The sequence below is a fragment of the Geotrypetes seraphini genome, chromosome 12 (assembly GCF_902459505.1).
Source record: "Geotrypetes seraphini chromosome 12, aGeoSer1.1, whole genome shotgun sequence".
NCBI classification, from domain to species: Eukaryota; Metazoa; Chordata; class Amphibia; order Gymnophiona; family Dermophiidae; genus Geotrypetes; species Geotrypetes seraphini.
Genome location: NC_047095.1, coordinates 36573439 through 37689151, shown reverse-complemented (window position 1 = coordinate 37689151; position 1115713 = coordinate 36573439). Strand labels below are relative to the sequence as shown.

General features: G+C 43.4%; 8 protein-coding genes and 2 long non-coding RNA genes across 38 annotated transcripts; 6 read left to right on the top strand and 4 right to left on the bottom strand.

Annotated features, from left to right (window-relative positions):
• Window positions 1-12185: 12185 nt before the first annotated feature.
• Window positions 12186-112920, bottom strand: USP33 (ubiquitin specific peptidase 33). 3 transcript variants are annotated; one of them, XM_033915457.1, is made up of 24 exons: window positions 112738-112920; window positions 96626-96745; window positions 90613-90665; window positions 90462-90524; window positions 77863-78012; window positions 76483-76582; window positions 75686-75755; window positions 66813-66926; window positions 64709-64787; window positions 60254-60674; window positions 54111-54194; window positions 53192-53307; window positions 51874-52046; window positions 51680-51774; window positions 46234-46267; window positions 45248-45293; window positions 42335-42515; window positions 36941-37067; window positions 34098-34267; window positions 23949-24030; window positions 23015-23123; window positions 17871-17973; window positions 17605-17673; window positions 12186-14232 (listed from the first exon to the last, which is right to left on the bottom strand). In XM_033915457.1, the coding sequence occupies exons 3-24, from the start codon at window positions 90658-90660 to the stop codon at window positions 14078-14080; spliced, it is 2589 nt and encodes an 862-aa protein (XP_033771348.1). In that variant the 5' UTR covers window positions 90661-90665; window positions 96626-96745; window positions 112738-112920; the 3' UTR covers window positions 12186-14077. The 3 variants fall into 3 exon arrangements, with proteins under 3 accessions (XP_033771348.1, XP_033771350.1, XP_033771351.1); XM_033915459.1 differs by having other exon boundaries at window positions 51680-51750; window positions 112738-112919; XM_033915460.1 differs by lacking the exons at window positions 96626-96745; window positions 112738-112920 and adding an exon at window positions 82462-82523 and having other exon boundaries at window positions 90613-90652.
• A 10767-nt stretch (window positions 112921-123687) lies between these two features.
• On the top strand, window positions 123688-222599 carry MIGA1 (mitoguardin 1). Of its 5 annotated transcripts, none has more exons than XM_033916641.1 (17): window positions 123688-123844; window positions 124456-124621; window positions 126272-126449; window positions 127093-128167; window positions 134736-134875; window positions 136499-136625; window positions 144317-144453; window positions 150489-150612; window positions 179729-179829; window positions 189728-189846; window positions 192368-192440; window positions 196717-196803; window positions 200352-200450; window positions 206404-206538; window positions 208888-208941; window positions 216993-217109; window positions 220863-222599. In XM_033916641.1, exons 4-17 carry the CDS (start codon window positions 127405-127407, stop codon window positions 221070-221072), a joined length of 2286 nt encoding a protein of 761 aa, XP_033772532.1. In that variant the 5' UTR covers window positions 123688-123844; window positions 124456-124621; window positions 126272-126449; window positions 127093-127404; the 3' UTR covers window positions 221073-222599. The 5 variants fall into 5 exon arrangements, with proteins under 5 accessions (XP_033772532.1, XP_033772533.1, XP_033772531.1 ...); XM_033916642.1 differs by having other exon boundaries at window positions 123698-123890; XM_033916640.1 differs by lacking the exon at window positions 123688-123844 and adding an exon at window positions 123920-124297.
• A 20275-nt stretch (window positions 222600-242874) lies between these two features.
• NEXN (nexilin F-actin binding protein) lies at window positions 242875-396124 on the top strand. 8 transcript variants are annotated; one of them, XM_033915849.1, is made up of 14 exons: window positions 242888-243357; window positions 263475-263558; window positions 282688-282879; window positions 299355-299436; window positions 299850-299998; window positions 304964-305161; window positions 312785-312979; window positions 325231-325419; window positions 334477-334545; window positions 348100-348297; window positions 356956-357177; window positions 391178-391363; window positions 395134-395491; window positions 395611-396124. In XM_033915849.1, exons 2-14 carry the CDS (start codon window positions 263532-263534, stop codon window positions 395622-395624), a joined length of 2079 nt encoding a protein of 692 aa, XP_033771740.1. In that variant the 5' UTR covers window positions 242888-243357; window positions 263475-263531; the 3' UTR covers window positions 395625-396124. The 8 variants fall into 8 exon arrangements, with proteins under 8 accessions (XP_033771744.1, XP_033771745.1, XP_033771748.1 ...); XM_033915851.1 differs by lacking the exon at window positions 242888-243357 and adding an exon at window positions 244513-244671; XM_033915854.1 differs by lacking the exon at window positions 325231-325419 and having other exon boundaries at window positions 242878-243357.
• A 3234-nt stretch (window positions 396125-399358) lies between these two features.
• On the bottom strand, window positions 399359-687907 carry FUBP1 (far upstream element binding protein 1). Of its 3 annotated transcripts, XM_033916009.1 has the most exons (21): window positions 687745-687906; window positions 672078-672168; window positions 645789-645827; window positions 635573-635612; window positions 617403-617452; window positions 616738-616809; window positions 598034-598091; window positions 577617-577779; window positions 577425-577523; window positions 577235-577336; window positions 576997-577099; window positions 562799-562899; window positions 541087-541225; window positions 517899-518068; window positions 511355-511512; window positions 511180-511259; window positions 467910-468038; window positions 459346-459420; window positions 419306-419365; window positions 404128-404276; window positions 399359-403756 (listed from the first exon to the last, which is right to left on the bottom strand). In XM_033916009.1, exons 1-21 carry the CDS (start codon window positions 687835-687837, stop codon window positions 403748-403750), a joined length of 1980 nt encoding a protein of 659 aa, XP_033771900.1. In that variant the 5' UTR covers window positions 687838-687906; the 3' UTR covers window positions 399359-403747. The 3 variants fall into 3 exon arrangements, with proteins under 3 accessions (XP_033771900.1, XP_033771901.1, XP_033771902.1); XM_033916010.1 differs by lacking the exon at window positions 616738-616809 and having other exon boundaries at window positions 687745-687907; XM_033916011.1 differs by lacking the exon at window positions 467910-468038 and having other exon boundaries at window positions 687745-687905.
• Window positions 687345-733274, top strand: DNAJB4 (DnaJ heat shock protein family (Hsp40) member B4). Of its 5 annotated transcripts, none has more exons than XM_033916015.1 (3): window positions 687345-687505; window positions 710011-710585; window positions 732300-733274. In XM_033916015.1, the coding sequence occupies exons 2-3, from the start codon at window positions 710145-710147 to the stop codon at window positions 732531-732533; spliced, it is 675 nt and encodes a 224-aa protein (XP_033771906.1). In that variant the 5' UTR covers window positions 687345-687505; window positions 710011-710144; the 3' UTR covers window positions 732534-733274. The 5 variants fall into 5 exon arrangements, with proteins under 5 accessions (XP_033771906.1, XP_033771907.1, XP_033771904.1 ...); XM_033916016.1 differs by lacking the exon at window positions 687345-687505 and adding an exon at window positions 706396-706415; XM_033916013.1 differs by lacking the exons at window positions 687345-687505; window positions 732300-733274 and adding exons at window positions 706479-707003; window positions 729594-729745.
• LOC117346454 lies at window positions 729641-760029 on the bottom strand. The gene is made up of 3 exons (XR_004536593.1): window positions 759948-760029; window positions 751198-751603; window positions 729641-729769 (listed from the first exon to the last, which is right to left on the bottom strand). It is a non-coding gene; the product is annotated as an uncharacterized LOC117346454 (long non-coding RNA).
• Window positions 759321-788679, top strand: GIPC2 (GIPC PDZ domain containing family member 2). Of its 3 annotated transcripts, none has more exons than XM_033916018.1 (6): window positions 759321-759954; window positions 763623-763808; window positions 770663-770843; window positions 781940-782049; window positions 783329-783410; window positions 788222-788679. In XM_033916018.1, exons 1-6 carry the CDS (start codon window positions 759706-759708, stop codon window positions 788371-788373), a joined length of 960 nt encoding a protein of 319 aa, XP_033771909.1. In that variant the 5' UTR covers window positions 759321-759705; the 3' UTR covers window positions 788374-788679. The 3 variants fall into 3 exon arrangements, with proteins under 3 accessions (XP_033771909.1, XP_033771910.1, XP_033771911.1); XM_033916019.1 differs by lacking the exon at window positions 759321-759954 and adding an exon at window positions 760089-760262; XM_033916020.1 differs by lacking the exon at window positions 759321-759954 and adding an exon at window positions 760366-760764.
• Window positions 788680-928160: 139481 nt separating this feature from the next.
• On the top strand, window positions 928161-1029755 carry PTGFR (prostaglandin F receptor). Of its 7 annotated transcripts, XR_004536574.1 has the most exons (5): window positions 928161-928299; window positions 931206-932033; window positions 950415-950981; window positions 969226-969371; window positions 1028965-1029755. XR_004536574.1 is itself a non-coding variant. In XM_033915889.1 (3 exons), exons 2-3 carry the CDS (start codon window positions 931215-931217, stop codon window positions 950679-950681), a joined length of 1086 nt encoding a protein of 361 aa, XP_033771780.1. In that variant the 5' UTR covers window positions 928161-928299; window positions 931206-931214; the 3' UTR covers window positions 950682-954053. The 7 variants fall into 7 exon arrangements, 4 of the variants coding, with proteins under 4 accessions (XP_033771780.1, XP_033771781.1, XP_033771783.1 ...); XR_004536575.1 differs by lacking the exon at window positions 1028965-1029755 and having other exon boundaries at window positions 969226-969417; XR_004536576.1 differs by lacking the exons at window positions 969226-969371; window positions 1028965-1029755 and adding an exon at window positions 951048-954053 and having other exon boundaries at window positions 950415-950764.
• Window positions 1029756-1029994: 239 nt separating this feature from the next.
• Window positions 1029995-1079077, bottom strand: LOC117346399. Its single transcript, XR_004536577.1, has 3 exons — window positions 1078882-1079077; window positions 1041430-1041581; window positions 1029995-1030301 (listed from the first exon to the last, which is right to left on the bottom strand). It is a non-coding gene; the product is annotated as an uncharacterized LOC117346399 (long non-coding RNA).
• On the top strand, window positions 1079032-1113371 carry IFI44L (interferon induced protein 44 like). Of its 2 annotated transcripts, none has more exons than XM_033915887.1 (8): window positions 1079032-1079247; window positions 1088273-1088776; window positions 1088854-1088905; window positions 1097554-1097749; window positions 1103808-1103960; window positions 1105365-1105536; window positions 1110551-1110651; window positions 1112899-1113371. In XM_033915887.1, exons 2-8 carry the CDS (start codon window positions 1088281-1088283, stop codon window positions 1113076-1113078), a joined length of 1350 nt encoding a protein of 449 aa, XP_033771778.1. In that variant the 5' UTR covers window positions 1079032-1079247; window positions 1088273-1088280; the 3' UTR covers window positions 1113079-1113371. The 2 variants fall into 2 exon arrangements, with proteins under 2 accessions (XP_033771778.1, XP_033771779.1); XM_033915888.1 differs by lacking the exon at window positions 1079032-1079247 and adding an exon at window positions 1087726-1087744.
• Window positions 1113372-1115713: the final 2342 nt, after the last annotated feature.

Below are 1115713 nucleotides of genomic sequence, written 5' to 3'. Positions count from 1 at the left end.
AAACGAAGAGAATAGACTGCCAGCATTTCACAGGGTCCAAGAAGAAAGACAAAGATTTTGGATACCAATATAGTCCTATTGCATTACCTGGAGGTGACTGAGTTTCTTCTTTCAGATTATCTTTTCATGTTAACCAATCAGGGAAGATGAGGCAGACCTGCTTCCAAGGCCACCATCTCTAGATGCGTAGAGCAATCTCCTCTGCCTATATCGGCTGTGGCAAGCAATCGCTGGTTTTGTTTAAGGCGCATTCTACAAGAGGAAAGTCTTACTCTTGGGATGAATCTCAGGCAATTCCACCTAAGGAGATTTGTTGATCAGCAACCTGGTCCTCACTTCATATCTTCACCAAATTCTACAGGGTGGACATAGCAGCACAGGATGCTGCTGCTTTCGGGTCCTTAGTACTACGAGCAGGATCCATCTATCACACCCTAGAGTTTGGGGATTGCTTAGGTATGTACCTGTGGTTCAGCTCCCTATTGCACTGGAAAAAGAGATTAGGTTCTTACCTTGATAATATTTTTACCAGTAGCTAGGGAAGGTATGTTGACACCCCCTCCTGAAGTTTATTGGATGCGCCTGCTCTCTGATTCAAGCTTCATGGTCGGCTCCATAACTATAATTCCACTGTCAGTCAGACTTTGGGGATTAGTAAAAGCCTGTATATAGAATTATAGGAGAGGAATGGTTGAGCTCAATAAATGTTCTTTAGGTTTCTTGTTTAATTTGCATTTCTTGAATCCATTGTTTCTCTCAGAGGCTTGTTAATTTTTTTAAACTCCATTACTGTTTTTGTAGTGATCATTTTAACTTTATCTGAGCAGATCAGATATTTGGTTTCAGAGAATTCTCTATATCCCCTCTTCCCGTCGTCTTCTGTAGGACTGGCACCAGCTTTGGTAGAAACTGAAGGGGCAGCAGAGAAGAGGAGGAGGAGTTGTAAAGCTGTGATTGATATCTTCTGCAGTATGCTTGCGAGCACAGATGGATTACCCTATGGTTCAGCATATTATCCCTATCTACTGGAAAAGATATTAGCAAGGTAAGAACCTAATCTCTTTTAATCTCTTTTTTTTCCCTCAGAAATCTCAAATGAAGGACTTCATCAAAAGCTTTGTGAAAATCTAGATACACTATATCAGCTAGCTCATGTTTATTCACACTTTTGAAAAAATGTATCAAATTGAGGCAAGATTAGTTGATTCCATGTTGACTTTGCCACATTAAATCATGTCTATGGGTTTGGTAATTTTATTCTTCATAATAGTTTCTCTCATTTTACCCAGCACTGACATCGGGCTTACTTGTTTGTAATTTCTCAAATCATCCCGGAGCCGTTTTTAAAAATTAGAAGATGGCCAACGTATTGCTGATCTTCAGATACTATGGTGATGTTGATCTGCTCTTAATTCTGGAGTATCTAGGTGACGGCTCTTACTTTAAGGGCCTTCTCCTTGGTAGCCCATCTAGATGTGGTGAGCTTCTTGCAGGGGTGTCAGACATCTTTGCCCACCTTTGAGAGCTGCTCTTTCCCAAAGCGACCTTATCTTCATCCTCAATTTCCTGGGTGGACCCCCTCTTTGAGACTTTTAAACATGCTATCCTGAAGGATCTCACACTGAAGATGGTGTTTCTAATGGCAATTTATTCAGCCAGATGGGATTGTTCACCCTCGAGAAGAGAAGACTGCGAGGGGATATGATAGAGACTTTTAAAATACTAAAAGGATTCGATAAAATAGAGCAAGAAACATAGTTATTCACATTGTCAAATATGACTCGGAGAAGAGGTCATGGACTGAAACTGAGGGGCAGCAGACCCAGGACAAATGTCAGGAAGTTCTGTTTCACACAGCGGGTGGTGGATGCTTGGAATGCTCTCCCGGAGGAGGTTGTGACGGAGACCACCATTCTAGGATTCAAGGGCAAGTTGGATGCACACCTTCTTGCAAATCACATTGAGGGATACAAGTAAACAAGGTCTTCATCAAGGAACACCTACGTAGCCTCCACGTGTGCGGGTCGCCGGACTAGAGGGACCTATGGTCTGATCCGGTGAAGGCATTTCTTATGTTCTTATGATCCCTACCTGTCTTTCTCAGAGCACTTGGTTTGGGTCAAGACTGCTTTATAATCTGGTTTTTGCCTCCAAAACTCCCCTCACTAAAGTCTGCAGTGACTTGTTCATGGCCAGATCTAAGGGCCTTTATCCTCATCCTTTTTGACCTGTCTGCTGCCTTTGATACTGTTAATCACAGCTTACTCCTTGATTTGCTGTCCTCATTTGGATTCCGTGAATCTGCCCTCTCCTGGTTTGCCTCCTACCTTTCCCAAAGCACCTTTAGTGTATATGTTGATGGGTCCTCTTCTGCTGCTACCCCGCTAGTGGTTGGTCTTAGGACCTCTTCCCTGGGTGCCCTGATCTCTTCCCTTGGCTTCCAGTATCACCTATATGCTGATGACTCCCAGATCTACTTCTCTACACCTGAAATTTCATCTACAAAAGTCCAAGAAAAAGTCTCTGCTTGTTTGGTTGACAGTGCTGCATGGATGTCCTGCCGTCATCTGAAACTAAATATGTCCAAGACTGAGATGTTCCTCTTTCCTCCTAAACCCTCTGCTCCTCCTCCTTTCTCCATCTCAGTAAATAATACTGTAATTGTTCCAGTCTCCTCTGCTTGCAACCTTGGAGTGGTCTTAGATTCTGTCCTCATTTTTTACGCACATCCAACAACCTGCTATGACTTGTCGCTTCTATCTCTTAAGTATCACCAAAATTCAGCCCTTCCTCTTTGAGCACAGTACCCGGAGTCTTGTCCAAGCTCAAGTAACCTCATGCTTAGATTACTGCAATCTACTTCTAACTGGTATCCCGCAGTGCTGCCTCTCCCCCTTACAATCTGTGCAAAACTCTGCTGCACAACTCTTCTACCAACCTTGCTATGTTCATGTCACCCCTCTCCTTGTCACTTCACTGGCTCCCTATCTGCCATCGCATACAGTTTAAGATCTTTTTGCTGACCTACAAGTGTGTTCATTCTGCTGCCCCTCAATATCTCTCTTTGCTTCTATCTCCTCATACACCTCACAGAGAACTCCATTCCTCAGATAAACCACTCTTAGCTTTGCCCTTCTCCTCCACTGCCAGTTCTAGACTTCGTTCCTTTCATCTAGCTGCCTCCTATGCCTGGAATAAATTACCTGAGTTTGTTCGCCAAGCCCCTTCCCTTGTTTAAAAGTAGACCGAAAACCCACCTTTTTGATATAGCCTTCAATCCTTAACCCTATTCCTCTGCCCACCAACCCAGCCAGCTGATTAACCGTTCCCCTTAACTGTATCCAAGACATCCTGTTTGTCCGTCTTGTCTGCTTAAATTGTAAGCTCTTTTGAGCAGGGATTGTCTTTTTTGGGACACTGTGCAGTGCTGCGTGCGTCTGGTAGCGCTATAGAAATAATAGTAGTAGTGTAAAGAGTTTCAGTCTTTGGGAAGCAGAGCTGAGATTGTGATGTCATAATGCCTCATGCCACCAGTGCCTAGCCAACCTCATCAGTGATGTCACAATGGCTTGATTGTCTTGTACTCCCCTCCAACCCATCCGGCAGATTAACCATTCTCCTTAATTGTATCCATGACATCCTGTTTGTTTGTCTTAGCTGTTTAGATTGTAAGCTCTTCAAGCAGGGACTGTTTTCTTCTTTACAACTGTGCAGCGTGTGTCTGGAAGCACCATAGAAATAATAGTAGTAGTATCTCATCTGTGTACGTTGGCTGTGATAAACAGCTGGCCATTTCTTTGAAAGCACATTCCACCAGAGGCCTAGTCTCTTCATGGCAGAATCCCAGGCTGTTCAGCCCAGGAGAGCTGTAGAGTAGCTACAGAGTCCACCCTCCACATTTTTATAAAATTTTACAGCATGGACATGGGGGCATAAATGGACACTACTTTTGGTTCTCTGTGCACGCAGTAGGCTCATCTGCCCCACCCTAGACTCAGGGGACTGCTTTGGTACATCCCACTTGTCAAGCCTACTGTACCCTTTGCACTAAAAGGGAATATTAGGTTCTCACCTTGATAGTCTTTCTAGTAGAAGAGTGCAATAGGCTTAACAGCCTGCCCTGGCAGATGTTAGTCTGCTTTCTGACTCGCACACACATGTCTTCAGATACTTGTCTGTGAATGACCAAGAAGATGCTTAATGGAGTTCTGTTAAATAAGAAGAGTTTTCTGTTAAGTGTTTTAGTTAAACCTTTGAGAGAGGCTATAGGACCTGCATAAATGTTAGTAGGTGGTGTGTTTTCCACATTTGTTTATGATATATATCCATCAGTTTAATTAATTATTCTTGCTGCAGAGCAGAAAAGACTTGAATTGTCATGGAGTCGTCATCCCCTTCCACTCCTTTGATCCTTCTTCTTAGGGGTTATCCATTGGTTTGGTACAAACTGAGGCACTGCCCAATGACAGAAGGAGGCGGAGTTTAAAAATGTAGACGATGCCTATTGGAAACCTCATGCTTAAAGGGAAGAAACCCACTTTTCAAGCCTACTATACCCTTCTACTATAAAGAAGATTATCAAGGTAAGAACCTAATCTTCACTTATGGCTTGGATACTGTGGGTTTGGCAGAGGAATACCTTTGCAAAATGCTAAAATGCCCAGCAGTGCTCAATGGTTCACATTCACACAACCCAATGAAGTTTTGGTGTCAGTTTTGGCTGCAGTTTCAGCGGTGGTTTAAGTTTCAGTGGGTCTTTTTTGCTTAATGACTCTAGCGATATTTTAAATGCTCATAGGCTAACCTGTATTATCTTCCATTTCAGCCTTACTTTTCTAGAAAATAAAAATCCGCATAATGGCAAAAATCAAACAAAACCCAAGCTGGAGACAAGACCTTTTTCTAGCGCAAAATTATTCTAGTTTTTTCTCAGGATTCTTTAATCAGGAGTGTACAAAAAGCATGCTGTCTGCTTAAATGCTTCAAAAAGTGAATACAATAACTAATGAAGCTTCATGTTAAATTAGTCTACAGCAGCCTGTCTATATTTACATATATTCCCATTACACCACTTATTCAAAGCTCAGTGGTCTGAAATAATGGTGATTAATAGCAATCTATCCAGCCCATTAACTTTAAATATCAGGTATTTTTAGTTCATTACCAGCAGCAACAGGGCCATCCAGTGTTCACCACTAGCTGGCACAGACAGGATCATGCAGAATACTGCATTTTGGTTTCTAGTAATATATTTTTTTCTTTGCCATGCCATTCAATTTTTGTTCTATTTTATGTCATACTTCAAATTCAGGATTACTTTTAAAATGCAGCATACATAAATTAAATATATTTTTTAACAAAGGGAAAAAGGAGGGATGAAAATGTAGCAGCATACCAAGGCCAGGGATTTTGCATTGGATTTGATCTTTAGCATTCAGGGAGCCAGATTAAGGCATAGGCAAACTACGTGCTTATGACTCAAGTTTAGGATGGCCAAGATTCTACAGATTTCTGAATTAACTGGCGTGATGTTGAAAGAAGAGCTAAATAGGGCTGTTTTTCAGAATTTGGCCTTCTATAGCAGTGGTTCCCAACACTGTCCTGGATGACCACCAGTCAGGTTTTCAGGATAGCCCTAATGAATATGCATGGAGCAGATTTGCATGCCTGTCACCTCCATTATATGCAAATCTCTCTCATTCATGTTCATTACGGTTATCCCAAGAACCCGACTGGCTGGTGATCCTCCAGGACAGGGTTGGCAAACAGTACTCTAATGCTTTCAAATCTCCTCCCCCTCTTTCCAGTGCAGGAACTGTGGTAAGGATTCACCCAAACATCCAGTGTACCTGAATGTTAATTCCCCTTGAGCTACTACTGAAAAAAAAAAGTATGAGCAAAATCCAAAATAAATAATGAGAAGGTTTCTAGTCCTAGAACTTAATTGCAAGTGCTGTGGTAGGAGAACAGGTACCAGCAGGGATAAAGTCAGTGAGGGGGTCATACAAAAAGGCATGCAGTACAGCCAACTCAGCACATTGGTTTTACCGCACGATTGACTAAAATAAATCTTGCCAGTATGATATAAGCAGTGAGCATTTGAATTATTGCCCATATAACCATCCTTGACACCACCCATGCACACCACTGCTCATATACAGACCTACTAGTAAAGGAGGGAGGGCAATCTAACAAGTAAAGAATGTGTTTTGGTGAGGGTTTGTAGGATCAACACTACTCTCAACTCACCTATTCCACGTACACAACACCTGATACCCCGTCCCCCACTATTCCCACCCCCTTTACTGTATTATCCCTTCCCACTACCCTCAATAACCTATACTTCCCTTCTCCAGCTAACCTTAACATCATTCTTTGTCAATTGTTCATTATTGTTTGTGCACTATTTGTAACTCTGTTATGTTTATAACTTCGATAAATTGCTGTGAACTGCCCAGAACTCCCTGGGTATGGCGGTATACAAAAATAAAGTTATTACCAAGGAGAAGGCAGGTAAAATGGAAAAATACAAAAAGAAGAATCAAACAAAGTACATGAAGAGGAGGCCTAAACACAAGATTCATGAACAAGGAGGGAATAGAGGCCTACTAAACACAAGATCCATGAACAAGAAGGGAATAGAGATGGCAGATCTAATAGGAGAACACACTCTGGCTTTCCTGATAACAGAATCTTTGCTCACAGATAACATTGGGGTCACTATCAGTGAGGTGTGCCCCCCAGACTACCACATGATGCTTCAAAATAGAACAGGGAAGAGGGGGGGGTGTAGCAGTTCAACCTAATCCTAACCTGGGTTTCCATCAAATGAAAACCAACCAGCCAACGGGAGCAGAATGTTTACTTCTGAGAATAGGGAACACAAATTCAATGGGCATAATGGTGTTATATGTTACCCCTGACCTAGACATACAAGGATGGCTAAACTAAACCTTAGGTTTATATACCACATCTTCTCTATAACAATAGAGCTCGACACAGTTTACAAGAAATTAGAAAGGAGAACAGATACAATATGGATTTGGAATAGTATGGAGAGGAGAATCTGGGTCTGTGGTGACTTTAATCTACACGTAGATGACCCAACATGTCAAAAAGCCCAACAGATAATCCAACAACCGGAAGAACTGGGCCTTCACCAAATGGGAAAAAACCCACTCTTAAGGACATACATAGAAACATGATGGCAGATAAAGGGCAAATGGCCCATCTAGTCTGCCCATCAGCAGTAACCATTATCTCTTGCTCAGAGATCCCACGTGCCTATCCCAGGCCCTTTTGAATTCAGACACAGTCTTTGTTTCCATCACCTCTTCTGGGAGACTGTTCCATGCATCTGTCACCCTTTCTGTAAAAAAGTATTGCCTTAGATTACGCCGGAGCCTATCACCTCTTAACTTCATCCTATTCCCTCTCATTGCAGATTTTCCTTTCATATTAAAGAGACTCAACTCATGCACATTTATATTACGTAGGTATTTAAACATCTCTATCTTATCTTCCCTCTCCCGCCTTTCCTCCAAAGTATACAGATTGAGATCTTTGTCCCCATATACCTTATGATGAAGACCACATACCATTTTAGTAGCCTTCCTCTGGACCGACTCCATCCTTTTTATATCTTTTTGAAGGTGCAGCCTCCAAAATTGTACACAATATTCTAAATGAGGTCTCACCAAAGTCTTATACAGGGGCATCAATACCTCCTTTTTCCTACTAGCCTTACCTCTCCCTATGCTAGTATCCTTCTAGCTTAGATGTACTGTTAGGCAAAGAGAAGGATATAAGCGACCACAACCCCTCCACAATGAAATTATTATAGACTGACCACTATTTAGTAGCATAAAACAACCAATAAGTAAAAATCAATCAGAAGCCTCTGAAACAAAACCAAAAATGGGAAGAGGCTTCATAGACAGTACCAAATTCAAAATCAGACTGGAGACTCGCCTCAAAAAAATCAAAACAGATAGCACAGACTTCACAGTTGGGATGAAGTACTGGACTGCAGTCTTGAGGAAGTAGCACCATTAAAATTGTGCAAACCTAACAAAAGAAAAGATGGAATCATGAAACTTGAGAGAAAAGAAAACGGAGGCAATCAGACAAAGACGACAAGACTGGAAAAGCCTGGCGTGAAATCAACAGAACCTATATTAAGAATATCTCTCAAAAAAGATCCTCAAAGCCGGAAACTCAACAAAAACCCTATATTAGGTAGTATATGGCTTGTTAGGTAAAAAACAGAAAGAGACCACCACCAAATGCTCCCTAACCAGTAAAGAATTCAGCAATTTCTTTCATTGAGAAAATAAGAAAACTACAGGAAGACAACGGATTAAATGACAATATATCTATAGACAAACACAAAGGGGAAACTGGAGACAAAATGGAAGAGTTTGAACCCGTCATGGAACTCCAAGTGAAGAAACTACTGAGAAGAGTGAAACTGAGTCCACCATCCCTCAACACCTACCCGATTCAGCCGATGAGAGAGCTCAAAGGCCCAGGACTCTCCCACCTTACAGACCTTATCAATAACTCATTACAGTCCAGACAAGTTCCACTTAAATGGAAACTCTGTCATTAAGCTCATACCAAATAAAGAAAAAGACCTAGAAAACCTCTCCAACTACAGACCAGAAGCCAACCAGTTATGGATATCCAAACTGGTAGGAAAACTGCATGCCGAAAAATATCAGATTTCCTGGAAACTCATCCAAGCTGGACCAAGCCCAATCAGGATTCCGAAGACACCTGAACACAGAGATAGTGCTAGTAGTTCCTAGACCCCTCAGCAGCTTTCGACCTGGTCCAACACACACTGCTAAAATCACATTGCAGAGAAGTAGCCTCGAGAATAGAATCATTTCTATAAAAAAGACTAAAGAATAGAATGGCAAGGGGATGCTAGCAACTAGAAAGAAATTGCCATAGGGGTACCACAGGGATTCGCCATGTCCGCTGTTCAATATCTTCCTCCAACTGCTTGGAAAATTCATCAGAAAACTGGGGGGTGGGAATGCAACATTTATGCAGACGACGTCCCATTAATCATACTGCTGAGGAGACAGGATGCCATAACTAAACACATGATCAAGACTGACCTAGAGAAAATCTTTGAATGGTTTCAAGCAAACAGTCTAGTAGCCAACAAAGAAAAGACAGAACTACTTCTCATAAGCAATTGGGGAGGGAACAGCCTCCGCTTCCAAATAACACTAAATGGCAATACCATAGAACCATCCAAGACAGGGGTGAGAAACCTAAGTGTATAGTTGGACCTGAGCCTAGACATGACAACAGAGATGCAGCACATAGTCAAAAAAGCTTATGGCAAACTCTACTTATTTTCTGTAACATTGTGTGTTCTTGACTCTGGGAAAATAACTATTGACTACTGTTATATTTCTAAGCTATCTCAAATGGAGAATCAAGCTGAGAGGGGCTTAGATTGTTTGGAGCCCTATGAGGTTCTTGATCTGATAGGTTTCCTTTTAAATTCTCAGGATATGATTTAAACCAGGGCTACCCTCTTGGCTTCTTTCTTCACAGAGGATGATAAAATGTTCAGAAGGCTTATTTTAAGCTAAACAACTTTTTTCCCCCATGTCACATTTTACCCAGGTTTGTTAAAGTGTGTGTGTGTGGGGGGGGAGGAGGGGGTTACAGTTCTATTGTTCCCAAAACAGAATATATATTTTACTGAGTATAATCATTTTTTTGTAAACAGCTTCTTATACAGGGTGGGCCACAAGTAGGAATACAGTATTTATTCATTATTTCTTTTTATTTTATGGGTGTCATGAATAACATTCGTATGAAGTTTGTTTGTTACATCGTTTTACTTTTACTTATTGTTCAGTAGTGTATTATACCTATTCAATAAAACGAAATAATGAATACTGTATACAGTAGCTAGTTTTGGCCAACCCTGTACATTCTTAAACAAAAATCCTCTCTACCCCCTTCATCCCTGACACTACAGTCCAACTGTCCTATGTTGAAAACCATGTACAGTGGTACCTTGGTTTACGAGCATAATTCGTTTCAGAAGCATGCTCGTAAACCAAAATACTCGTATATCAAAGCGAGTTTCCTCATAGGAAATAATGGAAACTCGCTTTGATACGTTCCCACCCCCCCCAAGGCCAGCGGCACTGCTCTTCCCCCCTCCCCCGCGTGATCCGCCACCCTCCTCTCCCCCCCTTTCCCCCCCCCCCCGGCATCCACCCACCCACATTTCTTACCCCCGTTTGGCACTGGCATCAACGCACAGGACATGCCAGTGCCGGTGCCTGAAGATCTGCCTCCTTCATGCTGGACCTTGAGCATCTGCGCATGCTCAAGGCCTTCGGGTTCCCGTTCTCTCCGAGATTCTCAGATCTCCCTGAGTGAGGGAAAAGTTCCCCTGGACTGGAAAACTGCCAATGTTATCTCACTCCACAAAAAGGGATGCAGATCAGAAGCTGAAAATTATAGACCGGTGAGTCTCACATCAATAGTGAGTAAACTCATGGAGAAGTTGATTAAGAACAGATTGGACACATTTCTAGATGATAAAAGATTAAGGGATCCCCACCAGCATGGCTTTACAAAGGGAAGGTCTTGTCAATCCAACCCGATAAGCTTCTTTGACTGGGTAATGAAAAAACAGGATGAGGGTGAGTCCCTGGATATCATGTATTTAGACTTTAGCAAGGCTTTTGATAGTGTTCCACACCGTAGGTTATTGAACAAGATGTACTCGTTAGGACTAGGAAAAACACTGACAGCATGGGTACAAGACTGGTTTAGCGGCAGACTTCAAAGAGTAATGGTGAACGGTATCCCCTCAAAAATGTCAAAAGGTGACCAGCGGAGTGCCACAGGGCTCAGTCTTGGGCCTGATGCTATTTAATATCTTTATTAGGGATCTAACTCAGGGACTTTGAGGCAAAATTACATTATTTGCTGATGTTGCTAAACTATGCAACATTGTGGGCAGAGCAACTGGGCCCAGCACTGGAGAAGAACCTGCTTTTGTTGGAACAATGGTCCAGTACTTGGCAACTAAACTTTAATGCCAAAAAATGTAAAGTAATGCACCTTGGGAGTGGAAACCCATGCAGAACATACACCTTGAATGGTGAAAACTTAGCGAGAAACACTGCAGAAAGGGACTTGGGAGTTCTTATCCGAGAAGATATGAAAGCTGCCAATCAGGTGGAGAAAGCTTCAGCAAAGGCTAGACAAATGCTGGGTTACATCAGAAGGAGCTTTATCAGCCAAAAGCCTGAAGTCATACTACCGTTATACAGATCCATGGTGAGACCTCACCTGGAGTACTATGTCCAGTTTTGGAGGCCACATTATCAAAAAGATGTGAAGAGAATGGAGTCGATCCAGAGAATGGCCACTAGGATGATCTCAGGACTTAGACATCACATATGAAGAACGTCTGACCAAACTGCACCTATATTCTCTCGAGCGCAGAGAAAGAGGGGACATGATAGAAACATTCAAATACATCACGGGTCACATAGAAGTGGAGGAAGAATTATTTTTTCTTAAGGGTCCCACGGCAACAAGAGGGCATCCGCTAAAACTTAAGGGGGGGAGATTTCATGGTGACACCAGGAAACACTTCTTCACCGAACGGGTGATTGATGGATGGAATAAACTTCCATGCCAGGTGGTCGAGGCTAGTAGCGTACTCGACTTCAAAAGTCGATGGGACAAACAGATGGGGGTGCTACAGAGTTATGCATAAAAGATGGGTACACCAGGGAGGGAGGGTTGTTGAGTGGGCAGACTTGTTGGGCTGCCGGCCCTCTTCTGCCGTCATATTCTATGTTTCTAAGTTCCCCAGAACAAACAGAAAATACTTTTTCACAGAAAAGGTGGTGAATGTGTGGAACAGCCTTCCAGTGGAGGTGGTAGAGACAGACTGTCTGAATTCAAGAAAGTGTGGGACAGGCATGTGGGATCTCTTAGGAAGGGGAGGAGATAGTGGATGCTGAAGATGGGCCATTTGGCCTTTATCTGCCATCATGTTTCTGTGTTTCTATATGTTCTTTATCTGCCTTCATTTTTCTATGTTATATAAATAACATTTCTTTCTTGCTTGAGATGTGTATGAATCTAAATGAAATTTTTTTTATAAAAACCAAACAGGATCAATATACATTTTTATCACTAGGTTTTAATGAATTAGCTTTGAATACAGCATAACCAATAGAAGTACAAATCTGGCAAAAAAACAGGAAATATAACCGAATGCCATTTAACTTTCCTAAACAAATAACCCGATATGGCTTTTCAGTTTTGCAGTGCATTTTATCCAGTTTTCTACCACAAAGGCCATGCCAGTGTCTTCATTAAAGGCTACTTGATATAATCTCTTTTAAAAAATTTAAATAAAAGTTACATATTAGAATCCCAACAGACCTTTTTAAATGCTTCCACACATGCTTGCAATCATTCACATTCCATACTCCTGAGCTTTTGAAAATAAAAATCCTATTGTTAAATCACTAACATTTTACATGCCATTGAAGGTTGCAGTTGCTTAATAAATTAATGAATTGTGGCCAACCACCATAATCCATTTATCTTAATTACATGATACATTCAAATTGGAAGGCGGCTTTGGAAATTCTATTGTGCTGAATTCTTTAATACATCAAAGTGCAAAAAACAAAATAAAAACTGAACCCAAGTACCAAAACTTAACATTTCACAGAGTTTGTTTACAAAGTGTATTTATGATTCATCTAAACACTACTTACTCTGCTAGTCAGCCTTGTCAAAACAGTACAATTATAATAGCTCGAACAGAGGGGAAAAAAAAACAGATAGAGCTTTGTTATCCAGTTTAGATTTCAAGCATAAGTTTAAGACTGAATGTGGATTAACCTTGGGATGTAGCAGCAGGCTAAGAATCAGAGAAACGAGGAAGTCAAATTCCATTTTTCCCCAATACTTTCTGTGGCCTGGGGTAAGTCACTTCACCTTCAATACCTTTCTCAAATTTGTTTAAGAAGTCTTGAAATGGACACAAACTCATTGAACATCTTCCTGCATCAGATACTTTAAAGCACTTTAAATTATGCTAAGGAAGATGTTCAATGAGTTTGTGTCCATTTCAAGACTTCTTAAACAAATTTGAGAAAGGTATTGGAGTTGGAATTTGATTGTTTCTTTCTCATTCCTGTACATGATTTTTGGTGTAAGTTACTTCACCCCCCCCCCCCCATTCTCCCAGATTCAGACTTAGACCTCCAGCAACAGGGAAATACCTACTGTACGCACCTGAAATGAAACTCTTCCAAGTTGCCACAGACACAGGGAATAGTTCTATGGGTGCTGAGCTTCCCCATTATAGAGCAATCCCCTTCATTATGCCTAAGGAAGGGTAAGTTGTATTGTGTTTGACACCCTAATCAGTCTGAAATGTTGGTGCCTATGACCAAAGAAATACAATTCAGTTTGTTCATCATTATAAGAAAACTGCATGGCTACCCCAACTGTCTGAACAGTGACCAAATATAAGCTGCATCCCATATTAAAAATGTTTAATGAACACATACAGGGATGAGTAACTTCTTAAATGATTCAAACAAGGATGCCTAAATTCAACCAATGATTTAATAAATCAACCTCTTTAAAAATAAGAGCTAAATTTACATTTAGAAGCCAAGGTCAAAGCTGATATCCATGTATTAAAGAAAGTTTGAAGGACGGGGGAAGTGTGTCCTATAAATAAGAGATATCTCCAAATCACAAAATCTGGGAGTATAGTAAATTGATTTTTAGATTTAAATTAAAATGTTGTACATGTATTCATGTGTTAAAATTAAAAATTAGTGTAATTGGATTTGGAAACAATTTGCTCTTCCCAATTTCATAAAAGACTAATTTCACTTAAAACATACAGCAACATATTAAGAATTTCAACCTGTTCACAGTCATAGTAATTGTCCAGTGCTTCTCGTTCCTTAAAAAAACAAAATAATCAGCACTTCCAGGAATGATTTGATGTAAGGGAAAGAAGATCAAATTGTCGTTCTTGGATTTACAGATTTCGAGTTTCTACATCAATTTTCTCCTCTGTATGTACCACATGTTCTCCAATAGCAACAGCTGGTCTCAGTATAATCTCTGGGCCACCACCATATATTGACTGAAGAAAATTCCAAGTTTCTTCCGAGATTTGTCCAGAATCTGCACCTAGAATAATGAGGAGACATTCAGAATTATTTTTGCATTGTTAGACCAGTCACTGGATTCATAGTTTAAATTTAGCCTATTGCTTTCCGGTTTATATTTTGCAAAGAACTAGATTAACAGGTGTGCTGGAGCACAAAAACAAACCACTAGAAAAATCCAGACACAAATAGAAATACCAAAAAAGGAGATAATACATGTTAATTTAGATGAAATAAATGCTAAAGTAGTAAATATCATGCCTAAACAGTCAAAAATAAGGTGAATATAAATAGAAGGGCATTGAAGAAATTGAAGGGAATGAAAAAAATAAATAAAGGAAGCAGAAAGCACAAGACAACATTTCTGGATATGAATGGTCAAGCTAGTAATCAGAATTTTACCAAATCTAAATAAGTGCTAATAAAGGACAGGCCCCTCAGGTCCTTAGAGAATGGGATCACAAGCTACCTGAGGGTTATGTGCTTTTGGCAACTGAGCAAATTGGGATTGCAGACACCAAAAATTTGGCAACCACTATCTTACAGGCTCAGGCAAGCACCAGTTTTTGTCATTCCTAGCCGTAATAAAAAAATAGGGATGACATGTGAGACTGGGCATTAAAAATGGCAGATAATGTTTAATTAATAATTGGCTAACATACTGTTCCCCTCCTCACCCCAAAATAAAAAGGCCTAACCATTAAATTTTACCTTTTAAGATGTTATACATTTCTAGAGAAAGCTACAAATATCTCTCAAGATCAAATTATTTAATCTTACCAACAGCCTAAATGTACCAAGTCCCTTACTAATTAAACATTTTTGGGATGAAATTTTACAACGGAATGTACAACAAATAAAGCTTTGTAGTTTGTAACACAAAGAAGTTTCTGAAGCTTGCTTTCAATGCCTACGATTCCATGCTTAATCCAATGAAATAGCATTCTGTTTCTCTCTGTTTAGTATTCTAAACTCGTATTTGTTTGGATCAGTGGCAGAAAAGACAGTCTATGTATTTAGTAATCTGACAATGTAACCACTAAAACGGATAGTCTGAATAGAAATATCTACTCTGTCTAAACATATAATTCCATTCAAAATGCAGACACAGGAAAATTGTCAATGACAAAGATTCTAAGGTACTCTGTCTTTCACATGGACCATATCATACTAGACTTCCATGTTCATTTATGTTAACACACCTTTTATCTGACATAATAATCTCAAGTACAAAGCTCTTCATTTTATACATCATATATATTTATCTCTGTGGCACATAAGAATAAAATTAGCAGCCCTTAGTTTCCTAGTAGGAGCCACCATTTAAAATCCTATGATTTGTATTTTTTTATGTGTATACTATGCAGTACTGTATTCTTTGTTTAGAATTGGCTTCTATCAGAGAACATCTTTAAGAATAAAGATCATCAGTTCTGGGGTTTGTTTGGTTTTGTGTTTTTTTTTAGATTAAGCTGAAATTATTTTTATTTTAGCTGCACAGATGCACAGCACATTGTTACTGATTCAGCTGTGTATAACACATGGAAGCCCATGCCACTACTGCTGTGGCTCAGTTAGTTCCCCTTCTGTAACTGCATTACAATCATGCTCAAAACTGTTTTGAAAACTATCAAAGCAGTATACGTACTGAGGTACAGTAGGTATTTTTCTGCCATGGGGGCTTACAATCTGATTGATAGGCGCTGTAGAAAAGAATGTATGTCAGTAAATGACCCCTTTGTATTTTATTTTACTATAATTATTTTTTTATGGTGTTTGTACTGTTAAAGTTTGAAACAAATAAATTAATAAAATGTTTGAACTAAATCTTTTCCAAATATAAAGAACTCTTACAAACAAGAAAGTGAAAGCATACATACAATCAAAGCAATATGTCCATTCTCTCCTGCTTTCACACAACACCTGTACCTTGAATTTGATGGCTAACTAGAGGGATGCCTACTCCCTCTGCCAGATGGGAAGGGCCTTACACTACCTGGGCCAATCAGAGCCTCAGGCCCCTCCCCAGATGCACCAGGAAGGGGCCTAAGGCTCTGATTGGCCTGGACACCCCATAGGAAGGGCACTCTAGAAATAATGGGCATCTATCCCACTGCTAGAGGGGGTTCGCTTGGCAGCGGGACAGCATGAGCATCTCTCCTGCTGTAGGGGGAGTGTTGTGTGGCAGTAGGAGAGATGCCCACTCTGAGGGGGGTTTGCTTGGCAGGGGGGGTTGTGTGGCTGTGGAAGAGAATGGGCATTGCTCCCGTTGCTAGGAGGGGGAAGGTGGAGAAGTTCGCTTGACAGCAGGTGAGAGTGGTCATTGCTCCCACTGTAGGGGTTTTAAACAGTGCTGTCACTATACCGGCACCCCTGGACCAGTTGCTGATTTTTGTCGCCAAAAGCTGATGCCGCTCTTAGAAAATGAATCCACCGGAGTGCTCATTTTATGTTGAAGAGCCCATTTGCATGGCAGTGTCGGAGACTGCTAGAAAATTTGCTAAAGACAGAGATAATCCACCGCTAAAATGCGTGCAGGTTAAACCATCGGAAACCAGTTTAGCGACTGCGTTAAAGTTTTGAGAATCTGGGTCTTTGTTCCCTTCATTTTGCTGCTCCATATGCCTGGAACAAACTATACCAGTCCATGCATCACACCCTGCACCTTCCCTTGTTCAAAAAAAGGCTGAAATCCCATCTTTTTAAGATATCCTTTACTCCCTTCTGCCCTCTGCTCACCATCCTAACCAATAGTTTAACCATCCCTGCTAACACTAACCCCTACTCTGGTATCCTGTTTTTTGTCTTGACCAATTAGATTTTAAGCTCATTCAATCAGAGACTGATTAGACTATGAGCTCATTCAAGCAGGGATTGTCTCTTTCGTGACTCTGTACAGCACTGCATCTGGTAGCACTCTAAAAATAGTAGTAGTAGAAAGTTGGAAACCACCGATATAGATGGTTAGTTAAATCATACACTACTGATGTGTAGTTAAGCAAAATAAAGCATGATGAATCTTTATTCTGAACATTCATATGTTTTTGTATGTTATTTTATATTTTCTGCAATTTAAATTGCCCACTGGTTCCTCGGAGATAGTTTCCAATTCCGTCTTCCCTAGATATAGTGAGAGCAAACACCACCCCAGAGCTTGAAAAGGTATGACAATTTGACTTTTCGTGTGTGTTCTCTTTAGTATTATATATGTCATTTACAGCATAAAAGGGCATTTTTTTTAAATGGCTGTTATAAGAGTACAAAGTATGATTTGCAGCTAGGCATGAAAAAAAATGTAGAGAATCTCCAAACAAACACCTGTCCCTAAACTGAAGCACAGGAATATATAGCGGCATTATTGTTATACACACTGCAAGGATCAGCAGTAGTTTACCTTGCCGGAGGGTGATATGACCACATTTTGTGATGGAAATCTTGGAGTTATCAATTGAACTTGGAGGATCTAATCAAGTACAAATAAAAATACAAAATATTTTTAAAATTAGGTGACGTTTCATAAATCAGGACTCTTTACAACAATTATATCTGAATACAATGAGTCAATGCACCAACAACTTCCATTTAAGTGATCTATAATTTTGAAATTAATGAATAGACATTTAGATTATTTGATCACCAAAAAAACCCCAAAAAACTTACCACTGTCTTTGCCCTTGACGAACCCTTCCCATTCTCTAAACCACTGCATGCTGATGCAGTAAATAACTCCTGGGGAGTCTTCTTCTTGGAATGCTTTGTTGAGCTAAAAAAAATTAACAAACCTGTTATCTATTCATAAATGAATGTTCTGTTAAGAGCAGTAAAAGAAAAAAAAAAAATACCCCTCAACTTACAATAGAATTTAAATACATGAAGTCAAGTCACATTAGGGACATATCCATCAATTGTACTCATGTCTGGCTTATAAATTTTTCCTTGTCTCAGCGGCAGATGAATCCAGAGATAAGAACATAAGATGAGTGTGTTAAGTCCACCTACCAGCAGGTGGAGACAGAACACAAAGCTTAGCTCTATCATAAATACAATGGTCTGCTCACTGGTACTTCAGTATTCTCCATCTCCACAGGTGGATGGATGGTCTCTCTTCTGCTCCTGGTTTCATCTGTGTGATGAGTGACCTGCAAGCGGTACCTCAGTTTGACTCTGCCAAGCTTGCTTATGCTCCTGTTTAGACCATGCTAACTCAGCTGAGTGAGGGGTTTAGGCCTCTGGAATGCCCATCTGTTCCCTATCCTTCCCCCGGACCCCATATGATGTTTGCCCTGCTGGTTTTAAGAAAGGTTTGGACAATTTCCTGGAGGAAAAATCCATAGTCTGTTATTGAGAACGACATGGGGGAAGCCACTGCTTGCCATGTACTAGTGACCTGGATTGACCACCGTGAGGACGGACTACTGGCCTTGATGGACCATTGGTCTGACCCAGTAAGGCTATTCTTACAAGCAAACCCTGAGTGAGTGCAGTAATCTGGCAAATTCACATCAATGTAGCAGCATCGGGATGTTTTATTTGCTATACTTTTTTTTTTGTTGTTTGTTTCCTTCCTCTCCCCTTGGTCACGGAGACTCCAGTCCTTCAGTTTGCTCTTTTTTTTGCTGGGTCTGGTCCTTTGTTTTCCCTTATGGCATTTAACCCCCCCCCCCTTAAAAAAAAAAAAAAAAAAGAGGTAATCCTGCTGTTTGTAATGTTATAGGGGTACGGTGTAATATTATAGGCTTACCGTTTATCCTCCCATGATGGTTGTTTATTAGACAGCAACAACAAGTTTTTTTGTGCGGGAAGTCTGAAATTTGATTTTCACTCAGCACAGCCTTTGGAGGGGGGGAATGGAGTTGGCTCTGCAACTCTCTCTCAGTGATTCCTATGATGGCCATTCAGTTGAAACAAATGCAGGACGTAAGCGGTCAGACTAGTCTTTGAGTGGCAGCTCTACCGAGGTGATTTATGAGAAGGCCTTTTGGTTTGCAACAGAGGCCTCTCCTTGGCAGGAAGAATCAGTTTTCCACTGTCCTTCAGAGGGCATCTGTGATTTACGAGACAGCCGTTTGGATTGGAACACAGCCTGTCTTTTACTCCTCTGTAACCCCTGATCAGGGAGTATAGTGGGTGTGGGGGGGGGGAGGCCAAGAAACATGTATGCCCCAGTGGCTCCATGGCGACTGTCCACTATGGCCTTAGGTGCCAACTGCAGTGACTTTTCTTACAGGGGCTGTAAGGATCTGTATATTTCTAGATCACAGTTGGTTGAGTTCACTGTTGTGGGCTAACCAGGGCTCCACTGTGGATTGTAGTCATCTGTTTGATCCAGTAGTCACAGACAGTCCTTTCCAGCACTGAGCGGTGTCTTCAGCTGCAAGAACACTAGGGGCTTTGTTCTGTTTCTAGCACTTTACGAGGCAGCTCAGCATATTGCCTCTGTGGCCCTCTTACTCTGGTTGTTTGCATATATGCTTCTAAGTTTTGTGGTGGTGGTTGCCCCCCTTACAAGCTCATCATTGGCCCCAGTGCATGTCACCGTAGGCCTGTTTGGCTCAGTTTCAACTCGGTAGAAGCTCCATCTCTGGACCACCTCCCCTTGGGGAGGGGAGCATATAGCCTCATACAGATTTGCACCCTGCAATCCGCTAAGAAGATCGACTGTCGGCTCCGGGCGGCTTTCCCGCAGAGGAGAGAATCCTGCATTCACCGTGGGCCTCATCTGGGGCAGCCTCCTTGGAGCGGATGGGGCACGGGCAGTGTGTCTGGGAGGGAATGCATGGATGGGAGAACATCGCAGGGGAGGAGACATAGGCATCCTGGGACTGTCTACCAAGTCTCTTCCCTGAAGAAGCCCTTTCTGGAAACTTCAAACTTACTTGCTCCACTTCATCACTGACGCTAACCCATTCTGCTTCTATTCCTTTCTCTCCTCTCTTCTACCTTCCAAGTATTTAGATCAATGCTGTCTTGTTATTTTATTTTTCCTCTAACTCTACTTTTCACTTCTCTATTACCCTCCAGGTACTTTAGTTAGATTGTGAGCCTTCGGGACAGTAAGGGAATTTTTCAAGTACCTTTCTTATTTCTAATCTTAATGTATATTTTCTGTAAACCGCTTAGAACCTAACGGATGTAGCGGTATATAAGAAATAAATTACATTACATTACATTACATTGTTTGGATCAGCTCTACCTTGTCAAGTTGAGGATGGACCCTCCGGCTTGTCCAACCTGGCCCCATCTTGGGTCCAGTTCCTTCTATACAGGTAGTGAACCATTTGGGGAGACTATTTCAGGATCCACTACTCTGGATAAACTGGAAGTGGAGTCTCCTCCCTATCAGCAAAGTTCCTTCTATGGTTCAGCTCCATTTCTGGATGTACTGAGGGGGGAGGGGCCTCAGCCACAGCCATGGGTCCTTCCACACTTCACCTCCAGCGGTTCCATCTCTGGATGCAGAACAGGGAGCCTTTGGCCCATTTGATGTGACCCCCTTCGCTGGATGTAGAATATAGCTGCAGTCCCCTTGCTGACAGTGGAGCACAGCTCCGGCTACATGTGTGCTATGGCCCCATGAAGAGTGCAGCTCCAGTTGCAGATCTTCCCCGACTCTACCACAGCCCATTGCTAGCTCTGGGACACAGTTTCAGATGCATGTGTGCTTCGGCTCCATCACTATGGGTGGTGCATGTTCCATCGCTGGATGTAGAGCACAGCTCAGTCTGCATGTGGGCCCATGCTTCATCTCTGTTGTAAAGCGCGGCTTCGTCTACCAGGTTGACATCGGCTCCTGGCCTTGGCACCACTTCTCTAGATATACAGAGCAGTTTCGGTTGCCTGTCTGGCAGTTCTCCTTTGAATGTACAGACCAGCTTCACCTGCCTGGCATTGCTCCAACTTTGAATGTAAAGAGTGGATTTGGTTGTCCGTCTGACACTGCCCCAGCTCTGAAGATACAAAGAGGCTTTGTATGCCTGTCTAGCCCTGCTACATCTGTTTGTACAGAGGGACTTCGGTTCTGGTCTGTCAATGCTCTGTGGATATAGGACCTACGACTGCCTATCTGGTTCTGCCCCAGTTCTGGATGTACAGTGGGGCTTCAGCTCCCTGTCTAGCACCAATACATCTCTGAAGGTTCAGAGCGGCTTAGACTACCAGGTTGACATTGCTCTATTGCTGAACATTGAATATTAATTCAGTTCACCATGTAGTGCTTCTCCAGATTGGGATGCGAGTACTACCTCCTTTGGCATGAGTTTCTCTGCATCCTCAATCTCTGGTTGTAGTGCATGGCCCAGTCAGGCTGATCAATACACCTCCCTCTCCAGCTGTCGAGCGAGAGAAATGTGGATCCAATATGAATTGGGAAACATAGGTCCACATCACAGTGGCTCCATGGCTGCTTGCCCAGTGCATTTCCTTTGTCCTAAGTGGCACATACCTCCAGAATTTCTGGCTGGACACAGCCCAAGTATACAGCTTTGTTCCTGCCTGTTGCGCTCTCTCCTAGGTCAGTCAGTCTGCCATGCACAGGTCACAGACCTAGCTTTGGCCATCCCTGGCGTGCTCGTTCTTTGCAAGCTAGCATGCAAGTTGCCTTCCTGGGCTGTGAAGTGCCTTTCCTTAGCGCTGCTCCTTGGGTCCTGTACGTTTTCCTGTCTGAAGGTTCAGCTAATTTGGGGGGGGGGGGTCACAGCTGATTCACTAACTATTTTTAATTGGGTAAAACCCGACTGCTGCAGACCTGTTACCAACAGGTCTGCCTGGTTTTTTTTTAATCCAAACAGACCGGGGATTTTGAATTACAGTCCACTCGAGGGGGCAATACTTTCAAAATAGAACAAAACACAAAAGATCCCCCTCTCATCAATACTGGGCAAGTTTCTCAAATAATATCATCATGTAACATTTAAAGGCTTTTAAATATTTAAATGTGCTCATAAGCTCTTCAGCAAGGCGCCAGAACAGGGGTACAATGTCGCTGGAAAAGTGCTTGAATTTTAATCATAACACATTGCATGGAGCAAGGATTCTTAATTCTACTGGAGTGTCAGATGTTATGGCTCTACAAAAGCTGTTTAACAGTAGACCACTTATCTGAAAAGGTCCTGTTTTTAATGGCATTGATATTTTGTGTATATTACACACAAAATATCTTCCCCCCCCAAAAAAAAAAAGCCTCTCACCTCCCCGACAGCCACCAAACTAATATGGCAGGAGGAATGCAAACTCCTGCCGCAACCCCCCCCTACACTTACAATTCTGCTTGTTGGGGGTAGGGGTGGGGAACAACCCTTCACTACACTTACAACATGCGCTCTGAGCACTTCGCCCTATGCTTTCCTGTTTGCACTCTGAAGGGGTGTGTGAGAGGAACCCCCACACACACTCATTGGGGAGGGGGAACCCACTACACTTGCAACTCACGCTCTCAGCACTTACAATTCGCTCAGGGGTGGGGGGAACCTTTACAATGACATGCTCAGGGGGTGTTCAACGCCGACACGCTCTCAATTATAACATTGCCACAACCCCCACACACATATACACCACTTACAATTCTGCCAATGTCCTGCACGCTATTGACGATGTACCTGTGACAATACATTAAAGCATTTAAATGCTATACTTCATTTTAAATATTCCATATCTATAGCTGCCGGTATCATAATATCTATAACTAAACAAAGAAAATTCTATTTTGGTGGTTTATTACCTCTACTAATTAATTCATGACCAGAACAAACAAATTAGAACAAATATTAGGAAAATATTATAGTTGCATTGAGTTGAGAATAAGTTACCCTAATAAACATTTCCAGTTCAGTCTTTCTTCTTTTTTCGATTTTCTCAGCTTCTACTTGGCAAGTCTGGCAAACATACAGATGATTAACAGCTGGCCCCCCTCCATACCTGTCGCATAATAAAAAGTATACTAATCAATTATGATTTGTAATAATACCTCAATTAGAACACATCAGCATCACATACCTTAATTGTTCACATATTTGCCATATGTCTTGTAATTCAGTTTATAGTGAAATCAAACAACTTATTTTTGTAAGACATGCTAACATGCATGCCAAAACACATACATACCCCAAGTTTTTTCAGAGATTTGTGTGTGAAGACACAGAATGGGCAAAACGTGAACTCTGAACAGTTAGCCAAAATGGCTTGGTTAAGGTGAAAGAGTGGTAGAAGAAATTAAATCCGGGACTCCTGTTATCACTTTAAGCTTTTGCCATATGACTAAAATGTTAATCTCAAATAAAGGAGTTAAAATGGTAGCTTGTAGAGTGTGACAATGTTTGTATTTATTTATTTAATTACTTTTCTATCCCTGTTTCCCCAAATAGCTCAGAATGGGTTATAGGGATAATGGTAATTCATGACAGACCATATTTTTCGCTCCATAAGACGTACTTTTTCTACCCCAAAAAGGGGGTGGAAAAGTGGGTACGTCTTATGGAGCAAATACACCTCCCCCTGTACCTTTTTTTTTTTTTTTAAACTGGCGGTGGTCCAGCATGGTCTCCTGCTGGATGGCTGTCTTTCTCATTGCAGAGCGGCACACAACGCAGGAGTGCAACCTTTGCGCTTCCTGCTTGGTCCCGCGCCACTCTGTGATTGGCTGAGGTTAGTTCTTGCGAATCACATGTCTTTGGAGACACACAGTAACAATGAATGACAGAATACCTGGGTGTAAATCATGTTAATTTACATCATAGAGCTTACCTGCTGTATAAATAGTCCCATATATGCTGAGGCAACATAACAACCAGTTCTTCTATAAAACCTGCCTTATATGGAGGAACACCTAGAAAAACAAGGGGAAGTCTGTTATTCTAGGGCTATTTCATGACAAATAAAAAGAAAAAGCACAGTTACTTACCATAACAGGTGTTATCCAGGGGACAGCAGGCAGATTTTCTCACATGTGGGTGACATCATCCATGGAACCCCAGTACAGACAGCTTTAAAAAATGCATTGCCACTTTAAGAACTTGAGAAAGTTCACGAACTGCCCGCACCGCACATGTGCGAGTGCCTTCCCGCCCAACACAGGCTCACAGTTCCTCAGTTTGGTTAGCAAGCTAAGAAGCCAACCAGGGGAGGTGGGTGGGTTGTAAGAATATCTGCCTGCTGTCCCTGGATAACACCTGTTACGGTAAGTAACTCTGCTTTATCCCAGGACAAGCAGGCAGCATATTCTCACATGTGGGACTCCCTCACTTACTATGATGGGATATAGGGAGAGTTTTCCATTAGGAAAATTAATTTTGCAATACTGCTTGGCCGAAGTGATCATCCCATCTGGAATAAGATTCCAGACAGTAGTGTGATATGAATGTATGAACTGAGGACCAAGTAGCAGGTTTACAGATTTCATCAATAGGATTTGAGTGAAGGAAAGCAACTGAAGCTTGGTGGTTTGTGACATGACTGAAGCTTTGTGGTCTGTGACACGACTCTCCAGTTGTAGCCCAGCCTGAGCATAAGAGAAGGAGATAAGAGGCCTACCATGTGGAAATCGTTCTCTTGGATAGTGGAGGTCCCAACTTGTTAGATCAAAGGATACAAAAAGTTGAGGAGTTTTCTATGCAGTTGAGTTTTCTGCAAGTAGTAAGCCAATTCTCGTTGCAGTCCAGAGTGTGAAGAGCCACTTCCCCAGGGTGAGAGTGAGGCTTGGGAAAGAATACTGGAAGTACAATAGATTAAGGTGGAATTCCGTGATGACTTTTGAAAGACACTTGGGATGAGTGTGAAGCACCACCTTGTCATGGTGGAATACTGTGAAGGGGGGAACCGCCACCATTGGTTGAAGCTCACTGACTCTTCGAGCTTCTGTTTAAAGCACATTGGCTTCCTATAAAACATTATCACTTAAAAAATTATGTTGTTGACATTCAAAACTAGAATATCAGGGCAGCCTGAATTCATTAATAGACTTCTGATCCCATAATCTCAGCGCTCTCTCTGGTCATCTAACCAAAATCTGCTTTCAATCCCCTCATTAAGACATATTAATACTATGAGAAACAAAATTTTTTCTGGCTCCACCCCCTCGCTATGGAACTCGGCTCAAAACTATATAAGAGAGATCACATCATTAGATACCTTTAAGTCCAGCCTAAAAACATTTCTTTTTAAAGACACTTTTTAAGTTTGACCATCCTTTTAAGGACGTTTTAAGTTAATGCCAATCTAGCCTTTCCAGCTAAATCCTATATTCCCCTCTTTCTGTTCTTTTCTATACAAACTTTTGTAGTTCCCTATCCTCCTGTGCCAGTTTGTCAAGGACTGCCTGTTGGTCCTGTAATTTTGTTTTCCTGTAATATTTTAAAATCGTATGTTTCTATGTTGGGTTTTAAACTGTATGTAAAACCGCTTCAAATTCTGATAAGGTGGTATATCAAATTTTAATAAACTTTGACATTGAGATGAGAAAGATCACTTTCCAAGTAATAACTAAGATTAATCTGACAGGCTGAGAAAGATGAAGGTCAACCAATGTTAGGCCAAGAGGTACCAAGCTGTCAGGTGAAAGATTGGGATGCAGAAGAGATGGGAAAATTTGAAGAGGTATTGGTTCCTTCATACTGAGTTGAAGTAGAAGGGAGAACCAGGGTTGCCTGGGCTACCGAGCTATAAGAATCATGGTGGCTGATTTCTGCTTGAGCTTGGCAAACGTCTTGAGGATGAGAGGAATTGGAGGAAAAGCGTAGAGAAACTTGCGAGTCCAATCCAGCAGAAAAGCATCTGCTTCCAGACAGTGAGGAGAGTACTGCTGGGAGCAAAACTGGGGCAGCTTGTGGTGGTGGGGGAGGGGGATTGAAACACTGAAGAAAATATGGGACGCAGAACTGCAGAGTTGAGTGTCCAGTCATGTGGTTGAAGTCTGCAAGTGAATTCTGTTCCCCCTTGAATGTATATTGCTTTCAGAAATATATTGTGAGCAATTGCCCAGGTCCAAATCTTCTTGGGCCTCCAGATAAGACAGAGGGAACCCGTGCCTCCTTGTTTGTTTATGTAATACATTGCGACCTAATTGTCTGTATGGATGAGAAGGACGGTGTTGGTCACAATGTGCTGAAAAGCTTTGAGAGCATTGTAGATCGCTCTGAGTTCCAACAGATTTATATGACATTCGATCTTGGGAAGACCAGTGAACTTGCGTGCAAAGCCAGTCTATATGAGCTCCCCAAGCTTAAGTGGACGAGTCCATGGTCAGAACTTTCTGATGAAGAGGGGTATGGAACAAAAATCCTCTGGACAGATTGGAAGAGTTCATCCACCACTGCAGAAACTGTTGAAGCAAAGGAGTGATTAATGTGTTGAGAGAGTGGGTTGAACGCTTGAAACCACTGAGATGCGAGAGTCAATTGAGGAATCCCGAGATGAAGTCTCGCAAAGGAGTAACATGTACTGTGGAAGCCATGTGACCCAGTAGTACCATCATTTGTCTGGCTGAGAATGATGGCAGATGATAAATCTGAGTGCAAAGCTGAATCAAATTGTCTTGTCATTGCTGCAGTAGAAACACACTGAGATGAAGGGTGTTGAGCAGAGCCTCTATGAATTGTAGGGTCTGAGATAGCTGAAACTGGGATTTGGGAAAATTGATTTCAAAACCCAACTGTTGAAGAGAATTGTCATGCAAGTCGCTACTTGTGAGGTAGGGTCCTTGATTAGCCAGTCATCCAGGTAAGGGAAGACTTGAAAGCTCTGAAACCATAGTGCTGCTGCCACTACTACCAGGCACTTGGTAAATACGCTGGGAGAGGATACAAGGCCAAAGGGTAGTACTTTGTATTGACAATGGTGATGAGCGACCTGAAACTGGAGGAATCGTCTGAAGGCCGGATGCACTGGAATGTGAAAGTAGGCTTCTTTTAGATCCAGAGAGCATAGCTAGTCATTGCGATGTAAGAAGGAGTATAAAGTTACCAGGGATAACATCCGGAACTTTTCCTTCACTAGAAACTTGTTGAGACCCTTGAGGTCCAAGATTGGACAACGACCTCCTATCTTCTTCAGAATGAGAAAATACCAGGAGTAAAAACCCCTGGTTCCTCTGTACAGGAGGAACCCTTTCGATAGCATTGAGAAGAAGGGATTCTATCTCCCGAAGAAGAAAGGATATCTGCTGAGGGTGAGAAGATTACTCTTGGAGGATGATCTGGAGGAATGTCGAAGTGTAGAGTATCCCTCTCAAATAACTGTTAGTATCCAGAGGTCTGTGGTAATCAGTAACCAGTGAGGATAATAAAAGCTGAAGACGTCCTCCGATGGGTTGAGGGAGAGGCTGGGATAGAGGAACAATGGCTATGCTCTCGAGAAGCACGCCAAAGAGACTGAGCAGGCTTTTGTGGAGGTGTTAACTGGGTTTTTTTGAGGACGATATTATTTCTGTTTGTTCTGCTGCGGTCTAGTAGGAGCAGTAGGTTTGGAAGAAAAATGTCTCTGATAGGAAGAGAAAGGGTTTGAAAGACTTGAAGTTGAAGGTTCAGGCTTGGATTTAACCAAAGCATCACAATCTCGTCATATACCTTCTAGCCAGAGCAAGGGTGCAATAGATGTGACAAAAATCCTGCAATTGTTGTGAAGGGATGTACCTATCCAAAGACAATTTCTTAACCAGAGTCTTGACATAGCAGGAAATATAGAAATTGTAATTTATGACTGTTAGCCAACATGGAATTTTGGTATAGGTGACGGCCAAACTTGTCCATAGTGCGGGGACACTGAGGCATAAACTCTGGATGGAGTAAATTTTTTCAAAGTCAACTACCACCAGGGACTGGTGCTTAAGTTGTGGCTTGTCAAAACCAGTGGAAGAGATAATTTTGTATAGAGTGTTCAATTTTCTGAAAACCATAGTAATAGTAAGGGGGGGGTCCTCCCAGTTCTTATGACAAGTCTCTTTGAAAATATCATGTAATGGTAGTCGCTGAAGTTCTTTAGGAGGTTCATCATAGTCCAAAGCCTCTAAATATTCAGCACTATGAGCAGAATCAGCTTCTAGTTTGACTGAAAACTCTTTGCCCAATTGCCGGAAGAATTTTGTGAAAGAAAGTTTCTCAGGTGGAGACTTTTGATACTTCACAGAAGTAGTATCATAAGCCTCTGTAGTACTGTAGACTCAGATACATCATTCACTGAGTCAGACTGTAAGTCCAAGTTAAAAAAGTCTTTTGGCGAAGGAATGCATCAGAATCGATGATGTCGTGTCCGGTGTCAATCTGATGAAGATGACAATGTATGATGTGACTTCCTTTAACGCTTAGAAGAGCGGGAAGGAAAGCGGTGTTTATGCTTCGAAGTAGCTGAGGATGAATGATGCTGAGTGGACTTGGATCGTCGAGAGGATGAAGAGCACCACTGATGTCTTCAAGAACTGAATTGACACTGCGATGGAGAACGAGATCTGCTGTTTTTATGCGTGGAACATCGGTGTGGTATCAGAGATCCAGTATTGGTAGTGCAGGATCTGATGACCTTATGCTCAGGGTGGGCCAGTACCGATGGAGACAGTGTCGGAACAAGAAGCTTGAACATGTCACCGACTTGAAAAAACGCTTTGAGCTTTTCACAGTATGAGTACACCAGTACCGTTTGTCTGGCCTCTGCGAGGGTGACTGTGAAGAGGATGCACATCTCAATGTAGGAGAGGCCAGACGTAAGAGTGGTCATCGCTTGGTTGGCATCAAGGGACTGTATGCAATGTTGACCTGAAAGACCTGTTGGGAAACTAGCAGCTTTTTAGCTGGCTTACCCAATGGAGCAATGTCCTCTGACGCCGATGCTTTCGATGTTGAAGGTTGTAATGTCTTCTCAGTATCCATACCGGTGACAAACAACTTTTCCTGTTGGAGCTTTCAACTCTTAATGGTACATTTTTGCAGGGTACAATACTGCGCGGATTCAACACGGTGTTCCAAGCCAAGGCACTGTAAGTACCAACTATGTGGGTCAGTGATAGAAATTTGCCATTTGCACCTGCAATACTTTTTAAAACCAGTTAGTGGCCAGGACAGACAGAAAAACCGCCTCAGTCAAATTGAATTCAACGGCTGAGGAAAATAATGAGACCTTGACAGGGGAAGACTGCGAGGTGAGAACAGCAAGGAAAAAAAAATGTCCTTGACTGTTTGCTTTGTTTTTTTTAACTCAAAACACGTTTCTAAGAAATGAAGAAAAAATAAGACTATATACACGTGAGCAGGAAGACAATGGCAAAATTTGAACTATGTTCAAAGAACACAATTTAGCTCCACAAAAAACTAAGAACTGAGGAGCTGCGAGCCTTCGTCAGGTGGGAAGGCACTCACAGATGCGCAGTGTGGGCAGTTTGCAAAATCTCTCAAGTTTTTAAAGTGGCGATGCACTTTTCAAGCTGTCTGAACCAGGGCTCCGTGGATGACATCACCCACATGTGAAAATATGCTGCCTGCTTGTCCTGGGATAACTGGTACCTTGTCATAATGTCTCAAAGAAAATTCAACAAGTTACTTTATATAAAATATGCAAATACCATGATCTTATAAAATCCCCTTTATTCTAGTTTTATGTTAAAAAAAAAAACCCAACAAAAATCAGTATTGAAAAAATTGGGGAGGATATATTTACAGAAGTCATTTTTCAATGACAGGGACAATACGAAGATCTTTCATGAGATTGCACAAGGATAATCAAGAGTTTACAGAACTAAGAAGCTTTTTTTTCTAACACAATGCTTGACATTTTTCAATCACGACGCGTAACTTTTTTTGATAAATAGCACAGCTTTTTTAACTACAAAAGTGAGGCACAGCACGGATCGAGAATTCGACACAGAAAACTTGACAAGAATTTGAGCAAGATAAGTCTTTCTGTTCTATTAAATTGCTACAATGATGAGTGTTCAAAAGATTTAACCATTGCATAAATATTGCTCAAGCAAGAGTTTTTTTCAAAGCCGATGAGGTGGTTTCCCTCTAGTATACTTGCTCAGTTTTGTACTTTCAGCATACAGGGATCTGAAGCTTTTTTCCTCCTTTAATAGTGATTTAAATACATTATAATAGTTCACCAGTGATATGTAAGGCTCTTCATAGTACGGTCCAGAGTCCCGCAAGAACTGACGGCAGCCATTCAGGGAGCGGCGCAGGAGCGCAAAAAGCTCACGCCTGCCTTCTGCACTGCTCTGCAGAAAGCTCTTGCCAATAAAGCGCTGGACCACCAGAATTAGAAAAAGGTATCCAGGGGAGGGGGATGCCTATATTGTACACCGTCTAGACATTTGTTTTGATAAAAATAAAGAGACTTGAAACTACCACTAGACCTGCCCTGTACCGGCCTACCACTAGACCACCAGAGGGGGGGGGGGGGGACAGGGTACAGGGCATTGCGGTGGGACACAGTACACCATTTGGTTCAGAATTTTTTTTCTTGGTTTTTCCTCTTCTACATGTAGGTGTGTCTTATAGAGTGAAAAATATAGTGTATCAAATCTGATCATGTTATGATCACTTATGAAGCGGCCCCAACATTATTACCTCCCTCAACAATTCATGTGCTCCACTAAGAACTAGATCTAAAATTGCTTCACCTCTTGTCAATTCCTGAATCAGCTGCTCCATAAAGCAGTCCTTGATTTCATCAAGGAATTTTATCTCCCTAGCACATTATGTGCAGGATTTGCTAGCAAGAGAAAGAGGAAGGCCAAATTTGCTACAGAGTTAAGTGCTAGTTTTATTCCTGCATGTCTTTGAACTTAGAAAGCGTGTTGATATTTTGAACTGCCCATGGGTGGTATGAGAGTGTTTGCTGCATCAAGACTATTTATAACTGTGGAGTTTGTTTTTGGGGTTTTACTTATGATTTAAGCTGCACTTACTATTTTTTAGCGGCTAATATATTTGTGTGGTGTAGAAAATACCAAAGTCTTTATTCTCCACTTGTATGTGTTAATTTTGCAGTGATAAGTCTATTTACACCTTCGAAGAAGAGGAGAGTATTGGGGGGTTGTGGTGTGTGTGTATATATATGCACACACATATATACACACGCCTTCGAAGGCGTAAATAGACTTATCACTGCAAAATTAACACACACAAGTGGAGAATAAAGACACATAAATCAATACCCATTATTACTGTGTTACCCAGTTTGTTAGCCTCCCTAATTTCTGATGACATTTCAGCATCTGACTCTACATCCTGGTCAGGCGGTCAGTAGTACACTCCTATCACTATCCTTTCCCCCTTTACACATGGAATTTCTACCCATAGGGATTCCAAGATGTGTTTCTGCTCCTGTAGAATTTTCAGTCCACTTGATTCAAGGCCCTCCTTAACATACAATGCTACATATCCACCAATTCGATCCATCCTATCACAACGATATAACTTGTACCCTGGTATGACAATGTTCCATTGGTTATCTTCCTTCCGCCAGGTTTCAGAGATGTCAATTATATCTATCTTTTCATTTAGTGCAATATATTCTAACTCTCCCATCTTGTTTCGTAGGCTTCTGGCATTTGCATACAGACATTTCCAAACAGTGTTTGTCATATGTATTTACAATTTGCTCAGAAGTTGGCATAGATAACTTGCAATCTTTAAAGCAACCTGCTGTGTATTTAAGGAAACCTGGTCTATTGTAGTCTGTATTGTAATCTCACTATCGGGTTGCTACATCTTCCCTTTTATGATATCTTTTAAAGATACCTTGTCCCGTTAGGGATCAAGATTTTGGCGGACTCTCTCTGTAGACATCTTAAGGCTACGTCAAGCTTGCCTCTATCGGTCCCTTTATGGGCAGGTTCTAGCTACAGGATTGTCTCCTACTTCACCAGGATGACATTCTCCTTTAAGAGGACCTCCCTCCTCCGAGGCAGCATAGAAGCTGCCAGACTGGAGGTGGGACTCTTCTATAGCGTCCATGTAGGTCTCCTCTATGTACCTCTCTGTCTCCCTTAGCTCCTCTAGCCACCAAACACACACATAAGACCTCTCACCAACTGGGAAATAATCAAACATTTGCAAAAGACTGGATAGCCCCTATCTTGTTGCTGGATAACTGCCTGCATTTTAATATTGGTGATTTCTTTCTTAAGTTGCTACGGGAATTGGAATACATGCTCAAAGTTCCCCTAAGATTGCTAGTTATATGTTAGGCTATGGTAATGTTTAATTTTTATGATTATTTTGTAATGTTGTAATAGATAAGTTACCCTCCAAGGATTTTGCAGACTATTTCTTAAGAGCTAATTGTTTGTAGCCTTCTAATTGGTTCGAGGAACTATAAAATCAGAGATCAAGGCAGGAGTAAAACACTAAACAAGACTTTCCTCAACTGCTATCTGTGCCCTAATCTGATTTTATGCTCTGAAATACAACCTAAAATACTAATCTAAACTAAAACACTTTTTATATAAAAACCCTAACAGAGACTCTAAAGGCTACACTAGTGCCTAAACTGACTTTGTTGTAAAAGCAGAGTGCTGAACTAAAAAAAAAGGAGGCCAATGAAATAGCCTACTGAAGCCCAAGTTTTACCCTTTCCCTAGTTTGAATACTAGCAGGTAAACTAAACTAAACTAAACTAAGCCTTAGGTTTATATACCGCATCTTCTCCACTGAAGTGGAGCTCGACACGGTTTACAGAGTTAAAAAAAAATATGGGAAGAGAGAAGAGAAAGAGTTTACAAAGCATAAAAAGAGGGGATGTAATCAGGAGAAGAGATTATTATATGCTAGAGAAAAGCCAGGTTTGGAGTTTTCCCCTTAGCAGATCCTCCTCCCCTCAGCACCCCTGCTGGGCAGAATGGATAGACACTTCAGGGTTTTTTTTGGCTTTTTTTGATCTGCCATCATTTACTATGTCACTATGTTGATGCTATATCGCACAGTATTCTAACATTTGAGCAGCTGAAACTTGCTGACTCCTGAATTTTCTCCATAGTGGATATCAGTTTGGCATTCTTTTGTTGTGGAAGGCAGTTGCCCCGAGTCATGTCTAACAAGACTCCTATGAATTCCTAATTTTAAGTTGGTTTTAGATATAATTGGCATAATTTATGACAAACCCTAGCAATTCCAGCACCCAAATGGTTGAGTAAATTGATCTTCCTGAGCAGCATGCTTGCGGCCAATTGTCCAAATAGGGAAACATGCACATCCCCGGTCTACACAGATCTGTGATGACTGCTCAACAGTGCTTGAACACTCAAGGAGCTGATAAGGTCAAATGGCAGTGCTTTTGCATCCACAAGGTTTCCCCTTAACATTCTCAGATTCAGAATCTTGGAAAGAGCGAGACCAGAAGGCCTTGAGCATGCGCAAATGCTCAAGGCCCAGCCCAGCACAAGCAAGAGGAAGGATCGCCGATGCACTGCCCTGCCCAACACAGAAGAGGGAGGATCTTCGGGCACCGACATGTCCTGTGCGTTGGTGCTGGTGCCGGTGCCCAATCGGGGTAAGGGATATCGTTTTGGTGCTCGGGGGAGCATGTAAGATCGCGGGGGGGGGGGACTCGAGCAGGGGGGGGATTGGAGCAGCAGCCGTGGCCTCAAGGGGGGAGGGATTGGAGCAGCGCCGGTAGCCTTGGGTGGGGGGGGGTTGGTGGAACGAATCAAAGCGAGTTTCCATTCATTCCTATGGGGAAACTCGCTTTGATATACGAGCAATTTGGTTTACGAGCATACTTCTGGAATGAATTATGCTCGTAAACCAAGGTTCCACTGTATACAAAACAGGATTTACTGGATACTGTACAGACTTTCTGCTGCAAGTAAATCCATCAGTTCCCAAATGTAACTTTTTTTTTTCCCATATTAACAGGGTTGATAACTTTTTCTTATCTCATGATCATCAGATAAGATGTGGATGGACTCACCTCCATGTATACAAAGGAAATCATTATTAGAAATAGGACCTGGCTCAGCAAAAGTCTTAAATTTATTTAGCCACTGGTGAGAAATATAGAACTGCAGAAGACTCGGTTCCATCATATTAAGAAGATTGGAAACTCTTCTTCTCTCTTTCTGAGCATCTTCGCTGCATTTTCTGCAGTGAAGATAAAAATAACAAAATATATGTAAATAAATTTGTTCATTTTAACAGATTGCCAAAATATCTGTATCAGTAAAAAATGTATTTTAATACTGCCTATGACACTACTGTTATTTCTGGATTTCAATTTATTACTTCTCTTTTGATTGTAGTATTTAAAGCAAAGTACAACAAATGTAATAACAAAAAATGTTAAAACTAGGTAACAGAACTAAACAGCTTCAATATAAAAACAATAATAGCTACACATTAGAATCCATTCATTACCATCTACTATATAAATTCTTATAAGGGTTCGTGTTACCAAAAGGCTAGGGATATGTTTACAGGGTCAGACCACAAACCCAAAAATCCCAGAGGAGGGTAGGGACAATAAAATTTTAAAAATAAAGAGCAGCACCAAGTTGAAGGTTCATTCAGTCCCTGTGCACTGCACTATACTAATAGCACAGGAGTTCTCAGGTTGGCTGGGAGGCAGCAGGAGGAAAAGTATCAGTGGACAAAGTAAGAATATGGACTACTGCTGCCCGATTCAGGGAAAAACATTTTGATTCAATTTGGCCTATTGAATCAAATTTGATTTGATTTGCTTTTCCTGCCCAATCGGGTCTTTTTTTTCTTCTCAAATATCCTGGCAAGATTATTTTGTAGCCTTTCCGCCCCACCCCCTTCCCTCTACCACCCCCAGCAGACGCAAATTCTTCCTCTCCCCTCCTCCCACATGTGCAGAACCTTTTCTCCCCTCCCACTCATTCCCCTCTGTAGCAGTTTTCCATCCCCCTGTGCAGCAGCACCCCACTCACTCTCCCACCGTGAGACCATCAGAGCAGCGGCGGCAATGGATGGTCAGCAGCGGCATCTCTCTGAACGAGCTACTCTTGGGCTTCCCTCTACCGCATCATCAGTGACACAGCAGAGGGAAGACCCTGGCGGGGCTGGCCGCAGAGCAGCCCGTTCAGAATGATGCTGCTGCTGACCATCTATCGCTGCTGCTGCTGCTTTAGGAGGTCTCAGAAGTATGTCAGATCTTGGTGTAGTGCTGATTGCTGAATCGGTGAGCCTGATTTTCTTGGACAACAAATCGGATTCACAGAAGTAAATCAGTGAATATATAAATGCTTATCTTTGGAGAAAGATGGCAAACGCTGTAGGGCAGGAAAGGGCACAAGTAGGGACTGAATCAAGTGGGAAAAGAGAAGTAATTGAAGATTCATAGGGACAGTGAATCCACTTGTTATGGATAGTACAACATAAAATGTATCCCTGGATATAAAAAAATTAATCATCATAATAAATGTGGCTAGCATAAATTCTAACTAAATTTGTGATTAATTCCTTAATGATTTTTTTAAAAATAAATACCTTTCACATGAGGTGTCTTACCCCTTAGAAAAGGACAATGGTTATGTAAAAAAAAAAAAAAAAAAACAACCCTAAATATATATTTTTAATTCCTCAATGAATACCTGAATTAGAGAAGGAACTCACCTGCAACAGGTGTTCTCTAAAGACAGATAATTAGTCACACATGTGAAGATGATCTACCACTGCCTGGCACCACCCATTTTCCAATGCTCTCCCCCTTATGCTGTTAAATTTTATTGGCTTAGGGAGCTCTTTTACTAAAATACATCAATAAACTGACTTAGGGCTTCTTTTACTAAGGTGCGCTAGCGTTCTTAGCGCACGCATAAGATTAGCACGCGCTAGCCATAAAAGGAGGCGGTAGCGGCTTAGATCCTTAAAAGGAGGCTGTAGCGGCTAGCGCATGCTAAAACCGCTAGTGCACCTTTGTAAAAGGAGTGCGTTGTAATTTGAGACTTACCTGCGCGCTATTTTTAACAATTCCCTATTAGTGCATTAAACCTGCAAAATATTTAAATGCAGGAACACTCACAAATTTATCGCATTTGTGGTAAGCATCTTCCTATGTGTTAAGTATGCTTTAGGACTTAAATGCCCTCTTGTAAATGGGCCCCTAAATAACTTCTGCACATGCTGAGAAAACTCTTTTCAAGAAATATCTGGAAATCTTTGAAAGCATCTGTTGATGCCTAATGGCAATGACATCACCCAACATGCAATGGGTGATCAGCTCAGCTTCCACAATAGTTTTGCAGAAAACTGTTCAATTTCTGTGTAAGACACCATACAAATAAAAGTTTAGCAAACAAAAACTGCTGTGGACATCAGCTGCAAGAGCAAAAAGGACATATTCAAACAAAGACATTAGTTTGTGCCTTTGCATTGGTAGGTCACGATAAGTTACATTCATGAATAAAATATATTTTCTTAACCTGCAAAGGGCTTACAAACTTGTTGGCACCCGAGACAATGGGGTATGAAGTGGCTTGCACAAGATCACAAGGGTTCTCAGCCCACTGCTCTAACTATGCTACTCTTCAAGAAAAAAATGGAAAACACTGAGGATTTTACTTTTTTTGAAAAACAAAAAAGTCAAATAAAAATTATTTCTGTTTTCCAAAAAAGAATACAAATAATCTTTAAACAGAACCTTCCGATGCTATATTTATTCTACAGCCTTGGGTAAATCTCTTTATAAATGTGGTTAATAATCAAATAAATAAATGACTTCTTTTGAGAGATATTTAGTCTGATCGGTTGTAAAATATTAATAAATCTCTTTTTTGTTTTAAATGTTTTTACCTGTAGAACAGCACATATGCTTCTGCATTCTGCACAATGGATTCTGGAACTTCCGTAACACTTTGATCATCAAATTCATACCACAAATTATTTAAATTATTTCGGCAAAATGCTATGTAATGTCCACCTAAATTTAACAAGACAACGTGTTAAAATATTTATTATTGGGTTTCCATTAAACAGATTAAAAATAATTTAAAAATTTAATAAAGAAGTTCTCAGCCTCTTGAAAAACTTTATACTAAATGCAGCGATTCTCAACTAGTGTGCTTTCCTTAACAACCACTTGTCATCTAGACCAGTGGTTCCCAACCCTGTCCTGGAGGAACACCAGGCCAATTGGGTTTTCAGGCTAGCCCTAATGAATATGCATGAAGCAAATTTGCATGCCTATCACTTCCATCATATGCAAATCTCTCTCATGCATATTCATTAGGGCTAGCCTGAAAACCCGATTGGCCTGGTGTTCCTCCAGGACAGGGTTGGGAATCACTGATCTAGACATTGGGACACTGGATCATCTGTTGTTCTATTGTCCTTTGATACTCAACTTTTGGAGGTCAATATGGGGTAAGATTAACAACATATTGGAATCATCAATTCCACTGACGTACGAGGTAGTCATATGTGGAACATTATTACATATTAAGCCCCCCATGGATCGATATAAATGCTATCTTTTCCTAATCATGACCGGGATAGCCATGCAGATGGTAACCCGTAATTGGAAGAATTACAATTGCCTAAATTTTTCTTTTTGATGGGCAAATCTGTGCTCCAACTATAGGTATGAAAAAAATGAATGCTGATAGTTTGGGGCACAGTAATTTATTTAAACTGGTTTGGGGGTCCGTTGACATCTTATATTACTTCACTATAGTAGGTCTTTGATTACGAGTCAATTTTTGCTTATTTTCGTACACATCCAGGGAAGGGGAGGGCTATTTTTATTTCTGTCCTAATTTTGACCTTTAAGTATTTACACCTGGGGTGGGAGGATATTATTAATCTGAATAGGGAAAGGTTAATGGAAAAATCTATGGGCTCCTTTTACAAATGTGCACTAGCAATTTTAGCGTAAGCGCTACCGCCTCCTTTTAAGCAGGCGGTAGTTTTTCAGCTAGCGCACGCTAATTTTGTGCGTGTGCTAAAAACGCTAGTGCACCTTCGTAAAAGGAGCCCTATGTTTCTGTGTTTTATTGATTAATCATTGGGTGGGTGGGATAAAATGGTTGGTCATGTATATTTGTAAGATGAATGTGCTTTTATTGACTTATATGTTATATACTTGTGTCTCGCACTATTGACGTTTGGAAAATAAATAAAAAATTTTTTTTTAAAACCCCAACCACTTGTGCCTGCAAGCAGAGGAGATCCTAAGAGTCAAGTTCTTGAAATTTAGCAGCTAAAATTTAATGCTAAGGAATGCAAGGTCATGTATTTGGGCTGCAAAAACCCGAAGGAACAGTACAGTTTAGGGGGAGAAGAACTTATGTGCATGACAGAAAAGCAGGACCTGGGTGTGATTGTATGCGATGACCTTAAGGTGGCTAAACAGGTTGAAAAGGTGACAGCGAAAGCTAGAAAGATGCTACATAGGAAGAGGTATGGCCAATAGGAAAAAGGAAGTATGGGTGCCCCTGTATAAGACTGGTGAGATCTCATTTAGAATAATGTATAAAATTGTGGAGCCCGCACCTTCAAAAAGATATAAAAAGGATAGAGTTGGACCAGTGGAAGGCTACTAAAATGGTGTGTGTCTTCATCATATGGTGTATGGGGACAGACTTAAAGATCTCAATTTGTATACATGAGTCTTTCGTTTGAAAAGAAGCTCTGGAATGAGAGGGCATAGGATGAAGTTAAGAGGTTATGTATTTCCTTAAGCTCAGCAGTAATCTTTTTTTTTTTTTTTTTAAACTGAAAGAGTGGTAGATGCATGGAACAGTCTCCTGGAAGAAGTGGTGGAGATCAAGCGTCTGAATTCAAGAAAGCAAGGTATAGGCACGTGGGATCTCTTAGAAGAAGAAATAATGGTTACTGCAGATAAGCAGACTGGATGGGTCATCTGGCCTTTACCTGCCATCATGTTTTTATGTTTCTATTATTTATGCTTCCTATCCCCAACAACAACCGCATCCACCCAGTGGCGTACCAATGGGGGTGGCTGCCACCCCGGGTGCAGCTCATAGGGGGGTACTCTGGTCCCTTCTCCACGCTGCTCTTCAGGCTGCCAGAGCTGCCTTTGATGACCTGGAAGCTTTCCTTCTGCAGCATCCTGGCTCTGTAGGGACAGGAAATAGAGAAAACTTCTGGTGCTCCAAAGACAGCATGTTCAGCTGACTAATGCTGTAATTGGACTAGAAGCTTTCCCTCTGCAATGTCCTGCTTCTGCAAGGACAGGAAGTTGAAGCAGAGGGAAAGCTTCTGTGGCCGCCAAAGGCAGCATGTTCAGCTAGCTGACTGATGTGGCCGGCAGCCTGAAGATTGCAAGTGGCAGCCTGGAGTAGAAAAAAGGAGTATCTATCCCATTTGGGGCAAATGTCATTTCCAATTGGGGTGAGGGAGAGGTAAAGGAGAAAACCCACCAAACTGGAAGGGAGGAGAGAAATGCCAAACCACAGGGGAAGGGCGAGAGAGATGGAAGGAATGACACATATGCCTAACCATAGGGGAAAGGGAGAGAAATATAAGGGAAGGAGAAAGATACCAGACTATGGGATGGGGTTGGAAGAGAAAGAAAGAAGAGAAGAAAGATGCCAGAGAGTGCCTGACCCATCTGTCTGATGAAGTTGATAAAGGACAGACTTTCAGATGGGGATCTGCATCAAGGTGGTGAAGGATCTGAGGGTATCCCATAGGATTCATCTGCAGAAAACACTGGATAATCATCAGCAGAGCCTGGTGACAAATCTGAGTCAGAGTTCTCAATGTCAGCTCTTCTGGGAGCATCGAGAGAAACATCAAGAATGCAACAAGAAATGTCAAGGAGAAGTTGATGTGCTCCGCTCCCACGAAGATAATGCAAACATCAAGCAGCTTTTCAATGTGGAGGCTCAACATCAAAACGTCAAAGACTGGAGCTGGAAATGTCGATGCAGGCGGATGCACAGTGTGCATCTGCAATAACCCAGCTAGTTTCTGCTGCAACGGTGATCGAAACTAGTCTTGCTGGTTATGCTCAATGTTACTGAAGTTGTACTGAAAATTTTATGGCTCTAAGCGACCTCTTCTGCATACAAGAGCAGAGTGTGCATGAACTATCTCAACGATCAGATCTAGACACTATACACACTAGTTGTGTGGATGGATCAGTGCCTGAAATGGTCCTACTGCACTAAATGCACAGTTTGAAGCTACTGGTGCCTTGGACATCAAGGGAAAACCCACCAATGCAAAGTCAAAGGACTCGATGGCCTGGGGAGGTACAGTAGATCTCAAACTGAAGAGAGTTCAAAGTTCCCAGCAAGGAAACGGGATGAAAAATGCCTAAAGGCCCGAAACATAGAATTTAGAAAAATATGTTTTTCAAAAAGCGTAGAGAAAATGAAATGACAAAACTGAAGGAAAAAAACAATCCCCACTGGAAATGTTGCTGGCATACTGTCCATAGGTTCTTTTTTTCTACATACAGTAGTTTCTAAATAGTATATTTGCAGGGTTTTGTGTTAATTCACAATATCTGGCAGCGGAAGGATTTTGTGTTGCTCTTTTTGAGATGACACCAGAATCTGAATACTATATATATTGTGTGTTTTGTATGAGAAATGAGAAATCTGAGGCTGATGTGTTGCATACAGTTTTTTGATATGGGATTGAAAGGTAGGCAAATTCACTCTAAACATACATTTAACAATGATGTATTTTTTGTTCATCTGTGAATTTTACTATTCAATATTTCATATACATGAAAACTTTATTAGGTGTGTAAAAATACAAAAAAAAGATCAAGAGCCACTATACTAATGCAAACCCCTGAAGTATAAAATGAAGATGGCTTTAAATTTTATGAACAGAATAATGGAATAAAATCGAACCACACATAGCTACATACAAAATTTAGCAATGAAGTATAAATTGTGCTCATCTCCAAACATGAAACTTTCCAAAGAAAAACAAACATTCAAGGACTGGTCATTTAAAAGAGTGTACAGGGAATGTTCTCTTAGGCTTCCGCAGCTGGTGTCATAATTGTTGCATTTGCCGGACCTTGCAAGGTGGCTGAAATGTTGGTTACACCTATTTAGATGCATCAATACCTAGACAACTGCAACAATCATACTTTACAGAGGAGAGGATGCGGTATATAAACTTAAGGTTTAGTTTAGTTTTACAGTGAAAGTTATGGATCAAGAAGTCTAGTCATTTTCTTTGTTCCGCCAACAATGACCAAATAAGACTAACCAATATAAAATTAATTACTTTCATGTCAAACATACCACATCCCTTCTAAAGCCTGTTTTGATGACAATGGCATATACATCAGGAGGTGTCGGGTCAAAACCGCAGAAGACAAAGGTGTGCGCCGAAGAAAATAACTGTTTTTAGGAGCTCCGACGGGGGTGTGTGGGGGGGAACCCCCCCACTTTACTTTATACAGATCGCGCAGCATTGTGGGGGGTTGTAACCCCCACATTTTACTGAAAACTTCACTTTTTCCCTAAAAACAGGGAAAAAGCTAAGTTTACAGTATAATGAGGGGGGTTACAACCCCCCAAACCACCCACAAGGCCGCCGCGATCTGTATTAAGTAAAGTGGGGGGGCTCCCCAACAAAACCCCCGTCGGAGCCCCTAAAAACTGTCATTTTCTTCGGCGTGCGCCTCCATCTTGCGCTCAGTTGTCAGTGCGCGCCTTTGTCTTCCGCGGTTTTGTCTATGAACCACATCAGGAGCTTAATAGAAAGCAGCCATGAAGAACTGTTGAGGCCTCCGTTTAAAAGCCAAGATTTCAATTAAAAATAATTGGGGCCAATCTGGTGAGTCAGTAGCAGCCTTCTGCAGTTCAGTTCCCAAGGTCTTCCTCTTCTGTAGAAGAGAAGGGAATGCTGTGGAGACGGAATTTACAGATTCTGCTCACTGCACAATGATTCTTAGATGCCTGATGTACAGTCTATGATTACTGTGTGGTCAAAGACTGTTGCTGTATTTTAACATATTTCTCTCGAGTCATAAAAGTTCTAAGCTGATTACAATGACCACCACCTTGGCTAAATCTCTTCATAAAAAGTGGCTAATAAATAAATAAAAACAGGAATACAAGACAGCAAATATCTAAACATTTCAAAAAAGAAAAATTGCCCTGTAACTGCAAATGAAAGCTCATGGAAAGAATTCAAAGGAGCAGGTTGAGACTACTAGACCAACATTTGAAAAACCCAAATACTGCTACTTACTGCTGGCAGTTCCATGATGGCAGATTACAGACAATAGATCATATGTTACAATGTGGGCAGGACTATCCTTTGCAAGAAAAGGCTGAAGATCAAGTCCTTCCAGTGGAAAGGATACATGGGTGCCAATTTTGGTAGAAAACATAAGCTCGTGTCTAAATCGCTTTAGATGAATGCACAGAATCTGTAAGAAATATTGGAATTTGGTCTAAGAAGTATTTAAATACTTTCAGAATTATTAAATGTTGAAGCAGAAATTTCTCAATTTGTTGAAACACATACAGTCATGTGAAAAAATTAGGACACCCCATGAAATATTCAGTTCTTTCTTAAGAAATGTTCACATATCGATGTCAAATTTTTATTTCTCTGGAAAAAAGTTGTGTAATTGCAGGTAAACAACAAAATTTTTCCTTGATTTACTCATGAAACAAAAGATATGCACGAAAATGTGTATTTTGAGGAATAAATTAGGACACCATACCCTAATAGCTAGTGTTATCCTCCTTTGGCTGAAATAACTTCAGTGAGACACTTCTTGTAGCCATCTACCAGTCTCTGACATCGGTCCGAGGAAAGTTTGGCCCACTACTCAATGCAGAATTCTTTCAGCTGCGAGATGTTTGAGGGGTTTCTTGCCTGTACAGCCTGTTTTCAAATCACCCCACAGCATCTCAATGGGATTAAGATCAGGGCTTTGACTCGGCCATTCTGGGACTCTCCATTTCTTAGTTTTCAACCAGTCCTTGGGTGGATTTACTGGTATGTTTTGGGTTGTCGTGTTGCAGGGTCCAGTTCCTCTTCAGCTTTAATTTTCTTACAGATGGTCTCGCATGTTCCTCAAGCAGTAGAATTCATGGTGGATTCTATGATGGTGAGCTGGCCAGGTTCTGCTGCAGCAAAGCATCCCCCAAACCATGACACTTCCACCTCCATGCTTCACTGTTATGAGGTTCTTTTCCTAGAATGCTGTATTTGATGTACGTTAAACATGTTCTCTTTTCTGGTGTCCAAATAATTCAATTTTAGATTCATCTGTCCATAGAACATTATTCTACAAGTCCTAGTATTTGTCTACATTCTCTCCGGCAAACTTCAGTCTGGCTTTGATGTTTCTCTTAGAGAGCAAAGGTTTCCTCCTTGCATACCTCCCATGCAAGTTAAATTTGTGCAGTCTCTTTCTGATTGTAGAGGAATGCAATTTCACATCAATAGTAGCAAGAGCCTGTTGTAGGGCCCATGATGACATTTTAGGGTTTTGGAGACTTCTTTTAGCATCTTGAGATCTGCTCTGGCGGGTCAACTTGCTTGGACAACCAGACCTTGGCATGTTGGCAGTTGTTTGAAAAGTCCTCCACTTGTACACTATTTTCCAGACCATGGAATGGCTAGTGTCAAATTCTTTCGAGATCCTTTTAAATGCTTTACCAGACTATAAGCTGCTTCAATCTTCTTTCTGAAGGCCTCAGATAGCTCTTTTGATCTCACCATGGTGTTCTCTCTCACCGTATCAGTCACGAGCACACCAAACTAAATGTCTGAGGTTTAAGTAGAGCAAACCTCCTTCAAGAGAGAGAGCAAGAGAGAGAGAAAGAGAACGAGCAAGCAAGAGTGAAAACAAGACAGCAAGCGAAAGAAAAAGTGAGAGAGCAAGCGAGTGAGAGAGCAAGCGAGAGAGAGAGCAAGCGAGAACGAAAGCGAGAGAGAACGAGAACGAAAGAGAGAGAGAACGAGAACGAAAGAGAGAAAAAGCGAGAGCAAACGAGAACAAAAGCGAGAGAGAGAAAAAGCGAGAGCGAAAGTGAGAAAGCAAAAGCGAGAGAAAGAGAAAAAAGAAAGAGAGAAAAATAGAGAGGGAGAAAGAGAGAAAAAGAAAGAGAGAGAAAAAAAAAGATCAGATGCAGTCAGAAGGAAGTGCAACCAGAGACTCATGAAATCACCAGACAACGAAGGTAGGAAAAATGATTTTATTTTCAATTTAGTTATCAAAATGTGTCAGTTTTGAAAATTTATATCTGCTGTCTATATTTTGTCTATTTTTCTATAATTGTTACTGAGGTGGCACTGCATATTTTAAAGTCATGTGCCTTGACCTCTCTGAAAACCCCCAAATAAAAATGATCATTTTCCTGCGTACAGTGTGCTTTGCATTTACCATTATGTATTAAGATTATATTGTGTGTATATGAAAAATGGATGGAAGAAATTGCATTACCATTAGTACTGTTATGGGGTAGAGTAAGGGGCGGGGGTACTCAATTGGTATTTGCTAGGCTTAGGGGGTACTTGGCTTGAAGAGGTTGAGAAACGCTGATCTAGAGCACACACTCTTCAAGGGAAATGACACAAAACAAAAATTTTCTGGCTGCACCCCTTCTAATGTCATCAGAACATTTTGAAGTTGTTTAATGCTGCTACTTAAACAGAAGATCTTGAGTATTAGAGGCACTGCAGCATGTGGATCTTAGATGAGGAAAGAGGAAATGCAGAAAATATTGGAATTTTATTTAGGCTCTCTTTTACTAAACCACGGTAGAGATTTCTACCGCAGCCCAGAGCACTAAATGCTCCGACACTGCTCATACGGCCTCTTTTACAAAGCCACATTAGTGGCTGCTGTGCGGCAACAGCCCAGAAGCCCTTTAAATTTCTATGTGCTTCGGGGCCGTTAGCGCAGCGGAGCCGCTAGTTGTAAAAGAGGCCGATAGTATTGGGAGCAACAAAGCATTTAGCGCTCTGGGCTGCAGTAGAAACCTCTACTGCAGCTTAGTAAGAGGGCCTTTGTAAACGTTAAAACTTGAAAAATATTTTAAAGAAAACCATTAGTGATTTAACAGTTCTACAATACTTTCTATGAAAACAAACATTCAGGCTTTCTAACCATATAAAAATGTGTGACCGAAATGATCAAAATACCTCTGGAAATTTTTGGACTTTACAAAACTTTACTCCATTTCTCAACCTAAATAAAGGAAAACAAGACACAGTAAATCCTCAAATTTTAGTTCATCTCTTTAACCCATAAAGAAAGGTTAAAAAATATATATATATTACATTACATTAGTGATTTCTATTCCGCCATTACCTTGCGGTTCAAGGCGGATTACATCCAAACTAAAAACAAGAATTACATTCCAAATTTGAAGTAATAGAATAAGCGATGAGATAAAAACATTTAAGGTTACCAGCGGGAAGTAGAAGTCTTTAGGAGATAAGAATAGGGTGAATTATGGGGTTTTAGATAATGTTTGGTAAATAGAAGAATATTAGAGAGTACTAAGGGTATAGAGAGTGCTGGATGTTGGGTTGGGATTGGACCAAAATCTTACATGCAACACATTTGGAGACGAGGAAAGTTTATGTAGCAAATATCTTGTGCCATCCCAATGATATGAACACAAAACTCAAGAGCAAGAATTTTCCTCATAGGCTAAGCAGTTATTAATGACACTTTCAAAGTAATAGCTTACAGTCAAAAAAGTCAGCTCTGATTAAACAATTCTGCTTGGCTGTTATGTAGATTTGCTTCTTTACCAAGTCAGAAAAAAATTCTATTTGACTTTGTAAATTCTAAAGTGGTATACAACTAATCTTCTGTCTCCTTTTACTTCCTCTCAGGTAGTCCTTTGGGCCCATACCAAGTTGGCCCACACTACAGACATGTGAATTTCTTAATTTATTTGGGCAAATAAGACAAAAATGTATACCCAAACCATAAGTAAGGCATGATTGCAAGCACAAAAGCAGATGATAGTGAAGCACACAGCCATAAGAAAATCATTAAGCAGACAAAGCTCTGGCCAAGGAAGAGCAGCAATATGAACTGCGGCAACACAAAGATGACACCAATAGTTGCAAGACACCAAAATAAGTCCAGGCACAATAAAGAAATAGACACTCACTTTCTGCACTTTTCACAACTGTACATATTATCGCCTGTAAACAGTAGAGGGAAAGGAATATGCTGCAGTTATCCTCCAGTCTGAAATGTTGTCAAACTTCATTAAATATGAGATTTGTCATCAGTTTCTACTCAAGGACAATCTATTGGATGTCTACAGTGTTTGATTAGATTGTTTTAGTTATTTTTATCAGTCCAAGTTGTGCTTGCGTTTAAGCCATCTGAGAAAATTTCTAGTAGCACATGGAATTTTAAGTTCCTAAATGTACTAAATAATCAATTACATAAGGAGCATATGTTGATCTGATTTCCCACCTAACTACTAAGGGGGGTTACATCTGAGCATACATAATTCACGAACAGTTTCACACATCATCCCTCTGTTTTATTATAACAGCAGAACTTATTCATAGACAGATAGTTTTATACATTGTCGTAATGTACCCGGCAATATAAGAGAGAGAGAGACAGCGCGAGAGCAACAGCGAGAGAACGACAGCGAGAGAGCGCGACAGTGAGAGAGCTCAAGAGAGTGAGCGCGAGCGAGAATGACAGCAAGAGAGCAAGCGAGAAAGCGAGCGAGAAAGCAAGGGCACGAGAGAAAGAGCGAGCGACAGCAAAAGAGAGTGAGCAAGTGCGAAAGAGTGAGCAAAAGAGAGCGACAGCGAGAAAGCGAGCGAGCAAGAATAAGCGAGAGCGAGCGAGAGACCTTATACTGAACCCTACACCTTACCAGCAACCAATGTAGTTGCTTTAAAATTGGGGGTCACATGTATTGTTCGACTCCCCCTGTCAAAACTCGAGCCGCTGCATTCTGAATTAACTACAGTGCTTTGATTTTACATTTTGCCTCACCTAAATATAGTGCATTGCATTAAAGAACTTCACAGAATACCAGACTCTGCAATATAGAGTGAAAGTCATATTGTAAAACTAGTAGTTTTAACCTTTTCAGTAAATGTAACTTAAAAAAGGATGGCTACCACCTGTGCCAGTTGCAACTCTCTCCGATAGGTACCACAAAATCTCCCAATCTCTCATGCATAGACCAAACCTTTTCATCTTTCTTTCCTACAAGCATCATTTATGTTTTAGCAAAAAATCAAAACCAGTTTGTTCTCGTTCATCCATTGCTATACAAAGTAGGGTAAATATAGTTAATTACTGATATTCAATTCATTAAAATGCTATACCAAGAATACCATAACATAAAACTTTAATTGACTCATCATCAAGTTACGTGAGCTTCATTGGGCCTGAATGGCTTCAAAACTTATCATTAAGAACCTTGAAGATTGATTGATTGATTGATGGACTCTGTTTTAAAGCTTTAGATAGTACCTGTAGCTTTCCCCAGCCTATGATTTTGTAATTAGTAGCACTTTGTACTTTGTATTACATGTTATGTTAGATTTTAAATGTACATGAAATAAATTTGGTTAGTTTTTAGCATATGAATTGAATTAAAGAAATCAATAAATTAAATATTTAATTAATTTTATGTTATGGTATAAGGACCAACTTCATTCATACATTTAACCTCCTAACAAATTTCTCACCCTAACCATTCATAGAAAAGAAAAACTGTATGTCATCAGCACAGAGTCAATAGTCAACATTCGATTTCATAAAAATCTTACTTATGGAAGCCATACACACATTAAAAAGAAGAGCTGACAATGCAGACGCTTGAAAACACCTTGCCACACATTTGCCACTTTAGACTCAATGATCAACCTGTTCAATGATCAACCTGTTATATAAAATAAAAACCATTCAAAGACCTTCCCTTTCACTCCCAATCTCTATAGAAATACACACTCCAGAGACATAAGAACATAAGAAGTTGCCTCCACCGGGTCAGACCAGAGGTCCATCGCGCCCAGCGGTCCGCTCCCGCGGCGGCCCATCCCACATCACGTCCACGACCTGTGAAGTGGTTTCTGACTATTTCTGTAACCTACCTCCACTTCTATCTGTACCTCTCAATCCCCTTTTCTTTCAGGAACCTATCCAGACCCTCCTTGAACCCCTGTAGCGTGTTCTGGCCTATCACAGCCTCCGGGAGCGCGTTCCATGTGTCCACCACCCTCTGAGTGAAAAAGTACTTCCAAGCATTTGTTCTAAACCTGTCCTTTTTCAATTTCTCCGAGTGCCCCCTTGTACTTGTGGCTCCCCACAGCCTGAAGAATCTGTCCCTGTCCACCTTCTCTATTCCCTTCATGATTTTGAAGGTTTCTATCATGTCTCCTCTAAGTCTCCGTTTTTCCAGGGAGAATAGCCCCAGCATTTCCAATCTGTCAGCGTATGAGAAGTTTTCCATACCCTTTATCAGTTTTGTTGCTCTTCTCTGGACCCCCTCGAGTACCGTCATGTCCTTTTTGAGGTACGGCGACCAGTACTGGACACAGTACTCCAGATGTGGGCGCACCATTGCCCGATACAGCGGCAAAATGACTTCCTTCGTCCGGGTCATGATACCCTTTTTGATGATACCCAACATTCTGTTCGCTTTCCTTGAAGCTGTCGCACACTGTGCTGATTCTTTCAGTGTTGTGTCCACCATCACCCCCAGGTCTTTTTCAAGGTTGCTTACCCCCAGCAATGATCCCCCCATTTTATAGTTGAACATCGGGTTCTTTTTCCCTACATGCATGACTTTGCATTTCTCAGTGTTAAAACTCATTTGCCATTTCCTTGCCCAGTCTTCCAATCTCGTTAAGTCCCTTTGCAGGTCTTCACAGTCTTCCTTGGTTCTAACCTTGCTGTAGAGTTTGGTGTCGTCTGCAAATTTAATAACCTCACAGTTCGTCCCTGTCTCCAATTCATTTATAAATATATTGAACAGGAGTGGTCCCAGAACCGACCCCTGTGGGACTCCACTCGTGACCCATCGCCATTCTGAGTAATGGCCCTTTACTCCAACCCTTTGTTTCCTGCCTGCCAGCCAGTGTTTGATCCATCGGTGGATATCCCCTTGTACCCCATGGTTCCACAGTTTCTTTAGCAGCCGTTCGTGGGGTACCTTGTTGAAGGCTTTTTGGAAGTCCAGGTAAATGATGTCTATGGATTCCCCTTTATCCATCTGGCTGTTTATTCCCTCAAAAAAGTATAGCAAGTTCGTGAGGCATGACCTTCCCTTGCAGAAGCCGTGCTGGCTTGTCTTCAGCTGCCCATTGATTTCTATGTGATTGCAGATGGTGTCCTTAATTAGTGCTTCCATCATCTTTCCCGGGACCGAGGTCAAACTCACCGGCCTGTAATTTCCCGGGTCACCCCTTGATCCCTTCTTGAAGATGGGTGTGACATTTGCTATTTTCCAGTCCTCTGGGATCTCCCGTTTCTAAGGAAAGGTTACATATTTGGCGAAATGTTTCTGCTATTTCGTTTCTCAGCTCTTTTAGTACCCTTGGGTGGATGCCATCCGGACCTGGTGATTTGTCGCTCTTTAGTCTATCTATCTGAAGGAGGACGTCCTCCCGGCTTATCTCTAGTTTGGCCAGCTTCCCATCCCGGTCTCCATGTAAGATCTCCTCGGGTTCTGGAATATTGGATGTGTCCTCTCTCGTGAAGACAGACGAGAAGAACTTGTTTAGCCTGTCAGCTATCTCTGTTTCCTCTTTCACCACTCCCTTCCTGTCTCCATCATCCAAGGGTCCCACTTCCTCCATGACCGGTTGTCTCCCCTTCACATACTTGAAGAATGGTTTGAAGTTTCCTGCTTTCTCTGCCAGTCTCTCCTCATATTCTCTTTTTGCTTTCCTTATCACTTTGACATTCCTTTTGGTGCCTTTTGTGTTCATCCTGGTTGCCCTTGGTTTGGTCCTTTTTCCATATTCTGAACGATGCTTTCTTGTCGCTTATCGCCTTTTTCACTGCATTTGTGATCCACACCGGGTTTTTTGTTCGGTTCTTTTTGCACCCTTTCCTAAACCTGGGGACGTATAAGTTCTGTGCTTTGTGCACCGTATTCTTGAGTAGGGACCAAGCTTTTTCTACGGTCACCATCTTCCCTGAGCTGCTGCTGAGACAGTAAACAAAAAGGTCTGATTTTTATCCATCCCCTTTCTAATCTGATCTATAGTAGATATTAATGTCTGAACTCTTGTGTGCAGCTCTAAATCTATGCTGAAAAGGATCTAATCCTTCTACACCAGTGTTCTTTATTGCAAGGCCCATGAGGCAATGGTGGCCCACTGAGACCTCTTGTGGAGCCCACAGATCCCCACCCGGTTCCAAAGACCCACTCACCTCAAAAACAAGGAGGGTGCCGGTGTGGCAGAGATTCTCCAGTGCTGCCGGTGGCCTCTTCTGCAGTGCTCTTCCACAGCCCACTCCACTCTGAAGCAGCTTCCTGTTTCTGCTTAAACAGACCACAGCAAAGGAACCATACAGAGGCGGCCATGGGCAGCGCTAGAGAACCACTGCTGCTCCGGCAACCTCCTTGTAATTTCGAGGTGAGAGGGGCTTCAGAACCAGGTAGGGAGGGAAAAGAAAAGGAGCACATGAACGGAGGGGAGGGGAGGGGAAGAGAAGAGGGAAAAGATGGTGAACATGGATGGAGGAAAAGGGAAGAGGGAGAGGGAGAAGAAGATGGTGAACATGGATGGAGGAGAAGGGAAGAGGGAGAAGGAGAAGATGGTGAACATGGATGGAGGAGAGGAGAAGGGATGGGAAAGATAGACAGATCTGAGATGGAGGCAGAAAAGTGGAAAAAAATAATATGAAAATCAATGCCAAAGATGAATGTAGTGCAAAAAGTGAAGGAGAGGAAAGAAACAGCAAAATGAATAAGGAGGCCGTGGAAAAAGTTAAGAGCATAGAGGGAACAAGTTGAGCAGAAAAATAATAGAAAGATAACAAAGGTAGGAAAAATGTTTTTATGCAATACAGCTGACAAAAAAGAACCACAAAATAAAATCAATACTTGCAAACATTTCAGCTCCAATTAATGAACTGCAAAGCACATCAACAAAATGGCAAAAGCTTTTGTCTGTGCTCATGTTTATTGTCTCTCTCCACTATACCCCCCAGAGCAAGCAACTCTCTCTCCACTATCTCTCTACTATCTCCTCCCTCCTTTCATCCCTCTCTCTCTCCTCACCCTCTCCCCCAAGCAAGCATTGAGCCAGCAATAAAGATAAGGAAAGTTGGTGATTAAAATGAGCTTCCTCTTGCTTCTTGGAACAGAAGCATGCAAACTGTTAATAAGGGAACCCTCACTCCATGACACCTTCCTGCGATTTCCATTTCCCCATATGTACCCTCTGTTTCTAGTGTTCACCCTTTTTCTGTTCACACAAGGCTACATACTCTATTAAATGCAATTTATAACTCCAAATCCTCAGTATTGTGTGATTTCTGCCACCTTCACTCTGGCGCACCTCAACTAAGATTTTTCTTTTATAAGGACACATATTCACACACGTTTTAAATATTTTACTTACCTTTGAGTTCATCTCTTGCAAAAAATGCAGCAAGACAGTCCTGCAAGGTTACTACAGGGCCCCAAAACCAGCTAGGAACACAGGAGACAACAAACCTGAAATATCAGCAACAAAAAAATACAGCAAGTGCTCTGCCAGTAAAGCAGAAACTAAAAATTCTAGAAAATACTGCAATAAAAGTAAGAACCTCATACCTTTTAAAATACTCCAGGAAAAATGCTATCCAGCCCTGAGGGGCATATGCTTCACCACATGACCCTGCTTTGACCAAAGAAGTTTGGTGGTTTGATGCATGAAGCTTAGCAAGGTCTTCCTTACCTGGAATAGGCAAAGACAGATCTTGGAATGTCTCTAATGTTACAGATACCTAAAAGAAATAAAGAAAAATACAGTTTTGTTGTTTCCATTGTTTCAGCATGTTTAGGATCAAACCCGTCTGTATTCAACAATATGCAGCTTAACTTCACAACACAAGATGAATCCACTACCTAATTGTTGATTTTTATAGTAACACACAGGAGCTGCAAATAAATCCTGCATTTTAATTCTTTGCAACACAGTAAAATGAAGCCCAAAATGAAATATTTTCCATGACAGAAAATTCTTAGGGCTCCTTTTAGGAAGGTGCACTAGCGTTTTTAGCACGCGCGCTAGCTGAAAAACTACCGCCTGCTCAAGAGGAGGCGGTAGCAGCTGGCACGCGCGCTATTCCGTGCGTTAAGGCCCTAATGCACCTTCGTAAAAGGAGCCCTTAGTATTAGAATCAACTATCAAATATGAAATATGCATGGGCACAGATGAGCAATGAGTAGAGAATGACACGGTAACAAAATTCATCACCATTCCCGTCCCCGTGGATAACCGCAGGAAACCATCTCGATGTCATTATTCAAGGAGAGAGGGAAGAATCAAGAGTATGAATGGGCTCAACCACAGACCTTTAAGCCTTGCATTGAAGAATGTTGGTGTAGAACAGTGGTCTCAAACTTGCTGCCTGGGGACCACATGCGGCCCGCCAGGTACTATTTTGAGGCCCTCGGTATGTTTATCATAATCACAAAAGTAAAATAAAACAGTTTCTTGATCATATGTCTCTTTAGCTGTAAATGACAATATTATTATTAAGACTTGGCCAAAAGGAAAGATTTATAAACTATAAAGAGTTTTACCTCATGCAAACTTGTCATTTCTTTAATAAGACATTAACTATTTTTTCTGAGGCCCTCCAAGTACCTACAAATACAAAATGTGGTCCTGCAAAGGGTTTGAGTTTGAGACCACTGGTGTAGAAGGACTGAGGTTGAGACAGACACGTAAGAATGACACACGATTGTTTCCCGCGGTTATCCGCGGGGACAGGGATGGTGATTAATTATGTCACCGTGTCATTCTCTAGTAATGAGCTTATTACTGGTGCAAATCACCATGAATAAAACAAAGTGAGTGCATCTCAGATAAACCGACATTGTTATGGCAGAATCTTTTCACCAAATGTCTGTTGTATTCACTCACCCTATCACACGTAAGGCACTGCACAGAGCTCACAATTGTCCCATCAAATATGTCCGATATAATACTCTGGTATTTCTTTTGTTTTTTCTTTTTGGGAGAAGCCACAGCTGGAATTACTATAGGAAAATAAAATATAACATTAAAGCCAAAATAAAATACTTAATTCATTGCACTAAAATTTGCTTGCTAATCCTTTTATAGTAAGGTTTTTCAAGAATGGATAAATAGGAATATTTTACTTGTAAAGGACAATCTACAACAAAAAATAACTGGGAGATGCTAGCAAAATGTCTAAACTTGGATTTAGATATCATATCGAAAATGCCCCTCTACACCTCTTATGTGTTTCTTCTGTCCTTCCCTCTGTAATATCTCTACCTGCTAAGCACCAAAATCTGTCTTATCGTTTTCTCTTTAATTCCCCTTAATTCCCCCACCTGAGCACTGTGCACTTTCTTGTCAATTTGTCTGTCCTGACTAGTTTAAGCTCTTTTGAGCAGGGACTGTCTTATTTTTGATGTACAGCACTACATAGGTCTAGTAGCACTATAAAAATGATAAACAGTTGTAGTACAGGAACAGGAGATAAACTGAACAGACTAGACCGGCCTTACGATTTTCATCAGCTGTCACAGCTTATGTAATAAAGCCAGCCAAACAGAGGCAAGCATTTTTAAATGCATGGAATATTGTATTTTTAAAAAGTCATATATTAAAGGTGTGCTGCACTTAAAACAGTATAACACCAACAAGAAAACAAGGGAAAAACTGCATCACCAGGACTAGAATGGGAACATTTTAGTAAACAGAGACTAATGCCAGATATGCAGAAGGCACAAGCATGAAACATTTTGTACAAAGACTAACTGAACTAAAATGTAATACTGGAACTGTAAAGAGAAAATTGAAAATTAATTACCCTTTTTGTGTCCAGATGATAATCCTGACCACATGGAGCCTGGTTTTGGAGGGCTGCCTGACAAACGAGCAACTCCTTCATTTGCTGAAAGGATTTGTGATATGGACAGGTCATTCAAATGTACTTCACCGATATAATCTTAAACAAAGTCAAAGTTAAAATCCAGTTGCACCTTGTATATGACTCTCCCACTAACAGCCCTACTTCACCACTTCTAATAAGAAGAAACAGTATGCCCCTCCATATTTGCACCTTGGGTGGCTGCACCACTTGCACAGCCCTCGGTATGGCGGTCTGCTACTCTATCAACTGATGAGAGACATAGAACACAACTTTTACAGTGACACCATCACCACTATAAGTAGCAGCCCGGCCCAGGCACTTGCTAAATGGCACAAGCTAGAAAGGTGCAGCAAGATTGCCTGGATAGATTCCCAGGGACACAGTCTATAGACTGTTGTCCCTTGTAGAGCTGAGGATTCTTCATTCTCAGTGGAATGCTCCCAGGATGAACTAAGTGGCTGCCTAATCTTCCAAAGCAGTGACATTTGGGTTACTTCTGTGGTTGAATAAAGTCTCCAAGCTCATTACTACAGAATAACACAGGAAAAGCCATGCCATTGCTGAGTCATGGGGAAAGCAACAGTCTAAGAAGCAGAGAAACCAATGTTAAATTCCCATTTCTGCAACTGATATTCCCTGTGTCTGAGGAACCCACTTTCTCATTGCCTCAAGTACCCATTCATCAAGCCCCTGTACCCCATCTCATACAGCGGCCAAACCAGGTCACAAATAGCTGGCAACTCTTTAAATAATAAAAAATAAAAACCACCGCCAGACAGACCTATTTCTCATTAATTTCCAGGGATGAGCTATGGCTCTTCTAATTTTATGGACCTATCTTCCAGAAACTTGCCAAAACTTCTCATGAATTCCATTATGATAGTCATCTTGACTACATCCTTTAGCAATAGATTCCACAGCTTAATTATGTACTGCATGAAAAAAATTACTTTCTTCAATTTCTTTCCAATCTGCTAGTTTCACAAAGTGTCCTCATGTTTTAGTATCTGAAAGGTTATACAAATCATTTCCTATTTAACTGTTTAACCCCCTTATGATTTTATAAACTTGTATCATTTGCTTTTTAGGCAGTTGCAGCACTGTGTGGCAGGTCTGGAGTACCTCTAGCTTCAATTCCTGGAGGGATTCTGTAATGATTCTCTGCAGAGCAGATGGCTTGAACAGTCTGTGCATTGTTAGGTCCTCTCCAAGGTTCAGGGCTGCCATCTGATCAATAGCCTACCAAGCTGAGAGGGGCTGAAATCTCCAAGCATGGAGGGCCCCGGCAGACAGTGGAGGCATTTTCTATGAACCATCTTTGTCCAAATCCTGCGCTGCCTAGGCCCCTGACACATCAAGTATGGTTTAGACTAGGGCAGGGATCGGCAACCTGCGGCTCTTCTCCCATGTATAGATAGCCCCCCCAAACCTATCTAAGTACCTGGTGATCCAGCAGGATCTTCATGGCAGGAGCACAGCCCTCTCACTGCTGCCTCTTTGCAGCAGCCTTCTAAAATGGCTGCTGCGACCTCGTTACACCTCACGATACTATAGGAAATGCCATGAGTAGCCACGAAAGGTCACAGAAGTCATTTTAGAAGGCAGCTGTGAGGGGGCAGGAGAGAGCCATGCTCCTGCCACAAAGACCCTTGCTGGACTGTCAGGTACCTTGTTAGGCCTGAGTGGGCCTTGCTTCTGCCCCGAAGACCCCCCTCCCACTGGACCCAGTACCTAGGTAGGCCCTGGGGAGGGAATCATGGGGTTGGGAGGGAGATCAAAGGGTAAGGGCCAGGAGAAGAAAGAAAGCTTTGGCTATGGGTTGGGGGGAGGGAGAGAGGGATGAGAGGTGCAGAGATCTGCAAGGGGTTGGAGGGGAGAAAGAGGAGAGAAAATAGACCTTGGAGAGGGAAAGAGAGAGTGAGAGACCTGGAATATCTCAAACTCCCTTCTCTACACATTGTGGCTCTTTGTAAATCTTGAATGAAATATTTAGGATAAAATGGCTCTTTGCTTTAAAAAGGTTGCAGACCCCTGGAATAGGGTATCCCACATCCTTTGTGGGAAGAAGCCCAGTTGCCACTCTCACCAAGACCCCCAAGGGGCCAGGCAGGCTTCTGTAACTTTAAAAACCTTCATACATTATATCCATGAATTCAGGAGCGAAGCACTGCCCAGAGGGACCTGGCAGGATCTCTTGTGGTGCCTGCTGGGGTTTGTCCACCAGCACACAGCTGAGCTTCACCAAACTCTCCATTTACCAGCTCCAGCAGAAATTTCTGCCCCAAAGGCATGAGAAGAGGGTGAAACCCAAAACTCCAGCCCCCTCACATGCTGTGCCACATATGTAGAATGACTCCCCCCCTCCCTCAGACAGACATCCACCACAAATCTGGCATGAATCCAAAGAATATCCACCTGAAGAGTCATCTATGCCCTTCTTAATCAAAAATGAGGGGTTTTGAGTAGGTGCTGCCTGATTTAGGGAAAAAATTTTCAATTCGATTCGGCCTATTGAATTGATTTTTGATTTGATTCACTTTTCCTGCCCAATCGGGTATTTTTTTTAAACGGCCAGGCGGGTTTGTTTTTGTAGCCTCTTTACCCACCCCACCCCCCTTTGCCCTCTCCAACCCCATGCCAGTGCTGTGGTGTAAACAAAACAAAAAAAAACTTTCTCTGTTAGGTCCTAGCTCACGCTCGCTAACACTAGGCTCCAGCAAGATACACATTTCAAATCTGACATATTGTAATCACAAAATAGAAAATTATTTTTTCTACTTTTGTTGTCTGGTCATCTTATTATTCAAATCATGTTGGTCCCAGGCTTTGGTTTCTGTTTGTCTTCTGTTAACTTGCTCACCAGGGTCTCCTGCCCATTTGACGTTTTCTTTACTCCTTGTGCTCACCATTCATCTTTTGTCTCTGTACCTTTCCTTCCACTGCCTTCCATTTCTGTTTCTTTACCACTGTCTACCATAATCTTTCTCTCTCCCTGCCTCGTGCCCTGGGCAAAAACCTCTCTATTCTTCTCCATGCAGCATCTCTCCCTTCCTCCCCTCCATTATCATGTGTAACATTTTTTTCTCCCCCACCATGAAACCATTTCTCTCTGCCCTCCACACAAAATTAGCAAATTCTGCAAGTTTATTTGTCAAAATGTAAACAATATTTTTACTATTATCCATATTCCATTTAAAACAGTTAAAATGAAATGTTTTTCTTCTTTGTTGTCTGGATGTTTATTTTTCCATCATGTTGGTTCCAGTTTCTTTTTTCTGCTTTCCTGTTGTCTGCTAATTCTCCTTCAAGTGGTTGCTATCAATTTGTCTTTTCTATTCTCTCCTGTCTATTCCCTCACTACACCTGCCTCAGACATATTGATCATTCTTTTTTAGCTCTTTTCTTCTGCTCTTACCCTTCTCCTCTTTTTCACTTTTCAGCTACCTATCAAATTTCCATCTTCTTTCCCATTTCCCAACTCATTCCATCCTCAGCCTTCCATTCCCTTTCATCTTCAATGTACCTCCATTAAATATTTCTACCTTTTGTTATATCTATCCATTTCCTTGATACCTTCTCCTCCCCCTCAGGATTCTACCATTTCCCTATCTCTTCCTTTTTCCACTCTTCTCCATGGTCCAGCATTTCTCCCACTCTCTTCCCTCACTCCCATTTCCAGGCATCTCTCCATTCTACTCCTGGATCCAACATTTTCCTCCATCTCCCCTTCACCTCATATGTATATCTCTCTCTCTCCCTTTCATCTATCCACATCTCCAATACCTCTCTCCCCCTTCTTTGTGCCCAATGTCAAATCTCTCTATCCCAAATCTTTCTATTCCCCTCCATGCACCATCTCTCCCTTCCTTCCCTCCATTATATGCAATTTCATCCTCTCTCCTCACTATGCACGCTTCTTTCTTCCTCTGAGCCACCATCTTTCCTTTCTCTCGCCCTCCCCTCCCCCTGTGCCACCAGCTTTCCTTCCTCTCCTCTCAGGTTTGCTTCTTCAGGTCACAGTATCAGAAACGATTCTCACATGCTGCCTGCCGCTAAACCAATAGTCTCCTCTCTGCCACAGAGAGGGGCAGCGTGTGGGAACTGCTGCCAACATCATGACACGGCCAGCACAATTCTGCATGGGAAAAGGGAATGCACTTGCCGATCCAAACCCCCCCCTCGTGAGACCTCAACGTTTGGACCTTCTAAAGCAATACCAGTGGTTAACAGGCTGCTCACAGCCTGCCCACTAGTGCTTCCCTCTGCCACATCAACAATGATGTGGCAGAGGGAAGGTACTGGCGGGCAGGCCAGAAGCAGCTTGTTCATCGCTGCTGCTGTTGTTTTAGGAGACCTGGAGGAGACTTAGGACTCACTGAATTGGTGAGTCCAATTTTTTAAGGAAATGAATATGTTCGAATTGATTCACTGAAGTGAATCGGTAAATCAATTCAAATCGGTGAATCAGGCAGCACTAGTGCCCAGGAAATCCAAGATGGCTGCTACAATTGCTCATCAAAAATTCAGGGAAGGGGTTTTTGAAAGTGGAAGACTGTCCCTAGCCTCAGAAACCTTTAAAATTAATTTTTAAGTAACCCCCACTCCACCCCACCCACCAATTTTCCTATAGGCTGTAACGGCCTTACTCACTGTGCCATGCTGGACGCTAGAAGTTGCTAACAAAGAATCTCTAGTCAGAGGTACAAGAAGATTTCTGCCTCAGACAAGCCTGACAAAGGAAAACTAGCTTGTTTCTTCAGACTGCCATCCAGTCTCCCCGAGGGTCCAGACCCTCAGACCTCACCAGAGCCCGTACAACATTGTGGGAGAAGGAATGCAGTCAGCCCCAATACTGGTACAAAACTGCCACAGAAGACACACAACTTGCGTTTAAGCCCTCTGTGGACAAAACCTGGAGTGAGCTGCTCCCAAAAGAACAGTCCCTGAGCCTCCAGACTATTAATGCAGGCAGGCCACACAGGAATCATGCAAAACATGCCTGCAGGCTACAGACCTTTGCCCTGAGAGTCTGTATCTTCTCACAGCCAAAGATGTCTTGAAGGAACCATGAACCTCTTCAGCACCAAAAGCCTCACTTACGGGAGAAAAACCCAAAAAATAAAGAAAACAAATGCAAGTAGAACAGAAAAGCTCCAACAACTTCACTATAGAGAGCAAGACTGAGGAAATCTAGCACAGCCCAGAGTGAGAGGAGGACAAGCTGAAGAATATGTAAATTTGGCTCTCTACAGGCTTTGCAGTAAAGGAGGGTAAATACCTGTTGGTCAAGACAGATATTCCTCTTGCACTAGAAAAACTCTTTGGGAACAAGAAAATAACCGTTTTGAGCAACTACTGAAAAAAAGAAAAAAAAAAAAAAAAAAAAAAAGGCATGAGCTAAAACCAAAATCCCATTCCTTCCCCATTTGCCTTACACGTCATTTACTGCCAAATTGGTGTAGGAGTGGTACTAATTAGACATTGCTTACCGCCACTGCCCCAGCAAGCCAACCAACCCTCCACCCCAGCTAGCTGGCCAGTTTCCTATTTTCTGAATCACATGGCTCTTAATGAGTTCCAGCTGCACTGACTCCAAGATCAGCACAGGACTTCCTGCACCATGTGGCTCTCAATGCAGAGGAGAAGTTGTCTGTTCTACAGGAGCAGCTGGGTAGGAAAAGCCAAGACAACATGAAGAAATCATAGTTGCCATGGCAACTTGATGCTTGGACTTTGTCAAGCCCTATTTTAGGATAATAACTTGGGGCAGCTATTCACTGAGCTAGTTTTAGATATAAATTCACAAGAGGCTACTTCACCTATGTAAGGATATAAACAGCACAAATTATTACAGAGAACACGGAAGAACAGTGTTCCAGTGCTACACTCAGTTCTCATGCATAATCAACCACTTATTGATTAACCAGCTCCCATCTTTGTTAACCTTTTTCTCTTCATTGCTCATTGCTACCCTGGATCTCTTTGCCTCATAAAGCCGGCCAAACTTTTATTACACACAAGCTCCTATTAACCTCACTTGTGCTTTAATTGATAAACTAGTCAGAAAATGTGTACTACACCTGCTAATCTGTGTATCTGGACTTTCACTGTTCCTTGGGTATACAGAAATTCAGTTGTCTCCATTGTAGTATCTATGTCTTTTTCTAAATCTTGTACAGAATTAGTCTCATCATGTTTGTTACACAATTTTTTTCCTTTCTGGCAGTCCTTTGCTAATTCCGAGATACTTTCCTCATTCTGAATTAACATGGTAGACTCTGTATGTTCCTCAGAGTAGGTCTTGGAGCTAATATCATTTTCAGCCTTTTCACTGCTTGAACAAGAATCGCATGACTGGAAATCGCTGTCTGTTTGGCTTTTGTCTTCTTCCATACTCTCCTCTACAGTTACAGGGTGTATATCTTCTTCCATCTCAATGATTTGTTCTTTAAGTTCCTCATGGAGCAAATCCATCAAACAACGAAGAAATTCTTGTGCATCCTAAAATGGATACAGAAAATGGAAGTACAAATTTTCTAGAACTAGTATATATAGGGCACCACAAATCAACTGAGAACAGTATAGTCAGCTTTCTCTAGAAGCATTGGCTTGTTCGTGCATGAATGTGTGCTCCAGGAATACATTTAAAATAACACCCTGCTCAAGATGTAAAAGAAGCTCTTCAGTGCTACAAATTGGGGGGGGGGGGGGGGGAGAAAAAAAAAAATCACTGGTGCTCATGGTATTAGAAGCAACCCTGCTCCCACCCCCATCCCCTTGATTTAATAAACAACACTCCTAGTGACCCCTTAAAGCCTCCCACTTACCTTCCTCTGAGCCTCAAAGCTTATCTTATCATTCTAGGGGTCCAGATAGGAAAGGGGAAATTTCAAGAGACATTCCTCCCCGTCAGCACCATTTTTCAATATGAATACCTTACCCTTTCAAAGAATGGTACTGCTGATGCATCTGGAGGCAGATAGGCCTTCAAGGGGGAGAAACAAGGGGGAGATGCAATAGGGCACTAGGTTTCTTTTCATTATTATACAAAGAGGGTAGGGCTTGATGGACTTAATGTTTTACCTTTACTTTTACTTTGGATGAGGGTTCACCTAAGACCAGGCCACTAGGGTTAGGTTTGTTTTCTTTTTTTCTACATCTATGAGGTGTAGGGAATTAAAAATGCTAGCCCATTTAAAATATGGGAGGTCCATGGTAAGTACCTTGAGATTTCCTAAGCTGCGGTACTCGAAGAAGAGGTCAGTAAATCCTATGGTACACATCAAGCATTAAACTTGCCCTACATTAGAACAGTTCAGTAAGAAAGAGCCTAAATCTCTTGCCACTGTGGAAAAACACACTCATATTTTCAGGATATTTGGTGCTCTCTTGAGACATAACAATAAGGTCATTTTTGCCCTTATTCAAAAGTTCCTTTGATCTTTTAGGAATCAAACAGAAAAAGTTGACTTATGCTTCTGTTAAACAGATGGGAAAGTAGTAAACAGACGAGGAAAACATTCAAAACAAAGAAAAATTTCAAAAGCAGAGAAATAAAAACTGAGCATAAAGGTCCACAAACCCAGTTCATTTCACAACTCAGGTGTAATCTCATTTTATCTGTAAAGTGAGTTTAAAAGAAATGTATCTATTCTGCATTGTCCAATATTTCAAAAACATGCAGCAAAGAATAATACTTATTCATTACATTAATTAAAAAGAAGATTAATATTAAGGTAACAGTTCCCAAACTACGTGCTGAAGCAGCATATTTTAAGACTCCTTCCAAAATTATGGCCAGCAGGCAGGGTTGCCCAAGCAATGCTGCCTGAGCAGCAAGGAAGTCAGTGACATGCTTCAGCTGCTGATGCCGGCACTCCTACACATGCTCAATTCATCTTGGGCCTCAGGCAGTAGACTACTTCAGCTGACAAGGCTTGGGTATCCCTGCCAGCAAAGGTAGGACTCAATACTATTGGGGAAGTGGGCAGAGGAGACCTAAAAGGAAATGTGTAGTCTAAGAGATATCTAAGAGGTTGCTTGATGTTCATAGTCTCCATATATTCAGGTGTATATTTGGAGTCGGCTTCCAACTTCAGAGACATGTCTCTACCCAGTTGCCTGATGAAGTGAGAGAAAGAAAGAGACTCTTGAGGAGATGACTCTTTAGGAGGTGGTGAACACTGAGGTGGTGAACACTGAGGAGAGTCATTGACTTCTGTTGTTGAAGGAGAAGTACCCAGAGTCCACAACTGTTAAGTGAGAATCAGAGTCCACAACTGTTGAGTGAGCTAAGCCTCGTATGCTCCCAGTGCCGATCCTGGGATGGAGAAGGGGTTTGATGTTTATGCTTCTCCAAATGCTTAGAGACGTACTTGAACTTGTGAGAAGACTTACTTGAGTGAGAGCATCGAGGAGAAGGCTTGGAAGAGCTGCGGCTAGAAGCAGAAGTCCTTGGTGCATGCCTGGATGGTGCCGAAATCCAGGAGATGGCACCGAAGACTGAGTACTGGTACCGGCATCCCTGGTACACTCAGGCTGGGCCGGTACCGGCAGAGATGGTGCTGGTGTTAAAAGATGAAACAAATGGCCATACTCTGCCCGAAAGAACTGTTCAAACTGTTCTTTCATAGTAGCTACCAGTACCTGTGGCATTGTCGCCAGTACCATCGGTGCCGCTACTTGCTCCCTAGAAGGCACTGGTACCTCTGGCTTTGACACCGGTGCCATTGGTGCAGCGACTAGCTCCGAAGAGGAGAAACCCCTAGATTTAGAAGCGAGTCCCAAAAAAGGGTCATCGTTTGGCTGGCATGATTGGACTCAATGCCTTTGTGGCTGATCCCCACCTGGGAGACTGGCGACTTCCTCGCTGGCTTACCTGATGACTCAGGAATAGAAGGTGGGGCAGAGGAAGGTCGCAACACCTTAAGAGGACGGTGCCGTAGCATGCGGTACCTTTACAGGTGACGTCGCGGAACACGGTGCCTTTGCTTCTGGTAACTTGGAAGTCGATGTCCGAAGAGTTGAAGGTGAAGATTGAACTTCTTCCATTACGGCACCGAACAATTGTTTTTCTGAAGAAGGTGGCTTTTTAAGGTGCATTTTTTTCAAGATGGAACAACGCATGCACAAGTCGATGTGGTGTTCGGGCCCCAAGCACTGAATGCACCAAATGTCCGAAATAGTCCGCTGGCACCTGCCGCACTTCTTACATCCAGTTAATGGTCGGGACATGAAATTAGGAAAGACCACCTCAGCCAAATCAAACATGAGTGACTGAGGAGGGAAAAAGGCCCCGCCATGAAGAACACAAAAGCGCAAAAAAGAGAAAGAGAAAAATACTTTTTAAATATATTATTAGAAAGAAAGAAAAAAGATAAGTTTTCACGTGAGCGGGAAGGCAAGCACAAAAATATTACAAACGTTCAATGGCGCGACTGAACAGTTCGGCGGAAAACATTGAACTGAGGAGCCACGCGCCTACGTCATGCAGGAAGGCCGGTGTAGTCGGTCGCAAACTTTCTAAATTTCTTAGTGGCAATGCACTTAGGACCGTCCATTCTGGGGCTCCGTGGATGACATCACCCACATGTGAGAATATGCTGCCTGCTTTTCCTGGGATAACTGATGGTCCTGCGAGCTCATGTCAGATGGGAAGGCACCGGCGTATGCATGGTATGGGCAGTCTTGAGACTTTCAATCTTTAAAGTCACTTTTACACAGTCCTTACCGAGCTCCATGGATAATGTCACCCACGTGTGAGAATATGCTGCCTGCTTGTTCTTGGATAAAGTTAAATATTATATGCCTAACCTGGACTAAGCAAATAATCAATAATTTGTTTACTGGAACCAACTGGGACTCAAGAAAATGGACTGAATGTGGAATACTGCAAATTTAACAATAATTATGCACAGATTGGTGAGCTTGGCTCCTGCTACCTTGTTGGGCAGAACGTATGGGTTGAGCAAGTCTTTCTGCTACCTTTGCTCGTGTTAAAAAAAATATATATATATATTTTTTTTTACACAAGCAAAGGTAGCAGAAAGACCTGCTCAACCCATACATTCTGCCCAACAAAGTGGCAGAAGCCAAGCTCACCAATCTGTGCAAACCAGTTACTTATGCTTAACCCTTTAATTGGTAGATGGTGAAAATGGCTGCTTTATGCAACTTGATGTTGAATAAGAGTAACAATGCAAAGTAAAAGGCATTTGGAGATGCAGATCTCTCATAAGAGCCATAGAAGACATGTTGCTTCTGAGCAACAATGCCAAATAAAGGATTAAATCTGGTCCTCAGGTCTCCACCATGCCAACCACACGGACGGTCAAACATGATGGGGATGATATGCGGTTATAACCAAGACTCCAACTATTGCTGAACGTTCAACTTTAAAAGTTAAATACTTTTTAAGTTGCAGAACTAGCTTTTCTCCATCTCTCTTTTATTATGCTTCAGAGATAGATTAATGAATAAGACTAATATAATAGCGAGGAAAAATTTTAAAAAAATAAATAAATATCAAGACTTACCTGCTGGGAATAGCCCCGAAACATTGGATTTACCGATTTGATTCCTTGGAACAAGTTAGTAGGAACAACAGATCCTGGTCTGGGGAGAAAATATTCAAAATTTACAGCTGAAGTGAAACAGGTGGACAGGAATCACTTATACTTTTTCCAAAAAGTACAAGGACTAGAGGGCATGTAATGAAGTTACTAAGTAGTACATTAAGAACAAATCAGATAAAATATTCCTTTACTCAGCATAAAATTAAACTGGAATTCTTTGCCAGATAATGTGGTAGCAGGGTTTTAAAAAGTTTTAGACAAGTTCTTAAAATAGTCCAAAATCCATGCTTGGCCAAGTTCAATCTTCAAGGGCTGCAAATAGGCCAGGTGTCTAGGATAGCCCTAATGAATTTGCTTAAAAAAAGATTGCATCCCCTGCACTGTATTCAAACAGAATGTTTATTAAAATTGGATATACTGCTACTGCTTACAACAGTTCAAAGCAGTATACAAACATTGAATCATGAAAAAGAAAGGAACGCCATATTAAATAAAAGACAAACCTAGCACCATACATACGAGAACATTCAAACAAAAGAAATGGGGAAATACAGACTTGTCACATTCACAGGCAACCTACCTGTAACTCAACACATCTCTCTTACAGTGCTTTTAAGTTGTGTGTATTGTAGCTATTTAGGCTCAAGCAAATACTCTAGTTCTATTATTGGCCTAAATTATAGAATACTAGCATTCAAAAAACTCTCATGACTATTTTGGATATCCTCAAATCCTGACTAGCTGGGAATTTCCCCAGGACAAGTTTGGGAACTGATCAGATTCTCTCTGCTTGCCCTGGATCGGTAGCATGGAATGTTGGATTTTGGCCAGGTACTAGGGACCTGGATTGGCCACCGTGAGAACGGGCTACTGGGCTTGCTGGACCATTGGTCTGACCCAATAAGTCTATTCTTGTGTTCACCACTAGCAGCTGCCGCAAAGGATTTCTTGTTTGTACATTTACCTTTATCTTATCAACTCTTTTACAAATCTTTTAGCCTTATGTCGCTAAACATGTAATATTTCTTTATAATTCATAAAATATTTTGATTCTGCATGCAGTAACTGTGTTTTGGTTTGTTTCAATCCTGAGACTTCCTGGCGAGTAGCAGTGAGTGCTCCCCTTCTCAGACCCTACAAGGTTAACTAAGGTCAGTTAGCTGTCAGCACCAGAAAGCTTAATGGTAAAGGTAGGCACTTGCTTTAGGCAGAAGACTACTACTGCCGCCTCAAGACTGGGAATGCTACATCTGTGTCCCTTAGTCTATTTTATGAAAAAGGAAAACAATCGATTCACAATATTTTCTCACTTAGAGAAGCATAAATTTACGTTTACCAATTTCAGTCCATAAAGGATTTTACAGACCTATCATTATCTCCTCCTGGCTATCTATTTTCCATATTGAAGACCTCGCCACCTCCCCCTAGCCTTTCCTCTTATGAGTATCATTCTGTCACCTTTACGATTTTGGACACCCATTTCTGTTTGCAGTCAGTCAAACTGTATCCATTACTGCATCTCAATGGCAAATGAGCATTCTCATTTTTCCCAAAATACTGTTCAGAGAAAAAGTATCCATAATTTTCCTATGCATCCCACTCAATAAAAAGTCCTATCTAAAGGTTTGCTTACAACATTCCAATAATGTGAACATTCCCGATTCATTTACATTCATTTTAAAATGCATCTATACATGTGCTAATATACACCCCTTTTCCAAATCGCAAAAGCGGTTTTGAGCGCAGGCTGGCACGCTGAATGCTCTGCGCTGCTCTTGACACTCGGAGTTCCTATGAGCATCGGGAGCAGCACAGAGAATTCAGTGCACCAGCCTGCACTAAAAACTGCTTCTGCAGTTTTGTAACGGGGGGGGGGGGGAATAATGCTCAACTAATGGAACCAATCCACACAAATCAAAATTAACCTTTTTTTTAAGAAGGGAATTATTATAGCTACAGTAAAACGCTAGTAAACTAATTCATAGGGAAAATAATCTGATCTCATTTGCAATGCTGGTGCTTCACTTAGATTCGGGGGGGGGGGGGAAGTAATTGCAGCACATACCTTCTTTTGTGCCAAATTTCTGCCATCAGTTTTTGGTAACTCTTACAAAGTGCTGGCTTTTTGTCTGTTCGCACTAAGCCACCACAGTCAAGGAAGAAACGTGTCAGGGGTGGACTGATGAGGAAAAACGAAAAAAGCATCAACATTCAAATATGTCACAACTCAATATGAATTCCTGATCCTACACAAAGAAATAAGGATAAGTTTCACAATTTTTTTCTCACTTAAAGAAACAAATCAAATTAGGAAGAAGGTCAAGAAAAATGAACCATTTCGGGGGGTGGGGGGGGGAAGGGGGTATAAGCCTGCTCAAAAAAGTAACAAAGCATACTTCACAGAAAACATTTTCAGTGGGGTTCTTAACAGCAACTAGAGTAGACTATTGAATAAAGTACTACATTTTATACAAGCTAATTTTTCAAAGCTGTATATAAACTAATTCACTTTACTTTGTCCCCATACTTGCCATTAGTATATGTTTTAGCTGTCAAGAGTTCTTAAATCTATCTATCTATCCATCCAGAACTAATGAGTCTGTAAATGCCAGCTCTATGGGTGCTTCAGTCCACCCAACATGAGTTCCTTCAGTATGGCAAGGGAGTGGGCAATCTGCGCTGAGTTTACCACCTTGAAAAAGTCAACTCTTACGATGGATTCTACTTTTCAGAATACCCATGAATCTAATGCTCCCACACCCAGTCAAAAAGCGAAGTTGCTTACCTGTAACAGGGGTTCTCCGTAGACAGCAGGGGAATGCAACCACACTTGTTGGTGAAGTCCTCAGACTGAACCTGTGTATTGGTGCTCTTCCCTAGCTACAGTAAGCTTTTCTCTTACTGAGCATGTACCAAGACTGTAGCCTCATTAGCTCCTCCCCACTATCCTGACAGTTATTTCACTAGCTAAAAATCTATTAAGGTATGCATTGGCAGAGTTCTTGCTTTTCTGGCATTATGAAAACCTTGTTGTTTCGTTTTTATTTTATTTTTTGCAGGGATGGAGGGAGGGCGGGCAAGTGTGGCTGCATTCCCCTGCTATCTACAGAGAACCCCTGTTACATGTAAGCAATTTTGCTTTCTCTGGAGTTAAGCAGGGGAAATGCAGGCATACTTGGTGAGTCCCTAGCAAATAAGAGAATACAGGTGGAGGCGAGAAACAAGAGATTGTCCATGGATTGTCCAAAATGAGTGTCCTGTGCTGAGATATGGTCTAAGCAATAGTGTTTGCTTTGCAGATGTCTTGGATGGGAACAGAGCGGAAGTTGGCTATTGAAGAAGCTGTCGCACGTAATCTATGTGTTCCAATTCTGCCTGGATCAGGTTGATCTGCCTGTGTGTAACAGGATGCAATGCAATGAGATAACCATATGGTAATGGTTTTCTTTGAAGCTGGAATGCCCGGTTTGGCTGAATTGTACGTAATAAAAAGCTGATTAGTTTGATAAACAGATTCTGTTGCTTTCATGTAGAAGAGGAGAGCCCTCCTGCAGTCCAAGGCATGTAGACACTGTTCTGCTGCCAAGGCATGAGGAGGAGGAAAAAAGGATGGCAGAATGATGTCTTGGTTGAGGTGAAAGTTCAACAGAACCTTAGGAAGGAATTTTGGATGTGTGCAGATGTGGACACTGTTAGGGTAAATTTGTGTAAAAGGACAGTAAAGTTACTAAGCTTGAAGTTCAACGACACGTCTTGCCAATGTAACAGCTATAAGAAAAACTGTCTTCCATGCGAGGTACCTGTGGGAGGTCGTACCCAGTGGTTCAAAGGGGGATTCCATCAGTTGATTCAGTACTATATTGAGATCCCATGAAGGTACAGGGTCCCTGATGGGAGAATGGATATTAGTGAGATCTCTGAGAAAACATATAACTAAGGGATGGTTGGAAACAGACATTCCATTCACTGTATCAAGGTATGCTGAGATTGAGGATAAGTGATATCATACTGAATTGGTCTTGAAGTTTGAATTAGAAAGGTGGAGAAGGTAAGAGAATTAATGGTATTGGACATGAATTCAAAGACTGGTTATGTGCTGTCACCCAATGAGAAAAATGAGTCCATTTCGATTGGTATGATTTTCTAGAGGAAGAACATCTGGCAGCTAGAAGGACTGTTTTTATTACTGAGGAAACTGGGATATTTTCAAGAAGTCCCCTTTCAATTTCCAAGCTGTAAGGCTGAGTAGATTTGGGTGAAGAATCTGTCCATTCTATTGTGAAACGAGAGAAGGATGATTTTCCAATGGAATCGGAAACCCGAGAAGATCCAGCAGCAGTGGATACCAAATCTGTCTGGGCAATCTTGGAGCAATGAGTATGAGGCTGGCAGAGTCTCTGATGACCTTCTGGAGAACTCTGAAAATTAGTGGGAATGGTGAAAATGCATATAGAAGGCCCAACCAAATGAATTGAAAAAGCATCCCTTGCAATGGCTTGAGAGGCTGTGTGAAGGAAGCAATACTGAAGGCACTGAGCTTTGTCTGGAGAGGCAAAGAGATCCACTCTGATGTTCCCCATAGTCTGAAAAGATGACAAGCCATTCTGGAGTGCAGAGACCACTCGCGAGGGTTGAGTTTGCAGCTGAGTGAATCTGCAATAACGTTGGCTTGACCTGGAATGTACACTGCCTGCCAGGCTGATCTGGAGGGCTAGTGCATATTGCCAAAGACGATAGGCTTCTCTGCAGAGTATTAGGTCTCCTGATCCTCCCTGTTTGTTGATATAATACATCCTCACTTGGTTGTCTGTTTCTATTAAGACTCGCTTTTGTTGAATCCAATGTCTGAATGCGCGCAGTGCGTAGAAAACTGCTCGGAATTCTAAAATGATTGATGTGTAGGTTTTGTTCCTGGATAGTCCACTGTCCTTGGGTCTTGAGATGGTCGAGATGAGCTCCCCAGCCAGTGTTGGAGGCATCCGTGGTAATGATCAACTGCAGAAATGGAAGTTGAAACAAACATTCCACTGTGAGACATGGTGAGTGCATCCACCAAAGGAGGGACTGTTTGATGTAATGCGGTAATGGTATGATATATGAGAGGGAGTGAAACTTCGATGCCAATGAAGTTTTATATGCCACTGTAGAAGGCACATGTGCAGGCATGTATATGGAACTAGAGACAGTGAATGGGCCATGTGACCCAGCAGGCGTAAGGTTTGTCGAACTGACAGATGAGTAGATTGTTGTTTGGGTACAAAGTTGCATGACAGCACTGTCTTTCTTCTGGAAGGTATGCTTTTGCTGTGATGGTGTTGATGTGAGCACCTATGAACGTGAGTGCTTGAACTGGTGTGAGATGATTTGTCATAATAATAATAATAATAATAATAACTTTATTTTTGTATACCGCAATACCACAAAACAGTTCAGAGCGGTTTACAGGTTAAGAGACTGTACATTTACAGCGAAGTTACAGTATATCAGAAAACAGTTCAGATCAAATTATCATAACTGATAAGGAATCCGAGCGACTGAATAACTTGAATGCTGTCACGAATGGTGATCAGTCGATCTTTGGTATGGGCTACCAAAAGCCAATCATCAATATATGGGAAGACAAAATGATGCCGTTTTCGAAGATATGCTGCTACTACCACTAGGCACTTTGTGAAGACTCAAGGAGCCGAAGAGAGGCCAAACAGGAGTACTTTGTATTGGTAATGGACATTTAGAAATTTAAAGTGATGAAGCGTCCAATGATTGGGGTGAATGGGAATATGGGTGTATGCATCTTTCAGGTCCAGGGCAGCCAGCCAGTCATTGGGTCAGAGAAGAAATATTGATGAGAGTGTTATAATTTTGAACTTCTTGCTTGAGTATGTATTGAGCAGACGAAGCTCCAACACTAACCAAAAGTCCCAAGTTTTTTGAGAATTAGAAAAAACTTGGAATAAAATCCCATGTTGTGCTGATGTTGGGGAATGACTTCTATGGCGTTGTGAATGAGTTGTGTAACTTCCTTTGTCAAAAGAGAAATGCGGTGATGAGGAATCTTGGATGGTTGGGAGAAGTTGGAAATTTGTATCTTGGATAAGAAATTTAGACAATAGATCCTGCAAATAATTTCCCAAGGCTATCTGTCTGTCGTGATGTATTGCCAGCCAGGAAGAAAATGGCTGAGTCAGCCGCCTACTGGCAAGTTGCCAGAAACTAGGAATAGATTTTAGAGCAGGCAACTGGTTACTTGGAGCCTGCTTCCTGTCCCTTGGACGCTGCTTCTGTGCATAATTGGAGGATTGAGAGCGTTGATATACGGGTCTAGCATGCGGAGTAAAACGTCTCCTGGGGTAGTACTGTTGGAAAAATTGTTGGTGATAAGGCTTACGATAAGTAGTCAAGAAAGAATTCTTACGATACTGTTCAGGTTGATCTACTGGGTGGGTAGACAACTCATGCAGGGCTGTAGAATCCTCTTAACTGTGACACAGTGTCCTTTGCCTTCTCACCAAAGAGACTGTCTCCAAAAGCAAGACGCATCCACTAAGTAGATGTGGAGGTCCTCTCTGAGATCAAAGACTTTTAGCCATGCTGTGCAACGAGTTGCAATGGCTACAGCAGAAGTTCTAGTAATCATATAGGCATCATAGTTAGTCTTCATTAGGTGGATTCCTGTAAGGCTATTTAAAGATCTGGAACTGTCAGGTGAGGCAGTTTCTAGTTGCTGAAGAAATGAATGCTGGAAATGAAGAATTTGTACTCAGTGGGCTATAATCTTTGCAGATGTCATAGAGCCCTGGTAAACCTTTTTCCCCACCGAGTCGAGGAGGTGGCAATCCTTCCCTGGTAGTAGGTTAAATTGCACTCTAAATACTTTAGATTTTTTAATGAATGATTCAGCAACCAGAGAATGGTGCGGAAGCTGCTGCACATCATGTCCAGGAGATATTTGTACTTTGTACTTGAGTTCTAGGTGTTTGGAAGATGTGGAAATTGATTGAGGTTTCTGCTAATTCAACAATTGCAAGTCTTGAAGAGCTTGGTGTATGGAAAAGACAATACAGTAAAGACCTAGAACAATTACTCGCGCCTACTACCTATAGGGAATTCAGAAAACGTCTAAAAACACATCTGTTCCTGAAATACTTAGGAAACCAACCTATACAATCCTAGCCCTCAACAAATGATCTCTAGAACTGTCAATCAGTCTATACTTTGTTGATTCCACTCTATCTGTAACAACTTTAATCATTGTAAACCGCATAGAACTTCACGGTCCTGCGGTATATAAAAATACTTTTATTATTGTTATTATTATTATTAAGAGTCTAACAAGAGCAAAGAATGGGTTGGAAATATTTCCTGTCTATAGTAGAAGTATTTTGATTGTGAAAATTTTAGATAGGAGGAAACTCTAAAACATCTGGCACAGCATGTTGCTGAATAGAGGAGACAGGATCTTGGAGAGGAGGGAGGTCCTGGTTAGGGTCTAATCATAAACAAGGTGACTGTGTTGGGGGAGGTATACACTGGAGTGGATGGGTCCCAGAGAATTGAGGAGATCCTTGCTGAGGGGACTCATGAGGTGCTGTGGGGATGGAATGAGTGGATTGGATTGAGGAAAAAGATCTAGCTGTGCTGGAAGAAATGGTGGAGGTAGGGAGAACCCTGTATGAAGGCGAGTAGCACTATCCTGTCTAAAGCGCTGCCAACAAAAACAGAAAAGATGAAGCTGACTGGCTTTGAGAAGTACTAGGTTCCTGAGAGAGCAGTGGCAAAGAAGACAGCAGAGAAGGCTATTTAGGTAGACAAATCCTCTGAGAGAGAGTCAGAAGAAGATTTTCATTTAGACTTTTGTTTAGAGTGAATAGAAGAAGGCCCCGGCTTAGAAGTCATGAAATTGGTACCTGTTTGCTTGTGGTGTAGGGCAGAGGTAGGGGAGGATCGAGAGGCCAAAGCTTGACCCACGGGATCCTTCCCTGACTGTTGAGACCATTTCTTTTAGCGAACCTTGAGTCAGATGCATGCTGCGGCGTAGCTGAGGCAGAAGGTGGTGTAGCGATCCTGTTTGCCTCCACCAGCTTCAAAAGTTACCCTCCAGTCTCCGCCGTATTCTTTTGGTCAATGAACATCGGGGAACAGCAGTGCACCTCCCCCGAAGGTGCCAAAACAGAGCCCTGGGGGCAGGGAATTTGAACGGATGTTGGTGGTTGTGACACAGCCATACCTTGTGTGTTCGCAGAGCCGCAAATGCAGCATCTTGCTGGTACTCTGTGGTTTGCAGCTTCTGCTGCAGTTCTAAAGGGAGTTGAATGCAGTTTGTGGTGCAGAAAGTCCTGAAACAGTGCCTTCCCAGTTTCCGCTGTATGTTTTCTCTTTGTTATTTTATCTTATGGTTTGTTTGGTTTTTTTGGGAAGGTGAGACAAGAAAAAAAAAAGTTCCCAACAACCTGCGAGTTCTCCCTGCTTATTTTTTTAGATATATAAAATATCTTTTTTGGTACCTAAACTCAATCCTGTTCTACAGAAAAATGTTATCTGAGGTGATGAGGAGACACAGGGGGGAGCTGCAACAGTTAGGGTGGCTGAAGAAAAAACTGTCAGGATAGGGGGAGGAGCTAAGGAGGTACAGTCCTGGTACATGCTCAGTGTGAAGCGAAAAGCTTACTATAGCTAGGGGAGAGCACCGACACACAGGCTCAGTCTGAGGACTTCACCAATATGTGTGGCTGCATTCCCCTGCTTGTCTCCGGAGAATCATCATGTCACTGAACATGTCCTCAAAATTTGGACACACACACAGTGATCTCATAAGCCTTCTTTTCTTTCTGAAAGTATGATAAAAAGGTAAAAGTACAGCAGCTAAACCGTTTTTCTGGGCAACGATGTGATACCAATTTGTTATTAAGAGCCTGGCCAGCACAGTTTCACTTGGTCATTCTCTATTTTCACAAAATAAGCATTCAACAAGGGCTCCCAAAAGCCCTAGTAGCTCCTTTTTGCTTTATATATATACACAAAGACCATAAGGCACATTTTCCATCTTATCAAGAATTGTTCAGTGTTATATATTCAAGGAACAAAACTAGAGAATCTCACTGCAGTCTCTTTGGTCTAACAAGGATAATTTTAAACCAAAGATGCATTAGTATTCACCTACTAATATCATATTAAATCACATTTGCAAGCATCTTCAATTTGCATTCCACCCATAAAGCAAGATATATTTTTATCAATAGCATGCTCTGCTCAGTCACTTTAAACTTTTGTAGTTTCATGGCTATGGTGAATATGGTTAATAATAATCTGATCATACTGAGTCCATGCAATATGCTTAAATTATAGTTTTTAGAAGCTACAGTATGTTTCAATTAGGGAGCCATACCAGTTATTTGTCTCCTTAGACCAGTGTGTCTCAAACTTTTTTGCTCTGGCATGGTAAACGGAGCAAATGTTTTTACAGCACATTATAACTGAAATTATAAAATTGCAAAACCAACAAAAAATTAAATCTGAGAGTTATTTAAAGTTCTTAAGCTATGTTAGGGTAACAATGGTGAAACTAAAGTAGATAAGATTAGAATTGCTAATCAATGCAATGGATGTGCTTGTTTTTGAGTGCAAATTAACTTAAAATGTGGCTCGATAGTTGACAAGCAAACACACATATCATCCACCATCTGCAGTCGTTCTCTTTTTTTTTTTTAAATCAATTTAAATTTCTGTCAGAATTGAATACCAACGTTTGCAAAGCTAAGAAGCAGTAAATGGTAACAAAGCCTTGATTGCTTTGTTGCTCAAGTTAGGAAAACTTCTACATAATAAAAATAAAATTTTCAAGGATCAATCATGTCAAGAATGGTTCTTGTCTGGGCGGCTGTATCTTTATGCACACAGATGCTCATCATATTAACAGACTCTTGCGTACACAATGTACATGTCATCTATTCTAGTGTATACTTATGATGGGAATTTTAAAAAATAAAGTAAAATTCTGGAATCTCTCATGGCACACCCAAAGTCTCTTCAAAGCACACCACTGTGCCATGGTACACAGTTTGAGAGACACTGCCTCAGACACTGCAAATTGTCATTACATTAGATATGTTTTTGGTGGCTGGATTTAACCAACACTAAAGCAAAGGAACCTAGTTAGAACTACAAACTGACACCTGAATGATCAGAAACTGCATGGTTAGGATCAGAACACACACACACTGATATAATGGAAAAATTAATTTACATAGCTGTTTGGTTCAACTCACCCTGATTTATAACCATTTCTATAACGCTATTAGACATTTGCAGCACTGTATAATGGCAACAGGAGTGACAAGTACAATAATTATTTATTAAATCACCATCATGAAAAGTGTTGTACAACAGATGTACAACAGATGTACCCCCTAGGCCAGGGGTAGGCAATTCTGGTCCTCGAGAGGAGCCAGGTCAGGTTTTCAGGATCTCCACCATGAATATGTATGAGAAGGATTTGCATGCACTGCCTCCTTGAAATGCAAATCTATCTCATGCATATTTATTGTGGATATCCTGAAAACCTGACCTGGCTCCGGCTCTCAAGGACTGGAATTGCCTACCCCTGACCTAGGCAAACTTAGCAACGAGCCTTTGTCCCAAAGAGCCCACAATTCAAATGAGGAACCAAGATAACAGGGAACAAGTTTTCTGAAGTAATAAAAACCATCAGTGGAAAAAGTGGGATTTGAATCCTGGCTTCCCTGGTTCTCACCCCCTTATTCTGATTGCTAGACTGCTCCCTTAGGTGGACTGTCAGCCAGACTTCATATTTACCTCAATATTGCAAAAGGCTTCACTTAAAAGAGTGCCTGGATCATTCTGACAATGTCACTACCATCTTCTATACTTGAATGCAATTAAAATTATAAGTTCCTAATATTTAGTAGGATTTACACTGACCAGTTAGAAAGAGCTTGTAAAGCTGCATTCATGTAACAAGTATTTCCAATGTTTTTCAATCCTGTAAGACCTATTAACAATAGAAAAAAAAAACACCAAGCATTAAATTTAACAATGTGTTTTTTAAAAAATACATTAAACAGCTATTACACAAATTGCAGAGTGTTAAGCGTAAACATGAAAGACACAAAAATATGCTGTCCTCTGCATGCAGAATGGTTCATTGAACTGATATTCTCTTCAAAGCACTAGCAGCCTACTTGGACTGTTTTCAAATAACCCTCTTTAGAACAAAACACATACATGGCGATAGCTTTTCATATCCAAAAGTCTCATCTTATTCAAGTGTTTAGAGAATGGCACAGGGACAAATTTGTCCCCACAGGATCTCAATATCCCTGTCCCATTTCTGCAAGCTCTGCCTTAACCTTGAGCACTTATGATTTTTAATTGGTTGAGGCTTGTGCAGATGAGAACACAGCTTGCAGAAATGGAGCAAGGATAGGGACAGAGCTTGCGGGGATGGGACAGCAATAGGAAGATCCCACGGGAATGGGGAAAATTTGTCCCCATGTCATTCTCTATGCGAGTATAAAGCTTTACCATGAAAACCAAGGGGGAAACAGAACACAGCTCAAGAGTTTTTATGCCCATGAAAACTCAAAGCTTATTACCTGCATACAGTCATGCATGCATTCAGACTCACAGTTAGCAAAATGGGAGGAAATTATTTGCTTTTAAATGAAAGAGCCAAAGATGTAACTGAAAACAAAAAAAATGCACAAGCATGAACTCACCTTTTGTCCTTAGCTCATCTTCTTCCCCGTCAATATCAAGATCATCAAATGATGCAGGGGGTGGACTTTTCAATGTTAGGCTGCTAGGCATTTTAAAATCCTTTAAAAGAGGACAAAAAAGCATGATATACTCCTCTAAACACAACTGTTCCATTAATATGTATTCAAGTTAATCCCATATGTTGCTACATACCTACTCAATTAACTTTGTTAAATGGATGTCATAGGGGTTTAATATGTATCAGCAGAAATCTTTGGGTACAAGTCCATGTCCCTTCTCCGGTAGTACTTAACTTCTCAACCATAACTAGGTAATGAAACTATTCTTCACCCTCTTTCTACTCCACCTTATTTCCCTCTCATCCCACTGGAGGTGAAAGTATCTGCATATAATAAAAATATAAATATCACACCAAACTGGCTTCAATGAATACTAGTCCATAAAGTGTGATCCAAGTGACTACATAAAAAAGCTCAGAGATATGAAACTCTGAAGGGAAGGCTGCTAAACGTCCCTACAAAAGATAGCTGATAGCATCTTTCTGGCGGCTGGAACTTTTCAGAAATACCTTCTTCAAAATTGACATCCAAATCCAGCAGCGGTATATACGGCATTTATGTGCCTTCTTGTTAATTCCTTTAGCCTAATAGTTGTATAACATCGCAGTTACAGTGAGCAAGATGTGCTACTCACTTGTAACTTGGCAAATCTTTTTGATTACAGACGTGACTGAACATCATGGAGTTTAAAAACATCTAAGCAGCGATATGATTGAATACCACGAACTGTAGAATTTCACCATATTCAAAGTTTTAGAATATCTGGCATCGGGTCTCCTGAAGCAGAGATCGAAACGGGGCCACGTTGGGACCCCTCAAGTTGCACTCAAAGCTAAGTGAATGTAGTGGTGGCAGTTCTTTGCTACGAAAGAGAAGATATGATCTCCTACATGTTGAAGTATTTTAAGAACGTTAACCTTCTTTTTTAGATAATTATTCTCAGAGTCCTAAAGTGTGATCATTGGCTTATGAAGTTGCAAAGACTGGAAGGTGAACTCTTTTTTAGGGAGGTTTAGCAGCCTTCCCTTCAGAGTTTCATATCTCTGAGCTTTTTTATACAGTGACTGTATAAAAAAGCTCAGAGATATGAAACTCTGAAGGGAAGGCTGCTAAACCTCCCTAAAAAAGAGTTCACCTTCCAGTCCACTTTATGGACTAGTATTCATTGAAGCCAGTTTGGTGTGATATTTAAAGTTTTTCTGGCTTCTTTTTGTTTGATATTGAGGGGGAGGAAAGGAGAGATCGGGGGAAGGAGAGATGTCCCATGAAATTTTAACTAAAAACTCCTTGTTTCAGAGGATACATATTAGTACTCTGTACCTGTCCATAATTATCCTGGGTGTGATGAGGTCTTGTAAGAGGCACTGGTGAATGAGATCCCAATCTTCTATCAAGAAACACTTCTTTGCTACATGCATAACACCATACACGTACAGTAGTCAGGTTCAGAGTTAGGCAGTGCTTTGTGTCCTACAAGGAAAAATATAATTGCTTAGAAGATGAATAACTGAGCTGCTATTTACCAAAACCAAGTCAACTCAAGTGTACATACACAACAGAGATACTACAAAGTAACTGTGCCATTAGTTTAAATAGCTAACTCTTAAAATGTTCCAATATTATGCTGATTAGTAGCAAAAGGATCACCACCACAACAGAACAGGCAGCCAATCAGAAGCAGAGTTGCCCACATGCAGCAATTGCTATGGGTCTAAGTCAGGACTAGGCACAATCCCAAGTCACTAAAAGACATACAAATAAACATAAATAAATAAATATATATGAAATAGAATATGTACTCTACATAAAAAGCATACCACTAGATGGCCTACTTACAACTAGGCTTCAAAACACCAACTAACCAAAATATATATGAAAAACATTAAAAGAAGGAAGTTATATATAAAAATACATTTGCAGAGCATCTTCCAACTATACTGAAACTATCATTGAAAACGTATCTAAACACATGTGTGGCAAATCAAGTGTAGATCTTTGGGGGCTTCTCCCACCCCTGCTAAATAAAATTTTGGGGAATTTTTGAATTTAAATAATTACAGTATTACTATGGTTTCCTTTTGTCAAGCTGCGCTAATCCCCGCGCTAGCCAAAAACTACCGCCTGCTCAAGAGGAGACAGTAGCGGCTAGCGCAGCCAGCGGTTTAAAATACCTACATGACGTAAATGTGCATGAGTTGAGTCTCCTCCTCTACAGCCACTCCCAGTCCTCCAAGTTCTTTAGAATAAAGAAATAGTTGGAATAAAAGTCTGAGCTTGAATTGGAAGGAATGTATATAATTTTTTTTTTAACCACCTCAACAGGTAGTCAGTAGGTTGAGATATTCTGAAGGAAGTATGGAAACCTCAAGAAAGCACAGTCAATATCAGACATTCTGTGGCTGAAGAACCTGATGGCAAGAATTGTGAACTTGCTTATGGCAACAGAAAACCATATTGCATATATGTGGAGCTGTGGAAGTTTCACAAAGCAATCATGGACATTAATGTGAAAGTCATAGGTAGATGAGGAGATGGATCAGGTGGATGTCTGAAGAATCCAGAAAATAAGAATTTAGACTCGGGTTTACAGGTCTGTGTATGATAAGCAGAAGAAGATATCCAAACTTTAAAAAGTTGTATGTATAGCCCTGGTGGACCACTCCAATCTTCCCAATAGTGCTCTCAATGCGAGTTTGCACAGCGGAGAACAACTAGAAGTCTTTGGGTGGCATCCTCAACTTTGTTCTTAAAGAGCTCTTCACAAAGACAGGAAATATTTGGTAAACAATCCTGAACAAAAATGTCCATGTCAGAGACTCACAGCCATAGAAGACGTCTCGTAGCAAAAGACATAGCCAATGCTCTGGATGTCACATCAATATATCAAAAGCTGATCTTCCCATAAACTTTCTGGTTTGGAGAAGGCTATGAGTAGTCTTCTGAAAACTCTTCAAATCACCCTGGCTATGCTCTCTAGAAGCATGTTAAAAAAAAAAAAAAAAAAAAGACTCAGCCGATTTCTTTTTTCTTTTTGAGGAGCTGAAGACTGAGACTTCTGGACCCAATAATCACAGGAGATAATTAAAGCCATATGCATTGAGGATTTTCAGTACCGGAAAGATGAATGTTGCCTGCTAGTTGTGGTCTGTCGATACAGGTAGGTAGATCGATGACTGGTATCACAATGCTGAGGATAGGCCGATACCGAGGGAGACAGTGGAGGCACCAATGCCATTCGATGTAGTTTGAGTCACAGAAATAGCAACAGTACAGAGGTAAAAATTAGAATTGGTACCAAGCATTGATGGAGTTCAAAGAGCGAGGTTAGAATAGTACCATAAGGCCTCTGAAGCTATTTAAGCTAGGGCACACATCCACATATAATGAGCGCTCACCCTTTAGTCGTATGTCAGCCACAAAGTCAAAAACATGGATGCTCCATTGCAAGATTGTACCATCAAAGAACAATGTACAGCACTTTCTTTGGACAGAGGGTGTGAAACCTGTGGAAATTTACCATCGGATATTGACTCAGTACGGACACATCATCACGAATCAACGAAAGGTTTATGAGTGAGTAAAAAAGGTTTAAAGTGTGAACAGGTGTAACCAACGAAGGCTGTTCTCGTTGCCCATCAAACATCATGCACACAAGAGCACAGAAAATCCTCTAATCAAGGCGGATGCCTTGATTAGAGGAAACAGATGGTGTCTCAACTGGCTGCAAATTTGGATATCAGCTATGAATCTGCATATTCCATAATGCATGACTTGGGATATAGGAAAGTCTGCAAACGATGGGTTCCCAAACAGCTTGTGACCCAGTTTTTGAGATGGTATGAAGAAGATCCAAGTATTCTAGAGATAGCTGCCACTAGCAACTAGACATGGGTGCATCACTGCAACCCAGCGAGCAAAAGACATAGCATGATGAAGTAAAGGAAGCAGTGTTCACCTGGCTTTGGGAACAGCCAAAAAACTTCTCTGCAGACTTCTTCTCTGCAAGAATGCAGAAGCTAGCTTAATGATGCAACAAATGTGTCATCTTGCATGGGGACTATGTGGAAAAGTGATAAGTTCAATTACTCACAGTTACTTTTAGTAAAATCATTAAATGTATGTTGCCTTTATTTTTTTAATTACCCTCATATATTTAGATATGCACTTATATACACGGTCGAGTCATATTTTTATGACTGACTATCTGCTAATATCCAGAATAGCAGCCTCTGGCAGCATGGATGGCAGCCAGACACCATGGGAATGACTTAGGATGCTGGAAGGTTGCTACGAGATATCTGGAGCCATGCAGAATGCAGTGCATTTGACAGTTGCGTGGTGGTGGATCCAGTTGAACATGTTTATCAAGATGCTTCCAAATGTGCTTCATTATAACGTCTGGTGAATTCGGAGGCCAAGGAAGTAACTGGAAATCTTGGTCATGCTCTGCAAACCACTCGCAAACAATTCTGGTACAACATGTCACATTGTCCTGTTGAAAGATTCCTTCAGCCATATAGATCAGCCATACGGAAGACCGTCAACATGTATGGGTGTACTTGGAGATATACCCATGTTGGTTGAGAGTGCCTTCCAGAGGTGTCAAAGGACCCAGACCATACCAAGAAAACATTCCCCAGACCATAACACTGCCGCCGCCACAAGCTTGTGCTATGTCCAACAATGGTTGCTGATGTTTGTTCTTGGCAGTTTCATGCCTGACACGCCAACATCCATCCGCTTGATGGAAATAAAAATGTGACTCATTGGAGAAGGCAAGTCAGTGCAAGTCCAATATCAGTACTCCTATGCAAATTGCAGACTTTTTTGCAATGAACCCTCATGAGCATGAGTACAGTCACCAGCTGTCTGCTGCAGAGCCCCATTCGCAACAGGGCTTGCTGCACAATTATTAAAGAAACACATCTGGAATCTCCCTGTTTCGTTTGGATGGCGAGTTGCTCCACGGTTGCATGCCAATCGGCCCTCACGAAACCGTGCAGCCAACATTCACCTCTCACCTCAACGGCTCATGCGGCCCCCCAGTTACCATGTCAGGTCATCAAAAATGTTCCATTTGTCCACTCACGATACAGTTTAACCACAGCGGCTCATGAACAGTTCACAAACTCTGCCGTTTCCAAAATGCTGCCACCCTTAGCATGGTAGCCTATGATCATGCCTTTTTCAATGTCTGATAAATCATGCTTCTCCACCCCCCCCCCTCCGACAGTCACAGTTGCTATACTGGCAACTTGCCGACATCCCACCTTATATACCCACGAAGCCTGCATGTGACGTGCATTCGTTCACTGGCTTTGCATCCCTGACGTCAGAGGTAGGCAGTGGTCATAATAATGCGAAGAGACTGTGTATATGAAGACAAGACATCTTACTACAATTATCTTGTCTTCCTCTGCATCTAATAATTATGGAGTACTTTAACTGCTCGATAGGACAGGTCTTAGGCAAGATCAGAATCCAGTTTCTGATCCCACAAAGAAACAAACCAGAACCTTTTAAGCATTTTATGGAGAATAATCACAAGTACAGAAAAAACTCAAATTCTGGCTTCATCATACATAAAAGCAGCCAGCAAGTTTCCTGGAAAAATTGGTATCAGATATCAAATTTAGCAAGCAGTGTTTTTTTGACACTAGCCAACATCCTCTTCAAAGCAATGCAACATTACAACTGATGCACAGGCAAAGTTCATCAGAAGACGAAAAGCTAAGGGAAACTTTCCCCATGTGGTTTCTGCTTGTCTTTGGCAAAAATAATTCAACGCACCACAACTAAGATGGGTGACACCAAGCAAAGGGGGGAGGGGGAGAATAGAAAAGATCTTTCTTAAATAGCAGTAGAGATTTTTTTAACTTTGATTTTCAACCCATTACGTGCCAAACACAAGGAACTAACCATGTCCTCCTCGGGCAATGCAAAGCAACCAGGAGTACGAGATACCTAGCTGATGATGTTCACTAAAATAAAGCACAAATTTTCAAATCAGAGTATTCCATATTAAACCAGCTTTAGTTACATTATTGTGCTGCTTTTAGTTCACCAAGACTCTTATAGAATAAATGCTGAAAATGCTCTTGGAAATTCCTTAAGCCATGGCATCTCATAAACAGTCTAGTGCAGCGATGGCGAACCTATGGCACGCGTGCCAACTGTGGCACGCGAAGGCCTTGCAGCTGGCACGCGTAGGGCCGCCATCAGGGCAGTACTACCAGGGGGTGCACAGGAGAGAGAGCTGAACGGGGACGATGGGGGACCCGCGGGATTAAATATAACTCGAGCCGCGAGGCTCGTCTTCTACTCCGACTGCCCTGCCGCTCACACAGCCGATCGGAAATCTTCCCCGACGTCAGCGCTGACGTCGGAGGGAGGGCTGAAGCAAAGCCCGCCCTCCGACGTCGGGGAAGATTTCCGATTGGCTATGTGTGCGCGGCGGGACAGGCAGGAAATAGAAGACAAGCCTACGCGGCTCGAGCTACATTTTGCTGAGAAAGTTGCTAAGATGGGCTGGGAGACAAACGGGGAACACAAAAGGGGGAGGGAGTGCGTTTTGGACACAAGGCATGAACTTGGGAGAGAGGAAGGGAGGGAAAGAGATGCTGAGATGGGGGAGGGAATGGGTTTTTGGACACAGAAGGCATGGACTTGGGAGAGAGGAAGGGAGGGAAAGAGATGCTGAGGTGGGGGAGGGAATGGGTTTTTAGACACAGAAGGCATGGACTTGGGAGAGAGGAAGGGAGGGCAAGAGATGCTGAGGTGGGGGAGGGAATGGGTGTTTGGACACAGAAGGCATGGACTTGGGAGAGAGGAAGGGAGGGAAAGAGATGCTGAGGTGGGGGAGGGAATGGGTTTTTGGACACAGAAGGCATGGACTTGGGAGAGAGGAAGGGAGGGAAAGAGATGCTGAGGTGGGGGAGGGAATGGGTTTTTGGACACAAGGCATGAACTTGGGAGAGAGGAAGGGAGGGAAAGAGATGCTGAGGTGGGGGAGGGAATGGGTGTTTGGACACAGAAGGCATGGACTTGGGAGAGAGGAAGGGAGGGAAAGAGATGCTGAGGTGGGGGAGGGAATGGGTTTTTGGACACAGAAGGCATGGACTTGGGAGAGAGGAAGGGAGGGAAATAGATGCTGAGGTAGGGGAGGGAATGGGTTTTTGGACACAAGGCATGAACTTGGGAGAGAGGAAGGGAGGGAAAGAGATGCTGAGGTGGGGGAGGGAATGGGTTTTTGGACACAGAAGGCAAGGACTTGGGAGAGAGGAAGGGAGGGAAAGAGATGGTTGTGTACATGGGGAATAGAAGAAAGGAGAATTTTTGGTCATAGGGAGGGAGTGAGGTACAGACAGTGGCATACCAAGGTGGGGGTGGGGGGCGGTCTGCCCCGGTTTTACGCCCCAAGGGGTTGCACAGCTGGCCACCCTCCAGTGTTCTCCCTAGGCTGGCAAACTGCGTCTCTTTAGCCACTTGAGTGCCACCGCCGCCATTGGGAACAGGCCGGTGCCAAGTTCTCCCTGCTTTTCCCTGTGGGGCCGACCAACTCTCGCCACCCACATCAATTCTGATGTCGGAGAGGACGTTCTGGGCCAGCCAATCGCTGCCTGGCTGGCCCAGAACGTCCTCTCCGATGTTAGAATTGACGTCAAGTGGCGAGAGTTGGTTGGCCCCGTGGGGAAGAGAAGCAGGGCGAACTCGGCGCCGGCCTGTTCCCGATAGCAGCAGTGGCAGCCTATTCCCCAGTGGCGGTGGCAGCATTTTCCCAATGGTGGTGGCATAGGGGAGGGTAAGGAGAAAGAAAGAAAGGGGGGGACAGGGAGCCAAAAAAAAGAAAGAGGGCTGGGTGAAACAAAGAAAAATGGGGCACGGAGAGAGAGAGAGAAAGACAGACATACAGAATGAAAGGGGGTATGGAGAGAGAGAAAAAGAAAGAAGGGGGCAGGGTGAAACAAAGAAAAAGTTTGGGGAGGGAATGAGGTCTGGAGGAGAGAAAGCATACAGGAGGCTGAAAAAAGGGAAGAAATATTGGATGCACAGTCAGAAGAATAAAGTGCAACCAGAGACTGATGAAATTACCAAAGGTAGGAAAATGATTTTATTTTCAATTTAGTGATCAAAATGTGTCCGTTTTGAGAATTTATATATGCTGTCTATATTTTGCACTATGGCCCCCTTTTACTAAACCGCAATAGCATTTTTTAGCGCAGGGAGCCTATGAGCTTCAAGAGCAGCGTGGGGCATTCAGCACAGGTCCCTGCGCTAAAAACCGCTATTGAGGTTTAGTAAAAAGGGAGGGGGAATATTTGTCTATTTTTGTATAGTTGTTACTGAGGTGACATTGCATAAAGTCATCTGCCTTGACCTCTTTGAAAACCCGCGGAATATAAATGATAATTAACATTTTCTCTGCGTACAGCGTGCTTTCTGTTTTTAAAATTTTATTGTTGGTAGATCATTTTGACTTGGCCACAAAGGTAAGGGGGAGGGAGGGGAGCTGCTGAAAGAGTCTACCTTGACGTGGTTGCAGGCTTACAAATCTTTTGGTCAAAGAGTGCGGCGACAGAGAAAAGTATGGCCCATGAATGAAATCATTAAAACATTATAAATTGCCAATAAATTGAAATGAAAACCAAAGGATTGTGAATCAAATTGATTCTCTGACAATACAAAGATTCCAACCTTTAAAAATGATGTTACATAGTTCAGGCAACTGTATAAAGAGTTTTTAGATACTAAAATCTTGTTATTAAGGTTTAATTGACGTGCTGGCACTTTGAGGAAATTCTTTGGTTTTGTGCGGCAGTTTGGGCACTCGGGCTCAAAAAGGTTAGCCATCACTGGTCTAGTGCAGGGGTGCCCACACTTTTTGGCCTTGTGAGCTACTTTTAAAATGACTAAGTCAAAATGATCTACCAACAATAAAATTTTAAAAAAACATAAAGCACACCTTAAGCAGAAAAAATGCTAATTATCATTTATATTCTGGGTTTTTTTTCAAAGAGGTCAAGACAGATGACTTTATGCAATGTCACCTCAGTAACAACTATACAAAAATACCCCCTCCCTTTTTATTAAACTGCGATAGTGATTTTTAGCGCAGGGAGCTGCACTGAATGCCCCATGCTGCTCTTGACGCTCATAGGCTCCCTGTGCTATAAACCACTATTGCGGTTTAGTAAAAGGGGGCCAATAGTGCAAAATATATAAATTCTCAAAATGGACAGATTTTGATCACTAAATTGAAAATAAAATCTTTTCCTACCTTTGTTGTCTGTGATTTCATGAGTCGCTGCACTTTCTTCTTCTGACTGTGCATCCAATATTTCTTCCCTTCGTTCAGCCTCCAGACCTCATTCCCTCCCCCAACTTTTTCTTCCTCTCTTCCTGCCCACTCCCCTTTCTTTCTGTCTCCCTGCCCCCTTTCTTTCGGTCTGTCTTTCTCTCTCCCTGCCCCCTTTCTTTCTGTCTCCGTGTCTGCCCCCTTTCTTTCTTTCTCCCGGCCCCCCACAAGCCACTGCCGCCGCCATCAGAGAACAGGTCCCCAAGCCACCGCCGCCAAGTTCTGAGCTCTCCCTGCTTCCCGACGCCATAAACAGGACAACAGAAGCACGGGGCCCACCAGCCTCCCCCATCCATCGATGTCAATTCTGACGTCAGAGAGGAAGTTCCGGGCCAGCCAGTCAGCGATTGGCTGGCCCGGAACTTCTGACGTCAGAGTGGGGGGGGGGGAAGGCTGGTGGGCCTGGCACTTCTGTTGTCCTGTTTACGGCGTCGGGAAGCAGGGAGAACGCGAAGGCAACATGAGTCTATTACGGAGCCTGGGATTGGCTCCACGATCGACTTGTATTGCCTTCGCAATCTACTGGTCGATCACGATCACACAGTAATGTTAGGGGACTTCAACATGCCCGATGCAGATTAGAACACACTCTCCGCGACTACATGTGGCAGCAAAAGAATTTTAACCTCCATAAAGGGTGCACGTCTAAAACAAATGGTATTAGAGCCCACTAGGGACCAGGCGATACTAGACCTGGTACTCACCAATGGAGATAGCTTCTCGGAAGTCTCAGTAGGAGATACACTGGCCTCCAGAGACCATAACATGGTATGGCTTAACCTCAAGAAAGGTTTCTCTAGATCAAACACAGCGACAAGGGTCCTCAACTTTAGAGGCACAGACTTCGTCCGCATGGGAGATTTTGTCCATCAGGAGCTACATAACCAAGCAAAAACTGACAATGTGGAGGATATGTGGTCGACTCTGAAGTCCACCCTACATGAAGCAACAAACCGCTACATAAGAACAGTAAGCAAACGCAGGAGAAACAAACGACCCAGGTGGTTCAGTACAGAAATTTCAGACCTCGTTAAAAAGAAAAAAGAAGCATTTATCACCTACAAACATTTAGGAAAACGGGAGGCGAAAGAAGACTATCTGGACAGATCTAAAGCTGTCAAAAAAGCAGTCAGAGAGGCCAAACTCCGAATGGAAGAGGATCTAGCACGGAACATCAAGAAAGGGGATAAATCCTTCTTTAGCTATATTAGTGACAGGAAAAGAAACAAAGATGGAATAGAACGCCTGAAGCAATCGGATGGTAATTTTGCAGAATCAGATTCTACCAAGGCAGAACTACTAAATGAATACTTCTGTTCAGTCTTCATCTGTGAAGCGCCGGGAGCCGGTCCGCAGCTTCAGACGGGAGACAGCCAGAAAGACCCGTTTCAAGATTACGAGTTTACGCCCAGTAACGTCTACTACGAACTATCAAGACTCAAAGTAAACAAAGCCATGGGACCGGACAACCTACACCCCAGGGTGTTCAGAGTTGAGTGAAGTCCTGGCGGAACCATTATCTGTGCTTTTCAATCTTTCCCTACGCACAGGAAGAGTCCCCTTAGACTGGAAAACTGCTAACGTTATCCCACTCCACAAAAAAGGGCTGCAGGACAGAGACAGCAAACTACAGACCAGCAAGTCTTATGTCTATTGTGAGCAAGCTCATGGAAATAATGATCAAACAGAATCTTGACACAATCCTAGACGAGGAAAACCTACGTGATCCCTACCAACACGGATTCACCCAGGGCAGATCCTGCCAATCTAATCTAATTAGCTTTTTCGATTGGGTTACTAAACAACTGGATGCCGGTGAGTCACTGGACGTAGTATATTTGGACTTCAGCAAAGCTTTTGACAGCGTCCCACACCGAAGGTTATTGAACAAGCTGAAATCGATAGGATTAGGGGACACTAACTACATGGGTTGGGGATTGGCTGAGCGGTAGACTTCAGAGGGTGGTGGTAAATGGTACCCCATCCAAAACGTCAAACGTGATCAGTGGAGTGCCGCAGGGCTCGGTCTTGGGCCCAATTCTATTCAGCTTGTTCATAAGAGATATGACCCAAGGACTTAGAGGAAAGGTATCACTGTTCACCGACGACACCAAACTTTGCAACATAGTAGCATTTTGCCTGGTAATATGACGCAGGACCTACTGCTGCTGGAACGGTGGTCATCAACTTGGCAGCTAAGCTTCAATGCTAAAAAGTGTAAGGTAATGCACCTGGGTAAGAGAAACCCACGCAGAACTTAAGTACTAAATGGTGAGACCTTGGCCAGGACCACGACGGAACGTGATCTAGGGGTGATCATTAGTGATGACATGAAGGCTGCCAATCAAGTGGAGAAGGCTTCCTCCAGGGCAAGGCAAATGATGGGTTGTATCCGTAGAGGTTTTATCAGCAGGAGACCTGAAGTCATGATGCCGCTGTACAGGTCCATGGTGAGGCCTCATTTGGAGTATTGTGTTCAATTCTGGAGACCACACTACCGGAAGGATGTGCTGAGAATCGAGTCAGTTCAGCGAATGGCCACTAGGATGGTCAAGGATCTCACGTATGAAGAAAGGCTAAATAAATTGCAGCTGTATTCACTTGAGGAACGAAGAGAGAGGGGTGACATGATTGAAACGTTTAAGTACATCATGGGCCAGATCAAGTCGGAAGATGGTATCTTCTGTCTCATGGGACCCTCGACCACCAGAGGGCATCCACTGAAAATCAGGGGGGGGGAAGTTTCGTAGTGAGTACAGAAAGTATTTCTTCACAGAAAGAATGGTGGATCATTGGAACAAACTTCCATTGCAGGTGATTGAGGCCAGCAGCGTGTCAGATTTTAAGAGAAAATGGGATATTCACATGGGATCTCTAAGGGAGTAAAGTCAGGGGGGCGGGTATTTGGAATGGGCAGACTTGGTGGGCTATAGCCCTTTTCTACCATCTTTTTCTATGTTTCTATGACCTTTTGGGCACCCCTGGTCTAGTGCCTTAAAACTTTAGCTGTATCCATACATTTTGAAGAATAATTAATCTTTTTATTTTTAAATCTCTTTACTAGTTTTTCCAGTTACCTCAGGTTATCACATATATTGGGACAAATCAGCAGTCATGTCCCTTAATAATTAATCTACTTAGTCCAATCCTTCACTTGGTCGACTGGCACAGAGCAAGTCTTGAAGCATCAATTTTAAAATATTTTACACATCACCAAGTTCTTCAAACCTACAAGTAAAAGTTATCCTATATTTAAAATTTCTCAAAATGTATCCAAATAATAATACAGTAAAACCTTGGATTGCAAGTAACTTGGTTTGCAAGTGTTTTGCAAGACAAGCAAAACATTTTATTAAATTTTAACTTGATATACAAGCGATATCTTGCATATCATGTACATACAGTATACACACATCACAACTGAGCTGATGGTTCTTCTCTCTCTGATGCTGCAGGAGTGTAGTGACTGTTTCTAAACAAGCAAAGTCTTGCAATATGAGTACATACAGTATATATGCGTCACATCATCACTACTGAGCCGATGGTTCTTCTCTCTCTGACGCTGCAGGAGTATAGTGACTATTCTAAATGAGCGAGGTCTTGCAATACAAGTACGTATAGTATTTTGTATTAAAGTTTTTGGGTTGTGAAACAAATCATCTGAGTTTCCATTATTTCTTATGGGGAAATTTGCTTTGATATACGAGTGCTTTGGATTACAAGCATGCTTCCGGAAAAAATTATGCTTGCAAACCAAGGTTTGACTGTATAGATATGTTTTATTATGATTACTGTATCCTTGTATGAGCTTTGCTGAAATGCTGCAGGATTATGCAAACTGTCTTCTGGCAGAAATTACAGAACACATTTGTGCAAGAACAATATAAGTAATCAGCTTGATTATCACAATGATAAGGAAAACAGCTGCTTTAGTAATTTCAGTCGCGCATTCACTGCACTTCTCTCTCAACTATAAATTTCTCCAGTTCTTATACTAGATATGCCCATCAAGAGCTGTTTCACCTTAACACAAGTTTAATAAAATGACATGACACATAAACACTTCTATAATATTAGATCAACACACACCATTCAGAATGGCCAAACTACCAAAGTTTCCTATCCTTCCTATCCTAGATCTTCACTTTAATGACATTAGACCTTGAATCTAACCATAACACTAACCTACTAAAGCCTTATACTGGAGTGCTTGGGGGTGTGGGGTGGGGTTGGGGGGTGGGTTCTTCTTGGCTTTTGCTGAGTATCTTTTGTCTCCGCGCAGAAACCACGCGGTAGACCCTCTAGTCTGGTGTTTTACTTTGTTCCTGGTTCTTTGTATTCGGATTGTGGTTTACTTCTTTGTATACTTCTTTTCTTAATAAAAAGAAAATTTGGAAAAAAAAAAAAAAAAGCCTTATAAGCTATCAAAAAAAATAGAATGCAGGGATAGCTTTATATAGCAAAGAGGGAAAAAAGAATACAAAAACAGAAGGAAAAAAGTATGAATCAACCCTGAAGCAGAAAGGATTTAAATCATCAATTAAATGTAAAAAACAATACGTACTTGGGAATGTACAGTACTATGATCCACATGAGATTCTCCACAGCCAACGTATGAACATCCATTCTGTTGATAATAAACAGAAAAAGACATTAGGCATCACTTTGTCCCAAGTTCTGTGTAATGCCACACAGATCTTTGCAAATCTGCTTACCTCTAAACATGCCCAAAGATTTGGTCCTCTGACTTGCAGTCCAGACATGTACCCTGTTAACAGTATAAGACTGACATTGTAATTAAGTGATCAATGTGAGGCAGCACATTCAGAAACAAAAAAACATCTGAACAACTAAACTCCTCCTCACCGTACATCAAGCAAGTTATTCAGCAGAAAGTACAAAAATCAATGCTTAATATTGTTGCAACATAAGAACATAAGAATTGCCGCTGCTGGGTCAGGACCAGTGGTCCATCGTGCCCAGCAGTCCGCTCACACGGTGGCCCCCCCAAGCACACTGCAGGAATGTCCAAACTATGGCCTGTAGATGTTTTTAATGCAGCCTTATGCAAGCCTCTGTTTTTGTTCCCGCCCACTCCATGCTCCCACTCCCATTTTGTCTAGCTGTTGTATTCATCCCTCTCCCATACAGTTTATTGATCATCTTTTGGACCATACTGGGCTTCTTAGTATATTTATTTATTTCGATTTCTATCCCGTTCTCCCAGAAGCTCAGAACGGGTTACAAGTAGACATTTGAAAACAGACTAGTCATGACAACAAATAGGTTACAGTAGACACTAATAGAGCGTATTCTAGAGACCAGACTGGTCATAGCAAAGAGTACTAGGAGAAGTATATTGAGGAAACAGTTTTAATGGCCCGATTGGCGGAAGAGGAAGGTCTTTACTGCTCTGCGGAAGGTTATTAGTGAGTCTAACGACCTGATCTGTGTGGGTAGTCAGTTACACAGCTGAGGTGGGAAATGGCTGTAGGATCGTTTGTACGCCGTACTCATTCGGAGGGATCTCCCTGCGAGAATGCTGAGTCGAGTCTTTGTTCTGCTTTGGAGCGGAGGGGGCAGTTAGGGGTATATAGGCTTAGCTTGGATGTTATGTAGGCTGGGGTTTTTTGGTAGAATCTCTTGTGTGTCATAACCAGGGCTTTGAAGATGCATCACTTTTTTGCACCATGCTAAAAGAACAATGAACCATATGGCAGGAGGACAGTTTAATAGCATCAGGAGCCGCAGAGAGCTTCACTGACTCCCCGCATTGGAACACAGAACAGGGAGAAGAAAAAAAAAAAAAGAGAAGCACACTGCAGGAGGGAGGAAAGATTTTGAGCTCTCATGAAGCGAGGATAGTGTGCTTGAGAGTGCAGAGAGGGGGAAAAAAAGTTTGGGTAGAGGAAATATGTAGGACATGGAAATTACATATGCCTAATAGGGAAATGAGGAGACTGCAGAATCCCTTTCTATCTCTCTGCTCTTTGAAACTTCATCTACCCACCCCCATGACTCAGACCTGTGCAATCAAGGCCCTCAATATGATTCTCAAGCTACAAGATTTGCCCATGTCTGCAAATTTTTGGTTTAACAGTGAAACCTAATATACTATAAAGAGTTTCAATGTGAACCAATGCCAAGTCCTCAGATCTCTCCTTCCATGTGCAAGTTACTGCATATTTTCCATTAATATCTAACATCAAATCCTAGATTTTTAGGTTACTCACAGAAATCACATGACACAGACTTTCTATTATATTACAAAGTTAACATAGTAAATGACAGCAGAATAAAAGACCTGAACAGTCCATTAAGTTATGCCCATTAAAACTATATGATTAAATTAACTTCTCTTCTTTGATATTTCTGGGTCAATAGACTAAAGTCCAACTGGTATTGTCCTAGGTTCCAAATGCTGAAGTTGTTGTCCAAGCTCACTCCAGTCTATCCAACCATCAAGTCTGTCCAGTAACATCTTCATGTTCCAAGTTAGTGGAGTTCCCATTGATGCCATCCCCAGCCCATCCTACACTATAAATCATCATCTAAGTTGGTAATCTCTAGCAAGGATTCAGCATGGATTGGTAATTTCAGACCAGCAATCTTCAATGGGGGTTTGCCTCTAGCATTGCCGAGAGTGGATTCTGGTGGTGAATGATACAAGTCTGATAGGATGGGGTACTAACTGCCTGGGTCTTGGCACTCGGGGCCAGTTGTCTGCTTTGGAAAATGCAATGCAATGGCCGATCAATCGCCTTGAGGTCAGGGTAATATACTTGGTCTTTCTATTCTTCTGGATTCTCTTGAATGCAAACCGGTGTGAATTCTATCAGACAACATGAGAGAAGGTGGTTTCTGTCAACAAACAAGGAGACACTCACTGTGTTGCTTTGGCAACAAAGGCAGAATTTGTAATTTTAGGAGGCTTTACATTATTATTATTGTGTTATATTGATGGTAGAAATCCTCTCCACTAATCCTTCTATGCTGCCCTAGACCTGGTAAAAAATCTCTCATGTTGTGCAAGTGTCAAAAGCCACTGTTTCTGGATCACATGGAATATTTTCATACACTCATTACCATGCATTTTAATGAAGGGGTGTGGCCATCTCTTCTGTGCAGGTTAACACCTGTGCTCAACCTCTTCCTGCATTGAGCGGCCACTATTTGCTCATAAATCTGTAAAGGAAAACATTTTCTCCAATTTGTTTCAAATTTACTATTCAGTAACTTCACTGCATGTCCTTGTGAATCACTTCCTGAATATATGCCAATAAAAAAAAACCTGGATTTTTCTTGGTTATATTCAAGTCCTCCCTCTCTCAGACCCATCTTAGGCCTCTCCCTGGGCCTACCTTAAGGCCTGCTAGTCCAGTGGTGAACCAGGGCAAGAGCGATCCTCCTATGCTCCTGCCCCATGCAGTCTCACTACTCAAAATGGCCAATATGAGCTCTCACTGTAACCCTGCGAGATTGCTGTGAGTTCTGTTTATATTCGAGTCAACCTTTTTTGGTGTGACAAGGTTCTCTCGGTTTATATTCAGATGAGTTTATATTCGAGAATGCAGTATGTGGTATATATTCTTTCTAAAAGAAAAATTAAACATGATAAAAGATGGAGTGGATTAGAATGGGTATCACATTAATACACAGTAGAAATCCAAAAATCCAGATGTCAGAAATCTGGACCCTTATGAATTCATCTCTTCCTACATTCCATGCCCACAACTCACCCTCGCTCCCCTGTACAACCCCCAATGTAAAATATTGTACCTTTTCTAGATTAAGGAAGCCTTCTATGGTGCAACTTCCTGTTTTCAAAAGGGCAGGATGGGTCAGAGGAAAAGGTGGTGCATTGCAAGCCGGAGGCAGCCTGTACACAAGGCTGCTGCTAGCACTATATCATAAAAGGCAAGAAAATAGGTTTTCCCCTATTTACCCCATGCTAAATCTGATCCTGTTCCATAGTTTTCAAAGAGTATATTTTTGCCACCTTATATATAATTTAAGGTGGAAAAAAGCATTGGTTAAAATATAGCCATCTGTGGTTCCAAGATTTGTTTTATGTATTTTTCAGGCCCACTCAATGAAAACAGACATCAAAAATTTACTAAACACAAACTTCTTGCATTCCTAGAAAAATCAGAAAAAGTTTACAACAAAAATATGTAATTGCAAAAACATAATTGCAAAAACAATTCTTCTACATATTATATCCCATATGCAATCCATTTTAAAGGAGATGGTGCAGTCTACTCAAAACTGTAAAATTTCAGAGAACTAGTCTACAACAGTCGAACCTCTGAGGCTGTTATTTCTGAAGCATCTCATACAACTACACCATTGTTCTTCCACTCCTCCCAATTAAATAATGTCAAAAGATAATTGTTTGCTTGATATCTTCCAACCAATGGGAGTCAGTATGACACAACAGAGAAAAAGAGAATAAACAATGGATACTTATTTGGTATTTGGTATTTGCAGTTATCTAAAATAATACCATTGTCAGTGTTTAGAAAAACACAGATCCAGTCATTTTAGGCAAGTTTCACAACAAGCAACTAAGGGCTCAATCCACCTGTTCATGTACATAGATTTGTTTCCTATGCACACATAGAAACAATCCAACATCTACTGAGAAACACCAAGCCGTGCAAGAGCCTGAAACAGCAGAATCTGGAGGTAGGCTCTGCTAATGCAAGGTAATTGGATGTCCTTTGGCAATTATGCTACCCAATTCAAAATCAATTCACAGATTCACTCACCGAATCTGACTAACCGATTTAGTGAGTCCTGACTCCTGTCATGCCTCAGTAGCACCAGTAGTGGCGGTGACTGCTTGGCAAAAGCGGTGCAGTGACAGGCTTCGCCTTGGCCTGGCCCGCTGGGGTTTACCTTCTGCTACATCGCCACCGCTGCTGCTACTTTAGGAGACTCGAAGGGGGGGGGGGGTCAGTAGGGAGGTGCTGTAAAGGGGAATAGGAGGGAAGGAAAGCTGCTGCACAGGGGGGTGGGAGGGAGAGATGAAAAGCTGCTGTATAGGGGGGACAGGAGGGATGGAAAGCTGTTGCACATTTGGGGGGGAAATAGAGAAAGAATGGGTGGAGATAGTGAAGGGGAGGGAAATATGCATGGAGAAGAGGGAGGGAGAAAATGGTGCATATGATAATGGAGGGAAGGGAAAGGTTAGACCCAGGGCACAAGGGAGAGAAGGAGATGTAGACAGTGGGAAAGAAACAGAAGTGTTGATATGGCAGTGGAAGAGAAGGTAGAGATGGAAGATGTATGGAGAACACAGAGAAATAAGAAAATGTCAAATGGGAAGGACACCCTGAGGAGCGCATTAACAGAAGACAAACAGAAACCACAGCCGGGGACCAATATGATTTAAATAATAAAATGACCAGACAAAAAAGTAGAAAATATAATTTTATTTTTGTATTACAATATGTCAGATTTGAAATGTGTATCTTTCCAGAGCGGTGTTAGGTCTAGCTCAATGGTCTCAAACTCGCGGCCCAGGGGCCACATGTGGCCCGCCAGGTACTATTTTGAGGCTCTTGATATGTTTATCATAATCACAAAAGTAAACTAAAACAGTTTCTTGATTACAATATTATTATTAAGCCTTAGCCAAAAGGAAAGATTTATAAACAATAAAGAGTTTTACCTCATACAAAATTGTCATTTCTTTAATAAGACATTAGCTATTTTTTTCTGAGGCCCTACAAGTACATACAAATCTAAAATGTGCCCTTCAAAGGGTTTGAGTTTGAGACCACTGGTCTAGCTCATGCTCACTGTCTAACAAAGAGAAAAAAAGCCTTTTTGTTTATATTTTATTTACTAAAGTGCCGGCATAGGGCTTGGGAGGGCAAAGGGGGCTGGTGTGGGTGAAGAGTCTACAAAAATAAACCCACCAGGACATTAAAAAAAAAAAAAGTCCTATTGGGCGGGAAAAGTGAATCGAATAGAAAAATCAATTCAATAAGCCAAATCGAATTGAAAAATTTTTCCCTGAATCGGGCAGCACTATCTGGTGACAATTTCAGGCAGCAGGGTAAATGGTAGGTCTGAGCCTGCCTGTTGAAGAGATGAACAAAATGAACAGCACAATAGTTAGGAAAAGAAATGAGGTCAAGAAGCCATGAATTTTCCCAACTTACTATATTGCTTAATCATTGAAAACTGTTTCAAGTAAATTAGACTGACCAACATGGAATATTACTTTAACTTTGGTAGACATGAAAATTAGCCCTCCAGCTCAGAGAAGCTCCTCCTGTTATCCCACTCTTCTGGAATTCCTCTAACCCTAATTCCACTAGATCCTCCCAAAAACTGAAACTATCATTCCCCTCTACAAAAGGTATATCCCGCGTAGGAAAACTAGGAACATCCCTCCCCTTTAGAAGCACAGAACTCTGGAATAACCTCACATCCCCGCTCAGAGTTTCAAGTTCCCTCCAATCCTTCCGCAAACACCTGAAAACTTGGCTCTTTTCAAAAATCTAACACCTCCCGCTCTTTGGTACCTTGTCCCTCTTTATCTTCCTAGCTCCTTTCCTATAACCCTTCATTGTAGCTCCTTTTCAACCTAACCCTGTAAACCGTGCCGAGCTCTACGCTTGTGGAGATGGCGCGGTATACAAACCTAAGGTTTAGTTTAGTTTAGTGTAGTATTTAAAAAAAAAAAAAAAAAAAAGTAAAGAACTATTACTCACAATGAGATTTTTGTATCAGTTCTTCTTTAGTGATTTCACCCACCGATTCCAAATGGGGACAATCACTGTTCAGTGCTGACATATTTAATTGGCTGTTGCTTCCCCCTTCAAGATCCGATACCTACATGGCAATAATAAGACCACTGTTAAGCACAATTTAACCCATTTCATCTCTGACAAGGTATAAGAAAAAAATATCAAATCTTTAATCTTCAAAACATCCACCCTAAGAAGAAGAATAGGGGTAACATTAAAACAAATTCGCTTGTCTTACCAAGATACAGGCATTGCTCTTATTGTGTTGTCAACAGTATTCTGAACGTGGGGGCATTGTATACATCTGGGAGTAAGAAAAGCCAAATATAATTAAGGTCACACTTGATAAAACTTTGGAGTAGATTGCATCTATTTGTCCTGGTTTCAAAAAAACCAGGCACACTTCTGAAGGCCTATCATCAGCTCTCCTAACATGTTTGATATTAAATATGCTCTAGAATGACATATAAAGATAAAACGTATCAATAGGAGTTCAAGAGACAGTGATATCAATTCATTACAAAATAGGATATCCTGTTAATCAATGTGCAGGGCTCCTTCTGGCTTCTACTATTCCCCCTTATATAAGCCAGTTGAATATGGTAGCACCTCATAGATTGAATGAAAGAATAGAATGGGGGTTCTCTGATCTAACTTTAGAAGGTATAAACTATCTAAATTATGAATTATTTCTGGGAAGATTAATTTATCTATTATTTATGTATGGGAAGTTTTTATATATATATGGAGTTCTTTTTCGGTCCAGTAAAGGTAGCAATAGCTTAAAAATGTTTCCTCCGCAGTCAGCGAAGTAAAATTGAGTGGTGACAATCAGTATGTTTCACTCAGCTGACCCGGTATGTGAAGGTATGAAAAGGAGAGTATAACCAAACCAAACCAAATCTACTGAAAAGAGTGGCGAGACTGATGGCATGTTACTATTAGGTAATTGATTCAACTGGGAGATAATATTAAATAATAAATTATTTCACTTTATATTATTGGGTGATGTGTATCTCTGCTAAACAGCTGTGTTTCCCGTACAGGGACCCAGCCTTAAAAAAAAAAAGCTTCTGTTGCAAAATATGTTGGCAAAGTCCCTAACAGAGACCACAACACTAAAAGCTAAGTCTTAAAAATTAAGGTATATATTTAGAATATTGAAAGTATTTAAAAATGATATAAAAATACAATAATTAAAAATATAAAATAACAAAGTTGATCCGGTGAAGATAATGCACATCAAGCTTAACGTAATGGAAAACAGTTTGAACGTGGAATGCTGCATCTGAGGATCAAGTTAGCAATTCGAATAGGAACGAGTTAAACAGAAGGCTTGGAAAGGTCAGGGCGCAACTGTTCCAAACAAGCAAATCTACAAAAGATTAAAAATCAGGAGAGTAAGAAAAATCTAGGGTATGGAAGCTAATAGGCATAAGCAGATCCTAATAAAACATATGAAGTACAACGGTTCATAGACAACAACGCGGAAGACAAAGGCGCGCACGCGACAACTGAGCGCAAGACGGAGGAGTGCGCCAAAGAAAATTACTGTTTTTAGGGGCTTCCGACGAGGGGTTTTGTTGGGGAGCACCCCCAGTTTACTTAATACAAATCGCGCCCGGCGTTGGGGGGGGTTTGGGGGGTTGCAACCCCCCACATTTTACTGTAAACTTAACTTTTTCCCTAAAAACAGGGAAAAAGTGAAGTTTTCAGTAAAATGTGGGGGGTTACAACCCCCCAAAACCCCCACAACGCCCCCACAACGCGGCGCGATCTGTATAAGTAAAGTGGGGGGGGATTCCCCCCACCTCCCCTCGTCGGAGCCCCTAAAAACAGTAATTTTCTTTGGCGCACTCCTCCGTCTTGCGCTCAGTTGTCGGTGCGCGCCTTTGTCCCGGCGCACTTTTGTCCTGACACCAAGTACAACACTAGCTAATGACACAAATCATGCAGACTTAAAAAAAAAAAAAAAAAAAGTAATACTAAACAGTAAATGTTCCAATACATAGCTAAAGCATACAGAACTATCAAACAATAATATTCACTAAGAAAAATTTTTAAAAATACATGAGATTTCGTACATCCTTGTCACTAAGGTCCAGGATGCTCTAAAAATCACCGTTATAATCCCTTGGTGTCGCTGTAGTGCCGGTAAATTTAATGATTTCAAAATGACGAGCAATGCCCATAGAACCTCGCATGCAAATGAAGTTTGCGGAATTCCACGAAATCCCATCCGATCAGGTCGTTGGAGAAAGTGACTGACACATGGCGAAAGAGGCATACATGTGACAGGTGCTAGAAAATGCTACATCAAAGGCACACGTGTCAATCACAGGCATTGCAGATGCCATGGATTGAGGGGAAGGAGGAGAGAGTGAAAAGAACTTCCAGCAAAACTATGCAATTGGCACTTTCAATCAACACACATAGCTGTGCCTTTATACATGTGCTCGAGACATGGTTTTTTTAACACATGCGTGCTTTTTCATTGCTATTTGAGATAGTTTTTTCTGAAAAAAATATAGGATAAATTTACTGAGAACTATGATGGTGACATTTACCAGGTTTTGAAGTGGGGGTTTTTTAATTTCCATGTCATGCAATTTGTCAGCCCCAGCCATACGCACCTGAAACGCGCTTTTAATGCCTTTATCGTTCCATGTCACGACCTAACCTCAAGTATTGCATTCAGTTCTGGTTGCCGCATCTCAAAAAAGATATAGTGGAATTAGAAAAAGGTTCAAAGAAGAGAGTGACCAAAATATTATTAGGACAGGAACTCTTCTCAGATGCAGAAAGGCTAAAGAGAGATGGCCAAGAGGAGATATGATTGAAGTCTACAAAACCTTGAGTGATGGCAACAAAGTTTAAAAAAAAAAGAAAAAAAAAAACAATACAAAGATAAAGGAATACTCAATGAAGTTACATGGAAATACTTAAGAAATATTTCCTTCTTTTGTTTTAAACTGGAACGAAAAGTTAAGCTCTGGAACTTGTTGTCAGAGGATTTGGTAACAGCAGATAACAATAGCTAGGTTTAAAAAAATGGTTTTGACAAATTCCTGGAGGAAAAGTTCCATAAGTCTGCTATTAAGACAGACATAGGAGAACCCACAGCTAGGCCCCAAGATCGGTAGCATAGAATGTTGCTACTATTTGGTGTTTAGCCTGGATTGGCCACCTTTGGAAGTAGTATACTGAGCTAGATAGATGGGCCATTGGTCTGACCCAGTATGACAGTTTTCTTCACTGTGTGTCTATAGCAAAAATAAGCTTAATTCAAGCCCTAAAATACTACAAGAACTTCCTATGTCACCAACAAATTTCACATTAGATTATCAATTTAATTATTAGTCACCAATATATCTCAGTAGGCAAACATTTTTCATATGATTCTAAGTAAAATCATAACAATACAGTCCATCACACCAGTAATTGTGACCTTTTAGGTGTTTCCTGCACACAGTGCCTTATATTTGATTGAAGTAAACATTTTGGGAAGAAAGTTAATCATTTGATAGAGAAGAAACCCTGCAAAAATTGCAGATACAGCAGTCATTGCTGAAACTGAGTAACATTTGTGTCCGTCTCCAGGCTTCATAGGTTATTCATTTATTTGCTAAAATGATGTAAAAAAAAAAAGAAAGTCTCCTTAGACCATGAGGAGAGAAATAATTAACACTACACCTGTGACCATCCATGAGGAGATATGGTAGCAGAAACTTGGAGATATCAGGCAATTTAAGACCTCCCTTAAAGAGAAGAGGAGCAATAGACTATCTAGAAAACCCTAAACAGTCACCATATCCAAAATCTATAAGTGGTGAGAGGGAGACTATACAACACTTTCTAGCTAACCCATTGCTTGAGGATGGCCTTGCACAATGCTAGGGATCTCACCGAGGCCAACTCGGGAATGTTGAAATGTGCTCATCGGTGGATAGAAAGAAGTGTGTCTCTGGTGGACGTCACAAACAAGATATTTACAGTGTTGTTCTATGGACAGCTAGTGGTTGACAGAGTAACAGAAATAGGTAGCGTTCCTCTGTGGAAAGTAAAACTTAAAAAAAAAAAAAAATTATTCCATTGCTTTTGAGCAGATAGAACCATGGCCACAGCAGGAAGATTTAAACATCAATTCCATGTCATACAGCCTCTCAATCTTGACCAAATGGACAAGGGGACCAACCTCAGCTCAAAACCAGTGCTTCAACGTTAGCCAAAGACCAAGCAACTTTATCTAGTTATGCTTCAACACGTCATTCCAGCAGAAAACCATGGAAATTGCCAGATCAAGTAATCGGAAATAGTTTACACATGCACGCACATACAGATGATTAATAAAATGAATAATCCATATAAGACAAAACAACTTACCCCCTCTTCTATTAAACTGAGCTAACAGTTTTTAGCGCAGAGAGCCACGCTGCTCCCAACGCTCATAGGAGCTCTATGAGTGTCTGGAGCAGCACGGGCCATTCAGCGCGGCCCCCTGCACTAGAAACGGCTAGTGCAGTTTAATAGAAGAAGCCCTGAGATTCTTAAATATGTCTATTACTAAAAATCAACCAATGCTATGTTTTACTTTAGAGCTGCTCAACCAATACAAGAACGAAAGCAGAAGGCATGGGAAAGTTCTAATAAGCAATCATTTTCCCTTTCAACCCTAAGTAACCAAACTGCATTACATAGTAAACAATGGCAGATAAAGACCTGAACAGTCCATCCAGTCTGACCATTCGTTATGCCCAGGAGCCGTTGCACGGCCTGTGAAGGACCTTTCTGTTATCAAATTCCCTGACGCAGCAGGGGTGGTGTTTTGCCCCACGAAACCAGGGCTGTGGAGTCAGAGTCGAGGAGTCGGAGTAAATTTTGGGTACCTGGAGTCAGAGTCAGAAGTACAAAAAACTGAGGAGTCAGAGTCGGAACATTTATCTACCGACTCCATTTTTGAACTTGGCATACCAATCACGAGCGATTCTTTCAGCTATAGCACCCACTATATGCACAGCACAAATGTTGCAAGCAGCTTCTGCGGCCTTAGAACCTTGATTAAAAGCAAAAAGAAGGTGGTGTCGAAAATGCTCATTTCTCTCAACTTGACATTCCATTTTAATGATCTGAAAATTAACCAGTGCTGTGGAGTCGGAGTCAGAGTTGAAGGAAATTTCAGGTACCTGGAGTTGGAGTCGGAGTCTGAAGTACAAAAAACTGAGGAGTCGGAACATTTATCTACCGACTCCACAGCCTTGCACGAAACGCTGGCCGCGTCTAAAGTGCTGCTACAGATAAGTACTAAAAAAAATGATTATTTAAGATGTTTTACAATTTTTGTTTGCACTAATCTGCCGATTCTGGGTTTTGAATTGAACTGGAGTGATTTTTGAACAGCTAAGCTGAAATTACATCAAGAAGTTATAAATGTATTGCTTGATTAAATTAAATTTGAAAAAGATATAATAGAATTTGAAAAAAAATAAAGTGATTGTTAACATAAAGGTTAGTGAGAGTAGAGTGGGTTGCAACTGGTGATGTGAGCGGGAGCATATGGATAGTATCCACTAAATAACCCTAATTGGGTAAAAATTGCTCCAAATTCTGTGGCCAGAAAACCTTAATCATCGGAAAAAAAAGTATTTCCAGTCACATTTTCATTACTTTACAGTGGTTTCGTTATTAATTATTCATAGTTCTCTTCTATACTCATGTCTGAAAGACAATCCAATTACCTTACCAGATGATGTAAAAACATGGGCGACTGAATCTCTGGGAAGGTTGTTCCAAAACAAGATCAAAATGGAAAGTTCTATTTGTGATTTATAAACAATTGTAAAGAATTATTGTCCATTTTTATATTTTAATAAAAGGATTTAAATATAAAATCATAAGTGTTCAAAGCTTTTGCAAATGAGGACAGAGCCCGCTGGGACAGGAACAAACTTTATCCCTGTATCATGCAGATTTGGGATGCTTATATTCCGTTTTTGCCTTAGTTTTGAACTCATTCTAACTTGGGGCTCTCTTTCTTTCTCTCTTCTTTCTTTGCTATTGGGCACTCACCATGGTGTGTTTGCGGGTAGGGGAGTGCTGGTAGGATGTATGGCTGTGGTTATGCTTGGTTCAATTAGGGGGGATGGATATAAGGGGAGACCCATTGGAGGGGACCGATGGTTTTTGTCTGGGGGGGGGGAAGGTGGTCTTTGATCGTTGATTGTCGGAAGTATAGCTCCCTGACGAGTGTGCCTGATGGTTTCTTTATACTTGGGGGTTCGGAGTTGGGGATTGTTTGGCGGTATTTTCTTCCTAGTGGTCATTGGGTTTGTGAGAATTGTTACCTGCTGTCTCTATTTGGCTGTTCCTACTCACTGCGTTCGATGGAGGGCCTCTTGTCTTGTGGGTGGGGGGTGGTCAGGGAGGTGCTGCAGGGAGGGGGGTACATTATGTTTGAAAATTCTTGATGACTGCCTATTTGCTATATATTACTCCTTACATGTTACACCTGTTGTGTGTTCTTGCGTTGTGGTTTTGAAGTTTGTTTTTTGTCATCAATAAAAAATGATTTGACCTAACAATTGCAGAAATCCTCTGCACAGTTTGCTACATCAGAAGTAATTCCACATGCAGTTCCACACTAACAACACTAAAACTAGTTTAGTGGTTTACCTTTGATTTGGGAGGGGAGGAGTTATCAATATGGGCTACCATTAAGTTGGTTTATTATACCACTGATTCATGGTAAAATAACTTGAACGATACCATGTTGATAACTTCCCTCATCAACGCTGATTTTTTTTTGTACTCTACAATCTTTGCAAAGCATAATGCACAAAACATCAGTGTTAAACCAGAAGTAAATTGTTCCAGTCCTAGTGCAGTGATTACATCAGCCTTTTTTTTTTTTAATGCCATGGATATTATGCAACTTCAGCAAAAAGAGGCTCTCATTCTTTTTTTTTTTTAGCTTTAAACTTTAAAAATTCTGGTAGAGAAATAAACCACAATTACTAGGAGTTTCAAATTTTTAAAACAAACTGCTTCACAGAATTTGGAAACCTTCCGATGTTTCGTTTTTAGTACAGTATTTCTGCCAACCAACTTCCATACACAGAACTAGAATGTCAAGTGGCAATACAGTACTTCGAGCATCTGAGACTACTATGAAAAAGGTGATCAACCACACAAAAAGGGTCAAATTATCACAGTTCTTACATTTGCAAGACTTACTCTTAACTACTGTCCTTTCATAAGGGTGCATAATTCAACTACCATAAAAATATAAAGTAAAAATAGATCTCAGTCTTCATGTCTGGATTGGCAAAAATGGCTTAAAATCATTGGCTTTCAATTCACACTTACATATCACTTTTCTTGGACTGTAAAAGAACCCAAAATGAATACCATTATCATGTGAGGACTGCATGCAAAGTACAACTTATGACATTTCTTCCAGTGTGTGTATATGTGTACGATCTAATGCAGTGGTCTCAAACTCGCAGCCCGGGGGCCACATGCGGCCCGCCAGGTACTATTTTGAGGCCCTCGGTATGTTTATCATAATCACAAAAGTAAATTAAAACAGTTTCTTGATCATATATGTCTCTTTAGCTATAAATGACAATATTATTATTATTAAGACTTAGCCAAAAGGAAAGATTTATAAACTATAAAGAGTTTTACCTCATGCAAAATTGTCATTTCTTTAATAAGACATTAACTATTTTTTTCTGAGGCCCTCCAAGTACCTACAAATCCAAAATGTGGCCTTGCAGAGGGTTTGAGTTTGAAACCACTGGCATAACTGTAACCATGACATCCTGTTTGTCTTTGGGAAGCAGAGCTGAGATTGTGATGTCATAATGCCTCATTCCACCAATAAGAGCCAACCTCATCAGTGATGTCACAATGGCTTGATTGTCCTGTTCTCCCCTCTGCCCTCCAACCCAACCAGCAGATTAACTGTTCCCTTTAACTCAGTGGTCTCAAACTCTTTAATAAGACGTTAACTATTTCGTCTGCGGTCCTCCAAGTACCTACAAATCCAAAATGTGGCCCTGCAAAGGGTTTGAGTTTGAGACCACTGATCTAATACTACTTATCATTTTTAAAGCAGTATTAGACATCTGAAGCACTATACATCAAAAAACATAAGAGAAAGTCCCAGCGCAAAAGAGCTTGCAGTCTAATCAAGACAGACAAACTGGACAAGGTTCATCTATGCACAGTGCTCAAGTGGGGGGGAATTACAGAGGGAATGGATAAGACAGCTATTGGTGTTTAGCAGGGCAGATTAGAGTTTGGAAATGAAAGCAGCTTTGAATCTGGATTTGAATAGCTGCCAAAGACGGGGCTTGATGTACCTAGTGTACATATGTATGTACGTATCTTTCTAACCTGAAGGTGAGATGGGAAAAGCAAGTCATAAGAATTGCCGCTGCTGGGTCAGACCAGCGGTCCATCGTGCCCAGCAGACCGCTCACGCGGCGGCCTTAGGTTAAAAGCCAGTGCCCTATTTGAGTCTAGCTTTACCTGCGTATGTTCTGGTCCAGCAGGAACTTATCTAACCCTTTCTTGAATCCCTGGAGGGTGTTTCCCCCTATAACAGCCTCCGGAAGAGCGTTCCAGATTTCTACCACTCTCTGGGTGAAGAAGAACTTCCTTACATTTGTACAGAATCCATCCCCTTTTAAATGAAGCAGTTCCCAAATCTATAGTCAGCGACATTTGTAGATTATACAGTATATATTATCACAATAAGTATCATCTATTATTGTTTTCAAAAGAATACATTTTACATTTTAACTAGATGTTGCCATTATCCCAAGGGAACATTACTGCTATGCTTCCGAGTACACATACATAACAACCTGTAGCAAATTTAGTCACCAGGTGTCATAATACACAGCAACCAAAGCTCTGCACAGGAAAAGTCAGCTGCAGAGTGGCAACTGTTACACTTAGATGAAGAGGACAATCCAGATGCAAAAGACTTCAAAAACTTTCTATCTTTGCTTAATTATATTCTCCCTTTACCCACACAAACACATGAAAAAGGCCATCATTTAAATGTGGTAGCTATGTCCACAAATGAGATTTTAGACACCCTCCACGATATCTGGTCTGATCACTTTACTTATTATTTCAATTTAATCTGGACTCACTTAAAATAAGGGCAAGAGCGAACAAGAAAAGGGACCTGGGGGTACTGATAGACAGGACCCTGAAGCCATCGGCACAATGCGCAGCGGCGGCAAAGAAAGCGAACAGGATGTTGGGCATGATAAAGAAGGGTATTACGAGAAGATCGGCGGACGTCATCATGCCGCTTTACAGAGCAATGGTCAGACCACACATGAAGTACTGTGTCCAACACTGGTCTCCTTACCTAAAGAAGGCTATAACCCTGCTGGAAGAGGGTGCAGAGGCGAGCCACAAAGCTAATAAAAGGTATGGGAAATTTGAGCTACAAAGAACGCCTCGGAAAACTAAGCTTGTTCACCCTAGAGAAGAGAAGAGAGAGGGGATATGATAGAGACTTTTAAAATACTAAAAGGTTTTGACAAAATAGAGCAAAGAAGCATCATTATTGACGTTGTCAAATGCGACTCGGACAAGAGGTCATAGACTGAAATTGAGGGGTGACAGGCCCAGGACTAATGTCAGAAAGTTCTGTTTTGCACAGCAAGTGGTGGACGCTTGGAATGCTCTCCCGGAGGAGATAGTGACGGAAACCTCCATTATGGGATTCAAGTGCAAGTTGGATGCACACCTCCTTGCAAATCACATTGAGGGATATGGGAAAATAAGGTCTTCATCAGGGAACACCTAGGTCTTAAACAGGGAACACCTGGATTGGCCTCCGCGTGTGCGGGTCACCGGACTATATGGACCAAAGGTCTGATTCGGTGAAGGCATTTCTTATGTTCTTATGTTCTAAAATCTAAAACACATCCACAGACAAAAAGAGAACACCTCACAAGGGGTCATATCAATCCAGAGGAATATTGGTCACAATATGAATTACAAGCGGAGACAGGAGAAGGGGTTGATTTCTTTGATCACCGAATGAAAACTAGCACATCCATTGTAGATAAAATTGCCCCTAAACGAAAAAGTAAAAGCTGCTCAAATAAACACAACTGTAGGGATGCCATTCTGAAACAGGGCGAGATCAGCACACTGATTTCAAAGCCCCTGTGAATGAATACTCAATCATTCCCTCTCTCCCCCTTATCTGTCACACATTAACCCTTATCTTAAGCTGTCCTTATTTGGAAAGGACATCAGCTGACAGGCATTGCATTGCATAGGTGCAAAGACTCAGGTTTTGTCCACGTGTTAATCAGGCCCTTGCCCTAGTGCTGAGTTGGAGGGTGATCACGATGTAAAAGCATGTACCTTTGTATCCACCAATGTAAAAGCATATACCTCTGTATCCAATCATTAGATGTGTAAATGAGTGAGTTACTATGATGTCATGTGCATAGAAGCATAATAAAAAGGACTCGGAGATAGCCACTGGCAACGCCTCCTTCCCAACTCGCATCCTGTGTGTGTGTTTGCTGTGTTCCATCCCTACAAGTGGCGCCCGAACAGGGACTCTTCACCCTGCTTGCTCTGTCTGACGATAAAGACTTAGTGCACCTCATCCTCCGGGATCCCCTTGAGTAAGTATGGGAAACTTCCTGTCAGATTTGCAGAATGCTCATCTGAAAGAATTGAAGTATATTCTGAGACATACAGATAGAGAGGTCTCTGATTCACAGTTAAAATGTTTAGTACAAGAGATAGGAGAGCACTGCCCCTGGTATCCAGAAGAGGGATATCTAAAAGTAGAAGACTGGCTTAGAGTCAGGAAAGTATTGTATGCTGAGCCTAGGGCATCGGCAGCCATATTACTTTTATGGCATCAGTGCAAGTGTGCCGATCTCGCCCCGTTTCATAATGGCGTCCCTACACACAACAAATGGTTCAACACCGAACTCCTAAAAATGAAACAATCAGTAAGACTGGAAAGATTCTAGAAAAAAACGGGAAAACCGTCAGACTGGAACAACTGGAGATCCAACATAAAACTCGACAAACAGCTGACAAAAGAAAAACGTAAAGCTTTTTACTCATCCAAAATTAACTCATCTAATACTAGCTCAAAAGGAATCAGTACAAAAGAACTGTTCAACTTGGTTACTAATTTATTTGACACCACACATTACACTCAGCTCATGCATAATATTAAACCAGCTTCAGCAAATGACTTAGCACAGCATTTCGATTCAAAAATTAAAAACCTAAGAAATAACTGTTCCACAATGGACATATATGAACATCAATTAACTAACATACAAGGAAATGAAATACCAGCAGACATGATTTGGAGTTCCTTTCAAGACTTAGAATGGAATAATTATATCAAATTATATAACAAGCACTCCAAAATCATACTGTGTTCTGAACTCATGTCCCCCAGAAATTATGAAAGCAGCTCCACTAAAATTTAAACTATCCTTGCTGAATTATTTAACCGATAACTTAAAAAATGGAAAATTCCTCACTAATAATGGTCATATTATAATAACCCCAATTCAAAAAAAATCGTAAAGAATCACCAGCATCAGTAACCAGTAGCATCCATTCCATTTATTGTAAAAATCATGGAAAGATTGGTACATACCCAACTGATGGAATATCTTGACCAGTTCTCTCTTTTGCATGAAACTCAATCTGGTTTTAGGCCTTTGTTTAGGACTGAGACAGTAAAGGCGGCTATCCTGGATAATTTGCGTTTCCTGTTTAGTAAAGGCCTTAACGTCCTGATCATGCAATTTGACATGAGTTCTGCTTTTGACTTGGTGGACCATGGGAAACTGTTACAATGTTTAGACGCAATTGGAATCAGAGGAGAGGTGTTAAACTGGTTTTGAGGTTTCCTTATATCTCGCACCTATCAAGTATGTTTTAATCACGATCTCTCTGATACATGGAGCAATCCATCTGGCATGCCCCAGGGGTCACCACTATCCCCATTGCTTTTCAATGTATACATGTCTTCATTAGGTGCACAATTGTCCCAGCTGGGGATAAAATTATTTAGCTATGCAGATGACTTCACAATCATTATCCCATTCACTACCTCTTTCTCGGAAGCTACCCCTAAAGCAACAGAAGTACTAAATTTGATGGAGCAATGGATGATTGAATTCAGACTAAAGCTTAATTCAGAAAACACAGATTTTTTTTGTAGCTTCGCCACACCCGCTTGACTCCAAAACATCAATGTGCATCAATAATCTTAGCTATCCTATTCAATCTACTATGAAGGTATTGGGAGTAACATGGGACCAGAGCCTGACCATGAAAGACCAGGTAGACTCCTTGGCTAGAAAGTTTTCACACCCTCTGGAAGCTTCGGTCCATTAGAGCATACTTTGATGTTTCATCATTTAGAATTCTGGTACAATCCCTTATACTGAGCCAACTTGATTACTATAACATCGCCTATTTGGCAATTTCCCAGAAGAATATGTGGCGATTGCAAATGGTACAAAATGCAGCGGGGTCAGGCTACTTTGTGGGTTGAAGAAGTTCGAGCATGTAACACCTTCCTACTGACTTCTACACTGGCTGCCAATGGAAGCACGTGTGAAGTTCAAGTTTGCATGTTTTTGCTTTAAGGTATTATACGGTTTAGCTCTTAAACTGACCTTTTCTCTTTCACAACAGACATAAGAGAAGCTGACATCTGAATTTTGTTTCCCCACCGGTTGGAGGATGTAAATTCAAAAGTCATCATCAACATCTTTTCTCACATCAAGCAGCATTATGGGGGTAAAGATTTGGAACAACTGTTTAAGCATACTACTTATGGGGAATTTAGGAAACACCTAAAAACATATCTGTTCCTGAAGTATCTAAGCAACTGACCTATATAATCTTAGTCCACAACAACTGATCTCTAGAACCGCTATTATTAACCCTTAACTTTGTTAACTCTACTCAATCTGTAGCAATCTTTTTAATAATTGTAAACCGCATAGAACGTCACGGTCCTGCGGTATATAAACTGTTATTATTATTATCATTCCTCTACTCCTGAAAAAAATACCTCAGCTCTTCTCTCTCCTCAAACCTCTCCACCAATAAATTAAAAACAGTCAGCATCTTCCTCCATACACACACAGCAATCATCTCTCCAACACTTGGAGAAAGCATGCTGTGGGGTTTTCCAGCACAGGGGTCAAGGTGAAAAGAAAGTATGCTGCTTGAGCAGAAGTCCATACCACAAGTGTCAGACTTGCATTTAGCACACAGGACACTTATTGCATAAGCAACCACAACATATACACCTGCAAATAATGTGAGTGCATCCGCACTACCCCCTGCTGCATACAACACAGTTACCCTAGCAGCTACAGTGCACCCCTGTGCTGATCTTTCACAGCAAACCCCCTTCTCAAAGAATCAGACCCATCTCAGCAAACCTGGGAATAGGTTTCTTTGGCAGGTGATAAAACAGCAACGATGTCTCCTGGCAGAAGTACCATGATAATTCCACTAGATCACTGGAGGCTTTCTGACATCCAGATAGAGCAGAAACAGAAAAGGGCTGCTCCTATCCTGACCACTAGACTAGGACCACCAAGCCAGTCGGGTTTTCAGGATAGCCCTAATGAATATGCATGGAGCAGATTTGCATGCCTGGCACCGCCATTATATGCAGATCTCTCTCATGCATATTCATTAGGGCTATCTTGAAAGCCCGACTGGCCTGGTGGTCCTCCAGGACAGGGTTGGGAACCACTGCACTAGACTATCAAGGAACTCCTGAATGAGTCCCAGGGAAAGAGAGCCAGATTGTGGAGGGGGGGATGGGGGAGGCTCAGTCTGTTGGTGTCTGATTTTAGTTGTGTATGGGTGGACATCGGTCTAGATTCACTAAGCCCACCGATCTTACCCGATCCATGGCAATCCGAGGCAGGCTGACTGATTCTCTAAACCTCTGCATGTAAATGGGGGTAATTGGAGGCACACCCCCATCCGACGACAAGGATCATTAGGTAGCGATCCCGACACATGCGCAGACCATCTACTTTGCATGTAGATCAAGGGTGTCAAAGTCCCTCCTCTAGGGCTGCAGCATTCCAGTCGGGTTTTCAGGATTTCCCCAATGAATATGCATGAGATCTATTTGTATGCACTGCTTTCATTGTATGCTAATAGATCTCATGCATATTCATTGGGGAAATCCTGAAAACACGACTTGATTGCGGCCCTCGAGGAGGGACTTTGACATCCCTGATGTAGATGGTCTGTGCATGTGTTTGCTGTCTGGTTTTTTTTTCTTAACTTTTTTGTTTTTACTGGCCCCAACTCTCCTGCTCTCTGTCGCCCTTCCCTGCAGTGCGAGCCCATGGTTTAAACCCATGGATTTAAAGCGGGTTAAAACCACACTGCAGGGAAGGGCGGCAGAGAGCAGGAGAGTCAGGGGAGGGAGAGAGAGTCGGGGAGGCAGAGAGCCAGTTCGGGGCAGCAGAAAGAGTCGGTGAGGCAGAGAGCAGGTTGCAGCAGAGAGCAGAAGCAGAGAGCAGGTTTATTTTGGGGCTGCAGGGCTGGTAGGACAGTCGGAAAGGATGTGAACGACTGGTCCCCAGCAGTCGCTTCTTGTTGATTGGCCAGCCTAGTTGGTGTTCAAGATTTTTACATAAGAACATAAGAAGTTGCCTCCGCTGGGTCAGACAGAGGTCCATCGCGCCCAGCAGTCCGCTCCCACAGCGGCCCATCAGGTCCATGATCTGCAAGTTGATCATTTGCCTAAAACCCTTCAGTCCCCTATATCCTTCTATCTGTACCTTTTCATATTCCTATCTCTACCTCTATCTGTATCCCTCAATCCCTGTATCCTTCAGGAATTTATCCAATCCTTCTTTGAAACCCAGTGAATCACTGCCTACCTACTTTGTATGCCGTTTCCCTTCATTTGCACGCAAAGATCAGAATTGGATTGGCACAGAGTTTAGTGAATCAGGTCGGAGGAAAATCAGGTCGCAAAGGGGTCACAAACCGATCGGTTTGCTTAGTGAATCTAGCCCACTGTGACACAGGGAGAAGGTGGATCTGGGAGGGGCAAAACACTTCTGCTGTAGCTTCATTATCGGACAATTCAGTTTGCCAACACTTAGAGCCACATCTTGGAATAGCATTTAGTATAGTTGTGCTACTGACAGTTGTAAAAGCTAGTGTGCTGTACCAATCTGAGTGCTAGCTGTCATAGCCGGCCATGCTTCCTTCCACCCCACCTGTCATGTCCTGTCCTGTCCCTACCTGTGTTGAGCAACTAGCATTTTTTTTTTTCACTGCGCTGGCTGCACTAACCTCTAATGTCCAGTGAAACTCATACTAACTTCTTAATGCAGTTTAGTAAAAGGGCCCCTGTGTTGTTGTTTGTTTTTTTACTGTACAACACGATGCAGAAAAACATAAAGACAGTAACAAATATTTCCTGAAGCAAAAATCATCTTAATTTCAGGGTACATTCGAAAAACTTTTCCACACAAATTTAGAAAAAAAAAATATAAAAATACTAGGACTTATTTATTGTAAAAATGAATTACGCCAAAATTGCGAGATAATCTATGCTTATTTTCTCCTATCAAGTTTAAAATAAATTTTATTGAAAGAATAAAAACAAAGCCTGCATGAAAACCTGGTCTCTACAATATTATACAATCCTTCTAAATACCGTCAGTATCTAAAAGGCAGACTACAACAAACGCCTCCAAGAAATCATATAAGCAATACAGAATGAATGTTCTCACTGTCAATATACGCACAAGGTTAAGTCAGCTCAGCGGCTTTCTCTCATGATCCCACATCAGAACAGCTTCAACGCTTCTTATAGTGGGGGGGGGGGGGGATTACAGCTAAAACCCCTTTTTTCGACAACGGGCGCAAATATAAGCTAAAGGCGTCGGGAGATGAGAACCACCCGGGCCCTCACCCCCAACCAACTTTTCTATCGCTCTCTCCCCTACACCGTCCCAAAACAGCTGCTGAACAAACGCGGCACCGCACGGTTACCTGCACTCCAACGCTGAGCTTGCAAGACTGCCCGATCAGGGGTTGCAGAGACAATTCGTTTTGCATGACATTTTTTTTAAGACTCTCCAGCGCAGCTCTTATAGTCTTTTCCGCCTGCGAGTGCCACAGACTACAGGTCGCGCGCATGCACTCCAACCAGCGAAGTCACCTCCTATAATCTGACGGCTGCTTCCGGTTGTCTGTAGCACTGTTGCGCATGCTCCGTGTGATCGCTTTTGGGGGTGGGGGAAGGCGCGGGAGTTGTGCTTTGGATGGGGGCTGAAGGAAGATAGGGTTACACACACCTCTAGTCCGGTCTTCCTTCCAGGGCTAGTCCGAATTAGGGTTGCCATATCTTGAAGTATTTGTGAAACAAAAATAAAAGAGGATGCGGTTTCCTACCCCACGCCCCTGCCTCAGTTCCACACCTACCCCATTCCCCCATTTCCTTAGTCCCCTTTCCATCCTCTGTACCCTTTTAGCCCTCATGTACCCTTTTTTAATATAATAATTTATATTCTGCATATCCTACAATTCTATGTGGAGTACAAATTATTCAGGTACTCAAGCATTTTTCCCTAACTGTCCTGGTGGGCTCACCCTCTATCTAATGTACCTAGAGTAAAGAGGATTAAGTGACTTGCCCAGGGTCACAAGGAGCAGTGTGGGATTTTAATCCACAACCTCAGGGTGCCAAGACTGTAGCTCTAAACACTGCACCACACACTCCCCCCTTCACTGCATCCCATCATCCTATTAGTCCTAGCTCCATCCCCATCCTTCCCTTGCCTCCAAGGCCATTTTTCTATCCCTGTCCCAATATTCTGCCCCTGTCCAGCTTCTCTTCCTTTTTCCCCCCACCCCAGGATCAATCTCTCTCTCTCTCCCCTGCCCCCTCCCCATGATACTCCCTGGATCCACCAGCTTTCTCAAATCCCATCCCAGCATCTGCATCTCTCTCCCTCTTCACCCTCTATTCCCCAAAAGCTCACCCGTGGTGGCATCCTTCTCTGCCCTCTTACCATGGGTGCCTTTCTCTCTCTCTCGGTGGCATAGTAAGGGGGTGGGGTGGTCCACCCCGAGCACTGTCTTGTGAGGGCGCTGGCACCCATCCTCCTCTCCATCTCCCCACTGCTGCGCACGTACGCCGCTTTCCGTCCCCTGTATCTCTGTAATGTTTCTAGTGTGAGCAGCAACCTCCAACCTACTGTTGCGCCAGTATTAGCTCTTCCTCTGACGTCACTTCCTGGACCTGCACCTAAGAAGTGACATCAGAGGAAGAACTGACACTGGTACGACAGCAGCTTGGGTGTTGCTGCTCACACCAGGAACGTTACAGAGGTACAGGGGAAGGGAAGCTGCGTGTATGTGACAGAAGGGGGTGGGGAAGGAGCATGTGGAGTGGGGGGGCACTACTAACCCAGGCACCTCTCACCCTCGCTACGCCACTGTTCTCTCTCTCTCTCTCTCTCTCTCCTTCCAACACCCCCCTCCCCCAGAGGTGCTTCTCTGTCTCTCCTTCCACCCCCATCCCCCTTCCCAACAGGAAGCTGACTAAAATTGCTCTTCAGGGAGTAGATGAAACCCCATCTCCAGGAACTAAAAGGAGCCTTCCCTCCAGTCTGGAGCAGAGAAAAGATGTCAGGAAGGCTGTATTATGGTTACCAGATTTTGTCTGGAAAAAAAAAAAGAGAGAACACATGGCCCCGCCCCTACCCCACCCCATTCCACCCCCAACCCTGCCCTGTTCCACCCCTAGTCCCACCGTGTTCTGCCCCCAGCCCCGCAACCACATGAACTTCACCTCTTCTTCCCCAGCTAAAAAGAGTACATGGCCAGGTTTTCCAGATATCTGGTAACCTAAGGCTGGATTAGGGTTACCAGATGTCAGGGAAAACCTGGACATGTCCTCTTTTTTGAGAACCCTAGGTTTCAAAACCAAAACAGTTTTTTAAAAAATGGGGGAGTCTGTCCAGGTTTAATTGGCTCTCCCGACTCCCCCCACCTATCTCTTCCCCAGGCTGGCCACTGTAATTGAATCTTTGGGCAGCTGGCAGTAGCAACGAGGAGAGCAACACACTACCAGGCAGCAGGAGCGATGTCCAATGTCTCCCGCCACCAACCAACATGCCCAACCCCCTCTCGGCAGCGGGAGAGTTGCCCACGCTCTCCCGCTGCCACGCAACCCTTCACCCTGTGCCTCCCAAAAATTGACTAAATGTTCTTCAGTTGTTCTGTCTATCTTTTTCATTCTCTCTCCCCTTGCTTTCTTCCTCTCTGTGTCCGACACAGAAAGCAACCATATAAAAGGCTGGCTTCTGATCAGAATTTAGAACATACTTTGTCTGCCTTTAAGACTTGTATGTTATCATATAGCGATATATTAATAAGCAATTGTTAAACTGAGCACAGGTTAGTGTTTATTTCCACAAAGGTTATATTAAAATGCATGCTAACAGGCTAATTTGCATATTCCATGCAATGCCGAGAGTACACTGCACACTTCTGACACGCGTGATGTGCACAATGTGAGAATTTTTCACCAGGTCCAGGGCTGCCGGGAAGGTTTTTCAATCTTTCACATTTCACGTCAGGTTTTGTCTTATTTTGCAAGCAGAAGGAAGCCCTGGAAGTTTGAAACATAGATGGTAAGTAATAATTTTGCGCATATCCAAACAAAATTGAAGGTGTCAGAGCACATTGGTGCCTGTTTAGTGTCTAAATATGAGCCTTTCAAAACTTTTAAATGCAGTTTTTGAAAGGCTTATATTTAGGAATAGAAAAACAAGTATACGGGGAGGATGAATTTTTTCAAAATGTTGAAAACTCAATTATTTGCCAATGCCTTCTTATTCTAAGGTATATTTCAGTTGACAATCGCCTTTTAGAATTTTTTTGACAGCAATGTATGATGTAAAGCTTGTTTGCGTTTCTGAATGGATTGAATTTGCGTTCTATCCCTGTTTACAACAGGGACTACTATGATGTTGTTTAGTTATGTCTATGTTATATGTGGTAATCGTAGAGAAACAAGATTTTATGTATGTGCTATGGAAACCGCATAGTTGTTTGCGGTATATAAATTTTTTAATAAATAAATAGATAAAGTGTCAGTATGTGCTGACTTTCAGTTTTGGTTCAGACATGTTCACAAAAGATATGACTTTAGCATCTGGCAATGGCATACTCTAACCCCATTTATTGCAGGGTTTCTGTAGATAAAATTTGCTTATAATTAACTTACTGCATTAGGAGCCATGTGCTCAGACAGATGTGCAAGGCTCTATTATAAGCCTTCCTGCATTGGCCTCTCTATACTCAGGTGTGCCTGCCTTCTAAAAACAGAAACAGGCTCACCAAACTGATTTGTTGTCTCATCTGACAATGAATGTTAGCACTGATGGAATTATACCCCATTGTGAAGTTTGCTATCATTTTGCACCTACTAGCTTACAATATCAAGGAGTAAAAATGTGCAAGCTCTTTTTTTTCTGTGCATCTTCAGTCAATAGAGCAAGTGTAAAAATATAAGCCTTGCCTTTTTGTTCTGATATTAATTGGAAACTGGTAGAGTCATCTCATACACCCTGAGTCTATGGTGCCATCTATTGGATGCAAATCTAAAAAAAAAAATATCCACTAATGTTATGTAATTTCCTTAACCTTCAGCAGTCGCATAAAGAACTAGGAAATTGTGACAGAGGAGGGTGGGATGCGGCAAAGGGAGGCTTCTGGGTTAGCATCAAGCTGTGAGTGAGAATCACTGCCAATGACCTATTGCAGCAAGAGTAGAATGGAGAGGGATGAGAGAGAGGAGAGATGTTGTGTTGGGTGTGGAGCGAAGAGAGGGAGAATTGTTGGACATGGGATGGAGGGGACCAGGGAGAAAGGATAAGATATAACAGTGGAGAAGAGGGACAGATGCTGCATGGGTGGGGAGAAAGAGGAGGGATTGCTGGATATAGGGTGGAGGAGACTGGGGAGGAAGGGAGAGATGCAGTAATGGGGTGAAGGGAAGGTAGAGATACATGGATGGAGGGAGAGAGGAAGAATTGCTGGACATGGGAGGAAGGAGACTGGAGAGGAAGGAAAAAATTAATGTAATGTAATGTAATTTATTTCTTATATACCGCTACATCCGTTAGGTTCTAAGCGGTTTACAGAAAATATACATTAAGATTAGAAATAAGAAAGGTACTTGAAAAATTCCCTTACTGTCCCGAAGGCTCACAATCTAACTAAAGTACCTGGAGGGTAATAGAGAAGTGAAAAGTAGAGTTAGAGGAAAAATAAAAATAAAATAAACATTTTAACAAGACAGCATTGATCTAAATACTTTGGAAGGTAGAAGAGAGGAGAGAAAGGAATAGAAGCAGAAGGGGGAGCCGTTGAACAGTAGAATTCTGGAGAAATTTAAATGATAGAAATAGAACAAAACAAAGACAAAAGGCAAAACAATAGATAAGATTAAAGATAAATCATAAGCTGGAAAGAAAAATAAAATAAAACTTTGTCTTCAATCCACGGTTTCAGCGTCAGTGATGAAGTGGAGCAAGTAAGTTTAGGAGGAGCGATTGACGTTTCCAGAAAAGGCTTCTTCAGGAAAGAGACTTGGCAGACATTCCCAGGATGCCTATGTCTCCTCCCCTGCGATGTTCTCCCATCCATGCATTCTGATGTCAGAGAAAGGGCGGGACCGCCGGAAGAAAAAGCAGCACAGCAGGGCTCAGAGAAGGGGCGGGACCGCCGGCAGAGGAAACAGCTGGGCTCACTGGCATCCGGAAACAAGGTAGACAGCTTCTCCATGGGGGAGGGGGGTGAGGCTGTGGGGGTGCGAGCGGTCCTGCGGGGGGGTGAATCGGACGTCGGGGGGGCAATCAGGCTTTCAGGTAGGGACAGGACTTCAAGGAGGAAAGGATGAGTCGGGGCGGGTGAAAAACAGAGTCAGGGTCTCCAGAGGAGAGTCGGGGCGGGCGAAAGGAGAGGTCGGGCAGCATGCAGCGGTATACGGGTGTGCGTGGTATATAAAAATTTATGTACATAAATATGTGTTTTTTGCGCGCTATAACCCGTGTGCGCGTTTTACACGGTCGTGCGCGTTATCTATGTGAAAATACGGTAATCCCTGACTAACACCCTCCCCCCTTTTACAAAACCATAGCATAGCTTTTTTTTGCCAGCCATGCCAGTAACAGCTCTGACGCTCATAGGAATTCTGTGAGCATCGGAGCTGTTACCACCACGGCCGGCGCTAAAAAACCACACTACGTGTTTGTAAAAGGGGGAGGCGGGGGAGGGGGGAATGTCCTCACTAGCTGGTTTTGTACTGATCCCTGCACAACCTGAAGAAGATAAATATTTTCTTTGAGTCAAGAGTTTCTTCAGTGCTGCCTAGAACCCACAGAGCATCAAACACATATTCTCCCTTTATTTTGAAGCTTTTGTAATCTAACAAAACTTTCTTTCTACAAGTTGTTTGTTGTTGTTGGGTTTCCCCTTACTTTTCCACTCGATTTATAAACTTATGTAAACCTTTTCCTACCCTTTCTCATTTTTAAGTTATTGTAAACCGTGCCGAGCTCTACTTCCGTGGAGAATGATGCGGTATATAAACTTAAGGTTTAGTTTAGTTTAGTTTTGGGGGGGGGTTTATTTTTAAATTGCTGCCAAACTAGCAACACAGAAAAAATTCAACACTATTTCTTACAAGAGTGAAGTTTCCTTTAACTAGAACTTCAACAAACGCACAGAGTTCCTACTTTTAGCAGAGGTTGAATAAGAAACTTTTCTTACTTAAATTTTACTTTCTCACAACATTCTTAATGTAATTTATTTTATTAAATCAGATAGACAGATGCTGTACTATGCAACCACAAATCAACAAAACAATACAAAAAATCATTCGCGGTCATAAGAAACTTGAGGCAAGTTCGAAAATTCTTCGACAGAACACAATTCCAGCTCTTGGTCCAGTCCCTAGTCCTAGGTCTTCTAGACTACTGCAATATACTCTATCTCCCCTGCCCCGCAACCATGATAAAACAACTACAAATAAAAACTTGGCTAAGCTAAAAAAAAAAAGGGGGGGAAACATTTACGCATGAACATACATGATATATTAGGAAAGAATGGGAAGGAAAAGGTAATAAATACATTGAGATAAAAATAAAAGAGGGAAATGGGAGAGGTAGGTACAATTAGGCTGGGGAGGTCGCTTCTAAAAATAAGCATTTTGGTTGCCTTAAGAATTCTGTACAGCATAATTGAATTTCAAAGGAAATAGTATTTATAAGGTAAAGGCGTCTTTAAAGAGGAACATTTTAAGTTTGGATTTGAATTTATCTAAAGAGTTTTCTAAACGAAGATCAGTGGGGAGGGCATTCCACAGGGTGGGAGCTGTGACAGAGAAAATGGATTTGCATGTGGTGTCGTAAAAGAATTCTCTTATTGGAGGGATGGTGAGCAGGTTTTGATTACCAGATCAGAGAGTTCTGCAAGATGCATATGGAGTTAAAAGTTTATCAATGAAAGCTGGTTGATGCTTGTTTTTTGTTTTGAAAGCAAGAAGTAATATTTTATAAGTAGAACGGTGAGCGATGGGTAATAGGGAAATAGGCAGTGGCCTAGAGCTGCAACTCATTGGGGACTGCAAAAATCAGCTGCTGTCAAAGAAAAACAGTAGGTCCTGAAGTCACAAAAACTCAAAAGAACCATTAGCACATGCCTTAATTTTGAATTTGTATAGAATGCTTCTCTATCATGATCCTGATTGTCAAGTGTAATTATCAAAATCTAGGGGGGGGCATGAAGGGTTCCGGATAGAGATCTGAAATAGAGAATGACACGGTGACAAAATTCATCACCGTTCCCGTCCCCGCGGATAACTGCGGGAAATAATCCCATGTCATTTTCTAGTGTCTATTTCAACCCTGGTCCTTCTACACCAGCATTCTTCAAAGCAAAGCTTGCGGGTCAGTGGCTGAGCCCATTCATACTCTGATTCTTATGTGAGCCAAGGATAATGAAGCCATTGTGACATCACTGATGTGATTGGCTCTTAGGCACTGGTGGAATGAGGCATTATGACATCACATATCTGCTCTGGATACTAGAGACTGTCATTCTTTAGTGTCTATCTCAACCTCAGTCCTTCTACACCAGCATTCTTCAAAGCAAAGCTCACAGGTCAGTGGTTGTGCCCAATTATACTGATTCTTTCCTCTCTCCTTAAAGAATGACATGAAGATGATTTCCCGCGGTTATCCACGGGGACGGGAACGATGATGAATTTTGAACATAAGAACATAAGAACATAAGAACATAAGAACTGCCTTCTCCGGATCAGACCTTCGGTCCATCAAGTCCGGCGATCCGCACACGCGGAGGCCCTGCCAGGTGTACACCTGGCGTAATTTATATTCCACCATATCCTTATATGCCTCTCTTAAGGAGATATGCATCTAGTTTGCTCTTGAAGCCTAGGACGGTAGATTCCGCAATAATCTCCTCTGGGAGAGCATTCCAGGTGTCAACCACTCTCTGAGTGAAGCAGAACTTCCTGACATTAGTCCTGAACCTGTCCCCCCTTAGCTTCATTACATGTCCTCTAGTCCGTGTCAAATTGGACAATGTAAATAATCTTCTCTGCTCTATTTTGTCGATTCCTTTCAGTATTTTGGAAGGTCTCGATCATATCCCCACGCAGTCTCCTTTTCTCAAGGGAGAACAATCCTAGTGTTATAAGTCTGTCCTCGTATTCCAGTTTTCTCCATACCCTTCACCAGTTTTGTTGCTCGTCTCTGCACCCTCTCCAGCAGTTTTATATCCTTCTTTAGGTAGGGGAGACCAATGTTGGACGCAGTATTCCAAGTGTGGTCTGACCATTGCCCTATAAAGCGGCATTATAACTTTCTCCGATCTACTCGAGATTCCTTTCTTTATCATGCCCAACATTCTATTTGCCTTCTTTGCCGCTGCCGCGCATTGTGCCGACGGCTTCAGGGTTCTGTCTATCAGCACACCCAGGTCCTTTTCTTGTTCACATCTTCCCAGAGTTGCACCTGACATTGTATACTCGTATTCCTTATTTTTATTGCCTAAAATGCATTACCTTGCATTCTCCACATTGAATTTCATCTGCCATTTCTCCGCCCATGTTTCTAACTGACACAAGTCGCTCTGGAGTTTCTCGCTATCATCCTGCGATCTGATTGCCCGGCATAGTTTTGTATCGTCTGCAACTTGATGATCTCACTGGATGTTCCTTCTCTAGGTCATTAGATATAAATATTAAAAAGGATCGGCCCAAGTACCGAGCCCTGGGGCACCACACTAGTCACTTTCTCCCAGTCGGAGAACTTTCCCATTTATGCCCACTCTCTGCTTTCGGTTTTCCAGCCATTTGCCTATCCATCTTTGTATATCCCCCCTCTATGCCATGGCTATGTAGTTTTCCTGAGAAGTCTTTCGTGTGGAACTTTGTCAAACGCTTTCTGGAAGTCCAAAATATATTATGTCCACCGGCTTCCCACTATCGATTTGCTCGTTCACGGTCTCAAAAAATTGGAGTAAATTAGTCAAACATAGATTTCCCTTTCCTGAATCCATGTTGACTGGGTTTCATTAAGTCATATGCGTCCAAGTGCCGGACTATGCTATCCTTGATCAGTGCTTCAACCATCTTGCCAGGGACAGACGTAAGACTCACAGGTCTATAGTTGCCCGGTTCCCCTCTCGATCCTTTTTTGAAAATTGGGGTGACGTTCGCTATCCTCCAGTCGTCCGGTATCTGTCCAGTTCTGATTGTCAGGTTTGCAAGTTTTTGCAATAACTCTCCGATTTCAACCTTCAATTCCTTTGTCACCATGTCATTCTCTAATCTGAAAGTTCATCGGAGGAGGGTGTAAATAAATGATTCCTGGCCTAAGTCATTCAGAACCCTTGCACCTGCCTTGAGCATTTAATAGTGTATGTGTACGAGAGAAAGATAAATGATGACTGGGGTGAGTGTGCGTGTCATGTGTGTGTCTCTGCATGCATGGCAAAAAACAAACAAACCCCTAAACCCAAGGTGGCCCTGCCTGGCCTAACCTTTTATTCACAAATCATTTTAAACTAGGAAGCTTTGGGAGAAAGGGGTAAGTGTAAATAGGTTGGTTGGTTGCTGTCACCAACCAAAACTCTGTTCTGCTGCCAGTGAGAAAATGAAAGAGGAAGAATGAGAGAATGTGTGTGTATATATATATCCTCTATAATAAAATCCTAAGCATGCATGCGCACTTAGGACGGCGTGTTCCCTGACAGCATGCTGTGTCCCTCCGAACACAGAGGCAGGGAACACGCTGGCGACTCCCCCCTCCCGCCCTCACTCACCAACTGCTGCCACCACCGCTGCTCCTCTTCAAAGCAGCCTACTGAGGTTCACAGCTGGCTGTAGCGAACCTCGCTGGCCGCTCTGCACCTCCATAGCAGGATCCCTCTATAGCACAGGATCGCATCAGATAGCACGGGATCGCATCGATAGCACGAGATCGCATCAGAGGGAACGTGCTACGGATGTGCAGAGCGGCCTGCGAGGTTCGCTACAGCCGGCCGCAAACCTCAGCAGGCTGCTTTGAAGAGGATGGCAGATGCGAACAGACCAGGAAGCTGGATGCTGGACAGGGGGAGCAGGTAAGGGGTGCTGCTGGACAGGGGGAACAGGGAAGAGGTGCTGCTGGACAGGGGGGAGGTAAAAGGAAGGGAGAAGGTCTACTGCTGGACAGGGGGAGCAGGGAAGAGGTGCTGCTGGACAGGGGGGAGGTAAAATGAAGGGAGAAGGTCTACTGCTGGACAGGAGGAGCAGGAAAGAGGTGCTGCTGGACAGGGGGGAGGTAAAATGAAGGGAGAAGGTCTACTGCTGGACAGGGGGAGCAGGGAAGAGGTGCTGCTGGACAGGGGAGAGGTAAAAGGGAGAAGGTCTACTGCTGGACAGGAGGAGCAGGAAGAGGTGCTGCTGGACAGGGGGGAGGTAACAGGAAGGGAGAAGGTCTACTGCTGGACAGGGGGAGCAGGGAAGAGGTGCTGCTGGACAGGGGGGAGGTAAAACAGAGGGAGAAGGGCTGCTGCTGGACAGGGGGAGCAGGCAAGAGGTGGTAGTGGACAGCCGAGGAAAGAGAGAGACAGAAAGAAAGAAAGACAGACACATCTATTCTAGCTTAAAGACTAGTATGTATGTATATATATATATATATATATATATATATATAATGGGCTTAAAGACTAGTATGTATATATATATATACTAGCTGATGCCCCGGTGTTGCACGGGTATTTAATTATAGCAATAACACTGTAAATGGATTCAAATAAAAATACTTTATAGTGGTGAATGAAATTATTTTTTTACAGCTTAATAAAAAGTACAATATTCAAATATAATGTGAAATATTTGACAAAATGAATACAATACAACTAACGCAAAACGTGATTATAAACAACATTTTTAGTTTCACCTCCTGGAGCAAGAACATATAAATTCTTGGGTGAACCCACCCTTGAGCAAGCAACATAGAGTTGTGGGCCGCGAGACCCCCAGAACATATCACCACCCAGGTAGTGAGGGGTCTGCATACCAAGTTTCGTTCAAAATCGGTCAAGCCGTTTTTGCGTGATCCTCGGCACACACACACACACATACCTCCGATTTTATATATATAGATAGATAGATAGATAGATATAGATATATATATAAAATTATATATAAAATATTTATATATAGAATATGTGTGTGTGATGCAATATGAATACATATTTTGTGGTATATCATATATCATACGTGTAAGAAAGTAGAAAGTATGGGTTTGAGTGTGCGTGTGTGAGAAAGCTGTACTGTAGATGCCAGAAGCGAAAATCAGAGCTAGGGCCGCTGTGCCGTGGCCTCGGAAGCGAATCCTGTAGCTCCCCCTCCCGATTTCCCAGCAGCAGGAGCTGTCAGCACAGGGCGGTGCGGAGCAGAAGAGGCTGCACTGCCGGCTACAAGCGTTAACCTTCCAGCGGGGCTCTAGGACAAATCCAGAAGAGCAGGGCCTGAGCTTTTACATGACCTGTCAGCCCTGCACGTGCGGAAGTGAGAATATGATCCGAGCTGGAGCTTCCTGGCTGCTATGGCTTTGGTCGGTTCGCCCCTAATGGGGAGTGGTGGGTGGTGCAGCCCGGTTTCCGGCTCTGAGTTCTTCTGTGTGTGGCGCTTATAGGAATCGGTTTTATCCTTGTTAAGCGTCGCTTGTTTCCCTCTGTAGGACGATCGCGGACAGTTTTCTCGTGTGGTGTGAGGTGGGCGTGTGTGTATCGCCCCAGAACGTGCGCGGCCAACCAGGCGCAGCTCTTTTGTAACTTGCGCGGAATAGCAAAAGAGGGGACCTGAAATCTGCGTGTTGAGTTCGGTTTTCTGTAGGGAGTAGTCGACTGGGTGCTTGCAATCTTCTGAGTGACATTAGTCTGCGCTTATCACTCTGCAGGGACTCCCAGGATTCTACCATTTTCAGATACTGAATTGTAATGAACGGATCATGTTCGTGTGGTAATAGTTTGCATATTTCATTACCGGGGGAACTGCATAGCCAGCAAGTTCTTCAATTCTCTGATCACTCCTGTCATCTGTGGCAGCTAGCGTTTGTGTGATCAAATTTGTTCAAGTCTTTGAGGTTCCGAATAAGAAATATGGTTTTCTTTTGGCAGGATCATCAGAGTCACCTGTCAGTAGAAAGGTAGAATTTCACTGAAAGAGGTTATAAGAGACCCAACTATGTCATCAGAAACAATTAAGGAGCCCTATTCTTCTCTAAAGGGTGTAGCATTGCAAGTGTTTCATCTTCCTGTGGCATGGTGCCATTCTCTCATTCAGGTAAACTGTTTGCATACTTGTGGATGAATTTTTGTCTCAGCCTTTGTTTGGGGTTTTTGCATTGTTTCCTTTTTTAAAAATCTATTCTGGTGGTTAAGCTAAAATAGTTTGATTTTTTTTTCTATTTGATGGTTAAACTAAAAATAGTTTGATTTTTTTTTTTCTATTTAACTTTTGTAATTTCTGTTGATATGAATCTTAGTAGAATACAAGAACATTTTACCTTTCTATTTTGAAATAGTTTAAATACATGCATGCATGGACAAAAAAAATTAACTTTAAATCATACTGCAGTGAATCTTTATCTGCAGTACCTGCTTATAAGTGCTACAGTGGGTTGGGCTGGGTCTCTCCAGAGCTCTGAATAACATTAGTGATTCTCTTCCTAAGCAAATAATCCTTTTGAAGTTGTTTTCTGGAATGAACAGCGGCTTGTAGCTAGAACGGATTTGAACATTTGTGTATTACTATTTGGTTAAAGCATGTAAACCAGAAACATCAGGAGTTTAATATCTTCTTTTGGTTTGAAGCTTTTGAATAAAGTGCAAATTTAAGAAAAGCTGTCACATGTATATTTTTATTAGCTGTCAATTGTATGTTGTTATTTTATTATGTATGTTTTTTATATAACCCACGCAGAACTGTGGGTATAGTGGGATATAATTGTTTTTAAATAATTCAAATAAAATCTTTGCCTGAGAAGAGGAAGGTGTATGAAAGATTTATTGTAAGAATTCAATTGGCAGAGAAGGTGGTACCTTATAGACTAATGATCGAGGCATGAGCTTTCCAGGAGTAGAGAAGCCAATTCATCAAACATATGAAATAGGGTCCAAGACATGGGTGTATATAATGAATATGCATGGGGGAATAAACCATTAGAAAATGCAGGACAGGGTGTGGAAAGGGAGAGAATGGCTGCATGGTTCAGTTAGCTGACCGCTGTGAGAGAGAACAAAAGACAGGATGACCTCAGAGTAGTTAAGTCCATTCATACCTGTAGTGTGCCATGATTCAGCTTTTTGATGAATTCCAATTCAGCAGTTTCACTCTGGAGTGTCCCTTTTGAAGTTCCTTTAGGATTCACTCATTAGTGCAAGAAATGATCATTAGGTGCATTTGATAAATGAAATAAGGTATTGGGGAAAGGGGGAGTAGAAAATTTCTCCTGTTCATTTTGCTGAGACATTTAAACTGTATAGCTGTAAATGTAAACCATGGAAAGGACCAGATTTAAGCTCTTTGACTATGTGCACATCTTCAAAGTAAAAAAAAAACAGGCATTCTAGTGGCTTTAAGTGTGAGGAAGAGCAACAGGAACATGCTCATTGCAAAGTTGCATTCTGGGCTCCCAAACATTTCTTAATATCTAAAAATCTCTCTGTTATAGTGGAAATAGGTTATAACCTTGGTAGCCAACCCAGAAAAAAAAAAAATATTAAGATGGGTTGTGGCCATCTGATTGCAAATTTCAAGTTGGAGATTCAGAAATCAAGCATTGAGGTAAGAGGAAGAGCTAGGACCCATTTCACTTTTCCATTATGTCTATGAAGATGAGCTTGTGGATCAGGTCTTTAGCCATTTGCTAGATAGTGAAAGGTTGTGTGCTGGTGCTATGCTAATGAGGTAAAGTGCTGCTTTACCTTTCAGGTAAAATTCTCTCCTGGGCTGAAGAAGCTGTTTGTAATATCAGCAGTCAGTACTGTGTCTTTAATTTTTCTTGCTCACCGTTTATAAAAGAAGACGTGAAAGAAAAAAAGGAAAGAATTGCCCTGGGAGCCAGGCAACTTTGCTTTAGAATGTAGCAAAACAGCTGCATCTGAAAGAGGTATGTGAAAAGCAATAGGTGTTTTTTTTTAACATTTTTGTTTATACTATTGTGAAATGTTTTCAACTTAATAGAGAAGAATTTTCAAAGCTATTTCTAGTGGTAAAACTGTACTTGCAGAAATTACCTACCATATATACTGTATGTGGGTAAATCTACACAAACAATAGGGAAAAGCATTCTAGGGCTGGGTCTGAAAATGTATACTTATTTTTGAACTTTGAAAAGTAAACATACATATGTTTTGCGATAAAATGTACCTGCAACAACAGGTGCAGATATATTTTTATTTATTTTGACCATTTTCAGTAAAGGTCTGCAAGTAAAACTTACCCATGGACCTTGCAGAGATTGAGGCAATTTAAAAATTCCCTCTAAATCACTTTGGCTTTTATTACAATGTAATAGGCAGCCCGAGAGCTCGTCTCGACGGGCGTACCTAACGCGGAGCTGGGAGGCCCGCGTGGTAGCCCGTCGGAGACGCGGGACCGTAAGGGGGGAATAGGAGGCAGGGGATTGGTCGGCAGGTCTGCCCGCCGATGGGAAGACCTGCCATTGGTAGCCGCGGCCGCGGAGGGCGTCGGGAGGGGGGAGGTTTATAAGTTGAGCCTCGGAGGACTAAGGGCGTTTCTGGTCTTCCGAGGCGGCTTTGGCGGCATGGAGTCGGGTTCGGGTTCCGGTGCCGGTGCGGTCGAGCTCTCCTTCGCAGCAGGGAGCTCCTTTGATGAAGAAGAAGAGCCGGTGAGTACCGCGCCCTCGGGAGCGTTCCCTGCCGCCGAGGCGTTCTCGGGAGATTGCCCGGGAATCCATTGCGCTGGGGGCTGGAGGGGGACCGTTGGAAATCGCGCGGTCCGGCGGGAGGGCCCGCAAAGTGGTGAGGTCCGGTGGTTCTGTCGGGGGGAGGGTGGTGGCGGAGTCTGGGCATGCATCGCTGACCGCGGGGGAGGTTTATAGCATGGCTGGGCCTGAGCCACGTGCTGATCTCGTGAGTCAGCCGGATGTGTTGCATACTGCAACAGTGGTGTCAGATTTTTCACTTCCCCAGACTGGTGACCACTTACAGAGCGGGGGTGCGGTTGCGGGCCCAACGGAGAGAGCAGTGCAGTTCAGGGTTCCGGCGAGTGCTGGGACGGTCGGGGCTGGGGGCCTGGGAGATCCTGTTGGTGGTTTGAGCGTGGGTGTCTCTGCGCCTGCGCAGAGCATCGGCTTGCCCTCTGTTCATTCTTCCTTCTGGCCTCCCTGGGCTTCGGGGTCTTGGGGTGCGGGTTGGAGTCCGGTGCCCTGGCCGATGGGGGGCGCTGGAGTATTCGATCCTGCGTCCGCGTGGGGCCGTGGGATGGGTCGTGGCGGCGGTCCTGCGGATTGGTGGGCCCTTGGGGGAGTGGGGGGTTCTGGTGGTCCTTTTGGGGTTCCTCCTTCTGGTGCTGTGCAGTTGTCTGGTCCTTGTTTTGGTTTGTCTTCGCAGGTCTTCGCTGGTTCGTCGGTAGGACGGGAAGCTGCGGCCACCTCCTTCCAGGAGCAAGTACAGAGTTCCGGTGGTGTTCAGACGGTGGAGCCCGGACGGAGGGGACTTGGTCGTGTGGTTGCTGCGGATGGCGCTGCTGGCGGAGGGATATCGGCGATGTCCGGACAGCGGGGTCCTTACATGGTAGCTGCTGCGGATGGCGCTGCTGGAGGGTCGAGTGGACCGATCATCGCTGGAGGAGCACAGGACATGGGTAACATGGCCTTAGAGGCTGTTGAGGGTGGGGAACAGGGTAGGGGGAATGGGAGGGGTAAGCGCAAGCGCAAGCGGAGGGCTAGGGCTTCCTCCTCTTCTTCGTCTTCTTCTTCTTTAACCTCCACTGCTTCTTCGTCTTCCTCACGGTCTCGGTCGAGGGCGTTGGGTGAATTATTATTATTATTATTAGGATATTTTTTATATACCGCCTATCAAGGTTATCTAAGCGGTTGTTACAATCAGGTACTCAAGCATTTTTCCCTCTCTGTCCCGGTGGGCTCACAATCTATCCAACGTACCTGGAGCTATGGAGGATTAAGTGACTTGCCCAGGGTCACAAGGAGCAGCGCGGGGTTTGAACCCACAACCCCAGGGTGCTGAGGCTGTAGATCCAACCACTGCGCCACACACTCCTCCAACAGGCGAGGCAAGAGAGTCAGGATAGGGGTGCTCCGGCATTGGTGGCGCTCACCGAGCTATGGGAGAAGGTTCCTAGAAGGTTGCGTCGGAAAATTAAAAAGCGAGCGTGCATTGATGTGTTTCGGCTCTTAGAGGGCAGGACGCGCAGGAGTAAAAAGAAGGTTAAGAGGGAAGAGGGCAAGGTTAAATCGGGTCAGGTCTCCCGTAATATGGTTAACTGGACGCGGGCGTTTCTTCGTCTGGCCAGCGTATGGGGCCAGGCTCGTCCTCAGGATTATGGCCTGCTCTTGGCGTACATGGATTCTGTGCTTGACGCTTATCAGCGCTTCGGTGGTTGGGCCTGGCTCAATTATGACGAGGCCTTTCGAGATAAGATGGAAGAAAACAAGCACATGTCTTGGGGTACTCAAGATATCAATTTATGGCTAACGAATATGGCTAGACCTGGGGGAGCTGCGGCGAGTGTTGCGGCTCGATCGATGCAGCAAGGTTCGACGGGTGGGTACCGTTCCTTTCGGTCCGGAGCAGGGCAATCGGGTCAGGGTTCTGGGGGAGGGAATGACCTATGCTGGAAGTTCAACAAAGCGATGTGCCCCTTTCCGGATTGTAGATTCCGGCACGCCTGCTCTCTGTGTGGGCAGGGTCACTCAGCGCTTAAATGCCCAAAAAAGAGAGTGGCCTTGCCCTCAGGGGCAGCAAAATGAGGTGGGTTCCTCTGGGGTTCCCACTCCGATTAAGGTGGGGGCCCTCCGGCCGTGGTTGCGCTGTTATAGTGATCGGAGGGCTGCAGTACTTTTGGAGAAGGGTTTTGTTGAGGGTTTTGTTATACCGTACGAGAAGCCGGTGGCTTCGGTGCGGGTTCCTAACGCATCCTCCGTGAATAGCCTGCGAGAGGTGGTTCGGTCAAAATTGCAAGAGGAGGCTAGACTTGGGCGCATTGCGGGGCCTTTTCGAGAGCAGCCTTTCTTGGTTATGATGGTCTCCCCGTTGGCTATCATTCCTAAGAAGGACCCTGGTAAGTTCCGTTTGATTCACAATCTGTCCCGGCCGTTGGGCCGCTCGGTCAATGAGGGCATTCCTCGTGACCTGTGTACAGTTCGCTATTCGTCTTTTGATTGTGCGCAACGTCTGGTGGGACAGGCTGGGTGTGGTGCTCTCCTGGCAAAGGTGGACATTGAGTCTGCCTTCCGGCTTTTACCTGTCCATCCCTCCTCGTATCCGTTGCTGGGTTTTCGATTCGAGGGCGGGTTTTATTACGATCGTTGTTTACCGATGGGCTGTTCCATTTCGTGCGCTTACTTTGAGATGTTTAGTACGTTCTTGCACTGGGTTACGGTCCGCGTTGCACGGGCGGATTCGGTTGTTCACTATCTAGACGATTTTCTCTTTGTTGGAGCGGCGGGGTCTGCGGTGTGTTCTTGTTTAAAAGCGTCATTTGAAAGCATGGTTGCTGCATTTGGTATTCCGTTGGCGGCAGATAAATCGGAGGGCCCAACTACGGTGCTTACTTTTCTGGGTATTGAGATTGATACCGTGGCAATGGTTACCAGGTTGCCACTGGACAAGGTACAACTTCTGTTGTTGCAGATTTCTCGGTTGGCCGAGTCCCGCAGGGCTACCCTCAGAGACGTTCAATCACTGCTGGGATCTCTTAACTTTGCGTGTCGGGTATTGCCTATGGGGCGGGCTTTTGCTCGACGACTGGCTGCTGCCACCTCAGGCGTCCGTGATCGTCGCCACTTCGTGCGTATATCTGCAGGTATTCGGGCGGATCTTAGGATGTGGGTCGGGTTCCTCACGCGGTTTAATGGCACGTTGCCGATTCAACAGCCCGAGTTGTCTAACCTGGATTTGGAAACTTTACTCTGATGCGGCAGGTGGCCTCGGTTTCGGCCTTTACTGCCAGGGGGACTGGTGTGCAGCGCCGTGGCCTGCTGCCTGGCAGCGGAGTGGTGTTACACGTAATGTGACTTTTTTGGAGCTTTTCCCGCTTCTGGTCGCCTGCGAACTTTGGCCGGCTCGGCTGCGTAATAAGCGCGTGCTATTTTGGTGTGATAATATGGGGGTTGTGGAGGTCGTCAATCGGCATGCCGCAAAATGTTTGCAGGTTAATCAGTTGATGCGTGAGATCGTTCTGCGTTGTTTGCGGCTCAATTTATACATTAGGGCTAGGCATGTGCCAGGGAGTCGCAACTGTATTGCTGACGCGCTTTCTCGCTTTAATTTTTCACAGTTTCGTCAGTTGGCTCCGGACGCGCAGCCTCGGGGGTTGCAGATGCCAGATCATTTATGGAGCCTGGTCGGGAAGGGCTCTGGGACTTGCTGAGACAGTCGGTGGCTCCTACCACCTGGACTCGATACAATGCTGGATTCCGTCGATTGTTCGCCTTCCTGTCTTCCCGGGATTGGTCCCCGGGACATGTATCCGAGACCCTGCTGGCGGAATTTGTGCTGGATTCGCATCGTGCTGGTTTTTCGCGGGGAGTCGTGGCTGGCCATTTAGCTGGTTTTACATTCTTCTCTAGGGCCTTGGGGTGGCGTTGTCCGTCCTCGGGTTTCCTAGTGCGTAGACTTCTGACGGCTATGGCTAGGATTGCGCCGCGACAACCCGATGCACGGCAGCCAATTTCTCACGACTTATTGACAAGGTTGATCGTGGAATTGCCGGCGGTGGCTCGGTCCCGATACGAGGTGCTGCTGTTCACTGCTGCTTTTTCGCTTGCCTTTTTCGGGGCTTTCCGCGTCGGTGAGCTATTGGTGCATCCTGCCGATACTGTGGGTGCGCGTGGCCTCTTATTGCGGCATGTACAGTGCGGCGACAGTACAGTTAGTTTATATCTGGCCAGATCTAAGACGGACCAGCTGGGCAGGGGCCGTACGGTGGTTTTGAATAAGATAAATGGTGTTACTTGCCCGGTTACGGCTCTGTGCGCCTATATGGCGGTTCGTCCTCCTTTGGGGTTGGCCTTGTTGTTGCATGTAGACGGCGGGCCCCTTACACGTTATCAGTTCTTAGCAGTGCTGCGTCTAGTATTGCGCCGATGTGGCGAGGACCCAGCGCACTTTGGTACTCATTCATTTCGGATTGGGGCTGCCACTTGCGCCTTCCTGGCTGGGGTGCCCGGCGAGGGGATTCGACGGTTAGGGCGTTGGTCATCGGACTGTTATAGGAGTTACATCCGGCCTCACGGGATTGCACGAGGTTTAGATCAGGGAGGGATCTAGGTGGGACAGCTCAGCCTATGTTTCCACTGATGGGTACCTTGTTTTCGGGGGAGTGGGTGGCTGTAGCTGGTTGGTGCATGCTCGGGTCTGACACTTTACTAACCAGGGTTAGGCGTTTTACTCTAGAGCTGGATTTGATTGTTGGGTTTGCCTTGCAGATGCGGTGCGGCGACAGCGTACTGTGTGGATTGTCGGGCACTCCTTCGTCCACTGGGCGGGAGAGCGTGCCGCGATCCGGCCTGGTGGTCAGCACTTGGGTCTGCAGCACTTGGGCATTCGCGTGTCCTGGTGGGGTCAGCGGGGTATGCGGTGGCATCAGCTGTTACCGTTGCTGGCTGACTTCCGTCGTCGCCCTCGTCGTCCGGATATCCTGCTGCTGCATTTGGGGGGTAACGACGTGGACTCTCAGACGGGGAAGCACCTGATTGACACTATTCTAGGGGATCTTCGGATGATATTGGAATGGTTCCCGGGCACGACGCTGCTGTGGTCGGACATTATTCCTCGACCACGTCGGCTGGAGTCCAGGAGATGGACCAGGGGTTTGTGCAAGGTTAACCGTCAGGTGGGACGCTGGGTGGAGTCTAGGGGGGGGGTGCAACTACGACACGACTGGGTGGATGTGTCCTGTTTAGGTTTGTTTGCGAGGGATCGGGTACATTTGTCGGACGTGGGCTGGGATTTATTGTTGGACGATTTCTCGTCGGGTTGTGAGCGTTGGGCGCTATCTTAGTCGCAGCTCTATTCATTGGGGGGGGGGCCTGTAAGGGTTTACTGGCCCCTATGGCGGTATCTCGAGCTACTGGCTGGGCTCATCAGGTGATGAGCGGTGGGCCGGCTGGGAGCCGTGCCTGGTGGGTCAGGTGACCCGGGTTACTGGGGCATGTGGGGGACATGCCACCCCCCCAGATTCTTGCTTCATGGCGGGGTCGGGGGGCATAACCTGTTTTATTACAGTAGCTCGAAATAATTGTTTTATGATGTTTATACTGTTTATACATTGTTATGTTATTTAATAACCTGTTATGACCAATAAACTGGGCTGCGGCTAATTTTTACCATAATTAGTGTTGAGTATTTTGTGGGATAATGTAGGGGAGGGGGTAAGGGTGTGATATATACATAGGTAGCGGGCCTATCCAGATTCCGCTGTTATTATGAATTCCTATCTTGCTAAGGGCACTTTTTACAAAGCTGCGGGCCAGCAAAGTAAATGCTCCGATGCTCAATGAGCATCGGAGCATTTACCTCACCTGCCCATGTTAAAAAAAACAAAACCTCTACCGTGGTTTGGTAAAAGCCAGCGTAAGTTTGTAATTTGACCAATGTTGTTGAAAGATCATTGAAGACCAGAAGCAGCAGAACAACATTCTGGTTTGAGGGGCAAAGAAAGCAATCTTGAGCCCTGCCCCAAAGCTTAGTTGATGAAAACTGTGTTGGACCAAATATTGATGTGGCTGTGGATCCAGTGGCCTGTCCCAGTGGCTGTGGATCCAGTAGCCTGTGGTGAAGACTAATATGCTTAATTTATTAGACGAATTTCGCATGTGTTGCTATGGAAGAACATCCTCATTGACGCTGGGTTTTACTAAGCCGAAGTCGAGGTTTGTGCCGCAACCTGGAGCGCTAAATGCTCTGACACTGCTCCAACACTCACAGAATTCCTATGAGCCACGGTAGAAACATCTTCCGTGGCTTAGTGAAAGCAGCCCTAAGTTATTCCAGGCCTTCTCGGTCAATGGGAGTCTCCAAAACATTTGGGGCACTAGTTCATTTCACCACTATTTCAACCCCATCCCTGCCTGGTCCCATCAATCTTTTTCGTCCCACTGTTAGTTGTGGGAGTGGGATCAGCATGGCCATGTGCCAGAAGTAGGCCATCATGAAAGACAGAAGCTGTGATAGCCTAGGAAGCCCTAGAACAGCACTGCAGCAGGGGAGAAGAGAAGTACAGTCAAACCTCAGTTTGCGTATAACCCGGTTTGCGAGTGTTTTGCAAGACGAGCAAAACACTCAGCAAACTTTTGACTCGCAAACCGAGTGTTGACTCAATTTGCGAGCACCCCCTCCCCCGATAACCGGCATCGCTCCCCCCCGCTCGCAAAGGCCCCCCTCGCTCGAACCGGCACCTCCCCCCCACGTGTGAACTGGCCCCCCCCCCCGCCCGAACAACTTAAACTTACCCCCTCCCCCGGTTTGGCACCGGCATGCAGGCACAGATCGTGTCGGTGCCTAGAAGATCTTCTAGGCACCGGCACGCAGGCACAGGTCGTGCCAGTGCCTAGAAGATCTTCTGGCTTCTGCCTGCTTTGAGCATGCATCTGCGCATGCTCAAGGACTTCTAATTCTCCCTCTCGCCGAGATTCTCGTTGTCAATTTATAACAATCAATCATCAAGCAACCAAAAATAGGTGCCCCCCTATAGAATTGCCCTCTATTTGTTTATTTTGATCATGCTTTGGTTTCTTGCGAAAAGTAATAAAGATATGGGATTCATGCAGGTACAGTATATTATTACAATAAAATTCAGTGCAACTGGATTCCCTTATCACCTGAAAAGCTGAATCACTAATAGCAGTAAATATGATTGATTGTTATACATTTACACTACTTCTGGTAATCTGTGTTAGTGCTGGAGTAATATTTTTTTATTGAGTTTAAGTGCATTGTGTAATTAGACCAACCAGAGGTATGAATTAACATTGATGCAGTAGATAAGGCTAGGAAATAGAGACTTTGAAGATGGTAAATGGATAATGGGTTTTAACTTTATAATGCAAACTTAACTTTGTCAGTAACACGATTTACATTTTAAATGTAAATTCAGTTCTGGCTTAAAATAATGTGACATACAATAAAAAGAAAATGAAGGAATATGATATCTAAAATTGCAGAACATTCAAAATTAACCTTTATTTCAGATTCTAGTTGCTCCAGTAGCCGCCAGAATTTGACTCTTTCTTTGAGTTCAGCCAAGGAGAAAGGACCTCTGTCTTGCAATCTCTATGTGAATGGGGGAATTTGCAGCAAATATTCTGGTTCAGTGCAGAGTTTGGCTTCGGTAAGTCTTATTGCCTATCTTGCGCTGTGCGGTTCTTAGAGACATCCTACTGTATATAATTAATAACACATCTTAAGGACCCATATGCTCAGAACTCACCATGCCTTTAACGATCAATGCTAAACCAGTTTTAATTGGTTTAGCATCAAACTGTTTCAGCTATTGATGCCCAAAATGGCTAATCACAGTCTTTTCCATGGCTTCTAGCAGCTTCCGATCGTACGTAAATGGTTACAATGAGCTCATCAATTTATGCCCAGATGATGCACAAAATGAAACACCGGTTTTTAATGCTCTGAAATCTTCGACAGGTCTAGAGATGCCAGTAGTGTTAAAGTCAGCTTTTTCTTTTTTTTTAAATGGAGATAGATTTTGTGCGTATGTTAAATATGCACAATATCTGTCCCCATATAAAAAAAAGTAATCACAAAACACACACATTCCCCCGATGTAGGAGGGAAGCCCACTCCCTCCTGCCTTGGCCACCTGGAAACCCCCATACCACTGACCCCCACCTTTAAATTGAAGATGCCCACTCCCTCCTGCTGCTGGGACCCCTCAACTTTAAATTAAAGATTGGCAGGAGGGATGCCCACTCCCTCCTGCCTCATCCACCTAGACCCCTCCCCCCCACCAGGGCTGTGGAGTCGGTAGATAAATCCTTCAACTCCGACTCCTCAGTTTATGGTACCCACAACTCCAACTCCAGGTACCCAAAATTGTCTCCAACTCTAACTCCACAGCCCTGCCCCCTCACCCCAACCCCCCCACCTTCAAATTAAAGAACGGCAAGAGGTTTGCCCCTCGCAAACCCCCGACCCCCCAATACCTCTAAATTGAAGATCAGTAGGAGGGATGCCCATGTCCTCCTGCCAGCAGACCCATCTCTTCAAAATGGCAGGCCTTCCCCTTCTCGGATGCACTGGGAGGAGCCTAAGGGTCTGAATGGCCCAGGTGCCTAAAGACCCTCCCATAGGATAGTTTCTGAGCAGCCTATTTACAGATTTTGGGTTGCTTCCCAGGATGCAACGGGAAAGGGAAGGCCCACCATTTTGAAGAGGCAGGCCTGTTGACAGGAGGGAGAGGGCATCCATCCTGCCGTAACCCCCGCCCTCCATACCCCTGACCCCCACATTGAAATTGAAGATCAGAAAGTTTTGCAGTAGGTAAAGTCTGTCTCCTAATTAGGGAAGCAGGTGAAAGCCTGGTTCTTCTCTCAAGCCTTTAATGGAAAAAGAAAGAAATTAGATAATCCATGTGTGTGTGACTAACATTAGCTGCACTTACAGGATTTTTTTTCCACACATGCTTCTTTTCTGGCTTCATGTGCATATTTTCCTGAGGTTTGCCGCCCTTTTCTTCTAATTCTCCTTACTCTATCTATTATGATATTTTAATGTGTGTTGTGCTGACATTGGCAGTAGTGTGCTATGCCATAATGCCTGCTGTTATTTGAACATTTCTCATGGTATAATAGTTTATTGCCAGTGTCTGGGTTGTACTTGCTGTGTACCGCCTTGGTTGAATTTCTTCAAATAAGTCCTAATATATAAATTAATTCTTTGAAGAGAGGTGATAGTCACTCTAACTGCAGTTTTACCAAGACTTTTCTTCCAATTTCAGGTTCGGAGTGCTAATTCCTGTCCCAGCTGTGCTTGTCCCAATAATAATTCCTGGGATAAAATGGAGGAGGATGACGTGAAACTTGTCAACATTCCAGTTACCACCCCAGAAAACTTGTATTTGATGGGTAGGTATTCAGTAACCCCCTCTTTTACTAAGGCGCACTAGCCGATTTAGCGTTCGCTAAAATGACCAGTAAAAGGACCATTAAGTTAGGTGACATGGTCACATCATTTTTTATTGTGAAACCTGTTGGTGTTCACAGCAAGCCTTGGTTTCTTGTCAATAACTACAAGGAACATGTAGTCACAGTTTGGACCTCTCCTGTTATCATATTTTTCTTAGAAATACTCCGGGTAATATTCAGCCCACGGTGCCCAGTTATGACCCTAGATATTCAATGCCAGGCCATGTTTGGGCACCAGTATAAAATATCCAGGGCTAAATGGATATGAGGAAGCTGCCGGGGCTTATGTGGGCCCTGGCTCGGTATTGGCCAGCACCCGCATAAAGTGCCTTCTGTTCCTCTGAAGCCATCCTCGTATTTAAGGACTGACCAAGGCCTTTTGGCCTAGTTGTTCGTATCTGGTGGTTAAGTGGAGTCATAGGGGCAGGAGAGCTACTCGCTCCTGCTGGTACTGTGTAGTTCCACTAGAGGTCATGGCAGCCATTTTACACTAGAGGTCACAGCAGCCATTTTACACTGCCGTGATGGAAAGGGGTAAACAGGAAACCTTTCTGCCCCTAAGTCCCCACTGGATCACCAGGTATGTACAACTAGGCCGGGGGAGACCTATGGAGGTAAGGGAGGTGGGGGGGGCCTCAGTTAGCCCTTAAATACATAAAGGGGTAAAAATACATGGGTAAAAATGAGGAAGGACTGGATCATGGGGAAGGGAGGGGGCAGCAGGACAAGTGCTGTACCCAGGAGCTAACTAGGCACTGGCCTATATGCAGACCAGTGCCCGGTTAGCTTTGCAGCTAAAGTTAAGGCAGCTTTTGTGTCTGAATACGGCCACTAACCAGTTAGGTTCTTTCATGCTCCACCCACAGACTGCTTCAGCACTAACTGGACAGTGCCAGGGTGTGCTGTAGTAAAATTCAGCGGCACAATCCACTTAAGAGTTGCTGAATATCACCACTTAGAAATTTAGAAGTGATTTAGCTGGGTGAGAGAGGCTCCTGCCTAGTGAAGTTGCTTTGAATATCATGCTCACTCTTCATATTCCACAAAACATCTCTCTTTGGCATGAATGAAGAAGGATATTAAACTTTATTCAGTGGGTTTGTAATTTGCAGTGGATAGATGGTCTGTCGAGAGTTCTGGTTACATGTCACAGTAACCTCCATCAGAAACCGTTTAACTACAGCTAACAGTGACAAAAATAAGATTCCCCCCCCCCCCCCCTTTGGAAAGCAAAGTTCATTATTTGTTTATGGTTTAATCCATTTTGAGAACCCAGACAAATTCCAGTTTTTGTGTTTTTCCTTGGAAGTTTAGCACACAGACATAATCCTTGCTCAGTGAAGCCATAAGGCAAAATCAAAATTCAAACATCTGTGTCAGTTATTGCTGCTTCTATAATTTTATTGAAAGCTGTCTGCAGATGTTTGTTTTTTTCTCATTTTATCCTTGTCCTGGATATGAAAGATGCTGTGCCAGATTAGAGCAAAGGTTCCCAAGCTCAGTATCTTGTTTTGATTTTTTTATTCCATCAAAAATGACAAAGACTAGGGAACATTCAATGAAGTTACAAGGAAATATTTTTAAAGCCAATAGCAGGAAATATTTTTTTTCACTCAGTGAATAGTTAAGCTCCGGAATTTGCTGCTAAAGGATATGGTAACAGCAGTTAACGTAGATGGGTTTAAAAAAAAAAAAAAAGGTTTGGACAAGTTCCTGGGGGAAACCAATGCTTGCCCTGGGATTGGTACCATGGAATGTTGCTACTATTTGGCTTTTTGCCAGGTACTTGTGACCTGGATTGGCCACTATGGAAACAGGATTCTGGGCTAGATGGGCCATTGGTCTGACTCAGTATGGCTATTCTTATGTTCTAAATCCAGGATCCTAAACCTGGATCCCATGCTACATACTCCCAAGGATAAGAGATGTCTTTCCCCAGGTCTGCTTTCATAATAGTTTGCAGACTTTTCTTCCAGAAACTCATCCCAAACCTCTTTTGATTCCTTCTGCGCTAACTGCTGTAACTATGTCTTCTGGCAACAAATTCCAGGCACCTTAGTTATGCTTCAAATGAAAACATTGTGGGTGATATCAACTGACCAGTGGTTTAGTAATGGGGGTGTGAGGGGGGTGGTCCGCCCCGGGCACAGTCTTCCTCGGGGTGCTTGAATCCCTCCTCCTCTCTGCCCCCCCCTTCCCACTCCTTCCCCTGCTGCCCACGCGTGCACGCCCACGCCACTTTCCTGTAGGTTTTAAATCTTAAAAAGGGAAGGGATGCGGGCGTGGGTGGCAGGGAGGGTGGGGGAACAGGGCAGGAGAGCCTGAAGTCATAATGCCGTTGTACAGAGCCATGGTGAGACCTCATCTGGAGTACTGTGTGCAATTCTGGAGGCCACATTACAGTAAAGATGTGCGCAGAATTGAATTGGTTCAGCGGACGGCCACCAGGATGATCTCGGGGCTCAAGGGTCTCTCGTACGAAGAGAGACTGAACAAATTGCAGCTCTACACTCTTGAGGAACGTAGGGAGAGGGGAGACATGATCGAAACATTTAAGTACCTCACGGGACGTGTCGAAGTGGAAGATGATATTTTCTTTCTCAAGGGACCCTCGGCCACAAGAGGGCACCCGCTCAAACTCAGGGGCAGAAAATTTCATGGCGACACCAGAAAGTGTTTCTTCACAGAGAGAGTGGTTGATCATTGGAACAAGCTTCCAGTGCAGGTGATCGAGGCAGACAGCGTGCCAGACTTTAAGAATAAATAGATCCCATGTGGGATCCCTATGAGGGTCAAGATAAGGAAATTGGGTCATTAGGGCATAGACAGGGGGTGGGTAAGCAGAGTGGGCTGTAGAGCTGTAGCCCTTTTATGCCGTCATCTTCTATGTTTCTATGAGAGGGGCATCACCACCCTCGCTACGCCACTGCACCTGATAGAGCCTTTTGCGGGAGCTTCTCTCCAGCTTCTTTACTTTTGAGAATATTGCTTTGTGTCTTGCTATGTTGAGCTAGGGTTTTATATCCTGCCATAACCCTACATTGAGGTTCAGAGCGGGTTACATAAGAATCGGTGATATGCACCAAAAAGGAACCATTCTATTCAGATTCATCTAAATTTCAAAGAATCTTCATGTCTGCTGCTGGCGCAGAGGCCCCAAGCCAACCCCCATTTTTTTGCAGAGCGTAATGGATTCTAGTGCTCGTGTCAAAATTGTCTTTTTGATTACTTTTCCTCCAGATCTTTGCTAACCCATGTGTGTAAGTCTTGTTGTTATTGTGTGGATTTTGTTTTCTCTAGTATTTACCTTTTTCGATTGGACTGAACACATTTTTATTAGCTTTCAAAGACAATACTTTCTTGTTCAGATCTAAACGAAACTAAAACTTAGGTTTATAAACTGGGTCATCAGCCAATTTGGAGCTTGACTCAGTTAACATTAAGAAAAGAACTAAAGCAGGAGAGGTAGAAGTAGTCAATTTCCAAAGTGCTTGGCGAACAGAATTGTCTTCAAAGCCTTCCTGAACGATAAGAAGGGGCCTAAGCTTCTTAACGAAAGCGGCAGGTTATTCCAGAGCTCTGTCAATTTGAAAGAGAAAGAATGACTAAATTGCTTAATAGATTTATTTTTACCCCTAAGAGAGGGAAAGGAGAGTTTTAATTTCTGAGAGTTTTTCTGGCCAGGTGAGATCTACACACATTCCAATCCAAAGGGACAAGAGTAGTAAAGAAGCCAAATAAAATCTTTAATGCAATACAGATGCATTTAAATTGAATTCTCATGTGAATTGGGAGCTATTGTAGTTCTCTGAGCAATGGGGATACATGGTCAAACTTACTCTTGCCAAAAATGAGTCTGGCAGCGGTATTCTGTATCAGCTGGATAAGCCCACATACATTGAATTACAGTAGTCCAGATGTGCTAAATGATTGATTGAACCAAAATGGAGAAATGCTGTTGATGAAAAAGCGCTCAAATTTTCCTTAAAACACGGAGACTGAAAAAACATTTTTTTTACAAGAGAATTAACTTGATCCTTAAATGTGAATGAAGAATCAATGAGATTCTTTAAATGTGAAATCTGTATATATTTGGCAGCACACACATTAGGAGCATCCATTTTCCATAAGAAGTTTAAAAAAAGCCTCATCTCATATGGCATTGCATATGTAAGTGAAAGAGTTTGCTTCCTATAAATGCAAATAATTAGATTTTGCAAAAGCTGCACATCTATTGGACTGTGAACTACAGTATGTCCCGCCTTCACTGCTGTAGCTTGTCAGACAGAAATGACTAGAATCAATTTAACTTGTGACCCCCCATAGTCTAATAAAGACTTGATGAAGTAAAGTCTTATGATACACCATATCTAGAGGAGGAAATATCTCAAAATAGTAGAACACAATGTTAGTATGTCAAGGATTGCACTAGAGGTTACGGTGGTCATTTTACATAAGTTGTCATGATGGGCAGGAATGAATGGGCATCGCTCCTGCCCACCCAACCCTGCTTGATCAGGTATTTAAAAGTAGGCATGGGGGAGCCTCAGTCTGCTTTTACTTACCTGCAGGGTGGGAGGAAGGGAGATTTGGAGTCGTGGGGGAGGGTGGAGCAACAGGAAAAATGGTGCTGCAACCCAGAAGTTAACTGGGCATCAGCCACTATTCAAACTGGTACCCGATTTAGCTAACTGGTTAGTGGTCTGAATATAGCCGCTAACCGATTAGGGCCCAGCTTCTCCCCATGCCCCACCCACACTCCACCCACAGACTGCCTCAGCACTAACCGGAAAGTGGGGTGGTGTGTGGTTCAGTCCAACAAATAAAGGCAACTGAGATGTCTATACCAACTTGTGAAATGATTTATTATACAAACTAAAAGTCATACTCTAGGATCATAACATTTGCAACAGTTCTTCGATGGAAATAAGCAGCTGTTCTAAACTTGGTGGTATCAGATTAATCCATTGAGTGAATGCAAGGTGGTATAGACATCTCACTTACCTTTTTTGTTGGACTTTTATTATTTAAGGCAATGACATTTCCTTTTTTTCTGGTGATATTCAGCAACAATGCTAGGTTGACTGCCACTGAATACCATTACATAGGATGTCAGAAACAATTTAACAGGCAGAAGCCTCTCCTGCCCAGCTAAATTGCTTTGAATATCAGGAGGATAAAATGCTAGCACTTAAGCGTGTGAGAATTGGGTGCTAAGTGGCATTCTATAGCTGATGTGCACAACTCGCTTAGGCCCTGATTCTGCAAAGTGCTCCCGATTGTAGGCAGCTGTAGGCGTCCTACAGCTGTCCAATCAGCCAATCGGGAGGCACTTTTTCTAAAAAAAAAAAAAAATGCTCCCCAGGCAGGCTGCCTATATTGAAGGCACTTCCAGGGAGCCTAGAGAGGCCCGCAAGCCCGCCTAAGCTCTCCTAAGGCTAGGCGGTAGCCTTAAGCGAACTTAGGCGGCCCTACACATCTCCCTAACAGAACGGGAGATGCTTACAATGTAGGCTAGCAAAATGCTGGCCTACATGGTAAGTAGACGCAGCCGTTGTACCAAATTGCGGCAAGGATCTCCCTGCCATGATTAGTATAGAGGCCGCGGCTACGGCTGCAAGTATCCCCTCCCCTCCCTCCACCGATCGTGACAGGAAGGTGCCCAACCCCTCCTGCCGACAGAACACCCCTCCCCCGGACGATTGCCGGCAGGAAGGTGCTCAACCCTTCGTGCTGACAGAACCCGCCTTCCCCCCCCGACGATTGTGGTAGGAGGGTACCCAACCCCTCCTGCCAACCCCCCCAACAGCCCTCCCAAAGATTGCGGCAGGAGGATACCCAACCTCTCCTGCTGACCCCTACAACGGCCTTCCCAAAGATCGCGGCAGGAGGGTACCCAACCCCTCCTGCCGACCCTCCCAGCGGCCCCCCTAAGATTGCCAGCAGGAGGGTGTCCAACCCCTCCTGCCGGACCCCCCCCCAACGAACCCCCCCCATCCTGGAACCCCCCCTTGGCCTTACCTGTAAGTTGGATTGGACGACTCCTCGCACAACTGGCCAGCAGGCCCGCCTCCGTCCAAATGAGGCGGGCCTGCCGCTCCCCTGCCCAACCCACAAGATCATAGGACCTAATTGATCCAGGCATCTAAGGCCCCTCCCGCTATAGGTGGGTGTAGGCCCGATTCTGTATAGGACGCCCGGGTCCGGCATCCTATACAGAATCTGGGCCTTAGTGTGTAAATGTAGAGGGGCAGGGCTCCCACTTACACGTAGAACTTGTAGAATACTAAATTGCAGCATTTGGGGCGTACACATTTAAATCTGCTATTGATATAGCATAAGTAGGTGTGTGTAGATATGTGTGCAAAGATAAGTTGATATCTAGTATTCTTTAATGGAATCTGGGCACCCACATGCCATTATAGATTTAGGTCCTGATTCTATAAAAGACGTCTAACTTGTAGGCGACATTGAACACATAGCACTAAAAAACACTAGCGTGGCCTTGTAAAGGAAGGGGTATATTTTTTAATTGTTTTAAAATTTTTTAATGGCACTTTTTAATTAATGGTGCCAATTAAGCCTACTTGAATAATTAAGTTAGGTGCCTAGATCAGACACTGTTTAGAGAATCTGGGCTTTAGTGCACAGTGTGCTGCATTTAAATGCGCCTGTTTGTAGAATTGCCTCCTTTGTGGCCAGATTTAGGATCTGTGTTTGCAGGATTTAATTCGATATGATTTGTTCATTTGATATACCACATTACGCTAACAAGCACCAAAGCAATGCACAATAAAAATAGCAGATCATAAATTGAAATTTGATATTCATTACCATACTTACAATTATTTCCCAAAAAAAGCATCATAAAGCTATATTTTTAGGGTTTTGCAAAACATTAGATAACTGTTCAGACTTCTAATTTCCTCTGGCATTTTTGCATGCCTTCAGCTGAGGACAGTAACTGCAATGAATAAAGGAAATTAGGAAGAGCTCTAAAACAGAAAATATTTACTGGGTATTAGCAAATGAGTGCTCCTGGAATCACCTTCCATCCCCAGCTCTGTCTCAAAAGCTTCTGATGTACTCGTATTTTCTAGTCAAACCTAAATAGATTTTGTGCTCCTGATATATTGGTTTATTTTTTCTTGATACAGTAGTCAAACAAGTTAGAAACATAGAAATAGACGGCAGATAAGGGCCACGGCCCATCTAGTCTGCCCACCCCAATGACCCTCCCCTACCTTTCTCTGTGAATAGATCCAACGTGTCTATCCCATTTGGCCTTAAAATCAGGCACGCTGCTGGCCTCAATAACCTGAAGTGGAAGACTATTCCAGCGATCAACCACCCTTGATCGCTGGAATAGTCTTTTTCATAAAAAGCAGGGGCAGGAATGAAAAACAGAATTTGAAAATGGTTGATGAAATGTGACTATTGATGCTAACTGTAGAAATGCAAGAGTACACTTTTTGTTCATTGAGCAGAACCTTTTACTTCTTAGTTGATAGAATTTCGAAGTGCTCTGCGATTTTCCAATTTCTGGCTAGTCATATTGACCTTCTAGTTAGTTACTGAGGACTGCAGTTTTCTGAAATACAAGTTGCTTTAATTGCTGTCTCCTTGTATAGGCATGGAACTATTTGAAGAGGCGCTACGTCGGTGGGAGCAGGCGTTAACTTTTCGAAACAGACAAGCTGAAGATGAGACAAACTGTGGTTCCATCAAGCTGGGAGCAGGTGACGCTATTGCAGAAGAAAATGTCGAAGTGAGTCCTGATTTTATAAACGCATACAATAAGTGACTACTTTTCTGGTATTGCGCAATTTCTCGCATCACCGAGGGACAGATGCAGAAAACTACCATAAGCCTAACCTCAGAGTTACCAGGGGTTGTACGTACATGTTAATGGCCAAGCAATGCAGATAGGTGTTGAGCACAGGTGTTAAATCACGTAGAAGACATGGCCACCCATTGCATTAAAAATGTATGGTAATGAGATTAAGTATTCTTCTGCAATGCAGAGGAGGGAACAATGTCTTTGATGGGCAGGCAACGTGAGAAATATTTTCTCAGGTCCAGGATACCATAGAAGGGTTAGCAGAGAGAATTTGACTGCCAGTTTTGTCAACATTTACAACCAGAAAGAAGTGACTGATGGGAGGTAGTAGAGCTTGTACACATGTCGGAACAAAAATGAAAGAGTCAGCACCTATTCTACATGTAACTATCATTGTCACAAAAATGTATGTGCAAGAAATTTTCTCAAGGGACTTCCCATAGGAACTTTCAATAAAATCCCTTGGGTTGTATTGTGATATCAGCTTTGCCTTTCTTTTGCTTCTCACTGTGCTGGGCAAAGAAAGACTCCCCTTTTTCTGTCAAGGCATATAAATATGAGGCTCGGCCATCTGTTTTCCAAGCTGAAGAACCCTAACCTCTTTATTCTTTCCTCAAACGAGAGGAGTTCCATCCCCATTATCATCTTGGTTGCTCTTCTTTGAACCTTTTCCAATTCCGCTATATCTCTTTTGAGATAGAACAACCAGAACTGAATGCAGTACTCAAGGTGAGGGCACAACTTCTATGGAGTGATGCAGAGACATTATAATAAGAACATAAGAATAGCCTTACTCGGTCAGACCAATGGTCCATCAAGCCCAATAGCCCGTTCTCATGGTGGCCAATCCAGATTACTAGTACCTGGCAAAAACCCAAGGTGTAGCAATATTCTATGCTACCGATACAGTCTTATTTACCATCCTTTTTCTAATAATTCCTAGCATCCTGTTTGTTTTTTTGGGCTGCTGCCGCACATTGATTAGAAGATTCTAGTGTGTTGTCTTATGATGACACCTGGATCTTTTTCTTCAGTGCTGTCCCCTAAGGTAGACCTAGCATCTGATAACTATGATTTGGATTATTCTTCCCAATGTGCATCACTTTGCATTTGTCCACGCCAAATTTCATTTGCCATGTGGATGCATGGTCTTTCAATGTCCTAAGGTCTTCCTGCAATTTTTCACAGTTTACATGTGCTTTAACAACTTTAAACAGGTTAGTGTCATCTACAAATTTAATCTTCTTCCTTGTTGGTCCAGTTTCCAGATCATTTATAAATATGCTAAATAGCACTGGTTCCAGTACAGATCCCTGCGGCACTCAACCCTCTTCCATTGAGAAAAATGGCCATTTAACCCTACTCTCTGTTTTCTGTACAATAATCAATTCCTAATCCACAACAGAATATTGCCCCCTATCCTATTACTCTTTAATTTTCTTATTAGTCTCTCATGAGAAACTTTGTTGAAAGCTTTCTGAAAGTCTAGATATACCATGTCAACCAGTTCTCCTATGTCAACCAGCTATCCTGCATGTTTATTCACACCTTCAAAGAAATGCAGTAAATTGGTGAGGCAAGACCTCCCCTGGCTGAACCCATGCTGACTCTGTCCCATGATTAAACCATGTTTGTCTAGGTGTCCTGTAATTTTATTTTTCATAATAGTTTACACTATTTTGCCCGGCACAGAAGTCAGGCTTACCAGTCTGTAATTTCTTTGATTACCCCTGGAACCTTTTTAAAAAATCAGAATAACATTGGCTACCCTCCAATCTTCAGGTACTATGGAGAATTTTAGTGACGTTACAGATCATTAACAGCAGATTAGCAATTTCATATTTAAGTTCTTTCAGTGCCCTGGGATGTAATCCATCTGGTCCAGGTGATTTACCACTCTTTAACTTGTCTACTTGGCTTAGAATGTCTTCCAGGTTCACTGAGATTTCTTTCAGTTCCTCTGTACCGTCATCCTTGAAACCAATTTCTGGTTCCGAAAGATCTCTTACATCTTCTTCCATAAAGAACAAAGCAAATAATTCATTCAGTCTCTCCATTATGGCCTTATCCTCCCTCAGTGCCCCTTGTGTTCCTTGATGATTCAGTGATCCCATAGCTTTCTGCTTCTGATGTACCTGAAGAAGTTGGCAAGTTTCTCTTCATATTTTTTTTTATTCTTTTTGTATCTAACTTGCCAGTGTCTTTTGGCTCTAATAGCCTCTTTCACTTTATCTTTTAACTGTGCCAGCTCTCATGTTCTCTTCTTTCCACCTTTGTTAATGTTTAATAAGGTTTTTATAAACCACTCTTCATAAAAATGTCAAAGTGGTTTACAAATCAATTAGAAAGCTGGAAATGAACTCCAAAATTTATTAGAAAAGTTAGAAAAGGAAAAGGGGACAAATTGGAGAGATGGGACGAGAAAGGTAGTGAGCCAGCCAGAGAAATTAAAATAAAATAACTGAGCCATAGACTATGGCTCATCCCTCCATGCCAAACACTAATGTAAACAGGTACCTTTTTTTGGAATGTGTGAAATTTTTGGTATGAGAGCTCAGAGTGGAGTTTAAGCAGGAGAGAGTTCCATTACAAGGGGACAATTGCAAAAATGCAGAGTGGCGTGTAGTTTAATTTTCGAAAGTGAACTGAGGGGATTGATAGTTGACGAGCTGTTGCAGATCGGAGAATACGTGAGGGTATGTAAGTGATGAGAAAAGAAGCCAAATAATGGGGGAGACCTGTACGCAAAGTCTGAAATGCTAATGTAAGAAGTTTAAAGTTTATTTGTGATGGAATTGGCTTCCATGATGGTATTAATGACAAAAAAAACAAAAAGAGAAGAAAACCAAGGACTTCAATCAATGAGAGGAGAAAAAAAACCTCGGTGTTGCATAAACTACAGTGAAGTATTCTCCCCTCATACATTCTGTATAAATGAACTGTATAAACAAGTGCCCAAATCTTTCAAAATCTATTCACATCAATTTATCTTTCAATTTTGTCCCATAGTATATAGCAAAACAAATACTAGGAAATGAAATTTAATGCACTTATCTATAAAAATGAAGACCTCAGTCTCCCAAAAGTGGCATAAACTCAATACTTCACAGCTCCTAAATATCTGCTAGATCCAATGCATATAATCCCACAGTGTATAATCTTCCTAACTTTCAAAACTGTTGTAATTCTTCATCACTCCCAAAGTTGTTGTAATTCCCTCGAGTAGTAGTCCAGGGTAACCGCACTAACTAAAACAACACAAAAAAAATTAAATACATTAGTACCCTAAATCCATTGAAATCCCAAATTATACACTACTTACGAACAACTGCCTTCTAAACATGGCCCTTCTGTGTTCTCCGCAGCTTAAAAGGGAAGTTAAAGCGTCAGGATGTGCAAAACGTCACCAACAAAAAAATGACCAATAAAGTTCTTCATCCCAAATGACAACAAATAACTACTACCGTCTCTAGACTTCCCCATAGAAATCTGTATATAGACTTCAGAAAAAAGCTCTCCACTCAGTATAAATATTTAGTCCAATCGATTAACAAAAAGATCCATCATTGTTCTCGTTGTCATAATAGATGTTTAAAAATTCCCACCTCAAACAGGGGACTTTAATTGTTCAAGGATCCAACACCTCAAATCTAAAAGGAAATGTTTTGTACATTTATACAGTGTTGTACTATTGGTGCTTCTGTTTTCGCCCATGTAAGGCAGGATTTGTGCTCAATTATCCAAGTCCTAAATATTCTAGACATCTGTTGTTTTTGTAAAATATTCTTCCCTTGAAGCAGCAGTAGCAAAACAGGGACCCTTGTCAGGAACCCAGAGGTGAGATGACAGCCACTAAACACGATGAAGGGTGCCTGATTGACCTGTACCTGTAGCATAGATCCACTACAGTCTCTAAGGTTATAGTACCACAGCTAGAAAATAGCTACAAAATTGTATATGTCAAACTATTGCTTGTGAATACGTTAAAGATAAATCTCCTCTCACTGCCTGTATTCTAGCCCATCCCCTGTTAGCTTTTCTCCACTAGACTACCAGGTCTTTCTTTCTAGGGAGGCTGGACCAGGCCCAGCTGGGGAACCACCAGGTGGGCCAGGCCTGTACCAGCCTAGCTGGGGGGGAACCACTGGGTATGTCATAGCTTAAGAGTGGCAAGATTTCCTGGGTGGGATAGGCTGGGCCAGCCCTGCTCTAGCTGAGGGTCCCTGGGTGGACTGTGCCAGGAAGGGGGAGACAGGAGAGGCTCCTTCAGACCCTTGTTTTATTTTTTTTATATTTTAAAAAAGGTTGCGGTAAATGAGGGCCGGTTATGTTGGGGAATTATTGCCGCAGCATCTGTTTGTCCTAATGTCGGTGCCTGAGCCGGTAACCTCGCTGACGGAAAAGTTGACATTTTGTGCAGTGGGTTGCAGATTTACCGCGATTTTACCACAACATGAGTTTGCATGCTTATTATTTTGAGAATGCCGCGGCAGTTCAGCGTTAGGTTCACAGTGGAGTTTCTCTCTGCTGCAAATCTTTTGAGCATCGGGACCCAAGTACCATAACACCTAACTCGAAGCGGGGTGTACACATGGGTGGAGCATTGGCTGGCCATAGGCATGTCTCCCAGTTACAGGTGCAATTTATAGAATACTATAAACTGTGGCCCTCTTTTACTAAGGTGCACTAAGCATTTTAGCACGCATTTAGCGTGCGCTAAATCAACGTGTGCGCTAACCGCTAACATATCCATAGGATAGCACGCGCTAATATTTATCATGCGCCTAAAAGCATAGCGCACCTTAGTAAAAGAGTAGGTATGTGTGTCACTTGGTGCACCTAGGTGTGTTACATATGCCTGAGAGGGCACTTATGCATGGGCATGCCAATGCTGACTTTATGCTAGTATTCTATAATGGAATCTTGGTGCCAAGATGCCATTATACAATTGGCACCTAAGTGCACAGCATTAGGGAACCTAGACCGATGCTCCAATTTATAGAATTGCTCCTTATGTAGTTAGCATGTGGCTCACCGTGCTGGCATGGCAGCACATGCTGTCATTCTGCTCATGCGTTACCAGTATGCACTAATTCATGCACACATTGTTTACTGTCCTTTAGCACAGTGTATCGCAGATTGTATGCTGTGGCACAGTCGTGTGCTGCAGTGAGATTCCGGGTGTGCCGCGAGAGGCACATTGTGTAGGCGAGTCAGCCGGCGCCTCTCCTCCTCGCAGGCTCCTCTCCTGCTCTCCACACATCCCCCCCACCAGCATAGTCATTTCAGGGTTAACAAGTTTAGGGCCCTGTCTGGAGGGCCTCCGCGCACATGTGGGCGTCGACATGATGATGTAACACGTGCGCATGTGCGGAGACCCTCTAGCCGGGGCCCCCAAGTGCCGCAGCTTGGAAAAGTTTGCGAGACGACACTTTAGCGAAGAGGTCCTTTGTGTTGTTGTTGGAAGCAGCTGCCAGTTTTTCTGTGCCCAAACCCAGGCGTGTAGCAATCGCTGATGGTAAAATCGAGCATTTGAAACAATGTGCTTAAATATGCATTTAAATGGATCCGGCGTAAACACAGGAACTGTGTTTGTCTGTGGATTCAGAGGAAACAATAAAAAAGGGATGTTGTACGTGCCACAAAATGCAAAATATGGGTTGCATAATCCTTTAAAAAAATTGTTATGCAGAAAATCCTTTGTTGCTACCATCCTCAAATTGTTAAAATTGTTAGCTGACAACAAAAGGCAACATTTGTGCCGCAAAGGACGAGTTCTTTCACTAGCATTTTCAGTCCTACAGAGTTAGGCAGGAATAATGTAAATGGTTCTGTATATGAGCAATGTGGAATGCTGCCTCAGAATTCACATGATTCTCAGGACTGCCAGAGTTCTGGAACCTGATACTTTAATAGCCCTAGACAGAATCTGTAATTATGGCATGCATTGTTCTGGTTTGCAGGATATCATTAGTGCGGAATTCATTCATAAGCTTGAATCTCTGCTCCAGAGAGCCTATCGTCTGCAGGAGGAGTTTGAGGCCACTCTCGGGGCCTCTGATCCAGCTTCTCTAGCTAACGACATCGGTAAGGTACTGGCTGTTTCAGAAATAAGCTTTTTGCATCACACGCTTAGTGTTAGGCTCCTCTAAAAGAAAAAAAATGCTTTCAAGGCAATTCTGACAGGTACAAACAAAGGAAAGATCTAGAACGGTGGTATTCATTGACTTGAGGGATGCTGTTTCTTTTGTAGGAGGCAGATATGCATATGATCCATTTGTGGCCTTCAAGAACTGGAAATGAACAGCACTGCTCTAGAATAATTCAGACAGCTTTTGAAGCAGGGGTTCTTAACCATGGGTCCATGGATGGGTTTCAGGGGGTCCCTGAGGGTTAGATAAAAATTAACATTTATATTCACTATACAGCCTGCTACTGTTGATTTTTCTCGCAGATGGCGAGCGAGTAGATGTAGTAGTAGTAGTAGTAATGGTAGTAGAAACATAGGGCTCCTTTTACTAAGGTAGTAGTAATAGTAGTAGTAGTAGTAGTAATAGTAGTAGTAGATGTAGTAGTAGTAATGGTAGTAGAAACATAGGGCTCCTTTTACTAAGGTAGTAGTAATAGTAGTAATAGATGTAGTAGTAATAGTAGTAGTAGATGTAGTAGTAGTAGTAGTAATGGTAGTAGAAACATAGGGCTCCTTTTACTAAGGTAGTAGTAATAGTAGTAGTAGATGTAGTAGTAGTAATGGTAGAAACATAGGGCTCCTTTTACTAAGTTACACTAGGGCTTTAACGCACGGAATAGCGCGCGCTACATTGCCACGCGCGCTAGACTTTAATGGCAGCATTGAGCTGGCGTTAGTTCTAGAAGCTAAAAACGCTAGCGCACCTTAGTAAAAGGAGCCCATAGTAGTAGTAGATCTGTTGTAATGTACACAAGAGGATTGTATTTCCTAATTATAATGAGCAGCCATCACTTTTTGCATAAAAAAGAAGTGGGGTTTTGTTTAGATTGTTTACTTTAAAGTTTAATAATACTTTGTGAATGTCATATGTGTATGAGACAATCAAATCTTGATAAATAAAGTACATTATATTCTTTGCACGCAAAGGTGTGTTTTTGTGACTCTTTCTGGGGAGGGGGGTCCGTAGCTTTCATCAGGTTCTTAAAGGGGTTCGTGACTCAAAAAAGGTTAAGAATTGCTGTTTTAAAGGGATTGATCTGGCATTATCCACCTCCAGTATGAGATTTAAAAAAAATAACAAAATTTAGGAGAAAATTCTGAACAAATATAAAACAAAAAATGTTGTGAGCATATTCTGTGAAGTGTTTATGAACTCTACCTGCAGTTGGTCCCTTTCTCCTTCGTATTACCTTCACTAGGGGAATATGAAATAGACAGATCAGTGTTAAATATGCAGCATAATTGGTTCCATTCTTTTGCAACTAAGTATTGAAAAGAAACCTCAAGGAATTTCTTTAAATCTAATCATCTAATAAAGGGTTAAATTATCCTGAGAAATCAATATGTTATTGTGAGGCGGGAAAATGAGCAAAGAAAACAGCGGAGTTGATGCAAGCACCAACCCACAGTTAGGCCCTCTTTTACTAAGGTGCGCTAAGGGTTTAACGCATGTTTAGCATGCGCTAAATTAATGCATGCGTTAACTGCTAACGTGCCCATAGGATAACATGCACGCGATAGTGTTTAGCGCGCGCTAATATTTATCACATGCTAAAAAGCATAGCGCACCTTAGTAAAAGAATGGGGTTAGTGCTCACATAAAACACGTAAACCGCCTAGAACTGAAAGGTATTGGCGGGATAGAAGACGCCAGTGTAATGTAATGTGAAATAGCTTTATTGCATCAACGAGGGCTTGACACAGCACAAGTTGTGTTTTGAGAAGTCTAAACCCTGATGGCCAACCAGGGACAATCCTTGGAAAGAACATTGCCAAATATAAGACACATCTTGCAGTGGCATAGTAAGGGTGAGCGGTGTCCCTCCCCCCCCCCGGCCATGCATGCACCCTTTCCCTGTACCTTTTAAACTTCTCCGTCGCGAGTAGTATACCCACGTCAGTGTCGGCTTGCCCTTTGACGTCACTTCCTAGGTGCGGGTCCCAGAAGTGATATCAGAGAGAGCACCGATGCCGACGTGGGCTGCAACCTTACACTGGGGAAGTAAAAAAGGTATGGTGAAGGCAAGGGGTGCGCACGCACTGCAAGGAGAGGAACCGGGGGGGCGGAGAAGGGGTGCCACGCCCTTAGGAAGACCATGCCAGGGCGGACCCTCCCCCCCACACCCCACTTACTACGCCACTGAACCTTGCATACACAATATAAATAATGTACTGGGGACCAAAATCTCTTTCCCCTAATCCCGATTTTCACTGATCAAAGAGGAGACCCTTTGAAGAGAGACTACTGCTGCTGTTCCGGTCATATCATTTACTATTAGGGCAGGGGTCTCAAAGTCCCTCCTTGAGGGCCGCAATCCAGTCGGGTTTTCAGGATTTCCCCAATGAATATGCATGAGATCTATTGCATGCACTACTTTCAATGCATATTCATTGGGGAAATCCTGAAAACCTGACTAGATTGCGGCCATCAAGGAGTGACTTTGAGATCCCTGTAAGAGTTCTTAAGAGTCCCCCAGTAGATGATTCATATTGATTTTGAAAGGTGTGTCTTACATTGAACAACGTTCTTTCCAAGGGATTCTTCCCGGCTGTTCATAAGACTTTAGATTCCTGAAGCAGGCTCTAAAGCTGAAACATAACTCGTGTCGAGTAAAGCCCTTGTTGATGCAATAAAGCTGTTTATGTGAGCACTACTGGTGGTTTTGTGTTTTTGTCAGCCCAGCTGTTGTTTGCTTCAGTGATTTTATCTGTGGACTGATTTTTCTGTTTTCTATTGGGCAAATGATCAAACCTCACATATGCACAAAGCAAGACCAGTGAAACAATAAATGTAACCTGTTAGCCCACATATACAAAGAACTAGTGTATATTTGCTGGAAAGCAGTGTGATCTCAGAGTCCATTGTCTTGTCAGCAGAATAACCAGCATAACTGCCAGCTGCAGTATTTAACTTAATCTGTCTACTCAGTGCCACTATGGTGGGTAATCCTCTATAGATTGCCTAAGGTTACGTGCTGGAATGATGCACACTAAGAGCCAGATTCTATAAATGGTGCCCTAGTTAGGCACTGCTAGGCACCCTAATTGTGGACACCTAACTAAAGTCCGCATGCAACCCAAATTGTTTCAATTAGCTTAAATGGCGTGCTAAATGACCGCACCATTGAATAAACCCTCCCCCCGCCAAACAAGAGTTCCATGGGGAACTCAGAGCAGCGCCTAGCGACGTCTAAGTTGAGGCGCTCTCAGAAGCCTACCTGAAAAGTGGGCGTGGTTAGGGGGCGGCAAATAGGCATGGCCAACGTAGGTGTCGCTAAGCATCCTGAGTTAGGCGCCAGTAAATTAGGCCTGGTAAAACCTGGCCTAATGTATCGGCGCCTATCTCTACAACACCTAGTGAGAACTAAGTTCGCTTAGGCACTGCTAGATGTGATTCTGTAAGTGGCGCTTAATGGTTGACTGACAGTTGTGCGGAAAGGCGCCTACAAGGCGCTTAGGTGCCTATAGAATCTGGCTCTAAGTGCAAATTCTATATCAGCAATTGCGTGTGCAGTTGCTGTTACAAATGCTCGTACATTACAGGAACGAAGGCAACATGGATTCACTAGAGGTAGGTCTTGTCAGAAAAATCTGATCGATTTCTTTTGACTGGGTGACCAGAGAATTGGATAGAGGGGAGTGCACTAGATGTGGTGTATTTAGATTTTAGCAAAGCCTTTGTCTGTGTTCCACACGGACGTCTAATAAATAATCTGGGTGCTTTTGGGATGGGCCCCAAAGTGACGGGCTGGGTCAGAAACTAGTTAAGTGGAAGACAACAGAGGGTAGTGGTCAATGGGGATCGCTCTGAGGAAAGAGATGTTACCAGTGGTGTGCCTCAAGGTTATGTGCACACACATTTTTATTAGATTAGGGAGTATCTGTATAATTGACAATGTTGAGTATACAGATTGTGTAGTCATGAATTTCAGTTTGATGGCTGAATATCACTACTAAATCATTTTTTGCCCATCCTCACCATGCCCCAAACCCAGCACCTTCTTGTACGAATAGTAATGGACCGTTTAGAGCAGTGGTTCCCAACCCTGTCCTGGAGGACCACCAGCCAATCAGGTTTTCAGGATAGCCCTAATGAATCTGCACAGGACAGATTTGCATGCCTGTCACCTCCATTATATGCAAATCTCTCTCATGCATATTCATTAGGTCTAGCCTGAAAACCTGACTGGCTAGACCAGGACAGGATTGGGAACCACTGATTTAGAGAGACATTTGGTTAATGCTCTTTGTCTAAGTTTTGAAAACACATGCATAGTGAAGTTATACTTTCATCGACCCTCAGTGATCATGTAAACATCTCAATATCAGTCCTTCAGTTTCCAGCAGGGCATTTCCGTTGCTTTGCAACAATCTAGCTGAAGCCTTTTATCTCCCTTTAATCGTGGGTCCTAAGTTGCATGTATGCACATGGGAAGTAGAACAAGTGCTTGAAAATTAAAAATTGAAACCTAATCGTTAGCCTAAATGTCTTGATATATTTTTTGAAAATGTGCTGCTATCAATGAGGTGTTAATGATGAATGCCTCTCCAGTCTCAAGAATTCATACTCACAAGGGTAAATGCCAGTGATGATAAAACATGTGGAGGGGCATAATCGAAAGGGACGTCTAAGTCCGTTTACGTCCATCTCGCAAGTCGTCCAAAGTTAAAAAGAGCCTAAGACACATTTTCGAAAGATACGTCCAACTTTTTTTGACTTTCGAAAATCATCTAATTATACGTCCTGCCGATCTGATCATCCAAGCCGCTAAATCGTCCATCTTTTATACCACATTTCCGTCCAACTTTCTGTCCAAGTCCAAAATGCCTAGAACAAGCCCTGTTGGACGTGGGAGGGGTCTGCAAAGTGATGGACTGCACACCCAGACATGCCACCTAAATAATGGGGTACCTTACAGGGCACTGCTGTGAACTTCACAAAAAGGGTGCCATGGCTTCTCCTAACTTCAGCTCCCTTATAGGTGACGGTGAGCCCTCCCAAACCACCTCCAGAATCCCCTAGACCCACTTATCTACCACCCCAATAGCCCTTATGGCTGCAGGAGCCACTTATATGCCAGTAAAAAAGGGTTTTGAGGGTGTATAGGGGTGTACACATGTTTAAGTATTAATGCAGTGATTACAGGGGCTTATGGGCATGGGTCCTCCTCTCCATGGGTCCCTAACCCACCCCGAAGACGACTTAAGCTGCCTCTGGGCTGGACGACTAGGCTTTCCTATGCCAGGCAGCCAGGTGTTGATGGTCTGGAGGCTGAAATTTAAAGTTGTGAATAAAAGTTTTATGGGGGGGGGTTGGTGATCACTGGGGTAGTGTGTGGGGGTCTGTGTTATGTGTTTGCAGTGCTTATCTGGTGAGTTTAGGTGGGTTTTTGTGACTTAGACCATGTTTTACAAGGTCTAAGTCACAACATCCAAGTTCCGTCTAGGCTCTGTTGTTAAACTTTTGGTTATACATGCTGTACGACTAAGTCTAAGCCAGCCCACATCCCGCCCAACTCCCGCCCTCGACATGCCTTCCGAAACGCCCCGTTTAGCTTTGGACGTTGAGCGGCACTATGAAGGCCTAAGTCGTTTAGAAATACGTCCAACACCCGGTTTTTTTATCGGCGCTTGGACGTTTTTGAGAAATGTTCGTCCAAGTGCCGACTTAGGCCGGTTTTTGGACGTTTTTCTCTTTCGTTTATAAGCCCCTTAGCATCTCTTTGCATTGAAACAATATTTGTCTTACATAAGAACATAAAGAATAGCCTTACTGGGTCAGACCAATGGTCCATCAAACCCAGTAGCCCGTTCTCACAGTGGCCAATCCAGCTCACTAGTACCTAGCCAAAACCCAAGGAGTAGCAACATTCCATGCTACCGATCCAGGGCAAGCAATGGTTTCCCCCATGTCTTTCTCAATAATAGACTATGGACTTTTCCTCCTTAAAGCTTGTCATCTGTTTTTTCTGCATGGAGTTCACCACAGTAACCTAAGTTCAGTTTTTCTTTTGAGCAAAAGAGGGCAGCACATGTTTGTACTTTTTAGCATAGAGGAGATTGTGTTTAACCTCAATGTGTCCCTTTACACTTGGCAACATGGGAGTTAAATTTAGGTCAGAGCCATGGCATGGTTTTCATACACCTGTTCTGATAACTCAGGCAGGAGCATACATGATCTTTGAGGTCTGAAAGAACAGCTGTAAGCAGCTTCCACTGGCACTTTGGGTATCAGCTGTCAGATATAGGTTTAGTTGTCACAGTTTTTGACTGTTTTGCTCCTCACACATACTCTAAACAGGGATTTTGCTGAGTACTTTAGTTAACTGTCAAACGCTGATTGAGGGTTTTTTTAAAATAATCTGAGCTGTAATGAAGGTTAGCTCTAAATCTTTGTAATATTGTTGAGGGATTTTTTTTTTGTGAGTTAGTATGTTCGTAATTGGGCTCATAATGAAACCTTAAACACATCTAAAAACCCACCCACGTTGGCACTTGGACGACCTAAAAGACAGGTCGTCCAAGTGCCGATAATCAAACCGAATTTCTGGACGTATTGAGGGACTTTTTAGGCCTCTGAATACCACTGTGTGCCCAGAGCTGAAAGGGGAGTATCTGGAGGAGTGGTTAGGGCGGTATTTGGAAGGGATGTGGGCCGACCTACACTTAGTCATCCTGCAGGGATATCAAATGTTTTACAAGACTTCCTGGGCGAAACATATATGTTATGCGTTTGACGATGTGAAAAAGTTTTTAAGTTTAAGTTTTTTAGGATTTTATATACCGCCTATCAAGGTTTTCTAAGCGGTTTTACAATCAGGTACTCAAGCATTTTCCCTATCTGTCCCGGTGGGTTCACAATCTATCTAACGTATCTGGGGCTATGGAGGATTAAGTGACTTGCCCAGGGTCACAAGGAGCAGCGTGGGATTTGAACCCACAACCCCAGGGTGCTGAGGCTGTAGCTTCAACCACCGCGCCACACACTCCTCCTCAGGTATAAGTGCCAAAAAGGTATCCAAAGTGATCAAATAACCACTGCAGAGATAAAGTAAAGACGGCCCCACACATTCCCCCAGTGTTCACTGACCCCCCCTCACACCCTCACAAAGATTAGATTAAAAATGTACATACCTGTCTGTGGAACATCAGCACCTGGTATAGGAAAGCCTAGTAGAGCTGAATACAGTTGTCTTAAGTAGCCTGGGTGGTGGGCTAGTGAGCCATAGAGAGGAGGACCCAGGCCCATAAGCCACTCTAACCACTACATTTATGGTGGAAAATGTGAGGCCACCAAATCCCCCCAAACTCTACTCTATTGCCATATACGTGCCACCCTAACCCTAACCCTTTGTCTCATCATCGGCAATAGCAGCCTTCAAAATTTGCTGCTCTTGCTGGCATCGGGCCTTCCTTTCTGCTGGTCCTGCCCACTTCTTGCTTCCGCAAAAACAGGATGCTGCAGAAACTAAGGCCTGATGCCAGCAGAGCAACGAATTGTGAAGTCTGCCATTGCTGGAAGGGGAAGGGATTCCCAGATGCCGACCCTGGGAGCACTCCTTTATGGTCTGCACATAGGGCGGATGGCCCCACCTCCTTGGTATGCCTCTGGTAGAGGAATTATCACCCACAGTGAAACTAGTTTGTCCCACATGACTTCCAAACTGAATAGCAGGATCTGATCCTGTGATCCTGCTTGTGAACAGAGAAAGAGAAATACAAAGTTGCAGGCAGTATTTCAATTATATTAAGCCAAGGATTAGAATTTTGATATCCGGACACAGCAGAGAATGGGCAAATGGAGAAATAAATTTTATAGCACTCAGGGATAAAGACAAATAAGAAACGCTGTCATAACTTTCTGGTGTACAGAAAGAATCTAGTAGCTTAAAAAAAAAAAAAAAAAAATAGCCCTGAGGTCTATTAGCAATCCCAATCCCCCAACATTCACCATAATATCTGTAGTTTTTCCATTCTGCACGTTTCCATTGGCTCTAGTCCTAAGAACAGACTTTGAGAAATTACTTACTGCATGCAGACCAGAGAGCTGGTCTTGTCTAGTTCTATTAACAAATGGGACAAGATCCAAAAGTGTTTTGACTTCTACTGCCAGGATTTTAATAGGTTTCCTATGTAGGATCTGGTTTTGATAGAAAGCCCAGGGGCTCTTCTCACTTCAGAACTGTAAGCTAAAAGTCAAGGATTCTACCATGGCTAACATCTTGATTTTCATAAAACTTAGCATTTTAAACATGTAGGGGTTCATATTCAGTCTGCAGTGGTCAGTGTTTCTTTAAACATCGACAGCTACGGGCAGAATTAGCTCCAGTTACTCAGTTCCAGGCCATCGTCTGATCACCAGCACTGAATATCTGGGGCTAATTTAAGCAGAGTAGGCCACCAAAGTTTTATTTATTTATTTAATTTTATTAGGTATTTATATACTGTCTAGCAGGTTATCTAAGTGGTTTACAATCAGATCCTCAAGCATTTTCCCTCTCTGTCCCGATGGGCTCACAATCTATCTATGCGGGTCCCAGCTGAATTTTGGCCGAGACCTTCATAACTATTTAAATGCTATATGGAGCACTGGGCAGGGTTACCAGAGATCTGGGAAAGCCTGGACATGTCCTCTTTTTAAAGGACTGTCTGGGTGCCCAGAGAGATTTCCAAAACCCGGCAGTTTGTCCGCGTTTTACCCCTTCCCGAGTCGATGGAACAAACAGGTGGGGGCACGTAATTGATTAAGTGGGCAGACTTGCGGGAGGGAGGGTTCTGGAGTGGGCAGACTTGTTGGGCCGCCGACCCTTTTCTGCCGTCATATTCTATGTTTCTATGTTTTGGAAGTCCCCAAGCTCGGGGCCATGTCTGGAGGGCATCTGCGCACGTGCGGACGGGGACGCGATGACTTCACATATAGGCGCGCATGCACGTTACATCATCGCATTGAAGTCCACGCATGTAGACGTCCTCCAGATGCAGCCCCCGAGCTCGGGGAAGGAGACATGAGGTTTGTCCTATGAGGAATTCCTATGAGCGTCAGAACTTTTACCACCATAGATGGTGATAAAAAAAACGCTAATGCAGCTTCGTAATTAACTGCAGGGCTAGGGGGCAGAATTGAGCAGGGCTAGGGGGCAGAATGGGGTGGGGCCAGGTGTCATTTTTTTTTTTTTTAAGAGGAAATCTGGTAACCCTAGCCTTGGGAGTCCTCTCCTTCCCTTCCCCCTTCCCTAGTTCAATCTATTCAAAAAATCTCTTTTCCTCCCCAATGCCCCTCTGGGCTGTGTAGGTCCCCCCCGGGCCTACTGTAACCCTCTGGTGGTTCTGTAGGGGCTATGGGGATAGGAGTGAAACTCCCTCACTCCTGCTCCTTGCAGCTGCCTGAGGAAAATGGATATACGAATGAAGCCCTCAGATACTTGTGCTGCACAATGATCACAATAGTCACACTGAAGCGGCTAAGTACAGGTTTGCACGTTATCTTTCATCGGGCATTCATGCAATTCTTTTTAAAGTTTTAACTAAGGTGCTTAAACTTTTGTGCAAATAAACAGTCAAAAGCTAAATTAACCAGCGACACTTATCTTTTTAGTGAATCGCTTGCTTGCTGAGCTTGAACAAGTGGCCCAACGGGACCCGTTTCACCGGTTAGGGCTTCTTCAGGGGTCTGTTTGTTCGAGCGCCATTTTTAGCTCTGCAAAGGCAGATCGAGCTGTACGCGCTCGAACAAACAGACCCCCGAAGAAGCCCTAATCGGTGAAACGGGTCCCGTTGGGCCACTTGTTCAAGCTCAGCAAGCAAGCGATTCACTAAAAAGATAAGTGTCGCTGGTTAATTTAGCTTTTGACTGTTTATTTGCACCAAAGTTAATTGCATGAATGCCCGATGAAAGATAACGTGCAAACCTGTACTTAGCCGCTTCAGTGTGACTATTGTGATCACTGTGCAGCACAAGTATCTGAGGGCTTCATTCGTATACCAAGTGTTAGCAAGTCCGGTTTTGGTTTACTTTTGATATTGCTGGGACTTGATACCATTGCTTGTGAAGTAGTGAGGAAAATGGATGCCATAATCTCTTGTGGCCGCCTCATGATACTGCATAAGAAGTCCTAATTTCAGCTGCTTAGCTACGTGGATCCCGGCAATGAACATTACTGGCACCCACATAACTGCCAGCTTCTACCACTGCCACCCCATGTACTGCCCCAGACTTGCCCACAAATGTTTTGGGCCAGACAGAGCCTATATTTCGTGGCATTGCCATGTTCAGTGCCACCGAATATCAGCGACAGAGCAGCCCCAGTGATTTAAGCCTCTCTTGCCTGTGTATATCGTTTTGAATATTGGCCAGGTTCATACTATGCATTCCCACCAGGTATTTGCATGTTAAGAACATAAGAACTGCCATACTGGCACAGACCAAAGGTCCATTAAGTCGAGTATCCTGTTTCGAACAGTGGCCAATCCAGGTCCCATGTACCTAGCTAGATCCCAAGTAGTAAAACAGATTTTATTCTGCTTATCCTAGGAATAAGCAGTGGATTTCCCCAAGCCATCTCAACAATGGATTTCTCTTTAGGAAATTATCCAAGCCTTTTTTCAACCCTGCTAAGCTAACTGTTTTCACCATATTGCTTTGTGGGTAGCTTACAGCTTTTACCAGGCACAACAGTTTACCACCTGTAAAACCTCCTGAGCCATTTTGCTCTCCTGAGTTATCTGGGTAAGTTATCGGGATAGCAGACTGGAACTTGCCACTATCCAGATACGTTCTGGGACTGCTCTGGCCCTATCCGCATAACACCTAATTGTATAAAGTTATGCACCTAAATTTCTGTCTGGCGCACAAATTTGCATTTGCAACTTGTAGGCTAAAGTTAGTTGCAAGTGTAATGTAATGATTTACCTCCCCCCCCCCCCTCCTTTATGAAGCTGCATTAGTGTTTTCTATCACTGGTTGCGGCGGTAAAAGCTCCAACGCTCATAGAATTCCTGACGATTAGAATTCATGGACAGCGATAAAAAAACGCTAATGCAGCTTCATAAAAGGGGGGGGGATTTAATTAACTGCTAATTGGCCTTAACTAATTATTAGCTATAATTGGTGTTAATTTGCCTAATTGACAGTTATGCAAATAATTTCCCTTAGTTGGTATTCTACAAATTGTGTGCTCAAATTTCAAAGGGGATGTGGAGCTGGGAAGAGCATGGTTGGGTCGGGGCATATCGGACAGCGCCATGCATGGGTTATAGAATAGCAGGCATTTAGATTTAGATTTCACACTTGCTATACTTCTTTTCAAACAGAATCGGGTACAGCCTTCAATCCGTAACCCTACTCCCCACTGCCCACCAACCCAGCCAGCAGATTAACCGTTCCCCTTAACTGTATCCATGACATGTACCTGCTCAGATGCCCGTTTCATCAGCTATTCGGGAAACCTTAATTCATCTGATAAAATTAAATCCTCAACTTTCTTGCACGTTTCTGTGGAAGTTGCTTCCACAGGCCATCCAGTGTGAGGGTCATCTTCAATGGACTCTCTCCCCCACTTAAACTGCTTGCTCCAAAATTTTACTTTGTAGGATGATGGGGCAGACTCACCATAAACTGCAGTCATGCGTTCATGGATCTCCTTTCGGTTTTTCCCTTCTTTTGTGAGAAATTTTATTTTATCACTGAACAGCGCTCCAAATCGAGCACGAGGACTCTCCTGACATCCTGTCTCTTGAAATGTTAGATTCGCACTGAGCTGCAACTGTGCATGAGTAACCTTGAAACATGTCACAACATGCACATACTTATTTCAACACGCTTGTTATTTTCGGTCATACTCGGCAGCATTTCACATGTAGCATTTCACAGCAGCATTTCACATGCAGTACAACAAGCATTTATGAAAAGCTGACATAGACCTTGAGGCAGCAAACTAGAACTCCCTTGCCATTCTCTAAGCCAGGGTTCAAGCCACAGATTCTCTAAACTTCTTATTGAGTAATGTGAAAACCCCAAGGAGATGTCAACTTCATTTTGTCATACAGCAGGGGTGTCAAAGTCCCTCCTTAAGGGCCGCAATCCAGTTGGGTTTTCAGGATTTCCCCAATGAATATGCATGAGATCTATTAGCATACAATGAAAGCAGTGCATGCAAATAGATCTTATGCATATTCATTGGGGAAATCCTGAAAGCAGTGCATGCAAATAGATCTTATGCATATTCATTGGGGAAATCCTGAAAACCCGACTGGATTGCGGCCCTCGAGGAGGGACTTTGACACCCCTGTCATGCAGTAGCACCTTTCCAACTTAGTATCAGAAGTGGTTGTGGATCTAATTTGTGGGATCATTTTCACTCTACTAACTATTGCATAATGAAATCTGGGCCTATGTGCTATTATAAAATAGCCTTATATCATATGAACATAAGAACAGCCTTACTGGATCAGACCAATGGTCCATCTGGCCCAGTATCCTGTTTCCAAAAGTGGCCGGTCCAGGTCACAAGTAGATGGAAATAACCCAGATAGTAGCAACATTCCATGCTACTGATCCAAGGCAAGCAGTAGCTTCACCCATGTCTATTGAGGCTGCCTGTTGAAGATTTGCCCCCTAATTGTACTGTTCTCTGTGCTTTGGATTTTATAAGTGATTATATAAAATGGGAATAAATCAATAGATTCTATGAAAGAGAGAAACTGGGGGATGGGTTTCTAACTGGCTCCAGATTTCCCCAACAGATTGGATCCAGTCCTGAGTGTACCCTGTTACACGTTGGGCCTTGTAGTTTTGATTTCTCACTTGCATTTCCTAAGGTAAGACTAAAAATCCCTGCATGCAGTGAGGTAAACCCAGGACTAGATCAAAGCTATTGAGTAAATCTGGAGCCTATTGGCAAATACAATTTCCCAGAAGGGTTGTCATCTCAAAATCCGAGGCCATACTTCAAAATTGAAACCTGCAATCCGTCTCACGTTTCTTAACAGGGATACATTATTTTGTAGTAATATCAGCAGCACAGGATGTATTGCACAAGCATTAATCCTTTGTAATGCTGCGTTTCAGGTTCACATTAAGTAAAGACACCTGGGGAGCAGTAAAGGTTCAGCGTATTCCCCATAGCCCTCTGGTAGGTTTTTTTGTAGCTCTGGTTCTTGGATTCTATTGTCCCTCCCTCAAATGCCTTAAGATGATTTACTGTATTTGAAAGCATTTTTGAAGTTGCACAACTGAAAAAAAAAACCACATTGTCAGACAGATGGTGAGTAGTCTGAAAAATACTTTTTTTTTTTTTGGCCACTGTTTTCCGATACACGAGATTCCTTTCAGCTAATGTTCACTAGCAAGTTTTTCTATAAACAGTTAAAAAAAATGAAAAAGGAATTTGTCTGGCCTGAAATGCAATATAGTTAAAGAGATTTCTTTCATAGGACGGCAAAGTCAGATTTATTATCCACCCAGGTGAAAGTGCATGGCCTAGCAGGGCAACAAGTTTTGAGAGCCAAGCAGTTGTCCCACGATCTTGCTTTATGTGTGTGAGGCTGTTCTTGCTCTTGGGAGCTTCCACCTTCTTCACTTGCAAAGCAGTTGGCCATGTCAGCCGATCTCTTCCTTCCCATTAGGGTGCAGGATGAGCTGATACTAGAAGAGCTGCATGTGGTATAACATGGGATGTTCTACTATAGTAAGGTCATAGTAACATAGTAAATGATGGCAGATAAAGTCCCGAATGGCCCATCCAGTCTGCCCAACCGTACATGCTCTATAAATTAATGATTTAGTTTAAATTGTCCTTTTTCTTGGATATATTATTTATTTATTTAGCGCACAGCTTACATAGGTCTTTTCCATATACTAAGGCCACTTTTCCCACAGCTGGAGCATGGCCGATTTTTCCATTTTCCATTTGCTTATTTTATCATTAGCGTGCGGCCATGAAAAAAAATTAAGGCATGAACCCCTGCTGCCTCCTGTTTTGAAGGCAGTAAGGGCCCCCGTGCTGATCAGCACGCATCAATATCCCAAATGCTATTTGATTCGCACTGTCACTCCTACTCCCTGCCTTTTATGTTACTACAGGACACCAGAACATGTCCTGCGACAAGCCTTTTAACCTGTGGTAAGCACACACTAGTGCTTACTGCAGCAATGGCCCATCCAGTCTGCCCATCTGCAGTAACCATTATCTCTTCCCCTTAATTTCTAGTGCCCGATTACAGAAGTACCCTCCTATTGCCTTCTCTGTATGACAACAGTATTTTTGAATTAGAAAAAAAGGCACTTAACTTATTTAAATATTAGAGAAAGAGGCAATAATATATCGCTGACCCCAGTATATATGGTCTATAAACCATATATCATCACACCTCATTCACTCCAGTGTTTTTTGAAACCATTCGATCCTCAGCAAGGCCACCTCCCCACTCAGTATACACTCATAGTGGGCGACTTTATACCTCAATTCGTCATTGGATCATTTATACTTTTTTATTTTTATTCATTTGTAAACTTTCCGTTTTCTTCTTATCTTAAATAATTTATAAATATGGTTTACTTAGCTTTATTTAGTTTAACTTCTGATCTCAGTTCACAGAAAGAGGGAGATAACCGACATGTTTCACCCATGTGTTACCAACGGTTTTCTCAAGGCTATCACTCCCTGCAATAATAAAACAGAATACATTACTCTTATTAATCTCTTTTAAAACTAATCAAACACTTATCCCTATTTATTTTAGAAATTTCTTGCAGTGGCGTACCTAGGGTATGTGGCACCCGGGGCCCATCATTTTTTGACACTCCCCCCCCCATCTATATGAAAAATATGATTTTTAGTAACAATCCACATATCACACAACAAGAGTGTACCTAGGAAAAGGCAGCATCTTAAACACTGCAGTGAGCACTAGAACATCAACACATACATTGTAAAACTAAACAAGCCAGATCCTGCACAGTCAATTGATCCTGTAGTCAATGCCAACTGAAAACTATGTTCTTTTCATACACCCGGAACAGAGATACACCCTCGCCCAATATGGAATAATCACAAACTAAAAATAGAAATATGTAGACAAAAGTTAAACTGAACCGCCAAGAAACCAGATCCTGGATACAATGCAACACCACAAAAACAGTAACACATGTCCTCTAATACAGTGCAAAATATAAAGACAGTACATGTAAATTTGAAAAAACTGATATATAACAATCACCACTTTACAAATTAACAAATAAAAATAAAACAAATAATGAGAAATTAAAAAATACCATTTTATTGGACTAATCCCCGTAAGCTCGGTCCCCATCCCCGCAAACCACCTGATTCCATTCACACAAGCCTTGAATTGTTTATATTAAAGTATAAAAAGAAACAATATTCTGTACAATTGTCAATTTATAAATCAGCGTCTTCTCCCCACTCTCTCTTCCCCATTTCCCTTCAGTGTCCTCAGTCCACTCTCTCTCCACTTTCCTTCAGTGCACGCACATAAAAACAAGCAAGTAATTTATATCATTTTCATTCTATTCATTCATAGAAATTAAAGTCTAAATAATGTCAGTCACATAACAAAACATGATTTTACAAAAATAATTCCCTGCACAGTCAAGCCTGCAAGGATTACTAGATGTCTTTCAGCAGCTCCCCTCCCTCCCTCCCCCTTACCTTTGTGGCCAAGTCAAAATGATCTACCAACAATAAAATTTTAAAAACACAAAGCACGCTGTACACAGAGAAAATGTTAATTATCATTTATATTCCGCGGGTTTCAAAGAAGTCAAGGCAGATGACTTTATGCAATGTCACCTCTGTAACAACTATACAAAAATAGACAAATATTCCCCCTCCCTTTTTACTAAAATGCGATAGCGGTTTTTATCGCAGGGAGCTGCACTGAATGCCCCACACTGCTCTCAATGCTCATAGGCTCCCTGCACTAAAAAACACTATTGCGGTTTGGTAAAAGAGGGCCATAGTGCAAAATATAGACAGCATATATAAATTCTCAAAGTAGACACATTTTGATCACTAAATTGAAAATAAAATCATTTTTCCTACCTTTGGTAATTTCATCAGTCTCTGGTTGCATTTTATTCTTCTGACTGTGCATCCAAAATTTCTTCCCTTCTTTCAGCCTCCTGTATGCTTCCTCTCCTCCAGACCTCATTCCCTCCCCAAACTTTTTCTTTGTTTCACCCTGCCCCTTCTTTCTTTTTCTCTCTCTCCATACCCCCTTTCTTTCTGTATGTCTGTTTTTCTCTTTCTCTCCGTGCCCCATTTCTTTCTTTGTTTCACCCTGCCCCCTTCTTTCTTTCTCTCTCCATACCCTATTTCGTTCTGTATGTCTGTCTTTCTCTCTCTCTCCGTGCCCCATTTTTCTTTGTTTCACCCTGCCCCCTTTCTTTCTTTCTGGCTCCCTGTCCCCCCCTTTCTTTCTTTCTCTCTGCCGTCCCCTATGCCACCACCATTGGGAAAATGCTGCCACCATCACCACTGGGGAATAGGCTGTAACTGCTGCCATCGGGAACAGGCCGACGCCGAGTTCACCCTGCTTTTCTTCCCTGCGGGGCCGACCAACTCTCACCACCCGACGTCAATTCTAACGTCGGAGAGGACATTCTAGGCCAGCCAGGCAGCGATTGGCTGGCCCAGAACGTCCTCTCCGACGTCAGAATTGACGCGGGTGGCGAGAGTTTGTCGGCCCCACAGGGAAAAGCAGGGAGAACTCGGCGCCGGCCTGTTCCCAATGGCGGTGGTGGCACTCAAGTGGCTAAAGAGCCGCAGTTTGCCGGCCTAGGGAGAACACTGGATGGTGGCCAGCTGTGCACCCCCTTGGGACGTAAACCCGGGGCGGACCGCTCCCCCCCACTCCCCCATCTTGGTATGCCACTATCTGTACTTCATTCCCTCCCTATGACCAAAAATTCTCCTTTCTTCTATTCCCCGTGTACACAACCATCTCTTTCCCTCCCTTCCTCTCTCCCAAGTCCATGCCTTCTGTGTCCAAAAACACATTCCCTCCCCCACCTCAGCATCTCTTTCCCTCCCTTCCTCTCTCCCAAGTCCATGCCTTCTGTGTCCAAAAACCCATTCCCTCCCCCACCTCAGCATCTCTTTCCCTCCCTTCTTCTCTCCCAAGTCCATGCCTTCTGTGTCCAAAAACCCATTCCATCCCCTACCTCAGCATCTCTTTCCCTCCCTTCCTCTCTCCCAAGTTCATGCTTTGTGTCCAAAACGCACTTCCTCCCCCCTTTTGTGTTCCGCATTTGCCTCCCAGCCCATCTTTGCAACTTTCTCAGCAAAACGTAGTTCGAGCCACGAGGCTTGTCTTCTGTTTCCTGCCTGCCCTGCCGCGCACAAATAGCCGACCGGAAGTATTCTCCAACGTCAGCGCTGACGTCTGAGGGCAGGCTTTGCTTAAGCCCTCCCTCTGACGTCAGCGCTGACATCGGGGAAGACTTCCGATCGGCTCTATGTGAGCAGCAGGGCAGGTGGGAACAGAAGACGAGCCTCGCGGCTCGAGATGTATTTAACACCACAGGACCCCGTCCAGCTCTCTCCTGTGCACCCCCTTGGGGCATGCACCTGAGGCGGACCGCCCCCCGCCCCCCCCCAGGTACGCCACTGATTTCTTGTTATCTTACCTCATAACTCACACTACATTCTGAACTGACCAATTCACTCTCCAGAAATGGAGGAGGCATTTCCGACTTCCTGTTTTTAAAGACCCGTCCCATCATAGACGTCAACGTGAACCATGTGAACGTCTGACGTCAGGACGGTCCCTACTACTTACTAATCCATATTCATTCATAATTTTAGATGTAGTTTAACTCTTCTCTCATTTAAGGATGACATATTACAGACGCGTCCCCAAGACAACCTAACTGGACAAGAGTGGCCCATTATAACTCCTTATTTAAACCATGCGGTACTACTTCTCCCCCCCCATCTTCCCCTTGTCCTGTCAGCGTCCTTCTCCCCCCTCTGTCTTTCCCATGTCCTTTCAGCGTCCTTCTCCCCCCCGTCTTCCCCTTGTCCTTTCAGCGTCCTTCTCCCCCCGTCTTCCCCTTGTCCTTTCAGCGTCCTTCTCCCCCCCGTCTTCCCCTTGTCCTTTCAGCGTCCTTCTCCCCCCGTCTTCCCCATGTGCTTTCAGCGTCCTTCTCCCCCCTCTGTCTTTCCCAGTACTTTCAGCATCCTTCTCCCCCCTCAGTTTTACCTTAAGCGTCGTTTCCTCTCCACTTTCCTCCTCCCTTTCTCCCTCCCTGCCCCTTACCTTTGTGGCGCTTCTCCGCCCAACTGACAACAGAACAGGCCCGGTCCGACAAACCTCCCTGCCCTGTAGCCGTGAATCTAAATTACCTTCTTACAGCAGCTGGAGTATTGAAGCTGCTGTAAGAAAGTAATTTAGATTTGCGGCTACAGGGCAGGGAGGTTTGTCGGACCGGGCCTGTTGTCGGTCGGTCGGGGGAAGCGCCACAGAGGTAAGGGGACCTGGCTGGCTGTGCTGCACCCGGGGCGGGCCGCCCTCCCCGCATCCCCTCCCCCCTTAGTACGCCACTGCCTTTTCCCTACCTGCCCTACCGCAGCACACAGCCGACCGGAAGTCTTCCTGATGTCAGCGCTGATGTCGGATGGAGGGAGGGCTTTGCTTAAGCCCTCCCTCCAACCACAGCACTGACATCGAGAAGACTTCCGTTCGGCTGTGTGCTGCGGCAGGGCAAGTAGGAAGAAGACTAGCCTCGCAGCTGAGTACATCTAGCCCCGCAGGAACCCCGCGACCCTCGGAGGCGTCCCCATGGGATCCCCGCGACCCGTCGTCCCCGTTCCCATGCAGCTCTCTAGGTTCTACCATGAGCCAGTGAATTAAATGCTCCGACACTCATAAAATTCCTATGAATGTCAGAGCATTTACCTCACCGGCCCACGTTAGAAACCTCTGCTGCCATTTAGTAAAAAGAGCCCATTCTGTTTTAAAGACAACTTTTTCCCTGTTCTTTAACAAATACATTTTCTTATCTGTCACCCTCTTATCTGATCAAGTTTTCCTATCAATTCATTCATTCAAAGGAAGGCCGGAAAGACAGGATTGGATGAAGTTTTGTTCTCAGCTCCAACGTATGTTTTGATAATGAGATTCAAAAGTGTTGAAAGTTCAGGGGTGACAGTGTTTTCTGTAACTGTAGATTCCACTTTCACTAGTTGGAGAGCAACGTTTTTCAGAACCCAGTGGCCTGCAATTTTGAACTGAAACAGTTCAGTTTTTTGAGCAGGATAGGTTGCAGGTGTGGCTCATGGGTAGGGCATGGGGGTGTTTCTTGAAACTAAAATAGAGTTTGTGAAATGGTTAAATCTGTGTTCTAGATACACATAAATAGTCATCTGGGCTTTTGTAACTCTGAGGTGTTTTCAAATTTCTTTCATAATTTTCTTTGGCAGTTACTCTCCACTGGAGTTTGGGTTTGGTTTCTAATGCCTTTTGCAGACAGCTGGTTCAATTTTGGACTAGCTGTTCTGGTTTCCACTGTTAATTTCATTTGTCTTTTTTGCAAGCATGTATATTTTGTTCCTTTTCTACTTCTTTGCTATCTAGAGTGACATGGCTGCCATTAGTACTTGGAATCATGATAAGGATGGATATCTGAATTCCTAAGATGTACTGTTGTAAAGATTCTGGACTAAGAAAGAACTTATAAAACATTGATATATTATCTAGCGCTACTATACTATCTTAGTTGGAGTGCCTTTAGGGAGAGTCATTTGTTTTATTTTGAAGTATGGGCAAATGTTTTTAGCTTCCTGGTGCCGTGAGCAGTTGGAGCATGCACACTAGTGTAACTCCCTCTTTTTCAAATATACATGATATCCTTCTGGGGGCCACTTGGGAATGAACTGTGTGTGTAGAAATTGAGCTTCTCCTGAAGCAATCCACCTATCTGGTTTTTCAGCTGATAAGTTTTGGTTTCACAGTGTGCTTGCTTTTAGCTGCAGCAAACGGAAGCATTCTTGAGGTGCATGCGTGTTTCATACATTTCAAACAGTGCAAATGGGCATGCATGCATGCTTATAGCTACATAGCAAGCCAGTATTCAAATAAAAAGTATACAAGCATACAGTTGGATTTGTGCAGGCTGAAAAGTAGGTGCATAGCATGCTAGATAGGTGCCCTTCTGAAAATGTACTCTGTGAGAGATAACAGAAGAAGCAAATGGATAAATGAAGATGATAATATGTTTATGAAAGGAAGCGATTCTCCAGGCTCCTCAAAGTAATATTTCAAGCAAGCTGCTCACAGTTGTTTTCTGATAGAGCCAAGTTTTTGGAGGTGTTTTCCTCTATATCTAGCATTACCTGGGCATCCCTTTCTTTTTGGGTTTTTACTCTCACGTTCCACCTCCTGACTGAATTCTCCTTGGAGTCCCTGTCGATTCCAAAATGTTTTCTTCTTCCCCCCTTCTCATTGGCCTTCATTTTTTAGGTCTTGGGATCTGATTGGTTTAGTAGCGTTTGGTCCAACCCTCTCCCAAAACTCTTTCTCTGTCTTTCAGAGCCAACAGTTGCCAGGTCTGTTGTTTTCTCACCCAATTGGGCTGCTTTCGAAAGTTGGTTGCAGGAAATTTTGAGCAACTGCAGGTTGCAGTGTTTTGGGGCTGGTTTCTGATTTTGTCACTGTAATTTGGGCTGCAAGCATAACATTCCCACTCTGCCCCATTACTATGTCAGTCTCTGCCCACCTTCTACCATCCTATTCCAGCGCAGCCAGTTGGTATTTAGGCAGCGCAGTTGTCATGCTTAGAGCATGCAAGATTTTGTTTGCCTGTGACGTCAAAGCACGTTATTTCCACCCCGTTTTCGTTTGACAAGCCACCAATGCAGGAAAATAAAAGAGGTGCCATAGTTATTATCACCGCACATTTTGTGGGAGCCGGCAATGGTAAACGGTAGCATCAGTAACTAAGGATGAACGTCGGAGGTTGGTGGGCACTGTCTTTTTGTTTTTCCTGTGATGGGTCCTTTTGGGGACTGGAGATGTGTGAGGCCTCTGGTCACCCCTCGGCTCTGCGCATGGCCATACCTTTCCCATTCTGTAGTCTGCTGGTACCATGGATCAAGTTTCAAGTTTATTAAGTTTTAATATACCGACCATCGAGACATCTGGCCGGTTTACAATGTTAAAATAATAATTAAAAAGTAAAATAAATTAAAAGGAGGGGAAGTGTGAACATTTATTAGACAAGCTACAGGTACAAACATGCGCTTGAGGATAAAAGGGAGAGGGAAAGTTAATAAATACATCTTAAAAAAAACAGAAACAAAAAAAGTATAAAAGGGAGGGAAAATTGAGGGGGAATGACATTGAGGAATGGGATCGCATCTTAAAAGTGGTTGGTGTTTAATTTTCTAGCTATTAAGAAGGAAATATTTAAGTGCTGAGGTATGCGTCCTTGAATAGAAACGTTTTTAATCTGACCTTGAATTTATCAGGAGAATTTTCAAGACGGAGTTGAAGTGGCATGGCGTTCCATTGAGTAGGAGCCACTACGGCGAAGTTTGATTTCCTAGTGAAATAAAATTCTTTGATAGAGGGAATGGTCAGAAGATTCTGATCGGCCAATCTAAGAGTCCGGGGAGAGCAAAAAGGGCTAATGAATTTATCAAGAAAGGATGGGATATGTGAAAGTTTGATTTTGAAAACTAGCATCAGAGTTTTATAGGTGATACGGTGAGTAATGGGTAACCAATGAGCTTCACGAAAGAGTGGGATGACGTGATCAAATTTCCCGACCTTATAGATAAGTTTAATTGCTGTATTTTGGATAAGTTGTAGACGATGATACTTTGTATTAGTAGCACAGCCAGTTGCAAGATCCCTGCTAGTAGATATTGTACAGTGCCAAAAAGGTGTGTCTGCATTCTCTCGGTATCAGTAGTCTTGGTGTCAGTAGTCTCAGTATCAGTGCATATTTGAAATGTATGAAACACTGATGCATGCACCTCAAGAATGCTGTCCAGTGCCTATAATTTAGGATGATCATACACGCTCTCGTTACAAGTGATCATTTTTTTGTTGCCACTTTTATGTATGCATTTAGTTTAGAGTAACTGAAATTATTATGGAGAGTGGGAAGGATGGAGAATCTAAAGCTGGGCATGCCCGATGGTCTTCCCACCGTTATTTATCTTTGGGTTAGTTTCGCTGGCCGTTCGGTACAATTACAAGTTCATGACAATCTGATTTCAGAAAGATTGTATGCCAAAGTTTCTGAAGTGTCAGCATATTTGAGAGTTTTAGCTGTATGAAACTGGCATGAATACTCAGTCTACTAGGGGCATTTTTATCTTATTTACTCTTGGGAATATGAAGAACTACATTGGGCTGTTGTTGGGCTGCTTTTTCAAGGTAAACGGGCAGGATTTTTTTAAAAAAAAAAGTATCTGGCAACCCTGTTCAGGGTCCTTTTTTCTTCTGCTCAGTTTCGTACTTGCCTGTCTCCTCGACTTGGTCTGGGTGTAGCTGGTTCTTGCTCCTGTTGTGGAAGCTGTATGTGGCATCCCAATATTCTGGTGATGGAAGTCAGGGAACAGGTTTGTAGATATCATAAACCCCACTTTATGCATCACTGCAGAACTCCATAAATTTGAATTTCTCAGCAAGTTATCTGCAGGGCTTTTTTTTGGAATGCTGTAGGATAGCCACCTATGTTAATACCATGTTCAGCAAAATGTGAAAATCCTGCTGTGCTCAGGTGATTCTGTAATAAGCTTGCGCATATACTTCTGACTAGTGTCATTTTTGTTCTTGATTAAAGTTTAGTGCCCTAAGGCAGATTCAGCAACCTGCCAAATGATCCCTTTTGTTTACACTACAACCTTTGCCAGTAATGTTAGTAAAATTCTGTGACATTTAATTTCTTGGTTTTTTTCCTCCCTGTACCAGCATATTGCTCTCAGATGTTGAACAGTAACGGCGGTGGAAATGCACTTTTCACAAAATTTGTATTTTGTTTGCCTCTGTCTGATTTTTTTTTTTGTAAAAATCGTTCCTTAAAAAAAGTTATGACTTTTCTCTGTTTACTTTATTCATACTTTTTCCATCTGTAGTTTGTGTGGTTAAGGGGTGGTAGATTCAAGAGTAATGTTAGGAAATTCTTCGGTACGGAGAGGGTGGATGATGTGTGGAATGCGCTCCCCAGGGAGGTGGTGAAGAAAATGGTGACAGAGTTCAAACAAGTGTGGGATGAACACAGAGGATCTCTATCAGAAAATAATGGGTATACATTGAGGGAACTAAGGCCAGTACTGGGCAGGCTTGCAAGGCCTGTGTCCCATTTGTGGACATTCAATTAAGGACGGGCTGGGGAGGGCTTCGATGGTTAGGATGGGCTAGAGCAGTGGTCTCAAACACGCGGCCTGGGGGGGCCACATGCGGCCCACCAGGTACTATTTTGAGGCCCTCGGTATGTTTATCATAATCACAAAAGTAAAATAAAACAGTTTCTTGATCATCTGTCTCTTTAGCTATAAATGACAATATTATTATTAAGACTTAGCCAAAAGGAAAGATTTAGAAATTATAAAGAGTTTTACCTCATGCAAAATTGTCATTTCTTTAATAAGACATTAACTATTTATTTCTGAGGCCCTCCAAGTACCTACAAATCCAAAATGTGGCCCTGCAAAGGGTTTGAGTTTGAGACCACTGGGCTAGAGTGAGCTTTAATGGAGACTCCAGTAGATGGAACTAAGCACACTACCGGGCAGGGCTCTAGTTTTATGGCCCAGAAATATCTAAGAAAAGGACCATTTATATTAAATAATTAATTTATAGAGCATGTATGGTTGGGCAGACTGGATGGACCATTCGAGTCTGTATCTGCCGTCATTTACTATGTGATTGGTCTTACCTCAAAATGCGTACAGTAAAAACATTTAACATCCTGAAATACTGAAATAGTTGACATCTCTCTCAGACTGCATCTGCAGAGGAGGAGAGCTGTTTAGGAAGCAGCATAGCATTTGTCTGTTCAGCTATGTTCACTCTGGTGTCCCTTTTATGATCTCTATCCCCCATTCCCTAAAAGAGAGACAGGAAATGAGGTAAGGGGAAATGACAGGAGGGGCGAGACTGAATTAAAGAACAAATTAGCTCTTCTTCATTGTGTGCTCTGTCCAGTCCCGTTTCCACCTTCACCCTCCTTGTCTCTACTTCACTACCTAGGAGGGGAAGGTCTGGAACAGGGAACAGAGGGCTCAGAGGTAACTGGCATATTTAATTAACTGGCACTATCTAATGTAACCAGGATAGGGAAAACATAAAAAACGTACCAGGGAGGAAGCTTGGAGCATTGTCCAGAGCCCTGAGAGGCAGCCCTTGACCCGATCGCAAGTCTGACACGAGATCTAGTGGTTATGCTGGATCCACGGGAAATTTGGCTGTTCCGAGCTGTTGGAGGATAGGAGGGGGCCAGAATGAGCAGCTAAGATGTCTGGACTTGGCCCAAAACATTGTCACGTGCCAGCGTTGCCACCCGAGTCCCTCACTGCTCTCTCTCCCAGGACCCTCCTTGCCTTCCTGCCACCATTAAGAACTTAACCATTGGTGGGATGGTGTTTAATTCGGCTCCAGAACACACCTGGAGCCTCTGGCCTTGCCCCCCTTAACACTAATGCATGTGTGACATCAGTGATGATGTCACTGCATACCCATGTCACTGCACGGGTGTGTACCAACATTTTGGGCCCAGCACAGGCCTGGACTTCTCTTAGCTGCTCTTCCTGGCCCCCTTTCTAGCCTCCAGCGGCCCGGTACAGTTGCGTTTCACAAAAGACCCAAGATCCTGCTGAATATGCCAAAATTGTAATGCCTCCCCCCCCCATTCTGCAGTCTTACATCTCCTCAAATGTAGTCATCTATAGCCATATTACCTCAGGCTGGGTATTTCTCTGAGGTGGGGTACGTCCAGAGAAAACATCAACCAAATCTTGACTTGAGGTAAAGGAGAGTCCAAGAGCCCTCGTCTCAATGGGCGGCTGTAATGTGGGGATGGAGGGCCCGCGTTGCCTCCCATGGAGACAAGCACGCTGCGCGATTGTGCAGGTTTAGGAAGGCAGGAGGCAGCTTAGCGGTGGGTGAGTTTTTCCCCGCCGCGAGGCGTCCTCCTGATAGGCGAGGTGCGGGGCAACAGTCGGGCAGAGCCTATAAAGCCAGGACCTCGGAGGACCCGGCTTCTTTCTGGGTCCTCCGGGGCAACTTTTCCTGCCCACCCTCCCACCCCCTTTTTTTTTTTCTGGTGCGGTGGGTTGCTGAGTTTGGGTTGGTGGTTATCCCGAGCTACTGTATGGTGGAGCTCATCAGGAGATGAGCGGGGTGCCAGCAGGGAGCCGTGCCCAGGTTCTGGTGTCTCTGGTTAAAAGGGCATGTTGGGACATGCCACCCCCCAGACCCTTACTGGCATGGCAGGGTCGGGGGCTGAATATTATTGGTAATGTTTAAGGTGTAGCTCGGGAAACTGTTTTTGTTATGTGAGTGTGTTAAATTAATTGTTTGTTAATAAACAGAGCTGCGGCTATTTATACATAAGCAGAGTGTGGCTTGGTTATTGGTGGGGGGTAGGTGTGGGGGTGGGGGTGATAGAGGGTGAGCGGGCCAATACATATCCCGCTGTTAATGTTATTAATTGTATTTCAAGCAAAACACTTGTACAGAAAAGAATTATATAGTCTAGATTCAAATTAAAAAAGGAAATTAAAAAAAAGGCAAGAAAATATAATAGACTAAATGTTCTCAAGTCCAACATTTAGATCCAGAATTACACAGAGTAGAGTATTTAAGGAAATTATAGAATCATCTGTAATAAACACAATTTTTCATCTAGCACCTGGATAAAGAGTATAATTCAATTCTAAGAGCTCTAAAAGTCATATATATATAAATTTTACCGATGAGCAAATGTTTTCATGTCAGCTAGCATCAGGCCACTTCACTGTGTAATAGTGTTTATATTAACAGTTTTTAAGCATAGGGCAGGGTTGCAATTGTGTGATAATTCAATTCCTTTTTCTAGATCAGTGTTTCTCAACTCGGTCCTGCAGTTACCCCTTTGCCAGTCAGGTTTTCAAGATATCCACAATGAATATGCATGAAAGAAATTTGCATATAATGGAGGCAGTGTATGCAAATGAAGTTTATGCAAATTCAGTGTGGATATCCTGAAAACCTGACTGGCGAGGGGGTACTCCAGGACTGAGTTGAGAAATACTGCTCTAGAGATATGATAACTTCCCCCTCCCCCTCCAACAGATCAGGGTCAAATCCGAGGTGGCCCAGCCATGGATTTGAAATAGGAGATTGTCACGTTGCATCTGCACATGTTCGGAGGGCCTCCCGACGCAGTCCTGAGCTCTGGCAGAGCCGGGGCCTTCCAAAACCCAGACAAACTGCCAGGTTTTCCAAAATCCTTCCAGACACTTGGACAGTCCTCTATAAAGAAGACATGTCCGGGTAAATCCATACATCTGGTAATCTTAGCCATAGCAGCTGATGTGGTGAGATTAAGCATGCAGTCTTGACTGAGTACTGGAAATAACACACATTCTCAGCAGTCCTTTTGTAATGTCTGAGGTTAAAGTAACCCTAGATAAATGCCAGAACACCACTTAGTGTATTAAGATAAAGTATTGTATTAGAAGGCATCCTAGACATTCTAAAACAAGGCGAGAGAGCCATGAATGAATTCCTTCTGAAGTGATTTTGCATTCCAAAGCAGTATTTTATTCAATAAAGGACAAAACAGAAAACACTGATAGCTGGAAAGGATGTGGTGTGAGGGAGGGAGGGAGGCGGAGTGGTGATGTGAACACAGATAAAAAACACAGAATATTTTCAGATCACCACTGTATTTGACAGTGGTTCTTGCAACTGTTATGGGAAAAAAATTTGTTTGGACAATGGGGAATGTGACATTTCCTGTGTGGTTGAGCCACTTTGTTTGATTCTCATTGCATGCTGGGAATTCTTGCTTCCAGTTTTTTCAGGAAACGGGAAAAAAATTCCAACATGAAGGGGGGGAGGAAACCGTGACCCGACTCAGCTTTTCTCTCGTGACATGGTGACATATGGTACATCCAGAGTAGCTGCGTAGCCATGGGTGGGCCTGGGTGGGCACCAGGACGCGATGTCAGATGGGAGCCGAGGCCAGCGCAAGCAGCAGGTGGAAGATGCTGCTCGCACCGGCGAACATTTCAAGAGGTATGTGGGGGGCATGGGGAGGCACTCAAGCAGTGAGGGGCGGGGCGCACGGCACGACGATGCCAGGTGCCACTGCCCTGAGCACCAAACTTCCCTAGCTACGTCACTGAGTCTAACTGCACTCCCCCAACATCCTGGTACTGTTTCACTCCTATCTGCTGCTTGTGCTGGCCTGAGCCTTCCCTCTAACACAACTTCTTGTTTGCAATACTAGGCAGCTGTGTCAACGGGAAGGCTCAGAACTGGTGGAAGCAGCAGGTATGCATTGCTGCTCACTGCTGATGAAGAACCGGTGGTTGGGGGAGTGAATGTAGGAGCCCCCTACTTGAAGGGGAAGAGAGGGAAAGATACCAGGAAGGGCGGGAGCAGGGTTCCCATGTCCACCCACTTTGGGCTCAGGCCAATATTGGTTGCCTGACTATGTCCTTGATCCAGAATTGGTTCAAAACGTTAATCGCTTTCTGATTTCTTCACATCAGAGTCTTAGGAAAAATTATCTACAGAAAGGAAAAGGATGAATAGAAAAAGTTATGAAAAATGACCATTCCAACATTGCATCTCTGGGAAGACATAGCATATGTTAAGGGATGTATACTATATAATTGCTTAATGCTAAGCAGAGTTGGGGGGGGGGAAACAACTTTTAAAAAATGAATGTTTTTACAATCAGTGTGATTTTGGCAAATGATTCCTTTCCTGTAAATTCAAAAGCTCTGTTTCTTGGCACCGTACACATTCAAAGACCAGCTGACAAACTTAAGTGCATAATGAAAAAAGCAGTGAGCGAAGGGTGGAGAAAGGTCCTGAGGAAGTTTTAGCTTGCTTTAAATACTTTCCTCCCTGTGTTAAGGTGACCAAAAATCCCATTTTGAGATGCTGCGTTGGGGTGGCTAGAAACCAGCACAACAAAGCCAGTCTTTACTTCCTGTATTCCAAATGTATGGGTACTTGGCTGTTTTACATCAATAAGAAATCATTTGCTGTTTTCGAGCAAGATCGAAACATGATTTTAAGACTATACTTTAAGAATTCTCAAAAACTATTTGGAGAACAACGGATTTGGATCTATCCAGATGTCTCAAAAGTTACTCAAGAGCGAAGGAAGGATCTCCTTTCCCTACGTCAAGAAACTCTTAAACTGGGGGCTACTTTCCTTTTAGCTTACCCCTGTAAATGTCTGGTGAGGTATTTGGGAATTAAGTACATATTTTTTTCTCCAGACCACTTGAGGGAGTTCCTAAAAGTCAAAAAGATCATTAAGGACTGATTAAGAATGAACTATAATTAGATGGTAACCGTGCCACACTAAGCTTTTTCCTTTGAATTTACTCTTTAATATAATTATCTCAAATATTATGTGATTATCACACCCCCTACATTGTGGTCTAAGGAAGGGATAATTTTGTATAATTGGTAAAAATTTGTTTCTTTCTCTGTTGCATGGAACAAGATTTATTCTTGTGAATTAAAGTGAAAATTGAATAAATAATGAGAAAAAAACAAAAAATCATTTGCATGGATGAATGAAGTCAGTTTGCATATATGTATAGAATATAGTGTGCTCTTTTTTTTTTTTTAGCTTGGGGGAAAAGGAAACTATTTCATATTTAAGACTTAGGGTGTGATTTATCAGGGCTTTTGGCCCATTCTACATCTGCTAGAAAAGATCTTGATGAATCCAACCCCTTGATTGCTGATCAGCTCTGCTAAGCTGAACAAATAAACCTATTTATCCTTCTTCTTTTTTTTTGTATTACATAGATAAAGATACCGACATCACCGTGAAGGATAGTACTGAAGACTTTGGTCTGCGAGATACATTAAGCATTGCTTCTACAGACTCATTTATTTCTGCGGCCGAGGTAGGAGAGAGCTAGAAATTGTGCAGACGTTGGCAATGACAAATTATTTTCAGATTCATTTGAAAGAATGTAAAGTAGGAGGCATGCAGGAAAAATGTTCTTTCATTTTATATCATTTTGTTTCAACAACATATTATTATTTCATTTTCCTAAGTATTTATTTATTTATAGCTTATTTCATTGTGTTTATGTTTTTAAGCTTGATATTCCACTAGAATGCCAAAGTGGATAACAAAGGCTGGAATATTCTAAAGACTAAATTTTTAATATGGAAAACAAATAAATTCTAAAATATCTGTTCATGCCACAATCGATCACTGTACGCTTTAGCCCACTCCAGCCTTCCTCTGACCCTCATGAGGATGCACCATAGAAGCTTGTTCAAAGAACCAAGAGTGCTTTTACTAACCTACAACATTACAGGTCATGGGCCTGATGGGCCGCCGCGGGTGCGGACTGCAGGGCATGATGGACCTCTGGTCTGACCCAGCGGAGGCAACTTCTTATGTTCATATAAAGTGGCCATAGCTCATTCTTGACCAGGATTTTCCCATGTGCTATGGCCCCTGTTACTGCAGCTGTAAAAATGGCCTTATTCACGTTTTTAACCTGCAGAAACTGACATTTAGACATGCATATTGCATATATGTCTAAATCAGTGGTCTCAAACTCAAACCCTTTGCAGGGCCACATTTTCAATTTGTAGGTGCTTGGAGGGCCTCAGAAAAAAATAGTTAATGTCTTATTAAAGAAATGACAATTCTGCATGAGGTAAAACTCTTTATAGTTTATAAATCTTTCCTTTTGGCTAAGTCTTAATAATAATATTGTAATTTATAGCTAAAGAGACATATGATCAAGAAACTGATTTATTTTACTTTTGTGATTATGATAAACATACCAAGGGCCTCAAAATAGTACCTAGCGAGATGGGCCGCGAGTTTGAGACCACTGGTCTAAATCCTGATCTTAGAAAACTGGGATAAATAAGTCCAAAATGGCAGGAAGGTGTGGTCTGAGCATGTTTTGGGCAGGGCTGGGGTGCGGCAGAAAGATAGCGCATGCATTATCAGAAATAAAGATGAATGTGCTTCAGAGAGGTTTGTCCTTTGTCCCTACCCTTACCGTGATTGGGCACCGGCACGCAGCACCAACCTGCAGGACGTGCTGGTGCCGAAGGAGCCTGCCACCTGCCGGTGATCTCTGCTGGGACAAATACATAAGAGAGATTGTTAGGCAAATTAATGATGTAATCTTCTACATGCCTTTAGACAAGGATCCCGCGCCTGATCTTTTAGAAGAGATTAAGGAATTAGTTAATACTGCATTTATTGCTCTAAAGGAGAAACAGTTCCTCATTAATGAAAACCCGGTGATTCCCACAATATACATTTTGCTGAAAATCCACAAATCAGCTGTAGATCCACCAGGAAGACCTATCATCTCAGCAAATGGTTCAGTTTAGAACCCCTATCGGATTTCACTGACTTCTTTCTACATCCATACGTACCACTTATACCATCTTACGTACGTGATTCAGCACATATTATTACTATCTTGGACAATTTTGATGCGGATCTAGAGGATTTGATATTGGTAACTTTGGACATCGAATCACTGTATACAAATATCCCACAAATGGAGGCAATACAGGTAATTGAGAATACATTGCATAATAGGAACACACATGATTGCATACCGAATAGATTCATTATCACTATAGCCACAATGGCTCTTACACAAAACTATTTTTGTTTCCAAGACCAGTTCTTTTTACAAATTAAGGGAACAACTATGGGGGCCTCTATGGCCCCTGATATCGCTAATTTGCATATAGCAGAGTTTGAAAAAAAAGTTTTTGAATGCACAGAAATATCAAGAAGCAGTAAGATTATACAAGCGTTATGGGTCTCCTGGTTTGTAAAAAAGGTGGTGACATTAACCGCAATAAATAGTTGTTTTAATAAACATAGCCTGCATCTTGTATGCTCGTCTACAGTTCTTTTTTGTTTTGGTTTAGACCATTGGTTCCCAACAGGGGCTCTACCGCCCACCAGTGGGCGCTGAGAAGTCTAAGGAGGGCATTTAGTGTCCAAGTCATATTGAGGGGGCTTTGAAGACCAGCCGTCGCCCCCTTGAGCAATTGGCAAATCCATTGGCCACTGATGGCAGCACTGCCCCAAAGCTTCTCCTCTGACACAAGCCGCCCAGGCAGAAACGGGAAGTGCGTCAGAGGAGAAACTTTAGGGCAGTCACGCGGGACTTGGTGAGAATGTTGCTGCGTCCGGACAACTCAGAAAGAGAAAACTATGAAGAGCGCCCGCAAAGGTGAGGGGAAGAGAGGAAGGTGGCCCAATGAGGGGAAGAGGTTGAGTGGCACTGAAGGGAAGTGGAGGGAGAGGGGGGAAGGGTAACAGACACTGAGGGGAAGTGAGGAGGGGAGAGAGAGAGGGAAGCAGATGCTGAAAGGAAGTATGTACAATATAGTTTACCCAAAGGGGGGGGGGGGCGCTATTGAATCATTCACTGAAAAAGTGAACTCTGATTCAAAAAAGTTTGGGAACCTATGGTTTATACGTTAATGCTTGTAAAACTGATGCTTAAGCTCCATTTAAGGAGAAGGGAACGGGACTTGTATACTGCTTTTTTATGATTACACATTTTAAATTGTTTACATATATACAGATATTTATTTTGTACCTGGGCAAATGGAGGATTAAGTAATTTTCCCAGGGTCACAAAGAACAGCGCTGGGATTTGATCCCAAAACCTCTGGGTGCTCTACCACTAGGCCACTCATCACCTTCCTAACTAGTTCAGTTTAGAATAGGTTCTGTGTCTGCAGATTTTGTTCTAAAATACTAGTGGAACTTGATAAGCGCCAACCTGATTTATACCGCCTTTAAACCACAAGGAAATTAAGAATGAGCACACACATGGCCCTTACACATTACTTTTTTCTGCAGGTTGAGAAGCAAAACTATGTACTCTGTCTTGGCAATCTAGTTTACAAGAAAAGCATCAGTGAAGATTTTTGTTTGTTTGTTTTTCTGAGAACTCCTTGGAAGAAATACAGAAGGGAAACAAAGAGAAAGACGTCAGCTAGGCTTTCATAGAGCTGTGGCACTTCATTTAGATTCTTGTTTATAGAACCAGTGGCTGTGGAGACAAGAACAACTGTAGGGAAATGTGGAATTAATTTGGAATATTTTAAAAGTGATTCTGCTTCAAATAAAGATTCAGAATTTCAATGAACTACATCACGGTTCATATTGAACTAAGAGATTGCTTGTTAGAGACCTGAAAATCCGTAGGATTGATTTGGAAAAGGATTTCTCTTATTACCACGTAGCACTTTGTAAAACTGAGACTGGATATTTATAAGAGAAAATGTTTTGTTTGTTTTGGTATTTATAGACAACGTATAGCCTAAGTGGTTTACATTCGAGTTCTCAAGTATTTCTCCCTATCTGTGCTGGTGGGCTCACCACTCAAAGGCATGTTAAGTGACTTGCCCAGGGTCACAAGGAGCATTGCTGGGCTTCAACCTGCAACCTTAGAGTGCTGAGGCTGCAGCTCTAACTACTAGGCCACTCTTTCGCTCTCTTTTGTTCTTCTGCCTAAAATCTGGTAAGTAAAAATCTCTCCCTTCTCCCTGATCCTGGAGACCTTTGAGCCAAAAAGAAAAACAACGAGCAAACGACCAAGACTTCAAATGTTTGTGAAATGCTGAGCAATAGTCCAGTATTTTAAGATCCTCAGGGAGTTGATTCCAAAACCCTGGCACAGCACCCAAATAGCACCAAGCTTTTGTCTTCATAACAAGAAAAACTCCTTAGCAGAAGGCAATGTTAGTTTATGAGACGCACACGATGTAATGATAAACATTGCACAGAAAACGGATGAAATAGTACAGGTTTCAAACTTGTGAGCACTGGTTTCATTTGTTCTTTACAACGTTTGATTGTTTGGTGTCAGGTCAAAAGCGCGCCGGGACAAAGGCACGCCCAGACAATTAAGCGAAGCGCGCGCCGCCGCACCGCTCTAAATTACTGTTTTTAGCGCTCCGACGGGGGGGCGTGGGGGGGAACCCCCCCACTTTACTTAATAGGCATCGCGCCGCGTTGTGGGGGGTGTGGAGGGTTGTAACCCCCCACATTTTACTGAAAACTTCACTTTTTCCCTGTTTTTAGGGAAAAAGTTCAGTTTACAGTAAAATGTGGAGGGTTACAACCCCCCAAACCCCCCATAACGCCGGCGCGATGTCTATTAAGTAAACTGGGGGGGTTCCCCAACAAAACCCCCCGTCGGAGCCCCTAAAAACTGTAATTTAGAGCGGCGCGGCGGCGTGCGCTGCGCTCAATTGTCGGCGCCGCTTTTGTCTTTCACGCCGTTGTCTATGAACCTGATTTTTCCCTCACAAAAAAAAACTCGAGGTGAATTAATACATCCCCCCTGTTTCCCCCCATAAACAATATTAGGTCATAAAATCAATCCTAAACATCTCACTAAAACAATTTTCCATATAATCATGCTTTTATATTTTAAAAACATTTTTCATAACATTGTATATGTTGACATACTTCTAACATATTAGATGACTCAGAATGTATGATGTGATTGTAGATATACATACTTGATTTGTCCTTATCATTTTCAGAGCAAGGACTGGAGAAGTCTGTCCAGCACGAGCTTTGCTTCTCAATTACTAGTGTTGCCATCTAATCACGTCATCTGAAGGCAGTTTAAGACTTAATACTCCAAATGTTCATTTACAAGAAGCCGACAAGTTAAAACCACACAACACTTTCTCCAGTAAAGATTTGTTGTGTGGTTGTGTATATTTCTAGGGACGCATTGGCGCTCTGTGCTGTTGGGCTTTCATTCTGTAAACCATTGAAACATTTACTCTTTGGGGATCTTGCCAGATATTTGTGACCTTGGTTGGTCATATTGGAAACAGGATACTGGGCTTGATGGACCTTTGGCCTGTTCTTACATTTTGCTTTCTTGAAATGACCAGATAATGTACGTGAACATTTTGCCGATGCCTGAGGACATTTAACTGGTTCAAGCATCCTGCCCATTGTAGCAGTGATGGGAAATTTAGCAGCTACTGCTGTCTGGGTGCTTTGGCCTCCCTTGGAATATTTGGAGAAGGCATTTCTGCTCTTAGAGGAACTCAGCTGTTGTGGATTTCCCTAGTTCATTTCACAAGTGAGGAAGAAGAATCTTGAAAGACACGCAGAGACCAATATACTGAAGCTTGAAAACACAAGTATATGTGAAAAAAGTTCTCTTAGTGCATGTTTAGTAGGTTTTTGCATGCTCTTTGCCATGCATACTTCTGTTTGGCAAATCAACTTAAATTGAAGAAAAAAACAAAGACTTGTTCAAAAAATAACAATCAAATAACCAGAGAACAAATTGATATCGAGTCATATTGAATTGCCAGACCTCAAATACCCAAAGCATTACTTGAATGGTTTTCATGCCCTTACTTGGGTAGTACATTCATCATTGGTCTTGGTAAAGTGACATGTGCTCTAAATGACTATAGTCTTAATTTAATTCCATTCAATAAATATAAAGTGCATAGGTGCTAAAGAAAGGAAGGCACTTATCTTATATGCCCGACGGCTGCCCAACCATTTCACACTCGGTTTCGTCAGGGGCTATACCTCCTTCTGTTCATGCACCGTTAATATTTTGGAGAGACTTTAATTGAACAAAAAATGAGAAGCACCCGCACAGCATACATGACAAGTTTTTAAAACAAAACCTCATGTTAAACTGCATGCAAATGATTCTATAATGTAGATGCCTAACTGTACGCCCACCTGTGCTGTGCCCAGACTCTGCCTATGTGCATTCCCATCATTTCATTTAGGTGCCAGCGTATATAATAGCTTGTAGCTGGAATATTGACATTTAGATGCATGGGTGTGCACTTAAATGTATCTGTGCTGGTATTCTGGTTATTTACGCTTGTTCATGGTACCTAAAAATAGACACATTCTTTTTGAATTACCCTCCACATGGCTGCCCCTATCTGAATAAGTACATACTGTATATAGTTTTTATCATGGTAAAGGTCATATAAATACTGCAGACCATATAAATTTTGAGTATATTGTGAAAATTTGAGCAGACGAATAAAGGCCAAGCAAGTACTGCCACTATAGACCAGTCTGAAAATTTCACTAACATTTTTTCACAGCTGCAAATCTATTTCTGGAGGCCACTTTTCCTGGCCCCGTCAGGCATTGCAGCCAAGTGACAAGTCGGCCAAGTCAGCCTCGAGTGATTCACGCTCAGGGGTTTATTGTTTCAAGCTTGCTTCACCGTAGTTAAGTGTCCACTGACGTTTGAAGTAGTTTAGCTCAGTAAATCTTTTTCTGTCTCTATTAAGACTCCAACTCATTTCGTACTTAAAACCGGATGATCTCATTCATCCACTCAAGGAAAAACGTATTCCAGATTAGAAGCATAGAGAATTGTTTCAGTTCCTGCATGTTACGTAGTTATGATGTCTATGGGAAGGTAACAGTTAAAACATAAGAATTGCCGCTGCTGGGTCAGACCAGTGGTCCGTCGTGCCCAGCAGTCCGCTCACACGGCAGCCCTTAGGTCAAAGACCGGCGCTCTAACTGAAACTAGCCTTACCTGCATACATTCCGGTTCAGCAGGAACTTGTCTAACTTTGTCTTGAATCCCTGGAGGGTGTTTTCCCCTATAACAGCCTCTGGAAGAGCGTTCCAGTTTTCCACCACTCTCTGGGTGAAGAAGAACTTCCTTACGTTTGTACGGAATCTATCCCCTTTTAACTTTAGAGAGTGCCCTCTCGTTCTCTCTACCTTGGAGAGGGTAAACAACCTGTCTATCTACTAAGTCTATTCCCTTCATTATCTTGAATGTTTTGATCATGTCCCCTCTCAGTCTCCTCTTTTCAAGGGAGTAGAGGCCCAATAGACGAGTGGCCTGGGGAGCTGAGTTAAATTCCCACTGTAGCTCTATGTGACTCAGGGCAAATCACGTAACCTTCCATTGCCCCCAGGTACAAAATACTTATGTAATATGTAAACTGCTTTGATTATAACCACAGAGAGGTGGTGTATCAAGTCCCTTTCCCTTTCTCCTGCATCATACTTAGAGTACTGCTTTTAGGTTCAAACAATTTTTATTGATGCAAACAACAAAGACAATGTCCGGGCACCCCACGGGTGCACAGCACAAATAATGATGCATCATATACAATAAATAACAAGCAAGTACAGAAGAAAAGTAACAACTACCAAACTCCCCCCCCCCCTCCAACCTAATCTACATAGGGCAAGCGAGAATAAAGCAGCGGAAAGCACTCCGAGGCCCTGGACTCTTATGGGCCCCGAAGATGCCACACTACTCCTTCCCCCCACTTATACCCACTGATCCCAACTAAATGCCCGAACCGTTCAGTACCCCTCGCCTCCCCTTCCCAATCCCCCCGTCCCTCCCCACCCCACCTATACTCACCAGTACTCTCCCAGCCCAACTAACTGAGCGCCCAGATTAGGACACCCATCTTAAGACCGCACTGCAGACCTTTGGATGCAAGGCTTGCAGGTACGGCTCCCAGATATTCAAGAACAACAGCTTTCACTTCCTTGCCTGTCCAGCATCTCGCGCCTCCCAGATGGCCAACTGATGCAACTGGTTCCACCAATTCCAAAACGCCGGAGGGTCAGGGACCGTCCATAGAGTACTGCTTTTAAATATGACATATATGGGATTATTTCAACCTGTATTTACTTTATACTACTCCCAGAGACATTTCATCTGTTGCCTACTAAAACTAAAAATGTACCACACATAACACTAACAATAAAAATCACACAAAAATATGCAATACGTATTCAGTAAAATACAAAGATCCCAAGCCCACATAAAGCAGTAGCAACAAAAATCACAACAGTTCAGTATTCAGTAAAAACAATCACTGCCTGTTTTACAAGCGCAGCAACACCCCTGAAGCCCTTTAAATCTCGATGGGCTTCGGGGCCGTTACTGCGCGGCTTTGTAAAACAGGCCCTCAGTGTTGTTGTTAGGTGCCATCGACTAGTGCTCGAGTCCTAGTGCTCGATTTGATGCATTGCAAATCTAAAAAGAAATCGGTTTTGTGCCAGTCCGGAAAGGTCCTCCAGCATCACCCCTATTAGTTTTCAATGTGTCCAGCCATCTGATTGCAAATTACTCTCTTCGCCTGGTTCCTTCAATCTTCCCAAACATGATGTCCTTCATCAATGATCTCTCTTTTCTGATGGTGTGATAAAAATGAGACAGTCGTAACTTCGTCATTTGGACTTCGAGTGACGTAGCCGGTTTGATCCCTTCCAGAATCGATTTGTTAGTTCTTCTGGCAGTTCTTGGTGCGTTGTCCCTGTCCCGTTCCTGTAAGCTCTGCCTTAACCACACAAGCCTCGAACACTTATGATTTTAAAGTGTTTGAGGCTTGTGCAGATGATGACGGAGCTTAGGCATTGGTGGAATGAGGCATTATGACATCACAATCTGAACTCTAGAATGTTGCTACTTATGATTTTAAAGCGTTTGAGGCTTGTGCGGATGAGGACAGAGCTTAGGCGTTGGTGGAATGAGGCATTATGACATCACAATCAGAGCTCTGGAATGTTGCTACTTATGATTTTAAAGCGTTTGAGGCTTGTGCAGATGAGGACAGAGCTTAGGCGTTGGTGGAATGAGGCATTATGACATCACAATCTGAGCTCTGGAATGTTGCTACTTATGATTTTAAAGTGTTTGAGGCTTGTGCAGATGAGGACAGAGCTTAGGCGTTGGTGGAATGAGGCATTATGACATCACAATCTGAGCTCTAGAATGTTGCTACTTATGATTTTAAAGTGTTTGAGGCTTGTGCAGATGAGGACGGAGCTTGCAGGGATGGGGCAGGGACAGGAAAAGAAATCGCAGGGACAGGATAGGGAAATGAGTTCCCGCGGGGACGGGGAAAAATTTTTCCCCGTATCATTCTCTACTACCAATAAACATGTTTTTCTTTTTCTTCACCAGCAGGAGGGAGCTGCTTTCCCTCTTGTCATCAATTTTACCAGAATCAAAATGACATTCTGACATGAGCACAGAAATTTTTTTTTGGTTCACCCTATAGATTTGTCTGGTCAAATTCTATTCATACCAAGTTTCAAGTTTATTAAAAGTTTGATATAAACGCAATGTCAAATATTTTCAATGCGTGTAACAATAAAAATTTTGGGGGGACAAAGTAAAACAATTTATACACAATTAATTAGCGATACATAAGGGAAAAAGGGTGAATTACAATTTTAAAGAAAGTAAAAGAACATTTAAGGAAAAAACAACATCAGGAGGGTAATTGAAAATGTTTTACAAATAAGGCTAGGCCTAAAAAGTGAAAGGGAAAGGTTGTGATCTATATATAGATAGACACACTTAAATCATCTCAGTTCTGAACCAAAATCCTAGCTTTTGAAGTTTGACACTACTAGCACGCATTCAAATTATGAAATGTAAATCGCATCTCAGTTGCCGGTGAATTGCACAGAAATTTTGGTGGAGATGGAGGGTAAAGGGGATGGGACTTGTATCCTGCTTTTTCTGTGTGGTGTACACAGTCAAAGCGGTTTACATATTTTTAGACAGCACTTATTTTGTGCCTGGGGCAATGAAGTGTTAAGTGACTTGGCCAGAGTCACAAGGAGCAGCAGTGGGAATTGAACTCGCAACCTCAGGGTGCTGAGACAGCCGCTCTAACCGGAGCAGGTGAAAATGTTTGAAAATTTGCCAGTACTGCTTCTTCTTAGGAAACTTTTTTTTTTAATCCTTATGAAATGCCTTTTCTAACAGGCTGTATCTCTTCTAGCTAACAGAACAGAGAGAGATGCGTAACACTTACAGGCTGGGATCACTTTGCCATTGCCCTTTATATGAAGAGGCGATGCGATTGGCAGATGAAGGGAGAATTTGCTCTAGAGTACTCAGGTAATTTTATTTTACTTCTCTGATATTTACATTACATTATATACATTCTTATATTCAGCAGTTGCCCAGCTGGATTTTTATGCGGTTTACAATAGAAGAGGGCCAGCAATATCTGACTAATAATAATACTCGAATGCATATCAATGAAAGTAGTATACCAGGAAGTACATATTCTTACTTAAAAATCATTAGGGATAATTTTATGTCAAAGTACTTAAAAAATGCTCAAACATGTACCTCTTTTATACCTATTTTCTAAAGACAGAATAGATGCTTATGTGCCTTTAACAGAGAGGTCCCTACAACAATCTCCCATCCTTCCTCTCGCCTAGATTTATTCATGTACACATGTATTTTATAGAATGCAAAAGTATAGGAGGAGAGAAGTGGGAAGCTGGAATGTACGGAAACTAAGTAGGGTGTTGGATATGTGGGATTAGGAGAGGGGAGGGAGGGGTAGGGTAAGGTAATATAAGAATGGTATAGGTTAAGCAATATGATATAAGTGAGAATGCTAATGGGAAGTTTGGGACTGAGATGTATGTATGTGGAAACACATAAGATGGAGGGAGACTCTAAGGGGCTCATAATCAAAAAACTAAAACACCCATAAAAGCCACCTAAGTTGGCACTTGGATGTCTTAATCGTCAGGACGTCCAAGTGCTGATAAAACTCTTTTACTTGGCATCTAGAGAGACGTTTCTCTCGCCGTGCATCCAGAGGTCCAGGGGGCGGACTGGGAGGCATGTTATGGGTATATTTTTAGTGGAGCTAACTTGGACGTCATGCAGCGATAATCAAATCTTTTCCAAGACGTCCGGGATGGAACTTAGACGTAGAGAGCTAGACCCATTTTAGAAGCATTAAAGTTCCACGATGGGACCCAAACTGACCAGATGACCACTGGATATATTAAGGTATGACCCCCCCCACACACACACAACTCACTAACCCCCTCCCACCCTCAAAAAATCTGAAAGAAAGAGTACATACCTGTCTCTAGAACAGCAGCACATGGTATGGGAAAGCCTAGTAGAGCATCACACAGGTGTTTTAAGTAACCTGTTGGATGAACTAGTGAACCATGGAGAGGAGGACCCAGACCCATAAGCTACTCTAACCACTGCATGTATGGTGGAAAGTGTGAGCCCATCAAAACCCACCAAAATACCGCCATATAGGTGCCGCCTGTAGCCATGAGGGCTATTGGGGTGTTAGGCAGGCGGGTCTAGTAGGTTTGGGAGGAGTTTGGGAGGGCTCAGTATAAATTAGAAGGGGTAGATGGCACTTTTTATGTGAAATTCACAGCAGTGCCCTCTAAGGTGTCCCACCAATAAACTTATGCTATAACACTTTCACATAAGTGATGCAAGGTGTCAAATTGTAGAATAAAAGAACAACACAGATCAGCTGAAGATAAGTTGATTTAAGTTCATCTTTTTGAGCTTTCACAGCACAGCACAGAGCTTTGTTCAACTAAAAGGAAGGTTTTTTGCCGATGAGGTGACCGCTCAACCACCTTTAACAGCCACTTTTGTGGAGGCGGGAGGGCCCTTTTCGGAGGCTTTTCCTTCTATTTAACTTGTTGTGGAGCCTGTGTTGTTCTTTCGTTATACAATTTGACACCGTGCATCACTTATGTGAAAGTGTTATAACATATTATCATTGATTGTTCACTATATCTGTATCACTTGGGCCACCGATAAACTTAAAACATCTGCTTCATATGAAGAGAAAGCTTTATAAAAGTACTCTTTTATATACTAAGGGCTCCTTTTACTAAGGTGCGCTAGTGTTTTTAGCGCACGCAGGATTTTAGCGCGCGGTAAACCCGCGCTACGCTTCTAGAACTAACGCCAGCTCAGTGCCGGCATTAAGGTCTAGCACGCGCGGCAATTCAGCACGTTAAAGTCCTAACGCACCTTTGTAAAAGGAGCCCTAAAAGGCACATGCAGAAAAGAGCATGTTTGGGACTGCAGTGAGCACACCACATCTGTGGTAAAGATTCTGAGGGCATGTCCAGTGTTTACCAGGCATTTTCAGAGGCACCTAACTGGATAGTGCAACTGAAAATGCTCAATTAGCATCCAAGCCGAAATTGGCTAATTTGACCGGGGGAGGGGGAGGAGGGATGCCAGGGGCAGAGTCAGAACTTCGCCAGTTAAGTGCTGATTTTCAGCATTTAACCAGCTAAGATAACCACCTAAATAGGACCGCATAAAATGCAGTTCTGTCATTAATGCAGTTCTTCATGGGCCAGTTAAGTGCCAAATATCACACGTAACCGGCTACGTTGTGGTTTTTTTTTTCCTGACTTCTGTAGCCATGGGAATTCAACGCCGATGCCCAGATGCAGTCTCACATTGAATTTCCGGGTACAATTCTGGCAGCGGTCAGCAAAATGCTAAATATTGGGCCCTACATTTTTTTTTATTTACAGAGTAGAGAACCCTACCTTTGTTTCATGTGCTTGTATCAAGATGTGCGCTCATTGGAAACGTTTTCCCCCATTGTGCTTAGGACTGAAATGCTAGAGTGCCTTGGAGACACTGATTTCCTTGCTAAGCTCCACTGTGTTCGGGAGGCTTTTCAGGCAAGTGTTGCTGCCTCTTACCCTGCTAATGTGACTTTGCTTTACCTTTTTTTAATTTTATGTTTATTCATTTATCAAATCCTTATAAGTAAAATTACTTGTTCGAGAAATAAAGAATCATATCCAACCTTAAACAATAAAAATAATGTAAGAAAAATTAAATGTTGGAACTAGGCTCTTCCTTAGACTACGATATTTAAAGTGAGAAAAGGGAGGTAGAAATGGTAGGAAAAGGATCTCAGTAATCCTGCAGACTATCCTGTTGGATAATAAAGTCTGTTTTTTTAACAGGGTTCCGGTCTCTTTCATCAATCCTCAAAAACCTCTCTTATTTGGGGCCCACTCGGTTGTCTATAACTTATATTTTTTATTTTAGTTTTAATTTTTTACAACCTGGCCTCAATATAATATGTTGTATAGCTTAGAAAACAAACAAACAAAAGCACAAAAAATGCTACTTAGTTTTTCATAGCTGAGTGGGCCCCAAATAAGAGAAGTTTTTGAGGATCGATGAAAGAGACCGGCACCCTGTTAAAAAAACAGACTTTATTATCCCACAGGATAGTTTGTAGGGTTACTGAGATCCTTTTCTTATCTTACATTCACGATGGGAGTATGGGAGTGTGTGATGCAGTGGTTAAAAATATAGCCTCGGCTCTCTGAGGTTATGGGTTCAAATCCCACACTGCTCCTTGTGACCCTGGGCAAGTCACTTAATCCGATTGCCCCAGGTACATTAGATAGAGTAGAAACCCACCAGGACAGTTAGAGAAAAATGCTTGAGTACCTGAAAAATTTGTAATCCGCCAGAAGTCTCTATTTTCCCATACTATTAAGTTCAGGGTAAAATCACAAATGTTCACTCTGGATGGAAGCTCAATTTGGCTTCTTAGAGGCTTTTCTGTAGCCTTTACAAGCTCATTGACTCCTGTTCTCACCCTTTTTCAACTGGAGAACAGGGTTTACAAGGACAGTCCATTTGCATATGCAAATGAGCTTTCTGGCATCACTCTCAGGATCCTGCAATCTTGGATCTAATACAGACTCGGAAGGGTTTCATTTTAATTAACTGCCTCTAATCCTTGGATGACACCAACACTTTACATAACTTATTTTCCTGTGTCATCCTCCTCCCCTGGCTGATAATTAAAAGGAAATCCTTAACAAAAGACTATGCTGAGCTTCTGACCTCCCCAGCATCACTGCATTTCTTATGCAAACAGGCATCTGGAACCTTTCCTCAATTCCCTCCCCTGTCAAGGTTTACAGATTGCTTGCAGGTCACTTTCTCAAAACACATCCAGCTGATGTCCCCTTTCCCAGCTTTTGCTTTTCTTCAGCATTCACTTTCTTTCCACATTTACTTCATATATGCAAACAGTCATTTGGTAACTCTGTTCATAGTCCAGTCTTGCCAAGGCTTACTGCTTGCGGAACCTTCTTTCCCCAAAGATCTCCTCAGCATGTTCTGGCAAGCTTCCTATCTTTCATCAGTCCCAGGTAGTTCTATTCATGTCTTCCCCCTTCTCCTTTAGCCAACTAGATTTTATATGGTGGTTGGGAAAGTTCTGGAACATACCCAAACTAGGACACACACCCCTCCTCCCATCCCCCCCCCCAAATAGCCCAGGAATACTTTCCTTGTGCTTTCCCCTTCCTGACAGCTATTAGGATGCTTTGTTTCTCTCTTCCCATGGGATTCTAGTCCAAATTTTTCCTCCACCTTACTAGAGCCCTAATGGGGATTCCCCGGCCCTAACTAAGCCTCATGGGTGATGTATTTCCTTCTAAATAAAATAGCCTTGTCTTCCGTGGACTTCCTATGATCAGAGACACAGAGTTCCCCCCCCCCCCTGTGGCCTCTGCACCACATTATAGGCCTTGTCCCTGCCAAACAGGGTCATAGAGCTACCCATGTGGTCTCTGCAAGCATGATAGGCCTCCGTGCCTGTTACACACTCCAATGCCAGGTGCTTAGTGTCAGTTCTTTAATGGCATTTTGCATCAGTTTCTTTATAGAATACAAGAATAAGGTCAGCATTGGAGCATCCATGTATAGACAAGCCCTCTTATTAATGGCAGGTATAAGTTGGCATGCCTAAGTGCACTAAGTGACACGTATAGTTTATATAGTATTCTATAAAGCAGTGTATTGCAGACTGTGTGCCACGGCAGATTCCAGATGTGGCGTGAGATGCCAGTGAGGAGGAGAGACACTGGCGCTGGCTGACTGTTTACGCGGCGTGCCTCTCTGGAGAGCTAACTGGTCTGTTCGGAATGGAGTGTGAATTATAGGAAGTGATAGCCTTGAGGAAACCGTTGTAAATCACATGGGTGAAACATGTCGGTTATCCCCCGTTCTATGAATAGTGACCAGAAGTCGAGCTAAAAAAGCTAAGTAAAAACTAAGTGAATTATCCTTGGTAGTTATTTAAGATGAACTAAAAGCCAAAAAGTCAAAAAATAAAACTATATAAAGGATCCAATGACGAGTTGAGGTGTAAAGCCGCCCACCATGAGTGTATACTGAGTGGGGAGGTGACCTCGCTTAGGATCGGTTGATTGTAAACTTGGAAGTGAAAGAGGTGTATATATATTTGGTTTATATCCTTATATATTGGAAGTTTATGTGCCTCATCCTTAAATATTTATATAAGTGGAGTGCCTTAGTGTTTAATATATCTCGTAGCGAGAGGCACATCCTGTAGTCAGTCAGCCGGCACCTGTGCTCCTTCTCCTCACCTCTGCTTCTGCAGTAAACACCCCCCCCCCCCCCACCGGCAGTAATAGGAGGTTCAGGGCTATGGCTGGAGGACATCTGCACATTTGCCGACATTGACATGATGTCGGCATGCATGCGTGTGATGTCATTACATCGATGTCCTCGCATTTCCGAGTGCCCTCCAGCCGCGGCTGCGAGATTAGTGTTCGCACCTTGAAAAGTTTGCAACACACTGCTATAAAGTATGCACCTTACTGGGAGACTCACCCATGACCCACCCAAGTTCCACCCATGTGTTACCCCCCCCTTCAGTTAGGGTCTATGGCATATTGGCTTTACTTCATAGAAATGCGCCTAATGCATATAAGCATCTAACTAGATTTAATGATGCCTAGGCTCTATTTTACACTTCCCCCTCCCCATTCGCAGTTTCAGTAATCGCGATTTCACATATTCGTGATTTTTTTAGGAGGGGGAAAAAGAAGGAAAAAAAACATCCGTAAGTCTTCCCCCCGGCATCCCGGCCTTACCTGGTGGTCTAGCGGGCTTTCGGGGCAGGAGCGATCTTCCTACGCTCCTGCCCCGTGCAGATCGCCATTAGGAAATAGCTGTAGGGAGTTCCCGTCGTAGTCTCGAGAGACTACAGGAACTCACAGCAGCCATTTCCTAATGGCGACCTGCACGGGGCAGGAGCATAGGAAGATCGCTCCTGCCCCGAAAGCCCGCTAGATCACCAGGTAAGGCCGGGAAGGCGGGAGGGAGGCGGGGGTGGGTCAGAGCCGGATATTCGCAGTTTTTCGTCATTCGCGGTCCGGCTCTGCCCCTATCCCCCGCGAATCCGGAGGGAGAAGTGTATAGAATTGCTTCCTTATAAAATTACTCCATACCTCTGTTGGCACACTAAAGTGTGTTTTATTAAAACAAGCTTTTTCATATCTATTATATATTAATGCAGAAGGCGAAAAAAAAGCAGAGGTATCCAAATCGTCAAACTTTTAAGAACATAACGTAAGAATAGCCTTACAGGGTCAGACCAATTGTCCATCTAGCCCAGTAGCCCATCTTCACGGTGGCCAATCCAGGTCACTAGTACCTGGCAAATACCCAAATAGTAGCAACATTCCATGCTACCAATCCAGGGCAAGCAGTGGCTTCCCCCATGTCTGCCTCTATAACAGACTATAGGCTTTTTCCTCCAGGAAATTGTCCAAACCTTTCTTAAAACCAGCTACGTTAACTGCTCTTACCACAACCTCTGCCAATGAAATCCAACATGTAGACAGTCATGGATGGGTCCGTATCCACTACTATATACACAATGGATTTCATTAAAGTGCTCACCAACTCGATGATTTGGTCATCTCTGCTTTATGGGGGGATTTTTTTTTTTTTTTCCCTTTCTGATATTTGGTGCAGTTTGTTTTATATTCGTACACACATACATAATGTTTAGTACTGATGTTGTATTTATGTGCATGAAAGTTTTCTACAAATACATATAATGGTCTTATCAATAAATGTGCTATGAGCCATTCTTGCCCTGAACTTTTGCAGGTAATTCTTTCAGAAACAAACAGCAGAACTTTTCTTGCTGAGACTGGAAGGAAAATGTTGTCTGCTTTGATTGTGAAAGCTAAAAAGGTAATATACTCTCATGGTCTTCTGTGTGAAAGTCAAACTGTGTACAAAAAATTTAGTTGAATAATGTTACTGCAAGTTCTGACAAAATGGAAGAGCACCCAAAATGGCCATTTGTAGTAGCAATTCCTGTGATATTGCTGGAAAACACCGTAGTGGAAACAAGAATTTTGTTAATCTGTGAGCTATGTGTGTGGTGGGAGTGTGTGGTGCAGTGGTTAGAGCTACAGCCTCAGCACTCTGAGGTTGTGGGTTCAAATCCCACACTGCTCCTTGTGACCCTGGGCAAGTCACTTAATCTCTCATTGCCCCAGGTACATTAGGTAGAGTGTGAGCCCACCGGGACAGACAGGGGGAAATGCTTGAGTAAACCACTTAGACTGTAAGTGGTATATAAAAATAAATAAGTAACAAGAAAAATGAAGTCCTAATAAAAGTGTCAAATTGCTCCAAGTGGAATAGGAAACTGCTAACAAACCAAAGGGCAAACACTTATTACCTAATTTCAGAATTCTTCAAATTAACCAGGAGCCAATGTTTTGGCAGTGCCTTCCTCGGGGAATAAGCAAAATTCACCATCTACTTATCTTATTCAGTGCAGTAAAAATAGCCATCTTGGTTACAAATATCAAACCCAAGGAAACACTAGTAAATGGTGTCTAATCCTACCAACCAATCAGTGGTTTTATAGAAGTGAATTAATGACCTCACAGTCCAAGATGCACTAGGGGGCAATTCTGCTGCCGGGCACCTCCATTTTGGTGCTTTGAGGACTTGCAATGGGAGCCTAGGATGCCTAGGTGTCATATGTGTAACCTGGTATTGGCATGCTTAACAAATGGGTGTCTGCAGTTATACCACCCATAGAGCTGGTATACGTGTGGTTAGGGGTGGACCAAATGACTTCCAACAGCTAAGTATATATAACCAAAAGTTTATTGACAATGCACTCAGTTTTAGAAAGAGCCAAAATTGGGTGCTTTGTCAGTAAACATTTAGCTGTTGGCTGTTGGAAGTCATTTGGTCAACCCCCTACTCTCTTTCTTTTGTAGGGATTTTTTTCTTTCGTCACCGTTTTTGGAGTTGTGCTTGCTATAAGTATACAGTATTCTGAAAGTTATGTTAATATCCTTCTAGAACAGGGCCACAATCCAGTCGGGTTTTCAGGATTTCCCCAATGAATATGCATGAGATCTATTTGCATGCACTGCTTTCATTGTATGCTAATAGATCTCATGCATATTCATTGGGGAAATCCTGAAAACCCGACTGGATTGCGGCCCTCGAGGAGGAACTTTGACACCCCTGTTCTAGAAGGACCACAGCGTCTTTTGTTCCTTCTACACACTTATCCTCATGAAATTGGCTTTCATATTTGGTTTGTTATTATCAGGGACTCCTGATACAGGCGTTGTAGCCAAAACACATTACGTGTCGAGTCCATGACTTGCCAGATGTTTTCAATATCAAAGCACCAACAACCTTAGGTAGTTTCAGTTTCAGCGGTGCAGGCTGTGTGTACTATAAATTCCTATCAAATACCTTAGTATGCCGATTCCATGAGTGCTATATCGTCAATTTCTTCAGCAAACATGGCCGTGGCTTTTTTGGAGAGAATTTATACGTAATGATGTAATGTAATGTAATGTAATTTATTTCTTATATACCGCTACATCCGTTAGGTTCTAAGTGGTTTGAAGAAAATATACATTAAGATTATAAATGAGAAGTAAGAAGGTACTTAAAAAATTCCCTTACTGTCCCGAAGGCTCACAATCTAATGATCTCTTGTATACATAACCAATCAGATCCAAAACCGGACACGGAACTATTTTAAACTAATGTCATCCATTCTACCTCTGTATTGAGACCCTTAGGTTTAACTGTATTTAGTAAGAAGATCCATTTTTGTTCTTTAAAGTTTAAACGTTCTATATATTTATGATTGTTTGACTTTCTTGCACTTGTGCTGAAATATTGGTTGCAATTAAACTGGGTTCTGCTCTCTTCTATTGGACGTTTCCTGTGCAGAATTGACTGTCTCTTTTGCCGGCCCATTCTTTATCCACCACCCTTGCAAATGCACTCCAGATAAGTTACACGGGTATTTGTAAAATAGCACTTAGGCGCCCCGCTGGCACTTTCATGAATAAGTGTGTCACTAATTACTGTCTACGTTTTTCACACCATTAAAATATGTCTAATACTTATTATTATTCTCCACCAATAATATATATCCCTCTCTGACTTAGAGAGATATATATTATAAAGAACTATTAATTGGGGGGGGGAAGTTAGCTCACTTGATTAACACTCAGCTCTGTAATTAAATATATATGAATCAAGGACCAAGAACCAGACCATGTACAAATAAACTGAAAATTTAATTCTTTTTAAAGCAGGTATAAAATTGCAACCAAGCAGGTAGAAACAGTTTACAGATGGGATCTTTAAGCAAGAATTAACAGACATACACAGACAAAGTTTCTTTAAGATTAAGGGCTCCTTTTACAAAGGTGCGCTAGTGTTTTTAGCGCATGCACCATATTAGCACGCGTCACCCGAAAAACTACCGCTAGCGCGCGGGGCATTTTAGCGCACACTATTCCGCGCGTTAAGGCCCTAACGCACCTTCGTAAAAGGAGCCCTAAAGGTTCAAAGTTATTCACACATGTGGGTTGAAACAGTCCTTAGAAGGCCGAGCACATGTTTAGAAGCACATGTTTGCAGCTTAGTCCAGCACTGGTGATCCAGGAGAAAGAGGAAGAAGAGAGCCAAGAGAGCCAACCCCACATGTCATCCATGCTTTATAGATGTGGGGAGGATTCCCAGGAAGCAACAAAATGCAGGGGCTGTCTCTATCTCACATCCAATCATACAGTAGTGCATCACAAAGCAGGGCAGTCTTTATTTCACTGATGTCATGATGGGATTTTCTTGCAGACAGTGGGCAAGCACTGATCTATGCTTTTGTGTATTCACCGTAGCTGCCTTTGTCTGGCCATTGTCCTTTTATTTAACACTGTCTGAAGGCAAACTGGCTCAGTCTTTTTTCTGGAACAGCCAACCATGCTTTTGGAATGGGTGCTTTTAGCACAGCACCTGGATAAGATGTCTGAGGCAGGGGTGGACTCCAGACTTTTCAGAATCCCAGTTAGAAATCATTTTTACTTTAAGTCCATCATTTCAAGCAAACTTAAATATACTTATTGGGAATAAAAACACACAGTCTACTAAGCATGCACTTACTACATACAAAATACTTATTAAACCTTGAAAGAAAGGAAGAGAGAGAAAAAGGGCAGGGGAGGGGAAAAAGAGAGACAATTTGTGTACAAAGTGTGGTAGATAGTATAACGAGAGACCAATTTGTGTACAGAGTGCGGTAGATATTTGCAGATCACGCTACAAGTGTACGTAAGTGCTAGTATCTGAGACAAGAGTGCAGGTGACCTGGATTTGATGTATTACAAATGGAAATGACTAGTTTACTCCCTTTTTAGGCAGTGTTCACTTCAAGTGCATTTGATAATAATTGGTTTACTTTATAGAATCCAAAGAAGTTTGAAGATATCTTTGATGAAATGCTATATTTTTTAGAGCAGAAGGACCACTGGGAGAGTACGAAAATGGAGCTTTTTGCCAGAGGGGTGAGTGAAACTGCTGTATAATTTCATCGTTCCTCAACTGTGCAGTGGTCTAAGGTTTCTGGATTGATAGCATTGAAAACTAAGCCCAGTATTTAGCCACAGCAGTCAACAGTTAAGTAAAATGCCAGCCACTATGATTAAAATGAAATGGAATATTCATAACATAACATAACTTTATTCTTCTATACTGCCACAAACTAACGATTTCTAGGTGGTTTACACAGAAGAGAACGGGACAATCAGCAAAATACAAAAATATCAGTAATAAAAGTACATGTTACTTAGAATATAAACAATGTAAAATTTTTGCTATGAGAAAAACTTCAATTAAGAAATGAATTTATCAAATAGTACAGTCTTAATTTATTTTCAAAATGCGCCATAAGACAGCATGGCTCCACTAATATAGTTACCCCACCAGGACTGTTGTTTAGTTGCTTGAAATGCAAGAGTCCTATCCAAAAAAGACCTGTATCTACAGCCTGTGATCTTTGGATAGGCGAATAAATTGCAATTCCTGGTTATCCTCATTGGGCTATATAGCACGAAATAAGATAGCAGGTAGGTAGGGGCCAATCCCCAAACCAGCTTAAAGCAAATACAGGAGAACTTAAATATTACTCGTGCTTCTACCGGCAGCCAATGCAACATTCGGTAGTAAGGACTAATATGATCATTCTTCTTCAACCCAAATATCAGACGGACAGCCATGTTTTGCATTATTCTCAATTTTCTTTGGTGATCCCAAATAAACAGTGTTGTAATAGTCCAGTATAGATAACACCAGTGCCTGCATCAATAGTCTGAAGGATAGAGGATCAAAGTATTTTTTGATGGTCTTTAGTTTCCATAGCGCAAAAAAGCACTTCTTCACCACTAAATTTGTATGTTCTACCATAGTTAAATGAAAGTCTAATGTGACTCCTAATATTTTTATAGATTTTGACATTAGGTAATCAGAACTAGTACCCAGATAATAGCTGGCTCTAGTTGAAGCACTGACTTGGAAATGTTATCTGGTTAGCAGCAATATTCAGATTGATAACCAGATAGCTAGTTGGATAAAGTTAGGACATTTTTGATATCCAGTGGTTTATATGGCCATTGACCAGATAATCTCTAGTTCTACCTGGTGTCTACCCACAAACTGCCCTGGCACTGTCTGGATAGTGCTGAGGCAGTCATAGGATATATTCATTGGCTTTCTCCAGTTAGGGCTTCCGAATAACCCTTTCACTAGCACATAGCCAGTGAGCAGCAGTTGCTCACTGGATTAGTTCCTTTGAATATTGGCCCCTAAAGTCATTCATTTATCCAAATTCGGCATAAGAAACATAGATACATGACAGCAGATAAAGGCATCCACTATTCCCTCATTTCCCTAAGAAATCCCACGTGTCCGTCCCTTGCTTTTTGAATTTAGATACAGTCTTTGTCTCCACCACCTCTACTGGGAGACTATTCCATGAATCTACCATCCTTTCGTTAAAAATGTATTTCCTTAGATTACTTCTGAGCCTATCACCTCTTAATCTCATTCTGTGCCCTCTCACTCTGGAGTTTCCTTTCAATTGAAAGAGATTCACCTCATATGTATGTATGCCACATAGGTATTTAAACTTCTCTATCATGCTTCCCCTCTCTTACCTTTCCTCCAAAGTATACATATAGAGATCTTTAAGTCTGTCCCCATATATCTTATGACACATAGACCATCAACCATTTTAGTTACCTTCCTCTAGACCAGTGGTCTCAAACTCAAACCCTTTGCAGGGCCACATTTTGGGTTTCTAGGTACTTGGAGAGCCTCAGAAAAAATAGTTAATGTCTTATTAAAGAAATGACAATTTTGCATAGTTTCTAAATCTTTCCTTTTGGCTAAGTCTTAATAATAATATTGTAATTTATAGCTAAAGAGACATATGATCAAAAACCTGCTTTATTTTACTTTTGTGATTATGATAAATATACCGAGGGCCTCAGAATATTACCTGGCGGGCCACATGTGGCCCCCGGGCCATGTGTTTGAGACCACTGCTCTAGACCGACTTCATCCTGTTTATATCTTTTTGAAGGTGCAGTTTCCAGAACTGTACACAATATTCTAAATGAGGTCTCACCATTCTTATATAGGGGCATCAATACCTCTTTTCTCCTACTGGCCATTCCTCTCCCTAAGCACCCAAGCATCCTTCTATCTTTTGCTATCGCCTTTTCAACCTGTTTGGCCACTTTAGGATGATCACATACTATCACACCCAAGTCCTGCTCCTCTTTCTTGCAAGTATTATCACATTATCCCACCAGTGTGCTTCACACTTCTTCAGAAGGTTCCTTACCAGGCACTGAGAAGGTTGTTCTTTTTCCATATTCATTGAGCTCTTCACCTCTTTCCTCAGGCTGCCCACCGAGATGTGGTCCCAGTTGCCATGGTAGACTTTATTCTAGTGGGCTCTTGCCTTCTGGGATCTGAACTGAGATTAGAGAATGACACAGGGACAAATTTTTCCCCATCCACATGGGAAGTCATTTTCCCGTCCCGGCAAGTTCTTTTCCTGTCCCTGCCCCATTACTGCAAACTCTGTCCTCATGTGCACAAGCCTCTAACACTTTAAAATCATAAGTATTTGAGGCTTGTGCGGTAAAGACAGAACTTACATTAATGGGGCGAGGACAGGGACATTGACAAAACTCGTGGGGATGGGGAAATTGAGTTCTTGCTGGGACGGGAAAAATTTGTCCCCATGTCATTCTCAACTGAGATCACCAACCGCTTTCACTATCTGAATGACTTTTGGATGGTTCTTGCTTTTGATCAGTCATAGCTGGTTTCAGACTAGATGCTTAGAAGAGGCCACATTTTTAGAAGAACTGGACATTCTGTAAAGTATTGGGTCCAAAATATTCCAGCTGGGGTAAATCAGATAAGCAAGCACTTTGAGATAGGGCAGGGTGTCCAAGTCTTTTTAGCAATGGGCTCGCATGAAGAGAAATCTATGTGTATGAGTCACATGAACTTTTTAATAGTGAGCCACATAATCAAAAAAGCCATATAAACATAAGAATATAAGAACATAAGAATTGCCACTGTTGGGTCAGACCAGCGGTCCATCGTGCCCAGCAGTCCGCTCACGTGGCCACCCTTAGGTCAAAGATCAGTGCCCTAACCGAGACTAGCCCTACCTGCGTACGTTCTGGTTCAGCAGGAACCTGTCTAACTTTGTCTTGAATCCCTGGAGGGTGTTTTCCCCCACGACAGACACGACAGAATCCGGAAGAGCGTTCCAGTTTTCTACCACTCTCCGAGTGAAGAAGAACTTCCGTACATTCGTACGGAATCTATCCCCTTTCAATTTTAGAGAGTGCCTTTTTGTTCTCCCTACCTTGGAGAGGGTGAACAACCTTTCCTTATCTACTAAGTCTATTCCCTTCAGTACCTTGAATGGTTTGATCATTTCCCCTCTCAATCTCCTCTGTTCGAGGGAGAAAAGGCCCAGTTTCTCTAATCTTTCACTATACGGCATGTGGAACTTGTGAATATTTTAGCCTGTTATATCATTTGTACTCATGAAAATATGTGAATTTCATATTCACTATTAAAAAAGGGTAAGGGATTTCATATTCTACCTTTCTATGGTACAATCAAAGTGTTTTATATATATAATTTATACAGGCACTATTTCTATCCCTAGTAGGCTCACCATCTAAGGGATTTTTTTTTGTGCCTGTGTTAAATGGCAAATTTGTGCATTATTTGCTCTAATCCCCAAATACTATAAAAAGTGCTAAAAACTGCACACACAAATTTGGACACATGTGCAATTTAATTAAATAATGAACCAATTAGTGTTGATAATTGGGATCTTAATGAGCAATTGGTGCTAATTGTAATTAAAATTTATGTGCATAAACTTAGGTGCAGGATCTGTGTCTAAATTTTACACATGGGTTCAAAAAGGGGATGCAAAAATGGGTCATGGGCAGAGTGGGGGCATTCCTCAAATGGAGTTTATAAAATAAGGTGGATTCATGCCTAATTTAGGTACGAAGATTTACATCACATTTCAGTTGGTGTAAATGGTCATACCTAAAGTTAGGCACAGTTACTGGTGCTAATGCTATTTTATAAACGGCACCTAAAATTCTCCCTCTTTTATCAACCTGCATTAGAGGTTTTTAGCGTGGGCTGGCAATGTAAGTGCTCTGACTCTGATAGGAATTCTATGAGCATTGGAGCATTTCCCATATCAGCCCGTGCTAAAAATCTCTAGTGCAGCTTGATAAAAGCCAGCCATTGAGTGCTGTTTATAAGAACATAAGAATATCCTTACTGGGTCAGACCAATGATCCATCAAGCCCAGTAGCCCGTTCTCACGATGGCCAATCCAGGTCACCAGTACCTGGCCAAAACCCAAAGAGTAGCAACATTCCATGCTACCGATCCAGAGCAAGCAGAGACTTCCGCCATGTCTTAATAACATACTATAGACTTTTCCTCCAGGAATTTGTCCAAACTTTTCTTAAATCCAGGCACAATTTATAGAATTCAATCCTTAATGCATTTTTTTTTTAATGCTACACAGGTTAAGTACTGTATATACTCAAATATAGTCCAAGATTTTTGGGTCCAAAAATGGGGATCTCGGTTTATATTTGAGTCTACCCACCCAGTAGCATCCTTTCTTCTCCACCTGGAACCGGCAGCCCCAACCCGAGACTGAGCCTTGCGAGACTGCTACTGGAAGTCTCGGAAGCCATTTTCTTCACTGAGAGAGCACGGGCAGGAGTGAGTGAGGATCACTCCTGCCCCTAAGCCCCGCTAGACCACCAGGGAAATACAGTAGGCCTAGGGATCCTACTGCTAGGTTCGGGAGGGGGTGGGTTTTGCCTCTTTAGGGCGGGGGAAGGAGAAGGGAGGGGTGCACTGACGGCCAGGAAATTGCTGGGTCAGGATTGCTGACGGCAGGGGAACTGCTGGTGCGGTTTGGGCAGAAGAAGGATACTACCAGAAGGGAGTGTGGGTGGGTAGGAATGCCTGGGGGATGTAGGGGAGGAATGGTATAATATAAACCCTCAGTTTATATTTGAGTTACCATTTTCTCCTAAAAAGGGGGATAAAAATGGTATCTTGGTTTATACTCAGATGGGTTTATATTCGAGTATATACAGTAATAATGAGATGAAGTCAAACATGTAAGTGCATGCAAAACGAATAGTAAGGGTTCTTGTTTGGCAGAGATTGGCTTATACTTGATAGAAAGGGATTGGGGGATGGGTTGTTTCCTACTACCCTGGCCCCATTAAAAGATAGTGAGCCTGACTTTGGGTTCACTATCTTTGGAATGTGTCAGGAATGTGCAACCTTCTGGGCCGCAACAGCTCAGAGTTTGATTTAGCACTTGAGTCATTCCCCTCAGTAAACTGGGCTGTGACAAAATTGCAGATTTTACCACAGCTTAGTAAGCAACCCTGTCATGGTTTGAGTTGAAACATGGTGTAAACAGAGTGAGTACAGTTTTGTCTTCAGCTTTATGGTAACAGATTTTATTAGTCTGACCTGACATATTGCTCTCTTTAATTTTCCTTAGTGCTCTTGAGTTTTATGAAACCTATTCATCCCATCAGATATGTGGATTATATGCTTATTTTTAGGCCTATACTAATCATGCCCAAAACTCACCCAGACCATACCCTTTTGCTACAGGCATATTTTTCAGTTTTAGATGTGTAGTCCAGCTTTGTAAAATCAGGATTTAGATGTTTATGCATATCTAAAATGCAAAAAGTGTTTCTGAACTAGACTTCATAATTTCTAAGCATTTAGCAGTGATAAATTCACTGTTAATATGGTGTACAATGATTTTTAGTAGCATGCAGATTCAATTTTTTGTTCTTTTATAAAAGACAAGTCAATTTGGTTATAAACATCTTTTTTTTCATTTGTTTAATACAGGTTAAAAAACTAAATTTCTATGACATTGTTTTGGATTTTATATTAATGGATTCGTTTGAAGATCTAGAAAACCCGCCTTTTTCCATACAGAATGTAGTAAATAACAGATGGCTGAATTCCTCCTTTAAGGAAACAGTAAGTTCTTTGCTCTCTCAGCGAACCTTGATAAATATATATTGCTGGTGTCAGCAGTTGGGTTGGTTTTTTTGGGGTTTTTTTGGCAAATGTATTTTTTGGAAGGTGATCAACCCAGACAAAAATTTCATGCTTTAAGTACTTTATCATCTGTACAATTCTGAGTGTTTTACAGGCTTATGAGGCAAACTGACGAGCAACTAATATTTGAGTCTTATGTGCATGGCTGCATCTAGGCTTGAAATATTGACTAACTGCCGTGGCTAACCTTTACCCAAAATGCAGTTCACTATAATGTGATTTTTTTTTTCCCCCAGAATGTTCACCCAGCAGCCTATCCTTGATATGGAGGGACCATTCTTCCTCTGGATAGGTTGCAATCCAGTCAACCAGTTTCTCAGCAGTATCTATTTGGCATTCATTCCTGTACTAACATTCTCTTTCCCTGAAGATTTATGACTTACTCTATGAAAGAATTTGCTTCTGTTTTTCTTATTTTGTATGACTCAAGTCCTTATTTGGACAAATTGCTGAACCATGCCCCAAACTACTTAAAGTTTGGCACTAGTAAAATTGCACCAAAAAAAACCCTCCCAATAATGTGTTCAGCTTTTCTGTGTTTTCCATTTGAAGTATTTCTGATTCCAGAGCATTCAGTTTGGCACATACATACTCTTGGAATGGCTGGCCCTGGATTTACAATATCTGCTTCTAAGCTGAGTAAAAATCCGTTTGTAATGCTTTCTCATCTAGTGCAGTGGGTCTCAACCTTTTTATATTTAGATGCACCTGATGGACAATATTCATTTATGTGACACACTGAACGCTAAAATTCACAGCTGAACAACAAAAAAACTTCTCCTAAATATATATTATTGACCATAAATTTAAGATGAATTTGCCTACTATTCAATCCCATGTAAAAAAAATTGTATTTAAGACATCAGTCCCAGACTTTTTGCTTGTCATACAAATCAAATACGCACTCAAATTCTAGTGTCACCTCAATAGTAGCAACACAAAATCCACTGCTAGATAGTGAATCAATACAAAACCTTGCAAATGTGCAACTCAAACTATGTGGCAAACAAAACCCATGGACAGTAGACCTGCATCTTTTCCAGTTGAGGCTGGTGGCAGCAGTTATTGAGGATAATCAGGAAGCAGAAATAAAGGACCTTTTAGGGGGAATTCAGAAACCTGATTCTCAAGATCTCTGCTTTCTCCAACTTTCAGACACAATTATTAAGGAAAGCATAGGTTTGTTGTCTTTTACTAAATTTTTTGTGTGACACCTCCCACCTCACGGGGACATACTGGTTGAGAACCACTGATCTAGTGCCACACCGTTGCATTCAGTTACCAAGAAGTAAGCTGCATCGCTGTTCACATTGAATGACAGCGGACCAGGAAATGAAAAACATTATTTGCAATTAATTAGCTAGGAGCAGGTTTGCTTTATCTGACTGTTATTAGAGTATATAACTAAATATATCAAAAGGTACAATAGGTGACACTTTGGAAATATCAAAAATATTGAAGAAGAAAGATTGAAAAATTGAAAAAAATATAACACTGATGTATGAAAGTTATTTATAATTGTATGGAGTTTTTTTATAAACCTGTGATGATGAGGGCGGCTTAGGGCACTTGTGTAGTCCCGGCTGCTCTCAATTGAGGTTTATTTTTCTCCGTTGTGTTTTTTGATTTTGTCAAGTCTTTTCTGTCCTTTTGGTATGAATGAATCCCTTCTACCTAACATCATTTACAATACGTGTTGAATTTAAGTTTTTGTGTTATTAGAGTATGCCATTAGTATATTACATGGAAGCATGGCAATATGGAAGTTAATGGCACATAAGGACCATGAGACTCATTTAGTCTGCCTAATTTAATTTCCATTGCATTGCCCTTGGCTTCTGTTAACCTATCTTCCCTTTCATGCTTGAGGATCCTTTGTGTGCATCTCACCCTTCTAGAATTCTGTTATTGTTCGGTGGATGTCTTGACTAAGATACAGCGAGCCTCATAAGAAATAGCAACCACAGGAAATGACATCAGAGGGAAAGCCAATGCCAGTGGGAGCAGCGAGCCAGAGAAGCTGCTCGCGCTGGCAAAAATTTAAAGAGGCATGGGGTTGGAAGGGAGGGCGGGGGGGGGGGGTACCACCGCCCTGTTTGCCTCCTATCCTCGTTATGCCACTGATCTCTGTTGGATGTCTCAAGAAAGTGAAAGTAATACAGACCTTAAACTTGGGTTCTTGCTGTATACTGTTGATTTTCTGGGCAGGAGGTTGCTTGGGTTATGATGTGGGAAAACCTCTCTCTTTATTGATATTTTCTTCTTTAGGCTGTGGCTTCAAGCTGCTGGTCGGTGCTGAAACAAAAGAGGCAGCAGATGAAGGTATCTTTTCTGTGGAATTGTTAAGTCTTTTTTTTTTTCTGGTAAACAACGATGACTTAATGAAAAGCCAAGTCATGCAATCTGTTTCACTCATCTCTGGCCTTAATACTGCATTGTAATACTGTGGCAGAAAAGAAAGCATTCAGTGGAAAAAATGTGTCGGAGGCCTCAAACTGAATCAAAAAATATAGGTTCCCCCTTTTATCAAACTGCCTTAGGGTTTGTTTTTTTTATCACAGGTTGCTGTGGTAAAAGCTCCGATGCTCATAGGAATTCTGTGAACGCCAGAGCTTTTACCTCAAGGACCCACGATAAAAAAACCCTAATGCAGCTTGAAAAAAGGAGGCAATAATAATACAATAGTACAAAAATATTTAAAAGGTACGTTTTGATACCTAAGGCCCTCTTTTACTAAGGTGCACTAACCGATAATCGCACGCTAAACACTAACACGTGCATATTAGTCTATGGACACGTTAGTGTTTAGCACACGCTAATCAGTTAACGCACCTTAGTAAAAGAGGGGGTAAATGTTGGTACCCAAATGCCAAATTACCTCTATTTTATAACAAATTATAGGTTCTCAGGTGCTATTATAGAATAGTATGTAAGTGCGCAAATTTTGGGCAGCTAATGTTTGTCACCCTTTATAGACTTGTTGTTATATGCTTTATCTATAGCTGATGGCTATGTATTACTGAAACCCAGGCCAGTCTATTTTTTTGTTTATACCTAGAGGCAGTATATGTAATAAATCTAGTTCTGTCCACTCTATAACAGAAGCTGATCATAAGCTTCCTTCCGAACATTCGGTTGGTATTTATTATGGTGCACTTCTAGTCCTGTGGAAAGCAAATCACGAGAAGCTGGTGTGCAGTGGTTAAATAACGGTACATTCAGCTTATTGTGGCAAATACATCTTCTTTGCTCAGTCTTACACAAACAGTCCTTTTGGCCTTCCTTAAGCGTCACTGGAGCACCAGATAACTTAAACCACTTGCACAGTGTCAGAGAATGATGCAGTGGATAACTTGTAATTGTTTCCTATAGAGAAAGAAGAAATAGTGCTGTTGAAAGATTGTGGAGAGAACGAGTAGTGTCCATATTCAAGCTGGTCTTTAATATCAGCAACATCTGGTCCACATTTGGGAGACTGTAGAAAGACCATATCACATAATCGATATTCCATCCCCTCTAAATAAAGAAATTAACACTATTGTAACACTTGTGATCTAAGTGTGTTCCAGTTCCATTGATGCTATATTGTACGTGATATACTCTTGGCGAGAGAGGTAACATACCAGTCAACCAAGCTTCCATATGTTCCTTAGCTGATATCAATAACAAGTCATATGATTGGCCCAGTGATCAACATGCACATACATAGAGCCATGATTAAACATAGAAACATGATGGCAGATAAAGGCCAAATGGCCCATCCAGTCTGCCCATCTGCAGTAACCATTATCTCTTCCTCTCTCTATGAGATCTCACATGCCTATCCCAGGCTTTCTTGAATTCAGACATAGTCTCTGTCTCCACCATCTCTTCCAGGAGACTGTTCCATGCATCTACCACCCTTTCTGTAAAAAAGTATTTCCTTTGATTACTCCAGATCCTGTCACCTCTTAACTTCATCCTATGCCCTCTCATTCCAGAGCTTCCTTTCAAATGAAAGAGACTCAACTCATGCACATTTACATCACGTAGGTATTTAAACGTCTCTATCATATCTTCCCTCCTGCCTTTCCTCCAAAGTATACATATTAAGATCTTTATGTCTGTCCCCATACACCTTATGATGAAGACCACGCACCATTTTAGTACACTTTCTCTGGACTGACTCCATCCTTTTATATCTTTTTGAAGGTGCGGCCTTCAGAATTGTACACAATATTCTAAATGAGGTCTCACCAAAGTCTTACACAGGGGCATCAATACCTCCTTCTTTTTCCTACTGGCCATACCTCTCACTATGCATCCTAGCATCCTTCTGGCTTTCATCATCACCTTTTCAACCTGTTTGGCCACCTTAAGATCAACACATACAATCACACCCAAGTCCCACTCTTCGGTCATGCACATAAGTTCTTAACCCCCTAAATTGTACCATTCCCTCGAGTTTTTGCAGCCCAAATGCATGACCTTGCATTTCTTAGTATTAAATTTTAGCTGTCAAATTTCAGACCATTCTAAAACCTTCGCCAGGTCTATCCTCATGTTATTTACACCATATTGCAGATTTTGGTATCATCCGCAAAGAGGCAAATCTTACCAATCAGCCCCTCAGCAATATTTCTTACAAAAATGTTAAAAAGAACAGGCCCAAGAACCAAACCTTTTGAGGCACACCACTGGTAACATCCCTTTCCTCAGAGCGATCTTCATTGATCACTACTCTCTGTCATCTTCCATTCAACCAGTTCTTGACCCAGCCCATCACTTTGGAACCCATCCCGAGGACTCAGTTTATTTATTAGACGTCTGTATGGAACACTGTCAAAGGCTTTGCTAAAATCTAAATACAACACATCTAGCGCACTCCCTCTATCCCATTTTATGGTCACCCAGTCAAAGAAATTGATCAGATTTGTCTGACAAGACCTACCTCTAGTGAATCCATGTTGTCTCCAGTCCAGTAATCCACAGAGTTCCAGAAACTTAACCATTCTCTGTTCTAAAAGCGTTTCCATTAATTTGCTCATCACAGAAGTCAGACTTACCGGCCTGTAATTCCCTACTTCTTCCTTAAATCCACTTTTGTGGAGAGGAAACACATCCACCCTTCTCCAGTCCTCCAGTACCACTCCTGACTCTAGAGACTCATTGAAAAAGAGAGTCAGCTGAGCCACTAGAACTTCCCTAAGTTCTTTCAGTACCCTTGGATGTACACCATCCAGCCCCATCGCTTTGTCTACCTTTATTTTAGCTAGCTCCTCATGAACACAACCCTCTGAAAATCGATCAGTGTCTACCACTCCTCCATCCCTATTATGCCTGTTGGAAATCTGAGGTCCCAAAAATGCTCTGTTATCTCCATAGCTCTTCTTTATGTTCAGCATAATCTTTTGCATATATGATTATATCAGTGCCTGTATTGATAACTTTGACCATCTGGCACAGGGGTTCTCCAGCAAGTTCTCAGGATACAACAAGCCAGCCTGGAATTCAAGCTATCAGCAGTGAATATGCATGAGATAAATTTGTATTCACTGTATGCAGATCAATCATGCATATTGTATGCAGATCTATCATGCATTTGATTAAGGGTATCTTGAATTCCTGATTGACTGAGAGGTGGTGGAGAGTAAAACTGTGACTGAGTTCAAAGAAACGTGGGATGAACACAAAGGATCTAGAATCAGAAAATAAGATTAAATATTGAACTAAGGCCAGTACTGGGCAGACTTGCACGGTCTGTGTCTGTATATGGCTGTTTGGTGGAGGATGGGCTGGGGAGGGCTTCAATGGCTGGGAGGGTGTAGATGGGCTGGAGTAAGTCTTAACAGAGATTTCGGCAGTTGGAACCCAAGCACAGTACAGGGTAAAGCTTTGGATTCTTGCCCAGAAATAGCTAAGAAGAAAAAATTAAAAAATTTAAATTGAATCAGGTTGGGCAGACTGGATGGACCATTCGGGTCTTTATCTGCCGTCATCTACTACTATGTTACTATGACTGGGTATGTCCGAGGACTAGGCTGAGAGCTCTGATCTAACAGATAAAGCACATTTAGCACATTTACATGATATTGTTATCTAGCATTGTTAGGATGTAGGAATGTATTCAGTCCAGTACTGCTTGTGCGTATTTAGATCATAAGGACTGCAGAGGGTTGGTTTTTTTTGTTTTTTTTGGGGGGGGGTTAGTTTATACCTGGCATTTCATTTCATTTTATCACATTTTTGATTCATTCATTGCAGTCTTGTATAATGTACAAATATAACTATAGATAATTAAAAGAACACTAAATGGCAAAATCATAACATATAAAATACTAAAATAAATTGCTAAACAGAAGTTTTAAGTCCTCTATAAAATTTTAACAAATCATACCTCAGCCTCAGACAGTGGTAAGGTGTTCCAAACCAATATTTAAGTTATGGGAAATGCCCTCCTATGTTCTTGCATCATGCTTGATTCATAGGAGATGCTGAAAGTAGTTCCTTCTGAGAGGATCTTAATACCCGAGAAAAACATAAACAGGTGGAGGGGCATAATCAAAAGAAACGTCTAAGTCCGTTTTGGCCTAAGTCACAAGTCGGACATGGGAAAAGGTCCATTTTCAAAAAATACGTCCAGCTTTTTTTTTTTTTTTTTTAAATTGTCCAACTGTACGTCCAGCCATCTGATCATCCAGACTGCTAAGTCATCCATCTTTATACCCCATTTTCAACCAAAAATTCATCTAACTCGAAAACGCTTAGAAAAAGACCTTTTGGACATGGGAGAGGCCAGAAAAGTAAGGGATTGGACACCCAGACATGGCAACAGAGTAGTGGGGCACCTTATAGGGCACTGCTATGAACATCACAAAAAGGGTGCCAAATAAATATCTCAAACCAGCTCCCTTATAGGTCATGGTGAGCCCCCCCAAAACACCCCCAGAATCTACTAGACCCACCTATCTACCACCCCAATAGCCCTTATGGCTGCATGAGCCACTTATATGGCAATACAAAAGGGTTTGGTTTTTTTTTTGGGGGGGTGCACATGTTTCTCCATGAATGCAGTGATTAGAGTGGCTTATGGGCCTGGGTCCTTCTCTCCATGGGTCATTAACCCACCCCCAAGACCACTTAAGCCACCTCTGTGCAGCTCTACTAGGCTTTCCTATGCCAGGCTGCCAGGTGTTGATGATCTGGAGGCAGATATGTAAAGTTGTTATTGCATTTTTTTTTAATGGGGGTGGGGGGTCAGTGATCATAGGGGCAGTGTATGGGGGTCTGTACTTTGTGTCTGCAGTGCTTATCTGGTTACTTTGGATACCTTCTGTGGACTTAGACCTGGTTTTAGATGGCTTAAGTCATAACGTCCAAGTTCCGTCTTGGCAGTGTTGTAAAACTTTCGGTTATACATGCAGTAAAACTAAGTCTAGACTCACAGCCTGCCCAAATCCTGCCCTCGACACTTCTCCTGAAGCGCCCCTTTTAGCTCTGGTCTTTCAGCAGCAATGTGAAGGCCTAGGTCATTTTTAAATACATCTAAAACCTGGTTTGATTATTGGCACTTGGACGACTTGTCTTTTAGATCATCCAAGGGCCGATTTAGGCTGGTTTTTAGATGTTTTTTCAGTTTCAATTATGAGCCCCTAAGTGTTTCTGAGAGATATACTGGGCTTATCAACTGCTTAGCTTTAAAACTTAATAAAAGCAACTGCTTAAATAGGGAACCAATGAAATATGCAGAGAATAGGTGAAACATGATCCTAAAACCTAGTACCTGTTACCAATCCTGCCAGAGAGCTCTAAATTCACTGAAACTTCTTCAGGCTCCTATACGGCAAACTCACATACATGATTTGAGCTTCCTGGTGACGTGTGCTCTCAAGTCTTGTAAAAGTAAATTAAAGACCATTTCGGTAGTCAGTCAGAGAGTTGACTAAACCCTGAGTAGCCAAGTCCTTTGATGAGAAAGAAACTGGGTTTCCTTAAACATTATAAGGTAAATGAACACTTGTAATTGCTGCCAAAACCTAGGCTTTGATAAACTTGACTCCAGGGATACGCCTAGATCTTTGACCTTAGTCCCTACTGAGAGCAGTATACTATCTGGAGATAAACAACTGTCACCCTCTGAAATACTTTATCCAATAAAAAGGACTTTGGTTGGCAGTAGCTTCTAGATCATCTCTCATTAGAAACATCAATTGGCATTCATTCACAAAAAAACGAAGCCCTACACTACACTGTGTAATAGCATCATGAAGCAGTTTGAGATAAATATTAAGAGCAGGGAAGAAAGTATTGAACTTTGTGGATCGGTATCCACAGACAAAATAAATGTGCTCCAACAATACTTCTTATTGTCTGTTATGGAAAAATGACTAGAACTAAGCAAAAACCTTTCTCCTTAATCCTAGGTTCCACAGGTGCTGAGGGAGCATAGTAGGATGAATTGTATCAAAGCTGCCATATCTAGTAAAATCAATTCCATATGCTTCCTCAATCTAAAAACAACTGTAATGTAACAGGGTCACTAAAACTGGCTTGGTGCTTCTCAGAGTACAAAATCCAGATTAGAAATCGGTCAATTAATTAGTGTAATTTAGGAAGTCTAAATATTAGTTATAGACTGTATGCACAGGGGACAATTCTATAACTCAGGCAATTAGATTACAGGGGTTGTGAGACTATTCTATAGTATGAGCATTTATGTGCATTGGTGTTTTAATAAAATACTAGCCTAAATTGGCATCTCTACATCTACATGTCCATAGCAAGCATAAATACATGAGCCATAATATGGCACATAATCATGTAATTTATTCTGTAAATTATAAATGATGGACACACTCATGCCCCAACCATACTCCTTCCCTGATGAACACCTCACTGCATTTACCCACTAAGGCAATTGGGTGCATAAGTTATAAAATACCACTGATCACATGGTTAGCACTTGCATAAGTACAGGTAACTGAAGATGTCACATGCATAAGTGCTAGAATTCTAGAACCTGGCGACCTGTTATAAAATAAGGGGGTGAGTTTGTGGGTTCGACTCCTGCACTGCTCCTTGTGACCCTGGGCACGTCACTTAATCCCCATTGCCCCAGGTACATTAGATAGAGTGGGAGCCCACCAGGACAGATAGGGAAAAATGCTTGAGTACCTGAATAATTTGTAATCCGCATAGAATTGTAGGATATGTGGAATATAAATCATTAAAAATTAAAAAAAAAAGCAGAAGAGATTGGAAGGAGGTCTAAAGGGGTTTTTTTTCTCAGCTACTATGGAATTCCTTTTAAGAACAGATATCATTAAAATTTAAATCCATTGGGTAGTGTCCCCTTTTTTTATGGGAGGGCTTCAGTATTGACAGGATATAGCCAAACTATGCTGGACCCCCATGACTTTTTCCCTCTTGGAAAGGAGCTCCTGATATTAAGTGGATTAATACTCTGATCGACAAGTCGATGAAGCCGTCCACGCAATGTGCGGCGGCGGCAAAAAGGGCAAACAGAATTCTAGGAATGATAAAGAAGGGGATCACGAATAGATCGGAGAAGGTTATCATGTCGTTGTACCGGGCCATGGTGCGTCCTCACCTGGAGTACTGCGTCCAACACTGGTCGCCGTACATGAAGAAGGACACGGTACTACTCGAAAGGGTCCAGAGACGAGCGACTAAGGAGTTGCCCAGGGTTAAGTGATTTACCCAGAGTTACAAGATGCTGCAAAGGGAATTGAACCTGGTTCCCCTGGTTCTCAGCCCACTACACTACTACTACTACTACTACTAATTTCTATAGTGCTGCCAGACGCTTTTTTATTGGGATACCTGCTCTCAACCATGTGTAAATATCTGTGCCTATGTGGGTTTTTCTTTTTTTTAATAAAATAGGCATAAAGTTGGGGCCTACTGGCCTTCCCAGCCTAGACAAACTATTTTAAAACTATCCTGCACATGTACAGTATAAGAATTACTCAAAGACTGTGTTATATATGAGGTTTCTTTCTAGACCAGTGGCTCTCAACCCAGTCCTTGGCTTGTGTCCAATTAATCTGGTTTTCAGATATCTACCATGCATCTGAATGAGAAAGATTTTTATACACTTGCTCTGTTAAATGTAAATCTATTTCATGCATATTCATGGTGGATATTCTGTAAACCAGAGTGGTTGGGTGTATCTCAAGGACCGGATTGACTTAAAGGAGTGATCTGTTTAGTCTAAAACATCAAATAAACTATCAACTTTTAGCTCATGCCGTTTGTTTACAGTAAAAAGGTACCACAATCCAGTTTTCTCCAAGACTAGTATAGCTATATGAATTATGTCTCACAATCGTGCATTCATGAAACAATTCTCTCCCTTCTGTGATGTTTCTCAGGTACCAGATGGCTTCTTTGCACACTTCTATGCCATTTGTGATCAGCTCAGTCCTATTTTGGCATGGGGCTTCCTGGGGCCTAGAAATTCATTCCATGATTTGTGCAGCTTCTTTAAGGTATTTCATCTGATTTTTATCCATTTTTTTTTAATTGTAGGTAGGTTACTTTTTTCATTATTTGGCATTTTGTAAGTCAGACTTTGTATAAGGCATTTCACACATGCTAGACATAGAGGGGCAAATTCTATAAATAGCGTCCCGATTATAGGCAGCGGTAGGCATCCTACTGCTGTCTAGTCAGTCAATTGGGATGCACATTAAAAAAAAAATAAAGCCCCAAGGAGGATCACCTACATTGTAGGTGTTTTCGCAAGTCTAGGGAGGTGCGTAGGGCCGTCTAAGCTCACCTAAGGCTAGGTGTGGGCATGGTTTCGCACGGAAGTGGCCTTAGGGGAGCTTAGGCAGCTGTAGGCATCTCCCTAGGGCCACAATAGGTGCCTGAAATGTAGCCAGCAAAATGCTGGTCTACATTTCAGATAAATGTGGCTGCTGATCTGATCGCTGCAAGGGAATCTCCCTGCCATGATCATATTAGCGGCCACGGAAGGTAACCCGTGCCCCTCCCCCCTGCAAAGACTACCGGCAGGAGGGATGCCCAGTCCTTCCTGCCAAACCCCTGAAGCCGCCTCCCCCAAAATGTCCACGGCCACCACCCCAATACATCCCCCGGCAGGAGGGTTGCCAATCCCTCCTGCTGGAACCCCCCACTCCCACGAAATATCAAAACCCCCCACCCTGAGACATCCCCCAGCAGGAGGGATGTCTAGTCCCTCCTGCCAGAACCCCGCACCCCTCCCGACGAGATATTTAAACCCCCCTCTGAGACATCCCCCGATAGGAGGGATGCCCAGTCCCTCCTGCCGGAAACCTCCCACCCCCCGAGACATCCCCTGGCACCCAGACCCCCTCCCCCAAAGTACCTTATTGAGTTGGCTGGCCGGATGGATGCTTACTCCCTCTGGCTAGCAGGCCTGCCTCCAATGAATGGTGGGGCTTCCCCTTCCCGGTGCATCGTGGGATGCATTAGGGAAGAGCCTAAGGCCCTGATTGACCCTGGCACTTAAGGGCCCTCCCATAGGAATCTTAGGTCGCTCTTGTAGTGCATTCTGGGATGCACTGGGAGTGGCCTAACATTCTGATTGGTCATATCCCTTAGGCCACACACCCCCAATGGGGTCAAAGAGTCAATGCTTGGAATAGGCCAGACTTTTTTTAAATGGGAGGCCATATTTTCACACTTGCTAATTTTCCAGGTTTTTCAGTTAACAATCTAATATTTGCATGTGAGTCATCCATTGATATAAGCTTTTGTTCTCATAGAACACCAGGGTCAATGATACCCTGACTGTACTGTCTGATCAGACCAAATCAGAAATCTCAGCAGCCTTGAAAATATAAAAGCAGTCCTTCAGGGTTAAACAAATATTCATACAGCCAGAGACACAATATCCTTCCTCCTCCTTGGGTCTTTATTCCAGCAGTGAGCTCACTAGAGGGACAGGAGGGTAGTGTATGATTACAAAACTATACAAAAAGAGAATCTTCATACTCATATTTCTCACGCTCAGCTTTGTAAACATCTTTCTAAATTCTGTCTTCACAGTGCAGCTTACATTTTCTTTTTTTTAGTTTGGAAAGTTCAGGTTTTATAATTATACAACTTGTCCATATGAGCTCACAGCCAGTCAGGTTTATAAACTAGCTACAACAAATATTCATTATATAAATCTGCAAATACTGAATCTCCACTGCATGCAAATTTATCTCATACATATTTATTGTAAATAGCTTGAAAATCTGCCTGGCTGTAGTGTCAGTACTACTTCCTTCCCTCTGCTTTTAAGAGTACAGGATCAAACCCACAACCTCAGGGTGCTGAGGCAGCTGCTCTAACCTCTAAGGCTTCACTATGCCTAGGAGTGTCATATGCAAACTATATCCCCCCCTGCACTTTTGGTGGCATCATGTAGCACCTTCAACTTTTCTCTGCTTACCCAAGCACATCAAATGCCCCCCCACACACACACACACACACACTTTAAAATTTGATGTACCGCTTAATAAGAATCTAAGCAGTGTACAAAAATATAAAGTTTTAAAATTCCAAGGTGTCACATATTAAAACATAGACAAAGACAGAACATTCTAATACATATGGAAAGGGGGTGTGAAATACAGTCCATGATAGGATAGATGTACAAGAAATAGGAAGTACAATAGGAAGGTGTGTGCTCTTCATTTGATGTTGTAGCTTAGAGTTCTAGGTATTGCAAATCATAAGTATCTTTAAATAGGAATGTTTTTAAACTAGATTTGAATTTGTCTATGGAGACTTCTTTCCGGAGGTTCAATGGTAGTGAGTGCCATAAGGTTGGTGCGGTCACTGAGAAGATCTTTTTGCGTGTGGTGTCACAGAATAGATGATGTAAAGGGTATTATTGATGGTTAAACCATGTCAACTTATTGGTTTCTATGATGACTTGCTCGGACCGCCAACAACCAATAAGTTGACATGGTTTAACCGTCAATAATACCCCGACCCTGAAGAAAGCTCTTGAAACGCATTGGAAGGGGTAGTATCTGCTTGCTGCAACATGAGATAAGGTTTACACTTAAATTTTAAAAACTTTATTATGAATATTAGAGAAAAGCATTTTAAATAAGGATCATTGCATTTAATATAAAGGAACCTGTGAGGATGTGAGCCGATGTGTGTTACGCTACCACATAGCATTGTAATCTGAGGTTCGAAGAGTCTACTGCGGACCTCACCATTGAAACAACATTGAAACTTTAACTTGCTGTGAGGTATTAAGTGGGGGCCAACATTTTGCAAGCCTACATTTCAGATGTCTATCTCCTATCTACGGAGATGCATACCGGTGCTTAAGCCCCCCAAGACCACTTCTGGTCAAAGCCACGACATGACCCACCTTGGGCATGCTTAAGCATCACTACACATCTCAGAAGGACTATTATGTGGGTGTCCTGCCTCAGGGAGGGTACTTTTTAAAAACGCACATCCTGATTGGCTGCCCATTGGACGTCTACCGCCACCTGCCATCAGGACACGCGTTTTTGAGAATCAGGCCCTAATTGGCTAACACAGGTGCACTTAGCACCATTCAGGAAGCAGCGCGGGACAAAGCAGGTGCGCAAAAAGCTCGCACCTGCCTTGTGCACCACTCTGCCAATGCCGGAAGAGATCAGGGGAAGAGATCAGGAGGCAGCTGTCCAGCGAGGCAGGAATGCGGAAAACGTGCTGGACCGCCAGGATTTTAAAAAAAGGTACCGGGGAGGTTGGTGCTGTTATATTTGCTCCATAAGATGTACCCTTATTTCCACACACTTTTGGGGGGGGGGGGGAAAGTGTGTCTTATGGAGCAAAAAATATGGTATTTTAAAAGTGCTGTGTTTAAATCTGGATATAGTGCAAATCCCGCCTTACCATGTTAAGCCCAGGTTCTAACAAATTTTTAGCAAAAGGACCTTGTATAGGTTTTTGCGACTCACAAATGGAAGATTAGATTAGACCAGGGGTGTCAAAGTCCCTCCTCGAGGGCCACAATCCAGTCGGGTTTTCAAGATTTCCCCAATGAATATGCATGAGATCTGTTAGCATACAAGAAAGCAGTGCATGCAAATAGATCTCATGCATAGTCATTGGAGCAATCCGGAAAACCCGACTGGATTGTGGCCCTCGAGGAGGGACTTTGACACCTCTGGATTAGACCTTTAAGTGCATTAATATATAAAAATGATGTTACTGAAAATAAACACTAGCTATATATTTTATTTTTATTTACTTAGGATCAAGCACTTTATTTCCTCAAAGACATTTTTGACTTTGAGAAGGTTCGCTATTCAAATACAGAGATTTTGGCAGAGGACATTATGCAGTTGCTACGTCGTCGGACAGAACTTTTTGTGGCGTACCTGGAAGCAGATTCACTGAGGCACGCAGTTAATGAGCGTGAACGTGGCATGTCCGGTGGGTCAGTGGAAACAAAAGTGCAATGACTTGAAACAAAGGGAACCTTAAAACTGGACAGTGCCTTGACTCTTTTTTTTCAGGATGTGTAAACTTCAGATTTTTGGCTTTCTGACCTCAAAATCTGCAAGACAGGTGGATTTGGATTCAGTGAGGTTTGAAGAGCAAAGTGAAAAGGAAATTATGATGATTTGTGTGAGCTGAGGATAGCAGCTCCACTCTTTGCTGTAAATATTCCAAATATATGATAAAATGTGCAATACTTACAAAAATTTCATCTGTTTGTGAAGCATAGCACATTTGCTACAGAGGCTTGCTGTCAACATTAACGGCATTAGCTGAGCCTGGATCCTTAATGGCTGAAATGTTCATCCAGTATGGCGTCTATGGCTATGCCATGTGTTTGATTGCCTAAAAAGTTGCACTTTAGATGGTCATATGCACACTTCCTTTTAATTTGTGAAATAGTACAGTTGTGCAATAAAATCTTACACTTGAAAATGTTATATTTTCTTTGCACTGCTTACTGTATCTGTGCTAATATTTTGAAATGAAGTAACAATGTGGTGTTGGCAAGTGATATAATGACAGATTAGTGTAGGTGATATATATTTTTAATATGTTATTTGGTTTTGCTAATTGTTCAATTGCACATATTTATATTTATTATATTTTATTTGTATATATATGTCATCGTACACAGGGTATCTTGCAGCAAGTTGCAGAAGTGTACACTTCTAGCACAGAAAAAGTAAGTGTGCTTTATAGTCTTCTTGTATTCCAGAATTATTATTGATCCTTCAATAAGCTGAAATATAACACTGCTTGGGGTGGGGTCACTGGCTAGCACTGAGATATTAGTAGAGTAGAAGCAGCTGAATGGAGCAGTTATGGTTGCAATGATCAGTACATGCACTATTCTATAGGCACGTGGGATCTCTTAGGGAGAAGAGGAGATAGGGGATGCTATGGATGGGCAGACTGGATGGGTCATTTGGTCTTTATCTGCCATCATATTTCTATAACCATTAAGCTCTATGACCTCATAATGCAAGTGTTAAGAGCCTTAGCCAATAGGGAGAGGAGGAGATAGTGGATGTTGTGGATGGGCAGACTTGATGAGCCATTTGGCCTTTATCTACCATCATATTTCTGTTTCCATTGTATGTATACAAGATACAAACTTTTAAATAATCATTTCTGATGCATCTTATGAACATTGTCAGCCTAATTTTTATTTCAGATTACTGTCAGTTTACTGTACAAAATTGGTGTGAATCCATCAAAACAGAATGTGGCACAATGATGATAATGGACAATACAACAAATAAACCAACCCATCAATAATAATTAATAATGAAAGTTGTGTTCAGTTTTGGGGTTGATAGCCCCAAAAGGAGAGAGGCTACCAAAATGGTGTATGGTGTACATGAAAGCCTATCCCATGCTTTCTTGAATTCAGACAGTCTCTGTGTCCATCACCTCTTCTGGGAGACTGTTCTATGCATCTACCACCGTTTCTGTAAAAAAGTATTTCCTTAGATTACGCATGAGCCTATCACCTCTTAACTTCATCTTATGCCCTCTCATTCCAGAGCTTCCTTTCAAATGAAAGAGACTAGACTCATGCACATTTACATCATGTAGGTATTTAAATGTCTCTATCTCCCTTCTCCCACCTTTCCTACAAAGTATACATATTAAGTCTGTCCCCATAAGCCTTATAATGAAGACTACACACCATTTTAGTAGCCTTCCTCTGGATTGACTCCATCGTTTTTATATCTTTTTTGAAGGTGCATTCTCCAGAATTGTACACAATATTCTAAATGAGGTTTCACCAGAGTCGTATACAGAGGCATCAATACCTCTTTTTTCATACTGGCCATACCTCTTTTTTACAGAAAGTGTGGTAGATGCATGGAACAGCCTCCTGGAAGAGGTGGTGGAAACAAAGACTGTGTCTGAATTCAAGAAAGCCTGGGATAGGCATGTTGGATCTCTTAGAGGAAGAGATAATAGTTACTGCGGATGGGCCATTTGGCCTTTATCTGCCATCATGTTTCTATTTCTATATTGTGTCTTCTCAAATATAAATTCTCCTCAAAGGGGATATTCAGTAGCTAGTTATTCAGATTCAAAATGCTCAAAAGCTTATTTTGGAAGGGCCTGAAAAAAAAAAATTCTTTGAGTACAAAGAAGGTGGAGCCAGCTTATACTCTCTATTATTGAACTTCTCTATATAATCAGTCTCCCTCTCAGAGGGATCCAACTTCCTAGATATGTGGCTTTAATTTGCATTCTCAAAGTTTGTGTGTAGCTCTCATTATTTCCTATGGAAGGAAAAAAAAATATTTTTTCTTTTCTTTTTACTCCCATGAAAAATCATAGAAGCCAGCTTGTGTCACCTTATTTCCTTGTATTATGATTCAATAAAAATGGAAACAGAATAAAATCTCAGGAGTTGGAAAAAAAAAAAAAGGTCCTGTTTTGGAGTTCTTTTTTGATACCTTTACAGAGATAGTACTATGAGTGTACTAGAATATTCTGATATTTCTTCCAAAGCAGTGTTGTGTCCATTTGTCTGGACTGTTACCTGTTTAACATACCAGTACTCACTAACTACACACTCCCCATCCCAACCAATGCATTTATACATCAAACTTGCATTCACTTTCATACAACGCAAGGCCATATACTTCACACACACTCACACTCCAGTACTCAGACTCGTTGTTCATATCCACACATCATTAAATTACTCAATACTGTACAAAGAATACAGCACTTACAGGAACAACAACTTTTATAGAGAAAAATAACATTTTCTTTCTCTTCCCATGGAACAGTGAAAGTGGTCATATCCAGGTACCTTTTTGAACAGGGGAGATAAGGTGACACTGACTCTAGATGCTATCCAATTTCCTCTTTCCTAGAGTTCGAGCATAAACATGTTAGAATGAAACTATAAGATATTAATAAAAATAGTCAGTCAGGGTTTCTCACAGATAATATAGCTCAGGGGCATATCTGCTATAATAATTCCCTTAGCGCGCATATGCACTAAAAAGTTGGTGGGTCCGTGATCCGTGGCGCTTGCTCAGTGCCTGCCTCAACTGATTTCCTGATCTCCGACACCGGCTGACTTCTGACTACACTGTGCTTGCCGGCTTCCCAACCCTGTTCCTCTAAAACCAGAGACGGAGAGAGGGAAGAGAAGTGAAGCTGGCAAGCATGGTGTTAGAGCTCCTGGAGCATGGCCGTAGTCACTTTTATGCTAGGGCTGCATTGAAGGAAGATAGGACAGGGAGGAAGACTTCAACTCCTGCTTGCTTCAGGCCTTCCTCGCTGCTGGGTCCTTCCTTCGCGGAAACAGAAAGTAGGTGGGACCCGTCAGCGATGAAGGACAGCAAGCAAGAGCAGCGAGTTGTGAATGCTGCACTGCCGATGGCTGTGTGAGACTCAGGAAGGGGGGAGGGAATGAGAAACGCTGACGATGGCTGTGTGAATCCATGGGGGGAGGGGGAGAAATGCTGCCGACGGCTGTGTGAGACCGCGGGGGGAATGCTGCAGCTGCACCCTTTTGGGGAGACAGAGGGATTGAGGGAGAAGGAAGACCAGGGAAGGGGGGGGAAGAGAAATGCTGCTGTTGCACAGGGGGGAGGTAAAAGGAAGGGAGAAGGACTACTGCTGGACAGGGGGAGCAGGGAAGAGGTGCTGTTGGACAGGGGGGAGGTCAAAGGAAGGGAAACGGGCTACTGCTGGACAGGGGGAGCAGGGAAGGGTTCCTACTAGACAGGGAGGAGAGACAGAAATAAATAAAGACAGATAGACAGGGGGGCCAGGGAGAGAGACAGAAATAAAGACAGACAGAAAGACAGAAAGGGGGCAGGGCGAGAGAAAGAAAGACAGACACAGAAAGAAAGAAATGCCTAAGTCTACACATCTATTCTAACACACGTTAATATAACGGGCTAAAATCTAGTTTATTGCATATTTATTGTGGCTCCAAGCTGGTGGAATGCCCTCCCAAAGGAACAAAAACTAGACAAAGATACCAGAAAGTTCAAGAAAAGGGAAAGGGATAAAGACCATCCTCGTCATAGACTACTTTAGCCAATAAAACAATATATAGGAAATAGTTGGCTAGCTCCCCTTCCCCCTCCCCCCAATCAGGAACTCAATAGGAAGAACATAAATAGACCAAGGGCTGAAGCCCAGAAAACTAGACAGAGGAAGATAATATTTTAAAGATAAAATAAAACACAATACAGATACATGTATATAGATTATATTTAGTTGAATAGGCCAAACTCCTTAGGAGGTATGTAAATATTGTGTACTTAGCTGAAATAGTAAACCTAATATTAGATGTGCAGATAGGCAGGGTGATTGATTTGGTATGAACATATAAAATAAGGAGTGGAATTGTCCTAATGTGACTGGTGAACACAAGCTGTTATGAAAATGTCCTTTTATTCATCCAATGGTTCAAATGACTTTATTCATCCAATAACTCAATGACTCGACATGTACATGCTTAGGCCAAACCGGCCTGGGTAATGTCAAATGATGTTCTGGATGATATGTGGAAATACAAATCAGTGCTACAATATAGAGTGTTATACAGTAGTGCTTGGAGCTAAAAAATCTGGGCATTCCGGGATCGAAAAAGTATGAACACATACATATAAGTAGGATGATCGATGTGCCGATAACATAAGTAGGATGATTGACTGGTATTGTAGCACTGCTACAGAAGCCCCTGTAACTCTGTATAGAGCCCATGTATTGTAACACCTCGCAGAAGCTCTTTGTAACTCTGTGGGCTCCTTTTACTAAGGTGCACTAGGGATTGAGGGGTACAGATAAGAGTAGAGGTAGATTATAGGGATGGGATTAGAGGTAAGTTATAAAATTAATCAGGGATCACTGTTCAGGCACTAGGCCTGATGGGCCGCCGCGGGAGCGGACCGCTAAGCAAGATGGACCTCTGGTCTGACTCAGCGGGGGCAACTTCTTATGTTCTTATGTTTTTTGCGCTCGCATAAGATTAGCGCATGCTATAGCACGCAGTAGCCGAAAAATTACCACCTGCTTAAAAGGAGGTGGTAGCGGCTAGCGCGTGCGGCATTATAGCACGCGCTAATCTAGCGCTAAAACCACTAGCGCGCCTTTGTAAAAGGAGCCCTGTATTATAACACTTCCATAAAAGCTCAAGTATTGTAACACCTTTTACAGAAGCTCATGCAAACCGCTCTGAATTGACATCTCAGTCATTAGTAGTGGTGTAGAAGCTCACAATAAACAATATGGAGTCCTGTGATTCGGTTTGCACTGAAATACATTATGACATCACTCATTAATAGACTGAATACAACAAATACAAAACAAAGTATTCATCTTGAACAGTGATTCCCAAAACTTCCTAGGAGACCCCCCCTCCCCCAACCAGTTTGGTTTGCAGGATATCTGCAATGAATATTCATGAGACAGATCCTTATGTGCTGTTTCCCTATTCCTACTTCCAATTCAGATGTTTTATGTGCCCATGTTTGAATCAGTGATAAGCAAAAGGATTGCTATATCTGCTGTTTCTTTGCTTGAGATGAGGGAGCAGAGTGTTATTTATTTATGGAATTTCTCAAATACCATCAAATACTTGGCGGCAGCAAATTAGAATGACCATCACAAACAAAAACTATACACAGAAAAACAAGAAAAAGCTATAGAAACATCTCTAAATCATTGGGGGATAGAAATGTATAACTGACCCCTTACTTAGGACAAGAGGAAATCTCAGAAAATATCAGAGTAAACAGAAAATAAAAATATCTTCCTCATATTTCATTTATGATTGTGTCTGGAAAATTCTAGATGAAAGCTAATGGGAGGCATGCTAGTTGCTCACTATCCCCTGCTATAATTAACTTCCTGTACAGCTAATTCATCACTTCCTGTAGTCTGTGCTTATACAAGTTACTGTGTATTTCTGAACGACCAATTCCTGACAGGGGACTCACATGGTGTGTACAATAAGGCCAGCTTCAAGTCTTGAGATGTTCATCCATACCCAGTAAATGGCTACCTTGGAGGATTCCTACTCCCACTTCATACCAAGCTACTGGAATTGACTGCTCCCACAGATCAGATCCCTTGAAGGACTCCTCAACTTTAGGAAAGCAATAAAAGCATAACTTTTCACTTAACTCACCCACCACAATCGATGGATTACAATGAAATGTATTGATACTAGATCTTCGGTATGTGTCGCATTAGGATAAAACTTGTATTAAAAACCTTGCACTATAACTATGGCAAATTGTACCTGTAAACTGTATATTATATAAGAACATAAGAATTGCCGCTGCTGGGTCAGATCAGTGGTCCATCGTGCCCAGCAGTCCGCTCACACGGCGGCCTTAGGTCAAAGACCAGTGCCCTAACTGAGACTAGCCCTACCTGCGTATATTCTGGTTCAGCAGGAACTTATCTAATTTTTGTCTTGAATCCCTGGAGGGTGTTTTCCCCTATAACAGCCTCCGGAAGATCATTCTAGTTTTCTACCACTCTCTGGGTGAAGAAGAAATTCCTTACGTTTGTACGGAATCTGTCCTCTTTCAACTTTACAGAGTGCCGTCTCGTTCTCTCTACCTTGGAGAGGATGAACAACCTGTCCTTATCTACTAAGTCTGTTCCCTTCAGTATCTTGAATGTTTCGATCATGTCTCCTCTCGGTCTCCTCTTTTCAAGGGGGAAGAGGCCCTGTTTCTCCAATCTCTCGCTGCACGGCAACTCCAGCCCCTTAACCATTTTAGTCGCTCTTCTCTGGAGCCTTTCGAGTAGTACCGTGTCCTTCTTCATGTACGGTGACCAGTGCTGGACGTACCATGACCCGGTACAGTGGCATTATAACCTTCTCCGATCTGTTCGTGATCCCTTTTTAATCATCCCTAGCATTCTTTTCGCCGCCGCCGCACATTATGCGGACAGCTTCATCGACTTGTCGACCAGTACTCCCAAGTCTCTTTCCTGGGGAGTCTCTCCAAGTACCACACCAGACATCCTGGTATCAGATTCTACAACTACTACTACTATTATTTCTATAGTGCTATTAGACATACGCAGCGCTGTACAGAGTCACAAGGAAGAAAACAGTCCCTGCTCGAAAGAACTTATAATCTAAACAGCCAAGACAGACAAACAGGATGTCATGGATATAGTTAGTTAATTTTTAAAATTTTGCTAACCATATAGAACTTACTGGTAATGCGGTATATAAATTGTTAATTATGTTATGTTAAGGGGAACGGTTAATCTGCTGGCTGGGTTGGACGGCAGAGGAGTAGGGTTAAAGATTGAAGGCTATATCAAAAAGGTGGGTTTTCAGTCTGCTTTTAAACAAGGGAAGGAGCTTGACGGATAAACAGGTAATTTATTTCAGGCATAGAGGGCAGCTAGATGAAAGGAACAAAGTCTGGAATTGGCAGTGGAAGAGAAGGGTACAGCTAAGAGTGGCTTATCTGAGGAATGGAGTTCTCTGGGATGTGTATAAGGAGAGAGGAGAGATATTGAGGGGCATCAGAATGAACACACTTGTAGATCAGCAATAGGAGCTTGAACTGTATGCAATGGCGGATAGGGAGCCAGTGAAGTGACTTAAGAGAGAGGTGAAATGAGCATAGCAAGGTTGATAGAAGATGCAGCAGAGTTTTGCACAGATTGCAAGGGGGGGAGGCAACACTGCGGGAGACCAGTTAGAAGTAGATTGCAGTAATCTAAGTGTAAGGTTACGATAGCGTGGACAAAGGTCCGGGTAGTGTGCTCAAAGAGGAAGGGGCGAATTTTGGCGATATTGAAGAGATAGAAGTGACGGGTCTTAGCAGCTTGTTGGATGTGCGCTAGCATTTTTAGCGCTGCACAAGATTAGCACGTGCTAAAAAGGTGCGTGCGATAAAGCTGCTAACACAGCTTCGTAAAAGGAGCCCTTGGTTTGGGCGTGCCCAAAGATGCCTACAGTTAGACCTGTTTTAAAAGCACATAAGGTGAATCCCAGACTGTCTTTTGACCCACTACTACTAATATTTATAAGTGCTACCAGATGCACGCAGCGCTGCACAACAAACACACATGAGACGGTCCCTGCCCGAAAAAGCTTACAATCTAATTAAGATAGGCCTAGGACAAGAACTTATACATGTTACTTATTTGAGGAAATATAAGGGGAAGTAAAGAGGGAATGGAAACAAATATGGATGCTTTAAAAGTTGGGAGGGAAGGGCCTAGCACCTTCCTACCTGCAAACACACTTCACTCTGCACAACCCCACACGTACAACCAGAAACAAAAACATCTTTGCATACCCAAAAATCACAGGCTGCAAATACAAATCCTTCCTAGACAGAACCTTCATGTTCCAAGCAAACAGACAGCAATCCTGGCTGGGAAACCACATAAATCAATTAAAACTGCTTTATTTGACAAATTCCTTGCCTAATCAGATGACCTCTCTCAGATATTCTTTCCCCTTATAACCCCAATGTATTATGTAATTTCTTTCTCTCATGTATTCCTTCCCTATGCTTCCCTAATTATTATGTAACTTCCTTCTTCTTACATTGTGTAATTCGCTGATTGTCCAGCCTTCTTTCTATGTGAACCGCCTAGAAGTCAGTTTGACTATGGTGGTATAGAAAAATAAAGTTATTATATTATTATTATTATTATAAACACAGTTTCAAAAAAGTGGGTTTGTAGCCTGGATTTGAACACCATGAGAGATGGGGCCCAACGCCCTGAGTTAGGCATGATGTTCTAGGCATAAGGCACAGCAAAGCAGAAGGGACAGAGTCAGGAGTTGGCAGTAGAGGAGAAGGGCATAGACAAGAGAGGTTCACCTGATAAATGGAGCTTCCAGGGTGAGGTATAGGCAAAGGAGGAGAGATAAGAATAGCCTTACTGGGTCAGACCAATGGTCCATCAGGCCCAGTAGCCTGTTCTCATGGTGGCCAATCCAAGGAGTAGCAACGATGGCCAAAACCCAAGGAGTAGCAACATTCCATGCTACCGATCCAGGGCAAGCAGTGCCTTCCCCATGTCTTTCTCAATAACAGACTATGGACTTTTCCTCCAGGAAATTGTCCAAACCTTTCTTAAAACCAGCTACGCTATCTGCTCTGGAGCCATATGGTAACTCTAGGTATGGCCTGACTAAACCCCAAGGGTTCTGTAAGGATTGCTGGTCTCCAGAAGCAATATTGCCCTTATTGTACCTTTCAGAAGCATCCTGTAACTGCCCGTCAGGGAAATGTGCATATATGCATCTAAAGATAAAAGGTTTAAGGTCAATTGAATTTTAGCTGATTTGAACATACAATGCACTGCAATAGTTTGAAATTCAGATATGGAGTTTGCTAAGAAGTGGTTTATTTTAGTGTCTTTATGATTATTTTATTTAGAAATGTAAAATAGTAAAAATAGCTTTGCTTTCTCAGTAATAATTGTACTCTGCTGTACTTCATCAGGTTTCCACTTATCCTATTTAGTCTACAGTTTCCTCTAAGCTAAACAAGTTAATCTCAGTTTGGCCAAAGGTAAGCAGCGTGTCTGTGAACTCTCTCTTGCTTAAATGAATTACAGTTAAATATTCGTGGATAAATTACATGGGAGTTACTGAATCAAATGAGTCTTAAGTAAAACCTCAAAGAATATAAAAGTTGATATATTAACTCTGTCTCGTTCAAAAGGGCATAAAATTGAACATAATTTGATTTTATGTAGCTTTTCTGCTGTATCCACAGCTAACCTATATCAGCAGTCTCATTAGGAAATCTCCATGACCAAGCAGATCTAAAAGCCAAACGCAATCACAACAGAAATATTTTAAAGTCGCGGCACAGGGCATTCGCTGCTATGGCTGGCAGGGATGCCCAAGCCCTGCCAGCTGAAGAAGAGGTTCTCCACTGGCATTGTCAGTAGTGTTTTGTAAGAGCTGCTGCCACTGTCGACACCAGCACCAGCCTGGGACCATGTGTGAATGGGGGTGGCAGCCCACAGAAAGTGCCACAGACTGCCAGTGGAGAGCATCTTCAGCTGGTGGGGCTTGAGGATCCCTGCCAGCAGCCAGAGGTATTTGAGGTTGGGGGTCAGAGTCAGGGAGACCTGAAGAGCAGGAGGTGGGGCAGTATTTTGTGTGCCTGCCTCCCCCCCCAGCAATGTAAGCTCAGACCCCTCAAAAATGATGGTCTGGCTACATAGTTGATATAAATATCCTTACTAATACCAAAACCAGCTCCCCTATCCATACTCCGTCTATTATATGTTAAATGTACAGTGCTATGTACATCTTTCAACCCTATAGAAATGATAAGTAGTAGTAGAAATCGTGAGCTCTCCAAGGACAGGGAAATACCTACTTTAGCTGGATATAATTCACCCTGAGCTTCAACTAAAAAGGTATAAGCCAAATACCAAATCCACCACCACCACCAGTAAACCATTCCACCTTTTCCTCCCTTAGTCAAGAAGCACCTCTTCGTTCTCTTTTTTTATTTTATTTTTTTTTATTTATCAGATTTCAAATTTACAATTCAAGTATCCACTTGTACAGAAAGTTGAGGAAAGCAAACAACTAGCATACTGCTATTTCAAATACAAATTATCTAAGGAAAATAAAACACTTGGCTTTACTTCAACTCAAGTCCTCAAATTAGATCCAAGATTAAGTTTAGCGAGTATAAACAAACTGATATAAAACATCATAAAGAAAATAAGATCCCTCAACTGAGAGAGGATATCCCTTAATATTCAAACTGCACTCAAACTTTCCCTTTATCCATTCGAGCTCCAGCCAAGAAGGCTGTCAGCTGGAGAGGTTCGAAGAAAACATATTTTTCATACGGTAATGGATTATGCATTTACATGGATGACGAAGAAAAAATGTCCCTCCAAGAGAGATAACCCCTGGCTTTAACATGAGAAATTCACGTTTCCTTTTTTGTGTGTCCCATGCCAAATCTGGAAACATTACTATTTTATAGCCAAGAAAATCTTTCTGCTTGTTCTTAAAGAAGAGCCGAAGCAACCAGTTTTTATCTGGTGCAAGGGCTACTGTGATAAGTAATGTAGCCGCCATTGCGGCCTCTCGATCAGAAAGTTCCAGCATTGCTGATACATTGAGCGGTTGATTATCATCCTGCAATTGTAGTTGCTGGTCCTTAGTTTTTAATGGCAAATAGTAGACATGAGTAAATGGTGGAATCATATCTTCTGAGACTTCTAAAATCTCCATCATATAACGTTTTAACATATCCCTAGGAGTCACAGCTCTATCCTAGGGAAATTGATCAATCACAAGTTATTATTATGTGAAAGATTTTCTAAGGACTCCAATTTTTTATGTAGATTTGAATTATCTTTTACTAGTGTTTCACTAAGTTGTTTGGAAACTTTTAATTCTTGTTGGATATTCACTATGGAGTTCTTTGAATCCTCCATTTCAACCCTCAAGTTCTTAATGTCAGTTGAATTTTCAATTTACCTTCTAGCAATGCCAGCTGATGTTTTATAGATGTAGCCAGATCAGCCACGAGATCCCAGATAGAGTCTAGAGTTACCTCCCTGGGCTTTTCTATAGTACAGGTAACTTTATCAACTTGAATGTTCTCACCAGCTGAGAGCAATTCCCGACTGTCCCTCTCCTGGACTCGGTTTCCCACCGAAGTTGTTAAGTCCTCAGCTTCTTCTGGGCTCTCCTGGAAATACAGGGAGTCCGTCTCTCTGCTCCCCGCCACGCTCTTCCTGGCCTCCGAGGGGGGTGCAACCCATCTGCGGGGAGCTAGTAATCTGAGGAGGTGGGGGAGGTGCCCTTGCATCGGGGCTTAGTGTTGTCTCCAAACCCAGGGACGTTGCCTCAGTCTTGCCCCTCCGAGGCACCTCCAATGGGGACACTGACGCTGCCGTGGCCGAGGTATCCTGTATATGGCGCAGGAGCTCTTCGATATTGCCGAAGGAGGAAACGTCAGAGTGCCACGAGGCTCCAGTGGCGCTGCGGCCTCTTCTCTTTGGCATAATGGAGTTGAAGAAAAAAAAAACTTTCCCGAAGGGTTCACAACATTTGTCCAAGCGAGCTCCCACAGCGTACAGCTCAGCCCAATGGACCTTCGGCCATCTTGGATCCTTCCCCTCTTCTCTTTTCCTCTGAGGCTAACATGTTTCTCAAGATGATTTTAACATGCTCCCTTGTCAGTCTCATTTTCAGGATACCAAAAACAAATGCGCAAGAAAGCCATTTGCATGCATTCTATCCAGGGCTTGAGAAACAGTGATGTAACAGATGAAGATGTTAACAGAAAGGACCAATTGTACCATCCAGTCTGCTTGGCTTTCCCATTATACTCTGCTATGGATCTACTCCAGCTGAAGTCTGACTGTCTGAAAAATGTAACTCCTTATGTGATTCAGCTTTTGCTGACTTCTAATATTTAATGAAACATCCATGGTCTCTCCCAAGTCTTACTATTAAGTAATCCAAACAACTATCAAAACAAAGCTGATTAGTGCTAGGTGGAGTATATATATATTTTTAAATAAATACGGAAAATTTGAATATGCTTCTCCAAAGCAAAATTCACAAAATTGCTCTACATCTTTGTCCTATCCCGCATGGACTACTGCAATTCACTATTTGTGGGCTATCTACAAAGAAATTACAATGTGTGCAAAATGCAGCAGTTCTGAATCTGAATATCTGTGACCCCATAACTCCAGCACTGGCCACTGTCTGCCCATCCAGAACCTCTGCATCTTCAAAGCGCTGATTCTAGCTTTCAAATTCTTTAGCAAAAAAGATCCCAGGCTACATGTCAGGAAAACTATCAACCTATATTCCTAAACTTACCTCTACGATCACAATGTGAAAGACAATTTACTATTCCGTCAGCACCAGCTCTTCTAAATGCAAACGCATTTACTCTCACTTCTTACCCAGACTATGGAATGAAATCCCACCAACCATCAGATCACTGACAGGATTATTAAACTTCAGGAAAGCAGCAAACACCCATCTTTTTTACTTAATTACCATCCACAAGGATAACTCCTAACTTTTTGACTAGATCTCCTATATGCTATCTTGGGAACCCTCTCTGATGACTTATAAAGAATAGTTACAACTGACTTGCTACTGAAATAAGACCCATCTCAAATGTTAGATTTCTCAAACTGTTCTGCTACCATAAGAAGTCTGTGCCTCTACTGTTAAAATTAACCTAATGTCCAGCTTTCTCTTGATGTGAACCACCTAGAAGTCAACTGACAATGGCGGTATAGAAAAATAAAGTTATTATTATTATCTTTATTTGAAGTCTTTACTCCACCTGTTTTATCACTAACTCTTACTGTGCCTATATTGTATTATACAGTCAAACCTTGGATAGCAAATAACTTGGTGTGCGAGTGTTTTGCAAGACGAGCAAAACATTTTATTAAATTTTAACTCACTAAACAAGCGTTGTCTGCAGTATGAGCACATATTCGCATGTCACATCAAGCAAGCACAATATACGCGTGTCGCATTGCTGAGCGAGGCTGAACGTAATACAAGCACCTGCAGTTTAAGCGCGTACAACGTATGCACATCTCACGCTGAGCGTGGCTGAATGTAATAAAAGCATCGTGCCCAATTCACCCACAGTTCAAGCATGCTGTATAAGTGCACATATCAGGAACGCATAGTACAGTATTATGTATTAAGGTTTTGGGGTTATGGAACAAATTGTCTGAGTTTCCATTATTTCCTCTGGGGAAATTTGCTTTGATATACGAGTGCTTTGGATTACAAGCATGCTTCCGGAACAAATTATGCTGGCAAACCAAGGTTTTACTGTATATCTTATCTGTAGTCCTTACTCCAACTATTGTATTGCTAACTTATATTATGCATGTAAACTTGTAACCTGTCCTGAGCTTTCTTGGGAGGACAGGCTAAAACAATTGAATAAATAAATAGTGCTGATGTCTAAACATCTGGCTGCCCCATGATTGTTAATGCTAGCACCACCCTTCTGCTCTGGCCCAAATGGTTACAATCATAGCAAGCTTGAAAGCATTCATCTTGAAATATTCTTTAGCCCAGTAAAGGTACTCGTATCATTTTTACCTCATTTGCAGGTTTTCTGCCTCATTTCTAAGTTGCTGGGAACAGCTTTTCAGTTATCTCAAAGATATGCTATACTAGGGAAGTGTCACTTTGTATCATTAAACTTTTACCCAGTCTCGCTTCTGATCTGTCCAGCCAGCTACCCTTTAGTGTGGTAAGGCTCGCTCTCTCTTGGAAATTCCCTGAGGCCAATATTCAAAGGGTTCAGACTCCTGACTGTATATATGAGAATTTCTTAAAAAGGTGGTAAATAAATCCTAATTAATGTTTGGATGTTTGATGCAGATGCCCAGTTGTGGATTCAGCCGGCTGACTGGATTCTTAGTTTCCATGATGAATTAATTAACAGCGGGACCTGGAGTGACCCGCTTCTATATATCACCGTTCACCCCTTTCCCACATACCTTCCGCCTATCTCAATAAGACAATACACTTTGTTGGTAGAACCTGGCCGCAGCCCTGTTTATTGAATATTAAACATATTCATATAACATTTTAACATAACTATTTATGTATAAATTAACAACCATAAATAACACATTAACAATCACCCATAACAATGGTATCACCATTGTGACCTTGATCCCGAGCTACCATTAGATGTAATTGGCCCCCGACTCCGCCATCTAAGCAAGGGTCCGAGGGGTGGCATGTCCCACACATGCCCCATTATCCAGGGTCATCCGACCCACCAGGCACAGCTCCCAGCCGGCCCACCGCTCATCCCTTGATGAGCCCATTAGCCAGTAGCTCGGGATACCGCCACCCCACCAACTCTGCACTCCTCAAAACAAAAGGGGCGGGCGGGCGGGAAAGCTGCTTCGGAGGACCAAGACTGTTATGGTCCTCCGAGAGCCCTGCCTTTTCACCCCTCCCACCCCCCACAATCCACTTCGGCCGCGACGCCTTCGAGCGGACCGCCCCCCTCGGGTACGCTATCCCGCCCCACTCTGGCCTAACTAGCCCCACGGGCGACACAGCGGGCCACCCAGCCCCGCGTTAATGTCGCCCGGCAAGACTAGCTTTTGGGCTTTTTATAACAGCGGGACCTGGAGTGACCCGCTTCTATATATCACCGTTCACCCCTTTCCCACATACCTTCCGCCTATCTCAATAAGACAATACACTTTGTTGGTATAACCTGGCCGCAGCCCTGTTTATTGAATATTAAACATATTCATATAACATTTTAACATAACTATTTATGTATAAATTAACAACCATAAATAACACATTAACAATCACCCATAACAATGGTATCACCATTGTGACCTTGATCCCGAGCTACCATTAGATGTAATTGGCCCCCGACTCCGCCATCTAAGCAAGGGTCCGAGGGGTGGCATGTCCCACACATGCCCCATTATCCAGGGTCATCCGACCCACCAGGCACAGCTCCCAGCCGGCCCACCGCTCATCCCTTGATGAGCCCATTAGCCAGTAGCTCGGGATACCGCCACAGGCCTGTAACGCATTACAGGCCCCCCCCCCCCACCACAAAAGGAACGTTAACAGAGCTGCGGCAAGGAGACCAACACTCGCTCACAACAGGAGGCGAAATCATCCAACAACAAATCACTGCCTATATCAGACAAATGCACCCGATCCCTGTAGAATAGCCCCGAACAAGTCAAATCTACCCAATCGTGTCTTATCTGAATGCCCCCCCGAGCCTCCACCCATCGGCCCACTTGGCGATTAACTTTAGCTAGCCCTCTAGTCCACCGCCGAGACACCAACCGGCTCGGCCGAGGTATGATGTCCGACCAAACCAGCCGCGCCTCCGGGAACCAACCCTGGGCTACCCCTAAATCCCCAATGATTGTGTCAATAAGGTGTTTTCCACTCAGGGCATCTACATCGTTGCCCCCCAGATGTAGGAGCAGTAGATCCGGACGCCGAGAGCGCCGCCGAAGGTCTTTCAACAGATGTATCAGCTGGTGCCATCGCATGCCCCTCTGTCCCCACCAGGATACGAACACTCCGCGATGCCCGAGGCCCAAGTGTTGCCCGCCGGGCCGGACTATGGCACGCTCCCCGGCCCAATGGACGAAGGAGTGCCCGATTATCCATACCGACAGGACCCGCTGTACCGCACCTGCAAGGCAAACTCCGCATTTAAGTCACAGGCCACCTAACCAATGCAGTGACCCTCCCTCACCCTAAACAATCCCCCTGCTAGAAACCCCCACCTCCCTTCTACCTCCCAGTACATACTCCTATCCCACAGAGTCCCCCCTAGATCGACCCTCCCGGCTGAGAATCCCCCCGGGCGGAACCCGGCGGTCGAATGTACCCACAATAAGCATCCGACGACCACCTACCCACTCGCCGAATGACCGCCTCGGGAACCCCCGCCGCAAAGGCACTTGTAGCTGCGCCGATGCGAAAGGAATGAGTGCCATAACGAGCAGGGTCCGCACCGCACCGTCCCAGCGCTAGGCGCAACACCGCCAGCAACTGATACCGTGTGAGTCGGGTGCCATTCTCATGCACCATCAATGCTAAGGCCGAAGGAGGACGGAGTGGACGGACCGCCATATAGGCAACCAGAGATTGGACGGGGCAAGACGTACAACCCTCCACTTGATGCAGGATTACCGTGCGCCCCCTGCCCAGCTGATCTGACTTTGATCGAGCAATGAATACTCGCAATGTGTTCCCGACTATACACACCTGCCTACCTAGTAGGCCTCGCAGCCCCCGCACATCTGACGGATGGACGAGCAGCTCGCCCACACGCAGCGCTCCAAAAAAGGATAAAGAGAAGGCTGCCCGAAACAAACATGTCTCGTAACCGGAGTTCATCACCTGTGGTAACACATTCACAAGAGTGACCAGCAGGGCATGCGTAATCGGCAGCCGGGAGTCAGGCACTTGCGGAGCTACCCTCCCCCAGGCCGCCAACATCCTACGCGGCAAAAACCCCGACGAAGGACAAGTCCACCCGAGGGCCCTGCAAAAGAATGCGAAGCCCGCAAGATGCCCCGCCGCCGCGCTCCGGGAACAGCCCCGCTGCTGAGACGAGGCTAGGAAGTCCGCTAGCAGTATCTCCGACACGGGCCCAGGCGACCATCCCCGAGACTGAATAAATCTGGACACCAGTGCAAAGCCTCGATTGTACTGGGCCCACGTAGACGGGGCTACGGAGTGTTGTAATAAGTCCCAGATCCGTTTTCCACCAGGCTCCACAAATGCTCCGGCATCTGCGATCCCACCATCTTCGCTGCAGGCGCCAGCTGCCGAAACTGTAAAAAGTGGAAACGAGAGAGAGCATCAGCTAGTCTGTTTTGTACTCCGGGAACGTGTCGTGCCCGGATGAAAAGGTTCAGACGCAAGCAGCGCACGACGAGCTCGCGCATCAATGCCGTCACCCGTAAACATTTTGCTGCCTGCCGGTTGACCACCTCTACCACCCCCATGTTGTCGCACCAAAACACGACTCGCCTATTCCGCAACCTGTCAGGCCACAGCTCACAAGCCACCAGCAATGGAAAAAGCTCTAGAAGGGTGATATTACGGGTGATACCGGCCAGCCGCCAAGCCTTTGGCCATGCTGCCGCACACCAATCGCCCTGGAAGTAGAGACCAAAACCAACGCCGCCCGCCGCGTCAGACTGCAGTTCTAGCTCCAAATTGGTCACTTCGGGCTGTTGAATTGGGAGAGATCCGTTGAAGCGTTCAAGAAAAAGTGACCACATCCTCAGATCTGCCCGAATCCCAGCAGAAATCCGCACGAAATGCCTACGGTCCCTTATTCCTGCTGTCGCTGCCGCTAAACGACGTGAAAAGGGGCGACCCATAGGTAGAACCCTGCAGGCAAAATTAAGAGACCCTAACAGAGACTGAACCAACCGCAATGTAGGCTTGCGAGCACCCCGTACTAGTGATATTAACTCTAATAACTGCCGCACCTTGCCCTGCGGAAGCCGAGTAACCATCGCTACAGTGTCTATCTCGATCCCCAGGAACGTGAGACACGTAGTGGGCCCTTCGGATTTTTCTGCCGACAGCGGAACCCCGAATTCCACGGCCAGACCCTCAAAAGTGGTCTTCAATAGCCCGCAATCGCCCGAGTCCTCTCCCCCAACGAAAAGGAAGTCATCCAAGTAATGAACTACCGAGTCCCTCCCTGCACGTCTCACCGTGACCCAGTGCAAAAAGGAACTGAACAATTCAAAGAGAGCGCAGGAGATAGAACACCCCATAGGCAAACATCGGTCGTAATAGAAGGCACCCTCAAACCTAAAACCCAATAATGGATATGAGGCCGGGTGAACCGGCAACAACCGAAACGCTGATTCAATGTCCACCTTTGCTAGCAAGGCCGCTGGGCCCACTCGACGAATGAGACAAAGTGCGCTGTCAAAGGACGCGTAGCGTACCGAACAGAGGTCACGTGGAATGCCTTCGTTTACGGAACGCCCCGTCGGCCTGGATAAGTTGTGTATCAATCGATATTTGCCCGGCTCTTTCTTAGGTATGATCGCTAGGGGAGACACCACCATCACTGGAAACGGTCGATCATGAAAAGGCCCCGCAACCCGCCCCCGTTCAAGTTCTTCGGTCAACTTCCGTCGAACCTCTCCCTGCAGTTGAGAAACGAAGGAAGCGTTGGCCGTCTGCGTATTAGCTAATGGCGACGCATACGGTATCACAAAACCTTCGCTGAACCCCTTCAACAGAACGTCCGCCGCACGTATATCACGATACTGATCGAGCCACGGAAGCATGGCACCCACTTCCACCGGGGTGGGCAGCCCGCGGGACCCCCGTTCACTTAGCTGGGGCTGGAGGCAGCCCGGCTCCCTTCTTGGGGCACTTGGTAGCTGCATGACCCTGTCCGCACAGGGAACATGCGTGCCGGAAACGACAATCGGTGAAGGAGCAGACTGATTTATTAAATTGCCAGCAAAGGCCCTGACCGCCCCCCGCCCCTGAACCTCCGGGCGGACGAAAGGAACGCATCCCCCCTGTTGCCTGTGCCGGCTTGCCCGACGGTCCCGTGCTCAAACCTCCCGGCTTCGCCATATGGGTGAGCCAGAGATTGATGTCCTGCGTGCCCCAGGACATGTGCCGATTCTCCTCCATCTTGTCTCGGAACGCCTCGTCATAATTCAGCCACGCCCAACCTCCGAACCGCTGACAAGAATCGAGGATAGTATCGGCATATGCCAGTAGCAACCCGTAATCCTGAGGGCGCTCCTATCCCCATACGCTGGCAAGCCGTAGGAACGCACGCGTCCAGTTAAGAGCATTACGAGAAATCGCGCCTACTTTAGGTTTTCCTCCCTCTTTTTTGCTCTTCTTTTTGCGACCCCGCACCCTGCCCTCTAATAGTTTGAAAATGTCCACGCACGAACGTCTCCGAATCTTATGACGCAGGGACCGAGGGACTTTTTCCCATAGCTCTGACAACGCAACTAGCGCAGGGGCACCCCGATCAGCGCCCTCCCGCGCCTGATTCTCCCCCTCCACCCGCCGGCGTGACCCAGAGGAGGAATACGAGGAAGAGGAAGAAGAGGTTGAAGAAGAGGAAGAGGAAGAGGACGATGAAGAATCTCTGCCCCTCCGTCTCTTTCTGTCCCTGCCCCTTCTCCTCCCTCGCTTTCCCTGCCGACTAACCCCAGCCCCTAGGGCCATGTTACCCGTGTTCAGGTCTTCTCCGTGTCCGCGTCCTCCTCCAGCCGCTCCCGAAGTGGCGCCTTCCGCAGCAACCACCATAGCTGGACGCTGCAGGTCCCGAGCATGCTCTCCGCCACCGATCCGTGGGGTTGCAGCCGTTCCTCCGCTAGACGGTCCTGTTGCAGGGGGGGCAACCGTGTCGACAGGTCCCGCAGCGACGTCCTGTGGAAAAAAATTCAAACAGGGGCCAGCAACCGGCACAGTAGGAGGGTAAGTTAGCCCCATAGAACCGGTCCCAATTTGAGGTCCCCCGCTACCCCCTGACCCCCCAACCGCGCCCGGGCCCCAAGGGTAAGGAGGACACGGAGGAGGGGCGGCCACCCAGGGATTACCGCTCCAAGGGGAGCACCAGGGACCTGTAGCCCAAGGAGACCACCAGCCCGCTGGGCCCGCGGGCGCATTACCACCCATCCCTGATGTCGAGGGAAAAACGGGACACGCGACAGACTCGGGTGCACTCCCACCCCTGCCCGCTATATTACCACCCATCCCTGATGTCGAGGGAAAAACGGGAAGCGCGGCAGACTCGTGTGCACTCCCACCCCTGCCCGATATCCTGGGGAACCCGTGAACAGAAGCAGCTTCTCCCCCCGGCGCTCCATCCCCGCTGGGAGTAGGTGGCCTTGCCTCAGTAAGGGTCCACTCGTGCTGATCCGGAGTCACCACCCCCGGATCCCCGCTTCCCGGAGCCCTCCCGGACGGCCCGGCCCCCATACTCTGCGCTCTTACCGCTGCAGCGATACTCCTTCCCCTTCCCGCAGCAGGATTCCGGCTCCTGCCCCTGCAAGACGACCCCGTACCACGACCTGCAATCGGCACCACCCCCGCTACCTCCAGCGCTATAGTCGCCCGTGCGGATGCACGGGAGCGCCTCGGAGGTAGCTGCCTGCCCCCTTTCTCTGCCACACTCACCGAGGGGTGATCTTCTTCGTCGAGGGAGTCGCCCGCTAGGAAGGAAATTTCAGCCGGGTCCGAGGCGGCATCCCGAGCCGAGTGCGCCATGGCGACCGACACGTGGGCAGTAAAGAAAAGGTAGGCCGCGACCACGAGCGCGCACCCGGCCGGCAAGCTGCTTCAGAGGACCAAGACTGTTATGGTCCTCCGAGAGCCCTGCCTTTTCACCCCTCCCACCCCCCACAATCCACTTCGGCCGCGACGCCTTCGAGCGGACCGCCCCCCTCGGGTACGCTATCCCGCCCCACTCTGGCCTAACTAGCCCCACGGGCGACACAGCGGGCCACCCAGCCCCGCGTTAATGTCGCCCGGCAAGACTAGCTTTTGGGCTTTTTATTCCTGCTATTTGAGTGGAGGCCTAGTGGTTAGAGCAGCTAACTCAGCACCCTGAGGTTGTGAGTTCAATTCCCACTGCAGCTCCTTGTGACTCTGAGCAAATCACTTAACATTTCATTGCCCCAGGTACAAAATAAGAAACTCTCTAAAAAAAATATGTAAACTGCTTTGATTGTAACCGCACAGAAGTCCCATTCTCTCCCCCCTCCCATCCAAATGTAAGTCAGGTAGGATTCTTCTTCCATATAGGCTCTGGCAGGGAGGGAGAGTAGTGGGAGAAGCAACATTAACTATTGATTTTTAAAAACTTTATCTTTGTTTCGGTTTACCACAGTAACCACCATATTAAGATGTTAAAACTATGATTTTTTTTTGGCAATACTGTCTTGCCTTCAGATCATAAGCTAAGGCTGTTTCCCAAGAGCTGAAATCTCCCTGAGAAGTTAGCCTGTCAAGCAAATTAAATTTATTGCTGCAATAATATGAGCCAGCTTTGATGGTTTTTTACATGTGGATGTTTTACATATGGATGATTTTACATGTGAATGTTCCTTCCCTGAAGTCTCTCCCTGAGAAGTTAGCATGTCAAGCAAATAACATTTACTGTTGCAATAATATGAGCCAGCTTTGATGGTTTTACATGTGGATGTTATTCCTTCCTTGAAGCCAGCCGTTTTACAATTTGGGAGACTGATGTTCCAAACTGAAAGCATGAAGATGCATCATGGAAGTATTTTCTGCATCAATGGATTATTTTTAGACCTGATGGTTGTCATAAACTGAAAGCAGAAAGTGTGACGTGACATTAAAGCTGGATGTCTCACTCGAAAGAACAGTTTCTTCTATACTGGCCATGTCGCACCGAGTAAGATAAAAAAAAATAAAGCATGACCTGGAGAGTTTAAGAATCCGAAGGGGCGTGGAGGGGGACCGGGAGTGAAGTGTGTGTGTTGGAACAGCTGAAGGCTGCTTTGGGATCGCCTGGAATGCGGTAGCAGACCAGCCAGCAGGACTTTTATGGAAACTCGCAGCCTGAGACGTAACTGCAGCCAAACGGCGCTCTGTCTAATCTCAGAGCGGCGGATACAAGGCTCGGCTCTTAACCGGTTGGGATTATTATTCTTCTTCTGCGTAGCAGACCCCCGCGGAGTTCACAGTCAAAGGGCACCTGCTTCCACGAGGTGAGGCTCAAACGTCCCCGCTGTGGGACCAGGGTTTGTTTACTTCTTCGGGGAACCTTGTTTCAGGCGCCCAGAGCTCGGCTTCAGAGCGCGCGAAGGAGCCCGGAGTGCTGAGGAGGAGGCACGCGGACAGACTGGGCAGCACGAGCTGTGAGCGGGCTCCTTGGGGCTCGCGCTGCCACGTGACCGCAGCTGGCTGAAAATTCCGTTTCTCTGACCGTTGCTCTTTTCTTTCCTTTCTTCCAGCGCGGTCTCTGTTTTCTTCTTTTATCTCACATTTCCTTGTAATATGGCTGCACCACTGCTCCCCTTTCTTCGCCTCTGTCTTGGTCCCCTGCCTCTTATAATAGATCATCAGTTAGCCAGCAGCTCCTGAGCTATTTCTAGAAGTCACACGTCCAACCTTTCCCCTCTTTCTGCTTCTGTGCACTTGGTTTCCAACTTTAAGGGTGCCAATAGGTGCTGAACACCCCCAGAATTGCCTTAATTGTATGTGTGTGTGTAGGGGGGTGGGATATTTCGGTTTAGCACTCCCAAACATTTTGAAATGTTTCAAGAGTTCTCCAGACTGGAGTCACAGCAGAAATGATGTTCTTCTAGTCCAGAATTGACATGCCACAGTTTTGATTTAGGGCTTTGATTTATTTAGGAACAGTGGGACTGTTGCCCAGGCTTACAGAAATTTAAATCATTTCTCCTTTTTTCAGTGAATATTACTTTGGTTTCTCTTGTCTGGCCTACAGTTGGAAAGTTCTGGGTTATTTACTATGTGGAAAGATCCTTACAAAAAAAAAAAAAAAAAAAGGCTTTGAAAAATCAAGCTTTTTTTTTTTTCAGAACCATGTTACATATCAGTCTTACCCAGAGATGTCAGACAGTATTGTAATTATGACAGATGAAAAAGCATGTCAATCATAAGAAACACAAATTTCCCTCAACTGGCTGACAAGTTTCTCTGGGTCCATGTACAGATCATGTACATATTTCACTTCTGTTATTTTTAGGAGGTGATTGATTTTGTAGTAACTGCATCATTGCAAGACTATGCACTGATTAACACTAGCCTGCAATCACTTTTATTAGGCTCATACTCTGTAATGAAAAAGTCAGGACTGGAGTCATCCTTGTCATGATGCTGGATCCTAAGAGAGAGTGAGAGACCTAGTGAGCAAGGGGCAGCCAGATTTTCACTTTTACCTGTCAAACCTTGGAGCTGACTACTGATTCAAGTAGGCTTAAGCAGTGGAATTGCGGGAGAGGGGCACTGGGGCCATCGCTTTACCAATATTTACCCAAAAGAACACCAGTAAAAAGGTATGCGGCTAGCTCTGAATTTGGCTGATTTATTTTAGAAAGTAAGAATGACAGTAATATTTCCATCTGATGTTTCTTTTATTGGACAAAAGTGTATTTCTGAAAGGAAAGGGAGATAGGCCCCGAAAAACAAACAGGATGCTAGGAATTATTAAGAAAGGAATGGTTAACAAGACTAAGAATGTTATAATGCCCCTGTATCGCTTCAAGGTGCGACCGCACCTAGAGTATTGCGTTCAGTTTTGTTTCCTTATCTCAAGAAAGATATAGTGGCACTAGAAAAGGTTCAAAGAAGAGCATCCAATAAGATAAAGGGGATGGAACTCCTCTCGTATGAAGAAAGACTAAAGAGTTTAGGGCTCTTCAACTTGGAAAAGAGATGGCTGAGAGCAGATATGATTGAAGTCTACAAAATCCTGAGTGGAGTAGAATGGGTACAAGTGGATTTATTTTTCACTCCATCAAGAATTACAAAGACTAGGGGACACTCGATGAAGTTACAGGGAAATACTTTTAAAACTAATAGGAGGAAATATTTTTTTCAGTCAGAGAATAGTTAATCTCTGGAACGCATTGCCAAAAGTTGTGGTAAGAGTGGATAGCGTAGCTGTTTTTGAGAAAGGTTTGGGCAATTTCCTGGAGGACAAGTCCATAGTCTGTTTTTGAGAGGGACATGGGGGAGGCCGCTACTTGCCCTGGATCTGTAGCATGGAATGTTGCTACTCCTTGGGTTTTGGCCAGGTCCTAGTGACCTGGATTGGCCACCGTGAGAACAGGCTACTGGGCTTGATTCCTGGAGGACAAGTCCATAGTCTGCTTTTTAGAGGGACATGGGAAAGGCCACTACTTGCCCTGGATCAGTAGCATGGAATATTGCTACTCCTTGGGTTTTGGCCAGATACTAGTGACCTGGATTGGCCACCGTGAGAACGGGCTACTGGACTTGATGGACCATTAGTCTGACTCAGTAAGGCTATTTTTATGTTCTTATGTTTTTTGTACAGCTTACAGAAGACTTGTCTGAACTGTGATCTTGGACAGTTTGTCCCTTTTTGATTATTTTTTATTGGTTGTACCCATTGTTGATGGAACTGAATAAAGATATGAGGAAAAAAAAAAGAAGAAATAACTAATCATAATATTACAAAATAATATACATCTAAATTGGACTTTTGAGCATAATCCAGAAGTATTCTGGCGTGCAACTGAAAATTGCCATCACATTGTACAGCAAAGTAGCTTGAGCTATGGCCAGAACAACTAGATTGCTTTTTATGCTATCAAATTACTTAGGGGCCTTTTTGCTAAATTGCAGTAAGTTTTTCAACTTCTCGTGCTTTATCAGTAAATATTAACACATGGGAAGTGCAAAATCTGTGGGGTAATTGTTGGAGGTCGAACCCCGTATGAGCTTTACAGATACCACTAGAAGAAGGTTTGTTGGTTTGGTTTTTTTTACTATGTATTATGGTTACTTGCAATTAGTGCCTCCTCTGGAAGAGCTGGTAAGAATGCTTGTACTAACTGAGCAAGTGACGTGGTAAATGCTCTGTGTGCATTTAGTGCAGTGTTCAGGCCATGCCCATAACCCACCTGGTTCCCACCTCCTAACACAGCATGCTATTAACACACAAATTAATATGTACTGTGATGCCTGTGTGGTAACAGGAAAAACTAATTCACACTTAATTCTAAAACATGGACTTTGTTAAAGAAATTTTGTATAGTGCAGCAAATGCATATGTATTTAAACAACATAGCAAAGTCACTCATATCCTTAGGTCATGAATTATTCTTTTCAGCAAATGGAGGTCACAGATAGTGCTGCACATTGTCTTATCTATCTATCTGGCTGCTGAAAAGTTCTCAACCCAGCCAAGAGAAGGATAGAAACATAGAAACATAGAAATTGACGGCAGAAAAGGGCCATAGCCCATCGAGTCTGCCCATACCAATGATTCACTCCCTGATTCTTACTCTCCCAGAGATCCCACATGAATATCCCATTTTCTCTTGAAATCTAACACGCTGCTGGCCTCAATCACCCGCTGAGGCAGCTCGTTCCAATGATCGACCACCCTTTCGGTGAAGAAGTACTTCCTAGCATCACCCCGAAATTTCCCTCCCCTGATTTTCAGCGAGTGTCCTCTGGTTACCGAGGGCCCTGTAAGACTGAAGATATCATCTTTCACCTCTATACGCCCAGTAATATACTTAAAGGTCTCAATCATGTCCCCTCTCTCTCTTCGCTCCTCCAGTGAGTACATCCGCAGTTTTTTTAACCTTTCTTCATACGTGAGATCCTTGAGCCCCAAGACCATCTTGGTAGCCATTCGCTGAACTGACTCAATTCTCAACACATCTTTTCGGTAGTGTGGTCTCCAGAATTGAACACAATATTCGAGATGAGGTCTCACCATGGATCTGTACAATGGCATTATGACTTCAGGTTTTCTGCTGACAAAACCCCTACGGATACAGCCTATCATTTGTCTTGCCTTGGACGAAGCCTTCTCCACTTGATTGGCAGCCTTCATGTCGTCGCTAATGATCACTCCTAAATCACGTTCCACCGTGGTCCTGGACAAGGTTTCACCATTTAGTGTGTAAGTTCTGTGTGGATTTTTTTTGCCTAGGTGCATTACTTTACATTTTTTAGCATTAAAGCCTAGCTGCCAAGTTGATGACCACTGTTCAAGCTGTTTTAGGTCCTGCGTCATAAAGTCAGGCACACTGCTTTTGTTAACTATGTTGCATAGTTTGGCATCGTCGGCAAACAGTGATACTTTTCCTCTAAGTCCTAGGGTCAAATCTCCTATGAATAAATTGAATAGAATCGGCCCTAAGACGGAGCCCTGAGGTACTCCACTCATCACTGCTGACATTTTGGAGGGGGTACCGTTTACCATCACCCTTTGAAGCCTACCATCTAGCCAATTCCCTACCCATGTAGTGAATGTATCTCCTAATCCCATCGATTTTAGTTTGTTCAACAGCCTGCGGTGTGGGACGCTATCAAAAGCTTTGCTGAAGTCCAAATATATCACGTCAAGGGACTCACCGGCATCCAGATGATTGGTCACCCAATCAAAGAAGTCAATCAGATTAGATTGGCAGGACCTTCCCCTGGTAAATCCGTGTTGATGTGGATCACATAAATTTTCTTCGTCTAGAATTTTGTCAAGTTCCTGTTTGATCCATAGTGAGTTTACACACTATGGATGTGAGACTCACCGGTCTATAATTTCCTGTCTCTGTTCTGCAGCCCTTTTTGTGGAGTGGAATTACGTTAGCTGTGGAATTACGTTAGGATGTGGAGCCATGAAACTTACAAGTTATTCCAAACTTTTCTTGACACTTTTTGTTTCAACGAGTCAAATGCATCTAGCAAATGGGCACAAGTACAGTGGTGCCTCGCACAGCGAACGCCTCGCACAGCGAACGCTGCGCACAACGAACTTTATGTCTTGATTCGTACAACGGACTTCGTTTCACACAACGAAGTCCGGGGTTCCTGCGGGGTTGGATCGCAGCGGGGTTGGTCGAGCCGCGAGGGTAGTCTCCTTCTCCTTACCTGCCCTGTCGCAGCACACAGCCGAACGGAAATCTTCCCGATGTCAGCGCTGACGTCGGAGGGAGGGCTTAAGCAAAGCCCTCCCTTCCTCCGACGTCAGCGCTGACATCAGGAAGACTTCCGTTCGGCTGTGTGCGGCTGCGGCAGGGCAGGTAGGAAGAAGGCAATGGCGAACGAAAGAGGGGGGAGGGGGCGGTCTGCCCCGAAGAATGTGCACAGCTGGTCAGGTCCCCCGATCGACCGACAACAGGCCCGGCCGACAAACCTCCCTGCCCTGTAGCCGCGAATCTAAATTACCTCTTACAGCAGCTTCAATAATCCAGCTGCTGTAAGAAGGTAATTTAGATTCGCGGCTACAGGACAGGGAGATTTGTCCGACCGGGCCTGTTCTGTTGTCGGTCGGGTGCAAAAGCGCCACAAAGGTGGAGGCAGGGAGGGAGGAAAGGTGGAGTGGAGAAGAAAAGACGCTTAAGGGGGGAGAAGGCCGCTGAAAGCACATGTTGGAGCAGGGGATGAGAGGGAGGGAGAGAAGGGGAAATATTGGACAAGGGCAGAAGGGATGCTAAATCATAGGGTGACAGGCAGAGAGAACAACAGGAAAAAGAGTGGAAGCAATCTTGAACCCTGAGGGTGAGGGCAGAGAGAGGTGGTGAGATGATTGATCATGGGGAGAGGGACAAAAGGGAATAGAGATGGGATAGGAAGATAGTGGAAGTAAAAGGACAGGGAGATGTATGTTTTTAGATGTATCTAAATAAAAATAATAACAAAAAATTTATCTTTTTTATGTCATCTTAGCATATTTTATGCTGCAGAACGAATTATTTTTTTTTACATGTATTCCTATGGGAAAACGCGTTTCACATAACGAACGTTTCACATAACAAACTTGCTCCTGGAACCAATTAAGTTCGTTGTGTGAGGCACCACTGTATAGGGAAACCAAGCCATTGTGACATCACCAATGAGGTTGGCTCTTAGGCATTGGTGGAATGAGGCATTATGACATCACAATATGAGGGGCCACTGAAAAGTTCTCAGCCCAGCCAAGAAGAGAAGGATGTGGAGCCATGAAACTTACAAGTTATTCCAGACTTTTCTTGACACTTTTCGTTTCTTTCATATCATTGAAACAAAAAATGTCAAGAAAAGTGTGGAATAACTTGTAAGTTTCATGGCTCCACATCATTCTCTTCTTGGTTGGGTAAGAACTTTACAGTGGTCCCTTGTATATACGAAGGGGTACTGAAAAGTTCTCAGCCCAACCAAGCGGAGAATGACGTGGATATGGTTCAGTCAATGATCTGAAACCCTGTCAAAAACATAGAATTTAATTTCTGAAAATTGGTGCTTAACAAAATAAGATAACACTCTATTCAGCTGCAATGGCTCAGAATTTAGAAAGCTGCTTGGTTGGGCTGAGAACTTTTCAGCACCCCCTCATATTTAATTAGAATAGAAAGAGGTGCTATTTAAAAAAAAAAAAAGTTTTCCTTTTTTAGCTTATAAAACACCAAATTTTTCTTGGTGCACATCACTTTGGGTTCATATTTGTGAAGAAAAAATATATATATACTGTAAATGGAAATGAAAATTCCATTGATTTTGATAAAGTACAAGTTCATAGAACATGGAACAATGGGTGTCTAAAATAAACAGAAGGCTTGCATTATTTTAATAGGTTGATTTTTTTTTTTTTTTTTTTTTAGTAGAAGCCTGATAATCATCACCTATGTCTCTGCCAAGCATTATTGATTTAATTTTTCATCACCACCACCAACAAAAAACCCCCCAATTTTCCAGCAGTTGTTTTCTTTTTATTGCTAGAACAGTGCCTGGAAGAGGGGATGGGAGCAACGCTACAGTATATAGAAAGCAAAACCTAGATGCACACTCATTGTGGCATAGGCAGGGTACACTAAAAAAAAAAATAAAAAGAGTGAACTTAGGCTCTATTTTCCAAGGAACAGCTAATTTTTAAATATTTATTTATTTACAGAGATGTGATATATCGCCATTTACCATTTGCAAACTAGCAGCAAAGCAATTTACAGTTATAAACTTAGGAGGAAAAGGTTTGAATATGAAACTCTGTGGGATGGTATCTGGCAGCTACCCCTTAATGGTCCAAATCATTTGGTTTAAGTAGATCAAAGAAACAAGTATTTGATAGGTCTATATCTAATTATTAGGATTACAAATATGTTATGCTGATCATTATGGCAATTTTGTAGAGTTACACTATAGCAGTGGTCTCAAACTCAAACCTTTTGCAGGACCACATTTTGGATTTGTAGGTACTTGGAGGGCCTCAGAAAAAAATAGTTAATGTCTTATTAAAGAAATAACAATTTTGAATGAGGTAAAACTCTTTATAGTTTATAAATCTTTCCTTTTGGCTAAGTCTTAATAATAATACTGTAATTTATAGCTAAAGAGACATATGATCAAGAAACTGTTTTATTTTACTTTTGTGATTATGATAAACATACCGAGGACCTCAAAATAGTACCTGGTGGGGCCGCATGTGGTCCCCGGGCTGCGAGTTTGAGACCACTGCACTATAAGAATCCAGCTTGGTACTGAACTGTAACTCTTGATCCACAAACCCAAAATGGAAATGCTTATAGTTTTGATATTAGAAAAGCCCTACGCAGATGAAAAAAAAATCTCATCTTGGAATGTTCCTAGTAATTAAAAAACAGTGACATGTAAAAAACCATTATATGCAATTAACTTCATTATAAGAGTAATGAGCAATAGAGAGAGAGTTAAGCAGACAATACAAAGCTCAGGGCTCATAACATCTTGACTTGTCAACAATCCACATATCCCAAGATTTTATATATAGGCACAAAATTGGGCGCCGATCCAAGAAGTACTCCAAACTATAACAAGCCAATTATCGGGTGCTAATTGGCATCAAATTGAATTTGCATGCACAACATGCTACATGCTGTTCTATAAACAATGTCCACCCAAATCCCTTAGTATGCAATCCAGATGGGGGTGTGGCTATGAGAGGTGCATGGGTGGGTTGGAGCATTCCTATAGTTTGCACATAGTGTTATATAATACTGCTACTACTATTACTTATCATTTCTATAGAGCTACCAAACATATGCAATGCTGTACACCAAAACATGGACAAGAAGGTGAATCATTACACAGTGTACCGGTGGGGGAATTACAGAGGGAATGATAAGACAGATACGGTGCTTAGAAGGTGGTTTGGAGTTTGAAATTGAAAGCAGCTTCAAAGACGTGGGCTTTGAGTCTGGATTTGAAGACTGCCAGAGACAGAGCTTGACGTCAGGCAGTTTGTTCCCGGCATATGGTGCAGCAATGTGGAAGGGACAGAATCCAGAGTTGGCTGTAGAGGAGAAGGGTACAGATAAGAGAGACTTACCAGATGAGTGGAGTTCCTGGGGAGAAGTATAGGGAGAGATGAAAGAGAAGAGATATTGAGGAGCTGCGGAGCGAATATACTTATGGGTCAGTAAGGGGAGTTTGAACTGTATGCAAAAACGGATAGGGAGCCAATGAAGTGGCTTGAGGAAAGGGGTCATGTGGGCCAGTGGCATAGCGATGGTAGGAGATGCCTAGGGTAGTAGCACTCCCTCCCCCTTCCTCTCTGCCCCCCACCCTGCTCCATCCCTGCCCCTCTTACTACGCCACTGGTGTGGACATAGCGACATTGGCAGAGTATGAAAGGAAATACTTTTAAAACCAATAGGAGGAAATATTTTTTCACTCAGAGACTAGTTAAGCTCTGGAACGCATTGTCAGAGGTTGTGGTAAGAGTGGATAGCGTAGCTGGTTTTAACAAAGGTTTCGACATGTTCCTGGAGGAAAAGTCCATAGTCTGTTATTGAGAAAGACTTGGGGGAGCCACTGCTCGCCCTGGATTGGTAGCATGGAATGTTGTTACTCCTTGGGTTTTAGCCAGGTACTAGTGACCTGAATTAGCCACCGTGAGAATGGGCTACTGGGCTTGATGGACCATTGGTCTGACCCAGTAAGGTTATTCTTATGTTCTTATGAATAAATTGAAGGGGAGAGAGATGGTTTGGTGGAAGGCCAGTGAGAAGCAGGCCATAGTAGTCTAAGTGAGAGATGATGAGGGTATGGATGAGGATCTTACCAGTGTACTCAGAAAGGAAGTGTCAGATTTTAGTGACATTGTAGAGAAAGAAACAACAGGTTTTGACCCAAGAAAGGAGGAAGGAAATCAATTCAGTTCTGATGGGCTGCTCAGAGAGGGGAAAAAGGGATGTGTACTCAAATCAGGTGCCAGGAATTAAAGCGTAAGTCCTGGGGCCCAAATTTGGACACCAAAAGTGGTACTCAGTGCTATCGTATAATGGGTGCTCATCTTTGATTTTTGTCCAAATATCTTTATTGAATTTCAATATATAAAGAGGTGATAGGCTCAGGAGTAAACTAAAGACATACTTTTTTACATAAAGGGGGTAAATGCACGGAACAGTGTCCCGGAAGAGGTGGTGAAGACAGAGACTATGTCTAAATTCAAGAAAGCGTGGGCTAGGCACTTAGGATCTCTTAGAGAGAGGAAGAGATAATGGTTACTGCGGATGGGCAGACTGAATGGGCCATTTATCTGCCATCATGTTTCTATAAAAAACAAAGTATAACAATAATAATAAAAGTCAAAAGGAGACATGGCAGAACTTCCATGAATTAACCATGATATCAGAAATAAGAGAAAAAAATTGATTTCAGCCCCCTTTTATCAAGCCGCATTAGGGGTTTTTTTTATCGCCGGCCACTGTGGTAAAAGCTCCAATGCTCATAGGAATTCTATGAACGTTGGAGATTTTACTGCAACAGCCAGCAATAAAAAACCCTAACATGGCTTGATAAAAGGGAACAATAGATAGGTACAGAGCAAAATAAACAATTCTTATTTTTAAATATTAACATTTCGAATAAAATTCCAAATATTGTTCAATGTGCTTCCAGATTTGACATATCTATTTATCATTTGTCAGACATCAGAACTTCTGCAAAGCCATTTCTTATTTCTGTATTTGAAGAACTGACTGTCACCAAAAACTGACATTAAGAAAATGATCTTTCCAATGTGCTTTTATCCCAGGACAAGCAGGCAGCATATTCCCACACATGGGTGACATCACCGACGGAGCCCCGCAGCGGACAGCCTCGAAAGCAAACTTGCTTGAAGATCTCGATCTTTCGAGCACTGCACCGCGCATGCGCGCGTGCCTTCCCGCCCGAACTAGGGGGCGCATCTCCTGAGAGGATCCTCAGTTCGTTTAATTCCGCGGAGACAAGAAGACACGTTTTTCTACATCTCTGCAGCATTGCCTTCTCTTCACCGCGGCTGTTTCTTTTCTTTCAGTAAAGTTCGGTCGCTGTGCTCTCCTATTTCTTTTCTTAAAAAAAAAAAAAAATTTCAATTGTTTCTTTTATTTCTTGTCCGGCCGGTGAGCCTTGGGCCTAGGTCCAATTGCTCCTTCCGTTCGACACGGACTTTATTTTTTCTATGTCCCGGCCTCTCACCGGGTTCAAACGTTGTCGTCAGTGTAATCGTGTGATTTCGGTCACCGATCCCCACTGCCGCTGTCTACAGTGCCTGGGTCCCACTCATTCCCCAGAAGATTGTCACCGTTGTTTTACTCTCACTCCACGGGCTTTTCGACACCGTGCGCTCAATTTTTTCAACTTTTCGGAGACATGGAGCAACCTTCGGATTCTACTTCGACCTCGGCGGCTGCCCCGGTCTCGAAGGCTTCGACTCCGACGACATCAACGACTACGGTCTCGAAGGCTTCGACCCAGGCTCCAGCTGGAGCTTCGGTCTTGAAGGCCTCGACCTTGTCTGCTTCGGTTCCCTCGAAGACGGTGTCATCTGCGAAGTCTTCTATGGGGGGTAAGTCTCCGGGTTCTCTTTCAGGTACCGTACCCAAGAAGCCACCAGAGTCCTCTGCACGTCCATCTTCCAAGCGTACCTCCAAGATAAGGGAATACTCACCTTCGAGGTCGCCCTCTTCGGAGCGTACTGCTGCACCTACGAGGTCAGAACCTTCTGTCTCGGTGCCGATGCTGGAGGACATGTTGAAATCTATACTCACCACTCAGATTTCCTCCTTAGTGGCTCAATTGGTCCCGTCCTCGACCTTGCCTCGGACTGATCAGCCTGTCACCCAACCAGAGCTTCCAGTATCTCGAGGCCGATCCAGGACACCGAAGAAAATTTCTTCGTCTGATTCTTCTCCAGACTCACCTCCTCCGAAGCACCGGTCGAAGCATTCGAGACCTATTGCTTCCAAGCTTCAGAGGGAGTCTTCGGCATTGGATACCGAGACTTCTCTGCCTCATTCTTCGAAGCCGAAGCACGGATCTCGACACCATCGCACATCGACTCGAAGTCCTTCTCGACCGAAGACTCCACCGTCGAAGCCACCCCGTCGAGACAGTTCACCACAGACCTCGACTCATTCGGTACCACGTACACCTGGTACTTCTCCATCCAGGAGCCTTAAGAGAAAACATTCTCTTACTCCACCTCACAGTGCAGCTTCTTCTGTGACTCTTCGTCTAGACTCAGAACCACTTTCACCATATTCCAGAGAGGCTTCTCCCTCATACTCAGCTCTTCCTAAATCTCGCAGTGTATCTCCTGAGGAAGCGTCTGATTCCAAATCCATTTCTTTTGCCAAATTTATATTTGATATGGGACAAGCTCTTAAACTGGATCTTCATTCAGATTCTAAGTATACTCCTGAATATTTAGCAGATATGGAGCTTCCTCATCCACGTAAAGAGTCCCTCAGATTACCTATGACTCCTGTTCTGAAACAAACCTTTGTTCGTAATATGGAGACTCCATATTCCATCACTGCCATTCCATCTAAATTGGAATCCCGTTATCGAACAGTTCCATGTAAAGGTTATGAAAAGTCTCAACTATCTCATCAATCCCTGGTAGTAGAATCCTCTTTAAAGAAAGCACATCCTTCTAAAATCTATGCTTCAGTTCCTCCAGGTAGAGAAGGTCGTACCATGGATAAGTTTGGTCGCCGTTTATACCAGAACTCTATGATGGCAAATAGAGTTCTTAATTACAGCTACATTTTTACATCCTACTTCAACCATTTTCTGAAGATTTTACCATCTTTTTACCCGGATATCTCTACCACTCGTCTTTCAGAATTTAAACTCATCCTTAAGACTCTTTCTCAATTATGACTCTTCATGTTACAAGCCTCATATGACGCATTTGAACTCTCATCTCGAGAATCGGCCTTTGCTGTAGCCATGCGTCGTTTAGCATGGTTACGTATTGTGGATATGGATCCCAACCTTCAAGATCGATTGGCAAATTTACTTTGTCAGGGAAATGGATTATTTGATGACTCTATTGAAGCAGCTACCAAGCGTCTTTCAGAACATGAACGCTCTTTTGCTTCCCTCATTCGACCAAAACCTAAACCTGCACCAACTAGAGGTTTCAAACAGACTCCACGTCGTTATCCTCAGAAAACGACTCCTGCTTTTTCCAGACCTCCTCCTCATCGTCCTCCTCAACAACAGCGACAACAAAAGTCTCAAACTCCTGCTGCCACCAAACCTGTTCAGTCTTTTTGACAATCTCAACATGAGCATTCCAATTTCTCTGTTTCCAAATTCTCCCCTCCCCATAGGGGGTCGCCTGTCCACATTTTATCACCAGTGGGAGCTCATTACATCAGATCTCTGGGTGCTTACCATCCTACGAGAGGGATACTCTCTTCGGCTACTTCAGGTGCCTCCAGATCGCCATCCAAGAGAGTGTCCTTCCAATCAGTCACATCTTCCCCTTCTTCTTCAAGAAGCTCGAGCTCTGCTTCTCCTACGAGCTGTGGAGGAAGTTCCTCTTTCCCAAAGGAACTTGGGATTCTACTCCCGTTATTTTCTAGTTCCCAAAAAGACGTGGGATTTGCGACCGATCCTGGATCTCAGAGCTCTCAACAAATATCTAGTAAAAGAGAAATTTCGAATGCTCACTCTGCCAACTTTATATTCCTTAATGGATCAAGGGGATTGGATGTGTTCCCTCGATCTCAAAGAGGCGTATACTCATATCCCTATTCATCCAGCATTTCGCAAGTATCTCAGATTCCAAGTAGGAAGCCTTCATCTGCAATACCGTGTTCTCCCCTTCGGATTGGCTTCTTCTCCCAGGGTTTTCACAAAATGTCTCGTGGTGGTGGCTGCAGCTCTTCGCAACCAGGGTCTCCAAGTATTTCCATACTTAGATGACTGGTTCATCAAAGCTCCCTCTTTTTCAGGGGTTATTGCAGCGACCCAACAGACTATTCTTTTTCTACAAAGTTTGGGATTTCACATCAACTTTCCCAAATCTCAGTTGACTCCTTCTCAGTCTCTCCAGTTCATAGGAGCAACTCTGGACACAATCAATCTGAGAGCATACCTTCCACAACCACGTCAGGCCGCCCTTCTTCAGATTTCTCAACAACTCTTCCAACTTTCAACTGTTCCAGCACAAAAGATGATGGTTCTGCTCGGTCACATGGCTTCTACAGTTCATGTGATTCCTTTTGCCAGACTTCACCTTCGTATTCCTCAATGGACACTGGCATCCCAATGGCAGCAATCCGTGGATCCACCAACTCGACTGATTTCCATAACTCCTTCATTGCGGAAGTCTCTCCGTTGGTGGATGCTCTCTTTGAATCTTTCAAGAGGCTTGCTGTTCCACCCTCTTCCTCATCAGAAAGTCCTCACAACCGACTCATCAACGTACGCATGGGGATCTCATGTGGACGGTCTTCGCACTCAGGGTCTCTGGACTCAAGCAGACCGTCGGTGTCATATCAATCTGTTGGAACTCAGAGCGATATTCTATGCTCTCAAAGCTTTTCAACATCTCCTTCACGACATGGTGATTCTTGTACGTACCGACAACCAGGTAGCCATGTATTATGTCAACAAACAGGGAGAGACGGGATCTCACTCCCTCTGTCAAGAAGCCCTGAAATTGTGGCATTGGGCAATTCTTCACAACATCTTTCTCAGAGCTGTTTATATTCAGGGTCAACACAATTATTTGGCGGACAAATTGAGTCGTCTTCTACAGCCTCACGAATGGACACTCAATTCTCCTACTCTTCGCCAAATCTTTGCCCGTTGGGGAACTCCGCAGATAGATCTGTTTGCATCACCTCTCAACTTCAAACTGCCTCAATTTTGCTCCCGCATCTATGCCCCTCAACGTCTCGAAGCGGATGCATTTCTACTAGACTGGAGGAATTAGTTCCTTTATGCTTTTCCTCCGTTTCCTCTGATTCTCAAGACTCTAGTCAAACTGAAGTCAGAACATGCCACCATGATTCTGATAGCTCCTCGGTGGCCCAGACAACCTTGGTTCTCCCTTCTACTTCAACTCAGCACCAGGGAGCCTCTTCTTCTACCAGTATTTCCCTCTCTACTCACGCAGAGTCACGGATCCTTGCTTCATCCCAATCTGCAGTCTCTACATTTAACAGCTTGGTACCTCTCTGCATAACAGACTTTTCTCAATTTTCTCCGTCTGTTCAAGATATCTTACTTGCTTCCAGCAAGCCATCAACTAGACAATGTTATGGCCAGAAGTGGACTAGATTCTCTGCTTGGTGTTCTACACGTCACTTGCCACCCAGATCTTCCTCCTTGACATCCGTTCTGGACTACTTACTTCATTTGTCACAATCTGGACTTCAAACTACATCTATTCGAGTCCATCTTAGTGCTATAGCTGCTTTTCATCAGCCTCTGGATGGAAAACCCCTTTCTGCACATCCTATGGTTTCTCGCTTTATGAAAGGACTTCTCAATCTCCATCCACCGCTGGATCTCAATGTTGTTTTAGCTCAACTTATGAAACCTCCTTTTGAACCGCTTGACAAAGCCCACCTCAAGTATCTCACTTGGAAAGCTGTGTTTTTGATTGCCCTCACTTCTGCTCGAAGAGTCAGTGAGCTACAGGCTTTGGTTGCAGATCCACCCTTCACAGTTTTTCACCATGACAAGGTGGTCCTCCGTACTCATCCTAAATTCTTACCCAAAGTTGTTTCAGACTTTCACATCAATCAGTCTATTGTTCTACCTGTGTTTTTTCCAAAGCATCATTCTCATCCTAGAGAAGCCGCTCTTCATACCTTGGACTGTAAACGTGCTTTGGCTTTCTACCTCCAACGAACTCAACTTCACAGAACACCTCCTCAACTTTTCATCTCATTTGATCCAAACAAGTTGGGACGTCCTATATCAAAACGCACAATCTCCAACTGGATGGCTGCTTGTATTTCTTTTTGCTACACTCAGGCTGGTCTTCCTCTGCAAGGTCGAGTGACGGGCCACAAAGTTAGAGCTATGGCGGCATCTGTAGCTTTCCTTCGATCAACTCCTATTGAGGAAATCTGCAAGGCTGCCACTTGGCCCTCGGTTCATACTTTCACCTCTCATTATTGTCTGGATACCTTATCCAGGAGGGATGGCCACTTTGGCCAATCTGTTTTGCAAAATCTTTTTTCGTAAATTGCCAACTTCCCTCCATCCCTTTTTACTTAGCTTGGAGGTCACCCATGTGTGGGAATATGCTGCCTGCTTGTCCTGGGATAAAGCACAGTTACTTACCGTAACAGTTGTTATCCAGGGACAGCAGGCAGATATTCCCACAACCCTCCCACCTCCCCTGGTTGGCTTCTTGGCTAGGTATCTGAACTGAGGATCCTCTCAGGAGATGCGCCCCCTAGTTCAGGCGGGAAGGCACACGCGCATGCGCGGTGCAGTGCTCGAAAGATCGAGATCTTCAAGCAAGTTTGCTTTCGAGGCTGTCCGCTGCGGGGCTCCGTCGGTGACATCACCCATGTGTGGGAATGTCTGCCTGCTGTCCCTGGATAACAACTGTTACGGTAAGTAACTGTGCTTTTTGTGTAGTGGATACAAGTATATCATGTTTAGCATGATTTGATGAAAGGGAAATCTTAGGATTACTCATTTTGATTATTATTATACAATAGATAATTTCAAAACCAAATTTAAAGATATTGTAGATGATTTTCCAAATGCCAAGCCAAAAATCAAAGGTTATAGCACAATACGGGCCAAAGTCCTTTTTCCATTTTACAGGGCCAACACAAGAGCAGATGAGCAGGGTCATTGTTGTATGGTTACAGAAATACTAAGATTGGAAGCTTACGTATAATTGATGCAAGAAATATGGGCATTTTCTTTCCTATGTTGAAACTGATCTATTATAACACATGACCCACGCTTTATATGTAGATATGCATAGGAGCAGTTTAAAAAAAAAAGGGTAAAACAACCAGATCGCCAGTTAAAGACCATGTACATGGTTCCCTTAAGAAGTACAAATGCATCCTTATCCAGGCTGGTAGGTGTTGCTGTTTTCTTCCATCTGTTTCCTGCCTCCCAGTGCTCATTAAGTACTTTCTCTACAGTTTCCCCAGACACTGTCAATTAATGGAACAGAAGGCAAATTATAGTTGTATTCTAGTGATTTTCTCATGACCTTTATATTTATATATAAAATATAAGGGACCTTGTTTCTTCAAAGGTGATAACCATATAACAATTCAAAAAATAATCACCTTATTTCCACATAAATAACCAACCAAATACTTTTATGGTCACACAGTGACTCTAGATTTCTAAGTGAACGCTCAGACCCATAACCAAACTCTAGTGAAAAGTCACGGAGTCAGTTATAATAGAGACCATCACAGCAAGTCCACTGTCTCTGCCACCTGCTAATAACATACAAGAAAAAGATAGGTAACTTATCTGAATGCAGGATGGCACTGCTGTTGCTCTTTCACTGCTCCGGGTACATATTTAAAGTACAAACACATTGCAACTGCCATAAGCTGTTAAACCACCCCCAACCAGGGTTTCACGATTGGCTTCATCAGGAAGGGTATTGCAAAGGAAAAACAATAACATTCTAACCACATTCTACTGTGTGTGACAACAGGGTCAGGGCGAACTAGAATCCCAAGACTTTATATTTATATGGCATAAGTTCTCTGCAGCAGGATAGATATTTTTTCCTAAACATACATTTGTATTTGAATTTATTGCAGAATACTACACTTGCAGGGTCATTCTTAAGAGCTATTTGTAACCTAAGGTTAAGGCATATTGTGCAATTTTGTCCTGTATATTTATTAAAACAGTGTGTGATAACATACAGCAGTGTCCCTCAAACTTTTCCAGCTGGCGGCATGCTAAACTTAGTGTCTCAGCCAGAAGGCACCTGGATGTGTGCGGGATATTGACGTGATGACATCACACGTATGGCAAACGCAGCGGTGAATAATCTAGAATTAACAATATCTAACAAAAATAACTCCATTTTTATAGGATAGACCCCCCTCAAAACTGCAACTGATCATTCCACTAAACTGCTATGTAAGCGAGAGAGTGTCAGTAGTTAGAATATGAAGATTCAAAGGCCAGATGCATACTTAGATTTTTAGTGCACTCCTAAATTTTAAATAATATGGCTGTTTATGCAGATCCAGAGGCAAAGAATTCATAAGAACATAATAATAGCCTTACTGGGTCAGACTAATGGTCCATCAAGCCCAATAGCCCTTTCTCACGGTGGCCAATCCAGGTCCCCAGCACCTGTCCAAAACCCAAGGAGCAACAACATTCCATGCTGCCGATCCAGGGCAAGCAGTGGCTTCCCCCATGTCTTTTTTAATAACAGACTATGGACTTTCCCTCCAGGAAATTGTAAAAACCTTTCTTAAAATCAGCTGCGCTATCCGCTCTTACCACAACCTCTGGCAACGCGTTCCACAAAGAGGGAGCAACAACAAAGAAAGCACAGTTGTGCATAAACTCTATAAACTTGAAACTAGATACAATAAGAGCAGACAAGGTGAAATTAGAGACTCTTACTATGAATATCCCACAGACATGCATTAATGATGAAACATGAAATTTATAAATATGGGGTACCTGTGAGAGACCATCCGAGTCAGACCTTACTTGGAAGCAATTGTAACAAACTAGATTTATTGAACTTGGCATAAAAGTGTGTCACTGCAGTTTTCAGACAGTGTATAAGGGATAACTTAGGAATGATTTTAGGTGAGGTATCACACTAGTGCTGAATTTGTTCTCCTTCTCCCTCTAATATAACATCTCTACATCCTGCTCCTCCAAAAAGCAGGCAAGCTTTTGACTACTATTTCAGAGCAAATTTCACTGGAAACAGGACAGTGAGCCCTAGAGAAATGCCTCAAATTCACTGAAGCAACATGAAGTGCTCCTTTCCCCTCTCAAATCCACTGTATATATTGGGGGGGGTTTTACGTGAAGTGGATTTAGCTATTTCAAGAAACCTATTTCTTAAACTGCAGCATTTAAAGAATTGATAAAACAGTAGTCATTCTTACCTTATTCTAGGAACCAGAGTATTAATGTGGGCCCTGGAATGCCGCAAATTTAACTACCTCTCAGGCAGTGTGGGTGCAATCTACATATCATTAGCATGTTACTTCAGGCATTACATCTTGATATAATGGCATTAAGGCCAGCAGGAACTTGGAATTATCATTCTTGTTTATTGATGGTTAGTATATACCATATTTTTCGCACCTTAAGATGCACCTGACCATAAGACGCACCCTAGATTTAGAGGAGGAAAACAAGAAAAAAACATTCTGAACCAAATTCCCTGCCAGGCTCTGAACCCTGTCCCCCCTCCCTGCCAGGCTCTATACCCTGTACTCTCTCTGGTGGTCTAATGGTAGGCTTGGACAGGGCACAGGGCAGGCAGGCCTAGTGCCTAGCAGGCAGGTAGGGACAGGCAAGCAGGGACAGGACACAGGGCAGGCAGGCCTAGTGGCGGGCAGGCAGGTAGAGATAGGGCACGCAGGCCTAGTGGCTGGCAGGCAGGTAGGGACACAAGGAAGGCAGGCCTAGTGGCTGGCAGGCAGGTAGAGATAGGGTACAGGGCTGGCAGGCCTAGTGGCTGACAGGCAGACAGGGACAGGGCACAAGGCAGACAGGGCAGCCCCCCCCTACCTTTTTGTACTCCCCATATACTTTTTTTACTTTTTTTAAATTCCAGCAGGGGAGACTGCGGGCCAGCCATGGATTTCTGACTGGCCTCCTGGGTGCAGTATGGGATTGCAGCCTTTAGCTTTTGGCTTTTAGCATCCAAATTGAATGGAGTAACATGCCCTCTGTGTAAGCAGTGCGAGGAAGCCACGTGCACCCCAGTTCCCTCTGTTAGAGCGTGGCAACCTGACAACAGCCACACATGCCGAGCAGCACCAAAGCGGATGTCGGGAAGCTTTGACACGAGCACGCGAGAGACACTGCTAGCATGGCGACGTGGGGGCTTGTCCAATCAGGCTGCTCCCCGCTGGCTGAGTCCCAGAATTAGGGGTTGGCACGGAGCAGAGCAGGCAGACTGAGAGTGTGTGTGAGGAGGAGGAGGGGAACATTGGGGTCCAGGCGGGAGCCATGACGTATGCGCTGCTGGCCGGCTTGCTGCTCACCCTGCTGCTGCATCACCTGCTCCTGTACTGGCATCGCCTGTCCGCCCCTCCCCCTGCCTTGTTCGCCTCAGCCATCCAGTGCCAGGAGTACAAAAAGGTACCAGGGAAGTGCAAAAAGATACCGGGAAAGGGGGGGGGGCTGTGGTATTTGCTCCATAATATGCACCCTTATTTCCACCCACTTTATTGGGGGAAAAAGTGTGTCTTATGGAGTGAAAAATACGGTATTTCCTTTATTTGTATCAACCACTTATTTGTTGATGTTTTAGGATTTCAAGTGAATTTTACATTTGGCATCATTTATACCTACATATTAGGCTACTATCTCAAATAACAACCTTTCGAAAAATGTTAAAAACATATTTATTTAAAAAATCTCTGGTTGATTTTTCCGCTTTAAGATAAGTGTAGGATCAAAATTATCATATATCTAGTTGTACTTAAGAAAATTTGTTAATCGAGTCGAGCCTTTTTACAAGGGATGAATCAGTATATATAGTCAAGAATTGGATATTTAGTCTTCTCTTATTCTGTATAGTTCCAGGTACAGTGGAACTTTACACCAAACTTTTGACTAAAGTTTTTTAACAATAATGTAAGACAATATCAGTTATTTTCCTTTCATCAATCCCTCTAATCTTATTAAATCAATTTTCATGTAGGTGCAAGTTGAAACCCCCGATCAAAAGGCGATATTGGTAAGGCAAAGGAAAGAGACAATGAATGACGTTGCCCAAAAGGCTGAGGTATGTGTTCATGATTTTTTTTTTTTAATTCCTAACTCCTGATTTTTAAAATGGTTTGCTTAAAAATATTAGATGCTGAAAGTAATAGCTATACTAATACACATTCCAGTGACAAAACTGACTGAAAGGTCATGTTATCAAAATAAGATGTCTCAATTTATATGGAAACCCCAGCATTTGGTGGCTAGTAAGATGGCTGAATTTAAGTTGTATTGTTACGAAGCACATTGTAGCTACAAATTGACTGCTTAGTGCTCACTAGTCTGAGAAAATCTGGGTTCACTAGGATGGTTTAATTACAAGGCTCCTATTTGACCAGCCAAAGATCTGTAATAATATTGGAACCTTGATCGTCAATTCCGCTTTCACCTCCCTCTGCAGACCATAAACGATTGTCTGTCTGTAAGGGTCAAGTACTTGGTCATTGTGAGGATCAGCCTTGCCTACCATCAAGACTGAAAAGTGTGATGCAGAAATTAACCCAAGAAATAACTTTTGAATTCCTGCAATTTTCAACTACTTCTTACTCCATACGGAACAGAACGTTGTTTTTTTATTGTTTGTTTTTTGGGGGGGGATCCTGTGTCACAATCTCTCTCCTCCAGCTCCCGACTCCCCTCCCAACCTACCTTCCCCAGTTGCTGTAATTTTAAATCTTCCAGCAGCCGCCGCACAGCGGTAACAAGCCCCAGAAGTCTTCATTCTGCAGCGACGCTATGCAGCGGCTGCCCAAAGATTTAAAATTATAGTGGTTGGGAGGAGTTAGGTGGGGGAGTAGAGCTATAACTGAACCTGACTGCCAATTTTTGGGGAGGCCATGGCCCCTGTAGCCTCCCCTGTTCCGACACCTATGTACTCTTAAAGAGAATTATCAAGTTGGCTAAGGATTTAGCCATTTAGATCAGTGGTTCCCAAACCTGTCCTGTGGGACCCCCAGCCAGTCAGGTTTTCAAGATATCCCTAATGAATATGCATAGAGAGATTTGCATACCTGTCACTTCCATTATATGCAAATCTCTCTCATGCATATTCATTAGGGATATCTTGAAAACCTGACTGGCTGGGGGTCCCCCAGGACAGGTTTGGGAACTACTGATTTAGATCAAAGGATATGAAAACTATTTCCTTTATATTTATATTTAGTAGCTCAAAAAAAGTGGTGGTTGTATTTTCCACTGTGGAACTCACCTCGCAGCTGTAGCAGAGATAAGATGCACAACTAGTTTTGTACCCACAGGTGATTAAAGAAAAAACAGCAAGTAATTTCTTGTTCAATGCTCATTACATTATGAATGTTTCCTCTAAGCAACATGGCAATCTGCTACCTGCTTTCCTATAATAAGGGGTGATGTATTAATATTACAATTTCACTTGCACAATGTTGGCAAACTCTATTGCACTTTAAGAAGACCTATCTGCCTTCTGCGAAGAAATCACAATATTACTATACCGCTCCTGAGAGTAGGAACATAGGCGGTGGATTCTTACACACTATATAGAGCAGCGGTCTCAAACTCAAACTCTTTGCAGGGCTACATTTTGGAGTTGTAGGTACTTGGAGGGCCGCAGAAAAAATAGTTAATATTTTATTAAAGAAATGACAACTTTGCATGAGGTAAAACTCGTTATAGTTTAGAAATCTTTCCTTAATTGCTTCTGATAATTTCAGCTGAAAGCAGTGCAACATGCAGAAAGTGAAGTTGCACTGCTTTCAGCTGTGTATAGCTGAAATTGTCAGAAGCAATTAAAGAAAGATTTATAAACTATAAAGAGTTTTACCTCATGCAAAATTGTGATTTAGATTCTAATCTAAAGTATCAACTACAAGAGACAAGATTTTGTTGTAGTCCTCTAGGCTTTTTTTGTAGAGGGGAGAATCAATATCCGACTTGTGCCTAGAAAACTTGTGTCTTAAGTGTCCGGTGGTCGCGTCCACAACCGCCTTCAGCTCTCACCTCCTCCAGCACCGGACACCGACTGTCCTCTCTACTCCACCTCACAATCGCTTACAGACGCAGGAAAGCGCTTGCATGAGGTTACAGCAGTGAGGTGGGCAACATTACAGAACAATGGTAACATACCGAGGGCCTCAAAATAGTACCTGGTGGGCCACAAGTTTGAAACCACTGATATAGAGGGAACATTGTACATTATCCCCCAAATTCTATAAATGGCACCTACAGTTGTGTGCCTAATTGTCACTGATAATTGGCAATTAACACCTTGTAATTGGGACTAATTAGCACAACTCTGAAAGCGCAATTCTGTAAAAAGTGTGTGCCAGTTGCAGAATGCAAAGTTGAAAAGGGTGTGTGGCCAGGAGCGAATTGGGGGCATTTCTAAAAGTTAGGCGCATTGTTATAGAATATGCCCGATGTGTGCATACCTTAGGCACAGGCATTTAGGCTGGCCTAAATGGCTGCGCCTAAGTTATATGTTGCACATCAACGCTAAGCAAGATTTTAGTCAGCACCAATTTTCTAGGCCTGTTATATAGAATCAGGCCCTATTTGTTTTGGCTCTAGCTCATACCTTTTCATTGATATCTCAGGGCAGGATACGTTCAGGTATAGTGGGAATTTCCTTGTCCCCCAAAGGGCTTAGAATCTAATGTTAAATGCATTAGCATGTCAATCTGCATATAACAAGTATTAATGTGATTCATTTGAATTATTAGTAAATAAGCTCCATTGACAATAATAGAGCTTGTATTAAAGAATGTTTTAAATTGCATTAATGCATTTTAAAATGTTTATATTAAATCTAGTGCGACACACAGAGAAAGGGAATTCCAAGTACACAACAAACCAAATATCACCCAATAAAGAGTGTAGATGCCTGAAGAACTGGGACATATATATTTTATTTCATCTGTATTAAATGTAGACCATGGGTGGGCAACGAGGGCCAGAATCCAGTCGGGTTTTCAGGATTTCCCCAATGAACATGCATGAAATCCATTTGCACACAATGGGAGGCAGTGCAAGCAAATAGATCTCGTGCATATTCATTGGGGAAATCCTGAAAGCATGACTGGATTCCGGCCCACCCCTGATCTAGACCTTACTACATCCTTAGGAGCCAACTTTTCAGAATTATTGGGGATGCTAAGTCTGACAGAAATTACCTCTCCCTGGACATAGCAAAGAATTTGTTCAATATTGATGGTGCTCAAGAACCCACAGAGTTGCCTCCTATGACTACAATGGCTACATAGAACCACTTCAGTTACATTGGTGAACACAAATAAAAGGAAGGAAGGAACTGTACAATATTATCCAGGGAAAGATGGAAAGGAGAATATAAGAGGGAGGTACAACAACTCTTACACTGCCGAAATTTGAATTTGTCACTAGTTGAATTTGTCACTAATTGAAAAGCACTAGAATGCTTTCAACATGGTCTTAAATTTGTTTTTGGAAGTTTCAAGCCTAAGATAGAGAGGGAGACTATTCCAAAGGGTAGGAGCAACCACTCTAAAATAAGAAGTCCTGATGGTATCTAAATGAACTTGATTGAAAGTAGGAATAGTCAGTGGACACTGCTTTGAATAGCAGAGCGTTCTCAGGGGGAAAGTAAGATACAAGCAGGCTTGCAGGAATGAGGGAAGTCCGTATGTTTGGATTTGATGGGAAGGGACGATTGTAGAATGGGTAAAAATAAATTGATTTTTTATTCTTTCAAAAATTACGAAAACTAGGAGAAGAAATCTGGGGAAATATGTTTTCACTCAAAGAATAGTTAAGCTCTGGAACTCATTGCCAGAGGATGTGGTAATAGCAGTTAGCGTAGCTGAGTTTAAAAAAGGTTTGAACAAATTTCTGAAGGAAAAACTTGTGAGGGGCATTTTTGATAGTCCTACTTTGGTCGTTTTTCCGCAAGACATCCAAAAGTCAGGTTGGGGAACATCCATTTTTAAAACGCTAGACGTCCAAATTTTTTTTTGAAAAGTTTGGAAATTTAATAAAGATTTACAAAAAAAAAAAAATATCTGTTTGGAAGTCTTGGTTATCAGGATGTCCAATCATAGGATGCCTAACTTTTCCCGCCATTTTCAACCATTTTGCCAAATACTAATAATACTAATAACAGTTTACAATGATTATAAATGTTTCAGATTGAGTGAATAAACAAAGTATAGATTTAGCGACAGGTGGTTCTTGCGCTCGGTTGTTAAGGACTAAGATTGAATAGGTTGGTTTCCTAAGTATTTCAGGAATAGATGTGTTTTCAGGCGTTTCCTGAATTCTCCATAGGTAGTAGGCACAAGCAATTGTTCAAGATCTTTACCCCATAATGCTGCTTGATGTGCGAGAAGAAGTTGATGATGACTTTTAAATTTACAACCTCTAAGATAGCAGCAAAACTATAGAACATTCCAGAAATTGTTGAAAACATATCTCTTCAAGAGGTTTGTTAATTTCTAAATAACTTAATCTACTCTTATTAGTAAATTATATATTTCCTGAGAATGCTCAGTTTTTTTAAACTTTTATTAGTTTAACAGAACCCACAAGGAAAGTGTGGGAATGTTTTACTGAAATGTAATAAAACAAATGCTATACCTCATAAGCTGATCTTCAACGAGGGCTGTCTGTTAAAATGTTGTAATGTGTATTGTGTTGTCATTGTAATGTAACATACTTTGTATTGCTATTTGAATATTTTTTTACTGCTGGAATTGTCTATTGCCTATGTTGGACTTATGTTTGCTCTACACCACCTTCAAAAAGACTGTAAATAAATCTTAAATTAAAGAAGTCCCATGTTATGCAATGAGACCTAGTTACTGGGATTAACAGTTAAATAACACATCAACAGGAGACCACATTGATATTTCACAACTGAATGTACTATTTCAGAGCATTAACTCTGGATCAATCAAGTTTTCAGATTCTGCAAGACCACACAGCAGGACAAACCAATGGGAAAAGGGTAATGGGAATTTTTAGGAGCAAAATTTTGCACGTCAACTGCAAAATCATTTTTAAGAGGAACAAAATTCAAAGTGTCCTTCCAAATATCAGTGATACGTCATCTCCAGATGTTAAGTCTCATATCATCTCTAGAACTAGTGGGCAAGATTCAAAATGAGGTCCCGCGCTACACAGCTAGAACTAACATCAGCTCAATGCTGGTGTTAAGGTCTAGCGTGCGTGGCAATTCAGTGAGTGCTAAGCGTGCGCTAAACCTGCTATCACAGCTTAGTAAAAGGAGCCCTAAGTATGCCACATGACACACACCATTTATAGTACTCAAATTTGTGCGTGTTGCAAATTTGTGTGTTCAGCTTAATTGATTCAAGGACAAAGAAAGGAACTGCAGACAGATGTACAAGATACAGGCAAAGTTTATTTTTAACAAAGAGATTGTTGCATATAAATAGACCACTTTTTACAAAATATGGGACCCAACACGGTCCGTGTTTTGATCAACATGTCTTCAGGGGTTCCATAAGATGGTGGTAACTAAGGACACACAATAACTATGCCTGATCTGTAATATGTTGCTAGAAACACTAAAGAAGTAAAGTAGCTTGGGGAGGTGCCTAACTTACAAAGACTAGGGGACACTCGATGAAGTTACAGGGATATACTTTTAAAACCAATAGGAGGAAATTTTTTTAAATCAGAGAATAGTTAAGCTCTGGAAGGTGTTGCCAGAGGATGTGGTAAGAGCAGATAGCGTAGCTGGTTTTAAGAAAGGTTTGGACAAGTTCCTGGAGGAAAAGTCCATAGTCTATTATTGAGAAAGACATGGGGGAAGCCACTGCTTGCTCTGGATCGGTAGCATGGAATGTTGCTACTCCTTGGGTTTTGGCCAGGTATTAGGACCTGGATTGGCCACCATGAGAACGGGCTACTGGGCTTGATGGACCTTTGGTCTGACCCAGTACGGCTGTTCTTATCCTCTTATGTTTGCCAAGTAAGGACAATCAAGTCATTGTAACATCACTGATGAGGTTGGTTCTGAGGCATTGTGGAATGAGGCATTATGACATCACAGTCTCAGCTCTGGAATGTTTCTCTCATTGGGGTTCCGGAATCTTGCTATTTTTTGAGATGTTGGAATATTACTACTCCATGGGTTTTGACCAGGTAATAATGACCTGAAATGACCACCGTGAGAATGGGCTACTGGGCTTGATGGACCATTGGTCTGACCCAGTAAGGCTATTCTTATGTTCTTAGGTGAACTTTTTTAGGCCAAGAAAATCCTGGTATAAATAAGGTGCACCTACAGTTAGGATGCCTATGAATGCCTAAAGCAACTTTAGGAGCCACTACTTGCAATTTTATAAAGTATGCCTAACTTTTATAGAATTGCGCCTAGGCACCTCACGACTCAGTGCCTAAGTTATAGGCGCCATTCATAGAATCAGGCCCTAAATGTGTAAATTCAAACTTCTCCCCCAACTCTCTCCCCCCTCCCATCCCTAAGAACACATTTTATCACTGTGACCACAGTTGACATGCATTGTGGAACAATGCATGCCCATTTCCATGCATAAAATAACATTTTACCTGCAAAAAGGGCTTATATTACCCTCCCTATATAAAATAAGATTCAATGTATTGGTTAATGTAGAGCAGTAATTCTTTAGAGAAGGGCAACTGGTCAAATGTTTCAGAGAGCCATGTTGGAGGTCTTGTATCTCTTCAGAATATTAATAAAAGAATAAAGTTTAAAACTACAGCAACGATGCAGCTTTTAAAGATTCAAAGGTGTGAGTCCACATGGGGGTCCAAGATTCTTCATTAAGAGATGTGTTTAGATCCTTGTTCCATTTGTAAATTAGGTCTGGAGAAGCCAAATATTTTTTTGATTGTATAAGGATCTAAATACATCTCTTAATGAAGAATCTTGGACTCACATTTTTAAATCTTTAAGAGCTGCATCATTGCTTCAATCATCTTATGTTTTTTTTACTTCAGAGAGCACATTGGACTCCTATAAAACTAATGAAAATATCTACTGATCAAAGCAATTTATGCTGGTCTTGCCACTCAGAAGAAGGAACCTTGTCTCATTTACTTTTCTAGTGTTGCTATTTAAAGTCCTATTGATCTTCCATCTGGAAATATCTAAATGAAATATTTGACCTTCATGACTCATTACACTATAAACTTTTGATTTTGGGACCCTTTGCGTTAAAATCTCTCTTACAACCACATGAAGCTAAGCTGTTCTCCATTTTGCTTCACTTGGCTCTCATACAAATATTTTGCTGTTGGAAGGATTTAACCCAAGTTAATGTTAATTCTCAGTGGAATTCTATATGTCTTACTGTTAAGTATGAAAACATTATTGCTGAAAAACATAACTCCCTTGAAGCTTACATCAAAACTTGAGCTATTTTACAGAAATACTGTAACTTAGAAACCTGACCTTGACAATCAATTTCTCCCTATTTCATTTCATATATCTCTAATGCTTCTTCCATTACTGCACTTTGACCTGTCATTATTTCATACACAGTTATATGTATATATTGTATGGGATTTCAGTGCTTTTCCATGCTATTGTTATTTATCAGTGATTTCTCTTTTCTTATCGTTTATTATATCACTTATTTTATAACTGATAACATAGTAACATAGTAACATAGTAGATGACGGCAGATAAAGACCCGAATGGTCCATCCAGTCTGCCCAACCTGATTCAATTTAAATTTTTTATTTTATTTTTTTAAATTTTTCTTCTTAGCTATTTCTGGGCAAGAATCCAAAGCTTTACCCGGTACTGTGCTTGGGTTCTAACTGCCAAAATCTCTGTTAAGACTTACTCCAGCCCATCTACACCCTCCCAGCCATTGAAGCCCTCCCCTGCCCATCCTCCACCAAACGGCCATACACAGACACAGACCGTGCAAGTCTGCCCAGTAACTGGCCTAGTTCAATATTTAATATTATTTTCTGATTCTAAATCTTCTGTGTTCATCCCACGCTTCTTTGAACTCAGTCACAGTTTTACTCTCCACCACCTCTCTCGGGAGCGCATTCCAGGCATCCACTACACTCTCCGTAAAGTAGAATTTCCTAACATTGCCCCTGAATCTACCACCCCTCAACCTCAAATTATGTCCTCTGGTTTTACCATTTTCCTTTCTCTGGAAAAGATTTTGTTCTACGTTAATACCCTTCAAGTATTTGAACGTCTGAATCATATCTCCCCTGTCTCTCCTTTCCTCTAGGGTATACATATTCAGGGCTTCCAGTCTCTCCTTATACGTGTTCTGGCGCAAGCCTCCTATCATTTTCGTCGCCCTCCTCTGGACCGCCTCAAGTCTTCTTACGTCTTTCGCCAGATACGGTCTCCAAAACTGAACATAATACTCCAAGTGGGGCCTCACCAATGACCTGTACAGGGGCATCAACACCTTCTTCCTTCTACTGACCACGCCTCTCTTTATACAGCCCAGCATCCTTCTGGCAGCAGCCACTGCTTTGTCACACTGTTTTTTCGCCTTTAGATCTTCGGACACTATCACCCCAAGGTCCCTCTCCCCATCCGTGCATATCAGCTTCTCTCCTCCCAGCATATACAGTTCCTTCCTATTATTAATCCCCAAATGCATTACTGTGCATTTCTTTGCATTGAATTTTAGTTGCCAGGCATTAGACCATTCCTCTAACTTTTGCAGATCCTTTTTCATATTTTCCACTCCCTCTTCGGTGTCTACTCTGTTACAAATATTGGTATCATCTGCAAAAAGGCACACTTTTCCTTCTAACCCTTCAGCAATGTCACTCAAATACATATTGAACAGGATTGGCCTCAGCACCGAACCCTGAGGGACTCCACTAGTCACCTTTCCTTCCTTCGAGCGACTTCCATTAACCACCACCCTCTGGCGTCTGTCCGACAGCCAGTTTCTGACCCAGTTCACCACTTTGGGTCCTAACTTCAGCCCTTCAAGTTTGTTCAAAAGCCTCCTATGAGGAACTGTATCAAAGGCTTTGCTGAAATCCAAGTAAATTACATCTAGCATATGTCCTCGATCCAGCTCTCTGGTCACCCAATCAAAAAATTCAATCAGGTTCGTTTGGCACGATTTACCTTTTGTAAAGCCATGTTGCCTCGGATCCTGTAACCCATTAGATTCAAGGAAGTACACTATCCTTTCTTTCAGCAACACTTCCATTATTTTTCCAATAACTGAAGTGAGGCTCACCGGCCTGTAGTTTCCTGCTTCATCCCTGTGACCACTTTTATGAATAGGGACCACATCCGCTCTCCTCCAATCCCCAGGAATCACTCCCGTCTCCAGAGATTTGTTGAACAAGTCTTTAATAGGACTCGCCAGAACCTCTCTGAGCTCCCTTAGTATCCTGGGATGGATCCCGTCTGGTCCCATCGCTTTGTCCACCTTCAGTTTTTCAAGTTGCTCATAAATACCCTCCTCCGTGAACGGCGCAGAATCTACTCCATTTTCTCGTGTAACTTTGCCAGACAATCTCGGTCCTTCTCCAGGATTTTCTTCTGTGAACACAGAACAGAAGTATTTGTTTAGCACATTTGCTTTCTCCTCATCACTCTCCACATATTTGTTCCCAGCATCTTTTAGCTTAGCAATTCCATTTTTTATCTTCCTCCTTTCACTAATATATCAGAAAAAATTTTTATCTCCCTTTTTTACATTTTTAGCCATTTGTTCTTCCGCCTGTGCCTTCGCCAAACGTATCTCTCTCTTGGCTTCTTTCAGTTTCACCCTGTAGTCCTTTCTGCTCTCCTCTTCTTGGGTTTTTTTATATTTCATGAACGCCAACTCTTTCGCCTTTATTTTCTCAGCCACTAGGTTGGAGAACCATATCAGCTTCCTTTTTCTCTTGTTTTTATTGATTTTCTTCACATAAAGGTCCGTAGCCATTTTTATCGCTCCTTTCAGCTTAGACCACTGTCTTTCCACTTCTCTTATGTCCTCCCATCCTAACAGCTCTTTCTTCAGGTTCTTTCCCATTGCATTAAAGTCCGTACGTTTGAAATCTAGGACTTTAAGTATCGTGCGGCCGCTCTCCACTTTAGCCGTTATATCAAACCAAACCGTTTGATGATCGCTACTACCCAGGTGAGCACCCACTCTAACATTAGAGATACTCTCTCCATTTGTGAGGACCAGATCCAATATCGCTTTTTCCCTTGTGGGTTCCGTCACCATTTGTCTGAGCAGAGCCTCTTGAAAGGCATCCACAATCTCTCTACTTCTTTCCGATTCCGCAGACGGAACATTCCAGTCCGCATCCGGCAGGTTGAAATCTCCCAACAGCAGAACCTCCTCTTTCCTTCCAAACTTTTGGATATCCACAATCAGATCCTTATCAATTTGCTGCGATTGAGTCGGAGGTCTATAGACTACACCCACATAGATAGAAGTTCCATCTTCTCTTTTCAGAGCAATCCATATCGCTTCTTCCTCTCCCCAGGTCCCTTGCATTTCGGTCGCTTGGATATTGATCTTTACATAGAGAGCTACTCCTCCACCTTTATGACCATCTCTGTCTTTCCTAAAAAGATTATATCCCGGTATGTTTGCATCCCATCCATGTGATTCACTGAACCAAGTCTCTGTGATAGCAACAATATCTAGATCTGCCTCTAACATCAGGGCTTGCAGATCATGAATTTTGTTGCTTAGACTGCGAGCATTTGTGGTCATCGCTTTCCAGCTATTTTTCAGCAATAATCTCCTTTTTCGTATGGATTTTTGTGTCGTTTCACTTTCCGTTGCAATACTAAGAAATGAGTTGCTGACATTGCTTATGTTGCAGCCTTTACTACTATCACATCTTTTCTTTTGCCGGGGGTGGTCTCTATAATTGTCCTTCGTACATACACCACCCCCACCTTCTAGTTTAAATGCCTAGAAAAATATTGTCTAAATTTCTCTGCAAGGTTTCTTTTTCCTGCTGTAGTAATATGTAGCCCATCAGTGCAATATAGCTTCTTGTCCTTCCATGTATTTCCCCATCCTCCTATGTACCTGAAGCCTTCTTGATGACACCAGGCTCTGAGCCATCTATTAAAGTCCTCTGTGTTTTTCACTCTTTGCTCTCCCTTTCTATATGCAGGCAGTATTTCAGAAAAAGCTAAAGTCTTTACAAAAGGTTTCACGCCCTCACCAAGCTCCCGAAAAGCTTTCTGTGCTGCAAGTGTGGAGTTGTTGGCCAGGTCATTTGTTCCCAGATGGATAACAACATCAGTGTTAAAATCCTTAGTTTCTTCCTTAATTATACTCAGTATTTGCCTGGAACTCCTGGTAGGAGGGTTCAAAGGAGAGCAACACGTCTGATAATAGGTATGGAAAACCTGTCATATTCTGAGAGATTGGAGAAGCTGGGTCTCTTTTCCCTGGAGAAGAGGAGACTTAGAGGGGATATGATAGAGACTTACAAGATCATGAAGGGCATAGAGAGAGTAGAGAGGGACAGATTCTTCGAACTTTCGAAAAATAAGAGAACAAGAGGGCATTCGGAAAAGTTGAAAGGGGACAGATTCAAAACAAATGCTAGGAAGTTCTTCTTTACCCAACGTGTGGTGGACACCTGGAATGCGCTTCCAGAGGACGTTATAAGGCAGAGTACGGTACTGGGGTTCAAGAAAGGATTGGACAAATTCCTACTGGAAATGGGGATAGAGGGGTATAGATAGAAGATTACTGCACAGGTCCTGGACCTGTTGGGCCGCCGCGTGAGCGGACTGCTGGGCACGATGGACCTCGGGTCTGACCCAGCAGAGGCATTTCTTTTGTTCTTATGTTCTTATGTTCTTATCTGAGGATCCTGGAAGACATTTCACTATTTTGGTCTCCTCGCCTTGTGTTCCAAGGTTAATGCCTCTAATGATGGAATCCCCCAACAGTAATAGTTTTCTGTTTTTGGCTTTTTTATTTGTACTTAGGGTGCGCTTGTTCTCTTGAGTTACCTTCATTGGTTCCAGTCCCACCTCCCTTCTGTTTTCTTGAGTATCGCAGTGCACTAGTGGAGCGAAGGAATTCCGTAGAGGTAATATCAGTGAAGGTGGATGTTTCTGTGTTACATGGCACAGTCTTCCTGAGCCTACTGTGACCCATTTATTCCTGGGCTGTTTTATTCTTTGAGGTAGAAGTGGTAAGTTGGTATGATTTTGTGGAGTGATGGAAGCTGCTTTAATTGTATTCAATTCCTGTTTAAGTTTGTAGAGCTCCTCCTTAATACTAGCAAATTGAAGACAGATGGGGCAAGCCTTAAGCCTCCAAATAGTATGTCTTGGAATTAAAGCACCACAGTGATTGCATAGAATAAAGGTCATCTTGATTGGTTGTGAAGTGACTTGATTTGAGTAGTCCTGATTATATGGGTCTCTATATATGAATAGTGGTCCCTGGGGTTGGTGGGACTATAAGTCTTACCCTTATTCCTATGAAGGGAAAGGGAAAGAGGAAATAAGATTTAACAGAGGAAAGAGAAGGGTTTATTTTTTTGTGCTTTTTTTTTTTTTTTAGTAAGAAACAGGGATGAGAAGAGAAATTTAGCAGATATAATGCTGAAAACCAGTGAAAAGAGCAGAATATGAAATGCTGAGTAACTTAGCTTTTAGAAGTTCACAGGGCAGCCTTGTTCACAGCAATGTCCCAAAGATAATGCAATTAACCTTAGAAGTAAAACAGAGCCCCTCCCTTCTCCACCTAATCAGCAGAAAACAATGGCTGAATACTAGTAAGACAGAAATATAGGCTCTATACCACCTAAAACACAGTATTTTAAACAAAAATGCAGGTTCTATCAGTGCTACCCTAAAACACAGGATTTATAACAGGATTTTCCCTACTTTAGTCACCCTGAGCCACAGGCACCAGGATTTAATTAGAGTTAACAAAGTCTTACCCTTTTTCCTATGAAGAGGAAGAGGAAATAAGATTTAACAGAGGAAAGAGAAGGGTTTATTTTTTTGTGCTCTTTTTTTTTTTTTTGTAAGAAACAGGGATGAGAAGAGAAATTAAGCAGATATAATGCTGAAAACCAGTGAAAAGAGCAGAATATAAAATGCTGAGTAACTTAGCTTTTAGAAGTTCACAGGGCAGCCTTGTTCACAGCTCTGTAACTTTATATAACTCAATAAAACATATTAAGAACTAAAAAAAAACCCAACCAAAAAAAAAAAAACTACAAATACCACAGGGCAGAAATATCTACAGGAAAAAAATAATTTAAAAGGTATATGGATTCAGGTTGATGAATAGTTTAAAAGAAATAAAGACTTCTGATTTTTTTTAAAAATGGGTTTTTATCACACTTCACAAATAGAAGAAAAACTTGTAAAATCTTAACCTGCAGAATGTATTAAAAATCAAACAATAATCTAGTACAATTAATTAACTAATTAGTACTATGTCCAACATGCATGTATTCATGAAGACAGATGTTTAGGCTTTTGGATTTAAAAGTTTGTTAAGGCCTGGATTCTCTATAGCAGGGGTGCCCACACTTTCTTGGCTTGCGTGCTACTTTTAAAATGACCAAGTCAAAATGATCTACCAACAATAAAAATTTTAAAAACACAAAGCACACTATACACAGAGAAAATGTTAATTATCATTTATATTCAGGGTTTTTTTCCAAAGAGGTCAAGGCAGATGACTTTAAAATATGCAATGTCACCTCAGTAATAACTATAAAAAAATAGACAAATATACTCCCTTTCCTTTTACTAAACCATGATAGCAGTTTTTAGCACAGGGAGCTGCGCTGAATGCCCCACACTGCTCCCGACGCTCATAGGCTCACTGCGCTACAAACTGCTATTGTGGTTTAGTAAAAGGGGGCCATACTGCAAAATATAGACAGCAAATATAAATTCGGACTCATTTTGATCACTAAATTTAAAATAAAATCATTTTTCCTACCTTTGCTGCCTGGTGGTTTCATGAGTCTCTGGTTGCACTTCCTTCTTCTGACTGTAAATCCAATATTTATTTATTTCTTTGTGCCTCCTGCATGCTTCCTCTCCTCCAGACCTCATTCCATTCCCCAACCAACATCTCTCTCTGTCCCTCCATGAGTCCAACTTTTTCTTCCTCTCTCCCTGCCCCCTTCCCTTTCTTTCTTTCTCTTTCTGCCCTTTTTTTCTTTCTCTCTCCCTGCCCTCTTTCTTTCTTTCTCTCTCTCTCCCTGTCCCCTCCCCTTTCTGTTTTTTTTAATTTTTATTTTAGCACGTTTTATTGAATTTACATAAGAACATAAGAATTACCGCTGCTGGGTCAGACCAGTGGCCCATCGTGCCCAGCAGTCCACTCACGCGGCGGCTCCCAGGTCAAAGACCAGTGATCTAAATGAGTCCAGCATCACCTGCATACGTTCCAGTTTAGCAGGAACTTGTCCAACTTTGTCTTGAATCCCTGGAGGGTGTTTTCCCCTATAACAGACTCTGGAAGAGCGTTCCAGTTTTCACCACTCTCTGGGTGAAGAAGAACTTCCTTACGTTTGTATGGAATCTATCCCCTTTAAACTTTAGAGAGTGCCCTCTCGTTCTCCCTACCTTGGAGAGGGTGAACAATCTGTCTTTATCTACTAAGTCTATTCCCTTCAATATTTTGAATGTTTCGATCATATCCCCTCTCAGTCTCCTCTTTTCAAGGGAGAAGAGGCCCAGCTTCTCCAGTCTCTTACTGTATGGCAACTCTTCCAGCCCCTTAACCATTTTAGTTGCTCTTCTCTGGACCCTTTTGAGTAGTACCGTGTCCTTCTTCATGTATGGCGACCAGTGCTGGACGCAGTACTCCATGTGAAGGTGCACTATGGCCCCGGTACAGCGGCATGATAACCTTCTCTGATCTGTTCGTGATCCCCTTTTTTATCATTCCTAGCATTCTGTTCGCCCTTTTCGCCATCCATGCATTGCGTGGATGGCTTCATTGACTTGTCGATCAGAACTGCCAAGTCTCTTTCTTGGCAAATTCACCAGATATCCAAATAACCCACCCCAAAACATAAACAGTCATACTTGTACTTTTCAATATAAGGCAATACTATCCAACCCAAAATTTCTCTCCTCCCTCTCTTTTTTATTTTTCTTTCTCCCTGCCCCCCTTTCCTTCTTTCTCTCTCCCTGCCCTCTTTCTTTCTTTCTGTCTGTCTGTCTGTCTTGCTCTCTCCCTGCCCCCCCAAGTCATCGCCACCGATTTCTCCCTGCTTCCCCGACACCAGGCCAGGCGCGTACAAGCGCCAGACCCACAGCCTTCCTCCAAACGTCAATTCTAACATCAGAAAGGAAATTCTGGACCAGCCAGGCAGCGATTAGCTGGTCTGGAACTTCCTCTCTGATGTCAGAATTGACATTGGGGGGAAGGCTGTGGGCTCGGCGCTTGTACACACCTTGTCTGGTGTCAGGGAAGCAGGGAGAACAGAATGCAAAGGCAATGTGAAGCCCGAGATGAACTCCTAGATCAATTCGCATTGCTTTTGTGATCTACTGGTCGATCGCAATCGTCCTTTTGGGCACCCTTGCTCTATAGGGTGCCGATATCGGCAGCCACTGAACACATGTCAATCTAATGATGGCACCCTATAGAGAATTATACCTCTGTGAAAGATAGGCACCAGTAATATAGGCTAGGGTTTTCTGGGCCTACATTTCCAATGCCTATCTTTGTTGTGAATTGCAACTCCGTGGCTGTAAGCTGCCTAATGTCACTTCTGGTGTTAGCCACATCCTTAGTGGGGTTAGGTTGCCTAAAGTGTCTATTATTTAGGCGCCAGTAGGCGCTTTAATGGTGTGGTGTTTTTGCTATTTTACTTGGCATTAATTAGCTTATGTGCTAGTAGGACGCCTTCCGGCGTCTACATTTAGATGTCTTTTCTAGAATTTCCCCCTAAATGCCCACAGTTAGGATCTTAAAATCATAAGGCATTAAAATTGATTTGCCTTAAAAAGGAGGTGGAACCAGAGTAGGGGAATGATGTTAGGCACTCAAGACTGATTTCTAGTGCTGGGTATCAAGATTACAATAAGTACTTAGAAATACCTATAGCAATTCTAACTTTAGGAACCTCTGTTGTAAGGTTCCTAAAGTTAACGCTGAAGTTATGGCATTTCTATTCTATTCAGAATTTAAATCACCTTAGGCTACGCTTTTTTGAAAATGCTGTAATTTAAAACGCCCTATATCCACTAACCCCATCTTCTACAAAACTGTGCTAGCGGTTTTTAGCGCAGAGAGAGCACAGAAAGCTGCACTGAATGGCTCATGCTGCTCCCGACGCTCATTGAGTTCCTATGAGCGTCAGGAGCAGTGCAGGGAGTGTGCAGGGAGCAGTGCAGGGAGTGTGCAGGGAGCTAGCGCAGTTTCGTAGAAGAGGGGGTAAGTCTATGTCTCCAAATCTGCATGGTATGACTATTCTGTAAAAGCTGAAATTTTTATGCCTCTATGCACACCAAGTTTGTTTTTCCCACCAAAGTTTGTCCTGCTTATACTGTGAATGTACTCTTGTAACCAACCGTTCTGAGCTCCTTTGGAAGGACGGGCTAAATAAATGAATGAATACATAAAGAAACTTGTTTTAGGAGCCTTTGCTTTCTGAATAAGGTGCCTAAACTTAGCACTAGAGAATGACACGGGGAAAAATTCTGTCCCCGTTACCGCCCCGTCCCTGGACCACTATCCTCTGCACCGCCCCGTCCCCGCTGTCCCTTTCACCGCCCCGTCTTTGCTGTCCCCTTCACCGCCCCTTCACCACCCCGCTGTCTCTTTCACCGCCCCGCTGTCTCTTTCACCGCCCCGTCCCCGTCTTCAGCGTCTTCTCCTCTCCATCCCCCCACCCCCAGCACCCTTCACGCAGTCCAGCAGCTCCCTCCTGCCGGCCAGCCGTGCATTTCCCTCCTTTTCCCTTACATTTTCTTCTTAAAATGGCGATTTCTATAAGGCTACGAGTTGTATTACAGCCGGAGCCTTGAAGTCGCGTCGGGTTGCCTGCTAGAAGTCTTCTCCGATGCAACCGGAAACAGGAAGTTGCGTCAGAGGAGACTTTTACCAGCAGGCAACACAACGCGACTTCAAGGCTCTGGCTGTAATACAGCTTGTAGCCTTATAGAAATCGCCATTTTAAGAAGAAAAGGTAAGGGAAAAGGAGGGAGGGAGATACATGGACGGCCGGCGGGAGAGAGTGGGCTGCCGGTTCGAACGCTCGGTCACCGCGCGTTCAAGATTGTTCACCACCCCGTGCTACCATTCACCGCTCCACGGGGCGGTGAATGGCCTTGTCCCCGAACTTGCGGTGACCATTTTTTTTGGTCACCATTTTGGCGGGTTACCCGCGGCTAAACGCGGCTAGCCATGGGTAACCGCCACCATGTCATTCTCTACTTAGCACCTAACTTAGGGGCTTTTCTGCTAAAAGATGTTAAGCCCTTAGGGTCATATTCTATATAAGACACCTAAAAAATTGGCACTGAAAAGGAAGGCACTTAGCAGGATTCTATAAACGCTTCTGAAGTTATGTGCAGTTTATAAAATCATGCTTAGCACCTGTACATGTGACTAATATTTAGGCACACCCATTTTAGGGTCATGAAAACCAGTCCGAAATACCTGTGCCTAAGTTATGTTCAAATTGGGCACCTAAGTTTTAGCAACAGCCATGAACTGCCCATGCTTCTCCCATGGTCACACACCCCTTGCAAGATTCATGCACCAGAATTTATGTGCACCACGTTATTGAATACGCTTAGAAAGTTGTGCGTGCAAATTCTAATTAGTGCCAACTATTACTTGTTAATCGCCAATTGAGTTGTATGCGCAAATCGGCAAAGCAGATAGATTTGTGCGTGAAATTTTGGTCACACTCTACAGAATTAGGCCTTTAATGTTCAGTCAGCACGCACAAATAGGCTACTGCAGAAATTACTTAAAGCATTTTGTGGTATTTTGCCTGTTTGTACTTGCTAACCCATGTGTTCCTGAGTTTAAAAAAAAATATTTTTTGAAAGAAACGTGTCCTGGGTAGAGGATGGGTTTGGAAGTTCAGGTACAAGATCCTTTATCCCAAATCCTTGGGACCAGGCATATTTCAGCTTTTGGAATTTTTTAGATTTTGGAATAGTTATGTTAAGTCAGAAAAAGACAGACCATAAAATGACCTGTTCCCACACCATGTTCTTTAGTCAGCCATAGAGGTCTGCACGGGAACGGAGATCGCGGGAATCCCGCAGGTCCCACGGGAGTCCCGCAGGAATCCCCCCTAGCCCATGGGACTCCCACGGAGACCCCCCTCTAGCCAACCGGACTCCCACGGGGATGGAAGGCTTTGGAAGCAGGGTTCGTCCATATAATATAATGGACACGTAGGCCTTAGTAAAAGAGGGGGATTTATAATTTAATTACCTGAACAGAAAACAAAAAAAGTGTTCCACCAAAGAGATTCCACAAGGAAAACAACAGCGCAAACACAAAAGAAATTGTGGAATTGATGATCCTGTCAGAAGAAATTGCTGCTTTTTATGGGGACGGGCGGGGATGGAGGTAATTCCTTGCGGGGATGGGTGGGGACGGAGAGGATCCTGGCGGGGATGGGTGGGATTTCTGTTCCCGTGCAACTCTCTAGTCAGCCATTGTACACAGATACACCATGGTCAAACTTTTTTAAAATTTTGACTTTATGTACTGTTGACACTGTCAGCCTGAGCTGAATCTGCAGCTCTCGTTGCCATTCTTCCAGCCCTCTGACTTGAATTGCGCAGAGAACACGTACATCTGCGTTGGTTTCAGCATGGGTCACGTCAGGGAAATTGACCTCTTCCGGTTTGCATCAAATTTTGGTTTTCAGAAGCTTTTCAGTTTTCAGAATTTCGGATAAAGGATCTTGTACCTGTAATTTGCAAATGTACATTTTCCCTTTTTTATTAGTTATAATGTCATATAACGGTAACGAACATGAACAATATTTTAAAAATGTAGCAGGATTGTATCTAGAGAACCATTGTAACATATATCTTGTATTCAAGCAGCTAAGTTAGAATATGACTTATACGCTTTCCTTTTATAATTATTTTTCTCACATTTCCTGTCTAATAAGTTCTTTTGTCATCTTCTGTCTCTCAGTATATTTCAACTCCCTTTTCTTTTCTTCTCTTTTCTTTTCTTTTTGCCTTAACAAAGATTCTGCTTTCTTCATCTAAACCTGTCCAAAAAAGCTATGTGCCCAAGCTTCATAAGGGTGATATGAAGAATAAATTTGAAGCCATGCAGAAAGCAAGGGAAGAGAAAAACCAAAGGAGATCCACAGAGGAAAAGCAACGAAGAAAAGAACAATATATTAGAGAGAGAGAATGGAACAGGAGAAAACAGGAGGTCATTGTCCTTGGAAATTTGTGTGCTTATCACCAATTATTTTCTATACTAACAATCGATATCTTTACTGTTGTTTGCTCGTAAGTACTGGAAAACCGTGAGAGTACTAAACACAAACTGTTTCAATAGTAATGAAGTTGTAGGTGATACATATTTATTCTCATATATATTTTTAGAGCTAGCTGAATTTATACAGGGAGCATACAGTAGCTCTTGAAAGTTAATTGAATTAGACAAAGAAAAATTCCCCCTTTTACAAAGCTGCGGTAATGGCTGATGAATGGCAAATTCTCCGACACCCATTAAATCCCTGTGGGCGTCGGAGCGATTACTGAAGCAGAAGCCACTATCGTGGCTTTGTAAAAGGAGCCCAAAGGTAAAAAACCTACAATTTGCCTGTTGAACTTCATTTATATAGGCCAGGGGTGTCCAACCTGCGGCCTGAGGGCCGCATGCGGCCCAGTGAAGTATTTTGTGCGGCCCTGGTCAAGGACGATGCAGTGTTTTCCTCTGCTGCTCCCGGGTGTTTACCGTCTTGCCGGCTCCCTCCTCTGTCTTGCTGCAGAGTGTGCAGCCCCAGAAACATTTTTTTCAACCAATGTGGCCGAGTGAAGCCAAAAGGTTGGACACCCCTGATTATAGGCTAACAAGGACACCACATGACATTGTATAAAATGTTATAAAATACCTGTATACATCTAAAAGAATTATTCTTTAACCTAAGCACCTATATTTACATGAGCGTGAATGTTTAAGTGCACATATGTGCATAAATGCAAGCATTCTGTCTAAATATTATTCTGCAGTAAAGGCAGTATATAAAGTTTAAATAAACAAAAACATATAGGGACCCTTTTACTAAAGCTAACAGAATTAGGGCTCCTTTTACTAAGGTGCGCTAGTGGTTTTAGCGCACGCAGGGTATTACCGTGCACTACGCGGCTAGAACTAATGCCAGCTCAATGCTGGTGTAAGCGTCTAGTGTGCACGGCAATGTGGCGCGCTATTCCGCGCGTTAATAATGCCCTAATGCAGCTTAGTAAAAGGAGCTCTTAGCGTGTGCTAAATGTTAAGAAGCCCATTGGCATAAAGGGCAGCTAGGCACGCTAATTAAAGATGCCTAGCGACACCTATCTTTGGGATCCGTGCACAACTTTTTTTTTAAATTTGCATGGTAATCGACCATGCCAGTATTCATCCAATCAAAAAAAAAATTAACAATTAAGAGTTTGGCGCTAAACTCGTAGGCATTGAAAGGCGTCTGAATGTAGTCATCAAAATTTTGTAACAGAAGTCTTCCCCCCCTCCCCATCTCCCACCCTAAGATCCTCATTGAAGGATAGTGACATCTACTAAATCTTGCACATCCCAGTTCCGGGGATCTTGGTTCTTATGATCCCCGAAAATACATTTTTAGAATGAGATGACCTTAAAAATGATCAAGGCACAATTACAGTGCCAACCAACCAGCCTTAGATCAAGAACTTCTCTGAACTTAACCCTCCCTCCGACTACATCCCCCACAATAAGTTATAATACAGACAATATATTTAAATGCAACTCTTTTAAAAAAATTTATATTACAAACAAAAGTGTTTTAAGCTTACATGTGGTATGTGGCATTCTAGCATATTTTGTAAATGAGAAATTCCAGGAATTTTTATTTATTTACCAAGATTGATTACATGTCCTGCTATAAAGCTTAAGTGTAATGTCACAGTTTCAAAGTGATTAAAAGCACGTGTTATAAAATAGCTACACTGACGTCCCGATGCCACAAATTTTGACAACATCCAGGCAATGCAGATGCACTGATCACAGACTCCATAGGAATCAAGTAATTCTGAGCCACTCAAAATGATTCAAGCATGAAAGCGCAATTGAAATACATTTGTTGCATTACTAAAGTGCTATGATGTGTGCATGGTGTTTGACTAGCATTCGGTAAACATTTTTATCTCACCGCTTGTGTTAACGTTTATAAATTGGCAATGATAAATGTATCTTCCCCATCAGTTGATTATAAGATTATACAGGTTAAATGCTTTGTACTATTTATCTTCTTATTAGTGATCCAGTTCAAGTTATTTCAGAAGTGCAATGCGTAATGTAGGAAGGAATCGTAAGTGTTCAAAGCTTGTGCAGACGAGGACAGAGCTTGCAAGGATGGGACAGGAAAATAACTCATGGGGATGGGGATGGAGATAGATCCCGCGGGTATAGGGGCAAATTTGTCCCCGTATCATTCTCTAGTGACAATCCCCTTCCCATCCACCCCCATCAACCGATAATATCTCTGTATCCATCATAATCCAGTCTAAAGAGATGTGTAATTTCAACATGCTCACGTTTACTAACCTGCAGTGTGCAGGGCATCACCGTCCATTATAGCAGGGAGGCCTATTCATTAATAATGGGGTACTTTTACCAAATTGTGGTAAAAACACAGATCTTGCCTGTGCGTTAAGGATATTTTTGCTGTGGTTGTAAGAACCCTGATTTTCTTTTTTTTTTGCTATTAGTGTGTGGCCATTTTTCAAAATTATGACTGCCTCCGGTTTTGAAGGCAGTAAGGGCACCAGTGTTATCCATACTCTAACCAGTTAGTGCACAGTAATGTAGCTAGATCCCACAATAATGTAGCTAGCTGGTTAGCGCAAGAATGCCCACTTTTCACCCCCTAGATCAGAGATAATAAGTAGTGAGGTAAATGCTCTCAAAGTATACAAAATAGAGAGGTCAAAAACAATAACAAAAGTGGAAAATCAGAAGAGACTTTTTGTTTCAACTTATGAACACAAGTGTTTCGTCCGAATCACTCAGCAACTATTTCTCTGGCATTTGAAGTTTTGCACATCTCCTTTGGGTTCCTTGAAACAGACCCTCGAAACATGGCCCATATCGGGACCTGCTAACACACCTTAAAGCTAAGTGGAGTGGTTTTTCCCTCTTATTGCCATTGAGAACAAATCTAGCATTCAAAGAGCACGTTGCCTTACTTATTATTATTTTGCACTAAAGTCATACACAGTGATGGGACGGTGGGTTCGGCTATAGGAGCCACGGCTCTTGGTCGGATTACACAAATCTGAGTGTATGTGAAAATTGTATTACCTTATTTCAACACCTATATTTAAGACTCATATTTGACTTTCATATATTGAGAAGTCTTGGTTCTAGTTACACTTTTCATCCCTGACATGCATCCTCAAAAAATATGCAAAAAATTATTTAGCACATGGTTACTGCATGAATATTCATGCATCCTGTGGAATATTTTTGGATGCATTAGGTGCAGTTAGCACCTATTGAAGTTTAGTAAAAGAGCCCCAATGTGCATTAAAGCAGGTTAGGATCTAAACCAGGCTTGTCTAACCTGCGGGCCACAATTCGGCCTGCCCACTCTATTTTCTTGGCCCGCAAAAGCTCCCTGAAGTCCTCTGATGGGATCCCTGCTTCCCCACCGCACTGGTGTAACCAGGTGTTTCCCTACCGCATTGGGGGTACATATAAGAGAAAGAACAGGTGAAGGATAGGGGACATGGGGAAAAGAGAGAGAGAAAATCAGTCAGACACAAGAAGAAAGGCAAAAAGGAGACAGAAGTGTGCAAAATTTATGTGCTGCTTGTAGGCAAAAAAAAAACAAAAAAACCAACTGGGGATGGGCAGGAGGGTCATAGGAACTGAATAAAGCATGGAGTTTCATTTTGAAGCTGCCATTGACATTATTGAGATAGTGGGGAACATTGGCATAGCCATGATAGGGGCTGGGCCTTCCCACTTTGGGTTCAGGTCCCCCTCCAAACTTGCACTACACCTATTAAGAATACCAAAGCCTCATCTGCTAAAGAAATTCACTGCTGAGCTGCTCACCTCCTCCTGGCACTGCTGCAGTAACCTGGAAGTCAACGAGTGCCTCCAGTCACATGATGCTGGGACTCCTCACACATGCTCAGTTTGGCATTCCCGGAGTTGATGGCTGGAGGCACCCTTCCAATTGCCAAGTTACTATTGAAGCACCAGGAGGAGAAGTGTGGCTCAGCAGGGAATTTCATTGACCGGTAGCAAAGGTAATTGTAATGCACGAGGGGGGAGGGAATATGTTACTCCTCCCCAGTGCTCCTCTGGACCGCCCCCCCCTCAAAAAAGATGATATGGCCAGACTGCAAAGGTATGGCTGCACCTCAAATACTGTATGCAATTCTGGTCACCGTATCTCAATAAAATGTAGTGGAATTAGAAAAGGAACAGAGAAGGGCAACAAAAATAATAAAAGGGATGGGATGACTTTCCTAAGAGGAAAAGCTAAAGCAGCCAGGGCTTTTCAGCTGGAGAAGAGAAGGCTCAGGGGTGATATGAGAGAGATTTATAAAATACTGATTGGAGTGGAAAGAGACAGGGATAGGCAACAGCGATTTGCATGTTGAGAGAGAAAGCCCAGGAACTGCACATTGAGACAGAGCAGAGACAAGCAGACCAGGAGCTGCACAATGAAGGAAAGAGACAGGCAGCATGTGCAGATTGTGCAAAAGAGAAACACAACAAAGAGACTCATTCCATCCAACAAAGTTGAGGCAGTCTCCATCGAGGGCCTGGATTTTATAAATGGCATCCGATTGTAGGCAGCGGTAGGCGTCCTACCGGTGTCTAACCAGCCATTTGGGACGCACGTTTTTAGAAAAAAAGCTCCCGAGGCTCACAGGACTAAGGGCTCCTTTCTGCCCTAGCCCCATCCCATTCTACCCCCAGCCCTGCCCTGTTCCTCCCCAGGCCTTGCTCCCACACTGACCTCGTGTTTCCTTTCCCGAGCTCCAGGATGCATCTAGAGGGTCTCTGTGTATGCGTGGACGTTAACACAATGACATCACGTTCATGCATGTGATGTCATCACATCAATATCCGAGCAGGCGCAGAGGCCTTCCAAACACGGCCCTGAGCTCGGTGCCTTCCAAAACCAGACAAACTACTAACAAATATCTTCCTACTTGGGGCCATGACACCAATAACGTTTCGCAACATTTATTCCTATCAGAACACCTGGTCTTGGTCACACATGCAGAACACAGATAAACCCTATGCAAATATAGGACCACAAACTAAAAGTCATAATATACACAAAAAAAAACCCTAAGATGTCAGACTCTGCATGCAGTACAACACCAGAGAAACAGAAAGAAATATATTTCTTCCTGAACAATGCAAAATATAGACAGCAGATGTAAATTATGAAAAACAAACATTTCTCAATCACTAAATTGAAAATAAAACCACTTTGTTGTCTGGTGATTTTATTTTTTTAATCATCTTTTCCCAGTCTCTGATTACACTTCCTTCTATCTGTTATCCATTTGCTGTTTTATCTCCTTCACTTTCAGCTCTATATCCATCTTTATTCCAAAAAGATTAAAAAGGGGAATTTTTGCTTCAAACCAGTCAATAGGTTAGAGCAAAAGGCTGAATGTTCTCAAAAAATACCCAAACCAAACAGGTAAATGTCCTCAATTCAACATTGCAGTTTTATTTATATGTGCTCATAGACAGGTTAACAGAGCGCCATAAGGTGAATGAATTCTACCAGTGGTGCATACCGTATTCTAATCATAGCTCACTTTAAACGGAGCACTTAGAGGGGCATAATCGAAAGGGACGTTTAAGTTCGTTTACGTCCATCTTGCAAGTCGTCCAAAGCTAAAAAGAGCTTAAGACACATTTTCGAAAGATCCATCTAACTTTTTTTTGTTTCGAAAATCGTCTAATTATACGTCCTGCCGATCTGATCGTCCAAGCCACTAAAACGTCCATCTTTATACCACATTTTTGTCCAACTTTCCGTCCAAATCCAAAATGCCTAGAACAAGCCCTGTTGGATGTGGGAGGGGTCTGCAAAGTGATGGACTGCACACCCAGACCTGCCACCTAAACAGGGCACTGCTGTGAACTTCACAAAAAGGGTGCCATGGCTTCTCCTCCCTACAGCTCCCTTATAGGTTACGGTGAGCCCTCCAAACCACCTCCAGAATCCCCTAGATCCACTTATCTACCTCCCCAATAGCCCTTATGGCTGCAGGAGCCACTTATATGCCAGTACAAAAGGGTTTTGGGGGTGTATAGGGGAGTGCACATGTTTCAATATCAATGCAGTGATTACAGGGGTTTATGGGCATGGGTCCATCTCTCTATGGGTCCCTAACCCACCCCCAAGACCATTTAAGACGCCTCTGTGCAGCATAACTAGGCTTTCCTATGCCAGGCGGCCAGGTAATGATGGTCTGGAGGCAGAAATTTTAAAGTTATGATTAAAATTTTTATGGAGGTGGGGGGGTTGGTGATCACTGGGCTAGTGTGTGGGGGTCTGTTTTATGTGTTTGCAGTGCTTATCTGGTGACTTTAGGTGGGTTTTTATGACTTAGACCATGTTTTACATGGTTTAAGTCACAACGTCCAAGTTCCGTCTAGGCTCTGTTTTATGACTAAGTCTAAGCTGGCCCATGTCCTGCCCAGCTCCCGCCCTTGACACGCCTCCCGAAATTCCCCGTGTAGGTTTGGTCGTTCAGCGGCACTATGAAGGCCTAGGTCGTTTAGAAATACATCCAAAACCCGTTTTTAGTATCGGCGCTTGGACGTTTTTGAAAAATGTTCGTCCAAGTGCCCACAGGTCGGTTTTTGGATGTTTCCCTCTTTCGATTATGAGCCCCTTAGGCTTCAAGTAGCTTATTAGATGTTAATGTAGAGTACTTTTTAGATTTTTTTAAATTGTGAGAATCAAACAAATCTGAAAAAACAGTTGATGGAGAAAGATGGTAAACCCTGTCTACTTTAAGCCTAAGTGCTCTTTTTAAAATGTGCTATGATTAGAATGCGGTATGTACCACTGGTAGAATTCATTCACTGTATGGTGTCATGTGAACCTTCTGTCTATGAGCACATTCAAATAATGATTTAAATGTTAAAATTGCAATGTTGAATTGAGGACATTTACCTACATCCATCTTTGGTATTAACTTTTAACATTCAGCTTTCTTCCATTTTTCTGCTTCCTCCTCACATCTATCTACTTTTCCATGGCTTCCCTTCCCATCTACCCATGCACACTATCTCCTCCCTCGCTCTGCCCTTCCTCAACATCCATGTGTGCCATCTTCTCCCTCTTTCTTCTCCCCTATTCCCATCTATTCATAAACAGCATTTTTTCATCTCTCTTCCCCACCCCTCCCAAACCTATGTACCATGCCCTCCCTCTGTCTCCCTTTCCTCTCCATCCCTTTGCACCATCTCCTCCCTCTCCTATGGACTGACATCTATCTTTCCCCTTTCCCCCTCCTATGGTCTGGGATCTTTATCCTCTCCTTCTCACAGTCTGGCATTTTTCTCTCCTCTTTCCTTTCCTTTCATATCCTATCCTTTCCTTTCCCTCTTCTCCTCTCCCCTTTGTGGTCTGGCATCTCTCTGTCTTTCCCTTCCCTTCCCCCTGCCATAGTCTCTCCCTCTACCTTCCATTTCCTGGACTGGCATCTTTCTCTTCTTACCCCCTCCCCATCCAGTTGTCTAATATCTTTCTCCTTTCCCCCTCCCATTGTCTGCTATCTCTCTCTGCCCCATCTCTGCTTCTCCTGGAAGTCTGGCATCTTTCCCTTTCTTCCCCATCCCCACGTTTCAGCATGTCTCTTCCCTTCCCCATGCTATCTCCCCTCCCATCACGCGAGATCCGGTACATGCTTACAGTGGCGTACCTAACATATGTGACACCCGGGGCCCATTATTTTTTGGCACCCCTCCATCTGTACGAAAAACATGATTTTTAGTAACAAGCCACACATCACACATGAGTACCTAGGAAAAGGCAGCATCTTACATATTGCAGTGAGCAGTACATCAATACACCCATTGTAAAACTAAACAAGCCAGACCAGTACAGATCAATCCTACACCGTCAATCCTAACAGAAAACCATGTCTTTCAAACACACAGAACACAGAAAACACCTTCGCCTAGTATGGAATATGTCATCACAAACTAACCCCTTCCCCTTTTACAAAACTGTAGTGTGGATTTTAGCCACGGTGGTAACAGCTCTGATGCTCATAGAATTCTGAGCATCAGAGCTGCTACCACCACGGCTGGCGCTAAAAAACGCTCCACAGTTTTGTAAAAGGGGGGATAAAATAGAAATACATAGACAAAGGTTAAATTGAACCAGCAAGAAGCTGGACTCTGCATAAAATGCAACACCACAGAAACAGTGACATATGTCTCCTAAAGCAATAAATAAATAGAAAATTTTTGTTCTACCTTTGTCTTCTCTGGTTTCTGCTTTCCTCATCTTCTTGTTACTGTCTTCCTTCCATCCACTGTCTGCCATCTCTCTGCCCCTCCCTATATGGCATCTTCTCTCCTTCTATGCCCCTTCCAGAAACTGTATGCCTCCTCCTTCCATCTCTCCTCTAGAAACCCCCCCCCCCTTTTTGGTCTGGCATCCATCATCTTCCCTCTGTTCTCTCATGGTCTGGCATCTTTCTCCTTTCATCTCTCTTTCCCTCCCCCCTGTTGGTTATTAGCATCTCTCTCTTCTCATTTCCTCCGCTCAGATCTGATATCTCTGTCTCCTTCCCCATTCTCTGGCATCTCTCTCTCTTCCCTTTCCTTCTCTGGTCTTCCTTCTTTATTTTCTGCCTCCGTCTAAATTAAATTCTTTCTTACTATGCAGTCCTCAGTTTCCCTCTTTTCACTATGTCTACTCACAGCATGCCACCCCTTTCCTTCACCCCTCCACTATCTCACTAACTCTATCTTCTTCCCCCATCCAGCATATGTCCTTTTTCTTTATCCCTCCTTCCATCCAGTATGTGTTCTCTTTCTCCACTTCCATGCAGCATTTGCTCTCCCTTCTCCCCACTTCCATCATCTGAGCTCTTATCTCTCTCCTTTCTACCCACTTCCATCATCTGCCCCCTTCTCTCAATCTCTCCATCCACCACAGGCCCATCTTTCTCCCTTTCTCACCTTTCCGATTTTGGCAACAAGATCTGCAATGCCCCCCCCCCCCGGACAACAGGCCCGGTCCGACAAACCTCCCTGCCCTGTGGCCGGCGATGTCTAAACTGCCTTCTTACAGCAGCCGGAGCGTTGTAGTTGCATATGGCTGCCGTAAAGGTCGTCTCTGATGCAACTTCCGATTGTGTCAGAGATGACCTTTACGGCAGCCACACACAGCTTCAACGCTCTAGCTCAAGGGTGCCCACACTTTTTTGGGCTTGCGAGCTACTTTTAAAATGACCAAGTCAAAATGATCTACCAACAATAAAATTTTTAAAAAACACAAAGCACACTGTACGCTGAGAAAATGTTAATCATCATTCCTATTCTGGGTTTTTTTTCAAAGAGGTCAAGGCAAATGACTCTATGCACTGTCACCTCAGTAACAACCATACAAAAATAGACAAATATACCCCCTCCCTTTTTACTAAACCACAATAGCAGTTTTTAGCGCAGGGAGCTGCGCTGAATGCCCAGGGCTGCTCTCGAAGCTCATAGGCTCCCTGCGCTAAAAAACGCTATTGCGGTTTAGTAAAAGGAGGCCATAGTGCAAAATATAGACAGCAGATATAAATTCTGACACATTTTGATCACTAAATTGAAAATAAAATCATTTTTCCTACCTTGTCTGGTGATTTCATGAGTCTCTGGTTGCACTTTCTTCTTCTGACTGTGCATCCAATGTTTCTTCCCTTCTTTTAGCCTGTATGCTTCCTCTCCTCCAGACCTCATTCCCTCCCCCAACTTTTTCTTCCTCTCTCCCTGCCCTTTCTTTCTCCCTGTCTCCCTTTCTTTTTTCTCTCTTCATGCCTCTTTCTTTTTTTCTGTTTCCCTTCTGTCTCCCTGCCTGCCCTCCACTAAGCCACTGTTGCCATCATTGGGGAACAGGCCCCAAAGCCACCGCCGCAGCCGCCCCGAGCTCTCTCTGCTTCCCTTCATCGGGCCGACCAGCATTCCTCTCCCCGATGTCAATACTGCCGTCGGAGAGGAAGTTCCGCCCAGCCAGGCAGCGATTGGCTGGCCCGAACTTCCACTCCTACGGCAGAATTGACATCGGGGAGAGGAAGGCTGATGGGCTCCGCGATCGACTCACTTTGCCTTGGCGATCAACCATTTTCCGGACCTGGCCAGCTGTGCACCCCTCCTAAGGCTGCACCCGAGGCAGACCTCTCCCCCCGCCCCCCCCCGCCCCTCCTTGGTATGCCACTGCATGCTCACCAGGCGCTGCTGTAACTCTTAGGCTATTGGCAGCGTGACCGAAGCAAACATGCTGCCTTTGGCAACCTGGAAGCTTTCTCTATTTCAATAATTTTATTGAATATTATAAATAATATACAAAAAGCAGTTCAAGTACATAAAGATTGAATAAAAAAAATAGTGATGTATAAACAAGAGAAACCATAATTGCATTCATTTGCATATAACAGACTAGTAAGAAGAATTCAATGTATTTGAAACTGCTAAGAAAAGAAATAGAAAGGATAGAGAAGCAGAGATGATGAAATAAAAGAAAAAAAAAAAAAAAAAGAGAGATAGAGAAAGAGAGAGAGTGAGAGAGTGGCAGAAGTGTCTACGAGGCAGAGTGAACATATGAATCTAAGAATGACCAAGGTGATTTATTTCGCACCAAATTTGTAGAGAAACGGGATATCATATTCTTTTCATATGCATATGATTCAAATTTGTTCTACATGCTCAAAGAGTTCCACCAAAAGGTGTAGTCTAGTAGTGTGGATGACTTCCAATTTTTCAAAATGTGCATAAGAGCTGTCACGAACATGGTGTCAATGAGTTTAGGAGACAACAAAGAAGCACAACCAGTCACAACAGGTTTAGGAGGACAGTTTGATAGTGCAAAACAAGGGTGTTGAGAACGAAGGATTATAATGTCCATGGAAATATCTTCTGAACATTTGGTAATAGATTTTATAGTGTCCCATATACGAATCCAAAAGGAATGAACCATAGTGCAGTGAAGAAGCATGTGATCAAGAGTTCCAGGCTCTTTCAAACAGTTCCAGCAAGTAGGATCTTGTTTCAGTTTCGCTTTCCACATTCGAAATGGAGTCCATATAGCATTCCACATAACAAAGAACATTGATTGTGAAACTCTTGCAGATAATAGTGGACGGTTTGTAGATGACCAGAAGAGTTCCCAGTCTATTTCAGAAAGTGTGGTCGTTAGGATAGAACCCCAATGGCTCATAGATTGAGGTGTAAAGGTGAAGGTGTGGTCTCTTAAGATACTATAAAAAAAAGATATCGCCTTACCTTTCAGTAAAGCCAAAGTAGACCAGTGACGAATAGTTTGTTGAGAGGTCATAAAGTCAAGGCGCATTTGAACATTAGATAGTATATGGGAACAGGAAGCAGTAGCAGAGAGAAAACTTCCGGGTTGCCGAAAGCATCATATTTGCTTCAATCACACTGCTGATGGTCAAGTTACAGGAGCGCCGGGTGATCAAGCACCGGATTCCATGAAGGGGGTAGGGGAGGGCGGACTCTATATAGGTGGGGGGGGGGGAGAGGAGGACTCTAGATAAGTGCTCAATGTTTTGCTCACTGGTTTCCTATTTCTTCCAGATGTTCCCATCCAAACAGCAATTCCTTGACATAAATCCCCCATCTGAACAAAATTAGTTTTCTTTTTAAAGTTTAGACCTTCACTTTCAAATGAGCCCTCTCTACACCTGTCTTAATATTAAACCCCACCATGCAGTGATCACTGGATGCCAGATAATCACCCACTGTAACATCAGAAACATTTTCCCATTTGTAAGCAATCTAAGTCCAGTATGACCCCATCCCACGTGGGTTCCATTACCAACTGCTGAAACAGTTCTCCTCACAGAGAATCCAAATTTCCCTACTTCTAGAAGATCCTGCAATCAACATCTGGCATATTAAAATCTCCTGTTAGAAATACTTCACCTTTTACAGCTAACTTTTGAATGTCTTCTATTAAATCTCTATAACCAAAAATGTAGCCAAGTCATGTATGCTTTTGGCTACCCAAGTTTTTTTGTTGTTGCATCTGGTTTCTTTGGCTTTTAAGATTACCAATTGGACATGGTATCACCATCTTGGTTTTTTGGCTTTTTTCGTATAATAGTAATCCATTTTATAGTACCTTTTTATTTGTTTTTACCGCCACTCACAGTTTAAATTATAGCATTTGATTCTAATGTGAGTTTTATTAATTTTGAATACTCTACAATACTAAACAATGTATGCTCAGGGATTTCTAAGTTTTAGCAGTTGTTCCATACTTATGCCTAAATTTTTAATGTCTGTTGTGATAACATTGTTTTTAGGTGCTTCTTTATAATTATATATTTGTTTTTATCTGGTATTGTATTCTATTTTTTACTACATTTTAATCAGTACTTCAAAAGTGTTATTCATAGAGAGATTTCTCATTTTATTGGAGGTTTTTAAAAAAAAACTTTTAAGGACTTTCCTACAGATTCTGCTAGTTTCCACATTTGCCTTACTCTAACCCTCATACCTTAGGTATGTATTCACTCATCCACCTGACACATTCCATTTGCTCTTTACCTTTAGCACTGATATTCATCCACTTACTGACGTTCTTCTTTAGATTATGTCCCATGCTTGGACATACTTATCCACGGTTCATATTTACTTTTTAGTGGCACATCCAGATTTCAACATTATTCACATGCAAGATATTTATCACCTTTCATCCTCTAAACATTTTATACACTTCATTTCATCTTTTAATATCATCTCATTGCTCCACATTCATGTTTACTCATCAATGCTTTTGATTGTCTGATCGTCTAAAACAGACATGGGCAACTCCGGTCCTCGAGGGCCGAAATCCAATCGGGGTTTCAGGATTTCCCCAGTGAATATGCTTTGAAAGCAGTGCATGCAAATAGATCTTATGCATATTCATTGGGGAAATCCTGAAAACCCAATTGGAGTTGCCCATGTCTGGTCTAAAAGGATACATGTTAATTCTTAGTATCTCTAATAAAGACTCATGTTAAATTTTAGGACCCCTGAGGAAGACGGTTTTGTTGAAACACGGCCCATGTTGGGTCCATTCTTTCCAAGTCAATGTGGAATCTATTTATTGAGAACATATCTTTATCTTTGTGTTGACTCAACAAATCCCTGCATCATGAACACCAGCTCCGCAGTTTTCCTTTTTGCTCTAACCACTACGTCACACTCTCCTTTTCCAAACAAGTTGGCTTAACACTGTGTTTTTGAAAATGCCCGTCATCATAAGACTAAAAAGCTGTGTTTCAGAGGGCCTCATGGTAGAGAGCTCATTCCACATCAGTTGTGACAATTTCACAAGCAGAGAGCATGAACATGTATCTACAACAAAGATTTGGATGGCTGCCCCTTGTAGGTTTTGCAAACTTTCACTGAATGATCTCATATAGATAGGTAGGTACAGGAAGATGCAGCATTTAGAGAAGAGAAGCTTTATAAGGTGAAATAGGGCACTGCTGTCATGAGTTCCTACATGGTACAGACTGGCACAGGCAGAACAGAAAAGGAATTTCTCTGATTTTCTAATTCTTTTTCTGTTGGTCTCCTGTCAGTCTGAACCAGACTCAGCCTCATAATGATGAATGTGTGAGATGCTGCAAGCCTGATATGAGAGTAAAATAAGGTTTATGCTGCTTTTCTCAATTTTCTTGAAGTATTTTTATGCCTTTAGTTATTTCTAGGGAAACACTTGGGTCAGTAGTTCTCAACCCAGTCCTCAAAATGCATCCAGCCGGAAAGGTTTTCAGTCTATCCTGAATGGATATGCATTACAAATTTGCATACAATGGAGGCAGTATGTTTAGGGTTACCATATGGCTCCAGAAAAAGGAGGACGGATTAAGACATACGGGTTTTATTTCTACTGCTTTCAATGGAAGTAATGCCCAGATGTCTCAATCTGTCCTCTTTACTACTTCCATTGTTTTCAATTGAAATGAAACCTGGATGTCTCAATCTGTCCTCCTTTTTCTGGAGTCATTTGGTAATCCTAAATGTTTAATGTTCTCATATGTATATTTATTGAAGATATCCTGGGTATGTGCCAAGGGGTGGTTTCAGAATAACCAACTTAGGCTGAAGGAGGAGGAGCAGCTGGAGTTTGCCCTGAGTACTCTGCTAAAAAGAATGCTGTTGGCCTGCTGAACCAGCAGGTGGCTCTGTACACTACTTGGCTCAGATTGGCAAAAGACTAAGGCCCTGATTCTCCAAAAGTGCATCCCGATTTTAGGCAGCTGTAGACGTCCTACAGCTGTCTAATCAGCCAATCGGGATGCACGTTTTTTTTAAAAAAAATGCTCCCCAGGCAGGCCTGAAGGCGCCTCCGGGAGCCTAGGGAGACCCGCAAGATACCTAAGCTCGCCTACAGGCCTTAGGCGAACTTAGGCGTCCCTACGCGTCTCCCTAGTAGAGGAAGAGACGCTTAAAATGTAGGCCAGCAAAATGCTGGTCTACATTGTAAGTAGACGCGGCCGCTATACTGATCGCGGCAAGGGATCTCCCTGCTGCAATAAAGTATAGCGGCCGCGGCCGCCTGTCCCATCACCGACAGGAGGATGCCTAACTCCTCCTGTCGGAACCCCGAACTCCCCTCCCCCCCAAACTCGTAATCGCCGACAGGAGGATGTCCAACTCCTCCTGTCGGAACCCCGTAACTCCCTCCCCCCCCCAAACTTGTAATCGCTGACAGGAGGATGCCCAACTCCTCCTGTCGGAACCCCGGAACCCCCTCCCCCCCAAACTCGTAATCGCCGACAGGAGGATGCCCAACTCCTCCTGCCGGAAAGCCCAACAACCCCCCCGCCCCAACTAATCTCCCTCCCCCAACTAACCTTTCAATGTTGGTCAGCTGGATGGGCCTTGCTGCCATCCAGCCGACGGGTCTGCCTCGTGGAAATGAGACGGCACGCCCCTTCCCGGCCCATCCCCGCTAAATCTAAGGCCTGATTGGCCCAGGCTGTAGAAGCCTGGACCAATCAGGCCTTAGGCATAGCGGGTCCGCCCATCCCCACTAATCCTAAGGCCTGGTTGGCAAAGGTGCCTAGCCTGGGCCATTGGGGATGGGCGGACCCGCTATGCCTAAGGCCTGATTGGTCCAGGCTTCTACAGCCTGGGCCAATCAGGCCTTAGATTTAGCGGGGATGGGCCGGGAAGGGGCGTGCCGTCTCATTTCCATGAGGCAGACCCGTCGGCTGGACGGCAGCAAGACATAGAAAACATAGAAACATAGAAAGATGACGGCAGAAAAGGGCTATAGCCCATCAAGTCTGCCCACTCTACTGACCCACCCCATTAAGTCTGAGTACTAATGACCTAGTTCCTTAACTCGACCCTCGTAAGGATCCTACTAGGGCATCCCATTTATTCTTAAAGTCAATAACGCTGGTGGCCTTGATCACCTGCTCTGGAAGCTTGTTCCAGTGATCTACAACCCTTTCTGTGAAGAAATACTTCCTTATGTCACTATCGAATTTCCCTCCTCTGAGTTTGAATGGATGTCCCCTTGTGACCGAGGGTCCCCTGAGAAAGAAGATGTCTTCTTCCACCTCGACACGTCCCGTGATGTATTTAAATGTCTCAATCATGTCCCCCCGTCCAGCTGACTAACATTGAAAGGTTAGTTGGGGGAGGGAGATTAGTTGGGGCGGGGGGTCGTTGGGCTTTCCGGCAGGAGGAGTTGGGCATCCTCCTGTCGGCGATTACAAGTTTGGGGGGGAGGGGGGTCCGGGGTTCCGACAGGAGGAGTTGGGCATCCTCCTGTCGGCGATTACGAGTTTGGGGGGTCCGGGGTTCCGACAGGAGGAGTTGGGCATCCTCCTGTCGGTGATTACGAGTTTGGGGGGGAGGGGGGTCCGGGGTTCCGACAGGAGGAGTTGGGCATCCTCCTGTCGGCGATTACGAGTTGGGGGGAAGGGGGGTTCGGGGTTCCTACAGGAGGAGTTAGGCATTCTCCTGTCGATGATGGGACAGGCGGCCGCAACAACCGCGGCCGCTATACATATTGCAGCAGGGAGGTCCCTTGCTGCCATAAGTATAGCGGCCGCGTCTAATTTAACCCGATTCTCTAAAGACGCCTCTCCCGGGCGGACTGCCTGAGGAGCATTTTTTTTTTAAAAACGTGCATCCCGATTGGCTGATTAGACAGCTGTAGGACGTCTACAGCTGCCTAAAATCGGGACGCACTTTTGGAGAATCAGGGCCTAAGACTCCTTTTATAAAGCTGTGGTAGCGATTCTCAGCGTGGCAAATGCAATGAAGCCCATAGGAATTGAATGGGCGGTTGCATTTGCTACAAGAGAATTGCTACCGCGGCTTTGTAAAAGGAGCCCTAAAAGAACTAACTGTTAAAATAAATATTCATTTTAACTTTTTAAATGATCAGAAAAGTAATTCTACCTATATTACTTCAACAGATGAGAGATTTGCTTGCTTCAGATGATGAAGATGAGAACACGTCAAGCAAAACAGAAAAAGGTTATGTTCCTAAGTTAATAGGTGAGTGAATAAAATATAAATTTGATTTGATTTCTTATATACCGCTATACCGTGAGGTTCAAAGCGGTTTACAATGAAGATAGATTAAAGATACATTAAAATAAAATAAATAAAAATGGTACTTTGGATTTCCCTAGCTGTCCCGAAGGCTCACAATCTAGCTAAAGTACCTGAGAAAACAATAAATAAAAATAAATGAAATGAAATAAAGTAAATTCCAGTCAGACAATAGGATCTGATGTTAGAAGTTCATAAAGACGATATGCCAAGGAGCGAAAGCTGGTATGCTCCTTGAGCCCTGACGTATGCAGCCAAGTCAACACACAATATTTCAGCCATGAGGTTTCCCTACACTCAGGACATTACAAGTGGAAGGCCAACACAAATCAACAGCTTGTCTTAACTGTTTGCAGGAACTGTTAAAGGTAAATTTGCAGAAATGGAAAAACAAAGACATGAAGAGGAAAGAAAAAGAATGGAGGAAGAAAGGAAACGCAGATTAGAGCAAGATTTGATAGAAAAACGGAAGATTCAGCGTGAACTGGCAAAGAAAGCAGAAGAGGTATGTTGATGGTAATGTACTTAATAGACTATAAATGTCTCAAAATACCCCAAAACTGTCCATCTGCCCAAACCATCCAAACAGCAATTTTGGAAAGGCAGAAAAAAAAAAAAAGTCAAACACTACAGTTCATCCAAATATCAAGGGGGCATGTTGGGGGTAGGTAGGTGGCTTGTTTGGGGTGGGACTAGGTAAGGCCCAAAAACAGCCACCCAATCTGCCAACACTCAATTACACCGACTAAATTTTACAAAGAAATTTTTTCAGACATTTCCGTGCATTTTATTTAAAAAATTTCTTAACTGCCTAGGAATAGGCGGACAAGAGATTTTTTAAATAAATAAAATGCATGTGAATGTCTGTGAAAAAATTTCTTTGTAAAATTTACCCCCTCTTCTACGAAACCGTGCTAGTGGTTTTTAGCACAGAGAGCCGCGCTGAACGGCCCTTGCTACTCCCGACGCTCATTGTGTAATTAAATGTCGGCAGATTGGGTGTTTATATTTGCCCTTTGGAAACCGGTGTATCTTATGAACGTTTGCTGGCTGCTGTTTGGGGGCTGTAATCTTTATGCACAACATATTTTGCTAGCAGAGTTCATTCATTAGAATTAAAAGAAAAATGAAATTAGCTCCAAACTAAGGCATGCTACCTCAACTGTTTGGCATGGTGCCAAATTCAGGGGCTGCCAAGAAAACAGTACTTCATAGCCCACACTACTTCATCATGCTGAAACACTGCCAATGTTGTGCACCAGTTTGGCTTTAATTTCATTTCTCTTTGAGGAATGAATGCAGTTTTTTTGGGCAAACTAAACGGCAGAAATGCATAGGAGGTTTTGCTGCACAAATGCTTAGGAGCTTAGTCTCTTACCACTGAAAAGAAGTTCTAGAATGAGGGAGCATAGGGTGAAGCTGAAAGGGGAACCTGAGGAAATACCTCTTCATGTAAAGGGTGGAGAATTCTTGGAATGGCCTCCTGGTGAAGGTGGTAGAAAAGAAAATAGTATCTGAATTCATGAAAGCTTGGAGCAAGTACCTAGAATCTCTAAGGAAGTGAAAGAGAGTAGATGGCATAGATGGGCAGACTGAATAGGCCATATGGGGGCTGATATTGAGACCTCAAGAGGTAGGCTGGCTAATTCCATGATTGGTGCTGACTGCTGATATTCAGTGCTGGGCCGTTTCTAGTGACTGGCATTGAATGTCTGGTTTATCTCTTGCTGGCTCAAACTTAGCCAGCTAAGTTGACTTTAAGCATTGGAGCAGCCAAAGATAGACCTACTGTTTGCATGGCCCGATTTGGCCATTAACCTTGGCCGGTCAGTGCTTAAAATTAGCGGCTTTCACTCCATATAGCCAGCCAAGTTTAAGCCACTAAACACTAATATTTGGCAGAGATAACCAGCTGTCTACAACAGGATATTAGTGGTTAGCTGAGCAAACACTATTTAACCAGCCAGGAACCATTCCTAGCCCAGACACCCCACCCCCACCCGACACTCCCCCAAACCTCCAGACTCCCCGGCACGCCCCAAACAACGGGACCCCTACTTCCCACCCCTAAGACCCCCCCGTACCTTTAATAAAGAAAGGTCACCTGGAGGGATGCTTACTCCTTCTAGCTAAGCCGAAAACAAAATACAGAAGAAAAACAAGCCAAACAAGAAAATGTGAAAAAATCATGTTGAATATACCACACTAAAAAAGTAGAAGGAATTGGCCCACAATCAAAATTTATTTCAAGAGAAAAAGATTGAAAGGGGCAGTTTCAATAGTAGTGAAACTCAATTTTAATAGGTTTGTGAAACAAACCTCTAACCTAAACGTTATTACTCCAATAGACATCAGTATGAGCCATTTGAAAGGCGCCCAATATGTATTAGAGGCTCAGGCAGTGACTTTACGATGACTGGCATCACCTAGACAAAGTCTAGATAAAAGTTACTGCCTCATACATCATGTTGTCCATGGTATAGGAGAAAACCTCAAATGTGTAAAAGTGAGTCAACAAACAGTCCCTTTCAACCATTTACCCCTGGGATGCAGCGCATAAACTCCCAAGGCTTATTAAATAAAGTGTCAATGGCAAAAAGTGCCTGTGCTAGAATAAAGTGTCCATGGCATAAAAAAGTGCCTGTGCTACATTAAAATTTATCAACAGTAAATACACTTAAGTGATACAACCAAAAAAAAGAAATAAATAAAAACGCCCAAAAGAAAAAAGAGAAAATGATTTAAAAATGAGTCCAAGTATTCAAAGTCAAATGTGTTAAATGACTAGGAGTTCATAGAATAAAGTTGGAAAAGAACTTGAAACCAATCAGTTCGGTCCTGAGAAAACACCTGTTCGAGTTCCAATTCAAGTTCTTCAAGGACCAGAAATTCATTAAATAAGTTCTTATAATACACAAGTTCTATGATCATTGGAGGGATTTTACATAACCCCCGTTTCCACCTAATTGCACACTAGCCCCAAGTTTCAAAGAAATGACGAATACTTAGCTTAATAATGTAAATCTCCACTCAACAGAGCTCCGTTTCGTCACCTTCATCAGGAGCGGGGATCCATGAAAATGAAAAAGCGACAAGCCGAAAATAAAGCTGTCAGCTAGCAGGGCGACCGCTCCACAACAAGAAGTTGATGGCTTCATTGTTTTTCCATCGCCCTGCTAGCTTTATTTTCGGCTTGTCGCTTTTTCATTTTCATGGATCCCTGCTCCTGATGAAGGTGACGAAACGGAGCTCTGTTGAGTGGAGATTTACATCAGCAACACTCGCCTGGGGAGGCTTGGGGAGCTTTGAGGGGTTCTGGGGTGGCAGTGCCAGAAAGGAGTAGACATCCCTCGTACCAGGCAACTTTCCGGGGGGGTGGCGGGGGATCCAGGTGAGTGGTGGCAGAAGGAGTGGGCATCCCTCCTGCCGAATTACTTTCTGGGCGGTATCTGGGGTTCAGATGACTGGGCATCCCTCCTGCTGGGCTACTTTCTGGACAGAGGTTTGGGGGACAGAGGACTGTCTGGGTGTCTGGATGGCTTTTCAAAACCCGGCAGGATCGGGGCCAAGTCTGGTGTGCATCTGCACATGCACAGATGCGACACAATGATGTCACGTGCATGCGTGCATGAGTGTAACATCATCATGTTGCATTCCAGATCCGGCCTGAAGAGACGAGGTTTGTGTGGGGCTGGGGTTGGGAGACGGAATGGTGCGGGGCAGGGGTAGAACGGGGCAGACCGGGGTAGGCCCAAGAGTGAAACAGGGAGGGGCCATGTGTCCTCCTTTATCAGATGCAAAATCTGGTAACCCTACTCCTGACTCAAATGAAGTAGTGTATTTTCAGTGCCACAAACTGTAAAGGTAAGTTGGGAAGACCACCAATGGGAGGGAGATGCTATGTGTGTGCGTGCATGCGTTAACTCTAAAGCGTGGGGGGGGGGGGACAGTGGCTGCAGAGGTAGGAGAGAAAGATAGTAGAAGGAGGAAAGTGAAATAAAAGGACAGAGCAATACAGGTAGCAGGGCAAGGAGCAGGGAGCTTGATGAGATTAATGTGAGTTTATTTAATTAAAAGCACACATTTATTGCATTAAATGTGCACCCCTACCTTAAAGCATTCAAAATATACAATGTTGGATTTATTTATTTATTTATCACTTCTGTTCAAAGCAGTTTACATTCAGGCACTCTATGATACCTGGGGCAATGGAGAATTAGGTGACTTGTCCAGGGTCACAGAAAGCAACACAGGGATTGAACCCACAATCTCAGGGTGCTGATGCAGGGGTCCTGATGCTGTGGGTTCAAACCCCACACTGCTCCTTGTGATCCTGGGCAAGTCACTTAATCCGCCACTGCCCCAGGTACATTAGATAGACTGTGAACCCACCAAGACAGATAGGGAAAAATGCTTGACTACCTGATTGTAAATTGCTTAATAGACCTTGTCAAAGCAGTGTATACAAAATCCATTTCCATTCTAACATAAGAATATAAGAATTGCTGCTGCTGGGTCAGACCAGTGGTCCATTGTCCCCAGCAGTGACACTCTCGCGGCAGCCCCTAGGTCAAAGACCAGTGCCCTAATTGAGACCAGCACTACCTGCGTACGTTCCGGTTCAGCAGGAACATGTCTAACTGTCTTGAATCCCTGGAGGGTGTTTTCCCCTATAATGAGGTGCCTAGTTCCAGTCTATCCCCAGATAATTGAAGTCACCTATGATAACTGTGTTGCCTCCCTTGAAGTTGCGTTTAATCCTTCCTGTTATATTTGATGTATTGATATTGGTCTACACAAACTATGGTGCTACAAGTCAAATTTAATTGTTTTATGATTTACTTTCATTTGATGTTATCAGTTGTTTAGAAATGGAGAAGGAAAAAAAGGACTAATCCCCATAGATAGACAACACATACAAAAAAGTGATGAGAACCAAGAAGAGGAATAAAAGATTCTGAAATCCACTATAATTGTAATATTTTTTTTCTAGTGTTCAAAGGCAAATCACAATGTCCCAACACAGCTGCGTTTCAGTGTCATCTTTCTGCATCAGGGGGTCTTTGTATGTTCCAAATTCTGTAGCTCCTGAATTCTATACTTGACTTGATGCAGCAGCTAAACTACTGGATTTTTCCAGATATTAAAGGGAGAGATTTTATAGAATTTGGCATATACACAGACTCCTGATGCAGATAGATGTTGCTGAAATCCAGCCTTGTTGGGTCATTGTGATTTGCCTTTGGACAGTAGAATAAATAATTGCAATTATGGTGGACTCCAGTGTCTTTTATTCTTCTCCTTGTTATCAACATTTCTTTACATATGTAATCAATTGTTTAACCAGCAAAGTGGCAAAGTTTTGGATATAGTAATAACTGGTGGTGCCCTATGAAAAGAGAATAGACACATCTACAGTGATCTTTACCATACTGGCCACCCCCCTAATCATTTAATATTTACCATACAGGAGGGTGAAGATCCTGAAACTGTGATAGTTGTACCAATAAAATCAAACAGATCGCCAGGGAAGATCAAAATGAATTTTGAGGATATAGAAAAAGAAAGAGAGGAAGAAGAAAAAAGAAAATATGAAGAAGATAAAAAGAGAAAATATGATGAACACAGAAGATCTTTCCGAGAAGCCAAGCGACATTCAAGCATTATGGTACCTATAATTTAAAAAAAAAAAGTTTTAAAGATGTAACAAAATATTTTGATGGGGCTCAAAGGTAAAACAGTGAAGATGACCAGTGGTGCTGAAAATGCTTATATTTAAAAATGACAAGACATGTATGAGTTTTGTCCAATGGCCTGCACCGTGTCGGGTCGTTTATAAATAAATGCATTTTCTTTAGCACTCTCCAGACCAGTAGAGGTTAACTTTACGAATGGGTATATATCTAATCATGACCAGCAGGTGGAGACTGAAAACAAAACTTTGGGACAGTATATCCTAGCCCCTCCTCTCTATTTCCCTCAGTCTTCTTTCAGTCTCCAGCAGGTGTTGAGTGATCTGTACCCATCTCCCTTGGTAGGGCTGTTGGAATTTGTTTAAGGGGTTTATTGTCCCTGTTTTTAGCCGGACGGAGCTTGGACGGACTCTGTTTGGGGGTTCGTCCGACCTCGGGGGTGTCAAACCCGGCGGGTCACGAGCGGGGTCCCTCCCCCCACTTCCTCCACCTCCCCACATTTTTTTAGAGGAGCCTCAGCAATAAGCCTTGCCCCCTAAATCAAGCAAGACTATTGCTTTGAGAGCCTGTGGAGTCTGTTCTGTAAAAAAAAAAAAAAAAAAAAAAAAAAATCCTGAGGTAGTGCTGGTCTGGAGGGTTGTATCCCTTTAAGAAAACTGTATTTTACTGTATTTTTTCAACTAACCGGCACTTTTTTACAGCTAGGTCGCGTATGGAGCAATGAGCACTTCTAAAGGGAAAAAGTGCTCATTGTGCTCCAGACGCGAGGCACTCGCGGCCGGCCTGTGCAAGCGGTGTTCAGGCCGGTGCGGTGGAGGAGCTCCGTCGGCAGCGGCTGCAGGCGCCCAGAGCTCCCCGCCGATGGTGCCTCGCGAGTCGGCAGGGAACGGAGGAGAAGCCCGGTCTTCTCCGTCCGCCCACGGAGGGATTCCCCGAGCCGCCGACGGTCGGGTTTTTGAGGATTCCCTCTCAGCTGATATTTTGACAGCTGATGCCGGCTTGCCTGTTTTAGCGGCTGAGACTTTTCAGGTCTCTCAGCCGCTGCAGGCTGTGGAGGGAGCTGTTTTGGCGGGAAAGACGCCATCTTCTCTGTCTGGCCCCTCCATTTTGTCTTCCACCTCAGGTGACCTTCCCCCTGTTTTGACTATGCAGGGGCAAGGTTCTGCTGGGTCCCCTGCTGTGGCAGGGAGTCCCCTGGGACCCTCGGGGGGGTTTTCTCCTGAATTTTTCTTTTCTTTATGCAGAGCCTATTTTCAGGCGGCTGGGGGTCCCGGTTGCGCCCAGGGGGTCTCGGGGGGGTGGTTTTTTCCTCCGCGCTTCCTGCGGCTTTGCCTCTTTCGTCTGGCGTGACGTCCCCTCCGCCGCCTCCCTTGTCCAAGCGTCCGCGGGTGTCGTGGGACGAGAATTTGTGGTCGGAGGAACGGGTCGGTCTGGAGGAGGACCTGGACCCTTCTGAGGATTTCCAGGACTCTCTGGAGGGGACGGAAGCTGGCGGCGGGTTGTCGGATTTCCCGTTCTCCAGTGACGAGGCGTCTGTGGTGCGTCTTTTTCAGAAAGATGAGTTGCCTGACCTTATTCAGCAGGTTTCTTCGGTCTTGCGTTTTGAGGACGCGCCGCCGGAGACTCCGCGTGTGGGGGACCCCCTGTTGCGGGGGATCCGTACCGTTTCCCGCTCTTTTCCTATGCATCAGGATATTCGGGATATTATCCTGGAGCAGTGGAAAACGCCGGAGACGCCGTTTCGGCTGGCGCGCAGCATGGCTCGCCTGTATCCCATTCCTGAAGGGGATCGGGCTACGTTAGCTTCGCCGGTCGTGGATGCGGTGGTCTCGGCAATTTCCAAGCGGCATACCGTGCCTGTTGAGGGCGGTTCGGCCTTGCGAGATCCTGAGGAGCGCAAATTGGAGGGCCTCCTTAAGCAAAATTTTCAGGTCTCTGGCTTTGGGGTCCAGGCGGCTATTTGTGGGGGATTGGTCGCTCGCGCCGTGTTTCGGTGGGCGGAGCGGGTCTTGGATCGAGAGTCTGACGACTGGTCTCTGGTGGATCAGGAGGTTGCGAAGATTGAGATGGCGGCCTCATTCCTCTCGGATGCTCTCTATGACTTGGTGCGGATCTCGGCTAAGTCTATGGCTTTTGGCGTGGCCGCAAGGCGTGTGTTGTGGCTGCGCGCTTGGGCGGCGGATGCTGCGTCCAAAGCTAAGCTTACTAAATTTCCCTTTCGGGGGTCGTTTTTGTTTGGAGAGGATTTGGATAAGTTGATTCAGACTCTGTCGGACTCGAAAGTTCCCCGTCTGCCGGAGGACCGTGCCCGCCCGGCGTCTCGGGGGGGTGCGGCCCGGGGGCGTTTGCGGGATTTTCGCAAGTATCGCCCTGGGCGTGGGGCTGCTTCTTTCCAGTCTCCGGGATTTTCCCGGGGTCGGTTCTTCCAGCGTATGCAGCCCTTTCGGGGGGCCCGTCGGGGGGCAGGGAATCCCTCCGCCGGTTCCCCCGCTTCCCGTCCTGCACAATGACGCCTTGCCGGCGCCCCCTTTGGTTCCGGTGGGGGCCCGGCTGCGCGAATTTTTCCCCAAATGGGCCGAGATCACGTCCGATCAGTGGGTCCTGGAGGTGGTGCGGGACGGTTATGCCCTGGAGTTCGCCCGCTCTCTACCGGATTTTTTCCTCGCTTCTCCATGTCAGACTCCGGGGAAGACGCAGGCTTTTTCGCCAGACCCTTCAGCGCTTGCTAGATCTCAGGGCAGTTGTTCCGGTGCCCCCTCCGGAGTGGGGCACGGGCAGGTACTCCATTTACTTTGTGGTGCCCAAGAAGGAGGGGACTTTTCGGCCCATCCTCGATTTGAAAGGGGTCAACAGGGCTCTCAAGATTCCCTCTTTCCGTATGGAAACTCTGCGGTCGGTCATTCTGGCGGTTCAGCCGGGGGAGTTTCTCACTTCTCTCGATCTGACGGAGGCCTACTTGCATGTTCCCATTCGGGCCTCTCATCAGCGTTTCCTGCGCTTTGCGATCTTGGGTCGGCACTTTCAGTTCTGTGCGCTTCCTTTTGGGCTGGCCACGGCTCCTCGGACGTTCACCAAGGTGATGGTGGTCGTCGCGGCAGCCTTGCGGTCGGAGGGCATCCTGGTACACCCCTACCTGGACGACTGGTTAATTCGGGCGAAGTCGTTGCAGGAAAGCTCCCGGGTTACTGCTCGGGTGGTGGAGTTTCTCCGGTCGCTGGGCTGGGTGGTCAACCTTTCCAAGAGTCGGTTGGTCCCGGCTCAGCGTCTGGAGTACCTAGGGGTGCTGTTCGACACCTCCTTGGGGAAGGTCTTCCTCCCAGAGGGCCGGGTGAGCAAATTGCAATCTCAGATTCGCCTGCTTTTGGCGTCCCGGTGTCCTCGGGCGCGAGATTTCCTCCAGGTCTTGGGGTCGATGGCGGCGTCCCTGGACGTGGTGAGGTGGGCGCGGGCCCACATGCGTCCTCTCCAGTATGCTCTGCTCCGGAGGTGGTCTCCCCAGAGGCACGGGATGGATGTTCCGGTTCCCCTGCGAGGCTTGGCGCGCTGCAGTCTGCGCTGGTGGCTCCAGACCCCTCACCTAGTTCAGGGGGTGGGTCTGGATCTCCCGCAGTGGACGGTGCTCCTGACGGATGCGAGTCTCCTGGGTTGGGGGGCTCAGTGTTTGGGTCACTCAGCCCAGGGCACCTGGTCCGCGGAGGAGGCCGCCTGGTCGATCAACGTGTTGGAGACCAGAGCGGTCCGTCTGGCGCTGTTGGCTTTCCACTCCCTGTTGCGGGGCAAGTCGGTCAGAGTGCTGTCGGACAATGCCACGGCGGTGGCTTATGTCAATCGTCAGGGGGGCACCAAGAGCACTCAGGTGGCGCAGGAGGCGGCTCTGCTCATGGTTTGGGCGGAATCCCATCTGCTGGACCTCTCGGCCTCTCACATAGCCGGAGTAGAAAATGTTCAGGCAGACTTCCTCAGTCGTCACTTCCTAGATCCCGGAGAGTGGTGTCTCGGCGCCGAGGCGTTTCAGTTGATAGTGCAGGCTTGGGGGCAGCCCCTGATGGACCTGATGGCCACGGGTGGCAACGCCAAAGTGCCCCGCTTCTTCAGTCGTCGCAGGGACGGTCTGGCCGAGGGTCTGGATGCTCTGGTCCAGCAGTGGCCAACGGAGGGGCTGTTGTATGTATTCCCTCCTTGGCCGCTGGTGGGCAGAGTGCTTCTTCGCATTGTTTACCATCCGGGTTTGGTGGTGCTGGTGGCGCCGGATTGGCCTCGCCGTCCGTGGTATGCGGATCTGGTGAGGCACCTGGTAGCGGATCCTCTTCCTCTGCCTCTCTCGGACGACCTGCTGATGCAGGGTCCCATTCCCATGTTCGACCCGTCTCCCTTCTGTCTTACGGCGTGGCTCTTGAAAGGGGTCGCCTTAGCAAGAAGGGATATTCAGACAAGGTGATCTCTACACTGTTGGGGTCCCGGAGGCTTTCTACCTCTCGGGCTTATGTGCGGGTTTGGCGTCTCTTTGAGGAATGGTGTCGGGCGCGGGGAGTGACCTCTTTTCGCGCTTCTCTGCCTAACATTCTGGAGTTTTTGCAGGACGGTCTGGATAGAGGCCTGGCTTGGTCTTCTCTCCGGGTTCATCTTGCGGCCCTGTCGGCTTTTCGAGGGTTGGTGTCAGGTCAGCGTTTATCGGCTCTTCCTGATGTGATTAGGTTTTTGCGGGCGGCCAGGTTGCTTAGGCCTCCCCTACGGCCCTCGGTTCCCTCTTGGGATCTTAATCTGGTGCTTTCTGTATTGGTGCGTCCGCCTTTCGAGCCGTTGGACGACTGTTCTTTGAAGGACCTTACTTTGAAGGCGGTCTTTTTGGTGGCCATTACTTCTGCTAGGCGTGTTTCTGAGCTGCAGGCTTTCTCTTGTAGGACTCCCTTCTTGGAGTTTTCTAGGGAGCGGGTCGTCTTGCGGCCTGTTCCTTCCTTTCTGCCTAAGGTTGTTTCTCCTTTTCATGTCAATCAATCGGTGGTTCTCCCGGTCTTGGGTGGTCGGGAGGGCTCTTCTGAGCAACGGCAGCTGCGCAAGTTGGATGTCGGTCGGGTCCTTCGCTCTTATGTGCAGCGGACCCAGGAATTCCGGAAGTCCGATCGTCTCTTTGTCCTCCTGGCGGGTCCTCGTCGGGGAGCTGGCGCTTCTAAGGCTACTATTGCGCGCTGGATCAAGGAGACGATTGCTTCCGCTTATCTTCTGAAACAGCAGCCTGTTCCGGAGTTTCTCAAGGCTCATTCCACTCGGGGTCAGGCGGCTTCTTGGGCTGAGTCGTCGCTCGTGCCTCCTGTGGATATTTGTAAGGCTGCGGTTTGGTCCTCCTTGCATTCCTTTGTTCGTCATTATCGGGTTGATGTGCAGGCGCGTCGGGACGCGGTGTTCGGTGAGCGTGTACTGGTATCGGCCCTTCGGGGGTCCCGCCCGTGAGAGGGACTGCTTTGGTACGTCCCATTCGTAAAGTTAACCTCTACTGGTCTGGAGAGTGCTAAAGAAGGAGAAATTAGGTTCTTACCTGCTAATTTACTTTCTTTTAGCTTCTCCAGACCAGTAGAGGTCCCCACCCTGTCTGTTGTTGTTGTTGTTGGGGCTGTTGCGCGGGCAGTTTTTGGTTTTTTTGCTGCGGGTTCTAGTATTTTTCTAGGGCCGGGGAGAATTGAAGAACAGCGGCTGTGGCTCGGCTGGCTTAGCTGGCGAGCTGTGGGGACATTCTTCCTTCGGGAATTTCTCCTCTGCATTTTCCAACAGCATTTTGGGTTTTGTTATTTGTTACTCCTTTCGGAGTATTGTTTTTTCTCTCTGTTGTTTTCCAGTTCTTGGTTCTGCTTGGCTATTCGGCAGACTGAGGGAAATAGAGAGGAGGGGCTAGGATATACTGTCCCAAAGTTTTGTTTTCAGTCTCCACCTGCTGGTCATGATTAGATATATACCCATTCGTAAAGTTAACCTCTACTGGTCTGGAGAAGCTAAAAGAAAGTAAATTAGCAGGTAAGAACCTAATTTCTCCTTCAGCCTGTAGAAATTTCACACAGGAAACACACACAAGCAGTCTTAGAGTCCAGAAGGAAGCGCTCCAAATGAATGGTCTCTCCCCCTTTTATTGAGAATCATAGCTCCATTAATTACTTAGCTAAAGCTCTACAAGGTTATAATTTCATAATGCATTTACAGTGAGGATTAGGCCAAAGTAATTCATTGTTTACATATTTCATGTGCTTCTCAAAGTTACTATCTCACGTGACATCTGAATACATATAATGGTTATAATAAAGTGATTCCCAATGTGTACATTTCTGATATGTGACAGTCCAAAGGTTATAATGCATACTCCTTAAGCTTTCTTGATTAGCCTTAAGTCAAGCCCTGCTCAGGCAAAGTCTAATTGTTGCCCATATAAGGGATGCTTAAACAAGATAAGGAATAAGGGTAAATGTGTGTCAGGTTAATATGTGACAGGAAGGGAGGAGAAATGCCTCAGTATTCTGTCACAAGGTGCAAACCTTGTCCTTGCTTAGAAAGTATATGTGGCAAAATAAAGACTGACTCACTCAGTATAGCCAACATATGAGAAGGACAAGCACTACTGTCTCAAAGCTCAGAGACTTGTAACTCTGAAGAGGGGAAGATAATCCTCTCTTAGGAAAAGAGTTTTACATCCAATCATGGCTAGAAATGCAGTAAGGGCAAGTCCAACTCAAGAAGGCAACTGTTTGTAATGCTTACAATACTAATGTATAAGTTGATTCGTTGCACAGAAGTATAAGTTGTATAAGTTGGTTGCACAGAAGTTTTCTATTGTTTGACCGACCGCAGTTTGAACACCTTTATTAGTGTGATTCTTTTGCAAGCATTTTGTGTGTGTGGCGGGGTCTCCTGAAGCAGACGCCGAAACGGGGCCGCGTCGGGACCCTGAATATAGCTTTAAGCTTACAAGATAAGTTCACTCTCTGTACAACCTGAATGCAATCTCCTACTTTTTTCAAAAAAACGAATCAACTTATACATTAGTATTGTAAGCATTACAAACAGTTGCCTTCTTGAGTTGGACTTGCCCTTACTGCATTTCTAGCCATGATTGGATGTAAAACTCTTTTCCTAAGAGAGGATTATCTTCCCCTCTTCAGAGTTACAAGTCTCTGAGCTTTGAGACAGTAGTGCTTGTCCTTCTCATATGTTGGCTATACTGAGTGAGTCAGTCTTTATTTTGCCATTTAATGTTTTTTCTGACTCTGGCTGATACATTGTCCCTGCTGTTGTGGAAACATAGAAAGTATATGTGGCAGGAGGAAGAGGGAATGAGAAACAGGGCCTCAGATCCAAACACAGGCCTAGATCCGTACACAGGGCCTAGATCCACACACAGGGCCTAGGTCAGTGTGCCAACCTGGCCTGGTTCAGAACCGCCTGTGTGCTGACCTTGCCTGTGTTCTGATGCCCTGGATCAGAACTTATCAGATCTCCATCCCTAGAATCACCACTGGTCATCTTCACTTTTTTGTGCCCTGACATTCTTGTGATGGTGTTTGTCTCGTGTTTTACAAAATATTTTTTTGGTTTTTTGTGATAACCTTTTCCCTCAGGATGAGGATGATAATGATGATGACGACACACAGAAAAAAGACACAAAAGAACGTGTAACTCCAGGAAAGCTAAAATTAACATTTGAAGAACTAGAAAAACAAAGGCAAGATCAAGAAAAAAGGCGTGCTGAAGAGGAAGCAAAAAAACGTTTAGAAGAGGAGAGACGTACCTTTGAGGAAGCCCGACTTCAAATGGTAAATACTGGTGTGCACTGATTTTAAGTTATTTGCTGAGAGTTACACCAACTTCTATTAAATCCCAATAAACATAGATCTGTATTTAAATAACGTAATCAGTGGTGTAACAAGGGGAGTGGGGGCAGGTGGACTGCCCTGGGTGCTAACTGCCGGTGCCTCTCTTATTCCTCCCTTCCCCCCGCTCCGAGCGATAGAATAGAATACGATAGTTAATATCTGATTCCCCTTTCATCTGAGTTAACCAGAAGTCACTGAAAATGTGCCACTTCAGAGTTTGCAATAGTATAATATTTAATATGTTCATAAAAAAATATCTCTCTCCATAATACTACGAGAGATCTTCAAAAGTTTTCCGCACTTTTATTTTTTAAATATCTCAAAAGCAAATTACATCACTTTTCCAAATAATCACTCTATTTTGCGATATATTTTTCCCATTATCTTCATCCATAGACATGATCCTGGCTTGTGAGAATATAATGCCTGCTGGTTCTCAGAGAAAGCAAAAGAACATAAGAATTTCCCATACTGGGACAGACCGAATGTCCATCAAGCCCAGTATCCTGTTTCCAACAGTGGCCAACCCAGGTCCCAAGTACCTGGAAGAAACCCAAAGAGTAGCAACATTCCGGAGCTGAGATTATGATGTCATAATGCCTCATTCCACCAGTGCCTAAGAGCCAACCTTATCAGTGATGTCACAATGGCTTGATTGTTTCCAACAGTGGCCAACCCCAGGTCCCAAGCACCTAGCTAGATCCCAAGTAGCAAAACAGATTCTGTGCTGCTTCTGTAGTTAGAAGCTGTTTCCAGAGATTACGAATGATCAGATCATTAGCCTCATTTCTTGATTCAACTTTCCTGAACGTCCTCATACATTCATTGGTCATATCAAAACTTGATTACTGCAACTCTTTGTAGAAAGTAATCACCTTAAAAGAACTCCGCCGATTACAAATAATACAGAATACTGCTATCAAAATTATCACAAACAGCAAAAAATTCAATCACATAACCCCACATCTTAAAAAAAGCTCACTGGTTACCCATATCCCATAGAATTTCCTAACTTTCAATATATATATATATTGTTTAAATTCTTTATTTATTATTTTAAACTTTTTGACAAAACATTTAGTCAAAAAAGAAATAATACAATACCAGTTTTAACATTTTTCAAGAAGTATCACAAACACACAGGAAAAACTAGTATCAGGAAAATTAACTTTCAAAATATTAACAGTTAAAGCTCCAACATTCTTGGAAAGGTAGCTTCTTTAGCACTCTCCAGACCAGTAGAGGTTAACTTTACGAATGGGTATATATCTAATCATGACCAGCAGGTGGAGACTGAAAACAAAACTTTGGGACAGTATATACTATCCTCCCTTCTCTATTTCCCTCAGTCTTCTTTCAGTCTCCAGCAGGTGTTGAGTGATCTGTACCCATCTCTCTTGGTAGGGCTGTTGGAATTTGTTTAGGGGTTTATTGTCCCTGTTTTTGGCCGGACGGAGCTTGGTCGGGCCCTGTTTGGGGGTCCGTCCGACCTCGGGGGTGTCAAACCCGGCGGGTCACGAGCGGGGTCCCTCCCCCCACTTCCTCCACCTCCCCACATTTTTTTAGAGGAGCCTCAGCAGTAAGCCTTGCCCCCTAAGTCAAGCAAGGCATATTGCTTCGAGAGCCTGTGGAGTCTGTTCTGTAAAAAAATAAAAAAAATAAAAAAAATCCTGAGGTAGTGCTGGTCTGAAGGGTTGTTTCCCTTTAAGAAAACTGTATTTTACTGTATTTTTTCATGTAACCAGCACTTTTTTATAGCTAGGTCGCGTCTGGAGCAATTGTGCCCTTCTCCGGGGGAGTAGGCCACAATTTTAGTCCAGCCGCGAGGCACTCGCGGCCGGCCTGAACTCGGCGGTTTGGGTCGGTGAGGTGGTGGAGCTCCGTCGGCAGCGGCTGCAGGCGCCCAGAGCTCCCCGCCGATGGTGCCTCGCGAGTCGGCTTGGAGCAGTGGGGAAGCCCGGTCTTCCACAACCGCCCACGGAGGGATTCCCCGAAGGATTCCCTCTCAGCTGATTTTTTGACAGCTGATGCCGACTTGCCTGTCTTAGCGGCTGAGACTGTTCAGTCTTCTCAGCCGCTACAGGCCATGGAGGGAGCATTTTTGGCGGGAACTTCGCCATTTTCTTTGTCTGGCCCCTCCATTTTGTCTGCAACCTCAGGTGACCTTTCCCCTGTATGGCGAACACAGGGGCAGGTTTCAGCATGGACCCCTGCTGGGGCAGGGAGTCCCTGGGGACCCCCAGGGGTTTTTTGCCCCCAATTTATTTTCTTTCTTTGTGCGGACTTTTGGGGGTCCCACGTGCGCCTGGGGGGTTTCGGGGGGGGTTTCCCTCCGCGCCCCCTATGGCTTTGCCTCCCTCTTTTCGTTTGGCGTCCCCTCTTCCTCCTCCCTCATCCAAGCGCCCGCGGGGGGGCTTGGATTGCGAATTGGTGGGCGGAGGAGCGTGTTGGCCTGGTTGAGGACCTGGCTGCTTTGGCGGGCTTCCAGGATCCTCTAGAGGGGACGCCTGTTGGCAGCGGGGCGGCGGGTTTCCCGTCTTCCAGAGCAGATGCGTCCGTGGTGCGCTTTTTATTCAGAGGGATGAGCTTTTAGACCTGTGTAGCAGGTCTCCTTGGTGCTGCATTTTTGCAGTGGCGCCGCCGGAGACCCCGCGTATGGGGGCCCCTCTGCTTCAGGGGGTCTGTCCTGGTTCCCGCTCTTTTCCTGTGCGTCAGGATTTGCGGGATTTTGTGTTGGCGCAGTGGCCTATGGGCGCAGTTTCGTTTGGTGTGCGCCTTGGCTCTTGGGTATCCCGTCCCGGAGGGAGGTAGGGCTACCTTAATTTCGCCAATGGGGAACGCGGTGGTCTCGGCACTTCCTAAGCGGCATACCGTGCCTGTTATGGACGGTTCTGCTCTTAGGGTCTCGGAGGCGCGTGCGTTAGAGACTCTTCTTAAGTATGATTTTGATGTCTCTGCCTTTGGGGTCCAGGCGGCTGTTTGTGGGGAGCTAGTCGCTCGCGCCGTGTTTCGGTGGGCTGAGCGTGTCCTGGATCGGGAGTCTGATGACTGGTCTCTAGTGGATCAGGAGGTAGCGAAGATTGCGATGGCTGCCTCGTTCCTCTCAGATGCTCTTTATGACTTGGTGCGGATTTCGGCTAAGTCTATGGCATGGCCGCGCGGCGTATTTTGTGGCTGCGCGCTTGGGCGGCGGATTCTGCGTCCAAAGCTAAGTTTACTAAAGTTCCCTTTAGGGGGTCTTTTTGTTTGGAGAGGAATTAGATGAGTTGATTCAGACTCTGACGGACTCGAAGGTGCCCCGTCTGCCTGAGGACCGTGCCCGCCCTGCGTCTAGGTGTGGGGCTGCCCGGGGGTGTTTGCGGGAATTTCGCAAGTATCGCCCGGGGCGTGGGGCTGCTTCTTTCCCGGCTCAGGGCTTTTCCCGGGGTCGGTTCTTCCAGCGCATGCAGCCCTTTCGGGGGGCCCGTCGGGGGGCAGGGAATCCCTCCGCCGGTTCCCCCGCTTCCCGTCCTGCGCAATGACTCCTTGCCGGCGCCCCCTTTGGTTCCGGTGGGGGCCCGGCTGCGCAAATTTTTCCCCAAATGGGCCGAGATCGCATCCGATCAGTGGGTCCTTGAGGTGGTGCGGGACGGTTACGCTCTGGAGTTTACCCGCTCTCTGCCGGACCTTTTCCTCGCTTCTCCATGTCAGACTCCATGGAAGACGCAGGCTTTTCGTCAGACCCTTCAGCGTTTGCTAGATCTCGAGGCAGTGGTGCCGGTGTCCCCTACGGAGTGGGGCACCGGCAGGTACTCCATTTACTTTGTGGTGGCCATAAAGGAGGGGACCTTTCGGCCCATCCTGGATTTGAAAGGGGTCAACAGAGCTCTCAAGATTCCGTCTTTCCGCATGGAAACGCTGCGGTCGGTCATTCTGGCGGTTCAGCCGGGGGAGTTTCTTACGTCTCTCGATCTGACGGAGGCCTACTTGCAGGTTCCAATTCGGGCCTCTCATCAGCACTTCCTTCGCTTTGCGATCTTGGGGCGGCACTTTCAGTTCTGTGCGCTTCCCTTTGGTCTGGCCACGGCTCCTCGGACGTTCACCACGGTAATGGTGGTCGTCGCGGCAGCCTTGCGGTCGGTGGGCATCCTGGTTCACCCCTACCTGGACGACTGGTTGATTCGGGCAAAGTCGTTGCAGGAGAGCTCCCGGGTTACGGCTCGGGTGGTGGAGTTTCTCCGGTCGCTGGGCTGGGTGGTCAACCTTTCCAAGAGTCGGTTGGTCCCGGCTCAGCGTCTGGAGTGCCTTGGGGTTATGTTCAACATCTCCTTGGGGAAGGTCTTCCTTCCAGAGGCCCGGGTGAGCAAATTGCAATCTCAGATTCGCCTGCTTTTGGCGTCCCGGGGTCCTCGGGCGCGAGATTTCCTCCAAGTCCTGGGGTCAATGGCGGCGTCCCTGGACGTGATGAGGTGGGCGCGGGCCCACATGCGTCCTCTTCAGTATGCTCTGCTCCGGAGGTGGTCTCCCCGGAGGCAAGATTTGGATGTTCCGGTTCCCCTGCGAGGCTTGGCGCGCTGCAGTCTGCGCTGGTGGCTCCGGACCCCTCACCTGGTTCAGGGGGTGGGTCTGGATCTCCCGCAGTGGACGGTGCTCCTTACGGATGCGAGTCTCCTCGGTTGGGGGGCTCAGTTTATGGGCCACTCAGCTCGGGGCTCCTGGTCCGCGGAGGAGGCCTCCTGGTCGATCAACGGGTTGGAGACCAGAGCGGTCAGGCTGGCGCTGTTAGCTTTCCACTCCCTTTTGCTGGGCAAGTCGGTCAGAGTCCTGTCGGACAATGCCACGGCGGTGGCTTATGTCAATCGTCAGGGGGGCACCAAGAGCACTCCTGTGGCGCAGGAGGCGGCTCGGCTCATGGTTTGGGCGGAGTCCCATCTTCTGGACCTCTCGGCTTCTCATATAGCCGGGGTAGAAAATGTTCAGGCAGACTTCCTCAGTCGTCACTTCCTGGATCCAGGAGAGTGGTTTCTCGGCGCCGGAGCGTTTCGGTTGATAGTGCAAGATTGGGGGCAGCCCCTGATGGACCTGATGGCCACGAGTGGCAACGCCAAAGTGCCCCGCTTCTTCAGTCGTCGCAGGGAAGGGCTGGCCGAGGGTCTGGATGCTCTGGTCCAGCCGTGGCCAACGGAGGGGCTGTTGTATGTGTTCCCTCCTTGGCCGCTGGTGGGCAGAGTGCTTCTTCGCATTGTTCACCATCCGGGTTTGGTGGTGCTGGTGGCTCCGGATTGGCCTCGACGTCCGTGGTATGCGGATCTGGTGAGGCACCTGGTGGCGGTTCCTCTTCCTCTGCCTCTCTCGGACGACCTTCTGATGCAGGGTCCCATTCCCTTGTTCGACCCGTCTCTCTTCTGTCTTACGGCGTGGCTCTTGAAAGGGGTCGCCTTAGCAAGAAGGGATATTCAGACAAGGTGATCGCTACACTGTTGGGGTCCCGGAGGCTTTCTACCTCTCGGGCTTATGTGCGGGTTTGGCGTCTCTTTGAGGAATGGTGTCGGGCGCGGGGAGTGACCTCTTTTCGCGCTTCTCTGCCTAACATTCTAGAGTTCTTGCAGGATGGCCTGGATAGAGGCCTGGCTTGGTCTTCTCTCCGGGTTCATCTTGCGGCCCTGTCGACCTTTCGAGGGTTGGTGTCAGGTCAGCGTTTATCGGCTCTTCCTGATGTGATTCGGTTTCTGCGGGCGGCCAAGTTGCTTAGGCCTCCCCTACGGCCCTCGGTTCCCTCTTGGGATCTTAATCTGGTTCTCTCTGTTTTGGTGCGCCCGCCTTTCGAGCCCTTGGACGACTGTTCTTTGAAGGACCTTACTTTGAAGGCGGTCTTTTTGGTGGCCATTACTTCTGCTAGGCGTATTTCTGAGCTGCAGGCTTTCTCTTGTAGGGCTCCCTTCTTGGAGTTGTCTAGGGAGCGGGTCGTCTTGCGGCCTGTTCCTTCCTTTCTGCCGAAGGTTGTTTCTCCTTTTCATGTCAATCAATCGGTGGTTCTCCCGGTCTTGGTGGTCGGGAGGGCTCTTCTGAGCAACGGCAGCTGCGCAAGTTGGATGTCGGTCGGGTCCTTCGCTCTGATGTGCAGCGGACCCAGGAATTCCGGAAGTCCGATCATCTCTTTGTCCTCCTGGCTGGTCCTCGTCGGGGAGCTGGCGCTTCTAAGGCTACTATTGCGCGCTGGATCAAGGAGACGATTGCTTCCGCTTATCTTCTGAAACAGCAGCCTGTTCCGGAGTTTCTCAAGGCTCATTCCACTCGGGGTCAGGCGGCTTCTTGGGCTGAGTCGTCGCTCGTGCCTCCGGTGGATATTTGTAAGGCTGCGGTTTGGTCCTCCTTGTATTCTTTTGTTAGACATTATCGGGTTGATGTTCAGGCGCGTCGGGACGCGGTGTTCGGTGAGCGTGTTCTGGTATCGGCCCTTCGGGGGTCCCGCCCGTGAGAGGGACTGCTTTGGTACGTCCCATTCGTAAAGTTAACCTCTACTGGTCTGGAGAGTGCTAAAGAAGGAGAAATTAGGTTCTTACCTGCTAATTTACTTTCTTTTAGCTTCTCCAGACCAGTAGAGGTCCCCACCCTGTCTGTTGTTGTTGTTGTTGTTGGGGCTGTTTTCGCGGGCAGTTTTTGTTTTTTGCTGCGGGTTCTAGTATTTTTCTAGGGCCGGGGAGAATTAAAGAACAGCGGCTGTGGCTCGGCTGGCTTAGCTGGCGAGCTGTGGGGACATTTTCCTTCGGGTATTTCTCCTCTGCATTTTCCAACAGCATTTGGGTATGTTATTTGTTACTCCTGTTCGGAGTATTGTTTTCTTCCTGTTTTCCAGTTCTTGGTTCTGCTTGGCTATTCGGCAGACTGAGGGAAATAGAGAAGGGAGGATAGTATATACTGTCCCAAAGTTTTGTTTTCAGTCTCCACCTGCTGGTCATGATTAGATATATACCCATTCGTAAAGTTAACCTCTACTGGTCTGGAGAAGCTAAAAGAAAGTAAATTAGCAGGTAAGAACCTAATTTCTCCTTATCCCATACATCCCAACTAGAAACCTAAGATCAGAGGAAAAAAAATCTGTTTGTGGTCCCGTCGCTAAGAATTATAAATACAGTCAAACCTCGGTTTGCAAGTAACGCGATTTGCGAGTGTTTTGCAAGACGAGCAAAACACTCTAGCAAATCTTGCCTCGCAAACCGAGCGTTGACTTGATATGCGAGCCCCCCCCCTACAAACTGGCACGCAGCACCAACCCACAGGACATGCCAGTGCCCAAAGAGCCTGCCACTTGCCGCGCTTCTGCTTGGCCTTGAGCACCTGCGCATGCTCAAGGCCTTCTGGCTCCCGCTCTCTCCGAGATTCTAATCGCTTTGAAATGATGATATTGCGATTGAATAAAATTTTTTTATAGAAGTTGAAACTTGAAAAATCTTAAGCTGTGGATTTCCCCAAGCCATCTCATTAATGGCCTATGGACTAGCAAGTGTATTCCAAGGACAGCAGGCATATAATTATCACAACCCATCCACCTCCCCAAGCTGGCTTCTTAGATTTTTTACTGAACTGATGATCCCGCAAGCCAGTGTCGAGCAGGAAGGCACCGGTACGTGCACAGTATGGCACTGCCAAAAATAATTTTAAGTGACAGTGCACTTGGTAGTTTTCATTCTGAGTTCCTTGGATGATATTACCTACATGTGTGAATATATGCCTGCTGTCCTTGGGGTTTTTTTTTGGCTCTAAGGAAGTTTTAAGATCTCATTGGTATTTTAGTATTGGCCTCACATGTTTGTTCCCATATCATTTTTAATCTCTGCTCTTTGTAGAATTATTGTTCTGTCATATATCTTCTATAAAAAGAAAAACAAGGAAAGCTAATATAGGTACAGATGAGTCAGATTCGCCTAATGTCTGCTTAGCTCCGCCGCGCTTTTGACGCGTCACCCTGTTGCCAGCAATGCAGATATTCTCTTATCAGTTTATTTTACAAAACTCTCTCTGCTTTGGACTGCTCTGATTTTGCTTTACCGGGTTTTTCTTTTATATAAATACCATCTACTAATCAAGAGGTACTACAGGACACTAACTCGTGCTAGCATTGACTATTAATAAGATCCAATGAAAATCAAAAAGGTTATCACGTAAAAATTCCACAACCTTCTTTAATAGCAAAGTTCAAGTGCTTGTGATTCAGCTCTGAATCAGAATGTTTTCTGTGAAACCATTCTCTCCTCCTCTTTGCTTAGGTGTATGATTAAGTTGAAGCTTATCATGTGTGATTCATCTTTGTGATTTCCTTGGATGTTTTTATGTTGCCAGAAGCTAAATGGGTGGAGGTCTGCACTTTCATTTAGAAATTGCATAAAGAAGACCCTGGTAATGGGACAGCATGGGGTATTACTAGTCATATACCAAAGAGTGCATTATGTTTTGACAACTCTTTGGATTATTACCTGCAATGTGATTATCTTTGTTGATGGGGCTTTAGTAAAAGGGCCCCAAGCAATTCACATATGAATTAGCGCACAAGTTGCTGTTCTGTCATGACTCTATGCTATTTAAAAAATGCCAAGCCGATTACCATATCCCTTCTCCAGTCACATACCAATCCATCTGAAACATTTTTCACTATATTTTATTCATCACTAAGTACAAATCAGTCTACTGTCCAAACATAGTAGCATAGTAGATGACGGCAGATAAAGACCCAAATGGTCTATTCAGTCTGCACAACCCTACCCACTCTTTAAATTACTGATTTAATGTAAATTTTCCTTCTTCTTAACTATTGCTGGGCCAGAACCAAAAGCTCTGCCCGGTACTATGCTTAGGTTCCATATACTGAAGTCTCCTTCAAAGCTCACTCCAGCCCATCATCAACCAAATGGCCATATACGAACATAGTCTGTGCAAGTCTGCCCAGTACTGGCCTTAATTTTTTTCTGATTCGAGATCCTCTGTGTTCATCCCACGCTGGGGATATTCATTGGGAACAGGCAAGTGTGGTTTAGGGTGGCTCACTGTATTTTAGAGAACTGGCCCTAAAATTACTCTGACTATATAGATGTGGGGCATGAGGGGAGATGGGAAGGAGTCTTATATCTGTAGGGCTCCTCATGTTAGCAGGCCACAGGTAGGGAGACCCTGTGAGCTCCTCTTCCCTTATTCTGTAGCTTGTGGTTTGCATAGTTGTGTTTTTCCCCTTTCTTAGGCCATGAGCAATTCTATGTTTTGGAGCCACATCCTGCCTGTGTCTAGTGATTGAACATGAGCGTTGCTGTGATCCTGGGGTCACAGTTTCACTCACCTGTCACCTGGGGTCACAGTTTCACACTCACCTTTATAAAATGGTTGGAGGTGGATGTTCCAGATTTATCCCTTTGGAGAAATCATCTGATTACCCTTTTGATGTGGGAGTGTAGAGATATTGTGGACTTTTCCTCGGTTCCAGGGCGGTTTGTTCAGCAAGTCTGGGAGCCCTTTTGGAGTCGTCTCCTGAATTGCTGAGATACCACTTAGATATGCTTTACATTACCACTGAGATATTGTACTTGACCTTTTAGTTTGTCCCTAAATGTTACTGCTGGAAGGAGGACTGGGGTGGGGGGGGGTGGGATGTGAGGGAGTTGGGGGTTTGGGATGCTTTTGCACTGGGTAGTTTGTATATAAAACTTGAGTTTATCTGTATTAATGTGCACCTGCTGTATCTTTGCGATACTGAGCTCAATAAAAATTATTTGACCATAAATATGTGCCTTCTGTAGCGAAGGCACAGGAGACAAGGGCCTCAGTCTCCTGGAGGGAGTAATTGGGCTCCCTTCCAATGGACATGCTCCTATCTCGTCCCTCTCTCTCCTGCTTCTATCTGTACTTCTCTACCTTCTCCCCTCTCTCTCTCTGTAACTTTCTCCTTCCTCCTCTTTCTCATTGCTGTCTCTGTCTACTACCTCTTCTCTTCTCCTCTCTGTAACATCTAACTCCATCAAAGAAACTTTTATCCATGTGTAACACTATAATTCAGCACATCATGGGAAAGTTGTTTTGCCACCAAAGTACCATATTGATGTCATCACTGGCGTTCTCCATAACCGGTAATACAACAGACATTTTTTGTGGGTTATTTTCTACGTGTGCTGATGTTTATTGGCAAACAGTGATAACGTCTGTAGATACTGATTTCCCAGAGGATTATCTGGGTGATTTTCAAAGCATAAATAACTAAGAGAATTTAAATAAACAAAATAGATATGCTAAATCAGGGCTGCCCAAGTCCGGTCCTGATACCAAGAAGGCAGTGCAGGCAAATCTCTCTCATGCATATTCATTGTAGATATCCTGAAAACCTGGCCTGCCAGTAGATCTCGAGGACCGGACTTGGGCAGCCCTGTGCTAAATGATTTAATTAATTGTGCTCAATGACATAAACATATTTAAAAACCAGTGGAAGGCACGAAAGATATGTTCAACACTTATAGCATGGCACATTAATAGCAGATAGTCTCATATGCTCTTGCAAATTGGTTATAATCCAAATGGAGGGCAAAAAGCGTGCCATGTGCCCTTAACCAACTGGAAGAAAAAAGTTCTGTGTGCTGCCAAGTCCCAGTTTCTTCACAAAGTGATTTGAAAGTGCAGGTGCATCAATAAAGATCCAAGTTCATGATTCACACAAAGTCATCATACAGTAAATATATAGTCAATCCAAAGCAAGTTCAACTTCCTCGACACAGATCGTGTTTCAAAAAGACTCTTTCTCAAGAGGAAGAAAAGTGCTGGAGAAATGAAAGCACACAAGCAAAATAAACTATAACAATGGGCACTAAAGCTAAAAATATCAGAAATAATTCAAATAGACTTATCAAACACGTTATCTTGACTTTCTTACTGGGTGAGGAGCAGAGACTGACTTTACCAGGAGCAGCGATATCAAAACCACCGGACAAATTTGTGTCAAAACTCATGAGATTAGCAGCGTTAAATAACATCAAAAGGCACAACGTAAAAGTCACAGCTGAACAGAATACCAGTGAGAACGTCCAGCAGCCCATACAAATTTAAATAGAATATGTGTGGAAATTCAATGTGGCACTAGCCATTCAATTTCTTTGTTAAATGTTTTGAAACAATTTTTTCAAAAGAATGGAGGTGACATATCTCAGCTGCTTACGTACCAGGAGCAGCGGTTGATATTTGCCTGGGGAACAGTGATTCTCCATGGACTTAACATAGAAATTTAGTTATTTTATTCTTTATCTCTCTTTTGTATTGATTTTCAAAACATACCATACATTTTAAGCTTTTTTTGATTATCATTGTTAGATTTTGGACATCTTCCAGGTGACAAATATCTTTGGAGTTGGACATCATATCGAAAATGCCCTCTATGTAGATTAAAATAATATTTAAAATATATAATGTGTACAAATATAACAAAAAATAAATGACAGAAATATTTTTTTCTGATATAGTAATGCTAATTTTGCATCTTGATAAATTTTCAGTTTTTATTTCTTTATTTTGTAGAATAGCTATTACATTGAGTGCAATGTGCATCTTTGTTCATTTTTGTTTATTGGTTTGTTATACAGTCCGTTTTCGTTACTCGCTCATTCACAATGCACGATTTCGCCTATCTCTGGTTGTACCAATTGCAACCAATATTCCCCATTTGCACCACTGTGGTTGCATATTCGCGAACCAGTGCTTACAAATAAATTTTTTTGCTTTCACTTTCACCTCATAGTCAGGCTTTCTTTCTGACCTCCATGTGCACAGTTACTTCAAGTGCTGTCCCACGCAGGAACCTAACCCTATTTTCCCAATAGGTCCACTGTTTACTTTCTGTGGTATTGAGGCGCAACATGTACTGCTGGAATCTATCCTCTATTTTTCCATAGATTCAACATTTCATTATTCATGTTTCGCGATTCGTGAACATTTTTGGGAACCGCACTACTGCGAATAACAAGAACGGACTGTATTCAAAATGATACGCATGAACCCGCAGAGGGATTGCTTTTAGTTCATTCTGATAGATAACTTTTCAGCATACTGTATACCTTTACTATTGGAATAGAAAACATAAGATTCTGAGGCAACCTGGAAAATATCTATTGGTAACAAACATGAATTCAAGTCCTAAATGGTGCACGATACCAAGATAACAAATGCATACTCTTATTCTATAAAAGCTTTTGGACGATGAAGATGACAGTTTGCTTGCAATGTCAAAGGAAATCAATCAGCCTGGAAAATTAAAATTAAGTTTTGAAGAACTGGAAAAGCAACGGCATGAAACAGAAAAGAGAAAAGCTGAAGAAGATGCCAGGCAACGTTTAGAGGATGAGAGACGGCAATTTGCTGAAGCAAGGAAAAGCATGGTAGGACTTTTGCACATTAAAACTTACAATTCTTTGTATGTTTTGCTCAGCTTTGGTGAGTACATTGGTATTGTCTTTTATTGTTATATTACAATCCATTACTTATTTATTTAGATTTATATCCCAAAAAGCTCAGAACAGGTTACAGTTTACAATATAGGGTTTACATACAGTGTGTTGCAATCAGTGGCATAGTAAGGGAGGGGGAGGGTGCCCCCACCATCTTGGAGGGGGTGCCAGCTCTCATTGTCCTCTCCACCCCCTGCTCCTTCCCGACCCCCCCCCTGCTGCGGCATGTGCGCCAACAATTAGCATGTGCCAAATGCTAAGAAGCCCTTATGTATAAAATGGGCTTCTTAGTGTTTAGTTTCTGTTGCACCTTATGGAAAGGACCCTAAATCTTTAAGTTTACTCTGCTTTAAATGTAAAAAAAAAAAAAAATAATAATAATAAAGTATGAAATTGTGTTAGAAAATATTTTGGTCATTAGAACAAAACAAAGTGAGAAACCATGTGAACAGAAAAGGGATGGCTATGTCAATGGTAAATCCATAACTGAGCACCATTTTTCATTAAGATTAATTAAGAACGAAGAATATTTCACTGGAAAAAAAAGCAGATTATTTTGAGGTACTAGTGAACTCCTTAAAGTTTCCTTTTAAAGTAAAAAGATGGGGAAAGTAGAGAGTGCATGCATATTTAGAGAGATTTAGGGCTCCTTTTACAAAGCCATGGTGGAGGTTTTTACTGCAGGCCGGCAAGGTAAATGGTCCAATGCATGTAGAAATTCTATGAGCGTCGGAGCATTTACCTCACTGGCCCATAGTAGAGACCTTTGCCACAGCTTTGTAAAAGCCAGTGTTAATTGTCTAGCCCAGTTCATTTAAGGGGCCCTATTGCTAAAAGGAGTTAAGTGCTAACTGTGTGTTATTTATTTATTTATTTTTGCTGGGGAGTGTCATGGAGGAGGAATGAACATGGGAGTGTTATCCAATTAGAGGCAAATTCTAAAGAGGTGCCTAAATAAATGGGTGTCTAAAGTTAGACACCTAACTTATTCCCCCCCCCCCCAACCAACACTTTTATCAAGCTGCACTAGAGGTTTTTAGCATGGGCCAGCAAGGTAAGTGCTGCATTGCTCATAGGAATTCTATGAGCATCAGAGCACTTTTTGCACCGACTCAAACCAAAAATCTCTAGTACAGTCTGATAAAAGGGACCCTTAGTAATTAGTAAATTGTCTTAAATTATGAGCTTTAACATGCTCATAATTGGGGAAAAAAATTAATTGGGTAATAGGCACCTGTCTTCTTAGATGTGATTCTACAAAAGATAGGCACCTAGGTGCGCCTAACACCAAAGTAAGCGTGTTTAGGGGTGGAGACCAAATTAGTTGCCACTAGATGCGATTCTCTAAAGTACAAAGGGCAGGTCTGATGAATTCTTGAAACCCCAATATGCAGATGTGGGCGATCGGAGGAATGCCCCCATCTGCCTGCCCGGATCGCTCTCTGAAATGAAGGCATACAAACGGAACTACATATACGGTAGATGCCGTATGACCTAGAAGGTGTAACATCTGTCTTGCCTTGAGATATGTTCACAATTAGACTGTCTGGCAGAGGTGTAGGAGATTGTCGAGCTTCTGTTGAGGTAAGAAAGCACAAGTCCGAGTGGTATCTAGAAGGACTCCTATGAACTCTAGTTGCTAAGTCAAAAAAAGGTGTGATTTTGAATAGTTGACTATGAATCCCAGGAGCTCCAGGGAGCGTATCGTAGAAGTGGTTGTTTGACAAGGCCAAACAGTAGTACTTTGTATTGGAAATGTCAAGACCCCACTTGAAATTGGAGGTATTTTCTGTGGGCTGGTAATATTGGAATAAGAGTGTAGGCTTCTTTTAAATCTAGAGAACAAAGCCAATCATTCTTTTCCAGTAGAGATAACAAGAGTTCCTAGAGAAACCACATGAAATCTCTCACTAAATATTTCTTGAAAGCCCACAGATCTACTATAGAATGAAGATCTCTGGTTTTCTTCGGAATTAGGAATTAGGAAGTATTTGGAGTAGAACCCTCTGCCCCTCTCCTTTGATGGAACTGGTTGTATTGCATTGAGGTAAAGAAGGACTGAGAAGAAGCTCCTGGTGAAGCAGAGATTTTTAAAGCAGTTTGAAAGTAGACTCTTTTGAAAAGTGAGTTGAAGGCTTTTGCAGAAAGTAGAGGGCATATTCTTGAGAGACTACCTGAAGGACCCATCTATCTGATTTGATAAATATGGTGGATCCAAACCACCCATCTGGCAACTCTGTTGGAAGAGAAAGAGACTTTGGCTATGCTCTCCATGAGAAAGTCAAAAAGACTGCTGAGATGTTTATTGTTTGTCTCTGCTGATTAGGCCATCTATGAGTATACTGGCATGATGAGGAGGCAGGTTGAGAAAAGCGACACTTGGAAGGGTAGTAAGGTTGCTGTCGATAAGGAGCTGAATATTTATGAGGATTGCTGTGTAGTTGGAGCAGATTGTGTCTTAGATAATGTCATACAGTCAGTATGCTTCTTTATCACTGTACATGGGATCTTCGATAGACAGTCTTGGATATCGAGCTTTAAATTGGAAATACGGAGCCATGCTTGTCTGTGCATAGCAATGGAAACAGCTGATGTTCTAGAAGAAGAACTAGACCCATTTGATCTCATGGAGAATCTCAACATTGAAACTCAACTCTTGGATGTAGATCGACGTTGAGGTGGTGATTCATGTATGATGAAGATTGACATTAAGGATGTGCTGGACTGAGGCCAAGGTGTGCTGCATTGAGGGAAGCAGTGCCCTAGACTGAAGCAAGATTGCTAAACTCTTGTTGCAGTAAGACCTTAATCTGGTCTTGCAGGGAAGGTCCCCTTAAACCGCTATTGGGTAATAATATAGTGAAGACTAGTGTCCAAAAAATAAGCACTTAGCACAAAAAACAAAAAAAGAACACTACAATCATGAAAGCACTTTATAAACTTGCTCGCGGAGCTCAGAACCGTACGATGGCATAAAGAATCAGACAGGGATAAACCCTGCAATGTGTATTCAATGTGTCTATCATTGCTCCATCCTTGAGTATATATAAAGTTATTTCATGTTTTGCAAAACTTGTTTCCAAAAGTTTATAATGGTTCATGAGTTATCAGTCTTTAATAATATGTAAACTTCAACTTAGCTCAAAACGGATGAATCAAATCCTGAATGTAAAGATGTCTTGCCGAAGCGGAGGTCTGACGCGTTTCGCCAAGAGGGCTTCTTCAGAGAACCTGCTTGAACTGGTTAACATTGAGTGAGAAGAGCATCATTCTAACAAAACAAAAAACAAAAAATGGAAAAATCAATTTTACTGTGTAAAAAAATGGTAACTTTTAAAGCAAACTTACAGCGCTGCTGGTGAATACCTTCAAACTCTCCTGACTTCTCTAATGTCCGATTCACATGACGTCACTCTCAGCTGCGATTCCAATTTAACATATAGCAAAGCTGTCACTAACTTATGCAGGAACGCCCACCACTCTACCTCCCGATTTAACCCTGTAGGAACAACTGTTTCCCAATGATATATCCATGATTGTTCTTTTTTCCACAGAAAGGCTGCCATATTCCCCCCTCTCTTCAGACGTGATACTTCCAAAACCAGAAATTTAAGATCATCTAAAGTATGTGACTGAGTATGCCAATGTTGAGAAAGGGGAGCTCTCAAATCTCCCCTACGAATTTTACTTAAGTGTTCAATAACCTGTACCTTGATAGATCTTGTGGTATAACTTATATAAAACAATTGGCAGGGACAAATGATCATATAGACAACTTCCTCTGAGTTGCAATTCGTCTGTTGTCTGTCTGCGATTCTTTATGCCATCTTACGGTTCTGAGCTCCGCAAGCAAGTTTATAAAGTGCTTTCATGATTGTAGTGTTCTTTTTTTGTTTTTTGTGCTTGCAGGGAAGGTGCCAGTACCAATGTAGTCAAAGGTACAGTTGGCTCAGGTTGATGTCAAGGTGTCAGGGACTTAGAAGGAGGAGGAGGACATCTAGTGGGAGAAAGCATTCCGACCATCAACGCTTCTGAGGAGTTGAAGACAGTGAGGATGAGGAAGTTTGTCTGGAAGGCGAGAGTTGATGCTTCTTAGACTTTTTCCAGAGGTCCTCTGAGGCTCCATGTGTAGAAGAAGAGCCAGAGTCCCTTCTGGAAAGTGCCAGAGGCTGAGTGGGCATCAACGTCAATGGAGGAGGTGCCTGGGCTGCTAATGGATCTATAGACTTAGTAGAAATGGACCCAAGCAGCTTCTGAAACTGAATTTGGCAAGCCTTTATAGCCCTCTTTTGCATGTGAATACAGAGATTACAAGAAATGTCCCGATGCTCAGGACCTAGACACTGCACACACAAGATGTGAGGGTCTGAACCTGAGATGGTCCTGTTACTTGAAGAGCATGCCTTGAATCAACTGGGCATTGGAGACATTGATAAGAAGGCCGCCGACGCTAAGTTAAAGAGATCAATTGTAGGGGGGGAAGTTGAGCATTTTTAATTTTATTTATTTAAAACATTTTTAATCTGCCTTTATCCAAAGCGGCTTACAAATTTACATACATAATAAAATAGCAAAAATATACATCAAATAGAGGAAAATACAGTTACAATATTCTATCTGCATAGCCACAGCATGACTGCATTCAAACTGTTCTTCAATTTAATAAACCATTTACCTGTAAAAACATAACAACTTCCTAAATTGCAGGAGGTTTCTGCAAAAATGTAGCGTTCCTGACAAGGCATTCCACATCAGTGGGCCGGCTAAAGAGTTACAAGTTTCAAGTTTTATTACCATTTGATGAATCGCTTATACAAATTTTCTAAGCGATGAACAATTAAAAAAGCCACATAGTTAGTGGTCTCACATACAGTCGGATATTAAAAAACAACATACCAATTTAAATAAATCGACTAACATTTTAACAGACAGATTAAAGACAGACATGATTGAAGGGGAAAGGGGGGAAAAGTTACAAATTCATTTTATATTGGAAATTACACAAAAGGAAAAAAACGAGAGGGAGGGAAAGGGGTTAATGTGAATAGTATCTATAACAAAATATGAAGGGTCCAAAATAAGGCATATTAAACATCAAAAGCGTCTTGAAACAAAAAAGTTTTCAATAATTTTTTAAAAGATGAAAGATCTTTTTCATTTCTGATATAATGTGACAGTGAATTCCACAATTTAGGAGCCATAACAGAAAACATATCACTTCTTCTTGTGCCAACGATTTTCAAAGAGGGAACTGTTAGTAAATTTAAAGAAGATGATCGTAGAGAACGCGGGGCATTGTATGGAATAATCATTCTTGACATAAATTGTGGTTCATTAAAGATTAGTACTTTGAATACTAAAAATAGTATCTTAAAGTTAATACAGTGGGAAATAGGAAGCCAATGTGATTTAATCATTAGTGGTGTAACATGATCATATTTTTTTGCTTTATGAATAAGTTTTATTGCAAGAACTCTTCGTTCGTACATACCCAAAGAGGAGTTGACATTCCTGGCCTTGACAGAGGTGGAAAGCCACCTGAAGGTCACCAAAAAAGAAACATCACTAAAACAAAAAGAAAATTAAATTAAATATATTAAAATGAAAAAAATGAGGAAAAAGCGGTATGGGAAGGCACTTGAAGAGAAAAATTTACCGTACACAGGAGTGTTCGAAAAACACAACTTCTTTGCTCTGTGGAAAATGAAGAACTGCTAAAGTTTGAAAGTGACAGTACACTTTGGTACATGTCAGTGCCAAGCTGTGTGGATGTCGTCGCCTATATGTGAGAATATACTGCCTGCTTGTTCTCGGAGAAACTTATTTTTGGCAAAAGATGAAGCATGCAATTAGAGGCAAAAACAATGGCTGGAGAACTCCTGGTTTCATACAGAAGAATAATATTGTAACACATTTAAGGCTGGTTTTCAAAGAGGTGATGTTTTGATAATTCTTTAAATCAACTTTCTTAATTAGTCCATCTTCTTTTAGATGAGGATTGCGAAAACACAACATTTTGGTACAATTGCTACAGCTAATGCAAACTTCGTGCTTCCGCGTTGTATATAGTGATGCTTTTTACATTTTGCATTTTTTGGCTTGAATGGCATTTTGGCTGTTATGATATTGAGCACCAAAGTTGCAACTAATCTTGCTGTTTCTTGGAAGTAAAAAAGATTATACAAATTATTTATGAAGGCCATTCTGCAATACCAAGGGATCACTTCATAAATGTATTTGTACATTGGTTGCAATAAATAATGGAAATTCTTATCCTGCTTTTAATCTTTTAGTACACAAGAACATAGCAAAGAAACAAATCTCTGTTGGATGGAATTGATTACACCCCTAACCAGCTCAAACAAGGTTTTCATGTTGAGAGACTACTGCGAAGGAGTGCTGAAAAGTTCTCGGCCAACCAACCAACTTCCTAAATTCCGAGTATTATTTTGACACTGTAGCTGAAAAGTGTTATCTTATTTCGTTAAGTGCCAATTTGCAGAAACAAAATTCTATGTTTTGACATTGTTTCAGATCATTAATTGAACCATATCCACGTCATTCTCTTCTTGATTGGGCTGAGAACTTTTCAGCACCTTTTCATATATTTACAGATGACTGTCTATTTACGTGTCTCAGGAATTTTGCTAAACTAAGACCATCACTTTAGAATAATGCTTTCTAATGCCAGTCCTAGAGTACCCCTGAGCCAATCAGGTTTTCAGGATGCCTACAATGGTACACATGTATAATCAAAAGAGCTGTCCCCCAAAGGTAATCTGTCTGCAGAGAGTGAACAAAGAAAATTTATATAAAGTGCTCAGAGATATGAAACTCTGAAGGGAAGGCTGAAAAACCTCCCTGTAGTAAGAGTTCACTTTCCAGTCATTGCAACTACATAAAATTTTTGATCACGCTCAAAGACTTGATGTGGCTTAAAATGGTATTAAAATCTTTCATTAATTCAAAATGTAATATCTTCTCTCTCTTCATATATCAATCATGCAAATAGTCAGTGGTAGAATTCTTCCCTGCCATGCGGGAGGCCCGGGTTCGATTCCCGGCCAATATACCAAAAATGCAGTGACTATTTGCATGATTGATATATGAAGAGAGAGAAGATATTACATTTTGAATTAATGAAAGATTTTAATACCATTCTAAGCCACACCAAGTCTTTGAGCGTGATCAAAAATTTTATGTAGTTGCAATGACTGGAAGGTGAACTCTTACTACAGGGAGGTTTTTCAGAGTTTCATATCTCTGAGCACTTTATATAAATTTTCTTTGATCACTCTCTGCAGACAGATTACCTTTGGGGGACAGCTCTTTTGATTATACAGAAACCTTTTTCTGACCTTGTTCTTATAGCAAGTATCCCTGAATTCACTTAAGGAAATACAATGGTACACATGCAAAAATATTTACATTTAATGGAGACAACGGCAATAGCATAGCTAGACCTGTTATTTTAAGTGGGTCCAGAGTTATGTTGGGTGGGCCTTCCCAAACTACTCCCCTCCCTCCGCCACCACATAATTTATCCTGCATCTCTCCTGACCTTGGATCTGACACTTGACATCATTCTATGTCAATTGTTCTTTATTGTTGTTATCTGTAAACTCTGATATGTTGATAATTTGATAAATTGCTGTGAACCGCCTAGAACTCCCTGGGTATGGCGGTATACAAGAATAAAGTTATTATTATTATTATTATCAGTCTCCCCTGCTCACAGCCTAGCAACTGACACCCCCTGGTGTACCTCAGTCCCTGGGTGGAGGCGGTGGTGTGCATCTGCTACTTGTGCTGACTTCACAGGCTTCCCCCTGCTGCATCCGGCAGAGGAAAAAAACCAGGAAGTTACATCAGCAAGGGTGGAACTCAGCAGAGGGAAGTCTGCGGGGTCAACGCAGGAAGCAAATATGCATTGCTGCTCCTGCCTGCAAAGGTAATGAGGTTCAGGAAGGGGGGAGGCTTAGAGAGAGTGGGGGAGTTGTCAGGCTGTGGGCCAGTGAGTGGAGGCAAATGCCAGATCCAGTTGTGGGATAGAAGGAAGAAAGGCAGCCATTGCTGAATTGTCTTGGGTGGGCCTGGTTCCACCTAGGTCCACCTGTAGCTAAGCCACTGGAAAATGGGTCACACATGTTTATTGTAGATATCATGTTCAAGCTCTAATTGATTACTGTAACTTCAATGAAAGTGATTCAGATGGAACAGAATGTGGGTGCATGGTTATCAGGGAAGAAAAAGCATGGGTATATTGTGCCAGGTCCTTTTTTCCACTTTGGCTGCCTACTGGATGACATATCAGATTCAAGATTGTTATGCTGATATGTAATTTTTTTTAAAATCGTCAATGCCCCTATCACTTACTATTATCATTGTACCCACGAACACAACCATTGAGATTCAAAGATTAAGGGCAACTGAGTATCCCTTTATTACGCTAGGGGCACAGATTGTGAATTCGGAATGAGGTGTTCTCAATAGCAGGTCCAAACTTGTAGGATGCATTACCTGTTAATATATAACTAGAAACAAACGTTAGATTTAAGGAAAATTGTTAAAACTTTTTCATGAAGTAAATTGAGAGAGAGGTGAAATAAAATAGCCCAGGATCTTGTGAAGAAGCAATGCAAACTCGGGTTTAAATTCTGGTTGAAAGTTACAGTTTATAAGTTTTAAATATTTAATATTATCTATTTCACACATTGTTTATTGTGATTAATGGGTTTTGTGTGTACGTTAATATGATATATTGGAACTGTATCTTAAGTTTTTAAGTAAATAGCCTATTAATGAGACTGGTTAGGGGTACTTCAGGACTGGCTTGAGTGTACAGTGCATCTATATGCACCTATATAAGGCATCTATATCAAATTAAATTTACTACAAAAAAGTCACAATTCTGTGCTCCATTTAGCATGGTGTTGAAAATGCTGTTGTGTTATTAAGTTATCTCCCCATGTCCTAATTATTTTTAAGAGTCCAGACCAGGATAGCATTGAACAGGATGTGGAGAGTTCAAAGATGGAGAGTTTTGAAGCTCAAGAAGTAAGGCATATTTGATTAACCCATTTTTTTGAGTTTTCGTCTCTAGTTAACCTATTGCTTTGCACTATTTTTGAATCTCACATGCATTCCTATAACTTGTCACCAAGATGTACTTTCTTTTCAGAAACATATTCAGTTTTCTCAGAGAAATGGATAGCTGGATCATAAGAACCAGAGTGAAAAGTACTGAAAGAACCTAGGGCTCCTTTTACTAAGGTGTGCTAACGTTTTTAGCGTACGCAGGATATTACCGCACGCTACGCGGCTAGAACTAATGCATCTAGCGCGTGGGGCAATGTAGCATGCGCTATTCCACGCGTTAATGCCCTAACGCAGCTTCGTAAAAAGAGCCCTTAGTATTGCTAGTCTGTATTACAAAAATCAACAAACCTGTATATTTATCCATCTTGTTGATTTTTCAGAAAACTATGACAAGCTGAGGAAAATTTCAGATTGCCTATAGAAATTTGTGCATCCCTCAACACTTTGCTAAAAAAAATTTAAAAAAAAAAAAAAAAGTTCTGTGAACTAAATCATCAGATTCAGTTATCTTTACCACTGCCCTGGAATTAAAAAATCTCTGCTTAACATGATTTAATTGACATTTAGCAGTCCTTCAATAAGATTCCATTTGACTTGTAATTCCAAAACATGTTTTCTAATTTATCATTGTATTGAATAACACTTTCACACAAAAAGTATAAACTTTAAACAGACCTAAAAAAAGGTTTGCTAGGCCAGTGATTCCCAAATTGTGGATTTGTAGTTCCAAAACGTGTTTTCTAATTTATTAGGGTTACTAGACATCCAGGAAAACCTGGACATAGCCTCTTTTTAGAGGACTGTTTGAGTGTCTGGATGGATTTTCCAAAACCCAGCAGTTTGTCTGAAGTTTGGAAGGACCAGAGCTGAGGGCTGCATCTGGAGGGCGTATGATGTCATTGCGTCGCATCTGCGCATGCTTGGAGGCCCTCCAGATGCAGCCCAGACTTGGGTAAGGAGAAGGGACAAGGTTTGTGTGGGGGGCAGGGATGGAATAGAACATGATGGGGCTGTGGCAGAATGGGGCAGGGCCATGTGTCCTCTTTTTTCTTGAACAAATCTGATAAACCCTATAATTTATTAAAGTATTGTATTGAGTAACCCTTTCACAAGAACAGATCTGCAAAATATTTGCTAGGCCAGTGATTCCCAGCTGTGGATTAGGACCCCAAATGGGGTCCTATGATCAATGGATGGGAACATAAGAACATAAGAACATAAGCAGTGCCTCCGCCGGGTCAGACCATAGGTCCATCCTGCCCAGCAGTCCGCTCCTGCGGCGGCCCAAACAGGTCACGACCTGTCCAAATCACCAGAAGGGGCCCCCATGCCACCTTGGTTTCCTATTGAGTCCTATCTTCCCATCAAAGTCCTAGCCCTCCGGTCTTGCACATGCACGACCTGGTCGGGTTTCTATACTTATTTTCTGGTTAGCTTTCTCAGTATCCCACGATCCCTTTATCCCTCAGGAATCCGTCCAGTCTCTGTTTGAATCCTTGTATCGTACTCTGCCCAATCACGTCCTCCGGTAGCGCATTCCAAGTGTCCACGACCCTTTGGGTGAAAAAAAACTTCCTTGCATTCGTTTTGAACCTATCTCCCTTCAGTTTCTCCGAATGCCCCCTCGTACCTGTTGTCCCCTTCAGCCTGAAGAATCTGTCCCTATCCACCCTCTCTATGCCCCTCATGATCTTGAAGGTCTCTATCATATCACCCCTGAGCCTCCTTTTTTCCAGAGAGAAGAGCCCCAGCCTATCCAACCTCTCGGCATATGGGCAGTGTTCCAGCCCTCTTACCAGTTTCGTTGCTCTCCTTTGGACTCTCTCGAGTACCGCCATGTCCTGAGGTACGGCGACCAATATTGAACGCAATATTCCAGATGCGGACGCACCATCGCTCGATACAGTGGCAAGATGACTTCCCTCGTCCTGGTTGTTATGCCCCTTTTTATGATGCCCAGCATCCTGTTTGCTTTTTTTGAGGCCGCTGCGCACTGTGCAGATGGCTTCAGTGATGCATCCACCAGCACTCCCAAGTCTCTCTCAAGACTGCTTTCTCCCAACAATGCCCCCCCCAATTTGTAGTTGAACAACGAGTTTTTTTTCCCTATATGCATAACCTTGCATTTTTCCACGTTAAAGCGCATTTGCCATTTGTTCGCCCAGTCTTCCAGCTTGTCTAGGTCCCTTTGCAGGTCCTCACACTCCTCCCTGGAGCTAACTCTGCCGCACAGTTTGGTATCGTCTGCAAATTTTATAACCTCGCACTTTGCCTCCTTTTCCAGGTCATTGATAAATATGTTGAAGAGTAACGGCCCCAGCACCGATCCCTGCGGCACACCGCTCGTGACTCCCCGCCAGTCAGAATATTGGCCCTTTACTCCGACCCTCTGCAGTCTACCCGACAACCAGTGCTCTATCCATCGGTGCACATCCCCTCCCACCCCGTGGTTCCACAGCTTCCTAAGCAGCCTTTCATGTGGCACCTTGTCGAAAGCCTTTTGAAAATCGAGGTAAATGATGTCGATGGGTTCCCCATTGTCCACCCGACTGCTTATTCCCTCAAAGAAGTACAGAAGGTTCGTTAAGCATGACCTTCCCTTACAGAATCCGTGCTGGCTTGTTCTCAGTAGGCCATTTCTCTCAATGTGCTCGCAAATGCCGTCCTTTATTATAGCTTCCACCATCTTCCCTATAATTGAAGTCAGGCTCACCGGCCTGTAGTTCCCGGGGTCACCCCTCGATCCCTTTTTGAAGATAGGTGTGACATTCGCCAATTTCCAGTCCTCTGGTACCTCTCCAGTTTTCAAGGATAGGTTACAAACATGCTGGATTGTGCCCGCTATTTCTTGTCTTAGCTCCTTCAGAACCCTCGGGTGGATCCCGTCCGGACCCGGTGATTTGCCGCATTTTAACCTGTCTATCTGTTTGAGGACATCCTCCTTACTTACCTCTATGTGCTCCAATTTCTCAGCCTGTTCCCCACTCATGAGCTCCTCTGAGTCCGGTATATTAGATGTGTCTTCTCTCGTGAAAACCGACGAGAAGAACGTGTTCAGCCTCTCAGCTACCTCTTTATCCTCTTTAATCACTCCCCTCCTATCCCCATCGTCCAGCGGCCCCACCTCCTCTCTCGCTGGTCGTTTCCCCTTTACGTAACTGAAGAATGCCTTGAAGTTTTTCGCCTCCCTGGCCAGCCCCTCTTCGTATTTCCCTTTTGCTTTTCTAACCTCTCGGTGGCATTCTTTTTGGCATTTCCTGTGCGCCTGGTGATTTTCCTCCGTTGGATCCTTTTTCCATCTCCGGAAGGATACTTTTTTGTCGTTTATTGCCCTCTTTACTTCTGCTGAGATCCAAATCGGGTCCTTTGACCGCTTGTTCTTGCAGCCTTTCCTGAAACTGGGGACGTACATTTTTTGTGCTTCCTGTAGGGTGTCCCTGAATAGGGTCCAGGCGCTTTCCATAGTCTCCATCCTAAAGATGTTTCTGAGCTTCCTCCCCACCATTTCCCTCATAGCAACATAGTTCCCCTTCTTGAAGTTGAGCGCAGTTGTTGAGGATCACAAATATTGACCTGCAAGTCCTCTTTCTAGATTGCCACTGTGACCTATGTCCAGTAGGAGCAAACAACATGGGACCTGAGAATCAGTGAACTTCACAGGCTCTGACTCCTTCTCAGTAGGCAGAGGAGCAGTTCTATGGTAACTTGAGCACTGTCAATATTGAACAAACTCCTTCATTGCATGAAGGGGGCAATTTTCACTGGGTTAGCACACCCAATCATTTTGAAAAGACACGGCTGAGGGGAGATATGATTGAAGTCTACAAAATCCTGAGTGGAGTAGAACGGGTACAAGTGGATCAATTTTTCACTTCATCAAAAATTACAAAGACTAGGGGACATTCAATGAAGTTACAGGGAAATACTTTGAAAACCAATAAGAGGAAATATTTTTTCACTCAGAGAATAGTTATGCTTCTGGAATGCGTTGCTAGAGGTTGTGGTAAGAGCAGATAGTGTAGCTGGTTTTAAGAAAGGTTTGGACAATTTCCTGGAGGAAAAGTCCATAGTCTGTTATTAAGAAAGACATGGTAGAAGCCACTGTTTGCTCTGGATCGGTAGCATGGAATGTTGCTACTCTTTGGGTTTTGGCCAGGTACCAGTGACTTGGATTGGCCACTGTGAGAACGGGCTACTGGGCTTGATGGACCATTGGTCTGACCCAGTAAGGCTATTCTTATGTTCTAATAGTAGACTAGAAACTCATATAGAGTATACTAAAACACAAGGCTTAGAACTGACTGATGCCTTTATGCTGTGGATAAGTATGGGAGAGTGGGAGGAAGTGGGGTCACCTGGTTTTTTTAAGTGTTAAAAGGCTCTCATATTGGATTACAATTTTGGAAGCACTGTGCTGAACTATTCCAACCAAGACAAGAGGGTAAAGGCTCACTGGCCTTTTGTCAATATGACGCCCCCTCAAATCAGTCCTGTTCATGCAGAATTGATTGCAAGCACATGAGATGTTAATATACTAAAGTGCATTTCAATTTGTAAATATATGTACATGCATAAAGAAAGCATACATATGCTAAGTGTTCACATGCTAACTGTGCTTTTAATGTGCATATGTCAGCCTTTCTATGTCTATACGCAAAAGACCCTGAAGTAACAGGATGTAAAGTTTGCAGCAGCTATGTAATTTTTGTAAACACACATTGGAAGAAATTGAACTATACACTAGGTGGTCGAGTAACGATTTTGCAATAAAATCTGTAAGCAGAGTTTGCATGCTGTTTACTGCCTTGGCTCATTCGCATGTCAAGTGTCATTAACTGCTAGTATCTATGTGTTTTATTCATTCAATCTGATTACAAGCATAATAAAATAATAATCTCTAAGCAGGGTACAATGCAAGGGGGCACCTTTGTGCTGCTACCTACTCTAATACAAAACACATTTTTTAAAAGAATCGTTGTATGCAAGTACAAAAAAAACAAGATGCCAATTCCAAAGCATTAATAAAATTAGCCACAATAGGAAAATAGGGTGGAAAAGATTAACTTTTAATTTCCTCATATTAGCATCCATCAAAAGTTCACCTACGGGCCATTTTATTAAAAGTGATAAAGTTTTGCACTTACCACGTGGTGAATGCCCAAATTACTATGATGTACGTGCAAAGCCTGTGTGCTGTAGGCGCATTCCCAGCATTCCTCTGACTTGAGGAAGGAAGGAAGACAGTGCTGCTGTAGGTTAGCACTTTGTCTGGGTTATGAAAACCTTCCAGCTCTGGACCATGTCAGAAGGGCACCTGCACATGCGTGGATGTAACGCAGTGATCTCACACGCATGCATGTCACATTATCGCATGACATCTGTGCATGTGCAGATGACCTCCCAACACGGCTCAAACCATGAGAAGAGGTTGAGGGGGTGGGGCTGAGGCAGAACGGGGTGTGGCTTAGGCAGAACAGGGCAGATTTGGGTGGAACTGGATGGGCTTGAGGGCGGGGTCATGGCTCCGGATTGTTCACAAGCAGTCATAAAGTTGTTATCCTGCCAAGCAGCTTTATGTTATAAGTTGGGGCCTCATCAACATTAGGAATAACAGATAAGTGCTGTCCAGTTGTATACTTTAATAACTAATTATAGGTACATAGAGTTACATATGTTTAATGTTGGATAGTAATAGTGCAGTGGTCTCAAACTCGCGGCCCTGGGGCCACATGCGGCCTGCCAGGTCCTATTTTGAGGCCCTCGCTATGTTTATCATAATCACCAAAGTAAAATAAAACAGTTTCTTCATCATATATCTCTTTAGCAATAAATTACAATATTATTATTAAGACTTAGCCAAAAGGAAAGATTTATAAACTATAAAGAGTTTTTTTACCTCAAGCAAAATTGTCATTTCTTTAATAAGACATTAACTATTTTTTCTGATGCCCTTCAAGTACCTACAAATCCAAAATGTGGCCCTGCAAAGGGTTGGAGTTTGAGACCACTGTAATAGTGCTATGATGGTCTCTTGCTGTTTTCCTTCTGACTCAATTGCAGGAAATAAGGCATTCAGCACTTGATTTATTTTTGATTATTATGCAGATTGAGTTATTATAATCCTGTATGCTAACTTAGTTTAGACATTATTTATTTAATATTTTTTTGAATATACTTCTTAGTTTATTTGGTCCAGAAAAGTTCTGTACCTCACAGTGCTCTCTTTTTACTAAACTTACTGCGAGCTAGAGATGTACTAAGAAGTCCTGCCATAAGTTTGGCAATTTGCACATGCACACCGCGTGCTAAAGAATTTGCATTTTTGTGGAAGGTGGTGTTTCTGGGGGTGGAGAATGGGTGTGACAGCAGTACTCGATGTGTGGGGCACTGTCACATGCTGATTAGCATAGGGTTAGTACATAGGCCCTTACCGCCTACAAAATGGGTGGCGATAAGGGTTCATGCTGAATATTTTTAATGGCCACACGCTAATTGCACAATTAGTGCATGGCCATTAATTCCAGAAATAGAAAAATCGGCCAACATCCTAGTGCAACACGTGATTTTAGCATGCAGTAAAGACCCATGTAAAGGTCACATTTAGACCACTTTTGCCATGGTTTTAGTAAAAAGTCCCCAGTAAGTGCAATTGCAGGTAGAATGGACGTTCTTGCCACTTCTATGTAAGCAAATCTGTGGTGACTACACATGGTAAATGACCACATGCTATCTGCAGAGTGCAGTCCACTCCAGTTACAATTTATGTACAAGCGGGTTGATTTTTCACTCCATCAAAAATTACAAAGACAGGGAAATACTTTTAAAACCAATAGGAGGAAATATTTTTTCACTCAGAGAATAGTTAAGCTCTGGAACGCATTGCCAGAGTTTATGATAAGAGTGCATTGCGTAGCTGGTTTTAAGAAGGGTTTGGACAATTTCCTGGAGGAAAAGTCCATAGTCTGTTATTGAAAAAGACATAGTAACATAGTAGATGATGGCAGATAAAGACCCGAATGGTCCATCCAGTGTGCCCAATCTGATTCAATTTAAATTTTTTAAATGGGAAGCCACTGCTTGCCCTGGATTGGTAGCATGGAATCTTGCTACTCTTTGGGGATTCTGCATGGAATGTTGCTATTATTTGGGGTTCTGGAATCTTGCTTACTCTGAGATAATGGAATATTGCTACTCCTTGGGTTTTGGCCAGGTGCTGGTGACCTGGATTGGCCACCGTGGGAATGGGCTACTGGGCTTGGTGGACCATTGGTCTGACCAATGGGGCTATTCTTATGTTCTTATTGGATTCATAACAGTAAAATGACTAGATATAACCATAAATACATCCAGTTGATAAGGTGAATCTGGAGACAAAAAATTGAATCCTAGTAGGAATAGGGTATTCTGACCGGGACCACTATTATCCTCATCCGCAAAGAGGGTAAAACTCCACAGAATGTCCCTCCTAAAGGCCAGTCTTTTTTGATTAATGCTGTGAAGATCCTTGCTAAAATATTACAGCTGAGGTTGAAAAGAATTATGCGCTTTTTGGTGGATAAAGATCAGACAGAGGTTTAACAGTGCCAGAAATATACATTTATTTATTTGGTTTTTGTATTTATATAATCACTTATAGTCTAAGTGGTTTACATTCAGGTACTCAAGCATTTTCCCCTATCTGTCCCAGTGGGCTCATACGCTATCTAATGTACCTGGGGCAATAGGGATTAGGTGACAGAGCACCCCATTACAAATCAACTTCATTGGGGGAGTCTTAATAAGTGGTGACAATTGGTTTGACTGACGGGTATTCTTCCAGCATCTCCTCACTTTTTCAGATACATGGTGGTCAGATCAATCAAGTTTTTAATGAGGCAATCAATAGTGGAGTGGAGGTCTCCTCTTTTGTGGTTGATGTTCTTAGTGCCCCTAATAAAATTTCTTTATAATTTGTGAAAATCCCTACTTTTTGTACCCTATGTAAATGATTTATCTGCCCTGCTTGGCACTCACACTACCTCTTCGCATCATCACAAAAAATAGAGTACTGCATAATTAAGACACCATCACATCATGGCAAAACTTCAGGCCACAGCTTTAGAAACATGATGGCAGATAAAGACCGTCCAGTCTGCCCATCTGCAGTAACCATTATCTCTTCCTCTCTCTAAGAGATCCCACGTGCCTATCCCAGGCTTTCTTGCAGTCTCTGTCTCCACCACCTCTTCTGGGAGACTGTTCCACGCATCTATCACCATTTCTGTAAAAAAAGTATTTTTTTTTATTGCACAATGTTAAATAAGTAATCAATAAAATTATAAACTACTTTTTATTTATTTATCTATTTAGATTTTTATCCCGTCCTCCCAGTAGCTCAGAACGGTTTACAAGTAAACATTCACAATGGAGTGAATTGGACATACAAGATTATACAGTAGATTTAAATACTTGGACATACAAGACTGTGCAGCAGTGTAAATATAGGGACTATACAGCAAATTAAGAACAGTAGTTTAAATATAAGTAGTTTAGTTCCTGGCAGAATGCTATGCAATTGTGCAGTACAGAATTTGCACAGAATTCTGCACACGCTGTGCAGAATTTAGCACAGACTTTCCAAGACTCCTGCAGCCCAGGTCATGTCCTGCACTACTGCTGATCAGAGGCCTTCTGCTCTCCTTTCTGCTCCTAACCTAACAACCCTCTTCCCTGCACAGGTCAGGCCTCTCACTCTCTCCGACTGATCTACCCCACCCTGTGGATTCAACATCTCCCCTGGCCCTCCTAAAGCAGCAGCAGCAGTTGGTTCACAGAAACAGCACTGTGAACAGGCTGCTTGCAGCTGGTCCTGCCAGACCCTTCCTTTGCCATAACATCTGTCTGTGACATCACTTCTTGTAGACAGGCGACATAGCAGAGGAAAGGCCCTGGTAGGGCCAGTTGCAAGCAGTCTGTTCACAGCGCTACCTCTGTTGGCCATCCAATGCTGCTGCTTTAGAAGTGACTGTGGGTAGGTGAGATGCTAGATCCATGGGAGGGGGGGGGCACAGTAGAATCTGTCGGAGAGAATGAGAGAGGCCAGACTTGCAAGTAGGGAGGTTGTAAGGAGAGAGAGGCCAGACCTGCAAGGGGGGGGGCAGACCCATGGTGGGGAGAGGTGAGGTCATTGATACTGGACCCACAAGTAGGGGGGAGATGAGGGGCCATGAATCCTAGACCTGCAAGTTTGGGGGGGGAGACAGGAGGGGAGAGAGAAAGAGAGAGTGACCTATACTAGAAAGGAAGGAAGGAAAAAATGATTGGCCAGTGGAGAGAGGGAAAGAAAAATGCCAGACCATGGGGGTAGGGAGGGGATTCAGGGTATGAGTGAGAGAGTTGCTGTGAGTAGAGTGGAGTATGGGGTGTTGGACCTGCATGTGGGGGTAGGGAGGTGGTAGAGAGAGAAAGAGTGACCTAGACAGAAAGGGAGGAACAGATTCATAGCCATTGCAGAGGGAGGACAGAGATGCTGGGCCTGGGAGGGGAATTAGGGTGTGAGGGAGAGAAGGGTGGGATTTAGAGGGAGACAGAACTGAAGTTGGAGTGAGAGAGGGAACTGAGAAAGCAGGAGCCTCAGAAAGGAAAAGGCAGGAAGGAATTTTAGGTCTTAGGATGGGGAAATTCTATGCAACGCACTACAAATAAACTAGAAAATTTGAAATATTGTGCACAGAATTCCGCAAGGTTGAAATTTCCTTCTTGGTAAAGCTCTGCATTTGATCTTAAACCATGTACTTGAGCAGAGAATAACTACTGTTTTAAGACAAGTGAACATGTACCAGATCTGCACCAACTAATATTTTATGCTGCATGAGAATTAAATGATACATTCACAGAAAACAATTTCAGAAGGGTTTTCACAAGCAAATGGACATTTTCATGCTGAAACATGATTAAAAAAAGAAAATCATGCCTACTCTAGCCATTCTAGCAAAATAGGAACAGTTTTGTTTCATTCCCATTATGTACTGCCTGGAAGGAGTTTGTGCCTGCAAACTTTATTGGCACTTATGTAAGCATTGTCCACGACTCCTCACCAGGCACAAAATTTTCAAAGGAGAACTTCATTAAAAATATACGAAGTTTCCACAGGCAGACTAGGATCGCTCCATTATTCTTGTAGAATTTGTGATTATTTTGGGCACAGTGTAAACATGTGTTTTTATGTACTGAACAATTTAGGTTACATAGAAACATAGAACATGATGGCAGAAAAGGGCCACGGCCCATCCAGTCTGCCCACACTAATGGCCCACCCCCTAACTACCTCCATGAAGAGATCCCACATGCCAATCCCATCTTTTCTTAAAATCTGGCACGCTGCTTGCCTCAATTACCTGTTGTGGAAGATTATTCCAGCGATCAACCACCCTTTCGGTGAAGAAATATTTTCTGGTGTCGCCATGAAATTTCCCACCTCTAATTTTCAACGGATGCCCTCTTGTTGCCGAGGGTCCTTTAAAAAAAAAGAGATCTTCTTCCACCTCGATATGGCCTGTGACATAGTTGAACGTCTCGATCATGTCTCCTCTCTCTCTGCGTTCCTCGAGTGAGTACAGCTGTAACTTACCCAGTCATTCCTCATACGGGAGATCCTTGAGACCTGAGACCATCCTGGTGGCCATTCGCTGAACCGATTCAACTCTACGCACATCTTTTTGATAATGCGGCCTCCAGAATTGTACACAGTATTCCAGATGGGGTCTCAACATGGATCTGTACAACGGCATTATGACCTCGGGCTTACAGCTGATGAAACTTCTACGGATACAGCCCATGATTTGTCTAGCCCTGGATGAAGCTTTCTCCACTTGATTGGCAGTCTTCATGTCTTCGCTAATGATCACCCCCAAGTCACGTTCTGCTACAGTCCTTGCTAGGATCTCACCATTTAGGGTGTAAGTCCTGCATGGATTTTTGCCGCCAAGATGCATGACCTTGTATTTTTTGGCATTGAAACTTAGTTGCCAAGTCTTTGACCAATGCTCCAGCAGGAATAGGTCGTGCGTCATATTGTCTGGATACTAGAATTAGTATCTCAGTGATAGTCATTTTTTGCTATACAGTATATTACGAGGGGCTGCTGAAAAGTTCTCAGCCCAACCAGCAACGCTAGGGCAGTCCCCATCAAGGGCTATACACTTAGGGCCCCTTTTACTAAGGTGCACTAGTGTTTTTGGCGCGCGCCAACCACACGCTAAATGAAAAATACTAACGCAAGCTCTATGAGGCGTTAGCATTTAGCGCGTGCGGCATTTTAGCATGCGCTAAAACCGCTAGCACACCTTAGTAAAAGGACCCCTTAGTCCAGCGATTGTCCACTTTTCTCGTTTCATATTTTTCTGACGGAGTGAAAAAAAGTGAAAATCACATAAATCCCTGGACTAAGTGTATAGCCCTTGAAGGGGGCTGCCCCAACTTTGTTAGTTGGGCTGAAAACATTTTAGCAGAGACATCGCGGCCTTCACTAAACCCTTCCTCTTTGCACGAGGCATCTAAAAACAGGTATTTTGTTTGAGGAAAAAAGATTTAGAAGAGAAAATCACAGAGTTGGCAAACCAGTGTCAGCATCCATCCAACAGGTTTCTCTCTCATTATTTTTTTGACACAGGGGCATGTCTAGGAGTGGAGAATCGGCATAGTAGGCCAGATTCTCAAAAAAAAGCTGCCAAAAGTTAAGCACTGGCAGGCACCTAGATTGTGTCTGCGGCGCCTAACTTAAGTGCCTTAATTGGTTTTAAGTGATGCGATAATTGATCACCCCATTAAAAACTAATTTTAAAAAATTAGGCGCTGCTAGGCACCCTCCGAGACTGGTGCCTGAGTCCATAGTGCCTAGTAATGCCAAAGCCTGGAAGTGGACATGTTTAGTGGTGGCGCTGGACTTTCGTGTCCTTAGATGTCGCTGGTCATGATCCTACAAGGGCCCTAGATGCCGGAAAAGTAGGCCTGTAAAACCCTGGCATACATGTCTAGTGCCTAGGGTTCTTGCTAGCTGTGATTCTGTAAGTGGAGCCTGTTCCTGATTGACATGTGGCAGGCACTACTTTTCTAGGCACCTGCCATGTTAGGCGCTGCTTTCAGAATCAGCCCCTTTCTGGGCTAATCAGTTAACCCAGCTATAGGCTAGATGCACAAAACATGGTCGCTGTGGGCTGAGTTTTTGGCTGATTCAGGAACAGTGATCGATGTTCCAACAAGTTTGCATGCAAATGATTTGTGCAGCGGGTTTCCATAATCTGATCAGTCGCTTTAACACATGCGCAGAGCCGGTTTGGGGAAGTCTGAACAGCTGAGTGGCAGGGGCAGCCCCAAAGCAGCCTCCTACTCAGCCCCCCAGAACCATAATAGAAGCAGGAGGGATGCCCACTCCCTCCTGCCACTGTAACTCCCCCTGTGCCAGCCTAAATTGGCAGCCTCCTGCCACCAGATGCACCCCTACCCACCAGCCAAAATCGGCTCCTGCTGAACTGAGCCCCCCCCACCAGGACTCTCCGAACCAACCCTTCCCCTTCCTAAAAAAAATAAGCAGGAGGGATGCCCACTCCCTCCTGCCACCGGATGCTTCCCACACACACCACCCGAACCTCCCCTGCATCTGTTCACCAAGTAGATGGCAGGAAGGATGCCCAGTACCTGTTGCTTACAGGCTCACCACTCCAAAATTGCAGGCCTTCCCCTTCCCAGTGCATCCTGGGATATAGAGGGAGGAGCCTAAGGCCCTGATTAGCTCAGTTACGAACAGGTCTAGGCCTATCATTTTTGGGGTCGGAAGTACTGATCTGATTTTGGCATGCAATGTTAGGCCATCGATTGGATGGCTGGTTTTAATATTAATGACCTAATTTGCATGCCAGAATCAGAGAATGTAAAATTGCATGGAAACCCAAGTAGTGAACTGTTTTGTGCATTTGGTCAGAAAATTCTATCAGTCGCTAAACCAGTTTATCAACGATTGTAAGATGATCAGAGCCTTTAGTGCATTTAGCCCTAAATCGCCACCTGTTAACCAATTGGTGCAGGTTTAGAGTTTGAGACCCTAACAACTACAAAATAGGTCGTGATAGAGGCTCTTGCACTAATGTGAAACATCAGCATATGACTGTGATTGAAAAATACAGAAAATCAGCCATTTAATCCCTGCAGTAAAAATAGTCTTAGCTTTTGGGAATGACCCGTGTGAAGGCGCAGGAAGGCCACTTTTGTTTACTGCGCTTTGGTAAAAGGGACCCTAAATTTGTGTGAAAATTCACCTGAATTTGAAGACAATACAATTTTTCTTGAAAACTGACTCCATATTTATTACCTTTCAGTGTTCTGCTTAACTTCTTTAAAAACTTAAGATTTTGAATGATAATCTGAAACAAGCCAGTAACTGGACATTTAGATACATGGACACATTCTATAGTTTTAATAAAGGCAATTAAATTTAATGCTGGAAATCAATACTTTCAATTTTTTTTAAATGAACAGGTGCTAGATGATGAATCTCAGGAAATGCACAAAACAGTTTCTCAAGAATCTCTCACACCAGGTAAACTGGAAATTAATTTTGAAGAACTACTTAAACACAAAAAGGAAATGGAGAAGAGACGCACAGAGGAAGAACGAAAACAAAAATTGGAACTGGAAAAGCAAGAATATGAACAACTCAGAAAAGAAATGGGTGAGGTATGTTTAAGAAATCTGAATTGCGTTATGCAGCTATAATTAGTCCTTCTGTTTGAAGGATTTATCAAACCCTTTAACTTTGGCTTTTGATTTTATTGAAATCTTGCAAAGTAAAAGATAAAATTACATAAACATGCATTCTGATATTCTCCATATGCTCCCATTTAGGGAGAATAGCAACATGGAGGAAACAGCAGGACACGAAAGGGTGAACTCACAAATAATACATAGAAAAACGAGTTTATGACAATACAGAAACAATAATTATAGTATATGTAGATGGGATAAATAGGTAAGATACACATATTTAGCTCCTGTATTGTAACACCATTACTGAAGCTCATGCAAACCGCTCAGAATTGACTCCCCAGTCATTAGAAGTGGTATAGAAGCTTGCAATAAACAATAAATTCTATAAAAAGCGCTAACAATTGTGCATGCAATTTATTTCAATGACAAGCAAATTAGCACCAATAATTGGAATAATGAGTAATTACTGGTGCTAATTCAATCAATTACAAATTATACACATAAATTTAGGTGCAGAATCTACGCCTAAATTTTACATATGAGTCAAAAAAGGAGGCACATAAATGGGCAGGTCAGGGCATTACTTTAAGTTACACACGTAATTATAGAATAAGGGCCTGAACTTAGGTGTTTTTATGCAGCCGCAATTAGGGTGCCTAGTGGTGCCTAATATAGCTGCCTCTCTGCCCTGTGTCCACATCCTGTACCAGCATCTTTCCATCTGCCCTCTTCCCCCCCAATCCCAGTATTCATCTTTCCCTCCTCTCTCTCCCCCCTCCCCTGCCGTTTCCCAGGGAGTTCTGCATCTCACATTCTTCCTTCCATCTGCTTCACCCTCTCTTCTCTTACCCCACCTTCTAGCCATTATTTTTTACCTGCCCTCTCCCAGGCCAGTATGACATCTTTCCTTCCTCTCTTTTTCTTCCCCTTCCCCACAAGTACTGCATCTGGCCCTCACCCTTGCACCTGCACCCCCTTTTCCATGGCCCTCTTTGATGACTCAGCAGTGGCAGCAATTAAGACAGGCTACCGGCGTTACGATTTTCCCTCTGCGAGTCCCACCTATGTGGAAACAGGAAGTTGAAACAAAGCAGCCAGGACACACAGAGGGAAAGCCCTGATGCCAGCTGCCTGTCTTAATTGTTGCTGCTGCCAAGTCCTAGAAGAGGGCCACCGGAAAGGGGAAGGGGGTGCGGGTACAGGTGCAAGGGAGAGGGCCAGATGTGAAGGTTGCTGGAAAAGAAAGGAGTTCTTGGAGTATGACACTGACCCCAGGAGCACCCCAGCACCCCACTCAGGCAGAGGGAAAGCCTTAATCAGCGAGTCTGATTTTTTTCCCTAAATAAATCAATTCAAATCGATTCAGCCAAACTGAATCAGTGAATCAATTTGAATTATGAATTGGGCAGCACTACAACACGCAGGTAATATAAAAGTACATGTCATCTATCACTGTGTGTAATCCCTGGATAGTTTTATAAAGAAAACATGTAAATCCTTCCCATAAAGTCAAACAATTATATGAATACACATAGGAGAAAAAAAAATCTCCATGGCTATATCTTAATTGTCTAAAAATGCAGTGAAAAAAAAAAATCTTTTCTATTGAAATCAAAGTGATTCCTTTCAACCAATGGATTTAAACCAGTGGCTTTCAGCCTAGGGATCACATGACCAGTTGAGTTTTCAGGATATCCACAATGAATAAGCATGAGAGATTTGCATTCCAAGAAGGCAATGCATGCAATCTATCTCATGCATATTCATTGTGGATGTCTTTGAAAACCTGACTGGTCAGTGATTCCTGAAGACTGGGTTGAAAATCACTGGTTTAAATCAAGACTAATTTTGATAATCTCAGAATGAATCCAAATCTGTTATATTCCTTCTGCCTGACAATGGTTACTGTTTCACTAAAGTTTTGGCTATTTCAGGGATCAATTTCTACATGTATGGCAAATATCTTTTATATTCCTTGAGAGCCACTATACTTGCGTCAACCCTCTCCTAAAGTCACTTCACTGGCTTCCTATCCGTTTCTGAATACAATTCAAATTCCTCATACTGACTTACTATTATGGATTTATTATTTTTATGATTCGATTTATAAGACTAATTTGGGACCAAATTAATAATTTATTAGATAACCCAGTGGCATTATTCTATGATACTGTGATATTTGGTATGGAAATGAGAGCAAAAAGTCAGATTTCTGCGAATAACAATAAATTACTACTTATGACTGGTGTTGCCATTCAGCAAATTACATATAATTGGAAGGATTGGAGGAGATTAAATTACAACTTCTGGTGGAACTCTTTATGCCATATCTATAAAATGGAAAGGTTTATAGCATTACAACGGGGATATTTTAAGAAGTTTCAGGATGTGTGGAAACCATTGACAAAGTATTGTAAAGATTAATTTGAATTTGTTTCCCTTATATTTATCAACTTAAGGTATAGGGAGGGGGAGAAGTTTATTATTATATGTTTTATATGATAATGGAATATATGGGAGGGAGGGATGGGAAAGGGGAAGGGATAAGAATTTATGAAATATATCAATGATTGTTTGTAAGTGATGTATTTATTGTTAATATGAATGAATATATTTAACACTTAATGTATTTTTGAAAATGAATAAAGAATTAATAAAAAAAAAAGACTAATTCTCCACCAATAAAATATATCACTGACTTAAGGCCTGTTTTACAAAGCCACGCTAGCGCCTGCCGCGCAACAACAGCACCGAAGCCTTTTAAATCTCTATGGGCTTCGGGGCTGTTAGCGCGCCTTTGTAAAAGAGGCCGTTAGAGAAATATATTTTATAAAGAATTTTTTTAGTTCAAGGAAATATAGCTCTGCCTGTTAAAACTTAGCTCTGTATATGTATAATATACAGTATATTAAAGAACCAGAACTCAGAACATTTACAATCCAACTGATAATGTATTTCTTATAGAGCAGAATTAATTCTAAAATCAGGCAGGTAGAGCAGGTTACAGATAGGATCTTTGAACAAGGGAAAATGTGCCACAAGACAAAATATTGCTAAAGCAGAATGATTAATTTAGTTGGGTTCAAAAGTTACTCACAATGATGTAGGCCTTGCCGGTTGAAAAGTCCTTTTGTTGCAGAGGAGACCGCACGGTAGAGGTAGGCTAGGGTTACCAGACATCCGGATTTCCCAGGACATGTCTGGGGTATGGGTGGCTTTTCAAAACCCGGGACTTTGTCCGGGTTTTGAAAATCTTCCTGTCAAAATCGTGTCGGGAAGAGGCATCTGCGCATGCAATGTGGTGACATCACGCACGTGTGCACGTGATGTCATTGCATCACGTCCATGCATTTACGGATGCAGTCTGTTGGTGGGGCTGGGGACAGAACGGGGTACAACAGGCGTTCCGCCTGGGGCAGAACTGGGCGGGCCTGGGAGCATGGCCATGGGTCCAGATTTTCCTTCAGAAAAATCTGGTAACCCTAAGGTAGGCATGTTTCAGTGATGGGCCGAAGAGAGAGAGAGAGACATGGTTCCAGCGCTGGTCTGAGGGAAAGAGAGCTTTTCAGGAACACGTGGTATTAACTTGGGGGGTCCATGGCCTGTAGAAGATATGGTGCAAAAAGATGTGGTGCATGTCCCACGATGATCCCCAAGAGAAAGAGGGCGAGCATGTGTGAATCTTCTGGTTTTATACATGTTGGTGGATTGAAATTTGGTCCCAGGAGGAGCAATTGTCCAGTCACAAGGCAGGAACTCAGGGGCTATGTCTCCTCCCTAGGGCTGGCATTGCATCCAATCACAGAGCAGTATTTCAATTTCAACTTCTCCCTCTGTTTCCAGTGGCATGATGTAATCTAATTAAATTTTGTCTGAGTAGCTTAAGATAGTGTCCCAGCACTGAGTATTGTACTTGCAGACTGAGGGGTATTTCACACTGTTGCTTTGATCGTGAGCTGCACCTGGCCATTTCTTTGATATTCCCTGAACAGGTGTATTTAACACTGTCTGAAAGCAGATGGCTCAGTCTCTCAGAAGCCAAGTTAGGAATTCAAAATTCAATCATTTCTTGGCTCAGGCAATAAATTTAAACTTTAATTCCAACAAAATGAATTATATCATGCTACATTACAAATGCACTCACTATCTCTCTTCACTTATCTCCCCCTATGTTTCCCCCCCACCCCCTGCGAGCTCTGTTCAGCTGGTAAGTCCCTCCTCTCTGTGCCCTTCTTTTCCTCTGCCAACTCCAGGCTCCGTCCCTTCTACCTTGCTGTGCCTTATGCTTGGAACCAGCTGCTCAAATCCCTATGGTGGGCTCCGTCTTTGGCAGTATTCGAGGCCCAGTTAAAAGCCCACCTCTTTGAGACTGCCTTCAACTTCTAACTCCTCTCTCCTTGGGTTCTGCATCCCCAACCCTATATGTTATATCTGTCTGTCCCACTTAGATTTTAAGCTCTTCCGAGCAGGGACAGTCTATTAAATGCCAAAATGTACAGTGCTGTGTAAGTCTTTCAGCGCTATATAAGTGATGAATAGTAGTAGTAGCAGTAACATTTCTTTCTTTCTTTAATTTGTTTTATATCCTGTCCTCCCCAGAGAGCACAGAACGGGTTTCTTTTTGTAAACTTGCAATAAATTAAATATCATCATTTAGCAATTCGTTTGGAAATCACAGACTTACATATTCTCAAATGTACAAAGTGTTTAGCGTGTTTAACGAGGGGATTGGTGCAATAATGTTCTGAAGCTAAGTTTCACTTTAAATTATTTAAACTATAAGCACTGTCACTTTAAAACAAAGAAAAAGATAGAAAGAAAAAAGAGAAAAAAAGTTAAAAATAATACACGCCGATATAAATGGGTTCCAGTGAGGAGTGCTACCACATTATTCAAATGATTTAGTGTGGCGTTCTGAGGACCCTCGGTGTGAGAAAAGTGATATATAAGATAATGGTCCAATGCTAAAGAACTGTTGTTTTGTGTATGTTAACAAGATGGCACCTATGATATATGAACAATGCCAAGCTACACCATATGATGCTAACAAGTTGGATGTAACTGAGAGTAACATTTTAAAAACCTAATTACAGAGGCTTACCCAGCATATATGACACCCGGGGCTGATTATTTTTTAACAACCCTCCTTCTCTATATGAAAAACATGATTTTGTTTATAATAATTCACAAGTTGCACAACAAGAGAGAGCAGAGAGCACTAGAACATCAATGTAAAACTAAAAAAACTAGATTAATACAGATCGATCCTGCACAGTAAGTGCTAACAGAAAACCATGTCTTTCATATACACAGAAACACCCTCGCCCAGTATGGAATAAGTAATCACAAACTAAAAATAGAAATATGTAGACAAAAGTTAAACTAAACCACCAAGAAGCCAGACTATGTATACAATGCAACATCACAGAAACAATGATGTATATCCCCTAATATTGTACAAAATATAAAGACAGCAGATGTAAATTTGAAAAAAGATATAACAATTCATCACTTTACAAATTAACAAATACAAATAAAAGAAAAAATGGAAAATAAGAATACCATTTTATTGGACTTACACATTTTTCAATTAGGATTTAAGAGGTCAAAACCTCTTTCCTCAGGTCAGTGAAGTATACTGCTGTTACAGTATGCTGTCTAACCTGAGGAAGGGGGATTTGGTCTCTGAAAGTTAGTAAAAAATGTTATAAAATTATTCAAATAAAAGGATCACCTTATTTCCATGTTCTGTTTATAAGCATACATTTTTCTATCTTTGTTGTCTTTGGTTTATGCTTTCCTCATTCTCTTTCTCCCATCCACTGTCTGCCCTCTCTTTGCCTTTTCCATATGACATCTGCTCTTTCTATGCCCCTTCCAGAAACTGTCTGCCTCCCTTTCCATCGCTTCCTCCCCCCAATTGGTCTGGCATCCCTCTTCTTCTCTTTGTTCCCCTCATGGTCTGGCATCTTTGTCTCCTTCCCTTTTATTTATCTTCCTCCCCCCATGTTTTTTTTAGCATCTCTCTTTCCTCCCCTCAGATCTGGTATCTGTTTCCTTCCCCCTTTCCTCCTCCCAGATCTGGTATCTGTCTCCTCCCCCTCCCCCCATGCTCTGGCATCTCTCTTCTCTCCCTGTTCTTCCTTCTCAATTTATTTTCTGCCTCTGTCTAAATTCTTACTATCCAGTCCTCAATTTCCCTCTTTTCACTGTCTACTTACAGCTTGCCACCTCTTTCCCTCACCTCCTCCAATATCTCACTAATTCTGTCCTGTTCCCCCATCCAGCATGTGCCCTTTTTTCTTTATCCCCTCCTTCCATCCTGTATCCCTTTTCTCCTCATGTGCATCCAGCATCTGATCCCTCTCCCCCACTTCCTTCCAGGAGATGCTCCCCTCTCTCCTCCACTTCCATTCAGCATCTACTCCCCTCTCTCTCCTCCCCACTTTTGTCTAGCATCTGCCCCCTCTCCCTCCCCTACTTCCATCCAGCATCTACAACTCCCCTCTCCAATTAACATTCAATATCTGTCTTTTTCTCTCTCTCTCCCTTCACTCCACTTCCATCAGCATCTCTCCCCTTGCTCTGTCCCTCCACTTCAATTCCATCAAGTTTCCTACCCCCTCTACCCCAATTCCATCGAGTATTCTACCATCTTCTCACTCCCTCCACCACAATTCTATCGAGTATCCTGCCCCCTCACTGTTGCTGCTATCCCATATCAGCAGTTAGAACTATAAAATTAAATACAGCCATCACAGGACCTTCCTGCACCTCCCCGCAGCTGCTGGCTCTGCTCCAGAACAAGGAAGTAATGTCGAAGGGGTTGGACTGGCAGCCACGGGGAAGTGCTACTACTGCTGCTGCTGGTACGGAAAAGCAGCAGTGGCAGTCAGGTGGGAGGTCTGTGTGTCAGCTGTGTATGCCTCTTAGGGCTTGCATTTGGGGTGGACTGCCCCCCCCACCCAGTGGCACAGTAAGGAGGCAGACGACCCCAGGTGCCATCTTCATTGGGGAAGCTGTTACTAACACCTCTCTTCCTGTTCGTACCTCTTTAAATGTTTGCTGGTGCAAGCAGCATCTTCCACTTGCTGCTCATGCTGGCCTCAGTTCACTTCTGACATCACTTCCTGTATTGTATTCAATGTAAGAATCCATTTTTTGTTCTCTTTGGCAGAGTAATAAACCTCAATTCCCATTCTTATTTAAAATAGGAATCTGATTATTGATCCAACTTTTCAGAGAATTGAAATGATGGGAAAAAGACACAGTGATTTATCAAAGGCTGTTCTAATCATTTTAGATTTCTTTTATGCTTACATACAAGCCTGGCATCTAGGATAACAAACAGGGAACGGCTGAATATAAATCAAAGTAGGAAAAGTCAGTTTAATTTATTTGAAATGCCCATTAAAGGGGAAGTGGGGAGGTGAAAGAAAAAAAAAAAGTAACTTAATAAAATGACCAAAAACATGTCAAATTTCTTGAGAGTGCACCTAGCCCTCTGTTCACCTAAGCAGATAGAAAAACTAAAGAGAAGCATGAGGCAAGAGGCAGTATAGGAATGCTAGCACATGCCCGGAACAATACTTTTTTCTGAGTTTTAACAGAGCTAAGCTGTGTTGGCTAACATCCTGTTTGTTGACAGAGAACATTTTTATAAAGAATGTCATTTAAGAAAATTAGTTTATTTTCAGTCCCAGTTTAAATTTTAGCATTATACAAACTTTAGGGATGACGCAGCAAGTAATGCATTAGAATTGTGCGCTGAGCTACAGTGCAGAGTACAGAATGATATGGGGCAGGTACCTGTGAAAACCCGCAGTGAAATAAAAAAATTGGGGACTTTTACCCCCAGATGCAGTAACAAATATTTTTACCACCCTGCAGGAGTGGTAAAAAAAACCTTGCTCCTGTGATAAAGAAGAATAAAAGTGATTACCATGTCTCCCTCACTAGGTTGCACTCGGGGCAGCCATTTTCACTAGCAGCTCTGCATGGGGCAGGAGTGTAGGAAGATTGCTCCTGTCCTGGTTCAAAAACAAAAAGGCAAGGAGGATGGCTTAGCAACCACAAGAAGTCTTTATTAGAAACAGTAGGTGACTCCTCTGTCTTAGATGTCTCCTTCTCCTTGTACACAGATTAAACCTCTATTCAGGCTGACGTGATGATATTAGACACTGTACTTTAGGAGGTAGTGTGGCAGCTCTTGTACAGCAATCTTAATTTTCTTTTAGTATTTGTAAATTACACATTACAATTCACAAGTATCTGCTAAAACAAATACAAAATAAAAAAAAAAGAATAGCTAGAAAGTCTCTATTCTTCTTTGGACCACAATAAAAAAGGGAGTGATCGGTAATGATAAGGAGCTCATAAAGAAAAATAAAAATTAAATAATCATAGGTTTAACACAACATTAACCCACTACTTCTACTAATTACCCAATCACATTATAAAGTTTTCAAATCCAAGAAAGCTTTTACCATATATTTGAATATAAACCCATCTGAATATAAACTTGAGGTAACCTTTTTTCTCTTTACAGCCCTCCTACTCATTTACATATGCAAAAACTGTACAAGTCTTCAAAAATAATCTCCTATATCTCTTTAATCTCTTTTTCAGGAAGAGGTGAATGAAAGCAATGAAGTTGTGAGTAATGAGTATGAAGAGCTGATAAAGTTAAAAAGAACAGGTTCTATTCAAGCTAAGAACTTGAAAAGCAAATTTGAAAAAATTGGCAAACTGTCTGAAGAAGAAATACAAAAAAAGATTGAAGAAGAGCGAGCCAGACGAAGAGCAATGGATCTTGAAATAAGAGAAAGGGAAGCAGAAAAATTTCAACAGGTCAGCTGCTTTTTTCTCAAAAATTTTTGCATACAAGTACAAATATCTTGAAAATTCTCACTAGGAACTAATTTAGACCACAGTTGTAACCTAAAGGAAGAATCCTAATACTTGCTTATGGAATTAAAAATTCATAAGTGTAGCTCCTTTGCCAAGTTGGTGGGAGGAAGAACAGGACTCTGAGAAACTTTCTTCTGTTCCTTGGCCATTTTCAAATTGTTCTTTAGACTTCCAGGATCAATCATAACCAATTTTTATTTATTAGTTATATAAAGTATTTAACAACCTGAAATACAAGCAAAAAATTCTGCAAATATTCTCGTTAAACCAAACATAAGTACTGTTATGGATCACAGAGAGCAGCAAATGCTAAAAGTATCAGCTAATAATCATAAAAATGCTATTGTAAACCTCTACAATTTATAATACAGTGGTACCTTGATTTGCGAGCATAATTCGTTCCAGAAGCATGCTCGTAATCCAAGGTACTCGTATATCAAAGCACATTTCCCCATAGCAAACAATGGAAGCTCGGACGATTCGTTCCACATCCCCAAAACTTGTACCGGTAGTAAGTAGACGCAGAAGAGGGAGGGTTAAGTGACTTTGCCCAGAGTCACAAGGAGCTGTAGAGGACATTAAACCCAATTCCTTAGCCAAGCCAAAAGGAGCCGGAACAAACGAGAAGACCGACTATTCTACCTCCCTCATCACCTGGCTCACCTCCTTCACTTCCAGCTCCTCCAGCGTCAGGAGCACCACTGTCACCTGCGAAGTCCTACATCAAGTGTCACCCACTAGCCGTCTGCCATCGTTTCCGCCTCTAACAGCCACAGGTCCTCCAGCGGGGTCCTTTCTAGTCAGCAGTCACCTTTTTAGCAACTCAACGCCCACCTGTGTTCGGGAAAGTGAGTTGAGCGGAGGATTGCCCGTATGGTAAAACAGCAGCGGTCCCGAGCTCGGTTTCGGTTGCTGGTGCCCCGCAGTTGGGCGGGAAGCGGCCGAATAGACGCATGCGCAGGAGGACGGGCATCCGCGCAACTGCCCTGGCATTCTCAGACTCCGGCGATGTTTGAGTCAGCGGCGGATATGGTGCCATTGTCTCCATGTATGCAGCCTTTGCCTTCTGTGCCCTGGTAGCGCGGCCTCGGGCTGGAGTTGCTGCAGACAGAATGGAAGAGTAGACACCAACCGTCAGAGGCTCACGGGCGGCACATAAATGCTCGTTTACCGAGGCAACACTCGGTTTGCGAGTCACAGTTTGCTGGAGTGTTTTGCTCGTCTTGCAAAACACTCGCAAACCGGGTTACTCGCAAACCGAGGTTTGAGTGTACATTTTATTCATAGTTTTTGTATTCCATCATAAGCTAAGGATATTTAACAAAAGAAACAGGAAAGCAATCAAAACATAATATGACTACTACTCAGGTTCTATTCTAAATTACTATTACTACTTCTATTAATTGTTTCTATAGCACTACAGGCTTATGCAGCATTGTGCACATTATGGAGCATTCTGTAAAGGACGCCAGTTTCAGCAGCCGCCTAAGAAGTGGCTGAGAATCACACACCGACGTCCAATACAGAATTGTGTTTGTCCTAAAGGACAGATGCCCAACCCCCTCACCCCCGCGATTCTCTAACCAGTGCCTATATCACAGGTGCCGGTTACAGATTCGTGCCTGCCTGATTGAGAGATCTCGTGCCATTTATTTTATTAAATTTTCTATACCATTCTCCCAGGAGAACTCAGAACGGTTTACACGAGTTTATTCAGGTACTCAAGCATTTTTCCCTGTCTGTCCCAGTAGGCTCACAATCTGTCTAATGTACCTGGGGCAATGGGGGGATTAAGTGATTTACCCAGGGTCACAAGGAGCAGTGTGGGTTTGAACCTACAACCCCAGGGTGCTGAGGCTTTAGCTTTAGCCACTGCGCCACATTCTCCCCAGGGAATCCTGGATCAGCTGAGCCAGCTGGAGGTAGAGAAATAATGAGGATGTCACTGGAAAGTACCAATTTCTCTACCATCATCTGCTGGTTAGAAAGGGATACGATCCATTTGTGTTCACATAATTCCTTTTCATTCTGCAAATCTGGAGGTCGTAAGAGCTGCTTTCGATACCCTCAAACTGGATAGGAGCTATGAAGGTATACTCTGTAGCTGTTTTTACCTTACAGAATATATTAAGTTATCCCAGGACAAGCAGGCAGCATATTCCCACACATGGGTGACGTCACCGACGGAGCCCCGCAGCGGACAGCCTCGAAAGCAAACTTGCTTGAAGATCTCGAACTTTCGAGTGCTGCACCGCGCCTGCGCGCGTGCCTTCCCGCCCGAACTAGGGGGCGCATCTCCTGAGAGGATCCTCAGTTCGTTTATTTCCGCGGAGACAAGAAGACACGTTTTCTTTCTCTGCAGCATTGCCTTCTCATCACCGCGGCTGTTTCTTTAATTTTAAGTCGGTCGCTGTGTTCATTTATTCTTCTTATTTTCTTTTTACTTAAAAAAAAAAAAAAAAAAAAAAAGTTATTCTTTTTTTCCTTTCAGTTCGGCCGTCGAGCTTTGGGCCTAGGCCTAGGCTCCTTCGTTCGACACGGACTTTATTTTTTTCCATGTCCCGGCCTCTTACCGGGTTTAAACGCTGTCGACAGTGTAATCGGGTGATTTCGGTCACCGATCCCCACTGCCGTTGTTTACAGTGCCTGGGTTCCTCTCATTCCCCAGAAGATTGTCATCGCTGCTTTACCCTCACTCCACGAGCTTTTCGGCGGCGTTGTGCTCAATTTTTCCAACTTTTTGGTATGGAGCAATCTTCGGAGCCGGCCTCGACCGTGGCGGCTGCACCGGTCTCGAAGGCCTCGACTCCGACGACTTCGACGCCTGTGGTCTCGAAGGCCTCGACCCAGACTCCGGCTGGAGTTTCGGTTTCGAAGGCCTCGACCTCTTCTCCTTCGTTGACTTCGAAGACGACGTCTTCCACGAAGCCTTCTACGGGGGGTAAGTCTCCGAGTTCTCTTTCAGGTGCCGTATCCAAGAAGCCACCAGAGTCCTCGGCGCGACCACTTTCAAAGCGTACCTCCAAGATAAGGGAATACTCACCTTCGAGGTCGCCCTCTTCGGAGCGTACTGCTGCACATACGAGGTCAGAACCTTCTGTCTCGGTGCCGATGCTGGAGGACATGTTAAAATCTATCCTCACCACTCAAATTACTTCTTTAGTGGCTCAACTGGTCCCGTCCTCGACCTTGCCTCGAGTTGACCAGCCTGTGACTCAACCGGAGCTTCCAGTCTCTCGAAGCCGATCCCGGACACCGAAAAACATTTCTTCATCGGAGTCGTCTCCGGGCTCACCTCCTCCGAAGCATCGGTCGAAACATTCGAGACATGGGGCCTCCAAGCTTCGGAGGGAATCTTCGACGTTGGATACCGAGGCTTCTTTGTCTCGTTCTTCGAAGACGAAGCAGGGTTCTCGACATCGAGCCTCCACTCGAAGCCCTTCTCGATCCAGAACCTCATCGAAGCCAGTCCGTCGGGACAGTTCTCCACATACCTCGACTCAGTCTGTGCCTCGTACACCGGGTACTTCTCCATCCAGAAGTCTGAAGAGGAAACATTCTCTTACTCCACTTCACAGTACAGCTTCTTCTCCCACTGTGCGTATGGAATCAGACATTTCCACATACTCTAGAGAGGATTCTCCATCCTACTCAGTACAACACAAATCTCGCAGTGGCTCTCCTGAAGAATCATCTGACCCAAAATCAGTTTCTTTTGCCAAATTTATCTTTGATATGGGCCAGGCCCTCAAGCTGGACCTTCATTCAGACTCTAAATATACTCCTGAGTACTTGGCGGACATGGAGCTTCCCCATCCTCCTAAAGAGTCACTCAGATTGCCTATGACTCCTGTTCTCCAGCAGACCTTCACTCGCAATATGGAGACTCCTTATTCTATCACTGCCATCCCATCTAAATTGGAATCTCGTTACAGGACGGTTCCATCTAAAGGTTATGAAAAGTCTCAACTCTCTCATCAATCTCTGGTAGTAGAGTCATCATTGAAGAAAGCACATCCCTCCAAAATTTATGCTTCAGTCCCTCCTGGTAGGGAAGGCCGTACCATGGATAAATTTGGGCGACGTTTATACCAAAATTCTATGATGGCAAACAGAGTTTTGAATTATAATTACATTTTTACGTCCTATTTCAATCACTTTTTAAAGATTTTGTCTTCCTTTTACCCGGACATCTCTACCAATCGTCTTTCAGAATTTAAAAATATCCTTAAGACTCTTTCTCAATTGAGACTTTTCATGCTACAAGCCTCCTATGATGCCTTTGAACTCTCGTCTAGAGTCTCAGCATTTGCAGTAGCCATGCGTAGATTAGCATGGTTGAGGATAGTGGACATGGATCCTAACCTTCAGGATAGATTGGCTAATCTTCCTTGTCAAGGGAATGAATTATTCGATGACTCTATTGAGGCAGCTACAAAGCGTCTTTCAGAACATGAGCGCTCTTTTGCTTCCCTCATCCGTCCAAAACCTAAAACTGTACCAACTAGAGGTTTCAAACAAACTCCACGTCGCTATCCACTGAAAACAACTCCTGCTTTTTCTAGACCTCCTGCTCGTCGTCCTCCTCCTCAACAACGACAACAAAAATCTCAGACTCCTGCTAACACTAAGCCTGCTCAGTCTTTTTGACAATCTCAACTTGAGCATTCAAATTTCTCTATTTCCAAATTCTCCCCTCCCCATAGGGGGTCGCCTGTCCACATTTTATCACCAATGGGAGCTCATAACATCAGATCTCTGGGTCCTTACCATCATACGAGAGGGATACTCTCTTCGACTCCTTCAGGTGCCTCCAGATCGCCATCCAAGAGAGTGTCTTTCAAACCAGTCGCATCTTCCTCTTCTTCTCCAAGAAGCTCGAGCTCTTCTTTCTCTTCGAGCAGTAGAGGAAGTCCCTCTATCTCAAAGGAACTCGGGATTCTACTCCCGTTATTTTCTAGTTCCCAAAAAGACGGGGGATTTGCGACCGATTTCACTGCACAACAAAGTTTTTGCTTCCTGAACACTGCTGGGTGTTTCTTATAGAATTTTGGGTGCTGATCATGAATATTACATCAAAAATTACCCATCACGTACCATTTCAGAGAAATCTTCAATTTTGTCGTGATTTTTTCTTATATTTGGATGCAAACAATTTTTTCTCCCATAAGTGTCTTATCAACAACGGTTTGTGCCGCCTGGGTATGTCCATGCATAAAATCTAGCCAGGTTGGAAGCTGTTTTATGGAAGATGACATCCTGGGCATGTCTGGGCAGGTCTGAACGAGCTTGCGCTGTCTCACCATGCTATAATGGTGGCTTCCATACACCGATCCTGCTCATTTGGTTAATATAGATAGTCCGTGTGTGTATATAGTATCAGTATAGTAAAGTATAGTAGTATAGTAGCTGTAGCAATATAACAGTAAGTAAGCTTGATGCTATAGACGTTTTGGTGTCGGGCAATATGTCTCGTCGGTGTCTTAACAGCCGCGACACATTCTGCTATATCTGTGGGGAATATACACTTACGCCTCAGAGACGTTCGATGACTGCCCTTGTAAAGAAAGCCTATCATCTGTATTTTGGCTGCAAAATAGGTGATCAAGACAAGCAATGGGCGCCTCACATTTGCTGTGCGACATGTGCTGTTAGTCTGAGAGCCTGGCTCAGAGGTACTCGAAAGACGATGCCATTTGCTGTTCCGATGATATGGCGAGAACAGAAAGACCATGTGACGGACTGTTATTTCTGTTTGACTAATGTGTCTGGTTTCTCTGCCAAAAACAAGAAGTCAATTGAATATCCTAATCTGCCTTCAGCAATGAGACCCATGCCACATGATGACAGTCTTCCAGTTCCGAAACCACCAGAGGATTGGACCTTAGACGAACCAGATGAAGAAACTGCAGTGCAGGGTTCTAACAGTGACATTGACCCGGATTTTGAACCATCCTCATCAGGCGATCCACATCTGATAACACAGTCCGAATTGAACGATTTGGTCAGAGATTTGGGTCTGTCAAAAGCAAAAGCTGAGCTGCTAGGTTCGAGACTGCAGGAATGGTGTTTGCTATCACCAGGTACGAAAATTTCTGTGTTTCGAGACCGGCATCATGATATAACCAAATTTTTTGCACAAGTCGACAGTCTCTGTTTCTGTTGTGACATTGAAGGATTGTTCTCGGTCTTTGGTTGTGATCACAACCCGGAAGAGTGGCGTCTTTTCATTGATTCGTCAATGTTAAGCCTGAAAGCTGTTCTGTTGCACAATGGCAACGTTTATCCTTCAGTACCTGTTGGCTATGCAGCACATATGAAAGAAACATATGAGAATATGGAAATGTTACTAAAGTATGTCCAGTATACCAGGTATAACTGGAATATCTGTGGAGACCTCAAAGTCGTTGCTCTGTTACTAGGACTGCAGCTTGGCTATACAAAGTACTGCTGTTTCATCTGCGAATGGGACAGCCGAGACAGAGAGTCGCACTATTCTAGAAAGAACTGGCCACTCCGTAAAAAGTTAGTTCCAGGACAGAAAAATGTAGCACATGAATCGCTTGTTGACCCGACAAAGATATTTTTGCCTCCTCTTCACATTAAACTGGGACTCATGAAGAATTTTGTGAAAGCAATGAACAAGGAAGGGGAAGGTTTTCGTTATTTAAGACAGATGTTCCCAAGAATAACTGATGCCAAGATCAAAGAGGGTATTTTTGTTGGCCCCCAGATCAGACATGTTATGAGTGACAAGCGATTTGAAGATCTGTTAGTTGGGCCGGAAAAAATTGGCTGGAAAGCCTTGAAAGACGTTGTTGACAATTTTCTGGGCAATTACAGAGCCCCAAACTACATTCAGCTGGTAGACAAACTTCTCAAAGCATACAAGAGAATGAAGTGCAATATGTCACTCAAGATTCATTTCCTCCATTCACACTTGGACTTCTTCCCCGCAAATCTCGGTGCTGTGAGTGACGAGCACGGTGAAAGGTTTCATCAAGACATAGCTACGATGGAGAAACGATACCAGGGCAATTGGAATCCGTCAATGCTTGCCGACTATTGTTGGATGCTACAACGTGATGCACCAGACACTGAATATAAAAGAAACTCGGGAGCAAAACACTTTTAATTCTGTTTCATTTAGTCGCTTGTGCGAAACGTAAACTTGACTATATATTTTATTGTCAGTAAACATAAAAATGTCTATTTCTCATAGTTCTTACGTGATGCAGTAAAACCAAAACCATATTTGAGCATACCAAGTTGGTACCTGTCATAATCACCAAAAACTTTTCAGGAATCAAGACTTAACCAAAAAATTGTTGTGCAGTGTTTTGGATCTCAGAGCTCTCAACAAATTTCTAGTCAAAGAGAAATTTCGAATGCTCACTCTGCCAACTCTGTATTCTTTGATGGATCAAGGGGATTGGATGTGCTCCCTCGATCTCAAAGAGGCCTATACTCATATCCCTATTCATCCAACATTTCGCAAGTACCTCAGATTCCAAGTGGGAAATCTTCATCTTCAATACAGAGTTCTCCCCTTCGGACTGGCTTCTTCCCCCAGGGTTTTCACAAAATGCCTTGTGGTTGTAGCTGCAGCTCTTCGCAACCAGGGTCTCCAAGTATTTCCATACCTAGACGACTGGCTCATCAAAGCTCCCTCTCTTACAGGGGTTATTGTAGCGACCCAACAGACTATTCTTTTTCTACAAAGTCTGGGATTTCACATCAATTTTCCCAAATCTCAGCTGACTCCTTCTCAGTCTCTCCAGTTCATAGGAGCAACTCTGGACACTATCAATCTGAGAGCATACCTTCCGCAACCACGTCAGGATGCACTCATTCAAATTTCTCAACAATTTTTCCAACTTCCCACTGTTCCAGCAAGAAAAATGATGATTCTGCTCGGTCACATGGCCTCTACAGTTCATGTAGTTCCTTTTGCCAGGCTTCATCTTCGCATTCCTCAATGGACACTGGCATCGCAATGGCAACAATCAGTGGATCCACCAACTCGACTGATTTCCATCACTCCTTCTTTAAAGAAGTCTCTCCGTTGGTGGATGCTCTCTTTGAATCTTTCAAAAGGTTTACTGTTTTACCCTCTTCCTCATCAAAAGGTCCTCACAACCGACTCGTCAATGTACGCATGGGGAGCCCATGTGGACGGTCTTTGCACTCAGGGGCTCTGGACCCAAGCAGACCGGAGGTGTTCTATAAATCTGTTGGAACTCAGAGCGATATTCTATGCTCTCAAAGCTTTTCAACATCTACTTCACGACATGGTGATTCTAGTACGTACGGACAATCAAGTAGCCATGTATTATGTAAACAAACAGGGAGGGACAGGATCTCATTCCCTTTGTCAAGAGGCTCTGAAATTGTGGCAGTGGGCGATTCCCCGCAACATCTTCCTCAGAGCAGTTTACATTCAAGGTCAACACAACTATTTGGCGGACAAATTGAGTCGTCTTCTACAACCTCACGAATGGACACTCAATTCTCCTACTCTTCGCCAAATCTTTGCCCGTTGGGGTACTCCGCAGATAGACCTGTTTGCGTCACCTCTCAACTTCAAACTGCCTCAATTTTGCTCCCGCATTTACACTCCTCAACGTCTCGAAGCGGATGCGTTTCTCCTGGACTGGAGGAATCAGTTCCTTTATGCTTTTCCTCCGTTTCCTCTAATTCTCAAGACTCTGGTCAAGTTGAAATCAGACCATGCCACCATGATTCTGATAGCTCCTCGGTGGCCCAGGCAACCTTGGTTCTCCCTTCTACTTCAACTCAGCACCAGGGAGCCTCTACTTCTACCAATTTTTCCTTCTCTTCTCACGCAGAATCAAGGAGCTTTGCTTCATCCCAATCTACAGTCTCTACATTTGACAGCTTGGTACCTTTCTCTTTAACAGACTTTTCTCAATTCTCTCCGTCTGTTCAAGAGATTTTACTTGCTTCCAGAAAACCATCCACTAGACAATGTTATGGTCAAAAGTGGACAAGATTCTCTGCTTGGTGTTCTACACATAATCTACCACCCAGAGCTGCTTCATTGACATCAGTTCTGGACTATTTACTTCATTTATCACAATCTGGACTTCAGACTACATCTATCCGAGTCCACCTTAGTGCTATTGCTGCTTTTCATCAGCCTTTGGATGGAATATCCCTTTCTGCACATCCTATGATTTCTCGTTTTATGAAAGGCCTTCTCAATATCCATCCTCCTCGTAAACCACCTCCTGTGGTTTGGGATCTCAACGTTGTTTTAGCTCAACTTATGAAACCTCCTTTTGAACCACTTGACAAAGCTCATCTTAAGTATCTCACTTGGAAAGCTGTGTTCCTCATCGCTCTCACTTCTGCTCGTCGTGTCAGTGAGTTACAAGCGCTAGTAGCTGATCCACCTTTCACAGTTTTTCACCATGACAAGGTTGTTCTACGTACTCATCCTAAATTCTTGCCTAAAGTCGTTTCAGAATTTCACATCAATCAGTCTATTGTTCTACCTGTATTTTTTCCAAAGCCTCATTCTCACCCAGGAGAGGCGGCTCTTCATACCTTGGACTGTAAACGTGCTTTGGCTTTCTACCTGCAACGCACTCAACTTCACAGAACATCTCCTCAACTTTTCATATCCTTTGATCCAAACAGGTTGGGTCGTCCTATATCGAAGCGTACCATCTCCAACTGGATGGCTGCGTGTATTTCTTTTTGTTATGCTCAGGCTGGTCTTCCTCTTCAAGGTCGAGTGACGGGCCATAAAGTTAGAGCTATGGCGGCATCTGTAGCTTTCCTCCGATCAACTCCTATTGAGGAAATCTGCAAGGCTGCCACTTGGTCCTCGGTTCATACTTTCACCTCTCATTATTGTCTGGATACTTTATCCAGGAGGGATGGCCAATTTGGCCAATCTGTTTTGCAAAATCTTTTTTCGTAAATTGCCAACTCCCTCCATCCCCTTTTACTTAGCTTGGAGGTCACCCATGTGTGGGAATATGCTGCCTGCTTGTCCTGGGATAAAGCACAGTTACTTACCGTAACAGTTGTTATCCGGGGACAGCAGGCAGATATTCCCACAACCCTCCCACCTCCCCTGGTTGGCTTCTTGGCTAGGTATCTGAACTGAGGATCCTCTCAGGAGATGCGCCCCCTAGTTCGGGCGGGAAGGCACGCGCGCAGGCGCGGTGCAGCACTCGAAAGTTCGAGATCTTCAAGCAAGTTTGCTTTCGAGGCTGTCCGCTGCGGGGCTCCGTCGGTGACGTCACCCATGTGTGGGAATATCTGCCTGCTGTCCCCGGATAACAACTGTTACGGTAAGTAACTGTGCTTTCTGGCAGCTTGGATAGGGTATGTATGAAGAGTGGCATTTAGTTGAAGGCTCTGAATAACATAAGGGGATGAGTAAGAACATGAGAATAGCCTTACTGGGTCAGACCAATGGTCCATCAAGCCCAGTAGCTCGTTCTCATGGTGGCCAATCCAGGTCACTAATACCTGGCCAAAACCCAAGGAGTAGCAATATTTCATGCTATCAATACAGGGCAAGCAGGGGCTTCACACATGTCTAGGGGTCTAGGGGTCACTCGGAGAAATTGAAAGGGGACAGGTTTAGAACAAATGCTAGGAAGTTCTTTTTTACTCAGAGGGTGGTGGACACATGGAATGCGCTTCCGGAGGATGTGATAGGCCAGAACTCTGTACAGGGGTTCAAGGAGGGTTTAGATAGGTTCCTGGAGGATAGGGGGATTGAAGGGTACAGATATAACTTGAGGTAGGTTATAGAAGTGGACAGAAACCACTTCACAGGTCGCAGACCTGATGGGCCGCCGCGTGAGCGGACCGCTGGGCGAGATGGACCTCGGTCTGACCCAGTGGAGGCAACTTCTTATGTTCTTATGTTCTTTCTCAATAACAGACTATGGACTTTTCCTCCAGGAACTTGTCCAAACCTTTCTTAAAACCAGCTACGCTATCCGCTCTTACCACATCTTCTGGCAATGCGCTCCAGAGCTTAACTATTCTCTGAGTGAAAAAATTTTCCTTCTATTGGTTTTAAAAGTATTTCCCTGTAACTTCATCAAGTGTCCCCTAGTCTTTGTAATTTTTGATGGATGTACTTGTACCCATACTACTTCACTCGGGATTTTGTAGACTTCAAGCATATCTCCCCTCAGCCATCTATTTTCCAAGCTGAAGAGTCCTTATCATCTTAGTCTTTCCTCATACAAGAGGAGTTCCATCCCCTTTACCATCTTGGTCGCTCTTCTTTGAACCTTTTCTAAGTAGGGAAATGAATTCTTACAGGATTTTAACAGACTGCAGGATGGCATTTTAGTCTTGCCTATTTATGTTGAAGAGGTGAGAAAGCAACAGCTTTTGAAAGAACACCTGCTACAGATAAGTATCTTTGCTTTCTCTGAGGACAAGCAAGCCAATGACTTCCAAGCTGCCAGGATCATGTCTCTGGAAGAGGTTAAACATTAAGAGGTTCATAATTGAAACGGAAATATGTCTAAAAATCCGCCTAAATTGGCACTTGGACGATCATAAAGAGGTCAACCAAGTGCCGATAATTTAAATGGGTTTTAGACATCTAAAAGCAGCTAAGGCCTTTTCACTGCTGCTGTATGCCCAGTGTGAATAGGGGCTTTTTTCGAGGAGTGGTTAGGGTGAGAGGTGGGCTAGACTTAGTGATCCCGCAGCGATAATCAAAAGTTTAATGAGACTTCCTAGACGGAACTTATACATTGTGACTTAGGCAATCCAAAAACAGGTCTAAGTGCCCAGAAGGTATCCAAAGTGACCAAATAATCACTGCTGGGACAAAGTATAGACCCCCACACACTCCCCCAGTGATCACTGACCCCCCCTCCCTGCCATAAAAATCAGAATAAAAAAGTATATACCTGCCTCCAGAACTTCAGCACCTGGCATAGGAAAGCCTAGTAGAGCTGCAGAGGTTGCTTAAGTAGTTGGGGGGGGGGGCTAGTATATCAGAGAGGAGGACCCAGGCCCATAAGCCACTCTAACCACTGCATTCATGGTGAAAAATGTGCACCCACCAAAATCCTTCCAAACCCTACTGTACTATCATACAGGTGGCACCTGCAGCCATAAGGGCTATTGGAGTGGTAGACAGGTGGGTATAGGTTTGGGGGGGCTCATCATGACCTATAAGGTAGTTGTGGTGAGACATTTATGTGGCACCTTTTGTGAAGTTCACAGCAGTGCCCTGTAAGGTGCCCCGCCACTGTTCAAAATTAATTACCAGCTTCAAGTTATTTTTCCAAATCTCTGTATTAATAATTTGATTATAATTCACATACTCTAACCGTACTAATCAGTAGATAGAAAATCCTCTAATTAGTTTATATATATATATAATGTTGGCACTAAGTTGGGCTAATCGGAGAAAGTCCAGGAAAGTCAATATAACTAGTATGCTTTATCTGCCTCTGCCAGATATATTAAATAATGGCTAGATGGAAAATAAAGCCTCCAGGTGCTTCCAGCAGAGGAGAGTAAAAATGCTACATGCTCAATAATATATAACACGTGTTACAAGAGTAAAAATACTGCATTACTCGATAGTGTATAATACGCACTAGCACGTTCTCGATGAATCAAAACTAGAACCAAACTTAATTCTAAATGTATAATAACTCAATTAGTTATCTTAAAATACCTTGATAGATTCACTCTTTCATTTTTTGTCATATTGGTAAGAAATTGCCAGCTCTTTTCTTCATCAAAACGCTGGTATAATGGTGGGTTAGTGGAAAATGACATGTATTATGTACCGCCCTAGGCAATTTCTTTGGTTTATCTTCTAGGCGGGAAATTTGAATAAATATACCGGAGGATACTGAGTTAATTTATACCCATTCAATGTCTATGTTAAGTCCTTTCGGTTCCAAAGTACCCCATTGGTATATAAATCTGTTCTTTTTGTAATAAGTATTTACTAATATCACCCTCCCTTAGTGAATTGAATCTACAAAATTACTGTAAATTTCAAATCATTCTGTGTGTCCCTTATTTTTCCAATGCTCTGTGAGCGGTGCCTATTGTTTACAAGTTCTAATACAACTCAGATGTTCTGCAATACGGAACTTTATTTTGCATTTGGTATGTCCTATATAGTATAACCCAGTGGTATTCAACCCAGTCCTCATGGACCACCTGGCCAGTTGGGTTTTCAGGATATCCATAATGAATATGGATGACAGAGACTTTGAAAACCTGACTGGGCAGGTGGTTCTTGAGGACTGGGTTGAATACCACTGGTATAACCCACACGGGCACATAATGCAGTAAATAACTACTTCCGTATTACAATCTGTATGTCCCAAGAGTTTAAATTGTTTTCCAGTTTGAGATATAGTAAGTGACTGAGTTTGGTATGCATTTTTACAATATTTGCATTGGCAACATATAAAGTGGCCTTTATCTTGTGTATCTATTTCCTGTCTATTCATTATCAAATTCATTTTACTTAGCATTTCTCCTATGTTGGTGCCCCTGATATATGCAAATTTAGGATATTCATGAAATTGAGGAAATACTGTCAGAACCGGCCAGTATTTGAGAATTGTCTTACTGATGATTCTTGACTCTTTAGAATGCGGGAGCACACATACTAAAGTGTTACTCTAGGCCAGTGTTCTTCAACCTTTTTACACCCGTGGACCGGCAGAAAAAAAATAATTATTTTGTGGACCGGCAAACTACTAGGACTAAAATTTAAAAATCCCGTTTCCGCCCCATCTCCGCGAGCTCGGTCCCCACAAATCATCTGATCCCATCCACACAAGCCTCAGTTATGATTTTATATTGAATGTATTTTATTAAAGTATAAAAAGAAACAATATTCTGTAGAATTGTAATTTTATAAATACAAATAATTCAGAGCAAGGATCAACAAAACCCCTGTCTCCCCTCCCCTTCACATATATCCCCTCTACTATCAAGAAAACTGAACAAGCCAAATTATTACAGAATGCTACACAGAAATATCATGCTAACAGAATACTGAAGTAACACATGACAGGAATAGTTTTAGGGGAGTGCAACTAGGGCAACTGCCCCCTGGTCAGAGAGCGCCCTAAGCCAGCTGAAAGCTAAAGAAGCACTGCCTGGGTTTTGCAGTCCCCAGTTATGTCTAACACCAGCTCTAGCAGGATATATATTTCAAATCTGATATATTCTAATCACAAAATAGAAATAAAATTATTTTTTTCTACCTTTTGTCGTCTCTGGTTTCTGCTTTCAATCTTTTTTTCACTCTCTTCCTTCCAGCGTATGCCCTCTCTGTCTCTTCAATCCAGCATCTGCCCCTTCCATCCACTATCTGTCCTCTCCCCCTTCCATATGGTATCTGTCTTCTTTCTATGTCCCTCTCCCCTTTCCATCCAGCTTGTGCCCCTCTCTCCTATTTACATGATTCATTCCAGCTTCACTGCTCTCTTCATTTTTATCTCTCCTACACCAGATCTATCATCGTTGTCCCTCTGCTTATTTTTCTGCTGACCCCTTCCTATCATCAATCTCTCTACTTTCTCATGCCTGTGTCTCCCCTTCCCCTCCTCTAATCTCTCTGCCAGCTGTTTCCTTCCTTTTTTCATTCTCCCTTCCCTCCTCCTCCTGTCCAGCAGTAACTCTCTTCCCTTCCTCCCCTCCCAGCAGCATCTCTCCGTCTCCCTCTCCAGTAGCAGCTGTCCCTTTTTTTTTCCTTGCCCAGCAGCTTCCCAGATTCCTTTCCCTCCTCCCCTCCCAGAAGCATCTCTCCTTCTTCTCCCTCTCCAGTAGCAGCTGTCCTTTTTTTTCCTGGCCCAGCAGCTTCCCAGATTCCTTTCCCTCCTCCCCTCCCAGAAGCATCTCTCCTTCTCCTTCTCCCTTTCCAGTAGCAGCTGTCCCTTTTTCCCCCCTGCCCAGCAGCTTCCCAGACTGATAGTGGTTTTCTCCCCTCCCAGCAGCTCTTCTTACTTCCCAGCGCAGCGATTCACGAAGGCAGCCTCGGGTCCTTCGTTGGGTCGCGCCGCCTCTGAGGAAAGAGGAAGTTGCATCATCAGAGGCAGCCGCGACTCAGCAAAAGCCCCGAGGCTGCCTTCGTGAATCGCTGCGCTGGGAAGTAAAGGAGAGCTGCAGAGAGGGGAGAAAGCCACTGTCGGAGGCTCCCCAAGATCTCTCCGGCCCAGCGCACGCTTCCGATGCTGATCTTGCCGGTCCTACGCGGACCGGCAGGAAGTTCAAATGAGTCAATCTTGCCGGTCCTGCGCGGACCGGCAAAAATTTCCTGCGGACCGGTACCGGTCCGCGGACCGGCGGTTGAAGAACTGTGCTCTAGGCCTTACAACTTCCTAAACTAAACCATTCACGGTGATTATTAGCAGCCCTTTTATATGTGTTTTAATCACTGTATTTGGGTATCCTCTTTGAAGAAATTTATTTTGCATTATTCGTGCCCGATTTTAAAACTCATGCTGAGTACAATACAGTGGTGCCTCGCATAACGGACGCCTCGCACAGCGAACGCTGCGCACAACGAACTTTATGTCTTGATCCGTACAACGAACTTCGTTTCACACAACGAAGTCGCCCGAGCTGCATCCTTCCGCGCAGGCACTGCGCTTAACTGCCCTCTCTCCGCCTGGTTCCCTCTTGCCCCCCCCCCCCGACTCCCCGACACGATCGGGGCAAAAAGGAGCCCAAGCCCTCTTGCCCCGCCGATTCCCCAACTCCCCACACAATATCGGGCCAGGAGGGAGCCCAAGTCCTCCTGGCCACGGCGACCCCCTAACCCCACCCTGCACTACATTACGGGCAGGAGGGATCCCAGGCCCTCCTGCCCTCGACGCAAACCCCCCCTCCCCCCAACGACCGCCCCCCCCCAAGAACCTCCGACCGCCCCCCCAGCCGACCCGCGACCCCCCTGGCCGACCCCCACGACATCCCCAACCCCCTTCCCCGTACCTTTCTGTAGTTGGCCGGACAGACGGGAGCCAAACCCGCCTGTCCGGCAGGCAGCCAACGACGGAATGAGGCCGGATTGGCCCATCCGTCCCAAAGCTCCGCCTACTGGTGGGGCCTAAGGCGCCTGGGCCAATCAGAATAGGCCCGGGAGCCTTAGGTCCCTCCTGGGGGCGGGGCCTGAGGCACATGGGCCCAACCCGACCATGTGCCTCAGGCCCTGCCCCCAGGAGGGACCTAAGGCTCCCGGGCCTATTCTGATTGGCCCAGGCGCCTTAGGCCCCACCAGTAGGCGGAGCTTTGGGACGGATGGGCCAATCCGGCCTCATTCCGTCGATGGCTGCCTGCCGGACAGGCGGGTTTGGCTCCCGTCTGTCCGGCCAACTACAGAAAGGTACGGGGAAGGGAGTTGGGGGTGTCGTGGGGGTCGGCCAGGGGGGTCGCGGGTCGGCTGGGGGGGCGGTCGGAGGTTCTTGGGGGGGGGCGGTCGTTGGGGGGAGGGGGGGTTTGCGTCGAGGGCAGGAGGGCCTGGGATCCCTCCTGCCCGTAATGTAGTGCAGGGTGGGGTTAGGTGGTCGCCGTGGCCAGGAGGACTTGGGCTCCCTCCTGGCCCGATATTGTCGGGGAGTTGGGGAATCGGCGGGGCAAGAGGGCTTGGGCTCCCTTTTGCCCCGATCGTGTCGGGGAGTCGGGGGGGCAAGAGGGCTTGAGCTCCCTTTTGCCCCGATCGTGTCGGGGAGTCGGGGGGGCAAGAGGGCTTGAGCTCCCTCTTGCCCCGATCGTGTCGGGGAGTCGGGGGGGGGCAAGAGGGCTTGAGCTCCCTCTTGCCCCGATTGTGTCGGGGAGTCGGGGGGGCAAGAGGGCTTGAGCTCCCTCTTGCCCCGATCGTGTCGGGGGTGCCAGGGACCACACGGAGTCACCCACCGTACCACCCGATTCGGGTAAGCGCAGGTATCGGTGGGTGGCTTATTTGCGGGGGGGTGCCTTATTTTACATTTTTTTCTAAAAAGGGGGGGCTGTCTTATTTGATGGCCCTGCCTTATCATCGGGGAAACACGGTAGAAAAAAAAAAAAAAATGAACAGTTAAGTCCCAGTTTTTGCAGCTGAGACTCTGCCCTCTCACTGTAAAATTAGACTCTACTTAGTCTGTCTTTAAATTTAAAAAATGTGTGTTGTTTTAAAAAACAATTATGTTTTTAGATGTATCTAAATAAAAATAATAACCAAAAATTTATCTTTTTTTATGTCATCTTAGCATATTTTATGCTACAGAACGAATTATTTTTTTTAACATGTATTGTTATGGGAAAACGCGTTTCACACAACGAACGTTTCACATAACAAACTTGCTCCTGGAACGGATTAAGTTCGTTGTGTGAGGCACCACTGTATAATCTTCTGATTCTCATGAATTGACCCATTGGTATACTATTGCGTAATGGTTGCGGATGATAGCTTGAATAATACAATAGAGTATTTCTATCTGATGTAATGTAAATATCTAAAAATGATATCTGATAATTTTCTATTTTGTATGTAAATTGAATATTTGGGTCATACATGTTCATTTCTAAAAGAAATGTTTGTAACTCCTCCTTTGTGCCCTTCCAGAAGAAAATTACATCATTTATAAATTTTTTCCATAATATAATATGATAATAACTTGATTTGTAAAAATATTTTATTCTCATAAGTGAAATAGTTGTTATATATTACTTGTTCAGCCATAAAGTTCAAAAGTTGTCTTTTTTCATCTGATATGGTGATGTCTATTTGTAAATACTGGTTAACTATCTCCAAAGCTCTCCCTTAAGGGATATTGGTATATAATGACGTGACATCTGCTGTTATGATAATCAGATCTTCTAGTTGGTCATAGTCAACATCTTGTAAAAATTGAATAAAATGCATTGAGTCCCTTACATAAGATTGAGCTCGAGTAACCTGTTGTTTTAAATGAAAATCCATATATTGTGAAAGTGGTTCTAAAAGAGAATATCATCCTGAAACTATGGGTCGTTCCGGTGGTTTTTCCTGGGATTTGTGTGTTTTCAGAATGAAGTATATGTAGGGCATAACTGGATGTTGTTGATACAGTTGTTTATATTCACTACGGGTGATAATGCCATCATATTTCACTTTAGATATCATTTCATCTATTTCAACTTGTAACTTTACTGACCTCTCCCACATCCAAAAGGTTTTGTTCTAGGCGTTTTTGACTTGGATGAATTTTTGGACGAAAATAGACTATAGACGACTTGGCGGTTTGGATGATCAAACAGCTGGACGTAGAAGTAGACGATTATTGAAAAAAAATATTTTGGATGTATTTTTCGAGAATGGACTTTGGACGTTTCTGACTTGGGGCGACTAGTGTTCTAGGCCCAAAATGAACTTTAAAAAAAATTATGCCACTCCATATATACAGGAGCCTGGTGCAACCCTATAGCAATGGTCTTCACTAATTTTAAGTGATGGTCATTTGGGGTCCAAAAGGGCTGAAGGAGAGCCAACAAATATCTTCCTACTTGGGGCCATGATACCAATAACGCTTCACAACATTCATTCCTACCAGAACACCTGGCCTTGGTCACATGTGCAGAACACAGATAAACCCTATGCAAATACAGGACCCCAAACTAAAAGTCATAATATACAGAAACAAAACCCCAAGATACCAGGTTCTGCATGTAGTACACCAGAGAAATAGAAAGAAATATATTTCTTTCTGAACAGTGCAAAATATAGACAGCAGATGTAAAATTTGCAAACTGACATTTTAGTCACTAAATTGAAAATAAAATCACTTTTCCTACCTTTGTTGTCTGGTGGTTTTATTTATCTATTCCGTCTCTGGTTGCACTTCCTTCTGTGTTTTGAGGGCCTTCTTATCCATTTGTTTTATTCTCTCCTTCACTTTCTGCCCTACATCTATCTTTGGTATTAACTTCTAACTTTCTTCCATTTTTCTGCTTCCTTCTCAAATGTACTTTTCCATAGCTTTACCTGCGTACGTTCTGGTTCAGCAGGAACTTGTCTAACTTTATCTTGAATCCCTGAAGAGCATTCCAGTTTTCCACCACTCTCTGGGTGGTGAAGAACTTCCTTACATTTGTATGGAATCTATCCCCTTTTAACTTTAGAGTGCCCTCTCATTCTTTCTACCTTGGAGAGGATGCACAACCTGTCTCTATCTACTAAGTCTATTCCCTTCATTATCTTGAATGTTTCGATCATATCCCCTCTCCACCTCCTTTTTTCAAGGGAGAAGAGGCCCAGTTTCTCTAATCTCTCATTGTACAGCAACTCCTCCAGCCCCTTAACCATTTTAGTCACTCTTCTCTGGACCCTTTCGAGTAGTACTGTGTCCTTCATGTATGGCAACCAGTGCTGGACGCAGTATTCCAGGGGAGGGCGTACAATGGCCTGGTACAGCAGCATGATAACCTTCTCCGATCTGCTTGTGAACCCCCTTCTTAATCATTCCTAACATTCTGTTCGCCCTTTTCGCAGCCGCCGCGCGTTGCGCGGATGGCTTCATCAACTTGTTGACCAGTACTCCCTGGTCTCTTTCCAGGGGGGGTCTCTCTGAGTACTGCACCAGACATCCTGTATTCGTGTATAAGATTTTTGTTACTTACATGCATCACCTTATACTTATCCACGTTAAACTTCATTTGCCATGTCGCGGCCCATTTCTCAAGTGTGTTTATGTCATGTTGCAGGTCTTCGCAATCCTTCTGCATCTTCACAACTCTGAATAACTTCGCTCGTCGTACCAATTTCCAGGTCATTTATAAATATGTTGAGAACGGGTCCAAGCACCGAACCCTGCGGCACTCCACTCGTTACGCTTTTCCAGTCTGAGTATTGTCCATTTACCCCCACTCTCTGTTTCCTATCCACCAACCAGTTTTTAATCCATATGAGTATTTCACCCTCGATTCCATGGCTCACAATTTTTCGAAGTAGTCGTTCATACAGGACCTTGTTGAAAATTTGAAAATCCAGATATACAATGTCAACCAGCTCACCCTTGTCTATCTGCCTGTTTACTCCCTTGAAGAAGTGCAGCAAGTTTGTCAAGCAAGATCTTCCCTTGCAAGCCGAGCTGGCTGATCCTCATCAGATTGTGTCCATCAAGGTGATCAATGATACAGTCCTTTATCAGCACCTCTACCATCTTTCCCGGTCCCGAGGTCAGACTCACCGGTCTGTAGTTTCCAGGATCTCCCTTTGAACCTTTCTTAAAGATCAGCGTGACATTCACCACTTTCCAGTCTTCCAGAATCCTTCCAGATTTGATCGACAGATTGGCTATTAGTTGAAGCAGGTTTGTAATCTATCCCTGAAAACAGGCATGATCCTGGAGGATTGGAAAATAGCTAATGTTACGCCCATCTTTTAAAAAGGATTGAGAGGTGACCCGGGGACCTACAGACCGGTAAGTCTAACTTCGGTTCCGGGGAAGATGGCGGAAGCGCTGATTAAAGATAGCATCAATGAGCATCTAGAAATAAACTGATGAAAACGAGCCAACACGGCTTCTGCAAGGGAAGATCGTGCCTAACTAACTTACTGCACTTCTTCGAAGGAATTAACAAATGGACGAAGGGGCCCCCATAGACATCGTATACTTGGATTTCCAAAAAGCCTTTAATAAGGTACCCCATGAACGCCTACTACGGAAACTGAAGAACCATGGGGTGGAAGGGGATGTACATAGATGGATCAAAAATTGGTTGGCGGGTAGGAAGCAAAGGGTAGGAGTGAAGGAACACAAGTGGTGTTCCGCAGGGGTCGGTACTCGGACCGCTGTTGTTCAATGTATTTATCAATGACCTAGAAACAGGGACAAAGTGCGAAGTTATAAAATTTGCAGATGACACAAAACTTTTTAGTGGGGTTAGGACTAAAGACAACTGTGAAGATTTACAAAGGGATCTGAACAAACTGGGAGAATGGGCGAATAAATGGCAGATGAACTTTAATGTAGAGAAATGTAAAGTCTTGCATGTAGGAAACAGAATCCTGATGTACAGCTATACGATGGGAGGGCTGGTAATGGGTGAGAGAGGAGCCAGAGGGTAGTGGGATGGAAGTGGGTAGGTGATCTAGTTTTGGACTGAGCCAAAGAAGTCTTGTTTTGGACTCATTCAATTTCATTTGCACAGTGTGGGCCCAGGATTGTAGGTTCATTATACAAGAGGATATGTTCTTAGACAGGTCGGTGAAGTTCGAATCGGTCTCGAGGACGAGGATGTCGTCTGCATAAGTGTAAATTCATATGCTGAAAGATTAGAGAAACTGGGGCTCTTTTCCCTAGAAAAGCGGAGACTTAGAGGGGATATGATAAGAGACTTACAAGATCATGAAGGGCATAGAGAAAGTGGAGAGGGACAGATTCTTCAAACTTTCAAAAACTTCAAGAACAAGAGAACATTCAGAAAAATTGAGAGGGGACAGATTCAGAACCAATGTTAGGAAGTTATTCTTCACCCAAAGGGTGGACACCTGGAATATGCTTCCAGAGGGAGTGATAGAACAGAGTACGCTATTGGGTTTCAAGAAGGGATTAGATGATTTTCTGAAGGAAAAGGGGATTGAAGGATATAGCTAGAGAATTACTATACAGGTCCTGGACCTGATGGGCCGCCACATGAGCAGACTGCTAGGCACGATGGACCTCTGGTCTGACCCAGCAGAGGCATTGTTTATGTTCTTATATAGCCCCTTTCAGTTCCTTGATTACCCTTGGATGGATGCCATCCGGTCCCGGGGATTTATAATTTTTAAGCCTATCAATCTGCCTGCATACCTCTTCTAGGTCAATCCTGTCAGTTTCCTGTCCTCGTTTCCTGCGTATAGCCTGTCGGCTTCCGGTATGTTGTGCCTTTCCTCTTTCAGGAGTATGAGGGAACATGCTGCCTTTGGCAGCCCGGAAGCTTTCTCTGCTACTGTTTCCTGCCTATGTGGGGACAAGAAACAGTAGCAGAAAGATTTTGGGTCACCGAAGGCAGCTTGTTTTCATTCATGCTGCCAGTGGCCCAAAGAGTAAGCGCTGCTGGGAACAAGAATATGATCAAGCACTAGATCTTGCATGGGGAAGGGGGGAACTACAACTAGGTGTGCGAGCTGCCCAGGTCTCCACTGCTCACAGGCCCTGCATTGAAGGTCACTACCCTATAGTATTTGAGGGAGTTAACTTTTAGGTAGAGAATAGATTGCGCAGAACTGCTTGCCTAAATCAACCATCCCTTTTGGAGTTATGTACTAAACAGGAATGAGAAGTAAAGGTATGGACTAAGGACCAAGATTGATATAGAGGGTCTGTTCTTGGTGAGATCAAATTCCTTGAGTGTAGAGACCATCTAGATGAGCTCCCCAGCTTAGCATTGAAGCATCTGTGGTTAGAAGTTTATGGTGGGAAGGGGGCAGAAAAAGATTTTGTGCTATCATCTATGATTGGAAAGAATGCCGTAGATCTGGAATGACAAACTGGAGCAGAGGGACCCTGTGGCTTAGGACAATTGTGTTGATGTCCACTGTGGAATTCTGAAGTGAGGGTGTGAAAATGGCTTCGTATGAACAGTCTAGAATCATGTGACTGAGCAGGCATTAACATCTGGCATGCAGAAGTATTTGACACAAGTGAATGAGATTGTCAACTCTCTGCTCAGGTAGAAAAGCCCGACCTTGAATAGTGTTCAAGAGTGCTCCTATGAACTCCATGGTTTGAGATGCGTGTAGATGTGACTTTTGGTAGTTGACGGCAAGCTCTAGAAGCTTGAAGAGAGGAGCTGTTGAAATTATGGCATGATGAGCTTGCTTGTGAAGCAGTCTTGATCAACCAATCATCTAAGTACCCATGAGAAGCATTATTAAGCATTTTGCAAAGACATAAGGAGCAGAGACTAAGCTGAAGGCAAGACCTTGTACTGGAAATGTTGGGGATTTATGCAGCAGAGATAGTCCCTGTGAGCAGGTAGAATGGATACAGGAGTGTAGACTTTTTTGAGGTCTAGAGTTGCGCGGCCCCGCCAAAGTCTCACCCGTCCCCTTGAGGAATCACACCCGTCCCCATGAGGAATACCCTCCGTCCCCACCCGTCCCCGTGAGGAATCCCCTCCGTCCCCGCCCGTACCTATAAACCTCAGAAATAGTTATTTCATTTAATTATGCTACTGAATTAAAGGCTCTGGTAGAAACCCATTTACAAATAAGCAAAAAGACTTTATTAATTTGGAAATATTAATTGGGAAGAATACATACTTTGTAAACGGGTTTCTACCAGAGCCTCTAATGTTTATAAATTTTTATCAACACAACTAATATACTACTTTATCCTGAAGCAAAAAAAAAGAAATAGAATTCTTTTCCTACCTTTGTTGCCTGGTTTCTGCTTTCCTCATGTTCTCATTCAATTCCTTCCATCCACTGTCTCTCTTCCTTCTGCATCTTCCATTTGCTCTGTTACTGTGCCTCTCCCTTTCTTCCCCCTTCCAAATTGGTCTGGCACCCATCTTCTTCCCTGCGCTCCCCCCATAGTCTGGCATCTGTCTTCTTCCCTGCCAGCGTCTTCTCCCTACTCTCTCTTCCCAATTTCCTTTCAGCGTCCTTCTCCCCCCCATGTCCTGTCAGCATCCTTCTCCCCCCTCTGTCTTCCACATGTGCTTTCAGTGTCCTCCCCCCTCTGCATCCCCATGTCCTTTCAGCGTCCTTCTCCCTGTCTTCCCCATGGCCTTTCAGCGTCCTTCTCCACACACACCCCCGTCTTCCCCATGTGCTTTCAGCATCCTTCTCCCCCCTGTCTTCCACAAGTGCTTTCAGAGTCCTTCCCCCCCGCCCTTCCCATGGCCTTTCAGCGTCCTTCTCCACCCCTTTGTCTTCTCCAGTGCTTTCAGCGTCCTTCTCCCCCCTCCTTCTCTCCCGCCCCGGGTGCAACACAGCCGGCCAGGTCCCCTTACTTTTGTGGCGCTTCCCTGACCGACCGACAACAGCCCCGATCCGACAAACCTCCCTGCCCTTAACCGCGAATCTAAATTACCTTCTTACAGCTGCTGTAAGAAGGTAATTTAGATTTGCAGCTACAGGGCAGGGAGGTTTGTCGGACCGGGGCTGTTGTCGGTCGGGTCGGGGAAGCGCCACAAAAGAGGACCTGGCCAGCTGTGCTGCACCCGGGGCGGACCGCCCCCCTCCTATGGTAGCCAATCGAGCCGCGAGGCTACTCTCCTCCTTACCTGCCCTGCCTGCAGCACAGAGCCGAAGTCTTCCCGACGTCAGCGGGAGGGAGGGCTTTGTTTAAGCCCTCCCCGCTGACGTCGGGAAGACTTCCGTTCGGCTCTGTGCTGCAAGCAGAGCAGGTAGGGAAAAGAGCCACGTGAATGAGTACATCTAGCCCCGCAGGAACCCCACAACCCTCGGAGGCGACCCCCCCACAGGATTCCCGTGACCCTAGGGGGTGTCCCCACGGGATCCCCATGACCCAAAGGGGGAACCCGCAGGATTCCCGTCATCCCCGTTCAGCTCTCTAGTCTAGAGCATAGCAAATCTCTTTTTTTTTTTTCTAACAAGGTAGAAGGGTTCCCAGAGACCATGCTAAACTACTTCAGCAAAAATATTTTTAGGCTTCTGAGGTCTGGACTGGGTCATAGGTCTCTGGTCTTTTTTTGTATCATTAATGAGTGTTTGGAGTGCCATTGCTAGATTGCTATTAACATCACCACGCGGTGTTAAACTGGTAACTGACTTTGCCACTGGCATCACCACAGACCCAGTGCAGTGTGAGGCTTTGTTGCAAGGAGTTGAACAGCACTGCAGGCTTTATCCTATCTCAAGAAGGCATTAAATGCTCAACTGTTTGGAACACCATTGGTAGATGACTACACTAAAATGTCATCACAGGACCTACAGCAGGCTGTTACTATTGATGCGAAAGTGCATGCCTCTACAATCAGAAAGAAACTGCACAAATTTAACTTGCATGGGAGATGTGCAAGAAGGAAACCTTTGCTCTCTAAGAGAAACATCAAGGCCAGACTTAAGTTTTCCAGAATGTTGATAAACACCAGGTCTTCTGGAAGTGTTCTATGGCCCAATGAGTCTAAAATTGAATTATTTGGACAACAGAAAAGAGGACATGTTTGGCGGACACCAAATACAGCATTCCAGGAAAAGAACCTCATATCAATTGTGAAGCATGGAGATGGAAGTGTCATGGTTTGGGGATGCTTTGCTGCAGCAGGACCTGGCCAGCTCACCATCATAGAATTCACCATGTATCAGAGAGTGCTTGAGGAACATATGAGACCATCTGTAAGAAAATTAAAGCTAGTGTGGAACTGGACCCTGCACCATGACGACCCAAAACATACCAAAGCCCTGATCTTAATCCCATTGAGATGCTGTGGGGGATTTGAAACGGGCTGTACATGCCAGAAACCCCTCAAACATCTCACAGCTGAAAGAATTCTGCATTGAGAAGTGGGCCAAAAACTTTCCTTAGACAGATGTCAGAGACTGGTAGATGGCTACAAGTGACTCACTGTAGTTATTTCAGCCAAAGGGGGTAACACTAGCTATTATGGTGCCCTAATGTATTCCTCAGAGTACACATTTTTGTGGATATCTTTTGTTTCTTGAGTAAATCAAGGAAAATTTTTGTTTACCTGCAATTACATAATTTTCTTTCCCAGAGGAAAAAGATTTGACATAGATATGTAAACATTTCTTAAGAACTGAATATTTCATGGGGTATCCTAATTTTTTCACATTTAGCATTGCTGCGTGTGAAGTTATAGCTATAATACCAATAATTTTGCTCCATTAAGCAAAAATAACAAATTTTAAGATAAATGAAACTTTATGTAATCAGTAGCTTTTAAGAAGTTTTAAAAAATTAATTTTCTGATCCAGCACAATCAAATTCATGGGAAAAACTTCAATTCACAGTTTTTCCAACTTTAGGTTTTTCTAGACAACACTACCCGGACACTTGTGTATTCTGTACATTATGTCAATTTTTTTTTAGGAGCTACTTGGCCTGATAGTAGGATTTCCCAGTTCTTAAAACAGGATACCTTTACATAGGGTCATGAAAGTTATCTTGATACTCAAGTTGTTGGTGATTCAGAGTCAAACTCAAAAGTCTCCATTTCCTGTCTTCATTTTAATGGGAAAAGCTTGACCCACTTGCCTTATAAAGGATATACTCTCTGGTGGAGACTTACACCTTTGAGATGGAGAAGGTATGTACACCATAGCATTTTTCAGACAAATTTGTCAGATCTTCAGTGGGGTTTGATATCCAAGTCAGAGTCTGGGCGTGTGCATTGAGAGGAGCATCAAAGTAGGGATTAATGCTCGTACGCAGGAGATAACTCGTGCATGGAATGGGTACTTGCTGACTATGATGCTCTACATCAAGTAGGGGTGCATGCCCACTTCCTTGATGAACGTCTCATTGTATCCTTGAGCTAGACTGAGGCAGGCATGGATGCCTTTAGTTTATGTAGCTGGCATTTGCCCTGAAAGCTCTTGTTCAAGCACAGCCAGGATCTCAGTGTATGTTGACTGGATGTGGGAGACCTCGATGTCGAAGCAACAATGGAGAGTGCTGTATAGTGCATCAATGCTTACTATGTGTTGAGGTGGTGGATGCCTGAAATGCCATGTCTAGAAGAGGAAGGTTTATGCTTTTTAGAGCTTATACAATCTATCTGCACCAACATTCCCAGGGTCAGATTTGCTGACACTCTTGTCCTGCTAACACACATGCTGACAGCCAGCATACAGTAATGCCCACACTTAGCTTTCTTATATGCTACCTCCCCCAAATGGGTGAAGCATGGAAAAAAGACGAGTCTTGCCTTTGAAGAAAGCTTGATACTTGATACAGTGTAAGCGTTTTCAATATTGATGTCAATGCAGGCTGTGCTTCAGGTCTTGAATCTACTGCCCTGCTCAATGTGGAACTATAAAGTCTTTCATAGTAATGTTGTGAGGCTTTAAGTTTCCTCATGCATGACACCCCAATGGTCAGGCCTAGAACCTGAAATGGTCTGATTACATACAAAATTTCTGCAAATAGGAGAAGTGGGAAATTATAAATATACTATTGCAAAGAACTCCACTCCAGTGGAATTGTTTGCAATAGTATACTGATTACATAAGGTACATTTCTCAAAGTCATTCAGCCGCCTCGGCCATGGAGAAACGAATGAGGGCCTTGACTATTCACATGCCCCAAGGTGAAAAAGGTCATAAAGTATAAAATAAAAAAAATTAAGAAAATTTAACCAGTAAAGAGAAGACTAAAAAATGATTAAAGGAAGAATTATGAAGAAAACTACAATAAAATTAACCTTGGAAGGAACAAAAAGATACTTACCGACATTGTATGGGCACTACCTAAAGATTTTAAAGTTACAGTGCACTTAGGGCTCCTTTTACAAAGCTGCGCTAGGGCCTTAACATGCAGAAAGCACAGTTACTTACCGTAACAGGTGTTATCCAGGGACAGCAGGCAGATATTCTTAACGCATGGGTGACGTCACCGACGGAGCCCCGGTACGGACCTTTTTAACTAGAAAGTTCTAGTTGGCCGCACTGCGCATGCGCGAGTGCCTTCCCGCCCGACGGAGGAGAGCGTGGTCCCCAGTTAAGATAAGCCAGCTAAGAAGCCAACCCGGGGAGGAGGGTGGGACGTAAGAATATCTGCCTGCTGTCCCTGGATAACACCTGTTACGGTAAGTAACTGTGCTTTATCCCAGGACAAGCAGGCAGCATATTCTTAACGCATAGGTGACCTCCAAGCTAACAGAGAGGGAGGAGGGATGGTTGGCCATTAGGAAAATAAATTTTGTAACACAGATTGGCCGAAGTAGGCATCCAGACAGTAGTGAGTAGTGAACCTGTGAACTGAGGACCAAGTGGCAGCCTTGCAGATTTCCTCGATGGGCGTGGAACGGAGGAAAGCCACAGAAGCAGCCATAGCTCTGACCCTGTGGGCCGTGACAGCACCTTCCAGTGAGAGACCGGCCCGAGCATAACAGAACGCAATACAGGCAGCAAGCCAGTTGGAAAGCGTCCGTTTAGAGACAGGACGACCTAGACGGTTAGGATCGAAGGTCAGAAAGAGCTGAGGGGACGAGCGGTGAGCCCTGGTACGGTCAAGGTAGTATGCAAGGGCACGCTTACAATCCAGCGTGTGCAATGCCTGTTCCCCAGGATGAGAATGGAGTTTAGGGAAAAAGACAGGCAACACAATGGACTGGTTGAGGTGAAAAGCCGAGACCACCTTGGGAAGGAATTTAGGATGGGTACGCAGAACCACCTTGTCATGGTGAAAAACAGTGAACAGTGGATCGGCGACCAGTGCATGCATCTCACTAACCCTCCTGGCAGAGGTGATGGCAATGAGGAAAAGCACCTTCCATGTTAGAAATTTGAGCGAAGTTGTGGCAAGAGGCTCAAAAGGGGGTTTCATGAGGGCTGATAAAACCACATTCAGGTCCCAGACGACAGGAGGAGGCTTCAGAGGTGGTTTGACATTGAAGAGGCCTCTCATGAACCGGGAAACCAGTGGATGAGCTGTGAGAAGTTTTCCGAGGATAGGCTCATGAAACGCAGTGATGGCACTGAGGTGGACTCTGATTGAGGTAGACTTGAGGCCAGCGTCGGACAGAGAGAGTAAATAGTCCAGTACAGTTTCCACCGCTAATGAGGTGGGATCGTGATGATGCAGTAGACACCAAGAGGAGAACCTGGTCCACTTCTGATGGTAACATTGGAGGGTGGCCGGATTCCTGGAGGCATCCAAAATGCGACGGACAGGCTGAGACAGATTCTCTGGAGAGGTCAGCCCGAGAGAAACCAAGCTGTCAGGTGGAGCGAAGACAGATTGGGATGCAGTAGAGACTGACGTTGCCACCGAGGAGCGATGAGAATCATGGTGGCCCTGTCCCTGCGGAGTTTGGATAACGTCCGCAACATCAGAGGTAGTGGAGGAAAGGCATAGAGGAACCGATCCGTCCAGTCGAGCAGGAATGCATCTGGGGTCAGACGATGAGGAGAGGAGAGTCTGGAACAGAACTGGGGCAGCTGATGGTTGTGAGGCGCTGCAAAGAGGTCCACCTGCGGAGTGCCCCAGCGAGCAAAGATGGAGTGGAGTGTTGAAGGGTCCAGAGTCCACTCGTGAGGTTGAAGGATGCGGCTGAGATTGTTGGCCAGGGAGTTCTGTTCGCCCTGGATGTAGACAGCCTTGAGGAAGAGATTGCGGGCCGTGGCCCAGGTCCAGATGCTGACAGCCTCCTGACAAAGGAGGCGAGATCCGGTGCCGCCTTGCTTGTTTATGTAGTACATGGCGACTTGATTGTCTGTGCACAGGAGAAGAACCTGAGGGCAGAGAAGGTGCTGGAAGGCCTTGAGAGCATAGAACATGGCTCCGAGTTCCAGGAAATTGATGTGATGTTGACACTCCTGAGGGGTCCAGAGTCCCTGGGTGCGTAGATCTCCCAGGTGAGCTCCCCACGCATAGGGGGAGGCATCCGTGGTTATGATCATGGAGGGGGTAGATGAAAGAGTAGACCCCTGGAAAGATTCGAGGAGTTCAACCACCATTGAAGAGATTGCTGAAGAGACCATGTCACAGAGATGGGATGAGAAAGAAGATCCGTGGTCTGTGACCATTGGTTGGCAAGAGTCCATTGAGGTGTCCTGAGGTGGAGTCGCGCCAGAGGAAGCACATGGACCGTCGAGGCCATGTGGCCCAGGAGGACCATCATCTGTCGGGCAGGAATGGAGTGATGAAGGAGCACCTGACGACAGAGGTGGAGCAGGGTCCGTTGACGGTCGGAGGGGAGAAACGCCCTCATTAGTGTGGTGTCGAGAACTGCTCCAATGAACTGAAGTCGCTGTGTGGGAAGCAGATGTGACTTGGGGTAGTTGATCTCGAACCCCAGGAGATGGAGGAAAGAGATGGTGTGATGAGTGGCTTGTAGCACAAGTGGAGACGTAGGTGCTTTCACCAACCAATCGTCCAGGTAGGGGAACACCTGGAGGTTGTGAGACCTGAGGAAGGCCGCCACCACAATAAGGCACTTGGTGAACACCCTGGGCGATGAAGCGAGGCCAAAAGGTAGCACTTTGTACTGATAGTGACGGTGCTGTATCTGAAACCGTAGGTAGCAACGTGAAGTCGGATTGATTGGGATGTGAGTGTAGGCCTCTTTGAGGTCCAGGGAACATAGCCAGTCGTGTTGAGAGAGAAGAGGGTAAAGCGTGGCAAGGGAGAGCATTCTGAACTTCTCCTTGACCAGACACTTGTTGAGGTCCCTGAGATCGAGGATGGGACGAAGGTCTCCTGTCTTCTTGGGAACCAGGAAGTAGCGGGAGTAGAATCCCTGACCCCTTTGGTCCGGAGGCACCTCTTCGATGGCATTGAGAAGAAGGGATTGGACCTCCCTCAGGAGGAGGGGGGTTTGGGAGGAGTGAGAAGCAGACTCTACGGGAGGATTGTCTGGTGGAAGAGTCTGGAAGTTGAGAGAGTAGCCGTGGTGAATGATGTTGAGGACCCATTGGTCTGATGTGATGACCTCCCAACGGCTGAGGAAGATTTGGAGGCGACCTCCGATAGGCTGAGGAAGAGGCAATGATGATGGGAGACTGGCTATGCCCTGGAGGAAAAAGTCAAAAGGGCTGAGATGGTTTTGACGGAGGGAGAGGCTTGGCAGGTTGGTGAGACTGTGAGCGAGCCTGAGATTGATGCTATTGACGAGGTCGGCGGGGCTACTGTTGAGGCGGGTTGAGAGGTCTGGCCGAGAACCTGCGCTGGTATGAAGACTGCTGTCTGTAGGTGCGAGCAGGTGGAGTCTTCTTTTTAGGTTTAATCAGAGTGTCCCACCTGGTCTCATGTGCTGAGAGTTTCTGGGTTGTTGAGTCCAGGGACTCTCCGAAGAGTTCATCACCCAGACAAGGTGCGTTAGCCAGGCGGTCCTGGTGGTTAATGTCCGGGTCAGAGACTCTCAGCCATGCCAAACATCGCATGGCCACCGCCATGGCAGATGCGCGAGAGGTCAGCTCAAATGAGTCGTAGATGGAGCGAACCATGAATTTCCTGATTTGGAGGAGGCTGGAAATATGTTGCTGGAAAAGAGGGACCTTACGTTCAGGAAGGTATTTCTGTAAGGAGGAGAGCTGTTGCACCAGATGCTTCATGTAGAAGGAGAAGTGGAAGGTGTAGTTGTTGGCTCTATTGGCTAACATGGCATTTTGGAAAAGGCGCTTACCAAATTTATCCATGGTCTTTCCCTCTCTGCCAGGAGGGGTGGAGGCATATACACTGGAACCCTGAGATTTTTTCAAAGTAGATTCCACCAGGAGGGACTCGTGGGGCAATTGAGGTTTATCAAACCCTGGGATTGGAATAACCTGGTACAAGCTATCCAATTTACGAGGGGCTCCAGGAACCGTGAGGGGAGCTTCCCAGTTTTTATAGAAAGTTTCCCGTAAGATGTCATGGACGGGCAACTTCAGAAATTCTTTGGGAGGTTGCTCAAAGTCTAGGGCATCGAGGAAAGCCTGAGACTTTTTAGAGTCGGACTCTAAGGGAATGAAAAGAGCTGCTGACATCTCCCTAAGGAATTTGGAGAAAGAGGATTGCTCTGGTTTGGAGACGGTGTCGGTCATGGAGGGTTCTTCGTCGGTTGACGAAGCGTCCTCCTCGGTACCGTGAAGGGAGTCTTCCCACAAATCTGGGTCTCTAACGTCGGGGTGGAGGGCTCGGCATGGCGGGTCTTTGAAAGAGATTTGCCTGAGCGCACTGAGGCGGTACCGGGTGAGGAAGACCGATGTCATTCCTGGGACCGGACAGGGTCGGCAGCATCACGGGTATGCACTGTAGGTGTTTCTGCCAAGAGCACCGGCATGGAAGTATTAATCGGTACCGAGGGGGTCGACACCGATGGGACAGTGTGAGGCTCGGACCGGTCCCGTACCAGCAACGCCGGCAACAGTTGTTGGAGCTGTTGTTGCAGCTGTTCCTGTAACTGTGTTTGGAGTATGGCCGCGATGCGGTCGTCCAGGGGAGGCACCGGTACCGCTTTTTTCTTCTTCGGTACCATAGGTGCCGCTCTACTCTCCGGTGATGAGGAGGCCGATGATGAGGCACTCACCGAGATCGGAGCGGGGCCGGGAGGGCCGGTGTCACAACCGTGGCAGGAGGGCGCTCAAGGGAAGTGGGAGGCTTCTTAGCTGGGCCCAACGAACCCGAGGAAGGGTCCGGTGGTGTTGATGTCGTCGGTGCCGACTTTTGTGGTGCCGTCGACGTCGCAGCCGGTTCCATGGCAGATCCGGTACCAAACAAAATATTTTGCTGGATCTGCCGATTTTTCAAAGTACGCTTTTTAAGCGTAGCACAGCGGGTGCACGTGTCAGCCCGATGCTCTGGACCCAAGCACTGGAGGCACCAATTGTGTGGGTCGGTGAGGGAGATCGGGCGTGCACACCGCTGGCACTTCTTAAAACCCGGTTGAGGGGGCATGAATGGAAACATGGCCTCCGCAAAATCGAACCCGGAGGCCTGTATGGTGGCAACAGGCCCCGCCGGGGCAGGCCTGAAAAAATAAGGAAAATTCGACGAGTTTTTTTTTTAAAACAAAAATAAAGGGAATCCGATAAGAAAAAAGGAAAAAAAGTGAAAAAATACACGAGCGGGAAGGCAAAAATTAGTTTTTCAACGGCCGTTGAAAACACATGCGTCTTCTTCGCTCCGCGGAAATGAAGAAACTGGGGACCACGCTCTCCTCCGTCGGGCGGGAAGGCACTCGCGCATGCGCGGTGCGGCCAACTAGAACTTTCTAGTTAAAAAGGTCCGTACCGGGGCTCCGTCGGTGACGTCACCCATGCGTTAGGAATATGCTGCCTGCTTGTCCTGGGATAATAGCGCACACTAAATTGCCACATGCGCTAGCTGCTACCACCTTCTTTGGAGCAGGCGGTATATTTCCAGCTAGCGCGTTATAGCAGTGCGTGCGTTAAAACTGCTAGCGCGGCTTTGTAAAAGGAGCCCTTAGTGTCTATAACTGATTCCATGGATAACACCCAAATGCGAGATTGTCTGCTTGTCCACAGAGGATTCATTTTTCTATTTTTTTCAAGATATTTGGTTTTAAGGACTGTAAATATTTCCTCATGAAATATACAGTACAAACTCTTTGATTTATAGCTAATTTCCTTAATCTTAAGTTTCTTCTTGGATCCAAATTTGCCCTTTGCCTTGGATAAGGAGAAACTAAACTGGTCTTTTAAGAATGGCATGTTTTGGACTGAGCCTTCCTTTAGCTCATGGGCTCTGAAGTCACATGAACTTCAGATTGGAAGAAGCTAAGGTAGGGGTAGGCAATTCTGGTCCTCGAGAGCCACAGGCAGGTCAGGTTTTCAGGATATCCACAATAAATATGTATGAGAGATTTGCGTTTCAAGGAGACAGTGCAGGCAAATATATCTCTTACATATTCATTGTGGATATCCTGAAAACCTGACGTGCCTGTGGCTCTTGAGGACTGGAATTGCCTAACCCTGTCTCTGCAATCTTCCTTCCCCCCCCCCATCCCAACTGACCCTTCAGGCTGCTACTAAAGAACAAGCACTTGCCGTTATATTTTCCAGCTATTAAAAAAAATAACACCTACTGCCTTAAGATTAACTTTCCACTGTTTTGCAAATCACTTGAAACTTTTCTTTCAAAAATATGTATCTCAGAAGGATTAATGTAGTTGTATCATATTTACTCTGTTGGCTCCTGGTCATTGATTTAACTAGTTGATATCTTTTTGTAATCTATGCAGAACCTTTGAAGGTAGGTGTGGAATATAAGCTCAGAAAAACATCTTAGCACTTACTACTATTTTAAAATATAGACAGTGTTAGGTAAAGCCATTTTCCATTACTTTTAAGGAAGAAGAAATGGATATGAAAACAGAAAGAAAACATGAAGCACCATTTTCTCATAAAGTTGACATGAAGGCACGATTTGAACAAATGGCTAAAGCAAGGGCTGAAGAAGAACAACGAAGAATTGAAGAACAGAAGGTCCTGCGCATGCAATTTGAACAAAAAGAGATCGATGCTGCATTACAAAAGGTATTTCACTTACACTTAAGTTCTACCCTAGTATTAACTGTTCTAAAGAAATGCCTACTTATCACATGCTTGTGGTAATGAAACAACTAGATATACACTTATTCTTTAATAGCTTTACAAAATTGAAATGTTCTCCACCATGCAGAGACTGCATTATAATTTTGAAAATATAAAATTGCAGCAGAGCTTGACCCTTTGTAAGCTGTATCTGAATTTTCTGCAACAAAAGAAACCCAACAGTGTCTGCAGTATAAAAACAGCAAGCAATAAACAAAAAAGAAACTGCAGACTGATATGTACAAGATGCAGGCAATGTTTATTTTACCCAATATTAAATGCGGTAACCAATACCATCTTTTTACAAACCAAAAGACCCAACACGGTCCGTGTTTTGAAAAACAACCCTTCTTCATGGGTCCTAAGAAAATAAATAACAGACCTAAGAAATAGAAATACAATAAATACATTTCTAAAAATATATATGGTGTGTATAAATAATCATGAAAGTTTAATCCTTAAGGAAGTGTGAGTGCTCAAAGCCTTACAGATTTAGATATTGCTTTTATGATGAAAGTGATGTGAAATCCAAGAATCAAAAAAGGGCTAAATTAATGAAAGTAATGACAGTGAAAATTAGTGCAGAAATACAAAACTTAAAATAAAACACTGGAGAGACAAAGGAATAAAGAAATAATAAGCTGTGTAATACCAAAGATATGTTAAAACATCGATAGGAAATTTAAAAACATCTATAGGAGAATAAAAAATTAAGTTAAAACATCTTGCTAATATAAAACTTTACATCGTGATTGCTAAGAGTCAGAAACCAATGAAGTCATCACATCATATGATCTATGCAAATGAAAAGTAGGAAAGAGAGACAAATTAAGCGATAGAAAGTCAAAACACCTCTTACCAACCGCCTGTGTGCAGTGGATCAGCCTTTTTATTTTCCTTTCAGCCGTTTGCTCTTTGACTTAGTTTTATCACTCGGGGTATGATTTTCATTACCCCTTTACCCATTGGATGACAGCAATGTCAGTATCTCTTCTGACTTTTGGACACGCCCCTCAGCCAATCACGACTGTCCACATCTCTGCCCGTCCTCTTTTTTTCCCCTTGTTTTCCTGCGGCGTTCTTTTTGCTTGGACAACTACTCTGCACTGCATCGTCGATCCACTGCACACACAGGCGGTTGGTAAGAAGTGTTTTGACTTCCTGTCGCTTAATTTGTCTCTTTTTCCTTCTTTTCATTTGCATAGATCATATGATGTGATGGCTTCATTGGTGTTTAGCTGTTTGTATTGGTTTCTGACTCTTAGCAATCACGATGTAAAGTTTTATATTAGCAAGATGTTTTTAACTTAATTTTTTATTCTCCTATAGATGCTTTTAAATTTCCTATCGATATTTTTAATATATCTTTGGTATTAAATGACTGTGCACAGCTTACCATGCTTCCTATACACCCCTATATGGATTTGTCTTGACTTCCTGGTTTTTACAACCCAGTAGTAGTGCTGGTCAGTTTTCTTATATGGACTTTTACAATGTATGAATCTTATCACATATATATTTTTCAATAAAGGATGACATAAATTATTTATTTTTAACTGTTAATGCATACCTATATAACTATTCTTATGAATACTAATTTTTATCTTTGCCTTCATTTTAGTTTTTTATCCATTTTAAATTGCAGTTTGTTGTTTACCTTATTTACTATGGTAGGTGTTTGTTTATGTGATTCCTGCACAGCATGCTTCACTTTAGTCACATGAATTGCATATGCGTTGTTTTGCACTATTGATTGTTTTTCACACACAGCGGTCTCTTTCTTGACACAGCTTATCATTTCTTTATTCCTTTGTCTCTCCGGTGTTTTATTTTAAGTTTTGTATTTCTGCACTAATTTTCAGTCATTACTTTAGCCCTTTTTTGATTCTTAGATTTCACGTCACTTTCATCATAAAATCAATAATATCTAAATCTGTAAGGCTTTGAGCACTCACACTTCTTTAAGGATTAAACTTTCATGATTATTTATACACACCATATATATTTTTAGAAATGTTATTTATTGTATTTCTATTTCTTAGGTCTGTTATTTATTTTCTTAGGACCCCTGAAGAAGGCGTGTTTTCCAAAACATGGACCGTGTTGGGTCTTTTGGTTTGTAAAAAGGTGGTATTGGTTACCGCATTTAATATTGGGTAAATTAAACATTGCCTGCATCTTGTACATATCAGTCTGCAGTTTCTTTTTTGTTTTCGGAATTTTCTGCAACATCAAACACCTTCTTGTGGCTGTTAAAAGATTTCTTCTCTAATAAATTAGCATCATCAGATCAACTCTTATTAAAGCAGGAAAAAGCACCTTCAATTCAGCAAGCTTTTCTTTGAACCCTGGAGAAAAAAAAAACAAAAAACATAGTAACATAGTAAATGACGGCAGATAAAGATCAAATGGTCCATCCAGTCTGCCCAACCTGATTCAATTTAAATTTTTAAATTTTTTCTTCTTAGCTATTTCTGGGCAAGAATCCAAAGCTTTTACCCTGTACTGTGCTTGGCTTCCAACTGCCGAAATCTCTGTTAAGACTTACCAGCCCATCTACACCCTCCCAGCCATTGAAGCCCTCTCCAGCCCATCCTCCCTCAAATGGCCATATACAGACACAGACTGTGCAAGTCTGCCCAGTACTGGCCTTAATTCAATATTTAATATTATTTTCTGATTCTAAATCCTCTGTGTTCATCCCACACTTCTTTGAACTCAGTCACAGTTTTACTCTCCAAGCAACATATTTTCAAATGCTGCTGCAGACCAACCAGCTAATTGTGGATTTTTTGGTGTGTTCTGTTGGACTTGACCTGCTTAGTGTTTAAATGCCTTGTAATGTTGTAAGTTCCTAAGCTACCTACCAAAGCAACAATGCTTAAGACCGATATTTCAGGATTCTTCATGGATCACAGAATGACACTGCCATCTTTTTCCAGAGCCTTTGCAAGTGGCAACTCCTCATAATCACTACATAAGATCAAATCAGACCCCTAAGACAAATTTAGTATTTGAAGAATTGTTTTTGCTCGTGCAATGCACAGATGTTGGCAAAAAAACAAAACAAATCCACCCCGTTCATTTTGCTTTAGAAACTCAGGGTGGTAAAACTAATTATATGTATGAAATTATAGACAAACCTTACAGAAACATTTTCCTGATTTCCCATACATTTTGTTAATAGATAGTTACTATGTTTTGCCTTGGAGCATCAAATTTTCTTGTAAGAAATATTATCAGAATACTGTATACCGCTTTTGTGAGTAAGGTGGCTAAGTTATTTTCTAGGCCAAATAACTGTTGTCAGCAAACGGAGACCACACTACTGACATGAATTTAAGACAAACTAGTTCACCGAACAGCAACATTCATCTATTCATTGAATACTGAAATATATTTGTAAAAATATTCACTAGGCAACATACAATGTCATCTGTGCTTTAAAGAACTCATGATCTAAGTAAATGTATGAGTCAGGAAGATAAAATGACTACTCAAAGTGACCAACATCTGCACAACTAGTTTCATACTTTAGCCAATTTTGTCAATTAAAAAAGAAATTGACACTGTAAAGCTTTATTATTTAGCAAATTCCTCTGTGCAGGAGCCAAGTATACTAAACCATAAACCTTTCTATGTATTGCAGTGTTATAATTACAGCATATGCATGTATATTTAAGATCATGTTTCAATTTTATTTTTCTTATTAGCAAAGAGAAGAGGAGGAAGAAGATGAAGGAAGCATTGTTAATGGTTCTACTTATGAAGATGAAGATCATGCTAGGTCTGGAGCACCTTGGTTTAAGAAACCATTAAAAAATATCTCTGTTGTGGATGGTGAACCAGTAAGGTTTACTGTTAAGGTTACTGGAGAACCAAAGCCTGAGATCACATGGTGGTTTGAGGGAGAAATGTTGCAAGACTGTGAGGACTATCAGTATATTGAAAGAGGAGAAACCTACTGCCTTTACTTACCAGAAACTTTTCCAGAAGACACAGGAGAATATATGTGTAAAGCTGTCAACAGCCGAGGAACAGCAGCCAGCTCCTGCATACTTACTATTGAAAGTAAGAGCTAATGTTTTCTCTTGGCTCATGTTAGTTTCTTGTTCTTATATTCTTTTATTCAATATGCCTGTCTGTGTTCTCAATTTTCCTAATACTGTACTTTTCTCTTTCTGTTCTAGCTGATGACTACTAAATACCCTACTTTTGCTGGAATCTTCTCTTCCTTGACTTTCTTGCTGCGTCCATCTTTCTTTGTGATGGGGCCAATTAAAGGAAGAACAAAACTGTACTGCATTGATTTGCCATTCCTGCGTTAAATATTGCATGTAAAGCCTTTTTTCTTACAAAAGAGCTCCACTATTATCAAAAGGATTACCAAATATTCATACATAACCTAAATTACTTTGTTATTTATCCAATTTAAGACCAATTGTCCCATTATAAAGTAGCCTCATTAGCTTCAGGATAGCTTATATGGCATATTTAACACTATTTTCATTGTGTTGTGTTATTGTGCTGAAAGGTAATCTGCAAATAATTATGAATTTGTTAATACATATTTCAATGGAACTATTTAACTAATCAGTATGTTTTTTTTAAAGGTTCCTCAGAAGGAAAGTAAAATGTTTTTAATGATTGTAACATATCTGGATGTAGTGTATAATTTTCAATTAAAGAATAAAATCTAATTTAGTAGCAAGTGGTTTTTGATCAACATGGTATTTTAAGTCAGCCAGTCCATCGAATTAACACAATTTTGTATATCATTATGCCCACACGAACCACCAAGACGGTTCAATACCAAAACCTGGTATATTGCCATTTTAAAAAGTTGAGATTAACCCCCTCTTCTATGAAACTGCGCTAGCAGTTTCTAGTGCAGGGAGCCACGCTGAATGGCCCATGCTGTTCCCGACGCTCATAGGAACTCAATGAGTGTTGGGAGTAGCGCGGGCTATTTAATGCAGCTCTCTGTGCTAAAAACCACTAGCACGGTTTCGTAGAAGAGGGGGTAAATTTAAAATTCACACACTACCAGAGGCTCACAGAAAAGATTAAAAAGGAAAACAGACTAAGTTACATCAGATAAACTGGAAATTGAGAGGTAAGACAAGTTGGTTCATTTATTGAGACCATCTTAGTCAAGTAGGTTAAATGTGGGATCAATAGATCAGAATTATATAAAGGCAACCTGCATTTGCTACCTTATATATAAAGAAATACCTTAAAACAAAGTCTAAGGCTTACTGGTAATGTATGAGTGGAGCTCTTAACATGGGTTAATTGATGGGATTAAAATACAAGCTAAAAGCCTTAGATTGAAATATCTAGACTGTGCAAGATCAATGCAAAGATGTATGTATGAACTAAGGTGTTTTAGGGCTCAAAAAGATTAATATTCCAGTTTGAATCCTAATATGATATAAAGTATTAAGCTTTTCAAGCAAGATAAAGGAGACCAAGATACCCACATAGATTTGGAATTAGCTGAATTCAGCTTGTCTGTGCAAGATAATTAGTGATGATCGATAGCCAACATTTAAAGGTGTTTTTTTTTTTTCAACTATTCTGCCCATGCCCTATCTAAATATCTGGGAAAACAAAAAAATCATCAGAAGCAGCTTAATCTAAGACCCTCAAATTGCCAGAGGATAAAAAGATTAAGGAGAACAGTGTTTTTATTTTATTTTTTGGGGGGGGAGATGGGAACACACAAAAGGACAGGATGTGACTTGATGAGTAGGGGAGCTATAATAACAAGGACTCCTGCTCAAGTTAACAGGTTATTGTGTTTGCTAAATATAAACAGGGTGGTATGTTCTTTACAAAGGAGGGAACACACTTGATTTAAGATTTGACTGTGTATCTGTTTTGGAAAATAAAGAGGAACTGGGGGCAAGAATGGCTCCTTCACACACTGAAAGGGACAGTTAAAGGTTTTATGACTATAAAACCAAGCTTAAATGAACAAAAAAAAAAAAATCCCCCCACAAAACAAAAAAAAAAACAACCAACCACCCCCAAACACTGTGGCTTGATGGTAAGAAAACCTTAAAAGGCTAGCACCTTTAACAAGGGGGTGCTGAAGAGTTCTCAGCCCCCAACTAATGTCCTACATTCTGAGCATTATTTTGCCACTATAGCTGAAGAGTGGTCTTATTTCGTTAAGTGACAATTTGCAGAATGAAATTCTTTGTTTTGACATTGTTTCAGATCACTGATTGAACCATATTGAGTCATTTTCTTCTTGGTTGGGCTGAGAACTTTTAAGCACCCCTTCATACCGACTCAGTAACAACATGAAGAAACAATGGGGTCCTGGTGTTCTCCAATGACCTAACTGAAAAAAATCTAAATAAAGACAAAGCTCAAAATCTGGTCCTTATTTAGTTAGCAAAACCTGCAGGTATTTTGCAGACCAGCTTTTTTTTTTTTTTTACCAGATAATTTCTTTAGAAGCCTAAATAATTTTGGTCTTGATGGACCCCAAACAGCACTAATTAATTGTGAGCCTTTTTGGACAGATAGGGAAGTTTTAAGCACCCAGTGTTAACCGCCTTGATCCGACAATAATTGTAAAGAAAAGCAGTATATCAAATAAACTGAACATACATACACTATACAAAATATACAATTCAGATATTAAATGAAAGCTGAAAACAAAAGAAATAAAGGGAGACAAAATGTTTCACAAGTATATCTGGTTTATTATGAGCAGCATATTCTTGTGGTAAGTTGAAAGTTTCAGATTAATGCAATAAGTTCCTAGGCCTTTAATGCTCATTAAAGATAACTATCATGGAAATTCCTGTTTGACATCAACTCTGTTCTATCATGTTTAACAAGTCTTAACTTTTTTAAAATAAATTAAATGGTTTAGGCATAACTTATCTTCCTAGGACTGCTGAGCTAGTAGAATATGGAGGTAAGAAGTAGCCTAGTAGTAGAGATGTTGCCTCAGAACTCGAGGTTGTGGAATTGATTCCCGGCGATATATATATATACACATACATACAGTGGTACCTTGGATTACGAGCATAATCCGTTCCAGGAGCATGCTTGTAATCCAAAATGCTTGTTTATCAAAGCGAGTTTCCCCATCGAAAATAATGGAAACTCGCTTTGATAGGTTTCCCCCCCCCTGAGGCCAGCAGCGCTGCTCCCCCCTCCCCCCACGAGAACTGGCATTGCTCCCCCCGAAGGCCCCCCCCCCCCGCGATCCGGCACACCCCCCCCTCCCCCGCCACGACCTGAGGTCCCCCAACCCACCCGAACCCTCTTCTTACTTTAGTGTAGCCTCCGCACCGGCACCAGCATGTCCTGTGCGTTGGTGCGGGTGCCCGAAGATCTGCCTCCTGTGCTGGGCCTTGAGCATGTATGTGCGCATGCTCAAGGCCTGAGAGGCTACACTAAAGTAAGAAGAGAGTTCGGGGACCTCAGGTCGCGGCAGGGGGGTGCCCGATGGCGGCGGGGGGGATGCCGGTTCGCGGGGCGCTCGCAAATCGAGGCGCGCTTGGTTTTCGAGGCGCCAATTTTGCAAATATTTTGCTCATCTTGCAAAACACTCGTAAACCGAGGTACCACTATGTATGTATGTGTGTGTGTGTATATATATATATATATATATATATATATATATATATATATATATAAATAAATCAACTGCTTTGAATGTGTAACCACAAAAAAGTAGTATACAAGTCTCATCCCCTTCATCTTTCCCCCTTCTGCTGTTGGATTTTTCCACTTCATCTCAAAGATGACAAGAGAATCATTAAGCCAGTTTGCTAGCTTTACATAAGTACAATATGTAGTCTCACACTAGCATTCCAAAACAGATCAAGTTTTAACTCATTTAGGAAAATTAAGCTTGGTTATCTTTCTAGTACAAATTTATCACCCAAAGGAAATAAAGACAAGTGAAGCTTACGGCATCCACCAGGTTACATTTATTGAGAAAAAAAAACAAAAAACATGAAACGATACAAAACAGTTGTTGATCACTCATATTACATACATTGTAAACCATGTCAAAGCTTTAATCCATATTTGGAAAGCATTCAATTTACCTCAAATCCAAGCTCCATCTGCCTAGGACACTGTCACAGTAGCCCTTTAAAGCCAATCTTCTTTTTACACACGGGCAGTTTCTGTAGAGAACACTATTTGCAGGACGAAAATGCATCTCACATGCATATACAGCAAAAGTATGGCCAAATATGAACTTTTAGTGATAATGTATAAAAAAAAATTTCTAAACCCTAATTAGTCAACTATTTGAATGGTTTCAGTTCAAACAAATCTGTTTTAGATTATAGAATGCCAATGTAAATAAACAGAACTCTAATCCATAGGTAACCTGTCAAAATTAAAAAAATAAAAATAAAAATCAAACAGTATAAAAATGTACAAAAAAAAAACTTTCTGCTAATGTTTGGAAAAATGCAAATTCTTTCAACAGACTCATGGTGAATTATTTTTATGACCTAAGATTTAAAAGATTAATCTTCTGCATTGATAGATGGATAAGGTTTTCCCTTTCATTTTAGGAAGATCCTCATGCCCAAATTCTTTCCTGATTTTATCACCAACAGGTAAACATTTCATTTTACAAATCACTGACAGGGGATGAGATTAAGTAGTCTCTGTCCAGTATCTTATATTACTGGTGTCAAGCTGTTAACTACTACAACAGTACTTAAAGTTGCATATATTGTACATTAGTTGTTTATCAATATCTATCTCTTTTTGAAGCTCTCTGACAACTGACAGTGCAACTAATTCTTCCATACTGAACTGAATGAAAAGGGGATTACTATTCTAACAAACAGTAAACTAAGCTAGTCATTGATGTAACCTGACTGGGTAATAAATTGGTTATCCCTTTGTCTTTTCAATGTAAAGATATTGAGAAAGCAAGCATTCCTGTAAATAAGCAGTAAAATGTATGAAAGGGAAAAAAGAATCTAAAGATCTCAAATAGCAAAGAAAGATTTTCCTATCAAATATCATAAATCTATCACTAAAGTCAAACAATTCACAAGAATCATTAGGTAGAACTTTGTTCCATTAAAAAGAAATATCTAACACGTAGTACTGTAAAAATAAAAACTAAAATAGGCCATCTATTAATTACACGACTTCAAACGTAACAATTATCAACATTTATGGTCAAATGAATAAAAAATGGAAACTGATCAGACAGGAAAGTTAAACCCTGTAGTATGGGAATACATTTCATATTCTTTTTTGCCAATTTTACCTTCCACATGGAGCCCTTCTACGGTCCATGCTCATCGGCTCACCAATGGCATACACTCAAAGGATTCCTCCTTATAGGCAGTAACTATCTCAGGACCTGATTCTATGAGCTATGATTTGGTGCTTGCAGCATCTTCAGCACTGTGTGTGAAAATGAAGGCAGGATTTTTGAATATTTTTTAAGTGTACAAATAAGCAGGAGTTTTAAAAAAGGATCAGCACATTTCAAAAGCTAAAAGCATGAATAAAAACAGAAGCTGCTGCTTCTTTAAGCTTTTCAATTTATCAGTGTGCCATTTAAAATTAAACATTTTAACCAATCAAAATAATGCAATGTCAACATAAGAATAAAAAATGCCAATTGCTATATAGATCACGAAAGGGTTAGTCGTCATAACATTCCTATAGTGTGCATGCACTGTTAGAAAAGCACTACTTTTCTAATTAAGATACTTTTATTTTCCCATTGCTATCCTAAATCAAACATTTTTAAGTATTTCACTTCTATTGCATGCTTACATTTCCTCTGATTGCTTTTGAAGACCAACTATTAGTCTCATGGTTAAGAGACAACATGTTAAGATTACACACTGTCCACCAATTTTAAAAATATCTATCAAAACAAATATTTTGTGAAGGCTGTTGAAATTTCTGACCTACCTATATATCCACCTATATACCCTGAAACTAAGTTGAAAATAGCAGGGAAAAACAAGGATTTACTCAGGCAGTTTCCAAAAAACAAACAAACACAATGCAGCAGTCCACTTATCTGTTCTGACTATAGATGCAACTTAAATTTAAATACATGTTTTCTCAAAACATTATCTGAACAATGTAAATCTAAAATGTTCCATTGCAATGAAACCAGGAGTAACAACTGGGCAAAACATGAGACTGTTTTGGATTATACAATCACAAAGCTCTCACAGGGACAACATTAAAGTACTGTATGTATACACTTCCTTAGGTTGTGCTTACCTGTGGCATTTTTGTAGCAGAACCTAAGTGGAAGGTCTGGGAAGGCACTGTGAAGTATAAATATTTTCACTGTTTGCATTTTAAGATATTAGACCTGAAATGAATTAAAATCAACAGCCTCCATTTGCAAATTCTGCTAACACAAATTAATGCCATTTCTGGTGGATTTCACTATAAATTCAACTGAAGCAATCAATAACATGCAAAAATATTTGAACTGGTTAATTTTTAGATATTCTAGCCTTTTGAAAAACATACTTTGCTAGCTGTTAAATGTTTCAGACTTATAGCTAAAGGACCACCAGTAACTGTTAACAGCGTTCAAGGAGAGCATTCTATACATAATGCCTAGATATTAACTAATGCAATTTTCTCAGCCTTAATGAACTACTTGATATAGATTCTATGTACCTGCTTTTGAGAAAGCTATCAAAGCAACAAAACTGGTGCCCCCCCCAAAATGACAAAACTTCTATACATATGCATGGAATACAAATATGCCTAAATTTGTCTCCAATCAAAACAACTTCTGCATCTAAGAAAAGTTCCACAACTGACATGTTAAAACAAACTCGCATATTTTCATTTACTGAAAATCATGACACTGCCTTTGGAGCACCAGTGAAATACGCTGTTGCTTTGACAAACACAAAAAAAGGCATTTACTTTCATCTACAACTAAACATTTCAAATACTTACCCATAAAACCCAGATAATCATGTCTACTATATATTTGCCAGCTATTAGCACTGTAATTCCAACATAATATTCACACAAGTTATGTCATTTGCATTATGTGGAACATTGACAAAAAGATACTGTTGCAGTTTGTCAATCTTATTCTGATGTACTTACAGTGCAATGCCCCTTGAAGGAACACAATCAAGGATGATATAGAGCACAGTCCTCCTCACCCCTACAGAGCTAGTTCTATACTGGCTGGATCAAACCTGCACTTCAACAGACAATGGCAAGATAGACTGTATTTGTATTTCTATCACAGTATATGCAATATGCACAGAGCAAACAATGGATTTCATCAGAATTTCAAAATGGGCATAAAATATGGTTTCATAAAAGCAAACCAATATAAAGGCAATCTAAAATTGGTGATTGATTTTAAACAAACCAGCTCATCTGTGCTAAGCTTTCAGCTAAAGGTTAACCCAAGCTCAAAGCTGAATTTTCATAAATGGGGAGATAAATAAGCTTACTCTTCACCTTTCTACACTAAATTTAAGACATAAAACCCTGCAAATAAGTTGCCTTATATATGATGCCTTAAGTTATATACAACACACAAACTATACAAAATCTAGTCAGAGTTATTCTGAAAGAAGCAAATAAAAAACAAAAACAACCAAGCAGAACAAACAAAAAAAGCCAACATAAAAAACTGTTAAGGGTTAAAGCAGTTTGCAAGACAAACTGGCCATGTATAAAGAAAATTTCACTGTAAATGCTAAGAAAAAAATTACTAAGTTTCCAACACACATGCATTTTCTTTTACTCAAATGGATATAAATGTCGGTACTTCTTAGAATGAGATAGTCTACATTAAAAAAATACAACTATAGCTAACTTTACAGGGAAAAATATGTCAAAGAATGATCTTCCAAAATGTAGGGCAAATTGCAAGAAGAAAAAAAAAAATAAGTGTCATTGCTGCTAATAAAAATAAATCTCAGGATTTCTTTAAGTCATATATCCAACTTACCGACACAGGAGGTTTCATATTATTTATTGTAAAGCACAAAACAGGCATTTTAAAAGTGATAAAGTATACATTGAAAAAAGTACATTTGTATCACAAAGCATTGACCACATAATAGTTGCAAATACATTTGCTGGAATGTGTACATCTACACTAATACTAAAAACAAACCATTTGTTTTCATTTCTACACAGAAATATCGCCTCCTATCAGTAGTGATAGATATTTGTACATTTTCAAAACACTATTTTTAAACCAAACAAAATTAAGATCTTCATCAAGCCGTCTGCATCCACACATTTAACAAAGGTTTTTTTTCCCCCACACAATGAAGCAAATACTGTATTGTCCACTTCTTATTATTGGCCCTGTGCAGAAGAAATACATAAGAGATATACAAAAAGTTAACATGAAAATCCATCAAAACTAACTTACTCAGGAGTGAATCCTAGAAAGAAAGCTTGGTTAAAAAATGCTGACAGCACCTGGGCATGTTTTCAAAACCCTGGTTGGGGGAAAAGTTGTAAAACAAAACACACAACAAAGGTGCAATCCAGCACTAAAATTATCCTAGCAACAAAAAGTAAAAATTCTTCCCTCCCAACATAAAAACCATTTATCAATCTTCAGAAAGTTTTGTTTTTGCTGTTAAAAGTAGAACACCTGACAAATCCCAAAAGTTGTCAGATAGGAATTGTGAAAGATACTAAAGCATATATTTGCAAGTAACATTTTATACCTGCTGTGCTGGAGGGTGTTGTGGCATTCCTTGTGGACTTGTCTGAGCGTAATAAGCAGCCTGCTGTCGGTAGTATTCTGCCCATGCTGCACTGTAGTCTGGTTGACCAGCAGGTGGGGCTTGAGCACTGGGAGCAGGAACTGCTTGACCTAGAAGTAGTAAAGAATACAAGTGTTTCACCAAAAAAACCCAAAACAAAACAAACCCCAAAAAAATGATAGCAGGGTAAAGCCAAACTCATGCCATCTGAAGGTAGATGTTGTAGGCAAATGGAAAAACCTGACAGGTAATGTTAAAAACCTACCACCTAAAACAGAGTAGCCTTAGTGGTTATCACAGAAATCATGGCTCAACATTGACCCTCCTCATGACCTTAAACCAGTGGCTGAACGAAAAGAAGGCACCTGGCATTGCCGTGCTCGAGCACCGCCCACCGTGTTCCTCTTGAAATGTTTGCCAGCACAAGCAGCATATTCCATCTCCTTCCTGCCTCAGCTCCCTTCTGACATCATGACCAGGAAGTGACATCAGAAGGTAGCAGAGGCTGGCACGAGCAGGTGGACGATTCTGCTTGCACCGGCAATCATTTCAAGATATATAACAAGGGGGGGAGGGGGAGAGGGAGAGAGAGGAGTCAATTTATCCTTCACTGTTAATGTAAGTCCTCAAACAGGCAGATAATATATGCACATCCCTACCCCCCCATATCAAAGGGTCCATAATAGTGATGGCAAATCACCTTGAAATTTTAACTTACTGCATTGAGATCGAAGACCACATCTGGAAAGTTTAGACACACTGTTCCCATTCCCCCAGATGTAGAATATTCTTGCTGAGAAAGTTTGCTTGCACATTGTCCATCCTAGCTATATGGATCACCGAGATCACCAACAGATTGGATTTTGCCCACATACAAAGCAAGCTGTGCCACAGGTACCTTTCTGCTTGTTGATATAAGCCACTGTCATGGTATTGTTGGACAAAACAGACCACCATTTCTCACAAAATCAGTAAAAACCTCTCCAATGCTAGCCAAATATCCCTGGTCTCTAACATGTTGGACCAAGCAACTTCCTGACTTGCCCATAATCCTTGAGCCATCTGCCTTAGTAGTGGGCTCCCCAACCTACTGTATTTACAATAATAATTACCACCACCAGTTAATCCATGCCCAGAAGCAGATGCTGAAGGGACCTCTTGAGGTACCTCTCCTGACCCCAGAAAGGGAAGTTGAATTTCATTCTTCAACAGGATTAACCAAAAGCATAACACTTGATGCAGCAGTCTCGTATAAACTCAAACCCAAGAAACCAACTTGAAATCATGGACTCCTGAACTAAAGACAGATCATGTTTTTGCTCTGCTGACCTGGTTCAGCTTCAAGCACAGCTTGCCCACTCATGCCTACATCAGAAAGAATTGGCCCATTTCAGTAATGTATCAGACTTCCAGATTCTCAAGAGGCTCTTTGCATAATACACCACACTCAATTAAGGACACTTCAATATTTGAAGCACCGAGTGGAAGCCCTGGTATTCTCCTCCAAATCAGTCCTTTTCAGCTAGTTATTCAAGGAGGCAAATAGCTGCCTGCCTTTGCAGGTAAGTCTGTTACCACAACCTTGGAAGAGGTTTTAAATACTGTAGCCAAGCACAGACATTTCTTACCATGTAGAAATGGAGGAACCTCTGGTGCTCATTCCAGGAAGTACACCTTGGATCAGTCCAAGGACATAAACTCCTTTCCTGACTTCTGTTATGATAGAACATAATTGTGACATGTGAAGGGAGGCACCAACTCCCTCGAGGTCTAGGATGGGTTAAAGAACTTCTCTTTTTGGGAATCACAAAATAGATGTATATCAACTTTAAGTTCCCTTGGGGGAGAAGCAATGGCACAATGGTCCCCAACTTGCGGTCTGCTCTGGAGGTCAACTTGCTTGGACAGCCAGACCTCCCCAGCCCTAGAGACTGACATTTACTGCCAGGATCACTCCAAGAGGATAATCAGAGAGCCAAACCTTTAGACAATGACTCCAGTTGGAGCCACCAATGCAAACTTTGATGTGCCTTCGATGTCCAGACCAGCAGAATCTGGAGAGAACCAGTTTGTGAAGACCAGCTGCACAACAGCACTGTAGGAATCCTAAAAATGGCACAGATGAGCTTTCACCCATAGAACCTCTATGGTTGCCATCATTGACCACAACACACCTGTACGCAGTAGCAAACTATAGGAGCAGGTTTTGCCTGGATCTCCACAATTTGGAGTCTTAGTTTCAATTTGCATGGCTCTGGAAAGAAGACACAGTCTACCACCATGTCAAAGCAGATTCCCAAGTATTCTAGGGATTGAATCAGTTACAAGTGGTTCTTTTGAAAACTGATAATCCACCTCAGGTCCTGCAGGAGTTGGACAACTTGCACCAGTGCTTTCTTGCCGTCAGTCTTGGACGGAGCTTGGATCAGCCACCTGGAACCGATACAACAACCTTCACCTTGGTAAAGGTGCGAAGTACCATTGCCAGACCGAATGGTAGTGCTGAGAACTGGCAAACTCTCTCCAGCACATGGAACCTCAGGAACTTCCTGTCAGAAATATAGGAATAAGCAAGCCTCTTTCAAATCCACTGAGGCTATGATGAACACTGTCTCCCATCCATAAAGGGAGCATTTTGACTTAACATAACATAACTTTATTCTTCTATACCGCCACAATCAGAAGACTTCTAGGCGGTTCACACCGAAGAGAGCTGGACAATCAGCGAATTACAATATGCATATTATAAAAGTGTATCATATTACTCAAGAATAGACATAATAAAATTGTTAAATTTAGTGTAGCTTCTGTTTAGGAGATAAATCTATCAAACAATGCAGTTTGAATTTCTTTCCTAACGGCGCCGTAGGTCAGCCTAGCTCCATTAATGTAGTTACCTAACCAAGACTGCTGTTTACTTGCTTAATACATGAGAGTCCTATCCAAAAAGGATTTGTATCTACAGCCAGTAATGCTTGGGTATGCAAATAGATTACAATTTCTGGTTATCCTTTTAGGACTATATAACACGAAATGAGATAAAAGATAGGTAGGAACTAGTCCCCAAACCAGCTTGAAGCAAACACAAGAAAACAAATATTCGTGCTACATTGACTTCAGATCCAGGATTTGCTTCCAGTCTTCAGAGTCTTTCTTAGCTATGATAAAGTACATAGAGTACCTGCCCAGGCTCGATTCATCAGTTGGAACGGATTTCTATGGTTTGAATAAATGAGAAATAAAGAATACATTCAGGTTTTTTGTGGCCAATGACTGGAGCTCGGAGCAACATAAAACTATGCTGACTACTTCAGTCTATGACAGGACTGCGCGTAGGCTCCTTTTCTGAGGCCTTTTTCATGAATTTATCCTTTAAATAAATCAGGGTGATGTGCACTTATCTTATTAAGTGAATGTAGTATAAGAGCTGTTATATTATATTTGGATCACTTGGGTTGAAATTTACCTGTAGTTTTGTACTATATATTTACCCTATCAATACGATGGTGCAACAAACTTGGCAAAGTGGTTTAAGTTTCAGTGCAGATTTCGTTAGTTCAGTGTTGGAATCCTCTGTTAATATGAACTGGGAACCATCAGCTATGAACAATTCTATTTTATGGGATGAATTAACAATTTTGTCAAAATGATATATTTGTGCTGAATTACATGGGGCTACTTTAACTGAATATTGTAAGAAAGAGTACCGTATTTTCGCGGATATAACGCGCGCGTTATACGCGTTTTTACCTACCGCGCATACCCCTCGCGCGTTATATGCCTGAGCGCGGTATACAAAAGTTTTTAAACATAGTTCCCACCCCGCCCGACGCCCGATTCACCCCCCCAGCAGGACCGCTCGCACCCCCACCCCGAACGACCGCTCGCACGCGCTCCCACCCGCACCCGCATCCACGATCGGAGCAAGAGGGAGCCCAAGCCCTCTTGCCCGGCCGACTCCCCGACGTCCGATACATCCCCCCCCCCCGGCAGGACCACTCGCACCCCCACCCCGAAGGACCGCCGACTTCCCGACAATATCGGGCAAGAAGGGAGCCCAAACCCTCCTGGCCACGGCGACCCCCTAACCCCACCCCGCACTACATTACGGGCAGGAGGGATCCCAGGCCCTCCTGCCCTCGACGCAAACCCTCCTCCCCCCCCAACGACCGCCCCCCCCAAGAACCTCCGACCGCCCCCCCAGCCGACCCGCGACCCCCCTGGCCGACCCCCACGACCCCCCCACCCCCCTTCCCCGTACCTTTGGTAGTTGGCCGGACAGACGGGAGCCAAACCCGCCTGTCCGGCAGGCAGCCAACGAAGGAATGAGGCCGGATTGGCCCATCCGTCCTAAAGCTCCGCCTACTGGTGGGGCCTAAGGCGCGTGGGCCAATCAGAATAGGCCCTGGAGCCTTAGGTCCCACCTGGGGGCGCGGCCTGAGGCACATGGGCCCAACCCGACCATGTGTCTCAGGCCGCGCCCCCAGGTGGGACCTAAGGCTCCAGGGCCTATTCTGATTGGCCCACGCGCCTTAGGCCCCACCAGTAGGCGGAGCTTTAGGACGGATGGGCCAATCCGGCCTCATTCCTTCGTTGGCTGCCTGCCGGACAGGCGGGTTTGGCTCCCGTCTGTCCGGCCAACTACCAAAGGTACGGGGAAGGGGGGTGGGGGGGTCGTGGGGGTCGGCCAGGGGGGTCGCGGGTCGGCTGGGGGGGCGGTCGGAGGTTCTTGGGGGGGGCGCTCGTGGGGGGGGAGGGGGGTTTGCGTCGAGGGCAGGAGGGCCTGGGATCCCTCCTGCCCGTAATGTAGTGCGGGGTGGGGTTAGGGGGTCGCCGTGGCCGGGAGGGTTTGGGCTCCCTTCTGGCCCAACTACACAAAGGTACGGGGAAGGCGGGTGGGGGTGTCGTGGGGGTCGGCCAGGGGGGTCGCGGGTCGGCTGGGGGACGGGCGGAGGTTCTGGGGGGGGGGCGGTCGTTGGGGGGAGGGGGTTTGCGTCGAGGGCAGGAGGGCCTGGGATCCCTCCTGCCCGTAATGTAGTGCGGGGTGGGGTTAGGGGGTCGCCGTGGCCAGGAGGGTTTGGGCTCCCTCCTGGCCCGATATTGTTGGGGAGTCGGCGGTCCTTCGGGGTGAGGGTGCGAGTGGTCCTGCCGGGGGGGGGGGGGATGTATCGGACGTCGGGGGGGGGGCATCAGGCTTTCAGGATGGGGACAGACCTTCAAGGGGGGACAGGACTTCAAGGGAAGACAGTGCACGGAAAGTCAGGGGGGGTGAACGGAGAGTCGGGACAGCGCACGGAAAGTCAGGGCAGTGCACGGAAGTCAGGGGGGGTGAACTGAGAGTCGGGACAGCGCACGGAAAGTCAGGGCAGTGCACGGAAGTCAGGGGGGGTGAACGGAGAGTCGGGACAGCGCACGGAAAGTCAGGGCGGGCGAAAGGAGCGTCGGGCATCATGCGCGGTATACCCGTGAGCGCGGTATACAAAAGTTTTTGTACATGTCATCGTGATTTCTGCGCGCTATACCCGTGTGCGCGTTTTACACGGGTGCGCGTTATATCCGCGAAAATACGGTACATCCCGAGGGGTTTGCGAGTGTATAAAGAACTACGTATGTTTAATGATGATGTCGAATTTAACCAACAATGGATATCGATCTTAAATAAGTGTTCATTAGACCTGATGGTACTGATTATCGATCGTACAAGAAAAGCTATGACAACCATTAAGGGAGAGATAGAAGAGAAATTAAAAATTTTGAAACAAAATTCGAGTGAAAATGACTTTAAACAACATCAGGATGATATGAAACAAACGGTGGATGGATTTCGGGTAGACATACAAAAGGGTAAATTAAAAAAATTTTAAAGGGATGAACAAGATTATCTTCAATGTAAAGTCTACCCGTGGCTGAAACAGAAAGGATCAGAGAAATCCTTTACTGAAAAGAAGGTTACATTTGATCAGACCTCTGAATCTTCTAATTTTAGTTCAAGTTCAGAGGATGATTTTTTAGGCCCCAGACCACACCACCAACGCAGAGGAAGATGGCGGAGAGGCAATGGCCGTGGTCAGGCACAATATCAGGGCCAAAGACCACAAACCCGTTCGCAATGAGGACAAAGATATCCGTAAAGAAAAGGACATATAAACAGGGGACTATTAATAAAGTGAAGAAACAGGAGGCAGAGATCCTGATTGTAAATTTATCGGACTATCACCTCACTCAGGAAGAACATAATATATTAACAAGAGGTCTTTCATTTGTCCCGACAACCCCACCTGATAACTTTCAAACTAGAATTGACATTGAAAATTTTTTTCGCCTTCTAAAGATCAAAGCATTCTTTTCAGAAGAGAGTTCGAATGAGGCAGAAGAAGAGAGCTCTATCATAATCCCAAAATCTATTTGGACCCCCCCCCAGGGCCAGTTGACCCTGTATTAGACACTTTTCATAAATTAGTCATAGCAGATATTGAAAAAAATAGAATAAGATTCAATCAACATAGGCAATATTATAATATAAGCAAGAGTGAACAAATAGCTATAAAAACTTTAATGTCTGATAGTAATTTAATTGTGAGAAGGGCCGATAAGGGAGGAAAGATAGTTCTGTTAAAGAGAAGTACATATCTGGAAGAAGCCCATAGACAACTTTTTAGTAAAGATTATGCTGTGTTAACTATAGACCCGACTGAACGTTTACAATTAAAGATCAATGACATCACTAAGCAAGCTTTAAATGAAGGCTATCTTAACGAAGAAGGAATTTCGTTTTCTGAACGTGATGTATCCGAAGATACCAATTTTCTATCTGTTACCCAAAATTCATAAATCTATGTCTGCCCCTCCAGGCAGACCAATTGTTTCGAATAGAGGGGCATTATTAGAAGCTTCATCCATATATATTGACAATTTTTTACAAATTTTTGTAAAGCAGACTAATTCAAACATTCAAGACACTACAGCGTTTCTAAGAAAACTTGATGGAATTAACCTGGATCCACAATCCCTGATGGTAACTATCGACGTATGTTCTTTGTACACAATTATTCCACAGAATGAAGCATTAGAGATTATTCGTGAAACATTAGATAAAAGAGTGGACCCCAGAGTTCCAACAGATTTCATTTGGAAACTGGCAGAGACAGTGTTAACAGAGAGTTTCTTTATGTTCGAGGATTGTTTCTTTCAACAACGATCGGGTATAGCCATAGGTATAACAATGGCTCCTTCCGTTGCTAACCTGTTCATGGACAATTTTGAATGCAATTGGATATATCCATCTGAACACTTTAAGAAAATTAAACTTTGGGTCAGATACATAGATGACATTTTTAATTTGGAATGGGGAAGTAGAAGAATTAATCACATTTTTGAGTTATATTAACATCTGTCATCCTAAAGTGAAATTTACACACACATATAATGCCACGCAAATATCCTTTTTGGATGTTCAAATAATAGTGAAAGATGGAATATTCTGCACGGAGGTCTACACTAAACCCACTGATTGTAATTCCACCTTACACTTTCTAGTGCTCATCCGTTGACATTGAAAAAAAGTTTACCTTACTCTCAATTTTTGAGAATGCGAAGAATCTGTTCATCTACTTTAGATTTTAAAAAACAATCAACGGCACTTAAACAGAAATTTTTACAGTGTGGTTAACCCCCTAAAGTAGTGAAGGCAGCTTATAAGAGAGCCTATTTCAACCACAGTGAAAGTTTACTCATACCAAGAATGGAAATGAATCACAGAAAAAGGATAAAGTTGTAACATGTGTGATAACATACTCTAAAAATAGCTATCAAACAGTTCGAACTTTGGGAAGCATTGGGAAATGTTGAAGATATCAGGACTTCTCCAAGACTATGACTTACGGATAGCTTACCATAGAAATTGTAATCTTAAAGAAATTCTATATCCCTTAATACTTCCGAGGATTAATGCCAATAAAGAGATACACTATCAGGGGCATCAAATCTGTGGTGTATGTCAAAGTGTAAAATAATGGTATGTACTGACAGATTTTGTAACCCGAGAAGAGGGAATATTTGCTAAAATGTCCATGTGATCTTCTCTATGTGGGCCAAACCTCTAGAAAATTCAATATTCGCCTCAATGAACATAAGAGTAATATAAAAAAATCAGAAACTAGGTGCCCCATTGGCTAAACATTGTATTGAAAAAAAATCACGACTTTTGGTCATTGAAAGCTATAATACTGGAAGTTGTTAATAGGGGGAAGAGAGGAGGCGATTTTAAACGATATCTTGCTCAACATGAACAGAGATGGATTAATCGTCTAGATACATTATATCCTATGGGTTTGAATAAGAATATAGAGTGGCAACATTTTTATTAAATAGTGAGCTGAGTGTTTTGTTACCATGTTTCTATTAATGGATTCTCTCCAATAGGAGAGTAAGATATACATCAAGTAAAAGGATGTAAGTGGGTGGATATAAATGAGACGACGACGCCATCTTACTGACGTTCGAGAATCAATGATAGTTGCGAGTAGTATCGTAAGTACATAATTGTTGATTTGGGGGATAAGTGAGTTTGGCTAGCTAAATAATGCTATGCTTTTATTTATAGATGCCTTAACGCCGTGTATATGGTCCTGACGCAGCGGAAATAATATTGATTCCGCGAAACGCTGGCCTGCTAAGTGAATAATACTGGCATAAAGAGCAAGACCGAGAGGCAACAGCTAGTAAGATAAGTGTGAATAAAATGATTAACTATCTGGTCTCTCGAAACTAAAGAGAAGTGCACCTCACATGTTTTTTGCTGGTTTTGGAATGAAACCCACAGCAATCTAGAAAATAAGTGTGAAACAACTTTTAAATAAAAGTGAGATAAAAATAATAAAAAATACATAAGTTATAAAAAAGTTGAATAAATGAGAAATAAAGAATACATTCAGGATTTTTGTGGCCAATGACTGGAGTTTGGAGCGATATAAAACTACGCCGACTACTTCAGTCTATGACATGACTGCGCATAGGCTCCTTTTCTGAGGCCTTTTTCCTGAATTTAGCCTTTAAATAAATCAGGGTGATGTGTACTTATCTTCGAACTTATGGTATGCCTCCAAGGGCATTAGAATAATGAAGGAATTGGAGGCTTCTTCTATTGATCCCCCCCTCCCAAGGGAAGTATTAAATTCTCAAGAAAGTATGGAGAACATCCCATTGATCTATTTTGATAAGGATAACATTGATGGTACAGTGGTAGTCCAATATTGAAGAGAGGAAATCGATGATGGAGGCATAGTGATGGGGAGAGAGATCTTCCGGCCTCAAAACATTATCTATAACAGATTGGGAAGAGGCAATGTAAATCTAATGGAGGGGTTTATGAAATTGCATGGCTGAATGAGGTACGCTATAGGCGCAAAAGAAAACTTGTATGGAACAAGTGAAGAGTTGTCAGCTATCGTAGAACTGTGAAAAGTAATCCACCTATAGGCTCTAAACCCAGAATGGAGACCGTTGCCAAGCAGACGAGGAGATTCAAACTTAAAAGGCTCTTCACCCCAAGTGGATCCCTCTCTTCAGAAGTTTAACATGGTGAGAAACCGAGTTATGATGTGTAGAAGAGGAGATTCATCTTTACAAGTTCTACACCTATGATAGATTCTCACTGGAAGCAGATATAAAGAAGAAACAAAAGTGTTCCATGATTAGTAGGCTCTACACCCATGAAGGAATATCTCTTGACATACAGGATTAGTCAATTATGAAAAAGTCTTTAGCCATAGTGGATTCTTCTTGGTCGACCAAAGTCTGAAATTCTGGCAGGCGGAGAAAAGGAATATACTGCTTGAAACCAGCCAAGTCTTGCACGAGCTGACTGAGATAGAATGACAGAGTAAGTGAAAGTGAGAACTCCGTTAGCCTACATTAGGTCTGGCAAAAACGGCAACCAACTTAAATAGTCCGGCTGTCACATCCTGGTGGTGTCCACTGTGGTTTAGCAATTAATTCCAGGACAAGACTGTATTTTGCTGAGGTTAGGCTGGTTCTGAGTAAGAAGCATGGGATATGGATGTATGTCCCTGCTGTGATGCAGAACATCGATGCTTCAATGCAGTGTGTCCATGCCGAGACGAAGAGTGCTCATACGATGTAGAGTGGTGCCTTGATGCAGACCTGTGATTGGTATTATATGGCCTCAGAGTGCTATGTTCAGGCTGGATCAGTACCGAGGAAGTCAATTTAAGTACCAGCCAATCGTTGAAGATTACAGGAGCAGCAATGGTACCAAGGTAGCAGTCGGTAACGAGTCTCGATTCAGGTAAATAACACAGAGATGGATGGATCAGTACCGAGCTAAAGTTGTGTCGGTACCAAAGTAAAATAGGGGCATCAAGTCCAAAATTATTGGAAGTCGATGGCCAGCCATTCACCATACAGATGTTGTACATACGGTGAAAGACTGCACCAGCACTAAGGGCTATGAAGCTGGTACTGTAGGTGCCACAGGTATCGAAGTGTTGAAAACCCCAATGGGCAGAGTGCTTCAAAAGGCATCAATGATAGGCATGCATCAAGTGACAATGCTAAAAGTGCCAGTGACGCTGATGATGAGACCAACGAACTGTTGATGCTCTCCGGTACCGAAGGGAATCGATACAACTCAGATGTTCAATCCATAGAAAGATGGCACCAGTGTCATATGCTGCTCAGCTGGTACTACAGGTGCAGCAGGGTGTCAAAGAAGTGGTAACCTCAAGAAGTGCATCTCAGAATGCTAGTCTGCATCGAGGAGAGGCATGCATCAAGAGACAATGCAAATATGCCCATGACACTCGATGATGTCAATGCACCGGTACCGCTACGAAAGAGAAGAAGTTCAACTTGCCAGGTACCGACTCCAGGTCTAATATCTTTTTACAGAAATAAAATGCAGGAACAAAAAGAATAAAAACATTTGTTTGGCAAAGCATTTATTCTTCTTGTTGGGTTTTTGTTTTATATAGCCCTGGAAAATCAGTAAGAGATCCAGCAGGCAAGACTATTTAAAGTATAACCAAAGAAGATTAAAACGGGACCGATGATGATTTAGGTGTTGTGCTTTATTGGGGAAAGTTTGATACTCAACTAATATTAGCCAGAACATGCCCTCTTTCCCGAGGCTAACAAAATGGACTACTTTCCTTTTTTTGATTTATAATATATCGCAAGTAGTACTCTTGTTTCAGTAATACAGAACGTAAAATTATCAAAGAAAAAACATTATAAAAGTAGAATACCGATTATTATCTCTCTTAGACCACAATGGGATGGGGCAATCCATTAAATTCCATGGAGAGAAATAAATCAAGAAAATTAATTATTGGGAAAGTTGACTACACTTAACAACCCCACAAATTCTTAAATCCAGCTGATCATCTAAATTACAAGTCTCCAGAGATCTTTTTAAAGTCTAGACAGGCTCTCAATTGTGATGGTAAAAAGAAAGTATACTTAATCCCCAGTTAGCGAACCAAACATTTACAAGGATATGCTAAAAGATAAGAAGCCCCCAGTCTTTTTGTTTCGTCACGCATAGAAAGAAAGTCTTTTCTGCGATCTTGTGTTATCTTGGATACATCCGGATAAATCCAAATTCTTTGTCCAAAATATCTTGATGGGAATTCTGAAAGTAAAGTTTCATTATATGGTTTAAATCTTGTTCAAATACAAAGGAGACTAGAAGCGTCCCCTTTTCCTTAACATCAGAAAGGGATTCCTCTAAAATTGCAGTCAAATCTTTTTGTATTACCAAATTTCCTTCATCATCGGCTTGTCATAATAGTAGGAATATAATATATTTTGTTAAAAGGAGGAATAGCTTGTTGAGGAATTTTGAGGATCTCCATTAGATATTTTTAAAAATAATCATAAGGATTTAAAGCTGGTGATTTGGGGAAATTTAATATCTAATTTAGCCTCCTATTGAAATTCTTAAATTGTTCCAATTTAGAATGAACATAAATTTTATCTCTGACCAAAGTTGTTGTTATTTCCTTTAAATATGGTACTTCTGTTTTAACACAAGTTAATTGTTCAGCAGAGTCGTGTTTGGTCTGTTCTATAATTTTTGACAAATTGTCCACTTTTCCTGAGAGACTAAGTACTTCTTGTGTTGACTCAGTCAGATTGCTATCGAGCCTCTGCAAGGCCTGCCAAATGGTCTCCAAAGTCACCACCAGAGGAGACAAAAGCAGTGATGAACGCGCTGAAGCTCCCAGAGTTGGTTGCTCGGTTGTCTTCCCCACGGGTGCTCCTCCCTCCAGGCTCAGATCCAGGTCTGCGACTTCCACCCCTGGAATCCCTGTTGGGGCAACCCGTGCTGACATCGGACATGGCGGTGCGCTGGATAGCAGAGGGGACAGCGATTCTTCATGCCTAAGAGGCTGGACGCTCAATCATCCAAACCTGCAGCAGGGTCCTCTTCGCCCGATAAAGGGGTTGTGAGTTGGCTTAAAACCTCTCGAGGGTTTGCTGCTGTACTGGCGTGGAGGTTCTGAGTTGCGAGGGAGCCATTTTCAGAACTCCCTTCCTTTTAGTGTGTGGCATTATGGAGGGAAACACCGTAAAAAAATTCTGGCGTTAAAAAACTGCAGAGGAATTTAGCTGGCTCTACGGGAGAGGTAAGAGAAGCCAGCACACGACATGGTGGTACTCATTCACACGGACAATCAGGTCGCCATGTATTATGTCAACAAGCAGGGAGGCACGGCATCAGCCTCCCTCTGTCAGGAAGCTCTGAAAGTTTGGGATTGGGCAATTCGCCACAACACCTTCCTCAAAGCTGTCTACATTCAGGGGGCGGACAATGCCTTGGCGGAAACTTGAGTCGTCTTCTACAGCCTCACGAATGGACTCTCCATTCCACGCCCCTTTATCACATCTTCTCTCTGTGGGGAACGCCTCAGATAGATCTCTTTGCAGCCCCCCACAACTTCAAACTGCCTCGGTTCTGCTCCAGGATCTACACTCCTCATCGTCTCGAGGCAGATGCTTTTCTTCTGGTCTGTGGGAATCTCTTTCTGTATGCATTTCCTCTCATTCAAAAGACTCTGGTCAAGCTCAAGTTCGACCGGGCCACCATGATTCTGATTGCTCCTCGGTGGGCCAGGCAACCTTGGTACTCCCTTCTTCTGCAACTCAGCAGCAGGGAGCCCTTCCTTCTGTCAGTGTTTCCATCTCTGCTTACGCAGCATCAGGGATCTCTGCTTCATCCAAACCTGCAGTCGCTACACCTGACAGCTTGTTTCCTCTCAACGTAACTCCCCTTCAGTTTTCACAAGCTTAAAGGAAGCCTGCTACTAGACAATGCTATTCCCAGAAATGGACTATTCTCTACTTGGTGTTTTTCTCATCACAAGGAGCCTCAACATGCCAGATTCCTGTCTTACCACCACATCCACTCTGTAATACTTGGCAAACGTGTACAAAGAGGACCACGTTGCTGCCATGCAGTTCTCCTCAAGGGAGATCGCACTAACTTTGGCCCACAAAGAAGCCATAGTCCTAGATGAATGCGCCCTAACGGAGATGGGAGGTAGTCCCAGCCAGAATATAGGCTGATGAAATAGCCCCACGGATCCAAATAAAAATGGTGGCCTTGGAAACAGGAGCACCCCACTCAAACGAATGAGTCAGTACAAACAGAAGGTCATAGAGACCAAAGCTCAAGTTTCTTAAAAGGCAATCTTGTGGCCTGGAACAAGTAGACTGAAAAACAGGTAAACGCACCTCCTGATGAACATGGCGGCAGAAAAGAAGGAACCATGCGCAAGGAAGACCGGACACCGAGAATCTGTAGAACAGCTCTTGATAAAAGAGCTTGAAGTCCGGAGACATTGCTCATTTAAGTAACAGCGACCAGAAAGACAACTGGGAAAGTCAAGGCCAAGAGGAAAGCATCCTGAATAGGCTCAAAGAGAGCTGTGGCAAAGCCAGACAATACCCGATTGAAGTCCCACAAAGGGAACAGTGGTTTTATCAGCAGTTTAAAGCAGAGCCCTTTGCACAAATCTGGCAATAGCAGGGTGAGATGCCCAAGACTAAGGACAGTAACAGGCTCGGAAACAAAAGAGCCCAGCCACTTGGACACAAAGGGAAGCAATAGTGAGGCTTGTATCCAGACCAGCTGGAAGAAAGGCGAAAACCACCTAAATAAAGAGTGGAATTCGGCTCCAACCATTCCTGGTCACACCAATGCTGGAAATTCTGCCATGCCCCAGCGTAGGCAGACACAGGAGTCAACTGCATAGACTTGAGAAGCAGGGTAAGAGCAAACTCCGAAGAGTCTGTTAGAGAGTTGTGTGGGGACAGAAATCAAACCTATCCCCGCTGGAATCAAATCCGTCCCCACCCATTCCTATAAACTTCAGAAGCAGTTATTTTATTTAATTATGCTACTGAATTAAAGGCTCTGGTAGAGACCCATTTATCAGTAAGCAAAGACACTTTATTCATTTGGAAATATTAACTGAGAAGAATACATACTTTGTAAATGGGTCTCTGCCAGAATCTCTAATGTAATGTAAATATAAAATATAAATACTCCAGCTGATGAATACCCCCAAGCTATGTCAGTTGAGGACTTCCTCGGAAGGTGGCCAGGGGTCCCTTTTGCCATGCTTGGCAGGTAGCAGTAGCATCCCCGAGTCACAGATGCTGGCACCTCAGTGGATCTATCAGGAATCAATCTGTGCCTTATGGAGACAGTCCAACATAATGCAACTGCTGCCATCAGTCTGAACTGCAACCATCTGCTGGAGACAGAGAATACTAGCATAGTCCAGGGCAGAGAATACTATATTGGTGATGTTGCTGGAAAATTGTGTTCTCTGCCTCTGTCTGCAGGGTATGGAAAGATAAAATTTTCATAATACAAAAGTTAAAGTTTACCACCACCTAACCACCTCTTACACTATCATTCTATTTTAAACTCTATAAACTGATTACATCATCATGGACAAAATGACAATTCAGCAAAACTCTCATTTAACTTTAGTCCTAATGTTGGTTATCTGTACGTTTTCAATAATGGTTCTGTCACATCAGAAAATTAAAATCTTAATCTTCTAAACATTTTAAGGCAGAGAAAAGGGGAGAAGAGGGGGGAAGTTACCCTGTTTCTTGTAATACTCTTCCCATGCCTTTGAATAATCTTGCGTGGGTCCTTGTTGCCCTGAAAAATGAAAATAAATTTGATACTGCTCACTTTTTATGCAAATAGAACTGTTCTTTGGACTTCATATGAAAGGACTTCAGATGAAAACAAAACAAAAAAAATAAATAAAAGTACAAACAGACCAGTGGCTCCCAAACTTTGGGATGGTATCCCATGTAGTGTCACAGAAACAAAGCTTCTCTCTTATTTCCGGGCCTCAATTGTGCTCTATACCCGGTGACTGTCAACATGGAGTGACTCATGGTTGTTCAATCCTTGCCCTTACCTCCTCCTGCAGGCTTGGTCAGACAGGAAAACTCACACACAGTATTATGGTCTGCGAGTGTATAACCAACACAGAGGTCCTGTGCTAACTGCTGCTGTCTTCATGTTTTAAGTAAGTGGGTGGGGGTGGGGAGAGGAGGGACTGGAGTCTGCTATTTTGTGTTCTTTATCTAAGACATGTATCTGTGGGCTGCTGTTCAATATGACCTGAAGAACGCTGGTCTTAAAACATCTATACTTTTACCTGCAGTCAAACTGCCCTTTTGTAATCCAGGCAGTGTCCATTCCCCTTAATGACCAGAACCTTCCTTTTTTTTCTTTTCCCTTCCTTGTCACTGCCACATTTCAACAGTTCTATACACTAATATGGGGAGGGAGACAAGGCAGCTGCAACACTGAAGGGGGAATACCTAGCGCACATAATGTTTTTTCAGTGTGGTCCTGATGTCAAAATGAATTTAATACCCCTGGATCTAAAGTCATGTAACTTTAAATGTTAAAATGATATCAAATTAGATTAAAAATTTGGGAAGTATTGGCCTAGACTATGGTAACTACAACAATGAATTCAGGTACTGTTTCCTATATAGAATTCCTTTTCCCAAGATTGAGAAGTTGTTAACATAAGCTGTCAGCCAGTCTTCTAGAGGACTGGATATACAATCACAAAGCAATAAGATGTGTAAGCATTCAATACATTAAGCAGCTAAGGATACAAATAAGCAATGGTGTTTTTCCCTAGCAAAAGAGGTGCATATACTCAGATATGGGGCAATCTTAAAAGGGTGAGGTGACTACTGAAAGACCCCCACAATATCTACACAACCTGCCACTAGCCACAAAGTATATGAAAAAACATTAATTAAAATTATTACATCAGTCCTTAGAACACACCACTTATGGGGATAGAGAATAAGTTGGACTACAAAATCCTATACAAAACTACATGTTCACAAAATACCTCATCTTGAACACATATGCAAAATACGGACAGATCCTTATCATAATAAAATGACTACACATTAGAAACAGAAAAGGCACACAGAAAAACTGATCTGGAAATCCTAAGAAGCTAGACTCAGCTTGCAGTACAAAAATGGAGAAAGAGAAACAAATGCATTTCCTACAATGATATAAAAATGATGCACATTCAAATCACTAAACCAAACTAAAAAAAATTGTTTTCTACCTTTGGGCAGCTCAGCCTCTGTAGCCTGTGTCTCCCATATTTTGCAGGGGCTGAGCTATTATGTGCTGGCTACAGCATGCACCTCCACATTCTCCCATGGGCCTGTAGGGACTGGCTGAAGACACTGCTTCTCCCATGGGGTACTCCCTCCTCTGTGTACATTTAGGGTGTGCAGAACCTGGGAGCCTGGAGGACCATGGGTCAATTTTAGCAGGCAACAGAAAAGGATGCTGGTACTCAGTACCACCGTGTACCCCCTGAATAAAGCCCTGCAAATAAGACAGGGGCAATAATTTATGGTCATTAAAAGTATGGTTTATCATAGGGTTCTATCTTAAAGAACTGGAAATTTGTTTAAAAAAATTAACCTCACACATTATATATAAATCTTTCTTGTATTAATTCCAAGTTTTTAAGTGAATTTAGATCAACAATACGCAGAAGATTATCCACACTTCATGAAGAACTGTTGGGGAACAAAACCCAGAATGACCATGCTGTTTAATTTGTGTTTAAGAAAACAGTATTTTTCTTGTTTTCAATTTACAAGCCTCCCCTACCCCAAAAAGAAAAATAAATAAATAAGGAGAAAAAAAAATAATCATCACTCATAGGTGGATATTATAAGCACTTTCCAACTGCTACTGAAAGTGGCCTCCCTCTTAATGGAGCAAGTATGTTTTCAGTAGGATAAATGAGGTTCATATACCACTTTCCCAGTCTGAATCCACCTGAACTGTCACAGATGTTAGCATGTCCCCAGAAAAATGGACAGATTAAAATCACTTCCACAACATTTTCAGTCCTTGGTTTAAGTGATACACACCCCTTGCCTCCCCCACATAAAACTGACCAAACTCAGTATTTCTAGATGTTACGAATGTTTTTTAAAATTTTTTTAAATGAAATATTTGCCCACTGTGTACTGTACAAGTCACATTTTGAAAAGATCTCTAAAACTGTATAATTTTTTTAAAAAATCTATTTTATTTTTTCATGAATGCTTGGAGACTACATGTGTGATGTAATGTCTGCAAGTTACTCATATTTTACAGCTTCCACTATTGTGATTTAAGTACATCTGGAGGTTTTTACAGATGCTCATCAGGAATCTTAAGGATACGAAGTATAAAGACAAGTAGAAGCAAAGGCACATATTCCAGAGCAATACTTTTTTTAAAAAATGAAATATGATAGGTATAGCAATACGACCCAAAGCAAAATCATATCCTTTAAAAACTCATCTTGTTCAAACAAACCCCTTACTCAAGTACAGAAAGCTAATCATAAACAATGACATTTAAATGCTATTAAATGGTCTGTGACAAACTGGAAAATGTAAGTTTGAATTTAGGAGATATATAACACTGGCTAACACTCATTTTTGTGCCTCAAATGTTAGACCTATTTCTGGGTATATTTGACCTGCTGATTCAAAAACAAAACAAAACAAAAACGGCACTAGTTCTCTCCTATCAGCTCTAGTTTTTGAGATACAGAACATGTGCCATATATCACTCTTCACTCTGCTCGCCCATTAAAAAAATCTGGATATTTTAATGTAGTGTTTAAATTAATATCTTTTAAGCATGAAGGAACATTAAAACATGAAAATCTACTTATTTCATACCAAAAGCACAAGTTTATGATGCAAACTTTCCAGTCATTCGACACACAAGAAGCTCTTTTTGAAGACTTCCAAGAGTGGGATCTGCCAGGACAATTCCACATAAGATTCCAACAACAGTCTGCCATGTGTGCATCCCATCTTCCTTGGTATCTGGCTTTCATTGGTTTTATGTCTTGGTGAAGTCTTTCACCTTGCACTTCGCTTAAGTCACTAAGATTCTCTGGAAAGCAATCTAAGTGACTGTGCAGATAATGGACTTTAACACTCATGTTACAGCCAAGCCTGTTTAAATGAAAGAGCATATCCACTACTAATTGTGTGTAGTTGTCTGCCTTCTTGTTGCCAAGAAAGTTTTTCATGAGAACAAATGAAGACCAGGCACATGATTCGATTTCATTCACTGATGCTATGAAATGTGGATCATTTATAAGTTATCTAATCTGTAGACCACTGAAAATTCCTGCCTTCAGTTTTTCCATGTTAAGTCCAGGTAACATATGCGCTATGAGGTACATAATCAAAATGAAAATGCGTCTAAAAACTTATCTAAATTGGATGACCTAGTGCCAATAATCAAAATGGGTTTTGTGCTATGTATTCAAAGCACAAATAGTTTTTATTCAAAGCCTTTACAAATTGTTTCATCAGGACTAACTTTATATGTAGTGGTGGCAATATGATTCTCTCTTGTGCTACCAAAGGTTCATTGATTACATTTTGTCCTTCAACCACCATATAGTCCCTCGGAGGCCAATCTCTTTTTTTGACCAATGTTTATGTTTGGCTTTACTATCCCAAAGTCATATCTACTATCTCATAACCATATCTAAGAAACTAGAGTTGATGCAGTCTATCCAATGCAATTTTCTGAATCAGCACCCCAAATAAGCCCAGAAACAGGTTATAAACCCAAGGTCCCAAGAAAAAAGTTTGGTTATTCTTGTTGGCCTGTGTAATTTATTACAGTTTCAAGCATTAATGTCTCTTCATTGTAGCAAACTTAAAATCTGTTTTTATCAAAACCCAGAACAAGAAACGACTTATTCCTAGTATGTGGAGAAGGGGGGGGGGGAACATAGGCCATAATGCAAATTTAATTATATGCATCTCTCCTACACACGGAGCCAACAACTGGAGAAGGTGCTGTCCCACCCAGCTAAGGTGGTTTACTTCCCCAGCCACCATGGCACTTTGTGTCTACCCTTGCCTGGTGACAGACCACGGCAGTGGTATTGTCAGACAACTCGCAACTACTCTGCCTTTGACTAGGAGAAGGAATTGACAAAGAACAAATCTGATGACCATCTCCTTAGTCATTTATCAACTACTTAATTTTTCTTTGGGATCAGGGACCCTGGAGCCCCCTAACCTTGGCAATGCACTTTTCAGCCCCTGAGACTCAACCAAAAGGGGGAGTAGGGTTACAATGACAGGCTTTCCTGAGTCAGCTACAGAAGTGGGAGATGCACAAGGAGCTTTCAGACTATGGGGTGAGGACCAAGACAACAAATCCAAAATGACTAGAACAGTGGTTTTCAAGCCAGTCCTCAGGGACCACCTGGCCAGTCAGGTTTTTCACATGTGCATGAGATATATTAGCATGCACTTCCTTCACTGCATGCATCTCACATGCATATTCATTGTGTGCATCCTGAAAACCTGACTAGCTAGGTGGTCCCTGATGACTGACTTTGAAAGCCACAAGACTAGAGGGGTTCATATCTTGGCCTTTAACCCACAGGGCTAGCTTCAGGGTGGCCACCATGAACTTTTGCAACTGGAGACAATCCCATATCATTAGGGATCTCCAAAACAGCAAACTTGTATTGAAGCTTTTAATATTTTCCTGTATCATGAAGACTTGGCTCACCTTCATGTCAAAATGTGCTCCTAGATATTCCAAACGTGATTAAGCAGGAGCTTGCTTTACTTGTAGGTCAGTGCCCAGTCCAGCCTTTCAAAAGCTGGATGACCCTGGACTCAGTTGAATATCCCTCTCTTTCAACTTGGCTCAAACCAGCTCATTGCCCAGACAAGTATGGACCACAATACCCTCTTAAAAACAGAAAGGTGGAGACCATCACCATCATCTTGGAAATAGAAGAATGATAGTCAACTCAAATGGATGGGTCCTGAATTGAAAAAGCACAAAATACAGAACAAAGGACCTCTGATCTTAAACATTATTTATTTAAAATATTTATGATTTGCCTAAAACCTAGGTGACTTACAATAAAAACATCCAAAATCATTAAACATTTACAAAATCATCAATTGCACTCATAATATTAATAAACTTCTTTGGGTTTAACATGTGGATAATGGCTGATGTTATGAATCTTGATTTTCATAAGGCATTTGACAAAGTACTTTATGAATATCTATGGAAGAAATTAGAAGTATGGATTTGGAGGCATTGTCCTATTGTCAATTGTCCTATTGTCAATTAAGGAACTGGTTAAAAGAGAATACAGAAAGCAGGATTAATTATTCTCAATGGAGAACGGTAAATAAAGGTGGATCCACAGGGTCTGTGTTGGTATTCCTACTTTTTAGCATATTTATAAATGATCTGAAAGGGGAACAATGAGAAAGGCGAATAAATGATTCACATCAGCAAATTTAAAGTTGTTAAAATACAAGAGAATTGTGAAAAATTACAAGAGGACCTCACAAGGCTAGGTATCCAAACAGCAGGTGGCATTTAATGTGAACAAGTACAAAGTAATGATTGTAGAAAAGAACCATATAAACTACGGCTATTTGATGCAAGGTTCAATATTAGGAGTGACTGCCCAGGATGCTACATCAAAACCCTCTGCACAGGGTGCAGCAGTGGCTAAAAAAAATGCAAATATAATGTTAAAAGTATTAAGAGAACAAAACAGATTATAATGCCTTTGTATTACTTCATGATGTGACAATATTACATAGTAAAATAGTAGATGACGTCAAATAAAGACTTGCATGGTCCATCAAATCTGCCCAACAAGATAAACTAATAGAAAAGGCATCCTTGATCTTGATTTGTCCTTGCCATTCTCAGAGACCACAGAAATCAGGTCAACATTGGCCTTGTTCCCCAACTATTGAAGCTATCATCGAAGCTCAATTCCAGCCACGATCATGGCAGACTGGAAAGATGCCTGGCATGAACTTTGTTTCCTGGAACTGCTAAGTTTGTTTGGTTCCAATCTCTTTCCATACAAGATTATTTTGTGTTTATCCCACACATTTTTGAATCCTGTGCAATTGTGATATAGCAGAATAAAAAACGGTTAGGGAAGGATGATGAAAATGACAAATGGAATGGTATGGACTTTCCTATGAGAAAAGACTAAAAGGCTAAGGCTCTTCAACTTAGAGAAGGCTCAGGGGCAATGCTCCCTCTAAGGATTGGCTGGGTACGTACAAATTTCTCTCATGTGAGAGGCTAGAGAATGGCATGGTAACAAAATTAATCACAGTTCCCATCCCCACGGATAAACACAGGAAACCATCCCTTGTCATGATTTAGTATCTATCTTAACCTCAGTCCTTCTACACTAGCATTCTTCAATGCAAGGTTTGAGGGTCAGTGGTTGTGCCCATTCCATACTCTGATTCTTTTCTTCTCTCCTTAAAGAATGACATGGAGATGGTTTCCCACGGGAACAGGAACGGTGATGAATTTTGTCACCTTGTCATTCTCTAGTGACAAGTTCTAAAAACCATCAATTTTCCAGGATTTGCAAGTATTTTTGTTAGTGGCTGTAAAATCTGTGAGCAATGCTCCTAGAAGATATGAATGATTACTCATTTGCTCAGCTTAGAGGGAACATAGTTCAGAGGAGAGATGACAGAGGTCTAAAAAAATACTGAGTGGCGTGAATGAGTAGACAAATTGCTTGCTTGCTTACTCTTTCCATAAAATACAAGGACCAGGAGGCAAGCAATGAAGCTAAGTAGTAAATTTACATAGAAACACAGAAATATGATGGCAGATAAAGGCCTAATGGCCCATCCACTATCTCCTCCTCTCCCTAAGAGATCCCACGTGCCTGCCCCACCTTTTCTTGAATTCAGACAGTGTTTCTACCACATCTACCGGAGCCTATTCCACGCATCTGCCATCTTTTCTATTGTTGGACTTGTAAGTCTGAGATTGGAGTAATGACCCGGGAGCTCTCTTGAAAGGACTTTGCTCAAATCAACCAGTCGTCCAGATAGGGATGCACCAGAATGCCCTCCATGCACAAGACCGCCACCGCCACAATAATCTTGGTGAAAATCCATGGAGCCATGGCCAGACCAAACTAAAGCACAAAACTGATAGTGCTTTCCCAAAATCGCAAAGTGAAGGAATTGCTGATGGAAGGCCCGAATCGGAACATGAAGGTAGGCCTCCGTCAGGTTGAGAGAACTCCACAGGCTGAACAACAAGAATCATGGACTTCAGAGTTACCATGAGAAAAAAGACGGAACCCAGAGTGCCTGGTTGACACATTTCAGATACAAAAAGGGCCGAAAAGACCCCCCTTTCGTGGGCACCATGAAGTAAATGCAGTACCTGCCAGTGCGAATCTCCTGAGTAATCTTTGCAGTGTCTGATGAAACGCCTACTTCTTCCAAGATGCCTGACAAGAAGAAGAGAGGAAATGGTATGGGAAGGGCCAGTAAAACTCGAGAGCATAGCCATCCCGAATCACCCTGATAATAATCCGACAAATGGCAGCCAACTGGAACTGGAAGAAGGACCTGAACAGAGTCATTGGGCTGAACATGCGAAGCTGGAACAGCCGGTGGAATCAGGACCCTCCCCCCCCCTCGAAAGGACTGCATGAGCTGAAAGAAGCAGCCTTTAGAAGGGAAAGAAGTCAAACCCCGGCCAGGACAATACTGACAAAAATCACAGACGCCCACGGCTAGTGCTCTCCAAGACGCCTGGTGAGGACAGTCCTCTGGAAGCCTAGGCACCTTAGAATCACTCAAGGCCTGAACCAGCTTATCCAACTCCTAACCGAAAAGGAAAATTTACTCAGCTAGAGGCTGCATCTACCATCCAACCCCGAAGCCACAGGTTACGAGTGGCCACTCTGAGGGACATGAATTTGACCGATGCCTGCAATAAATCATACATGGCAGCGGAAAGATAAAAAGTGCCAAGCTCAATTTTAGCCATCTCCTGATCCACCAAAGACCAGTCAGCAGACTCCAGTCAACACCATGCTCAGACCACAGAAACCAAGTGCCCGGTCCATGAAACCACCACATATCGCCGCCTGGACAACCAAGGCCCCCACTTCAAAACTCTGCTTAAGGAGAGATTCCCTGGGAATCTCTCAAGGACAAACCATTTTTAACTGGCACCATATGTCTACGTGTAGTAGCATTAACCATAGAAGACTTAAAGGTATCCCTATCCTCATCAGTAATGGGGTAGAGCCTGGCCATGGACTGCACCAAGCGGAAAGGCACTTCCAGAGTCTTTCACTGTGCATGTACCACATCCCAAATAGTCTGATGCATAGGAAAAGAACGGGAGGGCGAACTGATCCCCCGAAGTACAGGGTTCACAACACGAGGAAGGTCCTTAGCTTACTCCACAAAGCACAAACCCTGAAGACACATGAAGAATAAGCTCCCGCAGCTCTTTCCAGTGAAAGATGTGCACGACTGAAGCATCCTCACCAACCAGAGTCTCAGAAAAACAACTATCCACATCATCCATCCCACTGAGAGGATCTCCCCCCCTCCCCTCCCCCGGGAAGAAGCAGGACCCCCAGCTGCCTGCAAGTAAGCTTTGTACATGGCTAAAACAAAAACAGGGGCAAAACCCCCCAACTTCAAACTTCTCCTCACTGCAGTAGCAAGAGAAACACTTAGGACCCGTTCTTGTCTCTCTAAAACAGGGAGGGAGGTCACCTGAGGCCACAGCTAGGTGCCCAGTATGGTCTTTTTTTCCCAGCAGTCATGCGGGTAACTTATCAAAATAAAACTCTACATTTTGATGATCTAACCAAATTAAAAGATTATATCGCACAACAAAGTATACCAATGGAATAAAATCATTTATTCAATTCAAATGTGAAGTTGTGATAGACTGGATTGTTTGGCTTTATCTCATTGCAAAATGGCAGAGCTTCCCGCCAAAACCAATGAAAAGCCTGCCGATCTCCCCGAGGCCTGTAGTGGCAAAGAGGCCTTAATAGTCTCAGCCACTAAAGCAGAACTGCAGGTAGCAGCTGCTGTAGCAGTAAGGGAATCTCCAGCACTATTGTCAGTAAGGGAAACCTTATTTCCTTGACCATCAGTGGCTGGGGAAATCCATATGTGGGCAGTAGAAGCAGGCTGGTCTTCCCCACTGCCTACAGCAGACTAGCGATGCACGCGCAAAGGGGAACCCTAAACAGACGAGGATTCCCTCTTGCAGCAGCTGGAGCACTTTGCGCACACCAGCCGCGTTCACAGCTTGTCGCACAAACAATGAGCACTTTTTCAATCCCTTTAAAGTGCTCATTGTGGACCACTACAAGGAAAAAACAAAACTGTCGGTTAATAAAAATCAATCAAAACTAATTAAAAAGCTTCCCTTCAGACTGGTACTGCCTCAGGATGTTGGTTTTTTGTTTGTTTTTCTTTAAAAGTACAACTTTAACAAATGATCAGACCCCACAGGCTCTCAAAGTTGTATGCTTTGCCTGAACTGTGGAAAGGCTTACAGTTGAGGCATCTCTAAGAAAAAAATTGGGGGGGGGGGGGGGAATTGAGTAGGGACTCGACCAGTCGAGTGTGGCACCCCCGAAAGGGCCCCCCCAAGCTCTATCTGGACAAGATCACAGGGCCACTAACCAGATCCAACAGGGCCTAACTACCCAGAGGAAAGACTGCATAGGTTACCACCGCCACCTGCTGGAGAATGAGAACAGACTGACTGTAAATGGGACTGCACAGCCCGCTTGTACTATAGTCTCTACCTGCTGGCAGAGAAGCATAAACCCATCCGTTCTGTGCCAGTCTGGGGGGGACAATAATAATAATAGCTTTATTTATATCCCGTCATACCTTTCAGTTCAAGACGGTTTACTACGAGAGACTGCATGAATGTAGCTGAGTTACATCATGAGCATGAAGTAGGAGGAAACAGACAGGCGTGTATCGTAGTTATATACAACAGAAGCATGAGGAAAAACAATTAAAGGAAGTTAAACAAATTGTCAAATAAATGGGTTTTCAGTGATCTTCTGTATGATTGGTATGACAAATGGTTAAGGAGTAAGTCACAGAGTATTGTTCCAGATTCCTGCTTGGAAGGAAAGTGTCTGGTCGAGGAATCTTTTGAATTTGCATCCTTGGGAGTAAGAAAGGCAAATAGTAATGTTCTGCGTGAGAAGCGGAGTTTGTCTCGGAGAACAAAGTAATTCAGAAGGTTAGTGGTTGCTGTGCTGAATAGTGTTTTAAAGCATAGGCAACCAAATTTTGAAAATTATTCTGGCCTCGACTGGTAGCCAGTGCAGTTTTTTTTTTAAATAAGGGGTGATGTGGTTGGATTTTTTCAGGTCAAAAATCAATCGTATGGCTGTGTTTTGGATTGTTCTCAATCTTTTGGTAGCTGGTTGATATAGTGTTATCTAGATTTTCAGAAAGCTTTTGATAAAGTTCCTCTTGAGAGATTTCTGAGAAAATTAAACTGTCATGGAATAGGTGAGAAAGTTCAGTTGTGGATTTGGAATTGGTTATCAGAGGGTAGGGTTAAATGGTCATTTTTCTCAATGGAGGAGAATAAACAGTGGAGTGCCGAAGGGGTCTGTACTGGGACCGGTGCTATTTAACTTATTTATAAATGATCTGGAAAATGGAGAGACGAGTGAGGTGATTAAATTTGCAGATGACACTAAACTGTTCAAAGTTTTTAAGACATATGCGGATTGTGAAAATTGTGGGTAGACCTTAGGAAATTGGAAGACTGGGCATCCAAATGGCAGATGAAATTTAATATGGACAAATGCAAAGTGATGCACATTGGGAAGAATAACCTGAATTACAGTTACTGGATGCTGGGGTAGACCTTGGGGATTAGTGCCCATGACAAGGATCTGGGTGTCATCGTAGACAATACAATGAAACCTTCCGTCCAAAGTGTGGTGGCAGCCAAGAAAGCAAACAGGATGCTGGGAATTACTTAAAAAAGGGATGGTTAACAAGATTAAGAATGTTATAATGCCCCTGTATCACTTCATGGTGTGACCTCATATGGAGTATTGCATTCAATTCTGGTCTCCTTATCTCAAGATAGATAAAGTGGCATTAGAAAAGGTTCAAAGAAGAGCGACCAAGATGATAAAGAAGATGGAACTCCACTCATATGAGGAAACAATAAAACGGTTAAGGCTCTTCAGCTTGGAAAAGAGATGGCTGAGGGGAAATATGATTGAAGTCTACAAAATCCTGAGTGGAGAAGAACGCGTACAAGTGGATCGATTTTTCACTCCATCAAAAATTACAAAGACTAGGGGACATTCGATGAAACTGCAGGGAAATAGTTTTAAAACCAATAGGAGAAAATATTTTTTCACTCAGAGAATAGTTAAGATCTGGAACGTGTTGCCAGAGATTGTGGTAAGAGTGGATAGCATAGCTGGTTTTAAGAAAGGTTTGGACAAGTTCCTGGAGGAAAAGTCTATAGTCTGTAAGATATGGGGGAAGCCTCTGCTTGCCCTGGATCAGTAGCATGGAATATTGCTACTCCTTGGGTTTGGGCCAGGTACTAGTGACGTGGATTGGCCACCGTGCGAACAGGCTACTGGGCTTAATGGACCATTGGTCTGACCCAGTAAGGCTATTCCTATGTTCTTAATTTTTCCTCCTGCCCAAGTTGTGACTCCAAATGTAAGTGTCACCCCATTTTGGGGGTCATTAACAGTTTAGAAAGTACTGCTCTGAAGGATAACCATACTAGACAATGTCAGAGCACACTGGTAAATAGTGATGTGACCTCATGCAAATAAAAACACTACAGGTGCCCACACATGGAAATTAGAGTAGAGGGGACTCAGATTCAACATCAGTATAAACAGCACTGCTGCTACTTGGCTTACAAGCTCCATAAAAAGGCTGACCCTTAGCTCACAAATCAATTAGCCTGAAAGACCAACTCCTGGGACAGTACTGCCTGACATCCTAATACTTTGGGCTCCCCGTGTCAACTGAGCTCTATCTAGATGGCTTTTAAATGGAAGCTCAATACATGCCTGATGTATATCTGCACCCAGTTGCACAACCACAGGGCGTTATATTTTGAATAAACTAAGCTAACATCACTTTTCAAAATAAATACAGCAAGGTGGTGTACGATCAAATTAGTCATATAAAATCCACACAAACAAAAAAGACTACACAAGAATCACAAAAAATTAGTAACTGTAGAACATACACATGAAAATACTACTCTCAGTTCCGTGTGATAGTAAATTAGCAGGTAAGACCTAATTTCTCTTTCCTTTAGTCTCTCTAGACTGGAAGAGATGAGAATTACACTCCTTCCTCCACTTTTGTGGGGGTTATGTACAAAGATAGTCCACGAATAAGAAAAATTCATCACTAATTAGGGCCCACTTTTGGATCTCTCCATTTACTTTTTAAAGCCTGGTGATCTAGCGGTGAAGCAGGGCAGGAGCGATCTTCCTACACTCCTACCCCATGCAGAGCTGGGAACAAAAATGGCTGCCTTGAGTTAAACTAAACCTTAAAGTTTATATCCTCTCCAAAAAGATAGAGCTCGGCATGGTTTACAGATACTTTAATAAATGAGGGAAGAACATAATAAGAATTAGTGGTTATAAAGAGGGTGGTGAGCTTTACATTTTGAGAAAAGCCAGGTTTTCAGATCCCACGAAAACTCACAGCAGCCATTTTTGTTCCCAGTTCTGCATGGGGTAGAAGCATAGGATGATTGCTCTTGCCCCGCTTCACTGCTAGACCACCACCAGATCCAGGAGGCAAGGGTGGGTCATCCAGATTAAAACTGCAAATAACCAAAGTCATGAGTTCTGAATCCACAAATATGGAGGGGGATGTGTACGCCACTCAGAACTGTTGGATATAGCAGGCTATAAATTTTAAAAATAAACCTAAGTCTACAGTGCAGTCCCATGAAAGCTAGTCTCAGCAGATGGTAGAGGTGGTAAGCTTGTGCAGTCTCCCTTTTGGTTAGGTTTTTTCCTTATATTTTGTGGTTTTGTTGTGGGGAAAATTAAGAACATCCTCTCCTTTTATTCCTTTTCTTGGCTGCTGGACTGGGATTAGAGGCCCTGTGGGGGGATTCCCAAGGGGTGCTTGACCCAGGTGGCCAGGTCCCTCCCCCTTACCCCTGTTTCCTTCTGGGTCCCTGTCTTCAGGGGTTTCAGTTTCTCTTTGATTAGTAAAATATCTCCCCCCCCAATCTCACAAAGGAACAGGAATTTATGTTCTGCTCCTTGCAGCTCAGATGCTATTTCCCTTCTTTGGTCGGCCTGGTTTCCCATGGCTTGTCAGGAATTGCTTTTTCTCCATGGCATTTCTACTTCAGAGGAGAGGGTGAGGAATGAGCTCACAGTGAAAGCGCTGCACAGCCTACAAGTGATGAGCTGCAGTCAGCTGGAGTGTGTTCCTTCTGTGCAGGCCTGGTCAATTCTGCAATGCCTCCAAGTACCTCATGTGGGGACTTGGCAGGCACCTGTGCAGAGCAAGACACAATTTTACTGGTGGCTCCAGTTTCAGCAGGAACCTCATATAAACCCAGTCCTTTCGACATCACATCTGCAGACCGGTCAGCTAATAACCTTCAGCCTTTGGGGTGGATTTCCCTCCCAATTTTGTTTTGGCCATATATAAGCCATAAAATCACCCAAAAAGCATTCTTCACAATGCGAAATCTAAGAAAAATCAGAAAATTCTTTAATAAAGACCAATTCAGGATCATTGTCCAATCCCTTGTGCTAAGTATCGTAGACTACTGCAACAGCCTTTACTTACCTTGCCCTACCAACACAATAAAAAAACTACAGACCATCCAGAACACAGCCCTCAGACTCATATACTCACTCAGCAAACACGACCACATTACCAATGCATACTTAGAATCTCACTGGCTACCAATAAAAGCAAGAACACAATTCAAACTCTACTGTCTCATTTTCAAAGTAACCCACGGCACGGCACCCAGTTACCTAAACAACCGTTTTCACTACTACCTCTCACCCAGAAGAAGGAGAACACAGAACCTTTTCACCTACCCACCTCTCAACGGTACTCGTCTTAAGAAACTTTACGACAACCTTCTGGGGACACAGGCAGCTAAAATCGACTCTGACATCTCAAAACTACTGACCAAAACAACAGACATAAAAGAGTTCCGTAAAGAAATAAAAACACTACTGTTCAAAAAATATCTCCCATCACTCTAACCACCACCCAATGAGTTCCCAATCAATGCCTTTGGAAACACCCACCTATAGTATCTCTTTGTCTGTGATCCAGAATGTACTGTAACTCTTTTACACTACACCCAATTTAACTTGATTCAGTTGACATGTATTACCTTCTGTGATATGTATTATCTTCTGTGATATGTATTCTTCTGTGAAATTGAAGTATCATAATTCTTTACTGTTCCTGTAACTTACTCTTATCCTGAAATGTAATTCTACTGGAATTGCCCAGATATCTTCTATATTGTAATCCGCCTAGAACCGCAAGGCACAGGCGGAATAGAAATCCCTAATGTAATGTAATGTAATGTAATTTTGTTTGTTTCTGCTCCTCCCTTATCTGAGGGGTCAATGTAGGAGACCTCCCCTTCCTCTCAAGTGCTTGGTTAGGTGGAGAAGGATCTCTTAGACCATGAGGCCACGGTGATGGAAGTTTGGTTTTCTGAGAACGGAGGGCCTAAGGAGCAGGAATTATCTTCTGGTGACGATGCATGGATAAAGGAAGTGCATCCAGGTGAAGATAATTTGATAGTACGTATGAGGAAGTGCTGGAAGGTTCTCAGTCCAACCAACTTCCTACATTCCGAGCATTATTTTGCCACTGTAGCTGAAAGGTGCTATTTTATTTTGCAAAGTACTAATTTGCAGAATCGTAACGTTATGACTGTTTCAGATCACTGATTGAACCATGTCAACGAAAAGTGTAGAATTTTCAAGTGTGGCACTCCGAGCCATCCTCAACTTCCTATTCCTGCAGAAGAAAACTCCAAAGGGCATCCATGAATGTATGATGCAAACACTGAGTGATAAATATCCACAGTGAAGAAATGGTGTGTAAACTTTCAGCATGGAGATTCCAAGATGCAGCAAAGTCTGGGAGGCCTCAAACGGTGTCAACTCCTGAAACTGTTGACTATGTCCATGGCCTGATTTTTGATAGATTAGCGAATATCAGCTAAAACAATTGCTGAGACACTGCAGATATCCAGGGAACATGTTGAGTGTATAATCTACGAGCAGCTGGGTAAACAGAAGCTGTCAGCCAAGTGGGTGCCCAAATGTTTTAATGCTGCCGAGAAATGTTGAGTAGACACTTCCAAGTTGATTTTGCAGCATTTTCAGCAAGCAGATGCCAATTTTTTTGGAACGACCAGTTATTGTTAATGAAACATGGTTACACCACTATGATCCTGAGACAAAACGATCCATGCAATGGCAGCACTCAGATTCTTCAAGGCCAAGGAAATTCAAGTCTCAAAAGTCAGCAGGAAAGCTAATGGCCACAGTCTTTGGGATCAGGAATGAGTTGTAATGACTATCTTCCAAAGTACCAATCAGTTAATGCAGAATACTACTATAACTTGCTGTACCAAATAAAGGAGGCACTGAAAGAAAAAAGGAGAGGGAAGATGAGGAAAGGAGGGAAGAAATGTCTTTGCCAGCAGGCTAGCTAATCTACTGAAAAAGGCTTTAAACTAGAAGTGATGGGGCAGGGTGATCAAAGCACCCGGGTGAGTATAATTACCCAGGTAAGTAAATCACTGAATACCTGTACACGGATGGGAAAAGGGGGCAATGTCTGGAAAGCAGTATATACTAATGCTCGAAATATGGGAAACAAGATTCTGGATCTAGAAGCTGTGATGCAAGAAAAGCAGATGGATATAGTGGCGATCACGGAGATGTGGTTCACAGAGAACCATGACTGGGATAAAGTTATACTGGGCTATAATCTGCTCTGGAAAGACAGGATAGGAAGAAAAGGAGGAGGAGTAGCATTATGTGTTAAAGATCATATTAAAGCCACAAAATTGCAGGATCTGCAGGGCAAGGAAGCGGCACTGTGGATCAATTTGGAAAGGGGATGGTGACTATATTTACATTTGTGTGATATACAAGCCTCCTTCACAGACGGAAGAAATAGATAGAAATTTAATAGTAGACATTCAGAATCTCTCTAAAAAACGGGAAGTCTTACTAATAGGTGATTTTAACATGCCAATTGTTGATTGGGGTATCCCTATTGCAGGGTCTTCTAGAAGTAGGGAGATCCTGGATTCTCTACAAGGAGAACTGTTCCAACAGTTGGTAATGGAACCCACGCGGGATGGGGTCATACTGGATTTAGTGCTTACAAACAGGGAAAGTGTTTCTAATGTTACAGTGGGTGATCATCTGGCATCCAGTGATCACTGCATGGTACAATTTAATATTAACATGGGTATAGAGAAGACTCATTCAAAAGCAAAGGTTCTAGACTTTTAAAAAAACTAACTTTGTTCGGATGGGAGTTTACGCTAACATAATAACATAGTAGATTACGGCAGATAAAGACCCAAATGGCCCATCCAGTCGGCCCAACCTGATTCAATTTAAATTTTTTCTTCTTAGCTATTTCTAGGCAAGACTTTAAAGCTCTATCCAGTACCGTGCTTGGGTTCCAACTGCCAAAATCTCTGTCAAAACCTACTCCAGCCCATCTACACCCTCCCAGCCATTGAAGCCCTCTCCAGCCCATCCTCCCCCAACGGCCATATAAACTAAACTAAACCTTAAGTTTGTATACCGCATCATCTCCATAAAGATAGAGTTCAACACGGTTCACAGGTAATTCAATAAATGAGGGAAGGACATAATAAGAAATTAGAGGTTATAAAGAGGATAGCTAGCTTTACATTATAAATAGATAGCTTTATGTTTTGGAGAAAAGCCAGGTTTTCAGATGCTTTCAGAATAATTGGAATGAGCCTAGGTTCCGCAGCAGGGCAGGGAGGTTATTCCAAAGCTCAGTGAATTTGAAGAAAAGGGATTTCCCTAATTTACCTGCATACATAACACCTTTTAACGAGGGGAAAGATAGTTTAAGTATATGGGCGTATCTGGTAGTGTCAGGTCTCGAAGAATTCCAGGACAGTGGGATTAGGGGAGGAAGAATGCCATATAGGATCTTGAAAATTAGGCAGGTACATTTAAAGTGAATCCTAGAAATCACCGGAAGCCAGTGAAGTTTTGACAAAAGCGGGGAAACATGATCGAATTTACCATATCCTTTTTCATATTTTCCACTCCTTCTTCGGTGTCTACTCTGTTACAAATCTTGGTATCATCTGCAGAAAGGCACACTTTTCCTTCTAACCCTTCAGCAATGTCACTCACAAACATATAGAACAGGATCGGCCCCAGCACCAAACCCTGAGAGACTCCACTACTCACCCTTCCCTTCCTCCGAGTGACTTCCATTAATCACCACCCTCTGGCGTCTGTCCGACAGCCAGTTTCTAATTCAGTTCACCACTTTGGGTCCTAACTTTAACCCTTCAAGTTTGTTCAAGACCTTCAAGTTTGTTCAAGAGCCTCTTATGAGGAACTGTATCAAAGGCTTTGCTGAAATCTAAGTAAATTACATCTAGCATATGTCCTTGATTCAGCTCTCCGGTCACCCAATCAAAAAATTCAATCAGGTTCGTTTGGCACGATTTATCTTTTGTAAAGCCATGTTGCCTTGGATCCTGTAACCCATTAGATTCAAGGAAGTATCCTTTCTTTCAGCAACACTTCCATTATTTTTCCAACAACCGATATGAGGCTCACCGGCCTGTAGTTTCCCGCTTCATCCCTGTGACCACTTTTGTGAATATGGACCATATTCGCTCTCCTCCAATCCTCGGGAACCACTCCCATCTCCAGAGATTTGTTGAACAAGTCTTTAATAGGACCCGCCAGAAACTCTCTGAGCTCTCTCAGTATCCTGGGATGGATCCAATCTTCTCTTTGTCCACCTTCGTTTTTCAAGTTGCTCTTAAACACTCTCCTCCGTGAACGGTGCAGAATCTACTCCATTTTCTCATGTAACTCTGCCAGACGATCTCGGTCCTTCTCCAGGATTTTCTTCTGTGAACACAGAACGGAAGTATTTAACACATTTGCTTTTCCTCATCCCTCTCCACATATCGGTTCCCAGCATCTTTTAGTTTAGCAGTTCCATTTTTCATCTTCCTCCTTTCACTAATATATCTGAAAAAATTTTTGTCTCCCTTTTTTACATTTTAGCCATTTGTTTTTCCTCCTGCGCTTTCACCAGACGTATCTCTCTCTTGGCTTCTTTCCGTTTTACCCTGTAGTCCTTTCTGCACTCCTCTTCTTGAGTTTTTTTAAATATTTCACGAACGCCAACTCTTTCGCCTTTATTTTCTCCGCCACTAGTTTGGAGAACCATATCGGCTTCCTTTTTCTCTTGTTTTTATTGATTTTCTTCACATAAAGGTCCTTTTTATCTCTCCTTTCAGCTTAGACCACTGTCTTTCCACTTCTCTTATGTCCTCCCATCCTAACAGCAATGGTACTCTCCCATTGCATTAAAGTCCGTATGTTTGAAATCAAGGACTTTAATATCGTGCGGCCGCTCTCCACTTTAGCTGTTATATCAAACCAAACCATTTGATGATCGCTACTTCCCAGGTGAGCACCCACTCTAACATTAGATATACTCTCTCCGTTTGTGAGGACCAGATCCAATATAGCTTTTTCACCTTGTGGGTTCCATCACCATTTGTCTGAGCAGAGCCTCTTGAAAGGCATCCACAATCTCCCCTCTGCAGACGGAACATTCCAGTCCACATCCGGCAGGTTGAAATCTCCCAACAGCAGCACCTCCTCTTTCCTTTCAAACTTTTGGATATCCACAATCAGATCCTTATCAATTTGTTGCAATTGAGTCGGAGGTCTGTAGACTACACCCACCTAGATAGAAGTTCGATCTTCTCTTTTCAGAGCGATCCATATCACTTCTTCCTCTCTCCAGATCCCTTGCATTTCGGTTGCTTGGATATCGATCTTTACATAGAGAGCTACTCCTCCACCTTTTTGACCATCTCTGTCCTTCCTAATAAGATTATATCCCGGTATGCAGGAAGCAGAGTTGAGGCAGAACTGTATTTGCTCAGTAACTGAACAAATTGCTGCTCTAACATGGTCTGGAGAGAAGCCTGCAATTTTGGATACGAGTCTGAAACTGGACCACTTGCTGAGGCTAAGTGCTCCGAGGTGGTGGTAGAAGCATGCTTGAACTTGGGAGGATTGATGCTTGGATATTTTAAGGACCACCGCAGGAACATTCTGCTTAGGTATCTTACCTGAGGGAAGATCAGGGGAAGATAAGGCAGGTGTACTCGATTGAATTTTTTGATTGGATGACCGGAGAGCTGAATCGAGGACATATGTTAGATGTAATTTACTTAGATTTCAGAAAAGTCTTTGATACAGTTCCTCATAGGAGGCTCTTGAACAAACTTGAAGAGTTGACATTAGGACCCAAAGTGGTGAACTGGGTTAGAAACTGGCTGTCGGACAGACGACAGAGGGTGGTGGCTAATGGAAGTCGCTCGAAGGAAGGAAAGGTGAGTTGTGGAGTCCCTCAGGGTTCGGTGCTGGGGCCATTCCTGTTCAAATGTTTGTGAGTGACATCGCTGAAGGGTTAGAAGGAAACATGTGCCTTTTTGCAGATGATACCAAAATTTGTAACAGAGTAGACACCGAAGAAGGAGTGGAAAATATGAAGAAGGATCTGCAAAAGTTAGAGGAATGGTCTAATGCCTAGCAACTAAAATTCAATGCAAAGAAATGCATCTGGGGATTAATAATCGGAAGGAACCATATATGCTGGGACTTTGACAGAGGCACTCCATTCCACCCTGATCATATCCTTGATCACTCTCTGGGCTGGAAATACTTTATGGACCTCCACCTTATGCATAACTCCCCAGCTGAATTTCTAGCTATGTCTATTCCTACTGACTAGTGCTGCTTCCTGCAACTAAAGAACTTTGGAGCCTTGGTTTTCTCAATGCTGAATACTAGTGAAAACTTCTTTTGCCAGATTCCATTCTCCTGAATTTAGAATGTTTCAGCTTAGAAAGTCACATTTTCTAGTCCAATCATTATGTGCCATGGCCTCCTCTCTCTCCCTGTATGTATGATTGCACATGGATTAAATTGATCATCCAAATAGGTATGCATCAATACCCTCTGTCACCAGCCTAAACATAAGAGTGCAGAGTTGGTTATGTAATCCCAGAACCAAAATACAGAGAAAACACTGGTGGCTCCACTCAGATATGTAAGTAGGAAGCATCAGTTCTAATGATGTTAAACTCTCACTAGCTGATGCCTATTATTACCGACCTTAGAATTTCTATATGGAACCCTGGAATCTGTAGTACCTTGCTCACCTGCTTGAGATCCAGAATTTGACAGAGCCTGTCTTCCTCAGGCACTACAAAAATCAATTTAGTAACTGCCTGCAATTTTTATCTATTTAGATTTTCCAAAAATCGATACAAAGCAAAACCAGTAAGCAAATAGTCCCATGAATTTTCAGTACAAGACAAAACATGTCAACTTAATGGACTAACACCCCCTCCCCCTAACTATTCAGCTACAAGAGATGAGTGTGGATAAGTGAATATAGTAAAAATCTACTAGATAAGGCTAAGAGACGCGCTTCTTTTATGCAGGGGTCCTAAACTTTGAGGAAGAGCGACAATCAATTTTGCATCATTGTAGTTAATTTGGACATCCGAAAGATAAAATCTAACTTCCCAAGGAAGTGTTGCCTAAATGGGGGGGGGGGGGGGGGGGGGGCTGTTTCCAATGTGCTACCAACACAAGCCTGCCGGCAGCAAACACATGGAAAGCAAGTTTCTGAAATTTGTAGGGCAACAGCCCATGAATAATATGTTAGAGTACTGCCCATATTTTTGCGGATAGGTCTTTGCAGGATATTAGATAGGACCTCAAACGCCATATCCCAATAGGGAATAACTTTTGGACAATCCCACCATATGTGTATAAAAGTTCCCTATTGACCACACTATCTCCAACACAGGTCAGAAGAGTATGAATACATTCTATGTAGACATACCGACGTAGGGTACCACTGATCAGGGCTGTGGAGTTAAAGACAATTTTTGGGTATCAGAACCTGAGGAGTTGGAGTCGAAGGATTTATCTACCGACTTCACAGCCAGGGCTGTGGAGTCGGAGACAATTTTGGGTGCCTGGAGTCAGAGTCGTGGGTACCAGAAACTGAGGAGTCAGAGTCAAAGGATTTATCTACCAACTCCACAGCCCTGCCACTAATAGAGCATTTTATATCCGTTTTCCACCAAGGAACTCGCAATGGATGGGCGTAATAAATTCTGTAATTGTTTCTCCCACCATTTAGTTGAGCTTGCCCAAACTTGTATATATTTAATTGGGCTTGCATTTTGTTGGATAAGTGCTCTATAGAATCAGATTATGCATCCTCTCCCATTGCTCCCACTTATGGCCCATTCAACTGGAGTTTCCAGCAGTCGAAGTTTTCCAATAGCTTTGCATTGAACAAAATCTTGCACTTGTCTAAAGCAAAAATAATCAAGGGCCTCCAGGTCATAGGCCTCCAATAAAGCAGAATAGGGGAGAAGCTGACCCTCCTCAATGAAGTCACTCAAATCAACAAGACCCTACCGTGCCCAGAGCTGGTAATGGGAATTGAACCAACCCAGCAAAAAGCCCTCTGCCACCCACCATGGTGTACCTGAAAAATAATGTCTGCCATGAAGCAGACGACTTCTAGTCTGAACCCAAATATGAAAGGTACGAGATAAGTAAGGATTGGAGCCTTTCATTAAAGTCCAAGCCTCTGACAATGGCAACCGGGGGAGTACTTGGCACAGATTATCAGCCAAAACAGACTGCTTGAGCTTAACCCAACTTTCAGAGCAATCTTTGCACCATGTCAAGAAAGATTTTAGTTAAGCCGCTAATAACAGCACTTCAGACATGGGTACTGCCAAACCCCCTGACTACGAAATCGGTAGAACACACTCCTCTGCACCTTTGGAGACCTACTTTTCCAAATATATTGGAAAGGCCCGGAAGAGGTACAGTAGCTTTGGAAGGACCATCATCTTTACACTCTGAATATGACCAAACTAAGATATGTGAGTTTTCCCAACTATCTAGATCTGCCCATAGAGATTTCAACAAGGATGGATTAGTGCTGTCCGATTCAGGAAAAAAATTTTCGATTCAGCCTATTGAATCGATTTTTCGATTCGATTTTCCTGCCCAACTGGATGTTTTTTTTCAAACATCCTGGTGGGTTTATTTTATAGCCTCTTCACCACTTTTATAGCCTCTTCACTCCCTTTGCCTTCTCCTACCCACACAGGCGCTGTGGTATAAACAAAATAAACAAACAAAAAGCACAGTTACTTACCGTAACAGGTGTTATCCAAGGACAGCAGGCAGATATTCTTAACGCATGGGTGACGTCACCGACGGAGCCCCAGTACGGACACTTTTAACTAGAAAGTTCTAGTTGGCCACACCGCGCATGCGCGAGTGCCTTCCCGCCCGATGGAGGAGTGTGTGGTCCCCAGTTAAGATAAGCCAGCTAAGAAGCCAACCCGGGGAGGTGGGTGGGACGTAAGAATATCTGCCTGCTGTCCCTGGATAACACCTGTTACGGAAAGTAACTGTGTTTTATCCCAGGATAAGCAGGCAGCATATTCTTAACGCATGGGTGACCTTCAAGCTAACAGAGAGGGAGGAGGGATGGTTGGCCATTAGGAAAATAATTTTTGTAACACAGATTGGCCAAGTGTCCATCCCGTCTGGAGAAGGCATCCAGACAATAGTGAGTAGTGAACGTGTGAACTGAGGACCAAGTGGCAGCCTTGCAGATCTCCTCGATGGGCGTGGAGCGGAGGAAAGCCACAGAAGCAGCCATAGCTCTGATCCTGTGGGCCGTGACAGCACCTTCCAGTGAGAGACCGGCCCGAGCATAACAGAACGCAATACAGGCAGCAAGCCAGTTGGAAAGCGTCCGTTTAGAGACAGGACGACCTAGACGGTTAGGATCGAAGGTCAGAAAGAGCTGAGGGGACGAGCGGTGAGCCCTGGTACGGTCAAGGTAGTATGCAAAGGCACGCTTACAATCCAGCGTGTGCAACGCCTGTTCCCCAGGATGAGAATGGGGTTTTGGGAAAAAGACAGGCAACACAATGGACTGGTTGAGGTGGAAGTCCGATACCACCTTGGGGAGAAATCTAGGATGGGTACGCAGAACCACCTTGTCATGGTGAAAAACAGTGAAAGGTGGGTCGGCAACCAGTGCATGTAGCTCACTAACCCTCCTGGCAGAGGTGATGGCAATGAGGAAAAGCACCTTCCACGTAAGAAATTTGAGTGAATTTGAGGCAAGAGGCTCAAAAGGAGGTTTCATGAGGGTGGATAAAACCACATTCAGGTCCCAGACGACTGGAGGAGGCTTCAGCTGTGGTTTGACATTGAAGAGGCCTCTCATTAACCGGGAAACCAGTGGATGAGCCGTGAGAGGTTTTCCGAGGATAGGCTCATGAAACGCAGTGATGGCACTGAGGTGGACTCTGATTGAGGTAGACTTGAGGCCAGCGTTGGATAGAGAGAGCAAATAGTCCAGAACAGCTTCCACCGCCAATGAGGTGGGATCGTGGTGATGTAGTAGACACCAAGAGGAGAACCGGGTCCACTTCTGATGGTAACACTGGAGGGTGGTCGGTTTCCTGGAGGCATCCAAAATACGACGGACAGGCTGAGACAGATTGTCTGGAGAGGTCAGCCCGAGAGAAACCAAGCTGTCAGGTGGAGCGAAGACAGACTGGGATGCAGAAGAGACTGATGCTGCTGTGTAAGTAGAGTAGGAAACACAGGAAGAGGAATGGGCTCTTTGAGCTGAGCTGGAGCAGGAGGGAGAACCAGTGTTGGCGAGGCCACCGAGGGGCGATGAGAATCATGGTGGCTCTGTCCCTGCGGAGTTTGAATAACGTCCGCAACATCAGAGGCAGTGGAGGAAAGGCATAGAGGAACCGATCCGTCCAGTTGAGCAGGAAGGCATCCGGGACCAGACGATGAGGAGAGAAGAGTCTGGAACAGAACTGGGGCAGCTGATGGTTGTGAGGAGCTGCAAATAGGTCCACCTGAGGAGTGCCCCACCGAGCGAAGATGGAGCGGAATGTGGGAGGATCCAGAGTACACTCGTGAGGTTGAAGGATGCGGTTGAGATTGTTGGCCAGGGAGTTCTGTTCGCCCTGGATATAGACAGCCAGCCGTGGCCCAGGTCCAGATGCGGATGGCCTCCTGACAGAGGAGGGGAGATCTGGTGCCGCCTTGCTTGTTTATGTAGTACATGGCGACTTGGTTGTCTGTGCACAGGAGAAGAACCTGAGGGTAGAGAAGGTGCTGGAAGGCCTTGAGGGCATAGAACATGGCCCTGAGTTCCAGGAAATTGATGTGATGTTGACGCTCCTGAGGGGTCCAGAGTCCCTGGGTGCGAAGATCTCCCAGGTGAGCTCCCCATGCATAGGGGGAGGCATCTGTGGTTATGATCATGGAGTGAGGGGGTAGATGAAAGAGTAGACCCCTGGAAAGATTCGAGGAGTTCAACCACCATTGAAGAGATTGCTGAAGAGACGATGTCACAGAGATGGGTTGAGAAAGAAGATCCGTAGTCTGTGACCATTGGTTGGCTAGAGTCCACTGAGGTGTCCTGAGGTGGAGTCGCGCCAGAGGAAGCACATGGACCGTCGAGGCCCAGGAGGACCATCATCTGCCGAGCTGAGATGGCGTGATGAAGGAGCACCTGACGACAGAGGTGGAGCAGGGTCCGTTGACGGTCGGAGGGCAGGAACGCCCTCATCAGAGTGGTGTCGAGAACTGCACCAATGAACTGAAGTCGCTGTGTGGGAAGCAGGTGTGACTTGGGGTAGTTGATCTCGAACCCCAGGAGATGGAGGAACGAGATGGTGTGTTGAGTGGCTTGTAGCACAAGCGGAGACGTAAGTGCTTTCACCAACCAATCGTCCAAGTAGGGGAACACCTGGAGGTCGTGAGACCTGAGGAAGGCCGCCACCACAATAAGGCACTTGGTGAACACCCTGGGTGATGATGCGAGGCCAAAGGGTAGCACTTTGTACTGATAATGATGGTGCTGTATCTGAAACCGTAGATAGCGACGTGAAGTCGGATTGATTGGGATGTGAGTGTAGGCCTCTTTGAGGTCTAGGGAACATAGCCAGTCGTGTTGAGAGAGAAGAGGGTAAAGCGTGGCAAGGGAGAGCATTCTGAGCTTTTCCTTGACCAGACACTTGTTGAGATCCCGGAGATCGAGGATGGGACGAAGGTCTCCTGTCTTCTTGGGAACCAGGAAGTAGCGAGAGTAGAATCCCTGACCCCTTTGGTCTGAGGGGACCTCTTCGATGGCATTGAGAAGAAGGAGGGATTGGACCTCCCTCAGGAGGAGGAGGGATTGGGAGGAGTGAGAAGCAGACTCTATGGGAGGATTGTCTGGTGGAAGAGTCTGGAAGTTGAGAGAGTAGCCGTGGCGAATGATGTTGAGGACCCATTGGTCTGATGTGATGACCTTCCAACGGCTGAGGAAGAGTTGGAGGCGACCTCCGATAGGCTGAGGAAGAGGCAATGATGGTGGGAGACTGGCTATGCCCTGGAGAAAAGAGTCAAAAGGGCTGAGATGGTTTTGACGGAGGTAGAGGCTTGGCAGGTTGGTGAGACTGAGAGCGAGCCTGAGTTTGATGCTGTTGCCGAGGTCGGCGCTGCTGCTGTTGAGGCTGGTTGAGAGGTCTGGCCGAGAACCTGCGTTGGTAGGAAGACTGCTGTCTGTAGGCGCGAGCAGGTGGAGTCTTCTTTTTAGGTTTTACCAGAGTATCCCACCTGGTCTCGTGAGCCGAGAGTTTCTGGGTTGTTGAGTCCAGGGACTCCCCGAAGAGTTCATCACCAATGCAAGGTGCGTTAGCCAGGCGGTCTTGGTGGTTAATATCGAGGTCAGAAACTCTCAGCCATGCCAGACGCCGCATGGCAACAGCCATGGCAGATGCTCGAAAGGTCAGCTCAAATGAGTCATAAATAGAGCGCACCATGAATTTCCGGAGTTGGAGCAGACTGGAAATTTGTTGTTGAAAAAGAGGGACCTTACGTTCAGGAATGTATTTTTGTAAGGAGGAGAGTTGTTGCACCAGATACTTCATGTAGAAGGAGAAGTGAAAGGAGTAATTATTTGCCCTGTTGGCCAGCATTGCATTCTGGAAAAGGCGCTTGCCAAACTTATCCATAGTTTTTCCCTCTCTGCCAGGAGGGGTGGAGGCATAGACACTGGAGCCCTGAGTTTTCTTTAAGGTGGACTCCACCAGGAGAGATTCATGGGGCAATTGCGGCTTGTCAAACCCTGGGATGGGAATGACCCTGTACAAGCTATCCAATTTGTGAGGGGCCCCAGGGACAGTGAGGGGGGTTCTCCCAGTTCTTATAAAAAGTTTCCCGTAGGATGTCATGTACGGGTAACTTGAGGAATTCTTTGGGAGGTTGCTCAAAGTCGAGGGCATCGAGAAAGGCCTGTGACTTTTTAGAGTCGGACTCTAAGGGAATAGAAAGAGCAGCTGACATATCCCTGAGGAATTTGGTGAATGAGGACTGTTCAGGTTTTGAAACGGTATCAGCCACCGAGGGTTCCTCGTCCGTCGATGAAGCGTCTTCCTCGGTACCATGTGGGGAATCTTCCCATAAGTCTGGGTCCCTGATGTTGGGGTGTGCACGGCGGGACATTGGTGTGGAGGGCTCGGCATGGCGGGTCTTAGAGAGAGACTTGCCGGAGCGTATAGAGGCGGTACCGGGAGAGGAAGACTGGTGTCGTTCGTGGTACTGAGAAGGATCGGTATCGGAGCGGGTCTGTACCGCAGGTTGGGAGAGATGTGGTTCAGTCGAGAGGACCGGCATGGAAGTGTTGAGCGGTACCGAGGGGGTCGACACCGATGGGACGGTGCGAGGCTCGGACCGGTCCTGTACCGGAAGGTGCGGTGCCAGCAACGCCGGCAAGAGTTGTTGGAGTTGTTGCTGCAGCTGCTCCTGTAACTGTGTTTGGAGTATGGCCGCAATGCGGTCGTCCAGAGGGGGCACCGGTACCGCTTTTTTCTTTTTCGGTACCATAGGTGCCGCTCTACGCTCCGGCGATGAGGAGGCCGATGACGAGGCATTCACTGATATCGGAGCGGAGCGTTTGCGGGGTCGGTGCGGTGCCGGGGTTGCCGGTGTCGCAACCGTGGCAGGAGGGCGCTCAAGGGAAGTGGAAGGCTTCTTAGCCGGCTTACCTGAGGCCAGCGACCCCGAAGAAGGATCCGGTGGCGTCGAAGTAGTCGGTGCTGACTTTTGGGGTGCCGTCGACATCGCGGCAGATTCCATGGCAGATCCGGTGCCGAAAAGAATATTTTGTTGGATCTGCCTATTTTTCAATGTGCGCTTTTTAAGAGTAGCACAGCGGCAGTGTTCCCGCTAAGCTGCGCTGGCGTGCGCTGGCGCACAAAATATTAGGTCGCAGCGCACAAGTTTCTCGTCACAGCGCAGGACCGGCAAGATTGACTCATTTGAACTTCTGCAAGATCAGCATCGGAAGCGTGCGCTGGGCCGGAGAGATCTTGGGGAGCCTCCGACAGTGGCTTTCTCCCCTCTCTGCAGCTCTCTTTTACTTCCCAGCGCAGCGATTCACGAAGGCAGCCTCGGGGCTTTTGCTGAGTCGCGGCTGCCTCTGATGATGCAACTTCCTCTTTCCTCAGAGGCGGCGCGACACAACAAAGGACCCGAGGCTGCCTTCGTGAATCGCTGCGCTGGGAAGTAAGAAGAGCTGCTGGGAGGGGAGAAAACCACTATCAGTCTGGGAAGCTGCTGGGCAGGGGAAAAAAGGGACAGCTGCTACTGGAAAGGGAGAAGGAGAGATGCTTCTGGGAGGGGAGGAGGGAAAGGAATCTGGGAAGCTGCTGGGCCAGGAAAAAAAAGGGACAGCTGCTACTGGAGAGGGAGAAGGAGAAGGAGAGATGCATCTGGGAGGGGAGGAGGGAAAGGAATCTGGGAAGCTGCTGGGCCAGGAAAAAAAAGGACAGCTGCTACTGGAGAGGGAGAAGAAGGAGAGATGCTTCTGGGAGGGGAGGAGGGAAAGGAATCTGGGAAGCTGCTGGGCAAGGAAAAAAAGGGACAGCTGCTACTGGATAAGGAGAAGAAGGAGAGATGCTTCTGGGAGGGGAGGAGGGAAAGGAATCTGGGAAGCTGCTGGGCTAGGAAAAAAAGGGACAGCTGCTACTGGAGAGGGAGAAGGAGACGGAGAGATGCTTCTGGGAGGGGAGGAGGGAAAGGAATCTGGGAAGCTGCTGGGCTAGGAAAAAAAGGGACAGCTGCTACTGGAGAGGGAGAAGGAGACGGAGAGATGCTTCTGGGAGGGGAGGAGGGAAAGGAATCTGGGAAGCTGCTGGGCAAGGGAAAAAAAGGGACAGCTGCTACTGGAGAGGGAGACGGAGAGATGCTGCTGGGAGGGGAGGAAGGGAAGAGAGTTACTGCTGGACAGGAGGCTGGGAGAAAGAAAGAAAGGGGGCAGGCAGGGAAACAGAAGGAAAGAAGAGAAACAGAAAAAAGAAAGAAAGGTCAGGGAGAGAGGAAGAAAAAGTTGGGGGAGGGAATGAGGTGTGGAGGAGAGAAAGCATACAGGCTGATAGAAGGGAAGAAAGATTGGATGCACAGTCAGAAGAAGAAAGTGCAACCAGAAATCACCAGACAAGGTAGGAAAAATGATTTTATTTTAAATTTAGCAAAGTGGAGGCAGTATTACCACAGTTTTCAAAGGAATTTGCCCAAATAACTTAATAGTTAACTGGGTAAATTCCCAGAGATGAAAACTTCCCTTCACTTACTATGCACAGTTCTGAATTTATATCTGCTGTCTATATTTTACAATATGGTCCCCTTTTACTAAACCGCAATAGTGGTTTTTAGCGCAGGGAGCCTATGAGCGTCAAGAGCAGTGCTGGGCATTCAGCGCAGCTCCCTGCGCTAAAAACTGCTATTGTGGTTTAATAAAAAGGATGGAGGGTATATTTGTCTATTTTTGTATGCTATAAAAACCAAATACAGAGAGAGACTGAGAGCTGTTGACGAAGAGCTACGTGTGTGTCTTTCTTCCATTCCAGCCAGAATATCAGCTTTGTGTTCAGCCAAACAGGCCCAGGTTTCGCACTGAATAAAGTATTTTATAATTTTTATAATTTTTATTTCATAATAAAGTAATTATAAAATACTTTCTTTGTGTTTATTTGATTCCTATTCAAGAGAATTACTTTATATATAGTCAATATAGGCAGAGAGTTAAATTTTTTAACATTTTCTAATGGTGGTGTGCCTCCTGATTTTTTTCATGAAACAAGTGTGCCTTTGCCCAAAAAAGGTTGAAAAACACTGGTCTAGAAATTGAAAGCATCAAACGTATTGTCTTCTGGACTGTTTTTAATTTACAGTTTACACATATGGATGTAACAGACATAACTACATTTGTTGTAAAACATTTATTAAGATATCATTTCATCCCTACAATTTCTGTGTTCTTAAAAATATTATTTAACGTTATTTAATTTAGCGTGTAGGCCTAAAATTCCTTTGAATACCTCGTCCTCATGTATCAGCAACTTTGACAACATATTTATTTGGCTCATAACTTGCTGGCGCCCGATATTTTTAGCTCACAGTGAAAAAAGTTTGCTCACAACACCCGCCCGCTTAGAGGGAACACTGCACAGCGGGTGCAGGTGTCAGCCCGATGCTCCGGACCCAGGCACTGTAGGCACCAATTGTGTGGGTCGGTGAGAGAGATCGGGCGTGCACACCGCTGGCACTTCTTAAAGCCCGGTAGAGGGGGCATGAAGGGAAAGACGGCCTCCGCAAAATCGAAACCGGAGGCTTGTATGGTGGCAACAGGCCCCGCCAGGGCCGGGCTGAAAAAATAAGGAAAACTCGACGAGTTTTTTTTTTTTTTTTTTTTAAAGTAAAATAAAGATAATCCGAAGGAGAAAATAGAAAAAAAAATTAGAAAATACACGAGCGGGAAGGCAAAAATTTGTTTTTCAACGGCCGTTGAAAACACATGCGTCTTCTTCGCTCCGCGGAAATGAAGAAACTGGGGACCACGCACTCCTCCGTCGGGCGGGAAGGCACTCGCGCATGCGCGGTGCGGCCAACTAGAACTTTCTAGTTAAAAGTGTCCGTACCGGGGCTCCGTTGGTGACGTCACCCATGCGTTAAGAATATGCTGCCTGCTTGTCCTGGGATAAAAGACTTTCCTCTCTCTCTTTTAGGTTCTAGTTCACACTTACTGTCTAACACCAGTTCTGGCAGGATACACATTTCAAATCTGACATATTGTCATCACAAAACAGAAAATAAAATTATTTTCTACCTTTTTTTGTCTGGTCATTATTCAAATCATGTTGGTCCCACGCTCTGGTTGTGTTCTGATAACTTGCTTGCCAGGGTTTCCTGCCCATTTGTCGTTTTCTTTTTTCTCAGTGTTAACCATCCATCTGCCATCTCTGTCCTCCCCTTCCGTTTCCCTTCCCTCCCCTGGAGGTCTGGCATCTTTCCTTTTTTTGTCTCCATCCCTGGAGCTGCAGTGATGGACCCCACCATCCTCAGATCCACCATCTCTCATTTTCTTAACTACCCTTTCATCCAGCATTTCTCCCTCCTTCCCCACCTCCCCAGGGTTGACCATCTCTCCCATTCTCTTCCCAACTACCCTCCTATCCAGTATATCTATCACCCACACCCCTTCACACCATCACTTGTGTCCAACTTCTCTCCCTTTCTGTTCGTTTCCTCTCTAAATCTCATTGTCTACCATCTCTCTCCCTCTCCTGTTTTTAGATCCATTATTTTTTCTCCCCCCCCCAAGTACAGGATATTCACGTCTCTTTGAACCCCCCTTCCCTTCCTCCGTGTATGTCTACACCAGGTCCCCCTCCCCCTAAGGCCTGCATGTTCCCCCCTGGCCTCCCGCTCTTACCTTTAATTAATTACAGCAGCGGAGCAGCCTGCAGAGAGGATCGTCGGTGCTTTAGCAATCCTTGCAGGTTGCCGTCATCTTCAGGAGCACGTTCACTCTGTTGCAGTCCTGCCCCTCCTCTGACGTAATGGGCAGGATCACAGCAGATTGAACGCGCTCTTGAGGAAGACATCAGCCTGCAAAAATCGCTAAAGTAGTGTTCTTCAACCTTTTTACACTCAAGGACCGGCGGAACTAAAATAATTATTTTGTGGACTGGCACTGGTCTGCGGACCGGCAGTTGAAGAACACTTGGATAAGTTGTGGGCCAGACCCCGCCCATCTCCATAATAGTACTAATTGTAACACTATTTTTCCATTCAATTTCATACATACACACAATATAATCTTATTAATAACACATAATGGTTAACCACAAAACTAAACTACACAAAGCACACTGTATGCTTTTCAACATTCATTCCTACCCTAACACAGATAACCCCTAAGCAAATATGGGACCAAACACTGAAAGTACTAATATATAGAAACAAATCCTAAGATGCAAGACTCTGCATGCAGACTGGACGAACCATTCGGGTCTTTATCTGCCGTCATTTACTATGTAACTTTCAAATAGCACTAATTTAAGTTCCTTGTACCTCTAAAAGGAAAGGGGCTGCCCCTATGAAGCAAAAGTAATCTTGACCCACCAGAATACAATGAAAACAGCCTCAGGATCAAACCATAAAAGGTAGCACTATAAGCCTTATTTTTTATCTCAGGGTCCAATTTTGGTTACTTAGGGGGGCGGGGACTAAAGACCCTGATCTGAATGGAAACACATTTTTGCTTATTACTAAATGAAGGAAATATCTTACTTAAAAAAAACCTAACACTTATTCTAGCATTATTTGGGACTACCTGAGTAGCTTTCAGGAGCTAAACAGTTCCCCAACCTCTCTCAAACAGGCAACATAAATACACCAAACCAAATTTCTACAGAAAGCAAAAAGGGCATTTACCCTACTTTTGATAGGATCAGAATTAAGATGTAGACAAGGCTGGGCAACGAAGATCATACATAAAGCACTGTCCTGACCTAAACCAACAAAAGAGACTCCAGTCACCCCATTTGTGCCTTTTCAAATGCTGTTGTCTACCAATTTCTACTTTAAAAAACTGTAAGCAGCAGAAAACAGCAACTGTACCACACTAAAGTGTTAACTTTTTAAAAAGCTTGTACAACTACCGCTGAAAGAGAGAAAAATAATAGCCAAGTATTCACTCCACTTATACGCCAACCGCCCCACAAAGACTTCTTCATGGAAACTAGACTCCATTTCCTCCCAGCGCATCAAAACCATCACAACTCTCTCACTCCTGTCTTCTCATTGGCTGATCCACGGTCCCACAACCAATCCGCAACTCAGAAAAGACCGCTCTTCCATTATCTTGTTTCTCTCCCTTGCCCCAACCCCTCCTGGGGAAAAGGAAAGTTTCGATATCGTCAGCCCTCCACGGACCAGCAGGAAATTTTTGCGGACCGGCGGTTGAAGAACACTGCGCTAAAGCACCTGTGATACCTCTCTGAAGGCTGCTCCGCTGATAAAAGTAAAGGTAAGAGAAGGAGGCCAAGAGGGAAGCTGGATAGCACCAGCACTTCACGACTGACCTTCCCCCCCCTCAAGAAGGAGCGGCAGCAGACGGCCAGCAAGAGGCAGCGCTGCTGCTCCTGCTTTAGGAGACTCAAGGCATGGGGAGGAGGGTTGGGTCTCGAATCATTGAGGCCAATTTTTTGTAAATACAAATAAATTTGAATCAATTCAGCCAAAATGAATCGATTCGAATTGTAAATCGGGCAGGACTAGGACAGATAGTTAAGTTCAAATAAGGATTGAGATCGTGATGGAATATTAACACCCAGGTATCTAATGCCCATTTGAAAGGAAAGCAACCGAGTGCTATCCCGCAGATTCATGGACAGATTTAGAATCTGATTTGTCCATAATGGTTCTAAAACCGGATGCCCGGCCAAACTCCTCAATAATTGCAGGGAGAGAAGTGCTGGGGCACGCAATCGAAGGTATGACATCATCAGCAAACAACAATAGATTAGTGGATATTTCCCCACAGGTAATACCATTAATACCTTGTTAGGAACGAATATGATTAGCAAAGGGTTCCATGACCAGAGCAAAGAGCAATGGGGACAGCACATAGCCCTGTCTGGTCCCCCTTCCCAATTCAAAACTATCCGTATAGCCCCTGTTAATCTGTAAAGCAGCCAAAGGTCTAGTTGTCCTCCTATACCCTTGATCGACAGAGTACTGAGCAAATAAGGCCAATGCACCCTATCAAAGGCTTTTTCTGCATCAATTCCCAGTAAGAGCGGGAGTCCCCTTTTGTGTGTACTAACCAAATAATATGTAATAGTTGACGAATGTTGTCAAATTGTCTGCCGTCCCTCAATAAAACCCGCTTGATCATCCTGAACCAGGTGTGGCAAGAATATTTGTGAAACATTTATAATCTGTGCCTAGCAGTGATATGAGTCTATAGGAACCACAACTAGTAGGGTCCTTGCCTGGTTTTAATATCAAGGGGACTCCTGCTAAGTGCCACGAATGAGGCAGTTCACCTCTTTCCCCTAGATTGTTAAACATTGCTGTGAGAGGGCCTGCTAACAAGTGCTTAAAACTTTTATAGAAGCGATTGGTGAAACCATCTAAGCCTGGGGCCTTAACATGGAATAAGGTCGATATTGCTCAAAGAGTTTCTTCTTCCATTATAGGGGCTGAGAGCCCTATAGCCTCCTCTTCCATTATACTGGATAAATGAGTCTGATCTAAATAATCATCGATATACTGTTGTGATACCTTATCTTCCGGGGTATATAATTTTTCATAAAAGGTTGTGAAAGCTTGGGTCATAGGTGACCATTGTAATAAAGTTCCTCAATCGCTTCTTTTTCAGCTTATTGGCTAACAAGCGCCCCGCCCTATTCCCATGTTCAAAATGTTTTTGCTGTAAACACTGCAGCTTCTCATGTAGCTCCTCTATTTGCATCATCTGCAATTCCTTTCTAGTCTTATCTAAACGGGTCAGAAAAGTAGAGGACCCTGGAAAACACTTTGGGTTTGCTTGAGAAGTTTGTTTTTGCAAGGCTTCTTGTCTATAATGTTCGCAGCGACGGAAAGCCCCTATAGAAATTCCATGCCCCCGCATCACTGCTTTCAGGGCTTCCCAGAAGGTGAATGGGGAGACCTCATCACTCACATTCAATTGGCTATATTCACGCAAGTCTCAATGTGAGATCTGGCGATGGGATCTACTAACAAGCTATCACAAAATTGCCAGTACTGTTTACCAAAAAGGGCCAAGTGTGGGCATATCTTGAAGCAAGTGGGCACTTGATCTGACCACACTCAGTTTGATAGAAGCATCGGATATCTGGGGCAGCAAACACTCAGGCCCCAAAAATCTATTCAGGAGTAAGAATTTGCACTTCCAAATAGTATTAGTAGTCCTTGGTGGTTGGATTAAAATGCCTCCATGGGTCAATCAAATCCCAAGCAGCAAATAATGTTTGCAAATGTTTTCTATCTATTTTGCCATATTGAACTCGGAAGGCTGAATTATCTAGAATGGCATCAAGGGTAATATTAAAGTTACCCCCAAGAATCAAATGTCCTTCTACCTCATCCTGCAACACAAACTCTAATGTGTCAAAAAAAAACCCTTCTGCTCTGTAGTTGGAGCATATATATATAGTCAAACCTCGGTTTACGAGCACACCGGTTTGCGAGTGTTTTGCAAGACGAGCAAAACATTCGCAAAATCGGTTCCTCGGAAACCGAGCTTGACTCGATTTAAGAGGACCCCCCCTCGCAATACGGCATCCACACCCCCCCCCCCGCTCACGTGCCCCCCCCCCCCCCCCGCGATTTGGCATCCCTCACGCACCCACCCAAACACATTGGCTTACCCCCATATGGCACCGGCACCAACACACAGGACATGCCAGTGCTCGAAGATCTGCCATCTTCCTTTTTGCTGGGCCTTGAGCATTTGCGCATGCTCAAGGCCTTCTAGTCTCACTCTCTCCGAGATTCTTGGAGATCTCCTATGCGTTGGTGCCATAAGGGGGTAAGCCAATGTGTTTGGGTGGGGGATGCCAAATCGCGGCGGGGGGGGAGTGACATAAGCATGGGAATGCCGGATCGCGTGGGGGGGGGGAGGGATTTGGAGCTCCGGTGGCCTCGGGGGGGGGGGGGGGTGGAATGCATCAAGCGTGTTTCCCTTACTTCCTATGGGGAAACTTGCTTTGATATATGAGTACTTTGGTTTATGAGCATGCTTCTGGAACGAATTAAGCTCGTAAACCAAGGTTCCACTGTATATTGCAAAACATAGAGGTCTTGATTAATCTCCACTTTCAATAGCAAATAGCTCCCCTGTGGATCCCGGGTCATGTGCTTAACTTGAGGATGAAGAGCATCTGCTATCAAAATGTCTACTCCATGTTTCTTGGTACCCTCTTTGTTGGAAGATAAATATGGGAGTTTTTATGATGCTTAAGTAAAGCTACGTACTGTGGTTTGAGATGAGATTCTTGAAAAAAAGCCAACCCCTGCTTTCAGACGTCAGCCTCTCTAAAGAGGAGCTGACACTTCTGTGGCAAATTAAGGCCTCCTATATTAGGAGTTTAGAACGTAAGCCCACCATTCGTCATCTCCAATCAAAAAATAACATAACAAGTAGCACACCTGATTCACAACAGTAATGACCACACCCACATAGCAACACCCCAAATCCCCATATATTACTCCCCTCCCTCACCCAGTCCCTGTTCCCAACAGACCCCCCCTCCCACCACTAACAAAAGGCCCGTCAAAAAGTTAGGCAAACGGAGGAAATTAATCTCCCTAGTGGCAAGATCACCAGCCATCCAGATCTCGCTATGCACATCCAAATGAGTATGGAGAGTAGAATTATGAAGCAAGTCCCAGCAGCTATAAGCTGAATCTCGAAAACGCAGATAGCAGGTATCATAAGCAATGTCACCACTGAGGAATCCAATGCAGCAGGCCACTTCCTTCAAGCTGGTTCACCCGAGGGCCCTGAATCAGAGCCGGAGCGAAGCTGCAAACACTTGCCGTTGCAGGGAACTCTGCTCCATCGCTGAGTAGTGGTCAGAGCCCCAGCACCTGAATAGGTTATTTTGGATTAATCTTGTGCTGCGCATCCCAAAGCACTTGCAGGGTATCCTCCACTTTGGTGACTGTATGTTTCCAATTAGCCATTAGGAAAGAAAGATCAAAGGGATACAGCCACTTATTGCAAATATGTGCAGTTAAGCACTTGGTCACATCACGAAAGTCAAACCGCTTTCTTAAATCACCAACAGATCTTCAAACTTCTCCACTTTGCCCATATGATATGGCTCACCTGTCTGGCAGCCTTTAACACCTCAAGTTTTCACTGGATATCGTAGAAAACAAGCCATATCATCACCTCACTTCGAGGTCTGTGTCGTGGTCAATGACATGCTCCTCAAAGTCCAAAAGGCGGGCTCCCATATCTTCTACCGACTTCTGGATTTTAGCCTCCTTGGTTTGGAGGTATTTCGGAATTGTAAGTATCGTACCTTTGAGATCCTCCATCCAGGTACGCAATTCAGTGCAAGTAGCTGGGCGAGCATCCGCCTCGGGTAAGGAAGGTTGCATCCCTGACAAAGCACTGTCTGCAGGCACATGCAGTTCTTGGCTTGAGCAGCCTTCCAATGTATCTGCTGGCTGGCAAGAAAAGGTTTTCAGGTCCGCTCAGTCCTTTTTGCCTGCCATAGTTGCCCAAAAATATTGCACTCGATGGTAAGAAAAAATTCCAACTTAGCACGAATTTTAGCTTAATAGTAGCGATAATTGAAGAAGCTCAGCGATCATGCTTCCATCTCTCTTGGTGACGTCACTCCCTCCCTCTGCCTATATTCTTATTCCTCAGGAGGGACTTTGGGCAACTGCCTCCAGCTAAAATACACTTTCAGGCACCAAGAGGACTGCCACCGCTTTTAGTGGGGGATCAGCAAGAGGATTCTAACTGCCATCATTTTTAGTGGGGGATCAGCAAAAGGATTTTAATAAAATGTTGGAAAGAGGAAAAGCAAAGTCCAGGGAAAAACCTTTGCACATATTTAGAGATTAGCTTCCCAAATTGTGGATGGTGACCTCAAATAGGCTCAGAAAACCTGTATTTGGAGTTGCATCTAAGCTAGCTGTCCCAAAGACTTCACCTGTCTTTTGCTTCAAGGGTTAAAATGCCATATGGCCAAAGAATGTTTGACAAGTTCTAAATTAGAAGATCCACTGGTCTGAAGTTATCAGAACTTATCTCTGTTAAAACTGTGTTAGACCACCCACTGAAAGGACCAGATAATGGGACAAGACCTCAATGCAACCTCTGAACAACTCCAAAACCTTTGGCATCAAATTGCTGTCTGCTTCTGTGGTTACCCTGAAAGGGTGACCTCTTCAAATTTTATTTTGAGGCAAGCCACTCACTCTTCCTAGGCAATATTTCCTAGCTTCTCTGAAATTCTCTTTCCAGTTCAAAATAATTTAAGGTCTTGGATTGATTCTCAGAGAATCTAGGCATTACACTCCCCCCTCCACATTCACAATGATAGGAGAAAAGCATAGCAGCAAATACCGAAAAACCGCGAATAACGTTTCATGTTATTCACAGTTTTTCGGTAACAAACCTCTAAAAAAGATAAAAACCCATGAATAACCTAACCTGAATTGCTCCGGAAGCAGCGATTTCCTCCGTACAAAACTGGGAGAAGTGATTTCCTCTGTTCAACGCCGGGAGCAGCGATTTCCTGTGATGTAAATTTGGGGATGGAGCCAGAGAACGAAAACCCGCGAATAATCAAAACCACGAATACCGAGGTGGAAGTGTATACACTCGCCCAAGCCCTTCACAAGCTTGTCCAATTCCTCTCCAAATAAAGTAAAATTAGATTTTCCTTTAGTTCCTCCAGACCAGTCTGGATGAGTGGATTCTATACTCCTACCTCCAGATAAAGACTTGGAAACAATAGCCTCAAAGTGAGCCTGCTACTAGCCACATGATTATGACCCTTTAAAGCCATTTTTAAATGAATGAGACAAGAAACAAAGAATGCTTCTGTTGACCTCAGATTTCTCTACTTTTCCTCTTTTGATTGAAGAATAGTTCTAAAAACTTCACATGTCTTCTGTTGGCAAAGCAAGGACTTTTTAAAGGTGGGTTAACTCTTGTTCTCTTTGTGCAGTGCTACTACTTCAGATAAATATTCACCTGTTGCTTTAAGATTTTTGAAGACTATTTTTACACATAAGGGATATGAAGCACAGCTTATATTGCTAAAACTACTGGACATTCTAAGGGAGATATTCCTTAGAAAATATCCTTTCACCTGTTTTAAAGTACATGACTGATGCCCTAAAAATTTTAAAGTTAAAAATTAAAAAAAAAAAAAAAAAAAAAATCAGTATTACAGTTTAGTCAAAGCATGTTTCTGTAATTATACTGCTTACTCCTAAGATTTCTTCCCATTTTTGGAGTATTTTTATTATTTAGAGTGGGAAGTTAGGATCCCATTTTTATAAGGTCTTGACATGTACCAATTTTTGCAATAATTTAAGGCTATTAAAAAAATAGCACTTGAGGACATACCACCGCTTATTTTGTAAGCAGTAAGGGGCTCACATATCAATCCTGTGCTAATCATTAGAACGCAGTAATGTAGATGTGCTGATTAGCAAGAAATGCACACTTCACCCCCCAGACACAACCTCTCTGCACAATGCCCCCCCCAAAATTATTTTTATCACTTGGTTTGTACGCCTCACAGTAAACCATTTTAAGCTGCAGTAAACACTTACAAGCTTTTACCATGCCTTAGTAAAAAGGACCCCTAAACTTAAAATCTGTTCCCTAAGACAACACACACACCAAATTACCAACTCCAGAAAATTACCTCACCTACCACATGCTGAAAAACTTAGAAATACAGGCTAGTTGTGGACTGCACATGACTCTCTATAGCAGGGATGTCAAACATCGATCCTGGAGGGCTGCAATCCAGTTGGGTTTTCAGGATTTCCCCAATGAATATGCAAGAGATCAATTTGCATACACTGCTTTCATTGTATGCAAATAGATCTCATGCATATTCATTGGGGAAATCCTGAAAACCCAACTGGATTGCGGCCATCCAGGACTGACATTTGACACTCCTGCCCTACAGGGTGACATCATTAAGCCAGTGGTCTCGGTCTCCACTTGCTGGCAAAAGAACATATACCCATATCTGGAGAACAATGAAAAACAGCGGCTCTCTGAAGAAGGGATTTGCAGAGATGACAGGCCCTATTTGCCTGTCAAGTCTGCCATTATTTTCTGTGTATTAATATCCTCAAATACCTATTTAACTTATGATTTTAATTTAGAAATTCTATTCATAAATAAGTACAAAACAGCTAAATGTTCTGTTGCAGAATATAACTAACATACCTATTTTCTTGTAGTATTCTTCCCAAGCTTTAGTGTAATCAACTTGTCCAGCTGGAGGTGGATTTTGTGGTTCTCCTAAGTAAAGATAAAATTTTAGTACACATCAAGACATTTATATAAAAAATTTACTCACTTATGGCAGCTGTTCTCTGAGGACAACAAAACATTTTCATATCAGCAGAGATACTTCCCAACATTCTATTTCTAGAAGCTTTTTGTACCATCTACTATGCATGTTCCCACCTGCTGCACGGATCAGGCAGTCTAACAGCTGATACAATACAGCTCCTAGAATAGCTATGTGAGAATATGTGTCCTACTTTCTTGAACACCTACTAGAGGCGAGTAACTGCTTGCTCTGAAGATAAGCAGGACATCATATTGTCACATCTGGGACTCCCTAGATAAGCTGGCTAAAACAAAAGTGGAGAAATAAGCAGAATACGCCTGCAGCTAGATTGGCCAAAGATTTTCTTTTTAAATTATTTTGTGTTTTTTTCAACAGCCTGGAAAAAGAAACAAAATGGATCTGGAGTGGAAGAGTTGGATTCTCAGAACATAAGAATAGCCTTACTGGATCAGACCAATGGTCCATCAAGCCCAGTAGCCCGTTCTTATGGTGGCCAATCCAAGTCACTAATAGCTGACCAAAACCCAAAGAGTAGCAACATTCCAGGTTACCGATCCAGGGCAAGCAGACTTTTCCCCCATGTCTTAATAGACTATGCACTTTTCCTCCAGGAATTTGTCCAAACCTTTCTTAAAACTAGTTACACTATCCACTTTTACCACAACCTCTGGCAACACGTTCCAGAGCTTAACTATTCTCTGAGTGAAAAAATATTTTCTCCTATTGGTTTTAAAAGTATTTCCCTGCAAGTTCATCCCCTAGTTTTTGTAATTTTTGACAGAGTGAAAAATCGATCCATTTGTACCCATTCTACTCACGAAACCACATCACAGCTTTGCAAATCTCTATGAAGACTATCTCAGGTGTGCCACCAAAGCAACCATGGCTCTTACATTAACGAGTGTGACATGACCTTACAGATTCAGCCCAGATTTAGCTTAGGTGAAAGAGATGCACACTAATTGATTAGTAGACTGCATATACCAATAGCAGCCCTCATCCTACTGGGGTCAAAAGAAAAAAAAGCTGGGTAGACTAAGGGCTTTAGCCTGTTCCAGCTAGAAAGCCAAGGTTCTCTTGCAGTCTGAAGTAAGAGTTGTTTTCACTGGGATGGGCATGAGGTTTGTGGAAGATTCTTGGCAAACAACTGCTTATAGAGTAGCATTCTTAAACAAAATAATTGCACAGAACAGTGATGGAAAATAAATGTATGGTACTGCACAACCGTAGTAAGCAAATAGTCTGCTCATCAGCCAATGCAGTGCACCATGGTTTTCTCACTATTAGAAGTAATGCTGTTAAAACAAAAAAATTGCACACAACAGTGCTAGAACATAAATAAATGGAGATTACCGTAGATCATTTAACCTGATCTAAGACCATATAAAATTTTAAATACGCGTCAAGCTTAACAAATTCTATTCATGCACATATAAGTAACCAATGAAGGGCTATCAATAAAAAGGAGTCACATGCATAATTTAGATTGTTTAAAAATCATTCTGAGCTATTCTGCAGCTAACTGTAGCCTTTTATAGTTTTTGCTTGTTAAGCCTGTATAAATAGCATTGCCGTAATCTGAGACAGAATTGTTGTGATAGCCTAAAAAAGAGCTCATATTGCACTGCTGCTCTCAATTCTTAATCGTTCTTGATGAAAGCTGTGAACAGTTTGCCTAAAAAGAAGATTATAACATAACAAATTTTTATTTATATACCACAAAAGCCTTTCGGTTCTATGTAGTTTACAAAAGTGATGGGCTTACTATTGTCAGTAAGCTACAATAGATAGAACACTGGCATCAACAAGTTAACAATAGTTTCACATCAATATGCTGCTTTGGAGAGATTACAAGAATTTTGAGAACAGATGGGTTTTTAATAGCTTTCTAAAATGCATATATGAGGTTGATATTCTAACCATGTGGCCCAGTTCAGGATCCCTGGAAGCGGCTTGGTATGATAAGTCGGTTAATGAATCTTTGCCAAGTATAGCCTTTGACTGAAGGGAAGGTAAAAAATCATTGGGAACGTGTGGAAAAGCTTGGTGACAAGAAAAAGAACTGAGCAGTTAGATAGTTAGGCAGTAGGCCATGCAGGGCTTTGTAGAAGAAGCATCCAAAACTTGGAGAACTCTTCTCTCAACAGGAAGCCAACGTAATTTTTGGTAGAATGGAGGCGGACAAGAGGTAGTAGGCTTGGCAGAAAAACGCCTTTAGTAAGAAGGCGGCTTAGATGAGTTGAGAAGCTGAGGGAGGCTTAGATTTGGTTTTCACCAAAGCATTCCAATTCTTTTTGTGATCAGTAAGCTTGTGTGGCTAGCTCAATGGAGTCACCAAACAGCTCTTCTTCCAAACAGGGAATATTAAGGTTGACGTCCATATCTGAGACTCTCAACCAGGCCAGACGTCTCATCGCTACTGACATGGCCGAAGCTCTAGATCAGTGGTTCCCAAACCCTGTCCTGGGGGACCCCCAGACAGTCGGGTTTTCAAGATATCCATAATGAATATGCATGAGAGAGATTTGCATATAATGGAAGCGACAGGTATGCAAATCTCTCTCATGATATTCAGCACTGAAGGCAAAGTCGGCTTCTAGTTTAACAGGCAGGCCTTTGCCTAACTGCCTAATACATTTAATGAAGGAAAGTCTTTCAGTAGGAGATCTTGTCTTTAGTGGAGATTTCTGAGGAGAAGGCTCTGAAGGAGTATCATAAGCCTCAGTTGCAGAACCAGAGAGATCATCATTTGTATCAGTCTGTAAGTCAGAGTCATAAATGAGCTTTGGTGAGGGTGTGCTTCAAGAGGATCGAAGCTTACGATGATTGAGGTACAGATTCGAAGAGGAGGAGGAGGTACGTCGCGAAGCTCTCGTGTTTGGAAGTGCGTGATGAAGAACAGTGCTTCCTGGATTTCAAATATCGAGAAGAAAAAGGTCGATGTCTTGAAGTGGATCGATGCACCAATGGGAGGACTTGACGATCATGATGATCAATGTCTAAAAGTAGAGCGTCGAGAGGATCAAAGGTGAGTGGATAAAGATCCATGCCGATGTTCTACAGGAGAGCTGGCTGCGGTACGAGCCCTCGAGACAGTATGTTCAGGCTGGGCTGGTACCAAGGGAATCAATGCTGGTGCATGAAGTTTGAAAAGATCACCCAGCTCCCTTTGGAACAGCTCATTCAACTTTTCTTGAAAGGAAATCACCGGTACCTGTGGCTTCTCTGCTGGTACCAATGATGCTGTGGTTTGCCTCAGAGAGGGTGACTTTGATGGAATATGCACACCTTAAAGAGACAAGCCATAAGAGTGGGCATTGCTGCTTGGTCTGCATCAAGGGACTCAATGCTGTTGCAACCTGCAAAGTTCATTGGGAAGCTGGCGGCTTTTTAGCTGGCTTACCCGATGGTGCAAGATCTCCCGATACTGATGCAGGAGTCTTCGATGTTGATGTTTGCGAGGTTCTGTTGATGTCCATGATCGTCCCGAACAACAACTCCTCCTGCTGAAGTTTATGGCTTTTAACAGAGCACTTCTGCAAGGTGGTACAACTGGCACAGGTTTCTACCTGGTGTTCAGGCCCAAGACACTGCAAACACCAACTATGCGGGTCGGTAAGGGAACTAGGCCTTTTTGACACTTGCAGCACTTTTTAAAACCCGATAACGGCCTAGACATGAATGGGAAAATTGAATTAAAGATTAAAAACTCAACTGCTGAGAGAAACGAAACCTCAAAGGGTGAAGCCCATGAGAAAAAGAGAAAAAAATAAAATCTCTCTCTTTAAAAAAAAAAAAAAAACCCAAAACAAAAGGAGAAAGAAAAAAAAGACACAAAATCGATATTAAAAATACTCAAAGCATGACGGCAAGGCACAAAAAAAAACTGAAGAGTTCAAGAACATAACTTCACTCCGCGGAAAACGAAGAACTGAGGTACTGTGAGCCTACGTCGGGCGGGAAGGCACTCACGCATGCGTGGTGTGGGCAATCGTAAAGCTTCTAAAAACTTAAGTGGCTAAACACTTTTAAAGCGGTCCGTACCGGGGCTCAGTGGATGACATCAGCCACATGTGAGAATATGCTGCCTGCTTGTCCTGGGATAACATGTCTCTTCTTGTTTGCTGCCAGTTTAGGTTGAACTCAAACAAGTAGTGATCTGACCATAGAGTGGATAGCCATTTTCCATCTGATAGGGAGACTGGGAGGAACACTAGATCTTTAGTCGAAGAGGCTGCAAGGTCCAAGTGGTGACCTTTTATGTGTGTGGTAGTGAATGGGGACCATGTATAGTCTAAGTCAAGTAAGAAGGATAGTAGCTCTGTTACAGATTTGTCATCTTTGTTTTCTTGTTGGAGATTTAAGTTCCCTAGCAGTAAACAACTGGCTGAGGAAAAATAATTTTTAAATACAAAGTCATAGAATGTGTCCCTTACATTGGTCCAGTTTTTAGGTGGTACGTAGAAAAGGATGCAAGTGAGGGTTTAGTTAACGTTTTGTTCAAATTCCAGTATTGTGAATTCAATAAATTGTTTCACTACGATTGCTAAGCCATCTCCTTTGTTTGTTTTTCCTGCATAGTGGTATGATTTTATAACCTTGCGGGCAGAGGTCTTCCACCTCTCCAATCTGCAGACCACGACACCCAACTACAAAACATTCAGGAAAGAACTGAAAACTATATTATTCAAGAAATTTCTCAAATGATCTAATTAAACCTTATCGACCCTCCCAGATCCCGACGCATACTATATCAACCTTGTAATCTCCCTGGGAATGCCCAGGCCAATTCTTGTTGTAAACCACCTAGAACTAGAAGATATTGTGGTGGGATAGAAGACACCAATGTAATGATCGGGTCTTCTGCTGATGATAGCCACGTTTCTGTCAGGAATAAACTGCCAAGTTGTTCCTCTGTGAGCCAGTCTTTGATTAGGTTGGCTTTATTCCTAACTGATCTTATATTGGTATAAGCACAGGGGATTAGGAGAAAGTTGGTTGCCTGATAATCTGGGAAGCGTGGCAGAGGGGTTAGGGTTCCTTGGTCTGGTATGACTAGCTTTCTGTCGTTGACCAAAGCTAGTTAAGGCCCCCCCCCATTTCTCTACAATCTGTTATAGTTCTAGATGTTGGTAGGGTTCTTAGCACTGTGATTATGGCAATGGACATGAACTCCCATTTTTCTTACAAACATGAGTATTGAATAGTGCATTCTCAAAGGGGGAAGAGGAATTTAAGAGGCACTGCTCAACTCTCTTGAGATCAAGAGGATAGAAAAAGTCATCCTGTTGGGTCACACACATGACAGGCACCAACGGAGGGAGGAGTGTCCATAAGGAACATGGTCTGTCACACCTGAACACTTCTTGAAACGATTGAGAGTTTTCTGGGACATCGGAAGAAAAATAGCCAAAGTGAAATCAAACGGTTCAGTTTTGATCAAAAAGGGTAAACTTACCCAACCAGGTGTTAAGATGGACAGCAGAGCTGCAAAAAAATGAGAACTTACAAAAATGCCAAAAATGCTAAGAAATAAACTACAGAGAAGAATAGAAACCTAATCCCAGTTGAGAAACAGAACGGAGGCAGGCAAAATAAAAACACAGCCAACTTGCAAAAACCCCCAAAGCCAAGATGTAATGCATGAGGGGACCCTAAAACAGTGTCCTCCGAGCAAGAAGAAAAAGAAAAAAAAAAAAAAGAGACTGCCTGGTTCCACACAGCAGGTAGGAATGTGCATGTGTGGTGGACAGACCCAAAACCTTCAAGCAATAGAACACTGGAGCAATCTTGGGTTCTGCATCTCCAACCCTATATGTCATGTCTGTCTGTCCAAGTTACACTGTAAGCTCTTCTGAACAGGGAGCATCTATAAATGTCAAAATGTACAGTACTGCGTACGTCTTTCAGCACTATATAAGTTATAAGTAGAAGTAGTAGTAGAACAGCATCTCTGCAGAGAGCTCCAGCAGATGACATCACCCAGATGCGCCAATATGTTATCCAACTTGTCCCTTGGAGAATACAAATATCCCATTCTCAGATGTATAAAATCAATAATAAAATCCTAAGCGCACATGCGCACTTAGGTTTTCATGATCCCTGCCACCGTGTTTTCTGTTCCCTGGCCGAATTCTATTATAGAACACGGCGGCAGGGAACACTCCGGAGCTTCCCCCCATTCCTGCCCTCACTCACCAACCGCTGCCAATGCCTTCAAAAGGAGCCTGGTGAGGATCACGGCCGGCTGTAGCAAACTTCGCAGGCCGCACAGCACCTTGGTTTCCTCTGACGTGCGTGATCGCGTCAGAGGGAACGTGCTATCGAGATGCAGAGTGGCCTGTGAGGTTCGCAAAAGCCGGCCGCGATCCTCATCAGGCTGCAAGCGACCATGCTGGACTGGGGGAGCAGGGAAGAGGTGCTGTTGGACCGGGGAAGCAAGGAAGAGGGACAGGGGGAGCAGGGAAGAGGTGCTGCTGGACCGGGGGAGCAAGGAAGAGGGACACGGAGAGCAGAACCTGGGTGAGTAGGTAAGGGGTGCTGCTGGACTGGGGGGACAGGGAAGAGGTGCTGCTGGACTGGGGGAGCAGGGAAGAAGTGCTGCTGGACCGAGGGAGCAGGGAAGAGGTGATGCTGGACTGGGGGAGCAAGGAAGAGAACAGAGAGAGCAGGGAAGAGGTGCTGCTGGACCGGGGGGGCAAGGAAGAGGGACAGGGGGAGCAGGGAAGAGGGACACGGGGAGCAGAACCTGGGGGAGTAGGTAAGGGGTGCTGTTGGACTGGAGGGACAGGGAAGAGGTGCTGCTGGACTGGGGGGGGGACAGGGAAGAGGTGCTGCTGGACTGGGGGAGACAGGGAAGAGGTGCTGCTGGACCGGGGGAGCAGGGAAGAGGTGCTGCTGGACCGGGGGAGCAGGGAAGAGGTGCTGCTGGACCGGGGGAGCAGGGAAGGGGGACAGGGGGAACACAGAAGAGGTGCTGCTGCACAGGGAAGTGGGGTGGGGGAGGGAAATACTGCTGCACAGGGAAATGGAGGGAGAGGGTATGCTGCTGCTGCTACTGTACAGGGAAGTGGGGTGGGGAGGGAAATGCTGCAGGTGAGAAAAGGGGGCTGGGGCTGAAAGGGAAAATATGGGAGAAGGGGGCTGGGGGAGGGTAAAAATGGGCTTGGAGCTGGGGCTGAAAATAGGGGACATGCGAGGGAAGGAGGCTTTACTAGCATCCGTTAATGTAACAGGCTTAAACACTAGTAATTATATAAGCACCCCAAATAGTAAGTTGCATACTGCTAACACTTCTTGTTTAATAACGGTTTCAGAGTGCCACACTCATAACATAAAATAGCCACTATCGAGGCACTACAGCCCAACAAAAACTATGAGGGGGCTGAAAGGTTTTGGATTAGAACAACGTCTGTTGATGGTGGTGTCTGATTCGTTTTCTATCCCCTTCTCCCCAACAAGCTCAGAATGGGATACTGGTTACCATACATAATAAACAGTAAAAACATGTTACCGTTTATCATCCTTACAATACAATGTGTTTATCCTAGTATGATATACATAATACATCTAGGATTTGCACTAGGAGGCTTTGCAGTCAACTGGAAGCAAAGATAAAGACAAAGCACACGTTTAGCTGCATTATAAAAGGTCACATATCTAACTCATTTACATGTTACAAAATAGGGCGCCAAAGATGGCTCTGTATAACAGTATCAGCACATGGAAATAATGCATGTCTTTGGGACCTGAAATCCGACCAAAGCGAGGTCAGGTCCAAGATGAAAGTTAGTTTTGTAGCCCAAAAAAAATGCTCTTTCAAATGTAAAAAAAACCCTACAAAATAAGAGATATTTGCAAAAAAAATTTGCATAAAGTGACATTTGCAAAAACAAAATTGCATAAAGTGACATCGCGTCTATATCCTTATATCTTTGCTTCCAGTTGGCTGTAAAGCCTCCTAGAGCAAATTCTAAACGTATGTCATGGGCCATAACTACTGGTTCAGTTATAGCCTGAATCAAAAATGTCAATCCCCTGACAGGTTGTTGAGATGTGATGCCTGGACAAAGTGGCTGTTGTGCTATGCAGAGCATGGCACTCTGAAGGTGACCTCTATTTTCCTGCCTATAAGTCTCAAACCAACAGAGATCCAGCCAAAACATTTTGCATGGCTTTGTTCAATTTGAAGGAAGTGTGGACCAGACCCCTAGCCCACTTAATACGGAATGACCCCCCTTTTTAACTTCAAGAGCCTAAAGAAAATATTTAGCCCTATCACTAACATTTTATGCCAGGAGTCAGATATTTCTGAACTTGAGCTAATATAAAGCATAGCAGCTCAGCAAATGAAGGAGCTCCAGACCCATCTATCAAAGTTAAACTCTATGTCATTCAGTAATAGGAGGCAATATTTTTTCCTTTTAATTGTTACCTTGTCCATTAGTTTGGGTTGTAGCTGGAGCTCCAGCTGGAGCTGCAGGAGGCGGCTGAGCTTGTTGCTGGTAATAGTGAGCATAATAAGCTGCCCATGCTGCTGAATTAGGGTCTGCTCCTGGTTTACCTAAGGAATTGATCACACTCAGTGTAAGGTATGTTTTTGAGGAATAAAGCTATAGAAAAACTTTTAATCAGCATAATTTCCCCACAAAATGTTTAATGGTACACAATCCGAAAGAATAAAGTTAATTTAACAGATTTTCTTTCTACAAAATATATAATTAAATAAAAATGATTTAATGATTTAACACACAAGATTGTGCAGTGTGGTTTGCAACAGTGTCCTGGGAGGACAAATTCTTAAGAAAATTTTTGTTTTATAGCAAAAGACAGGTATCCAGGATATGATTGTATACCATATGGCAAAATGGTTATTCTAGTAGGATATACTTAAGACTGCATCAACACCAAAAAGTAGCCTGTGAACCTTTGCTTTCCGAAACTGCTTTCCCAGATAGTCATACTGTAACAGCTTTGTGACAAGACTACCTGGTTTAAAAATCATTTTCACTGAAAAAATATCCACTAACTACTTTCCCAAACTGTCATACTATAACAGCATTGTGACAAGACTACCCGGTTTAAAAATCGTTTTCACTGTAAAAATATCCACCGACTAACAAGCTTTCCCAGATAATCATACTATAACAGCATTGTGACAAGACTACCCGGTTTAAAAATCATTTTCACTGTAAAAATATCCACCGATTAACAAGCTTGTATTTGTTTTCTATGTACCAACATCTTAATGATATAGTATTTCTGACACTTCCCCAATCATTGTCTTCAATGTTCTGAATGTCACCCAGCCCTACACTTATAAATGGATTTTCCAGATACCCCAAGTAATGTATTATAATGCCCTGCATCCCAATAAGCCACCAGTCTTTAAAAGACATGTTCATTTTCAGAGACTTGCATTTAATGTTTTCACTAACTCCATTTGAAAATTCATTTCTACAGACAGCTACAGGAGGAAAAAGGCCTCATTTAGAGAACAAGAAAATTGTAGAGAAACACTCCCCCCCAATCTGAATCACAATTTGAACATGTGTTGGAGCTTTTCAAAATCAAAAGGTGTTAAGACATTCTAACCAGCAAAAATCTTCCACAGGGAACTAAATGTGGTGCTACTGTGGTTAATCTAAATTAAGACTCTCTCTTTAGTTTGAGATAAAGGAAAAATTAAACAGCATAATGAAGAAATTAGATCTTGCCTGATCATAATCTTTCCTTGTTTTGCTCCACATCAGTCCAGACAGAGATTTATGCTTTCCTGCCAGTGAAATGGAATCTGAGACCCACTGGTTTGATTACATCCTATAGCAATACTAACTGGCTGTGTACACTACAAAGTCTCTCTTCAAGAAACAAGAGGACATTGGAAGCAAGCTGCCACCAATCCCAAATTTAGTCCAACACAGAAAAAATAAAAAAAAAATTGAATGTCTTTTTAAGCAATCATTCTGCTATATCCTCTCGTCTTATTACCAAGGGTTGGGTTCTGAATTGGTCTGGCAGGACTTAAAGAAAATTAGCAGGCAAAGAACAGTTATTTAGCTGTAACAGGTATTATCCAGGGACAGCAGGCAGATATTCTCACAGATGGGTGACGTTATCCACAGAACCCTGGAATAGACAGTGCAAAAGTGTACTGCCACTAACTTCTTTAGAAGTCTCGAGACTGCCCGTACCAGGGCTGTGGAGTCGGTAGATAAATGTTCCGACTCCAACGTTTTTTGTACTTCAGACTCCGACTCCAGGTACCCGAAATTTCCTCCGACTCCGACTCCACAGCACTGGTTAATTTTCAAATCGTTAAAATGGAATGTCAAGTTGAGAGAAATGAGCATTTTCGACACCACCTTCTTTTTGCTTTTAATCAAGGTTCTAAGGCCGCAGAAGCTGCTCGCAACATTTGTGCTGTGTATATAGTGGGTGCTATAGCTGAAAGAATCACTTGTGATTGGTATGCCAAGTTCAAAAATGGAGTCGGTAGATAAATGTTCCGACTCCAACTCCTCAGTTTTTTGTACTTCTGACTCCGACTCCAGGTACCCGAAATTTCCTCCAACTCCGACTCCGACTCAACAGCCCTGGCCCGTACCACGCATGCGCCAGTGACTTCCTGCAAGACATTGGCTCATGGGGCCATCAGATGAGTAAGAAAGCTAAGAAGCAAATTAGGGGAGGTGAAAGGGTTGTGAGAATATCTTCCTGCTATCCCTGGATAACACCTGTTATAGGTAAGTAACTGTGCTTTATTCCAAGACAAGCAGGCAGCATATTCTCATAGATAGGACTCCCTAGATATTACAAGAGGGATGGAGAGAAGTCGTCATCTAAAGAGAATAAATTTTGTAGAACTGCTTTGCCGAACTGACTATCCTATCTGAAATGAGTCTCCAGACAGTAATGGGATATGAAAGTATGTATGGAGGACCAAGTGGCTTCTTTACAGAGTCCTCAATAGGAGTGGAATGGAGAAAAGCCACTGAAGTTGCTATTGCTCTAACTTTATGTACTGTGACACGACCTTCCAACGGTAACCCAGACCCAGCATAGCAGAACGAGATAGAGTTCACTAACCATGTAGAGATTGTTCTCTTGGTAACAGGAGCTCCCAGTCTGTTAGAATTTATTAGTCAAATGTTTACCCCTATTTTATATGACGAAAGCTGTATTTTTATGGTACACCATCGCTTAGAAGTCTGAGTAGTATAAAAAAATTTTTAAATAAACTTGATAAACTTGTTAGGATCAAATGAGAATAGCTGTGCGGAGGCTCTATGAGTCTCTTTCTGATCCAGGTAATAAGCTAAAGCACATTTACAGTCCAATGTGTGAAGTGCAACTTCACCGGGATGGGAATGTGGTCTTGGGAAGATGGGCAGAACTACAGATTTGTTAAGATGAAATTCTGAAATTACTTTTGGTAGGAATTTGGGATTAGTACAAAAACAATTATCATGATAGAATATGGTATAAGGAGGATATCTGATACAAGTGCTTGCAGTTCATTGACTCAGCATGCAGAAGTGAGGTAGATCAAGACCACTACTTTCCACATGAGGTATTTGAGGGATGAAGACACCAGTGGTCCATTAGAGTTGAAAGTACATTTAGGTCAAGCAACAGGAGGTGGTTTAGTGTTTAAGAGACCTTTCATGAATCTGGAAACCAAGGAGTGTGTATCCAGAGGTTTATCATTGAGAGGAACGTGAAAAGCCCAGAAGGCACCGAGGTGCACCCTCACTGAAGTGGTCTTAAGTCCAGAGCTGGAGAGATGCAAAAGGTAATCCAGAACTGAAGACAGAGGACATGTATCTGAAAGTAATATTTGCTGGTTACACCAGAGGGTAAACCAGGTTCACTTGAAATGGTAACAGTGCTGCATGGATGGTTTTCGGGATACCATGATATGTTGATACTGAAGAAGAGAGATTGAATTCATCTACTCGATGGGAGAGAGGTATCAAGCTGAGAGCTAGTGATCGCAAATTGGGATGGAGGAGCGACCCCTTGTTCCGAGCCAGAAGAGGTGGGAAAATCTGCAGGGGAATGGGTTCTTTGACACTAAGTTGAAGAAGCTGTGAGTTGAGAGTACTCTCGGAGGTTTGTTTGGAGGCTTTTCACACAGATGAAGGCATATCCTTCCTTGATGACTTGTAAAACCCCGTAGTCAGTTGTGATGAGAGACCAACGATGGTGTTAATGGGTTAGTCGACCTTCGATGGGATGAGGAGGATGGGATGGAAGAACTCTGGACAAGAGAGTCAAAAGGACCGAGTGGACTTCTGTTGAGGTTTTGGGAACACTGCTGTCTGGGGTGCTTTTGCAGAGGAGCTCTGGAGGATGTTCATGGGTATTTATTCTCTGCTCATGTCTGGTAATCTTTTGTGTGGCTTCTTTGATCTTGTCTCCAAACAATTCATCACAGAGACAGGGAATGTTTGCTAGCTGGTCCTGTACATTAGGGTCTAGACCAGACACTCGTAACCATACCTGCCTATGCATAGCTTTGGATAGTGCTAAAGCTCTAGAGGCGACATCAAAGACTGATCTAACCATGGATTTTCTAGTCTCTAGGAGATTATGGGTAGCCCTTTGAAATTCTTCAAGTTGGTCTCCTGGATGTATTGTTCAAAGTTTGACAACTGCTGAACTAGTTGTTTAAAGTAAAAAGTCACGTAAGTTATAGCTCACAATACGCCTGGTTAACATGGTATTCTGGTACAGTCGCTGTCGATCTTTTCAAAGGTATGTCTCTCTCTCTCTCTCTCTCTGGAGGAGCACTGGCATACACCCTGGCACTGGAGGATATTTTGAGAACAGTCTCAACTAAAAGGAAGTGGTGCTATAGTTGAGGCGTGTCAAATCCTGGGCATGACTGGACTCTATAAAGCGAGTCTAATTTTATAGGTGTCACAGGAATAAGGAGAGATATTTCCCAGTTTTTAAACATAGCATCCTTCATCAAGTTGTGGAATGTAAATTTCAACAAACAATAGGCATTTGCTCAAAGTCTAAGGCAGACATGGGCACTTCTGGTCCTCAAGGGCCGGAATACAATCAGATATTCAGGATTTCCCCAATGAATATGCATGAGATCTATTTTCATGCACTGCTTTCAATGCATATTCATTGGAGAAATCCTGAATATCTGATTGGATTCCAGCCCTCGAGGACCAAGGTACCCATGTCTGGTCTAAGGCATCCAAAAAAACTCAGCTCTCAATTCAGACTCAGATTCCATCTTGACTGACATATTGCCCCATCTGACAAAAAAATTCTGTGAATGATAGGCTCTCGGGGGGGGAGGGGGGGGGAGAGAACATCTCTATTTAGGTCAGAGGTGGGGCAACTCTGTTCCTCGAGGGCCGGAATCCAGTCGGGTTTTCAGGATTTCCCCAATGAATATACATGACATCTATTTGCATGCACTGCTTTCAATGCATATTCATTGGAGAAATCCTGAAAATCCGACTGGATTCTGGCCCTTGAGGAACGGAGTTGCCCACCCCTGATCTAGGTGGTGGATGAGAGGGATCCAAAGAAATGCCATAGGATTCTGTGGCAGAGAGCTCTGGATTAGAAAAGATCTCTGAGTCAAAGTTTCCCCTCCTTGGAGATAGGGTGTGTCCATCACAGCAGTGTCAAGAAGAATAACGTTGATGAGAAGACCTGTGACTATGTTGTCTGGAAGAGCTTCAATCTGTACCCAGATGCCAATCCATTGTGAAGCGAGAAGTGCTGTAATGTTGAGAATGAGACCGCGTAGCACAATGTCTCTGAGTTGGAAGTGCATTGGTACTAGAGTCCCCCATGGAGCGATACTCAGGCTAGGTTGGTACCAATGGGGCTGAGGGAGGAACCTGGACTGTATGTGCCTGTAGCATAATTGCCAGCTCCCTCTAAAGTAACTCTTTAATTTGGTCTTGCAAGGTCTGCATTAGTACTGTAGATATTGGTATAGCCAGCGCCACAGGGTGTGAATGAAAAGGCGCGCCTTTGAGGAGACACCAACTGCAGAGAAGGAGAACTTGACTTTTTGTTGGTGTTTGGCATGCATCAACTGACTTGATGCCTGAGATGATATTGAGGCATACCTGGTAGGCGAAGCGTGAGAACGCTTCTTCATATTTTTAGGTGAATAAGCTGGTGATACTGATGGAGCAGACACCAAACAGGGCACTTATGCCTCTGGAGAATGGCGTTCGTTTGTTGCCGATGATGACATTGTTGATGTCGCGGGTGTCCCAAAAAGCTTTTCTTGATGCAAAAATCTAGCCTTCAAAGAACACTTCTAGAGTGTAGAACAGTGAGCACAAGAGTCCACCCAATATTCAGGATCAAGACACTGGAAACACCAGCTGTGTGGGTCAGTGATAGAAATGACCCTGTTGCACCAAAAACACTTCTTGAAGCTGCTAAAAGGCTTGGACATTGACAGAAAAACAGCCACAGTGAAGTCAAGGACTCAATATTATCGGATGTCGAGTAAAACAGAGTCCAAAAAAAGGCTGAGAAGGCCGAGAAGGGACTGAAGGCTGCAAAAACCAGAAAACAGAAAAATCAAAAAATTTGAAGGGGAAATAAATTGGGGACAAAAAAACCAAAGAAAACCAGAACTTAAAATGACAGGAAGGCAGGAAAAAAAACAAGAAAAAAGTTTGACAAATTCCAAAACACAACTTCTTAGCTCTGCAAAAACTAAGAACCGATGCTCTTCCCAGGAGTGCTGTTCCATGAGATGTCAGGCAGGAAGGCACTCACGCATGTGTGGTACAGGCAGTCTCAAGACTTCGTAAAGTGAACTCTGAGGACTTTCAAGAGATCAGACTCCACAGGTGACACTTGAGGGGAGGAATGCTGGCCTAGTGCCTAACCCTCAGTAAGCCTGATTCTAAGAGAGAAGTTGTAGAGGCTCAGCATTAAAGATAGTTTTCAAAGCAACCTGTGAACTATTGTCTGGGAAAGGTAAACTTTGGTTTCAGTAGGTTATAGCACTGTAGTTCTCTTTTTTAGCTCAGCATAATCAGATAGGTAATAGTGTAGCCTTTAGAGTCTCTGCTAGGGTTTAATATAAAACAGTGTTTTATCCTAAGATTAGTGTTTTAGGTTGCATTTCAGGGAATATCATCAGATTAGGGCACAAACAGCTGTTGAGGAAAGACTCTGGTGTTAATTTAATTCTTCCTTTCCCACCCCAAGGCAGAGCTCTTTGATTTATAGGCTCTTCAGCCAACCAGGAACAGGGATTACTTTGGTAGGATTGTTCTGCCCTTTATTTTTCCAGGTTTAAGTACTTCTGCACCACTGCTGCTCAGGTTACAACTTCTGTCTCTGTGCAGACAGAAAATGTTACCCAGGCAGAGGGCGTGGTTCCATGTGCAAGCTGTCTTCAGCTTGAAATCTCTCATGAAAGAAGTAAAGGAACTGAAAGAGGAGGTGGCAAGACTGAGAAGCATCCATGAGAATAAGAGATACATCGATGAAATGGTCAATGAGGCATCAAAGATTTCCAGCAGTGGGGAAGAAGAGGCAGAGAGAGGGAAGACATCTGGACTCAGATTACAGAACACTGCAAGATTGGTGCTGTGACTTCCCCCACCCTTGATCTGAAGAACCAGTATGCTGTTCTGGATGTGAAGGATATGAGAGCATCCAAAAGAGAGGAAGAACCAAAACTTGAAATCCCAAAACTTACTGGATCCGTGACTAGTATGAGGCGTAAGGTAGTGGTAGTTGGTGATTTCCTTCTGAGGGGTACAGAAGCATCCATATGCAGACCAGACATGTCGTCACGAAAAGCACAGTTACTTACCGTAACAGGTGTTATCCAGGGACAGCAGGCAGATATTCTTGACTGATGGGTGACGGCACCGACGGAGCCCCGGTACGGACAATTTTAGAGTGATTGCACTCTAAGAACTTGGAAAGTTCTAGCAGGCCGCATCGCGCACGCACGAGTGCCTTCCCGCCCGACGGAGGCGCGCGGTCCCCAGTTAGGATAAGCCAGCTAAGAAGCCAACCCGGGGAGGTGGGTGGGACGCAAGAATATCTGCCTGCTGTCCCTGGATAACACCTGTTACGGTAAGTAACTGTGCTTTATCCCAGGACAAGCAGGCAGCATATTCTTGACTGATGGGTGACCTCCAAGCTAACAAAAAGAGGGATGGAGGGAAGGTTGGCCATTAGGAAAACAAATTTTGTAAAACAGACTGGCCGAAGTGTCCATCCCGTCTGGAGAAAGCATCCAGACAATAATGAGATGTAAAAGTATGAACCGAGGACCAAGTAGCAGCCTTGCAGATTTCCTCAATAGGAGTGGAACGGAGGAAAGCTACAGATGCTGCCATAGCTCGAACTCTATGGGCCGTGACAGAACCTTCCAGTGTCAGTCCGGACTGAGCATAACAGAATGAAATGCACGCTGCAAGCCAATTGGACAACGTACGTTTAGAAATGGGGCATCCCAATTTATTCAGATCAAAGGACAGAAAGAGTTGCAGAGTTGATCTGTGGGGCTTAGTACGCTCTAGATAGTAAGCTAAAGCCCGTTTACAGTCCAAAGTATGTAAAGCCTGTTCTCCAGGATGAGAATGAGGTTTCGGGAAGAATACAGGCAGGACAATCGATTGGTTGAGATGAAATTCAGAGACAACCTTAGGGAGAAACCTTGGATGTGTACGCAGAACCACCTTGTCATGATGGAAGACTGTAAAAGGTGGATCAGCAACTAGTGCATGCAGCTCACTGACCCTCCTGGCAGAGGTAAGAGCAATAAGGAAGACCACTTTCCAAGTGAGAAACTTGAAAGGAGCTGTAGCCAAAGTTTCAAACGGAGGCTTCATTAAGGCGGAAAGAACCACATTGAGATCCCAGACTACAGGAGGGGCTTTAAGAGGTGGTTTCACAGAAAGAGTGGTGGATCACTGGATCAAACTTCCGACGCAGGTAATCAAGGCCACAAGCGTGCTCGACTTTAAGAATAAATGGGACATCCACGTGGGATCCCTACGTGGGTCGAGCAGCACTCAGACTTAATGGGGTGGGTCAGTAGAGTGGGCAGACTTGATGGGCTGTAGCCCTTTTCTGCCGTCACCTTTCTATGTTTCTATGAAAAGACCCCGCATGAATCTGGAAACCAAAGGATGAGCTGAGAGAAGTTTCCCATGAACTGGCTCATGGAAAGCAGCAATAGCACTGAGGTGGACTCTGATGGAAGTAGACTTGAGACCAGAGTCAGACAAAGAAAGAAGATAATCTAACAAGGTCTCTACCGCAAGGGAAGAGGGATTATGATGATGAAGAACACACCAAGAAGAAAACCGTGTCCATTTCTGATGGTAGCATTGAAGAGTGGCCGGTTTTCTGGAAGCATCCAGAATAGAACGAACGGGCTGAGACAGAAGAGAATCAGTTGAGGTCAGCCTGAGAGATACCAAGCTGTCAGGTGCAGAGACTGGAGGTTGGGATGCAGAAGGGTCTCCTGATGCTGTGTAAGCAGAGAAGGAAATAGTGGAAGAAGAATGGGCTCCCGGGAACTGAGTTGAAGTAGAAGGGAGAACCAGTGCTGTCTGGGCCACCGTGGAGCGATGAGGATCATGGTGGCTTGTTCCCTCTTGATCTTGAACAAGGTTCGTAACATGAGAGGTAGAGGAGGGAAAGCATACAGGAACAGATTGGACCAATCCAGGAGAAATGCATCCGCTGCCAGACGGTGAGGAGAGTAGAGTCTGGAGCAGAAGAGGGGCAGCTGATGATTGTGAGGAGCTGCAAAGAGGTCTATCTGAGGAGTGCCCCATTGAACGAAAATGGAGTGGAGAGTCAAAGGATCAAGAGTCCATTCGTGGGGCTGGAGAATTCTGCTGAGATTGTCCGCTAAAGAATTCTGTTCTCCCTGAATGTACATAGCCTTTAGGAATAATTGGTGATCTGTCGCCCAAGACCAAATCTTCTGGGCCTCCTGACACAAGAGGCGAGAGCCTGTCCCACCCTGTTTGTTGATGTAGTACATTGCAACTTGATTGTCTGTGCATAGTAGTAGAACTTGAGGAAAGAGAAGATGTTGGAAAGCCTTGAGGGCATAAAACATCGCTCTGAGTTCCAGAAAATTGATGTGATGCTTCTTTCCTGGGCTGTCTAAAGGCCCTGAGTTTGAAACTCGTTCCAATGAGCTCCCCAGGAATAAGGGGAGGCGTAGGTGGTGATGACTAGTTGATGATGAGGTAGATGGAATAGAAGACCTCTGGAGAGATTTGAGGATATCAACCACCATTGTAGAGATTGACGAAGAGACGATGTCACAAATATGTGTCGTGAGCAAGGATCCGTCACTTGGGACCACTGGGTAGCTAGGGCCCATTGAGGAGTGCGCAGGTGAAGACGTGCGAAGGGGGTGACATGAACTGTCGAGGCCATGTGACCCAAGAGACTTGAGAGAGACTTGGGTGTGCTAGTGGATCCATCCATGAAACCATCCGCACAGTGTGCAGCAGCCTCGAAGAAAGCCAACAGGATGCTGGGCATCATCAAGAGGGGCATATCAACCAGGACGCGGGAAGTCAACATGCCGCTGTATCGAGCGATGGTGCGCCCACATCTGGAATACTGCGTTCAATATTGGTCGCCGCACCTCAAGAAGGACATGGCAGTTCTTGAGAGAGTCCAAAGGAGGGCAACGAAACTGGTAAGAGGGCTGGAAAACTGCCCATATGCTGAGAGGCTGGATAAACTGGGGCTCTTCTCTCTGGAAAAGAGGAGGCTCAGAGGGGATATGATAGAGACCTTCAAAATACTTAGGGGCATAGAGAGGGTGGACAGGGACAGGTTCTTCAGACTAAAAGGGACGACAGGTACGAGGGGGCACTCAGAGAAACTGAAGGGAGATAGGTTCAAATCAAATGCAAGGAAGTTTTTCTTCACCCAAAGGGTCGTGGACAAATGGAATGCGCTCCCGGAGGAAGTGATCCGGCAGAGTACAGTACAGGGATTCAAACAGGGATTGGACAGATTCCTGAGGGAAAAGGGGATCGTGGGGTACTGAGGGAGGTGCTGGGGTGTTGCATAAGTATAGACAGCTCACCAGGTCGTGCAGGTGCAAGGCCGGAGGGTTAGGACATTGATGGGAAGATAGGACTTCGATGAGAAACCTAGGGGGCAAGGGGGCCCCTTCTGGTGATTAAGGCAGGTCATAACCTGTTGGGCCGCCGCGGGGGCGGACTGCTGGGCGGGATGGACCTCTGGTCTGACCCGGCAGAGGCACTGCTTATGTTCTTATGTTCTTAAGAGTATCATCATTTGCTTGGCAGAGATGGAGCGTTGTGGAAGGACCTGCTGACATAGAGATTGAAGAGTCTGAAGACTTTTGGACGGCAGGAACACTCTCATGAGGACTGTGTCCAGGACCGCTCCAATGAATTGAAGTCTCTGAGTGGGGATGAGATGAGATTTGGGTAGATTGATCTCGAATCCCAGAAGTTGTAGAAAAAGGATGGTCTGGTTGGTGGCAAGGAGCACTGCCTGAGAGGAAGTGGCTTTGATTAACCCGTCGTCCAGGTAAGGGAAGACCTGAAGATGGTGAGAGCGTAGAAAAGCAGCCACCACAATCAGACATTTGGTGAATACTCTGGGAGAGGAGGTAAGGCCGAAGGATAACACCTTGTACTGGTAATGACAGTGATTGATCATGAAGCGGAGGAACTGTCTGGAGGCCAGATTGACCGGGATGTGAGTGTATGCCTCTTTGAGATCGAGGGAGCATAGCCAGTCGCCTTGATTGAGAAGAGGGTAAAGAGTGGCCAGAGAAAGCATTCTGAACCTTTCTTTGACCAAGCATTTGTTGAGATCGCAAAGATCTAAAATGGGTCTGAGATCTCCTGTTTTTTTGGGAACCAGAAAATAATGGGAGTAGAATCCCAGCCCCTGCTGATCTAGAGGAACTTCCTCTATGGCGTTCAGAAGGAGGGATTGAACCTCCTGAAGAAGAAGGGAAGACTGATGAGTGTTCAAAGCAGACTCTTTTGGCAGACTTTGGGCAGGAAGAGTCTGAAAGTTGAGAGAGTAGCCGTGGCGGATGATGTTGAGGACCCACTGATCCGAGGTGATGATCTCCCAACGGCTGAAAAATAGAGAAAGACATCCTCCTATGGGTTGAGGAAGATGGGCGGATGGTAGAACACTGGCTATGCCCTGGAGAACGAAGTCAAAAGGGTTGTGTAGACTTCTGTTGTGGAGGAGGTTTCACCTGTTGCTGCTGTTGTGTCCTAGGTGGTTGCCGTTGTTGCTGGCGCTGACGCCTAGGCTGTTGAGGAGCTGGTGGTAAAGGTCGAGCCACATAACGGCGTTGATAGGCCGATTGCTGCCGAAAAGGGCGGACAGGTGGAGTCTTCTTTTTGGTTTTAAGAAGAGTGTCCCAGCGAGTCTCATGTGCAGACAACTTTTGTGTGGTGGAGTCCATGGAATCACCAAAGAGTTCATCCCCGAGGCATGGGCATTAGCCAGGCGATCTTGATGGTTGACATCAAGCTCCGATACCCTGAGCCAGGCTAGACGACGCATGGCAACAGACATGGCTGTGGCTCTAGAAGTAAGTTCGAATGTGTCATAGATAGAACGGACCATGAACTTTCAAGCTGGAGAAGAGAGGAAGAACATTGGCGAAAAGCAGATCTCTTGCGGTTAGGGAGGTATTTCTCAAAAGAAGCTAGATTCTGAATGAGATGCTTCAGATAAAAGGAGAAATGAAAAGCATAATTCCCTGACCGGTTAGCCAACATAGCATTTTGGTATAACCTCTTACCAAATTTGTCCATGGCCTTCCCTTCTCTGCCAGGAGGGACTGAGGCGTACAAACTAGCTCCTGCAGACTTCTTTAGAGTAGATTCCACCAAGAGACTCGTGTGGAAGCTGCGGTTTATCAAAGCCAGGTATGGGGATGACTTTGTATAAAGAGTCCAATTTACGAGGAGCTCCTGGGATAGTTAAAGGAGTCTCAAGATTTTTATAAAAGGTTTCCCTCAAAATATCATGGAGGGGTAACTTAAGAAATTCCCTTGGAGGCTGGTCAAAGTCCAGAGCATCAAGGAACGCTTTGGATTTCTTGGACTCAGCCTCCAAGGGAATAGAAAGAGACTCACAAATCTCTTTTAAGAAAGAGGCAGTATCTGGTTTAGAGGATGGATCCTGAATCAAAGGATCCTCTTCACCAGAAGAACATTCACCCTCAGAGAGAAGAGGCTCTTCGGAGTCATCCCACAGATCAGGATCCCTGATTTGGAAACTGCGATCCCAAGACTCCGGTGTCGAGGGTTCAAGGTGTCGGGTTTTACGTACCGACTTACCCGACCTTAAAGAAGCGGTACCGGGAGAAGTTAAAGGCTGTATCGGTGCCGAAGTTTGGCCAGCCTGATGCAGTGCTCTCGGTTCCGGTGCCAGAAACGGCATGGAAACTGAGGAAGCGGAATGTACCGGTACCGATAGAGTGGAAGCGGACAATAGAGGCTGCCCCACTGTCGGTACCGGCGGCTCAGACTGGACCGGGACTGGAAGGTTCGGTGCCAATAGAGCAGGAAGGAGCTGCTGCAACTGCTCTTTAAGTTGCACCTGTAGGACGGCTGCAATGCGCTCATCCAGTGAAGGCATCGGTACCGCTTTCTTTTTCTGCGGTACCTGTGGTGCCGCTCGACGCCCAGAAAATGAGGAGCCTGAGGACGAGGGACTCACCTCTATGGGGGCAGAGCGTCTGCGTGGGCGCCTCGTGGTCGGCAGGACTGGACTCGCTGCCACAGAGACCGGAGGTCGCTCCAGCGGGGAAGGCTTCTTAGCCGGCTTACCTGACTGGTGCGACGCCGGCGCAGTGTTGCGTGGCGTCGAAGAAGTGGGTGCTGATTGCGAAGGAGCCGATGCCGGGGTCGATGCTGCAGAATCAGCCATGTCAGCACCAAAGAGTAACTGCTGTTGAATTTGTCTATTCTTCAACGTTCTTTTCTTCAAAGTTGCACAGCGGGAAAAGGTGGAAGCCCTATGATCTGGACCCAGGCACTGTAAACACCAGTTGTGTGGGTCGGTCAGAGAAATGGGCCGTGCACACCGCTGGCACTTCTTGAACCCTGGCTGAGGGGGCATGAAAGTAAAAACGGCTTCTGCCAAATCGAAGGCCGAGGCCTCGATAATGGCAACAGGCCCCGCCAGGGCGAACCCGAAAGAAAAAATTAAGGGTTTTGTTGTTTTTTTTTAAAAGAAAAAACAATGAAAGAAAAAAACAAAAGAGGGAAGATATACTTCCTCACAAGAATTTCGCGAGCGGGAAGGCAAAAAAAGAGTCTTTTCAACAGCCGTTGAAAAGCATGCGTCTTCTTAGCTCCGCGGAAACTAAGAAACTGGGGACCGCACGCCTCCGTCGGGCTGGAAGGCACTCGCGCGTGCGCGGTGCGGCCTGCTAGAACTTTCCAAGTTCTTAGAGTGCAATTGCTCTAAAATTGTCCGTACCGGGGCTCCGTCGGTGCCGTCACCCATCAGTCAAGAATATGCTGCCTGCTTGTCCTGGGATAAAGTATGCTGTCTGCCTGGTGCCAAAATCCAAGATGTTACGGAGAGCTTGGAGACTCATAAAGCCTGATGACTACTATCTGATGCTGCTCATCCACGTTGGCACTAACGATACTGCTAGGTACCCCTGCAAACATATCAAAAGTGACTTTGTAGCTCTGAGAGAGAAGGTGAAGCAGACAGGTGTGCAGGTGATATTCTTGTCCATGCTCCCTGTCGAGGGTAAAGGCCAGGGCAGAGTAGCTCACATCCTGGAGATGAATGTGTGGCTATGTGGATGGTACTGTCGAGAGCGTTTTGGCTACTTGAACCATGGGATGATTTTCCAAGGGCTGCTAAGTAGGGATGGTGTGCATCTATCAAAGCCCCCAGGTAAGTAAATCACTGAATATCTCTACACAGATGGGAAAAGGGGGCATTGTCTGGAAAGCAGTATATACTAATGCTCAAAGTATGGGAAACAAGGTTCTGGATCTAGAAGCTGTGATGGAATATGATGAGTTGGATATAGTGGCGATCATAGACACATGGTTCATGGAGAACCATGATTGGGATGTAGTTATATTGGGCTATAATCTGCTCAGGAAAGACAGGGTAAGAAGAAAAGGAGAGGGAGTAGCATTAAATGTTAAAAGATCATATTAAAGCCACACAATTGCAGGATCTGCAGGGCAAGGAAGAGGCACCATGGATCAATTTGGAAAGAGGGAATGGTGAATATATTTACATTGGTGTGATATACAAGCCTCCTTAACAGACGGAAGAAGTGAAAAAAAATGTAATAATAGACATTCAGAATATATCTAAAAAAGGGGAAGTTTTACTAATAGGTGGTTTTTAACATGCCAGATATTGATTGGGGTATCCTTATTGCGGGGTCTTCTAGAAGTATGGAGATCCTGGATTCTCTACAAGGAGAACTGCGGATGGGCAGACTAGATGGGCCATCGTGCGTTTTTAACCTTTAAAATCTGACAATCTAATACACCAATATTCCTGGACCGCCTTTTGACACCATATACCCCACTTAGGACACTTTGATCAATAGAACAGCATCTTTTGACTATCTCCTCCTTAAAAGTAATAGGTACTAGGAGATCTACTATTTTTTGGGTTATAACTCCTCGGCTCTGGAGTTTCATAAGGTGCAATACTTGGTTTTAATTGCCATCTCAGAAGTACATGTTTATTATGGTAGGGTGTTCTCGCTAGTCTGTTGAAAGATATTCGCTTCCTCCTTGAAATCAGTTCCGGGTTCCATTTGGTTTAAAAACTGGAACTGACGAGACGCTAATCTTAACATGACATCTTATGGAGAGGAGCGACAGCACGTTAGTAAGTAATGTTAAATAATTCTTAAATAAAAATAAATGTTAGGTCCTGGTCAGGATGTTTGTAGAATAATATTGAATTAAGACAAATGAAGGTATTCTCAGTGACTAAAATTGATAATTTTTGTGTTTTAGTTATATGTGGGAGCCTCAACCCTGATGAAAATCATTTTTGAAATATGAGCGTGTCAGTAGAGACGTTCCCAGGGATTCATTATACTAATCAAGATAAGTAAATTAAAATATGATAAAGACATATAAAAAGATATACAATATCGATCCTATGACGATTGGGTGATTGTGATATGTTTCACAGTAACCAAATGGGCTTCGGTGCCCTCTGAGGATCATTAAGAAATATATGAATATAAATAATTAAGACTGGAAGCTGATGTTTTGATGTTATAAAGTTTATAAGCATTGTTGGCCTACCTGGTGAGGTGTTCCTAGTGATGGTGGTGATGGCAGCGTGTCAATGTGTTGAGAGGAAGAGGTGGTCTAGGAAATTCTGCTGAGTAAACTCCGGGCCCATTTCCACCTCCCAGTTAGTCCTCTCCACTCAACTGGTTCACACACTGAGTGGGTCTTTGGGTGTTGTGCCTGGGTAGTTGTTTTGGGATCTCTTCCAGTGGTTTGTCAGTATCTCCTTGTGGTCCAAGGAAGGAAACTTTGTTAACCTTAGCACTGACCTTCAGAATATGTTTGTAACAGCGCTGCTTGTGTGGCATTAGGCTATGTAGTGATCGAAAGAAAAAAACAGATCTTTGCACATTTTGCACTATATGGTGGGTATATGAGGAGATTCACATTTCCTGCACAGCTAAGTCCTTGTGAAGTTACCTTGTTCTTTCTGTATTTGACATCTAGCAAGGTCTCTGTTTGGAAGGAAAGATCTAAGCTTAAAAATGAAGTGGCCAGAAGTTATGGTAAAAGCAGATAGCATTGCTGGTTTTAAGAAAGGTTTGGACAAATTCCTGGAGGAAATGTCCATAGTCTTATTAAGACATGGGGGAAGTGTCTGCTTGCCCTGGATCGGTAGCCTAGAATGTTGCTAGGGTTTTGACCAGGTACTAGTGACCTGGATTAGCTACCATGAGAATGGGCTATTGGGAATGATGGACCATTGGTCTGACCCAGTTAGGCTATTCTTATGTTATGTTCTCATCTGTAGGGGCCTTTGTTTTCACTTCTTATTTTAATGTATTTTTTTTCTGGGAACTTATCAGTGTTTTTTATAATGGGAACTAAAATGGAAGAGAATTAATGTGTGTGAAATGGGGGAGTAACTAATTTCTTCAGCTAAATAATTCAATCCACCTCAACCAGACATAGGAGAACTCACGCACCATTCACACACCCTCCAACCAAAAATGTCAAAAGAAAAAAAAACTGTTCGACAACCTCCTAGCCATTCGAGCTGCAACACTCGACCCCCAACTCTACAACCTATTGACCTCGACCACAGATTACAAAACCTTCAAAAAAGAAATAAAAACCCATAAAAACCCCAAAAACACATAAAACCGAACACAATCAGAACTGTCCCAAGCATCACCTGCAACTACTCCATACGTACTTCTGATGTCATGACAATTCAGACATAATTTATGTTATGTTATGTTTGGAATAATGGTTACATATATGAGGCTCAATAAAAGAAAATTTTCACTGCCTGTTTCTATTCTGACCATTTATTCCGTTTCATGGTTATTATAAAAAAATATTTTTTTACATTGGGGGGGGGGGGTGTCAAAAAATGATACCCTAGGTACATCACCGCCATTGATTTGATCCAGTATGGCTATTCTTATGAAGCCATGGACACCATGTCTCCCACTATATAGTTCTTTTCTTCCAAAACACAAAGTCTGTACAATAATATTTTATTAGTGCCATATTTATTATATGTTATTTCTCAAGCATTGTATTAAAGTGATATTCAGTTGCAGTGACTTATTTTCATTTAGAATTCATTTATCACAGCATGTTTAGGTCTCTAGTATATCAGGCTCCGTCTCTGGCAGTATTCAAATCAATGCTAGAAGCCCACTTTTTTTAACCTGCTTTTAAGTCCTAAATCCAATCCATGTGCAAACACCCTTATCTGTTTGTCATTCCCTCTATAGTCACCTACCCTATCTGCTTTATCATTCACCCTGTAATTCTCTACCTAAGCAGCACCCTTTTTGTTCTGTCTCTTGCATGTGTAATGTGCAGTGCTGCATGCATCTGACAGAAGAACTATAGAAATGATTAGTAATAGTAGTAATGGTTCCTAGCAAGATAGCACCTGCAGCACCAAGATCTTTCTAGCTGAGACCACAAGGAAATCATATGCAAATGGCATCTTTCAGATAAACCACCTGAATAAGCTTAAAGGGTATCTTAACAAAGGCCACAAGAATAAGATCTAGATTCCAAGACAGGGAGGCAAGATTATGCTTCTTCCCTTCCCAAAAAAACAAAAAAGATCATCATTTGGATGATCAGTGTGACACTGAATTGAGCCCCCTATAACAGGATTTTGTGAGTCCAGGTGACATCAATGCATTCAAAACTAGCCCCTTTTCCAGTCCATCCTGGCAAAAAGGCTAAAACATCCAGAAGAGACCAAAATAACCCAATACCTGAAAGCAGGCCTCAAGGATCTTCTGCTCATGTACATATGCTAAAGAGGTTGAGTGCTTCCCTAGATTGCAACAAAGTTGAAATAACTTGACCAGAGTATGCTCTTTTTTTTTTCAACCTTAACCTCTCAAGAATCAATAGAAACATGATAGCAGATAAAAAGCCAAATAGCCCATCCAGTCTGCCCAACCGCAGCATCCATTATTCTCCTCCTCTCCCTAAGAGATCCCACGTGCCAGTCCCACGCTTTTTGAATTCAGAGATACACTGTCTCCACCACCTCTACCGGAGACTATTCCATGCCATCTAGCATCCTTTTCTTATATTACTCCTGAGCCAATTACCTCAAGCGTGTTAACCATAATCCTTGCGAGGTTTTCGCTCATAGATATGTTTAATCCTTATGTTTTTTCCTGTTTTGTTCTCTTTCCTATATTGATTGTAGTTCCTCCCATTTCCCTCTTGTTTTATAATAGTTTCAAGTTTATTAAAAATTTTATATACCGCCCAATCGGCCTTCTAGGCGGTGAACATGATTTTAAAAACATGTATGGAATAACAATACATCATTTAAAACAATAATCATTATTAAAAACATTTAAAAACAATACAAAAACAAACAATATCAAAAAAAGAAAGAAGGGTAGAAATACAATTTATCAAGTAAAAAAGAGAACATATAGGGAAAAAACAAAAGGGAGGGTGTCTAAAAGTAGAATAAAACTATGTAGCCCTAAAAAGGACATTTAGGTCTTGAAAGCATCAAGAAAAAGAAAAGTTTTTAAATTAATCTTAAAATGGTGAAGAGTTGATTCTTCCCGTAAGTGGACTGGAATATTATTCCAAAGAGATGGAGCGGCTGACAGAGAAAATAGTAGACCTCATTGTGTTGATAAACTTCAGAGATGGAACAGATAAAAGATTTTTAGAAGAAGATCTTAACAGTCTTAGAAGAACTATAGGGAATAAGAAGGTTACTGATAAATTCTGGTTGACTATTTTGTCTAGTTTTAAAAGTTAGTAAAAGAATTTTGTATGTGATTCTATGTTCTACCGGCAACCAATGAGCTTTATAAAGGAGGGGAGTAACATGGTCTAACTTTTTTTGCATTAAATATGATCTTCACTGCAGTGTTCTGTATAATTTGGAGTCTTCTTATTTCTTTTTTAGTTATGCCCTTATAGAGAGTATTGCACTAATCAATACAAAAAATCACGACAGAGTGGATCAAGATATTCAGAGAAGTAGGCTCTAACACAGGGGTCTCAAAGTCCCTCCTTGAGGGCCGCAATCCAGTCGGGTTTTCAGGATTTTCCCAATGAATATGCATGAGATCTATGTGCATGCACTGCTTTCAATGCATATTCATTGGGAAAATCCTGAAAATCCGACTGGATTGTGGCCCTCAATGAGGGACTTTGAGATCCCTGCTCTAACAATTTGGATATAGATCTAATCATTTGTAGCTGGTAAAAACAGCGCTGAACCACTGAGCTGATATGAAGATGATAATTGAGCTTACTGTCGAAAGTGATTCCTAATAATTTTAAAGAGGGCACAACTTGAAGAGATTGAGTTTTAAATGTAATGGGATTTAAGAGAAAGTCCTTCTTTGTTGGGAAAAATCATTAATTTGGACTTTTCGATGTTCAAAAAGAGCATGTGTAAATCTAACTAAGAGTTGATTTTTTCCAATTTTTTTGTTTATAAGATTTATTTCAGTTAAGTTGTTTAAATCTATTCGATGAATTAATTGCATAACATCTGCATAGGCAAACATTGTAAAATCAATGGATTGTCCTAGCATTAGAAGGGGTGCAAGGAAAATATTAAAAAGTAAGGGAGATAAAAAAAATCGAACCCTGTGGGATACCATAATCAGTTGTAAATGGATCTGATAAAGTTTTATTGAAAACTACCTTGGAAAAACGATCTGTAAAGAAAGATAAGAACCAATCCAAGACCTGGTCTGTGATTCCAATATCGTACAGATGCGCCAGTAGAAGCTTATGATCAATCATATCAAATGCAGATGATCGATCTAAGGAAATGAGTAAAACCGACTGATAGTGATCGAGATGATAAAGAATTTTTGTAGTCAACCCAGTAAGTGAAAGTTCTGTGGAATGATGTTGACGGAACCCTGTTTGGTGTGGATGTAGTAATTTGTTTGTTCAACGAAGTTTGAGATTTGGCGGAAAACAATTTTTTCTGTAAGCTTAGCCAAAAAAGGGGTATTTGAAATGGGTTGGTAATTTGAAACTTCATGACTAATTTTGTAGTCTTTAATTATTGGGTAAATGATTGCTTCTTTCCATGCTTTTGGAAATGTACCAGTAGTTAAGCTACAGCATATCAGATTTAAAATATCTGAACCAAAGAATGAAAAAAAAACATTTCAGAAAAAGTGGTGGAATAATCTCTGATTTGGAACCTTTTATGTTTAGTGTATTAGGGTTCTCTGTAGATCCTGAAGAGTGGGCATGTTAAATCTTGAACATTTAGAAAGAGGAAGACTTGAAATTTCAGCCTGATTAAATTGAGTTTATAAATTCAGATTTATTTAGAAACTTATTAGCATAGTCAACTGAACAAGGAGAGCTGACAGCACTTGTTTTAGAAATGCAACTTCTGATATTTTGAACTTTCGTAGTGAAATAAGAGGCAATGGCTCGGGCAGAGGGTAGTTGTACAATCAATTGTAACTCTTTCTGCTGCGTAGACAATGTTTTCGCTAAGGTATATAATGCAGAAGAGTATACTTATTGTCCGTGTTCACGTCATTGTCTACCAAAACAATTTGTCTCCTCATTTATATTGTACACTGCTATGAAATTCTGAAAAAGCAATTTAATCAAACCTTTAAATAAACTTGAAACTTAACCTCATTTTACACCCAGTGTTCTCCCTAGGGCCTTTCAGCCGGGCGGTCTGCCCGGGTAATTTAGATGACCGCCCAACTAAATTCTGCTGCTGCCGCTCAACATTAAAAAAAAAAAGCCAGCTTGGAGATTTCACCTTAGCCCGTAGCGAACTTATGCTCCGGGGCTCTAATGTGTGCATTCCGGCTTCCCTTCTCTTCCCTCCGAAACTGGACGTTATGTCCGGGGGGGGGAAGAGAAGGGAAGCCAGCACGCACATTTTAGAGCCCCGAAGCATGCGTTCGCTACGGGCTAAGGCGTGAGACAGGTCAGTGAAGCTTACCATTTGCTCTTCTTGCTGCCGGGTCCTGCCTACTTTCAGTTTCCGCAAAGGCAGGACCCGGCAGCATTTCTCCCAATTGATCGTGATCTTGGGCCGATCAGCATTCCTCTCCGACGACAGAATTGACATCAGGGAGAGGAATGCTGGTGGGCCCGAAGTAGGGAGAGCTTGGGGCGGCGGCAGCTTTGGGGCCTGTTCCCCGATGGCAGCGGCATTGGCAGTGGCTTGAGGGAGGGCAAGGAGAAAGAAAGAAAGAGGGCAGGCAGGGAGACAGAAGGAAAGAAGAGAAACAGAAAAAAATAAAGGGGGCATGAAGAGAGAAAATAAGAAAGGGCAGGAAGAGGAAGAAAAAGTTGGGGGGGAGGGGAATGAGCTCAGGAGAAGAGGAAGCATACAGGCTGAAAGAAGGGAAGAAAGACTGGATGCACAGTCAGAAGAAGAAAGTGCAACCAGTGACTCATGAAATCACCAGACAACAAGGTAGGAAAAATGATTTTATTTTAAATTTACTGATCAAAATGTGTCTGAATTTATATCTGCTGTCTATATTTTACACTATGGTCCCCTTTTACTAAACCGCAATAGCGGTTTTTAGAGCAGGGAGCTTATGAGCATCGAGAGCAGCGCTGGGCATTCAGCGCAGCTCCCTGCGCTAAAAACTGCTATCGTGGTTTAGTAAAAAGGGGGGGGGAGGGTATGTCTATTTTTGTATGGTTGTTACTAAGGTGACAGTGCATAGAGTCATCTGCTTTGACCTCTTCAAAAAAAACCCAGAATAGGAATGATTATTAACATTTTCAATGCGTACAGTGTGCTTTGTGTTGTTTTTTTTTTTTTATTTTATTATTGGCAGATCATTTTGACTTGGTCATTTTAAAAGTAGCTTGCAAGCCCAAACAGTGTGGGCACCCCTGCTCTGTAACATCGCTCCTTAGTTTTATCAATTGGTGCAGTGAAGGGCCAGCACTTTACATCTTATCACCTCATTCTTTCTTTTTTTTCTCCTCATGTACAGCACGGTTCTTTATTCTAAGCAGCTCTGGCACTAACAGTACTATGGATGCCTTATGCTACTTTCACTACCACTTGCAGTCAGGTTCGGCATTTTATCATGGTTTTGTGTTTTTATTTAGTTTTTCACCAGTATTTTCATTTATTTATTAAAGCAGCATTTTTTAACAGCCCGATGCCCCTCCCCTATCAGTGTGCATTCAATCCACTGCTGACACTTTTTTGGCACCTCTTTCAACGGATCAAATATCACAGGCCCACTGTCGCGTGTTCACATTTATTCTGCATACGAGTTTATCTCATCAGTGCAGAGATCTTTTTGGTAAGTCCATTTTACTCTCCCTTTTTTACTTTCCCAAGTGCTGTGGTTTTATTCTTTGGTTTTAATAGAAGCTCATTTGTACAATAATTTAGATCTTTCCTAGGTTCACTTTTCATCTACCCGGTCGGCTTTTCTTTGAGCTACTATCAGCTTAGGTTTTCAAGATACACTCTGTATTATCAGCTGTTCATTTTCTATATGTTTACTTTTGCCCTGTTTAGGTCTAGGCATACTGTTTGTAACCAGCCATCATTTTAAGTATGTATATGCCCTATTTTAGGGGGGGGTGTTAACTTCTTTTAGCATGTTGTTTCATTAATTCTGAGTTCGGTGTTACAATATGTTGCTCTTGGTTTTTAATTTACACATTATTTATTTTTTCTATGACATGTTCGCATCGCAATTTTACTCTAAAGTATAAATAGGTATCCAGATTCAAGTTTCATCACAGTGCTCTGGTTTTGGCTCCAGTATTTGTCACTTCCGTCCACCAGGTCTGGCTATCCGTTACCGTCTCATATTTTAAAGACTCACTCATTATAATTAGCGGTGATCCACACGACTCTTCGTAATGGACATGTCCGATTTTAGCATTTAGATCTTAGTACTATGGGTTTGGTCTTTTCTGGTTTCCTTTCTATAGTCTGCTTTTCGTCTGGAGTCTTTTGAGTTTAGAATTACATTTAATGACATTTTTGTGGTTATAATTGTATGACATGTCTAAATCTGTCAAGTTATCCATTCTTTTTATTATTTTTTGTCCCCTCATACAGTGGCAGACCACCCCGGGTGCCAGCCCCAGGGGGTACACAGCCAGCTGGATCCAGAACCTTCCAACCTGCTCTAAATGGCACCTGCACCTCAGCATGGCTGCCTTACTTATTCTGAAGCAGAGTCGGCAGCCGCACTGAAGTGCAGGAAGGTCCCGTGATGACTGCATTTGCCGCCTCTGCCTCCGGAAGACGTAAGTGACATCGGAAGGGATGGACCGGCAGCGGCAGTCATTGCGGAACCTTGCCGCAACTCCCTGCGTCTGCCGGCCCACTCCCTCCAACACTACTTACATCTTCCAGAGGCAGAGGCAGCAGAAGCAGTCATCATGGGACCTTGCTGGTTTGGAGGGAGAGAAAGGGGACAGATGCTGATGGAATTGGTGTGCAGGGAAAGGAGATAGAGACATAAGGGGGAAAGATACTGGATGAAATTGGGTTGGAGGGAAAGAAAGGGGGCAGATGTTGATGGAAGTGGGGGGAAGGGAGAGGAGAGTGTGAAATGCCAGACCATGGGGGTATGGGAGATGGAAGGGAAGAAGAGGAGAGATATGCCAGACCATTGAAGGAGGGAAGGGAAGAAGATGGATGTCAGAATAATAGGGGTGAAGGGAGAGATGGAAGGGGAATACAAGGAGAGAAGATGCCATATATAGAAGGGGCAGAGAGAGGGTAAACAGTGGATGAAAGGAAGAGAGTGACAAGACTATGAGGAAAGCATAAACCAGAGAAGACAATGTAGAAAAAAATTATATTTATTTATTTTTTTGCTTTCGGGGAGATGCATCGCTGTTTCTGTGGTGTTGCATTGTATGCAGAGTCCAGCTTCTTGGTGGTTCAATTTAACCTTTGTCTACATTTTTCTATTTTATCCCCCCTTTTACAAAACTGTAGAGTATTTTTTTAGCACCGGCCATAGTGGTAATTGCTCAGAATTCTATGAGAGTCTGAACTGTTAGCACCATGGCTAAAAACCACATTACAGGGAGAGGGGTTAGTTTGTGATTACATATTCCATACTAGGGGAAAGTGTTTTCTGTGTTCGAAAGACATGGTTTTCAGTTAGGATTGATCTGTACTAGTCTGGCTTGTTTAGTTTTACAATGGGTGCATTGATGTACTGCTCACTGCAATATATAAAATGCTGCCTTTTCCTAGGTAGACTCTTGTGTGATGTGTGGATTGTTACTAAAAATCATGTTTTTCATACAGATGAGGGAGTGTCAAAAAACGATGGGCCTCGGGTGTCACATATGCTAGGTACGCCACTGCCTTCATATTTTATATCTAATCCACAAGCCTGCTTTTAGGACCTACAGGGTATGTATCCCTCTGATACATGACAATTTCACTTCTCATGTTATCTTATCCATTCTTTTTATTATACAATTGCCCAGATAAGCATCATTCTTTGATGTGATTGGACCTTGAAAACTAATGGCAACAGTATTCTCCCCAAAAATTTTTTCCAGCCATGAAAAACATTTGCTGCATTTAGTGTGCCACAAAAAACATTTGCTCCGTTTAGTGTGCCGGAGTTAAAAAAGTTTTAGAGACGCTGCTCTATACCATTTGAAAGAGGGCAAGTATCTAATTATTCACTTCTAGAATTGGATACTTCTTAAATTTAATATAAATATTATGGAACAAGTGTCAAGCCTTAAGAAAGGCAGTCATATTGAGCATTGGAAAATAATAACAACTAATACAAATAGTACACATTTAGGGCTCCTTTTACTAAGCTGCGATAGCGGTTTTACCGTGCGCTTAGCTCACGCAGAATTGCCGCACATTCTAGACACTAATACCAACATTGAGTTGGTGTTAGTTCTAGCCGTGTAGCACGGCAATTCTGCACGCACTAAAAACGCTATTGCAGCTTAGTAAAAGGAGCCCTTAATTTTCCCCACCCGCCTACTTTTTCATGCCACCTGGCTGGAAAACATTTCTGGGGAGAACACTGTACACCTCATGCTTATTTATGCCAGGTAGGTATTTAAATTTTTCTATCATATCTCCCCTCTCCTGCTTTCCTCCAAAGTATATACAGTGGTACCTTGGCTTACGAGCATGATCCGTTCCAGGAGCATGCTCGTAATCCAAAATGCTTGTTTATCAAAGCAAAGTTCCCCATAGGATATAACGGAGACTCGGACAATTCGTTGCTACTGCTGCCTGCGACCGACATAAACATAACAGAACTGGGGCTCTTTCCACAGCCGAACCAACCTCACTGGGGCCTTGCAGCTTTAACTTCGTTTTTGTTCGTTTTGTGCCGTGGGTGCCTACCTTCATGCCGGCTTTCTCCTCTTTCTTGCCGCAGTGCTCGTTCAAAGCTGCGGGCAGCGGTTCCCACATGCCCCCATGACCGACCCAAAAGCCCTCCATGTGCCGCGGGTGCCTACCTTCATGCAGGCTTTCTCCTCCTTCTTGCCACAGGCAGCGGTTCCCACGTGCCCCCCGCGGCCAACCCCGAAGCCCTCCCTCTGACGTCGCAAAGTCAGAGGGAGCATCTCCGGGCCAGCCGCAGGAGGCATGTAGGAGCTGCCGCTCGCGGCCCCAAGCGAACACCACAACAAGGAGGAGGGAGCCAGCAAGAAGGCAATCATTCAGGGGCAGCAGAGGGAACAAATGCATTGCCCTCGAGCGGGCCACACGGGGCAGCAGGTTGGACACCCTAAAAGGCAAAACTGAAGTGGAAGAGAATCAGAAAGAAAATCTGCAGTCGGTGTGCGTGCATTGCAAGGTATAGGGAGGGGAGTGCGGGATGTTTTACTTTGGGATACGCTCGTATAGCGAGTCAAGCTCGGTTTACGAGTCGCAGATTTTACAAATGTTTTGCTCGTCTTGCAAAACACTCATAAACCGCAGTACTCGTAAACTGAGGTTTTACTGTATTAATATATTTTAAGTCTTTCCCTGTACGTCTTGTGACATGGACCACTCACCATTTTAGTAGCCTTCCTCTGGACTGACTGTCCTGTTTGTATCTTTTTGAAACTGCAGTCTCCAGAATTGTACACAATATTCTAAATGAGGTCTCACCAGAATCTTCTACAGGGGGCATCAGTACCTCCTTTTTCCTACTGACCATTCCTCTCCCTATACACCCTAGCATCTTCCCAGCATTTACCGTCACCTTTTCAACCTGTTTGGCCACCTTAAGATCATTGCATACTGTTTCACCCAAGTCCTACTCTTCTTTTGTGCATAAAAGTTCTTCACCCCTAAACTGTAATGTTCCCTTGGGTTTTTATAGCCCAAATGCATGAAATTGCATTTCTTAGTATTATAAATCATAGCTACCAAATTTCAGACCATTCCTCACACTTCATTAGGTCCTTCCTCATGTTAGCCACACTATCAGAGGTGTCTACTCTATTGCAGATTTTGGTATCATCCATAAAGAGGAAAATCTTACCCAACAGCCCTTTAGCAATATCATTTATAAAAATGTTAAAAAGAACAGGCTCAAGAATCGAACCTTAAGGCATACCACTGGTAACATCCCTTTCCTCAGAGCAATTTCCACTTACCAAAGTCAGGTTTACAGGCCTGTAAGTAGTGCTGCCTGATTCGCAATTCAAATCAATTCACCGATTCACTTCGGGTGGATCGATTCGAATCAATTTGTTTTTGCAAAAAAAAAAAATAAAAAAAAAAATCGAACTCACTGATTCGTCGGCCCCCTTGCTAGAGACCCGTTTGGGCTTTCCCTCTGTCACCAGATTCCTTCCATCTAATGTAACTTCCAGTTTTGCGAAGTCATCGGCAATGCGGCAGAGGAATGCCCCGATGAGAGAAGGCCCGAAGCAGCCCGTTTAGATTGCTGCCGCAACCCTGCCGTTTGGAAGTAGGTAATGGTATGTCGGCCTCGCGGTCGGTGTGGGGAGGGAAAGATGGAAGGGGAGGGAGAGCTGAAAGGATTGGCGGGGGTTCAGCTGCGCAGCAGGGTAGAAAGATGCTATGGGTTTGTGATTGGGCATTGTTTCCCCGGAAATAAGACCTAGTGCGTTTTTGGGGCCCAAAAATAATATAAGACAGTGTCTTATTAGGGGGGAAACACAGTAGGTACAATAGAGCCCAACTAAAACCCACAAAATTCCCCTCTCGACAAAGAGGCCAGCAACAGATCCAGAGAAAAATCAAACTACGTAGTTTAATGAACTGCAAGAAACAAGTATCTATGTGTCTCCTCCTTTCTTTCCTCTTCACAAGACTTCCAAAACAGACCGATTCTGTCTGTGGGTTCAAGAGAAGAAAATAGAAGTTACTTACCTGTAATAGGTTTTATCCGAGGACAGCAGGCAGATATTCTCACATGTGGGTGACATCATTCATGGAGGCTGGTACGGACCGTGCAAAAATTGTACTGTCACTTTAAAACTCTTTAGAACATAAGAATTGCCTCTGCCGAGTCAGACTATAGGTCCATCGTGCTCAGCAGTCCGCACTCACGGCGACCCCCCCCCCCAAGGTCCATGACCTGTAGTGATTCTTTACTTAAGACATTTTATCCTTTATAGTACCCCTCTAACTATACCCCTCAATCCCCTTTTCCTTCAAGAACATGTCCAACACTGCCCATACCACGCATCTGCCAGTGCCTTCCCACCCGAAGTTAGCTCATGGAACCATCAGTGCAGTAAAAAAGCTACGACAACTAGGAGGAGGGAGGGTTGAGAGAATATCTGCCTGCTGTCCTCAGATAACACCTGTTACAGGAAGTAAATGTGCTTTATCCTAGGATAAGCAGGCATTATATTCTCACCTGGGGACTTCCTGCTGAATCCAAAAGGGTAGAGAGAAATTGTCATCTAATTAGAGAATAAATTTTGCAAACTGCTTGACCAAATCAACTGTCTCATCTGGAATGATTTTCTAAACAGTAGTGTGATGTGAAGGTATGAACAGAGGGCCAAGTGGTAGCTTTACAGATGTTAGCCATGGAAGTGCATCGAAGATGAGCTACTGAAGTTGCCATTGCTCTAACTTTGTGCTGTGACACGACCTTCCATTGTCAGCCCAGCCCAAGCATAGCAAAAAAGTAGTACAGTTCGCGAGCCATGTAGCAATTTATTTAATTCATTTTCTATCCCGTTCTCCCCAACAAGCTTAGAACGGGTTACAGGTTGGCATATATAATATACAGTCAAAACGTTTTACAGTGTGTCATGCTTACAATACAATGTGCTTATCCTAGTATAATATATACAGAGGGTCTAGTTCTAATATACAATTCTTATATTACTCATATGGTGGTAGACAAGGGATTAGGTGAAGAGGTAAGTTTTCATTGCTTTTCTAAAGTTTAGGAGCACTTTGAGGATCAGATCTGTGGAGACAGTTGGTTCCAGTGGTTTGGTAAGAAATGGAAATAGGATCATCATCTGGCATTTGCGCTCTGTAGTTGAATGTTCTCTTTGGTGACAGAATCCAACTCTGTTTGGACTGAATGAGAGGGAGAGTTCAGTGGAAGATCTTTGAGGTATGATTTGATCCAGGCAATAAGCAAGAGCTTGTTTCAAGTCTTATTCCAATGTGTGAAGAGCAGGGTGGGAATGTGGCCTTGGAAAGAAGACTGGGAGAACTATAGACTGGTTCAAATGAAATTCTGATGTGACCTTCAGGAGGAATTTGGGATGAGTATGAAGAACCACCCTCTCATGGTAGAATGTTGTATATGGCTGATCCGATACTAGCGCTTACAGTTCTCTGACTTGGCATGAAGTGACAGAGATTAAAGCTACTACTTACCAAGAGAGATAAAGACACAAGCGGTTCAAAGGGTGGTTACATCAGCTTTGAAAGTATAATATTAAGGTCCCAAGCAATTGGAGAAAGTTTGATTGGTGGTTTGGTATGAAATAGCCCCTTCATGTATCAAGAAATCAATCGATGTACAGATATGGGTTTCTGATCCAGTGGTGTATGGAAAGCACTAATAGCACTGAGATGAACTCTGACTGAAATGGATTTAAGATCAGAGTTGGGAAAGCATAGTAGGAGATAATTTAGAACTGACGGCAGAGGACATGTGTCTGGATGCAATGATTGTCAGGTACACCAGAAAGCAAAACAAGTCCATCTGAAGCAGTAACAATGCTGCGTGGAAGGTTTTCTGGAAGCATCAATGATGGCTGATACTGGTGTAGATAGTATGAACACATCTACCCACTGGGAGATAGAAATCATGCTGTGAGAATCAACAAATGCAGATTGGGATGAAGTAGGGATCCCTTGTTTTGAGTTATCAATGTTGGGAAGAGTTGAAGTGGGATGGGTTCCCGGACACTGAGTTGAAAAAGAGGGAACCATGATTGTTGCAGCCACAGAGGTGCTATGAGGATCATGGTAGCTGGTTCTTGGTGGAGTTTGAACAAGGTTTTCCCAATTAAGGTAATTGGAGGGAAAACATATAGAAACCTATCAGTCCAGTCCAGAAGGAATGCATTTGACTCCAGGCGATTAGGAGTGTATATTCTGGAACAGAGAAGTGGAAGCGTGTGATTGTGAGAAGAAGCAACGAGATCTGTCTCCGGAGATCCACAACTGGAAAATATCTGACTAACATGAGATGAGAAACCATTCATGAGGTTGTAGGAATTTGCTCAGCTCGTCTGCTAAAGTTTTGCTTTCTTGCAAAGTAGATGGCTCTGAAGAACATGTTGTAGATCAGGGGTCTCAAAGTCCCTCCTTGAAGGCTGCAATCCAGTTGGGCTTTCAGGATTTCCACAATGAATATGCATGAGATCTATGTGCATGCACTGCTTTCAATGCATATTCATTGGGGAAATCCTGAAAACCCAACTGGATTGCGGCCCTCAAGGAGGGACTTTGAGATCCCTGTTGTAGATAATTGCCTAGGACCACATATACATTACTTCTTGACAACGTGTGCGAAATCCTGTCCATCCCTTTTTTTACTTAATACATGGCCACTTAGCTGTTCATTCAGATAAGTACTATTTGATTGAGAAAGCAATCTTGAAAGGTATGGAGAACTTTGCAGATTGCTCGCAGCTCGAGAATGAAGATTTTTTGAAGATTCCAGCTGCCTTGAGTATGAAGGCCATCCAAGTGGGCTCTCCATCCAAACATGGAAGCAATAATTTCTGATGAGGTGGAATGTGGAAGAGAAGGCCTTGATAGATTGGTCAGTTGTAACCACCTTTGAAGGGATTGACAAAGTGATGAGGTCACTTGAACTCTGTGGGTTAACGGATGTGGGGCTTGAGACCATTGAGTCGATAGTGTCTACTGAGGTTCTCAGATGGAGACTGTCAAATGGAGTTACATGAACTGTTGATGCCATGTAACCTAGAAGATGCCTCATTTGGCAGACAATGATGTGCTGGAGAGTGGATACCTTGTGGCAGATTTGAACTAGTGTCAAGTCTCTGCTGTGGTAAACATGCATGAGCTTGCTCTGTGCCTAGAAGGGCTCCAATAAACTCTGTTTGAGTTGGTTGGCGATGGGACTTCTGCTTATTCATTGCAAATCCCAGGAGCTCTAGGAGACGCACTGTCAAATTGATGGTTAAATGAGTTGCTTGAGGTGAAGGGGCCTTGATCAACCAGTCGCCCAGATAAGGGAATACACGAAAACCACAAGCAGAATGTTGCAGCCACTACAACGTTTTGTGTATACTCTGGATGCCAAAGTTATATCAAACGGAATCACCCTGTATTGGAAGTGACATGTCATTTGAAAGCAAAGACTGCTGAGATTTTTGTTAAATCTGCAGTTGAGTCTTCTGAGTCCTCGGTTGGGAAGTCTTTGAGGAGCAGCTCTTAAAGAGATAGATAGTACATATCTACACCTAGTGCAATAGGAGGAGTGCTTAAGTGTTGTAAAATCGTTTGGCAAGTTGAGGTTTAGTAGACCTTGAAGCCAGCGAATAGTTATGAACTGCTCATGCCTTGTGATCTTTTATGTGGCCTTCTCCATTTAGTCCCCAAAAGTTCATGGCAGAAACCTGCCCCTATTTTTCCAATACAAGGGGAAGGTCACCCGAGGCTGTACTCAAAATGAAGGAGCTTACCACCAAAACTTGAACAAAACCCGCTGAGAAAAACTCCCCTGAGGCCTGCAGTGGCAAAGAGGCCTGAACCGCCCCAGGCCTACACTAAACCAGGGACTGCACAAGCTTACCAACCACACCTTCTGGAGACTGAGAACAGACTGAGTGTACTGGGGAATGTACAACCCACTTGTACTATAGCCAAAAGTTTATGTCTCAGTCTCCACCTGATAATGTAGAGGAATTGTGGTCAACACTGAAAGCTACCATACACGAAGCAACAAACCGATTTATTAAATCTGTAAGTAAACGACGAAGAAAAAACAAACCGCAGTGGTTCTCTATGGAGATCTCCAACCTCATAAAAGAGAAGAAAAGAGCATTCATCTCCTTCAAACATTCAGGGAAGCAGGACTCCAGGGAAGACTATCTGGCCAAGTCAAGAGCCGTCAAAACGGCAGTCAGAGAGGCCAAATTGCAGATGGAGGAGAATCTAGCAAAGAACAACAAAAAGGGCGATAAAGCATTCTTTAGGTATATTAGTGATAGAAATAGGAACACAGGAGGGATAGTACGCCTTAGGAAACCGGACGGGAACTATGTAGAATCGGACTCCGAGAAGGCTAAACTGTTAAATGAATACTTTTGCTCAGTCTTCACCCATGAGGCGCAGGGATCCGGCCCTCAGCTACCAACAGGGGATAGCTCGATAGACCCGTTTTGCAGCTTCGAGTTTACGCCCAGTAGTGTCTACAGTGAACTATCCAAACTCAAGGTTCACAAAGCTATGGGGCCAGACAACATACACCCCAGAGTACTCAGGGAGTTAAGAGACACCTTGGCGAAACCACTATCAACACTCTTCAATCTCTCCCTTAGCAAAGGAAAAGTCCCGCTAGACTGGAAAATGGCTAATGTCATTCCACTCCACAAAAAAGGAAGCAGGACGGAAGCTACGAACTACAGACCAGTGAGTCTCACATCGATAGTGAGCAAACTAATGGAAACTCTAATCAAACACCAATTGGATACGGTCCTGAACGAGAGGAATCTGCGAGATCCCCGTCAACATGGGTTCACAAAGGGGAGGTCTTGTCAATCCAACCTGATCAGCTTCTTTGACTGGGTGACGAGGAAGCTGGATATTGGGGAGTCCCTGGATGTCGTGTACTTAGATTTCAGCAAAGCATTCGATAGCGTACCACACCGCAGGTTGTTGAGCAAGATGAGCTCTATAGGTTTGGATGATACCTTGACTACATGGGTGGGGGACTGGCTAGGAGGTAGACTTCAGAGGGTGGTGGTGAATGGCTCCCCCTCCGAAACGACAGAGGTGATCAGTGGAGTACCGCAGGGCTCGGTCTTGGGCCCAATCTTATTCAACATCTTCATAAGGGACTTGGCTGAGGGGCTTCAGGGTAAATTAACGTTATTCGCCAATGACGCCAAATTATGCAATATAGTAGACAAGAACACAGCAGGACCTGACAAAAAATCCAAGACCGATAGTATGGCACACGACCTCCTCCTACTGGAGAATTGGTCCAGGACCTGGCAACTAAACTTCAATGCCAAAAAATGCAAGGTCATGCACCTTGGCAACAAAAATCCATGTAAGACTTACACTCTTAATGGTGAGATCCTAGAGAGAACTGTAGCGGAACAAGACTTAGGGGTAATCATCAGTGAGGACATGAAGACTGCTACTCAAGTGGAGAAAGCTTCATCTAAAGCCAGACAAATCATAGGTTGCATACGCAGGAGTTTCGTTAGCCGTAAGCCCGAAGTCATAATGCCATTATATAGGTCCATGGTGAGACCCCATCTGGAATACTGTGTACAATTCTGGAGACCACATTACCGCAAAGATGTGCTGAGACTTGAATCGGTCCAGCGAATGGCTACACGGATGGTCACAGGGCTCAGGGATCTCCCGTATGAGGAACGGCTGAATGAGTTGCAGCTCTACTCCCTAGAGGAACGCAGGGAGAGGGGGGACATGATCGAAACATTTAAATACCTCACGCGCCGTATCGAGGTGGGGGAGGATATCTTCTTCTTCAAGGAACCCACGTCAACACGAGGGCATCCATGGAAAATCAGGGGAGGGACATTGCATGGCGACACCAGGAAATACTTCTTCACCGAGAGGGTGGTGGATCGATGGAATGGTCTTCCGATACAGGTGATTGAGACCAGCAGTGTGCCTGATTTTAAAGCTAAATGGGATCAAAAGGTGGGATCTCTTCGCAGGGGGAGGTAGGGGAGGGTCATTGGTGTGGGCAGACTTGATGGGCCTTGGCCCTTATCTGCCGTCACTTTCTATGTTTCTATGTTATGGTCATGGTCTGGAGAGACACAAGGAATACATTTTTAATAAAAGTCATCTAAATTGATGATAGGTGTTTAAAGACATAATTAAATGATTCAGGTCCTTACCCCAAGATGTCATCTGATAAGAAAAAAAAAAAAAGATGCTGACATCTTAATTTCCACAAATAAAAATCCCCATGAAACAACACAACAAAGAGAGAAAGGGGTGAGAGACTGGGCAGGAGCAGACGCCAAGGGAGACTGAACAGGGGCAGATGTCGAAGACAAAGACCCTCCTAAAAAAAACAGAGACCCCCAGGGAAGAAGCAGCACCCCAGCCACCTGCAAGTAAGCCTTGTAGATGACAAACAATATCAGGGGCAAAACCCCCTGGTGGCAAAAAAGAACTTGCTGCATTAGGAGGAGAAACATTTAAGACCTATTCCTGTCTCCCTAAGACATAACATAACACCGAATTTCTAGACTGCATAACCAAAAAGTTCTATGCGGTTTACAAAACTTTATCAAAAAGATACAATAAAAATATTAGATCAGAAGTTTTAGCAAGAGGAAAATTTTCAGTTAAGTTCTGAATTATTCGTAAGAAATTTTGAAAAAGAAAAGTTTTCAGTTGTTTTCTAAATTGTTCATAAGAAGATGTACATATTAAATGCTGAAAATGGAGGAAGGTCACCTGAGGCCACGGGCAAAAGGAGAAATTAGGTTCTTACCTGTACAGCCTTCACTGATGGGTAATAGCTCACCATGACCAGCAGGTGGAGACCGAGACAAAACTTTTCTTTATAGTACTTAATAGCTGTCTCTTCCACTAAGTCTGCCGAATGGCAATGCAGAACTAAGAAAGCTAACTAGAAAAACAGTAACACTCCCAACAGGAGTATCAACTAATATACAGAAATGCTGTTGGCAAATACATAGAACAGGCCCTTGAAGCAAAATGTCTCCACAGCTCACCAGCTACACCACAGCCACTGTTCTATGATCTCCCAAGCCCTAGAAAAATACTAGAACCCGCAGAAAAAACAAAATGTTCACGTGAAACACCCACAAGAACAAATAACAACAGAGAGGGTGGGGTACTGTACCGGTCTGGAGAGTCTAAAAGAAAGAAAATTAGTAGCTAAGAACCTACTTTCTCCTTCTTTGTCAACCTCTCCAAACTGGTACAGCCGTCACTGATGGGACGCGGCAAAGAGGTACCCATCAGGGATAGGACCCCCAAAGGGCTAACACCAGAACATGCTCACCGAACACCGCATCCCGACACGCCTGAATGTCTACCCGGTAATGGTGAACAAAGGAATGCAGAGAAGGCCAAACCGAAGCCTTACAGATATCCACTGGAGACACAAGAAAAGACTTAGCCCAAGAAGCTGCCTGACCCCGAGTGGAATGAGCCTTGCAAAATTCCGGAAAAGACTTCTTCTCAAGAAGATATGCAGAAGTGATAGTCTCCTTAAACCAGCGCACAATGGTAGCCTTGGAAGACCTATCCCCCCTACGAGAAAGCTTCATCCAAGGCTAGACAATTGCTGGGTTGCATCCGAAGATGTTTTGTCAGCCGAAAGCCTGAAGTGGTAATGCTGCTGTACAAGTCCATGGTGAGACCTCATCTGGAGTATTGTGTTCAATTTTGGAGGCCACATTATCAAAAGGATGTGCTGAGAATAGTCGGTTCAGCGAATGGTCACTAGCATGGTCTCAGGACTCAAGGATCTCCCATATGAATGAACGTCTAGGTAAGTTGCAGCTATATTCTCTCGAGGAACGCAGAGAGAGAGGGGAGACATGATAGACGTTCAAATATGTTACTGGCTGTATTGAGGTGGAAGAAGACATCTTTTTCCTTACAGGACCTACGGCGACAAGAGGGCATCCATTAAAAATCAAGGGTGGGAGATTTCATGGTGACATTAGGTAGTATTTCTTCACCGAAAGGGTGGTTGATCGTTGAAATGATCTTCCACTTCAGGTAGTTGAGGCCAGCAATGTGCTTGATTTTAAGAAAAAATGGGATAAACTTGTGGGTTCACTTTGAGGAAGTGCTTAGGGGGAGGGTTCTTCAAGTGGGCAGACTTGTTGGGCCGATGGCCCTTTTCTGCCGTCATACTCTATGTTTCTATGTAAGAGGTGATCCGATTTCCAGAACTCCTGGGTCCGCTGAACATAAGAGCGAAAGACCCAGCAGACATCTAACTTTCACAACTGGTTCTGCTCTGAAGAGCCCTCCCGACTTCCCAACATCGAGAGGATTACGGACTGATTGACATGAAAAGGCGAAACCACCTTGGTTAGAAAGAAAGGAACAGGCAATAACACGCTCCCTAGAAAATTCTAGGAAGGGATGCCTACAAGAGTACACCTGTAGCTCAGAAACAGGTCTTGCAGAAGTAATAGCCACCAAAAAGACCACTTTAAGAGTAAGGTCCTTCAGCGAGCAAGAACCTGAGGGCACACAAGCACGGACAGGACCAGATTAAAGATCCCAAGATGGAACCGCAGACCGAAGCAATTTGGCTGCCCTTAAAAAGCGAACCACATCCGGCCGAGATGTCAAGCGCCTACCCTGGAGCAACCCGCGAAAAGTGTACAAGGCCGCAAGCTGAACCCAGAGAGAAGACCAGGCCAGGCCCCTGTCCAGGCCATCCTGCAAGAACTCCAAAGAGGCGCAAAAGGAAACCACTCCACAAGCAGTACACCACTCCTCAAATATATGCTACACATGCACATAAACCTTGGAAGTGGAAAGTCTCCGGGACCCCAAGAGAGTGGAGATCACTTTACCTGAATAATCGTTCTTAACTAGGCATTCCCGTTCAAGAGCCAAGCCGTAAGACAAAAGGGACCGGGATCGAACATTTGAATGGGACCCCAAGTCAGAAGGTGGGGCGAGAGGGGCAGCAGAAGAGGATCTGCTGCGACATGATGAACCAGATCCACGTACCACGGACGTCAAGGCCAGTTCGGGGCCACTAGGATTATCGAATAATGCTGAATAATGCGAAGAACTCTGTCTACCATCGGCCGCGGAGGAAACATGTACAGGAGGCCCACCATCGGGCGATGCTATACCACAGAATCCACAGCCCCTCAGTCTGAACATCCCTGCGCCAAATTAAAAACCGGGGCGCCTTGGCGTTGACACTTGTGGCCATCAGGTCTATAACCAGCTGACTCCAAGTCTGCACAATCAACTCGAAGGCTATGGAACAAGACACCACTCTCCTGGATCTAGCACCACGTGCCGACTGAAGAAGTTCGCCTGGACATTCTCCACTTCTGCTATGTGGGAAGCCGAGATGTTCAGAAGATGAGTCTCTGCCCAAGCCCGCCTCTTGACAATTGACATAGGCTACCGCTGTGGCACTGTCTTAGCGAATCTGAACAGACTTGCCCGTCAACAAGGGCTGGAACACTAGCAATGCCAGCCAGATGGCTCTGGTCTCCAGAACATTGAGCGACCAAAACACCTCCTCCAGCGACCAACAGCCCTGAGCCGAGCGACCGAGACACTGAGCTCCCCAACTAGAGACTGGCATCTGCAAGAACAACTGTCCACTGGGGTTGATCACTCCCTGCACCAGATTGGAAGACTGTAGCCACCATCGAAAACTGCAATGAACTAACCCCCGAAAAGGAACGGGAGAATGCGGTTTGTGCACCTGGGGTGACTAGCACCAAAGCAGAGCATGCTGAAGCGGGTGCATGTGAACTCGGGCCCACCAAACCACATCCAGGGAAACCGCCAGAATCTTGGCGAGAGGGAAAATTAGAAGGCCTTGCGCATGCGAAGATGCATGCTCAAGGCCAGGGAAAGGCAGGAAGTTCTTCAAGCGGCACTGGCACATCCTGAATCCTAGACCTGAAGAACAGAAATGGTCTGAGATGTTGCTTGGATCACTTCCTGAGATGACAGAGCCTTGATCAACCAGTCATCCAGATAAGGAAACATTTGAAGGCCGTGCGAACAAAGAGATGTGGTTACCATTATCAGGCATTTGTGAAGACTCTGGGAGAAGATGCCAGGCTGAAGGGAAGAACCTTGACATTGATTGCCGGATGAATTGGAATATGGGTGTAGGCTTCCTTGAGGTCCAGAGAACATAGCCAGTCGTTCTGATTGAGGAGAGGATAAAGCAGGGCGAGAGATAACATCCTGAATTTCTCTTTGAGCAGAAATTTGTTGAGAGCTCTGAGATCCAGGATGGGTCTCAATCCTCCGGTCTTCTTGGGAACTAAGAAGTAACAGGAATAGAATCCCTGCCACTGCTGAGAGGGAGGAACTTCCTCGATAACATTCAGCAGGAAAAGGGATTGGACCTCCTGAAGAAGAAGGGATGACTGTGCAAGGTCCAAAGCAGACTCTCTTGGAGAATGGTTTGGTGAAAGGGTGTTGAAATTGAGAGTTTAACCCTGACGAATGTTGAGGACCCAGAGATTTGATGTTATGAGCTCCTAGCGAGCTATGTAAAATTGAAGACGGCCTCCGATGGGCTGAGGCAAAGTCTGTAGAATGGTGATGTTGGCTATGTTCTGAAGGAACAAGTCAAAAAGGCTAAGGAGCATTCTGAGGAGCAGGCTGTTGCTTTTGTTGCTGCTGACGCGGCTGTTGCTGTCTCTGACTCCTTGGTTGAGTTGGAACAGGAGCTATGGATTTTGCAGCAAATCTTTTTTGATAGGAAGATTGTGGCTTGAAAGGATGAGCAGGAGGAGGTTTCTTTTTGGGTTTCACCAGAATGTCCCATCGGGTTTCATGCATGGACAATTTCTGGGTAGTAGTATCAATAGAGTCACCAAAAAGGACAAGGAGCATTGGCCAACCTGTCCTGATGATTTACGTCCAGTTCAGAGACTTGAAGCCAGGCTAGACGTCTCATGGCTACTGACAATGCTACCACCCGGGAAGTGAGTTCAAAAGTGTCATAAATGGAACGAACCATATACTTACAAAGCCGCAGCAGATCAGCCATGGAGAGTTGAAAAGCAGGAATCTTACGGTCTGGTAGGTATTTTTGGAATGTAGTGACTTCCTTGATCAGATGTTTCATGTAGAGAGAGACGTGTAGTTACCAGACCGGTTGGCTAACATAGCATTTTGGAAGAGTCTCTTGCCAAACCGGGCCATGGTCTTGCTCTCTCTGCCAGGAGGTACAGAGGCATACACACTAGTCCCTGAGGATGTCTTTAAGGTAGATTCACTGAGGAGAGACTCATCAGGAAGCTGGGCTTTATCAAAACCTGGAATAGAGACTACCCTATACAAAGAGTCCAACTTACGAGGAGCCACTGGAATGGTAAGTGGCGTTTTCAAATTTTTGTAAAAGGCCTCCCATAGAATGTCATGAATAGGGAGCCTGAGGAGTTCCTTAGGTGGCTGATCATAATCTAAAGCATCTAGAAACTCCTTAGACCAGTTAGTCAGCTTGAAGAAGAATAGACATGGTCTCAAGACAGTTCTCTCAAAAATTTAGAAACGAAGATTTCTCAGTCAAAACAGGAAGCTCTTGAGAAGGTTGGTGAAGAGAATCCTCTTCTGAAGAGCCTTCATAGTCGGATAGAACAGGCTCTGGAGAGAATCATCCAAGAGGTCTGAATCTCGGGTCGTTCGACGCCGAGGAAGCGGCACCAAAGGTTGAAGGTGTTTCAACTTCTGCAATACTTTTCCCGATCTCACCGGCATCAAGTCAGGAGATGTCTGAGTTGAAAAAGACCGGTGCTGGTGACTGGTAGGTATCGGTTATTGGTCAAGCAGTGACGGCACCGATGGAGATTCCACGACTGGCTCAACCAGTGTCGAAGGCTCAGACCGGACTGGCACCGATGGAGTCGATGTTGACATGAGAAAAACTTGAGTTGGGAGCAGAATTTGTAACTGGTCCCGTAACTCATCCCTAAGCAACACCTGAATCTGTTGCTTCAAAGTATGCACCGGTACCGCTGGCTTCTTTGCCGGTACCTTCGGAGCGGTTCTGCGGCTCCGGCGATGAGGAGGCCGAAGTCGAGGCACTCACCGAAATCAGAGCGGAACGTTTTTTGGGTTTCCTCGAGGTCGGTAGGACTTGGCTCACTGCTGCTTTGACCTGAGGCCCAGAGGGGGTAGGGGAAGGCTTCCCCACTGTGAGTTGCGACACTGGAGTTAACATTGGTGAATCCACCCTTGGTGTCACCTTGGTCGGTGCGGTCTTGGGAATTGCGGATAGCGTCGGAGATGAACTTGGCTCTGTGCCCATTGCAGCGCCGAATAGCAGTCTTTGCTGAAGTAACCTTTTTTTAGGGTGCGTTTCTGAAGGGATAAGAAACAGGAGCAAGAGTTGGCACGGTGCTCAGATCCCAGATACTGCAAGCACCAGCGGTGAGGGTCGGTTAATGAAATGGGCCGAGCACAGTGACTGCACTTTTTGAAAGCAAACAAAACAGAAGACTGCAGACCTTGTACACGATGCAGGCAGACTTTATTTATAACAAGTAAAACATAAATTAAAAATTAAAAACCTCTTGCTAGGCAAGGGACCCAACACGGTCCGTGTTTCGTACAATCTTTTCAGCGTGACACTAATGCCGCAGGTTTCACAGTGCGTCACCAGCGTTTCAGTTACCAGAGCGTGTCACTTTCATTGCTGTTTGTCCAAGGTTACCCCATTGATACTTTTTTTCTTTTTACCTAATAGGACCCCTGATGAAGATTGTACGAAACACAGACCGTGTTGGGTCCCTTGCCTAGCAAGAGGTTTTTAATTTTTAATTTATGTTTTACTTGTTATAAATAAAGTCTGCCTGCATCGTGTACAAGGTCTGCAGTCTTCTGTTTTGTTTGCTTTGGATTATTTTTTACTGCAGACAGTTGGACCTTTGTTTCCTATTTTTGGTTGCGTTTGCACTTTTTGAAACCCATCAACGGCCGGGACATGGATGGGAAGACAGCAGTTAACAAATCAAACTCTATGGCGAAAAGCTTCCATAAGGCCCAAGTAGGCCAGAGCTCGCGACGGGAAAATAAAGAACGATAAAAGGAACAAATTATGACAAAAAAAGTCACAATCCATGAGAGTGGGAAGGCAAGCAAAGAAAAATAAACTTCAACAGAAGCTGAAGCGCGTCTTACTGGCTCCGCGGAAACTAGAAAACTGAGGGACCGCGTGACCACGTTGGGCGGGAAGGCACTAGCTTGTGCGCAGTTCGGGCTATCACAAACTTTCTAAAGTCTTAAAGTGGAGATGCACTTTTAAAGTGGTCCGTACTGGGGCCGTCGGTGACATCACCCATACAAGAGACTATGCTGCCTGCTTGTCCTGGGATAAAGTAAGCCTTGCACAAGGCAAAAAGAAAATCTGGGGGGAAACCCCTGGCGGCCCAATGGGACTAACTGCTAAAGCAGTGGACCCATCAGAAACCTGCTCCTGTCTTTCCAATACAGGGGGAAGGTCACCTGAGGCTGCAGATAAAATGGGGGTGCTTCCCGCCAAAAACAGAGTGGATCCTGTAGCGGCTGGGAAGCTTGAATTGCCCCAGCCGCTAAAGCAGGCAAGCCCTCAGCTGTGAAAAGGGAGTCCTCAGCAGCTTCGACAGTAAGGGAATCCTTTTTACCCTGACCGTTGGCGGCTAGAGAAATCCCTGTGAGGGTTATCAGATGCCAGTTCGCGAGGCACTCACAAAGGGGAAGCCTGGACACCGGTACCCAATGCCAACGAGGTTTCCCCTTCGCGGTGGCCTGCACAATGCTTGCACAGGCCGGCCGCAAGTCCCTCACGTCTGAAGCAGAGTGAGCACTTTCTCTCAGTAAAAAGTGCCGGTTAACAAAAAACATAATTACACAGTCCTGAAGGACCCATTCAGACCGGCACTGCCTCAGGATTTTTTTTTCCCCCAGAACAGACTCCACTGGCTCTCAAAGCTATATGCCTTACCTGTATTGGTTGCAAGGCTTACCACTGAGGCACCTCTACAAAGTTTTGGGGAGATGGAGGAGATGGGGGGGGGAGGATTTCAACAAAGACCCGTCGATGGGGATCCATCTGACCTCGCGGGTTTCACAAACAGGGCCTCTCCAAGCTCAGTCTGGGACCAGAACAGGGATAAGAAGCCCTAAACAAATGCCAACAGCTTTAACAAGGAGAGACTGGCACAGCTCACCTACCACCTGTTTGGAGACTGAGAGAAGACAGTTAGTGGGAGGGACAGCTATTAAGTACTACAACCAAAAGTTTGGTCTCAGTCTTCACCTGCTGGTCATGGTGAGCTATTACCCATTAGTGAAGGCTGCATCGGTCTGGAGAGGTTGACAAAGGATGGCAGAGCTTCCTGCCAAAATTGAGGAAAAGCCTGCTGAAAAAATCTCCCCTGAGGCCTGTAGTGGCAAAGAGGTCTGAACAGACCCAGCTGCTAAAGCAGGACTGCAGGCAGCTGCTGCTGTAGTGAAAAGGGAGTCCCCAGCACTATCAGCGGTACAGCAAAAAAGGGAATCCCCAGCACTATCAGTGATAAGGTAAACATTTTTTCCCTGACCGTCGGTGGCTGGGGAAATCCCTAAATGGGCAGTAGGAGAAGTTCGGGCTGCCCCACTGCCTGCAGCCCAACGAGCTGTGCATGTGCGAAGGGGAAACCTGCTCATTGGCACCCAAAGCCTACCAGGATTCCCCTTTGGAGCGGTTGCCCGTGCTCACTGCTCATTGCAAACTGCTACACAAGAAAAAGCAAAACCACCGGTTAAGCAATTAACTTCAATTAAAGTTAATTAAAAGCTTCCCTTTAGACCAGCACTGCCTCAGGATTGTTTGGTTTTTTTTTTTTTAACAAATATAACTAACACACAGAGTAGACCCCCACAGGCTCTCAAAGTCATATGCCTTGCTTACAGCTGAGGCACCTCTAAGCCAAAAATTTTGGGGGAGATGGGGGGAAGAGACTCTACTAGTCATGTGTAGCAACCCCAAGGTTGGACGGACCTCCAAAAGGGTCCCCCAAGCTCAATTTCGCACCCACAAACAGGGATAAAAAAAGGTCATTAATCTCACTCAACAGGCTTACCACCTCCACCTGCTGGAAACTCAGAACAGACTAATTGTAGATGGGGCTGCACAGCCCTCTTGTACTACTGCCAAAAGTTAATGTCTCAGTCTCCACCTGCTGGCAGAGGAGCATAAACCCATCCTTTCTGTGCCGGTCTAGAGAGGCGCTAAAGAAGAACAGTTCATTCATTCAACTTCCTTAGCAGTCCAGCGTACAGGGGCTCATCATTATTATTTCACACATTTCTGTGACTTTACCCAAAGGTAGCTAACCAAAAGGTTCTTCATGAAAGATTTAAATAAAAATCTACTTGCACATGAACCTGGAACACAAAGGAGATTTATAAAAGGTTCTTCATGAAAGATTTAAATAAAAATCTACTTGCACATGAACCTGGAACACAAAGGAGATTTATAAAAAGCATCTAACCTTCATTTTATAGTTTACATATTAAACAAAATAATGCACAACAGTATACTCTCAAATGCACTTCATAGCCTGAATAGCTGAGCAACTTACCAGGATCTGGCTGGTTTGGCTGCTGCCAATGTGGATACGTATTTCCCCACCCTTGAGGTGCATAAGGGGCTGGAGGGCCACTGCAATAAAGGACATGGGATAAAATCAGTCAAGACAAATATATATGGAGCTTACCATTGTTAAAAAAAAAAAATTGCTGAATGTAAGCACTTACTGAGGTGCTGGTCCAGGACCAGGAGGCCCTGGATTATACGGTGGTGGGTTATATGGTCCCATGGGATTCCCAGGACCAGGTGGACCAGGTGGGCCATGGGGGCCAGGAACACCATGTGGCCCGTGAGGAACAGGTGGACCTAAGGGATTTACTGGACCCTGCAAATAAAGGAAAACATCTGTAAGCTTAAGCCTCAAAACCACAAAAATAACAAGCGCTGGTGAAAATATGAGCATAAGCTATTCTCTGGTAAAACACATGAATTAAACCAAAAGGTAAGAAACCTGAAGGTCTTACCTCAATAGTCTTTCCAGTACAAAGGAACATGAGTCTTGACCAGTGGGTTATTCACCTTTACCTGTGAGTTTTGCAGAAGGAATCATCCACAGTTTTTCACTTCTGCCTCTTCGTGTCAGTGGGCATTGTCCAATCTCTTCAGTTCATACCAAAGCAGATGATCACCCCCCTAAAAGAGGAGAAACAAGGAGGAGATAGGGAACTCTCCAACCAAGTGAAGTCTTTGCTGCTCTGTAACAAAGACAATGAATTAAACTCCATGAAACTTAATGCAAACAAGGTAGAACCAAAACAAGCCACCTGAGTGCAGCCATCATTAACATTTATATAGCTGTTATAAGCTCACCTCACCTCTGGACTTTGCCATAGCAAGCTCTCGCATCAGTTATTGCACTTGATTGATAGTTGAATAAAACTCCTCTGTAAAGGAGGGACTTCTGCTCTGATACTCCCTGCAGCTCCCTGTATAGCATGAGCCGCCTCAGCTGAAGAAACATCCTCTTGATTTTGCCAAGTTCTTAACGCCCGCTGGAGAGATGAATTTCCATTCTCTCGACCCCTACCGGGGTCAGTCCTTCCGCTCCGTGGGACCAGCAAGTAGGACTCCTGGGCCGGCACATCCAAAAAGGACTCCCCTGTCGCTCCAGGACAGCTGGACGGACTACGATCTTCGGAGGATAGAGTGACGTCCTCTAAGGAGAAATCTCGCGCCTCAGTTCGTGCGGGTTCGCCAGCAGAGGAAACCTCCGATCTTCCAGCTACTGAGCCACGTTCCACGAAGGCGTACATCAGGCCTGACAAGGGAGTAGTTTCGTCCAGGAGAACCTGGAACTTGGACTTCCTTTTTACCATTGGGTGCTCCAAAAACTTGCAAGCAGGTACGATGGAATCTTTGGAGAAGCATCAGGCCACCATCTTACTTTTGCTCAGCCCCCACTTTCAGTAGACTGGCATCTGTTATTAGTATCACTCGAGAGGAAATACGGAGAGGCAAATCTTGGATACTGTCTCTGCCTAAAGACTCCAACGCCTCTGTGTCTAGTTCAACAGGATCCGAAGTGAATCCATCTGCACAGACCAGTACATAAGTACATAAGTAGTCGCCTCCACCGGGGCAGACCAGAGGTCCATCCCGCCCAGCGGTCCGCTCATGCGGCGGCCCATCAGGCATATTGCCTGAGCAGCGGTCCCTGACTAATTTTATACCTACCTCTACACTTATCTCTAAACCTTCCACTGCTCTTATCTGTACCCCTCAATCCCTTTGTCCTCCAGGAACCTATCCAGGTCTTCCTTGAAACCCTGTACTGTGCTATTTCCTATCACGGCCTCCGGAAGGGTGTTCCATGTGTCCACCACCCTCTGTGTGAAAAAGAATTTCCTTGCGTTTGTTCTAAACCTGTCCCCCTTCAATTTCATCGAGTGACCCCTTGTTCTTGTGGTTTCTTTCAAATTGAAAAATCTGTCCTTGTCAACCTTTTCGATGCCCCTCAGGATCTTGAAGGTCTCTATCATATCTCCTCTGAGTCTCCGCTTTTCCAGGGAGAACAGCCCCAGCTTCTTCAGTCTGTCAGTGTATGTAAGGTTTTCCATACCCTTAATCAGTTTAGTTGCTCTTCTCTGGACTCCCTCAAGCATTGCCATGTCCTTTTTGAGGTACGGTGACCAGTACTGTACACAGTATTCCAGATGCGGGCGCACCATAGCCCGGTACAGTGGCAGGATGACTTCCTTCGTTCTGGTCGAGATACCCTTCTTAATGATACCTAACATTTGGTTTGCTTTCCTCGAGGCTGTGGCGCACTGTGCCGACGCCTTCAATGTCGTGTCTACCATCACTCCCAGGTCTCTTTCCAGCTTACTGACCCCTAGCATTGATCCCCCCATTTTGTAAGTGAACATCGGGTTCCTTCTCCCTATATGCATGACCTTGCATTTCCCTACGTTGAAGCTCATTTGCCTATGTTGAAGCTCATTTCCCTACGTTGAAGCTCAGTAGGCTAACAGTGCATTCTGAAGACAGCATAAATTAACTTTCACCCAATGTGCCACTTCTATGATTGCTACCACTGACCCAACACCTGCAAGTAGTGCCAAGATGTAGGAATTGGCATTGCCTGAAACTCTAAGATCCGAGTCCTTAACTTCAACTTGTGAAGCTCTGGAAGAAACCACGGTCTTCTGTCATATTGCACAGAATACCCAAGTACTTCAGGGAATGAGTCAGTTCCAGGGTTTTTTTTTCCTGAAATTGTTAACCCATCCCATGTCTTGCTGGACAACTTGTGTTACTGCCTTGTGACTTTTGGTCTTGGACGGAACCCTGATTAGCCATTTGTGCAAGTATGGGTATACTTGGATCCCTGCCTTGCGCAAATGCGCTGCTGCCACCACCATCACCTTGGTAAAGGTGTGCGGTGCTGTTGCCAAACCAAACGCTAGTGCTGAAAATGGAAAATGCTGTTATATAAGGATATATAAGTAAGCCTCTGTCAAGTCCACTGAGGCTAGGAATTTCCCCGGTGTCACAGAACCAATGACTGAGCGCACAATCTCCATTCTGCATCTGGCCCAGACTCTATGGCTAGAATATCCACAAGCTGTTTTACTGTCACTCAGACTATGTCTGCTTTCTATGGCTTTCTGGCTGGAGATGCCACAAAGAAATCCTGAAGAGGACTGAAATAAATTGAATTTGTAGTTCTCTCAAATAATGTCAAGGACCCATTTGTCCAAAAAATATTCACCCAGGCTTTCCTGAACTCCGCGGGTCTCACTCCTATTTGGATTAGCTCAGCCTTCAACCTGGAATTATCGGGACTTCTTAGAAGGGGCTGCTGAGCAGGAACCTGGTATGTGAGCTCTTCTGGAGCCCCCGAACCTCTGTCTAGATCTGTAAACTGATCTCTGGTGAGACCGACTAACCACAAAAGGAACCATGACTTGACACCCCCCCCCCCCCCAAAAAAAAAAAACAATGATACATGGTCTATTGTCTGGTAATGACTTAAGACAACAATCTGCCACACAGGCCATAAGGTCATCTAACCCTTTACCAAGAATATTTGTCTTTTGAAAGTAAGCTTGCTCAAAGTAGCTTTATAAGCAGAATCTTCCACCCATTGTCTGATCCAGAGCATTCTGCGGGCAGAGAGAAAAAAATCAGTTTGCTCATGACGTCAAATAGAGAGTTTGCTACATAATCAAAATCCTGAAACTACTACCTGGGGGGCATATATCCTCCTCCAAAGCAGGAGACTGATGCAGCATCTTATGGCAGGTGCCTTTGCTGCTTACAGGCCCCAATGTTAGAGCTTCAAACTGTCATTTGGGGACCAAGTCCACTCTGCGATCCTACCCGTCCTTTAGAATCACTCCACTTTCACTAGTTCTCTGGACCAAAGCATTGCCACTCAGCCTGCACTCAAGAGCCTGATAAATCAGGGACGAGCTGAAATTCCAGGGAAATGCACTCCAAGTAATCCTCAAATCAGTGAAGGCCTGCTAGGTAGGTACCCTGCAAAAGGGTTGCCCCCTCACCCCAGTTACAGTGCTCTGTATTTTCTTCCATGCAAAGCTGTTCCAGAAATCCTGGGAATTTCTGGAGCACCGTGAAGCCTCGGACTTCGTATAAAGCCTGAAAATAATAAATCCGTTGCAGAACAGAAGAAAAGACACCTTTTCAACCCGATTGCAAAAGAGAAAAAAAAAAAAACACACAACTGAAGAGATGGGGCATTGCCCACTGACACAAGGAGGCAGAACTGAAAAGCTGTAGACGAATCTTTCTGCAAAACTCACAAGTAAAAAGCAAATAGCTCATTGCTGAAGACTCGTGTTCCTTTTACACTGGAAATTTGAATTTATAATTACTTTTCTTGTATGGGTTATGTTCCCCTGCCAGAAAATGGAGCCAGGTGGAGGGGAGAGGAGCTTTATACAGGGCTGGAGCCACTTTCAGCTGCCAAGTATCTTATGTTAAAGCTAAAACAACCAAAGGCAACTACCGTATTTTTCGCTCCATAAGACGCACCTGACCATAAGATGCACCCTAGATTTAGAGGAGAAAAACAAGAAAAAAAATATTCTGAATCAAATTCTCCCTGCCAGGTTCTGTACCCAACCCCACACTCCTTGCCAAGCTCTACACCCTGTCCCTCCCCCTTGCCAGGCTGTGTACCCTGTTCCCCCTCTGGTGGTCTATTGGTAGGCGGGGACAGGGCAGGCAGGCAGGCAGGTGGGGACAGGGCAGGCAGGCCTAGTGGCAGGCAGGTGAGGACAGGGCAGGCAGGCAGGCAGGCCGGGACAGGGTAGGCAGGCAGGTCGGGACAGGGTAGGCAGGCAGGCCTTCCCCCTCCCAGGCAGCCCCCCCAGGCAGGCAGGAGCACTCCACCTCCCAGGCCTACCCCCCCAGGCAAACAAGCAGGCAAGCATGCCTACCTCCGTCCCAGGTAGGCCCCACAGGCAGGCAGGCAGGCCTCCCCCCGGCAGGAAGGCCCAACTTCGCCCTCCTTATTTTTAATTTGGCCGGCACGCCCCCCTCTATTTTTAATTAGGAATGGCAGCTCCCAGTCTCCCTCCCCCACAGTTACCTTTTTTAAATTCCAAGGCCCTCCCTGGCTGGATGTGGCTGCCTGGAGCACTGACAGCTGACGCGGCTTCCTCTGAGTCTTCTTCCCTTGCAGCAGAGCGGCGCACAAGGCTGCTGGCCTGGTCCCACGTCGCTTCCCCTGAGAACTCTCCTATTAAGAACGCTCGTGGGAAACGGCACAGGACCAGGCCAGCAATCTTGTGCACCGCTCTGCCGCAAGAGAAGAGGACTCGGAGGCAGCTGCATCAGCTGTCAGTGCTCCAGGCAGCCGCGTCCAGCAAGGGAGAACCTGAGAATTTACAAAGAGGTAATGATAGGGGTTTGGGTAGTCGCTCCATAAGACGCACCCTTATTTCCACCCTCTTTTGGGGGTGGAAAAAGTGCGTCTTGTGGAGCGAAAAATACGGTAGTTCCGGGTTTCTAATATACCACTAAAGACAAATCTAATGCAGACTACTTCACATAACTTACTTAGGTATAAGAATTCCATACACCAAGGACACAACGATTCAAATTGGTGATCAGGGCCCAAAACATTGAAGACACCAATTATGGGGGGGGTGGGGGGGGTCTATTATCGAAATAGGCCTCTGGAACCTTTAGCACTTTTTAAATCCCGTCATAGGTTTTAACATGGGAAAAATCTCATCTGTGAGATTAAGCTCAATGGTGAGCGAAGCCCCACTGGGGGAAAGAACCTCAAAGCCCAAGCTTGGACAAAAAAACTAGAATAAAAGAAAAACCTAGAAAAAGAAACGCGAAGCAGGAAGGCAAAGCCAACTGAAAAAGTCCAGTCAAAAATGAAGAACTGAGGTACCATGAGCGGGCGTCAAGCAGGAAGGTACTCGCATTTGCGTGGTATGGGCAGTCACAAAGTTTCTTAAAACTTTAAAGTGACAGTTCACTTTTCATGCTGTCCGTACTGGGCTCTATGGATGACATGACCCATATGTGAGAATATGCTACCTGCTTGTCCTAAGATAATCAATCTATAGCCTTCTCAGAAGAAGCCTATTTGAAGTTGCTGAAATATCTGTGACAGCCTCCGTCAGGCCTGAGCTTTTTTTCTCCCTCCACTGGTTCTTTCTGTTGACAGGTGAACATAATCCAATTATTCACACTAGTCTGGCATGGGCAAGGACATAAGTGGAAAAACATTTAAAACTGTTTTGAACAAACTAATTTTATATGCTTCATATACAAAAGGGAAATCATATTCCAGAAGATCTGAAACCACCAAGCAACAGAAAAATAAAGATAAAAAGCATGTAGGGTTTAACTGATTTTATGCCAAATTATAAAGGACAAAAACAAAAATATGCACATAAAGCAGTGGTCTCAAACTCAAACCCTTTGCTGGGCCACATTTTGGATTTGTATGTACTTGGAGGGCCTCAGAAAAAATAATTAATGTCTTATTAAAGAAATGACAATTTTGCATGAGGTAAAACTCTATAGTTTATAAATCTTTCCTTTTGGCCAAGTCTTATTAATAATATTGTAATTTATAGCTAAAGAGACATATGCTCAAGAAACTGTTTTATTTTTGTGATTATGACAAACATACCGAGGGCCTCAAAATAGTACCTGGCAGACCGCATGTGGCCTCCGGGCCACGAGTTTGAGACCACTGACATAAAGGGATTGATAACATACCGTACTTAACCCAATCTTTTCCTCTATAAGCTGCCTGGCATAATCAATCTGTTGTGGTGATCCACGAATGGTAAACAATTTCATGTTCGGATCCGCATTTGGTGGAGGATTTCTTTGAAGTTCTATTCTAGCACCCGATTGCTGGCTTATATTTTTTATTGTCTCACCACCTTAAACAAACACACACAGAAATGTCAGGACCAAAAAGAACATGAAACAAAAGGCTACAACTTAAGAAAAAAAAAACGATTCACAAATGAATGTGGTCTAGATTTCACAGAATGGTGATAATTTCTACTATGTAACTAATTTGAATACCTTCAATTTCATTCCTGAGGAAATTCAACCTGCCTTCCTAATATTACAACTATCAATATGAACTACAGTGGAACCTTGGTTTACGAGTATAATTTGTTCCAGAAACATGCTCGTAAACCAAATTACTCATACATCAAAGTGAGTTTCTCCACAGAAAGTAAGGAAAACTTGCTTGATATGTTCCCCCCCCCCCCCCCACTTCCGTGCGAACCGGCACCGCCCGCCCGAACAGAATTCAGCCTTACCCCCAAATGGCACCGGCATTCAGCCCACAGGACGTGCAGGTGCAAGAAGTTCCTGCCTTTTGCCTGGGCCTTGATCATCTGCGCATGCTCAAGGCCTTCTGGTTCTCGCTCTCTCCGAGAATCTTGGAAAGAGTGAGAAACAGAAGGCCTTGAGCATGTGCAGATGCTCAAGGCCCAGACAAGAGGCAGGAACTTCTTTCACCAGCATGTCCTGTGGGCTGCATGCCTGTGTCAGATGGAGTAAGGCTGAATGCTGTTCGGGGGGAGGAGGGGGAGCGATGCCAGTTCTCGGGGAGTGCTCGCAAATCAAGTCAATGCTCGGTTTGCGAGACAAGATTTGCGAGAATGTTTTGCCCGTCTTGCAAAACACTTGCAAACCGAGGTTTGACTGTACAGTATATGTATTTTGAAACAAGCTGGAAAAGAACCCAAGGAGAAGTTCCTACCTGTCATTTTAAAAAAATGAAAAATGTGGTTTCAAAATACAGTGGTACCTTGGTTTACGAGTGCACCAGTTTGCGAGTGTTTTGCAAGACGAACAAAACATTCGCAAAATTGTTACTTCGCAAACCGAGCTTGCCATGATGTACGAGCACCCCCCCCCCCCAACGAGAATCTCGGAGAGACCGGAACTCGAAGGCCTTGAGCATGCGCAGATGCAAAAAGGACTGCAGATCTTCAAGCACCGGCATGTCCTCTGCATTGGTGCCGGTGCCAGATGGAGGGTAAGCAAAGTGTTCCGGTGGGTGGGGTGTGCCGGATCGTGGCCGGGGGGGGGAGGGGGGTGCCAAATCACACAGGGGCCCTTCTTGAGCAGGGGGATCAATGCCGGTTCTCGGGGAGTTAGAGCAGTGCTGCTGGCCTCGGGGGGGGGGGACTCGCTTTGATATAGGAGCAATTTGGTTTACGAGCATGCTTCTGGAACGAATTATGCTCGTAAAGCAATGTTACTTACCGTAACAGTTGTTATCCAGGGACAGCAGGCAGCTATTCTCACTAATGGGTGACGTGATCCAACGGAGCCCCGATGCGGACGCCTCACAAGCATTTTTGCTTGAAGAACACTCGAAGTTTCGAGTTGCCCGCCCCGCGCATGCGCGAGTGTCTTCCCGCCCAGACCAGGGCGTGTCTCCTCAGTTCAGATAGCTAGCAGAGAAGCCAACCAAGGGGAGGTGGGTGGGACGTGAGAATAGCTGCCTGCTGTCTCTGTATAACAACTGTTACGGTAAGTAACATTGCTTTATCCCAGGACAAGCAGACAGGTATTCTCACTAATGGGTGACCTCCAAGCTAACCACAATGGGATGGTGGTGGGAGAGTTGGCAACTTAGGAGAATAAATTTTTTAATACTGTTTGGCCAAACTGTCCAACTGGAGAAAGTATCCAGACAATAATGAGAAGTGAAGGTGTGAACCGAGGACCAAGTGGCAGCCTTACAAATCTCCTCAATCGGTGTCGATCTGAGGAAGGCTACAGAAGCTGCCATTGCTCTGACCTTATGGGCTGTTACTTTACTGTGAAGGGGTAATCCAGCCTGGGCATAGCAGAAGGAGATACAAGCCGCCATCCAGTTGGAGAAGGTATGTTTAGAGATGGGGCGTCCCAACTTGTTCGGATCAAAGGAGATGAAAAGTTGAGGAGCAGTTCTGTGTGGCTTGGTGCATACCAGGTAGAGAGCCAAAGCACGTTTACAGTCCAGAGTATGAAGAGCTGATTCTCCAGGATGAGAATGAGGCTTTGGAAAAACACAGGAAGAATAATGGATTGATTCAGATGAAATTCCAAGACCACTTTGGGGAGGAACTTTGGATGAGTGCGAAGGACCACCTTGTCATGGTGGAACACTGTGAAAGGTAGATCCGCAACCAATGCTTGAAGCTCACTCACTCGACGAGCAGAAGTGAGGGCAATGAGAAACACCACTTTCCAAGTGAGATACTTCAGATGAGCCTTGTGAAGAGGTTCAAATGGAGGTTTAATAAGCTAAGAAAGGACAACATTGAGGTCCCAAACCACTGGAGGCGGTTTGAGGGGAGGGTTGACATGGAAGAGTCCTTTCATGAATCTGGAAACCACTGGATAAGCAGAGAGGGGTTTCCATTGAAGAGGCTGGTGGAAAGCATATAGAAAGAGATTCGTCCAGTCCAGAAGAAAAGCATCTGCCTCGAGGCGGTGAAGAGTGTAGATCCTGGAGCAGAACTGAGGCAGTTTGAAGTTGTGGGGGGCTGCAAAGAGGTCGATCTGAGGTGTTCCCCACTGAGAAAAGATGTGATGGAGGGGCGTTGAGTGGGGGGTCCACTCATGAGGTTGTAGCAGACGACTCAAGTTGTCCACCAAGGCATTGTCCGCCCCCTGAATGTAGACAGCTTTGAGGACGGTGTTGTGGCGAATCGCCCAATCCCAAACTTTCAGAGCTTCCTGACAGAGGGAGGCTGATCCCGTGCCTCCCTGCTTGTTGACATAATACATGACGACTTGGTTGTCCATGCGAATGAGGACCACCTTGTCTTGAAGTAGGTGCTGGAAAGCTTTGAGAGCATTGAAAATCGCCCTGAGTTCCAGGAGATTGATGTGGCACTGGCGGTCCGTGCTGGTCCAATAACCCTGAGTGCGGAGACCGTCCAGATGAGTCCCCCAAGCATAAGTGGACGAGTCGGTCGTGAGGACTTTCTGGAACATCTGGAACAGCAAACCTCTGGCTAGATTGGAGGATAGCATCCACCAGCGAAAATATTGTTGCAGAGCAGGAGTGACCTGGATGTGTCGGGACAAAGGGTCGGATATCTGCATCCACTGAGATGCCAGGGTCCACTGGGGAATCCTGAGGTGAAGTCTGGCAAAAGGAGTCACATGAACTGTAGAGGCCATGTGGCCCAGAGAACCATCATGTGTCTCGCCGAGATGGACGGGTGAGAGGACACCAAGTGGCAAAGATGGAGGAGAGCTTCCAGACGTTGGGGAGGGAGGAACGCTCTGAGTTGGGTAGTATCCAGAACAGCTCCGATGAAGGGAAGAGTCTGGGAAGGTTGTAGATGGGATTTCTGGAAGTTTATCTCGAACCCCAAATGTTGCAATAACCAAATCGTCTTCTGGGTCGCGAGGACAACTCCCTGAGACGTGGAATCCTTGATGAGCCAGTCGTCCAGGTAGGGGAACACCTGGAGGCCTTGGTTCCTGAGTGCTGCGGCCACCACTACCAGGCACTTGGTGAAGACTCTGGGTGACGAGGCCAGGCCGAAGGGAAGCACTCGGTATTGAAGATGAAGATGGTCCCACCCTGAATCTGAGGTATTGACGTGAGGCCGGATGAATGGGAATGTGAGTGTAGGCCTCCTTGAGATCCAGAGAGCATAACCAGTTGTCCTGCTCGAAGAGGAGATACAGGGATGCCAGGGTCAACATGCAAAACTTTTCTTTGACCAGAAACTTGTTGAGGGCCCTGAGATCCAAAATGGGACGCAGATCGCCCGTCTTCTTCGGAACAAGGAAATACCGGGAGTAACAACCCTTGTTCTGTTGGGCCAAAGGAACTGGCTCGACCGCCCCCAGCTGTAAAAGGGCCTGAGCTTCCTGAAGAAGAAGGGTGGTCTGGGTCAATTTGGAAGGATACTCTCTTGGAGGATGTTCCGGAGGAACTTGATGGAATTGAAGAGAGTATCCCTCCTTGACGATGGAGAGGACCCAGAGGTCGGAGGTAATAGTCGTCCATCGATGGTAAAAGTGATGGAGACGACCTCAAATCGGTGGTAAACTTGAAAATGGCAGAACGACAGAAGTTATGCCCTCTTTGAGACAGTCAAAAGGGCTGAGGGGCCTTAGGGACAGCAGACAATTGTGGCTTCTATTGTTGCTTTTGAGAGTGCTACCTCTTAACATGCTGACAGATGGGTGGAGCCTGTTTAGGTGGGCAACGCCGCTGGTAGATCAACAGTGGGTGTGATGGATGAGGAGCAGGCTTGGGCTTTGGATGGAGGATGGACTGGAAAGACTTTTCGTGGTCCGAGAGCTTCTTGGTCGCCGCCTCAATGGACTCATCGAAGAGGTCGGTACCAGCGCATGAGACATTGACAAGCCTGTCCTGAAGATTGGGGTCCATGTCGATGGTTCTGAGCCTCGCCAGTCGGCGCATGGCCTCCGAACATGCCGTAGCCCAAGCCGAGAGCTCAAAGGCATCATAGGAGGACTGCATCATCTGTAAGTGAAGCTGGGAAAGTGAAGCCAGAACTTCCTGGTACACGAACTGTGCTCCAGAGTCCAGATAGGGCATGAACTTCTGGAGGACAGACAGGAAAAATTTGAAATATATGATGAAGTGGAAGTTATAATTCAGAACTCTGGAGGTCATCATGGAGTTCTTGTAAATTCTCCTGCCGAACCGGTCCATAGTCTTGCCATCCCTACCAGGTGGGACGGTGGTGTATACCTGGGAGGGGTGAGACCGCTTCAGCGAGGACTCCACCAGAAGGGATTGGTAGGAGAGTTGGGAACCGTCGAACCCCTTATGGTGGACTGTGCGGTACCTGGCATCCAATTTGCCCGGCACAGCGGGGATGGAATAAGGTGTTTCGAGGCACCGCACGAAAGTCTGATAAAGGAGCTTGTGTAGAGGAAGTTTGAGGGATTCAGCAGGTGGTTGAGGGAGATGCATCGTCTCCAGATACTCTTTTGAAAATTTGGAACCTGTGTCCAGTTGAATGTCCAAATCAGCAGCCATCTGCCGAAGGAACGAGGAAAGAGATAGCTGATCAGCCAGAGCCGGGCCTCGAGAAGGACTCGAGGACGTCGAGGCCTCCAGATCCAATGAGGACGGGGATCGTGGTGGTGAGATAGACCCCATTGAGTCCTCAAGCTCTGGTAGCAGAGGTGGAGAAGTAGCCGGTGTTGTATACTGTTTTCGATGTGCCTCGATGAATGCCTCGATCGATGATGCGAGCTGTGTCTGGACGCCGGTCTCAATGGACGAGGTGAGTGTGTCTTCGCTGAGGCCCCCAGATAGTGGATGGGGCTGGAGGCCATTGATCGAAGCAGGGGTGGATGGCTGGAATCACCCCGAGGCACCCGCAGTGACTCGAGCGCCTGCATCGGGTGGATCGGCTCCAACGGAGGCACTTGCAAAGACTCTACTCCTTGCATCGAGTGGATCGGTTCCAACGGAGGCACTCGCAAAGACTCTACTCCTTGCATCGAGTGAATCAGTTCCAACAGAGGCATGGGCAAAGACTCTGCTCCTTGCGATGCATGCACCGATGCCAGACCAGACACTCGCAGAGACTCTGCTCCCTGTAGAGAGTGTGTGTATTGCTGAGGCACTGGAGGTGGCTCGACCTCGCGAGAGGCCTCCGCGTGCCCAGGCTGGATTTGAGTGAGAAGCTTAGGCCCTATGGTAGTGAAGAGCTCAATGAATTGCTTCTCTAGCAAGGTCTGGAATGAAGCTGGCAAGGATGGATCCGCATCTGCAGTGGGACCACCTGCATGGGCCTCGCGCTCCTTAGAGGCAGTGTGAGAGTGCTTGGGCTTAGAAGCCTTGGGCACTTTTAGCACTACCAGTGGGATAGGCTGCTGTGCTACCTGACCTGAAGAGACTGAGGAAGGCATCGCAGCAGGCGCTGGAGTCAGAGCCGGCACGAACGATGCAGGCTTGATGAGACTCAGCGCCGCAGAGGTGGAAGGCTGGGGAGCAGCAGACGATGTCGAAGGTGAAGGGCCCTTTGATGAAGATTGCTCCGTCGAGGACTCCATGCTGAACAGCGACTCCCACAAGAAGCACCGCTGCTTGAAAGCACGTGCGGTGAGTGTGGAGCAAAGCTGGCACGATTTCGGGAGGTGTTGAGGCCTGAGACACCGAATACAGCGTCGATAAGGGTCCGTTAGCGAAATCACGCGCTGGCACTTGGCACACTTTTTAAAACCGGCGATAGGCCGGGACACAGGCCGGAAAAGCTCCACCGCAAGATCGAAGCTGCGGGGCTGCGGCCACGTGGCCTGCCCGGTCGAACGGATGGAAGAAATTTATTTATTTTTTTTTTTTTTAAATAAAGAAGGACGAAAATCAGCAATTGAGATCAAAATCAACCAAAACCACAGACTTTAGAAGGCACAAGTGAAAAAACTTCACGCAGAGTCGAAGACGGACTTCTCGGCTCCACGGAAAAGTAAGAACTGAAGAGACGTGCCCTGGACTGGGCGGGAAGGCACTCGCGCATGCGCGGTGCGGGCGACTCGAAACTTCAAATTTTCTTCAAGCAAAAATGCTTGTGAGGCATCCGCATCAGGGCTCCGTTGTATCACGTCACCCATTAGTGAGAATACCTGCCTGCTTGTCCTGGGATAAACCAAAGTTCCACTGTACATGCTAAAATAAGATTAAATAAATTTAGAGAAATTTTAAAAAAGTGATTTTTTGAATATTCCTAGATAGGGCCTTAGTTTTACATTGGTATTGGATATTTTATGATATTGCATAAGGAAAGATTAGGTTCTTACCTGCTAATGTTCTTTCTTATTAACTAGGACAGGTAGTCTTGACCATCGGATTTTAACCCTCACTAGTTGCGAGGGGTGTAGAGAGCCCACTGTTTTCATGCTCCAACTGCCATCACTTTAGGACAGCAGTCCCAAATTCGCAGCATCCCGGGTACTATTTTGCAGCCCGTGGTCTTGTACCCGAACTCGAACTTTTGCCAGGAAAAGAAGCGCTGGCGTCAGTCGACTTGCAACTTCCTGCAGCTGTCGTGTATGGCGGGACTCCTGCCTTCACGTGTCTGCCAGATAGGCGAAGGCAGGAGTCTCGGCATATATGACAGCAGCAGGAAGTTGCAAGTAGACTGACGCCAACGCCTCTCTTCCTGTCCAGTGTGTGAGAACGTGTACAAGACCACGGCTGCAAAATACAGGTACTGCTGGACAGGGGGAGCAGGGCAGGGAGACGGAGTACTGCTGGACAAGGGGGAAGTAAAAGGAAGGGAGAAGAGGTGCTGCTGGACCTGGCAGAAAGGGATCGAAAGGAAAAGTGCTACACACTGGAGGGGAGGGTGAGATGGTGCATGGAAAGAAAGCATGTTGGGTTGGGAGTGGGACGGAGGGATGCCACTGAGGGAAGAAGCAAGGACAGAGAAAGCATGCAGGAGGCAGAGTATTGGACTCATGGAGAGGGCAAGATGGATGGGGAGGACAGAAATGAGGGAAGGAGAAATGTTATACTGAGAAGGGGGAGAAGGCAGACAGTGAAAAGTTGGACTCATGGAGGGAAAGAGAGAGAGAGATGTTGTTTGGTTGAGGGAAGGAAGACCAGAGGAGAAGCATACAGGAGGAAGAAAGAAAAAAAATGTTGGACTGGTGGAAAGGAGGGAGAAAAGTTGGACTGGGGGGGTCAGAAAGGAGGAAGGGAGATGGACTGCAGAGGGCAGAAAGGGAAAGAGAAATGTCACACTAGGGGGGGGGGGGGGGAAGGAGAGAGATGTCAGACCATGGAAATAGGGAGGGAAGGAGAGAGAGATAGGAAGGGAAGGTAAGATATGGAAACGTAGATTGAGAAGAAAGCAGAAAAATTGAATGTTAAGTTAATACTAGAGAATGACACGGTGGCGGTTTACCCGCGGCCACCACATTTAAGCCGCGGGTCACCGCCGAAAATGGGGAAGAAAACTAGCAGTCGCTGCGGCGACGGGGACAAGGCCATTCACCGCCCGCGGAAACGGTGAATAGATTTGTCCCCGCAGGCCAATGTCCCCCCTTCTAAGAACCGCTATTTACCCGTGTTTCACCGTGTTCGTGAACGTTTTTTATTCTCATAGTATTCTACGTTCCCATTTGTTACCACTTTACCACTATTTTCGCTCTTATTTTACATATCCTATAGATTTTTCACCCCCAACAGACACAAAATGGGACATATAGTTTAAGAACATCCGGGACTCCCTTTCCCTTTCTTTCTCTCGCTCTTCCTCCCCCCCCCCATAGCACCACATCCCCCCCTCCATCTCAACCCCCACCAGCCCTACCTCCGAACTTGTTTTCGAGATCACCGGCAGCAAACAGCAATTTATACAGGTGCCTGCGACGGCCCCGGAGCTTTCCCTCTGCCGCGCCCGCCCTCCCGGAAACAGGAAGTTCCGTCAGAGGGGGGGGAGGGTGGGAGGCGAAGCTGCGTCAGAGGAGGGCGGGACGTCGGTGCGGGACGTCTTCAAGGTTGGGTTTTAGGCGAGGTGTAGGAGTTGTCGGTGACAGCGAAGAGTATGAAGGTAGGATGTGGGGAGTTTGATAGTATGGAAACGTGTAGAGGCTGGGGATTAAGAGGGTGAGAGAAAGTTAATTTCCGGACTGTCCAGCGCCGTAGTTCATACTAGGCCTTGCTCCTGTTCAAATAAAGAATGTAAACTTGAGAAGCGTCTCCTGTCTATTCAGATGCACCCAAGTTTACGTGCGCATGCATGAATGCATTTGCCCATATATCACTGTATGGTTCCCACACTTATTGTGGCTAAACCTTTACGTGCAAGACTTTTCTATGTCCCGTAGCTTTATTTTACGGTTTGGGGGTTGGTTTGTTTTTGCAATTTAGAATGCACAATTATGTACTATGGGTTTTAAGGAGGGAGGGTGGGAGGCAATTAAAAGTACATGTCGTGTTTTGTTTTTGTATAGTTTTTAAGTAATATTAAACAAAGTTTTAAAGTTTTAAAGTTTTACAGAATGTTTCCTTTAAACGTAAATAAAGAAAATTATATAAAATCGTACCCGTTTGAGGCTTTTATGTATGCGACGGTGACGGGGCGGTGAATGGGGTTGCAGTGGCGGTGACGGGGCGGTGAATGGGATGGCAGTGGCGGTGACGGGGCGGTGAATGGAATGGCGGTGACGGGGCGGTGCAGAGGATGGTGAGACGGTGACGGGGACCAATTTTTTCACCGTGTCATTCTCTAGTTAATACCAAAGATGGATGCAAGGCAGAAAGTGAAGGAGGAGAGAAAAACTTTTAAATCACTACTAAACAAAACAAGGTAGAAATAAAAGGAGCCACTTATCTGTTTGCCATCTGCATCAATAGTTCTGTTGCTCAGTATTTATAAGTCTTTTCATTCCTGACTCTACCAGGCAAGTCATAGAAACAAGACATCTGACTAAGCAAGCATGTCAAACAGAAAGCAGGCTAGTATATATCTGACAGGGTGGGCGTCAAGATTACCACTCCTGTTTACAAGAAAGAAGATTAGCAAAGTAACAATCTAATCTTTCGTTCTTGTGCAACAAGTCTTGACTAGCGGGACGTATCACGTATTAGAGCAACCCCCAGTTTCTAGAATGAACAGATGAGCTTGCTGCCAGTAACCAAGGACCCAAAAGGGGTGTCCAGCTTGGCTGCTACATCCACCCTGTAAAACTTCGTGAATATGTGGAGATTGGACCAAGTAGCCACTCTGCAAATCTCTGCAGGCGAGACTGCTGTAGACTTTGCCCAAGAGAATGCAATGCTGCGCGTGGAGTGTGCCTTCACTAGCCCAGGAGACTGCTTTCTGCTTCCAATATAGGTGAAAAAAACCGGCCATCCTGATCCACCTGGATAAGGTCACTTTAGATGCAGTTCTCCCCCTACGTGTCGTGCCGCATTTGTAAGCACAAAGAAGTGATCAGACAGCCAAAACTCGATGGTCACCTCCAAGTAACAAATCAAAATTCTCTGCCATCCAGAACTTTCAATAGTATCTGCTTTCTTCACTCGAGTAGGTGTGAAGGCAGAGAGTCGCACCTCCTCGTATACATGTAAACTGGACACGACCTTTGGAAGGAACGAAGGGATCATTCGAATCGAGATGCTAGCCTCTGAAATTCAAAGAAAGGGCTCTCTACAGGACACAGCCTGCAGCTCAGACAATCTTCTCACTGACGTCACAGCCACTAAGAAAACTGTCTTAACCATCAGATCTATCAGGCTCATATGGGGGCAACTTCACAAAGGCCCACAGAACTAGATTAAGATTCCAAGGGCTGGCGCACTGGGAAAGCAAAGATGCAAAGCTCCTTTCAAAAATTTGGATACATCCAGATGGGATGCTGAGCGCTGCTAACCTGCGCTCTGAAGCAGAAAAGTCTGACTATCTGTACCTTGAGCACGCCAACCTCCAGGCCTTTCTTCAGACCTTCCTGCAGGAAGTCCATCACCACCGAAACTGGTGCGGTCAGAGGATATAAAACACTTCCAGGCCTTTGCGTAGGCTGTTAATGTGGACTGCCTCTTAGCCCGCAGGAGACTAGACTTTGTTCTAAGGGCAAGAGGCATGCCTTAAAAGCAAAGTGCCCCGAATTTGGATAACGAGGAAGCCCGAGAGTCACATCCCTCTGCAGACATACTAAGTCTGTGTACCACGTCCACCTTGGCCAATCTGGAACTACCAGGATCACTCGACCTGGGTGCATTCTGACCTGCTGAAGCAATTGCCTATCACTGGCCATGGGAGGGGTGGCAGCCGCCGGTGCTTTTGGGCTTGTACGTTGAAATGAGCCACCTTTGTGTTATATGCTAAGGTCATATGTCAGAATCCTCCCAGTGCAGTGCCTGACTATGCAGTCAAAGGCCCTCTGGGAGACCACTTAGAAAGCCTGCCTGCACATTCTCCATACCAGCTATATGAACTGTCAAGATGGCCAAGAGGTGAACTTCCTCCCACCAGAAAAGTGGGCAAGCTTCCAAGCTCAGTGATGCACTGCTGGCACCTCCTTCCCTTTTTACATAGGCAACTGAGGTAATGCCCTTCCTTCTAGAATGCTGCCCAGGAATCGTAGAGCTAATCATATTGCTCTCACCTCTAAGCAATTGATCGATGACTTCCTCTGAGATGAGGACCATAGTTCCTGTAGTGAGCTCCCCAGCCAAATAGGCTGGCATCCATCGTCAAGATTGCCTACTGGGAGATGCATAGCGGCATTTCCCTGTTCAAGGACTGTGGCTTCAGCCACCAGTCCAGGTTGCACCGTGACTTGCCTGACCATGACAGTGGAAGGTCCAGGCCATCCACTTACAGAGACCACCTTGAGAGAAGCGATTCCTGAAGCAGGCGCAAGTGCACTCTTGCCCAGGGAACCGCATCTATAATGGTTACCATGGATCCCAGTAGTTGAAGGTACTGCCAAGCTGTGGGGGCCTGAGGGTTGCGAATCTTTCAAATTTGCCTCAAAAGCTTCATTTTGTGTGCTTCCGGGAGGAAGACCCTGTTCTGTTCTATCTCAAAACAGATTCCCAGGAACAGAGTAAGGATCAACTGACTCTTCCTGAAGTTGCACTGTTTCAAGCCTAAGCAGATTTGGGAAGGAACGATTTGCAACAATCACAGGAGTAGCCCAACAGGGACAGAACTGTCTTTCTCTAGGCTCAAGAAGTTGCAGCAAAAATCCAGAATTGGGTAGTAGAGGGGTTGGAAGGAAGATGATCAGAAAAGCCAGGCACCTATTGAGTACGACATAAGGTCTCCAAGTCCCCTCTTTTTTGACAATATTGACATTTAAATGGTATTCCCCCATAACCTTTGTAAAGGGACTAGTGCTGTCCAGGCATAGGGATATTTCTGCAAGACTAAGACATCAGTCTTTCATGTTTGGATGAACCTGAGCTCTAAGTCTGACTAGCTAATTCGCAGTAGCCAATTAGCTAGTGGCTCTGCACGGGCAAGAGCAAAAGAAGGTTGCTCCTGTCTCAGTTCACCACTGGATCACCAGGGACTTAACAGGTACGCGGAGGGGGTGGGAGGGAAATAACAGTTGTTTAAAGATTGCCGGGGCAGGAGACGGAAGGGATCCCTCTTGTCCCGGTCCACTGCTGGACCACCAGTGATTTAAAATGTATGGAGAGGGAGGAAGTGGTGGGAGGGAGATAAAAATTGTTAAAGTTGGCTGTGGTCCAGCTCAATATCTGTAGGAGCTGGACCACTTGCTCTACTTTTGTCACTCCCTCGACCTTCAAGGGTACTCTTATGAGCCAATCGTTCAGGTAAGGATGCATCTGAATTCCTGCCTTGCAGAGGTGCACTGCCACAACCATCACCTTGCTAGGCCAAAAGGAAGAGCAGAGAATTGGAAATGCTTGCCCAGAATATGGAAGAACTTTCTGTGAGCCGAAAATATGAGATATATGCAAGTATGCCTCTGTGAGATCCAGAGAGGCAAGGTATTCCCCTGGCACAACCGAGGCAATACAGAGTGATGGGAGGTGAAGCATGAAAACAAACAGTGAGCTCTACAACCCTCACAACAAGTGGGGGTTAAAAACTGATGTCAAGACTACCAGTCCTGTTGCACAAGAAAAGAAATGATGTTCATGATCTGCATGAATTCTTTTTAAAAGGAGAAACTCAGAAAAATGTCAATTAAAATTGAACAGCTAGTACTTCTTCTCAAATAGTAAAATGTCAGGGAAATAACGTTGAACAGTAATTTCAGTTAAATGCACAATACTATCAAGATGCTTACAATATGCATTATATTAGAAAAAGAATGCAATACATTGTCCCAATATACCAACCTTTAAAACATCTCTACTTGCAACTCTTGCCAGCAGACAAATGGATATCAGCAGAACACAAAGCTGAGAGTACAATATTCAATTTTGCTTTGCAAAAATAAGGTAAAAGATGGAAGATAACGCTTATGGCCGAATCAAAAGGCAAATTTTTCTGTTTCTATATATTACCAAAAAATAAGGTGAACTTGAAACTTACCTGTTAGTTTCCTTTCCTTGAACTCTGCCAAACTAGTTCAAAAGCATGTGTTATGTCACCCTTACAGAATATGGAGACAGCCATCCACAACTTTTACAAATGATACAGCTAGATAGAAACTACTGGGAAACTAAACTCCATGCCAGGCTAATGTAGCAAGATATTAAGCTACCCAAGGGCTATTTTTTGAGCATCAACAGGTAAACAGGAGGTTTTTCGGAAGCCCAGACTGGCTGGCACTATAGTGACCCATTGTTTGGAGGTACTCTGGAGGAAAGATCTTCCGGGACTGCAGGAAGTGCTATACTGGGACCCACAGCTAAGTTGAACTACTTCATTATCTAGTGTGGTGATTGAACCGTGACATAGCTGTTGCTTTTTTCTCCTGTGAGAATTTTGGGTGGGGCTGAAGAATGAAAGTGCTTATTGAATTGAAACCATTATTCTGCTATAATTAATTGATTTTCATCTGTGGAGTTTTTTTGGGAGATCCATGAAGCTGAACTGAGATTCCCTTTTTTTCTCCACATTTTTTTCATGTTCATGAATACATATGTGTATGTAAGTTTGTAGTGACTGGGGATATACTTCAATTTGCATTAATTAGATAGTGGCCCCCCCTTAACTGGTGCTAGCACACTTGTGTGTATAAATTTGGAGATTACCAGTGTGCTCCCTTAATAGTGAGAATATGATTTCAATTACTTCAACATTGACAAGTTAAATGTTATATCGGGGAGTGCTAGGGAGGTAAAATTCCTATGTCATTTATGACTGCTTCTTGGAGCAACTGGTCCGGGAACCGACAAGAGGGGGTGCTATTTTAAATTTGGTCCTTAGTGGAATGCAAGACATAGTACAGGAGTTAACTGTATTAGGTCCGCTGAGAAACAGTGATCATAATGTGATCAAATTTGAGCCGATACTGGGAGTAACGTCGCAAAACATATCTACTGTAGGAGCGTTTAATTTTCAAAAGGTAACTGATAAAATGAGGAAAATGGTTAAAAAGAAGTTAAAAGGATCAGTTGCAAAGGTTAGGACTGTAAACCAGGCGTGGATGTTATTTAAAAGTACCATCGTGGAAGCCCAGACCAGATGTATTCCACGTATCAGCAAAGATGGACGGAAGAGGAAATGAGAGCCGGCGTGGTTAAAAGGTGACGTGAAAGAGGCTATTAGAGCCAAAAAAACATCCTTTAAATAATGGAAAAAGGATCCGAATGAAGAAAATAAGAAGAAACGAGCACTGGCAAATTAGATGCAAAGCATTGATAAAAGACAGCTAAGAAAGAATATGAAGAGAAACTTGCAAAAGAGGCAAAAACTCATAATTTTTTTAGGTACATCAGAAGCAGAAAACCTGTGAGGGAATCTGTGGGACCGTTTGATGGTCAAGGAGCAAAAGGGGCGCTCAGGGAGGATAAGGCCCTAGCGGAAAGACTGAATGGATACTTTGCTTTGATCTTTACGGAAGAAGATGTAAGAAATGGTTTTCAAGGGTGATGATGCAGAGGAACAAATATCTCAGTGAATCTGGAAGATGTACTAATCCAAATCGACAAGTTAAAAAGTGATAAATCGCCAGGACCGGATGATATACACTTCTCCCTCCGTATTTGCGGTTTCAGCATTCACGGTTTCGATTATTCACAGTTTTTAGCTTGCTAGCTCCTCCCCCAAAATTACATCAGCTTTCATAGAGAAATCGCTGATTCCAAGCATTTACAGAGAAAATCGCCAATTCCCAGCACTTTTTCACCGTGTTTTGCTTCTCCTTCAGGAACAGGCCAGGTCTCCATCTTTTTCACGGTTTCATCATATTCACAATGGTTTTTAATAGAAAACAGCGAATAACATATGAAAAAGTTATTTGCGGTTTTTCTGTATTTGCGGTTCTGTTAATCCCCTATTCACAGCGAATACGGAGGGTACTAATAGAACTCAAACATGAAATTGCTGACTTGCTGTTAGTGATCTGTAACTTGTCGCTAAAATCATCTGTAGTACCTGAAGATTGGAGAGTGGACAATGTTATGCCAATTTTTTAAAAAGGGCTCCAGGGGAGATCCGGGAAATTACAGACTGGTAAGCCTGACTTCAGTGCCAGGCAAAATGGTAGAAATAATTATAAAAAATAAAATTGTGGAACACATAGACAAACATGATTTAATGAGATGGAGTCAGCATGGGTTCAGCCAAGGGAGATCTTGCCTCATAAATTTACTTGATTTCTTTGAAGGTGTGAATAACCACGTGGATAAAGGTGAGCCAGTTGATATAGTGTATCTAGATTTTCAGAAAACTTTTGATAAAGTTCCTCACGAGAGGCGCCTGAGAAAATTAAAGTGTCATGGGATAGGTGGCAAAGTTCAGTTGTGGATTAGGAATTGGTTATTGGATAGAAAACAGAGGACAGGGTTACATGGTCATTTTTCTTAATGGAGGAGAGTAGAGTGCCGCAGAAGTCTGTACTGGGACCAGTGCTATTTAACTTATTTATAAATGATCTGGAAATTGGAATGACGGGTGAGGTGATTAAATTTGCAGATAACACTAAACTGTTCAAAGTTGTTAAAATGCATGAAAACCTTAGGAAATTAGAAGATTGGGTGTCCAAATAGCAAATGAAATTTAATGTGGACAAATGCAAAGTGATACACATTGGGAAGAATAACCTGTATCACAGTTACTGGATGCTAGGGTCCACCTTGGGGATTAGCGCCCAAGAAAAGGATCTGGGTGTCATCGTAAACAATACGATTAAATCTTCCACCCAATGTGTGACTAAGCTTAGTTAACTGATTTGAAGTGGAAGGTTCAGCCTTGGTTTAACCAAAGAATCCCAATTGGTTTTATGCAACGTTAACTTTTGTGTAGCTGCTTCAATAGAATCTCCAAACAACTCATCTCCTAAACATGGAATATTGGCTAATTGATTTTGAAGATTACTGTCTATATTAGAGACTCTTAGCCAAGCCAGACGTCTCATAGCAACTGACATAGCCAATGCTCTGGAAGACATTTCAAATGCAACATAGGCTGACCTTGCTATATATTGTCTAGTTTGTTTCAGAGTATCTGCTGATAGTGTGCAAGGTGTTGAGAAGGAATATACTGGTCAAAATTAGGTAACTGATTGACCAAATGTTTCAAGTAACAGGAAAAATAAAAATTGTAATTAAGTATCCTGTTAGCTAGTATGGTATTTTGGTAGAGTCTACAACCAAATTTGGCCATTGTCCAGCCCCCACATCTTGGAGGTGTCAAAGCATAAACCTTGGCAGTAGATTTCTTAAGGGTTTGATTCCACCACTAATGATTGATGCAGAAGCTGTGGTCTATCAAACCCAGGTCAATCAAGCTTCTTTGGGGCTACCAAAATACATAATTTTTTTTTTCCATTTCTCTTTAAGAATACCATAAGCGGTAGCTTAAGGAGCTCTTTAGGAGATTTATCACAATCCAAGGCTTCCATGCACACCACACTATGGACAGTATCAGCTTCCAGTTTAACAGGCAAAGCTCTGCACAACTGCCTGATGTATTTGGTTAAAAAAGTCTCTCTGAAGGAGATTTCCTCCAAGAAGGTGAGTGCTATGGAGACTGTTGTGGAGAAAGACTACACGAGATGGGATCACACACAGTAGGTAAACAGTCTGAGAAAGAACATAAATTTGAAAGAAAGGTCATTCCATGTCAAGTGGATCAATACTGAAAATCGCCCACGCTCGATCCCCTTGAAATCCAACCAAATTTTACAGGGGTATTGTCTAGGGTCTCAAATGAAACTCTGCAAAAAATTTTGAATCTATCTCAATTTGGTCAGGACATAGGGGTGGTTGAACAAAAGCAATCGATTCACTCCCATGCCTCGTGTGACCTAAAACGCTAACATTGCTTAAGCACTGTGGCAGAAGGAACCTACCTAGGAGTCTAAAATTTTGCAGTTTTGTACACCTTGGGACAAGTTTCTGTGCCAAGTTTGAAATCTTTTGCGAAAGTGTTTCCATTTCTACAGGTCAAAGTAGAAAAAAAAAAAAAAATTCATGAATTAAAAATTTTGGCACAGTTTGGTTCCATACTGCTGCTGGTAGGTAAGTCAGCTGAGGGTACAACTTTACCAGCAAGCATGTACCTTGAGGTATTTCCAAGATTTGCAATATGAGCTTTTACATTCAAGTGAAGCTGAAGTTATGACCATCCAAAAAATATGGCTTTATGCATTTATGCAAAAAACAAAAGGAATTGACCCCAAAATATCCACAAAGAAGAAAATCCAGAGAAAACCAAAAAAACTCTGTGGAGTGACGATGTTCCTAAATGGACTTTATTTGAAAGTATCAAAGTTCCCTTTACATCCAGAACATTTCATTAGTATAACAATACCTAGGAGATATAAAGATCATAGAATTCTAACAGATACATGGAAAACATTAAGATTTATAAGCAATTTATCAAAAGATCCATTGACTAAATCTTTAAATCAATCTATTTGGGTAAACTCCAGGATCAAAATTGGTGGATTTAAAATAGTATGGAAACAATGGATAAAAGCAGGTATACGTACTTTAAAAGATATAATAATAAATGGATCACTGCTTAGTTTTTCACAATTGCAACAAAAATTTGGATTAGATAAAACACAATATTTTAAATGGATGCAATTGAAGCAGGCCATTCAGGAAGGGTTCCCTGAATGGAAGAATCTAAACACTCAATATAGTTTACCAATCCTTTGTTTTCAGGCGGATTTTCAAGGACACCAAGCCGCAAAATGGTATAAGAATATAAACGAATTTTTAAACAAAAAAGAGATCAGGACTTAGGGATATTTGGAGTATTGAGATAGGACAGATAACTTCTCCATCTCAATGGCAAAAATTTTGGTCCTGGAGAATACATACTACAAGATCAGCATCTATGAGTCAAACATGGTTGTTTATATTACATAGAGTTTTATGGACCCCTACGAGATTACAAAAATTAGATAGTAGTAGATCTAATAGATGCTGGCATTGTAGGATAGAAGTGGGGACATTGGACCATTTACTATTCTTTTGTCCCTGCATTAATTCCTTTTGGAAATTAATTTGGCCCCAAATTAATAATTTATTAGAAAATCATGTTGGACTATCATATGATACAATATTATTTGGAACAGCAATGAGAACACAAAGTCCGATTTCAGCTAACAATAATAAACTTTTATTAATTTTAACAGGGGTCGCTATACAGCAAATTACTCAGAACTGGAAGGATTACACTAAATTGAATTACACTTTTTGGTGGAATTCAATTTGTCATATATATAAAATGGAAAAAGTATTGGCATTACAACAAGGTTATATTAAAAAATTTAATAAAATATGGGGACCATTGACAAATTATTCTATTGATCAGATATAATAACACATGTATAGAACATATAGAAGGGGTAGGGAGGGAAAGCTATTGTAATATTAATATGATATAAAATTCTGATAAAGGGTTTATTTAATTCACATTGTAAGAACATTTAATAATAATTTCAAGTGTTTTTTCATAATTGAATGTATTACGTGTATTTCACTTGATGTAAGAATTTAAAAAAAGAATAAAAAATATTTAAAAAAAAAAAAAAAAAAGAAAGTATCAAAGTTCCAAAGGTACACTAAAATCATCCACATAAAATAATTCTATCCACATAAAAGCCTTAAAGGACTTGCAAATGCAAGCAGTGTCTCACTTCCGGTTCACCACTCAATTGTTTCCCACGTACATACCTTTATAGGACCCCCAGGGACCCCTGAAGAAGACTTTTTGTCGAAACGCGGACCGTGTTGGGTCCTGTATCCCTAGCGGACTAGGTCCTTTAAGGCTTTTATGTGGATGATTTACTTTTATGTGGATGGAATTATTTTATGTGGATGATTTTAGTGTACCTTTGGAACTTTGATACTTTCAAATAAAGTCCATTTAGGAACATCGTCACTCCACAGAGTTTTTTTGGTTTTTTATGCATTTATGCAAATTTTCACTGATTTTCAGATTCAAATATCTCTAATGTGTAGTTGGTTTTTTAAAATATATTTTGATTATCATTTGATAGAGCATGTTTTTTGCTACAGAAGCTATCCTGTTTCATCTTGGACCCAATCTTTCTTTGATGAAATTGGTTTAAAGATAAGCATTACTTGGCTTGCGTAAACATGTTGAAGGGTCATTGGCACTTCATTGTGAACTATATTGATCTGAAAACTCATAATCAAGCTTTGTCAGCATATTTGTCTCGTACTATGCTCACCGTTTGACAAACTTATTGCGCACTTTTTACAAGATGACAGTCAAAACATGCATTGGCTTGCACAAACTACTTACTGCGTACAACAAGCCCAAATGCATAATCATGTGATTCACAAGAATGTACGCAGAGCTGTAGTAGTATGTCTGATACATGCAGCTTTTCTGAACATGTTCTGACTTGCAATTATCACAGCACAGTGGCTGTATGAAAAAGTCTGGCTTATAACATCATATGACTTCATTATTTGACAAAGCTTGCTTTTGGCGTGTTGCGTTCCGTCTATACTTTCTGTGCAGTATCTAGTTCTTTCCCTAGTTAACTAGGCCAGTGGTTCCCAACCCTGTCCTGGAGGACCAACCAGTCAGGTTTTCAGGATAACCCTAATGAATATGCATGGAGCAAATTTTCACGCCTTTCACCTCCATTATATGCAAATCTCTGTCATGCATATTCATTAGGGTTATCCCCAAAACCTGACTGGCTGGTGGTTCTCCAGGACAGGGTTGGGAAACACTGGGCTATGCCTGTGTGGATTTTGGAAACTTACTCTGCACTTGCTGACATATACAACTTGCTTTGCTATATTTTCATTGTGTTCTCGCACTATTTTTCACCTTACTTTTATTCTGTATTTTTAGGTGACTCTTATCTTATGGAGATGATTAATAAGTTGGAGCCCTGCAGTATTGGAATCTATGATAGTTCTGAGTGCCAGAAACCATTTACCTTCTATTCTGGAGAAACCTTCTTGAAGCTTAATTGATTTCTCTTTGCCTGACCAAGAATTAATTAAAAGACACTCTAGACTTTCTACTTTGTGGAATCTAATATCTGTACTCATCCTTAAGTTATGCTAAACGCAAACTCTCTGAAGCCCATAATGCAATTATTGGTGACTTAACTCCAGCTGATATCAAAGCAGAACCAGAAAGTGGCTAATGTAAAAGGTGTTCTAACTATGACCTTCTATTGACTGAACTGAAGCAGAAGTTGGAACTATCTAGTAACAGGAAGGAAATACAAATTTTCACTCTTGCTCCACACAGCTGAACTATTGAGAAACTGCTTTGGAATTTGGCGTTTCAACAAGAATGGTTAAAAAGGCCAGGAAGCTGAAACAGCAGGGTGGCATTCTTGCTGTTCCAGCAACAAAGAGAGGAAAAGTGCTTGCTCAGCAGATTAAACAGAAAGTCCTGGATTTTTATGAAGACAATGAAATCTCTAGAACATGCCCAGGCAAAAAAGATTATGGCTTTGTTCAGATCAGTGGTAAAAAAGTGCAAAAGCAGAAAAGATTGCTATTATGCAATCTGAAGGAACTGTACACCACCTATCGCAGTCAGCATGGGCCTGAAATTGGGTTCTCAAAGTTCTGTGAGCTTTGACTTGGTGTGTTAGTCAGTTCATCAGGGACTCATTCAGTCTGTGTCTGCACAATCCACCAGAATGTGAAACTTATGCTTTCAGCAATTGCAGTTCCAGATGACTACAAGGTGCTTCTGAGGTGACTCTTAGGTAGTTTCCTTCTGCCGCAGTGCTTAAGCAAAGTTAGCATTTTAGGTCACACGAGGCATGAGAAAGGATTGATTGCTTTTGTTCAACCACCCCTATCTCCTGACCAAATTGAGATAGATCCAAAAAATTTTGCAGTTTCATTTGAGACCCTAGACAACACCCCTGTAAAATTTGGTTGGATTTCAAAGGGGGGAGGATCAAGCATGGGCTCCTGGTCCACTTGACATGGAATGACCCCGGAGGCTTGGAGATGGAGAACAACGAGGGTGATGACCGTGAGAAGCCTTCTGATGTCGTCGGTACCAATCCCTCAAAGATGATGACGAGGATTGGTGTATATCTCATTTGTGCTTAGATGCATGGGATCGACAAGAAAACCTTGAAGAGGAACGTCGATGTCTCAAAGATGATGTTCAAGGCCTTGACGATGAACATCTATGAGATGATCTGGAACAATGATGGTGAGCGTCATTGAGAAGAGGAATGAGGATGCCTCACAGGAAATGATTGATGCTCCACCGAATAGCTGGCATTGGTACCTTCAGGACTCATAACACTATGTTCAAGCGGGGCCATAACCAAAGGAGTAGGCTGTGTTGGCAGCAGCTTGAACACACTAACCAGCTCCCTCTGGAAAAACTCAAGTCATTCCCGAAATAATGACACCGGTACAGAAGGCAGAACAGCAGATACCAATGGTGCCTCAGTGTGGATGATCTTGACGAGGAAGCACACTTTGGAGATGAGACAACCTGTGAAGTTGGAGAGCAGTGGAGTCATTTGGTCTGCATCGTCTGACTCAATGCTTTAGAGACCTGAGACACTTGCTGTGAATCAGATGGTTTCTTAGCAGGCTTCCCCAATGCCTTCGACGTCAACAGTTACGAAGACTTAGCAACTTCCATGAATGCGCTGTAAAAACTGCTCTAGAAAGAAATGCACAAATGAAGCAAAAGTAAACAATGTGAACTGAAAAGCTATCAACCCGAAGAAAGTTGATAACTCAATGCAACAGCGTGAGTCCCCCACCGTGAAGACGGGGGAGTACCTCGATGGAAAGGTTTTGTTATTTAAAAAAAAACAAACTGAAAAATGTAGAAAAAAGAAAAAGAATATTTAGGAAAAAAAATTTAAAAAGACGCGCAGCGGGAAGGCAAGTAAAAAACTGAACAGAGTTCAGGAAAAAGCTAACTTCTTTGCTCCGTGGAAAACAGACTGAGGAATCTTGTGCCTCGGCAGGCAGGAAGGCACTTACGCATGTGTGGTGCGGGCAGTCGCAAAATTTTTTAAAATTTGAAGTGACAGTTCACTTGTCAGACTGCGATACCGGGCTCCATGGGTGACGTCACCCTTATGTGAGAATATGCTGCCTGCTTGTCCTAGGATAATCTTATGAACTTCCTGTGGGATAGAATATGGGAATATGCAAGGAATCCTCTGTCAAATCCAGAAAGTCCCCTGTTGCTAGTGAAGCTATGTAGAAAAGCACAGTCTCCATCCAGAATCAGAGACCTTTCAGTGCTGTATTGACCTACAGCAGATCCAGGATTGGCTTTCAGTGTTCAGACATTCTGTCGCATGATAAAGTATAGAGAATATCTGCTCAAGCCCAATTCCTCGGTTGGTATGGATTCTACAGCTTGAATATCCACTAGCTGTTGCCCCATTGCTTGTACCTTAGACACCTTCTCTGGCTGCTTAAGTCCAGTAGAGGGTGAAAGAATTTGAGCCTAGGCCTTCCTAAGTCGACAACCTCCCTGCTATCCATATGAGTTTGGTGACTTGCCTTGGGATTTCTTGTAAGCTGCTGCTAGGCGGGATCCTGAGGACTGTATTCGCCTAGAGCTTCCAAACTTCTGTTGAGAGCCATAAACAAACTCTGAACAGAAAACCCAGCTGAGGACTGACAAAATAGTCAAAAATCACAAACTTCTCCATGCTCCGCATTAAAACCCAGGGTAAAATGGGTAAAGTTAGACAATAATACTTATTAAAAAAAAAAAAAAAAAACTTGTCAACAAGCATTGAGTCTGAGTTCAACATATATAGACAGGTGCAATCCCAATTTCCCCACATACTATATAGGAAACCAAAAAACAAAGCCATAAAATATTACCTTTGCCAATGATTAGTCCAGTTTTTGCAGTTGGTACAATAAAATTAAATTCTTGAAGTCCTCCAGGTGGCCCCATGTTCCAATTGCCTTGACCTCTACCTCTTCCTCGACCTCCTGGTCCAGGACCAGAATTACCCGCCTATGCAAAGAAACACAGGACAGTTGTCATACTAGAAGATGTTTCAACTGAAAATGTATTATTGCTACCAGAAGTTGTTTTAAGTGATAAGTCTATTTAAAAATATACATCTTAAGAGCAAGCAACAGCTAATAAAACAACTTCCTGAATGTTTTTTTAAAGTTTATTTTAAATTTATTCTTAAGAACAAGTGATGCAAAACAAACACCCTTGAAAAGCCCCTTCGAACCCCAACCCTATACCCACAGTTTGCAGTGGTGTTTAGATATCAAGATACGAACTTTGTGTAACACCTTAAAAAAGGGTAGTAAAGTAATGGTGTCCCAACAGCAAAGTCTCTCTTACTAAAGCCTCTACCTTGGTAAGGCCCTTCAAGTCTCACATACTCTAAAGCTTTATAAAAGTTTAGCTATATGTCCATGTTTTAATGCCATCAATTTTGACATTTGAAAAATAAAATCCATTTTTTTTGCACTATAAGCTACAGAAGGCAAGGAGGATCATTCTCAGGCTTGTGATAGAGCCAACTTACATTTAAGTTACCAGTTTATGATGTTCCACCTTGATCTCAGAAGGTTTGAAATGAAGTAGGCAATGATCTGCCCTCTCAGAGTATGATAGTTGTTATTATCTCTTGAAAAGTATCCAAAATGGATATCCAATAGAGCCAGACCTTTGGACAAGTCCACCAAATTAGCTTATAAAGTTAACTCAAATCGAAAAGGGCAGGGATATCTGGTAGCATACTCTGGTACCACTTATGAAAAAAAATGCTTGGCAAGATTAATTGGAATGTACTTTAAGAACATCTCCTACCAAATTTCACCACTCTTCCTTTCAGAGGAAAAAAAAGGAAAACTGGCAACAGATCAGGGTGCATACCCATACAGGTGTTTAGGGCACAGCGGGATAGCAAAATAACTTACCTGTAAGCAGGTGTTCTCTGAGGAAAGCAGGTATATATTCTCACAACCCATCCACCTCCCATAGTTGGCTTCTTAGTTTTGTTACTAAAATGCAGGTCCTGCAAGTTGATGTCTGGCAGGAAGTCATCGGCACACAAGTGGTACAGGCAGTGCCTTAAATTTTAAAGTGACAATAGACTTTGTATCTGTATGTACAAGTTCTATGGATGACATCACCCATCTTTGAGATTATTATACCTGCTTGTCCTAGGAGAACCTATGGTCACACTGGTGATTATGTCACCAAGAGTCACATTGGGTTAACATCCCAGAGGTCAAACGTTTTCTGAGCCAACTTGGGTATTCCTGTGCTCCTTCCAATGACAGTTCCATTTTCCCTAGGCGGCTTCAACCTCAGGTGGAGGTAAGGAGAGAGGATTTAGTGGCTAAAGAATCCTGCTGACCACAGGGGAAAAAATCCATTACAGGTGTGCAACTATGCTTACTCCATGAATAAATGTATCTCTGCAGTCATACAGATTGTCTCTCCAGATGAGGGTTTGAGTATTTGATATACTGCTTTCTCTTACAGGTCAAAGCCATTTACAATATATAAAATTACAACAGTATAAAACTAGAAAAAAAGCTATAAAGTTAGACAAGACAAAACTCATTCATACCAATTCAGAGGTTAAGGAAAAGGAAGAAGAGAGTGGGTTAAAAAAAAAAACCAAAAACACAAAGAGTGAGGAGCCTATGTCTACAAGGTTCCAAATGTAGATTTCACTTCTATATTGCAACATGTTTGGATAGTATGGTAGAGGAGCCCTTTTGAAGCATTAGATGTATATATTTCAAAGTATAGTTCAACCAAAGGCACTGCAATTCTGTATGTAGCCTGGTCAAGATAATACTGACGACGACAACTACTACTAATCATTTTTATAGCGCTGCTAGACATTCTAGTAAAGGTATGGACAATCTTCTGCTGAAGACAAATGAAGGTGAACTGCTAGTTTAGCTCTCAGCTGGTAGCAGTGACGCTAATAGAAGATTTGTATTTTGTATCATCAGTCAAGCTAACTCCATCTCATCCAAGTTTAATTTATCATTTAGAGATTTATTTTCAAAGCACTTAGACTTGCAAAATCCCATAGGTTACTAAGTATTTTGAAAATGAGCCCCTTGATATACCACCCATTGATATAACCATTTAGCTAAACGAGTACATTATAATTAATAAAAGTAAGGAAAATAACTACAATAATAATCATAGAAAAAATGGTTAGGAACACTAAGGGTATAGCTGCAATTATAACCCATAGCCAGAAAGGAAAGATCAGGTTCTTACCTCAGTAATCTTTCTAGTAGACAGACACATTATTCCTGTACCTTCGGGTAGTCAACCCATTCTCACGAGAATTCTTGTAGAGCTTCATTAGAATTATTTTGCTCCGCCTCCCTTCTCTCTGGGCTATGCTCCAATTTTTCAGTTCGTACCAAAGCAGATGGTCAGCCCTGGACAGGAAGCAGAATAGGGAGGGGTATGGGGATGCTCCCAGAGAAACATGTCCATTCTGATCATACAATTAACATATACCAAATGAAACAAACAAACCCTCCCCCCGTTTGCAATACATAAGGTGAAAAAAATAAGTCGCCAACCTGAGCACAACCTGCACTAGAGTGTGGGAAATTCTACAAATATCCCTTAGATTTTTCAACATGGTACTCACTGCCCAGGAAAAGGATCTAGGTGTCATCGTTGAGGATATGTTGAAACCCTCAGCTCAATGTGCAGCAGAGGCTAAGAAAGCAAATAGAATGTTATAAATTATCAGGAAAGGAATGGAAAACGAAGATGAAAATGTTATGCCGTTGTATCTCTCTATGGTACGGCCGCACCTTGAATACTGTGTGCAATTCTGCTCACCGTATCTCAAAAAAGATGCAGCAGAATTAACAACGGTACAGAGAAGGGCGGCAAAAATGATAAAAGGTTTGGGACAACTTCCCTATGAGGAAAGGCTGAAGTGGCTAGTGCTCTTCATCTTGGAGAAGAGATGACTCAGGGGCGATAATAAGAGGTCTATAAAATACTGAGTGGAGTGGATAAAGGTAGATATGAATCACTTGTTCACGCTATCCAAAAATACTAAGACTAGGGGGCATGCAATGAAGCTACTAAGTAGTAGATTTAATACAGACTGGAGAAAATAATTTCTTCAAACAATGTATAAATAAACTCTGGAATTTGTTGCTGGAGAATGTGATGAAATCAGTTAGCTTAGCAGGGTTTAAAAAAAAAAAAAAAAAAAAAAAAGTTTAGATAATTTCCTTAAAGCGAAGTTCATAGGTCATTATTGAGATGGCCTGGGGAAATCCATTTCTTATTCCTAGGATAAGTAGCATAAAATCTGTTGTACTACACTTGTGATCTAGCTTGGCCACTGTTGGTTTTTGGGTCTCCTGGAGCGGATCTCGAGGCGGGGCCGCGTTGGGACCCCTGAGGGCCTTGAAGATTTTCAGGCACGTTCCTCAGCTGGGTACGTGGCGTTGTCTTTTTGCACAGGAGAATTTTTGCTCGGGATGTTTGGAATATTACTGCATTGAACTTGTGGGAGGTTCTGGCTTCCATCGGAGAGCAGGGTGTGGTATTCTGTGCACCGGTGCTGTGATTGGATGGTGGATCCTTTTTTCCAGGGGGAGGTTCTCGCCCCCTCTTCGGGATTTCACTTCTCTGGGCATTTTTCGAGCAGAGGTCACCCTCTCTTCACTGGTGGCTATTGTTGTGGTAGTCAGTCTCCTATCATATCACCTTTAAAATAAGACATTCCCACCTGCCTTTATATCTTGATAAACGTCTTATCCCACAATGCCCGACACGCTTACTGAGATCAGCAGACCAGAACCTTTTGTTAATCCCTTCCATAAAAGATTTTTTCTACACTAGAAAAATAAATTTCGCAGTAGTAGTTCCAACTCTGTGGAATGCACTGCCACAGCAACTCAGATTCGAACATCAACTTGATAAATTCAAGATAAGCCTGAAGACTTTCTTATTCAGCGATGCCTTCTCCTGCATTTAGACATCTTTCATTTTATTTATTTATTTTACCTTTTTTTTTTTTTCTTTCTCTTTCCTTACTCAGCAAACCGCTTTTATAAAGCGATCCCACCCCATACGTTTTACCCCTTCCCTCTCTCTCCTTTCTTCTTTTAACATGTAACTTTCCCCTCCCATTTCCCTTTTTCCCTCACTTTCATGTTTGTCCTGTTTATGTCCTTGATGTACACTTTATTATTTTCTAGTTATTATTTACTTATTATTATCTTTTTAAATTTTATTGTAAACCGGCCAGATACTTGCTGATGGTCGGTATATTAAAACTCAATAAACTTGAAACTTGAAACAGGATGCTGGGCTTGATGGACCGTCCATCTGTCCAGTATGGTAATTCTTATTTTCCAAGACCTTGGAGGACTGACTAGGGGATGAGCCTGAAGCTCCCATGAACACAGATGCACCTCAACCGGCATCTCTGCGCAACCGACACAGGATCCGGGACGAGAAAGGCCTGGGGCATCCATCAGAGGAAGTCACTTGTTAAAATGAGTGGTTCTGAAGCAAAAAGGAGAAAAAGATTATGCACTTACCCTCGTAAGCTCTTTTCCAGTATATAGGTGAGACATTCTAGTGTCCCCATAACCGCGTACCATCTGCAGAAGGAATCCAGTTCGGATTATTATCTGTGCCTCTTCAGTACTTCACTGAGCTCCTTAGCTCCACTTACACTTAGTACCCAAGCAGCAAGAGTTACCAAACCAATGTGAAGTAGACACACCCATAACAATCAAGGTCCCACATAACTATTCTGCTCAAAGAAGTAACATGAGAATATCAGCTGCAAACAACCAGCAAAAACCTGAAGCAGCTTAGAAACTAAACTTTTCCTGCAGAAAAGAGGAATATATATGCAGAATACTCCCCAGCCCCCAAGGGCTGACTGGCATCCAAGATACAACTTGGAGACGCATAAACTAAGACAGTAGACAGGCGCAGAAATGAGATGGCGGGAGTGTAGAATATCTCACCTATCTACTGGAAAAAAGCTTACCAGGGTAAGTACATAATCTCTTTTTCCACTGCAATAGGCGAGACATTCTAGATAAGTGAAATGTACAAAAGCAGTCCCTAAAAAGCTACGGTGGGCTTACTGCGCCAACCATCAAGACTGAGGACCCAAAGACAGAGTCCTATCTCACTGTCACATCCACTTTGTAAAATCGTTCTCTTAGAAACAGGATGTTCCCACCTTGTTTGGATCAAAAGAGATGAACAGTTGGGGAGATGTTCGATGTGGCTTTATCCAGTCAATGTAATAGACCAAAGCTCGTTTACAGTCCAAAGTGTGCAAAGTGATTTCTCCTGGATGAGAATGAGGTTTAGGAAAAAACACTGGAAGAACAATCGATTAATTGAGATGAAACTCTGAGACAACTTTTGGTAGAAACTTTGGATGTGTGCGCAGAACCACTTTGTCATGATGAAAAACTGTGCTTCCCCCTCCCCATTCGCAGTTTTGGCAATCGCAATTTCACATATTTGCGATTTTTGGGGGAGGGGGGGAAAAAAGTTTAGCCTTCCCTCGGCGTCCCAGCCTTATCTGGTGGTCTAGCGGGCTTTCGGGGCAGGAGCGATCTTCCTACACTCCAGCCCTGTATAGATAGTCAATAGGAAATGGCTGTGGGAGTTCCCATCGTAGTCTCACGAGACTACAGGAACTCATGGCAGCCATTTCCTATTGGCGATCTGATCTGCACGGGGCAGGAGTGTAGAAAGATCGCTATTGCCCCGAAAGCCCGCTAGACCACCAGGTAAGGCCGGGATGCCGGGGGGAAGGCAGGAGGGAGCCAGGGGTGGGTCAGAGCCGGGCCAGAAGATATTTGCGGTATTTCATCATTCGCGGTCCGGCTCTCCCCCTATCCCCCGCGAATCCGAAGGGAGAAGTGTAGGGTGGATCTGCCACCAACGCTTGTAACTCACTGACCCTCCTGGCAGAGGTGAGAAACTCGAGATGAGCTGTGGCCATTGGTTCAAATTGTGGTTTCATCAAACTGGAAAGAACCACATTAAGGTCCCAAACGACAGGTGGAGGCTTGAGAGGTGGATTGACATTGAAAAGCACTTTCATGAATCTGGAGACCAAAGGATGAGCAATAAGAGGCTTTCCTTCTACTGGTACATGAAAAGCAGTAACAATAATAATAATAATAACAACAACAGTTTATATACCGCAGGACCATGAAGTTCTATGATGTTTACAATGATTAAAAGGTATTACAGATCGAGTGGAATAAACAAAGTTCAGAGTTAGTGAATAACAGTTCTAGAGATTATTTGTTGAGGACTAAGATTGTATAGATCAGTTACTCAAGTACTTCAGGAACAGATGTGTTTTTAGGCGTTTCCTGAATTCCCTATAAGTAGTAGGCACGAGCAGTTGTTCCAGGTCTTTATCCCATAATGCTGCTTGATGTGAGAGAAGATATTGGTGATGACTTTTAAATTTACAACCTCTAACCTGTGGAGAAACAAAGTTCAGATGTGAGGTTCTCCTGAATCTGTTGGTTGTGAAGGAGAAAAGGTCTGTTATATATTTAGGGGCTAAGCCGTAAAGTACCTTGAAGCAAAAACAACCAAACTTGAATTTCACACGTGCCTCCATCGGCAGCCAGTGCAGAAGTCGGTAGGAAGGTGTCACATGATTAAACTTCTTCAGTCCACAAAGTAACCTAACCGCTGCATTTTGTACCAGTTGCAATTGGCGCATGTTCTTCTGGGAGAGTGCCAAGTAGGCGATGTTACAATAATAGAGTTGACTCAGTATGAGGGATTGTACCAGAATTCTAAATGATGAGACATCAAAGTAAGCTCTTATGGACCAAAGCTTCCAGAAAGATCTTTCTAATCAGGGAGTCTACCTGGTCTTTCATGGTCAGGCTCTGGTCCAGTGTTACTCCCAATATCTTCATAGTGGCTTGAATGGGATAACTAAGGTTATTGATGCACAATGATGCTTTAGTGTCAAGTGGGCGTGGCGATGCTATAAAAAATTTTGTTTTCTCTGAATTTAGCTTTAGTCTGAATTCAGTCATCCATTGCTCCATCCAATTTAGTACTTCTTTTGCTTTGGGGGTGACTTCTTAGATAGAGGTAGTAAATGGGATAATTATCCTGAAGTCATCAGCATAGCTAAATAGTTTTATCCCCAGTTGGGACAATTGCGCATTCAATGAGGCCATGTAAATATTGAACAGCAGTGGGGATAATGGTGATCCCTGTGGCACGCCAGAAGGATTGCTCCATGTATCAGAGAGATTGTAATTAAAACTGACTTGGTAGGTGCGTGATATAAGGAAACCTCGAAACCAGTTTAACACCTCTCCTCTGATTCCAATTGCGTCTAAGCATTGTAATAGTTTCCCATGGTCCACCAAGTCGAAGACAGAGCTCATGTCAAATTGCATGATTAGGGCGTTGATGCCCTTACTAAACAAGTAGCGCACATTGTCCAGGATAGCCGCAATTACTGTCTCAGTGCTAAACAGAGGCCTAAAACCAGATTGAGTTTCATGCAAGAGAGAGAACTGGTCGAGATATTCCATCAGTTGGGTGTGTACCATTCCTTCCATGATTTTTACAATAAATGGGATGGATGCTACTAGTCTATAGTTGGTTACTGATGTTGGTGATTCTTTATGATTTTTTGGAATTGGGGTTATTATAATATGACCATTATTAATGAGGAATTTTCCATTGTTTAGGTTATCGGTAAGGTAATTCAATAGGGATAGTTTAAAGTCTAATGGAGCTGCTTTCATAATTTCTGGGGGACATGAGTCCCCCAGAAATCTGAACCACCAATGCAAAATGATGATCAAAAAAATAAGATTTCACCAGTCTCATTACATGCATAATTTTCTTCCATAAATTTGCAATTTGATCCTTGTATGTCAAGGAGGGGTCCAAAATAACCCCTTGGACAAACTGAAGGTCCATCAAACCCAGTATCCTGTTTCCAACAGTGGCCAACCCAGGTACCAAATACCTATCTAGATCCCAAGTAGTAAAAAAGATTTTATGCTGCTTATCCTAGGAATAAGAGGTGGATTTCCCCAAGTCATCTCAATAATGGCCTATGGAATTCTCTTTTAGGAAATTATCTAAATCTTTTAAAATCCCTGCTAAGCTAACTGATTTCACCATTCTCCAGCAACGAATTCCAGAGTTTAATTACACATTGTGTGAAGAAATATTTTCTTCTGTTCGTTTTAAATCTACTACTTAGTAGCTTCATACAGCATCTCGACTCGCCTGGACGTCAACCCAGTAATGATGCACACAAGAATGTAGAGAAGATCATTCTGCCACCTTACAGAAGTTCACCAGGGAGTACCAGAGAATTATCTGCCAAAGAAGCTGCCTGACCTCATGTAGAATGAGCCTCGAGAAACAGGCACCGACTTGTTCTGAAGATGATACGCGGAAGCGATAGTTTCCTTGATCCAGCTTGCAATGGAAGCCTTAGAAGCACCTGCTCCCTTACGTCTGCCCGCTAGAAGGTCAAAAGATGATCCAACTTCCAAAACTCTTGAGTTCTATTCAAATAGGCATGGAAAACTCTGCGGACATCCAACTTGTGCAACTGCTTCAGCTCAAAGGAACTCTACTGATTACCCAAAACTGGAAGGGAAACTGTGAGTCACTTGAAAAGGGAAACAACCTTAGGGAGAAAGGACAAACAGGCCAGAAAACTACCAGCTCCCTAGAAAACTCCAAGAAGGGAGTCCAACAAGAAAAGGCTTGCAACTCTGACACACATCTTCCTGATGTAATAACCACAAGGAACACCGCTTTCAAGGTAAGATCTTTCAATCTGCATGAACTTAGAGGCTCAAAAAGAGCATGAACCAGCACAGACAGGACCAGATTGAGATCCCAGGCCAGAACTGAAGGACGCACCAGCGGAGGCATTAACTTTGTTGCCCTCAAGAAATGGATCATAACAGGATGAGAAGACAACCAACATCCATGCACCAGACTGGGCCTTGAGAAGGAAAATTCTCCCCAAACTGGTGTCAGAGAACCCCAAGATAGGCCAAGTGCTGAGATGGAGTGAACCAGCTTTTGGAGAAGTTGAGCACCCTGCCCAGCAACTGCAGAAACTCCACAACCTGAGTTGTGACCTGGGAGCTCTCCTGAAAAAACATCACTCGAATCAACCAGTCATCCAGATAGGGATGAACCAGAATGTCCTCTTTGCTCAAGGCTGCTGCCACCACTACCATAATCTTAATGAAAGTCCACAGAGCCGTGGCCAGACCAATAGGAAGCACACAAAACTGATAGTGCTTTCCAAAAATCACAAAGCAAAGGGAATCTCTGCTGGGAGGCCCAAATTGGGATTTGAAGGTGGGCCTCCGTCCGGTCGAGAGATGTCAGAAATTCCCCAGGCTGAACAATGAGAATCATGGACTTCAGGGTCTCCATACAAAAGACTGAACCCTGTTGGCACCTTTCAGATCCAAAATGGGTCAAAACACCCTTTTCTTGGGCACCACCAAGTAAATGGAATACCTGCCAGTGCGAATCTCCTGAGGGGACACCGGGACTTTGAGGTCCAGCAACCTTTGCAGCATCTGACGAAAAGCCCACTTCCTCCAAGTTGCCTTATAAGGAGATATGGTAAGAGTTAGTAAAACTCGAGAGCATAGACAACCCAAATCACCTCTAGGACCCACCTATCCATTGTGATTTCAGCCCACCCCCAGTAAATATCTCGCAACCACTCATTGGGCCAGATGGGTGGAAGGGGAGCCACCAGTGGAGTCACAACCCCTCTCTCTTGGCGGGTTCCCCAAAAGGACTGAATGAGCTGAAAGAAGCACCCTCTGGAAGAGAAGGCCATGCCCCGGCCAGGATGATACTGACGAATCCCCACAGCTGGAGCCACCCTGAGACGCCAGCCATGGTCGGTCTTCCAGAAGCTGAGGCATTTTAGAGTCACTCAAGGCCTGAACAAGCTTATCCAACTCCTCCCCAAAAAGGAAAGAACCCCTGAAAGGGAAATTTACTGAACTTAGGCTTAGAGGCCACATCTGCCAACCAAACCTGAATCCTTATGGTATAGCGAGTGGTCACTCTGAAGACTATGGACTTGGCAGAAGCCCACAATAAATCATACAAGGCATCAGAAAGAGAAGTGCAGATCTCAATCTTAGTTACCTCCTGATACACCAAGGACCAGTCAGCAGAATCCCTTTCAAGGTCCTGCTCAGAACAGTGAAAACAAGCCCGGGGTAACAGACTGCCACAAATCACTGCCTGGACAGCCAAGGTAGTCATGTCAAAACTCTGCTTAAGGAGAGACTCCCATCTTATGGTCCTGGGGATCTCTCAAGGCCGAACCGCCTTCAACCGGCACTGTATGCCTAAGAGAATCAACCACAGGAGATTTAAAGGCATCTCTATCTCCATCAGAAATGGGATAGAGCCAGTCCATGGAGCATGCCAAGCAAAAGGGCACATCTTGAGTCTTCCACTGTGCACGCACCACATCCAGAATATCCTGGTGCATAGGAAAGGAACAGGAGACTGACTGGATCCTCTAAGCAGAGGGTCCACAACTTGAGGGGAGTCCTTGGCTTACTCCTCAAAATGCAAAACCAAAGACACCTGGAGAATATGCTCCTGCAGTTTTTCCTGGTGAAAGATACGTACAACCAAAGCATCCTTGCCAACTTGAATCTCAGAAAAACAAACGACCACATCAATTGTCCCAGATCTGAAGGGTCCACCAAAAGATCCAAGTCCTCATAAGGCAAAACCAGGTCCATAAAGAAATAATTCTCATCCCAAGACGAAGACTGGAAGGAGGAAGATGCTGAGGGGAGAGCTACACGGAGGTAAATGCCAAAGGCAAAGACCCCCAGGGAAGAAGCAGGACCACCAGCTGCCTACAAGTAAGCCTTGTACCTGGCCAAACCAAAATCTAGGGAAACTCCCCCATCCCCGCGGCAAAAAAGCATTCAGAGCAGGTACAGGAGAAACACCTAGGGTCTGTTCCTGCCTCTCCAAAACAGGAGGGAGGTCTTACAAGGCCACAGGCAAAATGGCGAAGATTCCCAAAGCCGGAGAAAAGCCCAGCAAAAAAATCTCACCCGAGGCCTGTAGGGGCAAAGAGGTCTGAATGGACCCAGTCACTAAAGCAGAAATGCAGGCAACAGGCACTGTAGTGGTAAGAGAATCCCCGGCATTATCGGCGGTAAGGGAAACCTTATTTCCCTGACCATCGGCGGCTGGGGAAATCCCTGTGAGGGTGGTAGGAGAAGCCTGGACTTCCCCACTGCCTACAGCTGACGAGCGGTGCATGCGCAGAGGGGAACCCTGTTCATTGGCACCAGAAGCAGACAAGGACTCCCCTTCTCAGCAGCAGAGCACTTTGTGCATAAGCAGGCCACATCCACCGCTCGTTGGGTACATAATGAGCACTTTTTCAGCTCATTGTAAACCGCTAGGGAGGCAAAAAGTAAGGAGAAATTAGGTCCTTACCTGCTAATTTTCTTTTTAGTCCCTCCAGACCGGCACTGAAAGGGATGGATTTACTGATGGAGACTGAGACACTAAATTTTGGTTACAGTACAAGTGGGCTGTGCAGTCCCTCTTACAATCGGTCTTTAGGAATAGCCAAGCAGAAATCAACAAGGCTAAACCAGAACATACAACTCCACACTCACATGGAGAAGACCAAAGAACAGATCCAAATCAGACCAGGGGACACTGCTGGATACTGATTAGAAAAAGAACCTTTCAGAACGCCCTGCAGTTTGTCAGCTAAACCAGCCGAACCAAATGCTGCCGCTCTTTCAACTTCCCAAAACAACCAGAAAGAACCAAATCCTGCAGAAAAAGCACAGTTACTTACCGTAACAGGTGTTATCCAGGGACAACAGGGAGGGTTGCAAGAATATCTGCCTGCTGTCCCTGGATAACACCTGTTACGGTAAGTAACTGTACTTTATCCCAGGACAAGCAGGCAGCATATTCTCTACATGTGGGTGACCTCCAAGCTAACCAGGATGGGACAGTGGGAAAGTTGGCAATTCAGGAGAACAGATTACGTACAACCGACTGGCCGAACAGGCTGTCGCGCCTGGAGAAAGTATCCAAAAGTAGTGAGGTGAATGCATGAACCGAGGACCAAGTGGCGGCCTTGCAGATCTCCTCAATAGGTGTGGACCTGAGGAAAGTGACAGATGCAGCCATCGCTCGGACTTTATGCCCCGTGACCCAACCCTGCAGCAGGAGACCAGCCTGAGCGTAGCAGAAGGAAATACAAGCAGCCAACCAGTTGGACAAGGTGTGCTTGGAAACAGGACGCCCCAACCGATTAGGATCAAAAGATATGAAGAGGAGCCGTCCGATGAGACTGGATGTGTTGGAGGTAAAAAGCCAACGCCCTCTTACAGTCAAGAGTGTGAAGCACCACCTCTCCAGAATGAGAATGGGGCTTGGGAAAAAACACCGGAAGAACAATGGACTGGTTGAGGTGGAAATCCGAAACCACCTTAGGCAAGAACTTAGGATGAATACGAAGGACCACCTTGTCATGATAAAAAACAGTAAAAGGCGGGTCCTGCCACCAGAGCTTGCAGCTCACTGAATCTGCGTGCAGACGTGAGGGCAATCAGAAACACCACCTTCCAAGTGAGATACTTCAGGTGAGTCTTATCAAAGGGTTCAAATGGAGGTTTCATCAATTGAGCCAGAACCACATTAAGATCCCAAACCACCCGGTGGGGGGGGGGGGGGAGGCTTGAGGGGAGGATGGACATTGAAAAGGCCCTTCATAAATCGGGAAACCACCAGATAGACCGAGAGCGATTTCCCATCAATTGGCTGATGAAAGGCAGCAATTGCACTGAGGTGGACTCGAATAGAAGTCGATTTGAGACCAGACCGAGACAAGTGCAGCAGTTAATCCAGCACAGAGGACAAGGAGGCAGACAGTGGCTCCACGCAATGCGTAGCACACCACGCAGCAAATCTAGTCCATTTCTGGGAGTAGCATTGTCTAGTGGAACTCTTCCGAGAGACCTCAAGGACATCCCACCCCGACTGAGAAAAACCGAAGCAGGGAGTTAGGTGGAAAGGAATCGCACTGTTAAGTGTAGAGACTGCAGATTGGGATGCAGCAGTGAACCCCGGCTCTGAGACAGCAGAGAAGGAAATACAAACAGAAGCAGAGGCTCCCTGGCACTGAATCGGAAGAGAAGGGAGAACCACGGCTGCCTGGGCCACTGAGGAGCTATCAAAATCATGGTGGCATGGACCGACTTGAGCTGTACGAGTCTTCAGAATCAGAGGAAAAGGAGGGAACGTGTAGAGGAACCGTCCCGTCCAATCTAGAAGGAAAGCATCCGGTTCGAGACGATCCGGGGAGTAAATCCTGGCGCAGAAGCGAAGAAACTTGTGGTTGAAGGGCGAGGCGAACAGATCTATCTGCGGCGTCCCCCATCGAGCAAACACCTGACGCAGAGCCGAGGAATGGAGCGACCATTCGTGCGGCTTGAGAAGGCGACTCAACCTGTCCGCCAGGCAGTTTTGCTCACCTTGGATGTAGACCGCTTGAAGGAAGATGTTGTGGCATTTTGCCCACTCGCAGAGCTGTAGAGCCTCTCGGCAAAGAGACAGGGAACCAGTACCCCCCTGTTTGTTCACATAATATATCGCCACCTGGTTGTCCGTGAGCACCAGGACCACGCAATCCTGAAGCAAATGCCGAAAGGCTACCAAAGCATTGTAAATGGCCCGAAGCTCCACCAGGTTGATGTGGCAGCGACGGTCGGCGCTCGACCACAGACCCTGAGTCCGGATGCCATCGAAGTGAACCCCCCAAGCATATGCGGAAGAGCTGTTGCTAGAACCTTCTGCAGCGGGGACGTAAGAAAGAGAAATCTCTGGAAAAATTGGAAGAGAGCATCCACCAGCAGAGCGAACGCCTCAAGGAGGGAGTCACCGCAATGTGCTGAGATGCAGGATCCCAGTCCTGTCTCCACTGGGACACCAGGGTCCACTGAGGCACTCTGAGGTGAAGTCTGGCAAAAGGAGTCACATGAACGGTGGAGGCCATGTGTCCCAACAGGATCATCATCTGCTTCACCGAGACCGTGGACTGAAAGGAGACCTGCTGGCACAGGTGAATGAGGGTGGCCTGCCGAGGCAGAAACGAGCGGAAGCGAACCGTGTCCAGCACCGCCCCTATCAACTGCAGAGACTGAGAGGGGCACAACTGGGACTTGGGGAAGTTGACCTCGAAGCCTAGATGCTGAAGGAACATAATAGTCCGTTGAGTCACTGAAATAACCTTGTGCCGTGACGGTGTCTTGATGAGCCAGTCGTCAAGGTACGGGAACACTTGAAGACCCTGCGACCGCAGGGCTGCCGCCACCACCATGAGGCACTTCGTGAAGACCCGTGGGGACGAAGCGAGCCCGAACGGGAGGACCCGATACTGCAGGTGAAGGTCTCCCACCTGAAAGCAAAGGAACCTGTGAGAGGCCGGGTGGATTGGAATGTGAGTGTAGGCCTTTTTCAGGTCCACTGAGCACAACCAGTCCCCTTCGTCCATCAGGGGATACAACGTGGGAAGAGAGAGCATATGGAACTTCTACTTGACCAGGAACTTGTTCAGCACCCGGAGGTCCAGGATAGGGCACAGGTCCCCGGTCATTTTGGGGATTAGAAAGTACCGGGAGTAGAATCCAGTGCCCTGCTGACACAAAGGGACCTCCTCCAGAGGCGAAGGAGGGCATGAGCCTCCTGGAGAAGAAGGGGGAGTTGCGCTCTGTTGGAAGGACACTCTCTTGGGGGCAGGTCCGGAGGAGGCATCCAGAAGTGTAGGGAATACCCCTCTCTGATGACGGAGAGGACCCAGTTCCCCGTAGTAATCAGTTCCCCGTAGTAATCAGTTCCCAGCAGTGATAAAAGGCACTGAGGCGGCCCCCTATAGGCAGAGGAGAAGGCTTGAGGACGGAGGGGCCCGGCCCGTTCCAACAGGGATAGTCAAAACGACGGCGCAGGCTTAGCCGTTGCAGGGGCCTGAGGCTTCTGAGGGGCCCTCTGCTGCTGCGGATGCCGAGGAGGCAGGCCTGGAAAAAGCCGGCGTGGACTTCTGGGGATAACGCCGGGGAAGCAGCTTGTACAACTTAGGAGGAGCGGGCTTTGCCTTGGGTCTGACCAAGGAGGCAAAGGAGCGTTCATGCTCGAAGAGGCGTTTGGTGGCTGCCTCGATGGAGTCGTCAAAGAGTTCATTGTCCAAATACGGGAGATTCGCCAGCTGGTCTTGCAGATTCTGGTCCATATCAACTATGTGGAGCCAAACTAGGCGGCGCATGGCTACCGCAAAGGTGGAGACCCTCGAGGAGAGTTGAAAGGAATCATACGTTGCCTGAAACATATAAAGTCAAATCTGCGACAGCGTATCCATTAGCCGGCAAAATTCCGTCCGGCGATGGACAGGCAAATCATCCTGAAAAGAGGGCATGGATTTGATGCACTGTTTCAGATATGATGTAAAAGTAAAATTGTAGTTCAGAACCCTGTTCGCCATCATAGAATTTTGGTACAGGCGCCGGCCAAACTTGTCCATAGTCTGGCCCTCCCGACGGGACAGCCGTGTAGACCTTGGAAGGATTAGACTTCAAGGAAGACTCAACCACCAAGGATTGATGGGAGAGCTGAGCCTTTTCAAACCCTTTACAGGGGACCGTCCGGTATCTGGACTCCATCTTGGACGAAATGGCCGGAATAGCGTAAGGAGTCTCCAAATTCCGGAAGAAAGTCTGCTGCAAAACTGGATTCAAGGGGAGGCAAAGGGATTCCTTCGGTGGATAAGGAAGCTCCATCTCCTCCAAATATTCCCGGGTATACTTAGATCCGGACTGGAGGTCCAGTTGCAGCGCTTTGCCTATGTCCATCACGAACCTGGTGAAGGAGGACGGCTTGCCCGCAGGATGCCCCTCAAGGGGCGAAGCTGAGCGGGACTTCGGGGCAGCAGAGCAAGGGGGAAGCCTCCCTCGAGTACTGCGCCGGCATGTCAGTGTCCACCATTAGGGACATCGAGGAGGCCCTGCTGAAAGAACGAGGGGGAGTCGACGACAGCCTATGCTTGGAGAGCCTGGAAGGCAAGGACCTGGGGGTTCGAGGAACGGAGACCCAGGGAGCCCACCTCGGGAAGAAGAGACCTTCCAATGTGGCAGCAAGGTCTGAGTCTTCGACCTCGAAGCCCCTCGGTTCGGAGACCAAGACGGCATGGGAGAGCGACGAAGACGAGGGTCAGACAGAACTAGGTCCAAGGGCTTGATGGACCCCGTAGTTCGAGGACCGGGCGACCTACTCCGCCTCGGGGGAGAATCCCTAGGCCGTTTGGCGGACTGCTGCCTCGAGGAAGAAGTACATTTAGGCCGGTGCTTCGACCAAGGTCGGGCGGCGGGAGAAGTCTGCCTCGAGGGAGTAGAAACATAGAAACATAGAAGATGACGGCAGATAAGGGCCATAGCCCATCAGGTCTGCCCACTCTACTGACCCACCCCCAAGTCTACTATCCTAGGGATCCTACTCCTGGTGACAGGTTCCCTTGGCTTAACCCTCTAAGGCACAGGTGTCGAAGTCGGTCCTCGAGGGCCGCAATCCAGTCGGGTTTTCAGAATTTCCCCAATGAATATGCATTGAAAGCAGTGCATGCACATAGATCTCATGCATATTCATTGGGGAAATCTTGAAAACCCGACTGGATTGCGGCCCTCGAGGACCGACTTCGACACCCCTGCTCTAAGGGATCCCACATGGGCATCCCATTTGCTCTTAAATTCTTGCATGCTGTTTGCCTCGATCACCTGCACCGGGAGCTCGTTCCAAGGATCAATCACTCTCTCGGTGAAGAAATATTTCCTGGTGTCGCCATGAAATTTCCCACCCCTGAGTTTGAGCGGATGCCCTCTTGTGGCTGAGGGTCCTTTGAGAAAGAGAATCTCTTCTTCCATCTCGATACGGCCGGTAATATACTTAAACGTCTCGATCATGTCTCCTCTCTCCCTACGTTCCTTGAGTGAGTACAGCCGCATATTTTTCAGCCTTTCCTCGTACGATAGATCCTTGAGCCCCGAGACCATCCTGGTGGCCATCCGTTGCACAGACTCTACTCTCAGCACATCTTTTCGGTAGTGTGGCCTCCAGAATTGCACACAGTATTCCAAATGAGGCCTCACCATGGTTCTGTATAATGGCATTATGACTTCAGGCTTCCGGCTGACGAAACTCCTGCGGATGCAACCTAACAACTGTCTTGCCTTAGATGAAGCCTTCTCCACATGATCAGCAGTTTTCATGTCTGCGCTGATGATCACTCCCAAGTCTTGTTCTGTTGAAGTTCTAGCTAAGGTCTCACCATTCAAGGAGTTCTGCACGGATTTCTGCTGCTGAGGTGCATGATCTTGCATTTCTTAGCATTGAAGCCCAGCTGCCAGGTCGAGGACCAAAGCTCCAACAAATGTAGGTCCTGTGTCATACTATCGGATGAAATGCCGTTTCTCACTATATTGCATAGTTTGGCGGCGCCAGCAAATAACGTTACCTTACCTTGAAGCCCCTGAGTTAGGTCACCTATGAATATGTTGAAAAGGAGCAGGCCCAAGACTGAGCCCTGCGGTACTCCACTGGTCACCTCCGATGTTTTAGAGAGGGTACCGTTAACTACCACTCTCTGAAGTCTGCCACTCAGCCAGTCATTGACCCATGTAGTTAGTGTTTCTCCCAGCCCCATTGATTTCATCTTGCTCAACAGCCTGCGATGCAGGACGCTATCGAAAGCTTTGCTGAAGTCTAGGTATACGACGTCCACGGATTTTCCCAAGTCTAACTGTTTTGTTACCCAGTCAAAGAAGCTGATGAGATTGGATTGGCAGGACCTACCCTTGGTGAATCCGTGTTGACTGGGATCCCATAGATTCTCCTCATCCAAGATTGCGTCTAATTTACGTTTGATTAGTGTTTCCATGAGTTTGCAAACTATTGATGCGAGACTCACCGGTCTGTAGTTTTCAGCCTCTGCCCTGCAACCCTTTTTGTGCAGTGGAACAACGTTAGCTGTTTTCCAGTCTATGGGGACTCTCCCCGAACTTAGGGAGAGATTGAAGAGTCCTGATAGCGGTTTTACCAGGACATCACGCAGCTCACTGAGCACCCTGGGGTGTAGATTGTCCGGTCCCATGGCTTTGTTCACCTTGAGTCTTGCCAGTTCATAGTAGACGTCGCCAGGTGTGAACTCAAAATTCTGAAACGGGTCTTCCACGCTGGGCCTTGCCTGCAACTGCGGACCGTGCCCCAGTGCCTCGCAGGTGAAGACTGAGCAGAAGTATTCATTCAGTAGTTCTGCTTTATCGGAATCTGATTCTGCGCAGTTCCCATCTGGTTTTCTAAGGCGTACTATCCCATCTGTGTTCTTTTTCCTATCACTAATATACCTGAAGGATTTGTCCCCTTTCTTCATGTTCTTTGCCAGAGTCTCTTCCACTCGAAGTTTGGCCTCCCTGACTGCCGTTTTGACCGCTGCAGACCTCGCCCTATGTTCTAGTTTAGCTTCCCTAGTCTCCGTTCGTTTGTAGGAAATAAATGCTTTTTTCTTCTCCTTGACGAGGTGCGAGATTTCTGCGTAGTACCATTGGGGTTTGTTGTTTCTCCGCCGTTTGTGTACTGATTTAATGTAGAGGCTTGTCGCTTCATGTATGGTAGATTTCTGGAAAATCCTCCCCAAGATCTAAGTCCCCATCTGGAGGAAACTGATCAGCCAGTCCCAAGACACCCGCAGCTGCTTGGACAATGGCTGAGGGGGTCAGATAGAGACAACCATAGCAGGGTGGCTGTGAAAGGGAAAGACCCCCCACAAAAAAACAAACAAAAAAACCCTGGAACCAAAGCAGCACCCCCAGCCGCCTGTAAAGCCTTGCACATGGCTAACAAAATTAGGGCTCGACAACTTCTATGGCAATCTAGAAAGCATGTATTAAAATAGCCCAATGTTGTTTATGACGTTGTCTATGTAATATACACCATCAATCCACAACAGCATATAATAAACTTCAAAGTGCCTAATTTCTTAGTGATCTTTTTTTCAGATAATACATTTCTAAGTACCTCTATGGTCTTTAGTTCCAGCCAACCACCAGCCAAATTATTTGAAGGCTTGTTTCAACGCTGGATATACATTCTGAATACGGTGCATCCAGGAAATTTAGAAATAGAATGGATGACACTAGTTTAGGCTCCTCCCACTGAACTGATGTTATCAGTGAGGTAGTTGATGAGTCACCTGATTTAAACAGAATCAAAAAATGCCACGGCCATCTTTACATAGAAGAACACACGATGCTGTGGAGCAAAACAAAAGGGGTAATTTTACTTCTAAAACTAGAACTGCTAAGATATTGAGGGATTAGTTTAAAGTTTTAGAACAATGAAACTGATGCATTTAACAACTCTTGCCTCTTATTTGCAGGGGACCCGTTCTTGAAAAAGCCTTTGGGCGAAACTGGTTGAACCTTAAGGTTCTTCCCGAGGTTAAAAAAAAAAAGAATGAAGAAATAGCTAAAGCTAAGTACAAAAGTTTTAAAGTTGTATAAGAAAAGTTTATCGATTTGCACAAAACAGAATATAGAGCACAAGCACTTTAAAAAAAAAAACTAGAGGTCTGATGATGAATAAAAGCCAGAAAGAGAAATAAGCCTTCAAATAATTTGGCTGGTGGTTGGCTGGAACTGAAGACTTAGAAATGTATTATCTGAAAAAAAAAGATCACTTAGAAATTAGGCACTTTGAAGTTTATTATATGCCATTGTGGATTGATGGTGAATCTAGAAAGCATAGCATGAGTAGAAAACACATTTAAGACCTGTTCCTGATTCTCTAAGACAGGAGCAAGGTAGCCTGAGGCAGAGGGCAAAATGGACGGGTTTCCTGCCAAACTGAGGGAAGCGCCATCGCTAAACTGGCACCTGAAATCAAACAAGGCACCGAAGCAAAACCTGACCCTGCCACTACAGAAACACCGCTTGCAGCCCCAGACGGAGCGACAAGGGAATCCCCAGCCTCCCCAGCGGTCTGCAAGCCCGATGAGCGGCACAAAGGGGAGCTGGATACGCCAACACTCAGACAGGACCCCCTCGAAGCAGATGGAACTTTTTGTGCACCGCCAAGCACATCCACCGCCCACATAGAACACACTTGAGCTGCTTCTCAAAACGCTCATACTGAATGCGCCAAAAACCAACGTACAACAATGACGTACAAAAATGGCAGTCTCAGGACCACTTTATGCTTTATTTATCTATTGGTTTTTGTGGGGGGTTTTGTTGTGGTTTTTTTTTATTCTCACAGCTCACTAACTATATCAAGTTAGAGCACACCCCACATGACACTCTAAACTGTAGTCGGTTTTGGTATTGGTGGCAAGGCGTACAGTTGAGGCTCCTCTAAACAGAGAAAACCTGGGGAGATGGGGGAAATGGGAGGAGGGACTCTAACCTTTCAAGTGTGGCACCCCACCGAGGTCAGAAAGACCCCCAAGCTCTATCTGAACAGCAAAATTATGCTCAATTAAATACTTCCTTTCAGACCGGCACTGCAAAGGCAAAAGAGCAGACTCCACAGGTTCTCAAAGCTGTAGTCTTTGCCTGTTTGAGGCTCATCTAAGGGGGGAAAAAATGGGGGAAAGGGGGGATCTCGGCCTTTTGAATGTGGCACTCCCAGTGTTGTATAGGTCTACCAAAAGGTTCCCCCCAGACAGCAAAAAGAGACAATTAAGTCTAATCATCAAAACCAACAGGTCCTAACTATCAAGGGGAAAGGCTGCACAGGGTTACCACCCACACCTGCTGGAGACTGAGAACAGACTGATTGTAGATGAGACTACACAGCCCACTTATACTACACTTCTCCCTCCGTATTCGCGGTTTCAGCATTCACGGTTTCAATTATTCACGATTTTTAGCTTGCTGGCTCCTCCCCCCAAATTACATCAGCTTGCATAGAGAAATCGCTGATTCCCAGCACTTTCTTCACCGTATCTTGCCTCTCCTTTAGAAACAGGCCAGGTCTCCCATCATGTTATTCGCGGTTTCACTATATTCACAATGGTTTTTAATAAAAAACAGCGAACAACATATGAAAAAGTAATTTGCAGTTCTGTTAATCCCTTTTCACAGCGAATATGGAGGGAGAAGTGTATTGCTAAAAGTCAATGTGTTCTCAGTCTCCACCTGCTGGCAGAGAAGCATAAATCCATCTATTCTATGCCAGTCTGGAGAGATGATAAAAGATTTTTTCTTGAGTGGAGATTTCCTGACAGAGTCCTGTATACGCTCATGTTTCCCCTCCCTCCCCCCCCCCCCCCCCCCCCCCGTTTCTCCCCCCCGTTATTTGACTAACTATTTAAGATGAAACATAGTAGAGCAAGATTCCATCTGGATGTGATTTTGAGAGGTATAGCTTGGCTGAGAAATATCAGATAAGTTAAGAGCATCACTAATCCAGCATAAGAAACAGACAAACCTGAACACTTCGTAGGAGGTCCGTAATAATTTCTCCTGCATGCTGACATCTGTCTGGAGGTCCTGTTACTTGAGCTATTCTATCTGGAGTAGATCCGTCATCTATAATAAAAAGGCATCAGAAATTAAACAAAAGGTGCATTCAAAAATAAATATTTTCTTTACCATATTTAAACCGAAAAAAAAAAAAAAGCCAATGTTGTAGACCAAAACTGAGCACTATTAATTTTTCTCCCATTGTGCTAGGTAATTGTGTGCATAAACATCTTCCAGACCTACTTAACCTTTTAAGTGTGATATGTATTGCACTATACCACGGGTGCCCTAAATGTCGAGCTCATAGTCAATCATGGAACCCATCCTGGGCTCCGTGATACTCACATTGCCTTCGCGTTCTATTTGCTTCCAGACGCCGTAAAGCACAGTTACTTACTGTAACAGGTGTTATCCAGGGACAGCAGGCAGATATTCTCTACATGTGGGTGACATCATCCACGGAGCCCCGTAGCGGACAGCCTCGCAAGCAAACTTGCTTGAAGATCTTCAAAGTTTGCGAGTACTGCACCGCACATACGTGAGTGCCCTCCCGCCCGAGCCAGGGCGTGCGTCTCCTCAGTATGTCCTCAGTTCAGATAGCTAGCCAGGGGAGGTGGGTGGGTTGCGAGAATATCTGCCTGTTGTCCCTGGATAACACCCGTTACGGTAAGTAACTGTGCTTTATCCCAGGACAAGCAGGCAGCATATTCTCTACATGTGGATGACCTCCAAGCTAACCAGAAGGGTACGATGGAGTGTTGGCAAATCAGGAGAACAAATTTTGCAAAACAGACTGGCCAAAATGGCCGTCTCATCTGGAAAAAGAATCCAGATAGTAGTGAGAGTTGAATGTATGAACCGAGGACCAAGTGACAGCCTTGCAGATTTCCTCAATAGGAGTTGATCTGAGGAAAGTTACAGATGCAGCCATCGCTCTGACCTTACGCCCCGTGACTCGACCCTGCAGAGGGAGACCAACCTGAGCCTAGCAGAAAGAGATACAAGCAGCCAACCAGTTGGAGATGGTTTGCTTAGAAACAGGATGCCCCAACCTATTTGGATCGAAAGATATGAAAAGATGAGGAACAGTCTGATGAGCCTGAGTGTGTTGCAGGTAGAAAGCCAATGTACGCTCACAGTCCAAAGCATTCTCCTGGTTGAGAATGAGGCTTTGGAAAAAACACAGGAAGAACAATAGATTGGTTGAGGTGACAGTCTGAAACCACTTTAGGCAAGAATTTTGGATGGGTACGGAGGACCACCTTGCCATGATGGAAAACGGTGAAAAGTAGATCCGTCATCAAAGCGTGCAACTCACAGATTCTTCGAGCAGACGTGAGGGCAATAAGGAACACCACTGTCCAAGTGAGACATATCAGATAAGCCTTATCAATCGGCTCAAATGGAGGTGTCATCAATTGAGCAAGGACAACATTGAGATCCCAAACCACCGCCGGCGGTTTGATATTGAAAAGACCTGTCATAAATCTGGAAACCACAAGATAAAGAGAGAATGTCAATCGGCTGATGACAAGCAGCAAGGGCACAAAAGTGGACTCGAATAGATGTTGATTTGAGATCAACCTGAGATAAGTGCAGCAGATAATCCAGCACTGAAGACAAGGAGGCAGACTGTAGCTCCTTGCGATGCGTAGCACACCAAGAAGAAAATCTAGTCCAAGTTTGAATGTAATACTGTCTAGTGGACTATGTTCTAGAAGCCTCGAGAACTTCCTGTACAGATCGTGAAAACTGGAACAAGGCAATCAGATTGAGAGGAACCAAGCTGTTAAGTGTAGAGACTGCAGGTTTGGATGAAGCAAAGACCCTTGACTCTGAGGAAGCAGAGAAGGAAAAACTGGTAGAAGCAGAGAAGGAAAAACTGGTAGAAGTAGAGGCTCCCTGAGTTGAAGTAGAAGGGAGTACCAGGGTCGTCTGGGCCACCGAGGAGCTATCAGAATCATGGTGGCATGATCCGACTTGAGCTTGACAAGAGTTTTGAGAATCAGGGGGAATGGAGGAACGCATAGAGAAACAGGTTCATCCATTCCAGCAGGAAAGCATCTGCCTTGAGTCGATGAGGAGAGTAAATCCAGGAACAGAAGCGAGGCAATTTGTGGTTGAGGGGAGACACAAGCAGATCTATCTGCGGAGTCCCCCACCGAGCAAATACCTGACGCAGAGTCGAGGAATTGAGCGTCCATTCGTGAGGTTATAGAAGACAACTCAATTTGGCTGCTAGGCAGTAGTGCTGGCCCTGAATGTAGACTGCTCTGAGAAAGATGTTGTGACTTATCGCCCAGGTCCAAATCTCCAGAGCTTCCCGGCAAAGAGACAGGGAACCTGTGTCTCCCTGTATGTTGACTAATACATGGCCACATGGTCGTCTGTCCGAACAAGGACCACAAGGTCACGAAGCAGATGAAAAGCTTTCAGAGCTGAGAGGAAGCATTTTCAATGCTCTGAAAGCAGAAGAAAAGCTTTCAGAGCATTGAAAATGGCACAGAGTGCCAACAGAGTGATGTAACAAAGACGATCCGTGCTGGACCCATGGCCTGGAGTACAGAGACCATTGAGATGAGCTCCCCAAGCGGAAGCGTCTGTCATGAGGACCTTCTGTGGATGGGATGCGTGAAACAGCAAACCTCTGGATAGAGTAGAAGAGAGATCCACGATTGGAGAGACTGTCTCAAGGAAAGAGGCACTGTAATGTGAAAACGCCAGAGTCCGTTACGGCGCTAGAAGAACCACCTGGCGAGACGATGCTTCAAAAAGCCTACCAGAGAAAAAAGGAAAGACCTGAAGACCCTGCGTTCGCAGGGCTGCAGTCACCACTACCAGGCATTGTGTGAAAACTGTGGACAAGAAGGTGAGTCCAAAAAGGACTCAATACGGAATAGGAAGATTCCCCACTCGAAATCTGAGGAATTTGCAAGAGGCTGAATGAATTGGAAGATAAGGAAGCCTCCCGGAGATCTAGAGAGCATAACCACCACCTTGAGCCCTCAAGGGATTTGAAGCAGGTAATCCTCCTTGATGGTGGTAAGAACCCAGAGGTGGAAACTGCTCCCAGCGTTGATAGAAAAGATGGAAAGAAGAAACTGCAAAGGTTAAGCACAGCATAAGGCTGGGGAGCTTGCTGATGGAGTTGCTGAGGCTGTTTCCGAGGTGGAGGTCAGGAGCAAGCCATAGCAGATTACTGTGAATACAGATGGCGTCCGCAAGGGGATCAGCAACAAATCATATCCCAGGCCGGGCAGAGTGGCCAGTCGATCTGGAAGAGTGAAATCCATGATCCAGAATCTGTAAGCAAGTCCGATGTCCCAGTACCACAGAAAGGGTAGTGACTGTGAATGAAAGGTCCACATCAACAGACAGCACCTGGACCATGTGTACTCGAAGAAGGAACAAGGGATGGGGGTATATGCCATACTTCAAATAAGAGGTTTAAGGTCAAAAACCTATGTCCCCCAACAAAGTACGCCAAAGATGACGTCCCAACTTATGAATGGACCGTCCTAGTCTCTCATGAGGGACTGCAGCGTATTGCAGACCACAAGGGAGAAACCGGGCAATGAAAACGTCAGGGAAGAGATTCTGCTGCGTAATACAGATACGAGAATACTTTCATTAGAAAGGTAAAAGAGGCAGGAGGAGTATGAGAAATTGAGTGCCCTTATACCAGCCTCGGAAAACGGGAGAACTAGGATCCCCCACAGAATGCCTCGAAAGCACAGTTACTTACCGTAACAGGTGTTATTCAGGGACAGCAGGCAGATATTCTTGACTGATGGGTGACGGCACCGATGGAGCCCCGGTACGGACAATTTTAGAGTGATTGCACTCTAAGAACTTGGAAAGTTCTAGCAGGCCGCACCGCGCACGCGCAAGTGCCTTCCCGCCTGACAGAGGCGCGCGGTCCCCAGTTAGGATAAGCCAGCTAAGAAGCCAACCCGGGGAGGTGGGTGGGACGCAAGAATATCTGCCTGCTGTCCCTGGATAACACCTATTACGGTAAGTAACTGTGCTTTATCCCAGGACAAGCAGGCAGCATATTCTTGACTGATGGGTGACCTCCAAGCTAACAAAAAGAGGGATGGTGGGAAGGTTGGCAATTAGGAAAACAAATTTTGCAAAACAGATTGGCCGAAGTGTCCATCCCGTCTGGAGAAAGCATCCAGACAATAATAAGATGTAAAAGTATGAACTGAGGACCAAGTAGCAGCCTTGCAGATTTCCTCAATAGGCGTGGAGCGGAGGAAAGCCACAGATGCTGCCATAGCTCGAACTCTATGGGCCGTGACAGAACCTTCCAGTGTCAGTCCGGTCTGAGCATAACAGAAAGAAATGCACGCTGCCAGCCAATTAGACAACGTACGTTTAGAAATGGGGCATCCCAATTTATTCGGATCAAAGGACAAAAAGAGTTGGGGAGCTGATCTGTGGGGCTTAGTACGCTCTAAATAGTAAGCCAGAGCCCGCTTACAGTCCAAAGTATGCAGAGCTTGTTCTCCAGAATGAGAGTGAGGTTTCGGAAATAAGACAGGCAGAACAATGGATTGGTTGAGATGGAATTCCGAGACAACCTTAGGGAGAAACTTTGGATATGTACGCAGAACCACCTTGTCATGATGAAAGACTGTAAAAGGTGGATCAGCAACTAGTGCATGTAGCTCACTGACCCTCCTGGCAGAGGTAAGAGCAATAAGGAAAAGTACCTTCCAAGTGAGAAACTTGAAAGGAGCGGTAGCCAAAGGTTCAAAAGGAGGTTTCATTAAGGCGGAAAGAACCACATTGAGATCCCAGATTACCGGAGGGGCTTTGAGAGGTGGTTTCACATTGAAAAGACCCTGCATGAATCTGGACACCAAGGGATGAGCCGAGAGAAGTTTTCCATGAACTGGCTCATGAAAAGCAGCAATAGCACTGAGGTGGACTCTGATGGAAGTAGATTTGAGGCCAGAGTCAGACAAAGAAAGAAGATAATCCAATAAGGTCTCCACTGCAAGGGAAGTGGGATCATGATGATGAAGAAGACACCAGGAAGAAAACCGTGTCCACTTCTGATGGTAACATTGCAGAGTGGCCGGTTTCCTGGAAGCATCCAGAATGGAACGAACGGGCTGAGACAAAAGAGTATCATGAGAAGTCAGCCCGAGTGAAACCAAGCTGTCAGGTGCAGAGACGGAAGGTTGGGATGCAAAAGGGTCTCCTGATGTTGCGTAAGCAGAGAAGGAAACAGTGGAAGAAGGAAAGGCTTCCTGGAACTGAGTTGAAGTAGAAGGGAGAACCAATGTTGCCTGGGCCACCTCGGAGCAATCAGAATCATGGTGGCTCATTCCCTCTTGAGCTTGAACAAGGTTCGTAACATGAGAGGCAGAGGAGGGAAAGCGTACAGGAACAGATTGGACCAATCGAGGAGAAATGCATCCGCTGCCAGACGGTGAGGGGAGTAGAGTCTGGAGCAGAATAGGGGCAGCTGGTGATTGTGAGGAGCTGCAAAGAGGTCTATCTGAGGAGTGCCCCACTGAGCGAAGATGGACTGAAGAGTTAAAGGATTGAGTGTCCACTCGTGAGGCTGGAGAATTCTGCTGAGCTTGTCCGCTAAGGAATTCTGTTCTCCCTGAATGTAGATAGCTTTCAGGAATAGTTGGTGATCTTCTGGGCTTTCTGGCACAAGAGGCGAGAGCCTGTCCCACCCTGCTTGTTGATGTAGTACATCACAACTTGATTGTCTGTGCACAGCAGGAGGACCTGAGGAAAGAGAAGATGTTGGAAGGCCTTGAGGGCATAAAACATCGCTCTGAGTTCCAGGAAATTGATGTGATGTTTCATTTCCTGGGCTGTCCAAAGTCCTTGAGTTTGGAATTCGTTCAAATGAGCTCCCCAGGCATAAGGGGAGGCGTCGGTGGTGATGACAAGTTGATGAGGAGGTAGATGAAACAGAAGACCTCTGGAAAGATTTGAGGATATCAACCACCATTGTAGAGACTGACGAAGAGATGATGTCACAGATATGTGTCGTGAGCAAGGATCCGTCGCTTGGGACCACTGGGTAGCTAGGGTCCATTGAGGAGTGCGCAGGTGAAGACGTGCGAGGGGTGTGACATGAACTGTGGAGGCCATGTGACCCAAGAGTATCATCATTTGCTTGGCAGAGATGGAACGTTGTGGAAGCACCTGCTGACATAGAGATTGAAGAGTTTGAAGACGGTTGGACGGCAGGAATGCTCTCATGAGGACTGTGTCCAGCACCGCTCCAATGAATTGAAGTCTCTGAGTGGGGATGAGATGAGATTTGGGTAGATTGATCTTGAACCCCAGAAGCTGTAGAAACAGGATGGTTTGGTTGGTGGCCAGGAGCACTGTTTGAGATGAATTGGCCTTGATTAACCAATCGTCCAGATAAGGAAAGACTTGAAGGTGGTGAGAGCGTAGAAAGGCAGCCACCACAATCAGACATTTGGTGAACACTCTTGGAGAGGAGGCAAGACCGAAGGGCAGCACCTTGTATTGGTAATGACAATGATTGATCATGAAGCGGAGGTACTGTCTGGAGGCCAGATTGACCAAAATGTGAGTGTATGCCTCTTTGAGATCGAGGGAGCATAGCTAGTCGCTTTGATGGAGAAGAGGATAAAGAGTTGCCAGAGAAAGCATCTTGAATTTCTCCTTGACCAAGCATTTGTTGAGATCGCGAAGATCTAGGATGGGTCTGAGATCCCCTGTTTTTTTGGGGACCAGAAAATAACGGGAGTAGAATCCTTGCCCCTTCTGATCTAGAGGAACTTCCTCTATGGCGTTCAGGAGGAGGAGGGATTGAACCTCCTGAAGGAGAGAAGACTGAGAGGTGTTCAAAGCAGACTCTCTTGGCAGACTTTGTGCAGGACGTGTCTGAAAGTTGAGAGAGTAGCCGTGGCGGATGATGTTGAGGACCCACTGATCCGATGTGATGTTCTCCCAACGGCTGGTGTAACAAGAAAGACGTCCTCCTATGGGTCGAGGGAGATTGGCAGATGGTGGAATACTGGCTATGCTTTGGAGAACCACGTCAAAAGGGTTGGGTAGACTTTTGTGGTGGAGGAGGCTTCACCTGTTGCTGCTGGGCTGGCCTAGGTGGTTGTCGCTGTTGCTGACGCTGACGTCTAGGCTGTTGAGTAGCCGGTGGCAAGGGACGGGCAGCATAGCGGCGCTGGTAGGCAGATTGTTGGCGAAAAGGCCGAGCAGGTGGAGTCTTTTTCTTAGTCTTCAGGAGAGTATCCCACCGAGTCTCATAGGCAGACAGCTTTTGTGTAGTGGAATCCATGGACTCTCCGAAGAGCTCATCACCCAAGCAGGGAGCATTTGCTAGGCGGTCCTGATGATTTACATCGAGCTCTGAGACTCTGAGCCATGCCAACCGACGCATGGCAGCAGACATAGCCGTGGCCCTAGAAGTCAATTCAAATGTGTCATAAATTGACCGAACTAGGAACTTGCGTAACTGGAGAAGAGAAGAAGAGCAGGCATGAAATGCAGATTTCTTGCGGTCAGGGAGGTACTTTTCAAAAGCAGCCATGTTTTGAATGAGGTGCTTTAAATAAAATGAAAAATGAAAAGCGTAGTTCCCTGACCTATTGGCTAACATGGCATTCTGATATAAACGTTTGACAAATTTGTCCATGGCTTTTCCTTCTCTGCCAGGAGGGACTGAGGCATACACACTAGCTCCCGCTGATTTCTTAAGTGTGGATTCCACCAAAAGAGACTCATGCGGGAGCTGAGGTTTGTCAAAACCAGGGATAGGGATAACCTTGTATAAGGAGTCCAATTTACGAGGAGCTCCCGGTACAGTCAGGGGAGTCTCTAAATTTTTATAAAAAGTCTCTCTTAAGATGTCATGGAGAGGAAGTTTGAGAAATTCCCTTGGAGGCTGGTCAAAGTCCAGAGCATCAAGGAATGCCTTGGATTTCTTCGACTCAGCCTCCAAGGGAATAGAAAGAGATTCACACATCTCTTTTAAGAAAGAGGTAAAAGATGTGGAATCCTGCTTAGAAGAAGGATCAGCAACAAGATGATCCTCTTCATCAGAGGAACACTCACCCTCAGACAGAAAGGGCTCTTCAGAGTCATCCCACAAATCAGGGTCCCGAATCTGAGAGCCACGGTCTCGAGACTCCGGAGTGGAGGGTTCCAGGTGTCGGGTTTTGCGCACCGACTTACCCGACCTCATAGACACGGTACCAGGAGATGTGACATGCTGCGTTGGTACCGAAGTCTGCACCGCCTGGTGTTGAGCTCTCGGTTCCGGTGCTAAGATTGGCATCGAAGTCGAGGAAGCAGTGTGAACCGGTACCGACAAAGTGGATGCCGATAAAGGAGGGCGCTCCACTGTTGGTACCGGTGGCTTAGACCGGACCGGGACTGGAAGGCTCGGTGTCAAAAGTGCGGGAAGGAGTTGTTGCAACTGCTCCTTAAGTTGCACTTGCAGGACAGCAGCAATCCGCTCGTCTAGCGAAGGCACCGGTACCGCCTTTTTCTTCTGCGGTACCTGTGGTGCCGCTCTACGCTCCGAGGATGAGGAACCCGATGTCGAGGGGCTCACCTCAATAGGAGTGGAGCGCTTCCGTGGGCGCCTCGAGGTCGGCAGGATTGGACTCGCTGCTACTGAGACCGGAGGACGCTCCAACGGAGATGGCTTCTTAGCCGGTTTACCTGAGTGTTGCGGCGTCGATGAAGTGGGTGCCGACTGAGGTGGTGCCGATGCCGGTGTCGATGTCGCAGGGTCAGACATATCGGCACCAAAAAGCAAACATTGTTGGATTTGTCGGTTTTTTTAATGTACGTTTTTTCAAAGTGGCACAGCGGGTGCAGGTAGAAGCCTGATGCTCTGGACCCAGGCACTGTAAGCACCAATTGTGCGGGTCCGTAAGAGAGATAGGCCGTGCACACCGCTGGCACTTTTTAAAACCTGGCTGGGGGGGCATGAAAGGAAAAACGGCTTCTGCCAAATCGAAGGCCGAGGCCTCGATGGCGGCAGTAGGCCCCGCCGGGGCAAAACCGACGAAATGAAGAAAAAAGAAAAAAACTGTGGTTTTTTTTTAAAGAAAATAATAAAAGAAAAAAAGGAAATATAATTTCCAAAAAGATTTCGCGAGCGGGAAGGCGACAGAAAAAAATCTTTTCAACAGCCGTTGAAAAGTGCGACTTCTTAGCTCCGCGGAAACTAAGAAACTGGGGACCGCGCACTTCTGTCGGGCGGGAAGGCACTTGCGCGTGCGGCCTACTAGAACTTTCCAAGTTCTTAGAGTGCAATCACTCTAAAATTGTCCGTACCGGGGCTCCGTCGGTGCCGTCACCCATCAGTCAAGAATATGCTGCCTGCTTGTCCTGGGATAAAGAGGAGTCCGGGACCTTGAAAAAAGATCGAGGTGGTGGGGAACGAGGCCGACGAGGACCTCCAGCACGAGACCCTACCTGGACCTGGAACAGTCCCCAAAGAGCCTCGAAGCACGGGGAAAAAAGGGGATTTGAATCCAGCCTCGAACAGAGGCGCCTCGATGGAGAGGAATACTTCAAGGCAGAAACAGAGTGAGTCTTCTTAACAGCCTCGAAACCAGACAGATAAAGTACAAGGCCTGGAGTGACCAGGTGAAGATGCAGTCGAGGACAAGGCCCGAGGCCCAGTCGAGGATGAGGGACAAAGCCTCAGAGACCAAGCAGGGTGCGCCTCAAGGACATGCTCCCACTGGCTTGCAGGAAAGCCGGGTTGAGAAAGTTCCCTCAAGAGCCTCGAAGGATAAGGAAGAGAGGGATCCGAAACCCACCCCAAACAGAGGGGCCTCGATGGAGAGTACTTCGAGGCAGAAGCAGATTGAGGCATCTCGACGGCCCTGAAGCCAGACAGCTGGAGTACAAGGCCAGGATTGACTAGGCGAAGACTCAGTCGAGGATGAGGCACAAGGCCATAGAGACCAAGCAGGGTGTGCCTCGAAAATATGCTCAGTCTTGCAGCAAGCTGGGTCAAGGCCAAGACCCTGCCTGGGTCTGGAAGGTTCCCACAAGAGCCTCAAAGGACAAGGAAGAGAGGAGTCCGAATCCTGCCTTGAACAGAGGTGCCTCGAAGGGGAGGAGTACCTCGAGGCAGAAGCAGAGCAAGGCTTCCTGATGGTCTCAAAAACCCGATAGCTAGAATACGAGGCTTGGATTGAACAGGCGAGGACTCAGTCGAAGCACAAGGTCTCAGGTTGAGGCACGAGGCCTCAGATCGAGGATGAGGAACGATGCCTCAGAGACCAAGCAGGAAGAGCCTCAAAGACATGCTCTGACTGGCTTGCAGGAGGCTAGGTTGAGGCTGAGACCCTGCCTGGGTCAGGAAGGTTCCCTCGAAGGACGAGGAAGAGAGGAGTCCAAATCCTGCCTCGAACAGAGGAGTCTCGATGGAGAGGAGTACCTCGAAGCAGAACGAGGCATCTTGACTGCTTCGAAGCTTGACATCAAGAGTACAAGGCCTGGATTAACCAGGGGAAGACTCAGTCGAGGATGAGGCACAAGGCCCAGAAATGTAGCAGGTTGCGCCTCGAGGACTGGCTTGCAGGGAGCAGGGTCGAAGCTAGAGCAAGTTGAGCAAACACAGTGCTAAGCTCCCTGATCCCGTCCGGAAAGTTGCCACCATACCAATGAGACTGGTATTGAAGGTGTAGTAGTGCGCTCCATAGAGGGCAACCTCGAGGATGAGTATTCCCTATTAATGGAGGCATGCTTTGAAGGTCTGGTAGAGGCTGGCACGACTGCACTCGTTGCCTGGATTGCCTGAGACTCAGCTGGAGGCTTTCCTGAGGTAGCATACCTGGGGAGGAAAAAGGAGACTTACCAGAGACCGGAACCTCAAGAGGCACAGCAGACGAACCTCGAGGTATTGGAAGACAAGGCAGCCACTGGGGAGGGGGGGGGGGAGGGGGGGATCGAGGCCAAGGTCATCTCTGAAGACAACTACAAGAATTTTGTTCCGAAGGGTAGCAGAGCACGAGCAGAGCTCAGGACAATTTTCGGGTCCTAAGAAGTAAATAGCCCAGCCACACTACCAACACTTGTTGAACACGGTAAAAGGCCGGGAGAGAAAAAGAAAATATAGCCGTAGCCGAAGGAGGGCCAGCAGCAGGGTCTACGCCCAAGCAAGGCCCGCTGGATGAAAACCAGCGGGAAAAAATACAAATGGTTGTTTTTTGTTTAAAAATAAGACACGTCGCACAGCGACTTAAAAGAAAGCAAAGAAAGCTGCGGTGCGAGAAGGCAAGTAGGAAAACGGCAGAGCTGTAGAACAGGGCTTCTTGGCTCCGCGGAAAACAAGAACTGAGGACACGCTGAGGAGACATGCGCCCTGACTTGGGCAGGAGGGCACTCGCGCATGCACGGTACAGCACTCGCAAACTTTGAAGATCTTCAAGCAAGTTTGCTTGCGAGGCTGTCCGCTACAGGGCCCCGTGGATGATGTCACCCACATGTAGAGAATATGCTGCCTGCTTGTCCTGGGATAAAGAGGATGCTGAAGCACCGGGCCGATCAACCTTCCTCACCCGACGTCAATTCTGACGTCGGAGAGGAAGTTCCGGGCCAGTCAATTGCTACCTGGCTGGCCCGGAACTTCCTCTCCAACGTTAGAATTGACTTTGGGTGGGGAAGGCTGGTCCCGGCGCTTCTGTATCCTCTTTACATGGAATCAGGGAGAGCTCAGACACCGCCATCTGTTCCCCAATGGCGGCGGACAATGGTGGCCTGTTCCACGATTGCGGTGGTGAAGGCGTGTGAGAGAGCAGGGAGAGAGAAAGAAAGGGGGCATAGAGAAAGACAGACAAAGAAAGAAAGAAAGAAAGGGGGCAGGGAGACAGAAAGAAAGGGGGCAGGGAGATAGAAAGAAAGACGAGCAGAAAAAAAAAGAAGGGGGCAGGGAGAGAGGAAGAAAAAGTTGGGGGAGGGAATGAGGTCTGGAGGAGAAGAAGCATACAGGAGGCTGAAAGGGAAGAAATATTGGATGCACAGTCAGAAGAATAAAGTCCAACCAGAGACTCATGAAATCACCAGACAATAAAGGTAAGAAAATTGATTTTATTTTCAATTTAGTGATCAAAATGTGTCCATTTTGAAAATTTATATCTGCTGTCTATATTTTGCACTATGGCCCTCTTTTTACTAAACCACATTAGCGGTTTTTAGCGCAGGGAGCCCATGAGCATCGAGAGCAGCGCAGGGCATTCAGCGCAGCTCCCTGCGCTAAAAAACGCTATTGCAATTTAGTAAAAAGGGAGGGGGTATATTTGTCTATTTTTGTATAGTTGTTACTGAGGAGACATTGCATAAATCATCTGCCTTGACCTCTTTGAAAACCTCTGGAATATAAATGATAATTAATATTTTCTCTGCATAAAGTGTGCTTTGTGTTTTTTTAAATTTTATTGTTGGTAGATCATTTTGATTTGGTCATTTTAAAAGTAGCTCACAAGCCCCAAAAGTGTGGGCACCCCTGCACTATACACAGAATTATAATGTAATGCAATCATACTAACTTTGTAGATTTGAACTGCTCCTTTCAAAAATACTTTGTACATAATCTACAGTTTGTGCAAGATTCCACTAGATTAAAGAGATTTCTTCCTAGAAGTTCTTTAAGAGGATTTATTCCATAATTCCCATGGACCAACTCTTGTGTGGGACACAGGATTCTTTTTAAGTATCTAAAACTATGCCGCCTGAAACAAAGTAGTTGAGTGCTCATTTTAAAACAGGGGTTGTTTTCCATCAACCTCATGGGATATATTAAGTTGAAAATGCAACTCTATGAATCCCCAATTCCCTTTAAAAATATTGAGTTGTGAAGCAGCAAGATGAGGACTGATGTTGATTGGTGGCTCATGTTTGACCAAAAGTCTGAATTCTGACTAGCTAGGGGTGAGGAACTGCCCTGGACAAGTTCTGCTGCTGTTCTCAGCACAGGCACAAGTATTGCACTCACAGAATGCTCTACCTTCTTCCATAACTGCTGTGCTGCTAAAAGTAAGAAAGTGAGGAACTAAGCCCATGACAGAACTACCTGAAGAATGCACTATAGTCACCACTCATAGGTCACAGTAGAGACAGAGGGATTACAGATGCTGCTGGGTTGGGGGAGAAAATTCTAGGCAGAGGGGGAGAGATGGGGGAATGCTGGGCAGAGAAGAGGATATAGGTGGTACAAATTGGGAAGAAAGCAGATAAAGCAACACTGGTTTTAGTTTTGGGTAAGGCATGCATCACAAAAAGATAATTTAGGGAGATGGAACTTGTATACCGTATTTCCCCATATATAGGCCATGGCCTATATATGGGTTTTGCAAGCCGGCAAAGTGAGTGCAGCTTGCAAAACTGGGGCAGCCTACACAATTTTAAAAAATCATCCACTCCCCCTTACGTCCCTCGCTGGACGAACTGGAATCGCTGCTTCTCAAATCATAGCCAGCGGTGCAGGGCAGGAGAGATGTTTTTGATCTCCAGCCCGGTCCCGCATTGCTTCCTGTGTGCCTTTGCTGTCATTTCTCACGAGTCCCGCGAGAACTGACGGCAAAGGGCACGCAGGAAACAGCATGGGGCTGGGCTGGAGATTGAAAAGATCTCTCCTATCCTGCACCGCTGGTCACGATTTGCGGAGCAGCAATTCCAGTTCATCCAGTGAGGGAGTTAAGGGGGGTGGAGAAGATGGTTTATTTAAAAACTGTATAGGCCACTTCAGTTACTGGTAGATAAGCCTCAGCTAATACAATGGGGCAGCTTATCTACCAGTTTTAAAACTTGAATAGGCATTTTTTTGCAGCCTAAACACTGGGGCAGCCTATATGTAAGGAAATACGGTACTACTTTTTCTGTGTGGTTACAAACGAAGCAGTTTACATATTTTTTTAGACAGGTTCTTATTTTGTACCTGGGACAATGAAGTTTTAAGTGACTTGCCTGGAGTCACAAGGAGTTGCAGTGGAACTCAAACTCACCACCTCAGGGTGCTGAGGCAGCTGTTCTAACCACTAGGCCACTCCTCTACTTCTCTGGTACTGTGCATGAGTTTCTTGGCTCCTGATCTATGAATGATTGAACCTCCTTGTTTTTTTAATTTCAAGCAAAACATATGACATACTTAGTTTAGCAAAAATGACAAACCTGGCTTAAACTGAATTCTAACTCCTGCATCATTTTGTATTTTCTTGATCATCTCACCATTTCTACCTATTACGATTCCAACAGCAAACCGCGGTATTGGAACCTTGTAAAAAAGCAAAAATTAATGTTAAACAGACATGACCTAAATGAACAATACATCTTTAAGAATCTTTTAGAAACTTCTTAAATATGCTTAGCATAAGGGATGCTAAAGGCCTACATACACAAGTTTACTTACTTCAATTCCTTCGTTCCCTCCTAATCTTGAGCCATACTCATTTCGCACTTCTCTGAAACCCCCTTGGTCACGAATTAACTCCAACACCATTTCCTTGGCTTGCTAAAGTGGGATAAGAATTTAACAGTTGAACAGACCAGAATATTTTCTATTTTGAAATAAAAATGTTAAAAAATGCAATTAACTTTACTTGAACTTTGTAAGGGTCTCCTGTGATCCTAAGAGGTTTGTCTGCACCTGTATTCTGTGGACCATCTTGAATCATCACCATCTTGACACCTGTTCGTTCCTGTTTGACAACAATATCTCATTGAAAAATGTGTCAATAAATCTTGGTTTTCCCTTCAAAAATGAAAAATAGGCCACAAGTGAACAGTCTTACCTGAAGCTGCTTGATTGTCTCTCCACCTTTTCCAATTACCAATCCTGCTTTACTGGCTGGAATCATTAATTCTTGGACTGCATTTCCTGGCCCATCACCATGATGAAAACCTGGTGTAGGTCTCCCTTTTTCAACTATCTGATCAAGTAACCTTTTTGCTGACCTATCAAAAATAAACAGTAGTGAACATAAGACTAAATGCTGAACTCACACAGACCCCAAAAAAACCAAGCTGCTATAAAGTGGTGATGACACTTAATATTTCTGCATTATTTTTTATTTAAAAAAAACCCAAAAAATTATTGGGAGACTGGCTCTTAAAACCACATAACCTAACGTCAAAAGGTGTTGGGGACTATATGAGTGCTACTGTTTATTTCTGGTATTTAAAATGTTTTGATATTATTAATTGCATAGTTTAGCATCATGATGATTGTACATTACATTGAGCAGTTTTTGGAAAAAGGCAAGCAAAAAGGAAAAAGATTAGGTTCTTACCACAATCTTCTTTCTTGTAAATATGTCTAGTAGTCCTGAATGGTAGGTTTTGTCCCTGAGCCGCAAGTTGCTGCAAAGGATGACACACATCTTTTGACTCCACCTCCTTCCCAGAGGACTGTGCCATGCTCCCTCACATTCATCCCAAAGAAGTATAAAATACTCTTAAAGGAAGACAAGAATAAGGAGGGGTACCAGGAATATCCAACAGTCCAATTCTGTTCTGCTCTTTAACAAGTATAACAAACAAGGTTAACAAAGATCAAAATAGAAATGGAGCACTAACATTTATGGAGCTCATAGCTACTCAATCATTTATCAGGATTCATCCTAGCTGAGCAGAAGCAGCATTCTCCAGTCTCAACTAGAGGTCTGCACGGGAACGGGGATCGCGGGAATCCCCCCTAACCCACCAGACTCCCACGGGGACCCCCCTCTGGCCCACGAGACTCCCACGGGGATGGAAGGCTTTGGAAGCAGGGTTCATCCATATAATATAATGGACACGTCAGCCTTAGTAAAAGAGGGGGTTTATAAGTTAATTACCTGAACAGAAAACAAAAAAAGGGTTAGACCAAAGAGATTCCACAAGGAAAACAGCAGCGCAAACACAAAAGAAACTGTGGAATTGATGATCCTGTCAGAAGTAATTGCTGCTTTTTATGGGGACGGGCGGGGATGGAGGTAATTCCTTGCAGGGATAGGTGGGGACGAAGAGGATCCTGGTAGGGACGGGAGGGGATGGGTGGGATTTCTGTCCCCATGCAACTCTCTAGTCTCAATATACACCGACTGACTCTGTTGACAGGATAGGTGCCTCAGGCCTACTAGACACATCTACTAGAAAGAAAATTTATTGAGGTAGGAACCTAATATTTCTTTCTAGCGTAATGTGTCGGGTAGTTCTGAACGGTAAGGTCGTACCAAAGTAGTTCCCTGAATTTAAGATGGAACCTCTGAGCCTGCCTTCAATACGGAGGACCCAAAGGCGGCAATCTTCCTGGCTGCCAAGTCCACTCTATAAAATTTGGTGAAAATATGAAGAATAGATCTTGTGACCACCCTATAAATCTCCTCTGGTGAGAAAACCCGAGACTCCACCCATAAAAAGCTACGCTTCTGGTAGAATGTGCTCACATCAAAATCAGTAGCTGCTTACCACAGCCAACATATGCTGACGAGATTGCCAGTTTGATCCATCTGGCAACAGAGGCCTTAGACTCCGTCTTACCGCGCTTGGCCTGACTAATGAGCACAGAGGTGATCTGAGACCCAAAAGTCATTGGTCACCTCCAGATAAATGAGCTCTCTCTGAACGTCCAGGAGTTTCATCACCTGATTCTTTTTCTTAGACTCTGTGTGATGAAACACGAGTGGTCAGGCTTCTTGGTTGACATAGAAGGCTAAAACAACCTTCGGCAAAAATGATAGACTTGTGCTTAAAGAAAGCCCTGCTTCCATAAATTTGAGGAATGGCTTCCTGCATAAGAAAGCTTGCAATTCTGAGACTCTTTTTGCAGATATAATAGCTACCAGAAACACCATCTTGACCATGAGATCCAGAAGATATGCCTCCTGCAAAGGTTCAAGGGCGCCTCACTGAGCTCATTAAGGACCAAACTGAGACTCCAGGATGGGAAGGGTGATCTCAGAGGATGCAATTGAAAAGCCCCCTTTAAATATCTTGCTATGCCTGGATGCGAGGTCAAAGACATCTTGTCCCATAAGCTCTGAAGCAGGAGAGAACTGCAACCTGGACTTTCAATGAAGCAACTGCCAGGCCCTTCTCAAGGCCTGCCTGTAAGAACGTGAGAATCTCCTACATCAGAACTTTGAAAGGCTACACGTCATCTTTGGCACACCGGTGTTGAAACAGTTTCCAGGCCTTAGTATAGGCTGCAATGGTTGAAGGCTTTTTAGCACTAAAGAGAGTGGATATGACCACCTCCGAGTAACCTTTTCTCACTAGGGCTGCCTGCTCAAGAGCCATGCCATATGTTCTGAATTTTCTATGGGTACTAGGTCAGAGTCAACAGATCCATGTGGACTGGCAAACTTATAATCTTGTCCCTCTGTAGCCAAACTAGGTCTGTGTACCAAGGCCTGGAGCCATGAGAACTATCAGGCCTGGGTGAATCACAATCCTGCGGATGAACCATCCTATCACAGGCCATGGGGGAAACACGTACAACAGCTCTGAACTGTGTGTCCTTTAACATCAACCCCATCACTGGGTAATGAGGTCCGCTTGGTAACCTGGGCTACCAGCGAATCCACCTTAGGTTAATCTGCTAGAAAACAGGAGCCACCGGGTAGAGCTTGGCCATAATTCCAGCTACCCTCAGGGAGCCCTAGGGGACCTCCCAGTAATCCATGATGAGCTTTCATAATGTCTGGATGTGAAGGAACGTATGTGATATGAGCTATGGAGCCACTCATTACTGAGAACTGTAGGCTTGCAGGGATTCTAGTTTCAATTCTCACAACAAATCCGCAGTAAGGCCAGGAAGCGTTGTTGCCTTAAATAGGTGCCACACCGTCTGATCCTCTTTGTCCAGAGTGATCATTGCCTCCTTTCAGCAGCCTCATTCTGAGAGCCAGAATCTTCCAGGAGAGAAGTAGCTCCATGGGATAATAAGGGCATGGATCCAGAACCCCACTCATCCCAGTCTTTGACAGACTGGGCTTCTGGCTCTGGCAGCAGGTCTGTCTCTGATCAGGAAGTCACATAGGGGAAGTCCCCGCTTGCTCAGTCCTGGATGCACCTGCAGAGGACGTGGCCCAAACCTGACAATTTAAATATGCTCTCCACATCAGACTCGCAAAATCAGGAGTGAATCCCTGACTGGACAGGCCAAAGGGCCCTTGGAAAGACTCACTTTTCCTACTCTTGGGCTCTGCGGTGAATACGTGACTGCGTTTCACCAGTTCATTGTCAAACAGCCCCAGAAAGGGTCTCCTCCCTGAAAAAAAAGCTTCCTGTTCTAGAGAACCTAGAGATGGCCGAGTACATTGCTCCTACCCCCCACCTCTTTGAATACTCTGCGGCATGTGTTATATGGACGCTCCTCAGCCGACCAACCAGAACAAACCTGGCATGATAGAAAGGCCCAAGGAGTCCATCACTATCAATTTTAAGCAAAATTGAGGGGTGTTGAGGCAAATAGAAACAAAATTTAAAAAAAAAAAATATTGGGAAATCCAAGCTGGCCACCACAGCAGCAATTCTGGCACCAAAGAGAAAACTGAAAAATCAAAAAATGTTTAAAAAAAAAAAAAAAAAAAAAAAGATTTCTGGAGGTCGGGGAAACTATCCTTGGTTCAGGAAACCTCGAAAACCACAAAATTCATATACCCCCCACCACCACTAACTTTCCCCTTAGGTTATAATAGCCTTACCTACAGTGCCATGTGAAGCATGTCTGTGTCAGCTCAGAGCTTGCAGCTGAGAAGCTGGATAAGACTGTGCCTCAAATTCTAAACAGAAAATGTGATCTTCTAGCTGCCAGTGAGACTGAACCCCTTACACTCCTAGCTTTATGACGGCAGGAGAAAAAAAAACAATCAGCTCTGATAAAGCCCAAACGGCCAGGCACAGAGCCAAACAGCCTATGCTCAAGCTCTTGCTAAGTCAAGGATATGAGCAATCGACTGGGAAAAGGACCCCCAAGCTCCAAAAATATTAAAGCAGGCTGGCTAGACAGCTGTCCCTAAGGGCTGATCCTGCTAGTAGCAGACAGACTTTCGCCACACGAGTCTATGTCTTCTCTTAAGCCAGGGGTGTCCAATGTCGGTCCTCGAGGGCCGCAATCCAGTCGGGTTTTCAGGATTTCCCCAATGAATATGCATGAGATCTATTTGCATGCACTGCTTTCATTGTATGCTAATAGATCTCATACATATTCATTGGGGAAATCCTGAAAACCCGACTGGATTGCGGCCCTCGAGAACCGACATTGGACACCCCTGTCTTAAGCAGAGATCCCACCATATGGGAACCTCTGTGCACGAAAGCCTCGAACTTCGGACACAGGAAAAAAACAAACAAACGCAGAGAAGATCAGAAAGGTAACCTCTCAACTTGCTTGCAAAAGGGAAAACTTAGGGAGCATGGCACAACCCTCTGGGAAAGAGGTGGAGCTGAAAGATGTGTGACATCCTTCAGCAGAAACTTGCAGGTTCAGGGCTAAAACTTACCATTCAGGACTACTAGACATATTGTAATAGAAATTTAGTTTTTACCTGCTAATTCTTTTTTCCTTCATTCTAGACAGACCAGTTGAGAACCAACAGTTATGTCCATCAATAAGCAGATGAAGACAGAGTCTATTGAGTTACAAGCTTTAGCCTAGTAACCCAGTATTCCTGTAACAAAGCAGAAAATGAGATCTACATCCCCTGCCATGACAGTCATAGAAGGGATCACAATCAGGAGAAAACCCAGAAGACTCATGAGGCAGAAAACTTATGAGACATCCCAGCCAACACACCTACAAAGAGCTGCCTGGAAAATATAGCAAGAAAACACCAAAGGGGGAAAAGTTTCTGAACTTCTCTGGCTGAACACAAGGAAAGAAAATTAGCAGGAAAGACACAATTTTTTCTTCCAACCTGAGTTGCACTGAAGTTAAGAGGCAAAGACTGTTTTTCATATGTTCTGCTTTTCTTCTGTTCTCCATATAATGGAGATATGCAGGAGATAACATCTGTAAGCATTATTTATTGTGGCTATCTTGAGAACCTGACTAGCTGGATATGTCCCAGGAACTGAGTTGAAAATACCCGAGTTAAGCAATAGAAACTAAATACAAAGGCCTAGATTCACTAAACTCACTGGTCTGGATCATTGTTAGGCGATTCGTGACTGAGTTCTGCCAGGTGACCAATTCACTAAAAAGCCCCCATGCAAATTATCTGATCAAACACACAACCCATCTGCAGAGCGATCGCAACGCACCCGCAGACCATCCTGGTTGGCTGTAAATGCGATCCGTGCATGCGCTTGCTTTCCGCACAAGCGAGGTCAAAACAAATAATAATAACAACAGTTTATATACCGCAGGACCGTGAAGTTCTATGCGGTTTACATAAGATTAAAAGAAGGTACAAATTGATTGAGCTTAAAGGAGGTGAGGAAAAGTGGTTAAGAGGTCAAGGGAACCGTTATTGAGGGGAAAGAGATGTACAGGTCAACTGATTCTTCCCAATGTGCATCACTTTGCATTGGTCCACATTGAATTTCATCTGCCATTTGGACGCCCAGTCTTTCAATTTCCTAAGGTCTTCCTGTAGGTTTTTCACAGTCCGCATGCATTTTAATAACTTTGAACAGTTTATTGTCACATGCAAATTTAATCACCTCACACATAGTTCCAATTTCTAGTTCGTTTATAAATAAAGTTAAATAGCACCGGTCCAAGCACCAATCCCTATGGCACACCACTATTTACCCTCCTCCACTGAGAAAAATGGCCATTCAACCTTACCCTGTTTTCTGTCTGATAACCAATTCTTAATCCAGAATTGAACATTGCCTCCTATCCTATGACTCTAATTTTCTGAGGAGCCTCTCATGAGGAACTTTGTCAAAAGCCTTCTAGAAATCTAGATACACTAAGATCAACCAACTCGCCTTTATCCACGTTTGCTCAAACCTTCAAAGTAGTCAAGCAAATTGGCGACGCAAGACCTCCCTCGGATGAACCTATGCATGTTCCACAATTTTATATTTTTTATAATTATTTCCACTATTTTGCCCAGCACAGAGGTCAGGCTTACCAAGCTGCAAATTTTCCAAATCTCCTCTAGAACCCATTTTAAAAATTGGTATAACATTGGCCATCCTCCAATCTTCAGGTACTACAGATGATTTTAATGACAGGTTACAGATCACCAATAGCAAATCAGTAATTTCATGTTTGAGTTCTTTCAGTACCCTGGTATTTATGACTGTTTGGAGTCAATCGGTCTTTCTGGCAAAGTCTTAAATTGGTTCCAAGGTTTCTTGAGTAAACAATCTTACCAAGTCCACAGTGATAACAAACAATCCTGCAGTTGAACAAACACTTGTGGAATTCCGCAGGGCCCCCCCTTTATCCCCTACCTTGATTAACCTTGCCCCATTGGGGAATCTACTGCAAAGCTTAAGTCAAATTCTATATCTACGCAGATGACATCACCATAGTTCTTCCCCTCACAAACCTAACCTCCGAGACAAAGAATCACCTGGCTTTCATCTTAAAACAAATCGAATTATGGATGACAGAATTCAAACTGAAACTTAACTCAGATAAAACCAAATTTTTTCTGGCAAGTCCAAACGATAAAATCAAAGACTCAAAAATTTCCTTGAACGGTCAGGACTTCCCTATTGTCGATTCCATAAAAATTCTGGGAGTGACTCTCGACCGATACCTTATTTTAGATGCTCACATGGATCTACTGACCAAAAAATGCTTCTCAACATTATGGAAGCTAAGAACCATCAAAAAATACTATGATGCAGCATCATTCCATCTACTAGTACAATCTTCTATTCTAAGCATGCTAGACTATCGCAACATTATTTACTTGGGATCCTTCATTAAAACCCTTTGAAAATTCCGAATTATTCAAAATTCGGCAGTACGTCTGATTTTCGGTTTAAAAAAATGGGAACACATAAGTTCCTATTATCAAAAACTTCACTGGCTCCCCCTCGAGGCTAGAGTTTTATTTAAATTTTCTTGTCTCTGTTTCAAATCAATCTTCGGTTTGGCCTCTATGTACCTGGTCTCCCACTTCAATTTGGGTTACACTATTAGGCCCACACGTAAAATCCACATATTTACACACCCAACAATAAAGGCCTGCCGTTACAAAAGATTCCTGGACAGAACTCTAGCCTTCCTGGCAGGTAAGCTGAACGACTGGCCGGGTAACATTATCATGCTCTCTTCATCCTATATTAGTTTTAGAAAATTAGTAAAAACGAAAACTGTTCAACCAATTTGTCACCTAAGAATTTGTTGTTCATTATCCCTCATACTCTGTATACTGAATCCATTGCTTCTACATTGTAACTGCGTCGCTGACTGTCCAGCTCCTCTTATTGTAAACCGCCTCAAATTACCATGGCTTTGGCGGTATATAAGAAATAAAAATTATTATTATTATTATACCATCCGGACAAGGTGATTTATCACTCCTTAACTTGTCAATTTGGCTTAGTACGTTTTCCAAGTTCACAAAGATTTCTTTCAATTCCTCTGCCTCACCACCCTTGAAAACCATTTCCGGTACATCTTCTTCCATAACGACCAAAGCACAGAATTCATTCAGTCTCTCCGTTATGACTTCATCCTACCCGAGTGCACCTTTTATTCCTTGATCATCTAAAGGTACCACGAATTCCCTCACAGGTTTTCTGCTTTTGATGTACCTAAAAAAATTGTTACTATGAGTTTTTGCCTCTTTGGCAAGTTGTTCTTCATATTCTTGTTCAGCTTTCTTTATCAATGCTTTACATCTAACTTGCCTGTGCTTATGTCTCCTCTTTTCTTCATTGGGATCCTTTTTCCATTCTTTAAATGATGTTTTCTTGGCTGTAATAGCCTCTTTCACTTCACCTTTAAAACACGCTGGCTCTTGTTTTCTCTTCTTTCCACCTTTAATATGTGGAATACATCTTGTCTGCGTTTCCACAATGGTATTTTTGAACAACATCCATGCCTGGTTTACACTTCTGACTTTAGCTAAAGACCCTTTTAGCTTCTTTTTAACTATTTCTCTCATTTTATCGTAATCACACCTGTGAAAATTAAATGCCGCTACAGCAGATTTCTTTAGTGACATCACTCCAGTTATCAGCTCAAAGTTGATCATGTTATGATCACTGTTTCCCAGTGGGCCCAACAAAGTTATCTCCCGTACTATGTCCTGCATTCCACTAAGGAACAAATCTAAAATAGCTCCCCCTCTTGTCGGCTCCTGGACCACTGCTCCAAGAAGCAGTCATTTATGACATCAAGGAATTTTACCTCCCTAGCACTCCCTGATGCAGTATTTATCCAGTCAATGTTGGGGTAGTTGATGTTGGTTCCGTTTTCTCTGGGTGATGTGGATGATTCTTGACGAAGCCGAGGAGGCGAAACAGGGATGACCCTGTACAATCTCTGCAATTGAAAGCAGGTGGAGCAGATGAAAAAACGCCGCTATTAAAAGCCGCCATTGGAAGCTGTTGCAGTGAGCAGAGAACGGCTCAGTCTATAATATCAGCTAAGTGACTTTGGTTTGCTTTGTCATTAGCCAATTTTTGACAGAAGGATTTCTTTTCATGGGACTATTTTTTCAAATTATGCACAGGAGTTTTTTGATAGCTGTATTACTTGAGAGGTTTTTTTTTTGCCATATGAAGCTAAACTGAGGCCTTTTTCTCCCATTTTTGGGATTTTTAGATCTTGGTTCTAGTTTTCTTCTTTTTTGTGTGTGCCCACCATGGAGGTTATCCCTACAGAGGATTGTGTAGAGTATTATAAATGTGGAAGTTGTTCTATGTGCCACTTAATGATGGAGGGAGCTGTGTTTGAACACCCCATCACCCATGTTCAATTTGCACTACAAGACTCTACTACATGTCAGTCTAGTGGGGTTATTTACTGTATACAGTGCCATTGCGTTCTGCTGTATATAGGACAAACCTCAAGGAGTTTGAAACTTAGACTGCAAGAACATAAGTCATGTCTACATACAAACAGAATGGAAGAACCGTTAGTAGCTCATTGTAAGCAATTCCATCATGAGTTTTCTGTTTTGAAATGTACTGTATTGGAATACTGTAAACCTCTTATGAGAAGAGGTCACTGGCAGTGCTTTCTTCGTCAAAGGGAACAGCGATGGATTTTTCATCTAGATACTGTCCACCCGAAAGGGTTAAATAATCGGGTTGAATGGTCAGCCTTCTTTTGACAATCCTATTAGTAGAACTGTATACATTTTAGAAAAACTTCCTTATGCTATTAATATCGGCCAGACGAAGGAGTTAAGTGTATAATTTTTGAATGATTGTGAACTTGTTGCGACCTCCTCCCCTGGCATGACATCAGCTAAGCAGGAGTTTCCAATATGTGCCCGAATCAGAGCTCGGCAGGAATACGCCAGTAGGAAGGAGGAGCCTTAGTTTAACCTTGAATACATGTCTGGCGTCTGAAAGCCAAGTGCCATTTTTGAAACTGTGATAGTTTGTGCGGGAGCGTATACTCACAGGAGCGCTGGTTATGAGTTTTCTTCAACCTCTGACGTAGCTAAGAATTAGCAAAATGGGGACTCCCTGTTGGGTTTTTGTGAAGGGGAACTTACTGCACTGAACCAGAGAATAGCAGCAGGAAATTTACAATGCTGGATCCCAGGTGTACAGCTAAGAACCCTTCTATGCATTAGAATAAGCAGTTCCACAATGCTATCTGTGTTGCTCAGAATATTTATTTTGCTTGATTCAATTCCCTCTTTAACATCTGCAAGATATGAACGCAAGGACAGTGTGGCTGCCTGGCAAATCTTTCAATGAAAAAAAACAGGATTCGGCCGAAGATACAGCCAAAGTCCTGAAAGGAAAATGGCAAAGACCACCCTGCCAAAATATATGCTGAAGACACTGCCTCCCAGAGCCCATGAGCCTGTCACCTTAGAGGCCACCAAGCTTCTTAAAAGATCCCTAAAAAGAACAAAGAGGTGATCAGAGCAAAAAAAGTCATTTGTGTGACATGCAGGTACAGTATCTCAACAAGTCCTTGAAGATGTCCAAAAGGTACAGCAGATTCTGGAACTGATCAGGTTAGTCTTCCTCCACGAAAAGCCAGAAAGAACAAGGGTTGAATTCAAGTGAAAACCTGAAATCATATTAGGTAGAAAAGGCAGCACTGGACACACTGTGAAACACAGAAAAGGGTCGCAGCAGGATAGAGCCCGAAGCTCAGAATTGCACCTCAAAGCAAACACATGAAATACCACCTTTAAAGTAAAGACCTCAACCGTAGCCTTCTGAAGGGGCTCAAAAGGAGCCCACTGCAATGCCTGAAGCATAAGATTGAAATTCTGGGCAAGGGACTCATGTTAGAGGCCACAACCTACTGACCCCTTTTAAAAACCAGACAATATCCGGATGAGCTGCTGAGGAATTCTGCAAGCGGCCCCCAAAACAGTCCAAGGTCGCTACCTGCACCCGAAGGAAACTGGTGGCTAAACCTTTTGTGCAGCCCTCTTACAAAAAAAGTCAAAATCTGTGGTAAGAAGTACGCATCGGGTCAATGGCATGATGAGAGCACCAAGACTTGAACAAACACCAAACCCTGGCATATGCTGCTAAGGTAGACCTCTTTCACACTTGTAACAGGATAGTAATGACTTCATCTGAGTGTCCCATTTTTCTTAAATACGCCAGCTCAAAAGCCAAGTTGTAAGACCAAAGCAGGATGGATTTTTCAGGAGAAAAGGTCCCCGATGCAGCAGGTTCGGGTCCACCAACAATCAGATCAAGTCCAAATGCCATTGTCTTCTCGGCCAATCTGGGGCAATGAGAACCACCAGAACCAAATGATGGCTGATCCAGAAGAGAACCCATCTGATCAGAGGCTAGGGAGCAAACACAGAGAAGAAAGTCCATCAGCCAGGGCTAAAGTAGAGCATTTAGCCCCTCTGGCCCTTATTCCTTTCCTCTGCTGAAGAACCTTTGAACCTTGGTTTTGAAATGCAATGCCATCAGGTTCAAGGTAGGCATGCTCCATTTCTGCATCACCAGCTGAAACGCTGCTGGTGACAACCACTCTGCCAGCCAGTGTCTCTGCAGAACACATGTCTGTATCATCCACGTGCCACTCCCCCCCCCCCCCAAAAAAAAAAATAAAAAAAAAAAAAAAGATGATCTTGGGGCTCCAACAAAGGACAAGTCCTCATCAGGCAAAAATGCATCTGAACACAAAAAGTCTTTGTTCCACGAGACTCGTGGCTGCTTGAACAAAGATGATGGACTGGACCAGAGCCGATAACGAGAGGGGGTCAAATGGGGGAGGACGTGGAAGGCTAACCCCACCTGAAAAACCAGAGACCCCCGGGGAAAAAACATGACCCCCAGCCACCTGCAAGTAAGCCTTGTACATGGCTAAAACAAAATCTGCGGAAAAAGCCTCCTGGTGGCAAAGTAGGACTCAATGCAAAAGGCAGGAAACACAGCAGAAACCTGTTCCTGTCTCTAAGACAGGGGGAAGGTCGCCTGAGGCTGCAGGCAAGATGGTGGAGCTTTCCACCAAAACCGGCCTAAAATCCGCTGAAAAGAACTCCCCCAAGACCTGCAGCGGTAAAAAAAAGCCTGAACAGACATAACCACTAAAGCAGGCAAGCCAGCAGCAGTGAAAAGGGAGTTCCCAGCACCTTATTTCCCTGACCATTGGTGGCTGAGGAAATCCCAGTATGGGAGGTAGGGGAAGCCTTGGCTTCCCCACTGCCTGCTGCCGATGAGCGGTCCATGTGCGAAGGGGAATCTGCCAGCACCTTAAGCTAACGAGGATTCCTCTTTGCGATGGACAGTGCACTTCGTGCACACCCCGGCCACATCAACCACATGCCTGAAGCACAATGAACACTTCTTCAGCTTAAAAGTGCTCATTGTGAAAGCCGCTCCTAGGGAAAAAAACAAAGTGCTGGTTAGCAATTAAACTCAATTTACCTTAATTGAAGGCTTTCCTTCAGACCGGTACTGCCTCAAGACTTTTTTTTTTTTTTTCCAATTCAACTTTAATTTACAATTCAATAGACGCCACTGGTTCTCTAAGCTATATATGCCTTGTCTGTAATTGTTGACAAGGCTTACAGCTGAGGCACCATTAAAATAAAAATTGGGGGAGGTGGGGGAAATTGGGGGGGAGACTCGACCAGTTGAGTGTGGCACCCCTGAAATCGGATGGACCCCCGAAAGGGTCCTCCCAGCTCAATCCGGCACCACAAACAGGGACAAGAAGGTCAATTTAAACAAAAATCCAACAGCCCTACACTAAACCAGAGAAAGACTGCACAGGCTTACCACCTCCACCTACTGGAGACTGAGAACAGACTGATTGTATTTGGGATTGCACGGCCCAATTTATACTACAGCTGAAAGTTTGTGTTTCAGTCTCCACCTGCTGGTCGGGGTGCATTATAACCTCATTTCTGTGCCGGTCTGGAGGGATTAATTTAAAAATTTATATACCTCATTATCTATAGGGTTTATATAGCCACAGTCATAAATAATGGACAGTACTTACAAATTATACAAAAAACACTTTGCTATAAGAATCAACTCAATCTAATAAAACATCAGCAAGTACTTATATTACATAAAGTCTCAACATAAGAAGGCGTTTACTAACAATTGCATTTTCAACATTTTCTTAAAACCTAATCTAACAGTGCATAGTCGCAGAACTCCTGGCAAAGCATTCCAAAGCTTTGCACCCCCCGACCGACAACATAGCCTTGCCAATCCTGGAATGAGAAAATGTCATCCTACCACCCAAACATAATTTCATACTGTTTTCCAATCTCAAACTCCAACTGGGCTGGCAGATTTTTTTTTAAAAACCTGCAGATAGGAGATTCATGGTACAATATCTGATGCATTATTGACAAAATTTTAAGTTTTAGAACCGGTGTTATATTGGTTCATTCTGGGGATACCCATGATCAACCTTGCTGCAGAGTTAATCAACACCTGCAACGCCCTCATCTTCACCTTTGCAACTCCAAGGTAAATGCATTGCAATAATCTACCCTGCTCAATATCAACGCCTGTACCACACTATGCAAATCGTAATTTGTTAACATTGGGTTTAGTCTGTATAACATTTGCAACTGCATATATCCTACTTGGTTTTCAACATTTGTTTTTCCATAGTCAAACAACTGTCCAAACATACTCCTAACACATATCTCCTTTTTAACTGCTAATCGCTCCCCCATCACAGTTATCTCAAAACTATCCCGCTGATTTTTCATAATCACTGTAGTCTTATCCACATTTAATTTCAAATCATGCTCCTCCATCCATTCCATATGTCCTTGTAAATATAACTCAGCCATCGCAAACTAGGGAAGAAAACAAAATGTCATTGGCATATAACCAATACTGCACCCCCCCCAACTGTTGAAACATTGTCCCCAATGTAAACATGTATATATTAAAAGGGATGGCTGTAAGTGTCAAACTCTGAGGTACACCCCTCAAAATCAACCACCCTAAAGACATCCACTCCACTTCTGACTCTGAATGATCTACTTTCTAAATAGGAGGTAAACTATTGCCAAACCCCCCTCTACTATTCCTATTATTTTAGTTTCAAAAACATGTCCAAATTAACTGTATCAAACGCCCCTGTAGTCTCTCTTCTCCATATTGGATTTAGTGGACCAACTGATTTGAGAAGTCTTTCCATTGTATGCATATTCATTGTAGATATCTTGAAAACCTGATCGGCTCAGTGTGTTCCGAGGACTGTTGAGAACCACTGGCTTAGATGCTGTTGCAGAGAATTGCTATTTCCAGACAATCGGTCCAATAAACCGATTATTATGTAAAACAAGAGACTCCTTAGGGATTTTTATAGCTTTTAGTATAGGCTGAAAATCATCCTGAGCACAAGTGTTTTCCATAAGTTTTAAACTTAGTGCAGTAAAACCTTGGATTGCAAGTAACTTGGTATGCAAGTATTTTGCAAGACAAGCAAAACATTTTATTAAATTTTAACTTGATAAAGAAGCACGGTTTTGCAATACAAGTACATACAGTATACACACATCACATCATCACAACTGAGCTGATGGTTCTTCTCTTTCTGACACTGCATGAGTGTAGTAACTGTTCTAAACGAGCGATGTCTAGCAATGCAAGTACATACAGTATTCTGTATTAAAGTTTTTGGATTGTGGAACGAATCGTCTGAGTTTCCATTTTTTCTTATGGGGAAATTTGCTTTGATATACGAGTGTTTTGAATTACAAGCATGTTTTCAGAACGAATTATGCTCGTAAATCAAGGTTTTACAGTATTTTACTTTATCAAAAACTTGGGATAAGAAGCATCTTCTTGGCTTCTGAGGTTAGTGATAGCTGGAAGAATAGCAATAGTGGAATCTTGGTGAAACTGAGGGTCTCCTAATCAGGATGCTTAAATGTGGTATACAAATTTGAACAATAATAATTATCTTCATCACAAATGGGTCACTGGTGGCAAACAGGCATCCAAAGAAGAAAATTCTCAGCAGATACAGATGCATCAAAAAAACCTGTGTTAATGTTCTAAGTGCTAGAAACCAAGTTAGCACCCAAAGCTAAAAGCAATGCTGAACTCTCCTTTAACAACTTTTGTAAGAGCAGCTGTATGGCTGCATTTTAATTACCACCAGCATTTGAAGCAATAATTTTCTGGTTGGAGAAACAAACCCAGGAAAGAGCACAGGCATCAAAATAAAAGAAGCATCTTATTAGAGCACAGGTGTCAAACTGAAGTCCCGCGGGCCAAATCCAGCCCGCCTGGCCATTTTATGCGGCCCGCGGTGTAATACCCCCAATGTTATCTTCTGGCTGGCTCCCTCCTCACTGCCATTTTGCACAAAGCCGTGGGCGGCAGCTCCTCACATGTCCCACACCTCATCCAGAAGCATTCCCTCTGATGTTGCAACATCAGAGATAAGGCTTCCGGTTCAGCTGCAGGACGCAAGAGGAGCTGCCGCCCGCAGCTTTGTGCAAACTGTGGCTCTCATCTGCTGTTTTATATTGTTATTATCAATGGCAGGTATTTTCCATTTTGTTCTCTCCCAGTATACAGCTATTTTACTATTACGCGCCTTTTTGCTTCAGTTATATGCTACTTCTTTATAAGTGCCACATGTTGCCTTTCAACTTCATTATATCTGCTGGCTCACTGTAGTTTGATTAGATAACCAGACCTCAAATACCCAAGACACTACTTAAATAATATTTTGTGTCTTTACTGGGGTGGTAAAATTCATCATTGGTCTTGGTAAAGTGACATGTGCTCTAAATTGATTTTGTAAACTTGATTTGATAGCATACAATAAATATAAAGTGCTTTTAGTGATTAAGGTGCTAAAGAAAGGAATGCATAAAAGTTAAGTGCCTTCTCCAAGAGACCACTGGGGAGAGTTGCCAGACATCTACAGCCCAATCCGCTGCTGGCACAACAGCTCACTGCCTCAAAACAGGCCCTTGGGCTTTCAGGGGCCAGGTCTAGCTTCTACTCCTGCGCTGCTCTTTATTCCTAATAGAGCCCGGCAAAGTCCATTAGAGGGATTATACCCTCCTCTGCTCACTGCCTCAAAAGAGGTTCTCAGTTTCTCGAGCCGAACCACTCCTTCACTCCTGTGCTCCTCTTCTTCCCCAACGGAGCGTGCAGGGTCAGTTAGAGGAATCGTATCCTCCACAGCTCGCTCTTGCAGCAGGAGTGCTGCGGTATAGCTCCGCCTCTTCGTCCCAGTAATACTCGCCGAGGTCCACTGGAAACAGGGTTCTCCCCTCCACAGTTCGAGTTCTCCCACATACAGCTCATGTAATCACGGCAAGGATATCTCGGGGACAGCTTTCCTGCGCTTCAATATAGCTAGCGCTCAAGTGAGGTGGCTGACTTGCTTCTCGTCAGCGTGGAGTCCAGGTGAGTTTACTCGCTAACCAGCCATTCACTTCTGTTTCCGGTCTCACGTCCCTGACCAGGATACTCCTAAAGCACAACCCAGGGGTGTCAAACTCAATCATATTAAGGGGTCGAAATCCAAAACACAGGCTAAGTCGTGGGTCAGATCCTGCCCAATCTTCACCCCAGACGCCTCCCCCATAATAGTACCAATTGTAACACCATTTTTTCCATTAATTTTAATATATACACAGCAATACAGAAAAAGTAGGCAAATGAGATGTAAAAAAGTCAACCAAAACTTTTTAAAAGGATAACCTAAAAACAATGAACAACTAAAAATATATTCTGCAATCTGTATCAACAAATGGCAAACAAGTCAATGTATAATGACTGAAGCTGTAATATGAAAAAGAAAATATGACATGTGGTATGAAAGGCACCTATACAAAAACAGAAGCATCCAAGTAAAAATGAATGCAATAGAGCAGGAAAACAACTAAAAGCATGGGACGCATATAGGCAAGCCGGGAGAAAACGAAACCAACAGTGAGCCAGCAGATATAATGAAGTTTAAAGGCAACATGTGGCACATATAAAGTAGCAAATAATAATGGCCACTTATAAAGTTCAGTCTTTATCCAGTCCAAAAGGATCGTGATCAATCATCAACACTTGCAAATCGACTGAATATCACCTTAGTGCTTGTATTCATATGATTTATAGAGAAAACGCCTCAGCCCCACCACTCCACCGCAAAAACTTACGTTTAAATCGCGGGAAGCAACGTGTGGTGCTTCATCATTGGCTGTCTTCACTATTTTGTTGTACGTGGGTAATTTTTCTAACAATCTTTTTTTATTTTATAAATTTTTATCAATAAAACTTGATTATCAAACTTCATTTCTTGTTGGTAACTCAATACATTAGATAATACTTATCTCAGCCAAGGTCTGGCTCCCTTGGTTGGCTGAGATAAGTATTATCTAATGTATTGAGTTACCAACAAGAAATGAAGTTTGATAATCAAGTTTTATTGATAAAAATTTATAAAATAAAAAAAGATTGTTAGAAAAATTACCCACGTACAACAAAATAGTGAAGACAGCCAATGATGAAGCACCACACGTTGCTTCCCGCGATTTAAACGTAAGTTTTTGCGGTGGAGTGGTGGGGCTGAGGCGTTTTCTCTATAAATCATATGAATACAAGCACTAAGGTGATATTCAGTCGATTTGCAAGTGTTGATGATTGATCACATATAAAGTAGCAGCATATAACTGAAGCAAAAGGGCGCGTAATAGTAAAACAGTTGTATACTGGGAGAGAACAAAATGGAAAATACCTGCCATTGATGAAAATGATAGGTCACAAAGATTTAACCCTCTCTGGCATGACAAAATAAATAAAGCAGCAAACCTGGCAGTGCTCTTTCACCAGAACCTAAAAGCTGGTGCCAGCTAAATGCTTCTTACAGTTGAGCCACATGAGGGATTCCATGAAAGTGTCACAGTGGGAAGACATGCCAGGGTGTGCCCATTCAGATCACACTGAATTTACTGGTCTTAAGTTGAGCACATTCTAGATAAAATATGCTCCCTCACCTAACCACTCTAACATGAGCTCACCCAAACTCAGTAGGAACCACAAACTCCCATCAGAAGCACCGCCAATCTGTCTTGCAGACCCCATGGAAAAAACCAACTCTTCTGAAATCTATTAGCTGCACAGGGAGCCTACCTCCACCCCAACAGCACCTAGCAAACTCTATATTCTGAAGCACCTGAGGGCTCACCTCTCCCAGATCCTTCACACACCTCTCAAGATCTCCAAATCAACAATTTCTCCCTAAAGGGAACTTGCAAAAATAAATCTTTACCTACAGAGTCCAACAACCAATTCCAAAGACATAGCCAATGACAAGCAAAAACAGAAGTAACAGACATTGAAGCTTCCCTAAATAAATCAAAGATATTCATGAGAAAGGCTACCCCATGGCTCTCCAGAAACAAACTGAACACAAGGCATGGATGACATAGCGACTCTCCTCCCTACACCCTGGACACCCAGTACACAAGAAGTTCTCATTTGCTTCAAAAGAATCTTTGCTTTTCTGTCCTGGGTGTCCTTAAGAGCAAAGCCCTGTGGGATGATAGTCTTCTGGACTGTAGTGGTTACTAAGATGTCCATTCTAAGAGCTTAAAGAAAAGATCTATTTTTTCCAGGGAGAAGGATAATATACAGTACACATACTCTGCTTCTCTTATGCATCAACTCGAGAACCTCCTATTCCAAAAAGAAATCCTACTCAGGGCTCTATACAGAAGCCCAGGAAAGCATCCAAATTCCCTCCAGGATAAGATACCAATCTACCACAGTCTCACTTGCAGCCTCCAAAATACAAAAGTACAGACGTAACCTATAAAATTACAAAGTGCAATTCTTCCAGCCGAATAAAGTAGTATTCCTCACCTCCGTGAGAGGCGGGGGTGAATGGGTCACCTTCCTCTGGCAAAAAAAACCCACACCAGCAACTTCACTCACCTCCCTTTTCCTTCTGTCAGGTTTATTTCTGTGATAGAGAAGGAATAGGTCCACAAACTCTGTCCCTCAACTCCAAAGAGTATCTAAGTTTCTTGGGAAGTTAATGGTCTTTACCAAGAGGGATTCCCCAGGATCCAGAATCGCCTTGGGCTACACACAATGTGGTTCTCTCAGCATCACACCTTTTGAAAACGATTGCCAAATCCTGCACAAACTGAAGTGTTCAGTAACAGATTTTAGAGGATTTCAAAAAAGATATGGATGTAGGTTCAATGTGCTCCTGCCTTCTCCCCATGAGGGAGATGTGTGTCAAAAACCACATTGCCTCGTGGCAGTTTCATAGCTGGAGGAAGGCAGTCTGCAACTCTTCAACACTGCAGTAAAATGTGCCTGCTAACTGCACAAATTTCAGCAGACTTTACAATGCCGCCGCCCTCTCTGATATCCCTGCATTCACCAGACTTAAAAGAATCCTCAGCTTGAAGAAAAAAAAAATGTTTGCTGCCACTTCTTTCCTCTTCTTTGGTTCCCCCCCTCCCCAAATAAGCTTTACAGCTTAATATCCTGCAGAGAAGTTGATTTAAAATAATTTGGGGCAGGGAGGGAATATCTTTCACCAGACAGCACCAATCAGATCCACCAGGTCCTGCTCAACCAAAGTGTGCAGACCACAGAAACCTACAAATCAAAGAATCCATCCAGAAATCCTGCAGCACCAATCCAAAACATGTCACCACCTGCTAGAAACAGATAATACTGGCAAGTTCAAGGGCTGAACCACATATGTTAGTGATATAGGAAAACTTGTACTCTGCTTCAGTCTTCTGTCATGATAAACTTACATCTATGGGCTGGTCTAGCAAGATGAATAAAGTTTTCAGTAACACATACTGCATAATTAAGTATTAGCAAGACAGGACATGCATTTTCGGTAAATGGATCATGGTAAATCAAAGCACACTGTCAATGCTATTCTTGTTTAATATGAGTTTGAATACACAGCTTGTTTTTGTAAACAGTTCTCTATCACTTCATGATAAATGTAAACAAAAACTAAGAGGTGAAATACAGGCAATCCCCAGGTTAAGAACAAGTTACGTTTTTAAAACTGTTCTTAAGTCAGATTTGTATGTAACTCAGAATTTGTAAGTTTTAAAATTCTTGCTGCTTACTTCTGCTCCCAGTTGACAAAAAGGTCAACTGTCCCTACCAGTGTTCTCTCCAAGGTACAGCATGCACAAACACACACTGCTCTTAATGTGGCCATGCATCAGTCCTGAATGTACTACAGGAGAAGTGTAGGAGTGTATGCCCCACCTGAAATACCACTCCATCAAATCAAATGAAACCGCAACCACATTCTTAAGTACAAGTTGTACTTAAGTCAGTAGTCTAACTCAGGGACTACCTGTATTTCAAATGAACAATCTGACTTATCCCTTCCTACTTCTGGCAAATACAAAAAAAAAAAATATTTACCTCTCTGGTACACTAAGACACCCTTTCTCCAATAAAAGCCAGTATTACAGAAGATTACTTCAAATATTTGTTATTAACTTTAAGAAATATGCTTCCCAACTTTTATCAAATTACAAAATATAAATTGACTTGGTTTTCTTTCAAATTATTCAAATACATAGCAGGAAAGGCCCCATATATGATATCTTAGTATAAAATAGGAAATGTTGGACAGAACACATTAAGATAACATTTTACTTACTGAACGGAATCAGGAGTTCCAGTTAACATGCAAGATCTATCCGGCAGGCCACCACTGTCTAAAAACAAGCGTTATAACAATACAATTCAAACACACAAGGAAGAGCAGATAATAAAATATTAAGTTCCCTTAAAACAGTTTTAGTTCTAGTACCTACTATTCCAGGATTCCTTATTGTTCATGAGTCAATAAGGGCTATCCTTTTGGGGCAATGATGACTTAGCATTACTAGAGAGTTGTGTAGCACTGGGCCCTATGCTCTGGTCTCCTGTTCTACCACATATAGCCAACCACTGGACTGGCCATCACCACACATACCAAGCTCAGGAAGTTATGACTGCAGTGAAACATAGTAGGTATTCAATATATAGTATTTATAAACCCATCCAATTTCTTGGTTTTAATGTAAAGAACTTGTCTAAGACCATAAAAAGTGATTATGTTCTTACCATGATAATATCTTTTCCAGTAGATAGATGTGTTATTCTGGACAAGCGGGTTATCTTCCTATGGCCATGAGCTATATGCAGAAGGGATCCACTCCAGATTTTTTTCTGTAACCCTCCTACTTCACTGAGAGCTCTACTGCCACCTACAGTTAGTACCCAAGCATGTAAGAATGCTATACCCTCCAAAAGGAGGTTGGGATGCACCTACAAATGGAAACTGTGGCCTGTTTGAAGACACATCAGATCTGCATACCACGGCCTACGAGGCCAATCTGGAGCCACCAGAATGGCTCTTCCCTGATGAGTTGCAATCTGGTGAAGGATTCTGCCTAACATGACCCAGGGAGGAAAGACATACTATAGGACACCTGGAGGCCATGGTGGGATCAGCGTAACGAGACCCTTGCCTTTGAGTTCGAATCTTCGACTGAAGAGCCTGTCTGCCTTTATGCTCCTTGTCGCTCCCATTAGGTCAAATTGTGAATGACCCCAGTCCGAACTATGGCCTGTAAACGTTGCCAACACCATCCACTCACCCGGATCCAAGGTCTGTCTACTGAAGTCTGCTTGAACAGGGTTCACACCTGTGACCTGCGCTGCCGATAGTGATTGGAGATGACACTCCGCCCAGCAGAAGAGCATGCAGGCTTCCAGACTTAGAGATGCACTCTTGGTGCCTCCCTGGCAATTGACATATGGCACTGCTGTAGCATTGTCAGAGAAGACTGACCGCTAGACCTTCCAGAATCTTCTGCAATTGCACAAGTCAACCGAATGGCCTACAGTCATAGCCTGTTGATTGACCATTTCTTCTGAGGGGAGTCCAACACCCCTGAATCGGGCAACTGTTGCAATGAGCTTTCTAACCGAGGAGACTGGCGTCTGTCAGCAGGACCACCTAGGAAACTATCTGAAGAGGCATACCCTTTAGAAGGACAGAGAACGAAGCCACCAAAGCGTGCCAGTTCAAGTCTCCAGTGTCCAGGGTAAACACTTCTGTAACGCATCCGTCTGGGGAGATCAGTGTGAGAGAAACATGTGTTGGAGAGCACACATATGGACTGTGGCTACCGTGGATCCCAGGAAATGAAGATAGTCCCACGCCGGTGCTGACTTTTCAAGAAAACAGGAAATCTGAAAGCAAAGTTGCTGTCTGGATGCCTCTGGAAGACAGATGTGGATAGCAGCCAAGTCAAACAAGGTTCTCAGGTACTCCAAGCACCTGCTCCACTGTGCGCCAATCCCCCGTGCAATGAGAGGGCTCCGATCAACCAGATGTGTAGGTTAAGGATGCACTCACAATCCTATTGCATGCTACCACAACCATCACTGTAATGAAGGTGCGAAGAGCTGTCGCCAGACCCAAGGGCAGAGCGGAAAAGTGATAATGTTTCAGAACTGTAGGGGTGGTTCCTTCCTCACATCTGAAGGTTAGGCCTCTCCCCGATGTCATAAAGCCTGAACAATCTTTCCAGCATGAATCATTGTTTGCAAGAAGAGAAAAGGAAGAAATCATCTTTGTTGCATTCTGGGTATGTTCACCAGAACTATGTGTTTATTCAGTCAAGGACATCTGACTATGCCTACATGCTCAGCCCGTGTGAATCTGGGGGAGGCATAAGATTCTATGTTCTTATCTAAAGAAGGCGCCTCTCTCTCAAGGCTTGTACAAGACTTTATACAGAAAAGCTATTGATCTAAGTTCTGTTTCTGGATTGGTCCCGGGAAGTCAGCTGACGAAAACTAAGGAGAATGTGTCTAATTACTAGTTTATGCTTGGATGTGAGGAAGCTCGGACCCATGCATATCTTCTTTATGCACACCTTCTAATAATTAAGACCTGATAAGTACCTCTTGTGACCTAGTTCTCGGATGAGAATGAAAACAAAGAACTGCTTTTGAAACAGATCTGGTTTATTTCACATAAGGAACTGTTGCTGACAGACTTTTACAGCTCACTTCAGTAAATAACGGACTCTTGCTGACCGGAAGAAATTCTACAACGTGCTATGCCGAGGAAAATGGATGAATTCCATCTCCCTAATCAAAGGAGGCTTGACCTGAAGGATGGTGAGAAAGGAATCATATTTTCTTATAAGCGGGGCTAAATAGATCTTTGATTGGTTTCAGGAGAGGAGATGTTAATTACTCAAGGTGATAAACTGTAATAGATTGCTGCTATAATCAGGCTTATTTTATAAGGAATTACCTAGTGTGTAAGAATTAGTTATATTTACTCATTTACTTAGCAAATATTGTATGATAATTATGAACCGAGTTTCATATATGTATTCGGATATTTTGTGAACAATAATTAGTTATTATTTGCTGCTGGCTTATGAATTATATTTTTATATCTATAATAAAAGTCTTTCATAAAGCTCTGGTCTCTGTATTCGTATAAGTAGGCAAAAATTACCAAATCCGAGAAGGTGTTTATGGATTGCTCTAGCAACTAGCTAATGCACGTGACTTGTTCATGTAGCAATAACTGTTATACTCATAAATCTACCTACAGAACATGAAATCTGAGAAACTTTGTGGTCTGGAAAAACAGGGATATGTAGATAGACCTCCATCAGATCCAAAGAGGCTATGAACTCTGAGCGCCACAAACACGAGTAACGTCCAGAATGGGTCTTCAATTGTTGAAGCCTTTTTAGCATAATAAAGCATAGAGTATCTTCCCGAGCACAAGTCTTCGGGAGGCACAGGCTCTAAGACCTGAATATCTAGCAACCTTCTCACAGTGGCTAGAAGTGTGACCACCCTTATCCAGGCACCATGCGGGAGAGATCACAAACCAATCCGTTAGAGGCTGGGTAAATTCCAGCTTCGAGCTAGAGCAAATGATGTCCAGAACCCAACGGCTGGATGAACTCTAGACCCAGGCCTGCAGAAACGTCGAGGGACTGCCCTGTATATGAAGAGGGAACTCCCTTGGACTGGCATCAGCGCTATTTCTTGATGGAAGCAGCAGCACAGCAAGTGGAGGCCTGGTTATGCCTGGATCCAGAGAACCACTGCCTGTAGCTCTGGGAGAATTTCTGCAACGTGGAATTAAACGTTGTCAAGAGTGCCTGGAACCACAAAAAAATAAGAACGCTCTAAAAGTCCACCACACACCATGAGAGCATGCAGACCTTTACCAAATAAGAAAAGCCCTGTAAAGGAAGCCTGGCAAGAGTAGCTTTAGAGGTGGAATCGCAGACCACTCCCTGATCCAGAGCATTCTACAAGCAGAAAAGGAATAAGCTAGACACCTTGCCCAGTACACATATAATGGCATAGAGGATCAGCTACATAATCTATACCGGGTAAAGTAGCTGAGGGGGTGGTTCATCTACCTCACGCTCCAAAGTGCACAGTCTGGACATACGAGCATGTGTAAGGAAGGACATCACCAAAGCAAAGCAGATTTGACTCCCAAAACTACTGCCTCAAAAAGTCACTTGAGAACTACATCCACTTGGCAGACCTACATATCCTTGAGCACCACACCTGCTTCGCTTGGGAGGTGCGCTTAGTAACTTGTGTAACCAAAGAATACACATTAGGCTAACTAATTAGCTGCTCATACTTGTGTGTCAGAAGATAAAGACATAATATGGCTCCCATTGCCTTTGAGACCCTTCAGGAGAAATACACTGGTCTGAAATCAAGATATTAATGTTCGGATGCCAGGGAAACACCAATGACAACCTTCACTCCACACAATAGCGACAGCAGCAGAAGCTGGTTGCATGTCTAAACTGAGCTCATGCAGAGACTCCAAAATGAGATCTGGTAATGCAGCGGACTTAAATAACCATGAAATCCTCTTTTGATACGTATATTCATTCACAGCAATTACAGGATTTTCATCACATCTCTCACATCCTTGCCCTGGCTAGAAGGTACATGGCGATACCGGCTTATGATGCCTTTAAATTATTTTCCAGAGCCTCAGCTATGTCAGTGGCAATGAGACATCTGGCACGGCTCAGAGTCTCCGATATGGATATCAACCTCCAGGATAGATTGGCTAACATTCCGTGCTTGGGTGATGAGCTATTTGGTGACTCTTGAAAATGCTACCCAAAAGCTCATTAACCATGAGAAACGTTGGGATGCTTTAGTCAAATCCAAGCCTAAGCCTTCAAATTCCAAGCCTTTTTCTTCCAATCAGAGGCATTTTTCTTCCAAACCTGCTGCTCCCCCTAGACCACAGCAGACGAAACAGAAGCAACAGTTTCCCCAAAAAACTCAATTTATTTATTTTTATTTATTTTTTCAATTTTCTATACCGTTCTCCCAGGGGAGCTCAGAACAGTTTATATGTATTTAATTCAGGTACTCAAGCTTTTTTCCCTGTCTGTCCCAGCAGGTTCACAATCTATCTAATGTACCTGGGGCAATGGGAGGATTAAGTGACTTGCCCAGGGTCACAAGGAGCAGTGTGGGTTTGAACCCACAACCCCAGGGTGCTGAGGCTGTAGCTTTAACCACTGCACCACAATGTCCTCTCAAGACAGCAGCACCCCAAAGGCCTGCTCAGTCTTTTTGAAGTGCTTCTCAAGAGCATAGCTGCTGTTCCTCTATCCCAGCCTCTCCCCTCAACCCATTGGAGGATGGTTTCAACTGTATTATCCTCGCTGGGAACTGATTATCACAGACCTCTGGGTTTTCAGAGTCATTCGAGAGGAATACTCTTCACTTTATCAACATTCCTCCAGATCATCCTCCAAGAGAGTCTTTATCACCATCAGCAGATGTCTCTTCTTCTTCAGAAGATAGCACTGAGAAGAAGGGATTCCAACAAAAGGGTTCCTCCTACACAGAGAAACCGGGAATTTTACCCCTGGTATTTTCTCATTTCAAAGAAAACGGAAGGTCTTTAGCCAATCTTTGACCTCAAGGGTCTCAAGTTTCCAGTGAAAGAAAAGTTTTGGATGTTATCCCTATCAACTTTTTAATCCCTCTTAGATCGCAACGACTGGCTATGGATATGAAAGAAGCCTAAACTCACATTCCAGTGCATCCAGCCTCCAGGCAATTCCTCCATTTTCAGGTGACTCATTGCCATTATCAATACAAAGTACTACCCTTTGACCTTGCATCCTCTCCTAAAGTATTCACCAAGTGACTGGTATTAGTGTCTTCAAGTCTTTCCTTACCTGGACGAATGGCTGATCAAGGACCCTACCTCACAAGGGGCGACAGTAGCAACTTGCATGACAATTCTCTTCCTTCCAACAGTTGGGTTTCAAAATCAATTTTCCCAAATCCCAACCAACTCAAACTCTAAAATTCATAGGAGCTCTGCTCGATACCATTCATCTTAGGGCGTTTCTCCCTCAGCAAAAACAAGACAATTTTTTTCAGCTTTGCACTCAGATTTATCATCTGCCACCAATCTCAGCTAGACAAATGATGGTAGTACTGGACCACATGGCCTCAATAGTGCATGTTACTCCGTTTGCGAGACTTCATCTCAGGATACCTCAATGGACTCTTGCATCTCAGTAGTCTCAAGTACTCAACCCACTCTCTCAACACATTGCAGTCACTCCTTCGTTTCAACAGTCACTGCAGTAGTGGATGAACTCTTCCAATCTGTTCAGAGGATTTTTGTTTCATACCCCTCCTCATCAGAAAGTTCTGACCATGGATTCATCCAGTTATACTTGGGGAGCTCATCTAGACAGTCTTTGCACTGTAACCGGGACTGTGGTCTACTCACCAGCACCCCTCAGTGGTTACAACAAAGAATAGCACTAGCGTGTGACCCGGACTGGAGTCACCCTGCAGGCTTGGACTGACACCAATAGGAAATCAAAAACCACAATCTTCTCAAAAGGAAATAAAGCAAAATGCTTCAGGTTTATTCTTTTCCCAAACATAAAAATCAGGAAAAACCTGAACCAAACAATCAGGTAAGTAAACCATAAATCTTCCAGCAGTCCAAAATCAAAAGAAAGAGCAATAAATAGTTCAAATTCAAAAGCAAATGCAACAATCAGTTCCAAAGAATAAAGTTCCAACTGTTTTTCTTTCCCTGAGGTTAGGCTCACCTCAGAGCTCAATGCAACCTGCTCCCAAACAGGTTATACTGTGTAGTACCAAATAAAGTTCAAGGCACTGGATTCACTATCCACAGTGCTCATAGTGAAGCCTCTGGCAGCCCTACACTAAACTGCCAGGCAAAGGAGAGTGTCACAGGTTTGCTTTCATTAGCTATACTATATAGCCTACAAAATTGCCCTCCCAGGTAACAGCAAACCTCTCCCAAATCAGACACTATCAGCTTCAAAAACAAAACAAAAGAAAAGCAAAAATTCCAAAAGGTTCAGATTTAGCACACAGTCACTTTCAATCACAGGGAGCTGAAAACTCACTCACTATTCTGCCAATTAGGGCTTGCAGCTGATGGAAAGACCAACCTCCATGGCTTCCTCACAAGGATTTACTTCCTCAGGCAGGTTGTCAAGTTCCATGGGAAGACCAGCATCAGAATAGACGTCCTCCAGCAATTCTCCGGCCTCCTGCACCTCCATAGGTGAGGCTGTATCGTCCCTGCTTGGCCCGAGGAGCCTCTCAGGGAAGAGAGGTCTGAACCTTCTCCCTAGCCTGCCTCTCTGCTTGCTCTCAGCTGCTGGCTTTTGTACTGCAGGGGCACGCCCTAATCTACCTGAGTCAGCAGACCTGCCTGTGGCTCTTGGGCTCCTCCTGTGGTGACCTAGAAACTGTTCTTCCAGGAGATCCTGGGAGATTTCAGGCTCCCCCTGGTGGTTAACCTGAAAATCACCCCTAGCACAATCCTTGTCCATTCCCTTCCGGGTTTTCTTCTGTGTCTTAGTGGGAACTTCAGCTGTCTGTCTGGTTACAGCACGTAAGGTCACTGGTCCGCCCAGGACTGCCTTTGTTGGAACTCAAAGCAATCTACAAGGCTCTCAAAGCTTTTCAGCACATTATGCCCAACACCGTCTTCCTTATCCGCACGGACAATCAGGTTGCGATATATTACATAAACAAACAAGGAGGCACGGGGTCTCTCTATCTTTGTCAGGAGGCCCAGAAAATTTAGACCTAGGCTATTGCTCGCAATATATTCCTGAAAGCAATATACATTTAAGGTGAACAGAATTCTCTTGCAGACAAGACTCAGCAGATTTCTTCAACCACACAAGTGGACACCCAGTTCTGCATTACATCTCTCAGTGGGGGGGGGGACTCCTCAGATAGACTTGTTTGCGTGTGTCCTCCCCCAATCACAAGCTGCTCCAGTTTTGCTCCCAGCAGTACTCTCCTCACCGTCTGCTCGATTGGACTCACAAGTTTCTCTATGCCTTTCCTCCAATCCCCCTCATCCTCAAGTTGCTTGCCATGCTCAAGCAGGAATCAGCCACCACGATTCTTATAGCTCCTCGGTGGCCCAGACAACCCTGTTTTCCCTTGTACTTCAACTCAGTATCAAGGAACCAATACCTCTTCAAGTCTTCCAGTCTCTTTTCACACAGAATCACAGATCTCTTCTTCATCCCAATCTTTCAGCGTTACACCTGACAGCTTGGTACCTCTCGGCCTAACATCAGCTGACCTTCACCTTTCTCAGCCGGTCAGGTTAATCTTGGAAGTATCCAGAAAACAGTCTATGCAGCAGTGCTACCAGCAAACATGGACACATTTTTCCACCTGGTGTGCTCTTCATGAGCCTAAACTTTTTAATAAACTTGAATCTTCTACATTTATCCAAGTCAATTCTCAAGACCACTTCAATTAGAGTTCATCTCAGTGCTGTTAATTCTTTTCACAGACCAATCAATGGTAAACCTCTCACTGCTCATCCTCTTGTGTTCAGATTCATGAAAGGACTTTTCAATGTCAAACCACCATCAGTGGTTTGGGATCTTAATGTGGTCCTTGCTGCTTTGATGAAGCCTCCTTTTGAACTAATGTCTACAGCTCATCTCACATTCTAGACTGCAAGCGAGCTTTGGCTTACTATTTGCAGAAAACTCAACAGCATAGAACATTTCCTCAACTTTTCATCTCCTTTGATCCTAACAAGTTGGGACATCCAGTATCCAAGACTATTTTCACATGGTTGGCCTCTTGTATCTCCTTCTGTTATGCACAGGCTGGGCTACAACTGGGGAATCGTAACAGCCCACAATGTCAGAGCTATGGCAGCTTCAGTTGTCTTCCTTCGCTCCACTCCTATTGATGGAATCTGTAAAGCTGCTACTTGGTCCTCAGTTCATACATTCACATCACACTACTGACTGGAATTTTATTCCAGACAGGATGGTCACTTCGGCCAAGCAGTATTGCAAAATTATTTTCCTAATGGCCAACTCTCCCTCCATCCTATTCTAGTAAGCTAAGAAGTCCCACATGTGAGAATATGTTGCCTGCATTAGAGTTGCGTGAGGACAGAAATCCCACCTGTCCCCACGAGGAATCCCTCCGTCCCCACCCGTCTCTATAAACTACAGAAATAGTTATTTCATTTAATTATGCTGCTGAATTAAAGGCTCTAGTAGAAACCCATTTACAAATAAGCAAAAAGACTTTATTTGGAAATATTAATTGGGAAGAATACATACTTTGTAAACGGGTTTCTACCAGAGCCTCTAATGTTTATAAATTTTTATCAACACAACTAATACTATTTTATCCTAAAGCAAAAAAAAAATTAAAAAAAAAAGAAATATAATTTTTTCCTACCTTTGTTGCCTGGTTTCTGCTTTCCTCATGTTCTCACTCAATTCCTTCCATCCACTATCTCTCTTCTCTCTGCTTCTTCCATTTGCTCTGTTACTGTGCCTCTCCCTTTCTCCCTCCTTTCAAATTGGTCTGGCACCCATCTTCTTCCTTCCGCTCCCCCCATAGTCTGGCATCTGTCTTCTCCCCCCCCCCATCTTCCCCCCACTCTCTCTTCCCCATTTCCTTTCAGCGTCCTTCTCCCCCCCCCCCATCTTCCCCATGTCCTTTCAGCGTCCTTCTCCTCCTCTGTCTTCTCCATGTCCTTTCAGCGTCCTTCTCCCCCTCCGTCTTCATCATGTCCTTTCAGCATCCTTCTCCCCCCTCTGTCTTCCCCATGTCCTTTCAGCGTCCTTCTCCCCCCCCGTCTTCCCCATGTCCTTTCAGCGTCCTTATCCCCCCCATCTTCCCCATGTCCTTTCAGCGTCCTTCTCCACCCCTTTGTCTTCCCCAGTGCTTTCAGCGTCCTTCTCCCCCCTGTTTTACCTTAAGCGTCTTTTCCTCTCCACTCCACCTTTCCTCCCTTTCTCCCTCCCTGCCCCTTACCTTTGTGGCATTTCCCCGCCCGACTGACAACAGAACAGGCCCGGTCCGACAAACCTCCCTGCCCTGTAGCTGTGAATCTAAATTACTTTCTTACAGCAGCTTCAATACTCCAGCTGCTATAAGAAGGTAATTTAGATTCGCGGCTACAGGGCAGGGAGGTTTGTCGGACCAAGCCTGTTGTCGGTCGGTCGGAAGCGCCACAAAGGTAAGGGGACCTGGCCGGCTGTGCACCTCCCCCCAACCTATGGATGCACCCAGGGCAGACTGCCCTCCCCGCCCCCCCCTCCCCACCACCTTGGTACGCCACTGCCGATCGCAGCACACAGCCGATTGGAACGGAAGTCTTCCCAATGTCAACGTTGACGTCGGAGGGAGGGAGGGCTTTGCTTAAGCCCTCCCTCCGACGTCAGCGCTGACATCGTGGAAGACTTCCATTCCTATCGGCTGTATGCTGCGGCAGGGCAGGTAGGGAGAAGACGAGCCTCGCAACCAACCCCACAGGAACCCCGCGACCCTCGGAGGCATCCCCATAGGATCCCCGCAACCCTAGGGAAGACTTGGGGATCCCCACGACCCGAAGGGGGAACCCGTGGGATTCCCGTCGTTCCCGTTCAGTTCTCTAGCCTGCATGCATGTGAGATTATATCCTGTGATAAAAGCACAGGTGTTATCCAGGGACAGCAGGCAGATATTCTCACAATCCACCCACCTCCCCTGGTTGGCTTCTTAGCTTGCTTATTGAACAGAGGAGCTGTGACCGGTGTCGGGCAGGAAGATACTTGCGCATAAGTTCTTAAAGTGGCAATGCACTTTTAAAGCTGTCCGTACCAGGGCTCCGTGGATGATGTCACCCACTTGTGAGAATATCTGCCTGCTGTCCCTGGATAACACCTGTTATGATAAGTAACTGTTTTATTTACTGTAAGCTGTGCTGGCAATGTGCTGCAGTCTTCCTCAGCTGGAATAAGAAGAAATCACTGCCTCATGATGTGTCCACTTCTTTAATGCCTATCTTTGGGTTACCAGTCACAGCATCAGATTGTACCTCGATCCTTGCAGACCGATGGGCGCACTACAAAAAGGAGGCATGTAAATATGCTGCTAGCTGCCTGCAAGACATCGCTGAGCCTCTTACACAAGCGCCTTACAGCCTGCACTCGCACACCTTCTAAGCAGTAGGTAAGGGGGGGAAGCGGGGACGGCCCCAAGCTCAATAATATATGTGCAGGCTGGCTAATAGGTACCACCACAGATCGACCTGTCAGTTGCAGACCGCAGTCCGCTTCTTCTCTACATAGGAAGAGCTAATACTGAAACTGGAAAGCTTTGAGCACTTAAAACTGAATATAATAATAAAAAAATAAAAAATAAATAAAAATACCGAATAAAATAAAGGGGAGAGCAGAACAGAAACACTCCTTCAGGCTCATGTGCAGAAGGGGAAAACTGCAGATGGCTGTAGAGCTCTCAGTGAAGTAGGAGGGTCACAGAAAAAAAATCTAGAATGGATTCCTTCTGCATATGGCTCACAGCCATGGGGAGATAACCTGCTTGTCCAGACCACCACACCTACTGCACTGGAAATTACTTTAAACTACACAGCTTTGAGCTTCTACTGCAAAAATCCACAAACTCTCCCTCTCATGGGACCTCAGTTACAATTTGTTTACATAAATAAAATACACCATTTTGTTGAAATATGTTACAATATAATAGATTAGGTTTATATCTTTGCTAATCTTCTTTCTGTTAGTCCCTGTAGAATTCCATATGCTATGTGTTCAATCCCAACCCGCAGTCCGGGCATTGCAGAATCTTCAACTTTTCTGAGCACCTGCTCCACCCCCTTAACTGGATTTGTTTACTAGCTCTCAGGTTAAGTCCCAAAGCCAAGCAACATACCTGAACAAATCCATGACAACGGGGTACAGAGGAGAAGCCCCATCAACACAAGTAAATCATGAAATGGCTTGCTCTGCAAAATATTAACAAGTGATAAACAGGCACAAAGGCAACTCAGAAAAATATTGAGGAACAATGTAGAATTAACCTGCTGTGTTCAATGAGCACCCCAAGAAAGGCCTTTGGTAATATGTATACTCGGAGAAACTCCTCACAGGATCTGGCAACTGGCTGGAAAATCTTCAAGCCTGTAAGGAGAGTAACCAAGGCAGAAAGAAGCAGGCTACACCAAACAACTGAGGGTACACAAAGAGGGCGGGTCATATGGAATCCTCCAGGGGCTAACAGAAAGAAGATTACCAAAGGTATAAACCTAATCTTCCATTCTGTTATGTCCCTTCCGGATTCCATACACTAAGTGACGTACCAAAGCAACAGTAGCTAGGAAGAGACAGAAGAGCTTGCCCTCAAACGTAAAAATGGGTAAAAGTGTGAAGAGAGGACCAAGTAGCTGCCCTACAAATTTGATCAGGATGAACTGCGTGATACTCCTCCCACGACACAGCCACACCCCTCGTTGGGTGTCCTCGAGCCTGCAGTTTGATTCTTAATACTTTGCCTATTTGATTTTACTGAGTGGCGAGGGGTTCGTGGCCTTGGGGGTGGCCTCTTCCTGGCTTTTCTCCACTTTTTTTCCTCCTCTTTTTCTCTCCTTTTCATTTTCTTTCTTTTTTCTTCGGGAGGTCTATTTTCTGATTTTTTGGAGCTCAGAGTCCAGAGCCCTGAATGTTCTGCTTTTGCTTGGTTCTTGTTCTGGCCTCCCTCCTTGGGATGGGCTGGATGGGTTGGGTTTTTTTCCTCTTTTCTCTTTTGGTTATTGTTGTTTGGGGGTGGGAGTGGGGAGGTGGGTTGGGGGGTGGTGGTGGGGTTCTAGGGATTGGGATATATTTGCTGTATGGCTTTTGGTGCACCTGTATGTTCTTTGCTGTATTCATTGCCTTTTCTTTGATCTGCTGTGCTCAATAAAAAAATTGTTTCCAGTAATCGAAATTGGTGGCTGCTTGCCTTGGGCGATTGTAAGTCATGGAGATGGCCATCCTAATCCATCGAGTGATCAATGGATGCCGGCCTGCCACGGCAAGGCGCAGCAGTTAGAATAAAAAGGTGATCAGGCAGCCTGAACTCATTAGTCCTCTCCAAATAGTGGAGCAAGATCCGCCGGACATCCAATTTGCGTAATATCTGATCTTTGAGCTCCGAACCCATCGGATGAAAGGCAGGCAACCTAACCTCCTGGTTCACATGAAACACCGAGACCACTTTCAGCAAGAATGAAAGTACAGTACGGAGGAAAACATCCATAATCCAGAGAAAGGGTTTCCTGCACAAAAGAGCCTGAAGCTCCAAAATACGCCATGCCGAGAGAATGGTGACCAGAAAAACAGTCTTGATCATTAGGTCCAGAAGAGAAGAATCCTTCAGTGGTTCAAAAGGGATCTTACCAAAGCCCTGCAAAACGATGTTAAGATTCCGCGAAGGGAAAGGAAGACGCAAGGGAGAACACAAACGAAGCACCCCCTCAAACATGGTCACATCTGGATGTGTAGTAAGCGAACTAGCGCCTTTGCAGGCTCAAAAACATGAAAGGCCTGCAACCTGAACTTTTAGGGAGGCCATTGCCAGACCTTTGTCTAAACCTTCATGAAGGAAAGCCAGGACCACCAAAATGGGGGCCGTTTCAGGCTCCCCATGATCCCTAGGCACAGCACTGATGGAAAGCTTTCCAGGCCTTGAAATAAGAAGCCATAGTAGAGGGTTTCTTCGAGCGCAAAAGAGTCAAGATTAACTACTTCCAAATAACTGCGATTCATCAAAACCAAGTGCTCAAGAGCAATGCTGTAAGACCAAAGCGCCAAGGGTTCTCTCCATGGGAACCGGGACCCTGACTGAGAAGATAACAAGGAACATAGAGCTGGAGCTTCTCATCCCACTGAAGACGTATGAAATCCGCATACCATGGTCAGTGAGGTCAATCTGGAGCCACTAGAATCACCAGGCCGGGCTGCGTCGTTATACGTTGGATGACCCAACCAATCAACCAGAGGCCACGGAGGAAATACATACAGGAGCTCATGAACTGGCCATGGCTGCACCAAGAAGTTCAAGCCCTAGACTTACGCGCTGTGTTCTTTGACAGAAAACACAAATGGCCTTTGAGTTCGCTGCTGAAGTGATCAAATCCAGCTGAGGCTGACCCCAGCGCTGAACAATCAGACTGAATGCCTTCTGCGAGAGGGACCATTTTCAAGGATCCAGAATCTGTCGGCTGAGAAAATCTGCCTGAATGTTGTCAACACCAGCCACATGGACCGCTGAAAGCGACAGAAGATGAACTTCTGCCCAACGAATCATCATGAGAGCTTCCTGGCCCAAGGGAACGCTTCTCATGCTCCCTTGACAATTTATGTACGCCACTGATGTGGTGTTGTCGAAGACTCAAAACGCTTTTCCTTCCAGAAGGGGCTGGTGAGTAGCACCAGCTGAATTGCCCGAAGCTCCAGATGATTGATCAACCAATGTTTCTAATGAGGAGTCCACTGCCCTTGAATGGAATGTTCACGGCAGTTAGCACCCCAACCTGACAGGCTGATATCTGTCATGATAGTCATCCACGCTGATATCATAAGAAGCCTGCCCTGATGTAGAGTCTCCCCCTGAAGCCATCAGCTCAGGCTGGTGCGAGTTGATTCCGTCCAGGAATCTGAAGAGAATGACGCTGTGGAGACCACTGAGAGAGAAGGGACTCCTGTAACAGAAGCATGTGTGCTTGTACCCAGGAAACCACCTCCAAAGAGGCCATCATGGATTCCAGAGCCTGAAAATACAGCCAAGGCCATGGGAGCCAGGCAGTCCAGAAGAGCTCTGATCTGCTGTTGAAATTTCTGTCTGTGTGTCTCGGGAAGAAACACCCGACCTCTCTTGGTATCTGAGAGAAGCTCCAGATACTCCAAGGCTGGGATTGCGTCAAATTTTTCTTCTTGAAGTTGACAATCCACCCCAACGCCTGCAACAGAGATACTTACCATCCCCACCACATTTTCGCACTCCGAATGAGATGGAGCTCGAATCAGTCATCCAAGTAAGGATGAACCTGGATCCCTTTCTCCACCACTACCATCACCTTGGTGAAAGTGCAGGGCGCTGTCGCAAGGCTGAAGGGAACAGCAATGAACTGAAAATGCTGTTGCAGAACATGGAAATGCAGAAACCTTCAATGCTCCGGGTAGATCGGCATATAGAAGTAAGCCTCTGTGAGATCCAAGGGCGCCAGAAACTCTCCTGGAGAGACAACTGCTATGACTGTGCATACTGTTTGAATCTGGAAATGGGGAATCCGCAAGAAGCAGTTGACTGACTTAAGATCCAGAATAGGACTCCAATCTTCTGAGCCTTTCTCTGGCACAGTGAAGTATAAGGAGTTATCTGCCTAATCCCGATTCTTGCTCTGGAATGGGTTCCATTGCTGCGATTTCTAAGAGACGTTGCATGGTAGCGCACACTCAGACCTCCTTTTCCAGCCGACCCACTGGAGAATCCAGAAAGAGCTCCGAAGGCAGGCAAAAGAAATCTTGTGCCCTCCCGAATGATGTCCAGCACACACTGTTCCGATGAAACACGAGTCCACTCCTGATAAAACTAAGAAAGGTGACCTACAATGCGAGGAAGCTCCAACTAACTCCTGGTGTCATTGGGTCTTCTTAGGAGCAGCTGCTGCCTCAGGCCGCCTGGAATTGGAATTGTTGTAATGAGGGAGGTAGCCCTGGCAATATCTTTGAGAGGACGATCCTGCAGAACCCTGACAAAACCTACAGAAGGACCGAAAATTGGTATGATCCCCGCACGCTGGCCGGCAAGACCTACTCACAGGGAGAGACTTAGGGCGGTGCTCAGCCACACTGGACATAAGGTCACCCAGGCTTTTACCAAATAGAAACTGGCCCTTGAAAAGAAGTCTGCTTAGAGTGGCCTTAGAGGAGGCATCCCCCACCCAATTAAGGATCCAAAGAGTCTGACGTACAGACACTGCATAAAGCTGAGACCTTGCTAAGAACTCGAATGAGATCATAAAGGATGTCTGCTACATAATCCACAGCATCCATGATCAACAGAAGACAAGAAGGAATGGCTGCAGAGGACGCACTGCACAATCTAGAACATGGGTGGGCAACGAGGGCTGGAATCCAGCCGGGTTTATAGAATTTCCCCAATGAATATGCATGAGATCCATTTGCATACAATGGGGGGGGGGCAGTGCATGCAAATAGATCTCATTCATATTCATTGAGGAAATCCTGAAAACCCGACTAGATTCCGGTCCTCGTTGCCTACCCCTGATCTAGAATGACAGGTTCAAGCTGTAAAGGAAGCAGCCAATGCCAACTTTGAGACCAACAGACGCCACTTCAAAGATCTTTTTCAACAAAATGTCTATTTTGCGATCCTGAGAATCCTTAAGCATCTCACCATCCTTCTTAGTGAGAACATAAGAATAGCCTAACTGGGTCAGACCACTGGGCTTGATGGACCATTGGTCTTAGCCAATAAGGCTATTCTCATGTTCTCACTAGAAGAGCTGTGTGCCTGATGACTTGCGCCACAGCGTAATCCAAAATCAAAAACCTGCTGAAAATCAGGTGCCAGCTTTAGAGAACTGCAGAGAGCTTTCTGGAGAGTCCCACTGTGCTTGAAGCAGCCCAAGCTTCTGCGGATGAGATGGGGAAGACAGCACCTTAGAGTGGTCCAGGACCGAAGCCTGAGAAGTGGAAGGAGGAGGATCCAGCTTGAGCTCATTTAGAACATCAGCAATGAGAAGAGACATAGAACTATACTGAAAGAGTCTGCATACCACAGGGTCAGCCCCTAAATCCAGACTCTCAGGGCAACCGAGGCAACTAATCCTAGCAATGGTATCAGTGGATCCAAAACAGCAGCAGTTATCAAGAGACAGTTTTGGCATGACTTCGGAATGGCAGCTGATGCAATCAAGGTCCGCCACAGGAAGACAAGATGGCTTCCAAATAGGACGCTTCGCCACCGGCGTAACAAGCCAAGAAGGCTCCGCTTCACCCACCGGCCATGACAAACGCACTGGTTCTGTAGAAAAAGCTTTCCAGAGAAGCCGAATAAATTCAGGCGAAAAATCAAACCCCACATCCATGGCAGGGAGCTGTTGAGACACATGCGCTCCACCAGAAGAGTCCCCAGACTCAGAACGCCAGAGTCTTGCACCAAAAGAACCGCTGGTCAATATTCTTTTCCAAAGACAGCAACCCAGGTCAGCTCCCCAGCCCTTGAGAGAGAGGCCAAATCCAAAGTTCCTGCCTCCTCCCCTTGAATGCTATGGCATGCAGTACATGGTCACTGATCCGACGCCAATCTGGCACAATCACTACATAAATTCAGAAGATTAGGGGCTGGGGAGTCCATCTCAAACAATTTTTAATCAAATTGAGAGGTTTTGATGCACAAATAAAACTTTGGAAAAAACATTGATACAAATCCAAGATGGCCACTGGCAGCGAATTCACACCAAAAACGGCAAACCCCGCCCCCCCCCCCCCTCCAAAATCTAAAACAAAAATAGCGATTTGGGGTCTAGGGAGGTGGGGAACCTGAACACTACCCACAGAAACTGTGAAAAACTAATTTTAAATTGCTCCACAAGCCACCCCCGAAGTTCCCATAGGAAATAATGGAAGTACTTGCAGTTCTGTAATGCCTTTGCCCGTCAGTGTTTTTAAAAGCAGCTGAGTGGAGAAAAAGAACTTTCTGCTTCAGAAACAGCTCCAAATGCACAGAATTAAAGATTTTCAGACTGCTAACTGGCCAAATACTGACTACAACCTCTGCCTCCATGGTTCCTCTGCCACGCGGCCAGGGGGAGGAAAGGCATCCAGCACCTTGAAACCTGGGTGGGTTTCTGTCCAGATGCACATAGCCTGCGCTAGAAACCTGACAGGGTCACCGGCAGACTCCCACAGACACCAGCAGACTCCCACAGGAAGGGATCCCGGGTACTCCAAGAAGGTGGCACAAAGCAGGCTGGCTCCACAGATCCAAAGTTTCTCTGTGAAGCTGCAGTCAGTCCGGCACTGCAAGACTGCATCCTTTTCTCTGATAGCAAAAAAATAAAATAGAAGCAGAGCCACTGCAAAAGGCTTCTGCACGGACTGCTTGCAGAAATTGTAACTGGATTTGTTTACTAGTTCTCAGGCTAAGGGGGTGGAGCCCAATGTGTGGCGGCAGCCAAAAAAAGCAAACAGGATGCTTAGAATTACTAAAAAAAGACTAAAACTAAAAAGACTAAAAATGTTATAATGCCCCCGTATCGCTCCATGGTGTGCTAGAAAAGGTTCAAAGAAGAGCAACCAAGATGATAAAGGGGATGGAACTCCTCTCATATGAGGAAAGACTAAAAAAGGTTAGGGCTCTTCAGTTTTGAAAAAAGTCTACAAAATCCCGAGTGAAGTAGAACGGGTACAAGTAGATCAATTTTTCACTCTGTCAAAAATTACAAAGACTAAGGGACACTCGAAGTTACAGGGAAATACTTTTAAAACCAATAAGAGGAAATTTTTTTTCACTTAGAAAATAGTTAAGCTCTGAAATGTATTGTCAGAGGTTGTGGTAAGAGCGGATAGCATAGCTGGTTTTAAGAAAGCTTTGGACAATTTCCTGGAGGAAAAGTCTATAGTCTGTTATTGAGAAAGACATGAGGGAAGCCACTGCTTACCCTAGAATGGTAGCGTGGAATGTTGCTACTCCTTGGGTTTTGGCCATGTACTAGGGACCTGGATTGGCCACGGTGAGAACGGGCTACTGGGCTTGATGAACCGTTGGTCTGACCCATTAAGGCTATTCTTATTTTCTTATGAGCATGGGCTCAGAAAAATTGTAGATTTCTGCAATACCCGGACTGCGGGTTGGGATTGAACACTTAGCATATGGAATCCGGAAAAGACGTAACAGAAAAGCATTCTGAAAGAGAGTGTAACATCTTACCAGGTGCAATCTGTATCTTGCATCCAGATTCTTGTTGTATGCGTGAAATCTGCTCACCACCTCTGCCAATTACTTGAATGAGGGAGGCAAAAAAAAAAAAAAAGTCTCTCATAAAATAGGCAAGGTCAATGTCCAAACCTGGGAACTTTTTTAAAAAAAAAACAAATAACTGTGGTTACTCTGAAAATGGTGCTGGCAACCAATCTCCCCCCCACTCCCCTTCTTTTTATCCCTCCAGGCTCTGCTTCCTCAACACCAACATTCTCTCAAGAGGTCCAACTGTCCCCCTTCCTTCCCAACTCCCTCCCTATCTTCACAATAGATCACACACAGCTTTTATCTATTTCATCCTACAGAGCTCAGCTCTCACGAGTCAAGAATCCAAGGATTGCAGAGTTCTCTCTGCTCCAGTCCTTCCTCTATTTCTCAGAACATACTGCCTGACAACAGGGGCCAGTGGAGGTAAGAAGTAGCAGAGCTGAAAAGGCTGAAGAGATCTGGGGGTTTTGCTCAGGCTGAAAACAGCTACTTTGCTCCATGGAAGGGAGAGGTTGGGGCAGAAAGCAGAGCAGCACTGACCATTAAGTCCAGAACTTCCCTGTTTCCCTCACCAGATTAAGCAATTCTTGTGGTCTCTGGGAAAACTTGGAAGATAATATACTTACTGAATCCAACCATCCCATCAGGAACTTTATACTCCTCTGCTATTACAGACCTAAAAAGGTGAAATAAGACTTTCAAATTAATGCAGTTTAAAATTGCACATTTTTCACTTAAGCATAAATTAAGCTGTGAGAAGTATGTGACCACTGAAAACAAAGAGAAAAAGTGTGTGTGGGGGGGAACAATTCTGATACTAACCAGCCTATCATCATCTCATCTTATTTGGATCCTACCCATAACACTAAACTAAGTACTGTATATACTCAAATATAAAATGAGATTTTTGGGCCAAAAAAATTATCCAAAAATGAGGGTCTCTGTTTATGAGTCAGTGCCCACCTGCCCTCCCTCCCAGACTTGTTACAGGCCTCCGCAGGACCTGCCGTAAGACCTGGTGGCCAAGCAGTGGGCCGAGACAAGAGGGATCTTCCTTCATTCCTGCCCCGAGGAGAGCCGCAAGCTGGATGACTGCCACGAGTTTTCATGGCAACTGCGAAATCATGGAAACACGCGATGGTGCCACATCTCGTCGCAGCTATTCAACTAGTGGCTCTCCTTGGGTCAGGAGTGAAGGAAGATTGATCCTGCCGCAGTTAACCACTGGACCACCAGGGATACAAAATGTATGCTGGGGAGGCAGGAGGGAGGTTAAAAGTTATCTGTCGGCCAGGACAGAAGGGATCCCCTCTTGTCCCAGCCCACCACTGGACCAACAGGGATTTAAAAAAGGTATGCCGGAGAGGTGGGAGGGAGGGGCATAGGTGCAGAGCCTGGCAAGGTGCTGACTTGAATATTAACCCCCCCCCCCCCAACCCCCAGTTTATATTACAGAACATTTTTTCCTTTTTTTTTGGGGGGGGGGGGAAGGTGGTTACATTGGTTTATATTCAGGTCGGTTTATATTAGAGTATATCTTTTTTGTCATACTGGGACAGACCGAAGGTCCATCAAGCCTAGTATCCTATTTCCAACAGTAGCCAACCCATGCCCAATTATCTAGCTAGATCCCAAGTATAGTAGAAAAGAAAAGAAAGATTATGTACTTACCCTGGTAAGCTCTTTTCCAGTAGATAGGTGAGACATTCTAGACAGTAAGGTTATTCCCCTTTAGTCACATGGTTGCAGAAGGAATCAACTCTGGATTTTCATTCTGCTTCTATAGTACTTCACTGATCAGTTTAGCATTCTCTACAGTTAGTACCCAAGCACAGAAGAGCACTGAATATACGTGAAGTAGAGGCACCTGTAGCAACAGGTTCAAACAGCAATGTTACTTACCGTAACAGTTGTTATCCAGGGACAGCAGGCAGCTATTCTCACTAGTGGGGTGACGTCATCCAACAGAGCCCCGATGCGGACGTCTCACAAGCATACTTGCTTGTAGAAACTTTAGAAGTTTCCAGTCGCCCGCACTGCGCATGCGCGACTGCCTTCCCGCCCGATACACCGGGCATGTCTCCTCAGTTCAGATAGCTAGCAGAGAAGCCAACCCAGGGGAGGTGGGTGGGACGTGAGAATAGCTGCCTGCTGACCCTGGATAACAACTGTTACAGTAAGTAACATTGCTTTATCCCAGGACAAGCAGGCAGGTATTCTCACTAGTGGGTGACCTCCAAGCTAACCACAATAGGATGGAGGGAGAGTTGGCAACTTAAGCGAACAAATTCTGTAATACAGTTTGGCCAAACTGTCCATCCCGTCTGGAGAAAGTATCCAGACAATAATGAGAAGTGAATGTATGAACCGAGGACCAAGTGGCAGCCTTACAAATTTCCTCAATCGGTGTCGATCTGAGGAAAGCTACAGAGGCCGCCATTGCTCTGACCTTAAGGGCTGTGACTTTACTGTGAAGGGGTAATCCAGCCTGGGTATAGCAGAAAGAGATACAAGCCGCCATCCAGTTGGAGATGGTATGCTTCGAGATAGGACGTCCCAACTTGTTCGGATCAAAGGAGATGAAAAGTTGAGGAGCAGTTCTGTGAGGCTTGGTGCGTTAGAGGTAGAAAGCCAAAGCACGTTTACAGTCCAGAGTATGAAGAGCATGAGGCTTTACAAAAAACAATGGAAGAACAATGGATTGATTGAGATGAAATTCCGAGACCACTTTAGGAAGGAATTTAGGATGAGTGCGAAGCACCATAGTAACATAGTAGATGACGGCAGATAAAGACCCGAATGGTCCATCCAGTCTGCCCAACCTGATTCAATTTAAATTTTTTTTTTTTTTCTTCTTCTTACCTATTTCTGGGCAAGAATCCAAAGCTTTACCCGGTACTATGCTTGGGTTCCAACTACCGAAATCTCTGTTAAGACTTACTCCAGCCCATCTACACCCTCCCAGCCATTGAAGCCCTCCCCTGCCCATCCTCCACCAAACGGCCATACACAGACACAGACCGTGCAAGTCTGCCCAGTAACTGGCCTTAGTTCAATATTTAATATTATTTTCTGATTCTAAATCTTCTGTGTTCATCCCACGCTTCTTTGAACTCAGTCACAGTTTCACTCTCCACCACCTCTCTCGGGAGCGCATTCCAGGCATCCACCACCCTCTCCGTAAAATAGAATTTCCTAACATTGCCCCTGAATCTACCACCCCTCAACCTCAAATTATGTCCTCTGGTTTTACCATTTTCCTTTCTCTGGAAAAGATTTTGTTCTACGTTAATACCCTTTAAGTATTTGAACGTCTGAATCGTATCTCCCCTGTCTCTCCTTTCCTCTAGGGTATACATATTCAGGGCTTCCAGTCTCTCCTCATACGTCTTCTGGCGCAAGCCTCCTATCATTTTCGTCGCCCTCCTCTGGACCGCCTCAAGTCTTCTTACGTCTTTCGCCAGATACGGTCTCCAAAACTGAACACAATATTCCAAGTGGGGCCTCACCAATGACCTGTACAGGGACATCAACACCTTCTTCCTTCTACTGACTACGCCTCTCTTTATACAGCCCAGAATCCTTCTGGCAGCAGCCACTGCCTTGTCACACTGTTTTTTCGCCTTTAGATCTTCGGACACTATCACCCCAAGGTCCCTCTCCCCGTCCGTGCATATCAGCTTCTCTCCTCCCAGCATATACGGTTCCTTCCTATTATTAATCCCCAAATGCATTACTCTGCATTTCTTTGCATTGAATTTTAGTTGCCAGGCATTAGACCATTCCTCTAACTTTTGCAGATCCTTTTTCATATTCTCCACTCCCTCTTCGGTGTCTACTCTGTTACAAATCTTGGTATCATCTGCAAAAAGGCACACTTTTCCTTCTAACCCTTCAGCAATGTCACTTACATACATATTGAACAGGATTGGCCCCAGCACCGAACCCTGAGGGACTCCACTAGTCACCTTTCCTTCCTTCGAGCGACTTCCATTAACCACCACCCTCTGGCGTCTGTCCGACAGCCAGTTTCTGACCCAGTTCACCACTTTGGGTCCTAACTTCAGCCCTTCAAGTTTGTTCAACGGCCTCCTATAAGGAACTGTATCAAAGGCTTTGCTGAAATCCAAGTAAATTACATCTAGCATATGTCCTCGATCCAGCTCTCTGGTTACCCAATCAAAAAATTCAATCAGGTTCGTTTGGCACGATTTACCTTTTGTAAAGCCTCGGATCCTGTAACCCATTAGATTCAAGGAAATACACTATCCTTTCTTTCAGCAACACTTCAATTTTTTTCCAACAACTGAAGTGAGGCTCACCACCTTGTCATGATGGAACACTGTGAAAGGTGCATCCGCAACCAAAGCTTGAAGCTCAGTAACTCGACGAGCAGAAGTGAGGCCAATGAGAAACACCACTTTCCAAGTGAGATACTTGAGATGAGCCTTGTTAAGAGGCTCAAATGGAGGTTTCATAAGCTGAGAAAGAACATTGAGGTCCCAAACCACTGGAGGCGGTTTGAGAGGAGGATTGACATGGAAAAGTCCTTTCATGAATCTGGAAACCACAGGATGAGCAGAGAGGTTTCCCTTGAAGAGGCTGATGAAAAGCAGCAATTGCACTCAGATGGACTCAGATCGATGTAGACTTGAGGCCATCTAAAACAGAGGATAAGGAGGCATGTTGCGGCTCCTTATGCCGAGAAAAACACCAAGTAGAAAACCTAGTCCATTTTTGGGAATAGCATTGTCTAGTAGCAGGCTTCCGTGAAGCTTCTAAAACATCCCACACAGGTTGTGAAAACTGAAGGGGAGTTACATTGAGAGGAACCAAGCTGTCAGGTGTAGAGACTGCAGGTTGGGATGAAGTAGGGATCCCTGATGCTGTGTAAGCAGAGAGGGAAATATGGTAGAAGAAAGGGCTCCCTGCTGATGAGATGAAGCAGAAGGGAGAACCAAGGTTGTCTGGGCCACCGAGGAGCAATCAGAATCATGGTGGCATGGTCCGACTTGAGCTTGACTAGAGTCTTTTGAATGAGAGGAAACGCATACAGAAAGAGATTCCTCCAGTCCAGAAGAAAAGCATCTGCCTCGAGGCGATGAAGAGTGTAGATCCTGGAGCAGAACTGAGGCAGTTTGAAGTTGTGGGGGGCTGCAAAGAGGTCTATCTGAAGCGTTCCCCACAGAGAGAAGATGTGATGCAGGGGCGTGGAATGGAGAGTCCATTCGTGAGGCTGCAGAAGACGACTCAAGTTGTCCGCCCCCTGAATGTAGACAGCTTTGAGGAAGGTGTTGTGGCGAATCGCCCAATCCCAAACCTTCCTGACAGAGGGAGGCCGATCCCATGCTCCCCTGCTTGTTGATGTAATACATGGCGACTTGGTTGTCCGTGCGAATGAGAACCACCATGTCGTGAAGAAGATGCTGAAAAGCATTGAGAGCACTGAAAATCGCCCTGAGTTCCAGGAGATCAATAGCTTTGAGTGCGGAGACCATCCAGATGAGCCCCCCAAGCATAGGTCGAGGAGTCGGTCGTGAGAACCTTCTGATGGGGAGGCGTGTGAAACAGCAAACCTCTGGAGAGATTGGAAGAGAGCATCTACCAGTGCAGAGACTGTCGCAGAACAGGAGTGACCTGATGTGTCGAGACAGAGGGTCGGACACCTGCAACCATTGAGATGCCAGGGTCCACTGAGAGATTCTGAGGTGAAGTCTGGCAAAAGGAGTCATGTGAACTGTCGAGGTCATGTGGCCCAGAAGAACCATCATGTGTCTCACCGAGATGGACGGGCGAGAGGACATGGAGTGATAAAGATGAAGCAGAGCATCCAGGCATTGCGGAGGCAGGAACGCCCGGAGTTGAGTCGTATCCAGAACAGCTCCGATGAAGGGAAGAGTCTGGGAAGGTTGCAGATGGGAGTTTGGAAAGTTGATGTCCCACCCGAAATCTGAGGTATTGACGGGAGGCCGGATGGATGGGAATGTGAGTGTAGGCCTCCTTGAGATCCAGAGAGCATAACCAGTCGTTCTGCTCGAGGAGGGGATAGAGAGAAGCTAGGGTTAACTTGCAAAACTTCTCTTTGACCAGAAACTTGTTGAGCACCCTGAGGTCCAAAAGAGGACGCAGATCGCCCATCTTCTTCGGAACAAGGAAGTACCGGGAGTAAAAATCTTTGTTCTGTTGGTCCAAAGGGACCGGGTCGACGGCTCGGAGCCGGAGCAAAGCTTGAGCTTCTTGAAGAAGAAGGGCAGTCTGGGTTAAGTTGGAAGATACTCTCTTGGAGGATGTTCCGGAGGAACTTGATGGAAAGGACCCAGAGGTCGGTGGTAACAGTCGTCCATCGATGGAAAAAATGATGGAGACGACCCCCTATGGGAAAAAGAGGGAAGGGCAGAAGAGTAGAAGTTATGCTCTCCACGAGACAGTCAAAAAGGCTGAGGAGCCTTGGGGATGGTAGAAGGCTGAGGATTCTGCTGGTGCTGTCTCTTAACAGGCTGACGGATGGTAGGCGCCTGTTTCGGTGGATAACGCCGCTGATAGATCAAAGGCAGTCGTGAGGGACGAGCAGGAGCAGGCTTGGGCTTTGGACGGAGAATGGACTGGAATGATTTCTCATGGTCCGAGAGCTTTTTGGTCGCCGCCTCGATGGATTCGTCAAAGAGGTCGGCTCCCGCACACGGGACGTTGGCAAGCCGGTCCTGGAGATTCGGGTCCATATCAATGGTCCACAGCCACGCCAGGCGTCGTATGGCCACCGAACAAGCAGCAGCCCTCGCAGCGAGTTCAAAGGCGTCGTAAGACGACTGCATCATCTGCAGGCAAAGTTGGGACAACGAGGCCAGGACCTCCTGGTACTCAAAGCGAGCCTGAGAGTCCACATAGGGTAGAAACGTCTGCAGAACTGAGAGAATAAACTCGAAGTAGGTGGCAAAATGAAATATAATTGAGGACTCGAGATGCCATCATCGAGTACTGGGAGATGCGCCTGCCAAACCTGTCCATGGTCTTGCCCTCCCGGCCAGGTGGAACCGTGGCATAGACCTGGGAGGGGAGAGAACGCTTCAAGGAGGACTCAACCAAGAGCGACTGACGAGAGAGCTGGGCACCATCGAAGCCCTTATGGTGCACCGTGTGGTACCTGGCATCCAACTTCCCGGGCACAGCCGGAATGGAGTAAGGTGTCTCAAAACATCTCATGAAGGTCTGGTCGAGGAGCCTATGCAGAGGAAGCTTGAAAGACTCAGCAGGAGGTTGAGGGAGATGCATCGTCTCCGGATACTCCTTAGAGAGCTTGGAACCCGAGTCCAGGTTAATGTCCAGATCAACAGCCATCTGCCGAAGGAAAGAGGAGAAAGACAGCTGGTCAGCCAGCACCGGGCCCTTGAGAAGGACTCGAAGTCGAGGCCTCGGGCTCCACCGAGACCGGAGACTAGCAGGGGGAGAAAGATCCCACAGTGTCCTCGAGCTCCGGCGGAGGAGGCGGTGAAGAATCCAACGGAGGATACTTGAGGAAAGGCTGCTTGCGATGAGGCGAGGCATGCCTCAAGGTATGCCTCGATGAATGCCTCAAACGATGACCAGAACTGTGTCTGGAAGCAGGCCTCGACCGTCAAGGCGATCGAGGCGTCCAGTGAGTGGATAGGGCTGGAGGCGGTGGATCGAAGCAGAGGTGGTTGGATAGAAGCACCTCGAGGCACCCGCCAAGCCTCGAGGCTCAGCATCAAGGGCAACGGTTCCGGAGGAGGCCCTCGCAAATACTCTGCTCCTTGCATCGAGTGAATCGGTTCAAAGGGAGGCATGGGCAAATACTCTGTTCCTTGCGATGCATGCCTCGATGCCAGACCAAACACTCGCAGAAACTCTGCTCCCTGCAGCGAGAGTGTACGTCGAGGAGGCACCGGAGGCGGCTCAACCTCACGGGAGGCCTCCACGTGCCAAGGCTGGATTTGGGAGAGAAGCTTCGGCCCTATAGTAGTGAAGAGCTTGATGAATTGCTTCTCCATCAAGGTCTGGAACGAAGCCGGCAAGGAGAGATCCGCATCCACAATGGGACCTCCTGCACGGACTTCGCGGTCCCTGGCGCCGAGGTGCTTGGACTTAGAAGCCTTGGGCACCTTGAGCACCACCAGGGGAATGGACTGCTGTGCTACCTGACCTGAAGAGACAGAGGAAGACACCGCAGCAGGCGTCGGAGTCGAAGCCGGCACAAACGAAGCAGGCTTGAGGAGACTAGAGGCCGCAGAGGTGGACGCCGGAAGAGTCGAGGCGGAAGTCAAAGGCGAGGCGCTCTTGGATGAGGACTGCTCCGTCAACGCCTCCATGCTGAACAGCGACGCTTGAAAGCACGTGTAGTAAGTGTGGAGCAAGGCCGGCACGATTTCAGAAGGTGTTGAGGCCCGAGACACTGAAGACAGCGTCGATGAGGGTCCGTCAGCGAAATCGAGCGCTGGCACTTGACACACTTTTTAAAACCGGTGATAGGCCGCTGCATAGGCCGAAAAAGCTCCGCCGCAAGATCGAAGCCGCGGGGCCACGGCCACGAGGCCTGCCCGGTCGAACTGACGGAATAAATTTTTTTTTTTTTTTTTTTTTAAAACAAGAAAGCATGATAAAAAATCAACGATTATGAGTAAAAGAACCCAGAACAGCAGATCTAAAAGGCACAAGTGAAGGAACTTTGCGCAGAGAGTCGAAGACGGACTTCTCGGCTCCGTGGAAAAGTAAGAACTGAGGGGACACGCCCGGTGCATCGGGCGGGAAGGCACTCGCGCATGCGCGGTGCAGGCGACTGGAAACTTCTAAAGTTTCTACAAGCAAGTATGCTTGTGAGACGTCTGCATCGGGGCTCCGTTGGATGACGTCACCCCACTAGTGAGAATACCTGCCTGCTTGTCCTGGGATAACAACTGCTCTGCTCAAGAAATCAAACAGTACAGAGAAATGCCAACACCGGCTTCAGAGAAGCTGAGAAACAACTTCCCAATAAATGGAACATATATCCAAATTCTTTCCAGCCCACAAAGGCTGACAGGTATCCAAGAAACAGCTTGGAAAGGCAGAAACAGCTCGAAAGCTAAAAGCAGGCGCAGTAAATACTGGGCAGGAGTCTAGCATGTCTCGCCTATCTACTGGAAATGAGCTTACCAGGGGTAAGCACATAATCTTTTTCCAGTGCAATAGATGTGACATTCTAGACCAGGGTGTCAAAGTCCCTCCTCGAGGGCCGCAATCCAGTCGGATTTTCAGGATTTCCCCAATGAATATGCATGAGATCTATCAGCATACAATGAAAGCAGTGCATGCAAATAGATCTCAAGCATATTCATTGGGGAAATCCTGAAAACCCGAATGGATTGCGGCCCTCGAGAAGGGACTTTGACACCCCTGTTCTAGACAGTAGGGACATACAAAAGCAGTCCTCCCCCCAAAAAAACCCAAAAACTATGGTGAGCTTGCTGCGCCATCCTGTAACACAGAGGACCCAAAGGTGGAGTCCTGTCTTGCCGCCACATCCACTTGGCAAATGCGCGAAGAGAAAATCACATTGCTAGCCTGCAAATCTCCACAAGAGGCAGCGCTAGCTGCTGCCCACAAAGAGACAATTAAATCTGGCAGAATATTCCTCTACTGAAACAGAAGATGGAGTCCTCGCAGGAATGTGAGCTGATGAAATGGTCCTAACGGAGCCATCTGGAAACAAGGCCTTTGAAGTGGGAGCGTCCCGCTGAACGGAATGATTCAGCACAAACAAATGGATAAAGACAAAACTCGTTGGTGACCTTCAACTAACGCAGAAGAACTCTGCGCACATCCGGTTTCTTCAAAAGGCAATCATGTGACTGGGAACCTGTCAGCTGAAAGTCAGGCAAACACACATCCAGACTGAGCATGAAAACCAAAATCATGTTCGGCCAGCAGGAAGGAACCATCTGCAGGAAAACTCCCTTCTCTGAAATACTGAGGAAAAGACCCCTGCAAAACCAGGACCTCAGCACTGACACACCAATGTAAAGGCGACCAAAAAAATGGTTCTGAGTGTCAAGTCCAAGAGAGTAGCATCTCAAAGTGACTCAAAAGATGCCTTAGCAAGGCTAAACAATATCCGGTGAAGGACACAGAAAGGGAAAAAGTTTTTAACCAGTGATCGGACACAAAGAACTCCCTGATACAGTCTGGCAACCATAGGCTGAGACGTCAAGGGAGACTGACGCTTCCAGGATCTGAAGCAGGAGAATCCGGCCACATGACTCGAAGAGAAACTACAATATGGGCAGGGCCTTAGGCACATGGGCCAACCGGAATCTTAAGTTGGCCCATGTGCCTAAGGCCCCGCCCATAGGAGGAGCCTTAGACACCTGGGCCAAACAGGCATTAGGCCCCTCCCTGGTGCATCCCACAATGCACCGGGAAAGGGCAGGCCCACTCATTTCAACTGAGGTGGGACTGCCAGTCGGACAGTGGGAAGACCCGTACGGCCATCATTCAAGGATAGCGGGGGTCATTGGGTTATCTACAGTGGGAGATATTCCGGCAGGAGGGATTGGGCACCCTCCTGCCGGTGATCTTTAGGGGGTGGGGGGTTTTCCGGCAGGAGGGATTGGGCAACTTCTTGCCGGCGATCTTTAGGGGGGTGGGGGATGTTCTGGCAGGAAGGATTGGGCACCCTCCTGCCGGCGATCTTCAAGGGGGGTGGGGGGATATTCCGGCAGGAGGAATTGGGTATCCTCCTGCCGGCGATCTTCAAGGGGGGGTGGGGGGATATTCCAGCAGGAGGAATTGGGTATCCTACTGCTGGCGATCTTCAAGGGGGAGTGTTCCTGGTAGGAGGGATTGGGCATCCCCTCCTGCCGCGTTCGTTTAGGGCAGAAGGGATTGGGCAGCCCTCCTGTCGCATCCGTCCAATGAAAAAGAAGACAGACTTGCTGAGCCAGACGAGTGCTCTTGGTTCTTCCTGGGCAAATGCCGGAAGCTACTGTTGTCGTACTATTGGAGAAGACCCGAAGATCCTGGTTTATCAGCATCTTCGTAATCTTGACAGAACTGGTCAAATGGCTCCGAGTTCCAACTGGTGAAATGACCATTGTCGCTGAAATAGTATCCAACACCCTGAACATGTTGAGTGCAATGAGCTCCCCAGATTGGCATCTGTCCTCATCATGATCCAGGAGGCAACGTGTAGTGAAACGCTCCAGCGGAGCGAATGCGGGAGAAGCCACTAGGCCATGCTTACTTGGCTTCCAGAGTCCCAAGGTACACAGGTCTGCACAGCATCTCTCTGTGGAACCTGGCAAGAGAGCAAAGCATGTTGTAAAGCAGTGGTTCCCAACCCTGTCCTGGAGGACCACCAGGCCAATCGGGTTTTCAGGCTAGCCCTAATGAATATGCATGGAGCAGATTTGCGTGCCTATCACTTCCATTATATACAAATCTCTCTCATGCATATTCATTAGGACTAGCCTGAAAACCAGATTGGCCTAGTGGTCCTCCAGGACAGGGTTGGGAACCACTGTTGTAAAGGACACCTGTGCACCCTCGCCCAAGGAATCACTTACAATGGGCAAAACGTTTATCCCAGAATCTGAAGACAATCCCACGCTGAAGGAGCTGCCGCTCCAGAAAGGAAAAAAGCTGAGCCCCCCAGTTTCTGCCAGTGGTTACTGACAGGGAGATGCAACCTCCTGCTGATTCGAAAGGAACTCCCAGGTATCCAAGCGAGTGCGTGGGTGTCAGATGGTGCAATTTTGTTTTTGGTTTTTTCCTTCGTGTTTTGACTGACAATCCAACTCGGGTCTTCCAACATGTGGCATCCCTCGGCCAGTGAGGGAGCTCTGATCAACCAGCCCTCTAAATTAGGGTGCACCTGGAGACCCATCTGCCGCAGCAGTGTTTCCCTAGCGTCTTTTAGTCAGGTGCTTCACCCAGTTAATTTAGGTGAGCGCCCGGTTGTCTTCCTCCAATGACACACTTCCCCATCAGGAGTAACATTTTGGGGGGAAAAAGTTCCGCGCCGGCATTTTCTTTTATGCTATGTCCCCTTCCCTCAGGGAATCTCTCCCACACTCCCTATGCAACACAACCAAGGGCCCTGCTTCGAGGTCTGTACGGCTCCCGCTGGCTGTCCTCTACAAGCAGCGGCCACAGCACAAAAGATGACCTCTCTCGCTGGATGCAGGAAACAGTGGAGATAAGGCCCCATCCGTCAGAGTAAGGCTGTACATGTTGTGAGGGCCCCATCAGGATGAGGGTTGCCATAGAGACTCTGGATCTGGACATGGTGGGGGGGCAGAAAAGGACCTTGAGGATGGGTGGGAAAGCAGACGAACCAAAAGGGAGGGGAACAACAGGGCACATGCTGGACTAGAGGGGTATAGAGGGGGAGAAAGAGACTGCAGAGAGGAGAAGCACCCTGAACCAAGGAGAGAGAGAGAGATGTCAGACCTTGGGGAGGTGGAAAACAGAGTGAGACAGAGAGACCTGGAACAAAGGTGGGAGGACTCAAAATATTAGCAGAAGGAAGCTAGAGAGAGGAAGAACATAAGAACATAAGAAATGCCTGCACTGGATCAGACCTTGGGTCCATCTAGTCCGGCCATCCGCGCACGCGGAGGCCCAGCCAGGCCTACCCTGGCGAATACCTTAGTTACTCGTATCCCTCAATGTGTCTTTCAAGAAGATGTGCATCCAACTTGCCCTTAAATCTTTGAATGGTGGTTTCCTCCACAACCTCTTCCGGGAGAGCGTTCCAGGCGTTCACTACTCGCTGTGTGAAGTGGAACTTTCTGACATTTGTCCTGGCCCTGTCCCTCCCACAGCTTCAGTCCATGACATCTTGTCCGAGTCACCTTTGACAATGTGAATAAAGTTGTTTCCTGCTCTATTTTGTCGAATCCTTTCAGTATTTTAAAAGTCTCTATCAGATCCCCTCGCAGTCTCCTCTCCTCACAGTCTCTCTCTTCTGAAGCAAAGGGGAGGCAGAAGAGAGGGGGGAAGATGTTGGACTTGGGGGTGTATAGAAAGAAAGAGACTGCAGAGAGGTGGAAAGATTCTGAACCAGGGAGGGAGGAAGGAAGGAGAGTGAGAGAGAGGCCTGGAAGAAAGGAGAACAAATGCTGGACACGAGAGGTGGGGGGGTTGTAAGAAGAAAGAGAGAAAGAAAGAGAAAGAAAAAGAAAGAGAGAGAGACGCCTGGGCCAAAACGGAAAGAGAGGAGTCAGATGCTGGACTATGGGAGGTGCAGACAGAAGGTGAGAGACCCTGAGTAGAGAATGATACAGTGGTTGTTACCAACCTGCCGAAACAGTGAAAAAAAAAAAAAAAAGGTTATCGCGAGCAGTGAATGGTCTTGTCTCCGCAGTTAAAGGTGAGCATGTGCTGTGAATGAGCGTGCGGTCCGGCAGCCCCCTCTCTCCCGCCAGCCGTGCATCTCCCTTCCCCTTACCTTCTCTTTGTGGCGATTTCTATAAGGCTATGCATTTTCCTTCCTTATCATCCATACCAGACAAGTGGGATGTAGCAAAGCAGTTCTCAATAGGGTTGGAGTAGAAGATAAAGCCCAAACAGTCAAAAGTGCAAAGAACAAAAGCGGTGACACAGCAGCCAGCATGCTGAAGCCCAATATATAGACCTGAGAAGGCTTTCACAGCCCCTCTCTAAAAGGAGGGCGGCGAGTAAGGACAGAGAGCAGGGCGGCAAGAGCAGAGAGCAGGGCGGCAGAAGACAGGGCAGTCGGAAAGGACCTGAGCAACTGGTCCTCAGCAGTCACTTATTTTTTGATCGGCCAGCCCAGTTGGTGTCCCTCATTTTTTTTAAAATGAATCGCTGCCTGCCTATATTTACTGCCGTTCCCCTTCATTTGCATGCACAGATCGGATTGGAGGTTGATCGTCTCTAAGATTAGTGAATCGGGTCAGGGAACAATTGGGTCGCAAAGTGGTTGGGACACGATCGGTGTCATTAGTGAATCTAGCCCAATGTTATCCAGAGAGGCATGCCCCTTAAGTACAACCGTGGACAAAGCCACCAGCTCATACAGAACTCTGGATTATATGGGAGTGTCATCTGAAGAGTCCATCTGGGGGGACCACCTATACCGCAGCGTGTTCTGGAGGGGACACATGTGAGCCTTTGCCCAAGGAAGCACATCTATAGTGGCTGCCATGGAGCCAAGCACTTGGGACATAGCCAGTCCAGCCCCATCAGCATGGCACTATCAAGGATGTAAACTTGAGAGCAAAGCTTCTGTTTGCATACCTCTGGAAGATAAACACGGCCTTCTGCAGTGTTGAATAGAACTTCCAGGTTTTCAAAGGATTGGGATGGAATCAGTTGGCACTTTCAAAAATTTACTATCCAGCCCAGGCTCTGCAAAAACTGGACCACTGGAGACTCCCCATCCAAGAACAACAGGGCTCTCCGATTAGCCAGTCTTCCAGGTACGGATGCACATGTAATCCTGCCTTGTGGAGATGTGCTGCTACCACCATATCACCTTGGTGAAAGTGCAGGAGACTGTTGCCAGCCCAAAGGGTAACGGAGAAATGGTAATGCCTCTCTAGGACATGGAATCTGAGAACCCTCCTGTGCACTAGAAATATGCCTCATTCAAGTCTAGGGATGCTTGAAATTCCCCCGGGGCTACCGTTGCAATGACTGACCATATCATTTACATGTGAAAGCATGGAACTACCAGGGCCACGTTAACGTGAGTGAGATCCAATATGGGTTTCCAATCCTCTGAGCCTTTCTTGGACACTAAAATATATGGAGTATCTGATGAATCAAATGGCATGGGCTCTATGGCCTAAAGTTCTACCAATCTCTGCACTGTAGCCAAGACTTTTCTTGCCTTCTCTGGCCACCCCACTAGGGCATCCACAAACCAGTCTGTTAAGGAATGGGCAAACTCAAGTTTGTAACCTTCCTGAATGATCTCCAGCACCCAGAGGTCTGAAGAGATCTGCACTAGGGCCTCTGCATATGCCAAGTGTCTTCCTCCTATCCTGAGGGGGAAAGTTGAGGGCCTTGGCTTTCTTGGAAAATGATGCAGGATGAGAACTGGAGGCTTGGACTTGCCTAGGTTCAGTAAATCTCTGTCTGGATCCCTGATAGGAAGAGCCTGGCTCCTCCTGAATATGGACAAGACCTTTAACCACAAAAATTAGACCACCCAGAGCTTCTAGAAGTTTGCGGTTAGGTGTCAGGAAGAAATTTTTGCAGACGATCTGCCATGCTGGCCATAAGATTGTCCAGACCCTGAACAACATCTGTCCTTTGAAAGGAAGTCTGCTAAGTGTAGCCTAGAGGTGAAGATTGAATAAGCCAAGACTTTGCTTATAACTTGGATTATTTTGTAGACAGCAACAGCCACATAATCCACCCCTGCTAGCATAAGCTAAGATAAACGCTCATCCTCTGCCAGGGTAAGGCCACACATCTTGGTATGACAGCACGTGCACAAAGGAGGCCACTGCCACTCCTTTGATTCTCAAGGCCAGTACCGAAAACTGCCTTTTCAGGACCATATCCACTTTGCGATCCTATGTATCCTTTAATACTACACATTCCTCATTTGCTCACCTGAGTTACCAAGGAATCTACCTTAGGCTGCGTGAACACCTGCTGACACTCCTGAACCATAGGATACAGCATAGCCATTGTTGTGGCTACCTTTAGCTCCCACAGGGAGTCCAAAATGAGCTCTAAAAACTGCCGGCATACCATGGGTTCTTCCCCTTGGTCTAGGGCCACCTCCGTGTCCTGCAAACTCACCCCGATTTGTGACCCTGTATCTCCCAGCAGTTAAGACTCGCTCTGTGAGAACAAAGGCATATAGACCAGGGATATCAAAGTCCCTCCTCGAGGGCCGCAATCCAGTCGGGTTTTCAGGAATTCCCCAATGAATATGCATTGAAAGCAGTGCATGCACATAGATCTCATGCATATTCATTGGGGAAATCCTGAAAACCCGACTGGATTGCGGCCCTCAAGGAGGGACTTTGAGATCCCTGATATAGACTGATCCTTCATCTTCCAATTCCCTGTCAGAGAGGTCCACTGTATCCTGTCCAGCATCTGAGATTGGAATAGATGCACTCTGGGAGATCACAGCCCCCTGTACTACCTCTAGCTTGCTGCCAGACCTCTTATGAGGATCCCAGCTATCCAAATAAGCTCTCTACATCAAATTAACAAATTCAGGAGAAAAGGTTTTACTAGGGAGTTCTGCAACCCCTTTGGGTAACTCCACCTTATGTCTCTCGAGTTCCGCAGCCTCCACGCTCCTATGCTTTGAAGTTGCTGTTCAGGGACTCTGAAAGGAATTTTCTCCCAAGGGCTCACCCCCCCAATTGCAGGGAAGGTGCTGCAGCCTGCCTCAGCTCTAAGATATAGCTGGATCCAGAGAATAATCACTGCCGCAACCAGATGCTGAAATATTCAGGCTGCCAGTCAGACAGGAGTCAGACTGATCCTCAAACCCCCGTGGAACCTCGTACGCAAAGGGGGGAGGAGTGAACTTGCAGTCGGCACTCTAAAAGACCTTCTGAACCATTATAGGTACCTCACAGCCTGCGCTCAAGCTCCTAATAAATCAGGGTGTGAGTAAGCTACAAGGGGCACGAACCCCAAGCTCCACCAATGTTCGTGCAAGCTGGTTAAACATGTCCCCAAGGGATTAACCTGCTGGCTGTAGACTCCACTGTCTGCTTCTTCTCCAGGCAGGCAAATATATCTCCTCGAGGAGCGATCTCTGGAGCACCAAGAACCATGAAAACACCGAAAATAATTAAATATAAAGAGCAGACCAGAAAAGACACCTTCCAGCTCACGTGCAGCAGGAAAAACTGAAGGGGGCAGTACAGCCTCTCTCTGGTGAAGGAGGGGGAAGTTGAAAACCTGGCATGGATTCCTTCTGAACAGCATGCAAGCACTGGGAAAATACCCTACAGTCCAAAATGATACTTATTGCACTAGAATATCTGATCTAATATAGAAACTCTGGTAGCCACCTCTAGGATTATAGGATGAGGGAGAGAGGTGAGGGAATAATCACCAAGGATTTTAGGAGTAAAGCTTTCAAAACATAAGTTATCAGCAGCTATCCTGACATCTGTTCATGACCTTTAGAAGTTATGTTTCTATTGTATTTTGTTACTTACTATTTTGGTTCAGGCACTTTTGAAAAAATATTTTTAAAATGGGAGAAGTATTGATCTAGTGTACCAGACTGATTTCAAGTGAGTGAATCAGGAAGAAAGCAGGTACCAAAGAGGCACCCTTCCCTAACATCCTGACCATGAACCCCCCCCACCCCCCCCCCCCCCCCCGCAGGAGAGATGCCCACTCTCTCTTGCTGCACTAAATAAAAAATAATAATTTAACAAAAAAAATCCTGCCTGACCTGAATGCCCCCCCCCGCCTCAGCATCAGGAGAGATGCCCACTCTCTCCTGCTAATAGTGTGACCCCCTTCCCCCCGTCTCTGATGCACCCCTCCCCCTTACCTGAACAGAGGAGATGGTAAGACGGAGACAGACATCCTCATTGCAGCTGCGTCTTCTAAACTGGGTATTGCCCTCCCCAGTCCATCTTGGGACGCACCGGGGAAGGGCCTTAAACATCTTGGACCAATCAGAGCCTGAGGCCCCTCTCCGGATGCATCAGGAAGGGTCCTAAGGCTCCGATTGTCCCGGATGTCTAAGGCCCCGCCTATGTGGTGTCCAGGCCAATCAGAGCCCTAGGACCCTTCCTGATGTATCTGGGGAGGGGCCTGAGGCTCTGATTGGCCCGTGATGTTGAAGGCCTCTCACATAGGAGGGCACCAGGGAGGGAAATACCCAGTTTAGACAACACAGCAGCAGCTGCAATGAGATTGTCTGTCTCCGTCCTGCCGGCTCATCTGTTCAGGTAAGGGGGAGGGGTGCAGCGGAGATGGGGGAGGGGGTCACTACTAGCAGGAGAGAGTGGGTATCTCTCTTGCTGCCGGGATGGGGGGGGGCATTCGGGTCAGGTCGGGCAGGATTTTTTGGTTTTCTAACAGTCTCTGACACTGACCGGCAACCCTGGACCAGTCGTTTATTTTAGTGGCCAAAAGCAGACGCTGCTTTTTAAAAATGGCTCGGCGACTCTGCCTAAGGGTTCATTTCAATATTAAAGAACCCATTTGCATGTTAGTGTCGGAGACTGCTAGAAACCTAGCTAAAAATGGAGAAAATCTGTTTTGATAATCCGCCACTAAACTGTGTACAGGCTAAACCGCCGGAAAACAGTTTAGCAAAGGTGTTAAACTTTTAAGAATCTTGCGCTCAGACCATCACAGGCCTCTCCCAGGACTTACCTTAAATCCTGCTGAGCCAGTGCAACAGCGATCCTCCTATGCTCCTGCCATGGGCAGTCTCACTATTCAAAATGGCTGTTGCCAATAGGAGTGGCCTAGTAGTTAAAGCAGCTGTCTTAGCACTCAGAGGTTATAACTCTGGGTAAGTCACTTAACACTTCATTGTCCCAAGTACAAAATAAGCACCCGTCTATAATATGTAGACCACCGATTGTAACCACACAGAAAAAGCAGTATATCAAGTTCCATCTCCACTACCTTAAAGTTTACAGTAACCTTGCGAGACTGCTGTGAGTTTGGTTTATACTCAAGTCAACTCCCCCCTTTTTTTAAGTGGGGGGGAAGGTTACCTTAGTTTATATCCGAGCATATATAGTAAAACCTATAGAAATATTTTAACAATGGCCAAAAGCATGCAAAAACATGAAAAATCTTAACACAAAATTAAAGTGGCTCCTACCTTTGTGGCTGATGCATTGGCGGCATCTGTGTTCCGAATGCTATAAAAGAAAAATAGATTAAAAAAGAAAAAGCCACCCACTTTACCCATATCAGGGACACAATTTTGTTAAGCTTCAAGCATCTTTATTAATATACCTTCCCTCCAGCAAGACCACCTCATTCCCAGCAATAGAGTTTACTTGCACTATTTTTCCTCCCTTGCACAAAGAAGCCAACCCAAAAGAAAATATTAGCAATATACACTTCTCCCTCCGTATTCGCTGTGATAGGGGATTAACTAAACCGCAAATACTGAAAACCCGCGAATAACTTTTTTATATGTTATTTGCTGTTTTCTATTAAAAACCATCATGAATATGATGAAACCGTGAATAACATGGTGGGAGAACTGGTCTGTTTCTGAAGGAGAAGCAAAACACGGTGAACAAAGTGCTAGGAATCGGCGATTTTCTCTGCGAACGCTTGGAATCAGCGATTTGTCTATGCAAGCTGATGTAATTTGGGGGGAGGAGCCAGCAAGCTAAAAACCATGAATAATCAAAACTATGAATGCTGAAACCGCGAATATGGAGGGAGAAGTGTATACATGAACATAAAGCAGAATTCAAACTAATCCCACACATTATAGCATATATACAATACTACAAATCCAGTTATAATCATAATGACAGATTAGGTTCTTATCTTGGTAACCTGGGTTCTGTTAGGATACACAAGAGAACAAATCAAAGTGGAAATGTCCAATCAGAATGGTGCACAAAAAAGTGTCTTTCAACTCATCTGATTGATCCAAAATCTTTATTCATCCAAAGTAACTCAATGACCTGACATGTACATGTTTCGGCCTCCCGGCCTGCATCAGGAGTCTTGGAAGTCTTTGGGTGTATAAAAAGGTGTAAAAACTTATGCAAACCACTTGAAATGCTGTTTCTATCAAATCGCCGTCACACCGCGGCCTTACACCTTTTTATACATGTTGGGTCATTGAGTTACTTTGGATGAATAAAGATTTTGGATCAATCAGATGAGTTGAAAGACACTTTTTTGTGCACCATTCTGATTGGACATTTCCACTTTGATTTGTTCCTTTGTATTTTGTGGATTTGTTTCCCCTGTTTTTTTGTGAGGATACACAAGAGTCCATACTTGAGCTGTTGATTCCCATTTCCCACAAACTGCAGAAGGATATCCCTTTAAGAACTCCTCCCCTTCTGTAGTGGAACACAGCACCCTTCTCAGTCGGTATCAAAGCAATTGAAGTCCACTGAAACATAAGAAGAGAGGCACGAGGAAATCTTCCCTGGCAAGAAACACATTCTGATCTGCTCTGAAACTTAGAAAATAGAACAAACATTTAACAAGTAAACAGAAAATAAATACCCGCATAAGTAACTCACATTCAACCTGCAAAGCGTAACCAGTAGGAGCTATGGGATCCTTCTAGGAGGAAAGAAAAAGGGAAACCCTCAATACCTGAAACACATCTTTTACTTATCTTGGGTATAATAGCAGAGGTCCTAAGACAGACACTGGTAATGTCTGAGGTATAAATCAGGCGAATCAAAAAAAGTTCACACAGGGAGGGTAGTATGGACTCCTGTGTATCCTAACAAAACTCATATTACTGAGGTAAGAATCTAATCTGTTGTATATGGGAGTCCAAAACTGAGCCGACATAGCAAAGCAGTGCTATACATCTAGAGAGGGACAGATAGATGAGCCTGTCCACAGTACCCAGGACCCAAAAGCAGCATCCTCTCGAGCCACCACATCCATTCTATAGTACTTTGCAAAAGTGAAGAGAAGCCCAACTAGCAGCTCTGAAGATTTCATCAGGCGAAACGGCCTGGGAATCTGCCCAGGAAGTTACTACACCTCTAGTGAATGTGCTGCCAGGAAAAAAGGCAGCTGTTCCTGGCAGAAATATAGGAAGAGGAAATCGACATACAAATCCATCAGGAGATGGCTGCTGTGGAGGCAGGCCTGCCCCGTCTCGAGTGACTGGTCAGTACAAAACATAAGAAAGCCTGGAGTCATTAGTCCTCTCCAGGTAGATGAGCAGGGTCCTGCGTGCATCCAGCTTAAGCAGAAGTTTAATCCTGTTTAGCCGAACCTGTAGTCTGAAAAGTGGGCAGACGAAGCTCCTAAGTAACATAGTAGTCAAATGTTGACGGCACCATTTTGAGAAAAACATTTTGAGCCATGGGAAAGTTCTGTTCCGTAAGATGTTGTTTGTTTTGAGCACTGTGTTAAGGTTGTTTTAAAATATAAAAACATTATTGAAGCAACTAATTATTCTTTAATATTTTAGGCACTGTTCTAGTATATCCCCTGGAAAAGCCAGTAAAGGTGAAACGGCGGCCCCGTTGGGTCTCAACTGCAGTGCTGTTGAATACAGCTTAAAAGATAAGTGCTGTTTGTAAATGTATGCACTATCGTTTTTTGATTATTTGATATTTTGAATAATTTACAAAATTTAAAATTAACTTTAAAAATTATCAATATTTACGAGTTACAAGCCAATGATTGAGATTCTGACCTGACAACATATCTAGCAGTACACTGCTTGAATTTAAGGTCTCTGAGGCTTGTCTTCATATAGTCACTTATCCTCTAAAGTGCTAGTTATAGAGGTGATTTTTGGTATAGACTAATTATTAGTACACCTCTTTTGTATTTGACCTTTTGGTTTCCCCATTAATGATCTTAAGGAGGCCAAAGGAGGTTGAAAAGGTGACGGCAAAACTAGAAAGATGCTAGGTTGCATAGGAAGAGGTATGGCCAGTAGGAAAAAGGAGGTATTGATGCGATTTATAAAGGTACTGATGCCTCTGTATAAGACTGGTGAGACCTCATTTAGAAGACTGTATACAATTCTGGAGGACGCACCTTCAAAAAGATATAAAAAGGATGAAGTCGGTCCAGAGGAAGGCTACTAAAATGTTGTGTGGTCTTTGTGATATTTCATGAACGCCAACTCTTTCGCCTTTATTTTCTCAGCCACTAGGTTGGAGAACCATATCGGCTTCCTTTTTCTCTTGTTTTTATTGATTTTCTTCACATAAAGGTCCGTAGCCATTTTTATCGCTCCTTTCAGCTTAGACCACTGTCTTTCAACTTCTCTTATGTCCTCCCATCCTAACAGCTCTTTCTTCAGGTACTTTCCCATTGCATTAAAGTCTGTACGTTTGAAATCTAGGACTTTAAGTATCGTGCGGCCACTCTCCGCTTTAGCTGTTATATCAAACCAAACTGTTTGATGATCGCTACTACCCAGGTGAGCACCCACTCGAACATTAGAGATACTCTCTCCATTTGTGAGGACCAGATCCAATATCGCTTTTTCCCTTGTGGGTTCTGTCACCATTTGTCTGAGCAGAGCCTCTTGAAAGGCATCCACAATCTCCCTACTTCTTTCCGATTCCGCAGACGGAACATTCCAGTCCGCATCAGGCAGGTTGAAATCTCCCAACAGCAGAACCTCCTCTTTCCTTCCAAACTTTTGGATATCCACAATCAGATCCTTATCAATTTGCTGCGATTGAGTCGGAGGTCTGTAGACTACACCCACGTAGATAGAAGTTCCATCTTCACTTTTCAGAGCAATCCAAACAAGAGAAAAAGGAAGCCGATATGGTTCTCCAACCTAGTGGCTGAGAAAATAAAGGCGAAAGAGTTGGCGTTCATGAAATATAAAAAAAACCCAAGAAGAGGAGAGCAGAAAGGACTACACTAGTCATTCCATCCACTTAAAACACTAGTTAAAGTATAAAAAGAAACAGTATTCTGTACAATTGTAATTTTAGAAATCAAAGTTCTGGCTGCCAAACTAGAGGAAGAGATCTTCAGCTGGCAGGGCTTTATTTATAAATATTTATCAACATAATTACAATATTACTTTATCCTAAAGCAAAAAAAAAAAAAGAATATAGAAATTTTTTTCAACTTTTGTTGTCTGGTTTCTGCTTTTCTTCTCGTCATTCTATTCATTCCATCCACTGTTTGCCTTCTCCCTGCCTCTTTGATATGGCATCTGCTTTGTTTCTATGCTTCTACCAGAAACTGTCCACCTCTTTCTTCCATCTCTAACTTCACCCCCACTCTTCCCATTGGTCTGACACTCATCTTCTTCCCTCTCCTCCCCCCATAGTCTGGCATCTGTCTTCTTCCCTTACATCTTTCTTTCCCTCCCCCAGGTGGTTTTTAGCATCTTTCTCCTCCTTTCCTCCCCTCAGATCTGGTATCTGTCTCCCCAATCCAGCATGTGCTCTTTTTTCTTTATCCCCTTCTTCCTTCCATCCAGTATGTGCTCCCCTCTCTCTCTCCCCACTTTCCTTCAGCATCTTGAATCCTACCCACTAACATGTGTCTGCTCCTTCCTCCACTCCTCCTCTCTCTCCATTTCCTTTCAATGTGTTCATCTCTCTCTCTCTCCTACCCACTTCCATGCACTTGTTCCCCTCTCTCTTTCCCCTACCCACTTCAACTGCCTCACTTATCACCCCTCATGATCGTGCAGTCCAGCAGCCCCCTCCCTCCTGATCACCACGGTCCTAGAATCTCCCTTCCTCCTTCCCCTCACCTTCGCTGGCGATTTTCATTTTTCTGTCTCAGAGTGGCCTGAGTCTTTTCTGAAGTCGCAAGCGGCTGCCCTGAAACTTCAGCAACTTCCTGTTTGCGTCGTCTGAGAAATTTAAGGCAGCTGCACGCGATTTGTGAAAAGGCAAGGGCCACTCAGACACAGAAAAATTAAAATCGCCAGTGAAGGTGAGGGGGAAGGAGGGAGATGTCCGGATCACGGTGATCGGGAGGGAACTGCTGGACCATGCGATCGCAAGGGATAAGGCAATGCGCGCAAAATACTTAACTGCAGGGACAAGGCCATTCACTGCTCCACAGGGCGGTGAATGGCCTTGTCCCCGTACCAGGGGCAACTAGTTTTTTTCCTCCCCGTTTTGGCGGGTTATCCACGGGTAACAGTCACTTTGTCATTCTCTACCATGAAGGCCCTGGAGGGCTTCCTAGTACTAGCGATCTTAGGGGTGACGGCAGCTGAAGAGGGAGCCTCGATATTGAGAGCCTCCAACTACTTAATGATCAAAGAGGTCAGTTCCTCCTTATAGAACAGCCTCACAGCCGTGGAATCATCCACTAAATCTGGAGGAAGCTCCTTAAGAGGAGCAGCGGAAAAGGAGGTGACTGAACCCCAGCAACAGAATTGTCTGAGGACAAAGGGTCACCTTTATTCCCCTTCCTTGGGTGTGGTGCCTTCAACCAATGGCAACCCTGAAAAGTGGGAGTCTTGGGCTGGTGGGGTATCCCCTTGGCTGGGCAAAACCAGATTTCCTGCCTGCAATTCAACGAAGGCCTGATGCAAAGGTAGCTGAGCCTTTTTAAGCAAATAGGCCTGATGCAATAACAAAACAAATTCTGGGGAGACAGGTTGTCCACATGAACAGCCCCAGTCCCAATGTTATGAAGGAACCCCAGGGAGCAGGCCACGTGGGCAATGCTTCTTGTTCGCCATGTGTTGGAGCTGTAAGAAGATCTAGAGGGGAGGCAGCTGGGTCTGAAGTCACAATAGAAGTTGCGTTCACGGCTGTACTGACGACGGAAGGCAGAGTCAGTTCTCCCTCCTGCATCTCTATGTGCCGGCAACCTCCGCACCATCTGCTTACTATTTGCCACTTGTGGCAGTGGGAAGGAGAAATTAGGTTTTTACCTAATTTTCTTTTTTTTAGACTTTCCAGACCGGTACAGCTTCACTGATGAGTAATACCTCATTAGGACCAGCAGGTGGAGACAGACAAAAACATTTGGTTGTAATACAAGTATCTGTGCTTCCCTCTAATCTGACCAGTCTGCTGAATAGCCAAGAACTAAACAGTAATTATAACAGTAACACTCCGAACGGGAGTAACAATGAACTTAGAGTAATACTGTTGAAAGATGGAGAGAGAAGCCCCTTCAGCAAAGGTCCCCACAGCTCGCCTGCTACGCGAGCTGAACCAAAGCCGCTGTTCTTGCTATATTCCCAGAAAATACTAGAACCCTCAGAAAAATCCCACTATTTTTACACGAAAACTGTAAGAACAGACAGACAGAGAGATAGGGTGGGGTGCTGTACCAGTCTGGAAAGTCTAAAACAGGATTGTCCAACATCGATCCTCGAGGGCCACAATCCAGTCAAGTTTCCACGATTTCCCCAATGAATTTGCATGAGATCCGTTTGCATGCCCTGCTCCATTGTATGCAAAGAGATCTCATGCATATTCATTTGGGAAATCCTGAAAACCTGAATTGGCGAGGGCCGAAGCTGGACACCCCTGGTCTTAAAGAAAGAAAATTAGCAGGTAAGAACCTAATTTCTCCTTCTTTATCACCTTTCCAGACTGGTACAGCTTCACTGATGGGATGTATCAAAGCAGTACCCCCAGAGGGCTGACACCAATGTGCCTGAACGTCCACACAGTAATGTCGTACAAAGGATTACAGAGAAGACCAAACCACAGCTTTACAAATATCCACTGGAGGCACAAGCGAAGACTCAGCCCAAGAAGCTGCCTGACCCCGAGTGGAAAGAGCCCCAAGAAATTCCGGAACAGACTTCTGAAGATACACAAAAGCGATAGTCTCCTTGATACAGCGCGCCATGGTAGCCTTGGAAGCGCCATCCCTCTTACAAGGACCCGTTAAGAGGACAAAAAGATGATCCGACTTCCAGAAGGCCTAGGTTCACTGAACATAACAGTGAAGGACCCAACATCTAACTTGCGCAACTGCCTCTGCTCCCAAAACTGGGAGGATCACGGACTGACTGACATGAAAAGTTCAAACCACCTTCGGCAGAAAGGAAGGAACAAGCCGCAGCACAAAACGCACCCTAGAAGGGAGACCTACAAGAGAAAGCCTAGAGCTCAGAAACGCAACTTGCAGAAAAAATAGCTACCAAAAAGACCACTGTAAGAGAAAGGTCCCTCAACGAACAGGAACCCAGAAGTTCAAAGGGAGGGTGCACAAGCACAAACAGGATAGATTGAGATCTCAAACCGGAACAGAAGCCCATACCAGAGGCCAAAGCAATTTGGCCGCCCTCAAAAAGTGAACCACGTCCGTAATAGATGTTCAGCGCCTACCCTGCAGCAACCCGCGAAAAACAGACAAAGCTACAAGCTGAACCTGGAAAGCACCCTTCAGGGATTCAAGAAAAGGTTAGGTAAGTTCCTGCTGGACCAGAATATACGCAGGTAAGGCTAGACTCAAATAGGGCACTCAAATAGGGCAGACTGGATGGACCATTCGGGTCTTTATCTGCCGTCATCTACTATGTTACTATGGTCTTTGACCTAAGGGCTGCCGCTTGAGTGGATTGCTGGGCATGATGGACCGCTGGTCTGATTCTTATGTTCTTAAAACCAGGCCAGGTCCCTGTCCAGGCCATTCTGGAAGAACTCCAAGAAGTTCAAGAGGCAAAGAGGCGTGAAAGGAAACCACTCCTCCAAAAATATGTCAAACACGCACAAGCCCAATATGAACTCTGCCCACCATCGGCTAAAGCGGAAGCACAGACAGGAGGCCCATCGGTGGCCAAGGCCGTACCAGAGCAACCAGCCCCTTGGCCTGAACATCCCTGTGCAGTCTGAAGAACCAGAACACTTTGGTTTTAACACTCGTGGCCATCAGGTCCATGACCGGCCGACCCCAAGTCTGCGGGACTGAAAACACCACTCTCCGGGATCTGGCAAGTGACAACTGAGAAAGTCCACCTGAACATGCTCCACTCTGTGGGAAGTCGAGATGTCCCAAAGATGACTCTACCCAGGCAGAGCCGCCTCCTGCACCATCAGACGATGCTTGGTTTCCCTCCCTCCCCCTCCCCCCCCGACAGACCACCACCACCATGGCACTCTCTGAAGACCCAGACAGACTTGCCCGTCAACAGGATCTGGAACGCTAGCAATGCCAGACGGATGGCTCTGGTCTCCAGATTGACCATGACACCTCCTCTGTAGACCAGCTGCCCGAGAAGAGCGACTTAGACACTGAGCTCCCCAGCCGAGGAGACTAGCATCCGTGAGAAGCACTGTCCACTGGGACTAAACCAGACTTCCCCCCTTGCACCAGGAGAGAAGATTGCAACAAACCAACCCCCCGAAGAGGAATGGCAGCATCCAAAGCATGCCCCTGGGGCAACCACCTCTGACGTAGAGCATACTGAAGCGGACACAAGTGAGCCCGAGCCCATCTCATGAATCTGCAACTGTAACTTGCACACTTGGGCCTCTGGAAGACCTCTCCACAAGGTGTCGAAGAGAACCCTAAGGTACTCCAGGCACTGAGACAGAGCCAACCGGCTCTTGGACAGATTGACTACCCATCCCAGTGACTGCAAGAACTCCAACACCTGAGACATAACCCGGGAGCTCTCCTGAAAAGACTTTGCTCGGATCAACCAATATCATCCAGATAGGGGTGAACCAGAATGCCCTCCTTGCACAAAGCTGCCGCCACAACCACCATAATCTTGGTGAACTTCCACGGAGTTGTGGCCAGACCAAAAGGAAGTGCACAAAATTGATAGTGACGTACCAAGATCGCAAAGCGAAGGAACCGCTGATGCAAGGCCCAAATTGGAATATGCAAGTAGGCCTCTGCCTCTGTCAGATCAAAAGAAGTCAGGAATTCCCCCAGCTGAACTGCCAAAATGACAGATCTCAGGGTCACCATGTGAAAAAACAGAACGCAGAGAGCCCTGTTGACCTCCTTCAAATCCAGGATGGGCAGAAAAGTCTCGTGTGTCTAGTTTGCTGGTCCATGAAATAATTATTTTATTTCCGCCGGTCCATAGGTGTAAAAAGATTGAAGAACACTGAAGCACTGGGAGCACTTTGGAGAGAAGAATCCAGAAGCATGGAAAAGTCCATCCATCTGCCTACTTGAGATAGAGTATATTGGAGAGGTATGGAGCATGCCATCCGAAGTACCAGCTCACAACTCTGCTATTCTCTATCTCCGCCAGCTGGTGGGTGGACTTAACCCATACGTCTGGATTCGTCCGCTGCTGCTGAAAGGGAAATAAGCATTAAATTTCTTTTATAACATTTTTTGCCTACTTTGCTGGCTCAAAAAAAGGAGAGGTAAGCTAATGTTACATTTCAAACTTTGCACACAAATTTAGTGCCATTGTATTAAACTGCAAAATTTCAATTCTCTTAGAGGCTTTGTTGGGCTGAAGTGGCTGGATAAAGTTGTCATTTTGTGTTACACAGAGCACAGTACTCCAAGAGTGACCTATATTTGACAGCCTCTAGGTCCCAAACCAATAGATACAGCTGAAAAATTTTACACGGTTTCATTTGAGCTATATAGGGAATATTCACACTAGATTTTATTCAATTTGGAGGAGGTCAAATAGGGAAGATTTTCAATATTGGACCACTTGATATGGAATGACCCAGATGTACCTTGTGCTGTATTATACACACAGATACTCTATCCCTAGTGGGCTCACAATCTAAGGAGTTTTCTCTGACATCAGCAGTCCTTTTAAAAATTGGGCTCACAATCTAAGGAGTTTTCTCTGACATCAGCAGTCCTTTTAAAAATACAGTTCCTTTAAATTTATGGCATAAGTGTCTTTTTCTTGTATTGCTCCTCCTGGTTATTCCTCATCTTTTGTTGTTGGATTTTTATTTATTTATTTATTTTAGTTTTTTTGCGTGAGTGAGTGTCTTTCTGTATTGGTTTGCTGTTGTGTTGGTTGTTTCACTGGGTTTGTTGGGCCATAGCCAGCTGTGTGTGGGGAGGGGGGCGGTCCCCCTTGGCAGTATTTCAGGACCCAACCTCGCCTGTTTGAGAGGTTTGGGATAATTGCTCCTTTCTTGTGTTACCTATTGCTTGTTGTTTTTCTTCTTTACCATGACTGTACATCAGCTGCCTTTCCCTGCTGTGTCTGCCATTATACTTTACTATGCCGGGGAGTGGGCTTGGGGGGACTTAATACTGTTATGTTCTTCCATATGTGCTCTTTACCTGCTCTTCTTGGGAGGGATGAGGGAGTTCTTGTACTGGGATCTATTGCTGTATAATGCAAAACTATTTCTCGGTTTGTTCAATAAAAATTGTTTTCTCCTAAATTTATGGCATAAAAATACATAAGATCTTATCCTACAATATTAAGCTTAAATGTTATTCATGAAGACAAAAGTACTTACAGTCATTTGGAGGAGCAACTTTCTTAGCCTCTGGCTGATCTGAAAAATTAGATTCAAACAGTTTTATTGATGCAAACAATATCAAATACAACATCAATACGCTTATTATATCGATGCATCAAATATAGTAATATGATATACATAATAAAATAAACATATGCCCCATCTAGTAAACCCCAATTTATCTATATATGACTATGGGCTCCTTTTATCAAGGTGCGCTATGGGGGTTAGTGCATCGGATATTTCATCACGCGCTAACCCCCCATGGCACGCCAAAAAAACTAACACCTCGTCAATGGAGGCGTTAGCGACTAGCGCGGCAGGCAGTTGAATGAACGGTATTCCGCGCGTTAACTGCCTACCGCACTTTGATAAAAGGAGCCCTATGTGTTTGAATCTTTCAATAACCTCTACCTCCCCTCCCCCCTCCCCACGGTACTCTCTACTCCACCTCATCAAAACACACCATTATTACCTTCATTCAACTAAATAAAAGCCCAATTAGGAAACCCATCTTAAAACCGCATTACGGTCTTTAGGATGTAAAGCTTGCAAATATGAATCCCAGGTTTGTATAAACAACATCTTTCGCTTCCTAGTATTTCCAGCATCTCTAGCTTCCCAGATGACCAACTGATGCAACTGGTTCCACCAATGCCAAAACTTCGGAGGGTCAGGGATCATCCAATATTGAAGAATACATTTTTTAGCCAATAGACTCATTTTCCTACACAGCGCCTTATGCCCCCTAGGCAAATGGCCAAAAGCTTCAGGCAAATCCAAAATAAAGAGGGACGGAGAACAGCGCAAAGATCTTCTAATTATCTTTGACATGTAAGATATTATTCGCTTCCAAAAGTGCTGAATAATGGGGCAAAACCAAAATGCATGTCCTGAGATATGACCCTCCCTCCCACATTTATGACACAATGGTGTAGGAAGACCTCCACTATAAAACAATTGTGTACGAGTGTAATAGGTACGTAATGTTACCCTATAATACGTTTCTCTTAACCATGCACATGGTGTCATCTCAGGTGTCGCCCTTCAAGTATGGGCAACATCCCAATGTCTCAAATTAAGCTGTAAATTTTTCTCCCATTTATCCCAAATATTCAGGTAGTCCTTATCTGGTTGTAATTTTTGCAAAATAGCATGAATATTAGACACCGAAAGAGACATCCCCTCCTCCTGAGCAAACAATTCTCGCAATCTAGCCCCTAAATGTAAACTCAACTGTGCTCTGTCAAGGGATCTCACATAGTATTCCACTTGAAAACATGCAAACTGCGCACCCCATGTCTCCCCCACCTTAGCTAACAATTCTGCATGTGTCAATGGCTCCCCATCATCCCCCAGTATATGTTCCAAATTTGAAACTCCTCTTGTGCCCCATAATCTATACTCTCTAGAGTCTCTACCCAGAAAAAAAGCCGGATTACCTTGTAAAGGCAAGAGATCAGTAACCATCGGATTCCCTCCCAATAATTTAACAAGCCAACGCCATGCCGCCTGTAATGTATTAAATAATACACGTTAACGAAGAGATGGCAATGCCTTCCGCACACTATGTAGTAACGCAAATATATCATAAGGAGCTAAAAACTCCTGTTCCATCTGAAGAGGAGTGTAAATGCTTGTCATATTTACCCAATCTCCTAAATGACGAAGCAAACACGCATAATTATAGATCCGCATATCCGGCAAACCCAACTCTGTTCCAATTACCCAGCAAATATGTCAACTTTAACAAGTTTAGGTTTCTTAGCAACCCAACAGAAACGAGTAATTTTTTAATAAAAAATCTGTAAATCTTTCTTCAGTAAACATAACGGCAAAGTTTGCAACATATACAACCATTTTGGAAAGATAAACAGCTTAACCAAACAGATGCGACCTGTTAGAGAAAGGGACAACGTCTGCCAGGTATCCAATAGCTCCATCTTTTGTTGAAGCCTATCCACATTAAGACGATATAATAGAGAAATCAACATAGTCATTACTGTCCCCAAATACATAAACTGTCCTTGCACCCAAGTCAACAGAACTCCAACCCCCATAAGGCTTTTACCGCCACAGAGGATGCTAGCGCCTCTGATTTATCTAAATTTAAACAGAAACCTGCATAGTCACCATATTCTTTAATCAATTCCAATAATGCCGTTAAAGAAGTTAAAGGATCTGTGAGGTGTACTAAAATATCATCTGCAAAAGACGAAAGCTTAAAAGTTGTATTTCCGATGTCAATCCCTCATATAGACGGCATTGCATATGTATCCCGAAAAAGGGGGTCTAGGGTAAGCACAAATAATAACGGAGATAAAGGACAACCCTGTCTCATTCCCCTATAAATAGAGAACTTATCAGTTTCAAAATCCTTTAACACCAATTTAGCTAGTGGAAGAGCATACAATGCACGGACCGCCGATACAAAAAAAAACATAAAAACCATATGCTTTTAATGTATCATATAGAAAATCCCATCTTACTTTGTCAAACGCCTTTTCAGCATCAAAGCTGACCAGCACCGAAGGTAAATTATACATCGCCCTCTGCTCCAAAGACAGCAACAATTTTCTTACATTTTTAGTTATTCTCCTTCCCTTCACAAATCCGAGTTGAGCATCATGAATGAGGGAGGGCAGAACAGCCGCCATCCTATTTGCCATAATGTTCGCTAACAGTTTAACTTCCGTATTCAATAAAGAAATTGGACGATATGATCCCGCTTTTTCGGGATCTTTATTCGGCTTAGGCAACACCAGAATTTGTGCCGTATTCATACCTTCTGACAAAGCCTCTGCACTGACCATAATGTTAAACAACCTAGCAAGTGGCTCGATAATCTCTTAAAGAGTTTATAAAATTCAACGCGCATGCCATCCTCACCTGGCGCCTTCAGCAGAGGGCTATTCTCAATTGCCCAGTACACTTCCTCCGGAGTAATTGGCGCATTCAAACGCTTCCTATCACACTCAGAGATATAGGGCAATTTTATACTATCCAAATAGGAACCTGCCAATAATCTTTCTAACAGGGGGCATAAAGAGTCTTGAAATAGCGGAAAAAAATATCTCCTATCTACGGATCTGTTATTACCCACTTCCCTTGCTCATTTATCAGTGCCCGAACCCTACTGGGACCCATTCTAGATGAAACCAATCGGGCCAATAGCTTTCCACCCTTATTCCCTTGTCTATATAGTTGGTATCTATAATAAGCTATGGATTTATGTGCCCGCTGATGCAGAAGGGAATTGAGAGCTATCTGATATTCCATCAACTCCTGTCTATGCATTGAGTCACCAGATTGCCCATATTTCTTCCTGGCCTTTACAATATCCCTCTCCAAACGCAAAATCTCCCTATCCCAAGCTTTTTTAACATGACAACTATAACTTATTGTATCTCCCCTCAACACTGCCTTTGCCGCTTCCCAAAATAAAATAGGATCCCCTTCTGCGTGAGCATTATGCCTTTTGTAATCTTTCCATGTGCTCAATAGTCGTTCTCTATATTTTTGGTCTCTATATAGTGCTAGGGGAAACACCCATCGCCACATCCCTTGAGACCCCCTACCTTCCTGCCACCTCACATATACCCATGCATGATCAGAAATAGTATAAGGACCTATATCCGCCTGCACCAGATGTCGAAACACCGGATCTGTTACCCAAATATAGTCTATATGGGATTGTGAACCATGTGCTTGAAATACATGGGTATAATCCTTCTCAAAACCATGTAGTACCCTCCAAGAATCTATTAATTCCAGATTTTCATCAAATTTTTGGAGCTCCCTCTCTCCTATTCGACGCAAAGCACCCCCTAGACCCGTACAATCCAAATTAAAATCATGTACAGCATTAAAGTCTCCCCCAACAATCAGGTAATAAACGGGGTAATTTTGCAAAAAATGTCAGATCACTATCATTAGGAGCATATACACAGCAAAATACAAAATTCCGCTGCGCTATTACCCCTTGACAAAGCACATATCGTCCCTCTCCATCCTTACTCAAAATTTGTAGATTATCCACAAGACCACTACGAAACAAAATCGCTACTCCTGTGTTTACTTTGTGCAGAAGCTGCCACACATTCCCCAACCCACTATTGCCTCAATTTCGTATGTTCAATATCATTCAAATGAGTCTCTTGGAGAAAAGCCACATCCACCCTGTGACATTGTAATTGCTGCAGAATTTTTGTACATTTGATGGGAGAATTGATTCCCCCCCCCCCCACATTCCAAGTTACAAAATTAACCAGGATCCGTTTTCATTAACCATTCCACATATTCCTCCATCAATACTCGTGTAACCCGGCCACCCCAGCCTCTGACTAGGCTCCACCCAAACATCAGCTGACCATCCAGTTTCAAAGCTAGAGTACCATTTCCTTTCTCCCATCCTCCTATTTCCAACCCTTCCCCCACTACTCCTCTATTTCCCACCCCCCTAAACCCTACCCAAAATTGTATCTCAAGACCTTCCATATAGATCAAGATCTATAAGAAAGAAGTAACTCCATCACTCCAACCACCCCAATATATTTGCCCAACTTCCAGATAAGCACCTAATATATACCCACCTTCAGTATCTCTATCATTCCTTTCAGCACACAATCCTCCCACCACAATTTAACTTCCCAATCAATCCTCCAACCCACCACACCCAAACCAACAGAAATGTCCAGTAATGACAACAATTCTTCTCATGCCGGTCGACTTGCTGTAGCTTCTCTGGTTTGTCGACGCCAACCAGAAGGACCAATTATATCCTTTCCTTGTTCACCAACATATTCTCTCTCCGGGAGATTAGGAGCACCTAATTTTTTTAACTCTGACCAAACCTCCACTACTGTTTGAACCCGTCTAGTCGTGCTCCCCACTGTCAGAGCCAAAGCAAATGGAAAAAGCCATCTATATTTAATACCCTCTCTGCGAAGATAGGTGGTCACCTCTTGCATATCCTTCCTTTTTCGCAAAGTAACAGCTGCTACATCTTGATAAATGTCCACTCGTAAATTATTCCATTTGTAATCCTTTTGATTTTGCACTGAACGAAAGATTTCCTCCTTCATTCGAAAACTTCCCAGACATAAAATAATGTCACGAAGCAATTTGGATTTAGGACGCCCCAGAGCCCTATGCGCTTGCTCTATTTCAATCTCCAGTATCTGCCCCTCACCTGCCTTAGCATTATTGAGGATATCTGTACAAATGGCAAAAGCCATTCGACGAGCATCCAAATAAGCATGTTCTTCCGGAACCCCCCTGATCCTTAGATTATACCTCCAGGATCTGTTTTCTAGATCTTCCAACTTATCTAACATTGCCAACTCCTCCACGTGAACTTTTGCCACTTCTTGTTTTACCGCAATAATATCTTCAGTCATAGTATTAACATGTGTTTCCCCCAAATCTTGTCGTTTCACCAACTCCCCCATGTCATGCTTGAAATCTGTTACAGCTTTAGTAACATCAAGACGCAGGGATTCCATTTCTTTACGAATGTCCAAAAGCAGAGCTCTCAAAGAATCCGGCGCCTCCTGAGAGCTACCATGAAGTTCCATCTCATCCCCTTTTACAGCTTCCAATTCCGCTAAATTAGCTTCCTGTGAGCCAACTTCCATTGTTTTTGAAGCTCCCTGCATCTTTCCCACAAATCCATAACTATCCAGTTTTCTCCGAGAAGACATTCTTTTCCACAATCAAATAAACTCAGGAGGGAAAAGTGAAAATAAATGAAAGAATTGCACAACAGTATTTAAAAACGCCAACTCAGAAGATTTTGCTCAGATGTTATATATAGATGTAGAACTCGGATATTGTCCATAAATAACCTTTTCTTATTACAGTGATTTATGTGCTACCAGGCATCATTAATTCATTTCTTTTTAAAATTTATCCCAGCCTCAGCACCTCTATTCTATCTCTGGTTCACCACCTGTAAGCAGGAATTGTAAGTCTCAAGGGTAACAGAGATGGTTTCAATGGTTCAGCTTGGTTCAGTCCAAACACATGCAATCAAAGCCTCTAGGTGGCAGCATGGATTTACTTTAATAATGCTTTATAAGAGCTCAGTCCTCGGTCCTTCAGTGTTTGTCATGTGGATGCTTTGCAAACATGAGAATGGCATAAGAGATTTTATAGAGCTGGAGACCTGAAGAGAAACAAACCTCCACATAGCAATCAACCAACTCTCACTTCAGTCCAGCTTCTCAATTTTCCACTTCCCCGTACTGCCGACAACTGCTTCAGATCGCATCAGCGGCACAAACCGCCACACAGAAGTTTTCGGATTTTGACTGCAAATTTCAGTAGAGATCTAACCAGCAGTCTGCGCTCATACTTTTTCACAGCTGATGACCACTTCAGATAGCCTGTCAATGATTAAAACCGCCGCACAGCTGACCACTACTGTCAGCACATCAAATCCAACAATGAAGGAAGTCGCCGATCAGAGGGCGAAAACGGCAATTGGATCTAACTGCTGATTTCACTATGTATCTGACCGTCAATCAAGGTTCAAACTTGCCACTTCTTCTTACAGTCAACAACTTGTCACCTCTTCTCACAGTCGACAGCCACTAGCAGCAACGGTAAAAACCGCCACACAGCTGACCGCCACCGACAGTGCATCAATTCCTTCGCTCCACTTCCGATAACACTCTTGTCTGCTTGACACAATTTGTGAGGAAAGTTTCATCCTTCATTTTCCCCAAAATAAGACATCCAAGAGGCTGTCAGCATGCGTTAATTTAAATCTTAAGGTGGCTGAAGACGGAGCCTTCACATTAGGCTACCATCTTCATTGATGATGTCACTTCTCTCTGATCTGAAAAATTAAATTTATAACAAAGGATGAAACCAAACAAACACTCATATGGCTTCTAAAAATTTCCACGAAAGTGTACTCGTACTTCTTTGGTTGAGAAGCACCCAATTTAACTTTCATCTTCTACACAAAAGACCTATACCAATTCTTATTTTGTTAGTTCACTTAGAATTTATTTTATATAAATTGTATAAAATGTATTTAGTTTTATATCCCATCCTCTCCAAAGAGCTCAGAATGGGTTACATTTTAAAAGTTGTGGTGTTACAATATGCTGTTACATAAGAGTACTCTTGGAACATTGCATACATACACAGTACCACAATTAAAAACATGCTGGAAGGAAAAATTATGTTCTTACCGGTTAATTTTCTTTCCTTTAGACACAGCAGATGAATCCAGAAACTAGTGGGATATCACACATCTACCAGCAGGTGGAGATAGAGAAACCGAACAACAGGTGGTTCTACTGGCTGACAAGGCTCCTGCATCTTCAGTATGGCTTCTTGTCCAAGCATTTGAAACCAGTAATATGCGTAGCATGTAAAAAACTTCTTTTCCATAACAAATTCAAAGATAAACACCGAATAGAACTAGCAACCAAAATACAACTTCTGAAAGATCCGAAATAGAGAATGACACGGTGACAAAATTCATCACTGTTCCTGTCCCCACGGATAACCGCGGGAAACCATCTTCATGTCATTCTTTAAGGAGAGAGGGAAGAATCAGAGTATAATTGGGCACAACCACTGACCCGCAAGCTTTGTTTTGAAGAATGCTGGTGTAGAAGGACTGAGGTTGAAATAGACACTAGAAAATGACATGGGATTATTTCCCGCGGTTATCCGCGGGGACGGGAACGGTGATGAATTTTATCACCGTGTCATTCTCTAATCCAAAATACAACCGACAGCAAATGGCCATAAAGGGCGGGGCTCTGGATTCATCTGCTATGTCTAAAGGAAAGAAAATTAACAGGTAAGAACATAATTTTTCCTTCCTTAGCAACAGCAGCAGATGAATTCAGAAACTAGTGGGATGTAGCAAAGCAATCCTCAATCAGAATGGGCATCAAACACTGGTTGCACGATACCCAAAGCACTAAAAGCAGCCTGTGGACGTGCTGCCCCACCTAACCAGAAACGGATAGAGAATGTATGCTTGGAAGACCAAGTAGATGCACGACCAATCCCCTTTAAGGGGAAAACATCGCTCTGGTTGAATAAGCAAGAAGTTCTCCAGGCAATCACATCCCTTCCATCAAGAAAGCGGAAGGAATGGCCTTTTTTTTTTTTGGACCCTCGAGCGAAGAATACTATGGACGCTGCCATATCTTTTGGTGTATCTCGTGAATAATACATAAATACGATTTCAAGTTTGAAAATCATTAGAAACCTGCATATAGTGTAGCATTATCCTACCACTTCTTAAGAAACGCAGGGAACAGAAGTGCATCCCCACCTCAGTCTTCCTCCTAGAATTCAGGAAGGTAAAAAGGAGAGCGACTGATGTGAAAATAATGACACCACCTTAGAAAGAAATAATGGTACTGGCCGGAAACCCCAGATTCTCTAATTTGCGAAAAAGGATCCTTGGAGAACAAGACCTGTAACTCAGAAACTTGCCGGTCTGGAGCCATGGACATAAAAAACACTGTAGCCAATGTCATATCTTTTAGAGCGTCATGAGGTCAAGGTTCAAACGGGGTGTTTTTGTAACTCCCAATAAGTAACCTAACTGTACTCTGGACAGCGCTTTTTAACAGGTGGATGAATATACCCCTTTGAGGAACGGAACTATGGCAGATTGAGAAGCAAACGAAGAAAGACACCTGACCCTTGTAACAGTCAATGATTGCCACCTGAAAGCAAAGGGTATTACACGCCAAGTCCTTGGCTACACCCTTGAGCCCCCAAAAAGAAACAATATAAGACAGAGAAGTTTGGAAGGGCAACACACCTTGCGAATTACCGAAGAATTAAAAAATCCAGACACAAACTCAAAGCACAGATGTAATGTCTGAGTTGCCTGGAGAAGAGTGAAAATAACCTTATCCGAGTAATCATTACGCCGGAAATAGGGCGTAATACTAAAGTGGGACGACATACTATGTTGATCATCCCCTGGGTAAGCAAATCCAGAGGCACCAGAGCCACGTCTCTCCCACGGACAAACCGCTCAAATCCGCATACCATAGACTTTGCGGCAAAACGTGAACTACCAGTATCATCACGCTGTGAAAACAATCCATGAGATGAAAAAACACCTGCAATCATCCGTCCAGGAAAACACATAAAGAAGAGTACACAGAAGCAGTAAAGAGCAAATGCGTCTACTCCTCGACTCCCACACCCAGGGTCTGTCGAATAACCTAGGAAGCTTGCATTTCAATACAAGTACAAGAGGTCTAGTTTTAGGAAATCTCAGCTCTACACCATAAGCTGAGTCATGTGAGCGAATAGTTCCCAATTTCCGGGTGTAGAAGATTCCTGCTGAGGAAGTCTGTCAAAAATTTTCCTGTGTCGCAATGTGAAGCGCCAAGAGAAAGGGAAGCAGAACCCCTGCCTCTACCAGCAACCGGACTTCGCATACCTCCGTGTCTGTTGAAAAAACGGCACTGCCGTGACACAGTTAGCGAAAAGATTAGAGAAACTGGGCCTCTTATCCCTCGAACAGAGGAGATTGAGAGGGGACATGATCGAAACATTCAAGGTACTGAAGGGGATAGAATTAGTAGATAAGGACAGGTTGTTCACCCTCTCCAAGGTAGGGAGAACGAGAAGGCACTCTCTAAAGTTGAAAGGGGATAGATTCCGTAAAAACATAAGTAAGTTCTTCTTCACCCAGAGTGTGGTAGAAAGCTGGAACGCTCTTCCGGAGGCTGTTATAGGGGAAAACACCCTCCAGGGATTCAAGACAAAGTTAGACAAGTTCCTGCTGAACAAGAATGTGCGCCGTTAGGGCTAGTCTCGGTTAGGGTGCTGGTCTTTGACCAGAGGGCCGCCGCGTGAGCGGACTGCTGGGCATGATGGACTACTGGTCTGACCCAGCAGCGGCAATTCTTATGTTCTTATGTTCACAGTCCTAAAAGACCCTCACTGGACAGTCTGGAAGGATGGCATGAAATGCTGAAGCGCTAGACTGATTGTCCCAAACTCCAGAAGATTGAGCGAGCACGGAGCATCCTGCTAAAACCAGACTCCTTATTCTGAGTATTGAAAGCACTGAGCCCCCTAACCCAACAAACTGGCACCCTTGGTGACCATGAGGCCATCCAGCGAAGATGGTGGCAAGAAGGTTCCAATGATTAGGATGGGATAAGAGCGTTCTTTGGAAATCTGAAGATCTACCCCAAAGATTGATGAAACTTTCAAAGTGTCCTGTCTGGAAGATGCCAGAATCCACTGGTCGAGCAATAAAGGATGTAGTTGAATTCCCTCTTTGTGCTGAAACACCGCCACTACTACCATCCCTTTTGATAATGTCCTTGGAGCCGTGGCTAGTTCAAATAGCATCAGCCAAAACTGAGAGTGCCTGCCAAGGATGTCACAGCGAATACACCGGTGATGGTCATATGGGGATATTTAAATAGACATCTGTGAGACCGAGCGCTGTAAAGAACTCTCACTGTAGACCCGCTGTAATGACCAATGTCACAATTTTCTTTCAGAAAATTCTAACTTTGAGAAACTAATTGACTCATATGAGACCGACCGATACCCCCTTCATGGACACTACAAAGAAAACTACATAACTTCCTTTGCTTCTTTGTTCTGGAGGAACTTGAACTATTGTCTCATGTTCCAGGAAGCCTTGAAGGGGACCTTGCACCCATATCACCTTTGGTTGCTCAATATACAGCGAGTCTTAGAAAAAATCAGGAAAGGGAAAAGAGTATTCAAAGTTATCGGACATTCTCTCATCCCCCCCTCTGCTAGAAAACCTAATGAGTTGTCAGACCCTTTGCGAATGACACACGGGAGGTTGGGGAACGGGCTGGATGAGAATTGCAAGATCTGAATGAAAGAAAAGAACTGTCCTGAGAAAACTCCAGTTTTGCAGTGTAAGAAAGAAGAGAAGAAGAAGAAAACGGCCAACCTGGATCACACAGCTTGGAATTCTGAAAACAGGTTCGTGATGGCTAGGAGTTAAAACAACTCCACATAAGCTTCTCCCAAATACTAACTGCTGTTAAAGGGAAAAGTAGCAACAGAATACAGTGCCTCTTGGCAAAGTATATGTACCCGGATGCAGTGTTCTCCCCAGAAATTTTTTCCAGCCGGGTGGCATGAAAAAGTAGCCAGGCGGGGTGGGGAAATTTGGTAGTGGGGAAAATTAAGGGCTCCTTTTACAAAGGTGTATTAGGGCCTTAACACATGGAATAGTGTGCACTAAAATGCCCCGTGTGCTAGCCGCTACCGCCTCCTCTTGAGCAGGTGGTAGTTTTTCAGGTAGCACACGCTAATCCGGTGCGTGCGCTAAAAACACTAGCATACCTTTGTAAAATGAGCCCTAAATGTGTACTATTTTTATTAGTTAATTATTATTGTTTTTCAATACTCAATATGACTTCCCTTTTTAAGGTTTGACACTTGTGCCAAAATATTTTTACTAAATTTAAGAAGTATCCAATTCTAGAAGTGAATAATTAGATATGTGCCCTCTTTCAAATGGTATAGAGGTTTAAAAAAGGGAAATGCATTAATGAAGTCATTGGGTTTAATCTAGCCATTTATTTCTGCATGAATTTAAACAACTAAGAAAAAAAATATAAATATAGCTCATCCAGTCATACAAGGAACGGCTCTACAGCACTTCTAATAATGTTTTGATCACTAGGTTCCTTCCTGAGGTCTCACTGAGGATATGAAATAGATGCAATCCCCACTTCCAGACCTCTTCCACATAATTTATGGAGAGGTGTTACTGAGCCTTGAATGAGACCTGTGTGATTGCACTACAGCAAAATAGTAAAGTAGCAGATTAAGATCAAAGTGAGAGCTAGGGCAAAACAGTTTAGGTAAAGATGCAAGTAATAATTAGCAATGTATTAAAAATATTTTATTTTTATTTGCTTATAATGTCATTTGACCAGCCCAGCTATGGGGGTGCTCCTGGAGACTTCATCCGAGTTTCCTCATTTCTCTACAGATTCGTTTTCACCCGCCCAAGCCGGGCTGTTCGGCCTTTCTTAAGAGGACTATACTGCTGGGGAGGAAGTGTGTTCTGTTGCAGTGGCTTTCTTCTCAGCCCCCGACTTTTCAACAGTGGAGAGCATTAATGCTACAGCAGATGTTGCTGGAGCGCAGAGACATTGTGGACATGTCAACCAAGGCAGGCAGACTTTTTCGTCAATGTTGGTATTCTTTTAGTTTGACCTTCACTCCCTATGTTCGTAGACAACTCTGGGATGCTTGAGATGCTCCTTGTTTGTTTCTTATCCTGGTTTTAGTTGCTGCTGCCTGGGTGGGGTGGGAGGGGGGGTTGGGGGGGATTGGGAATTGACCTGGTATGGGAAAAAATGTTTTGTTTTCTTGTATGCTGTTTTTACGCTCTTGTTCAATAAACATATTTACACATAATGTCATTTGAAAGCTGCTTAATGTTAATACAACTTTAATTTAATTCTTTATAGTGAATATGTGTGTGGTGTTAATGGGGGGACAACGCCTATGTCAACAGTAAAGTAAGAATAGGGTCATTAAATCCTGTGGCGTATCTAGTATATATAACAGCCAGTGCTGATCTTTTTTTTTTAAACCCTCCTCTATATAAAAAAGATATTTCTAGTAATAATCCATGAGTCACACAAGGGTGCACCTAGGAAAAGGCAGCATCTTAAACACTGCAGTGAGCACTAGAACACCAACACAAGCATTGTAAAACTAAAGCCAGATCCTGCACAGTCAATTGATCCTGTACAGTCATTGCTAACAGAAAGCCATGTCCTTTTTATACACACAGAACACAGATACACCCTCGCCCAATATGGAATAATCAAATTAAAAATAGAAATATGTAGACAAAAGTTAAACTAAACAAGAAAACAAACTGCATACAATGCAACACCACAGAAACAGTGACATATGTCCCCTATTACTTTGCAAAATATAAAGACAGTAGATGTAAATTTGAAAATACTGATACATAATCACCACCACTTTACAAATTAACAAATAGAAATAAAACAAATAATGAGAAATAAGAAAATACCATTTTATTGGACTAATCCATTTTTCAATTAGCTTTCAGAGGCCAAATCTTTCTTCAAGACAGTACAATATACAGCTGTTATGGTATCCTGTCCTGACATGAGGAAACGGTTTCGTCCCAAAAAACTGCCTTATTTCCATTTCCTATGTATAAACTTTAATCAATAGTTACAATACTACTTGATTCTACGTAAAGCAAAAAAAAAAAAAATTTTTCTACCTTGTCATTTCTGCTTTAATCATCTTCTCTTCACTCTCTTCTTTCTATTCAGCGTTTGTCCTCACTCCCTTCCATGCAGCATCTATTATCTCTCTTTGCCCCTTCCACCCAGCCTCTGCCCTCTCGCTCTCTACCCCTTCCATCTACTGTCCACCCTCTCTCTGACCTTTGCAACCACTATCCACCCTCTCTCTGACCCTTGCATCCACTGTCCACCCTCTCTGCTCTTCCTTTCCTAAGACAGTCCATCCCTAGTGTTTCCATCTAGGATAGTGGTCTCAAACACGCGGCCCGGGGGCCACATGCGGCCCGCCAGGTACTATTTTGAGGCCCTCGGTATGTTTATCATAATCACAAAAGTAAAATATAACAGTTTCTTGATCATATGTCTCTTTAGCTATAAATGACAATATTATTATTAAGACTTAGTCAAAAGGAAAGATTTATAAACTGAAAAGAGTTTTACCTCATGCAAAATTGTCATTTCTTTAATAAGATATTTTTCTGTGGCCCTCCAAGTACCTACAAATCCAAAATGTGGCCCCGCAAAGGGTTTGAGTTTGAGACCACTGATCTAGGGCAAGAACATGTACAGGAAAAAGATCCTTAAGGAACAACTTTGATACTAAAAAGAGACCCAAGAAAAGTATAGTCACTCGTGTCCCCCAAAACACCACAAAAAAATATATATTTTGTGCATGACATGCATAGTGACAACACACAAACCTAGAGGACTGGGTAAAACGAGGATCTTGCAGGCCCCATGAGCCTCACGGATCTCTACCTCACATCCTTAAAAATTTGCTTCCCTCAAGGTTGAGTGGGAACCGTGAGATCTGCGGGTGTTAAAATGCCCTGCAGACCCCATGCCACAAAGATATGCGAGGTCTGTGGGATCCGGGCAATCCTTATTTTACCCAGTCCCCAAACTTAGGAAAGTCTATGCATTAAGAGCAATTTTTTAAGCTATTTACCCAGATGCTGTTTCCAGAAAAGGAAGGTTTAAATCTATGGGAGTACTTATTTTCTTGGATGACTTTTTCAAAGAGAAAGTGCTCAATGATCTTAGTTTCATGATAGATGTGTGTACCAGTTATCAAAGAGAAAGCATCCACAAACTTTTCATTGGCCTGAAGTTTTGGAAAATAGCCCAGAGAAAACTCGATTTCTGTCATGGAACTACAACTCTACCTTCCTGCAGGACTTGGAAACAGCAGCCGTGCACATAGCCCCGTTTGCGCGATAATTAACTTATACCAACATCAGTGCACAATGCACAGCATGAAAATCCCTGCACTTCAAAATCATACCATCGTAGGAACTTCAAGTAGCAGCTCTCATCTGATGATTTGGCAAGATTTTTTCCTTGTATTGTAAGGGATAGGATTTTTTTTTTTTTACACACAAAAAAAAACACACCTCTCTTCTGAGCTGCACACATTAAGCACTGCAGTTCAAACAGCAAACAGCACTGGAACCCATAAGAACATAAGAAATGCCTCCGCTGGGTCAGACCCGAGGTCCATCGCGCCCAGCAGTCCGCTCACGCGGCGGCCCAACAGGTCCAGGACCTGTGCAGTAAATTTCTATCTAAACCCCTCTATCCCCTTTTCCAGCAGGAATTTGTCCAAACCTTTCTTAAACCCCAGTACTGTACTCTGCCCTATAACTTCCTCTGGAATTGTATTCCAGGTGTCCACCACACGTTGTATAAAGAAGAACTTCCTAGCATTAGTTTTGAATTTGCCTCCTTTCAACTTTTCCGAATGCCCTCTTGTTTTTTTATTTTCTGAAAGTTTGAAGAATCTGTCCCTCTCTACTCTCTCTATGCCCTTCATGATCTTGTAAGTCTCTATCATATCCCCTCTTAATCTTCTCTTTTCTAGGGAAAAGAGTCCCAGTTTTTCCAATCTCTCAGCGTATGAAAGGCTTTCCATCCCCTTAATCAGTCGTGTCGCTCTCCTCTGAACTCTCTCGAGCAATGCCATATCCTTCTTAAGGTACGGTGACCAATACTGGACGCAGTACTCAAGATGTGGACGCACCATTGTCCGATACAGCGGCAGGATAACTTCTTTCGTTCTGGTTGTAATACCTTTCTTGATTATACCTAGCATTCTATTCGCTCTCTTAGCGGCAGCTGCGCACTGTGCTGTCAGCTTCATTGTCATGTCCACCATCACCCCCAAGTCCCTTTCTTGGGTACTCTCATTCAAAAACATCCCTCCCATCGCATAATTATACCTCGAGTTTTTGCTTCCCACATGCAATACTTTACACTTCCCAACATTGAATTTCATCTGCCATCTCTCTGCCCATTCCCCTAGTTTGTCCAAGTCTCTTTGCAATTCTTCGCAGTCCTCCTTTGTCTGAGCTCTACTAAATAGTTTGGTGTCGTCCGCAAATTTTATTATCTCACACTTCGTCCCTGTTTCTAGATCATTTATGAATATGTTAAAAAGCAGTGGCCCGAGCACCGAGCCCTGCGGAACACCACTCGTGACCTTTCTCCAGTCTGAGTAGTGGCCCTTCACCCCCTACCCTCTGTTTCCTACCTTCTAACCAGTTTCTGATCCATCTATGCACGTCTCCATCCACCCCATGGTTCTTCAGTTTCCGGAGTAGACGTTCATGAGGCACCTTGTCAAAGGCTTTCTGGAAATCTAGGTATATGATGTCTATGGGGTCTCTCCTCTGTCCATTTGTTTGTTAATTCCTTCGAAGAAGTGCAGTAAGTTAGTCAGGCACGATCTTCCCCTGCAGAAACCATGTTGGCTGGTTTTCAGAAGTTTGTTTCTTTCAAAATGTTCATCGATGTTTTCTTTTATCAGTGCTTCCGCCATTTTCCCCGGAACCGAGGTCAGACTCACCGGTCTGTAGTTTCCCGGGTCCCCTCTTGATCCCTTTTTAAAGATGGGCGTAACGTTGGCTATCTTCCAATCCTCCGGAATCACACCTGTTTTCAGAGATAGGTTGCAAATTTGCTGCAGTAGTTCCGCTATTTCCTCCTTTAGTTCCTTCAGAACCCTTGGATGGATTCCATCCGGACCCGGCGATTTGTCAGTTTTTAGTTTTTCTATCTGCCTGCGCACCTCATCAAGGCTCACTTCCATGGATGTTAACTTTTGTGCTTGATTTCCCTTGAAGATTTGTTCAGGTTCCAGTATGTTGGTTGTGTCTTCGCTTGTAAATACCGATGAAAAGAACATGTTAAGACTTTCTGCGACCTCTTTCTCTTCCTTCACCGCTCCCTTCCGGTCTCCGTCGTCCAGTGGTCCCACCTCCTCCCTAGCCGGCTGTTTCCCTTTAATATATCTAAAGAACAGCTTGAAATTTCATGCTTCCCTGGCTAGCCTCTCTTCATACTCTTTTTTGGCTTTTCGAACCACACGGTGACATTCTTTTTGATACTTTCTGTGATCTTTCCAGTTTCCCTCAGATTTGTCCTTCTTCCATTTTCTGAATGAGTTTTTCTTATTGCCTATCACTTCCTTCACTATTTTAGTTATCCACGCCGGGTCTTTTGTTCGACTCTTGTTGCATCCTTTTCTGAATTTGGGGATATACAGATTTTGCGCCTCGCTCACTGTATTCTTGAAAAAGGACCAGGCATGTTCTACCATATGCCATTTTTTGGAAGTGTTCCTAAGTTTCTTCTTTACCATTCCTTTCATTGCTTCGTAGTTTTCCTTCCTGAAGTTAAAAGTTGTCGCTATGGTTCTTTGCTATCCCTAGATACATACAACTGATTAATAATGACTTGCCATCCTGCCTCTTTTGGGGGTCAATGGGCATTTGCTGTGACTTAGGAAAAATTAGAGCAACTGACCCCCTTCCTTCACCAGGAAATTCAAGTGGCAGAGGCACAACTCGGATTCTGCGCCCTCTCAAGAAAAAAATGACGTTACAAACCGAGTAACAATCCAAGAGACCAAAAACTAAACTTTCCCGAGGCAGAACCCCCCCATGTGGTCTTGATCACCCTGCTTGCCGGAACTGAAGGGAACTTGACACCTTTTTTTTTTCTCCCAGAGGAGTCCCAGACTATGATCTGAGCAGAGGCATTATCAGCAGCTTTGTGGGAGGTATTGTTTACACTCAATGCAGCAGGATTATTCTGCTTTCTGGAGACAGGGAAACATACCCAATCAGAGGACAGAGTCTGGTTAAAGAAACAGCAAAATAGCTCAGTAACCCTCCCAAACAAAACTGGAGGCAACCTGAGGAGTGCCCTTCAGATCAGCTTCTGATGTGCCGTCCCATGCTTATAAATCGGCAGTGATTTGTATTTATTTCACAGGCAGCTTCCTTAGCCCGTAGCGAACTCATACTTCAGGCCTCTAAGGTGTGCGTGCCGGCTTCCCTTCTCTTCCCCCCCCCCCCCCGGGACGTAACTTCCAGTTTTGGAGGGAAGAGAAGGAAAGCCGGCACGCACACTTTAGAGCCCCGAAACATGAGTTCGCTACGGGCTAAGGCAGCTGCCTGTGAAATAAATACAAATTACCGAGTTCGCGTCTCCAAGCCGGTGAGAGGTGTTTTTTGTTTTTTATGTTAAGCGGCAGTGGCAGCAGCAGGATTTGCGATAGATGACAGCCGGGCAGTCATCTAAATTAGCTGGGCGTAGCGCCCAGCTGAAAGGCCCTGGGGAGAACACTGAGGATGTCTGAAAGATAAGACACCCATTCCAAAAAAGAAACTTCAGGGATGATTCAAACTGACATATAGCCTTGGCTCCCCCCTCTGAGAGCCGCCTAGTTCATGCCTTCAAGGTGAAGTGAACCCTCGAATAACTATGTGAACAGGGAAAAATAGGGGGGATGCGTATCATACGTCAGGAGAAGACGGTTGCCTCATAAGTCTGTTTAGTATCCTGTAAAACACAGGACCTTGCATTGCTCCAGAAACAAATAAAACCTAGTACTGCCCGCTGGAAAAGGCAAGGTGCCACCAGGCTACCCCACTCCACAAGTAGAATGCAGCACAACAGGAAAACCTAGCACTCTAGTATTATGAATTATTTCTATAGCGCTACCAGATACCAGCAGCGCAGTCCCAAGGCGCAAAGAAGAGGAAAACAGACAAAATGTATAATCCTCACCCTACAGGGACCCCGGGAAATAGGAGAATAGATCCGAACCAAGACCCGGGTATCCCCCTGCCACTGATCTCTGCCAGCAGCAATTTGCCTGCTGTGGACTCAGTGCAGGAATAAGCCGCAACTGAGGAGCCAAGCACGTAATGGTTCTCCCTCTCCAGCACCCTCAGGCAATTCAGGATGGCTCCCATGTGAGAAAAGCACAGTTACTTACCGTAACAGGTGTTATCCATGGACAGCAGGCAGATATTCCCACATGTGGGTGACGTCATCCATATCCAGAACAAACTTCGAAAACGAGGAAGGTCGCACACCGGACCGATCGTCCTCCGGGGTAGGCGAGTGAGAACAACGAGCCGCCGAGAAAAAGGGCGAGGACTCGCGAGAATATCAGGGCTCGCGGCCAGCACCAGGATCCGACCCCCCAATAGGCAGCGTCAGGGCTCCGTGGATGACGTCACCCACATGTGAGAATATGCTGCCTGCTTGTCCTGGGATAAAATTAGATATGCCCAAATAACCGCCTTGGGAGTGTGTCAAACTGCCGCATCATTGGCAACTGCAGCCCGAAGACACATCTATGTCCAAAAACAGGGAGACCGCGGTATGCACAGAGAGTAGTGAGTTGCTGAAACAGACTCCAAGAACGCTGCGGCACTCCCGCCAGCATCAGAGCACAAACGAAAGCCTCCTGCTCGCTGAAAGGCACTGGCTCCACAAACAGTGTCCATCTGTTCAACTCGAACACAGCTGCAGCACACGCTGTGCAAAGGGTAGCCTCAGTGAACAGGCCGTAAATGCTAGGACTCTCCCGCCCATGCAGGAGAACAAGCTCGCACCTCCTGCGCGTGGGAAGGCACTGGCTCGTTCAACTGTGCCCAAAATACATATCTGGAGCCCTCCACCGTAACATTTCCACACATTCAAAAATTTCAAAATTTATTCTCCACATACTGCAATATTTGTACTGCCCAACAAAGTTTAGCGTTTGATAAATGATCTATTTGGTGAACCACGCAACCGAACAGCTGCAGTTTCCACAGAATTTCAGAACATAACTTGCAATTCTAACAAAACCAACAACAAAACCCGCAGTTCTAAGACAACTTCAAAACAAAAGTCACAGTTCCAACCCACTAGAAAATATAATCCGCAGTTCCAATTTAAAAAAAAAAAATACTCACAACCTGGTTGACAGGGCTGGTAGACACCGGTAGACACCGGTTGAGCACCACTGACCGGTTGACCCCCACCAGGGCCTTCCTTCTGCTGCATCCCTTCCTGTAGAAAGATGACATGGCAGAGGAAAGGCCCTGGTAAGGCTGACCGTAAAGCAATGTTACTTATCGTAACAGGCAGCTATTCTCACTAGTGGGTGACGTCATCCAACGGAGCCCCGATGCGGACATCTCACAAGCATACTTGCTTGTAGAAACTTTTAGAGGTTTCGAGTTGCCCACACCACGCATGCGCGAGCACCTTCCCGCCCGATGCACCGGGCGTGTCTCCTCAGTTCAGATAGCTAGCAGAGAAGCCAACCCAGGGGAGGTGGGTGGGACGTGAGAATAGCTGCCTGCTGTCCCTGGATAACAACTGTTACGGTAAGTAACATTGCTTTATCCCAGGACAAGCAGGCAGGTATTCTCACTAGTGGGTGACCTCCAAGCTAACCACAATGGGATGGCGGGAGAGTTGGCAACTTAGGAGAATAAATTTTGTAACACTGTTTGGCCAAACTGTCCATCCCGTCTGGAGAAGGTATCCAGACAATAGTGTGAGGTGAAGGTATGAACTGAGGACCAAGTGGCACCTTTACAAATCTCCTCAATCGGTGTCGATCTGAGGAAAGCTACAGAGGCTGCCATTGCTCTGACCTTATGGGCTGTGACTTTACTGTGAAGGGGTAATCCAGCCTGGGCATAGCAGAAAGAGATACAAGCCGCCATCCAGTTGGAGATGGTGCGCTTAGAGATAGGGCGTCCCATCTTGTTCGGATCGAAGGAGATGAAAAGTTGAGGAGCAGTTCTGTGAGGCTTGGTGCGTTCCAAGTAGAAAGCCAAGGCACGCTTACAGTCCAGAGTGTGAAGAGCTGATTCTCCAGGATGAGAATGCGGCTTCGGAAAAAACACAGGAAGAACAATGGATTGATTCAGATGAAATTCCGAGACCACCTTGGGGAGGAATTTGGGATGAGTGCGAAGGACCACCTTGTCATGATGAAACACTGTAAAGGGCAGATCCACAACCAATTCTTGAAGTTCACTCACTCAACGAGCAGAAGTGAGGCCAATGAGAAGCACCACTTTCCAAGTGAGAAATTTCAGAGGAGCCTTGTTAAAGAGGTTCAAATGGAGGCTTCATAAGCTGAGAAAGAACAACATTGAGGTCCCAAACCACTGGAGGCGGTTTGAGGGGAGGATTGACATGGAAAAGTCCTTTCATGAATCTGGAAACCACAGGATGTGCATAAAGAGGTTTCCCTTGAAGAGGCTGGTGGAAAGCAGCAATTGCACTAAGATGGACTCTAATCCAGTGGTTCCCAACCCTGTCCTGGAGGAACACCAGGCCAATCGGGTTTTTAGGCTAGCCCTAATGAATATGCATGAAGCAAATTTGCATGCCTATCACTTCCATCATATGCAAATCTCTCTCATGCATATTCATTAGGGCTAGCCTGAAAACCCGATTGGCCTGGTGTTCCTCCAGGACAGGGTTGGGAATCACTGCTCTAATCGATGTAGACTTGAAGCCAGATTGACACAGATGCAAAAGATAGTCCAAAACAGAGGACAATAGGGCATGTTGAGGCTCCTTGTGCTGAGAAAAACACCAAGTAGAGAATCTAGTCCATTTCTAGGAATAGCATTGTCTAGTAGCAGGCTTCCTTGAAGCTTCCAAAACATCCGCACAGCTGGTGAAAACTGAAGGGGAGTTACGCTGAAAGGAACCAAGCTGTCAGGTGTAGCGACTGCAGGTTGGGATGAAGCAGAGATCCCTGATGCTGCGTAAGCAGAGATGGAAACACTGGTAGAAGGACGGGCTCCCTGCGGCTGAGTTGCAGAAGGAGGGAGTACCAAGGTTGCCTGGGCCACCGAGGAGCAATCAGAATCATAGTGGCCCGATCGGACTTGAGTTTGACCAGAGTCTTCTGAATGAGAGGAAACGGAGGAAACGCATACAGAAAAAAATTTGCCCAGTCCAGAAGAAAAGCATCTGCCTCGAGACGATGAGGAGTGTAGATCCTGGAGCAGAACTGAGGCAGTTTGAAGTTGTGGGGAACTGCAAAGAGGTCTATCTGAGGCGTTCCCCACAGGGAGAAGATTTGATGAAGGGGCGTGGAATGGAGAGCCCATTCGTGAGGCTGGAGAAGACGACTCAAGTTGTCCGCCAAGGCATTGTCCCTGAATGTAGACAGCTTTGAGGAAGGCGTTGTGGCGAATCGCCCAATCCCAAACTTTCAGAGCTTCCTGACAGAGGGAGGCCGATCCCATGCCTCCCTGCTTGTTGACATAATACATGGCGACCTGATTGTCCGTACGGATGAGGACCACCATATCGTGAAGCAGATGCTAAAAAGCAATGAGAGCATTGAAAATCGCCCTGAGTTCCAGGAGATTGATATGGCACAGACGATCCGCACTCGTCCAATAGCCCTGGGTGCGGAGACCGTCCAGATGAGCCCCCCAAGCATAGGTCGAGGAGTCGGTCGTGAGGACCTTCTGATGGGTAGGTATGTGAAACAGCAAACCTCTGGAAAGATTGGAAGAGAGCATCCACCAGCGAAGCGACTGCAGCAGAGCAGGAGAGACCTGAATGTGATGAATCAGAGGATCGGAGATCTACGACCACTGAGAAGCCAGGGTCCACTGAGGAATCCGCAGGTGAAGTCTGGCAAAAGGCGTCATGTGAACCGTAGAGGCCATGTGGCCCAGGAGCACCATCATGTGTCTCGCCAAGATGGACGGATGAGAAGAGACAGAGTGACAAAGATGAAGAAGAGCCGCCAGGCACTGAGGAGGAAGGAACGCTCTGAGTTGAATAGTATCCAGAACAGCTCCGATGAAGGGGAGAGACTGTGAAGGCTGAAGATGGGATTTGGGAAAATTGATCTCGAATCCCATACTCTGTAGAAACCAGATTGTCCTCTGAGTGGCCCGGACAGCCCCCTGAGACGTGGAATCCTTGATGAGCCAGTCGTCGAGGTAGGGAAACACCTGCAGACCATGGTTCCTGAGTGCTGCAGCCACCACAACCAGGCATTTGGTGAAGACTTTGGGAGATGAAGCAAGGCCGAAAGGGAGCACTCTGTACTGAAGATGAAGGTATCCCACCCGAAATCTGAGGTATTGACGGGAGGCCGGATGGATGGGAATATGAGTGTAGGCCTCCTTGAGATCCAGGGAGCATAACCAGTCGTTCTGCTCGAGGAGGGGATAGAGAGAGGCCAGGGTCAACATGCGAAACTTCTCCCTGACCAGGAACTTGTTGAGCACCCTGAGGTCCAAAATAGGACGCAGGTCGCCTGTCTTCTTCGGAACAAGAAAGTACCGGGAGTAAAACCCCTTGTTCTGTTGGTCCACCGGGACCGGCTCGACGGCCCGAAGTTGGAGCAAAGTCTGAGCCTCCCGAAGAAGAAGGGCGGTCTAGGTTAAGTTGGAAGGATACTCTCTTGGAGGATGTTCCGGAGGAACATGATGGAACTGAAGAGAATATCCCTCTCTTACGATGAAAAGGACCCAGAGATCAGTGGTAATAGTCGTCCATCGATGGTAAAAATGATGGAGACGACCTCCGATGGGTAAAAGCGGGGAGGGCAGAACGATGGAAGTTATGCTCCCTACGAGACAGTCAAAAAAGCTGGGGAGCCTTAGGGACAGTAGAAGGCTGAGGTTTTTGCTGGGGCTTCTGCTGATGCTGCCTCTTTACTGGCGGGGGCCTGCTTTGGCGGGTAGCGCCTTTGATAAATCATAGGAGGACGAGAAGGACGAGAGATAGCAGGCTTGGGCTTCTGGCGGAGAATAGACTGAAAAAGATTTTTCACGTTTGGACAGCTTCTCCGTTGCCGCCTCGATGGACTCGTCGAAAAGGTCCGCTCCCGCACAGGGAACGTTCGCCAGCCTGTCCTGGAGATTCGGGTCCATATCAATGGTGCGAAGCCACGCTAAACGTCTCATGGCCACCAAACAAGCAGCCGCTCTGGCCGAGAACTCAAAGGCGTCGTAAGACGATTACATCATCTGCAGGCGGAGTTGTGACAAGGCCAGCACCTCCGAATACTCGAAGCAAGCCTGAGAGTCCAGATAGGGTAAAAATTTCTGAAGAATGGATAGAAAAAACACAAAGTAGGTTGCAAAATGAAAACTGTAATTTAAGACTCGAGAAGCCATCGAGTTCTGGTAGATGCGCCTGCCAAATCTGTCCATGGTTTTGCCCTCCCGGCCAGGAGGAGTAGAAACATAGACCTGGGAGGGATGAGATCACTTCAGAGAGGATTCAACCAAGGGAGACTGGTGCGAGAGCTGTGCCCCGTCGAAGCCCTTATGGTGCACCGTGCGGTATCGAGCATCCAACTTCCCCGGGATGGAATATGGGGTCTCGAAGCATCTCATGAAAGTCTGGTCCAGAAGCTTGTGTAGAGGCAGGCGTAGAGACTCGGCAGGAGGTTGAGGAAGATGCATCGTCTCCAGATACTCCTTCGAGAACTTGGAACCGAATCCAGGGTGATATCCAGATCCACCGCCATCTGCCTCAGGAAGGACGAGAATGACAACTGGTCCGCCAGGGCCGGGCCTTGAGGCGGGCTCGAAGAAGATGAGGCGGCCTGGTCCACCGATGCCAAGGACCAGCACGGCTAGAACGAACCCCCGCAGTCCTCGAGTTCCAGCATAGGAGGAGGGGGCGAGTACTCTGGAGAAAACTCCCGGAAAGGTTGCTTCCGACGAGGCGAGGCATGCCTCGATGAATGCTTCGAAGAATGTCTCGATCGATGACCAGAGCTGTGTCGAGAAGCAGGCCTCGAGCGACGAGGCAAGCGGCGCCCAGACGAGGCAGCCACCAAGTAGATGGGACTGGAGGCTGTGGATCGAAGCATCAGAGGCTGAGATGAGGCTCCCCGAGGCGCTCCCCAAGGTTTGAGGCCCGGCATCACGGAGGAAGGGTCCGGGCCAGACAAGCCATGCATCGAGGGTATCGGTTCCAAAGGTGGCATGGGCAAAGACTCTGCTCCTTGCGAGACATGCCCCGAAGCCAGACCAAACATTCGCCGAGATTCTGTTCCCAGCAGCGAGAGTGTGCGCCGAGGAGGCACCGGAGGCGGCTCGACTTCGCAGGAGGCTTCCGTGTGACATTGGATGGCACCGCAGCATGCTTCGGAGTCGAGGCCGGCACGAACGAGGCAGGCTTGAGCAGACTCGAGGCCGAAGATGTAGAATCGGAAGTCGAAGGCGTGGCGCTCTGTGAAGAGGGCAGCACCGGGGACGCCTCCATGCCAAACAGCGACTCCCACAAAATACAGTGACGCTTAAACGCACGTGCTGTGAGCGTGGAGCAAGGCCAGCACGATTTCGGAAGGTGTTGAGGCCCAAGACACTGAAGGCAGCGTCGATGCGGGTCCGTCAACGAAATTGCGCGCTGGCACTTGACACACTTTTTAAAACCGGTAACAGGCCAGGGACATAGGCCGAAAAAGCTACGCCGCAAGGTCGAAGCCGCGAGGCCGCGGCCACGCGACCTGCCCGGTCGAACGATTGAATGAAATTTTCAAAAAAATTTTTTTTTTTTTTTTTAAACAACAAAACGCAACGTGAGCCAACGAGAATGAGCACAAACAAAACTCAAACCCCCAAACCCGCGGGCACAGAAGGCACAATAAAGGAACTTCTCGCAGAGAGTTTCAAAGGCAAACTTCTCAGCTCCGCGGAAGAGAAAGAACTGAGGAGACACGCCAAGTGCATCGGGCAGGAAGGCACTCGCGCATGCGCGGTGTGGGCAACTCAAAACTTCTAAAAGTTTCTACAAGCAAGTATGCTTGTGAGATGTCCGCATTGGGGCTCCGTTGGATGACGTCACCCACTAGTGAGAATACCTGCCTGCTTGTCCTGGGATAAGCAGCCTCTTCACAGCACTGCCTCTGCTGGCCGGCTGCCACCGCTGCTGCTTTGGAAGACCTATGGGTATATTTGATCTCACAAGGAGAGGGAGGGGGGATAAGGTCGGATGGCGAGAAGCCAGACCTGTGTGGGAGAAGGGGATTGGATGGGGACATGGATGCTGGACCACAATTTGGGGATGGGGTGGGGAAAGGAGGGAACAGGGATGCTAGGCTCATGGTGTGGGGGGGAGAAGAGGAGACATGGATCCTGGATTGCAAGTGGGTGAGAGAAGAGGGGGGAACATAAATGCTAGACCTGCAGGGGGAAGAGGAGAGGGAAGGGAACATGGATGCTCGACACTTAAGTAGAGAGGGTAAGATATGCCAAACCATGGGGAGTAGGGAAAGGATTCAGAGTGCAAGCGAGAGAGGTGGTGGATGGGGACATGGATGCTAGACTCTCAAGTGGGGGAGGGGGAGATGTTAGAAAGGAAGAGTAACAAAGATCAGATATGGAATGGGAAGGGAGGAAGAGATTCATAGCCACTGGAGAGAGGGAAAGAAATGCCAGACTATGGGGGCCAAGGAAGGGATTCAGGCTGCAAGTGAGAGGGATGGTATTTAGAGGGAGAAAGAACTGCAGTTGGAGTGAGAGGGAATGCAGGAGGCTGGAACCTGAAAAAAGGCAGGAAGGAATTTCAGGCCTCCAGACAAGAGAATTCTACACAAAACACTACAAATAAACTACAGAATTTTCAAAATTTTTGTGCAAATTATCATCAAGAGTAAAATATCTAGGACAAATAATTCTAAACTAGAGCTTACCTCCATCATCAAGAGGTCTTTTTTGTCCACCATAACCATAATCATTAGAATTCAGTGTTCCTCCAGAATCTCCTCCAATTTTTGCTGCAATCTATTAAAAATAATAGAGCATACAGATTAAATATTGAAAACAAGGTCATATTTTACAATTATATTTGAAACAGTTCTTTGAAAATGACACTCAATTATATGTGCTGCATTTGTATTTGGTGATAAACAACTGAAGAAAAAGTCTCTGATGTACCTGGTTCCAGGACATAGTTTTCTTCAAAATGATTAGGTTTCTTGTTGAAGGCAGCTTCCAATCAACCACAGTAGAAGCAAAATACCTGCATTGGAATGTCATCTGAATGTTGCACATTTTTGTAAAATACGAGCGTAAATCAAAAAGTAAAGGCAAAATACTTTTAACAGCTTTAATAGAAGTTCCTCTCTACAAAAGTGGAAATAAGGAAGAAGTAGGGAATTACAGACCAGTAAGCCTGACTTCTGTGGTAAGCAAATTAATAGAAACACTTTTAAAACAGAGAATGGTCAAGTTTCTGGAATCCTGTGGATTACAGGACCGGAAGCAACATGGATTCACTAGAGCAGGGGTCTCAAAGTCCCTCCTTGAGGGCCGCAATCCAGTCGGGTTTTCAGGATTTCCCCAATTAATATGTATGAGATCTATGTGCATTCACTGCTTTCAATACAAATGGGGAAATCCTGAAACCCGACTGGATTGCGGCCCTCAAGGAGGGACTTTGAGATCCCTGCACTAGAGGAAGGTCTTGTCGGACAAATCTGATCAATTTCTTTGACTGGGTGACCAGAGAATTGGATAGAGGATGTGCATTAGATGTGGTGTATTTAGATTTTAGCAAAGCCTTTGACGGTGTTCCACACAGATGTCTAATAAATAAACTGAGTACCCTCAGGATGGGTCCTGGATGGTTACCAGTGACATGCCTCAAGGTTCTGTTCTTGGGCCTCTTCTTTTTAACATTTTTATAAGTGATATTGCTGAAAGGTTGTCGGGTAAGATTTGCCTCTTTGCAGATGATACCAAAATCTGCAATAGAGTAGACAAGCCGGATGTTGTGAATAACATGAAGAAAGACCTGGCGAAGCTTGAAGTATGGTCTGAAATTTGGCAGCTAAAATTTAATGCTAAGAAATGCAAAGTCATGCATTTGGGCTGCAAAAACCCGAGGGAACGGTACAGATTAGGGAGTGAAGAGCTTATGTGCACGACAGAAGAGCGGGACTTGGGTGCGATTGTATGTGATGCTCTTAAGGTGGCCAAACAGGTTAAGAACATAGGAATTGCCTCTTCTGGGTCAGATCAGTGGTCCATCGTGCCCAGCAATCCGCTCATGCAGCGGCCCTTAGGTCAAAGGAACTTGTCTAACTTTGTCTTGAATTCCTGGAGGGTGTTTTCCCCTATAACAGACTCCGAAGAGTGTTCCAGTTTTCTACCACTCTCTGGGTGAAGAAGTATTTCCTTACATTTGTACAGAATCTATCCCCTTTTATCTTTAGAGAGTGCCCTCTCATTCTCTCTACCTTGGAGAGGGTGAACAACCTGTCTTTATCTACTAAGTCTATTCCCTTCATTATCTTGAATGTTTCGATCATGACCCCTCTCAGTCTCCTCTTTTCAAGGGAGAAGAGGCCCAGTTTCTCTAATCTCTCACTGTATGGCAACTCCTCCAGCCCCTTAACCATTTTAGTCGCTCTTCTCTGGACTCTTTCGAGTAATACCGTGTCCTTAATGTACGGTGACCAGTGCTGGATGCAGTATTCCAGGTGAGGGCATACCATGGCCCGGTTCAGCGGCATGATAACCTTCTCCGATCTGTTAGTGATCCCCTTCTTAATCATTCCTAGTACGCTGTTTGCCCTTTTTGCCACTGCTGCACATTGTGCGGACAGCTTCATTGGCTTGTCAACTCCCAAATCTCTTTCCTAGGGGGTCTCTCCAAGTACGGCACCAGACATCGTGTATAAGATTTTTGTTACCAACATACATCACCTTACACTTATCCACGTTAAACCTCACTTGCCATGTCGCAGCCCATTTCTCGAGCATGTCACGTTGCAGGTCTTTGCAATCCTCCTGCGTCTTCACTACTCTTAATAACTTCATATTGTCTGCAAATTTAATCACCTCACTTGTCGTACCAACTTCCAGGTTGTTTATAAATATGTTGAAGAGCACTGGTCCAAGCACCGAAGCCTACGGCACTCTATTCGTGACACTTTTATAATCTGAGTATTGTCCAGTTACCCTCGCTCTGTTTCCTATCCGCCAGCCAGATTTTAATCCACGTGAGTATTTCACCCTCGATTCCATGGCTCGCAATAGTCATTCATGCAGAACCTTGTCGAACACTTTCTGAAAATCCAGATATACAATGTCGACCGGGTCACCCTTGTCTATCTGCCTGTTTACTCCCTCGAAGAAGTGCAGCAAATTCGTCAAGCAAGAGCTTTCTTTGCTGAACCCATGCTGGCTGGTCTTCATCAGATTGTATCCGTCAAGGTGATCAATGATGCGGTCCTTTATCAGCGCTTCTACCATCTTTCCTGGTACCGAGATCAGACTCACCGGTCTGTAGTTCCCAGATCTCTCCTCGAACCTTTCTTGAAGATCAGCGTGACATTCGCCACTTTCCAGTCTTCCGGAATCCTTCCTGACTTGATCGGCAGATTGGCTATTAGTTGAAGCAGTTCAGCTATAGCCCCTTTCAGTTCCTCGATTACCCTCAGATGGATGCCATCCGGTCCCGTAGTTTTATCGTTTTTAAGCCTATCAATCTGCCTGCATACCTCTTCTAGACTGACCGTCAACCCTGTCAGTTTCCAGTCTTCATTTCCTGCGTATTGCTTCCGGTATGTTGTGTATATCCTCTTCGGTAAATACAGACGCAAAAAAATGTTTTCAGTTTATCGATGATGCCTTTAGCACTCCCTTTATTCCATGGTCAACCAATGGCCCCACCGCTTCCTTCGCGGGTCATTTCTCCTTAATATATCGAAAGAATGGCTTGAAGTTTTTTGCCTCCTTGGCTATTTTTTCCTCATAGTCTCTTTTGGATCCTCTTACCGCCTTTAGGCACCTGCTTTGATGTTTTGTGCTTTTTCCCGTTTTCGTCCGTTTTTGACCTTTTCCATTCCTTAGTCTTCTTGTCTCTGATCGCTTCCTTCACTACTACAGTGAGCAATGTCGGTTCTATGTTCTTTTTTTCTTTTGATCCCTTGTTGATACACGGTATATATAGATTTTGCGCCTCGGTGACTTGTGTCCTTAAAAGGGTGCCATGCTTGCTCTAGCATCTAATATAATAAAGCCTTAAACGCGCATGCGCACTCCCACCTGTGTGCTCCCGTTTTCCGTGTGCTGTAGGGACCCGCAGGCAGGAGTGTGCAGAGCCTGTCGGCCGTGGCGGCTCTTGCCATCTGAAGGATGTGAAATGGCCAGGGTGACGTCAGCGGGGGCCGGAACGGACTTTAATTCCTGTCTCCCAGGATTCTCCTCCTGCTCCGGCTAGGCCCAAGTAAAAAAAACAAAAAACCCCCAGAGCTTGCTTCGAGTCCGGCAAGGGCTGCGGGTCCGATTCAAGCAGCATCTGCAGCACTCTACATATTCAAGCAGCGTCTGCAGCACTCTACATACGCTGCTTCGGGGCCTTCTACTGCCCTGATTTGCTGGGAAGTAGACTCAATACCCAGTTTTCTGCACCATCTGCCATATGTATGACTACATTACATTACATTACATTAGGGATTTCTATTCCGCCTGTGCCTTGCGGTTCTAGGCAGGATTACATTATAGAAGATATCTGGACAGTTCCAGTAGAATTACATTTCAGGATAGGAGTATATTACAGTAACAGTAAAGAGTTATGATACTTCAAGTTCACAGAAGATAATACTTGTCACAGAAGTTATTACATATAACAGAAGATAGTGCATTTTGCAGAGGTAATACATGGCAACTCGATCGTTTAAATCGGGTGTAAAGTAGAAGAGTTACATTACATTTTAGGTCACAGACTAAAGAGATAGTATAGATGGGTGTTTCCGAAGTCGTTGGTTGGGAACTCATTGGGTGGTGGTTAGAGTGATGGGAGATATTTTTTGAACAGTAGTGTTTTTATTTCTTTGCGGAACTCTTTTATGTCTGTTGTTTTGGTCAGTAATTTTGAGATGTCAGAGTCTATTTTAGCTGCCTGTGTCCCCAGGAGGTTGTCGTATAGTTTCTTACGACAAGTTCCGTTGAGTGGTGGATAGGTGAAAAGGTTCTGTGTTCTCCTTCTGGGAGGCAGTCTTACGTATGCGCTCGATGTGGAGAACTGGAAAGCTTGAGGAAGCAAGTCAGACTCCTGGGGAGCAGAATACTGGAACTGGAGGCACTTCATGCAGTGGAGGAGAAAGACAGAGATACAGAGATGATCAAGACAGAGCACACCATCGAGGAAGAAGTCCGGGACCTGGAGAACTTCATAGAAGAGGCATACAAGGAGGCCGTGGAAAAGCACCAACTACAGTGGGACCGCCAGGATACGCCTACAGAGATTGTGGACCAGCAGACGGACAGACAGCAGGAGGAAATGTAGGATGCAGCAGCATGATCTGGAAGCAGCATATGGAACACACAAGAAGACAATCGCCAGGATGAGAGGAAATGGATAACAACAAAGGACACGGACCTACGACTGGAGAGATGGACATACACCAGGGACACGGACCTGCAACTGGATAATCAAGAGAAGATAGAGAGGACAGTAATCATCGTGGGGGACTCTATCATCAGGCAAGTCGACAGCCACATAGCGGAAGGAAGACTGGATCAATTGGTGACCTATCTACCCGGAGCTAAGGTACTAAGGTAGAAGATATAGTGAGCCGCATCGATAGGATTGTCAATAGTGTGGAAGAGGACACGGCAGTGGTGATCCATGTGGGGACGAACAACGTGAGCAACAGGAACTGCAACAGAGAAGTACTGAAGGACCAGTTCCGGATGCTAGGAGAGAAGCTGAAGACCAGAACACAGAGGATAGCATTCTCGGAGATCCTGCCGGTACCCAGGGCAGATGAAAAGAGACAGATGGAGCTGCAAGCAATCAACGCGTGGATGAGGCACTGGTTTGAGGAAGAAGGATTCCACTTCGTATGCAACTGGACAACGTTCTGGGGGAAGAACAGGCTATTCAGGAAGGACGGACTACACCTCAGCAGAGATGGAATGAGGCTACTTGCAAGCAACATCAAGAGAGAAGTTGAGAAGTTTTTAAACTAGGAAGAAGGGGAAAGCCGACAGTCGACCAAGAGAGAGAGTCGATGATTCGGGAACCGGTATACTCGGAGGATACCGTGCAGGAAGATGGAGGGGAGGACTCACCAGATCGCGGACAGGACAGACCGAAAGAGACACAAGAGGGAAGGACATGCAAGAAGGGAACAGGCTGCAAACTCAAGTGTATGTACACAAACGCAAGGAGCCTTAGAAATAAGATGGGTGAACTAGAAGCTGTGGCACAAAAGGATGACATCGACATCATCGGCATCACGGAAACATGGTGGACTGATGAAAGTGTCTGGGACACGGTGCTACCGGGATACAAACTATACCACAGACAGAGTAGCTCAAAAGGGAGGAGGCATTGCCATATACGTCAAAGAGGGAATTGAATCTACTGGAGAGAACATGCCACAACGGACAGATAAGTTAGAGTCTCTATAGATCAAAATTCCAGGAACAAATGGACCAGAAACAAGGATAGGCATCTACTACCGACCCCCAGGGCAGTCAGAAGAAACTGATGAAGAAATGATGGATAAGATTGAACACAACTGCAAAGGAGGCAATGCAGTTGTCATGGGCGACTTCAACTATCCGGGGATAGAATGGAACCTAGGCACCTCCAGCTGTGCTAGAGAGACCAAGTTCCTAGATACTGTAGGTGATTGCTTCCTGAAGCAACTTGTCAAGGGAAATACAAGAGGAGATGCAATTCTGGACTTAGTTCTAAATGGGCTGCGAGGACTGGCACAGGATGTAGAAGTAGAAAGGACGCTGGGAAACAGCGATCACAATATGATCCGCTTCAACCTGAAATAGGGGCGAAACATCAGCCCAGAACAACGGCCACGGCCCTAAACTTCCGGAAAGGAAACTACGAAGTGATGAGATGCATGGTGGGGAAGAAAATTAAGAAGAGGATAAACAATATAACAACGCTGGAGCAAGCTTGGTTTCTTTTTAAGGATACGGTCACCGAGGCGCAAAATCTATATATACCACATATCAACAAGGGATCAAAGAGGAAAAAGAATAGAGAACCGGCGTGGCTCACTGTAGAAGTTAAGGAAGCAATCAATGACCAAAAAAAAAAACTAATTTAAAAAATGGAAAAGATCGAAAACGGCTGAAAACTGGAATAAGCACAAACAACATCAACGCAGGTGCCATAAGGCGGTAAAAGTGGCAAAAAGTGACTAAGAGGAAAGAATAGCCAAGGAGGCGAAAAATTTCAAGTCGTTCTTTCGATATATTAAAGGAAAACAACCCGCGAGGGAAGCAGTGGAACCGTTGGATGACCAAGATACAAAGGGAGCACTAAAGGAGGACAAAAAAATTGCCGATAGACTGAACACATTTTTTGCACCTGTATTTACTAAAGAGGATGTACACAGCATACCGGAAGCCATTAGGTTATATGCTGGAAGTGAAAACGGGAAACTGACAGGGTTGACCATCAGCCTAGAAGAGGTATACAGGCAAATTGATATGCTTAAGAGCGATAAATCCCCGGGACCAGATGGCATCCATCCGAGGGTCATCAAGGAACTGAAAGGGACCATAGCTGAGCTACTTCAACTAATAGCCAATCTGTCGATCAAAATGGGAAAGATTCCGGAGGACTGGAAGGTTGCGAATGTTACGCCGATCTTCAAAAAAAGTTCGAGGGGAGATCCGGGAAACTACAGACAGGTGAGTCTGACCTCGGTACCCGGAAAGATGATAGAGGCACTGATAAAGGACCACATCATTGATCACCTTGACGGACACGGTCTGATGAGGACCAGCCAGCACGGTTTCAGCAAGGGCAGATCTTGTTTGACGAACTTGCTGCACTTCTTCGAGGGAGTAAACAGGCAGATAGATAAGGGTGACCCAGTCGACATTGTATATCTGGACTTTCAGAAGGCGTTCGACAAGGTTCCACATGAACGACTACTTCGGAAAATTGCGAGCCATGGAATCGAGGGAGAATACTCACGTGGATTAAAAACTGGCTGGAACATAGGAAACAGAGAGTGGGGGTGAATGGTCAATACTCAGACTGGAAGAGCGTCACCAGTGGGGTGCCGCAGGGCTCGGTGCTTGGACCCATACTCTTCAACATCTTTATAAACGATCAGGATATAGGTACGACGAGCGAGGCGATTAAATTTGCGGATGACACAAAGTTATTCAGAGTAGTGAAGACACAGGGGGATTGCGAAGATCTGCAACATGACATAACCAGACTCGAGGAATGGGCATCGACATGGCAGATGAGATTCAACGTGGATAAATGTAAAGTAATGCATGTCAGTAAAAAAAGATTGAAACATTCAAGATACTGAAGGGGATAGACTTAGTAGATAAGGACAGGTTGTTCACTCTCTTCAAGGTAGGGAGAACAAGAGGGCACTCTTTAAAGTTGAAAGGGGATAGATTCCGTACAAACGTAATGAAGTTCTTCTTCACCCAGCGAGCGGTAGAAAACTGAAACGCTCTTCTGGAGGCTGTTATAGGGGAAAACAACCTCCAGGGATTCAAGACAAAGTTAGACAAGTTCCTCCTGAATCAGAATGTACACAGGTAAAGCTAGTCTCAGGGCACCGGTCTTTGACCTAAGGGCCACCACATGAGTGGACTGCTGGGCATGATGGACCACTGGTCTGACCCAACAGCGGCAATTATTATGTTCTTATATCACTTTTCCACAGTCCCCATGCAAGACAACATTTGTTGTATTGCTCACCTAGGTTCTGCAGGGTAGTTTTTTAGTTGCTCCCGAAACCAGGTGAGCACCGCTTGCTTTACTTCATCAACACATGTGAATCTGCAACCTCACAGTGTCTCCTTCAGTGGAGACATAAGATGTGATAATTGTTAGGCACCAGATCCGGGCTGTAAGGATGATGTGGAAGACGTTCAAACCCAAACTGCTGCACTGTCTTTTCTGTCACTGCTGCAGTATGAGGATGTGCGTTGTCATAGTGCAGCAAGACTATTTTGGACAATGTTCCTCTTCCTTTGCTGTGAATTGCAGATTAATTTTGCAAGGCGGTATAATTTTCACTGTTCACAATTTACTAATGCGCCAGAACAGGCCCCATCATGTCCCAAAAGAAGGTTAACATGATTTCTTCTTCGCTGGAGAAGACAGATGTCTCCACTCCATGCTTTGTCTTTTGTTCTCTGGGTCGTAATGAAGCACTCATGTCTCATCACTGGTTACAATTCTCTCCAGAATACTCAGGAGAACGCTAAACAAATGGGACTGCTAAAATTCCTATTTGAAAGAGTGTCCCCCCAGAGCCTTGAAGGCCACAAAACAGCACTGACCGAAAGGAAGGACTGGGGAGAAGAGACTACAGCAAGACCCCTCTGCAAAGCTGACCACACCAATGTCCCCTGAAACAGAACATCGCAATCAGTCAACCAGTACCGAACAGCCACAGTTGCTAATTGGAACGAACAGAATCAATTAAAAAATCTCCACAACGGGAGTCGGCACAGTCCCAAAGGGACCGCTGAATGGAATCATGCGCCCACCAAAAACTTCCACGCGAATGGTCCGATGCCAAGCCTTTGGGTGGATTTTGGTTTTTTAAACCTCGGAAGTGAGTCAGGAGCGCAAAAAGGACGGAAACTCTGTACCATTTTGCTCGGGCCCAAATCGCTTAAAGGAAGGAAGAGGCCCCGATGAAACCAAAAGTGAACGGAAGCCTTAAAGAAATTCCCCCCTTCCTGCCGAAAAACATTAGCCAAACTGTTACCCGAGCACCAGACAGAGCAGGGAGAGCTGTTAGTCTGCCGTTTTCAAACACGTGCAGCCAAAAAGGAAATGGAAAACAGGTTCCATTAGGTACTTTTTAACTGCCCTCTCAAAAAGAGAGGCAAAACCCACTGAAACCATAGAAAAGACAGCATATCAAGGGGGAAAGCGCAGAAAGGCAACACATACTCGCTGCCCTTGCAGTCCGGTTTTCAGATAATACCGGTGCTGTCAGGGGTTGAGACAATGCCTCTATTGCCCTATACTCCCTATGGCTTTTTTTTCCATGTGAGGGAGTCAGGAGTGCTGGGCCACTATCAGGTAAAACCATAGGGGATGGGTAGGGAAATGGCACCACCAGTTGTACCCAGCTATAGGCATCCAGAAAGCCTAATCCCCTTGCTCAATGAAGTTAGCATAACTAAAATAGGAACCCAGCTGTGCCTGGAGCCTTCCAGGTCACCCTGAATAGCAGATGAAACCAGGAGCAGGAGAAAGACCATCCATCTGCCTGTGGAGATAGAGAATACCGGAGTTCCAGAGAGCAGACCATCACATATATGCCAGAGCTCAACTTTGTGCTCTCTATCTTCGTCTGCTGTTAGATGGACTTAGCCCATTCGTCTGGATTCATCTGCTGATAAGGAAATGGTTGCTGCTTTGCAATTTATGGGCAATGTATGTCTCCTACTGTAATCAAAATGGACCAGATATTGGAATCTCAAAATTTTGTGAACCAAAGTGGTGTGCAAACAGTTGGATCAGCAGGAATGCATGCCATTTGTGTTTGTGCACTTCATCAGAATATAAAGTTCATGAAAATTACAAGGAACTTCTTGGCAAAGCAGTTTGCAGCCTGAATCCTAAATTCCATCGCTGTGAAGAGTGCCCTGGACCAGAAGGAGAGGAATCTGCAATTGCTAGCTATTTCGAAGACAGTGATCCAGAAGAACTTATCATGTACAAGCAGCAAGCTCATACTGATCAGGATACCTTGGAAACAAAGCATGACAACAGAAAGATTTACTCAGGAAGTTACAACAAAAATTTGAAATTTGTCATGTCATCACTATATAGCAAATTATCAGAATTTGCATCTGAAAACTCTTGAAAGCAACCTGAAGATGAGCTTAATGTGCTAATAGACTGATGAAAATTATTCATTTGCAAGGTTTTTATTGGTAGAATAGGTCAGACACTTCATTTGCTGTCTATTTCCGTCACAATCAATAGTTGCAATTTGTGAATTTTTGTGTTATCAGTGATTGTGCCATGATACAATCGCTGTGCATGTTTTCATGAAAGAATTCATCAAGTATATAAAGGCAATGTTTGCTCAAATATGCCACATCCACTACTTAGTGATGGCTCCTACTGCTCAAAACAAAAATTTCAATAATTTTCTTCATTTGTGCCATCATAAAAGATATTTTGGAATGACTGCCAAATGGAATTTTTCTTTTTGCTACAAGTCATGTTAAGTCACCATGTATGGCATTGGAAGTACAACAAAGCACTTTAGCAGCTACAGCAAGCTTGCAAGGTCCACTTGAATGCCAGATTCTCACATCTAAAGATCTTTTTGACTTTTACAATGAAAGTATTCATGGAGTTAAATTTACTTTCATCAGCAAAGAGTAAACTGAACAAGAAAGAACATTGCAAGAGGATTCCAACATGGCCACAATTTAGCAGGAACAAAATAAAAATCATAATTTTTTGCCAATCGATGAAATGACAGTTCAGTTTAACAAGGTTTCAAATGATGCAACATCATTTTTAGCCAATATTAGTGACAATGATGAAAAAGGAATTCTAGTAGAAGACCTTCGGCCATGGCAATATATTGCTTGTATTTATGACAGAGTGATAGATTTGAAAACATATGTGAAACCTCTACTGAACAGAGATGCCTTAATAAGCTTTATGCATCTGCATGGCTCAACAAGTTCCTTTTACTGCCATTCAAGAAGCGATACTTGCTGGGTTCCAAAGCAGAATATCATTGCAATTACTCCAGCTCCATCACTGACATCATCTGATCAGCAGTATAGTTTTCCTGTAATTAATCAGAAGCAGATTTATGAAGCCAAATGAAAGATCAAGTAGTCCAGATAATGCAGGTTTGGGATCCTGCGGAAAAGAAAACCACCTATGGCTGTTGTTGCATGGCTATTGGGCATAGCCCTTATGGCGATGGGGATACTGGTTTGTACACTTCTCCCTCTGTATTTGCGGTTTCCGTTTCTATGGATTCGTTTATTTGTGATTTTTTGACGCTGACTCCGCCCCCAAAAATTACATCATCACTAAAGTTCTTTTGCCTTTTATTGTACCAATAAAAAAGTTTATCGCTTACCATTCACTCTGGAAATCTCTGCTTTCATGCTTTCTCCCACAAATTTGCTGCTTCCATGCTTCCCAGTGTGCACTGAGAAAAACACTGCTTCCCAGCATCCATAGAGAGAACGGCTTATTCCGAGAATGCTTGCCTAATCCAAGCCCAGAAATCGCTGCTTGCCTCATCCAAGACCAGTCGCAGTTTCAATAATAAAAACAAAGGCTTTTTCTAACAACCGCGAACATTTAAAAAGTTATTTGTGGTTTTTCCATATTTGCACCTATGGTCTGCCTGCATCCACCACGAATACGGAGGGAGAAGTGTAGTGGCAAAGCCACCATGAACCAACGCAACACCTATTTCATATACATTTTCTAGCTTTCTAATGTGTATATCATGGGCTGTGCACACAAAATATCCCACACTTTTAAGTGAATTTATATTTCAATAAGGGCCACTACTCGGACTGGATGGGGGTCACGAGTGGTGTTCCGCTGCTATTTAATATATTCATAAATGATCTAGAAACAGGCACGAAGTGTGAGATAATAAAATTTGCGGACAATACAAAACTATTTAGTGGAGCTGGGACTAAAGAGGAATGCGAAGAATTGCAAAGGGACTTGAACAAATTGGGGGAATGGGCGGCGAGATGGCAGATGAAGTTCAACGTTGAGAAATGTAAAGTACAGTATTGCATGTTGAAAACAGAAACCCGAGGTACAACTATACGATGGGAGGGATATTATTGAATGAGAGCAACCAACAAAGGGACTTGGGGGTAATGGTGGACATGACAATGAAGCCGACGGCACAGTGCGCAACAGCCGCTAAGAAAGCAAATAGAATGCTAGGCATAATCAAGAAGGGTATTACAACAAGGACAAAAGAAGTTATCCTGCCATTGTATCGGGCGATGGTGCGCCCGCATCTGGAATACTGCGTCCAATATTGGTCTCCGTACCTTAGGAAGGATATGGCGTTACTCGAGAGGGTTCAGAGGAGAGCGACACGCTTGATAAAAGGGATGTAAAACCTCTCATACGCTGAGAGATTGGAGAAACTGGGTCTCTTTTCCCTGGAGAAGAGGAGACTTAGAGGGGATATGATAGAGACTTATAAGATCATGAAGGGCATAGAGAGAGTAGAGAAGGACAGATTCTTCAAACTTTCGAAAAATAAAAGAACAAGAGGACACTTGGAAAAGTTGAAAGGGGACAGATTTAAAACGAATGCTAGGAAGTTCTTCTTTACCCAACGAGTGGTGGACACCTGGAATGCGCTTCCAGAGGGCGTAATAGGGCAGAGTACAGTACAGGGGTTTAAGAAAGGATTGGACAATTTCCTGCTGGAAAAGGGGATAGAGGGGTATAAATAGAGGATTACTGCACAGGTCCTGGACCTGTTGGGCCGCCGCGTGAGCGGACTGCTGGGCATGATGGACCTCAGGTCTGACCCAGCAGAGGCATTGCTTATGTTCTTATGCTTGTAATCTTGTAAAGTAATATTTCCTCTTTCAGATGTTACTAGTTAGAAAAAGATTCAGACAGACTTTTTATAATTGACCCTGAAAATTTATAAATTTCAGCCCTTGTGTCAATGATGCAAAATTTGAAGGAACGTTCTGATGCAGCTAGTCATACTGAATTACTGCAAATTTTACAGTGTAGTATCCAGTGCAAGGATAATCTATGATTAAAATCTGAAGTCTATATCTACTTTGGCTCTGGAGCTACATAGCAGCTGATAAACTGGTCAAAATACTGTCACAACAAACTGCAACAAGTTTTAAGGCACAGTTTGAGCATCTCCCTCCCTTTTACAAAACTGATTCTACCTATCCTACTCCTTACCTCCTCTAGAAATCTCCAATGATCTTCCATTGTAACCCTCCGTGTATAATTCTTTTGTAATCCGCCTTGAACCGCAAGGTAATGGCGGAATAGAAATCTCTAATGCAGGGGTGCCCAATATGTCGATCGCAATCAACCCGTAGATCGCCAAGGCAAAGTGAGTCGATCGCGGAGCCCATCCCGGTTTTCGTTATAGACTCACTTTGCCTTGGCGATCTACCGGGCCGATCAGCTTTCCTCTCCCCGACGTCAATTCTACCATCAGAGAAGAAGTTTGGGCCAGCCAATTGCTGCCTGGCTGGGCCGGAACTTCCTCTCCGATGGCAGAATTGACGTCGGGGAGAGGAATGCTGGTCGTCCCAATGCAGGGAGAGCTTGGGGCAGCGGCAGCTTTGGGGCCTGTTACCCGATGGCGGCAGCTTGGGGGCCTGTTCCCCGATGGTGGCAGCAGTGGCTTGGTGGAGGGCAGGGAGAAAGAAAGAAAGGGGGCAGGCAGGGAGACAGAAGGGAAACAGAAAAATAGAAAGGGGGCGTGAAGAGAGAAAAAAAAGGGAGGCAGGGAGAAAGAAAGTTCATGGAGAGAGGAAGAAAAAGTTGGGGGAAGTAATGAGGTCTGGAGGAGAGGAAGCATACAGGCTGAAAGAAGAGAAGAAAGATTGGATGCACAGTCAGAAGAAGAAAGTGCAACCAGAGACTCATGAAATCACCAGACAACAAAGGTAGGAAAAATGATTTTTATTTTCAATTTAGTGATCAAAATGTGTCTTAATTTATATCTGCTGTCTATATTTTGCACTATGGCCCCCCTTTTACTAAACCACAATAGCGTTTTTTAGCGCAGGGAGCCTATGAGTGTTGAGAGCAGCGCTGGGCATTCAGCGCAGCTCCCTGCGCTAAAAACTGCTATTGTGGTTTAGTAAAAAGGGAGGGGGGTATATTTGTCTATTTCTGTATGGTTGTTACAGAGGTGACAGTGCATAGAGTCATCTGCCTTGACCCTCTTTGAAAAAACCCCGGAATAGGAATAATTAACATTTTCTCAGCATACAGTGTGCTTTGTATTTTATTTTTTTTTTTTAATTTTATTGTTGGTAGATCATTTTGACTTGGTCATTTTAAAAATAGCTCGCAAGCCCAAAAAGTGTGGGCACCCCTGCTCAAATGTAATGTAATGTAACACAGTTTTTAGCGCCAATCATGGTGGCAACAGCTCAAGCGCTAAAATCTGTGCTACAGTTTTCTAATAAGGGGGGGTGTAATGGGCTTTTGCATCCTTATGCTCATACTAGCATTGATGAAAGTAGCATAAAAAGTTGTGCTGGACGGCCAAAAATTAATATTTTTCATCAATTATTGTCAGCTTCATGAGCAGCTAAAAATTACATTTTATTCACTGCTATGTAGGCTGCTACCAGCACCCAGTAAAACAAAGGGGATGTATAGCTCAGTGACTATTGCAACTAAGGATCTGATATTTTAGGAAACTTTTTTTAATGCAGTGCTGATTCTGCATACAAATTTGAACAAAATCTGAGCCTTACCAAAAAAAAAAAAAAAAAGGCTACCCCACCATTAATTTTAGACCACTTGGTATTACCGATACTGCCGATTCAGGTCTTGAAATATAAAAGTAGGTTTCAATTTAGAGCCGATGTTTTTCCAAATTTTTTGTTTTCTAAAACCTGGACAGACGGTATACATCTAAAAACAATACTTTTCCCAATCTCTCAACTCTCCTCTATTACTAGTGTTCCAATCGACTAAAAACCACTCGCTTCCTTCCTGCTGAGAAGGAATGGCGAGACAACACGTGGGCATATGGAACACGGACAAACACCGTCCGTTCGCCCTTCTCCCTCCTATCACGGCATGGCCTTGATCTCCTTCTTAATAGTCCAGATCAACTCAATAAAACAGTAAAATCCCACCAAATAGCCTTCGGACATTACGGTAATTTAGGAGAAAGATGGGACTGGGGCAACCCCTCTGTATCGTCAGTGAGATCGAAAGCCACATAACGCGAAACCGTAGACACGAAAGAACATCGTTTATTAGGTGGGAAGGTGAAGTCCACCAAAAGAGAGCAACAGAATTCCTAATGCTCTCCTCTCGCACTGCAAGCTCAAGACCCCCGCTCACCTCCTCAAATTCCTGCCATCCGAGAACCTTTGCGGTGCAAATTTCCTCCAGGTATTAACCAATTCCAATACTACATTCGTTCATAATCCACAACAATCTTAAAGTGCTTAAACTCTACCGCTGCGCCTTCCTTCCTCCGCCCACTAAACCTTAACTGCGCTCTAGATCCCGCCACACAGCCTGCGGCCTTAGCAGGGACCAAGGTGCACGTTTTCTGAGAGGCCAGGCCCGTTTCGCGCGCGGGATAAATATCATGAAATAAGGAGAGAAAAAAAAATCGTGGCCCGTACCTGTCTGGCTCTCTGCAAAGCGTCCTTAAAAGCATCGTTAACCCCTCCAGCCGCACCAGAGTTGGGCGGAGGAACGGTGGAATATTCTGCCATATCAGCTACACCGCTTCTCTTTCCTTCTGCCGTCACCCAAGAAAGAAAGAAAATGGCGGCTGCCGAGGCCGTTCACCTTCTTACGGCGCATCGTGCCAGGAGGCACTCTCGCGAGACTTTAAGGGGAAAACGGGATTTTCCAGCCCCCAGTTTGTGTTACTATTGTGGGTTTACGCCTAGCGTCAGTAAAGGAGATTGCTGTGTTAGTGCAACAAAATTGAAATTTGGAACCTCCCCGAATAACGCTTTTTGGAACTGATCCCCTTCTCTCCTTTCCCTCAAGATGTGCAAAAATGTTCTTCTACATTAGCTTTCTGGGTTTTATGTTTAATTTAAGAAACAGAAAAAGTAAAGCAGATAAAGACCATATGGCCCCCTATCCAGTCTGCCCATCCATGCCCTCAACTTTCCCTTTAACTCAAGGGTGTCCAACCATTTGGCTTCCCTGGGCTGCATTGGCCGAAAAAAATGTTTCTGGGGCCCACAAACGCTGCAGCAAGACAGAGGAGGGAGCTGGCAAGACGGTAAACACCCGGAGGCAGCAGAGGAAAACACTGCATAGCCCTCAACTGGGGCCGCACAAAATACTTCACGGGGCGCATGAGGCCCTTGGGCCACAAGTTGGACACCCCACTCGTTTAGAGATGTACTTGTCCCAAGCTTTCAGTTACAGTTTTTGTCTCTACCACTTCCATCCTTTTTTCCTTCAAGAAGTATTTCTTCAGATTTCTTCTATCTCCTTTCACTTTTATCCTGTGCCCCCTCATTCCAATGCTTCCTTTCAAAATAGATACACCTCGTGTATTTATGCCACATAGACATTTAAACATCTCTATGATATTTCCCCTGGCTTACCCAGTGGCATAGTAGGGGGGGGGGACAAACCACCCTTGGTACCATCGTTTTCATCTCCATCACCCCATGCCACGCTCGTGCCCTCTCCCCTCCCCCCATATCTCTTTAAATCTTTGCCAGCATGAGCAACGCCGGCCTGGCTCCCCTCTGTAATTGCTTCCTGGTCGCGTGGCCAGGAAACAACATCAGAGGGAAAGCTAACGCTAGGGTTACCAGATTTTCCTGAAGGAAAATCCAGACCCATGGCCATGCCCCCAGGCTCACCCAGTTCCGCCCCATTCCGCCTGTGTGACATCTCATTCTGCCCCCAGAAGGCATCCACGCATGCATGGATGCAACACAATGACATCACTGTGTTGCATCCGCGTATGCGTGGATGCTCCTTCCTGCAATTTTGATGGGAAGCTTCTCAAAACCTGGAAAAAGTGCCGGGTTTTGAAAAGCTTCCAGACCCCAGGACAAGTCCTCGAAAAGGAGACATGTCCAGGGACATCCAAACATCTGGTAACTAGCCAATGCCAGCAGCAGGCTGGAGAAGTTGCTTGCACTGGCAAAGATTTAAAGAGGTATGGGGGAAGGGAGGGACAGGGGAGATATGATACAGACATTTAAATACTTGTAAGGTATTAATATAGAAACAAATCTTTTCCAGAAAAAGAAATGTTAAAACCAGAGAGCATGAATTGAGGTTGCAGGGTGGGAGACTTTGGAGTAATGTTAGGAAATTCTTTTTCATGGAGAGGGTGGTGGATGCCTGGAATGCCCTCCTAAGGGAGGTGGTAGAGATAAAAACTGTGCCAGAATTCAAAAAGAATGGAACAAACACAGAAGATCACTACGGTAATTAGAAAATTAATGGTATAAAAAAAACTAAGGCCAGTACTGGGCATCCTGTATATGGTGATTTGGTTTAGGATGAGCTGGGGAGGGATTTGATAGAAGCTCCAGTGACAGCATAGTTAGGATACGCTGGAGTGGGCTTCAATGGCAAATCTAGCAGTGGGAACCTAAAGACAGTACTGGGCGGACTTCTATGGTCTATTGCCCAGAAATATATATATATAAAAAAGAAGCCAATTGAAACATGAATGTATAATGAGTGTGAATGTTGGACAGACTGGATGGACTGTTCAGGTCTATATCTGCTGCCATTCACTATGTTATTATGTTACTATGAGTGTGACCGGGGGGGGGGGGGGGGGGAAGGGTGCAGAAGGAACAGGGGGCAGAGAAAAGGGTGCGGGGGGTGGTTATCACCTCCCCAGGCGCCTTCTACCCTTGCTATGCCACCGCTCCTACCTTTCTTCCAATGTATTGGAATGATTGGACAGACCTGTAAGCCCCTCAACCAGGAAAGAGGGGGCTCAATGATCTTTCAAACAGGAAAGAAGGATATCCCCCAAACTGACACTGAGAGTGAAATTGTGAGATTAGAACAAAGAAATTCCCAGCTGTGAAATGGAAATAACAAAAGTACAAGCAGAAATATTTGGCCAAATTATTCAGTTAAATAACACTTTCAAACTTTTTACAATGCTAGATTGGCTTTGTATTAGGAGGAGAAAGAAAAGTGAGATATACAGAGGGGTTGAAGGAACCAAAAAGAAAAATTCAGTTATACACAGCACTGGAATAAGAATAAGGGTTTTTTTTACCTGGTGCTAAGTGAGAGCCGATATTCCTGAACTACCTGAAACAGTTTAAAGTCTCTGTCTAGATCCTCATCAACCAACAATGGTAAAAAAAAAATTCAGTGACCAGTTGTCATAGCATTATAACAGTGGTCTCAAACTCACGGCCTGCCAGGTACTATTTTGAGGCCCTCAGTATGTTTATTATAATCACAAAAGTAAAATAAAACAGTTTCTTGATCATATGTCACTTTAGCTATAAATTAAAATATTATTATTAAGACTTAGCCAAAAGGAAAGATTTATAAACTATAAAGAGTTTTACCTCATGCAAAATTGTAATTTCTTTAATAAGCCATTAACTATTTTTTTCTGAGGCCATCCAAGTACCTACAAATCCAAAATGTGGACCTTTAAAGGGTTTGAGTTTGAGACCACTGCATTATAATAAAGTGTTTATTGTATCAGCACTGAGAGACAGAGATTTTCTTGGTTTTGTTGGATATAATGAAGATACAGCATTTTAAACTTGTGGTATGCATAAACTAGAGAAAGGATTGATTTCAAGGATTTATGATTTCAAGGATTTATTGATTTCAAGGATTTATGAGAAAGGATTGATTTCAAGCACAAGTACTGGTTAGCTTATAGTGTTAGTAGGGAAATTATATTATAATTAAATTAAGTTTATTTATTAGAAAATGATTAAAGAAATGTATTGCTCTTGATTGTAATTTTTTTCAATGCATATAGTTCTCACATTCTCTTAGGCTTCTGCAGTTAGTTTCATGATTATTGCAATTGTCTGGGTTTCACCATGTTTGGGTAGGTAGAACTGACATTTCAACTACAGTAGAATCCCAGTTAACCAGTATTCAACTAACTGTCACGCTCAACCAACCTGCAAAAAAAATTCCTGGCAAAAAAAAATTGTCTCTCATGCTCATGACCAATAACCTCCAAAATTGGTTTTGTGCTCCTGACCCTAGAACCCCTAAAGTCATGCGCTCCTTACCCAACAACCCCCTCCCTTCAGCCCCCAAAACATCAGCCCCAAAACCCCCTCCCTCCAGCCTTCAAAGCAACAATGGCAGCCGGTCCTAACAACCACTCCTCCCCTCTGGCCTCCCTCCCTCACTTGAAGCAGCAGCAATTCTGCCCCCCCCCCCCCAACTCCTCCCTCCAGCTCTAGAGCAGCAGCAGCGACAGTCCTGACCTGCCAACTACCCTCCCTCCCACCTTCCCACCCCGTAGCAGTAGCAGCAATGGTTCTGACCACCACCATCCCCTCTATCCCACCCATACTTACCTTTAAAACCCTGGCCTACATTTTCAGAGCTTACCATTGACTAAAGGTCAATGGTACAGCTGCATGATTAACACGATCAGCAGCCATTTTTTAGGTGGTCACCGATAACGGTGACATTTACAGAATCTGGCCCTTAGAGTCTCTGTTAGGGTTTTATATAAGTGGAGGGGCATAATAAAAACAGATATCTAAGTCCAATTTGGGCATATGGCACTAGATGCCCAAAGTTGGCAGAGGGAAATGCCAATTTTTGAAAAATACATCATAACTTTCAAAATTTTATATGGTATTTTTATTCCTCTTGTTCCTCTGCTATGGAACGTTTACAGATTTTCCTATGCAAGAGGCATTCAACAATTTAAACTTTCCCTTGCTTCTAGGAAAGGAATTAAAGGAGTCAAGAACTTTTGTCTTTCTTTGGCTTTTAAATTTTCTCAATTATGGAATTAATTCCCTTTAACTTTGAGATGTCTTAGTCCTTTTCAATTCATCCACAAATCTTTAAAAACTTTTTTATTTGCTAAACATTTTGAAAATTAATCTTCTTTCAATTTTTAGTATATTTTTCTTAATTATTGTTAACCGAGTTGAGCTTCCTCTGGTTGATGACCTGGTATATAAAGCTAAGTTTCAGTTTAGTTTAGTTTTTCAAAAGTTGTCTATCTGAATGTCCAGGCTATTGTTCGTCCAGACCGCCAGGACGTCTATCTTTATACCACATTTTCAACCAAAATTTTGTCCAAGTCCCATACGCCCAGAACAAGACCATTAGGATGTGGAAGGGGCCACTCAGACATGGCAACAGAGCAGTGGGGCACCTTAGAGGGCACTGCTGTGAACTTTAAGAAAACGGTGCCAGATAAACATTGCATCCCTTATAGTGAGTCCCCCCCAAACCCACTATACCCACCTGTCTACAACCCAATAGCCCATATGGCTGCAGAGTATGGCTTTGGGGGGCGGGGGTGTTGGTGGGAGCACATGTTCCACCATAAATGTAGTGGTTAGAGTGATTTAAGGGTCCTCCTCTATGGTTCACTACCCCAACCCCCCCCCCCCCCAGGCTATTTAAGACATCTGTGTGCAGCTCTAGTAGGCTTTCCTATATACCAGGTGCTAATGTTCTGGAGACAGGTATGTACTTTTTTATTCTGATCATTATGGGGGTGTGAGGGGGTCAGTGAACACTGGGGAAATGTGTGCAGGTCTTTACTTTTCTCTGCAGTGATTTTCTGGTTACTTTGGATACCTTTTTGGCACTTATACCTGTTTTTATATCATCTAACTCACAACATTTAAGTTTCATCCAGGATGTCTAGTAAAATTTTCAATTATCCCTGTAGGATGACTAAGGGCTCCTTTTACTAAGCTGTACTAGTGGTTTTAGTGCATGCTTAGCGCACGCGCTAGACGCTAATGCCAGCATTGAGCTGAGAGGAACATCAATTATAAGCTTCATGAGGCATCAAAGATTTCTAGCAGTGCGGAAGAAGAGGCCATGATGAGGGAGGACAGCTGGACTCAAATATGCAGGATCAATACTGTGACTCCATCTGCCCTTGAGCTGAAGAAACATTATGCATCCCTGGAAGTGGAGGAGATGAGAACATCCCAGGGAGAGGAAGGATCAAAGCTTGAAATCCCCAAAGTTTCTGGATCTGTGATCACTAGGAGGCATAAGGTTGGTAATTCCATTCTGAAGGGTACAGAGGCACCCATAATAATAACTAGCTTCTAATCTTGTTAATTATACTTAATTTGCAACATCTTTTAACCATTGTAAACCGCATAGAACGTCACGGTCCTGCGGTATATAAACTGTTATTATTATTATTATTATCTAGAGACCAGACATGATGTCCCAGGAGGTGTGCTGTCTGCCTGGTATCAAAATCTAAGATGTTACGGAAAGCTTGTCGAAATTTGTCAAGCCTAATGATTATTATCTGATGTTGCTCATCCATTTTGGCACTAACAAAACTGCTAGGTACCCCTCTGAATGTATCAAAAGTGACTTTGTGGCTCTGGGAGAGAAGGTGAAGCAGTCAGTTATACCGGTGGTATTCTTGTTGATCCTTTCTGTCGAAAGTAAAGGCCAAGGCAGAGAAGCTCAGATCCTGGAGATGAATGTATGCCTGTGTGGATGGTTTAGTCAAGAGCGTTTCGGCTTCATGGACCATAGGATAATTTTCTAAGGGCTGCTGAGCAGTGATGGTGTACTTCTATCAAATAAGGGAAGAAGTGTCTTCAGGAGCAGACTGGCTAACCTACTGAAGAAAGCTTTAAACTAGAATAATTTGGACTGGGTGATCAATCCCCCAGGTAAGTGAATCAGTAAATACCTCTGCACAAATGGGAAAAAGTATTGTTTGGAAAGCAGTATATACTGATGCTCTAAGTATGGGAAACAAGGTTCTGAATCAAGAATCTGTGATGCTAGAGTCTGAGTTATCTGGGACAGTAGGCAGATATTCTCACATGTGGATGACATCATCCACAGAGCCTGGTATGGACAGTGTATTGTCATTTTCAGATTTTTAAAAAGTTTGCAACTGTCCGCACTGCACATGCACAAGTGCCTTCCCACCCAACGCCGGCTTGTGGAACCTCAGTTCCGTAAGTAAGCTAAGAACCCAACCAGGGGAGGTAGGAGGGATGTGAGAATACCTGCCTGCTGTTCCCGGATAACACCTGTTACGGTAAGTAACTGTGCTTTATCCTAGGACAAGCAGGCAGCATATTCTCACATGTGGGACTCCCTAGCTTACTGCAATGGGATGGAGGGAGAGTTGGCCATTAAGAAGAAAATAAATTATTTAATACTGTTTGACTGAAATGACTATCTCGTCTGGAATAGGATTCTAGACAGTAGTGAGATGTGAATGTGTGAATTGAGGACCAAGTAGCTGCTTTGCAAATTTAATCAATGGGAATGGAACATAAGAAAGCTACTGATGCTGCCATAGCTCGGACCTTGTTTGCTGTAACATGTTCTTCGAGCTGCAGCTCAGCCTGAGCATAGCAGAAGGAAATACAGGCTGCTAGCCATGTGGAAATAGTTCTCTTGGTTACAGGTAGGACCAATATGTTAGGATCAAAGGAGATGAACAGTTGAGGTAAAGTCCTGTGTGGCTTAGTCCTTTGAATGTAGTAATCCAAGACACGCTTACAGTCCAATATATGAAGAGCTGTTTCTCCAGGATGAGAGTGAGACTTTGGGAAGAACACTGGAAGCATGATAGATTGCTTAACTACTTTTGGATAAAGTTACAGGGAAATACTTTTAAAACCAATAGGAGGAAATTTTTTTCACTCAGAGAATAGTTATGTTCTGGAACGCATTGCCAGAGATTGTGGTAAGAGCAGATAGTGTAGCTGGTTGTAAGAAAGGTTTGGACAATTTCCTGGAGGAAAGGTCCATAGTCTGTTATTGAGAAAGACATGGGAGAAGCCACTGCTTGCCCTGGATGGATAGCATGGAATATTGTTATTCCTTGGATTTTGGCTAGGTAGGATTGGCCACCATGAGAATGGGCTACTGGGCTTGATGGACCATTGGTCTGACCCAGTAAGGCTATTCTTATGTTCTAAGGAATTTTGGATTGGTCTGGAGAACCACCTTATCATGATGAAAAACTACAAGTGGAAGTGATAGAGATCAAGAAAATCACTTTCCAAGTAAGAAACCTAAGAGGAGTAGACACCAATGGTTTGAATGGAGGCTTTATCAAACTGGCAAGGACTACCTTAAGATCCCAGACAACTGGAGGCGGCCTGAGCAGAGGTTTGGAGTTGAAAAGACCTTTCATAAATCTGGAAACAAGCGGATGAGTGGCTAGAGGTTTATTGTTGACAGGAACAAGAAAAACACTAATAACACTGATGTGAATTCTGACCGAAGTGGTTTTCAGCCCAGAATTGGATAAATGAAGAAGATAATCCAGCACTGAAGGGAGAGAAGAAGAAGAAGAATCTTGGTGATGGAGGGTACACCACGAATTGTGAGCCCGCTTTCCGTACTGTGGCCCAACATGTAGGGTACTTTACACCAATAACTCAGACACAGACATGTATTTCATAAAAATAAGATTTATTCAGTTTATATCCAATTAAACTTGAAATTAAAATTAAATTGTCAATTAATTATATGCATTACATGCATTGCCATCTATAATAATAAAACGCTAAGCGCGCATGCGCACTCCTACCTGTATGATCCGTGATCCGTAGGTCCGTGGCCAGCAGGAGTGCGCATGCGCGCTTACAATGGCCCCACACTCACGGACCACAAGGTAATGTTGTGCAGTCTGGCTGGCTCCCTTACACTCCACGCCCGAAGTTTATTTTTAAATTCAAAGCCGCCGCCACGGCTCCTCTCACGAGCCACACCTGCATCGGAGAAGGCTTCTGATGCAGGCGGGGATCATGAGAGGAGCTGCCGTGTCTCCTTTAAAGTTAACAATAACTCCATCAAGGAACTAAGAGAGCCAGCCAGACTGCTGGAAGGGGGAGGGGGAAATGCTGCTGCTGCACAGGGAGGGGGAGGGAAATACCGCTGCTGCTGCTGCTGCACAGAGAAGTGGAGGGGGAGGGAATGCTGCTGCGGCTTCTGTACAGGGAAGTGGGGGGGGGAAATGCTGCTGCCCAGGGAAATGGAGGGGGAGTGAATGCTGCTGCTGTAGCTGCTGCACAGGGAAGTGGGGTGGGGGAGGAAAATGCTGTTGCACAGGGAAATGGAGGGGGAGGGAATGCTGCTGCGGCTGCTGCACAGGGAAGGGGGGAGGGAAATGCCGATGCTGCACAGGGAAGTGGGGGGAAATGCTGCTGCACAGGGAAATGGAGGGGAGGGAAATGCTGTTGCACAGGGAAATGGAGGGGGAGAGAATGCTGCTGCGGCTGCTGCACAGGGAAGTGGGGGGAGGGAAATGATGCTGCACAGGGAAGTGGGGTGGAGGGAAATGATGCTGCACAGGGAAATAGAGGGGGAGGGAATGCTGTTACGGCTGCTGCACAGGGAATTGTGGGGGGAGGGAAATGATGCTGCTGCATAGGGGGCAGGGAGAGGGACAGATAGAAAGACAGACAGACAGCGGGAGGGAGGGAGAAAGAAAGACACAGGGACAGGGAGAGAGACAGAAAGACAGACAGACAAAGGGGGCCAGGGAGAGAGACAGATAGAAAGAAAGACAGCAGGAGGGAGAAAGACAGAAAGAAAGATAGACAGATATATATTCTAGCACCCGTTAATGTAATGGGCTTAAAGACTAGTAAACCATAATTCTGTAAAACATTCTGTGTGTGAGGGGGTGGGGTCTTTCTCAAGGACTAAATGGTCCTTATGGAGAGCGGTTTTCCCCCTTGATCAGTTGTTTTATCTGTGGTAGTAATGGGAGGTGAGGATATCAGGGTGAGGGTACAGAGAGGAGGGGGAATCAGTGGCCTCCTCCTTCATTTCTGCCCTGAGCCCCAGCATGTCTAAAACTGGCCCTGCAAAGAAATATAGTAGATTCGTGAGGCAAGATTTCCCTTGACTAAATCCATGTTGGCTTTCTCTCATTAATCCATGCTCATGTATACGTTCTGTTATTTTGTTCTTTTTAATAGTCTCTACCATTTTACCCAGTACTGACGAAAGACTCACCAGTCTATAATTTCCCATTTTTCAATTCTATAAGCACTCTGGGATGTATACCATCCAGTTCAGGTGATTTGCTATTGTTCACTTTGTCAAATTGACCCATTACATCATCAAGGGGGCATGAACTTGGGACTCAAAGGAGCATTAACTTGGGACATAGGAGGAAGAGAATAGAAAGGGACAATTGTTGGGCATGAGTGCTTGAGTGAGAGGGAAAGAGATGGTGCACATGGGGGAAAGAAGAAAGAGGATAATTGGGCACAAGGAGAGAGAGAGAAGAGTGAGGTAGAGATGCATGGGGAATAGAAGGATGAAAGGGAGAAATATTGGATATGGTAATGGAGAGGGAACAGAGGGACAGATTGAAGGGAATGCAAGGGGGAGGAATGTTAGACATAGTGATGGAGGGAGAGATGTGGCATGTTGTTGGAGATGGGTGATAGAAGGAGAAATGGGCATGGGGAAAAATGCTGCACATGATCAGGGGGATGAGAGGGAGAAATGTTGGATATGGTAGTAGAAGGGGTGGGAGAGATGCACCCTGGGTCTCTCTCTCTTTCCCCACTCTCTTTGCAGCAAGGGAGGGAATGTGAGACAGATGAACAATGAAAGAGAAGAGGCATGTTGCCAATAGGGGTGGAAGAGAGAGAAAGAAAAGTTGTATTCACGGAGGCAGAAAGAAAGAAATATTGGATGCACAGTCAGAAGGAAGTGCATGCAGAGACTCATGAAATCACCAGACAAAAAAGGTGGGAAAAATGATTTTATTTTCAATGTAGTGATCGAAATGTGTCAGTTTTGAGAATTTATATCTGCTGTTTATATTTTGCACTATATTTGTCTATTTCTCTATAGTTGTTACTGAGGTGACATTGCATATTTTAAAGTCATCTGCCTTGACCTCTTTGAATAAAACCCGAATATAAATGATAATTAACATTTTCTCTACGTATAGCGTGCTTAGTGTTGTTTTTTTAATTTTGTGGTTACCATTATGTATTAATAAGATTATATTGTGTGTATTTGAAAAATGAATGGAAGAAATTGCATTACAATTAATACTATTATTATGGGGATGGGGTCAGGGGCAGAGCTTGGGCGGGTCTGGGGTAGAGCTTGGGCAGGGGTACTCGGTTGATATTTGTTAGACTTAGGGGGTACTTGGCTTGAAGAAATTGAGAAACTCTGCTATAAATCATAGATCAGGCCAATGGTGAGGAAGTTAAACACTAAACAAGACTTTCCTCAACTGCTATCTGTGCCCTAAACCGATTTTATGCTGTGAAATGCAACCTAAAATAAGAGGACAATGAAATAACCTACTGAAGCCCAAGTTTTACCTTTTCCCAAGTTTGAATGTTAGCAGGTAAGATATTCTAATGGAGTTTTTCTTCCCCCTTAGCAGATCCTCTCTCAGCACTCCTTCAGGGATGATAGCAATATAGGGGATGGAAAATAATTGACTGAGGTTGTGATTGGGATAGGGTGGGGACCAGATTATATTCCTGTAAACATCTCATGGTGAGAACCGGGGAAGTCAAATTCAAATTCACTGTGGCTTCTTGTGATCTTGGGCAAGTCACTTAACCCTCCATTCCTCAGATAAAAACTTAGAGATTGTAAACTTTCAGGAACAGGAAAATATTTACTTATCCTAGGACAAGCAGGTAGTATATACTCAAGTGGAGAACGTCATCCATGGAACCTGGTATGGACAGAGCAAAAGTGTACTGTTACTTTAAACTTTTTGCAAGTCTCGAGACTGCCCATACTGTGCATGCGCAGGTGCCTTCCTGTCTGATATCAACTTGTGGGACATGAAGAGAATGGTAAAAAAGAAACTTAGAGGAGAAACTGCAAAGGTCAAAAATGTATATCAGGTAGAGATGTTATTCAAAATTACCATCCTGGAAGCCCAGACTAGATACAGTATATTCCATGTATTAAAAAAAGGAAGAAGGAAGACCAAAAGGCAGCAAGCTTCGTTAATGAGTGAGTTGAAGGAAGCTATTAGAACTAAAAGAAAATCCTTCAGAAAGTGGATCCGACTGAAAATAATTGTAAACAGCACAAGGAATGGCAAGTCAAATGCAAAACACTAATAAGGAAAACAAAGATAGACCTTGAAAAGAAGATTGCACTGGAAGCAAAATCTTTGTTATATATATTAAAAGCAAGAAGCCAGGAAAAGAATCAGTTGGAATGCTAGATGACTGAGAGGTAGGGGTTCTCAGGGAAGACAAGGCCATAGCGGAGAGATTAAATTAATTCTTCGCTTCTATCTTCACTGAGGAAGGTATGGGGGAATTACTGGAGCTAGTTTTCAATGCTGATGAACCAGAGAAACTCAAACAAATTTCTGTAACACTGGAAGATATAATGGGATGGATCAATTTGACAAATTGAACAGTAGCAAATCACCTGATGGTATACATCCCAGAGTATTGATAGAATAGAAAAATGAACTTGCAGAGCTGTTGTTAGTAATTAGTAATTTATCTTTAAAAAATCTAGCATAGTACCAGAAAACTGGAGGGTGGCCAACGTGACGCCAATTTTTAAAAAGGGTTCCAGAGGTGTTCCGGGAAATTATAGACCAGTGAGTCTGACGTCAGTGTCGGGCAGAATGGTAGAGACTATTATAAATAACAAAATTACAAAACATATACGTAAGCATGGATTATTGAAAGAAAGCCAACATGGATTTAGTCAAGACAAATCATGCCTCGCCAATCGACTGCATTTCTTTGAAGGGGTAAATGAACATGTGGATAAAGGTGAAGCAGTTGATATTGTGTATTTGGATTTTCAAAAGGCATTTGACAAAGTACCTCATAAAAACCTTTTGAGGAAATCAGAAAGTCATGGGATAGGAGATAATATCCTATTATGGATTGAGAATTGGTTGAAAGACAGAAAACAGAGAGTAGATTTAAATGGTCAGTATTCAACAATGGAGAAGCGTAAATAGTGAGGCTCCCCAGCAATCTGTGCTGGGACTGCTGCTTTTTAACATATTTATCAATGATCTGGAGATGGGAATAACTAGTGAGGCAATTAAATTTGCTGATGACACAAAGTTGTTAAATTGCAAGAGGATTGTGAAAAATTGCAAGAGGACCTTGTGAGACTGGAAGACTGAACATCAAAATAGCAGATGATGTTTAATGTGGACAAGTGCAAAGTGATGCATGTGGGAAAGAGGAACCCAAACTATAGCTTCGTGATGCTGGGTTCTATGATAGGAATCACTTCCCAGGAAAAGGGTCTAAGTGTCATTGTTGAGGATACACTGAAACCCTCAGCTCAATGTGCAGCAGCGGCTAAGAAAGCAAATAGAATGTTAGGAATTATCAGGAAAGTAATGGAAAGCAATGATGAAAATGTTATAATGCCCTTATATCGCTCTATGGTACGGCTGCAACTTGAATACTGGGTGAAGTTCTGGTTGCCATATCTCAAAAAAGATATAGCAGAATTAGAAAAGGTACAAAGAAGGGCAACAAAAATGATAAAAGGTTTGGGATGACTTCCCTGTGAGGAAAGCTAAAGCGGCTAGGGCTCTTCAGCTTGGAGAAGAGATGGCTCAGGGGTGATATGATAGAGGTCTATAAAATACTGAGTGGAGTGGAAAGGGTAGATATGAATTGCTTGTTCATCTTTCCAAAAATACCGGGACTAGGGGGCATGTGATGAAGCTGCTAGGTAGTAGATTTAAAACAAACCAGAGAAAATATTTATTCTCACAACATGTAATTAAACTCTGGAATTAATTGCCTGAGAATGTGGTGAAATCAAATAGCTTAGCGGGGATTAAAAAAAGCTTGGCTAATTTCCTAAAAAAGAATCCATAGGCCATTATTGAGATGTCTTGGGGATATCCACTGCTTATTCCTAGGATAAGCAGCATAGAATCTGTTTTGCTACTTGGGATCTAGCTAGATACTTGGGACCTGGGTTGGCCACTGTTAGAAACAGGATACTGGGCTTGGTGGACCTCTGGTCTGTCCTAATATGGTAATTCTTATGTTCTTATCCGCTCACCATCTCCACAGTTTTCTTTCCCATCCCCGTACCCAACCCAATTTAAAAGATCTTGTAAATTCAAACAAATCATAAAGTGCATCCTATAACTTGTTAAAATTTAACACAAAACAATAGAAATAAGAATAGGAAAGAAACCCATATTCTTATTAATAACATTGTTTTCTTAAATATCAAAGCCCATAGGCCTGGATTCTGATAACAGCATCATAAGTTAGGCAGCGGATGGTCCCCTACTTCTGCCTAACTTAATTGTTTTAATTGGTTCAATTGATTCAGTAATTGACTGCACCGATTAAAATTCAATTATACTCCATTCAAAAAAAATGGAGGTGCCTGCAGGTGACTCCAAAAACTGTGCCATTGTCTCAACTAAGGAGGCGCCTTGTGGCACCTAAGGCCACTGTAGGCATGATTAACGCTGGAAGTGGCTTTAGGCACCATTAGGCGCCTCTATAGATGCAATTCTCGTGGAAGGTAGGCACTGGTAATGTAGGCCTTTAAATCTTTGGCCTTTATTCCTAGCCATATAGCTGCAATTCTTCAAACAGTACCATTGCATAACTGACATGCAGTTGGCACTGCTTTTGTAACCGGCCGCCAATTATGGCAGTCTTGAGAATCTGGCCCATAATGTTCTTATAGTCTATCATTTTAAACTATGCAAAAATAATAAATCATCTGCAGAGCCAGAGCTCTGTTCCATTCTGTTCCTTGATTGTTTGTCCTGCATCTGATTGCTTCAAAAGCGTGTCTATGGTGTCACCTGCTTTGTGTAGGAGCACCTTGGTGAAGAGGAAGTGGAGATGCCACAGAGAGCTTTGAAGATGTTGGCCATTCCCCTGATGCTCGAGAAATGCTGAAGAAGTATTATATTGGTGATGTCCATCTGGCTGATGCCGGGAATACTGGTTGCACAGAGCCCTCCAGTGGTGGATCACCAAGCTTCTCAAGTTCCTACTGCAGCTGGTTGATCCCTACCATTGCTATCATCATCGTTGGCCTTATGTATTGCTATTATATGCTAGAAGGCAAATCCTCGTGAAGCTGTGCCCTAGACCTGGGTTCTGCTCTGACCTGGGTTTCAAGTAGGGTTACCATATGGCTTCAGAAAAAGGAGGATGGATTGAGACATCTGGGTTTTACTTCGACTGAACGCAATGGAGTAAGGAGGACAGATAGAGACATCTGGGATTTACTTCTATTGAAAGCAATGGAAGTAAAACCCGGATGTCTCAATCTGTTCTGGACACCCAAATATATATTCAGGAATAATTAAATGCCCCAAGTGCACTAAACTGCAAACAGATATGAACTAATGTGCACACAGGTGATTATAACACACACTTTCTAACACTTCTCGGTGCTCAGAGAACCTTTTGTTAGCTTATAAGACCGCTGGGTAAGCAAAATTTTTTAGCCCACTACTGATACGGCTCAATTCTCAATCATTGTACTGGTCCCTGTAGTATCTACAAGTATAATACTCTCTCACTTTTTTTTATCTTTTTAAATTACTTTTTGTCTTTTTAAATGCTCAACTTCAAAACAGACTTAGCTTTTAATGCAGGGGTTCAACGGGTTCTGACACATTTTGCCATGCTGCCTCAGAGAACCCGCATCAACACAAACTTAATTCTGCCTCCACCATGTCTGTTTTTACTTCAACCGCTCTTGTGGTTAGCCTTTATCTGCTGTCAAGTTTCTATATTGCTACTGACCCCTCAACATCCCCACAGATTTCCTATTATCCTTGTGCACCCTATCCTCCACTCTCTGAATGAACTATGTGAAATCATCATGAAAAGCAGTCTAAGTATATAAACAAGATAAACATTTGAATTAGCCATATTCTAGCCTAGGCTAATATTTATTATCATCATTTTCTTTAGTATAGCTTTGGTTCTAGGGAATTAGTAAAGAATATTGAAATTATCTGCAACAGCAGACTTTAAGTTTCTGAATAAAACTTCAGTTTTATTTCTTGCTGTTCTGGAGTACAATTTCTATTTTGTCAACGGATAAGCTATATTTATCTGACAGTATATCAGATTCTCAAACTTAGAAAATAAAGAAATCTCCATTTAACTCATTTTCAGATAACAGGTAAAATAGATAACAAATGCATATTACAGTTTTCCAGTTCTCAGGAATCTGGTCATGTGTGTCGATCCCTATATGGACACATCAAGAGCTGTATGAGTCAGCAATGGAGCAATAGATGGGTGGGCTCTGGACAAGTATACCAGTATGCAGGAAAAAAATATGGACATGTGGAAACACTCCTAAGCTTATGTAAGGACACAGATCACATGACCACAGCTGCAGTTGTACTATTCCTTATATAGTAAAGCAATAATAGCTGTCATTTTATTGTGTTCTAATAACTAAAAACGGATTCTGTGGCACAATGGGAAATAGTCACATCTGACAGACTCCCAGAACAAAATGATTCAGTATGTCCAATCTAATCCAATCGTGGTCCTTAAATTCCTCTGGCTCACTGTCTTTAATATTATTTGTTAGTGTTCTAACATATGCTAACTTTTGTTCATAATTTTTTTTTGATAGCTGTAATACTAATGAGAATACTGGATAGAGTCTGTCAGAATGTGATTTGCTAATAATGGGCTTTTTCTACAAAGTTCACTGATAATATAACATTTGAATATAGCATGAATAACAAAAGAATAGACTCGTGTTTTATACATGAGGTTTAATCAGAAATTAATCCTTTTATTGCACACAGTGTTAAAATATGAAATTTATTTAACATTATTCAGCATTTAATTTTATTACTTACAGTACCTTTCTTGGTGCTTTTCAATTTCAAGTGATCTTATTGGAGGAATGTTTAAAATAGTTAATTTCTCATTTGTTCTAAAGACTTCAACACATACCACCATTACACCAGCAGACCTTTGGCCTGTATAACTATACATAAAAATGTAATCCTTAGCTCCTTAAAGTAGATAAACAAATGTTAATAAGTGTTGAATGCTTCTCTTACCTAGCTGCTTCCACTACTATGACTATAAAAGCACTTACTGTACTGACTTATCACATTATGTGCCATCGACTCGTGCCCGAGTCCTAGTGACTTCATGAATTACAGATCTAAAAAGAGATGGTTTTGTGCTATTCTGATAAGGTCCTCCAGCATCATCCCCATGGTTGTTTTCAACATGTCCAGCCATTTAATTGCTGGTCACCCTCTTCGCCTGGTTACTTTGATCTTCCAAACATAATGTCCTTCTTCAATGTCCTTTTCACAAACCAACAATGTATTTCATTACTCTGCCTTTCCCTTTGTTTTCCTTTTCTGTTTATTCTGTTAGTCGTTAATTTAATATGTTCTGTTCAGTGTCCATCTGTCTTTTATAACCCCTGTATTATCTATAAATTGAATGATTTGTTCATCGCTTAGATATTTGAGTAAGCGATTAATCAAATACTTATTAAACTTGAAAATGCCAGAAAACTTTCATAAAGGAAATAGTAGCATAAGCACTCTTCAGGAAAAACTTAACTTACCTGAAGTACTTCTTGGAGTGTTTATTGGGAACTGACCAACAAGAAACACTTCCTGAAAACCTCTATTATGATTCATTCATGTAATATAGTATGGGGCTCATAATCGAAAGAGAAAAACATCCCAAAACCGGTCTAAGTCGGCACTTGGACGAACATTTCTCAAAAACGTCCAAGTGCCGATAATAAAACCGGGTTTTGGACGTATTTCTAAACGACCTAGGCCTTCAAAGTGCCGCTGAACGACCAAAGCTAAACGGGCTGTTTTGGGAGGCGTGTCGAGGGCAGGAGTTGGGCGGGACATGGGCTGGCTTAGACTTAGTTGTACAGCATGTATAACCGAAAGTTATACAACCCACGATCTACGGAACTTGGACATTGTGACTTGTCACAAAAACCCACCTAAAGTCACCAGATAAGCATTGCAAACACATTAAACAGACCCCCACACACTACCCCAGTGATCACTGACCCCCCCCCCATAAAAATTTTAATCACAACTTTAAAATTTAGCCTCCAGACCATCATCACCTGGCCGCCTGGCATAGGAAAGCCTAATTGTGCTGCACAGAGGCGTCTTAAACCGTTTTGGGGTTGGGTTAGGGACCCATGCCCATAAGCCCCTGTAATCACTGTATTGATATTGAAACATGTGCACTCCCCTATACACCCCCAAAACCCTTTTGTACTGGCATATAAGAGGCTCCTGCAACCATAAGGGCTATTGGGGTGGTAGATAAGTGGGTCTACTCTAGGGGATTCTGGAGGTGGTTTTGGGGGCTCACTGTAACCTATAAGGGAGCTGTAGGGAGGAGAAGCCATGGCACCCTTTTTGTGAAGTTCACAGCAGTGCCCTTTAAGGTACCCCACTGTTTAGGTGGCATGTCTGGGTGTGCAGTCCATCACTTCGCAGATCCCTCCCACGTCCAACAGGGCTTGTTCTAGGCGTTTTGGACTTGGACGGAAAGTTGGACGAAAATGTGGTATAAAGATGGACGATTTAGTGGCTTGTGCTCTTTATTCCTACCTGGGAGAGTAATGTTTAGAGGACGTCTTGCTTCTCTTTGAACTTGATGCTAGACTAAGACAGTGTGAAAAAAGGTGTCATTTTTATCTCGACAATGCTTTTTAATAATCAGAAAAAAAAGTTGCAATGAATCTCACTCGCAGACACTTCAGTACTTTTACTAGCTGCAATGCTAATTTTTCCAATACCACAAAAAAAGAAGAGAGAAACGCTTCATTCTTAATTCAAGGAGAGAGTGTCTTTAACGTGACATCTCTTCACCACCCTAAACGCCTTCCTTTTTTTTTTTTTTTTTTCTGGCAACCTTGGCCGCATCCTACGCACTGCTGACTAACGGACTCGGCAGGGCCGGAGGATTCGACGGTACTTAGAAACCGGAAACCCAGTGTTGAGCCGCCCGAACGTGCGATGGGGTTCGGGAGGGGGGGGGGCCCGCGAGCAGAGCAATCCTCATGGTAGAGATCTGAGGGCGGGAGTGACGACCCGCTTGTTCTAGAAAGAGCTGCTGCCGGATTCCTCAGTCAGTTGGGACGAGGCCATGAGGTAGGAGGGGGAGGGGAGGAGGAAAGGGTTCGGGGGTGGGGAGGTCGGGGCAGCGGAGGGCCTTCAAGGCTATATATGAGCAGCGGGGGCAGGGCGTTAAGCACCGGAGGGGGGTGAGAAGGAGCTGTCCGGAGATTGTGCGCCATTCCCTGTACCCGGCCGGACACTCTGCTTCCCAACAAACTTGATCATTTGGATTCTGTTTTGGGTTTGTTTGGGGATTTTTTTATTTTTATTTTTTTTTAACACTTCATTTCAAGTCTCTGGTAGTATTTTTACACTAAAAAAACAAAAATATTTTTGTATTATTATTTTTTTTTTGCTAAGTTGTGTTTAAAACAAAAAACAAAACCTCCCATCTTTCTCGACCCGTCAGTATGGGGAAGGATTATTACTCAGTGCTGGGCATTGAGAAGGGAGCTTCGGACGAGGACGTCAAGAAAGCCTACAGAAAGCAAGCCCTCAAGTGGCACCCGGACAAGAATAAAACTTCTCACGCCGAGGAGAAATTCAAAGAGGTGGCGGAAGCTTACGAAGTGCTGAGCGATCCTAAAAAGAGGGAAATCTACGATCAGTTTGGCGAGGAAGGTACGGCTTTATTTATAGTGCCTCGCTGTGACCTCTTGTCCTCTTCAGAAATCATAGGTGCAGCTGACCCCCCCCCCCCTCCCACTTCCACTCACGGGCTGCAGAGAAGTGTTAATTGCAGGAGAAACCAAGATTATTTTCGAACGAGCATGATATGTGTCTCCTCTCTTACACTGCTGTAGAAATAGCTGCAAACCGGCCTTAAGGTTTTTCGGAGTTATGTACCGTGTTGCTGTCCACGTCAAATTTATTTTGGTTGATCCAGTAAAAGATATCGCTGTCATTCTAGCTTTCCCAGGACTACTAATATAGTAGGTACAGTAATCGGTTCTTATTGCTAATTCTTAGATTAGGGCTAGGCGATCAAACCTTTTTTTATTAGTTTTTTTCTTTTTCTTTTATAGACAGTTGGAATGGGGGTAGTTTACCTTTGGAATGGGGGTAGTTTACCTTAGATATACTGTAGAGTCGTACAGTAAGTACACCCCTGCAGAAGAGAGGAAGCTCTAACTGGCTGTATGCCCAGAGAGGAAAGAATTTGCATGATGTCATGAAATACCAGGATCACTTTGTTTTTTAGCCTAATCATAAACAGTAATAAATTGTCAGGAGAATGGGGCCCCCCAAATATCACAGTAAGCATGCAAAGTTTAGTAGAATAAACTTGGGGGGGGGGAACAACCTTGGGAATTGGTTTAACTGAGGTATTGAGCAAAATGTCTATACACATTCAAAATACTTATTAGTTATTGTAAATGGAAAGCTATAGGATCAGCACCGAACAATGGTAGTTTAGTTCAGTGTTTCTCAACTTCTTCAAACCAAGTACCCCATAAGCCTAATAAATATCAACCAGAACCCTGCCCAGGCTCCGCCCCTAACCTCACCCCATAATAAAAGTACTAATTGTAATGCAATTTCTTCCATCCATTTTTCATATACATACAATAAAATCTTAATACATAATGGCAACCAGAAAATTAAAAAAACCCACAAAGCACACTGTATTCGGGTTTTTTTCAAAGAGGTCAAGGCCAGATGACTTTAAAATATGCAATGTCACCTCAGTAACAACTATAGAGAAATAGACAAATATAGTGCAAAATATAAACAGCAGATATAAATTCTCAAAACCAACACATTTCAATCACTAAATTGAAAATAAAATAATTTTTCTTACTTTTGATGTCTGGTGATTTCATTAGTCTCTGGTTGCACTTCCTTCTGACTATGCATCCAATATTTCTTTCTTTCTGCCTCCTACATGCTTCCTCTTCTCCAGACCTCATTGCATTCCCCAACCAACATCCCTCTCTGTCCCTCCATGAGTCCATCATTTCTTCCTCTCTCTTCCACCCCCATTGGTAACATGTCTCCCTCTCTCTCTCATTCCCTCCCTTGCTGCAAAGGGAGTGGGTAAAGAGAGAGAGACCCAGGGTGCATCTCTTCTACTTCTTCTACTGCTACATCCTACATTTCTTCCTCCTTTCCACCAGTCCAACATCTCTTTCTCTCTGCCTCCTGCATGCTTCCTCTCCTCCAGTCCTCATTCCCTCCCCCAACCAACATCTCTCTCCCTCCCTACCTTTCTCCCTCCATAAGTTCATATTTTTACTCTGCCCTCTCCCCCTTCCCCTGAGTATGACATTTCTCCTGCCCTCCCCATCCATCTCTCTCACTCTCTCCATGAGACCAACACTTTCTGCCTCCTATATTCTTCCTCTCCTCTGGACCTCATTCCCTTCCCCTACCAACATCTCTATCTGTCCCTCCATGAGTCCAACTTTTCTTCCTCTCTCCTCCACTCTTATTGGCAACAAGTCTCACTCTCGTTCTCTCACTGTCCATTTGTCCTGAGAGATCCAGGCATCTCTCCCACCCCCTCTACTTTCACATCCAACATTTCTTCCTCTCTCATCTCCTGGATCATGTGCAGCATTTTTCACCACTGCCTACCAGCCCTATGCCCATTTCTCCTTCTATCACCCCTCTCCAGCACAATGCTACATCTCTCCCTCCATCACTAAGTCCATTAAGTCTCTATGTCCAACATTCCTCCCCCATGCAATCCCCTTCAATTTTTCCCTCTGTTCCCTCTCCACCACCATATCCAACATTACTCCCTCTCTTCCTTCTCTCCCCCATGCATCTCTCTCCTCTCTATGACCAATTTTCCTTTCTTCCTTTCCCCGTGTGCTGCCATCTTTCCCTCTCATTCACACACTCATACCCAACAATTTTCTCTTTCTATTCCCTCTCTCCTATGTCCCAAGTTAGTTCCCCCTTCCTCCCTTTGGATAGGAATACACAAGAATACTGTATATTATCTGGCCAATATTCAGCAGATAGCAGTCAGCATTTTAAAAATGATTGTTGTTGCTGGCTAAATTAGGAAAAAAAGGAATAAACGGCAGGAATGGTGTACAAGATGCCAAGTCTTTAATCAATAAACATAAATATGAAGAAAAATAGTTTGTATCCAACATATGGTCCAAGAGGTAGATGAAACGGGCTAAATTAGACCTGGATATTCAATGCTAGGTCATGTCCAGGCACTGGCTTTGAATATTCAGGTATGATTGGACATATGCTGGCTGCTGGGACTTATGTGAAGCCTGATCAGTATTCAGTAGGGACCCGCATAAGACATTTATGTGGGTCCCTTCTGAATCTTGGCCAGGACCAGCACAAGAGATCTCTAAGGTACCCCCCCTCACCAACTCCTAAATTTTCCCCATATTGCTGCTGCATCAAACTGAGTACATTTTCGTAGGACTACAAATAACTTTATTAAAATATGTTTGATAACTTTAGTAGATGTCTACTAGACAGGATGCAAGTTCTGTTGCTTATGATAGTTTTAGAGTAGTTGGTAAAGCTACTTTTGTCATATGGATTGTACTTCAGGAGGGCAAAAAAATCATAAAATATACTATAACTAAGCATGGTAATTTAAAATTACTCATGATGCAAACTACCCTAATCTTTTTCTCTCTTTTCCTCATAGGACTGAAAGGAGGAGCTGGAGTACCTGATGGGCAAGGAGGCAACTTTCGATATACTTTCCATGGTGATCCACATGCCACATTTGCAGCATTTTTTGGAGGAACAAATCCTTTTGAGATCTTCTTTGGACGAAGAATGCCTAGTGGCAGAGATGATGATGATATGGAAGTTGATGGGAATCCTTTTGGCGCCTTCACCAGTTTTAATTTGAATGGGTTTCCTAGAGAGAGGAATCAAGTAGGCAGTCAACTCCGACATAAACAAGATCCCCCAATTATTCATGAACTTAGAGTTTCATTGGAGGAAATATACAATGGCTGCACCAAAAGGATGAGGATTTCCAGGAAAAGAATGAATCCTGATGGAAGAACTGCCCGAACAGAGGACAAAATTCTTACTATTGAGATCAAGAAGGGATGGAAGGAAGGCACCAAGATCACTTTTCCAAAAGAGGGTGATGAAACACCCAATACTATCCCAGCAGATATTGTTTTTGTCATTAAAGATAAGCCTCATCCACATTTCAAGAGAGATGGTTCAAATATAGTCTGTCCTATCAAGATCAGCTTACGGGAAGTATGTTTCTAATTTACTTAGCAAAATTTTTGATGTTAGATGAAATTAAAGCTTCTATTGCTACAACTTGTATTAAGAATATAAAGAATTTAATTAATACTAAGGGCTGCTTTTACTAAGCCACGCTAGCAGGGTTAAAGCGCGTGACGTTTCATCATGCACTAACCCCCGCGCTGGCCAAAAACTACTGCCTGCTCAAGAGGAGGCAGTAGCGGCTAGTGCGTCCGGCAGTTTAGTGTGCGCTATTACGCGTGTTAAACCGCTAGCGCGTCTTAGTAAAAGGAGCCCTAAGATATGACAAAAGCTAATACAACTAATTTGCTAAAAATGTCAGTAAGTAGTTTAACCCTTGCTGAGATGAAGAGATGGTAGTTTCACAGCACAAACTTGCAGCAATAATTTTTTTTTAACAGAAGGCACTGCATTATTTCTTAGAATGTGAGCCATACCATCCTGGACCAGCAGGTGCAATCCCTTTTTGCTAGCAGATGGAGGTAGAGAAACTGATCTTTTGCAGTGACATCACCGGTATAATTTATTTATTTATTTAATTTGTTTTCTATCCCGTTGTCCCCAAAGATCGCAGAACGGGGTTACAGGATAAACATACATAATATCAGTATCAGTACAAGATTATAATACAAGTTTCATCCTAGTTGGCACATATTAGGTGTAGTTATCCTTATGTGACACAGACTGGTTCAGTTACCAAATATACAATTCTTTGTAGTCCATGGATCAAGGGCAAGGGGTCACTTGCTGGTGTTCATTAGAAAACTCCAGTATTTCTCTACCTCCAGCAGATGGTAGGTGTTCAGACTAATTTTCTGGTCCCTGGCCTAGCTTCCAGCTCTGCAGGCTAAGGCTGCACAACTTGGTCAAGCCTAATAGCTGGCTCCCAGGTTCCCATATCCATGGACTGGACTTGGTAGAGTGTGAAATGCTGCTCTGCTTTCCCCGACGTGCTTAATAGCATTAATTGGGTGAGATGCCTGGCTCAATCCTGTTAGAAAAGGTACAAGTCCCCCATCCCCCCTTGTTACATATTTGGGTGCTTCTCCCCAGGTTCCCCTGCAAAAAAAATCTGATTGGCCTTGCCTGAGTTAGTTTTATTCTCTTGCATGGGAATGAAGCTAATTAGAAAAAACCACCCTGCTTTGCAGTTAAAAAAACCCAACAAAAAACACTGCCCACAGCCCAAGTCATGGGTGCTGGTAGGTCATTAAAGCTGGATTCCTTTCCAGGCCTGAAAAGGGATTTGGGCTCCTCCAGTCTACCCAATTAGGGTATGCCAAGTCCTCCATAGTCCCAGTAGGAGGCAAATTTTCTCTTTTGCTATGAGTGGGCCTATGTCACCTTGGATTAGAGGGGTCCTAGAGCTGGCCTGTCCTGTTCTGATGCTTTCATGATTTTCCTTTGTGACTCGGAAGTTACCTTGTAGCATCTTTGAAGCTGCGGGCAGTATTCCATTTATTTCGTGGTCACCAAGAAATGAGTGTCCTTTTGGCCCATTCTGCATCTCAAAGGGGTAAACACCTATGTCAGGGTTTAGCATTTTCAGATGGAGACCCTTTGCTATGTGATCACCTTGGTTTGACCGGGCAAGTTTCAGACCTCTCTCAACCTCATAGAGGCATATTTCCATATCCCCATTATGGAGCATTATTTATTTAAACATTTATATTCCGCTTAGACATAGTTTCTAGCTGATTACAATAATAACATATAAAATCAGAATAGACACATGTTTAACATTAAATGGTCCAGAATTTGAAAAAGACAGAGGTTATGTTTGTGGGGAATGATGATTTGTTGATGAATACAAGAGAATTGAAGGTGCAGGATGTGACTCTAACAATCTCATCGTTTATTAAAATGCCAGGGGTATATTTGGATACAAAGCTCTCGATGCATGAACGGTGCATTCTTCAAATTGAGATTGCTGTCAAGGGTAAAACTTCTGATGTCAATATCAGATTTTTGGACTGTGATTCAATGTATGGTGATCTGTAGGCTTGATTTTTGTAATTCTCCATTGGTAGGTATTGCAAAATGTAAAATTAAAGCATTGCAGGTAGTACAGACACTGCAGCACTTATGATCACAAGGATAGCCTGGAATGATCATATTACTCCAGTATTGAAGAGTGCATTGGCTACTAATTCAATCACAGATGGAATACAAAATTCTGATAATTGTTGATCAGGTAATTTATAGGGAGACACCTTTGTATCTGACACAGCTTTTGAAACAGTATATACCATCTAGAAATTTGAAGCAATACTTCTCTTTTTGTGTGTTGGTATGCCACTTCTAGTTTTGTGCCCTATCCTTAGGGTCAGCAGTGGCACCCCACACCTTCTTTAAGGAGATAGTAGTGGCTGCTCACTGGTGCCACTAGGTCATCTAGACAATTGGTTGACCTGGGCCAAATCACCTGTGGATTTCAGGATTTCCACTTTTCAGTCATTGACCTTTTGGAAAGTCTGGGCTGGATGGTGAATTGGGTCAGGAGTTGCCTTGTTTCCACCCAGGTCCTAGAGTATCTGGAAGTCTGGTTCTGCATGGCTTGGAGGGGGTGGGGATGGTGTTCCTCCTAGAGGAGCACATGGCTAAGCTTCAGGCCCAGAAGTGCAGATGTGTGAGCTTCAGGCTCTTGAGAATTCAGGATTGCCTGCAACCTCTGGATATCATGATGGTGGCTTTGGAGGTTGCACTTTGGGCATGAACACATATGTGGCTTCTTTAATCAACCTGTTTGTCTTGCTGGGCTCTAGTCTCTCAGATCTTCAACTGCCAGAGCAAGGCACAGCCCAATCATCTTTGTGTTTGTGTGTGTGTGTGTGTGGGGGGGGGGGGGTTCCATTGGACTTCCTGGAATGGGTACTCTTTTTTTAAATTCTTTATTTTTCAATTTTTCAAATCACATTTACAAGAAAATAAACTTCTTGTTAAAGAAATACAGCAGAATAAAATAAATATATACCATCAAAATTATACATAGATGAAAAGTTACATAACCTTCCTTAGACCCCAATATCATAAGGGGAGTTACCAGCAATATAAGGAGAAGAACATTTCTTAATAAAAAAAACCCAAAAGGAATTAATTAACAAAGTAAAGCTTAGCGCAAGTTTGCTATAATTCCATTCCAATACACCGTATCTATTCCATCAGGTTATCTTTTTTAGCTCCAGAAAAGATTTTAAATGGTCTGGCTGAAAAACCACATATTTTACTTGTACAACACACTTACAAGGGTAAGCTAGCAAAAACGTTGCTCCCAAAGATAAAACTTCCTGTCTTAAAGACAAAAACTGTTTCCTTCTTTCCTGAGTTGATTTTGTTACATCTAAATATGCCCAGATTCTTTTACCGTAGAACAAATTTTTAGAAAATTTAAAGTATAATCTCATGAAGGAACCCATTGTTGAAAAATGAAGGATATAAGTAATGTTGTCCTTGTGGTTAACTCGGAAATAGATTCTTTTAGAATAGCAGATATATTTTTTACATCAACCTGTGAAGATTGAATATTTTCTCCTCCAATCTCCTGGACTTTTTACGCAGAAAATGGAAGATAAATTTTATTTAAAGGGGGTATGTACCCAGAGGAATACTTCAATACCTCCACTAAGTAGTTTTTAAACATATCATATGGTGAAATGCCAGGTGTCTTGGAAAAAGTCAAAACTCTCACGTTCAGCCAACGATTATAATTCTCAATATTTTCTATCTTGCGCTGCAGCATTATACTACAATGTTCTCCCCAGAAATTTTTTCTAGCCGGGTGGCATGAAAAAATAGCCGGGTGGGACAGTACGGGGAAATATGTTGGTGCAAATTTGATGCTATGCAAATTAACCCTCCCTGCTTACAGTGAAGGAGTAGGGTAGGGGTGTCCAACCTTTTGGCTTCCCTGGGCCATATTGGACAAAAAAATTTTCTGGGGCTGCACAAACACCAACACTAGCTGATGAGCAAAAAAAAAGGCTGAGCAGGTCCCAAATTTGCAATCACTAATATAGAAGATGTACGTATCTAATAATAAACCTTCATTAAAGGGACACTGTGGAGAGGAACCCAAAAAGCAGTAATTCTTACCCTGACTGAGTGATCCTCCACATACACCGCTGACAGTGGGAGCAGCCACAGGCTTCCGCATCCCCACTCTGATGAGCAAGGATGCGCGTTCCTGGTTCTCCCATTCACTTCTATTACAGCTATGGTGAGCCTCTTTAGAGGTGAGCCTCATCAGAGCGGGGATGCTGAATCAACTGTCAGCAGCGCACATGGAGGATTGTTTAATTAGGGTAAATATTACTGCTTTTTTGGGCCTCCTCCCTGCCCTCCCTCCCTTGGTTTTCATGTATGCATGAAAGCAGGGGCTGCTTGAGGATATTGCCTTTGGCTGCAAAGCTTGGAGATTTTGAGTTGCCAGACTGGAGGAAGATGTCTTCAGTTGGCAGGGCTTGGGAATCTCCACTAGCTCAAGTATTTATAAATTGCACTCAGGCAGGGAGAAACTTTGGTGCCCCTCCACTAATTTTGGGCTCCAGTCCCTCCCCCAAATCAGCTGTATATGACTACGCCACTGAATACAAAAATAATTGTGATGCACATATCCCAAAGCTAACATATTCCAGTTAATAAATTCATAATAAAACAATTTTTTCTACCTTATTGTCTGGATGTTTTGTTTTTCCATCATCTTGGTCCCAGTTTCTCTTTCTGCTTTTTGTCGATCTTCTACCAATTCTCTTTCCAATGTCTGCTGTCCAGTTTTTCTCCTCTTAGTACTGTTCCATTCTTTCCTTATGCCTGTCTCCAACGTATTGATTTTTCCCTTTCAGCCTTCTTAACTTTTTCTCTTTTTTGCCTCTGTCCACTCAAATCTTGCCTTCTTTCTCACCCTTCTTCTTTATAAATATTCAGCTACCTCTCAATTCTCCATCTTCTCTCAGTCCCTAACTCTCCCATTTCCCATCTCACTCCTTTCCCAGCCTCCTATTTCCTTCTATCTACTCCCCATTACCATATTTCTACCACTGTACTCACTGCTCTCTCACTCATCTTGTCATTTCCCTTTTGACCTCATCCACATGGCTCACCACTTTCAGAATCCCCCTCCCTCTCTCCACTGGTCAGGCTGTAACTCCTTGTCCCTTTCTTTCCATCTCCTGCCTAGCATCTTCTTATCCCAGCTCTCTTCCCTCCTGCCCTCCCATGGGTCCATCTCTCCTCCTCTATCTCCATGGTCCAACATTTTGCTCCCTCTCTTTTCTGTTTTCTTCTTCCCTCTCCCTTTGATGCTGAACAATGAAATGGAGAGGAAAAAAAGAGAGATGCTGCATCTCTGCCTTCCATCCACAGATCTAACATTTCTCTCTCCTTCCCATCCCAAGATCCAACTTCTCTCCCTTTCTCTTCACAACTGACCCCATCCCATCTCTCCCCCTGCCTGCTTGCCTCCCTTCCCCAGGCCCACCATTTCTTCCTTTCTCTTCCCAACAGTTCTCCCTTCAAATATCTTTTTCCCTCTTCCTCTACACTAATGCTATAAATTCTGTGTAGGGTATCAGGATTATGCAGGTAAGATGAACTAGACCATTTCTAGAATGCTTTTGAAGAGTTATCAAATGTATCTACAATTGATCCGGATCTCTAGAGCAGTGTTCCTCAACCTTTTGACACTTATGGACTGGCGGAAATAAAATAATTATTTGTGGACCGGCACCAGTCCACGGACCGGCAGTTGAAGAACACTGGGCTAAGTCATGCCAATCTCCACTCAATCTCTGCCCCAAACCCCGCCCCCATAATAGTACTAATTGTAACACCATTTATTCCATTCATTTTTCATATAAACACATAATATAATTGTATTAACAACACATAATGCTTAACCACAAAATTAAAATACACAAAGCACACCGTATGCTTTTTAACAGTCATTCCTAAAACAGATAACCCCATGCAAATGCAGGACCAAAAACTAAAAGTACTAATATTTACAAACAAACCCTAAGATACAAGACTCTGCAAGCAGTACAACCCCAGATGAAAAGAAACAAATGCATTTCTTTATGGAACAGACAAATCAATAATTAAATAAAAAAAAAAACCAGACAAATCAATCACTAAATAAAAAAAATAAAAAGCATTTCCCCTACCGTTGTTGTCTCTCTCCCTCCATGTGCCTTGCCTTCTGGCCTGCCCCCCCCCCCCCCCCGGTGTTATCTTTGGGCCGGTCCACTTTGCGATCAATGCAGCATCTTCGGGCCGGCTCCCTGAGTGCTGCATTGCACAAAGCTGTGGGCAGCAGCTCCTCGCATGCATCCCGCACCTCATCTGGAAGCCTTCCCTCTGACGTTGCGATGTCAGAGAGAAGGCTTCCAGTTCAAGCGCAGGCCGCATGGAGGAGCCTTTTCCCATGGCTTTGTGCACTGCAGCATTCAGGAAGCTGGCCCAAAGACGCCGCGTTGATCGCACCGTGGACTGGCGGCTGAAGAACGCTGTCTTGGGCCCGATGGACATGCTGACCCTGTGAACCGGCAGAAAATTTCTGCAGACTGGCACCGGTCCACAGACTGGCGGTTGAAGAACACTGCTCTAGAGCACCTGGTTTTGGACATTTCCACCAGCTGTGTGCAGTGAACTTTTATCCCTCTACATGAGGAACTATTCTCTGGGAATAATTTTTAGTCTTCTTCCTTTTGGATAGAGTGATTGTCATTCAAACAGTCATAGCTGCCAGTGCAGAAATTAGAAATAAATTTAAAGAAATGGGTCAAGTTATTTTGGTCTGTTCCCATTTTGTACTGTATATGAAGGTTTCAATCCCTTATACAAAGTTCTGAGTTTATTCAAGACCACATATATGTTGACCTGGAGGATATTGCTGAGGAGGCTTTTTGGTGGTCCCAGTCTCCTGCAGCAGCGGTTCTTGTTTTCCTTTTACCAAAGCCAACAGGCATCTACAGAGATGGACCCACTGACATCATCGGGTCCGTCTCCTACAGCTTAAAGAGAAGCCGCCGCCGCGGTAGCCTTGGGAATCGTTTGCTGACCTGGAGGATATTGCTGAGGAGGCTTTTTGGTGGTCCCAGTCTCCTGCAGCAGCGGTTCTTGTTTTCCTTTTACCAACGCCGACAGGCATCTACAGAGATGGACCTCCTGACGTCATCGGGTCCGTCTCCTACAGCTTAAAGAGAAGCCGCCGCCGCGGTAGCCTTGGGAGTCGTTTGCTGACCTGGAGGATATTGCTGAGGAGGCTTTTTGGTGGTCCCAGTCTCCTGCAGCAGCGGTTCTTGTTTTCCTTTTACCAAAGCCGACAGGCATCTACAGAGACGGACCCTCTGACGTCATCGGATCCGTCTCCTACAGCTTAAAGAGAAGCCGCCGCCGCGGTAGCCTTGGGAGTCGTTTGCTGACCTGGAGGATATTGCTGAGGAGGCTTTTTGGTGGTCCCAGTCTCCTGCAGCAGCGGTTCTTGTTTTCCTTTTACCAACGCCGATAGGCATCTACAGAGACAGACCCCCTGACGTCATCGGGTCCATCTCCTACAGCTTAAAGAGAAGCTGCCGCCGTGGCTGCAGAGCGTGGCCGAAGGGGCTTTCCGTAAGGGGCACGCAAGGCCCCTTGGAGCCACGAGGAGTCCGGAAGCTGGAATTTGTTGGTAACATTATTTATTTTCTGTTATAATTTCTTGTATACTTGTTTGAATATGGGGAAAAGAAAAATTAAACCAAAAAGTTCAACACCAGTGGTATCTGGTCCCATGGACAGACATTTAACATTATTATCTGAAAACCCACTTGCTGTACCATTAAATATAGATTCCTCCTTGTCAGGAGCTTCAATAAGTCCCCTCGAACGGACTCCTCCCCTTCACTCAGTATCTAGTGATAGTAGGAATATAAACCCTACTATATCCGATGGACAAGCGGTTTCCTCTACCCATATAAGTAAATAAGTTTATACTGAAATACCCAAACCATTGATTTTTTCTGAAGGAGTGGAGGAAAATCCACGAACAGGAAACACAGGATATTACCCTAAAGGACTTATGGTTAGGAATATCTAGAGTTGAAGGGTTTCTCAGGACAATGATGAAACAAATGGGGGATTTTTCTCAGTTTCTTCTAAATTAGAAAATGTGGGTTCTAATTTAGGTTGTTTGGATAAACGACTAAATATTATAGAAACTCAATGTAATAATTTACAAGCTGTCTCAGTATCAGCTGTTAAAGATTCTACAGTGATACATTCTAAAATTGAATCTATGGAGAATATGAATAGAGTAAAAAATCTCCGCATGGTCAATTTTCCAGTAACTCATCTATTGTCACCTGAAATTTTATTAAGGAAGTTTTTCAAAGAAGTACTGGGAATGGCCAATGCAGAGAATTTTCCAATAAATAATTACTATTATATTCCTCCTAAAAAAATTGAATCTGCCCAGAAGGTGGACCATCTGACCGCACCATAGGTAAATTTGACCGAATTTCTGGAAGATACACAGGATGTGATTCAGAGTCGGTCCAGTATCTAGTGATAGTAGGAATATAAACCCTACTATATCCGATGGACAAGCGGTTTCCTCTACCCATATAAGTAAATAAGTTTATACTGAAATACCCAAACCAGTGATAACATGCATGAGCGAGATGGATAAGATGTTATTAATGAAACTTTACTTTAAAAACAGGTTAATGAAATTTTGTGGGGATTTAGTTAGGATTTTTCCGGATGTCTCTAGAACCACTCAATTGAGAAGGAAAGAATTTCTGAAATTGAAGGATAGAGTTTTGGCCCTAGAGGCATCTTTTTACCTGAAATTTCCCTGTAAATGTTTGGTTAAGTTACAAGATATTGAATATGCCTTTTGGGATCCTATCCAACTACAACAATTTTTAGTTGCGAGAGAACAGAAATGAGTTTGTTTCATCTAGCTGAGAATATGAGGAGAATTAATTTAAAATAATATCCCATCTAGTAAGGAATGATTCAAGGTTCTTTAGTGCGAACCGAGAATTATTGTCCTTTAGTTTTCTTGAATTTATTTGATTAGAAATAGTAACATGTGCTCCCCATTAATGTGGGCTTAAAAGGAATTATGTATGCATGATTTGATTATGTATTGTTTTGTGTGATTTTTCCTTTTTTCCTTTGGAATTATTGGATATTGTAATGTATTCAAAATTATAAATAAAAAAGATCAGGAATTTTTGTTTTGTTCTTAAGTACACAAATCCTTTTCAAGAATAGATTATTTTTTTGTGTCAGATACTTTAATTCAGCAAGTCATAAAAGCCATCATTGATCCTATTATTTTTTCGGATCATGGAGGAGTATGGATAGAATTACAAATAACTGATCAAGATTATAGTAGACCTGTTTGGAGGTTTAACAATGCTCTGCTAGCTGAAGATAACTTTATTGAAGAATTACAACAAAAAATTAATGAATATTTCCAATTAAATACTTCAGAAGAAATCTCTTTAGAAACTCTGTGGGATGCTTTTAAAGCTACTATGAGAGGACATATTTCATTTTTGGCACATACAAGGAAAAAGCTTAAAATTGGTTTCTCTAGTTTGGAAAAAAAGATTAAGGATTTAGAATTAAAATTGTCTTTAAAATGGGAACAAAGCACGTTGCAAGAGTTATTAAAAAACAAATATAAATATAATGAGATTTCCTCTAGAATAGTTAAAAAAAAGTTATTTTATCAGCAGGCATTGTATTATGATAATTCAAATAAGGCTGGAAGAATGTTAGCTAATTACCTTAAAGTAAAGAAAAAGAAAATAAAAGATGAAAAAGGGAACACTCATTCCCAAATTAACAACATTTTGGATCAATTTTTGAAATTTTATAAAGCATTATATTTTTCTGAGCTTGATTCAAATAAGGAAACTGAAGGAATTGAATTTTTAAAATTAATTGAAGGTCCTAAAATTCCTGATCATTTAAAAGAATCTTTTGAAAAGCCGATTACATTTAAGGAAATGCAGACAGCATTGAAATCTCTTAGAGTTCGATCCGCTCCAGGTGGAGATGGTTTCACTGTTGAGTTTTATAAATTATTTCAAACTACATTATTACCCTAATTATTAAATTTATATAAAGATCAACTGAATAATAGTTGTATTACAGGTACCATGACAGAATCTTTAACTATAGTATTGCCTAAGCCAGATAAAGATCCTACTTTGGTCTCAAACTACAGGCCTATTTCATTAATTAATGTGGATAGAAAATTGGCAAAGACTCTAGCTTTGAGATTGGCCAAAGCTCTCCCATATATCATTGGAATGCATCAGAGAGGGTTTGTTGCTCAAAGGCATTCTTCTAATAACACCAGACTGGCATTTCATATGTTAAACTTATCAAAAACCTTAAAGGGATCCAGCTTTCCCTGTGTCACTCGATGCAGAGAAAGCTTTTGATTGTGTGGAATGGACATTTATGTACCAGACAATGAAATGGTTTGGAATTGGTTCAGGTTTCATACAAATGATTCAGGCTTTGTATATTTCCCCTTCTGCTAAATTGTATATTAATAATAATTTTTCAGAATGTTTTGGCCTGCGGAGGGGAGTTAGACAAGGATGTCCGTTGTCTCTTTTATTGTTTGATATTGTATTGGAACTCCTTTTATTGGCTATACAACAATCAAAGGAGATTCAGGGTATTCCTTATTCAGGTAGGGAATATAAAGTTTCTACATATGCGGATGATATTTTGCTTCATTTGAGAAATCCGGAATCTACCATTCCACACTTATTGGAATTGATAAATAAATTTGGAAAAAATATCAGGATATAAAATAAATTGGGATAAATCAGAGATTCTTCCATTAAATATTCATTGTCAAAAAGGATTATTTGATTCGTTTTCCTTTATATGGAAAGAAATACAGTATTTAGGAATTTGGATTCGAAGTACAATAGAAGAAACGATGAAGGTAAATGAAAAATCTTTATTGAAAAAGGTTACAGAGATGTGTGAACAATGGAACCCAATGCATCTGTCTTGGTGGGGGAGAGTTCAAACTGTTAAAATGATGATTTTGCCTGTAGTTTGCTATCAAATGAGTATGTTACCAATTTATTTTTAGGGGTCCTTTTATAAGAAATTAAATAGTATTCTAACAAAATTTATTTGGCTTGGAAAATCTGCAAGAATTGCTATGGTATCTTTACAAAAGCCAATTGCGGAGGGTGGGGTAAGTTTTCCCAATTTTTATAGGTACCATCAAGCCTATATTTTGCATCAAGGTATGTACTGGATCCTCCCTGAGCTCATGGAAGAGTTTCCAGACTGGTTGACGTTAGAATGGCAGCTCATGTTTCCTTTGAGATTAAGTCATGTCTTAGTATCAAAATGCCTAGGTTATATAAGAATCACAGAATATTAGTAGATACATGGAAAACATTAAGATATGTTAATGATTTAACACCCATTTCAATACTTAAGTCAACATATTAGATCATATGGCTAAACTCCAAGATTAAAATTGGCGGATATAAAGTCATCTGGAAATATTGGATGAAGGCAGGTATACGTACTTTAGATGATGTTATTTCTAATGGTAAGTTGCTTGATTTTTCACAATTGCAAAATAAATATGATCTTAATAAATCAAAAAATTATAAATGGTTGCAATTGAAGCAAGCAATTCAAGCAGGGTTCCCTGAATGGAAAAATCTTAGTGATAAGTACAGTTTGCATTTCTTATGTTTTCAGGTGGACTTTCTGGGACACCAGGCTGCTCAGTGGTACAAATTAATATCTGGATTTACGAATAAAAAAACCAAAAATTGGTCTTCGGAACATTTGGAGCATTGAGATTAAGCATCAAATTGCTGCGTCTCAATGGCCACGAATTTGGTCTTGGAGGATGAGATGTACAGTGTCTGCATCTATGAGACAAACTTGTTTTTTTCTGTTACACAGAGCATTCTTGAACCCGGTGCGTTTACAAAAATTAGATTGCTGTAAGTCTAATAGATGTTGACACTGTCATCTTGAAGCTGGTACATTGGATCATTTATTGTTTTTTTGTCCTCTAATACATAATTTTTGGAAATCTATTTGGAGTCAAATTAATAATTTACTTGAGAATCTGGTAGCGCTTTCATATGATACGATATTATTTGGTACATCAATGAGGAAAAAGAGTCAAATATCCTCTAAAAACAATAAACTTTTACTCATAATGACAGGAGTTGCCATTCAACAAATTATGAGAAACTGGAAAAATTATGATAGATTAAGTTATAATTTTTGGTGGAATTCATTGTGCCATATTTTTAAAATGGAGAAAATATTAGCTATTCAACAAGGACGTTATAAAAAATTCATTGATGTTTGGGAGCCATTAACAAATTATTGTAAGGATTGATTATAATTAATAATTTATTTCTTCCCCTTTTATTTACTGAAGTATAGGGTGGGGGGAGGGTGGGATTAATTTCAAATTATCTGAAACTATAAGGTTATATTGGAGGGAGGGAGGAATTATATTATGGTTCAATGTATGTATGATTAATAAGTGATATTAAAGTGTATATGATTGTATTATAAATCACTTGTTGAAAGTTTAAAAACAAAGAATTTATTAAAAAAAAAAAAAGTTTCACATCAGTGAGGAAAGAACAATAAACAACAATGAGATAAAGCCAGTCGGCCTAACATGGTAAACTAGTTATCCAACACAATGGTACACAAGACGTCCTTTGCCAGATGGGGAGGGTATCCGAAACAAGAGTCAAGATCAGAAGAACAATTACCATAAGGTGTCCCTCCCACCATAGACAGTACAATAATACAAGGCACAAAGCTGCCGCTCAAGTTCCATACTGATATAGAAACCAATTTTTTGATGTTTACCCCCCCACCCTACCTACCCTTCCCCCTATGGTTGCTGCCATGGGCCGAGACTTCCAACTGAGGGCCTTCACACAGGGTCTACACTCCCTAACGGACGGGTTACCATATTTAATGATGGCCAAACCTGGATGCATGACCCAGCCCCACCTTGTTCTGCCACCAATCCACCCCATTCCGCCTCCAGCCCTGCCTCGTTCCGCCTCTAGTCTCGGCCTCCAAAAGCCTCATCTCTTTTTTTTCCCCTGACTTCCAGGCTGTGTCTGGAGGGCCTCCAGCACACGCGGATGTGTGTGACATCCGTGCATGATTATTGAAGGCCCTCCAGATGCAGCCAGAGCTTGGAGCATTCCAAAACCCAGACAAAATGCCAGGTTTTGGAAAGTCTGTCTGGGAACCAGGACAGTCCTTTACAAAGAGGACATGTTCGGGTTTTCCCAGATGTTCGTTAGCTATCCTGGAGAGAGGGGGAGGTCCCCCAAGTTGGAGGGGGCTGATGCTTCAGCCCACTAGGGTTTTTTTTATGGGTGGTTAGGGGGTGTCAGGGGATGCAGGGGGTTCTTGGGGAGGGATTTTTTTTGGGGGAGGGCCATGAATGGAAGGGGGTATCGATGGGAGAGGGAGCGAGAGAAAGAGAGAGTGGTAATGCAGTTAGGGGGGGTCTTTTTTTCAGTGGGATATTGGGGCCTTTAACAGCAAGGTCTGCTGTCATAACCTTACTTTCCTGTCAGTACCTGCCAATCAGCATTCAGGTACTGACAGGAAAGTAAGGCTACTGAAAGCTCAGACCCTACCAGTAAAGTTTGTAATACATTAGCATAGGATTATCGTGGCTTCTACCAATGATCGGTAGCAGCCATGGAGAACCCTTTAATGCATCAGCAGGAGAGTTTCCTTGTAGTTTGCTTGTTTCTTTTTCTCCCCAAAGAGCTCAGAATGGATTACAAGTTAACATATATAATATACAGTTAACAGGTTACAATTTGCCACAGTTACAGAGCAAGGCTTTCCAATACAAGTTAACTTGACACATACTAGGGATCTAATACCAATATACGTGGAGGGGCATAATCGAAAGGGACATCTAAGTCCGTGTTCGTCTAACTCGTAAGTCGTCCAAAGTAAAAAAAACAGCCTAGGACACATTTTCAAAAAATACGTCCAAAATTTTTTTTCTTTCGAAAATCATCTAATTATACGTCCTGCAGATCTGATCGTCCAAGTCGCTAAATCGTCCATCTTTATACCACATTTTAATCCAACTTTTCGTCCAAGTCAAAAACGCCTAGAACAAGTCCTGTTGGACTTGGGAGGGGGTCTGCAAAGTGATGGACTGAACACCCAGACATGGCACCTAAATAATGGGGTACCTTACAGGGCATTGCTGTGAACTTCACAAAAAGAGTGCTATGTCTTCACCTCACTACAGCTCCCTTATAGGTCATGGTGAGCCCCCAAACAACCTCCAGAATCTCCTAAATCCACCTATCTACCACCCCAATAGCCCTAATGGCTGCAGGAGCCACTTATATGCCAGTAAAAAAGAGTTTTAGGGGTGTATAGGGGAGTGCACATGTTTAAGTATCAATGCAGTGATTACATGGGCTTATGGGCATGGGTCCTCCTCTCCATGAGTTCCTAACCCACCCTCAAGACAGCTTAAGCTGCCTCTGTGCTGGACGACTAGGCTTTCCTATGCTAGGTTGCCAGGTGATGATGGTCTGGAGGGTGAATTTTAAAGGTGTGATTAATTTTTTTTTTTTTGGAGGGGGGGGGGGTCGGTGATCACTGGAGTAGTGTGTGGGGGTCTGTTTTATGTGTTTGCAGTGCTTATCTGGTGACTTTAGGCTGGGCTGTATAACTTTCTGCACTTTGAAAGATTCAGTGAACACAGAAATCTCTCTCCTCACACGTGTTAATAGTGTTAGCACTTGCTATCATGGTAATAGTACATGTTAGTAATCTAGCCCTAAGTTACTATACAGTAGATTCAAGAATTAATTTAAAAAAATAAAAAATTATTTATATATTTAAAAAAAAAAATTATATACCGCCTAAAGTCTAGTTTACAAAACAACATACAAAATAAATAATAACAATGCAACATATACTCATAGACTCTTCTACATCCTCCACTATGAATATACTGTATTTTTTGCTCCATAAGATGTACTTTTTCCACCCAAAAAAGTGGGTGGTAAAAAGGGTGTGTCCTATGGAGCGAATACCCCAATCCCCCCATTTACCTTATTTAGGCTGCCGCCACTGCTCGCCCCCCCCCCCAACCCACCGCCGCTGCTGCTGATTGCTCACTGCAGCCGAAAGTAGAGGAAGGAAAAGGCCAGGTGGGTGCAGCGATTACACGCCGCTGTCCCAGAAGCCTTACTCCCGACGTCAATTCTGACGTCAGCGAGAGACCTTCTCGCCAATGTCACAACTGACGTCAGGAGTAAGGCTTCTGGACCGGCGGTGTGCAATTGCTGCACTCGCCTGGTCCTTCCTAGCAATTCCTTTTGTTCCGGGTGCCACGCTGAGCCAGGAGTCCCATCCCATCCGCTGCTGCTGCTTCTTCGTCGACGTAGGGGGTAAGGCTTCTGGGCTTGCGGTATGCAATCGCTATACCCGCCTTGCCCTTCCCATCAAGTTTTCATCCCTCACTCTCAGGCCACTCTCGGTGCTTTAGACAGGAGTACCATCCCCCGTCCCCCCCCCCCTCCCCGGCTGCTACTGCTTCTTCGTGCCTATTGTTTTTCCCCTTACTCGTCTTATTTACTATCATTAACTTGTATTTCTTTCTCCATTTTTTCCTTTTGTATCATATGTTTTGTCAAGTCAGTTGTATTTATTTGATTTGTTTCCCCTCGATACCTGTAATTTACTATTTTACTGCTTTGTACATCGCTTAGAATTTTGAATAAGCGATTAATCAAATCCATAATAAACTTGAAACTTGAAACATGTTCTCACAGTGGCAGCAGCGGGAGGCAATTAAAACCAGAGCGCGGGCAGGCTTGGGGGGGGGGGGGGCAGAAGAGGACTATCACTCTTTACATTTTATATGATTTTTGATGTTTCAATAATAGATGCTTTTAACTTCGCTTGTTATGCAGAAGTACATGCATTAGAGAGCAACAGGGCTTCAGGCAAATGTACCGTATATTAGTTTCGTACCTCTGGTATCCTTAGTTACTAACGTGGAGGGGCATAATAAAAAAAACTGTCTTAAGTCCCCTTTTGGCCTAAGTCCTTAAACGTTCAAAGCAGAAGCAGGGAAAGTGTCCATAACCAAAACAAACGTCCTTGTTTTGATTATGGCCTGCCTCTACTAAACGCCCAGATCACCACTACATCTACAAGTACACCCCCACGGCGTCTACACTTTTTGGCCATAATGAACCAAAAAAACGCCTAACCCCAAACGTCCAACAGAAGGGCTTTTAGGCGAAGGAGGAGCCAGTCCTTCACCTAAAAGCTGGATTCTGTAACCTGTGTCTGTCAAAAACAACACCGGTTACAGAATCCCCCCCCCAACACAACAATCCAGGCAGGAGGCCTTAGGCACATGGGCCCAACCCGGCCCATGTGCCTAAGGCCCCGCCCACAGGAGGGGCCTAAGGCTTCCGGGCCTATTCTGATTGGCCCAGGTGCCTCAGGCCCCACCTGTGGGTGGGGTTTCTGCCGCCTGGGCCAATCCGGCCCCATTCTGGACCCGACTGGCCTGCCGGACATGCGGGCTTGGCACCCGTCCGTCTGGCCAACGTGAAAGATACAGGGAAGGGGGGTGGTGAGGTCGGCCGGGGGGTCGCGTGTTGGTGGGGGGGGGGCGATCGGGGGTTCTGGGGGGGCGGTCGTTGGGGATTGGCCCAGGTGGCAGAAATCCCGCCCACAGGTGGGGCCTGAGGCGTCTGGGCCAATTAGAATAGGCCCGGGAGCCTTAGGCCCCTCCTGTGGGCGGGGCCTTAGGCACATGGGCTCAACCCTATTCTGAATGGCCCAGGCGCCTCAGGCCCCTCCTGTGGGCGGGCTTTCTGCCGCCTGGGCCAATCCGGCCCCATTCTGTACCCGGCTGGCCTGCAGGATTGGCGGGCTTGGCACCTGTCCATCTGGCCAACGTGAAAGGTACGGGGAAGGGGGGGTTGGGGTGTCGGCTGGGGGGGGTGGCGGGTCAGCGGGGGGGACAATCGGGGGTTCTGGGGGGGCGGTCGTTGGGGGGAGAGGGGTTGTGTCGAGGGCAGGAGAGCCTGGGATCCCTCCTGCCCGTATTGTAGTGGGTGGGGGGTAGAGGGTTGCCGGGGCCAGGAGGGCTTGGGCTCTCTCCTGGCCCAATCCAGTCGGGGGGGTCGCCGGGGCCAGGAGAGCTTGGGCTCTCTCCTGGCCCATTCCTGTCAGAGGGGGGGTCGCCGGGGCCAGGAGAGCTTGGGCTCTCTCCTGGCCATATCGAGTTGGGGGGGTATGATTGCTGGGGCAAGAGGGCTTGGGCTCCCTGTTGCCCCGATATCGTCGGGGGTGCCGCGGCTGCCACGGAGCAAGACGGCTCGGGCTCCCTCTTGCCCCGATGCCATTGGGGGTGCTGCAGCTGCCGCGGGGCAAGAGGGCTTGGGCTCCCTCTTGCCCCAATATCATCGGGGGGAGGGGGTGATGTATCGTGGCAGGAGAGATTGGCCATCTCCCCTGCCGCGATGCGATCACTCCTGTACCCGAACTGCTACAATCTGCGGCAGGAGAGATTGGCCATCTCTCCTGCCGCGGGTCGCAGCAGTTCGGGTAGAGGGGTGATCGCATCGTGGTAGGGGAGATGAGGCATCTCTCCTGCCACGATGGTTGCGGTGGGTAGGTTGCTGGGCTGATGAACTGATTGCGCCAGCGGCCATCAGCTCAGCGGCCCCTTTTTCGGCACTTAGACCTGGTTTGACTTTGTCTAAGTCAGGGGTGTCCAATGTCAATCCTCGAGGGCCGCAATCCAGTCGGGTTTTCAGGATTTCCCCAATGAATATGCATGAGATCTATTAGTATACAATGAATGCAGTGCATGCAAATAGACCTCATGTATATTCATTGGGGAAATCCTGAAAATCCGACTGGACTGCGGCCCTCGAGGACCGACATTGGACACCCCTGGTCTAAGTCAAAAAGGTCTAAGTGCCAACTAGGCAACCTGTCAAATGTTTTGGTTATACCTATTGTACGCCTAGGTGTAGGTCGGCCCACCTCCCGCCCTTTCCCCTCCTCTAAACACACCTCTTTTCTCTCTGTGCGTTTAGAGGCAGGGGAAAGGCCTAAGCTGTTTTTAGATACTTCTAAAAACCAGCTTTGGTTATGGGTACTTGGACGATCAGGCTTTTTGATTGTCCAAGTAGCCATTTAGGACACTTTTTAGACTTTTTTTTTTTTTTTATGAACCCCCATAGTTTCTAGATCAAGGGTATTTAATTAATGTATTGGTATACTGTTCTTTAAAAAAAAAAAAATAATAAATAAAATACACATGTGTTTTAAATATATATGTATGTGGTTTTAAGATTAAATGTGGCTCATGCACCATTTTGTTAGTTCAATTATTGGATTATGCTCTCATTTTTTTGATTGGCATGGTTATTTGTTTATGCGTGTGCATTCTAATGGTTTTTATCCATTTTTTTATTATTATCTATTATTTGATCTTAAAATCTGCATCATTACATCTGATGTATGCAAAGATTCTTATCATTATGTATATAATGTTTTTTTTTTTTATTAATCTATTGGTTTTTGTCTACTTGCAAGTCATTTCCGCAGACCATACTGTCATCAGTATATTGATATAGCACCCAGAAAATCACTAACATATTTGTTTAAAGGAGTACATTTTGACATATTGATTAAAAAAATTTTTGAGTGTGATTTTAATTAATTTTTATTGTTCCAACTGTCTTCCCAAATTGGAAAGCACTTTTTGTAAAGAGCAATCTACATCAATTGACGTGCATATAGTTCTTATCTGATCATATTTTTTTCTTGTTCCTTCTATGATTGTTTCTTTCCTTTTATACATTTTATGTGCCATTATCAATTTTCTAAGTATGTAAATGTTAATGTTTATTTGCAAAAATGTTTATTTGTTTATGTTTTTAGTTCACTATTGTCCCCTGAGGAGTCGCCAAAACTTGGATCCTAGTCGAGATTCATCATTGTTCTTTGGTACAAACTGTTAATAAAAGACATTGTGACCACAGGTTGGATTTGACATCTCCAGTGCCTCTTATTCTTTTTGCTCTGCTGTGCTTCGAGGCTTATTACCTTCTTTTCCCCTGAAAAAAAAGATAGATATCTAGCAGTTTCGAAAATGGACATTTTCTCCACCCAATTTTTGGATGCACTTTTCAAAACATCTAAATTGGACTTAGACATACTATTGAAAATGGACTTCTATGTTTCTAACTCTGTATTATAGATCAGTACCGTTAAGACATGGCAGTCATTCTGTATGCCTTCATCAATTTAGTGCTAACAGAGCACTAAATATTCAACATTTTGACTTCATTATTACTATTACTTTTCTTTCTTTCTTTAGTTGAATTTCTAGCCCGTCCTCCCAGAAGAGCTCAGAACGAGTTACAAGTTTACATATACAGTACAGTAGAGGTTTAGCAACAAGGTTACAATTTCACATACAGCAGATATACAGAACAACAGATTTAAGGAGGAAAAGCAATAGTAGAAATTCCTATGTACATGTTTTGGGTACTGAGCACGGTAGCATGGCAAACAATGTGCAACAAGGATGCAAATTCACATATAAGATGTACAGAACAACAGATTAAAGGGAAGAACAGCAACAGAGGGATGATTCTCATCAACTGAATGGATAGCAACAGAGGGATAATTCTTGTGAACTGCAAGGAGGAATGAATACATATTTTGGGGGCTGAGCCTTGTAGCATAGCAAACGATAAGCCCTATAAGTATAGCAGCTAGAAATACAATGTAATCAAAGTATAGGACAATTTTAGGCATTCTTGGTATAAGTACATGTAAAAGGAGGGGTAAAACCTTGCATAGTTTAGCACCGAGTGTGCGACTAGAGACTTCGTTACATCTGTAAGTTGAGCGGAGGGCACATTCAGTGAGGCAGGATAAATTTGCTGGGGTAGAAATAGAAGTTAGGGGTGTCTTTCAGAAAGTCAGGTAAAAAGGTGGGTTTTTATCATTTTCCTGAAATTTAGTAAGCCTGACAGTGATCTGATAGTTGGTGGGATTGCGTTCCATAATTTGGGTAGGAAGTGTAAGTAGGAGTGTTTGCGGTCACTTTCCAGAAAGAGGGTTCGTGCCGGTGGGGTGGACAATCTTCTCTCGGCTTGTGATCGCAGGGGTCGGTTAGGAATGTAGATTGTTAGTTTTTTGCTATGTAGGATGGGACCATTCTGTTGAAGTTACATTCAAAATACAATCCACCCAATACTCAACTGGCGGCAGTCAGTATTTTTTAAAACACTGATCGTTGGGATCTTATTTATGCCCTTATATTCAGTGCTGGACCATGTCCGGGCACTAGCACTGAATATCAGAGCATAAGTGTGGGCAGCCTGACTGAATATCAAGCTGGGACCACATAAATTTTTTATTTTTTTAAGCCCTGGAACCCCCAATTCCCCTGCCAACCCCCCCTCAACAATGCCCCCTCCCAGCGAGAAAACCTCTCCCCTACCACCCATGTCTAGGTAGGCCCTTCTGGGCCTACCTGAATACCTGGTGGTCTGGGGAGGGAGTCATTGGGGGCAAGAGTGTAATTCTCTTGCTCCTGCCCCTTGCTAGTGTTTGTATAAGGTCATGGCAGCCATTTTACACAGGCCAACAAGGGGCAGAGGCATGCTCCTGATATCAATGACCTCCTCAGTGGACTACAGTGTCCAGTCAAAAGCGCGCAAGACAATCGCACATGGACAAACCCGCCCAGACAATCGCATGCAGGATATCAGTGCGCTGGATTTCAACAATATTTTAAAGTGCTGTGAGGGGGGGGGATACCCCCCACTTTACTTAGAAATGTTGGTGCTCCCGTTGGGGGGGGGGGAACAGTAATTTTTCCCTAAAAAAATAGGTGAAAAAGCCATTTTCTCTGTAATGGGGAGGTTTACCCCCACCCCCCAATGGGAGTGCCAACATTTACACACACCTTCACAGCGCTTTAAAATACTGTTGAAATCCAGCACGCTGACGTCCTGCATGCGATTGTCTGGGCGGATTTGTCCACGTGCGATTGTCTTGCACGGTTTCATCTATGAGCCGTGGACTACCAGGTATTCAGGTTTTCCAGCTGACTTGGGGGAAAGGATATTTTGTGTGTGTGGGGGGGGGGGGGGTGAGGAGGAATCAGGGGCTCCAGGGTTTTTTTTAAACACAAAAAAAAGCTTATGCGTATCCTGGCCCAGTATTCAGTTGGGACCTGCATAAGCTAAACAGGTGAATTTAAGACAGCTTTTCAACTGTCCTAAATTCACCCACTTAGCTTATATGGGCCTCAGCTGAATATCGCTGGTGTCTGCCCCGGCTCCTGCCTATCACCACCCTGTGGCCTATTCTTGACCGTCCTACTTCTTTTTTTTTTGGCGGGATGCAATCAAATCCAATATTCAATGGCACTGTCCAACTTAATGCTGCTGAATAATTGTCAGTTGGGTAATGAAAGGTGATTTAGGCGGGCCAGAGCCTCTCTAGCCCAGTTAAATCACTCTGAAAATTGGCCCAGGCATGGCCATGTTAAAGAGCCTGCACAATGTTAGAAATCTTTTTTGTTGTTGCTCTTATAAAAATTTGATCTAACTGTGTGATTTATTTTAGGCTTTATGTGGCTGTTCCATCACTATTCCAACAATAGAAGGAAAGAACATACCAATGACAATAAATGAAGTGGTGAAACCTGGAATGAGAAGAAGAGTTATAGGGTATGGGTTGCCATTTCCAAAAAATCCTGACCAGAAAGGAGACCTGATTCTAGAATTTGATGTGAACTTCCCAGACAGCATACCTCCATCATCAAAAGAAGTACTTAACAGACATCTTCCTGTCTCGTAGGTGACAGGACTCAGCTAGTTTAGCACAGTTTTAATGGACATTGACATTGCAAAAGGAATAACTAGTTCTTCTATCTTTAACATAAAATGCTATTTCAACTTATTTTGCACACTTAAGGGCCAGGTTATCTAAATATTTTCTCATAGACATAAAACAGGGAAATCCCTACTTTTCAAGCAGAACATCAGTATTTGACTGTTAGCAGTCTGACATGAATACTGGCTTGAGGGCCTGCAAAGTTGCAGTGTTAAGTGCAATACAGAAGACCATAGTAAGCAGACTGTCAAATGTAATAAGTTGGTGTTCCTTCACAGCTAAGTTTTTTTCTTTTCACTATGGTTATACTAAAGTGCAATCTGTAGCTTAATGAGGAATATTTACTGTAGTGGATCTACAGTGCTGCATATATAGGAAAAATTTACAAAAAACACATAATCTTGACTTTTGTTTCAGAGAGGAAACCACTCAATATTTTATTCTACTTGTAATTATAAGTTGTGTGTGTGTGTGTATGTATGTGTGTGTTTTGCATTAAACAGGCAATGCATACATTTGTAATACAGCATTTAAAGTAAAAAAAAATCTTGAACGTTGGAGACTTTATTTTGTATCTACCGCTTGTCTTAAAATTTTTTGTTCATTGGTGCAGTATGCAATGAGGTGCTGCAGTTATTTAGTATAGAAGCATATATTGCTTCAAACCAAATATGGATGAAACCATAGCAGTAAAGCACAGTTACTTACCGTAACAGGTGTTATCCAGGGACAGCAGGCAGATATTCTTGACTGATGGGTGACGGCACCGACGGAGCCCCGGTACGGACAATTTTAGAGTGATTGCACTCTAAGAACTTTTTAGAAAGTTCTAGCTCGGCCGCACCGCGCACGCGCGAGTGCCTTCCCGCCCGACAGAGGCGCGCGGTCCCTCAGTTAGTATAAGCCAGCTAAGAAGCCAACCCGGGGAGGTGGGTGGGACGCAAGAATATCTGCCTGCTGTCCCTGGATAACACCTGTTACGGTAAGTAACTGTGCTTTATCCCAGGACAAGCAGGCAGCATATTCTTGACTGATGGGTGACCTCTAAGCTAACAAAAAGAGGGATGGAGGGAAGGTTGGCCATTAAGAAAACAAATTTTGTAAAACAGATTGGCCGAAGTGACCATCCCTTCTGGAGAATGCATCCAGACAATAATGAGATGTAAAAGTGTGAACTGAGGACCAAGTAGCAGCTTTGCAGATTTCCTCAATAGGAGTGGAACGGAGGAAAGCTACAGATGCTGCCATTGCTCTGACTCTATGGGCCGTGACAGAACCTTCCAGTGTCAGTCCGGTCTGAGCATAACAGAATGAAATGCACGCTGCTAGCCAATTAGACAACGTACGTTTAGAAACAGGACGTCCCAATTTATTCGGATCAAAGGACAGAAAAAGCTGGGGAACTGATCTGTGGGGTTTCGTACGCTCCAGATAGTAAGCAAGAGCCCTTTTACAATCCAAAGTATGCAGAGCTTGTTCCCCAGAATGAGAATGAGGTTTTGGAAAGAAAACCGGTAGAACAATGGATTGGTTGAGATGAAATTCAGAAACAACCTTAGGGAGAAACTTTGGATGTGTACGCAGAACCACCTTGTCATGGTGAAAAACCGTAAAAGGTGGATCTGCAACCAGTGCATGAAGCTCACTGACTCTCCTGGCAGAGGTAAGAGCAATAAGGAAAAGTACTTTCCAAGTGAGAAATTTGAAAGGAGAAGTAGCTAAAGGTTCAAATGGAGGTTTCATTAAAGCTGAAAGAACCACATTGAGATCCCAGATAACCGGAGGGGCTTTAAGAGGTGGTTTCACATTGAAAAGCCCACGCATGAACCTGGACACCAGGGGATGAGCTGAAAGAAGTTTTCCATGGACTGGCTCATGAAAAGCTGCAATGGCACTGAGGTGGACCCTGATGGAAGAGGACTTCAGGCCAGAGTCAGACAAAGAAAGAAGATAATCCAACAACGTCTCCACTGCTAGGGAAGTGGGATCAAGATGATGAAGAAGACACCAGGAAGAAAATCTCGTCCACTTTTGATGGTAACATTGTAGAGTGGCTGGTTTCCTGGAGGCATCCAGAATGGAACGAACGGGCTGAGACAAAAGAGTATCAGTCGAGTTCAGCCCGAGAGATACCAAGCCATCAGGTGTAGAGACTGGAGGTTGGGATGCAGAAGGGTTCCCTGCTGTTGGGTAAGCAGAGAAGGAAACAGAGGAAGAAGAAAAGGTTCCCTGGAACTGAGTTGAAGTAGAAGGGAGAACCAATGTTGCCTGGGCCACCTCGGAGCAATCAGAATCATGGTGGCTCGTTCCCTCTTGAGCTTGAACAAGGTTCTCAACATGAGAGGCAGAGGAGGGAAGGCGTACAGGAACAGATTCGACCAGTCGAGGAGAAAAGCATCTGCTGTTAGACGGTGTGGAGAGTAAAGTCTGGAGCAGAATAGGGGCAGCTGATGATTGTGAGGAGCTGCAAAGAGGTCTATCTGAGGAGTGCCCCATTGATCGAAGATAGACTGCAGAGTCACAGGATCGAGTGTCCACTCGTGAGGTTGGAGAATTCTGCTGAGTTTGTCCGCTAAGGAATTCTGTTTCCCCTGAATGTATATAGCTTTCAGGAAGAGATGGTGATCTATGGCCCAAGTCCAGATCTTCTGGGCTTCCTGGCATAAAAGGCGAGAGCCTGTCCCACCCTGTTTGTTGATGTAGTACATCGCAACCTGATTGTCTGTGCACAACAGAAGGACCTGAGGAAAGAGAAGGTGTTGGAAGGCCTTGAGGGCGTAAAACATCGCTCTGAGTTCCAGGAAATTGATTTGATGCTTCCTTTCCTGGGCTGACCAAAGACCTTGAGTCTGGAACTCGTTCAAGTGAGCTCCCCATGCGTACAGAGATGCGTCGGTGGTGATGACTAGTTGATGAGGAGGCTGATGGAACAGAAGACCTCTGGATAGATTTGAGGATACCAACCACCATTGAAGAGACTGACGAAGAGATGATGTCACAGATATGTGTCGTGAGCAAGGATCCGACGCTTGGGACCACTGGGTAGCAAGGGTCCATTGAGGAGTGCGCAGGTGAAGACGGGCATGAGGTGTGACATGAACTGTGGATGCCATGTGCCCCAAGAGTACCATCATTTGTCTTGCTGAGATGGACGGCAGAGGAAGCACCTGGTGACAGAGAGACTGAAGAGTCTGGAGACGATTGGATGGTAGGAAAGCTCTCATGAGGAGTGTATCCAGGATCGCTCCAATGAATTGAAGTCTCTGAGTGGGAATGATATGAGATTTGGGTAGATTGATCTCGAATCCCAGAAGTTGTAGAAACTGGATGGTTTGGTTGGTGGCCAGAAGGACTGCTTGAGCGGAAGTGTCTTTGATCAACCAATCGTCCAGGTAAGGAAATACATGCAGGTGGTGAGAGCGTAGAAATGCCGCTACCACAATGAGACATTTGGTGAATACCCTTGGAGATGAGGCAAGACCGAAGGGCAGCACCTTGTACTGGTAATGACAATGATTGATCATGAATCGGAGATATGGTCTTGAGGTTACATTGATCGGTATGTGAGTGTAAGCCTCTTTGAGATCGAGGGAGCATAGCCAGTCGTTTTGATTTAGAAGGGGATAAAGGATGGCTAAAGAAAGCATCTTGAATTTTTCTTTTACCAGATGAATGTTGAGATCGCGAAGATCCAGGATAGGTCTGAGATCTCCTGTCTTTTTGGGAACTAGAAAGTAACGGGAGTAGAATCCCTGCCCCTTTTGATCTAGAGGAACTTCCTCTATAGCGTTCAGAAGGAGGAGGGATTGGACCTCCTGAATAAGGAGGGCCGATTGAGGACTGTTCAAAGCAGACTCTTTTGGCAGGCTTTGAGGTGGAAGAGTCTGAAAGTTGAGAGAGTAGCCGTGGCGGATGATGTTGAGGACCCATTGGTCCGATGTGATTACTTCCCACCGGCTGAGGAACAGAGAAAGTCGACCTCCTATAGGCTGAGGCAGGAGAGCAGGAATAGGGATACTGGCTATACTGTGGAGAATGAAGTCAAAAGGGCTGTGACTTCTGCTGAGGAGGTTGTTTTACAGCTTGTTGCTGCTGCTGTTGTCTGGGAGGCTGACGTTGTTGTTGCCTCTGACGCCTAGGTTGCTGAGCAGTGGTAGTCAATGGACGAGCTGTGAAGCGGCGTTGATAGGCCGATTGCTGCCTGTATGGTCTTGGCGGAGGAGGCTTCTTTTTATTCTTGAGCAGGGTATCCCAGCGCGTCTCATGAGCAGAGAGCTTTTGTGTGGTTGAGTCCATGGAATCCCCAAAGAGCTCATCCCCTAGGCATGGGGCATTGGCTAACCGATCTTGATGGTTAACATCAAGCTCGGATACCCGAAGCCAGGCCAAACGACGCATAGCTACTGACATTGCTGTCGCTCTGGATGTAAGTTCAAAGGTGTCATATATGGATCTAACCATAAACTTACGTAATTGTAGAAGAGACGACAAGCATGTGTGAAAAGCGGGATGCTTTCGTGAAGGAAGATACTTTTCGAAAGAAGCCATGGTGGTAAGGAGATGCTTTAAATAAAAAGAAAAATGAAAAGCATAATTACTAGCCCTATTTGCTAACATAGCATTTTGGTAGAGCCTCTTACCAAATTTATCCATGGCCCTTCCTTCTCTGCCAGGAGGGACAGATGCATATACACTGGCTCCTGAAGTCTTTTTAAGGGTGGATTCGACAAATAAGGATTCATGTGGAAGTTGAGGTTTGTCGAACCCAGGAATGGGAATTACCTTATATAGAGAATCCAGTTTACGTGGGGCCCCTGGGACAGTTAAAGGAGTCTCTAAATTCTTATAGAAAGTTTCCCTCAAGATGTCATGAAGGGGAAGTTTCAAAAATTCCTTTGGAGGCTGATCAAAATCAAGGGCATCCAAAAAAGCTTTAGACTTTTTGGATTCAGCCTCCAAAGGAATGGACAAGGACTCACACATCTCTTTCAAAAAACTAGAGAAAGAGGAAGTGGCCTGTTTGGAGGATGGGTCAGGGACAGCCGAATCCTCCTCCTCTGAGGAACATTCGCCTTCAGAAAGAAAGGGTTCCTCTGAGTCTCCCCACAGATCAGGGTCCCTGACATGGGAAGAATGGTCCCGAGACTCAGGTGTCGACGTTTGCATGTGTCGGGTTTTGCGCACCGACTTACCCGACCTCATCGATACCGAGTCAGGACCGAGACAGTGGAAGCGGGTAACACGGGTTCCACAATCGGTATCGATACGGGTTGATCCACAACCGGTACCGGTGGCTTGGTGCGGACTGGCACCGGAAGGTTCGGTGTCATGATAGCAGGAAGGAGTCGTTCTAATTGCTCCTTAAGCTGCACCTGAAGGATGGCCGTAATTCACGCGGCGTCGAAGACGAGGGTGCCGACTGAATCGGTGCCGAAGCCGGAGTCGAAGGAACGGGGTCGGACATCTCGGCACCGAATAACAATCGCTGCTGAATTTGGCGATTTTTCAATGTCCGTTTTTTTAAAGTAGCACAGCGGGTGCAAGAAGAGGCCTGATGCTCAGGACCCAAACACTGTAAACACCAGTTGTGTGGGTCCGTGAGAGATATAGGCCTAGCACACCGCTGGCACTTTTTAAAACCCAGTTGAGGGGGCATGAAAGTAAAAACGGCTTCCGCCAAATCGAAGGCCGAGGCTTCGATGGTGGCAGAAGGCCCCGCCGGGGAAAACCGAAAACTGAAGAATAAAAATGAAAATTTATTATTTATTTTTTTTTTTTTTTTTACAAATGGAAGAAAGAAAAAAGGTAATTTAAGCCAAAACGTTTACGCGAGCGGGAAGGCAAGTTATGAGAAAATTTCAACAGCCGTTGAAAACGCGTCTTCTTAGCTCCGCGGAAACTAAGAAACTGAGGGACCGCGCGCCTCTGTCGGGCGGGAAGGCACTCGCGCGTGCGCGGTGCGGCCGAGCTAGAACTTTCTAAAAAGTTCTTAGAGTGCAATCACTCTAAAATTGTCCGTACCGGGGCTCCGTCGGTGCCGTCACCCATCAGTCAAGAATATGCTGCCTGCTTGTCCTGGGATAAAGAATTTATCAGGGCTGTAGCTAGCTATGTGTGGCTAGTGCGGTTATATAGAGTTCAAGATTGCACCACATCCATTGGCTTCCCTTGCCAGTGTGATGCAAGTGGGTGGATGGGAGCACTTGGGGGCAGCTTTTTAGCTTGTGATGCTCCTGGAATTTATAATCAGATTTTTTAAAATTGCTGGTTCCTTGCCAAAATGTCCAACAAGAGTATTATATTGGTACATATTAAACTAAACTAAGCAAATATGTGTAGTTTACTAAGAAGTTCATTTACTTTGTCATTTTGGTTTTTGAATGGCAAATAGTGGCAAAAAAATCTAAATAGAGGCTGGTGTGAAAGGAGACAAATATTAATCAAAATGGAAAATATCTGTCATGACTGGAAAAAAATGACATTTGGAGTGCAGAGCAGGAAGTGTCACTGTAGATATCCTGTTACTGCCTTTAACTTCTTCCATAGATATGACTGTAAACCCCAATTCACTCAATATATGGGGGTTCATAGTCAGTCGCGCGTGAGACACCAGTGCGCCGACAATGGAGGGCAGACAATTCAGTGCAAGACACCAGCACGTCGCGGAAAAACTTAGTTTTAAAGAGCTCCGAAGCGGGGTGTGAGTGGGAAACCCCCCTTTACTGCATAGTGTTCGTGCTGCTGTTGGGGGGCGGGGTTTGGGGGGTTGGAACCCTCCATTATAGAGAAAATGGAACTTTTTCTGATTTTTTTCGGGAAAAATTCTGTTTTCTCTATAATGTGGGGGGTTATACCCCCCACAACGGCAGCACGAACAGTATAAAGTAAAACCCCCACACCCCCTGTCGGAGCTCTTTAAAACTAAGTTTTCCCACGGCACGCTTGTGTCTTGCGCTGAATTGTCAGCGCTCGATTGTCAGCGCACTGGTGTCTGGCACGCAATTGTCCCATCACCATATATGGTGCCTTTGTTTATTTCTGTACCATTCAGACTTGCTCCTGTTTTAAGCTTTGCTCAGAACATTGCTGCAAACATCCTGTTCCATTTATTTAGTATGACCCTTATCGACCTAGTTGTGTTCTTGAAATAAAGCACGTTATAAGCCAGTTGTAAAGCTTTTTCAGCATTTAAAGTCAATTTTATAGGCAGAAGAGGGTTTTAATAAAATTGTATAACCACATATACATGGCTGATAGCATGAGTTAACTGGCCAAGAATGGCCACCACTCATTAACTTGTGTCTTGGTGGCTAACTGGGCATTTTCTTTGGCATTTGATGCTTATTGCTGCTGAAAAAGCTTGGTTAGTGCTGAAAAGTAAGCCGGTGATGGGGGGGCATAACTGCTTCTTTTGATTGTGCTGCAAACCACTTGTCCACAGCTAATGCGGCATCCTCAGTTCTTGAAGACTTTCTTCCCTTGAGGTGTTTCGTGAGGTTAGGTAGTCGTCCGAAGGGGCTAAATCAGGTGACTAGGCCAGGAGTTTCAGAACTTCAAAGTGTCAGTTTTTGCTGCATAGTGGCCACATTGTGAGGAACAACATTGTCTTGAAGAAACAAGATTCCTTTTGAAAGTCTGCCTCGAAGTTTGGAGACCAGTTGCTGTTTCAGTTTGTCAAGAAGTGCAATAGTACTTTGCTCTGGTGGTTTCACCCTTTTCCAGATAATCTACAAGCAAAATTTCATCTTTGCTTGATGACTTCTATGTCTTGAACTTCTTGAGATGTGGGGAGCCACTGTATCTCCATTCTTTGGATTATTCATTTATCTCTGGATCGTATAGATATAGTAACATAGTAAATGACAGCAGATAAAGACCTGAATAGTCCATCCAGTCTGCCCTGTAACTACATGCATTACAATTTCATGATTAAATTATTTTTTTTTTTCTTTTATTTCTTTTGGGCCACAAACCTTAGAAGTCCACCTGGTTCTGTCCTTAGGTTCCAATTACTGAAGTTGCCATTGAAGTTTACTCTAGCCCAGTGGTTCCCAACCCTGTCCTGGAGGACCACTAGGCCAATCGGGTTTTCAGGCTAGCCCTAATGAATATGCATGAGAGAGATTTGCATATAATGGAAGTGAGAGGCATGCAAATCTGCTCCATGCATATTCATTAGGGCTAGCCTGAAAACCCGATTGGCCTGGTGGTCCTCCAGGACAGGGTTGGGAACCATTGCTCTAGCCTATCCAAACCATCTCCTTTGTGAGATTCAGACCATGAAAGTTAGCCCATTCATATTCTAACTAACATTACTGTGTTCATCCCACGCTTTTTGAATTCCATCACAGTTTTCCTCTCCACCACCTCCCTTGGGAGGGCATTCCAGGTATCCACTACCCTCTCCATGAAAAAGAATTTCTTAACATTATTCCTAAGTCTTCCACTCCTGAGCCTCAAATTATGTCCTCTAGTTTTACCAATGTCCTTTCTCTGGAAAAGATTTGGTCTTATATTAATACCTTTCAAATATTTAGACATCTGTATCATATCACCCCTGTTCCTCCTCTCCTCCAGAGTATACATGTTGAGGTCCTCCAGTTTTTTCTCGTACTTCTTTTGGCATAGACTCCCTACAATTTTCATCACTTTTCTCTGGACTGCTTCAAGTCTTCTTATATCCTTGGCTATATGCGACCTCCAAAACTGAACACAATATTCTAAGCGGCGCCTCACCAACGACCTATACAGGGGCATCAACACCTCCTTGCTGCTGCTGGTTACGTCTCTCTCTGTACAGTCTAGCATCCTTCTGGCTACAGCCACCACCTTGCCACTGCTTTGTCGCCTTCAGATCCTCAAGACACTATCACCCCAAGGTTCCTCTCCTCATCCATGCATATAAGTCTCTCGCTTCCCAGCACATACATCTCCTTTGGATTTCTACTCCCCAAGTACATCACTCTGCCCTTCTTTACATTGAATTTTAGTTGCCAGACATTAGACCATTCTTCCAACTTTTGCAGATCCTTTTTCATGTTTTCCACTCCCTCCGGGGTGTCCAATCTTTTACAAATCTTGGTATCATCCGCAAAAAGGCAATCCTTTCCTTCTAACCTTTCGGCAATATTGCTCACAAACATGGGAGTGGCCTAAGGGATCTGGCCAATTGGAATCTTAGGCCACTCCCAGTGCATCCCAGAATGCACTGCAAGAGAGGCCTTCATACATTTTCTTGTGTTGTATGCCTTTGATTGGGGGGTAATTAAAGGGTGCCTGTGTTCCCCTAGGTCTAGATGGATTGTTTTGGGTCAGGCTATCGTTCAGGTAGGTTGGTCCATTGTCATTTAGGGCTTTGATTATTGTGCAGTAGAATTTGAAAAGAATACGCGCTTGTAATTGGAGCCAGTGTGTATCTAGTTAATGGATAGAAAACAAAGGGTATGATTAAATGGTCATTTCTCTCAGTGAAGGAGTGTGAATACTGGAGTGCCTCTGGGATCTGGTGCTATTTAACATTTATAAATAATCCTGGGCTAGATTCACTAAAGTCAGCGATCATCGCTAAATCAGTTTTTACAGGTTTAGCGACAATCGCTGCTACCCATCTGATTCACTAAACGGCCCACCGCGTTTTGTCCGATCCGATCCAACCCATGCAAATGAGTAAAACCCAATGCAAAATAGACAAGTGATCGATTCACTAACATTTGCTTGGCTATTTGAATCAGATTTTACTGTCCTAAAACCTGACTCCTGCAGACCTGTCGGTTTGACAGGTCTGCCTGGTTTTTTTTATTCTTTTTTTTTCCATGCCCCATTTAAAAAAAAAAAAAGAAAAATGTCATCTGAGACCTCTCTCTCCTTCCTTCCTCCTCTCCCCCCATGCGAAACAAATGGCAGGAGGGATGCCCACTCCCTCCTGCCACCGGACAGCAGCGGATGCCCCTTTCCCTTCCCCCTCCCCATACATTTAAAAGTTGGGAGCAGAAGGGGTGCTCAATCCCTCCTGCTTCTCTAGCCTCTTGCTCCGCAATATGGGCCTTAGGCCCTGCCCCGGTGCATCATGTGATGCTTGAGGAGGGGCCTAAGGCCCTGATTGGCTCAGGTGCTTCGGGCTCCTCCCTTGGGACTTAGGTGGGCAGTTGACAGGAGCTCTGATAGCAGTGACAGGAGGTGCTTCTCCTGTCACTACTGTCAGAGCTCTGCCCCGACTCAATCGCTCACTGAGTGATTGAGTCAAGGAGTTTGTGCAAACGATTTGCACCTCTGTGGAAATCATTTGCATGCAATAAAGATAGTGAATCAATCACTGTTTCAAAATCGGCTAGAGAATCACTATGTTAAGTGAATCTGGGCCCTTGAAATCTAAATGACAAGTGAGGTGATTAAATTTGCAGATGACACAAAACTATTCAAAGTTGTTCAAACACATGGAGACTGTGAAAAATTGCAGGAAGACCTCAGGAAACTGGAAGACCAGGTATTCAAATGTCAGATGAAATTTAATAATCCAAATTATAGTTCCCTGATGTTAGGTTCCATCGTAGGAGTCAGCACCCCAAAAAAAGATTTAGGTGTCAATGGACAATTGTATGTCCAGTGCGCGGTAGCCAAAAAAAAGCAGACAATGCTAGGAATTATTAGCATATGAATAGAAAATAAGACAAAGGTAATTATAATGTCTCTGTATCGCTCCATGGTGTGATCTCACGTTGAGTATTGTCAAATCTCAAAAAATCTGTAGTGGAAGTAGAAAAGGTTCAAAGAAGAAAAACCAAAAGGATTAAGGGAATGAAACTCCTCTCATGAGGAAAGGCTTACAAGGTTAGGGCTCTTCAGCTTGGAAAAGAGATGACTGAGAGGGATATGATAGAAGTCTACAAAATCCTATGGTGTAGAATGGGTAAATGTGAATTGATTATTTACATTTCCAAAAAGTACTAAGACTCAGTGAAGTTACATGGTAATACAGTACTGTACTTTTAAAATGAATAGAAGGAAATATTTTTTTCACTCAATGAATAGTTAAGTTTTGGAACTTGTTGCTGGTGTCCTTATAAACCATGTAATCGCTTTTCTCTATCAACTTCATTGTAAATATATTTTGTGCAAATTTTATGAAAACTCCCCCAAAACAATCTGGTAAGGCAAAACAATCATAGTAAGGCAACAATAGGAAAAAAATGCAAACCGAATTAATAATAACTCATCCTGGTTAGCAGAACTGGTTTCCTAAAAATCTGCAGCTGAGTTTCAGTTGCTTTGATTTGTATACAAATTGTGGCTATACTAAGATTCTAAACAAATGTCAGTCGTATAAAAGCATATTAAAAATATTATACAACTGTTCAATCATATTTCCTCAATGTCTGTGGGAAAAAATGTGACCCAAAGAAGACTGTTATGCCATAGTTGAGACTGTAATAGACACCGACAGGTGGTGTGACTTCAGATATTTCCATAACACTATCATAGGTCAGACACAAATGAATCATGCTTGTGCCTTTCAGGCTTACTATACTTCATTACATTTTCACGATATGCTATGGTGCTTCACCTAAAGCTAGTCACATTTTTAGAAAGGAATCTTATCTTGATAAGATTAAAATAACTTGTGGAAAAATTAGCTACACAAATTACTTGTGCTCACTTTGACTAATCTTTTAAGCCAATGAATGCTGTCCAATTACACAGCTATTTACTGATATGGAGCATGCTGACAGACATGTTTAATATTTTCAGAGAGGAGAGGCATGAATTTATTTAGCTAACTTAGGGGCCCTTTTACTACAATGTGCTAGAATCTGGGCTTAAAGCATGGTAATGTAGGATTTTACTGTACTTTTGGGGATTTCTTTCCTATATTTTATTGCAGGTCATATGCTAATGTTGTCAATGCATGGAACCGGCATAGAGTTGTGCAGGGGTCTCAAAGTCCCTCCTTGAGGGCCGCAATCCAGTCGGGTTTTCAGGATTTCCCCAATGAATATGCATTGAAAGCAGTGCATGCACATAGATCTCATGCATATTCATTGGGGAAATCCTGAAAACCCGACTGGATTGTGGCCCTCAGAGGGACTTTGAGACCCCTGGAGTTGTGGAAGCACTTACGGCCTCCAGTGTAGGAGGCACTAAATGCTGCATAAGTATAGCATGCTAGCAGGTTAACGCTTCCAAACCCACACCCTGTCCCACAATTTTTTTTAAGTAATGCAGGGGATAGCCATGCAAACAGGCAAAATACTTCAAAACACTAACACATTCATGTGGTAGCTGCTTGGGTAACCCATCCTTGCATTAAGGACTTATTACTTCTCATCCGGATTCCATATGCTAGATTTTCAGTCCCAACCCACAGTCCGGAAGTTGTATAAATCTACAACTTTTCTGAGCAAATGCTCCACCCCCTTAGCTTGAGAGCTAGGAAACATATCCAATTACAATTTCTGCAAGCAGTCCATGCAGAAGTCTTTTGCAGTAGCTCTGCTTTTTATTTTATGATTAAAGTTAGCTTCTTGGTGGCTTCAGCGCCTTGAGACCCCTTCCCGGTGGTCCCCTGTTGGAGGGAAGGATGCAGTCCCATGGTGCCAGACTGCTGCTTCACAGAGAAACTCTGGTGGATCTGTGGAACCAGCCTGCTGTGTGCCACAATTTTTAGACTCGGGAGTCTGCTTGCCGGTGAACTTGTCACGGATTTCAAGCGCAGGTTGCATCTGGAGTGAAACCCACCTGGGTTTCAAGGTGCAGTCTCTGCCTTTTCCGCCCATGACCATGTGGATGAGAATCTGTGGAGGCAGAGGTTGTAATCAGTCTCTGGCTGGCTGGCAGTCCGAAGATTTCAAGTTTGGATCTATTTGAAGCTGTTTCAGAGGCAGAAAATCCTTTCCCTCCATTCAAATGCTATTTAAAACTGCTGACAGTCTGGCACTGCACGCTGTGATTAAATCATTATTTCCTTTGAGAACTTCGGGGGTGGCTTGTAAAACTATTTTAAAATCGTTTTTCACAGTTTCTGAAGGTAGGGTTCAGGTCCCCCCACCTCCCCAGACCCCAAATCGCTATTTTTTATTTTTGCCATTTTGTGGCGTGAATTCATGACAACGGCCATCTTGGATTTTAAAATTGATCTTTTTTTCTTTTATTTCTGCCTCAAAACCCCCTCGATTTGACTCAGAATCATCTGGGATGGACTCCCCAGTTTCTAATCTGTTGAAGGTGGACATTGATTGCACCGGATTGGCGCCAGATCAGCGATATGAGTACTGTGTGCTGTAGTAGAGAATGACACGGGGAGCGATCCCCGCAGCGAACCGCTGCGTGGCTGCGGTTTGGCTGCGGGTTATGGTGACCTCATTAGCAAATCGCTGCAGACGCGGGGACAAATCCTTTCACCGCCCGCAAAAACGGTGAATAGATTTGTCCCCGCAGGCCAATGTCCCCCCTTCTAGGAACCGCTATTTACCTGTGTTTCACCGTGCTCCTCATTTGTCAGATCAACCCTTCCTGCCAATAGAACCCGCCCCCCCCCTGACGATCGCCCTCAGCCCTTCATGCCGACAGAACCAGCCCTCCCCAACGATCGCGGCAGGAGGGTACCCATCCCCTCCTGCCTACCCCAACAGCCCCCCCGACGATCGCAGCAGGAGGATATCCAACCCCTCCTGCCAGCTCCCCAACAGCCCCCCTATGATCACTGGTAGGAGGGTGCCCAACCCCTCCTGCCGGCACCCCCAACGGCCCCCTATATCGCCAATAGGAGGGTGCCCAACCCCTCCTGCCGGACCCTCCCCCAACAAACCCCGCCATCCCGAAACACCACCCTTAGTCTTACTTTCCAAGTTGGACCGGACAGCTCCTCGCTCGTCTGGCCAGCAGGCCTGCCTCCGTCCAAATGAGGCGGGCCCGCCCCTCCCCTCCCCTGCCTAACCCACAGGATCCTAGGGCCTGATTGGCCCAAGCACCTAAGGCCCCTCCTATAGCGGGAGTGGCTTTAGGTGCCTAGACCAATCAGGCCCTAGGATCCTGTGGGTTGGGCAGGATAGGGGCGGGCCCGCCTCATTTGGACGGAGGCAAGCCTGCTGGCCATACGTGTGAGGAGCCGTCCGGTCCAACTTGGAAAGTAAGACTAAGGGGGTTCCGGGGTGGGAGGGTTCATTGGGGGGGGTCCAGCAGGAGGGGTTGGGTACCCTCCTGCCGGTGATCTTAGGGGAGGCCATTGGGAGGACCGGCAGGAGGGGTTGGGTACCCTTCTGCTGCGATTGTCGGGAGGGCCGTTGGGGGGGTCTACAGGAGGGGTTGGGTGCCCTCCTGCCGTGATCGCTGGGGGGAGGGGAGACTTGCAGCCGTAGCCGCGGTCACTATGCTAATCACGGCAGGGAGATCTTTGCCGCGATTAGGTACAGCGGCCGCGTCTACTTACCATGTAGGCTAACATTGTAAGCATTTAAAGTACATGTCGTGTTTGTTTTTGCATTGCTAGCCCCAGGGGTGGTGGAAGATTAGTGATTGAAAAACTGTATGAAAAATAACTATTTTAAATTTAGTGATCAAAATGTGTCAGTTTTGAGAATTTATATTAATTAATTTTTTCTCTGCGTGTTTTGTTTTTGTATAGTTATTAACTAATATTTAACTAAGTTTTAAAGTTTTAAAGAATGTTTCCTTTATACGTAAATAAAGAAAAGTATATAAAATCGTACCCGTTTGAGGCTTTTATGTATGCAGCGGTGACGGTGACGGGGCGGTGAATGGGGTTGCAGTGGCGGTGACGGGGCGGTGAAGGGGCGGTGCAGAGGATGGTGAGACGGGGACGGGGCGGTGACGGGGACCAAATTTTTCACCGTGTCATTCTCTATGCTGTAGCGCACTGGGGGAGGGGGCAGGAGCTTCGGACTTCACCTCCTCCAAGTAATCTTGGGCTGGAGAGCTGGCCTGGGTCCGTGCTTTCCAAAGAAAATCTCGGCCAGAGGCTGTTCTGGAGTCTGGCGCAAAACACCTGCTTTCCGTGTCTGGAGACTCTTTTGGCATGACGCATGTACCTCAACAGAGCCTTGCCATGGTTGCAGAGTCGGTCTTTTCACCGGATTTTATTTGGCTCCTCTGAAAGGTGTATCCTCAGACCCCGCTCTTTTGATGCAGCTGGCAGGTGCGTCGGGGCTTTTTCAGTCTGTTGTGTCTCTAGCGAATCTTCCTGTTTGGGAGCCTTCTCATCTGGCTGTGCCAGACCTTGATTGCAGTAGTTGCCATGCAGATTTTATGATTCTTCTGTCTCCTGCCACTGTATTTAATTTAGATCCGGCTGATGCCTTTGCTGAGATTTGTCTCCTTGGCCACCCTGAGCGTCCGGATTTGGGGTGCTGACCCTTCTTCACGTTTTAAGCAGCCTTCTGTCCATCTCTTTACGGATGATGTTCTGAAAGAGCTCCATTTGGATTTTATACCTTCCACTTCTCTGGCTTTGGTCCTAGACTGTTCTCCTGTGCCTTTTTCCATTCAGTCCACAGTCGAGAATGACACGGGGAAAAAATTTGTCCCCGTCACCACCCCATCCCTGTGACCACTGTCCCCACGACTACTATCCCCGCAGCATCCATACAAGCCTCAGTACTGCAATATTTAGCTTATTCCTTCCTTATAAATCAAAGTTCTGGCTGCTGAACTAGAAAAAGAGATGTTCAGCTGCAGGGTTTTGTTTATAAATTTTTATAAACACAACTAATATACTACTTTATCCTAAAGCAAAAAAAGAAAATAAAGAAAATAAATAAATAGAAATTATTTTTTCTGCCTTTGTTGTCTGGTTTCTGGTTTCCTCATCTTCTCATTCAGTTCCTTTCAACCACTGTCTGTCTTCTCTCTGTATCTTCCATTTGCTCCAGTCTGTTACTGTGCCTCTCCCTTCACCCCCCCAATTGGTCTGGCACCCATCTTCTTACCTCCGCTCCCCCCATAGTCTGGCATCCCTGTCTTCTTCCCTTCCAGCATCTTCTCCTCACTCTCTGTTCCCCATTTCCCTTCAGCGTCTTCTCCCCACTCTGTCTTCCCCATTTCCCTTCAGTGTTTTCTGCTCACTCTGTCTTCCTAATTTCCCTTCAGCATCTTCTCCCCACTCTTTCCAATTTCCCTTCAGCATCTTCTTCCCCATTTCCGTTCAGCGTCTTCTCCCCACTCTGTCTTCCCCATTTCCCTTCAGCGTCTTCTCCCCACTATCTGTTTCCCATTTCCTTTCAGCTCCCGAGTCATGGCGCATGTCATGGAGTTGCTGCAGTCATTAGGCTGGGTGGTCAACCTTTCCAAGAGTAGGGAACTCCGGTCCTCGAAAGCCGTATTCCAGTCGGGTTTTCAGGATTTCCCCAATGAATATGCATGAGATCTATATGCATATTCATTGGAGAAATCCTGAAAACCGGACTGGCTCTTGAGGACCGGAGTTCCCTACCCCTGCTCTATCTCAATGCTTGGAGTATCTCGGAGTTCTGTTTGACACCAGTCTGGGGAGGGTGTTCCTTCCTGAGGCCCGGATGCTGAAATTGCAGTCACAGCTTTGCTCCCTGATGGATTCTCATTGTCCCCAGGCTCAGGAATTTCTTTAGGTCTTGGGGTCAATGGTGGCCTCTTTGGAGGTTGGTCCTCCAAAGAGGGGGCTTGGGCTCACATGCGCCCCCTTCAGTGTGCTCTTCTTCAGCGGGGATCCCCACTCTGGTCCCTCTTCATAGGTTAGTTCATCGCAGCCTGTGCTGGTGGTTTCAGTCCTGCAAACTGGTCCAGGTAGTAGGTCTAGATCAGCCCCAGTAGACAGTGCTTTTCAGGGATGCTAGTCTTCTCAGCTGGGGAGCCCAGTGTCTTGGTTGTTCAGCTCAGGGCAGCTGATCACCAGAAGAGGAATCTAGGTTGATGAACATTTTGGAGATCAGAACCACTCGGTGGGTGTTGGCAGCCTTCCAGTCCTTGCTGGAGGGCAAAGCTATGCAGGTTCTCTGCAACAATGCCACTGCGGTGGCTTACGTAAATCATCAGGGGGGAATCAAGAATCACCTGGTAGCGCAGGAGGCAGCGCTTCTCATGGGGTGGGTGGAGGTTCACCTTCTGAACATCTTGGATTCCCATATTGCAGGGGTGGATATTGTCTAGGCAGATTTCCTTAGTCGTCATGTGCTGTATCCTGGTGAGTGGTGTTTTGGAATGGACGCCTTTGATCTGATAGTTAGGTCATGCGGTCGGCCACATGTTACAACTCCAAGGCACGGAAGTTCTTCAGTCAGCACAGAGATTGTCAGGTCGAGGGGCTAGATGCTCTGGTGCAGGCCTGGCTGACGGACAGCCTACTGTATGTCTTTCCTCCGTGGCCGCTGGTGGGCAGAGTTCTTTTTCACATTGCCCGTCACACAGGCTGTGTGATCCTGGTGGCTCCAGATTAGCCCAGGTACCCGTGGTAAGGGGATCTGGTTCATCTTTTCGTGGCAGGTCCCCTTCCTTGGCCCCTCTTGAATGATCTGACCCTGGATCCCATTCCCATGTTTGATCTGGGTCACTGTTGTCTTATCACTTGACACTTAAAAGGCAATGCCTAAGCATGAAAGGATATTCAGATAAAGTGGTGTCTACTCTTTTAGGTTCTCGGGGGTTCTCCACCTCTCGGGCTCATGTGTACATCTGGTGCCTCTTCAAGGACTGGTGTTCCACTCGGATGGTAATTCCCTTGCGGCGTTTCTTCCATACATTTTGAAGTTTTTGCAGGATGGCCTGGACTGTGACTTTGTCTGGCCCTCCTTGAAGGTTCAAATGATGGCTTTGTCCTCTTTTCAAGGTCCCTTGCGTGGTCATTGATTGTCGTCTCTTCCTGATGTGATCCAGTTCTTAAGGGCAGCAAAGTTGATTTGGTCTCCAGTTCACCCTTCAGTTCCGGCTTGGGATCTCAATCTGTTGCTTTTGGTGTGGATTTGTCTTCCGTTTGAGCCCCTTAGCTCCTGCACACTGAAAGACCTTACTTTGAAGATGGTTTTTCTGTGAGACGTGTGTTAAAGTTGCAAGTTTTTTGTCGTGCACAGGAGTGTGTGGTGTTGCATCCTGTTCCGTCCTTTCTTCCTAAGGTCATTTCCCACTTTCATATGAATCAGACCATTGCCCTTCTGGTTTTGAGTAGTCGGCAGTGTACTTTTGAGCAGAGGCAGTTATGCAAGTTGGATGTGTGCAGAAAATGACTCGGGAGTTCTAATGGTTGGATTGTCTTTTTATTCTTCTAGCAGACAGTCGTAAGGGGGAAGGTGCCTCTAGGGCTTCGATTACACGCTGGATCAGAGGCTATCACTTTGGCGTATCTTCTTCAGAAGAAACCTGTTAAGGAATTTCTCAAAGCTCATTTCACTTGGGGTCAGGCAGCTTCCTGGACTGAGTCTTCTCTTGTGTCTCTGGTGGATATCTGTAAAGCTGCAGTTTGATCTTCTCTGCATTCTTTTGTGCGTCACTACAGGGTGGATATTTAGGCACATCAGGACGCAGTTTTTGGTGAGCATGTTCTTATGGCAACCCTTTGGGGGTCCCACCCATGATGAGTACTGCTTTAGTACATCCCATCTGCTTGTGCCGGTCTGGAGGGATGATAAAGAAGGAGAAATTAGGTTCTTACCTGCTTATTTTCGTTCTTTTGGTCACTCCAGCACAGAACGCTCCCATTGTTTGTGCATGATAATGTGAAGAGCTGTTTTTTTTTCTGGTAATGTGATCTTGTGATTTTGTTCTTTTTCTTGCCTTTTCTGGTTCGTCTGGTGTAGCTGGTAAACTGTAGGAACAGTTTTGGTTGCCTGTTTTGATCCTTCTCCAACAGTTGAGTTTCTTTCAAATCAAAATACATGGCAAAAAATAAAAACGTTTTTCCAGCTGGACTGTTTGTATGGCTCCTGCTTGGCTATTCGTCAGACTGATTGTAGGAGGGATTGCACAGCCCATTTGTACTGTTAGAATTGAGTATGTTCTCAGTCTCTACCTGCTGGCAGAAGAGCGTAATCCCACCAGTCTGTGCCGGTCTGGAGGGACTAAAAGAAAGAAAATTAGCAGGTAAGAACCTAATTTCTCCATATAATACACTAATTTATTTTGGCTGATGATATGTTAGTCTTAAGCCACATAAAAAACTCAGTTTTGGCTATTCCATTGCATCTACTGTAACATAAGAAATATAACCATTCAGGAAGTAGAATAATGTAGGTAAATTTTATAGTTTAAATTTTAAACATTTCTGTTGTACCTTACAGTATTTTACTATGTTTGAAATGTTGACATTTTTGTAGAGGTAATTTAAAATGTGTTGCTGTAAATACTCATTTGTGAGACAATGTGATTCTCAATCCTTTCTTTTTTGCTTTGGAAACAGAATGTTTGGTACGTAAATCTCTTACCCTCCACATTTTAGATTGACTGTGTTCTGGTCATGCTCTACTACAGCAGTGAATCATTCTGTTTACGTACTATTTACATAGGTCACATTATAACATAGTTCCATAGCAACTATTGGCCATGTTGTTTTCAAGCTGCTGTTGCTCAGCACATAGGAATGTTCCAGGAACAGCTATTTAAGATGAATACATATAGTACTATCACAATGGCCCAAATATAGGATAGTTTCAAGTAGTGGCAGCTCAAGGCAATCTGCTGCCTGAGGCGAGGGATGAGCTGTTAATAATACACCAAAATAAAATTAGTTATATGGGAACTGATATTCTATTTCCCCACAAAGTGCAGGTCAAAACTAGAACATTTCTCCATGAAAGTCACCATTGACAACAAAATCCTGATTTTCATGTTGTCTGAGCAATAGCAACACAAAGCTCTCCACTACCAAGCACATTGTGAAATACAAAACTTGAAAAGGGGCTCCATATTTTGTACTGAATACAGTACAAAGACATCTATAATTAATATTTCCCAAAGCTAACATATTTCAATTAGTACATTCTAAACAAAACACTTTGGGCTCCTTTTCAAAGGTGTGCTAGCGTTTTTAGTGCACGCACTGGATTAGCGTGTGCTACCCAAAAAACTACCACTTGCTCAAGAGGAGGCGGTGGTGGCTAGCACGCGTGGCATTTTAGTGCGCGCTGTTCCACCCGTTAAGGCCCTAATGCATCTTTATAAAGGGAGCCCTTTATTCTACCTTTGTTTTCTAGACAGTTTCATGTTCTATTATGCTGGTTCCAGTTCCTTGTCTGCTTTCCTGTCTTTCTGCTGTTTCCAATGGCTGTTGTCTCTTTTTCATTTCTCCTCTCTCCTGTCTTGTTCTCAATATACAGTATCTGTCTCTGACATACTGATTTTTCCTTTTTAGTTCTTTCTTTCTTTCCTTCCTTTTTGCCCTGTCCACTCAAATTTCACTCAACTTAAACTTTTCACCTACCTATCAACTTTATCTCCTTCTCTCACCCCCTAGCTCTCCCATCTTGCCGCTTTCCAGCCTCCTAGTCCCATCTCTCTCCCCCCATTTTCTCCCACATCCATTTCTCTCTCCCCATTTTCCCCCTCAAATTCCCTCTCTCTCCATTCCTCCCCTTCATCAAGTCCCTTCCCTCCATTTTCTTCCTACACCGTCCATCTCTCCCTTTTCAGCTTAGCACATGTTGTTCAGAAAAGTTATTACAAAAAAAAAAACCACAGAAAATTAATTTTTTTCAAACAAAATACCCAGCCTCTCAAATATTTGACTGGCCTAAACTAAGCAGGCACAGCTGGTCATGGAGCTGCATAAAAGACACAAATGAAAAAGACTGCAAAAAAACACCACAAAAATAAAACAATAAAGGGAATACATCAAGCATCTTCATGCTTGCCTGCAGAAGATGAACTGAAAGGGCAGCAAAGACCAGAAAGAAGGAGGAGAAGCTGAAAAGCTGCGATTGATATCTTCTGCAGAGTGCTCGCAACTATGTGAGGATAACTTTACAGTTCAGCATACCATTCCTATTGCACTGGAAAACAGGTATTTTGTCACTCGTAACATGCTTCTTTCTCTTTGGAGCTGCACCTGAAGATGCTTGTAACTCTCTCATGCTTTTAATTCACTCTCTTGATGCTCAGTGACTTTTTCTGGAAGTAAATCTAAAACTAGAAGTGAAAGAGAAAGGAAACAAAGCTTTTTTTCTAAGGTCAGAGGTCTGTGAATACACAAACACATGGCATGAATAGCAGTCACAATTAACCACAGATAAGCGAAATTGCAAATTGGGAAAACACAAATAATGAGAATGAACTGTATTGTAATGAGCATCAGTTCACTCCTATTATCTAAGTTGTCACATTTCACTGAAATGTACCTACAGTATACATGTACAGTAGACTCTTATCCTTTATCAATGTTTCAAACTTTTAATCATTAGGCCTTTGCCTTTATATACTGTATATGAACCAATTTTATTATTATTTTAATTTTTGTTCTTGAGATATTGTTTATTGATTCATTTGTTTATGATTTACTTTTTAATGACATTGCTGAAGGGTTAGAAGGAAAAGGTTTGCCTTTTAGCGGATGATACCAAGATTTGTAACAGAGTAGACACCGAGGAGGGAGTGGAAAACATGAAAAAGGATCTACAAAAGTTAGAAGAATGGTCTAATATCTGGCAACTAAAATTCAATGCAAATAAAGGCAGAGTAATGCATTTGGGGAGTAATAATCAGAAGGTATATGCTAGGAGGTGAGAGGCTGATATGCATGGATGGGGAGAGGGACCTTGGAGTGATAGTGTCCAAAGATCTAAAGGCAAAAAAACAGTGTGACAAGGCGGAGGCTGCTGCCAGAAGGATGCTCGGCTGCATAAAGAGAGATGTAACAAGTAGAAGAAAGAAGGTGTACAGGTCATTGGTGAGGTCCCACTTAGAGTATTGTGTTCAGTTTTGGAGTCCATATCTGGTGAAGGACATAATAATAATAATAATAATTTTATTTCTTATATACCGCTATACCATAAGTTCGAAGCGGTTTACAAAGAAGGTCGTGCAGTGTTTACAGCAGGAGACATATGTTTACAACAAGATACATATGTTTGGAACAGGAAATAAGCTAGGAATTGGAACCAGGGATTTGAGATACATAGGCTAAGTTGAAGAGTGTGCATAATAAGTTGGAATTACAATGAATAATATACAGGGAATTACAATTTGGAAGCGATAATGGGGGAAGTTTACAGAGAGGAGAAGATATTGCAAAGAGAGCAGGGACAAGATACAGGAACAGGAGATGATTACAATGCGATACAGGTTAATACAAATTGAATAGGATATTACAAAGTGACCAGGAACAGGAGAAGTTTACAATACGATACAGGTTAATACAAAGTGAGCAGGTACCGGGGAGGGTTACCATAGGATAAAGTGATTTACAGAGTGGACCGGTACAGGATTTTTACAGTAAGATACAGGATATTACAATTTGAACAGGATGCAAGAGTTAAACGCTGAATTACGGGAGGAAATAAACAATGTGAGTAAGAGAGGAACCCAGCCATAAGCGTTGGAGGGGGAAGGAAGGGTGGGGTGGGCATTTGGAGGGGATATAGCTGGGTGAGGGGGAGAAACTTAGGTGTTGTTGAAAAGAAGGGTCTTCAGAGACTTTCTGAAGTCAGTGTATGATGTGGCCTCGAGTATTGGTTTTGCTAGCCATGTGTTCAGTTTGGCTGCTTGGAATGAAAGCATTCTGTCTAGGTACTTCATGTAGTGACATGATTTCAGGGATGGGTAAGTGAAGAGGTTAGTTCTGCGGGAGATCTTTTGTGGGCAGTTGGTGAGGATTTGGGAAGCTAGGTAAGTTGGAAGCATTCCGAAGATGGCTTTGAAACTGATGCAGGCGAACTTGAAAAGTATTCTGGATTCTACTGGCAGCCAGTAAAGAATTTGGAGATATGGGGAGATATGTTCCCATTTTTTTAGCCCGAAGATGAGGCGGACTGCTGTGTTCTGGATTAGTCTTAGCTTGTGGAGTGATTTTTTGTAAGCTCCCAAAAATATGATGTTGCAGTAGTCCAGAGTACTCAGGATGGAGGCTTGTACTAGTAGACGAAAGGATGACTCGTCAAAGAGTTTTTTGATAGTGCGAAGTTTCCAAAGAGTAGAGATGCATTTTTTGAACATTAGATCAGTGTGTTTTTCTAGTGTTAGATGTCTGTCAAGGGTAATCCCTAGTATTTTAATAGATTGGGCAATTTCGTAATTTTTGCCGTTCACTTGGATCATGTTGTCTTTAATCTGCTCGTTGGGAGAGGCTAGGAAGAATTTAGTTTTTTCTGTGTTCAGTTTGAGTTTGAAGGCCTTCATCCAAAGTTCTATTTGGTTTAGGATATTGGTTAGGTGAATGATGAAATTTGGTGAGATATCGGATAGTGGGAGAACGACGGTGATGTCGTCAGCGTAAATGTGGAAGGTGAGATTTAAGCTCTGTAGTAGGTGACCCAGTGAGATGAGGTAGATGTTGAAGAGGGTCGGTGATAGCGGGGAGCCTTGGGGTAGTCCGCAGTTGTTGTTCCAGCTGAAGGAGAGTTTGTCTTCTTTGAGTACTTGATAGGATCTGAATTCAAGGAATCCTTGAAGACTTGAAGCGGTCCAGAAGAGGACAACGAAAATGATAGGCGGTTTATGCCCAAAGATGTATAAGGAGAGACTGTAATCCCCGAATATGTATACCCTAGAGGAAAGGAGGGATGGGAGATATGATTCAGATGTTCAAGTACTTTAAAGGTATTAATGTAGAACAAAATCTTTTCCAGAGAAAAGAAAATGGTAAAACCAAAAGGACATAATTTGAGGTCAAGAGGTAGTAGACTCAAGAGCAATGTAAGGAAATTCTACTTTACGGAGAGGGTGGTGGATGCTTGGAATGTGCTCCCGAGAGGTGTGGAGAGGAAAACGGTGACAGATTTCAAAAAAGCATGGGATGAACACAGAGGATCTAGAATCAGAAAATAATAGTAAATATTGAAGAAATAAGGTCAATACTGGAAAGACTTGCACGGTTTGTGTCTGTATGTGGCCGTTTGGTTGAGGTTGAGCAGACTGGATGGACCTTTTGGGTCTTTATCTGCCGTCATCTACTATGTTACTATGTTTAAAATAATATATCGAAGGCAACAATCATATGTTGAGCAAGAACGTCGAGAAACAAGAGACATTATTGCCAAAGTTAGATGGATATTGGAGAAGAGCAAAGAATACCATAACCCCTATACTTTTGCTTCATCGACTACAGCAAAGCTTTTGACTGTGTGGACCATGATAAACTATGGAGAACTCTAGCACAAACGGGAATACCCAAACACATAACTCAGCTGATAAAAAGCCTCTACGAAAATCAAGAAGCTGCAGTAAGAAAAGAATATGGCAACACTGATTGGTTTCCAATAAAATGTGGAATCAAGCAAGGATGCATCTTATTTATTTATTTTTAACATTTCTATTCCACTTAAACCTAAGCAGATTACATAATAAGTAAAATTGCATTGTCTTAAGGCACGTTGAAAAGCTTCCCTCTCTGTCCTGTGCGGGCTCACTTCTAAATTAAAGTGCTTAAGGAAATAAGATGAAAAATATTATATTATGGTGGGATGCAGGGTCAACCAAAGGCAGAGCCCTGAACCTCAGCACAGACCAGCCGAGAGGATACTGGAGTGGTCTTGGGTAGGAATGCTTATCTAAGATTAAAAAGGCAAAACACTTTTCTTGTGCATAAAATTAAAATTCTTTATTGTTCCCTTTTCAGGGTATGAAGCAAAATAAAGTTCAGACATGTGCCTTCTCTTGGCACTAATGTGTGTTCATAACACAAAATATGCAGTTTCTTCAAAACACAGTCCAAAACATCAATAACATGCCATCTTCTTCTGCTTGTTTTCCCCCACAAGGCAGGTATTTGCCAATTAGGCTCATTAACTTAAAAGTCCTGCAGGATAGTCCCACTTCATTTTGATTTTCTATATTAACTGTGTATATAAGATTTTTATTTTTAAACTTCAGGCAGGGTTCTGTCCCGCCCCGAGTCTTTTCCGTGGCTTTACTGCTTCTCCTTAGAAATATCTTGCTACTACTGGGGAACGCGAGACATTTCCTATGCCTTGCTTATTCAATCCTTATCTCATGTGTGCACTGAGCTTAATCATTACAAACTAAGCCGTAAACGTTTTACAGCCATAGGCCCCAATTCACTAAAGTCGACGATCTGCTTGACTATTTGGCTGCTTTAAACTTTGCCACCCTATGCAGTTTTCTCTGTTACCCATATCTAGTTTAGGGTCACCTTCCATTACCCAAAGGTTGACAGGAAAATCACGAGATCATTAGTAGAGAATGACACGAGGACAAATTTGTCCCCATCCCCATGAGTTTTGTCCCTGTCCCATTCCTGTAAACTCTGCCTCAACTGCACAAAAACTTGTGATTTTGAAGTGTTTGAGGCTTGTGCAGATGAGGATGGAGCTTAGGCATTGGTGGAATGAGGCATTATGACATCACAATCTGAGCTCTAGAATGTTGCTACTTTTGATTTTAAAGTGTTTGAGGCTTGTGCAGATGAGGATGGAGCTTAGGTATTGGTGGAATGAGGCATTATGACATCACAATCTGAGCTCTAGAATGTTGCTACTTATGATTTTAAAGTGTTTGAGGCTTGTGCAGATGAGGATGGAGCTTAGGCATTGGTGGAATGAGGCATTATGACATCACAATCTGAGCTCTAGAATGTTGCTACTTATGATTTTAAAGTGTAGGCATGTGCAGATGAGGATGGAGCATGCAGGAATGGGGCAGGGACAGGAAAAGAACTCGCAGGGATGGGATGGGATGGGATGGGAAAATGAGTTCCTGTGGGGACGGGGGAAAAAATTTGTCCCCGTGTCATTCTCTAATCCTTCTAAGATGGTTATTTCTTCAATAGTACTCTAACTTGGAATCGCATATAGCTCATAAATACCTCTTATTCCAAGTGATAAATATCAGTTGTGATATGATTCAACCACTCTTAATAGCTATAAATTTCATAACTTTACTGAAACTTCAGACCTCAGAAACACCACTCATCGCTCAAATGTTTATCATAGCGATAAGCTTGACATGTTGTCTCTTCACTGGCCCACTTTTTTATCCTAATTGGATTTCAATATTTAAAGTGCAACAGTTTCAAAATGCTTAAAAAGTGCCTTAAAGTGCTACTAGTCAAATGCTTTTACATATGTACTAAAGGTTTATGACTTATCTCAGTTTTTATGATCGGAGAAACTCGGATCCAACATGTTTCGCGTATTCATCGCTTTATCAAAGACCGTTTCCCACAATCACCATGGTCGGGTGATGACGGAGTGATTGTGGGAAACGATTCTTGATAAAGCGTTGAATACGTGAAACCCGTCGGATCCGAGTTTCTCCGATCATAAAAACTGAGATAAGTCATAAACCTTTAGTACATATGTAAAAGCATTTGACTAGTAGCACTTTAAGGCACTTTGAAACTGTTGCACTTAAAATATTGAAATCCAATTAGGATAAAAAAGTGGGCCAGTGAGCCTATTGCTATGATAAACATTTGAGCGATGAGTGGTGTTTCTGAGGTCCAAAGCTTCAGTAAAATTATGAAATTTATAGCTATTAAGAGTGGTTGAATCATATATCACAACTGATATTTATCACTTGGAATAAAAGGTATTTAAATTATCTAATCCTTAGCAGCTTCTGAACTAGTTTTGACAATCAGCCCTACTACGGTGTCTTCCTTGATTGTCCCTCCACGCCAAATTTGCCCCCTTTCTTCAAAGGAATACGTTATTTTTGCCTCCAGACACACATTTTGTTAAGTCTCTTCTGGTTTCTTTCCAGCATTACCTACTGCTGGAAAGAATAAAATCGCGTTTGCAGGTGTACTAGAGACGAAAGCAGCAGCACCTGCAGTTCCTCGGCTCGAGAGAAGGAGGAAGTGGCGCTGCCAGCCCACTTGCTCCTTCACCTGGTGACTGGGGCAGCGGGAAGAAGCTGCAGGGCCAAGGAAGGACAAAGTCGAATTTGAGACAAGCGACACCAGGCCGAGACGGGGGGCGAAGAGGTGTGCGCCTGGAAGCAGAGCTAGCAGCCTCTCTGGCCCACTAAAAGTCTGGCGTCCTTGCTGGGGAAAATGCCTCTCGGGTTCTCGAGGGGCAAGAAAAAAGCCAAGTCGAAAGAGACATCCAGGTTGGTGGAAAACGAGGAAGGGAGCGCAGCCAAAGTGGCCGGGCTGCCCCCTCCTCCCGCCAGCCTGCGCCCCCGCCTGGTCTTTCACGCGCAGCTGGCGCACGGCAGCCCCACGGGTAAGATCGAGGGGTTCAGCAACATCAAAGAACTGTACACAAAGATAGCCGAGGCTTTCCATCTACCCACCGCTGAGGTAAGAAGGGGGGGGAGGTGTGAATTCGTCTGCTCCCTTATTCCGCTCTTTCGCGCACTGCCGAGATAAGAGAGGAGATTATAGGAGAGGGGAGGGGCCTGAGAATGCGCACGCACCCCCGACTCACTTTTTCGAGCACTGCCAAGAGGAAGTCAAGAGGCATGGGATGGGCAGGGCTAAGAATGCGCGCGCACTGTGCCTACCACTTGTGAATCGAAGGGAAATCACGGAAGAGCGGATGCCTTTGAATGAGCGCGCACCTTAAGCGAGCAGGCGGACGGGAGGGGGTTGCGTCTTGTCAGCTTGGGGTTGGTTTTGTTTTTGTTTTTTAACTGTCTTTTTCGGTTCGGATAGAGGCAAAAGCTCTTTACCGAGAGTGTTAAAATAGGCTTGTTGCAGACGGTTAACCCGTGTAGAAAGATCGGTGCTGTTGTTTTTCTGAATGGATATAGACTTGGAGGGAGCCCCATTGCTGGCCTTCAGGCTATGCCTCATTCAGCTAGGGAACAAGGTAAAACCAGGATCCCAGGGCAGCTTCCCTGGTTGCCCTCCCCTAACGCCGGCCCTGGCAGTGCTGAGGGAAGACAGCTGGACTCAGATTAGGGAACCCTTCTGAAGAACTGAAGAACCGGTATGCTGCTCTGGAAGTGGAGATGAGAGCATCCCAGGAAGAGTAAGGACCAAAACTTGAAATCCCCCCAAATTGCTGGATTCCTGACCACTAGGAGACGTAAGGTAGTGGTGGTTGGCGATTCACTTTTGAGGAGTACAAAAGCTTCCATCTGCAGACCAGACATCATGTCCCGGGAGGTATGCTGTCTGCCTGGTGCCGAAATCCAAGATGTTACAGAGAGCTTGCCGAGACTCATCAAGCTTGATGACTATTATCTGATTGACGCTGGCACTAATGATACTGCCAGGTACCCCTGTAAATGTATCAAAAGTGACTTTGTATCTCTGGGAGAGAAGATGAAGCAGTTAGGTACACAGGTGGTATTCTCGTCCATCCCCAATGTCAAAGGACAGAGAAGCTCGCATCCCAGAGATGAAAGTGTTGCTATGTAGATGGTGTCAGAGAACGCTTTGACTTCCTGGTACAATGGGATGATTTTTCAAGGGCTACTGAGCAGGGATGAAATCCACCCTAGGGTATTGAAAGAACTAAAGGAGGAAAGCAAAGGGTAGCAGTGAAGGGCCACTACTCGGACTGGAGGAGGGTCACGAGTGGTGTTCCGCAGGGGTCGGTACTCGGACCGCTGCTGTTCAATGTATTTATAAATAATCTAGAAACAGGGACGAAGTGCAAAGTAATAAAATTCGCAGACAACACCAAACTATTTAGTGGAGTTAGGACTAAAGAGGACTGCGAAGATTTACAAAGGGACCTGAACAAACTAGGAGAGTGGGCGACGAGATGGCAGATGAAATTTAATGTAGATAAATGTAAAGTCTTGCATGTAGGACACAGAAACCCGAGGTACAGCTATACGATGGGAGGGCTGATAATGGGTGAAAGTACCCAAGAAAAGGACTTGGGGGTAATAGTGGACAAGACAATGAAGCTGTCAGCACAGTGCGCAGCGGCCTCTAAGAAGGCAAATAGAATGTTAGGTACTATCAAGAAAGGTATTACAACCAGAACGAAATAAGTTATCCTGCCGTTGTATCGGGCGGTGGTGCGCCCGCATCTGGAATACTGTGTCCAATATTGGTCGCCGTTCCTAAAGAAGGATATGGCGTTACTCGAGAGGGTCCAGAAAAGAGCGATGCAATTGATAAAAGTTATGGAAAACTTTTCATATGCTGAAAGACTAGAGAAACTGGGGCTCTTTTCACTGGAAAAGCGGAGACTTAGAGGGGACATGATAGAGACTTACAAGATCATGAAGGGCATAGAGAAAGTGGAGAGGGACAGATTCTTCAAACTTTCGAAAACTACAAGAACGAGAGGGCACTCGGAAAAATTAAAAGGGGATGGATTCAGATCCAACGCTAGGAAGTTCTTCTTCACCCAAAGGGTGGTAGACGCCTGGAATGAGCTTCCAGAGGGTGTGGTAGGACAGAGCACGATATCGGGGTTCAAGAAAGGATTAGATAAATTCCTGAAGGAAAAAGGGATGGAAGGGTATAGATAGAAGACTACTATACAGGTCCTGGACCTGATGGGCTGCCGCATGAGCGGACTGCTGGGCATGATGGACCTCTGGTCTGACCTAGCAGAGGCAAGGTTTATGTTCTTATATTGCAAAGAGTGACAAATAAAATCATCTTTCAGAATATCCTCATCCACAGTTTTATTGTATGCAGAGCTCAGCTCCTTGGTGGTTCAGTTTAGCTTTTGTCTACATATTTCTATTTACCCCCCTCTTTTATTTTACAAAACCATAACACAGTTTTTAGTGTCGGTCATGGTGGTAACAGCTCTGACGGTCATAGGAATTCTATGAACGTCGGAGCTCTTACTGCCATGGCCAGTGCTAAAAACCACACTATGGTTTTGTAAAAGGGGGTGGGGGTAGTTTGTGATTACATATTCCATACTGGGCGAAAGTGTTTTCTGTGTGTATGAAAGACATGGTTCTCTGTTAGCATTGACTGTGCAGCTTCAATGTGTACTAGTCTGGCTCGTTTAGTCCAATTGTTAATGAGCCTGTCCTCAAGAAACTTGTCTGGGGTTTTTTTTCTTTTGTATTATATTGTCACTATAATGATGATCTGAGTTAATAATGTTTTGCTTTATGCATGGATAGTAAAGATATTTCTTCATTAAGGGCTTCTTTTACAAAGCTAAGGTAGCAATTCCCGTGTGGCAAATATGACAAAACCCATTCAGTTCCTATGGGCTTTGTTGCATTTGCCATGCAAGGAACCATTACCACGGCTTTGTAAAAGGATCCCTGAATCCAGTTGTACTACTAACCTTGAGCATGGGTAGTAAGAACAGAGAGGCCTTAGTGTTTGGTTATAAGGGGTTTGTAGGCTGTTATTCAGTTTTACCATATTCCAAAATGGCACTGCTGACACTGTTATAGAATATGGCACTGAAGTGGCTGAATGGCTTTCCTCCCTCAGAAAGATAAGAGGGTTGGGTAGAGGTCTCATGGAATAAGGCTGATATAGAGAGAGAGAGAGCCCCCTGGGGGAAATGTTTTAATTTTTAAATGGTACAAAAGGAAGTGGGAACGGACAATGAACACCCCACTGAAAATCACTGATGTAAAACCAACTTGTTTATTTCCATAGCTTTTCAGTGATTTTGGTTACTCTGGCATTACTCTGTGTTAGTTGGACTGAGCTTTGTTTTATCTCAGACCTGTCATCTATGAACATATACATCACAGTGACCCCTGATGCAGGCGTTCCTCAGACACCGAAACAGTGCTGTGCCGGGCCCACAGCTTCTGCTTGTGTCCTTTTCTGAAATAAACAAGTTGGTCTTACATCAGTGATCTTCAGTGGAGTGTTCATTGTCCGTTCCCACTTTCTTTTATACTGTTTTATACCCGTGGGTTCTCTGTCCTGTTGGACTTTTTGGTGTTTACTTAATTTTTAATAAACATTTTTTTTCCCTTTCTTTCATTAAAAAAGATAAAATTCAGACTCTACATGGTGCTTTTTTACTTTGATTATTTGAGGAATGAACAAAACTTTTTTTTCATTTTGTACAGATTTTGTTTTGTACTTTAAATACACACAAAATTGATATGGACAAACTCTTGGGAGGCCAAATTGGTCTTGAAGATTTCATTTTTGCCCATGTGAAGGGTGTAAAAAAGGAAGTAGATGTGTTGAAGTCTGAGGATTCACTTGGTCTTACCATTACTGACAATGGAGCTGGCTATGCTTTTATAAAGGTAAGTTTTACCTATTATATTAAAAATGTTAAAAGAAAATGAAAGGTAGAAGCAATAGAATATATGTATATTTTTCACTTTGAATGCTTTATTGGAATTTCACAATGGGACACAGAGTTACAAATCCAGCAAGAATGCATATAAGAATAGGTCAAATAACAAGTTTTTAAAATCGGCAACCATTATGGACAGTGAGCAGTTATTAACTCCAAAATTACTCCCTCCTCCTCTCACCCCTACCCTCCCTTACTATTGGATACATAGAGGGGCATAATCAAAACAAACTTCTAAGTCCATTTTGGGCCTAGGGTGCTAGTATCCAAAGTCCATTCTTGGAAAAATACATCCAAAATTATTATTTTTTTGAAAATAGTCTACTTCTTCATCCAGGCCGCTAGTACGTCTATCTTTATACTACGTTCTCATCCAAAACATCATCCAAGTTCCAAACGCCTAGAACCAGATCTTTTAGATGTGGGAGGGGCCAGCAAAATGATGGACTAGCTACCCAGACATGGCAACAGAATAGTGGGGCACCTTAAGGGGGACTGCTGTGAACTTCACAAAAAGGTGAATCCCCCAAAACACCCCCAAAATCTACTGTACCCACCTGTCTACAACCCCAATAGCCCTTATGGCTGCAGGTGCTACCTAAATGGCAGTAGAGTAAATGTGCGCTATCCCACTAGTCTCTGGATTCATCTGCACCTAAAGGAAAGAAAATTAGCAGGTAAGAACATAATTTTTTCCATATTCAGTCTTCTCAGTGTTTGTGTGTTCACCAACTTAAAACATTTGCAGTCAATTATACTCATGTTTGGCCTTCATGAATATGACCACAATTTTTTCCAAATCATTGAATATATAACTGTGATCAAAAACAGCACTTATTTCTAATCATTTAGTGCATGCAGCACTTATCTTAGCAGACTCGGTACTATTTCTCATATCCCTATGGAGCATCTCCGTTTCACCTCACGGCTTCTTCAGGGAAATAAGGAGGCTCAGTATCATCCTTAAATTAAGACGAGTCTACAAAAAAGTAATCAAGAAGACACTAGTCAATATCCAAATTGTTCCATCCAACCTGGGTCACTGAATATATGTTGAAAACTTACAACGCTGTATCTTGCTGCAAGCTGATTAAATCTTTAAGCTGATCTAAAAATGGCCACCAAGAACTTTATACACGCCACCTCTTCAAATGATCCAATTAATGAAAATCCTTACCAGCAGAAAATACAAGCATCACAATGATATTATAGCGTGGCCGGTCCTCAAGGCTCGCAGTAACCGGCCCACGCTTACAATATTCTCCCCAGCGTGCTTCCTCAAGATGGAGGAAGTCCCTGTTGTGCATAAACTTATCCTATGTGTATAAACAGGATGGCCTCACACAGGTAAGTAATGAAACAAAAATCAAATTTATTGTTCAACTGACAAGTCCAAAAAAAATGCATCAAAAGAAAATGTATTCCAAAAGGTCTTTGGCAAAAACATGTAGAATAACATAATATGATAGTAACCAGCCTGGTCTGGATTTCTGTCTCAAAGTTCTTTATCAATGTCCCAGGTGTAACAGATAGTACTTGACTCTCCCAGAGTCTTATTGGAAAATAGGCAAACTATGCATGGTGCACTGCATTGTACAGTACTGCCTCATTAAATGCAGTAACAAAAGATTGGCAGATTTGTCAAAGAGTTCCTTGTTATCAAAGGAAAAGAAACCTGCAAACTATTCACCATGGTACTGTGTAAATCCTGTGTCAAGCTTACAGGATATTCACACCTGCTGGAAAGAACTTGCTGAAGTTTCTTTCACAGCAGCTCTTGATAAGCAAGAAAAAAAAACCTTCTCATACCAGCAAAACCCTTGGCTAGCATACATTCCATTAATTAGCAGACTTCCAAGAAAATCCTCATGTTCAACAGAAATGGAAACATTCAACAAAACTCAGCACAAAAAAAACAATTCCAAACTAATTGATTTCCATTTCTTCAAATAGTCCCACCTCTGGTAAAGTGTTACAATCCATAGCTTCACCTTCAGGATGTATCATCTGGTTCTGTGTCCAACATTTCAATGTCCCTTGTCTCAGGGGGACTTGGAGGCTCCTTCCACCTGAGAGCTTTTCCTCTGTCTCCTTTCCTCTTGGTCAGCCAGCTCTCTAAATGCTGCCAAGCTGCTGTACCACACCCAGCCCTACTCCGGGGCTGAACTTCCTTCAGCTGTGGTTGCCTTTTCCCCTGCTTAGCCAGCTTTCCACAAAATGGAGGATTTAAAGGGGCCTTACCAGATTTCACCAGGCTGTGTTCTGCATTAGGTCTGAACACAGCCTGTGCTTTCTGTTCTTGTTCCTGCCTCACAGGGACAACGTGGTTAGCCCGGACTAGTTTCAGGGGATGTTTTTTATGACTCTTCCCTGGCACAAGGCTGGCCTTGGGCTCGGGTTTGTGACAATATGTATGCTCATTTGATTTTTTACCAAAATGCCAACCATTATATATTTAATCCTGTCGGGTCAACTATATTGAGGCGATGAATCCAATGTTGTTTGCATTGAATAAGCTTCTTGTCACGAACCCCCCACCCCCACCCCAATACCGAGATACAGGAACATAGTCTTTGGCAAAACATCGCAATTGTACAAAATCATGATTAAAAGTCCACACAATGAGAAACAAGAGGAGCACTACATTTTTAAGGCAAAATACATGACTTATGTTCAATCATCCGAACATGCAAACTTTTAGTTGTTTTTCCAACGTAAAATTTATTGCAGGGACATTGTATCATATATACGATGTATGCAGTTTTACAATTGGTCTGATGTCTTAATGTAAATGTCTTATTATACACTGGATTGGTGAAAGACATTGAGAATGTCCAGATATACAATCTTCCCATTCATCATAGCTTCCATGTTCAGATAACAGCACAGGACTCAATAATTCTTTTAAATTACTTGTCCTTAAAAATGCAACATACTTGGTTGTCCGTGAATAATGGATGTATTCTAATAATATCCCAACGTTGTCTTATTATGTTAGCTTAAGATCATCACATACTATTACATCAAAGTCTCACTCCTCTTTCATGCACAAATATTCTTCACCCCCTAAACTGTACGGTTCCCCCAAATATTTGCAGTCCAAATGCATGACCTTGTATTTCTTAGCATTAAATCTTAGCTAACAAATTTCAGACCATTCTTCAAGCTTTGCTAGGTCCTTCCTCATGTTATCCATTCTATCAAGGGTGTCTCCTATATTGCAGATTTTGTTATCATCCACAAAGAGGCAAATCTTACCTGACAGCCCTTCAGCAATATTGCTTACAAAAATGTTAAAAATAATAGGCCTAAGATCTGAACCTTGAGGCCCACCCTGGTAACATCCCTTTCCTCAGAGCGATCTCTATTGACTAATACTCTCTGTCATCTTCCACTTCACCAGTTCCTGACCCAGTCTGTCACTCTGGGGCCCATACTGAGGGCACTCAGTTTATTTATTAGATGCCTGTGTCGAACACTGCCAAAGGATTTGTCAAAATCTAAATATACCACATCTAGTGCTCTCCCTCTATCCAAATCTCAGGTCATCCAGTCATAGAAATTGATTAGATTTGTCTGACAAGACCTGCCTCTAGTGCAGGGGTCCCCAAAGTCCCTCCTTGAGGGCCGCAATCCAGTCAGGTTTTCAGGATTTCCCCAATGAATATGCATTGAAAGAAGTGCATGCACATAGATCTCATGCATATTCATTGGGGAAATCCTGAAAACCCGACTGGATTGCGGCCCTCATGGAAGGACTTTGGGGACCCCTGCTCTAGTGTATCCACGTTGTAAGTCCTGTAATCTACTGGATTCTAGAAATGTCACTATTCACTGTTTTAAAAGCATTTTTATTAATTTACTTATCATAGAAGTCAGACTTGCTGGCCCGTAGTTCCTACTTCTTTACTTCCACTTTTTTATGGAGAAGGACCTCATCAGCCCTTCTTCAGTTTCCGGTACCACTCTTGAAGCACTGAAAAGGTTAGCTAGCGGAGCCACCAGAACTTCCCTATCTAACTCCTCATGAACATAGAACTCCTCTGAAAATTGATCAGGGTCTACCTCACCTCCAGCCCTATTTGAGTTTGTCTTCTATTGTCCTGCTCCCAGTGCTTCAGCTGTGAGCATAGAACAGAAATGTTTTTTTTTTTTATGGAATTCAGCCTTACCTTTATCAACTTCTACATATTTCTCCCCTTCACCTTTGAGTCTCACAGTGTCACTTTTGCACTTCTTCCTATTGCTAATATATCTAAAAAATGTCTTATCCTCCCATTTTATTGTGGATCAGTGTGATTTCTATATTGATTCAGAGGCAGATCTTAACCAGAGTTGGTATTCTATAAATTATGATGCTTTTCCCAATTTGGGCTGCTTCCAGAAGTGCAGAGGTGTTAGGAGCCCTCTAAAGATTTTTTAGTTTAAAACAATTTAAAGAGTTGGTCTCATTTTCATTAGCAGTGGTAAAAAATAAGTGTACACTAAATTAAAAATTAGCAAATGGACTTTTTAAAAGCTAAAATTAGGTTTAGGAAGTATGACTTCTGACTTATCTACATAGTATGTTGAACCTGAAGGACCTTCTCACTATTGATGACTTATTGGACAAGATAGACTGCCCTCAATTTGTAAGTCTGACAAACTACAGAATGTTTCACTAGCTTAAAAGAGGCATGCCTACAAAAACCTACTTAGCAAGGGCAATCACATTAGTTTGGCATGGCCATTATTAAAATTTGAAAATGGTGAAAAGTGTGGATGGAAATATTTAAAATTCCTTATCAAAAGAGAGAGATCCAAGATGGCCACGATGGAATGATTGTGGGTGAGATGCTTTCGGAATAGCTCCCTACTTTACCTTTCCCCAAAATGCCGAAGAGAAGGGGTAGAAGCGCAGTCGGAGCCTCGCGGCGTGCAGATACCCCTCCTACGGTGGCTATAGACGAGTTTCTGAGGCGCCTACAACGGGATCCAGTTTTGTCGGGGATTCGCCCGCTGGAAGTTCCGGCAACGAGTGAGGCGGCAGTGAACTTCCCTGGGCTCGAGTTGACGCTGAGCCCCGACGTAAGATCCCTGCCTCCACAGCCCCAGAGAGCCAGCTCACCGAGGGACGACAGTCTAACCGAAGTGGTGGACTCTCTACCCCGGGAGGCTAATTTGAGCTTGGCCCCGGAAGTCCTTAATCTTGAGGCAGAAACAGCGGTGGAGCAGTTAGAAGAACAAGGCAAAGGAGAGACAAGCCCTGAGACTGGAGGAATTCAATCAATACAACCAGGTACATTTGCTTCAATAAGACCTACTAATATCACCCTGGATTCAATTTGGGACCTAGTTGCAAGCTTGGGACAGACTTTATCTCCACAAATATTAGATTTGGAAAAGAAAGTTTTGGAACAAAAGGAAGAATTTAAAGTTGTGAAAGAAGATACTTCTCTACTGAAAACTAAAGTGGACACAATTGAGAAGGAATTATTAGAAGTAAAACAGGTACAGGGTACTTTAATCAGAAATAACACCAATTTAAGAAGGAAAGTTGAAAGTTTAGAAAATACTTCGCGTTTAAATAATCTTAGAATTTTGAATTTTCCTAAAACTTCAACGATATCCGCAAAAGAAATGTTGAAAAAATATTTGATTGAAATATTAAATATTCCTGAAGATATGCTTCCTCCTTTCCTACAAGTGTTTTACTTGCCAACAAAAATAAAAGAAGAATCTTCTCAGTTGGAACAAAATCAGAATTCTCCAATGGATGTAACAACAATTTTGGAAACTTCTCTTAAAGAAATAGTAAAACCTGCTACTCTTTTACTTACGGTGGTATTAACACCTGATAAAAATTGGTTACTGAAATTGTTTTTCAAAAATAGAGATAAAGAATTTCTTGGACATAAAATACAGATGTTCCCAGATGTGACAAAGGAAACCCAAAAACGTAGACGACAGTTTTTGCTTCTTAAACCAGGGGTGGCAGCAGTGGGGGGAGTTTTCTTTTTACGTTATCCATGTAAATGTATTGTAAAATATAGATCCAATACATATATATTCTTTGAACCATCTCAGTTAACAGGTTTTCTCACCATGAAACGCCTTGAAGGGGGTCCAATAACATCAAGTTAATTTAGTAGTTAATCCTGTAACCACAGTCAGGGAATCGCTATCTTATTGTTTAATTGGATGATTCCATTTTCCTCTTTTTTTTCACTCATTAACATTCTTGGATCTATAAATAATGGACTAAAGATTGATTAGGAAAACTATTTTCTTTGTATTTTATATCCATTTATTATATATTGTAATGTCTTTCTCAATAATCTGAACAAGAAAGTTTTTTTTTCTTGATGGTTTTCATGTTAAAAATAAATAAAGAATTTAAAAAAAAAAAAATTCCTTATCAAAAGGACGAGTGTGGTTTCCGATGAAAAAAACCTCCCAACACATGCATCAAAATTCAGTGACTTATGATGGGTTGCTGAAAAGTTTTCAACCCAGCCAACTAACTTCCTATATTCTGAGTGTTATTTTGCCACTGTAGCTGAAAAGAGTGTTATCTTATTTCATTAAGTGCCAATTTGCAGAAACAAAATTCTGTGTTTTGACATTGTTTCAGATAATTGATTTAACCATATTCACGTCATTCTTGTCTTGGTTGGACTGAGAACTTTTCAGCACCCCCTCGTACCTGTTTCAACTTTTAAAATGGTTGTGTTTGCCATAACGTAAGATAAAACTTAAATTGCACTATGCTACCCACAAAAATGTGTATTGTAACTATCAAGAACTTTTTTTATTTGGCAGAGAATTAAAGATGGCAGCGTAATTGACAGAGTCAAAGTGATCAGTGTGGGTGATCACATAGAAGGCATTAATGGAAAAAATATTGTGGGCATACGTCACTATGAGGTTGCCAAGATGTTAAAGGACTTGGAGATATCACAAACATTTACACTCAAATTGATAGAACCTATGAAGGCATTTGGTAAGTAATATTAAGTTTTCCCTATTTTACAGTGAGTATGATATTTGAGATTTAGCTGCCTTTAAGAAGAAATTCACCCAAGGTGGTGTACAGCTTGACATAAAACCTTCATTTTGTTCACAGCATAGCAAGGGAAAAACCTTTAAGGAAAACAACTGATCACACTTATCAAAAAATAGCTCTTTCTGTGAACAACCAATCCAATCTTTTGATAAGTTTGGTCGGTTGTTTTTCTTAAAGGTTTTTTCCTTACATTTGCGAAAGTTTTCTCGTGTGGGTTCACCTCTCCAACAATCTGAAGCTTTTTCTTTTGCTTGTAAAGTTGCGTAGGTTCACAGCTGTTGCTTACTTGCTATATTAATTGAGTGATTCTGCTTTTGTTTTTCTCTCCATTTCCCATTTTGATATAATCTTGTGTATCAGAAATACATACATTTAACAGCACCATAGAGCAATCCTGTACTAAAAATATGATAGAAATATTTTTTAAATACAATAAATATTTTATCCTACACTATATTCAAATCTACTGCATACATTCTTTTTTTATCAGAACCAAAGGCACGACTGGTGGGAAGTCATCTCAGTGGTTGAGTCTCATGCCCCCAGAAGCATCCAGGCACCAGAAAAGACAGCCATGGTTCCCTGATGTGGTGGGTGCAGCTAGTTTGCCCAAGATTTCCTCATCATCCTTATTGGAGGATGTTTGGGGACAGATAAAACATTGCAGGAGGGGGTTCCTCTCCAGAGTCTGGAAAGGGCTCTCCTGATGAGGATTCCATATCTTTGGTTGTTCATTTGTTTCAGGTTTTTGTGATTATGCCATATTGGCCTCATTGCCTTTGATATGTAGATTTGATTGAGCTCCATGTGGATCTTCCGCCTACCCTTGTTGAGAGAGCCAGGACTTCTTTTCCAATATCCAGTTCTTATGGAAGATCTGGATCCCTTCTAGGTTATGGCCAGGACCTGAAAGGCGGCACCTGAGAAGTGAGGAGTTTTCTCATGTCATGATGATGATTGTGCAGAAATCCTCCACATCTCTGGCCTATGTCAGGGTCTGGAGGGTCTCTGAGGCGTGATAGAAACATAGAAACATGATGGCAGATAAAGGCCAAATGCTCTCTCAAGGACATGTCTGTGCTGGGACCACTGCTTTTTTACATATTTATCAATGATTTAGAGATAGAAATAACTAAAAAACTAAAAAAAAAATGATTTTATATACCGCCTATTAAGGTTATCTAAGCGGTTTTTACAATCAGGTACTTAAATGTGTTGATGACACAAAGTTGTTCAAAGTTGTTAAATCGCAAGAAGATTGTGAAAAATTGCAAGAGGACCTTGTGAGACTGGAAGACTGGGTGTCAAAATGGCAGATGACGTCTAATGTGAGCACGTGCAAAATGATGCCTGTGGGAAAGAGGAACCCGAACTATAGCAATGTGATGCTGGTTTCTGTGTTAGGAGTCACTGCCCAGGAAAAGGATCTTGGTGTCATTGTTGAAGATATGTTGAAACCCTCAGCTCGATGTGCGGCGGCTGCTAAGAAAGCAAATAGAATTTTAGGAATTATTAGGAAAGGAATGGAAAACAAAGATGAAAATGTTATAATGCCCTTGTATCGCTCTATGGTACGTCTGAACCTCAAATACTATGTCTCAAAAAAGATATAGCGGAATTAGAAAAGGTACAGAGAAGGGCGACAAAAATGATAAAAGGGATGGGACGACTTCTCTATGAGGAAAGGCTAAAGCGGCTAGGGCTCTTCAGCTTGGAGAAGAGAAGACAGCTCAAGGGTGATATAATAAGAGGTTTATAAAATAATGAGTAGAGTGGAAAGGGTAGATGTGAATCACTTATTCACTCTTTCCAAAAATACTAGGACTAGGGGATATGTGATGAAGCTACTAAGTAGTAGATTTAAAACCGGAAAAAATATTTCTTCACACAACTTGTAATTAAACTCTGGAATTTGTTGCCAGAGAATGTGATGAAATCAGTTAGCCTAGTGGGGTTTAAAAAAGGTTTGGATAATTTCCTAAAAGAGAAGTCCATAGGCCATTATTGAGATGACTTGGGGAAATCCACTTCTTATTCCTAGGATATGCAGCATAGAATCTGTTTTGCTACTTGGGATCTAGCTAGGTACTTGGGACCTGGGTTGGCCACTGTTGGAAACAGGATACTGGACTTGATGGCCCTTCGGTCTGTCCCAGTATGGCAATTCTTATGTTGTTATCTGTTCCCCCAGCGGGTGGACATTCCAATCATTTTATTATTCATGCAAGGTGGTTTGGATCAGGGATTGGTGCTTAATTCGCTCTAAAGTTCAAATGACAGCATTTATCTGCTTCAGATAAATGCTGTCATTTGAACTTTAGAGCGAATTAAGCACCAATCCCTGATCCAAACCACCTTGCATGAATAATAAAATGATTGGAATGTCCACCCGCTGGGGGAACAGATAACAACATAAGAATTGCCATACTGGGACAGACCGAAGGGCCATCAAGTCCAGTATCCTGTTTCCAACAGTGGCCAACCCAGGCCCAAGTACCTGGCAGAAACCCAAATAGTAGCAACATTCTAGAACAGAGATTGTGATGTCATAAAGTCTCATTCCACTAGTGCCTAAGAGCCAAAGTTGGTGGGAACTTCTGTTGTGGCCAAATCGGATGTAGTTCATTTTTTGAAGGGTTAAGTTGATTCATTCTTCATTACAGGTGCTGGTACCCCAGGGCATCTCTTTTTAGCAATGTACTTCTTCCCTCCCCCCTTTGAATCACTTCAGCAGGTCTCTGTGAAGAAGCTCATTCTTAAAATGGTTTTCCTTGTGGCCATCTGTTCAGCTAGTTCTGAGTTGGGCAATCTGTGTGCTATGGCCCACTATTGAATGTTTCTGACTGCATCACTCTTTATGTTGGTGATGTCATCTGAATCTTAAAGACTCTGCCATCAGTGAATGAATGGGGTTTTGCTCTTACACTGACCAGAAAGGAGACATTTAAAAATAAACAGGTCCACTGGTCTCCCCAGTCCCCTGTTACTATTCCACAAAATTTCATTAGTGGCCTAGTGGGCTCTGGACTTTCTTACCCCTCAAAAATAGTCCCTAATGGGCAAGTGGATCCCCAAACCCTTTTCTCAGACCCCCTGATACATCTGTAAAAGTTGGGAAACTGGCACAAAGCTACTCCTACCCCCAGCATTGTCATTTTGGAAGCAGGAGTGAATGGGCATTGCCCCTGTCTTCTGACTTTTGAAAGTGCAGGGGGAAGGGGGATTTTGGAAGTTCCTGGGGGTCGACTTAGGCCACCAGGGATCTTGGGTCATCTGAGATGAAGTGCTGTGCTTTCATCTAGGGTTGCCAACTGGCTGGTTTTCAGCTGGCCAGGCCAACTACCAGCAGACCCTCAAAACCAGCAGTGAGACAGAGCCAGCATTGATTCACCCAAGGGAGGTATTGCCTCACCAATTTACTTGATTCCTTTGAAGGTGTGAATAAACATTTGGATAAAGGCGAGCTGGTTGTTGTTGTAGGGTATCTAGATTTCCAGAAAATTTGTGACAGAATTTCTCATGAGAGGCTCCTGAGAAAATTAATGAGTCATGGGATAGGAGACATTGTTCAATTGTGGATTAAGAATTTGTTATCGGACATAAAACAGAGGGTAGAGTTAAATGGCTATTTTTCTCAGCAGATGAGAGTAAATAGTGTTGTGCCGCAGGGATCTGTACTGGGACCGGTACTATTTAATTTATTTATCTCAAAGCTCTTTTATTGGCCAAATAGAACAATGATTCAAAATGTTGTGTGATCGTGCCACCGAGGTACCCCCCTCTTCAAACCCAGAAGCATGCACCCAAAAAGAGGGAGAAAAAGCCTCAGACTAGAACCAAATCAAAACTGCTTTTGATACTTTCACTGGCAAAAAAACTTCCTCACAGAACAGCTCAGGTTTAGAAAAGGACAAAGTCACCCAGAGGCACGTTCAAGGACTTAGCTGACAAAAGACAACTTGAGCTCCAACGCTGTCATGTCGTCTCCAATCTTCCCAGCAAGTGATCTTGTTTCACCAATGTTTGGCTCATCATGTTGTGTGTCCTCGTATAATTTGTTATCAAATAGAACAATACAAACTTAGGGTCCTGTTACTAAGGTGCGCTAGCCGTTTTAGCGCGTGCTAAACGCTAACGTGTCTGTAGACTATAGTGGGCGCGTTAGCATTTAGTGTGCGTTAAAACGGCTTGCGTGCCTTAGTAAAAGGACCCCATAGTTGATACAACATCAAAACAGTCAGGAGACCAAAAGTTTTCCAGATACATAACACCCCCCTTAACCCAAAATAAATTTTTTTAGAAAAATATATATACTGTGTATATATATATTTATATAGGGTTGTTCACAGAAAGAATGGGTATATAGTGGTGTGAGAGCACATCAAATAAAAAGCAATACTCAGTCAAATATTCAAGACATTGCTGTGAGCATATACAGTTAATGAGGCTCAAAAGGGCTCCCAAATGGCTTGCAATTGATGCACCTGTACAGAGTCCATTCAATTGAATCATCAACGAATGCCATTTAGCCACTGTGGGAGGTTCAGCATCTAACCAATGCAAAAGCACTGATTTCTTCCCCAATAACAAGGCTCTCTTCAAAAAGTTCCGTACTCCCTTTGGGATAGAATGAGTGAGAATTAAGGTTGAAAACAGCAGTTTGGGGATGAGGCGAGCAACGAGAGTGCCAAAGCTGTGAAACATGATGATGCAGGTGCTTCCAAATTCTTAAAATCTTGGGACAGGTGTAAAACATGTGCCTCAGGGTGGCACTTAACCGTCCGCATTTAAGGCACCGAGAATCTTGGATTTAATGAATTTATAGATAATCTGGAAATTGGAACTATGAGTGAGGTGATTAAATTTGCAGATGACACTAAACTGTTCAAAGTTGTTAAACCCATGTTCACAAGTGGCAGTGCGTGGCATGCATCCCCGTGCTAACTGCTCATTCTTTACTCATGTCCTGCCTATTTCCAGCCCCCTAACACAAAGGGCACCTAATGTGTAAACTCGTGCAAGCTAAATGCTAGACCAGCATTGGAATAGTTAGCTGCTTGTGTAGTAGAAATTAAACACATGTTAATTCATGCATTAGCTGCTTAATGCGTTTTAGTCAAAAGGCCCCAAAAGTCTCTAACGATCAAATGTCACCCAGCCCTCTATGAGCAAGTTCAACCATACTTGGAATCTGCTTCATTACAGTGTTTGCATCAGATCTTCCAATAACCTGGTTTTCAACTTCTTCCTAAAAAGAAGATAACTGGACTCCAATTTAATATCTAGTGGAAGGGAATTCCAACATTTCAGAGCCAATATCCTAAATTACTAGTTTATGATTTGGTTTATGAGCTACCAGCTAAACTATTTTTAATGTTTTCCTTAACCGTAGTTTAATTACTGTATTTAAAAATATCATTGCAAAATCAATTGCCTTTCTTCTATTTTACCTCTAGATGGAGCTAACAGATTGCAAAGTGAGCTATAATGATTGTTCAGGTTTGTAGAATAGGAACTGATAATTAGCTTTGGAAATTAAGTACAGAAGTAGCTGCTGGTATAACATAAATCATACTACAGCAAGTCAACAAGAGGGAAATGGCACTGAATGTGGACACACTGATATAATTATAAACTATAAGCCTGATGTTTTCCCATTTTTGTCTCTGGGGAAAAATGCTTAGTGGATATAGTCCTATATTGTCAGATAGCCTGTAGTGCTCAGTTTTAAGCTGCTTTCAAGTGATTAAGTAGATGCAGGTGGCTTTTGGAGCCTTGCAAATGCAGCAATTTCTGTAACGTCTTTGGCTTTTGGGTTTAATCTTTGTTCATATTCAGTTTTTTATTGGAGGAGCTCACATTTGTTTTTACACTGATAGCTGTACTCATCAGACAACCCCTGTCACAGGCATCTTGTCCTGAAACACAGCCCAAGTCAGTACGCCTATACTATAAATGCTGTAATCTAAGCCCCCTATGTGCACCAATTCTGTATTTTCATGAAAGTTTATTCTGCTTACACTGTGAATGTACTCTTGTAACCCATTCTGGGCTCCTTTAGGAGGACGAGCTAAATAAATGATTAAATAAAATAAATAAATAAATAAATAAATGTCCAGGCATTGGCACTGAACATCCAGGCATATGCAGCCGACTAACACTTAACGCTTGTTATAATATGTGAATAAAAGCTGTGTCCTGCACTTTAAAAGTTATAAAGCAAGTTGTGAGAGTAATAAAGTCAAAGCAATATTCAACAACTTAACCACATAAGGTAAATTGCATAAAGATAGAACTGCTTTATGTGCTTACCTTATGGAGTTAAGGGGGGAATTTATCATGGGGCATTAACCTATTTAGTGCGTGCTAAACGTTAAGACACCTATAGGAATATAATGGGCGTCTTAGCATATAGAATGTGCTAAATTGGTTAGAGCCGCTTGATGAATTGTCCCCCCCTCCCTAAGTTCTGAATATAGGCACTTTTCCGCGTCTCTCGCACTCTCTCTTTCCTCCCTCCCTCCACTATGTTCAATATTTCACTCACTCTTCCTTTATCTCCTTGGTTCAGCTTTTCTCTTTCCCTTTCCTTCTCTCTCTTCCTCCCTGCAGATCCTGTACCTCTCTTCCTTCCCTCTAGCTTCCTTCCCTTTAGCTCCCTTCCCATTGGTCTAATACCTCTATCTCCTGCCTTCAGCGTCCTGGTGTGGATCTGGCTGACACCTCTCCCTTCCCTTCAGCTCCACTCCACCTACCACATGGGCCTAGCACCTGTTTCCCTTCCCCCCAATCCCTATACTAGATCCAGCAACTGTATCCCTTCCCTTCAGCTCCAGCCGGTCACATCCAGCAGTCCAAGCAACTCCCTCCCCCCTTCATGGGTGCAGCAGCAGCCCACCCCCTCACAAGTCCAGCAGCCCCCTCCCTCCCTCTCGCTGTTCCAACACCACCCTAACCTTCACACCCTCCTTCCCAAAGGCGGACGGCAAAAGAAACCCCAAACAAACCTGCAAGTGCAACTCCTTGGTCAGCCCCTTCGTGCCTCCAGAGGCAGGCATACTAGCCTGTCGGAACAGCAGCTTCCTGTACGCAGGGCTGCTCGGACCGTAACCTTCTTACCGCCAAGTCCCTCCTTCCGTTGTAACTTCCGGACGGAAATTACATCGGAAGGAGGGACTCAGCAGCAAGAAGGAGCAGCCCTGTGTCACGCATGCAGGACGCTTCCGTTCCAACAGGCTGGTATGCCTGCCCCAGGAGGCATAAAGGGGTTGACCAAGGAGTTGCAATCACAGGTTTCTTTGTTTTTGTGAGGGAGAGAGGGCATAAGGGTGGGGGGCTGTTGGACCGGCAATAGGGAGGGTAGGAGCGAGTGGGGCTGCTGGACTGCTGCTGAATCCGTGGTGGCGAGATGGGGCTGCTAGATGCGCGATCATGCTGAGGAGGGCAAGGAGGCAACTTGTGACAGATACTTCACTGCAGGGACAAGTCCATTCACCATTCCACAGGGCAGTGAATGGCCCGTACCCACAGCAACCAGTCTTCCCCACCACGCCCACCCACCCCGTTCCTGCAGGTTACCCATGGCTAGCTGCAGATTAGTCACCGTGTCATTCTCTACCCCTGACCATCCATAGTTAGTCCTGGACAAGCAATTTAAAACAGCCAGAAGCCTCTCCTGGCTGTTTAAAATCACTTTGAATATCAACCCCTATATGATACTGTAGCCGTGCTGCTAATTATTTACCTCATGCCTTTGTAATCGTGACTAATAAGATCTTTCTCCCACTGGAGAGTGCTGCAGGAATAACAGACTTGGAAAAAAATAACAGGTCTATTCAAATCCCTTCCAGATTGAAACGATATGGTTAACCTGAAAACATTTTATCTCCATAACAAAAGACTATAGCCAGAAAACATCAAAGAAAGAGATGTTGGAGTTACTGGGGACAGCATGTGGAAACTTTCAGACCAGTGTACCATGGCTGCTACAACAGCAACTAGAAGTGGTTTAAATTGCAGCATTTTCTATATAGATAGGCATAACAGAGGTAAAATGTTGTTGTTTTTTTTGCAGGTAGGTGTATTGTTGTTGGAGGATGTGGTAGTTATTCAAGTAATATTCGTGGTGGCATACAAGTTTTAGTGAGATTCCGTTTGGTGTACCGTATTTCCCCATATATAGGCCGCGGCCTGACCACTCCTCAAGATATGCCCCTTTCAACTCCCAGCGCATTGCGGCATTCAGAGGCATAAGAAATCCCACTACACTTACAGAAAGTCAGTTTGGTTATCGGCACTTGGACAACCTATCTATTAGAATGTCAAAGTGCTGACTTGGGTGGGTTGTTTTGGATATTTTAAAACTTTGATTATGAGCCCCATAGTTTGCAGGTCTCCTAAGTAACTGTACATACCTGGGGTTCAGGCTTTTGGTTTAGGGCTATCTTGTTCCTTTATAATATAAACTGTAAGATGAGTGTTCTTGTTCATTTCTACTATAAGTACATAAATTGTTTATATCAGTACCATTCTAGGGCTTCTTATTTAACTGTCTGTGGAACATTGGTCTCCTTTAGTGATTTCAGAGCGCATACACAAATTAAATACATTTTTGTGGTGCAGCTTTCCTGGATATGATAGTTTAAAAAGGGGAAAAAAAAGAAACTTCTCACAGAATGGGTGGTAATATATTACATCTGATGAACAGAAGCATGTAATCTGTTCATCTGTAAATCTTTATAATAAAGGAGGGAACAGAACAACAAACTCCTGCTGGCACGTGTGCAGAAGAAAAAAACTGTAGGTGGAGCTAGAGAGCACAGTGAAGTACAGCAGAGGTGGCAAGCGGCCATAGGGACACTACCCATCTATCTAAAATGTCTCACTTATTGCACTGGAAAAAGCAGTATATCAAGTCCCATCCCCTTTACCCTTTTATAGGGTCAGGGGTTTAGGTTTTGATTTTATTCTGATGATGGTATGCTGTTTGGTGTATGTGTATTGTTTGTTTCAGTTCTATTTTATTATGTATGTAATGCTATTACCCGCTTAGAATTGTTGGATATGTGGGTTATAAATATTTAATTAAATAAATAAATCATGGCCCATCTGGGCCAAGTCATTCTGGTGGCTCCAGATTGGCCTCGCAGATCATGGTACGTAGATCTGATGTGTCTCCGCAAGGGTCGCAGCCTTCAGCTGAACACCCATCCAGACCTGCTTACACAGGGTCCGGCTTTGCTCTTGCGGTATGGCTATGGTTTGTTTCCCCTTGATAATTGTAATTTATTATTTTACTCCTTTGTACATCGCTTAGAATTTTGAATAAGCGATTAATCTAATCTATAATAAACTTGAAACTTCAGCGTGCAGCCTTAGAACGCAAAGGTTATTGACATTCTTCTCAAGTCTAAGAAGTCGTCCATAAGAACATAATTGCCATACTGGGACAGACCGAAGGTCCATCAAGCCCAGTATTCTATTTCCAACATTGGCTAACCCAGGTCCACAGTTTCTGCTTATGATAAGGCATGGAATACTTTCCATCACTGGTGTGCACAGGACCAGGTGAACCCATATTTGACTCTGATCTCGGTGATTCTTGCTTTTCTGCAAGCTGGACTTGATAAAGACCTTACTATAGTATCTCTTTGGGAGGACCGGAAGGACCCAGGATTTGTTTTTGTCCTGCTTTTTTTTTTTTGTCCCCACCCTCTACCAACTACACTTTACCCTTGATCTAAACATTGCAGCGATGGAATGCATTCACTCAGAATCGCCCTTAAGGCTGCAAACACTATCTCTGCATCGTCCCACACCCCCAGCTGGTATGGAAATCAAACAGGACACTTGCTTTATGACATTGGCTACCAGACTGGCCCAGACCATACAAGGAAGTTTATAGGGCCTATTGATAAGTAGGATTTTGAAGAATCTGGGTAGTACTGCTTGAGGTATCACAATTGGACCACAAAGGAGGACTTGATGGGCTAGTCTGGGTTAAATGGTGTGATGCTAATAAACTCGGAAAAGCTCAAAGTAGTCAGAATTTCGGAATAAATCTTGTTATAATATGTAAATAAAAGTTATAAAGCAAGTTGTAAGAGGAATAAAGTCAAAGTAATAATCGGCAGGGAATGTCACTACTGCCTTCAGCTTAAAATAGTAAAGAGATGATGGGTAAACTAAATATATCTAGGGTTCAAGTTTCAAATTTATTAGGATTTGATATACCGCTTATCAAGGTTATCTAAGCAGTTTTTACAATCAGGTACTCAAGCATGTTCCCTATCTGTCCCGGTGGGCTCACAATCTATCTAACGAACCTGTAGCCATATTCTTTGGGGAAAATCAAAATAATAATATATGATGGTATGAAGAATGAGGACATTTAGGATAAGAACTGTGTTGGCATGGAATAAGTTGCCTGATGAACCTAGGCGGGAGGAGTTGGGCTTGCAGTGTAGGGAAGGCAGTGAAAGTATTGCTGTTTCCTTGCTCTTAACTGGGATCAAATATTTTACGATGGTATTGCAAAATGACAATTGAGATGGTATACAAAGGAGAGGGTATATAATTTTTTTAAATAAATAAATAATAATACATTTAGGGCCAGTGTCAATCATGCTGTGGCGCCGTTTGCAGAATCACGATTAACATCAAAGGTAGGCACCGGAAGTGTGGGCCAGGGTTTTGTAGGCCTTCATTTCCGGCACCTACCTTTGATGAGAATTGCATCTATAGAGACACCTAATGGCACCTAAGGTTAATTCCGGCCTAAACCACATCTATTTTGACTTTATGTGCTATTGGGCGTCTCTATTAATGTAATTATGGTGTCCATTTTTGCAAGCGCCTCTGAATGCCTATTTTTTTTTTATCACCTTTTAATTAGTTTTAAATAACCTGGTCAATTAATCAGTGCAGTAACACCAATTAAGACAATTTAAAATAGGCAGCAGTAGGATGCCTACTGACGCCTAATTTACAGTTCACTTTAGAGAATTTGAGCCTTATTGTACATTTCTTTGTAGAAATGATTGAGCCACGATCAAAAGGCGGAAAATTAGCAGATGGCAACATTTCTTCTGGAAGAGAAACTCTGCGATTGCGATCAAAAGGTCCTGCCACTGTGGAACAAATGGTATGTTTCTTTAGTGGCTATTTGGACTGTGATCTAGTCACGGCAACTGGGGCATTTAAACTGATAAAGTAACATTTTGGCACTTCCTTGCCACATAATTAGACTAGGGGTATGTTTATTGAACAGTAAACAGCTTGGGATTTAGCACGTGCTGTTGGCACAGGCCCATGGTAACAGATACCGTACATTACCAACATCCAGCGTTCTAAAAATCCTGTGCTACCTAGGCAGATTATGGGTGGAGATGGGACATGCACAATGCTTGCAGTTACTGGAAATGTACTAAGGGAGCAATTTTTTAACTCGGCCCTTATATGTACAGTAGATGCTCAGAAGGCACCTGATAGGAGTCTGTTCCATAAAAGAATGTGAATACCTTATTAGCATAATCATGAAAAATGCATCGATAAGTTAGGTACAAGCACTCATAGAGCTGACATTAATGTGTGTGCCAAAGTTCCGGTGATATGTACATAACTTATGTATTTGGATTTTCAATAGGCATTTCACAAAGTACCGTATTTTTCGCTCCATAAGACGCACCCCAGATTTAGAGGAGGAAAACAAGAAAAAAACATTATGAACCAAATTGTGCACCCAGCCTCCCTCACTACCTGCCAGGCTCTGCACCCAACCCCACACTCCTTGCCAGGCTCTGCACCCTGACCCCCCTTCCCTGCCAGGCTCTGTACCCTATCCCCCCTTCCCTGGCCTGTAACCTACCACCCCCCTCACCTCTGGTGGTCTAGTGGTAGGCTGGGACAGGAGGGATCCATCCCAGCTGACTAACAATGCTTTCCTCTCTCCCCCCCCCCCCCCATGGTACTACTATTTTAAACATGGCACGGCCGCATGCCCTTTTAAAACACGCCTGCCCACCAGCCCTTCCTTTAAAACACTCCCCGCCCCACAGTACCTTTTTAAGTGCCCCTTAAGCCTGGTGGGCCAGCGGTGTATGGGCCAGCAGTAGAATGCTGTCTGCACTGGTGCCTGGGCCTGCCCCACTTTCAGAATGGGTGCAGTCAGTTCTCGCCGAGTCCCAGCATACATTCAAGAAGAAACATTACATAAGAGTCTGTTTTAGTGTTTGCAAAGGTAAACCAGAGAGAATCTGTTTTAGAATCAGGTTGTAATGTGTTCATAAGCAACTGTTAAAAATGATACTGTTAAATTGATGACCAGTGCTTTTGGAATTCTTATCTATTTATATGTTTCTTGATAATGATGATTAGAGAATCTCTTCATTTTAAATGAATAATCATGATTTATTAAAATTCAGCCCTCAGAACTTGAAGAAAAAGCAATTAAAAAAGTGGATGACCTTCTTGAGGCTTACATGGGAATAAGAGACATTGAACTAGGTAATATTCTTTTGTTTTTGTTGTTATATTTTATAATTAATAATAGCTAGGTTGGGCCCTATTTTCAAAAGACCTCTTTCCAAAGAAAGAAACGAAACGCTTGAAAATAGATATTATGCATTTAGCATGTCTATTATTTATGCATTTACTATTTTTAACTTCTTAGCTATAAGGACATAACTAGCCAGTCAGGTTTTAAGGATCTCTGTCATGCGTATTCATTGTAGATAACTTGAAAACCCAACTGGATGGGTATGCCCATAGGATTGGATCGAGAACTACTATCACAGGTTTATGTGTATGCTTTATAGAAAATTGAGTCAATTGTGTGTTCTTCAGTTTTCATCTATCCTAACCTATTTGTCTGACTTTTTGCTTAAATGGGAAATACAGAGGTGCGCTAGCGGTTTTAGCGCACGCTAGGCGCTACCGCCTCCTTTTAAGCAGGCGGTAGTTTTTCGACTAGCGTGCGCTAATCTTGTTCGTGTGCTAAGAACGCCAGCGCACCTTTGTAAAAGGAGCCCAAAGAATTTGCAAAAAGAGAAAAATATTAATCAGTTATAGATGAAAATAAACATTGCAATAATAAGTTTTTTTGAATGCTCCCCCCCAAAGTATTAACTCTCTGCAATTATATAGAACCTTGCAACAAATTATGGGGTCCTTTTATTAAGGCGTGCTAACCGATTTAGCACGTGCTAAATACTAAGGCATCCATTCTTTTTTGATTTCAAATATTTTTATTTAAATTTTTAAACAAGTGGAATATAACATATAGAACAAACATGGTAGCTTTAGCGCGTGCTAAATCGGTTAGCACACCTTAATAAAAGGACCCATAAATTGCTATGCACATAAGGCCAGATTCTGTAATTGGCGCATAAAAAGATAGGCGTCTAAAGTTAGGCACCTATTGCATGTCAGTCATACTTAGGCATCCGTTACAGAATTGCACTTAGCGACGTGTAATTTAAAATTTAGGCGCCTGTAATGTAGGTCAGGGTTTTAAAGGCCTACATTATAGGTGCCTAAGTCCTTTAGAGAATCGTGCCTAGCGGCGCCTAAGTCTTTCTCCACTCTTAAACACACCTACTTTGGTGTTAAGTGCCAACAGATGCCTCTTTGTAGAATTGTGCCTAAGAAGATAGGCACCTATCTCACAATTACCATATTGTTTGCTCCATAAAATGCACTTTTTCCACCCCAAAAAAGGGGGTGAAAAAGTGATTGCGTCTTATGGAGCGAATACACTGCATATCCCCCCCCCCCCTGCTCCCTGGTACCTTTTTTTATCTGGCGGTGGTCCAGCACGGTCTCCTGCTGGACAGCTGTCTTTCTCATTGCAGAGAGGTGCACAACGCAGGAACGCGACCTTTGCACTTCCTGCCTGGTCCAGCGCCGCTCCCTGATTGGCTGCAGTCATTTCTCGTAAATCACCAATCATGGTGCACTGGGGCGGGGCCTAAGGCCGTAGTTCATCATTGTTGGAGGCCTGGAGCAGGAGAGACTAAGCACCCCTCCTGCTCCCAACTTTTTAAAGGCATGGGGAGGGGGGTGGGCCAGGCCAAGCGGGGTCCGGCCTGGCCGATGGTGGTGGTGGGAGTTTGCGATGGCAGGAGAGAGTTGGCATCCCTCCTGCCATCTTCATTCGCTTGTGCGCGGGGAGGAGTGGGGTGGGCGGGCAGCGTCGGGAAGTTTGGTTTGGTTTTGTTTCTTGGGGGAACTGGGCCTGATGGCAGGAGGGAGTCTGCATCCCTCCTGCTATATTTTGGGGGGGGCGTGCCGATGGCAGGAGGGAGTTGGCATCCCTTTTTCTTCGGCAAGGCTGTGTTGGGGGGGAGGCATTTTTGGGCATTTTGTGGGGTTCGGGGAGGGAAGGGACACTTTGTCTGGGGGGGGCTTTAAAATTTTTTTTTTTTAATCGAGCAGTTATTTTGCATGTGTAATATAAGAAAAATATCTGCCCGGCAGAAGCCCCAACTCAATCGCTTTTGAGTCGGGAGTTTGCATGCAAATGATTTGCATGCAAACTTGATAGTGAATCAATCGCTGTTTTAAAATTGGCCAGGAATTGGCCAACAGCCTTTCTTTAGTGAATCTGGACCTTGTTACTTTCTCTTTCTAGAAACCTAATTAACTAGCTGGATTTTAGACCTTGAGCATTATACTGAAGCCTTAGTTTGTAATTTACAAGTTATACACAACCTCTAATGAACTGTCTAAATTAAGAGCTCACGTCTGAGGCATGTTCTGTTTACTATTCTCATAATTGATACTGCAGAGGAGTTAATAGGAAAGGTGTGTCTTTTTGCAGATAAAATAAGATATACAAAAGAAAATTGGTCATCTTGATGGAATAGCCAAATGAGAAATGGTCAAGAACTCGGCAGTTCAGTTAAAAAAAAAAGTATGGTCATTCACCTTCAGTACAAAAATCCAAGGTAGTGATAGAATTGAATTTTAGATTTGATGACTCACATTTCTATATTTGAGTACAGTGCAAGTTAGGAAGAAAATGGGGTAAAATCCTGGAATGCAGTGAGTGAGAGAGAACTAATGTCAGGGTTACAAAAAAGTATGAAAAGACAGTGATAGGCAGATGAATAGAAATGAGTATAACCACTACAGAAAGGGGATGGTGATGTATTTGTAGGAGTCAGTGAGGTCTCATCGAGTATTGTCCAGTTTTGAAGGTCAGACATGCAAATTTTTAAAAAATGATGTAGGCAGAGTAAATGATGTACAGTCTGCATCAAAAGCCTTATGAAACAAGACTTAAATTTCATAAGGCTTTTGATGCAGACTGTACATCATTTTAGTAGCCTTTACTCTGCCTACATCATTTTTTAAAATTTGCTTGTCTGACCTTCAAAACTGGACAATACTCAGGATGCCGATCTAAATGTGTTTGAGAGGAAAACCCAGAGTGAGGGCTGTAAATTGAAAAGAATGAGGATATCAACAAAATCAACATAGCCAAGAACTCAAGTGTTGTGACGACTCCCCATGGTCAGTTTTCTTCCATATTCTTTTTTTTTATAAATTAATTTCCTGCCGAAGGAAAATAGTGCTTCAGAATTTAATGCCTGGTATTTTATCTAATTAGAACTTCTGCTTTCCATGCGTATGTGGGAAATCTGTTTTTTGTTAGTATTGCGGTCATTACATTTCCAACAAAAAAAGACTAAAGTCTTCATGTGCAACAGTCTGAAGGTGGAGTATGAATAGCAGACCAAAATCGAAGATAAAGAGTCCTTTTACTGAGCTAAAGTGGCCTGTAGGGTATCCTTACATGGGTCTTTTCTATGGAAAATAGCTAACTTTTTTCATTTTCTTATTTCATGGCAATGCAATAATGTGGTCATTAGCATGTGAACACTTGCCACCACCTATTTTGTAGACAGTAAGGGTTCCCACACTAAGAATGTGGTAATGTAGCTGCACTAAGTGGTTATAGAGCCTCTCTCCACCCCCCCTAGACACGCTCAGGCTGTTAAAAAAAAAATTACAGTAATTTTATTATTTAGCATGCCAGTGGTGTATACTCGCACATGTCTAAAGTATTGTGTGATGCCTCAGCATGCTCCTTGGTACTCCATTTTAAGCTGCAGTAAGCACACTTTAGTGCTTACTGTATCTTATTAAAAAGGCCCCTTTATTTGCTATAATTCATGAAGATTTTGGATAACACTCCTCTTTTACAAAGGAGCGCTATTCTTTTTAGCGTGTGCTAAATATCACACATTACACCCGTTAAATGCTAACGTCTGCATGGCTATCCTATGGACGTGTTAGCAGTTAGCACACGCATTAATTCATTGAGTGCGAAATCTGTGCTAAAACGCTTAGTGCACCTTTGTAAAAGAGGGCCTTAATATTAAATGTCTATGAATTGCAGCAAATAAATTTGGACCTTTTTAAATTTGTGATTCTGGCCTATTAAATACAGTGGTGCCTCGCATAAAGAACGCCTCGCACAGCGAACGCTGCACACAACGAACTTCATGTCATGATTCATACAACGAAATTCGTTTCACACAACGAAGTCACCCGAGCTTCCACGATCGCTGCCGATGTATTGCATCCTTCCGCGCAGGCACTGCAGGCAGTCGTTAGTCACTGCGCTTAACACGTTTCACATAACGAACTTTTCGCATAACAAACTTGCTCCTGGAACGAATTAAGTTCGTTGTGTGAGGCACCACTGTACAGTCAAACCTCGGTTTGCGAGTAACACAGTTTGCGAGTGTTTTGCAAGATGAGCAAAACCTTCTCGCAAATCGTGCCTCGCAAACCGAGCATTGACTCGATTTGCGAGCCCCCCCCCTGCGAACCAACATCGCCCCCCCGCTTGCGAACGCACCCCCTCGTGATCCGGCATTCCCCGCGAGCGGGGGAGGGGCAATGCCAGTTCGAGGGGGAGCGATGCTGGTATTCAGGGGGGGTGTTCACGGGCGGGGCAGAGTGATACCGGTTCTCGGGAAGGGGGGAGCATCGCTGGTGGCCTCGGGGGGGGGGGAGGTGTGAAACGAATCAAGCGAGTTTCCCTTACTTCCTATGGGGAAACTCGGTTTGATATATGAGCAATTTGGTTTATGAGCATGCTTCTGGAACGAATTATGCTCGTAAACCAAGGTTCCACTGTATCTGCTAAATTTATGAAGAGAAACTAGTAAAAGGCAGCATGGTAATTTAAGACCTATCTTGTGCTTCACAATTGCTGTATGTGAGAAATTGGTGTAGACCGTTTTTTTTTTTCACAGTCCTGTTGCTATTTCATTTCCCTTATGGTACTGGTCTTTGTTTTTCAGCTGCAACCATGGTAGAAGCTGGGAGAGAAAAGAAGAATCCAGATGAGTTGGCTGTGGCATTTGATGAAACTCTTGGAGATTTTGGATTTCCAGATGAGTTTGTTTTTGACGTGTGGGGAGCCATAGGGGATGTAAAGCAGGGAAGATTTTAAGGATGTTTAATCTGTTGGATAATATTAATTTCTTATTTGATGTGAATACATATGATTGTAAATGTAAATTATTAATGATAATTTTTGGATGAAATACCCAGTTTTACACCAAAGAGATATATATATATATTTTGAAATGTGTTTTTTTTTAAAGATAGAAGTTTTATAAAGCCGAATGATGTTTAGTATTCACACACCAAAATCATTGCCTTCAACCCTTTTCATGTCTGATTGTATTCTACGTTAAAGATATTTTTACTTGATTCAATTTTAATTGGACAAATAAAGATTAGAGGCTTTGATACATATGATTTTCACATCATTCCTCATCCCCCATGCGTTTATTACTTTATTTTTACATCAGTAGTTTTTTTTTTTTAACTGAAATTACATTTATGCGCCCCCCCCCCCTCTTTTTACAAAACCGTGCTGGCATTTTTATCACTGGTCACAGCGGTAACAGCTCCGATGCTCATAGAATTCCCATGAGCGTCAGAGTTGTTACCGCCGTAGCTGGGGCTAAAAAGTGCAGTACGGTTTTGTAAAAGGGGAGGTTAATCACTTGAACAAAAAAAAGTGATAAAATCCTTTCCATGTCCATATTTTCTAATATTTAATGGGAATACTTTATATTGAGAGTGAATATAACATGATTTATATATTTGTGTTCTTGATTTTCTCTAACTAGGGTAAAATCTGTGTCCTTTCTTTTCAGAGGCCCTTTTACTAATGTACTGTAATATCTGGGCTTAACACAATATAGCATGGGACTTTACCACCCAGGATTTAATAATATAACATAACATAATGCTGCCCCACGGGCCTGCCTACGGATCAACCAATCTTATACTGATTTTTTTTCTATTTATCGTGGGACTAGGCAGGGATGCCCGCTCTCGCCCTTATTATTTGCTGTGTCTATAGAACCTCTAGCTCTGGCTATTAGACACCATCCTACCCTGGTTGGCTTCTTGCGGGATGGGGTGGACCACCGTGTAGCGCTTTTTGCAGATGATATTCTTTTATATGTAGGACGACCCGAGGTCACCATACCGCATCTTTTACAGTTATTTGACATTTATGGGAATGTCTCAGGGTTTAAAATAAATTTAGCTAAGACGGAAATTTTAAATTTGACCCTGACACCGAGGAAGGTGGATGGGTTACGGGGGTGTTTTCCTTTTAGATGGGCTAACCAAGGGATCAAATATCTGGGCATTTTTATTCCCAAAGACCTTGCGCAGCTTTATGAGCAGAATTATCCGCCTATTTATCGCCGCATAAGAGCTGACCTACAGCGTTGGCATGGATTATGGCTGTCCTGGTGGGGTCAGATAGCAATTATCAAAATGAATGTACTCCCTAGGTTGCTGTTCCTCTTTCCGACTCTACCTATCCAAGTGCCCTTAGGGGAGTTACGGAGATTGGGTAGGGAGATCCGTAATTTCATCTGGCAACGTAAGTCTCCTAGATTGTCTCAATCTTTATCATGGGCAGCTAGAGAAGTAGGGGGCAGGGGGCTACCTAACTTGGTGTGGTATTACCAGGCAGCGCAGATAAAGTTGGTGCTTGACTGGGAATTAGGGGACCATAAACGTGGGGTGCAGTTGGAGCAACAGTACAGTGGCCCGGAGCTTCTGAAATATAGGCTGTGGGCATCTGGTTCGCAGCGTCCATGGATTCAAAGCATATCTAACCCCTTTGTGCAACATTTGGCTCGGGTATGGACCCATGGGCGTACTAAATTGGGTAGAGGAGCCTTGGTGTCCTCCCTGGCTCATATACAGGCTGAGCCTCAATTTCCAGCGGGCTGGGACAATCGGGTTTTTCATCGCTGGTTTCAAAGGGGGATGAGTGTCTTTAGAGATTTATTGGGGACCTCTGGGCTCCTTCCTTTTGCCATGCTCCAGCAGAAATATGACTTACCTGATGGAGACTATTTAGCTTATTTTCAGATCAGACATTTTATGCAGGCTCAGGGCTGGGGTTCCGGGTTTCCGCTTGAACGGGAACCCATAGAGAATTTGTGGTTGCTTTTGCAGAAAGTCCCTAGACCGCTCTCTGTGATGTACCAGTATTGGAGGGGCCACTTACCCATTACTTATTCTTTTCAAAAGCAATGGGAGCGGGACTTGGAGACACGGTTTTCTGCTAAAGACTGGGAGGTTTATAGAGTCTCCTCCTGTGCCTTGGTTCAAGAGAACGCATATAAGGTCCTCACCAGGTGGTACTATACCCCGGAACGTCTGCACAGAATGTTCCCAGGAGTATCTGATCAATGTTGGAGATGTGGTATGCATGTGGGGGTCTTTTTTACATATTTGGTGGGACTGTGTGATCCTTAACTCTTTCTGGAAGGAGGTGGTTGGTACTTTGTCTGATTGCCTGGGGGAATGTGTTGCAGTGACTCCCCAGAGCTGCTTGCTTGGCTTACATAATAATAGGGAGCATACCTGGCAGACCAAGTTCCTTCGTTGGGGTTTGGCGGCGGCTAAATGCCTAATTGCCAATCACTGGAAAAATAGAAAAGCCCCAACTCATATTACTTGGGTTAATCGCTTGTTATCCTTGGGGAAGATGGAGATGGTAGTGGCTAAGCGTCGCCATAAATATGTACTTCAATTTATAAAATGGTGTAAATTGGAAAGGCTGCTGGATACTCTATAGTGGATCTCTCAGACCTGGATACTTAGTCATCTGCTCGGTGATGGGGGAGGGTGGGGGGGTTTGTGGAGAATTTTGGGATGGGGAATTTTGGTTTGGGGGAGGGGAAGTGCAGGGGCAGACTGGAAGGGGATGGTGAGTTTTGTTTTTGTTTTTTTCCTCTGTCTTTGCTGTATTCTTTGCATTTGTATCTGCCTTTGATATTGCTTGTTCTTTGTTGTTTTGTTTGCATTTTATATCACCAAAATTTTTCAATAAACATTTAAATATGAAAAAAAAATATAACATAACATAAAAACTCACTTGTATACCACAAATACCATTCTATGTGGTTCACAGAGACTAGTAATACAAATGAATAAACATCCAATATCTAACTTCCAAAAGATTCCGTAAAAAGATGTTTCTTCAAAGCACGTCAAAATTGTTGGTATGAGTTTGAAAGTGTGAATGTCAGATCCCTAATCCATAAGGCTGCTTGAAAAGACAGCAATCGTTCCTGGAATTTCTTATATTTACATCCTTTTACAGAAGGAAATGAAAATAATGAATGAGATTTTCTAGCATGTATAGAATTTGTAATAATGAAAGACTCCATAAGATACTCTGGAATTAAACCTGTTAATACCTTAAAACAGATACAGCCGAACTTAAGTTTAACCCATGCCTCAACCGGAAGCCAGTGCAATCGACGATAGAAATCGGTAACATGGTCATACTTCTTTAAATCAAAAATCAATTGAACTGCTGCATTCTGAATTATACGCAGTCTTTGGAGATTATTTTGGGCGCCAGCAAGATAAACGATGTTACGATAATCTAGCTCAGTGTTTTTCAACCGCTGTTCCGCGGCACACTAGTGTGCCGCGAGATGTTGCCTGGTGTGCCGTACGGTCAGGGCCGCCATCAGGGCAGTACCACCAGTCTAGGGAGAGGGGCGGTCCGCCCCACGTGGACAGGAGAGAGCTGGACGGGGGACCCGCGGAGTTCAATACATCTCGAGCCGCGAGGCTCGTCTTCTGTTCCTGCCTGCCCTGCAGCTAACATATAGCCGATCGTAAGCGTTCCCCGATGTCAGCGCTGACGTCGGAGGGAGGGCTTAAGCAAAGCCTGCCCTCCGACGTCAGCGCTGACGTCGGAGAATACTTCCGTTCGGCTATTTGTGCGCGGCAGGGCAGGCAGGAAGCAGAAGACAAGCCTCGCGGCTTGAGCTTCGTTTTGCTGAGAAAGTTGCAAAGATGGGCTGGGAGGCAAACACGGAACACAAAAGGGGGGAGGGAGTGCGTTTTGGACACAAGGCATGAACTTGGGAGAGAGGAAGGGAGGGAAAGAGATGCTGAGGTGGGGGAGGGAATGGGTTTTTGGACACAGAAGAAATGGACTTGGGAGAGAGGAAGGGAGGGAAAGAGATGCTGAGGTGGGGGAGGGAATGAGTGTTTGGACACAGAAGGCATGGACTTTGGAGAGAGGAAGGGAGGGAAAGAGATGGTTGTGTACACGGGGAATAGAAGAAAGGAGAATTTTTGGTCATAGGGAGGGAGTGAGGTACAGATAGTGGCATACCAGGGTGGGGGGGGGCGGTCTGCCCCACCCCGGGTTTACGTCCCAAGGGGGTGCACAGCTGGCCACCCTCCAGTGTTGTCCCTAGGCCGGCAAACTGCGGCTCTTTAGCCACTTGAGTGCCACCGCCGCCATCGGGAACAGGCCGGCGCCAAGTTCTCCCTGCTTTTCCCTGTGGGGCCGGCCAACTCTCGCCACTCGCGTCAATTCTGACGTCAGAGAGGACGTTCTGGGCCAGCCAATCGCTGCCTGGCTGGCCTAGAATGTCCTCTCCGACGTTAGAATTGACGACGGGTGGCGAGAGTTGGTCGGCCCCGCGGGGAAGAGAAGCAGGGAGAACTTGGCAACGGCCTGTTCCCGATGGCGGCGGTGGCACTCAAGTGAATTACTTTATATATAGTCAATATAGGCACAGAGTTAAATTTTTTAACATTTTCTAATGGTGGTGTGCCTCGTGATTTTTTTCATGAAACAAGTGTGCCTTTGCCCAAAAAAGGTTGAAAAACACTGATCTAGCTGACTGAGAACCAATGATTGAACTAACAGTCGAAAGGAGTTAACATCAAAATTGTAGCACTTTTTAGGCTTTTTCTTTCAAGTTATTTGCAGGTTGTGTGCTAATGTTCTCGTTCGTTTGCAATACCTGCAGAAAATTGACATGAGAATACTTAGGGCCTGAATCTATGAATAGCGCCTACATTGGGCACCGCCTAGCAGCATCTGGCTAAATTTCACACACAACTGCAAATTTGTTACCGTAATTGACTTTAATTAGCATTTTAATTGAAAATGCCATTAAAAGTCAATCAAACATTAATTTAACTTTAATTGAAGTTGCGTGTGGAATTCGGTGTGGCACCTACCAGTGCCTAATGATACCTACCTAAAAAGTGGGCGTGGTATGAATTAAGCACCAGTAAATTAGGCGCCAGGAAAGCCTTGGGCTAATATACTGGCACCAAACACTATGATGCTTACCAGTTCCTAAGCTGAGTTAGGCACCGGTAGGTGCGATTCTGTAAACAGCGCTAGTGGCTGATTAACAACTGCATTGAGCAGCGCCTAGGAGTTAAGCGCTGTTGGGCACCATTTATAAAATCAGACCCAAAGCGCTTCCTATTTAGGAGGTACTAAGGGCTCCTTTTACAAAGGTGCACTGGCGGTTTTAGCGCGCGCTAGCTGCTACCACCTCCTTTTAAGCAGGTGGTAGTTTTTCAGCTAGTGCGTGCTATAGCGCGCACTGATCTTGTGTGTGCACTAAAAACGCTAGCGCACCTTAGTAAAAGGAGCCCTAAGGCTCAGATTCACTAAAGATAAGGAGTCAGTCACTGTTGGCTGACTCCTGACCAATTTTAGAACGGCGACTGATTCACTATCTTTTTATGCATGCAAATGATTTGCACGCAAACTCCCAACTCAAAGCGATTGAGTCGGGGCAGAACCCTGACAGCAGTGACAGGAGAAGCAGCCTCCTATCACTGCTGTCAGGGCGTCTGCCGGGTTTTTTCCTTTTTTTTAAGGGCACACATGCAAAATATCAGTCCGATTAAAAAAAAAAAAAAAATGCCCCCCCCCTGCACCGATGCCTGCCGCCGCTTCGAAATTATGGCAGGAGGGATTCTCACTTCCTCCTGCCATCAGGCCAATTCTCCCCACAAAAAAAACCAAACAAACAGCAGGAGGGATGCCGACTCCCTTCTGCCACGAGATGCCCCATTCCTGTTCCTATTACTCTCCTCGTACCTGTAAGGGAGCAGGAGGGATGCTCACTCCCTCCTGCTCCTATGGCTCCAGAAACACGTCTGGGCCTTGGGCCTTACCCCGATGTATCATGTGCAGTCGGGTTTGACAATAGTAAATTGCCAAACAAGTGTTAGTGAATCAATCGCTTGGCTATTTTGCATGGGGTTTTACTAATTTGCATGGGTTGGATCGGATCAGGTAGGAGATTTATCGGGCCGCAGTTTAGTGAATCGGGTTTTGCGATCATCGGAATAGGATCGGAAGGTTTAGTGAATCTACCCCTAAGTGTTCCTGTGTTAATTTTGCATTAACCATTTAGCATGTGCTAATCATAAGCGCTTGCAGCTGGTTAATACTTCCACGCCCATGTCCTGTCCACACCACACCCCCTCGGAGAAAATTTTGTAGAAAAGTAAAGAACACACAGTTTTGCATGAGGAAGCTGGAAAATACTGCAAAATGCTTTAATGCATTTGTGCAGTAGCCTGCTTTCACACACTAATAGGATGTTAAGAGCTTAACTTCCTTTACTTAAAGAACCCTTAATGTCTCTATTTTCAAATCATCTTTGCCACAGATATGTGAAGGATCATTTTGTCACAGAAAAAGGGGCAGAGCCAACCATCTATCTTAATCATGTGTTTTATTCAAACACTTGCAACAGAGGGGACATCATATATATTTGAGCAATCGGATCATAAGATCTCTTATAACGCTCAGTTATTTCAGATCCCCATTCTGAAATGTAAATCTTAAACCATCTGTCCCCTATCGCAACTAAATCCAAATGCTTCACACATTCAGTTCTTGGCAACAACACTTATCTTGATGGTCTTTTATGGAATCCAGCGTTGGCACGGCTCATTGGATCCAAAGTGGGCCCGACTTAAAAATTAGTGAAGACCACTGCAGTAGGTATTCTGGTGACAAGTCATACTTTACATTAAAAGGTAGCAGATCAGTTTAAACTGTCAGCACATATTGGGCCTGGTTTTGTAACAGGATGCCTATATGTGAAAGTCCAAAAAGCAGCACCAATCAAATATTTATAGAGATCTAGGGATCTTCAGACTGTCAATCTGGTAACATAACTCAGACTGGCTGCAATCCAATTGCTTGATCTCATTGTATTCTTATTCATTTAACTTTCTACTTTCTTATTAATACTTTTCTATCAGCTTTTTGTAAAGTTGCTGCTCTTGGCTGTGCAAGTCACAGTATCATTATATGAAGCGTGAATAGTAGCCTTGACTTTATGAATTGACTTTATAAACTAGGCATCCAGATCCAGTCCCATTTATCCAGTCCCATTTATACAGGACACATTTTCACCTGCTGCGGCTCCTCCTCCTGACTCCCTCCCCTCCCTTCCTCCCTCTTCTGTTCTCATCCTAAGCACTTCTCTCCCTTTCTTCCTCACATAAAATTTTCAAATGAAGGGAGGATATCTAGTGGGTCCTCTGAAGAAACCACAGAGGGTTCATCCTAAGAGGTCTATGTCTGTGCTGGGTTGGAGGGGGGTTAGTTGAAAGATATGGGGGGGGGTTCTGACAAGGGGGTGTAGGGGTTAGTGATTTCCTTAGAGGTTTCATTATGGTTTCCATAGAAATATCCGGAGGAGTTCTTCTGTCTTTACTTTGCATTCTATGTTGCTCTGTATACTCTGAGGTATTTGTGGGGAGAGACTGTCCTTGTTCTTCTTATTATGGGGTGTTCCATTTGTATTGTAACTATGATTGTTGTTAATACAAAAAATTTATAATAAACATTTATTGAGAAAAAAAAATTTCAAATGAGCCAAATACATTATTCAGTTAGAAAGGCTGGGAAAAACTACTTAATATTATTATGCAAAATAAATTTATGGAATTTATTATGCAAATAATTCTACTATGCAAATTTGCTCTACAGTTGCTGTGAAATTTTCTAACTAGTGCTGCACAATGTTCTCTTGAGCTGCTGCAGGAAATTGCTGGGTGGGGGGCGGCTATGGGTAAAAGATAGACTGTAACGTGATTATTAGGCGAAGTGACTGAAGTATGATCATGTGTCCTCTTCTTTGATTAAACCCCGCTGGTTACCATCTCATTGCTAGAGACTGAATTTAAAGTTTGAATGTAAATTTATGGGCTTTGTCCGAATTATCCCAAAGATATCTTTGATCTACACAAGAGATTAGTTCAACACATCTGTTGTATGAAGTCCTCAGAACAACAAGGCAGAACTTTGGAATTCCCTGCCTAGGGACTTGAGGGAAGTAACCGATTTATGAATTATTTCAAAGTAATTTTTAAAATGTGGTTGTTTAAAAGACATTTGATTGAGGGTAATTGCCCTACAGGAGTGTAAGGGATTCTCGGGATAGTTAAATGTTGTACTTATTTATTTTGTTTGCTTTTATGCTGAATAGTAGAATGGATGCATCAGAGAGAGTTATATCATTGTAACAGGCATAAAAGCCTTTTGGAATTTAATTTGGCCCCAAATTAACATATTACTAGAAAATCATATTGGTCTCTCATATGATACCATATTATTTGGTACTGCAATGAGAACACAAAGTCCAATATCAGCAAACAATAACAAATTGCTTTTAATATTGACAGGAGTTGCCATGCAGCAAATCACACAGAATTGGAAGGATTATACCAAGCTAAATTATACATTCTGGTGGAACTCGGTGTGTCACATTTACAAAATGGAGAAAATATTGGCATTACAACAAGGAAATATAAAAAATTTTAAGAAAATATGGGATCCATTGACAAAATATTCTAAAGATCAGATATCTTAACACATTGATAATAATAATATAGGGTTAGGGAGGGCAATATAGAAATTAATATGAGGAAAAATGAAAAAATATTATCTATAATCACAGCTATTATAAACGCTAAATCATAAATTAAATGAAAAGTGAAGTGCTCAGACCTTATAACCAATGTGTTTTAGTGCAAAGACCAAAACGAGGTTAACAATGGGACCATCATTGCCTTCACAGTCCCAAACCACCTGTATTTAGCAATAGAAAGGAGATGTACTTATCTTAGTCAGGTGGTTATTAGTGATGCTAATCCTCGTTTAGACCAGTAAACCATGTGATGTGACTTTAAAATTTTTCTCAGCTGGTGTTGTTCTAACTATGGTCGCTGTCCCCCCGACCCAGGTTTCGTTTCTTCGTCAGGGAGGGACGTTAGTGCTAGAGAAAATGTTATAAAAACATTAAACGACTTTATTCAACATGCTAAAACCTATTTTCTAAATAGTGACGAAAACCGTCTGATCGTAACTCACTCTTGCAATATAGAAGTTTCCATCCAAGAGCTTTAAGAAATGGCATTCCAGTAGGCCAATTTCTTAGATTAAGAAGAATTTGCTCAAACGATGATGATTTTAACAAACAAGCAATGGAGCTATATGACAAATTTAAAGATCGTGGGTACCCTGGTAAAGTCATAAGAAGAGCATGGAAGAGGGCGAAAAATTGTCACCGCCCATGGCTAATGTTACCTAGTAACCGTCAACAAAAGGAACCTGATACCGTTTGTGTTATGCCTTTTACGGGCAGTAGTAATGCCATCAAGCATATCATTCTAAAACACTGGCCAATTCTCCAAAGTCATCCTTCTCTTAGTCAAAGACCCAAGTTTGCCTTTTCTAGAGGGCCAAACTTGGGTGAGAAATTAAAGTATAAACACTCTGATACCTCTATAGCACAGAGGTTGCCTCACCAACCTTGTGGTAAATGCATAGTATGCAATCATGTTATCAATGCTGCTCATCTGATCATTCCATTTTCGAGGGGTCGCAAGTTTTATTTAAACACAGACACGTCGTGTGACTCTAAAGGCGTTATATATTACATCCGATGCCCATGTCATAAAGTATATATTGGACAAACAACCCGCAAAATTAAAACGCGTATCATTGAACATATGAGCAGCATTCGCACTAAGCGCATCACCGCCCCTTTGGTTTCTCACTGGTTGAGTGAAGCTCATTCTCTCAGTGATCTCCAATACACAGTATTGATTCACGTTAAACACTTTCAAGGAGATTTATCCAGGTTATTAATACAAAAAGAACAGCGTTTCATCTATAATTGGCGTACCCTTTATCCAGACGGTTTGAATTCTGAGATAGAATGGCTTTTGGTATAATTATTCTCGGATCGTAATGTCATTTTCTGCCTGATCTCATTTCCGGTTGAATTTTTTACATCAGTTCCGGTTTTCTTGTTATAAAACGCTTGTCCTGGGCTCAGGCACTCAATTCACCTAAAACTTTGGTCCGGTCCTGTCCTAGTGAACCAGCAATAGGTATGATAATTAATGAGATTCTTTTTACTAATTTACTTTGTATGAGTATGACCTTTTCGTCACTATTTAGAAAATAGGTTTTAGCATGTTGAATAAAGTCGTTTAATGTTTTTATAACATTTTCTCTAGCACTAACGTCCCTCCCTGACGAAGAAACGAAACCTGGGTCGGGGGGACAGCGACCATAGTTAGAACAACACCAGCTGAGAAAAATTTTAAAGTCACATCACATGGTTTACTGGTCTAAACGAGGATTAGCATCACTAATAACCACCTGACTAAGATAAGTACATCTCCTTTCTATTGCTAAATACAGGTGGTTTGGGACTGTGAAGGCAATGATGGTCCCATTGTTAACCTCGTTTTGGTCTTTGCACTAAAACACATTGGTTATAAGGTCTGAGCACTTCACTTTTCATTTAATTTATGATTTAGCGTTTATAATAGCTGTGATTATAGATAATATTTGCTGACTTTCATCACAGAATTAAATTGATTATTCCTCCTGATATAATCTGAAAAATGAAAAAACAAATAACAGGGGAAAGGGATTCAATATATATGATATGATATTGTACATACAACTATAATTATTATAAACTAAATATTATGCTATTCATTTATTGTAAGAATGAAAATTTTATAAATAAAAATTAAAAAAAAAAAAAAAATATGCTTATACTACTAATGTGCAGAAATGCTTAAGTACTGGAGGGGTTATGTGTTTGGGAGAAAGCTTGATAGTACCCGGGATGCAATGTACAGGAGTATTGTGACCGACAAAGCTACACTTGTTTTGGGAACAGGATTTGATGTTCTTCTTTCATGCTCTAATTCATGCCTCTGAGGCGAAATAGAACTGTGTGTGCTGCTGCCAGAGCAACAGGCTGAGTAGAAGAAAAAGACTGACAACTAGACTTTGGGATTTTTTTTACCAGAAGGATCCACAGAGCGAGCTAAGCAGTGCGGCATGTTGAACTGGGCACCAGAAGGAGTGGAATTAAAACTCCAAACCATAGACTTTTGGGGAACAGAATCGAGAGGAGGATGGGCTGTAGGGAATCTGGGTAAAAGTGACTTGATGAAAAGCAGGGACCAGCAGGAATTCATCCTTGACAGCTCACAGAAGATCTTCTATTATCGTTTGTCAGTAAATTTATAGTTTGTCCAGCGGGGGATGGTTATTTTGTTGTCAGTTCCAGCGTTACTAGGCAAGCGGATCTGGTTTGTGGAAACTGCAATGTACAGGAAATTAGGTCACAATTTCTGCTGAAGCATCGTGTGAAGTATTTATACTTAAATGCAGTGAGTTTGTATGCCTCAGCATCCACCTGCAGCTGATTTCTTCAGAACTTCTATCTTTGAAGGCTGTTAACAAAAGTTACACAAAACAATTTGTTAACAACCATTAATTTGACAAATACTGACCATTCCTGACCTGTTCAAACCTGATATTCAGTATAGAGACCTGGATAGAGATAGCCAGATAACAGTTTTTGAAATCTTCACGACCTAGATCCTTCCACGCTCTCAACCACTGTTTCATCTCGCCTTGCCTCCACTATGTTATCCAAGTCTGTCCATGTGGTTGCCTCGTCATACAACTCTATTCTCTCCTGTGCTCTGGACACCCCTGTTCCCTGATCTTGTGAGGCATACCAAACCTCAACCTTGGCTCACTCCTAGTATCTGCTACTTACGTTCCTGTACCCACTGTGCCAAGTGCCTTTGGCTCAAATCTCGCTGACTTTCTTCACTTTAAATTTATGCTGACCACCTTTAATTCTGTGCTTACACTGGTCAAGCAAGACTACTACAGCCAACTAACTCCCTTTCTTCCATTCTCTGCCATCTCTTTGCCATGCTGAGCTCCCTCCTCAAAATGTCCCTACCTCCGGCCTCTCCTTCTCTCTCTTCCCAGACTATGGCTGATTACTTCCATGGCAAAGTTCACAAGATCACCCTTGAATTCACTGAATGGAACAAGCTTCCACTGAATATTCATCAGCAGCATAATTTGCAGAATTTAAAAAAAAAAAAACAACAACTGCTGAAAAAACATATTTTTTTGTAAAATGAAGTATGGAATTTGAGTTTTGTATTTGAATATAGTGATATAGTGCAGGTTGCTTTACCTATTTTATTATTTGTAATGGTCATAGAACGTGTAGTGTTTATGTATGTATCTGCTGTGACCCGCTTTGGAAAAGGTGGGATACAAATAAATTAATTATAAACTGCAGTATCACATCCTTCTCCCTTACCCACCAGCCACTCTCCTGACCTTCAAACTCACACCACCCCTTCTTCCTTCACCCGTACAACTCAGGAAGCTCACCTTGCCTGGTCCCACCGTTGACCCTCCACCAACTACCGCTGCCTTTTCTTCCTTCTCTGAAATCACAGAGGAAGAAACTGCACAACTTCTGACTTTAGCCAAGCCTACTACATGCCCCTCAGACCCTATTCCCACCCCTCTACTTGACCCCATCTCACATACTGTATCCCTCCCATCTGCCACATTCTCAACCTATCCATTTCCACAGCAACTGTTCCCGATGCCTTCAAACATGTGGTGGTGAAGACGCTTCTCAAAAAACCCCTCACTGGATCCTACTTGCTCGTCCAACTATCACTCTGTCTCCCTTCTTCCATTCCTATCCAAGCTACTTGAGCATACTGTTCTCTGTTCTCCGTCGCTGCCTTGACTTCCTTTCATCTTGACAGATTTCTTGATCCTCTACAATCAGGCTTTCACCCCCAACACTCCACAGAGACTACCCTCACTAAAGTCTGCAGTGACTTGTTCATGGCAAGATCTAAGGGCCTTTACTTGATCCTCATCCTTCTTGACTGGTCTGCTGCCTTTGATACTGTTAATCACAGCTTACTCCTTGATATGCTGTTCTCGCTTGAATTCTGCAAATCTGTCCTCTCCTGGTTTGCCTCCTACCTCTCCCAACGTACCTTTAGTGCTTGTGTGGGTGGGTTCTCTTCTGCTGCTGTCCTACTAGTGGTTGGCGTACCCCAAGACCTCTTCTTTTCTCTCTACACCTTTTCCCTCGGTGACCTGATCTCCTCTCTTGGCTTCCAGCATCATCTATATGCTGATGACCCAGATCTACCTTTTTTGTCAATTAACTTAGATGCCAAGCAATACGGGTAATGGATGGAAGCCTGCAACTATTGCTATTCATTCTGAAATAAGCATGTTTCCAGATGAAAGAACAAGTTAATGTGGATTAGATCAAGCCTAATAAACTAGACAAATAACTTTAACCCAAAATTAACTTTAATCTAAAATTAAGATTTTGGTGTCCAACCGTAGAAAGTGGGAACATATTTAAAGCTTTCTGTTATATAAGGGCCCCTTGTACAAAGCTGCAATAGTGATACTGCTATGGTAAATTGCAACAAAGTCCTTCAATTTCTTTTTTAAAAATTTTTATTAAGGATTTGAAAATTATATCGAAATACATACTTGTTTAAAAAATACAGAAAAAAATTAAATTAAACAAAAAATACATAATCTATAAATCTTTCTTAGACCACAATCAAAGCAAGAGTCAAGAAATCCAAGTGAAACTAAAAAGGAGATTCTTCTATCTTAGAAAACAATTATTAAGGCATGGCTTAACAGTTGTCCCACCATTCAAATTAAACTGTTCAATAACACCAAGCATTCCTAGTAACCAATTTCTTCATATCAATAAATGCCCTTTATCCCTAGATATTTTATCATGCATTTATAAGGATAGGAGAGCAGAAATGAGGCATCCAAGGAAACCACTTCAGGTCTCATGACAAGGAATAATTTCCTTCGTTCATTTTAAAGACAGCATTAATGTCCTGTTCAAACACAAAAGACACCAATAAAGTTGCTCTTTCAGTATTTTCAGTTATAGTAGATTCCAATAAATTCGTAACATTTAAAGGAACATTAACTGGACTTAGTTGCAAATTCGCTGGATCCGATCCAATTTCTTTGGCAAATAGTAGATACGGTTTACTGGCGGAATATTGTCAGAGGAAAAACTCAAAATTTCAGATAGGTATTTTTCAATAGGTCAATGGGAGTCTTCACCAGAGATTTAGGAAAATTGAGAATTCTTATATTCAATCTGCGATTAAAATTTTCTATTTGTTCAATCTTCCTATTTAGAGCAATTCTTTCTTTTACCATCCCAGACGTTAAATCTTCAAGTTTCTCAGTCTTGTCCGAGACCTTTTTTAATTCTTGAGAAAATTCTACTTTAGTCCCATCCAATTTCTTTCCCAGAATATCAGCTATACTTACTAAAGCTGAAACTTCATTTGAAGTCCTTGATATTGAGATGTTTAGTGTCTGGAGAGCTTCCCAAATGCTCTCCGGAGTAATTGCCGCCGGTTTCACCAGCTGGGGAGTAGCCTGCACTACTCGTCTCAGGTCTCCATGCTCCTCTCCAAATCTTGCGGCAGTTGCCCCTTGGATTGGGGTTTCCCCAGATGAGCACTCCTCACCGGGAACCACCAGCTGTGCCGCAGTAGGAGCCGGAGGTGGCGGAGGAACAGAGCCCGGAGGGGAGAGTGAAACATCAAAGTCCAGCTCCTTGACGGCTCCTACCGCCGAAGAGACAGCAGACTGGACTCCGGGCACTTGTGGAGACAAAGTGAAGACAAAACTTTGCATAGATCGCTGAGCAGGTAGGGAAGTACCTGCCGCCAAGGGTTCAGGCCACACGTTCCCCTTTCTCTTTGAATGAGGCATTTTTAAGGTAACAACGGGAGCTCTGGTCTCTAGCTCAGAAACCCTCCACTATACTGCCGCCATCTTGGATCCATTCAATTCCTATGGGCTATGGTACATTTACCATGGCAGCATCACTACCATGGCTTTGTATATGGGACCTTGAATGTTTAATGATAAGCCGAAAAGTTAATGCCAATACTGCACCATTTCTTTCTTAAGAATAATAATAATTTTTTTTTTCAATTGTAACTAATCTATAACATGTTAATCATGGAATGAACCATGATTAAGGTTAGTTGAAAAGTTTGAAGAGTGAAGCCACCAGAATTCCCCAAAGTTCCTTCAGCACCCTTGTATGCTCCTTGTAAACAACAACAATAGGGCATTTGTATACCGACTGTACCAACTACCAAGAAGCTTAAGATCGGTTCACAAAAGATTAGGATTTACAATAAAACTTGACAGTCCAGAGATTAAAATACTAATAAATTGGGGGGGGGGGGAATCCAAAGTGGTAAGGTCGAGATGTTCCAGTAGGGGTCTTTATTGTCAGTAACATAAAAACATTCACCAATTCAACACTGCATGCTTTTCGGTACTCAGGGTACCTTCCTCAGGAGTCTTGAAACTTGTTTAAAAACCAAATAGTTGTGTTTTAAAGGTACATTTTGGAAAAAAAAAAGTTGCCTCTTTTATAAAGAAGATTTAGACTGGCTCTCAATAAAACTACAATGAAATTTTCTTGGAAAAGGGAGCACACAAGAAAGGGGATTGGCTCACTGTTGTAGAGGGCTTTACTGAGTTTGATCCTTGGCAGGAAATGGAAAAAAAATTCTAGGCCATGCTTAAATTAACCTAAGTATTTATTAAATAGTCAAGCTTTCAGTCTCGTTTCTAGTATCTCACTTCCTGTGTATGTTCTGTTAACAGCTGCAAGAACAGCTGTCCTTGAGGAGAATCCAGGCTCATATCTACTCCTGTATCACTGACAAGAACTTCATGTCTTTATTAAGTGTTCTTTCTCAGTAATATAGTCTCTTTCATTCAAACTACTGCTTCTTTTTAATGTGGGATATAAATTCATTATAGCCTCTAAAAAACAACAGGATAGATAAATGATCACAGATACTTTAAAGTAGGCAAAAACTTTCCATGCATGCAATTATAATGATTTCCAATGGAAAACTACATATAAAGTATGTATGTAAAAAAAAAGCAGCTGCATTCTTGGCACCTGCTGTTTTATGCAGTCGACTGTGAGAGAAAACTGAATGCATATCTAAGAAAAAGCCATGTGCAAGTATTTTCCTTCCCAGACTAAGTTTGCCTCTAGGAATGCCTTCACACAGCTTAGGGAAAAGCATATGCACTGTGCAAGCCCACATATATTTATACCACCTGACTGGAGGGGGAAATTTCAGTTAAGCCACTTTATCTTATTGTAAATTAATTTGTCCACAGTTCTTTTCATTGACTGATGTAGTTGATTACTGCCAATATTTTGCCATCACACGTTCTGTTTCTCTAGAGCAGGGGTAGGGAACTCCGGTCCTCGAAAGCCGTATTCCAGTCGGGTTTTCAGGATTCCCCCAATGAATATGCATGAGATCTACGTGCATGCACTGCTTTCAATGTATATTCATTGGGGAAATCTTGAAAACCCGACTGGAATATGGCTCTCGAGGACCGGAGTTCCCTACCCCTGCTCTAGAGTGTTGGGGAAAGAAATTCACGTTGGGGCTCACTTTCAAAAAAGACATGTCCAGAGTGGCATAAAGGGGCCGACAGATGTTTTTCTTGCAAAATCCTTCCAATGTGCTATTTTTGAAACCTATATGCTAGATGGATATTTATGCTTTTGATGTGTAGTTTGTCTAAATCTTAAGGGGGTGTGTTAGAAGCGTGGTGTGGGCGGAACTGGGGTGGGCTTATGTTTTGGACATGCATAATCAAACATTTAATAATTTGTTCAGGGCACAATTTGGGTGTCTGGGCTAAACCTGTTTTAATAAAGAATACATGCTAAAAATATGCCCAAACTGACCAGATGACTACTGAAGGAATGGAAACATGATTCCCTACAGTCCCGCAGTGGTCACTGACCCCCTTCCCACATCCTAAATATGTGAATGAAATAGTACATACCAGCCTGTATGAGAACTTCAACTGTTATGGCCAGTTCTAGCAGAGCAGCAAACAGATTCCTGGAGTAGCCTAATAGGCAGAACAGTGGACTATAGAGATGGGGACCCAGGCCCATATCCCACAATAATTACTACACTCAGTGGCGTACCTAGCATATGTGACACCCGGGGCCCATCATTTTTTTTGACACCCCCCCATCTGTATGAAATACATGATTTTTAGTAGCAATCTACACGTCACACATGAGTACCTAGGAAAAGGCAGCATCTTACATACTGCAGTGAGCAGTACAACATCAATACATCCATTGTAAAACTAAACAAGCCAGACTAGTACAGATCAATCCTACACCGTCAATCCTAATAGAAATCTTTCGAACACATAGAACACAGAAAACACCTTCGCCTAGTAGAATATGTCATCACAAACTAACCCCTCCCCCTTTTACAAAACTGTAGTGTGGATTTTAGCCACGGTGGTAACAGCTCATAGAATTGTGAGCATCAGAGCTAAAAAATGCTCCACAGTTGTGTAAAAGGGGGGATAAAATAGAAATACATAGACAAAGGTTAAATTGAACCAGCAAGAAGCTGGACTCTTCATACAATGCAACACCACAGAAACAGTGACACATGTCTCCTAAAGCAATAAATAAATAGAAATTTTTTGTTCTATCTTTGTCTTCTCTGGTTTCTGCTTTCCTCATTTTCTTGTTACTCTCTTCCTTCCATCCACTGTTTGCCGTCTCTCTGCCCCTATATGGTATCTTCTCTCCTTCTATGCCCCTTCCAGAAACTGTATGCCTCGCCCTTCCATCTCTCCTTTCACCCCCATTGGTCTGGCATCTCTCCTCTCCTTCCCTCTCCCACACCTCTCTTCTGAAATCCCTTTCTGCCCTCATTTTCCTTTTCAATTTATTTTCTGCATCCATCTAGATTACATTCTTACTACCCTCTCATTAATTTCCTTTTTTACTGTCTACCTACTGCTCGCCACCTCTTTCCCTCACCCCCTCCAGTATTTCCCTAACTCAATCCTTTTCCCCCATCATGTGCCCTCCTTTTATTTATCCTCTCATTCCATCATGTGCCCTCTTTCTCTACCCCTTCCATCTAGTACCTTCTCCTCTCTCTGTCCACTTCCATCGTCTGCTCCCCTCTTTCTCTCCTCCCATGTCCTTCCTGCATTTGCTCCCTTATCTCTCCCATCCGCACTTCCATCCAGCATAGGCTCCCCCTCTATGCGCCACACTACCATCCAATGTCTGCCCTTTCTCTCTCTATCCACCCCTCTTCAATCAGCATCTGTCCCCTTTCTTTCCCTCCAATCCAATTCCATCCAGTATCCTTCCCCCTTATGTCTCTCTCCCCCTTCAATGTACATCAATTCCATCAGCACCACCCTTCCATACCACCCTGTCCCCTTTCTCTCCCTGCACCACTCTTTCATTCCAGCAGTCCTCCTTTCCCGCGATGACTGTAGCTGCCGGCTGCCGGTCCACCCCACTCCGACGTATTAGCTCTGGAGCAGAGTCGGCAGTCGCGTGCTGGAAGGTCCCGCAATGACTCGTCTGCAGGCTTTGCTCTGGAAGAAGTAAGTTATGTTGGGGGGTTGACTCGTCAGACGCAGAGAGTTGCGGCAAGGTCCCGTGATGCCTGCGTCTGCTGGGTCCACCCTTTCCAACATAACTTACTTCTTCTGGAGCAAAGCCGGCAGAAAGAATTATTTTGTGGACTGGCAAACTAGTAAGACCGAAATAAAAAAAACCCCACATTTCTGTCCTGTCTCCGCAAGCTCGGTCCCCACAAACCATCTGATCCCATCCGCACAAGCCTCAGTTATGATTTTATATTGAACGTATTTTATTAAAGTATAAAAAGAAACAATATTCTGTACAATTGTCATTTTATAAATATAAATATACAGAGCAAGGACCAATAAAACCCCTGTCTCCCCTCCCCTTTACATATATCCCCTCCACTATCAAGAAAACTGAACAAGCATTACAGAATGCTACACAGAAATATCATGCTAACAGAATACTGCAGTCACACATGACAGGAATAGTGTTAGGGGAGTGCCCCCTAGTCTGACAGAGCCCTAAACCAGCTGGAAGCTAAAGAAGCACTGCCAGTGATTTGCAGTCCACAGTTATGTCTCTAGCAGGATATATATTTCAAATCTGATATATTCTAATGACAAAATAGAAATAAAATGATTTTTTTCTATCTTTTGTTGTTTCTGGTTTCTGCTTTTATCTTCTTTTCACTCTTTTCCTTCCAGCGTCTGCCCTGTCTCTTCAATCCAGCATCTGCCCATTCCATCTACTGTCTGACCCTTCCAGAAACTGTCTCCCCCTGCCATCTCTTCTCTAGACCCCCCCTTTGGTCTGGCATCTTTCTCCTTTCATCTCTCTTTCCCTCCCGCCTGTGGTTTTTAGCATCTCTCTCTTCTCGTTTCCTCCGCTCAGATCTGATATCTCTGTCTCCTTCCCTGTTCTCTGGCATATCTCTCTCTCTCTCTCTTCCCTTTCCTTCTCTTGTCTTCCTTCTTTATTTTCTGCCTCCGTCTAAATTCTTTCTTTCAATGCAGTCCTCAGTTTCCCTCTTTTTACTGTGTCTACCCACAGCATGCCACCCCTTTCCTTCACCCCTCCACTATCTCACTAACCCTATCTTCTTCCCCCATCCATCATGTCCTTTTCTTTATCCCTCCTTCCATCCAGTATGTGTTCTCTTTCTCCACTTCCATTCAGCATTTGCTCTCCCTTCTCCCCACTTCCATCATCTGCCCTCTTCTCTATCCCCACTTCCATCATCTGCCCTCTTCTCTCTCCCCCTTCTCCCCACTTCCATCATCTTCCCTCTTCTCTCTCTCCCCCTTCTCCCCACTTCCATCATCTGCCCCTTCTCTCTCTTTCCCCCAACTTGGATTCTACAAGAGCGGCATTGGCTTTTGGCGACAAAAATCAGTGACTAGTCCAGGGGTACTGGTACAGTTACAGCACTCTTTAAAACCCTGCCCACACTCTCTCCCGCTGCTAAGCAAACCACCCCCTCTGCAGTGAGAGAGATGCCCACTCTCCCCCGCTGTCAAGCAAACCACCCCCTGCCTCCAACGCCCGGCACCCTCTCCCCCTTACCTTGAATTAGATGGCTGACCGGAGGATACTGCATTGACCTGCCATTCCTAGTTGATTGAGAACTGAACTTCACCCAGTTCTTATCACAAAAAAACTGAAAGCTATAATTACACATTTAGAGTTTGCTTTTTTTAAAAAAAAATATTCTGTGCTGAGAGGCATGAATTGTTTATATTTGCTTCTAGCTCTGGTTCATTTAGCATATCTTTGCCATTTTTCCTGCTTATTTTACATAATGGCAGGATCAATGAGGAGAGCAGGATGTAATTATATGCTTAATTACTTAACTACATGGTGCTTTTAAAAAAAAAAAATTCTCATTACATTTTTTTTTTTGGGGGGGAGGGAGTAAAGCTATCAAACTTATACTCAGTTTATTCATACACAAGAACCAGTAGGAGCTGCACTTGTTTCTTTGCCAGTGTCCTAAAGCTTGTTTTAGAGTAGTGTTTCTTAACTCGGTCAGGTTTTCAGGATATCCACAGTGAATATGCATGAAAGAAATTTGCATACACTGCCTCCATTATAAGCAAAGTTCTTTCATGCATATTCACTGTGGATATCCTGAAAACCTGCCTGGCAAAGGGGTGCTCCAGGACCCAGTTGAGAGAAACTGTTTTAGAGGACAAAAATGAAGAAATCTTCTTCTCATGCTCATTCAGTCCCTGGCCTCCGAAAGAGACAGTTCCTGCTTGCATGCTCCTGAGGAGAAGCTAGCGTGGAGGATAAAAAGAGTTTTATGTGTCTTTAATTGCCTTCTGGTTTAGTTTTCTGGTTCTTTTTTCTAGTCCAGTACAAGAAAAGCATCCAGGACTGAAAAACCAAATGTGTAGAGAAAATTTAAAAAAAATAAAGACACTGGAAACTTAAAGAATCTTCATAGCAGTGGACATGGATCTTTTCTTTGGATTCATAAACTGCCTGGCTTGAGACCTCTATATATTTCACAGCATCACTGTGGCTCCACTGAACTGAAAAGCTGCTGTGAAAGGAATTTGAATTGGCTTGAAATAAGAGGAGTATATCTTCTTTAGAAAGACATCATGCCAACAAGTTGTAATTCTGCTTCTTGCTGTACTTGAGTGAATATATGGAATAAAATTGATGTTTAAAGTTACAGATAGCTAATCTAAGGAAAAAAAAATTCTGTATACTCTGAATAATCAATGTACAATGGCACTTTTCAGATGCATTTAGTCACAAATGATGGATCAAAATCTAAAGCACTTGTCAAAATAAAATACTGCACCTTATATTTGTTATAATATAGTGAAAGTTATACTCATTTATGAAATTGTGCTCTTTTATTTTCTCTCACATTTATTTTTTAGGACAGGATTGGGAACCACTGAACTAGGCGATATGTTTTCTTTTTTTGTACCACCTTTTCAATGGAGCAATTTGCCCATACAGCTTTGAGGCAAATCGTCTCTTTCTAAATTTGAAATTCAATGAAAAACATTTTCTTAAAAAAAGCCTTTGGAGATCTGGGTTAGATAGTATTTATTTATTTATTTTATTGAAGACATTTTTAATCTGCCTTTATTTAAGTCGGCTCACAGTATCACATACACATTTCAGGATTTAGACATCTTAAAAATCGTATACATCAGCAAAAATCATAAGATTAACCCCCTCTTCTATTAAACTGAGCGTCGGGAGCAGCGCGGGCCATTCAGCATGGTTCCCCGCGCTAGAAACTGCTATCGCAATTTCATAAAAGGAGGCCTATACCATCTCAACTTATAAATTACATCTCAACCACTCATCTACTCAACTACTACATTATTTCAATAAAGCAGCACCAATCTGATAACCTACAAAAAAAAACAAAAACGTAGCTGGCCTGTTCTCAGAAAATTTGCACAGTTGTGGTCTTTGTTGCTGACTGTTCTAGTGATGAATGAATCTTTTCTATGATTTTAATGGAATTCTTTTCTTTATGTAATTTTGAGTTGTTAACCATTTTAGCCTTAAAGAAAAAATATAATTAAACTAAAATGAAAGAATTTGGAAATACATAGATTAAAAGCAGAGGCCCAGCAATTTTCAAAATCACTTATCTGGCTAACAGTGCATTCAGGGTTCCACCATGTGCATATTTTTAGTTGGATTATAGAGAGGCATTTCTAACACTCTATTTTGAGAGGGGCTAAATATGGCTTGTGTATACTGTATATTGAAATGAGTGTATGCTATTTTCTAGCCAAATTTAATCCCCATAAAAAGCAGATGGATGGTCGACAGGTCTGTTTTATTCATGGGCACTGGAAATCTGTACTAGGTATCCATAAACTTAGCACTTGGGTGGGGTGATTTGGATATCACCCCCTTTTTGAAGACATAAACGGTCAAACGGAAAAAAACTATATGATGGCCTCCTGGCCACTCAAGCAGCCAAACTAGACAACCAAATTGCCAATCTACTGACGGCATCCCTCGACTACAAGACTTTTAGAAAAGAAATAAAGACCATACTCTTCAAGAAAACTCTGAAAAAAGAAATAATACCGTAAGTCTCAAACTCCACCTCTCACTAAAGCCAACTACCCCAGACAAATAACCTTACCCATTTCTTACTCTTTTTGAAAATGACCAATTTTTTTTTTTTGGTAAGTTCTTGTTGTAATACATCTTGGATAATTCTTTTGTAATCCGCCTTGAACTGCAAGGTAATGGCGGAATAGAAATCCCTAATGTAATGTAATGTAATAAACATTCTAAGGGGAAGATTCTCAAAACTTAACGTTGCCTTTAATGTGGCCGCTAAACCGGTTCCAGGCGGTTTAGCGTACATGTATTTTAGCGGCGGATTATCCAAAACAGCTTGCCATGGTCTTTTCGTGCCTTCCTAGCAGTCCCTGATTCTGCCATGCCAATGGGCTCAATATTTAAACAAGCATGCCGGTCGATTCTTCATCATCACCAACTGATTCTTCAAGCGCAGTGATGGCTTTTGGTGAACAAAAATTAGCGACTGGTCCGGGGGGTGCTGCTCCAGTGCCAGCATTGGCGTGTGTTTTGACCGTGGCTAATGAAACAAAATAAAACAAAAATGACAATATTAATATAAATTATAGTAGCTGTATGTGCCCCGTGTATTATAGGCGTGTCTTATGTGTTTCTGGCTGTGGCTCATGATAAAATTTGACCAATTGGTGTTCACTCTCTTTTATTGTAATGGACTCACCACAATCGTGTTTCAGCCCATACGAGCAATTTTCATGAACCTTTGAACACATGTTCTGCAGCTCTATTAAACGGTGTCTGCTCCTCTCCGCCCAGACCCTTTTGGCTCCAAGCACTGTTGGAAAGTATTCCATAAGACAGCACTGACTTGAATATCCATATCATTCAAAATACTATCTAATATTACCCAGAAGACTCTTTAGACTCCTGAAGCAGACCAGTTAGGCCCAAACATGTACATGGCGAGTCATTGTGTTATTGGACGAATAAAGTCGATTGAACAATTGGATGAATAAAAGGACATTTTTACAACAGCTTGTGTTCACCAGTCTTTTCAGGACAATTCCACTCCTTATATTTTGTATATTTGTGCTTGTGGTTTTGTTTCCCCTGTTCATTTCCCTCTCCGTGTTGGTGGACAAGCCATGATGATCAAGTGTCTTACATTTTCACACCAACAACCATACGCACAATTTTCAGCAGGCTGAAGAGAAGTCAGAGGGCACTGCATGGGTACTACAGTAGCATGTCATAAGAGCACAGGCAAACCTTCAAAACGTCTGTAAAGAAGCCAGCCAGTTAGATCTTACCAGATGTTTTGAACTGATTGTTTTCACAACAGGAACCCATGCTATAGGAAGGAGCATAATGGAATGGTGATGAAATGATTTTATTAGCATAGCAATAACAAAAAAAATGAATCTAAGGATCCAAGTAGATATGTTTATGCACCACACTAAAACGAGAAATTAAACTGTTTAATCATTTGGCTTTTCTTATCAGAAAACAAAAACACAAATTAAGGCAACGGTGGAAACTGTCAATATGGCATTGACAGTTTTAAAATAAAATTTCTAGATTTAGTGACTCCTTGGGCAGCTCTAGCAGAATTCATTAGCGCAATGGTTTGGCTGTGTGCAGATAATTTGATCGCTAGCTTCCTCCAGGCTTATGTTCTTTAACTTTTAATTTAAAACATAATATCTGGATGAGCACTGAAATATCTTGGCTACCTTCCTTCTGGTATAGCATTTTGAAATATAATGTTCAGGCATAATTGAAGAATGAGTCATCTAAACATTTTACCAAATGACTTACCAGATAATCTATGCTAAACACAGACTATCAGTGCCTTGCAAAAGTCTTCATACCTTGGTGCATTTTTCACATTTTACTGTTACAAATATAAATTTCAAAACGTAGATTGTTTTACCAATGTAAACAACATACTCAGGGCAGAATTAATTCTTTGATGGGCCCTAGGCACCCAAGTACACTGGGTCCCATGGCCCTGCCCCATCCCCACCTCTGCCCCCTCCTGAGAGAATGTATCTCTGGGCTTGGCTCCACAAGTCCAAGTAGCACCTCCTTTTTTCTTTATTAATTCAGTACCCACGACTGGCCCAGAAGCTTTCCCTCTAATGCAAAATCCCAGCATCAGAAGAAAGGCTTCCGGGTCAGCCGTGGGCATCATGGGAACCACTGCCCGTGGCCTTTTGAAGACTACGAGTTTGGCTGCACTGAATAATGAAGAAGGCAGTAGGAGACAGTACTTGGAGCCAGGCCTGGAGGTAAGTACACTGATGTCATCGGAGCAGGCAGCATTCTGGGTCGCCCTGAACTCTTCAGGCCCGAGCCACATGCCTACTTGGCCTACACTTTAATCTTGCCCTGACTAGGGTTATCAGAAGTCCAGATTTACCCAGACATGTCCTCCTTTTAGAGGACTGTCCAGGCATCCGGAGGGCTTTTCATAACCTGGCACTTTGTTCAGGTTTTGAAAAGCTTCCAGCTCGGGACCACGTTGGGAGGGCATCTGCGCATGCGTGGATGCAATGTGGTGATGTCACAGACATGCGTGCATGATTCTGACACCATGACATCATACCTGCACATGTGCAGATGCCCTCCTGACGCGGGTCTGAACTTATGAAGAGATTGAGGGGGTAGGGCGTGATGGGTGGAATGGGGCAGGGCTGGGTAGAACTGGGTGGGCCTGGGGGCGGGGACATGGGTCCAGATTTTACAATCGTAAAATCTGGTGACCCTACCCTGATCATACTCTACATGTTATTACACAAACAGTCAAAATTAATTAATCAGAAGCCTTGATTGTGTCAATCTTCACACTGTCAGAGCAAACCCAAATTAGCCACATTTCTAAGAATTGCCTTAACAAGGCATATAAGTTAAACAGAGCACAACTCCTTGCACTCCTGCAGCTGCGTTGTTGGACACATCGAAGGGAAACTGGACCACTTCAGGGGGTCTGCTGTCGGCGGCCCCTGGCTTTGCCTGTCCGGTGACTGGTGTCATGGTGGTCTTCATTGGCGTGGTTCCTGGTCCTGCTTCTTTGGTGGCGGCTGGTTACATAGAAACATAGAAATAGATAAGGGCCATGGCCCATCCAGTCTGCCCACCCTAATGACCCTCCCCTACCTTTACCTTGTGAATAGATCCCACGTGTCGATCCCATTTAGCCTTAAAATCAGGCACGCAGCTGGCCTCAATCACCTGAAGTGGAAGACTATTCCAGCGATCAACCACCCTTTCAGTAAAAAAGAACTTCCTGGTGTCACCTTGCAGTTTCCCGCCCCTGATTTTCCACGGATGCCCTCTTGTTGCCAAGGGACCCTTGAAAAAGAAGACATCTTCCTCTGCCTCGATGCGGCCCGTGAGATATTTGAACATCTCGATCATGTCTCCCCTCTCTCTGCGCTCCTCGAGCGAGTATAGCTGTAATTTTTCTAACCGTTCCTCGTACGGGAGATCCTTGAGCCCCGAGACCATCTGGGTGGCCATTTTCTGGACCGACTCCATCCTCAGCACATCCTTGCGATAATGCGGCCTCCAGAATTGCACACAGAATTCCAGGTGGGGCCTCACCATGGATCTATACAATGGCATAATGACCTCCGGCTTACAGCTGACGAAACCCCTGCGTATGCAACCCATGATTTGTCTTGCAGACTGCACTTACTATCAAGCCGCCTCAGAGACTTTTCTATCTCTTAAAGTTGTTTTATTTTATTTTTAATTTTTTTAATCTTCTTTCATTATTTCTATTTTCTATTTCTTTGATTTTTGATCTTTGGAAATGTATTACATATTTTTATTTTAATCAGGTACTTTAGCTAGATTGTGAGCCTTCGGGACAGTTAGGGTAGTTTTTCTCAAGTACCTAATTTCATTTTAGTTTGATACATTTGATACAGCGTGCAAGAATTTAAGAGCAAATGGGGCCCATGTGGGCTCCCTTAGAGCAGTGGTTTCAAACTTGTGGCCCAGGGGCCATATGCGGCCCGCCAGGTACTATTTTGAGGCCCTCGGCATGTTTATCATAATCACAACAGTAAAATAAAATAGTTTCTTGATCATAAGTCTCTTTAGCTATAAATGACAATATTATTATTAAGCCTTAGCCAAAAGGAAAGATTTATGAACTATAAAGAGTTTCATGCAAAATTGTCATTTCTTTAATAAGACATTAACTATTTTTTTCTGAGGCCCTCCAAGTACCTAGAAATCCAAAATGTGGCCCTGCAAAGGGTTTAAGTTTGAGACCACTGCCTTAGAGGGTTAATCCAAGGGAACCTGTCATCAGGAGTGGGATCCCTAGGATAATAGACTTGGGGGTGGGTCAGTAGAGTGGGCAGACCTGATGGGCTATGGCCCTTATCTGCCGTCATCTTCTATGTTTCTATGTTTCTATTGTAAACCGCTTAGGTCAGTAAAATGCAGGAGCAGTACAGTACTCCCCTGAAATTTACGGGGGTTCAGTTCCAGGAACCCCCACAAATCTTGAAAAACCGCAAATACGGTTTTTCGTGTGGGAGACTGGAGAGGACAGCTGGAGAGGCAGGAGAGAGCAGCCGGAGCGCCAGCGAGTGAAAAAAATCACTCACTGTCTGCTCCGACCGCCTCTTCCTGCACTAAAGTCGGGCCTCACCAATCAGGAGTTGCATGTCAAAGCAGCTCCTGATTGGTAAGGCTCGACTTTAGTGCAGGAAGAGGAGGTCGGAGCATACAGCAAGTGATTTCCTTCACTTGCTGGCACTCCGGCTGCTCTCTCCTGCCTCTCCAGCTGTCCTCTCCTGGTCAGTGGTCGCGATCGGAAAATACTGTGAATGACTGGGACTGCGAACCGCTGACCGCGAACGACCGGAGGAACACTGTATATCAAATCTTAAATAAACATAAACTCTGTACAGCCAAAATAGTTGGGCCGATTCAAATACTCCTGGATGAAGAATCAAGCTATTTCTGTTGCATGAGGAGAATCTGAAGCATGCTGAAAGAGATCTGGGATAAAGCTATGAAAAGGGGCATAAAAGAAACACAGCACATCACCTAGCTAACATCATCCCCACAATAATGCATGGTGACAGGAGCATTTTGTATCAAAGAGATTTGGGAAAATCAAGGGAAGGATGGATGGTGCAAAAGACGGGCAGATCATAGAGGAACATCTGGTCCAGTCTGCTGTAGACCTTGGAATGGGAAAGATTCATCTTTCAGAAGGATAATGATCTTAACTACAAAGCAAATGCAACAATGGAATGGCTCAGGAAAAAGAAAATAATTTCAAGTGGCCAAGTGAAAGCCCAACCCTGAATCCAAAAGAAAATCTGCAGAAAACCTGGAAGGCTGCAGTCCTCTGAATATCATCATCCAACTTCAGCTATTCTGCCAAGAAGAATGGCCCAAAACTATAACATTCCATTGGGTAAAGTTTGTAAATGCTTATTCTAAATGACTCATGGCTGTTATTGCTGCAGAAGAGGTTTCCATCAATTAGGGTCAAGTATTCCTGTGATTTTACATAGAAATATGATGGCAAATAAAGGCCAAATGGCCCATCCAGTTTGCCCACCCACAGTAACCATTATCTCTTCCTCTCTATGAGATCCCACATGACTATCCCAGGCTTTCTTGAAATCAGACACAGTCTCTGTCTTCACCACCTTTACCGGGAGACTGTTCCATCTACTACCCTTTCTGTAAAAGAAAGTATTTCCTTAGATTACTCCTGAGCCTATCACCTCTTAACTTCATTCTAGAGCAGGGGTGTCCAACCTGCGGCCCCGTGAAGTATTTTGTGCAGCCCCGGTCGAGGGTGATGCAGTGTTTTCCTCTGCTGCCCCCGGGTGTTTACCATCTTGCTGGCTCCCTCCTTTGCTTGCTGCAGCGTTTGCACATTTTTGCGACCCCAGAAACATTTTTTTTTGGCCAATGTGGCCCAGGGAAGCCAAAAAGTTGGACACCCCTGTTCTAGAGCTTCCTTTCAAATGAAAGAGACTCGACTTATGCGCATTTGCACCAGGTAGGTATTTAAACGTCTCTTTCATATCTTCATTGGAAGCTTCTATACTGCTACTAATGACTGGGGAATCAGTTCAGAGCAGTTTTCAAAGACATCTGTAATGGATTTTAAATACAGATTCAGATGGATTCCACTGTGATTGCTGTCGGTCTCCTAGCTGCTTGTCTAAGGTATCATGTTTGCATTTGCATTAATGCTATGTTTACACAAGATTCCAGTTAACCATTCTATGTATGCTATATTTACACCCTCCTAAATAGGTTAACCGTTACAACTAAGTAATCTATATTTACATTAGAGAATGGCATGGGAATAAAATTTGTCCCCGTCCCAGCGAGCTCAATCCCATCCCATCCCGCCAGCTCGCCTATCCCCATGAACTCGGTCCCCCATCCCCGCAAACCATCTGATCTCATCCGCACAAGCCTCGAATAGTTTTATACTGAACTTATTTTATTAAAGTATAAAAAGAAACAATATTCTCTACAATTGTCATTTAATAAATGACTAATGATACAGAACAAGGATCAACAAAACCCCTATCTCCTCGCTCCTTCCTCTCACAAATATCCTCTCCACTAAACTTAAATTACTACAGAATGCTACCGAGAAAAATCAAGCTAACAGAATACTTCAGTCACACGTGGCAGGAATAGTGTTAGGGGAGAGCAACTAGGGCAACTATCCCCTGGTCAGAGAGAGCTCTAAGCCAGCTGGAAGCTAAAGAAGTCTGGGCTTTGCAGTCCATGGGGACGGGGAAAAATCTGTCCCCATGTCATTCTCTAATTCAGGGGCATTAAGTGCCCCTGACTAGAGAATGACAGGGGGAAAAAAATCTCTTGCCATCTCCGCCCCATCCCTGCGAGAGCTCAGTCCCTTCCCCGCCCCGGGAGCTTGGTCCCCATCTCCGCCCAATCCCTGCGAGCATGCTCCCCATCGCCGCAAACCGTCTGATCCCATCCGCACAAACCTGGAATAGTTATGATTTTATATTGAACTTATTTTATTAAACTATAAAAAGAAATAATATTCTGTACAATTGTCATTTTATAAACACAGATAATACAGAGCAAGACCAACAAAACAACAAACCTGCGACGCTCCTGGATTGGGCCCTTCGCGCCTCCCAGCCTCTTAAAAGCTTACTGCATGTTGTAGGGCTGCTCCGACCATAAAGTTCTTCCCACTGAGTCCCTCCTTCCGATGCACAAAAGTTTTTCACCCCCTAAACTACCTCTCCCTTGGGTGTTTGCAGCTCTAATGCATGGTTCTGTCATGGTCTTGCCTATAGACAAGGATTGGATCCTGAGATGGTACTTTAAGCATCATAGAACTCCCTATATGACCTGTAATACTGAAATGTTTTGTTGTCTCAAGAGAGATACAGAAAGGCCAGAAGCAACTTCAGCCAGAATACTTCAGCTGGAGGCCTTATTCTCTTTAAAATTTCCCTGTAATGTGTAGTTACATTTAATTCCAATAAACAGATTTGAACTTAAAAAAATTAATTTTTTTATCTACCCCAGCTTTCTGCTTTTATTCATAGTAGAAAATTTATGGATGTTGTATCTGCTAATTTTGTATTAACATAAGAACATAAGAATTGCCGCTGCTGGGTCAGACCAGTGGTCCATCATGCCCAGCAGTCCACTCACGCGGTGGTACTCTGGTCTAAGACCAGCACCCTAACTGAGACTAGCCCTACCAGCGCAAGTTCTTGTTCAGCAGGAACTTGTCTAACTTTGTCTTGAATCCTTGGAGGGTGTTTTCCCCTATAACAGCCTCTGGAAGAGCGTTCCAGCTTTCTACTACTCTCTGAACTTCCTTATGTTTGTACGGAATCTATCCCCTTTCAACTTTAGAGAGTGCCCTCTCATTCTCCCTACCTTGGAGAGGGTGAACAACCTATCCTTATCTACTAAGTCTATCCTCTTCAGTACCTTGAATGTTTTGATTATGTCCCCTCTCAATCTCCTCTGTTAGAAGGAGAAGAGGCCCAGTTTCTCTAATCTTTCGCTGTACAGCAGCTCCTCCAGTCCCTTAACCATCTTAGTCGCTCTTCTCTGGACCCTTTCGAGTAGTACCGTGTCCTCTTCATGTTCGGCGACCAGTGCTGGACGCAGTACTCCAGGTGAGGGTGCACCATGGCCCGGTACAGCGGCATGATAACCTTCTCTGATCTGTTCTTGATCCCCTTCTTTATCATTCCTAGCATTCTGTTTGCTCTTTTTGCCGCCGCCGCACATTGCGTGAACGGCTTTATTGACTTGTCAATCAGAACTCCCAAGTCCCTTTCCTGGGAGGTCTCTCCAAGTACCGCCCCGGACATCCTGCATTCGTGCATGAGATTTTTGTTACCGACATGCATCACTTTACACTTGTCCATGATGAACCTCATCTGCCATGTTGATGCCCATTCCTCAAGCCTGATTATGTCACGCTGCAGATCTTCGCAATCCCCCTGCGTCTTCACTACTCTGAATAACTTCGTATCGTCCACAAATTTAATTACCTCGTTTGTCGTATCTATGTCCAGATCGTTTATAAAGATGTTAAAGAGCACGGGTCCAAGCAACGAGCCCTGCGGCACCCCACTGGTGATGCTCTTCCAGTCCGAGTATTGTCCATTTACCCCCACTCTCTGTTTCCTATGCTCCAGTCAGTTTTTAATCCACGTGAGTATTTCACCCTCGATTCCACGGCTCGCAATTTTCCGAAGTAGTTGTTCATGCGGAACCTTGTCGAACGCCTTCTGAAAATCCAGATATACAATGTCGACCGGATCGCCCTTGTCTATCTGTCTGTTTACTCCCTTAAAGTGCAACAAGTTTGTCAAACACGATCTGCCTTTGCTAAAACCGTGCTGACTGGTCCTCATCAGCCCGTGTGCGTAAATGATGCTGTATTATCTGAGGTAGGAGGAAAGCTGCCTATTTTATCCTTCTCAGTTATGTAATATCGTTTCCTTTGCTTTGAGTACCTGTAGCAATTTCCGAAATACATATACATGTATTTTAATTGTGATTCATATTACCGGTATTTACTTTTTCCTAATCTGTATGTAATACCCCCTAGTGGTGATATGAAGCAATTACATTACAATTTAATTATTAAAAGCATTAGATGCTATAATCATGGACAGATGTTTCAAAAGGTTTCCCCTTCAACTCACACTAACACAGACGTTAAACATTTAAATATCTGTATTTATTTGTTGCAACTTTAAAATAAAATAAAAAATAACAATTGAGAGTGGAAGAAAACTAAATCGGTATGCCAACAATTATCACATGTTGTTTAAACAAGGTAAATTAAATTTGAAGAATAGCAAAGCTAATTTACCATTCATGTGTGATCAGATTTACATCAATTACATTACAGTTAGTGATAATATTCAAACCTTAAATAAACATGTCATGCCTTTCAGCTTAATACCAACTTTGTTCCAGGATTTCCAGAACCACAGGTAAGAATTTGACTAGGTGACCCTTGTGATAAGGGTGATAGGGCCCCATTTAGTAGGAAGGTAGTAGAGTCTAATCCCTTAAATGAAGACTCCTTGAAGACCCCACAATTCTTTGAGCCCCCATCCCAGACATCTCCCTTAGAACAGAGGTATTCTCAGAAGCTATGTAGCTCCTGGAGAGCATTACCCTGCCTCAAATGTAACTAGTTTGAGGATCCCTGGGGGGAAAAGGAAGATCCCAAAGAAGAATCCCTGAGTTATAGGTCCCTAAGAACAAAAATGCATATGTGAGGAAGAATTGTGGGCTCTTCGGGGAGACTTCAGCCCTCACCAGGTCGGGTTTTCAGGATTTCCCAAATGAATATGCATGAGGTCTATTTGCATAGAATGGAAGCAGTGCATGCAAATAGATCTCGTGCACATTCATTGGGGAAATCCTGAAAACCTGAATGGATTGTGTACCGTGGCCATCCCTTAGGGCATAGCAGGAACCGGCACACAACCACTAGCTAGCACTGGCGTGCTTCCCCTAGAGGGAGGAAGTACCTGTGGTGGAGAGCTTACCTTGTGGATAAAAGTCAGAATGGCACCATGCAGGTAAGTAGTCAAAGTAATGAAATCAAATTTATTTCTCATCAAAACTTGGTAACACAAAATGTGGAAAAAGAATCCAAAAATAACAGCAATCATGAGCGAAACAAAACAATACTGCAGTACTCACCAGCTTGGTCTGGTTAATTTCTAAGCATTCAACTTTTGTCCCAGGTAAGTCCTAATAAACACTGGCCTCAATAGAATAAAGCATAAGTTCAGTCACAAGTAGTCTTTGGGTTAAACACAAAACTATATCTTTGCAATGCTGTAGCTTTTCTCTTTTTTGCAAGGATTAAGGAGCCGAAGGTAAGTAGATTTGCCAAAATAGTACCTTGCCAAAGCAAAATACAAAAATAGACCCACAAAAACCCACCACATAGATGTTGGGCAATCCTGCCCCAACCTTCAGGGTTTTCACAACTCCAGGAAGGACATTGCTAGTTCTCCCTAACTGCAGCTAAGCCTCTGGTTGTAGTAGCCAAACTTTCAAACATCCAAAAACACTTTGCTATCAGTTTTCCTTCCTCAGCAAACACAGTCAATTTATCTTTTTCAAAAGTGACAATTTCACACATTTCTGCAGCTGAATAGTTGTTCCAGCAGCAAAACAGCCAAACCCCAAAAATCTGGAAAAAAGTTTCAAATTTCAGGTTTTATTGTGTTTAATATACCGACCATTAACAAGTATCTGGCTGGTTTACAATGCTAAAAAAAAATAAAATAAAAGGTAAAATAGTAATTGTATGTATATATATATATATATATATATGAGGGGGGCGTGAACATTGAAAAGACGATAAACAAGAACTTACATGAATTTGAGGGTAACAAGGGAAAGGAAGGGTCAATAAGTACATTATTAAAACAAAATTTAAAAGAAAGGGAGGAGGGGGATATGACATCGGGATAGGGTCACTTCGTAAAAGCGGTTGAGATGATTTTACTGGTTTAGGGAGAGGAGGTATTTAGAGGTTATGATATGCATCTTGAAATAGGAATGTTTTTAGTCTGGTCTTGAATTTAACGAGAAGATTTTCATGACGGAGTTGAGGTGGAATGGCATTCCATAAGGTTGGAGCAACTACAGAGAAGTTAATTTTCCTAGTGTAGTAGAATTCTTTGATGGAAGGAACAACCAGTAAGTTTTGATCTGTTGATCTTAGGATCCGAGAAAGACAGAGAGGGATGATAAGTTTGTCGAGAAAGGATGGAAGATGTGAGAGTTTGATTTTGAAAACCAGCATTAAGGTTTTATAAGTGATATGGTGAGTGATGGGTAACCAATAGGCTTCTTTCAGGAGAGGAGTATGTATAAGCTTGATTGCTGTATTTTGTATGAGCTGCAAACGACGTAGTTCTTTTTGTGGGAGTCCATTATATAGGGAGTTACAGTAGTCTAGATGGGAAATAACCAGTGAGTGCACGAGGGTTATGATTGCTTAAGTTTCAAGGATTGAAGTTAAAGAGCGGATGAGCCTAAGTTTGTAAAGGTTAATTAAGTCTTTGTCTATGGTTACTCCGAGAAGTTTTATTTTTGGTTCAATTTTTACTGAGCAGGATTTAATGAAGATTTTTATGGTTATTGTTTTGTTGTTCCTGATTTGGAAGAGTATACCACAGAATTTATTGATGTTAAGGGAAAGTTTATTTATTTGGAGCCAATCACTGATTTTGTCAAAACAAACACACAGTCCATTCAGCTTACTTCCATTTCTTCTGGAACAGCAAGTTCTGGCAGAGAACTCCAGTCCATGGCTTCTAGTTCCTGGTTCCTCTGGGCTTCTTCCTCTGCCTCTGGGCTTAGCATTTCTACATCTGCCGGTTCCTGAGAAGGTGGGGGATCCTTCCACAGGGAAGCATTCCCTGGGCTGCCCTCCTCTGAGACAGCCAGCTCTCTAAATGTTCAAGAGCTGCAGTGCCATGCCCAGCCCTATGCGGGGGAAGGACTTTCTGCACCTGAGGCTGCCTTCTAACCTGATTGGTCAGCAGTTTTAAAGATGGAGGTTTTAAAGGGACCAAACCGGTTTTCCCAGGGCTATGTACTAAATCCTGCCTGAACTCAGCCTGAGCTTCCTGGTCCTGTTCCTGTCCAGCAGGGACATAATAGTCAGCCCTAACCATTTTCACTAGGCGATTTCTGGGGCTCTTTACTGGCACAAGGCCAGAACGGGAGACAGGCTTGTGACAATTGCAACCCTCAAGTAATGACATTGGACAACTCTGGATCAGACTCTATTACCTTCTTAATAAATGGGGCCCTACCATTTGGTCTTAATGGAGTTTTGGCTTCCTGCCAATGCATGTTGAGGTGTTGAGGCCTCATGGCGATTATGCCGCAGCTTACATGGATGATGTAGTTATTTTTTTTCCACAAACTGGACTTCACACTTATCCAGGGCCCAAGCTCTGTTAAAATCTCTAGTTTTAGCACTTATTGGCGTACCAGTTTTGCACATCACTTTAACACCGTTGGGGTTATCGTATTTCTACTGTCCCAGCCACCTAGTCAACTCAACAAAATAAGTGAAAAACATCTTCTATCATTTATTTGATAGTGTACATTCAGTGGTTGGGCGAGAGACAGGAACAGTGAAGTCAATGATGGTCCCTATGTATATCCCAGTTCGATGACAACACTGAATCAAAGGTAGTAGGTCTGAGCACATCACGATAAGTTTATTTATTTAATTGAGAGCTGTGACAATAACTGTGATCAAACTAAAGTGAACCATTCTTTGGACAACAACGTTCTATTGACTTCAATAGAGTTTCTGCATCTTGTACTGCAGGTTTTTTTGGTTTTTGTCATTTGACAATCACTTCAGACTTGTTGGATTGTTCTTCGTTTTGTCTTCTGAAATCAGTTAGCTTAGCAGGGTTTAAAAAAGTTTTGGATAATTTCCTAAAAGAAAAGTCCAAAGACCTTTACTGAGGTGACTGTTTTATTACTTAGGATCTAGCCAGGTACTTGGGACCTGGGTTGGCCACTGTTGGAAACAGGATATTGGGCTTGATGGAACTTCGGTCTATCCCAATATCCCAATTCTTATGTTCTATTTAATAAGAAGCAATTATATAAACGGCTATCCAATCACTGGAATCATATATATGCAATTCAACTTCAAAACTTTCAGTATATTAAACTCTTAATAACCATTAAAGATCTCATCAAGTCTTTTATTAAGATAGTTTTGATCCTCAGAACCCAATCTTCATTGAATCAATATTAACTTATCTTATTCACTAATTATTTCTTTTTTTTCTTTTAGTAGTTTCTATTTGTTGGGTTTTTTTTTTTTAATTGAAATTTTGTAACGTATCCAAACAAGTATACAGGATATGGGAATTTACACACACAAAAAATATAGAAACATTATTTCTTAATACAACTTAAATCAGTCATAGAAAATCAGAGATCCCATCAAGCCCACATCATTGAGGAGAAAGAATTGCATTACATAACAACATAAAATTTGATAACCAATAAGGGATAATCAATAAGGGATAATCAATAAGGAACTAAATAATACTTAGCTTTAGTATAGAAGCAGATATTAAGGGAGCGCCTCTACCAACATGCCCATGTTTCAAATCGCTTTCATCAGGGTTGAGGCTCCCCGTGTTTGAATCATCATGTGTACGAGATTCCGCTCTGCTCCACAATATATTATCCTTATCATGCACGGATGGCCTTCCCGATGCAATCTGCTTGGTTTTGAAAAGCCGTCCAGACGCCTGGACATGTCCAGCTAAATCCGGACGTCTGGTAATCCTAATCATTTATGTGTAAATGATGAGAAACCCAGTTACACCCATTCTTGCCACCTAAAACTAGGCAGCTCCTTATACAATGATTCCCTGAAAGTGATTAGGTAGCTATTGGATTAGATATTCAAAGCAATTTAACTGACCAGAAACAGAATTGGTGGAGCTGATGAGGGAAACGGGCTGTGCGTTTTCTGGGATATTCTTATGTCTTTTTGCTGTCTTCAGTGCTGTTGCAGGTGACTATTGTAATACTATCCGTTGCAGTCTTTGCTATTTTTACCTATGTACTCTGCTTGTTTCTCTTGTTGTTTCCTTAATAAAAATGATTTTCAAAAACAACAACAACAAAAAAAGAAACAGCTCCCAGCCAGTTAAATTGCCTGCTCAGGACTAACCGCTAATTTTCAGTGGCACTTAACCAGTTAGCGCCGGACTGAAAAAAAAAGGCTATTTGGGATGTTCTAGAGCTGGATTGGGCACTTGACCAGTTAAGTGTTCTGATAGTCAGGTTTATTGCATAAATACGACCGCATAAAAGTCAGTCCTGTCTACCCCCCCCTCCTTTATACTAAGCTGTGATAGAGGTTTTTACTGTGGCCTGGAGTGCTAAATGCTTCGACGTTGCTGTCATGCTCATAGAATTCCTATGAGCCCTGGACCACGCTGTGGTAAAAACCTTTATCATGGCTTAGTAAAAAAAAAAAAAAAAAAAAAAAGGGGGGAGGGGGTATGTAGTAACTGGGTGTAGATGGGCTGGAGTGAGATTTGACGGAGACTTCGGCAGTTGGAACCCAAGCACAGGACCGGGTAGAGCTTTGGATTCTTGCCCAGAAATAGCTAAGAAGAAAAAAAAAAAATTTAAATTTAAATTGAATCAGGCTGGGCAGACTGGATGGACCATTCGGGTCTTTATCTGCCGTCATCTACTATGTTACTATGGTTAAATGCTGACTACTGCACTTAACAGGTTATGTGTTACCCAACTCTGCAAACCTGGCAATTCCACGCAGGTGCCCGGATATAAAATGGCATTGAATTTCCAGTTTTAACACTGGCGGCGGTCAGCAACACACCGATCAGACCCATAGATGAATATCAGACCCATAGAATATATTTTGTAGACTTTACTAAACAAAGTCCTACTGCAATGCAATTTTGAATTGTGTTTTCTAGACAGCAGACTGAAGAATGTTTGAGTGGAAGACTTTTTTTTTCAAGACGCTGCATTTAGGGAGATGCTATAAATTCCCATAAGTTCAATTAAATAAACTCAGAATTGCTACAATTTTCCTTAAAGTTTTAAACCAATGGGAAAACAAAACAATACTAAATTGTTTACAAAACACGGCTGGAATTCTCCCAGAAGTCCAGATGAAAGACGTTGCTTGAGGGCATGGGTCTAGGAATTTCAGATCGACCTTCAGTTTACCTTCAGCAGACCGAATATATCCATTAAGGAAAAGCTAATAAACCCCCCCCAAAAAAAAAAAAGAAAAGGTAAGTTGAGAAGCTCTCATGAACCAAAGAAAGGAAAGGAAAGTGTTTACAAAAAGAGTAATTAAAATCATTTGTGTTTATTTTCAGTTTCAGTCACTCATCAAAATAAAGTGATGGCATTGTTTAAAAGATATTTTCCTTAAGTAGAAGAATAAGTGATGGCTTCTGCTAAAAAAAATAAAACCCTTACAGTCTCAGGCTATGTCTTTCACATCATGACTAGCTAGCTATGTACAACTGGTCTATTGGCCCAACATAAGTTTATTTATGGATCATTATTTCAAAACCTGTTTACTGGAATTTACAAAACAAATACTATGTTTTTTTAAAACTATAGGTTCTGACATTCAGTGACACTTATCTAGGCGTGGCTCATATAAGTGCTGTTCACTGGAAAAGAAAGTGATGAATTGCAGGTAAACAACTTGATTTACTTATGAAACAAAAGATATGCACAAAAATGTGTATTCTAACTGAGAAATAAAATAAGACACCCCCACATATCCTCCCACTTAAAGTGGCTCAGATCATACACAGGTGTATCATATAAGGTGCACATAGAAACATGATGGCAGATAAAGGCCAAATGGCCCATCTAGTCTGCCCATCCGCAGTAACCATTATCTCTTTCTCTCTCCGAGAGATCCCACATGCTTATCCCAGGTCCTTTTGAACTCAGACACAGTCTTCCGGGAGACTGTTCCACGCATCTACCACTCTTTCCGTAAAAAAGTATTTCCTTAGATTACTCTGGAGCCTATCACCTCGTAACTTCATCCTATGCCCTCTCATTGCAGAGTTTCCTTTCAAATGAAAGAGACTCGACTCATGCGCATTTACATTACGGAGGTATTTAAATGTCTTTATCATATCTCCCCTCTCCTGCCTTTCCTCCAAAGTATACAGATTGAGATTTTTACGTCTGTCCCCCTACACCTTATCATGAAGACCATACACCATTTTAGTTGTCTTCCTCTGGACTGACTCCATCCTTTTTATATATTTTTGAATGTGCGGCCTCCAGTATTGTACAAAATATTCTAAATGAGGTCTTACCAGAGTTTTACACAGAGGCATCAATACCTCTTTTTTCCTACTGGCCATACCTCTCCTCATGCAACCTATCATCCTTCTAGCTTTCACTGTCACCTTTTCAACCTGTTTGGCCACCTTAAGATCATCACATACTATAATACCCAAGTCCTGCTCTTCCGTTGTGCACATAAGTTCTTCACCCCCTAAACTGTACCATTCCCTTGGGTTTTTGCAGCCCAAATGCATGACCTTGCATTTCTTAGCATTAAATTTTAGCTGCCAAATTTCAGACCATTCTTCAAGCTTCGCCAGGCCTTTCTTCATGTTTCCCTACTTAAACCTTAGACATTTAGTTTGGTGTGCTCATGACTGCTGTGGTAAGAGTGAACACCATGGTGAGATCAAAGAGCTGTCTGAGGTTTTCAGAAAGAAGATTGTAGCAGTTTATAAGTCTGGTAAGTGATTTTAAAAGATCTCAAAATAATTTGACAGTAACCATTCCATGGTCCGGAAAATAGTGTACAAGTGGAGGACTTTCCAAACAACTGCCAACATGCCCAAGTCTGGCCATCCAAGCAAGTTGACCCCCCAGAGCAGACCGCAAGATGCTAAAAGAAGTCTCCAAAAACCCTAAATTTCATCACAGGACCTACAGCAGGCTCTTGCTACTGTTGATGTGAAAGTCATGCCTCTATAATCAGAAAGAGACTGCACAAATTGAACTTGCATGGGAGTGTGCAAGGAGGAAACCTTTGCTCTCTAAGAGAAACATCAAGGCCAGACTGAAGTTTGCCAGAGAGAGCGTAGACAAACACCAAGACTTCTGAAATAGTGTTCTATGAACAGATGAGTCTATAATTGAATTATTTGGACACCAGAAAAGAGAACATGTTTAATGTACATCAAATACAGCATTCCAAGAAAAGAACCTCATAACTGTGACGCATGGAGATGGAAGTGTCATGGTTTGGGGGATGCTTTGCTACAGCAGGACCTGGCCAGCTCACCATCATAGAATCCACCATGAATTCTACTATGTAACAGAGGGTGCTCAAGGAACATGTGAGTCCATCTGTAAGAAAATTAAAGCTGAAGCAGAACTGGACCCTGTAACACAACAATGACTCAAAAGATGCCAGTAAATCCACCAAGGACTGACTGAAAACTATGAAATGGAGAGTCCTGGAGTGGCCGAGTCAAAGCCCTGATCTTAATCCCATTGAGATGCCGTGGGGTGATTTGAAACAGGCTGTACATACATCTCATAGCTGAAAGAATTCTGCATTGAGGAGTGGGCCAAACTTTCCTCAGACTGATGTCAGAGACTGGTAGATGGCTACAAGAAGCATCTCACTGCAGCTATTTCAGCCAAAGAAGGTAATACTAGCTATTAGGGTGCAGGGTGTCCTAATTTATTCAAAATACAAATTATCCCACTTTGGAGTGTCAAATATAGGAAAGGAGGGTAAAGGATCTCAGAAACCCGCTTGATTTAACACAAATGTGTGGTATCAAGACTAGATGGGTTAGAGCAGTGATTCCCAACCCTGTCCTGGAGGAACACCAGGCCAATCGGGTTTTCAGGCTAGCCCTAATGAATATGCATGAGAGAGATTTGCATATGATGGAAGTGATAGGCATGCAAATTTGCTTCATGCATATTCATTAGGGCTAGCCTGAAAACCCAATTGGCCTGGTGTTCCTCCAGGACAGGGTTGGGAACCACTGGGTTAGAGCACATGTGTCAAACACAATGCCTACGGGCCGAATCCAGCCCACCTGGCCATTTTATGTGGCCCACAGCAGGGTTCCCGGAACTTCCCCTTCTCACGGCCCAGCATGTCTTCCCTCCCACGCTGGTCTGATGTCGCCATCACGCTGAACAATCTGCCGGCCTCGGCAGCGATTCAGCAACGTTGTCCGCGGCTCCCCTTCCTGCTTTCTATCTGCCTTGTTCTGTCTCCAATGACACAACTTCCTGTTTCCCCCAGATTGGTCCTTTTATTAAGGTGCGCTAACCGATTTAGCGCGTGCTAAGTGCTAAGATGCCCCTAGGAACATAATGGATGCCTTAGCATTTAGCGTGCGCTAATCTTTAGCATGCGCTAAATCGGTTAGTGCACCTTAATAAAAGGACCCCTAAGTTGTCTTAATAAAACATTTGGCCCGTGACTTAGCCTGTGTTTTAGATTTCGGCCCCTTATGTGATTAAGTTCGACACCCCTGGGTTAGAGTCTCAATCATTGACCCTTGTCTCCACCTCCTCTCCAGTGTTTTACTTAAATCTTACTGTAATCAATAAATTATATGCTCTTATTTTTCAAAGAATTTATAACAGTGAGTATTTTCCCTTATCTTTAATATGCAGAGTCACTAACCTGCCCCGACGGGACCCGTTTCACCATAAAATGGCTTTATCAAGGGTTCTGAGGACACTCTGCATAATATAAGAAAAAAATGTGTTTAAACCATTTAAAGCATACACTTAATACACCCTAAAACTGTGTTATAACTTTATATAAATGATTATATTTCATTTTTTTTTGTTTAATTCTTTATTGATTTTCAAATTTTGACAGTGCAATACAACTATATTAAACATGAGCATTATATATAACGCACATAAAATACACAAAATTAATACATTACCAATCCTTTTCTCCCTCCCTTCCTCACATAACTATTACACTGCACATGCATATATTATTGCAATATTATAGATACCCAAATATTATAGATACCCAATATTATAGATACCCAAATACCTTCTCCTCCCCACCCCCCTGGATGTGTAAGGAATCTGTAAAAACAGAGATACCTGACATTCATTGCAATTCAATATATGCAGTCAATGGGCTCCACATCTTATTGAATGTCATACTAGACCCCAAACACTCCGCATTCATTTTCTCATATTTATACATGGAACAAATATTTGCCCACCAAAATGTGTAATTCAGTCTGTCGTAACTCTTCCAGTTACATGTAATCATCTGGATGGCTATTCCGGTCATAATCAAGAAGAGCCAGCTTTTATATCTATCTAAAGAAGACTTAATATGCAATAATGTACCACAAACTATGGCTTCATAGGTTAACGGGATTGATGACTCAAGAATAATATTTATTTGTCCCCAAATTGATTTCCAGAAATTAAGTATCATTGGACAATAATACAGCAGATGATCCAAGGTCCCTATATCAATATGACAATGCCAACATTTATTAGATTTAGAACTATCTACCTTATTCAAACGAACTGGGGTCCAAAAAATCCTATGTAATAAGAATAACCAAGTTTGTCTCATAGATGCTTAAAAGTGCTTAAATTCATAAGTGATAATAATCACATCTCGGGGAAAATCACTCGTTCAAAAATTTCAAACCCAACCTCGAATATCGATGGGGTCAATGTTACTTAATTCATTACTCATATTCCCATTGATAGTCCCCTTAATAACTAAGCAACCAGACTTCATGGTCAAGTGAAGTTAATTAATAAATTTTAACCATTAAAATATCTAAATTTCATAAGACATACCGTTCTCAATTCAAGTTATGATACGTAAAAATTCATTTAAAGAGGAGCTATTTAAACTTCCCTACCAATCAGTTGTAATTTAACTCACATTTTTGAGTGTCCTTCCTCATTTGGGGGCTAGGTTTTTTAACTGCAAAAACCGCCCACCACTGGGACTCAGTTTTAAAGATTCAAACTTGGGGCTCCTTTTACAAAGGTGTGCTAGCGCTATAGTGTGCGCTACCTGAAAAACTACCGCCTGCTCAAGAGGAGCCATAGCGGCTAGTGCGCATGGCATTTTAGCACGCGCTATTCCTTGCATTAAGGCCCTAACGCACCTTTGTAAAAAGAGCCCTTGTTCATGTGCAGTATATTCTTATTACTACGCATGTGTTAAAGATCGCACCATCAAGGGAGCCATATTCGATTTTTTCAGTAAGCAGAGCAAAGAGGCAGGGAACCATCATCTTCCCTCCCTGCCCTGCTGGCCCGATCACCAGAGTCTGCTTTGGGGCCTTGGCTCCACCCCCAAGGACTGCACCTCTTCTTTAGCCCTTTGAAAAGGGCCATCCAGGGAGCCATATTCGATTTTTTAGCCAGCAGAGCAAAGAGGCAGGGAACCACCATCTTCCCTCCCTACCCTGCTGGCCCGATCACCAGAGCCTGCTTCGGGGCCTTGGCTCCGCCCCCAAGGACCTCTTCTTCAGCCCTTTGAAAAGGGCCATCCAGGGAGCCATATTCGATTTTTCAGCCAGCAGAGCAAAGAGGCAGGGAACCACCATCTTCCCTCCCTGCCCTGCTGGCCCGATCACCAGAGTCTGCTTTGGGGCCTTGGCTCCGCCCCCAAGGACTGCACCTCTTCTTTAGCCCTTTGAAAAGGGCCATCCAGGGAGCCATATTCGATTTTTTAGCCAGCAGAGCAAAGAGGCAGGGAACCACCATCTTCCCTCCCTACCCTGCTGGCCCGATCACCAGAGCCTGCTTCGGGGCCTTGGCTCCGCCCCCAAGGACCTCTTCTTCAGCCCTTTGAAAAGGGCCATCCAGGGAGCCATATTCGATTTTTCAGCCAGCAGAGCAAAGAGGCAGGGAACTACCATCTTCCCTCCCTGCCCTGCTGGCCCAATCACCAGAGCCTGCGTTGGGGCCTTGGCTCTGCCCCCAAGGACTGCTATCTCTTCCTCAGCCCTTTGCGGAAAGCCAAGTGGAACTTAAAAACAAGAAACTCTGCTCTTCATTTGTTGAACAGTGATCAAAGAAGAGACGTTATACCTCTCCCTACTTAACTGTGAGTTGGTGAGAAACTAAGATAAGGTTTTTGCACTCTGCATTCGACTTTATAGATTGTTAAACGTATGTCTGATTTGTGTAGTGAGAGTTAACTCACTCAACATAATCATTACTACCTGGAATTAGTTACTTTTCAAGAACTCAGTAATCTGATTAGTGTCAACTAAATAACCTAGAAATTGAGAGTGATAGGGAAACCAACATAGCTACCGCGACAGGAGGGTGACACATTAATCTGCAAACATGAATTTCCTATTGATTCTATTGTTCTATTTAATAAGCGGTAGCATTAAAAATGTCAATTCAGTTGATCCACATCTACACTCAATCCACATTCCTGATCTATCTATTATGTTCATAATTAACCAACAGGAAGATAGAGTAAATCACATTAATGTAATCTCAGGTAATGGAAGGCATCAACGTACCCTTAAAAAAAGGACAAGGGAAGTAAAACCTATCAGAACCACTACAACTACCAAATCTATCACATCCGTTTCTGTTCCCTGTGCATATCTTAATACTAGATCTGTTAGGAATAAAGCTTTTTTAATTAAAGATTGGATCGTCAGCAAGCAAATAGCCTGTCTTTTTCTAACGAAACCATTGCTATTGTCTGAAGAAGATCCAATAATAAATGATCTTCTACCAAATAATTTCAAAATTCACATGCTAAACCGTGATGGAAGAAGAGGGGGAGGATTAGCAATTATTCTTAAGGAAGGATTTGAACTTGAATTACTGGATTCCAAAATGACTAATCAGTTAGAAATATTAGCTTATAAAATTAGCAATAAGGAACTAGAAAATTCCATTTCCTGCATATTATTTTATGTCCCGCTGAAAAGCTGGTTAAAAGCTAAAGAGGATTTTTACGAATTTGCTCTACATAATTCAATTACTCCTTCATATAATATTATTGCAGGAGACATAAACCTACATCTAGATCACAGGTGTCAAAGTCGGTCCTTGAGGGCCACAATCCAGTCGGGTTTTCAGGATTTCCCCAATGAATATGCATGAGATCTATTAGCATACAATGAAAGCAGTGCATGCAAATAGATCTCATGCATATTCATTGGGGAAATCCCGAAAACCCGACTGGATTGCGGCCCTCGAGGAGGGACTTTGACATCCCTGATCTAGATGAAGAGGACAATCCAGATGCGAAAGACTTTAAAAACTTTCTATCTTTGCATAATTATAATCTCCTTTACCTACACAAACAAACACATGAAAAAGGCCATCCTTTAGATGTGGTAGCTATGGCCACAAAGGAGATTTTAGACCCTTCCATCTCTCTATCGGATGAAACCTGATGTCACGATATCTGGTCCGATCATTTTACTTATTATTTCAATTTAACTTGGACTCATTTAAAATCCAAAACACATCCAAAGATAAGTAGAGAACATCTCACAAGGGGTCATATCAATCCAGAGGAATACTGGTCACAATATGAACTACAAGTGGAGATAGGGGAAGGGGTTGATTTTTGGGACCACTGGATGAAAACTAGCACATCCATTTTAGATAAAATTGCCCCTAAACGAAATAGCAAAACCTGCTCAAATAAATATAACAAATGGTTTGACACTGAATTTCTAAAAATGAAACAATTAGTAAGATGATTGGAAAGAATTTGGAAAAAAACGGGAAACTTGTCAGACCGAAACAACTGGAGATCCAACCTAAAAATCTACAAACAACTGATAAAAGAAAAATGTAAAGCTTTTTACTCAGCCAAAATCAACTCATCTAATACTAGCTCAAATGGAATCAATACAAAAGAGCTGTTCAACTTGGTTACAAATTTATTTGACACCACACGCTACACTCAACTCATGCATAATAGTAAACTACCCTCAGCAAACGATTTAGCACAGCATTTCAATTCAAAAATTAAAAACCTAAAAAATAACTGTTCAACAAATGACATATACGAACATCAAATAACTAACATACAAGGAACTGAAATACCAGCGGACATGACTTGGAGTTCCTTTCCAGATTTAGAATGGAATAATTATATCAAATTATATAATAAGTACTCTAAATCGTACAGTGTTTTGGACCCATGTCCCCCAGAAATTATGAAAGCAGCTCCATTAGACTTTAAACTATCTTTGCTGAATTATTTAACAGATAACTTAAAAAAATGGAAAATTCTTCACTAATAACGGTCATATCATAATAACCCCAATTCCAAAGAATCGTAAAGAATCATCAGCATTAGTAACCAACTACAGACCAATAGCATCCAACCCTTTTATTGTAAAAATCATGGAAGGATTAGTACATGCCCAATTGATGGAATACCTTGATCAGTTCTCCCTTCTACATGAAACTCAATCTGGCTTCAGACCTTTGTTCAGCACTGAGACAGTAATTGCAGCTATCTTGGATAATTTACGGCCTTAATGCCCTGGTCATGCAATTTGATATGAGCTCTGCCTTTGACTTAGTGGATCATGGGAAACTGTTACAATGCTTAGATGCAATTGGTATCAGAGAAGAAGTGTTAGACTGGTTTTGAGGTTTCCTTATGTCCCGCACATATCAAGTACATTTTAATTACGATCTCTCTGATACCTGGAGCAATCCTTCTGGTGTACTACAAGGGTCACCATTATCCCCACTGCTTTTCAATGTCTACATGTCGTCATTAGGTGCACAAATAACTCAGCTGGGGATAAAATTATTTAGTTACGCAGATGACTTTACAATCATTATCCCATTCGCTACCTCTCTCTCAGAAGTCACTCCTAAGGCAACAGAAGTACTAAACTCGATGGAGCAATGGATGACTGAATTCAAACTGAAGCTTAATTCAGAAAAAAAAAAATTTTGTAGCTTCACCACACCCACTTGACACTAAAACATCACTGTGCATCAGTATACATAGTTATCCCATCCAACCCACTATGAAGTGGGTGTAACATTGGATCAGAGTCTAACCATGAAAGACCAGGTGGACTCCTTAGTTAGAAAGGGTTTTTTTACTCTCTGGAAGCTTTGGTCCATTAGAGCATATTTCGATGTTTCATCATTTAGAATCCTAGTACAATCCCTTATACTGAGTCAACTAGATTACTGCAATATCGCCTACCTGGCAATTTCCCAGAAGAATATGTGGCGATTACAATTGGTGCAAAATGCGGCAGTCAAGCTAATTTTGGGGTTGAAGAAGTTCGATCATGTAACACCTTCCTACTGACTTCTACATTGGCTACCGATGGAGGCACGCGTGAAGTTTAAGTTCGGATGCTTTTGCTTTAAAGCACTATTCGGTTTAGCCCCTAAATATATAACTGACCTCTTCTCTTTCTCAAACAACAAACATAAGAGAAGCTCACACTCGAATTTTGTTTCCCCACCGGTTAAAGGATGTAAATTTAAAAAACACCATCAACATCTTCTCTCACATCAAGCGGCATTATGGGGCAAAGATCTGGAACAATTGCTCACACCTACTACTTATGGGGAATTTAGGAAACACCTAAAAACATATCTGTTCCTGAAGTATTTAAGCAACTAACCTGTACAATCCTACTCTACAATAACTGATCCCTAGCGCTGTTAATAACTAGCTTCTAACCTTGTTAATTCTAATTAATTTGTAACAACTTTTAACCATTGTAAACCGCATAGAACTTCACGGTCCTGCGGTATATACACTGTTATTATTATTATTTGAAATATTTATTAATACAGACTATAAAATACCAGCAGATATTAACAGACTGCTTCTATCGAGTTCTATTTTTTTTTTTTTTAAAGACTACTGCTGAGTTTCAGAAGCATAAACTAAAGTACTCATTCGTTTTAAAGTTTCAATTTTGAGCATGCGCAAATATCATCACCTCTTTGTGCAGACATTAAAAACATCTATTTCCAAAGTTTAGTAGTTAACTAGTCCATGTTATAAATTAATAAAGTGTCAATGCACCTATCAATTCCCTAAGATGGACTCAATCTATATTTTAACTAAACTGAACTATTATCCCTACACATGTGTAAAGAACGCTTCCATTAGATAATAACATTTTAAAGCTTTTATATTAAAGTATATCATTCCTTATTGTCATTGTAATAACAATTTCCTCATAATATTGAAATTTCCTCATACTAATTGTTATCTACATACAGCCTCCCGACTGAAGAAACTAACTACATAGGTTCAAACTCACTATCAAAAACAAAAAGATTGAGCATATAATTTATTGATTTAAGTAAAACACTAGAGAGTAGGTAGAGACAAGAGTCAATGATTGAGACTCTAACCCAGTGTTCTTCAACCTTTTGACATCTATGGACCAGCGGAAATAAAATAATTATTTTGTGGACTGGCACCGGTCCGCAGACCAGCAGTTGAAGAAAACTGGGCTAAGTTGTGCCCTTTTCCACCCAATCTCTGCCCCATACCCCGCCCCCATAATAGTACTAATTGTAACACCATTTTTCTATTCATTTTTCATATACACACACACACAATATAATCGTATTAACAACACATAATGGTTAACCAGAAAATTAAACTACACAAAGCACACTGGATGCTTCTCAACATTCATTCCTACCAGAACACAGATAACCCCATGCAAATGCAGGACCAAAAACTAAAAGTACCGTACTAATATTTACAAACCCTAAGACGCAAGACTCTGCAAGCAGTACAACCCCAGAGGAAAAGAAACAAATGCATTTCTTCCTGAACATTATATTACATTACATTAGGGACTTCTATTCCGCCTATACCTTGCAGTTCAAGGCGGATTACAAAAGAGCTAACTGGACATTTCCAGTGAAGTTACAACAGTTTTGGGGGGTTTTTTGGTTACAAGGGAGGAGAGGTACCTGGATTAATTCCGGAAGAACTTGCAAATTGGATATTAAATTGACAGCAGATGTAAATCAATCGCTAAATAAAAAAATAAAAGCATTCCCCCTACTGTTGTTGTCTCTCTCCCTCCATGCTGTGTCTTGCCTTCTGGCCTGCCTCCCGGTGTTATCTTCGGACCGGTCCATGGTGCGATCAGCGTGGCGTCTTCGGGCCGGCTTCCTGAGTACTGCAGTGCACAAAGATGTGGGCAGCGGCTCCTCGCGCGCATCCCGCGCCTCATCTGGAAGCCTTCCCTCTGACGTTGCGACGTCAGAGAGAAGGCTTCCAGTTCAGGTGCAGGACGCGTGTAGGAGTCTTTTCCCATGGCTTTGTGCATTGCAGCACTCAGGGAGCCGGCCCGAAGACGCCGGTGTTGATCGCACCGTGGACTGGCGGCTGAAGAACACTGTCTTCTGCCCAATGGACGTGCCGACTCTTTGGACCGGCAGAAAATTTCTGTGGACCGGCACCGGTCCACGGACCGGCGGTTGAAGAACACTGCTCTAACCCATCTAGTCTTGATACCACACATTTGTGTTAAATCAAGCGGGGTTCTGAGAACCTTTATCCTCCTGTCCTATATTTGACACTCCAAAGTGGGATAATTTGTATTTGTGGATTGTTTCCAGTTGATCCTACTTTACCATCTTCCTTATTTGGCTAGTCTCCTAATTTATTCCTCAGTTAGATTACACATTTTTGTGGATATCTTTTGTTTCATGAGTAAATCAAGGAAAATGCTTGTTGTTTACCTGCCATTACATCACTTTCTTTTCCAGAGATAAATAAAAAAAAGATTTGACATTGGTATGTGAACATTTCTTAAGAAAAAACTGAATATTTCATGGGGTGTCCTAATTTTTTCACATGACTATTTATATGTAGACTATCTGGACCCCTGATGCAGGCTCATCTCCAAAACTTGAAAGTGTTGAGTCTTAAGAACTTAAGAACATAAGAAGTTGCCTCCGCTGGGTCAGACCAGAGGTCCATCGCGCCCAGCAGTCCGCTCCCGCGGCGGCCCATCAGGTTCATGACCTGTAAGGTGATCCTTTGTCTAAAACCCTTCAATCTCCTTTATCCTTCTATCTATACCCTTTCATAATCCTAGCTCTACCTCTATCTGTATCCCTCAATCCCCGTATCCTTCAGGAATTTATCCAATCCTTCTTTGAAACCCTGTAATGAACTCTGTCATATCACAGCCTCTGGAAGCGCATTCCTCAATTTATCCGAGTGCCCCCTTGTTCTTGTGGTTCCCAATAGGCTGAAGAATCTGTCCCTCTCCACTTTCTCTATGCCCTTCATGATCTTGTAAGTCACTATCATGTCTCCTCTGAGTCTCCATTTCTCCAGGGAGAAGAGCCCCAGCCTTTCTAACCTGTCTGAGTATGAAAAGTTTTCCATATCCTTTATCATTCTTGTTGCTCTTCTCTGAACCCTCTCAAGTATCGCCATGTCCTTCTTAAGGTACGGTGACCAATATTGGACACAGTACTCTAGTTGCGTTCTTCTTGAGATGATGTGACTGATGAATTTCACTTTATCTGTTGATGTCCCGAGTAAACGTCTTCTTGTCTCGTCACCTTGGGCCATCTCGTCTGCTCCCTTATGAACCTTAAATTGCTGAGGAGTTTTGCTCTTCTGTGGTTTCCCTGGGTCTGGAAAAGTATACATGCATTCCTGATTTTGCATAGAGATGTAAATTTGTTTGAAGCCACAATATTTCTCCTGGTGTTTCATGCTGTTTATTTCCCGAAATGACATCAAAACTCAAGATTTCAGGCTTTTCCTGTCATTGATAGTACTATGCAAGCTTTCGGAAAAATGTGCTCTAACAGTATTATTCCTGTAATGAAAAAAGCCTCCAACAAAACAAAAAAATTACCATAAATGACATGGGAAATGAAACAAAACAAATGTTTTTCGATTGCACACCCTTAACTTTGCAATGGCAACATACAGGCATACTTAAAATTAAATAGAAATTGACATTTACACTTGGTCTGAAGTAGGCACGTATCAGCGAACTGCTTGTTTAGAACTGGGGTTTGCATGAGGAATTGAGGGGGGCCAACTATGCTTACCTCTGTGATGTTTAAAAGCACGACCAACAGAAAAATGTTTTGGTTTATTTTTGCTTTGGTCCTGTCCAGCTTTGTAAAATCCAGCATTTAACCCGGTTAAGTGCTGGCACGTATATACATAGGTTGTTACATTGCCAGTTACATGTGTAAGTGTGCCGATACTTACATATTTTAAACCCAAATGATATTGCTTGTTTTCTGTACATGTTTCTTATTAAAACAGCTGTTGCTGCTGGACCTGCTGACATTGGCACATGTATTTTCTTATATGTATCCTTATATGTATTTTACAGAAGGCATTGAAGGCAAAACTGGGATTCACAGGTATTGTAGATATGTTTGAAAGGTTTCCTGTGCTATTTGTTCTATAGGCATCAGTAAGGGTGGCAAGTGCCACCCCAAAAATTGCCTTGCCACCCTTTTGCTACCACAATCAGAACCAGCAAACTTCTCCACAAGTCCAGCATCACCTCCCTACCTCCCTCTTCCTCTCACCATGGACCTAAAAACTTACTGAGGTTCACAGCAGCAATTTAAGTAGGCTGCCTTTCACCAGCCCCAGAGGCTTGCTGCATTGGTGGGGGAACAGTGGGATGCCCTCCCCCTCACTCTTCCCTGCCGCATGGATGTCACCCTGCCCCCACCCCCCCCTCCGCGTACCTTTTGAAATGTTCACCGGTGCTAGAAGTATCTTCTACCTGCTGCTTGCACCGGCCTCTGCTCTTTTCTGACGTCACATCACTTCTTAGCGTGCTCCAGTTTTCCAGTAGCAGGTGCTGGCATTTTAGGGCCGAGGCTAGGGTAATATTTATAGCACTGTCTTTTCATAGGTGGTTTAGGGCTAGGGTTACCATATGTCTAAAAAAACAAAACAAAACCCAAAATTTATCCAAAAACGTACTGTAGATTAAGTTTAACAGCAGGACTTCATTCATTCACATCAAAAGATACAACAGACAAAAAATGATGCAACAAAATAGAGAAAACCAAACCTCATACACAGGCAGCCGGGACTACACAAGTACCTTAAGCCACCTGCATCATCACTGGTTTGAAAAAAAAACTCCGTACATAAATATATAAATATCTTTTCATTCACTTCATAGACGTATATTTCAAAATTCATTTTGTCATATGCATCAAAATATATAGAGAGAGACATCCAGTCCGCAGCCATTTTGAGAGGAGTCAGCCCTATGAGTTCGGTACGGGGAAGTGTTTGGAGACAACATCATTTATACGATTATATTTTTTCCCCTGATGTAGCCTTTTAAGGCGAAACAGAAGTGCTTTTGGATGAAAATATGTTTCCTGCTGCAACTTGAGATAAGTTTTTCCAAGTTCTATTTTCACTGCTTTCACGTTACTACTAAGAAGCGTTTACATCTATACTTATACCAGGCTGTTGCCATTATAATGAGTTTTAAACAGATTGGACTGGATGTCTCTCTCTCTATATTTTGATGCATATGTCAAAATGAATTTTAAAATATACGTCTATGAAGTGAATGAAAAGATAGTTATATATTTATGTACGGAGTTTTTTTTCAAACCAGTGATGATGCAGGTGGCTTAGGGTACTTGTGTAGTCCCGGCTGCCTGTGTATGAGGTTTGGTTTTCTCCGTTTTGCTGTACCATTTGTTGTCTGTTGTACCTTTTGATGTGAATGAATAAAGTCCTGCTGTTAAACTTAGAGTTCCTTTTATCAAGCCGCGCTAGCGGGGTTAACGCGCGCCACATTTCATCACGCGTTAACCCCCGTGCTGGCCTAAAAACTACCGCCTACTCAAGGGAGGCAGTAGCGGCTAGCGCAGCCAGCAGTTTAGCACGTGGTATTACGCGTGTTAAACCGTTAGCGCGGCTTGATAAAAGGAGTCTTTAATCTACAGTACGTTTTTGGATAAATTTTTTTTTTTTTTAAACCCTGACATGTCCTCTTTTTCAAAAACTGTCCGGATGCCTGGATGGATTTTCTAAAATGGGGGCGTCTGCCAAGGTTTAGCCGGCTTTCTCAACTCCCCTACCTACCTGCTCCCCAGACCGCTGTAATCGAATCTTTGGACAGCTGGCAGTAGCAACGAGGTAAGCCTGCTGCTGCTGGCCTGCCCCGGAAACCACCTCTCTGACTTGCCCCCATGTAACCACCCCAAATATTTCTATCTAGAGATGCCACTAATGCTCTTATTAGAGAATGACACGGGGACCATTTACCGTGGTAAACTGTGGTCACCGCAGTAAATCCGCAGGAATGGAGACATTCGCAACTGGTTTACCGCAGGAATGGGGACAAGACCTTTCACCACCCCGCAGGAATGGGGACAAGACCTTTTACTGCCCCGTGGGAGCGGTGAAAATCTTGCTCCTATAGTAAAAAAAATTGCACTTATGTCAGACTCGGCATCTCCTCCCCAGCAACTCTTGTGCCTATTTTGTCTTCAGGAACCAGCCATGCTACAATGAAGACAGAAGGAACCCAAAACCAAAGCCTGAGACCAATGTGATTTGAAGAATAAAATTACCAGACAATGAAAGGTAGAAAACAATAAATTTATTTTATATTTTGTGATTAGAATATTTCAGATTTGAAATATGTATCCTGCTAGAGCTGGTATTAGACATAACTGGGGACTGCAAAACTCAGGCTATGCTTCTTTAGCTTCCAGCTGGCCTAGGGCTCTCTCTCTGACCAGAGGGCAATTGCCCTAGTTGCACTCCCCTAACACTATTCCTGCCATGTGTAACTGAAGTATTCTGTTAGCTTGATTTTTCTATGTAACATTCTGTAGTAATTTGGTTTGTTCAATTTTCACAATAGTGGAGGGGATATTTGTGAAAGGGAGAGGAGGGAGGGGAGATAGGGGTTTTCTTGATCTTTGCTTTATATTATTTGTGTTTATAAAATGGCAATTGTACAGAATATTGTCTCTTTTTATACTTTAATAAAATAAGTGCAGTATAAAATCATAACTATTCGAGGCTTGTGTGGATAGGATCTGACAGTTTGCGGGTCAGGGACGGGGACTGAGCTCGCAGGGATGGGACAGGGATGGGGGACGAGCTCACGGGGACGGGGCAGGGACAGGGATGAGCTCATGGGGACAGGACGGGAACGGTGATAAATTTTTTCCCCGTGTCATTCTTTAGCTCTTATGTCTTCTTGCACTGAGGGAAATGCTATATTGTCTAAAAGGCCTCGCTGTAAGCCTAAACTGTGACATTTAGCATCCTTGCTGGTGCTACAAACATGTCACGTTGTTATGTCTTTCATGTAATTTATATCAGGAGAAGAACTTAACAGTCTTATAAGAAGCAAGAACATCATTTTCTCCTTTTCATTTTCTTCTATTTTATGGCATTTTAACATTTTCTGCCGTTAGCTGATTAAATTCTAGCTACTCATTTAAAAATCTTTATGCTTGCTTTCTACCAGCTTCACAGTCAACAGCTATTGTATGTCATGAAATACATTCTCGCTTTATTCATCAGAAGATTTTCTCATATATAAATTGTATATTTTGGATAATTTTGTTCCTATATTATGAAAACATTTCTTCTGTGTGTTCTCCGGACACTTGGCATTAAAACTCATGTTCTCAGCTGTGTTTGGTCTGGTTTGTCTCTGTTCCAACCAATCAGAACAAGCTGGAACATTTCCTAAAACACAACAATACAAGCACATGCATTGTGGTTTCTTGGTTTTAATTGAGTTTTGAAGATAAATTGCATCTATTTTGTATAACTATTTTGTGTAAAACATTGTAGAATTGATTTTTGGCATAGAAGCAAAATCAAGCAAAAGCACTTCTCCTAACAGAATATTCTTAAAACAATGTCAAATGGGCACATTTCCTGAGAAACCTAGGGAGCCCTTTCCAATGATGTATTTATTAATTACATTTTATCATGATGAAAGTTGTATTTTGGTAACAAGACTATGTCGTAATTAGCTCTAAAATTCAATGGACTGCTTTTGGAGAACATTTGCAGGATGTCTGGAAACTTTCTTAGCAGCAAGAATAAACTCCTTAGCAAAATATAGAGATCTACTTTTGACCTTATGAGGGTAATTTTATAATATTAAAAATAAAAAAAGAAGAAAAACAAGCACTCCCACAGCAAGCAAATGCACACAAATCGGTTAGGAATGGCCAACACAGATGTGTCAGGGGATTTAAAGTCGTGACTTTTATTCCAAACAGATGCCAAAGCATATACTTCTAAAAGAGAACAGTTCCAAAGGTAACAATGCTGGGTTGGTGTGGCCACTTCAATTACAGAGACAGCAATACCAGATTGCTGTCTCTGATACCAGATATAGACATAAGAACATAAGAACTGCCTTACTGGGACAGACCAAAGGTCCATCAAAACCAGTATCCTGTTTCCAACAGTGGCCAACCCAGGTCCCAAGTACCTGGCAGAAACCCAAATAGTAGCAACATTCTAGAACAGAGATTGTGATGTCATAAAGTCTCATTCCACTAGTGCCTAAGAGCCAACCTCATCAGTGATGTCACAATGGCTTCATTATCCTATACTTGGCTCACATAAGAACATAAGAATTGCCATACTGGGACAGACCGAAGGTTCATCAAGCCCAGTATCCTGTTTCCAACAGTGGCCAACCCAGGTCCCAAGTACCTGGCAGAAACCCAAATAGTAGCAACATGCTAGAACAGAGATTGTGATGTCATAAAGTCTCATTCCACTAGTGCCTAAGAGCCAACCTCATCAGTGATGTCACAATGGCTTCATTATCCTATACTTGGCTCACATAAGAACATAAGAATTGCCATACTGGGACAGACCGAAGGTCCATCAAGCCCAGTATCCTGTTTCCAACAGTGGCCAACCCAGGTCCCAAGTACCTGGCAGAAACCCAAATAGTAGCAACATTCTAGAACAGAGATTGTGATGTCATAAAGTCTCATTCCACTAGTGCCTAAGAGCCAACCTCATCAGTGATGTCACAATGGCTTCATTATCCTATACTTGGCTCTCATAAGAACATAAGAATTGCCATACTAGGACAGACCGAAGGTCCATCAAGCCCAGTATCCTGTTTCCAACAGTGGCCAACCCAGGTCCCAAGTACCTAGCTAGCCCCTTCTCTTTCTTCCCCTGGAAGTCTGTCATCTCTCTTTCCCTTTCCTCTCCATCCCCGCAGTTCAACATCTCTCTATTACCTTTCACGTATCTCTCTCCTCTCCTTTAATCCCCTTGTCTGGCATCTCTCTCTCTCTCTCTCTTTCCTTCCCTCCCATGGTGTGGAATCTCTATTCTTACCACTTCCCTTTCTTTACTTGGAGGTCTGGCATCTCTCTTTCCTTTTTTCTTCCTCATCCTCACGGTCCTGCATCTCTCTATTAACCTCCCCATGCGATTCCCTTCCCCCCCTCACCAGATCCGGTGCTTGCTCACCATTCTCATTCCCCGCAGTGCTGCTGTTACTCTTCGGGCTGCCGTTAGTGTGAGTGAAGCAAACACATTGCTTTAGGCAGCCTGGAAACTTTCTCTCTGCTATTGCTTCCCACCTATGTGGGAACAGGAAGCAGTAGCAGAGAGAACGCTTCCAGGCTGCCAAAGGCAGTGTGTCTACTTCACTCACATTGCCAGTGGCCTGAAGAGGAAGAGCAGCACTGCTGGGAATGAGAACGGTAAGCAAGTAGCGAAGCTCACCAGGGGGAGGGGGATTCTGGATAGGTGTGTGGGTTGCCCAGAAAGTGTCTGTGGGTTACCACTGGCTTGTGGGCCTTACTTTGAAGGCCAGCGGTATACATAAGAATATAAGAATAGCCTTACTGGGTCAGACCAATGGTCCATCAAGCCCAGTAGCCCTGCTACTGTTCAAAAAAGGCTAAGAAGCTGGCGGGAGGGGCGAAAGCATCCTTTAAGGAACACCCTCCCAATCTGGCTCTATCCCGCCTCCTTTGTGACGCCACCGGACAGTGTTCTCAGCCATTGGTCGGCCCTAGGGCATGCACCCGGGGCAGTCTGTCACCCCGCCCCGTCTTTGGTACGCCACTGCACCCAGATCCTTTTCTTGGGCGCTAATCCCCAAAGTGGACCATAGCATCCTGCAGTCTCTTCTCAAATGCCTTACGGAACAGACCCTGTACCTTTTTAGTCGCTTTCAGCTGAACCGCCTCTAGTTTTTTTACATCTTTGTAGAGATATGGACTCCTAAACTGAACACAGTACTCCAAGCAGGACCTCACCCACAACTTATACAGGGGGCATCAACACCTCCCTTCTTCTGATGGTTACGCTTCTCTCTATGCAGCCTAGCGTAAGTCTGGAGGCTATGCCTGTAGCGCTTATTTTAAAAGCACCATTCATGTTTTGGATATCTATACTGCCCTGCAGTGTCATAAGGAAGAAAGTGCTTCAATAAAAATAGGCACTTGCTTCCTTATACCATCGCAGGGCAATATATATCGACACTTGAACATCTTTCATGCATAGACATCTAAGTTCTGATTTTAGAAAGCGAGGCTATGTTTGTGTTTTATTAAAACTTGTTATATCGCTTAAGCATACGACGGATCCAAGCGGTTTGCAATACAAATACAATGTAAAAGGAACTCCATTAATAATAGGAAAGACAAAGAAAATACCTATCACATCACCAGTGTCTTGAAAAAGACACTATCTAAAAAAACCCCCGAAACATAATAAAAAAGACCTGTATTAAATCTAAATATTGACATTTAAAATTAAAGAACAGCCAAATTGCACGTGGGTGTGGTCTGGGCATGTTTTAGATGGGCCTAGGATGGACTCATAAATAAGACATTGATTCCCTATTTCAGATGAGGAATGAATGTTTATGTATATGTCCTAAATCAGTGTTTTTCAACCTTTTTACACCTATGGACCGGCAGAAATAAAAGAATTATTCTGTGGACCGGCGGTTGAGGAACACTGGGCTAATTTGTGGGCCAGACCCCGCCCATCTCTACCCAATTTCCACTCCAGACCCAACCCCCATAATAGTACTCATTGCACCTTGCACGTCCCGTGTCTCATCTGGAAGCCTTCCCTCTGACGTTGCAACGTCAGAGAGAAGGCTTCCGGTTCAGGCGCAGGATGCCTGTAGGAGCCACTGCCCGTGGTTTTGTGCACTGAATTAGTTAGGAAGAGGGAGCTGGCTCGAAGATATCACCACATTGATCGCACCGTGGACCGGCGATTAAAGAACTCTGTCTTGAGCCTGATGCACGTGCTGGTCCTGTGGACCGGCAGGAAATTTCTGTGGACTGGCACTGGTCCATGGACCGGTGGTTGAAGAACACTGCCCTAAATAACGGATAGTTGGACCTGATACCCTGCAATGTGCTCCTATTGAGCCGTGCTGCACTAGAAGAATGAAAGGAGATCGCTATCCTCATTCCTCAGTGCCTTGGTGGGAAAGCAATTGCTTTTCGGGTGGGGTGGAAGGCCCCTGGAACCAAGGCTGGTGCTCGAGGCCTGATGGAGGCGAGAAGCCCCTGGGAGTGCAGATTGCTCTCGAGGTAAGGAGAAAGGTCTCCAGCAGTGCAATTGGCATGCAAAGTGGAAGGTCACTGGGAGTATGGTTGGTGCTCAGAGTCCAGCAGAGGTGAGAGGCCCTCTGAGATTGTGTTTGGGCAGGACAACTACTCGGGAGCACAGTTGGTGCTTGGAGCTCCTGGGAGTGCAACTGGCACTCAGAGCCCGGCCTTAATCTTCATCTGACTGCTTGACCCCAAAAGGGTTACCATATTTTCACACATATACCGCGCACCCGTGTAAAACACGCACACGGGTATGGTGCGCGGGAAACCTAAATATATGTAAACAAATTTTTATATTTTTATATAGCGCGCACACGCGTATACTGCGCATGCTGCTCCATGAATTTAAATCTCCTTCTGCCATCCCGACTCTCCTCTCGTCACCCTGCCCTCTGCCCCGAGTCTCCTCTGGTCCCGACTCTCCTTTCGCCGCCCTGCCCCGAGTCTCCTCTGATCCCGACTCTCCTTTTGCCCCCCTTGAAGGTCTGCCTGTCCCCCCTTGAAGTCCTGTCCCCCCTTGAAGTCCTGTCCCCACCCTGAAATCCTGATGCCCCCCCGATGTCCGATTCATCACCCTGAAGGACCGCTTGCACCCCCACCCCGAAGGACCGCTCACACCCCCCCAGCCTCCCCAGCACGGAGAAGCTGCCTACCGTTGTTTCCCAATGCCAGTGAGCCCTGCTGCTTCCTCTGCCGGTGGTCCCGCCCCTTCTCTGACGTCAGGGCAGGAATAAGCCTGAAAGAGAGACAAAAGGACAGTCAGTGATATGCCATTTAAATAAAGAATACAAACCCCCATTCTGTTATGGCATCAGATGGTAATAAACAGTAATAAAAGGGAAATATAGCAATTAACCATGTGGGAGGTAGAAAACAGTTTTATAATTTAGCTTTTCAGTGTTATACCATAATTCTATTTCAGCTTAATATTATTTAAAAAAGATGTTTCCCCTAGTTTGTGCCCATGAAAAATATCTTCATTGAATAAAGCCCACTGACTATCATTTTGTATTTCTTCATTCAGTTCTCGTCGTGCCTCAGATGGCACATAAGTCTTCAAAGAAAGAAGATCACTTCTGCATCTCTTTGCAAGATGAGATGACAATGTCCTAGTTCGGGCTGCCTTCCCTCATCTCTTTCTATAATAGGATTTTTAAATGTTGACAGGTGGTTGTTAAAAAAACACCTGGGCTGATTGATTGCTTTTTTGAAATGGCTACAAATTTTGAACTATTGTGGAACAAAATTATAACATTATAATTCACATATCTGTTTACAACTTAACAAGTGGTAAAAGCATGACAAAGATGGCTCATACAATTCTTTCCAACTCAGTGTGCATGTATGTATTTGTGTTATCTCTGACCTAGAGGAGACAGTGGTTGAATAATTTGAATAGAGTGTTATCCAAACATTCTGTTAGTTTAGAAAGAATAATAATAATAATATGAACTAAAGTGATAGTACAGTAAAACTTTGGTTTGTGAGCATAATTCGATCCAGAAGCGTGCTTGTAATCCAAAGCACTCGTATATCAAAGCGAATTTCCCCATAAGAAATAATAGAAACTCAGACAATTCGTTCCACAACCCAAAAACTTCAATATAAAATACTATACGCACTCATATTGCAAGACCTCGCTCGTTTAGAACAGTCACTACACTCTTGCAGCGTCAGAGAGAAAAGAACCATTGGCTCAGTTGTGATGATGTGACGCGTGTATACTGTATGTACTCATATTGCAAGACCTTGCTCGTTTGGAAAAGTCACTACATTCTTGCAGCGTCAGAGAGAGAAGAACCATTGGCTCAGTTGTGATGATGTGACTTGTGTATACTGTATGTACTCGTATTGCGACACTTTGTTCATTTAGAACAGTCATTACACTCTTGCAGCGTCAGAGAGAGAACCATTGGCTCAGTTGTGATGATGTGACTTGTGTATACTGTATGTACTCGTATTGCGACACTTTGCTCATTTAGAACAGTCATTACACTCTTGCAGTGTCAGAGAGAGAAGAGCCATTGGCTCAGTTGTAATGATGTGACGGGTGTATACTGTATGTACTCGTATTGCAAGACCTCGCTCGTTTAGAACAGTCACTACACTCTTGCAGTGTCAGAGAGAGAAGAGCCAACGGCTCAGTTGTGATGATGTGACGGGTGTATACAGTATGTACTCATATTGTGACACTTTGCTCATTTAGAACAGTCGTTACACTCTTGCAGCGTCAGAGAGAGAAGAACCATTGGCTCAGTTGTGATGACGTGACGTGTGTATACTGTATGTACTCGTATTGCAAGACCTCGCTCGTTTAGAACAGTCACTACACTCTTGCAGCGTCAGAGAGAGAAGAACCATCGGCTCAGTTGTGATGATGTGACGCATATATACTGTATGTACTCATATTGCAAGACCTTACTCGTTTGGAACAGTCACTACACTCTTGAAACATCAGAGAGAGAAGAGCCATTGGCTCAATTGTGACGCGTGTATACTGTATGTACTCGTATTGCAAGACCTCGCTCATTTAGAACAGTCACTACACTCTTGCAGCGTCAGAGAGAGAAGAGCCATCGGCTCAGTTGTGATGATGTGACGCGTGTACACTGTATGTACTTGTATTGCAAGACCTCGCTCATTTAGAACAGTCACTACACTCTTGCAGCGTCAGAGAGAGAAGAACCATCGGCTCAGTTGTGATGATGTGACGGGTGTATATTGTATGTACTCGTATTGCAAGACCTCGCTCGTTTAGAACAGTCACTACACTCTTGCAGCGTCAGAGAGAGAACAACCATTGGCTCAGTTGTGATGATGTGACGCGTGTATACTGTATGTACTCATATTGCGACACTTTGCTCATTTAGAACAGTCATTACACTCTTGCAGCGTCAGAGAGAGAAGAACCATTGGCTCAGTTGTGATGACGTGACGCGTGTATACTGTATGTACTCGTATTGCAAGACCTCGCTCGTTTAGAACAGTCACTACACTCTTGCAACGTCAGAGAGAGAAGAACCATCGGCTCAGTTGTGATGATGTGACACATATATACTGTATATACTCATATTGCAAGACCTTACTCGTTTGGAACAGTCACTACACTCTTGAAACATCAGAGAGAGAAGAGCCATTGGCTCAATTGTGATGTGTGTATACTGTATGTACTTGTATTACAAGACCTTGCTTGTATATCAAGTTAAAATTGAATAAAATGTTTTGCTTTTCTTGCAAAACACTTGCAATCCAAGGTTTGCTGTATATGAAACTACTACAGTACTACTGCTACTAATCACTTATATAGCACTGAAAGGCGTAAGCAGTGCTGTACATTTTGACTTTATAGATGGTCTCTGTTCAGAAGAGCTTACAACCTAACTTGGACAGACAGACATGGCATATAGGGTTGGGGATGCAGAACCCAAGGTGAGAGGAGTTAGGAGTTGAAAGCAATCTTGAAAAGGTGGGCTTTTAACTGGGCCTTGAGCACTGCCAGAGACTGAGCCACTGCCATAAGGCCAGGGCCGCCATCAGAAATTTCTGGGCCCCTTACTGAGCAATCCTATTGGGCCCCCCCCCACGCACCCCTTCCCCCCCTTTTGTCCGGGGGGTGCTATCAGGAAATCGGCAGGGGACAAAAAAAAGTATGACAGCAGTGTTTATTGTTTATTGTTGTGCACAGCAGAAGCATAATACAGGAATTTGTGCTATGGTGGCCTAGGACCAATGTTTCCTCTAAGGATTGATGAGGTGTGTGCAAAAAAAAATATGCATGAGCGACAAGTTACATACTCCACAAATTTATGAGCAGGCACAGAAGACACATTTTTAAACAAATGTAGTTTATCCTTGTACTCCTTATGTATTTTTAATCATCTATGGATATGTTTGTATGTTTATTGTTCAAATGGTTTTATTTATTTCCCCAAATTTATTTTTGTTAAACGCATTGAAAATATTTGATATTGCGTTTAAATCAAAACCTCAATAAACTTGAAACGAGTGCCCGTGAGATTGTGGGAGGGTTAAATACTCAAAACTTAGAAGAATAACAATTTACTTAAAGTTTTTGCTACACCAGCTTTCTGGTATCTTTACATACAGTGGCGTACCTAGCATATGTAACACCCGGGGCCCATCATTTTTTGGCACCCCCCCATCTGTAAGAAAAACATGATTTTTAGTAACAAACCATACATCACACATGAGTACCTAGGAAAAGGCAGCATCTTACATATTGCAGTGAGCAGTACATCAATACACCCATTGTAAAACTAAACAAGCCAGACCAGCACAGATCAATCCTACATCGTCAATCCTAACAGAAAACCATGTCTTTCAAACACACAGAACACAGAAAACACCTTCGCCTAGTATGGAATATTTCATCACAAACGAACCCCTCCCCCTTTTACAAAACTGTAGTGTGGATTTTAGCCACGGTGGTAATAGCCCTGACGCTCATAGAATTCTGAGCATCAGAGCTGCTACCACCACGGCTGGTGCTAAAAAACGCTCCACAGTTTTGTAAAAGGGGGGATAAAATAGAAATACACAGTTTCAATGCTCTAGCTCAGAGATGCCCAAACTTTTTGGGCTTGCAAGCTACTTTAAAATGACCAAGTCAAAATGATCTACCAAAAATAAAATTAAAAAACACAAAGCACACTATACGTTGAGAAAATGTTAATTATCATTCCTATTCTGGGTTTTTTCAAAGAGGTCAAGGCAGATGACTCTATGCATTGTCACCTTAGTAACAACCATACAAAAATAGACAAATATACCCTCCATCCTTTTTATTAAACCACAATAGCAGTTTTTAGTGCAGGGAACTGCGCTAAATGCCCAGCGCTGCTCTCGACGCTCATAGGCTCCCTGCACTAAAAAACACTATTGCGATTTAGTAAAAGGGGGCCATAGTGCAAAATATAGACAGCATATATAAATTCAGACACATTTTGATCACTAAATTGAAAATAAAATCTTTTTCCTACCTTTGTTTGGTAATTTCATCTGGTTGCACTTTATTCTTCTGACTGTGCATCCAATATTTCTTCCCTTCTTTCAGCCTCCTGTATGCTTCCTCTCCTCCAGACCTCATTCCCTCCCCCAACTTTTTCTTTCTTTCTCTATGTCTGTCTTTCTCTGATTCTGTGCCCCATTTTTTTTGCTTTGTTTCTGGTTCCCTGTCCCCCCCCCTTCTTTCTTTCTTCCTTCTTTCCTCCATGCCCCATTTTTTGCTTTTTTTTCTGGCTCCCTGTCCCCCCCACCTTTCTTTCTTCCTTCCTGTTTCCCCCATGCCACCACCGCCGCGGAATAGGCTGCTGCCGCTGCCGCAATCGGGAACAGGCCGAAATCTCCCTGCTTCTCTTCTGCACTGGGCCGATCAACTCTCGCCGCCCGACTTCAATTCTAACGTCGGAAAGGACGTTCCGGGCAGCCAGGCAGCGATTGGCTAGCCAGAACGTCCTCTCGACGTCAGAATTGACGTTGGGCCGCCGCGAGAGTTGGTCGGCCAGACACGGTGCTGGCCTGATCCCCGATGGCAGCAGTGAGAAGGGAAGCAGGTTGGGCACCACTGCTCTAGACGAGCCGCACGCTAAGGAGAACAGTTGACCGCCCCCCCCCCCCTTGGTACGCCACTGAAGCAGCAGCGTGTCTGGCCGGCTCATTCGTTCAAAGTCGCGGGTGGCGGCTCCTTGCGAGATCCGCGCCTGCGTCTGAAGCCTCTCTGATGTTGTGACGTCAGAGAGGCTTCCGATGCAGGAGTGGATAGCGCAAGGAGCCGCCAACCCGCGGCTTTGAACGAATGAGCCAGCTGCTGCTCCAAAAGGAAGAGAATGATCGCCTCCAGACCGCGGGCCACAAATAAAACCTGGAGAGCCACACGCGGGCCGCGTGTTTGAGACTGCTGCCTTAGAGGGAACATTGCCTAGGACCCTAGGGGAGCCCGGGCCCCCTGTCACCTCCGGGCCCCTGAATGCAGGACTTGTAGTACTGCACTGATGGCGGCCCTGCATAAGGCAATAGGTATTGCTGTATTTTTCAGCTAGTAGCAAATTACACAGTACACTTACTAGGTGTCACTATACATTGCAACCATTAGAAAGCTATATGGTTCAATCACTAGGTTTCACAGTACATTTTACAATAAAGGAAGTGTGTGTCGCAGTGGTTAGAGCTACAGCCTCAGCACCCTGAGGTTGCGGGTATAAATCCCATGCTGCTGCATGACCCTGTTCAAGTCACCTAATCCCCTCATTGCCCCAAGTACATTATATAGAATGTGAGCCCACTAGGACAGATAGGGAAAAATGCTTGAGTACCTGATAAATATTAATCTGAATTACTATGAGCCAGCCAAGCAGAGATAGGGGCGTGGCAGTAGTGTACGAGGGGGAGATTGATGGGAAAAGTATGTGGATCATGCCTTAGAGAATTATTTCCCATTTATCTGTGTATGTGTCTGCATTTTGTTTGCATTTATGTGTGTATATGTTTCATTTGTGTCTGTGACAGAATTTTGTGCATGTTAGTATTTGTGTGCCTTATATTTGTGTTTTGTCTGTATGTGTGTGAGCGTATTTGTGTGTTTGTGTTTTGTGTTTTGTGCATGTGTGTCTGAGTTTTATTTTTGTGTATCCGTGTGTTTTATGCATGACCATGCATATTTGTGTGTCATGTTTGTTTTCCACTAAAACTATGTCACCTCAAAAGGTTCTTCGACAAAACCTTCGCTTTTCAAGCGGCTAAAATGAACCCATGGCTAGCCCAAATGGTGCTCGAGGCCCCCACCTACCTCGACTTCAGAAAGCTACTCAAAACTCACCTTTTCCACGGACACAACCCCTGATACCCTACCCTCTACAATGCACCTGAACTCCCCTCTCTACTATGCACTGAAAGCCCCTCTCTCTCCTTCTTACTGTAATATCCCTTCCCACTACCCTCAACCTTTTCTTCCCTTCTCCAGCTAACTTTAACGACATCATTCTATGTCAATTGTTCTTTATTGTTGTTATCTGTAAACTCTGATATGTTGATAATTTGATAAATTGCTGTGAACCGCCTAGAACTCCCTGGGTATGGCGGTATACAAGAATAAAGTTATTATTATTATTGTGAGATTTTTAAAAAAATACATATTTACTTTGCTGCAGGTACGATGGCGCCATCTTGGATCCCCAGTTTCTTTATTCCATGACACAGTACATATAAGAACATAAGCAATGCCTCCGCTGGGTCAGACCTGAGGTCCATCATAGAAACATAGAAAGATGACGGCAGAAAAGGGTTATAGCCCATCAAGTCTGGCCACTTTACTGACCCATCCCCTTAAGTCTATGCCCTAACGACCGATTCCTTAACTTGACCCTCGTAGGGATCCCACATAGGTATCCCATTTATTCTTAAAGTCTAGCACGCTGCTGGCCTCGATCACCTGCACTGGAAGCTTGTTCCAATGGTCAACCACTCTTTCCATGAAGAAATGCTTCCTGGTGTTGCCATGAAATTTCCTGCCCCTGAGTTTGAGCGGATGCCCAGCATTCCGCTCACGCGGCGGCCCAACAGGTCCAGGACCTGTGCAGTAATCCTCTATCTATACCCCTCTATCCCCTTGTCCAGCAGGAAATTATCCAATCCTTTCTTAAACCCCAGTACTCTTATGCTCTACTGCATCATGCATTACATTTCCAGCAATCAGAAAGGACATTTTGGAAAAATGGTTCACAGCTAAAACCTGAATGAAGAATATTCCAAAGAAAAGCCAACAGAAACATATTTCTTTAAAAGAAAAGCTACAGTTTGCATTAGAATAGACTAGGTAAAACAAATTTTGAACCTTCCCTTAATCTTGCAGTCCCTTGTGCTGAAGAAATATCTGGTTTCTGTTTTCATCCTTAATGTGATATTGGCAGACAGATAGCAATGCTGATTACTTCTACATTTTCACTCATGCACCAAATCCACTGCCAGATATTGACTTTATAAAATGCTTTACATTGTACAGAGTTTGGGTTTCTATTCAAAAAGATGTTCACATGCTACTGAGAATAGCAAGAAACCTCCCCTCCCCTGAAGAAAACCATACTTGCCTTCTGCTTTCCTTATTCATCATAAAAGGTATTACCCACTTCCTGATGTCTGGAAATGAGCTGCCTGTATAATTATTTTTACAACAAATTTTAAGCAAATGGCTGGAAACAGTAACCAGTTAGCCGTATGCTAGTTATACACAGTGAACTAGAGAAAGCCATAAATTATTTTGAGTGACATCAGTTAGATCTTTTGAAGTATAGCAGATAAATATAATGTAATCTTCAAAGAGATATTGCCACAATGAGAGTATAAAGTAAATGGTAATTGGTGGACAAGTACTTATTACTTATTAGTCTGACTGTGTAATAGAAATTAAGCAGTGGTAGGTTTACACAGAATGAATTGGTAGAGGTTGACTGTGCTCTGTGATCAATAGATTCATGCACATTTCCAATATACAATATACAATGCTGTTTTAGTTAAAATAAAGATGTCAGTTTGGGTCCAAACCTACCAAGATCTTCATTTTCCCAACCTTTACATTGTGGCTGGCTGGTGGGTAGTGGGTGGGAACAAAGAGCTAGATGCACCAAAAACGGTTGTTAACTCCTTGCGGGTCACTCTGGTCTGAGTTTTGGGCCAATTTCTGTCTGTCTGTTCAAATTGGATGGTAAGCTCTTCTGCGAAGGGAACCATCTATTGCATGTTAAATGTACAGCTCTGCATACACCTTTCAGCACGATAGAAATTAGAGATAGTAGTAGTAACGCAAAGTTTCCCATGTAAAAGCAGTCTCTACAAATTGCTTGCAAATCCACAGCAGTGATTAAACCCTTTTGCAAAGATGCACTGATAAAGCAAAACAGTCTGGCAAGTTTTTGCCCTGGGTTTTACTCAAAACTTATATTTGACTCTAAGCATGAATGGTCACACACATAACAGGAACTGGGCCATTAGAAAACTGAAACATTTTCATTAAAACTTGCTGGAAGACACTGGGGTTTATTTAGACCATGTTCTTTGGAATTTCTTTGCTCGAGGACTGATTATTATTCTATGTCTTCTTTCACTGCTCGGCTTCTTTGTCTAGTCATCTAAGGGGTGGATTGTAGTAAATTATCATCCCAAGGTGTATGAGATGACCCTGAAATCCCACAACTCCCCAGTCTACAACAATCTATATCCTCTGTAGACTCCCCCCCATCCCACCGCTTAGGATATCTGTAGCAAAGCTGCCTTACCAAATGATGACTAACACATAGAACTCCTAAAACAAGCAACCCTTCAACCCTACATATGAAAATATTATAGCAAGCCCTAGGCCATCAGTATACAGTACTCCCCCGAAATTCACGGAGGGTTCTATTCCAGGATCCCCCATGAATTTTGAAAAACTGTGAATGCAGTTTTTAGGCAGGGGAGACAGGAGAGGGCAGCTGGAGAGGCAGGAGAGGGCAGCTGGAGCACTGGTGGGTGAAGGAAATCACTCGCGGTCTGCTCCGACTGCCTCTTCCTGTAGTAAAGTCGGGCTACACCAATCAGGAGCTGCTTTGACATACAGCTCCTGATTGGTGTAGCCCGACTTTACTACAGGAAGAGGCAGTCGGAGCAGACCGCGAATGACCGGGTCCGAGATTCGCAAACTGTGAATTCGCGGGGGAACACTGTACCTCCTATTGGATAAATAGAATAAGTCATACTACTATAGACCCCTACACAAAACTACACACCAGCAGAATCACTCACCTTGTAGCATGATATGATTAATTTTGCTGGAGTTAAAGTATATATTTATTGCCTGAGCTCTGCTTTTTAATTTTTTTTTCATTTACTTTTTGCTTGATGAAGTTTGATTTTTTGAGAAGGCAGCCTGCTCAACCAGTCAAACTGCATCAAACAAAAAATAACCCCCTCCCCCAAGCAAGGCTTTTGGGCTGGGGATTCTCTGAACCCCCTGAAGGCCCTGACAGTACTGATCTGAATATGATTGGCTGAGCAGCATCTGCCTATTGCCTGCTCGACCAATCATAGTCAGACAAGTGCGGCAGGGGGAAGGCCCCGGCGGGGAAGGCCGCAAAGCAGTCTGTTCAGAGCACTGCTGCTGCTGCTGTTTTTTGAGGTCTCAGAGCGGAGGTATGTCAGTCTCACGATGGGAGGGGCGGCGGGGTTCTGCTGCACAGGGGAATGGGATGGAGGACTAGAAAGATGCTTCACAAGAGGATGGGTGAGAGGGGAGGAAAGATGCTGCACATGGGGGAGGGGAGGTTGAAAGGAAAGAGGAAGAATTAGGGTGGAGGAGAGGAAGAGAGAGATGATTGTTGAATATGAAAAAAAAAATAAGACATCCCCGAAAATAAGCCCAAGTGCATTTTTTGAACACAAAATTAATATGACACTGTCTTATTTTCAGGGAAACACGGTATTAGAGGAGACGTGGAGGCAATCAATAATGACAGTTTCCGATCAAAATCAATAGTGAAAAATGTATCATGAATGCAGAAAATTCATCCTGCTGTTAGCTCCAATGACACTGAAAAGTCATCAGAATGCATCCAAAGAGGAAAGTGTGTGTAATGTAGAACCATTTCTTGCTTTGTCATAAATCAGAGCACTGATTTTAATCTCCTAGGAAACAGGGCAATAGGATACAAAATCACTTGTTAAGGACGGTGAGGACATTACATAAAATGCTCTGAAGCAGAACCTTCCTTTTTAAGTGCTGGACATTTTTTTCTTCTGTCAGATTAATGCACAAATACACTATCAAAGTGCATGGTACAATTTATATGATTGTTCATGTTTTGAGCTGAATTTTATGTGATTGTATGTTTGGTTATTGTATTGAGAGATCACAGATCTCACAGAATTCCACTGCGTTTGTCTCCAAACTTTGCAAAATTCAGCCGCAAGGCTAAGGGTAGGGATCACATTGCTCCTCTTTTGATCAGATTGCATTGGTCGCCTGTTCAGTATAGATGCCGTTTCAAAATCCTTTGTCTAACATTCACAGCTTTACATCTTGGTACATCCCTTACCATCTCAGTCATTACATTCATTAGATTCCCATAGGATGAAGCTCCCATCTCCTAAGTTAGCTTTGAATCATCCAAAAAAACCCACTTAAATCAGCACTTGAACACCTTAATAGCCAAGTGCCGATAATCAAAACCAACTTTCTGGACGTCCAGCAGCACTTCTAAGCTGCTGAATGTCCAGAGCTCAGAGGGGCGTGTTAGAAGGTATGTTATGGGCTGACAACAGGTGGACATAGACCTGGACGTCCTGCAGGGATAACTGAAGCTTTCCCAGAACTGTCCTAGGCAGAACTTAGATGCAGGGAGTTAGATCTGTTTTAGTTGCGTCTAAGTTCCACAAAGGTGCCCAAACTGACAAGAAGATCACTGGAGGGTTTAAGGAATGACCCCCTCTTTACTCTCCCAGTAGTCACGACCCCCTCCCACCACCCAAAGAGGGAAAACATCCCAGCAGGCTTCTCATCAGCTGATCGTGGCAGGAGAATCTCCATCAGCTGAGCCGGTTTTGGTGCAGTCCTCCCTCCCTCACACCCACTGATCCCCCCTATACCCCTCCCTCAACATCTCTGGACCCCCCTGACATCCCCAACATCTCTGGACCCCCCTGACATCCCCAATACTCTCGTACCTTCTGCTGACAAATCGGCAGGAGAAAAGCCCACTCCCTGCTGCCTTAGGGGCGCGTGCTCTGAATGATGGGCCTTCCCCCTCCCAATGTATCTTGGGATGCAGTGGGAGGGGCCTAAGGCCATGAATGGCTCATAATCTACACTGAGGTGCCTACCAGCACCTAGTGGCACTACCTGAAAAGTAGGCATGGATAGAGTTAGGCACTGGTATTTTAGGCCAAGAAAACCCTGGCCTAATACACCGGCACCTAAGTTGTAGTTGCCTATTGGTGCCTAATTTGATATAGGTGCTGTTAGGTGTGATTCTACGTATGGCACCTAAATTTGAATATTACAACAACAATACACTGGCTGAATGGGTCACACTTAAAATACCACCACAGAATCCATTCAGAAATAAAAAAGGAGGGGGGAAGGGAGGGGAGATACACAAGGCCTTCAAATAATCAATGAATGAGAGGAGAAAAAAACCTAATTGTTGCACAAAACGTAGATGGAGGATTTCTACAATCCTACACTCTTTGGCAACGTCCCTCCAGCTTATAATATCAACAGGAGGTAAACATATCACTGGTTAAAAAAACTCCCCTCATCTATTCCTCATACATTAATGCCCACACACATTCATAGTTTTTCAATGAAATCTCCTGGGTTCTCCTGCTCAATGGCACCATTTATGGAATCAGAGCCCATAACATAACATAGCATCGTACTTCTTGACCACGTAATCATAAGTTCTACGCGGTTTACAAAAGATTATAAGCTAAAGACAATTTGAGAATGACAAAAATTATTTGACCAAGTATTTTGAGAAGAGATGAGTTTTCAATTGTTTCTGAAATGTTTATAAGAACAGGCTCCACGCAATAACAGTCGAAATTCACTATTATGGGAAGCCACTTGAAATGCTAAAGTATGGTCAAGAAATTTCTTGCTTTTACAGCTCTGTACTGACAGAAAAGTAAACAGGGCATGGGATCTTCTACTATGTTTATACGATGCTAAAAAGAATCTATTAACTATATAAAATAGAGCGATACCATACATAACCTTATAGTAGAAGCAACCCAGCTTAAACAAAACACGAACCTCCATTGGAAGCCAGTGCAATTCACAATAAAATGGAGTTACATGGTTTTTAAGCCCGTAGATTATTCTAACCACTGTATTCTGAATCAGTGTAAATCTTACCATATCTTTCTTGGGAATTGTTAAGTATACAATATTGCAATAATCCAAAAGATTCAGTAACAAAGATTGTACCAGAAGTTTAAAAGCAGAAAACTCAAAATAGGGTCTAATGGTATGCAATTTCCATAACGTGTAATAACCCTTATGTACCATAGCATCTATCTGTTTTTTCATGGTCAGATGCTGATCCAAAATGACTCCCAATATTTTTATTGTTGGTTGAATTGTATATAATGTAGAATTTATACTAATCAATGGCTCATGAATGATCTTGTGTGGCAACACGACAAAAAACTTTGTCTTATCAGGGTTTAGGCGCTAGCCAGTAGCATATCTGGCTTAGTTGCCACCTGGGATGGAGCACCTCCTACTTCAGGCAGTGTGTGTGTGGGGGGTATATGGAGTAGTTGCGGGGCCGCAGTCTGTGTGCACTTGGCTTTTACCTCTGCTGGGCCCCTGCTCTGGAACAGGAAGTTGACATCAGAGGGGGCGGGGCCCCCTTACTGCCTGTATCTAGGATGGACCACAACCACAACCCCAATCTTGGTATGCCCCAGGCACCAGCATTTATGCCTGCCACAGGCTGGGGTAAATACAGGCACCCAGCTAATGGCAGTTGGGTACCCAAATGCAAGTATTCCATAAAATTGCCCTTAAATTCTGGGAATGTTCCTGACCACCAACCCTAACCTAAGCTCCCTGCCATGGCCACACCTCCTTGCAAGTTATTAATCATAAAATTATTAGGCACACATGTTACAGAATAGGGCCTAGAGCAGATGTGCACATGACTTCTAATGTCTGTCAATTAACACCAATTATGTTTATTAAAAATCTTTATATACCGCTTAATTGGCCAAAAAGGATCAAAGCGGTTAACAACATAATTCAATCAAAGTAATGAAAGGAACTCCATTTAAATAGTAAAGTATTTACTAAAGTGCATTTTAATATATCAGCCTCCATATTTACTATCCTGGACTCTTAGCAGGCACTGTTTGTTGACTCTTCGTTATGCTGTATTTCATTCTTTTCATTTTACATCTGAGAAGTACTTCATGCTACTCTTCTGTGACATATTATTAAAAATGCATTATATTTTTATGGTTGGGGAATAGCTCTAATTGTTCTATACCAGGAAATATAAAGTGCCTAACATAAGTATATCTGCCTTTTGCACCTAATGCTTCTAATCTAATCTATGATTTGTGAGTCGCTCTATGCCTAACCAGGTTCAAGGTGAAGTACAATTCAAGTGATTGACAAAAGAAGGAAGAAATGGGTGAGAGGGGATATAGCAGGGGAGGAGGGAGGGATGAAGTCCTCTACAGGGAAGTATTGAGGAGATATTCAAAGTACAATTTACATTGGAGGGGAGGAAATCTGAGATTATCAATGGAATGAATTGCGTTGAAGAGGAGACTTTAGTTTCTTTCGAAATCTGAGATAACAGGGTTCCATGTTGATGGTTGTTCGGAGGCTGTTCCAGGTCTTTACACCAATGCAGGTGATAAGTGTGCTAAATATGTACTTGTATTTTATTCCTTTAGGAGAAGGGAGGATCAGAAGAAGAATTTTGATATTTCTGGCTAAATTGGTCCAAGAACTGGTGAAGAGGTTTATGAGAGGTTCAACTAAGCTTGTATAAGGATGACCTACATTACGCACGATATTTTGAATTTAATATGCACCGTGATTGGCAGCCAGTGAAGTCTGTTGAAATAGGACGATATGGAGTCAAATTTTTTCAGTCTGAAGATTAGGTGTATTGCCGTGTTTTGAATCAGTTGTAGTTTGTGGATGAAGATGGTTTTTATACCTGCATAAAGGGAGTTACAATAGTCCAGTTGAGACAGTACCAACATTTGTGTCAGTATTGCGAAGTGATGACTATAGAAGAATGGTCTGATCAACTGGAGTTGCCTCATGCTGTAGAAGGTTTTTCTTCATATGTTGGAGATCTGGGTTTCAAAGGAGAGGGTTGAGTCCAGTATGATCCCGAGTATTTTGGAGATTTTGTTGATTTCTAGTTTGATTCCTGCGGGCAGGGTGACGGCTGTGGGGACTGTAAAACCACAGTGCTTTTGTTTTTTTCCGAGTTCAGTTTGAGCTTTTTTAGAGTGGCCCATGTTTGTATCTCGTCTATGCTTACTTTTCATCTAGCTTCTACAATAAAGAGCAGACTAATTTGTTCATAGACAGTATTAGCTTAGACAGCTGCAACAAGATATTATTTTTCCTTTGCTCAATTCGTTTATTAACCCAAAGGCCAAGAATATGTACAACAAATGGTGCTTGCAGTCAAACAAGTTTTCAAGTTTAGCAGAGCCAGATGACATTGCTGGAAAGACTGCAGTAGGTAATATGTTCACATATTAAATGTGTTTTTGTGTATCCAAAGAAGAGATTCTGCAGGATCCTTATAAGAAAAACAATATTTATTCGAGTCATAAATTAAAGACATTCCACACCTCTGATTCAACGGGCTGAGAAAAGCAAGAACTCCGTAACACAGGAAGAGCATTACTCCATCGCTGGCGGATTCACAAGCTGAATTCAAATACTTCTGTTCACTCCATGATGTAGCACAGGATAACCATACTGAGTCAATTAAATGCCACGAGTGGTTATAAATTACTTCAACCCACATTTTAATTTCTTATTTTTAAAGTAAATTTCATGTACCCATTATTGAATCCACTGATCATATATATAGACTCACAGTTCAACTCACATATAGAATGACCTCTCTTAATACCTTTTATATATCCATTAACAATATAAAACTAATGGGACCTACCATAATAGGTTTTCATCTCATAATGTCACAAGGCTAAGTGCTTTCAACCTAAACTCTTGCCAGGAGAATATCAGTAACATCATGAATGGGTGTTCAAGAATTTTTATTATATGTTATACACTCGATGGCAAATGGCAGAGTAGTTGCTCTATCTACATGTGCTTAAACGAACAAGTCAAGAATTGTTACAATAAACACACGAGCACAGATAGTTCAACACTGGGTAGAGAAAGGACATAAGATCTCCGATATCCAGTGGAGGATTATCGACCAAGTTTTAGTAGGGTGGGAGGGTGGTAACTATGAAAATTTATTAAAATTACAAAGAACAAAACTGGATCTTTAAATTAAGCACAGTCAATCCATATGGGCCGAATGCTGAAACCAAATGGATGTCATTGGTTTTAAGATGGATTCTCTGTGATAGTTTGATAGAGAGTCAGCTGTTTTTAAAATTAATGCTTAAGTAAGTTTGAAGCAATGCAGCCGCCTTCTTGGACTACAAGAGAGGGAAGTTTGAAGATGTAAACTGCACAAAGCCCCTCCTTTACAAAGCCACACTAGTGTTTTTAGTGCCGGCCATCGCGGTAACAGCTCCAAAGCTCACAGAATTCCTTTCTTGCAACTCCTAATGATAAGATCAAAGAAACATTGATACATTTGAACAGTCTCAACTATACTATAGAACAGTCTATAAAAATATTGAGAGTGACTATAGATAGACACCTTACTTTGGAACAGCTTACTGATCTATTACTTAAGAAATGTTTCTCGGTGCTTTGGAAACTTCGCACCATTAAGAAATATTTCGATGAAGCTTCATTCCGTCTGTTAGTGCAGTCATCTGTTTTAAGCATTCTCGACTATTGCAATATTATCTATCTGGGTGCCTATAAGAAAATCTTTAAAAAATTGAGAGTGGTTCAAAACACTGCAGTTCGACTGATTTTTGGTCTAAAAAAATGGGAGCATATTATTCCTTATTATCAGAAACTTCATTGGTTGCCGATTGAGGCTAGAGTTTTGTTTAAGTTTGCTTGTATTTGTTATAAATCAGTCTTGGCTTGTCACCTGGCTGCCATTTTTCTTTGAACCACTCAAATAAGTTTACACGTGAGTTTGTTTGTTTACATTCTCTTCTGTTAAATTATGTTGTTATAAAAGAACTCTCTCTTTTCAGGCTGCTAAATTGAATGTTTGGTTTGGAAAAATGATGCTAGATGCTTCTTCCTATCTCGATTTTAGGAAAATTATTGAAGACACAATTATTTGATAATTTTGTATCCTGTTGTCTTTTAAAATTTTATGCATTTCCTATGTTTTACTATCTGATGTATTTCCACTTTCAAATTTTACTTGTTGTGAACCACCTAGAACCATTCCTGGTCAGGCGGTGTATAAAAAAAATTTATTATTATTATTTGTAAAGGAGGGTGTAAGAAAATGTACTTAAAGTGTTTTTTTGGGGGGTGAAAAGTTCTCTTTAGACTGCTATATGAAGAGAAATTTTAAAGAAATTAGAACATCTATGTTTGCTATTCTAGGGGATAAACCTTCCTTGAAACAGCATTTTACGAGAAACATGAGACATGGCTACTGAATCCCCTATCTGAGTATGATTCATTGATATTCTTTACAGTATGAATTGAAGATAAACTTATGATGTTATGGGCAAATAGTACTTGGCTATTTTTGCCAAATGTGAACTTTAATCTCTAAGATATGCTTTGCCCAGAGGTCTGTATATTAATGTTAGAGTACCTGTTTCTAAATCCCTTAAATCAGTGTTTCTCAATCTTTTCAAGCCAAGTACCCCCTAAGTCAAACAAATACTAACTGAGTACTCTGCCCAAGCTCCACCCCAGACTCGCCCAAACTCTGCTCTGACTCAACCTCAATAATAATACTAATTGTAATGCAATTTCTTCCATCCATTTTTCATATACACACAATATCATCTTATTAATACATAATAGTAACCACAAAATTATAAAAACACAAAGCACACTGTACGCAGAGAAAATGTTAATTATCATTTATATTTAGATTTTTTTCAAAGAGGTCAAGGCAATGTCACCTCAGTAACAACTATAGAAAAATAGACAAATATAGTGCAAAATATAGACAGCAGATATAAATTCTCAAAACTGACACAATTTGATCACTAAATTGAAAATAAAATCATTTTTACATTACATTACATTACATTAGTGATTTCTATTCCGCTTGTGCCTTGCGGTTCTAAGCGGATTACATTAGAAGATGGCTGGACATTTCCAGGCGATGACAATACAATTATTTGTATAACTTTACAAACTTTGCAAACCTAACTTTACTTAACTTTTCGTACATAACTTTACATAACTTTACGTACATAACTTTACATAACTTTACGTGGAGTTACTTTGTGTTACTTTACATTATCCTTACCGTGCTTGCATAACTTGCATTAAGTTTACATAATTTATCTTACATAATTTATCTTACATAACTTTACAAGACTTTACGTAGAGTTATTTTATGTTATTTTACCTTATTATTCCAGTACATTGCATAACTTACATTACATGATATTACAAAGCATAACCTTATGTTATATTACAACGCATAACCTTATGTTACTTTACATAATATTACAACGCATAATCTTATGTTACCAAAAAATCGTCTGTTCCTAGGTTGCTATATCTGATTTTTTCGGTATTTGGGGAGACTGTGTTTCTAGATATGAATTGGCTTTACGCCTTCGTTGTCTGGTGATTTCATGAGTCTCTGGTTGCACTTCCTTCTGACTGTGCATCCAATCTTTCTTTCTTTCATTCTGCCTCCTGCATGCTTCCTCTCCTCCAGACCTTCTATTCCCCAACCAACATCTCTCTCTGTCCCTCCATGAGTCCAACTTTTCTTCCTCTCTCATCCCCCAGATCATTTTTCATTACTGCCCACAAGTCCCATGCCCATTTCTCCTTCTATCACCCCTCTCCAACACCATGCCACATCTTTCCCTCCATCACTATGCCCAACATTCCTCCCCTTCCATCCCCTTCAATCTATCCCTCTGTTCCTTCTCCACCATCATATCCAACATTTTTCCCTCCCATCCTTCTATTCCCCATGCATCTCTACCTCGCTGAACTCTATGTCCAATTTTCCTCTTCCTTTCCCCATGTGCACCATCTCATCCCCTCTCACTCACACTCAGGCCCAACAGGACGGGGCTTGAGGAGTCTGAGCAAATCAGGACTTTCCACATATCCACGTATGTAAAGGGTTCCCATAATCATCTCATAAACCTTACCCTAAGATTAGATAGCAAGTGAATCTTTTAAGTGTAGTGGTGGTGGTGGGAGCTCCCTCACCCCCACTCAAAAAGACAAAATAGTATCCGCTGTGATTGGGGCAGTATGGAGTGCAATTGTGTAAGGGTGCATTTGATGGGTCACCTCCCATTCAGTGTGTGCATTTGTCGTGCGCGCAATTGATGAGTCACCGTCTGTGTATGTCAATTAGGATAAAAACTTGTACTGAAATTATGGTAAATCCAGTGCAAATCGTAACCTGTATATTAGGTATGTTTAACCTGTAACCCATTCTGAGCTCTTTGGGGGACAGAAAACTAAATAAATAAATAAAAGCTTTATACAGAGGATACAAGAGGACAGAATATTACCATACCATATTGTTTCTTATACCCCGCAATTGTCAAACTGGGAATCAGTGCGGCTTACATAAAGATTAATAAGGTTAGCAACATAGACATTATGAATCAAAGCAAGACTATAATGAAAACAGATGCGTCTTTAGCACCTTCCTAAACTGAAGATAGGAAGAGGTCTGACGTAAGCAGGTCAGGAGGCAGTTCCTAATTTTGGGGCCTTGAACCTTGAAGGTGGATTAGATGAGTGATTTCTTCCACCAGCATGCAGAGAGTCTCTACTCTTTTCTGAAATTTACTTTCTTGAATAAATCCAGTTCATTTAATCACAGTAAATAAATGACTCTGGTAAAGCTGCCAGGTAAAGAAGAGGGACCATGCTGGCTGTTAACTGCTGTCTATTACTAGGTTACCATTACCTGAATAAACGCCTCGGACTCGGAGAAAGATAATAATCCAAACCTGAAAATCAAATTCTGAGACTATTGCAGCTGTGCATATTTATCTGCAGTGAAGTTAGTACAGGTGCATTTTCTGTGCTATAGGACAAAAATGCCAGCTGAATAAAAATTTCCATGACTTTTGCCATGAAGTGTGACAAAACGAATTGGGCAGGTTGATGCTCTATAATTGCAAATCAAACAGTTTACATTCTGCACGTTCCCCAGACACCAGTTACCTAAATAAAACTGTCAGAACCTTTTTCCTGTTTCGTACAGAGCCAGTCACAGCAACAGAGCTCAGCATGAAGCTAAACACATTAGCATACAAGTATATAGTGGTCTTCAGCTCATGCCAAGTGCTTAAGGGCAGAACTCAAGAGACGCTGCAGAAACTACTTTGAACATCTGGCTGTGGGGAGAAAGAGTACAGACAGTGTCCTGTAATTTAAATGCAATACAAATGTGCATATCTCACACTGTGTTTATGATTATATGCACCATATCAATTTACTGAAAACATCAGAGTCTAAGGCTGAGAGCAAACACTCAAAAATATGTCTGCAACACTTTCCAGTCACATGAGGGATTGGTTTCTTTCCTTTTTTTTTTTTTTTTTAATAAGCACTGCTGATTTCCATAACAGAAAGACATGTGAAGCAAAAATATTTAGTCAAATTAATTAAAAAATGTATTTGATTAGGAAAAAACCAATCTGATTTAACAATTGCATTACAGCCATAGACCATCTGGAAAGGAACTTTCAGTCTTTTAGGTCGCTGTGGGAAAAAACAACACTTTTAGTTAGCAATATGTCATAGCAGTATGACTTTCCATCTCTCTGTACAGTTCATAGCTTAAAATCAGAAAAAGGAGCAACTAGAGTCTTCCTAGTTTCCCCCACCCCATAGCAGATAAGCTTATCAAAAACCAGAACAGATAAGAGTCTATTGTAATTTATATGTATCCAGTAATAGGTTTAACCTACCAGTTTCCCCTAGGCATCGAGGTAGCTGACTGTTGGGAGAGGGGAAGGTTCCCCTCCAAAATCACAACCAGGTGTAGGAAGCTCCTCCTTCACAATCATGCAATACAGTGGTCTCAGGGGCTCATAGAGAAAAGCTGATGATGGCAGACTTCCAATAATGAGAAGCTGCACAAATCAATTTTTTTTCATTCTTACAAAATTTCAAATGTTATGACAACAGAATGCAGAAGACCTGATCTTTGCCCAACTGCATTCTGGGGTTTCACTGTCAATATCTTCAAATCACATATGACAGGCAAGGGGCCTGTTATGTAAAGCACTGGCAGCAAGAGGGAGCTCTAGGACCAGAAACGGTTGATATAGGGGTGGTATATACCTAGAGGCCACTGGGGGGAGCTCCCTGGTGTTATATCCAGGGGTGGGTCCTTGGAGGAGATGTTCCAGAACCATCCAAACCCTTACATAAAAGCAGGATTGGCAAACAAGAAAGGAGGTGATGAGGGGGAATAGCTTGTCCCCTGCCAAATGGAGGAAAGGAAGCCTGAATCCTGGAACAAACCAGCTCTGCAAGCAAGTAAAGCTTGGCAGGACTGGTTTGGCAGGACAGAAGCAATCTAAAGGCTCTTTGTGGGAACAATAACTGTAGTAGTGTTGGAAGAAGTTAGAAGCCAGCACTATTTTGTTTTTCTGTTGTGTTTCCTTTGGTTATCAGCTGGGGGTGGAGGATAACATGAGAAGTAAAATAGGTGAAGAGTTAGGGCCTGTCTTAATATAAGTCCTACCCCAAATATGAGCCCTAGTCCCTGGATTCGCTAGCAGCAACTCTTCAACCCACCCCCACCGCGCAGCAGGGCTGGATTAATGAATAGGCCCAGTAGGCACGTGCCTAGGGCCCGAAGTTATCATGGGGGCCCAATGAAACAGAAGATTCAGGTGTTTTGTTTTTTTCCTTGGCAAAGCGGGCCACCCGGGAAAGATCAGCAGCGCTGGCCCCACCCGGGAGATCAACAACACCTCCCTCCCCCATGACATTGACATCAATGAACCAGAATAAGTGATGTCGGAGGGGGTGGACCGGCAGACACAAGGAGTTGCTGCAAGGTTCCATGATGACTGCGTCTGCCAGCTCTGCTCAGGGAAGAAGTAAGTGACCTTGGAGGGGTTGGACCGGTAGACACAATCATCACGGGACCTTACAGCAACTCCTTGCGTCTGCCGGTCCACCCCCTCTGACGTCACTTATTCTGGTTTGTTGATGTCGATGCCGGGGAGGAGGGCAGCATTGTCGATCTCCTGGGGGGGGGGGTAGGCGGGGCGGTGTTGTCAATCTTCCAGGGAGCCCAGCGCTGCTGATCTTTCCCGGGGGGCCTGCATTGCCAAAGGAAAAAAGTAACACCTGAGTCCTGTTTCTTCAGCGGGCCCCCTCTGACATAGAAGGGCGGTGGAGGGAGAGAAAGGGGGCAGGATGGTATGGAAGGATGGTGGGGCAGGGTGGTATGGAAGGGTGGTAGAAGGAGAGAAAGGGGCAGATGCTGATGGAATTGGGGTGCAGGGAAAGGGGAGAGAGAGATAAGGGGAAGGATACTGGATGGAATTGGGTTGAAGGGAAAGAAAGGGGGCAGATTCTGATGGAATTGGGGTGCAGGGAAAGGGGAGAGAGAGATTAGGGGGAAGGATACTGGATAGAATTGGGTTGAAGGGAAAGAAAGGAGGCAGATGCTGATGGAATTGGGGTGCAGGGAAAGGGGAGAGAGACATAAGGGGGAAGGATACTGGATGGAATTGGGTTGGAGGGAAAGAAAGGGGGCAGATACTGATGGAATTGGGAGGAAGAGAAAGGGGGGAGAGACATAACGGAGAAGGATACTGGATGGAATTCGGTTGGAAAGAAAGAAAGGAGACAGATGCTGATGGAATTGGGGGGGAAGGGAAAGGGGAGAGAGAGATAAGGGAGGAGGATACTGGATGGAATTGGGTTGAAGGGAAAGAAAGGGGGCAGATACTGATGGAATTGGGAGGAAGGGAGAGGAGAGAGTGAATTGCCTGACGATGGAGGTGTGAGAGAAGGAAGGGAAGGAGAGTAGAGGAGAGAGATGCCAGACCATTGGAGGAGGGAAGGGAAGATGATGGTACCCACACCAATGGGTGGGGGGAAGAAGAGATGGAAGGGAGAAGCAGACAATTTTTGGAAGAGGCATAGAAAAAGAGCAGATGCCACATGGAAGAGGCAGAAAGACGGCAGACAGTGGATGGAAGGAAGAGAATGATGAGAAGATGAGGAAAGCAGAAACCAGACCTCAAAGGTAGAAAAATATTTATATTTGTTTTATTTCTTTCTTTTTGCTTTAGGATAAAGTATTATTGTAGCTGTTTTGATAATCGTTTATTAATAGAAAATGGAAATAAGGTGATCCTGTTTATTGGATTAATTTTAATACATTTTTTTTACTAATTCAGAGACCATAACTCCTTTTGTCAGGTCAGGACAGGGATACTGTAAGCAGTATATTTTACTGACCTAAAGAAAGAGGTTTTAACCTCTGAAAGCTAAATGAGAAATGTATTAGTCCAATAAAATAACGGGCACTAAAGTTTCTTCCCGCCTTGCCCCTTGCCTCCTACCCGAATGCAAAATATAAATTGGTGGGCTTTCCAAAGCCCTGCCAGCTGAAGATCCCTTCCTCTAGGAAGGAAGGGGAGATTTGTTCAAAGATGTTTGGAGGTTGCATAGAAGAAAAACTGTACACTGGCACTGGTATGGTAATCTTTGTTGTTTGTTTTGAATTTTAAAATAAAAGAAAAAAATGAAAGTGGAAACAAAGAAGTAAGTAAATAAATGTGAGTGGGGCAGGGCAGTGGGCCCGGTGTACTTGGGTGCCTAGGGGCCCTCAATGAATTAATCCTGCCCCGCCGCGCAGCCGAACCCCTGCTGAACTTCCATCCTTCCCTCGTCGACCGCAAGTGAGCCCTACCTTCATCCAAAGCAACGTCGACCTGGTAGCACTCTATATAGGCTGCTTCGGCCATGTCCATCGGGGAATTCACTTTGCCGCGTTACTGATGATGAATTTTAAAATAGGAATGATTAAAACAGATATGGGTAAGAGTTAGGAGTTAAAAACAGCCTCAAAAAGTGAGCCTTTGGCCTTGATTTAAATATAGCCAGAGACAGAGCTTGATGTACTGACTCAGGAAGTCTATTCTAGGCATACCGTGTAGCAAGACAGAAGGGACAAGATCTGAAGATAGCAGCAGAGGAGAAGGGTACAGATAAAAGTGTCTTACCTGATAAATGGAATTCCTGGGAAGGAGTGTAGGGAGAGGAGAGATTTTCTATTTTAATAATGGCCACACGCTAATCGGCATAGATGACATAAACATGAGAAATAACAGCTACTTAAGTGAAAATTAAGATAAGTAAAACTATCAATTTTCTCAAAATTAAAGAGAAGTGCAATCTAGAAGTGAGAATAATATTGAAGCAATAATTTTAAATGAAAATATAAAAATAATAAAGAGAATTATACATATGAAGAATTTTAAATAAATACATTCAGGTTTTTCTGGCCTATAACTGGAGCGTGGAGCTTTAAAAAAAACTACGCAGAATATTGTGGTCTATGACAAGACGGTGTGTAGGCTCCTTTTCTGAGGCCTTTTCCTGAATTAGTGAAAAAAATCTTTAAATATAATTTTTGAAAAAAATAAAAAAATAGATATGCACTGATCTTATTAAGTGAGTTTATTTTTGTGTTGGTATATTATATACATTAACCACTTGGGTTGAGATTTTTTTGTATTTTTGCACACGCTAATGTTGCCATTAATACATAGCCAATAATAAAAATTACCATGGGAGCACTACCAACACATATTTTGTAGATGGTAAGGACTCATACGGTAATCCTGTGCTAGCCAGTTAGTACACATTAGTGCTGCCCGATTCACCATTTCAAATAGATTTGTTTTCTAAAAAATAAAATCAGACGCACCAATTCAGTGAGTTCTGAGTCTCCTGACATAGACCGGGTCTCCTAAAGCAGCAGTGGTGGCAGGTGGGCAAAGACAGAACTGTGAACAGGCTGCTCTTGGTCTGCCCCACCGGGGTCTTCCCCCTCTGCTGTGTTACTGATGACATCACTGATGATGTGGCAGAGGGAAGGCCCCGGCGGGAGTAGGCCAGGAGCAGCCTATTCACTGCGCTGTCTCTTCCTGCCGGCCATCACTGCTGCTACTTTAGGAGGCCCAAAAGTATGTCAGACTTCATAGTTGGGTGGGGGTGGGGTCGATTGGAAAGTGCTTCACAGGGATGGGAGGGAGGGATGAAAAGCTGCTGCGCAGGGGGATAGAAGAAATGGAGGGGAGAGAGGAGAAAGGTAGAATTGTTGGTCATGGGATGGAGGAGAGGAAGGAAGAGATGCAACAAAGAGGTAGAAAGGGGTGAGAGGAAGAAATTCTGCATATGGTAGAGGGGAGGGAGACATGCATAGAGTAGAGAGAGAGAGAAATGTTGGGCATAGGGCAGAGGGCAATGAGATGGTGCATGAGGAAAAAGAAAGAAATGTTGCACATGATAATGGAGGGGAGGAAAGGAGAGATGCTGCATGGAGGGGAATATAGAGGTTTGACCCAGGGCACATGGCAGGGAGAGATAGATAGATAGATGGTGGACAGTAAGAAAGAAACAGAAATGTTGGATATGGCAGTGGAAGGGAAGGTACAGAAACGGAAGATGAATGGTGAGCACGGAAAAAGAAGAAAACATCAAATGGGCAGGAGACCCTGGTGAGCAAGTTAACAGAAGACAAACAGAAACCAGAGCCTGGGACCAACATGATTTGAATAATAAAATGACCAAACAACAAAAGGTAGAAAAATACTTTTATTTTCTATTTTGTGATTACAATATGTCAGATTTGAAATGTGTATCCTGCCAGAGCTGATGTTAGACAGAGAGCGTAAGCTAGGACCTAACAGAGAGAGGAAAAGTCTTTGTTTTGTATACACCATAGCACCAGTGTGGGGTTGAAGAGGGCAAAGGGGATGGGGTTGGGGGTGGGGGTAAAGAGGCTACAAAATAAACCTGCCAGGCCATTTGAAAAAAATGCCTAATTGGGTGGGAAAAGTGAATTGAAAAATCAACTCAATAAGCCAAATTGAATTGAATTTTTTCCCCCCTGAATTGGGTAGCACTAGTGCACAGTAATGTGGATGTGCTAACTGATTAGTGTAAGAACAGACACTGTCTGTCCCCTGATATGCCCCCTCCAACAACAAAATATAAAAATATTTAGTGCCTTGATTAGCACGCACAGATCTGGAACCTACTGCCCGATGCCTGAGCATGTCCCGTCGGTAAGCCACTTTAAGCTGTGGTAAGTGTGCTAGCTCTAACCACAGGAAGACGTTGTTGGTACATACCGGGAAAGCAGATTCAGGGCTCCTTTTACTAAGGTGCGCTAGCGTTTTTAGCGCACGCCGGAAATTACCGCGCCCCACACCGCGCGCTAAGTGGCTAGAACGAATGCCAGCTCAACACTGGTGTTAAGGTCTAGCACGCAGCTTAGTAAAAGGAGTCCTTAGACTTGTAAATTGTTCTTATTACCCAAAGACAAGTAAGCCCTAACTCCACCCGCTTCCCATGCATTCTTCCATGGCTTAACCCACTAGGCATAAAAAGAAACGACTCCATCTATCTTACTCTTCATTATACTAAAATAGTGTATAAACGGTGCTCTTTTTTAAAATATGCTTTCAGACAGTGAGTTAACATTATCAGATAGTATTCATCCTTGTGTCCAATTACGTTTGGTCGGGAAAAAAAAGCTCTGCCTTCTGGGGCTTATAGTGTATTCACACTAAAACTAAGAACAGAGAATGATTTTTATCTAAATCTACTCAGCAGATATAAATTGGAAGCGAAAGAGAAAACCACAGAGGCAACCCAAATAGCTTTTTATGTTTCTTTAATGTTATTAACAAAGCTACTTATCACCATTAGCCCCCCCCCCTTTAGAGTGGAAAAATAAATCGAAAGTTTTACCGTAGTTTGACAAAATTAATTATTTTCTTTATTTTGTCTGTGCAAACATTTCCTTCCCAGAGGAGCTTTCAGCCAGTGGTCTCAGGACAACTAGTATGTGGTATTTGTTTATTAAAACACATTTATTTTGAAAACCCACACGGAGGTTAAAACTTTATCCACAAGGGCCTTCTGGCAAGACAAAACACAATTGCAACTGCAGTGCAAGTAAGGTTAAAGCAACACCACAATAAATAAATGAGTGGAAATGATACGTGCATAGTTACACATTGCCTTCCGATCAGGGCAGGATTAACCAATAGGCCAAGTAGGCACGTGCCTAGGGCCCAAAATGGTCAGGGGGGCCCGATGAAGGAGGACATCAACATTGATTTTTCCAAACGGCGATGGGCCCTTCCAGCATCGATTGGCAACGTGGGCCTTCCCCCCCCCCGATTGGCAATGCGGGCCCCACCCTGATCGGCAAAGTGGCCCCCCCATCAACGGAAAGTAAGACAAGCAAGCAATGCAGGTAAGAAAGGCAACGGGAACTGTAATTGTGCAAGCAGTGCTGCTTGCCCAAAGCTTCCCTCTAACACAGCTTCCTGTTTCCGCCTGGGCGCATGGTGGGGTGGGGGCGGGGCAGGGGGCCCAGTGTACTTGGGCGCCTAGGGGCCCTCGACAAATTAATCCTGCCCCGCTTCCAATCAGATTTCTAGGGCCACAAGAAAAGCAAAAGTAACTTATGGTATCTTGAGTCTGTTGAGAGCAAGGGGCTAAAATGAAGAACGACAGCAGATTATGGTGCTCATTTTTAAAGAAAAAAAAGACAAAAACCACCACACACACACACTTGTTGAAACACCAACTACAAAAGTGGGGGACTGAAAATTTTCAAACAATACTATATAAAAAAATTTTATAACAATATTATTTCAAACAATATTATCAAGAATAATATAATCAATATTATCAAGTATAATGAGATACTGACTGCATAACAGTATTTCACAGAAAGAGGAAAAAAGACCTCAGATTCCCTTGACAGGCAAATGAGATACCATATGCCGGTTACACAGGGTAACATCAATCATTGGTGAGAAAAAAACCTCCTTGACCCTGATATAAATATATCTCCAGTATAAACGCATGAACGAAGAACAGCTTAACTTAACTGAAGAATCCTGATCATCTGTTGTGGTTGAAATTATGAGCCCTCCAAATACAACAAAATGGCTACTGTACCTGCAGGCTTAGAGGCTATTTAACGGTGTACAGTTCGGTATAGTAGGTATTTTCTGGTACTTGAAGGCTCACAATACATAATAAAGGAGTTAAGGTGGGATTTGTTCCTGGATTTCTTTCTTAAAGTCTACAGTATAGACCAATAGACTGTCACTCTGTTTCGCAGGGAGATCAGAGGGCGAGCTGACACCGACATGGGCATGCTGCTCGTGATGGAGAAGTTAGAAAGCTATGGGGAAGGGGTATGTGTGTGCGCCATTTGGCCATTTTAGTACAAATGTCAGACGTTCTTGCTGTGGTGGTTAATTAGTAAATTGGCATTGATAATGAGCGTTAACAAGCTCATAATTGAAAAAAAAAAAATCAAATTTAATTGGGAGATAGGTGTCTATCTTCTTAGGCACAATTCTCCAAAAGAGAGGCACCTATTGGCACTTAATACCAAAGTAGGCGTGCTTAGGGGGTGGAGAAAGACTTAGGCACTGCTAGACACGATTCTCTAAAGCAGTGGTCCCCAACCCTGTTCTGGGAGACCACCAGCCAGTCAAGTTTTCAAGATATCCCTAATGAATATGCATGAGAGAGATTTGCATACCTGTCACTTCCATTATATGCAAATTTCTCTCATGCATATTCATTAGGGATATCTGGAAAACCCGAATGGCTGATGGTCCCCCAGGACAGGGTTGGGAACCACTGCTCTAAAGCAGTGTTCCCAACCTTATCCTGGAGGACCACCAAGCCAATTGGGTTTTCAGGCTAGCCCAAATGAATATGCATGAAGCAGATTTGCATGCCTGTCACTTCCATTATATGCAAATCTCTCTCATGCATATTCATTAGGGCTAGCCTGAAAACCCGATTGGCCTGGCGGTCCTCCAGGACAGGGTTGGGAACCACTGCTCTAAAGGACTTAGGTGCCTATAATGTAGGCCTTTAAAACCCTGGCCAACATTACAAGCGCCTAAGTTCAGTGGCGTAATACGGGTGTGAGGCGCCCGGGCGGTGGCGCTCCTCCCCTGCCGTCTTCCCTGCTTCCCCCTGCTGCGCGCACACACCCTCTTCCCGTTCCCCGTACCTTTTTAACTTTTTCAGCACGAGCAGCATGCCTGTGTCAGTGTCAGCTTGCCCTCTGATGTCACTTCCTAGGGCGTGACATCATGCCGGGCAGTAACCTCGTGCTGGGGAAGTAGAAAAGGAGAGGTGCTACATCCTCAGCGAGACCGCGTCCAGGGCGGACCGCCTTCCTCACCCCCCCTTACTACGCCACTGCCTAAGTTTTAAGTTAGGCACCATTAGGGGTGATTCTGTAATGTGCGTCCAGGTGTGATTGATATGAAATAAGGATCTAAATTTAGGCGCCTATCTTTTTTATGTGCCAATTATAGAGTCTGGCCCTGAATGTTTGGAACTCCATTGATAAATGACTATAACAAAGTGCACGTGTTTAGCTATTAGTGAAGCATGTTAAATCTCTATTTTTCACAAAAAAGTGCAGATATTGAAGGTTCGTTTAATAAAATACTGCTAGATTGTCTGCATAAAATGTCTTTTTTATCAATGTATCATTGTTGAATGTGAAAACATAAAAGTTATCACTATACACTCTTCCCTCAATATTTGTGGGGGTTAGGGGCAGAGCCGGCCCGTGAATATTGAAAATTCATGAATAACTTTTGGGACAACTCTGACCTACCCCATCTCCCTACCACCTTTCCCCCGGCATCCCGTACCTTACCTGGTGGTCTAGTGGTCTTTCAGGGCAGGAGCGATCTTCTTATGCTTCTGCCCCGTGCAGATCACTCATCCAAAATAGCTTCCGTGAGTTCCTGTAAGGTCTGGGGAGGTCCGGGAGGCGGGAGGGAAGTGGGGCTGATTCCGGTTTTAGGAAATGACGAATAATCAAAATCGCAAGTCCTAAAACTGCAAATCGGGAGGGGGAAGTGTAATACCAAGAAATCTGCTCCATTAAACAAAAATAATGTCAAATTTTAAGAAAACCAGAGCTTTATGTAATCAGTGACTTTGAGTGTCCCCAAGATGGGCTTTAAAATTTTTTAAAAAACGTATTTTCTGATCAAGCATAATCATACTCATGGGAAAAACTTCAAATTGCAGTTTTTTTCAACTTTAGGTTTTTCTGGAGAACACTACTCTTACACTCATAAAGGGTTACTTGCTAGGTCCTTTATATAGCTTCTCCTAGCAGAAGTGAGGGGGAGGGGGAGGAAAAGGTATGAGAAGGAGGTAATTACCTACATTAAATGGTGTGAATATGGATTTAAACACTCATAGCTGACTCAGGGTTAAATGTAAAAGAAATATAAGTAGGTAATGGATTATCTGTGTATTATGTGTATTAGCAAAAGTTGCCCTTGTGCCAAGTGAAGGTCAGAATACATGTAGGAAGGAATGACGTATGTGATTGATAGAACATGTTTGTCTCCCCTACTCAGAACTAAAGGAAAGAGACAAGATGAACTTTTTTGTTGTAATTAGCAGCCTCGTTATCTTAAAATGCTATAAAATGTCCTTTGTCTAACCAGAGAAACAGTATTTTTTCCTCACTTGTCAGCATCTTAAATAATAAATCAATACTTTCACTGGCAAAGATTTGTTTTAATTTTATTTTCAGATTTACAACTGAAAGAATGTATGCTTATTTTTGAGAAATGCTGAAATTCTTATTTGGTAAATTGGCATTGGATGTAATTGATAAATAGAATTTAGTTATTGAACTAATAGGAATATATTTTTTCCAAAGTGCCACATTTTTGCTGTGCAATTTTCCTTGTACTCCCCGCACTGAGGCTATAAAAGGCAAAGCATCTTCAGGCTGGAGCACTCTGTGTTTTGAGCGCAAACAACATCCTACAGGTAGGGCCACTTCAAAAGAGTGTCATAAATGCTAAAGTTTATTGTCTCCATGTTGCTCTATTCTAATGTTCTATTATTGCAAGTCTGTATCTTCTCCCACCCTCTGATCTTTCCCTTTCTGGTCTCTTTTCCATTGTAGTACAGAAATAAACCTCCCAATATTGAAAGCAAGATAACTGGGCAGGAGAGGCTAACTACCTACATTTAAAAATTAGGACTTTCCCATGAACTAAGGCAAAAGTGAAAAGACAAAAGAACTATACCATATGACAGATGTTGAGCGGTCCTTCTGCCATTGCAAAGAGTGAGGTGGTTTAACCTTTCTGGTGAATATTCCGTTAGCCTTGAATATTCAATGCTGGGATAACACTGCCAAGCTGTTGCTAGGGGTCACGGTGGCCATTTTGGAAAAGGAGTCATGACAGGCAGGAACGAGCCTTACTTGATAAGGCCTTTACAGATGGCCCGGAATGCGACAGGTCACATGATAGCGGGCATTTCAAAATTTGAACATATTTTGCCGGTGTTGAAAAGTCTCCAATGGTTGCCAATAAAATGGAGCATACAATTTAAGATTATGACAGTGATTTTTAGAATAATTCATGGGGAGCTTCTTTCATTTTTAAGCCTCAGATTAGAATTTATATCTCACCTCGTCTATTATGATCAGTGGACAAAATGTTATTGAATGTACCATCTTTTAAAGTGATTGGTTTGATAACATTAGAAACAGAATGTTTTTATGCAGAGGGAAAATTGGCCGCTACCTACAATGTGGAAAACAGCTTAAAGTGGTTTTTAGCGCAGGCCGGCGCACTGAATGCTCTGCGCTGCTCCTGATGCTCATAAGAACTCTATGAGTGTTGGGAGCAGAGCAAAGCATTCGGCATGCCAGCCGGCACTAAAAACTGCTTTCGTGGTTTTGTAAAACAGGGGGAGGGGTACTTTTTTTACCCAGGCCTATGATTAAGTAGAGGGCAAGTTGGGGATAATACAATCAAGGCTTATATGAAAATATGTCTGCTGTAGGATGTTTAGAATTAGCAACTCTTATGTTAAGTTTAGGATTTTATGGAACTGATGTTATTGTAAACCACCCAGAATTTGATAGTGTGGTATATAAACTTTGTCATAAATAAATAATTTCTGTAGTCAAATTTTAGACCTTTTCAAGGGGGTGTGAGTCAGAGAATCCAAATCTTTCATCTGTAATCTTGATATGGTTGTCTTCACCACTTTAAGGATGACTAACTTGTATACGGGGCTGAGACAGTCAATTTTTTCAAACTGAATAAATCTTGATGTGTGATCAGATAGCTAGATTTTAAAACTGTTGTGTAGCTTCTCTCCTGGGTAAATGTCTTAGACAAGAGTTACTTGATGTCAAAGCTAAGTTCCACAGACCCAAACCCTGGTATGGATTCTCTGACAGGAAGGAATGCTCAACTAAATGTTAGGGGAAGCTTCAGGGCGACCAAAAGATTTCATGCTTACACATACACCTTGTTCAGACTAGGTATTAAAAATTAATATTGGTTCTATACTCTCCATTCACTCACCCTCCAATCAAAGAAGTTAAACGGAATAAACTATATGATGGCCTCCTAGCCACTCAAGCAGGAAAACTAGATAAACAAATATCCAATATATTGATAACAACCCCAGGCTACAAGATGTTCAGAAAAGAAATAAAGACTATACTCTTCAAGAAATCCCTGAATAAGTCTTAACACTACAAATACCTTCCTTCTTCCCAACTCACCAATACTACCTGATCTACTTTTTATCTCCACTGGAAATGACCAGTGATCTTCTTTTGTAACCCACCTTTTATAACTCTTTTGTAATCCGCAAGGAAATGGCGGAATAGAAATTTCTAATGTAATGTAATGTAATTTTAAAAACTCACTTTATTTTGGATTGTCAACAATAGCAAATTCCATAAATGAGAACCTGAGTAACATACTTATGAGTGAGAGATTGGTTTCAGTTACCATATCAAGTGGACAAGATTGAAATTAATACATTTCAGCCAATTGTTTGAGGACTGTAATGGAGGGCTTTGGGGGCCGCACATTGGAGATCACTGGTCTATGTTATATCTGATGTTGTGCTTCACTGCCCCTCTTATTGTACATTGTATTTTTTTGTGAAAAGCACTGAGCAATAGCATAGTACTACTACTGTGTTTCCCCGAAAATAAGACCTACCCCAAAAATAAGCCCTAGAATCATTTTTGGGGTAGGTCTTAATATAAGCCCTAACCCAAAAATAAGCCCTAGTCCCAGGATTTGCTGGCAACTCTTCAACCCCCCCCCACCGCGCAGCCAAACCCCTGCTGACCCTCCATCCTTCCCTCCCCGCTGACCACGAGCGAGCCCTACCTTCAACCGAAGCAGCGTTGGGCCAGCAGCACTGTAAACAGGCTGCTTGGCCTTGTCCATCGGGGATTTCACTCTGCCGCGATACTGATGAGGGAAGAATTAATATCTTAGTTGTAGTGAGGAAATGGAACAAGCGAGAAGAGAGGAGAAAAGATAAAGGACAGCAGACACTGGAAAGATAATTAGCAGAAGACTGACAAAAAAACAGAAAAGAGAAACTGGGACCAATATGATGGTCCAAACTTAACTCCCACCCCCCTTTTTACTAAGCCATAGAAGAAGTTTCTATGGCAGTCTGAAGTGCTAAATGTTCCGATGCTCATAGAATTCTTATGAGAACAGCATTGGAACATTTAGTGCTCTGGGTCATTGTAGAAACCTCTACCGTGGCTTCATAAAAGGGGGGGGGGGTGGTTAAGTTTGGACCTGAGATAATGAAGAGTTAAGTGGTTTGCCCAAGGCTGCAAGGAGGGTCAATGGGATTTGAATCCTGATCTCTCTGGTTCACAGCCTGCTGCTCTACCTAGTAGGCTACTCTTTAGCTGAGAAATTCTTCATAGGTTTATTTAGGAGCAATCCTAACTAAAATGTCACAGCAAACTGAAGTCAGGCATTTTTAGTTAACTGAGATAAATTCCTTTACTTGTTTTGGAAATGAGAGGAAATTGGACATAAATGATCTGAGGTTTCAGGTCTAACCCTGCAGCATTTAATGCGATCAGTTTTCAAAAAACGAGCAAAAGCCTGCCAATGGATTGCACAAGGTAAAAAGAACTGTTGCCAGATGTTTCGGTCCCTCACAGAGACTGCCACATCACTCTCTATCAAGGGATGCCAATGTGAGATTTACTGCAATTTAAGATAGCATGTGTACTTAGTTGCATGGCATTTCTTGAAACTCCAAAAACATCTTGTCCTAAAGAATAAAGCCTAAATCAGAACACAGAAGAGCCCTTTCCCTAAAGTAACATTAGATTTTGTAGTTAAATCATCTTAATGCAAAAATATTACCTCCCACCCTTTTTACAAAAGCGCAGAAGAGGATTTTAGAGCTGGCTGGTGTGCTCTGATGGTCACAGAGTTCCTATGAGCATCAGAGCTAGTGCAGAGCATTCAGAGAACTGGCTGATGCTAAATACCACTTCTGGAGGGATGTTAATGTGAGATCTATGCACATCTAATGCAGCAACTTATGGGGGTGTTCCCAAGCTGTAATCTGTTCTGAGCTCTTTGGGGACAATGGGCTAGAAAACAAATTAGATAAATAAATACATTTTTGGAACTCTCACAATATTCATAAGTGTGTGGTACTCTGGCTTAAAAAATGTATTTTTACACAGATTGCTAATTTGAGAATCAAAAGTCAAAAATGAATCCAAAATGATACCTAACACTTTGGCTAAATTTTTAATTGGGAGTAGTAAATCTATAGAGTTGAAAAGTAATACTTTTGGGAAAAAATTCATGACAGTGTCCTAACCAAAGAATTTTAGTTACTGTATATACTCGAATATAAACCCATCCAAATATAAACCGAGGTAACCTTTTTTCCCCCCCCAAAAAGGGGAAAAAATGGTTGACTCAGATATAAACTGAACTCACGGTAGTCTTGCACGGTAGTTACTGTGGAAACCCACATTAGCCATTTTGAGTACTGAGACTGCACAGGGCAGGAACTTAGGATCTTGCCCTGGCTAACCACTGGACCATCAGGGCTTAAGGTAGGTCCGGGGAGAGGCCTGTCCTAGGTCTGAGAGGGCGAGGTCTTGAATATATACCAAGACCCCCATTTCTGGGCCATTTTTTTGACTCCAAAATCTAGGTTTATATTCGAGTATATACAGTATATGAGGGGCCACTGAAAAGTTCTTAGCCAAACCAACAAATTTGGGGCAGTCTCTATTGAAGGCTATACACTTAGAGCTCTTTTACTAAGGTGCGCTAGCATTTTTAGCGTGCGCTGAAGACTAGCGTGCGCAAACCCCGAGCTAAATGAAAAAAACTAATGTAAGCTCTAAGGAGGCGTTAGCGTCTAGCGCACGCTAATCGTGCGCTAAAACCGCTAGCACACCTTAGTAAAAGGAGCCCTTAGTTCAATGATTTTCCACTTTTTTCTTTCCATCGGAGCCTGCCCCAACTTGGTTAGATTGAGAACTTTTCAGTGGCCCCTCGTAGTAGTATTCAGTTTTAAGATGTTTGAAAGTGCCCAACTTTTGACCTTATTAATATGAGGGTTGATATTCAAAGTGATTTAACCTTTTCCTATCATAATAAATTTTATGTTATGCTGGTTCCAATCGTAATTATTTTAGCAAAGTTTTGTATTATTCACCGTTATCATTTACGGCTATTGTAAACACAATGGCCCAATAGATGGGACAAATGATAGGTAGAAGGTGTACTGTATGTCCCATGCTATGGGACATACGATGGCAACGACAATATTTGGAATGTCCCGTCATCCAGGACACACGATAGGAAAAGGTTAACCAGCCAGAAACAGCTTCTGACCTGTTAAATCGTTTATTTGATTAGTGGTACAAAATGCTTTTTTACATTGTGGAAATTAAGAACCATAAAAAAATATTTTGATCCTTTATCGTTCAGACTAGAGAATGACAGGGGGGAAAATTCTGTCCCCGTCACCGTCCCATCCCTGGATCACCATCCTCTGCACCGCCCCGTCCCCGCTGGTCCTTTCACCGCCCCATCCCTAACTCTGCCGTCCCCTTCACCACCCCGTCCCCTTCCCCGCTGTCTCTTTCACCGCCCCGTCACCGTCCCCGTCTTCAGCGTCTTCTCCTCTCAATCCCCCCATCCCCAGCACCCTTCACGTGGTCCAGCAGCTCCCTCCCGCCAGCCAGCCGTGCATTTCCCTGCCTCCCTCCTTTTCCCTTATCTTTTCTTCTTGAAACTGGCGATTTCTATAAGGCTACGAGCTGTATTACAGCCGGAGCCTTGAAGTCACGTTGGGTTGCCTGCTAGAAAAGTCTCCTCCGATGCAATCGGAAACAGGAAGTTGCATCAGAGGAGACTTTTTCCAGCAGGCAATGCGACACGACTTCAAGGCTCCGGCTGTAATACAGCTCGTAGCCTTATAGAAATCGCCAGTTTCAAGAAGAAAAGGTAAGGGAAAAGGAAGGAGAGAGATGCATGGACAGCCGGCGGGAGAGAGTGGGCTGCCAGATCGAACGCTCGTTCACCGCGCGTTCACTACTTGTTCACCGCCCCGCGCTACCATTCACCGCTCCATGGGGCGGTGAATGGCCTTATCCCCGAACTCACGGTGACCTTTTTTTTTGGTCACCGTTTTGGCGGGTTACCCACGGCTAGCCGCGGGTAACAACCACCGTGTCATTCTCTAGTTCAGACTATTGGTGCAGGCATTAGTTTTATCTGTTTTAGACTATTGTAACGTCATCTATTTAGGAGCGCCCAAAAAATTCTAAGGAAATTAAAGATAAATCAGAATACAGCTGTTCAACTGAATGACCATATTAGTCCATATTATCGTTTATTTCATTGGCTGTCTTTGGAGATAAGAGTATTATTCAAATTTTCCTGTATCTGCTTTAAGCTGATATCGGGATCGTCTCCAGCTTACCTTTTTCCTCATTTTGTGTTGCATAGACCATCAAGAGAAACTAGAACTTCTACTTATTTGCTTATCCAAAAATTAATGGGTGTAGATATAAGACCTTCTTAGATAGGACCCTAGCATTTCAAGCTGGTAGGCAACAATCTTGGTTAGGTAAATGTATTCAGCAAGCTATGTTATCCTATTGCAGTTTTCGGAAGACCACTTTGTTTGATAAGTTTATTACTTAGTGAGTTTTATTATTGAAATTCTATTTTACAAATATTTGTATTTTTTACTGTATTATTGTATTTTGCTGATTGTCCAGCTCTTTTTAGTGTAAACCGCCTAAAACTTTTGGTTATGGCGGTATAAAAGAATAAAGTTATTATTATTAAAAGAATAGTCCATAAGCCATTATTAAGATGGGCTTGGGAAAATCCACTACTTTTTCTAGATTAAGCAGCATATTGCCAGGTACTTGCGATCTGGATTGACCACTGTTGGAAACAGAATAAAGGGCTTGATGGACCTTTGTTCTGCCCAGTATGGCAACTCCAATGTTCTTTTGTACCTCCTTCAACCTAGGGAAAGGCTGCCTGTTCTTAAACCTTGTATCTTGGGCTTCTGCGTCATGGTGACCTGATCTTTGAGCCTACCAGCTGGGTTAGACTGCTGTGACAGGGGGAACAGACCGTGCATAAGGGCTGTATCTAGCTATGTGCATAGAGCATAAGGGAACCTGGAGTGCCAAAATTGTACCCCATCCATTGGCTTCCCTTGCAGACATTATGAAAGTGGGGGAGCACTTGGGGGATGTCACACAGGGTCATTTGTGGCTTGTGACACTCCTAGTGAGTGTGTTTATTTTCCTTATCACAACCCATATAGGTGAATATATGCCACTGTTTCATCAAACTTCATGTGTAATTGGCATGTACAGTAATTGTGGTTAACAAGACTAAGAATGTTATAATGTCTCTGTTTTGCTCCATGGCGTGACCTCACCTGGAGTATTGCATTCAATTCTGGTCTCCTTATCTCAAGAAAGATATAGCGATGCTAGAAAACATTCAAAGAAGAGCGACCAAGATGATAAAGGTGATAGAACTCCTCTCATATGAGGAAAGACTAAAAAGGTTAGGGCTCTTCAGCTTAGAAAAGAGACAGCTAAGGGGAGATATGTTTGAAGTCTACAAAATCCTGAGAGGAGTAGAACGGGTACAAGTGCATTGATTTTTCATTCTGTCAAAAATTACAAAGACTAGGGGGACACTCGATGAAGTTACAGGGAAATACTTTCTAAACCAATAGGAGGAAATATTTTTTCACTCAGATAATAGTTAAGCTCTGGAACGCATTGCCAGAGGATGTGGTAAGAGCGGATAGCGTAGCTGGTTTAAAAAAAGGTTTGGACAATTTCCTGGAGGAAAAGTCCATAGTCTGTTATTGAGAAAGACATGGAGGAAGCCACTGCTTGCCCTGGATCGGTAGCATGGAATGCTGCTACTCTTTGGGTTATGGCCAGGTTCTAGTGACCTGGATTAGCCACTGTGAGAACAGGCTACTGGGCTTGATGGACCATTGGTCCATCAAGCAAGTAAGGCTATTCTTATGTTCTTATAGGCCCTGATTCTATAAATGGCACTTAAACACTAGCCAATCTAGGCACCTAACAATTAAAAGGCTTAATCAGTGCCAATGATTAACAATTAGAACACTGCAATTGAAGTAAATTGCACTTAATTGGATGGTAGGCACCTAATGTAGTAGGCTCCTTGTCCAAGACACTTACCAGAAAGTAGGCATGGTTAGGGGGTGGATTGTTGGGGTGCCTGCTTTGTACTTGGGCGCATTCATTTAGGCCATGAAAATCCTGGTTTAAATAGTGTACACCTAAGGTTAGGACGTCTATCGATCCCTATGCTCACTTTGATTTGATAGGTGCCATCGACTCGTATTCAAGAAGACTTTTTGTCGAAACGCGGACCGTGTTGGGTCCTGTATCCCTAGCGGAATAGGTCCTTTAAGGCTCTTATGTGGATGATTTACTTTTATGTGGATGGAATTATTTTATGTGGATGATTTCAGTGTACCTTTGGAACTTTGACACTTTCAAATAAAATCCATTTAGGAACATCGTCACTCCACAGAGTTTTGGGTTTTTTTTTTTTGGGGGGGGGTTTGGTTTTCTTTTTTTTGGGTTTTCTCTAGTAACTTGATGAACATCATCAAGTTTTTGTGGCAGAATACAGATGTAGATTGCCAGGCCTTTCTTCTGCACAGTATAAATTTGATGTCACATTGAACGCGATCCTCCGCCTCCAACACTGCCCCTCTGCTGCTGCCCAGATGAGTGGTACATCGTTAGTCTGATATCGCCGCTGAAACCTGTCCGCCTTAGGAGGCCCTGCTGGTAGTGAAACTACCGACGGCATAGCTTTCAGCTTCTTAGATGCCCACAAGCCCCAGTGGCATGACAAGCCCACATACCACTTTAGGTGCCACTGAACACAATTCCATAGAGTTAGGGTTACCAACCGTCCAAATTTCTCCGGACATGTCCTCCTTTTATGAACATGTCCTGGAGTCCAGATGGCTTTCCAAAACCCGGCACTTTGTCCAGGTTTAGAAAAGCTTCTATCAAATCGCCGTTGGGCAGGAGGGCATCCGCACATGCCATCATCACGTCACATCCGCACATGTGTGGATGCCCTCCTGCTCGATGAGAGAAGGCAGCCAGGGGGGGGAGGGGGGACAGGGTTAGGGTGGGACTGGGATGTGATGGGGCGTGGATGGGTGGAATTGGGCAGGCCTGGGGGTGGGTCTAGGGGATCTGGTTGTTCCAAATGGAAAATCTGGTAACCCTTCATAAAGTGTGCTTAAAGTTTGTAGAATCGCACTTAAGCGCCTAAGTATTAGGCACCATTTATAGAATTGGAGGCCATACTTTACAGAATTGCCCAGGAAGAGAACAAAAGCTTAGCTGGTTCCATAATGTCGAGTGCAAATAATTGTTATACTGTGGAACAGGCTACAGTTGTGTCTCTTCATTATGATTTTTAATTTCGATTAATTTTTATGTCCTTTTATTTTATTTGTGTACATGTTATATTCTTGCTTTGCTCATCACTTGAATGAATGAGTGAATGGGGGTTAGTGGGTCACTCATCGCCATGAGGTGGGACACATTAATGGGTGGCAATGTGGCTTCTGAACCTGAGCCCCATCCACTCCCCAAATACATAAAGAGCTTTAAGACCAACAGTGAACACACACTTCTCCCTCGTTATTCGCGGGGGATGCGGGCAGAGCCGGACCGCGAATGGCAAAAAACCGCGATTATCCGGCTCTGACCCACCCCCACCTCCCTGCCGCCTTCCCGACCTTACCTGGTGGTCTAGAGGGTTTTCGGGGCAGGAGTGATCTTCCTACGCTCCTGCCCTGTGCAGATCGCCATGAGGAAATGGCTGCTGTGAGTTCCCGTAGTCTCTCGAGACTACGACAGGAACTTCCTACAGCCATTTCCTCATGGCGAAATGCACGGGGCAGGAGCGTAGGAAGATCACTCCTGCCCCGAAAGCCCGCTAGACCACCAGGTAAGGTGGCAGGTAGGTAAAAAATATATTTTTTAAAATTTCCCCCCTCCCCAGAAAAAAATCGTGATTATGTGAAATCGCGAGTGCAGAAACCTCGAATGGGGAGGGGGAAGTGTATACCTCCAGGCCTGAGCACCTGCCCCCTCAGACTTTCTCCAGTGATTCTTCAGAAATCTTCACCATGGACTGAAGCTAAGGGGGGACAAGTCCAGGACAAATATCAGGAAATTCTGCTTCACGCAACAAGTGGTGGAAACCTGGAATGCTCTCCCAGAGGAGGTTATTGCAGAATTCACCGTTCTAGGATTTAAAAGCAAACTAGATGCACATCTCCTTACGAGAGGCATAGAGGGATATGGGCGACTAAAATTACGCCAGGTGTACTCCTGGCTGGGCCTCCACTTGTGCGAATCGCCGGACTTGATGGACTGAAGGTCTGATCCGGAGATGGCAGTTCTTATGTTCTTATAATAGGAAAAAGCCAGTTTTCTTCCTGCAGCAGCATTACTTCATTCTAATAGGTGCGAACAATCTGACTTGTGAAAGCAGGCCTCTACTATGATTATTTTAATAAAGCTATGTTGTGCATTTCAGTAGCTTAGTCCTACTTTCCACACTTGCACTAAAATTGGTTTTAACTTAGGTTAGTAAATAAATATCTAAATATGGCAAAAAAAATTTTTTATGAAGAACCAACATTTCATAGAGTTAGCTTCCCCCACCCCCCTTCTCAATTATTCTTGGGAAGTGGTGAACATATGAAGGTTCATATCTACCCTAGTTGTCATCTATTGCACCAGAAGCCAGGATCCACACCTGAAAGTAAAAACATTTTGAAGGTGGCACCTCAGGGAAGGGTAAGTATTGCTGACCTATAAATGTGTTCATTCTGCTGCCCCTCAATATCTCTCCTCGCTTCTCTCTCCTTATACACCTCCCAAAGAACTCCGTTCCTTAGACAAGCCGTTCATAGCTTTACCCTTCTCCTCCACTGCCAATTCCAGACTTTGTTCCTTTCAGCTAGCTGCCTCTTATGCCTGGAATAAATTACCTGAGTTTGTCCGTCAAGCCCCTTCCCTTCCCTTGTTTAAAAGCAGACTGAAAATTCACCTTTTTGATATAGCCTTCAATCCATAACCCTACTCCCCACTACCCTCCAACCCAGCCAGCAGATTAACCGTTCCCCTTAACTGTACCCATGGCATCCTGTTTGTCTGTCTTGTCTGTTTAGATTGTAAGCTCTTTAGAGCAGGGACTGTCTTCTTTGACTCTGTACAGCGCTGCATACATTTAGTAGTAGTAGTAGTAGTAGAATCTGAAATAGAATGACTAAAGACAAGCTCTGTTTTGCATGACCGTCACATTTTACTACCAAGAATACACAGGGCGATTTAACCATCAGATGGAAGGTAATAATTTCTTTGTTTTCCAAAGAAATGAACCCACACCATCCCAGTGCAGTCATATGATGGGACAGTAGAATTAAAAGAAAAAGTCAGGGCTAAAATGTAATTCCTGAAATGCCAACTCTGGAAAAATATGTCCGTCACTCAAATATTTAGGAAACTCACATTGCTCCATGTGGAATTTCTAGTGTTACAACATAAATACAATTTTCTTTCATGCTTGTGCCCAATAAATTTGGAAACTTCTTCAAAAGATATATTTCTTTTCAGTGATCTTGGAATGTAGTTAAGTTTAATCTTTTTATTGAAATTTCAAACATTACAGAATGGTACCATCATACAAAAACCAAACAACTCCTCCCCCCCCCTGAAACCATCTTTAGTATAAACAGCAAAGTGTGAACGCTACGACATAGTACAGCTATTACTATTATAGTTATTTGTGTTTTATGCTTGTTTTCAACCCCCTCCCCTCAGAAATACCCCTAGCCCTCAAACCATTAAAGTAAAACTACAGTATATAAGGACTTGGTTCATTTCAAACTACCAGTTTACTAGTCAGACCATAGAAAACAGGGACAAATATAGAACTCTTTTACAAAGCTGTGATAGTGAGTACTGATGTGGCAAATGCGAGGAATTGAATAGGCTGTGTCGCATCTGAAATGCTGGGGACTTGTTAATGCAGCTTTGTCAAAGGGGGCCCTTAATTTAGAGATGCTCTATTTTTAAAACTACAGTGCCTTAAAGACTTTGAGATGCACTCTGTGGATGCAAAGAGTACACGAGAACTGCATTAGGAAGTCGTGTCTCCAGGTATGCAAGTCTATGCTGAGAATTACCCACATTTTAAATGGACGTTAGCTGTTAGAATCTGGCTGCAAGTTATCTTAAAACACCGCATTTATGTCTTTGTTTTTTTTTTTTTTTAAAGTTTACTCTAAGCTATTTCAAATATGGTCTGCTGGGGTGGAAACAAGATTTAGACATTTTTGGCAACAGCGGCATGTTTTAGGAGCAAGGACAGAAGCATATTTTAACTTGTCAGTTTTATTTGGGTTTTTTTTTTCCCCTAGTGGGATTGTTTTGCTTCATTGCTTCTGTTTTCTTTTGCCTTTTTTGGTTTTCAACAATGTTTGTTGTATCTGCATTTCGGATTGCATTTTTTTTTTAAAGTACATTTCACCCATGTGATAGTGCCTATTAATCTATCAGTACTGGGTTTGGTTGCACATGCAACTAGGCAAATGGTGAAAACAGTACATGCATACAATGCAGTAGAGTGGTGTGAAAGTTAGCTACCCCTCCCCCAACAAGGAAAAGCACAGTACAGCTGACTGCAGGGAAGACTCATGTAGCATGCTGGTGGGGGGGGGGGGCATACCTCCACTGGTACCGAAGGGCAGAGTTGTGCTGCTAGGAAAAGTGGAGCTCTGTGCTAATGGGGACTATTTGACCACAGGCATAATACTAGTGGTGACCCCCCCCCCCAAAAAATAAAAAAAATAACAAAACAAAACACAGGCTGAATATTTACACCTTGGGTCCTAGTTTGCCAATGATTAAATCCTGCCCTGCTGACTCATGCTTTCAATCGAGTATGACACTGCAATGCTTGCAAGGGAGGAAAGATAAGCACTCATTCCTCCCCTGCCTCACCCTTGATTCTAGTTTCCTGCCATTTTGCAGTGACCAGGCAATTTTATAGCAAAGGCCAAATTTGTTATGGAATCAGAGAAAACCAAAGTGTCTTCTTATGACGATGAATATTTGTCCACAGATGCCATTTTCTTTTTTTTTTGAACGAAAGGCACAATATGTCATACTATAGAAAATTACAGCTAAGATACAGGAAAATCTTTTTGCTGTCAGTTTTAGTGTGAAGTGGTAACTGCTCCATAACTGCTGTCTACGACTTCAGTTTACAGCCATAATTACTGTAGAGCAATCTTTCTTTCTCCTATGTGATGGAGACCATATGTACAAACCACAGGAAAAACAGCCTATGAATCACACATGATTCGTTAAGATGGACTGCGACTCTAACAGTATTTTCTTATTTTCAGTTTTTCTATGCCACTTTCTTTTGTGTTGCAATTTGCTCATTATAGAGCTTTTGGGCTCCTTTTTATGAAGGTGCGCTAGGGCCTTAAGGCGCAGAACAGCGCACGGTTAATTGCCGTGTGCGCTAGCCGCTACCGCCTCCTTTTGAGTAGACGGTAGATTTTCAGCTAGCGCATGCTATAGTGTGCGCTAATCCGGTGCGTGCGCTAAAAACGCCAGCGCACCTTCGTAAAAGGAGCCCTTTGTCCCTCTGTCTGCCCATTGGTGGGGTCATGCACAAGTTATGGCTATCAATGAGTTAGCTGCACATAAAATATTTATAAATGAGCTTGGCAGAAAACTGACATACGTATGGACAACTTCACAAAAAGCTTTTGGGGTCAGATTCTATAAACAACGCTAGGCGCTCTGATTGTTGACTTCTAGCGATGCCTAATCAAAATCCATGCACAACCCAAATTACGACATTAGTTTAAAAAGCATGGTAACTGATCACTTACGTAGTAATATATAAGGGATCAAACTTACCCCCCCTCCTCTTTTTACAAAACCGTAATGTGATTTTTAGCGCCAGCTGTGGCGGTAACAGCTCCGACGCTCATAGAATTCCTATGAGCGTCGGAGTTGTTACTGCTGCTGTCGACGCTTAAAAACCACGCTACAGCTTTGTAAAAGGGGTAAGGGGGGTGCTAATGATGAGTTGCACTAGGGGATAAACCAGGAAAGTAATTATGAAATGGCCAGCCTCCAAACCAGAAAACAGGCTTCAAAATAGCCCACTGTTGGGATCGGAAAGCCCAGCTCATATCACTGGCTTGCTCTTAACAGTAGGGAAATACAGAACAGTTAAAAAAACCCCAAAAAACAACATTTTTATAAGGACAGGAGAAAAAGACTATTCTACAAAAATCCAGACTCTATCATTCCAAATCAGAATCCCTTATGCAAATCGTCTGCAGTTCAATATTAACCTCTCAGGCAAAATAAGCACTTATCTTAAAGTCAAAATTTTCAGTCGAGTTGATGAAACTTCACATCTAATCCAAAGTACCTTATTTTCAGCAGTCTATACATCCAGCCAGAGAGGAGAACCAATTCCCATCAGGGGCCCCTTGTTTCGTGGCTTCCAGAACAGTAAAAAAAACCCCCCCACAACAAAACCACTTCTATAAGGACAGGAGAATTTACTCTGGCACGTCCCTGATGACATCATCAGAGCCGCGGCACAGCAAATCAGGGCAGTAGAAAGCCCCGAAGCAGCGTGTGTAGAATGCTGCACATGCTGCTGGAATCGGCAGGTTTGTAGTCGGGACCGCGGGAAGGGAAGGGGAGGGGCAGTAAGGGAGTCGGTCAGACGTAAGCTTGACTCCTACGACTGAATTTTGGCAACTTTGTTTTTAGACTACCCTTAGGCTAACGGCTCCCTTCGTTACTTTGAGAAGTTTATTTTTGTTTTAAAAGCCGCCTTCGCGGCTCCTTTGAAGGCTTTTTGGTGTCATGCTCTGGCACACAGGATCCTGGCTTCTAAACATGGCAAGCGTCAAGGGTAGATACTGTGTTTCGCCGAAAATAAGACATTCCTCCAAATAAGCCCTAGTGCATTTTTTGGAGCATAAATTAATATAAGACCCTGTCTTATTTTCGGGGAAACACGGTAGCGATGATAATTGTTAGAGGCCAGTTATTGGTGCAAATTGGCTCATTATTCAATTCAATTTCATGCACAAATTGGGTATGTGCCCATATTAGTGTGGGCAACTTTTAGGGCCTATGTTACAAAGCCGCGCTAGCGGCTGCTGCACGGTAACGGCCCCGAAGCCCATAGAGATTTAAAGGGCTTTGGGGCTGTTGCTGCGCAGCTTTGTAAAAGGAGCCCTTAGTGCCATTTATAGAATTCGGGGAAAATTTTACTACATGTGAAAGCAAAATATTTCACAAAGTTCACCTCATGCATGAAAAGAGAAAGCTGCGTGCCTATGATCAATTTACATGCATGCTCAAGTGGCTGTTTTTATATGGAAGCAATTTTCGGAAACTTTTGTGCATGCTAATATATTGGCCACTATGGAGGAAGTTTTGTAAAGCATTTTTGGAATGTAAAGCATGTAACAAAAACAGATTTTGGATTGCAATGCACCTTCTTGTCCAGTTTGTCTGTCTTGACTAGATTGTAAGCTTTTTTTGAACAGAGATTGTCTCTTCTATGTTTCGGTGTACAGCACTGCATATGTCCAGTAGTGGTATAGAAAAGATTAGTACAGTGATACCTTGTAATCCGAACACCACAGTACTCGAACAACTTGGAATTCGAACGAAAAATTCAAGCAAATTTTGCCCTGGAATCCGAACTCTGCTTTGGAATCTGAACGCCCTGCACGTTGTTCATATGTGTTGGTACGTATGTTTCCCCAGCGCTCGGGCCACCCATACGTCGTTCTGTTCATTGTCAGAAGCTATAGTGAAAGCATCTCATGTGATTTTTGCCTTTGTGTAGAGTAGTGAGGAAAATACTGTATTGTATTATTATTATTTGTTAATATTTTACCTTAAAATACAGTGTATTTACTGTTAAAATTTGAGTTTGTGGGACCCAGGAACGGATTAATCCAGTTTCTATTATTTTCAATGGGGTTCTGGAATAGATTAAGTTCAGATTCCAAGGTATCACTATAGTAGTAAAAATAATTGTCCTTAGCCTACACATTCTATGAAGCCTATGTTTTAACTGGGCTTAACCTCCATGAAAGGTGGAGGGCAATGGCTTAGCGAGGGTGAGAGGTGCCTGGGATGGTGGTGCCCTTCCCCCGCTATCTTTTCCAGCCCCAACCCCCATCTGCTCCTTCCTCGCCCCCCCCCCCCTGCTGTGCGTGCACTTACTCTCCCTTCCCCGTACCTCTTTAAAGTTTGACTCTTTCTCTGATGTCACTTCCTTGGTGTGGGTCCAGGAAATGATGTCATAGGAAGAGCTGACGCTGGCGTGAGCATCAGATTGGGGTTGCTGCTTGCACCGGGAAATGTTAAAGAGATATGGGTGGAGGGAAGGGGAACATGCGTGCGGTAATGGTGGGGCAGGGAAGGAGTAGGGGGCTGAGGAGCAGGGGGGCGGAGAGGAGGATGGGTGCTAGTGCCCTCACCAAGAGGGCACCTAGGGCGTACCACCCCCCCTTTACTATGCCACTGGTGGAGGATGATGACAGTGTTGGCTGTGACTCTGGAAAAGGGCCAGGAGCAGCAGCACAAGGTGAAAGGTAGGCCTCCAGGGACTGCATGCTCTTTGTGCCCCCCACAAATGTCATCACAGCCACAAAAAAGTTTGCTGTGACCCTATAAACTCACTCACTGCAAAAGTCGGCTAAATGGTTCCAGTGATTTCATTTCCATTTTAAACCAATTATTTTTCTGATTACAAGGGTCACACGGGCTATAAAACTATGATCAGGCACAGGTACCAGCTCTGTGGGTACAGTTTGAGACATGCATCACCATAGATCTTAGTAAAGTGGACATGCAATTCACGGCTTGACAAATTACAGCTATACTCGCTCGAGGAGCGCAGAGAGAGGGGGGACATGATCGAGACGTTCAAATATCTTACGGGCCGCATCGAGGCGGAGGAAGACATCTTCTTTTTCAAGGGTCCCACGACAACAAGAGGGCATCCGTTGAAAATCAGGGGCGGGAAACTACGAGGTGACACCAGGAAATTCTTTTTCACTGAAAGAGTGGTTGATCGCTGGAATAGTCTTCCACTACAGGTGATTGAGGCCAGCAGCGTGCCTGATTTTAAGGCCAAATGGGATCGGCACATGGGATCTATTCACAGGGCAAAGGTAGGGGAGGGACATTAAGGTGGGCAGACTGGATGGGCCGTGGGCCCTTATCTGCCGCCTATTTCTATGTTTCTATGTTTCTATGATGGGGAGTGAGGACCTGGAAGGCAAAAGTGGACTGACAGTGATGTAGGTCTTCAAGCAAAAAGGGTCATGTGCTCCCAACCACCTATCAAAAGTGATTTAATTTGATGGAGGCTAGGGGAGAATGGGCCCCTCCTCTGTTTTATTTTTTCAATTTTCTATACCGTTCTCCCAAGGGAGCTCAGGACGGTTTACATTCATTTATTCAGGTACTCAAGCATTTTTCCCTGTCTGTCCCGGCAGGCTCACAATCTATCTAATGCAGGGGTGTCAAAGTCCCTCCTCGAGGGCCGCAATCCAGTCGGGTTTTCGGGATTTCCCCAATGAATATGCATGAGATCTATTTGCATGCACTGCTTTTATTGTATGCTAATAGATCTCATGCATATTTATTGGGGAAATCCTGAAAACCCGACTGGATTGCGGCCCTCAAGGAGGGACTTTGATACCCCTGATCTAATGAGGGCAATGAGGGGATTAAGTGTCTTGTCCAGGGTCACAAGGAGCAGCGTGGGTTTGAACCCACAACCGCAGGATGTTGAGGCTGTAGCTTTAACCACTGCGCCACACACTCCTCTTGGGCCACATACTCCCCTTAGGCACTGCGCCGTTATCCTGATGGTCAGTCTGCTCCTGACAGTACACATTTTTAACTTCCCTCCATATTAGGGTTCCCAGTCGTCCAGAAAAAAACGAACATGTCTTCTTTTTTTGAGGACAGTCTGGGTGGCCACACATTTTTTTAAAATGGGGAAGACTGTCGGATGCATATGATGTCATCCGTGCATACTCAGAGGCTCTCCAGATGTGGCGGGGCTTTCCAAAACTCGGACAAACTGCCAGGTTTGGAAAGTCCGTCCGGACACCCAGATATGTTCTCTAAAAAGAGGACATGTCCAGGCTTTCCTTGACGTCTAGTAACCCTAAGCATGGTTGGAGGGCTGGAAGGAAGGAGGGCTAGAGAAACAACATAGAAGAAGGGAGGGAGGGCTGGAGAAGCATTTTGGAAAGGAGAGAGTGCTGGAGAACAGAGCATGGAGTAGGGCAGTGCTGGATGGGAGGGGGAGGGGAGAGACAAACACAGCGCAGAGGAGGTTGGAAGGAGAGAGTGAGAAGCACTTGTAGGGGAGGAGGATTGGAGGAAGAGAGAGAGAGAGAAGCACTAAAATGGTACATAGGATGGGAAGAGGGAACAAGGAAATGGGTGGAGTGTAGGCGGGGTCTTGTGTCCTCATTTTTGTCTTCACAAATATAGTAACCCTACTCCGCACCATTATGTACTGCAGGAAATGAGGGCAGCAACTGTGAGATAATAATATTTCTGGTCATTGTCCACAGCAGAAATGAATACCTCTACAGCAATAATAGCTGTGTGCATATCAATGCAGAGCAGGGCAAAGTGGGAATGTCTCTGTGTTGAGAAAATAATTAAATAATGAATGATGATGGTGGAAACACTAACTGACACCGGTGCTTATTTCAAAGCTGCTTCCTTTGATGCTCAAATTATAAATCTGGCATTAATAAATACTCAGCGAGCTGGATATGTAACCGTGATTGCATGGCAGAAGCCAGCAGCAGATATATCATGGGAACATGTTTTACATGTGGAAAAGGGCTCTTAAGAATTGCCAAAGAGTAGACATATGTAAAACATACCTGTGCCCAAAAATAGGACTCAGTTCTACAAATAGCGCCCACATTTAGGTGCAAAAAAACGAGTGCTAAGCGCTATTCTATCAAGTGAAATCAAAGATGGGTGACATTTATAGAATAAAATTGGGTGCCAGGAACTGCGCCCACTGTTGGGTACAAGGATTTACACCACCTGAAATCTGGGGCCAGATTCTATAAATGGTGCCTAAGCATGCCTTTATTGTAGGTGCTGCATGGCACGGTTGCCAATCAATAGCTAGGCACTGTTTATAGAATCCCGGCTAGCGGCACCTAGGCAAGCTTATGGCCTTTTTTACAAAGCCACGCTAGCGGCTGCTGCGCGACAACAGCCCCGAAGCCCTTTAAATCTCTATGGGCTTCGGGGCCGCTAGCGCGGCTTTGTAAAAGAGGCCGTTAGATGTCGCAGGGCATCCTAGAATTAGGAACTTGTATATTAGGCCCGGTTTTACCGGGCCTAATTTACCGGCGCCTAACTCAGATGCTTAAATGAACCACACCTATTCTCCGCCCCCTAACCACGCCTACTTTTCAGGTAGGTGTCAGGTGCCTGAACTTAGGTATTGCTAGACGCGGTGCAAAATTCCATGTTTAACTTTTTTTTTTTTTTTTAAATTAATTATTCAATTAACTTGAATGGTATAATCAATTACCATGTTATTTAAACAAATTGAAGTAATTTAGGTTAGGCATGGATTTTACTTGCACCTAAATTAGGCATGGGTCTGCTGTATTCTGTAACACTGTGCATAAATTCCAGGAATTTATTTTTATTTTATTTATTTAAATATTCATATACCACTTATATCTAAGCAGCAATGAGACCAGCCACAACCACCGAGAGCACTCAGACCCGATCCTACCAAGAGTGTGAACTCTTCCCCCCCTGCAATCCGCTAAGAAGATCGACTGTCGGCTCCGGGCGGCTTTCCCACAGAGGAGAGAATCCTGCATTCACCGTGGACCTCATCTGGGGCAGCCTCCTTGGAGCGGCTGGGGCACGGGCAGTGTGTCTGGGAGGGAATGCATGGATGGGAGAACATCGCAGGGGAGGAGACATAGGCATCCTGGGACTGTCGGCCAGAAGAAGCCCTTTCTGGATACGTCAATCGCTCCTCCTAAACTTACTTGCTCCACTTCATCACTGACGCTGACCCATTCTGCTTCTATTCCTTTCTCTCCTCTCTTCTACCTTCCAAAGTATTTAGACCAATGCTGTCTTTTTAAAATATTTATTTTATTTTTATTTTTCCTCTAACTCTACTTTTCACTTCACTATTACCCTCCAGGTACTTTAGTTAGATTGTGAGCCTTCGGGACAGTAAGGGAATTTTCCAAGTACCTTTCTTATTTCTAATCTTAATGTATATTTTCTGTAAACCGCTTAGAACCTAACGGATGTAGCGGTATATAAGAAATAAATTACATTACATTACATTATAGCCTAAGTGATTTACATTCAGGAACCATTTTTCCCTCTTTGTCCTGGGTGGGCTCACACTCTGTCTAATGTGCCTGGAGCAATGGGGGATTAAATGACTTGCCCAGAGCCACAAAGAGCAGCATGGGATTTGAACCCACAACCTCAGGGTGCTGAGGCTGCAGCTCTAATTACTGTGCCATACACTGCCTCCTGCTCCTGATCTGCCTGTGCCCCCCTCCCAAGGCCACACCTTTTAATGGATTGACCTAAGGTATCAGGGTCTGTGTGATAAGGATTTCCTGTGGGGTAGGTGACTGGAATGGGGGATGAGGTGAGATAGTCAGTTCGGCCAAGCAGTTCTACCAAATCTATCCTCTGTTCAAATGTTAACTACCCACTAACCCTGTAGTTCAGCTAGGGAGTCCCACACGTGAGAATATGCTGCATGCTTGTCCTAGGATAACAGTTCAATCAATAATATAGCTTACTCCACTCGTCCCAAAATCACTTCACATATGTTCCTCAGATTGCCACACCGTTCTAAAGTTTGGTAGCATATCCTCACTGGAACTTTCTTTTATGTGACGATTTTAGACTTATCTTTAATCTTAGACTCTTTACTTATATATAGTCTATGAAATGATACTTTATAAAGTGATACTGTGCAAATTTAATGACATCTTTTAAACCGGGTCTGCATCATTCCCCACCGACGTGTGTCAATGTTTTCCTCAGGGTCGGGGACATGAATGACTAAAAAATAAATAAAAATGCCACACTCAATCAGCAAACCGGTTAAAAATAGTTAAAAGTACCAAATATAACAGAATATATTTACCAGACGTAGCCGGGATGTCAGCATAACGCTAGTCCTAAGTAGTGTATGCAATGTTACAAAATGGCCACGGCGTTCTAGGTGGAGATTTTAAAGGGACCTCCCCCTATCATGTGACCCAATCCTATCCAATGAATGAACAATTATAGGAAAACCCATCGATCCATTTAATCTGAAGTGAAAAGATACAATTGCTATGCAAATGAAAAACGCTAAAAATATTAAAGCTATTGATATTAAAGCATTAAATAGCCGAAGTCAGCCAGTCACTTGTGAGGTTAAGACCATGAGGGCTCATAGAATTTAACGTGAACATCCAGAGGAGTTCCTTAATAGTAAGTCTATGTTCTAAATTAGGATAAAGCACAGTTACTTACCTGTAACAGGTGTTATCTGAGGACAGCAGGCAGATATTCTCATGACTTTCCTTCCTACCCATCCTGCCAGCCAACATCGGGTAGGAGGGCACTGGCGCATGCATGATACAGGCAATCTTGAGATTTTGAAATTTCTTAAAGTGACAGTGCACTTTTTGCACTGTCCATACCAGGCTCCTTGGATGCTGTCACCCCCACTCGTGAGAATATATGTCTGCTGTCCTCGGATAACACCTGTTACAGGTAAATAACTATACTGCTTTCTGTTCTAAAAGGCTATCTCTGTTATGAATATAGTATGCAAATATACTGTAACTCTGTATAATGCAAACTCATTATTTTCCTAAACTACCTGGACCAGGGACCACTATGACTCCCCACCATTTTCTCTCTGCTATGAATTCATGGGGAGTAGATTCCAAATTCCCCTATTCTAATCAAGCTCTTCTTAATTTATATCTCCACATTCAGTTGAGCCTACAAGCTTTATTCACTTTCATGAAACAATACCCTAAGGTAAAAAATTCCTCCCAACTGCCAGCGTGTTCATCCCTCAGTGCATGATTTGCATAAAGTGTTACCCAACCCTCTCTGCAATCCTTCAGGCATGTAACTTTTATTAACTTGATACAATTCTCCTGCAGCCAGATAGGTGGCAGTCAGAACCCCTTTTATTGTTCAGATTCAACACAGATAAAAGCTGATTTTAAACTCACTGTACATAAAGACTTCTTCTTTTCAAGTTATTATCGTGATGATCTACTTGTTTCAACATTGAGGCAGTTAAGGCCTCAAGTCACCAGAGCAAGTGTATTTTCATGTATGGGACCTTGTGTGTGTAATACGTTTCATTGTACATTCGTCGGCAGGGAAATTAGCAAAATTTTAAATGATTAATAGATATTTATTCAGCAAAATGAAGTATGGATTGAGCACTGGACGCTAATTAATGTTTTCATTGTTTGTGTGAGTGGTCTTGCTATATTATTATGTATGTATCTGCTGCGCCCCGCTTTGAATAAAGCGGGATATAAATGAAATAAACTATAAACTATTATCAGAAACCCACCCCCCAGGGGGTGGGGGTGGGGTTCACATTTAACAATCATATTGTTGAGCTTTGTAGCACCTGTAAATAATGTATTTAAACTGGCAATCCTACATACTGTAGATCACATTACCTACGATAATCCAATCTACTCAATAATAAACTCTGAAAGACTTCCCGCAGAACCCTCAACAGAATGCTTCTAAATCTCCCTTCCACAAAAAATCTTCAATACACTCCATGCTCACCTTTCTAGGTGTAAAAACTTGGAATGACCTTACTGAAATGACCAGGATGGAACCTAACCACACCAAATTCCGGAAAAAACTGAAAACTCATCTATATGACACCTAATCACTTATATCCTCTTCTCCTCCTGTATCTTCCTGCCCTCCATTGTCCTCCCTACCCTCTTCTAACCCCTTCCTCTGTAATGTCGCCAAGAGCTTGTATAGGTATATACGGTGCACAAATGGAAGAAATAAATAAATAAAAGTCAGCCTGCAAAATCAGTGGATATAGCTTTGTAAGAACTCTCGGCTTAAAAAAACATTTTTTTCTTACACCAGAACATAATTGTTTTTTAAAAGACAGTCCAGAATCCAATATCACCCCCAAATACTCCCCCCTCCTGCCTTTCATACAAAGTTTATGTACTGAGATCTTTAAGTCTGTCCCCATACATTTTATGATGAAACCACTAATAATTTTGTGCACTTAACCAGTTAGCGGATTAAATATCTTTGCTAAACAGGTACGTGCCAGCTTCACCCAAACTCCACCCCTAGACTGCCACAGCACTAACTGAACAGTGCCATGGCATTACCCACATAATATTGGTGGATGGCCAACTCAGTGGACAGGGCAGGATTAATTTGTCAAGGGTCCCTAGGCACACAAGTATACTGGGCCCCCTGCCCCGTCCCACCCCACCATGCGCCCAGGTGGAAACAGGAAGCTGCGTCAGAGGGAAGCTTTGGGCAAGCAGCACCGCTTGCACAATTACAGTTTCCGTTGCCTTTCTTACCCGCGTTGTTTGCTTGTCTTACTTTCCGTTGATGGGGGGGGGGGCCGCATTGCTGATTTGGGTGGGGCTCACATTGCCGATTGGGGGGGGGGGCCCGCGTTGCCGATCAATGCTGGAGGGGCCAATTGCCATTTTGAAAAAACAATGTTGATGCCCTCCTTCATTGGCCCCCCCTGACCATTTCGGGCCCTAGGCATGTGCCTACTTGGTCTATTGGTTAATCCTACCCTATCAGTGGGGTTTAACCAGGCAGAAACTTATCTTGCCTAAACACTTTTAAATATTGAACCCTATGAGTTTGGCATGTCAGGAATGATTCATAAATGGTCTGGAGAATTTCTGTGTAATAAGTGTTATTTTTTAATTCAAAGTCATATTGTGGCGTGCCATAGGAGTCTCTTTTTTCTCCTACACTTTTTAATATCTTCTTGAGTAGTTTTGGTAAAAGATTACAGGACTCAGAGGTGAATGTTATTCTTATGCAGATAACATGTTAGTAATAATCCTAGCAAAACTACCTATCACATTAATGAGCGTATAGAATCTGTTGAAAGCTGGGGCCTAACTCATAGGCTGAAAGTTAACAAGCAAAAGCAAGACTGATGTGGTTGGGTAATTCCAAGATCTGTTAATAATCGAATTTTGCATTTTCCTTCAGTCCAATATTTACGCTATAGAAAATATTGGCTGGTTCTTTTGGGCCCCCTTTTATGAAGCCGCATTAGGCTTTATTATCAACGGCCTTGGAAGTATTAGCTCCGATGCTCATAGGAATTCTATGAGCGTTGAAGTTTTTATTACCGCGGCTGGTGATAAAAAAGACTTAGGGCTCCTTTTACTAAGCTGCGATAGCGTTTTTAGCGCACGCAGGATTTTAGCGCGCGCTAAACCCACGCTCCATGGCTAGAACTAATGCGTGTGGGAATTCAGTGCGTGCTAAAACCGCTATTGCAGCTTAGTAAAAGGAGCTCTTAATGCAGCTTCATAAAAGCACTTATAATCTGGAATAACTTGCCTTGGTCTCAGCATCCTATTAAGATTTTGTTGTCACTCGAAAACCTTATTTGGCACGTTTTTTGTCTGACCTGGAAGAATTGCCTGTTCTGGAAGATTTGTATCCATTTCTTAATTATATTAATTGTACTTTCCATTTTTTGTTCCTGCCTCTTACTTGCGATCTACTTTTGGGCCCATAGGGTGAGTTGGCATAACATAAATGTACAGATAGTATTGTATTTATCTTGTCAGTCTTTACTATCTTTCCTATATAATCTAATATAATAAAATGATAGGCCGCGCATGTGCACTCAAAAAACGTGTTCCCTGATCTGTCGCGAAAACACGAGTGCGCATGCGTGGGTTTTACATCACCACCTGCTCGCTTAGTACGTCACAGCCTCCCTGCTCTACACAAGCCCGACCGCAGCCAGACGACGATCTCCATTCCTCCTGCCGCCGCCGATCTCCGTTCCTCCTTTGCCACCCACCCCCTTCTCTTCCCCACAGCCTCCCTGCTCTCCACATGCCGGACCGCAGCCAGACAACGATCTCCGTTCCTCCTGCCACTGCCGATCTCCGTTCCTCCTTTGCCGCCCACTCCCTTCTCTTCCCGCGGGCCCGAATGGCAATTCCAGCAGCGTGTGCATCAGTCTTCACACGCTGCTTCGGGCCCTTCTACTGCCCTGATTTGCTCTGCCGCATCTCTGATGATGTCATCAGGGATGTGCCAGAGTAAATCAGGGCAGTAGAAGGACCCGAAGCAGCGTGTGGAGACTGATGCAAGCGCTGCTGTAATCACCACGTTTGTAGTCCGGACCGCGGGATGGGAAAGGGGGGGTAGAGGAAACGCTAATGCTGCTGCACAGGGAACTGGTGGGGGGGAGGGTAATGGAGGGGGAGGGAATGCTGCTTTGGACAGACAGACAGAGAGAGGAAGGGAAACACAAAGAAAATAAGAAAGACACAGGGGCAGGTGCACAGGGAACTGCTGTGGGGGGAGGGAAATGGAGGGGGATGGAATGCTGCTTTGGACAGACAGACAGAGGGAGAAAGAAGAAAGACACAGGGGCAGGGAGATACACAGAAATACAGAAAGGCAAAGGGGGCCAGGGACAGAGACAGACAGAAAGGACAGCGGGAGCCACGTCAGGAGGGGTGAGGGATGCGGCAGTGGGAACTTTTCCAATGAGTGCAACTGGGCGGCTGTCGGGAACCTCTGATCAGGGACAGAGCAAGGTAAGAGTATCATAGGGATAAGAAGGAGGAGGGGGGATAAAAAAGGAAGGGATGCCTACTGCTGGACAGGGGGAGAAGCAAAGAGATGCTGATGGACAGGGGGGGGTGAAGAAAAAGGAACAGAGGACAGCCAAGGAAAAATAAAGGCAGAAAGAAAGAAAGCGGCTAAGGAGAGAGAGAGAAAGAAATAAAGACAGACACACACACATATGTTCTAGCACCCGTTAATGTAACGGGCTTAAAGACTAGTAGATAATAAGTTCCTAGGTCTCTAGAGTATGAATCTATATTGACCTCTGGCTGACTTGAGTTTACCTGCATTTCTTTAATCTTTAGCATCTGTTATCCTTGATTTTACTTAATTTTCTTATTGTAGGTGATTCTAAATCACACATTGACGTTTTTTCCATATACTACACAGGTGGAAATATTATTTTAGTCTTATCTTTTCTTGATTTTAAGAAACTAATAATTGTTCCTATGCCTTGGATCTGGTTTTTATTTATCATTTTGCATATCATTCTAGTGTTAAGAGAGGTTCACTGCCTGGTTTAAGAATAACTCAGATTCCATGTTCTGATCTTTTTATGATTCATTTGACAGTTCATGTAACATCACTTTATATCAAGGCTATAGAACACAGTAATAGAAAAATTGCTCGTTATGCTAGATGGACTGAACAGTAGGTCCTGAGACATTTGTGGCTCACTGATCTTTACTAGCTGAGAAAAAATTAATTTCATGAATTGAACTACTGTGGTTGACTCTTAAAATGCTACAGTTTGACTATGCAACATCTTGAAAATCAGGGCCGGCTCAGGAGGTTGTGGCGCCCCAGAGCAACATTTGCCTTTGCCCCCCATGATCCTCTTGCTCTGCCTCCCACCTGTCCCACTTCCTGCCCCGTCCCCTAACTTGGGACCAATTAGCAAGATTCCTGATTGCTCTCTTATTCCCCCATCACCACCATCAGACAGCAATTTCCACTCCCTTCCCTTGGGACCCTTACCTGGCAGACAGCAGGGCAGCACAGTCGCAGTGGCAGGGCAGCACATGGCAAAGAGCAACTAGCAGGACAGTACAGCAGCAGGAGAAGGGTGGCAAGTGGTAGGAGAGCAGCACACGGCAGTGGCAGGAAAAAGAAAAATAACACAATAGACACTAAAGCAGTTTAAATGTTTCTTCTTCCTGGTCCTCTTTACAAGGCATGCTGGGATTGGACGCTGGGTGTCCAATCCTAGCATGCCTTGCAACCAGTGTGTGACATGCCATCTGGGAGGGGAGGGCCGGGTGGTGGCTTGAAGTTGCTCTGGGCACCTATCAGAGATCAGTTGCCACCATCTAAAATTAAACATGGCCTTATTTTTCCTTAAACATCTAAAATTAAACATGATCCTTATTTTTCCACCTAAACCTGTCTCTCCTCTTCCCCCGTGCTCTAGTTCTGTGAACAACACCCTCATTCTCCCTGTCTCATCGACTCTCAACCTTGGGGTAACAGATCTGTCATTTCTTTCTCTACAATATTGCTACAATCAGACCCTTCCTTTCTGGGTGCAGTGCCAAGACCCTCATCACTTCTCACCTAGACTACTGCAACCTGCTTCTCACTGGCCTTCTGCTAAACCATCTCTCGCCCCTTCAAGCTGTTCAGAACTCTGCTGCACGCCTCATATTCCGTCAATGTCATTATGCCTATATTACTCCTCTCCTCAAGACACTTCATTGGCTCCCTATCCATTGGTGTAACGGTCAGAGCTACAGCCTCAGCACGCTGAGGTTGTAGGTTCAAACCTCGTGCTGTTCCTTGTGACCCTGGGCAAGTCACCTAATCTTCCACTGCCCAGACAAACGGTGAGCCCTGTGCAGAGTGCAGAGTAGATGCAGAGTAAGTGCAGAGTAGATGCTTGGCATGCCTCCAGCAGATACTGTATATACTTACCGTATTTAAAGTTTGTGCTGTGGCCTAATTCTATAAAGTTGCTGACGTGTAACTTAGCTAACACGCTGCTAATTGATTGGTGTTTATTAGCCCTAATTGGCAGTAATTAGCAGTTACATGCATAATAGGACAAGAGAAGACCTCTCTGCTTCTGCCCGTCTGGCTCTAGATTCAGTGATCCCTAGTCAGGCTGGGGGAGGGAGTCTTGTCAGCAGGCCTTCAATATAGGGAAAAGATTGAAAGGGGGATTAGGAGAAGGGGAAGATCAGAACAAAGAGTTGAGTGATCGAATGGGAAATCAGATGGGGTGTTGAAATGGGAGGGTATAGAGAGATGGGGGGGAGGGGGGCGGATCAGAACAGGGAGGGTTTGAGGGATCAGAGAGATTGGAGGAAAGTGGTGGGGGTGGGGAGAACAGGCTGACAAACTTTTTTTTATCTGAGGACCCAGATAGGTGTCATGTATGTCCTTGGTCAATATTGTCTGGTAACCTTGTCTGCATATGCCCAGGTAGGTCCAGATATTCTATGCCAGTGCCCAGACATGGCCCTACATCAGTGGTCTCAAACTCAAACCTTTTGCAGGGCTACATTTTGGATTTGTAGGTACTTGAAGGGCCTCAGAAAAAAATGGTCAATGTTTTATTAAAGAAATGACAATTTTGCATGAGGTAAAACTCTTTATAGTTTATAAATCTTTCCTTTTGGCTAAGTCTTAATAATAATATTGTAATTTATAGCTAAAGAGACATATGATCGAGAAACTGTATTATTTTACTTTTGTGATTATGATAAACATACTGAAGGCCTCAAAATAGTACCTGGCAGGCTGCATGTGGCCCCTGGGCCGTGAGTTTGAGACCACTGCCCTACACTGAATACCCAGGTTTAATTTAGTCAGCAGCAATCATGAAGGAGAAAACTGTTCGGTACGCTAAATCTAGAGTGACAATGATGTCCGTGGCAGGAGTAAAGTTTTTGGAATTCCCTAAGCGGCATTCTGAGGACCTGTTCTAACCGGCTACAGATTAGACAGATGTTGAGGACACAGTTGTTTGTGGAGGCTTTTCTTTGAAACTGTGTTTGAATCCGGAATTGTGGTCACTGCACTTTACCTAGTGGGATAGATAATATGCAAACTCGTTAAGTTGAATTTACTAAGTGATTTATGATGTAATTGAATGCATTTTGTAAATGCACTGTCCTTTGAATTATTGTGAATGCTTTAATTGTCAACCGCTTAGCTATAGGCGGGCTAGAAATAAATAAATAAAAACACTGAGCACTGACAGTTAAAAATTGACAGGATAGAGTCGAGTCAGACTACTGAGCTAGACACATCACAGCATCTTTTTTCTCTTTTCCCTTTTTATCCGAGTAAACTTTCTTCCCAAGATTTCAGAGGGATTAAAGGGAAAAACACAGTGAGTGAAGTCGAAAACATATTAAGAATTGCTATTTAGTAAGATTTGCTCATATTGTTCTATTCTGGAGTTAATAGACAGCCTACAAGGAAAATAAAGAAGAGAAAAAAGAATAGATTTGGGAAAAAATAGGGGCGATGGCCTTTATGATACCAACTACAGTAGAATGCAGTTATGCTACGAGATCTTTAAGACGAAACGTCCTCTATTTGATTTTGTGCCACATTTCCATCGAGGTTTCACTTTTCTTTCAACAGATGGAAACCTGTGAATTTTTCCTTTGGAAAACTAGCCGTCTTCGACATCCCACTGGTCCTACAGATAAAGACATTGTTATTCGTCTTTGTATCAAAGGGAAAAGCTTGAGAAAAAACATAATTAAGAACAGAACCGCTAGTCCTCACTTGGCTTCAAATAATCACACACAAAAAAGTAGGACCACGAGAGAGGATTCCAATGGCTTGTTTGAGCTAAAAGCTTGCTGGGCACATCCCTGAGCTGTTTTTGAAAACAGTTAGTTGCTGACAGATTGCTGGGGAGTGTTTCCTCCTGTTATTCTATGGGTGCAATTTATTGTAGCAAATTGATTAAAAACAACATAAGCCAGGTTTATTTAATGATTTTATAACATCCAGTATACACTAAGGGCTCCTTTTATGAAGGAGCGCTAGCGTTTTTAGCGCACAGTAGCCGAAAAACTACCACCTGCTCAAGAGGAGGCGGTAGCGGCTAGCGCGTGTGGCATTTTAGCGTGCGCTATTCCGCACGTTAAGGCCCTAATACACCTTCGTAAAAGGAGCCCTAAGAGGTAGATTCAAGAAAAAGCGCCAGAATTGAGGGGTCAGGATGATGCGCACTAAGGGCCGGATTCTGTATAGGACGCCCGCTCTCAGAAGCTGCCTAAGCGGCTTTTGAGAATCGCACACAGGCGTCCTATATAGAATTGCTAAGCCCGCCTAACACCACGATTCTCTAGCCGGTGTCACAGGCGCTGGTTAGAGAATCGGGTTGCCGCTGAGCCAATCGTGGTAAAGGAATCTCCCTGCCGCAATCAGTTTAGTAGCCGCAGCAGAGAACCCGTCTCCCCTGTGAAGACTATTGGCAGGAGGGATGCCGAGTAGAGAATGACACGGTGACAAAATTAATCACCGTTCCCGTCCCCACGGATAACCGCGGGAAACCATCTTCATGTCATTCTTTAAGGAGAGAGGAAAGAATCAGAGTATGAATGGCCACAACCACTGACCCGCAAGCTTTGCTTTGAAGAATGCTGGTGTAGAAGGACCGAGGTTGGAATAGACACTAGAAAATGACATGGGATTATTTCCCGCGGTTATCCGCAGGGACGGGAACGGTGATGAATTTTGTCACTGTGTCATTCTCTACTCTGAAGAATGCTGGTGTAGAAGGACTGAGGTTGAGATAGACACTAAAGAATGACAGTCTCTGGTATCCAGAGCAGATATTGTGATGTCATAATGCCTCATTCCACCAGTGCCTAAGAGCCAATCACATCAGTGATATTACAATGGCTTCATTATCCTTGGCTCACATAAGAATCAGAGTATGAATGGCCACAACCACTGACCCGCAAGCTTTGCTTTGAAGAATGCTGGTGTAGAAGGACTGAGGTTGAAATAGACACTAGAAAATGACATGGGATTATTTCCCACGGATATCTGCGGGGATGGGAACAGTGATGAATTTTGTCACCGTGTCATTCTCTCCTGCTGGAACCCCTGAAGCTGCCCCACCCCCACCTCGAATGTTCGTGGCAGCAAAAACATGTAGAGGCTGATTCTCATCGGGACACTGAAACATAAGAAAGTTTTCAATAGGTGTCTTACTGCTGTCTAACAATTGTTTTAATTGGTGATAAATTATGTGGTAATTGACTGTGCCTTTTAAAACCAATTAAAAGGTAATTTAAAAAAAATAGCCAGCGCTAAGCAGCCTCCCTGACCAATGCCTATCTCTCTGGCAGCTAGCAGAGCATAATGATGCCGAAGCCCGGAAAGGGGTGTAGTTAAGGGCGGCACCGGATTTCAGCGTAACTATGAGCTGCTGGCCATGAGTCTGACGTGACCCAAGGCACTGATTATGTAGGCCCATGAAACCCTGTCCTACATTTCCAGTGCCTAGGGTCCCATCAAGCAGCGATTCTGGAAGTAGTGCCTGTTGGTGACTGACATGCGGCAGGTACTCATTGTGTATGCGCCTGCCGTGGCAGGTGCCGCTTCCAGAATCAGCCCCTTAGTACATGTACTTGAGGACTTTTAATTAATCCTTAAATTTGGGTGCAAAACAAAACAAACCCCAAAACATATTAGAACCAAGAACCCCTGAATGTGTTTTTTGCACTAGTATTTGTATACATGTGTATACTGTATATATATATATATATATATATATATATATATATATATATATTTTCACTCTGGAATTTTTTCCCTGAGTTGCAGGAAATAAAATCCTTGGGCAAAATACATACCATGAAAAATTTGTGCAAGAAAAATTGATTTGCCTGCTTTTTGGAGACTTTTTTTTGTTTGTTTTAATTCTGCCTAATTCTCAAATCTGGTGCTTAATTTTTCTGATTCTGTTTTCAATTATAGAGGATCTGTTTTTCCAGTGTACAGTATTCAGCTGAAAACAATCACAACAATAACTGATTCAGCCTTACGCCAACATTCCTTCAGTAGAATCCCTGCTATTACGGCAACCACAGATGAAACCTACCACTGTAAAACTGCAGCACACTATGCATATGAAATAGAAAGCATTGCTCCCACTGCAACTGCACTGATTTATTTCTGACAGTGCAACAATTACTTTTACTTTCCAATGGCTCCACTTTTGTAAGTTCAGTGTTCACCTTTGCTTCGGAGTAGGCTTAGTATGTGTGAAATACATTCTTTGCTTTACAGGTAGGTAAATTCCTTTATATGGTCAGTAAGTACATCTTCTAGGAATGATGTAGCTAATCTCCCAGTATCAACTGGTGATGTGCATTGTTTTCAAGGCTGGGGTACTACAGATTATCCCTCTATCTCTATTGGAAATAAATAAATAAATAAGTGGGCCACAATGTCTGTCTGACAGAGAGCGAAAGAGCTCTCTGAAAACGTAATGGAGTGGGATCAAAATTTAAACTGATGGAAAGATACGTCGAGTTAAAAAAAATGGGCCAGACTGGATTGAGGGTTTTAGAAAAATAAACTCCACCAAACAATGAGCCAATGCATTTGTACGGGAGAAGCTGTTCCAGCCTCTATAGCACGGAAGCTTTGATTCAGTGAAACACAGCCTCTCCCCCTTCTCTTCTCTCCAGGTCACAGACACACAAGAGCTAATTCACACCGATACATGCATAGAGAAACAGCTAGAGACAGTTACTCATCTTGTAGCTGGCTGCGAAGTGCTGATAGTGGAGAACTGTTATACGGTTCATAGACAAAGGCGCGCGCCGACAACTGAGCGCAAGACGGAGGCGCGTGCCGAAGAAAATGACAGTTTTTAGGGGCTCCGACGGGGGTTTTTGTTGGGGAGCCCCCCCACTTTACTTAATACAGATCGCGGCGACGTTGTGGGTGGTTTGGGGGGGTTGTAACCCCCCTCATTATACTGTAAACTTAACTTTTTCCCAGTTTTTAGGGAAAAAGTGAAGTTTTCAGTAAAATGTGGGGGGTTACAACCCCCCAAACCCCCCACAACGCCCCCACAACGCGGCGCGATCTGTATAAAGTAAAGTGGGGGGGTTGCCCCCCCCGTCGGAGCCCCTAAAAACAGTTATTTTCTTCGGTGCACACCTCCGCGCTGCGCTCAGTTGTCGGCGCGCGCCTTTGTCTTCCGCGGTTTTGACCTGACACCCTGTTATACAGAAAGGCACAGCAAGGCGGCATGTCTCATCCACTGAAGACAATTAAGTGCATGAACTTGCCACCGTGTGCTTACGTTGGCAGCATTGCACAAACAACTCAGTAAGGTTTCATAACCTTGGTATACCAGTGTCTCACAGCTGTGTTCATGTCGACGTGTGGCGGTGTCTTGCTGAGTGGCGTTCATTATTGTTGTTGCGTGTTTTTGTGTGCCATCGCAAGAACGTCAGAGCTTGAATTAGAGCAATGAACAAACATTACATTTTTGGGGTTCAACTTGGCAAGAGTGGACGTGAAATCAGGGTCACGTTAGTTCAATGTTGCAAAAATTCATCAAATTGTGCTGGAAAAGCATTGGTGTCATGACCCTATGAGAATGACAGAAAACATAGTAGTTATGATCACCTGGGACATCACCATTCCCGACTGATAAAAAGATGAATGCAAGAAAACTGGATACAGTGATTTAAGAGAAAAACAAATGAAAAAGCAGAGCTGGACCGACAGTGGAAGAAGATTAGCGCAATAATTGAGAAAAGAAAGAAGCTGGAAGCCGATGGGAAGTGAAGAGGCCAAAATACTGAAGTAACAGAAATGAACTCCCACCTTGAATGCCTGACTCTTTCTACTCTGGCTTATTTTCAATATGAAGATAAAAGCATATTTCTTGACAATATTTGGCCTGGTACTGTGTCGGAAAAAGACACGGTTGGACATTTAAGTTAGGTTTGTATGGATAACCTGTTGCCAAAGAGGGTTTTACATTTTTGACAGCCTTGAAGAATACTGAAACCTGAATGGAAACAGAGAATGCCGTAACATTTTGTAAATCTTATGTTCTGATTAATTTCTTTCTAGGCTTCTGTTCTCATTGTTGCAGACTGTAAATGTTGCTTCTTAATTGCATCCTTGTACCAGTAAACACGTAGACTTTTGGCAGTGTACTGCCCTTATGAACCACTGAAATTTTAGATCTCTATGGCCGTCTGTGTTTTGGTTGTAAATTGAAATTTTTAATGTACTTTCTGGAATAGTTCAGATTTGAAGAGCATGTAAGACAAAACTCTTTGCTGTAAATAAAACAAAAAAGAGATCAGAGAAGGTTATCATGCTGCTGTACCGGGCCATGGCGCGCCCTCACCTGGAGTACTGCATACAGCACTGGTCCGTCGTACATGAAGAAGGACATGGTACTACTTGAAAGGGTCCAGAGAAGAATGACGAAGATGGTTAGGGGTTTGGAGGAGCTGCCTTACAGTGAAAGATTAGAGAAACTGGGCCTCTTCTCCCTCGAACAGAGGAGATTGAGAGGGGACATGATCGAAACATTCAAGGTACTGAGGGGGATAGACTTAGTTGATAAAGACAGGTTGTTCACCTTCTCCAAGGTGGGGAGAACGAGAGGGAACTCTCTAAAGTTGAAAGGGGCTAGATTCCGTACGAACAAAAGGAAGTTCTTCTTCACCCAGAGAGTGGTGGAAAACTGGAACGCTCTTCCAGAGTATGTCATAGAAGAAAACACCCTCCAGGGATTCAAGACAAAGTTAGACAAGTTCCTGCTGAACAAGGACGTACCCTGATAGGGATAATCTCAGTCAGGGCACTGGTCTTTGACCAGAGGGCTGCTGCGGGAGCGGACTGCTAGGCATGATGGACCCCTGGTCTGACCCAGCAGCAGCAATTCTTATGTTCTTATGTTCTAAATAGTTAAATAAAAAAAAAGGCATGGCATAGAGGTGTCAGTCCCAAGCAATTACTTGGTGAATCACGTGGAAAGAGGGAAGATCCTCACGTACCAAGAAATGCAGTCCAAAACTAAGGGCTCCTTTTACTAAGCTGCGTTAGCGTTTTTAGCGCACACTAAACCATGCTACATGGCTAGAACTAATGCCAGCTCAATGCTGGCGTTAGCATCCAGCGCGCAGGGCAATTTAACGCACGCTATTCTGCGCGTTAATGCTCTAACGCGGCTTAGTAAAAGGAGCCCTAAGAAAATATGGCAGAAAGATACAGAAATATTTCTCATCGTCTTGGGTGCCACAGGTTTGAATAAAAAAGAATGTCTAAGCACACCGGGATAAGTTGCCTGTACTCCAGAAAGAAACTCTCTTTGGTATAATGCGAATTGTACACCGAGCGTTAGCAGTAAATTTGAGACACTGAGATAATATCCCACATACCCTGGCTTAAGAGGTTTATTCCTGTTATGGCATGCACAAAAGTCACCCATTTGGAGAAATTGCTTGTGAAATAAACACCAGAATGGCGCTGATTGTAGAAGTGTCAGTCCCAAGCTTGGTGAACTGTCCCAAGCTTGGTGAACTGTTTCCATAGTTTCCTTGTAAAATTATTTATATAAATATATGCATGTAATAATAATAATAATAGCTTTATTTATATCCCGTCATACCTTTACAGTTCAAGATGGTGTAAAATAAAAAGTGCTGTAAGGACAGTGAGGTAACATCAATTAGTTTAGGGAAGGGGCAGATAGACAGTTATGAGATGGGGTGGCATAGGGGAGGAGGGAGGAACGTGTAAGATGAGGTGGGTGTAGCGCAGATTTGGGGGATCAGGTAAATTTGTCAAAAAGGTGTGTTTTTAATGATTTTCTGAAAGAATGGTATGTTAGAGAGTTCAGGATTCGGTCACTTAAGATGTTGTTCCAGATCCCTGCTTGAAAGGAGAGTGTCCTGTTGAGGAATCTTTTGAATTTGCATCCTTTGGGGGAAGGAAATGAGGACAGTAATGTAAAGATACTTCCTCATGCTTACTTTCCTTTCTCAATTTCTTACTTACTACTGTCACAGCTAATGGAGCCTACTTTCCTTTTTAATATTATCAACTTCTACACTATAATTAATAAACTGCAACCGTATTTTAAAAAAACCTCTAATCGGGTCTTTTTTGATTAATTGTAACTCCTTCCGAACGTCATCACGCTGGTAAGTTCCTGTACGTGATGCGTCATTGGTTCTGAGTTTTCCGCATAAAAGTTTGAAAAGTCGGGCGGCTCTTTTACTTGAACTACGCTGCAGTCAGTTTAGACCTTAACTGCTTCTAGAGGAAACTATGGTGAACTATTAAAGGCTAGTCTTATAAGATGATAAAATGAGAACAGTATGGGGCTCATAATCGAAAGAGAAAAATGTCCAAAAATCGGCCTAAGTCGGCACTTGGATGAACATTTCCCAAATACGTCCAAGTGCCGATAATAAAAATGGGTTTTGGACGTATTTCTAAATGACCTAAGCCTACATAGTGCCACTGAACAACCAAAGCTAAATGGGGCATTTTGGGAGGAGTGTCGAGGGCTGGAGTTGGGCGGGACATGGGCTGGCTTAGACTTAGTTGTATAGCATGTATAACCGAAAGTTATACAGCCCACGATCGACAGAACTTGGACGTTGTGACTTAGACCATGTAAAACATGGTCTAAGTCACAAAAACCCACCTAAACTCACCAGATAAGCACTGCAAACACATAAAACAGACCCCCACACACTACCCCAGTGATCACCGACCCCCCCCTAAAAATATTAATCACACCTTTAAAATTAATCATCACCTGGCCGCCTGGCATAGGAAAGCCTAGTCGTCCAGTACAGAGGCAGCTTAAGTCATCTTGGGGGAGGGTTAGGGACCCATGGAGAGGAGGACCCATGCCCATAAGCCCCTGTAATCACTGCATTGATACTTAAACATGTACACTCCTCTATATACCCCCCAAACCCTTTTGTACTGGCATATAAGTGGCTCCTGCAGCCATAAGGGCTATTGGGGTGGTAGATAGGTGGGTCTAGGGGATTTTAGAGGTGGTTTGGGGGGCTCACCATTATCTATAAGGGAGCTGTAGTGAGATGAAGACATGGCACCCTTTTTGTGAAGTTCATAGCAGTAGCCTGTAAGGTACCCCACTATTTAGGTGCCATATCTGGGTGTTTAGTCCATCACTTTGCAGATCCCTCCCACGTCCAACAGGGCTTGTTCTAGGCGTTTTTGACTTGGACGAAAAGTTGGACAGAAATGTGATATAAAGATGGATGATTTAGCGGCTTGGACGATCGGATCGACAGGACGTATAATTAGACGATTTTTGAAACAAAAAAAATTTTGGACATATTTTTCGAAAATGTGTCCTAGGCTGTTTTTTACTTTGGATGACTTGTGAGTTGGACGCAAACGGACTTAGACGTCCCTTTCGATTATGCCCCTCTATGCTTTTTAGATATAATAGCATTACTGTAGTGTTTTCTTCCTTTTTAGCAACTTGCGGTGTTAGATATTGTGTATTGGCAACGCACTAATGGAAGTTGATAATATTAAAAAGGAAAGTAGGCTTTTGAGAATCGCACATGGGAGTTCTTTATAGAATCGCGTCTGTCCTCATGGACAGATGCCTAAGCTCTCCTAACACCACAATTCTCTAACTGGCATCTATGTCACAGGCACTGGTTAGAGAATTGGGTTGCCGCTGAGCTTATCGCAGCAAAGGATCTCCCTGCCATGATAAGTTTAGTGGCAACCCATCCCCCCTACCCCGCAAAGAGTACCAGCAGGATGGATGCCCAATCCCTCTTACCTGAACTCCCACCTCCCCTGCAAACATCACCGGCAGTGGGATGCCCAGTTCCTCCTGCCGGTCACCTCCCCACCCCGTAAAGTAGCCACCTGACCCCCCCCCCTTCTTCACCCCCTGTCGGGCCCCCTCAGTCCACCCCCCCGGACCACCACATCACACCCAGAAACCCCCCTACTTTATGCTGATGGCTGGCTGGAGGAATCCTTCCTGCCTCCAGCTGGCTGGCCCGCCTTCACTCAAATGGCGGGCCTGTCCCTTCCCGGTGCACCATGGGATGATTTGCCCAGGCACTTAAAGCTCCTCCTGTAGGAGGGGCCTTGGCACCTGGGCCAACTGGAATCTTAGGCTCCTCTTGCAGTGCATTCTGGGATGCACTGGGAGTTGCCTAAGATTCCGATTGGCCGTTTATAGATTGGCTCTATAGGGGGAACCCACCTATAGAATTGCCCCCAATATAGAATAATTATCTTGGCTGAAACTTGCTCTCTACCCTGGCTAAAGGCATGTGCATAAGTTTCAGAGTACATGGACTTGAAGGTGCAGGGGAGAGGGATGAGGCAGCTGGTTAGGCACCTGACTGTTCTCTTAGGCTTGCTTCTCAGGAAAGTGGTGATCAGGATCAGCGCCCTGGCACTACATTCTAATTTATTTATTTATTTATTTAGTTGAACTCTTGTTTTTGTATGTTTTGGGTGATTTTGGTGCATTTTTTTTTAGTGAAAGATAGGCCTCCTTTTACAAAACTACGATAGCAGTTTCTAGTACGGGGAGCCGCGCTGAATGGCCCGTGCTGCTCCCAATGCTCATTGAGTTCCAATGAGCACCGGGAGCAGCGCAGCCCATTCAACGTGGCTCCCCACGTTAAAAACTTCTATTGCAGTTTCATAAAAGAGGGGGTTAATGTTGTTAGTTTTAGTGACTCAAATTTTCATGTTTTTTGTTATGTTGTATTGATTTGTTTGATTGTATGTTTATGCTTTTCTTTTGATTTTATTATGTGTGTTATGATGTTATCTGCATAGAATTGTTGGATATGCGGAGTATAAATTTTTAAATAAATAAATAAATAAATATTTATTAGAATTTATTTAACATCTTTTTCAAGGGATTTAATCAAGGCAGTGTACAGCAGGAATGTGTAAAAAAATAATCAATAATTAAATAAGCCAATTACAGCAGTAAAAATATTCAAATAACAATACAAAGTATGAAATAGTATGCAACATTACAATGTCAACACAATCACTTGGTTTTACTAAACTGCGGAAGAGCTTTTCACCGTGGGCCGGTGAGGTAACTGCTCTGACGCTCGGCCAGAAACTTTGCTGCAGTTCAGTAAAAGGAGCCCAATATGCAATATAACAATTTAATAGACAGCCTAGGCCGGGTATGTGCAAAGATGGAGCATATAAATAGATAAGACAGTGTAGCAGGAGTAAGAAATTAAGGGGAGTAATTTAAAGAAGTTGCACGTGAGGTCAGAATGGTACTTAAAAATTCTGATGAGTGAGAAATCCTTCACATATGTCTGACATGCTCCTAGTAAAGTAGCATGGTAACACAATAATACACTAAATCAGTGTTTTTCAACCTTTTTTGGGCAAAGGCACACTTGTTTCATGAAAAAAATCACGAGGCACACCACCATTAGAAAATGTTAAAAAATTTAACTCTGTGCCTATATTGACTATATATAAAGTAATTCTCTTGAATAGGAATCAAATAAACACAAAGAAAGTATTTTATAATTACTTTATTATGAAATATTAAGTAAACAGAATAGTGAAAAATTATAAAATACTTTATTCAGTGCGAAACCTGGGCCTGTTTGGCTGAACACAAAGCTGATATTCTGGCTGGAATCGAAGAAAGACACACACGTAGCTCTTCGTCAACAGCTCTCAGTCTCTCTCTGTATTTGGTTTTTATAGCATACAAAAATAGACAAATATACCCTCCATCCTTTTTATTAAACCACAATAGCAGTTTTTAGCGCAGGGAGCTGCACTGAATGCCCAGCGCTGCTCTTGACGCTCATAGGCTCCCTGCACTAAAAACCACTATTGCGGTTTAGTAAAAGGTGACCATATTGTAAAATATAGACAGCAGATATAAATTCAGAACTGTGCATAGTAAGTGAAGGGAAAACTCTGGGAATTTACCCAGTTAACTATTAAGTTATTTGGGCAAATTCCTTTGAAAACTGTGGTAATACTGCCTCCACTTTGCTAAATTTAAAATAAAATCATTTTTCCTACCTTGTCTGGTGATTTCTGGTTGCACTTTCTTCTTCTGACTGTGCATCCAATCTTTCTTCCCTTTTATCAGCCTGTATGCTTTCTCTCCTCCACACCTCATTCCCTCCCCCAACTTTTTCTTCCTCTCTTCATGCCCCCTTTCTTTTTTTCTGTTTCTCTTCTTTCCTTCTGTCTCCCTGCCTGCCCCCTTTCTTTCTTTCTCCCTACCGTTCCCCAAGCCACTGCCACTGCCGCTGCCATCGGGGAACAGGACCCACCAATGGATAACAGGCCCCAAAGCCGACGCCGACGCATGCTCTCCCTGACGTCAATTCTGCAATCGGAGAGGAAGTTCCGCCCAGCCAGGCAGCGATTGGCTGGCCCGAACTTCCTCTCCGACTGCAGAATTGACGTCGGGGAGAAGAAGACTTATCGGCTCGATAGATTAGATCGCCAAGACAAAGTGAGTCCTGGGTGATCGACTCACTTTGCCTTGGCAAGCTACTGGCGCCCCTGCCTCGGGCCCCCTGTCAGCTCCGGGCCCCTGAATGCAGGACTGGTAGTACTGCCCTGATGGCGGCCCTGCGGCACACCAGGCAACATCTCGCGGCACACTAGTGTGCCGCGGAACAGCGGTTGAAAAACACTGCACTAAATGATGGCAGAGAGAGGCCTTCACGGTCTTTACAGTCTGCCCAACAAGGCAGTCAGACTGCATCCGCCACAACAGCTAGATTATACCTTTCTAAACCTTGATGTAAGTGTGAAGGTCTCCTAAAGTTTGGTTTAAATCCCTCCTCTTTTGTCCATCCAGTCAGGTGCCTTACCAGTTGGGTTAAATTAATTTAATCTAATCTGGGATTTATATTCCACTAAATCCCGTGAGGTACAAAAGTAGTAATAGAACTATGGGAACCAGCAAATTAACTGGGAAGTACAAATAAATGAATTAATCAGTGTAAAATGAACATAGAAATTTTCCAAATACAAAAGTTTTAAGAGCGCATCAAAGGGAAAAATAGGCATTTGAAACATCCAAGATCTCTAGGTAGGGAGTTCCAGCTTTGAAGAACTTGACATCCAAAGGAACTCTTAAAAATAATGCACCTTTCAGTGAAGGAAAATAAATAACAAATAAAGTCTGAGATCTTAAAATTCTAATGTTCTTGGGAAAGGAAAATAATTGTGTCAGATGTTCAGGTCCAGCTCCTTCAAAGATCTTAACTTAAAATATATATGAGCTGGTACGAATAGCCAATGTAATTAGATTAGGGGAGGAGTGACTCTATCATTTGTTTGACATTTAAAGGTCATATATGCAGCAATGTTTTGTAATGTCTGAAGTTTAGCAATCAACTTGGTGGAAATATTGGCGTGTAAGAAGCCTTTGCAATAAGCCAAATGTGAAAATATCAAAACAATGTCAAAAAATATGCTTCCAAAAATAGGTATCTAATAGTATGTAGATGATACAATTTAAGAAAAGACTCTCTTAATTATTTCATTTTTTTGAAACTCAAAAGTGAGATTGGTATCCAAAGTAAACCCAGGAACTAAAGAGTTTCTGTTGATTTGTAAGGATAGACCTTAGGTTTCACTTCTCTAAGCCCTGATTAAAGTGTGAAGGTTATTTAAAGTTTGTTTTTCCTCTTTTGTCTGTCTTGTCAGATAAGAACATAAGAATAGCCTTACTGGGTCAGACCAATGGTCCATCAAGCCCAGTAGCCCATTCTCACGGTGGCAATTCAGGTCACTAGTACCTGGCTAAAACCCAAGGAGTAGCAAGATTCCAATGCTACTGATCCAGGGCAAGCAGTGGCTTCTCCCATGTCTTTGCAATAACAGACTATGGACTTTTCCTCCAGGAAATTGCCCGAATCTTTCTTAAAACCAGCTACGCTATCAGCTCTTACCACAACCTCTGGCAATGCATTCCAGAGCTTAACTATTCTTTGAGTGAAAAAAGTATTTCTCTGTAACTTCATCGAGTGTCCTCTAGTCTTTGTAATTTTTTTTACAGAATGAAAAATCAATCCACTTGTACCTGTTCTACTCTACTCAGAATTTTGTAGACTTCAATCATATCTCCCCTCAGGCTTCTCATTCCAAGCTGAAGAGCCCTAACCTTTTTAGTCTTTCCTCATATGAGAGGAGTTCCATCCCCTTTATCATCTTGAGCGCTCTTCTTTGAACCTTTTCTAGCGCCACTATATCTTTCTTAAGATAAGAAGACCAGAATGGAATGTAATACTATAGTTAAGGTCACACCATGGAACAATATAGGGGCATTATAACATTCTTAGTCTTGTTAAAAATCCCTTTTTTAATAATTCCTAGCATCTTCCCCTCTAAGTCCTGATGAAAGTGTTATGGCCATTTAGGTATGCTTTCATTCCATCCTCTTCTATCTGTCTAGTCAGGCGACCTGAGTTGTACCCACCATATCATCAAGGTACATCCTCTAGGCCCCAATTGAAGTGTGAAATTCATTTGAGTTTTGCTTTGATTTCATCCTCTTTCTATATAGAGATCCACTGGGTTTATCTCATACTTTTTTTTTTTTTTTTAGTTCAATCTTTTTATTTGAAGTTTTCATACAACTTAAGAAAACAGTAACAAAAACAAATGGCATAGCACAAAAAGTACAATCCATAAACCATCATCATAAACTAGCAGCGCAACGGTAATAAAGAGAGCATGATGACATATTCATACATTTTTAACTTCTATCACTGTTTTTATCCCCACTATTTTTACCAGAAGGGTTATCCCAGTATCCATCAATCTCTCCATGAAAAAATATTTCCTGATGCTATTCCTCAGTCTGCCACCTTGTAATCTTAAACATATACATATCCAAATACATACAGACATGCATTCTCTGTGTCTCTCTCTCTCTCTCAATATATATATGTACACAAACTCTGACAATTAAGTTTGTGAACTTGCCTCCTTACATTTAATGTTGGCAGCACTGCACAAACAATTCGGTAAGGTTTCATAACCTTGGTGTACCAGTGTCTCACAGCTACTGTATGTTCATGTCGACATGTGGCAGTGTTTATTATTGTTGTTGCGTGTTTTTGTATGCTGTTGCGAGGATGTTGGAGCTTGAATCAGAGCAACAAACAAACATTAAATTTCTTGTTAAACTTGGCAAGACTAGAAGTGAAATCAGGGATATGTTAGTCTTAGAGCTCCTTTTACCGAGGTGCGCTATGCGTTTTAGCGCATGCTAAATATACGCGCGTGCTAAATGCTAACATGCCTATTATAAGTCTATGGGTGCATTAGCGTTTAATGTGCGCTAAAACATTTAGCCCGCCTTTGTAAAAGAAGGGGTAAGTTTATGGGGATAATGCCATGAAGAAAATTGCAGTGTACAAATGGATTAAACGTTTTTCTGAGGGAGAGAAAGCGTCCCTGATGAAGATAGGTCAGGGCAGCCAGTAACAGCAGAACGGATGAAAACATTGCAAAAATTTTTCAAATTGTGCCTCAGAATCGTCAGCTGACTGTGAGAAGCATAGCAGGCCAAGTGCCATATATACTCAAATATAAGCCGACCTGAATATAAACCAAAGTAACCTTTTTCTCCCAAAGAAGGAGGAAAAAAGGTTGATTTGAATGTAAACAGAGGAGGGGGGCATTTAACATTCAAGTGCCCTGCCAGGCTCTGCACCCAGCCCCCCTCCTTCACTCCCTCCCCTGCCAGGCTATGCACCAAGCCCCCTCCCTGGCTCTGCACCCTGTCCTCCTCCCTCTCTCCATGCCCTGCACCCTCTCCCTCCCTCCTAATGTCTTACAGGCCTCCACTGGGCCTGCTGTAAGACCTGGAGGTCCAGCGGTGGGCCGGGCCGAGACAGGAAGGAACCCTCCTGCCTTCTGCCCAGGCCGACTGTGACATCTTTTACCTCCCTTACGCCTCCCCCGCGTACCTTTAAAATCCCCAGTGATCCAGTGGTGAACCAGAGCAGGAGCAGTCTTCCTGTGCTCCTGCCCCATGCTTGTGAATGGCTGCCCCCCCCTTAATTTCATCAATTTAGATATCCAGCTCCCCATTCTTGCAAGGTTCACCTGCAGTTCCTCACATTCAGTTCCCCTTTAAACTACTCTGAATAATTCTGTGTCATTTGCAGATTTGCTCTCCTTGCTCGCTGCTCCCTTTTAACAGATCATTGATCACTAATGAATACATTAAATAATACTAGTCCCAGTAGAGAACCCTGGGACATTCATATTGTTCACCTCTCTCCATCTGAAATTGAGTTCTAATCTAATCTAATCTAAATCTTGGGTTTATATACCGCATCATCTCCGCAGATGGAGCTCGACACGGTTTACATGGTTAGGGAAGGAACGGAACTCCAGTGGAATTATATAAGTATGAGAGAAGAGAGGTTGGTGTGAGAGTGCCAGGAGCGGGACGGGGTTACGTTCTGGAGAAGAGCCAGGTCTTCAGATGCTTACGGAATGGTAGAAGGGGGCTCAAATTGCGGAGAGGGGAAGGGAGACTGTTCCAGAGCTGAGTGATTCTGAAAGGGAGGGAAGAGCCAAGTTTACCAACAAGGGAGATGCCTTTTAAGGAGGGGTAGGATAGTTTTAATTTTTGAGTGGATCTAGTGGATGAGTTATTTTAAACAGTTACTATTCACGAGAGGACACTCGTACTCTTTGACTTTTAAATTTCCTGGAGACTATTTCATATGGATTTTTGTCAAATACTCCTTGATGGAAAGGTTTCTACCTTCAGTCCCCCCTCCCTTTGTTCTTTCCCTGGAATGTTCTCTTTCTTTCTATCAATTGTGATTCCAACCCTTCTTCCCTATTGTTCCGGTTCCTCAATGTCTATATAAAAGATAAAAGAAACCATGATCCAAGTGAGTGGGCTGGAATATAATATTGAACAATCCATAAAGATACTGGGTGTAACCCTGGATAAACATCTGACTTTGGAAAAACATGCAGATCTATTGTTTAAGAAATGTGTTTCAGTTCTCTGGAAGCTCCGTACCATTAAGAAGTTCTTTGATGAAGCTTCTTTTCGTTTACTGGTGCAGTCATCCATTTTGAGTATTTTAGATTACTGTAATATTGTTTACCTTGGTGCTTATAAAAAAAACACTCAAAAAACTTAGACTGATCCTGAACACTGCTGTTTGCCTTATTTTTGGACTAAAAAATGGGAGCATATTACTTCCTTCTATCAAAAACTTCACTGGTTGCCGGTAGAGTCCAGAGTTCTGTTTAAGTTTTCCAGTATTTGTTACAAAGCAGTTTTTGGGATGTCACCAGACTATCTTGCTTCCCATTTCTCTCTGAATTATCTCAACCAGAGTACACATAGAATAAATCTATTTAACTATCCCCCTTTAAAATCCTGCCAATATAAGAAGTTTTTTGACAAAATTTTTTCCTTCCAGGCCGCCAAACTGAATATGTGGCTTGGAAAACCTATCTTAGATGCCACTTCTTATTTTGATTTTAGGAAAACATTAAAGACCCGTCTGTTTGACATGTCTATATCCTAGTATTACAATTGTTTAACTCACTTTTGTTTCTTAACTGATGCATTTCAATTCTAACTGATTCTTAATTGATATAGTTCAATTTTAATTGATTGTTTTTATTATGTCATTTCAATTTTACTGATTGTGTGTATTTTATCTTGTTGTGAACTGCTTTGAACCTTTTCTGTATATAAAAATATAGAAGTATATAAAATAGCAGTATATAAAAATAAATTATTATTATTATTATTTCCCCTGGTTTCTCCTTGTTCATATTGTATTTTAATTGGCGCATTGTATTGGCATTTTTTTATATACCGCCTAGAAGGCTTGATTAGGCGGTAAAAGAAAGTGGCAGAAAAACACAGTGAGAAAAAGCAAATATTAAAAGATGATGATCCAAGAAATTCCAAGATAAAACCTTTTTATTGTAAAACACCTTGGGTCCTTTTACTAAGGCGCGCTAACTGATTTAGCGTGCGCTAAAGATTAACACGCGCTAAATGCTATGGTGCCCATAGAATATAACGGGCGCCTTAGTACGTACTAATCTTTAGCACGCGCTAAATCGATTAGCGCGCCTTAGTAATAGGACCCCCTTATGATGTACAGTGGTTTGGAAGTGTAGACTCGGCATGGGCCATGTTTTGGCACAGTGGCCTTTGTCAGGAGTCCAATAATCAAAGAGAACTGCAGCTTAGTGAGAAATGTGAAACGTTATCAGTGAGATGTGTGGAGAGAATTAACAAATAAAAGCTTACAGACATATCACTGAGTAATGAATCTCTGCAGCAGCTATAGAAATAACCTCAAGAAGGCTGTCTTGGGGCTGACTGCTTCCTGCCGGAGTATCCACTCTCCAATCAGGTACCCCTGCAGCCACTACCGGCAGTTGCCGACTCGAGGAGAGGTCCTCTCTCCTCAGAATAAGATCGAGGTGAGCCGCGGTGGAAAGAGGGCTGACTGCTTCCTGCCGGAGTATCCACTCTCCAGTCAGGCACCCCTGCAGCCACTACCGGCAGTTGCCGACTCAAGGAGAGGTCTTCTCTCCTCAGAATAAGATCGAGGTGAGCCGCGGTGGAAAGAGGGCTGACTGCTTCCTGCCGGAGTATCCACTCTCCAGTCAGGCACCCCTGCAGCCACTACCGGCAGTTGCCGACTCGAGGAGAGGTCCTCTCTCCTCAGAATAAGATCGAGGTGAGCTGCGGTGGAAAGAGGGCTGACTGCTTCCTGCCGGAGTATCCACTCTCCAGTCAGGCACTCCTGTAGCCACTACCAACAGTTGCCGACTCGAGGAGAGGTCCTCTCTCCTCAGAATAAGATCGAGGTGAGTCGCGGTGGAAAGAGGGCTGACTGCTTCCTGCTGGAGTATCCACTCTCCAGTCAGGCACCCCTGCAGCCACTACCGGCAGTTGCTGACTCGAGGAGAGGTCCTCTTTCCTCAGAATAAGATCGAGGTGAGCCGCGGTGGAAAGAGGGCTGACTGCTTCCTGCCGGAGTATCCACGCTCCAGTCAGGCACCCCTGCAGCCACTACCAGCAGTTGCCGACTCGAGGAGAGGTCCTCTCTCCTCAGAATAAGATCGAGGTGAGCCGCGGAACGCGGAGCCAGGAGGAGCGAGGAGCAATTGGGAAGAATAATGGGGAAGCGTAAAGCTAAGATTATTTCTTCATCACCTTCTAATGTCTATGGACCCATGGATCGTCATTTATCTGCTTTACAAGCGATATCTGAAGGTAAGACTGATTCTCGACCCCAATCTGTTTCTCTCTCATCTGGTGAACCCAAGCCTCCACCTCATCCTCTAACTCTATTACCGGAGAAGGCTGACTCCATTTCCCAATTAGGGTTGGATTTAGCCTCCCCATTACTTTCAGAGCTGGACTCTAAAAATAATTCAAAGGGGGAACATTCCTTTACGATCTCTCCTGTTTCAATGCCTACCGGTCCTACTTATAGGCCCGAGGTGAGCAATAAACCAATTACTTTGCAAGATGTCTGGACTGTTGTTAATAGAATTGAGAGTTCACTACAGGGCACAGTAGTGCAACTATGTCAGTTTTCCTCAGAAATAACGAATAAAGTGGCTGAGCATGACACCCAATTGGTTAATATGGGAAAGAAATTAGATAAAATAGAAACGTCTGTCTCTGTAATGCAATCTTGTGTTGTATCTCAAGTAAAGGATAATACTTTATTACATTTACAGTTGGAGAAAATGGAGAATGCTTTGAGATCTAGGAACCTCAGATTTCTGAATTTTCCTTTATCTCATTTTCTTTCTCCTCTAGAATTACTTAAAATGTATTTAAAAGATGTATTATCTTATACTGGCTTAGAAAATTTCTATCCAGATAATCTTTATTATCTGCCCAGTAGTATCATAAAGATTTCAGAAGAAGGGGGGAAAGATCAATTAGTGTCTTCTGATAGTTTGAATATTTCCCAATTTCTTGAGTCATCTAAAGACTATATAGCCAAAAGAGCAACATTATTAGTCACATTTAAGACCGAGATGGAAAAACAAGATATCCTTAAATTGTATTTTTTAAATAAAAGTGCTATGTTCTGTGGTCAACAGATAAATGTTTTTCCAGATGTCTCTAAACAGACACAATACAGGAGGAAGCAATTCCTACAACTTAAGGATAAAACCTTGAGTGTAGGTGCTTCATTTTTTCTTAAATTCCCCTGCAAGTGTTTGGTGGTATATCAAGATACCAAATATATTTTTTTAGATCCAACTCATTTGGAGAATTTTCTTATAGATAAACCTAAGTTGGATATTTTGCCTGTTATTAATGCAGAGGCTGAGATGGAATGAGAATGATGATAATTGTTATGCTTGACTCTAGAGAAGAAATTGATGATGTTTAATTATTGCTTGTCAAAGGTCCTAACAGGAATAGTCAGCCCCCAATAATGTGGACTTGAGGAATATTGTTGTTATTTTTTATTATATTTCCTGTGCAACTGTTTATTTTACCTGAATTTGTTATTTGTTGTAACAATTAATAAATTTAATAAATACAAAAAAAAAAGAAGGCTGTCTTGAAACATAGAACATAGAAACATAGAATATGACGGCAGAAAGGGTCTTCGGTCCAACAAGTCTGCCCACTCTAAGTACCCTCCCCCCTAAGAACTTCCTTAAAGTGAACCCACATGCTTATCTCATTTTTTCTTAAAATTGAGCACATTGCTGGCCTCAATTACCTGAAGTGGAAGATCATTACAACGATCAACCACCTTTTCGGTGAAGAAATACTTCCTAGTGTCACCATGAAATCTCCCACCCTTGATTTTTAATGAATGCCTTCTTGTTGTCGTAGGTCCTGTAAGGAAAAAGATGTCTTCTTCTACCTCAATACGGCCAGTAACATATTTGAACGTCTCTATCATGTCTCCCCTCTCTCTGCGTTCCTCGAGAGAGTATAGCTGCAACTTACCTAGATGTTCTTCATATGGGAGATCCTTGAGTCCTGAGATCATCCTAGTGGCCATTCGCTGAACCGACTCCATTTTTAGCACATCCTTTTGATAATGTGGCCTCCAAAATTGAACACAATATTCCAGATGAGGTCTCACCGTGGACCTGTACAACGGCGTTACAACTTCGGGTTTTCGGCTGACAAAACTTCTACGGATGCAACCCAGCATTCGTCTAGCCTTGGATGATGCTTTCTCCACTTGATTGGCAGTCTTCATATCTTCACTAATGATTACTCCTAGGTCCCATTCTGCAACAGTTGAAGTGCTGCAGCTGCTCATTCCTTGACCACTAATACGCAAGATGACAGAACCATCAGCCAATCAAGCTCTTCCTTTCTTGCTTGTGCTTTGAAGAGAGTGATGGTGGTAACTGGAGTAGGGTAGGGTGAATCTCTGTAAGGTGTCCACTAGACTCATACTCCCTGGGACAATTCTGCCCCGAAAAACAAAATAAGAAAAAAAAATTCTGGGCATGGTCTAATTCTGCACACTCAAGTTTGTCAGTATTAGTTTAAACTAAAACACTGCAGATTACCAAATCAAGATAAATAATTTAATATTTCTCAAGCGTACTGTATTTTCACGTGTTCTTTTAACTTTGAATTGTTTTGTCGGCTTATTTGCACATCCTTCGCCATAACAATTTTAAGCACAATAATTTTAAGTTCAAGTCCTGGAACATGTCTCCTGGCTCTCTCCACACATTTCTTTAAGTGTTTGGCTCCGGTGTCTCTCTCTGTGTTTTGGATACTACATGTACTGGCTGCGCGTTGTGCTGATACTCTCCGCCTTCTAAACAGGCATGGTTCTGCTTGCTGTATTATATTATATTAACAATATTTTGTGACTCCTTACATTGATGCAGCTTGTATGTATCTTGCCTTGTTAACATTTATTGTACTTTTATATGCTAAAATCAATAAAAACTTTTGAACTTAAAAAAAAACCCCAATTTTAAGTGCTGGCCGTGACAGTAACAGCTTAGGCACTCATAGAATTCCCATGAGCGTCGGAGCTGTTACTGCTGTGGCCGGCGCTAAAAACCGCTCTACAGTTTTGTAAAAGGGGTGTGTGTGTGTGTGTGTGTGTGGGGGGGGGGGGGGTGCTTAAAAGTACTGTATGGCAAAATCTGCCTTAAGGAGCCATTGGATTTGTGCATCTGACAGGTGCCTCTCCGAAACCTTTGAGTTGCAGGTAGATGCCTAGTTTGCCTGTGCCTTAACCCTGTCCCCCAGCTGCAGTACAGGAGGATGAGATGATTTGCAGGCTGGCCATATTGAAAATGTGGAAAGTTTGAGGTAGGCGACTAAAGAAACATTTCAGTTGTGCCTCATTGTGAGATGAGTTATAAGGGAATGGGAAGAATCAGAGTTGGCATTTAAGTGTATGGCTTTGCTGTTGAACTGTAAGTCTTATTACACCTAGCAGTAGTGCTTGTTCCAGTTTTGAAGGGTGGGAACCTTAAACTTGCCTCCAAAAGTATAACACAAGTACTGTTTTCAAAATTTCCATAACGTTTGGTCATTTTAACTTGCAAAGCGCTTCAAGAAGCTTTGTAGGGCTTGGGACAAAAGACATTATAAATGGCCCTCTATGCCTCAGAGTAGGGGGGGCGACCAGAAATCGGCGTTCTGTAACTGAAGGCCTGACTCCTCCCCCAAGCTGGGAAGATAGGAGGGTCCTGGGGGTTGCCTGGTAATGGGGAAGGAGCTAGAAATCCACCTTGGGCTTCAGAGTTAGGTCAGAGCCAGAGAGAGAAAGCAGCAGGGTGGAGGAGTTCTCATCAGCTGAGTGCTTGGGAAGTACTCAGGAGCTCCCATGGACACCAGTGAGTCACTGGCAGGCATGCAATGGGATTGGGGAGCTTCCTCTTCTTAGAAGCAGAGTGAGTGCCCACTGTAGGGTGAATCCAGTCTCAAGGGGGAAGGGGGAAGCTATGGGGTGGTTTACAAGCCATGTGGATGGGAGGAACAGGAGAGAGAGGACTTTAACAGCAGTGCAATACGTGGTGTTTTCGGGGGGGTTTTCTTTGCTTGTTGTGATAGTATGAAGTAGCTGTAGCAGGGAGAAACCGTGCACGTTGTCGAGACCTCAAAGGGGGTGGTGGGAACAGCCCTCAGCTCCGAGCTGCAGGCTTGGAGAAAATTGGTTTGGGAAGCGGCTGAGAGCTGGAACACAGAGAGAGAGAGAGAGAAAAAAAAAAAAAAGCTGGACGCCGAGCTAGTCAGAACTTCTTGAATCCAAGAGCTGTTTTTTGGCTGTGTGGTTTGAGGAGGGGCTGGCAAAGAGTGGAGATGCTGTGAATGCTGGAGGCTGCAAGTTGCTCTGTGCCGTTAAAAGGGGAGCAGAGCCAAAGACGTCCAAACCTGGACGTCTTTGTAGAGCCTGCCTCGAGGACACGAAGCAGGCTTCTATGGACTTTCAGTGCTGCAAGCTAAGGGAGTAATTGGTGAGGATTTATTTGTTTTGGAGGCTAGACTTGTGTTATCAAATGAGAGTGGCCAGGACTGTCAGGATTGCCAGCCGTCTGACTTGAGGATCCCAAATCTCCTCTCCAAATGCCTTGCTGAAAAATTGCACAGGTTTTTGAATTAGAAATACTTATTTTATTCCGTTTTCACTGTGGTGGTTGCACACTTTTATGTAATGCAGTAGCTCTTTTTTTATTTTTTTAGTGTACTTGCATGTTTATAAGTGTTTAATTTATATATTTAAATTGCAAATTATCTGTTTGAAGCATTAACATAGCCAGTTACTTGTAATCAGAAAGCATTGCCTGTCCTTTTGCTTGTCTTGTGTTTTGATTGCTGTTTGTTGTCATATGGATGGGCCATATGGCCTTTATCTGCTGTCAGTTTCTTTGATTCTATGTTTAAACATTTACACAGGACATGGAAGCAGGGACTGAAGCATGCAGGTCAGTGCATCTTAAGTTTCATCAGTGTTTTAGAGCAGAATCTGCCGGGAAGGGGTAAAAGCGGACCTCACGGATCTGACACCGCATATCCTTAAAAATCTGAGTTCCGTGTCCGTGCCGCTCGTAGTTTCTGTCTCTTACAGACCTCTATGACATTTTAGCTCTGACGGATCCGTCTCAGCATAGGGAGGGAAAAGTATTAAGATCCGTCAGCGCTAAAATCTCATCGAGGTCTGTCAGAGCCAGAGACTAGTGCTGGAGCAGCAGAGCAGAAGCCTTCTTATGTATAGGTTTAAGTCTGCCGGATCTTATTATTACCGCTTTGCGCTCTGCTCATCCTTTAAGCCCGACATAGAATTTGGCTCTGACAGACCTCTAGGAGATTTTAGCGCTGACGGATCCTGATACTTTTCCCTCCCTAGGCTGAGACGGATCCGTCAGAGCTAAAATGTCATAGAGGTCCGTATGAGACAGAAACTACGAGCGGCATGGACGCGGACCTCAGATTTTTAAGGATGTGCGGTTTTAGATCCGCGAGGTCCGTCAGGTCCGTGAGGTCCGTGTTTTACCCCTTCCCGAATCTGCCATCAAACAGCCTGTGCGAGAAATGGGCATTTAGGCACCAGATACATAATGTATAAACTTTCATTTTAGAAAACCAAATGTATACAAAATTGACGGATTCAAAGATGGTACATTACTGCATATGTGACAGGACACAACCAGCTATGTTGTGCATCGACATGAATGGTTATCTTTTTGACCTTGGAAAGATAATTGGGTATTATCCCAATGCGGTCACAGTGACTAGTATCTTTTGCCATTTTGGCATTTCAGGGGGGGGGGGGGAGACACAAATTAAAGGGGCAATCCATCCTAATTCTGTTTCATGCAGTGCTATTCAATAGCAGCTGTTTCCCAAGTCCTAAACATGTTTACTAGTAGATCTGATACTGATTGGGATATAGGAGTTAGACCCTTCTGAAATGGGAAATAAGTTTGTAGATATTTGGTGTGCCCTTGTCCTGCCAAGATAGTTCCAGACTCTCCCTTTCCATTCACATTCTCTTGGGTTTGATAAATACATATCCTGGCTTTGCAAAATAGGGACATAAGTGCCGGTTTATGCACATATCAAGCATGAATAGGGTTTTCAAACAAGGGCCTCGGCTTTTGAAACCATTGAACTTATCAGCAACTGCAATTAGAATGAAAAAAAAAAAAATATAAGAACCCTGATTCTGGATTTCCAGAGATGTTGCTCGTTAAACAAGTTAGTGAAAATAAATTAGTGGCTAAGCAGTGCTCCTACATAATCAACTTAATATAGTGATGGATGTTGCAGTAATTACTTTATAAATAGACTGCATGCAGGCCCGGCACCGTTTAACTCAGATACACCTTTGCATATTTATACAGCTTTGCAGATAATTATTTTCTTCAGTGTTTTTTTTTTTTTAATGAGAAAAAAATGTTGTCAGTGTTCAATGCATGATGATTAATCTGGAAAGAAAAAGTTCAATATGAGCAAGCTGAGAGGGTTTAACCTAAATGATTATTGAGTTTAATTACTACCACAAACATTCTTGTTAAAAGTAGGATTAAGTTCACAGCACAAATTTTTTTATTGAAATGGATATAAAACCAATGTAATGGCTTATTTACCACTTGTAGTTTTTCAAAGTTTCAAAGGTTAAAATGTGTTTGCATGTAGAAATATATTTATGATAATATGCACTTAGTTCTAAGTGTTTTTTAGTGGCTGTCAAAAGAAAGAAAGAAAAAAAAACACCCATTTCCACCATAATGTACAAATAGCTTCCGTTTTTAATCTTTAAATTGCTTCTATGTGACAGAAGCTTTTTGTCTCCTAGATCGCTGAAATGGTATGTACCATCTCAATAATGTCAAGGAACAACACCGAATCGCCAGAACTGCCTGGAACTGGGATTCTTGCCAATGGCACGTGCCATACCAAACAGAAGGTCTCTGTGATTTTTACAGTTATCTTCATGACGGTGGGAATTCTGTCCAACAGTCTTGCAATTGCAATTCTTATGAAAGCGTATCGGAGGTTTAGGAAGAAATCGAAAGGATCTTTTCTGCTCTTTGCCAGTGGCTTGGTTATTACAGATCTCTTTGGCCATCTCATCAATGGCACCATAGCTGTGTTTGTGTACGCATCTGATAAAGACTGGATCCGATTTGATCAATCACGAATTCTTTGTAGCACTTTTGGTATCTGCATGGTGTTCTTTGGTCTGTGTCCACTTTTTCTTGGCAGTGTGATGGCTGTTGAACGCTGCATTGGAGTCACCAAACCCATCTTCCATTCTACAAAAATGACCTCAAAACATGTGAAAATAATGTTGGCCGCAGTGTGGCTTTTTGCTGTTTTGGTAGCTCTGTTGCCCATCCTCACTTTTAGAGCTTATGAAATCCAGGCCTCGAGGACGTGGTGCTTCCTTAAAACGGAACAAATTGAAGACTGGACGGATCGTTTTCATTTGCTTCTTTTCTCCTGCCTTGGTTTGTTAGCCCTCGGCATCTCTTTCCTGTGCAATGCAGTCACTGGGATTACGCTCCTCAGAGTCAAAATTAGAAATCAGCAACACAGACAAGGCAGGTCTCATCATTTAGAGATGATTATACAGCTCTTGGCCATTATGTGTGTCTCTTGTATTTGCTGGAGCCCATTCCTGGTAAGATCATATTGCCTTGATTTTCATTTTGTGAAGTTTTCCCCCCCCCAAAAAAAAAATCATATTTGTTACTTTTTGAAACTAAAGAGTTTAATACCACATTGAGAGAAAAAAATATCCTTTTTCGTTTTAAAGTTTCTATCATAACTCATCCTTTTTAAGCAATAACACTGTCAAACTGAGCCTAGAAGATAATTCAGCTGGCAGTTAAAACCAACAATATCATTAGGAAACCATTTAGTTCAGCTCTTGAGGAGATATTTTAAATATTAATATCTGAAAGCTTCTCCTACGTAGCTACATCCTCCACCATTATGAATCAAAATTAATGGAGAGACTGCTGTGAATCAAGCCGTCATCAAAATTCCTATACAGGAATAACCATGATTACTATCTACTGTGAGTAGGGGCAAAACCAACTGAAATGTAGATTAGGAAAACACCATGTGGTCATAAAGCAAGATACTGTATAGACTTTCATAACTTAAAATAATATATATGATCAAGAAAGGAGACAAGAATATATAAAATAAATGTAGTAGTAGTAGTAGGCTAATTAACAGGTAAGGTGATGTCTGAAGGATCTAATATTAAAAGCAAAAGCATTTGGAATTTAACAGAGAAGGAAGTACCATTAGGTTTTGTGACAGATTGCTATTATCATTTTGAATATAGGAATTATGCTCAGAGAAATTAAGCAACTGTTCCAGATAGGAAACCCAACTACCTGTTGGAACAAATAACACTGCCGAGTGTTTTGGGGGTTGTTTCAAAGAGAATTAACTGGTTAAGAGAGGCTGACCAGGCCCCAAAGGAATAGTCAGTGGCACTTAACCTAGATTCTGTTATACTTAACTTGTAAAGCCCAAACTGTCCATTGTGTGGGTTGTCCAGGGATGGAGCCGGCACTTAACCAGATAACTAGTTAAGGGCTGAATATTGACACTTATGTTAACCAGGCAAATTGGACTAAATGAATAGCACTCTTGTTGTTGGCTGGTTTAGCTTAACTAGTTAAAGGCTGTACATACCTGGAAATTTAATGCTGGTACCCACACGTGGCTTGTCAGGGCATAATTTTGGTGGTGGTGGACAGCATTTAAAAAGCATTGACCTCTGCTGGTTGAATATTAACCCCTGTGTTTTTGTACTGAGAGCCTGATTCTAGTTTATAGTGCCCCAAAAAATTGGAACCAACTAGAATGGCACTTGGCACAATTCTATGAAAGGCACATACAATATATCGAATTGCCCTTAGTGGCACTAACATTTTTGCATCTGTTTAGGCCAAGGAAGACCAGACCTAGAAACCTGCACCTACGTTGTGTGCAGATTGGGTGTATTCTCTATCAGTACATGTAACTTTTAAGAATGCCCATGCTGCTCCTCTGGCCATGCCCCCTTTTGAGATCCACACACTAAAACTGACGGGCAGCACTTTAGAATGCACCTGCCCCCCAAAAAAGTTTATTTGTGTGTGGCACCAGCTCAATAAGTCCAAAATAACTTGGTTAAGAGAGTACAGGTTTACTTTTCAATGTCACATAGAAGTTAATTCTTAAAAACAAAACTTCATGGAAACTGGTATGGTGACAAATACAGTGGAAAATACCAAGGCCCTCTTTTACAAAGGCGCGCTAAGCGTTTTAGCATGGATTTAGCTTGCGCTAACTGCTAACGTGTCCATAGGATAACATGCATGCGTTAGCGTTTAGCGTGCGCTAAAAAGCTCGTAAAAGAGGGGGCACGTTGTGTGCATAACCTCTAATTTGTGCCAATTAGCATCGATTATTTATTTATTAGGATTTATTTGACGCCTTTTTGGAGGCTTTTACTCAAGGTAATATACAGCAAGAATAAGTCAAACATAAGCAACAGACAATTACAGCAGTAAAAAAAAAAAAAAATGTTCAGATTGCAGTACAAAGTATGTCAACTCAATGCATGATAAAACATTTTAATAAACAGTAGAGGATTTAAGCAAAGGAGTACATAGTAGAAAAGATAGAGTAACAGAGGTTAGAAAATAAGGGACTAATTATGAGGTCAGACTGGTGCTTGAAAATTCTCATCTAGGGTAGGAGTGGATAAACATGTTCTGCTATAGTGTGTACAGCCAAGTGTCACTCCATGTCTGTGTGACTAGCAAGTTAGTTAGTTCTTCCATTAAAGGCCTGGGTGAAGAGCTGAGCTTTCACCTGCTTCCTGAAGTACCTCCTTTTGTTTTTCCCTTCAATGTTTGCTTTTCTTTTTAAGTATTGTAGTTCTCCCCTCTTACCTCTCTTGTTCCATCGTGTGTCAATTATGTCCTGTTTTTTAATCTCTAGTTTGTATTTCTCTTTTTATTACTGTAAAAAGCTTAGAATTCATGATTGGCGTTTTATCAAAATTTGAATAAGCTTGAAACTTGTTAAGCGAAGCCTTTCAGGTAGTGCATTCCAGAGTGTGGGGGTTACTTCAAAGAGAGCTCGCTAGCAGGTATCACATTGAGTGATGTCCTTTGGAAAGGGTGTGATTAGGGATACTACTTGGGAGCACCTTACGGCCTCTTTTACAAAGCCGCGCTAGCGGCTGCGCTGTGCTAACGGCCCTGAAACCCATAGAGATTTAAATGGCTTCGGGGCTGTTGCCGTGCGGCTTTGTAAAAGAGGCCGTTAGTGACCTTGAATGTACGTAGAAGGAGATCATGTTCTTCAAGTATTCTGTGCCATTTCCTATGAGGGCCTTGAAAATAGGACATAGTTTTAAATTTAGCTCTATATTGTACTGGTAGCCAGTGAAGTTTTTGCAAACATGGTGTGATTTGGTCACATCACTTACAGCCTTCTATGAGTCTTGCTGCAGCATTCTGAATCAATTGGAGCTGGTGCAGACCCTTTGTAGTCAGATCAGTGTAGAGCAGTGGCGTACCAAGGGGAGGGGGCGGTCCATTCCGGGCACACACCCCAAGGGGGTACACAGCTGGCCACCCTTCCTATTCTGCTGCTGCTGCTTTCCTTAACCAGCAGCATCGGCAGTAAATTTTAACTCAGAGGCATCTGCAGCCCAACTTGTGCGGATGTTTAGCTTCTGGCCGGCTCCCCTGCAGCAGTGGTTTTTCTGTTTAAAGCCGCAGCAGTCAGCTTCTTGCGCAATTCGCGGCTGCATCGGAAGCGTTCCTTCTGACATCATGACATCAGAGAGAAGGCTTCCGACGCAGCCACGGCTTTGAATTGAAAATTGACTGCAGCAAGGAACCGGCCAGAAATGCTGTTGCTGCACAGGACAGTGAAGAGAAATGTTGCAACTGTACAGGGAAGGGAGAGGGAGAGAAATGCTGCTGCACAGGCAAGGGGGGAGGAAGAGATGCTGCAGCTGCAGCATCCAATTGGGGAGAGAGAGGGAAGGAGAGAGAAGGAAGACAAGGGAGGTGATCCAGAGAGAGATGCCAAGTCCATGGGAAAGGAAAGAAGGAAAGGAGATACCAGACTGGGAAGGGAGAGATGCCAGGGCATAGGGGGGAGGGGAGGGAAGGAGACAGATGCAAGACCAGGGGAAAGGAAGGAAGAGGGGAGGGAGAGAAAGGAAGAAGAGGAGATACCAGATAATTGAGAGGGAGGGGGAGTTGGAAGAAGAGGAGAGAGATGCCAGACCATGGTGTGACATGGAAAGGAAGGAAAGGAGAAGAGAGAGAGATGCCAAAGCATAGGGGAGGGGGTGGAGATAGAAAAATGGAGAGGGGGGGTGAAGCTGAAATGAATCATGTACAAAGAGAAGGGGCACAGGATATTGAAGGGACATAGAAAGAGGGAAGATGCCATATGGAAGAGAGAGAGAGAGAGAGTGGACAGTGGATGGAAGGGGTAGAAAAAGTGTGGGCTATAGATGGAAGGGGTGGAGATAGAGAGCAGAAGCTGGGTGGAAGGGGCAAAGGAAGGATGTTGCATGGAAGGATGGATGTTGCATGGAAGGAAGAGAGGACAAATGCTATACAGAAAGAAGAGAGTGAAGAGAAGATGATTAAAGCAGAAATGACAAAAGGTAGAAAGATTTTTTTGTAGCTTTACTTTCTTATTTCTCATTATTTGTTTTATTTCTATTGTTAATTTGTAAAGTGGTGATTGTTATGTATCAGTTTTTTCAAATTTACATCTACTGGGTTTACATTTTGCACAGTATTAGGGAACATGTGTCACTGTTCCCATATCTTAACCCTTCTTCACCTACCTCAAGATATTACTTCCCCAAATAACCCACCTAAACACCTTCCAAGCAAACAGACCCCTAAAATAGATGGTAATCTTACCTACTCTAACTATATTCTCTTTGTCTATATCACACAGTTCGGCACTGTCATTTTACTATCCAACCTCTAAATCCCCTTAGGAATCTATCCAGCTATCTCTCCTCTGTCAAAAAAAAAAAAAAATAAAAAAAAAAATTGTATCTTCACTGGAAAATGTCCAGTAAAATCTTTTGTAATCCGCCTTGAACTGCAAGGTATAGGCGGAATAGAAATCCGTAATGTAATGTAATGTAATGTAATGTAATGTACTGTTTCTGTTGTGTTGCATTGTATGCAGAGTTTGGTTTCTTGGCGGTTCAGTTTAACTTTTGTCTACATATTTCTATTTTTAGTATGTGATTATTCCATATTGGGAGAGGGTATATCTCTGTTCTGTGTGTATGAAAAGGACAAGGTTTTCTGTTGGCACTGACTGTACAGGATCAATTGACAATGCAGGAACTGGCTTGTTTAGTTTTACAATGTATGTGTTGGTGTTCTAGTGCTCACTGCAGTGTTTAAGATGCTGCTTTTTCCTAGGTAAACTCTTGTGCGATATGTGGATTGTTACTAAAAATCATATTTTTCATATAGATGAGGGAGTGTCAAAAATGATAGGCCCCGGGTGTCACATATGCGAGGTACGCTGGTAACCCAGATGTGATGAAAAATCAATGTTTTATAGAGTAAACACTTTCAACACTGAATGTGAAGATGTCCAAAAATGTAAGACAGGAACAGCATAGACCTAACTCAATCCAAAAAATGAAGGAAAAAGCCTCAGAAAGGGCCCTCCCACCTCACCAAAACGGCTCAAAGAGGTGGTCGAACGTTCACCTCACTGGCAAAAAACCTTCAGTATGTGATAAAGTCTTATGCTGTGCTGTAATATGCCAATGTGCTAGCAGCGACGCGGGGCAGGAGCAATCTTCCTACGCTCCTGCCCCGTGCAGAGCTGTCATGAAAATGGCTGCCATGAGTTCCCATTGTAGCCTCGAGACCGCTAAACCACCAGGTAATATCGGGGACACAGGAGGACTGGCTCTGCCCCTAACCCCCGCGAATATTGAGGGTCTGCTGTGGAGGATTAGGTGGAGGGCAGTGGAGGATTAGGTGACTTGCCCAGGGTCACAAGGAGCAGCATGGGGTTTGAACCCACAACCTCTTAGTGCTGAGGTTGTAGCTCTAGCCATTACACTACACTCTCCTCTAGCAGACTATGGGGTCATTTTATCAAGCCGCGGTAGGGGTTTAACGCGCGTAATACCGCACGTTAACCCACCTGCCGCGCTAGCCAATAACGCCTGCTTTGAACAGACGTTAGTTTTTTAGCTGGCCGCGGGGGTTAGCGCGTGATGAAATGTCCGACGAGCTAACCCCGCTAGCGCGGCTTGATAAAAGGACGCCTATGTAGAATTTGGGAGTTAGTGCAAAATTACTGTTATAAAATAGAGCTTAAGTTGACATGCACATGTGTGCCTAAGTTTAGTGTTTACACCATGTCAAAGGCTGGTGTACTTGTTCACATCTAAACTTGGTTGTTATGTGCATAAGTGATTAGTATGCTTGTTATTTTAATACCGCAATTAACTAGGCAAAAATCAAAGTGGTTTACAAAGTCAAAAACCAATAAAACCAAAGAGAAAAGGAATTTGTTGATAGGAAAGAACAAACAATCATTCAGTCTACAAACCTATAGAAAAGCTAGACAGTTTCAAGATGTTATTATATTATGTACACTATTCACTGCCATCAGAGCAGCCATCCCAAAAGCAATCGATACTGAATGCCTGGGAGAAAAAGTGGGTTTTTAATAAAGCTTTAAATTTAATGAAGGACTGTTCAGCTCTAATGGAAGATGGTAGGTTATTCCAAAGATTAAAGGTAATAGCAAGCTGACTTGTGTGTAAACTACTCTGGGCGAGGGAAGAACCAGACAGTAGCAGGCATCCAGAGAACGCAGAACCTGAGGAGTAGAGGGTAGAGAATGACATACTGGCGTCCTATATAGAATCATGTCTGTCCTGATGGACAGGCACTTAACCCCACCTAAGCATCCCGATTCTCTAACCGGCGTCCATATCACAGTCGATGGTTAGAGAATCACGTTGCCGCTGAGCAGATCGTGGCAAGGGAATCTTCTTGCTGCAATCAGCTCAGTGGCCAAGGCAGGAAACACTCAAGCAGCGAAGTCAGCTGGCCAGAGGTATGCCGTCCCTCCTGCTGGAACCCCTGAAGCTCCCCCCCCCCCCCGCAACAGGAGGAGTGCCCAATTCTTCCTGCCACCATTCCCTGAAGATCACCGGAAGATCGACCCACTTTTTGGAGAGATGATGTATTATATGGATAGGTGTGGTTTGTTATCCTCCTTTTATACTGAGACTTCTTGTTTCTTGAACATGAATGTACAATATGGGTACATTTATAATCCATTTTAAACATATTTTATGTAATCTGCTAGTATCAAACAATTTGATGATGTGTTTAATGTTTGAGAAAGATTTGCCTATAACTTTTAAGCCAATCTTCAGATTTCTACATCTGCCTTTAAATAGTTGAGAAGTTATGAGGGTTTATTTAATTTTTTTGTCTATTCCAGTGCCAGAGTGAAAATGATAGAGTTTGAGAAGAAAACATGATAATCTATAATTTTCAGAGGGTATAACTACAAACGGTAAAAAAAAAATAAAATATGCACAGTGAGGCTTTACATGCTTCTTGCTGGGAAATGTTTTTTTAGCAGGATGAACTTCACCTTGAAGTTGTCATTTATATAAAATATATACTACATAGGCTTTCGAGTCTTGTAAGGTGGACCTCTGGTACTGTTTCAGCAGTGGCCCCAGTGAAGTGCTTCCATTTAGCATGCCTTCACTATACAATGTGTGTACTTGGCAAAGTGTGTGCTCTTGCCAAAGCCACACAACTAGAAACCACAGTCTAAACTAAAACTAAACTAAACTAAAACTTAACTTTATATACCGGGTCTTCAACCAGAGGAAGCTCGACGCGGTCAACAATACATTTAAAAATACGCTAAAACACAAGGAGATTAATTTTCAAAATGTTTAGCAAATAGAAAAGTTTTTAAAGATTTATGGAAAGATTGGAAAGAGCCGGGACACCTCAAAATTAAAGGAAGTTCATTCCATAATTGGGGGAATTTAAAAGCCAGAGAAAAGCTAAAATTCTTGACTCCTAGAACGGAGGGAAAGTTTAAATCGTTGAGTGCCTCTCGCATATGAAAATCTATAAACATTCCATAGAAGAGGAACAATAGAAATAAAAATACCATATAATATTTTTAAAATAATACATATTTTTTCCGTAAACCGCTTAGAATCTAACGGATTAGCGGTATATAAGAAATAAATTACATTACATTACATGTACATTTAAACTTAATTCTAAGATAAACCAAGAGCCAATGGAGGCTTAAAAGCAAAGGGGTCACATGGTCGAATTGGCTTTTTCCATAAATCAACTTCGCAGCGGTATTCTGAATCAACTGTAGTCTTTGGCTGGGCTACAAGAAAGAGAGCATTGGAGGAGAAGAGTGCTGTGATTGGACTGGAGGAGTGGGGTGCTTAATATCTGCCCTAGAATTTTCGGCCTCTCTCAGCTAGTATGATTGTCACTGGAGCAGTTTGATTGTTCGCAGTTAATTCTTTTTCATAAAGGAATAAGAGACTGGAGTTGTGCTCGTTAGTAAATCCAGTGCAGAACACTAAGGGCTCCTTTTACTAAGGTGCGCTAGCGGTTTTTTTAGCGCGCGCAAACCATGCGCTAAACGAAAAATACTAACGCGAGCTCTAAGGAGGCGTTAGTGTTTAGCGCGCGCACTAAAAACGCTAGCGCACCTTAGTAAAAAGAGCCCTAAAACACTCTAAGGTACACAATGATATTCAAAGCAGAGGGAAAAAGACCTCAAAGAACCCTAGGAGTCAAGTCAATAGAAAGACGCCAGATTAGGGTTTGGGGTATTATCATAGGTCAAAACCTGTGTTTGAATTCATCAATTTTTAATTAAAGATTTAATGTTTTGTAATTGACGAATGTCCATTTTTTATTACAGAGGATGATTTCTGTGCCTTCTTGTGATGTAGTTTTGCAGCCACTGTGCTAAATACATACGAGATAGAAACATAGATAAAGTCCTTTTTCAGTCATCTGCATTACCTAATATAGGCTATTCTGAAGCTCTCTCTCTCACTCTTTATATACGGTATATAGTATAATGAACCTCTATATAAATATATGGAAAAGAGGTTTGAACTGAACCATTCATGAATAAAAGCTTTAAATATTTATTTTTAGGAGCACTTTTAGTTATTGATGTCGGAAGTTTTTTTGAATCAATGTATCTTCAACAATAGTCTAAGACAAACACCCCTCCAAAATTTCATAAAAACATGTGAAATATTATTCCTAACCTTCCTAGCTCGCAAATGGTGCGTCAGCGCAGACACGTTCTAATAGCTGACAACAGTGGGCACTTGAAGTCTTTTTCCCTTAAAAATAAAAATTACAAAAAGCAATAGCATAAATTGTTTTAAAGCAAAAACATTGAGATATATGTACACCTCTAAGAGGTTAGGAATAAGGGGCTCCTTTTATCAAGCCACGCTAGCGGGGTTAACGCGCGTGACTTTTCATCACGCGTTAACTCCCGCGCTGGCCTAAAAACTACCGCCTGCTCAAGAGGAGGCGGTAGCGGCTAGCGGGCCGGCGGTTTAGCACGCAGTATTACGTGCATTAAACCGCCAATGCGCCTTTGTAAAAGGAGCCCAAGATTTCACACGTTTTTATAATGTTTTTTTTGAAACCATTAATATTTATATAAGTGAAGTGTCTCTTTGGATGTTTTCACATTTTTTTTTAAATTTATAACATTTTATTGAAGGAATCCACTAGATATACAATAATATAATAAAATAATCATTACATTTATATTCACAATATTACTTTTCAAACATATGTCTCATTCCTTCAAAATAAATTTCCATATTACCCATTACATACCTCTATACCTTCCCCCTTTGCCTACCCCCTTCCCTTTCCCCCCATTAATTATTTTATTTAAATACTAGTGTTTAAGCCCGTTACATTAACGGGTGCTAGAATATATGGCTGTCTGTCTTTCTTTCTTTATGTCTCTCTCCCTGCTCCTGTCTCTTTCTTCCTTTCTTTCTGTCTCTCTCCCTCCTATTTTTGGTGCTATTTTTCTCTCTCTCTCCCTGGCACCCTTTGTCTGTCTGTCTGTCTCTCTGGTCCCCTGTCTGTCTTTATTTCTGTCTGTCTCTCTTCCTGGCCTCCTTCGTCTGTTTGTATTTCTTTCTGTCTCTATTTGTCTCTATTCTGAGATCTATTTGCATGCACTGCTTTCAATGCATATTCATTGGGGAAATCCTGAAAACCCAACTGGAATACAGCTCTCGAAGACCAGAGTTCCCTACCCCTGCTCTAAAGTATTTAGGCACCTATAATGTAGTCTTTTAAAACTCTGGCCTACATTTAAGTTTTAGTTTGACATGATTCTGTAATGGGCGCCTAATGTGTGATTGACATGAAATGGTTGTATAACTTTAGGTGCCAATCTTTTGTTTAAAGAAGCAGGTTTTTAATAAAAATTTTAAATCACATATAATTAACCTCTGCTCAAATTTCCTTAGGTAGATCATTCTATAAAGTGGGTGCAAGCCAGGCCTCCATTGTCTAAAGAACAACTAGAAGAGAGTTAATTTATTGTTCTTGAATGTTCCTAAATCTGTTGTGAACTGGATACTGGGCTTGATAGACCTTCAGTCTATCCCAGTATGGCAACTCTTATGTTACATAGTAACATAGTAGATGACGGCAGATAAAGACCCGAATGGTCCATCCAGTCTGCCCAACCTGATTCAATTTAAAATTTTTTTTTTTTTTTTTCTTCTTAGCTATTTCTGGGCGAGAATCCAAAGCTTTACCCGGTACTGTGCTTGGGTTCCAACTGCCGAAATCTCTTTTAAGACTTACTCCAGCCCATCTACACCCTCCCAGCCATTGAAGCCCTCCCCTGCCCATCCTCCTCCAAACGGCCATACACAGACACAGACCGAGCAAGTCTGCCCAGTAACTGGCCTAGTTCAATCTTTAATATTATTTTCTGATTCTAAATCTTCTGTGTTCTTAATAAAGAGAATAGGCAACAAGATCTGATGTCCCTTTCCATGTGTACCAGAAGTATAAAAACAGACCTGAATTTTATAATTACAAACACTGATTTACATTGATTGATGATCACTTAAGAATAAACAAATTAATAAAACTTAGGGCTCCTTTTACAAGCTAGCAGGTTTAACGTGCACAACTTTTCATCACGCGCTAACCCCTGCGCTGGCCGAAAAACTACCGCCTGCTCAAGAGGAGGCGGTAGCGGCTAGTGCGGCCGGCGGTTTAGCACGCGCTATTACGCGCGTCAAACTGCTAGCGCGGCTTTGTAAAAAGAGCCCTTAAACATATTGGGGGGAAAAAAAATCAATCAAAAATCTTGCTGTACATCATAGCAGTTTCCTGGGAAACGGTAGGAAAATTGGGTTGTTTTGATAGTCAATCAGTATTTCACAGCACAAGACCTCTAAGGGCTCCTTTTACTAAGGTGCGTTAGGGCATTAACGCGCGGAATAGTGCGCGCTGAATTGCCGTACATGCTAGACTTTAATGCCAGTATTGAGCTGGCTTTAGTTCTAGCCGCAAAGCGCGCGGTAATATCCTGCGTGCGCTAAAAACGCTAGCGCACCTTAGTACAAGGAGCCCTAAGTTTGGACTTCTTGTAAAGACTTTTTTTTTAAGTGTACAGGATGCTACCCCACTTCCTCTTCATCCTTCTACTCACAAGCAAGTTCCTTTTCGTTATAAACCATTCTGGCATTTACACAGGCATGGAATTAGAAATTAGATATTCCCTTCCCCCAGCTAAAGAAATTTGCATGCCTATCCTCCATATAGCCCCCCACCCCCGTGATGAACTTTGATGCCGCTATCATCCGTGCACATAAACCCCACCGCCGCCACCCTCCATGCATGCCCCCTCTCCGACATCGTGTTTCCATTAGTACTAGAAACCTGTTGCCGCCGTCCATGCTGTATTCTGATCCACTTTGGGGCCTTGAGCATCTGCACATGCTCAAAGCCTGCCAGTACCTGCCCCCTCTGAGATTCTCAGGGAAGGCGGGAGCAGGCAGGCCTTGAGCATGCGCAGATGCTCAAGCCCCTGCATCGGATCAGAATACAGCATTAACAGTAACAGCAGATTTCCAGTACTAATAGTAAGCGAGATGTAGGGGAGGGGGGCATGCATTGAGGAGGGTGCTGATGACGGAGAGGTTGTATGCACAGAGGATAGCGGCACCAAGGTTCATCATGGGGAGGGGGCATATATGGAGGATAACCATGCTGGTGGTTACTGGGGAGAGTGGGGGGGGGGAGCATCTTCTTTTTGAAGATTACAGCCCTGGTGGACATTGAAAGTTGAATGGAAGACAGTTGCACCATCAGTCGGGTGGTGGCTCAAATATAAACCAAGACCCTCAATTTTTAGGCCAATTTTTTTGCCCAAGTTTCTCAGTTTATATTTGAGTATATACGATAAAACAGTGCTATTTACCCTTTATAGGATCACCTATCCAATCTGACCCCTGGGGTAGAGACCAGGCTTGGGAGCTGAAACCAGATCTCCCATAAGGCAACACACAGTATTGCTGAGGTTACCAGTCAGCCCTTAATAATATGACACACAAAGTACCGTAGAAACCTGGGTCACACGGTACATTGTGTGTCTAAGTGCTTTGAAAATGAGCCCCAGTGTATTGCAATTGAACTATTTACTAGAAAATTGATTTATTGCTGTCTTTAAGGATTTAAGGGTAAACTAGATAAGAACATAAGAAGTTGCCTCCACTGGGTCAGACCAGAGGTCCATCGCACCCAGCGGTCCGCTCCCGTGGCGGCCCATCAGGTCTATGACCTGTGAAGTGGTTTCTGAGCATTACTATAACCTACCTTTACTTCTATCTGTACCCCTCAACCCCCTTATCCTTTAGGAACCTATCTAAACCTTCCTTGAACCCCTGTAATGTGCTCTGGCCTATCACACATCTCCTTAAGAGTGGCATAGAGTGATACGAGTAACGGTAAATTAGATGCACATCTCCCTTGAGAAGCATACAGTGATATGGGGACTAAAACTATGCCAGGGTACACCGAGCAGGGCCTCCGCGTGTGCGGATCACCGGACTTGATGGACCCAGGGTCTGATCCGGAGATAGCAATTCTTATGTTCTTACTAGACTTTAAGCCCGTTACATTAACGGGTGCTAGAATAGATGTGTCTGTCTGTGTTTCTTTATCTCTCTCTCCTTGGCCGCTGTCTGTGTCCTTCTGTCTTTCCCCCCCCCGAGCAAAGCTGTCTGCCCCCAGCACACACCTCCCCCAAAGCAGCCCCCTTTCCCTCTCCCTAACTGTCTCTCTATGGCCCTCTTCTGTCTTCGCCCCCAGAGCAAAGCTGTTTGCCCCTAGCACACCCCTTCCCCCAAAGCAGCCCCCTTTCCCTCTCCCTGTCTCTCCATGGCCCCTTCTGTCTTCTCCCTCAGAGCAAAGCTGTTTGCCCCAAGCACACCCCTCCCCCCACAGCAGCCCCCTTTCCCTCTCCGTCTCTCCATGGCCCCTTCTGTCTTCCCCCCAGAGCAAAGCTGTCTGCCCCCAGCACACACCTCCCCCAAAGCAGCCCCCTTTCCCTCTCCCTAACTCTCTCTATGGCCCTCTTCTGTCTTCGCCCCCAGAGCAAAGCTGTTTGCCCCTAGCACACCCCTTCCCCCAAAGCAGCCCCCTTTCCCTCTACCTGTCTCTCCATGGCCCCTTCTGTCTTCTCCCCCAGAGCAAAGCTGTTTGCCCCAAGCACACCCCTCCCCCCAAAGCAGCCCCCTTTCCCTCTCCCCCTGGCCCCCTGTATTGATCCCCTTCTTACCCTCCCTCCATCCCGGCGTCTTCTGGCCTGCTCCTCTTCAAAGCAGACTGCGATCATGGTGGCTGGCTTTAGCGAACCTCGCAGGCTGCTCTCCAACTCGGTAGCACGTTCCCTCTGACGCGATCTCGTGCGTCAGAGGGAACGTGCTACTGAGGTTGGAGAGTGGCCTGCGAGATTCTTTAAAGCCGGCCATGATCGCAGGCTGCTCTGAAGAGGAGGATCAGCGGCGGCGGCAATGGTGAGCGAGGGCGGGAGGTGTGTTCCCTGCTGAGGATGCGGACAGGGAGAGAGCTTGCCTGCGCTTCCGGATGGTGAGTGAGGGCGGGAGAAGAGGAGTGGCCAGAATGTTCCCTGCCGCTGGGTTCTAAAATGGAACACGGCCACGGATCACACACCACAGCGGCAGGGATCACGCTGTTTTAACAGCGCATGCGCCGGTAAGGTTTTATTATATAGGATGTACAAAGTAGAAGAAAACTGCTTAGAAAAATCTATGAATTTTGGGCTGTTTTCCCCAGTTTATTTATTTAGCTGCTGGATGGCAAAAACGTAAATAGCACTGTTTATTCCTGGGATAAGCAGCATGGAATATATTTACTCTTTTGGGATTTTTCCAGGTACTTGTGACCTAGATTGGCCAGTGTTAGAAAAAGGATACTGGGCTTGATGGAGCTTCAGTCTGTCTCAAGGCTTATACACTTAGCAGCTTCTATGAAGGGCTAGGGTTTCCAGATTTTCCTGAAGGAAAATCAGGACCCACAGCCATGCCCCCCCGGCCCGCCCAGTTCTGCCCCATTCCACCTGCGTCATGCTCCATTCCACACCAGCCCCGTCCTCAGACGGCATCCGCGCATGCACGGACACGATACAACAACATTATGCGTGCATGCGCTGATGCCCTTTCCTGACCTGATTTTGACGGGAGGCTTTTCAAAACCTGGACAAAGTGCCGATTTTGAAAAGCCATCCGGACTCCTGGCCATGTCCTCGAAAAGGAGGACATGTCCGGGGAAATCCAGATCTGGTAACCCTATGAAGGGTCATATTTGCAGAATAAGGCCTTACTCATCACAAGCTGAAGAATAATCTTTAGAACATGAAGGAACAGGAATCGCATGGGTGGTTCATTAATAGCCACCAGTCATCTCACAGATGCACTAGTGAATATTTGTTAAGCCAAATGTATGCATCCCTCTTATTCACCTCTGAACCAGGGCAGGCTTATCCATTAGGAAAGACTAGGCAACCGCTAGAGTGGCAGCTTCTGGGTGTGGAAGAGCGGCAACAAATAGTATCTGCAGTCTGAGCAAAATTATGGATCCTAACAGCCACACAAAACAAAGTTTAGTATTTAAAATTTGATGTCCAGGACCTGCCCACCAGGGGATGTCATATCCTCTCGCACTGAAGATTTGTCTTCAAGGGCTTCTGCCCAAGAGGGAAGGGTTAAGACAGCAGTTGTGATTGGTTGCCTGTCAAAACTCTTGTCACCAAACTATCAAGCATAATGTTTCAAATGTTATCTGCAAAATCTGCTGAACTGCTCATAAACTTATTTGTCAACTCTTGGTCAACCAGAAAACTGAAATCGCTTCAGCTGCTACTCCCATCTCCCAAAGGGGTTAAATATGAACACGTATTCAACTCGCTCTTCACATTTCTTGGCACCATGACCTGAAACAACCTCCCAACTTGACATCAGGATGGAAACATTCTACGACAGAGTCTGAAAAAAATTAAAAACTCTCTTCTTTAAAAGCATATACACCGTAGACAACTAACGCAAAATATTTAATATCACTAAATCCCACCCTCTGCTCAGGTGCTAAACCAGTACAATCAAAGAACCTCCATTCTCTCATCTCTGTTACCCTATTCATAATTCTGTCCTCCTCAAATTACTATAATGCAGTAATTCGAAATATTGTAAGTCACATTGAACTCTGTTTAGGCATAGCACGACTCAGAAATACCAGATTAGATTAGATTAGATTAGATAGCTGGGTAGCTGGTGGATACATAGGATATATTGAAAGTCTTGTACAGTGTGCATCCTATGAAGATTGAGAAGTGAATAGTAAAACCACTGATGCGGCCATTGGAGAAATAGGGAGTCCCTGTTGGGAATAGCAAAATTTTAGTATGTGCTGAGCTGGCAAGTATGTGTGTCCTGGTATGAGAGAAGAACAGGGTCTGACAAGTTCTGGAGCACAGCTAAGTTCTGATTTATTCACTTTTTATAGTCTTCTATAATTGTTGAAGAATTCTACTGTATGAAATATGGAGTAACTTCAGCTTTAAAAATTTTGTTATTGATGAAATGGACAGTTAAGTGGATTTTTTTTTAGACCCATGAAGCTGAACTGAGGTCTTTCTCCACTTTTTTTCTCCCAAAAGCAGTGGTTCTCTATTGGGCAAATGTTACATCAGGGAGTGCTAGGGAGGTAAAATTCCTAGATATCATAAATGACCGCTTTTGGAGCAACTGGTTCAGGAAGCGACAAGAGGGGGAACTATTTTAGATATGGTCCTTAATGGAATGCAGGGCATAGTATGTTGGGTCTGCTGGGAAACAGTGATCAAAATGTCATCAAATTTGAACTGATATCTGGAATGATGTTGCAAAAGAAATCTACTATAGTGGCATTTAATTTTCCAAAGGGCGACTACGATAAAATGAGGAAAATGGTTAAAAAGAGGCTAAATGGATTGGTGGCAAAGGTTAGGACTGCACACCAGGTGTGGATGTTATTTAAAAATACCATTGTGGAAGGCCAGAGTAAATAAGAGCCAGTGTGGTTAAAAGGTGAAATAAAATAGGCTATTAGAGCCCAAAATACATCCTTTAAAGAATGGAAAAAGGATCTGAATGGAGAAAACTAAGAAGAGACACCAGCACTGGCAAGTTAGATGCAAAGAACTGATAAAGAAAGCTAAAAAAGTATACAAAGAGAAACTTGCCAAAGAGGCAAAAACTCATAGTAACAGTTGTTTTTTAGATACATCAGAAGCAAAAAACCAATGAGGGAATTCATGGGATCATTGGCTGATCAAGAAGCAAAAGGGGGGGGCGCAGAGAAGATAAGGCCATAGCGGAGAGACTGAATGAATTCTTTGCTTCGATCTTTATGGAAGATGTAAGAGATCTACCTGAACCGGAAATGGCTTTCAAGGGTGTTGATGCAGAGGGATTGAAAGAAATCTCGGTGAACCTGGAAGATATACTAAGCCAAATTGACAAGACAGAGTGACAAATCACCTTGACCAGATGGTATACCGTATTTTCACGCATATAACGCTCCCTGTTTCGCTAAAATGCTTCGTCAGGGATTTTGAGCGTCCATTCACCTGCTGTGACAGGAGTGGAAGCGGGTGAATGGACGCTCAAAATCCCTGACGAAGCATTTTAGCGAAACAGGGAGCCCTGTTGGATGATTATGGAAGTGTTACATTGGAGATACTTTAACTATCCTTCAGCTGACTTCCTACGGAGCATTTTTTGTTCCTGCTTTCTAACCCACGACTACGTCTAAACATCTATTCATTCAGATAAGTGACCTTTTTGACACTATTTATGAAATATTTTTGAAAAATTGAAACAGATTATACTAAAAGAAATGTGTGACTCTGAATAGTAATTGAGCTTAAAGGAGTTTTTTGACCAAGGATGTGTCTGCCAGTTTCAAATTCTGTCTGAGACTGGCTTGTCTATTTGGGAAGCTTTTTTATGGCCCCTGTTAGACACTGAGGTCTTTTTCTCCTTTTTTTCATAAATTTGAGACGTAGCCCTGGTTGTTGAGGGGTGTTTTTGTGAAATTGTAATTTATTGGACATCCCTTCTTGTGGATTTTGTATTCAGTTAAATTATAAGTCATGGTTGTGGAGGATGGCTTAGGGGCCTGAAGATATGAGAGGGTGGGGGGAGGGGGGAGTACATGTACTTCTGCTCAGGGCAGCATAAGTTCAAAGGAGCCTGGTAACCCTTGCCCAGCTCCTGTTACTTCCAAGAGCTGACAGTGTACTTCATGGGTATAAATAAATGAGGCTGAGTGGTGACAGAAGCATGGGTAAGCATTTCTTGGCTTCCTGCCCTTTAGTTCAAGGCATCAGGGTAAGAAAATGCTTAGTGGATGGTCTCTGTTGAGTTTCAAGCGTTCAGTATTCATTTGCTTTTTCAGAGATATGCAGGGCCTTTAACACATATTTTTTTTTAATGTGAGAGATGTTCTTCCGCCAACCTTTATTTCCCCAAAAATTTTTCTAAATCTTGAATCTGGTTGAACTGCACTTTTAAAGAAAATCTGCCATGTTCTCCCCTCCCCCACTCCACTGATCATTATGCAAACTTTAAACGCTGTATTCATTATCACTCTCTCTGATATCCTGCAATCCTGGGAGGGAGGGAGTTAAAACAATATAGGGCATGCCTAGGGTTACCATATGGTTCCAGAAAAAGGAGGATGGATTGTTTTCAGTGGAAGTAAAACCAGGATATCTCAATCCGTCCTCCTTTTTCTGGAGCCATATGGTAACCCTAGGCATACCTCTTTTTCAGGGCCAAATATTAGAAACTTCCAAAATTGTGTGAAAGGAGGAGTGGTGGATAGAAGTCAGTTTGCTCGCACAGTTTTTACATACACAGATGTTTTGCCAGAGGATTTAATTTTCTGCAGTTTCCTAGAGGGGCACATTCCTTACAAGAAGGATATGTAAGGAAGTGGACTTACGGAACTTTTTGTTGTCCTACTTTAAACTCAGCCTCACAGTTTGCAACAAGCTCTGCTTTTCGTATATGATTAGCTTATAAACGTCTGGCTTTTTACAATGTTGGGCTAAGTAAACTTATTTTTCCTCAGTTTTTATGAATACTGATAGGAGATGCTGCTCTCCAACTCGGTAGCACGTTCCCTCTGACGCGATCCCGTGCGTCAGAGGGAACGTGCTACTGTGCTAGTGTTTTTAGCGTGCACTAACCCCGTACTACGTGCCAAAAACTAACGCCAGCTCAATGGTGGCGTTAGCGCCTAGCGTAGAGTAGAAACGTAAACGAGGAGGCGTGGTTTATAGAGTTTTCCGTCTTTTAAACATTCAAAGATTTCTCTTTCCGTTACAGGTCACAATGGCTAATATTGGAATAAACGGAGATGACTCCCTTGAAACCTGCAAATCTGTACTATATTCTCTACGAATGGCAACATGGAATCAAATTTTAGATCCCTGGGTGTATATTCTTCTTAGGAAAGCGGTGCTTAGAAAACTGTATAAGCTCGCCAGAAGGTGTTGTGGTGCACAAGTCATTAACTTGCACACCTGGGAGCTCAGCTCTCTCAAAAACTCTTTGAAGGTTGCAGCAGTTTCGGACTCGCACGACTGCAAGTGAAAAATCAGCACATGCTTAAAATCACCCAGGACCCTAATACAGATGTAAAACTATGAAATGAATATAATATATTATTGTTGGATATATATGTTTAGATAATAAATACAGGTTCCACATATAATTGACTTGTACCTTATCAAGAGGGAAAGACCTCAGCAACCTGCTCCATGCACCGAATAGTCAATTCAAGCACGGGATTCTTCAGCAGGACAAAATTTCCATCATAGGTCATAAAACCCTCACAACCACCCGAAAAAAACTTTTTATAATAGTGTTTATAACACCCAACTCTTTCAATCGGTAAGTGGTTGAAACAAAATATGAATATATAATGCACTTATCTGTTCGCAAATAAGAGCAAATAATATATATGTTTGCCATCTGAGTTTATTCGGGAGAACAGGACAGAAAACAAATTGAATAAATCATTACAGTTATATACTAATGGGTTTGTAATTAACCCCCTCTTTTACGAACACATGGGGCTCCTTTTACTAAGCTGCGGTAGCATTTTAGTGCACGCCACCCCCCGTGCTATGCGGAAAATCTAACACCAGCTCAGCGGTGGCATTAGCGTCTAGCGTGCGCGGGGCATTGCAGCGTGCACTAAAACTGCTAGTGCAGCTTAGTAAAAGGAGCCCACCGCGTGGGTTTTAGGGCCGGCAGCGGCAGTAACTGCTCCGACGCTCATAGAAGTCGGCGCTATGCATTCGTAAAAGAAGGGGGTAAGAGTTGCTTAGACCATCTGAGCTTAGTTTGGTTAAAACAATGAGAGAACCTGCTCCCTTTTTGTCATTTAAAAGATGGGTAGACAGGAAAATTACTGTTTTTGAGAACCCCAGGTTCTATATTAATGTATATTTAAATGTACATATGTTGTATATTATGTATAAAGATGGCATAAACAAATGTATATTCATATATGTATATATGAAAATGTTATTTCGTATTAATGTAGCAAATAATTCCATGTAGTAATTCTTGTGAATACCAAGTAATTTATCTATAATCAGGACAATTATAAACAAATACTCATTTGTTAGGTACACTTAAGTAACTTCTGGTATCAAATATCATCTTTTTAATCTTAATGGGTTTATCTGGAAATATGTTAAGTACTAATTATGTGCATTTATTTGGCATTCACACGAGTATATTTACATCCCTTGGATTACGGTATGGACTCCAGTTATACTATACACAACAAAGGAGTCGTGAGGACGAGATGTCAATAATTCAGACACGGGTGTAAAGTTCAAAGTTCACTTTATTGATAGGAGTTCTGAGAGGGCTCGAAGACTCGACACTGACAATGTTTTGGCATCTATGCCTTTGGCAAGAGTCTCAACGGCTTTTTTTCACTCGTGACCCTCAGCTTCGCTTTGGACACCAGCTATTTCCCTGCTTGTTTCTAAATTTGACCTGTATTGAATGCTCTATTTATGTGAGATTCTTGATAAAGGCATAGATGCCGAAACACTGTCGGTGTCGAATCTTCACGTCCTCGCAGTGCTCCTTTCAATAAAGTGAACTTTACACCCGTGGTGAATTGACATCTCTTCCTCACGACTCCTTTGTTCTGCCTTGATTGTCTTGTTGAGGCCTCCTTGGGCTCTCTTTTCGGATCCTGTACACTGTGCCATTTTAAAATAAGAGGCAATAATTTGGCAGGGGTAAAATGTTTAAGTAGGTTTTGCATAGCCTGTACAACAGCTGCAGTGAATGATCCAATTGCAGACCACAGCGAAAGAATGCAGTGGGGCCACTAGAAAGAGAGAAGCAGAGGAGGCAGATTTTATTATAAGTCCTGACAAGGCCCATGTTTCAGTGAAAAGCTTGCATCAGAGGTAATATGTCTGTTTCGTGATCGAGTGTTTGCTATCCCATTCAAGGGCAAAAGAAGTCACACAGATAAACAGGACAGTCGCTTCATGGCTTTGCCTCTTCTGTCCTTTTGGTGGCCCAATGCATTACTGTGTTTGCTGTTGTTTGATCTGTGTTGCTGATGCTGTCTGTTGAGTTCCCAGTTGTAGACCAGACCTAGTCAAGTTAACTGAGGAAACAAGAATTTCTTTACTGTTCAAAATGATAAATTCAGCTGAAGCCTGACATTATATCAACTTACTAGGAATCCTCAGCTGTGATTTGGAAAGGCAAAAGAGAAAAACACAGGGCTTTGTGCTAGGTATTCAAAAATTTTCTATACTATAGGGTGGGCCACGGAAAAATAGCCCACCTCTAATACCGGTGACAGAAAGGTGGTGTTCTCCCTGGAACAGCGAATAGTGATTGTGGAAGGCTATGACGTGAACAGGGACCACTTTCACCATCTGTTGTAACTTGTGGGTAAGTGAATAAAAACAATTCACTTGCCAGAGGCAGGCTACTTTTCTGTGGCCCACCCTGTACAAGTTCATGGAGAACAGCTTGAGTAGATGAGACCTGTTTTATCTTAAACACAAATGGGGAGTAATGTTCAACGGTCAGCTTTCAGCAAATTTTTTTTTTTTTTTAACACTGATCATTGCCACCAAAATTATGCTCAGAAAAATCAGTGTTGGGGCCCTGACTTAGTGCTGGCAATACATAGCCAAGTATGTACAGCCAGCCAGCACTGAACTGGATAAGTGCTGATATTCAGCCCTTAACTGGGTAAATGAAACCAAAGACAGGACTTTTATATTGCCCTATTTGTCCCGTTAACTTATCATTTATCAAGTGATCTTGGCTGCTTATAAAACTAAGGGCTCCTCTTACTAAGGTGCACTAGCGTTTTTAGCGCATGCAGGAAATTACGGTGTGCCACGCTTCTAGAACTAACGCCAGTCAAAGGAGCCCTAAATTATAAAAGCAGAAAAGAACACCATAAATTATAGAATAGACCCAATCTTTCACACAGAATTCTAACAAACCAACTATACTAACATCCAGAAGATTAAAATATAAGCATAAACTTGGCAAAATAAAAATATAATACAAATTTTGTACAGATTTTAAACAGATACAGGCTAAATATTGGCAATTAACCAGTTAAGTGCCAATTCCTATCTTCAGACAATCCACACAATAGCTAGTTTTGGTTAGAGTTGGTTAGAGGGGACTTCAGTGTCTCTATCCAGATAGATGCCACTGAATATTCCCTTGGGCCCAGTCAGCATGAGTTAACCGGATAAAGGCCTCTCTTATCCAGTTTCCTCACTTTGACTATTAATCCTAGATATGTTTTTAATTGTATAGAACCGTATCATGATTTAAATAATAATAATAAATTTTATTTTTTATACTTCAGTACCTTTCAGTTCTATGTGGTTAACAATAATGAAAAGCTGAACAAAAACAGCAAAAGTATAGCAATAGCATTAGAATTTGTGATAACATCAAGCAAATTTATCAAAAATATAAGTTTTAAACTAAACTAGACTAAAACAGCTTTGTATCTTCAACCAAAAATGAGCTCGACTTGGTCTTCAACCAAAAAGGAGCTCGACTTGGTTAACAATAATAATTAAAAGATACAAAAGATGAAAAGAAAGAACAAAGTTGGGAAAAATGTTAATGAGGATGGTTTCCAAAATGTCTAGCAAACAATAGTTTTTAAAAGTTTTACGAAAAAAAAGCCCCTTAAGATATAGTAAAAATGACACTAGTACAGATATCATGACAAAAGCACATATCTAGCTTTACATAACCAAGATTTATGGCAGTAGGAAAAGCTTTCAGTTTTCTGCCATCTACCCTCAGAACAGAAGAGAGAATGCAAAAGAGAAAAAAAGAGACTCTTGTGATTTTAATCCAGTTTCTGACTGAAATACTTATTTTAAACCATCTGTTCTTTGCTGCTTTCTTTCACAACCTGTTTACATTTCAGTGCCAAACCATATAAAAGAAAATGGACTTACTGTGTTTGATGTGGCAGCTTGATACATCGTGCTATTTCATAAGCTTAGGCAATTAAATAAATTGCTGAAGTGCAATTCTTGGTAATAAAAAATATTTCTGTAGTGTGAATAATTGTATCTAGTGTTTAATGAGGGAATATATGTGTTTACTCCTGTCTCGTGTGTACTAGATGTAATCCATGGCGTTTCAATAAAGTTGTGTGTAACTGATTTTGACAGCAATTACGGTATGTGTTTAAAGTTTTACATAATTTCATATGTTCTATCAAATAATGTTATATCCAATATGGTTTGTCAGCCAATCAGATTGCTGGATTATTGACCCTTAAGGGATCAATTATATGAAATGATTTAACCAGCCAGAAATGGCTCCTGACCAGTTAAATCGCTTGTTTAGGGCTTATTGCTCATTTTCAGTGGCCCATAACCAGGTAGTGCTGCTGAAAATGCCCAACTTAAAATTGGCTATTTTAGGATGTGTTCTTGGGGGTAGAGATAGCACTTGGGCTGTTTAAGTGCTGATATTCAGCACTTAACTGGTCAAGGCAACCTTCATTCAGGTTGCCATAGCCAGTTTACATGTAAGTGCTAAATATCACACTTGACCTGAAAGGTCACTTTGGGCAGCCACAAAACTTAGAGACTTGAAGAAAGCACAGATGGTTATTCAGCATATGCGGACCCCTGAGCCCCAAGCTGGCTTCAGAAGTCCAGAAACCAGGAAGTTTCAGAGATATTTATACATTCTTCTGGCTATACAACTGAATTCTAGAAAAAACTTTTCACATGTTACTTTTCTTAAAAATCATCCTAAGCTCGCACTAGCAGGTCAGTAGCAGGTCACTTATCTAAGCCCTGCAGTCTTTCTGTTACATGTCCAGGAGGGTGGAATACAATATCTTGTGTGCTGAGATAGCCATAAGAAGCTAGAATGCCCAAGCTAAAACACCCAGTGCAGGCAGGCTAGAACATGAGATAAGTTAGGTCTGCAGCTAAACATAATTCAGCGTTTTATTAAAGAGAAAACTTAGTTCAACACTTAGGAAAACCAGTCCCAGACTCCTTCAGACCAGCTATGGTTTTTGCCAGCTCCATAAACAGAAATTCAATATGCCAAAGCCTGAATATGGCCTGACATTGAATTGTCAGGCATAATGTGAGACCCCCCCCAGTCCTGTGAAAATCTTACACAAGGTGCACGTGTTAATATTATAAAGAATGGGTGAAAGGGTGACACCTTAGGAAATTCCCAACCTATAGGGAACCCATTCTGAAACATCATTTAAAACGTTTATTCAATGTATCATATTATTTAAATAAGACTGAAGTCATGCTTGTACTTTCTTCTGCATCCCAATCTCTTTCAGCCTATCCAATAACAAACTATAGTGAGCCATATCAAAGGCTGATGTAATATCCAAAGTGATCATCAGAAATTGAAAGCTTCTATCAAACCCCGCTTGCATAGTATCACACGTGGAGGGGCATTTTCAAAACATATGTCCAAGTCCTATTTGTCCAAAATCTACAGTAAGAAAATGTCTATTTTCGAAAGGCAAACCACCATACATTTAGAAATATAAATTTTTTTGAAAATTCTCTATCTGGATGTCCAGACTATTGGGGCGCCCAGACCATCAGGATGTCTATCTTTATACCACATTTTCAACTAAAATTTTATCCAAGTCCCAAGCGTCCAGAACAAGACTATTTAGACATGGGAGGAGCCAGTCCTGTAATAGACTGGCCACCCAGACATGGTGACAGAGCAGTGGGCACCTTAGATGGCACTGCTGTGAACTTCATATAAAAGGTACCATATAAATATCTCACCAGAACTCCCTTATAGGTTAAGGTGATCCCTCTAAAACACCCCCAAAACCCACTTTACCCTCCTGTCTACAACCCCAATAGCCCTTATGGCTGCAGGTGGCACCTATATGGCAGTAGAGTAGAGTTTTTTTTGGGGGGGCTCAGATTTTCCACCATAAATGTAGTTTTATAGTGGCTTATGGGACTTGCTACTCCTCTCTATGGTTCACTAGCACACCCACCAGATTACTTAAGACACCTGTGTGCAGCTCTACTAGGCTTTCCTATACCGGGTGCTGATGTTCTGGAGACAGGTATTTACACTTGTATTCGGATCTTTGTGAGTGTAGCCCTGGGGGAGTCTTACCTTGATGTATGCAGTGGTCATCTGGTGAGTTTGGGCACCTTTGTGGCACTTAGACCCTTCTAAAACAGGCCTAGTTCCAAACATATAAGTTCTGTCCAGGATGTCTTGAAAAATGCTTGATTATCGCTGCAAGACGTCCATGTCTAACCCACTAACTCTTGAGACCGCCCAAAGCCCACCCATAAAACGTTTCCACCATGCCCATCTCATACTGGAACACCTCGCTAGACGTACAGAAAGACGGTTTCGATTATCAGCACTTGGACATCTTGGCGATTAGGATATCCATGTTCTGATTTAGGATGCTTTTTTGGATGTCTATGTTTTTTTTATTATGGGCCCCATAGTAATTAATAATGTCTCAGTTTAGAACTTAGGATGAAAACCAAATTGGAAATCATTCAAAATCTGGGTTTCTTCTAAAAAGTCCTGCAAATGAAATACAACTACTTTCTCTAAAGTTTTTGCAAAATATATAATTGAAGATCCTGGTCTATAATTTCCAGAATTAGATTTATCTAGCTGTTCATATTTAAAAAGTGGTTTAATTACAGATTTTTAAAAACTTATCTGGGTACATCTCTTTAACTAATGATTTAATAAATAAGCTCATCAAGGGATCTGCTATCTCCTGCCTCATAGATTGTACCAAGGTTGGAAAACAAACATCCAGCAAATCAGTAGAAGTATTAATGTTTCTCAGAAAGTCTTCTGTTTGCCTACTGTTTGCATGGAGGTTTTGTTTCTAACCCACTAAAAGGGAGAGTGAGATATTCAATTGACTGAAGTATAGACTAGTGAGAAAGAAGTGAGGGAGGACACAGTTCTTTGCCCAAGGTTGGATGGGACCCAAACACCCCTGCCATGTAAAGGAATCCCCCATGGGTTCAGAGGCAGTATATTGTTCCCACTCAAGGGGGTAGCATCAGGAATCCTTTGAAGGAGTGTGTATGGCAAGGAGGAGGAGATCCCTACAGAGGTAGAAGAAGCTTTGGAACCTACTATAGGGCAGCCTGAGCTCAAGGGTATGGAATCTGGTCTATATCTGTTCCTGCTTTGTGATGGGAGATGACCTACCAAAGCGAAAGCCTTATACTAAGGGCTCCTTGTACTAAGCTGCGTTAGCGGTTTTAGCGTGCGCTACAATGCCGCGCGTGCTAGATGCTAACGCCGCCATAGAGCTGGCGTTAGTATTTTCCGCATAGCACGGGGGTTAGCGCACGTTAAAAACGCTACCGCAGCGTAGTAAAAGGAGCCCTAAGTGTCACAGACTGCAGATCTCATGCTTGATTGTGCCTGAGAGATTTACAGGGCTGAAATGCCTCGGAGTATGACATCAGAAATACTAATAGAAGGATCTCTTTATAGCTAATTAAGATTTATTTTACTATTTGTCTTTTTTTTCCTTTAGGTATCTGGTTTTCCTTCCTTTCACAAATATGATGAACACGATGTCTCTGTGTCTGCTTTTCACTTCCTACAGTTCTAATGATTTATAGTTGATATGTTTAATGAAACATGGCAACTTTATAATTTTGTGGTCTTCAATTACATCACACTTTAGCCTTTAAACAAGCCATCTGGGCAAACTAAATGCCAAATTCATTTGTTTTATTTCCATAGATATCATCAGCTAACCTGATATTATTGAAAAACAATTACTGCAATGTAAATTACATTACATTCAGTATAAACATAGTAGAAAAGATGCATTAAACATGGAATATGTACAGAAAAGAATAAGTAATGCAGCTGTAACATAATACAAGTTCGTTTATTTTTATATCTTCATTTATTAATGATGTTATCCATTTGGAATAAGATCATAAATCAGAATTTTTTTAGGCTAATGCTATATTCATTACTCCTGCATATCATCCTATAGTTCATGTAGTCCGCAGTCCATTTGTGGGAGATTCTGACCACTTTGTGGGGGCTGCTTTCATGCTCCATCCCAAACACACATCACCTCCAGCCCCCTGCCATCCCCTTAGGCAGTTCAGTCCTAGCTGACAGCAAACAATCGCTAAAAACTGACGGGCCGCTGTTACAGCTGTTATAGTAGCGATTTAAAAAAGTGAGCCATTCTCCCCCAAAATGCTCATGCAAATGAGGTTGGTGGAGAGCAGCAAAGATTTGTTAAATTTGCATGTGGCCATCGATGTTGATAGCGATGGGCACATGCGCAAAATAAACGCACCCCCCCAAAAAAAAAACCCAACAACAAATCAAGCCACCGAAGTCAAGCAACCCTCCAACCGACAGCAGGAGAGATGCCCACTCCCTCCTACCGCCAAGCAACTGCACCCCGACAGTGGGAGATATGCCCACTCTTTCCTACCACCACACAATAGACACCCTGAGAACCCCCCTTGGCAGCAGGAGAAATGCCGATGCTCACTCTCTCTCCTGCCTCTACGCAACCCCCCCATGCCTCTCCCCCTTACCTCACTTAGATAGCTGGCCAGAGGGATGCCTACTCCCTCCGGCCAGCAGGCCCATCTCTTCAAAATGGTGGGCCTTCCTCTCCCTGGGATGCTCTGGGGAGGGGCTTAAGGCTCTGATTGACCCAGGTCATTTAAGGCCCCTTCTCTGGACGGGGCCTTAAGAGCCTAGGTCAATCAGAGTCAGGCTCCTTCCTGGTGCATTTGGGCTAATGGGAGGGGCCTAAGGTTCTTATTGGCCCAGATACTTAAGGCTCCTCCCATTGGCCAGGATGCACTGGGGAGGGGAAGGGGGAAAGAGTGGGGGTCATTGGAGGCATGGGATTGGTTGTGTGGTGGCGGAGAGAGTGGGTATCTCTCCCGCTGCGGGGGAGGGGGGTTATTAGTGTTGGCGGATGGCAGGAGAGAGTGGGCATCTCTCCTGCTGAACTTCAATTTGGGTTGGTTATTTTTATTATTTTAATTTGCATGGGAGGTGGGGGCTTAGCAATGTCGAGCAATTTTGCGATGCGGCAGGAGAAACTGGGCATCTCACCTGCCGAACTTCAATTTGGGTTGGGTTTTTTTTTTGTTATTTTAATTTGCTTAAAGGGGGGGGGGGGTCTGAGCTGTCAAACCTTACTTTCCTGTTAGTGCCTGAGCCAATCAGTGCTCAGGCACTGATCAGAAAGTAAGGCAATGACAGCTCAGACCTGCCGGTAAATTTTGGCTGCAAATGTGGCACAACGAGGTTAGAGAATCACTTGGCGATTACGGTATAGAGAATCACTCGGAGTGATCATTTTAATATTAATGACCTCATAGTACTACATTTGCATGGCAGTATCGGAGACTGCTAGAAAACTTGGAGAAGACCTCGGTAAGCTGTTTGGATAATCCGCCGATAAAGTACATGCACACTAAACCGGCTAGAACTGGTTTAGCGTGCACGTTAAAGACAGATTTTAGTTTTGAGAATCTGCCCCTGAGGCAGACAGCTACTGCCTGTTACTGGTTGCATGAAGCAGAAAGGCTTTCAGTGCTGAAATTAACTTGCGCCGTACATATCAGTGCACAGCATATTACAATGTATGGAAAGGGAAGCCAGCAGTTAGTCCACAGCAATGCGGAGAGCTTTTCCAGATATGCTCTGATGCCCTCCCTGCGCACTCCACCATATAATCAACCCTAATCTCCGCCCTCCCTACAAGTTTCCTCAAATGTCCCCCCCTTCCTTAAATTTACCCTCTTAGCCTCCACTATGTATCTAACCCTATCTCTTATCTTAGCCTCTCTATGTATCTTTCCCTAAAATTTGTAACTTCCTGGAAATGTCCAGCCATCTTCAATTGTAATTCGCTTAGAACTGCAAGGTACAGGCGGAATAGAATTCTCTAATGTAATGTAATGCAAATATATTGTCGGGTGTGAGGCAAGTTAGAAGGGTCAGTTGAGGAGCATTTAGGCCCAAATTCTGTAACTGGCGCCTAATGTTAGGCACCTGTTTTGGAGGCGCCCAACTAGATATTAAATTCAATCAGCAATAATTGAAACATAGGCACCAGTCAAGAAAGCGCGATTCTGTAACAAGGCGCCTCTAAAAATTTAGGCCTTCAAAAAAATTGGCGCTATGCATGTTAGGCGTGGGCGTGGCTACGTGTTAGGCGCCTTCTTACACAATCACTGCTCTTAAGCGTGCTTAAGCGCTCACATGGGCGCCTTTTAGTTGCACCCAGAACTGGCCTATTTATTGGGCGCCTCCAAAATAGGTGCCGCTCAGCGTGATTCACTACACAGCACCCAATTGCGCTTGAATCGTGCTGAACGGTGCCTATATCGGCACCTAACTTTTGAGCGCTTCTTATATAATTTCCCCTTTAATACTTTCTGACCCAATGTGACCTGATCCATTGCCCCCCCCCCCAAGTTTCTGCATTGGTTCTTACCTGACACCACTAATTATTGCTGAGCTCAGGTTCTTTAGTAATGACTATATTAATGCCTTTCTGAGTACATACATTTTAAGTACATGATATATTTCTTGGGGAAGCTATCAACATGGTTTAATGTTAAGTTGGAACCATGTCTTACAACAAACAGACTTGTGGTAAAATAACAGTAGCCCAAATTGATAGCTTCCCCCTTTTGACTGTTCATCCAGATCAGTGGTCTCAAACTCAAACCCTTTGCAGGGCCACATTTTGGACTTGTAGGTACTTGGAGGGCCTCAGAAAAAAATAGTTAATGTCTTATTAAAGAAATGACAATTTTGCATGAGGTAAAACTCTTTATAATTTATAAATCTTTCCTTTTGGCTAAGTCTTAATAATAATATTGTAATTTATAGCTAAAGAGACATATGATCAAGAAACTGTTTTATTTTACTTTTGTGGTTATGATAAACATACCGAGGGCCTCAAAATAGTACCTGGCGGGCCGCATGTGGTCCCCGGGCCACGAGTTTGAGACCACTGATCCAGATCAATTGAGATTTAACAGCAAAAACCTTCTCCCCACACAATAACTTCTGAACTAAGTTTAACAAAACACAGAAAAATAAATGCTATATAGAACTCCTAACAAGAATGTTGTTGAATAAATAATATATAGGAAATTCTTATCACATACACTCAGAAATGTGTAATCCAGCAAAGAGCCGAAGCTCCTATAGCCGAACCCACCGCCCCATCACTGTGTATGGAATTTTTTTGAAAAAGTGCCGATGAGTGCTATTCAAATAGGTGCTGCAATAATTTTCAATGGCAAAAAAAGGAGAGAAAAATAACTCCCACTTATCTCTGAAGTTGTTCAACAGGTCCCGACATGGACCATGTTTCGAAATTTCTGTTTCAAGGAACCCGAAAGAAGGTCTTGACGGTTCAGATGCCAAAAAACTGGTGATAGTGCAATTGGGATAATTCTCATATTCGTATATAAATGAGTGGAAAAAGCTTCTCTAATTTTAATAGACCAGCCCTCCCACTCCATTTATTGTAACAAAACACAGAGACGAGTATTAACTAGAAGGTTTTATGAACTATATGGACCACACTGATTCAGAACAAGGTTAGAAAATTTGGAGTTAAATCTAATTCAAATTCAAGAGGGACAGAGCAGATGAAATCTTTTTTTAAGTAGCCCTCTTCCTAAATTTCTTTTTCTTTTCTTTTTTTAGGTTTAAGGAAAAGGTGAGACCAACAAGCTCAGTATTATGAAGGTCACTATATATTTCCCCTTTCTATCTTAAGGCCAGCATAAGTATTTGATTGACTAGATCGGCATTCTTCAACGCAAAGTCCAGGTGCCAATGGTGGCCCCTGGAGACCTCTGGGATGGCCCTTATCATCATTCTGACTTTTTTTCTGCTACTCTCTACCTCGCTACTGAAGCTCATGGCAGAAAGGGGGAAGTAGATGGGAGGAAGAGCCAAAGGACAAGGCATATCCTATTAGACAGAAAGACTATGTTTGGAAGTATTGTATGCACCTCCTTGAGGAGAGAAATGGCCAGCAGGAAAAAAAAGTGATAGTGCTCTTGTATAAGTTTCTAACCTCTGTCCTAGGAAGGCAGCAGGGAGCCTGTTATATTTTAGCCCTATTTTGGAGCCAGGAAGCAGGGGGGTGGATGAGTGTCACATCCAATGGGCTATCAGAGATTAAAGATTCTCTGTGTGGAATGGGGGATGGAGACTTCTAATTTGGTCCAGCATACAGTTTAAATTGTCTGTTGCTGTTGTAGTGGTTGTAGTCTGATCTTTGCCAGCAGGAGCTAGTCTAACATTCTTAGAATGGATCTGTATGTTCATGAACATGATGGATGGGCAAACAGACAGACAGACTCAGCAATAGGCAATATAATTTCATACAAAATGTATCTAGTAAACCCTAATGTGCTGTAATTAATCTTGGTTCCAGCTTGAGTAAGACCAAATTGTGGAGGCATTTTAGTATGAGAGAATGAAATGGACTCACTTTTCCCTGGACTGAGTTTCAGTTTATGAATCTGTAGCCAGGAAGGAACTTCTTCCAGGCAATGATGCAAATCAGTGAGTACTGAAGGACTGTGGGGATCCTGAGAGCAAACCAGCTGGATATCATCAGTACAAGTTAGCAATAAAACCAAACTCTGGTTCAGATGAGCTAAGGATTGAGACTGATTCAGATCCTTGTGGGCCACCATACTTTAGAGCCATTGAAGAAGAGTGTTCATCCCCACAGCTATATAAAATAGTAAACTGGGTATAAAAAGTGCCTACCCAGTTAACAAGAAAATTCAAATGTTCAGACTTAGCTTATTATCTTAAAATGGTACACCAAGGCAGCTCACTGCTGACCATAACAGTCTGACGAGGTGTTCCATTTTGTTATCTTCATCAGGGACTCTGCGGGCTAACACAGGTAGCTCTCTCTCTCTGAAAATCATTTATACAGGTACTTGTAGAAAGAATATTGCACAGACCTAGGAATACTCTACCTAGAGCAGAAATTCCCTAATTTGTAATCTTCTGGATTCGTAAATGTCTAGTGTAACCCCAGGGTCAAGATGGCTGCCTATTCCCTACCGAGGTGTTGGTTGTGGAGGTACACAAAATTATTTATTTGTTTGGGACTAGGGCTGAGACCAATTTCCAAGCTGGGTACCCACTGGAAACATACGCCAGAGCAATCCGCTCACTCTTCCAAGAATGGAGACCACACCAGATGTTGACTCAAAAACTCAGTTTTACTCTTTCAGATTATGAAAGGGCACTTGCTTGAACAGTGATCAACGTTGCAGAACAGTCCAGCTATAAACAATATCTCCTCTCTACTAAATTCCAGATTGTATCACTTCAAATGCTATTTTTCCAAACTCCTTTTCGAACAGATGACCCAAAAGACAAATTTTGGTGCTAACACAGATCTTAAATCTCCTCTGGGGGTGTAGTTAATTTTACTAACCCCCCCCCAAGAAGTCCAAGAACTGTCTTGGCTTTTGTTATGCTGTGCTACTAGAAACTGCCAGAACCCTTGAGCTGGGTCCTTGACAGTTTCCCTAGAGCCAGCAAGTCTGCACACAGCTTGACCTCTCTCTGAACTCCCTATTTCTAGCAGGTACAGATAGGTTTTTTTTTGTTTGTTTTTTTTTTAAACCAGTTGACAAACAGGCAGCCCTAATGTCTCAGCCTGCTAACAGCTAAACAGCAGAAACCCACATCACTGATGATATTAAGGAAATTAAGGATAATTCAGAATACAGCTGTTCGATTGATTTTTGGTTTAAAAAAGAACGATCGTATTAGTCCATATTATCGTTTATTTCATTGGCTGCCTTTGGAGGCAAGAGTATTATTCAAATTTTCCTGTATCTGCTTTAAGCTGATATCGGGATTGTCTCCAGCTTTCCTTTTTCCTCATTTTGTGTTGCATAGACCATCAGGAGAAACTAGAAACTTCTACTTACTTACTTATCCAAAAATTAATAGGTGTAGATATAAGACCTTCTTCGATAGGACCTTAGCATTTCAAGCTGGTAGGCAACAATCTTGGTTAGGGTAATGTGTTCAGCAAGCTATGTTATCCTATTGCTGTTTTCAGAAATTAATTAAGACCACTTTGTTCGCTAAGTTTATTACTTAATGAGAGTTTTATTATTGAAAGTCTATTTTACAAATATTTGTATTTTTTTACTGTTTTATTGTATTTCGCTGATTGACCAGCTCTTTTTAGTGTAAACCGCCTAGAACTTTTGGTTATGGCGGTATAAAAGAATAAAGTTATTATTAGTATTATTATTATTATTGTTTACAGGCAGTGATGTGAAATACATGTATCCTATACACCATACTGTTAGTGCATGATATTTCACTACTGTTACACTAGGGGAAATTGTCCTACAGTAACTACTAGTAATCAATAATAGTAGGGTTACCATATTTGTAAATTATAAAAAGAGGACAAATGACCTCACCCCTTGCCCCGCCCATGACCCCACCCCTGCTCCACCCAAAGTCTCCTCCCCTGCTCCTGCCTCCTACTAGTCTTGCGCAGCCTCTCTCTACCTCTCTCCAGTCTCCCACCCGAGTCTTCCCTGTGTCTTCACAAACCCCCCTCAGTGCTGCAGTTTCAAACTATGGGCAGCCAATAACCGGCAGCATTAGCCACATGATCCTGCTGCCATCAGCCTGCCCTGGAAGCCGTCACTTTTGTAGCGTCCTGCCTTATGAGGAAATAGGAAGTCGCTGCAGAGCTGAAGTGCAGATGTTCCTTGTGATGGAAGAAAGAATGTAAATGCAGGAAAAAGGGAGACAACCATGAAAGTTTGGTTCATAGGCCTCAGTTGCACAAAAGGTGATACACTGGGGACACCCCTAGGTACTCGATTATAAAATTATCCTTCTTTAACCAGAGTTTGAAATTATGCGTCTTTCCACATCTTAGGAACCGAACGCTTCTGTAAGCTGGCGTTCATATGAAGTAGCAGTAGTGTACACTGAATATCAAGATTTAGAAGTCAACTGGATATAAATTCAGCACCAGAACATAATTTACTAATTGACGTTAAGGTGGAGGGGTAGCTGATAACATGGGGAACTAGGTTTGATAACCACTTTGCCTCCTCGTGACCCTGGGCAAGTCATGTAATCCTCTTAGGTACAAAAACAGATTGTGAGCACACTAGAAGAGAATAAGGGGATAGTGATCAAGGTGAGGAGTGTGTGGTGCAGTGATTGGAGCTACAGCCTCAGCGCCCTGAGGTTGCGGGTTCAAATCCCATGCTGCTCCTTGTGACCCTGGGCAAATCACTTAATCCAGTGTTCAATGTTCTACACACTAGCCCAATCCCAACTTAAATGTGAGCGAGTGAATTCAGCCGAGAGTCCATCGCCCTGACGCAGCTGTTGTAGCGAAACATTAACGTTGGCGGAACTGGGCAAGTGAGGACAGCGTTTAAAGAGACCTGAAGATTTTCTGAATGAAACCCTGCTTGAGCTAAGTTCTTCTATATTTTCATCTGAACATTCATTGTTATATATCACCAGGCAGGAGGGGGAGGGAGGCCGATGAGGTAGTTTCCCTTTCTAGTGTGGCTAATAAGCAGACTGCTGGCAGCACACGGGGCTCTGAGGCCCCTCCTCTTAGCATAAGTTTCAAGTTTCAAGTTTATTAATTGGCTTGTTCAATTGCTTAATCGGATTTCTAAGCGATGTACAATAAAATATACATCCATAAGGAAACAAAAACATTACATACACTTAATTAATTATAATATAAACAAAAGGTAAGAGGGGATGAAATACATTTTTTATAGTAAAGAAAGAACATACAGGGAAAATACAAAAGGAAGTTGAAAAAACAAAAAAAAGCAGAATAATTCACTAAAATAACACTTTATAATAAAATTTAATTAATAAGAACTGTATCACATTTAAGTTGGGAGTGGGCTAGTGTGTAGAACATTGAACACTGGTCTATATTATAAATTATAAAGTGTGCACAGAGAGGTATTAGTTTTAGTTACAAGATTATTTCTCTCTAGATCCTACATATTTATTATTGATTTTGACAAATCACTTAATCCCCCATTGACCCTGGTATGAGCCCACCAGGACAGATAGGGAGTACCTGAATGTAAACCACGTAGGCTATAAGTGGTATATAAATATTTAAAAACAAAACGCACATTATATGCCCCTTAATACATGTCAAGGGGCACTAATGCACTTTATATTACTGTAACTCATGGTAGTTTATGTTGCCAAAAGTTACACAGTAATGAGGTAGAAAGCTTTCAAGTGCATACAAAACAGCTAATAAGTACGGTAAGTAAATTCGATAACATGGCTTGCAATGAACATTGCAAACCATCTTATTGCTGGAAAGCTACCACTAGCAGAAAGCTGATGTTATTTTTCCATCCTGGAAGCAATGGGCCACAAAGCTGATGCTCTTAATCACTTCTTAAAGGGGCTGGTGCTCTACGCTCACAATGATGAGCTGCCCCTCCACCTTCATCACTAAATGACAACCCTATGGGCCTTGAAGACCTTCCACCCAAGTACTTACCCTGAACGCTGAAGCTGATCTCCAGCACTGTCCCCATGCCTTGAAGCTCTTTCCAATGACATCCCTCCCAACCTTGGGCCTTCCCAAGGCCTACCTTCTTAATCCCTCATGTCTAGTGGGTTTGGGGCCAGTGCTGGGTTCAAAATGGTACTGGGATCCCCTAGCAGTATAGGTCAAAGTGCTATATAAGGGTCTTTTGTGAGACTATCAATAGGGGCTGGAGATACTGGGGATCACTCCTGTCCTATCGGCCATACCTCTTCCTATGCACCCTAGCATCTTTCTCAAACCTCAGTTATAAGCTTAACCTCAGTATTTGGAATGTTTTGGAGGCAATACGTATACACTGTTCGAATGCTCTGAAGCAAAACTTTTCCATAATCCAAATGGCTAGAACTAATACGTAGACCAGCATTCACAAGGCCCTGCTATTCATGAGCAAAAGAATGAATCTAATCTTTTTGAGTTTAGTGAATCAACCATAGGATTGTTCCTGAAATACCTTTATGACCTAGATCAGTGGTTCCCAACCCTCTCCTGGAGGACCACCAGGCCAATCGGGTTTTCGGGATAGCCCTAAGGAATATGAATGGAGCAGTTTTTGCATGCTTGTCACTTCCATTATATGCAAATCTCTCTCATGCATATTTATTAGGGCTAGCCTGAAAACCTGATGGGCCTGGTGGTCCTCCAGGACAGGGTTGGGAACCACTGACCTAGATGATAGGGAAAGTGATTCAATGGATTAAAAGCCCTCTGGGGATAGATAAACTATACAAAACAAATACTTATATGAAAGAATGCCTCAATACAATACATCATTATAAAGTATTTCTATAACAACATTAAGCTAATCAAATTTACCAAGTCTCCAACCCACCAATTCCTTTTTCTACTAAAAGAAGCCAAGTTAAAGCTTCAATACCCTCTTTAAGCCAGCAAAAATAAATAAACGCTGTCGCTTCTGGATAATCTCACAAAGGGATACATTTTCAGAGATTTAGGTTTCTTTTAACTCTGCTAAGTCAGCTACATCCTAGTAAGTACTTGGTTTACAGAGAATATGGAAGTAGTTTTGGTTCCATAGAATAGAGACAATCTAGGGTGCATTTTGGTGTCGTGTTAGGAGAATATGTGCAAACATTTATTTTTCAAACTTATATACATATAGCAAATGTGCTGCTCACGTGCATAGTTTGCGCTATCATTTAAAAGTGCAATAAGTCAATATTTAAACACAATCCCCTGGATTCTATATATGGTACACAAAACTGTGTGTGTGATTTTCAGCATGCACCCAATTTGCTTGCATAAATTAATTGAGTAACGAACCAATTAGTGTTGATAATTGGGTGCTAATTGGTAGTAATTAGAATTTCCACACACACATCTTGCTATATGCTTGCAAATTCTTGTCCACGGATCTGAAAATGGGAAGTGGTCATGGGAGGGGCATGAGTGGGTTATGGGTGCTCCAATAATTTGCATGCACTTTTACAGAATACATCTGGTTCATACCTAATTTAGGCACAGGGATTTCTATCAGGTTTTAGTTGGTGTAAATCCTCATGCCCAGCTTGTAGAATAGCACCTAAAGCTAATTTTTTTTAAGTGTTGAATTTTTTTTAGGGGGGGTATCATATATAGAATTTGGTCCAGTGTGCATGGCTTTCTTATGTTTGAAAATGGAGTTTGTGCAGGATGAAAAGTATGCATTGCCTGCTAGAAGCCTTATTGAATATGTATCCATGACGGTTTAATTCTTGTTACACCTGCATCTATAAACAGAGAAAATAAACCTCTTGAGTTTGATATTCAACATTAATAATTGAGCTGAAAAGCCACGATGCCTTTACTATTCAGGACAAACTGCAAAACTTCACTTTTCTGTTGATCTTAAAAATCTGCCAAAAGCATTAAAGACTCTGCTAAAAAATAAATTATGCCCTTATCGTTTATTTTGTCCAAGTTCAATAAAAATAGTTCTTTTGTTTCCAGAGCCTCCCACTCTCTGAAGGTTTAGAAAGGTGAACTTTTTCCAGGATCCAGTTTCTTCATAACAGAGCAGATTCCATAGATCATACTGCAACCACTTTTGGATTATTAACTCAGTCACACCCTGACTTTTTGATTCATTGACAAATGTAAGTATTATTGCTCTAATCAAAGGTTACTATCTCAACAGAAATACAAATAATAAAAACTACAGTTATGCCTTACTTGATAATTGTAGTTAATAGAGTTCTCTTCACAACAGTCACCGACTAATCACTCTATCAAATAATAGATGGACTTTGCTTGAATGTATTCCTCCTCCTTATTTTTAATACTTCAGGTATTTCTTTAAACAACCATTCTGGTATATCATTTAATGTGGGAGAAGGGAGTGCTGTTAGAACTAGTGTTGCCCGATTCAGAGAAAAATATTTTGATTTGATTCGATTCGATTCGATTCACCCTGTTGAATCGATTTTTTTTTATTTATTTTTTTTTTCCGATTCGATTCGATTCACTGTTAATGACACAGCTTTTTAAGTTTAAACATTTTATTTAACCAAGGCAATATCATATCAAAAATTCCCAGCTTCCATCCCCAGCCCCCTAGACTCACCAGCTCCCCTTCCAATTCTCAGCTTCCATCCCCAGCCAAGACTCACCAGCCCCCTGCCGATTCCCAGCTTCCATCCCCAGCCCCCAATACTCACCAGTCCCCGGCCGATTCCCAGCTTCCATCCCCAGCCAAGACTCACCAGCCCCCCTGCCGATTCTCAGCCCTCCCTGCCGATTCTCAGCCCTCCCTGCAGATTCTCAGCCCCCCTGCCAATTCTCAGGCCCCCCTGCCAATTCTCAGCCCCTCTGCCGATTCTCAGCCCTCCCTGCTGATTCTCACCCCCCCTGCCGATTCTCAGCCCCCCTCTGATTCTCAGCCCCCTGCTGATTCTCTGCCCTCCCTGCCGATTCTCAGCCCCCTTGCTGATTCTGAGCCCTCCTTGCCGATTCTCAGCCCCCCACGCCGATTCTCAGCCCCCTGTCAATTCTCAGCCCCCTGCTGATTCTCAGCCCTCCCTGCCGATTCTCAGCCCCCCCCGCCGGTTCATATACTTACTCGACTGGATGTGGAATCGCGAGGAAGAGAGTAGAAATGCAGAGAGAGCCAGCAAAAAATACCGTTTACTTCTGAGGTCGGCTGCATGAGGTCTGCTCCTCCCCCCTCAATGCTCCCACGTTCTTTCGTTTCTTCTGATGTAACTTCCGGTTTTGCAAAACCGGAACTTACATTAGATGGGAACGAGTCTGGTGGCTGGCGATGAAAAAAATAATGAACTTCAATCGGGGCTGAATCGGTGAGTCCGGTTTTTCACAAAAATGAACCGATTTGAATCGATTCACCTGATTCGAATCGGTGAACCGATTCAAATCGTGAATCAGGCAGCACTAGTTAGAACTAGTCTTGTCAGTATAGCCTTAATGCAAGCTATCATTGATCCCTTTCAACTCCCCTTTCTTATTATTTTTTTATATACTGTATTTCTCTTTTTATAAATACCAGATGTTTTAAATTAATGTTTAATTTCATTAAGATTTGTTTGTAGGCAAATAAATTAATGTATTTTCCAATGTGATAACTTTAACAGACATTGGGCAAAATTCACTAAACCTCCAAACCATGCACGATCCGTTTCCTATTGCATGCCGGCCAACTGATTCAATAAAGGCCTGCATGCAAATGGGGACAATCGTTAGCACGCCCTCTACACACTCCCTACCCACGGCCAGAGCGATCCCCGCTCATGCGCACACCCTGACAGTAGTGACAGGAGAAGCAGCCTCCTGTCACTGCTGTCAGGGCTCAGTCCAGCCTAGCTCTCTCTTGCCTGCTCCTGGACTCTCCTGCTCTCTGCCACCCTTCCCTGCAGTGCAAGCCCGTGGTGTTAAAGTGGGCCTGCACTGCGGGGAACAGCAGCAGAGAGTAGGAGAGTCCGGCAAGCAGGGAAGAGAGATCGGGCACTGGCCTGACACACCAGCCCTGCTCGACACTGGCTCTCACCCCCCTCCCTGCACGGCCCTCCCTGCACAGCCCACTCACCCCAGCACGAAAAAAGTTGGAAGCAGGAGAGGGCCCCAGGGAGGAGTATGAGGCGCCTCAGCCAATCAGGGCCTTAGGCCTCTCCCCGTGCATCAGATGATGCGTTGGGGTGGGGCCTAAGGCTGCTATTGCACAGTGGCGGCCCTGGGGAGCAGGAGCAGGAAGACAGTACTCCTGCTCCCGAAGATCGTTGCAGGAGCAGGAGGGTCCGGGGACCCCTCCTGCTCCCGAAGATGGATTTTATTTTGCAGAGGAAGGAGCAGGAGGGTCCGTGCACCCCTTCTGCTCCCGAAGATGATGGCAATCCTTGGTGGAAGGATCAGGAGGCACCGGGCACCCCTCTTGCTCCCAACTATTGCAAAGGTACCGGGGTGGGTGGGCTGGGCCCGATCGCCTGGGCCGACCAGGGGTGGGCCCGAGGATGGAGGAGTAGGAGCAGGAGGGTTCCCCTTCTGCTCCCAACTTTTTCGTGCCAGGGGTGGGCCATGCAGGTTGGGGGGGATGGGGCACGGCGAGGTCCATGCAGGTCGGGGGTGGGGGAGCGGCCGTGCTTGGTGGGTGCGTTTTAGTGAGGGGGTACATATTTTTTTTATTCATTTTTATACATGTCTTTTTTATTCATTTTTTTTAATGGGGCAGAGACCAGAAGGCCTTGAGCAAACCAGAAGGCCTTGAGCATGCGCAAATGCTCAAGGCCCAGTCCAGCCCAGCCCAGCCAAAAGGGAGGATCTTCGTGCCCAGTCCAGCCCAGCCCAGCCAAGAGGGAGGATCTTCGGACACCGGCACCGGCATGTCCTGTGCGTTGGTGCTGGTGCTGGTGCCAATGCCAAATCAGGGTAAGGGATGCTATTTGGGTGCTTGGCGGGGGATGCAGGATCGCGGTGGGTGGGGGGCCACGCGAGCAGAGGGAGGATGCCGGATCGCAGGGGGGATGCCAGATCATGGGGGGTATGGAGCAGCACCGGTGGCTTCGGGGGGGGGGGGGAACGGAGCAGCGCTGGTGGCCTCAAGGGGGGGAACATATCAAGCGAGTTTCCATTCATTCCTATGGGGAAACTCGCTTTGATATACGAGCAATTTGGTTTACGAGCATACTTCTGGAATGAATTATGCTCGTAAACCAAGGTTTCACTGTACTACTAATTTTGTAAACTGTTTTGACCTGCTTGTTCAGACTGGGTATTAAACATTAAAAATTAATACTATGAGCCAGCTCCTCCTTGATTTGTGGTCTAAGGAAGGATAATCGGATATGCCACAGGTTTTGTTTTCTTTTGAATGTATAATACATCTTTATACTGTATTTCTCTAACAAGAAGTTAATTTTCTTGTAAACTTGTTGAAAATAATAAAGAATTAAAGTAAAAAAAAAAAATTAATACTAATTTTGATTCTACAACACATCAAGGATATATTTTAAAAATTCACTTTATTTTGGATTGCCAACAGTAGCAAATTCCATAAATGAGACATAAGTAACACACTTAAGAGATTGTTTGCAGTTACGATATCAAGCGGGCAAGATTGAAATGAACATATCTACTGGAACTGTTTGAGGGCTGCAGTGGAGGATTATGGGAACCGCATGTGGCCCTGGGGTCATGCGTTGGAGACCACTATCCTATATAAGCCACACGTAAGCGCTTAGAACTGAATTTTTTTGGCACCAAATTTTCTGCGTCATTTTCTGAATCTGGCCTTTCTTAGTTACTAATGTTAGCGTAAGCAAAATCCTTTTCCAGAACTATGAGAAAGTGGATCAATAGCATTTGCAAGGACACCAAGTACCGCTTATGAAACGAGAGAACTGTGTATGACTGGGGCGCATGGTAGAGGAAGCAAGCAGAAGGTGAAGAGATCATCAAATTAAAACCAGTTAAATGTAGCAATCATTTATGAACGGGGACAGCTCAGGGTAATTCCATCTCTCCCATAAATAAACAGATCAACTTCCAGTAACTGTAGGCAAACTAAAAATATTATTATACATTTAATAAAAACAATATTACACCTAAAATCAGAAACCTGCAAAATGTTAAAGCAAGTAATGATTATTAACTCTATCATAGGCTTTTTCTAGGTCTAAAATAAAGCGGTGTAATTTCCGTTGTAGGCCACTATAAAAGTAAAGGCCAATGAATAAAACCAAAACAACAACAAAGAATATAAGGTGATAACATTTTATTGGACTAACTACATTTTTAAACTAAGGCCCTCTTTTACTAAGGTGCACTGAGTGTTTTAGCACTCGTTTAGCGCATGCTAAATCAACGTGTGCGCTAACCGCTAATGTGTCCACAGGATAACATGCACGCGTTAGCGTTTAGCGCATGCTAATATTTATCGCGTGCTTAAAAGCATAGTGCACCTTTGTAAAAGAGGGGGTAGGTTGGGATCTAAAATCCCCATTTCTCAAGTCATAGCCAGTAAAAAAAAAAAGGGCAGTTCTATAACTGGGCACCAGAGGGTACCTGGCAAGAACCTACAATATTCTTTAAAGGAATAGAAACGTCTATTTTCCTTTATAGAATGCTAATATCATAATGAAAATATGCACCTATAATTTAGGTGTGAGCACTTATGTCAGCCATAGAGCGGGATCTCAGTGCTAATGCTGACAGAAACAAACCCCCCAAACTCTAACAATACAAAGAAACAACAAAACTAGAACAATAAAAATCATGATTTGAAATTCTAGGATAACTGGAAGAGGACAGCTCCTACATCACTTTTCCTCTACACTCTTCCTGCCTTTCTAAGAAGAGTGAGTTTATAACTATCCCCCCCTTTTACTAAACTGCGATAGTGGTTATTAGCGCAGGGAGCTGCGCTGAATGCTCCGTGCTGCTCTTGATGCTCATAGAGCTCCTATGAGCATCGGGAGTAGCGAGGAGCATTCAGCGCGGCTCCCTGTGCTAATAACCGCTATTGTAGTTTAGTAAAAGGGGGTTCATATTACTTCTAACATACAAGCTGTATATAAGTATATAGATAATGATCTAAAATAAATAATATAATTGAGAGGGAAAATAATCCTGATACTGTCTACTATCAACTGTCTACTCTAATGATATTCCAGAATCTTATTTCGCTGTGTACAATAGTTAGGGCTTCATTAATTACATGTATGTGATAAATACCTGACTGGGCCTAAATTTCAGATTGCAAAATAAATTCCTGTTCAAATCCTTGCTCATAGTGATAACATTAAGGGGTCCTTTTACTAAGGCGCGCTAACCAATTTAGCACACGCTAAATGCTTAGGCGCCCATAGAATATAATGGGCGCCTTAGCATTCAACGTACGCTAAATTGGTTAGCGCACCTTAGTAAAAGGACCCCTACATTCCATAAGATATGTTTACTTTGATCATACCCAGCTTGAGATATTACTTATTGACAAAGAAGGATCTGTTGATAGGTAATTGTGTGAGTAGATATGAGGGAAGGTCTTCTTCTTTAGGTGCCATCAACTCATGCTCGAGTCCTAGTGGCTTGATGAATTACAATTCTAAATAGAAATTGGTTTTGTGCTAGTTCGGTAAGGTCCTCCAGCGACATCCCCATTGCTGTTTTCAGCGTGTCCAGCCATCTGATTGCAGGTGGCCCTCTTCACCTGGTTCCTTTGATCATCCCAAACATGATTGCCTTGAGTGTATTTCATTAATTCTTGCAGTTGCTTCTCATTGATGTAGACTACTATTACTTTGCATTTAATTTTGTGTGAAATATGTATATAATATGTATATGTATATAATAAATGCAATAATATAATATAATAAATGCAATAATATATGTGTAAAATATGTATATAATAAATGCAAATAAAATAACTCCTTGCAATGTAACTGTTTATGGCATTCCTTGGTTGAAATCTTCAGGAAAGGCTTGACTTTATTGCTTGTTCTCACTCTCTCCTCTTCCATTTTTGCATTACAAGTAATTCAGGGTCCAAGTTTTAGTTGCTATGAGTAACCCCATCCAGATAATTCAACAAATGCTAATTTTCTAGATCATTATTTTGACAGAAAAGAATGGTTGGCTGTGCAATCTGCAAATCACCAGTGTTGGTCACATTATTTCCTGTTAGTGGGGACATTCCAAGTAAATGACCTCTGCTCACTACCATCTGAATTCGGCTGCTTGCAGCACTTGGCATGCATGTGATGAACTCCCCCACCTCTTAAAATAGCCCAGACGGGTTAAGCAATGTGAGGAGAAGGAATGAACTAGACAGACAGAAAAGAGAGGAAATAGCGAAACTGACAACGAGAAGAACTAGTTACTAGTAATTTTGCACAGAAAATCATGAAAATTATAGAAGTTCAGACAGAGAAAGCACTGTAGAAATTTGCTCCTATCATTCTGTACCCAGTAGTGAGATACTGTGCCAATCCCTCTTTTTAAACCTAATTGGTGCACAGTGAAAACAAAACAGTAAAAAAAATATATATATATATAAAATAAAAGCAACATAGGCTGATGATCATGAACTTAGATTGTGAGAATGTAGCATGATATGATTAATTTTTCCTGTATTTAGCAATGATAAAATTTGATTTTTTTGACATAAAGTGTGTTTTCTGACCTGGCTTCAAAAGTTGTAAAGTACCTCCTTTCAGTGAATACAAAAGACAGGTTTGGTATCAGGATTAAACAGAACTTTACTCTACAAGATAGGCACCATAAAGGAAGGTTTATCAGTCTTAACTACCTCAGTCTACATGAACAATACTTAGGGCTAGATGCACTGAAGTTAGTGATCGTATGATTGTTTTTACCAGCCTAATGCACAAAACAACTGACCACGTGTTTTCCCCCTTGAATGTCCATTTTCCAATCCAGCCATGCAAATTAGCTAAAACCCAATGCAAAGTAGCCAAGCGATTGATGCACTAACATCGCTTTGCTATGCAAAAAATACCAAAAACACGTAGAGGGGCATAATTAAAAAAAAAAAAAAAATCTAAGTACCCTTTTGGCCTAAGGCCCTAAATGCTGAAAGTAGCAGCAGGGAAAATGTCCATTCTCAATATAAACGTCCAAAATGAGGTTTATTTTTTTTTTTTTTAGAATGGCCTACCTCTACGTTCAGCAGTGCAGTTCATTGCATTGAATTTTGTATTCACTTATACATATGCCCAATGATGAGAGCAAGTGAGCGAGCTATAGGCTGTGCACCTATATGAAAAGAGTTGCTAATGAGGGTAGGCTCTCGATGTAAAGAATTATGGGTATATTGATGGTGTTGGGATGTGAAAAGTGAGATTCTGATTGCGCCACAACTAATTTAAGAGTGCATATTTTTAATGGAAATTGATATCACCACAGTTCTGAACTGAAAAAGTCAAAGGACTAATTTTTTTAAAAAAAATGTTGAACAGGAGACAAGTTTGACCCTTGGAGGACCCCACAAGAACTGCCACAAAGTTTCCAACCCACTACTTCCACAGAAAAGGAACATAAACCAAAAAAAAGAACTGAACCAATGAAGGTCCTGACCTCCCAATGCTTATCTCAGCCTGACACTCCAAAAGTAAGGCATGATCTGTATGATCAAAAGCATCGGCCAAGTCCAGTGAAATTGTTCAGGCCTTATCCAAGTCGGCATAAATTTGACTAAGCAAAGCCACTTCAGCCACTTCAGTGCTAAAACCCATTCTGAAGCCTGGTTATGTAAAACAGAGACTTTGGAATAAGAGGGTTTGGGAGTTCATGTATTAATGGGAGCCCGAGACCCCTGTGTCGATGAGCAGAATATAACATGAGGCTGGTAGTGCCCTTGTGGTGCCCATCGGCTAGGGTTTGTTGCATTAGCGGGGCAGAGGAGGAGGGAAGTATTTGGGGAAAGATTGGGCGGTGGGCCTGTCAATATAGGTTTTTAAAAAAATGGATTGGAGGAAGGCAGGGAAGGGTACGGGGCTGAGGTCATAAAGCCGGGACCCTGGAGGACTCGGCTCCTTCTGGGGTCCTCCAGGGTGGCTTTTTCCCACCCGCCCGTTTGTGGCAGATGTTGGTAGCTCGGGGGACGGATCTCCCGAGCTACTGGGTCAGGGGGCTCATCAGGTGATGAGTGTTGGGATGGCAGGGAGCCGTGCCCAGTGGGTCAGGTGACCCGGGTAAAAGGGGCATGAGGGACATGCCACCCTTCTGATCCTTGCTGTGGTGGCGGGGTCATGGGCACTGAAACTACTCATTTTTGGTAGCTCGGGAGGAGCTCTTTTGATATGATGTTAATTGAAGTTAAGATATGTTTTATAATAATAATAATAATAACAACTTTATTCTTCTAAACCGCCACAATCTTGCGAGTTCTAGGTGGTTTACAATCAAGAGTGGTGGACATTCAGCGAAATACAATAAGTAGATATTCAGAGGAAATACAGAGATCAGAGACCTCAGGAGGCAATAGTTTAGAAATACAATTTGCTGAGCGAAAATGTAATATGTACATTTTAGTAGGTAATGTCCGACAGGACCTGTTGGGGATAAATAGCAACGTAAAGTTACGATAAGATGAAGATAGCAGATTATATTTATAACAGTGCTGTAAGTTCAGGTGGAATATGGAGGGGGGAGGGAGAGGGAGCGCGGATCAATTGTTTAGGTATTTCTGGAACAGGTATGTTTTTAGGCGTTTCCTGAATTCCCCGTATGTAGTGGGCGAAAGCAGTTGGTCTAGGTCTTTTATGTGTTATGGATTAATAAACTGAGCTGTGGCTAATTTTTACCATCATAAAGACTGTAGTTTGTTTGTGGTAAAGTTGGTGGGGGAAGGTTATGATGGTAAAGGGGTTGGGTGTGAGTATATAGGCGGACAGCAGGGCCTATCCAGATCCCGCTGTTACTATCTCTTTTAGGACCTCTTTTACAAAGCTGTAGTAGCGATGCTGCCGCGGTAAATATACTGAAGCTCATAGGAATTGAATGGCTTTGTAAAAGGGGCCCTTAGTGTGGATACACTGAAGGGTGTTAAGAGCTGCTTGAAAATTCCTGAATGAAAGTGAATTGGGAAGAATGAACAGAACATATTGACTAAGTGAAACATGTTACACAATAAAAACACTGGTCCCTATTTTTCAAATTAAGTTTAGCCTTCTCTATGCCTTTAAAATAATATTCCATTTTACTTGTACTTGCTTGCAAACTACTTTTTTCCCCCCCCGGAAGGAATATAATCTTACATAGCTTTATTTGTATAAAATCATGATATATATTCCCAAAAGCAAAATAAAAAAAAAAACAAAAAGAAGCCCAAAATGCTCGCACAGAAACCAAAACAGACCAAAGAAAACAAAACAAAATCTGTTCCAATACAAAAAATGGTATCAGAATAGCCGAGGCAGTTCTGTGACCTGGTTTTATTCTATCCTTGATCCAGGTAAATACAGTATATTGATATTAGAGAGATGTTGAATGCATATGAAAGATGCACATTTGTATAGGTGATTTTTTCCCCCCCTATCATCTTAACGGTGGGTGGAATGGAACACATTAATGAAATATCTATAGTGTGTCTTTCTCTGGTATACTCCAAAAATATTCAAATTTGTGGCTTTTTTTTTTTAACAGACTTCTCCAGAATATCAGTCTTTATGGCAGTTGCCATTTGGTTTGTTTCAGATATTCATCCTCCAGCAGGGACGATGTTAAACCTTTCCTATCATACATACTCTGATTCCTATATAAACATTTTCCACACTATCCAATAAATTTTTTACTTCATTATTAGGTAACTTCCAATCTGTAAACCGTATATACTGATAATCTCCACTATATTCTGTTATCACTTGATTCCCTTGATATGTAATTCTCAAAATTGAATCCTCTACCACACCATGTAATGTACACGAATCACTGTTATGTAATTTATCTAGATAATCTATATTACGCAATTCTTTTGGTAATTCCTATAATTTGTATTCCGCCTTGAACAATATATAATGTATAATGTATTCGAAATTAATTTTCCTATGAACTGTTTTCCTACCTTCTTCTACTCTATGTTTATAACCTAACTAATTTATTTTTCTCAAGTACTTTAGCAAGAATGTGAGCCTTTGGGACAGTCAGGGAACTCTAAGTACTCTCTCTTCATCTTAATTAATCTTACTTATTTTATTTCTTCTGTTTCTACTGTAAACCGCTTAGAACCTCACGGTACAGCGGTATATAAGAAATAAAATTATTATTATTATTATTATTAAAATGTTGAGGTCCAGGGCAGACATTTAGCAGGGTGCTCCAAAGCTTACCATCAAGTTCTCACGTCTTCAGCTTCAGATGCTCCTGGAGCTTCCTTAGACTTGGGGCCCGGGGCAACTGCCCTCATCGCATCCCTGGTCTCCAGATACCCAAAAGAATGGAGCCTCAACAGATTAAAATACAACGTGGATGAGCAGGGCTATAAGATGGGAACATTTTTTTAAAAGAGAGCATGTCCCAGTTCATATAGTATGCCTGCATCCAAATCGCCAACCGTGGAATGTCCTTGGCTACATTCTAACATGGATCATACGGTCTCGACTCCTAAAATTACCCTAGCAGAAATACATACATGATCTGTATTTGAAAAACGAGCCAATGCTTCATTTTAAGAATTTATCATGTTTTAGATTAAGGCAAACTTTTAAAAGAATACCTACTTTCCCATTATAAAATTACAACAGAGAAGAGAAGAAAAGATTTTGCTGGCCTGAGACTAGCAATGTTACTTTAAGTGATTTGGCAACTAAAGTTTATTCTTCCTTTTGTCCTGATGACTGAATGGAAACATCTCTCAGCACACTCTTTGCTTAGGCTCTTATGCCTAATGTCATTATCTTAATTGGTTACACACATTTTCTTTCCTCTGTTGCGATCTGAACTGGGTTCTCTTCTACTTGCCTTTTTACTTGAGATAGTCAACAGCATTTTGTCCTTATTGAGTGGAGTTTACACTTTAAAAATGGAATAAACTTTTTAGAAAATATAACCATTCTTCTCCACATGTTCCACAACATGTCTAATGGACCAATTGGGATGCACGTTAAAAAAACACCCCAAAACCGCAGGGGTGAAGGATGCCTACAATGTAGATGTTGTTCACATGCATACAGAGATGTCTAGGCATGCCTACAGATGCCTAAGGCTGGCGTAGGTGTGGTTTGTGCCAGAAGTGGCCTTAGACATCCATAGGTGTGCCTAGGCACTTCTCATAGGCGCGAGTCAGACGCCTTGGTTTCAAAACAGCACTAAAAATACCTTATTACATGGAGATATAAGAAAGCTGCCGCTGGTGAAAAGGTCTCCTTCTAGAGACTTGGGTTACTTGGGCAACTCTCTTATCTGATTCCTTCATGGTTTCCTTTTTGGTATTGTTTGTAGAACCACCAGTGACGCCTTCTGCATTATAAAGGGCAGCCTTTTTTTTTTTTTAATCTTTATTAGTTTTCATTTATTAACAGTGCAATATAGTGAATTTAAACATAAATGAATCAAACAAAAGCACTTTAAATATACAAATATTTCAACAACAAACATTTTCACCCTCCTCCTCCCCTTAATGAAAATAAAACTACATGTATAATTTCAATAAAATAGATATAATGAAGAATAATTATAATGTTTTCCCATCTCCCTCCCTCCCACCCTGGATGTGTAAGGAGGACAGATAAAAAGAAAAAGTACATGATAACTATTGTGATTCAATAAATGATGTCAATGGGCTCCACACCCTTTCAAATGCACAACTATATGCTAAAATTTCAGCATTCATTCTTTCATATTTGTAGCTAGAACATAAGTTTGCCCACCAGAAAGTATAATTAAGCCTTAATTATTATTTCAATCACACTTTCTTAGAAAATACATTTTACTCAGTGGAGGGGCTTATGTAACCTAGAGGGGAAGGCCTGCCCTTTTGAAGAGGCAGGCCTGCTGGCCAGAGGGAGTAGGCATCCCTCCGGCCAGCCTTTGTAAGCCTGGTGGAAGGGGGTGGGTGCCCTCTCCTCCCTCCCCTGCCTTTTGACAGGCAAAAAACTACAATTGCGTTTTTTTCAAAATTCGGAGGGGTTCCTGGAAAGGAACCCCCATGAATTTCGGGGGAGTACTGTATTCACTTTTCATAACTCAACACTATTGCTATTGGTTTACCTGAGTATACAAGGGTGCCCCACGATATCTGATGGACAGTGTATTTCCTTACTTTGGGTTTCGATAGCTGCGCTCGGCAACACATTTTTTTGGGAGATTCCATCAAGAAAAGAGCTGAGCCTGCAGGGATGTGAGAGTGGGGGCATTTTCATGTTGTGGTCCAGAAGAGTGGAATAGACTCCCATCTTACATTAGACATAAAAAAAAAATGTGGATGCCTTTAAGAAACTTTTGAAAAGACATCTGTTTTGTTGTATGAAATACACAGTATAAGATGTTGGTTGGTGAAAATCTGAGTTGTATTGGGTTGATCGAGATTGATTCTTGGTATAGGAAAAGTGATTGGTGATGGTATTATTGTCAGGCTGGTATTTTATTTTGATTTTATGCTGAATATGATTTTTTTTTGTAAGATTTCTGAAATGTTTGTGAAGTACTATTATGTGTGTTTTTCTGTACTTCGCCTTGAAAAAGGCGGATTATAAATAAACAAACTATAAACACAGAGTGAAACATGTGAACACAGAGTGAAACATGTGAAGAAAAACCTTCAAAGAAAAACCTTCAAAGACTTCAGCGGATTCTAATGCCGCGGCTAAGCTTATCTTCACAAAAAGCAAATTTGACCATGTCTTACCGCTCCTGTCCAAGCTTCACTGGCTTCCGATAATCTCCAGGATCCACTATAAATGCGCCTGTCTAACTTTCAAGATCCTGCACGGCATCCTTCCTCCCTTTATTCCACTTTCTTGGAATTCCTCAAATCCTAATTCCACCAGATCCACCCAAAAATTAAAACTATCCTTCCCCTCATTAAAAGGCATTTCCCATACAGGAAAACTAGGGACCTCTCTCCCCTTCAGAATCACTGAGCTCTGGAACAACTTTACCTCCCCTCTTCGGAATCTGAGCTCCCTCCAACTTTTCCGTAAACATCTGAAAACCTGGCTATTCTCAAAAATGCAATACTTCCTCCCTCTCTGGTATACTAAGCCCTCTAAACATTCTTTATACTATGGCCTTTAACCCTTCATTGGAGTTCCTTTCTATCCCAACTCCTGTAAACCATGTCGAGCTCTGCGATTGTGGAGAGGATGCGGTATACAATCCTAAGGTTTAGTTTAGTTTAGAAAGGCAATTTTATAAAGGGCTAGAAAACGAATTAAATAAATAATAAAAAAATGGGCCAATCGCTCTCCTGATGGTCCTGATGGTGCACCTATAAAGTTGTGCTGAAATGCTCGCTAGCATCTGGTAAAGCTCTCCCACCTATCAGAATTGATGCCCAGCTTCATGCACAATTGTGCCCCAAATGGCGGCAAGGTGCCCAGGGTCAGCAACTACTAGGGGAAGGCAGGGCAGGGGCATAGCCATGGATGGGCCTAGATGCGCCTGGCCCACCCAGTATGGGCCCAGGCCTCACCACCAAGCAGCTACAGGACACAGGCAGCGACTCTTACATGCTGCCAGCGGCTGATCCGGAAGTCTTCCCTCTTGACACATTTGTTGCCAGAAGACAGAAGTTGCATGGGCTGGTGGTGGGTAGGAAACTTTCCCTCTGAAGCAAATTGCCCCCGTGATGCAACTTCCTGTTTCTGCCTGCGGCAGAGGAAAAGCATCGGGGTCACTGCAGGCAGCTTGTAAGAATGGCTACCACACCTTCTTGTATGAAGGATATTGTGGGGAGAGTGAAGACATCAGTAAAGGGAGGATGGATGTGAATAAATTGATCATTACAATCATTTTCTGGCTCCCTTCTGTCCCCTCCTATCCCTTCACTCTTCCCTCCCCTAATTCTTCCTACCTTTCTCTCCCTCTTTTTTTGCAGCTTCTTCTGAGATCCACTTTCACTCTGCTGTGGTCTTCTCTTTTTCCGTTCTCCAAATCTGTTCTCCTTCCCCTATTCTCTATCCCCTTCCTCCTTTTCTAGCATCAATTGCTAAGATCCCTTTTCCCCTAAAAGGCCCACGTGAAATAACAGCTCACAAAAAATAGCTTAATATGCACATGTATGAAAACTTGCCATATAATTGCCACAGATTGTGCAAACTCTGCTGCAGAACCTTGAAAAATCGGCCATGGGGGTAACCATGGGCTTTGCACACCTCCACTGAGTTTACTCCCTCAGCAAATGACTCAAAGTTTTAATCATTGCTCCAAAGAAAAACAGGCTCTTGGGACTTAATAAAACTTGGGTTGTTTGCTTAGTGAAGTATAGCTGGTGGATGATAAGTACTAAATACCAATGTATTTTGACCAGATATATTTCTTTGTCATTTAGGACCTAGTTCAACCAAATCTGAGGCTTCAAACATTTGCAACAGCAAGTTAACCTTTGATTTGAATGGATAGAAATAACACCTTGAATGTTTAATATTCTGTGCTGCGTACGTTTAGCAATGCAATAGAAATGATAAGTAGTACGGCAGTAATTGGGGAGAGAACGAGAGGCCTACCCAAAATTGGCTGTCTGGCTACATCACTGGTGCAGGGCACAGTGGGGGAGAGGGGAGACACAACATATATGCACTGTATTATTACTCTGCAGAGCACCACTGTGCAGCACAAGTCCAGGGACCTCCCATACCTGCAAGCCTTCTAGGGCTGCTGAATTATGTTTGGCAGGTAGAAGCAGTAACGATCCAATGCCAAACTTAATGTCTGCCAACCACAACATGATGCACCCGCACCTCAAGTCAGTGGTGTGTTCACCAACTACTAAACCTAATAAGAAAGAATCCTTCCTCCAATCCAGATAGGAGAGCAGCTGGTTGAATTCTAAAATACTGTACTATAATAAGTATATACTACTTATTAAAAAGAATATTTTTTGGGGTGAATGAAAGGAGAGTCTTCGGTCTTCACAACTCACAACAGGGTAAAAACCCTTGACTCAGAGTTGACACACCAGTAAACCCAAAAGGGTATTTACTTGTGAAACATCCCAGGACCTCTCCCCCAACGCATATGTAGGTGAAAAATATAGCGTATCTCTAAGTCTAAATGAAATAAAGGAAATACTTATCAACAACATTTCAACCGCTGCTGTCCTACACCGTGGAAACAGTTCAGCGTCTGATAACCATGCCTTTATAAATTACTAGTATTTTAGCCCGTTACATTAACGGGTGCTAGAAGTCTGGCCGGCTCCCTTAGTCCCTTGCCCCCCCCCTCTTTCCCTTCCCGCGGTCCCGACAAACCTGCCGACTCTAGCAGCGTCTGCAGCACTCTACACACGCTGCTTCGTGGCCTTCTACTGTCCTGATTTACTCTGGCACGTCCCTGATGACATCATTAGAGACGCGGCAGAGCAAATCAGGGCAGTAGAAGGCCCCAAAGCAGCGTGTGTAGAGTGCTGCAGACAGGTTTGGAGTCTGGGAAGGGAAGGGGGGGCCGGTCAGACGTCGGGAAGGGATGGGAGACCGCAAAAAACTTACTGTTTTTTTTGCCGCGAGAGAGCAAGGAGTCCAGCGCTGGTGGCCAGTCCTGCTGCGAGTGTAGTTAGGTGCTAGAAGGCTGGGGACTCGGGCATGCACACTCCTGCCGCCACAGACATACACCTCACGGATCAGTGAAAACGGAACACACAGGTAGGAGTGCGCATGCGCGGCTAGGGTTTTATTATATAGGACAATAATATGAACATAGCCACAAAAATCAGCTGGTGTGCTCTTCTATCTGGATTTGAGGAAGGATTCTCAGTTGCTTCTCAGTGGTGTATTCATAGCATGTGTGTCATGCTCTGAAATGCTGTGTGCCACTCTAAGCCCTGGCGAAATAGCAGAATATAGGCATGCATGGTCCAGTGTGATATATTTATGAACATCTCAAGTGTCATGGTGTATGAGTTCATACACGCTCAATCGCTTTCCCCCTAGCTGGTCACACAAATGCCTTGCTTGCATAAACAAGGCCACAAGCTGGTCACAATGTAAGGCCTCTGTGTAACCGAGAGCAGAAAGAGATCTCCACCTCTTTCTGCCCTTGTTTACTTACTACATGAAAAATTGTTTAATCAAACCCTCTTCCTGTCTAGCCACGCAGATTTTCAATTACTGTCAAACTAGTGGCTCAGAGATATACAGTCTCAGACTGGTATGTCCTAACTTGTTGACTCCCAGTGCAACAGTACAGACCTTGTGGTGGCTCTACACTCTCAGGTGATAGCTGAAGGCTGGTAGGACACATCAGGAGTTATAGACTTCTATTACATATCTCACTGATATATCAAAAGGAATATTGGACTGAGCGATGCAACAGAATAGCATGGCTCTAGATAAGCCAGGGTTCCCGATGCATGATGGCCTGTACAAGCTACAACAGTGCCTGGGTCAATTGTGGCCAATTCAAGGGATCTGTTATCCATCCTTATAGGTGTGAGGCTCTACAAATGTGTTAAGGGGTGTGCTACAGTGTGGCACCCTTCCATTAGAACACCATACCCCTCATACATAGCACAGTGGATTGATCCAGGACAGGAGCCTGCTCACGTACAGAATGCCTACAAGAGTGGAGGAGATGCATGCAAATCTCTCTCATGAATATTCATTATGGATATCCTGAAAACCTGAATGGCTGGGGGTTCCTCCGGGACAGTTTTGAGAACCATTGAGAATGTGCCTATATGGCCACATCCCAATACAGTAAGATGTACATTTACACCCTGTACCCATGCAACTACAGCCTCTCTGTAAGGGATAGCAATATAGGTGAAGATCGGGGTAGGGAGAGTACTTGTGTGTGATCAGGAGAACAGTGAGGGCTCAGGTCTGACATACTTTTTCAGCAGAGTCTCCAAGGGTGGACCATCAAGAAGACAGAATCCACTTAGTGGACAGACCAGCTTTATAGGTAGTAGAGAGCATAACAACAAAAGAATAGCCTTACTGGGTCAGACCAATGGCCCATCTAGCCCAGTATCCCGTCTTCGCGGTGGCCAATCCAGGTCAAAAGCACATGGCAAAAAATCCAAATAGTAGCAACATTCCATGCTACCAGGGGCAAACGGTGGATGTGGGATGTTGCCATAATGGACTCAAGAAACAGGAGTTTGTCCATCATTGTTTCTTATCACTCCAAAATGAAAATAAATAAGAATTGTAGCTTCTGTTAATGGCACATATACATTAATTAATGGCAAATCTACAAGGGCATATAGGTTTACAAAATGGAAGGCATATATGCGAAATACCATTTTGCATGAGTAACATGTGTAAACTAAACTAAACTAAACCTTAGGTTTGTATACCGCACCATCTCCACAAGCGTAGAGCTCGGCACGGTTTACAGGGTTAGGTTGAAAAGGAGCTACAATGAAGAATTATAGGAAAGGAGCTAGGAAGATAAAGAGGGACAAGGTACCAAAGGGCGGGAGGTGTTAGATTTTTGAAAAGAGCCAAGTTTTCAGGTGTTTGCGGAAGGATTGGAGGAAGCTTGAAATTCTGAGCGGGGATGTGAGGTTGTTCCAGAGTTCTGTGCTTCTAAAGGGGAGGGATGTTCCTAGTTTTCCTATGCGGGATATACCTATTGCAGAGGGGAATGATAGTTTCAGTTTTTGGGAGGATCTAGTGGAATTAGGGTTAGAGGAGTTCCAGAAGAGTGGGATAACGGGAGGGAGGATGCCATGTAGGATCTTGAAAGCTAAACAGGCACATTTAAAGAGGACTTTGGAGTGAACCGGGAGCCAGTGAAGTTTGGACAGGAGTGGGGAGACGTGGTCGAACTTGCCTTTAGCGAAAATAAGCTTGGCCACAGCGTTCTGGATTAGCTGAAGTGTAAGTTGCCTAATTCTTTCATTCAGTTTTCAACACCTAACTTTGTAAAATTCCTGCTGCATGTGCAAGCCAATACACAGGTACTCCCTGTATGTAATTTAGAAAAGGTTCTACACCAGCAGATCCTCTCCTAAGCTGTAATTGAACACGTCTCAACTTGGATGCATCAATTCCAGTTTCTACGTTCTACCTAAATTGGGCCTGCACATCATATAATCAGTAACAGTTTGAGTTGGGAGAGTGGGATTCTGCTTCAGAATGGGCCTCTTTCTTTTTGGTCTCACCTGCATTGCAGAGACTGATTGGGCAAAATTTATACCTCTGTCAACCAAATTGAATCCAGTAAAAATCAACAAGCGATTTCAGGACTTACATAAAGGGGACAACAACTGTTTCATCTTTTTAGGGTCATCTAAGATTGCTTACTGTAAACCTCCTGGTGATGCAGAAAGGTATAACAGTTTTAGAAAGTTGATGTTACTTTTGATGCTAAATTGGGGAATTAAACCAGCCAGGGAATTTAACATAACAATAATTTTATATATATATATATATATATATTTGTAAATCTTTATTAAATTTACAAATTACCATAGTACAAACAAACAATTTCAATATACATGTTTATATGAAATGCACATTAAAATTATAGACATTAATGTACAACTATTTCTCCCCACCCCCTCACCAAATAATCAGAAAAAGTACATACCTACAGGAAACCCTCCATATATTCCCTGAATGAAATCCCAATGCAAAACCCTCCCACCTCCAACCCACCCTGGATGTGTATTCTTAAGGGTCGATAAAATAAAATCAGTTAACATTCCTTACAGAACTTAGTCAACGGTTCCCAAACATCCATAAATCTATATATATATAAAATCGGAGGTATGTATGTGTGTGTGTGTGTATGTGCTGCGATCACGCAAAAACGGCTTGACCGATTTGAACAAAACTTGGTATGCTGATCCCTCACTACCTGGGATGATATGTTCTGGGGGTCTCGCGGCCCACCTGCACACGTGGGCGGAGCTACAAACAGAAATTCACATTTCACCCATTCATGTCAATGGAAAAAATGTAAAAAGCTGCCATTCTCACAGTAATTCAAAAACGGCTTGACCTATTTGAACGAAACTTGGTATGCAGATCCCTCACTACCTGGGGTGATATGTTCTGGGGGTCTCTCGGCCCACCTGCACACGTGGGCGGAGCTACAAACAGAAAATCTGATATCACCCATTCATGTCAATGGAAAAAATGTAAAAAGCTGCCATTCTCACCGTACTTCAAAAACTGCTTGACCGATTTGAACGAAACTTGGTATGCATATCCCTCACTACCTGGGGTGATATGTTCTGGGGGTCTCACGGCCCACCTGCACACATGGGCGGAGCTACAAACAGAAAATCAGATTTCACCCATTCATATCAACGGAAAAAAATGTAAAAAGCTGCCATTCTCACAGTAATTCCAACTACCTGGGGTGATATGATCTGGGGGTCTCTCGGCCCACCAGCACACGTGGGCGGAGCTACAAACAGAAAATCAGATTTCACCCATTCATGTCAACGGAAAAAAATGTAAAAAGCTGCCATTCTCACAGTAATTCCAACTACCTGGGGTGATATGTTCTGGGAGTCTCTCGGCCCACCTGCACACGTGGGCGGAACTACAAACAGAACATCAGATTTCACCCATTCATGTCAATGGAAAAAAAGTAAAAAGCTGCCATTCTCACAGTACTTCAAAAACGGCTTGACCGATTTGAACCAAACTTGGTATGCAGATCCCTCACTACCTGGGGTGATATGTTCTGGGGGTCTCGCGGCCCACCTGCACATGTGGGCGGAGCTACAAACATAAAATCAGATTTCACCCATTCATGTCATTGAAAAAAATGTAAAAAGCTGCCATTCTCACAGTAATTCCAACTACCTGGGGTGATATGTTCTGGGAGTCTCTCGGCCCACCTGCACACGTGGGCGGAGCTACAAACAGAACATCAGATTTCACCCATTCATGTCAATGGAAAAAATGTAAAAAGCTGCCATTCTCACAGTACTTCAAAAACGGCTTGACCGATTTGAACGAAACTTGGTATGCAGATCCCTCACTACCTGGGGTGATATGTTCTGGGGGTCTCGCGGCCCACCTGCACACATGGGCGGAGCTACAAACATAAAATCAGATTTCACCCATTCATGTCAATGGAAAAAATGTAAAATGCTGCCATTCTCACAGTAATTCCAACTACCTGGGGTGATATGATCTGGGGGTCTCTCGGCCCACCTGCACATGTGGGCGGAGTTACAAACATAACATCAGATTTCACCCATTCATGTCAATGGAAAAATAGTAAAAAGCTGCCATTCTCACCGTACTTCAAAAACTGCTTGACCGATTTGAACGAAACTTGGTATGCATATCCCTCACTACCTGGGGTGATATGTTCTGGGGGTCTCACGGCCCACCTGCACACGTGGGTGGAGCTACAAACAGAAAATCAGATTTCACCCATTCATGTCAATGGAAAAAAAGTAAAAAGCTGCCATTCTCACAGTACTTCAAAAACGGCTTGACCGATTTGAACGAAACTTGGTATGCAGATCCCTCACTACCTGGGGTGATATGTTCTGGGGGTCTCGCGGCCCACCTGCACACATGGGCGGAGCTACAAACATAAAATCAGATTTCACCCATTCATGTCAATGGAAAAAATGTAAAAAGCTGCCATTCTCACAGTAATTCCAACTACCTGGGGTGATATGTTCTGGGAGTCTCTCGGCCCACCTGCACATGTGGGCGGAGCTACAAACAGAACATCAGATTTCACCCATTCATGTCAATGGAAAAAATGTAAAAAGCTGCCATTCTCACAGTACTTCAAAAACGGCTTGACCGATTTGAACGAAACTTGGTATGCAGATCCCTCACTACCTGGGGTGATATGTTCTGGGGGTCTCGCGGCCCACCTGCACACGTGGGCGGAGCTACAAACATAAAATCAGATTTCACCCATTCATGTCAATGGAAAAAATGTAAAATGCTGCCATTCTCACAGTAATTCCAACTACCTGGGGTGATATGTTCTGGGAGTCTCTCGGCCCACCTGCACACGTGGGCGGAGCTACAAACAGAACATCAGTTTTCACCCATTCATGTCAATGGAAAAAAAGTAAAAAGCTGCCATTCTCACAGTACTTCAAAAACGGCTTGACCGATTTGAACGAAACTTGGTATGCAGATCCCTCTCTACCTGGGGTGATATGTTCTGGGGGTCTTGCAGCCCACCTACACATGTGGGCGGAGCTACAAACGGAAAATCAGTTTTCACCCATTCATGTCAATGGAAAAATTGTACACAGCTGCCATTCTCACAGTAAATAATAAACGGCTTGACCGATTTGATCGAAACTTGGTATGCAGATCCCTCACGACCTGGGGTGATATGTTCTGGGGGTCTCTTCACCCAAGAATTTATATGTTCTTGCTCCTGGAGGTGAAACTAAAAATGTTGTTTATAATCAAGTTTTGTGTTTGTTGTATTGTATTCATTTTGTCAAATATTTCGCATTATAATTTGATTATTGTACTTTTTATAAAGCTGTAAAAATATAATTTCATTCACCACTATAAAGTATCTTTATTTGAATCCATTTACTGTGTTATTGCTATAATTAAATACCCGTGCAATGCCGGGTCATCAGCTAGTTTCTTATAATGTCCCTGTTGTACGGCCATCAAACATTCCATTTTAAAAGTATAACAGATTCCCACCATAAAGTGTAATTTAATCTATCACAGTTCTTCCAATTCCTCAAAATGAGTTGTATGGCAATCCCTGTCATTATAAAGAGAAGTTTATTATTTAGGGCAGATATTTGGCTTTTAGCCCTCATTAACGTACCAAATAATTTTATTATATTATTATTAACTAAAAACCTAGGTTGTTATTTACTCAAGAGAACTAAATGTTGTTCATAATTGCAATATATACAGTAATTTCACATAGATTTTAGGTTGCAAATACAGACTCTTTTTACTAAACCATGGTAGAATCCCGCGAGAACTTGTGGCAGCCTATCAAGGAGCGGTGCAGGGCTGGCCAGGAGCAGGAAAAGCTCGCTCCTGCATGCCGGCCCAGGTGCGATGCTGACTACTACCTTTACAACCTAAAGGATTTCAGTGTGGGATACATGCTGGACCACCAGGGAACAGGTACGCGAGAGAGGGTGGTAATTATTAGTGTTGGCTGGGGCAGGAGACGGAAGGGATCCCTCCTGACCAGCCTACCACTAGGTGGTTTAAGTTAAGGGGAAGGGTAAATCTGCTGGCTAGGTTAGAGGGCAGAAGGGAGTCCGGGACAATCAAGCCATTGTGAAATTACTGATGATGTTGGCTCTTTTTAGGGGGAAAGAAGGTGGGACAGTGTTCAGAGCCTGGTGGGAGGGGGACTTGCTTCACAGCCTGGTAGGGAATGAGACTGAGTGCAGGGCAGGGAGGGAAGAGGACTGGGTGCAGAACTTGACAGGGAGGGGGGCTGAGTGCAGAACCTGGCAGGGCAGGACACTTGAATATTAAGCCACCCGACTTATATTCGAGTCAACCATTTTTTCTCTTTTTTGGTGGGGGGGAAATGGGGGTCTCGACTTATATTCAGATCGACTTATATTCGAGTATATACGGAAACTCTCCGGGGCATGGTAGAAACCTCTACTGCGGCTTAGTCAAAGGTGAGAACAGTTAGTTTTTCCAATTTTTATCGCACAATGTTTTTCATTCACTATAATTTCAATAGTCTGTGAACTTCATCTAATAACATATAAATATCATTCATTTTTGAACAATAAATATTTCAGAAAAGTATCTAGTTCACTTTTTCAAGACTTCAATTATAAAAAAAAATATTTGCTTGTATTAATTTAATTAGAAGCTAGATACTCTAAATTATCTTTCCACCTTTTTATTTTTTACATGTTCTAATTTTAATTGCTGGATCCAGTCCCTAATCAGACACTATTTTTTTTCTATCTCTCTTTCTCTGTATCTCTGTCTTAATGTTTGTCTCTGCCTATTTATTTCTGTTCACACTAAGGTTTGCTTTAAAACAGTCACTTATATTTTGTCCAATTTCTGGAGGTTTTCTCAGGGAGCTCTCTTGCTTAGGCCAGCTTTCTTACAACATCAAGCATCTTTCAGTGAGAATTCATCAGGTAAGAGGTCTGCTTTATTCTGCTTTGCTTTTCTTCTTTTGAACTCTACTGGTTTTAAGAAAGGTTTGGACAAGTTCCTGGAGGAAACGTCCATAGACTGTTATTGAGAAAGACATGGGGGAAGCCACTGCTTGCCCTGGATCGGTAGCATGGAATATTGCTACTCCTTGGGTTTTGGCCAGGTACTAGTGACCTGGATTGGCTACCGTGAGAACGGGTTACTGGGTCTGATGGACCATTGGTCTGACCCAGTAAGGCTATTCTTATGTTCTTACGGAAAGGAGAATGAGCAAGGCTGGCCCAACCACTAGGCAAGAATAAGAGGTTGCCTATGGCACCCGCTTTTTGAGGGGTTGTGGGGAGAAAAAAAGCAGCTGTAGTTTTATTGTGCTTCCCATATATGTTACCTCTCTCTTTTCTATAAACAAATTGTAGTTCTACCCCCGCTGCCCTTATGTACCAGTTAATATATGTACTTGTATTCTCTAAAATAGTTTAGTGAGAATAATTTTTAAGTTGTATAACTTTTTGTTTTTATATTTAAAAAAAAAAAAAATTATCTTGTACTTCGCTTAGAAACACATGATAAGCAATCAAATCAAATTTTAATAAAACTTGGAACTTGAAAAACGGGACAATATTATTTTTCATTCAACTTGGACTATGTTAAAATTTATAGATTGTTTAACTCCTGTTCCAATGTAGCAAACAAAATGTCAATCCCTATGGCTGAACTCTAAGGTACAAATTGCTGATTCTAAAATCTTATGGAAACATTAGTTGATGGCAGGCCTTCGAACTCTAAATGATGTAATTTCGAATGGAAAAATGGTTTCTTTATTGCAGTCAATCACCAAAATGCGTACAGGCTACTGCTCGAGCCACAATTCTTTATATCTCGTTCAAAAGAAATTTGAAAAAAAAAAATTTATAATAAAAGAAATTTATTATGGAACTCAAGCGCTCACTGTTGTACTGCCACTAGAACACGTCACGGTGTATAACTATAATGTGAGCTATTATCGGTCATTTATACTCTTTTATTATTCTCTTTTCTTGATTTTAACTGGAATTGTGGTTCAAATGATCACAACAAACTGGAAAAATCATGACAGGTTAACTTATACATTTTGGTGGACAAATGTATGTAATACATATAGATATGAGAGAATGAAAGCAGAATGTTTAGGGTTTAGTGTTTTATTTAACAAAATATGGAGTCCATTGGCTTTATCTGCTGTTTCACATTAAAAGATAATATGTTCCCTTCTGAGTTTTTTTATTACACATCTGGGATGGGATGGGGGGGGGGTAATGAAAATATAGATATTAATTCTTCATATTAAAGATGTTTAATATTGTCAATATTAATAATTGATGGAAAGGGGTTGGGTATAGCTATGATTCTATAATATTATTGTTTGAGATAGTGTATTCTTTGTTATATTTTGTTATTTTCAATCTAAATGTATTACACTATTGTAACTAAATAAAATAATAAAAATGTTTAAAAATAAAAAAATAAAAGAGTATAAAGGACCGATGATAGCTCACATTATATTTATACGCCGTGACGTGTTCTAGTGGCAGTACAACAGTGAGCGCTTGAGTTCCATAATAAATCTCTTCTATTATAAAAATTTTTTCAAATTTCTTTTGAATGAGATATAAAGAATTGTGGCTCGAGCAGTAGCCTGTACGCATTTTAGTGATTGAGTGTGGTGCACAAAATATTTTGAAGGAGTTATTATCATATTCTTTATTGCAGTTACAACAATCGTTTGATATTTCAAAATCTCAAGGTAATAAATGGTTGCAGTTGAAACAGGCCATTCAGAAGGGGGTTCCCTGAATGGCGTAATTTAAAAAGTCAGTATAGTCTGACAGGCCTATGTTTCCAGGTAGATTTTCAAGGACATCAGGCTGCTAAGTGGTACAAACTATCTGAATATTTAGAGAAAAAACTTAAAACAAGCTTAAGAGACATTTAGAATATAGAAACAAAGCAGAATATTTCTGCTACGCAATGGCCACGGATTTGAACTTGGAGAATCAGATGTATAGCATCAGCATCAATGAGACAAACTTGTTTTTTTTTTGTTATATAGAATATTTTGGACTTTTGTTCGTTTGCAAAAATTGGATAACAAGTTTCAAGTTTCAAGTTTATTTATTCTTGATGAATCGCCTACATAAATTGCTAGGCGATGTACAATGAAATAACATGTATTAATAAATGAAACAAGTACAATATTAATGGTGACATAAAAACAAATTTGTTGTTAGTTAAAATATGACACACTTTACAAACTGATTGTAAACCTAATTTTAAAATAATGTGTGGGTAAAACATACAAGACGTGTGTGGTTAAATGGGGGAGTAGTTACAATTTTTGATAGAAGAGAAGAAAACACATAAAAGGGAAAAACAAAAGGTGGGTAATAATGGCTGCTTTAAAAAAATAAAAAAAATAGAAAACTCGGTAATGATTAAAAGATTATCAATTTTTATTTGTCCTAAGATCCATACGCATCTTTAAAGAGAAAGGTTTTTAGCATTTTTTTAAACAGTGTTAGGTCTTTTAGTTCTCTAATGTATTGTGGTAAAAGATTCCAAGAATGAGGGGCCATAACTGAGAACATGTCTTGTCTTCTAGTTCCTATCATTTTAATAGAAGGCACTGTAAGAAGATTAGATGAAGATGAACGAAGTGAACGTGTTGTATTATATGGGATAAGCCATCTGTTAATAAATTGGGGTTCATTAAAATTTAAAGCTTTGAACACCAAAATCTAATAGATGTTGGCACTGTCAACTTGAAGTAGAGACAATGGATCATCTTTTATTTTATTGCCCGTTAATATTCAACTTCTGGAAGTCAATTTGGGGCAAAATTTATTTGGTATTAGGTGTCTCTATTCCATTGTCATATGACGTGGTTTTATTTGGACATTCTTAAAACTTAATAATCCAATTAGAAACATAGAAACATAGAAAGATGACGGCAGAAAAGGGCTACAGCCCATCAAGTCTGCCCACTCTACTGACCCACCCAATTTAGTCTGTGTGCTAATGACCCCATTCTTTAACTTGATCTTCGTAGTGATCCTACGTAGGTGTCCCATTTATTCTTAAAGTCAGGTACGCTGGTGGCCTCAACCACTTGCACCGGAAGCTTGTTCCAGCGATCTATCACTCTTTCCGTGAAGAAGTACTTCCTGGTGTCGCCATTAAATTTCCCTCCTCTGAGTTTGAGCGGATGTCCTCTTGTGGCCGAGGGTCCTTTGGGAAAGAAAATGTCATCTTCCACCTCGACACGTCCTGTGATGTACTTAAATGTCTCAATCATGTCCCCCCTCTCCCTACGTTCCTCAAGAGTGTAGAGCTGCAGTTTGTGCAGTCTCTCTTCGTATGAGAGACCCTTGAGCCCCGAGATCGTCCTAGTGGCCATCCGCTGAACCGACTCGACTCTGAGCACGTCTTTATGGTAATGTGGCCTCCAGAATTGCACACAGTATTCCAGATGAGGTCTCACCATGGCTCTGTATAGTGGCATTATGACTTCAGGTTTCCGGCTGACAAAACTTCTTTTGATACAACCCATCATCTGCCTTGCCTTGGATGAGGCCTTCTCCACTTGTTTGGCGGCCTTCATATCTGCACTGATGATTACTCCTAAATCTCGTTCTACTGAAGTCCTAGCCAATGTTTCTCCATTCAAGGTGTAAGTTCTGCATGGATTACCGCTACCAAGGTGCATGACCTTACATTTCTTAGCGTTGAAGCCCAGCTGCCAGGTCGAGGACCAGCATTCCAATGTAAGCAGGTCCTGCGCCATACTGTCTTGCAAGTTGCTTTCACTTACTATATTGCATAGTTTGGCGTCGTCGGCGAATAATGTTACTTTACCTTGAAGCCCTCGAGTCAAGTCCCCTATGAATATGTTAAAAAGGAGTGGACCCAGGACCGAGCCCTGCGGCACTCCGCTGGTCACCTCCGAAGTCTCAGAGAGGGTGCCGTTGACCACCACCCTCTGACGTCTGCAACTCAGCCAATCGTTGACCCATGTAGTCAGTGTCTCGCCTAACCCCATCGATTTCATTTTGCTTATCAGCCTGCGATGTGGGACGCTATCAAAAGCCTTACTGAAGTCTAAGTACACGACGTCCAGAGACTCTCCCGAGTCTAGCTTTCCTGTTACCCAGTCAAAGAAGCTTATGAGATTGGATTGGCAGGACCTACCCTTGGTAAAACCATGTTGACTGGGATCCCTTAGGTTCCCCTCATCCAAGATCGTGTCTAATTCACGTTTAAGTAGTGTTTCCATGAGTTTACACACTATTGATGTGAGACTCACCGGCCTGTAATTCGCAGCCTCTGCCCTGCAACCCTTTTTGTGCAGAGGGACGACATTAGCTGTTTTCCAGTCCAGGGGGACTCTCCCCTTACTTAGGGAGAGATTGAAGAGCATGGATAACGGCTCCGCCAGGACATCAGCCAGCTCTCTGAGCACTCTTGGGTGCAAATTGTCCGGTCCCATGGCTTTGTTCACCTTGAGTCTTGACAGTTCGCTGTAAACATCAGCTGGTGTGAACTCAAATTTCTGAAACGGGTCTTCCGCGCTTGGTGTTGCTTCCAGCTGTGGCCCATGCCCTGGTTTCTCGCAGGTGAAGACTGAGCAGAAGTATTCATTCAGTAGTTTGGCTTTATCAGAATCTGCTTCCAGATAATTTCCGTCCGGTGTTCTAAGGCGTACTATCCCGTCTGTGTTCTTTTTCCTGTCACTAATATACTTAAAGAAGGATTTGTCACCTTTTTTGATGTTCTTTGCTAAAGTTTCTTCCACTCGAAGTTTGGCCTCCCTAACCGCTGTTTTTACCGCTGCAGACTTGGTCTTATATTCAATGTTAGCTTCCCCTTTCCCGGGATGTTTGTGGGAGAGAAATGCCTTTTTCTTCTCCTTGACGAGGTACGAGACCTCATCTGTGAACCATTGGGGTTTCTTATTTCTTTGTTGTTTATTTACTGATTTTATGTAGCGGACAGTTGCCTCGTGTAGGGTCAATTTCAGGGTTGTCCACCAATCCTCCACACTATCAGTCACTGCTTTGTCCTGCAGCATTTGATGGACGAAATCTCCCATGCGTGCGAAGTCAGTGCCCCGGAAATTGAGTACCTTCGTTTTTGTTTGCGATCTAGGGAAGCCCTTCCTAAGGTTGAACCATACCATGTTGTGGTCACTGGTGGCTAGCGTTTCTCCTACTGAGACCTCCGATACGCTTTCCCCGTTTGTGAGTACCAGGTCCAGGATCGCCTGGGCCCTAGTGGGCTCTAGTACCAATTGATTGAGCCGTACTCCCTTCATGGACGTTAATAGCCTCCTGCTACTACAAGTTGTTGCTGAGAGTGTGTTCCAATCTGCATCAGGCATGTTGAAGTCCCCTAGCAGAACAGTGTCCCCCCGTAGAGTGATGTTCTCTATGTCTTCAATTAGTTCCGTGTCCTGTTCCTCCGATTGTCTTGGAGGTCTGTATACCACTCCAAGATACAGGCATTTTTCTCTGCCTCTGGCCAGGTTTACCCAGATGGATTCCCCGGTGTACTTAACATCTGTGATCCTGGTTGTTTTGATGTTCTCTTTGATGTAGAGGGCTACCCCTCCTCCTAACTTTCCCTCTCTGTCTTGGCGAAGCAGGTTATATCCTGGTATAGTCATATCCCACCCATGAGAGTCTGTGAACCAGGTTTCGGATATTGCCACTACGTCCAGGTTGGCATTCACTATTTCTGTTTCCAGTTCTAGAAATTTATTCCCTAAACTGTGTGCATTAACATACATAGCTCTCCACGCTTTGTATTTGCTAAACCCCTGTGGGGAATTTCCCATTTGAGTCAAAGTGTCTCCTAGTGAATCTTTTGCAATGTGGGTACTTACCTCGGACCCAGAAGCGGAGATTTGGCTCACCTCATCATGATTGTTACATACTGCTCTGGTATATAAGTGGGTACCCTCCCCCAACCTACCTAGTTTAAAGCCCTACGAAGCAGGCGGGCTAGCCTATGTCCGAAGACGTTCTTACCTCTGCTGGTCAGGTGAAGTCCATCTGGTCCCTGAAGTCCCTGTAGCGCCTCTCCATGGTTCAGGAATCCGAAGTTCATGTCCCGGCACCATCCTTGCAGCCACTCATTCGTTCTCTGGATCCGCTCATCCCTGGCCTTTCCCTTGCCCCTAACAGGAAGAATTGAAGAGAATACTACCTGTGCTCCTGACTGCTTCAGCCTCTCCCCCAAAGCTCCGAAGTCTCTAGGTATGTCTTCCGGGGCGTTCCTGGCTGTGTCATTCGTTCCGATGTGGATGAGCAGCATGGGGAAGTGATCTTGGGGTTTAAGAAGTCTATCAAGACAGGCAGTCACATCTCGTATTTTGGCTCGTATTTTGACAAATATAAAAATAGAGTTCTTATTATTATGACTGGGGTGGCCATGCAATTAATAACTAGAAATTGGAAAAATTGGGATAGGTTGAATTTTTCTTTTTGGTGGGAAACACTTTGTTTATATTATAGATATGAAAGGATGCTAGTGGAACATTCTGGGAATAGTAAGATTTTTAAAAGATATTTGGAGTCCATTGAAGTCATAAGTTAAACAACGGAATGATTAAAAACTTTAGCTAACAGATACACACATCCAGGTAGGGAGGGAGCGGGAGGTTGGGGGGAAGGGATGGGTAATTTGTTTCAGTTAATTTACAAGTATGTAAGTGCTGTTCTTTGGTATTTTTGAATGTATAATTGTTGCACTTTATGTAAGCTGAAAAAAATCATAGTAACATAGTAGATGACGGCAGATAAAGACCCGAATGGTCCATCCAGTCCGCCCAACCTGATTCAATTTAAATTTTTTTTACATTTTTTCTTCTTAGTTATTTCTGGGCAAGAATCCAAAGCTTTACTCGGTTCTGTGCTTGGGTTCCAATAAAGATTATAAAAAAAGAAAAACAGGAATTCTTGACAGCTACTCCCACTCAAAGAACCATCAGCACATACTTTCTCCTGGACAGCAAAATTTAATTTTAAAAAGCATGATGCCCATCTATGCCTTTTTTAAAATAGAATTGTTGTGGGATGACTGTCACTCTAGTCTAGAGTTTAATTATCAAAATGTTAGCATGAGGGAATCATGGGCTAACAACCTGAAAATTAGTCATTGGGGAAGGGGAGAAGGTGCAAGGCTGAAGGTTCACCTATGGTGCCCTGTACTCTTGCAGTTGCTCTGAGAATGATTGTGGGGACATGATTGAAACATTCAAGGTACTGAAGGGAATAGACTTAGTAGATAAGGACAGCTTGTTCACCCTCTCCAAGGTAGGGAGAACGAGAGGGCACTCTCTAAAATTGAAAGGGGATAGATTCCATACGAACGTAAGGAAGTTCTTCTTCACCCAGAGAGTGGTAGAAAACTGGAACGCTCTTCCGGAGTCTGTCATAGGGGAAAATACCCTCCAGGGATTCAAGACAAAGTTAGATAAGTTCCTGCTGAACCTGAACATACGCAGGTAGGACTAATCTCAGGGCGCTGGTCTTTGACCAGAGGGCTGCCGCATGAGCAGACTGCTGGGCACGATGGACCACTGGTCTGACCCAGAAGCGTCAATTCTTATGCTCTTTCATGGGTTTAAAGATTGATCTAGTTAGCTAAAACTGCCTGTGTTTGTAGTGCAGCTGTACTGTAACATATAGCAAGCCAAGGTAGGGATAAATAAGCCAGCTGCATCTTGGCCTGAATTTGATATGCTTCTGCTGGATCAGATTTTTGTCTGGATTTCTGAGTCAGCTGTAGCCTGGTTTGAATTGTAAATTTGGAATTCTCTGACTGACTCAGATTTGCCAGTAGGGCTGCCAGCTGGCTCCATACTTTTCCAGATAGACTGATCCAGTCCTGGTTTTAACCATATGTGAATTTTAAGGCTTACTTCCCTTATGGAAATTTGAAAACAAACAAACATCTATAGATACAAGATAAAATCAGGAATGGCTTAGCCTGCCCAGAAGAACTGTAATGGCCATGTAAAAATTGTAAGGCATAACTTGCTTTAACATTGAAGTGAATGGCTTGTATTCACTCGGCAGCTCCTCAGTATCTCTCTTCTCTTATCCTACACTCCGCCCTGAGCACTCCATCAGGCAAGTCTCTCTAGGGGATACCCTTCTCTACGGCCATCTCCCAACTCCATCTTCTACCTTGCTGCACCTGGAACAACCTGCCTGATTCGGTACGTCACGTTCCATCTCTGATGGTGTTAAAACCCAGGCTGAAAGCCCACTTTTTTGAAGCTGCATTTAGGTCCCAACCCAACCAACTTGACAAGCACCCAGTTCTGCTGGTCATTCCCTCTATAGTCCCCACCTTATCCGCCGCTTCATTCCCCTTCTAATTCCCTACCTGTGCAATGTATATAGATTCACCATTTTGTCCCGTGTGTCTGCCATAATTAGATTGTAAACTCCATGTACATCAGAACAGGGGAGGCCATGGGGGGCCATGGGCTCCCCAATTGGCAGTCACTGATTGGTTATGGCTCTACTTTCTCACCCACCTCTTTCTGGCGCTGTACTTTTAAATCTTCAGGCAGCCGCCACGCAGTGTCAATGAGTACATCTACCCCGGAACCCTTCATTCTACTTCAAGGGGCAGGCCTGCTCATTGCCTAGGGCCTGAAAGTGGTAATTTGGAGGGAGGGGTAAGGCTAAAGTTCACCTCATGTGCTTGATATTAAGAACATAAGAACAGCTATACTTGGTCAGACCAATGGTCCATCTAACCCAGTCTCCTTTTTCCAACAGTGGTACGTGGAGGGGGCAGAGAGATTTGACATGGGGCACAAGGAAGGGAGAGAGAAGTGTTGGACATGGGGTAGATGAGAGGGAGAGAGAGAGATACGTAGGTGGTGGAAGGGGAGAAGGAGGGAGATGGATCCAAGAGCAGAATGGAGTGATGGAGAGATGCCTGGAAATTGTAGTGAGGGAAAAGAGTGGGAGAGTGCAGCAGGGAAGAGATAGGGAGATTTCAGGCTACGAGGTTTGGGAGGGGATGCTGGGCTATAAGGGTAGAGGAAGGAAGATGCTGAGAATGGTAGAACCCCAAGGGGGAGGACAGGGTTTCAAGGAAATGGATAAGAGGATAGATATAACAAAGGGTAGAAATATGATAATGGAGATACATTGAAGATGAAAGAGAATGGAGGGCTGAGGAAGGAAAGAGATGGAGATTGGGAGAAAAGATGGAAATTTGAAAGGTAGCTGAGGAGTGGAAAAGAGGATAAGAACATAAGAACATAAGATTTACCGCTGCTGGGTCAGACCAATGGTCTATCATGCCTAGCAGTTTGCTCACGTGGCGGCCCTTAGGTCATAGACCAGTGCCCTATTTGAGTCTGACCGTACCTGCATATGTTCTGTTCCAATAAGAACTTATCCAACCTTGTCTTGGAATCCCTGAAGGGTGCTTTCACCTATAGCAGCCTCCGGAAGAGCATTCCAGATTTCTACCACTCTCTGGGTGAAGAACTTCCTAATGTTTGTACAGAATCTTTTCCCTTCTAACTTTAGTGAGTGCCCTCTCGTTCTCTTCACCTTGGAGAGGGTGAACAATCTCTCTTTCTCTACTAAGTCAATTCCCTTCAATATCTTGAATGTTTCGATCATGTCTCCTCTCAGTCTTCTCTTTTCAAAGTAGAAGAGTCCCAGTTTCTCTAGCCTCTCATTGTTCAGCAACTCCCCCAGTCCCTTAATCATTTTTGTTGTTCTTCTCTGGACCCTTTCGAGTAGTAATATGCCCTTTTTCATGTATGGCAACCAGTGATGGACGCAGTATTCCAGGTGGGGGTGTACCATGGCCCGGTATAACGGCATGATAACCTTTTCAGGTCTATTTGTGATCCCCTTCATAATCATTCCTAGCATTCTGTTTGCCCTTTTTGATGCCACTGCACATTGCACAGATGGTTTAATTGACTTGTCTACCAGTCCTCCCAAGCCTCTTGCCTGGGGTCTCTCTCCGAGTATTCTGTATTCGTGCATATGATTTTTGTTACCGACATGCATCACCTTACACTTATCCATGTTGAACCTCATTTGCCATTTCGCAGCCCATTCCTCAAGCATATTTATTTCTCTTTGTAGGTCTTCTCAATCCTTCTGTGTCCTCACTACTCTGAATAACTTTGTATCGTCCGCAAATTTAATCACCTCACTCGTCGTGCCAATTTCTAAGGGTAAGAAAGAGGCTAAAAAGGAATGATCAATATGTCTGAGGCAAGTATTGTGAGGGAATAGACAGAAGAGAGTAGAAAAGACATATGGATAGCAACCGGAGGAGAATTAGCAGACGACAGGAAAGCAGAAAAAAGAAACTGGAACCAACATGATGGAAAAATAAAACACCCAGACAGCAAAAGTAGAAGAAAAACATTTTATTTTAACTGTTTAAATGGAATATTGATAATAATTAGCAAAAATATTGTTTAAATTTTGAAAAATAAACTTGCAGAATTTGCTAATTTTGTGTGCAGAATTTTGAATTTTTTTGCGCAGAATTCTGACAGGAGTAAACAAAGAGGTAGAAAGGGGTGAGAGGGAGAAATCTTGCATATGGTGGAGGGTAGGTAGATATGCATGGATAAGAGAGAGAAAGAAAAATGTTGGATATAAGGTGAAGGGCAAGGAGAGAGAAAGAAATGTTGCACATAATAATGGAGGGAAGGAAGGGAGAGATGCATGGAGGAGAATAAAGAGGTTTGACCATGGCACAAGGCAGGGGGAGCAAGAGAGAGAGAGATGGTAGACAGTGGGAAAGAAACAGAAATGTTGGATATGGCAGTGGTAGGAAAGGTAAAGAGATGAAAGATGAATAGTGAGCAAGGGGAAAGAAGAAAATGTCAAATGGGCAGGAAACCCTGGTGAGGGAGATAACAGAAGACAAACAGAAACCAGAGCACGAGACAAACATGATTTGAATAATAAGATAATCAGACAACAAAAGGTAGAAAAAATAATTTTATTGAAATGTGTATCCTGCCAGAGGGGGGTTGTCTGGTCAGCACCATTGCTGCTGCTGCCTTGGGGGCTGTATGGAGGGATGGGGTGGTGGGGGGGGGGGGGTGGAGGTATGTGTCTGGTCAGGGCCGCTGCTGTTGCTGCTTCGGAGGCTGGAGGGAGGAACCAGAGGGGAGGGGTTTTGTGGATGCAGAACCCAAGGTGAGAAGAGTTAGGAGTTGGAAGCACTCATGAAGAGATGGGCTTTTAACTTGGACTTGAACACTGCCAGCAACGGAGCATGCCCTAGGGATTCGGGCAGTTTGTTCCAGGCATATGGTGCAGCAAGATAGAAGGGACGGAGTCTGGAGTTTGCAGAGGAGGAATAGGGCATAGATAGAAGGGATTTATCAGCTGAGTGAAGCTCACAGGAGGGGAACATAGGGGGAGATAAGTGAAGAGAGATAGTGAGGGGCAGCTGAGTGAATACATTTGTAAGTCAGTAAGAGGAGTTTGAATTGTATTCAGAAATGGATGGGTAGCCAATGAAGCAACTTTAGGAGAGGGGTAACAGAATATGAGTATAGCGGCTCACAGAATATGAGTCGTGTAGCTGAATTCTGGACAGATTGAAGGGGAGAAAGATGGCAGAGCAGAAGACCTGAGAGTAGCGAGTTGCAGTAATCTAAGTGTGAGGTGATGAGGGCATGGGGGGGAGAGAAAGAAGGACATGCTAGATAGAAGGGGATAGAGGATAGAGTTAGTGAAAGACTGGGGAATAAGAGGAAAGGAAATGAGAAGTGTGGTGTGAGAGACAAGAGATAGAAAGCTGTAGGTAGACATTAAAAAGAGGGAAATTTAAGACTATAGAGTAAAAATGAATGGAGAAAAATAAACTGAAGAACACTGAGAGGTAAAAACCAATGTTAGAGATGGATGTATTAGAAGAGATGAAGAAGATAGGAGGAGAGAGAAAAATGACAAATGAACAAAAAACCCTGGTACGAGAGTTATGAGAAGACAGAGGAAAGCAGAAAGCAGAGACTGAGACCAACATGATTAGAAAAGTAGAAAAGAGGATTGTATTTTAAATTTTAAATAAAGTACAAAGCTCACAACTGAAAGCCTGATATATCATAGGGAAGAGGGTAGGGGCAGTGCAAGAAAGGATGGAGTGCAATTATAGTTTGCTACAGTCCTGACTGCACACAGCAGCAACCGCCTAGGGGAGGGGCAGAGCTAGGGGTGGGTTGGGGTGTGGCCATGTGTCCTCTTTTTTTGTCTTCATAAATATGGTAACCCTATACATAGGTACATTCACTAGTCTGGAGGCGTCAAGCTAAGAGACCTTGATAGATGTTAGACGCAGTACAGGGTACATTCACAATATAAAGGAGAGTGAGGAATAAGGGTATATTCACAAAATACTGGATAATTTAGTTAAGGTTACATAGGTACATTCACAACTAGGCTGGAGGCATTAGGCTAAGAGACCTTGGTAGGTGTTAGATTCAGTTCAGGTTACATTGTTAGAGGACTGGAGGCCCAACATTTAGGTAATCAAGATTTTTGCCTAGGACCTGAAAGTGGTAATTTGGAGGGAGGGGTAAGGCTAAAGTTCACCTCGTGTGCTTGATATTAAGAACATAAGAACAGCCATACTTGGTCAGACCAATGGTCCATCTAACCCAATCTCCTTTTTCCAACAGTGGCCAATCCAGGTCAGAGTACCTGGCCGAAACCTACATGGCCATTTTATATTATACAACTCGCCTGCTCTGTCTTTCAGATTTGAACTTTTTGTCTCATTCTCCCTTCTCCCAGTTTCTCATAATTCTGCCCCCAGCCATCATTCTTACACTTCAGGATTTTCATCTCCTTTTCCATCCTGCCCACTTTTCCATTTCCTTATCCCCTTCTTACCATGTCCTCTTCTTTCTGGCAAGTACTTATACTTCTTGACCAGAACTCTTTCAGATGTGTCTATGGATGGATAGAAGGATTTCTTGTTATCTGAGCAATTTTTCCCCCCACCTTTCCAAAATCTTTTTCCGTCAATCCTATTGCAGCTGGATATTAAGGGAGTAGCAGAGACTCGTTGTTTCAGCTCCCTAAGGAAAGTCAATAACTCCAAGTTAACTGAGCTCTAATTGTCTTTTATATTTGAAAAACTAGGTCAGACAGGTTTGGACTAAGTTTTCTCTGCATGTGGCCAGAGACAATTGTAGCTTGAACAATTTAAGCCAAATTGAATCCCCTCCCCCATTGCCGGCTCAGAAGAGTTTCAGTTTGTCTGAACTGGTTCACCCATCCTTTGTCAGGGATTCTTTCTTGTCATAAACCCGGGACTTGGTATTTATGTCACAAACAAGAGTACAATGTTCTGTAAATAGTTATACACAGGGCTTTTTTGATGGGGGGGGGGGGGCACTCAGAGGTACTGAATCCTGGCTCCTTTTCTATTGCTTAGGGTTACTGGATTTTACATCTGGAAAAAGAGGATGTTTGTCCCCGCCCCGTTTCAATCACGGGCCCACCCCATTCTGTCCCCAGCCACCCCCCGCCCCGTTCCGCCCTCAACCCCAGCCCCACGTACACCTCATCTCTTCGGGCCGAGTCTGAAGTGCGATGTGATGATGTCGCACGCCTGCATACGTGTGTGATATCACGGTGTCATATCTGCGCATGCACAAATGCACTCCAGACTCATCCCCAATCTCAACAGTTTTTAAAAACCCAGACAAAGTGCTGGGTTTGGAAAAGCCATCCAGACAGTCTGGAGAGTCCTCTAAAAAGAGAACATGTCTGGGTAACCCTACTGTTGCTTAGTAAAAATGACCCATGCTCCCCAAGTATTAATAAAGGAGCTCAGGTTCTGCACACTTGGGCCCAGATTCTTGACGTCTAAAGTTAGGCACCTAGATTGGCGTGCCTAACATAATTTTAATTGGCTTAATCGGTGCTGATAATTGAAAGTACCATTAAATTTTTTTTATTAATATTTAACAATTAATTAGCTGGCAGGCACCTAACTTGGTAAACGTCTACACCAAGGTGCCTACCAGCAAGTAAGCATGGTTAGGGTCAGATTTTGGGTGTGGTTTGTTATTTAGGCAAACTCATTTAGACCAAGAAAACCCTGGCCTAAATGGCAGTGCACCGAAGGATTCAGGGGTCATTCTAGAAACATCGCCTAAATATAGGTACTGCTAGATGCCCTACCAGCGCCTAAGTTAAGTAACAAACGCCATTTAAAATGGGAAAAAACAGCACTGTTAAAGCATCTACCAACACCTAAATAATACGCACCGGAATCACATCTACGTAGGCACTTTAGGTAGCCAAACGCCACTATGGGTGTGACTAACACTGGAAGTGGCCTAAACCACCTATGAAGGCATGATTCATCTAAATTAGATCTCACCAGAGTCTTATGGGAGGGGCCTTAGGCACCTGGGCCAAACAGAGCCTTAGGCCCCTTCCTGGTGCATCCTAGAATGCACTGGGATGGGGAAGGCCCGCCATTTTGTATGAGGTGGGAGTAGGCATCCCTCTTGCCGGCCATCTCCTAAAGGTATGGGAGGAGGGTTTGGGAGGTGTCAGGGGGGATGTTAGGGTGTGAAGGAGTGTCGGGGTGTTGGGGTACGTTGGGGAATGTCGGAGAATGTTGGGTAGGTGTTGGGGAGTGTAGGGGGTTTGGGGTTCAATGGGGCCAGTGGCAGGAGGGAGTGGGCATCCCTCCTTCCGGCTGACTTCATGATGGGGCGGGTTCTCTACTGCAGCCACTCAGCTGATCGCAGCAGGGAGATTTCCTTGCAGCAATCAGCTCAGCGGCCGCATCTATTTGAAATGTAGACCAGCTTTATTGTTGGCCTACATTTCAGGCACCTATTGCGGCCCTGGGGAGATGCGTAAGGCCTCTTAAGCTCACCCAAGGCAACTTCTGGGTGAAACCATGCCAATGTTCAGCCTTAGGTGAGCTTAAGCGTCCCTAGGCACCTCCCTCTATCTATGACAGATGCCTATAATCGGTGGCCTGCCTCAGGTTGTTGGGGGATTTTTGTTTTTTTTTTAAAGAAAACCTGAGATTCAATGGGCTGGTTAGACATCAGTAGGATGCCTACTGCTGCCTACAATCGGGATGCCGTTTATAGAATTTGCCCCTTAGAGTGTTACTAATTGAGTAGTGCTTATAAGGCTTACTCAAACTCATATAAGCATGCTAACAATAGTAAATCTTAATAATATACAAAGACCACAGAAATATGTAGAAAAACTATCATAAGAACATAAGAATTGACCTATTAGGTCAGACTGAAGGTCAATTCTGTTTCAAACAGTGGCCAACCCAGGTCCCAGATAAGCCCATTATTAGCATTCAACACATAATGTATTTCATCCAAAGTTGATTCTGTATCATGGTTCATACAAAAACCACATTGATGAAAATCCAAAATTGTATTTCCCAAAGAAACTCTAGCAATAGAAGTAGTCGCTTTAATATTTTTTTTGCTATAAAAAGTAAAGTGGAAATAGGTCTAGAATTGCGAGAACTAGAGGCATCCCTTCTTTCTCCTTAATTATTAGCCACTTGTCTGCTTTAAACATTCAGGAATTATGTTTGAAACAGACAGCTACATTTATTTAGTGGACAAATTGCAAATATAAATGTACAATCTTTTCATTTTCTTAATAGAAAAAATGATCTAATCTACATGTTGAATCCTGCGGGGAGTTTATAACTGCCTCAAACTGTTGAACTGTAACACTTGAAAAATTATCCCATAAAACTGTAGAAGAAGAATTTAACATTAATCTATTCCATGCATGTGAAATCTCTCTAAGGGTATGAAACCTGCTGTACAAAGTTTTGAATCAGCATTTTACTCATCTGGAGGAAATATAGACCTAGGTTAATACTAATTTTTCATCCAGTTATGCAATCTCTATGAGGTTTGTCCTCCTTGACAGTTTTATCATTTTGAAATTTTTATCATATATGTATATTTTGTTTTACATTGGTAAAATTCAGTCAAAGATAAAGTTTAGGAATTGAAATCCAGTTAAAGTGCTTCTATTGTGCTTTTACCAATGCAAGTTCTAAGCAGATTACATAAACAGAGTTAGATCAAACAATCTAGAAATTGACATCATAGTTTTTGATAGTAATAATTACATTCCAATATAATCCTGCATATCTGTGCACTGGAACTGAGAAGTGTTTATCATTTGCCAATAATGTATTTCTGAAACAACTGAGTTTTAACTGCTTTTTTATATGAGTTGAAATTCAATATAGACCTAATATTTTTCCTGTAAAAATGGCCTATGAAGTCTTAAATGATTTCCAAAATTGTATATTTTGGAGATTTCCATATGATAGAAATCTGAAATTTCATACAAGATGATATCGCTGAAGGGATGTCTGGCAATATTTACCTCTTTGTGGATGATACCAAAATCTGCACTAGAGTAGACACTCCTGAGTGAGAGGGTTTAGGATGAAGTTAAGAGGTGAAAGGCTCAGGAGTAATAATAATAATAATAATAACCTAAGGAAAAACTGTTTTGACAGAAAGGGTGGTAGATGCATGGAATAGTCTCCCAGTAGAGGTGGTAGCAACAAAGTCTGTTGCCCAGATGCACAAAAGGTTTCCTTACATGAAAAACTAGTTTTAACCAGTCTTACTTGCAAGGAAACTCTCCTGACGATACTCTAAAGCAGTGTCCCGCAAACGTTTCAGCCGGCGGCACACTAAACCCAGTGCCCCGGCCGAAAGTCACCTGGAAATACACGGAGATCCATCTAGCCGTGACCCTGAACCTGTAGCTTTGGTAGGGGGGGAGGGGATCCTGGAGGAGGGGAGGTGCGGGGAGAGGAGGAGAGACGCCGGTGAGGAGGAGAGTCGTGAGTCACTGTGAGTCAGCTGGCACCAGCGCCTCTCCTCCTTACCGGCATCTTGTCGGGACACACCTGGAATCTGCTGCGGCACACAGTTTGCGATACACTGCTCTAAAGGGTTCTCTATGGATGCAAATGATCATCAGTAGCAGCCACCAAGAATACTATGCAAATGCATTACAAGGAGCTCCTTAGTATTATAATGAGCACTCTGTGTAATGCTCTAAACTTTTCGCCCACTTTTTACAAGCAAAATTTTCTGGCAGGGTCTGAGCATTCGTATCCTTACTTTCCTGTCAGTGCCTGAGCGCTGATTGATTCAGGCACTGACAGGAAAGTAAGGCTTGACAGCTCAGACCCACCCCCATCCACCCCTCAAATAAAAAAAAGAAAAAAGACTCTAACCTTCCTGTATATGTCCCAATCCTTTTCCTCGCATCCTCCATGCCACCGATTCTCCCCCCAGGACCCCGGCCTGAGACCCCCCTCTCATGCCCCAACCCAACCCCTGCGCTTAAAAAAAAATTGGCAGGAGGGATGCCTACTCCCTCTTGCCATAGGACCGGCACACCTTTCAACACTCTCCACCCTACCCTACCCTATACTTATTTTTAATGAAATTCAGCAGGAGGGATGCCCACTCCCTCCTGCTGGCAGGCCTGCCTCTTCAAAATTACAGGCCTGCCCCTTTCTGGTGCATCGTGGGATGCACTGGGAGGGGCTCGATTGGCTCAGGCACCTAAAGTCCCTCCCAGTTCATCTCAGGATGCACTAGGCAAGGCCTAAGGCCCTGATTGGCTCAGGCACATAAGACCCCTCCCAATCAGGGCCTTAGGCCCTTCCAAGCATATCCCAAATTGCACTGGGAAGGGGCTGGCCCGCCATTTTGAAGAGGTGGGCCTGACAGCAGGAGGGAGTGGGCATCCCTTCTTCTGAGCTTTCAACTAAAAGGTATGGGGGTTTGGGGGTTGTCTGGGGGTAGTGGTAGCCCCCAGGTGCTTTTTTCTGAAGGGGGCTCTGCGGGGAGATCAGGCTTTGGAAGGTTGTGGGGGTGGGGGTGGGGATGGGGGCACTTTTTTATGCTCTACCTGCTAGCAGATCAACTGAGCCAGCAGGACTCCCCAAAAGCCACTGATTGGTGGCTTTGGGGGCTTTCCCTACCACTCAGCTGTTTGGGGCTTTAAACAAGAAGCCACTAGCATCATGGGATTGCTATACTGTATATAATTGCGTGTGGTACCAGTGTTGTTAACTGTGTTGGTTAACTGTATTTTTCCACATTCTGGCCTGGATGACTCGCCTAAAATAAACCTGATTCTATAACCGACATCTATGTCTCATCTATGTCTATCTCCCTGCTGTGGCCGCCAGTCCCCTTGAATGATCATGGCAGGAGGGTGCTCAACCCCTCCTGCCTGAAGATGACCCACCCCTGACAATCGTGGAAGCAGGAGGGAGCCTAACCCCTCCTGCCCAAAGACCACCCCACCCCCTGATGTCTTCCGGTAGGAGGGCTCCCAACTCCTCCTGCCGGAAGGCCCCCACCCCCAGACCCCCACCCTGCTAATACCCCCCTTGGACCCTCCCTCACTAACCCCCGGACCCTCCTACTAACCGTACTAGTTGGCCGGCCGTGTTTTCCTACCGTCCGGCTGGCAGGCCCGCCTCCGTCAAAATGAGGAGGGCCCACCCCTTCCCGGCCCATCCCACTTGATCCTAAGGCATGATTGGCCAGAGTGCCTGAGGCCCCTCCATGTCACTTTCCCTTTGGGCGGGACTAGGTGCTTCAAAGTGGCCTGACACTGTGAGGTAGTGTTCTTAAGGGGAAGTGACAGCATCCTTCCTACTGAGATAGAAATAGGGAAAACCACTGCTGTCCCTGGGATTGGTAGCATGGAATTATGCTACTAGTTGAATGGAATGGTGTGGCGGCCATGTTAGTCCACTCTTCAAGATAATGTGCAGAAATAAAATAAAAACATAAAGGGGAAAAAAAGGTATTATTTTTTTTCCTTTATTTTTTTTGTTTTATTTCTACATATTACCTGCTACTAGTTCACCATGCTTATGTTTTTATGTATCAGAAGATTTTGCGAAGGATAGAAGTCAATAAATGAGAGCAAATAGTTTTCTTCTCAAATGCAAAAGACAGTTTTCCACAGCTATTAAACTCACATACTTCCAATCCAGCTGCCATAACACAAATTGTAGTTGACACCAGCCCAGGTGGTTTTATGAATGTTCTGGCCTTCCAATAACAATGGTCTGTTGAGTTCAAACCATTTGCTTTCCCCATCAGATTGCTAACAGATGTAGAGGGGTGATATTCTCAAGTATCATATAAGACCTTGTGGCAAAAGTTTCAGAAGATGAAGCATTTCACATGTGCGGCCTCCGTGTGCTCTTCAGTAACAGTTTGATCTCACTGCTGATCTTAAGCCATCTGAAATCTGGTATAGTAATACCCCAAATTAAAAACATCAGCATGTGCAAAAAAGAAAGGAAACATGCCTCCGGTGTGATGATTTCACAGTGGAGAATGATCACAGGTAAAGTAAGGTGCAGAGACCCTGCAGCTCTGCTGAATAAAACATCGGTTTCTATTCTCATGACTCGGCATTAAGTCCTACGAACGGGAACTCAGAACAAGAGGCAACATTCTGAGCAATGTTCAAAGAAAATTATGTGCACTTCCCTTGTCTATGCTCTTCCAAGTGCTAATAATACTGAACCATTTAGTTTGAAATCTTTTTTATTGGTAAAGAGAATAACCACAGGTTACAGATAAGAACTGAAACTTTTCCAACAATATACAAAAAGGGGGAGATAACCCCCCCACGAGGACTGGACTATGTCCTCCCAGGTTACAAAGAACTCCCCCCAACGGACCCTTACCCCCCCTCAACCTAACCCCCATCCCGCACCCCCCTCCCCAAAGACCCCAAAGCAAAAGGAAACCCAGGTCAGACAGATGAAGGGGAAAGTTATTATTGTGGGCAACCGTTAAGACACATTATTTCAGGATGTATTTATCAAAATGAGTTACTGTTAAAAGGCATTATTTTACAACTAACGTGCCGTTTTTGTGGAGGTTTGATTGTATGGAGTGAGTCCTAGTTACTAACAACTGGAGTTATCCATAACATTTCTTTAAGGTAGCCCACATTCATGCGGAGTGAGCTAAACTACAAGTAGACAAAGTAACGGGGCCAGATGGCATTCATCTTAGTCTACTGAAGAAACTTCGGGAACTTGTGATAGCTCTGCTTTCTGACCTTTTCAATATTTCTCTAGTGTTAGGAGCAGTATAGTAGTGAGGGTGAGAGGCACCTGGGGTGGTGGCGCCCCTCCTCTGTTCTCTTCTCTGCCCTCCCACCCCATCCGCTCCTTCCCCACACCCTTTAGCTGCACACGTGTGCCCCTTCCCTGTACCTCTTTAACGTTTGTTTGTTGTGTGTGTCTTATCTGCCCTATTTAAAAAAAGAAAAGAAAAAAAGCCCCCATCCCTCGCTGATGATGGCCCTCTCCAACATCCCTCCAACAAACCTACACTGGGGACTGACCTGCACAAGTGAAAATTGGCAGGAGGAAAGTCCATTCCCTCTGGCCATGCTAACCCCCTTCCCACATGAAAAAAAAATTGGCAGGAGTGATGCCCATTTCCTCCTGCCACCAGATGCTCCCCTGACCCCCCCAGTATCTTTGTCTGAAGAGAGCAGGAGGTAGGTTTGGTCCCTCCAGCTCTGAGGTCTGCCAATCCAAAATGGCAGGCCTTACCCTACTTGGTGCATCATGTGATGCACAGGGAGGGGGCTAAGGTCCTGATTGACTCATATACCTAAGGCCCCCTCCCATGTTAGCCACAGGGATTTAGGCCTGGTTTTCCTTGGCCTAAATGGGTGCCCATAAAAGTTATGCGATGCACTGGTGCATAGCGTGATTCTATAAAAGGTATGCTCACCTTGTAGAATTGCACTAAGCGTCAATTTTTTTGTGTGCTCTATATAAAATCAGGTCCACAGTATCTTCCAGATTCCTATAAATTTGTGTGCCCAAATTTATGCCTAACATGCAAATTTGTGCATGCAAGTTATAGAATAAGGGCACTCACTTGCACAACTTATTTCATAATAGGCTGTTAATTAGACTTAATAGCAAATTATTGGCTTAAATTGGTGTTAATTGGTGCTAATTGGCAACAGTTACCATTTGGATGCAAAATGCCCTGTCAGCTTGACATTGTGCTGCTCAGGGCCTAACCTGAAAGTTAGCCTGAAGATTCAGGGCCTACCCAGAGAGTTAGCCAAAGGCCTCTGGGAGATACATAGAAGCAGCTCTGACTCCTGGTGTTGCCAGTGTAGGTAGACAGGATGTCTTCCAACCTGATTAGATTAGTTAGCTTGATGAAATTAGATGACTTGATGAGAAACCAGACAGGCTATCTCTGAGAAGTAAGCCTTCAAAGAAATTGCCAACCAGGAGACATCAGATCAAACAAACCAAATTAGGACACAGGAAGGTACTGGAAAAGATACATCAGGTATATAAACATACGGTCTTTCTCTCTTTGATTCTCTCTCTCTCTTTTTCTGACTCATACACACCAGCAGCAGCTCTGTAACAACTTTCTATTCTAAGTATTTATAATACACCTATTTCTATATAAAATGCCCTTTTACTACACCACACCAATCTTTTTTCTTATTGTGTTGCAGCCCTATTGCCTCTGAGAAGTGGACCTGGGACCAAAAAGAAAGACAAAGATTACAGTCATCGTTCTAGAACAGTGGTCCCCAATCCTATCCTGGAGGACCACCAGCCAGTCAGGTTTTCAGGATAGCGTTAATGAATATACATGGAGCAGATTTGCATGCCTGTCACCTCCATTAAATGCAAATCTCTCTCATGCATATTCATTAGGTCAGGGTGCCCAATACGTCAATCGCGATCGACTGATAGATTGGGACGGCAATACGAGTTGATCGTGGAGCCCATCCCAGGCTCCGTGATAGACTCGTGTTGCCGTCCCGATCTACCGGGCTGATCAGCCTTCTTCTCCCGGACATCCCCCACCGCCGCCCCAAGCTCTCCCTGCAGAAGCGTTGTACCGACCAGCATTCCTCTCCCCAATGTCGGAGAGGAAGTTCTGGGCCAGCCAATTGCTGCCTGGCTGGCCCAGAACTTCCTCTCCGATGTCAGAATTGACGTCGGGGAGCAGAATGCTGGTCAGCGCGACGCTTCTTCAGGAAAATCTTGGAGTGGCGGTGGCTTGGGGGCCTGTTCCCTGATGGCTGCGGTGGCTGCGGCAAACCTAGTGGCTTGGGGGAGGGCAGGGAGAAAGAAAGAAAGGGGGCAGGCAGGGAGACAAAGAAAGAAGGGAAACAGAAAGAAAGGGGGAACAGGGAGACAGAAAGAAAGGGGGCATGGAGAGAGAGAGAAAGAAAGAAAGGGAGGCAGGGAGACAGAAAGAAAGAAGGGGGCAGGGAAAAAGAAAGAAAAAGTTGGGGGAGAGAATGAGGTCTGGAGGAGAGGAAGCATACAGGAGGCTGAAAGAAGGGAAGAAATATTGGATGCACAGTCAGAAACAGAAAATGCAACCAGAGACTCATGAAATCACCAGACAACAAAGGTAGGAAAAATGATTTTATTTTCAATTTAGTGATCAAAATGTGTCCATTTTGAGAATTTATATCTGCTGTCTATATTTTGCACTATAGCTCTCTTTTACTAAACCGCAATAGTGGTTTTTAGCGCAGGGAACCTATGAGCATTGAGAGCAGGGCGGAGCATTCAGTGCAACTCCCTGTGCTAAAAACTGCTATCGTGCTTTAGAAAAAATGGAAGGGGTATATTTGTTTATTTTTGTATGGTTGTTACTGAGGTGACATTGCATAGAGTCATCTGCCTTGACCTCTTTGAAAAAACCCCGGAATATGAATGATAATTAACATTTTCTCTGCCTTTCAGTGTGCTTTGTGTTTTTTTTTTAATTTTATTGTTGGTAGATCATTTTGACTTGGTTATTTTAAAAGTAGCTCACAAGCTCAAAAAGTGTGGGCACCCCTGCATTAGGGCTATCCTGAAAACCTGACTGGCTGGTGGTCCTCCAGGACAGGGTTGGGGACCACTGTTCTAGAATCTATCTATCCATCCATCTATCTATATACTTTTGGACATTTGTATGCACATCAGCAGTACCACTGGGGAAACGGAGCATATTTATAATGCATCTTAGTGCACATAGGCCTTAACCTGTTTTTAGCTTTTCTTGTAATAGCTTCATGATGGCTCCCGATCACTGTTTTAGTCATCTACTTAAAAGATGTTTATGTCAGGACAACTTTTCATGATTTCTTCATCAGTCTTCTTGGAGCAGCAATTTTCATCTAGGAAAAAAAAATTATTTCAGCATTCATAGAGAGATCATTCCTTAGCTCAGTGGTTCTCAACCCTGTCCTAGGGGACTCCCAACCAGTCACGTTTTCAAGATATCCCTAATGAATATGCATGAAAGAGATTTGCATATAATGGAAGTGGCAGGTGTGCAAATCTCTCTCATGCATATTCATTAGGGATATCTTGAAAACCTGACTGGCTGGGGGTCCCCTAAGACAGGGTTGAGAACCACTGCCTCAGCTTCATCAATCAAGCTACTGGAGGTGCCAGCCTGAGTTTGTTCCTGCTCGTGTCCAGTAAGAGATTCTCCTTCATAGTCTCATGTTTGGTACACAGGCCTCCAGCATTCTGAAAACTCCTGAATTTCGTAAGCCTTGAAGTATCAAGGGGATTACTTGCTTCAATTCTGTTCTGGTGTTTAATGTCAGGGGCTGGCCGTTCTACAGCAGGAGGCTCAGTTATCGAAGGCTCAAGTCCAAACACAGGTTTCTGGTCCGTCAAGTATTTGTTTCTCTTTTCCCGGTTGTTAACATCATCATGTCTGGCATCTGTCTAAGTCTCTCGCCATTCATAGAGGAAATAGCTGTGAGTTTCAGATCCCCAAAAGTAGTTGCTCTGCAAACAGAGCTTTTGCCAACACCTACACTCATGAGATATGTGTTTTTAAATTTTGTGTTGCAGAATCTTTTTGGCTGTTTACTGCCGTGGTTATGTTTTAATTTTTTTTTCGTTACAGCACACATACCATTAATGTCATGTTTAAAGTTGTTTAGCTTGATATTATTTGCCAGATATCTTTGAGGTCCACGGGGGGGGGGGGGGGGGAGACTTGAGGGGGGTTTGGTGGGGATCTGTTTTTGGGGAGGGGGATGCTTTGCTTGTTTCGATGCCCTAGGGTCATCAGAGTCCAGACCCTGGGGAGGAACTTGGTTTGCGACTTTCTATTTTCTGCCTGGCATTCCACTTCATGGGGGGAGGGGGGGGTGGAGGGTGCTGGTGGGAAGGGTTTGGGGGTGGCGGGACCTTGGGGTGGTTGGGCATTTTTTTTGGGTAGGTATATTTGACATGTTTGTGTTCGGTTGTCTTTGCTTGTGCAGATATTGCCTCTGTTTTTTTCTGTGCTGGCATTTGTTGTTGCTGTATTCACTTCTGCGTGTATTTTTTCATGTCAATAAAAATTGTTTACAATCTAAAGACAGGAAGAGTTGCCGATACCAGTTGCCTTCATCCCTAGCATTTGTCTCTTTCTTGGCAATCGGAGGATAGTCTTTCTTCGTGCAGAAATCCTCTTAAGACAAACATTTTATTAGTAGAGAAAAAAAAAAAATAAAGATCACAGACATACTTGAATATAACCACGTTCCAAAGTGAAGGTTCCTTTAGTTAATCATCTAGCCTGCTTAAAATCTTCAAAGGAATTCTAACAGTTGATTTTGGAAATTAATCAGACAATGCATATGTTTTAAACTTTCAGGGCTGTCAACCAGCTAACCTTTATCTGACTAATCTGTTTGGCTACAAGTTAACTAACTGAAAGGACAAGGGGGGCCCTTTTACTAAGCAGTGGTAAGAACTAACGCTTACAAATGGCGCTAGCAGGCCACGATTAGGAGCCACATGCTAACAGCAGGCTTGGTACAGACCACCCATGCGCAACAATAATACCTTCTATTCTTTATCACCGGGGGGGGGGAGGGGGGTGTCGGGGCAGAGAATAGGCATTCCCTGTGCCAATTGATTAGCGTGTAGACATTGATTTAGCGCAGGATTAGTGTGAAAACCCTTAGGCCCAGATTCTTGAACCAGCGCCGATTGTGTGTCAATCACGCATCGGACCCGATTTCGGAATTGTGCCGACGTGAAAGAAAGGCACCAGAAATGTAGGCCAGGGTTTTCCAGGCCTACATTTCCAGCACCTATTTTTGCGTAAATCACACCTACATCAGTGCTTTAGGCCGCCTAACGTCACTTCTGGCGTTGGCCATGCCTACTTTGGCATTCAGTGTCCTACAGCACCTTCATAGGTGTGATTCCGGCGCTGATTTTCTAGGTGCCGATATGCACTTCAAATCTAGGTTAAGAACACTGTTTGAACAGCATATTAAATGGAGATATGGGCACCTACCGATGCCTAGAAAATTGGCGCTGGTTCGAGAATTCAGGCCTCACCAGCTACAAAATAGATGATGGTAAGGGCTCGTGTACTAATGGCCATGTGCTAATTTAAAAATTAGTACTTGGCCAATAATAGGGAAGGCTGATTTGCAGCTATTTTAGATCTAGGCTAAAATATGGCCTTAGCATGTGGGTAACCCATACAGTAAAAATAGCACAGGCCACTTTTTAGTGCGGCTTTGAAAAAAGGCCCTTTGTTTTTTAAGTTCACATTTTATTAAAGATTTTCAAATAAGAAATTAGCACTTCAACAGGATAGCTGGTGAATGTCAGGGCTAGATTCACTAAGCTCACCCATTGTGTCCTGACCAGTTTGCGAGCCTTCTCTGCCCCCGACCCGATTCACTAACCTTCTGCCCGATCCTATCCGCACCCAATCCAATCTGCACATGCAAATGAGGGGAAATGCATGCATAAGTAGGAAGGCAGCGATTCACTAAACAGAAGAAGGAACACCGACTGGCTTGCCAATCCAAAAAGAAGCGACTGCTTGAGGACCAATTGCTCAAGTCCTTGCCGACTGTCCTGCTCTCGTCCACCCTGAAATCCCAGCCCTGCAGCCCTGAAACCATCAAAATAAAAAAACATATCCCTTGTACAAAAAGCACCCTGCTCTCTACTGGCCTTCCTCTCTGCGAGCCCGTGTTTTTAACCCACGGTTTTAAAGCGGGGCTGCACTACGGCGTGTTCGTTTAGTTGTTCAGTATGGCTGCAAAGCGTGTTCTGTTCCCTTGAAATGATTCTCGTGGGGCCAATGAGTGCAGCCTCCTCCCTTTTATTTTGATCTCAAGCGCATGCGCGGATCGCATCTCCAGGGAGAGAGGATGGTCTGCGCAAGCGTCTGGATCGCTCTGCAGTGATCCACGTGGTCAGTGTGGAACGTGTCTCTGATCACATAATTTGCATGAGGACTGTTTAGTGAATCGGTCACCCGGCAAGACTCGTCCACGGATCAGATCGGAAAGGTGAATTTAGTGAATTTAGGCCATAGTGTTTACATACACAGTAGGCTACCTTGTTCTGTGTTTGGTTTTTGTCCTAGCCCTTTGATCACATCTCTTCGATCCTTCTCTCCTCCTTTTCCCTCTGTTTCTATCTTTTTCCTTCTCTTCTTGTTTGTTGCAACATTTCCTGCTACAGCCAAAATATCTCTTTTGCAACAACCGACTGACACTGAATAAAATCAGTGCCTAATGCATGGTCCAGAGTGAGTGATCATTTTGGCGGTAAGAGGCGTTTTCTAATTAGGGTATGCTTTAATGAAAAAAGGTGATAATTTGCTTTCATTTGTATCCCATATTGCTCATTAGCATTCACCTAGACAAAAGTGTTATTGTACATCATGGCTTATGTACAGATGGCATTAAAACACAGCATTAAACCCTATTTCAGCAATTTAGATTTTTCTCCAATTAGAGTGAACTCATTTTCTCAGGAAAAGATGAATATCTCCTTCTATCATCTGCTCTAGAAAGAAACTAGAACCATTTACCAATTCAAGACAGACATGGAAGCCACTGTTTGCCCTGAATTGGTAGCATGGAATGTTGCTATTCTCTGGGTTTTGGCCAGGTACCAGTGACCTGGATTGGCCATCGTGAAGACAGGCTACTTTTATGTTCTTATAATTTTTTTCAAGGGTTGTAAAGTTACTGAATCACAGAAAACATTGATTCTTTGAAACTTTCAAGAGATTTAAAACGGTAAAGGAAAAGGCAGTGAATGATTTACATAGCCATATTCTCTTGGATTTGAAGCAGTTTGTATTTAAACAGATTTTCAAGTACTAGAAGATGAAAAAAAAAAAAGGGGGACAATGAAAGAGTTGATGTAGCATAGACAAAGCACGTCTCTTGGCAGCAGAGCTGTTCAATCCTTTTTCAACTTATCAGCATACAGGATGGTGATAACGCCAAGGAAATTCTGTTTCTTTCCCATGCACGTTGTGGTGGGGATGGTGTTTAAAGGTTTTCCCAGAATTTTGTAAAAAAAAAAAAATGATTTCTAGCTGTATGGCTTAGGGAACTGGCAGAGATAATGGGAAACTTAGATCTGCGCATCACTGTAATGTTGCTCTAGGCCAGGGGTCTGCAACCTTTAAGACATAAAGAGCCACTTGGACCCGTTTTCGAAAAGAAAAAAAAAACTTGGAGCCGCAAAACCATTATAAAACAAATCTAACACTGCATATATTGTTTCTTATCTTAATGCTATATACAGGATCACTAAATTGAAAATAAAATCATTTTTCCTACCTTTGCTATTTGGTGATTTCATGAGTCTCTGGTTGCACTTTCTTCTTCTGACTGTGCATCCAATCTTTCTTCCTTTCTTCCAGCCTCCTGTATGTTTCCTCTCCTCCAGACCTCATTCTCTCCCCCAACTTTTTCTTTGTCTCCCTGTTCCCCCTTCTTTCTGTCTCCGTGCCGTCCCCCAAGCCACTCGGTTTGCTGCCACCGCAATCGGGGAACAGCCCCCAAGCCACCACCGTCCCAAGCTTTCCCTGCAGAAGTGTTGCGCTGACCAGCATTCCGCTCCCTGACGTCAATTCTGACGTAGGAGAGGAAGTTCCGGGCCAACAAGGCATTTCTCCTCATTCCATCCAGCCTGAGCCCCATCTCTCCTTGATCCAGCATTTCCCTTCTGTGTCTGTCAGAATTACCATTCCACCTATTTTCCAGCATCACCCTTCTTTGTGTCCATCTCACCTATATCCCTATCTCATCATTTTTTCAGAATCTTCATTTGTCTCTGTCCTTGTCTTTACCCCATGTTCACCATTTGCCCTTTCAATGTCTTTATCTCCCCTCCCCCCCCACTTTTTCAGCATTACTTCTATGTCTCTATTTCACCTCCTCTTCATATCCCCTCTGTATCTCTATCCTTATTCAGTAGGTCCTGCTTACTCTTTCTCTTCTTTGTGTCACTATCTCCATTTTCAGCTTTCCCCCCTTTTCCTTTGTTACTGCACCCTGTAGCCAGAATCTTTCCACCCTCCCTCCACTCCGGCCCAGCCCAGTATGAAATATTTCCTTTTGTTTCCCTCCCCTCTCTCTTTCTCTCTCTCTTCTCCTCCCTCACCCACGAGTCCTGCATCTGGCCCTCTCCCTTCTACCTGCACCTGGCAACACCCCCCTGCTCCGCGGCTCTCTTCAGCAACTCGTCAGCAGCGGTGATCAAGACAAGCTGCTGACATCGAGGCCTTCCCTCTACGAGTCCCGCCTTTGTGGAAAAAGGAAGTTGAAACAAGCGGGACTCGCAGAGGGTAGGCCCCGACGTCAGAAGCTGCTGCTGAGTTGCCGAAGAGAGCCGCGGAGCAGGGGATGTGGCCGGAAGCAGGTAGAAGGGAGAGGGAGATAGGAAGGCTGTAGATCTCCGGAGCATGACACCGACCCCAGCCAGGATGATTTCTTTTTCAGGCGTCGCGGCGGGAAATAGCCATGCTGAGCAGTGAGCTCAGCACTACACAGATGAAAGCCTTGCTTGCTGATTGGTCCGGCGGCACGGCGGGGCGGGGCCGCCGGACCAATCAGCAAGCAAGGCTTTCATCTGTGTATGTGCTGAGCTCACTGCTCAGCATGGCTATTTCCCACCGCGACGCCGGACTTGTAACTGCATGCCTGCGTGACACACTACCGGAGCCGCAGCAAAGGTGGAAAAGAGCCGCATGCGGCTCTGGAGCCGCAGGTTGCCGACCCCCGCTCTAGGCTGAAGTCTAGTAGGAACAGTTCTCATCTCAGTCCAATTGCAAGCGGGCAGTTGTCCACATTGGATAGAAACATAGAAACATGATGGCAGATAAAGGCCAAATGGCCCATCCATTTGGCCCATCCACAGTAATCATTATCTCTTCCTCTCTCTAAGAGATCCAGGCTTTCTTGAATTCAGACACAGTCTCTGTCTCCACCACCTCTTCTGGGAGACTGTTCCACCCTTTCCACCCTTTCTGTAAAAAAGTATTTCCTTAGATCAGTGGTTCCCAACCCTGTCCTGGAGGAACACCAGGTCAATTGGGTTTTCAGGCTAGCCCTAATGAATATGCATGAAGCAAATTTGCATGCCTATCACTTCCATCATATGCAAATCTCTCTCATGCATATTCATTAGGGCTAGCCTGAAAACCCGATTGGCCTGGTGTTCCTCCAGGACAGGGTTGGGAATCACTGCCTTAGATTACTTCGGAGCCTATCACCTCTTAACTTCATTCCAGAGCTTCCTTTCAAATGAAAGGGACTCAACTCGTGCGCATTTACACCACGTAGATATTTAAACGTCTTTATCGTACTTCCCCTTTCCCGCCTTTCCTCCAAACTATACAGATTGAGATCTTTAAGTTTGTCCCCCATAAGGTATATTATTGTAATTGGTATCATGGGAGCATACACTAAGGTGTTGTCCATAGTCTGTTTTTGAGAAAGACACGGGCGAAGCCACTGCTTGCCCTAGATCAGTCTGTAATGAGTACTCAAATCTGAACATAACTCTACAACTGATAGTGAATCAAAGTGCTCAGAGATATGGAGGTGATAACAGGGCGAACCCAACACTACCACCTCACCGCCCAATCATCACTTGAATTCAAAGCACCAGCTGTACAGAGTGATTTAATATGCACAATTGCTTTGGGTGCACAAGGCTACTAATTTTATGTAAAATAACAAATAGGAGCGATGTCGGGCTGCAACGTGGTGATGTCACACGTATGTGTGTGTGATGCCATCACGTCACATCAGCGCATGCGCAGATGCTGTCCCAACAAGTGAACAGGTTGAGGGGGCGGGCCTGGGGGCAGAATGGGGCGTGGCTCAGGCAGAACTGGGCAGGGATAGGGGGAACTGGGCTGGCCTGGGGGCGGGGCCATGGGTCTGGATTTTAGTTAGAAGTCTAGGCCCCTTCATTTTATTTAAGAAAGCCCTGAAAACTTTCTTGTTTACTAAACACTTTGGAAACTAAGCCATTCTAGATTACATTCTTCTTCTATATTTATGTACTATACTTACATTATTGTAAACCGAGTCGAGCACCTTTTTGGTTGAAGACCCGGCCTATAAAATTAAGTTTTAATTTAGTTCCTGAAAATCTGGTAACCTTCACTAGAGGGATAAAAATGTGACTCCTTAATCTATCAGTGGTTACTGACCTCCTCTCACCCTCCCCTCCTAGGAAGTGAAAGTGACAGTGAATACCGGGCTCTATGGAAGCTTCAGGTGTTATGGCCGTTTCTAACAGAGCAGCAAGCAAGTGTAAGGAGTAGCCTAGTGGTCAGTGCAGTGGACTTTGAACAATGGGAGCCAAGTGTAACTCCCACTTTGATCTACTGTACCTGAATTTATGACACATGCAAGCATGATGGCTTTTTGTTACCTAGTACCCCCTATCCACTCTTACATCACCTTATAACTCACACCTTCCTCTTCCTTCTTCAGCTTCCCTCCCCCTTTTTCCCATCCCTTCCTTGCCCTTCCCTAATACCACCCATCCATCACTCCTACATCACCTTATGCTCCATATTTTCCTCTTCCCTTTGCCCTCTTTTTTCTTATCCTCTTTTCCTTTCCCCTACACACCCCCTTTTTTCCCTTTTCTATTCCCCTCCCCTCCCTCTTCTTTCCTTTCTCCATTATTCTCTCCCCCTTGTTTCCTTCTCCCTTCTCATTCTTCTCCTTTCCTTCCCCTTGCTATTTTCACCCTTGTACTGACCAATCCCCTTTTTCTCTTTTTTAAAATCTTTATTGATTTCTCAAACTAATACAGAGTGCTAGAAAATATTTTGACATTAATAAACAACATAAGCACTTAAATGCAAACAATAACCATACAGAAGAAAAATATCCCCCCATCTAACCAATTAATCAAAGAATAACCAGATATTTTCCCCCCACCCTGTCCTAGACGTGTGTAAAAAGAAACAATGTCAACGGGCCTCATACCATTTTAAATAATTTACTATGCCCCAACATATCCGCATTCATCTTTTCATATTTGTAACCTAAACATAAACTGGCCCACCAAAATGAAAAGTTGAGGCGGTCGCAATGTTTCCAATTGCGGGTTATCATTTGCATAACTGTCCCTGTCAAGATAATCAAGAAAAGCCTGCATTTGTAGCGATCCATGAGAGGCCCCCATTTTATTTTGCTCTTTATATCTATCTATCTATCTATCTATCTATCTAGCATATAATTTTCCTGATTGCATTTTTGTTGGTGTTTTAAGATTATTTTATATTTCTTTATATGAGAAGATATTGTGCTTGCACTGTTTCTACAAACAGGTTTTTGTTTTTATATTGTTTTACATTTTCATTATATAAAGAGAATGGGCTGGTTGCCGTGATGCAATTCGGCAACTTACATATACATCTTATTCTCAGAATGAAGCTCCATTCTGTATTGTTCCATAGAATAGTTTATTTTTCCATTTGTGCCTGTCCTGGCATTTTTGTCAGTGTTTTGAGTTTTTCAATGTGGCTGTTCTGTATATTTTTATTATAAGAAGAGACATGTCACCCGTACGATGTTCTAAGAATGAGTTGCCTTTTGTGATGCATTTCAGAATGAGGCTCTGTTTTGTCTTTTCTGTTAAAAACAAGCACAGCTGATTTCTTCACTTTTGCCTGAAATGAGATTTAATATACTGGTTTTCATGAGAATAAGGCTCCTTTTGCTTCAGGGGGGAGGGAGGGACGGGGGGAGTTGAGGGCTGGGGTTGATATCAGTAGGTTTTTGCAGTTTTGGTGCATGTATTACTTTTGTGCTGTCCTGCTGTTTCTCTGTATTGTTTTTTGTTATAAATACACAATTACAAAAAAAAAAAAAAAAAAAAAGACTTTGACAACACAGGTGTAATTTTCCCCACACACTGACTGGCTCAGAAGCCACTGCTTTGTATGAGAGTCTTTCCAGAGGTAGAAAATGACGGCAGAAAAGGGTCATAGCCCAACAAGTCTGCCCACTCTATTGACCCAACCCCCTTGGTCTGCTGCGATCCCGCCCTCCTCTGACGTCAGAGGCAGGATCGCAGTGGAAGAAACAGCTCAGAGCACAAAGACGCTGTAACTGCGATCTTCGGCTGCAGGCTCCAGCAATAAGGTAAACGGTTCGGGGAGGCCAAGAGCAACACAGAGGAATTCCCAGGGGGGGGGGCACAGTCTTTCAGGGGGCAGTCCTTTGGGGGGGGCAGTCCTTGGGGGCACTCTTTTGGGAGGCAGTCCTTCAGGGGGTGGGACAGGCCTTGGGGGTGCAGGCCTTCAAGGGGGGAACAGGCCTTTAAGGGGGGGACAGGCCTTCAAAGGGGGGACAGGCCAGGAATGGTGGCACAAGCATTCAGGGGGGACAGGCAGGCCTTCTTGGAGGGGGCAATCCTCCAGGGGGTGGGAAAGGCCTGGGGGGGGGGGTGCAGGCCTTTAAGGAGGGTGCAGACCTTTAAGGGGGGGGACAGGCCTTCAAAGAGGGGACAGGCCAGGGATGGTGGCATAGGCCTTCAGGGGGAACAGGCAGGCCTTCAAGGGGGGGACAGGCCTTCAGGGATGGGGGTACAGGCCTTCAGGGGGGAGGTGCAGGCCTTCAGGGGGGGCAGACCTTTAGAGGAGGGGGGCCCTTTTGTAGAAGTACACAGAGGGAGGGAAGGGGGGTTCAAAGAGACGTGCATATGCTGGACTTTGGGGAGGGGGAAGAAATAATGGGTCTAAAAATAGAGGAGAAGGAGAGAGATGATGGACAATGGGATTTAGGGAGGGAAGGAACAGAAAGGTAGAGAAGTTGGACACAAGGGATGGTGTGGAGGGGGGATAGAGATACTGAATTGGGAAAAGAAAAGGAGAGATGGTGGACCCTGGGGTGGTGGGGAAGGAGGGAGAGATGCTGGATGAAAGGGTAGTTAAGAAAAGGTGGATCTGTGGAGGGAGACAAAAAAAAGGAAAGATGCCAGACCTCCGGGGGAGGGAAGGGAAACGGAAGGGGAGGACAGAGATGGCAGATGGATGGTTAGCATGAAGAAAGAAGGAGACCCTGGCAAGCAAATTATCAGAAGACAACCAGAGCCTGGGACCAAGATTTGAATAATGACCAGACAACGAAAGGTAGAAAAACTAATTGTATTTTCCATTTTGTGATTACAATATGTCAAATTTGAAACGTGTATCCTGCCAGAGCTGGTGTTAGACTGCAAAAGTGGGCTATGATTTAAGAGAGGGGAAAAGTGTTTTTTGTTTGTTTATTTTGTTTACACCACAGCGCCAGTGTGGTTAGAAGGCAAAGGGGGTGAAGAGGCTATAAAATAAACCCACCAGGATGTTTGAAAAAAACACCCAATTGGGCAGGAAAATCGAATCGAATCGAAAAACCAATTCAGTAGGCTGAATCGAATCGAATCAAAAATTTTTTTCCTGAATCGGGCAGAACTAGCATGGACGAACTATCCAACAGACAATGTACGAATGTTGCATTTTGTTAGCTCTGTTCCGGTTAGCATGTAATTTAACAATTGCTTTTAATTTTTGATTCACCCACATATTTTTCTAGCTAGCTTCATGTAGCACATGCCTGTTCTTGGTAGTTTTAAGATGCCTTGAAAGATTCATGAATGGTGCCAGTGTGCTTTATACCAAAATATACTATTGTAGATTATTTAGAGACATTTATTTTATTTTTTTTTTATATTTATTTATTTAGTCGAATTTCTAACCCATCCTTCCAGAAGAGCCCAGAATGGGTTACAAGTTTATAAACACTGAAAAGGTTTAGCAACAAGGTTGCAACATCACATACAGCAGATATACAGAATAACAAATTTGAGGAGGAAAAGCAATAGTAGAAATTCTTATGTACATGTTTTGGGTACTGAGCACGGTAGCATGGCAAACGATGGGCAACAATGATGCAAATTCACATATAAGATTTACAGACCAGCAAATTAAAGGGAAGAACAGCAACAGAGGGATAGTTCTTATGAACTGCATGGAGGAATGGATACATGTTTTGGGGGCTGAGCCCAGTAGCATGGCAAACAATAGGCCCTATAAGTATAAATATGATGTGCCCTGTTGTACACAAGAATTGAGTTTTGCTTCACTAATAATGTGAATTTTTATGAATCACACTAGCACAATTTTAAATGCTTTTATAACTATCTCTAGCGATGTTGGTTTGAACCTTCTTTCAAATGTGTACATATAGGTCCAGATTCTACATATGGCATTGGAAAAATTAGAGCGGAAAAAACATGTAATGCTATTCGATTAACCTCCCCGCCTCCGAAAGTAGGAAGTGTAGAAAACCAGGGGCTCCTTTTACTAAGGTGCGCTAGTCTTTTTAGCGCATGCAGGAAATTACCACGCACTACACCACCCGCTACGCTTCTAGAACTAACGCCAGCTCAATGCTGGCATTAAGGTCTAGCGCGTGCGGCAATTCAGCACACGCTATTCCGTGCCCTAATGTGGCTTAGTAGAAGGAGCCCCAGGATTCTCACACAATCTTTATTCACAATAGAAAATAGGTGTTCATAAGAACATAAGAAATGCCTTCACCGGATAGGACCGAGGTCCATCTAGTCCGGTGCTCTGCACACGCGGCGGCCCATTTAGGTACTCCTTTCTGGAGACCCGACTTTACTGTATCCCTCAATATGATATGCAAGAAGGTGTGCATCCAACCTGCGTTTGAATCCCAGTACAGTAGTCTCCGCCACAACCTCCTCCGGGAGCGCATTCCAAGCACCCACCACGCGCTGTGTGAAACAGAACTTCCTGACATTTGTCCTGAACCTGCTGCTGCTCAGTTTCAGGCTATGACCTCTTGTCCGTGTCACATCCGAGAATGTTAGCAATGCTGCTTCTTGGTCTATTATATCAAATCCTTTTAATATTTTAAAAGTCTCTATCAAATCCCCTCTCAGTCTTCTCTTCTCGAGGGTACACAATCCCAGTTTCCTGAGTCGTTCTTTGTAGCTCAAATTCTCCATTCCTTTGACTAGTTTTGTGGCTCGCCTCTGCACTTTCTCCAACAGAGTTATATCCCTCTTGAGGTATGGAGACCAGTGTTGGACACAATATTCTAAGTGCGGTCTGACCATTGTTCTATAAAGTGGCATTATGACATCTTCCGATCTACTCGTGATCCCCTTCTTAATTATGCCTAACATCCTGTTTGCTTTCTTTGCCGCCGCCGCTGCACATTGTACCGATGGCTTTAGAGTATTGTCAATCAGTACCCCCAAATCCTTTTCTTGTTCGCATTTTGCTAATGTCACCCCCAACATCTTATACACGGCCATATTTCAGCTAGTCAGCCTTCATCAGGAGTCAAGCCAACCTTATAAACACATACAAAAATAAATGAACATTATATATATATATATATATAATAATAAATGAATAGTTCAAAAAGAATAAAATATACAAGAATACCCAAAAAGACAATATACATAGGATAAAAGCATATGTAAATAAACTAAGACAATTGTGATTTCCAGTACTTATGATTTCAAGGCTTATGCAGATGAGGACAGAGCTTGCAGGGATGGAGCAGGACCAGGGCCAGAACTCGCAGGGATGGGACTGGGATGGAGGTAGATCCTGCGTGGGCAGGGACAAATTTGTCCCCGTGTCATTCTCTAATTTACAAATTGGCAATGCATGTTAGGGAAAACATTTATGTCTACTATAACCGGGTGTAAATGCCCATGTCTAAATTTTGCATAGATTGGGAGTATTCTATAACAATATTCAGAATTTACAGGAATGTCCCCCTACCCGTCTGCCCTGGCTCCCTGAAAGGTGTACGCAGTGCCGTACATTTAACATTCAAATAGACAGTCCCTGTTCAGAAGAGCTTACAATCTAATTTGGACAGACAGGACATCTCAGGGTTGGGGAGTTTCTGGCAGAAGAAATGATACAATAGTTATAGGTATCTGACAGTGATTAGGAGTTAAGAGCTGAAAGTAGCTTCAAAAAAGTGGGCTTTTAGCTTGGATTTGAAGACTGCTTAGCATTTCGTTGTTCATCCTACAGATGTTGTGGCAGGTCATCAGGAAATGAAGGAGAGCAGCAGTGATGAACAGGCTGGTCCATGCAACATCCTATAGGTCAGAGGTCTGAGGAGGACATCACTATAACATCTTGATATCCTAGGCCAGGAAGGATCAGCATGTATGAGCCTTGAAGAGGAGCCTGAAGAGGAGGACCACCATTGTAAAGAGAGTGAGGAGGGGAACATCAGTGAATGATGAGCCTGAGGCAAAGCTATCAGCCAAAGTGGAGGTGAAGGACGAGGCGCATGTTATGGGAGGACATTTTCCGTCAGCCTGAGGAGTTCACAGTAGAGGACACAGATGCTCATAATATCAGTGACTGGACAGAACTGGCTAGCTACATGCATCAGAATGGCACTTTATTTTTGGCAGAGAGAGGTAGCCTCCAAAAGGATGTATAGAGTCTGTGAGCAACTATGGTGGAGAAAACGGGTGGACTGCATCAAGAACTGTGGGTCATCACTGCTGAGCTCTAGGCCCTTAATCATAACCTGGCTTCCTTAGTCCCCCCCAGCCAGTTCTATGCCATGCAACACCAGTACAATTTACTTTTTTGCTCTGTCTCAATATCTTATAGTCCACCTTGCCCCACCCCTGAGCTTGCCCCAAATGGTGTGAGTCATCAATGCCTAGTTTTCTATGGTTTTCATAGGGAGGCCAGACAGAACTCAGGTGAGCCAAGGTGAACAGACTCTTCGGGTCAGTTCTCTGACCCAAACAGCCTTTGTGCCACAGCACTCACCTGCAACAAGCTCCCTCAAAATGTGGCCATGACAGGGGAAAAAAGTAGGGATTAAAAGGGGGTTGAAGGAAATATGCATGGATCACAGGGAGGATTGGGGATTTAGAGCATGACATACTCATTTTCACTGTGACATACATGGGGGAGGGGGGGGGAAGTGGTTCTACTATCAAGCCCATTGGCACTGTTAAAAACACTAGTTTGAGTCTTTCTTATATTCACAGGGGTACTTGTAATAAATATTTTCACTTCCACACAAGAAAAGTTTCTGGGTGCATATATTCCTTGCTACCATTGTATTCTGGTAGGCCTGTAGATTCTCTAAGCTTCACAATCTCTCCCTCTGGTTCAGGCAGAATTGTGGAACATGTAGCAGATCAGGAAGCTTTGCCAGACATGTAGAGAAGATCTTTCCCAACCTGTTCAGGCACTCGAAGTGGGATTTTAACATTAGAAATGTCCACTCTATGACAGTCTGGCCTTCCTGTGTGCCTCATTATATCTCTCTTCTGTTGGTTCCTCGAGGTGAACTATGAGGGATATCAGCCATGTCCTGAGAGAATGGCGTCTGTCACCTATAAGAAAGCGAGAAGTCTACATGAATGCCAGTGCATCTAGTGTAATGGGCTTTGATACATTATAGCTATGATTATTGACATCCTATAGAGAATAGCATCTACTTTTACCAACAGACACCTTAAATTTAGGCCAGCAATTTACAGGCCTACATTTAAGATGTCTGTCTTGCGCCTATGGAGACCCGTAGTAATGCTTACAGATGTTCAAGGCCACTTCTGGTGGAGACCACGCCCACACCACGCCTTGGGCATCTGTAGATATCTCTATGTGTCTCTGTAAGTGCGCGACTTATGCCTACAATGTAGGCATCCTTCCCTATCTACATTTTTTCTCAAAACGTGCATCCCAATTGACTGTGAGACAGTAGTAGAATGTCTACCGCGCCACCTACATTCACGAAGTGTCTTTCCTGAGAAAACCTGCAGAAACTGAGATAAATATACTGTGAAGTGACTGGCTGGCTGATTGCTGTTGTCCCAAGAGATGTCTAGAAGATTCTGGTGGCAAAAAAATGCTAGAGCTGTGATGACTTTCAGGTACACTAGCAGGGCTTGTCCCCTCCATGCATTATGCTCAAGGTTATCCTCTAGCTGATTGCACAAGTGCACTATAGTTTCCTTATCAAACTTGAATCTATACATACACTGCTCCTAATGCCTAATGGTTACTTCAGTGGGCTGAGAACTTGAGGAACTGGGCTTGATTCCCACTGCAGCTCATTGTGAACCTGGGTAAGTCAACCAATCCTCCATTTCCCCCAGGTACAGAACTTAGATTGTGAGACCATTAAGGACAGAAAAAGTACCTGCATATAGTGTATGTAAACCGCTTTGGTTGTATCTACCGAAAGGCAGTACGGCCTTTTATTCATTTATGTCCATTTACAGGGGCCTTCCTTCTCTGCTGCCTCTCTTTCCTTCCAACAAGGGTCCACAGGAGCAATGCTCTGTTTCTGCTCATGCTTAACTTATTTCAGTGACATTCCTCAGAAGACTTTGGATGGCCTAATTGAAGCAATGTCCTGGTGATGGCAAACTGTTTCCACTTTACAAAAAAAAAAAAAAAAAAATAGATCTTTCAGTGCTCCAGGGATCAAATACATTGAAATTTTCTTATAGCTTTTCTCCAATCTGTACCTTTGAATAACTTTATCCTGTAGTTCTCTTTGTAGCTTGTGTTCTGCAAGTTTAAACTTTTGCTTCAAATTCATTTCATACAAGAGAAATCAGCTCAACTACTAAGCCTGAACACAGTCAGGCTCTGTTGTATGAATTTTTGGAAATGGAGCTAATTTGGGTATGCTATGACTAAGATTTTTGTGATTGAGGCCTTTTGATTTCTTATTCTCAATTCTATACTTTCTTGTCACCTTTAAAATGTAGGGTATAGGTCAGTGATACATGTCCCAATTTAATGCAGGATACAAGACAAGCCAGGGGAGGGGGTGAGAAAGTAAGGGGCATATTCTATAAACGATGTCCTGATTGTAGGCGGCAGTAAGCGTCCTACCGCTGTCTAACCAGCCAATCGGGACACGCCTAGGGCCACTAAGTGATCTGGCCAATCGGAGTCTTAGTTTACTCCAAGTGCATCCCAGAATGCACTGGGAGGGAGGCCTAAGATTCCAGTTGGCCCAAGTGCTTTAGACCGTTCCTAAGATTATAGATTCTGATTGTTTATAAGTGCTTATCTGATTATTATTATTTGCATGCAAATTGTATTGCACTTTTTGTTGGCATTAAAAACAAAATAAAGTTTAAAAAAAGCCACTTAGGTGCTTGCTGAGACTAGGCATCCTTTACAGAATCAGGCCCTTAGTACTTAAATAAAGCCAGCATATATGTTTGATAAGACACTTATCTAGTAACATCTTAATTAAAAATAGACTAAAGCTACAATGAGATACTCATCATAGCTGAGTTTACCTACAAGAGTTTTTATATAAGTATACAGTGGCTCCCCTGCGAATTCGCAGTCCATGATTCGCGGTCCCGGTCATTCACGGTATTTTCCGACCGCGAATGACGGGGCAGGAGAGGTCAGCAGGAGCGCCAGTGGAGTGAAAGAAATCACTCGCGGTATGCTCCTACCGCCTCTTCCTGTACTAAAGTCGGACCTCAGCAAGCAGGAGCTGCGTGTCAAGTGATTGGCAGCTGCTTTTTTTTTTTTTATTAAAAATTTTTACATTTTAAACCAGAACATCAACTTGAATATTGATTGGAGTTACAATATAAGAATTTGGACGGTCTAAGCCTGGCCCCATCTAAATGATAAGAAATTAATTATTATTTAGTCCACAAATTTCATAATCCAAGACCTAAGAAAGCTTATAAAGAAAACGTTATTAATAATTTCTATTATGTCCTGATGATTTATTAATAATATTTTCTTTATAAGCTTTCTTAGGTAGCCGCTTTTAAAGTGGCCACCCACAATGGCACCAGTTACAGAATGCGGGCTATAATACACAATTCTATAAAGCAGGTGTTCCCATTTATTCCAGCATTACATACAGAAATGTTTAGAATAATGTTGCTTACAAACATATATGGCAAGATTCTGTTTAAGCACTATTCTGCAACTAACCTCTTCACTTACATAGCACATATTTACACTGGGGGTATGCCCAGGGGCAGAGCAAAGGCAGGGCTCCTACTTACACATGTAAATTAGAGCAAACTTTAAGTTATGTGGGTACCAACTGTATTTAGGTGGCATAAGTGCAGTGATCCTTGAAAAGGATAAGAAAGAAAGCCATTTTGATTCTAGCAAGGCCCACTTCTATCCAGTTGGTGCTTGGATGCCTTCATGATTTAATTGTAAGAATATGTCTTATTTTTTGGACTTTAGTCTAACCACTCAAGCTGTGCTGCATTATATGACTCTAACAGTGGCCTCTGTGCAACAAAATATAGCAGTATTTTCAGTTAAATAAGAATTTTGGAGCTGCAATTCAAGAAAAAGAAAATATGGTGGGTTTTAACTTTTTCCAAAAATTGGTTGAATAAATGTTTATAGAATGACTTCTAGGCAAGAAGCCTACAGCCATAGGGCCTCAGGCAAATGTCTTGCACAAACATCAAAGGTGGTATCTAAGGCAATAAATTGAAATTTGGATCTGAACTGAAAAAATAAATAATAATGTGCCATTAAAAGAAATTCTCATAACACTTGGTTCATTTTCATGTGTCATTTGCACTCATCATTATACTCAACAGCTTTATGAAAGCATTCCACTGCCTAACATATGTGACACCTGGGGCCAATCATTTTTTAACACCCTTTATATGAAAAACATGATTTCTAGTAATGATCCACAAGTCGTACAACAAGAGTGTACCTAGGAAAAAGCAGCAGTTTACTAGCGAGTACTAGAACATAAATACATCATTGTAAAACTAAATAAGCCAGATTAGTACAGATCAATCCTACACAATCAATGCTAACAGACAACCATGATTTTTCATACACACAGAACACAGATACACCATTGCAATGTATGGAAAAAATAATCACAAACTAAAAAAACTAGAAATATATAGACTAAAGTTAAACTAAACCACCAAGAAGCCAGACTCTGCATACAATGCAACACCACAGAAACAGAAACAGTGACGCATGTCGCCTATTAGTGCAAAATATAAAGATAGCAGTATAAATTTGAAAAAACTAAGAAATAATAATCATCACTACAAATTAACAAATCACTACAAATTAACAAATAAAAATAAAACAAAAATGGAAAATAGGATAATAGCATTTTATTGAACCAAAGGGATAAATTCAGCAAAAAGTGCAGAAATTAAGGTGCCCCCAAAAAATGCACATGAACACTATTCTATAAATGGTACTCTGAGCTAGGTACGTTGATATGACACTGTGATTTGTGCACCTTTTCTGATTGGACAATTCCACCTTTTTCTGCTACTCTGAGCTAGGTGCCATTTATAGAATAACTCATAGGCCAGGATTCAAACCCAACATTTATACCAATTGAACCCTAATATAAATCCCCAAGCCTAAATAAGGTATGGATCAATCCCTTGAATTCTATAATAGTGCAACCATCATTAGTGAATGCCTTTGACCCACACATGCCCCTCCCATGGCCACACCCCTTTTCATTTGTGTGCTAAAGAATTTATACACACATCTTTATAGAATAGCGCTTAGCAAGATGCATATGTAAACCTAAACTGTTGCCAATTAGTGCCAATAATATTCAGAGGAGTGAGCTAGAGGGTCCTAAAAAGTTTTATTCCATTAATCACTCCTGTGAAGAGAGCACTTTTGTCTGTTTTTGAGTTAGCAGGCAGTAAAAACTTTCATTTTTATTCAGCAAACAACTTCAGGCTCAACATTCATCATATCTCATGCTTATGTGAAACAAGAAGGAGAATTCTTCAACTTTCTCTGTCTTATCTCGCATAAGCCTAAGATATGATGAATGTCCTCCCGCTGACTTAAACAACCCCAAGGACACAATTAATAGGAAGCATCAGGGAGGACTATTGCTAACACTTACAACTTATTTGTTCCTACAGTCATTTTGGAGTATGTAAACAGACCCTTTGCGTTTCTTTACCACCTTTGCTGTTTGTTTGTTTGCCTTGTATTTTTTTTCTTCTCGTTGTTGTATCTGTCAGATTGCATAACAGACATGTAGTTTGCCTTCACGTGTATTTTTTAAAATGTGAACTGCTTTGAAGCCTTACAGGCCACCAAGCAGCATATCAGATGTCAATACAGATAAAATAGCAAAAGGTCCAAAGAAGAATGACCAAAATTATAAAGGTGCCTTAGTAGGTCAACCACAAGAATCTATTATAATGAAAATGGCAAAAACATCCCACTTTGATTACAGAAGAGCAACATGTTTCCAAACATTGCAGGATAGAATCATAGAAACATAGAAGATGACTGCAGAAAAGGGCTATAGCCCATCAAGTCTGCCCACCCTACTGACCCTTCCTCTTAAGTCTATACCTAGTGACTATTTATTCAGATTGACCCTCTTAGGGATCCCCTATAGGCATCCCATTTATTCTTAAAGTCCCATTTATTCTTAAAGTCCAACACGATGCAGGTCTCGATCATCCCATCAAGTCTGCTGACCCATCCTCTTAAGTCTATACCTAGCGACCGATGTTTCAGTTCGACCCTTGTAGGGATCCCACATAGGTATCCCATTTATTCTTAAAGTCCAGCACGCTGCTGGACTCGATCACCTGTGCTGGAAGCTCATTCCAACGGTCAACCACTCTTTCTGTGAAGAAATACTTCCTGATGTCGCCATGAAATTTCCCACCCCTGAGTTTGAGCGGATGCCCTCTAGTGGCAGAGGGTCCCCTGAGAAAGAAGATATCTTCCACCTCGATACGTCCTGTGATGTATTTAAATGTCTCAATCATGTCTCCCCTCTCCCTACGTTCTTCTAGAGCACAGGTGTCAAAGTCGGTCCTCGAGGGCCAGAATCCAGTCGGGTTTTCAGGATTTCCCCAATGAATCTGCATGAGATCTATTTGCATGCACTGCTTTCAATGCATATTCATTGGGGAAATCCAGAAAACCCGACTGGATTCCGGCCCTCGAGGAGGGACTTTGACACCCCTGTTCTAGAGTGTAGAGCTGTAGTTTGTTTAGTCTCTCCTCGTACGAGAGACCTTTGAGCCCCGAGATCCTCCTGGTGGCCATCCGTTGAACCGACTCGATTCTAAGCACATCTTTACGGTAATGTGGCCTCCAGAATTGTACACAGTATTCCAGATGAGGTCTCACCATGGTTCTGTACAATGGCATTATGACTTCAGGCTTCTTGCTGACAAAGCTTCTATTGATACATCCCATCATCTGCCTTACTTTAGATGAAGCATCTTTCCAATGTAAGCAGGTCCTGTGCCATACTATCCTGTAAATTACATTCACTTACTATATTGCATAGTTTAGCGTTGTCGGCGAATAATGTTATTTTACCCTGAAGCCCCTGAGTCAGATCCCCTATGAATATGTTGAAAAGGAGTGGGCCCAGGACTGAACCATGCGGTACTCCTCTGGTCACCTCCGATGTTTTAGAGAGGGTACCGTTAACCATTACCCTTTGAAGTCTTCCACTTAGCCAATCATTGACCCAAGTAGTTAGTGTCTCTCCTATCCCCATCGATTTCATTTTGCTCAACAGCCTGCAGTGTGGGACGCTATCAAATGCTTTACTGAAATCCAGGTACACGATGTCCATAGACTCTCCCAAGTCTAGCTTCCTTGTCACCCAGTCAAAGAAGCTGATGAGATTGGATTGGCAGGACCTACCCTTGGTGAATCCATGTTGATTGGGAACCCCTAGATTCCCTTCATACAGGATCGTGTCTAATTTGTGTTTAATTAAAGTTTCCATGAGTTTACACACTATTGAAGTGAGACTCACCGGTCTGTAATTCGCAGCCTCTGCCCTGCAACCCTTTTTGTGCAGAGGAATGACGTTGGCTGTTTTCCAGTCCAAGGGTACTCTCTCCGTGCTTAGGGAGAGATTGAAGAGTGCGGCTAGCAGTTTCGCCAGGACATCGCACAACTCTTTGAGCACTCTTGGGTGCAGATTGTCTGGTCCCATGGCTTTATTTACCTTTAGTCTTGACAGTTCGCTGTAAACTTCACCTGGTGTGAATTCAAAATTCTGTATATAAGATGTATACTATATATTCTGTATATAAGATGTATACTAAATGCATGTTAAACTAGATCCCCTGTATGTGTCAATTTAGGATGAACTCGTCATATTATAAGTATGGCAAATTGTAACCAGTTCAACCATGTATTATGTATGTTAACCTGTAATCCGTTCTGAGCAGTTACTGCCGCTGCCGATGCTAAAACCCACACTATACGTTAGTAAATGAGGGGATAAATACGGAAATAACCACCTTTTCCGTGAGCTACCACATTTCATGATGTTTCTAGAGGCAGTTTCCAACCTGGTGATCATACATTTCCCAAACAGGTCCTCATAGATCACACACCAAAAAGAGTGACATAGCTGATCTTCCAAGTTTCCAAGTTTATTTAAGATTTGATGGATCGCTTAAGCAAACTTCAAAGCGATGTACATAACTAAAAACCATACAACTTTCAGGGGGGCAAAACATGCCACATATGTCCACAAACAAGACTTACGCGTACTGATGGAAGAGGGAAAGAAATACAATATTTTAAAGAAAATAAGACAAAAAGGGAATGGACAAAAGGGAGGGTGGCATTATAAGAAAGAAGGTCTCAGGCAAACTGAAAAGTTTATTACGTATTAACAAGGCTATGTAGTGAAAACAAAAGTTTTAAAATCTGCAAGTACCAGATAGAGGGAAAACTGGATTGTTACAATAAACACCATTAATTTTAACTTTTAATTGCCTGCATGGAGATACTTGAGAGGGTTCAGAGAAGAGCGACAAGAATGATAAAAGGTATGGAAAACCTTTCATACGCAGAGAGGCTAGAAAGGCTGGGGCTCTTCATCCTGGAGAAGCGAAGACTCAGAGGAGACATGATAGAGACTTACAAGATCATGAAGGGCATAGAGAAGGTAGAAAGGGACAGATTCTTCAGCCTATTGGGAACTACAAGAACAAGGGGGCACTCGGAGAAATTGAAAGGGGACAGGTTTAGAACCAATGCTAGGAAAGTTTTCTTCACTCAGAGGGTGGTGGACACCTGGAATGCGCTTCTGGAGGATGTGATAGGACAGAGTACATTAAGGGGATTCAAAGAGGGATTGGACAAGTTCCTGAAGGATATGGGGATTGAGGGATATAGATAGAGGTAGAGATAGGATCATGAAAGGGTATAGATAGAAGAAAAATGGGGATTAAAAGGTTTTAGACAAAGGATCACTTACAGGTCATGGACCTGATGGGCCGCCGCGGGAGCGGACTGCTGGGCGCGATGGACCCTTGGTCTGACCCGGCAGAGGCAACTTCTTATGTTCTTATGTTTGATTTAGATTTTATTATTTCTTACCTTGCCTTTACAAAACCATTTGAACAAGGCTGCTTCCTCAAAGCTTTCCTTTGCCATATTTGAGGATCTTGGCAGTCTCCCAGCCATTCTGTCCGTGCTATACTGTTAAGCTCAGCAGAGGGACAAACAGAGATCACCCTTACATTTCCTGTCAAGGATTGTTCCCATGTAACATTTTCCTGTCAGCACATTAGCTGTAAATCCCCGCTGAAAAATCACCCTTTGGATTAACTTGTAACTGCCTCTCAAGCAGAACCTCTCTTCATGGGCTCCTAAGGGTTTCCTAGTGCAAGGTCAGCAGCTCATCCTGCTTAGGAGATTAACCCTATCGGTTATCGCAGGTCTGAAAAACTCTGGAGCTTCCAAAGAGTAAATGATTGCTTTTGTTTCCCTTTGAAAATACGTGCAAAGCGACATGAACTAAAAGTGTCTGCATGCTTTGCAGCTGTGGCATTTGAGGACAAGTTTCAGTCAGATCATTTTGCCTGGGTAAATTTGCTTTTGAAAATTGCCTTCTCCACTTACGTGTTGCTGTATTCTGTTGATATAAACGAGCAAATAGATGTTTCCTACCTATCAAACAGATCCTATCATGCAGTGTTCAATTTAGAATTCTCTTTCCATTTCTCTCTCAAATACAGTCCCTCAAGGTTCTCTGCTAGTTCCTGTCCTAATATTTTCTGGAGTCTGCTTGTCACATTAATATAAACATGCAATATTTCAGGAATTATTATACAGATGATACTCAATTGTTTTTCTCTATAGATCCCAGCCACCCACCCTATTCTTATTGCTTTCAACAATTGTTGGTTAAAAGAGCACAATGGTTGGAAGAGAGTGGATGAAAACTTAGTCCAGGAAAAAGTTAGGTAATGTGAGCAGCTGACTCTTGGCCTGCACAAATTAAAATGTTATAACCCTCTATTAAATGAACCACAATACCCCTGGCAGACTCTCTCAAGATTCCTGCTTGTCCATTTGATCCCACCCTCTTTTTTTTTTGTCCTGCGGACTGAAATTGTAGCGTGGTCTAACTTCTGTGCCCTGGACTCAGATGCTTCATGCCATGACCTTTTCAAGGTTAGATTATAGCAATGTTCTCCATAGTGGAATTACACAGAAATCACTGAAGAGAATGCAAACTACAAGCAGCCCCTGGATTATGACTTTGACATACATCAGACTTGTAGTTATGAACAGGGGCCCTTCTTGTTCCTTCTGTTGTTATGAACAGGGGTCCTGCGTGTCCCTTCCATGTTCCAAAGCACTCCTCTTCCTCCCTTCCATGTCCCATCGCACCCCTCTCCCTCCCTCCATTCTGTGTCCCAAGTTTGGGCCCCTCCTCCTGCAGGTGTGTACCTCTGTTCTGGCAGCTCCCTCCTCCTGCTGCCTCCTAGCCACACTTGTTTCTCTTCGCACAACCGCGGGCAGCAGCTCCTACACATGGCCCTTAGTTAATCCAGAAGCCTTCTCTATGATATCAGAAGGAAGCTCCCTCCAATGTCAGAAGAATGGCTTCCAGGTCAGCTGTGGCCCGCTTGTAGGAGATGCTGCCTGAGGCTTTGCGAAGAGAAACACGTGTGGCTGGGAGGCAGCAGGAGGGAACCAGCCAGAATAGGTAAACACCCATAGGAGAGAGGCACGAAGTTGGGACACAAAATGGAGAGGGAGGGAGGGAGGGAGAGGGGCACATTGGAACACAGAAAGGAGGAAGAGGGGCATATTGGGACACAGAAAGAGGGAGCACAAACTTTGGACAAAGGATGGAAGGCAGAAAGGAAGGAAGAAGGGGCATGAACTTGGGACACAGAATGGAGGAAGGGTGGGGAGCATGAACTTGGGACATATGATGGAAGAATTGAGGGAGTGAGGGAAGAAATGCTGAGGTGGGGGAGGGAATAGAAAGCGAGAATTGTTGATTATGAGTGTCTGAATGAGCAAGAAAAGAGATGGTGCATGTGGGGAAATGAAGAAAGAGAATTGTTGGGCATAGGGAGGGAGTGAGAATTATTGGACATGGTGGGAGAAGAGTGAGATAGAGATGCATGGGGAAGAGAGAGATGAGAGGGAGAAATCTAATGACAATATTCCTCTGTATTCCACCATACCCTCCAGATCACAAGAGAATCTATCATCTCACCATCCCCCCACTTTTTCCTGGGCGTGAGATGAGGCTACTTGATGCTCTTCTTTCTTTTTCCTTGCCCTCTCCCCTCTAATTTGTAAGCTGAACCCTCATATTGCAAGTTTAAGCAGGGTCCTAAACCTAAAGCTTTGGGGGATGATGGAGTCTGAGATATACAGTTAACCCAGATCCAGGCTGGAGATTTTGGGACAGTCCTGGATTTTTGATCACCCCATCATGATGCATTATAGGACTTGATTTCAATGGACAGGATCAGACGCTACAATTCCTATAATGCTTTGGGATGGAAATTCAAAGCCAGAAATGTTCTTAAATCTCCAGTCTGGAACTGGGTGACTTGGCATCTCTGAAGATATAATTTACACTCTTGGCTGGATGTCTTCTGTTTGTAAGAACTATGTTGTAACCATTATCCTCTCCTGTTCTGTCCTATTACATTTGGAGTATTAACTGCTCTGAAGCCTGAGGACTAAGGGCAGAATATGAAATATGAGAATAAATTAAAGCTTTCTTTATCTGTTTACATCATTTGACATCTCTCTGTGTTTCCCACTTATCTGCTACAGCACCTCAGAAGCAAAGAGAGAGCGAGCAATCTGTATATTCCAAAGCTATCATCAAAATCCTCTTGCATTTTTGAAGAAATTTCTAATAAAGTATTTTTTTCTGCATAAACAATTAGAAGCCTATTGTAACATTCTGGGGGTGGGCTTTGCCTGCATAAAGACATGAATAAACTGAAATTATATGGTATTGTATTACAAAGTACTCAAAGGGCTTTGTTTTCTTAAGGAGAGTGTGGTGTAGTGGTTAGTGCTACAGCCTCAGCACACTGCGCTGTTCCTTGTGACCCTGGGCAAGTCACCTAGGGGCAGATTCTCAAAACTAAAATCTGCCTTTAACGTGCTCGCTAAACTGGTTCCAGCCAGTTTAGCGTGCATGTATTTTAGCGGCAGATTATCATAACGGCTTACCTAGGTCTTTTCCAAGTTTTCTAGCAGTCTCCGATATTGCCATGCAAATATAGTACAATGAGGTCTGTAGGGGTGTTTCCTTCTTCACATCTGAAGGTTAGGCCTCTATGACATCACTAAGCCTGAACTATATTTCCAGCATGAACCATTGTCTGCAAGAAGAGAAAGAAGAAATCATCTTTGCTGTTTATGCCTGCCTGATGCATTCTGAATATGTACCAGAACTGTATTCTAGTCAAGGACATCCAACTATGCCTACATGCTCAGCCTGTGTGAATCTTGGGGAGGCACTGCTCCTGTGCTGTTCTTATATAACGAAGGCACCTCTGTTTCACAGCTTGTACCGGACTTTACACAGAAAGGCTATTGATCCAAGTTCTGTTTCTGGATTGGTCCTGAGAGGGTCATCTGACGAAACCTTAGGAGAAGGTGCCTGATTATGTTTATTCTGTGCTAAAGTGTAAGGAAGCTTGCATCTTAACATTGGATTCTCTGCACATCTTCTATAATAATTAAAAACTGAAAAGTACCTCTTGTGACTTAGCTCTCTGAGGAGAGTGAAAATACAGGACTGCTTTTGAAACAGATCTGGTTTTTCATCACATAAGGAAACTGTTGCTGACAACCTAATTTACAGCTGTTCCAGTGACCGATGGACTTATTCCTAATCAAGAGAATTCATATCCTCCGCGCTGAGAAGAAGACGACGTCCATCTTCCTGAGTTTGCTAAGGCCTAATCTGATGGTGAGAACAAAGGAAATTATCAAAATTCTATTGTTTGGGATAAGGAAGTGAAGTTCCTGGGGTGATAAGCTATTTTTAGATTGCTGCTAATCAGGAATTATTTTTATAAGGAATTATCTAGTGTGTGTAAAAATTAGTTACTTATTTATCTAGCAAAAGTTGTGTGATAATTATGTACTAAGTTTCATTATGTATTCGGATATTTTGTGAACAATAATTAGTTATTATTTACTGCTGGCTTATGAATTATATTTTTGTATGTCTATAATAAAATATTTCATATAGCCTTGTTCTGTTTCGTATAAGTAGGCAAAGATTGCTGAATCCAGAAAGGTGTTTATGGTGTATCCTAGATACGAGATATGTACATGTGACTTCTTTTACGTTACACTAACTTTGTCATATCCATAAATCTACCTACAGGTAATTAATATTAAAATGATCACGCCGAGCGATTCTCTATAATCGCTGAGAGATTCTCTAACCTTGTTGTGCCACATTTGCAAGCAAAATTTGCTTTGCTTGTGGTTGTAAAACTACAAAAATTCCTTTCCTTTTAAGCAAAGAAAACAGAAACAAGGCTGGGGCTGAAATGTACCCTCTGGAATATGCTACTTTTTCTATGTGACTTACTCATTGCAGTCCCCAATATTTGGTTTTATTATCTTTTCTTACTAGTCTATTCTTACTAGTCTATGCAACTCTATTCTTACTAGTCCTACAAGTAAACATATTCAGAGTGCTGCACAGAGAATACAGCACTTTACAGGAACACTGAAGATTCATTAGAGCAGTGGTCTCAAACTCGCGGCCCAGGGGCCACATGCGGCCCGCCAGGTACTATTTTGAGGCCCTCGGTATGTTTATCATAATCACAAAAGTAAAATAAAACAGTTTCTTGATCATATCTCTTTAGCTATAAATTACAATATTATTATTAAGACTTAGCCAAAAGGAAAGATTTATAAACTATAAAGAGTTTTACCTCATGCAAAATTGTCATTTCTTTAATGACATTAACTACTTTTTTCTCCAAGTACCTACAAATCCAAAATGTGGCCCTGCAAAGGGTTTGAGGCCACTGCATTAGAACAACCAGGCCAGCTTCAGATAGGAAAACTCTTGCCATATATTATGCTTTCTACTTGAATATACACATTTGTAAACTGTGAGAACAGAATTGTTTTATATGGGTGGGGGTGGGGAGGACCCCCTAGGACAGTGTCCCGCAATCTTTCTCGAGCTGTGTGGCACAATAAAGGTAGTGGCCGCAGCTTGAGGCACCCGGAAGTGCGTGGGCGTCACTGTGATGATGTCATCACATCGACATCTGCACATGCACGAAGGCCCTTTAGACAGGCCCCCGAGATGCCAGTGGGGAGTGTCAGCAGGGGGGCCTGTCTGAAGGGGCTAGAGAGAAGCTGGCTCTGGCTGACTTTCTACAGGATGTACTTCTCGCCGCTAGAGGCATGTCCTGTAGGCAGTCAGCCGGCACCAGCGCCTCTCCTCCTCCCCAGTGCGGCGGCACACCTGAAATCTCAGGAGGTACACTGGTATGCCGCGGTGCATTCTGCGAAACACTGCCCTAGGGGAAGAGGTAGGGCTTTTTTGTACATCGTTATTTTTAAGGGTTGTATGGATGAGCAAAAACAAATTTGGGAAGTTTAGAACTTAGATCATATTTTCTAATATCTCAGAGAATTAGCAACCAAATAAAGCAGTCACTGAAACTGTAAAAGATATTCTGTTGAAATGACTAAAAGTTTCCATGTGCCTAGTGTTGTCCTGGCTGTCTGCATTTTCAGATCCAAGGGCTCCTGCTCAAATAGTTTTCAATTTCCCTGATGAAAATAAGTCCTTTTTTATTAAAAAAAAAAAAAAAAAAAAAAAAAAAAAATCCAAAAAACCCTGTGTACTGTGATCTTCCTTTTCATTCCTTTGTTATAGTGCTCTGATACGTAATAGCTATTCCAATCAATTTGTTTTGGTTTTGAGGTCTGTAATGTAAAGCTGCGGGTAAAATCATAAGCATGGCAGAGTTGCGTACATAAATGTATGTATTTGTTGTCTGCTCCAGGTTGAAATCATATGTTTCCAGGAAGAAATATATGGAATTTGGCAAGCTATAAACGTCTTATCATCAAAATGTCTGCAACACAACAGAACAGCCCATTATTTCAAAGTTATGCAACTCTATTCATCGTAAAGAGATGGAAGAAAAAAAAAAAGAAAGCATTGACTGCTTCCCATATTTAACTCTGGGACAAAAGTAAAAGCAAACTATGCAAAAAAGCCCACAATAAGTTTGGCTATGCAATTTTTAAATAGCACATCTCTTGACCTAAGATCTCGCTTCCTGTAACTTCTGGTAGGAAGGACATTTTGTAGGAAAATAATGCAGCATAAATATCTACACAAAGGCCCTCTTTTACAAATGGGCGCTCAAGCGTTTTAGCACGGATTTAGCGTGCAGTAAATCAACGTATGTGCTAACCGCTAGAAGCATCCATAGGATAACACGCATGTGTTAGCATTTAGTGTGTGTTTAGCACGTGCTAAAAAGCTTAGCGCACCTTTGTAAAAGAGGGGGAAAGCATTCGGGACTATTGCCAAACAGAGTACCTTGAAGTGGTAGGCGCCTACCGACTAGTTAATTTTTTGCATCTATAATGTGCTAATCTACTCCTTTTGAAAATATACTAATTTTAGCTCGGTGGACTCTTGCTGAGATGATTTAACACGCAGCTTAAGTGCTTCTTTTACAAGTTCCACAATAAGGCAATCTTTCAAAGTAAAGCAAAAATATAGAGACATTGAAGAATGGGAGACAACAAGTATGCTAAATGATTCATTAGGAAACCAGAAAGTTCAGTGCCAAATATGCTGGCTTTTCTGCCTCTTGGAAATACTACAGTCCTTCTAGATCAATACAATGCATCATAAGTAGCATAGAACATTACTAGATGAGCTCCCACTTACACCACTTGATAAATGAATCCTAGAGCATTGCAGTCACAGTACTGAAAATAAACTGATAGAGTACAGGCCTTTGCTCCGCTCTTATGGGCCTACTCAAAGGATTCTGGCAACAGAAAGGGTTTAAAAAAAAAAAATAGGTTACATACAGTAGAAAGCAATAAAACAGATATATTTCTACCCTCTGAAGCATATATGACACTCAGGTCTTACTTCCATTGAAAGCAGTGAAGTAAAACCCAGATGTCTGAATCCATCCTCCTTTTTCTGGAACCATGGTAACCCTGGTCAGAGAGCACACCAAAATCAATAAATTTTGCCAGAAAACACAATAGAGCACAACAATACACTCTGAATCTCAGAAGACAAATGCAACTGGACGTGAATGCTGATTATTGTAGGTCATCGTTGGCACAAAAGTTTGGTGTCATCACGATCCGTGTCAGGTACAGAATATGATTTCCATGCCACAATCCAAGGAATGTCCCACTCCGCTCATTCTCTGCCCCATCCATGTCTCCTTTTTGATGTGAAAAAATGGGCACAATGGGCAAGTTGGTTTTACAGAAACCCAATTAGCATGCTTCTGTCATTTTGGCACCTTTATAGAATTTGGTGTATGCCAAATAGTAAGGTTCTGATAGGCAGTTCATGCCTCCTAAATTCTGTCCCAGGTTTCCTGTTAGTGGCCATATTGTTTCCTGTCAAGAATATATATATTCTTTCCATTAGAACTACAATCCCAAATCTTAGGAGTAGAAATTGATGACCATGAAAATTCCGTCCCAGGTTTCCTGTTAGTGGCCATATTGTTTCCTGTCAAGAATATATATAATCTTTCCATTAGAACTACAATCCCAAATCTTAGGAGTAGAAATTGATGACCATGAAAAGCTATGTACAATCAATAATAAAACAATCTTTTCTTGTGATGAAAAAGCTAAGATCCATAAGAAAATACCTTGAAACAGTCCTTCCAAATTGTACTGTAATCCCTAATCCTATCCCAACTAGACTACTGTAATGTAACACTAGTTCTTTACTCTAAAACATTGCTATCTTGTCTACAACTAGCTCAAAATGCAGCAGTAAGACTCATATATGGTCTATGGAAATCGGAACACCTACAACATGAAACTACATTGGCTGCCCATAACCGCATGGATCAAGTTTAAATTAGGCATCACTGCCTTTAAGATCCTTCTCCAGGGTATCTCCAACAGATATTCTAAAAGAAATCTTTTCCACTTAAAATTCCCAGCATGTAACAAAATAAAGTCTTACAACTAGCAATTTTTCTGGAATACAATCGTAATAATCAATATATGTATAGTTTATACGTATTGTGAAATGTAGTTAATAGCAGAGGCTCATTCAAACTGCATCCGACAGAAGTATTGACATCACTAAGAACATGTAGAAAATCATAACAATAATGAAAATACGGAGAAAAATAAACCTCAATTGTGAGAGGTTGGGACTACACAAGTACCCAGCCCTCAACACATCATCACAGGTTTATAAAAAAACTCCGTTTACGATTATATAGACAAAATTTTCATTCATTCAAATCTCTTTTTTCCAAATTATTTTTTAGAGGATTTAAATGTAGATAAAGCAATTGTCAGAATGTCAAAATTTACTGATATGAACCCCAAACTTAACTTCTGACAATTGCTTTATCTACATTTAAATCCTCTAAAAAATAATTTGGAAAAAAGAGATTTGAATGAATGAAAATTTTGTCTATATAATCGTAAACGGAGTTTTTTTATAAACCTGTGATGATGTGTTGAGGGCTGGGTACTTGTGTAGTCCCAACCTCTCACAATTGAGGTTTATTTTTCTCCGTATTTTCATTATTGTTATGATTTTCTACATGTTCTTAGTGATGTCAATACTTCTGTCGGATGCAGTTTGAATGAGCCTCTGCTATTAACTACATTTCACAATACGTATAAACTATACAAAATAAAGTCTACCAGGCAAATCACCTTATTCATCCAGTATGAATTAGCAAAATGCTGGAACCAATTACCATTTACACTATGATCCTGTGACCACTACCTCAAATTCAGAAAGCTTTTTAAAAAGCATTTCTGTACCAAGAAAGGGAGCCAACCCTGAAGTAACTGAAATGGTAAGTGTAAAAGCCCATTTCTAAACTGCCTGATGCAACCCCTGAGACATAACGAGCCAACGATGACTAACTTGTACTTGTAACTATGCTATACTTCTACCTATGCTACATTGATCTACCTGTACTAGCAACCCTATTGAATTTCCACGTCAAACTGTTCATTGTAACTTCCTGGGTAATTTACCCATCCTCTTCTAATGTAATCCGACATTGAACTGAATAGGCAAAGGTGGAATAGAAAACCCGACAAACATATATATATTTACTGTATATTCTCAGCCCTTCAACCTACATGTTGCTAAGATTGGTCACTTCCTGTATCCTTGATGGGTGTCCTGCTTAATCAGATTCTTATCAGATTGACTTTTCAGCTTCTTATTCTTTGAAGACTTGTTACTTGGCTTTCTGTGGTTAAGTCCTGTAGACAACCAGCACTTGACAGCCCTAACTATGGAGAAAGTGGATTGGTCTGGCAGAAGAACATCTCTAGCCTGAACATGTTCTTGGCATTGGGGTTCACATTTCCCAGGCTGAGCCCCATGACAATGGCACCATATTATGTACTTAAGCCCTCCCCATATTCTGGAGATCTCTTTTCACTGCACAGGTGAGGTCGTTGCGGTATATAAGAATCTATGTTATGTTATGTTAGTTTTACCCAGAGATTTCTAGAACTTGGAGAGGCTTAAAGAAATGGTAAAGACCTGTGGCCTCAAACTCGCAGCCCGGGGGCTACATGCACCCCGCTAGGTACTATTTTGAAGCCCTCAGTATGTTTATCATAATCACAAAAGTAAAATAAAACAGTTTCTTGATCATATGTCTCTTTAGCTATAAATTACAATATTATTATTAAGACTTATATAAAAGGAAAGAATTATAAACTATAAAGAGTTTTACATCATGCAAAATTGTCATTTCTTTAATAAGACATTAACTATTTTTTTCTGAGGCCCTCCAAGTAACTACAAATCCAAAATGTGGCCCTGCACAGGGTTTGAGTTTGAGACCACTGGTATAGACTATAGCAGGGGTGCCCAATATGTAAATCGTGATCGACCGGTAGATCGGGAAGGCAACACGAGTCGATCGCAGAGCCCATCCCGGACTCCGTGATAGACTCGTGTTGCCGTCCCGATCTACCGGGCTGATCAGCCTTCATCTCCCTGACGTCCCCCACCACCCTCCCTCCAGAAGCGTCGGACCGACAAGCATTCCGCTCCCTGACATCAATTCTGATGTCGGAGAGGAAGTTCTGGGCCAGCCAATCGCTGCCCGGATGGCCTGGAACTCCTCTCCGACGTCAGAATTGACGTCGGGGAGTGGAATGCTGGTCAGCGTGACGCTTCAACAGGGAGAGCTTGGGGCGGCATTGATTTGGGGGCCTATTCCCTGATGGCGGCGACGGCAAACCTAGTGGCTTGAGGGCCTGTTCCCCGATGCTGGCGGTGGTAGAAAACCTAGTGGCTTGGGGGAGGGCAGGGAGAAAGAAAGAAAAGGGGCATGCAGGGAGATAGAAAGAAGAGGGGGGCAAAGAGACAAAGAAAGAAGGGAAACGGAAAGAAAGGGGGAACAGGGAGTCAAAAAGAAAGAAGGGGGCAGGGAGATAGAAAGAAAAAAGTTGGGGGAGAGAATGAGGTCTGGAGGAGAGGAAGCATACAGGAGGCTGAAAGAAGGGAAGAAATATTGGATAGTCAGAAGAAGAAAGTACAACCAGAGACTCATGAAATCACCAGACAATAAAGGTAGGATAAATAGTTTTATTTTCAATTTAGTGATCAAAATGTGTCCGTTTTGAGAATTTATATCTGCTGTCTATATTTTCCACTATGGCTCCCTTTTACTAAACCGCAAAAGCGGTTTTTAGCGCAGGGAGCCTATGCGCGTCGAGAGTAGCGCGGGACATTCAGCGCAGCTCCATGCGCTAAAAATTGCTATCGCGGTTTAGTAAAATGGGAGGGGGGTATATTTGTCTATTTTTGTATGGTTGTTACTGAGGTGATTGCTTAGAATCATCTGCCTTGACCTCTTTGAAAAAACCCCGGAATATAAATGATAATTAACATTTTCTCTGTGTACAGTATGCTTTGTGTTTTTTAAAAAAAAAATTTATTGTTGGTAGATCATTTTGACTTGGTCATTTTAAAAGTAGCTCGCAAACCCAAAAAGTGTGGGCACCTGTGGACTATAGCATCTGTTTTCCTTCTTCACTGTTGTTTCTAAACATTTTTTGGTCATGAATTGGCTGAAGACTAGTAAAATGAGGAGAGAAAACTTTTTAATAGTATGGATGATTTTCTCCTTTACTAATATTTCTGATTCACCTTTTTAAGGAGTAATCTAAGGAAACACTTTTTTTTACAGAAAGGATGGTAGATGCGTAGAATAGTCTCCCGGTAGAGGAGGTGGAGACAGAGACTGTGTCTGATTTCAAGAAAGTCTGGGATGGTCACGTGGGATCTCTTAGAGGGTTCAAAGTCAGATGCACACAAGACATAAGCGCGCGGACAAATGGAAGCAGACAAATGAGCGCAAAGACAAGTGAGCGCAAGATAAGTGAGCGCAAGATTACAGCTCCAAGACATAAGCGTGCGGACAAATGGGAGCAGACAAATGAGCGTGAAGACAAGTGAGCGTGAAGACAAGTGAGTGTGAAGACAAGTGAGCGCAAGATAAGTGAGCCAAGACAACTGAGAGCAGACAAGTGAGTGCAAGACAAGTGAGCCAAGACTTTGAGCGAAACTTGAGCTACACAGCGTTTTCTTATATCCTCACTTATCTAGCGATTCTGTTGCGCGCATCTCATATAAAAAGTTAGCAAATGAAAATATAAACATACCTTGCAAATGAAGAAATTTGGAAGTAGTGTTGCTCTCACCAAAAGCGAGTGAAATCCAAATTTGGAAGTAGTGTCACTCTCACCAAAAGTGAGTGAAATCCGCGCAAGAGAAATACCTGTTATAGAGCAAGTTCTAGACCAGACCTATAATGGACACAGTCAAGCAGCGAAAGGAAGGTGGACTGTTCTGAGCAAAAATAAAAGGAGCAAACGTAACCAATCACAAAGATGCTAGTGAAAGGAGGGTGGACTGTTCCGAGCACGTATAAAATGAGAAAACGTAACCATTCACAAAGAGGATAGTGAAATGAAGGCGGGCTGTTCTGAGCACATAAAAAAGGAGCTAACGTAACCATAGTAACGTGAATGTGCGCGTGATTGTCATTGCGCTGATTTGTCCTTCCGCTCATTTGGTCTTGCGCTCAATTGTCATTGGGCTCAATTGTCGTTGCGCTCAAATGTCTTGCGCTCACTTGTCTTCGCACATTTGTCTGCGTGCGTTTGTCTTATGCGCATTTGACTTGCCACCATCTTAGAGATAGGAAGAGATAATGGTTACTGGGTATGGGCAGACTGGATGATTCTAAAATAGTATAAAATAATTGCAAACCATCCCACTCCTTCTCTAAATCAAGCTCTCTCTCTCTCTCTCCCTCCCCCCACCCCCCGGCACACAAGGACTTTCCAGGGTCAGATTTCTTTCTCTTGATAGACATATTTTTGAAGACTTTTGATTTATCTCTGCCTTTTTTACTCCATGACAATCATGAGACCAAATGGTGAATACTTGCTGAATGCTTCTATCTACAGCCTTCTCACCTTCAATTTCCCTAGTTTACTCATCTCAGTTGGCCAGAATCTAAATAGTTTCATGTCCTCAAGGGGCTGAGAGGCAGAGTATTAACCTCGTGTTATACTGGTTCTAAGTTTCAGCTAAAAGGAATCATCCTCTGTTCATGACTGATATCTTATATTTGATCTAAAGAAGTTGAGAAGATAAGAATAAATTATGCCACATAAAAATCTGTTCTGTGAACCAAATTTATAGAAAAGCCTAAGACCACAATCCCTATAACCTCATCTGTATACTTTGGGCGGTCAAGGCTGATAAAAGAACAGACATAGCCAACAAAAAATATTCTTGGCTCTTGAAAATATGCTACCCACAAAGAAGAAGAAGAAGAAAAAAACAAAAACATTTTCCCTTAAATTCAGTTGTGTAAATCACTCTTGCTTGGAAGAGAATTTGAATTGTTTGCAAAACTGTAGCTGGTTCAACATCAAAAGAAACTACAGTACTAACGTTTATTCTCTAACCCAGATCCTGGCTAAAGTTCTGATTAGTTCAGCTTAAAAATAATACAAGAGACATAAGTGAACATAAATTAAAAAGAGAAACACACGACAGTCTGCTTTCCTGGTGTAATGTTTAGAGGGCGTAGAAAGAGAGAGCGAGAGAGGAGTGAGGTAGAGATGCATGGGGAATAGAAAGATGAGAGGAAGAAATGTTGAATATGATGGTGGAGAAGAAACAGATGGATAGATTGAAGGGGATGCGAGAGAAAAAGAGCGAGCAGGGAGAGAAGATGCCAACTCTTACCCTAGGTATTAAAAACTTTGGTTAGGCCAGCCTGAACCTTCCCTGCACATCTGTTCTGGCAGCATCATGGTTCTTCAGCTCCATGGTGCCAACAACACATGAGGCCAATCATTGGAATGTGGCATTGGGGCTCATACTATACCCATGAAAAACCTTATAAGCAACTATTAGCTAGGTAGACTTGGGGAAGCCATCATTTATCACTGGGAGTGAAAGTAAGGGATGGATCTACTTTTTGAGATGTGATAAGTATATCTGCATTTTCTACGACAATACGTTACTGCAATGCTCCTCAAACCTCTCTTGGAGGCACATTTAGCTAGTCAGGTTTACCACACTGAATATATATAGGATTTTGCAGATAGGTTTTTTAGGATTGTTTGTTTGTTTTATTATGTTCTTTTATAATTTATGTATGTAATTCATGTAAACCGCTTTAGTTCTAAATGGTATAGAAATTTTTTAAATAAATAAAAAATAGACAACCAAGTCTCCAACCTATTGACAACAACCCCAGACTACAAGATGTTCAGAAAGGAAATAAAAACTATACTCTTCAAGAAATCCCTTAATAAAGCTTAATACCAAGATAAAGCTTAACCCCCCTCTTACCATCCCCTCCCTAACCCCAGATCCTACTTTTCCCTCTCTTGGAAACCTTCTCTGATCTAACGTTGTAACCCTTCTTCCATAACTCTTTTTGTAATCCGCTTTGAACCGAAAGGTAATGGCGGAATAGAAATCTGTAATGTAATGTAATGTAATATATCTGTATATATTAAATTTGCATACAATGGATCTGACAGTGTGATCAAAATTTAGGATACAGGCAGCACATAAACAAATAGAAATTTTTAAGCAGTTGGATCAATATTTTACTGCATCAAGATTTACAAACACTAGGGGACACTCGATGAAGTTACAGAGTAATAGTTTTAAAACCAATAGGAGGAAATATTTTTTCACTCATGAGAATAGTTAAGCTCTGGAATGTGCTGCCAGAGGATGTGGTAAGAGTGGTTAATGTAGCTGGGCTGTTTTTTTTTTTTTGTTTTAAATAAAAAATTTGGACAAGTTCCTGGAGGAAAAGTCCATAAACTGCTGTTAAGACAGACATGGGAGAAGCCACTGCTCGCCCTGGATCAGTGGCATGGAATGCTGATACTATTTGGGTTTTTGGCAGGTACTTGTGACTTGGATTGGCCTCTATGAAGATGGGATACTGGGCTAGATGGACCAATGGTCTGATCCAGTAAGGCTATTCTTATGTTCTTATATAACAATAGTAGACAGAGGAAATGGTGACCCATCAAATGTGCACAGGACAATGGTGCGCTGACAATGGCGTGCTGGACATTTGCGCGCCAGCACGTACTGCACTGAGACCTAACCATTTTTTACCCTTTTTTGAGGGGGGTGGGGTGGGGGGGAAACCCCCTCCACTACACTTAAAACAGTCAGTTGCTATCTAGTGTTAGGGTAAGGTTTTGAGGAAAACCCCTGTGAGACCGCCTCTCATCAGACCCTGGCTATAAGGCTAGAAGACAGAAAACAGGCCAAGCTGAGCTAAAATGGTTTCTGTGTAATTTCAATTTTAACAGGCCATCTCTCAAACACTGTGAATCTGCAAGCACAGAAGCTGTTTCTCTCAAGATGCTGTTTCTCTGAATTATGTGGCAGTTTCCTACAGACTGGACTGGCTATCGAGATAAGCAGGCACACAAAAAAGCAGAGCAATTTGCTATTGCCCAGCAGAAAGGCTGAAATGGACCATCTATGGGATGCAGATGTGAGACCCACCTGCATTGGCTCCTAAATCCCCTGTAAAGGATCAGGCCTGGTCAAGTAAGGAAAAGCAAAAATGGAAACATGGACTCTGTGAATTAGCAAACTTCTAGCAGCCTTGTCTTACTGAGTTTCCAAGCCACAGATGGGGCAATTTCAGAGTAAGCGCTTGAGGACATTTGTATAGCATCAGTGGGCATCAGAAAACACTTGAGACCAGCACAGAAAGGCAGGAATAGATGCCTTGCCTTATGGAAACTTGGCCCATGGAAACTTGGCCACCAGCTGGCTAGCACTTATGCACAGGAGAATGGGGAACTGGGAGAGAGTGTGTGTGTGTGTGTGTGTGTGTGGGGGGGGGGGGGGCGCTTGGGAAAGACAGAGGTCATGCACAGATGGCTTTAGTGAAAAGCCCCCAAAGACAGGCTGCTGAGGACAGATAAGGTAGGTGGTTTTGGCCACAACCCCAAGTTTGGAAATTGCATACGTAAATGCTAATGATATACGTCAGTAAAGGGAATAGCCAATTAAGAGAGTAACCCCCTCTTCTACAAAGCCGCTCGGCAACAACCCCGAAGCCCTTTAATTCTCTATGGGCTTCGGGGCCATTACCATGTGGCAGCCGCTAGCACGGCTTTGTAGAAGAGGGGATAAATCATCTATAGCCAATCAATTAAAATAGTAATTAAGATATTAAGATAGCTGCCAATCATATTAGCCTATCACTAGTATAATGGATTTATAAAGGATAAAAGTAGTTGCAAAGAGGAACTTAGAGCAGCAAGGGGAGTGTCACAGTCTGCAGATGTTTCACTATCTACTCGACATAGATTGCTAGATCTGATCATTATTTCTGTAAGCTGCTTTTTTCTTTATAATAAATTCACCTATCTGAGAACCAGCTTCTGTGTGAGGTCTGTGCCACTGAAAGACAGTAAAGCACAGTTACTTACCGTAACAGGTGTTATCCAGGGACAGCAGGCAGATAGATATTCTCTACTTGTGGGTGACGTCGCCGACAGAGCCCCCTAGCGGACGTTTTCGCAAGCAGACTTGCGCGCGTGCCCCTCCCGCCCTGCCTAGGGCATGCATCTCCTCAGCGTGTCCTCAGTTCAGATAGCAAGCAAAGAAGCCAAATACGGGGAGGTGGGTGGGTTGCGAGAATATCTGCCTGCTGTCCCTGGATAACACCTATTATGGTAAGTAACTGTGCTTTATTCCAGGACAAGCAGGCAGCATATTCTCTACATGTTGGTGACCTCCAAGCTAACCAGAAAGGGATGGAGGAAGAGTTGGCAATTTAGGAGAATAGATGCTGCAAAACTGACTTACCAAAGTGGCCGTCACGCCTGGAGAAAGCATCCAGACAGTAGTGAGAGGTGAACATATGAACCGAGGACCAAGTGGCAGCCTTACAGATTTCCTCAATGGGAGTGGAGCAGAGGAAAGCAACAGATGCCGCCATCGCCCTGACCATGTGGCCTGTGACTCGACCCGGCAGAGAGAGACCAGCCTGAGCATAACAGAAAGAAATACAAGCGGCCATCCAGTTAGAAATGGTCCGCTTAGAGACAGAGCGACCCAAGCGATTAGGATTGAAAGGAACAGCTGGAGAGTAGAACGATGATGAGCGGTGCGCTTCAAGTAGAAGGCCAGCGCACGCTTACAATCAAGAGAATGTAGAGCTACTTCCCCAGGGTGAGAATGGGGCTTAGGAAAAAAAAAAGGAAGAAAAATAGATTGGTTGATGTGAAAATCAGAAACAATCTTAGGCAAGAACTTAGGATGGGTACGGAGAACCACCTTACCGTGATGGAAGACAGTGAAAGGTGGGTCCGCTACCAAGGCTTGAAGCTCCCTGACCTGACGGGCAGAAGTGAGAGCAATAAGAAACACAACTTTCCAAGTAAGATACTTTAAGTGAGCCCGCACTAGTGGCTCGAACGGGGGTTTCATCAATTGGGCAATGACCACATTAAGATCCCAAACCACCGGAGGAGGTTTAAGGGGCCGATGAACGTGAAAAAGTCCTTTCATGAAGTGGGAGACCACAGGAAGAACAGAGAGAGGCTTCCCGTCAATCGGCTGATGAAAAGCACCAATGGCACTAAGGTGGACTCGAACCAAAGAGGACTGGAGCCCAGATAATGCAACAGAAAAATGCAGGATAGCCGAGTAGCACACCAGGAAGAAAAGCGGGTCCACTTCTGATGGTAACATTGGCGAGTGGACTCCTTTCGTGACGCTTCCAAGACATCCAGCACAGGCTGGGAGAACTGGAACGAGGACATTAAGTCTCCAGGAACCAAGCTGTTAAGTGCAGAGACTGAAGGTTGGGATGGAGCAGAGAACCCTGACTCTGCGTAAGCAGAGAAGGAAAAACAGGCAGAGGAAGAGGCTCCCTGGAACTGAGTTGCAACAGAAGGAAGAACCACGGCTGTCGGGGCCACTGAGGAGCAATCAGAATCATGGTGGCATGCGAAGACTTGAGCTTGACGAGAGTCTTCAGAATCAGAGGGAATGGAGGGAACGCATACAGGAACTCGTTCGTCCAATCCAGAAGGAAGGCATCCACCTCGATCCTGAGAGGGGTGTAGACCCTGGAGCAGAAATGGGGCAACTTGTGATTGAGGGGGGACGCGAACAGATCGATGTCCGGAGTCTCCCAACGAGCAAACACCTGACACAGGGTTACGGAGTGGAGGACCACTCGTGAGGCTGCAGGAGGCAACTCAACTCGTCTGCCAGACAGTTCTGCTGGCCCTGAATGTAGACAGCTCGAATGAATATGTTGCGGCAGATGGCCCAATCCCTGAGCCGCATCACCTCATGGCACAGGGACTTGGACCCCATGCCCCCCTGTTTATTGATATAATACATGGCAACCTGGTTGTCCGTGCGAACTAGCACCACCCGGTCGCGAAGTAGGTGACAAAAGGCTTTCAGAGCGAGGAAAATCACTCGAAGCTCCAGAAGATTGATGTGACAAAGGCAATTGGCACGGGACCAAAGACCCTGGGTGCGCAGACCGTCCAGATGAGCCCCCCAAGCATAGGTTGACGAGTCCGTCGTGAGGACTTTTTGCGGAGGAGGAGCATGGAACAGAAAACCTCTGGAGAGATTGGAAGAAAGCATCCACCACGGAGAGACCACTTCAACAAAGGAGTCACGACAATGCGTCGGGAGAGAGAATCCCGATCCTGGTTCCATTGGGATGCCAGAGTCCATTGAGGAATACGAAGGTGAAGTCTGGCAAAAGGAGACATGTGGACCGTGGAGGCCATGTGATCCAGGAGGACCATCATGAGCTGAGCCGGCGCTGAGTGCAGATGGGTCACCTGAGAATGGAGGCAACGAATTACAGACCAGTAAGTCTCACATCAATAGTGTGTAAACTCATGGAAACTCTACTTAAAGGGAAATTAGACACAATATTGGATGAGGGGAATCTGAGGGATCCCTGTCAACATGGATTCACTAGGGGCAGGTCATGCCAATCCAATCTTATCAGCTTCTTTGACTGGGTGACAGGAAAGTTAGACTCGGGAGAGTCTCTGGACATAGTGTACTTGGATTTCAGTAAAGCGTTTGATAGTGTCCCACACCGTAGACTATTAAACAAGATGAAATCGATGGGGTTAGGTGAGAAACTAACGGCATGGGTCAATGATTGGCTGAGTGGAAGACTTCAGAGGGTGGTGGTCAATGGCACCCTCTCTAAGACATCGGAGGTGACTAGCGGAGTGCCGCAGGGCTCAGTCCTGGGACCATCCCTTTTTAACATATTCATAAGGGACTTGACCCGAGGACTTCAGGGAAAAGTAGCGTTGTTTGCCGCCGCCGCCAAACTGTGTAATATAGTAGGTGAAAGCGATCTCACAGATGGTATGGCGCAGGATCTGATCAAGTTGGAAAACTGGTCCTCAACATGGCAGCTGGGCTTCAATGCAAAGAAGTGTAAGGTGATGCATCTCGGCAGCAGAAATCCATGCAGAACATACACCTTGAATGGAGAAACACTAGCTACGACCTCAGAAGAACGGGACTTGGGAGTAATCATCAGTGCAGACATGAAGGCTGCCAAACAAGTAGAGAAGGCCTCATCCAAGGCAAGGCGGATGATGGGATGTATCAATAGAAGCTTCGTCAGCCGTAAACCTGAAGTCATAATGCCACTGTACAGAACCATGGTGAGACCTCATCTGGAGTACTGTGTGCAATTCTGGAGGCCACATTACCGTAAAGATGTACTTCGAGCTGAGTCAGTCCAGCGAATGGCCACTAGGATGGTCTCTGGACTCAAGGGTCTCTCATACGAGGAAAGACTGGGCAAGTTGCAGCTCTACTCTCTAGAGGAGCGCAGGGAGAGGGGTGACATGATTGAGACATTTAAGTACGTCACAGGTTGTGTTGAGGTGGAAAACGACATATTCTTTCCTAAGGGACCCTCAGGGGGCAACCGCTCAAACTGAGAGGAGGGAGATTTGGTGGTGACACCAGGAAGTATTTCTTTACAGAAAGGGTGGTGGATCACTGGAACAAACTACCGGTGCAGGTGATCAAGGCCACTAGCGTGCTTGACTTTAAGAATAAATGGGACATCCAGTGGGATCTCTACGTGGGTCGAGCAGCACTCTGACTTAATGGGGTGGGACAGTAGAGTGGGCAGACTTGATGGGCTATAGCCCTTTTCTGCCGTCATCTTTCTATGTTTCTATGTTTCTACCTTCCGGCACAAATGGATAAGGGCCTCCTGACGAGGCTGAGGCAAGAACGAGCGGAGATGAACTGTGTCCAGGACCGCTCCGATAAACTCGAGAGACTGGGACGGGAAGAGGTGAGACTTGGGAAAATTCACCTCGTAGCTGAGATTCTGTGCGAGAGGACGCTTTGATTAACCAGTCGTCGAGGTAGGGAAACACCTGCAGGCCGCGAAGGCGCAGGGCCGCAGCTACCACAACCAGACATTTCGTGAAAACCCTCAGAGAGGCCGCCATGCCGAAGGGAAGAACACGATACTGGAGATGGAGATCCCCCACCCGGAATCTCAAATACCGGCGAGAGGCCGTGTGTATCGGAATGTGCGTATACGCATCCTTGAGGTCCAGTGAGCACAGCCAAACCCCCTCGTTCAAGAGGGGATACAACGTGGGAAGGGTGAGCAATCTGAATTGTTCCGGACCAGAAACTTGTTCAGAGCATGGAGGTCCAGGATTGGACGCAGATCCCCCATCTTCTTAGATACCAGAAATACCGGGAATAAAATCCGGAGTTCCACTGATCCGGGGGAACCTCCTCGACTACCCGAAGGCGAAGAAGGGCCCGAGCTTCCTGCAGAAGGAGAGGAAGCTGGGACTGAGCAGAAGGAAACTCTCTTGGAGGTAGGTCTGGGGGTACGCGACTGAAGTGGAGGGAGTACCCCTCCCGGATAATAGACAGGACCCAACTGTTGGTGGTAAGACTCTCCCACTGGGTATAGAAATGATGGAGATGACCCCCGATGGGGAGGGGGGAAGGCTCCAGGAGGAAGGGAGCCCGAAGGCTCAGACTGGAATTGCCAAAAGGACGGCCCGGTCTTCACCGGGGCCGGCAGCTGAGTCGTAGGTTGACGTTGCTGCTGCTATAGGGGCCGTTTTGAAGGAGGCCAGAAGAAAGCAGGAGTGGATTTTTGTGGATACCTCCGGAGAGGAATTTTATATTGGCGAGCCGGAGGGGCCTTAGGTTTAAGTTTCACCAGAGACGCAAAGGACTGCTCGTTGTCCGAGAGGCGCTTCATGGCCGCCTCGATGGAATCACCGAAGAGCTCATGACCCACACAAGGGAGATTGGCAAGGCGATCCTGTAGATTTGGATCCATATCCATAATCTGGAGCCAAGCAAGGCGACGCATGGCGATCGCAAAGGCTGTAACTCTCGAGGACAATTTGAAGGCGTTGTAAGAGGCCTGAAACATATACAGGAGGAGTTGGGAGAGGGTCTTCTCGAGGAGAAGAAATTCCTGACGCCAAGGCTCTGGCACGACCTCCCGGAATGAGCGGAGGGCATTGATACAGAACCGGAGGTAGGACGTGAAGATGAAATTGTAGTTAAGGACACGGTTCACCATCACCGAATTCTGATAAAGGCGGCGACCAAATTTGTCCATCGTACGGCCCTCCCTGCTCGGAAGGACGGCAGCGTAATAATAATAATAATAACTTTATTTTATATACCGCCAACTATCTTGCGACTTCTAGGCGGTTTACAATAAAGAGAAGTGGTTTACAATATAGAGAAACTGTAGTTACAATATAGATAAACTGTAGTTACAATAAAGAGAGACTGGGGTTAGACTTCTTCAAGGAAGACTCAAACACCAAGGATTGGTGGGAAAGCTGAGCACTTTCAAACCCTTTAACTGGGATAATCCAGTAACAGGACTCCAACTTGGAGGGAATAGCCGTGACAGCATATGGTGTCTCCAGGTTCCGGAGAAACATCTGCCGGAGAACCTGATGCAACAGAAGGCGAAGTGCCTCACTAGGCGTATTGTCAACTCCCATTTCCGCCAGGTATTCCTGGGTAAAGCGGGAGTTGGCCTGAAGATCCAAGTTCAAAGCTCTGCCCAGGTCAGAGATGAAATGAGAAAAGGAGGAGGTCTGAGAAGAAGATTCATCCTCCGGGGGAGACTCTGACCAAGACCGGGGTGCAGCCGAGAAAGAGGGAGAAACTTCCCTGGAATAGTAAGCTGGAGCCTCAGAGTCCCGTGAACGGAACACCGATGAGGTTCGACTAAGGCGTGTAGGGGGTGTTGAGGAAAGGCCCCGAGCCAGATGGTCCGAGGAAATCGCTGGGGAAGCCTCAGAGAAGGCGGGTTATAGGAAAAATCCCCAACTGGTTTCGAAGCAGTCCCTTTAGAAGCCGGCAAGCGCCTCGATGGGGAACATACATTAGAGTCCAATTCGAGGACAAGCATGTGTCTGGACGGGTTCGAGGTCGGAGACCTGCCCCGACAGGGCGGGGAAGACCGGGGCCGTTTAGAAGAGGCGAGCCTCGCCACAGTAGCGGGAAAAAAAGTGGCCCCCGGCCTGGACCCCCGAAAAGTCAAGGGAGGAAGACTCGCTCGAGGAAATCTGACGAGTCTTACGGCTGAAGCCTCGAGAGACGAGTGGACACTCAGGCTGGTCAGACCACGACTAAGTTGAGACCAAGGTCAAAGGTGTCAAAGTCGGGACTAGTTGGCTTACTACTGAGGAAAACTGTGTGGTAATAATAGCCTTAAGCATGTCCTCGAACATAGGCACCGAGACCAAAGGTAGGTGGGTCGGAGGTGCAGCAGTGCACTCCTTCGGGGGCGACCTCGAGGAAGAGTATTCCCTAAGTGAGGAAGTATGCTTAGAGTGATGTCTCGAAGACGCCGACGAAACGGCGCTAATATGAGACTCCGAGGTAGGCTTCTTCGCTGGCATACCTGAGGAGGGAAGAGGAGACTTACCCGAAGCCGGAGTAGCAGGAAGAGCTGAGGCCGGAGCCTTTGAGGCCGACGGGGACTTTGAGGCCGAGGCGCCCAATGAGGGTATTGAGGCCGAGCTAGAGGCCAGTCCCGCAGGATCCAAGGGGCCAAAGAATTGGAGAATCTTGGCCACCCGTCGACGAAGAGCCTGCGGTTGTAAAGTCGCACAACAGGGACACGACACAATGCGGTGCTCTTCACCCAGGCATTTCACACACCAACGATGAGGATCGGTGATGGAGATAACCCGGTTGCACTTAGTACATTTTTAAAACTCCGGAACGAGGCCGGGATATAAGAAAAAAGAGGGCTGCGGCCCCGTGAGGCCAGGCGGCCGGGAGAAGACCGGGAACCCGGTCAAAAATATATGAACTGAAAAAAATGAAAAATAAAGAAAATAAAAGACGTGAGCACAGCGACTCAACAGAAACTAACTAAACAAGCCACGGTGCAAGAGGGACAACGATATCGCGCAAAGCAAGGGAGCAGTGCTTCTGGCTCCGTGGAAAACAGAGAACACGCTGAGGAGACGCATGCCCTAGGCAGGGTGAGAGGGGCACGAGCGCATGCGCGGGCCAATCACAAGCCTGAAGGTCTTCAAGCAAGTCTGCTTGCGAAAACGTCCGCTAGGGGGCTCCGTCGGTGACGTCACCCACATGTAGAGAATATACTGCCTGCTTGTCCTGGAATAAAAGGGTCTTCGCAGCCCCCTAACACTAGATAGCACCTGAATTTAAGTGTAGTGGTCAGGTCTCAGGGCGTGCTGGCGCGCAAATGTCCGGTGCAGGATTGTCGTCACGCCATTGCCCTGTGCGCAACTTTCGGTGTACCAAACAAACTTGTGAGTAAAGTGAAGTAAGCATTTCCTGTTGGAACATACTGTATTTCCCTTATTACTTCTCATCAATTCAGTTTTCTATTTTCTCTTAATAAATATGTAAAGATCTTTTTCATTTTAAAACAAAATATTTAGGGCTCTTTTTATGAAGGCGCGTTAGGGCCTTAACGTGCGGAATAGCACGCGCTAGCCGTTACAGCGCGTGCTAATCCGTTGCCTGTGCTAAAAACGCTAGTGCACCTTCGTAAAAGGAGCCCTTAATCATTGATGTAGAAGAGTTTTACTCTGCATCTACAAATTATTTGGTTTGATGGCTAGAACATGACTTACCTCAACAGACTTATTCATTTAGCAATTATTATACTCAGTTGGGATTCTCTATTTTTACAATTATTCTACTAAATTAAAATGTACAGCACATTGTGTGGGAACAGAGGGCTGGAACACTGCCCATACACCGAGAGGTTGGATAGGCTGGGGCTCTTCTCTCTGGAAAAAAGGAGGCTCAGGGGAGATATGATAGAGACCTTCAAGATCATGAGGGGCATAGAGAGGGTGGATAGGGACAGATTCTTCAGGCTGAAGGGGTCAACAGGCACGAGGGGGCATTCGGAAAAACTGAAGGGAGATAGGTTCAGAACAAATGCAAGGAAGTTTTTTTTCACACAAAGGGTCGTGGACACTTGGAATGCGCTACCGGAGGAAGTGATCAGGCAGAGTACGGTACAAGGATTCAAACAGGGATTGGACGGATTCCTGAGGGATAGGGGGATCGTGGGATACTGAGAGAGGTGCTGGGATGTAACACAGGTATAGAAAGCTAACTAGGTAATAAGTATAGAAATCCAACCAGGTCGTGCATGTGCAAGACCGGAGGGTTAGGACTTCGATGGGAAGATAGGACTCAATGGGAAACCAAGGTGGCAAGGGGGCCCCTTCTGGTGACTCAGACAGGCCGTGACCTGTTCGGGCCACCGCGGGAGCGGACTGCTGGGTGGGATGGACCTATGGTCTGACCCGGCGGAGGCACTGCTTATGTTCTATGTTCTTATGTAAGGTTATGTCATATTACTACTTGGTAATATTGCAAAAATAATTCATGGGCATTCAATTCTAGTGTCACACATTTCTTAACAGTCCAGGGATACCGGCAAGCTGTTTCTGGAATGTTCTCTTGTGTCTCATCATGAACAACTGTATCCAGTACATTGTTCTATGATCCTTTACATTAAAATGGTAATTCCTAACATCTGTTGTTAATTAAAACATTTTCAATCCCTTACTGTTTGTATTCTGATTTGATTTTTAAACACATGGAGGAAGGGACATTCATAGAGGAAAACATTTGCTTTGTCTTAATACAGTTCATGATTCCCATGTATGCAGGAAACAGAGACTTGCAATAATCAAGATTAATTTTCCCCAAATGAAATGTCCACACATTTTAATGTTTCAAACTTCTAGGGAGACAACTGATTGTAATCTGTGATGACTTAATCAAATCACAATTTCTAAATCACAGCTCTAAATAATTTTATAACAATAAAATAATAAAATTGTGTTTGTAAAAGTGCTCAGACCTTATAACCATCTGTTTAGCGGTAACACCAAACTGTGGCTATTATTGGGACCATCATCGTCTTTACAGTCCCAAAACCATCCGCTTAATGCTTTAAATAATTGATACGGTAAAATTACTTATCTCAGGTAGCTGATGGAATATATTGTCAATAACCACAGATGAACATAAAGTACCAGTGCTTAAACGTGTTGTAGTGAAAAACTGATAGCCATGTTAAAATCCCTGGCCCCACACATTTTAATGAACATTTAAATTTTTATCTGTCTCTGTGGAGATGAAATATTAGTCGCAGCTGGAAGAGCAAGACCAGAGAGAGACAAGCTGATAGAAAGGTATGTGGGTGACCAGAGTGAGTGATGGATCATCCAGCCATGTAGAACAAACCTGGCCAGAATCAGAAAGCCTAGCTGCAGAGGTGTCCAGTGTAGGACTACCAGACAGGCCATGTATTGGCTAATGCCGGAGCAGTTCAGTTTGCCAAGCTGGTACTTTCTTGAACAGAACATGTTTTATTCGCTCCGTCCGCAGGATGCAATAGGAATTGAATTACCAGAGCATTTGAAATCAAATCCTATTATAAGTTCCACTCAAAAAGCACTCATCGAATTGGATCGACAAATGAGCATTCCTGTGGGAAGTATGCATAGATGTCCATTATGGGGAAATAAAAACATTCGTACTGATGGTAAACAACTAATGTGGAAAGAGTGGATGAAGCTGGGCATCTACACAATTGAAGATGAATATAAGAACATAAGCATTGCCCCTGCTGGGTCAGACCAGGGGTCCATTGTGCCCGGCAGACCGCTCCCGCGGCGGCCCCCCAGGTCCATGACCTGTAAGTGCTTCTAACCTAAAACGTTCATACCCTATTCATTTAATATCCTGTAAAGTAACCCTCTGTCTGTACCCTGCAATCCCCTTCTGTTCCAGGAAGTCATCCAGTCCCTTTTTGAACCCCAGTATTGTACTCTGTCCTATCACCTCTCCTGGAAGCGCGTTCCAGGTGTCCACCACCCTCTGAGTGAAGAAGAACTTCCTTGTATTCGTTTTGAATCTGTCTCCTCTCAGTTTTTCTGAATGACCTCTTGTTTTTAAGAATATGTCCCTCTCCACCTTCTCTATGCCTTTCATCATTTTATAAGTCTCTAGCATGTCCCCTCTAAGTCTCCGCTTTTCCAGGGTAAAGAGCCCCAGCTTGTCCAACCTTTCAGCATATGAAAGGTTCTCTATGCCCTTTATCATCCTTGTTGCTCTCCTCTGGACCCTCTCGAGTATCGCCATATCCTTCTTAAGGTACGGCAACCAGTATTGGACGCAGTATTCCAGATGTGGGCGCACCATTGCTCGATAAAGTGGCAGGATAACTTCCTTTGTTCTGGAAGTGATACCTTTTTTGATAATGCCCAACATTCTGTTCGCTTTCTTTGAGGCCAATGCACATTGTGCCGCCGGCTTCATTGTTTTATCCACCAATACCCCCAGGTCTTTTTCAAGGTTGCCTTCCCCCAGTACCCTCCCTCCCATCGTATCGTACATGGGGTTCCCTTTCCCTATGTGCAAGACCTTACATTTCTCCACATTGAAGCTCATCTGCCATCTTTTTGCCCACTCACTCGGTTTGTTCAGGTTGCTCTGCAGTTCTTTGCATTCCTCAACAGTTCTGACCCTGCTGGAGAGTTTTGTGTCGTCCGCGAATTTGATAACTTCACACTTCGTCCCTATTTCCAGATCATTAATGAATATATTGAACAGCAGCGGTCCCAGCACTGACCCCTGTGGGACACCACTCGAGACCCCTTTCCAGTCAGAGTAGTGTCCCTTTACTCCTACCCTCTGCTTCCTGTCCGCCAGCCAATTTGATATCAGATAAGCTCAAGTCTTTTTCAGAACTACGGGACAATCATCAAATTAAATTCACACATAGCTTCAAATGGTTACAACTTCGGCATATAATTGGTTCCTTCAAGATTTCACTAAAATCATCCAAGCCAAGTATTCTGTCACAGTATGAAAGAATTATGAGCCTAGGACATGAAGCAACAAATTGGTACAAAGTTTTAGTCCAAAAGGAACAACAAAAGCGAAGAATGAATGGACTAAAAGATATATGGGCTTGTGAATTGAGTGTGGAAATATCTGATGAACTATGGAATATTATATTACTTGAATGTATCAGATGCTGTCAATTGGCCTCAATGAAACAATCATTATATTTTATGGCAAGACGGGTTAATTGTACCCCTGTTAAGCTCAGCAAAACTACTGAAAATTCTCCTTTGTGCTGGTCATGCAAGAATGAAAAGGGAACATTGGATCATATGCTTTTTTGTCCAATGGTGCAGACATTTTGGAATCAGATTTGGAGTCATGTTCAAATATTGTTATCTATAACTATATCTTTAACATATGCAGGAGCTATATTTAATATGCTAGATGATTCTGTTGATATAAGTAAGAGCAATATAATGTTATTAGCTATTTTGACAGCTGTGGCCATTCTATCTATTTTAAAAATATGGAAGGACTCATCTTCATTGTCATTTCAATTCTGGTGGAACTCAGTTTGTCTAATTGAGAAGTATGAAGTAACTATTATGGAAAAAAAGAGGTAAAAAAGCAGAATTTGATAAAGTTTGGCTATCGGTTAAAAAAATATATGGAAAATAACAAGGACTAAATGTTAAGGATGAATGGTGTGTATGTGTATGAATGAGTATGTATGATGTATGATGCTACACTCTGTATGAGGGGGAAGGGGTGGGATAGGGTTTTTTGTTTAAGACATACATGTATCCCTTGCTTAAGTTAGAAATTATTACATAGAAATACTTTGAAATATGTATTCTACTGTCTGAATGTTTGTTATAAAATTTTTCTCAATAAAAATATTTGAACTTAAAATCCCGCCTAAATCGGCCGTGGATGATCAAAAGGACAAGTCGTCCAAGTGCCGATGGGTTTTAGATGTATCTAAAAACAGCTTAGGCCTTTTCAGTGCTGCTGTATGCCCAGAGCTGAAAGGGGTGTTTTAGGAGGAGTGGTGAGGGCAGGATTTGGGTGGGATGTGGGCTGAGCTAGACTTAGTCGGACAGCAAGTATAACCGAAATTTTAATGAGACTGCTTAGATGGAACTTGTACATTGTGACTTAGGCGATGTAAAAACAGGTCTAAGGGCCCAGAAGTTATCCAAAGTGCCAGAAAACCACTGCAGACACAAACTACAGACCCCCCACACACACTGCCCCAGTGATCACTGACCCCACCTCAACACCATAAAAATCATAATAAAAACATACATACCTGCCTCCAGAACATCAGCACCTGGCATAGGAAACCCTAGTAGAGCAGCACTGAAGTGGCTTAAGTAGTCTGGGGCTACTGGGGTTGTAGACAGGTGGATCCAGTAGGTTTGGGGGGGGGGGGGGCTCACCATGTATAAGGGAGTTCTGGTGAGATGTTTATGTGGCACCCTTTTTGTGAAGTTTGCAGCAGTTCTCTGTAAGGTGCCTCACAAATGTGTTGCCATGTCTGGGCGTCCAGTCCATCACTTTGCTGGCCCCTCCCATGTCCAAAGGGTCTTGTTCTAGGCGTTTTTGACTAGGATGAATTTTTGGATGAGAATGGGGTATAAAGATAGACAATTTAGCGGCCTGGACGATGAAGTTAAGAAGTGACAGACTCAGGAGTAATCTAAGGAAATACTTTTTCACAAAAAGGGTGGAAGATGCGTGGAACAGTCTCCCAGTAGAGGTTGTGGAGACAAAGACTGTGTCTGAGTTCAAGAAAGCGTGGGACAGGCATGTGGGATCTCTTAGGGTGAAGAGGAGATAGTGGATGATGTGGATGGTTTAGAGGGCAGTTACTAAAATGGTCACTGGTCTTCATCATAATGCATATTGAGATAGACTTAATGATTTGAATGTTTATACTTTGGAAGAAATACTTCCACGGCGTAAATGTTTATTTCAAAGTTGCAGTTCAAACCTCTAAAAGCCAATGATTATGTAGATCATCTCTATAAAAGTTTTGTCAGAATTTGTCAATTTATTTTTTAGGGAGACCCCAGTTCTGTTTATCACTTTTACTGAGAATTTTATCATAAAGGTCATTCCTATAAAGTAAAACTCCACCAGTAATAACCAGAAGAAATGAAGAATTTTAAACAGGTATTTATTTTATATTAATGTGGATGTATCAAGTTTTACTAGGAGGAATGAGTTCTTTTGACCTTTATTTGACTGACTGCTGTAGAACAGAAATATGACAACATCCTTTTGGAAAGACCAGAAGGAAAACATTAAATACCAGAAAACTTACATGAAAGCATGAGACGCAATTAAAGCAACATTTTGTAATTAAGGATTGGAGGGGAAAAAAAGACTAACACCCCTGCCCCCCCCCCCTTTGACAAAGCCATGGTAGCGGCTTCCTCACGGCAAAAGCTCTAACGCCCATTAAATCCCTATGGGCGTCAGAGCGACTACCACCGCCGCAGCATCTGCTACCACGGCTTTGTAAAAGGAGCCCTAAATGATTGGAAAGATGAAACAATGGATGGTTTTGGATGTTGTCATTAAGTTACACAATATTGAGTTGTTTTTGATTTATGCTTAAATTCTTTTATTTCCATAAGGCTCAATTCACCTAAAAATCTTTTGGCTTCTAGGGAGGGAACAGAATAAAAAAAAGCCTAAACAGATTAGTATTAAAATCAAATTAAGTAGATATTTTACAAAATTATCGCTTAATACAATTTATTCAGGGAATGCAGGAAATGGAATCATCATGAAGGCTCCTTGCACCACCCACTAAAATATATGCATGTGCCCTAGTCACCTCCAGACCTGTGGCAGAACTCAGAAAAGAACATGTTTACTTTGGCCTAAACCCAGGCATGAGAACAACTGCAGCTGCAAAACTTCCCTCATTTCCCCAAGGAGCAATTCTGACACATTTAAACCTCCATAATGGTTTGATGAACAGTTGGAAAACTAACTACAGCAATCCCTTCTCTTTCAGGGCTCTTGCTCCATGTGGGCAAGACAGGAATCCATCTAAGGTTCCAAGGCAGGAACTGAGTAAAGGAGAAGCTGAGTGGGCCTGCACTTCCTCATACCACTGTATCTTGCCTCCACTTAGCAAAATAAATCATTTACTACTAGTACGACTACTAATCATTTTTTTTTTTTTAGCGCTAATAGACGTACACAGAGCTGTACACTACAACACGTAAGAGACAGTCCCCTGTTTGCAATCAAATCAAAACAAACAGGACAAACAAGGGATTAGGGGATTGATTACGGGAATTCTATTCTAGGCATATAGGGGTCCTTTTATTACGGTGAACTAACCGATTCAGCACGCGCTTAAGATTAGTGCATGCTAAATGCTAAGATGCCTGTAGGAATATAATGGATGTCTTAGCATTTAGCGCACACTAAATCATTTAACATACCTTAATATAAGGACCCCCATAGTGCAGAAAGATAGAAGGAACTAGTCTAGAATTGACAGGATAAGAAAGACCTGATGAACGGAGCTCCCAGGGAGGAGGGTAGGAAGAGGTAAGAGAGGAGAGATACTGAGAAGCTGTATGAATGCACTTGGAAGTCAATAAGAGGTGTTTGAACGGTGTTCAGAAATGGGCAAGGAGACAATGAAGCGACTTGAGGGGAGGGCTAATGTGAGTGCAGCTACGCTGGTGGAAAATAGGTCATGCAGCAGAATTTTGGATAGAGTGATGTTTTCGTGGAAGACATGTGAGAAGGAGTAGTCTGGATAAGGGTTCTGGTAGTGTGCTTAGAAAGGAAGGGGCAGGTTTTGTTGATATTAAGAAGGAAGAAACAACGGGTTTTAGCAGTTTGTTCAATTTGTGCAGAGAGAGAGGAGTCAAAGTTTACCCCTTGATTGCGAGCTGATGAGACAGGAAGGATGAGAGTATTCTCCACAGAAACAGAGAATGGGGGGAAGAGGAGAAGTGGATTTAGGGAGGTGTGTTCAATGTTAGATGGCGGTGAGACAGCCAGGCAACAATGTCAGAGAGGCAGGCTGAGAGTTGGCCCTATATTCCTGCTGAAATTTCTGGAATAGAGCAACAAGCCGATAACTAGCAATAATTAGGTGCTAACAACCAATTATCGCAGTTAATCGGTTCCAATTAGGATCTGTGTGCTCGTCTTGCTAAGTGCTTTCCTGTAAAGCCGTATATGCAAATTTGAAGCGTGCAGCTGAAAAGAGGGTGTGGCCATGGGAGGGGCATGAGCAGGTCATGGGGGTTCACTGAAGATGGACACAGTATCATACATTTTAGGGGGATCCACGCCTAGTTTACATGTGAGGCTTTACACCAGGTAAATCCTCGCACCCAAAGCTGGCTGCAGATCACAGCGCCATGTGCTATTCTATAAATCAGTGTTTGGCAAACTTTTTTTGAGTCGGGGCACTCTAAACCTAGTGTCCCCGACTCAAGACACCTGGAAGTGCGCTGACGGGCATCAGCACGCCGACATCAGTGCATGTGCAAAGGCCCTTCAAATGGGCCTTGTGCTGAGAGACCTGCACTGGAGAGAAGAGCCGGCAGAGAGAAGAGGTGCCGGCGTCGGGAGATTGCTTACAGGAAATGTCTCTCTTCGCAATCAGCCGGCACCTCTCCTCTTCCCCAGTGTACCGCGGCACACCTGAAATCTCAGGAGGCACACGGTTTGCGATACACTGCTATAAATGGTGCCCATCTCGGAGCACCATTTATAGAATAGTGCTCAGCGCACACTTTTTTTCAGCACCCAAATTTGGGTGCCATTTTCTGAATCTAGTCCACTGGGCACATAGGGGTTAAAAGAGTTGCATAACTTCTGAAGTCTTTTCCTCCACTCTTTTTTTAAATTCAGCAAAATGGAGGTATTTTATCTAGAACTGTGTCGTTTGTTTAGTTTAATCTAGAACTGTTTAGTTCTAGACTAAACTGTTTAGTTTAGTCTAGAACTGCGTCGTTTGTTTAGTTTAGTCAATGCCCCATCACTCCTGCCACTCAGGAACTAGATTAAAAATGGCACTGGTTAAATCAGACTACGACTAGGGCTTGACTGGAGCTATTTTAAACCCAGCAGGGGTGGGCAGAAATGACTGTGAATCACTTTCACTCTGTACTACCAGGTAATTCTTCAAGTAGGCTTGGGGGATCTATGAGGGGATTCTTGAGTGTGTGTGGTGGTAGTGGTGGGGAGATAAGAATCAGTGGGGTGATTGGGGAATGAAGATCCTCTTCTAGCAGAATTCAGAGATTTTGATAGGGGGAGGGGGATCTGCATATCTTTTATAGGCATCTGCCCCTTTAATAATGACCTCCCAGGAGCTTGGAACCACATACCAGCACTCTGATGCTCCCAGTTAAGAAAAGGGATTCAATATATTGCTTTTCTGTCAACACAATCAAGTGGTTTACATATTTTATCCATACTCTTATCACCTCTCACCTAGATTACCGCAACTTGCTTCTCACAGGTCTTCCACTAAACTACCTCTCTCCCCTTCAATCCGTTCAAAGTTCTGCTGCATGACTTACATGCCGCCACTGTCACTATGCTCCATCACCCCTCTCCTCAAGTCACTTCATTGGCTTCCTAACATAGTAACATAGTAGATGACGGCAGATAAAGACCCGAATAGTCCATCCAGTCTGCCCAATCTGATTCAATTTAAATTTTTTTTTTTTTTAATTTTTTCTTCTTAGCTATTTCTGGGCGAGAATCCAAAGCTTTACCCGGTACTGTGCTTGGGTTCCAACTGCCGAAATCTCTGTTAAGACTTACTCCAGCCCATCTACACCCTCCCAGCCATTGAAGCCCTCCCCAGCCCATCCCCCACCAAACGGCCATACACCGACACAGACCGTGCAAGTCTGCCCAGTAACTGGCCTAGTTCAATATTTAATATTATTTTCTGATTCTAAATCTTCTGTGTTCATCCCACGCTTCTTTGAACTCAGTCACAGTTTTACTCTCCACCACCTCTCTCGGGAGCGCATTCCAGGCATCCACCACCCTCTCCGTAAAGTAGAATTTCCTAACATTGCCCCTGAATCTACCACCCCTCAACCTCAAATTATGTCCTCTGGTTTTACCATTTTCCTTTCTCTGGAAAAGATTTTGTTCTACGTTAATACCCTTCAAGTATTTGAACGTCTGAATCATATCTCCCCTGTCTCTCCTTTCCTCTAGGGCAGGGGTGTCAAAGTCCCTCCTCGAGGGCCGGAATCCAGTCGGGTTTTCTGGATTTCCCCAATGAATATGCATTGAAAGCAGTGCATGCACATAGATCTCATGCAGATTCATTGGGGAAATCCTGAAAACCCGACTGGATTCTGGCCCTCGAGGACCGACTTTGACACCTGTGCTCTAGGGTATACATATTCAGGGCTTCCAGTCTCTCCTCATACGTCTTCTTCCTATTCATTTCCGCATACAGTTAAAATTCCACTTTATCTCTCCTCTCATCTCTCATTATACGACATGTCACCGGACTATGTGACGGCAAAGCTTCCTCAGTACATGCCGAAACAGGTCCCTCCGCTCCCAGAATGAAATACACCTCAAAACGCCCCCTGGTCGGGCTCTTCAACTGCAAACTACCAAATGACGTTCCTACTCCCATTGATTGTATTTTATTGTTCATCGCCTTGAAACTTTGTTTAGGCGATTAATCTAATTTATTTCTTTTTTTTATAAATCTTTATTCATTTTAAATCTTTCAACAAGTGTACAATAAAATCATCATTTAATATACAACATCACTTGAAGCTCTACAATTTCTCAAGAAAAAGATTATGTCCCACCCCACCCTCCCAAAACTTATATTCAAATATAATATATATCATATAATATAATAATTTAGATCATTTGTTTTATAATTTGATATTAATCTAATTTTTTAATAAAACCTGAAACTTCATTCTGAGCCACTGGAATCGACTGTTCCCGCAGACCAGATCCCTCAACTTTAGAAAAGCAATGAAAGCACACCTCTTCACCTAACTCCCCCGCCCATGATCGATGGATTACAAAGAAAGTATATTGGTACAAGTTCCCGGGAGGTGTCACGTTAAGACAAAAACGTGAAAAATCTTCCACTGTAACTATGGAAAATTAATCTGTAAACTGTGCATTATATATATAAGGATCAGATCCCTAGTGTGTGTCGTTAGGATAAAGACGTTACTGTATATTAAAAAAAAAAAACCAAAAAAAAAAACTTGCACTGTAAGAAAAACTATGGCAAATTGTAACCTGTTAACTGTATATTATGTATGTTTACCTGTAATCCATTCTGAGCTCTTTGGGGAAAATGGGATAGAAAATGAATTAAATAAATAAATAATCCTCCCTGGGAAATCATTCATCAAATAAGATAAGAATATATACCCTTCTTCTCTACTGTATATATAGAGAATGACATGGGGAAAAATTTGTCCCCACAGGATCTCAATTTCCCCATCCCGACCCCATGAGTTTTGCCATTGTCCCTGTCCCTACTCTATTCCCGTAAGCTCTGCATTAACAGCACAAGCCTCAAACACTTAGGATTTTAAAGGGTTTGAGGCTTGTGCAGATGAGGACGGAGCTTAGGCATTGGTGGAATGAGGCATTATGACATCACAATCTGAGCTCTAGAATGTTGCTGCTTACGATTTTAAAGTGTTTGAGGCTTGTGCAGATGAGGACGGAGCTTAGGCATTGGTGGAATGAGGCATTATGACATCACAATCTGAGCTCTAGAATGTTGCTACTTAGGATTTTAAACTGTTTGAGGCTTGTGCAGATGAGGACGGAGCTTAGGCATTGGTGGAATGAGGCATTATGACATCACAATCTGAGCTCTAGAATGCTGCTACTTATGATTTTAAAGTGTTTGAGGCTTGTGCAGGTGAGGACAGAGCTTGCAGGAATGGGGCAGGCACAGAAAAATAACTTGACGGGTCAGGAAAATGAGTTCCCGCAGGGACGGGGAAAAATTTGTCCCCGTGCCATTCTCTGATACTGACATACGGTCTGTCATTCTAGAAAGTGGCTACCACAACTAAAACCAACTCCTTGAGACTGTTACATTAAATAATTACTGAAATGAACAGTGTGCGATGGTCACTTTTAGCTAGCAAATACACTTATGGCCTGTTTTTTCATGAGAGAAAAGCCTTAATGAACCAAGGACCTTGGTCTTCATTCTATGATCAGATCTTCTTGGCCTTGATTGAACCTTCAACCTTCAGCTGAACTTGCCAATGCAGGTATTTTTGACCTCCTGATTGGACTTGAGCAATACAGCTGATTGACAAATAGATGGCGCTTCTGTGCAACCTGAGTATGCTGGGACTCAAAAGAGTCAGGAATAATTAAAATCCTATATTGCTAGAGCTTGGATCTCATTTACTCCAGAAGGCATTCCGTTTAGTAACAGCCCCTTGCATTTATTTATTTATTTAATTTTCTATACCGTTCTCCCAGGGGAGCTCAGAACGGTTTACATGAATTTATTCAGATACTCAAGCATTTTCCCTGTCTGTCCCGGCAGGCTCACAATTTAACTAATGTACCTGGGGCAATGGGAGGGATTAAGTGACTTGCCCAGGGTCACAAGGAGTAGTCAATCTCAAGGTGCTGAGGCTGTAGCTTTAGCCACTACCCTACTCTAGAATGAAGTAAAAGTGAGCCAAGTAAAGGGCAATCAAGTCATTGTGACATCACTGACCAAGGTCCTTGGTTCATTAAGGTTGGCTCTTAGGCATTGGTAGAATGAGGCATTATGACATCACAATACCAGCTCTGGTTATCAGAAGCTGAAACTTTTCACAATATTTATTTATTCCATTTTCTATACCGTTCTCCCAGGAGAGCTCAGAACGGTTTACATGAATTTATTCAGATACTCAAGCATTTTCCCTGTCTGTCCCGGCAGGCTCACAATCTAACTAATGTACCAAGGGGAAAAGATGAGGAAGGGATGACAGGATGGCAACTGGATATGTTTGACCTTAGTGAGTACCATTAAGAGGAGAAGTAGCCTAACGGTGAGAGCAGTGGGCCAAGAACCAGCAGAGCCTGCTTCAAATCCCACTGCTACTCCTTGTGGTCTTGGACACGCTATTTATGTATTTAAAAATTTAAATACCGCATAAATACTATGCGGTTTACAAAATTACATGCATACATATTATAAATACTAAAACATGTTTTGACAGAACAAACACAATAAAACATTAACAGTCGCATTATTAAAAACCTTTTTTCAAATTCATCCAACAAGATGAAAAGACAAATCCCATAAAAACATTTACAGGACGGTAAGGCTTCAGCAGCAAATAGCATTAGCACATGAAGGCATTAACAAATACTTTAAAACCTTGGTTTGCGAGCATAATTTATTCCAGAAGCATGCTTGTAATCCAAAGCACTCGTATATCAAAACGAATTTGCCCAAAGGAAATAATGGAAACTCAGACAATTTGTTCCACAACCCCAAAACTTTAATACAAAATACTATACGTACTCGTATTGCAAGACCTTGCTCATTTAGAACAGTCACTATTCTCCTGCAGCATCAGAGAGAGAAGAACCATCGGCTCAGTAGTGATGATGTGACAGCCTGTATACTGCATGTACTCGTACTGCAAGACTTTGCTTGTTTAGAATAGTCACTACACTCTTTCAGTGTCAGAGAGAAGAACCATCGGCTCAGTTGTGATGTGTGTATACTGTATGTACTTGTATTGCAAGACATTGCTTGTATATCAAGTTAAAATTGAATAAAATGTTTTGCTTGTCTTGCAAAACACTTGCAAACCAAGTTACTTGCAATCCAAGGTTTTACTGTAATTGTGTTTTCAACATTTTCTTAAAATTCAGTCTCCCATCTCAAAATCGCAGAATACCAGGCAGTGCATTCCAAAGCTTGGCACCTGCTACAGACAGCATTTTTGCCCCAATCTTAACATGAGAAACTAACATCTTACCCTCCAAATTCAACTTCATGCTATTTTAAGATCTCAAACATTTTCTGGGTTGATAGATTTTAAAAAACAACTCCTTTAGTGCCCTTGGGGAAATGTGATATAAGGTTTGCTGTATGACTGAGAGAACTTAAACTGTACTCTCTGCTACATAGGTAACCGGTGCAGTTGTTTCAACACTGGGGTTATATGAGTCATTCTTGAAACCCCAGTAATCAATCTTGCTGCAGAATTAACTAACATCTGCAGTGCCCTCATCTTCACTTTAGTAACTCCCAAATAAAGAGAATTGCAATAATCCACTCTATTTAACCTCCTATTTCCTCAAGTACGATTGAAAGGGGGGGACATGATTGAGACGTTTAAGTACGTCACAGGACGTGTCGAGGTGGAAGACGACATCTTCCTTCCCAAAGGACCCTCGGTCACAAGAGGGCACCCACTCAAACTCAGAGGAGGGAAATTCAATGGTGACACCAGGAAGTATTTCTTCACAGAAAGGATGGTAGATCAATGGAAAAAACTTCCAGTGCAGGTGATCGAGGCCACCAGTGTGCTCGACTTTAAGCATAAATGGGACATCCACGTGGGATCCCTACGAGGGTCGAGTTAAGGAACTAGGTCATTAGCAATCTGACTTAATAGGGTGGGTCAGTAGAGTGGGCAGACTTGATGGGCTATAGCCCTTTTCTGCCGTCATCTTTCTATGTTTCTAAGCCCTCCAGGGACAGGAAAATGCCCACTATAGCCGAATAAACTGACCTTGAGCTACAACCAAAAAAGGCATGAGGTAAATTCAAAATCCCTTCGTCCTTATTGTCAGTACAGGATGTTCATATAATTCTTATGTCGTACTTTTAAAAGCTTAAGGCTGATACACAGAATATGATTGCAACAAGCTGGAATAAAGATTTTAAGAAAGAATTATAGTGCCCTCTAGTGGTACATACATATATTAGCCTACAGAATGTAAACACATTTTTGGAAAGATGGCTAATTTTGAGGTGAAAAAAAAAAGGCTGCTGCCTCAGCACCCCTGAGGTTGTGCATTCAGACCTAGCACTGCTCCTTGTGATCTTGTACTGTTCAATAAAAACCCTCTTGCCATATAAAGTCAAGTTTGCAAGCCAATAGTTAAGAAGATTTTAACACTGGGGAGTCTCAGAACGCTACCCTGGTTCGTAAATCTCAGCATAGCAGCACTCCTCACCGATCTCACCCTGTGCATTTCTTAACTGCTGCAAATAATAGTTTTTATATTAAATAGTTAAAGAATATAAATACTTTAAATATTGAACACTATGGGGCTCATAATCGAAAGAGAAAAACGTCCAAAAACCGGCCTAAGTCAGCACTTGGACGAACATTTCTCAAAAACGTCCAAGTGCCGATACTAAAAACGGGTTTTGGATGTATTTCTAAATGACCTAGGCCTTCTAAATGCCACTGGACGATTTAGAGATTGGCAGGACATATAATTAGATGATTTTCGAAAGTAAAAAAATTTGGACGTATTTTTCGAAAGGCTGTTTTTTTTACTTTGGATGACTTGCGAGTTGGATGTAAACGGACTTAGACGTCCCTTTTGATTATGCCCCTCCACTTTTCTTATTTTCCTTGTTAATTCATTTGAACTTATTCTTCTTAATCTTTTCTTGCAGAATTCATTATTAGTTTCATCAATTCGTCAAAATTCATTTCTAACAGTTCATTTTTTAAACTTAGCTTAATTGTGTTGTTGCACTGCTCCCTACCAACGCGTTTCGATTCTTCTTCATAGAGTTCCTATGAGCGTCGGGAGCAGCGCGGGCCATTCAGCGCGGCTCTCTGTGCTAAAAACTGCTAGCGGAGTAGACCTTTAAGAAGGCTGTTCTAAAGGGCATCTGGTAGGAGCTTATTCTATGCAAGAACACAAGGTGACCACTTTCATTCAGAGAACACTTAACGTAACCCGTTGGATATGCAAATATGTACTTAGGTGAGGGCACTTACACTACATATAGAGCTGATGTGTAAAATGTGAGTCTTGCCTAGCCTCCACCTATGTGGATACCCTCTTCTCCAATATGTGCCCTATCATTAGGAATTAGTATTCACCTTCAGTTTTAAGTGACAATGCATGTGTTGGTATTCTAAATATTTATATGCAAATGTGGTAGGCAAATATTAGCGCTAACTTTATAGAATTATCTCCTAAATGATAAAAAATTAAAACATACTTTATAATATTGCAAACGATAATGCACAGAAAACCATTTTTTTCCAGTTACCCAATTCCACACATTTAACTCAATGTAATACATTACTCAGAGTTCCCCATGCAAAGGGATCAACCCTCTAGCCGCCTTTCATACATTTGATTCCCCAAACCCTGGGGTCTGCACCTTTTCAAAACAGAAATCTAATAGTTGCTGGCACTGTCATCTTGATGTAGGGACACTGGATCATCTGCTGTTCTATTGTCCTTTGATACTTAACTTTTGGAAGTCAATATGGGGACAGATTAATACCATACTGGAGGCATCAATTCCATTGACGTTTGCGGAACGTTATTGCATATTAAGCCCCACATGGACCACTATAAATGCCGGCTTTTCCTTATTATGACTGGGATAGCCATGCAAATGATTACTCGCAACTGGAAGAACTGGGATCACCTTAGTTTTCCTTTTTGGTGGGCGAGCTTATGTTTAACTTATAAATATGAGAAAATGAATGCTGACATGCTGGGGCATAATAAGATATTCAAATTAGTTTGGGGTCCATTGACGTCTTTTGTAGATTTGCTATAGTTGTTCTTTGTCTTTATTTTCCGTTGTTTTTCACCCACACATCCAGGGGAGGTGGGAGGGGGGTATATCTTTTGTTTTGGTATTATTCCTGATGGTAATGATGGATGGAGGAGGGAATTTTTATCTTTTGTATAGATACCGATTCATTATAAGTGCTTGGTTGATTATCATTATTTGTATATAAATTGTATTGCACTTTTTGTTGGCATTAAAAACTAAATAAAGTTCAAAACAGAAATGCCACGTTACTTTTTAATATTGTGCAAAATAATTCAGGATACAAAATCCCATTATGAATCAGGACAAACATATAAACTACTTCATCCTCTGTCTGTATCCACACATTCTGAGGTCAGCCTTCTCCCCCCCCCCCCCCGCCACTCCTCTCTTACTTCCCCATCTCCAGCAGCCAAATTCTTTTTCCGCCTCCCTTCCCCTCCCCCCCTCCGCTCCCAATAGTCACATTCTGTTTGAGCTAAACTGAAACTGCATGAGTGCAATACAGTGCTGGAGAAAGAAACAAATATATTTTCTCTTGCAGAATACACAGATATATATTTTCCAAAACTAAGAGACCATCAAAGCCTTCCTAAATAAAGATCTAGAAGGGATAACTTTAGCGGGGAAAAGCAGAAACAGCACCTGTAGCAGCAAAACATACCATATCCTGCTACCAGATAAGTCTAGACGAGAAATGTGACCTGACCAGGAACAATGCAAATCAGGGCTCCGGGGAATAGTTTTTGTAGGCCTTTGAACTTCCCAGAAGTAGCGTTTATGACCAACCCGTGGAACCGACCTCCAATTAAGTCAGAAAAAGTACTTGGTGACAAAAAAAAAAAGTTTGGTTATTTGTGAATGCATTTCTATAACGTACATTGCTTTCATATCCTGTTTTGTAACTAAACCATTCCACCCCCTGAACCGGGAATCAGTTTTCACTTTCAGTTTCATTTTCTTTCCTGAACGCGCTGGAGAAATAATAGGACTCTCTCTATCTATCCGTTTCTCAACTCACGGACAAAAGGTAAATTGCAAAATATACATGACGAATGGAAAGCGTTCAGGTTTTACCTGAAGAATTCGAAATTTTCTGGAACGATTGGGGACCTGCAGCTGAATTGACTAGAATAGAGGTTGGCAGATAAGTTGATCTGAGTGACTGGGATGTCGGGATGGGCGATCAGAGTTGGGAGGAAAAGGGAACAAACAGAGTGTGTGTGTGCCTTTTAACCCCCCCCCCCCCCCGATTCCTGTGGCAGATTTTTCAGATTTCTGTGGGAGTTTGTATGTTACAATCACAAAAGTAGTGTAAAATACCACTTATAAGGAACAATATACATCAGTATTGTTGAGCCCTTACAGTTTAGGACTTACTATACGGCCTCAGAGATGGAGCCTCACAGCAATGCAATCACAAGCTGAGATGATCCGCGTAGTTGTGATACTCCTGCTCCAATCATTGGCCACTAAATACTTTTTTAATGCTATTTTTTTGATAAATATAGTGTTTAACTTAGAGCTAGTATAAACCCTTCACCAATCAATACTGAAGATATAGTACTTTTTCAAAAAATCTTCATCAAATACTGTGTATATTATCCAGATTTGAAAAACTAGACCACAAAAACTTATCTTGTTGTTTACTAGTCTTCACTGTAGGAGTCTTTTTTTTTAAAAAAACCTCAGTTCATGTCCGTCTGCCAACGCGGCCAGCGTTTTGCGGGAATTACATACATCCGCTGCGTCAGGGCCACCGGGACATTAACAACACCCAAACTAAAAATAAATACAAAAATTAAGACATTCACATTCAGAAACCAAATAACACAAAAATTTTAAAAAAATTTAAATACTACACCACTCACATCAGTGCATTCGGTCACAGCTTTTCAAACAGTGCCACGATGGCAACTGTCAGCCTAGAGGCTTATGGGAGATTATATCAATCTGGCTCTGGCATGGGAAGGCAGATAGACCCTTAGTGCAGGGAGACTGTGTTAAGTTTCCCTGATATGGTTTTAAGTTTCCCTGATTGAATCATGACTAGCTAAAAGGTGTTAATGTCTGATTAAGAGGGTGCTTAGGTCCAAGTGCACAGATCAAGAAACAAAGAAGCCAGAGACTTAATCCCATCACCATGCTTGCAGATGTCACACTCTCCTTTGTCAATTAAATTGACCATTGTCTCAAACAGTTTGCAAGTTCTAAACAGAAAGATACTGGGAGATACAATATTTTCTCTATTCAGAATAAGATTCCAAGGTATAAAAGCCTGCTCTCTGCTCTATCAAGTTATCTCTCTCTTTTTCTATGGAGCTATCAGGAGAGGGGTCTTGGCCCTCTCTCTCTCTTTCTATCTAGCTATTTCTTGGCTTGGCACTCTGGCTCCCCCTCTCTCTGTCTATCCTTCCCTTTATCTATGGAACACGAAGCTTCCTAGAACTGCAAGCTTCTATGTCCCTCTTTGCCTCTGACCTCTGTAAGGCAGTGAGACTGCTTGCTCTCTGCTTAAGTGTAATGCTCTCTGCTTAATTGTAATGCTTATAAATATTACTTTTCTGTAAGACTATTTCTATAATATATTCTTTATATAATCACCCCTGGCTGTGCTTCTTATTTGATTCTATCCCTAATGAAACTTCTGTGAAGGAACTGAACCTGGGACCTGGCGTCTGTCAGTGCGCATTTCACTTAACCCCTACCACCTAATATTGTGGGGGCCACTTTCAAACTGACATTTTGGGGGCTTTGTCTGGGAATTGAACCCAGGACCTCTTGCAGACAGCAACAACATCTCATTTATAACCTGTTCAACGTAATAGCGTAATGACGTAAAGACGTAACCGAAACGTGACTACTGCACGTTTCACACTTCAAAGAATGGCCACTAGTAAAAGTGTTGCCATTCAAAGGACCTATTAAGACCCTTAGGCCACAGAGTATCTAACCTATTAATCCAGCGCTGTTCTCGTTGTGCAAGGAGTTTGTATGTTGTCATATTTTTTCAAAAATCCCTGGCAAATCTGTATATATTTGTACATTACTACTATTTATTTTTTTTTAAGTCTTTTTTTTTTTTTTTGGGGGGGGGAGGGGCATTTCTTCTTATTTGCCCAGCTACTTTTATTCGAGCCACAGATTTGAAAGGATCGTAGGGGAGGATAATGGAAAACGTGTTCAGGCAGGAGGGCCAGATTTAGAAGATGGAAGGGAGCACAGCTAAATGAGGAAGGATAGATGATAAGAGAGAGCCAAGGAAGTGGGATTTAGGAAGCAAAGAGAAGTTCCTGGATCAGGGAGAGCAATCTGTGATCAGAAGGGCGGAATGAGCCCTTTACACTCCATAGCCCCTTCGATCTTTCTCAGTCTCCTCAAACACCTCTTCCACTATTCTCCCCAGAATTCCCCCAATCCCCTCATTCTCTAACTTCAGCTTTGATTCCCAAACACCAAGGGCTAGATTCACTAAGCAAACCGATCGTGTACCGCTCGGTACCTTCCTCCAGACCCCCATTCGATCTGCGCATGCAAATGAGTAACAAGACATGTAAATTTCTTAACGCGTCGATTCATGAAACCATTTTGTCCAAACCGACTGGCCTTTCCTGTCCAAAAAGTTAGGACTTCGTTCACCAGGCGCTACAAAGCCAAGAAGAAACCGATAACATGGAAGACATGTGGTTGACTTTGAAAGTAACCATACAAGAAGCAACAAACCGCTATGTAAAATCAGTAAGTAAACGGCAAAGGAACAATAAGCCACAGTGGTTTACTGCGGAGATCTCAGACCTGATCAAGGAGAAGAAAAAAGCATTCATCTCTTACAAACAATCAGGGAAGCAGGACTCTAGAGCAGACTACCTGGCCAAATCAAAAGCCGTCAAAACAGCAGTCAGGGAGGCTAAATTCCTCATGGAGGAGTCTCTAGCAAAGAACATCCAGAAGGGAGATAAATCCTTCTTCAGGTATATCGGTGATAGAAGAAAAAACTCAGGCGGGATTGTACATCTTAGGAAACCAGACGGAGACTATGTGGAAAAGGATTCGGAAAAAGCCCAACTATTAAATGAATACTTCTGCTCAGTCTTCACCCGAGAAGCGCCAGGGCTCGGCCCTCAGCTACAGACAAGGGTTGGCTCAGTTGACCCGTTTAGTAACTTTGAGTTTACACCCAGCAGTGTCTACAGTGAGTTGTCAAAGCTCAAGGTTAACAAAGCAATGGGGCTGGACAACTTGCACCCCAGGGTGCTTAGGGAGCTGAGTGATGTCTTGGCGGAGCCACTGTCCGCGCTCTTCAACCTCTCCCTTAGTACAGGCAGCGTCCCGTTGGACTGGAGGACGGCTAACGTCATTCCACTCCACAAGAAAGGCTCAAAGATGGAGACAGCAAATTACAGACCAGTGAGTCTAACATCGATAGTGAGCAAACTAATGGAAACTCTAATCAAACACCAATTAGATAAGATCCTGGATGAGGAGAATCTACGGGATCCCCGACAACATGGATTTACTAAGGGGAGATCCTGCCAATCCAACCTGATCAGCTTCTTTGTCTGGGTGACGGGGAAGCTGGATATTGGGGAGTCCCTGGACATCGTGTACCTGGACTTTAGCAAAGCATTCGATAGCGTACCACACCGCAGGTTACTGAGCAAGATGAGTTCTATAGGATTAGGTAACACATTGACGAAATGGGTTGGGAGCTGGCTTGGAGGTAGGCTCCAAAGGGTGGTGGTGAACGGCACCCCCTCCGAAATGACGGAGGTGATTAGTGGAGTACCACAGGGCTCAGTCTTGGGCCCAATCCTATTCAACATCTTTATAAGAGACTTGGCAGAAGGGCTTCGAGGTAAAATAACATTATTCGCCGATGACGCCAAACTGAGTAATGTAGTGGGCAAATGCACAACAGACGAAGATTCAGTGCCCGACAACATGATGCACGACCTACTCCTACTGGAGCGATGGTCTAGGACATGGCAACTCAACTTCAATGCCAAAAAATACAAAGTTATGCACCTGGGCAGCCAGAATCCATGCAAGTCTTATACCCTCAATGGCGAGATCCTAGCAAAAACGGTAGCAGAACGAGACTTGGGGGTAATCGTCAGTGAGGACATGAAGTCTGCCAATCAAGTGGAGCAGGCTTCGTCCAAGGCAAGACAAATCATGGGCTGCATACGAAGGGGTTTCGTCAGTCGTAAGGCGGAAGTCATTATGCCATTGTATAGATCCATGGTGAGGCCCCACCTGGAATACTGTGTGCAATTCTGGAGGCCGCATTATCGCAAGGATGTGCTGAGACTGGAGTCGGTGCAAAGAATGGCCACCCGGATGGTCTCGGGACTCAAGGATCTACCATACGAAAAACGGCTTGACAAATTACAGCTATACTCGCTCGAGGAGCGCAGAGAGAGGGGGGACATGATCGAGACGTTCAAGTATCTTACGGGCTGCATCGAGGCGGAGGAAGATATCTTCTTTTTCAAGGGTCCCACGACAACAAGAGGGCATCCGTTGAAAATCAGGGGCGGGAAACTACGAGGTGACACCAGGAAATTCTTTTTCACTGAAAGAGTGGTTGATCGCTGGAATAGTCTTCCACTACAGGTGATTGAGGCCAGCAGCGTGCCTGATTTTAAGGCAAAATGGGATCGGCACATGGGATCTATTCACAGGGCAAAGGTAGGGGAGGGACATTAAGGTGGGCAGACTAGATGGGCCGTGGGCCCTTATCTGCCGTCTATTTCTATGTTTCTATGTTTCTATGGACTGCTGAGGACCAGTCGTTTACATCCTCGCCGGCTATTTCTGCTTAGCAACTGACGTGTGTGCATGTTAAGAACCCCATTAAAAATATATATCTTCCCCTCCAAAAATCCAAAATATATCTAAACTTTCATGTACATAAGAGTTAGAAATATATATATATTTTTTGCGGGAATGCGCATAGCGAGCGCGGGAGTGAATCTCGGTAAAGCGCATGACGAGAAAATCGCGGCTTAACCCCGTGCTCTCCTTGCACATTATACATTTCAAATATCAATGCCAAATAAAAAAAAAATCCAAAATCAAATATAACTTTTAAGGGCCAGCTATCCCTCCCCCAGCTAGATCGAACTAGCGCATATGTTATAAGCTTCAAAACCAACAAGGATACAGTTCGCACACGTGTCAATCGATGTTTCAGCGCTAATAGCGGCTGGATCATTTGCATGGACAAGCTTTACTGAATCGATCGGCTACAATGAGTCGGAAACAGATAGGACACGAATAGGATAGATTTTGGGACTAGTGAATCCTGCCCCAAGTCCCCAAGGATGCCATTCAGTTTTCTTACTCTCTCCTACTCTTACCTGTATCGTCCTCTGATCTGCTTACATGCTGTAGCACCCCTGATATCATTACTCACTTTCACAATTCCGGGAGAGATTTCTTTGCCTGGCCGAGTGCAGGCGGGGGGATTAGCTGAGCCAGGGCATCCAGGAGGCTCCTTGCCGCTGTAGCTTGTGGATCCCCTGCTGCTGCATTCCGATGAGGATGGCTGCTGGAGGAAGATTCTCGGGCCTCACTTCTCTTCATGAAGTCTCTCAGTGCCCTCTTCCTTAGCTTGCGTGCACATGGAGACATGTGCGCACAATGCAAGCAACACGGAAACCTCGTGCGCCGGATCCAATCATTGGGCGCACAATTCATGAGGATCCAGTGCATTCATCCTTCTCCTGCAGCCCAGTCATTTCTTTAGATGATTCAGGCATCTTCAAGGTGATGAATAGAAAAGTTGTAATGGAGAGCTGTAGAAAATCCGACCAATGGGAATGGGCGGAAACTAAAGACTGGGGATTAGGGGGAAGCAGGGGGAAATGGGTAGGGCTCGGGCATGCCCAGTGGGGCCCGGGCACTGCACGTGCTCAGAGGAAAAAAAAAATCTCTCTGAGCTATTAGAGAGCTTATCCGCAAATTGGGAGCTGTTGGGACAACACCCATATGTGGCTGACTCATCCTGCTTGTCCTAGGAGAAAGTATATTTTAACACTTAAGTAAAAGTACAGTATTAAAAATGTATTTAAGTGAAAGTAAAAATAACTATTGCCTAATATACACTCTCTTTTACAAAGCCGCGCGGCAAAGGCCCTGAAATCCTTTAAATTTAAACCACAGCAGCAGCCGCTGGTGCGGCTTTGTAAAAAGGGGAGATAATGATTTTTGAGTAAAAAGTAAAAGTACTGCAACTATAATGAATGCAGCTAGTGTTAACATTTTTTCTCAACAACTTTATTGCTCTACAATTCAATCCACTTTGCTTTTAGTAAAACAACATTTTGGAAAACGACTGTCACTCATGTGAGTTATTAATTCAGAACAAGCAAAGAAAGGAAGAGTTCTTGCCGTTGTCAACCAAAACAAAAAAGGCAAGCGAGATGTCGAAAACTTCAACCAACGGGACTGTTTATTATAAAAAGTCTCAATATCAAAATCACAGAACTGAAGAGTGAGGTCCCAACTAGGATCCCAGTTCCGGCATCCTTAGATGCCTTCTTCAGGGGATAGACCAATGACTACGACGCGCTGGTTTCTTTGGTGTCAGGTCAAAAGCGCGCCGAGACAAAGGCGCACGCAGACAATTGAGCGCAGCGTGGAGGTGCGCGCCACACAAAATTACTGTTTTTACGGCTTCGACAGGGGGGGCGTGGGGGGAACCCCCCCACTTTACTTCATAGAGATTGCGCCGCGTTGTGGGGGCGTTGTGGGGGGTGTGGGGGGTTGTAACCCCCCCCCATTTTACTCAAATCTTCACTTTTTCCCTGTTTTTAGGGAAAAAGTTAAGTTTACAGTAAAATGTGGAGGGTTACAACCCCCCAAACCTCCCACAACGCCGGCGCGATCTCTATTAAGTAAACTGGGGGGGCTTCCCAACAAAACCCCCCGTCGGAGACCCTAAAAACTGTAATTTTCTTCGGCGCGCGCCTCCGTCTTGCGCTCAGTTGTCGGCGCGCGCCTTTGTCTTTCGCCGAGTTGTCTATGAACCGGTTTCTTTTGAATATGCCAGTACGCACCGGCAAAACTATTTGACTTACACTAAGGGGTCCTTTTATTAAGCTGCGGTAGGGGTTTAACGCGCGTAATACCGTGCGTTAAACCGCCTGCCGCACTAGCCGCTAACACCTGCATTGAGCAGGCATTATTTTTTTAGCCGGCCACGGCGGTTAGCGCGTGATGAAATGTCCGACGCGCTAACCCCCCACTAGCGCGGCTTGATAAAAGGACCCCTAAGGTTTTTCAACCAGCGTGTTGTAGTCATTAGTTTATCCCCTGAAGAAGGCATGTAAGGATGCCGAAACGGGGATCCTAGTTGGGACCTCACTCTTCAGTTCTGTGATTTTGATATTGAGACTTTTTATAATAAACAGTCTCGTTGGTTGAAGTTTTTGACATCTCGCTTGCCTTTTTTGTTCTGTTTGACAGTTATTAATTCAGCACAGCTAAAAAGGTGATCAAACAATCAGCTGACGTACGCCTCTCCTGTCTGGTCCTCTTCCCTGCTAGCACCACCCCATGTTTCTAACTAATTTTAAAGCTATGTTATAGATTGGATGTTCCTTTTTTTGACATATTGCCTTGGTTAAATGTTTAAAATGTTTAAACTTAAAAAAATGTGTCATTGAAAGCGAATCGAATCAAAATATTTTTCTCTGAATCGGGCAGCACTACTGTTGATAAGTAGTGGAGGAGGAGCCTAATGATTATAGCAGTGAATTCATTTGAAATGCCACTGGCATTACTTCTGATTTGGGGAGTCAAGTAATTGCCTTGGGTACAAACTAAGGGGCTCTGTTACTAAGTTTAGTGCACTAATGGATATTCCAGTGCAATAGGGATGGCCTAAAAGTTTCTGTTCTAATCTCTTGTACAATTTTATTAATATTTTGTTAAAACCGAGTCGAGCCCTCCGGTTGAGATGAATCGGTATATAAAATCAAAGATTAGACCATAGGATACTTGATTCATTCTTGCGAGCATACTGCAGAAAAATGTCAATCACAGCTTTTGAATGCCTCCTCCCTCTCCCCAGTCTTTGCTGCCCCCTTCAGTTTCTCTTTGTGCAGGCGAGCATGAAAGGTGTCTTCTGATCTGCTTGGTCTATTTCTTTTTTGTTTTATGTTTTGTGGGTTTTTACTCTGTATTTGTATTGTTCTTTTTTTCTTGAAGTCAGAGTTCCCCTTTGGTTAACTTCGCTGCTTCTGTGGAGTAGAGCAGATTTTAAATCTGCAACTGGCAGGTGTATCCTTCGGGGACCTGTTTCAGCCAGCCTGCTGAAGATTCATGAAGCTCTGGGTCTGTTCCCCTGGTGTTTGCTCTCCCCTATGACTTGGTTAGGGGCTGGATTGCAATCACTTATTTTTGGATCGGTCAGCCCAGTCTGTGTCCCTCATTTTTTTTTAGTGAATCACTTCCTGCCTACATGTGAATGCTGTTTCCCCTCTTTTGCATGCGCAGATCGGAGGATGATCGGAACAGAGGTTAGAGAATTGGGTCGGAGGGAAATCGGGTCGTAAAGGGATCGCTAAGTGGTCGGAACTTAATCGGTGGGCTTGGTGAATCTAGCCCTAAATCCAGTATGACCCCATCCCGTGTGGGTTCCATTACCAACTGCTGGAACAGTTCTCCTTGTAGAGAATCCAAAATCTCCCTACTTAGGGCTCTTTTTACTAAGCTGCGTTAGCGTTTTTAGCGCACGCTAGACCCGCGCTACGTGGCTAGAACTTACACGTGCGGCAATTTAGCGCGCGCTATTCTGCGTGTTAATGCCCTAACACGGCTTAGTAAAAGGAGCCCTTAGTGTGCCGGAGCTAAAAACGTTTGAGAGACACTGCCTTAGAGGAACGAACCATAGTAACATGGTACAGGTCTACCAATATTCATTGCCTACTCATGAGCTGTCCATTGGGAGGAACATAGACTTTAGCAGATTTTCTAAGAACACTTTTACATATATGAAGAAACAAATAAAATGAAGATGTATTTAAAATGTTGTCACCTGTTTTTAGGTTAACAAATGGCTGAAGTCAGACCCAGGCTATCTAAGAAGGAAGAAAAACAACTCCAACAGCTACTGGAAAATGAGCGCTTCAGTCTCCTTTATAAGGGAAGTGTCCATGGTTACACTGTCGTTGCATTTCATGCCAAGTGTGATTTTCAGGGGCCTAGTTTAGTGGTGGCATATAACAACTCTGGTTTTGTTTTTGGAGGCTATTCAAGTCAAGGTTTCAGTTCAAGTAATCAGTATATAAAAGATGAGAAGGCTTTTCTCTTCAGCTTGAACAAAGGGGAAACCCAAGACAAACCTGTGAAAATCCCTGTTAAAAATGCTAACCAAGCTGTTACTGATATGAAAGACAAAGGCCCTAATTTTGGAGCAGGCTCGCTCTGTTTTCTGATTACGGGAGCAGATGCAACAACAACTCCAAACGACAATTATTGTGAATTCAATTTAGCAGAGTTCCATGGAAATGACACAGCGCTTGTTGAATGCGAAGTGTATCGGGTTGAAGGTAGGTAGATAAAAAGAGAGCCAGGCTTGAGGGAGCTTCATTTATTCTCCTTAATAATTTTTTTCTTGTTTCTGTAGGCATTAGAGATATTCTAGAATCTCCTTGGAGGAAACTTACATGGACGCCTGAGTAAGTAGTTTTTTTGTTTGTTAAATACTATATGTAATGTAATGTAATTTATTTCTTATATACCGCTACATCCGTTAAGTTCTAAGCGGTTTACAGAAAATATACATTAAAATTATAAGTAAGAAAGGTACTTAGAAATTCCCTTACTGTCCCGAAGGCTCACAATCTAACTAAAGTACCTAGAGAGTAATAAAGAAGTGAAAAGTAGAGATAGAGGAAAAATAAGAAAATAAACATTCTAACAAGACTGTATTGAATTAAGTACTTTGGAAGGTAGAAGAGAGGAGAGAAAGGAATAGATGCAGAAGGAGGAACCGTTGAACAAAAGAATTCTGGAGAAATTTAAATGATAGAAATAGAACAAAACAAAAACAAATGGCAAAACAATGAATAAGATTAAAAATAATTCATAAACTGGAAAAAAAGAAAAATAAAACATTGTCTTCAATCCATGGTTTCAGCTTCGGTGATGAAGTGGAGCAAGTAAGTTTTGGAGGAACGATGACGTTCCCAGAGAAAAGACTTCTTCAGGGAAGAGGATTGGTTGATAGTCCCAGGATGCCCACATCTCCTCATCTGTGATGGTCTCCTTCTTGCAGTCCTCCCCACGACACACTGCCCGTGCTCCAGCCGCTACCCTGAACGGCTGCTCCAAGGAGACTGCCCTAGATGAGGCATGTGGTGACTGTTAGAGTTCCTCTTCTGCGGAAAAGCTGCCCGGTGCTGATTTTCGTGTGTGTTGGTGCCGCAGGAGCTGGGGCTGACAGGGAACCCCCTGCTTTGCTGTTGCTGCGTTCCCCACAGCGCACGGACTGTGCGACACCGGCAAGAAACTTTGGAGACGCTGGGATTTCGGGGTAGAAGTCCTCAGACTCTGGGCCGGGCAAGCGCCAAACAGGCCGCTGCCACCGGAGCCAGGTGCGCAGGAGACAAGCGGGGGCGGCGAAGAGGACCGCAACAACCATGGGGCGCCGAAGCTGGACACCAGGGGCGAGTCCCCCACTCCAGCACGATCCATCAAGCACATCCAGACAATGGATCTCGTGGGAAGCTCCCTTCAGCTCCTCTAACTGCAGGCCATCGACCGCAGTGTGGCATCTGCGCTGCTCTCGCCTTAGGAGCCTGGCTCGATCGCTGCCTCCGGCCGCCCGCCTGAAACCTGCCACCTCCCTTTCCACTCCCAAACAGGGGCAAACTGTAACACGCAGCCGTCGGCACACAGGAGCAAAGGATTCTGACCAGGTCCTCCACAACCCCAACCAGAACAAGGCCCCAGTCCGGTCTCCCATCACAAAGTCCCATCACAAAGTCCATCACAAAGTCCATCAAATCACAAGTGTAGGGCTCCTCAACTGCCGAGCTGGACCCAACGGTCAAATCACAAAAACAGTAAGTAATTTGAAAAATAAATATATAACAAAAGAAAAGAAACTCAGAAAAAGAAACTAAGATCAAAGATAAAAGCAAAAATTAGAAATCAACAATAAAAATTATAAAAGACAAAAGAAAATAAAAAAATAAAAAAGTAGTTGGAAGGAGATGGAACAGTAGATGACTTAACTGTCCGCCATCTTGTTAGAACTACTCAAATGATTAGGACCATCTAGAAGGACCTGCTTTCCCCACTCCACACTCTCCTGTTTGACAAACTAACAGCCTCTTTTATAAAGCCGCGCTAGCGACCCCAAAGCCCATAGAGATTTAAAGGGCTTCAGGGCTGTTGCCGTGTGGCTTTGTAAAAGAGGCCATGAGAGTCCTTATAGATGGGGCTGGGGGGGCTGCCTGTCAGAGCCAATGCTAGGGTTACTAAATTTCTGAAGATAATAAAGAGGACAAATGCCCCCCCAAACTGAGACACACAGCTTCATCTCCTCTCCTTCCCTCTCCCCTGTAGGTTGGGTACCTCTCTGCTGGCAGTGGGGGAGGGGGGGTGTCCCTCGAAGATGCCACATCAATTGTGGTCCTGCTTATGGGTACCAGTGGTCCTTCTGTTCCTTCTTCTTCCTCACCCCTTCTGCAATTTCTTCTTATTGTCCTACTATTCTCTCTCACTTCTCCATTTTACTCTATTTCTGCCTTACTATGTTTATGTTTATTAAAAACTTTGTATACCACATAACAGCCTAAAAGGATCCGAGCAGTTTACAATGTATAGTTCACATTCATCAAGAAAAGAACTCCATTAAAAAATAGAAAAGGAAAGATTAAGAATAAAAGTAAAAAAATTTTTTTAGCATAAAATGTTATAACAAGCAACATCTCAATAATAACAATTCTAATGGTAAAACTATAAAACAATCCAGTCTCAATGAACCATAATTAATACATATAGCTAAAAATTTTCCATTACAAAATTAATCATAACATAAACACAGACCACAGTCTCAAACTCTATTCTAAGTTGAGAAAGCCAATTAAAAACATGTACATAAGAAATGGCTTCGCCGGATCAGACCTTAGGTCCATCTAGTCCGGCGACCCGCACTCGCGGAGGCCAAGCCAGGTGTCTTTTAAAATTTATATAGGATTCTTCTTTTCTCAAGTCTATGGACAGGTTATTCCATAACTGCAGAACTAAATAAAAGAATGCACAACTTCTCTAGTTGACGCAAGATGTGCCTTCGAGATGTGAGAAACGACTACCCTATTATCATTCAGAGATCGTAATAGATGCCTTGGGGCGTAGAATAGCACCAGGTTACTGTAGCTGAAATAATGCTCTATGTGCCAACATCAGGATCTTAAATTTGATCCTAAATTCCATTGGTAACCAATAGAATTTTAAATACAAAGGTGTCATGTGTTCACGAATATATGCTCCTATGTTCTTTTTTAGTGTGTTCCAAGTCTCAGTCTCATCTTACTCAAGCTTGCTTTTTAAAATTTTTAAGCCTGGCCTCTTTTTTTCTCCTCTTTTGTTCAGCTGCTGTCTCCCCGCTGTGTCTCTGTGATGATGCACAGTAGGCATTTGTTTCTCAAGCTGCTGCCACCGGAGCCTCGCCTTGTCCCATTCTGCCCCCAGACCAGCTCCGGCCCACTCCACCCATTTCACTCCCAGCCTGGCCCCGTTCCACCCCCAGTCCTGTCCCCAGACATGTCTGAGATTTCCCAGACATCTGGTAACCCTAACCAATGCCATCATTGACCATTGCTGGCACTGACTTACCACATGCAGTTGCTCTCCACACTGGCACTGTCTAATTAAATCCAATCCCACCAGCCGCCTTTGCTCCAGCTCCTATTAGTAGGAGAAAGCTGCAGCAGTAGAACTTATTGTGTTATTGCCTGCCACGGCCTTCATCAGCTCAATAAAGTTTGACCTCACCTTCCTGTACACTCCGGACTAGATTAAATAAATGTCACCCAAATTTGGGTGCTGAAAAAATGTTGCATGCTATTCTACATTCGACACTCCAAGTTGGGTGACGTAAAATAGCATGAAGTGCCAGGATCTGTGCCCAGCTATTGGGCACAATAATTTCTACCAGTTAAAACGTGGTGTAAATACTTGTGCATCAATTAGGTGCCGATCCTGCAGATTCTGTAATACCGCAGGTTCATAGACAAAATCGCATGAGACAATGGCGCGCCGACAACTGAGCCTAGACAACTGAGCGCGCTGAAGAAAAGCACTATTTTAAAGGGTTCCGATGGGGGGGTGTTGGTGGGGAACCCCCCTATTTTACTTTACAGACATCGCGCTGGCATTGTGGGGGGTTTGGGGGGTTGTAACCTCCCTCATTATACTTGAAACCGAACTTTTTGCCTGTTTTTTAGGGAAAAAGTTCAGTTTTAAGTATAATGTGGGGGGTTACAACCCCCCAAACCCCTCACAACGCCAGCGCAATGTCTGTTAAGTAAAGTGGGGGGGGTTCCCCCCCACACCCCCCGTCGGAGCCCTTTAAAATAGTGCTTTTCTTCGGCACGCCTTCAACCTTGCGCTCAGTTGTCGGCGCGCCGTTGTCTCGCGCGATTTAGTCCCGTCACCAATACCGCATGCATCTTTAGCGAGCGTCCCTGACCCATCCATGCCCCTCCTGTGACCATGTCCCCTTTTCAGTTGCGGCTAAAAAACATACACGTGCATCTTTATAGAACAGTGCGTGGTAAGATGCATAGATCTTCTGATCATTAGAGGAAAATGTTCAAAACATACTTATTCAAATTTGGGGGGAAATAATGTAGACGTAATATTATGTATCCATTGTTATTTTGAAATTCTCTGTGAATGCACAGTTCTCTTTATGTTAACCGCATAGAGCTGCGAGGTGTTTGCGGTAAACAAATGGAGTGTTCTGTAAATTCATATTGTTGCCAGTGACCACCAATATTTTTAGTGCCCAGTGATTGGCCCTAATGGACTTGTTACTCAGTTAAATTTGAATACCATTTATTCTGAGTTTTTCACTGACCGCTTGTGCATATTTATTATTAGTTTGCTATGCACAACTATTATTATGATATTTTTTAAGGTGATTTTTTCACTAATATTCTGCTTAAACTCGACAGTGATCTTAACCATCCGAGATAATAAACACCTTTTACTATACAGTTTTTCTGGAACCTCAGGCCACCACTCAGAGCTCAAACTCGTTCATTGCTCTAAGCTTTATGTGGAAGCTCCTCATTGGATCCTTTTATATTTTTTTAAAGCCTCTTTTTGCTTTTGTGATTAGTTTTTTGTTTTTTCTTAAACAATTTTATAATCAGACTCAAAGCTTAAGTGGATAAGTGGTCACAAGTCTTGGCGGTAAATTTGAAAGGGGTTAAACCTTGATAAAGCTGTTTAGCGAAACATGTTGGTATGAAGTCCCCCGTAGCCAAAGACCACAAGATCGAGCTAAGTATTGCTTAATGTCTTAAGCTTTGAGTCTGATTATAAAATTGTTTAACAAAAAACTAATCACAAAAGCAAAAAGAGGCTTTAAAAAAATATAAAAGGATCCAATGAGGAGCTTCCACATAAAGCTTAGAGCAATGAACGAGTTTGAGCTCTGAGTGGTGGCCTGAGGTTCCAGAAAAACTGTATAGTAAAAGGTGTTTATTATCTCGGATGGTTAAGATCACTGTCGAGTTTAAGCAGAATATTTATTATTAGTGGCAATCGAGACCAAATGATGTACGGAGCAGAGCTTATTTAGGTTTAAAACCTGGTGCTGGTCACCTATGAGTTTCTGCCCGGGGCCAAAAAAGTCACTCGATATACACCTAGGCCCGTACTGAGGTGTCTCACATTTATTTATTTATTCATTTATTTATTACTCTCATCTTTCTATACACTTCTTGAGAATCTAATATTGGGCACTGTCAATGCCTTTTTGCTTTGTTATATGACATTTTGACAGTTTTTGTCAGAGTTTTTTGCTTGCCTGTTTAGCCAAGCAAAGACATAAAGCTGCATCTGGGTGTGGAATTCCATTCAGTTTTCTTTTCAATATAAGAACATCTTAGAACCTTAGGGGGGGGGAAAAAAAAGGCAAAAGAAAGTTAAACCTGTCCCTGCCCCTCCCCTCACAAGCATATTAAAAAGAAAAATGAATAAAGTTTGAGAATCCAGATTAGATAGACTGGCTCAATGAAATAAAAAGTAGCTCTACCAATCGCTTTATTAAAGATAAGTGTTTAAGCCTGTTACATTAACGGGTGCTAGAGTAGATGTATCTGTCTGTCTTTCTTTCTTTCTCTCTCTCCTTTTCCGCTGTCTTTCTTTCTTTCTGTCTCTCTCTCCTTGGCTGCTTTCTACACTCAGGCCCAACAATTGTCCCTTTCTATTCCCTCCCTCCTTCCTTTTTATGTCCTTAGTGCCCCCAGTGCCCCCAGTGCCTCCTTCCCATGTCCTTAATGCCCCAGTGCCTCCTTCCTATGTCCTTAGTGCCCCTTCCCATGTCCTTAGTGCCCCAGTGCCTTCCCATGTCCTTAGTGCCCCAGTGCCCCTATGTCCTTAGTGCCCCTTTTCATGTCCTTAGTGCCCTAGTGCGTCCTTCCTATGTCCTTAGTGCCCCTTCCCATATCCTTATTGTCCCTAGTGCCCCTTCTCAAGTCCTTAGTGCCCTCAGTGCTCCTTCCTATGTCCCCCCTCACTGCCTTCCAGCCTTTGTCCCACCCCTTCCCCTGATCCTAGCCAGCCTACCTCCCTATCTGCACCGCTAAAGCCAGCCTGCCTGCCTTCCTCCAGCGCCAAAGCCTGCCCCCCCCATACCGGCCCCCACTGCTGCTACCTATAGTCTGGCCTATCGCTGCTTCATACCCCCCCGGTCCGCCACCGCTGCTGCACGCTGCAAATAAAGCAAAGGGAAAAGGGGCCGCTGCACACAAACCGCCGCAGGCTCCAGCTGAACGCGTCAAACACTGCCACAGAGCTACAGATCACGGAGGCAGGGATCACGAAGTTGTAAGTGCGCATGCGCACTTAGGGTTTTATTATGATAGATGACAGAAAAACATCAAGCAAATTGCATTTTCAAAGCATTTGGGGGGAACTGAGAACTCGCCTCATCCTTTGATACAGACCTGTTGAAGGAGATGCATTCTTGTATAGGGAAATAGCTGCTTTTCCTGACTTCTAATCTAGTCTACAAAATCCTGAGTGGAGTAGAACGGGTACAAGTGGATCGATTTTTCACTCCGTCAAAAATTACAAAGACTAGGGGACATTCGATGAAGTTACAGGGAAATACTTTTAAAACCAATAGGAGGAAATTTTTTTCACTCAGAGAATAGTTAAGCTCTGGAATGCATTGCCAGAGGATATGGTAAGAGCGGATAGCGTAGCTGATTTTAAGAAAGGTTTGGACAAGTTCCTGGAGGAAAAGTCCATAGAAAGAAATGGGGGAAGCCGCTGCTTGCTCTGGATTGGTAGCGTGGAATGTTGCTACTCCTTGGGTTTTGGCCAGGTACTAGTGACCTGGATTGACCATTGTGAGAACGGGCTACTGGGCTTGATGGACCATTGGTCTGACCCAGTAAGGCTATTCTTATGCCCTAAACTCAGATTTTGGAGAAGGTGAGTAAATACACCTAAAATCAGAATTAAAACCTAGAACCTTATCTGTTAAAATATTTGCAATTTTTTTTTAAGATAAAACATACTGCAGTGTCTGTAGTTTATTTGCTGAATTTCTTTTTAAGTCAAATAATATTTTATTGATGACAAATCCATAACAGAACCAAACAAAGCCAGAACCACATTTAAATACAGTCAAAGAGATCAAGCAAAGAATGTTATACAACAAAAAGATAGTCATCAAGAAGTTTCATGCGGTTATTGCCCCCTGTCCCACCTACAACACCCCCCCCAATAAAAACACAGATCCCTCACTCCCCCCAGCAAGCGAGAAAACCAACATGCACAGTTGTCAGCGAGCTATTTCCTATCCTGTGCTTGATAAGAAGTCTTCATCACCATCTAGTGGTCAACTAGGAGAAGAGCAACTAAGAGAAAGTTTCAGATGCTAAATTTTTACTATTTTTAAAGCAGTAGAAAAAAGAAGCAGATCAGTTGGAATACTTTAAATAGATATTTATTAAGGAACTATACTTAAAATCAACAGTAGCCTGACACAGCCATGTTTTGCCCACTCCATGGGCTGCATCAGAGGCTATAAGAACTGTTAATAGATACAAAACAACTTTAGTATATAATCATGAGCTTAAAAGGTACAAAGACTAAAACCCCCTCTTTTACTAAGGTGCATTAACCGATTAGCACACACTAATCAAATTAGCACATGCTAAACGCTAACGCATCCATAGACTAACATGCACACGTTAGCGTTTAGTGCGCGCTAGTCGGTTAGCACACCTTAGTAAAAGTGGGCCTAAGGCCCTGTTTTACTAAGGTGCGCTAACCAATTAGTATGTGCTAAACGCTAATGCGTGCATGTTAGTCTATGGATGCGTTAGCGTTTAACGCACGCTAATTGGTTAGCGCACCTTTGTAAAACGGGGTAAAACCATTAATTGTATGAATAAATAAATAGATACATAATATTACCACAAAACAAACATAAAATTAAGAACACAAAAAGTCAAATATAAAACATAAGGATAGCCATATAAAAGCAGATATATCAATAAAAGAAGGTGGAATATTTAATACATACCCACTTGGTGTATGAATATGATATCACCTAAGTGATAGATTCTACAAAACAAATAAAAACTGGGTTTTACTAAATGGCGCCAGAGGTTTTTAGCGCGGGCCGGCAAGGTAAATGCTCCGACGCTCCTAGGAATTCTTAATGTGGCAATGCATCATTCCAGAATCTGCTGCAGGAGAAGTGTAGGAGTCTATGCCACTGGAAGTGCTGCTCAGTGAAATCAAATGAAGTCTCACAACCAGGTTCTTAAGTATGAGTCGCACTTAAGTCGAGTGTTCTGCAGAGAGATAAGAAAAGCAAGGAAGGTGAGATTCTTATAGAATATGAGAATCCCAGTTGTAGACAATATTGATAGTTTTTCATATAATCTGATTTGACAATGCAAGTGAAAAATCAAGTTTCTATTTTTCTATACACTTCCTAAGCAGGACATTGGTGTCATACCTCTGATATCCACCCACTTGATCAATTTTGCCAGTAGGTAGTATCTTTTGAAAATTTACAGCTCTTGTCATATTCTAATGCTAAAAATTCATGTTGTCCCAACAGGGAAAGAAAAAGTTTAAAGGAATTTGTTAGAAGTTATAAAAGCTGTTTAAACCCAGTTTCCCAAGTTCGAATTCTGATGATTGGTCCAGTTGGTGCAGGAAAATCCAGCTTCTTCAACTCTGTCAATTCAGTTTTCCGTGGTCATGTGACATGCCAAGCCATAGCAGGCTCTGACAGCACAAGTGTTACTAAAAAGGTTAGTATTTTTTCCTAAGTAAGAAAATTTAATGATTAGTAATAATGTGGAGGGGCATAATCGAAAGGAACGTCTAATCCGTTTTTGTCTAAGTCTCAAGTCGTTCAAATCAAAAAACAGCTTAGGACACATTTTCGAAAAATACATCCACATTTTTTTTTGTTTTGAAAATCGTCTAAGTATATGTCCTGTTAATCTGACCGTCCAAGTTGCTAAATTGTCCATCTTTATACCACATTTTCGTCCAACTTTTCGTCCAAGTCAAAATCGTCTAGAACAAACCCTGTTGGACGTGGGAGGGGTTTGCAAAGTGATGGACTGAACACCCAGACGTGGCACCTAAATAGTGGGGTACTTTACAGCTGTGAACTTCACAAAAAGGGTGCCATATCTTCTCCTCACTACAGCTCCCTTATAGGTCATGGTGAGCCCCCCAAACCACCTCTCGAATCCCCTAGACCACTTATCTACCACCCCAATAGCCCTTAAGGTTGCAGGAGCCACTTATATGCCAGTAAAAAAGGGTTTTGGGGGTGTATAGGGGAGTGCACATGTTTCAATATCAATGCAGTGATTACAGGGGCTTATGAGCTTGGGTCCTCCTCTCCATGGGTCCTTAACCCACCCCCAAGACAGCTTAAGACGCCTCTGTGCAGCATGACTAGGCTTTTCTATGCCAGGCTGCCAGGTGATGATGTTCTGGGGGCACAATTGCCAAGTTGTGATTAATATTTTTATTGGGGGGGGGCGGTGATCACTGGGTAGTGTGGGGGGGGTCTGTATTATGTGTTTTCAGTGCTTATCGGGTCACTTTAGGTGGGTCCAAGTTCCGTCGATCCTGTGCTGTATAACTTTCAGTTATACATGCAGTACGACTAAGTCTGAGTCTGCCCACGTCCTACCCAAATCCTGCCCTCGACACTCCTCCTGAAATGCCCCGTTTAGCTTTGGACGTTGAGCGGCACTATGAAGGCCTGGGTCGTTTAGAAATCCATTTTTATTATCGGCACTTGGACGTATTTTGACAATGTTCATCCAGGTGCCGACTTAGGCTGGTTTTTGGACGTTTTTCTCTTTTGATTATGAGCCCCATAGGCTTTCGCAGAAAGCGGTGTATGCAGTCTTGGATGAATTGATTTACTTGTTTCTTATTCCAAATACTATAAAAACATAACATAACATAAAAGCAATTTCTAGACTGCATAACTGTTAAGTTCTATGCGGTTAACAAAAGATTAAATACAATTGAATGAAAAGAGCCTGAAAGTTAGCAGTTAGATACACAAGAATTTGGAAAACAAATAAGTTTTTAATTGTTTCCTAAAATGTAAATAATAATAATAATAATTTTATTTGTATATACCACTATACCGAAAAAGTTCTAGGCGGTTCACAACAAGGTGAGCTAATACATGGGATACAGATAAAATACAAATTAGAATAATGGACTTAAAAACAGATAAAGACAGAAAGCTAAATAAGACAGAAAGCTAAATAAGAAACAGAGGACAATAGTAACTGTTTGAAATCCTTATCCAAAGTGGCAACTTGATAACAAAGAATACGCTCATGATATTTTTTAAATTTATAACCCGAAACGGGTGAAAAGAGCATGAGTTTTACGAGATAACCTTTGTGTCGAAATATAGAAAGAGTTAACCAGATATTATGGAACTTGACCTAGGGATACTCTATAATAAATACATCCCAATTTAAAGGTCATACGTGCCTCTACTGGCAACCAATGCAAATCCCGGTAAGAACATAAGAATTGCCACTGCTGGGTCAGACCAGTGGTCCATCAGCACAGCAGTCTGCTTCCGTGGCGGCCCTTAGATCAAAGACCAGTGCCCTACCTGCATACGTTCTGGTTTATCGGGAACTTGTCTTGAATCTCTGGAGGGTGTTTTCCCCTATAACCGCCTCCGGAAGAGCGTTCTAGTTTTCCACCACTCTCTGGGTGAAAAAGAACTTCCTTACATTTGTACGGAATCTATCCCCCTTTAAGTTTAGAGAGTGCCCTCTCGTTCTTCCTACCTTGGAGAGGGTGAACAACCTGTCTTTATCTACTAAGTCTATTCCCTTCATTATCTTGAATATTTCAATCATGTCCCCTCTCAGCCTCCTCTTTTCAAGGGAGAAGAGGCCCAGTTTCTCTAATCTCTCACTGTACGGCAACTCCTCCAGCCCCTTAACCATTTTAGTCGCTCTTCTCTGGACCCTTTCGAGTAGTACTGTGTCCTTCTTCATGTAAGGCGACCAGTGCTGGACGCAGTATTCCAGGTGGGGACGTACCATGGCCCGATACAGCAGCATGATAACCTTCTCCGATCTGTTTGTGATCCCCTTAATCATTCCTAGCATTCTGTTCGCCCTTTTCGCTGCCGCCGCGCATTGCGCGGATGGCTGACTTGTCGACCAGTACTCCCAAGTCTCTTTCCTGGGAGGTCTCTCCGAGTACTGCACTGAACATCCTGTATTTGTGTATCACCTTATACTTATCCACGTTAAACCTTATTTGCCATGTCGCGGCCCATTTCTCGAGCGTGTTTATGTCATGTTGCAGGTGTTCGCAGTCCTTCTGTGTCTTCACTACTCTGAATAACTTCATATCGTCTGCAAATTTTATCACCTCACTTGTCGTACCAATTTCCAGGTTGTTTATAAATATGTTGAAGGGCACGGGTCCAAGCACCAAACCCTGCGGCACTCCACTCGTGACGCTTTTCTAGTCCGAGTATTGTCCATTAACCCCCACTCTCGGTTTCCTATCCGCCAACCAGTTTTTAATCCACGTGAGTATTTCACCCTCGATTCCATGGCTCGCAATTTTTCGAAGTAGTTTGTTTATGTGGGACCTTGTCGAATGCCTTCTGAAAATCCAGACCGGGTCACCCTTGTCTATCTGTAATATGGTCAGATTTCTTTAGGCCAAAAATGAGTATGACTGCAGTGTTTTAGATAATTCTTAGTCTGGAAAGATTTTTTTTTTTTAAATACCTGCAAGGTAAACTATGTTGCAGTAATGCAGACCTTGAAGACCACAGTTCTGCTGCTCTGGAATAAATGAAGAGATTATTTACTCTGCTCACTTTTGAGAATGAGAGGAGTCCATAGCTGCCAAAATAATCTGAATTAATACCAGACCATTTAGAACAGATGGCGCCAATCTTTGGCCCTTACTTACTAAGCTGTGGTAAAGTGGAATATCATGTACCATTTTACCGCAGAAAAATTTACACTGTGACTCTGTAACTTTACATAACACGATAATTTTACTTTTGCATTGCTGCAGCCAGGAATAACATGTGTTCCTCACAATAGCAACACAAAGATCAGTTGCATTATCTTCTAAAGGGTGTGGCCAGCAATAAAAAAAAACCTTCTCCCACTCCAATCTCTTTTGTAAGAAGAAGAGCTCCCTCTGGAACTTCCTGACTCTCCCCTCCCAAATCCCATTTCCAATATGCGCTTTTCCACCCAGAACTTCATACCCTTCTGATCTTTTTCCAGGAAGCGCTCCCACTTGGAATTTCTTGCCCTAGACCCTTTTGTGAAAAGAGCTGCCCCAGAACCTTATACCTATGAGTAACTGATTGTAAACTACTACTGAGATGGTATGAACTAAATACTCAAAAGAAAAGCAAAAACCTACAACCTGGAATCCACTCAACATCTGGAAGTTTCCCTGCTAGATAGTTGGGGGATAGGTATGATCCCAGATACTCTTTCCCTGGTAGCTCCCTTAGTTAAAATGGCAGCCACAAAACCTTCTAGGCATCTGAGGCCACGATTTTAACTTCGCGAGCCACATGGTCAAGAAAACCATGGGATCACTGCTGTCTCACCACTTGCCGTACAGTGATAGATTAGAGAAACTGGGCCTCTTCTCCCTTGAAAAGAGGAGGCTGAGAGGGGACATGATTGAAACATTCAAGATAATGAAGGGAATAGACTTAGTAGATAAAGACAGGTTGTTCACCCTCTCCAAGGTAGGGAGAATGAGAGGGCACTCTCTAAAGTTGAAAGGGGATAGATTCTGTACATGCGTAAGGAAGTTCTTCACCCAGAGAGTGGTTGGAAAACGGTTGATACTCACCGTTGAGACCTTGCATGAGTGCTGGGGATTTCAGGAAGACCTCTTCTTGCAGAAGGGATCTGGATTGAGGGGTGGGGTATTCTTCTTGGAAAATGGATAGGTGGAGAGAGAATTTGATAAAACTACTGACCCCTTTAAGTTGCTCTTCAGATCTTGTGTTAACATTCCATTAAGTCCAGGGGTGGCTCCGTGTGCAACCACTTAATTTTCCATCAGTAATGCAGTTTACCAGATTTAGCGCAAGCTAAATCTTTGCATAATAATCCCCTAGCTTCCCTATTGTTGTTTACCTTTCATGTTATCTTAGCTTTTAAAATTATAGTTCTTCTCACTTTCCTATTGTTTTAAAGTTTGTCAAGTATTGTTCAGTCAGTTCTTATCTGTTTAATGTTTCCCCCTTTTTTAAAATAATACAAATTGTAAAATGCTTAGAATTCATGATTAGTGTTGCATCAAAATTTTAATAAACTTGAAACTTGAGATGCTTTTGCTTGATATGCTTCTCAGTATTTAGCATGTACTGTGGTAAAAAAACACCAACATCCTATGTTATGCTGCTTTACTGACAATTCAGGTTATTGTCAATGCAGTTTACTAATCCCTTTGCTTGCTAAATTCTATGCATGTATATTATTAAAAAGCTTCCTAGAAAATAATATTATAAAAATGTGAAGACACCAAGGAGTGCAAGAAGGCAGTGTCCTCAATCCCTATTCTGCCCAATCTGATTTCTCCTCCAAGGAAAGGAACCCCTAACTCAATTTCCTGATCAAGCACTCCATCCCTTAGAAGATTCTTCCCCTCTGCTACAGGCCTCCTACCAACGCTCAGCCCTCTTTCCAATGGAGCAATCACCTCAAACCATAGACCCCCTTCCATTCCCCAACAGTCCCTTCTTGCTAGTCTAGTGGAACAGGGCGGGAGATGTTTCCCCTCTGGTTCCATCCTGTTTGGCTCGGGGTTTCAAAATGATGCAAATGACCCCTAATAGTAGTCTGCAAAAAACTAAAGGAATTGACCCCAAAATATCCACAAAGAAGAAAATCCAGAGAAAACAAAATAAAAAACCCAACTCTGTGGAGTGACGATGTTCCTAAATGGACTTTATTTGAAAGTGTCAAAGTTCCAAAGGTACACTGAAATCATCCACATAAAAATAAATCATCCACATAAAAGCCTTAAAGGACCTAGTCCGCTAGGGATACAGGACCCAACATAGTCCGCGTTTCGACAAAAAGTCTTCTTCAGGGGTCCCTGGGGGTCCTATAAAGGTGAGTACATGGGAAACAATTGTGTGGTGAGCCGGAAGTGAGACACTGCTTACATTTGCAATGAAAAAAGCATTGCAAATGCAAGCAGTGTCTCACTTCCGGCTCACCACACAATTGTTTCCCACGTACTCACCTTTATAGGGACCCCTGAAGAAGATGATTTCAGTGTACCTTTGGAACTTTGATACTTTCAAATAAAGTCCATTTAGGAACATCGTCACTCCACAGAGGTTTTTTGTTTTCCCTAATAGTAGTCTCACAGTATTATGGCTAGAGGGTCATCCTTCCATATAAAAGCAATCACTGGCCCAAAGCATAGGCACCCTCAGTCCTGAAGAGAATGTCAAACTCTTCCAGTGTACTTGAGCAGGGTCAAGGAGGATTTTCACACAGTGAAAAGATACACAGGTAAGGCTCCCTCAAGCAGCTTACCCCTCCCCCCCACTATCAGAAGTCTTTCATTTAATCTCTTCTCCACTCTAGAATATATTAACATTCACTTTTGACCTTAAAAGCTTTCTTTCCCAGTATCTTGATTTCTTATATTGTGTGTGCAAACTGTATCATCTAAAATTATATAGCCTTTGTTCTTTCACGGGTATTAACTCCATGATCTACTCTTGAACAGTTCTTACTATTTGTATCTTGCAGTATTGAATTCTATGTATTTTTGCATTTGCTTTTATAGTACAGAACATATACTCTTAAAGATGGAAAGGCCGGAAAGGCTCTGCCCATTATTTTGTGTGACTCAATGGGACTGGAGGAAAAAACAGGAGCAGGGCTAGAAGTTGAGGACGTATCAAAAATTTTACAAGGTCATGTACCTGACAGATATCTGGTAGGTATTTTTGCCATATAATTCAAACCAAGATAGTCAATATTTATCAGTAGCAGAGTGGACAAAGTTAACCAATTAACTTAATATCTGATGAAGTGTGGTTAAATGTCTGGTCAATCTAAGTTCATAAAACGTGTGTGATTAGATTTAAAAAAGCTGTCCATACTTATTTAGCCAATTAGAGAGAATATTATGCAAACTCACTAAATTTGAAAATCTTGTCTCAGAGTTGCTCCGACCTGTCCTAGAGGTGGCACATGAATTGCTTGCATCTAGGTCAGTGGTTCTCAACCCTATCCTAGGGGACCCCCAGCCAGTTGGGTTTTCAGGATATCCCTAATGAATATGCATGAGAAAGATTTACATATAGTGGAGGAGACAGGCATGCAAATATGTCTTTATGCATATTCATTAGGGATATCTTGAAAACCTAACTGGCTGGGGGTCCCCCAGGACAGCGTTGAGAATCTAGTCTAGGTTGTTATAAAAACACATCTAAATTCTAGTATTCTGCAATTTACATACATAAATGTGCACTCTGCCTAGATTCCACCCATCTGTATACTTGTCTTTACATGATGCGCCATTCCACATAGGCACCATTTTATAGAATAGCATGTAGCTGAAATACAGGCACATACACATATGTGTTATAGGCTGGCATTCAGGCTATTTACGTGCGTTCTTTGCCCTAAATGTCAGCTTCTTCTTTAATGAATTATAACCCAAAGTAACCACATCTAGATTATTAATTTCATTGGGCTGCTAGATTAAGTTGTTCATACTTTCGAAAGTGGATTGGAACACACTAGTTGCTAGCACTGATTTTCAATGTTCTCCTGCTCTGTGATCTACATCAGTGTTTCCCCAGCCATTCCTGGAGCAACCCCTTGCCAATCAGATTTTTCAGAATATCCACAATAAATATGCATGGGCTTGATTTGCATTCACTACCTCCATCCCTGACTGGCAAAGGGATACTCCAGGACTGATTTGGGAAATGCCGATCTAGCTCTCCCTTTGTGCAGGGTTAAGTGTATTAAAAACTCACTGACTAACCACCCTCGTTTACTAAGCCTGATAGCGTGGACCGGTGCATGAAATGTGCCGATGCCCACGGGGATTGAATGGGCATCGAAGCATTTGCCACACGGCACCCGCTCGTGTGGTTTAATTAAAGGGTGCCTAAATTTTAGCCAGCTATATTTAGGAAAATTTCAGCTGCAATCTAGCCAGCTAGCACAATAGTGGTATACATGTTAAATTATTATTAATTGCTTTAGTGGGCCCGTTAGTGACTCATCTTCTAATATAGTTATTGTATTTGATTTATGAGCTTTATGATATGCAGTTATTTCCTTAAATTTGCAAATGTGGAGTCTAAAAAATGATTTTTCTTTACAGTTTAATGCAGCTGCTTCCATTCAGCCAGACTTTCCAGGCTATATATTGACACCATCTCTCAAGGACAAGGTTCACTGTGTTGTATTTGTTATTGATGCAAGCAAGATTAGCATCCTTTCAACAAACCTGGAAGACAAACTAAGAAGATTGCGGACAATAGTCAACCAATATGGTAGGTTTCATGTTTTAAATTGAAGATGGGTATCTTCTCAGAATTACCCTTTTCTGATCCTCTTCCTCTCCCCCTTTCTCTGTTGCATAAAATGTCCTGCCTCGTTATGGTCTATACTGGTTCATCACACCTCTCGTCCCTTGATAGTTGCTTCTCGTGTGTGCAGAGGTCTATAAGGATTTCCAAGTAGCATTTATAGTGTTCTGCTGAGTTTACCATTGACTATACTAGTGATAAGTCTCCTGAGGTAGGCCATATTGGCCGAAACATGTGCATGTCGAGCCATGGCACAGAGTTCAATAAAATAGCACACCAACATTACTGAACATCTCTACTGTATTTTGTTTGTCTCTGATTGAACTGTAGAGGATTTCTCCTGGTTTTTCTGGTCATAGTGTTTTGAGGACACAATGTTGTTTGCACCTTGGGATAACGTACTCGGTTATACAGAGGAATGTCTACAAAGACTCCTTCAAGAGATTCCAGAAATTGATGGACCAATACCTGATAAAGAGACAATTTTTGATAAATGGTCCAATGTGATAAAACTTAAAAACATATTGTTCAGAATGAATTACACTATGCTTCTATCTTGCAATATTGTAGGGTCAAGAGAATCCAAAGGGGCCTGCGAATCATGAAGGAACCATGTCTTTTTAGATGTCGAGTCTTTCCTTCATGACTGGTGTGTTATATTAAACAAGTGTCCTTTGGATCTTATGATCCTGATAGTTGAGACTGCTAAGAAATGTAATGATACACTTAGAGTTTGAGTAAAAGAGAAAGTAAACGAGTTAAAAGAAGAGGATAGCAATTTTGAATGTATCATGGATGGTATAGAAAGGAAATTGGATACTTTAAAGATGAATATCAAGAGGACTAAGAATAATAAAATGACTCGAGATTTGGAGGACTACAAGAAAGGCACTATTTATCCTTGGTCTAAAGCTAAGTTAGCCTCTAATAAAAGGAAGATGTCCACATCACAAAATATTTCTAGGACTAGACCATTGTCCACAATCCCTGAAATCAAGAACTAAAGTTAGAACTCACTCGCAGTTGCCGGCACCAACTGTTCGATCACCTGGAGGATCCAATTTGGATCCCGGATATTCAGGGAAAGAAACGAGTGAGGATTCACTCGGGATTTGTTTACATCAATCCTGACAAGTCCAACAAGAATCTACAGATGATTTTTTAGAGAAACTTTAGCCCAAGGACAACAGAAAAAAAATATCCATCTCACAGTTCCCATCTGAACTACCAAGGGGTGATGAACCAGTACAGACCCCGAGGCAGGACATTTTATGCCAACAGAGGAAGGGGGAGAGTATCAGTCAATTATTAACAGATGAAAAGGGTAATTCTGAGAAGATACCCATCTTCAATTTATCCAAGAATTGGTTGACTGAAGCCAAAATCGGAGTTCTACAGAAAGGTTTCATGTTTTAAGCATATAAGCACAGATTATAAAAAATAGCTCAATCTGCAAAGTACTAGTATGAGGTCAGTACTTTCCAAATTTCATGACATTTTATTGAGAAAAATTTTTAAATAACAAAATTATGAAAGTACAAAGTCCAATAATGAAGGAAACAAACAGTAAAAATATCAATCATTCTGCTGAGAGAGAGGGTTACAACAATGGGTGTTGGAATAACATAGGGCTCCTTTTACAAAGCTGCGCTAGGGCCTTAACATGCAAAATAGCGTACGTTAAATTGCTGTACGCGCTAGCCACTACCGCTTCCTTTTGAGCAGGCGGTAGATTTTCAGCTATCGCGCGTTATAGCGAGCGCTAATCCGGTGCATGCGCTAAAACCGCTAGCGTGGCTTTGTAAAAGGAGCCCATAGTGACATTTTACCAACAGTAAAATAATTGTAGTAAGGTAGTGTTTTTCCAATATGTAAGATATTATTAGTTAATCAGTAATATAAGTTAAAGTAAAGTACCTGAAATGCCAATTTTTGGATAGAGAATTACTTTCCACCACTGCATAAAACCTCAGTATGAGAAAGTGCCTAGGCAAACCCTAGTTCTCCTTAAAAGCACTTTATCACTAATCCACCTTAAGACTACCCCCATCCCCCCCATTTTACAAAACCATGCTGCAAACGCTCCAGTGCCCATTAAATCCCTATGGGTGTTGGAGTTGCTACCTCGTCTTTGTCTGAATGTGTTTGTCCAGGCTCCCAAGCCTGGTCGCCACCCATGCTTCCAGACTCTGGATTTTACAGCATAGAATAAAGCAATCATGAAGTCGATATATATGGTATTTTTCACTCCATAAGACACACTTTTTCCCCCTAAAAAAATGGGTGGAAATAAGGATGTGTCTTATGGAGTGAATACCACAACCCCCTCCCCCCCGGTACCTGGAGGTCAGTGATGTTCTGCTTGCCTGGGTGAAAACAGTGCATTGTGAAGAGCTCGGAGGGTCAACAGAGGAGGGTGGGTCAACAGGAGGTGGGTCAACAGAGGAGGTGGCTTATGGGGATGCCCAGTATACCAGCGAGGGCGCAGTCTTTGTGTTGCCGCCACCAGCCTCTCCCTCTGCTCAGGGTTTCAGCGGAGACCAGTGAAGAAGAGAAGCCAGTGCCTGCGGCTGATGGAGCCAGAGACGAGTGTAACGTTGGCCAACAGCCGGTGGATCAGCCTTGTTGGAGACAACTGACTGTTGGGCCCTGAGACAGCGATTATTTCGGCGTGGATCCCTATCACACCACCGGGAGTTCTGGGCCTTCTGCGCCATTCAGGCAGCAGCGCGGGACCAGGTAGGCATGCGAAAATCTCACGCCTGACTTGTTCGCCTCTCTGCCTCTTACTGCCGTGACCATCCAGCCATGATTGAAACCAGGTATGGGGGGAGGGTGCCCTGCCACGATTATAACCAGGTACGGGCCAACATGAATAATGCTTGGGCCCATTCTACTATTTTCTCTCTATCCCCCAAACCAAAAGAGTAGAATGGGCCCATGCATTATTCATGTTGGCTTTCAACAGTCATTACTCTGTGTTGGAGCAAGAATGAGTGATTAAATGTTAGTTTTCTTTGCCTTTGCGTTAGCTTTGCAAAATGCTTATTATTTTAATTGCAAGAATTGGAATATTTTTCAGGACTATACTGTTAACTTGCTCTAAGCTATAAATGGGATGGGGACAGGTGGAATTAGCATTGAAATCAGACAGATTTTTTGTTCATTTATTTTGAAGGTGAAAGGGAAGGAGTGCCGAATGATTTTAAAATATTGATCCTGTTAGAAGGGGCACCTGATAGTTTTTTGTTTTGGTTTTTTTTGTAAAGTGACGTGATCTAATGGGGTGCTTGAGCGCAAAATGTTGCCATTCTCACCATAAAAAGGATGGTTTGCTGCATTGGATTGGTTGTGGGTGGTTTTTTAAAAATATTTTTTTTAAGGTTTTAACATTTTCTGTGTTGTGTAGTGTTTTTCATTTTTGAATTCTTTGTATTCTGAAAATACTGTTAACAGTATGGGGCAACCATTTTTAATTAAAAATAACAAAAAAAACCCAAACCCAGGTACCGGGGATGGGAGCCTGCTGCGATTAAAACCAGGTACAGGGGCTCTGCCTGCCTGCCCTATGCCCTGTCCCTGCTGGCCCTGTCCCTAGCTGCCTGCCCACCCTGTGCCCTGGCCCGGCCTACCACTAGACCACCAGAGGGGGGGGGGGGAGGATAGGATACAGAGCCTGGTAGGGAGGAGGGACAAGGTGCAAAGCTTGGCAAGGAGTGTGAGGTTGGGTGCAGAGCCTGGCATGGAGAATTTGGTTCAGAATGTTTTTTTTCTTGTTTTTCTTCTCTAAATCTAGAGTGCGTCTTATGGTCAGATGCGTCTTATGGAGTGAAAAATACGGTACATATTTTATCAACTGAGATAAGCACAACATTTTTATAATTTTGATGAAGAATTAAGGTTTTATAATAAAAGTCAGTGGATAAAGGTGTGAAATGATGAAGTGAAAAATTCATGATTAAAGAATAAAAAATGGACCTATGCAAAAGTGTGGTAAGAACATAAGAATTGCTGTACTGAGACAGACCAAAGATTCATCAAGCCCAGTATCCTGTTTCCAACAATGGCCAACCCTGGTCCCAAGTACAAGGCAGAAACCCAAAGAGTAGCAACTTTCCAGAGCTGAGGTGATGTCATAATGCCTCATTCCACCAATGCCTAAGAGCCAACCTCATCAGTGATGTCACAATGGCTTGATTATTCTCATACTTGACTCACATAAGAACCTAAAAGCTGCCATACTGAGACAGACCAAAGGTCTGTCAAAACCAGTATCCTGTTTCCAACAGTGGCCAACCCAGGTCCCAAGTGGTGGATGCCTAATGATAAAAGGATTCATTTGATCATGCCTTCTGATGGTCCAAATTAAAATTTACAGTAATGAAGAGGGGTTATATTTGAATATACATAGCTTTAGATGTTCCAATTATCTTTAAGAAGTCATATGGTTAGGGGAACGTTAGTATGTTGATGAACTTTCATATATAGCAAGATGCATATGTAAATCCAAACTTGCCAATTATTGTTTTTTAGTATTTAATTATTGGTGCTAATTGGCTCATTAGCCAATTTGGTTGTGTATGTATCTCGGGATAGCACTAAATTTTGTGCATGTAAATTTGCATGATATGTATAGAATCCGGCATTTAGCATGTGTTAATGTGGCTGGTTAGCACGCCTCCTCAAAAAATTAGAAAAAATTATTTAGTGCGCAGTTCGCGTGTGCAGATTTACAAATTACCGCAGGACCCCTAAATGCGTCCCACAGTACTCCATTTTTTTTTTTTGCTGTGTTAGGCACACGTTAGTGCCTTATGCAGCATAGTTAAAGGTCCCCTCTGTGAACAAAATGGTTTTGAGATTACAACTTTCCAGTGTCTGCACCTCAGCTCTGGAATAGTAATCAGGGAAGTGCAGTAAATGCTTGAATGCTGTGTAATAATATATTGGTATTGTATTTTTTTATTTTTTTTTGCAGATGTACCAAATATACTTTTGTTAACTAAAGTAGATGAACTTTGTCCAACTGTTGCTGAAGATATTCGAGAAGTATATAAGAGTAGAGCTGTTCAAAAGCAGGTGCGTTATTGTATTATTGGCAGTGTGTAAGGTGCAAATTTAGAGACTGACTTTATTTAACAATTTATATACCGCATAAAACTATGCGGTTTACACATTAGCTACATACATATTATCCTGATCGCCCTTTAGTCGCTAAACATTTGATACAAACAAAGGACAAACATAAATTTCCCATCCCCCCCCCAGGCAAAAATAAGCACAGACTTATTAAACTCTTCTCTCATAGGCAGGGAAATCCTTTGGCATTGAGGCCCTGATTCTGCAAATTGCATCCCGATTTTAGGCAGCTGTAGGCGTCCTACAGCTGTCTAATCAGCCAATCGAGACTCACGTTTTTTAAAAAAATGTTCCCCAGGCAGGCCGCCTATATTGAAGGCGCCTCCAGGAGCCTAGGAAAGCCCGCAAGACTTCTTAAGCTCGCCTAAGGGCCTTAGGTAGCCCTACTTGTCTCCCTAGTAGAGGGAGAGATGCTTACAATGTAGGCCAGGAAAATGCTCCTAGAGCCTGGGCCAATCAGGATTTAGGCTTAATGGGGGATGGGCCAGAAAGGGGCGGGCTGCCAGAAAGGGGCGGGCTCACCTCATTTCGACAAGGTGGGTCTGCCAGCCAGCCGGCATCAAGACACATCCATCCGGCCAACAATTATAGGTTAGTTGGGGGGGGGGGGGAAGGTTAGGGGGGTCATCGGGGGTGTTAGCGCGGGGAGGAGAGTCCGAAAGGGAGTGTCCTCTGGAAGGAGGGTTTGGGGACCCTCCTGCTGGCGATCGTGGGTGTCGGGTGGGTGGCCTTCCGGCAGGAGACGTTGGGTACCCTCCTGCCGGCGATCGGGGGGGCTTCCTATACAGAATCCGGGCCTGAAAGTTCATTTTCCAAGGCTAACTCCTCACAAATTCTCTGTGAAAATGAGAGCCAGAGAGCACAAATCAAGTGCAAAGATCTTAATGCATTGTCTGTAGTAGAGAATGACATGGGGACAAATTTTTCCCCGTCCCCGCAGGAACTCAATTTCCCTGTCCCGTCCCCACGAGTTTTATCCCTGCCCCATTTCTGTAAGCTCTGCCTTAACCATACAAACATCAAACACTTATGATTTTATAGTGTTTGAGGCTTGTGCAAGTGAGGACAGAGCTTGCAGGAATGGGGCAGGGACAGGAAAAGAACTCGTTGGGGCAGGACAATGAGTTCCTGCGGGGAGGGGGGGGGAAAATTTGTCCCCGTGTCTTTCTCTAGTCTTTAGTCCCTACATGTACTTTACTTCGCTGACCACACTTCATTCCATTTTCATTCAGTTGATAATGCATTATGGGGGAAATTCTAGAAACAATGCCTAAACTTAGGTGCCCTTCCAGCATCTAATTTAATTAACAAATGCCACTTAAAATGACAATAAAACTGCAAAGCATCAGATCCCTTCCTTGTACTCCTCCCAATCGTATTATCAAAACCCCCGACACCCCTGGTCACAACATCAAGAGCTCCCCCAGAGCCCTCAACTCAATATCAAGACTCTTTTTCAAACAACCCAACCTTCTGACACCCTAACCCTGCCCCACCAGGAAAACCCTGCTAGAAAAACCACACTCCCAAACCCTTTGTTTCCCCTTCCTGGGTCTCAACTTAGGGGTCAGCATTGGCGACCAATGATAGGGAGCAGCAGCGATCTTCCTTCACTGGCACCCGGGTCTGTGATAAATTCCAAATTGGCACCAATGATCCCTGTCGGTAAGTCTTGCCTATAGATAATGGATAGCTGAAAATATCACATTCCACTAATGTCAGACACATAAAGAGGAATGTTTACTAAATCGCATTAGATAGTCAATATGGATTTTAACGTTTGAACGTTTATGGAAATGTAGTAAGGGAGATGGGAATGAAGGTGGGGCATGAGGCCAAGGGATGCCCCATTCATTAATAACATAATGGGTGTTAAGGCTAACAGGGAATTTTAACTGCTGTTGTGGTTTAAAAAAAAATTCACCGTGTTAGCATGCATTTAACATGGTGGTGGTTTCTCCCAGATTCTGGGCATATTCTCTTTTACAGTTAAATGCTAGCATGGTGCTTTGTTGAAAGCACACACTAAAAATCACCTTTAAAATATGATATTGATTAAACACTAGTGCCCTTTAGTAATCAGAGCCCATATTAGATGTACTTAGCCTACTAGTAGCTTAATTTTCTAAGAAAATTAAAAATCTGTACTATAGAATTTGTAACTTCCACTTCTCTTTTTTTGTATAGGTGCATACAGCTGCAGCACGCCTTGGAATCCCTGTCTCCAACATTCTCCCCATTAAAAATTATTCATCAAGTCTTGAGCTGGACTATGACAGTGACATTCTGATACTTCACGCAATTCAGCAGATGCTTCGTTATGCTGATAATTATTTTGACAATATCTCTTTTGCTTTGAGCGATTAATTCCTTCACTGGTTGCACAACGATTTACATGTATAATCCAATCAGACAAAAACCTTGAGTCTGATTTCAGCTGTAATCCTAAAATTGTTTGCAACCGGTGATGAAAAATATTACAATGACGTAACTTCTATTTCATATTTCCATTAACTGAGAAACATGTACATATCTGTGTAACCCGAATTATGGCTCGACGAAATGTAACTGTTCATTTATTTGCATTGTGAAGTACATTTAGAGAAAGGCATCTAGCATTCTCTTGATGAACAATAAAAATAATAAAATGATTTATCAAATTCTGCCAGATTCTATATATGGCACCCAGATTCGGGCGCAATTCCGAGATGTGCATGCGACTTAATTGGTTATTGAGCCTTTAATGAGCAACCAATTATTGATATTAATTGGCAACAGTTAGGATTTGTGCATGCATCAGGGGACTGATTTGAAGAGTTACCCCCTGTTTTACTAAGGTGCGCTAACCAATTAGCATGTGCTAAACGCTAACACGTCCATAGACTAACATGCACGCATTAGCGTTTAGCGCACACTACATCGATTAGCGCGCTAAATAAGTTAGCACACCTTAGTTAAACAGGGCCTTAGTCTATAATGCTGGCCATCTAAATCCCTTTGTGTACAACCCAAAAAAGGACATGGCCATGGGAGGAGCTTGGGCATGTCCAGGGCATTCCAAAATGTTACTGACCTGCACAGGGGCATCAACACCTCCTTCCTTTTGCTGTTTACACCTCTCTATACAGCCTAGTATCCTTCTGGTTGCAGCCATTGCCTTGTCATACTGTTTCATCACCTTCAGACACTATCATCTCTAGGTTCCTATGTGAGGACATTTCATATCCAAAGTTTATCACTAAAATGGCTAATGAGATGCCTATTGCTGTACTTGTGTGCATGGTATGCTCAAGGATCAACAATTCTGTGTGATAAAAGCCACATTCAGCTGGTTTTATGAAGAGCAATTCTATTGCTGGTATAAGTTCTAGAAATTACATTACATTACATTACATTCGGGATTTCTATTCCGCCATTACCTTGCGGTTCAAGGCGGATTACAAAAGGTTAGTTTAAAAAAGACAGAGTTACAATGATTAGCTAGAGAGGTAAGTTGTAGGTCTTGTAAACATTTAGCAGGTTGTTGAGGGTGAGGTGGTTTGTCAAAGAGTTAATAGGTGGTCATAGTGGAAGTTCTTTTGTTATTGTTAGTGCAGTAGTGGGTAGATCAAATGTCAGTTTTAGAGTTACTAAACGGTCGTGATGTTATTGCTGCTTCAGGAATTTCTTGAAAAGTTTGGTTTTTATTTCTTTTCTGAACGTCCTATAGTCTGGGGTGGTCATCAAGAGGTTGGAGATCTGGTTGTCCAGTCTTGCGGCTTGGGTGGCTAGGAGGCCGTCGTGTAGTTTTGTTCTTTTTACTTCCTTGATTGGGGGGGGTATGAATGGGGCGTGCGTTTTTCTTTGTCTTGTAGTGGTTGCTTGGATGAGGCGATTGTTCAAGTATGATGGACTGTCTCCGTGTAGGGTTTTGAATAATATGCAGTAGAATTTGAATTGGATTCTTTCTTGGATTGGAAGCCAATGTGAGTTGATGAAGGCTTCAGTGATGTGGTCATGTTTTTTTAATGAGTAGATGAGTCTTAAAGCTGTATTTTGGATTGTTTGGAGTTGTCTAATCGTAGTTGCAGAGCAAGGAAGGAATAGGATGTTGCAGTAGTCCAGTATCCCTAGTATTAGGGATTGTACTATAAGTTGGAATTGTGTTCTTTCAAAGAATTTTCGGACTTGTCTCAGATTTCTCATGATTGCGAATGATTTCTGAATTGTTTTATTTATTTGCGGTTGCATAGTGCAGCATCTGTCTATGGTCATGCCAAGTAGTTTTATGGTGGTTTGAATGGGATATTTGATTGCGTTTATGTCTAAGTTGGTTGTGGTTTGGATCTTGTCATTTTCGAGAAGGATGAATTTGGTTTTGTCTTGGTTGAGTTTAAGTTTGTGATTTTTCATCCAGGTTGAGACTGTTTCAAGTGTTTGGTGAAGTTTGTCTGTCATGTTAGGTTTAGGATGATCGTATGGGATGAGGATGGTGATGTCATCTGCATAACTATAGGTGGTTATGCCCATATTGTCCAGATGCGTTCCTAGAGAAGCAGTGTAGAGATTGAAGAGGGTGGGGGATAGTGGAGATCCTTGTGGTACGCCGCAGGGGTTTGACCAGGATTCTGACTTTTCTTTGTTTGATTTTACACTGTAGGTTCTGAGTTTTAGGAATCCTTCAAACCAAGAGTATACTTTATCTGAGATGCCTATTGCGTCTAAGATCTGTAGAAGGATGTTGTGATCCACTAAGTCGAATGCCGCAGTTAAGTCCAGTTGTATGAGAAGCATTTTTTTCCCTGTGCTAAGGTGTTGTCTGACGGTATCCATAAGGGAGCCTAGTAGTGTCTCTGTACTGAAGTTTGTTCTGAAGCCTGATTGCATGGGGTGGAGTAGGTTGTGGTCATCTATGTAATTGGTGAGGAGTTTGGCTACTAGGCCTTCTATAATTTTGACATATAGCGGAATTGAGGCTATAGGTCTAAAGTTAGATGGGTGGTTTTGTGGTGCTTTTGGATCT

What these genes read in the sequence shown, in the direction of transcription:
- USP33 (XM_033915457.1), bottom strand. Translation starts at nt 90,660, where the DNA reads ATGTCTGGACTGCAAGTCAGAGGACCAAATCTTTGGGCATGTTTAGAG. An exon ending in ATAGTACTGTACATTCCCAA is followed by an intron (nt 78,013 to 90,461) that starts GTACGTATTGTT and finishes TTTTCCTTGTAG; the next exon opens with GACACAAAGCACTGCCTAAC. An exon ending in AGATGAGCTAAGGACAAAAG is followed by an intron (nt 75,756 to 76,482) that starts GTGAGTTCATGC and finishes TATTGTTAATAG; the next exon opens with GTCTTACAGGATTGAAAAAC.
- IFI44L (XM_033915887.1), top strand. Translation starts at nt 1,088,281, where the DNA reads ATGGCTGAAGTCAGACCCAGGCTATCTAAGAAGGAAGAAAAACAACTC. An exon ending in GCACAAGTGTTACTAAAAAG is followed by an intron (nt 1,097,750 to 1,103,807) that starts GTTAGTATTTTT and finishes TTGCTTTTATAG; the next exon opens with TACAGAACATATACTCTTAA. An exon ending in GACAATAGTCAACCAATATG is followed by an intron (nt 1,105,537 to 1,110,550) that starts GTAGGTTTCATG and finishes TTTTTTTTGCAG; the next exon opens with ATGTACCAAATATACTTTTG.
- PTGFR (XM_033915889.1), top strand. Translation starts at nt 931,215, where the DNA reads ATGGTATGTACCATCTCAATAATGTCAAGGAACAACACCGAATCGCCA. An exon ending in TTTGCTGGAGCCCATTCCTG is followed by an intron (nt 932,034 to 950,414) that starts GTAAGATCATAT and finishes TTTCCGTTACAG; the next exon opens with GTCACAATGGCTAATATTGG.
- NEXN (XM_033915849.1), top strand. Translation starts at nt 263,532, where the DNA reads ATGAATGACGTTGCCCAAAAGGCTGAG. An exon ending in GGAACAGGAGAAAACAGGAG is followed by an intron (nt 282,880 to 299,354) that starts GTCATTGTCCTT and finishes TTACTTCAACAG; the next exon opens with ATGAGAGATTTGCTTGCTTC. An exon ending in AGGAAGCCCGACTTCAAATG is followed by an intron (nt 312,980 to 325,230) that starts GTAAATACTGGT and finishes ATTCTATAAAAG; the next exon opens with CTTTTGGACGATGAAGATGA.
- DNAJB4 (XM_033916012.1), top strand. Translation starts at nt 706,793, where the DNA reads ATGGGGAAGGATTATTACTCAGTGCTGGGCATTGAGAAGGGAGCTTCG. An exon ending in CGATCAGTTTGGCGAGGAAG is followed by an intron (nt 707,004 to 710,010) that starts GTACGGCTTTAT and finishes TTTTCCTCATAG; the next exon opens with GACTGAAAGGAGGAGCTGGA. An exon ending in TCAAGATCAGCTTACGGGAA is followed by an intron (nt 710,586 to 732,299) that starts GTATGTTTCTAA and finishes GATTTATTTTAG; the next exon opens with GCTTTATGTGGCTGTTCCAT.
- MIGA1 (XM_033916641.1), top strand. Translation starts at nt 127,405, where the DNA reads ATGGCTGGGCCTGAGCCACGTGCTGATCTCGTGAGTCAGCCGGATGTG. An exon ending in TTGCAGAAGAAAATGTCGAA is followed by an intron (nt 144,454 to 150,488) that starts GTGAGTCCTGAT and finishes TCTGGTTTGCAG; the next exon opens with GATATCATTAGTGCGGAATT. An exon ending in AAAAGAGGCAGCAGATGAAG is followed by an intron (nt 208,942 to 216,992) that starts GTATCTTTTCTG and finishes GATGTTTCTCAG; the next exon opens with GTACCAGATGGCTTCTTTGC.
- GIPC2 (XM_033916018.1), top strand. Translation starts at nt 759,706, where the DNA reads ATGCCTCTCGGGTTCTCGAGGGGCAAGAAAAAAGCCAAGTCGAAAGAG. An exon ending in CTGGCTATGCTTTTATAAAG is followed by an intron (nt 763,809 to 770,662) that starts GTAAGTTTTACC and finishes TTTATTTGGCAG; the next exon opens with AGAATTAAAGATGGCAGCGT. An exon ending in AGAACCTATGAAGGCATTTG is followed by an intron (nt 770,844 to 781,939) that starts GTAAGTAATATT and finishes ATTTCTTTGTAG; the next exon opens with AAATGATTGAGCCACGATCA.
- FUBP1 (XM_033916009.1), bottom strand. Translation starts at nt 687,837, where the DNA reads ATGGCAGAATATTCCACCGTTCCTCCGCCCAACTCTGGTGCGGCTGGA. An exon ending in GGAACTCCTGATTCCGTTCA is followed by an intron (nt 577,780 to 598,033) that starts GTAAGTAAAATG and finishes TATTTTTGATAG; the next exon opens with GTCAGCAAAAAGGTTACTTG. An exon ending in TGGACTAATCATTGGCAAAG is followed by an intron (nt 518,069 to 541,086) that starts GTAATATTTTAT and finishes TGTTTGTTTAAG; the next exon opens with GTGGTGAGACAATAAAAAAT.